This window comes from Ranitomeya variabilis, chromosome 3 (genome assembly GCF_051348905.1).
Source record: "Ranitomeya variabilis isolate aRanVar5 chromosome 3, aRanVar5.hap1, whole genome shotgun sequence".
Classification (NCBI taxonomy): domain Eukaryota; kingdom Metazoa; phylum Chordata; class Amphibia; order Anura; family Dendrobatidae; genus Ranitomeya; species Ranitomeya variabilis.
Genome location: NC_135234.1, coordinates 214,356,067 through 215,509,499, shown reverse-complemented (window position 1 = coordinate 215,509,499; position 1,153,433 = coordinate 214,356,067). Strand labels below are relative to the sequence as shown.

Here is a 1,153,433-nt window from a genome sequence, read left to right as displayed (position 1 = left end):
GGGGTGCATTATACTCCTATGGGGGGTGCATTACACTACTATGGGGTTGCATTATACTATGGGGTACATTATAGTACTATAAGGTGCATTATACTGCTATGGGGTGCATTATAGTACCATAGGGTGCATTATACTCCTATGGGGATGCATTATACTGCTATGGGGGTGAATTATACTATGGGGGTGTATTATAGTACTATAGGGTGCATTATACTGCTATGGGGGTGTATTATACTGCAATGGTGGTATATTATACTGCTAAGGGGGTGCATTATACTGCTGTGGGGGTACATTATACTATGGGGTGCATAATACTTATATGAGGCTGCATTATACTATGGGGTGCATTATACTCCTATGGGGGTGTATTATACTACTATGGGGCTGCATTATACTACTATGGGGTGCATTTTAGTATTATAGGGTGCAGGGGCGGACACTAAAAGCTTGGGGCCCCTGTGCAAGAAAAGTGTCTGGGCCCCCCTCCTTTTTATGGCGACAAAGCTACATATATATACAGTATATCTGCCTGTTTTTCCTAACGTTAAACTATAAAGTGCTGTCTTCAGCAAGTAAATAGTCAAATCTCTCCTGTTATGGGTGTGCAAGGTTATTCCTGTATCTCAACCATGTACTTAATGTTAGCGGTGTTTTACTGTTTCATAAGTAAATGTTTGTGCCGTCCACAGTTAACTCCCAGCCTTATGTATAAATTAATTGTTACAACCAGGCAGGGACTGACTGTAAAACATGAGCACTGCCCTTGTGTGAGCAATCCAAACTGGTATCTTTGGAAGCCCAGTATTTGTCAGATAATCACATAAGACTCGACAAGCATTAGGGATTCTTCCTGTGCTATGACATATAGTATATTACATCTTAATGGACACTTTATGCATTTTTGGTGCTTAAACAGAGTGAATAAGGTGAAAAAATATAAAACTTAAATGCCCTGAGTCATCATTCATTTTTAGCCTTTTTTTTCAGGAAATGTTGGGACCAAATTCATTATGGATTTTGCACCCTTTTTACACTATTTTTTTTATCCCTCGTCATTTTTGGGTTTGCTAATTCATCATTTGCAACTTTTAAAAATATCGCAGAATTTTTGCAATGTGGTAGTCCAGAACCCTAGTGTAGATGAATACAGTAATCAATAAGCACATAATAATATAGATGGCCGAGAGCATATTCAATACAAAAGGAAAGGCTCTCCCATAAGTAACTAATATAATTATACAGGAGTGTCACTCCTAATCCAAAATGCAAACTACTAGCGAAAAGGGGAGCATAGACACCAGGAATTGTAAAATTTATATAAATATTTTATTGATTCCAAATATCAAAAAAAAGGGAACAACGTACACATTATTACATACATGACACAACACATAAAAAATTCCAACATGTTAGGAGGAGGAAAAACCAGCCAGTACACTGAAGTTAGGACACAGGTCCATAGTATGACCCAGGTGAGTAACGGAAAATATCCCTAAGTTACCAATAGCCCTACACTGAGGAATCATTCCTTTAGAGACCAAGTCCCCATATTTAATTACTCCATGTTCACATATGTCATAAAGGCAATAAGAACTCACCCATAGTAGGTCAGGACTCCGGCGTGGCCTTCCCACAACCCCTGACGCGCGTTTCGTGTAATCCCTTTCTCAAAGGGGAAGTGATACAAGTGTCTCGCTACCACTGCACTTTTTATAGGAAGTCGGCACACCAGTTTATTTGGCGCATGCGCACCTGAGCCCCGCATGTACAAGGGTGCACACTCCAAAGGCGTCATTATGTGGTGCGTATGTAGGTGAACAATCACCTGTGGTACCTGGTATTCATCCGCACCGCACATGTTTTAGACGTCATGAAGATTAAGCAGTGCCGGGTAAATCAGGCGGCGCATGCGCACTACCTGTGCCAACAATCCCGGAAGTGTATGGTGTCTATCCCGGAGCTAATTGAGCTATGGCCAAAGGACGGTCTGCGCCTGCGTATACCCAAAGTCTCACATCATCGCCATAGTAACCCAAGCCGTAGTGCGCACGCGTACAGCGAACCATGATACCATCGGCAATGCTATTACGGTTCGTATGAGATACCCCTGTTTATGTACATCATCTAAGAACCTAAAATAAGAGGTATCCTATATACTGAGAGGTCCGGACCAAACTGGTTAAATTCAGGTAAGGGGGGAGGAGAAGAAAAATAGAAAAGAAGGGGCTAGTAGTGGAAGTGTATTGAATATACATATAATGTAAGTGAAACAGTGACATATATCACAACAGTGATAAACAATCTTCATTTTAAAACGCTATAACATATAGCATAGTGTTTTACTCACATATTATAATATGCAATAGACATATAGTGAAAAGTGTACATAACATAAAAAATGCATATACAGCATTAGAAATGTGAAAATATTATAATTATCCCCCTCTCCTTCCCTTTTATCCCCGTTCAGTCCAAATCCCAGCACGATGTCATCAAATATCAATTCGGTGGGGTTTTTTCCATGGTATCATAGATCTTGATGGCCGAGATCCAACAATAGTGCAGAAAATTACATGTCACATGTGAAGAATTCAAAATATTAATACTAGAATAAAAAATAGAGACACACATAGTTAAAAAATACCATGATTCCAAATTGCGTTAAATATTAACTATATATTGTCTAACTGCACATAAGAAAGCTGTGGGAACAAGGCCCCCTGGTTTACCAAACCATGCCACCATATGCCATCCTCAAATTATGAGGAAATCACAAGAAGGGTGCGAACGTTAATTTTTCGTTTAGACCCTTCGGTGATATGGTATCGAGGATAACAATCCACCTACAGGACCCTAGTGTAGTACAAAATTTGTACAACTAAAGCATACTTGTGACATTTTAAAGTTTAATGAAGGGACCGTACAACATTTTATTCTATCATTACCAACATAATCTACTATGGTGGGTGCCATGTAGATAAGAAGTGAGAAGAAGCACAGTAGTAAAATTAAAAGAAATACTTTATTGAATAACAAAGATAAAAAATATAGCTAAAAAGACAGGGCAGAGTAAAGCCTCTAAACAAATGGGGAGCAGTAGCAGTATTTCTTTTAATTTTACTACTGTGTTTCTTCTCACTTCTTATCTACGTGGCACCTACCATAGTAAATTATGTTGATAATGTATTGTTTGAAGTGCTACTTAACCGCCTCCGAACTAGGACTATGGGAATAATAAAATTTTATTCTAAAAAGGTGCAAAAGAGCAAAAATTACACTAACATGACAAAGTTTGCACAAGAAAATCACACATTCATAGAATTCATAGAATCACTCCAGGTGGTATCTGAAGTAGGTTTGCACAAAAATATTGCAAATTTTTAAAAAGTCACAATTGATGAATTAGCCTTAAATGTCTGGAAAACAAAAACTATGCCCACAATGGCAAACATAAGAAACAGATGAACACACATAAAATAGACTGCAAAAATAGTAAATCAAAAATGTAAATCAAAAACAGAATAAAAAGTCAAAACCCAGACAAAAAGAAGATATAAATTAAAAAATGAATCAGGCCCCAAAAAATCTTTAATTTTATGCTAAATTCATCAAACACCAATTTGATTCATTTGGTGCAAAGTCCATTATTTGAAAACAGAAAGCCAAGATAGAATATACCTCAAAAACTCAAATAATGAATAGGGTACAAAGTGTGCAAATCTGGACAGAGCCCTTGATACGTTAAACACATAATGTATTGATCCATATCGATCATATTTTGCCAAAGTTTGCAATCCGCTTTGATCACTTAAAAAATTTTAAAAAATGGTAGTATGAGCCATGCCTTACTGTTGCCCAAAAAGACTTCCACATTTTTCAGCAATATCTTGAAACATAGTATTTGGGCTCACTTGGTGAAGTGAACCCACTAAGCACAAGGACCCGGTGGGTACAACTGACAACATGACACATGTGGAACAAGGACGGGAAACACTCAGGAATTTTGGGAACATCAGGATGGATGCAGCAAAGTCAGCAGGGCAGCCAGGAAGGAGAAAGTAACACGGTGTGCACAGGAGGAGGAAAGGAACAAATCCAAAGATGCAGGGCAACAGTTCTAGTTTTGTGCCATCCATACTGGGAGACATAGTTACCTGCTGTGTGGTTTGTGTGGGGCTACAAGCTATGTAAGATCCAGAAATCCTGTTGTCCATTGCCAATTATAATCTGGCCTGCCTAAGTGTAACTTGCCTTGCTATTCTCCAAGTGGACAATCCTGACTTTTGACCTCCACTGGCTTTTTTAACTATTCTTATTCTTTGCAATTTTGTTCCTACACCGACCTCCTGATTCTGACCTGGCTACCTGGTAATTCTCTTGCCTCTGGTTCACCCCTCTGGATGGCAGCTCTTCCATGAAAGCAATCCAGTAGTAACCATTTTAAGCCCATATTCTTGTACAGGGATTAAAGGGTGAAGTCTTGGGTTACTCTGGAATCTGTCAGATGGAGAGGCTTTTGACAGATGAGATACATTGGTATATATATGACCTGTATGGTTTCTCAGATTTGTTATTCAGAAGTTTTGGAAAGCTAGAAGATGGTCTGCATGGAAGCCATGTATAACTGAAGATTTTCAATTCTTCAATTTATTTCTTCAATTTTTTACTCTTATGTCAAACTTTTTAGAGAAGTGGTATGGTATCTACTTATAGTCAGGTCAACTGTTTTCATGGGATGGTGTGGAAATTGAAGAAAAGTATAAGCAATGCATAATAAATAAATAAAATATATGTGGGGGTGCAGGCTTTTTGTGGGGGTGCATATGGGGATGCAAGTTGTATGTGGGGGGTACATATGGGGTGAACTCTTCATGTGAATATTACAAGAGGGTGCAGGAAGTTTTTGGGGGTGCAAGCTGTATGTGGGGGGACAAGGGAATGCAGGTTGTATGTAGGGTGACATGGCATTGCAACCTGTATGTTGAGGTTACATGGGCGTGCAAGTTGTATGAGGAAGTTACATGAGGGTACATATGGGGGTACATAGGTCTACTGCCTCATTATAGCGAATGGTTCCCTCCGGGGTTTCTTCTGAATTACGTCACTCAGAGATTTAAATGGAAACCCCGATGTACGTGCTCAGTGTAGAGTGCAGGATAAATGTGATCCCAAAGGTTATGTTAAATGTTCCCAATAAAAGCTCCATCTCAATCTTCAAAAAAAGCAAGTGCCCACTCAGGTCCATCATCTGTTAATGGAAATATAGATTTCCCCATTACTGTGAGCGCGAAGGTTCTGGGAAAGAAAAATGACTCTAGCCCCCAAAAGAAATTCAGGAAATTCTCAAATCCAAATGCCCCCTTCCAAGTCTCAGTGTGCCTAAACAACATTTAGCATCCACATGTTTGGCATTTCTGTAGCGATGGCAGCCCATCCAATTTGCAGGTGCATGTTTCTAGAGGCATGAGCTGAGCACTACAGCGTACTGAGCACTACAATAGTAGTTTTAAATTTTCACTTAGCATTATAGTTTTCACTTTGGGGCATTTTCTGTCATAAAGACCCCTGTCATAAAGTTACTTCAAATGTAATGTGGTCCCTAAAAAAATGGTTTTGTACATTTTATTGGAAAAATGAGAAATCGCTGGTCAACTTCTAACCTTTATAACTTCCTAACAAAATAAAATTGTTTAAACAATTGTGCTGATGTAAAGTAGACATGTGGGAAATGTTATATATTAACTATTTTGTGTAACATACAGTGAGAAAAAAAGTATTTAGTCAGTCCCCAATTGTGCAAGTTCTCCCACTTAAAAAGATGAGAGAGGCCTGTAATTGGCATCATAGGTAGACCACAACTATGAGAGTCACAATGAGAAAACAAATCACGTTGTCTGATTTGGCAAGATTTATTTTGCAAATTGTGGTGGAAAACAAGTATTTGGTCAACTAAAAACATGCAAGATTTCTGGCTCTCACAGACCTCTAACTTCTTCTTTAAGAGGCTCCTCTGTCCTCCACTCATTACCTGTAGTAATGGCACCTGTTTGAACTTGTTATCAGTATAAAAGACACTTGTCCACAACTTCAAACAGTCACACTCCAAACTCCACTATGGTGAAGACCACAGAGCTGTCGAAGGACACCAGAAACAAAATTGTAGCCCTGCACCAGTCTGGGAAGACTGAATCTGCAATAGGCAAGCAGCTTGGTGTGATGAAATCAACTGTGCGAGCAATAATAAGAAAATGGAAGATATACAAGACCACTGATAATCTCTCTCGATCTGGGGCTCCACGCAAGATTTTGCCCAGTGGGGTGCAGGGCTACATTTTTGTTTCTGTTGTCCTTCAACAGCTCTTAGGTCTTTACCATAGTGAAGTTTGGAGTGTGACTGTTTGAGGTTGTGGACAGGTGTCTTTTATACTGATAACCCCAATTGCCATCGCCACAGTGCGATGCGCCATTTCTGAGGCAGCTGAGGTTGGTAGCCTCAGGGGGTCAATATCCATGACCCCCAGTGGCGTATCCAGGGGGGGCAGCCGGGGTATGTGCCCCGGGCGCAGCCAACAGGTGGGCGCAAGCGGGCCGCCTGATGATGCGGCGGTCCAAGGAGGCTCCTTGTCGAGTCATACCCAGGGGTCGGCAGGGGAGGGGGAGCGGGGGCTGTCTAATTATACTCACCTGCTCCTGGTGCGGTCCCTGCAGGTTCCTGCTCCCCGACGCCCCAGCTTCTTCCTGTACTGAGCGGTCACATGGTACCGCTCATTACAGTAATGAATATGCGGCTCCACCTCCCATAGGGGTGCAGGGACTGCACAGCACCAGGAGCAGGTGTGTATAACAGGGAGGGGAGCGCAGTGCTGCGCGATATTCACCTGCTCCTCGTTCCGGGCGCCGCTCCGTCTTCAGCGTCTTCTGCAGTGATGCTGAGGTCAGAGGGTGCAGTGACGTGGATACTGCGTGCCCTCTTCCTGAACGTCAGTGCATAAGACGCTGAAGATGGAGGGGCGGCTGGAACGAGGAGCAGGTGAAAATTGAAAGTGCCGGGGGCCCGAGCGACGGGGAGGTGAGTATGTGATATTTTTTTTTTATCGCAGCAACAGCAAATGGGGCAAGTATCTGTATGGAGCATCTTATGGGGCCATAACGTTTGTGCAGCACTATATGGGGCAAGTGTCTGCGTGAAGGGACAAATTAAGAAAGATTCTCCATTTTGTGTTTTTGACTCCATTTTCTTGTTGCTTAAAGATAAATTCTGTTAATTAGGTAAAAGGTTATAGCTGCCATGAAGTAACTTTATCTTGTTGTTCACAAGCCTGTTATTCAATTAGGCTATGGTTCATAATTGGTATAAAGACCTTGAGTCTTCTGACTCGAGCCAGATAATAGATTCGGGGGTGTATTGCTATACAAGACTGAGACACCTGTTAGTATGTGATTTCTATGCCAAGAAGATATGACCATATATGTAGTTTCCGGTTTTTCTGTATTCTCATGGGTTAAGTTTTTCCTGCATTCTTATAGGTTAAGAACTGTGAGTGTGTTCTTCTGCTGATTGGTTGAAGTATAATTTCTATGACTATGAAAAGTGAACTAGAATAAAACGGGGGCCAGAGATCTGCTCGATCCCCCATACAGAGGCACACGTCTCCGTCTGGTCATTTTCAGTTGCCGGCAACGCCCTGTAGATTAATTTGGAAATCACTGAGTTAACCGTGAAGGATCAATTTAGATCCTCCCTCAACAGTTGGCGCCCGAAAACGTGGGGCCCCAAACAGGAACGCCTCTGCCCCCCGGAGGACAACAAGACAAAGGACCCTCGGACCGGACACAGGCACTGGAAAATTGGGACTGATCATCCCCCACAACAACCACGGTAAGTTGGCAGTTATACTGTCCAGACTGACCGTTTGGTGTGGTTTTCCTGTGTTTGTTGCTGCAAAGAGGATCTGAGGTTTGTCCCCGATGGTGGGGTGATTTTTGGGTGGAATCATATAGAGGTGTAGTTCCGTTGGGAGCTCGAACCGTACCTCATAAGGGACGGAGACCCCGGATTGACCAGTGATGTAATTAATTCTCTTTATAGTCAAAATATCCTGAATTCCTGATCACTGTTAGAATCAGGCGTGGTGAGGTGATCGAAGATTGGGTAGGATGCGTAACTCAGGAATTATATATTTATATATGTCCAGAGGTGTCCGGAGGGAAAGTCTAAGACGCCCTCCTCCTTTCACTGAGTACCGCGTTTTTGGGTTGTCCCAGCGGGGGACAGGTAGACCCAGTGGAATAGACTATACGGCCGCTCTAGTACTATGCACGACAAAGTAAGGATATTTAGCTCTAAAGGAGAATCAGTTTCCGTGGAAGGAAAAGAAGACTTTGAATTTGAATTTGTGTGATGAATCTGATATTGTTAGCCCAAAGATGGGGAAAATATTCTCAATCATGGGTTTTTCTAAGGTGTTTGGCATGTAAATTGTGTGATGAAGGTTTTTGTAGAAATTAATTAAGTCTGAGAACTGCTGTATTCCGTTTCTGTGTTTATCTCTAAGATACCCGATGGGAGGGGGGAGTCAAACAGCTGCATTATTGCTTTCTCTGTGTTGAGGAATGCTGTGATTTTTCTTATCTCGACTGTGTGTCTGGTATGGAGGGGGCACATAGCTGCGTTCTAAGTTTCTCTATATTTTCTGTCGCGCTGGGAGATTTGTGTTTAAACAATAGTACAGAATAGTTGAAAGTGAAATATGGTACCTGGTTTTAGAAGGAAACTTGTAAGAGATTGTTTGATTATCAGTGTAATTGAAAGATTGGTAAAAGATTCACCTGCTTCAAGTTGAGTGGTTGATATATAGCAAATTGAGGATCAACAGAGGATGTGAATTCTGATTGTTATTGGGACGCTTAAAAAGGAAAGTTGTCTATTACTATGACAAAAAACTGGATGTTTTGTGGTGCAAGAAGGAACTGAGAAAGTGATTGAGAATAATGTGTCAGAAAGACAAACAATTAAAAATGATGATCTGGGACAGGGGGTCTCCCTGCTAGATAATATGGTCCCTCCCCAGGAAATTAAGCCTCTACTCCCGACTGTAAGCCCTATGCCCCTTAACCCCATGGCACCAATATATCCTGGACTGCTGAGAAGTTCTATGAGCGTCTTATGGTAGTATTTAAAGATCTGGGGTTCTCATTGTAAAATAAAGCCCATTCACACCTTTTTGTGACAGCTTTAATGTCCGGCCTTAAATCTGAATTGAAAGAGGCAATAATGTCAGTCAGACCCGATATTGAGACTTCCACTCCAGATGATGCATTAAAAGTAGTAAAAAAGGTTTTAAGAACTTAGCCCATTCTGCATCAGCAGGGAAATTAAAAGTTAAATCAGTGGCCGCAGTGATTCCTTCTCCGATCTTAGCCCCCCCACACAGCTGCAAGGACGCAGCTCCATTTCTTATCAGTGGCCCATGTAACAGACTTCAGCTCCTGCCCTCCCCACCTTACACAAATACAATATCCTTTTTAACCCTGTCTGGGAATCTCCCTCCCCAGCCCCGTCATGTCAATTCTCAGATCAAGAGTTTGTTTTAATTGGAGTAGATGGCAGACCCAATAAATATACTCTTACAAAACCCATCCCATTGGGACCCTTCCCTGAAGTCACGGCTCAGTTTGTAATCTCTCCTATATGTCCAGGAAATTTACTGGGGGCAGATTTATTATCACAGTTCCGCTCCAGAATATAATTCCAAGATGATGGTCAGATGGTACTTACGTTATATAACCCCTATGCAGATGAACACAATGAGATCTGTATCCTACATGCCCTTCCTACGGTTATGATGGCCCTGATAGGCCCAGATTCTCCCCCAAAAATGCCTGTAGAACCAGTAAAAGTGTTTCTCAAACCTGGTGCCCCTATTCCCAAAGTCTATCAATACCCTTTGAAACATGATCAGGAGCGGTGCCTCAAGGACCAAATACAAATATTACTCGATAATGGTGCCCTGGTACCCTGTGTTTCCCCATGTAACACGCCCTTGTTTCCCGTTAAGAAAAAGACCCCACCCGGCCAAACCCCTGTGTACCGGCTGGTACAAGATCCACGGGCAGTTAATGCAGTTACTGTTCTAGAAACTCCAGAGGTGCCTAAGCCATATACTCTTTTGTCCCAGATATCTCAGGATGCTGCTTGGTTCACAGTTATCGACCTTGCCAATGCCTTTTTCAGCATTCTATTACACCCAGATTGCCAGTTCTGTTTGTATTTATTTATCAGGGATGATAACTGACAGGAAGCCATTGTTGCCACTGTTAGCCTCCTCAAGTATCTGGCAGATCTGAACTGTCGGGTTTCGGCCTCGAAACTTCAGTTCTGCCTTGGTCAAGTGATATTTTTGGGTCACTGTCTCCTTCAGGGTGTCAGACACCTCACAAAAGAAAGAAAAATAGCCATCAGCTCCCTTCCTTTTCCAAAAGATGAGACTGAACTCCAGCGTTTTCTTGGACTATGTACTTATTGTCGTCAGTGGATACCGGACGCATCCCGCATAATGCAACCTCTCTACAATGCCCTGAAAGACGGTTCAAGATATGCTGATGAGTTTGGCAGATTCCACACCGGATACGCTGTTACTATGGAAGATACTGTAGTGCACGAAGCTGCACTCCCTCCCTCACTGTCAGCACAAGAAGTAGAACTTCAGGCTCTGTCTACTGCATGTGTTCTGGCCAAAGACAGGCGAGCTAATATATACACGGACTCACAGTATGCATTTGGTATTGCTCATGATTTCGGAGCCCTATGGGCCAATCGAGGGTTTATTACAAAAGTGAAGAATGATGAAGCTGTTAAAACCCTCATGGACTCAATCAAATTACCTGCCCAGGTGGCCATTATCAAAATTAAGGCGCACGGTCCTAGGAAAAGTCCACACACTGTTGGTAATGCCTTTGTGGATATGCAAGCAAAAGCTGCTGCTCTCCTACCCGTTGAACTGACCATACCAACTATGGTGACCACACGCTCTCAGCGTAAACAGTTACAAGAAACACTGACTCTACAGGAACCTGATGATCTACGCCAGACTGAGGTTTTCTGTCGGACCCCGCGAGACCGCTTAATGACGATGCAGAGAATGTCCCCAAAGGAAGAAGTGAAGCAGTGGAAGGCTGATGGAGCACGTATGGACAATGGTCTCTGGAAAAAGGACCAACTTGTGTGTCTCCCTAAGCGGATGTACCCTGCTATTGCCACGTGGGCACATGGCCCACACATCGAGGAAAAAAATGTACAAAAATTCTACTGGGCTCCAGGTATTTCTACAGTCCTGACAGCACTCAACCATGCATGTAATATCTGTCAGACCTGCAATCCAGGTCAACTTCAACGTGTACCCCCAAAGCACCTTGCTAAGCCCGACTATCCTTTCCAAAGGCTCCAAGTGGACCACATCACATTGCCTAAGTCTGGAAGGTATGAATATTGTGTGGTGGTTGTCGATATGTTCTCCAGTTGGCCGGAAGCATTCCCCGTTACCAACATGACTGCAAAAAGCACAGCGAAGAAACTGGTGATGGAAGTTATATGCCGATATGGTGTTCCAGAAGTCGTCGAAAGTGACCAAGGCCCGGCCTTTTTTTCTCATGTGTATCAGGAGGTTCTGACAATGCTTGGATCTACTGTAGCCCTCCATACTCCGTACCATCCACAATCCAGTGGGAAAGTTGAGAGGCTGAACGTGCCGGCACACTGAAGGGACAATTGACCAAAATGATGCAGGAGACTACGGCTCCATGGCCAGAGCTCCTACCCATTGTACTGTACCATATTCGTACTACCCCTAAGGCAAAATATGGCCTGTCCCCATATGAGATATTGTTTGGTGCTAGGCCCCCAGTTGTAAATTTCCAGCCTCAGTAGTTATCAGAGGAAACTGACCGTGCTGTTCAATGTTATTCAGCTTAATAAAAATCTTGCTAACATCTATGTTTTAGTTTCTTCTTCCCTTCCAGATTCAGCAGAAACCGACACTTGTCACAACTTAAAGTCTGGTGGTTTCGTGGTCGTGAAAAGGCATGTCAGAAAACACAGACTAGAACCCTTGTATGATGGTCCCTACCAAGTCCTCCTTATCACTCCTATGTCAGTAAAGCTGGAAGGAAGGCCGATGTGGATCCACGTATCGCACTGCAAGCTGGTCAAACAGACTAGTAGCAAATAAAGGGACATAATGTTTTGGTTTTTCGCATTTTTTATATTATTATTGGTAACCGCACGAGAAAGCCTAAATTCCCCAATATCCTTGAATAATAAGTTTGTACAATATCATGAAAGATTAGTAGTACAGATGGGTATAGCCAATAAAATTGTCAGTTCTGTTTTCATTTACCCTATGATTATACAAATGTGGGATAAATTGGTTAGGGCAACAGATTATCTAGATGATCAAATTAGGGATATATTGGACTAGCTATTGAACCCGTTCTACGCCCGGGTGGCGAGCATTTATATTGGTATATGGTCACCATCCTGTCATGTGCTGCTCCATCCTGCGTCCCCATCCTGTCATGTGCTGCTCCATCCTGCGTCCCCATCCTGTCATGTGCTCCTCCATCCTGCGGCCCCATCCTGTCATGTGCTGCTCCATCCTGCGCCCCCATCCTGTCATGTGCTCCTCCATCCTGCGCCCCCATCCTGTCATGTGCTGCTCAATCCTTCGTCCCCATCCTGTCATGTGCTCCCATCCTGCGCCCCCATCCTGTCATATGCTGCTCCATCCTACACCCCCATCCTGTCATGTGTGTGCCCCCATTCTGTCATGTGCTGCTCCCATCCTGCGCCCCATCCTGTCATGTGCTCCCATCCTGCACCCCCATCCTGTCATGTGCTGCTCCCATCGTGCGCAATCATTCTGTCATGTGCTGCTCCCATCCCGCGCCCCCATTCTGCCTGTTCCTGTTTCCATTCTGCCATATGTTGCTCCCATCTTTCTCTCTCCGGCTCTACTGCCCGAGTGCGGCTGTGCTGAGTGCGGGCGGCTGTGCTGAGTGCGGGCGGCTGTGCTGAGTGCGGGCGGCTGTGCTGAGTGCGGGCGGCTGTGCTGAGTGCGGGCGGCTCTGCTGACTGCGGGCGGCTGTGCGTGGCTCTGCTGACTGCGGGCGGCTGTGCGTGGCTCTGCTGACTGCGGGTGGCTGTGCGTGGCTCTGCTGACTGCGGGCGGCTGTGCGTGGCTCTGCTGACTGCGGGCGGCTGTGCGTGGCTCTGCTGAGTGCGGGCGGCTGTGCGTGGCTCTGCTGAGTGCGGGCGGCTGTGCGTGGCTCTGCTGAGTGCGGGCGGCTGTGCGTGGCTCTGCTGAGTGCGGGCGGCTGTGCGTGGCTCTGCTGAGTGCGGGCGGCTGTGCGTGGCTCTGCTGAGTGCGGGCGGCTGTGCGTGGCTCTGCTGAGTGCGGGCGGCTGTGCGTGGCTCTGCTGAGTGCGGGCGGCTGTGCGTGGCTCTGCTGAGTGCGGGCGGCTGTGCGTGGCTCTTCTGAGTGCGGGCGGGTGTGCGTGGCTCTGCTGAGTGCGGGCGGCTGTGCGTGGCTCTGCTGAGTGCGGGCGGCTGTGCGTGGCTCTGCTGAGTGCGGGCGGCTGTGCGTGGCTCTGCTGAGTGCGGGCGGCTGTGCGTGGCTCTGCTGAGTGCGGGCGGCTGTGCGTGGCTCTGCTGACTGCGGGCGGCTGTGCGTGGCTCTGCTGACTGCGGGCGGCTGTGCGTGGCTCTGCTGAGTGCGGGCGGCTGTGCGTGGCTCTGCTGAGTGCGGGCGGCTGTGCGTGGCTCTGCTGAGTGCGGGCGGCTGTGCGTGGCTCTGCTGACTGCGGGCGGCTGTGCGTGGCTCTGCTGACTGCGGGCGGCTGTGCGTGGCTCTGCTGACTGCGGGCGGCTGTGCGTGGCTCTGCTGACTGCGGGCGGCTGTGCGTGGCTCTGCTGACTGCGGGCGGCTGTGCGTGGCTCTGCTGAGTGCGGGCGGCTGTGCGTGGCTCTGCTGACTGCGGGCGGCTGTGCGTGGCTCTGCTGACTGCGGGCGGCTGTGCGTGGCTCTGCTGACTGCGGGCGGCTGTGCGTGGCTCTGCTGACTGCGGGCGGCTGTGCGTGGCTCTGCTGACTGCGGGCGGCTGTGCGTGGCTCTGCTGACTGCGGGCGGCTGTGCGTGGCTCTGCTGACTGCGGGCGGCTGTGCGTGGCTCTGCTGAGTGCGGGCGGCTGTGCGTGGCTCTGCTGAGTGCGGGCGGCTGTGCGTGGCTCTGCTGAGTGCGGGCGGCTGTGCGTGGCTCTGCTGAGTGCGGGCGGCTGTGCGTGGCTCTGCTGAGTGCGGGCGGCTGTGCGTGGCTCTGCTGAGTGCGGGCGGCTGTGCGTGGCTCTGCTGAGTGCGGGCGGCTGTGCGTGGCTCTGCTGACTGCGGGCGGCTGTGCGTGGCTCTGCTGACTGCGGGCGGCTGTGCGTGGCTCTGCTGACTGCGGGCGGCTGTGCGTGGCTCTGCTGACTGCGGGCGGCTGTGCGTGGCTCTGCTGACTGCGGGCGGCTGTGCGTGGCTCTGCTGACTGCGGGCGGCTGTGCGTGGCTCTGCTGACTGCGGGCGGCTGTGCGTGGCTCTGCTGACTGCGGGCGGCTGTGCGTGGCTCTGCTGACTGCGGGCGGCTGTGCGTGGCTCTGCTGACTGCGGGCGGCTGTGCGTGGCTCTGCTGACTGCGGGCGGCTGTGCGTGGCTCTGCTGACTGCGGGCGGCTGTGCGTGGCTCTGCTGACTGCGGGCGGCTGTGCGTGGCTCTGCTGACTGCGGGCGGCTGTGCGTGGCTCTGCTGACTGCGGGCGGCTGTGCGTGGCTCTGCTGACTGCGGGCGGCTGTGCGTGGCTCTGCTGACTGCGGGCGGCTGTGCGTGGCTCTGCTGACTGCGGGCGGCTGTGCGTGGCTCTGCTGACTGCGGGCGGCTGTGCGTGGCTCTGCTGACTGCGGGCGGCTGTGCGTGGCTCTGCTGACTGCGGGGGGCTGTGCGTGGCTCTGCTGACTGCGGGGGGCTGTGCGTGGCTCTGCTGACTGCGGGCGGCTGTGCGTGGCTCTGCTGACTGCGGGCGGCTGTGCGTGGCTCTGCTGACTGCGGGCGGCTGTGCGTGGCTCTGCTGACTGCGGGCGGCTGTGCGTGGCTCTGCTGACTGCGGGCGGCTGTGCGTGGCTCTGCTGACTGCGGGCGGCTGTGCGTGGCTCTGCTGACTGCGGGGGGGCTGTGCGTGGCTCTGCTGACTGCGGGGGGCTGTGCGTGGCTCTGCTGACTGCGGGGGGCTGTGCGTGGCTCTGCTGACTGCGGGGGGCTGTGCGTGGCTCTGCTGACTGCGGGCGGCTGTGCGTGGCTGTGCTGGGGGCCTGAGCAGGCGGGGACACCGGCGCGCTGTGGGGGTCAGGTGCCGGGGTCGCCGCTAGCTCAGGCCCCCGGTACTTGCTATATTTACCTGTCCTCCCGTTCCACTGCTGCGCGCCGGTCTGTCTTCCGGGTCCTGTCCTCTGGCTGTGACTGTTCAGTCAGAGGGCGGCGCGCATTAAGCGCGTCATCGTGCCCTCTGAACTGAACGTCTCAGGCAGAGGATGTGGAGGACGGAGGCTCGCGCGCAGCGGTGGAACGGAGGACAGGTAAATATACTCACCCTCCTGGCTCCGTGGCTCGTCCCCGCTTCTCCGTTGGAGATCGCGGTGTGCGTTCAGTGCTTACGCACACCGCGATCTCCTGGGAGCGTCACTCTGTGGGGTCCAGACTGCGCCGGCGCTTGCGCTTGCGCAGTCTATAAAGGCTTCGGACAGAGTGACGCTCCCAGCGTTATATTATAGATATACTTAATACTACTGTTGCTGTCCAAAACCAACTTATTCGTAAATTCTAGTATACAGGGGGGACGGGTACGCCGCAACAGCCATGGCTGGTAACATGGCACCAGTCATGTGAAGACCAGTACCCCTCGAGCTTAGAGCTTGGGATAGTACAGGTCCTTCTCAAAAAATTAGCATATAGTGTTAAATTTCATTATTTACCATAATGTAATGATTACAATTAAACTTTCATATATTATAGATTCATTATCCACCAACTGAAATTTGTCAGGTCTTTTATTGTTTTAATACTGATGATTTTGGCCTACAACTCCTGATAACCCAAAAAACCTGTCTCAATAAATTAGCATATTTCACCCGTCCAATCAAATAAAAGTGTTTTTTAATAACAAACAAAAAAACCATCAAATAATAATGTTCAGTTATGCACTCAATACTTGGTCGGGAATCCTTTGGCAGAAATGACTGCTTCAATGCGGCGTGGCATGGAGGCAATCAGCCTGTGACACTGCTGAGATGTTATGGAGGCCCAGGATGCTTCAATAGCGGCCTTAAGCTCATCCAGAGTGTTGGGTCTTGCGTCTCTCAACTTTCTCTTCACAATATCCCACAGATTCTCTATGTGGTTCAGGTCAGGAGAGTTGGCAGGCCAATTGAGCACAGTAATACCATGGTCAGTAAACCATTTACCAGTGGTTTTGGCACTGTGAGCAGGTGCCAGGTCGTGCTGAAAAATGAAATCTTCATCTCCATAAAGCATTTCAGCCGATGGAAGCATGAAGTGCTCCAAAATCTCCTGATAGCTAGCTGCATTGACCCTGCCCTTGATGAAACACACTGACTGTGGGTACTTGACACTGGACTTCAGGCATTTTGGCATTTCCTTCTCCCCAGTCTTCCTCCAGACTCTGGCACCTTGATTTCCGAATGACATGCAAAATTTGCTTTCATCAGAAAAAAGTACTTGGGACCACTTAGCAACAGTCCAGTGCTGCTTCTCTGTAGCCCAGGTCAGGCGCTTCTGCCGCTGTTTATGGTTCAAAAGTGGCTTTACCTGGGGAATGCGGCACCTGTAGCCCATTTCCTGCACACGCCTGTGCACGGTGGCTCTGGATGTTTCCACACCAGACTCAGTCCACTGCTTCCTCAGGTTCCCCAAGGTCTGGAATCGGTCCTTCTCCACAATCTTCCTCAGGGTCCGGTCACCTCTTCTCGTTGTACAGCGTTTTCTGCCACATTGTTTCCTTCCAACAGACTTACCATTGAGGTGCCTTGATACAGCACTCTGGGAACAGCCTATTTGTTGAGAAATTTCTTTCTGGGTCTTACCCTCTTGCTTGAGGGTGTCAATGATGGCCTTCTTGACATCTGTCAGGTCGCTAGTCTTACCCATGATGGGGGTTTTGAGTAATGAACCAGGCAGGGAGTTTTTAAAAGCCTCAGGTATCTTTTGCATGTGTTTAGAGTTAATTAGTTGATTCAGAAGATTAGGGTAATAGGTCGTTTAGAGAACCTTTTCTTGATATGCTAATTTATTGAGACAGGTTTTTTGGGTTATCAGGAGTTGTAGGCCAAAATCATCAGTATTAAAACAATAAAAGACCTGACAAATTTCAGTTGGTGGATAATGAATCTATAATATATGAAAGTTTAATTGTAATCATTACATTATGGTAAATAATGAAATTTAACACTATATGCTAATTTTTTGAGAAGGACCTGTACCTCTGATGCTGGACATTAATTAACAAAATTTATCTAGGGGGGAATGTGAAGGGACAAATTAAGAAAGATTCTCCATTTTGTGTTTTTGACTCCATTTTCTTGTTGCTTAAAGATAAATTCTGTTAATTAGGTAAAAGGTTATAGCTGCCATGAAGTAACTTTATCTTGTTGTTCACAAGCCTGTTGTTCAATTAGGCTATGGTTCATAATTGGTATAAAGACCTTGAGTCTTCTGACTCGAGCCAGATAATAGATTCGGGGGTGTATTGCTATACAAGACTGAGACACCTGTTAGTATGTGATTTCTATGCCAAGAAGATATGACCATATATGTAGTTTCCGGTTTTTCTGTATTCTCATGGGTTAAGTTTTTCCTGCATTCTTATAGGTTAAGAACTGTGAATGTGTTCTTATGCTGATTGGTTGAAGTATAATTTCTATGACTATGAAAAGTGAAATAGAATAAAACGGGGGCCAGAGATCTGCTCGATCCCCCATACAGAGGCACACGTCTCCGTCTGGTCATTTTCAGTTGCCGGCAACGCCCTGTAGATTAATTTGGAAATCACTGAGTTAACCGTGAAGGATCAATTTAGATCCTCCCTCAACATCTGTATGGGGCATCTTATAGGGCCATGACGTTTGTGCAGCATTATATGGGGCAAGTGTCTGTATGGGGCCATAACCAGGGCCGCATTTGCCACTAGGAACTTGAGGGCACGTGCCTATGGCTGGACAATGCAAGGGGTGGCACCTGAGCAAGGGTTTTTTGTTTTTTTTTAAAGTCCTGGGTCACTCCCCGACCTACCTCCCTCTGCCTCCCACGCCCCCTGCGCCCCCCACGCTTCCCCGGCCGCCCACCTCCCACCCACCCTCCTTGAAGACGATACTCACCCTGCTCCAGCGATGCCTGGTCTCAGCATCTGCAGTGCAGCTCGTCCTGAATGAGCAGTCACATGGTACCGCTCGTTAAGGTAATGAATATGTGCATATTCATGACCTTAATGAGCGGTATCACATGACCGCTCACACAGGAAGAAGGTGCTGCGCCGGGAGTCGGGACAAAGCCAGAGGGATGTCGGCAGGGCCGCGTGGTGGGGGGAAAGGTGAGTATGAGGGACGGGGGGACAGGGGATGGGGGGGATGAAGGAGGACGGTAAGCCGCGCCATGCAAGATGGGAGCAGCGGGAGGGGGAGGGGGATGTGGAGAGATGAGCCATGCATACAGGGGGGAAATGAGCCATGCATACAGGGGGGATATGAGCCACGCATACAGGGGGGATATGAGCCACGCATACAGGGGAGATTGTTGTGAATTCCGCTCTTGGGCTCCCTCCGGTGGTTGTAAGTGGCATTTTTGTGAATTCTGTTCTTGGGCTCCCTCCTGTGGTTTTGAGTGGTATGGCTGCTTCCGGGATTTAGCATCAGCAGCTGTTTTCACTGATCGTCTTTCTGGCTCGGCTATATTAGTCTGGCCTGTTCCCTCATTCAATGCCAGTTGTCAATTGTTCCAGCCTGGAGTCACGGCTCTTTGGATTTCCCTGACACTCTGACCAGTTCAGCAAAGCTAAGTCCTTGCTTGTCCTTTTGCAGTTCACTTGTTGTGGACTTTGTTGTTCAGCACTTTCTATGTTTTGCTCATTTGTCCAGGATATCAGTATGAACCTATTCAGCTAAGCTGGAAGCTCTGGGCAGCAGAGTTTGCCCTCCACACCTTTAGTCAGGTGTGGAGATTTTTGCATTTCTCTGCGGTGGACTTTTTCTAGTTTTTATTACTGACCCCACAGTGTTCTGTCCTGTACTAATTCTATCTAGCTAGAAGTGGCCTCCTTTGCTAAATCTTGTTTCATACTACGTATGTCATTTCCTTCTCCTCTCACAGTCATTATTTGTGGGGGGCTGTCCTATCCTTTGGGGATTTTCTCTGAGGCAAGATAGCTTTCCTGTTTCTACCTTTAGGGGTAGCTAGTTCTCCGGCTGTGACGAGGTGTCCAGGGAGTGACAGGAACATCCCACGGCTACTGCTAGTGTCTGTGTTAAGATCAGGAACTGCGGTCTGTATAGTTACCACCTGCTCCTAGCTAGTCGCATGTCGCTCCTACATCACCAGACTATAACAGGGGATATGAGCCATGCATACAGAAGGGGAAATATGAGCCATGCATACAGGAGGGGGAATATGAGCCATGCATACAGGAGGGGGAATATGAGCCATACATACAGGAGGGGGAATATGAGCCATGCATACAGGAGGGGAATATGAGCCATGCATACAGGAGGGGGAATATGAGCCATGCATACAGGAGGGGGAATATTACCCAGCTGGCGATGTGCCTCCTCCAGGTAGAGTAAATGTGGCCATAGGACTACATTACCCCCCTTATCCGCCTCCTTTATCAAAAATGTGTTATTGGCCCTAAGATCGTTAAGGGCACGCCTCTCCTGCTCACTAAGATTGTTCTGGGCAGAGGTACACGGGCGCAAAGCCATAATGTCCTTCTTAGTGTGTTCGAAGAACACCCTAATGGCAGGAACGAGGGTGGTCCTATGGCCACATTTACTCTACCTGGAGGAGGCACATCGCCAGCTGGGTAATAGTCGATTCTATAGAAGACTCCCATCGGATCCGACGGCGGTATTTGCAGTTAAGTTTAGACAGCTTTTGGAAAGGGCCAGGGACTTAGGTATTATTAGTAGTGTTGAGCGATACCGTCCGATACTTGAAAGTATCGGTATCGGAAAGTATCGGCCGATACCGTCACAGTATCGGAATCCAATCCGATACCGATACCCGATACCAATACAAGTCAATGGGACTCATGTATCGGACGGTATCCCTGATGGTTCCCAGGGTCTGAAGGAGAGGAAACTCTCCTTCAGGCCCTGGGAACCATATAAATGTGTAAAAGAAAGAATTAAAATAAAAAATATCGCTATACTCACCTGTCCGACGCAGCCGGGACTTCAGCGAGGGAACCGGCAGCGTTGTTTGTTTAAAAATCGCGCTATTACTTGGTTACGTGAATTCCCGGCTTGTGATTGGTCAGGTCGGCCATGTTGCCGGGACGCGGACCAATCACAGCAAGCCGTGACGAAATTACATCACGGCTTGCTGTGATTGGTCCGCGTCCCGGCAATATGGCCGCCCTGACCAATCACAAGCCGGGACGTCACGGGAGGCTGGACACGCGCCCATTTCAAAATGAGCGCGTCCAGCCTCCCGGCTTGTGATTGGTTGATCGCGGCGCAACCAATCACAAGCCGTGACGTCACGGGAGGCTGGACACGCGCCCATTTCAAAATGAGCGCGTCCAGCCTCCCGGCTTGTGATTGGTTGATCGCGGCGCAACCAATCACAAGCCGTGACGTCACGGGAGGCTGGACGCGCTCATTTTGAAATGGGCGCGTGTCCAGCCTCCCGTGACGTCACGGCTTGTGATTGGTTGCGCCGCGATCAACCAATCACAAGCCGGGAGGCTGGACGCGCTCATTTTGAAATGGGCGCGTGTCCAGCCTCCCGGCTTGTGATTGGTTGACCGCGACGCAACCAATCACAAGCCGTGACGTCACGGGAGGCTGGACACGCGCCCTTTTTAAAATGAGCGCGTTTCCAGCCTCCCGTGACGTCACGGCTTGTGATTGGTTAATGGCGGCCATGTTGCCGGGACGCGGACCAATCACAGCAAGCCGTGACGTATTTTCGTCACGGCTTGCTGTGATTGGTCCGCGGCCCGGCAACATGGCCGCCCTGACCAATCACAAGCCGGGACTTCGCGTAACCATGTAAAAGCGGGAATTTTAAACAAACAACGCTGCCGGTTCCTGCGCTGAGGTCCCGGCTGCGTCGGACAGGTGAGTATAGCGATATTTTTTATTTTAATTCTCTATTTTACACATTTTAACATTAATGTTGTTCCGATACCCGATACCCGATACCACAAGAGTATCGGAATCCCGGTATCGGAATTCCGATACAGCAAGTATCGGCCGATACCCGATACTTGCAGCATCGGAATGCTCAACACTAATTATTAGCCATCATGAGTTTGAATTCATGTGGGTAGAGTCTCCTATTACGGCTTCTTTTTACATGTTACCGAAAATCCACAAAGATCTACAGAGACCGCCGGGCCGGCCTATTGTAGCCGGCATCGGCAGCCTCTGTGAGAAGGCGTGTATATATGTGGACCACTTCTTACAGCACTTTGGTCAAAAATCTGCCCTAGTTTGTTCAGGACTCATCACATTTCATCCGGATATGCCGTGGAGTCTCTTTACCCTCTGATCCCTTCCTCTTGGTTATCTGTGATGTTTAATCATTATATTCAAACATCAGCCATGAGGATGGGATTACGGCCACCCTGTATTTCCTTGACCAAGTGGGACATTCGGACAGGATGCATGACTCTTTTGTGGTCGACCTTTTGGATTTCATCATGAAGCACAACTTTTTCCTGTTCGGTAGGACCTACTACCTCCAGACCTCAGGCGTGGCCATGGGGGCGAGATGTGCCCCGGCCATTGCCAACCTTTTTTTAGGTTGGTGGGAGGCCACCATGGTCTATCCCCTTGAAGGGTTTAGCAGGCATGTACGCCACTGGAGTCTTTACATTGACGACGTGTTTTTCATTTGGACAGGTAGTAGGGAGGAGTGTTGTAGTTTCATTGACTCTTTGAATAGGAATTCTCATAACATCTTGCTCACTTACTCTCTTTCTCCCATTACACAGTGACGTTTTTGGACCTGCAGGTGGTGGCTAGTGATGGCACTCTCTCTACTAAATTATTCCGTAAGCCGACTGCAACAAACAGCCTCCTGGACTATAGGAGCTTTCATCCAACACATATCAAAAATAGAGTTCCAATTGGACAGTTTCTAAGGATCAGAAGAAATTGCACCTCAGATGAGGATTTCAGTCAGGACTCAGGAGGCATTGAAATTGACAGGCCGATTCAGGCAGAGACACTATCCACGGGGAAGTATAACTAGAGCCTTTCAACCGGCTAGGGCCCACACACAAGAGTCACTATTGACACCTCACAGTAAGGTACGGGATGACAAGTCAAGGTTCATCACCAACTATAACAACAATTGGTCGCAAATTAAGGCCATCCTTCAGAGGCATTGGGGTATCCTCACCACCGATCTCTGTACATCTATGGTAGTGGGGGATCAGCCACAACTCACAGCCAGAAGAGCCCCCAATTTTAGGGATCTTTTGACCAGGAGTCACTACAAGCGGCAAACCACTAAGCTGCATCGGGGTATTGATCTTCGTGGGTCTTTTGCATGTGGTAACTGTAGCATCTGCCCACATATGTCCCCTTTTAGGGACTTTTTTGTGAATCCTGGGGATGGCAGTAGGCATAGGTTACGATCTTATATCAACTGTAGAACAACCTATGTGGTTTATGCCCTTATATGTCCATGCCAACGTGTTTATGTTGGCCAGACATCTCAGGAGTTGAGACAGAGGATACAGAAACACCTCTCTACCATTAATTTGGCACGATCTGACTCAATAAAGGGCAAGGTACTTACTCTGGTGGCGTCTCACTTCCTGGCCCAGCATAATGGTCAGGTCTTCGGTACTAAGGTCGTGGGCTTGGATAAAGTTCTAATGTCCAATAGGGGAGGAGCGTACAAGCAATTATTGTTGCGTATGGAGGCAAAATGGATTTTTAATCTTGGTTCTATTGCCCCCGCAGGCCTCAACGAGGAACTACTATTTACTGGATTTATGGGATGAATATGCAGCGCCCCAGAGTCCTGGTCGTTGCAGTACTGTGGCTCCGCCACTAAGGGGAGCCATGGTACGTTCGATGGCACTGAAGGAGTTCCTCCAATCAGGTATCACAGACACCAATATGTTTCACAGCAGGGCCTCCGGGGGGAGCTAAGGGTGCTATTCATTAGGCCACTCCCCACCATAGTGGGTAAACTGGGGGTCAGGCAGGAAGTTAGAGAGAACGCTGACGGGATTGAACGGAGCAACACCTTGTGGCAGAGGGTGTTGTGAAGGGAGAGACTGTAGGGTCTCTGCCAGGGGTGGGACCCTGGCAGAGGCTTGGCATTGAGAGAACGTAACGGGACCGTGCCTGCTCAGCTTAGCGGCGGTGCCCAAGAAAGGACTAGAAGCGAGGCAGATTGTGCTGAGTGAGAAACGAGATCAAGCAGAAGGAGAATACCAGCATGGGTTTTGTTGAAAGAGGCAGCACCCTGTTGAGGCGCAATACCGGTGGCCGGAACGCCGAGGGAGTGGATTAGAATACAGCTTCAAGCCATACTCCAAACAGCGGCAGGACAGTCGGTCTCAGGCGGGCTGTCTACCACATATCACCTATGAAGTCTTGGGGGGCAATTGCGGGAGAGGGGCGTCTCTAGGGTCCCGGAAGAACTCCAGGCCTACCTGACAAACGGGTGCCATTCCAACCTGAATACAGGGAGGGGTGGATTACAGAGGAACATCAAATCGAGTTGTGAGGGAACTTAAGAAACAGACACAACCGTTGTGGGGTCACTTTCCGTGAGCACAGCAGGGAAGGACTACAACACATAGCGCTAGAAGGAAGGCACAGATTTCCACCTGAGAGGAGGACTCTGGAGGTGCCATTGGACCGGCCGGACTTGCGCAGCCTGGTGAACCGTATTCTGGACTGAGGACTCAGAGATCTCCAGTAAAGAGGTAAAGAGACTGCAACCTGGTGTCCTCGTTATTTACCGCGACCTGCACCCCACAACTGCACCGCTACACCACCATTAGCACCACTTATTTCACCGGACGTCCCCCACTGACGGACAGGGCCACGGACCGGGTCTAGCCACCGTGACAACCCCAGGACTGAGACCTAGAGGCCCGGCTCCGGGTACCCCTCGGCCCTGCGGCGGTGTGGGGGCGCGCCGCAAATACCATCTTCATTTCCAATTTTTCATGATTTGGACCTAAAAGGGGCGCCTCCTATCTATCATCATTGAACTCTGGAGTCAGAGGATTTTTCTTCATTGAACTCTGGAGTCAGAGGAAAGTTTTCTGATATTGTTGCGGCCTTCTCTTAATTGGACTTTATAGTGGGAACCATCCTTGTTGGTTGTTTTTACTGGCTGCTCCATACATATTTGGTGTCACTCCTTGCCTTTATGTTTTGGTTCTAATTGTGGCCATTGCTTAAATGATGGACATGTCCAGTTCTGCCTGTTGCCCAAATGACTGACATGATGTGGAGGTCCCACTTATTTTGTGTTGCTCGGATCCTAGCTGTGGCCATTGCCCAGGGGACTAATGTGACTTTCAGGTCATGCTTGACTGGACTCATTTTTCGGCTCAGGAGGTTTTATACTTGTTTGGCTCATGGGGGGTGGTGCAAATTATTATAGTGTAGGATATTTTCTGGGACAGATGTCCCTTTTCGTCACATTTTATGTCTGCTACTCCATGGGCACTGCTTGTTCCGACTGTCTTATTGCACTACAATCCCATTAATTATTGTGTAGGGAACTATGTATACTTATATATTATATATTTTGTGTCAATTTGTATATTTAATAAAGAACTGTTTTATAATATTGTGGTAAAAAAATATTTTGGTACCCACTGCTGCCTTCTTTTTTCCATATATATTTGGGTCTAGATGAGTGTATGTTTGAGTGCCCCCGGAGGAAGGAATGGTCGATCTGTGAGGTATGTTTGCGGTATGCTTATATGTTTGTGCCTCTGGTATATATAGGGGATTGTGTCTATATATATAATTGTTCTTTGTCCAACAACATGGTTATATGACATTTAGGGCATTGCCTTTTGGGCTTTTTCTGTGTGCCTTACTTCCATGGTCTTCTTGTATACATGTTCCTTATTTCAATTCCATATGGGTCTCCTATATGGGCCTTTTTGGATGTGGCTGCACACTTTTGTGGCCTCCTCTTTTTCTTCTCTGTAATTATATGTTTTTACCATACCGCATATAAATCTCTCTATTTCTGCCTACATATTCTATTCTGTTACTTGGCCTTTAGCCCTGATGCAATATTATCCGGTGACCTCTATCCTGGCATCCTGTGGGGTTTCCTTCTGGCTATCCACTATGCGGGCGCATTTTTGATGGTTTTAATCCACAGCGCGGCTGCCTTGACTGAGGTTTTCACTCCTGCGCATGCGTGCTTTGGATTCATTCGTTCCATCTAGCGCAGGCGCTGTCTATTCTCGACAATGCCTTATGCGCGGTTACCTTGGCTGACGCCTCTGGCGCATGCGCACCTTGTCTCTCTGACGTTGGCTACTGACTCTGGGGCCCATGCGCAGTTTCTTCCTCCCAGTTGCGCAACCACTTCCGGCACTTTGGTGCACATACACACCGGTCTCTTATTGGGCTATTAAGCCCATAACATTTATAGCTGTGGAACGACTCTGCTAAACATCTTCCCTGACGAAGCCTGTTCGCCAGGCGATACGCGTGGTCATCGCTTCATCACCAGGTTATATGTCTATGGGGGGTTTTCCTCCTCTTATACTTGTGGGACCTGTTTCAATATTTCCTTGTATGGGTGACCCTTAAGCCTCTTTGGCTTGCTTAGCTTTATATGTATTGGACTACTGCCAGATTTATCATGCATAGGGATTGTTCCATGTGCATAAATAAACCTTATATTATGTTGTCCATATAGGGGTTCTGCACACCTCCTCATGAGCCATTAGGTTATATTTGGGTCTTGATACCATACTTTTCCATGGTCTCTATTGCCTGTGTGTATTGGATGGTGTTTGTATTTTTAACTACGTTTTTAATGGTTTGTGGTGTTTTTTGATTTGTTCAATAAAATCAGTGTGTTACTTTTTATTATGACTGGTTATTATTGTATGGTGTGCAATTCTTTTTGCAGTAATGCTTTTCTCTTTTTTCTAAAGGCTGACCATTACTGGCTACTATTGTTAAATCACTATCTAGGCCACGGGTAATCTCTGTGTCAGCCCAATAGCATTTATAGAGAATGTAAGGCATAGTTGTAACCTAAAAGCCGGTGTCCAAAAAAGCGTTCATCGGGATGCCATCGATCACAATGGGGAGGACAGGATGTCCTTCGACATACATGGCTCGCCAGTTTTGTGGGCCTGGTCATCCTACTCCTGGGGGTTGGCCCTCTGCCCCAGGGGTCGCTCGTTTAAATGACAGTACCTTGCAATGTGTCCTGCCTGGTTGCAGTGGTGGCAGATGGGTCATCGATCCGGATGATAGCGGTTGTCATCTCTTCCTCTGGTCGGCGCGATCCTCTTCTGTCGTCGCCAGGGGATGTCCTCTTGTCTGGAAGCCAGCTTGATCTTCTCCTTTGGGGTTTCCTGTGGGGACTGCACGGTCGTGGCGAGTGCAGATCCGCTTTTTGTCAGTTCCTGGACCTGGAGGCGCAGTCCTGTGGAGGGGTTATCATCCAGGATCTGTGCGTCGGCCTCAACGGGGACCTGAGGATATGATCCCACCTCCTGGTGGTATGTGAGGGCTGGATGCCTAGAGGACACTGTGTGGCTGGGCTGAGGTTCATGCAGCACCCGAATGGCCCTGTCTTTAAATTGTGCAAAGTCCAGGTCAAGGTTTTGCAAGGCCAGGATTCGCAGCTGTGTCCTGTGGGTGCTGGACAGGAGTCCCTCAATGAACTGTTCCTTTAAGAGTTTATCCCCGTCATGTATGCTGTTAGGGTCAACCTGTTTGATGGCCCGCAGTGCCTCTTGCAGATTAAGGGCATAGTCCCGTATGCTATCCTGTGTTCTTTGCTTGCACCCGAAAAACTTCATTTTGATTTCTGCAGCAGTGCGGGTGTCAAAGGTGATTTTAAGTTTGGTAAATATCTGCTGCACAGTTCCTTTTTCAACATCTGGCCAGGATTTTACCTCTCTTAGGGCTGGGCCAATCAGTTGGCCAGTTAAGATGCTGACTTTTTGATGCTCGGTCAGGGGATATACCTCAAATAGGCTGCAGAGCCTTTCCTTAAAGTCACTTAATGTAATGAACTCACCGGAATATTGTGGAAGCCAGGCCACTCCAGGAATATATGGCATGGACAGCAGCATTTTGGGCGCTGTAGCTGCAGCAAGGTCCGGCCGGCTTGTTGGAGCTGCGGGCCCTGCGGGGCCTGGTGGCGGAATGGGGCTTGCCGCTGCATCCACCGCGGGACCTGGGGGCATCACTGGACCTGCGGGTGCATCCGCTGAGGGGCTGGGGGTACTATGGAGCCTGCGGCTGTGACCGCCGCCAATCCTCCTACCGGGTCGGACATAGCTTCTCCCCCGTGCTAACCTGATGGAGGCCGCTTTCTCTCCTCTGGAGTCTGTAGCCGTTCCTCTGGTGTGCAGTCTGCATTGGTTCCTCCTGTGCGCAGTCTGCAGCGGTTCCTCTCGTGTGGTCGTGCACTTTTCCCGGTCCTCCGTCCAGGGCCCCTGCACGGCGTCTCCACTTCCGGCTCTGCTGTACAGCGTCTTCACTTGCGGCATTCCTCTCGCAGAGCGGCACCCGTTTTTCTTTCTTCGTGCATGAAGGTACGTCTCCTCCCCCTTGCGCTCCACGCGGCGTGGCAATGGCGGTTTTCAAACAAACTGTCACAGTCTCTGGCACACAGTACCTGGCGATGCCGGGGCACGAAATCCTGTTCGTGACGCCAAAAGATGAGTCGCCCACCAGGGCAGCGGGGTACTCGGCACCGGGTCCAGTCACTATTAAAGGGGATGTCACGGTGGCTGTGACCCGGTCCGTGGCCCTGGGACTCACTGTAAAAGGGGAAGGTCTTTAAAGGGAATTTTGATAAAGTCTGTCTTGACGCCACCTGTGGAGTTCGGTCAATAGGGGGACCGACACTACTTTAAAGGGGTCCTCCAGAACCATTGGCGCATCTTGTCTTGGGACCACTATCTGCCAGACTAACTCATGAGTGTGCAGCGCCCCAGAGTCCTGGTCGTTGCAGTACTGATGCTCCGCCGCTAAGGGGAGTGATGGTACGTCTGATGGCACTGAAGGAGTTCATCTGACCAGGTATCACAGACACCAATACACTTCATAGTCTGGCCTCCAGGGGGAGCAAAGGGCGCTATGTATTAGGCTACTCCTCACAATCTGGTAAAACTGGGGGTTAGATAGAAAGTTAGACAGAAGCTGACTAGGTTGGAACCAGGCAACATCCTGTGGCAGAGGGTGTTGCAGGGGAAGATTCAGGGGGGTCCCTGTCAGGGGTGGGATCCTGACAGAGGCCTAGCGAACAGGAAAGAACGTTAAGGAACCGCGCCTGCATTACATCGCAGCGGTATCTCAAGAAAGGACAAGAAGCGGGGTTTATTGTGGAGAGTGAGAAACGAGATCAAAGCAAAAAGGAGATAACACCAGTAGGAGTCGTGCTGTAAGATCGAGGCAACATCCTACTGAGGCGCGTAGCCGGTGGCCGGAAACGCCGAGGAAGTATTAAGTTCCAAGCATTACTTCAAACCAACGGCAGGACAGTTAATTATAGGTTGGCTGTCTCACCTAAATCACCTAAGCAGGCATAGGGGCAACTGTGGGAGAGTGGCGTCACTAGGGTCCCGGAAGAACTCCAGGCCTACCCGTCATATGGGTGCGTCCTATCCATATCATCTGGGGGACGGAGAAGAACATCAGAATAGACATAAGTTGTGGGAAAGAACATCAGAAACAGACACAACAGTTGTGAGGACTATCCCGTGGTGCTCAGCAGGGAAGTACTACAACACACAGGCGCTAGAAGGTAGGCACAGATTTCCACCTGCAAAGGGAACTCTGGAGGTGCCATCGGACCGGCCGGTCTCAGACAGCCCTGTTAACCGTACTCTGGATTGAGGACCTTGAAGCCTTCAGTAAAGAGGTAAAGAGACTGCAACCCTGTGTCCTCGTTATTCATCGCGACCTGCACCACGCACCACCACTTACAACTTTCATTGGGCGCCCCTTAGCAGGGTCACGGACCAGGTCTAGCCACCGTGACATCCCCAGAACCGAGACAGAGAGGCCCGGTACCGAGTACCCCGCGGCCCTGTGTCTGGGGGCGCTCCAAGTGCATGGGTCGACATTTCAGTGGCACAGCTTACCGTCGTAGATAAACAATTTGCCCTTCTCCTTCCACAGCTGTTGAGTCTCTTGTGGATCATCTGGACCAGGGTGTGAATCTGCTTGCTTCAGCAGCTCTTTTACCAGATGGACCACGGGGTCACTGTCCTGTGTCTTTGCCCATCCATGGTGGGACAATGGGTTCAACATAGATTCTTGCTTGTCATTACGCCTGTTTCTCACATAATGGGAATACTGAGTCACCCCGGAGCAATGGAAAGCAGGTAACTCAATCTCTTCAAGTGCTTCCGGATCTTCTTCCGCCTCTGGTAAGTTGGGCATCCTGGACAACGCATCGGCATTGTCATTTTTGTGCCCTGAACGGTACTTGATGGTGAATTCATAGTTGGACAACCGGGCCATCCATCGCTGCTCCAAGGCACCTAGTTTTGCCGTCTCCAGGTGTGTCAGCGGGTTGTTGTCCGTGAAAACTGTGAATCTTGCTGAGGCCAGGTAGTGTTTGAAGCGCTCTGTTACCGCCCAGACTATGGAGAGGAACTCCAGCTTGAAGGAACTTTAGTTTTTGGGGTTCCTTTCAGTGGGACGAAGCTTCCTGCTGGCATAGGCAATTAGTCTTTCTTTGCCTTTCTGCACCTGGGTCAACACTGCTCCCAGTCTCACGTTGCTGGCATCCGTATACAGCACAAACAGTTGGTCATATTCAGGGTAGGCCAGTACCTCATCTCCCGTGAGAGCCAACTTCAACCGAGTGAATGATCCCTTCAGCCTGTCATTCAAGTCAAACGGGGTATTCTTACCCTTGGTTTTCTTGGATTGGCCACAAACAGGTTCTTGCAGTGGTGTGGCTATCTTAGTGCGGTCGGGCACTTTTCCCGGTCTTCCGTCCAGGGCCCCTGCACAGCATCTCCACTTCCGGCTCTGCTGTACAGCATCTTTACTTGTGGCGTTCCTCTCACAGAGCGGCACCCATTTTTCCTACTTCGCTCTCTTTTTGGCCAGCTCCACCCACGAAGGTACGTCTCCTCCGCCTCGCGCACCACGCGGCGCGGCAATGGCGGTTTTCAAACAAACTGTCACAGTCTCTGGCACACAGTACCTGGAGATGCCAGGGCACGAAATCCTGTTCATGATGCCAAAAGATGAGTCGCCCACCAGGGCAGCGGGGTACTCGCCACCAGGTCCGGTCGCTATTAAAGGGGATGTCACGGTGGCTGCGACCTAGTCCGTGGCCCTGGGACTCACTGTAAAAGGGGAACTGTCTTTAAAGGGAATTGTGACAAAGTCTGTCGTGACACCACCTGTGGAGTTCGGTCAATAAGGGGACCGACGCTACTTTAAAGGGGTCCTCTGGGAGATGTTATTGCAGCAATGATGGTGACGTTTCTCACAGGTGAAGCAGGGTCCCCAGAGCTCCCAAGGTGTATGGCGATGATGGTGTATGCTCTGGGGCTTGCAGCTCTCCACAGCCTCGGGCTCCAGGTACCCGGTCCTCGGAGGCCCACTCGCAGCCTCCTTAAGCCCTATTCTCTCTTCTGTGCTCCTTTTCTATCACTCGTCTGCACCAGACTGAACTGCACTCTCTGGTCTCTCTGGACTAACTGTCTCTGTCCACTATCTCTCTCAGACTGTCTGACTCCTCCTCCAGACCAGGATCTTTATTCAGGGAAGCTGCCCTAAAACAGGGTTTTGAGCTCCACCTCCTGGCCTGGATTCAGAAGGTGTTGTGTGTGTGAGGTTGCCTGCCAAAGAGATCCCACTTGTTTCCAGGCATAGCACTATCATCCCCGAGAGGAAAGAAACACTACTGTGATACCCGAGCTCCTGGGGTGCCACAATAACAGTGTTATTATAATGCTCCTGAATAAAAATATCTGCCCTAAGCTGAGCCCCTAAATAAATAATTGCCCCTCACTATATTCCCAGCACAAAATATGACCCTCACTGTCCCTCTTATGGTACATGCCCTCCACACTGCCCTTTCTTTTGCATACTTCACACTGTCTTCTCATACTGTGTCCCTCCTATAGAGCCTGGACTCTATACTGTGCCCCTTCATTACACTCCTCCTACTTGGCATACTATCTTCTCCTGGCTGTTACCCTCACGCTACTCAGTATCTATTCTGTGCCCACTCACACTTTTCTCCCCCCATACTGTCTGAACACATTTCTTGTTCTCTCCTCATGTACGTCCCCCCTCCTAACTATACTGTCTCCTCACTTATTTACCCCCTCGCTCTTCATATTTCCTCCTCACACATGTCCCCGACTCCCCATATTGTGTCTGCACACATCCCATTACCCTCGTTCCCCATAGTTCATCCTCACACATCCCATCACCCTCGCTCCCAATACTGTCAGCACAAATTTTTCCCTTCACTATTCACTGTATCCACCCCCATCTCCCCACTCACCCCCCACAGAATATATCCACTCCCCTTCCAGCAGAATAAATCCATCCCCCTCCACACATAAAATAAATCCATCCCCTCCACACAGAATAAATGCACCCTGGCCCACACACACTAAATAAATTCCCGACTCCCCCACACACTCTGAATAAATTCCCAACCCCCCACACACAATGCATAAATCCCACACACACACAGAATAAATACCCCACACACACACTGAATACATACACACACTGAATAAATCCCCTCACACACACTGAATAAATGCCCCCACACACATACACACAATGAATAAATCCCTGACCCTCCCTTCCACACACACAAAGAATAAATCCCTAATCAAACACACACTGAATAAATCCCTGACCCCCCACACATGAAATAAATCCTGACACCCCAACACACAGACACACACATTGAATAAATCCCCACCCCACCCCCACACATTGAGTAAATCACAGGCACACTGAATAAATCCCTGACCCCGCCCCACACACACACACACACGCACACAGAATAAATCCAGACCCACTCAACACACAGAAACACACACAGAATAAGTACCGACCCCACAGATCTCTAACCACACACACACACACGCACACACTTTATAAATCCACAACCTCCCCCACACACACACTGAATAAATCCCCCCAAATTCTGAAGAAATAAAAATAAACACACACTGAATAAATATTCATACATACACACACCCACCCCACACTGAATCTTCAGTATCTTCAGCTCCACAACTACAGAAGCACTTACCACCAAGTCTCTTCTCTCTTCTGTGTGCCGAAGAGTGACGTTGTGGCACCCCAGGACTCCGGTTGCCACAGTGGCATTACCTCCCTCACAGGGGATGATATCATGCATGGAAGCAAGAAAGGGTCTCGTTACCAGGTAACACCAGCATCCAACACCTTTTCCTTACTCCAGACCAGAAGGGGGAGCTCTAACACCCGGTTTCAGGGGAGCTTCCCTATAAGTTCTGGCCTGCAGGCAGTTAGTGAGTCTTGGAGAGGAGATGAGAGAAGTCGAGGACAACCTGGGGAGTGGAGCTGTAACCAAGCTCACCACAGAGCTGAGCGCTAGAAACCGGACACCGAAGTCCGTGGTTGCGTGGGTAATGAAGTACCAGAGGGCAGGAGACTGCAGGTCTCCTGTCCCATCTAACACCCAGCGGTACCGCAGCATCCGAGAGCCCAGAGCCGCCATGAAGGAGTGACAACTGTAATAGGCTCAAGCACCCTGCCATGTGGGTACTGTTTTATTTTAACTGTCAGGCAAAGAGATGAACTTGAGCAGAGCTTAAAGCACCAAGGACCTAACAGGACAGTGCAGTAGAAAGGCCTCCGAACCCACCTGGCTAGGTGGATCCTAAATTGCTTCCAGGCTGCCTGGATCTCCACTACCATCTGTTACCCGTGTCCCGGACTGCACCTTCAGCCATCGAGTAAAGGTAAAGAAAACAACAGCCCTTGTGTCCTCCAGTCATTTCTTGCACCCTTAGTACTCCACACCAACGTCCACAATCCCTTACAACAGTACCGGTAGCCCTAGAGCCCCGTGCCATCTGTCGGGAGCAGAACCATCCCAGCTCCATCGCCATTGGCCCCAGAGCTGCGTTGGCCATCCATTGCCAAACACTACAAGTGGCGTCACGAACTAATCCGCTATAAACTTTATTCCCCTTCATTTCAATTTTCTGGGACGTCCAGAGCCACGGACCGGGTCACTGCTGCCGTAACAATCCCCGAAGAACAGTCGGCACCCGTCCGAGTACCCTGCGGCCCTAGCGGGCGCTCCAATGTCAGCAGTGTGATCACATGACCTGATCACGCTTCTGGTGTCACTCTGACCCAGCAGTCAGAGCCTCAATTGTACTCACATCTGTTAGACGCGAATACTAGGGTTGAGCGAAACGGGTCGATCATTTTCAAAAGTCGCCGACTTTTGGCTAAGTCGGCGTCTCATGAAACCCGATCCGACCCCTGTGCTTGTCGGCCATGCGGTACGCGACTTTCGCGCCAAAGTCGCGTTTCAATGACACGAAAAGCGCCATTTCTCAGCCAATGAAGGTGAACGCAGAGTGTGGGCAGCGTGATGACATAGATCCTGGTCCCCACCATCTTAGAGAAGGGCATTGCAGTGATTGGCTTGCTGTCTGCGGCGTCACAGGGGCTATAAAGGGGCGTTCCCGCCGACCGCCATCTTACTGCTGCTGATCTGAGCTTAGGGACAGGTTGCTGCCGCTTTGTCAGAAGCAGGGAGAGCGTTAGGCAGGGTCCACTAACCACCAAACCGCTTGTGCTGCAGCGATTTCCACTGTCCAACACCACCTTCGGTGTGCAGGGACTGTGGAAGCTATTTTTTTTTTTTTTTCCCCTCAGCGCTGTAGCTCATTGGGCTGCCCTAGAAGGCTCCGTGATAGCTGTATTGCTGTGTGTACGCCACTGTGGAAACCAACTGCTTTTTTCAAAGCACATATCCTCTTGTTCCTTCCTTTCTGCACAGCTATCTTTTTTGTTTGTCCACACTTTTTATTTAATTTGTGCATCAGTCCACTCCTATTGCTGCCTGCCATACCTGGCTTAGATTACTGCAGGGAGATAGTAATTGTAGGACAGTCCCTGTTTTTTTTTTTTTTTTTTTGTGGGAGATTAAGATTGGCATTTCTGCTACAGTGCCATCCCTGTGTGTGCCATCTCTCACTGAGTGGGCCATAGAAAGCCTATTTATTTTTTCCGTGATTTGTGTTCTAAATTCTACCTCAACACAAAAACACTACATCAATCAGTGGGAGAAAAATATTGGCCTCAGTCAGGGCTTGTGTGCCACTGCTGTGTGTGCTATCTCTCATTCAGTGGGCTATAGAAAGCCTATTTTTTTTTTTTTTTTTTTTAATATTATTTGGTTTCTAAAGTCTCCCTGAAAAAAAAAAAAAACCCTAAAAAAACAGTGGGAGAGTAATATTGCCCTTTCAGCTTGTGTGCCAGTCTTGACTCCTGGGTGTGCCACCTCTCTCTCTCATTCAGTGGGCCATAGAAAGGCTATTTTTTTTTTTGTTTTTTTTAATATTATTTGGTTTCTAAAGTCTCCCTGAAAAAAAAAAAAAAAACATAAAAAAACAGTGGGAGAGTAATATTGCCCTTTCAGCTTGTGTGCCAGTCTTGACTCCTGGGTGTGCCACCTCTCTCCCTCTCATTCAGTGGGCCATAGAAAGCCTATTTATTTATTTTTTTAAATATTATTGGGTTTCTAAAGTCTCCCTTAAAAAACAAAAAATACATAAAAAAACAGTGGGAGAGTAATATTGCCCTTTCAGCTTGTGTGCCAGTCTTGACTCCTGGGTGTGCCACCTCTCTCTCTCATTCAGTGGGCCATAGAAAGGCTATTTTTTTTTTGTTTTTTTTAATATTATTTGGTTTCTAAAGTCTCCCTGAAAAAAAAAAAATACCTAAAAAAACAGTGGGAGAGTAATATTGCCCTTTCAGCTTGTGTGCCAGTCTTGACTCCTGGGTGTGCCACCTCTCTCTCTCATTCAGTGGGCCATAGAAAGGCTATTTTTTTTTTGGTTTTTTTAATATTATTTGGTTTCTAAAGTCTCCCTGAAAAAAAAAAAAAAAACATACAAAAAACAGTGGGAGAGTAATATTGCCCTTTCAGCTTGTGTGCCAGTCTTGACTCCTGGGTGTGCCACCTCTCTCCCTCTCATTCAGTGGGCCATAGAAAGCCTATTTATTTTTTTTTTAAAATATTATTGGGTTTCTAAAGTCTCCCTTAAAAAACAAAAAATACATAAAAAAACAGTGGGAGAGTAATATTGCCCTTTCAGCTTGTGCGCCAGTCTTGACTCCTGGGTGTGCCACCTCTCTCTCTCTAATTGTGGGCCATAGAAAGCCTTTTTTTTTTTTTTTTTTTTAAATATTATTTGGTTTCTAAAGTCTCCCTGAGAAAAAAAAATAAATAAATTAGGTGGGAGATTAATATTGACATTAGTGCTTGAGTGACAGTCCTGCGTGTGTGTCATCTCTGTGATTTTGTGCCACAGAAAACAGAGTGTGTAACATTGTGCCTGATTTTCCTTGTGGTCTCACCAACCTGTTAAGGGATATTGAAATCATACTGAAGTTATAGCTCACCGTGTAAGTTGTTTGACAGCAACAAATAAAGTTACTTTGGTTAAGATTTTAAAACAATGAGGAAGTCTGGTGCAAGAGGTCGTCGTGGGCGTTCATTGTCAGCTGGTAATGATGGTAGTGGTAGTGGAGCATCAGGTGGTCGTGGGGATAAAAATATTCCACCTAAGTCTGGAGCTGTGGAGCCAGTTTCGTCGTCAGGCTACACAAGGCCTCGAACGCTCTCTTTTCTGGGAGTAGGAAAACCGCTTTTAAAGGCGGAGCAGCAACAGCAAGTTTTGGCTTACATTGCAGACTCAGCCTCTAGCTCTTTTGCCTCCTCTTCCGAAACTGGTAAATGTAAAAGCAGCGCGTCGCTTGTGGATGTTCACGGTCAGGGACAAGTCGCTTCCTTGTCCTCCTCAGCAAAAACTACAACAAGAGAGAAGGATGCAGCAGGCGACACAACGGGTCACTCCATGGAGCTCTTTACACATACCGTCCCTGGCTTAGAAAGTGAAACATTTAACAGGCCATGCCCATTACAAGTATATTCTGACATGGAGTGCACTGATGCACAGCCACAGCCAGAGTACTATGCTGCTCCTTTGACTCAGACCACCACATTGCCCTCTCAGGGTACAGATCCACAATCAGACCCTGATGAGACTATGTTGCCCCGCCACGAACGCTATACCACCGACCGACACAGTGACACAGACGAAGTTGCACACGAGCTCGAAGAGGAGGTAATAGATGACCCAGTTATTGACCCCGATTGGCAGCCATTGGGGGAACAGGGTGCAGGCGGCAGTAGTTCAGAAGCGGAGGTGGAGGAGGGGCCGCAGCAGGCATCAACATCGCAACAGGTTCCATCTGCCGGGCCCGTATCTGGCCCAAAACGCGTGTCAAAGCCAAAACCTGTTGGAGCACAGCGTTGCCATCCGGTTAAAGCTCAGTCTGCAATCCCTGAAAAGGGATCCGAGTCTAGGAAGAGTGCAGTCTGGCATTTTTTTAAACAACATCCAACTGATCAGCGCAAAGTCATCTGTCAAAAATGTTCAACTAGCTTAAGCAGAGGTCAGAATCTGAAAAGTCTAAATACTAGTTGCATGCATAGACACTTAACCACCATGCATTTTCAAGCCTGGACTAACTACCAAACGTCCCTCAAGGTTGTAGCACCCTCGGCCAATGAAGCTAGTTAGCAACGCAACATCCCTTCCGTCACTGTAAGGCCACCATTTTCCGCACCACCGGCAGTATCTGTGCAGGTTTCTTTGCCAGCCAAAAGCAGTCAGGGTCAGGGAATCACCAGTTTTGTAGGAGGAAATATTGCATCTAGGGCACCGGCGGAAACAATACTGTCTCCAACCGTCTCTCAGTCTGCCATGTACACCGGCACACCCGAAAGTTCCACGATCTCCAGCTCTCCAGTCCAGCTCACCCTACATGAGACTCTGGTTAGAAAAAGGAAGTACTTATCCTCGCATCCGCGTACACAGTGTTTTAACGCCCACATAGCTAGACTAATCTCGTTAGAGATGATGCCCTACCGGTTAGTTGAAAGCGAAGCTTTCAAAGCCCTGATGGAGTACGCTGAACCACGATACGAGCTACCCAGTCGACACTTTTTTTCCAGAAAAGCCATCCCAGCCCTGCACCAGCATGTTAAACAGCGCATCGTCCATGCACTCAGGCAATCTGTGAGTACAAAGGTGCACCTGACTACAGATGCATGGACCAGTAGGCATGGCCAGGGACGTTATGTGTCCATCACGGCACACTGGGTGAATGTGGTGGATGCAGGGTCCACAGGCGACATCAATTTAGGGACAGTTGTGCCTAGCCCACGGTCTAGGAAACAGTTGGCTGTAGGCGTTCGCACCCCCTCCTCCTCCTCCTCCTCGTCCTCCTGCAGAAGCTACAGCTCTTCCACAGAACGCAGTCTGCCAACCACTCCATCGGCAGATGACACTGTTGCACACCAGTTGTCCCATTATGGGCCAGCTACTGCCAAGCGTCAGCAGGCTGTATTGGCTATGAAGTGCTTGGGCGACAACAGACACACCGCGGAAGTTCTGTCCGAGTTCTTGCAACAAGAAACGCAGTCGTGGCTGGGCACAGTAGATCTTGAGGCAGGCAAGGTAGTGAGTGATAACGGAAGGAATTTCATGGCTGCCATCTCCCTTTCCCAACTGAAACACATTCCTTGCCTGGCTCACACCTTAAACCTGGTGGTGCAGTGCTTATTGAAAACTTATCCTGGGTTCTCCGACCTGCTCCTCAAAGTGCGTGCACTTTGCTCACATATCCGACGTTCGCCTGTACACGCCAGCCGTATGCAGACCTATCAGCGGTCTTTGAACCTTCCCCAGCATCGCCTAATCATAGACGTTGCAACAAGGTGGAACTCAACACTGCACATGCTTCAGAGACTGTGCGAACAGAGGCGTGCTGTTATTTATTTGTGGGAGGATACACGGGCAGGCAGTAGGATGGCAGACATGGAGTTGTCAGGTGTGCAGTGGTCTAAGATACAAGACATGTGTCAAGTCCTTCAGTGTTTTGAGGAATGCACACGGCTGGTTAGTGCAGACAACGCCGTAATAAGCATGAGCATCCCCCTAATGCGTCTGCTGATGCAAAGTTTGACGCACATAAAGGAGCAGGCGTCTGCACCAGAGGAAGAGGAAAGCCTTGATGACAGTCAGCCATTGTCTGGTCAGGGCAGTGTACAGGACGAGGTAGCGGGCGAAGAGGAGGTGGAGGACGAGGAGGATGATGGGGATGAGTATATTTTTAATGCCGAACCTTTCCCGGGGGCACAGGAAATTGGTTGCGTGTCACGGCCGGGTTCTGGTTTTTTGAGGGACACAAGTGACGTAGATTTGCCTGCAACTGCCCCTCAACCAATCACAACCGGAGATTTGACAACTGGAACTTTGGCCCACATGGCGGATTATGCCTTACGTATCCTAAAAAGGGACACACGCATTACGAAAATGATGAACGATGACGATTACTGGTTGGCCTGCCTCCTTGATCCACGCTATAAAGGCAAATTGCAAAATATTATGCCACATGAGAACTTGGAACTAATATTAGCAACCAAACAATCAACTCTTGTTGACCGTTTGCTTCAGGCATTCCCAGCACACAGCGCACGTGATCGTTCTCACACGAGCTCCAGGGGGCAGCAGACTAGGAGTGTTAGGGGTGCACACATCAGAAGTGGCGTTGGACAGAGGGGTTTTCTGACCAGGTTGTGGAGTGATTTTGCTATGACCGCAGACAGGACAGGTACTGCTGCATCAATTGAAAGTGACAGGAGACAACATTTGTCCAGTATGGTTACTAACTATTTTTCATCCCTTATCGATGTTCTCCCTCAACCGTCATTCCCATTTGATTACTGGGCCTCCAAATTAGACACCTGGCCAGAATTGGCAGAATATGCATTGCAGGAGCTTGCTTGCCCGGCAGCAAGTGTCCTATCAGAAAGAGTATTCAGTGCTGCAGGTTCAATATTAACCGAAAAAAGGACTCGTCTGGCTACCCAAAATGTTGACGATCTAACATTCATTAAAATGAACCACAACTGGATTTCGAAATCTTTTGCCCCACCTTGCCCGGCCGACACCTAGCTTTCCTATGAAAAGCTCTTGCCTGTGAATTACTTTTCTAATGTCTAATTTGCTGCAGCTGATTGTACAGCATACGACATGTTTACACCTCCCTAAATGGCAAAACTCCCCACACGGGGCCGTGGTATCGCGACTTGGCGCAAGCACCCGTGAGACTGCTGTTTGTCTGAAGAGGTGGGTGTGCTCGCTTTTGGTTGACGGCATTGCTACTGGGTCCCTCATAGTACAATGTAGTGTCTCTGGCGGTGGTGGTGCGCACCCAACGTCAGACACACCGTTGTAACATGAGGGGCCCTGGGGCGGTCCCGCCGGCCTCAAGAGAGTTCCCCCCTACCCCAGCTCAAAATGTGCTCTACCACGTCCAAAATTATGTCGCACAGCTCCACCAATCTTTAGTCTATTCGCTGACATCATTCAATGTCTGGCACTGACAATACAAATTTGTAGACATCTATGATGCAACTTAAAGTAGTCTGTGTCTGTGTCCTATATTGGCACCATTAAATAGTTACTGCCAAATTACTATGTCAGAAACTCAGTAGATGAGCCCACCCCTGTACCTAAGTATGCCACCTTTTTTTTTGTTTTGGTTGTTTTGCGAGACATTAACATCTATTTATATTTTGGGAGTACTGGGACAGACACTCCTTGCACTACTCCTCCACTCACCACCAAGCTGCCTGTGTATCCATGTAACCGCTGTAAAGCTGCCATGAGCCTATTGTTTGTTATTTTAGGCCTTTGATAGCCTGTCTGCAGCCCCTACTTGCAATACTCCTCCACTGACCACACCAATGCTGCCCGTGTACCCCTGGAACCTATTTAAAAGTTCATAGAGCCTAGTTATATATTTTATTTACTATTAATAAGGCCATGATGGACTACGCTGTACCACGCTACAAGCTAACCAGTCGACACTTCTTTTGCGAGAAAAGCCATCCCAACCCTCCACCAGCATGTAGAAGACCGCATTGTCCATGCACTCTGGCAATCTGTGAGTACAAAGGTGCACCTGACAACAGACGCATGGACCTGTAGGCATGGCCACGGAAGATTACGTGTCCATTACGGCGCAATGGGTTGAGGTGGTGGATGCATGGTCCACAGGGGACAGCCTACTAAGTCTGTCTGCAGTCCCTAATTCAAATTGTCCTCCACTGTCTAAATCGGAGCTTCCACCTTCTGGCTTTCGGCCTATAGTATCAGAAATTAAACTGCATTTGGCCTTCAACTTTGGTTAGGGCCTACTAACGGCTTCTGCCCCTCCCTGGTGTTGCCCTCAACTAAATAAAGCTGAGCTTCAACCTTCTGCTCCAAATTACCATTTTAAAAAATGCAATAGGCTTTTCCGGCCTACTAAAGGTGTCTGTCTGTGTGCCCCTGCCTGGTGTTGTCCTCAACTAAATAAAGCTGAGCTTCAACCTTCCGGCTCTCATTAAGTGGTTTTAAAAAAAAAAAATGGTGGTTAGGGCCTACTAACGGCTTCTGCCCCTCCCTGGTGTTGCCCTCAACTAAATAAAGCTGAGCTTCAACCTTCTGCTCCAAATTACCATTTTAAAAAATGCAATAGGCTTTTCCGGCCTACTAAAGGTGTCTGTCTGTGTGCCCCTGCCTGGTGTTGCCCTCAACTAAATAAAGCTGAGCTTCAACCTTCTGCTCCAAATTACCATTTTAAAAAATGCAATAGGCTTTTCCGGCCTACTAAAGGTGTCTGCCCCTCCCTGGTGTTGTCCTCAACTGAACAAAGCTGAGCTTCCACATTCTGGCTTTCGCCCTATACTATCAGATATTAAACTGCATTTGGCCTACTAGTGTGGTTAGGCCCTTGAAACAGTGTCTGCTGCTCTTGGGTTTGCTACTCCACTGAACAAAGCAATGCCGCCTGTTTAGTCCTGTTACCAATTTTGAACTGCATGTAGCCTACTTTATTCTTTGGCCCTATATCTGTTTCCTCCTCATCCTGCCCATTGCCCAGCCACTGCTAAATGAGTCTGCTGGTACATTGACCTAGACCACTACATTCCCCTTGTACTCTACACAGCCAGAATCTGACCCTGCTGAAAGTAAGGTTCCCCTTCCCGCATGTTATACCACCTTACACAGGGACAAAGAGGAAGGTGCAGATGAAAGTGCAGGTTCCTTCATCAGGTGGGGGGGCATACTCGTTGGCGACGTCACTGGCACAGGGCCCCTCAGAGTACGCAAAAGTGTCGCTGCTGGTGGGAGGCGCCCCCGCCATGCAAACACACCGCCGTACTTTGAGGGGCCCTGTGTCAGTGGCAATGCGAACGAGTGGGCCCCCCCCTGCTTGCTCAGGATCACAGCACTTGCAACGTTTAAATACTTACCTTTCCCTGCAACACCGCCGTGACGTAATCCGCATTTCCTGGGCCCACGAAAAACTTGAGCCAGCCCTACTCCCCCCACAACTTTCCCCCAATTCCCTATGCCCAACTATTATTATACAGTTAATTAAGATTGGCAAGCTTCAGAAACAAGAATGGATGTTTTTGGCATTAAAATGGGCACTGTAGGTGTTTTCCTGGCCTCCACTCACTGCCGACTATGCTTCCCCATTGACTTGCATTGGGTTTCGTGTTTCGGTCGATCCCCGACTTTTAGCGATAATCGGCCGACTGCACTCGACTCGACTCTGGACAAAATCGGGTTTCCCAAAACCCTACTCGATCTTAAAAAAATGAAAGTCGCTCAACCCTAGCGAATACAATTGATCCCAGGGAGCCAGAGCGCTGCAGCTTCTCTGTGCCGGCTGTCAGCATTAGGCAGCCCACTGTACCCCCCTGCCGGCTGTGCCTGGGGCGCATGCCCCTGCTGTTCCACCCTAGATACACCTGTGGCTATAGTCATTGTGAAAGTAAAAGGTGCAAAGTGTACCTCTTGTTCCATGGCGCCGGGACGTTTCACACAGACACATGGACGGCACACGGATATAATACGCGGTCACACTGACACACGAACATACAGACAGCAAACACGGACACACGCAGTGGCGTAGGAAGGGGGGTGCGGGGGGTGCAGGGGGGGCGGGCCGCCCCGGGTGGCACAATGCCGGGGGCGGCTCCGACCCAGAGAGGAGGAGGAGGAAGAAAAAAAAAAAAAAAGGGAGACGCGGGCCCTTTAAATCTTCGGGCGGCGCCGACCGCCGCCACGACCAGGCCCTCCCCCCCCGATGCCAGCACTGGCATTGGGCCCCCCCTTCTAATACTCACCTCTCCTGGTTCCTACGGCAGCTGCAGCGTCTTCGGCGCCCTCTGACTCTGCGACGTCTCAGGACAGAGGGTGCGATGACGTCATCACTGCGCGCTCAGCCTCTCTGTCCTGAGCGTTGCAGAGCCGGAGAGACGCTGAGTGCACGGGACCTGCGCTGGGAACCGGAGAGGTGAGGATTTTACTTTTTTTTTTTTTTTCTTTATGTCTGACTCAGACTGTGGGTAATATGCTGGAGACAGACTGGGGGTAATATGCTGGAGACACACTGGGGGTAATATGCTGGAGACACACTGGGGGCAATATGCTGGAGACAGACTGGGGGCAATATGCTGGAGACAGACTGGGGGCAATATGCTGGAGACAGACGCACTGGGGCAATGCTGGACGCACTGGGGCAATGCTGGACACTGGGGCAGATTGCTGGACACACTGGTGGCAATGCTGGACACGGGCAGATTGATGGACACACTGGGGGCAATGCTGGACACTGGGGCAGATTGCTGGACACACTGGGGGCAATGCTGGACACTGGGGCAGATTGCTGGACACTGGGGCAGATTGCTGGACACACTGGGGGCAATGCTGGACACTGGGGCAGATTGCTGGACACACTGGGGCAATGCTGGACACTGGGGCAGATTGCTGGACACACTGGGGGCAATGCTGGACACTGGGGCAGATTGCTGGACACACTGGGGGCAATACTGGACACTGGGGCAGATTGCTGGACACACTGGGGGCAATGCTGGACACTGGGGCAGATTGCTGGAGACACTGGGGGCAATGCTGGACACTGGGGCAGATTGCTGGACACACTGGGGGCAATCCTGGACACGGGCAGATTGCTGGACACACTGGGGGCAATGCTGGACACTGGGGCAGATTGCTGGACACACTGGGGGCAATGCTGGACACTGGGGCAGATTGCTGGACACACTGGGGGCAATGCTGGACACTGGGGCAGATTGCTGGACACACTGGGGGCAATGCTGGACACTGGGGCAGATTGCTGGACACACTGGGGGCAATGCTGGACACTGGGGCAAATTGCTGGACACACTGGGGGCAATGCTGGACACACTGGGGGCAATGCTGGACACTGGGGCAGATTGCTGGACACACTGGGGGCAATGCTGGACACTGGGGCAGATTGCTGGACACACTGGGGGCAATGCTGGACACTGGGGCAGATTGCTGGACACACTGGGGGCAATGCTGGACACGGGCAGATTGCTGGACACACTGGGGGCAATGCTGGACACTGGGGGCAATGCTGGACGCTGGGGGCAATGCTGGACACTGGGGCAGATTGCTGGACACACTTCGGCAATGCTGGACACACTGGGGCAATGCTGGACACTGCCCCTGTGCGGCCGCCCTGCTTGTGAATCCCAGCCCCGCACTCTGCATAATGCATAACACACTGCGGGGCTGGGATTACCAAGGTGGGTGGCCGCACAGGCGCAGTCTGCAAGCCTGGCTGTGACGTCAGACGGCCAGAGCTCTCTGCGCCTGCACCAAACAACGATACACAGCGCAGGCACCGGATTTCATGGGTAAACAGTGCTGAGGGGGCGGTGCCCGGCATTGAGTGACGGCAATGTGGGGGGGGGCGCCAAACTCGGAAACAGCCCCGGGTGGCAAAAGCTCTAGCTACGCCAGTGGACACACGGACGGCATATGGATGTAACACATGGACACACTGACACACAAACACACAGACAGCACATATAAACACATGAACGGCATACAGACTGCACACGGATGTAACACACGGACACAGTGACACACAGACAGCAAACATGGATATGCAGCACCCCAGAGTCCTGGTTGTTGCAGTGCTGTGGCTCCGCCACTACGGGGAGCTATGGTGCGTCTGATTGCACTAGGGAGTTTCTCTGATCAGGTACACTCACACCACACTTCACACTCCGGCCACCAGGGGGGGTGGTCCTATCTAGTAGGCCACTCCTCACAACTCTGGTAAAACTGGGGGTTGGACAGGAAGACAGGGAGAAGTAGCTGGGAAGAGCTAGTGAGAGGACCTGTCAGGGATGGGATCCTGGCAGACTCCTCAGAGCAGAACTAACCAGTAAACAACGGGAATACAGAAAAGGAGAAATACCAGAAGGGGTCTTGCTGTTAGACCGAGGCAACATCCTTCTGAGGCGCAAACAGTCGGTGGCCGGAACGCCGAGCAAGTAAGAGACTTTAAGTACATTGCAAACCACGGCAGGGCAGCTAACTACAGGTTGGCTGTCTCACTTAACACCTAAGCAGACAACGGAGGCAGCTGTGGGAGAGGGGCGACTCTAGGGTCCCGGAAGAACTCCAGGCCTACCCCGTCATACGGGTGCGTCCTACCATATCAACTGGAGGACGGAGAAGGAACAGTAGAGACAGAAAGAAACAGTTGTGAGGACTATCCCGGGAGCTCAGCAGGGAAGAACTACAACACACAGCGCTAGAAGGTAGATACTGATTCCCACCTGTAAAGAGAGCTCCTGATGTGTCGTTGGACCGGCCGGTCTCTGAAAACCCAGTTAACAGCGCTCTGGACTGAGGTCTCCCACATCTTCAGTAAAGAGGTAAAGAGACTGCAACCTGGTGTCCTCGTTATTTACCGCGACCTGCACCCCACAACTGCACCGCTATACCACCGTTAACAGCACCTATTTGCAACGGACGTCCCCCACTGACAGACAGGGCCACGGACCGGGTCTAGCCACCGTGACAACCCCAGGACTGAGATCCCAGAGGCCCGGCTCCGGGTACCCCTCGGCCCTGCGGCGGTGTGGGGGCGCTCCAAATCTTGGCGTCACGAACAGGATCTACTTAAGCCTGAAGAATCAGGTCATGTGTGCCTAGAGACTGTGATTTGTTGTGCATGAACTGTAGCTTTATTGAGAGACTGTGTGCTACTGCTTGCCGCGGAAAGTTACCGCCAAAATTCGCCATTGCCGCGCGCGGAGGGAGGAGCCTTAGCTACGTGGGCGGGATCGGCCAAAAGAAGCGCGGAACGGAAAGCGCGGTGAGACGCCAATCCCGGAAGAGGAACTCCGACCTCCAGCAGGTTAGTGGGAGGAAGGGACGGCCATGTCCGAGTCGGGAGGAGAGGAGGTGGCGGTCGCAGCCGCGGACGCAGGGGCAGCTCCGGTCCCCGCAGCGGGCGAAGCCGCGGCCCTAATACCGCCACTGGCTGCCGCAGAGCCCGCTGCCCCCATCAGCCAGTCGGACACCGCCGCTAACGCAAAAGCCATAATGCCCTTCTCCATGCCCTACCTGCCCGGAGCGACCTGGCTCCCACGATACTCTGGGGAGGCGCATACATTCACTGACTTTAAAGAAGGGCTCTGCAGCCTGCTCGAGTTCTATCCCCTAACCGAGCCTCAGAAAGTCCATATGATAACCGGTCAACTCTTTGGGGCGGCTCTGAGAGAAGTGAAATCCTGGCCCGCTGAGGATAAAGGAACTGCACAACAGATTTTTGCCAAGCTTAAAGCCACCTTTGATACTCGCACTGCCACAGAGATTAAACTGACTTTCTATGGATGCAAACAGAGGTCGCAGGATAGCTTACGGGACTATGCCCTTAATCTCCAGGAAGCGATGCGGGCCATTAAGCAGAGTGACCCCGGCAGCATGCAGGATGAGGATAAAATCCTGAAGGAGCGGTTCATCGAGGGGCTCCTGTGCAGTCACCAGCGGGGCCAATTGCACTTCCTGGCCATGCAAAATCCAGACTTGACTTTTGCGCAGTTTAAAGATAAAGCTATCCAGGCATTGCAGGAGCGGCAGCCCAGCCGCGCAGTGCCACCCAGGCGCCCCGCTCTCACCTACCACCAGGAGGTGGCATCGGATACCCCAGTTGCCGCGGAGGCCGACGCCCAGAGCTTCGAGGACGACTCCCCTGCAGGACTCCGTCTCCAGATGCAAGAGCTAACCAAGAGCGTTGCTGCCCTGGCCCGGACGGTGCAGTCCCTACAGGAGGCCCCCAAAGAGAAGATCCAGTTGGCTTCCAGCCCGGAGGATGTCCCTTGGATGCGACGGAGGAGGACTCCGCCGACCAGGAGCCGGCCCGACGATCGCTTCCACCAGGATGGACGACCCATCTGCCGCCGCTGTCATCAGGTGGGCCATCTTGCAAGGTACTGTCCTTTAAACGAGCAACCCCTGGGGCAAAGGGCCAACCCCCAGGAGTAGGACGGTCAGGCCCGCAGCATTGGAGAACCAAGTATATTGGAGGACGACCAGTTCTCCCTGTAGTGATTGATGGAATCCCCTTGAATGCTTTGCTGGACACCGGTTCTCAGGTGACGACTATACCTTACGTGCTCTACAAACGGTATTGGGAGGACGCTGATATTACTCGTGGCCCTGACGATGATTTCACCATAATCGCCAGTAATGGTCAGCCGTTGCCACAAGTGGGGTATAAGGAGGTCACCATCAAAGTGGGGCGGGTGGAATTGAAAGCCCAAGGGATTGTGATTGTAGATATTGATCGTCGAGAATGTAATCCCATGATGACTCTTGGTACTAATGTTATAGAAAATTGTCTTGCAGAAGTGATTGTTTTGTTGCAACAGGTGGCAGAAAACGCTGGCCACAGTGAGCAACGTGCCCTGCAGAAGGAAATCAGAGCTCTGATGCAGAGACAGCAGGTAGAGCTGACTGGTGGTGAGATTGGTCGTGTCACTGTAAGTGATTCAAACCCCATCGCGATACCTCCCAAGAGTGAAATGTTAATATGGTGTCGAGCAGCCATAGGCCTCAGGGGTAAGGACTACCAGGCCTTGGTGGAACCTGTATATTCAGACAATAGGCCTACTGTTCTGACAGCCCGGGGGGTGGTTGACGTCCGACAGGGGAGAGTGCCCGTACGTGTCCTCAATTGTGGGGAGGAAGAGGTCCACCTAACCAAGTATACCACGCTCGCCAAATTGTTCACTGTCAATAATAGTGTAATACAGACACCTGAACCCTTGGTCCCGTCAAACGTGGCGGAGAACAAAGGTTCTGCAGAGCACTCGAAAGACTGGTGTCGGGAACTGCATGTGGGCACTGACTCCACCCCGTCTCATCAAATACAGGGGGCTTACAGGGTGGTACACGAGTACGAGCAGGTATTCAGCAAACACCCCTCAGATTTTGGGCAGGTGAAAGGGATCCAACATCACATCCCCACGGGAGATCATCGACCCATAAAAGAGAGATATCGCCCTGTACCCCCAGCTCATTACCAGTGTGCCAAGGACATGTTGCGGGAAATGAAGGAGGCTGGGGTGGTGAGAGACAGCTGTAGCCCCTGGGCAGCTCCGTTAGTCCTCGTTAAAAAGAAAGATGGTACAATGAGGATGTGTGTTGATTACAGGCAGTTGAATCGCATTACACATAAGGACGCATACCCACTGCCCAGGATAGAGGAATCTCTGGCTGCTTTAAAATCTGCTAACTACTTCTCTACCTTAGATCTCACCAGTGGGTACTGGCAGGTTCCTGTAGCGGAGGCGGACAAGGAGAAGACGGCCTTCACGACACCAATGGGTCTCTGCGAGTTCAACTACATGCCCTTCGGACTGTGCAATGCTCCAGGAACGTTCCAGAGGATGATGGAGTGCTGCCTAGGACACATGAACTTTGAAACTGTGCTGCTGTATTTGGATGATGTCATTGTCTTCTCTAAGACCTACGAAGACCATCTGAAGCACCTGGCCGAGGTGTTCGAAGCCCTGTCCAAATTCGGCTTAAAGGTGAAACCGTCCAAGTGTCATCTGCTCAAACCTAAAGTGCAGTACCTGGGCCATGTGGTGAGCGCTGAAGGAGTGGCCCCAGACCCCGACAAGGTCACAGTGATCAAGGACTGGCCAAAGCCTAGTGACCTCCACGAAGTCCGGCAGTTCCTCGGGTTGGTAGGTTACTATCGGAGATTCATTAAGGATTTCACCAAGAAGGCCGCACCCTTGCAAAATCTGCTGGTGGGCCAACCAAATAAGACCAAGGGGAGGAAAACCACCTTTGATTGGAACGAAGAGCTGGAGGAATCCTTCACCTGTTTGAAGTCGGCACTGACGGGAGAAGAGATACTGGCTTACCCCGAATACGATCAACCGTTTGTGCTGTACACAGATGCCAGTAATGTGGGATTAGGAGCCGTGCTGTCCCAGGTTCAGAACGGCAAAGAAAGGGTGATCGCTTACGCCAGCAGGAAACTCCGTCCCACGGAAAGGAACCCTGACAACTATAGTTCCTTTAAGCTGGAATTCCTGGCCCTCGTCTGGGCAGTGACAGAGAGGTTTAAGCACTACCTGGCCTCCGCGAAATTCACCGTCTTCACGGACAACAATCCGCTAACGCATCTGGGTACTGCCAAACTCGGGGCTTTGGAACAGCGGTGGATGGCCCGGCTGTCCAACTATGATTTCACCATCAAATATCGGGCAGGACACCAGAATGCCAATGCCGATGCTCTGTCCCGAATGCCCAATCTACCAGAAGTGGGAGAAGACCCGGAGGCACTTGAAGAGGTGGAGCTGCCTGCCTTCCATCGCCCCAAAGCCACTCAGAACTCTCACCATGTGAAGAACAGGCACAAGAACCAACCGGATGCCACGCTGAATCCCCTGCCCCACCACGGATGGGCAGAAACCCAGGATAGTGACCCCGCGGTCCGTCAGGTGAAGGAACTCTTGACGCAGGCTGGGTTGCACCCTGGCCCAGATGATCCACAAGAAACTCAACAGCTGTGGAAGGGGAGAAGCAAACTGTTTATCCATGATGGCAAGTTGTGCAGGAGGAGCATCGACCCACGTACTCATGAATTGGTGTGGCAGATAGTGGTGCCAAGGCGAGATGCGCCCATGGTTCTGGGAGCCTACCATGATGGAGCCGGACACTTCGGATGGAGGAAGCTGGAGAAGCTGCTCCGAGGGAGGTTCTATTGGATTGGCATGAAGAGAACCATTGAGAAGTGGTGTCGAGAGTGTGGTCCGTGTAGTCTGCGAAGGAAGGACCGTGACAGTCAACGGGCTCCCCTGCGGCCTATTATCACCAAACGGCCGCTCGAACTGGTCGCGCTGGATCATGTGAAGCTGACGCCTAGCCGGTCGGGCTATATCTACGCCCTTACCATCGTGGACCACTACTCCAGGTTTTTGGTGGTTGTGCCTGTCAAGGATCTAACAGCTAGGACTGCCGCCAGGGCCTTCCAGCAGCACTTTTGTAGACCCCATGGCTACCCAGAGAAAGTACTGACCGATCAGGGGCCTGCATTCGAAGCGGAAGTGTTCCAAGAATTCTGCCAGTTGTACGGGTGTAAGAAGATCAGAACTACACCGTACCACCCCCAAACCAACGGGATGTGCGAGAAGATGAACCAGGTAGTAATCGATTTATTGAAGACCTTGCCTGTGGAGGAACGGAACCTGTGGCCGACAAAGTTGCCTGACTTGGTGGATATGTACAACCACATCCCAGTAAGTTCCACCAACTGTACTCCAGCGTACCTGATGCGAGGAAGGTCTAGTCGGTTACCCGTTGATCTGGACATGGGGGTCCTAGTACCCGAAGATACCTCGCCGGAGGCAGATTGGGATACAGAAAGGCAGCGAAGATACCTCGAAGTACAGGAGTGTGTGGAGAGAAGTCTCGCCCAGGCTAGGCAGAAACAAGAAAGGGACTACAATCAACACGCTCCTGCGATTCCCCTGTCACCTGGTGAGCAAGTGCTTAAACGAAAGAGGAGGTTACACAAGCTTGATGACCAATGGGAAGCGGAACCGTATACCATCTTGCCATCCGACTTCGACAACACTAAGGTCTGTCTCATCAGCAAGGACAGAGGGGAGACCTCGACAGCGGTATCCAGGGATCACCTTAAGGTCTGCCCCGATAAGTTGAAAGAGAGGGGCACGGCCCCAGAAATCTCCCCGCCGGTGGAAAAGGAGAAGATGTTCCATACTGTCCTTGGTGATTTTCCCCAGTCCTGGACTCAGATAAATCAGGCCATCGCGGTACCTGTTCTAACGTTTCCACAGCCGGACCCACCAGAAACAATGGTGGTACCAGATCATCCGGTCCCGCAACCTCAACAAGCCTTGCCTGAAGAAGCCATGCCAACCGTTGAACCGGCAAATCCTCCCTCTGCTATCAGTGAGCCTGCCGTACCCACTGTTGATAGCAGCAGCTCTGAGAGCCCCAACCTGCCAGTGCTACCCAGACTCACTAGAAGTGTAGTTAGAAAACAGCGCACTACACCAGCGGTAGCAAGCATAGCGGGCCCTGTTAGACCAATAGCAACCCCTGCGCTGCGAAGGTCCACACGCAGCACTCAAAATCAAACTCCCCTCCGCTACAAAACTTGGACGTATTGATAGGGCTGCTATGTAATTGAAAATGTTTGTATGCATATCCTTTTGTTACAGGTTTTTAAATGGACACTAGAGTAATGGACGGTGAATTGCTCAAAAACTTCCACAAGGGGGGCCCCTTTGTTTACCCGGGGTCCCCGCTGTTTCAACCACTGAACTGAGAGTCATAAACTGTGCATGACCAAACTTTCGCAACGTTCAAGAATCCTCACCTCCCGTAAAGGGAAGCTCTGTTATGTTCAATTGTTATGCTATTTCAAAAATTTGTGTGTTTTCTGTTAACATGTATTATTGTTCTTGTTTTCCCAGTCCCGGAGTACTGGATTAAACCGGGGGGGAGTGCAGCACCTCAGAGTCCTGGTTGTTGCAGTGCTGTGGCTCCGCCACTACGGGGAGCTATGGTGCGTCTGATTGCACTAGGGAGTTTCTCTGATCAGGTACACTCACACCACACTTCACACTCCGGCCACCAGGGGGGGTGGTCCTATCTAGTAGGCCACTCCTCACAACTCTGGTAAAACTGGGGGTTGGACAGGAAGACAGGGAGAAGTAGCTGGGAAGAGCTAGTGAGAGGACCTGTCAGGGATGGGATCCTGGCAGACTCCTCAGAGCAGAACTAACCAGTAAACAACGGGAATACAGAAAAGGAGAAATACCAGATGGGGTCTTGCTGTTAGACCGAGGCAACATCCTTCTGAGGCGCAAACAGTCGGTGGCCGGAACGCCGAGCAAGTAAGAGACTTTAAGTACATTGCAAACCACGGCAGGGCAGCTAACTACAGGTTGGCTGTCTCACTTAACACCTAAGCAGACAACGGAGGCAGCTGTGGGAGAGGGGCGACTCTAGGGTCCCGGAAGAACTCCAGGCCTACCCCGTCATACGGGTGCGTCCTACCATATCAACTGGAGGACGGAGAAGGAACAGTAGAGACAGAAAGAAACAGTTGTGAGGACTATCCCGGGAGCTCAGCAGGGAAGAACTACAACACACAGCGCTAGAAGGTAGATACTGATTCCCACCTGTAAAGAGAGCTCCTGATGTGTCGTTGGACCGGCCGGTCTTTGAAAACCCAGTTAACAGCGCTCTGGACTGAGGTCTCCCACATCTTCAGTAAAGAGGTAAAGAGACTGCAACCTGGTGTCCTCGTTATTTACCGCGACCTGCACCCCACAACTGCACCGCTATACCACCGTTAACAGCACCTATTTGCAACGGACGTCCCCCACTGACAGACAGGGCCACGGACCGGGTCTAGCCACCGTGACAACCCCAGGACTGAGATCCCAGAGGCCCGGCTCCGGGTACCCCTCGGCCCTGCGGCGGTGTGGGGGCGCTCCAGATACACGGACTGCACACGGATGTAACATACAGACACAAAGAGAGCAAAAATGGACACATGAACTTCACACGGATGTAACACATGGACACACTTACACACAGACAGCAAACATGGACACACGGATGGCACGCAGATGTAACACATGGGCACACAGACAGCAAACATGGACACACGGATGGCACGCAGATGTAACACATGGGCACACTGACACACAGACAGCAAACATGGACACACAGATGTCACACAGATGTCACATACGCACACACAGCCAAGGACCATTGATCTCACCGATACTGTTTTTTCCTGTACAAGAATCACCAGCATGTGTGAAAGAGGCCTAATACAGCAGGTCAGTGTCAAAGTTAAAGAAAAAAAATCAATATTGCAGTAGACTGATATTCGAATGCAGTACAGATTATACTTGTTAATTGAAAGAGCAGCTATGAAAACAGATAATACAAGTCATATATTTAGCTGCGGAACGAAGAAAGTTCTTATCGTTTGCATAATCCAGGCTTAATTACAACTGAGGTTTGCAACGTCAGCTGCTTCTGGCGTGATAAGCCTTTAAAGCAGCCATCTATAACACGTAATGGATATTACTCCATTCAGTATCACATCAGAGCCTCCAGCGGTCTGATAACACTGGATTCAGATCTTTAGAAGCAAACAGAAGAAAAAGACTTAATGGAAAAAGTTTCAGATGAACCAGTGATGGGAAATGTTCCATTAAGGATTTGGATGTTCACTGTCACAGTCATGAAAGCTATTCAGCAGTATAAGTTAAAGAATATTCAACTAAAAGAGTTTTTCTGAGAATATAATATTGATGAAATAATTAGCATAAGTCATTAAAGTTTGACCAACTGATTTAAAGGGAATTTATACAGCATATATGGGCATGAAGGTCTTGTAAAGACATCAACACATTTACTGTATATATTTTATCTTGTGCTGCATTCCTGATAATTTAGCATTTTAATTCATATGCAAATCAGATTTAAGTGCTCTGGGTGTGCTAGAGCACTTAACTAACCTCACCCTCCTTTGCTTGATTGCTAACACAGCACCAGCCTCTTTAGGTTCATTGATAGCCACTGCCTATAATGTCAGGTGCCTGGCAAGGAGATCAGATAGGAGTTATAAAGGGGTCCATGTATTTGGATTTTACTGACAGATTCCCTTTATGGTCCCAGTTGGCACTGGAAGTGGCGCAGATCCATACTTCGTGTAGTAGTCATGAACGTTATAATAAGCTCTCTCCCATGGAGATAATGCTACCATGTGCAGAACTGTTCCACTCTGAGAAAAACACTTTCAGAAGACACAGAGCAAAAATTACAACAATACTACAACAAACTACAGACCTTTCTGATTCATAACAAGAAAAAGAAACTACACAGATTGCGTCTCAATTCAGGACTCTATACAGATACCAAACAAAGCCAAAACCTGACAACTTGGACAAGCACCCCATTCCAGACACAATTGCATCTAACTGTGTCATTAATCTCTGAGATTACAAACCCAACAAAGCGGAGCTGGCCGTGCTTTCCAGAGTACTCTCATTTTGTCCTACTAAGGCCCTGGATAAAACTGAACTCTGCAGTGATATGGAACATTTTTTCAGGAGACTGCGCCTGAGGAAATATTTCAATGATACAGAAGATTCATAAAACACTCGGACTGAAGGAAAAGGGATCCTAACAACCAAGAAGAGGTCAGACTGGACACCTTCACCTGGACACAACCCTCATTTGGATAAATATATAGACTCCTTCAGACATTTGATAAAATCCACCATCATAGATACTAACAGGAGACAAGCATCCAACATCAGTGCCCAGGAGAGAAAGGCCATACAGTCTTTGAAAACCAACAAAGAAATCATCATTACACCTGCTGACAAGGGAGGTGCAACAGTCATGATGAACACATCAGACTATATGAAAGAAGCAAACAGACAAATTATGGACACGCTAGTACAAAAAATTGGAGTCGGATCCTATACAGGACTATTACAAGGAACTAAACAAGTTGGTATCTTGTCTGCCTGACGAATCCATAAGAGCCGATGACCTGATACCAGGAAGTCCAAGAATAGCGACATTCTACATGCTTCCCAAAATCCACAAATCTGGAAATCCAGGAAGACCAATTATTTCATGTGTGGGCACCCTTACTGAGCAGGTATCCGGATGGGTAGAGGGTATTCTTAAACCCCTGGTAAAGGATACACCCAGCTACATTCAGGACACAACTGACCTATTGAATAAACTATCAGCAATAGGTCCTCTACCAGAAGGAACCATCATGGCCACTATGGATGTGGAATCTTTGTACTCTAATATCCCCCACCATGATGGATTAAATGCCTGAAAATTCTACCTGGAAAACACAGGGACTGATGCTGATTCTGTAATGAAACTTATAAAATTCATCCTCACCCGCAATTATTTTGAATTTGACAACAAGATATATCTACAGGAGACTGGCACAGCAATGAGAAGAAAATGGCCCCACAGTATGCAAATCTTTTCATGGCCAAGCTTGAAAGCGACTAGTTGTCCTCATGTCCCATCAGGCCTCTGGCTTACTACCGCTACATTGATATTTTAAGCATCTGGACAGAGTTGAGCCACAGCTAAAGATGTTCCATGAACAGTGACCCCATATTGGAAACTAGACCCCCCCAAGGAACTTATCTAGATGTCTTGTGAGAACGTTGAACCCTCAAGTGTTTCACTATAGTTTATAATGTAGAGCCATGAAAATAAAAAATCATTTTTTTTCCACAAAAATTACTTTTTAGCCCCCAGTTTTGTATTTTCCCAAGGGTAACAGGAGAAATTGGACCCCAAAAGTTGTTGTCCAATTTGTCCTGAGTAAGCTGATACCCCATATGTGGGTGGAAACCACCGTTTGGGCGCATGGCAGAGCTCGGAAGGGAAGGAGCGCCGTTTGGAATGCAAACTTAGATGGAATGGTCTGCAGGTGTCACATTGCATTTGCAGAGCCCCTAATGTACCTAAACAGTAGAAACACCCCACAAGTGACCCCATATTGGAAACTAGACCCCCCAAGGAACTTATCTAGAAGTGTTGTGAGAACTTTGACCCCCCAAGTGTTTCACTAAAGTTTATAACGCAGAACCGTGAAAATAAAAAATCATTTTTTTCCCACAAAAATGGTTTTTTAGCCCCCCCAAATTTTTATTTTCTCAAGGATAACTTTAGCCCCAACCCTAAACCTAACTTTAGCCCAAACCCTAACCCTAACTTTAACCCCAACCCTAACCCTAGCCCCAACCCTAACCCTAGCCCTAACCCTAACTCTATCCGTAGCCCCAACCCTAACCCTAGCCCCAACCCTAAACCTAGCCCCAACCCTAACCCTAATGGGAAAATGGAAATAAAAAAAAAATATTTTATTATTTTTTACTAACTAAGGGGGTGATGAAGGGGGTTTGATTTACTTTTTTGATCGCTTTTTATTCTGATTTTTGTGAGCCAGAATTACCAAAAACCAGCTATTCATGAATTTCTTTTGAGGGGGGGCGTTTATACCGTTCCAGGTTTGGCAAAATTGATAAAGCTGTTTCATTCTTCGGGTCAGAACGATTACAGCGATACCTCATTTATATTTTTTTATGTTTTGGCGCTTTTATGCAATAAAATCTATTTTATAGAAAAAATAATTATTTTTGCATCTCTTTATTCTGAGGACTATAATTTTTTACTTTTTATTTGATGCTGCTGTATGGTGGCTCGTTTTTTGCGAAACAAAATGACGTTTTCAGCAGTACCATGGTTATTTATATCCGAATTTTTGATCGCGTGTTATTCCACTTATTGTTTGGTGTTATGATAATAAAGCGTTGTTTTTTGCGTCGGTTTTTTTTTTTTTTTTTTTTTTTTACGGTGTTCACTGAAGGGGTTAACTTGCTGGACAGTTTTATAGGTCGGGTCATTACAATCGCGGCGATACTAAATATGTGTACTTTTATTGTTTTGGTTTTTTTTAGATAAAGAAATGTATTTATGGGAACAATATATTTTTTTTTTCTTTATTTAGGAATTTTTTTTTTTTTTACATATGTCAATATTTTTTCAAAATTTTTTTACTTTACAACATTGCCCCGGGGGGAGGGGGGACATCAAGTTATAGGGTCAGATCGCTGATCTGACACTTAGCAGAGCACTGTGTCAGATCAGCGATCTGACGTGCACTGCTGGAGGCTTGCAGGCGCCTGCTCTGAGCAGGCTTGCAGGCTTGCAAGCCACCTCCCTGCAGGACCCGGAAGGAACCCCGCGGCCATATTGGATCCGGGGCCTGCAGGGAGGAGGAGGTAGGAGATGTGATCGCGTTGCTCCGAGGGTCTCAGGGAAGCACGAAGGGAGCCCCCTCCCTGCGCGATGCTTCCCTGTGCTGCCGCAACACTGCGATCATCTTTGATCGCAATGTGTAGGGGGTTAATGTGCCAGGAGCGCTCCACGACCGCTCCTGGCACATAGTGCCAGATGTCAGCTGTGATAGTCAGCTGACACCAGGCCGCGATCTGCCGCGCTTCCCCTGAGAGCGCGGCCGATCCACTATGATGTACTATCCCGTCACTGGGAATTAAGTCCCAGGTCACCTCGACAGGATAGTACGTCATATGGGATTAAGGGGTTAATCAATTTCATCCCACCATCATCTAGTTAACACTCAACCACTCCTGCACTGAAATTAACTTTTTGGACACCATCATTAAGCTGCAGAACAATGAAATAGGAACATCAATCGACCGCATAACATGCCTTAAATGGGACAGTTTCCATAAAAAACACATAAAACTCTATTGTATACAGCCAAACCATCAGATACAATCGTATATGTTTCAACCCCATGGATAGGGATGAACACCTTGGTCGCCTCAAAAAGACTTTCTTGAAACAGGGCTTCCATCCAAGAACAATTCAAAATGAAATTACAAGAGCAACTAGAATATCAAGGAATCACCTGCTACATTACAAAGCTAAAGAAGAAAATAATCGGGTGCTTCTAGTAGTCACCTACAATCCAAATCTGGAGGGGCTAAGAGGAGCTGCATGGAAATTACAACCTTTACTACAAAAAAATGTCCGCTTACGATCCATTTTTCCAGACCCCCACTACTGTGTTTTAGGCAGCCCCCAAATCTACGAAGTATCATTGTCAGAAGCTCCCTGTCCTCTCAAACAGCTGCAGGAACCCTTCCTTGCAACCAGAAAAGATGTAAAACCTGTCCATTTATAATGACCACAGACCAGATAAAGATCCCCAATTCACATCAGGACTGCAAGATCCCAGGTACTTTCAGATGCGTCACTTCTAATGTGGCGTAACTAATTATTTGTACTAAATGTCCAACTGGGGGTCTGTATGTGGGGGAGACAGGGCAAAAGCTTAGAACAAGAATGAACTCTCATCGCCACACATTAAGAGAAAAAAGAATTTATCTACCTGTGGAAATACATTTTTGTCTCCCTGATCACAGCATTATGGACATGAAATTAATTGTATTAAAAGGTAACTTCAAATCTCAGAGAGACAGAAGAGTCTGGGAATATAAGCTGATGATGACCTTTGACACACTCAGTGCAGGAATGAATGTGTCACATGGATTTATGTCTGTTTACATCAATTAAGGAATTTTTCTCCTCAGACCGTGTGGAGGCATTATAACATAGAACCAGACCCCAATTAGAGGACAATAAAACATTCACACTCAAAAGCTTGCATTTTGTTACCATCTTTTCAGTTAGCCATTAAAAGGTATCAACAGATTGTGCGACAATCTCTCCCAGCTCAGAGTGATCATGGACCTCTCCTGGCAGTGATAATCTTACTTCCTGTGACGTCACACCAGAAGAGCTGTTCCTTCTCTTCTACTTTGCTCTGACAACGGGGCAGCACTAACGACATCATGTTGATTGACAGCCGGTTCCCTGCTGCGTTAGGCTGAGCCAGCTGTCAATCAACAAGATGTCATCAGTGAGGTCCTGTCAACAGAGCAAAGCAGAAGAAAAGGAACTGTGCTGTCATTGGATTGACACAGGAAAAAGGGGAATCAACAGCAGAAGCTGTCTGTGACCGCTCTGATCTAGGACAGATCATCGCATGGCAGAACAAGCATGGAGCAACTACCTGCTGATAAGTGTTTAACCCCATAGAATAAAAAAATAAGTCCCAAGTAACCCTTAAGAATGCAGAATATAATGGGATGAAAATAAACATTACAGTTTGCTTTAATTGCAGAAATTTTTTTTTGTATGCCAACTGTGCCACCTTATTGAAAACTGTATCAGTAAAAGCATATTTACAGAGAAATAAGAAAAGTTGTTAACAGTATTTTTTTGCTTGTTTTAATGCCCTTGTCTCCCGGGCTGCCATCTGTAATGATTTATTTTGAATACCAAGAAAAAGTGGCTGCTTGCATCACTCCCCAGCACTTCTTGTTTTGTGGTAACAACATACCTCCCAACTGTCCCAGATCTGGTGGGGCAGTCCCGATTTTGACAGTCTGCCCCGAGGTTACGGGCGGGACAGCAGTTTTCTCACACTGAATCTCAGCCTCAGCCTCATCGGGACTGCCTTGCTGGATCCGGGATGGTTGGGAGGTCTGTAGTCATCCCACCACCCGCAGAGCAGCACACCACATATATGGCTGCTCTGTGCGCACAGGACCTGTGATGAGGTCACAGGAGGGAAGGAGTCGGGTCACATGATCGGAGCCTCCGTGTATGCATGCAGGACTGCTGGTTGTCATGGTGCTGGATGAGGGTACGTTTATGTTTGGGGTCAGGAGAGGTTTACAGTCTAGATGTAGCAGAGGCATGTGTGTGTATGAGATGTGTATGTGTGTGTATGGCACAGAGCCGTGTGAGTACGAGGTGTACGGAGCAGAGCCGTGTGTGTGTGAGGTGTACGGAGCGGAGCCACGTGTACGGAGCGGAGCCGCGTGTGTACGAGGTGTACGAAGCGGAGCCACATGTGTACGAGGTGTACAGAGCAAAGCCGTGTGTGCAAGGTGTACCAAGCGGAATCGTGTGTGTGTACGAGGTGTACGGAGCAGATGCTACCTGTGTCGGATCGGAGCAGAGATTGCTCCTTGCTCTGACACTGACTGGCACAGGAGACACGGAGAGGTCTTTATCAGTGGCGTACCGGAGCTGCAGCGATGTGAGCAGTCAGCAGTGCGGCTGGATGACATCATTCAGCGCCGCGGGAGTGGAAGCTGGCAGCTGCTGCAAGGGAGCGCGGTGAGAGGTGTGTGTGTAGGTGTGTGTAGAGATGGAGAAGGCAATGATGGGGGTGTGAGGGCAATGATGGGGTGGGGTAACCATGTGTGGCCATTATACTGTATGGAGCATCATGTGAGGCTATTATACTGTACGCAGAATCATGTGAGGCCATTATACAGTACACAGCATCACGTGGGGCCATTATACTGTACAAAGCATCATGTGAGGCCATTATAAAATATGTAGCATCATGTCAGCCCATTATAATGTATGGAGCATCACGTGGGGCCAGTATACTGTACACAGCATCATGTGGGACCATTATACAGTATGAAGCACTGTGTGGCCATTATACAGTATTGAGCATCATGTGTGGCCATTATACAGTATGGAGCACTGTGTGGCCATTATACAGTATGGAGCACTGTGTGGCCATTGTACAGTATGGAGCACTATGTGTGGCCATTATACAGTATGGAGCATCATGTGTGGCGATTATACAGTATGGAGCATCATGTGGGGCCATTATACAGTATGGAGCATTGTGCGTGGCCATTATACAGTATGGAGCATCATGTGTGGCCATTGTACAGTATTGAGCACTGTGTGGCCTTTATACAGTATAGAGCACTGTGGGGCCATTATACAGTATGGAGCAATGTGGGGCCATTATACAGCATGGAGCAATGTGTGGCCATATTTTTTCGTTTATAATTATTGTTTATGAAACAGAGTGATCAGCAGGGCTAAATGGGTGTGGTTGGGGCGTGGATATGGGTGTGACTAGTTGTGAAATGGGTGTGGTCAGAGGCACGGCCTAAAATTTGCCGTGGCGCGCGCTGCAAACTTTATCTCTCTTTCCCTTCTTCAAAAGTTGGGAGGTATGGGTAACAATGCATGGTAATATTATATGCCATGATGATTGAGAGCTAATATGATTGACAATGCTAGATGTCTGAGAGTTATAGTCCTCTGTTCTGTCCCAGAAAATATGGACAGAAAGCAAACATTAGAAGATATCTCCTGACTCCCAGCTGTAGATAAAAAACCTATAGGCTCCTTAACATGGGCTAATAATGAGATCAAGGAACAACGCTGCATGGGAATTGTGGTAGATCGTCTCACTCGGCTGCACATAGAGGTAGACACAGGAATGCTGTCTATTTAAATAGCACACTGGTTTATTAAAGGTACTGCATACACCAGTGCAGAGTTAGCAAAATAAACACCACCTTTCTGGCTTAAAGGGAGTCTGTCACCCCAAAAAACGTTCATGAGCTAAGGCCACTGGAATCAGGGGCTTACCTACAGCATTCTGTAATGCTGTAGATAGCCCCCAATGTAACTTGAAAGATAAGAAAAATAGGTTATATTATACTCACCCAGGGGCGGTCCCGCTGCGGTCCAGTCCGATGGGCATCGCGATCCGGGTCCAGCGACTCCTATCTTCATGCGATGACGTCCTCTTCTTGTCTTCTTGCACTTGTTGGGTCAAAGTGCTCACCACACATCTAGATAAGTTTCTTAGGGGGTCTACTTTCCAAAATGGTGTCACTTGTGGGGGGTTTCAATGTTTAGGCACATCAGGGACTCTCCAAACGCAACATGGCGTCCCATCTCAACTCCAGTCAATTTTGCATTGAAAAGTCAAACGGTGCTCCCTCCCTTCCGAGCTCTGCCATGCGCCCAAACAGTGGTTTACCCCCACATATGGGGCATCGGCGTTCTCAGGACAAATTGTACAACAACTTTTGGGGTCCATTTTCTCCTGTTACCCTTAGTAAAATAAAACAAATTGGAGCTGAATTACATTTTTTGTGAAAAAAGTGAATTTTTTTTTTTTTTTTTTAAACATTCCAAAAATTCCTGTGAAACACCTGAATGGTTAATAAGCTTCTTGAATGTGGTTTTGAGCACCTTGAGGGGTGCAGTTTTTAGAATGCTGTCACACTTGGCCATTTTCTATCATATAGACTCCTCAAAATGACTTCAAATGTGATGTGGTCTGTAAAAAAAATGGTGTTGCAAAAATGAGAAATTGCTGGTCAACTTTTAACCCTTATAACTCCCTAACAAAAAAAAAATTGGGCTCCAAAATTGTGCTGATGTAAAGTAGACATGTGGGAAATGTTACTTATTAAGTATTTTGTGTGACATATCTCTGTGATTTAAAGGCATAAAAATTCAAAGTTGGAAAATTGCCAAATTTTCAAAATTTTCGCCAAATTTCCATTTTTTTCACAAGTAAACGCAGGTAATATCAAAGAAATGTTACCACTATCATGAAGTACAATATGTCACGGGGAAACATTGTCAGAATCATCAGGATCCATTGAAGCGTTCCAGAGTTATAACATCATAAAGGGACAGTGGTCACAATTGTAAAAATTGGCCCGGTCATTAACATGCAAACCACCCTTGGGGGTTAAGGGGTTAATAGAAGTGCACCGAGCGAGACCTAAAGCTTGTAGTTGGAATGTGAGCGAAAGTATGCAAATTGTATACTTTTGATCAAATGACCATCATTCCCGAAGAATCTGTGAGCGTGCACTCCTCAAGTTCTCAGAAATCTGTGCTCAACATAATGTAGAGTAACTGCAGATTTTCATCCCAAGCCTGGACAACTCCTTTGAAGTGCATTAGTCCCTAAATCATGCATACATTATTAAATAGGCCTTTAAGTCCTGCACTTACTTCATAATCCAGTTTGTTTCCTGGAATCCGAGGACAGATCTGCTTAAAACAAAAGAGCAAAACAAGTAAAATAATAATTTCCTTTTATCCACATTTTATTTTATTAGCTACCTTTGTAATTCAAACAAATTATACTAGATGTTAGGGAGGTGGTTCTTCAGATGTATTTTAATCTTGCTGAATGATCAGATTTTGTTTCAGTTCATTTAAGGTCGGTTGTAATGAAACTAGAGAATGCAATTTAACTGCCGTGGGAGATAATATGGCATCCTAAGAAGAGGCTTTCTACCATCACCAATCTTAGAATAGTGTTTTAAATGGAATTTCTAGCCCCATAAAAAGTTTTGCATACAGCTTTTAATGTCCTAAAATAATAGAAGAACTAACATTCACCTCACTGCTCCCAGGTATACACTTCATCTGTCAGGCTGTGGAGACTATTCTAAGTACGCTTTTGCTCTCTTCAATAGTCAATGTTGTTTCATCAATCTTTGCACAAATCAGTAGCTCATGCAATGTGAAATATGCTTCTGGCTCCATTTATAAGTCACTTCTTTCTACCTTTTAAACTTATTGTCACAAGTTTGTCATGTCCTCCTGGGATATCTGGGGTTAGGCGATCTTTGTGTACTATGAATCGCAGATCTTCCATTTAGCCTGTGTGTTTTGTTCCTCATATTAAATGGACTTTGTTTCCTTTGGCGCTGAAGAGGTTAACAACTCTTTGTATGCTGGTTAGAGACATTCAGCTCCATCTCTCACCTGCTCCTTATCTGCTTGTTTTCTATGGCTATAAAATCTGGCCAGACCTTATCCCTGTCTGTAAAAGTTTTTCTTCCCTGCTTGCTGCAGTTAGTATGCTGAAGTTGGAGTTCGTAGTTGCTGCTGGAGATTGCTGTATGCTGTTTTTGGGTGCAGGGCCGATTTTTGACACAGTGGGGCCCTGGGCAAAGGTTTAAAATGGGGCCCCAAATGCTCATATATTGCACATCACACATAAGCATTTCTGTTTTATTTACATGCACTGAGTTCAGTCCGCTAAACGAGCTTGATGACAAAATTGAAGTTGTTCAACTCTTGTTTCCTGGCCTCTTTCCACCGGCTGAGTAATAATGATAGGGACAGAACAATCTAATAGATCTAATAGATCAATCTGACCCCATACAGTATCATCATGTTATCAGCAGCATATCTGTAGTTTTCACTGTGCGATGTGCTGCCGAGAACAATGATTTTTGTTCTGGCATAAACAAGCCACTTACTCGATTAATAAGCAGCATTTTGCTTGTTTAGTATAATACGCCCCATGGTCCTCCATATAGTATAATGCACCCACAGTCCTCCATATAGTATACTGTACATGCCATAGTCCTCCATATAATATAATGTGCCCCATAGTCCTCTATATAGTATAATACTCTCCCCATATTCCCCCATATAGTATGATACACTCCTCATAGTCATCCATATATTAAAATACACCCATCAATCCTCCATATAGTATAATACACTCCTCATAGTCCTCCATATATTAAAATACACTCCTCAGTCCTCCATATAGTATAATACACTCCTCATAGTCCTCAATATAGTATAATACACTCCTCCATATAGTATAATACACTCCTCAGTCCTCCATATAGTATAATACACTCCTCATAGTCCTCCATATGGTATAATACACTCCTCACAGTTCACCATATAGTACAATGCACCCCCATAGTCCTTCATGTAGTACAGTTCACTTCCCATAGTATAATGCACCCTGTTATGGATCTGGTGGTTAGGTGCACCTGGAATGACCTGATGGTTAAACTAGATGACAGGACAAGCTCTGGGAAGTGGGAACTCTGCTGACCGCAAACCCTAATCCTATAACACACAACTAGAAATAGCTGTGGAGCGTACCTAACTCTCCCTAGACGCCTCTTCACAGCCTAAGAGCTAACTACCCCTAAAGATAGGAAGTAAAGCCTTACCTTGCCTCAGAGAAATTCCCCAAAAGGTAAAGGCAGCCCCCCACATATAATAACTGTGAGTTAAGAGGAAAGTCACAAACACAGGGATGAAACAGGTTTCAGCAAAGGAGGCCACACTTACTAAAAAGACTGAGGATAGGAAAGGGATCTATGCGGTCAGCACAAAAAACTACAAAAAGCCACGCAGAGTGTGCAAAAAGACCCCCGCACCGACACACGATGCGGAGGTGCCACTCTGCACCCCAGAGCTTCCAGCTAGCAAGGCAATGTCATATAAGCAAGCTGGACTAGAAATTAGCAAGTACTAAGAAATATATTCAGTACAAAATGAACAACAAATGAACTAGTAGGAACTTAGCTTCTGCTGGAGTAGACAGGTCATCAGAAGGATCCAAGAGAGATCTGAACCAGTACTGATACATTGACAGCTGGCAAGGAGTAACGATCTGAGTGGAGTTAAATAGAGAAGCCAGCCTAGCCGCAAACGAGAGCAGCTGAGGGAGCAACCTCAGAACCAGCAGTTCCACTCACAGCCACCAGAGGGAGTCCACGGACAGAACTCGCCGAAGTACCATTCATGACCACAGGAGGGAGTTCGAGAACGGAATTCACAACAGTATCCCCCCCTTGAGGAGGGGTCACCGAACCCTCACCAGAGCCTCCAGGCCGATCAGGACGAGCCAAATGAAAGGCACGAACCAAATCGGCAGCATGGACATCGGAGGCAACAACCCAGGAATTATCCTCCTGACTATAGCCCTTCCATTTGACCAGATACTGAAGTTTCCGTCTCGAAATACGAGAATCTAAAATCTTCTCTACCACATACTCCAACTCCCCCTCGACCAACACCGGAGCAGGAGGGTCAACGGAGGGAACCATAGGCGCCACATATCTCCGCAACAACGACCTATGGAACACATTATGGATGGCAAAAGAAGCTGGAAGGGCCAAACGAAACGACACAGGATTAAGAATTTCAGAAATCCTATAAGGACCAATGAACCGAGGCTTAAACTTAGGAGAAGAAACCTTCATAGGAACATGACGAGACGACAACCAAACCAAATCCCCCACACGAAGTCGGGGACCCACACAGCGACGGCGGTTGGCGAAACGTTGAGCCTTCTCCTGGGACAATGTCAAATTGTCCACTACATGAGTCCAAATTTGCTGCAACCTGTCCACCACAGAATCTACACCAGGACAGTCCGAAGGCTCAACCTGCCCTGAAGAAAAACGAGGATGAAAACCAGAATTACAAAAAAAAGGCGAAACCAAAGTAGCCGAACTAGCCCGATTATTAAGGGCGAACTCAGCCAATGGCAAGAAGGTCACCCAATCATCCTGATCAGCAGAAACAAAGCATCTCAGATAGGTCTCCAAAGTCTGATTAGTTCGTTCGGTTTGGCCATTTGTCTGAGGATGGAAAGCCGAAGAAAAAGACAAATCAATGCCCATCTTAGCACAAAAGGACCGCCAAAACCTCGAAACAAACTGGGAAGCTCTGTCCGACACGATGTTCTCCGGAATGCCATGCAAACGAACCACATGCTGGAAAAATAATGGAACCAAATCAGAGGAGGAAGGTAATTTAGGCAAGGGTACCAAATGGACCATCTTAGAGAAGCGATCACAAACCACCCAGATGACCAACATCCTTTGAGAAACAGGGAGATCTGAAATAAAATCCATGGAAACATGCGTTCAAGGCCTTTTCGGGACTGGCAAGGGCAAAAGCAACCCACTGGCACGAGAACAGCAGGGCTTGGCCCGAGCACAAGTCCCACATGACTGCACAAAAGAACGCACATCCCGTGACAAGGAAGGCCACCAAAAGGACCTAACTACCAAATCTCTGGTACCAAAAATCCCAGGATGACCAGCCAACACCGAACAATGAACCTCAGAGATAACTCTACTAGTCCATCTATCAGGGACAAACAGTTTCTCCGCTGGACAACGGTCAGGTCTATCAGCCTGAACCTCCTGCAGCGCCCGCCGCAAATCAGGTGAGATGGCAGACAGAATTACCCCCTCTTTGAGAATACCAGCCGGCATCAGCCTTCACATTCTTAGAACCCGGAAGGTAAGAAACCACAAAATTGAAACGGGAGAAAAACAACGACCATCGAGCCTGTCTAGGATTCAACCGCTTGGCAGACTCGAGATAAGTCAGATTCTTGTGATCCGTCAAGACCACCACGCGATGCTTGGCTCCCTCAAGCCAATGTTGCCACTCCTCGAACGCCCACTTCATAGCCAACAACTCCCGATTGCCAACATCATAATTACGCTCAGCGGGCGAAAACTTTCTAGAAAAGAAAGCACATGGCTTCATCACAGAACCATCAGAACTTCTTTGAGACAAAACAGCCCCTGCTCCAATCTCAGAAGCATCAACCTCGACCTGAAAAGGAAGCAAAACATCTGGCTGACACAACACAGGAGCCGAAGAGAAACGACGTTTCAACTCCCGAAAAGCCTCAACGGCCGCAGAGGACCAATTTACCACATCAGCACCTTTCTTGGTCAAATCAGTCAACGGTTTAACAACACTAGAAAAATTAGCGATGAAACGACGGTAAAAATTAGCAAAGCCCAGGAATTTCTGAAGGCTCTTCACAGATGTAGGCTGAGTCCAATCATAAATGGCTTGAACTTTAACAGGATCCATCTCGATAGTAGAAGGGGAAAAAATGAAGCCCAAAAAGGAAACCTTCTGAACCCCGAAGAGACATTTAGACCCCTTCACAAACAAAGAATTAGCACGAAGGACCTGGAACACCATTCTGACCTGCTTCACATGAGACTCCCAATCATCCGAAAAGACCAAAATATCATCCAAATATACAATCTATCCAAATACTTTCGGAAGATGTCATGCATAAAGGACTGAAACACAGATGGGGCATTAGAAAGCCCGAATGGCATCACCAGGTACTCAAAATGGCCCTCGGGCGTATTAAATGCTGTTTTCCATTCATCGCCCTGTTTAATACGCACAAGATTATATGCCCCTCGAAGATCTATCTTGGTGAACCAACTAGCCCCCTTAATCCGAGCAAACAAATCAGACAGTAGAGGCAAAGGGTACTGAAATTTGACCGTGATTTTATTGAGAAGGCGGTAATCTATACAAGGTCTCAGAGAACCATCCTTCTTGGCCACAAAAAAGAACCCTGCTCCCAACGGTGACGACGACGGGCGAATATGCCCTTTCTCCAAGGACTCCTTTATATAACTCCGCATAGCGGCGTGTTCTGGCACAGATAAATTAAAAAGTCGTCCCTTAGGTAATTTACTACCAGGAATCAAATTAATAGCACAATCACAATCCCTATGAGGAGGTAGGGCACTGGATTTGGGCTCATCAAATACATCTCGGTAATCTGACAAAAACTCAGGGACTTCAGAAGGAGTAGAAGGAGAAATTGACAACAATGGAGCGTCACCATGTACCCCCTGACAACCCCAACTGGACACAGACATTGATTTCCAATCCAATACCGGATTATGGACCTGTAGCCATGGCAAACCCAAAACGACCACATCATGCAAATTATGCAACACCAAAAAGCGAATATCCTCCTGGTGTGCAGGAGCCATGCACATGGTCAACTGAGTCCAGTACTGAGGCTTATTCTTGGCCAAAGGCGTAGCATCAATTCCCCTTAATGGAATAGGATACTGCAAGGGCTCCAAGAAAAAACCACAGCGCCTGGCAAACTTTGATGGAATGGTCTGCGAGCGTCATGTTGCTTTTGCAGAGTCCCTAATGTGCCTAAACATTAGAAACCCCCCACAAGTGACTCCATTTTGGAAACTAGACCCCCAAAGAACTTATCTAGATGTATTGTGAGAACTTTGAACCCCCAAGTGTTTCACTAAAGTTCATAATGCAGAATCATAAAAATGAAAATCTTTTTTTTTCACAAAAATGATTTTTTTAGCCCCCAATTTTTTATTTTTACAAGGGTAACAGGAGAAATTGGATGCCAAAAGTTGTTCTCCAATTTGTCCTGAGTACAGTGATACCCATATGTGGAGGTTAATCACTGTTTGGGCACACGGCAGAGCTCCGAAGGGAAGGAGCTCCATTTGACTTTTTCAACGCAGAATTGGCTGGAATTGAGATCGGACTCCATGTCATGTTTGGAAAGCCCCTGATGTGCCTAAACAGTGGAAACACTCCAATTCTTACTCAAACCCTAACCCAACACACTCCTAGCCCTAATCCCAACCCTAACCACAAACCTAGCCCTAACACACCTCTAACCCTAATCCCAACCCTAATCCCAATCGTAACCGTAATCTAAACCCTAGCCCCAACCCTAACCCTAACTTTAGCCCCAACCCTAACCCTAACTTTAGCCCAACTCACTTAAGCCCAACTCTAACCCTAATGGCAAAATGGAAATAAATATTTGTTTGACTTTTATTATTTTTCCCTAAGTAAGGGAGTGATAAAGGGGGGTTTGATTTACTTTTTTTTTATTTTGATCACTGTGATAGACCCTATCACAGTGATCAAAATGAACCAATAGGAAAAATGTCCTATTGTTGCCAGGTGCCGGTCGGCAGATTTCAGCGGGCGCACTGCGCATGCGCCCACCATTTTCTTACTGGAATATGACTCTGGTGGCAGTGGGGGAAGCAGGAAGGCCCAGAGACACTGCGAAGTATCGGAGGGGGATCAGGAACCCTATTTCTCACTCCTTTGATGAGCGATCACATCAGAGGAAAGAGAAATTAAATGGGAAATAGGACTTTTTTTTGCGGTCGCCGTTATACCATATAATGACGATCGCAACCCCAGAGTCGGTAAAAACGAACCCAAATCATGTTCTCTGGGGTCTCGGCTACCCCGGGCAGCCAACATCCCGGAGAAATTTCAACTCTGGGCGCACTATACACTTTTTCAACAGCGCCGTTAAATAATGGCGCTGTCGTTTAAGTACCCTTAACTGCCGCCATTAAAAGGCGTAACGGCAGTCGTTAAGGGGTTAACACGGAAAGTATGTGAGTAGCTTTGTAATTTAATTTACAGTATCCATACTGGAAAAACACAGATGGCACATGGACGACACACTGATTGAAAACACTGGTGACACCTATATCGGTGTAACGCGTACATGTGTTATGTGGACATGGCCTAACAGTGTTGTTGGTGGAATATTTCAGGATTGGGGGCCCCACTTTGAATTTTGCCCAGGACCCCAATTTGTCTAAAACTGGCCCTGCTAATGGGGTTGTCTTATCAGAGCGTTCCATATCCCTTTTCCAACTCCTTTGGTAAAATAGCACTTGCTTAGCAAAATGAAGACATGATCAGTCTGGTGTTTCTCATACAGTCAGGGCCCGCCCGAACGTATAGGCGAACTAGGTGGCCGCCTAGGGCGCCAACCCTAAGGGGGCGCCAGAGAAAAAATAGAAAAAATTATAAAAAATCTTTTCAAAAGGCAAAAGGTGTATGGAGCGGAGCTGAATGTGTATGAGGTGTATGGAGCGGAGCCGTGTGTTTATGAGGTGTACGGAGCGGAGCCGTGTGTATGAGGTGAACGGAGTGGAGTCCTGTGTGTATGAGGTGTATGGAGCGGAGATAAATGTGTACAAGGTGTACGGAGCGGAGCCGCGTGTGTATGAGGTGTATGGAGCGGAGCGCGTGTGTACGGAGCGCAGCCGTGTGTGTAGGAGTAGCTATGTGTGGCCATTATACGGTAAGAAGTATCATGTGCGGCCAATATACAGTATGGAGCATCATGTGTGGTCATTATACAGTATGGAGCATCATGTGTGGCCATTATACAGTATGGAGCATCATGTGTGGCTATTATACAGTATGGAGCACTGTGTGGCCATATTTTTTGTTTATAATTATTCTTTATGAAACAGTGTGATCAGCAGTGCTAAATGGGTGTGGTTGGGACGTGGATATGGGTGTGGCTAGTTATGAATGGGTGTGGTCAAAGGTGTGGCCTAAAATGTGCCGCGGCCGCTAACTTTGTCCCTCTTTCCCATCTTCAAAAGTTGGGAGGTATGTTAAAAGTAGTAGGGGCGCAACAAAATAGTTTCGCCTAGGGCGCCGTAATCTCTCGGGCCGGCCCTGCATACAGTAGCCATTGCATGGAAAAAGTAGCATTACTTGACTGCCTTTCAGGTTAATGGCTTTTAGTGTGATATATGGACAGCTCAATCTGCCATAATGCAAGCTACCTTTAAAAAGTGTGGTTCCCGAATGGGTCACCCCCTTTTATTGCATCTAGATTCACAAAGTATTTTTGGAAGTGATGTTAGGTTTCCTATGAAATACAGTATGACCGACATTTCAAAGTAAATTTTATAATTGTGCAAGTGGTCACAATCCTGGCATAGATATGACAGAAGATGATAGTTATGTAACAATCTGCTTTCATTCTAATATTATACATGTACTTGATCAATGACAAATCACACAATCTATGCTTAGAGATGGTTATTTCCTAGGCTGACATATAACAATTTTCAATACTGAACTTGTTTGGCGTTCAGAGTTTCGTTATAATTCTTCTAACCTCAGTTTTTGATGAGGAATTTGTTACAGGAAGTCAGTAAAGGGATATTACAGTCTTAGTCAGAGTACTACAAAGAAGCTGAAAATATATTCCATATTATATTAGGAAAAAGATCTAGAGGGTAAATGACAGCTTTACTACTTAGCAGTCACTCCAGATTACAGTGCCGTTAAGCATTTCCTGTAAAAAGGAAATAATTATGAAGACTTCTGGGATTCTGTATCAGTTGTGTCCTTATTTGTATATAGATGTAATAGCCTATAGCATGGAGTTCTTGTAAGTACCAGACAAGCAGCACTAGTGGTCATGTTTTATGATGTTTGTTTTATGCTTCTTTCAGCCACAGTCATCACATAAAAAACCTTCAAGCATCAAAGTACATTATGCAAGAGCAACTGCTACTTTTTAAAGGGAACCTGTTACTTGATTCGTGCTGCCCATACCGTAGACAACATAAATCAAAGCCTGTCTGCGTGACTGCAAACAGATATATACTTCTCTGAAACAATTAGCCATATCAGAGAAAATATAGTTAGAATATCCAGCCGGGAACCATAGACTAGTCTGGCATCAACCCCCAGCCTGCTTTTCCCCACCACATATCTAGTTGACTGATAGGACTCAAACATAGCAAGACTGTTGTAGAGAAAAAAAATAAATTAATAAAGACATTTCAGGAGAGGGGACATATCACCCTTACATTGAACGTATAGAATTAATTATAACTGGGGAAGTGAGAAAGAGCTGACACTTCAACCTCCATTAAAGTAGGACCTCCTGCTGTGAACAGGTAATTACCACAGGGGATTTGATGAGAACCAGCCAACAAGACTAGGATTCGTGTACTCAAAGGCAGAAAAGTACAGAGGCTTCTTCTGTTCAAAGGAATTAGCTTCCTCTGTTCAAAGGAGTAATCTCAGGCTCTCTGGAGCCAGTGGTCAGTGATGAATATTGGTGTTTGCATCAATTCGATGTTCACGGGAGATATATTTTCATCATCGTAGCAAAGGGATGAACATAATGCATTTACTCACATCACCGTAAGGCTCGTCGATGGATCATCAGATGGATGATGCTATCCATGCCATGTTTCTCTATAAAAGATAGAATCGTGATAGGAAACATGAGAATGATATTTCCAGCCTGGGAACTCCAGGGGAGAAGATATCCTGAAAGGTGAGGATCTCAAACTTCTAAAAGACCTAGCACATCCCACGATCAGTCCCCATATGAGCTCACCAAGGAGAAATATGCGAGCATAACCTTGATCTAATAAAAATAAGAGTTTGAATTTTGGTTATTTGTCAGTCCTGGAAGGTACAGTTTGCTGTTGTTCTATCCATTCTCCTAAGGAGTACCTCCCTCCGCTAAGCTCTGAGCAATTTCCTTCACATCAGGTTTAGTACTTTTGCTATCTCTTTTATAATATATAATTGTATATACTGTATTGTTTTGATCCCGTTTTGTAACATCTTTGTACATTTTGTATAAACACTGCCTACCTTTCTGGATAAAAGATATAATATTTAATAGCTCCGTCCCTCTTGCTCTGTAAACTGTACTCCTGAAGCCATATGCTACCTATATCAAGTTGTCATGGGTTTACCGCGACAAAGAGGGGCCAGAAATCCACAGCGTCTGATTTCACATACTCCTGCTCTGAATAGAAGCACTTCTCCTTTATATTAAATGGTGCATGGGTTAAACTGTTCAGTTTAGAGTCTCTAAAGATTTCCTGCTTTGATGATCTCAGCTTTTCAGCACGGGCCACTCCTATATATACTCACCTCTGGCAATTGCCAGTGTTAGTCTTAGACTGCCTGGTGTGGAGTGGAGGTGTCGGTTGTTGGTAGAGGCGTTTGGAGTGATGATCTGTGACTGTTGCTTGATGTTTCGTCTGCGTGCAAATCCTCATTCTCTCTTATTTGGTTTTCCTTTCTTTTCTCCCCTGTGTTCTTCTCTGTTGTCTGTGAGTGCATATTTCTATGATAGGTATTTTCAATTATCCCTATACATCCTCCCTTGTTAGTCTGGTTTGTGTACAGTATATACATACACTATGGCTCAACATTTACCTGGGTAGGGGAGAAGACAGATATAAGGCTGATTCAGGAATACAGCAAGTATGTGGCCCCGACATCTTCACCAACAGACATAATCTGGTGAGCAGGTATAGCTAGGGCGCCCCTAGCGTTAAGGACAGGATAGGAATAGAGTTGTGACAAAGGTATCCAATCGGCCTGTATAAATAATTGGTGGTGGTAGCTAGTAGTTCCTTTTGTTATTGTTGAGTTGGTAGTGATCCTATCGGAGTATATATACAGTGGCATGTAAAAATTCGGGCACCCTTTCTCAAAATGACTGTTATTGTGAAAATGTATTATAAAAATTACAAAAAGGAAAATGGGCAGATGTTTGGGCACCCTGCCTGGTTAGTATCTAGTAGCACCCATTTTCTCAGCTTGTAAAACCTTTTTGTAGCCAGACAAGAGTTTTTCAATTCTTCTTTGAGGGATTTTTATTCATTCTTCCTCGGAAAATTCTTCCATTTCTGGGAGATTCCTGGGTTGTCTGGCATGCACTGCTTTTTTGAAGTCTAGCCACAGATTTTCAATGATGTTCAGATCAGGGCACTGTGATGGCCATTGTAAAATCTTCAGCCTGCACTTTTTGAGGTAGTCTAGTGGAAATTTTGAGACCCGTGTAGGATCATTATCAATTTGTAGAAGACATCCTCTTTTGAACTTTAGCTTTTTTACAGATGGTGTTATATTTGTATTAAAAACCTTGCTGTTGTGTTCGGGTCATAGTGACCAGAAGAGAATTTGTGAGGCCCTGTAGATATTTTTCTATAAGTTTCTAAAACTTGAGGTTACTTGACTTTTCCTCATTTGGGGGGACCTATCTATTTTTTTGTTTTTGTTTAATTTTTGCTACACGCCGATTTGTACACTTGCATCAGTTTTTACAGCTGAGAGGCCATATTTTCAGTGAAATAAAGGAGTTATAACATCAGTTGGGTCTATTTATTGCATCTACTATTGTATATCAATTTATTTATTTCCTAAATTATTTCAATGGGGTCGTACACGCGCTCTGCCGGGTGTATGCATTGAGATCTGTGCACAATAAAAATGGCTTTATACTGATTACTTTTGGTGCACAGTCTATATTAAATTGTAGAGTGCATCCAGAGAGATCACTAGGTGTGCACTACACATGTATATTCTGCGCAGAACGGACTGCGCAGAACGCACTGTGTAAGAGGGCCTTATTTTGTAAAGCTGAGCTCTAAAGGCCTGCAAATGATTTTTTTGGCTAAGTAAGTCTGTATTCCTGGCTTATCTCCTTGTTTTCAGAACGGAAGGAGCAGCAGGCCTTGTACAGAGCATCCAGCAACATGTTCAGGAAAGTGAAACCATGACCTCCACAAGCACTTCTACCCCCATGGCCAGCGTCGGACTGGAGCACCTTGGGCCCACCAGAGAAAATCATTCTTGGGGCCCACTATGTAGCTACATAGAAATAGATACAAGACCACCAATTGTGCAGTAAAAAGCGCTAATATCAGAGTATAATATAAGGTAGTTCCCATCTTAATTATGTAGCAAGGGTTGGGGTAGCCCCCTCACAGAATACAATGTAGCCCCCTCATAAAATATAATGCGGTCCCCTCTCATAGAATATAATGCAGCACCCCACAAAATATAATGCAACCCCCTCAGGTATGACGCAGTCCCCACCATAGAATATAATGTAGCACCCCCATAGGGCATAATGCAGCCCCCCTCATATAGTATAATGCAACCCACCACAGAATATAATGCAGTCCCCTGAGAGAATGCAGTTCCACCACAGAATATAATGCAGCCCCCCCATAGAGTATACTGTAGCCCCCTCATATAGTATGATGTAGCCCCCCATAATATAATGTAGTACCCTGAGTATAATGCAGTCCCCCCACAGAATATAATGTAGCCCCCCAGGGCCGTATTTAGAGTTTCTGCTGCCATAGGCACTTTTAGTGCTGACTCCCCCTTTGGTGAGTATGACACTATCGGCAGTGACTTTGGCAAGAATCGCTGATGTGAAAGTCGCCTTTTGCAGCAGATCCGGCAGTTTTTCTGCATGTGCCGCGTAACGGATGACTTACAGCAACACTGCGTTCGGCCTCATTCATTCCCTATGGGATTTGCGGCACTTGCCGTGATCTGGCAAATGCGGTACCATACCTCCCAACTTCTGAAGAAGGGAAGGAGGTATAAAGTTTGCGGCGCGCTAGTGTGCCGCGGCAAATTTTAGGCCACGCCTCTGACCACACCCATTTCACAACTAGTCACACCCATATCCACGTCCCAACCACAGCCATTTAGCACTGCTGATCACACTGTTTTATATACAATAATTGTAAACAAAAAGAAATATGGCCACAGTGCTCCATACTGTATAATGGCCACACATGATACTCAATACTGTATAACGGCCACCACACATGATGCTCCATACTGTATAATGGCCACACACAGTTCTCCATACTGTATAATGGCCACACATGATGCTCAATACTGTATAATGGCCACACATGATGCTCCATACTGTATAACAGCCACACATGATGCTCCATACTGTATAATGTCCATTGGCCACACATGATGCTCCATACTGTATAACGGCCACACATGATGCTCAATACTGTATAATGGCCACACACAGTTCTCCATACTGTATAATGATCCCACACGATGCTCAATACTGTATAATGACCCCCCCTCCTGTATGCATGGCTCATCTCACTCCCATCCCATATGCATGGCTCATATCCCCCCCTGTATGCATGGCTCATATCCCCCCCTGTATGCATGGCTCATATTCCCCCCCCCTGTATGCATGGCTCATATTCCCCCTCCTGTATACATGGCTCATATCCCCCCCTGTATGCATGGCTCATATTCCCCCCCTGTATGCATGGCTCATATTCCCCTTCCTGTATGCATGGCTCATATTCCCCTTCCTGTATGCATGGCTCAAATTCCCCCCCTGTATGCATGGCTCATATTCCCCCCCCCTGTATGCATGGCTCATATTCCCCCCCTGTATGCTCCCGCTCCCATCTTGCATGGCGCGCCGCCTTATGTCCTCCTTCATCCCCCCATCCCCCCGTCCCTCATACTCACCTGTCCCACACTGCACGGCCGTGCCGACATCCCTCTGGCTCTGTCCCGACTCCCGGCGCAGCACCTTCTTCCTGCCTGAGCGGTCATGTGATACCGCTCATTAAGGTCATGAATATGTGCATATTCATGACCTTAATGAGCGGTACCACGTGAACGCTCATTCAGGACGCGCTGCAGACGTCGAGACCAGGCATCGCTGGAGCAGGGTGAGTATCGTCTTCAAGGAGGGTGGGTGGGAGGCGGGCGGGCGGGGTTGGCCCCTGGAGCAGTGGGAGCTCTAGGCAGCTGCTGGCCAGTATGCCAGCAGGTGTCAGTGCCTGGGCCCACCGGAGAATCCGCCGGTTCTCCGGTGGGCTAGTCCGAGCCTGCCCATGGCCTATACCAGCGGTGCTTCCAGAATGAAAAGAAAAAGGTGCAGCTATTGCCCTTATTCTTGTGATAATAAAACAAGTATTACATGTTCTGGATGCAAAAAATTCTTATGCAAAGCCCTTGTTTATTGTTCTTCATGCAAGAATACATAAATTTATATTACCATGTAAATATGTTCAAATTGAAGTGTTTATTATCTTTAATTTTTTATCACAAAATGTTTGATTTGCTTCTTTTGGTTTGTTTTTTTTACCACATATGTGTAGTTTGCTATTTTTCTTTTTGATTATTAGTAAGTTTTTTTTTAACAAAAAAAAAAAGAGATTTCAATTTCATTTTTTCTTTTTTTTAATTTCCAAACATGTTCCCATACAGTCTAGTAAGCAAAAGGTATAAAAATAATTGAGTTAGAGTATCTGAATAATTAATCCATTATGGCGAGATGTTCATCTCTTGAAATTATGTGCCCTTTTTTCTCCACACTTATTTTGGCCAAAGAGTTCAATTTTAACCTCACCGGTCCACAGGACTTGTTTTCAAATTGTATCAAGCTTGTTTAGATGTTCTTTTCCATACTTCTGATGCTGAGTTTTATGGTGAGGATGCAGGAGACGTTTTCTTCTAATGACTCTTCCATGAGGGCCATATTTGTGAAGGTGTCTCTGAAAGGTTGAACAATCTACCACAACTTCAGAGTCTGCTAAATCTTTCTGAAGGTCTTTTGCAGTCAAGCAGGGTTCTGATTTGCCTCTCTAGCAATCCTACGAGCAGCTCTCACTGAAATTTTGCTTGGTTTTCCAGACCATATCTTGACCTCCACTGCTCCTGTCAACTGCCATTTCCCCGGAGGCCACCGCATCGTAGCAATGGAGCTGCCGGCAGGGCCTCCGGGCTTTAAGAAGATGCCGGAGGAGCCCCGACTGACCGCATGAAAATACGCCGCCCCACAGCACAGAGGCCCCACACTGCAGAAGAGGAGCCGCCGCCCCACAGCACCCACGCGGCACAAAGATGAGCCGCCGCCGCTCCCAGCAGAGACCCCACGCTTCAGCGCTACGATGAGGTAATGGGGGATAGTCCACTCACACTTTCCTGTGAGACGCCCCCTCGTCGTCATCAGGACCACTCCCACCCAAAAGGCACATTAATCACCGGCCCTATAAGACGACATACGGCGTATAAGAAGACCCCCGACTTTTAAGAAGATTTTATATTTTAACTGGAAAAGTTGGGGGGTCGTCTTATACGCCCAGTCGTCTTATACACCGGAAAATACGGCATATATATATATATATATATATATATATATATATATATATATATATATATATATATATATATATATACTGTACTCCTTTTGGAGATCATTTCATATTCAACTTGCTTAACTGTTCCCAATAACAGTAATTTTGAGCTTGGGTGTCTAAACTTTTACATGCCACTGTATTCAATGTGTTGGAATAGGAGGTGTATATACCATACACTTGCAGCGCCCCAGAGTCCTGGTCGTTGCAGTACTGTGGCTCCGCCACTATGGGGAGCCATGGTGCGTCCGATGGCAATGAAGGAGTTCATCTGATCAGGTATCACAGACACCAATAGATTTCACAGCCGGGCCTCCGGGGGGAGCTAAGGGTTCTATTCATTAGGCCACTCCCCACCATAGTGGGTAAACTGGGGGTCAGGCAGGAAGTTAGAGGAGAAAGCTGACTGGATTGGACGAAGCAACACCTAGTGGCAGAGGGTGTTGTGGAGGAAGAGACAGTAGGGTCTCTGTCAGGGGTGGGATCCTGACAGAGGCTTGGCATTGAAAAGAACGTAACGGGTCCGCGCCAGCTCCGGGAAGCGGCGGGACCCAAGAAAGGACTAGAAGCGAGATAGATTGTGCTGAGTGAGAAACGAGATCAAGCAATAGGAGAATACCAGTAGGGGTCGTGCTGTAAGACCGGAGCAACATCCTACTGAGGCGCACTACCGGCGGCCGGAACGCCGAGGGAGTATTTCATTAGACAGCTTCAAGCAATACTCTAAACAGCGGCAGGACAGTCAGTCTCAGGCGGGCTGTCTCACCTAAATCACCTATGAAGTCTTGGGAGGCAATTGCGGGAGAGGGGCGTCTCTAGGGTCCCGGAAGAACTCCAGGCCTACCCGACAAACGGGTGCCGTTCTAACTGTAACATCAGGAAGGGACGGAAGATTAGCAGAAGATCAGTTAATCGAGTTGTGAGGGAACACGAGAAACAGACACAACGGTTGTGGGGTACTTTCCGTAAGCATAGCAGGGAAGGACTACAACACATAGCGCTAAGAAGGAAGGCACCGATTTCCACCTGTGAAGTGAACTCTGGAGGTGCCATTGGACCGGCCGGACTTGCGCAGCCTGGTGAACCGTATTCTGGACTGAGGACTCAGAGATCTCCAGTAAAGAGGTAAAGAGACTGCAACCTGGTGTCCTCGTTATTTACCGCGACCTGCACCCCACAACTGCACCACCAGCATCCACACCTATCATTCACTGTGCGCCCCACGGCAGGGTCACGGGCCGGGGCCTAGCCGCCGTGACAACCCCAGAAGCAGAGACTCAGAGGCCCGGTACCGGGTACCCCTCGGCCCTGCGGCAGTGGGGGCGCTACAACTTGGCGTCACGAACAGGATCTACTTAAGCCTGAAGAATCGGGTCATGTGTGCCTTGGAACTGTAATTTGTTGTGCTTGGACTGTACTTTATTGCAAAGACTGTGTTGCGCCATTTACCGCCAAAATCCGCCGCCATTGCAGCGCTGAAGAGAGAAGGGGCGTGAAGTAGGCGTAGATAAGCTGGAGAGCGCGAACAGCGATGACCGCCCAGTCTAAGTATTTCTGTGTCCTGAGGACGTGCCCGTCAACAGCCGAGGTCCGCCTCCTGATCCTGGTTGGAGGGTGGAGGCCATGGGGACGGGGCCGCCCACTAAAGAGACCGCGGGAAGAAGACATTGGAGGAAAGGCCAAGATGGCGACACCAGGAGCACCACGCGGGGCTGACCCGATCCGGCCTGAGGCTGCGCAACCTGACATAGCCCCAGAAACGCCAAGGCTGCGGGGTATGACCCTCACAGGGTCACCGATGGGCCGACCCCCTCTGCCGCTGTCTGAGGAATGTGTGGCTGCAGCCGAGGCCCGACAGCTAGCCCGCAGGCTGGAGGCTGATGCCCGCGTGCTTACTCGGCTAGGCCAGCCCACGGAGATCTGTTTGTCCCCAGTGTCCCCTGCTCCTTCCCACCTGGCCGCGGCTGAAGGTACGCTACAGACGCCGGGCCTGAAGATCATGCCAGACGCCGAACATCTACGGCGTCTGATGGCAGCGTGGCGGAGCCGGCCCCAGCCTGCAGAGCAGATTGATTTAATTAGCACTCCGGAGATCCCGCCATCACACTGGGGTGTAGTGGTGGCCTTTAACCCTCAGTGTGGAAGAGGAGTGATCCAGGAGATCGGGGAGCCGCTACAAGTCCGCGTAGACCGGGAGGAGGTGGAGCCCTGCAGCGGGAGATTCACTCGTGATCTGGAGCCAGGTGATGCCGTAACCTACACGAGGTGGAGGAGGGACGCTGGCGAGACGGGCTGGGTCGCCCGAGGCGTCCAGCGATGCATCGCCCTCCAGGCCGCTGCCGAAACACCGGAAGAAGGTGATCTCAGGGGGAAAGCAACAGACCCCGGCCCCGCGGAACCTCGAGAAGCCCGGCCTCGCCGTGCCCCGGAGGAATGTGTGCGCCTACCAACGAGAAGGGCCTCCCGGCGAGGGATTTTATCGCTGCTGGGACCGGAACCGCTTCCTGGCTCACCAGTGCGATCCGTTGGCCTGGTGAGGCCAGATCGGAGACCACCACAGTAAGATTCTACTGTACTTTCTTACTTGTAAAATAGTTACTGTTTTATTGCCTTTTATGATTGCTAAAACCCGTCCAGGGTAAATTCTTAAGGGGATCCTTCTATGGACCTGGGATCCCTTTTGTTTTTGGTTATTTTCTATTTTTCTACGATTACTTCAAAAACTGTGAAATCATGAACAGTGCATGATCCGAACTTTTTGTATATAGTTTGCACCTTATTAAAGGCGCTCCCTACTGGTTTTACTTAAAGAAAGACTCTTTGCGAAGATACCGCACTGGAACCTTTGCTGAGTATGGACTGGTAGCTTGAGAAGACGCGCTACCTCACAGAGACTTGGTCCCCTCTTAAAGGGGATGTTCATTTGTCGCGTTTCGATAGTAATATTGCTTAAGACAAGTAGCAATAATGTTGATGAGAGAAAAGCGATGATAATGTTTGTACGAGAAAGATAATGAGAAGGCTTAATGTTCAATAGAAAATGTTTAGATAATGTTGATGGATAGTTAGGATAGAAGGTAAACCCTGAGTCCTCATAGGAGTCATGTAGAGATGACTTAGTGCTCTTAAACTGAAAGTAATGTTATGTTCTATACTGTGTATAGTAGTTGAAAAGGCAGTAGGCCCTGGCTGAACGGGGCGGTCCTGTAACAGAAAGGAGAGGCAGTAGGTCTGGTGCCGATAGGACAGGCGGTCCTGCAGATTTAAAGAAGGCGAATGGGAAAGTTAAAATACCTTATAATGTGATTATAGGAAGGTCTTTAGTGGATTTAGAGTGTGAATCCTTAAAGGCAAAGTTAAATTATTGTTCAACAATTTTGTACTTAGTAGAATACCCGGTTGGGTAACAGGAGTTATTTATAGCCTGTAATTTATAATGTTAACCATGTTTGTAACGTTCAAGTGTCCTCACCTCCCATAAAGGGAAGCTCTGTTCAAGTATACTTATTATTATTTGCACTCAACAAAAATTGTATGTCTTTTTGCTAACCTGTATTGTTGTTTTCTTCCCAGTCCCGGAGTACTGTGTTTAACCAGGGGGGAGTGCAGCGCCCCAGAGTCCTGGTCATTGCAGTACTGTGGCTCCGCCACTATGGGGAGCCATGGTGCGTCCGATGGCACTGAAGGAGTTCATCTGATCAGGTATCACAGACACCAATAGATTTCACAGCCGGGCCTCCGGGGGGAGCTAAGGGTTCTATTCGTTAGGCCACTCCCCACCATAGTGGGTAAACTGGGGGTCAGGCAGGAAGTTAGAGGAGAAAGCTGACTGGATTGGACGAAGCAACACCTAGTGGCAGAGGGTGTTGTGGAGGAAGAGACAGTAGGGTCTCTGTCAGGGGTGGGATCCTGACAGAGGCTTGGCATTGAAAAGAACGTAACGGGTCCGCGCCAGCTCCGGGAAGCGGCGGGACCCAAGAAAGGACTAGAAGCGAGATAGATTGTGCTGAGTGAGAAACGAGATCAAGCAATAGGAGAATACCAGTAGGGGTCGTGCTGTAAGACCGGAGCAACATCCTACTGAGGCGCACTACCGGCGGCCGGAACGCCGAGGGAGTATTTCATTAGACAGCTTCAAGCAATACTCTAAACAGCGGCAGGACAGTCAGTCTCAGGCGGGCTGTCTCACCTAAATCACCTATGAAGTCTTGGGAGGCAATTGCGGGAGAGGGGCGTCTCTAGGGTCCCGGAAGAACTCCAGGCCTACCCGACAAACGGGTCTAACTGTAACATCAGGAAGGGACGGAAGATTAGCAGAAGATCAGTTAATCGAGTTGTGAGGGAACACGAGAAACAGACACAACGGTTGTGGGGTACTTTCCGTAAGCATAGCAGGGAAGGACTACAACACAGCGCTAAGAAGGAAGGCACCGATTTCCACCTGTGAAGTGAACTCTGGAGGTGCCATTGGACCGGCCGGACTTGCGCAGCCTGGTGAACCGTATTCTGGACTGAGGACTCAGAGATCTCCAGTAAAGAGGTAAAGAGACTGCAACCTGGTGTCCTCGTTATTTACCGCGACCTGCACCCCACAACTGCACCACCAGCATCCACACCTATCATTCACTGTGCGCCCCACGGCAGGGTCACGGGCCGGGGCCTAGCCGCCGTGACAACCCCAGAAGCAGAGACTCAGAGGCCCGGTACCGGGTACCCCTCGGCCCTGCGGCAGTGGGGGCGCTACACACTCACTGTGAGTTCCCCAATAAGCAGCCTAGTAGTGGAAGTAGCCGCGGCCTCATCCATCCCTCATCAGTCAATGGCATAATTATCCTGTCGATTGGAGGCGTCGAAGTTGTGTTTCCCCTGTCAAATTTGTGCTGTAAGTTGACTTGTATAAGTCTCTATGAGCTTTCCACATCTTGCCACTGGGATTTTTGCCCATTTCTCAAGGCAAAACTGTTCTAGCACCTTGAAGTTAGATGATTTTGTCTGGTGAACAGCAATCTTCAAGTCTAATCACAGATTCTCAATTGGATTAAGGTCTGCGCTTTGACTAGGTCTCTTCAAAACATTTACACGTTTCCCCTTAAGCCACTCGAGGTTCTCAAGCCACTGGAGGAACAGCCATTGTAATGTTTTTAATAATATTTCAATAAATCATTGATTTTAACCCCTTTCTGACCTCGGACGGGATAGTACGTCCGAGGTCAGATCCCCTGCTTTGATGTGGGCTCCAGCGGTGAGCCCGCATCAAAGCCGCGACATGTCAGCTGTTTTGAACAGCTGACATATGCGCGCAATAGCTGCGAGTGGAATCGCGATCCACCCGCCGCTATTAACTAGTTAAATGTCGCTGTCAAACGCTGACAGCGGCATTTAACTATCGCTTCCAGCCGCGTGGCCTTAAATGCGCGCATCACCGACCCCCGTCACATGATCGGGGGTCAACGATGCGTCAGGATAAAAACCATAGAGGTCCTTGAGACCTCTATGGTTACTGATGCCGGTTTGCTGTGAGCGCCACCCTGTGGTCGGCGCTCATAGCAAGCCTGTAATTAAGATACATAGGAGCGATCTGTTGATCATTGCTATGTAGCTGAGCCGATCAGGCTATGCCAGCTTCTAGCCTCCCATGGAGGCTATTGAAGCATGGCAAAAGTAAAAAAAAAATGTTTAAAAAAATATGAAATAAAAAAAAAAAAAAAAAAAAAGATTAAATCACCCCCCTTTCGCCCCATTCAAAATAAAACAGTAAAAATAAAATCAAATATACACATATTTGGTATTGCCGCATTCAGAATCGCCCAATATGTCAATAAAAAAAGGATTAACCTGATCGCTAAATGGCGTAGCGAGAAAAAAATTCCAAACGCCAAAATTACGTTTTTTTGATCGCTGCGACATTGCATTAAAATGCAATAACGGGCGATCAAAAGCACGTATCTGCACCAAAATGGTATCACTGAAAACGTCAGCTCGGCACGGAAAAAATAAGCCCTCACCTGAACCCAGATCACGAAAAATGGACATTACGGGTATGTTTTTTAGCAAAGTTTGGAATTTTTTTTCACCACTTAGATAAAAAAATAACCTAGACATGTTTGGTGTCTATGAAGTTGTACTGACCTGAAGAATCATGATGGCTGGCCCGTTTTAGCATTTAGTGAACCTAACAAAAAAGCCAAACAAAAAACACTCATGGGATTGCACTTTTTTGACAATTTCACCGCACTTGGAATTTTTTTTACCATTTTCTAGTACACGTCATTGTTAAACCAATGATGTTGTTCAAAAGTACAACTCGTCCCGCAAAAAATAAGCCCTCACATGGCCATATTAACAGAAAAATAAAAAAGTTATGCCTCTGGGAAGGAGGGGAGTGAAAAACGAGCACGAAAAATCCCAAGGTCATGAAGGGGTTAATCATACTTACCAGCTGCTTCTCTGGATTTTCCTCTTTTTCCATTCATACTCATCAATACTGCTACAGTAGTTGTCAGAATCCACTAGTTTATAGCAGAATTCTATACTCTGTATTATCCAGGACTATGGAGGCAAAATAGGCACCGAAGGTACGTAACTAGTGTTGAGCATTCCGATACCGCAAGTATCGGGTATCGGCCGATATTTGCTGTATCGGAATTCCGATACCGAGATCCGATATTTTTGTGGTATCGGGTATCGGTATCGAAACAACATTAATGTGTAAAAGAAAGAATTAAAATAAAAAATATTGCTATACTCACCTCTCCGACGCAGCCTGGACCTCACCGAGGGAACCGGCAGCGTTGTTTGCTTAAAATTCACGCGTTTACTTCCTTACGTGAAGTCCCGGCTTGTGATTGGTCGCGTGCCGCCCATGTGGCCGCGACGCGACCAATCACAGCAAGCCGTGACGTAATTTCAGGTCCTTCAGGATTTTAAAATTACGTTCCGGCTTTGTGATTGGTCGCGTCGCGGTCACATGGGCGACGCGACCAATCACAAGCCGTGACGTCACGGGAGGCAGGACAAGCGCGCATTTTAAAATGCGCGCGTGTCCAGCCTCCCGTGACGTCACGGCTTGTGATTGGTCGCGTCGCCCATGTGACCGCGACGCGACCAATCACAAAGCCGGAACGTAATTTTAAAATCCTGAAGGACCTGAAATTACGTCACGGCTTGCTGTGATTGGTCGCGTCGCGGCCACATGGGCGGCACGCGACCAATCACAAGCCGGGACTTCACGTAAGGAAGTAAACGCGCAAATTTTAAGCAAACAACGCTGCCGGTTCCCTCGGTGAGGTCCAGGCTGCGTCGGAGAGGTGACTATAGCAATATTTTTTATTTTAATTCTTTCTTTTACACATTAATATGGATCCCAGGGCCTGAAGGAGAGTTTCCTCTCCTTCAGACCCTGGGAACCATCAAGGATACCGTCCGATACTTGAGTCCCATTGACTTGTATTGGTATCGGGTATCGGTATCGGATTGGATCCGATACTTTGCCGGTATCGGCCGATACTTTCCGATACCGATACTTTCAAGTATCGGACGGTATCGCTCAACACTATACGTAACATAATTGTAAGGAAACAACCGGGAGATCACACAGATCCCACCGCTGCCAATTGTCAAGGAAACAGAGCAGGAAAATCACGCAGATCTTGTGGATGGTCCCAATTTGTAAAAGCCAACACTCCGCCGCCTACTGTATATGCACATCCAATTCCAATGCATAGTATATATATACTATATATATATATATATATATATATATTTAGTTACACTCTACTGAAACTGCCCTCACTAAAGTCTCTAATGACCTACTATCAGCTAAATCTAATGGTCACTACTCCATGCTAATTCTCCTGGGTCTGTCCGCAGCATTCGACACTGTGGATCATCAGCTTCTCCTCACTATGCTCCGCTCCATCGGCCTCAAGGACACCGTTCTCTCCTGGTTCTCCTCCTATCTCTCTGACCGCTCCTTCACTGTATCTTTTGCTGGTTCCTCCTCCTCTCACCTTCCCCTTACTGTTGAGGTTCCTCAAGGATCAGTCCTAGGCCCCCTCCTCTTCTCTTTGTATACTGCCCCTATTGGACAAACAATCAGTAGATTTGGTTTCCAGTACCATCTCTATGCTGACGACACCCAATTATACACTTCTTCTCCTGTTATCACGCCGACTTTTTTAGAAAACACCAGTGATTGTCTTACTGTTGTCTCTAACATCATGTCCTCCCTCTATCTGAAACTGAACCTGTCAAAAACTGAACTCCTCGTGTTCTCTCCCTCTATTAACCTACCTTTGCCTTACATTGCCATCTCTGTGTGTGATTCCACCATTACTCCAAAGCAACATGCCCACTGCCTTGTGGTCATACTTGATTCGGAGCTTTCATTCACCCCCCACATCCGATCACTGGCTCGCTCTTCTTATCTGCATCTCAAAAACATTTCTAAAATTCGCCCTTTTCTTACTTTTGACTCTTTCCAATTATACACTTCTTCTCCTGTTATCACGCCGACCTTTTTAGAAAACACCAGTGATTGTCTTACCGCTGTTTCTAACATCATGTCCTCCCTCTATCTGAAACTGAACCTGTCAAAAACTGAACTCCTCGTGTTCTCTCCCTCTATTAACCTACCTTTGCCTGACATTGCCATCTCCGTGTGTGGTTCCACCATTACTCCAAAGCAACATGCCCGCTGCCTTGTGGTCATACTTGATTCGGAGCTTTCATTCACCCCCCACATCCGATCACTGGCTCGCTCTTCTTATCTGCATCTCAAAAACATTTCTAAAATTCGCCCTTTTCTTACTTTCGACTCTGCAAAAACTCTTACTGTTTCACTTATTCATTCTCGTCTGGACTATTGTAACTCTCTACTAATCGGCCTCCCTCTTACCAAACTCTCCCCGCTCCAATCTGTCCTGAATGCTGCTGCCAGGATCATATTCCTCACCAACCGTTACACCGATGCCTCTACCTTGTGCCAGTCATTACACTGGCTACCCATCCACTCCAGAATCCAGTACAAAACTACTACCCTCATCCACAAAGCACTCCATGGCTCAGCACCACACTACATCTCCTCTCTGGTCTCAGTCTACCAACCTACCCGTGCCCTCCGCTCCGCAAATGACCTCAGGTTAGCATCCTCAATAATCAGAACCTCCCACTCCCGTCTCCAAGACTTTACACGTGCTGCGCCGACTCTTTGGAATGCACTACCTAGGTTAATAAGATTAATCCCCAATCCCCACAGTTTTAAGCGTGCCCTAAAAACTCATTTGTTCAGATTGGCCTACCGCCTCAACGCATTAACCTAACTATCCCTGTGTGGCCCATTAAAAAAAAAAAAAAAAAAAAAACATAATCAGGTTCCTCACATCATGTTCTCATACACTTCATGCAGTTAATAGCCTCTGTGTCTGTACTGCTACATACTTAGGCAGTTAACTGGTTCATGCAGCTTTACATGAACACCCGAGCCTTACACTATGGGTGGTCCAAATAACTAAAGCAATTGTTACCATCCACCTCTCGTGTCTCCCCTTTTCCTCATAGTTTGTAAGCTTGCGAGCAGGGCCCTCATTCCTCTTGGTATCTATTTTGAACTGTGATTTCTGTTATGCTGTAATGTCTATTGTCTGTACAAGTCCCCTCTATAATTTGTAAAGCGCTGCGGAATATGTTGGCGCTATATAAATAAAATTATTATTACTATTATTTATATATATATATATATATATATATATATATATATATATATATATATATATATATATATATATATATATATATTGCTCAAGAAATTAAAGGGAACAATAAAATCCCACATCCTAGATATCACTGAATGAAATATTCCAGTTGTAAATCTTTATTCATTACATAGTGGAATGTGTTGAGATCAATAAAACCTAAAAATTATCAACGTAAATCACAACTAATATCCCACGAAGGTCTGGAGTTGGAATGATGCTCAAAATCAAAGTGGAAAATGAAGTTACAGGCTGATTCAACTTCAGTGGAAATGCCTCAAGACAAGGAAATGATGCACAGTAGTGTGTGTGGCCTCCATATGCCTGTATGACCTCCCTACAATGCCTGGGCATGCTCCTGATGAGGCGGCAGATGGTCTCCTGAGGGATCTCCTCCCAGACCTGGACTAAAGCATCCACCAACTCCTGGACAGTCTGTGGTGCAACGAGACATTGGTGGATGGTACAAGACATGATGTCACAGATGTGTTCAATCGGATTCAGGTCTGGGGAATGGGTGGGCCAGTCCATAGCTTCAATGCCTTCATCTTGCAGGAACTACTGACATACTCCAGCCATATGAGGTCTGGAATTGTCCTGCATTAGGAGGAACCCAGGGCCAACCGCACCAGCATATGGTCTCACAAGGAGTCTGAGGATCTCATCTCGGTACCTAATGGCAGTCAGGCTACCTCTGGCGAGCACATGAAGGGCTGTGCAGCTCTCCAAAGAAATGCCACCCCACATTATTACTGACCCACTGCCAAACCGGTCATGCTGAAGGATGTTGCAGGCAGCAGATCGCTCTCCACAGCATCTCCAGACTCTGTCACATCTGTCACATGGGCTCAGTGTGAACCTGCTTTAATCTTTGAAGAGCAAAGAGCACCAGTGGCGAATTTGCCAATCCTGGTGTTCTGTGGCAAATGCCAAGCGTCCTGCACGGTGTTGGGCTGTGAGCACAACCCCCATCTGTGGACGTCGGGCACCAGCTCCTTATGGAGTTGGTTTCTAACCATTTGTGCAGACACATGCACATTTGTGGCCTGCCGGAGGTCATTTTCCAGGGCTCTGGCAGTGCTCCTCCTGTTCCTTCTTGCACAAAGGCTGTGGTAGCCGTTCTGCTGCTGGGTTGTTGCTCCCTATGGCCCTTTCCTCATCTCCTGGTGTACTGTCCTGTCTCCTGGTAGTGCCTCCAGCCTCTGGACACTACACTGACAGACACAGCAAACCTTGCCACAGCTCGCATTGATGTGCCATCCAGGATGAGCTGCACTACCTGAGCCACTTGTGTGGGTTGTTGAGTCCGTCTCTTGCTACCATGAGTGTGAAAGCACAACCAACATTCAAAAGTGACCAAAACATCAGCCAGAAAGCATTGGTACTGAGATGTGGTCTGTGGTCCCCACCTGGAGAACCACTTCTTTATTGAGTGTGTCTTGATAATTGCCAATAATTTCAATCTGTTGTCTATTCCATTTGCACAATAGCAAGTGAAATTGATTGTCAGACAGTGTTGCTTCCTAAGTGGACAGTTTGATTTCACAGAAATACACAGATTTACTTATAGTTATATTCTGTTGTTTAAGTGTTCCCTTTATCTTTTTGAGCAGGGTATATATATATATATATATATATATATATATATATATATATATATACTCTCCATATGGTCACTGCCAAACTCCATAATAACAAAAGGAACTAGCTGCCACCACCAATCCTTTACACAGGCCGATTGGACACGTTACAGGTAGTGTATGACTTCATGGGTGCGGTTTATAGAACAAAAGGAACAAAGCTATTAAATTTTATATACCGTATATACTCGTGTAAGCCGAGTTTTTCAGCACTTTTTGTGCGGAAAATGCCCTCATTTGCGTATATACAAGTCATTGTGCCAGAAGACGGTGGGGGAGCGGGAGCGGCGGAGCAGCGAGTGACAGGAGGCAGAATCCAACTGCTGCGACTAAAGCCTGTGCCTGCTGCTAAAAAGAAATTAATATTCACTGCCCTTGCAGTGAGTTTTAATTTCTCTTTTAGCGGGCACACAGTGTCAGCAGCAGTCGCCGGCTTCAAAACAGCTGTCAGGCTATCATGGGTGCCCGGCCGCTCATTAAGGTAATGAATATTCACCTCTCTTCAATTCCATAGGCTAGGAGAGAGGTGAATATTCATTACCTTAATGAGCAGGAGGGAACGAGATCGCTCGGCTGCAGGAGCTGCTGGCACCAGAATGAGATGCTGCGAGGGCGCGCAGGGAAGGTAAGTAGGATGTTTGGGTTTTTTTATGCTTTTCTCATGGGGACCGTAAATACAAGGATGGGGATGAGGAACCATGCAGACAAGGATAGGAATAAGGAGCCATGCAGACAAAGATGTGAATAAGGAGCCATGCAGACAAGGATGGGAATAAGGAGCCATGCATACAAGGATGGGAATAAAGAGCCATGCATACAAGGATGGGGATAAGGAGCCATGCATACGAGGATGGGGATGAGGAACCATGCATACAAGGATGGGAATAAGGAGCCATGTATACAAGGATAGGAATAAGGAGCCATGCATACAAGGATGGGAATAAGGAGCCATGCATACAAGGATGGGGATAAGGAGCCATGCATATGAGGATGGGGATGAGGAACCATGCATACAAGGATGGGAATAAGGAGCCATGTATACAAGGATAGGAATAAGGAGCCATGCATACAAGGATGGGAATAAGGAGCCATGCATACAAGGATGGGGATAAGGAGCCATGTGTCATGAAATATGTAATGACCCCACAGGGTCAATAAGCGGATGGCATGACACACAGACAATGGGATTGTATAAGGGAGAGGAAGGTCCTACCAATAGGGAATGAGGGATGGTCACCACCTGAACTCAAACCTTAGTCTGTCCCTGCACTCCCCTAACACCCTAAACGGGTCCTTCCTCCACCACCATCACGAGACTTGTCCTTCGCTGTCACCTCACACAGCCCTGGCTAGTGAACTGGTCAGCAAGAGTGCTAGCCTCACCACTGCAGATGGTAAACACAGGGGACAGTGACAAATACGGGAGGGAGAAGGAATATACCCAACACCTAGTTTTCAGACTCCACTGCCAAGCTCCACACCAGAAACAGGACTCCAAAACTCCAGAAAAACCTGATACCAGAGAGCTGTTACTGCACGGCTGGTTTTCATACAGAAACTCTACCATCAACAGTCAGCTGATGCATCAGGTGACCATTTCAAGGATGGTGGGAGTGGTCACCACCCACATCAGCTGACCCAGCAACACTGCAACTACCTAAGCTTGCTAGAGAGGGAAAAACTGACATTAACCTCCACTGAGTGCAGAATTATTAGGCAAGTTGTATTTTAGAGGATTATTTTTATTATTGATCAACAACTATGTTCTCAATCAGCCCAAAAGACTCATAAATATCAAAGCTTAATATTTTTGGAAGTTGGAGTGGGGATTTCTTAGATTTGGCTATCTTAGGAGGATATCTGTTTGTACAGGGAACTATTACTGTGCAGAATTATTAGGCAACTTAATAAAAACCAAATATATTCCCATCTCACTTGTTTATTTTCACCAGGTAAACCAATATAACTGAACAAAATTTAGAAATAAATATTTCTGACATGCAAAGACAAAATCCCCAAAAATTAGTGACCAATATAGCCACCTTTCTTTATGATGACACTTAACAGCCTTCCATCCATAGATTCTGTGAGTTGCTTGATCTGTTTACGATCAACATTGCGTGCAGCAGCCACCACAGCCTCCCAGACACTGTTCCAAGAGGTGTACTGTTTTTGCTCCCTGTAGATCTCACATTTTATGAGGGACCACAGGTTCTCTATGGGGATCAGATCAGGTGAACAAGGGGGCCATGTCATTATTTTTTCTCTTTGAGACCTTTTCTGGCCAGCCACGTTGTGGAGTAGTTGGAGGCATGTGATGGAGCATTGTCCTGCATGAAAATCATGTTTTTGTTGAACGATAACGACTTCTTCCAGTACCACTGCTGGAAGAAGTTGTCTTCCAGAAAGTGGCAGTAGGTCTGGGAGTTGATCTTCACTCCATCCTCAACCCGAAAAGGTCCAACAAGTTCATCTTTGATGATTCCAGCCCATACCAGTACCCCACCTCCACCTTGCTGGCATCTGGGTCGGAGTGGAGCTCTCTGCCCTTTACTGATCCAGCCTCTGGCCCATCCATCTGGCCCATCAAGAGTCACTCTCATTTCATCAGTCCATAAAACCTTTGAAAAGTCAGTCTTAAGATATTTCTTGGCCCAGTCTTGACCTTTTATCTTATGTTTCTTGTTCAAAGGTGGTCGTTTTTCAGTCTTCCTTACCTTGGCCATGTCCCTGAGTATCGCACACCTTTGTGCTTTTTGTTACTCCAGTAACTTTGCAGCTCTGAAATATGGTAAAACTGGTGGCAAATGGCTTCTTGGCAGCTTCACGCTTGATTTTCCTCTTTACACTTCTTTCGACCCTGTTGGCTATTTGCCATGAAACGCTTGATTGTTCGGTGATCATGCTTCAAAAGTTTGGCAATTTCAAGACTGCTGCATCCCTCTGCAAGACATCTCACAATTTTTGACTTTTCAGAGCCCGTCAAATCTCTCTTCTGACCCATTTTGCCAAAGGCAAGGAAGTTGCCTAATAATTAAGCACACCTTATATAGGGTTTTGATGTCACTAGTCAACATCTCATTACTTAGATGCACATCACCTGATTTACTTAAAGGGAACCTGTCACCCCCAAAATCGAAGGTGCGCTAAGCCCACGGGCATCAGGGGCTTATCTACAGCATTCTGCAATGCTGCAGATAAGCCCCCGATGTATCCTGAAAGATGAGAAAAAGAGGTTAGATTATACTCACCCAGGGGCGTTCCCGCTGAGGTCCGGAGTGATGGGTGTCGTGGTCTGGTCCAGCGCCTCCCATCTTCTTACGATGACGTCCTCTTCTTGCCTTCACACTGCGGCTCCGGCGCAGGCGTACTTTGTCTGCCCTGTTGAGGGCAGAGCAAAGTACTGCAGTGCGCAGGCGCTGGGAAAGGTCAGAGAGGCCCGGCACCTGCGCACTGCAGTACTTTGCTCTGCCCTCAACAGGGAAGACAAAGTACGCCTGCGCCTGAGCCGCAGCGTGAAGACAAGAAGAGGACGTCATCGTAAGAAGATGGGAGGCCCCAGACCGCGACGCCCATTGGATCAAACCGCCCCCCAGGTGAGTATAATTGTCATGCCCTCAGCCGCAGGTCCGGTCTCCGATGTGCAGGGAGACCGGCGCCTATCACACAGCCTTACTCACCCTGTCCGTGGCTCCAGACGATCAGCGGCTTCTTTCTCTGCTAAGAATCTGCATCCTCTTGGCAGGTCTCCTGGAAATGCTCTTAGTAGCAGCGCCCCGCTTCCTGCACATACTTGAAACAGCAGGACACCTGTTCGCTATTAGGGCTGTCTGTGTTATGATGCTCTGTGCATAAAAAGCACCCTCCCCTTAAGGGAGGTGCCTGGGCAATGTGTTCATTCTTTGGATTGTTGCCTCAGCTTCAGGCCACGCTCTGCTGTGCTCTGCACTTTACTTACTGTATATTTCTATTTTCACAGAGTCCTCTTCTGGCGAATCCCATTCTGGACTCCTCTGGTCTTTCCGGTTCCCACTCCAAGTTGTCTTGCCTCTCCTCACGGAATCCTCCAGACCCTGCTACCAGTGGGATCAACCTTGCTGGATTTCATGGAGCTTCTGGGATTCTCTCCACCAGCAGGCCCAAGTATTCTACTGTGTTGCTAGTGTAGCGCCCCCACTGCCGCAGGGCCGAGGGGTACCCGGTACCGGGCCTCTGAGTCTCTGCTCTGGGATTGTCACGGTGGCTAGACCCGGTCCGTGACCCTGCTGAGGGGCGCCCAATAATAGGTGTGGATAGTGGTGGTGGTGCGGTGCAGTAAATAACGAGGACACCAGGTTGCAGTCTCTTTACCTCTTTACTGAAGGTCTCTGGGTCCTCAGTCCGGAATACGGTTCACCAGGCTGCGCAAGTCCGGCCGGTCCAATGGCACCTCCAGAGTTCTCCTTGCAGGTGGAAATCTGTGCCTTCCTGCTAGCGCTCTGTGTTGTGGTCCTCCCCTGCTGTGCTTACGGGATAGTCCCCACAACTGTTGTGTCTGTTTCTCGTGTTCCCTCACAACTCGATTAGATGATCTTCTGCTAATCTTCCGTCCCTCCCAGGTGTTATGGTTGGGACGCACCCGTATGACGGGTAGGCTCGGAGCTCTTCCGGGACCCTAGAGTCGCCCCTCTCCACAGGTTGCCCCCTATGTCTGCGTAGGTGATTTAAGTGAGACAGCCCGCCTGTGACTGACTGTCCTGCCGTTGGTTTGAAGTATGGCTTAGAGCTCTGTACCTCCTCGGCGTTCCGGCCGCCGGTTGTTTACGCCTCAGTAGGATGTTGCCTCGATCTTACAGCTCGACTCCTACTGGTATTCTCCTTCTTGCTTTGATCTCGTTTCTCACTCAGCACAATAAATCTCGCTTCTTGTCCTTTCTTAGGGCACCGCCGCTATGAAGTGCAGGCGCGGTCCCGTAGCTTTCTCTCTGTTTGCCAGGCCTCTGTCAGGATCCCACCCCTGACAGGGACCCTACCAAATCTTCCCCTGCAACACCCTCTGCCACAAGGTGTTGCCTCGTTCCAACCCAGTCAGCGTTCTCTCTAACTTCCTGCCTGACCCCCAGTTTTACCAGTATGTGAGGAGTGGCCTAATGAATAGTACCCTTAGCTCCCCCTGGAGGCCCGACTGTGAAATGTATTGGTGTATGTGATACCTGGTCAGATGAACTCCTTCAGTGCCATCAGACGTACCATAGCCCCCCTTAGCGGCGGAGCCACAGTACTGCAACGACCAGGACTCTGGGGCGCTGCACTCCCCCCGGTTAAATCCAGTACTCCTGGACTGGGAAGAAAACAACAATACATGTCAGCAAAAAGACATACAATTTTTGTGAGTGCAATAACAATAAGCATATTTGAACAGAGCTTCCCTTTATGGGAGGTGAGGACACTTGAACGTTACAAACATGGTAAAATACTTTTAAATAACTTTTCTTACCCAACCGGTTATTCTACTAAGTGCAAAATTTTTAAACATTAATTTAACATTGCCTTTAAGGATGTACACTCTGAATCCACTAAAGACCTTCTTATAACACATTATAAGGCTAAAGCAACTGTGCTACATTCTCCTACTTTACGTCTGCAGGACCGCCTGTCCTAACTGCTCCAGGCCTGCTGCCTCTCCTTTCTTTTACAGGACCGCCCCATTCTGCCCGAGCCTACTGTCCTTCCACTACTATACACAGTATAGAACATGTTTTTCTTTCAGTTTGAGATCATTGAGCCATCTCTATATGGCTCCTAAGAGGACTCACCACTAACCCCTACGGGTTCACTTCCTGTCCTCATTCTTCTATTAACATTATTGAACATTTCTTACAATCAACTAATTGGTTACACTTAACTTTCACATATCAACATCATCAATACTTTCTTTTCAGGACATTATTGCCATTCAACCATCTTAAGGCAACACTGTTCATAAGTGCAGGATGCGAACATCCCCTTTAAGAGGGGACCAAGTCTCTATGAGGTAGTGCAACTTTTCAAGCTGCAAGTCCGTATGCAGCAAGGACTCCAGTACAGGTTCCAAGAACCGTATCTTCGCAAAGAGTCCGTCTTTATGTAAAACCAGTAGAGAGCACCTTTAAGAAGGTGCAAACTATATACAAGGAGTTTGTATCATGCATTGTTCATGATTCAGCAGTTCTTTGATAACTTGTGCAAATGTAGAAAACAAACAAAAACAATAGGGATCCCGGGTCAACAAAGGGATCCCTTTAAGAGTTAACCCTGAATGGGTTTTAGCAGCAAAGTAGCAGAGAAAAACAAGGAACTATTTACATATCCATGGCATCGAGGTTTACTCTCGCTCTGGCGGCCGTAGCTCCGCATAGACCTCGCTCGGCAAGGTGATCGGCGAGATCGGGGCCTTTAAGAAGTGCTCCATACCCAGGGCTTGATCCCAGGGTGTAAGGCGCTGGAGTCTATAGGTCCCAGGGAGAGGGGGTGCCTGTTGTGAATCTGCTTTTGGGTTCCTTCTGGTGGTGGCTAGTGGTACTGGTGACTCGGGTGTGTTTTCTTTCTCTGTTCACCTGTTTTCATCAGTAGTGGGGAGTTCCTATTTATTCCTGCTCTTCAGTCATTGCCTTGCCGGCCATCAATGTAACCAGAGCCTTTCTGTTGCATGTTCCTGCTCCTAGACTACTGATCAGCTAAGTTGGACTCTTAGTCCTAAGTTTGTTTGCATTTTTTGTTCCAGTTTACAGTTATATCATTCTCTGTAGCTGGAAGCTCTTGTGGGCTGAAATTACCACTCCGGTGTCATGAGTTGACACATGAGTCTTAAAGTAATTTCAGGATGGTATTTTAAAAGGGTTTTCAGCTGACCGTGCAGTTCCCTTTTGTATCTTTCTACTATCTAGTAAGCGGACCTCGCTTTGCTGAACCTACCTTCATACTGCGTATGTCTTTTCCTCTGAACTCACCGTCAATATATGTGGGGGGCTTCTGTCTCCTTTTCAGGGGAATTTCCCTAGAGGTAAGCCAGGTCTGTTTTTTCCTCTATTAGGGTTAGTTAGTCCTCCGGCTGGCGAGAGACGTCTAGGGATAAAACGTAGGCACGCCCCCCGGCCACTATTAGTTGTGTGGTAGGTTTAGCTCACGGTCAGCTCGAGATTCCATCACCCCAGAGCTCGTCCGTTATTTATGTGTCCTGACGTTCCCCTGCCATTGGGAACCATGACAGTATGGCCGGCCAAGTGTTAAAACTGTTGGCAGAAGAAAGGAGAGAAAAAGAAGTCTGCAAATTTTATTATTTTTTTCCTTGGTGCTTGCTCTATAGTTGAATCAGTTGCATTTCAGCTCTAATTGCAGTCTTTGTCTCCCTCTCCTTCTAACCCTTGAATGGCTCTGATCTCACCTGCTTAAAATGGATCCTCAGAGTTTGGCTATAGGTTTGAATAATCTTGCCACAAAAGTTCAAGATTTACAGGATTTTGTTATACATGCTCCTATATCTGAACCTAGAATTCCTATACCAGAATTTTTCTCCGGAGATAGATCTTGTTTTTTGAATTTCAAATATAATTGTAAATTATTTCTTTCTCTGAGACCTCGCTCCGCTGGAGATCCCGCACAGCAGGTTAAGATTGTAATTTCCTTGCTGCGAGGTGACCCTCAAGATTGGGCTTTTGCATTGGCACCAGGGGATCCTGCGTTGCTCAATGTGGATGCGTTTTTTCTGGCTTTGGGGTTGCTTTATGAGGAACCTAATTTAGAGATTCAGGCTGAAAAGGCCTTGATGGCCCTGTCTCAAGGGCAAGGTGAAGCTGAAATATACTGCCAAAAATTTCGTAAATGGTCTGTGCTTACTCAGTGGAATGAGTGCGCTTTGGCGGCGAATTTCAGAGAGGGTCTCTCTGATGCCATTAAGGATGTTATGGTGGGGTTCCCTGCGCCTACAGGTCTGAATGAGTCCATGACAATGGCTATTCAGATTGATCGGCGTTTGCGGGAGCGTAAACCTGTGCACCATTTGGCGGTGTCTTCTGAGAAGGCGCCAGAGAATATGCAATGTGATAGAATTCTGTCCAGAAGCGAACGGCAGAATTTTAGGCGAAAAAATGGGTTGTGCTTCTATTGTGGTGATTCAACTCATGTTATATCAGCATGCTCTAGACGCACAAAGAAGGTTGATAAGTCTGTTTCAATTGGCACTTTACAGTCTAAGTTTATTCTATCTGTGACCTTGATTTGTTCATTATCGTCAATTACCGCGGACGCCTATGTCGACTCTGGCGCCGCTTTGAGTCTTATGGATTGGTCCTTTGCCAGGCGCTGTGGGTTTAATCTAGAGCCTCTGGAAGTCCCTATACCTCTGAAGGGTATTGATTCTACGCCATTGGCTAGTAATAAACCACAATACTGGACACAAGTGACTATGCGTATGACTCCAGACCATCAGGAGGTGATTCGCTTCCTTGTGTTGTACAATCTACATGATGTTTTGGTGCTCGGATTGCCATGGTTACAATCTCATAATCCAGTCCTTGACTGGAAAGCAATGTCTGTGTTAAGCTGGGGATGTCAGGGGGCTCATGGGGACGTACCTTTGGTTTCCATTTCATCATCTATTCCCTCTGAGATTCCGGCATTTTTGTCTGATTATCGTGATGTTTTTGAGGAGCCTAAGCTTGGTTCACTCCCTCCTCACAGAGATTGCGATTGTACCATAGATCTGATTCCAGGCAGTAAATTTCCAAAGGGTCGTTTGTTTAATTTATCCGTACCTGAACATGTTGCTATGCGAGAGTATATTAAGGAGTCCCTGGAAAAGGGACATATTCGTCCTTCTTCATCTCCCTTAGGAGCCGGTTTTTTCTTTGTGTCTAAAAAAGATGGCTCTTTGAGGCCGTGTATTGATTATCGACTCTTGAATAAAATTACAGTCAAATATCAGTATCCTTTGCCACTGCTGACTGATTTGTTTGCTCGAATAAAGGGGGCTAAGTGGTTCTCTAAGATTGATCTTCGTGGGGCGTATAATTTGGTGCGAATTAAGCAGGGGGATGAGTGGAAAACCGCATTTAATACGCCCGAGGGCCATTTTGAGTATTTTAGTAATGCCTTTTGGTCTTTCAAATGCCCCTTCAGTCTTTCAGTCCTTTATGCATAACATTTTCCGTGAATATTTGGATAAATTTATGATTGTGTATCTGGATGATATTTTGATTTTTTCGGATGACTGGGACTCTCATGTCCAGCAAGTCAGGAGGGTTTTTCAGGTTTTGCGGGCTAATTCCTTGTGTGTGAAGGGTTCTAAGTGTATTTTTGGGGTTCAAAAGATTTCTTTTTTGGGGTACATTTTTTCCCCTTCTTCCATTGAGATGGATCCTGTCAAGATTCGGGCTATTTGTGATTGGACGCAACCTACTTCTCTTAAGAGCCTTCAGAAATTCTTGGGCTTTGCTAATTTTTATCATCGATTTATAACTGGTTTTTCGGATGTTGCTAAACCTTTGACTGATTTGACTAAAAAGGCTGCTGATGTTGCTGATTGGTCCCCTGCTGCTGTGGAGGCCTTTCGGGAGCTTAAGCGCCGCTTTTCTTCTGCCCCTGTGTTGCGTCAGCCTGATGTTGCTCTTCCTTTTCAGGTTGAGGTCGACGCTTCCGAGATCGGAGCTGGGGCGGTTTTGTCGCAGAAAAGTTCCGACTGCTCCGTGATGAGACCTTGTGCGTTCTTTTCTCGAAAATTTTCACCCGCCGAGCGAAACTATGATATTGGTAATCGGGAGCTTTTGGCTATGAAGTGGGCTTTTGAGGAGTGGCGTCATTGGCTTGAGGGGGCTAGACATCAGGTGGTGGTATTGACCGATCACAAGAATCTGATTTATCTTGAGTCTGCCAAGCGCCTGAATCCTAGACAGGCGCGCTGGTCGTTGTTTTTCTCTCGGTTTAATTTTGTGGTCTCATACCTACCAGGTTCTAAAAATGTGAAGGCAGATGCCCTTTCTAGGAGTTTTGAGCCTGATTCCCCTGGTGATTCTGAACCTACAGGTATCCTTAAGGATGGGGTGATATTATCTGCTGTTTCCCCAGACCTGCGACGGGCTTTGCAGGAGTTTCAGGCGGATAGACCTGATCATTGCCCGCCTGGTAGACTGTTTGTTCCTGATGATTGGACCAGTAGAGTCATCTCGGAGGTTCATTCTTCTGCGTTGGCAGGTCATCCTGGAATCTTTGGTACTAGGGATTTGGTGGCTAGGTCCTTCTGGTGGCCTTCCCTGTCTCGAGACGTACGAGTTTTTGTGCAGTCTTGTGATGTATGTGCTCGGGCCAAGCCTTGTTGTTCTCGGGCTGGCGGATTGTTGTTATCTTTGCCTATTCCGAAGAGGCCTTGGACTCACATCTCTATGGATTTTATTTCTGATCTCCCTGCTTCTCAGAAAATGTCTGTCATCTGGGTGGTGTGTGACCGTTTTTCAAAGATGGTTCATTTGGTACCTTTGCCTAAGTTGCCTTCCTCATCCGAATTGGTCCCTCTGTTTTTTCAAAATGTGGTTCGCTTGCATGGTATTCCGGAAAATATCGTTTCTGACAGGGGGACCCAGTTCGTGTCTAGATTTTGGTGGGCATTCTGTGCTAGGATGGGCATTGATTTGTCTTTTTCGTCTGCGTTCCATCCTCAGACTAATGGCCAGACGGAGCGAACTAATCAGACCTTGGAGACTTATTTGAGGTGTTTTGTGTCTGCGGATCAGGATGACTGGGTTGCCTTTTTGCCGTTGGCAGAGTTTGCCCTCAATAATCGGGCTAGTTCTGCCACTTTGGTTTCTCCTTTCTTTTGCAATTCGGGGTTTCACCCTCGTTTTTCTTCCGGTCAGGTGGAGTCTTCGGATTGTCCTGGAGTGGATACTATGGTGGATAGGTTGCATCGGATTTGGGGACAGGTGGTGGACAATTTGAAGTTGTCCCAGGAGAAGACTCAGCATTTTGCCAACCGCCGTCGTCGTGTTGGTCCTCGTCTTCGTGTTGGGGACTTGGTGTGGTTGTCTTCCCGTTTTGTCCCTATGAGGGTTTCTTCTCCTAAGTTTAAGCCTCGGTTCATTGGTCCTTATAGGATTTTGGAGATTCTTAACCCTGTATCCTTTCGTTTAGACCTTCCGGCATCTTTCGCTATCCATAATGTCTTCCATCGGTCGTTGTTGCGGAGGTATGAGGTGCCGGTTGTTCCTTCTACCGAGCCTCCTGCTCCTGTGCTGGTTGAGGGTGAATTGGAGTATGTTGTGGAGAAAATCTTGGACTCCCGTATTTCCAGACGGAGACTACAATATCTGGTTAAGTGGAAGGGTTATGGTCAAGAAGATAATTCTTGGGTAACTGCTTCTGATGTTCACGCCTCTGATTTGGTTCGTGCCTTTCATAGGGCTCATCCGGATCGCCCTGGTGGTTCTTGTGAGGATTCGGTGCCCCCTCCTTGAGGGGGGGATACTGTTGTGAATCTGCTTTTGGGTTCCTTCTGGTGGTGGCTAGTGGTACTGGTGACTCGGGTGTGTTTTCTTTCTCTGTTCACCTGTTTTCATCAGTAGTGGGGAGTTCCTATTTATTCCTGCTCTTCAGTCATTGCCTTGCCGGCCATCAATGTAACCAGAGCCTTTCTGTTGCATGTTCCTGCTCCTAGACTACTGATCAGCTAAGTTGGACTCTTAGTCCTAAGTTTGTTTGCATTTTTTGTTCCAGTTTACAGTTATATCATTCTCTGTAGCTGGAAGCTCTTGTGGGCTGAAATTACCACTCCGGTGTCATGAGTTGACACATGAGTCTTAAAGTAATTTCAGGATGGTATTTTAAAAGGGTTTTCAGCTGACCGTGCAGTTCCCTTTTGTATCTTTCTACTATCTAGTAAGCGGACCTCGCTTTGCTGAACCTACCTTCATACTGCGTATGTCTTTTCCTCTGAACTCACCGTCAATATATGTGGGGGCTTCTGTCTCCTTTTCAGGGGAATTTCCCTAGAGGTAAGCCAGGTCTGTTTTTTCCTCTATTAGGGTTAGTTAGTCCTCCGGCTGGCGAGAGACGTCTAGGGATAAAACGTAGGCACGCCCCCCGGCCACTATTAGTTGTGTGGTAGGTTTAGCTCACGGTCAGCTCGAGATTCCATCACCCAAGAGCTCGTCCGTTATTTATGTGTCCTGACGTTCCCCTGCCATTGGGAACCATGACAGGTGCCGTGACGGGGCCTATCAGCAGGTCCTCTGCTGGCGGGGCAGGGTCGTTCTTCATACCTGCTTCAGATGCGGTCCCTCCGGTGCCGATCTGCTCTGTCTCCGCTGGGATCTGGAACGCTGGTTGCAGGGCCTTGCGCTGCGGCGCTGTCATCTCCGTTTGCAGCATCTCGCTTTCCGGCAGGGCCTTGCTTTCTGGCTTCGGAGCGCTGGAACTTCTTTCTTGCTCCGGACCAGACGAGGCTGCCGACAGATGTCTCTTGAGGCTCCCGATGTTGGTCTTCTTCCACCCGGCCTCAGTGCTCAGCTGCGTCTGCCGGAGTTGGTCACCGAGCTCATCCACTCCGGCCTGCAGGAAGTCAATATCAGCGGTGGAGGCCTGGTTGCGGTGCCCCTCCGGGTAGCTGGGGGAGTCCTCTGCTCCTACCCCACGCTCCGACCCCGGGTGGCTCGTCATGGCGTCCTCCATGTCGCTGACTCCTTCTTCCTGGTCCTTTTCCCGCTTTCTCCTTCGTGGGCGGTTTCGTTTTCGTTGTCTCCGCCCCCCATTGAGGATCAGTAGGCGGATCTCGGCTGCTGATGGACACGTCCTCAAGGGGCAGAAATATTTAGACTGGGCGGCCATTGTCTTTCGCGCTCTCCAGCTTGTCTACGCCCACTCCACGCCCTTCTTCTTCTCCTGCGCTCTCCTTAGCGCTGTAATGGCGGCGGTTTTGGCGGGAACTTCTGGCGGCAAGTGGCAATACACAGTCTTTGCAATAAGTCACAGTCCAAGTACAATAAATCACAGTTCCAAGGCACACATGATCTGATTCTTCAGGCTTAAGTAGATCCTGTTCGTGACGCCAAGTTGTAGCGCCCCCACTGCCGCAGGGCCGAGGGGTACCCGGTACCGGGCCTCTGAGTCTCTGCTCTGGGATTGTCACGGTGGCTAGACCCGGTCCGTGACCCTGCTGAGGGGCGCCCAATAATAGGTGTGGATAGTGGTGGTGGTGCGGTGCAGTAAATAACGAGGACACCAGGTTGCAGTCTCTTTACCTCTTTACTGAAGGTCTCTGGGTCCTCAGTCCGGAATACGGTTCACCAGGCTGCGCAAGTCCGGCCGGTCCAATGGCACCTCCAGAGTTCTCCTTGCAGGTGGAAATCTGTGCCTTCCTGCTAGCGCTATGTGTTGTGGTCCTCCCCTGCTGTGCTTACGGGATAGTCCCCACAACTGTTGTGTCTGTTTCTCGTGTTCCCTCACAACTCGATTAGATGATCTTCTGCTAATCTTCCGTCCCTCCCAGGTGTTATGGTTGGGACGCACCCGTATGACGGGTAGGCTCAGAGCTCTTCCGGGACCCTAGAGTCGCCCCTCTCCACAGCTTGCCCCCTATGTCTGCGTAGGTGATTTAAGTGAGACAGCCCGCCTGTGACTGACTGTCCTGCCATTGGTTTGAAGTATGGCTTAGAGCTCTGTACCTCCTCGGCGTTCCGGCCGCCGGTTGTTTACGCCTCAGTAAGATGTTGCCTCGATCTTACAGCACTACTCCTACTGGTATTCTCCTTCTTGCTTTGATCTCGTTTCTCACTCAGCACAATAAATCTCGCTTCTTGTCCTTTCTTAGGGCATCGCCGCTATGAAGTGCAGGCGCGGTCCCGTAGCTTTCTCTCTGTTTGCCAGGCCTCTGTCAGGATCCCACCCCTGACAGGGACCCTACCGAATCCTCCCCTGAAACACCCTCTGCCACAAGGTGTTGCCTCGTTCCAACCCAGTCAGCGTTCTCTCTAACTTCCTGCCTGACCCCCAGTTTTACCAGTATGTGAGGAGTGGCCTAATGAATAGTACCCTTAGCTCCCCCTGGAGGCCCGACTGTGAAATGTATTGGTGTATGTGATACCTGGTCAGATGAACTCCTTCAGTGCCATCAGACGTACCATAGCCCCCCTTAGCGGCGGAGCCACAGTACTGCAACGACCAGGACTCTGGGGCGCTGCACTAGTTGGTCAGCATGGTCTTCCTCTGGTCCTGGATTCGTAGCATTCAGGCCACCTGGTGTTGTGACGGGGGAATCTCTGTATAGGGGTACACCTTGCCCGGTGCTCCACTACGTGGTACAGTGTTGTGATCCAGAGGTTCTTTCCCTCTGACACCTGTTTCCTTTTTGTTTTTACCTTGTTAATAAATATCTTTTAGTTTATGAGATCCACTCTCCTGTCTTTTGAGTATCGGGTATACAGCCGCCACTGCACCATCAGTGGTCTAGTGAGTCCACTTTACCTTGTCACACCCTGTGGGCGTTACAATAATCTAACCTCTTTTTCTCATCTTTCAGGATACATCGGGGGCTTATCTACATACATATACAAGCCCCTGATGCCGGTGGGCTTGGCTCACCTTCGGTTTTGGGGGTTACAGGTTCCCTTTAATTGGTAGTTGGCTCTCAAGCCTGAACAGCTTGCAGTAGGACAACATGTATAAAAAGTATCATGTGATCAAAATACAACTTGCCTAATAATTCTGCACACAGTGTATAAAAATATACAAAGATGCTACAAAATGGAAAAAAATAATACAGTATGTACAATTACATAAAATAAAAAGTTACAACAAAAGAAAAGTAGTAAACCTGTGTCACGGAAATGGTGCAGATCTTTAATAGAGGGTCAAGCTCCTTTTAGGTAAATGGTACAGCACCACAGAAAACTGTGCCTTCCAGGACTGACAATGACAAAAACTCACAATCTGCTTTTATTGAATAAAAACAACACCCACATAGTTCATTTCGGTGAGCTTATATGGGGCCAGCAATGGTATGTGGCTAAGGTCTCAAAACGTAAGAGATCTACAACTTTCAGGGAGACATTCATTCCATGTTTCCAATATCCTGCTCATAAAAAACACAATATTCATAATTTGGAAGGGAAACAAAGGAGCTCACAGCAGTCTGTTTACAGTTTTGAGATATAGAAATGCAAAGGCCATAGGGCATCCCCACAGGTCATGAATCTGTCGTCTCCCCACATTCTTCTGCAAGCTGTGTCTGGAAATCATGTCTGTGATCCATGAGATAACCAACTTTAATTACCTGTTTGCAGCAGGAGGGTCCCAGATGAATAAGGGTCATATAGAGGCTATTAGAGTGCTAGCCTTGCTTCAATGTTAACTATGAGATGACTTTATAGATTCTGCAATGACATCTATGACAATAATGATATTTTGTTTTTTTTATTTTGTAGACATTGGGTGCAACAATTGTCCAATATCTTGCCTAGGTTGCTTCTCTGTTATGCCTGTATACTGTTTAGCAGACAGGAGAGCAGGAGCAGAAAAACAAACCCTCCACTTCCTGTAACTGTCTTGATGTCTCTGCTCTTGGAGATGATTAAACCAGACAACAGGCATTAGATAACAATTTAGACAGAAGGGAGACACTAAGGCCGGCGTCACACTCAGCGTAAGACAATACGGTCCGCTTTTTACGGCCGTAATACGGCCGTAATATGAAGAAATGTTCCCAAAATAGTGATCCGTATGTCCTCCGTAGTCAGGGTGTGTCAGCGTATTTTGCGCATGGCATCCTCCGTATGTAATCCGTATGGCATCCGTACTGCGATATTTTCTCGCAGGCTTGCAAAACCGACATCTAATGAATTTATGTGCTCAAATGTCCGTTAAAACACATATATATATATATATATATATATATGTCATTGAGACACATATATATATTCTGTATTTATATTTAATTCAGCGCGATATATGTGAAAAGCCGGTAATTGAATTGCCGGCTTCTCATTTCTCCTTCCCAAACCCGACAGGATATGGGACATGGTTTACATACAGTAAACCATTTCATATCCCCCTTTTTTTTGCATATTCCACACTACTAATGTTAGTAGTGTTAATAGAAGAGAACAAAGGAAGCTTTCTCAAATATATAAAAGCAATAAATTTATTAGTTACAAAAAACACTCATACAAAAAAGACCAATAAAATAGACATGATACAAAAACACATGAACACGTTATCTGTAAATACCCGTGTACAGAACACAAGAGTGTAAAGAAAGACACCAGGATTAATAGAGGAGCGTACCACATAAACCATTAGCTGTACATGTTCTTAATGTGGACCATAACTAAGGTGCTACCAAGCCAAAATCTCCATGTGTAACTATGAATAAAATACTATGTCTATCACCCTCTGTGTGTCCTATGCCATATGGACACGAGTGGTGAAAGAGCTATAGACCATGCGTTATGTGCACCCTAAGGTCCTAGACACAAAAACCTTGTGGACCCTGGAAACGCTAGTGGTCCTGAAAAAACGGTTATCATATTGAACACATGGGAGGCTGGTCTCACCTGGTATGCGGACGCTCCAGCACGCACCCCGACGCACGTTTCGCTACCTGTAAGTACTTGCTTTATCAAGGGGAATAGTGTGGATTGAGAATGGTTTTCAGGACCTTATATCGTCCTGACAACGGTCATGTGACCATCATGTGATGGTAACCACCCCCCGGCCGTGTTGGACGGCGCACGCCCACATCACTGCAGTCATCTCCCCGCCCCCGCCCGGACCTGCCCAGCCACACATAGGAGCAGGCACCGATAGGTCCCGATCCCATGCGCAGATGGGCGCCGCCGGACGAGAGCGGGTGACCGACCCCAGTAACACTGTTAGTGCGCACCACGGCCAGGGTGTATATAAGGTGACCATATGCTAGATAAAAACTAAAAAATACATGTGTGACACATAAATAAACGATAGAGGTTCTCCCATATAGCAGGGGGTCCAAACTTTTGCAAAAATTCTCCCAATATATTGGTATTGTCCGATCTTGTGTTCCAAATAACCATATAGATCTTTTGCTGCTTGTAGCATATACGGGACTAAGTCATATTGCAGTATTCACTGCTCACTATGGAAGACACCTGCATCATGTAGAACTAAAAAATGTATCCATGTGTGGCACATAAGTATACGGTGGAGGCTCTCCCATGCGACAGGGGGTCCAGACTTTTGCAATTGTTCTCCAATATGATGGTATTGTCCAATCTTATGTTCTCAAGTGACCATATAGATCTTATGCTGCTTGTAGCATATGCGGAACTTAATCATATTGCTATATTCACTGCTCACTATGGAAAAACCTGCATCATGTGAAACAACAACAAATAAAAAAAGTGTGATTAAAACCAGACACAAAAACACATACAAATAAAATACAGGATGGTAAAGGGGAAAAACAATAATATATTGGATGGGGAGATAATTCTACAAAAATGCAGCGAAATTCAGGGATTCATTTAGCCCAGCCGGTTTCATAGTTCCCAATGTTACAATCCATCGCAATTCACGTTGCGCTAACAGCTTTTTAACATCCCCCCCTCTAATGCCAGTGTGTATGACATCTATACCTCTTACAAAAAAATTTTTTGGATTGCAATTATGTACCATACGGAAGTGCCTCGGTATTGTTTTGAGGGATGACACATCTTCTACTGTTGCCGCAGCCTCAATGTCACGCACGTGCTCTCTAATGCGTACTCTTAACTCCCTAGATGTTAACCCGATATATATAAGAGGGCAACCACAAGTAGCGTAGTAAATTACATTCTGTGTACTACACGAGATATACTCCCCTATTTTGTACTCTTTATGATCCACTGACGCAAAAGATGACGTTTGGCATGTATTACTGCATGCCAGACAGTGACCACATTTGAAAAATCCTTTTCTGGGTTGTGTGTTGCCAAAATACTTTTTAGTTGGGGCCACATAGTGGCTCCTGACCAATAGGTCTCCAAGATTTTTTGCGCGTCGGGAAGTCATAAGAGGTCTGTCTGACAGAAAGGGTCTCAGGGAGGATTCCGCCCCAAGCACAGGCCAGTATCTAGTCAATATGTCTCTCATGCTGTCCCACTCATGGTTATATGTCGAAATAAATCGTATGTTGTCATCCTTTTTCTTATGCTTTTTTTGATACAACAGAGAGGTGCGGGACACTGACTTGGCCTTATTATACCCGTGCTTAATGCACCTCCGACTATAACCTCGATGTTGAAACCGTTCTCTCAAGTCTGAAGCCTGCATTTCGAATTTCTGGTCTGTCGAGCAGATCCGCCGCATCCTCAGGAACTGTCCAACCGGGACGGCCCTTACTGTAGACTGGTTGTGCGCAGTCGTGGCGTGAATCAGTGAGTTGACAGACGTTTCTTTGCGAAAGACATCAGTCTGGATGGTGGATGTGTGGTCCACCTCCAGGCTAATGTCCAGAAAGTCAATTTTGGTCCTGTTATATTTGTATGTCAACTTGATGTTATAATCATTTCTATTCAGATCCGCCATGAACTCCTCCAGCTGCTGCACTGTCCCCCGCCAAAACATCAAGATGTCATCAATATAGCGTAACCAGCACAGCACATGGTCCGCGGCCCCCGACCCGGCGTCACCGTTTTTCACAGTCAATTCCAGGTATACTAATATGGACTTTAGAGCCCGCGATGGAGCATGGCTCACACAATTGAACGACGTAATTAAGGACACCAGCAGTACAGGTGGTGAGGGGAAGGATAAGGGGTTAAGTGAGATGATCACTAAATTTAAAGATCTCACAAGAAAAAGAACCAAAATTTGGTGGAATCACGCTTTTCTGGATAAATATTTACAAAGGGAATTAATTCCTAGGGGACTAAGAGTTCAAATATTTCCCTCATTCCCAGTAGAAAATTTAGAAATACGTGAAAAATGGGAAAAACATGCTAATAACTGTTCTGCCGGTTTCATGGAGATACTGAAAGAAATGAATACTGAATCCCTGTCCAATATAGAAAAAGAAATGGATGAATTACAGAACTCAATTAAAAAAGAGATGTCATTGGAAGCTCTAAAAAAATTGAATTCTGAAATACAAGAGGAAGCACAAAAATGGGCAGAGGATATTCAGCAAACTAAGGCGAAAAAATTCCAACGTGATGTCCTAGACAAACAACAAAATAAGATGTATAAGTGGAGGAATCCCAATGAACGATCCCGTTCCTATTATAGGAATGAATCCCAATCACGCTCAAGGTCGGCTTCCACTCGATCTTATAGGGGAGACATGCAACAGACAAAGAAAAATCGTATGGAGGTAGAAAATGACAAGGCCTCCACAAGTGATTCTTTTCACAAGGCTAATACTCGGCAGAATACCAAAAAAAGAAACGAGGCAAAACAGTCTGAGAAGGGGTCTCAGGCGGGTCTGCAGGTAATCAATCTGTCCGACCACCAATTGACCCATACACAGTTGCGGGTGTTGAGTAGGGGCCTCTCATTCTCTCCCACTAATAAATATGATTATTTTACAGCTTTGAAAGATCTTCAATTATTTTCGCGGAAGCTTATTTTAAAAAAATTGCACAGCAAAGGTGGTAATGACCTGGAAGGTTGGAGTGCTGCAGAGAGAGACACCATAAGAATTTTGGAGGAATTATTGGAGGAACAGATTCCAACTACGGAAGGTAGGTTCCCCAGAGATATTCTTCCCAGATCTACAAGTTTCCCTCCCTTGTCACTCTGCCCGGCGGTAGATGTTTTCACTAAATTAGTGAGCAATGATTTGAAGAAACTGTCTACTTACCGCCGGTACGACAATTTGACCCATGCAGAGAGAGATAGCATCCGCCAGTTACAATCCATGGATGATGTTGTATTTAAAGCGGCTGACAAGGGAGGGAATATTGTGATCTGGCCAGTGGCCAAATATGAACGGGAGGCCTATCGACAGTTACGTAATAATGATGTGTATACAAAAATAGGATATAACCCAGTGGTGTCCTTCTGTGCACGACTCCAAAAAATCTTACTGAGAGCTTTAGATTCGGGGGTCATTGACAAAAAAGTTTTTGAGGGCCTCAGTGTCAAATTCCCAAAGATACCTACCTTTTACTTACTCCCAAAGGTGCACAAGGACGCCGTCAATCCTCCGGGACGTCCGATCGTGTCAGGAATAGGTGGTCTGTGTGACCCCATTTGTAAATTTGTTGATTATTATTTAAAAACAATTGTAGAGACCTTACCTTCTTATGTTAAGGACACGACGGATGTCCTCACGAGGGTTGACGGTGCCTTTGTGGGTCGTGATATTATTCTAGTAACAGCTGATGTAGAAACCTTGTATACCTGCATTAACCATGATGATGGTATTCGGGCGGTCCGCTTCTTCCTCGGGACCTCCAACTTGGACGGCCCCCTGTGTGAGCTCATTCTTGAGCTGCTGCACTTTGTCCTCACGCACAACTTCTTCACCTTTAAAGATCAGTTTTATCAACAAAAGCGCGGCGCAGCCATGGGCGCGGCCTGTGCCCCGGCGTACGCTAACCTCTTTTTGGGTTTCTGGGAGAGGTTGGTTTTCGGTGACGCCGGGTCGGGGGCCGCGGACCATGTGCTGTGCTGGTTACGCTATATTGATGACATCTTGATGTTTTGGCGGGGGACAGTGCAGCAGCTGGAGGAGTTCATGGCGGATCTGAATAGAAATGATTATAACATCAAGTTGACATACAAATATAACAGGACCAAAATTGACTTTCTGGACATTAGCCTGGAGGTGGACCACACATCCACCATCCAGACTGATGTCTTTCGCAAAGAAACGTCTGTCAACTCACTGATTCACGCCACGACTGCGCACAACCAGTCTACAGTAAGGGCCGTCCCGGTTGGACAGTTCCTGAGGATGCGGCGGATCTGCTCGACAGACCAGAAATTCGAAATGCAGGCTTCAGACTTGAGAGAACGGTTTCAACATCGAGGTTATAGTCGGAGGTGCATTAAGCACGGGTATAATAAGGCCAAGTCAGTGTCCCGCACCTCTCTGTTGTATCAAAAAAAGCATAAGAAAAAGGATGACAACATACGATTTATTTCGACATATAACCATGAGTGGGACAGCATGAGAGACATATTGACTAGATACTGGCCTGTGCTTGGGGCGGAATCCTCCCTGAGACCCTTTCTGTCAGACAGACCTCTTATGACTTCCCGACGCGCAAAAAATCTTGGAGACCTATTGGTCAGGAGCCACTATGTGGCCCCAACTAAAAAGTATTTTGGTAACACACAACCCAGAAAAGGATTTTTCAAATGTGGTCACTGTTTGGCATGCAGTAATACATGCCAAACGTCATCTTTTGCGTCAGTGGATCATAAAGAGTACAAAATAGGGGAGTATATCTCGTGTAGTACACAGAATGTAATTTACTACGCTACTTGTGGTTGCCCTCTTATATATATCGGGTTAACATCTAGGGAGTTAAGAGTACGCATTAGAGAGCACGTGCGTGACATTGAGGCTGCGGCAACAGTAGAAGATGTGTCATCCCTCAAAACAATACCGAGGCACTTCCGTATGGTACATAATTGCAATCCAAAAAATTTTTTTGTAAGAGGTATAGATGTCATACACACTGGCATTAGAGGGGGGGATGTTAAAAAGCTGTTAGCGCAACGTGAATTGCGATGGATTGTAACATTGGGAACTATGAAACCGGCTGGGCTAAATGAATCCCTGAATTTCGCTGCATTTTTGTAGAATTATCTCCCCATCCAATATATTATTGTTTTTCCCCTTTACCATCCTGTATTTTATTTGTATGTGTTTTTGTGTCTGGTTTTAATCACACTTTTTTTATTTGTTGTTGTTTCACATGATGCAGGTTTTTCCATAGTGAGCAGTGAATATAGCAATATGATTAAGTTCCGCATATGCTACAAGCAGCATAAGATCTATATGGTCACTTGAGAACATAAGATTGGACAATACCATCATATTGGAGAACAATTGCAAAAGTCTGGACCCCCTGTCGCATGGGAGAGCCTCCACCGTATACTTATGTGCCACACATGGATACATTTTTTAGTTCTACATGATGCAGGTGTCTTCCATAGTGAGCAGTGAATACTGCAATATGACTTAGTCCCGTATATGCTACAAGCAGCAAAAGATCTATATGGTTATTTGGAACACAAGATCGGACAATACCAATATATTGGGAGAATTTTTGCAAAAGTTTGGACCCCCTGCTATATGGGAGAACCTCTATCGTTTATTTATGTGTCACACATGTATTTTTTAGTTTTTATCTAGCATATGGTCACCTTATATACACCCTGGCCGTGGTGCGCACTAACAGTGTTACTGGGGTCGGTCACCCGCTCTCGTCCGGCGGCGCCCATCTGCGCATGGGATCGGGACCTATCGGTGCCTGCTCCTATGTGTGGCTGGGCAGGTCCGGGCGGGGGCGGGGAGATGACTGCAGTGATGTGGGCGTGCGCCGTCCAACACGGCCGGGGGGTGGTTACCATCACATGATGGTCACATGACCATTGTCAGGACGATATAAGGTCCTGAAAACCATTCTCAATCCACACTATTCCCCTTGATAAAGCAAGTACTTACAGGTAGCGAAACGTGCGTCGGGGTGCGTGCTGGAGCGTCCGCATACCAGGTGAGACCAGCCTCCCATGTGTTCAATATGATAACCGTTTTTTCAGGACCACTAGCGTTTCCAGGGTCCACAAGGTTTTTGTGTCTAGGACCTTAGGGTGCACATAACGCATGGTCTATAGCTCTTTCACCACTCGTGTCCATATGGCATAGGACACACAGAGGGTGATAGACATAGTGTTTTATTCATAGTTACACATGGAGATTTTGGCTTGGTAGCACCTTAGTTATGGTCCACATTAAGAACATGTACAGCTAATGGTTTATGTGGTACGCTCCTCTATTAATCCTGGTGTCTTTCTTTACACTCTTGTGTTCTGTACACGGGTATTTACAGATAACGTGTTCATGTGTTTTTGTATCATGTCTATTTTATTGGTCTTTTTTGTATGAGTGTTTTTTGTAACTAATAAATTTATTGCTTTTATATATTTGAGAAAGCTTCCTTTGTTCTCTTCTATTAACTATGATCTATAAGGAGGATGTTTATGGTTTTTTGTGACATATGGGGGTCACAATGATGTTTCTGGAAAATTGGTTAATTATAATGTTAGTAGTGTGTATGTGCAAAATTTGGTTGCTGTAGCTGCTAAAATAAAGGATTAAATGGCAGAAAAAGTTGGCGTGGGCTCCAGTGCAATTTTCTCCGCCAGAATGGTAAAGCCACTGACTGAGGGCAGATATTAATAGCCTAGAGAGGGTCCATGGTTATTGGCCCCCCCTGGCTACAAACATCTGCCCCCAGCCACCCCAGAAAAGGCACATCTGGAAGATGTGCCTATTCTGGCACTTGGCCACTCTCTTCCCACTCCCGTGTAGCGGTGGGATATGGGGTAATGAAGGGTTAATGCCACCTTGCTATTGTAAGGTGACATTAAGCCAGGTTAATAATGGAGAGGCGTCAATTATGACACCTATCCATTATTAATCCAATTGTCTGAAAGGGTTAAAAAACACACACACACACACACACATTATTAAAAATTATTTTAATGAAATAAACACACAGGCTGTTTTAGTATTTTATTGCTCTCTCAATCCACCTGAAGACCCTCGCTTGGCAAAATAATAAACCCACAATATACATACCATCCGAGGATCTGTCAGGTCCCACGATGTAAATCCTTCTGAAGGGGTTAAATCAATTTACAGGCAGGAGCTGCGCTAAAGCACTCGCTCGTGCCTGTAATCCCCGGGTGCTGAAAGGAAAGCTGGGTGATCTGTACTTACCTTGAGTTGCGGTGATGCGTCCCCTGCTGGATGTCCTCATATGAACTCGAGCGTGGGAACTTTTCCAAAGTTTTACGGACGTATTTTCTGCGCTCTTACGTCCGTAAAACTCGCTAGTGTGACGCCGGCCTAACTGGTGGGCACATTGGAATAATTTTTTGGGGGGGTAAGACAAGTTATGTGAAATTAGCTATTTAATGGACTATATTATCCTCATATAACAATACATACAGCATGTGATCTTATCTTGTTTTTTTCAGACAGCAGTCTGTAAAACCAATTAGATTAAATGCAATGCTCGTAAATAAAGGCTGGAGATGATTTCATGTAAGTAATTACATTGAACAACATGTTGCAGTAATTTTATTGAAATGTAGCTTGGTTTTGAAATACTAAGAAGGGGCAATGGTTTATTTTAGAATCCATATTTTTTCCACGGAAACACTGCTAAAAATAAGTGTATCGGATGGACTCTAAGCCACTTATGTTGCCTCTTTCAGCACTAGATACTCGGTCCAGCTAAGTGGATTAGACAGAATATGGTGGAGTTAAATATAAAGCATCGGCAGGAGGTGACCGAATACTGCCCACATCTTAACCTCTCCCCTGCAACTCACATATTCTTAGATCTTTCTTTATTGGTCACTTGTTGAGTTTCTAATTTGGTTCTTTGCCCCCTGGTGTTTACTTTCCCACAGTAAGGCTCAGATACTTGTAATAGTGATAGAGTAAGCTGGCAGAGGAGAAAAACATTCTCATGTGTCTGTGTGTCCCTAAATATCACAAAGCTGATCTGTAACTGGCACTGAATTAGCTTTGCTCACAGCTGGCTGGGAAAAGTGCTGCACGTGGAAACAATTGGTCTTGAGATATACGGTAGATCGAGTCTTCATTAACTACATATAAATTGTATAAGGCCAACAGAAATAAATATTTTTGCAGCATTCCTGCAATGCTTCTATGTTCTATAAAGCCAGGTTGTGTGACTACTTTGGCGCCCAGATGGGGGCACCAATTGGCTAAAGCTACCCATATATCTTTTTTTAGCAGCATTACAGACTATTAGTGAATCTATTTATAATAAATTAATGTATTCCTGTAAACTGAAGTTATAGCTACAATTCAGGCAGTCATGCTGAAAAAAAGTCTCTATATAGCCATAAGCTTATAGTTTGCTAAAAGCCCAAGTGCATTGACTCTGAGGGTGTACTGTTCATCTAAATGCAGATATTACATCACCCTAATTCAGAAATTTGTCTATTCTTCTATATAATAATAAACTGGGTATTTTCTAAAATCAATGAAGAGATGTTGTCAGTACATAGTGAAACAAGTGTATTGTGCTAATTACTGCTCATGCAGGAGGATAGAGGGCCGACTCCTGCACAGAAACACAGTCCAAGCCTGCGTCCATGTATGTATGGTTTTAGGTCACATATGGCTGCTACACAGTAGTAGAGATAAGCAAGCACTAAAATGCTTGGATGCTCTTTACTCGAACTGAGCAATTCCTTATGCTCGTTTCAAGTAACGAGTATATGGGAGTAAATGGGAAATTCGAGCATTTTTCCGGTAAACCCTACAAGGTGGTCCTGGGGCCAGTAAAAATGTTGAAATGGATGGAAAAAGTGCTGAATGAAAAGAGAACAGCATGGGGAAGATCACTGGAAGCATCTCTGGCTCCCAGATCACTGCTCAGTACAATGGTGTGACACTTTTACTCCACTTTAAGGACTGACAATAAAACATTCAAAATCGACAAGAAATTGGAGTGTACAGGAAAAAAAAGTTAAGAAACATTCTTTCTTGTATAATGACTTGATTATAAGGCAACATTTAAAAAGGATTAAAAAATAAATTAAGAAAAACAAAATTGAAAAATTTATTATAAAATTGGAAATGTCAGTGTAATTTATGAAGGAAGCAAGAATTATATTATTAATTAATATTATAATATTAAGGTGCTCAGATACACCCTGCATTAGGCATAAAGGAGGGCTTCATACACGTTCTGTTCAAATTGTCATGTAGTGGTGCTCCTAGACTCATAAAGGATATCCACAGTCTGCTAAAAATTACAAGCAGGGTCATCCATAGCACCTTACTGTATATAAAATATTGTGAACAAAGTATAGTTGCGGTACTACTACACTCATAAACGTTCTGCACAGTGCAACGTCTGTGAAAAATCACAAGCAGGGTCATCCGTACACCCTTGAAGGCACCAGCTGTAGTACCTCATTCAAATATTGTGAACAAAGTGTAGTTGTGGGACTACAGTCAAAGGCTCTGTACACTGTCTAAAGCCAGGAAAAAAATATAAGGCTCATCCACAGAACCTTGGACGGCCTCACTGAAATATTAAGAAAGTGTAGGTGATGTGCTCCTACACTCATAAATGCTCTGAACAAAGTGAAAAGCCATGAAAAAATGATAAGGAGGTTAATACAGTCATTCATAGACCCTTGAAGGCAACACCTGGAGGGTCTCATTAAAATATTTTGAAACTGTAGTAAATGACTCACAAAGGCTTTGTCCAAAGCCAGGAAAAAACTATGAGTAGGGTCATCCAGTCATTCCTAGACCCTTGAAGGCAACAACTGGGTTTGCCTCATTCAAATATTGAAGATTAAAAACAATTTATGTGCTGCTGTCATCTGGTTCTGTGGAAAAGCTGGGGCTAATCCAAACCATTCAGCACTTTCTGTTGACAGGCGAAAGTGTCTGTCTGTTTTGATCCCCTCCAGTAGCACTAAAACTCGCTCAGACAAGACGCTAGTGGCAAGGCAGCACAACGCCTCCAAGGCACAGAGGAACGGTGTTATGATCTGGTGGCCTAAGAGCAGCATGGGACGTACTCTGGAGAAGGTGGTACCTGTACTGACCGCAGACCCTGAACCTAACACCACAACTAGAAATAGCCGTGGAATGTACCTAGCGCTCCCTAGACATCTCGACACAGCCGGAGGACTAATTACCCCTAGAGATAGAAAAGGGAAAACTATCTTGCCTCAGAGAAAATCCCCAAAGAACAGGCAGCCCCCCACAAATATTGACTGTGAGAGGAGAGGGAAAAAACATACACAGACTGAAATGAGAATTTAGCAAAGGAGGCCACTTCTAGCTAAATAGAAAGGACAGGACAGAGTACTATGCGGTCAGTATTAAAACACTAGAAAATATCCACCACAGAAAATACAAAAACTCCACAGCTAACTAAAGACATGGAGGGTATATCTGCATCTCCAGAGATACCAGCTTGGCTAAACAAATCCTTATACAGACCAAGCTGGACAAGACAAAACATGGAAAATAACTGAACAATAAGACCACAGCATGTGGACAGCAAAATCAAGGCCAGAACTTATCTTTGTTGAAAAGAACTGCAAAGCAGAAGAGACCAGGCAGGGATGTGAATCCTCCAGGAACAATGGACAACTGGCACTGACTAAAGGGTGAAGCAAGACTAAATAGTCCTGTCCAAATTGCAAAAAGTGAAAACACCTGATAAATGCTGTGATTCAGAGACAGCAGCGCTACCACTTACAACCACCGGAGGGAGCCCAAGAGCAGAATTCACAACAGAACGGCTCAAGTCAGGTGTTCAGCTTTGAGACCCAATAGCTGAAGGTCGCAGAGGAATTAGGGAGTACACTGGTTTTGATGGACAGGTATTGCTTGACTGTCTTTAAATACTTTTTCCTCATTGTCAAAAATACCCAGTCATGAGGGCCTAGACACTGGGAAGGTGTCACCAAATTGGCCCAGGCCTTTGACAGTATATCCCTGACTCTGCTGTACCTGATATGTGTCTCCCTCTCATCTTCTCCTTGATTGGGCAAGTAAGCTTTCCCCCTTTGCTAGTGTTGTCTGTTGGGAATTTTTCCAACATATTTTCCACAATGGCCTTTTGCTATAGCACAATTTTAGTAAACCTGTGTACCTCAAGAAGGAGAAATGCAAGGTCCTCTTTGTATCGTGGGTCTAGCAGGGTGAATGACCAGTACTCATTTTTGGCCAAGATGAATGTAATGCAAGGGTCCTTGGAAAGGCAGCGGTACATAAAATCTGTCATATGTGTTAAAGTCCCTACAGCTAACACTCCTCTGTCTCTACCACGATGACTACTCTCCATCTCCTATACCTCCTCCATCTCTTCCTCCTTATTCCCCTCCTCAGCCCATCCATGTAGGAGAGACAGGACAAAGATTGTGTGAGTACTAGCCTCTTTTGAGCTAGCCAGCTCCTGCTCTTTCTCCTCCTCCTCAGCCTCCACATCCTCATTGTTACCCAATCTGTGCTGAGCAGATGAGATGAGGCTAGGCTGAGTAGTATCTCCCTGTCTTATGTCTTCCTCCATCTTCAAAAGGGCCGCATGCAAACCTTCATGATTGTCAGCTACAGCTGTTTAAGAAGGCACAGAAGTGAGATCGTTGCTCTGAAGATGGTGTCATCACCACTAACCATCTTTGTTGAGTCCTCAAAGCCTTGCAGAACTACAAAAATGTCAGACATCCATGCAAACTTTCAGTTGTTATGTAAAGAGGCTGACCAGAATATCGACGAGCATGTTGGAGCTGGTATTCCACAACTGGCCTCTGCTGCTCACAAAGCCTTTCCAACGTGTGTGGTGTGGAGTTCAAGCGCATCGTGATGTTGCACACCAGTCGGTGAACTGTCACTTACATACGCTGCTGCAGCACTGCCAAAATGGTGGCAGCTGTAGCTGACTTGCAGAAATGGACACTGACACGGCATACCTTGACTAGAAACTCTAGCAAATATGGGTAGGTTTTATAAACAGCTAAACTATCAAGTTGAGCATGTGGACCAAGTATGGTATGTGTGTGAGCTTGCCAAGAATCACAGCCACCACAAGATTATTATTATTATTATACATTTTATAGCGCCATTTATTCCATGGCGCTTTACATGTGAACGGGGCAAATATAGACAAGTACAATAAACAGGAGTAAAACAAGGCACACACAAGAACAGGAGGAGAGAGGACCCTGCCCGCGAGGGCTCACAGTCTACAGGGGATGGGTGAGGATACACTAGGAGAGGGTAGAGCTGGTCATGCGGCGGTTCAGTAGACTGGGGATCACTGCAGGTTGTAGGCTTGTCGGAAGAGGTGGGTTTTCAGGTTCCTTTTGAAGGTTTCTGTGGTAGGCGTGAGTCTGATGTGTTGGGGTAGAGAGTTCCAGAGTATAGGTGAAGCACGGGAGAAGTCTAGGATGCGGTTGTGGGAGGAAGAGATGAGAGATGAGTAGAGCAGGAGATCATGAGATGATCGAAGGTTGCCTGCAGGAAAGTATTGGGAGACCATATCACAGATGTATGGAGGAGTCAGGTTGTGAATGGCTTTGTATGTCATTGCTAGTGTTTTAAACTGTAGCCTCTGGGCAATAGGAAGCCAGTGAAGGGCCTGGCAGAGAGGAGAGGCTGGGGAGTAACGGGGAGACAGGTGGATTAGTCGGGCAGCAGAGTGTAGGATGGATTGGAGTGGTGCCAGAGTGCTAGAGGGGAGGCCAGAGAGTAGGAGGTTGCAGTAGTCAAGACGGGAGATGATAAGGGCATGTACTAGTGCTTTTGTGGTTTCATGGTCAAGGAATGCACAGATCCGGGAAATGTTTTTGAGTTGGAATCGGCAAGAGAAGGCAAGGGCTTGGATATGTGGCTTGAAAGAGAGGGTAGAGTCAAGTATAACCCCGAGGCACTGAGCGTCCGGGACCGGGGAAAGTGAGCAGCCATTGACATTGATGGATAGGTCGGGTGGAGGGGTAGACTGAGGTGGGGGAAAGATGATGAATTCTGTTTTGTCCATGTTCAGACAGACATTGTGGGATTTTGGCCAGTAAGGAAGTGAGGTCGGGTCCAGATAGGTAGATCTGCGTGTCATCAGCGTAGAGATGATATTGTAAACCGTGGGATTCTATGAGCTGTCCCAGGCCGAAGGTGTAGATGGAGAAGAGTAGGGGTCCTAGAACTGAGCCTTGGGGAACACCGACAGACAGGGGGTGAGATGAGGAGGTGGGGTGGGAGAGGGAGACACTGAATGTCCGGTCTGTTAGATATGATGAGATCCAGGATAGGGCCAAGTCTGTGATGCCAAGAGATGAGAGAATCTTTAACAGGAGGGAGTGGTCCACAGTGTCGAAGGCAGACGACAGATCCAGGAGGAGGAGGACAGAGTAGTGTCGCTTGCTCTTGGCAGTTAGTAGGTCATTGGTCACTTTAGTCAGGGCAGTTTCAGTTGAGTGATGTGGTCGGAAGCCAGATTGTAACCGGTCAAAGAGGAAGCAGGAGGAGAGGTGGGAGGACAGTTCAAGATGGACATGCTGTTCCAGTAGTTTTGAGGCATAAGGGAGAAGGGATATCGGGCGATAGCTGGACACAGAGGATGGGTCGAGGGACAAAGAGCACCATGCGTGCTCGAAACGCGTTCATCTAACTTATGGCTTCTTTTCTGGAATAGTTGTGCAGCTATTTGTAAGCAGCTTTTTCCAAATTTTAAATATGTGGAAATAAATTTGATGACTTTTTACTCTGGAGCTGGATTTTCTTCTTACTTACCTGGCAGAGGACGTTGGGCGGTGGCGTTTTCCTTGCTCGGATGTTTCTGTGGACTTTCATTGATTTGCTGATGGGGGTGAGCTGAAACACAATTTTTTTTACTGTTCAGGAGAGGTGGGAGGACAGTTCAAGATGGACATGCTGTTCCAGTAGTTTTGAGGCATAAGGGAGAAGGGATATCGGGTGATAGCTGGACACAGAGGATGGGTCGAGGGAAGGTTTTTTAGTTTCAATAATTTTTATTTTCAATAACATATCAGTTGAACAACAGATTCCCTTACAAGGGAGTTCAGTAGGCTTCAAACTAAACAAAGAGAAAAAGCCGTACATATATTAACTCAGATTACAAAAATACAAATATGACGGGACAAGAACATGGGGGGACATAAAAGAGGGAAAAAGGGGAGGGAAATGAGATTTTGCACTTTACTTCGCGGTAAACTGCAGCATATTTACAAGACAAGATTATACTTTGTTCCGTTGTGCGAGTTCCGCCTTCCACCTCCCCGCACCCCACCCAACACAGACTCAACCCCAGTGTCATCGGAATCACTCACAAGATAATGGAATCTCATATAGATAAAGTCAAGGTTTGTTCAAGATTCGAGTTCGTGTTAAGATCCATCCATGGTTTCCAAATTTGGTAGAAGGTCTCCCACAAATCTTCCCTAGTCGCGTGTATACGTTCATATAAGAGGATTGAATTCATTTTATCTCTAACTGCTTGGACAGAGAGGAATGGCGTCCTCCAATTGGTAGCTATATGTAGCTTAGCGGCCATAAGCAACTGGCTTATCAGCCTGTGGAATTTGTTAGAGAATCCTGGGTACTTAGCTCCCAAGAGGAATGTGGTCGGGTCAGGTTGTATTGCCCCGCCATACATTTTTTCAATTATGAATCCTACTTCCCGCCACAAGGTCGAGGCTATCGGACATTCCCACCAAATATGCTTCATATCTCCCACTGCGTCACATCCTCTAAAGCATTTATCTGAAATGTTGGGGTATATAGTGTGGAGTTTACTTGGGACTTGGTATGTTCTATGCATGACCTTAATGGATGTCTGCTAGGGAGGCTTGATGACTACCCCTGGAAACTGTGTCGCAGCATCGCCTCCAATTTTCCAAAGTTAATTGGATACCCAGGTCTTCCTCCCACTGTTTCATGTAATGTAGTTTGTCAACTCCATGTGCCGCATTGAGGGAACTGTATAGCAGAGAAATGGTTCCCCTTCCCAGTGGGTCATTCATACACCTCTGTTCAAAGTTAGTCGCGCGAAAAGGGATTTTATGTTGTAGAAGCTGTTCCGCGAAATGGAAAACCTGATAGATACGAAAGGTTTCATTAGCGGGTGGATTGTGTTTATGTAGGAATTCTTGTCTAGATAGAATTATATTAAAGGGTGAGCAAAGGTGTTTTAGTGTGGTGATTCCATTAAGTTTCCACCAAGCAAAAGAACGTGGGTCAAGACCCGGTGGGAACATGGGGTTACAGAAGAGGGGGGTCAGAGGGGCGGACTTAGATTGGAGTTCAAATTTAAACTTTTCCTTCCTCCAAAGGATCAGGGAATGAGCTGTGAAAGGTGCTGTAATGTGTAGACCTTTTGGTAGTTTTTGTGTGGACCACATAAGGCCAGGCAAGGAAAATGGTAGCAGGAGGGACGATTCCAGGTCAACCCATCTCGGAGCATAAGTGGTAGCACAGGCATTAGTCAATTGTGCCAGCTGTGCCGACTTGTAATACAATGTAAAATTAGGCATGGAAAGCCCCCCCAACTTTCTGTGTATGAACATAGTTTTTTGACGGATTCTGGGTTTTTTCCCCTGCCAAATAAATTTTGATATCATAGAATGGACCTCATGTAAGGTCTCATGGGGCAACGGAATGGGGAGAGAGCGGAATAAGTACAGAAATCTAGGCAGAGAGACCATTTTAATTGCATGCAGTCTGCCCAACCAGGTCAACTTCATGGCAGACCATCTGGTTAAGTCAGCTCGGAGATTTTTTATTAACGGGAGGTAGTTCCACTTAAATAAGGTCGACTTATGAGAGGTAAGATTGACTCCGAGATAAGTTATATAGTGTTCATTTTTTACAAATTTGAACTGGGAGATAATATTTGTTTGCATGTCCTTAGTGGTGTTAAGAAATAGAGCTTCGGACTTGTCAACATTAATTTTGAGTCCTGATATAGACTCAAATCTTCGTAGAACTGAAAATAAATTTGGGAGAGTGATAAGTGGATTGGACAAAGTCAGCAATAAGTCATCCGCAAATAAACTTGCCTTATATTGCGAGTCAACTCCTGCAGGCCCAGAGGGAAGGTTTTTTGAGGATAGGTGTGATTGATGCGTGTTTGAAGGATGAGGGGAAGACGCCATTTGTAAGTGAGAGGTTGAAGAGGTGTGTTAGGGTTGGGATGAAGACTTTTGCGAGGTTAGGGATGAGGTGGGACGGGAGCGGGTCAAGCATGCAAGTGGTGAGATGTGATCTTGACAGAAAGATAGAGAGCTGATCGTCTGTCATGGTGGAGAAGCTGGCTTTGGAACAGGGCTGAGAAGTCAAGAGGAGGGGCATTGGGGGCTGCGGGCCAAAGCTTTGATGTTATCGATCTTCTGCTTAAAGTTACGGCCATTATCACACACAACCATGCCTGGTTGTAGGTTCAGCGGCGAGAACCATAGATCTGTCTGGCCTGTTATTTCTTTTAATAATTGTGTTGTGTTGTGCGGTTTGTCTCCTAGACAAATTCGCTTCAGCGGAACCTGTTCCTCCAGGCAGTGCTGCAGAGCTTCCAGCTGATTTGTGCTTTGAAATAGTAAGTTGGAGGTGGATGAGGTGCAGAAACTGGTGGAGGAAACCCTGATAGAAGTAGGGCCATCAATCCTCGGCATTGGTAGCACATGTGCCGCACCAGGGTGGGACTTGGCCCTGCCCTCCACAATGTTCACCCAGTGTGCTGTCAGTGAAATGTAGCACTTGTCCACATGTCGGTTGTTAAGTGGACAATCCCAGTAACTGTGATGTTCCTGGACATGTGCTGGTACAAGACAGGGATGCCACACTGAGAGAAATAGTGGCGACTGAAAACCGAGTATTGAGGGACCAAATTTGTACACGTCTAGCAGGCCAATTTTGTTTTTTATTCCAAACTAATGAAATTGCACACAAACCAAGTTCTACAATATAAATGACAATAGTCATTTTTTTAATAACCAAATTTGTACACCTGTAGCAGGACAATTTTCTTTTTTATTTCAAATCAGCAAAATTCCTGGTCGCTCCTGACCGCAGTACGCAAGAACCACAGCTGTGAAGGCTGCGGCCTGGGTTCGGGGCTTGGAGGTTCCAGTAAAGTGCCTGGTTCTGAACCACAGGCTCATTTGGCTCTGATATTCCTCCGGTCACTCCCTCGGGAGTCTCACATGATTCTGCCATCTTTGTCGCGCACAGAACACGTGATGGATGAGCAACAAGTCTATGGATGAGTAGTTGAATACAGAAAAATGTTTCAACACTTTTTGGGAGTATTATATACTATAACATCGAAACGTACCCGAGAGCATGTAATAGTGTAGGGATGAGTAGTTGAATACAGAAAAAAATGACAATTTTTTATGATTTAAAAAGAGAAAACACAGTAGTTTGACAATAACTGGCTTCACCAAACCACTAACCATGAGTAGAGAAAAAATTTTTGTGTTATCATTCATATTCTCTTGAAAAAAAGCCAAGAAAGCAAAAATGTAAACTTTTGAGCACAACTGTATGCCTATGAAGCCACTGAGTTCAGATCAGGAGACCCACAGCAAGTTCATACATCGCGACCTGTTCTGGAAACGTGAATGTCCAATATGTGAAGCTCACATGTACAGTACAGACCAAAAATTTGGACACACCTTCTCATTTAAAGATTTTTCTGTATTTTCACGACTATGAAAATTGTAAATTCACGCTGAAGGCATCAAAACTATGAATTAACACACGTGGAATTATATACTTAACAAAAAAGTGTGAAACTACTGAAAATATGTCTTATATTCTAGGTTCTTCAAAGTAGCCACCTTTTGCTTTGATGACTGCTTTGCACACTCTTGGCATTCTCTTGATGAGCTTCAAGAGGTAGTCACCGGAAATGGTTTTCACTTCACAGGTGTGCCCTATCAGGTTTAATAAGTGGGATTTCTTGCCTTATAAATGGGGTTGGGACCATCAGTTGTGTTGAGCAGATGTCTGGTGGATACACAGCTGATAGTCCTACTGAATAGACTGTTAGAATTTGTATTATGGCAAGAAAAAAGCAGCTAAGTAAAGAAAAATAAGTGGCCATCATTACTTTAAGAAATGAAGGTCAGTCAGTCCGAAAACTTGGGAAAACTTTGAAAGTGTCCCCAAGTGCAGTTGCAAAAACCATCAAGCGCTACAAAGAAACTGGCTCACATGAGGACCACCGCAGGAAAGGAAGACCAAGAGTCACCTCTGCTTCTGAGGATAAGTTTATCCGAGTCACCAGCCTCAAAAATCGCAGGTTAACAGCAGCTCAGAATAGAGACCAGGTCAATGCCACACAGAGTTCTAGCAGCAGACACATCTCTACAACAACTGTTAAGAGGAGACTTTGTGCAGCAGGCCTTCATGGTAAAATAGCTGCTAGGAAACGGAATGGACACTAGACCAGTGGAAATCTGTGCTTTGGTCTGATGAGTCCAAATTTGAGATCTTTGGTTCCAACCACCATGTCTTTGTGAGACGTAGAAAAGGTGAACGGATGGACTCTACATGCCTGGTTCCCACCGTGAAGCATGGCGGAGGAGGTGTGATGGTTTGGGGGTGCTTTGCTGATGACACTGTTGGGAATTTATTCAAAATTGAAATACTGAACCAGCATGGCTACCACAGCATCTTGCAGTGTTCATGCTTGCGCTTAGTTGGACCATCATTTAGTTTTCAACAGGGCAATGACCCCAAACACACCTCCAGGCTGTGTAAGGGCTATTTGACCAAGAAGGAGAGTGATGGGGTGCTACGCCAGATGACCTGGCCTCCGCAGTCACCAGACCTGAACCCAATCGAGATGGTTTGGGGTGAGCTGGACTACAGAGTGAAGGCCAAAATGGGCCAACAAGTGTTAAGCATCTCTGGCAACTCCTTCAAGATTGTTGGAAGACCATTTCCGGTGACTACCTCTTGAAGCTCATCAAGAGAATGCCAAGAGTGTGCAAAGCAGTCATCAAAGCAAAAGGTGGCTACTTTGAAGAACCTAGAATATAAGACATATTTTCAGTAGTTTCACACTTTTTTGTTAAGTATATAATTCCACATGTGTTAATACATAGCTTTGATGCCTTCAGTGTGAATTTACAATTTTCATAGTCATGAAAATACAGAAAAATCTTTAAATGAGAAGGTGTGTCCAAACGTTTGGTCTGTACTGTACATGGGTGAATTACAGATAGCATTGAAGGGTTAATCAGCTGAAAATTGCGTTGCAACAATGGATGAAAAGAGGTAACTGAACAGGTGTCATGTCCTGTACCACCACTGTATTCTTTATGCAGACATAATCAAAAAGTAGGTTTACAGAGGACCTGTAACCAGGTTAAAAGTGACCAGTTTTTGTTCTTATTTTATTCCCGCTGTTCCCCTGAGTACTGTTTTTTTTTTTTTTTTAAAGTCCGCTATATGGTTCTCAAAATATTTTATGGTCTTTTCAAAGGGAATGGTGCGCACAGGATAATAATGCAAAGCAGCCCAAAGACAAGCCCCTAGAGAAATATGGGAGGAACCAAGCTCCCTCCACCATTCTTGGTAAAAATCATAAAAACTAGCACCAAATAAGAACCATTTGGCAGATTTTAAACAAAACAAAACAAACCTGAATACTCAGAAAATAAGAGCTATTACTATCCACTTTTTGTCTGGTGACAGGTCCTCTTTAACTGGCTCTGCAATATAAAATCACAGCTTGAATCTCTTGGGCTTCAGTTCAAAAACTATTTCTGTGACCACGGCCTAACAGATGCCAACTGGTATTCTGCCACGGAAGATTTTTTTGTGCTGTGTAGGATGCATATATATTGAAGAAATAAAAGTTTTCACATGTGCCTTTAAAAAACAGTATATAACATATGTATGTTTTTCATTATGAACTGTGGATGAAATGACTGTACTTGTCAATAGCTGATCACAATATTGGCTTCAATATAAAAGAGTTTGACTGTCATTAAATAACCCTTCTAGAATTTGTTTAGTCGACGGTTATTCTTCATGACTTCCTCCATACCAGAGGCGTAGCTAGGGTTTTGGTCCGGGGGGGGGCGAAGCTTCTGAGTGGGCCCCTAACCAGGTAACCTTCATTACAATTCAGTGACGCGCCCTAAGGCCGGAGACACACTGGTGCGAGATACGGCCAAGTCTCGCTGGTTAAAAGCAAGCTGTGGCACCTGCACTCCGGAGCGGAGCGTGCAGCTGCATAGCAATACATGGAGCTGCACGCTCCGCTCCGGAGTGCCGGTGCCACAGCTTGCTTTTAACCAGCGAGACTCGGCCATATCTCGCACCAGTGTGTCTCCGGCCTAATAGTGGAGGAGAACCTCAGCAGATGACCGCGCTGTTACTGAAGATAATCTCTATATAAAGACCAACACTGATATTACCGCCATATGGTCAGTGGTAGATACCAGTCCTACAGAACATATAACAGATCACTGCACAGTTACAGATAATGACTTACCGCTGACGTTCTTTCTGATAGAATTGTTCATTTTTCCCGTCTTTTCCATCTGGCCCAGACCGACATGACAACTTCTTCCAGCTACAACTCATCTGCAGAGAATACAACAAAGACATGTTTCACTTCTCACATTCCAGCACCATCACCATCTATTCCCAACCTGCACAACCTCCTCATCCTGCTGATACCCCAATACTGAGCCACTGCTGCCGTATGTGTCCCTATTACTGCACCTGATACCCCAATACTGAGCCGCTGCTGCCGTATGTGTCCCTATTACTGACCCTGATACCCCAATACTGAGCCGCTGCTGCCGTATGTGTCCCTATTACTGCACCTGCTGTGTGGTTCTCTGTGCCCTCTAAATTCTAAAGCAACCCTCTATAATATAGTAATGCCAGGTGCAAGTGCCCTAGAAAACAGTGCCCACATTTTGTCCCCTAGAAAGTAATAATGCCCTCTGTGTGTGACCCTTTGATAGTCACAGTAACCTGAGTTCCCCTGTCAGAATTAGTGTCCACTTTACATTTAATAAAGTCCCGAGTCTCCCCCACTGTACAGCTCCCCTATACACAGTATGATGCCCCCTCACTGTATATACTGACCCGTTAATATCCCCCAAACTGGCTCCAACACTGTATGATGGCCCCATCGCTGTAATCTCCACACTGAATGATGGCCCTCTAGATAGCCTCCATATAGCATAATACACCAGATAGTCCTCAATATGGTATAATACATTCCCCATAGGCCTCCATATAGTATCATGCACTCCCCATAGGCAGACCCTATAGTATAATGCCCTTCACATAGGAAGACTATATAGTATAATGCAGCTCCCATAGGCAGCCTCTATAAGGAAGGCTGTAAGTGTCCCCAATCCCCTCCGCAAGGCATAAAAATGACCTCTCATTATACTCACCAATGGCTCTCACCAAGGCATCGCTGGTCTTGACTTAAGATCGCCATTCTCCATTACTGCTTCATCTGTATGACACATCCTACGTCATCCACACAGTGTCACCCATCGCGCTCCTGTGCAGGCACACTTCTGTCTGCGCTGCTGAAAGCAGAGCCAAGTACTGTAGTGCATGTGCGCTGGGAAAGGCCAAAGAGCTGATTACCTGGAAATAAAGCTGGCGCATGCGCACTACAATACTGTGCTCTGACTTCAGCAGGGCAAAGAGAAGTGCAGCTGCATGGGAGTGCGATAGAGGACACTGAATGCATGATGTAGGATGCATCTTCCACACGAAGAGGGACAGCGATCACAGGAAGAGGGTCGGCGCCGGATCAAGACTGTGACGCCCGGACTGCGCCATCCGTGATTATAATAAAAGCTCTTTTTTGTACCTTGCATAGAGGATTGGGGACATAGAGAGCATTCTAGAACACTATGTGAGGGCGTACAGATGTTGGCCGGACCTTATATGATGACAGGCTCCCACATGTAAAAGCCATCCTGCAAGATTCCAGCCGCTCGCAAACTTAAGAAAATAACCATTCTCCTTCTCATAAGCTAATCAGCAGTAAATTAATTATGTGCGAAGACACTTATCGATCACATGTCAGTGTTCAGTGTCTGTCCAGATTGCAGGATAAACAAGACATACAAGTTTAAAGGGAACCTGTCACCCCGTTTTTTAAAGATGAGATAAAAATAGCGTTAAATAGGGGCAGAGCTGTGCTTTACATTAGTGTCTTTTTTGTGCCTTTATTCCCCAGCTATGCTGCTGAAATACTTTTGTAAAGTTGCCATTTTGGGCTGTCACTCACGCTGGTCTGGTCAAATGGGCGTGGTGACATCGCTGTTTCTTCCCCCAGATCTTGCTTATCTGTCCGTTGGTGGCGTAGTGGTGTGCGCATGTCCAGCTGCCGAATCCACTGCGCAGGTGAAGAAAAAGAGCACGATCTGCGCTATTCCCCTGGTGATCGGTGGGGGCGGCCATCTTCCTGAGGCCGCGCATGAGCAGATGGAGTGCTCGGCTTCCCGGGGCTTCAGGAAAATGGCCGCCGCGATCTCCATCTGCGCACGTGCGGCATCCCGCGGCCATTTTCCTGAAGCCCCGTGCAGCAGAGCACTCCATCTGCGCACGTGCGGCCTCAGGAAGATGGCCGCCCCCACCGATCACCAGGGGAACAGCGCAGATCGCGCTCTTTTCCTTCACCTGCGCAGTGGATTCGGCAGCTGGACATGCGCAAACCACTACGCCATCAACGGACAGATAAGCAAGATCTGGGGGAAGAAACAGTGATGTCACCACACCCATTTGACCAGACCAGCGTGAGTGACAGCCCAAAACGGCGACTTTACAAAGGTATTTCGACAGCATAGCTGGGGAATAAAGGCACAAAAAAGACACTAATGTAAAGCACAGCTCTGCCGCTATTTAACGCTATTTTTATCTCATCTTTAAAAAACGGGGTGACAGGTTCCCTTTAAGAACCTTCATTGCTTTATATACTGTGCCTGTATGTATGTATTCAAGGCAACAGATCAGACATATCAAATAGCAAATGACATGTGCCAAGATACTCATCATGCTGTGTGGAGAGTGTCCTCTGGTCCTGGGGGCTGCTCCTCAGGCTCCTCCAAGTCAGATGCTGCAGACATCATGTGCAGGCAGTGAGCTCAGGTCACAGTCAGAGGCAGAGTCCCCCTGCGTCCCCGGCTGCTGCTGCTGGAGCTGATCACTTCTCTGCAGCACAGGAGCTTTGAGCAGAGCGCGCTCAGCCGGGATTGGGTGAGTGACCTCCCTTCCCCCTCTCCTCCACAGACTGCAGAAGAGCGATCACATGACTCACTCCCTGCACTCTGATTGGAGGCCTTCTCTTCCTTCTCTCTGCTGACTCCCTGTGAGTGTTTGTACCGTGCATGTTACTTTAGCTACATACACAGTACAAACGCAGGGGAAATTAAAGATAAACATTGACCGGAGGCAGGGGCCCCTAACGCCGGCCCTGACAGTAGCGTAGCTCTGGGTGGGCCCCCTCAGAGCACAGGGCCCGGGGCGACCGCCCCCTCTGCCCCCCTGGTAGCTACGCTACTGCTCCATACACATGCACACTTGACTAAGTATGAATGTGCTATCAATGGGCATTGAAGAATAACCTGCCGTCAGAGAGGGAGAGTCAGAACACCTGGATACACATGAGATAGCCAAACATATCACAATTTTTTGGTTTGAGCTGATTGTGTTGAGGAGCATAGTGAATTAAAGTCACCAACGCATGGCTACATCAATAACTGCAGAGATCCAACCTGCCTCTGGTATTAACATCAGCACAAAATCTGTGTGCTAAGAACTTCAAGGCTGACCAGCTACTTACAATCCTTACATCACCAAGCACAATGCCAAGCGTCAGATGAAGTGATGCAAAACATGCCGGGGCTGGACTATGGAGCAGTGAAAATATGTTCTGTGGGGTATGAAATTGTCCTTCACTATCTGGATGTCTGATGGATGGTGTAGAATGTTCTCACTGTGTAGAATTACTGTAGTAATGATTGAATATTTTGACCATATTATTTTTATGCAGATTTTCCAACTTCAAGCTGTATAAACTTGAATATTTATTGGACGAAGCAGATCAGGTGCTGTGTGTTTCTTTGATGAGGGAAGGTGAGAACTAAGGATACAACACCCTTTATCAAGGTGTGCAGAAATATTAGGCAACTTGATTTCCTCAGGCAAAATGAGCCAAAAAAGAGTTTTAACTTACTATGAAAAGTCAAAAATTGTTACAAGTCTTCCCGAAGGATGCAACACTCTTAGACTTGCTGAGATGTTGAGTCCTGATCACAGAACAATTAAAAGTTTTGTTGCAAATAGTCAACAAGATTGCAAAAAATGTTTTCAGAAAAAATACACACATTAACTGCCAAAGATGTGAGAAGAATCAAACACGAAGCCACCAGGGCCCATTATCCTCCACTGCTGTCATATTGCAGAACTACAACTTTCCTGGACTGCCCAGAAGTACAAGGTGTTCAGTCCTCAGAGACACGGCCAAGGTAAGGAAGGCTGAAACTCAACCAACACTAAACAAGACACAGAAATTAAAACATCAAAACTGGGCCAAGATATAGCTAAACACAAATCTTTCAAAGGTTTTATGGACTGATGAGATGAGAATAGCCCTTGACGGACCAGATGGATGGGCCTGTGGCTGGATCATTAACAAGCACAGAACTTTACTTTGACTCAGCCACCAGCAAGGTGGAGGTGGGGTACTCCTATGAGCTGATATTATTAAAGATGAGCTAGTTGGACCTTTTTGTGTTGGTGATGGACTCAAAATGAACTCGTAAACCTACTGCGCTTTTTATAAGACACTTTCTTCAAGCAGTAGTACAGAAAAAAGCCTGCATCTTTCAAGAAAACCATGATTTTTATGTAGGACAAGGCTCCATCACATGCATTGAAGTACTTTAAGCAGGCCACATGTTTCAAGCAATATGAGAAAGAAAAAGGATCTTTCTGCTGCCAAAAAGTGTCAAATAGTGCAATGCCTTGGACAAGGTATGAAAACAGATATTTCACGAAAACTTAAGTGTGATCATTGTACTGTGAAGAGATTTGTGGCTCAGACAGAGCACATAAATAGTTGCTGTGGGCTTAGACATACATGAAGACTAATTTTAAAACAGTCTTATTTTCTGATGAGTGCTCCGCAGTCCTGGATGGTCCAGATGGATGGCGTAGCTGATGGTTGATGGTTGGTCACCATGTACCAACAAAGCTGCGACATCACCAAGGAGGTGGCAGAGTCATGCCTCTTTAGGGTCCCTAAATGTGTGAAAATAACCTCAGAAATGTATATAGAGTTTCTGACTGACCAATTTCTTTCATAGTACCAAAAGAAGAACCATGCCATCCAAAGCAAAACCATCTTCATTCATGACAATGCACCATGTCATGCTGCAAAAATATCTCTGAGTTTGTAGTTGTTATGGGAGAGAAACTCATGATGTGACCATCATCCTACCCTGACCTCAACTCTATTGAGAACCTTTGGTGTATCCTCAAAGAAAAGATCTATAAGGGTGGGAGGCAGGTCACAACAAAACAGCATCCCTGGAAGTTATTCTGACATCCTATAAACACTAAACACTCACAAGTTCAATTAATGCAAGAATTATGAAGGTGATATCAAAGAAGGGGTCCTATGTCAACATGTAACTTGACCTGTTAAATAAATGATCATTTTCAGTTCTTTGCAACCTATAAAATGTTTGGAAACTCTGTTGTGCATAATAATTTGGAGCAGTGCATTTAGATTTTTTTCAGTTTGGGAGGTTAGTCCAATAAAATGTGGTTTACACCCCAGCGGTTGATGAGTTGAACATTACTCCGACTCATTTGCATCGACCATTTAGGAAAATCAGAGAAAAATAGAATTGACATAATCATTTGGAATGTGGTGAAAGGCCTCAATTCATCATTGCCTTTTTTGACTTGTTTTATGCCTTTTTTGCTTTCAACAAATTCATTTTTCTATTTGTACCCTTTTTTAAGTTTATCTTTTTCCACTTTGTGGGCAGAGTTTAGTGATTTTAGATGTTTTTGCCTAATTCATAAATTGCATCTTTTTAAAAAAATTTCAAAAAACTTCACTCTAATTTCCCCCTGTGCATTTTTGAGTATATCAATATTTTGGAGCATTTTTTGCGACTTTTGGCACCCAAAGTTGCAAAAACAATTTAAGACAGGAAAAAAGCCCATTTTAGACTTTCTGCCAAATGTATGAATGCCATGCGTCATTTTGATTTAGTGATGCCATAAACAGCAACTAATAACACAAAACGAAAAAAAGGAAAGTGACTTAAAAAGATGCAAATGATCAATCAAAGCCTAGATATTTTTTAAGTCTTCAAGTGGTTTCAGGTGACTTTACAGGAATAACTGTCATCTGTGGAGCTGAAAACCTGCAGCATTTTTCGCACAAATTTTCTGTCGTAGATTTTCCCAAACAAATTCTACATGTGTCATATGCACTCTGTGGCATAAATTAAAATCTGCACCTTTGCTCAATTAGCAGTTTTTCTCTGCAGTGTTTGGATAATTCAACTTTGCTTCTTTAACATCTTCACCCCTTTCACCTTCCTGACCAGGCCAAATGTTATAATTCTGACCACTGTCACTTTATGAGGTAATAACTTTGGAACGCTTCAACAGATCCCACTGATTCTGAGTTTGTTTTCTCAAGATATATTGTACAGCATCATAGTGGTAAATTGTGTTCGATATTGCTCTTAATTTTTATGCCCTTAAATAAGAAAGTTATGTCACATTAAAAAGTTAATAAATAACATTTCCCATATGTCTACTTTACATCAGTACAATTTTTTAAACATATTTTTTTTGTTAGGCAGTTACAGGGGTTAAAAATTGACCAGTGAGTTCTCATTTTTATAACAAAATTTACAAAACCATTTTATTTAGAGCCCACATCACGCCATTCTAAAAAATCTCAAAATCACATTCAAGAAGTTTATTAGCCTTTCAGGTGCTTCACAGGAACTGAAACAATGTGGAAGGAAAAAATTAACGTTTAGCTTTTCTTTTTTTTTTTTTTTTTTAACAAAAATCTTACTTCAGACCCACTTTTTATTTTCACAAGGGCAGCAAAAGAAAATGAACACCAAAATTTGTTCGGAAGGGAAGGAGCACCATTTGACTTTTTGAATGCAAAATTTGATGGAATCATTTGCAGACGCAATGTCACATTTTTAGAGCTCCTGAAGTGCCTAAAAAGTGGAAACCCCCACAAATGACCCGACTTTGGAAACTAGACCCCTCACGGAATGTATCTAGATGTGTGGATGTGTGGTGAGTACCTTTAACTCCCCAGGTGTTTAACAGAAGTTTATAACGTAGAGTGGTATAAATAAAAAAAAAAAATCACTTTTTTTTTCCACAAAAATGTTCTTTTAGCCCTATATTTTGAATTTGGTTTGAGGATGCCATGTCACATTGGCCTGAGGTGACAGAATAGCAGAACCCCCATAAGTGATCACATTTTAGAAACTACACCTTTCAATGAATTTATGTAGGGGTGCAATGATCATATTTACACCACAGGTGTGTCACAGAATGTTATACCATTTGACAGTGAAGAAAAAAATAATTACACTTTTACCACCAACATTTTATTTTAGCCCCAGATTTTACATTTTCACACTTTGAAATAGGTAAAAATGGCACCAAAATTTGTCTCACAATTTCGGCTGAATGTAGAAATACTCTATATATGGCTGTAGCGTACTGCTTAGCCACAAAGCGAAACTCGGGAGGGACTGAGCGTTATTCGCCTCCTGGAGTGCAGATTTTCCTAGAATAGCTTGTGGACTCAATATACAGCGCCCCTAAGTGCTAGAAGAGCAGAATCCCCCCTCAAGTGACTCCATTTTGGAAATTATACTCCTTTGGGAATTTATCTACAGGAGTAGTGATGATTTTGACTCCATGGTTGTTTTCCAGAAGCAAGCAGCAGTGGACGTTGCTGAGTGAAAATTGCAAACTGCCATTGTAGTGCCCAGTACGTTGTAGTCACCAGTACGTTGTAGTGCTCAGTAAGTGGTAGTGCCCAGCTCGTGCTTCTGGAGACATGCACCCATATATCAAACAGGCTGAGAATTGCCAAACACATGGATGCTCAATATGGTTTAGACACACAATTTGCTGAATTTCTTTTGGGGGGCGAAGAGCCATTTCACTTTTCCAGAGCCTTTGTACTTCTAGTAACTTGGAAGCCCCCTATTTTTCCATTAACAAGTGATGGACCTAAGTGGGGACTTGCTGTTTTTGTGGATTGAGTTGAAGCTTTTATTAGGAACATTTTACATAAAGTTTGGGATTACATTTATCCTGCGCTCTATGCTCAGCACTCACTTTGGGGTTTTCATCTAAATCTACAAGTGATGTGATTCTGATGAAATCCCCGAGGGATCCATTCACTATAATGAGGCATCAGAGTTACTCTGGACACCGCCTGGCCACTGTTCAGCAGTCTGCTTCTTTTCAGAAGTGCACAAAACTGTGACAACTGCGCTTTTATGGATACCTAAAAAAACGGACCCTGCCAGATTAAAGGCCAGAGTCCACAGTGCAACCATCTGCCTCATTATGGGGAATATTCCGTTGTGGGCTCCGTCTGAATCACGTATTTCAGAAATTTACATGGAACCCCCTATGGTAAGCACTGAGTTTAGTGCGCAGGATCAATTTGCGCCAAGACTTACTGCGATCTTTGGGAGACAGAATGAACAAGTCAACAGCAGGTCAAGAATTGGGTGTATAAAAATTGTGCAGTAATAATGATTAGATGACTTCATTCTTCAGGTCGGTGCAATTACAGTGATAACAGATTAATATAGAAAAAAAATTCCGGTTTGGCTGCTGTCACACACTAGAAGACCCTTTTTATTATCCATATTTTGATAGCTATAATTTTTCCATATTTCTGTTGACAAAGTCATGTGAGGGCTTGTTTTTTGTGGGACAAGTTGATGTTTTTATTGGTACCATTTTCGCTCACATTATATTTTTTGATTGCTTTCTATTTTGATTTTTGGGAGGCAGAATGAACAAAAACCAGCAATTCAGGAATTGTTTTTTTGAGGTTTTTTTATGCCATTCTGCTTGTGGTAAAATTGGCAAGGCAGCTTTATTCTTTGGGACATGACGATTAGCGTGATAGTACATTTATATATTTTATGTATGGCATATATATTATATGTACAGTGGGGCAAAAAAGTATTTAGTCAGTCAGCAATAGTGCAAGTTCCACCACTTAAAAAGAAGAGAGGCGTCTGTAATTTACATCATAGGTAGACCTCAACTATGGGAGACAAACTGAGAACAAAAAATCCAGAAAATCACATTGTCTGTTTTTTTATCATTTTATTTGCATATTATGGTGGAAAATAAGTATTTGGTCAGAAACAAAATTTCATCTCAATACTTTGTAATATATCCTTTGTTGGCAATGACAGAGGTCAAATGTTTTCTGTAAGTCTTCACAAGGTTGCCACACACTGTTGTTGGTATGTTGGCCCATTCCTCCATGCAGATCTCCTCTAGAGCAGTGATGTTTTTGGCTTTTCGCTTGGCAACACGGACTTTCAACTCCCTCCAAAGGTTTTCTATAGGGTTGAGATCTGGAGACTGGCTAGGCCACTCCAGGACCTTGAAATGCTTCTTACGAAGCCACTCCTTCGTTGCCCTGGCGGTGTGCTTTGGATCATTGTCATGTTGAAAGACCCAGCCACGTTTCATCTTCAATGCCCTTGCTGATGGAAGGAGGTTTGAACTCAAAATCTCACGATACATGGCCCCATTCATTCTTTCATGTACCCGGATCAGTCGTCCTGGCCCCTTTGCAGAGAAACAGCCCCAAAGCATGATGTTTCCACCACCATGCTTTACAGTAGGTATGGTGTTTGATGGATGCAACTCAGTATTCTTTTTCCTCCAAACACGACAAGTTGTGTTTCTACCAAACAGTTCCAGTTTGGTTTCATCAGACCATAGGACATTCTCCCAAAACTCCTCTGGATCATCCAAATGCTCTCTAGCAAACTTCAGATGGGCCCGGACATGTACTGGCTTAAGCAGTGGGACACGTCTGGCACTGCAGGATCTGAGTCCAAGGTGGCGTAGTGTGTTACTTATGGTAGGCCTTGTTACATTGGTCCCAGCTCTCTGCAGTTCATTCACTAGGTCCCCCCGCGTGGTTCTGGGATTTTTGCTCACCGTTCTTGTGATCATTCTGACCCCACGGGGTGGGATTTTGCGTGGAGCCCCAGATCGAGGGAGATTATCAGTGGTCTTGAATGTCTTGCATTTTCTAATTATTGCTCCCACTGTTGATTTCTTCACTCCAAGCTGGTTGGCTATTGCAGATTCAGTCTTCCCAGCCTGGTGCAGGGCTACAATTTTGTTTCTGGTGTCCTTTGACAGCTCTTTGGTCTTCACCATAGTGGAGTTTGGAGTCAGACTGTTTGAGGGTGTGCACAGGTGTCTTTTTATACTGATAACAAGTTTAGACAGGTGCCATTACTACAGGTAATGAGTGGAGGAAAGAGGAGACTCTTAAAGAAGAAGTTACAGGTCTGTGAGAGCCAGAAATCTTGATTGTTTGTTTCTGACCAAATACTTATTTTCCACCATAATATGCAAATAAAATGATAAAAAAACAGACAATGTGATTTTCTGGATTTTTTTTTCTCAGTTTGTCTCCCATAGTTGAGGTCTACCTATGATGTAAATTACAGACGCCTCTCATCTTTTTAAGTGGTGGAACTTGCACTATTGCTGACTGACTAAATACTTTTTTGCCCCACTGTATGTATAACTTTTTTATAGAAAAAATAATTATTTTGCATTCCTTTATTCTGAGAGCTATAACTTTTTTATTTTTCTGATAATGGAGCTGCATGGTGGCTTGTTTTTGTGAGACAAGATGATGTTTTCAGAGGTACCATTTTTATTAACATTTGTCTTTTTTATCGCGTTTTCTTGCACTTTTTGTTCGGCGGTATGATGATAAAGCATCCTTTATTGCCTCACTTGTTTTTTTTTACGGTGTTCACTGAAGGGGTTAACTAGTGGGATAGCTTTATAGGTCAGATCATTCCAGATCTGAAATCCCCTTGGCAAGTCAGGTTGGGAGCCTTCCACTTTGTGCTCGCTATAAGTCCCTTGCTGCCTGAAGTGTCCTAACAAGGTCTTGTTTTTTTCCCCTGTCCTGAGACAGGTACCTGTATGGTAGGCAGCTTCAGCCGTACCTTCTGGGGTCTCTGCACGGTGACTCCAGGCTCCAGAATGCTGCTGTACTACTGGCTTAATGTGGGCAATATACGTGTAGTTCTGTGCCCTCCGGTTCTGCTATGAGGCTTGCAGCTCTCCACAGCCTTGGGCTCCCGGTACCCAGTCTGCGCTCTGGCTCCTCGGAGGCCCACTCGCAGCCTCCTTGAGCCTTATTCTCTCCTCTGTGCTCCTTTCACTTCAATGTCTGCTCCAGACTAAACTAGCTCCTCCTCCAGACCAGGATATTTATTCAGGGAAGCCGCCCTGAAACCGGGTTTTGAGCTCACCCTCCTGGCCTGGATTCAGAAGGTGTTTTGTGTGAGGTTACCTGCCAAAGAGATCCCTCTTGTTTCCAGGCATAGCACTACCCTCCCTGAGAGGAAGGCAGCACTACTGTGGTACTCGAACCCCTGGGGTGCCACATTCCCCATTAAATCCAGTACTCCTGGACTGGGAAAAGGAAACATAAGCAACAGGTTACGCAGTGCAAAAGCATTTTGAAATACATATGAACAGGGTAATAACTTATTCATCCCTTACGGGAGACACTTTTGACTTGAACTTTGCAAACAAATTTATAAATGTACATCTGGTCTTATACCGAGATGTCCTTGTTTATAAAAACAGTACCGAAGCGAGGGACCCGTCATAAACCCCCAACGTAGGCTTGGGCTGGCTACAAGGCATATGCAGACCCAGTGTTCGGCCGCTCCAGACGGTTTTCTGCTTTAGGTCTGAAGAAACAAGGCCCTACCCATGCTGGCAAAGTGGGTAGAATCAGGGTGCACCTTGAGGGTGCCAAATTATTTACAAAGACAGTTTTTGGGTAATCCACTGTCCATTACCCCATTGTCCATTTTAAACCTGTAACAAATATAAGCAAACATTGCAAACAGGTAACAGAAATTATTGACATTGTTTTAGTCCCTGTACCGGGCTGGGATTTGACCTTTGGTACTACGGGTAGATCTAGGCAGTCCCTGGTCTAATATGTTTGCTGTTGCTGTTGTGAACCTACTGGTGTCTATACTACTAGTAGGCCTGCATTGTGTTGGTAAACTAGGTAATTGTCTGCGACTTCTTAGATTCACCATGGGTCTGACAGATTCACAGATAACAGAGGGTGGATTCTCTGGTTCCACTGCTGGGGTGACGTTTGCTGCTTGAACGTGCTGGTGTAAAGTCTTTTCTGGTTCAGGATGGTCCGGAATCACATTTTGTTCTGGTATTTCCAACTGGGGAAAAGTCAAGACAGGTATCACTATGGCCTGATGTTCTTGAGTCCAAGACTGGGGAAAATCTCCAAGAACGGTGTGGATTTTCTTTTCTTCTTCCTCCAATGGTTGAAAAGTTCCTGGGTTCTTTTCTTTTTCTCTCAGTTTACCAGGGCATACTTTAAGGTGACCTCTGGATACCGCAATTGAAGTTCCTCCTCCATCTTTACTTATGAGGCACACTTTTGTATTGTCAAAGTTGGATGCTAAGATGGTATATAGTTCTGCTTCCCACTGGTCATCGAGTTTATGCATTTGCAGCGCCCCAGAGTCCTGGTCGTTGCAGTACTGTGGCTCCGCCACTATGGGGAGCTATGGTACGTCTGATGGCACTGAAGGAGTTCATCTGATCAGGTATCACAGACACCAATACATTTCACAGTCGGGCCTCCGGGGGGAGCTAAGGGTTCTATTCACTAGGCCACTCCCCACCATAGTGGGTAAACTGGGGGTCAGGCAGGAAGTTAGATCAGAAAGCTGACTGGGTTGGAACCAGGCAACACCTTGTGGCAGAGGGTGTTGTGGGGGGAAGATACAGTAGGGTCTCTGTCAGGGGTGGGATCCTGACAGAGGCTTGGCAACTTGAGCGAACGTAACGGGACCGTGCCTGCTCAGGATAGCGGCGGTGCCCAAGGAAGGACCAGAAGCGAGATAGATTGTGCTGAGTGAGAAACGAGATCAAGGCAATAAGAAGAATACCAATAGGGGTCGTGCTGTAAGACCGAGGCAACACCCTACTGAGGCGCACTACCGGAGGCCAGAACGCCGAGGGAGTATTACAACATTCAGCTTCAAGCGATACTCTAAACAGCGGCAGGACAGTCAGTCTAAGGCGGGCTGTCTCACTTAAATCACCTATGCAGTCTTGGGGGGCAACTTGTGGAGAGGGGCGACTCTAGGGTCCCGGAAGAGCTCCGAGCCTACCCGTCAAACGGGTGCCGTCCCAACCGTAACATCAGGGAGGGACGGAGGATTAGCAGAACATCATCTAATCGAGTTGTGAGGGAACTTAAGAAACAGACACAACAGTTGTGGGGACTTTCCGTAAGCACAGCAGGGAAGGACCGCAACACATAGCGCTAGAAGGAAGGCACAGATTTCCACCTGCTAAGAGAACTTTGGAGGTGCCATTGGACCGGCCGGACTTGCGCAGCCTGGTTATCCAGATTCTGGACTGAGGACCCAGAGATCTTCAGTAAAGAGGTAAAGAGACTGCAACCTGGTGTCCTCGTTATTTACTGCACCGCACCACTACAGCCTCACCACCATCATCCGTCATACTTATTTACTGTACGCCCCTCGGCAGGGTCACGGACCGGGCCTAGCCACCGTGACAACCCCAGAGCAGAGACTCAGAGGCCCGGTACCGGGTACCCCTCGGCCCTGCGGCAGTGGGGGCGCTACAACTTGGCGTCACGAACAGGATCTACTTAAGCCTGAAGAATCAGGTCATGTGTGCCTTGGAGCTGTGATTTATTATACTTGGACTGTACTTTGTTGCAAAGACTGTGCTGCGCCATTTACCGCCAAAATCCGCCGCCATTACAGCGCTGAGGAGAGCGCAGGAAGAGAAGAGGGGCGTGGAATAGGCGTAGACAAGCTGAAGAGCGCGAAAAACAATGGCCGCCCAGTCTAAATATTTTTGTGTCCTGAGGACGTGTCCGTCAACAGCCGAGGTCCGCCTCCTGATCTTGTTTGGAGGATGGAGACCATGGAGACGGGGCCGCCCATGAAAGAGACCGCGGGAAGAGGACACTGGAGGAAAAACGAAAATGGCGACGCCAGAGGCCCCGCATGGGAATGATCAGACTCGGAGAGAGGCCGAACAGCCCGATGCAGCCCAAGATACGCCGTCACTGCGGGAGCTGACCCTTGCGGAGCCAACGATGGGCCAACCTCCTAGGCCGCTGTCAGAGGAGTGTGTGGCCGCAGCCGAGGCCCGGCGGATAGCTTACCGCATGGAAGCCGAAGCCCGTGTGATCTCTCGGCTGGGCCAGCCTACGGAGGTCCGCCTGTCTCCAGTGTCCCCTGCCTCCTTCATCCAGGCCGCGGCAGAGTGTGAGCTGCGCGCGTCGGGTCTGAGGATCCTGCCGGAGGCTGAACATCTGCGGCGCCTCATGGCAGCGTGGCGGGACAGACCTCAGCCTGCCGCCCAGGTGGATCTAACCCGTGTGGACGAAACCCCACCGTCCCACTGGGGTGTGGTGGTCTCCTTCAACTCCCGACATGGGAAGGGAGTCATCCAAGAGATCGGGGAGCCACTGCAGGTCCGCGTGGACCGGGAAGAAGTCGAGCTCTGTGGAGGAAGGTATGACGCCGATCTGGAGCCTGGCGATGCCGTGACCTACACCCGGTGGAGGAGGGAAGCGGGTGGAACAGGCTGGGTAGCTCGGGGTGTCCAGCGGTGCGTCGCCCTGCAGGCTGCTACTGGAGTGCCGGAGGATGAGCCTTCTGAAGGGAAGATGCCGGAACCCGTCCCCATGGAGCCGCAGGAGGACCGGGTCCACCGCGTGCCCCTGGGTCGCGCTCGCCCACAAGCTAGGAGGGCATCCCGGCGAGGGTTAACTCTTAAAGGGATCCCTTTGTTGACCCGGGATCCCTATTGCTTTTTGGTTATTTTCCATTTTCCTCTTCGTTATCAAGAACTGCTGGAATCATGAACAGTGCATGATACAAACTCTTTGTAAATAGTTGCACCTTCTTAAAGGTGCTCCTTACTGGTTTTACTTCAAAAAGGACTCTTTGTGAAGATACCACACTGGAACCTTTGTTGAGTACGGACTGGTAGCTTGAGAAGACATGCTACCTCATAGAGACTTGGTCCCCTCTTAAAGGGGACGTTCATGTGTTGCACTTAGAGAATAGTATTGCTTTAAGACTGAGAGATAGCAATAATGTTTTGATAAAGAGAACGTGATGATAATGTTTATGTGAGAAAGTTATATGTATCCAACTAGTTAATTGTAAAGAAATGCTGATGATGTTCCCTGAAAGAGAGTGAAAGCTAGAAGAAGGATGCAGTGGATCCGTAGGGGTAGACGTAGTGCCCAGCATACATGTCAGTAAGAAAAATAATGAGAAGGTTTAATGTTCTATAGAAAATGTTTGATAAATGTTGATAGACAACGAGGACAGAAGGTGAACCCTGAGTCCTCCTAGGAGTCATGTAGAGATGGCTCGGTGCTCTTAAACTGAAAGTAATGTTATGTTCTATACTGTGTATAGTAGTTGAAAAGACAGAAGGCTCGGGCTGAAAGGAGCGGTCCTGTAAGAAAGGAGAGGCAGTAGGTCTGGCGCCGTTAGGACAGGCGGTCCTGCAGATTTAAAGAAGGAGAATGTAAAAGTTAAATTGCCTTATAATGTGATTATAAGAAGGTCTTTAGCGGATTCAGAGTGTACGTCCTTAAAGGCAATGTTAAATTATTGTTCAACAATTTTGCACTTAGTAGAATACCCGGTTGGGTAAAAGAAAGTTATTTATAGCATGTTTCTATGATATTTAACCATGTTTGTAACGTTCAAGTGTCCTCACCTCCCATAAAGGGAAGCTCTGTTTAAATATACTTATTGTTATTGCACTCAACAAAACTGTATGTCTTTTTGCTAACTTGTATTGTTGTTTTCTTCTCAGTCCCGGAGTACTGTGTTTAACCAGGGGGGAGTGCAGCGCCCCAGAGTCCTGGTCGTTGCAGTACTGTGGCTCCGCCACTATGGGGAGCTATGGTACGTCTGATGGCACTGAAGGAGTTCATCTGATCAGGTATCACAGACACCAATACATTTCACAGTCGGGCCTCCGGGGGGAGCTAAGGGTTCTATTCACTAGGCCACTCCCCACCATAGTGGGTAAACTGGGGGTCAGGCAGGAAGTTAGATCAGAAAGCTGACTGGGTTGGAACCAGGCAACACCTTGTGGCAGAGGGTGTTGTGGGGGGAAGATACAGTAGGGTCTCTGTCAGGGGTGGGATCCTGACAGAGGCTTGGCAACTTGAGCGAACGTAACGGGACCGTGCCTGCTCAGGATAGCGGCGGTGCCCAAGGAAGGACCAGAAGCGAGATAGATTGTGCTGAGTGAGAAACGAGATCAAGGCAATAAGAATACCAGTAGGGGTCGTGCTGTAAGACCGAGGCAACACCCTACTGAGGCGCACTACCGGTGGCCGGAACGCCGAGGGAGTATTACAACATTCAGCTTCAAGCGATACTCTTAACAGCGGCAGGACAGTCAGTCTAAGGCGGGCTGTCTCACTTAAATCACCTATGCAGTCTTGGGGGGCAACTTGTGGAGAGGGGCGACTCTAGGGTCCCGGAAGAGCTCCGAGCCTACCCGTCAAACGGGTGCCGTCCCAACCGTAACATCAGGGAGGGACGGAGGATTAGCAGAACATCATCTAATCGAGTTGTGAGGGAACTTAAGAAACAGACACAACAGTTGTGGGGACTTTCCGTAAGCACAGCAGGGAAGGACCGCAACACATAGTGCTAGAAGGAAGGCACAGATTTCCACCTGCTAAGAGAACTTTGGAGGTGCCATTGGACCGGCCGGACTTGCGCAGCCTGGTTATCCAGATTCTGGACTGAGGACCCAGAGATCTTCAGTAAAGAGGTAAAGAGACTGCAACCTGGTGTCCTCGTTATTTACTGCACCGCACCACTACAGCCTCACCACCATCATCCGTCATACTTATTTACTGTACGCCCCTCGGCAGGGTCACGGACCAGGCCTAGCCACCGTGACAACCCCAGAGCAGAGACTCAGAGGCCCGGTACCGGGTACCCCTCGGCCCTGTGGCAGTGGGGGCGCTACACATTCTTCTCTTACGCTTTAGCACTTGTTCTCCTGATGAGAAGTGAATTGCAGGGGCACGATGGTTATAGTCTCTCTCTTGTTTTCTTGCCTGGGACAAGCTTCTTTCTACATGCTCTTGTACTTGGCGGTATTTCTGTTGTCGCTCGATATCCCAATCTGCATCTCACGAGGTTGTTTCTGGTGTTAAGACTCCCATTTCAAGATCAACAGGTAAATTTGCTAGATCTTCCTCTAATCAGGTAGGATGGAGTGTAGTTGGTGAAATTCACTGGGATGTGATTGGACTTGGAGAAGATCTGCATGGAGGAGTGGGCCAAGATAACTCCAGAGACCTGTGCCGGCCTGATCAGGTCTTATAAAAGACGATTATTAGTTGTAATTGCAAACAAAGGTTATTCCACAAAATATTAAACCTAGGGGTTGAATAATTATTGACCCACACTTTTATGTTTAAAATTTATAAAAATTTAACTGAGCAACAAAACTTTTTGGTTTGTAAGATTTATGCATCTGTTAATAAATCCTGCTCTTGTTTGAAGTTTGAAGGCTCTAACTTATTTGCATCTTATTAAACCTGCTAAATCTGCAGGGGGTTGAATACTACTTTTAGGCACTGTATAAGGGTATTCTGGCTTCCTAGGAAATGTTCCCTCATTTTGGTGAACTAGTTGCATCTGGGATGTCATATCATCACTAGGAATTTTGTCTCTAGTCAAAACCAGATCACAAGAGATAAAAAGGTTTCTCAAAGCCAATATGAATGGACATATCATTAACTTATTTGTACACATCAATGGCAGTGGAACCTATCCAACTATCTAATATATACAAGGGGCCTCCAGACCCCACCAACTGCATGTGTTGGGAATGAGAAGGCTCGGGCTTTTGATTTCAGCTCACTCAATTCTTTTGTTCTCAGGGACGATAAGCTGCCACATGTGTTATCTCACTGTTCAGGCGACAGTCACCACAGATGATTTATTTTTTTTAAAGAAAAAACCATCAACACTTAAAGGATATCTGTCAGTAGGATCAACCCTTCTAAGCTGTTTGTATGGGCATTTAGGTGGTAGGAAGATGAATAAAATGATATCTTGATATCAGCAATCCAATATCTTATTCCAGAGAGGTTTTTCTTATACAATATGTAGATAAGCTGTTCAGAAATATGGGCCAGACACTGTTCTGTATGGGACTCTGCCTCGAGATCATTTTATATAGAAGGTGGTGTTACCAGTGTGATGTGTAATGGCCGCTCTCTGCTCTCCTGATCTCACTGCAGAGCTGTGTGTGACTATACCTGACACATCTGCAGGTTCCTCTCAGATTCAGCTTCCATCTCTAAACCAGACAGGGTTGTAATACAGCAGAGCTGTGAGAGCTGCAGCTGCCAACTCGTTTGTTATGAGACAAAAGTTCAGCTCAACCATCCGGTTAGTCACTTTCCTCACACTGGTAACACCTCCCTGAACTGCAGATTTACATATAAGAATATGGAATAAAATATCTGATCACATATCATGGAATCACTTTAATTAGCTTCCTATGAACTATATGCCCATATAGACAGCTTAGGAGGGTTGATCATACTGACAGATTCCCTTTAAGTAGATGTAAAAGAATTCTTGTTATAAATGGTGATCTAGACTCATCAACAATCAGGAGGGAAAATTTGCCTTTTCAGGCAATTTACTTTCTTCAGTATTTGTTTTTTTTTTTAACTTGCTGTAATTTCTAAAATGTCTAACTATACCCCGTCCCTTCATTCATATGCTCTCCCATCGCCCCAGTTTAACTTGAACAAATGTCTTTTTTCAACTGTACCAACTATCTGATATGTATATAGTCAGCTATAAGTTTGATTTGTCGGGGTAATATCCCTGTAATCCTTACTAAGGCTACGTTTACATGTTCAACAGAAACACATCACCACTTCTGCATTTTTCACCCACTCCAGGTTTTGGCTTACAAATACTGAGGTAAAATACAGACCAAATACTGAACCCGTGAATGTGACCTAATCCGTAGACTCAAGAGGCCATGTTGTGTTGATCCATCACACATTTTTTGCCTTGTCCATATGGAATGCCTTGCGGTATCTCATCTCATTCACATTGACAGCAGCTAAGACCCATAAGTGAGTGGAATGGAGATGCAGTGTATGTACTGTGGTTTTTATTTCTATATTGACCTTCGGCAAACAGAGAGCCATACCATTTTTTTTGCTGCAAAAACAAGTTGCTTTCCCTTAAAAACGCGATCTCTGTACAGACTGATTTGTAGACTGGCTGTGGGTCTCCTGACCAGAACAAAGCAGTCTCATATAGGTAGGCCTTTCAGACTTTTGAGTTTGCGTCAGGAGACATTTAGCCAGTCTGGACATCACAATCCGTGAATGACAGATTCTTTGAAAATGGTCAAAGGCCACATTCACACATTCAGTATTGGTGAGCATTTTACCTCAGTATTTGTAAGCGAAAACCAGGAGTTGGTGATAGAAACACATCACCACTTCTGTATTTATTATAGTTTTCATCTGATTGTTCCACTTCTGGGTCTGGCTGACAAATACTGATGTAAAATACTGACCAAATACTGAACATGGGCACATGGCCTAACAGTAATAATCAATCAGTCCTTTCTTTAATGGACTTGAACTCTTTCATTGTTCATTGTGGCTCAACACCATCTGGGAACTACAATAGATTTGAGACTTCGGCCTCTAAGGCTACTTTCACACTAGCGTCGTTTGGAATAAGTCGCAATGCGTCGTTTAGGAGAAAAAACGCATCCTGCAAAGTTGTCTGCAGGATGCGTTTTTCCCCCATAGACTTACATTAGCGACGCATTGCGACGTATGGCCACATGTCGCATCCGTCGTGCGACGGATGCGTCGTGTTTTGGCGGACCGTCGGCACAAAAAAAAGTTCCATGTAACTTTTTTTGTGCGTCGAGTCTGCCATTTTCGACTGCGCATGCGCGGCCGAAACTCCGCCCCCTCCTCCCCGCTCATCACACTGGGCAGCAAATGCGTCGTAAGACTGCATCCACTGCCCACGTTGTGATTAATTAGTACACTGTCCGTCGGTACGTCGGGCCGACGGCCCGTACCGACGGACTAGTGTGAAAGTAGCCTAATTCGTCATTTTGAAATATATGTATTCTTTGTACATCTGTCTAAGCGCTAAAGAGAATGTGTTATCTGAAAATTACGTATTATTTTAATCAGGCTTTTGTAACACATGTATTTTTCATGATCTTTATTTTAAAAAAAAAAATAGCAATCTTGCTAATTTCATACTGGCCACTGGTGCTTTATTAAACCAATCCTTTCAGGAAGAGTTTTAGGTATGCTCCTTATCATTAGGCCACGTTGAGTATTTGGTCAGTATTTTATCATAGTATTTGTAAGCCAAAACCAGGTTTGAAACAACCAGAGAAAAAGTATATTAGAAACATGTCACCACTTCTGTATTTATCACCCACTCCTGGTTTTGGCTTACAAACACGGAGGTAAAAAACTGACCAAATACTGAACATGTGAACTTGGCCTTAGAGGAAGGATTGCAATAACGGATAACATGTGATTCGCCAATAGGCAATGTCACAAATGACCTTGCACACTCATTAGATGCCTCAACACAAAGATAGACTGACAACCTATCATGGCTAACGTACATTTGGATTTCCTGAAACTACAGGAAGTTGGAATGTAAAAAAGGCCCATGTGGCCAATGTGAGAATTGCAAGATTCCTAATTTTACTTATTTTAAATAAAGGTTATCATATGGAGAAAACAAATTGCCAAAAATGTTTTAAAAAATACATTTAAACACAAAAACCTGATTTAAACAAGAGGGTGATTTATACCTCAATACCAAGACCATCATTATGGGTCATCATTGCGGGAGCAAACCCGACCTATAAAAGGTTGGGGTTCGTACCTGAAAGGTGTCCGGTGCTGAACTCCAAACATGGACTTCTCCTTTAAGTCCATTTTTTCAGTTCAGGAGTTCAGGGAGGAGAGAGAAGAGTGAAAGAGAGAGAGAGATTTTCCAGCTCCAAAATTAGGGCCCCCGTTGATTTCTATGGGGATTGGGTTCAGTTTCAAGATCTGGTACCCGAACAAATTTTTAGACTAAAGTTTGTTCCAACCCGACGAGCCTAACACCCATGGGTCCACTCATCCCTACTGTTAAATATTAGGATAATAGTCATTAAACTCAATTGACAAGAATAAACAAATGCCTTTTGAAAAAAAAATCTTTTTTATTTTAGTATGGACATTTAATACAACTGGACCCTACTTTACAAATGTTGTAACAAATATTTGCATATTTCTCATTTTTGTACACTTTTTGGTAGAAATATGATGCTGGATCCGAAGGATTGCATATCCCACACGTCACGTTTAAAAAAAAAAAAAAAAAAATACACACAAAACATTCCATGTCTACAAACCACACGTATTTCAAAGTGCCACATATATACAAAACATCTCACAGTAGGTACAAGAATTTAAAATAGATCAGTGGAAACTGAACAAGTGCACGGCCGGAGCAGAAAATCTGATGGGATTTTGCTTCTTTGAGACGTAAACATTTTGCATTTGTGGAGTCTGTAAAATCATTGACGTAAGAAGCGGCTATCAAATGGGGACATGGAGTGAGACCTTACAGTGGAGGAGTCTGCAAAACATCACGTAATGTTAACAAACCTTAAAAATGTGTGCAGTACATAAAAAATATGTACCCCCCAAATGGAAATATTAGCTTAGTACACTAGCAGATACAAAATTGCATAGAATGTAGTCTATTTTCCCAGATAACTGAAATACAAGGCAAGACCAGAGAAGAGCCTTCAGTCCTACATGTTGGGACTACATGTAAGTACAAGCAAATGGTTTGAAGATCAACCATGAGCGGAAATATTGAAGGGTCTCAAGTAAAAACACCGTCTCCGATGAAAAATTTGAGGTGTTGCCCATATCAAGCAAATTTCACACGTTACAGCCAATTATTTCGACTTTTCACTACGGGTAAGAACTCACTTTTTGGTAATGCCATCATATGGTTTGTACGTATGCTTTTATATGGGATTTAAGGGAAAGTATTTTGTTGAGTAGGTAATGAAAATGTCCTTTGAAGCCGAATCCCCAAACATTGCAGTTTCTAACAGAAAATGTTTAGTAAAAATTAGCAAAGTAATTGTTAAAGGAGTTGTCACATCCATGTTGGAGTTGAGAGGTACCGATAGCACCCTATGTACCTGCCCAGAAGGGGGCCGGATCGGTAGGTAACGTGTGCAAGTCCTATTCTGATCTTGCATGCATCTTGGTAGGTATAGAAGGAACAGTCATCAGCACCACTGAACTCCAAAGTGAAAAACCACGGTGTCCGACAACCCCCTTAATATTCAAAAAATGCTTCTTATAGTCTCATCCATCAGTCAGAATTAGTTATACGACTCTGCTTTTAACACCGCTTATAAGAATCAAGAATAAAATAGGATACAACAATCAGTTTCTTAGGGGCATTCTCAATCTTTGCAGTGTAGAACTAGGAACACCCAAGGTTTCCCAACACGTAGGGCAAAAATACCATTACTCATATATATGGAGCAAATATCTAATAAAATATTCTTACTCAAAAAGTCTACCAATCTGCAATCAAGAAAACTTTAATAAATAACATTCCTAGTTTTCCATCTCTAAAACTCTTGACAATCATAACATGCTTTTCACTTCTCTGCCATTTTCAAATATAACACTCTAAGCAAAATTCAAGGTCCATCTTCCTCTAGGATCATACTCTGCTGGACATTCAGAGGCAAGGATGGCACAACTTCAAGTAGCTTCCTACACCCCATTGTGAAAAAAGTGACTACAGGTTGTGTTCCTCAGCCTCAAAACATATCACGGTGCATTCCCCCATCGTCAACACATCCTAAAAGTTCAGTTTTCGTTAAAAGGGTCCTTTTGTCCATCATCTGTATAGGACAGGAGGTAACTCGGAACAGTTTCAGAATCCCCAAGTCTACATGTGTGTATGTATATATATATTTTTTTTTTTGGGGGGGGTAGATCAGCTCACTCAGCTGTACACGGAGGTAGACACAGGAACACTGTCTCTTTAAGAATGTCCTTGGTTTATTAGGTGCAATATAAACCAAGCTGACGGACAACTAAACACGGCCCTCTGGGCAAAACAAATTGGTAGCACAGTGTTTTTGCTAGCAGGGATCAGTCCGCTCAAGTTTAGCAGGACCCACGGTTCAAGTATAAGCCAAAGACAAAACACTTCTCTGGAGTGTTCCTCTCCAGACACTGAACCCCTACTGCCTCTGGAGGCCAGCTACTTAAGCCCCAGACCACACCCTGGGGTGGAGATGAGGTGGACAACCTCCCACCCACTCTATGGATGTCCACAAAAAACTCGTCCATTTAAATAAATCGGCTGTTAACTCCTTGCAACACTTTGTGTGCTCAAGAAAAACGTCTGGGCTTTTTAGATCACTGAAGCAATGAGCCTCAGCGAAACATATCTCCCCTCCAGCACCTTGCCAGTGACTGTCACAATGATATAGATAGATACAGGGTGGTCCAAAAGTAGGTGGACAGTATGTGTAATAGGGTTATGAAGGGGGAGATTTATCAAACATGTTTTTGGGGGTTCAAAGTTCTCACCACACATCTAGATAAGTTTCTTGGGGGGGTCTAGTTTCTAAAATAGGGTCACTTGTGGGGGGTTTCTACTGTTTACGGTAGGTACATTGGGGCTTTGCAAACTCAACATGACGCCCGCAGACCATTCCATCAAAGTCTGCATTCCAAAACATCACTACTTCTCTTCCGAGCTCTGACGTGTGCCCAAACAGTGGTTTACCACCGCATATGGGGTATTGAAGTACTCAGGACAAACTGGACAACAACTTTTTAGGCCCACTTTCTCCTTTTACCCTTGGGAAAATAAAAAAATTGTTGCTAAAAGATAATTTTTGTGACTAAAAAGTTAAATGTTCATTTTTTCTTCCATGTCCTTCTTGAATGTGGTTTTGAGCACCTTAAGGGGTGCAGTTTTTAGAGTGGTGTCACTTTTGGGTATTTACAGCCATATAGAACCCTCAAATTGACTTCGAATGTGAAGTGGTCCCTAAAAAAATGGTTTTGTAAATTTTGTTGGAAAAATGAGAAATCGCTGGCGACTTCTAACCCTTATAACTTCCTAACAAAAAAAATTTGTTTCCAAAATTGTGCTGATGTAAAGTAGACATGTGGGAATTGTTATTTATTAACTATTTTGTGTCTCATAACTCTAGGTTTAACAGAATAAAAATTCTAAATAAATAATAATAATAATAATAATAAATCAAAATAAATGTTATTTTCTGTCCACCAACTTTTGGACCACCCTGTATATATCTCATACATAAATACACATGTCGCTAGGATAGCTTTCCTTTGGTCATGTTGGCAAAAACGACTGAAAGTGAAGAACACCTCTAGAGCCACAATACTGGTAAAAGTAGGGCATTGGTGACAATTTTCCTTCAAGCAGACTTTCTTTGTTATCCGGAGGCCCATCTTTACTCTTGGACGTGAGAGCACGCATCACTTCTTCAGCGACCCGCGGTGGTATGACTGTGTGCAGGATTTCCTGTACGCATTCTATTTACAGGAAATCAGCGCAGAATGACCTAAGAGAATGGATGCGGTGAGCACCAGAAAAACATCCCGACACACAAAGCAATGAGGTTCATGTATCTTAAAGCAGGAATTAGATCTATTTTCCACTTGGGGATTAAAAACAGATCAGAGTTTTCCAGTTAAAGGGACACGGGGAGGTGACTGGGCTTTGTCTATCTCTGCGCCATCATCAAGCTTTTCAGATACATTCTGCAGTATGTCATTTTTTTTATTTATTTTTTTTTACACAAACCCTCCACTATCTGTTCAGAAGACGATGGAAAATATAACCAGGGTGTGTCAGGTCTTTGTTGTTGATCCTGTGCTTTGTCATTGCTGCCTCTGATCTACATTGTCATCCGCCCTCATTTCTCCTGTGATCTCTCCGCAATTGTCCCTAGAGACACCTGGGATCTGCACACGTGACGGCTTCAGACTCTCATCCTGCACTTTCATGGACATGAAAACAAACCATCAGAAAGGATAAAACCACATCTCAGATTCGGTGATAAATGCACATATTTTATCATCTGCGCTAACCCTTCTTTTGTCCGATTTGCCGTATAATCCCGGCTATTCCTGGAGCGAATGTTCCCATCAGATCCACCTCATATAAAACTAGATCAACCTAACGTTACATTCAATTGACTTTCTTTGTGGCCTTTCACAACACAATGCTTTACCCTCTTCTAAGCCGTGTTTTCACTTCATTCATAGACTGTACAGAATCTCCGAGAATGTATAACGGTACCAAGCAGGAAAGCGGCCTGTCATATTCCGATTCACAGCAATGTAGCAAAAAACGGGAGCATGAGTACCGATGGGGGTCTCGGTCCACCAGCTACACTTCCATGGCATGTATACACCCATAAAATCCAATGATCTACATTTTCTCCCTCAAATAACAATAATCTATGGGAACTTATTGTCCATAGCAATATAGACCGCTCCAGCATGGAGAACAACACGGTTTTCAAGTTGATTAAAGCTAAGGGCGGCTGACTCGTGAATGGTAGCGTAGTTTGGCTGCATAGCTGGGTGGTCATTAATAAGTTACTTTTAGACAACAATTTAATTGAGCTGTTCTGCAGCCACAACAGGTAATCCCAGCCATATCTACATGTGTGGTACTAGTCCATCACCAGGTTTTTGGCACCCGATCTGAGAGCAGCAAGATGTAGGGGCAGAGACCCTAATTCCAGTCACTCACCGGACTCCTTACTATAGCTGTGATAAAATTACAGTTTTATCATCAGGAGATTATCACTTGACCTGCTGCCATGTAGTCCTGAGCTCTGTATAACCCCGCCTTCACCCCAGATTGGCTGTTTTCTGTGTACACTGTGCCAATCAGTGGCGTGGGCGGGGTTATACAGAGCTCAGCATTCTGACAACTTGTAGATCTACAGCAGATAAACTAGCAGTAAGCAGACCAGTAAGTGATACATCACTGGAATCAGGGTCTATGCTCCTACATGATGTTGTGCTATGTAGTTTATGTTTGAAAAAAAGCTTGGTGTGAGCACAAAACACATAAAAAAGAAAACTACAGAATTGCTATTCCACTCTGGAACTGCTCCCTTTATACAACAGCGTGGTCTACTCTGACACATCTATCTCCTTTTTCTACTAATCTACATCACGCTGCTCTCAGATGGGGTAGAAAACACCTGATGACAAATCCCCTTTAAGTAAGACTTTTATTCAAGTCCAACTGAGGGCAACATCTACAAGGAGATTGGTGGAAGCCCACGCAAACATAGGGAGAACATACAGTTTCTGCCATACTGCTATTGACAACCTAAGACACTGTGTGACATAGGGTATTTATATTGTAACCTGCAGTAAGCAGCCCAATAAGTGACACATCGCTAGAATCAGGGTCTCTGCTCCTACATTAAGCTGCTCTCATATATATATATTTTTATATAAGATTTTAAAAACTGAAGCGAAAGCAGAAAATATCTGGGAGACATACAATAAGATATTCTGATACCAACTGCAATGTTTTCTCATCATCCAAATATGTGCAAACCCCAAAACACAAATTTCACACCACATCCAAGCATGCCAATAAAAAAGTAGGGCAGACGTCTTCCTCGTATACAAAATGCACAGCAAAATCATTTGAGTACGAAGCAAGTAATATAACGTATGTGGAAATCAGTTCATTCTGCCCATAGGACTATCACTTATCAGGAATGACTTTATACAGTTAGGTTATTTAGCAGTAAAAATACAGAATAGTTCTTCAGGCGACGCATTAGTATTTCAGCATTCTGGTCAGGTAACGAAGATCAAACACACTGGAGGAATAGATCAGATTGCTCACTCGATCCACAAATGGAGCGCTGCACCTCAGCGACCACTCTTGACATAGCACCAAGGAGAACAAACCCTGAAGACCCCAGGATTGCCATAAGCAGGTTTTTTTGCTTCTCTATAGAGTTCTAACAGCCATAAAAAGGTGACACATTGACGCTGGAATGGATATCATTAGATACAGGTCACTTTAGCATCTACATTAAGTGGGGACATAAGTGCATGTTGGAAAGGGAACCCGCCACACGGAACATGGCGTCTGATCTGCCAGCAGCATGATACAAGCACATGGACATATCGTTTAGTGGGAAGAGTTGTCGATCTTTTAGTTTCTGTTATTTCTATACTTCGGAGTCCAGTGGGCGGTTCTATTCAGTAACAGAGTCTTTTGTCAGACAGATAGCTGTCAATCACTGAATAACCGCCCACTGGACTCCTACATTGAGCAGAGAATGAAATGAATACATTTTATACTGATTACTGCCTCAAAACTAGACTATTCTGCTCCGTGTCTTCTGCTCTATAAACCGCTGACAGATAGAACTGTCTGTTCAAAATGGCAGGGTCCCATTAAAGGTCACGATGAAGGTACCCGCTAACAAGGCCTGAGGTTGGATTCACACAAGCAGTTTAAGAATAAGAGAAGTAATGAAAGCCAAGTTGATGTGGGCCAAACGCACCGACCATCTAATGTATGTGGAGGCCCCAACTCTGCCATGACAGCTCAAAGGATCAAGCATGTGGAATTTGGACATCTGATCCTTTTGTTTTCCCAGGAGCAGATAAGCAGCCATCGGTTATCTGGGGGCGCCTTACTCCCTTACCCATGCAAAATACATAAATGCTCAGCCGAGATGAACATGCATGTATATGGGGGAGGGGAATAGAAACAAGAGCCATAGCCATTGGCTAAAAATGCATTTATGTGTTGTGTACGGCCAGGTTAGATCATTCCTTTAGAATCACCCCCCATTTGTGACTCAAAGACTGCACATAGAAATTCAGCCTTAAAGGGAACCTGTCATATCAAAAACCGCTATTAACCTGCAGGGATGTGGTTAAACTGCAGCTTAACAGCGTTCTAAAGCAGTGCAGCCGCCGCGTTGAAAGCCCGAGCTGCTGAGAGAAAATGAACTTTAACCTCCGGCTTTCAGTCATAGAGGCGTGGCTTCAAGCGAGTGGCGGCTGTAACCACTGACAGCCGGGCTCAGCAGTGCATCAGTACAGATTAACCCCATATCCGCAGGTTATTTGCATTTTTTGACATGCCCAATTCCCTTTAAGCCCCTGACCTTCAAAATAATATCAGAACTAGTGGCTCTGGATCTGAAGTTAGAGGGGGCACAGGCTTAAAATGAAAGCGTACAGATAAACAATGTCTTGGCAAGGGGAGAGGTAACCGAGAACTGCCAGCTGCACATTATAACCTTAGTTGTGGGCTACAGGCGTCTCTAAGGGTGTTGACGGTGTTAAAGAGCAGCTGGAGATACATCTAGTTGCCACTGTTCACACATATAAGTATTGAAATCTAATTGTTTGCTATGGAAAATCAAATTGTAAATGCAAAGAAAAGTCAAACTTACGTTCCTCGGCATCCTACTGTCAAGGTGCCAATACATTTCAGAGCAAAGTTGTTATATTCACCATTTTTGGCCACACTGGCATGTTGAATTTTATTGCCCGTTCCTGATCCCTCAAGGGAAGATAAGCTGCCACCAGGTACAACTGGTAGCAGCTTACGTCTCTCAGCCTGCTGGGAACACATGCACGCCCGGCCAAATGAGCATACATATATATGAGGGAAATGGCTATGAGTATATGGACACCTTCAGAGAAAGGAACCTGACAGAGTTCACCCATATATATTTATATATAAAACAATATCTGATCAGTTCTCAGATACCTCTCCATTATGAAGCTTAGAATAAAGAAAAAATAAAAATGGCTTCCACTTTTTAAGCAACTCAATATCTTAGAGGTGTACTGCACCCCAAGACGCAACTGAGGCCATAGAAGATTAAGAAAATCTATAGCATTAAAACGACTGAACGGTTGGGGGGGGGTTAGTGAATATGTGGCCGCAACCAGACCTTGGTACATGAAAGTGGCACGTTGATACTCTAGTTCATGGTCAAAAGTCTATCGATCACTTAAGTTTGTCAATTTTGGCAAACCGCACAGTTGGCCAACCCGAAGCAGGCAAATGTGAGCCGGAATATTGAGTAATGGCTGAAGTGACAGCTTGACAAGTAAACAGGAACAGTCTACATGTATGCCTTCATCCTTCTATTATTGCTCTACGTGTTCAGAAGAACGTCATACTGACCTATAAAAAAAGAATCAAGTTTGTACCAGATGGTGATTGAAATGCTTAGCCCTTTACAACAGAATTATTGAATAAATTCTGATTTCACAAAGCCGAATGTTTCATTTTGTGGTCTTTTTTTTTTTTTAATTTAAAATAATTAAAACGCTAAAATCCCTTCAGTTATGGTAGCTACGTTATTAGTAGCAAAATGTTCTCATCATAGCTGTGCTTAACATCGGTGACGATTAGCTGACTAGCTTGGGTAAAACAGTTCGAAGGGGTATGCTCCCATTAGAGTCGTTCATTAAATTTGCTCTTAATTTATTGGCCACACCCACTACAGGGGGTAATTTAGAGCTAATCCCTGGGAAAGAGCTGGTATGGCTGGTAATCCTTTTTCCTGAGGACTTGTCTGTTACAGGGGGTTTAGGCATCCTCTTACAAATCCACTGATGTCGTAATGCCTGACTCGGAGTCATTCGGGCTGTTGGATCCCAATTCAAACAACCTTTTAAGAAGTCGATAAAAAGAGCATCTTCACAACCCTTTAAAGCTGCCACCCAGTCCTTGCTGCCAGGAGCACCACGCATTTTTCCCCTTCGTGACCTGCTTCCAATTAAGACCACAGATCCATTGGGAAGCGTGGTTACAGTGCAGTAACGAGGATAGCCCTTCGAGTTGACAAAGTTCTTTGCTCTCTTGGCTTGCTCTAGAAGCTTTGGAGGTGGTGCCCCAAGGAGCTCTATCATGCATGCCAACTGATCTCCTTCATCTTCTCCTGGAAACAATGGGTAGCCAGTCAAAAGCTCCACCAAAATGCATCCAAAGCTCCACATATCAATGGGCATGCCATAACGACTTCCTAGTATGACCTCAGGAGCCCGATAGAACCGAGACTGTATGTATGTGTATACTCTTTGATGCTCAAAACAACTCGAACCAAAGTCAATCACTTTAATCCCACTGCGCCCTTGCTGTTTAAGCAAAATGTTTTCTGGTTTGAGGTCACAGTGGATGATTTTATTCCTGTGCAGAGCCTCGAGGCATTGTAGGATTGAATGAGCAAATTTACGAACTAACTGTAGACTAAAACCTTGGAATTTGTTTCTTTTGATCAGCTCATACAAGTTCATGCTCAGCAACTCAAAAGTCATGCAAATGTGATTGCGGAAGGTAAAACTTTCCAACATGTGTATTACATTCATACTTCCGGTCTTATCCTGTTTCTTTAGATGTTCCAGGATACGGATCTCTTCCGCGGCCTGTCGATGGAATCTCTTCTCATTGCGGACTATTTTGAGGGCTAAATGCTGGTGAAGTTTGTGATCATAAACTTTTGCCACCTGTCCAAAGCTACCCTTTCCGATTATTTTCAACACCTCATAGCGATAAGCTATTTGGTCATGCGGCACCAACGTATACCCTCCTTGGTCATCATCATACCCTCCGTTATTAGGACCTCCTACAACACCTTGTCTCTTCTTAGCATTTGGGCCAATAAAAAATATTTCAGTGACGTTGATGATTTCCTGCAGTTCAAAAGACGTTAGTTGATGTTTGTATTGCTTCAGCGCTTGATCTGGGCTCAAATATGAGGCTTTGGAGGACTTGGTGGAGCTATCACTTGATTTTGAGGTGCCTGAACTGTCAGAACTTTTTTCTTTAGTCAATACTGGCAAAGCATTATCTGTTCCTGGGAGAGCAGCACTGACCCTGCGGTTGCCAGAGTCCTCAAATAATTGTTGAACCTTGACTTGCTGGTGGTCTTTCATGGCAAACTTATTTCCGCTTATCTAAAAGATAAAAGACAATTATGTAAAGTTAATAAGATCATGTAAATTTCAAACAAAAAAAAAAAAGATGAACACCATATTTAAAAGAGTATACTGGAAATGATTTAAGATTAAACATCATTAATAATCTTACCCTCCCACTCCTATCAAGATTTTTCTCATGCTGCACCTGTTCACTAGAATGCGCTACCCCAGAAAGTTAGATTAAGGGTATGTGCACACGGCATCTTCATTTTTGAAAGAGAAGACAGAAAATGGTGGTGGTGTTTTTGCTGAAACATCTTGTCCCTTTTGCTGTCGTTTTAGCAGCACCTTTGCCACCGACAGACATCTTTATTTTATATATATATAAGATAAGCCACCTGAAGAATGGTGAGGTTCCTTTTTTTTAGCCGATTCCTGGCTAGCAAACCCTGAAGCGGCTAAAAGAAGTGAAAAAAGGTGAAATATATGCGCAAAGTTGCTTTGAGATTGCTGTGCACATGTCCATTCTTTCTGGCGCTTTTTTAAGGTGGGATTCAGGTGGAATCCATATGAAAGACGCCAGGTGCTAATAACAATTACAGATTTATGCGTAACCTAAAAACTTATCTTTTTAGACATGTCTTGCATTGAGTAGCATTTTGTATCTTTGTACATTCAGTCAACTATAATTAGTGTAATTAACCGTACTAATTTCACATGATGTATGCATTGACCAAGGAGTAACTATGAGTAGGTTAGTCGCCTAGATTCGAGCTGGGGTCACTTGGCAAGTCAAATTTTTGCGCCTGTGAACCAATTTCCCAGTGATCGCTCTCAAGCGTGACAACATTACTTAGTGGCAAATGGATATGTTAGGTTGTAAAAATGGGAAACACCCTAATGCTGTAAATTTAGCACAATAGGGATGAGATTCGCATTAATTGCCTGAATTGTCCTTTTTCATGTCCTTCAGAAGTCTTAAAGCCGTTTTTTTTTCATGTGAATACTGACTGTACTTGTTTGGACGAAGTGAATTAAGACAGATCATAAAACCTTTCTATTTATACCCACAAAACCGAGTCTGCACGTTTTAAGCTCAAGAGACTATTCTTTGAAGCGCGAATCCCTTCAGTCGAATATTGGATGTAAACACATGTTAGATGGTCACCGAGACTCCACAAGTAATGACATCTGCTTCCCATTATAGTCACTGGTGGCACCCTCAAAAATGCTGACTATGTAAGAAGTATCCACAGGAACTCGAAATAGAGAGCTACAGGAGACAACTTATAAATAACCCGTCTTGGGCGGAATATGGCAGGGCACTGATAATTTATACGGCTTTCCTGCCCCGATCCAGCTCTCGGCTGTGCAGAAGGCGTATGATTCATGAATGGATGCTACTGCCAGATTTTACTTTGCGTAAGCTAGCTGCATCATCCCTTTTAAGTCCATGTGAGACTTATATCTGCAAGCATCATGAACGCAAGATATGTATGTCAAGCAACGTGAGCTACCAAAGCTGCCGGGAGTTTATTTTTAATCATATTATCTCATTATAATGAAGCAACTGCTCTGTCCATGCGTAGACGGGCACAAACGGGGATGATATTTCATTAAAGACTGTAAAATAGTTAAAGAAACAACGGAGAAGAATGCTGGAGAGTCAAAGACACAAGATGTAGGGTGTAGCTACAGGAGTTCTTTGCATTTTTTTTTATATACGGTAGTTCGTTTTCATAAAAAGTTTTTCCACAATTGCTAAAATTCTAGTAAAAAAAATAAAACAAAAATGTAAATATAATTGTATTTTGAGCAGGTGACAGATTTCCATGTACGACAAGAAATAAAAACATCATATTTATTGGTAAACCATCTCCCAGTTTTAAAAACCCACATCTGTCCCTACCTTTACTACAGTTCTGGCAATGCAGCATGTTGGCAATCTTCTTCTACCGCACCCGGTGCCATAATGTGTGCCGATAATGATCCTAGACCAGACTCTATACAAGGTTTACTCTACACATTCTTCCTGGAACCTAGATCAATTTCGGTTGATTGAATAATAATTAAGGCACCACTACAGCAGTTTTTTTTTCTGCAGCGCTGGAGTGGTGCTACTAGTCTCATACTTATCAGCACCGCTCCGGTCGGTCTCCAGCAGTTTGTAACCTGCCGGATCGCTCTAGTGTTTGCTGGGTGATCCGGAAGTCACAACTCAATGTAAGTCGATGACAGCCAAGCCAAAACTAGGCAAGAACGATGATCTCATAGACTTACATAGAGAGCTTGTAACCGTGATCTCTGACAGTAAAAAGTTGTGGCCAAAAGATGGTGGCGTGGGACCTTAGTGGCACCAGTAAGAGCAGAAGATAGCGGCTGGTAAGTATAAAACTTGGTCAGGGAACTTAGATTAGTAGCACCACTCCAGTGTGGAAATAATAATAAAAAAAAGCTAGAGTGGCGCTTTAAAAAAAAAAAAAAGTCACAACAAATAAGATGAATAATGCATTCACCATATGGAGCGCCAACTAAAGCCTCATCCAGACATCTGGAATTTTTCACATATAAAGAAAAGGGTCGGAGTCGTTTTTGCCATCAGTGATTTTCACGTATGCACAAATAAATAAAATTACAACTACTATACACTGCAATGTTAATAACGGACAGCGCACTGATGTTGAAAAAAACTAATGCCATCTGTAAAGTTTAATGGACCCATAGACTTGTATTGGTAGTTTTGATCTGTGTCTCCAATCCAAAAATGAACATGTCTCCGTGATTTTGTTTTGATCCAGAAAAAAACCTCCGACATGTGAATAGCGCCCTAGACTTTAAGGAGTAAGTATGTGATTCAAAGACATATGGATGAGGCTTTAAAGCAGCTAATGGAACTCAAAAAAGCATATAGTGACATGTTCTGATCTGTCACATACAGGCTTGAAATTCTGCCATAATGCAATGGTTAAATTAGCAAATGTAAAGATCAGATAGCTTGTCAATGGGTACCATAGAAAATACTCTTACAGTAACCTGAACACATTGAATTCTACCAAAGTCTATTTGTGGCCACCAATAAAAGGAACAAAATTCTACATCCTCAGCACAAGCTACATAAATGGATCAGACCGATTGTCTCAAGGTTATGACTCACAAAAACTGCCAAATGTACAAACAAGCCTCAAGCTTCAGTGAACCTCACACATCAAGATAGAAGTATAAAAAAAAAGTCTGAAAAAATAAATATAACACCATCAAGCTAAAAGGATATTCCTACCCCAAGCTATGTAGGAAATGATTCATCCATGGACCAACATCCATTCTCCTGGCTCAGCTGCTTTCTCCTTCTGCAACTGTAATGGAGCATGTGTTTTTAATGCGCAATTTATTGGTCTCGAGGGATCAACGCTCATTGCATCACTGTGCTGGGAAACAGGGACTCTTCCAGTTATGGCAACCAGGTTACAAAGTGAGAGTTCTACGGGGTCAAGCAAGATTCTGCCTTACTGAAAGCTGTACTTGTAAAATACACCCGAAGAGTATCTTTGCCTCGAAGACGCTGTTTGTAAGCCAAGAATTCTGATTGACAGCCCAAAAGAAGTGTTGAAATCAGCTTCCCGGAAGGCAAGTACATGTAGTCTACTGTCAAGACAAGGAACCATCAAATCGTGAGAACGTAAATCTACGTAACACTGTATTCATGATCACATTCTGTGCAAGTTGCTGAACAGCCAAGAAAAACACTGTAAAAATTCAGATCCAAGAATGCAGCTGAAAATACAAGAAAGCCAAACGTCTTTTAGAACCAGTCTATAAGTAGGGAAGGACACAACAATAAGAATTAATAGTAGCCAACCTGTCATCATCACCACCATAGCCCTATACATTTTCTACACGTGTCACTCTCGGAAATGTTCCTTGCAGCAAAAAGGAAAAAATAAAGTTATAAAATAGGGAAAAGTGAAGAATTGTGTGTGGAGTCTCAGTCTCGCAAGAAGTCCTGCAGGCATACACATTTCCTGGCCTGACTTACATTTCACAGGGTGGGATATTTCATAATGCTCCCGTGGAGCATCCAGCGCAGGTGCAGAAAAGCAAGGTGTCCTAAGTTCAGCTTACGCTGGAAGCCACTGGAGGTGGCTTGATATAATGTGTCATCCAGCATGACTCCTGGGAAGACCAAGATCACCTTCCAGATTTCAGAGCGTTACATCTTTAGAACACCGTATAACAACATGGAGGCGGTTCAAGGGTGGGACAAGGGATGACAGGTTTTGCTTAGACCAGAATTAGGCAAAGTGTATCCCACGGCCACATCTGGCCTTCTGGCTGTTCCAGTCCGGCAAGCAATCCGAGACAACCGAAGGGCTGAAAACACTGGCCCATGGGCTGCACCATATGGATGCCCACCCCCATCCCGGCATCATCACTATCTGCATCCTCCGAATGCACACCTTGGTGAATATAATAGTGGAGGAGAGATCTGCCAACTCCTTCTTCCACCATTTAGCGCGTGCGACTGAGATAGCAAACGTGATGACATCACTATATCGCATCTGCTGCGTGTAGTATGAGTGCACATACAAAATACAGTAGCAGAGAACCGAGGGAATGGGAGCGAGGTATTGTTTGATTTTTATATGTGTGCATAGGAGGGCTGTGTGGGGCTCATACTGTATATAGAAGGGTTATGTGGGGGCTCATACTGTACATAGAAGGGCTATGTGGGGGCTCATACTGTATATAGGAGGGCTAGGTGGGGCTCATACTGTATACAGAAGGGCTATGTGGGGCTAATACTGTATATAGGAAGATATGTGGGGCTATTACTGTATATAGGAGGCTATGTGGGGCTCATACTGTATACAGAAGGGCTATGTGGGGCTAATACTGTATATAGGAGGCTATGTGGGGCTCATACTGTACATAGAAGGGCTATGTGGGGCTCATACTGTATATAGGAGGCTATGTGGGGCTCATACTGTATAAAGGAGGGCTAGGTGGGGCTCATACTGTATACAGAAGGGCTATTTGGGGCTAATACTGTATATAGGAAGATATGTGGGGCTATTACTGTATATAGGAGGCTATGTGGGGCTCATACTGTATGCAGAAGGGCTATGTGGGGCTAATACTGTACATAGAAGGGCTATGTGGAGCTCATACTGTATATAGGAGGCTATGTGGGGCTCATACTGTATAAAGGAGGGCTATGTGGGGCTAATACTACATATAGAAGGGCTATGTGGGGGCTCTTACTGTACATAGAAGGGCTATGTGGGGCTAATACTGTATATAGGAGGCTATGTGGGGGCTCATACTGTACATAGAAGGGCTATGTGGGGGCTCATACTGTATATAGGAGGGCTAGGTGGGGCTCATACTGTATATTGAAGGGCTATGTGGGGACTCATACTGTAAATAGAAGGGCTACGTTGGGGCTCATATTGTATATAGGGAGATATGTGGGGCTAATACTGTACATAGAAGGGCTAGGTGGGGCTCATACTATACATAGAAGCGCTATGTGGGGCTAATACTGTATATAGGAGGCCATGTGGGGCTCATACTGTATATAGAAGGGCTATGTGGGGGCTCATACTGTACATAGGGGGTGTCTGCTAATATTAAGTGATACATTTGATACAAAATAACTATAATTATTGTTAATATTGGGCAGAATTAATTTCAGTATATTGGTTCGGCCCTCCACAACAGTCACGTTCTCTCATGTGGCCCCTTGGGAAAATTAATCACCCACCCATGTCTTAGGCTTTAACATGACGTTAGCCTATCCTACTTAAAATCAATCAATCAATCAATCAATCATTGTACCAGTATTGTGCAATGGTACAAAGAGCTTCTCATTTCTTCTTGATAACAATGGCCAGTGAGATCAGGACGCCATAAAATAGAAATTATCTGGTAGCTAAAAATTAGAAGGCCCTTGAGATTGCCAGCATTGTGGGACATTGAAACAGTGTGGGATGGCTGATCAAAGAAGTATGGGTGGGCAGGGACCCTGTTATTTTCCCCAGTATTTCCTCTTATGCAGTGCGCTCTCCTTGATGGCCTTATTCTTTCCTAAACAGACGATGAGAATCGGCAGTTCCCTTTTTTCTTGCCACAATGTACCCTTAGGCAATATTTGTTAATGTTATTGTTGGCAGCAATTTACGTAGATTCGAAAACCACTAGCCCAGCTAAGTTTGTGCTGTCGCATGGAAGAATTCTATGTAACATGTAACCTTTCAACATGGGACAATAAAATCTGTCAAAACATTACAACAAAAGCCATAATAGTGTATTCATAGAGTAAGAGTAGAATACTATGCCCTCATAACAATGCCGCTATTACTACAGTAGTCAGACTATTCAACTCCGGCACTTCTCAATAGTTTCAATAGGAAACGACACCAAGTAGAAGAAATGTCTCCGTGAGCCGATTCTGTCATCTGGATCTGAATGTCAGACAGTAAAATGGAATGTTTATTCGGAGGGTACATCATTATATGTACACGTTCTGGATTTGCAGCAAAAAAAAAAAAAAAAAAAAAAAAAAAACTTTGCTGCAAATCCTGATGTATTGGCTGAATTAAATGCTGCGTAAAATAAGCAACATGTGCATGAGATTTCAGAAGTACAACCCAGAAGCCCCCGGAGGCCCCTAGGGTTTTCCGGTTTCTAAATTCCACTGTACACAGCTGCAGGTTTTTTTTTCCCAGAAAAAAAGTTTTGCTTGCTCACCCTCCCTGGGTCCAACACTGACTCTCTGCCGGTCTCTATGATAGTGTGCATTGCTGACATGTCTGCAGACAATCACCGCGCTCTGCGGCTCTGAGCAATTTGTGCTGTCACCTCAGGCAGACCCACTGACCTCACTGATTGACTGCCGCGGCGTGGACGTAACCGCAGCACTGCAGACCATAACAGACCCCGTAAGCAGTGACGGAGGCGCATAACTGGACACGGGGAAAGTGAGCAAAGCCCAGATTTGTTTGTTTTTTTAATAAACAAACTACAGCCAGAGAAAAGGGGTTTCTGAAACTACGAAACCCTTTTAAAGATATTTTTCCACAAGATAAGGGGTCTACGGATTGATGGTTCTGGTTTGACATCTAGGGAATTGAGGAGATTTCGCCTCGGATTGCTTTGAGCTATGTTTATATGATGCCTCAAATTAAACTTCTTTGAAAATTAATAAAAATGTTATTAGTGTTTTCACAAGCTATACGTAATTTTTTTGACTACTGTTATTATGTTCAAATATTTGTCCATCCAAATCCAATTATACTGGTTTTGCAGAGCCAAGATGTACTGTATAAATAACACATGAAAAATGTTTCTTAATGTTGGGGGTGGAGAGCTGTGTTTCTCCAGTGTTTGATTGTTGTTGTTTTTTCTCTTTGTGTTAGCCTTTATAAAATTCAATAAAAAAAAACATTTGAATTAAAAAAATATATATATATTTTTCCGGAATCTAAAGTTATTCCCTACCCATAAGTCAAGGGATAACTTGCTGACCACCAGGACTTCTATCGATCCTAAGAATGTCCGCCTTGAATGGAGCAGAGGTGCAAATGCTTGACCTCTCTTTTATTGAGAGCTGTGGAGTCAAAGTCTTGGAGTCAGTGTCAATTTTGGTTGAATTCAGAGTCGGAATAAAATGGACCGACTCAGACAATATATAATAAATTGGGTACAGTAGTACAATGCAGGAAGTGCTGTAAATATTTTCATAAGATTTTGGGAAAGTTATAAAGTGCCCTATAAATGTCTGTTCTGTTCCTGATCTAAGGATCTCGGCTTTTAGTTGAGATGAATCTGTGCTGCACTTTACATACATGCTAAGTAGTGACCAGTGCTGTGGGGTCGTAGCTGAGATGAATCTGTGCTGCACTTTACATACATGCTAAGTAGTGACCAGTGCTGTGGAGTCTGAGCTGAGATGAATCTGTGCTGCACTTTATATACACTCACCGGCCACTTTATTAGGTACACCATGCTAGTAACGGGTTGGACCCCCTTTTGCCTTCAGAACTGCCTCAATTCTTCGTGGCATAGATTCAACAAGGTGCTGGAAGCATTCCTCAGAGATTTTGGTCCATATTGACACGATGGCATCACACAGTTGCCGCAGATTTGTCGGCTGCACATCCCAAAGATGCTCCATACAAGGCAGGATGGATCCATGCTTTCATGTTGTTTACGCCAAATTCTGACCCTACCATCCGAATGTCGCAGCAGAAATCGAGACTCATCAGACCAAGCAACGTTTTTCCAATCTTCTACTGTCCAATTTCGATGAGCTTGTACAAATTGTAGCCTCAGTTTCCTGTTCTTAGCTGAAAGGAGTGGTACCCGGTGTGGTCTTCTGCTGCTGTAGCCCATCTGCCTCAAAGTTCGACGCACTGTGCGTTCAGAGATGCTCTTAGGCCTACCTTGGTTGTAACGGGTGGCGATTTGAGTCACTGTTGCCTTTCTATCAGCTCGAACCAGTCTGCCCATTCTCCTCTGACCTCTGGCATCAACAAGGCATTTCCGCCCACAGAACTGCCGCTCACTGGATTTTTTTTCTTTTCCGGACCATTCTCTGTAAACCCTAGAGATGGTTGTGCGTGAAAATCCCAGTAGATCAGCAGTTTCTGAAATACTCAGACCAGCCCTTCTGGCACCAACAACCATGCCACGTTCAAAGGCACTCAAATCACCTTTCTTCCCCATACTGATGCTCGGTTTGAACTGCAGGAGATTGTCTTGACCATGTCTACATGCCTAAATGCACTGAGTTGCCGCCATGTGATTGGCTGATTAGAAATTAAGTGTTAACAAGAAGTTGGACAGGTGTACCTAATAAAGTGGCCAGTGAGTGTACATGCTCAGTAGTGATCAGTGCTGTGGAGTCGTAGCTGAGATGAATCTGTGCTGCACTTTACGTACATGCTCAGTAGTGACCAGTGCTGTGGAGTGAGCTGAGATGAATCAGTGCTGCACTTTATATACATGCTCAATGGTGACCAGTGCTGTGGGGTCGTAGCTGAGATGAATCTGTGCTGCACTTTACGTACATGCTCAGTAGTGACCAGTGTTGTGGAGTCGTAGCTGAGATGAATCTGTGCTGCACTGTATGTACATTCTCAGTAGTGACCAGTGCTGTGGGGTCGGAGCTGAGATGAATCTGTGCTGCACTTTACGTACATGCTCAGTAGTGACCAGTGCTGTGGGGTCGTAGCTGAGATGAATCTGTGCTGCACTTTATGTACATGCTCAGTAGTGACCAGTGCTGTGGAGTCGTAGCTGAGATGAATCTGTGCTGCACTTTATGTACATGCTCAATGGTGACCAGTGCTGTGGGGTCGGAGCTGAGATGAATCTGTGCTGCACTTTACGTACATGCTCAGTAGTGACCAGTGCTGTGGAGTCGTAGCTGAGATGAATCAGTGCTGCACTTTATATACATGCTCAATGGTGACCAGTGCTGTGGGGTCGGAGCTGAGATGAATCTGTGCTGCACTTTACGTACATGCTCAGTAGTGACCAGTGCTGTGGAGTCGTAGCTGAGATGAATCTGTGCTGCACTTTATGTACATGCTCAGTAGTGACCAGTGCTGTGGAGTCGTAGCTGAGATGAATCTGTGCTGCACTGTATGTACATTCTCAGTAGTGACCAGTGCTGTGGGGTCGGAGCTGAGATGAATCTGTGCTGCACTTTATGTACATGCTCAGTAGTGACCAGTGCTGTGGGGTCGTAGCTGAGATGAATCTGTGCTGCACTGTATGTACATTCTCAGTAGTGACCAGTGCTGTGGGGTCGGAGCTGAGATGAATCTGTGCTGCACTTTATGTACATGCTCAGTAGTGACCAGTGCTGTGGGGTCGGAGCTGAGATGAATCTGTGCTGCACTTTATGTACAGGCTCAGTAGTGACCAGTGCTGTGGGGTCGGAGGTGAGATGAATCTGTGCTGCACTTTATGTACAAGCTCAATAGTGACCAGTGCTGTGGGGTTGGAGTCATGGAGTCGGAGGTTTGGCTTACTTAATCATTTATGGGACTGCCAGAGAAAGTCAGCTTTTAACAAGTTCCTAAATGGAGTGTCTGGCTATGTGCACATGTTCAGGTTTTTTTGCGATAAAAACTCATTAAAAACGCATACATTATGCATCCTATCATTTAGCATTCTGCATGTTTTGTGCACATGGTGTGTTTTTTTCCCACGAAAAAAACGCATCGCGGTAAAAAAAGCAGCATGTTCATTAATTTTGTGGATTTTCCGCGTGTTTCCCGAAATTCTATGGATTTGGAAAAAAACGCACAAAAAACGCGTCAAAAACGCATGAAAAAACGCGAAAAAAACGCATGCGGTTTTCTGGCAGAAATGTCCGGTTTTTGTCAGGAAAATTTCTGCAAGAAATCCTGACGTGTGCACATACCCTCTCTCAAATATATTTCCTTATCTCTATTTTTTTCAATGAAAAATGACTGCAAAGCCACTGCTCTAAGGGTACATGTCCACCTTCAGGATGGCCGGCGGTATGGACAGAGCGGCAAACCCGCTCCGCCCTAAGCCTGCCCCCTTCTGTGACGCGATGATGCCGGATGTGTTCATTGCACACATCCGGCATCATCGCACCCCACACATAGGGCCCTGTGTTTTACCTTGCGGCGGCGCAGCGTCGCCACAAGGTGTACGGACATGCTGCGATCTAAAAAAAAACACGCCGCATGTCCGGAAACACAGGGCTGCCGGGTGCGTATTAGCACGCATAGTGGAGACGGGATTTCATAAAATCCCCTCCACTATGCTGTAACATCTGGACGCTGCGTGTTTGACGCTGCGGCTCTGCGCAGCGTCAAACACGCAGCGTTTCCTGAACGTGGAAACATATCCTAACAATGCAAACCTGGACCTATCATATGGTCTTACGCTAGAAGGTGGGTGCAGCCAAATACAGCACTGATCACCATTATTATACAGTTAAAATTAAATAGGTAAATTATATAATCAAACACAATACTTTCAGAAGTGGCCAGTAAAATTCTGCTGATTGATGAACATGCATGGCATTCTCCACTGACTATGACAGCTGGATAAAAATGATCCATCAGAGGTTATTAGTAGACCTGCATCTCCAGCAATGCTCCGATTGTGATCAGAGAGTAACTCATAAGGAAAAAGAGGGGAGATCTGCGGCAAAAAAGCACCGTCTGAACAAGCTCTAAGACTATTCCGCTGCTCCATGCACCGCTTGTCTCTTGGGAGGTCATTCAAGGACATTCATCTCTGATGTGTAGATGTGTGAATCTATATAGGACAGTTTTATGATGATTAATGTATACAAAAAAAGGGCTAAGCAGGAAGAACAAGCAGGCAAGGATCTGCTGATCTGTGCTGTCTGGGGATTTATTTCAGACTATTACACTCCTGCACGGCATAATAACCGCATGATCACAGACTAAACATCACTAAAAGCAAATACTCAAAGTACAGAAAAAACGTGCTGAAAACTACGTACAAAAGCGCCCGCTGCTAATGTACAGCACAATGCACAACATGCTAAAACACCCACTCCTCTGAATCACAGCAGAAAGCAACACCCGTGGGTGACCGGGTTTATCCTGTAAGACAACACAGGAACTGAAGCAAACAACTAATACCCGTTACAGAATAGTTAAAAAAAATAAATAAAAAATCAGCTGTCAAAAGTATTTATGTATTTAGGGCTTCATTTTTATTGTAAAAGCTCCGTTCGCTCTTACCCGCCAGTTTCCACATACAGCACCTGTGCCACTGGAAAATAAGATCATTATATGGTACTTACATGAAATATTGCGCAGTCACGTGACCGCAAAAGTACACTCCATGCCAAGCATGAAAGCTGAAAAATGTCATTTATGGAGTAAATGTATACCATGAGCCAATCAATGTAGACATAATGAGTATAACTAGGGCTTTGTCAATGTAACATTATCTAATGAGTGAAGTGTATCATGAAAAAGCCTAAAAAAACACACACCAAAATCAATGTAACAACATAATCTACCAACATCATACAATGCAATGTAAGCCATCTCTTATCGTGCCTTGCTGGAGAACTCATGACAGCAAATTAGGAATGTGATCAGCATTGAGCCGGGCGGCCTCTGGCAGCGGTGGAATTAAAAACACTTCTTACGGATGGATTTGCACCCGTGCAGATCACAGAGCCAAGAGATGCCAGTCTGAATAAGACAGCTGTAATTGATTGAAATAGCTGGAAGATACAGAACAGGCCTTAAAGCCAACCAGTCACCAGGATTGTGCTCAGGAACCTACACACAGTGTCAGGTCGGCGCCGTTATACTGATTACAATGATACCTTGGTTGAAGAAATCCGTCTTGTGGTTGTTGTTTAATCTGAGTGGTTGCAGATTTGAGTTAATAAGATTCTTGGGTTCCGGGGCGGTGTGTGTGCGCGTGTGTGTGTGTGTGTGTGTGTGTGTGTGTGTGTGTGTGTGTTGGGGGTGGGTGTTAGTCTTTACTTCGCGCTCTGGCCTCACCATCATCATTCTGGGCTTAAAGAGGTTGCCCACTGCTTTTACATTGATGCCCTATTCATAGGATAGGGCATCAACGTCTGATAGGCCGGGGTCCGGCACGCACGATATTTAGCCGTTATCAGTGCCGGTGGCCCATGGCCGGAAGTACTTACTTGCGAAGCTTGGTCGTCTACTTGTACTTGCCAGGGCTTGTTACTGCACATCTGCCTCCTATTTAATTGAATAGGAGGCGGATGTGTAGTACCTCGCGGCGGCCACTAGCAGTAGACGGCCAAGCTACGCAAATAAGTACTTCTGTCCAGGGGCCGCCGCAACTGGCACCTGTAACAGCTGATCAGTGGGATGCCGAGTGCCGGACCAAACAGACATTAATACATTAATGTAAAAGTAGTGGACAACTTCTTTAAATGACAGATCACTGAACCTTCAGTAGCCTGCCTCCTATTTTAAACACTGCGCCTCCGCAGTTAATATCGCGCTCTTCAAAATAAGTTTCCTTCTACAAAATAGCGTATGCGCCTATTCTCTATCTGCACATGCGCTACCCATTTTTGAAATTGTATTTTTGATATTCTATCTCTCAATGTTAAAATTAACCCACCCTTAAAATTATAGACGGTTCATGTCTTTGTCTGGGCAAACTTACAAAATCAGCAAGGGATCAAATACTTATTTCCCTCGCTGTATATATATATATATATATATATATATATATATATATATATATATATATATATATATATATATATATATATATATATATTAAGAGAAAAGGAAGGCAGCACTCCAAGTCTTCTTAAAGTGAAAAAAGTGAGATTTATTCAGCCCACATCTTCGTGCAACGTTTCGGCTCTCACTGAGCCTTTCTCAAGCTGCGTGTGTGTGTGTGTGTGTGTGTGTGTGTGTGTGTGTGTGTGTGTGTGTGTGTGTGTGTGTGTGATATATATATATATATAGATATACACACACACACTCACTGGCCACTTTATTAGGTACACCTGTCCAACTTCTTGTTAACACTTAATTTCTAATCAGCCAATCACATGGCGGCAACTCAGTGCATTTAGGCATGTAGACATGGTCAAGACAATCTCCTGCAGTTCAAACCGAGCATCAGTATGGGGAAGAAAGGTGATTTGAGTGCCTTTGAACGTGGCATGGTTGTTGGTGCCAGAAGGGCTGGTCTGAGTATTTCAGAAACTGCTGATCTACTGGGATTTTCACACACAACCATCTCTAGGGTTTACAGAGAATGGTCCGGAAAAGAAAAAAAATCCAGTGAGCGGCAGTTCTGTGGGCGGAAATGCCTTGTTGATGCCAGAGGTCAGAGGAGAATGGGCAGACTGGTTCGAGCTGATAGAAAGGCAACAGTGACTCAAATCGCCACCCGTTACAACCAAGGTAGGCCTAAGAGCATCTCTGAACGCACAGTGCGTCGAACTTTGAGGCAGATGGGCTACAGCAGCAGAAGACCACACCGGGTACCACTCCTTTCAGCTAAGAACAGGAAACTGAGGCTACAATTTGTACAAGCTCATCGAAATTGGACAGTAGAAGATTGGAAAAACGTTGCTTGGTCTGATGAGTCTCGATTTCTGCTGCGACATTCGGATGGTAGGGTCAGAATTTGGCGTAAACAACATGAAAGCATGGATCCATCCTGCCTTGTATGGAGCATCTTTGGGATGTGCAGCCGACAAATCTGCGGCAACTGTGTGATGCCATCATGTCAATATGGACCAAAATCTCTGAGGAATGCTTCCAGCACCTTGTTGAATCTATGCCACGAAGAATTGAGGCAGTTCTGAAGGCAAAAGGGGGTCCAACCCGTTACTAGCATGGTGTACCTAATAAAGTGGCCGGTGAGTGTATAAGTGTATATATATATATATATATATATATATATATATATATATATATATATATATATATATATATATATATCCCCTACCAACTATTAAGAGTTCTGGCTCCTACAGACCAGTTGGACACTCCTAATCAACTCATTACCTACATTAAAGACAGCCGTCTTACATTGTCACCTCTATAAAAGACTCCTGTCCACAGACTCAATTAATCAGTCAGACTCTGACCTCTACAACATGGACAAGACCAAAGAGCTTTATAAGGATGTCAGGGACAAGAACATAGACCTGCATAAAGCTGGAATGGGCTACAAAACCATAAGTAAGACACTGGGTGAGAAGGAGACAACTGTTGGTGCAATAGTAAGAAAATGGAACACACACACACCATATGTGACATGCCTGGTTCCCACCGTGAAGCATGGAGGAGGAGGTGTGATGGTGTGGGGGTGCTTTCCTGGTGACACTGTTGGGGATTTATTCAAAATTGAAGGCATACTGAACCAGCATGGCTACCACAGCATCTTGCAGCAGCATGCTATTCCATCCGGTTTGTGTTTAGTTGGACCATCATTTATTTTTCAACAGGACACCTCCAGGCTGTGTAAGGGCTATTCGACCAAGGAGAGTGATGGGGTGCTACGCTAGATGACCTGGCCTCCACAGTCACCAGACCTGAACCCAATCAAGATGGTTTGGGGTGAGCTGGACCGCAGAGTGAAGGCAAAAGGGCCAACAAGTGCTAAGTATCTCAGGAACTCCTTCAAGATTGTTGGAAGACCATTTCCGGTGACTACCTCTTTAAGCTCATCAAGAGAATGCCAAGAGTGTGCAAAGCAATCATCAAAGCAAAAGGTGGCTACTTTGAAGAACCTAGAATATAAGGTATAAGTTCAGTTGTTTTACACTTTTTTGTTAAGTATGTAATTCCACATGTGTTAATTCATAGTTTTGATGCCTTCAGTGTGAATGTACAATTTTCATAGTCATGAAAATACAGAAAAATCTTTAAATGAGGTGTGTCCAAACTTTTGGTCTGTACTGTATACACACACTCGTGTGCATATATTTATTTTACACACACACACACACACACACACACACACACACACACACACACACACACACACACACACACACACACATACACACACACACGTGTATTATGTGTGTGTATATATGTATATATGTGTGTATATTAATGTAGTTATGTCTATGTATATCTAGAAGAATGCTTTGGGTGGAATTTCCCCTGTCAGGACTTCCTCATGCCTGGTTAAAGAAAGGGGAAATTACATTTTTATCACTCTTTCCAAAGTCTTTCTTTAGGTAGACTTTGAGCCACCATGCCTAATTCCCCACCTCCAGACATTTCCTAAGAGTCTGACGTTCTGAGCGGACCCGTTTGCAGGGTTCCTCCCGCAGTTGTGCATTCAGAATCACCCAGCAGGAGAACATAGGCCGGTCCTCGCTATGATATGATATCAATGCTCTCAAATTGCAGGGCAGTGAAATGACGGCAGGGCCAACTACACACAATGTTGCCTTGGCGCACACGCCGAGCGGAGCTTCTCACGACAATGAGGCTTCTGGCACAAACTAGAAGGCTAGAGACAATCTCTCCATGGAGACACATGTACACTGTGGTGTCGGGTTCTGCTCCAGAGTGGTCCTTCCACTAACGAGCTGTGACATGGCCTGCACTGCTCTACACTCAATCACTCGCCTCGGGAACATGCTATAGGGGAATATTTTATTTATAAATTAGTATAAATGGTAAATTGCAGGAAGCCCACCCTGAACCCTACGTAGGGGTCCCCAACAGGAAAATCTGCGGGTCCCAAACAATACAAACTTCAGAATTTCTACTCTAAATGATCCTGTAAACGAGCTCCATACAGGAACGCACCGAACACTCCCATTCCTCTCCGAAAAACTTGTTTATGTTGGATACAAGCGGAGCCTATGGGACGATGACCAGGTTTCTGACATTTTTTATAAAGTAATCTAAACCAGATGTTCTCTTAGTTATGTAACTAAAGCAAAGGCAAACAATGAAAAAGAAGAAAATCTATAGTAAAAGACAAAAAACACGTTTTCACTGTCACGCTGACAGCTCACATCAACACTGCAGCCAATCACCGATGTCAGCGGTTCAGCCCATGTGGACAGCAAGATTTTTACACTGAATACAGCCTTTTTTGACCTTGGAAGACTAGGGTGCCGTTGCCGTAAGCAACTTACCAGCGATCGCGACCAGCGACGTGATCGTTGCTGTGTGGTCGCTGGGGAGCTGTCACACAGACAGCTCTCTCCAGCGACCAAGCGACGTCGGCATCGCTGAAACTGTCTTCAGCGATGCCGAAGTCCCCATGTAAAAAAAAAACAAAACACTACATACGCACCTTCTGTCGTCCTTCATGTCCCTCGGCGCTTGCCGCACTGACTGTGTCTCAGCGCCGTCCAGCCGTAACAGCGGTGCCCAGCGGTGAACCGCTGTTACTGCAGGTTCACCGCTGGGCTCTGCTTTACGGCCGGACGGCGCTGAGACAGTCAGTACGGTAAGCTCCAGGGGACGTGACGGACAACAGACGGTGAGTATGTAGTGTTTTTTTTTTTACTTTTACCATGGTATCCATGGTAAATATCGGGTTACTAAGCGCGGCCCTGCGCTTAGTAACCCGATGTTTACCATGGATACCAGTGAAGACATCGCTGGATCGGCGTCACACACGGCGATCCAGCGGTGTCAGCGGGAGAGCTGCGACGAAAGAAAGTTCGTCCACTCTCCCTGCAACCAGCGATAGCCCAGCAGGATCCAGATCGCTGCTGCGTGCCAAACATAGCGATATCGCTATGCAGGACGCTGCAACGTCACGGATCGCAGGCGATATTGCCTAGTGTGACGGTACCTTAGGCTATGTGCACACGTTCAGGAATACTTGCAGAAAATTCCTGAGAAAAACCTGAAATTTTCTGCAAGAAATCTGCATGCGTTTTTTGCGCGGTTTTGGTGCGTTTTTTTCTGGACATTTCCCAATGCATTTTATAGTGGGAAATCCGCAAAAAAAACCGCAAAATTAATGAACATGCTGCGTTTTTTACCGCGATGCATTTTTTTCGCGGAAAAAAATGCATCATGTGCACAAAACATGCGGAATTCATTCTAAATGATGGGATGCATATTGTATGCTGTTTTTTTGCGGTTTTATAGCGTTTTTAATCAGGAAAAAAACGTGAAAAAAATGCGAAAAATCAGCAACGTGTGCACACAGCCTAAACCTGTTCACACTATGGAGATCCTGGTTTGCCCCAGAACACATTTAAATTACTTTTACACATATTTGAATGTGAACCATTATTTTAAAGAATCAGTGTCATATTAATATTTTCTTCATTAATAGTATACATGAAAATGAAAAAAACTTTTAACTTATTAATTATGACTTCTTAGGGGAATCTGATTCTTTCCCTTTCTGAACTGGTCATTCATTCCCATAATTCTCAATTCACGGGCAAAACCTGTCTACAATGAAGAAAATATTTCCTATTACTGAGATAGGAGATGGCAGTTGGTGCTTAAAGTTCTATGGAGAACCAACTTGCTGTAGAAGGTCTGTCCTAAGCTCCTCCCTCTTACTCCTCCCCCTCCATAGAGTCTTATAAGAACCAACTGTCGTCTCGTATCTCAGCAATGGGAAAATCTGTCTACAAAATTTGTCTTCACTAAATACAGATGTTACCCAGAAATAAAAAAATGAAGGATCAATAAAGGAGGAGAGAGAAGCCGATTTATCTGATAGGCTATATTACAAAGTTTCTTACTTTCACACGTACTATTGATGTATGCAATAAAAAGTAACATGACGGTTCCTCTTTAGTGAAAGGCAATTAAAAGTTCTGTACTTCTTCCATTCTTGAACTTGTCGCTTTTGAAGTTGGATCTGTCGGACCAACCCTTTCAGACTGTAGCTCCGGTAATCGGAAGATGTTGAGCAAAGTAGTGGCCAACCAAAATTGGAGTATTCCATGGAAGCCAATTAGATAAATGGCTGCCCACATAATTCATAGATGGCAGCTAGATGGTCAGCCTGAGCGCCCTTGTGACATCTGACAGGTCACACACACTTGGGAGATCCAGTGGTCCACCATTTTAATTCTGAAACATCTCAATGTACCTTCATCCAATAACAACACCTGTGTCTACAAATGGTCACCCTGATGAGGTCTCCTTTTAAAAAAAAAAATCTACAGTAGGCTTATCCGTTGCAACCAATCAGGTTACATCTTTCAACTGGCTTTACAAAAACGAGAGCTACAATGTAGTTGGCTGCACTGGTTTCTATACATAAGGCCTGAATGATAACAACCATGTATGTCCATGACGCACATATGATAAAGATATACCTTGCAAACAGCGGCCTAGGAAGTTTCACATGACAAAACAAGCCAGTGCGACAGGTGCCTGACACTTGTTGATAGGGCTGTGAATGCCAACCTCACCCCAATACCAAAGCATGGAAAGCTAGGATTACAGAGGCGTGATCCGATCCAACCTGAGCATTCAGGTCCCGCACAAAACAACATAGCTTTCCACTAGAAATCGTATCATATTGGCCTGGTCTTCATAGCGTCAAGATGCCAAACGTAATTAATTTTATATTTAATTTGTCACCTTACTCCCCTCGGCAGGTCACTGTGAAGTCAGATGCCAGCTTGGAACGTGAAAACCTTACCCGTGCCAAACAAGCTGAAGTGACACCATAAATAAATCAAGTGGCGATGAAAGGACAACAAGGGTAAAGCAAAGTGACACGTTACTTACAGCAAGTCTTCCGATCGAAGGGAGGGCGGAGGGGCTTTCTTTTTCCCCTGCAGCATCCTGTGCTGCCGCTTGGTCGAGCCTCATATAGGAGTCATACAATCCATCTCCGTATCTCACTGCAAAGAGCAAACAGAGGTGATCAGAAGAGCCGCGTCCATTCTACTCCACACATCATCATGCAAAGAGCAATGTCATGGGACTGTAGGGATCATTCATTAGTGGGAAAAGCATTGTCCATCACCAAATCATTCCCGAAAATAATCCTCCTCCGACCCCCCGATACCATACTGCATTGGCGCCATCATCAAAGTGTAAACAGGTTCTCACCGAGAGAAACGATGGTGCAAGGATGCACTATGGGAAGAAGGCCAGCCTGTAGAGGCAGGGCAGTGCTCTGCTGGGAAACCATGGGATTGGTAGTTTTATCCCTCGGCAGTTTGGTATAATAAAAAAAACAAGCAAACCGCCCTATTCTCACCATCCTCTGAGCCACCAGCGAGTCTCTGTTGTTGCTCGCGCTGGCGTCAAATCGACAGCCAATCAGTTAGCTCAGCCAGTATAGCTAGAACACCCCGCTGAGCGCACGCTGTTGACCCCATGTCAGCACCGCAGCCGATGCCAGACACTGGGAGCAGCGGCGGAAACTCACCGGTGGACAGTGAGAAGAGTACATCAAAAGGATGAAGATTTCTTGAAAGAAACCAACCCCTTTAAGATATTTATGACTTATCCTTGTGTTAAGTTACCAATACCAGATTAGCGAGAGTACAATACCTGTCAACACTGCCAAATAGATGGTTTCAGCTCTGGAGGCAGTCATGGTCTAAACAGCACAGCTTCGTACACTTTGTAGAGGCCGTTCCTGGGTACTGCAGCTCAGCTTCTATTAACATCAATAGGAACTGAGGTACAGAACCTGGGCATGGCCACTACACCGGGTACTGAGGTCTGCTGATTAGCTACATTCATTGATTACTTCTGTCCGCTACAGCTGTAACGGACACGGATAACAGTAGGGGAGCAGAGTGTTGGAACCCCAATCTCCAAGGGAATATGTCTATATCTGGAAAACTTCTTATATTGTATCAAAACATATACACCCTTCACAGAAACAGTGTTCTCTTAGGACAGGGGTCTCTTTTAGGAAACCCTGCCACTACAAAAAAATGTTCAGCAATACTTTGGGGAACATGTCAAACTTTAACATGTTGACTCAACCTCAAAATGCCCATGATCCTACTCCTATCCATCATTTCTAGGATCTTCTGAAAAAGCAAGTCCAACCAATGGAGGTCTCACCTTAAACTTACAAAACTTAAAGGGGAGACTTTAGTTATTTTTTCCTATGGGGCCATGACCTTACAGGAAGGTTGTTCCCAACTTCCTGCCACTTCTGCGCAGCGATGATCTCTTCCGCCTCAGGAGGAAACTCTCCTGCTTCTTTTCACCTCTGGTCAGTAGAGTAGTGTCTTCTCTTCCAGTCTGCTCCGTCGACTGACTCGACAGGGTGTCACTGCTGATGTCATGCTGACTGGCAATTATGCAAGAGGGAGGTAGTTGGCTGTCAATCATCATGACATCGGCAGAGAACCCCCATCAAGAGAAAAGTGACATCACCGAAAGCAGGAGAATTGCAGGAAGGAGTGGTCAGTGACCGCTCTGAGCGGTCACTGATCAACAGCAGGTAAAACAGGCAGGTATTTAGCAGATAATACCTGCCTGTATATTTTTTAGCCCCAAAAGGGGAAAATAGTCAAATTGCCAGATAACCGCTTTATAGGTGTGGTCTCCTGGACACAAGCCCTCACCAAATGTCTTAGTAGTGCATATGGACCTCAGAAGGAAGCCCCCGTTACAGGCTCTTCTTCTGCAACCAATTCAGAAAGCTGGTTTGTTCAAATGGCAAATCGTACTGGTGAACCCGAGCCACCGCTGGAATGGCGCCAGCACGGCAGGCGAGTACAGGCTTTATTATGTTATCGGCGCCAAACATTTTGATCATAATCAATAGATCAAGGGGGTAGCCGTCAAGTAAAAAGTGCCTCCAGGAAAAAAGTATATAATAGGTAGATAAACCTGAGGCAAATACTGAAAATAGTGACCAAACAATTCAGTTTTATTTAGACCAATCATACAGAGTCCGACGTTTTGGCAGTATGGCCTTTGTCAAGGTACTTATCTGTATTCACTAACTGGCAAAATAGTATCACGAGGCAGGGATAATACCGCTGAGGGAAAGTGGTCCACTAAACCGAAACCTTTACCTGCTGGGTGATCCCATTTTATCCTACATTATATATAAAAAAGAAAAAGAAAACTGACAGTGCTTTATAGCACGATATGGTAGAAAAAAAACTACAAAAATAAGTGAGGGCAAGAAATGGGCTCATCTCTCACAGTTGTCCTATAGATTATATCCTGCATGGAGTTACAGATTATTAGATTGTTGGAGAAGTTTTAATTATAACGGAGGGGACTTGCTATGAAATATATACCGTACCTTTGAGTGGCTACAAATGTTTATTTCAGGAATGAAGAAATTACTAAAAACAATAGGTTACAAGAATGGCACAAGACCAAGGGTAATCCACGGCTGTCAGTGACAGCATAATAGCAGAATAAACCAGCAATTATCAGATCTGGAAGTTTCAAAAGCCTAAAAGTTTCCAAATAAAAGTTAAACACTTGATGCAGTGTTGTTTTTGCCTGGTTGATGTTCCTGCAAATGTGTGGAAGCACAAACGATGAATTCCCACATTCAGGCCCCAGGGTGGCGGCTGCGTAATGTGATCCAGTTCTTAGAACTTGTTTACTCGTCTTCCAGGATTTCAAGCCTTTTCGTATTAAAAAAAAAAAATGCTCTTGTGTTAGACAACAAAGAGTGAGGTCATAAATAATCCAGCGCCGACATCCAAATCCAGACTGATCGAGAGCGATCACCGACTGTCAAGACAACCGAAAGCCGGGATCAGCAAAACAGAGGGAAGAAATAACAGAGACTTAATCCAATTGTGATTCTACAAAAACGTACCTGGAAAACCCTCACCCTTACAAAACTTTTTTTTTTTTTTTTTTAACATTATTTGGGTTGTTTTGGGGTTTTTTTTAGGCCAAGTCTCCACATATCTCAATTATGAGGGGGTTTTAAGGCAACCTGCAACAGTCTAAAGTACCAGGCATAGCGATAACAAACTAATCTCATCCACAAACTGTCTTAGGAGTAAAGGTTCTCCTCCTGGAGAGCACAAAGGTGGCATATGGAAACTTATAGGTGATGCAATGCTCATCTGGGAAATTAAATATGCAAATAGTATCTTCACAAAGAAAGGGAGCAAGGTGTCTGGTGCCACCTAATAGAGTTGGCAATCCTAAAAGCCAATATTGACCCTTTAAAGGGACTCAGCAGAGAAAGTGCTCTTAAATGTTTTGCCACGCCATGGTGCACCGAGCGCTTGTACTTGGTTTACATAGTCATTCTGTGCTGACACAGTCCCTTTAAAAGGCCTTAGAACATAACTTTAGATATACAGCCCAAATCTCCCCTTTACAGCCACATGTTTCAGGGTTTTGCTCCTCATCAGTGCAAAGCATGAGAACTGGTTTAGCAGGGTGACAGGCCATTGACAAGGGATCTAAGGAGTAAAGTTTATTATTGTGGAGAGCACCAAGTATTTAACCTCTGCTCGGACCTATGACATTCAGCACCTCCATACTAAGCAGATGCAGGCGGTGTCACACAGCCAGTATCTGCATGTAAGGGCTCATTTCCACTGGCGAGAGACAAATCGGTCCGTAATCTGGACCGAAAAAACGGATGTAACGTATGCGATTGTCATGCGAGTGCAATGCGATTTTTAATCGCATCATCCGTATGACATCCTATTACTGTCCGATTTGTACGCACCGGTGTCCTTTGAAAAGACGGCAAATCAGTGCTGTGTACAGTAAAATCACACTGACAGGTTAGAATAGAGTAGATATATACACATAGACTAGGTATATATACATATATATATATGTCAGTGAGACACCTATATATGTATATTTATATTTAATGCAGCGCAAGATAGCATTAAAGCCGCTAATTCAATTGCCGGCTTTTCATTTCTCCTTCCCAAACCCGACAGGATATGAGACATGGTTTACATACAGTAAACCATCTCATATCCCCCTTTTTTTTGCATATTCCACACTACTAATGTTAGTACTGTGTATGTGCAAAATTTGGCCGCTGTAGCTGCTAAAATAAAGGGTTAAATGGCGGAAAAAATTGGCGTGGGCTCCCGTGCAATTTTCTCCGCCAGAGTAGTAAAGCCAGTGACTGAGGGCAGATATTAATAGCCTAGAGAGGGTCCATGGTTATTGGCCCCCCTGTGGCTAAAAACATCTGCCCCCAGCCACCCCAGAAAAGGCACATCTGGAAGATGCGCCTATTCTGGCACTTGGCCACTCTCTTCCCACTCCCTGTAGCGGTGGGATATGGGGTAATGAAGGGTTAATGTCACCTTGCTATTGTAAGGTGTCATTAAGCCAGATTAATAATGGAGAGGCGTCAATTATGACACCTATCCATTATTAATCCAATAGTACCAAATGGTTAATAAAACACCCACACACATGATTAAAAAGTATTTTAATGAAATAAACACACAGGTTGTTTTAATATTTTATTGCTCTCTCAATCCATTTGCAATCCCTCGCTTGGCAAAATAATAAACGCACAAGATACATACCCTCAGATGAACCGTCACGTCCCACGAAGTAATCCATCTGAAGGGGTTAATTATTTTACAAGCAGGAGCTCTGCTATAATGCAGCTGTGCTCGTGCTTGTAAGCCCCGGGGAATGAAGGAAATGTAGGTCAATGACCTATAGTTACCTTCAGTCGCGGTGATGCGCCCTCTACTGGATGTCCTCATGAACTGCAGCCTGGGAACTTTTTCCCACGCTCCAGGTCATATGAGGACATCCACCAGGGGGCGCATCACCGCGACTGAAGGTAACTATAGGTCATTGACCTACATTACCTTCATTCCCCGGGGCTTACAAGCACGAGCACAGCTGCATTATAGCAGAGCTCCTGCTTGTAAAATAATTAACCCCTTCAGATGGATTACCTCGTGGGACGTGACAGGTCATCAGAGAAGGTATGTATATTGTTGGTTTATTATTTTTCCAAGCGAGGGTCATCACATGGATTGAGAGAGCAATAAAATATTAAAACAACCGCTGTGTTTATTTCATTAAAATACTTTTTAATAATGTGTGTGTGTGTGTGTGTTTTTTAACCCTTTCATACAATTGGATTAATAATGGATAGGTGACATAATTGACGCCTCTCCATTACTAATCTGGCTTAATGTCACCTTACAATAGCAAGGTGGCATTAACCCTTCATTACCCCATATCCCACCGCTACACGGGAGTGGGAAGAGAGTGGCCAAGTGCCAGAATAGGCGCATCTTCCAGATGTGCCTTTTCTGGGGTGGCTGGGGGCAGATGTTTTTAGCCACGGGGGGGCCAATAACCATGGACCCTCTCTAGGCTATTAATATCTGCCCTCAGTCACTGGCTTTACTACTCTGGCGGAGAAAATTGCGCGGGAGCCCACGCCAATTTTTTCCGCCATTTAACCCTTTATTTTAGCAGCTACAGCACCCAAATTTTGCACATACACACTACTAACATTAGTAGTGTGGAATATGCAAAAAAAAGGGGATATGAGATGGTTTACTGTATGTAAACCATGTCTCATATCCTGTCGGGTTTGTAAAGGAGAGAGCAAAAGCCGGTAATTGAATTAGCGGCTTTTATGCTATCTAGCGCTGCATTAAATATAAATATACATATATAGGTGTCTCACTGACATATATATATGTATATATACCTATTCTATGTGTATATATCTACTCTATTCTAACCTGTCAGTGTGATTTTACTGTACACCGCGCTGAATTGCCGGCTTTTCAAAGGACACCGGTGCGTAAAAATCGGACAGAACTCGCATGGTGCGAGTACTGTGCGATTTTTTTCTCGCACCCATTGACTTGCATTGGCGAGTCTCGTCCGAGACTCGCAGCAAATCGCAGCATGCTGCGATTTTTTTCTCAGTCCGATTTCGGCTGAGAAAAAAATCGCAAATGAAAAGACACCTTTTGAATAACATTAGTCCGAGTGCAATCCGATTTTTTATCGGATTGCACTCGTCCGTTTTCCTCGCCAGTGGAAATGAGCCCTAAGAGCAGCAATCGGAGTTAGCTATGATCACCCCTATGTAACCATTTAGTTGTCACTGTCCATCACTGACAATGGCATTTAAATTGAGTGATCACGAAGAAGCCTGACCTCCTGTCTGCCATTTTGGCATTCTTCTGAAGCCCATCTACAGGGCTTAATACTGTAAACTTTGTACAGTATGAGTGAAGGATCAAACAATTGCAGGTTCAAGCTTCATTCGGGGACAAAAAAAAATAAAGTGAGAATAAAAAATAATAATCATAATACTTCAAATAATACAAACAAAATAAAAAATATATAAAGGTTTAAATTACCCACTTTAAATTGTTCAAAAATAAAGAAATAAAGATAATATATTTGGTATCACCATACCTGTAAAAAGTATAAACTACATATTAAACTATTGAAGCTGTACGTTAAACGCTGAAAAGAAAAAAATTTTTACACCACTTAAACAAACAAAAAATAATCATTATAATTGCACTGACGTAAAGAACCACATTGCAAGGGCATTTTTACCGCACAAGGAACGCCGTAAAAAAACAAACCCCCAAAAAAGCAATGAAGGAATTCCATTTCTCACCCCACTTAGTAAGGCCACATCCTTACAGGAATCAGTCAAAGAAACCAAATTATTTGTAATCCTCAGTTAAACACATGGAAGACTTTAGAGACAATCATGATATCTTCCAGAAATGTAAGACAAAAATCTCATATCTAGCTAAAATATATGAAATCCATACATTTCCAAACCTATCGGCATGAACAAGTTGTCACTCACTATTCTCTTCTAAGATCGTCCACTAGAAATTGGAAATAGGCTGATGGGCTTCCTATAAAACTCAGCCCCCTCTCCCGATCCATCCCAAAGGGGGAAAAGTTCTCTGCAGTTCATTCAAGGTCTTAAACAGAACACGGCAATGGAATTTGATGTTCTGGGGTTACATGGTTATACTGAAGTGTGAACTAGCCCAGCACACATCATAAAAGGCACCTGAAGAGCATTATTCCTCTGACACTAACCATTATGGTTGGCACTCTACCATCTACCAGACCAAGCTTTGTCCATTCGACTACCAAATTAGGTTTCATCAATCTCCTTCAATGACAATGCCAGCACCCCCAAAGTTTAACAGGACACACGGAGGTCTTGGGGATGTGTGTGGTTGCCTTACCAAGGAAACCAAATTCCAGAAGCTCATGTTGAGTTGGCTTTTTTAAGGTAGTCTGAGCAATTGGCAGTCACATTGTGTGCTTTGTGGTGCACCACTTTGCAGCCAAGCTGATGTTTCTAGATGGTGCTATTTCAGGATCGGAGAATTTACAGATGACTGGAGCTGCTCCGAAACATGAAGAAGTGACTTATCCTACGGCAGAACGTCACGGAGCTCTTCTAGTGCTAAGTGTTTCCTCTAGGGTATGTGCACACCCGCCTGAAAAAGCAATAAAGAGAGGAGCAAAAATGACTGCAGTGTCAAAACGACATGTTGCGTATACAGGTTTAGTCTTTTTGAGCTTCTTTCAACCACTTCAGGCTTCAAAAGGCACAAAACGGTTAAAAGAAGTGACCTGACCACTCACCAGGCAGCTTCCACTGATAGAAATGTCTTCATCATAGAGCTAGACTAAACGCAATAGGCCCCATACACAGAAATGTCAGCTGAACCTGACAGGTTAATGTGTCTGGGGGCGCAGGTTGATTGATTGTCAGGGGAGATGTTGATTAGGCAAGTCGAATTTCGGACTGCCGATCTCATTATTCTCCAGGACATAAGCTGCCGGCAGACATGTCTGGCAATGGCTTTCTCTTAGGGATTACAGGAGCGCTTGGTGGAACGTGTGCTCCTGTGTATATGGTAGAGCCGGCCGAGACGGCGGTCATCTGAACGAACAGCCATTTAATCTGCATGGGACTCGGAGCCTAGCGTTTCTGAGGATCACAGGGTACAGAGATTCATGGGAGACTTTTCCACCTAAAGGGGCCAATAACTAATGACAGAAAACAATACTCCAATGAAAATTCAAAACAAATCTGCTAAAGAAATGACCAAAACCTTACCGAATTTCCCTGCTAAAAGTCAATGGCGTTTTCAATACCCTCCACATGTACTGACATTTGCTGTGGATTTCCAGTGAGGGGTGGGCTTTATTCTGGAGACTACAGGAGTCAGTTCCATCTCTCTAGGAGGCCCAATAACTAGATCTCTAAGAATGTTCAGATGACAGATTTTCCCCAAGCTACCTGTCTACTGGTGCTCGCCCAGCCCTCACGTGGCCTCGCTCACCCTCTATTCACACCTAAATTACCCCGGAGGCGCACAGATATCCTGTCAGCCTGTGACCGAGACTGCAATAATCCCGGAAATGAAGGCAGCTCCTCTCTACATTCCTATTGTAGAGTCCACTGTCCGATGACCTCATTCCCATCAACACAATAGACACAAATGTCAAACGGATCATCTAAACATCCTACACGCGGAAGAAAGAAAAGTTACCGGCTATAATCTAAACTAATGAAGGTTAGACAACATTCCTGTCAGCAGTGTCACACGAGCCGAAACCAACATCCTCAAAACTCGAAGGAAAACAAACAGGCACCGTTAGCACCCGCTTCTAGGTCCTGACTAGAGGAGCAAGGCTTCTAATATGCTCTGTAACGCAAAGTGCCCTGAGTGGAGAGACGTCTATCATGCTCTACTTTAATAAATGGAGGAACAAAAAGAACAAAAAGTTGTGTGTATATATATATATATATATATATATATATATATATATGGTATATATATCTGTGGCCATGTGTGATGTGTCTGGTGTGTGCGAGAGTGTGTGAATATATATGTATATACACACAGCCGCACACACACACACACACACACACACACACACACACACACACACACATATATATATATATATATACACATACATACACATATATATATACATACATACATACATATACATACAGGTCCTTCTCAAAAAATTAGCATATAGTGTTAAATTTCATTATTTACCATAATGTAATGATTACAATTAAACTTTCATATACTATAGATTCATTATCCACCAACTGAAATTTGTCAGGTCTTTTATTGTTTTAATACTGATGATTTTGGCATACAACTCCTGATAACCCAAAAAACCTGTCTCAATAAATTAGCATATCAAGAAAAGGTTCTCTAAATGACCTATTACCCTAATCTTCTGAATCAACTAATTAACTCTAAACACATGCAAAAGATACCTGAGGCTTTTAAAAACTCCCTGCATGGTTCATTACTCAAAACCCCCATCATGGGTAAGACTAGCGACCTGACAGATGTCAAGAAGGCCATCATTGACACCCTCAAGCAAGAGGGTAAGACCCAGAAAGAAATTTCTCAACAAATAGGCTGTTCCCAGAGTGCTGTATCAAGGCACCTCAATGGTAAGTCTGTTGGAAGGAAACAATGTGGCAGAAAACGCTGTACAACGAGAAGAGGTGACCGGAACCTGAGGAAGCAGTGGACTGAGTCTGGTGTGGAAACATCCAGAGCCACCGTGCACAGGCGTGTGCAGGAAATGGGCTACAGGTGCCGCATTCCCCAGGTAAAGCCACTTTTGAACCATAAACAGCGGCAGAAGCGCCTGACCTGGGCTACAGAGAAGCAGCACTGGACTGTTGCTAAGTGGTCCCAAGTACTTTTTTCTGATGAAAGCAAATTTTGCATGTCATTCGGAAATCAAGGTGCCAGAGTCTGGAGGAAGACTGGGGAGAAGGAAATGCCAAAATGCCTGAAGTCCAGTGTCAAGTACCCACAGTCAGTGATGGTGTGGGGTGCCATGTCAGCTGCTGGTGTTGGTCCACTGTGTTTCATCAAGGGCAGGGTCAATGCAGCTAGCTATCAGGAGATTTTGGAGCACTTCATGCTTCCATCGGCTGAAATGCTTTATGGAGATGAAGATTTCATTTTTCAGCACGACCTGGCACCTGCTCACAGTGCCAAAACCACTGGTAAATGGTTTACTGACCATGGTATTACTGTGCTCAATTGGCCTGCCAACTCTCCTGACCTGAACCCCATAGAGAATCTGTGGGATATTGTGAAGAGAGAGTTGAGAGACGCAAGACCCAACACTCTGGATGAGCTTAAGGCCGCTATTGAAGCATCCTGGGCCTCCATAACATCTCAGCAGTGTCACAGGCTGATTGCCTCCATGCCACGCCGCATTGAAGCAGTCATTTCTGCCAAAGGATTCCCGACCAAGTATTGAGTGCATAACTGAACATTATTATTTAATGGTTTTTTTGTTTGGTATTAAAAAACACTTTTATTTGATTGGTCGGGTGAAATATGCTAATTTATTGAGACAGGTTTTTTGGGTTATCAGGAGTTGTATGCCAAAATCATCAGTATTAAAACAATAAAAGACCTGACAAATTTCAGTTGGTGGATAATGAATCTATAGTATATGAAAGTTTAATTGTAATCATTACATTATGGTAAATAATGAAATTTAACACTATATGCTAATTTTTTGAGAAGGACCTATACATACATACATACATACATACATACATACATATATATATATATACACACACACACACACACATATAGGTATACACATACATACACTGTCCTAAGTAATTGTGCAAGACTTTTTTGTTAAATGCATGTTCTTGGCTAGAAATTCATTTCATAATTGGGATTCATTGAACATCTTCCACTTCCTCTGTGGTACACTATGGCTGGCTGCAGAATGAGTCATCTGAATAGCAGTCAGTGAGCTCATTCCAATAGTGTGATGGGAGAGTTTATAACTCTTATCTGAATTTTTTAAGCTGATTTTTTCACCACAGACTTCATCAAAGTTGAATGTGCTGGAAACAAAGAGCCTGTAAAAGTGGCAAAATATTTTATGAAATCCAATTACAAAAATTATTTTTAGCCCAAAATACATATATCAAAACAATTGTCCCAAAAAGAGGTCAATCCCTTCAATGTTTTTATTTTTTAACACCTTCCTAGCCCTGAAACTAATCCACTAAAAGTAGCCAAAATCCAAAACTTTGGGGAAATTTGTGATGGATTGGATTAATAACCGATCACTTTGGTCATCCTGAAAAACCACATGTAATTAGACATAGCTGCGGTGAGACCGATCTAAGACAAGTGTCAGTCATGAAACCGATCCATCGCTGCATGGCAGCCTCCGGCAATGACAGGCACGTGACGCAGAGGTGAGAGGAGCTTTCCCCGAAACACATATGGCTGAACAGAATTAACCCCTAACAGAGGAGGATAAAACAAGGATTCCGATTTGCAGAAAATCTTCTTTACTTCTATAGGAAATGCTCTTGAGGTGTAAAGCTTGTTACTTTAAGGAAGAGATGTGAGCGCAGAGGAATAAGAAGTGGCCAAGTGCTCGTTCCTCGGCACATTGAATTCTCACGCAGGCAGGACACCGGTGTGACAGGAGGCAGACAATGCTATACATTATGCACTAGAGTGCAGAGCACTGTCAGCGCCAGCAGTGCATGCAAAGAATGGAGTGTGTATACAGGATAACACGGAGGAGCAGGTACCACCAGACCAAGCCCACACTAAACCCGGCACGCTCTGAACGGTACTTGGAGACACGACACACGACTAGGTGACGGAAACAGAGCGTCTGAGGGAAGAGGATAAAGGCAGATTAGTATAAGTCCTTGTTGACCTGGCACTATAAACTGGTAAATGGCAACCAGCGGGCAAACTTCACTGGAAGTACAGGTCAGGGTACAATTGGATGCCAAGTATGAAGACAGCTGATGCGTCAATATCCAAACCTCAAGGTTCGAAAGTCGGAAAGTGTGTCCACGTATTGCAAAACTACCTGGTAGCCTACAGCACAAGTCACCGGGCCATTATTCTCCAGGAGGGGCACTGCCAGGCACAAGACAAGGGACCATTCATTATTACATTTACACTTTTTTTATTTACTTTTTGGCATTTTTTTTTGTCATTTGCTCTTTATTCTTTTTTTCATTTGCGCCTTTTTTAATGTCCATTTTATAGGTATTTGCCTTTTTTTTACGTTTTTGTCAGTCGCTACGCAATTCATCAATTGTGACTTTTTAAAAAGTGTCACAACATTTTGGAGGAAATGTTCTCTAGGACCTCTCAACCCACAACCACCCGGTGTGATTTGATGCACAGTACTTGTATATTGGCCAAAAAGACGTAACAACACAGACATTTTGCCGTGTTTTCGGAGGATGCTTATATTAGGAAAAATCCTAAGAATTCCTACACGCAATCCTATGAAGGTAACATCGGGGTTAATTAAACATCGGCACATGACTCCACATATAAAAATGCAGAATAGTCACAGTCCGTTCTCCTGACTCTCATGGTTGGAGGATGGCACCGGTACCTCTTGGATGGGTCATTTTCAACAAGCCAACACTGGCCTCTGTGCACCAGCTGCTCACCGGCAGACACTCGGCGTCCATGGGCCCTATAAATATGTTCTGCTTAGACCCATTTTTCCGCTTATTAATTCTCACCCGTTCTACATATCACTGACTATTATTCCCCCTTGCTGCCGTATAAGGGAATATTAGGCACATTATCATGGGTAATGCGAAGTATTGGCTGTTATGGACAGAACAGGATTATCCTAATCCTCCATAAAACAAAGGCTTAGCAGCATTACAGCGTTGTAGGCATCAGGCGACTCCACTCGGCAAGCGTTATTAGGACAAGCCCATGTGCTATCACTGAGTCCAGTCAGCCGGGCTACAGGCTGGTCCCCACAGATAAGGCTACGGGGGCTCGTAGGAGAGGCCGTGGGTACAGCGAAGGGCCACATGCACACGCTGCAGGCACACAGTATGGCGAATATATCCAGTAATGATCGTTACAGCTCCAACACGTTCAGATACAATCAACGGAAATGTATGGTATGTTACATAGAATGACAGATGGTGAACACACAGGATGTCCATGCAGATCCAGCAAGGGGCGTTATTAGGGCTCAACGTAGGGTAAATCAGGAACAACTGGGAGCAGATCTACGTGATACCCCATGGATCCGAGCAAAGCTACACAATACCCCATGGATCCGAGCAGATCCAAGCGACAGCTGAGGGATCCGAGCAGATCCAAGCGACAGCTGAGGGATCTGAGCAGATCCAAGCGACAGCTGAGGGATCCGAGCAGATCCAAGCGACAGCTGAGGGATCTGAGCAGATCCAAGCGACAGCTGAGGGATCCGAGCAGATCCAAGCGACAGCTGAGGGATCTGAGCAGATCCAAGCGACAGCTGAGGGATCCGAGCAGATCCAAGCGACAGCTGAGGGATCTGAGCAGATCCAAGCGACAGCTGAGGGATCCGAGCAGATCCAAGCGACAGCTGAGGGATCTGAGCAGATCCAAGCGACAGCTGAGGGATCCGAGCAGATCCAAGCGACAGCTGAGGGATCTGAGCAGATCCAAGCGACAGCTGAGGGATCTGAGCAGATCCAAGCGACAGCTGAGGGATCTGAGCAGATCCAAGCGACAGCTGAGGGATCTGAGCAGATCCAAGCGACAGCTGAGGGATCTGAGCAGATCCAAGCGACAGCTGAGGGATCTGAGCAGATCCAAGCGACAGCTGAGGGATCTGAGCAGATCCAAGCGACAGCTGAGGGATCTGAGCAGATCCAAGCGACAGCTGAGGGATCTGAGCAGATCCAAGCGACAGCTGAGGGATCTGAGCAGATCTATGCGATATCTGAGGGATCTGGCCATTGATCAGATTTCTTTGATGGACTGATGAGAGGAAGTGCTTCTTACACCGGCTTCTCCAATGCCCGAGCAGCCTCTGCAGAGCACGGACCCCACCATGAGACCCCACTGTACCTGCTGTGATGGGGCCCTCGGGCTTCCTTGTCAGGATCATCATGGCTGCCAGCTGGAGGGGAGAGCTGAGGGCTCTGTGCTATCCATCCCCGGGCGCGGCTCCGGCTCATGCGGGACACAGAACAGCCGCTCCGCAGCTCCGGATCTGTACACAAGGAGACTGGCGATCGATTCACAGCCCTAGACTGAGGCCGGGGAGGGCGGAGTCATGGCAGTGGGCGTTTCCAACTAGCAAAATTGATGGGGTCTCGGATTGGAGCTTGTTGTAATGGGGCGGGGCGAGCGGTGTACAGAGTTTCGCCTGCTGTAGTAGCGGAGGGGAAGTTACAGGAAGCGGTGACGTCCGTGGAGGAGCGGATATGGGGCTGCAGCTCCGGGACAGAGGAAGCTGCTCTGCTGCAAAACATGTTCATGGGGGCGGCCGAAACCCCTATGGAAATGCCAGAATGAAGGGGTCGGAATAGTCACGTGCTGATCCCGCCCACTGACCGCACTGTCAATCTGCCCGGTTTAGTTGCTAGGCAGGCTGACGCGTCTCACGGGCAGCAGAGAGGCACGTGATGGGGAGGGAGGGCAGAGGTGATAGGAGGGAGGGCAGAGGTGGCAGGAGGGAGGGCAGAGGTGGCAGGAGGGAGGGCAGAGGTGGCAGGAGGGGGGGCAGAGGTGATGGAGAGGGAGGGCAGAGGTGATGGAGAGGGAGGGCAGAGGTGATGGAGAGGGAGGGAAGAGGTGATAGGAGGGAGGGCAGAGGTGGCAGGAGGGAGGGCAGAGGTGGCAGGAGGGAGGGCAGAGGTGGCAGGAGGGGGGGCAGAGGTGATAGGAGGGAGGGAAGAGGTGATAGGAGGGAGGGCAGAGGTGGCAGGAGGGAGGGCAGAGGTGGCAGGAGGGGGGGCAGAGGTGATGGAGAGGGAGGGCAGAGGTGATGGAGAGGGAGGGAAGAGGTGATAGGAGGGAGGGCAGAGGTGGCAGGAGGGGGGGCAGAGGTGATGGAGAGGGAGGGAAGAGGTGGCAGGAGGGGGGAGGGAAGAATTGGCAGGAGGGGGGAGGGAAGAGGTGGCAGGAGGGGGGAGGGCAGAGGTGGCAGGAGGGGGGGCAGAGGTGGCAGGAGGGGGGGCAGAGGTGATGGAGAGGGGGGGCAGAGGTGGCAGGAGGGGGGGCAGAGGTGATGGAGAGGGAGGGCAGAGGTGATGGAGAGGGAGGGAAGAGGTGGCAGGAGGGGGGAGGGCAGAGGTGATGAGAGGGAGGGCAGAGGTGGCAGGAGGGGGGGCAGAGGTGATGGAGAGGGAGGGAAGAGGTGGCAGGAGGGGGGCAGAGGTGATGGAGAGGGGGGGCAGAGGTGATGGAGAGGGAGGGAAGAGGTGGCAGGAGGGGGGCAGAGGTGGCAGGAGGGGGGAGGGCAGAGGGGGGGAGGGCAGAGGTGATGAGAGGGAGGGCAGAGGTGGCGGGGAGGGAAGAGGTGGCAGGAGGGGGGGCAGAGGTGATGGAGAGGGAGGGCAGAGGTGGCAGGAGGGGGGGCAGAGGTGATGGAGAGGGGGGGAAGAGGTGGCAGGAGGGGGGGTGGCAGGAGGGAGGGCAGAGGTGATGGAGAGGGGGGGCAGAGGTGGCAGGAGGGGGGGCAGAGGTGATGGAGAGGGGGGCAGAGGTGGCAGGAGGGAGGGCAGAGGTGATGGAGAGGGGGGGCAGAGGTGGCAGGAGGGGGGGCAGAGGTGATGGAGAGGGAGGGAAGAGGTGGCAGGAGGGGGGGCAGAGGTGGCAGGAGGGGGGGAGGGCAGAGGTGGCAGGAGGGGGGGAGGGCAGAGGTGATGAGAGGGAGGGCAGAGGTGGCGGGGAGGGAGGGAAGAGGTGGCAGGAGGGGGGGCAGAGGTGATGGAGAGGGAGGGCAGAGGTGGCAGGAGGGGGGGCAGAGGTGATGGAGAGGGGGGGAAGAGGTGGCAGGAGGGGGGGTGGCAGGAGGGAGGGCAGAGGTGATGGAGAGGGGGGGCAGAGGTGATGGAGAGGGGGGGCAGAGGTGGCAGGAGGGAGGGCAGAGGTGATGGAGAGGGAGGGAAGAGGTGGCAGGAGGGGGGGCAGAGGTGATGAGAGGGAGGGCAGAGGTGGTGGGGAGGGAGGGAAGAGGTGGCAGGAGGGGGGGCAGAGGTGATGGAGAGGGGGGGCAGAGGTGATGGAGAGGGAGGGAAGAGGTGGCAGGAGGGGGGGCAGAGGTGGCAGGAGGGGGGAGGGCAGAGGTGGCAGGAGGGGGGGAGGGCAGAGGTGATGAGAGGGAGGGCAGAGGTGGCGGGGAGGGAGGGAAGAGGTGGCAGGAGGGGGGGCAGAGGTGATGGAGAGGGAGGGCAGAGGTGGCAGGAGGGGGGGCAGAGGTGATGGAGAGGGGGGGAAGAGGTGGCAGGAGGGGGGGTGGCAGGAGGGAGGGCAGAGGTGATGGAGAGGGGGGGCAGAGGTGATGGAGAGGGGGGCAGAGGTGGCAGGAGGGGGGGGGGGCAGAGGTGATGGAGAGGGGGGCAGAGGTGGCAGGAGGGGGGCAGAGGTGATGGAGAGGGAGGGCAGAGGTGGCAGGAGGGGGGGCAGAGGTGATGGAGAGGGGGGGCAGAGGTGGCAGGAGGGGGGGCAGAGGTGATGGAGAGGGGGGCAGAGGTGTTGGAGAGGGGGGGCAGAGGTGGCAGGAGGGGGGGCAGAGGTGGCAGGAGGGGGGGCAGAGGTGATGGAGAGGGGGGGCAGAGGTGATGGAGAGGGAGGGAAGAGGTGGCAGGAGGGAGGGAGGGCATAGGTGATGGAGAGGGAGGGAAGAGGTGGCAGGAGGGAGGGAGGGCATAGGTGATGGAGAGGGAGGGAAGTGGTGATGGAGAGGGAGGGCAGAGGTGATGGAGAGGGAGGGCAGAGGTGGCAGGAGGGGGGGCAGAGGTGATGAAGAGGGGGGGCAGAGGTGGCAGGAGGGGGGGCAGAGGTGATGGAGAGGGGGGGCAGAGGTGGCAGGAGGGGGGGCAGAGGTGATGGAGAGGGAGGGCAGAGGTGGCAGGAGGGGGGCAGAGGTGATGGAGAGGGGGGGCAGAGGTGATGGAGAGGGAGGGAAGAGGTGGCAGGAGGGAGGGAGGGCATAGGTGATGGAGAGGGAGGGAAGAGGTGGCAGGAGGGAGGGCATAGGTGATGGAGAGGGAGGGAAGTGGTGATGGAGAGGGAGGGCAGAGGTGATGGAGAGGGAGGGCAAAGGTATAAGAGGGTAGATCAATATAAGTTAACATGAAAGAACCCCAATATTGAGAAGATATAAAATATAACTTTTAATATTAATTTTTAAAAAGGGACAAACAACAAATACGAGCACCACACTAATAAAGTGCTCACTATGTTCACCCTAGAGATGAACCCTGAGCTGTATGTCTGCCTGACTGTGGAGGTTTGCACCCTATAGCAATCCACACGTGAATGGCGCCCCCGCTCACCGACGTCTGACCCTACTGTCCTATTATGCCCTATAGATAAGTGCCAGCTGATACACTTTCATAACATATGAGGACGGTACCCAATAGTATAGGTCAGAAACAAAAGCAGTGCATGTATAAATCAGGTTAGGGAAAAGGGTAAATTACCATGCCTGATAGAAACGATGCATAGAAAAATAAGATAAGTGTAACCCTCTAGTCTGTACCCTGCCTATCCAGCGGAGGTTGGCACCCTACTTGTCAGCTGGCCCTGGGAGACCCTATAATTGATAAAACCCCAATATTAAGTAAACATCCATTTATCTAACCTCCTGATGAGCCGTATGGTGAAATGCGTAGAGGTCACATGACATCTAAATGATAAGTACCCCTCATGACTGCTTTATTGACTCTGCCATTTTAATCTATGGGCTATTCTAATATCTAAGGATCGTAATTAACTATGTTATCTAGTGATGAGCGAGTGTACTCGTTGCCCTGGTGGTCTCTGAGTATTTGTAAGTGCTCGAAGATTTAGTTTTCCTTGCCTCAGCTGCATGATTTACAGCTGATAGCTTGAATATATGTGGGGATTCCCTAGCAACCAGGCAACCCCCACATGTACTCAGGGGCTGGCTAGTAGCCATAAATCCTACAGCTGCATCAACAAAAACTAAATCTCCGAGCAGTTACAAATACTCAGAGACCACCAGAGCGAGCTCGGGAAAATCCGAGCAACGAGTACACTCGCTCATCACTAATGTTATCCTATTGAATTTTAAGCACCCTCTATATCTGTTTACTTAATATTGGGGTTGTTATAGGGTGCCAACCTCCGTTCATGTTCATGGGGGCGGGCGAACACCCTTTGGAAATGCCAGAATGAAGAGGTCGGAATAGTCACGTGCTGATCCCGCCCACTGACCGCACTGTCAATCTGCCCGGTTTATTTGCTAGGCAGGCTGACGCGTCTCACAGGCAGCAGAGAGGCACGTGATGGGGAGGGAGGGTGGAGGTGATGGGGAGGGAGGGTGGAGGTGATGGGGAGGGAGGGTGGAGGTGATGGAGAGGGAAGGCAGCAGTGGCGGGGAGGGAGGGAGGGCAATTGTGGCGGAGGGAAGAGCCGAGGTGGCAGGAGGGACGGCAGAGGTGACGGGGAGGGAGGGTAGAGGCGATGGGGAGGGAGGGCAGAGGTGGCGGGGAGGGTAGAGGTGATGGAGAGGGAGGGTAGAGGTGATGGAGAGGGAGGGTAGAGGTGATGGAGAGGGAGGGCAGAGGTGGCGGGGAGGGAGGGCAATTGTGGCGGAGGGAAGAGCCGAGGTGGCAGGAGGGACGGCAGAGGTGGCTGGGAGGGAGGGTAGAGGTGATGAAGAGGGAGGGCAGAGGTGGCAGGAGGGAGGGCAAAAGTGGCAGGAGGGAGGGTAGAGGCGATGGGGAGGGATGGCAGAGGTGATGGAGAGGGAGGGCAGAGGTGGCAGGAGAGAGGGCAGAAGTGGCAGGAGAGAGGGTAGAGGTGATGGGGAGGGAGGGCAGAGATGGCAGGAGGGAGGGCAGAGGTGGTGGGGAGGGTAGAGGTGATGGAGAGGGAGGGCAAAGGTGGCAGGAGGGAGGGCAGAGGTGGTGGGGAGGGCAAAAGTGGCAGGAGGGAGGGTAGAGGCGATGGGGAGGGATGGCAGAGGTGGCGGGGAGGGAGGGCAGAGGTGATGGAGAGGGAGGGAAGAGGTGATGGAGAGGGAGGGCAGAGGTGGCAGGAGAGAGGGTAGAGGTGATGGGGAGGGAGGGTAGAGGTGATGGGGAGGGATGGCAGGAGGGAGGGCAGAGGTGGTGGGGAGGGTAGAGGTGATGGAGAGGGGGGGCAAAGGTGGCAGGAGGGAGGGCAGAGTTGATGGGTTGGGAGGGCAGAGGTGGCGGGGAGGGAGGGCAGAGTTTATGGGGAGGGAGGGTAGAGGCAATGGGCAGGGAGGGCAGAGGTGGCGGGGAGGGTAGAGTTGATGGAGAGGGAGGGCAGAGGTGGCGGGGAGGGAGGGTAGAGGTGATGGAGAGGGAGGATAGAGGTGATGGAGAGGGAGGGCAGAGGTGGGGGGAGAGCGGGTAGAGGTGGCGGGGAGGGAGGGCAGAGTTTATGGGGAGGGAGGGTAGAGGCAATGGGCAGGGAGGGCAGAGGTGGCGGGGAGGGTAGAGTTGATGGAGAGGGAGGGCAGAGGTGGCGGGGAGGGAGGGTAGAGGTGATGGAGAGGGAGGATAGAGGTGATGGAGAGGGAGGGCAGAGGTGGGGGGAGAGCGGGTAGAGGTGGTGGGGAGGGAGGGCAGAGGTGGTGGGGAGGCCCTGTCTGTCGTCTGCGGTCTGCACTACCATCGGCGGCTCCTCGCCCGGGAACACTGTGTGACAGATGCCTGTACAGGAGTGCGGCCCCAGACCTGCGGTAATAGATCGCATCCCGATACCACATATATCTCAGCATCAGAAAAATAAAGAAACTTTCTGTAACTCTTGTTTATTAACACTCTGCCGTTTTATGCTCTGCAGCTCATATGCTGAATGTGTCTCCATGGTTACACACTATAACTGAAGCCCTTGTGTTCTGATATTTGCTAGGTTACTGTTGTTTTTATTTTTATGTTATGGGCGGCTCAATAATTCACATGAAAATAAGTCACTTTGTAATATATCTCCTCAGATTAAGTTTTCAGAGGCCCTATGGAGCGGAGAGCCAGACAGGACACGGACATTCTGCTGCAAGTTCTCCTGAAATGACAGTTCCAGTTCTCCATAGAACTTTATGAGCACCAACTGTCATCTGTCTCAGTAATGGGAAAGTCTGCAGATCGATTTTACCAATGAAGTGAGACTGACTGATTTTGGTGGGGAAAGAAGCAGATTTATGTGCCAAGATATGGCCCAGTTTCTTATTTTTATACTGATTCATGGCCGCTGACAGCACAGCTTGCTGTTATCAGTAGTTCTACAGAGGAAGGGTAACTACAGGTGTGGAGCCCCCTGTTCAGCGCTGTGATTGATGGTTCCTAGTAGAAGACCTCAGATAGAAGCTGGCAGACGGGCTCGGCTCCTCTAGGAGAGGTGATCCACAGACCTTCCAATAAGCCCATACACCACTGTGTGCATGCTGGAGCATATGCTGAGCACTCCGGCCTCTCAATTTGAGGGGAGGTCTCAGTGCTGAGCAGGTTCCTTTAGCATATAATAAATTATTAACACATTTAATTATGAATTAACAAGGCAGGGGCATATCGGGGGAAGGGGTGTCAGGTGGGGCATTTACAGGGTGAGGGCGACAGCAGCAGCGTGATCAGGTGACATGATCATGTTGCTGACATCATTACTGCACCGCAGAGGAGGCGGAGGATCGGTCGGCGATGAGGTAAGCCCTCCAATGGAGCCGGAGACCCTTTTAAAGGGTCTTAAAGACACTATACACATTAGACTAATATCAGCCGAACCAACCAATATCAATGAGCTTAGTTGATGGTCTGATGTGTATGGGGGCACTAGATGACTAATGGTCGGGATACATGTCTATTATGCATGTTAGATTCTGGATTTCCGATCACATTGTTCTCCCGGAGATAAGCCGCCGGCCGATGTGTCAGCTGGCGGCTTTCTCATAGGGAGCATAGACCGATTGAGCACTCTTGTTGTGTATGGTAGACCAGGCATCGTTTTGAAGACCGCCATCTAATGTGTGTGGCCAGATTAAGTCATGTGGTAAGGTCCTCTGAAGGGCAATCTTGACCTTCACAATGGCTTCCTCACTAGAGTTCTCGTCCTCTTTTTCTCTTAGAGGCTGTTTGCATATTTTAATACTCCATTGATCAGTGATTGTGCCTCTCTCTTCACTTTATTCCTCTACAAGTTCACCCCTTTTCTAACATTTTTACAGAAGATAATTTTTGCTTTGTAGCTGGAATTTCTGTCACACACAACTGTCTTCTGGAACAGGATTCATCAGGACTGCCAAAGACGCCGTGGCCAAGTTTCTTCTGTACAGATTGTTCTAGTCTGCTTCTTCTAAGACAGTATTATTGTAGCTTCTGACATATGCACTTACTGGTTTATGGCCTTCACATTCATCACTTGTCAGGCTTTACTCAATTCGGATACATTTATTCACGTCATATCTTGCAAATATACAATTATGGAAGTTATAAGTTATATGAAGTGACATATATATACTTTTACACTGGTTTTTTTGGTTGGAGGAGAGTATAAAGTCATTTATTCCATGGTTTATTGAATAAAATAGAATAATGGAGCGTATGACTACTTGGAAATTGCAAGTGACTTCAAGATTTTATAAAATTAAAGGAACACACACTATGTCATGCCTGGTTCAAAGTCCAAGGGCAGGATAATGACATTTAAAGAACACCAAAGATAAAAGCCACTGTCTAAGGGCATAACACAATACATCCGTTTTTCATAAAATGTCTCAGAATAATGTTAAAAGTCTCAGAATAAATATTTAGCTCTGCACTGGTCTTCTTTCCACCAGCTACAAAATCTACAGGTGTCCCATCTACCTAGAGGGGGCTTGTATTAAAATTTAAGCTGCATGCCCTAGGGTGGTTTCTCCAGGTGTGGAGTGAAACTAGGGGTTGAGGCACCAATGTTCAGAGGATGGCATACCTTTGAAATAAATGTTTTCCATGATATTCTCCACCAGTTTTCCCCTGAGTTCAGTCGATGAATGGGCCACACCTAGACAGAAGAATAGTGTAGTTGGGAAGGCCAGTTATTTGGTAGCCCTTTGTGTGGAGTCTACCCTTGGGGCAAAAGAAAACTCAAATAGTAATCCTACTGTTTCCTAACATTTAGAGGTTAGATCCACATCAGTGAGAGAGTTTAGCAATGCAGCTAATTGATGGGTGTCATCTGTAAGCTGACTCAGGATAGATGGCAACAGTTTCCTGAGCCCATAGTGAGAAATAAACTTACATCATCAAACTGATAATCTGCCATTAAACTGTCCATAAGCTGTGTGTCATTTCATGTCAAAATGGTGATCCAACTAAGAACCGAGAATGTATAGGCCATGAGTCAATGGGATCTTGCGACAATCAGAAGTCTCTGATTTTTTCATAAAGGAAATCACTACCTTTTCCTTGGGAAAGAAAATAGCCCCTTAGGCTACTTTCACACTTGCGTCGGTACGGCTCCGTCACTAAGCGTCGGCGCAACGTACCGACGCACATTGTGAAAATTCTGCACAACGTGGGCAGCGGATGCAGTTTTTCAATGCATCCGCTGCCCATTCTGAAGTCTGGGGGAGGAGGGGGCGGAGTTCCTGCCGCGCATGCGCGGTAGGAAATGGCAGACGCGACATACAAAAAAAATCACATTGAACGTTTTCATGCTGACGGTCCGCCAAAACACGACGGATCCAGTGCACGACGGACGCGACGTATGTCCATACATCGCGATCCGTCGGCAATACAAGTCTTTGGGCAAAAAACGCATCCTGCGGGCACATTTGCAGGATCCGTTTTTTGCCCAAAACGACAGATTGTGATGGAAGTGTAAAAACGCTAGTGTGAAAGTAGCCTTAGAACAATATATCAGTAAAAAAAATTCCCACGCTAGAGTTCATATGAAGGTATGCCAGCAGGGGGCGCAGCACCGCAAGTCTAGGTAGCTACGTTCCCCTTCTTCCCATTCATTCCCCAGTTTTTACAGGCAGGGGCGGCTGCCTTAGCAGGCTCTTAGCTGTAAAATTATTTAACCCCTTCAGATGGATTTACAGCGTGGGACGTGACTGAGCGCCGGAAAGGTATGGGATATTGTTGTTTTTTTATTTTTCCTTTTTTACAGAACGAGGGTCGTCATTTGGATTAAGAGTATAATAAACTATTAAAACACCATGTGTCTTTATTTCAATAAAATACTTTTTTCCTAATGTGTGTGAGTTTTATTAACCATTTACTACTATTGGATTAATAATAGAGAGGTGTCTTATTGACACCTCTCCATTATTAACCTGGCTTAATGTCACCTTTATTACCCCATATCCCACTGCTACTAGGGGAGTGGGAAGAGAGAGGCTAAGTGCCAGAATAGGCACATCTTACAGATGTGCCTTTTCTGGGGCGGCTGGGGGCAGATGTTTGTAGCCAGGGGGGTCCTATAACCATGGTACCTCCCTAAGCTATTAATATCTGCCCCCAGTCACTGGCTTTCCCACTCTAGTGGAGAAAATTGCGCGGGAGCTAGAGCCCCCAAATTTTGCACACACATACACTACTAACAATAGTAGTGAGGAATATGCAAAAAAAGGGATATGAAATGGTTTACTGTATGTAAACCATGTCTCATATCATGTCGGGTTTGGGAAGGAGATAGCAAAAGCCGGAAACTGAATTGCCGGCTTTTCTGCTATCTAGCGCTGTATGAAATATAAATATCTAATATATAAAGCTGAAAATGTGTGTGTATGTCCGGGATTGGCATCTGCACCGTCGCAGCTACAGCCACAAAATTTTGCACAGTCACACGTCTGGACCCTGAGAGCATCATAGGCTATGTTGTGAGGCGAAATTGTAACCCCGCGCGTTCCAATTCACCAAACAATTTTGCCCCTATCTACATAATGGGGAAAAAGTGAAAGGAAAAGTGTTGGAGGCAAATTGACAGCTGCCAGATGTGAACAAGGGGGACTTAAAGAATGAGAGCGATGGCGCCAAAGAGTATATACCGTACAGTTGCTAAGGTGGGGCCCCGACATGGGATACTCACCACACACGGGGATATGAACACACACACAAAATGCGCCACACACTACCACGTGCTTGAACACATATCACCCTCAGCACACATTTCACCACACATACACCAACCTCGCCACATAAAAGTCGAAACACGAGTCGCCGCTCAAAACTGGCCACGCGCAAAACTCGCCACATGCAAAACTAGGCTCACGCAAAACTCGCCACACGTGCAAAACTCACCTCATGGAAAACTCGCCACACGCAAAACTTGCACACACGGAAAAATTGCCACATGCACAAAAGTTGCAACACATGCAAAAGTTGCCTCACACAAAACTTGCACATACTCAAAACGCACCACACATAAAACTCGCTACGCGCAAAACTCGCCATGCGCAAAACTTGCTGCACACAACTTGCTACACTAACCTGACACATGCAACTCGACACACAAAAAGTTGCTACACGCAAGTCGCCACACAAAACTCATCTCGCAAAAGTCACTACATGCATGTCACCACACGCAACTCAACCCACACAACTTGACACATGAAACTCGCCCTAAAACACACACAAGTCTGGTATTATCCTTCAAAAATAAAAATCTGATTAATAAGCAAACTACAAGAGCAACAACTGTACCATATAGGAAATACGGCAAATGTCAGTCACATGACCTGTCTATTATGTGTATGTGTGAGCTAATATATACTGCCAGGGGGAAGGGCTTCCTGTTGGCTGGGGATTTATCAGGCTGCCAATTTAGCTTACAAATACTGAGGTAAAAATACTGAGCAAATAACGTGTGAACGAGGTCTAATACAGGAGGAGATGACATACAGATATATACTATATACAGGAGGAGATGACACACAGGTATATAATATATACAGGGGAGATGACACACAGGTATATACTATATACAGGAGGAGATGACATACAGGTATATACTATATACAGGAGGAGATGACACACACATATATACTATATACAGGGGAGATGACACACAGGTATATACTATATACAGGAGGAGATGACACACTGGTATATACTATATACAGAGGAGATGACATACGGGTACATGCTATATGCAGGGGAGATGACACACAGGTATATACTATATACAGGAGCAGATGACACACAGGTATATACTATATACAGGGGAGATGACACACAGGTATATACTATATACAGGAGGAGATGACACACAGGTACATACTATATACAGGAGGAGATGACATACAGGTGCATACTATATACAGGGGAGATGACACACAGATATATACTATATACAGGAGGAGATAACACACAGGTATATACTATATACAGGAGGAGATGACACACAGGTATATACTATATACAGGGGAGATGACACACAGATATATACTATATACAGGAGGAGATAACACACAGGTATATACTATATACAGGAGGAGATGACACACAGATATATACTATATACAGGAGCAGATGACACACAGGTATATACTATATACAGGAGGAGATGACACACAGGTATATACTATATACATGTTGTGAATTCCGCTCTTGGGCTCCCTCCGGTGGTTGTAAGTAGCACTTTTGTGAGTTCTGCTCTTGGGCTCCCTCCGGTGGTTTTGAGTGGTATGGCTGCTTCTTGGATTTAGCATCAGCAGCTGCTTCCACTGATCGTCTTTCTGGCTCGGCTATTTTAGTCTGGCCTTATCCCTCAATCAATGCCAGTTGTCAAATGTTCCTGCTTGGAGTCACGGCTCTTTTGGATTTCCCTGACACTCTGACCTGTTCAGCAAAGATAAGTCCTTGCTTGTCCTTTTGCAGTCCTCTTGTTGTGGACTTATTGCTCAGCACATTCTATGTTTTGCTCATTTGTCCAGCTTATCAGTATGGATCTATTCAGCTAAGCTGGAAGCTCTGGGCAGCAGAGTTTGCCCTCCACACCTTTAGTCAGGTGTGGAGATTTTTGCATTTCTCTGCGGTGGACTTTTTCTAGTTTTTATTACTGACCGCACAGTGTTCTGTCCTGTACTATCTATCTAGCTAGAAGTGGCCTCCTTTGCTGAATCTTGTTTCATTCTATGTATGTCATTTCCTTCTCCTCTCACAGTCATTATTTGTGGGGGGCTGTCTGTCCTTTGGGGATTTTCTCTGAGGCAAGATAGCTTTCCTGTTTCTACCTTTAGGGGTAGCTAGTTCTCCGGCTGTGACGAGGTGTCCAGGGAGTGACAGGAACATCCCACGGCTACTTCTAGTGTTGTGTTAAGGTCAGGAACTGCAGTCAGTATAGTTACCAATTGCTCAGAGCTAGTCGCATGTCGCTCCTAAATCACCAGTCCATAACAATACAGGAGGAGATGACATACAGGTACATACTATATACAGGAGGAGATGACACACAGGTATATACTATATATATCATGCTGCAGCAATGCAGGTATGTGCAGACTCCATGAAGGAGAGTGGGTGACAGAAAAAGAGGTCACACTTACCACACCGCAGCCCAGTGCAAGCTGCACTGCACCACCAGGTGGCGACAGAGAGTGGTCAAAACAAGCCAAGTCCATAACAGTCGGTAAGCGTATTGTTTAAAGGGGAAAACAGAAACCGTGGTCAATAAACAAGCCGAGGGTCCGAACCAACCAGGAGCAAAGGTACCAAAGACGTGAGACAGAGAACGGAGTCAGAGTAAGCCAAAAGGTCAAAAAGCCAGACAGACGTGTGGAAACAAAAACGGGAAGCAGGAGACAAAGTCAGAGTCTTAGCCGAGTCACAAACGGAGGGGATACACACAAGAGTCAGCCTAGGTTGGGTACAGGAGACAGGGCAGGTACAGGTAAGGGAGGTCAGAGGCAAAAGGAACACAGGGGTATCACAGGTAGCAGTCTCAGCAAGCCCAAAACTATCACTGACACAAGCTGCCAGCAAGAGAACCAATAAATAGCCACTCCCAAATCAAAGAGAGGCAGGAATAGTTAACCCCACCATGACCAGGCCGGAGCAGGGGAAAAATGGCAAACTCCGACCCTGATCATGACAATATACGGGAGCAGATGACACACAGGTATATACAGGAGGAGATGACTTACAGGTATATACTATATACAGGAGGAGGTGACACACGTATATACTATATACAGGAGGAGATGACATACAGGTATATACTATATAAAAGAGGTGATGACACATAGGTATATAGAGGAGGAGATGACATACAGCAGGTATATACTATATACAGGGGAGATGACATACAGGTATATACTATATACAGGAGATGACATACAGGTATATACTATATATAGGAGATGACATACGGGTATATAGTATATACAGAAGAAATGACACAGGTATATACTATATACAGGAGGAGATGACACATAGGTATATACAATATACAGGAGGAGATGACATACAGCAGGTATATACTATTTACAGGGGAGATGACATACAGGTATATACTATATACAGGAGATGACATACAGGTGTATACTATATATAAGGGAGATGACAAACATGTATATACTGAGGGGAAAATGAGAGATGTGAGGTGAAAATGAAAAGGTGTGAGTGCAAAATGAGAGGAGTGAAGGAAAATAGTGGAGTGATCGGAAAATGACAGATGTGAGGACGAAATGACAAGTGTTAAGGGGGGAATGAGAGGAGTGAGGGGGGAATGAGAGGAGTGAGGGGGAAAATAAGAGGAGTGAGGGGGAAAATGAGAGGTGTAAGGGAGAAAATGAGAGATGTGAGGGGGAAATGAGAGGCGTGATGGGAAAATAAGAGATGTGAGGTGCTATAACTAACCACAGATATTTACTATGCCCAGGCAATGCCGGGCTCCTCAGCTAGTATATATAGTATATATACAGTATATATATATATATATATATATATATATATATATATATATATATATATATATGTGTCTCACTGATATATATATATATATATACAGTATATATATATATATCTCCCTATACTATGTGTAGACATTTATTTGATCTATTCTAACCTGTCAGTGTGATTTTACTGTACACCGCACTGAATTACCAGCTTGTTCTCTAGAACACCGGTGCGTATTTCTCGCAAGTCACACTGTTGGTCCGTGTGTAATCCATATTTTTCTCGCCCCCATAGACTTTCATTGGCGGATTTTTTGTACAATACGCTGACAAACGCAGCATGCTGCCATTTTCTACGCTCGTAAAATACGGCTGAGAAATATACGGCAGATAGGAGCTGCCCCATAGAGAATCATTGGTCCGTGTGCAATGCATAGTTATTGCGCCTCTCATACGTCCATAAAACTCGCTAGTGTGACCCCGGCCTTATTTCCATCTGCATTTGCTGGACATGTAAGCTGTTGCTGCTCTGCTTAAACCTGAGATTGTCACCCAGGCCTTCCTGGTTGAGATAAGACATTGCTTGAACTGCCTTATAAGCATATCTATCTGTGTTTGGACTAGACAAGGATTTATTCGTGTCAAGTATCCTCAAGAATAATTGTGCTTCATAGACTTTCTGCATGATTGCATTTTCCTCTGAAGTTTCCTATAGACTGTTAAGCTGCGTTTAATATTTACACCAAGTGTTGTGGACTTGAGTTTCTCTCTGCACCTGTTTGAATCACCGTGTGATAATATAGACTTAACCACTTATAAAACTGTGTCCTGTAGTTGTCTTGTTCCACGCAAAGAGTCTCCTGAGTTATCCCCTATAATTATTACAGTGATGCTACGTTTAGAGGCAAGAAAGGATAACTGCATCCAGGTATCACAAACATGCAGTGCATTTCATACTCCAGGCCACCAGGGGGAGCTTCTGCTCCTATTTATTAGGTCACTCCCCACATATATATAACTGGTAGTCTGTAGGGAGAGTGTCATGATCTCTGCAGGCAGAGATCATAGCAAGCCTATAGAGGGACAAGCTCTCGGAAGATGGAACTATACTGACCATGAACTAAGCCTGCCGCGCAACTAGAAATAGCCAGGTAGCATTTCCTATTTATCGCTAGATGCCCAGCTCTGGCCTAAGACCTAAATAGCTAGCAGAGGGAAATATAAGACCTGGCTCACCTCTAGAGAAATATTCCAAAGAAGACAGTAGCCCCCCACATATAATGACGGTGAGTTCAGATGAAACTACAAACGCAGCAGGAAAATAGTCTTAGCAAATTTGAGGTCCGCTTACTAGATAGCAGAAGACAGATAGTATACTTTCATGGTCAGCAGAAAAACACTAACAAAACACCATCCAGAGATTACCTTAAACTCTGGCATTAACTCATAACGCCAGAGTAGCAATCCCTGATCAACGAGAGCTTTCCAGACACAGTAACAAAACTTCAGCTGTGAACTGGAACAAATAGGCAAAACAAAACATGGACAAAAGTCCAACTTAACTAGTAGTTGTCTAGAAGCAGGAACAAGCACTGAGAGGCATCAGATAACATTGTTGACCGGCAAGAAACCACCAGAGAAATGAGCTTAAATAGCGACACCCACTACTGATGGAACCAGGTGAAACAGGAAAGAGGATGACAAGTCCAATTCCACAAGCGGCCACCGGGGGAGCCCAGAATCCAAATTCACAACAGTACCCCCCCCTCAAGGAGGGGGCACCGAACCCTCACCAGATCCACCAGGGCGACCAGGATGAGCCCTATGGAAGGCACGAACAAGATCAGAAGCATGAACATCAGATGCATTGACCCAAGAATTATCCTCCTGGCCGTAACCCTTCCAGTTGACCAGATACTGGAGTTTCCGTCTGGAAACACGAGAGTCCAAAATTTTCTCAACAACGTACTCCAACTCACCCTCAACCAACACCGGAGCAGGAGGCTCAACTGAAGGTACAACAGGTACCTCATACCTGCGCAATAACGACCGATGAAAAACGTTATGAATGGAAAAGGACGCAGGGAGGTCCAAACGGAAAGAAACAGGATTAAGAATCTCCAATATTCTATAAGGGCCGATGAACCGAGGTTTAAACTTAGGAGAAGAGACCCTCATAGGGACAAAACGAGAAGACAACCACACTAAATCTCCAACACAAAGCCGAGAACCAACACGACGATGACGGTTGGCAAAACGCTGAGTCTTCTCCTGGGACAACTTCAAATTGTCCATAACCTGCCCCCAGATGTGATGCAATCTCTCCACCACCGCATCCACTCCAGGACAATCCGAGGATTCCACCTGACCGGAGGAAAATCGAGGGTGAAACCCCGAATTACAGAAAAACGGGGACACCAAGGTGGAAGAACTGGCCCGATTATTGAGGGCGAACTCTGCCAATGGCAAAAAAGCAACCCAATCATCCTGGTCAGCAGAGACAAAACACCTCAGATATGTCTCAAGGGTCTGATTAGTCCGCTCGGTCTGGCCATTAGTCTGAGGGTGAAAAGCAGATGAAAAAGACAAATCTATGCCCATCCTAGCACAGAATGCCCGCCAAAATCTAGACACAAATTGGGTACCTCTGTCAGAAACAATATTCTCAGGAATACCGTGCAATCGGACAACATTCTGAAAAAACAGAGGAACCAACTCAGAAGAAGAAGGCAACTTGGGCAGAGGAACCAAATGGACCATTTTAGAGAAACGGTCACAGACCACCCAGATGACAGACATCTTCTGGGAAACAGGCAGATCTGAAATAAAATCCATCGAGATGTGTGTCCAAGGCCTCTTAGGAATAGGCAAGGGCAACAGCAGTCCGCTAGCCCGAGAACTACAAGACTTGGCCCGAGCACAAACGTCACATGACTGCACAAAGACTCGCACATCTCGTGACAGAGAAGGCCACCAGAAGGATCTTGCCACCAAATCCCTGGTACCAAAAATTCCGGGATGACCTGCCAATGCAGAAGAATGTACCTCAGAGATGACTCTGCTGGTCCAATCATCCGGAACAAACAGTCTATCAGGCGGACAACGATCCGGTCTATCCGCCTGAAACTCTTGCAAGGACCGCCGCAGATCAGGAGAAACAGCCGACAAAATTACTCCCTCCCTAAGGATACCTGTGGGTTCAGAATTACCAGGAGAGTCCGGGTCAAAACTCCTAGAAAGGGCATCTGCCTTAACATTCTTAGAACCCGGTAGGTATGACACCACAAAATTAAAGCGAGAAAAAAATAAAGACCAGCGCGCCTGTCTAGGATTCAGGCGTCTGGCAGTCTCAAGATAAATCAAATTTTTGTGGTCAGTCAATACCACCACCTGATGCCTAGCGCCCTCGAGCCAATGGCGCCACTCCTCAAACGCCCACTTCATGGCCAAAAGCTCCCGATTCCCAACATCATAATTCCGCTCTGCGGGCGAAAATTTGCGAGAAAAGAAGGCACAAGGCCTAATGACGGAGCAGTCGGAACCTTTCTGCGACAACACTGCCCCAGCTCCGATCTCCGAAGCGTCAACCTCAACCTGAAAAGGCAGATTCACATCAGGCTGACGCAACACAGGGGCAGAGGCAAAACGGCGCTTAAGCTCCTGAAAGGCCTCTACAGCATGAGGGGACCAATTAGCAACATCAGCGCCTTGTCTGGTCAAATCAGTCAGTGGTTTAACGACATCCGAAAAACCAGCAATAAATCGGCGGTAAAAGTTGGCAAAGCCCAAAAATCTCTGAAGACCCTTAAGAGAGGAGGGCTGAGTCCAGTCACAAATAGCTTGCACCTTGACGGGATCCATCTCAATGGAAGAGGGAGAAAAAATATACCCCAAAAAGGAAATTTTCTGGACCCCAAAAACGCACTTAGACCCCTTCACACATAAAGAATTAGACCGCAGAACCTGAAAAACTCTCCTGACCTGCTGGACATGAGAGTCCCAGTCATCAGAAAAAATCAGAATATCATCCAGATATATTATCATAAATTTATCCAGAAAATCGCGGAAAATATCATGCATAAAAGACTGAAAAACTGAAGGGGCATTAGAAAGACCAAAAGGCATGACCAAATACTCAAAGTGGCCCTCGGGCGTATTAAATGCGGTCTTCCACTCATCCCCCTGCCTGATCCGCACCAAATTATACGCCCCACGAAGATCAATTTTAGAGAACCACTTAGCACCCTCTATACGAGCAAACAAATCCGTAAGCAATGGCAATGGGTATTGATACTTAACAGTGATCTTATTCAGAAGCCGATAATCAATACATGGTCTCAAAGAGCCGTCTTTTTTTGAGACAAAGAAAAACCCAGCTCCCAAGGGAGAAGAAGATGGACGAATATGTCCCTTTTCCAAAGACTCCTTTATATATTCCCGCATAGCAGCATGTTCCGGCACAGACAAATTAAACAAACGACCCTTTGGATATTTACAACCCGGTATCAAATCTATGGCACAATCGCACTCACGGTGCGGAGGTAACGACCCAAGCTTGGGTTCGTCAAAGACGTCTTGATAATCAGAGAGGAACTCAGGGACTTCAGAGGGAATGGACGACGAAATAGAAACCAAAGGTACGTCCCCATGAATACCCTTACATCCCCAGCTCAACACAGACATTGCTCTCCAGTCCAAGACTGGGTTGTGAGACTGCAACCATGGCAATCCCAGTACCAAATCGTCATGTAAATTATACAGCACCAGGAAACGAATAATCTCCTGGTGATCCGGATTGATAAGCATGGTTACTTGTGTCCAGTATTGTGGTTTATTATTAGCCAATGGGGTGGAGTCAATCCCCTTCAGAGGAATAAGAGTCTCCAAAGGCTCTAAATTAAAACCACAACGATTGGCAAATGACCAATCCATAAGACTCAGAGCGGCGCCAGAGTCAACATAGGCGTCCGTGGCAATGGATGACAAAGAGCAAATCAGGGTTACAGACAAAATAAACTTAGACTGAATGGTGCCAATGGAAACAGACTTATCAAGCTTCTTTGTACGCCTAGAGCATGCTGATATAACATGAGTAGAATCCCCACAATAGAAACACAATCCATTCTTCCGTCTAAAATTCTGTCGCTCGCTCCTGGACAGAATTCTATCACACTGCATACTTTCTGGCGTCTTTTCCATAGACACCGCCAGATGGTGCACCGGTTTGCGCTCCCGCAGACGCCTATCAATCTGAATAGCCATTGTCATGGACTCATTCAGACCTGCAGGCAAAGGGAACCCCACCATAACATCCTTAACGGCATCAGAGAGACCTTCTCTGAAAGTTGCCGCCAAAGCGCACTCATTCCACTGAGTAAGCACAGACCATTTACGGAATTTTTGGCAGAAAACTTCAGCTTCGTCTTGCCCCTGAGATAGTGCCATCAAAGTTTTTTCTGCCTGAAGTTCCAAATGAGGTTCCTCATAAAGCAAGCCCAAGGCCAGAAAAAACGCATCCACATCGCGTAACGCAGGATCCCCTGCTGGCAATGAGAAGGCCCAATCTTGAGGGTCACCCCTGAGCAAGGAAATCACAATCCTAACCTGCTGAGCAGGGTCTCCAGCTGAACGAGACTTCAGGGACAAATAAAGCTTACAATTATTTCGGAAATTCTGGAAGCTAGCTCTATTCCCTGTGAAGAACTCCGGCAAAGGAATTCTCGGCTCAGATACCGGAGCATGTACCACAAAATCTTGTAAATTTTGTACTTTCGTGATGAGATTATTCAAACCCGCAGTTACACTCTGGAGATCCATTATTGTCAGGTGCACACAGAGCATACAGAGATTAGGAGGAGAGAGAGAAAAAAGACTGCAGCAAGGCAGACTGGAGGAAAAAAAAAAAAAAAAAAAAAATTCCAGCAGACTTCTTATAACTCTCCTTTCTCAACCTGGGTCTTTAACACTTTATTGGCCGGTCAAACTGTCATGATCTCTGCAGGCAGAGATCATAGCAAGCCTATAGAGGGACAAGCTCTCGGAAGATGGAACTATACTGACCATGAACTAAGCCTGCCGCGCAACTAGAAATAGCCAGGTAGCATTTCCTATTTATCGCTAGATGCCCAGCTCTGGCCTAAGACCTAAATAGCTAGCAGAGGGAAATATAAGACCTGGCTCACCTCTAGAGAAATATTCCAAAGAAGACAGTAGCCCCCCACATATAATGACGGTGAGTTCAGATGAAACTACAAACGCAGCAGGAAAATAGTCTTAGCAAATTTGAGGTCCGCTTACTAGATAGCAGAAGACAGATAGTATACTTTCATGGTCAGCAGAAAAACACTAACAAAACACCATCCAGAGATTACCTTAAACTCTGGCATTAACTCATAACGCCAGAGTAGCAATCCCTGATCAACGAGAGCTTTCCAGACACAGTAACAAAACTTCAGCTGTGAACTGGAACAAATAGGCAAAACAAAACATGGACAAAAGTCCAACTTAACTAGTAGTTGTCTAGAAGCAGGAACAAGCACTGAGAGGCATCAGATAACATTGTTGACCGGCAAGAAACCACCAGAGAAATGAGCTTAAATAGCGACACCCACTACTGATGGAACCAGGTGAAACAGGAAAGAGGATGACAAGTCCAATTCCACAAGCGGCCACCGGGGGAGCCCAGAATCCAAATTCACAACAGGAGAGTTAGTCAGTTCCAGACAGAAGTTAGTTGCTGGCTGAGCTCAGCTCAGTTAGTTCCAGACCGCAGTCTGAGGAAGACAGAAGGTTAACGGAGCTGTGCATGCCCTCAGAGCTGCAGGTCCCAGAAAGAGACATTGAAAGGCAGAATTGCATTGCAGCGAGCGTGAAGGAAGTTGAAGCAAAGGAGAGGACACCAAAAGGGGACCAGCCCCGCTCAGGCTGCCTCCTTCTGAGGCGCCTAGAATCCCGGTAGCCGCAACACCGAGGGAGTAAGGACCTCTACGCCTTATTTCAGAGACCGGCAGGACAGCTAATTGCAGGTTACCTGTCCGCACCTACACCCAGGAGGCACGGTGACACCTACAGAGCCGGGTTATCTAAGAGACCCTATAAACAGGCTCAAATCACCAGTCATACGGGTTTTGTCCTATCCTAAATGGAGGACAGAGAGAGAGAACCATCGCATCTGTGAGACCCTTATGTGAAGCCATAGGCAGTAAGGGACTACACCACTGCAGCGCAAAGGAAGGCTACTGATTTCCACCTGGACAAGGGGACCCTGGACTTGCCTCCAAACCGACTGGACTCTGCCTACCCTGTGGTCTGGTCCTCTGGACTGTGGATGCTGAAGTATTCAGTAAAGTAAAGAGACTGCAACCTTGTGTCCTCGTTCTTCACTGCGCCATTCACCATCTACACACTGGGAAGCCGTGGGGATATACTTCACCTATCCCTTTAAGGACCTTTCCCCTTTAATACGGACGTCTCAGGGCCACAGACAGGGTCAGCCACCGTGACATTCCCCGGTGAACATCGGACCTGGTACCGAGTACCCCACGGCCCTTGGGGGGCGATCCACATATACAGCAAGCGGCTCTCACTGGGGTGCCGTCGGTCGGTCTTGGTTCATTCACGAACAACCCATCGCTAGCTTCTGTATCTGGAGGTAGAGGTGCACAGACCTCTGGTATGCTCGTCAAGTTGCCAGAATCAAATGTGTGGACTTGCTAAGTCGGTTTCTTTATTTTGACACACCCTTTTTATGCCAGAGAAAAGGCTGATTTCTGTTAATTTGCTGAAGGTTTATAACCTGAAGTAAATCTTTGCCCCAATGACTTTATGGGTTTGTGTACCACTGCCAAAAAGTGAGTATCTCTAAGCTATTCATCCTGTGATTTTCACAGTTCCATGTGTTCTCCTTCTTGGTGTTGCAACTTCAATGTTGAGGAGTGTATATTTTTTTTATATCTCAGTTCATGGTGTCTCGTGATGTTCAATATTTAAGCAACATCTAGGATTCCTTGGGCATGCTTGAAGAAAGGGGACATACCCTCGAGAAGTCACAAAGGCGTGCAATGTCTCAATGTCATTGTAGGGTCTCAGGGTCTAGCGATACGCACCTTAGGTGAATATGGTGGAGTTGAATTTTCCTGACATTTATTGTATTTCGATATCATCTTTAATAAGAAGCTGATGTTTGAAGAAGTCAATTTCTCTGTTTATTTACTACTTTATTTAATGAGAATAAACATTCAGTAGTAATCAGAACAGAAAATTTGTTGGGTCTTCAACCTGTATGGATGCACCCTGAGTGTCTTTTATTACATATGACTTTACTAGAATATGTAATGGAATTATTACAATTATTTAGTAGAATATTAGTGGAATATTTACACATTTATCTCATGACCTTCTATTTTTTTCTCAATGCCAAGAGGTAGCTGTAATCACCAACTAGTCATTTTGTCGTGGGCGAGGAGGCGGTAATTTTTGGCAGCCAACACGCTGCTATTTTTGACATTGAGCACATAATTACTTCAATGTTGACTTATACTGCACATTCAGAAGTAATCTCTTATCTTTCATTTTCTTCTGTCTCCCTCACAACTTCACTTGATGCTTTTTGTGGACTCCCTAGATTTAAAAAAAAGAATAATTTGCCTTAGGTCACTATTCTAGGAATGGTGTTCTTCTCCCATTGACCTCCATTGTTTGTATTTTTTGTTGTTTTGTTGCATTTTTCATATTACAGTTCATGTGAGTCTGTCAAAAACAATCTTAAGTTTACATAATCAATGAATCACATGAGTTGTAATGAAAAAACACAACTCCTCAAATGCATGGTCTTCTCTCGCCTAATCCGGTTTCTTTCAGATAAGTCTCTTCTTGATCCTTGATAATCCAGTTCATGAACTTTACACTCTACAGAATCTGCCCTTACTAAAGACTCCAATGATCTAACAGCTAAATCTAATGGACATCTCTCACTTCTGATTCTCCTGGATCTCACTGCAGCATTTGACATTGTGGATCACCAGCACCTCCTCACTATGCTCTTCTTGATCGGCCTTAAAGGACAACCCCTTCTAAATTCCGCCATATAAATTAACAGCCTATACTCACCTACAGGGCCAGCGCCATTCCAAATACCAGGGTTCACGTGATAAAACTGACATGTATAAAAAATGAGAATTGTGTGTCAGCTTTGTCCAAAGGAAATGTGAGTGAAGCAGCCCATTAGAACCTGTTGATTGGCTGCAGGGCTCAACTGATGTCATTATGGGAGACCAGGAGCCAATATTGCTGGAACGGAGCTTGCACCAGAGATGGGTTCAGGCTGTTTTTTTCTTACATGGTGAAATATAGTAATTGAGTTGTCCAAGTAGCGGACAACATCTTTATGGATACCACTCTCTCTTGGTTCTTTTCCTAGCTCTGACTGTATTTTTAGTGCATTTTTTACCTGCACATTTTCAGTAACTAATGCAATTCTGAAACTCAGCAAGGAAAATTGACATGTAGATTTAAAAAACACACCACGTCAGCTTACATTGAGTAAAAAAAAAAAGAAGCACAGTGGGCATGAGACTTCTATAAATCCCATTCACTTTGATGGAATTGTAAGATGTCTGTAAGCGAAAACATGCAGTGTTAAAAACTCACGTGGTAACTTAACCGTAGAAATAAAAATATATACCTGTTAGGGCTGGCGGAACGCACCGAGTATATTTAGATATTATTATTGGTGCGTTCGCAGCTCGGGGTCCACCGTGCAGGAAACCAACCTGCTGCTAGCAAATGGTGGCACATTATGGCGGTAGAAGCAAACTCTGTTACTTCACAGAGTCGCACAGAAGGGAAAACGCTGGGCCCTGTTAGTGTCACAGGGGAACATAGCCGCCTAACAGAGCAAAAGCAATCAGTGGTTAGGGAGTAGCAAGCACATAAACACCTCCTCCCCGGTGGAGCCAGAATTTTAATGGCCTTACGCCAGAACTGAATTCACCATACAAACTCCTCACCGAAGGTGCCAGTATTCTAGTGGCTTATTTCAGCCGGACCCTGACCACAAGCAGACAAGACCACTGAGCAGCTAAAGCTCATAACATAAGCTGATACTAGCGCATGGCCGTGCGGCCATGCGAACCTTTTATAGCTGCAGCAACTTCAGGACCTTCCTGGAGGACCAATGGGAGCTGCTACAGTACCTGAGCAACTTCAGGACCTTCCTAGAAGACCAATGGGAGCTGCCACAGTACCTGAGCATGTGACCCCCAACCTCCAATGAAAGGTCTTACCCCGGGCATGCTCAGAAGGGGAAAAGCAGGACTTAGTCCCAGAGACGTCTGCTCGCCGCTGACCAGTACTGGCTACAATGGCTGAGCCTGGAAAGGCAACAGTAACCATCCGCACAGTATCAGGCTGAGCCAGACGCTGGGACCGACGACTCCACTGCGGCTGGAGAATAATGGGAGACTGCAGCGGAGATGGCCCGAGATTCCCCTTGTGCAGAGGCAGGAACTCGACCCCTAACATATACCCTCGTTTGTGTAACAGCACAATGATTACAGTTATCAGTCTACTATATCTATAAAGTGACTGCTACAGGGCTGTAACTATCACGGTCGCAGATGTCATACTGTGTCCGGGCCCAAAGGTTGAGGGCCCTGCCGCTGCCAGCAAATACTTCAACTGGATGTGCATCTTTGGACGCACATTCAGCTGAAGTGTATTGCGGCTCACAGACCCATCAGGTTAGTGTGCAGCAATACACGTGGCCGGCAGCTGACGTCTGCAGCCAAGTGACTCGGGGCGGATGGTAGTGATGTCATGCGCTCCTGTCACTTGCACCCTTAAGTCAGCTTCCGGCTTCAGAAGAGGACGCTGCTCGGTTGGGGAGCGGAGGGAGGGGGAGTATAATGGTTTCTTTCTTTTCTATATATTAAAGAACAGCAGCAGAACGGGGGATATATATATACCCGGATGGGGCACAGATTAAGAGACATATACTGGGATGGGGGAAATATATATATATGTATCAGGATGGGACTCAGGATCAGGGACATATGTCAGGATGGAGGACATATATACAGTGGCATGTAAAAGTTTGAGCACCCCCAGTCAAAATTACTGTTATTGTGAACACTTAAACAAGTTGAAGATGAAATCTGTATAAGGCCTAAAGATAAAGATGACGCGTATTTTAGGCAAAAAAAACACTTATTTTCATCTTTTACATTTTAAAAATTACAAAAAGGAAAATGGGCCAATGGAAAAGTTTTGGCACCCTGCATGGTTTGTATTTTGTAGCACCTCCTTTTGAAAGTATCACAGCTTGTAAACGCTTTTTATAGCCAGACAAGAGTCTTTCAATTCTTGTTTGAGGATTTTTCATCCATTCTTCCTTATAAAATTCTTCCAGTTCTGTAAGAGTCCTGGGTCGTCTTGCATGCACTGTTATTTTGAAGTCTAGCCAGAGATTTTCAATGATGTCCAGATCAGGGGACTGTGAGGGCCATTATAAAACCTTCAGCTTATGTCTTTTGAGATAGTCTACTGTGGATTTTGACGTGTATGGTTAGGATCATTATCCATTTGTAGAAGCCATCCTCTTTTCAACTTCAGCTTTTTTACAGATGGTGTTATGTTTGCATCAAGAATTTCCTGGGGGCTGACTAGGCTCTGCGACCTCTGATCATGGCTGGGGTTGCAGCAGTAGGACACTCCACAACCAGCTCAACCTAAGTAGTAGACTACGTCTTAGGACTCATACCCATCAAATCGGTCCATCGTTGTTACTGAAAAGTCATGCAAGTGTCATGTGATTTTCATGAGCGTACAATGCGAATTTAATCAGCTAGCATCCGAATGACATGCGCATGCAATCCGTATGCAATGAGATTTTAACATTAGCTTTTACACAGAGTAATTCTCTATGTCACTTAAGGATAGTTTTCAAAGGAAATATTTGTATATATATATATATATATATATATATATATATATATATATATATATATATATAATCAAAAATAGCAGAAGAATAGCACAGTTAGAAATAGGGTGCAAAGCCTCACAGGCACATACCAATCCTTGTGAATAAAATCAAAAAAGATTGAGGCAGCACACCATGTTACAGTTGAAAAAAATGCTCTTCAATGGCCCATATGGCAACGTTTCAGTCCTAAGTGTGGACCTTTCTCAAGCTTTCTCAAACGTTGCCATAAAGGCCATTAAAGAGCATTTTTTTTCAACTGTAACATGGTGTGCTGCCTCACTCTTTTTTTTATTTTAAATATTTATAGATAGATAGAAAGATAGATAGATAGAAGATATAATATATAGATAAGTAGATAGATGTATGATATACTGTGTATATATATATATATAGATATATATATATAGATATATGATAGAAATATGTGAGTGATATATAATCAGTGCTTTGCATGTGTAGCTTACTGTACATGTATTTAAGTCATAAATAAATAAATGTAATAAATGATTTGAAATCCCCCCAAATGTTATTAACCAGCAGAGGGAAAGCTGACAGCTGGGGGCACGTGTTTATATCTTGGGACGGTGGTAATACACATGAAGCTTCCCAAGCTATTAATATCAGCTTAAAGCTCTATACTAAGCCTTTACTGGTTATTAAAATGACATAGGGTTCCCCAATAATCAAAAACCAGCAAAGGCTAGGCAGACAGCTGCGGGCTGATATTAATAGACTAGGAAAGAGTCATGGATATTGGCCCCCTCCCAGACTAAAAACAATAGCTCTCAGCCACCCCAGAAATGGCTCATCAATAAGATGCTCCAATTCTTGTGCTTAGTCTTGCTCTTCCCACTTGTCCTGGTGCGTTGGCAATTAGGGTAATAGGTTAGGGTTGATGTTACCTTTGTATTGTCAGGTGACATCAAGCCCAGGGGTTAGTAATGGAAAGGAGTCTGTTACTAAACCAATAGTCATATTGTAAATAACAAACACCCAGAATAAAGTCCTTTATTTGAAATAAAGACACTGACAAATTTATTTTATTTAAAAATAAAAAAGCAAAGTTATACTCACCTTTGCGCCTAATCCACTGAAGTCCATGTCCCCTGTAAAACAATTAAAATAAACAATCATATCCTTCACCTGTCCCCGATGTGAAGATAATCCTCCAATGCCCATGTCCCCTGTAAAAGAGTTAAAAAAAACAAAACAACCATATTCCTCACCTCTCTGACGAGAAGGTAATAATCCATTCGTCCTTTGATGAGTCTAGCTCTGCTACATGTACTTGGCACGCTGACTGATGGCACAATGCGAGCGTTCAGCGTGTCAGGCAGCAGAGACTAGCATGCTAGCACAACTCAGTGCTTCGCAGTGATGTAAGAAAGTTGAGCGGAGTTCATATTCAATGAACTCCGTTCACCTCACTGATTTCAGTGCGAGTGCCGTGGGAACGTTCTCATGCTCACGTCGACATTTTTTTCAGATCTTTCATTATAAAATACATGTACAGAAGGCTGCGCACACACACTGTACTATTTGTATATGTCACTGACATCTTTCTAGCTACCTATTCTGTCTATTCCATTCTGTTGGGTCGTGCTGTGATTTTACTGTATGCGGCAGATGAAATGTTGAGTTTTCAAGGACATGGGTGTGTAAAAATCAGACGGCACTCACATGGTCCGAGTCCTTGGGGGGATTTTTTTCTCACGCCCATTGACGAGTCTCGTCCGATATACGCGGCCCGATCTGAGCTGAGAAAAGAATCGCAGACAAGCAGGGACTCATAGATTAACATTGGTCCGAGTCATGGGCGGACATACCGCCGGTTCAACCGGTGCAACTGCCCCGAGGCCCAGAGGCTCTGGGGGGCCCCTGCAGGCAGGGCTGGTGTTAGGGGCATGCAGCTGCCTAAGGCCCCCACTCCCCCAGGGGCCCTCAGCTAGCAGCACATCACGCAGCCGCTATGGGGCCCCTATGAGGCAGGGGGGCCCGCCTGTTGCCAGCGCCGACTCCCTCGGCCGGTACAGTACAAAGCAATGTGGAGGAGAGAGCGTCCCTTGACGCTTCCTCTCCCATCATTCCCCGCTCTGCCTCTGACACTGCGGGTGCGCGATTAAGTCATCACGCACTCACTGTGTGCCAGGCAGTGCAGCTCCAGCCGCCGAGACAGGAGCAGGGAGCAGCGCGGGCATGAGGAGAGGTGAGGCATGTGGTTTTCTTTACTTTACAGTGAGTACTGGACTGCGGGGCCATTTTCTGGGGGAAGGTTGCAGGCTATGTTACATACCACGTGGGCTGTGCTATATACTACATGGCTGTGTTATATGCTACATGGCTGTGTTATATACTACGTGACTGTGCTATATACTACGTGGCTGTGCTATATACTATGTGGGCTGTGTTATATGCTACATTACTGTGTTATATACTTCGTGGCTGTGCTATATACTACGTGGCTGTGGTATATACTACGCGGGCTGTGTTATATACTACATGGCTGTGTTATACACTATGTGGCTGTGCTATATACTACATGGCTGTGTTATATGCTACATGGCTGTGCTATATACTACGTGGCTGTGCTATATACTACGTGGCTGTGCTATATGCTATGTGGCTGTGGTATATACTTCGTGGCTGTGCTATATACTACGTGACTGTGCTATATACTACGTGGCTGTGTTAAATACTACGTGGGCTGTGTTAAATACTACGCTGGCTGTGCTATATACTACGCGGGCTGTGCTATATACTATGCGGGATGTGCTATATGCTACGCGGGCTGTGTTATATACTATTGGGGTATATTATATTCTATGGGGGAGGCTGTGTTATATACTATGGGGGGCTGCATTATATTCTATGGGGGGCTACATTATATACTTTGGGCAGGTGGGCTGTATTAAATTTTATGAGGGAGGATTTCATCATACTCTTTGATGGGGGTACATTATATTCCAATGGGGGAGGCTGTGTTATATACTATGGGGGGCTGCATTATATTCTATTCGGGGCTACATTATATTCTATGGGGGGCTGTTTTATATTTATATTCTATGAGGGGTGATTGCATCATACTCTGAGGGGGCTACATTATACTACAGTATATGAGGGGGACTGCATTATATTTTATGGGGGGTTACAATATACTCTGTGGGGTGGTTGCATTATGCTCTATAGGGTGGCCGCATTATACTATATGTGGGCTGCATTATACTGTATCGAGGACTATGGGGAATACATTATACTATATGAAGAACTATGTGGTGCATTATACTATGGGAAGTGAATTGTACTTCATTGATGACTGGTGGTGCATTATACTATATGGAGCACTATGAGGAGTGTATTATACTATGTGGAGGGCTGAGCAGTGTATTTTAATATGTGGAGGACTATGAGGAGTGTATTATACCATGTGGAGGACTATGGGAAGTGAATAATACTATATGGAGGACTGAGGAATGTATTATATTATATGGAGGACTACGGTGCATATTATATTATATGGAGAACTATGGGGTGTGCATTTTACAATATGGAGGACTGTGGTGCACATTATACTATGTGGAGGACTATGGGGTGTATTATACTAAACAAGCAAAATGCTGCCTATTCATCGAGTGATTGGATTGTTTATGCCGGAACAGAAATCATTGTTCTCAGCAGCACATCGGCGGTGTAAACTGTAGATGTGCTGCTGATAACATGATCCTGTATGGTGATCTGTTAGTGATCTATTAGTGATCGTTCTTTCCCCATCATTCTTTCTCAAACGGTGTAAAGAGGCCAAGAAACAAGTGTTGAACGACTTCAATATTGTCGATCACACTCATTTAGCGGCTTTAACTCAGCGCATGTACATACAACAGAAATGCTTCTGTGTGATGTGCAATATGTTAGCATTTGGGGCCCAATTTTAAACTTTGCCTAGGGCCCCACTTTGCCTAAAACCGGCCCTGCCAGCAGGGCTGCTAATATTGACGGAAATCTGCTCAGTTTATCCGGCCCTGAGGCTTCGGCGGTCCCCTGGCCAGATTGCCCTCATGTGTGGTGGGCAGGGAGCAATCCCTGCAGCTCCGCTGCCTGCAGGAGAAAATGGCAGCAGAGCGGAGCTGCAGGGAATGGATCCGTCCTGCTTCCTGCCCACGCTTCCTGTCACACAGCAGCGGCTGAATGACATCATCATTCAGCGCCGCGGCTGTGCGAGACAGGAAGCTGCCGGCGATGGTGGGGCTTCAGGATACCGGGCACAGAGGTGAGTGTGTGTGTGTGTATGCAGAGAGGTGAATGGTGCTGTGTGTATGTAGGTGGAGGAGAGGGCAATGATGGGGGTGATGGGGCAGAAGGCAATGATTGGGTTGACAGAGAGGGCAATGATGAGGGTGATGAGGTGGAAGGCGGAGGAAATAATGGAGGTGGTGAATGGGCAATAATGGGGTGGTGGGAAGAAAGCAATAATGGGGGTGGTGAAGAGGGCAATCATGGGGGTGGGGGTGGGGGAGAGGGCAATAATGGGATGGGGGAGTGGGGGATTGGGATGAGAGGAAAGGGGGATTTATAATGGATTTAGGAACAGGGAGGTGGAGGAAGATGTTATTATCGATCATTATGTCTAACACAGTCCCTTAGTATATAGTGTACTCACTTATGTATAGCACAGTCCGTGTGTGTGTGTGTATATATATATATATATATATATATATATATATATATATATATATATATATATATATATATATATATATATATACACTAGCAGAAGAGCCCGGTGTTGCCTGGGCATAGTAAATATCTGTGGTTAGTTATAGCACCTCACTTCTCTTATTTTCCCATCACGCCTCTCATTCTCCCCCTCACATCTTTAATTTTCCCCCTCACATCTCTCATTTTCTCCCTCACATCTCTCATTTTCCCCCTCACTCCTCTTATTTTCCCCCTCACTCCTCTCATTCCCCCCTAACACTTGTCATTTCGACCTCACATCTGTCATTTTCCAATCACTCCACTATTTTCCCTCACTCCTCTCATTTTGCACTCACACCTTTTCATTTTCACCTCACACCTCTCATTTTCACCTCACACCTCTCATTTTCCCCTCAGTATATACATGTTTGTCATCTCCTTTATATATAGTATACACCTGTATGTCATCTCATGTATATAGTATATACCTGTATGTCATCTCCCCTGTATATAGTATATACCTGTATGTCATCTCCCCTGTAAATAGTATATACCTGCTGTATGTCATCTCCTCCTGTATATTGTATATACCTATGTGTCATCTCCTCCTGTGTATATATAGTATATACCTGTATGTCATCTCCTCCTATATATACTATATACCTGTGTGTCATCTCCCCTGTATATAGTATATACCTGTGTGTCATCTCCTCTGTATATAGTATATACCTGCTGTATGTCATCTCCTCCTCTATATACCTATGTGTCATCTTGTCTTTTATATAGTATATACCTGTATGTCATCTCCTCCTGTATATAGTATATACGTGTGTCATCTCCTCCTGTATATATAATATATACCTGTATGTCATCTCCTCCTATATATAGTATATACCTGTGTCATCTCCCCTTATTCTGACTCATGGGTATGTAGAACGCAGTGGTGCCTGGATAGGCCTTTCCTTTGGGCGCTTCCGTATTGACCTGTACTCACGTTCATACCGATTTATCAGATAGCTTAACTCAGCCACGATCTCATGTAAGAAGACTCCAGGAAAAGAGGATTGCTTTAACTGAAATTCTTGTATTATGATGAAAGCAGCAGGTAAAAAGGAATATTCAACAGAGGACATGTAGAAGATGCATACAGATATGGTGATGATGACAAAATGGAGAATAAGGGCGTGAACAAACATACATCACAGGACTACAGTGAGAGAGTTGGGACAAAATACAGGGAAAAGCAAACTTCTGCCTAGAAAGAAGGATAGAACACAAGCAATGCAAAACATTGAATGATTTCCCAAGTCGTGGGACATGACACTCCCCGTCTGAAATCCTTGGATTTCACGATGTCCGTAATTCTTCGAAGTCGTACGAACCTGAAAAAACAAGAGGAAGAAAACGTGCATGCAATAATAAAACATAAAAGATTTTTAAGTCCAACTCGTTGTTGTTGACCCGTAGATCACACCGAAAGATAAGTTCAAGTATATAAAACCCATCTTCAGATTGGGGAAGCCGCAAACATGCAAACTCTTCCACCAACCCAGAATCCAATGGGAATGTTAAAGGTTCAATCCAATGGAAAATGTCAACATTCAATAAACTGGGGGATGAGGAGGAATGCTCCCCGCCGTGAACAACGTCCAGGAGCATGTTCAGTTCATGTGATGTCCTCCTTTCGTAGAAGCAGCACGAGTTCAGTGACCGGGCGGAAGAAGGTTCGGGTAGAGCCCCCTTTTGTCACCTTAACTTCTACCTTACGAGTCTTTCCGTCCTCACCGGGTAGGACCTTGGTGATAAGTCCCATTGGCCAGTCATTACGATGAGCCTCTGTATCCTTTAAGAGAACAAGGTCTCCTTCTTGGAGATTCGGACTGGGCGTCTGCCATTTGTGACGGTTTTGAAGCAAGTGTAAATATTTGGTCTTCCATCGATGCCAAAACACGTTAGCCAGGTGTTGTACTTGCCTCCACTGACGTCTGTAAATGTCCTTATTATCGAAGTTCCCAGGCGGAACTGTAGCAGCTCCAATCTTCTGTGTGAGAAGTGTGGCTGGAGAAACATCAGAACCCAAGTTGAGGTCCTTTAGGTTTGTGGCGTGGTCCTCAGATGGAAACGCGTTCATTACGTCTTGTACAACTTCAGCAATTTCTACTGCCAATACCGCAGCGCAAAGCTCGAGTCTGGGTACAGAGTGTGCAGGCTTTGGAGTTAACTTGGCTTTACCCAGGATGAAACCACAGTGTACCTTGTTAGCTCCTAAGGTCATCAGATAAGCTACTGCGGCTATGGCTTCTGTAGATGCGTCAGAGAAAATATGAACTTCTCTTCTGATTGCAGTCAAAGGTGATCTTGGAGAATAACAACGTGGGACTTGGAGTTGCTCTAAGAACTTCAGAGACTTCTTCCACGCCTCCCACCTTTGCTGTTTCTGAGTTGGGAGCGGGGTGTCCCAATCCGTGTTCTCGGCCGTAAGCTGTCTTAACAGTATCTTGCCTTGAATAGTGATGGGTGCTACGAACCCGAGAGGATCATAGATGCTATTTATGACAGATAGGACTCCTCGTTTGGTAAAGGGTTTGTCATAGGGTGACACTTGGAAAGTGAAGGTGTCCCGTTTGATATCCCACAGTAGACCAAGGCTGCGCTGTGTTGGAGGAACATCGGAACCCAAGTTGAGGTCCTTTAGGTTTGAGGCACGGTCCTCAGATGGAAACGCGTTCATTACCTCTTGACTGTTAGAGATAATCTTGTGGAGTCTGAGGTTTGATGTGGATAGCATTTCCTGTGTCCTGGAGAGTAGGTCAATTGCATCTTCGCTTGTGGGCAAGGACTTGAGCCCATCGTCCACGTAGAAGTTCTTCTCTACAAATTGCCGAGCATCGGAACCGTACTCTCTCTCACCTTCCTGGGCTGTTCCGTCTCAGTCCATAGATCGCCACAGCAGGTGAGGGACTGTTGCCGAAGACATGGACCTTCATCCGGTAGTCTATGACCTGATTGTTGACGTTGTTGTCCTTGTGCCATAGGAACCTAAGATAGTTTCTGTTGTCTTCTTTCACAATGAAGCAATGAAACATCTGCTGAATGTCGGCCATTATGGCAACAGGTTCTTGTCTGAAGCGGATCAATACTCCAAGGAGGCTGTTGTTCAGGTTGGGCCCAGTTAGGAGCAGGTTATTGAGAGAGAGGCCTTCAAACTGAGCACTGGAGTCAAACACCACTCTGATCTGGTTAGGCTTGCGAGGGTGATAGACACCAAAGGATGGAAGATACCAACATTCTTCTCCCTCCCTCAGTGGTGGCGCAGGTTCAGCATGATTTCTGTCAAAGATGTTCTGCATAAAGTCAATGAAATGCTTCTCCATCTCTGGTTTCCTCTTTAGGGTACGCTTTAAGGATGAGAACCTTGCAGTTGCTTGCTGCAGGTTGTTCGGCAACCTCACTCTTGGGAAACGAAAGGGTAAAGGAGCTACCCAACTGTTGGAGTCGTCTTGAACAAATTCTTTATCCATAACCTTTATAAATTCTTTATCTTCCCTTGTGGGTGCCAACTTGTTGTCATTACTTGTGGAATCGAACACTGATGACCCGAGGTTTTCTTCCCAGGACTGGAGTGTGTTCATGTTGTTGAAGGATTCCTGTTGCCACTTGGTGTTGCTCACTTTCTCTTTCACCCAGTAGTGATGTGGGCATGGTTGGAAATGGGTGCTGCGACCATTTGACAAGATGTGTGTTTTATAAGAGGAGATGTTGTTAGGTCTCTTCATCTTGTGTATGCAAACATTGCCTACAATTACCCAGCCTAGATCTAAGCGTTGGGCAAATGGTGCATCGTGTGGTCCATTAATTTGCTGACGCACCTTGTGCAGCCGGAGGATGTCTCTGCCTAGCAGAATCAGGATATCTGCACTGTTGTTGAGGGCTGGTATCTTGTTTGCTATCCCCTTGAGATGTTGGTGATGAAGAGCAGCCTCTGGCGTTGGGATCTCTTCTCGATTGGATGGAATCTGGTTGCACTCGACCAGTGTAGGTAACGGTATCTCGACGGTGTTCTCGAGAGATGTCGCTGTAAGACCACTGGCCCTTCTCCCATAAACCTCTGTAACACCACTGCAGGTACCTAAGGTGTAAGGGTAGGCATTTCCCTTTAAGTTAAACATATCAAAGAGTTCTGACCTTGCAAGTGATCGGTTGCTCTGATCATCCAGAAGGACGTACACCTTCACGGCTTTCTCTGGGTGACCATTGGGATATACGTTCACCAGGCAAATCTTCGCACAGGACTTGTCCCAGAGGTCTTCTCCGCAGACTTCTGTGCATGAAGAAGATATTGTGGTATGGCTTGCAGTTTGAGCTGCGTCCTCCCCGCCATGGCTCGTGGTGGGGGAAGGAGTAAGTGTAGAGTCAGGACGGAATGGGTGGAGTGCTTGTACGTGGTCCTCACTGTCACACTCCATGCACTTAATTGTAGTTTTACAGTCTTTAGCAAGGTGTTCAGTAGAAGCACAACATCTGTAGCATACCCCGAACTTCTTTAGAAGCTCCTTGCGTTCTAGGAGCGGTTTCTTCCTGAAGCCGATGCACTTTTTTAAGGGATGTGGCTTCTTGTGGATGGGACATTCACGATTTGGGTTCTCTATCTTTTCACCTTTGTTACTCTTGTCTGGGGCTGATGTTGGTATGGGAAGAATATCCGTCTTCTTCACTGACACTGGACCCCTGCGGTTTCTGTCGTTCGAGCGTGCGCTGACGTATTTAGAAGGAGGTGAAGCTGGGCCACTGGATTCTTGGTAGGAAAAGCTTGGGTCGTTCTTGCGTTCTGCCACATCTTTTATAAACTCACAGAAGTAGGAGAATGGAGGAAATGACACTTGATGGTCTTTCTTGTATTTTGACCCTAGTGTAGTCCACCTTTCTTGCACGTTGTACGGTAGCTTGGAGATAATGGGATTTACTCCACGAGCAGTGTCCAGGTAGCTGAGACCAGGTAGGTGGGTGTCTGCCTTGGCCAGCTGGAGCTCTAACAGCAAGTCACTGAGCTCCAGGAACTTTGAACTGTCTTTGCTTGCTATCTTTGGAAAACTCTGTAGACGCTTGAACAGTGCATCCTCTATGGCTTCTGGACTGCCAAAGTTTTTCTCTAGTCTTTCCCATGCAGCCATGAGACCAGCCGTTGGATTACTGATATGTACAGACCTGAGTCTCTTGACACGCTCGGTGGATTGTGGTCCTAGCCATCTGATTAGCAGGTCCAGCTCTTCGGCAGCAGTGATGCCGAGGTCACTAGTTACGGTTCTAAAGGCATTTTTCCAACCTCTGTAATTTTCAGGTTGGTCGTCAAACCTTGTGAGACCGGTTTTAGTAAGTTCGCGGCGAATCATGTACCTTGCGAAGTCGGACATGTCTGTTCTTTCTGACTTAGGATGCACGAATGTGGGCTGAGCGGTGTTGTACATAGGAGTGGAGACGTCTTGGACTTGAAACGTGGGTAAGTATGGAGTGGCATATGCATTTAGTCCAGCAACCGGTTTGGTGGGTATAGTCTCTGCTACATGCGGAGCTGGCACTGTGCGGTTGTCGAGAGTATAATGACCTGCCGGTATATTGGGTTGCGTGTAGATAATAGCCTGTGGAGTTTGATGAGATGCAGGGTCTTGGCGCATACTGGAATACGAAGGAAGTTCAAGTTTGGGAGCATTGTACTGACCTTGAGTGTAGGGTTCTGTAAGTTGATCGGCATCCTGGTGTCCTGGAGAAGCATGAACGCCATCAGAAGTGTTAGTGATGATCTGCGGTTCGCCATTTTGGCTTAGCACGTAGTCTCTTGTGCGTTCAATAGGGTCCTCCGCCTCCACTTCACACAAACTGATGCTGTCTCTTTGACTCCCACTGATAGCTCGCTCCAGGATCCTTAACTCCGCCATGGCTGTTGCGTGCTCACATTCCTTCTCCAGAGCTTCCTTGCGTGCTGCATCCGCATCCATTTCTGCTCTCTTTTGGGCTGTGGCTGCATCCATTTCTGCCATTTCTGCTCTCTTTTGTGCTGTGGCTGCGTCCATTTCTGCTCTCCTTTGCGCAAAGGCTGCTTGTATCTTAGACGTTTCTGCCTTAGCACGTGCCCTTATAAGCTGCTGGCTGAGAGTGGAATATTTTGATGAACTTGACCTAGATGAGCGTTTTGAGTGCTTAGACGATTTGGATGAGCGAGATGATGCATCTGGTGTCCGTGCAATTTTAGCCTCTATCTTTGTCTTAATGTCGCGTACGGTGCAGTCCCTTTCAGAATTAAGCTGCTGGAAACTTTGCAATTCTTTTAAAGTCTCTGGCAAATTCAGTTTCTTCAGGAGAATAATGTATTGATCAGTCTTCTCCATATACCTTTGGTATGCTGTGCATAATTGTTCTAGGGCTCCCTCAAGTGGTAACTCATGAGAAGCAGGCCTTGATACAGTGTCTATGTGACTCAGCACTTTCTCCCATAGTGAAGACACATCACGATATACAACACCTTTTTCAGTCTCTAAATTCTCCATGACTTTCCATGTAGGTTTAACTGTACGTTTTCCCCTTTCACTAGCTGGTGGATGGGGATCTAGGTCTCTTTCCTGTGTCTGTAAGTCTGGTAGGGACATTGTATACCTCGCTTCAGACATGATTTGTTTGCAGGCAGGAAGAGTGGATGATGAGGGTTATACTTCTCACTGTTTATCTGCAGTGTGTGCTTCTATGCACGCTGGGGTCTGGCTGGGAACTGGGTTACTGTGTATCTGGGAAATGTCCTTTTCCACTGAGGTTCAGCACAGACCTTGAGTTACTGTCTCTGAAGGCAGGTTATTCCTTTTTACTATTCTGACTCATGGGTATGTAGAACGCAGTGGTGCCTGGATAGGCCTTTCCTTTGGGCGCTTCCGTATTGACCTGTACTCACGTTCATACCGATTTATCAGATAGCTTAACTCAGCCACGATCTCATGTAAGAAGACTCCAGGAAAAGAGGATTGCTTTAACTGAAATTCTTGTATTATGATGAAAGCAGCAGGTAAAAAGGAATATTCAACAGAGGACATGTAGAAGATGCATACAGATATGGTGATGATGACAAAATGGAGAATAAGGGCGTGAACAAACATACATCACAGGACTACAGTGAGAGAGTTGGGACAAAATACAGGGAAAAGCAAACTTCTGCCTAGAAAGAAGGATAGAACACAAGCAATGCAAAACATTGAATGATTTCCCAAGTCGTGGGACATGACACCCCTGTATATAGTATAAACCTGTGTGTCATCTCCCCTGTATATAGTATATACCAGTGTGTCAGCTGCTCCTGTATATAGTATATACCTGTGTATCATCTCCCCTGTATATAGTATATACCTGTAAGTCATCTCCTCCTGTATATAGTATATACCTGTGTGTCATCTGCTCCTGTATATAGTATATACCTGTCTGTCATCTCCTCTGTATATAGTATGTACCTTTATGTCATCTCCTCCTGTATTAGACCTCTTTCACACGTTATTTGGTCAGTATTTTTACCTCAGTATTTGTAAGCTAAATTGGCAGCCTGATAAATCCCCAGCCAACAGGAATCATATTTTTATTTTTGAAGGATAATACCAGACTTTTAGGGCTTTTCATGTGGCAAGTTGTGTGTGTTGAGTTGCGTGTGGCGACATGCATGTAGCGCCTTTTGTGAGATGAGTTTTGTGTGGCGACATGCGTGTAGCAACTTTTTGTGTGTCGAGTTGCATGTGACAGGTTAGTGTAGCAAGTTGTGTGCAGCAAGTTTTGCGCATGGCGAGTTTTATGTGTGGTGCGTTTTGAGTATGTGCAAGTCTTGTGTGAGGCAACTTTTGCATGTGTTGCAACTTTTGTGCATTTGGCAATTTTGCCACGTGTGCAAGTTTTGCTTGCATGTGGCGAATTTTGCACGTGGCGTGTGTGCTGAGGGTGATATATGTGTTCAAGCACGTGGTAGTGTGTGGCGCATTTTGTGTGTGTTCATATCCCCGTGGTGGTGTGGTGAGTATCCCATGTCGGGGCCCCACCTTAGCAACTGTACAGTATATACTCTTTGGCGCCATCGCTGTCATTCTCTAAGTCCCCCTTGTTCACATCTGGCAGCTGTCAATTTGCCTCCAACACTTTTCCTTTCACTTTTTCCCCATTATGTAGATAGGGGCAAAATTGTTTGGTGAATTGGAACGCGCGGGGTTAAAATTTCACCTCACAACAGAGCCTATGTGCTCTCGGGGTCCAGACGTGTGACTGTGCAAAATTTTGTGGCTGTAGCTGCGACGGTGCAGATGCCAATCCCGGACATACACACACACATTCAGCTTTATGTATTAAACACACTGTATACCTCTCTCTATCTCTTTGTCGCCTTAAAAGGAGGGGGCCCAGACACATTTCCTGCACAGGGGCCCCAAGCTGTCTGTGTCCTCCCCGGGTCCGAGTGCAATCCAATTTTTCTATCAGATAGCACTCGCCCATTATGAGCCCTTAGTGTCTACCTCCATGGCTATGTTCACATTTGCGTTGTGCGCCGCAGCGTCGGCGACGCAACGCACAACGCAAACAAAACCGCAACAAAACGCACGCTAAAACGCTGCGTTTTGTGACGCATGCGTCCTTTTTGGCCGAAAGTTGGACGCAAAAAAAATGCAACTTGTTGCGTTCTCTGCGCCCAACGCTTGCGGCCATGCGCCGCAAAACGCAGCACAACGCATGTCCATGCGCCCCCATGTTTAATATAGGGGCGCATGACGCATGCGGCGACGCTGCGGCGCCAAACGCTAATGTGAACGTAGACTAAGGTGAGCCGCAAACACACCAGAAAATGATGCCTGTCAGAGCACACGTCACACGTTCGCTCTGCCGGCTCCATTATGGTTAATGTCCCAGTCATAATCCTGTTTTGCGTGGAATTCGTGACCCATGAATGTGCAGAAAAGCACAATGTGAATGCACCCAAGGGAGACGCACATGTAGATGTCCCCATGAGACAACCATTTCCATGGGGGCATTGTCTGGCTTGCACCCAGGTGCTGTATAGGGGGCTATCCAGTAACCATAGCGATACACGACAGAGCTAGGCGTCCTCCTACGGTGTGTCCGCTCAGCGGTACGTTCCGAGTGCCCCATGTTTCCTGGGGACAGCATTGAGAGAAGGACCAAACATGGCGGCTCCCAGGGAGTGATTCATGCTATGTGCAGACACCGGCTTCTCCGCTCTTTTTCCCTCCCGTTTGTTGTCGCTGTCTTCATAGACTTGAGTCATGTTTGCCAAGCCCGTCAAGGTGAAGTCCAACACGGCCATGAAAGGCTCAGACAGGTGATGTGCGCCACAGTCCACCCTTCCTCCCCTGTGCCGGCCCAGCCATGCCGGCGGGTAATGGTAGATGCACACAATGTCGCCTGGACTAGTAGAGGGGTTCTATTTATGGGTGATGTGGGGCAGCAAATGGACGCTCTCTCTATTTTGTAGTAAACATTTAAAGGGGCAGTGCAGTGTGATAGAGAGTAGTTCTCTGCTTTGGGTTCCCCTTTATAAGCTTGACCCAATAGCTGGCATGTAATGCTGCTCCCCAACACCCCACTGACAGATTGGTGACTCAGGGACCCTGAAATGTAGACAGCCCCTGTTACTGGGAGATATATCGTACAAGTCCTAGCTGTGTGAGGTGACTGAACACTTACACTGAAGGGTAACTCGTCCCCCAAAGCAAATTTATAGGGGCTTTTTGGTACAGGATGGAACTGCTGCAGCCATTTCCTGGGTTCGGCAATAAGCCCAGTGCTTTACATGTGACATCACCGCTGGGCGCTGTAACATAGACTCGGAACAATAACTACGGCCAGTACACGCCCGTCCCAGCAGCACCATGTTCATATTAGTTTATGGGTCAGGTGAGAGCTTCCACTAACCTGCGTGTTGGTGATGTGAATGAAAAAGGCTGGTTACCTGCTAACGTTACTAACTAAGCCAGGAGGAGGCTGGTCTGGCTATTGATATAAGCCAGTCAGCCCCCTTCATGCACTTCACCTACACAGCAAAGTGAAGTCAGCTCTCGGCTCATAATACACTACTTCCAGCAGAAAACGTGATAGTCATTAGGAAACTGATACAAAAATCATAATAAACTGCCTTTATCTTATGTAGATTGTTCTGACATCTCCTTGTCCCTCAGCTCTATCCTCTTCATTTTGATAGCTAGTGCAAATCGTAGAGGTTGAACACCGCTGATGGTAAAGTTTTGACTTACTCTTTTAAAAATCACTTTACTGTCAGTAAATGACAATTTTTTTGACTCCTTAAAGTGCAGCTGACACTCGGGTCACTTATTTGATTGTGTGCTGAGATGTGGAGTCTTGTAATCTCTTTCTACCAAGTAGAAGAGAACTGTGGCTCTATTGTAGCCACATTGTTGAGAGTGCATAATGGAAGTGAATGGCAAACTCCAGCACTTTTCTGGAGGATGAAAAAATTCTCTCTCTTTCCCCATCCTCCTCTCTCTTTCCCCTTCCTCCTTTCTTTTCCCCCCTCCTCCTCTCTCTTTCCCCTCCACCTTTCTCTTTCCCCTCCACCTTTCTCTTTCCCTTCCTCCTTTCTCTTCCCCCCTCCTCCTTTCTCTTTCCCCCTCCTCCTCTCTCTTTCCTCCTCCTCCTCTCTCTTTCCCCCTCCTGCTCTTTCTTTCCCCCTCCTCTCATAACCCCTCCTCTCTTTTCCCCCTCCTCTTGTCCTCCCTCTTTCCCCCTCTTGTCTCTTTCCCCCTCTTCTCTCTCCCCCCTCTTCTCTCTCCCCCCTCTTCTCTTTCCCCCTCTTCTTTCCCCCTCTTCTCTTTCCCCCTCTTCTCTTTCCCCCTCTTCTCTTTCCCCCCTCTTCTCTTTCCCCCCTCTTCTCTTTCTCCCCTCTTCTCTTTCCCCCCTCTTCTCTTCCCCCCTCTTCTCTTTCCCCCTCTTCTCTCTTTCCCCCTCTTCTCTCTTTCCCCCTCTTCTCTCTTTCCCCCTCTTCTCTCTTTCCCCCTCTTCTCTCTTTCCCCCTCTTCTCTCTTTTCCCCCTCTTCTCTCTTTTCCCCCTCTTCTCTCTTTTCCCCCTCTTCTCTCTTTTCCCCCTCTTCTCTCTTTCCCCCCTCTTCTCTCTTTCCCCCCTCTTCTCTCTTTCCCCCCTCTTCTCTCTTTCCCCCCTCTTCTCTCTTTCCCCCCTCTTCTCTCTTTCCCCGCCTCTTCTCTTTCCCCGCCTCTTCTCTCTTTCCCCGCCTCTTCTCCCTTTCCCCGCCTCTTCTCTCTATCTCCTCTTCCCCCTCTCTCTCTTTTTAACCCCCACCCTCTCTCTTCCCAACCCCCCTCTATCTTTTCAGATAATTAACTTATGGGGATCCAAACACTCTAGCACCATGTGATACGTAGCGTTGCTCGCTACTTGATCAAGCACCTCCATACGCGATTAAGTATCGAGCACGTTCACCCATCACTAGTGGTAACTTGTTCATCAGTGGGAGTCCGACCCTTGGAACCTGCTCCATTTAGCAGAGCATGGAACTTTTAGGGTATGTGCACACGTAGGTGGGATGTCTGCGGATTTTTCCACACCTGTTTTTGTAAATGTGCAGGTAAACCGCACTGCGGATTAACTGCGGAAATACCGCAGATTTACCGTGTTTTTTGTACAGATTCCACCTGCGGTTTTACACCTGCGGATTCCTGTTATTGAGCAGATGTAAACCGCAGCGGAATCCGCACAAAGAACTGACATGCTGCGGAATAAACAACACAGCTTTTCCGCGCGTTTTTATCCGCAGCATGTGCAGTGCGGATTTTGTTTTCCATAGGTTTACATGGTACTGTAAACTCATAGAAAACAGCTGCAGATCAGCAGCGTCAAAACCGCTGCGGATCCGCAGCAAAATCTGCAGTGTGTGCTCCATTCTAACAAGAATAAGGGTATCAGGGCACCTTCTTGACCTCTGGTCCATCCCTATGGGGCTGCCGAGCACTGAATTGAGCAATGGTCAGGTATCCAACCTATCGTGCCATTTTGTAACAGGGATAAAAATACCCAGTCAAAAATAAAAACAAATTCCACGTTCTTCTGATTGTTGCGGGTTCCAGCAGTCAGACACCCCCCAATCAGCAAGTTATTCCCTCTCTTGTGGGTAGGTGATAACTTGTTTTAACCAGACAACCTCTTCAAAAGTCTTTTGTGTCCTCACACATAATAGAAAAATCCTCTAGAGCGAACATGTAAAAGTAATAAAGTAGTTTAGGCCCTTCTAGTTTTTTTTTCAGCTGTAGATATGTGTAAAAGTTGTGCTTTAATGGCATGTTATATTAAACAGGAGAAAACTGCGAGCTGACATTAGCTCATCATTTCCTGCTCTGAGCTCCGAAGACCTTTCTGAACTTCTGCCACCCAAAGAAGAACTGAATACTGTTAAGGTGTATGCTCACAAAGGAGAGGCGCTGACCATCTACGTCCACAACAAGAACCCCATCATGTTTGAGCTGGAGAGGAATCTATATCCAACAGGTGAGAAGGAAATACTGAATGGGTATTTGTTATATTAACTTTACATTTCTTACACAGTGCCACAGAAAGGTATAGTGGCATCGGAAATATTTTCAGTGTACACTGGTTTTTCCTGTGTAATAGTAAATTGAAAGCACACCAACACGACTGCTCCATAAAGAAAGAGAAGCAGCTGATTGTATCCAAACAGTCCTCACTAAGGGTTTAATTCTTGAAAATCCAAGATTGCATCCTCGTTTATCATTTGGATGAAATAAAGCACAAAATAAATTCTAATAAAAGTTCATTATGATGCAGTGTACAGCACAATTATAAGGCAATTTGTACTTTTGATGATTAATTTTATTATTGAACAACTACAGTGCTGTCAATCCAAAAGATTAATGAACCTGAATATTTAAGAAAGTACCGCATATACTCGTGAATAAGCCGAGACACCTAATTTTGCCTAAAAAAACTGGGAAAACTTATTGACTCGAGTATAAGCCACCTATGAATTGTCCCCTAATCCCTATTCTGGTATGCATGGCTCATTATTCCCACCTTTGTCTGCATGGCTCATTATTCCCACCTTTGTCTGCATGGCTCCTTAATCCCATCCTTGAATGCATGGCTCCTTATTCCCATCCTTTTATACATGGCTCCTTATTCCCATCCTTGTAAGCATGGCTCTTTATTCCCATGCTTGTCTGCGTGTCTCCTTATTCCCATCCTTGTCTGCGTGGCTCCTTATTCCCATCCTTGTCTGCGTGGCTCCTTATTCCCACCCTTGTCTGCATGGCTCCTTATTCCCATCCTTGTCTGCATGGCTCCTTATTCCCATCCTTGTCTGCATGGCTCCCATGACAAAAGCATATATTAAAAAAAACATCCTACTTACCTTCACTATGCGCCCTCGCATCATCTCGTTATGGCTTCCAGCAGCTCCTGCGGCCGGGCGATCACGTGTCCCCGCTCATTAAGGGAGTGAATATTTACTCTCTCCAGCCTATAGGAGTGGAGAGAGGTAAATATTAATTGCTTTAATATGCGGGCACCCGTGAGAGTCCGACAGCTGCTGGAAGCCGGCGGCTGTGGCTGTAACTGTGCACGTTATAAGAGAGATGAATATTCATTGCCCGTGCAGTAAATATTCATTTCTCTTTAGCAGCGGACACAGGCTTTAGCCGCAGCCGCCGGCTCCTGCCTCCTGTGACCCGCCGCTCCCTCTACCCCACCATAAACTGGGACAATGCCTCGTGTATTAGCCAAGGGGGGCATTTTCAGCACAAAAAATGTGCTGAAAAACTTGGCTTATACACGAGGATATACGGTAAAAGTGAGGTTTTGTCTTTCTTAGTAGAATATCTATGTGTGATGAATAATTATTGTGCAACTATTAGTGTGCAGAATTATTATGCAAATATTGAAAAACTTAGATCTTCCCATCTCAATTATTTATTTTGTGAGAATAATAAAACAACTCAAAATGTACAAAAATGGACCTGTCACTTAAACAAAAATATCAGTGACCAATATCGCTCCCCGTTCTTTTCAAAAACCGTCATAAGTCTTCCATCCACGCGCTCTGTCAGTTTATTAATCTATTGATCAGTTCTTTGGGCAGCACCAACCACTGCCTCCCAGACACTGGTCAGAGAGGTGAACTGAATTCCTTCACTGTAAGTCTGCCATTTAAGAAGGGCTCACAAATTCTTAGTAGGGTTTAGGTAAGGTGAGGAAAGGGGTCATGTCATTATTCATTGTTCTTTTAGGCCTTTGTCCTGCATAAAAAATCATGGTTCTCTCAAAAGTTGCAGACTTCTTCTTGAACCTCCGCTTGAAGAAATGCACTTCTAAAAACTGTCAGTAGGTTTGGAAGTTTATTATAAGTCCATGTTCAACCTGAGAAGATCCAACTACCGTATATACTCGAGTATAAGCTGAGATTTTCAGCCCAAATTTTTGGGCTGAAATTGCCCCTCTCGGCTTATACTCGAGTCATGATCGGCGGTGGGGTCGGCGGGTGAGGGAGGGGGAGAGAGGACTGTCGCATACTCACCTAGTCCCGGCGCTCCTGGCGCTCCCCCTGCCCGTCCCACGGTCTTCGGTGCCGCAGGCAGCTCTTCCCCTGTTCAGCGGTCACGTGGGACCGCTCATTAAAGTTATGAATATGGACTCCACTCCCATAGGGGTAGAGCCGCATATTCATTTCTCTAATGAGCGGTAACGGTGACCGCTGACAGAGGAAGAGGCTGCGGCACCCGGAGACCAGCTGTCCGGGATAAGGAGCCAGGGACCGCGCCGGAGCAGGTAAGTATGTCATAGTTACCTGTCCGCGTTCCACACGCCGGGCGCCGCTCTGTCTTCCCGTCCTCTTGCTCTGACTGTTCAGGTCAGAGGGCGCGATGACGTACTAGTGTGCGCACCGCCCTCTGCCTGAACAGTCAGTGCGGAGAGACGCAGAGACGGGACGCTGAGGAGCTGCAGGCAGCAAGACAGGTGAGTATGTCATTTTTTTTTTTTTTTATTGCAGCAGCAGCATTATATATTGCACAGATTTATATGGAGCATCTATGGGGCCATACTGAACGGTGCAGAGCATTATATATGGCACAGCTTTCTGTGGAGCATCCATGGGGCCATAATGAACGGTGCAGAGCATTATATATGGCACAGCTTTCTATGGAGCATCTATGGGGCCATAATGAACGGTGCAGAGCATTATATATGGCACAGCTTTATGTGGAGCATCTATGGGACCATAATGACCGGTGCAGAGCATTATATATGGCACAGCTTTCTGTGGAGCATGTATGGGGCCATACTGAACGGTGCAGAGCATTATATATGGCACAGCTTTCTGTGGAGCATCTATGGGGCCATACTGAACGGTGCAGAGCATTATATATGGCACAGCTTTCTGTGGAGCATCTATGGGGCCATACTGAACGGTGCAGAGCATTATATATGGCACAGCTTTCTGTGGAGCATCTATGGGGCCATAATGAACGGTGCAGAGCATTATATATGGCACAGCTTTATGTGGATCATCTATAGGGCCATACTGAACGGTGCAGAGCATTATATATGGCACAGCTTTATGTGGAGCATCTATGGGGCCATACTGAACGGTGCAGAGCATTATATATGGCACAGCTTTATGTGGAGCATCTATGGGACCATAATGAACGGTGCAGAGCATTATATATGGCACAGCTTTATGTGGAGCATCTATGGGGCCAAAATGACCGGTGCAGAGCATTATATATGGCACAGCTTTATGTGGAGCATCTATGGGGCCATAATGAACGGTGCAGAGCATTATATATGTGGCACAGCTTTATATGCAGCATCTATGGGGCCATAATGAACGGTATGGAGCATCTATTTTTATTTTTGAAATTCACCGGTAGCTGTTGCATTTTCCACCCTAGGCTTATACTCGAGTCAATAAGTTTTCCCAGTTTTTTGTGGCAAAATTAGGGGGGTCGGCTTATACTCGGGTCGGCTTATACTCGAGTATATATGGTATATAATTTTTAGTAATACCAGCCCAAAGCTGTATCCACCTCCACTTTGCTGGAGTTGAAGTGGTGGTCCGCAGGCCCATTCATCTGGTTCATCAAGAGACACACTCATCTCATCAGTCCAAAGAACCTTTGCAAACTCTCTCTTCAGATATTTCTTTGCCCAGCCTTCATGTTTCCAATTATGTGTCTTGTTCAATGGTTGGGTTTCCGCCTTCCTTACTTTGGCCAGGTCGCTGAGCACCGAAGACCTTGGACTTCAGGGCATAACAGGGAGGTTGCAGTTCTGAATTATAACAGTCTAGTAGTTTTATGTTTGACTCTTCTCACATCTTTAGCAGTTAATGTGCGTATTTTTTTCTCAACACTGTTTTTGCGACCCTGTTGACTATTTGCAACAAAACATTTGGTGGTTCTGTGATCACGACTCAATAGCTTAACAATCTCAAGAATGCTGAATCCCTCTATAAGACTTGTAACAATTTTTGACTTTTTATAGTCAGTTAAATCTCATTTTTTGGCTGAGAAAATCAAGCTGCCTAATAATTCTGGATCCATTTGATAATGGGTGATGATATCCTTAGACCTCACCCTCCTCATTACCCAAATACACATCACCTGATCTGCTTCATCCAAGAAGCATCCAAGTTTATACAGCTTGGAGATGGAAAATCTGCATAAAAAAGGATGTATCTCAAGCCCCCTCAACCCTCCCATCCAGGATCCACAAGATTCAGCGACAGATATTCTAGCCAGGGCTCTACTACTGACTTACTCTGTCTTGAAGGTAGTGTTTGTGATTGTACATAAGTTAGCAGGTTGATGACCACGTCTATATTTTGTGGAAACATTTCTGAAAAGGGCACTAAGGGTCAAAAATCCTTGGGACAGATCGGCAAAGTGAACAGTATAGTATCATGAAAAGTGTCATGATATGGCTGGACCACATGACCAGAATCATATCATTTAATTGATTTCTGCCTATCTAGAAGACCACACTTCATCTTATCCAAGAGACTCAGGCTGTTTCTTACAGGATCATCTCAGGAACATTTTTCTTTTCATACACAGGAAATTACAGGGGTTAATTTATAGTTCTGTCACTCCCAGAGCAGGAGGCACATGTCTTAGGCTGGATGTAAATTTTTCCTATAATCAAGTGACCATCCCAATTACTAATTATTAGTTTCAGAAAACGTGATTCCTTATGGCAGGCTGCAGTAGGATGTTGTCTTCTTGTTTAATGTCAGCACCAAATGTACAGCTTAGGTCATGTTCACACGTTCAGTATTTGGCCAGTTTTTTACCTCAGTGTTTGGCCAGTTTTTTACCTCAGTGTTTGGCCAGTTTTTTACCTCCGTATTTGTAATCCAAAACCAGGAGTGGGTGATAAATACAGAAGTGGTGCATATGTTTCTATTATACTTTTCTTCTGATTGTCCCACTCCTGGTTTTGGCTTACAAATACTGATGTAAAATACTGACCAAATACTGAACATGTGCACATGGTCTTAGAGTCAAACCGATAAGTAAGAACTAGTTGCAAGTGATATCTTACAAAGTAACCACAGTCCTTGTCAGAGAGCATATCGCTAGTAACTAGAGAAAGATAAAGCTGAATTCTTCTCCATTACTACGGTAGCTGTTTTCTGTTCTAACCTGTGGACGTATATAGACCTGATTTTAAATAGTTCTTAATATTTTCATATAAATAAAAGATTCAATTCCCAGGTTGAAGCTAGCCAAGCGCTGTACTCTGAAATCTCCATCGGTCGTATTAAATTTAATTAGAGCACCAGTGGGCATGCTCCACCGCCATTCCACTTAGACAGAGAAATGGGGACCCCTGATTTTGTAATAGTGGGAGTGTGAGCAATCAGCAGCTACGGTAATTACTTTTTTCTCTGGAGGGGTTGATAAATTGCAGCCTTGGCACAACACTTTTAAAGGGATCTTGTCATGTACAGGAACACGATTTATCTGCAGGTATATTGGTATGCTATTTGTAAATATCATTCACTAGATGGTGGCCCGATTCTAACGCATCGGGTATTCTAGAATATGCATGCCCACGTAGTATATTGCCCAGCCACGTAGTATATTGCCCACGTAGTATATTGCCCAGCCACGTAGTATATTGCCCACGTAGTATATTGCCCACGTAGTATATTGCCCAGCCACGTAGTATATTGCCCAGTGACGTAGTATATTGCCCAGCCACGTAGTATATTGCCCAGCCACGTAGTATATTGCCCAGCCACGTAGTATATTGCCCAGTGACGTAGTATATTGCCCAGTGACGTAGTATAACGCATCGGGTATTCTAGAATATGCATGCCCACGTAGTATATTGCCCAGCCACGTAGTATATTGCCCACGTAGTATATTGCCCAGCCACGTAGTATATTGCCCACGTAGTATATTGCCCAGCCACGTAGTATATTGCCCAGCCACGTAGTATATTGCCCAGTGACGTAGTATATTGCCCAGCCACGTAGTATATTGCCCAGCCACGTAGTATATTGCCCAGTGATGTAGTATATTGCCCAGTGACGTAGTATATTGCCCATCCACGTAGTATATTGCCCAGCCATGTAGTATATTGCCCAGTGACGTAGTATATTGCCCAGTGACGTAGTATATTGCCCAGTGACGTAGTATATTGCCCAGTGACGTAGTATATTGCCCAGCCGCGTAGTATATTGCCCAGCCACGTAGTATGTTGCCCAGTGACGTAGTATATTGCCCAGCCACGTAGTATATTGCCCAGTGACGTAGTATATTGCCCAGTGACGTAGTATATTGCCCAGCGACGTAGTATATTGCCCAGCGACGTAGTATATTGCCCAGCCACGTAGTATATTGCCCAGCCACGTAGTATATTGCCCAGCCATGTAGTATACAGCACAGAGCCACGTAGTATATTGGCCAGTCACTTAGTATATTGCCCAGCTACGTAGTATATTGCCCAGCCACGTATGTCACAGGTTAAAAAATAAACATATACTCACCTTCCGAGGGCCCCTTGTAGTCCTGTCGCCTGTGTGCGGTGCACGCGGCAGCTTCCGGTCCCAGGGTTGGTATGAGCGCAGGACCTGTGATGACGTCGCGGTCACATGACCATGACGTCATGGCAGGTCCTTCTCGTGCAGGCACGCAGGACCTGTGATGACGTCGCGGTCACATGACCGTGACGTCATGGCAGGTCCTTCACGCATAGCATCCTCAGCACCGGAACCTGCAGGCGCGAGCGCATCGTCGGACTACGGAAGGTGAGAATAGCAGGTTTTTTGTTTTTATGGAGGGGAGTATGCGGGAGCCGGGCACTGACTGCAGGGAAGTAGGGAGGGACTAATCGGACTGTGCCCGTCGCTGATTGGTTGCGGCAGCCATGACAGGCAGCTGGCGAGACCAATCAGCGACGCGGGATTTCCGTGACGGACGTTGCCGACAGAAAGACAGAAGTACCCCTTAGACAATTATATATTTAGATATCCTTTGTAGTCGGCTCAATGGAATAGTGGCTACAGGGAGAAAATGTAGTTATATCCTCCCTGCAGCTGCTTGCCTTCAGTTATCGGGGTGGAGCTCATAGATTTAACAGTCCTTCTGACAATACTAGGAGTATGGCTGTGATCACTCTCTGGAACATTAATTGATAGACTGCTCTATACATATACAGCAGAGCAGATTACTGGGGATAATCTGCAGACTGATAGCGTTACTAATCTGCCTGGCGCCTGCACATAGCCAAACGCCCTGGGGAGAAAAGGAACTTTATTCTCCCTGGCAGTATTTGATTTTCAGCGCCAGCGCTGGTTCATTCATCACTTGGAGAATACAGATCGGCGTCTCTAACTGTGCCCCCAGCCCTGACTGTCAATGGTTCTGAATTGGTTCTGGCTGTCAGTGCGGCAGGCACAGTTACAGCCGCCGCTCTGTATTCTCACAGCGGAGACTGAAAACGAATGTTGCCAGGGAGAATCAAGTTCATTTTCTCCCCTGAGAACTCGGATACGTGCAGGCGAAGGGCAGGTAAGTAACACTACTAATCTGCCGATTATCCCCCTATTTGCAGGTTAATAGCATTTTTACTGGTGACGGTCCTTTTTAACCCCTTCACGACCTATGACATATAAGTATGGCAAAGGTCATGTCTCTCCCTTTGATGCGGGCTTCGGCGCTGAGGCAGCATCTTTCCCGGCACATAACAGCTGATTTGATTAGCTATCATGTACCCCTAACAGCCGCAAGTGGAATCATGATCCATCAACGGTTATTAACTTGTTAAATGCCGCTGATAATCTCCGACAGCGTCATTTAACATGATCGCGATGGAAGTACGTCACAAACCCTTCCCATCTGTGCTCCAGCCACATGATCGCAGGGCGCTGATGGGTTAGCATAACAACCGGGGGTCTGCAGAAGATCCCTGTGCTTGTCATTGCTGAGCTGCTGAACACCGATCCGTGGCTGCCGTTCATAGAAGATGATCATATCTGCTACACTTAGCAGGGTGCTAGGAGTAGCACAAGAGATCATGCGATCGCAGCTTCAAATCTCCTAAGGAAGCTATTGAAGCAAGTAAAAAGAAGAAGAAAAAATGTTTTAAAGAAATCTAAAAGGACAATTTACCTCCCTTTTGCCCCTTCAAAATAAAACAATAAACAAAAGTAAAAATTAAACTAATCCGACTGGAAAACGATGTTAAGAGAAAATAGAATCAAAACTCCAGAATTACGTCAGTCAAGTCAGTGACTTTGACCGGGGAGTCACGTATATACAGTACAGGCAGAGCGGCTGAGTTCAGTGATTGGCTGCCATGTTAACAGCAGCAGCAAAGACTTAGCAATGGACCCAGGGAGGGTGAGTAAAGCAAACTGCCCCTGGTGACCGGGTATTTGTGAAAGGGGAACTCTTTTAAACGTTTGGACACATCTGTGCCATTGATGGGCATCTGTCATGTTTGTTTTTGTTATAAAAAGCTATTGTTGTTTGAAATTAAACAGTTTGTCCGTCCAAAACCTGTCAAATAAGGAGTAGACAAGCTGTAAGGTGTAGACTAGCTGTTAGGAGTAGGCTTAGCTGTTAGGAGTAGGCTTAGCTGTAAGGAGTAGGCTTAGCTGTAAGGAGTAGGCTTAGCTGTAAGGAGTAGGCTTAGCTGTAATGAGTAGGCTTAGCTGTAATGAGTAGGCTTAGCTGTAATGAGTAGGCTTAGCTGTAAGGAGTAGGCTTAGCTGTAAGGTGTAGACTAGCTGTTAGGAGTAGGCTTAGCTGTAAGAAGTAGGCTAGCTGTAAGGAGTAGGCTTAGCTGTAAGGTGTAAACTAGCTGTTAGGAGTAGGCTAGCTGTAAGGAGTTGGCTAGCTGTAAGGAGTAGGCTAGCTGTAAGAAGTAGGCTAGCTGTAAGGAGTAGGCTAGCTGAAAGGAGTAGGCTAGCTGTAAGGTGTAGGCTAGCTGTAAGGAGTAGGCTTAGCTGTAAGGCGTAGCCTTAGCTCTAAGGCGTAGGCTCAGCTGTAAGGCGTAGGCTTATCTGTAAGGAGTAGGCTAGCTGTAAGGAGTAGGCTAGCTGTAGGGTGTAGGCTAGCTGTAGGGTGTAGGCTAGCTGTAAAGAGTATGCTTAGCTGTAAGGAGTAGGCTAGCTGTAAGGAGTAGGCTAGCTGTAAGGAGTAGGCTAGCTGTAAGGAGTAGGCTAGCTGTAAGGAGTAGGCTTAGCTGAAAGCTGTAGACTAGCTGTTAGGAGTAGGCTAGCTGTAAGGAGTAGGCTTAGTAGTAAGGTGTAGGCTAGCTGTAAGGAGTAGGCTAGCTGTTAGGAGTAGGCTTAGCTGTAAGGAGTAGGCTAGCTGTAAGGTGTAGACTAGCTGTTTGGAGTAGGCTTAGCTGTAAGGAGTAGGCTTAGCTGTAAGGAGTAGGCTAGATGTAAGGTGTAGGCTAGCTGTAAGGTGTAGGCTAGCTGTAAGGTGTTGGCTAGCTGTAAGGTGTAGGCTAGCTGTAAGGTGTAGGCTTAGCTGTAGGGTGTAGGCTAGCTGTAAAGAGTAGGCTAGCTGTAAGGAGTAGGCTAGCTGTAAGGAGTATGCTAGCTTTAAGGAGTAGGCTAGATGTAAGGAGTAGGCTTAGCTGTAAGGAGTAGGCTTAGCTGTAAGGAGTTGGCTAGCTGTAAGGTGTGGGCTAGCTGTAAGGAGCAGGCTAGCTGTAAGGAGTAGGCTTAGCTGAAAGGTGTAGACTAGCTGTAAGGAGTAGGCTAGCTGTAAGGAGTAGGCTAGCTGAAAGGTGTAGACTAGCTGTAAGAAGTAGGCTAGCTGTAAGGAGTAGGCTTAGCTGTATGGTGTAAACTAGCTGTTAGGAGTAGGCTTAGCTGTAAGGAGTAGGCTAGCTGTAAAGAGTAGGCTAGCTGTAAAGAGTAGGCTAGCTGTAAAGAGTAGGCTAGCTGTAAAGAGTAGGCTAGCTGTAAAGAGTAGGCTAGCTGTAAGGTGTAGGCTTGCTGTAAGGAGTAGGCTAGCTGTAAGGCCGGCGTCACACTGGCGTATTGCATCCGATGCGAGATCATCGGATGCGATATGCTAATGACACTCTGCTCCTGCTCGCAGCAGAGCAGGAGCCGAGTGTCATGCGTCAGTGCTCCGATTCTCTTGCTCAGGGAGGATCGGAGCACAGCTGCGGAGGAGGCGGAGAAATGAATTTCTCCATCTCCTCCATTGCTGGGGTCCGCTTATAACGCACAGCACTCGGATGATATCCGAGTGATGTGCGCTGTCTCACTCGCACCCATAGGCTTATATGGGTGCGAGTGAGCCGAGAGTTTTCCTCGGTCCGAGACAATCGCAGCATGCTGCGATTGTTTCGGACCGAGGAAAACGGCCGACAAAAAGTCGGCTGGTGGGAACTGCCCCATAGCTGAACATTGGTCCGAGTGCAATGCGATTTTTTATCGCATTGCACTCGGCCGTTTAAAACGCCAGTGTGACGCCGGCCTTAGGAGTAGGCTTAGCTGTAAGGTGTAAACTAGCTGTTAGGAGTAGGCTTGGCTGTAAGGAGTAGGCTAGCTGTAAAGAGTAGGCTAGCTTAAGGTGTAGGCTTGCAGTAAAGAGTAGGCTAGCTGTAAGGAGTAGGCTTAGCTGTAAGGAGTAGGCTTAGCTGTAAGGAGTAGGCTTAGCTGTAAGGAGTAGGTTTAGCTGTAAGGAGTAAGCTTAGCTGTAAGGAGTAGGCTTAGCTGTAAGGAGTAGGCTTAGCTGTAAGGAGTAGGCTTAGCTGTAAGGAGTAGGCTTAGCTGTAAGGAGTAGGCTTAGCTGTAAGGAGTAGGCTTAGCTGTAAGGAGTAGGCTTAGCTGTAAGGAGTAGGCTTAGCTGTAAGGAGTAGGCTAGCTGTAAGGAGTAGGCTAGCTGTAAAGCTTGCGGCACTGAACTGCCGCTTATCAGGTACTTGTTTGCTGATTCATGGTCGTTTAATAGCATGTTTAGACCTGCACACGTCATTTAATATCAGTAATAGATTGTTCTCTGTGCATAGGCTGCTGTTGTGTTATTGACAGCACAGGTCCTGTTTATACAGCACAATGTGCTCCTGAGAACAATGATCTTTTAAAACAAAACATCTTTCACCTGAAGAACAAGCATTTTGACTCTACACTGCACAATATTTGGGAAACAAGTATTCTTAGGAAGCGCATTAATGCACCGTTAGGCTAGTTTCACACTAGCGTTTTGAGGAGCTGCGGAGGGCTGCGGACTTCCTCCGTGAAACCCCGCCCTCGGCCGCTAGCTCCGCCTACTTCTGCATGCGGCCGGCGTACCTATCTTTAACATTAGGTACGCAGGTCGGGCCGCTGTATTCGGATGCTTCCGTGTGCGTCGTTTTGACAATGCGGAGAAATTTTTTTTCTACAAGCTGCGTTCTACGCTGGTTGTTGCATCGTCAAAACGACGCATGCGGAAGCATCCGCATACAGCCGCACGACCTGCGTACCTAATGTTAAAGATAGGTACGCCGGCCACATGCAGAAGTAGGCGGAGCTAGCGGCGGAGGTGCAGTCGAGGGCGGGGCTTCACGGAGGAAATCTGCAGCTCCTCAAAACGCTAGTGTGAAACTAGCCTTAGACAGACTTGATCTGTAGAATCTAAGCTCCCTATGTCTGTTCACGCCCCAAGATTATCTTGAGCAAACCTTCCTAGGCTGCAGATCACCCAGCGAATGAGCAAAATGCTCATTTGTTGGGTGAAGTGATATTTTGTGCTGCACAAAAGATCCTTGTTCTCGGCAGCACATCATCCTGTGTTTAAGCAAAAAACAGAAAAAAAAAAGGCGCTGCTATGATGGATCACTTGGTGTGCGTCAGAAGACAGGCTTGTGTGCATTAACAGACTTTTAAATGACCACCGATTTAGCAAGCAGCGGATTGGTGGTCCTTTAGTGCCCTCGTTCAGGCAGTCTACACTGACTTTTGCCCTCTCATGCACCATCCTGTGGGTAGGTGATAATTGGTAATTGTAGGACAACGCCTGCAAGATACCCGGGTGTAGGTGAGAGTTGTGACAAGTCCATTGCACATGACCTACATTAGTGACACTGAGTACTAAATGCCCCTGGCTCCGTCATGCCAATGTGCTGATACCTGGATGTCAGCACTTCCTGCGAATCTCCGCATCATTTATGTTGCCAAACTGATAAATTGCTATGACTAGAGCCGATGTCATTAAAGTACACGTGAACTAGTGAAAGGGTTATGAGATACATCATTACCTATTTACACTCAGCACAGTGAATGTAGTCTTTGCAAAATGTGACTTTATTTTATTTTTTACAGCCACCAATAAATGATTGATATTTAAAGGGATTGTCCAGCTTTGGGGACAATTTTGTTTCCTTACTTAAAAGGGAAACAGTCATGTAAAATAACACTAATAACTTGCAGATATGGGGTTACTCTGCGGGTTAGTAGCGTTCTGACACCGTGCGGCCACGGGAGGATATGAACATTATTCCCCTCCCGGCAGCCTTGCTCTTTCAGTCACAGGAATGGAGCCGGTGTGGTTTCAGTCACCGCTCAGTGAGCTCAGTGGCTGTAACTGCTATGACTGACAGCAGGTCCGGCTGTCAGTCAGTGCCGGGGGTGCAGTTACTTCTGCCGCTGTCTGTACACTGCGCAGTGACTGAACCAGTGCCAGTGCCGTCCCTGTGAGTCAAAGAGCAAGGAGAATAAAGTTACTTTTCTCCTGGCAGCGGGGCTCTGTGTCAGAACGCTAATAACCTGCAGATTACCCCATGCACCTTAGTAGCGTTATACCAAATCATTTTTTGGCATTGGGTTTCATTAAAATTTTGTACAATTGCCTTCTGTAGCCGCTGTATTACATGGTCTATGGCTGCAGAATGAGGGAACATAAAATATTATCTTTATTTTATCAGATGTGTTGGGATGATGATTTTGTGGCTCTTAGGCTCCATTCACACATTGCTTTATTTCTGCTTTATTAAATAACTTGATAAAATGGTATGAATATGTAAAGTAAATAAATGGAGGTGCCAGTGAGATTAGAACTGGCTTGAGGTTGTTGTAAATCACTGTATGTGCTAATTGTGTATAGAGCCACCTTGGTGGGTGAGCAATGACAGAAAAAAGAATGGCTCTTAACACGGATCTTGAATTATAAAAATATATATATATATACAGTTTGTCCAAGTACTCGAGAGCCATCATTGATTTTATTATTTTATCTTCAGTAATCTAAAGGCAGTTCTTTGATCTGTGATCATTACAGCTGCAATCCCATGCTGGTATGATCAGACCGTGTCCTTGCACGGTCAGACACAGCCATCACACAGTACAGAACAGGGGTACATTTATAAGATTATCTCAGCACAGGAAAAACATTTTATTTACACACATCCAGTTGTGTAAATTATTATTCTTCTGATTCTCATACATGTGGTCACATGCCGACGAGTTGTGCGCGGCCTCGCTCAATGCAAGTGTATTACATGAGGCCGGATACAGTCTAGTCGGAATGTGGCCGGAGATATACAAATCGCATACTTGCTTTCACATGAACGCCCGCTGCTCCCGACACCAGAGCAGCCTCGCAGTGCGCGTAATATAAGGATCCACAAGTCTACAGTCGCAAAGACTTCTGCTGCCTTAAGGCCAGTAATCCCTTTTAATCTAAAATGTGTGGGTTACTTATATTTGCAGCCTTATTTTATAGTGTTAGGTGCTATTTAGGTTTTATCCACTTGTCAGTCACTTTATTTTACAAGTAAAGGTAATATATCCTTATATCTGCAGCAGGTCTGCAGTGTAACGCTATGTTATTGTAGCATTTTGGCAGCCGTGTCACTGGTGTTAATGAAATAAGAGTTGGGAAATAAAGGTGTGTAGATGATTACTATACAGTCGTGTATGTATGTCATGTTAATAAAGCACAGCCACTCCCTTCCTGCCTCTTTAATAATGCAATATTTTATATGGACAGAGCTCTCCAGACCCAGCCTGTGATTTATCTCCCTCTAATACTTTCCATGAATACAGCAGTATAATGAAATCAGGTGATCTTTATGTGTTTTATATGGGAGCAAGCTAGGCTTGTTCAGTAACACATGCGGGACATTGCACTGGTTACACACAGATGTAATAATGACCAATATATAATGATAATATCCCAATAATGCAACACAGAACACCAGCTCTCAGTCTTCTAAATAATTTGTAGTTACTCAGTAGAGAATAGCATCATACCACGTGACACTTTTTGGTCTTTTATAGAGTCAAAATGCATCTTGATGTGTGGTATTCCGTAATGATGAAACTATTGCAATTAGTTTGAGTGAGTGCCGGTGTTCTCCACTTTGAATGTCCATGGGACACAACCCCTAAGACAGGCGCACTACAAATTCTTCAAGGGCCAACTGGTTCTTTTCTACCTATGTAATTCTTCACAAAGATACGAAGTAAACTGGAGTATAAGGCTGTGTGCACACAGTGCATTTTTGATACGTCTTTGCAACAGTTTTTCCATGCAGAAATGGGCCAGAAACGCTATGGAACCCGTATGCAAACTAATTCATTGACAATCCTGAAGTGCTGTGCATATGATCAGTAAATTTCCATGCGTATTTGCAGTGCATTTTTTTTTCTGCAGCATGTCAATTGTTTGTGCGTTTCTGCAGCGTTTTTCACCCATTGACTTCAGCTGAGTCAGTCAAATCCGCAGCAAGAACGCAAGTATAAAAATGTTTGCTGATTTGCTGAGTTTTTGTTTTGTATTTTACTGGCTTCCTATGGTGTTTCAGCGTGACCCTGCAGCTGCGACTGTGACCCGCGGTAACGCTACCGCTGGTACTGTCAGTCAGAGCGCTGCGGAATCATGCTGTCAGATGTCAGTGTGACCCGCAGCAGTGATCTGCAGTAAAAAGCTCACCGCAGGCCAGCAGGTGTGTGCTGATAAGAGTACGGCTCCCATCGGGCTACGTCCGCTGTCACTGATAACTGTGACAGCAGGTGCCGCTGATAGGAGACATAATATCATCTGCCGGCGCCTGTGCGCTCAGTTAAAAAAAAAATAATAAAGTTACGGTAAATACAAATTCACATAAAAATAAAAACCCATTATTCTCACCTAACGTCAAATCCCCGACACCCATGTCTCCTAGAAAAAATGTGAAATAATAGACCACCATATAGTCACCTGTCCGCGGTAGTTCACGTAATCCCGAGTGTCCCACGGTGATGTCATGTGTAGAACAGTCAGATTGGGAGATGCGACTGCTCTACCCAGCTGCCGTCAATACACTGACAGCAGGTAATCTTTGCCGTGAGAGGGGTCAAGATCATTAATATGAGGCATACAGGTGGTACTACTGTAACATTTCTATTACCTGTATACCCATAGTAATAGGTCATATACGTCCCCTGTTAACTTGCGATTTCTGAGGCTGGTGACTCGGATAAACTTATCCTCAGAAGCAGAGGTGACTCTTGGTATTCCTCTCCTGGGGCGGTCCTCATACGAGCCAGTTTGACAGGGGGTGACAGATTCCCTTTAAGTAGTCTTTCCCTAAGGAGTCCTATGCGCAGAATGAACAGAGGGTTCAATAAATAAAATATACTGACATTTTTCTCACTAAGTGCTGTATTAATCTGTTTAGATTATAGCTAGCTGCCTGCTCAATGTTACAGGTTCATTTAATGCCATATTACAATCATTTGTCTAAATAAATTACTGGCGCATTCTAGTTTTTGCCAAGATCATAATACATCTTTTGGCATGGATTGCAGTGTCATGACTGTTTAGTAGCATCAAAGATCAGCATTGTGCCCATTATCTTGCACCTAAATATTCCTTTTCTCTCTGTTTCTGCAGTGTATACCCTATGGAGATTCCCAGATATTCTTCCAGCTTTTACCACTTGGCCACCGGTTCTTGAAAAAATGGCTGGCGGAGCAGGTAGTATGCTGGATTATTGTACTTATTGTTATTAAGGCATTTTATGGATTGTTTTTCCCCTCATTGTTTGATGGTTAAATTTCAAAACCAATATCATCTGTTTACTCTGTTCTGTTTTCCAGGGAATGGGCAAATGCCTAATTATCAACTATTTGTTAAACCCTTCACCCCAGGTCATTTCTGTCTTTTTCGTTTCATTTTTTCCTCCCCTTCTTCCCAGAGCCATAACTTTTTTTAATTTTTCTGTCAATATAGCTGTATAAGGGCTTATTTTTTGCTGGATGAATTGTACATTTTAGCATATAATGTACTGGAAGGTGGGAAAAAAATTAATAGTATGGTGAAATTGCCATAACAGTGAAAATCCACAATTGTTTTTTGGGTTCTTTTTATTTACCATGTTTACTACATGGTAAAACTGACCTTCCGTTATGATTCCCCAGGTCATTACGAGTACACACCTCCAAACGTGAATAGTTTTTTTTTATTATCATTATTTACTGTAAGTGATGAAAATAAATTGGGGGTCGTTTCTCCTTATGGAGAGTGACATACCATCTCTGGCTTGTCAAGGTAAGGAGGCTTATTCGCCGTGCAATGCTCCTCTGGGAAATTAAATATTCAAATTGCCTCTTCTGAGAAAAAGAGGACTTAACTCTATAGCGCCTCCTGTTGGAAGTAACGATCCTACAAGTCACAATCAACCCTTTAACGAGTCGTGCGATATGACTTAGGATAAAAGCCAAATCAGTATCTCAATTCGCAGACACGGTGTTTCGGGCTGTTGGCCCTCGTCAGTGCGAGGGGCAGTCCAGAGCCTCTCACCTAGCCAAATTAGTTCTCATGCTTCGCACTGACGATGGGCCAACAGCCCGAAACACCGTGTCTGCGAATTGAGATACTGATTTGGCTTTTATCCTAAGTCATATTGCACGACTCGTTAAAGGGTTGATTGTGACTTGTAGGATCGCTACTTCCAACAGGTGGCGCTATAGAGTTTAAAGGGACTCTGTCACCCCCCTCCAGCCGTTATAAACTAAAAGAGCCACCTTGTGCAGCAGTAATGCTGCATTCTGACAAGGTGGCTCTTTTAGTTATTGGTGCAGTCAAAGCCGAAATAAAGCGTTTTATAATTTCGCAGAAATAAAGCGTTTTATAATTTCGCAAAAATACCTGTTTTTAGTCCTGGAGGCAGGTCTTAACCCCCCTGCTGCACACGCCACACTGCCGTCACTCAAGGCTTCTTTGGCACCGGGCGCCGCCCCCTCCGCGCTGTTTTCAAATCAAATCCGGCGCCTGCGCTGTTTTGTTCTGCCTGGGGCAGGCGCAGTGAGCGCTGCCCGTCTGACCTCAGATGCAGTCTCGCAGACTGCGCCTGTGCGGCCGCCCTGCTTGTGAAACCCAGCCCCGCAGTGTGTTATGCATTATGCACATTGCGGGGCTGGGATTCACAAGCTGGGTGGCCGCACAGGCGCAGTCAGTTAGACTGCATCTGAGGTCAGACGGGCAGCGTTCACTGCGCCTGCCCCAGGCAGAACAAAACAGCGCAGGCGCCGGATTTGATTTGAAAACAGCGCGGAGGGGGCGGCGCCGAAGAAGCCTTGAGTGACGGCAGTGTGGTGTGTGCAGCAGGGGGGTTAAGACCTGCCTCCAGGACTAAAAACAGGTATTTTTGCGAAATTATAAAACGCTTTATTTCTGCTTTGACTGCACCAATAACTAAAAGAGCCACCTTGTCAGAATGCAGCATTACTGCTGCACAAGGTGGCTCTTTTAGTTTATAATGGCTGGAGGGGGTGACAGAGTCCCTTTAAGTCCTCTTTTTCTCAGAAGAGGCAATTTGAATATAGAAGAAAAATTTGGAAATTTTCAAAGACCAGTAACGTTTTAATTTTTCGTTATATAGGTCTATGTGATGGCTTATTGGTGATTTTACGTTTTGGGGTAGATACGATGTTTTAATCGCCTCTTATTGCATTTTATTTCAGTGTTCGGCGCCCAAAAAATGTAATTCTAGTGTTTTGATTTTTTTTCTCATTTACCGATCAGATTAATTTCTTCTATATTTTGATAGATCAGACATTTCTAAACGCACCGATACCAAATATGTGAATTTTGTTGTTGTGGTTGTTGTTAAAGGAGCAAAAGGAAGATGATTTGAACTTTTGTGTTTTTTACCTTCTTTTTTTTTCATATTTTTAAAACTTTTTTTTTTTTTTACTTTATTCAATAGTGCTTGAAGGTGTGATTGTCCAATCGCTTATGCTGTGCATAGCAAGGCTTCATCACTGCTTTGTATAGCAGCAATCACAATCTACTCTGAACTACGGCCCGTGGGGAGGATCACAATGACAATCATGGGGGTCATCAGCAGACCCCAGTCTGTCATGACAATACATTGGTGTCCTGCGATCACACCACAGGCGTGCTGATAGGAACGTGCAATGACGTTCGCCCCTGTCAGTGCGTGTAAAAGGCCGCTGTTGGAGATTGACAGCTTGAGTTAATACTCCACCCACTGCTGTTGAAGTCACATATTGGCTGATTAAATCAGCCATCATGTGAATTGAAAGATGAGGGCTCAGCACGCGAGCCTGCATAAAAGGCAGGGATCACCTATGACATCATGACAGCAAATATATGTCATATGTCGTGAAGATGTTAAATGTTAATGCAATATATGGTCAACAGTACCTGGACACCTGACCATCCCACCTATATAAGCTTGGCGGACAACTCATTACAAACCAGGGTGCATAAGGGCAAATTTAGACTGGGGGGATGAACAAACAGACTAGCAGGTGAACAAGCAAAACGAAGGCAGTTGGTTTGAGTTGGGTATATGTCCAGCCCTGTTTGGGTCACAATTGGCATACATTCAGAAAATGTCCTGGAGCAAAGGAAACACCTCCTAATAGTCCATTTTATGACTGATTGAGTTCCTGTAGTGTTGCTTGTCTTAGGGACCATTTACCCAGACCGACTGGTGGCACGAGACAACCGCCGATCACTAAATTGTTACACATCGCCAGTCGCTTGAAAGCCTGTTTACACAGGCAGACCAAAGTAAATGATGTACACTGAGTGATCTGTGCACATAGGCTGCCATAGTTCTCAGCATTGCGAGTGCTGTTTACACAGTACGATGTGCTGCCGAGATCGATGATCTTTTATGCTGCACAAAAGATTTCCACCCGGTGAATGAGCCTTTTGCTCAGGGTATTGGCAGCCTGATTACACAGCATAATCATTTTGAGACTAGCTTATTTACCATCACTAGTTCACGATTATCTTGCAGTGTAAACGCCCCTTTAGTTTCACTCGTCTGTGTTTTTTTTGTGTATACATAAGACAGACCAATATTTATCAGTGTTTTGGATCATGTTTGGTCCGTCAGTTTTTACTATCAGTGTTTCCAGTAGGCAAAAAAATAATAATTTCTCCATCTTCTCTGTTACTGGTTACCGGCATCTGCGGGAATCGCACTGCACTCGGGTGACATCCGAGTGCAGTACGATGTCTCACACACACCCATAGACTTACATGGGTGCTTGTGATCTGAATTTGGCATGCAATCCCTGTTTTTTCCCTGTCTGATAGGAGCACGAAAAAATAACAAAATGAGAACAGAAGCATAAGATTAAATTGGTACGAATGCAATCCGATTTTGAATTGGACTGCATTCATCCGATTTAATTGCAAGTGGGAGCGAGCCCTTAAAGGTGCGTTTATACTGAAAAATTGTTGTGAACAAGCGTTCCTAGGATCTCTTGCTGCAGATCACACAGTGAACATGCCAAGATCATGGTTCTTGGTGGTAAACAGGACTCGTGCTGCCGAGAATAATGGCAGCCTATGCGCAGCGCACGATTTATTACAGATCTTTCAGTGTGCACCAGTTACTGTGGTCTGCTGTGTAAACCGGCTAATAAACGACCACTGATTGGTAAGCATGTACCGACCAGCATTCGTATAGTGCCGCCGGCGCTCCGTGTAGCAGACTTATTGACCTTTGACTGTAGCCCTGATGCAGAACTTGAAGAGTCATATTGGTTCCTGCTACGTTCTATTCCAACTGTCTTTGCTGGCTACAAATATGGGACTTTTCCATAGCAACTGTGGTGTGTACTATGGTGGTACACAGCGGGCCAGACACCTGCTCCATGCTATTTCTGGGCTGTCCTTGTTGTTGTCCCCTAATTGCATTTTGTTTTTATTAACCCATTCGGTAACTGTAACGCTAGATCAGGTTGAAGTTCTATCTTAAAGACCTTGCCCTCCTAAAATAAATCAAGAATGTAAATCTAAATCTCATCAGTTGTCTTACACATACGTCATCTGCTGGGTGACGACCCCTAATGACAGCCATTGTTATTCTGCTATGTTTGGGGAATAGTCTTTTAAAGGAGGGCTGGTTGATTTTTTTTTTTTTTTGAGCAATCACCTAAAAAAAAAGCAAAACACTAATTAATTAAATTTTATCAACTGCATGGATGAACTCACATAGGACACGAATCACTCTAAGCTGCGTAGTACCCTTGTGAGATAGTTTTCCCACTGAAACATTAGCAAATACATTTTTGGGGTGATCTGAGCTGCTTGCTGGTTGAAAAAAAAAAAGTTCTGGGACACCTCTCCAGTATATTCTGTTACTTTCTATCTAGACTTCTACCTAACAGAACACCTGTGATGGGGACATGATGACACATTGTTTCCTGCGAAGCATGGCACGTGAGAGTAATAGCTAATGGTGAAGTCGCTGCCCTGCCCTGCGGCCTACAAAGGATGTCATTATCCATACCTCCCAACCGTCCCGGATCCCGCGGGACTGTCCTGATTTTGACAGCCAGCCCCGGGATCCCGGGCGGGACACTAATGTCCCGTGCCTAGGGCAGGGACAATGCAGGGGGCGGCACCTGAGTAGCTGAGGTTTGTGGCTGTTTTTTTTTTCTTATACATGCTGGGTCTCCTCCCGACCGATCCCGCCCCCTCCCCCCCCCCCCGCCCCCTGTGTGTGCGGCGCTGCCACGCTGGGGCAGAGAGCCAGCAGCGATCAAGATGAGAGGTCAGCGACTCACCTCCCTCCTGTGTGTGCACGGAGCTCTGGCTTCTCCTGCTCTTAGCTGCTATCCCGGCAGAGAAGGAGAGACGGGGGAGGTGCCGGGACAGTGCAGAGCTGTGAGCAGCCGGAGAAACTGAAGAGCTGCAGTGCACATGGACAGATCAGCCGCCCCTGCACCACAGAGGAGATTGTGTGTGTGTGATGTGTGTGTGTGTGTGAGATGTGTGATGCTGCATTTGTGTGTGTGTCATGTGTGTATGAGGTATCTGGTGTGTGTGATGGCTGGGTGTGTGTGTGTGATGGCTGGGTGTGTGTGTGTGTGATGGCTGGGTGTGTGTGTGTGTGATGGCTGGGTGTGTGTGTGTGATGGCTGGGTGTGTGTGTGTGATGGCTGAGTGTGTGTGTGTGTGATGGCTGGGTGTGTGTGTGATGGCTGGGTGTGTGTGTGTGTGTGATGGCTGGGTGTGTGTGATGGCTGCGTGTGTGTGTGTGTGTGATGGCTGCATGTGTGTGATGGCTGCGTGTGTGTGTGTGTGTGTGATGGCTGCGTGTGTGTGTGTGTGTGTGATGGCTGCGTGTGTGTGTGATGGCTGCATGTGTGTGTGTGATGGCTGCGTGTGTGTGTGTGATGGCTGCGTGTGTGTGTGATGGCTGCGTGTGTGTGTGATGACTGCGTGTGTGTGTGATGGCTGCGTGTGTGTGTGTGATGGCTGCGTGTGTGTGTGTGATGGCTGCGTGTGTGTGTGTGATGACTGCGTGTGTGTGTGATGGCTGCGTGTGTGTGTGATGGCTGCATGTGTGATGCATTTGTGTCAAAGCTGCATGTGTTTGTGAGCTGCGTTTGTGATGCTGCGTGTGTATGTGTGATACTGTGTGTGTGTGATGCTGCATGTGTGTGAGCTGCGTGCCTGTATGTCATTATACAGTATGGAGAACTGTGGCCATAATACAGTATGGAGCATCATGTGGGGTCATTATACAGTATGGAGCATCATGTGCAGTCATTATACAGTATGGAGCATCATGTGCGGTCATTATACAATATGGAGCATCATGTGCAGCCAGTATACAGTATGGAGCATCATGTGTGGTCATTATACAATATGGAGCATCATGTGCAGTCATTATACAGTATGGAGCATCATGTGCAGCCAGTATACAGTATGGAGCATCATGTGCGGTCATTATACAATATGGAGCATCATGTGCGGTCATTATACAGTATGGAACATCATGTGCGGTCATTATACAGTATGGAGCATCATGTGCGGCCATTATACAGTATGGAGCATCATGTGCAGTCATTATACAGTATGGAGCATCATGTGCGGTCATTATACAGTATGGAGCATCATGTGCGGCCAGTATACAGTATGGAGCATCATGTGCGGTCATTATACAGTATGGAGCATCATGTGCGGTCATTATACAATATGGAGCATCATGTGCGGTCATTATACAATATGGAGCATCATGTGTGGCCATTATACAGTATGGAGCATCATGTGTGTTCATTATACAGTATGGAGCATCATGTGCAGCCAGTATACAGTATGGAGCATCATGTGCGGTCATTATACAATATGGAGCATCATGTGCGGTCATTATACAGTATGGAGCATCATGTGCGTTCATTATACAGTATGGAGCATCATGTGCGGCCATTATACAGTATGCATGCGGTCATTATACAGTATGGAGCGTCATGTGTGTTCATTATACAGTATGGAGCGTCATGTGTGGCCATTATACAGTATGGGGCATCATGTGTGGTCATTATACAGTATGGAGCACTGTGTGGCCATATTTTTTTGTTTATAACTATTGTATATGAAACTGTGATCAGCAGTGCTAAATGGGTGTGCTTGGGACGTGGATATGGGTGTGACTAATTATGAATGGGTGTGGTCAGAGGCGTGGCCTAAAATTTGCGAAGCGCGCCGCAAACTTTGTCCCTCTTTCCCATCTTCAAAAGTTGGGAGGTATGGTCATTACTAAGAGAAAGTTTCCCACCGTGTCCTCCATGTGCTGACATTCCTGTCCCTTCCAGATCTGATGCTGCCTGGCGTTGTGGTGCCATCTACAGGCCTTCCAGAGGTGCAGCGGGGCAGTCTGTGTGCAGTCATCCTAGTGGGAAGCAGGTACAGTACGTTCTGCACACTGTAGTGAAATGTGTGATGGGGCATAAAAACGTCAAGGTATTCCAAGCAGGTGCTTTATAATGCCCCTATTCGTGATGTCTGAGCACTAATCTCTGGCATTCTCAGCAGCCAACACTGCAACCAGATCATGAAAGACACAAAATGACATGTTGGGTAGCCAGGCTCCTTTTAAGCTTAACCTCCATTTTCTGGTTCCACAAACTATCAGCACATGTGGAAGAGGTAATATGTAGGAAAACCAAAAATATGCACTAAAATGAAAATGAGTCACTGTAAATGAAAAATGAATGGCTGAAAGCCTACCTGTGCTGCTGTGTAAGTATCATTCGGTCACGATGATCCGTGCTAAGGCTAGGTTCACATCGCGTTAGTGCCATCCGTTTAACGGATTCGCTAACGCTGATGCCCAAATTCAATTTTATTGTATTTATGGTATGCGCATGCGTTAGTAATGGGGGTCTATGCAGAGCGAACACGTCTGTTCGCTGTACGTTAGACCTTACATACCCGAAAACGCGGTAGACCACCTTCGAGGGTGCGTCACAAAGTAACGCATCATCGCTACCACAAGCCGATTTTGACATGTGTTACGATGATGGATGGCAATAGGTGTGTTAACGGATCCGTTACATTGCGTTAGTGCCGCTTAGTAACGGATCCCTTAAACGGATCACTCTAACGCAATGTGAACTTGGCCTAAGTGATCATTCTTATCGGAAAGGCCGAAGACGTAATTCATCCGGTGTCTTGAATCCGTGATTGACACAAAAAGCGAACAGCATTGGCAGCGTTCCGGCCAGTCACGTCTGCTCTAACACCTGTTTGATGGGAAACAATCTGCCGCCCTTTGTATGGGTGATGTCACCAACCTACGGGCTCTCTTCAAAGAAAAAAAGAGTGGCGATTATCCAACACGTTTCTGAGGCTCCGGCATCCTTTCTTTCCTACTTGACTACTTCTTTTTTTTGCACAGTTAGTAATAGCACTCCTGGGGTCTACTCATTCTATATATTTCATGGTGCCCACTACTTTTTTTTTCTGATTTTATCAAAACTGAAGCAAGCAGCCCAGTAAGTGACACGTCACTGGAATCGAGATCTTTGCCCTAACATTATGCTCCTCCCCCATTGGGCAGTAAAAACTTGATGACCGATTCGCTTTGAATCTTGTAGCCGCCCAATCTTGTGTCCTGGACATAGTAACATGTATACAACAAGCCAAGAGTGGCCCTTTATGTGCAGTATTGCTCTCTGACTGTTTCCTCACTCTAGTTTAGTAACTCTGGGCATTGCGCTCAACAACTGCATTTTTTATTTCTGTTTTATTTTTTTTTTGTGCAGGGCTCCTGTAGCAATTGGTGTGGCCAATATGTCTACAAGAGAAATGTTGGCATCTGGAATGAAGGGGAAAGGCTTCAACATTTTACACACATACAAAGATCAACTATGGTAAGAAAGTGGCCACATTTACTAAAATGCTGCTGTGCAGTCCACTTGGGACGGATCAGGATTATTTTAGTTTGGTACATAGGTGTCACCTATAAAGCAATAATTATCGGCACTCCTAAAGCGTTATCTGAGCATGCTCAGGTGCTAAAGGAGTGTCTTCGGCATGCTTGAAAAATATGTTTGAGTCCCCGCGGCTGCATGTCTAAAAGGCGGGCAATCACCATACTGGCTATAAGCTTACTTTTAGTATGTGGTTATTGCAGGGCCATTGGTGACAGGTCGGGTCCTCCAGTCATTGCTCCTGTGGGGACTGAGGCTGCACCCGAGCCATTATTCCCCCATGTACCTGAAGCACAACTGGAACATTTGTGCCTGGTTGAAGTAGCAGTGGATACACCACAAGTGGGTGAAGACATTGGAGTAGAGGAAGACAGAGAGGAAACGCAGGACTCTGAAGGTTGTCACGAATCCCCGCAAGGTAACCATTTACCCCTCCCCTGGCCCACCTAGACATAACCATGTCAGCTTTGGTTTAAAACAAATGCTCATTGGTATAATCTGAGAAAGGTAACCTATGACTAGGTCAAAAGTGGACAGTTTGCGCTCTTGTTTTATTTGTGCTGCTCCCTAGGCATTCTGTTCTTTTGTCTTAAATCTGCCATGTGGTTCCAGAGACATGGGTCCTTTTTATTTAGTGCTAATTTTCATGGTCTTTACAAAAGGGGCGTTATTCACACTGAAGTTATGCTTAAGACACGACCCCAAAGAGCACTAAAGTGTGTTGGGAAGTCAGGAGAGAGAGAACAACTATCTCACATGTATGATCAGCTTTACTATCATAGATAAGGAAATCGGCTGCTTATAAAGGGTTAAACTACTATGGGGTCATAGCTGCTTCTAAAAGGTGAATCTGATTGTCTCACTACATACCGAGTCCACAAGGAATAGCTGTGAAAGATTTATCTGTGTAGCTATTTCTTTTAGCCGACTTCTCCTGCTGCTCAATATTACACAGGAATCCATCTTACTTTGTCTCAGATATCAGTACACCCAGTATGAAGTAGGATGCAGATCTCCATATGATTATATGCAGCACCAAATGGCGGTATCTCCCACCTCAGAGGCAGGAAGTGTCACACTCTTGTCCAAATAGTTACACAGTGAACTGCCTAACTTCAGCTTCCGTCTCTTAAAGGGCCTGAGCTTTCATCTCTAAATCAGCGATACGCTTTTTTTACATTTACAAATTGGATATTGAATTGTATCACAAATTATTTCAGGAGGTGATAGTCCTCTTTGGAAAAGCTAGTCCCAGCGACATATTACAAAAGTTGACGGAAATTACATTTTAAACATAATGCATATATTTAGCCTTTGTATTGATTTAGTAATCTGAGGAGCAGACACATTCATACTTCACAGAAGATATGTTCCTTTATCTCACTACAGAAGCCATGGACAACTTACTGAACAAGTGCTTCTTCCATGCTTTGAGGTACAAAGTGAAGAAGTCGGACCTTCCCCTGCTTTCAAGCACCTTCCTGCGAAATCATCTTTTCTCCTCTTGGTGAGTTCTTTCGTTGGGGGTCACATATTTAAGGGTAATATTAACAATAGACTATCAGTGCAGAATCGCATGAAACCCCTTAGATCTAATACTTAGTGATGTATATATCCACCATTAGCAAGGTCTAGTTTGTGCACTATGAAGGATATATATCGTATCCATCATGGTGACCAGTGTCAGGAGATCCATTGATACGCGGATTACTGACATCATTTCCGGTATAAGTGCGATCACTGATCAATGCAGCTGGGGGTCTGCATGGACATAGCCTGCTATGGCCTGTCGGAGGCAGGGTCCAAGTAGCTGCCTGTCAGTCTAAAACTGACAAGTGTGATGAACGGCAAGAAAGAAGTATTCCAGTATATTATACAATTGGTTAGATGCTCAAGTAGGACTAAAACTAAAAAAAAAAATAGGAAAAAAAGTTTACAGATTTTATTCATTTTGAAAAAATTAAACAATGAGAAAAAAACTACGTTTTTTAACTGTTTTTATTGAAGATTATGCAACATAACAAGGTTACATTGCAGAAACAAAGATCAAACAGCATTTCTCATTGCTAATTAATACGATGGGTCTACTATCTTGACCAAAATCACAAGACACCCATGTCATGCACCAAATCTCACATACGTTATCATGAGAGAATACTCATGACCTGGGGCTAATGTGAGTCAAAGGGGAATCAAACCAAGGTTTCCATACATTTTTTTCAGGACCGTGTCTATTTTTATATACCACCATCTCATAGGAAGATACAGTATTTACCATATTGATCCCCCAAAGATTCCACAAGTTCTTATTGCCAAGTTTGTTGTTCACTCTGCACCCCATCTTGACTGAAAAAAACCCAGAAATGTAGTAATTTTTGCAAATTTGTTAAAAAAGAACAAAAAATGAAATATCACATAGTCATAAGTATTCGGACCCGTTGCTCAGTATTGAGTAGAAGCTCCCTTTTGAGTTAGTACAGCCATGAGTCTTCTTGGGAATGTGCAACAAGCTAGATTTTATTAAATTTAAAATATAAAAAACTCCAACCCAATGTGTGAAAAATGTGTTTAACACATAAACATAACCTAGGTTGCCCTAATATATCCCTATATTACCCTGCCTATCTGTGGAGGTTGGCACCCTAAGATACGATTGTTTGGTGCCCCCACTCCGCGGCATCTATCCCAATCTGTCCTTAATAGACCCTGTAGCTAATACAGGTGGGAAAACATAGCTTTTGAAAGAAATGAATACGATTTCGGGGAAATATTTAGACCAAAATAACTAAGGTATATACATAGAAAACTTTAGGGTATACTAGGAAGCATAACTTTTGATAAACATAATAATTAAATATGTTAAAATTTTGAATATATATCACAGCCTGGTCAGCAGGGGTCTGTACATTTACATTTCAATAATATTTAAATGATTAGTCTATAAGAAATGCTGTTAAAGTATGGAAATACCGGCATACAATTCTGCGTCCAGTTGTTGGTTCATTTGCGCATGAGCGGGTTATACCGATGCGTTTCAGCATGAAGCGCACGACTCTGCGCATGACCGGAAGTATATCGAAGGAAGTGGCTTTACTTCCATGCGTTCCACTGTGGAACGCAATACGCCGTGCTACGCCGCTAATCTCATCATTCACTTCCGGCTATGTTTACTTTGAGCGCACATCGGCTGCTCTGGCGGCGTACTGATGGACGGACCTATGGAGAGACCCAATTCTTCACACAGGTGGGTACTGCATCCGCAATGTTGATTGCCCTCCTTTTGTTTGGCGGGATATACAACGCCGCCTTACATAGACTAATCAGGTATGCTTCCTTTATCTGGGCACCTCCTTTTTGTGGCATAACACAGACCACACCGGGCCTCCAGATGAACCGCACGGACGGGGAAATGCGTCGAGGCGAATTCTTCTGGATGGGATACGTCCCCTTGTTTCTTGGCAACCCTTTCATGATTTGTATGACCTTTATCAGTAAATTATCTATGTAAATCATACACATGCCTTGCGGATCAGCCAGCTGTATACTGGACAACGGCTTATGGAAGGTGTTTGCATGTCTTTTTACAGAGACATTATTTCCTGTTCTAACAGAGGGTTATTATGTTTATCAAAAGTTATGCTTTCTAGTATACCCTGACGTTTGCTATGTATATACCTTAGCTATTTTGGTCTAAATATTTCCCTGCAAACTTATTCATTTCTTTCAAAAGCTATATGTTTTCCCACCTGTATTAGCTACAGGGTCTATTAAGGACAGATTGGGATAGATGCCGCGGAGTGGGGGCACCAAACAATCGTATCTTAGGGTGCCAACCTCCACAGATAGGCAGGGTAATATAGGGATATATTAGGGCAACCTAGGTTATGTTTGTGTGTTAAACACATTTTTCACACATTGGGTTGGTGTTTTCATTCTCTGAGCTCCTTGGCCAGCTCCTTTGACCTCATGATTCTCATTTGGTCTGACATGCACTGTGAGCTGTGAGGTCTTATATAGACAGGTGTGTGTCTTTCCAAATCAGGTCCTATCGGTTTAGTTAAACACAGCTGGACTCCAATGAAGGAGTAGAACCATCTCAAGGAGGATCACAAGGAAATGGACAGCATGTGACTTAAATGTGAGTGTCTGAGGAAAGGGTCTGAATACTTATGACCATGTGATATTTCAGTTTTTCTTTTTTATTAAATTTGCAAACATTTCTACATTTCTGTTTTTTTCAGTCAAGATGGGGTGCAGAGTGTACATTAATGAGAAAAAAATAAACTTTTTTTGAATTTACCAAATGGCTGCAATGAAACAAAGAGTGAACAATTTAAAGGGGTCTGAATACTTTCCGTACCCACTGTACACTTAAGATCATGTTTACCCCTTTAAGGTTGGCCTAATCTGGCTTTACCTTCCTATAGGACCAGTGGCCTAAAGAGCCAAAGGCTGTATTCAAAGCCAGAAATCATTCTTCTACCTTTTTATATTCCAGTCTTATACATCACTTTTGTTAATTGATTTACTTTGTAGCCCTGAAGGACAGCAAGTGGACATAAAGAAGTCCAGTTACAAAAAGGTATGGTAACCAGAATCTAGTCTTGCTCTGTTTATCAGAACGTTTTGCGAAAAGACAACTTCAGATTCCCTTGAGGATGGGGGGACTTTACCCATTTGGCACTCCAGAAAGTAGTGTATGACTTAGACAGGTGGTCGTCTTTGTCTCACTCACTCCATTGTAGAATATGGGAGTTCCGCAACATTAGGCAGTAAGCAAAAAACTCATCATTTATTGTAGAGCCACGTGCACACATGACCTCTTTTTACGGCCTATTCACACAGTTTTTTTTTACGATGAATTTACTGCAAATCCACATAAAAACTGCTTATAATACTCTGTGAATATGCTTCCTACTGGTTTTACTGGGAATTGTTAAAAATGACTTGGAAAAAACCTCTGTGGGCACTAGAGGAGCTATCCGATTCAATCGGAAACCTATTCATAGAGTTTTTCATGTGGATTTGGGAGCAGAATCTATTTTTCAATCCTGATCCAATACTCTCTGACTGTACCATGACGGTACGTTCCCACGATGAGTATTTGGTGAGGTTTTTTTACCTGCAGATTTTCTGTGTTTTTTTCTGCACCAATTAGATAAATGAAGTTACTGAAGTTTTTTTTATTGCACTTTTGAGTGCGTTTTTATCACATTTTTCATGCTGCGGTTTCTCTCTGGTTGGTATGTTATGCTTGTTTTTGATACTTCTCAGTATTTATTGATACAGTCGTGCGGATTACATGCAGGTTTTCCATATCTAATGCAATTTTATAGGGAAAATCTGCCCATAAATCTCATCGTGGGCACAGAGCCTTAGAGTGCAGATTGGTGGAAGGAGAATTTGCACCTATCAGATATTATACTTTCGATATGCCATAAATGTCACAGGAGGTAAGACTGCTTTAATTTTTAGTTCTTCCCTCGTATTGGTTCAGTATGACAATGTGGCCCTGGAGACAGAAAAGGGCCGATCTGTTCATCATATATTAGAAATCCTCTCCCAGCCTCATCAAGTCCTGCAGAATTTGATGTATTAAGTGGCCATCTTGCTTGCCCTCTTCCTAATCTGTACCATGTCCTTCTTCCAGCTGTCCAGATTCTTGCAGGTTATGCAGCAGCGTAAGATCCTGCAGGTAAAGGAGCTCAGTAAAGGAGTGGAGAGCATTGTGGAGGTGGACTGGAAACACCCAGAGTAAGTATGAAGTTAGCACAGTCTGCACCTTAAAAGGTTTTCCCATGACTATAACATTAATGGTCTCTTTTTAGGATAGTCCAATATTGTTATAGTCCAACTTCCAGGGCCCCCACAAATCAACATAATCATGGGACTTTCATGTACCTGCAAATGCTACAACCCCTTCATTAATTCCATAGGCACAGCGGCTCATCCATACTAGTGGCCATACCTGGTACTGCAGTGTCTCGAGTGCTTTGTGTGTGAGCATAAAGGGGTTGTTCAGCAGCTGCAGTGAGTTTTATACAGTCCTGCAGAACATCATTCTACACTCCTCAGCTGCTGTAGAGCAGAGTATGGCCCACTTATTTACACTTTTTGAAGAGGTTTGTTAGCAGTTGTGGGAACCAATTACTGGGGCATACAGTGGATATAAGTTGCCAAAGTTCTGCTGACTCAATATCTGCAGAATTCTCATCCTCTTTTGGGAGTAATATCAGCACAAAAACTCTGCCCTAGGAGCTTCTTGGCATGGGTTTCCATTACTGAGCAGCTGCATGCCTTAAGTCACCAAGCAAGTGGGGAAATGATGGCATGGGCTTGTTTTCCAGAGGTTGGCCTCTTAGTCCCAGTGATTGAAAATCTTAACGTTTCTGCATACCAAGATGTTTTGGATCATTGCCAAAACATGATTATGTGAGTTTGGTGTTGAATAATTTTACTAGCCCTTACAGAGCCTTACTCCATTGAGCACCAATGGAATGAAACTAGAACAGTGATTGTGAGTCAGGCCCTCTAATCCAACATCAGTGTTTGACATACCAAATGCTCTTCTGGATGACTGGGCAATAATTCCCATAGACACACTCCAAAATCTTGTGGAAACCGGCTCCATATTACTGCCTAAGAGTTTAGGATGGGATATCGTAAGATCTTCTGTGAGTGTATTATGTAGGTCCCAATACTTTATCCCATAGAGTGTATATTACTACATTGTTGTAGCAAAAAATGCTAATTTTTCCCATTTTGCTTTTCTTGTCAGCATCAGATCTTTTGTCGCCCCAGTTTCCGAGTCGCCTGCTTCAGCAGAAGACATGGGTGGTGGAGTAGAGCCCTTGTATCAGCCGCCTGAGATCATCTCCCTGTATGGCATATCTGCCAAGATGTTGCCTCTATTCCAGGAGTCGGGCCACAAGTAAGGGGCAGAATCTACCAAGCTATACGTTCTTTGGTCTGACATGTTCAGGATTATTAGAATAAGTTCATCGCTTCATTCAGAGGAGATTACCGTATATACTCGAGTATAAGCCAAGTTTTTCAGCACATTTTTGTGTGTGCTGAAAATGCCCCCCTCGGCTTATACTCGAGTGAGGTGTCCAGAAGATGGAGTGGGAGCAGCGGGTTACAGGAGGCAGGAGCCGGCTGCTGCGGCTAACTACTGTGCCTGCTGCTAAAGAGAAATGAATATTCACTGCATTGGCAATGAATATTCATTTCTCTGTAATAGCACACATTGTCAGCCTCAGCAGCCGGGTCCTGCAGTTGCCGGGCGGTTACGTGTGCCGCTACTTAAGAGAAATGAATATTCACCTCTCTTCACTCCCATGGGCGTGGAGAGAGGTGAATATTCATTTTTCTTAAGTAGAGGCACACGTGACCGCCCGGAGGCGGACACTGTGTGCGCTACTTAATAGTCACTGCCCTCCACGCACATAGTTCCGGTGAGGGGAGTGGTGAATATTCCGGCAGCTGTGCTCTGCTTGTGAGCAACGCATGATGTCACAGCCATGCGCTGCTTACAAGCATAAGGCCGGGGTTACTCTTGCGAGTGCAATGTGAGAAACTCGCACAAAACCCGGCACTGCCGCCGGGACTCTGGACAGGAACGTTCAGCTGCACAGACATACATGCAGCCGCACGCTCAGGTCCCGAGTGTCGGTGGTATTGATGCGAGAGACTCACGCTGCACTCGCAAGTGTGACCCCGGCCTAAAACAGCTGCTGGCACCGGAACAAGACGCTGTGAGGGAGCGCAGGAAGGTAAGTGTAATGTTTTATTTTTTTGATGGGGGCCAATCATACAAGGATAAAGATGGGGTCATGCCTACATGGATAGGGATTGAGCCGTGCATACAAGGATAGGGATGGAGCCATGCATACAAGGATGGGATGGGGCCATGCATACAAGGATAGGGATGGGGCCATGCATACAAGGATGGGATGGGGCCATGCATACAAGGATGGGATGGAGCCATGCATACAAGGATGGGATGGGGCCATGCATACAAGGATGGGATGGGGCCATGCATACAAGGATGGGATGGAGCCATGCATACAAGGATAGGGATGGGGCCATGCATTCAAAGATAGGGATGAGGAGCCATGCATACAAGGATAGGGATGAGGAGCCATGGATACAAGGATAGGGATGAGGAGCCATGCATACAAGGATAGGGATGAGGAGGCCGTGCATACCAGGTTAAGGATGAGGGGACAATGCATACTTATACTCAAGTCAATAAGTTTTCCCAGGTTTTTTTTAGGTAAAATTAGGTGCCTCGGCAAATACTCGGGTCGGCTTATACTCGAGTATATACGGTAAATATATTTTTAAAGCGGTCATTGTTTTCTCCTGCGCCACATTGGGGGACACAGGACCATGGGTGTTATGCTGCTGTCACTAGGAGGCTGACACTAAGTTGAGACAAAAAAGAGTTAGCTCCTCCCCTGCAGTATACACCCTCATGCTGGCATGTAGGAGGCACACTGGATTTAAACCTTTTTATCCCGGACGAAGGGGACGACGGATTCTTTCATGTTCCGATCTCCCCCGAACCAACAACAGGCGAGCACGGGAGTTTTGCCTCTCCGTACTACCCTCTCCTGCGACGTGGGATGCCACTGCCTGAGCTGATTTTAGGGGCAACGGGCCCCTTCAAGGGCACCGATCTCCCCCCTCCCTTATCAGACGAGCACTGGAGTGTCACCTCCAGTATCCTCTTCTGCAGCCAGGCCTTATTGCCGGACATTCTGCCCTGCCCACCAGGTTCTCCTCGGCTGTTCAGAGGCACCTTGCATTGTGGCGTCCGTGCAGCCCCCACTGCATCACCACTGAGAAAGCGGATGATGGAAGGAGGCGGACGGTTCCTCTCCACCCCCCTTTTATGGGGATGGTGGATAGAGGCTTCCCCCAACCCTGCACCGTCCTAATCACCCCGGGCACAGCTCACCTGCAGCAAGCTTCTCTGCGTTCCCCCTCTATTCGGGGTAAGTACCATAACGTGGGGGGGGGGGGTCGGTCGTCCCAGCAGTTCCGGAGGGCTCCTTCACCTTTTTTTCAGGGTCTCCCCTAGGGGCCGGCGCTCCGTGGCTGCACGCCGGGCCGAAGCCGCAAATTTAGTCCCCGGCTTCGGCCTAGCACAGGCCGGATTCCGATAGGCTCCGCCCCCTTTTTGCGTCATTCTGCGGCTCCGCCCCCTGTCCTGGCGCTTCTCGCTCTCTGCGAGATTACCCTCCCAACCCCCGACGGCCATCTTTCTCCTCTCTGCACGCCGCAGCTCCAGCTCCTCCACGTGCAGCGCTCTGAACGCCGGCTGTCGCTCTTCCTGCACCGCCGCTGCTTCTCTCCCTCTCTCTGCGGGACACAGGACCACGGGTAAGGAGACCACGTTAGGTTCTCCCTTGCAGCGTCGCCCTCGCTTCCATAGCTTACAGACCCTGAGCACTATCTCTTACATTAGGGTACACCATGTCCCAGTCAAGGACCAAAAAGACCACCAAGGTGCATTCTACCTTTTTTACTGCGTGTACCACCTGCCAGGCTCCACTTCCTCGGCCTCAGAGTTCCCCCCTCTGCTCAGCCTGCGATGCCCCAGGTGCCCAGGAGCCCTCCGCCGCCACCGACCCCAGTGTATCTAGTCCCCCTGAGTGGGTCGCGTCACTGTCACAGTCCGTGGATTCGCTAGCCAAAGCGATTAAATCCCTTCAGGACCCCTCTGGGGAGCGGGGCTCTCCTTTTCCTGGGTTAAGAGATCCCTCCGTAACAGGGGAATCGTCGGCCAGCAGGGGCCGCTCTCACCGGAAGGAGGCACGGTCATCCAGAAAATGGATCCGCACTACCTCCCCTGAGCACTCACCACACCAGTCAGCCTCTGGTAGCTCCACTTCTCGCTCACCCTCTCTAGGGGCCCGTAGCGATCACGACTCTGAATATGAGTCTGATGCATCCTTAGACCCGGATGCTCCAGAGTTTAGGTCTACTGTCGACTCCCTCATCGAGGCAGTCAATCATGCACTAAAAGTGGACGATGACTCTAATTCTGCTCCAGACCATTCCGTTTCCTTTACGAGAAACAAGCGTTCCCATAAGACGTTCGCCTCTCACCCAGATTTCCTGGATATAGTCAGGCGACACAGGGAGCGTCCGGATAAGCGTTTTACAGGCAAAAAGGCCCTGGAATCGAAGTATCCCTTTTCTGCAGATCTTGTTAAAGATTGGACGGAATCTCCACTAGTAGATCCTCCGGTTTCGCGCTTGGCAACCAAAACTATCTTATCCGTTCCTGATGGTGCTTCAATTAAGAATCCCACGGAACGCCAGCTAGATTCCCTAGCTCGCTCAGTGTACGAAGCCTCAGGTTCCTCTCTATCTCCCTCCTTCGCTGCGGCTTGGGTTGCCAAGGCAATGGTTTACTGGGCAGATGCCCTCGCGAAATCCATTCAGGAACAGGAACTTCCGTCTGAGGTGGCGGACCTGGCCAAACAAATTGCCATGGCTGGAGATTATGTGATGTATGCGTCCCTCGACGCAGCGGACTGTGCAGCAACTCCGGCTTCGAACGCCATCACCATTAGGAGAGCTATCTGGCTCAGAGAGTGGCGTGCAGATTCGTCCTCAAAAAAGTCTCTGATTTCTCTCCCCTTTCAGAGCGGGCATCTTTTTGGAGAAAAGCTAGACCAGCTTATTTCCGACGCTACAGGAGGAAAGAGCAAGTTCCTTCCGCAACACAGGCCCAAAGCTGCTTTTCAGCGACAACAATATTTTCGCTTTCGGCCCTTTCGCAGTAGCCCATTCTGGTCCAATTCTGTCCCCTCATCCAGATCAGAACGATCCGCATGCTCAGACAGAGACTCTCGACCTTCTTTCAGGCCGAATCAGTCCAGGCGAGGAAAGCCTAGGCAACCCAGAACCAGAGGGTCCAGGCCTGCCAGATTCCCTTCACAATGACTCGGGGACTATTCCAGTCGACACCTCCAAAGTAGGCGGACGTCTGCTTCTTTTTCAGCAAGTCTGGCTCTCCGTCGTCCACGACGAATGGGTCAGGGATCTGGTGTCGTCTGGCTACAAAATAGAATTCTCCGCCTCCCCTCCAGCACGGTTTTTTCCCTCTCGTCTCCCAAGTTCAGGAGCTCAGTCTCGCGCCCTTCACTGCGCCATCGAATCCCTCCGCCAAAGCGGGGTCATCGTTCCGGTTCCGGAACACGAGAGATTCGGAGGTTTCTACTCAAACCTCTTCGTCGTGCCAAAAAAGGACGGGACGGTATGCCCCATTTTGGACCTGAAGCTCCTAAACAAGTACGTAAAAGTACGGCACTTCAGGATGGAATCTCTCCGATCGGTCATCTACTCGATGGAGAGAGGGGAGTTACTAGCATCAATAGACATCAAAGATGCTTACCTTCATATCCCAATCTTCCCGCCACATCAAAGGTTTCTCCGTTTCGCCATCCTGGAGGACCACTTTCAATTCGCAGCCTTACCTTTCGGTCTTGCCACGGCGCCCAGGGTATTTACAAAAGTCATGGCGGCTGTCATGGCCATTCTTCACTCTCGAGGAGTGGTCGTGTTGCCATACTTAGACGTCCTCCTCATAAAAGGTCCGTCTTATCAGGCCTGCGAAGCAAGCGTCCGCATTACCTTGGATTCTCTTTCGCGCCTGGGCTGGTTAATCAACTCGGACAAGTCCTCTCCCATTCCTGCCCAACGGATCTCATTCCTAGGCATGATCCTGGACACATCAAGGGGACTGGTCTTGCTTCCTCGGTCCAAGGCCCAAGAGCTTCAGCAGGGAGCTCGGACGCTCTGTCACCCTCGTCCACGGTCCATCCGGTTTGCCATGAAGATCCTGGGAAAAATGGTGGCCGCAATAGAAGCTGTCCCATTCGCTCAACTCCATCTCCGCCCCTTACAACAGGCTCTGCTGGACAACTGGGACAGGAGTCCCTTATCCCTCGATCGGCCATGCCCTCTGTCCCCACGGATCAGGCAAGCCCTCACATGGTGGACTCTGGGATCATCTATCCTCCAGGGGAAGTCTTTTCTCCCGATCCGCTGGCTGGTGGTAACTACTTACGCCAGTCTCCTCGGTTGGGGAGCGGTTTTCCTACACCACTCTGCCCTTGGGCGTTGGACGATTCGGGAGTCGAGGCTCCCTATAAACATCCTGGAAATTCGAGCGATCAGACTCGCCCTGAGACGCTTTCACCCCCTGCTTGCGGGTCACCCAATTCGAGTTCAATCGGACAACATCACAGCCGTGGCGTATATAAACCATCAAGGGGGTACCCACAGCAGGGCGGCGATGCAGGAAGTCTCCCACATTCTTCGTTGGGCCGAGGCCAACCACTCTTTCATTTCCGCGGTGCACATTCCGGGCGTCGAGAACTGGGCGGCGGATTTTCTCAGTCGTCAGAGTCTTGCCTTCTTCTCGTGGTGCAGGCTCTGAGGTCGCCCTCCTCTCGTTTTCTCAATCCCTTCCATTTTGGATTTCCTACAGTCCGGCTTGGATTCCGGCCTGGCGCTGAGTTCCCTCAAGGGTCAGATCTCAGCTTTATCCGTGTTGTTTCAACGTAAGATCGCTGCCAACTTGCAAGTCAGGACCTTCATTCAGGGGGTCTCCCATGTGGTACCCCCCTACAGAATGCCGTTAGAGACCTGGGATCTCAATTTGGTTCTGAGCGTTCTTCAGGAACCTCCGTTTGAACCTCTGCAGGACGTCCCGCTAACTGTCCTTTCCTGGAAGGTTGCCTTCCTTGTAGCAGTGACATCTATCAGATGGGTCTCAGAATTGGCCGCTTTATCCTGCCGGGCGCCTTTCCTTGCCTTCCACCAGGACAAGGTAGTTCTACGCCCATCTCCGGCCTTTCTCCCTAAGGTGGTATCATCTTTTCACCTTAATGAGGACATCATTCTTCCCTCCTTCTGCCCACAGCCAAAACACAGGGTCGAAAAGGCCCTTCATACCCTGGATGTGGTACGGGCCCTTAGGTGGTACATTTCCAGAACTGCTCATTTCCGCAAATCAGACTTCCTCTTTGTTCTCCCGGAGGGTCACAGAAAGGGTTTAGCTGCGTCTAAGGCCACGATAGCCAGATGGATTCGGTCTGCTATCCAAGAATCCTATCGGGTCAGGGGCAGACCTATCCCGGCGGGGATTAGAGCACACTCCACTCGGTCGTTGGGTGCTTCCTGGGCCATCCGGCACCAGGCAACGGCGGAGCAGGTTTGCAAGGCCGCAACGTGGTCCAGCCTGCATACTTTCTCAAAGCACTACAATGTCCACATTCAATCTTCTGCGGATGCGGCCCTTGGCAGACGTATTCTGCAAGCGGCCGTAGCGCATTTATAGTCAGTTGGTACACGGAGTTTATTTGGTTGTATTGTTTCCCACCCAGGGACTGCTTTGGGACGTCCCATGGTCCTGTGTCCCCCAATGTGGCGAAGGAGAAATAGGGATTTTTGTGTGTACTCACCGTAAAATCCTTTTCTCCGAGCCACTCAATGGGGGACACAGCACCCACCCTGTTAGCCTTATGGCTTGTTACCTTTTTGGTTCCTGACTTTCTTTGACATGTTATACTCTAATGTTAGGTATTGTACTGTTATTAATCTCCTACTGCTTTTGCACTGAACTGGGTCTCTGGAAGCCAGCATGAGGGTGTATACTGCAGGGGAGGAGCTAACTCTTTTTTGTCTCAACTTAGTGTCAGCCTCCTAGTGACAGCAGCATAACACCCATGGTCCTGTGTCCCCCAATGAGTGGCTCGGAGAAAAGGATTTTACGGTGAGTACACACAAAAATCCCTATATTTGTGCATATGGGCAGAGGAGAGGTATAGATGGCATTATAGCCTTTTACATGTGGGGCAATGGTGTTGTGAACAAATGATATATTTTCTGCAGCCCAGTTCTCATAGTTCTATGGAAAGATTTGGTTTAAATTAAATGGAATCTGTCAGTAGGTTTTTGCTACCCCATATGAGAGAATCATGATGTAAGGGCAGAGATCCTGATTCCATGTATCAATTACTTGGCTGCTAGCTGCAGGTTTGATGAAATCACTGTTTCCTCTGCTGCAAGTCTAGCAGTTTTGTGAATGCTGAGCTCCTTATAGCCCTGCCCACACCTCACTTTGCATAGGCAGAAAGTTGCCAATCAGTGGGTGGGATTGGGATTATACAGAGCTCATGAATATGGAGATCTTCATGGCAACAGGTTTACTTTCCTCTAGTGATAATCTCCTGCTGATTTTAACCAAAACTGCAGCAAGCAGCCAAGTAAGGCTTCGTTCACATTAGCGTTGTGCGACGCAGCGTCGGGCGCCGCTGCGGCGACGCATGCGTCATGCGCCCCTATATTTAACATGGGTGCGCATGGACATGCGTTGCACTTGCGTTTTGTGACGCATGCGTCACTGCGGCGCACGCGTCAGGGCGCAGAGGACGCAGCAAGTTGCATTTTTTGTGCGTCCAAAATCAAGCAAAAAAAGGACACATGCGTCACAAAACAATGCGTTTTGCATGCGTTGTGCGTTGCGTCGCCGATGCGTCGCCGACGCAACACACAACAACGCAAATGTGAACGTAGCCTTAGCGACACATTGCTGGAATCAGTGTCTCTATTGCTGCATTTTGCTGATCTCCGATTAGGTGGCAACAATGTGGTGGCAGATTTTCTTTAACGGTATTTCCAGCAATATCTATAATACAAATCTTCCATCATTATGTGTTTAGGGGTCCATCAGTCACTAGAACGATCGCTGGGACTAGTACTGCAGCTACATTGCAACTGCATCATTTTAGTTTTTTTTTCTTTTTGTTTGCTGTTTCTGTACATTTTCTGTACATTATCCACTAAGCTGGCAGGTTTTTCTCGATGATCCAGTACGAGAGACAGTAGCCTGTCAAACCTCACAAATGCTTGAAAAGAAGAGGTTCTGCAGCAACCACCCCCACTTTCTGGGTAATAACGAGTAGGATCTCATTTTGCACTTCCACCAATTAGCCGAATTGGAAAACAATTGTTAATGTGTGGGGAGGAGCATGTCATAAAATGCTAAAAAATATCTTGCCTGTTAAGTCTTCCATTGCTGACAGTCTGGTGCTCCCTGGCCATCTTTGTTTACCTGGATGCAGTGATGGCATTTTACCCCTGCAGCCAATCATAGGCCAACAATGACTTGCAGGATTGCTGTCGTGACGGGGGACTTAACAGGTACATAATGCTTTTTTTAATTTAATTTTATGGCATTCCCCTCCACAGGACTCATGTTTTTTTTTTTCCCACTACGAACCGTGCCTTAAAAATAAAGTTTTGCTGGTTAAGTATCATAAAATCATCGAATCATAAAATGTTACAGGTGGAAGGGACCTCCAGGGTCATTGTGTCCAACCCCCGATCAATGCAGGATTCACTCAACCATCTCAGACAGATGTCTGTCCAGCCTCTGTTTGAAGACTTCCATTGAAGGAGAACTCACCACCTCTCGTGGCAGCCTGTTCCACTCATTCATCGCCCTCACTGTCAAGATGTTTTTTTCTAATATCTAATCTGTATCTTCTCCCTTTCAGTTTCATTCCAGTGCTTCTTGTGTTTCCATGTGCAAATGAGAATAAAGATGATCTCTCTATACTGACATCCCTTCAGATATTTGTGGACAGCTATTAATTCTCCTCTTAGCTTTCTTTTTTTGCAAGCTAAGCTTTCACAGATCCTTTAACCGTTTCTCATAGAACATACTTTGCAGTCCGCTCACCATCCTGGTAGCTCTTCTCTGAACTTGCTCCAGTTTTTCAATGTATTTTCTAAAATGTGGTGCCCAGAACTGGACACAGTATTCCTGATGAGGCCTGACCAAAGAGGAATAGATGAGGATAATGACTTCACGTGATCTAGACTCAATGCTTCATGAATAATAATATTACAGTATAAATGGAGAGGAGACCTGTAGTGGATTGTGACTCTTGCTTGGAATGGCCACATTTAATTCTTTCTTTTTTGTGTTTGCTTTTTTGTAGAAAAGGTGACCTGCTAACTCCGAGTGATGTCAGAAACGTGGTCATCTCTTATGTCAAGACCAATGAACTTGTCCACCCAGAAAACAAAAAGTGAGTGTCTCTTAAAGATTCCCGCAGGTTCCCGGGACATAATTTGGAGGTTCTGTAAGAGGCTCAAGCTCTCAATTAAGATGTCTGGTTAGTTAAAAAAATGACAAATGTTCAAGCTGGAGCTTTATGAAGGACGCCCAGTTTATATTACAGTTTATTTCTAACAGACCCCTGAGAAACAGACCAAGTAAGCCTCCTTCTCCTGTGATTACCACTAGTCATGATAACTGCCTTGCCCCTGTTATAACGGGTGGCATTGCATTTGACATGATACCTTTTGAGACCAATTTTAACTAATGAACCCTTACCTATATGGATATTTCACTAACCTGTCAGCAACACACAAATGAAGTCCCCTAGTATAATGCACAGTTCTTACAATGAACTAATCCTTTCCCAACTCTTTATAGTCTTTACGTACTGTGTACAATCTGCATATATATGGCTACATATTCTATTATAGGTTACATATAAGGCACCTTAGTTATCACCTTCACCTGTCTAGTTGTGTGCCTCTCATCCATTCTTCCTATATCCTTTTAGATTTAGGGAGTTCGATCCCAAAATTGTACTAAATGTTGCCTTTTAGAAAATGCAAGAAATGTTAAGGGAATCTGTCAGCAGGTTCTCACTATGTAAACCGAGGGCATTATGAGGTAGGTGCTGAGACACTGATTGGAGGGATTTGTTGTTTCAATGAAATGAGTGTTTTATCACCAGGAGATTATCACTGCCCAGAATAGGTCTTGCGTGCCTGCTAGACCAACCCCACCCCCAGCACTGATTAGCAGCTTACTGTCACTGTATGATGTCCACAGAATACTGTGGTGTAGTAGGGATTAGCTTTCTGAGCTCTACTACATCTAAGAACTCTGATTGTGTCAGAATTGCTCCATCCAGTAAACTAAGTGATACATCACTGGAATCAGGGTCTATTTCCCTACATTATGCTGCTATCAGGTGAAGTAGCAAAAAACCTGCTGACAGATTCTCTTCATTTGGCTTCTGTTTTTTTCCACTAGTCATTTTCAGCAGGATTTATTTTCCATGTCGTAGTTTTGATCAGTCTCGCCTCTGCCCCTACAGCTTTGTGACAGTTAACCCTGTGATATGTGACTGCTTGCTGGATAAATCTGAGCAGAATGACATCACTCATCTCAAATGGGATGACCTGGCCACAAGGTAAAGTCTGTAATTAAACCTCCAAAGCAGATTTGATGTTTTAACATGATGATGAGTTGTCTTTTCTTGATGAAGGTATATTTATTTATTGCCTAAAGTAATTGTAATATTTATGTATGTTGGTCCTAGGGGCTTGAATTGTGGTTTGGAAAGATCTGTGTCGCTTAGGACATATCCCTACATTTTCATTACATGTACAATGACAATTGAAGTGTAATTTAATATTAATGTAATTTGATAGTTAAGGGGGTTGTCGGGTCTTGTGGTGAAAGCATACTATCACTCTGTGTGACTGCAGACTTGTGAATCCTTAAATCCATACCATACGCTATTAGGGTCCTCAGCTATCGCCGGTGATAGCGGGCAGTCACGTGACCGCATGTATGAAATTTTCTTACATTCGATGACGCATATGAATACGAGTGAATCCATCGAGGCAACACACGTCTAGTCTGAAGAATGCAAATCGCATACTTGAAATCCGGTGACCGGCGCCAATCCTGACGTGTTGTGCACCAATGGTGCTTCCTCTTCCATAGACAGTGGTCATGTGATCACAGTGTATAGGGAGGGAGCTGCTGGGTCACAGGACACCCATACAGCTCCGCTATGTCGGCAGCAGGCTCCATTTTCCCTGGGACTGGGGCTAATATACCATCCCCAGTTACAAGGGAAATAAGATGAAAGTGAAAATGTTGTAATTTCCCCCTCCCACTTCCAATGGTCTTTTATGACCTTAATGGAACACAATGTGAAAAATAAATACATTTATAAGTACAGGTTATAAAAAAAAAAATAAACAAAAAACCTGTCAATAAAAATTACTGTAACTTGTCCCACCACCGTAAAAGAGTGTCCAATACAGAGAAATAAGTGTTACAAAATGGGGAACACATTTTTAAATGTATTTTAGTAGTCCTATGGCCATAAATAAAAAATGGGGAAAACACATCTGTTTTCCCAGCCATATTCCCCAATAGGAAGCAAGATTGACAATGACATAATAATGAGGCCCCATATATCATGTCAAAAAAACAACAACACAATAATTACTTGAATACCCAAATGAGAAAAAATGTGCAGCTCTTTAAACTGCAGGCACAAAATGAAAAATAATATACACTCACCGGCCACTTTATTAGGTACACCTGTCCAACTTCTTGTTAACACTTAATTTCTAATCAGCCAATCACATGGCGGCAACTCAGTGCATTTAGGCATGTAGACATGGTCAAGACAATCTCCTGCAGTTCAAACCGAGCATCAGTATGGGGAAGAAAGGTGATTTGAGTGCCTTTGAACGTGGCATGGTTGTTGGTGCCAGAAGGGCTGGTCTGAGTATTTCAGAAACTGCTGATCTACAGGGATTTTCACGCACAACCATCTCTAGGGTTTACAGAGAATGGTCCGAAAAAGAAAAAAAATCCAGTGAGCGGCAGTTCTGTGGGCGGAAATGCCTTGTTGATGCCAGAGGTCAGAGGAGAATGGGCAGACTGGTTCGAGCTGATAGAAAGGCAACAGTGACTCAAATCGCCACCCGTTACAACCAAGGTAGGCCTAAGAGCATCTCTGAACGCACAGTGCGTCGAACTTTGAGGCAGATGGGCTACAGCAGCAGAAGACCACACCGGGTACCACTCCTTTCAGCTAAGAACAGGAAACTGAGGCTACAATTTGTACAAGCTCATCGAAATTGGACAGTAGAAGATTGGAAAAACGTTGCTTGGTCTGATGAGTCTCGATTTCTGCTGCGACATTCGGATGGTAGGGTCAGAATTTGGCGTAAACAACATGAAAGCATGGATCCATCCTGCCTTGTATGGAGCATCTTTGGGATGTGCAGCCGACAAATCTGCGGCAACTGTGTGATGCCATCATGTCAATATGGACCAAAATCTCTGAGGAATGCTTCCAGCACCTTGTTGAATCTATGCCACGAAGAATTGAGGCAGTTCTGAAGGCAAAAGGGGTCCAACCCGTTACTAGCATGGTGTACCTAATAAAGTGGCCAGTGAGTGTATACCGTATATACTCGAGTATAAGCCGACCCGAGTATAAGCCGACCCCCCTAATTTTGCCACAAAAAACTGGGAAAACTTATTGACTCGAGTATAAGCCTAGGGTGGAAAATGCAGCAGGTACCGGTGAATTTCAAAATTAAAAATAGATACTCCATACCGTTCATTATGGCCCCATAGATGCTCCACATAAAGCTGTGCCATATATAATGCTCTGCACCGTTCATTATGGCCCCATAGATGCTCCACATAAAGCTGTGCCATATATAATGCTCTGCACAGTTCATTATGGCCCCATAGATGCTCCATAGAAAGCTGTGCCATATATAATGCTCTGCACCGTTGCCCCATAGATGCTCCACATAAATCTGTGCCATATATACAATGCTCTGCATCGTTGCCCCATAGATGCTCCACATTAATCTGTGCCATATATACAATGCTCTGCACCGTTGCCCCATAGATGCTCCACATTAATCTGTGCCATATATACAATGCTCTGCACCGTTGTCCCATAGATGCTCCACATAACTCTGTGCCATATATACAATGCTCTGCACCGTTGTCCCATAGATGCTCCACATTAATCTGTGCCATATATACAATGCTGCTGCAATAAAAAAAAAAAAAGACATACTCACCTCTCTTGCTTGCAGCTCCTCAGCGTCCGGTCCCGGCGTCTCTCCGCACTGACTGATCAGGCAGAGGGCGGCACGCACACTATATGCGTCATTGCACCCTCTGACCTGCACAGTCAGAGCGGAGAGACGCCGGGAAGATGGCGCGGCGCCCGGCGTGTGGAACGAGGACAGGTGAATATATAATACTTACCTGCTCCCGGCGTCCCGCTCCTTCCCCCGGACAGCTGGTCTTCGGTGCCGCAGCCTCTTCCTCTGTCAGCGGTCACCGGCACCGTCATTAGAGGAATGAATTATGCGGCTCCGCCCCTATGGGAGGTGGAGCAGCCTATTCATTTCTCTAATGAGCGGTCCCACGTGACCGCTCAGGGGAAGAGGCTGCGGCACCGAAGACCGTGGAGACAGGGGGAGCGACAGGAACGCCGGAACTAGGTGAGTATATGACAGTCCTCACCCGCCGACCCCACCACCGATCATGACTCGAGTATAAGCCGAGAGGGGCACTTTCAGCCCAAAAATTTGGGCTGAAAATCTCGGCTTATACTCGAGTATATACGGTACTTGTTCTGGAACAGGGGTGGGGGTAGATTGCCTGGTTAAAGAGTAACCATCATTTTATTTATTTATTTTCATTATTTAATAGTACACATGAAAATAAGTAACAGTGTAATAAATCTCATCAAATACATGTTCTTGTTCCTCCTGCAATGATCTTTCTTTCTGCATTCAGTGGTGATATCTGTCTTCAGCGAATACAGCTTTCAGTAAAGGTACCGTCACACTAAACGATATCGCTAGCGATCCGTGACGTTGCAGCGTCCTGGCTAGTGATATCGTTTAGTTTGACACGCAGCAGCGATCAGGATCCTGCTGTGATATCGCTGGTCGTTGAACAAAGTTCAGAACTTTATTTGGTCGTCAGATCGGCGTGTATCGCCGTGTTTGACACCAAAAGCAACGATACCAGCGATGTTTTACACTGGTAACCAGGGTAAACATCGGGTTACTAAGCGCAGGGCCGTGCTTAGTAACCCTATGTTTACCCTGGTTACCAGTGTAAAATGTAAAAAAACCAAACACTACATACTCACCTTCGCGTCCCCCGGCGTCCGCTTCCCACACTGACTGAGCGCCGTAAAGTGAAAGTGAAAGTACAGCACAGCGGTGACGTCACCGCTCTGCTGTTAGGGCCGGGCTCAGTCAGTGCAGGAAGCGGACGCCGGGGGACGCGAATGTAAGTATGTACTGTTTGTTTTTTTTACATTTTACGCTGGTAACCAGGGTAAACATCGGGTTACTAAGCGCGGCCCTGCGCTTAGTAACCCGATGTTTACCCTGGTTACCCAGGGACCTCGGCATCGTTGGTCGCTGGAGAGCGGTCTGTGTGACAGCTCTCCAGCGATCAAACAGCGACGCTGCAGCGATCGGCATCGTTGTCGCTATCGCTGCAGCGTCGCTTAGTGTGACGGTACCTTTACTGATGGTGTTGTTTCAGATGGCCGTCTGTATAACGTCTGTGTCTCCAGCTCCTTCACGCTCCATAAAAGCTTCTGAGCACCAACTGCCAGCTCTTCTCTCAGTAATGGAAAGTCTGTATTCTCTAAAGACAGATCTTACCTGTGACTTGAGAATATTGAGACTAAATGATTAGTCCAGGAGGAGAAAGAAGCAGATTTCTCTGATGAGATCTATTACAAAGTTGTTTTTTTTTCTTTTCCTGTCTACTATGCATTTATGAAAAGAAGAACACAATTGTTACTTTGTAAAGTCATAAGAACAAGTTCTCAGAACCAGAATGACTTACAGGGAAATGTAATCTCTGAAACCCTCAGATTTGTACATTTAATTCTAAACTATAACACATGTTGTAACTTTAAGGGAACCTGCCATCTGATTCATGGTGCCCAACTGCAGGCAGCCTGAATCTGAGCCTGGCTGCATGATGTAGCCAGGTTTGTTTTTCTGTAAATCACTCTGAGGTTTCGGAGAGAACATAACTTAAAGATCAGGCCGTCTCTTCCCAGCGCTGCAGCAGGTGATTAACAGATTTTTCCCATAGTAAAAGCAGCTGCTGGGAGAAGCCGGCCAGGAGCTACACTGAGCTGGTTTAATCTATTCCTACTGTCCATGGCCGTATGTTCAAAGCATATTTTCCCTGAAACTATGGAGAATTTCAGAGGAAAGCATATCTGGTGCAATCGGGCTGCTAGATCCTGTTGTATACCGCCTGTGGTTTTGACAGCATGAATCAGGTGACAAGTTCCCTTTAAATAAAATCTGTCATTATATATATATTTTTTTTAATTTAAACTGAGTACCTTCTCCGATTGTCGCTGTTCCACTGATTTTGGAACAGTTTGCTGGGTTTTTTTTTTCTCTTTTGTTCCAAACTTGTGCCCTCCAGTAATAATAGTGCAAGATTTCTCTAAAACTAACTGGGCGTATACATTAGAACTTCTATAATAGAAAAAGCAAACACCATGGAGAAGTTCTGTGGTATACGCCCAGTTGTCTATTAGCAGAGTACACAGAAGAAAAATAAAAGCTGCTCCATACTCAGTGGAGTAGCGCCAACTGGAGGAGGTACTCGGGTTATATAAAGAAAACTCCGATGTAAGGTCTTCTGTACACAACCACTCCAGCATAGTTTATAATGCGACCTCATCGGCAATATTTTAGGTGTGTAATCATTTCTTCACTTTCTTCCATGCATTTTTAACCCTTCATTATAGACATTGCATTCGCAATGCCATCCTCCCCACAGTAGGTATATGAATGGTGAATAAATGGAGCAGAGGTCCACATGCATGAGGACTTCTTCATTCAGACGGGGCCCTTTATAGCCTCGTTCTCTGGATTAGTGAGGGCACCATCCCCCTAACATATATAGAGAGTATAATTATGGGACCTTTAAGCTCTATCTTGTGTATGGCTTTTCCCTAGGTGTTTAGAAAGAATGCAACATTCACATCAAGTGACCTTCCCTGGGTGCGCTCCAGTTATTCGGAAAGGGAACATTGAACCCATTGAAATCAGCGTGGCACAAAGGGCTTCAAACAAAAAGGTGATTTTGAGTGAAAACTGAAATAAAGTTATTTAAAAATACAGGCCTGGCCATATATGCTATGTATAAATATATAATGCCTTGAAATAGTATTCATACCTTGTGAACTTTTCTACATTTTTTGTAGTTACACCCACAAACTTAAATGTATTTTATTGGAATTTTGTGATATGCCAACACAAAGTACCAAGTATATGTGAAGTTGAAAGGAAATGATACATGGTTTTCTAAATATTTTAAAAATATAAGTCTGCAAATCGTGATGTGCATTTGTTCTCAGCCCCGAGTCAATACTTTATTGGACCACCTTTCGCTGCAATTACTGCTGCAAGTCTTTTGGGGTCTGTCTCTACCAGCTTTGCACATCTAGAGGCTGACATTTTTGCCGATTCTTCGTTCCAAACTAGCTCAAGGTCTGTGAGATTGGATGGAGAACATGTGAACAGCAATTTTCAAGTCTTCAGTAGATTCTCAAAGGAAAACATGGATATGCTTTGATCTAAACTGCTCTATTGTAGCTTTACCATTATGTTAAGGGTCGTTATCCTGCCGTAATGAAGATGAACCTACTCCCCAGTCTCAAGTCTTTTGCAGCCTCTAACAAGTTTCCTTCAGGACTGCCCTATATTTAGCTCCATCCATCTTGCCATCAACTCTGACCTGCTTCCCTGGCCTTGCCAAAGAAGATCATCCCCATAGCATGATGCTGCCACCATCATGTTTGATGGTGGGGATGGTGTTTTCAGGGTGATGTTCAGTGTTAGTTTTCCACCTCGAATAGTGTGTTGCATTTAGCCCAAACAGTTCTACTTTGGTCTCATCTGACCAGAGCCCCTTTTTTCACATGCTAGCTGTGTCCTCTACATGTCTTTCCTCTTGCCATTCTTCCATAAAGGCCATATTTGTGGAGGGCTCATTCTCACATGCGAGAAACTCGGATGAGTCTCACACGTCAATACCCGGCACTGCACCCAGCATGCGGCCGCGTAGCAATACATGCAGCCGCACGCTCTGCTCCTGAGTGCTGGTGCAGTTCCTGGTATTGGCATGCGAGACTCATCCGAGTTTCTCGCATGTGAGTATGAGCCCTAATAGTTGTCCTGTGCACAGATTCTCCCACCTGAGATGTGGATCTCTGCAGCTCCTCCAGAGTCACCATGAGCCTCTTGACTGGTTCTCTAATAAGTGCTCTCCATGCTTGAGATGTCAGCTTAGGTGGTCGGCCATAGGTTTGTAGTTATGCCATGCTCCCTTTGTTGGATGATGGATTGAACAGTGCTCCGTGAAATGTTCAGAGATTGGATATTTTTATACCCTAACCCTGCTTTGCTCTTCTCAACAGCTTTATCCCTGACCTGTCTGGTGTGTTCCTTGGTTTTCATTATGCTATTTGATCCCTAATGTTCTCCAACATTAACACTTCTTCTGATGCCTTCACAGAACAACTGCTGTTATACTGAGAATAAATTACACACAGACTCAATTTAATAATTATGTGACTGGAGGTAATGGGTCACTCAAGATTGTATTCAGGGCTATCAGACTACAGAGCGCTGAATGCAAATTCATGTCACAATTTTAAGATTTATATTTTTAAAATAATTAGAAAACCATGTATCATTGCCTTTACATTTGCTACTTTGTGTTGGTATATTACATAAAATTGGATTAGATATTCTGCCATTTATTATCTACGTATTATAGCACTACAAACCTTACTGCTGTTAGTACTCTGATTAATAAAGGGGTATTCCAGTCTACAGAAATTATCATCCTATCCACTTTGACCATTATGTCCCCCGTTTCTCCCTATCTGTGAGGCCACTGCTAGGAGGGGTTGAGTGGAGTGATCGGTCACACGCGCACTCTTCTGCTCCCTTCCAAACCTATTGCACTGAAAAGACGAAGATAGAAAAACCATCAAATTACGGGGGGACACAAGAAGCGCTAGGACCCACACCAATCTAAATATTGGATAGGTTATATTATTTAAAAAATGGAATACAACTTTAATGCATAATTTTGAGCAAAAATAGATTAGTCATCTTTTGGCTGGCATTATGGAGGTCTTTTGCCTCTCTAGATCTTACGACACAATATTTTGGTATGTGATACAGAATAGTGCGCCGTATTTCTGGGCACAAGCAAATCATTTTTTTCCAGAGGTACAATCGTCTTTGTTTTAGCACATTGTAATACAGACGTCATATTGACCTGTTTGATGCAGGTAACCATGATCAGGAATCTGGAATTGTACGGTTTAGACCCCTCGTCATTCGCCAGCCAGCTACAACAAAGGGTCCAGGCCAGTGCCAACTGCACCCCACTTCCGGGAGCAAAAGACAGAGTCCAGGTGCAGATTCAGGGAAACCAGTTGTCACAAATTGGAAAGTTGCTCCTTGGTGAGTACTATGGCTGTGCAGTAACTAGATGGACTAGCAGAATTTAATACACACAATGGAAAGTTATTTTTGCTTAACGGAAACAATCAGTAAGCATTATTGTCAAACTGCAATTGCAAATGAAAGATATTATTTGGACTATTCATGAGAAGGTCATGCTTGAATCTTTATGGAAATGAAAGTGCACATAGGGTGGGCTGATTCCGGCATATGCCCCAATCCTCCTTGTTACCGGTCGGTCCATCACTGCTACATCACTGTCATCAGCCTCACTGGACTGATGTCAATCAAGCCAATAGGGGTGGATCAGTGCAGTAGTAGTAGTGTGCACTTGCAGCCTCATTTACATAGATATTCCATTGTTGAGAATATCGACTTTGAATTGTCACTTGTGATCATTAAGGTTTGTTTTATCTTGTCTTTTACTACCTTTTTCAGCAAAGAAGTTTGGTGCCACTTTAAAGGGAATCTGTCAACAGGCTTTTACTATGTAATCTGAGAGCAGCGTTATGTAGGGGCTGAAACGCTAATTCCAGTGATGTCACTTTCTATTCTGCATGCTATTATTTTTATACAATCACTGTTTTCTATGCTGCAGATCTAGCAGTGCTCAGAATGCTGAGCTGTGTATATCCCCGCCCACATCACTGATTGTAGGTTTTCTGTGTACGCTCTGCATAGGCAGAATGCTGCTAACCAGTGGTGGGGGCGTGCTTACATGAAGATGTTGACTAGGAGGCACAAGACACCTAGTCCTGTAGTGATAATCTCCTGCTGATAAAACACTGATTTTAACGGTAACAAACAGCCTAGTAAGTGGCTCGAATCAGCCTCTCAGCCCCATACATGATGCTGCTCTTGGATTACACATCAAAACATGCTGACATATTCCCTTTAAGTACCAAACGTCCACATGGTTGGATGTATAAGACATAGACCTCTTTCTACTTGATGTTCTCACAGTTTATAAATACACCTAGACAGTACGGTGATTAGTATATAACAGCAAAGCTAGGTCCCACCAATGGAATATTGTAGAATACAAGGATATGATTGAAACGTTGCCTTTGTTGTGATGACCATACAGTTAAAAATACAATTTTTTCTATTTTCCTTTTTAGAATATTTTAAGATTCCTCGGAAGTATGTCCATGGATTAGAGCTGTCGGGCAAATCTGGCAAGAAGAAATGAAATCGAAGCTTCTTTGTTTTGGATGAATCTGTGGATGAGGGCTAGATAGGAAAAAATGTGATATTAATAAAGTGCCCAGTAGATAAGCAGCCACAAGTAAGCACAGGGCCGCTACTAGTATTGGGATTAGTGAACGTGCTCGGATAAGGTCTCTGGTGCTAACCGAGTGTCTTCGGCGTGCACGAAAAATCTGTTCTAGTCCCCGCGGCTGCGTGTTTCACAGCTGTCTGACAGCCACAGCACATGCATAGATTGCCTGTTTGTTAGCCCCCGAGCATTCTCTGATAGGACCTTAGCCCAACACGTTCGCTCATCACTAATTAGGATGCATTAGGCTTATTCTCCTGTCTGCAGTGGCTGAAAACCCTCTTGGACCTGCAGAATCATGGGCAAAAAGACATCTCCACCAAAGGACTTCTGAAAAGTACAATGGATCACACTAGTACTTCCAAATTCTGTGTCACTGACTTGGTAACGACATTTAGTACTCTACATCTTCAGGTATATGCCGCCACTTATGATCCCCCATCCAATCTAGCCTACTTAGGATCGTTTCTAGATTGCAGAACTGAAAATTGGTGCAAAAAGCCCTAAAGCAAAGTATCTGAGAAGCTTTTTATGTAACATAGGATATAAAATACATTTACCGGCAGAGTAAATATATATTATCTGATTCTATTTTTCTTTTGGACAGAGCATGAGCTTGGATTTGTTGTTCTTCTTTACTGACCTTGAGAAGGGGGTTCCTCCCAAAGCGTGACTTTTGTTAAGTCGTTCCTCAAAAGCTCTCTGTTGTAAGAGATAAATAGTGCGTGACCTTATTGTGCAGTTCATCATTAGCTGATTTTATTCTCCTTTTTCTTGGATCTGTGACATTTTTGTAAGTGCTTTAAAATGGCCGCCCCTCTACAAATTACACCAAATATGCCAGAGACCCTCACCCCATGTTAGTGAGGACTAATCAGGTCTTAATGCTGATGCCTTACCCTGGGAATCCTGCCTTAGAGGGTTTTTCAAGATTTTTTTTTCCATTGATTGGGCTTACTGTGGTTACATTTTATAAACTCTGCTACTCATGCTGCTGCAGCGCTGCGTTTTTTGCTGCCCCTGGTCTTTGTTGACAGGTTGCTGTGGTGACATCACGACTACAGCATGTGACCACTGCAGCCAGTTACTAGGCTTAGCTCTCTTGTTCCATCTGATTTGTCAACAGTGCTGAACTTAGTGATTGGCTGCAGCGGTCTTATGTGACCTTGACGTATCAATTCACAACAAAGATTGGGAGCTGCAGTGGATAAGCATAGCTGAATTTGTTACTTTTAACTAGTGATGAGTGAACGTGCTTTGATAAGGTGGTATCCGAGCGTGCTCGTGGGCTAACCGAGTGTCTTCGGCGTTCTCGAAAAATTTGTTTGAGTCCCCGCGGCTGCATGTCTCGTGACTGTTCGACATCCACAACACATGCAGGGATTGCATAGCCACTAGGAAATCCCTGCATGTGTTGCAGCTGTTGAACAGCCATGAGACATGCAGCCACCGGGACTCTAACATATTTTTCGATCACACTGAAGACACTCGGTTAGCACACGAGCATGCTCAGATAACACCTTATCCAAGCACGTTAGGTTATCATTACTTTTAACCTCAGCAAGTCACATCAGTAAAAAAATAAAAAATAAATGGCTAACCACGACTGCACCACTTACAATTATCAAGTCATACTTGGCTCCTTTAGTTTTTTTCAGAAAGGTTTTTTGATGTCTCTGGGAATTCTCGGCATAAAAAAGTACAGATATTACTGTAATAGGAAAATAGACCCACAAACTGTGACCGAATTTTCCCACTTTTCATTTCAGAATAAAAGGAATAAATAAGCAAATGTAATGAAAGACCCAATTTTGGGGACACATTAAAAATTGGTAGTAAAATTGTTAAGGGTATTTCCCCATGTAAGCAATATATCTGTATACAAATGGTACAGAAATGAATCCCTGCCCACAAATAATGCATTACCAAATCCCATGCGACTGGTCACTAAGGGAGAATGTTCCCATCATGAAGTGGTTAATGAACAAGTAATTTTGTCTTTTCCAGGAGACACAATTCTCTATTCTGCGCACTACCGGAACTTTCTTCTGATTGCTAATACATATGACATATGTCATTCCACTGCATCCCATACAATATCACATCAGCCAGCAAGGTTTGCGTAAAACAGTTTTAATATACTTCTATGTAGATTACATTACACTGGTAATCTCTATACTCTTTATATACTTTCAGACTAATTTCCCCTCCCCCACCCACCCAAAAAAAAATCAAAACCAGCAGCAGCAAAGAACACAATGTTCATACAGTAGTAAGGACATTATCACTTGGCACCGGACTCTGATGGGTGCCGGCAGACACACGGCCGCATGAAGCAAGGCACTACCAGCAATGTCACGGTCACTGGAGCGTAAGCCCACATCTAGGTAACACATTGCCGCAGATCAGCACCATTCCAGCATATAGAACAATGTACTATTTAGTCCGCGGCTCCTTATTCTCCACTCCCATGACGGTGAAACAGGATTATTTCTGCAGCTGTGCTAAGTCAATAGCAGATGTCTTAAATTAGGGTGAGAGATCGGCAGATTTTGGCTTTGGTATCCAAACCACCTTTTGGCGCGTGCTGTTTAGCTTTCCATTGTGCATGGTATATTGGAATAGACTCTCACAATTTAGATAATGGGTCCTTTTGGAGTAATCTATAAATATCGCCCTCTTTGTAAATCTTCCTACCCTGGATCTGTGATGAAGCTTGGGGATTCTTATTGACAAGATGGAGTTGAGAGTTCATATATGTCATGTTTATGGCAAGAATATTGAGCCTATTCCTGAAATTAAAGGGGTTTTTGCCCAAAAAGTTATCCCCATCTGACCTCTGGGACTCCCAGTTGTTCCACCATCAGGACTATGAATCGTCATCCTAAATGTAGGTGAGGTGCACAGAGGAGGCCGGTCCTTACATGTATGAAGTAAAGTCCCCCATACACTTTAGATGGCCGCCTAACCACTGTTCAGCCTACAGCCATCTTGGCCAACTCTTGTATTCACAAGAACGCCAAGTGCTCCTTAGTTCTCTATGAGACGGCTGCTGCCTATCATCTCTACTGGTGGCTTATCTCATAGAGAAGTAAAGAATCGGCAGTGCACAGAGAGCCGGAATCCTTATGTCCCCCAACGTTATATGCTGGGGGCCGTCTGTCTACCACACCTGTCAGTATCCTCAGGTTTGGCTGACATTCGCCTGGACAGAACCATTGTAGGACACAGTAGCCCAGCACTCAGTAGGGATAGCTTCTACACATTTTTCATCTATGGATCTACCTATGACTGTTATTTTAATCCACTGACTTGTTATTTTCAGTGCTCTGCTGCACTTTCATAGTAGAATAGATTAGCTGTGCGGTTCTAACCCCACCTGGGAGCATCACTAGTGAAAGACTAGCTCAGATATTATGTGCTATATACTATTGTGCATTATTATTACATGTCCATTAACATGACAGGTACACTTTAAATGTAACGGAAATAGCAAGAATATAGTTCTAGATGCAATTTTCATAACTTACAGAAGTAGTAATGACCTATCAGCTGTAGCCAAAAAGATTTTTCAAAATAGAAAAAAAAAGTATAGCGCTCACTATCTTTAGCTTATGTCCTCAGCTGTATGCAGTAAAATGACCCCTAATGATCCAAAACCCTTTTACGGGACAATATAGTCACCATCTAGATTTGCAGGAATGTACCCGATAGTCCAACACTTGTGCTCATTAAGTGGTGCGTCGCCATTTTTTTCTGTAATTCTCTAATGTGTTAATTAATAGTCCATCAATATAGATCCTATGGCCCTCTCATCGGGAAGCTGGATAGTTTAGGACAATGCGCGATATATAGGGACAAGAGTTGCCAGGTTTCCTGGAGGTTAGTGTGCTTAAGTCCTCTTTTTCTGGATGCGGCATCATGTAGTCCAAGCTGCACGATACAACTTCAGAAACGGAGACAGCGCCCCTATATCCTGTCTCGTGACCATATCCACTAACTTTATTAAGTGACACAGTCAGGCGTCCGTACTGAAATCTGGGGTAGGCTAAAGAATTTGGATATGTGTGTTGCCTATTATTATGTAACTTATCAAAATTTCGGCTTCAAGTCATCATTGCTGTTTTTCCTCTTTCCTGCTGTAAATTGCTCCTTTTTTAGTGGCTTTTGTATATGCACATTTTTCTTTAGATGTTTTACTTTTTAAGCACTTTTTCTTTTTTTAAAGAAGCACTCCACCTCCAATTAAAATTTGTATCCTCTTAATATATTACAGTCATCATATAGCACTGTGTACTTACAATTGCTCATTTTGCCTTTCTGCCCAGCTAATTCTTCTATTTTCCATTAGGTCTATGACAATCCCGTGATTAAAAACGAACTAGCTGAACCCTTCTAAGCTCTATGTAGGAACAGGAGGTACATTTTTCCTGTATGGGCTCATACTCACTTGCACGAGACACGGATGAGTCTCGCACGGCAATACCCGGCCCTGCACCTAGCACAGAGGAGCGGAGCAAGCGGCTGCATGTTTTCCTATGCGGCCGCACGCTCCGATCTGAGTGCCGGCAGCAGCGCTGGGTATTAACATGCGAGACTCATCCGACTCTCGCGCAAGTAAGTATGAGCCCTATAAATCATAATCACTGCAAAAATCTGTGATTTCTGCAGAACAAGACACTTTCTGCTCCTGCATAGAGCAGGGAAAAGAGAAGAATTAGCTGAGTAGAAAGGCAAAATGAGCAATTGTAAGTGCACAGTGCTATTTAATATGATGAAACTTTGATTGCAGCAGATGTGACTTTTTAAAAGATTGTATGACTTTTTAGCTAAAAAGTAATTAAAAAAACAAACAAATTCAAAACAAAAATGAAGAGCATTGATTGTGCACAAAATTCATGAACCGCGATGCGCCATTTTAAAGAATTTGGCACAAAATACATCAGCGAATACCACAAGACTAAAAAGGAAAAGGGCAATCAATGAGTCACAAGTGATGAATCGGGAACTTCATAGTTAACTTAACTTAATAGTTAAATTACTTAAACGAGTGTCTACGGCATGCTCGAATAATATGCTCATGTCGTGCAGCTGTTCGACAGCAGGGATTGCCTGTTTGTCTGTCTTTGCTTCAACACCGTAAAGCGTTTCCTTCCCTTCCAGCGTTGGTGACATGTATGAAGGGGGCTGGCTGACTGCCGTATTTCAGTAGCTAAGTCGGCCCCTTTCTCTGCAGAGATAGGGAAGGGGGCTGGCTGACTGGCGCATGTTAATTTACAATATCAATTAGTAAATATTGTGATTATTAACTTTTTCTAATGCTTTGTTTTACTTCCTGGATCATTAGGGATATGGACGCTTGTGACTCAACTATTCACGTGGTCATAAATCAAGTTCAGGAGAATTAAGATAAGGCCTTACAAATCCTGCCATAAAATGAGCTCCCTGAGGGTTTCTCTGTTAACTCATACTGCAACCAGTGATGTTCTTTGATAAATAGATGGCTATAGAAGCTAAACGGTTCAAAATATTTAATGAAACCTAATTTTAAAATTTTAAAAAAAATTATTTCTTGCCAAAGATTTGCATGCATAGAAGCAAAACAAAATAGGTTGACATATCCTATAAACATTCTTTTAATCCACACCAGAGAGAAAATATTGCAAAGTTTAGTGGATTTTTATTCTGGGGGCATTATGGGGAGGAGTGAAGTCTGCAAATATATCTTCCTTTTTGTTGTTCTTGTTCTGTTTTAACCCCTTAGTGACAGAGCCAATTTTGTGCTTAATGACCAGGCCAATTTTTACAATTCTGACCACTGTCACTTTATGAGGTTACAGCTCTGGAACGCTTCAACGGATCCCGCTGATTCTGAGATTGTTTTTTCGTGACATATTGTATTTAATGTAGTGGTAAAATTTCTTCGATATGACTTGTTTATTTATGAAAAAAGCGGAAATTTGGCAAAAATGTAGCAATTTTCAAGCTTAATTTTTGTGCCCTTAAATCAGAGAGTGATGTCACACAAAATAGCTAATAAATAACATTTCCCACATGTCTACTTTACATCAGCACAATTTTGGAAACATAATTTCTTTTGTTAGGACTTTATAAGGGTTAAAAGTTGACCAGCGATTTCTCATTTTTCCAACAAAATTTACAAAACCATTTTTTTAGGGACCACATCACATTTGAAGTGAGTTTGGGGGGGGGGGGTGTCAATGTGACAAAAAATACTCAAAAGTGACACCATTCTAAAAACTGTACCCCTCAAGGCGTGTGCAAGGCCACATTCAAGAAGTTTATTAACCCTTCAGGTGTTTCACGAGAACTAAAGCAATGTGGAAGGAAAGCCACTATTTGGGCGCATGGCAGGGCTCAGAAGGGAGGGAGCACGGTTTGACTTTTTGAACGCAAAATTGGCTGGAATCAATTGTGGGCGCCATGTAGCGTTTGGAGACTCTCTGATGTACCTAAACAATGGAAACCCCAATTCTAACTCCAATCCTAATCCCAATCATAACCCTAACCTCAACACCACCCTAACCCAATCACCACAATCCTAACCCTCGCTCTAGCCCCAACCCTAACCCCAACCCAATCCTAATGGAAAAATGGAAATAAATACATTTTTTTATTTTATTATTTTTACCTAACCAAGGGGGTGATAAAGGGGCGTTTGATTTACTATTTTTTTTTATTTTGATCACTGTGATGGGGTCTAGCACAGTGATCAAAATTTACCAATAGGAAAAATCTCCTATTGTTGCCGGGTGCCGGCTGGCAGATCTCGGTCGCACTGCGCATGCGCCCTCCATTTTCTTCCCGGAAGAAGGGGCCGGAGGACATCACCGGGGCGATGCAGGAGGTGCCAGAGTTACCAAGGGGGGCTCAGGGGACCCCATTTCTCTCTCCTCTTATATGCTAGATCATATCAGAGGAGAGCGAAATAAATAGGAAACTGGACTTTTTTTCTTGCAGTCACCATTATTCCGTGAATAACCGTGATCGTAACACTGGGGACAGTAAAAACTGACCCGAATCATCTTCTCTGATGTCTCAGCTACCCCTGGTAGCCGAGACCCCAGAGAATTTCCAACGCTGGGGGGCGCTATAACCTTATTTCTCAGTGCCATTAAAAAGTGGTGCTGAGGAATAAGTACCCTTAACTGCTACCGTTAAAAGGCGTATCAGCAGTCGTTAAGGGGTTAAGAAAGCTTGAAGGAAGGCAAATGCAAACTAGTTTTACCTGAATTCAGTGACATTTCCTTGTGCAGTTGTTTTGAAGGAACAAAGTAATGATTTATGTAAAATCAAAGTCCTTTTCTAAATGAAAACTATTTGCAACCTGTAAGGCTTTTTTTTCTTTGTAATAACATAAAAACGTTCCGATATTCCAAGTTTGTAAACAGAGTATCCAGTTCTATTGAGTTTCACATTTCGATTAAAATACCTGAACTTCTCTTGAGTTTTGTCATACAACATCTTAAAGGGGTTATTCAGGACCATGTTTTTTTTACTATGAGCCAAAAAGCTAGTTAGCAATTCTGTTGCTGGACATCAACAAAGCAGCTCTTTTTCTTCTGCTCTGCGCAGAGGGGGTGTGACTGCTGACATCATGCTGATTGAGAGCCACCTCCCCACAATTTTACAGTGAGGAGCCAGCTGTCAATCAGCGTAACATAAACAATCCCACCTTGTCAACAGAGCAGAGCGAAAGAGAATTTGTCGGTGTGTTGTCCGCAGAATCGCCGGCAGGAGCAGTCAGTGACTGTGCTAGACAGAACAGGCAGGTAGGTAGTTATTAACTACCTATTTGTTAGTCTTAGGCCCACAGTAAAAAAATATAATAGTCCTCTTTCACCAGGTTTTTGCTAACCCATCTGAGCAGCATTATGAAGACCCTGATTCCAGTGATGTGTCCCTTACTGGGCTGCTTGCTCCAGTTTTATCTGCTGCAGATCTCTGAATGCTGAGCTTTGTATAACTCCGCCCACATCACTGATTGGCAGCTGTGTACAAGGTGCATAGGCAGAAAGCTGCCAACCAATGATGGTGGTGGAGTTATATCGAGATCATGAAGATGGAGGACTACATGACAGCAGGTTTGCTAGTCCTCTAATGATTTCCTGCTGATAAAACAGTGATTTTATTAAAAGTACACTAAGCAGCCCAATAAGTGACGTATCACTGGTATCAGGATCTCTGTCTCTGCATTATGCTGCTCTTTGATTATGTGGCAAAAAACTGGTGACAGGTTCCCCTTAAACCTATTTTAAAGCATACACCCCAATGCTACATCCCCCCACAGGGGTTTCCTAAATTCTGACATAATTTTCAGCAATTAGAATGGCTTAAAGCAGTTCACTACTCACTTTCTAATGAATAACTTCACCGTGTGCAATAAATAAATAAATAGTACATGTATTTAATCGGAGCAGAAGACATGGCCTGCAGCTAAAAAGGCTTTATCAGACCATGACATTTCATAAAAGGTAAAGTATGGCTCTTCATCTCGTTCACCTGACGCGCCAAGCTCCTGATGCCTTGTTGCAAGGTGGGTCTCAGGGAAATCTTGACTTTCTTGTAAATATAAAATACATTGTAAAGGCTATGACCCTGAGATTTTGGAGTTTGTTTTTTGGTTCAGGAAACTTGGGTCAAAAAGTGCAAATTACTCTTGCCTTGAGACGTGTCCAACGAAGGCACTAGAAACCGTTTAGCCTGTAATAATCATTCTTTTGTCTCATGCCTTGGAAGTAGGCTTCAACAAAACCATCAAATGTTTTCCTTTTCTGCATATGATCTGTGGATGTACTACTTCCAAGAGGAAAAAATATCCGTATTCTCCCTATTGGAGACTTGAAGTTATAGAGCTTTCATGGTGGCATCTGTGAGGGCTTCCTGCAGATGCTGCCGAAAGGTGGAATATTTCTTCTGGACCTGCTGGACTTTCTCCTTTTCTTCTTTGTTCAAAATCAGCAAGAAGTTTTGTAGCTCCGGAACTGTGAAGGCTTCCCACTGCGGAAAGATAGCAGAAAACTCTAGGTATTTTGTAGGTCCATGTTCTCGCCCTTTTCTTGACTAGCTTAAATTTGGGTTACACATGTTGCCAAAACTTTCTACTCCTATAATGATTCTACTTGGTCTGTTATATATTAATGATACATCTAGGTGTCGATTTATTAAGGTGATTATGCCAGAATTCTAGCGTAAAACACCTTAATAAGTCAGAATACTCTTGCTCAGTTCAGAAGTTGAGCAAAAATATTGCAACATTTGGCAGTTATACAGCAGTTTCGGCCAGCTACACCAGTATGGTCGGCACATGGACATGGTGTGGGTGCGCCACTTTAGATGCGTAACTTTCTCCAAAATTTTCCATTTCGTGGCTGGAGTACATTTCTGGCAGCAGCGCATGCCGTCTAACAAATGCACTTAATTCAGTAAAGGGTGTTTGCTGCCTAATGAATTAGGCACATTATTCTTCAGCGAGCTCCTTCATGAAGAGTGGCGTGCGCAACTCTAATCTTAATCAGTTGGCCTCGTAGGCTAGACCTATTCTGAACCATTAAAACTATCATTTGGATAGGTTATCAATATAGCCTAATAAGAGCCTCCGAAAAAAGCATAGTTGTTGGTGAGAAGTCAGATTTTATTGCAGCTAAATTTAATATCACAGTTTTTTGGTGCGGTTAAAGGGGATCTGTCACCAGAACCGCATCCAATATTGAATAGATCTTCGACTTAGTATCTCCAGTATGTTAGTGGCAGTTTTCACACGTACCGTAGACACTTACACATGTAGACCCATTTAAATTTGCCATGAGAATCTCTGCTTGTAACCTTAATGACGACATCACTCGTCACTGCAACCATGTTCTGACGCTAAGCTCAGTGTGTTCTGGCTGACGCCGTGAGCGGTCATGTTACTGATGTCACCACTCACCACACCATCTGGATGTAGCAGAGTTGGGGATCGTAGTGGGACCTCATTATGGATTAATGGCGGACAGGTGAGGATTACGTAGATTTTTTAGTTTTAGGTTAATAAATGGGTAGAAGCGGGTAATGGAGAGTGATTTGTCGGAGAGTGAATGAGGGTCGGGGAGTGATTTGTACAATTAAATGACTTTTCTCTGTCTCTTTATTAATTTTGACTAGTGGGGTTAGTAGTCGGGGTGTCTAATAGACACCTCTCCATTACTAAAACCTGGGCTTGATGTCAGCAGACATAAAACAGCTGACATCAACCCCAAAACTATTACCCCACTTGTCAACGCACCAGGGCAAGTGGGAAGAGCCGAGGCTAAGTGCCAAATTGACGCATCTAATGCATGCAACATTTCTAGGGTGGCTGAAGGCTATTAGTCTGGGAGGGGACCAATATTAATGGGCTGGGATGGGCCATGGATATCAGCCCACAGCTGTCAGTTTAGCCTTTGCTGGTTAGTAGAAATAGTTGGAACCCCATGTAATTTTTTTTGGAGGGTCCCCCTTTTTTCTAACCAGTAAATGCTTATCAGACAGCTGTGAGCTGTTATTAATAGCCTGGGAACCTTGGCTATTGGCCCCTTCCCAGAATAATAACAGCCACAGCTGTCTGCTTTCCCTCAGCTGGTTAGGAAAAATAAGGGGGTTCCCACACCGTTTTTTTAATTTAAGGGTACGTTCACACAGGACTTTTTTGCTGCTTTTTTTTGCTGCTTTTTTTTTATGCTAATTTAGGTGCGTTTTTTTGGTGCGTTTTTGGTGCGTTTTTTGGGTACGTTCACACAGGACTTTTTTGCTGCAGATTTTTGCTGCTTTTTTTATGCCAATTTTCAGCTGCTAGGACACCTCACAATGGCTCTTCACACCTTATTACCAGGAACTCCCTCACAATAGATCACAATCAGGACACCTCACAATGGCTCTTCACACCTCACAATGGCTCTTCACACCTCACAATGGCTCTTCACACCTCACTAACCACACCCCTAAGCTCTTGGCTGTGAGATCCCTTCCTGCTGGCCATGATTTTCTGCACAAAAAACGCAGCAAATAATGCTACATGCGTTTTTTCAGCGTTTTTGCAGCGTTTTTTTCATCACTCATTCAAGTCAATGGGTGAAAAAAACGCTGCAAAAACGCTGAAAGAAGTGACATGCCCTATGTCCAAAAAAAGCAGCAAAGCAGAAAAAACTGACCAAACAAAAAACCAACGTGTGTGCATGAGATTTCTGAAATCTCATAGGCTTTACTGGTACTGTAAAAAGCAGCTGAAAATTAGCATAAAAAAAGCAGCAAAAAAAAGCAGCAAAAAAGTCCTGTGTGAACGTACCCTAATACTTGCGATACACAGATGGCAGTGCTGACTACAACTGTCATTAGCAACGACTGGTCTCGCTGATCGCAGGTAGACCAGACAACAATGATGACAGTTGGATTCGGCATCCAACGCCGTGGAAAAGCGTTAACTGTACTGCTTTTTCCCAGACGCCGGTATGTGTCACACGAATAGCACCGGTACTGTTTTTTTCTACTACCGATAATATTAGGATGTGTGAAAGTGGCTTTAAAGGGAACCTGTCTGCAGAATTTTGCTATTGAAGCAGAAGCCATGCTGCTGCAGGTAATTAAATACTAAACGTCATCATGGACATGCATGAAAGCTGTCCATTTGGGCATCTTTCATCAGTTAATCGTGACTTGTATGATAATCAGTTACCCTGACTCATTGGAGTGTTGCATCAGAATGTCAAAGTCATTGAAACACACCCAGGACAGAGTGATTGACATCTCCCAGCATAAATATAAAGACCTATTCATACTGTGAGGATATCACTGTGTACTGGGTATGTTTGCAGGTAGGACGTCTGTCACTATGTATGGGTCATGGTGACAGCTATCACACTTTCTCAGGCATGCTGAATTAATGCCTGAATGACTTAAAGAGGTTGTCCAAACTTTATCATTGATTACTTATTCTTTGGATAGGTCATCAATGGTTGATTGGCCTGAGTCCGACACCTGGCACTCCCCATCTATCATGGAAATGCTCAATTGCGGCCCTGCTCCGTCTTCTGATAGTGGCCGCGGCAGGGTACTGAACATGTGCCTCCTATTCCAATCAATAGGAGGCAGATGTGCAGTTGACTGCAATGGCCACTATCAGAAGACGGAGCAGCTCCGCAATTGAGCATTTCCGCCCCCAGACATAGAGAACAGCTGATTGGGGGGAGGGAACGTGCTGACAAATTCCCTTTAAAGGTATTTACCACCTAATATATGAGAGCAGCATAATGTAAAGAGTTAGTCCCTGATTCCAGTGATGTCACTTACTGAGCTGCTTGCTGAAGTTTTGATAGATTTAATGTTTTATCAGCAGGACCTTATCACTCAAGGACTAGTGAACCCTGCTGCCATGTAGTCCTCCATATTGATGATATCTGTATAGTCATGTCTTCACAGCTTTCTGCCTATGCACAGTTTACATAAAAATTTGCCAATCAGCGATGTGGGGGGTTACACAGAGCGCTGCAGTCAGAAACCTGGTAAATCTTCAGATAACATTGTGATTTTCGCAAAACTGCAACAAGCAGCCCTATAAGTGATACATCACTGGTATCAGGATCTCTACATCATTATGCTCTTAGGAGTAGCAAAAAATTGGTAGTCAATTACCCTTAAGCTCACAGTCACTGAAAGAGAGGTTTTTATAGAAAATACTCACTTGAACTTCTCCTGTTTCATTTTCCTTTAGTACAAAGCTGAGCTTTTCAGTTTCTGGTCCAGCTAAAAGCCGCAAGTATAGCGGATGTTCTGTTAATGCAAGCTTCTGAAAGAGAACTGGAGAATTGCAAGTGTTAATGACCAGAATGCATGTTCTACAACTAAACAACACGTCCAAATATAAGCTACTGTGATATTTTATCAAAGTGGGGTGTTTTCATTTGATATTTCACTAAGAAATGCAAAATTTTAAGAATTCACTCAGACAGCCATACCAGGGTGGGTCACATTATCACCAAAAGACCGAAACGCCCATGGTTCAAGTAAACAGAAGTCTTACGGCCATGAACTACTCCCAAAAATACAGCCTCATTCCGCCATCTAAATGAGATCTGTCGCACAGCTAAGATACTGCTGCCTCCTTCCTGCGACATTTACTTCTTGGTGTCCTACTAATAATCACACTTGCAAATGTATACGTTACTGCAAGAATGAAATCGCTCTCGCCATTCGAGAATTTATTTTTTTCACAAAACCAAAGGTTATAAAGAGCCAACATGCGGTTTTAAATAAGAGGGGGAAGCTGCTCATTATATAGTATAGTACACTCAAAACCAGGGGTTGTCAATTAATTATCCCTAGGGGCCACATTAGAGACCATAACTGCTGCGGATGGCCGAACCATACGTTGAAATTCTATTGAATATTAACAATAATGTATTATTACTGCTATTTTATATTAATATTCATTTTATTCCTTATTATTGAGATCAAAACCATATCATTTACTGATTTTCTTTTTAATAACATTTATAAAAAGCATTAAATCACACTGCTCCCGTTTTTCAGCCCTTGTAATATAATCAACACTTCCCCCCAAAACAGTAAGATGTTCCCACATCCCCCACACATTATCATGGTCACACTGTTCCCCACACAGTGTACCGGACCCCACAGCCATCTACACACAGTATGATGGCTTCTACAGCCACGCACACAGTATTACACCCCCACAGCCTCCCAAAAAGTGTGACTAGACAGTACGATGGGCCTGATCACAGTATGATCTCCTGATGATAGTATGACAGCTTTCCAACACACTATGATGGCACACTATGATAGCCCCTAAATTTTTTTATCCCACACACAGAGAAATGTGACACCCATGCAGTATGATCCCCTACAGCTTCCTATCTAATATATAATTGCCTAGAATACTACTTCCTGCAATTTGTGCCAACTTCCGTGGCTTTGTCCGGAGCTATTGTCCGGAGCTATTGTCCGGAGCTATTGTCCGGAGCTAATGTCCGGAGATAAGTGACGTCACCAGTGTCCTACACCCAGGCAGAGCACAGTGGCCCCAGGCAGAGCACAGGGGCCCCAGGCAGAACATGGGGCCCCAGGCAGAGCACAGGGGCCCCAGGCAGCATATGGGGCCCCAGGCAGAGCACAGTGGCCCCAGGCAGAGCACACCAAATCGGAGGCCGAGGGGCCCCGCCAACCAAATCGGAGGCCGAGGAGCCCCGCCCACCAAATCGGAGGCCGAGGGTCCCCGCCCACCAAATCGGAGGCCGAGGGTCCCCGCCCACCAAATCGGAGGCCGAGGGTCCCCGCCCACCAAATCGGAGGCCGAGGGTCCCCGCCCACCAAATCGGAGGCCGAGGGTCCCCGCCCACCAAATCGGAGGCCGAGGGTCCCCGCCCACCAAATCGGAGGCCGAGGGTCCCCGCCCACCAAATCGGAGGTCGAGGGTCCCCGCCCACCAAATCGGAGGCCGAGGGTCCCCGCCCACCAAATTGGAGGACGAGGGGCCCCACCAACCAAATCGGAGGCCGAGGAGCCCCGCCCACCAAAAGTAAGTGCGGCCCCAAAAGTAAGTGCGGCCCCAAAAGTAAGTGCGCCCCCGGGTGCAAAAGTAAGTGCGCCCCCGGGTGCAAAAGTAAGTGCGCCCCCGGGTGCAAAAGTAAGTGCGCCCCCGGGTGCAAAAGTAAGTGCGCCCCCGGGTGCAAAAGTAAGTGCGCCCCCGGGTGCAAAAGTAAGTGCGCCCCCGGGTGCAAAAGTAAGTGCGCCCCCGGGTGCAAAAGTAAGCGCGCCCCCGGCCCCGGGTGCAAAAGTAAGCGCGCCCCCCAGTCCCGTGTGTGAAAAGTGCTGCTGTAAAGCTGGTAGCGCTGTTCAAGCACCATGTATTTCCTTCAGGAAATGCCCATCTAATATATAATTGCCTAGAATACTACTTCCTGCAATTTGTGCCAACTTCCGTGGCTATGTCCGGAGATAATGTCCGGAGCTAATGTCCGGAGATAATGTCCGGAGCTAATGTCCGGAGATAAGTGACGTCACCAGTGTCCCACACCCAGGCAGAGCACAGGGGGCCCAGGCAGCATATGGGGCCCCAGGCAGAGCACAGTGGCCCCAGGCAGAGCACAGGGGCCCCAGGCAGCATATGGGGCCCCAGGCAGAGCACAGTGGCCCCAGGCAGAGCACAGGGGCCCCAGGCAGAACATGGGGCCCCAGGCAGAGCACAGGGGCCCCAGGCAGAGCACAGGGGCCCCAGGCAGCATATGGGGCCCCAGGCAGAGCACAGGGGCCTCAGGCAGAGCACAGGGGCCCCAGGCAGCATATGGGGCCCCAGGCAGAGCACAGGGGCCCCAGGCAGCATATGGGGCCCCAGGCAGAGCACAGTGGCCCTAGGCAGAGTACAGGGGACCCAGGCAGAACATGGGGCCCCAGGCAGAGCACAGGGGCCCCAGGCAGAGCACAGGGGCCCCAGGCAGCATATGGGGCCCCAGGCAGAGCACAGTGGCCCCAGGCAGCATATGGGGCCCCAGGCAGAGCACAGTGGCCCCAGGCAGAGCACAGGGGCCCCAGGCAGCATATGGGGCCCCAGGCAGAGCACAGTGGTCCCAGGCAGAGCACAGGGGCCCCAGGCAGCTTATGGGGCCCCAGGCAGAGCACAGTGGCCCCAGGCAGAACATGGGGCCCCAGGCAGAGCACAGTGGCCCCAGGCAGAGCACAGGGGCCCCAGGCAGAACATGGGGCCCCAGGCAGGGCACAGGGGCCCCAGGCAGAGCACAGGGGCCCCAGGCAGCATATGGGGCCCCAGGCAGAGCACAGTGGCCCCAGGCAGAACATGGGGCCCCAGGCAGAGCACAGTGGCCCCAGGCAGAGCACAGGGGCCCCAGGCAGAACATGGGGCCCCAGGCAGGGCACAGGGGCCCCAGGCAGAGCACAGGGGCCCCAGGCAGCATATGGGGCCCCAGGCAGAGCACAGTGGCCCCAGGCAGAGCACAGGGGCCCCAGGCAGCATATGGGGCCCCAGGCAGAGCACAGGGGCCCCAGGCAGCATATGGGGCCCCAGGCAGAGCACAGTGGTCCCAGGTAGAGCACAGGGGCCCCAGGCAGCCTATGGGGCCCCAGGCAGAGCACAGGGGCCCCAGGCAGCATATGGGGCCCCAGGCAGAGCACAGGGGCCCCAGGCAGCATATGGGGCCCCAGGCAGAGCACAGTGGCCCCAGGCAGAGCACAGGGGCCCCAGGCAGAGCACAGGGGCCCCAGGCAGAGCATGGGGCCCCAGGCAGAGCACAGGGGACCCAGGCAGCATATGGGGCCCCAGGCAGAGCACAGGGGCCCCAGGCAGCATATGGGGCCCCAGGCAGAGCACAGCGATATTTTGGACCACTGTGCGGTGTTTCAGACCCCCTGTGTGATGTCTGGGGCCCTGTTCTTAAGTATATTAAAGATTAAAGTAACGTATATTAAAGTATATTATAGATCAAATTTGACACGTTTATGAGCACCATTGAGTGATATACTCAAGAATGACATAATTTTTCAACATTTTATGGTTTCAAACTGTAAACACTCAGAGTTTTTTTTACTTCAACCAGAAAACCTTAACGGTTCATAAAAAACTTGACTGTTCAGGATATGATAAAAGTCATAGTATTCTGAATCTTTAACTTATAAAGATACCTTTACATGGGGTGATTATTGGTTCCAGAGAGGCTTTCGGCCGATAATTGTACACATGGCTGGTGACAGGACCATACAATATAAACGTTCAAAGGTAAACACTGATAACATTAAAATCTAATATATAATTGCCTAGAATACTACTTCCGGCAATTTGTGCCAACTTCCGTGGCTTTGTCCGGAGATAATGTCCGGAGATAAGTGACGTCACCAGCGTCCTACACCCGCTCAGGGTGGACAAAGATATATGCCTTCGTGGTGCGCAGCACTTTTCTGATTGGTTGCCGCCTGCCGCGAGCGACCAATCAGAAATGTGCCGTACTGTCAAGAATTGTCAAGAGCTGTGAGTGCAGCCATTTTTTGTTCTTTCTTACTATAATTTATTAATTGTATTATTCTTACATTTGAATAAATAAAGTATATATGGATTCTAGACTCCCGATTCTTTAGAATCGGGCTGCCATCTAGTATACATAATAATGACCCTCACAACAGCCCCCAATACACAGCTACCACAGCCCTCCAATACAGAATGATTAACATCACAGCCCCCAACACTGAATGATGACCCCTATAATGTGATCCCCACAGTTATGATCACTCACAACCCACCAACACATGATGTCCCCAACAAAGTATGATCCTACCACAGTTTTCCCTCTAAATGGAGGCCCAACATGCTTCCTTCTCTGAAATAAATCATGCCTAAATGAGTTCCAGGTAAGGTCTCATTCTGACATCAATATTTTTCACGCACACAAAAAAAATGGTATAAGTGTCATTGGGTCAACAGTTTCATCAACGTGTCATCAATAATTTTCACATTTGGATAAATAAATGACAATTATATAAGATGCCCCTCCATTACTAACCCCATAGTCAGATTGTAAATAAACACAGCCAGAATAAAGTCCTTTATCTGAAATAAAAATACACACCATTTTACTTTTTTATTTAAGAAACAAAATTATACTCACCTTACGCCCATTCCATTGAAGCCCTTGTCTCTTGTATAAAAAAAATAATGAAGAACAATAATACTTACCTAATGTCCATTCCATTGAAGCCCTGGTCTCCTGAAAAAATAAAAATAAAAGACAACCATATCCCTCACCTATCTGATAATACTGTCCCACGCCGTAATCCATGTCACGTGACAATGAGCTACTGCGAGCGCAGTGTTAGTGACTAGCAGTGACGTAATTGAGGTTACCACAGATCACTGAGGCTGCAAGCTGGGCGGATGAACTGCTTTGACCTCTGTGAAATCACTGCTAGCACAGTGAGACTTTCTCATGGTGCTAGCGCTCATCACACTGAGGTCACCGCAGTTCATCGGCCCAGCTCACAGCAAAGTGAGCTGAGAACACAGCCTCAGTGACCTGTGGTAACCTCACCGCTAGTCACTGACTCTCTGCAGCAGCTCATTCTCCCATGACATGGCGTGGGACAGTATGTCGGACAGGTGAGGGATATGGTTGTTTTTTATTTTTGTTTTTTTTTACAGGAGATCAGGGCTTAGGTGAGTATTATTGTTTTCTTATTTCTTTTTTTTACAGAGGACAATAGAATGGGCATAAGGTGAGTATAGCTTTCTTTTCATTTTTAAATAAAAAAGTAAAATAGTGTGTATTTTTATTTCAAATAAAGGACTTTATTCTTGCTATGTGTTTATTTACAATCTGACTATAGGGTTAGTAATGGATATGCATCTTTTAGACATCTCTCCATTACTAACTTGTGGGCTTGATGTCAGCGGACATAAAACAGCTGACATCAACCCCACAAATATTAACCCAGCGCCACAGGATGGGAAGGTGGGAAAAGCCAGCCAAAGCGCCAGAATTGGCACCTCTAATAGATGCGCCTTTTCTGGGGCAGCCGAAAGCTGCTATTTTTTGGCTTGGGTTCAATATACATAGCCCCTTACCAGCCTGAAAATACCACCCCCAGCGATCTGCTTTAGCTTGTCAGGTTGTAAAAAAAAAAATGGGGGGGATCCCACACAATTTTTTAAAATTATTTATTTAAAGAATTTTAAAAAATGGCATGGGGACTCCCCTATTCTTGATAACCAGCCATGATAAAGCTGACAGCTGAGGGTTGCAGCCCGCAGTTTTGCCATGCTAGTTATCAAAATTAGAGGGGAACCCAAGCTGAATTTATAGTGCAGGTGCTGGCTGCTGAATACTACCATCAGCTGCTGCTTGCTCTCGCTGTTATTAGCTGAAGCAGGCATAGGCTGATGGGAGTAGTACTCTCATTTGATTTACCTCCAATCATAGCTGCTGGCTCACACTGTCATCAGACAGCGTGTGTCACGTCACTCTGACCGGTGGTAATAATCTTGCCTCCAATCAGAGCTGCCGTTGTTTTTCGCGCTGTCATGCCGATTGCAACGTGGGAAACACCCAATGTACGGGGTGCTAAACCTGTACAGTAAAACTGACTTCCTAGAGAAGTTTGTGTTCTGGGTCTGTGCCCAAACAGTAGGTGTTAGGTATGGACCCCAAACTTTACTGTTCGGGTTTGCTCATTTCTAATTACAATGCTTCTCCTATTCATTAACATGTTAAACACCCGGACCCGTAGATTTGTATTTACACTTTTCATCCATACTACTGAAAAAACATGGACACGTGAATAGCCCCATAGACTATAATGGGTACATGTTTTATCTGTGACAAACATGGATAGAATATGTACATACAACACGGATGTCTGAATGACATCTAAATGGAAGTTCCACTTGTCTTCTTTGTAACCCATCACATGATGAGGAAGAGCCCAGCATAATTATTTTAACTGGGCAGTGTGATTATCCAATCATTTTTATTTTACATTTAAAATATATTAAAAAACACTCCTGCTACTAAAGATGAAATGGATATGGAAAAGAAGCATCCCGTTAGGTTAAAAAAAAAAAAAATCTTGCGTTTCTCCCTTCCGGATTCCATTTCGGATCAATAATTTTAAATGCAATAAGTGAAGAATTGCCAACCAGCTAAATGAATCACTTGTTCCTATGTGACGGCGGTGCCTGCCTCCTGATGTTTGATCCTGTTGCTTGTACAGTACAGTGCACCCACTCACTTATTTCTCTCTTCTGTATTTCGCCCACACAGGTACAATTACTGTTCCTCTTCCGTGTTGTTCCTTTCTCTCCATTGACTTACCAGCACACGTAACGTTATATGACTAATGTATTCCAGTGTCTCGGCTTTTGCTGCCAAAATGATTGATCAAAGTAATGTACAAATTTCAGCATAAAAGCTGGTCACGTTTTGGAACGGAAATTACTTTAATCTCAAATTGAGTTTTCACCTTAATGGTTTTATGGACTACCCAAAGCCGAGATCTGGATGATTTGTTCCAACTGCCCTTCACTTCTGGGGTGGCTGGGAGTGAAATAGCAAAGAATTGGTGGACATTACCACTATTAGGACCTGGTTCCAAATCTGCAGCCCACCGAAGCTGTTGGCTCACAGCGTGTTGCAAGCTACAATTAAAAAAAGTTCCACGCTTGAGATTAAAAATAAGTCTTTTTATTTCATCATGTTAAAAACTTGTTTTCAAAATTTCTACATAACATCTATTAAATGTCAAAGCGTTTTGACATGCGGTAGTTAGTAATTCTTATTCACAAGAACTATTCCAGATGTTATATGGAAGTTTTTAACATGATGAAATAAAAAGACGAACTGGGAATTTCCCATCGGTGAGATTCCTCTAGTCTGTATCTTGCCCTAGACAAATCCCAGAAACCCATTAACTAATATAGGGCGTCCTCTAAGCAGCCATGATGTGTTAGGCTTTAGAAGGGCAGTAGCACTGAAGCTAGCCAGGATTAGTCGCTAACTGCGATGCCATCTAGCTTTGGTGCAGTGCTTGCAAGCTCAATACAAAAGTGCTTGTGCAGTCTAGCAGTTATCGCCTCTCCCCTTGGCAATGAGCAGTAAACAAACACTGGAAATATGAGAACAGGGGGTGAGTTTAAGTAACTGTAAATTACTAAAGTGCTTACCATATTTTTACAAACACTATCCAACAATACCCATCAATGAAGATTTGCTGCTTGTTCGTTTCATTTTGGTTTATTCTTTCTTTATCTTTGAAAGCTCTTTTTTTTGCCTGAATACTAAAATGAATAAATTGGATTCTAATGACTAAATTGTCTATGTCCTATTAAAGGAGTTTTTACAATATATTTTGTTTTATAGTGTCATAGAGAACAATTAAAATCGATAAAGACCTCTCCGGAGAGGTTATATATCACCCTCATATTGAACATATGAGAGTACCGTATTTTTCGGACTACAAGACGCACTTTTTCCCCCCAAAAAAAGGGGGAAAAATGGGGGGTGCGTCTAATAGTCGCAATGCAGGCTTACCGTGGCGGCAGAGGTGCGGCGGCAGAGGTATGGCGGCAGAGGTGCGGGGAAGAGGAGGCACAGTAAGCGGGGTCCCTTTCCCCGATGAGGTGATGCAGCAGCCCGGTAAGCAGCAGAGCCGGGTGAATCCTGTTATCGGTGGTGGCGGCCATCTTCCTGAGGCCGCGCGTGTGCAGATGGAGCGCTCTGCTTCCCGGGGCTTCAGGAAAATGGCCGCGGGAGGCCGCGCGTGCGCAGATGGAGATCGCGGTGGCCATTTTCCTGAAGCCGAGTTCGCAGATTTAGATCTTGGCTTCAGGAAAATGGCCACCGCGATCTCCATCTGCGCACGCGCGGCCTCCCGCGGCCATTTTCCTGAAGCCCCGGGAAGCAGAGCGCTTCATCTGCGCACGCGCGGCCTCAGGAAGATGGCCGCCACCACCGATAACAGGATTCACCTGGCTCTGCTGCTTACCTGGCTGCTGCATCACCTCACCGGGGAAAGGGACCCCTCTCACGCCATACCTCTGACTGCGCCTCCTCATCCCAGCACCTCTGCCGGTAACCACTGCTGCAACCCTCCCATGGACACCAGGCCGTGGCGTCGCCCACCTAAGCAGGAAGGGACCCTGCTCAGGTGCACGCCGTACTGCATCACCCCACCTCTGCCGACACCATGCCTCCTGTGACTCTGCTCTGCCACCGCCAGCCCTCAGGTAAGATACTGTATATTCGGACAATAAGACGGACCCCCATCTTATTAAAAAAAAAAATTTCTGCAATTTTCACCCCAAATTTGGGGTGCGCCTTATGGTCCGGAGCGTCTTATAGTCCGAAAAATACGGTAAATATATCTGGGGAAGTGAGAGAGCTGACACTTCAACCTCAATTGAAGTAGGGACCACTTGACGTGGTAATTACAGTAGGCATCTACTCTGGGAACTAGCCACCAGCACTGAGATACATTTAAACAGACAGAAAAGTACACTTCTAAGACAAGAACTTCCTCTGTTCAAAGCACTGGTCCACAGCCTTTTTGGAGCTAGTAGTCAGTGATGAATATTGGGGTTTGCATCGATCCTATATTTATGGGAGAAATATTTTTGGTGTCATAGTGAAGGGACAAACATAACGCACTCACATCACCGTAAGGTCATTCTAATCCTTCCAACATAATATTGGTGTTATGGTTGATGCTATCCATGCCATCTTTCATCTCTATAGAAAGGTAAAATCTTGATAGGACACATGATGACCGTATCTACCACCTGGAACCTCCAGGGCGAAGATATCCTGAAAGTTAGGGATCTCATAAAATTATAACACATCTAGCACATCCCACAACCAGCCCTCATATGAGCTCACCAACAAGATGTATGTGGGCATAACTATGATCTAATAAAATGCAGAATTTGGGTTTTTGAATTTTGTCAGTCCTGGAAAGTACAGCTTGCTGTGAGTTCTGTCCATTTTCCTAAGGAGTATCTCCCTCTGCTAAGCCCTGAGTATTTCTGTGACATCATGTTCAGTAATTTCTTTTGTTATCCTCTTTATTTCAAGTAATTATATATTATACCTACTTATATATACCTACTTTGTTACATCACAACTTGTGTTTAAAATATTTTTGTAATTCGATTTGTGTGTGATGCATCAGCACTAAATATTCTAAGATGGTGAAGTAAGAAAAATATAGACAAAACTTAAATTTATGATCAAATAACTAAAAATTGGCATATGTATATGTAGTCACCCTGTTTGCAATGAAGCCCCTAAAAATTTCTGGTGCAAGCAATTACCTTCATAAGTCACATGCTTAGTGAAAGTTTGTCCACCAATGTGCAATTTAGGTGTTACGTGGTCTTTCAATGTATGCACACCTTTTCTGAAAGGCCACAGTGGCTGCAACACCATTCAGCAAGAGGCACCACTAATCAAACACCACCATGAAGACCAAGGAGATCTCAAAACAAGTCAGCGACTAAGTTTTTGAGAAGTAAAAGTCAGGGTTGGGTTGTAAATATATCCAATTCTCAAGGTAAACTCTATGTCAGGCGCCAAACCAACACAGCTCATCACCTCAAGAACACCATCACCAGAGTGAAACATGGTGACAGCATCATTCTGTGGGGATGTTTTTTGTCATCAGGGACAGGGACAGTCTGAGTTGAGTGAAAGATGGATGATGCGAAATACAGGGATATTCTTAAGCAAAACCCATTTCAGTCTATGAGTGATTTGAAACTGGGACGGAGGTTCACCTTCCAACAAGATAATGACCCAAAGCATTCTGTTAAAGCAACAAAAGTGGTTTACGGGGAGACGTGTTTTTGCGTGGTCTAGTCAAAGCTCAGATCTTAATCCAATTGAGAATCTGTGGTCAGACATGAAGATTGCTGTTCACCCAGAGGAAACCATCTAGCTTGAAGGAGCTATAGCAGTTTTGGAGTACGCATAATAATGTCTTTTAACCACTTACATTTTGTATAGCAGGCTTTGCTAATAAGTATTTGATACACTGCTGATTTTGCAAGTTTTCCCACATACGAAGAATGGAAAGGTCTGTAATGTTGTCGTAGGTACACTTCAACTGTGAGAGACAGAAACTAAAAATAAAAACCAGAAAATCACATTGTATGGATTTTAAATAATTAAGTTGCATTGTATTGCATGAAATAAGTATTTAATCACCTACCATCCAGCAAGAATTCTGGTTCTCACAGACCTGTTAGTTTTTCTTTAAGAAGCCCTCCTACTCTGCACTCATTACATGTATTAATTGCACCTGTTTGTACTCATTACCAGTGTAAAAGTCACCTGTCCACACACTCAATCAAACTCCAACATCTCCACCATGGCGAAGACCAAAGAGCTGTCTAAGGGCACCAGGGACAAAATTGTAGACCTGCTCAAGGCTGGCATGGGCTACAGGACAATAGGCAGTCAGCTTTTTGAGAAGGCAACAACAGTTGGCACAATTATTAGAAAATGGAAGAAACACAAGATGACTGTCAATGACTGGGGCTCCATGCAGGATCTCGCCTCTCGAGGTAAGGATGATTCTGAGAAAGGTCAGGAATCAGCCCAGAACTACACAGGTCAATGACCAAAAGAGAGCTGGGATCACAGTCTAAAACATTAGTAACACACTACACCATCATGGATGAAAATCCTGCAGGACATGCAAGGCCCCCCTGCTCACACCAGCACATGTCCAAGCCCATTTAAAGTTGGCCAATGACCATCTGGATGATCCAGAGGAGGCATGGGAGAAGGTCATGTTGTCAGATGAGACCAAAATAGAACTTTTTGGTATCAACTTCACTCACCGTGTTTGATGGAAGAAGGATGAGTACAACCCCAAGAACACCATCCCAAACGTGAAGCATGGTGGGTGAAACATCATACTTTGATGGTGCTTCTCTCCAAAGAGAACAGGATGACTGCATCATATTGAAAGAAGGATAGATGAGGTCATGTATCGTAAGATTTTGCCCAACAATCTCCTTCCCTCAGCATGACAAAGATCCAAAACACACAGCCAGGGCAACTAAGGAATGGCTCTGTAAGAAGCATTTCAAGGTCCTGGAGTGGCCTATTCAGTCTCCAGATTTGAACCCAATAGAAAATCTTTGAAGGGAGCTGAAACTCAATGTTGCTCAGCGACAGCCATGAAACCTTAAAGATCTGGAGAAGATCTGTATGGAGGAGTGGGCCAAAATCCCTGCTGCAGTGTGTGCAAACTTGGTAAAGAGCTACAGGAGATGTCTGACCTCTAATTGCAAATAAAGGTTTCTGTACCAAATATTAAGTTCTGTTTTTCTATTGTATCAAATACTTATTTCATGCAATAAAGTGCAAATTAATTATGCAAAAATCATACAATGTGATTTTCTGGATTTTATTTTAAGATTGTCTCTCACAGTTGAATTGTACCTACGATAAACATTACAGACCTCTCTATTTGTAGGTGAGAAAGTTGCAAAACTGCAGTGTATCAAATACTTATTTTTCCCACTGTATATAGCAGAATGGTCAGGAAGAGGTCTGTTCTGCAGGCTGCTCACAGCTATGTATCAGGAGACAGAGCTTCTGTAATGGTGCATTTCGATGAGTAGATAATCGCTGAATGAGATTTCGCAGGACATATGAGGATGCCGCGATACCAGACAAATGAGCAAAATGCTTTTTCTTTGGGTGATGGAATTGTTTATGCTGGCAAAAAAAAATCATTGTTATCCATGTAAACAATGGGACAGAAATGTCATATTAGCGATAGTTTTGTCCCCATCGTTATTCATCAGCCTGTGTAATCAAGTGCTAAATGATTTGAAAACGGTCTTTCAGCGCTCAATGGACAGCCATTAGTCTACTGAATCCAGTAGGGGAGCCAGTGCTTGTGAATCACATTACAGTCTTTTCTGCAAGATATGGGAGCTGAGGAGACAGAGCAGATTGTGGAATGGACCAGGGACATCCATGCTGCAATTTAGAAGAAGAATCCGCTATTCAATTAATATGGGATAACATTTATTGTGCACACCTCTGCACTACACTAGTTTTTTCTATATAATTGGAGGCACAATTTAATTTGTTATAACCATTTCAAATCTGTAATGTTGTTTGGATTTTTTCTGAAATAATATCTTCAGCTATCATAAGAAAAACCCCATTAAAGACTGGTCACATACAGCTGACACCTGCACCCGATCGTCGTGGCGCTCAGCATGAGGCCGCGCGATCGGTGCGCCGTACTAGTACTGCTGTTTGCGGGAACGCACCTCCCGCAGAGTAGAACTAGTAGGGCGCATGTTGTGATGGGGTTAAAGACTGATAAGTTATATCATTATTGATTAATCAAGTGAAAAGCGACAAAGAACATACAGTAACATACACCATACAAAAGTGCAAACTACGTCAACCCTATAGATGATCCCTGACCTGTAGCCTACCTACCTGCGGAGGTTGGCACCCTATAAAGAATATGCGAGCATGGCGCCCCCGCTCAACTATAGCTGACCCTACTGTCCTAGATAACCCTCATCACAAGTGATGGATACACAACTCTCACGTACTCAGGGGACCCAGAGACAGTCTTGATTCAATAGGGACAGTCAGAAAAGGAAAAATAGGTGTATACAAGGTCAGTGAAAAGGTGATGATAAAAGATGTACTACTTAATAGAAAGTTAATGTTAACAAACCCCTCTATACTAAACCTGCGCTGTGCCCTGCCTATACAGCGGAGGTTGGCACCCTACTGGACAGTGGATATGGTGCCCCAGCTGTTATGATCCTGGTGATAGGATCTCAAACTGACCTGACAAATATACCCTGAGTATATAGGACAAGTTCTGGGGATGTGGGAGCTATACTGACCGCAATCCTGATCCTATCCAAACACACTAAAGGCAGCTGTGGAACGTTACCTGAAAACCTAGACGTCTCGTCACAGCCTGAGAAACTGACTGCCCCTAGAGAGAAAGCAAAGACCTCACTTGCCTCAGAGAAATGTACCCCAAAGTTTTAGATAGCCCCCCACAAATAATAACGGTGAGTCAAGGGGAAAACACAAACGTAGAGATGAAACAGATTTAGCAAATGAGGCCCGCTAATACTAGATAGGCAGAAAATAGATAGGTGTCTGTGCGGTCAGTACAAAAACTATCAAAAGTAAACCACGCAGAGAATACAAGAACCCCCACACCGACTCACGATGTGAGGGGCGCACTCTGCACCCCAGAACTGACCAGCAAGCAAAAAATCACATAAAAGCAAGCTGGGCTGAACTCATTATATAATGAGAAATGGTTTCAAGGAAATAATGAGAAACTGAACAAGCAAACTTAGCTTCTCATAGCAGGAGACTGGTCACAAGGAATATTCAGGAGAGCACGGAATCAGGACTGAATACACCGACAGCAGGCGACATCTAAAGGTCCAGGTGAGTTAAATAGGCCCAGCCTAACAGGAGATGAAACAGCTGAGCCCAGCCAAGACCAGCCATATCGCTAAAGGCCACCAGAGGGAGCCCAAGAACAAACTCACACAGTACCACTCATGACCACAGGAGGGAGCCCGAGAACGGAATTCACAACAGTACCCCCCCTTGAGGAGAGTCACCGAACCCTCAACAGAGCTCCCAGGCCCATCAGGACGAGCCAAATGAAAGGCACGAACCAAATCGGCCGCATGGACATCGGAGGCGACAACCCAGGAATTATCCTCCTGACCATAACCCTTCCATTTCACCAAGTACTGAAGCCTCCGTCTCGAAATACGAGAATCCAAGATCTTCTCCACCACATATTCCAACTCCCCCTCGACCAAGACCGGAGCAGGAGGATCAACAGAAGGGACCACAGGCACCACGTATCTCCCAACCTATGGAACACATAATGAATGGCAAACGATGTTGGGAGGTCCAAACGAAAAGACACAGGGTTGAGGATTTCCAAAATCTTATAAGGACCGATGAAACAAGGCTTGAACTTAGGAGAGGAAACCTTCATCGGGACATAACGAGAAGACAACCATACCAAATCCCCCCACACGAAGTCGGGGACTCACACAGCGACGGCGGTTAGCAAAGCGCTGAGCCTTCTCTTGGGACAAAGTCAAATTGTCCACCACATGGTTCCAAATCTGCTGCAACCTATCCACCACAGAATCCACCCCAGGACAGTCAGAAGACTCAACCTGACCCGAGGAGAAACGAGGATGAAAACCAGAATTGCAAAAGAAAGGTGAAACCAAAGTAGCAGAACTAGCCCGATTATTGAGGGCGAACTCAGCCAATGGCAAAAAGGTCACCCAATCATCCTGGTCAGCAGAAACAAAACATCTCAAATAAGTTTCCAAGGTCTGATTAGTTCGTTCGGTTTGACCATTCGTCTGAGGATGGAAGGCTGATGAAAAAGACAATTCAATGCCCATCTTAGCACAAAAGGATCACCAAAATCTGGACACAAACTGGGATCCTCTGTTGGACACAATGTTCTCCGGAATACCATGTAAACGAACCACATTCTGAAAAAACAATGGCACCAAATCGGAGGAGGAAGGCAACTTAGGCAAGGGTACCAAATGGACCATTTTGGAAAAACGATCACAAACCACCCAGATGACAGACATCTTCTGAGAGACAGGAAGATCCGAAATAAAATCCATGGAAATATGCGTCCAAGGCCTCTTCGGGACAGGCAAAGGCAAAAGCAATCCACTGGCACGAGAACACGAAGGCTTGGCCCGAGCACAAATCCCACAGGACTGCACAAAGGAACGCACATCCCGCGACAAGGAAGGCCACCAAAAGGATCTCACCACCAAATCCCTGGTACCAAAAATTCCAGGATGACCCGCCAACACCGAAGAATGAACCTCGGAAATAACTCTACTGGTCCATCTGTCTGGGACAAACAGTCTCTCCGGTGGACAATGGTCAGGTCTATTGGCCTGAAACTCCTGCAACACCCGTCGCAGATCAGGAGAGATAGCAGACAAAATCACCCCCTCTTTGAGAACACCAGTCGGTTCAGAAACTTCCGGGGAGTCAGGTACAAAACTCCTAGAAAGGGCATCAGCCTTCACGTTTTTCGAACCCGGAAGATATGAAACCACGAAATTGAAACGAGAGAAAAACAGCGACCATCGAGCCTGTCTCGGATTCAACCGTTTGGCAGACTCGAGATAAGTCAAATTCTTGTGATCTGTCAAGACCACCACACGATGTTTGGCTCCCTCAAGCCAATGTCGCCACTCCTCAAATGCCCACTTCATTGCCAACAACTCTCGATTACCAACATCATAATTCCGCTCGGCAGGCGAAAACTTTCTTGAAAAGAAAGCACATGGTCTCATCACAGAGCCATCAGAGCTTCTCTGCGACAAAACAGCCCCTGCTCCAATTTCTGAAGCATCAACCTCGACCTGAAAGGGAAGAGAGACATCGGGCTGGCGCAAGACAGGAGCCGAAGAAAACCGACGTTTCAACTCCTGAAAGGCCTCCACGGCCGCAGGAGACCAATTCGTCACATCAGAACCCTTCTTGGTCAAATCCGTCAAAGGCTTCACCACACTAGAAAAATTAGTGATGAAGCGACGGTGAAAATTAGCAAAACCCAAGAACTTCTGAAGACTCTTCACAGATGTAGGTTGAGTCCAGTCATGAATAGCCTGAACCTTGACTGGATCCATCTCGATAGTAGGAGAAAAAATAAAGCCCAAAAAGGAAACCTTCTGGACTCCGAAGAGACATTTAGAGCCCTTCACAAACAAGGCATTGGCACGCAGGACCTGAAATACCATCCTGACCTGCTTCACATGAGACTCCCAATCATCAGAAAAGACCAAAATATCATCCAGGTACACAATCATAAATCTATCCAGGCACTCTCGGAAGATATCGTGCATGAAGGACTGAAACACAGAGGGGGCATTAGAAAGCCCAAAAGGCATCACCAAGTACTCAAAATGGCCTTCGGGCGTATTAAATGCTGTTTTCCATTCATCGCCCTGCTTTATGCGCACAAGATTATACGCTCCACGAAGATCTATCTTGGTGAACCAACTGGCCCCCCTAATCCGGGCAAACAGATCGGACAACAATGGCAAGGGATACTGAAATTTGACCGTGATGTTATTTAGAAGGCGATAATCTATACAGGGTCTCAGAGAACCATCCTTCTTGGCCACAAAAAAGAACCCCGCACCCAAAGGGGACGAGGACGGGCGAATATGTCCCTTCTCCAAGGACTCCTTTATATAACTCCGCATAGCGGTATGTTCTGGTACAGATAAATTAAAAAGTCGTCCCTTAGGGAACTTACTACCAGGAATCAGATTTATGGCACAATCACAATCCCTATGAGGAGGTAGGGCACTGGATTTGGGCTCATCAAATACATCCTGGTAGTCCGACAAAAATTCAGGGACTTCAGAAGGAGTAGAAGAAGCAATTGACACCAAAGGAGCATCGCCATGAATCCCCTGGCACCCCCAACTTGACACAGACATTGCTTTCCAATCCAGGACTGGATTATGAGCCTGCAGCCATGGCAGACCCAACACGACAACATCATGCAAATTATGTAGCACCAGAAAGCGAATTACCTCCTGATGTACAGGAGCCATGCACATGGTCAATTGAGTCCAGTACTGAGGTTTATTCTTGGCCAATGGTGTAGCATCAATTCCCTTTAGCGGAATAGGGAATTGTAAAGGCTCCAAGATAAAACCACAGCGCCTGGCAAATGACAAATCCATCAAATTCAGGGCAGCACCTGAATCCACAAAAGCCATAACTGGGTAGGATGACAGAGAGCAAATCAAAGTAACAGACAAAATGAATTTAGGTTGTACAGTACCAATGGTGACAAACTTGGCAACCCTTTTTGTGCGCTTAGAGCATGCTGAGATAACATGAGCAGAATCACCACAGTAAAAGCACAACCCATTCTGACGTCTGTGGTTTTGCCGTTCAACTTTGGTCAGAACCCTGTCACATTGCATAGGCTCAGGTTTCTGCTCAGAAAATACCGCCAGAGGGTGCACAGGTTTGCGCTCCCGCAAACGCCGATCAATCTGAATGGCCAAAGACATTGACTCATTCAGACCCGCCGGCGTGGGGAACCCCACCATAACATCTTTAAGGCTTCAGAAAGACCCTTTCTGAAAATCACCGCCAGGGCGCACTCATTCCACTGAGTGAGCACTGACCACTTCCTAAACTTCTGACAATAAACCTCTGCTTCATCTCGACCCTGAGAGAGAGCCAGCAAAACCTTCTCTGCTTGGTCTACCAGATTTGGTTCCTCATAAAGCACTCCAAGCGCCAGAAAAAAACGCCTCAACATTTAGCAGTGTCGGATCTCCTGGCGCCAAAGAGAATGCCCAATCTTGAGGGTCACCCCGCAACAAAGAAATAACAATTTTGACTTGCTGAACAGAGTCGCCAGATGAGCGAGGTTGGCACCCTACTGGACAGTGGATATGGTGCCCCAGCTGTTATGATCCTGGTGGTAGGATCTCAAACTGACCTGACAAATATACCCTGAGTATATAGGACAAGTTCTGGGGATGTGGGAGCTATACTGACCGCAATCCTGATCCTATCCAAACACACTAAAGGCAGCTGTGGAACGTTACCTGAAAACCTAGACGTCTCGTCACAGCCTGAGAAACTGACTGCCCCTAGAGAGAAAGCAAAGACCTCACTTGCCTCAGAGAAATGTACCCCAAAGTTTTAGATAGCCCCCCACAAATAATAACGGTGAGTCAAGGGGAAAACACAAACGTAGAGATGAAACAGATTTAGCAAATGAGGCCCGCTAATACTAGATAGGCAGAAAATAGATAGGTGTCTGTGCGGTCAGTACAAAAACTATCAAAAGTAAACCACGCAGAGAATACAAGAACCCCCACACCGACTCACGATGTGAGGGGCGCACTCTGCACCCCAGAACTGACCAGCAAGCAAAAAATCACATAAAAGCAAGCTGGGCTGAACTCATTATATAATGAGAAACGGTTTCAAGGAAATAATGAGAAACTGAACAAGCAAACTTAGCTTCTCATAGCAGGAGACTGGTCACAAGGAATATTCAGGAGAGCACGGAATCAGGACTGAATACACCGACAGCAGGCGACATCTAAAGGTGCAGGTGAGTTAAATAGGCCCAGCCTAACAGGAGATGAAACAGCTGAGCCCAGCCAAGACCAGCCATATCGCTAAAGGCCACCAGAGGGAGCCCAAGAACAAACTCACACAGTACCACTCATGACCACAGGAGGGAGCCCGAGAACGGAATTCACAACACCCAGCTCCACGATGGCTTTCCTTGGGAAGCCCTGATAAACTCTTAACCCAGGGGTTTAGCAATATAGTATGTGGAAGCAGAGGGTAAGTAAGTGCCATTCTATGGCTGTAAATTCATCTACTATATAATTGTCTAAGGGTCACTTCCGTCTTTCTGTCTGTCCGTCTGTCTGTCACGGAAATCCCAAGTCGCTGATTGGTCGCGGCAAAACAGCCATGACCAATCAGCGACGGGTACAGTCCGGCGGCAAAATGGCCGCTCCTTCCTCCCCGCAGTCAGTGCCCGCTCCATAATCCCCTCCAGTCAGCGCTCACACCAGGTTAATGGCAGCGCTAACGGACCGCGTTATGCCACGGTGTAACACACTCCGTTAACGCTGCTATTAACCCTGTGTGACCAACTTTTTACTATTGATGCTGCCTATGCAGCATCAATAGTAAAAACATCTAATGTTAAAAATAATAAAAATAAAAAATAGTTATATACTCACCATCCGTCGGCCCCTCGGATCCAGAACAGGCGCTCCTCGCGACGCTCCGGTGACCGCTCCATGCATTGCGATCTCGCGAGATGATGACGTAGCGGTCTTGCGAGACCGCAATGCACTCTTGAGACCGGAGCGCGCGAGGAGCGTTGGTAACCGCTTCGCCTGGATCCGGGGGCCAACGGAAGGTGAGGATATAACTATTTTTTATTTTAATTCTTTTTTTTAACAGGGATATGATGCCCACATTGCTATATACTACGTGGGCTGTGCAATATACTACGTGGGCTGTGCAATATATTACGTGGGCTGTGCAATATATTACGTAGGCTGTGCAATATACTACATGGGCTGTGCAATATACTGCGCGGGCTGTGCAATATACTGCGTAGTCTGTGCTATATACTACATGGGCTGTGCAATATACTACGTGGGCTGTGCAATATACTATGTAGGCTGTGCAATATACTGCATGGGCTGTGCAATATACTGCGTGGGCTGTCCTATATACTGCGTGGGCTGTGCGATATACTGCATGGGCTATGCTATATACTGCGTGGGCTGTGCTATATACTGTGTGGGCTGTGCTATATACTGCGTAGGCTGTGCTATATACTGTGTGGGCTGTGCAATATACTACATGGGCTGTGCTATATACTAAGTGGGCTGTGCAATATACTACGTGGGCTGTGCTATATACTGCGTGGGCTGTGCTATATACTGCGTAGGCTGTGCTATATACTGCGTAGGCTGTGCTATATACTGTGTGGGCTGTGCAATATACTACATGGGCTGTGCTATATACTAAGTGGGCTGTGCAATATACTACGTGGGCTGTGCTATATACTGCGTGGGCTGTGCTATATACTGCGTAGGCTGTGCTATATACTGTGTGGGCTGTGCAATATAATACATGGGCTGTGCTATATACTAAGTGGGCTGTGCAATATACTACGTGGGCTGTGCAATATACTACGTGTGCTGTGCAATATACTACGTGGCCTGTGGAATATACTACGTGGGCTGTGTTATACACTACGTGGCCTGTGTTATACACTACGTGGCCTGTGTTATACACTACGTGGCCTGTGTTATACATTACGTGCGTGGGCTGTTATATACTACGTGGCTGTGTTATATGCTATGTGGGCTGTTATACACTCCATGGGCTGTGCTATATACTATGTGGGCTGTGTTATATACTACGTGGCTGTGCTATATACTCCGTGGGCTGTGCTATATACTCCGTGGACTGTGCTATATACTACGTGGCTGTGCTACATACTACGTGGCTGTGCTACATACTACGTGGCTGTGCTACATACTACGTGGCTGTGCAATATACTATGTGGCTGTGCTATTTACTACGTGGGCTGTTATATACTACGTGGCTGTGCTATATACTACGTGGCCGGCCTCGAAAAATCAGCGACAGGCGCAGTCCAGCCGAATCCTGTGTATTCAATGTATTATTCTAAAATCTTCATAAATAAACTACATACATACTACATACATATTCTAGAATACCCGATGCGTTAGAATTGGGCTAACATCTAGTATTGATATAATAATATACACCAAACCTCAATCCTTCAGTAGGACATCAGATACAGCACAATAACAAAGAAATAGCCAAAAATATGAACTAAAAGTATATCCTCCAGTAGGATATCAGATACAGCATGAAACAATGAAATAGCAAGAGGGGGGTACTTATCATTCAGATGTCATGTGACCTCTACGTGTTTCACCACACGGGTCATCAGGAGGTTGGATGGATGGATATTGCAATATGATGAGGTGAGATCATTCCAATTTTTATGTCATCGTTATAATTATAATGAAAGAATTGGTACAAGGTACGGTATATTTACTTTTTCTCACAGTATAAGTGAGTTATTTGTATGCATGGTGTTATTATCAGATGGATACACATGCAATATTTGGAGATGTTTATTGATCTATATGAGTATGTAACCCTATTTACCGAATATAGTTGTCCTATCTTAAAGGAAACCTGTCCTGTCCTTTTTTTTCTTAAGTAATCTGTCTCCTGTGCATCACTAACACGTTTTTATCATTAAAAACGGCGGTCTGGTCATGTACAAAAAGAACTTTATATAGTTAGATCGTACCTGCTCATTTAGTCATACGGGTGTGCTTCATTATATTCAGTCATGGTTGGTGCTGCCCGCATAATTTGAATGATGTTCTCAGTGTTGCGCAGACATCACTCAAACTGGGACAACTCAAAGTCCTTTGCTTTCAAGTACCATCTATACTTTGATGACACTCAGATCTACCTCTCTGGCCCAGACATCACCTCTCTGCTCCAGTGTCTATCAGCCATATTCTCTTTCATCTCCTCTCACTTCCTAAAGCTAAACGTAGACAAAAATGAACTCATCATCTTTCCTCCATCTCACCTATCTTCCCTACCTGATCTATCTATCACAATAAACATCACACTTTCCCCTGTACCTTACGTCTGGTGCCTCGGAGTGACCTTCAACTCTACCTCATCCTTCAAACCACACATCCAAGCTCTCGCCACCTCCTTCCTCCTCCAACTCAAAAATATTTCCAGAATCTGTTATTTCTTCAATCCTCAATCTACTACAATTATAGTGCATGCCCTCATCATCTCTTGTCTCGACTACTACAATATCCTCTTCAGTGGCCTTCCTGCTAGTACTTTCGCACCTCTCCAGTCTGTCCTTCACTCTGCTGCCTGACTAATCCACCTCTCTCCTCGCTACTCCTCCACTTCTCCCCTCTGCAAATCCCTTCATTGGTTCCCATTTCCCCAATGTATCCAATTCAAGCTACCAACACTGGCCTACAAAGCCATCTATAATCTGTCTCCTCCATATATCTCTGAACTAATCTCCCACCATGTAATCTCCGGTCCTCCCATGACCTCCTTCTCTCCGCCAGACTTGTACGTTCCTCACCCAATCACCTGCAAGGCTATTCCTGATTACCCTCCATCCTCTGGAATCCTGTAGTGCCCCAACACATCCGATTGTCCCCTACATTTGGAACTTTCAAGCGGAACTTGAAAACCCATAATTTCAGAACAGCTTACACCAATACTACAGCTTATACCTCACCAACACCAGAGCTGATGAAACCCCGAACCTACTGTCTCCTTCTCAATTACCCTGTAGAATGTAAGCCTGCAAGGGCAGGGTCCTCTCCAATATGCACGTGTCTGACATTGTTAGTTTATTCATTATCAGTTCTATTTGTGCTTTGTATGTAACCCCTTCTCATGTACAACACCATGAAATCAATAGTGCACTAAAAATAATATGCAAACATGAGAACACTAGAAGGTGCAGTAAAGTCAACCTTATATTTATGAATATACTGTAATGGATCAATGTTCAGTCAAGTTCATATATTCAGACATTGACTGAACTAATGATATTTCAGCTGTCTTGGAGTTGAAATTACATAATGATGATGAGATCAAAACACATTTTAGAAGGATAAAAAATGCATTGTCAGTGTCTAATATTACACTTTGTTCATATCCAAGTCTACATTGCCTTATAGAAATAAGTTTCATGAGAGAGTTCCAATGGTGTGAAGACAAAAAAGACCAAAAGAGACAAATATGTGGTCACTTATGATACTGGTACACCTCCATGCAGATAGTGTATATTCTAAGGGTACCGTCACACAGTGCCATTTTGATCGCTACGACGGCACGATCCGTGACGTCGCAGCGATCGTATGATTATCGCTCCAGCGTCGTAGACTGCGGTCACACGGTGCAATCACGGCGCTGGAGCGATGCCGAAGTCCCCGGGTAACCAGGGTAAACATCGGGTTACTAAGCGCAGGGCCGCGCTTAGTAACCCGATGTTTACCCTGGTTACCAGCGTAAACGTAAAAAAACAAACAGTACATACTTACATTCCGGTGTCTGTCCTCCGGCGTCTCAGCTTCTCTGCACTGTGTAAGCGCCATAGCCGGAAAGCACAGCGGTGACGTCAGACGTCACCGCTGTGCTCGCTTTCCGGCCGGCGCTCACAGTGCAGAGAAGCTGAGACGCCGGAGGACAGACACCGGAATGTAAGTATGTACTGTTTGTTTTTTTTACGTTTACGCTGGTAACCAGGGTAAACATCGGGTTACTAAGCGCGGCCCTGCGCTTAGTTACCCGATGTTTACCCTGGTTACAAGCGAACACATCGCTGGATCGCTGTCACACACAACGATCCAGCGATGTCAGCGGGTGATCAAGCGACGAAAGAAAGTTCCAAACTATCTGCTACGACGTACGATTCTCAGCAGGATCCCTGATCGCTGCTGCGTGTCAGACACTGCGATATCGTATGGATATCGCTGGAACGTCACGAATCGTACCGTCGTAGCGATCAAAGTGTGACTGTGTGATGGTACCCTAAGGAAATAGCTGCCTATTCTAAAGGGGCTTATGACATGGTCAACAAATAATACTAGAATTTTGTTCCTGTATAGCTACAGGAAATTCTGCATCATGACAGTATGACATTCCAAAATGCATTGTGTTTGACTTGAAATGCATCTCCTTGAAAACAACCACTATCTTGATCACTGGCTCAGGCTCCTAGAAGTATTCACTGGCCATAAAATCCAATACAGTTAAATGTAGAGTTACACGGTGACCATTCAAATGAATGTCCAACCATGTCAAATGTGGTGGGATTGGGAGCACCAGAACAGGTATTGCTTTTACTGCCCCCTTCATAAAAGGGAAGTCCTGAGCCCCATTATTTGTGGTATGAGACAAGTAATGATCCAACTCACCTTGTCCATCCTTTTGCATTTGCTTGAACAGTGCAAATCTGAGAGGATCGTCCACCACCTGAAACTTCTGTAGAAGACCCCTGATGACTTCACTGGCTGTTGTTAAACTGCTAATGTGAAGTTGTTTCACAGCATCCAGAGGCAGGTAGAAGGAAGTCTTTTTTTCTGCTCGACTACTTGATGACATAGGTGTCATGGTGATAATGGATGGAGATTCAAGTGTGTCCATTACAGTGACCGGACGTTGAAGCTTCAGATGTACCTTGATGAATCCAGTGTAAGTGCCATCCTCTGTCTGACCGAGCAAGAAAATGCAACACGGGTTATGACTTAGCGAGCCCAAAACCGAACAATACTTTTTATAGATAACATGAAGATAAACAAAATAAACATGAGGTCACAGCGGACAGTATTATTTTACAACTTAAGATTTACCAAAAGTACACATTTCTAGGGGTCTTCCAGGCTTGAAACAAAAGTCTGGGGTCACTCTTTGTGACTGCAGACTGCTGAGTCGTGACAGCGTGTGGTGCGCATGCTGTCATGATTCCCTGTTATTGCAGACATGCACCAACTAGACAAGTCTGGATTCTCTCAATTCATTTCTATGGAGAGAAGCTGAACACATCTGGTCAGCACATAACCGGGAAAATGTATATCGCAAACTTGCAGTTAAGTGACCGCCCCGCGCTCAATATCGCACTTTGTTGTGATTCAGCAGTCTGCAGTCACATACAGTAGACTTTTGTCCCAAGCCTGAACATCCCCTTTAATGGTAGAATACTTGGTAAAACTGATATGAAAAATAACTTAAGATATTAGTAAACAGTGGAATTAACTGTAGCAACCAATGTCAGACTGCTGCTTCCAAGTCAATGAAGATCATGACGTGCATCATTAGAATTATGCTCGTAGTTTTACTTGACACAATACAGCTTGGAAGGGTTTAGAAGGAGAAGAAGGTAATACATTGAGTGGAATGTAGTTTCAAGAAAAATTATCAAAATATGTGTGATCTACTAACTATGTATGAATGTATCAAAAGTGAGAACAGATCTGGTAATAATGTATTTATACCGAGGTATGGACTGTAATAATGGGACATCCACTACTTCTATAGGAAAGAAAGGGTCCACATGAGCATAGACAGGGATTGCTTAGTGTAAGAGCAGTGACACTATGAAACTCTCTGCCACAGGGAGGCCTGAAAAGAAATTATTGCAATTTGAAGTCAGTTGGGAATGTTTCCCCCAGAAGATGAAGACAATGGCTTTTATCTCATGATGGTATCATTTTTCCTTTGAATAAAAAATTGCGAGCAAATAGATTGAATTACATAATAATAATAATTTATTTTCTATAGCGCCAACTTATTCCGCAGCACTTTACATTTTAGAGGGCACTTATACATACAATACAGGGTCAATGAAGGCGGTCTCAAGGGAGCGCTGAGGAAGCAGCTAAGACGGAAGAAAGGGGGGGTGTCGAGCACCACCGCAGCTCCAGCCGAACACCTCCGGGGAGGACAGAAGCAGATACCAGAAAAAAAAAAAGTTTTTGGATTTTTAAACTGGGCACACTAACCCCTGAGGGATTGAACCTAATGATTGAGAAAGCAGCCAGATAAGAACAGCAATCATTGAATAACCTGCCCTTTGGTTTGTTTGGGTGTTGGTTTTATATTTTTATTTTTACACATACAGTATATGCCTTCTTATAAAAATGTATGAATATTTTTAGAAATATTTTATCATCTTAATGTTTTGTTTGTTCTAACTGCATTATCTGTGATTTAATTTTACTTGTGTCTGCTTTGTTTTTTGTGAGTGTCTTTTAACCCCTTAGTGACAGAGCCAATTTGGTACTTAATGACCGAGCCAATTTTTACAATTCTGACCACTGTCACTTTATGAGGTTATAACTCTGGAACGCTTTATCGGATCCCGCTGATTCTGAGATTGTTTTTTCGTGACATATTTTACTTCAAGTTAGTGGTAACATTTCTTCGATATTACTTGCGATTATTTATGAAAAAAATGGAAATATGGCGAAAATGTTTAAAATTTAGCAACTTTGTATTTTTATGCTCTTAAATCAGAGAGATATGTCACGAAAAATAGTTAATAAATAACATTTCCCACATGTCCATTTTACATCAGCACAATTTTGGAAACAAAATGTTTTTTTGTTAGGGAGTTATAAGGGTTAAAAGTTGACCAGCAATTTCTCATTTTTACAACACCATGTTTTTTTTAGGGACCACATCACCTTTGAAGTCATTTTGAGGGGTCTATATGATAGAAAATAACCAAGTGTGAAACCATTCTAAAAACTGCACCCCTCAAGCTGCTCAAAACCACATTCAAGAAGTTTATTAACCCTTTACGTACTTCACAGGAACTGAAACAATGTGGAAGAAAAAAATGAACATTTAACTTTTTTTTGCAAACATTTTACTTCAGAACCATTTTTTTTAATTTTCACAAGTGTAAAAACAGAAATTTAACCACAAAGTTTGTTGTGCAATTTCTCCTAAGTACGCCGATACCCCATATGTGGAGGTAAACCACTGTTTGGGCGCACCGCAGAGCTTGGAAGTGAAGGAGCGCCGTTTGACTGTTTCAATGCAGAATTGGCTGGAATTGAGATCGGACTCCATGTCGCGTTTGGAGAGCCCCTAATGTGCCTAAACAGTGGAAACCCCCACAAGTGACACCATTTTGGAAACTAGACCCCTTAAGGAACTTATCTAGATGTGTGGTGAGCACTTTGAACCCCCAAGTGCTTCACAGAAGTTTATAACGTAGAGCCGTGAAAATAAAAAATCACATTTGTTTTCACAAAAATGATTTTTTCGCCCACAAATTCTTATTTTTACAAGGGTAACAGGAGAAATTAGACAACAAAAGTTGTTGTGCAATTTCTCCTGAGTACGTCGATACCCCATATGTGGGGCTAAACCACTGTTTGGGCGCACCGCAGAGCTTGGAAGTGAAGGAGCACCGTTTGACTTTTTCAATGCAGAATTGGCTGGAATTGAGATCGGATGCCATGTCACGTTTGGAGAGCCCCTGATGTGCCTAAACAGTGGAAACCCCCCACAAGTGATACCATTTTGGAAACTAGACCCCTTAAGGAACTTATCTAGATGTGTGGTGAGCACTTTGAACCCCCATGTGCTTCACAGAAGTTTATAACGTAGAGCCGTGAAAATAAAAAATCAAATTTTTTCTACAAAAATGATCTTTTTGCCCCCAAATTTTTATTTTCACAAGGGTAACAGGAGAAATTAGACCACAAAAGTTGTTGTGCAATTTCTCCTGAGTACGTCGATACCCCATATGTGGGGGTAAACCACTGTTTGGGCGCACCGCAGAGCTTGGAAGAGAAGGAGTGTCGTTTTACTTTTTCAATGTAGAATTGGCTGGAATTGAGATCGGACGTCATGTCACGTTTGGAGAGCCCCTGATGTGCCTAAACAGTGGAAACCCCCCACAAATGACACCATTTTGGAAACTAGACCCCTTAAGGAACTTATCTAGATGTGTGGTGAGCACTTTAAACCCCCAGGTGCTTCACAGAAGTTTATAACGTAGAGCCGTGAAAGTTGCTCTACCCCAAAAGTTGTTGTCCAATTTATCCCGAGTACGCTGATGCCCCATATGTGGGGGTAAACCACTGTTTGGGCACACGGCAGAGCTCAGAAGGGAGGGAGCACCATTTGACTTTTTTAGCACAAAATTGTCTGTCGTGTTTGGAGACCCCCTGATGTACCTAAACAGTGGAAACCCCCCAATTCTAACTCCAACCCTAATTCCAACACACCCCTAACCCTAATCTCAACCCGATCCATAATCCTAATCACAACCCTAACGATAATCACAACCCTGTCAAGGTGAAAATATATTTCCTTATATACTTTTTGTACTTTTATATCTTATACTGTAAAACAATAAGTTTTTCCTATCTGCTTGCAAATGTAACTGTATTTAAAGATGGCTGCCAGTGTTCATTTTCACTTTAGTTTAGTGTCTAAAGGGTTAAGTATCATTTCTTCTGAAATCAAAACTTAAGGAATGTGAAGAAAAGGAGGATCCACCAGAAGATGTCAGAACAAATCAGAAAGACTGAATGCTAGCTTAAACCCCGCCTAATGCACGCCTTCCCCTAACACTCAATATAGTATTGTGTATTCTAAAATAAAAGTCAGTTGCTGTGACCGTTACACACATGTGTGTGGATGCACGGGCATTAACTGAGTTTGAACCAGCTACCTGTCTGACTCATTCTTATCCGGTACCAGATGCCCTGCACACATATTAATTTGGAATGACTGGTGAATGAGGGTATATTGTCGTTACGACCCCGACAACCCTAACCCCAAAACAGCCCTAATCTCAACTCTAACCATAACCCTAATCAAAACCCTAAATCCAACACACCCCTAACCCTAATCTCAACCCTAACCTCAAACCTAACCCTAATCCCAATACACCCCTAACCCTAATCCCAACCCAAACCTTAACCCTAATCCCAACCCTAACCCTAATCCCAACCCTAATCCCAAACGTAACCCTAATCCCAACCGTAACCCTAATCCCAACCGTAACCCTAATACCAACCCTAATCCAAACCCTAACCCTAATCCCAACTCTATCCCTAACTTTAGCCCCAACCCTAACCCTAACCCTAATTTTAGCCCCAACCCTAGCCCTAACCCTAACTTTAGCCCCAATCCTAACCCTAAATTTAACCCTAACCCTAGCCCTAACTTTAGCCCCAACCCTAACCCTAAGGCTACTTTCACACTTGCATCGTGTGGCATCCGTCACAATCCGTCGTTTTGGACAAAAAACGGATCCTGCAAATGTGCCCACAGGATGCCTTTTTTGCCCATAGACTTGTATTACCGACGGATGGCCACACGTCGCGTCCATCGTGCACTGGATCCGTTGTGTTTTGGCGGACCGTCGTCACAAAAAAAGTTCAATGTAACCTTTTTTTTGTACGTCGTGTCCGCCATTTCCGCGCATGCGTGGCCGTAACTCTGCCCCCTCCTCCCCAAGACATAGACTGGGCAGCGGATGCGTTGAAAAACTGCTTCCACTGCCCACGTTGTGCACAATTTTCACAACGTGCGTTGGTACGTCGGGCTGACGCAATGCGACCGCCCCGTACCGACGCAAGTGTGAAAGAAGCCTAAGGCTACTTTCACACTAGCGTTGTACTCGGCCCATCGCAGTGTGTCGGGCCGACGTACCGACGCTAGCGTTGTAAGCTCCGCACAACGGGTGCAGAGGATGCTGTTTTTTCAATGCATCCGCTGCCCCATTGTGAGGTGCGGGGAGGCGGGGGTGGAGTTCCGGCCACGCATGCGCGGTCAGAAATGGCGGACACGTTGCACAAAAAAAGTTACATGTAGCGTTTTTTTGTGCCGACGGTCCGCCAAAGCACGACGCATCCGTCGCACGACGGATGCGACGTGTGGCAATCCGTCGCAATGTGTCGCTAATGCAAGTCAATGGAGAAAAAAAAAGGCATCCTGCAAGCACTTTTGCAGGATGCGTTTTTTCTCCAACGACGCATTGCGACGGAAGCCAAAAAACGCTAGTGTGAAAGTAATAATAATTTAATATAATAATAATAATAATAATTTTATTTATATAGCGCCAACATATTCCGCAGCGCTTTACAACTTATAGAGGGGACTTATACAGACAACAGACATTACAGCATAACAGAAATCACAGTTCAAAACAGATACCAGGAGGAATGAGGGCCCTGCTGCTCGCAAGCTTACAATCTATGAGGAAAAGGGGAGACACAAGAGGTGGATGGTAACAATTGCTTTAGTTATTTGGACCAGCCATAGTGTAAGGCTCGGGTGTTCATGTAAAGCTGCATGAACCAGTTAACTGCCTAAGTATGTAACAGTACAGACACAGAGGCTATTAACTGCATAAAGTGTATGAGAACATGATGGAGGAACGTGATTATGTTGTTGTTTTTTATTAATAGGCCACACAGGGATAATTAGGTTAATGCGTTGAGGCGGTAGGCCAATCTGAACAAATGAGTTTTTAGTGCACGCTTAAAACTGTGGGGATTGGGGATTAATTGTATTAACCTAGGTAGTGCATTCCAAAGAATCGGCGCCGCACGTGTAAAGTCTTGGAGACGGGAGTGGGAGGTTCTGATTATTGAGGATGCTAACCTGAGGTCATTAGCAGAGCGGAGGGCACGGGTAGGTTGGTAGACTGAGACCAGAGAGGAGATGTAGGGTGGTGCTGAGCCATGGAGTGCTTTGTGGATGAGGGTAGTAGTTTTGTACTGGATTCTGGATTGGATGGGTAGCCAGTGTAATGACTGGCACAAGGTAGAGGCATCGGTGTAACGGTTGGCGAGGAATATGATCCTGGCAGCAGCATTCAGGACAGATTGGAGCGGGGAGAGTCTGGTAAAAGGTAGGCCAATTAGTAGAGAGTTACAATAGTCCAGACGAGAATGAATATATGAGACAGTAAGAGTTTTTGCAGAGTCAAAAGTAAGAAAAGGGCGAATTCTGGAAATGTTTTTGAGATGCAGATAAGAAGAGCGAGCCAGTGATCGGATGTGGGGGGTGAATGAAAGCTCGGAATCAAGGATGACTCCAAGGCAGCGGGCATGTTGCTTTGGAGTAATGGTGGAACCGCACACAGAGATGGCAATGTCGGGCAAAGGTAGGTTTGTAGAGGGAGAGAACACGAGGAGTTCAGTTTTTGACAGGTTCAGTTTCAGATAGAGGGAGGACATGATGTTAGAGACAGCGGTAAGACAATCACTGGTGTTTTCTAAAAAAGTCGGCGTGATAACAGGAGAAGAGGTATATAATTGGGTGTCATCAGCATAGAGATGGTACTGGAAACCAAATCTACTGATTGTTTGTCCAATAGGGGCAGTATACAAAGAGAAGAGGAGGGGGCCTAGGACTGATCCTTGAGGAACCCCAACAATAAGGGGAAGGTGAGAGGAGGAGGAACCAGCAAAACAAACAGTGAAGGATCGGCCAGAGAGATAGGAGGAGAACCAAGAGAGAACGGTGTCCTTGAGGCCGATGGAGCGGAGCATAGTGAGGAGGAGCTGATGATCCACAGTGTCGAATGCTGCGGAGAGATCCAAGAGAATTAGCATGGAATAGTGACCATTAGATTTAGCTGTTAGTAGGTCATTAGAGACTTTAGTGAGGGCAGTTTCAGTAGAGTGTAAAGAGCGGAAACCAGATTGAAGAGGGTCGAGAAGAGAATTATCTGAGAGATAGCGGGTAAGACGGGAGTGGACCAGGCGTTCCAGGAGTTTAGAGATGAAGGGAAGATTAGAGACAGGTCTATAATTAGCGGCACAATTTTGATCGAGGGAGGGCTTTTTAAGTAGTGGATGTATGATGGCATGCTTAAATGAGGAGGGAAAAATACCGGAAGTGAGGGAAAGGTTGAATATTTTTGTTAGGTGAGAGGTGACAGCCGGGGAAAGGGACTGGAGGAGATGCGACGGAATGGGGTCGCTGGTGCAAGTGGTCGGGCGAGAAGATGCAAGGAGCCTGCTTACTTCTTCTTCTGTAACTGGTTCAAAGTCAGAGAGTGAACTAGATGCAGTGGGGGAGGGAGGACAGTGCTTGGTATGAAGAGATTGGGAAATGATTTCCTGTCGAATGTGGTCAATTTTTTCTTTGAAGTAATTGGCCAGATCGTCAGCGTGGAGATCTGTGGTTGGGGCCTGCTCTCTTGGGTTGAGTAGGGACCGGAAAGTGTCAAAGAGACGTTTAGGGTTATTGGACAGCGAGGTGATGAGGGTGTTGAAATAGGTTTGTTTGGAGAGGTGAAGGGCAGAGTTGTATGTTTTTAACAAAGTAGCCTAACCCTAACCCTAACCCTAGCCCTAACCCTAAATTTAGCCCCAACCCTAGCCCTAACCCTAGCCCTAACCCTAGCCCTAGCCCTAACCCTAACCCTAGCCCTAACCCTAACCCTAGCCCTAACCCTAACCCTAATTTTAGCCCCAACTCGTCTCTCCTGCCGGCCGGCAGATGGCAGCAGATGGCGGGCGCACTGTGCATGCGCCCGCCATTTTCTTTGCAGAGGAAGAAGCCGGCTGGCAAGAGGAGACGCAGGAGGACCCGGGGACACCAGGTGAGTATGATAGAGTCCCCGAATCCCCCTATTTCTTTGTCCTCTGATGTGCGATCATATCAGAGGACAGAGAATTACAGATCGCTTTTTTTTTTTTTGCGGTCGCCGGTAAACAGTTAATTACCGGCGATCGCAAAACAGGGGTCGGTAAAAACTGACCCCGATCATGTTCTTTGGGGTCTCGGCTACCCCCGGCAGCCAAGACCCCAAAGATCTTCCGGGTGCCGGGCGGTGGGCGCACTGCGCATGCGCCCGCCTTTTTTTCCCAGAAAAAAGATGGCGGCGCCCATCGGGAGCCACGAGGAGCACCGGGGGAGATAGGTGAGTATTGGGGGGCTATTGGGGGCCATCGGGGACACTATTTCTCTGTCCTCCGATGTGCGATCACATCGGAGGACAGAGAAATTAAATGGCAAATCGCGGTGTTTTTTTTGTTGTGACCGCCGGTAAACGGTTAATTACCGGCGATCGCAACTCGGGGGTCGGTAAAAAACCCACGAATCATGTTCTCTGGGGTCTCGGCTACCCTCAGCAACCGAGACCCCAGAGAAAATCCGACTCTGGGGGGCGCTATTCACTTTTTCCACAACGCCGTTAATTAACGGCGCTGTGGTTTAAGTACCCTTAGCGGCCGCCGTTAAAAGGCGTATCGGCGGTCGTTAAGGGGTTAAATTTGTAATCTGACAACAGCGCTGTGATTGGCTATTTATCATTTAAATACTGCCTTCCTGTTTTCTATCAATAAACTCCCACCTGAGGAAGGCAGTGTTTCTGTCGAAACACGTTGTGGTTAAACTTCACCTGGTGTTTGACTCTCCTCCAGTGCTCCTGTGACCGAGTTTTCTTATACATACAATAGACATTACAGCATAACAATAAACACATAGATCAACAAATACCAAGAGGAATAAGGGCCCTGCTCGCAAGCTTACAATCTATGTGGAAAAAGGGGAGACACGAGAGGTGGATGGTAACACTTGCTTTCATTGTTCGGATCAGCCAAAGTGTAATAAATCGGGTGTTCATGTAAAGCTGCATGAACCGGTTATCAGCCTAAGTATGTAACAGTTCAGACACAGAGGGCTATTAAATGCATATGGAGCGCCCCCACTGTCGCAGGGCCGAGGGGTACCCGGTACCGGGCCTCTCTGTCTCGGTTCTGGGATTGTCACGGTGGCTAGACCCGGTCCGTGACCCTGCTGAGGGGCGTCCAGTGAAAGTTGAGAGTGATGATGTGTGGTGCAGGGTGCGATGAATAACAAGGACACAGGGTTGCAGTCTCTTTACCTTTTTACTGAAGGTTTCGAGATACTCAATCCAGAGCACTGTTAACCGGGCTGGCTGAGACCGGCCGGTCCAAAGGCACATCCAGAGTTCCCTTAGCAGGTGGGAATCAGCATCTACCTTCTAGCGCTTGTGTGTTGTAGTACCTCCCTGCTGAGCACCCCGGGATAGTCCTCACAACTGATTCTGTCTGTCTCTGATGTTCGTTCTCTACGTCCCCCAGATGATATGGTTAGGATGCACTCGTATGACGGGGTAGGCCTGGAGTTCTTCCGGGACCCTAGAGTCGCCCCTCTCCCACAGCTGCCTCCGTTGTCTGCTTAGGTGTTTAAGTGAGACAGCCAACCTATAACTGACTGTCCTGCCGTGGTTTGAAGTAATGCTTAAAGTCTCTTACTTTCTCGGCGTTCCGGCCACCGACTTTGCGCTTCAGAAGGATGTTGCCTCGATCTTACGGCACGACTCCTTCTGGTCCTATCACCTCTGCGCTGTATTCCTGTTTCTCACTCCTTCACAATACCCCTCGCTTCTTGTCCTTTCTTAGGAGACTGCCGCTGAAAGCACAGGCACGGATCCGCAACGTTCTTTCTGTTTGCTAGGCCTCTGCCAGGATCCCACCTCTGACAGGTCCTCTCTCGAGCTCTTCCCAGCTCCTTTCTTCCTGACTTCCTGTCCAACCCCCAGTTTTACCCAAGTGTGAGGAGTGGTCTAATAGATAGAACCACCCCCCCTGGTGGCCGGAGTGTGAAGTGTATTGTGGGTGTGTGTTACCTGGTCAGGTGAACTCCTTTAGTGCAATCAGACGTACCATCACTCCCCTTAGTGGCAGAGCAACAGTACTGCAACGACCAGGACTCTGGGGCGCTGCACATAAAGCATGTGAGAGCATGGACATATGTCTGTTTTCAATCATCCCCTGCTTCCATATACTAATGTGGTGCATAATATTTCTGATGGTGTAGGTCTTCTGTGTAGGAAGAGGAAGCGTTGAAGGATACATCAGTATTGTGGACAGTTGGGTTGGTGGTAGAGTCTTTACATCCCCAGGTCCAACATTTCCCGGCCATTATCGTGTCCTACAAACTACAGTTTGCATTTGTGGTTGGATAAAATTATACTGAATATCTGCAAGTCAATGATCATTTACCGACCATTTGCCTGACCCGTGTGATATTGGTCCCATCATTATCTGGAGTATGAAGGGATGTTAGTTTTTCACCTTATTGCCAAATGTTTAATATTAAAAAGCTTATTCTAGAAAACATCCGATTAGTGTAGATCACATTAAACTTTGTATTCATTGATGTCTTTAATGACCATTAATATTTTAGTGTAAAGCAACTTACCATCTTCATAATTAAGCCATTCTGAATCATCACATTAAAGGTTTCTATTCTCTGCCTTAACTCTTGGATACTGGGCTTTTTTTCTTCTTTTGGTTCATCTTGAACCTGTGGGTATCAAAAAAATCATTAATACAGAAAATGTAATGGAGCTGTGGCTTTAGAATGTAGAAAGCACGAACTGTTGAGCCCAGTGATTGGCTGCAGAGGTCATGTTTTCTCTAGCCATGATATCACCACTGCAGCCTGTATTCACTAAAACAGATATCTGATAGGTTTTCTTTAAAACTCGGGTCTTACCATACATTAACTGATAGCTCTGTTTTATGGAAGAGTCAGAAGGCCGTATAACTCTGACACAGATACAGTCTTTAAATTAGGCAATCCACTTTGGAGGACCAGGTGTCACGAGGGTGTCATGTCCCCCTGGAAGACCTGAAGTTAGATGGTCACATTGGGTAATTAATCGAATGGTCTTCTTTAGAGATGGTGTTATTTGTGTTCCATATTAAATGGATTTAGTTTCCTCTGGTGCTGAAGAAGTTAACCACCCTTTCTATGCTGGTCAGAAACATGGTCACTACCTCTTCCTATAAAAACTGGTCAGACCTTCCTGTCCCTGCCAGTGAAAAATTAGTCTTCCTTTGCTCTGTACGAAAGCTAAGTGGTTGGAGTAGAGTTGTTATAGTAATGTTCTGTGGTTTGCTGTAGTAGGTGTGTGTTTATCTCCTGTTCCCTGTTTCCATTTAGTTTACTCATCCCTGTCCCTATTCTCCCTTTTGTTGGTTAATGCTTTTGTATGTTGAAGGTTTTCTGTTATCCTGGTTTTGTCTTTGTGTCTTGTTTACCTTACATTTCTGTCCAATGCCTCATGGGGTGGGGGAGGGGAAAGATTAGGGTTTAACAGGAGCATAGCAAGGTCAGAGACACAGGTCTCTCTACCTTCAAGATTACTCCTGGGACAGGGATAGTTAGGGTCCCAGTTCCAGAGACAGTTTGAGGCCTCCCTTCCTTTCCAAGGACCGTCACAACGTGAGACCAGGGAGAGCTTTTGTGTTTACCCTTTCAACCCTATACAGATATTTTGGTTTTGTAGAAAATGCCCGAGTGTTGCTGCTGGCCACTGTAGTGAGTAGCAGTGGGATGGTTAGCAAGTTAGGCCAAAACCAGAGAGACAGAACCAATGACCGTATCAACAGAAACAAAGCCAACGACAGAATCAGTAGGCAAATGAAAGGTTAAACAATCCTAAATCAAACCTATGTGACCATCCAAGGGTTAAACAACAAGATAAAGGTAGAAATCAGTTATCAGGATGTCAATCAAGTATTTCACCAGGAATGGTATAAACACAATAACTAGCACTGGACATATGACTACTGGATATTTAAATATGATCAAATTTGCAGAAAATGATCTGAAACTGGCTGGGTAGCAGTCTCTCTGCCCAACAGAAGGCAATGGAGTGAGCATGGCTAGGTAGCGACAGTGCCTCCAGAATGTGATGTACCAGTAATGAGCATTGCTGGGGAACGTGCACACCCACCACTGACACAACACATTCTGGGTAGAACTCTCTCCAAAACTGGGAGATGACAAGCTGGGAAGTGAACATACCGCCCAGAGCGTTGGCACCGAACATCGGAGGCTGCTGATGCCAGAACATAGAAAAGTGAATATCAAGCTATGCTGATATCTGAGAACTAGTGAAGACTGCATTGTGCTGGACACACAAACCTCACAACTAGCAAGTATCACTGGCGAGGACAAGCCTACAGTTACGAGCAAAATAACAGCAGTGCGTTTAAAATAACTGAGCAAAAGATGGATCCTCATAATAGCATTTATTTCCATACACACAAAGGCACTGGGAGCATTGCACATGCAATTCCAAATGAAAAACATGAGCAAAATATCAATTTTTAAACTGAAAATAAAGAAAAGAAAAATAGGCTGCTCAAAAAAACTGGAATATTTACAGTATAAACGAAAATGGGTATCCAGACTTAGCTTTTCTGTTAACTACTGAACTAATATTTAACTGTATAACCTTTATTTCTGATAGCTGCTTTGCATCTGTGTGGCATGGAGTCAACTAGCAGATATTCCAGCCCAAGCTGACTGGACTACATTCCACAGTTCTTTTGCATTCTTAGGTTTTGTATCAAAATCACAGCATTTTTGATGTCGCTCCACAACCAGGGTTTTGTCCACTTTCTGAAGTATTAGAGGTTGTTGTCCTGCTGAAACACACATTTCAAGGGCATTTCTTCTTCAGCATAAGGCAACATGACCTCTTCCAGTATTTCAATATATTCAAGCCGGTCCATGGCATCTGGTATATGATAAATGGGTCCAACTCCAAAGTACGGGAACATACCCAAACCATTACTCTTGCACCTCCATTTTTTACAGTCTTCACAGTGTACTGTGGCTTGTATTCAGTGTTTGTGGGTCGTCTCACGAAGTGTCTGTGGCCTGTAGACCCAATAAGATCAATCTTGCTGTCAAATGTCCATAGAATGTTGCACCAATTCTCTATGGCCAGTTAATGTGTTCTTTGGCAAACTGTAACCTTTTCAACTCATGTCTTTTCTTCAGCATTTGCAGTTTACGAGCGTTTCTTGGAAATAGTTTAGCTTGACGTAGGCATCTTCTGATGGTTGCAAGACTCACAGGTAACTGAAAATCTTCTTTGATCTCCCTGGAGGTGATCATTGGCTGTTCGTTTGCCATTCTTCTTATTCTTTGATCCATGCACATGGTAGTATTTATTTTCCTACCACGTTTAGGTCTTTGTTTGTCTTTTTAAAGCATTGGAAATCTTTTTAGCTGAGCATTAGTGATGAGCAATCATGCTCGGAAAATGTCTTACCCGAGCATACTCGGATGTTATCCTGGTATCTTGGGCGTGCTCGTACAGTATGTTCGAGTCCCTGCAGCTGCATGATTTTCAGCTGTTAGACAGTCTCAACACATGCTTGTTAGGAAATCCCCATGTGTTGAGGCTGTCTAATAGCCACAAATCATGCAGCCGCAGGGACTCGAACATAGTATACGAGCACGCCCAATTATTTTCTGTGCTTCTTTATATGTTTGCCCTCCTCTCCAATCAACTTCTTGATAAAACTTCTTTCTCCTTCGGTACAATGTCTGGAAAGTCCCATTTTACTCACTGAGCAAGGGCTAAAACCAGCAGGTACAACATTTGTTGGACTCCTTCTTTAAATAAGGGCCATAAGTGACACTTGTTTCTCCTTACTAATTCAACTCCTCACTGCTATTAAGTTGAACACCCACCTTTCATTAAATGAGAGCAGCATGCCTGTCATGACTGATGATTCTTTTGGTTGTCCATTACTCGCCTACATCTAGTCATGAATTTTTTCCCATGTTGTATGATCTTTAATGCCAAAAACAGTAATTAAACACATTTGTGATGTTAGCCTGCTGTTATTTTGCACATACATGTACATGAGAAATGCCCGATACCGGGAGCAGGCTGCATTTCATGGGGTCGTAATCGTAAAGTGAATAAAGTAATTACGTATATTTTAGATATGGAGACTGCATTCACAGTGGAAATGACCTCATACCGTTCTGTAGTCTGTCGTGAATCAATTCCAATGAAAAGCAGAAGCAATTTAACAAACGTGTCGCTGCGCTTCCTGTGAGCAGACAGGATGCTAATGATCAGCCCGAACCACAGCCCCCAACAACCAGCAAAAAAAGTAGGAGACACGCAAGGATAGTAAAGCCACCAACATGAGTATGAGATCATAATGACAAGCAGATAACTAATACATTGTTGCGATTACTAGCTAGCTACCAGACTATGTTGCTGCATAGAATCACACAGTTCTTACACAGTGAGCACTAAAAGGGGTCGTACATTTGGGGAAAATTCTTGTACATACACACTATATTTAGGGCTAAAAACCTTTTTTGCTATTGGGTTTCATTACAAACTTTGCACCATTTTGCTTTTACAGGCTCTTTCGTTCCCTGCACATTCCACTTTGGTGTAGTCTGTAGTCATGGTAACACAAACCCCATTAATATCCCAATAAATACACATGACACCAAATTTTGTTGGAAGAAATGGCCGTGGCGTTTTATTTTGAGTTACTTAATAAAATTATATTTTAATCCAGTAACCATCAATAAACCATTTTAAATAAATAAGTTAATAATACTCCAATTCATCACCAAATCCACCCGAATTCAACGGGCGATTATCCCACAAACAAACGCCACGACAGTTTAAAACGATAACAGCATAAATTGAGGGAGGGTGGGCGGGGTCTTCTGTCTTCATCAGGTGACTGAGAGACAGCTGATGGAACAGCTGATTAAATAGGAAAAATTCTTCCCGCACTTTTCTTACCAGCCAATCATAACTCGCAAAAATTGCGGGAATAAAACCAGGTAAAACCAGTTAGAACCTGCTCACGCATAGCGCAGCTTACTTTATAATTTAACCCTTTTCAAACCAAGCTTTGAAAACCCATAGAATCATATTGAATCTTAATACCAGCACTTATAAAGAAACCAATGTGTGGTTAGGAGTAAAATAAATATATAGGGGCTGTGTTATCATGCGACCCCCCATGTATTCTTCAATGGGGGGGGCGTCCATTAAATTAGGCTACTTTCACACTAGCGTTAACTGCAATCCGCCACAATGCGTCGTTTTGCCGAAAAAACGCATCCTGCAAAAGTGCTTGCAGGATGCGTTTTTTCCCAATAGACTTACATTAAGCGACGTATTGCGACGGATTGACACACGTCGCAACCGTTGTGTGACGGTTGCGCCGTGTTGTGGCGGACCGTCGGGACCAAAAAACGCTACATGTAACGTTTTTTGCTCACGACGGTCCGCCCCCACCTCCCCGCACCTCACAATGGGGCAGCGGATGCGCTGGAAAAATGCATCCGCTGCCCCTGTTGTGCGGCGGAGACAACGCTAGCGTCGGGAACCTCGGCCCGACGCAGCCCGACGCTAGTGTGAAAGTAGCCTTAGCTGAGAGCAGGTCTGAAAATGACAGATAAAAGAGTGACAAGCTTTCCTTTCAGACCATTAGAATGAGCTCACTGACTAATTCTCAGTTAACTCATTCTGCAGCCGGCATTAGGGCTATAGAAAGCAAATGGTGCAAGATTCGTATTACTCCAATTGCAAAAATTATTCTTTGCTCTAAATACGTACATTTAGGTAATATAAAGACGTGGCTTGATGAGTTTGGTATGAAGGAACTTAAGTAGCTTTACACAGATCTTTGGACCCTGCTGAGGACACTGAAACTCATCCCTGTTGCTTCCTGTAGATGATGTAAGACTTTCTTATTAATTGTCTCTTCTCCTCCTTGCAGCAGGTTGGAGTGTACACAGTCTCTGACTTTCTGCCTTTTCCTGTGCTTTAGGCCATCTTCGAGCGCCACGATCAACTGCACCCACGTCCCACGCACAAAACTATAGTGGGGCAGAGAGCCAATGGTTCCCTGCCCCACCTTTTATAGTAAAATGCTAGATTATTAATACTGTGAGGGGTCAATATTATCAATTAGCTTTGATGGATGGGAGTTTAGTGTAAAAGTGGGGAAGAGGTAGAGGTAAGCTGTAAAATCGTGGAGGCAAAAATATATGTGTGCTGAATACTGCAGATACAAGGACAAAGGCTCTGCTGAAATGTGCATTTGGCTATTTATATGGCTATTTATATAATATACATTTTTTGACACAATGTACATCTTTATAGCATCCCTCTGTCCTTGCTGATGGCGCCATTTCTTTTAATTGTGGCAGTCTAAAGATTTACTTATTTTGGAAATTCTATAAAGATTATATACTGTATATACAGGTGCTTTTCACAAAATTAGAATGTCATCAAAAGGTTAATTTATTTCAGTTCTTCAATACAAAAAGTGAAACTCATATATTATATAGAGTGATTGCAAACAGAGTGATCTATTTCAAGTGTTTATTTCTGTTAATGTTGATGATTATGGTTTACAGCCAATGAAAACCCAAAAGTCATTATCTCAGGTAATTAGAATAACTAACAAGAAAACACCTGCAAAGGCTTCCTAAGCATTTAAAAAGGTCTCTTAGTCTGTTTCAGTTGGCTCCACAATCATGGGGAAGACTGCTGACTTGACAGATGTCCAGAAGGCAGTCATTGACAAAGGAGGGTAATCCACAAAAGTTCATTGCTAAAGAAGCTGGCTGTTCGCAGACTGCTGTATCCAAGCATATTAATGGAGAGTTGAGTGGAAGGAAAAAGTGTGGTAGAAAAAGGTGCACAAGCAATTGGGATATCCACAGACTCGAAAGGATTGTTAAAAAAAAGGCCATTTAAAAATTTGGGCGAGATTCACAAGGAGTCGACTGCTGCTGGAGTCATTCCTTCAAGAGTCACCACACACAGCCGTATCCAGGACATGGGCTACAAGCGTCACATTCCTTGTGTCAAGCCACTCATGACCAATAGACAATGCCAGAAACGTCTTACCTGGGCCAAGGAGAAAAAGAACTGGACTGTTGCTCAGTGGTCCAAGGTGTTGTTTTCAGATGAAAGTAAATTTTGCATTTCATTTGGAAATCAAGGTCCCAGAGTCTGGAGGAAGAGCGGAGAGGCACATAATCCAAGCTGCTTGAGGTCTAGTGTGAAGTTTCCACAATCAGTGATGGTTTGGGGAGCCATGTCATCTGCTGGTGTAAGTCCACTATGTTTTGTCAAGACCAAAATCAGCACAGCCGTCAACCAGGAAATTTTAGAGCACTTCATGCTTCCCTCAAGCTGTTTGGAGATGGACATTTCATTATTCAGCAGGACTTGGCACCTGTCCACACTGCCAAAAGTACCAATACCTGGTTAAAAACAACAGTATCACCGTGCTTGATTGGCCAGCAAACTCGCCTGACTTTAACCCCATAGAGAATCTATGGGGTATTGTCAAGAGGAAGATGAGAAACACCAGACCCAACAACGCAGATGAGCTGAAGGCTGCTATCAAAGCAACTTGGGCTTCCATAACACCTCAGCAGTGCTACAGGCTGATCGCCTCCATGCTACGCCGCATTGATGCAGTAATTGATGCGAAAGGAGTAAGGCTAAAACATGAAATATGAAAAATGAATTGCATAACTGCACTAGAAATATGAAAAATTGAGAATGCTTAGAGTATAAATTGGCCAATTCATGCAGTGGCGTATCCGGGGGGGGGCATGTGCCCTGGGCGTAGCCAACAAGGGGGCGCCAGCGGGCCGGCTGATGATGCGGCGGTCCCATAGGGGTGGAGCCGCATATTCATTACTGTAATGAGCGGTAACGGTGACCGCTCAGTACAGGAAGAAGCTGCCGGCGCCGGGGAAGCAGGGACTGCACAGCGCCAGGAGCAGGTGAGTATAACGGAGAGAGGAGCGCTGCGCTGCACGATATTCACCTGCTCCCCGTTCCCGCAGCCGCTCCATCTTCAGCGTCTTCTGCAGTGATGCTGAGGTCAGAGAGCGTGGTGACGTAGTTAGTGCGCGCCCTCTGCCTGAACATCAGTGCTGAAGACGCTGAAGAGAAGCTGGAGCGGCGCAGGAACGAGGAGCAGGTGAATATTGAAAGTGCCGGGGGCCTGAGCGACGGAGAGGTGAGTATGTGATTTTTTTTTTTTTATCGCAGCAACAGCAAATGGGGCAAGTGTCTGTATAGAGCATCTTATGGGGCCATAACATTTGTGCAGCACTATAACGGGGCTAGTGTCTGTATAGAGCATCTTATGGGGCCATAACGTTTGTGCAGCACTATAACGGGGCAAGTGTCTGTATGGAGCATCTTATGGGGCCATAACGTTTGTGCAGCACTATAACGGGGCAAGTGTCTGTATGGAGCATCTTATGGGGCCATAACGTTTGTGCAGCACTATAATGGGTCGAGTGTCTGTATGAAGCATCTTATGGGGCCATAACGTTTGTGCAGCACTATAATGGGACAAGTGTCTGTATAGAGCATCTTATGGGGCCATAATTAATGTTTGTGCAGCACTATATGCGGCAAGTGTCTATATGGAGCATCTTATGGGGCCATAATTAACGTTTGTGCAGCACTATATGGGACAAATATCTTTATGGAGCATCTTATGGGGCCATAATCAACAATTCTGCAGCACTATATTGGGCAAATGTGTCTATGGAGCATCTTATGGGGCCATTATTAACCTTTATGCAGGATTATATGGGGCTCCTGATTCAATATGGATATTCAAAAACACTTAACCTACTGATGTCTCAAATAATTTTACTTTTATTGGTATCTATCTTAACATTATGGGGATTCAGGAATGTACCTTGGCTTGGTCATACAGATTCAATAGCGTTAAGGTTCAAATGGGGGAGGTTTGGGGGGGGGGTCGCCAAACTGATCCTTTGCCCCGGGTGCAGGAAAGGCTAGATACACCTCTGAATTCATGTGTATCCCTCCATAGAGATATAGACTTCAGTCTAAGAGAAAACTCACATTAGGTTCTCATAGAGATTTAGACTTTAGTCTAAGAGAGGATTGGCATTAGGTCCTGCAATGAGAATCACCTTATCGTGGCTGCTGGGTACACTTGAATTGGTCAATTTATGCACTAAGTATTCTCAATTTTTCATATTTCTAGTGCAGTTATTCATTTCACTTTTCATATTTCATATTTCATGTTTTAGCATTACAGTGCTGCTTTTTGTTTGAAACTAACTCAATAGCTGCTCTGTATTTGTCATATGAATGCAATATGCTGCCTAGAATACTATTAGTAAATATGGTATAATACATTATTCTACTATTCTCATTTTGCGCTTTTGTGTTTGCTATAAAGATGAATGCTGGCAGATAGGAGGTCTGAGTCCAAAGTTTTCTAATATCGGTCTTCTTTTGCCTCGTTTAAGTCAGTGGCTGTGTTGTAGACACGTGTGAATCACATTTTGGGGGATTCAGATAGAAACTCTACGTAAGAGCAGAGAGACACAATCTCCCTTCACTGCTGCCAGTGACGGCAGGCCACGTATTGGGGCCTGTGAGCTGTGGGGGCCCGATGCCACCGCCGGGCCCACCCGTCATCACGAGTTCAACTTTTTCGACATTCTGGATGCCGATACTGTTCAAAGTAATGATGAGAGAGGGAGCGTCAGCTGACGCTTCCTCCACCATCATTTCTCCTCGTCATCTGATGTCTCAATGCAGCTGGCGCGATGACATCACTACATGGCACCCGCTGCTCTGAGACGTGCGGTACTTCAGAGGAACGCTCCCTGCAGAGACCGAAGCAGCAATGGAACAAGGAGGAGAGGTGAGGGGTTTTTTTTGCTTGTTTTGTTTCACACTTTGGTCAGCCATTGAGTTGCTCAGGCATTGTTCAATCTTACACCTCGGTCAGCCACAGGCATTGTTCAATCTCACATCTTTGTCGGCCAATGTTTACTTTCTACTCATCACTAATTTAATTATAGTGTACAAATCCAAACTGCCATCCTTATGTGACCAAGACAATGAACCTGGGAAAATCACAAAAGTAAAATGGGATTCATATACAGTACTACTGTATTTGCTTTTTTCAATAATAGCGATGCAAAACCTGATGCCTGGGCTTTTGCAGCATTTTGTCGGTGTTTTTTTCATCACACATTGCTTTAAATGGGTGAGAAAGGCTGGAAAAATGCTGAAAGTAGTGACATGCTCTATGTCCAAAAAAACATGCAAAGCACAAAATACTGGTGATGACACAAAAACCAATGTGTGTGCATGGGATTTCTGAAATCTCATAGGCTTTGCTGGTACTGTAAAATGTAGCTGAAAATTATCATAAAAAACGCATTAAAAAAACGCATAGTGCAAACTTAGCCTTAGAGTGGGCTATCATAGTTTTAATCAGTGTTACCTGGTTAGCGACCCACGAAGACGTTTCGCCCCCCCCCATGGATCAAACCCTAGCTACGCCTCTGCGCCTCCCTTTCCCTGGACATACACCTCTGCCGATATTATACCTAGAGAAGTCTGTAATAGAAGCTAGGGAACATAGTCCTTGTTATTTTTGTTTGTTTGGCTACTATAAAGCATATTTTAAGGTCACTTTCACACGTTCAGTTTTTGATCAGTATTTTACATCAGTATTTATAGATCAAATCAGGAGTGGAACAATCAGAGGAAAAGTATAACAGAGACACGTCACCACTTCTGTATTATCACCAACTCCTGGTTTTGGAGGTAACATACTGATTAGTGATTAATGAACGTGCTCGGATAAGGTGTTATGCGAGCATGCACGTGTGCTAACCGAGTGACTTCAGCGTGCTCGAAAAATATGTCAGAGTCCCCGTGGCTGCTTATCTTGTGGCTGTTCGACATCCAAAACACATGCAGGAATTGCCTGTTTGTTAGGCGATTGTGCCCGATTCATGATTTCAGTCATGTATGTTTGACGATGAAGTGTTGCAGCATTTCAAAGAAAAACATATTTTAAAAGCCACCAGAGACTGTGTCGCATGAGAGATTAGTATCTGCTGTCAGGGTTCCCTTTAAATGTTATTGTCTGTTCTGCTTTAATACTTCCTTCTTATTAAAAAGGATCTCCAGAAAATAAGCTGTCACTTCTGAAATCCTTAGTAATCAGCTGAGAAGCCTAGCAGCAGGTATTTTGTTTCCCTGCAGCGCCTCCGAAGGAAAAATCAAGCATTACACATTTATTATCTAAGTCCATACTGTCAGGGTAATTTTAGTCTGCTAGGCACGGAGAAAAAAGGGCTCATAGAAAAATTCAAAATGGATCATTCTGCTGATGCTTATGGGCTTTCCCTTGTTCTTCTTTCATTTTATTTTAACTTTTCAGGCCTAGAAAAGTACATTTCCCGTTGCACAGGCACAATAGAAATAAAGATAATGATGTCAGAACAGCATACTCATTGTAGTCCTAGTAGATTTACCTGCATATGTGGGCTATGATCACATGTTGTGTTTTTGCAGTTTTTTTATTTGTTGCTTTTTTATGCAATTTGAAAGCTGCTTTTTAAAGTACCAGGTATGAGATTGCAGAAATCTCATACACAATTGTTTTTTTTTTCTGACAGAATCGGAAAAAGTCTGCGTGTTTGAAAACTGCAACATGTCACTTCTTTCAGCGTTTTTGCAGCATTTTCTCACCGTAGAAAGCAATGAGAAAATGCAAAAACCCTGCAAAAATGTAACCGTCCATTTTTGCTGTTTTTTTTGTTGATAAAAACTACCGTAACTTTATTAAAATGTACTATAGACAAATGAGAAATATTATCCGCACCAAAAAAAAGCTGCAAGAACACAGCATAACCTGATTTTTGTGAGCGGCTTCTTTACAGATTTTACCTGCAGAAAAAAACACAACAAAAACACAATGTGTGAACATAGCCTTATCTATCTTTATGCAGACTGACTTGGTATTTATCTATTCTAAGTAGGTGTTCTGGTATAAAAAGTAATCTAATTAATCATTGTGATAGGAGAGATGTATTAAAACTAAAGGAAAAGTGGAGAAGATAGTTAAAGTAACCAATCGGAGCCCCTGGGAGATAAGAACTGTAATCTTGATTACATAAAACTATATGTCTTGCTATAAATTAGTCCGAAACAGTACATGAGTACTGGATGCATGTGATATCATCTGTCATTACATATGGAGTGCCCGCTAGGGCCGTGGGGAGTCCCTCCCTGGCCTGTAGAGGTCTAGTATTGGGTGCTAGGGTGTGGGTACTGGGTAGTGCCCCCTCCTTACCTGAGAGCGGAGTACCACACCTCTGGCTGAGGTGCAGTGCCTCTGTGGCGACTGGACCTTCAGGGCGCCACACATAGGTGTGATGTGCCTCACTCTAAATTATTGTCATCATTATTAGGATATACATGTCACAATGTTACCCATGACCGTCCATAACACATTTTAAAGAATCTCATTATTTTCCATAAATTATTTAAATGATTTTAAAGAAAGGTCCACAGACATCAGTGTGGCTAAGAGGGCATTTTACTAATCATATCATACAATCAGCCATAATTAGTGGGTGCAGGGGTTCCAGTCTCAGGGGGTCCCAACAGATCCATGAAATGATCAATACTATTAAAGACCCTTGATAGTTGGGGGTTCGGTTGGAATTTTTGCATTGAGGCCCATAAGGTTCAAGTTCCGCCACTGCATACAATATATCGCTAAGTGGGCCTTACACAACAAACTTCCTTCTGTAGAAATGACATGGATCCAAGTGTCAGGGTCCACTCTCACCCTTTTCTTCTGGACGGGCATAAATGACATACACAGCAGCCACAAACAAGAGCAGCTCTCATTCTACACAAGGCACATGGGCAGACATCACACTCACACCATGATGTATCATCCATTACCTTCACAGTCTTCCTTGATAGATTCTCTCTAGCAGTAAAGAAATAGTCTTCGATGTCCTCCTCCAGGCTGCAGTACCCACTGCTCATACTTCCACTGACTGTCATTGGCACCTCAGAAGAACCAGCTACAAGGGGTTTGCAGATGTTGTGTTCACCATATCCCCCTTGTGTATAGTTTTCGAGCCTTTCGCCCTTGGCACCCACAATAGAGCGGTGAGGCTAGCACAGGTATCGCGCTGCTCCGGCCATTCTTGTGGTACCTACACGGCTGGCTGACACTGCAGCTGCTGCTAGGCTATCAGTCGGTAGAGACACAGCTCTGTAGTCCTCAGCCTCCCCTTCCTCTCCCCTCCCTCCTTCTCTAATGCAGTTTTTATTTCTGTTAAACCACTTCCCTTACGTCCCTTCTGTCTGCTGCGATTTCTAGGTGCTCTGATATAAGGTATATGGTGACACGACCTCATGGCCTGATGAAGGTCCTCATGTGTGACATTACCAGAATTCTACAATCCTCTCAAGCGGGATTTTTTCTTATCAGGGGGATTTAACGTACAAATCCAGCATCTGTTTTTCAGTTTACTCTGGAATTCCCTTAAACTTTCAGAGGGGATTTTGTATATACGTAATTAAAGAACTTCTCAGTGGTGTACTAAAAATGTTATCGTATTTTTAAGCAAAAATATAGATTTGATGTGTAGCGGGTTCTTTAAAATTTCATGTTGGGGCACAAAAGTAGGTATACAGTTGAATCAATGAAATTCCACAAGATTTTCTGGGTGTATGTATGTATATATATATATATATATATATATATACCCGTATTTTCCGGCGTATAAGACGACTTTTTAACCCCCGAAAATCTTCTTAAAAGTCGGGGGTCGTCTTATACGCCGGGAATCGTCTTGTACGCCGGTGTATATGGTGGGTGGGGAGGGGGAGTGATCCTGATGACGAGGGGGCGTCTCACAGGAAAGTGAGTAATCCCCATTACCTTATCCTAGCGGTGCAGCGTGGGGGTGTCAGTGCTGGGAGCGGCGGCGGCTGCTGTGTTCTGGTGCGGCGGCTCCTCTTCTGTGTGGGGCCTCTGTGCTGTGAGGTGGCGGCGGCAGCGGCGTATCTTTATCCAGTTGGGGCTCCTCCGGCATCTCCTTAGGCTACGTTCACATTTGCGGTCAGCGCCGCAGCGTCGGTCGCCGCAGCGGCGCCGCATGCGTCATGCGCCCCTATACTTAACATGGGGGCGCATGGACATGCGTTGTGCTGCGTTTTGCGCCGCATGGCCGCAAGCGTTGGACGCAAGAAACGCATCAAGTTGCATTTTTTTTGCGTCCAACTTTCGGCCAAAAACGACGCATGCGGCGCAAAACGCAGCGTTTTAGCGTGCGTTTTGCCGCGTTTTTGTTTGCGTTGTGCGCTGCGGCGCCGACGCTGCGGCGCACAACGCAAATGTGAACGTAGCCTTAGCCCTGGAGGCCCCGCCGCAACTCCATCGGTGCAATGTGGTGGCCTCCGGGAAAATGGCCGCTGCTCAGATTCAGATCTCGTGTCCCGAGATTTCGGGACGAGATCTGAATCTGAGCAGCGGCCATTTTCCCGGAGGCCACCGCATCGCACCTATTGAGCTGCCTCCGGGAAAATGGCCGCTGCATTGCACTCATGGAGTTGCGGCGGGGCCTCCAGGGCTAAGGAGATGCCGGAGGAGCCCCAACTGGATAAAGATATGCCGCCGCCACCGCCACCGCCACTGCACAGCACAGAGGCCCCACACAGAAGAGGAGCCGCCGCACCAGAGCACAGCAGCCGCCGCACCAGAGCACAGCAGCCGCCGCCGCCACTCCCAGCACTGAGACCCCCACGCTGCACCGCTACGATAAGGTAATGGGGGATACTCACTTTCCTGTGAGACGCCCCCTCGTCATCAGGATCACTCCCCCCCCCCCCCCCAAAAGGCACATATTCACCGGCCCTATAAGACGACATAGGGTGTATAAGAAGACCCCCGACTTTTAAGAAGATTTTATATTTTAACTGGTAAAGTTGGGGGGTCGTCTTATACACCCAGTCGTCTTATACGCCGGAAAATACGGTATATATACAGTGGGGCAAAAAAGTATTTAGTCAGTCAGCAATAGTGCAAGTTCCACCACTTAAAAAGATGAGAGGCGTCTGTAATTTACATCATAGGTAGACCTCAACTATGGGAGACAAACTGAGAAGAAAAAATCCAGAAAATCACATTGTCTGTTTTTTTATCAATTTATTTGCATATTCTGGTGGAAAATAAGTATTTGGTCAGAAACAAAATTTCATCTCAATACTTTGTAATACATCCTTTGTTGGCAATGACAGAGGTCAAACGTTTTCTGTAAGTCTTCACAAGGTTGCCACACACTGTTGTTGGTATGTTGGCCCATTCCTCCATGCAGATCTCCTCTAGAGCAGTGATGTTTTTGGCTTTTCGCTTGGCAACATGGACTTTCAACTCCCTCCAAAGGTTTTCTATAGGGTTGAGATCTGGAGACTGGCTAGGCCACTCCAGGACCTTGAAATGCTTCTTACGAAGCCACTCCTTCGTTGCCCTGGCGGTGTGCTTTGGATCATTGTCATGTTGAAAGACCCAGCCACGTTTCATCTTCAATGCCCTTGCTGATGGAAGGAGGTTTGCACTCAAAATCTCACGATACATGGCCCCATTTATTCTTCCATGTACCCGGATCAGTCGTCCTGGCCCCTTTGCAGAGAAACAGCCCCAAAGCATGATGTTTCCACCACCATGCTTTACAGTAGGTATGGTGTTTGATGGATGCAACTCAGTATTCTTTTTCCTCCAAACACGACAAGTTGTGTTTCAACCAAACAGTTCCAGTTGGGTTTCATCAGACCATAGGACATTCTCCCAAAACTCCTCTGGATCATCCAAATGCTCTCTAGCAAACTTCAGACGGGCCCGGACATGTACTGGCTTAAGCAGTGGGACACGTCTGGCACTGCAGGATCTGAGTCCATGGTGGAGTAGTGTGTTACTTATGGTAGGCCTTGTTACATTGGTCCCAGCTCTCTGCAGTTCATTCACTAGGTCCCCCCGCATGGTTCTGGGATTTTTGCTCACCGTTCTTGTGATCATTCTGACCCCATGGGGTGGGATTTTGCGTGGAGCCCCAGATCGAGGGAGATTATCAGTGGTCTTGAATGTCTTCCATTTTCTAATTATTGCTCCCACTGTTGATTTCTTCACTCCAAGCTGGTTGGCTATTGCAGATTCAGTCTTCCCAGCCTGGTGCAGGGCTACAATTTTGTTTCTGGTGTCCTTTGACAGCTCTTTGGTCTTCACCATAGTGGAGTTTGGAGTCAGACTGTTTGAGGGTGTGCACAGGTGTCTTTTTATACTGATAACAAGTTTAAACAGGTGCCATTACTACAGGTAATGAGTGGAGGAAAGAGGAGACTCTTAAAGAAGAAGTTACAGGTCTGTGAGAGCCAGAAATCTTGATTGTTTGTTTCTGACCAAATACTTATTTTCCACCAGAATATGCAAATACAATGATAAAAAAACAGACAATGTGATTTTCTGATTTTTTTTTGTCAGTTTGTCTCCCATAGTTGAGGTCTACCTATGATGTAAATTACAGACGCCTCTCATCTTTTTAAGTGGTGGAACTTGCACTATTGCTGACTGACTAAATACTTTTTTGCCCCACTGTATATATATATATATATATATATATATATATATATATATATATATATATATATATACACTGTATATACACATACATCCATACACTTACACAACTTACACACAATAAAAGTAGTTTCTCCCAAACCTTTGAACTTTTGGGGGTAAGGAATAAGGTTTTTTCACAGGAAGCAGTAGACAATGGTCAAAATTAAGAGACCTTGTAAGCATTTACAGACAGTGAGACAATGATGTAGACTGGATTTTATGTTTTATGTCATACTGTTAGGCACCGTGTATTAGATGGGTTTCGAGTAATGTTGATGGAAGACATTGCCAGCATTTATGGAGTTAAACGGTGTTAAAAAAAATGTTAATGTAATAAACAATGTAATAAAATGCAAATTACCTTCTTTTATTTTGTCATTGTCTCGCTCATATATTCTGTTGTGATCAATGTCATTCATTCGCATTTTCGGCCACTCTGTATTTAGACAGTAATTATTTCAAGAGGATCCATCATTTCCCCAGCCATGTCTCATTGCTTTCTGTAAATACTTGTATTCCCCATACAAGAACAATTTGTGAGAATCGCTTCATATAACGTGAATGGTACTGTCAGCAGTGATCGGACAATGTCAATGAATATATGGACAAACTGGGACCATCCAATTATCATTTTTTACAGAATTTTCAGTAGGTCTTGCACATGGAAGAGATCGAAGAAGAGATGGTCCGGAAATAGATCATGGAGGTCATGGGAAATACAAGTATTTAGTTGAATTGACGTGTCAGGTGAGAATAGAGGTTCTCTTAACCAGCTACTTACTAGACCAGTCAACCACTTCCTTATAATGCTCATAATGGGAAGTGGCAGCCTGAAGCGTTAAAGGGAACCTGTCACCGTGAAAATGCAGGCCAATCTGCCGGCACCATGTTTAGAGCAGGAGGAACTGAGTATATTAATATGTAGGTTTGTGAGAAAAGATTCAGGACAATGGCTAATTCAGATGTCAGTTTCTCATACGAATTTTATCCATGTTTTTCACAGACATAATTGGTACCTATCATAGTCTATGGAACTGTTCACATGGCCATATATTTTTGCACCTCAAATCATGGAAACGTCCGATTTTGATCCAAGTGTCGGCCCAAACTTGCCAACGTAAGTCTATGGGTCCATGAAAAAACAGGAGATTACTCGGATGCCATCAGTGTGATGACTGTTTTTCATGGACTGTTTGATATGAGAAGCTTGAATAACTTCTTTCTGTTCATTTTTTCACCCAAGAAAAACTGATGAAACTTTGATGGTAAAAACGGATATAATGACCAAACTCTGATGACACTGACAAAAAGTCCTGATGGAACTTGGCTGGGTATTTTATGTATGATAAACATCACTGATGTCTGAATGAACCTTAACCTGTGTTGTGTTTTCATCATTTAAACCTCTGCTCTTTATGGGATTTTTGGTCCAGGAGCAATTCTATCAATGCACACTTATACAAGAAAGTTGTCAATCACTGATAAGACCACCCGCTGGACCTAAAATCACCCAAACAGCAGAGGTTTTAATAATTAAAACTCAGGTTATACTGAATCTTTACTCACAAAATATCAATCTTCTCACCTCCCCCCCTGTTCTATAACATAAGGCCTGTAGATTTTTCTCCATTTTCATGGTGACAGGTTTCTTTAAAGGGACTTTGTCAATACAGAATGACTTTTTTGAAACTTTTTTGGTGCTTCATGGCGGGGCGAAACATTTAGATACACTTTCCCACCTGCTTGTTTTCCATCTATCTCCGTTCTTCTCTAGTTCTATGAAACCAGAGCTGTCACTCAAATAAGAAGTGGATGGAGATAGGTTGAATTACACGGGAAGGTGTATATAAATGATTGACCCCGCCATGAAGCAATGGGCAGACTTAGTTTGAACAGTCATTCTGTGCTGACAGAATCCCTTTAAACCTTAGATTATGACGGTGCCTAAAGGTACCTTCACACTAAACGACTTTGCAACGATAACGATAGCGATCCGTGACGTTGCAGCGTCCTGGATAGCGATCTCGTTGTGTTTGACACGCAGCAGCGATCTGGATCCTGCTGTGATATCGCTGGTCATTGCTGAAAGTCCAGAACTTTATTTGGTCGTCAGATCGACGTGTATCGTCGTGTTTGACAGCAAAAGCAACGATGCCAGCAATGTTTTACAATGGTAACCAGGGTAAATATCGGGTTACTAAGCGCAGGGCCGCGCTTAGTAACCCGACATTTACCTTGGTTACCATTGTAAATGTAAAAAAAAACCAGTACATACTCACCTTCTGATGTCCGTCAGGTCCCTGGCCGTCTGCTTCCCGCACTGACTGTGAGCTCCGGCTGGCCGTAAAGCACAGCACAGCGGTGACATCACCGCTGTGCTCTGCTTTTACTTTACGGCCGGCCGGAGCTCACAGTCAGTGCGGGAAGCAGACGGCCAGGGACCTGACGGACATCAGAAGGTGAGTATGTACTGTTTTTTTTTTTACATTTACACTGGTAACCAGGGTAAACATCGGGTTACTAAGCGCGGCCCTGCACTTAGTAACCCGATGTTTACCCTGGTTACCCGGGGACTTCGGCATCGTTGGTCGCTGGAGAGCTGTCTGTGTGACAGCTCTCCAGCGACCACACAGCGACGCTGCAGCGATCGGCATCGTTGTCGATATCGCTGCAGCGTCGCTTAATGTGACGGTACCTTAATGCGAAACCTTGAGACTCTTAACTCCAGTTTTACAATATTTTATTCTGCAGATTTTATGTCAGAATCTCTTTGGTTTTACACCAGAGATTCTAGCTACTTTTTCTGGTGCTACCATAGGTTAAATATTCAAGCCTATTCGAATACTGTCAAATTTAGCTTATAGGGGGTGAGACCAGGATAGCACCATAAAAATGAGCTTCAAAGGGGTTGTCCACTTCTGGGACAATCCCTACTCATTCCCCATATTTGGCTCTGATAAATTAAAAAACTTATACTCACCTTCTGTACAGGTGCCCTTCCAGTGGTGTTAGCCATCACATTCCCCGGCTCTCGCCCTTTTGTCATGACATGTGAGCCCTTTGGCCAATCAGCGCTGGTGTCATTGTCTCCTCCTTCAGACATTTAAGTTAACCAAAGGAAGTGGAAGCTGTGGCTGGCGGCTCACTTCCTCCGGATTACTAATGTCTGAAGGCAGGGACATTGACACCAGCACGGATTGGGTTTATGTGTTATAACAACCGCTCAAGAGCACCTGGAATATGAGTGCCGACACCGCTGGACGCGCCAGCAAGGCTGGTGAGTATGTGTTTTTATTTTATCAGGGCCAACCATGGGGAATGAGAAGGGGTTGTCCAAGTAGTGGATAACTCCTTTAAGCTACAGAGTCTGTAGAAAAAAGACCTGACATTAGATTTTGTGGAATACAACAAGTGTTCTAACTTGTATGCTTTTTTTTAGACTATTGGAAAGACATCCAGGATAAGAAGGCATTAATTGGGGTAGTTATAAATTATCCTGGCCATTGTCATACACCTTACATCGCAAGGCCCTCATGGTGTGCACAGATGTTCCAGGACCTCATGGAAAGAAATAGCCTCACTAACCTCAAGATTAGCCAATGTGATACAATCAAAGTAAATGAACCATAAAAACATGTGTCATGTTTTTCATCTATTCAGTGAATTATAATTTATTCTTTGAGTTCTCATTGAGTTGTACTATTTCCTTAGGGTTTTTGCTGCCCTACATAAACATACATAAACCACGTTCTCATACGAGAAGTAAACTTTCTGCACCTTTCCTAACTTCCTCTTGCAAAAACCAGCAGCAATGTTTCTACGTCGTACATCCGGAGAGGCTGCTAGCAATACTGGTGATAACATTCTCACCCACAGAAGTGTGTTTCTTAAAGGTTAAAACGCTGCCGGTAGAGTACAATAGTCCATACAGGGGTGCCTAACATACAGTGAACTCAGAGCTAGTGTGCACCTTATTGCTGTGCTGTCCTTAGCTGAGGACCACATAGTCTTCTTCTAGAGACTCACTGCTTAATCAAGGAACGTCTGCAATCCACTAGATTGCATACAACTTTCCTTTGAAATTCATCTGTTACTCGATAGTTATAATCCATCATCAGGGCTACAAAGAGTCTTTAGAAAAGGCCATTAATATTAGCAGAGTGGCCGTTAGACTCTCCGCACTCCCGCCAATCAGTTTTTGAAGGAACCACAGTGCACCCTTATATTGGTTGCTTGGTTCCATTTAGTCCCCTCTATAATTTTACTAGTAGACATTCCTGGTATAACAATTGTATTGACTGAGTTACGTAGTTGTAATTCTAAGCTCAGTACAAAGCTATGCCCATTTAGTAAGGCTGGGTCACTGTGCTAATAATTGGCCATCAGTTTTTAAGAACCATAAAACCCCATTAAATAACATATTATCATTATATAGTAATATGTCAAGGTTAATTGAAAAAAAAAACCATTATGTGTATATTCCTAAAAAGAAATTCAATAATATAATGTCAAGCCACAGTAGAATTCCATTAAAAGTCATGATGAGGGGTGGGTTAACATAGGGGGCCAGTAAGGGGAAGACCGGAAGTCACAATGTTTATTTTTTGATTGCTTAAAAAAAAAACAGCAACAAAAAAACATCAGATCAGCCTTAGATTTCGATCCCCCGAGTAAGGGGGAAGGAGGCACAAATGCATTAAAAGTTGTCTTTGTATGAAGAACTGAACGCTGAGTCCAAGCCTCTGATGACATGGTGGGTACTGGGATATAAGGAGCCTCCACTTTCGGGAAAGAGTCTCCAATTTACCAGATACATATTGGATTATAGCCTATTTAGACGAGCCACTAAGCCAATAACTGAGAAACCAAAGTTTTTAGGAATGCTAAATACTAAACAGGCCGGTAATCGCCTGATCAATAAGTAAAACGCTCTTCTTTGGGTGCGATGAAATTGGCATAAGAGAAGTAAAGAAGAAGCTGTAGCCAATGTACTGACTGATACTTGGTAACCTAACGTGCATTTAGAAATGTGTGCACAGATAGGACATCTGGACACAGGAAACGCAGGAGGCAGAGAGGAAATTAGGCCGGGACCAAACATGGCCGCCTTCTCCCCGCACCGCTCCAGATGATTGACAGGTCTCTTCCATGTGTGTAAATAAGGAAAGGCCTGTCAATCACCTGCAGTGACACGGGAAAAGGCAGACAAGTCAGGTCTCTTTATAGTCTCAGGCTCGCTCTTCAAACTACCCTATCTCAGAAACACCAAGGCGTTTCAGATAAAAATTAACCTGATTGCAAATATACAGCCCGGATCTGATGATTTGGGCAGCATGAATAAGGTGACAGGTTCCCTCTAAGGAATTGCCTTTTTACTGTGGGTGTTCTGCAGGTCACATAAAACACAGCCAAAGCGATCCTTATATTAACAATATAATAATCAATTTCCATTTATTCCCTGATCTATTATTTAAATTGGCTTTAACAGTAAAGCAAATCTCTGCAATCTAAGTTTTCCTGTCACTTGGCCAGGAAATTGTGAGAATGTTGTTTCTAAACTTTACAACAGATGGACTACTTTTCCATTTTTACTAGAAGTATGATAAACTGATCATAGGTTGTGCTGTAATCAGATATAATATATCTAGGAGGAATCAAACAGTAAGAGTCCAATTCATTAAGACTGGTGTGTACAGTGCTTCAGTCTAAAAGAGATTGTCCACTACTTCTACATTGATCCCCTGTCCTTAGGATAGGGTATCAATGTCCGATCGGCGGGGGTCCGGCATTCGGCACCCCCGCCGATCAGCTGTCAGCAGCAGCGGCTCCCGGCCAGAAGTACTTGTGGAGGTGGCCATCTACTTGTAGTGCTGCTGCGGGGTACTACACATCCACCTCCTACTCAATAGGAGGCGAACGTGCAGCAACAAGCCCCGGACACTTTTCTCCTCATCTGAGAGAATCGGATCACTCCCTGGTCAAACTATGACCAGAGTGTGATTTACATAATCGACCCGGTTCCCTCAGATGAGAAGCTATATGCTGGTATGACTCTAGCCTAACTGGGAGACATTGGCATCTTATAGGTATGATGCAGACCAGTACATCTTATGTTTGGGAAGGGATTTAAAGTAATGTGTCAGCAAAACAAAAAATTGTGCAGAGCACAGAATCATGGTGTTTTGAACACTGCAGCAGGGACAGTGACGGTGAGCATAGGCTGGGCAGCCTAATATTGTACTGCCAGACTACTGACCTGTTCTGGAAGAAGTCACAGCCGCAACCCCAGTCTCAGCGCTCTGAGCAGGGCTGTGACAGTAACTTATTCCAGCAGATCAGGTTGGTAGCCTGGCATTAGCAGGTTGCCCAACCTATGCTCTCCACCGCTGCCCTGGACCTTCTGTCACCTCCGCTGCTCGGACCTCCTGACATCGCTCGCTGTTGAACACAGTGGGATATTGGATATTGTAGATCAGCGCATAGCACTTGGCTACAATAAAATGGCAGATGTCTCCCCCCCACAGATGTGAACTGGGCAACACTGGGGGCACAATTCACAACTGATGTGGCCACCGTATAGAGCGTGATCTCTCACTGCAGTCTCATACGGTTGCTGTATTTGCAGTGTGCGTCGTGCTCAGACTCTTACACACCAGCAAATAAAAATGGCACCACACAATGGCTTCAGGAAAAAAAATTGTTAAAACAACATATTTTATTTTGTTTTAAAAATAAATGATTATATAAAAAAAAAGAAAAAAAGAACGACATATTCCCTTTAAAGAGGATATGAAAATTGACATCAAAATGAAATTTTTTCACCTGGCCTTCTGATTCAGGCAGTAGGAATCTTCTGTTTTGTTCCCTTTAAAGCAAAATTCTATCTTTGGAACCACTTAAAATAACACGTCAGGGAAGTAAGGCCGTACTGGGCCGCAGGCCTTCAAAGGGAGGACGCCATGACAGGGTTAAGTGATAATACATGAGAAAGCATTGGGTTGAGGGAATTTTGGGTGGGGAAGGGTTAATAAGTTTGAATCAGGGGAATGATGTATGGCTAGGGGGAGGGGGAATGGGGAGAAGAGGCGGAGTAAGGGCGGGCAGTATAAGGGGCAATGGCCATCTCAGTGGGGCAACCATTTTAGGTCCCCCACCGTACTAGAAACAAGCTCAGAGCTGATTTTAGTTATGGAGATTGAGGCGATTTTGCAGCAATTGAGAGCGGCTGCGGGAACCAGAGGTGCGGGATGGCTGCAGGCATCCATTCAGGGCCTGCTGCCTGATGAGGGAGCCGACCAACCCCAAGGTTTAAGTGCAGGGCGACGGACTCGGAGGTCTAGGCCTCCGGAGCGCCTCAGCCCTGAGGCTACCCCCAGGGCCCGGCGCCGTATAAGGAGCCCCTCTAGGGACCCTCCGGCCGCGGTCACGAAGCGTCGGCAGCCGGCGCGTAAACCTGCAGCTGGGAGGAATCCACATCACCGGCGGGGCCTGCAACAGGGGGAGGTGTCGGCCTCCCCTGCAGCGATGGCGTCTGGAGGAAGCGTGGATCCAGGAGCAGGAGCGGCCGCTGCCCAACCAGGAACGGGCTCGGCTCGGCGGGGCAGAGAGGTACTGAAGAGCACACGAGGGCCTGCTAGTCAGGTGCCTTCAGCGCAGGGGGGAAGCCGGCAACGCGAGCACTCACCAGCAGCAGAAGGAGCCAGGGATCCGGGGTCAGGAACGGCTGGGGCCCCTTCGGTTCGGCCCCAGGCTCGGCATTCATCCAGCAGCAGTGAGGAGTCGGCGGGGCGAGCATCAGCACGCAGGGCGGCTGGTGAGTGGCAGTGGGGAGTCTCCTCCTGCTCATCGGCTGCTGCTGCTGCTAGAGAGCAGAGCTGGACGTCCCTGTGCTGCAGCTGGGAGGGGGAGGGGGAGGGGGGGCGAAGCTGACCGCAGGCATGGAGGAGATCGCTGTGTAGTAGGAGGGAGGGAATCTCTGGCCACTGGGGAGGGGGAGAGGAGGGGGGAGCATGGATTAGGCCATTCATTTAGAAGAAGAGGATCATCAGATGGATTTGAACCAGGACATGTGGGACGTATGGACACTGGGGACGCAGCGGTCGAGTCAGGCCGGCTGCACACTGCATCAACTTCCATGGGACAGCACGAGGATGGAGGAAGCACGCGCCCAGAGAGATCGCGTCAGGACGCTGGATTGGCGGCTGCTGGGAACACAGCACCCAGGCAGCCAGGTGAGCGAGACTGCACTTCTTTTTACTTACCTGCACTAGCCTCAAATGTGAATGCAAGGGGGGAGGAGTTATCTGTTGGGGGGGCTAGTGGCGGCTCTGGTGTTTTATTACAAAGTCTTAAAGATTTAGTGCGGTTATGGGAGGCGGGGAGTGCGCAGGGTACGTTATCTCCCTCGGCGGCTTGGTTAGGTAATAGAAGGGGTATAGGGGATGGAGAAAGAAGTCTGGAGTCACGTCCTGTGGTACAGAGCGAGGTAACGGGGGTTACTGCGGCGGCTGGGGACGAGGCGGCTTCGGGCAACGCAATAGCGGGTCAGGTATCCACGGCGGTTGATAACGGGGGCAAAGATAAAGATGAAGCAGTGCGTTTAGGGGATGCTGCAAAATGTGAAGTGTATGTCTGTTTTGAGGGGCCTCTGGGAACACATTTAAAGCAGGAAGTAAGGGATAGGATTTGGAAGGGGGAATACGTGGAGATATTCTCACTTCTCCCACTCGAACGTTTTAATTTAGACAGGGTCAGACGGGATGAGTATAAAAAGGAAGACGAGGAGAGGAGACGTTTTCGTTTGATACCCCGCACATTCAATAATTGGTTACAGGCTTTCGCTATATTGGCTAGTGTGATTGGGGAAAAAGCGCCAGAAAATTGTTCGCCCCTATTCTGCTATATGGATACCATAGGGGAGGCATATAGAGTATATGGGGGACAAGGATGGTTGAGATATGATGAACAATTCCGCCAGAGGAAAGCAGTTCGTCCAAACATTAGATGGGATCATAAAGACTTAGCTCTATGGATGAGAGTGACGGCCCCTGGAAAAGGGGGTTCGGGTTCACAATCGTTTCTTGGGGGCACCGGGGGTTCAGGGCAGTCAGGGCACTCGGTGGCAGTACAGAAAGGACTGTGCTTCTCATACAATGACGGCGCATGCAGGTTTGGCGCCAAGTGCAAATTCAAACACGAGTGTTCCGCCTGCGGAGGTAATCATGGGGTGTCGAAGTGCTTCAAGGGAGGAAGACAGAAGGGATCTGAGGGTTTTGAAAAAAGGGGTGACACCAGTTCGGCTGGAAGAGATGGAGCACTTCCTAAATAAATACCCTGACAAAGAGGCTGCAAAATTGTTGCGTGATGGTTTTCGGGAGGGATTCAAGATCCCTTTTGTTGACATGGAGGTGAGGTTATCAACCAAGAATTTGAAATCAGCCAGGGAATTCCCAGAAGTGGTCACTGAAAAATTACAAAAAGAAGTGGCTTTAGGTAGAATGGCTGGGCCGTTTGACACAGCCCCCATGGTTAACCTGAGAGTGTCGCCATTGGGGGTTGTACCGAAAAAGGAGCCTAACAAGTTCAGGTTGATTCATCACCTTTCATTTCCGAAGGGCTCTTCGGTAAACGATGGAATTGACCCCCAATTGTGTTCTGTGTTATATACTTCTTTTGATTCGGCAATGTCATGGGTTAGAAAATGTGGACAAGGGGCCATGTTGGCAAAGACGGACATTGAGGCAGCGTTTAGACTGCTACCAGTTCATCCGGACAGTATGCATTTGCTTGGTTGTTTTTGGGACGGGGGATTTTTTGTGGATCGTTGTTTACCGATGGGGTGGGCCTGTTACATCTTTGAGTTTTCTGGGTATTGAAATCGACACGGTGGCAATGGAGTGTAGATTGCCAGAGGACAAGCTGGTGAACATGAGATTGGAGGTGAAGCGTGTGGGTAGCTTGAAGAAGGTAACACTTCGTGAGGTCCAGTCGTTGCTTGGTAAACTGAACTTAGCATGTCGGATCATGCCAATGGGAAGAGCCTTTTGTCGTAGACTTTCATTGGCCACGGTTGGGATTAGAGCGCCGAATCATTTCATACGGCTTAGAAGGGATCTGAAGGATGATTTGAAAGTTTGGGAATTTTTTCTGGATTCATACAATGGAAAGTCACTCTGGATTGCGCCGGTGGTGTCGACGGAGTTTCTCGGCATTTTGGTCGGTTCAGCGGACGAATCGGGTTTTTCTTTGTTTTTTCGGAACGAATGGTTAGTGGCCGAGTGGCCAAAAACGTGGAAAGAGAACGGTCTAGTGGCTGATCTTACACTACGCAAAGTTTTTCCTATCGTGGTAGCTTTGACACTATGGGGAGGCAATGTTCGAGACAAGAAAATATGTTTTTGTTGCGGCTCAATTGGGGCCATGGAGGCTATTAATTCGTTGTCATCATCAAAACACTCTCTTCTGCAAGTTTTACAACACTTGGTTTGGGCTGGTTTGAATTTTAATTTGTGGGTCACGGCGGAGCTTGGGGTTTTGAAATATAACAACATTCTTGAAGCTCTTTCTTCTTCGCAGTGGGATCGTGTTCGGGAGTTGGCACCTCAAGTGGAACCCACGGGGAAGGTTTGTTCAGAGGAGCTTTGGAATCTTCCGCTGGGGCGGTGAGAGACTTGTTGGCCAGATCGCTGTCGGCTGGAACTTGGTCGCACTATACGAGGGCCTGGGATTCTTGGGTCCGGTGGAAATATCAGATGGGTGCGGATTTAGAGGACGAAAGCAAATTGATTTTATTTATCGGTCATATCTGGGAGTCAGGTTGGTCAGTGTCAAAAATCAATAATTCGTTATCAGGCTTGGTTTTTGGCTTTAAACTTAGAGGGTTGCAGGATTTGACAAAATCGTTTCTGGTCCGGCAGGTGGTAAAAGGCTGTCGTAAAGGCTGGAAGGTGTCAGACGGTAGGCGGCTGGTGTCATATGAAGTTTTATTAAATCTGGAAAATCAGTTAGAGGCTGTGTGTTCGGATATGGGGGAAGTAATTTTGTTTAGATTAGCATTTTCTCTAGCATTTTTTGGTGCGTTTCGGTTAGGTGAATTGGTTAGTCCTTCCAAGTGTAAGAAAGGTGGTATACTGAGGCAGGATGTGGACATGTTTGGGGACAGGCTAGTGATATTTTTGCGTTCTTCCAAAACGGATACTGCAGGTAAAGGTTGTCGAGTGGTTCTTTTTGAGGTAAACGGCTCTCCAGTTTGCCCGGTAAAATGTTTGAGGGAGTTCCTGTCTGGTCCAGGTTCGGAGGATTGCCCATTGTTAGTGCATAAGGATGGGTCATTTCTCTCCCGTTTTCAATTTTTGACTGTATTTAGACGTTGTTTGGAAAAAGGGGGCATTTCAGCGAAGAATTTTAGTGGGCATTCATTCCGGATTGGGGCGGCAACGGAGGCTGCCAGGAGGGGTCTAGGAGATGAAATGGTTCAGAGGATCGGTCATTGGGAATCAGTAAGATTTCGTTCTTACATTCGCCCGTCTTTGTTGTAACGGATTGATCTAATTGACCGCGGTTTTCCTTTTCAGTTATACGGTGTTGATGTTTCCTTTTCTATTTTCAGAGCCGAGGCAATTGCTTATTTGGATCATGGGTCATTCATTTGTATTCTGGGCGGCATTGAGGGCCGACGTGCGGCCGGACGGGAGACAACTGGGAGTGCCCCGATCGCGTGGAACCCTGAGGTGGATCGGAAAAAGGGGTATGATGTGGAAGCAATTGCTGTCGGAATTCCACAGATTTGTTCGATTGGATCAGGTGCCAGACTTGTTGGTGGTTCATTTGGGGGGCAATGACTTGGGCAAACGTCCCTGTAGGGAACTAATTAAGGATATCAAGTTTGACATGTTACGGCTTTGGTCTATGTTTCCACGTTTGTTGGTTGTTTGGTCGGACATTGTGCCCAGGAAGGTTTGGCGTGAGGCAAGATCTGTTCATGGTGTGAACAAGGCGAGGATTAAGTTAAACAGAGCGATTTCACGTTTTATGGTGAGAAATGGGGCACTTGTGGTTCGGCATAAGGATCTGGAGTCTGGGCAAGGGGAATACTGGAGGAAAGATGGGGTCCATTTAAATGCGATAGGTCTAGATTTGTGGTGTCTGGCGATTCAAGAGGGCATTGAGAAAGGTATTTTGGTATGGCGTGACATAAATGTTTGAGGGGTCAGAACATTTATGCTGGTGGCGTGGGGGGGGAGGTCCTCGAGGTTGGTGGTGATGGAAATGGTGGATCGGAGGGGGGGGGGATCTCTAAGGTCCTGGACTCCCCCGTGGGTGAACAAATTTGGAATGGAACAAAAAGATCACATGGAGGTGATAATTAGGATATATGGGTAATTTTGGAGGAAATTGGCCGGGTGAGTCTATGGGCGTCTCTGAGCTGGAGCGTAGCGGCTAGAGGCAAGACGTGACCTGGAGGCCAAGTTTTACGGTTATGGAAGACAAGTTTTTATGGTCTGGAGGCCAAGTTTATTACATTTTGGGGCTTCGAGGACCACCCTCCCCGTGGTTAATGTTTAATAAATAAACTGTTTGTTATTATGTGTTAATAAACGGCTGCTGTGGCCAACTTATCCAAATACCATTGTGGTCAGTTTTTTATTTCAGATAAAGCGGTCGGGCCGTTTGGTTGAAGGGTAAAAATGAGGAGTAAAAAAGGTGGGTAGAGAAACTCATGGGGATTCACGTATACCAACTGTCAAGTAAGGCCGTACTGGGCCGCAGGCCTTCAAAGGGAGGACGCCATGACAGGGTTAAGTGATAATACATGAGAAAGCATTGGGTTGAGGGAATTTTGGGTGGGGAAGGGTTAATAAGTTTGAATCAGGGGAATGATGTATGGCTAGGGGGAGGGGGAATGGGGAGAAGAGGCGGAGTAAGGGCGGGCAGTATAAGGGGCAATGGCCATCTCAGTGGGGCAACCATTTTAGGTCCCCCACCGTACTAGAAACAAGCTCCCACCCACCCTCCCTTTTTTGTTGGTTGCTTTGGAAACATTCATAGGTGATGTCAAGGTCGTTAAGAAAAAGGGGTTATTATCATTGTATTGCTCGAATTATTGCGTTATGTTTTCTGTTGTTTTGTCGCGGCAGCAAGGCGTGGGGGGGGAGGTCCTCGAGGTTGGTGGTGATGGAAATGGTGGATCGGAGGGGGGGGGGATCTCTAAGGTCCTGGACTCCCCCGTGGGTGAACAAATTTGGAATGGAACAAAAAGATCACATGGAGGTGATAATTAGGATATATGGGTAATTTTGGAGGAAATTGGCCGGGTGAGTCTATGGGCGTCTCTGAGCTGGAGCGTAGCGGCTAGAGGCAAGACGTGACCTGGAGGCCAAGTTTTACGGTTATGGAAGACAAGTTTTTATGGTCTGGAGGCCAAGTTTATTACATTTTGGGGCTTCGAGGACCACCCTCCCCGTGGTTAATGTTTAATAAATAAACTGTTTGTTATTATGTGTTAATAAACGGCTGCTGTGGCCAACTTATCCAAATACCATTGTGGTCAGTTTTTTATTTCAGATAAAGCGGTCGGGCCGTTTGGTTGAAGGGTAAAAATGAGGAGTAAAAAAGGTGGGTAGAGAAACTCATGGGGATTCACGTATACCAACTGTCAAGACATACATGGCATTTTCTTGGGCAACACCTTTATGGGAAACATAACTGTGCGTTTCTTTATGTTATCAGTTGGGTTGTTGTTAGTGAGGTTTAAATTGCCGATAAGAAGTATAGGAACCATCATTATAAAACTGTTACAGCTTTCACCCCCAATAAAACCTGTCATCCTTCACATATGGAGGACCCTCTAAAGTGGCTCCTTTCCATTTTTACAAGCTTTGAGTGTTGACTGCAGGGTCTTGAGGAGGATGCATTCAGGCCAGGACAAGCCGGGTGAGTGATTGTGATGGATGAGAGGAGTACACAGCCTGAATGCTTAGCATTGGGGTCATTAATAACGTGAAATGTTGTGTCAAAATGAAGATAAAATGCAGCTGCTTTCATTCACTGCCCAGGAGCCTCTAAAGTGTATTTTCTAAGGCAACATTTTATTTAATTGTCTAAGATTTTCTTTCTGCATTTCTCTAATCAAATATAAAGGTAAACCCATCTAAATGCTAATTAGATTTTCCTTCCAGCTTGTTCCCATTTTTCTCTATTTTTAGGAAGAATGAATTAGAGAATACCAATGACCAGGCTTACTAAGCATCACCTACTAGCTTCGTCATTGACCATGGAGAGAATATTCATGTTTTCAGGATTACTATGAGTGGGATTAATGCAGAATAAGTGCAGAAACTCAATACAAGCTCATGTGCTGGTTTGCAAGGAAACAGGGACTTGCAGTTTGTATCCCCTCCATACGATTTCAGTGATTCTTAGACTGAGTTCACATGCTGTGGCCTCACTGTGGTTGAGCTGGACTCTTGATGTGGGCAAAAACTGAATTAATCTGCATATCAGTGTAAGGGTGGTGGACTGTGCCGTCGCGTTCCTACCCATGAAGCCACCAATCACGTTGTGTGTTGTATCGTAATGTGAATAATGTCTTGCGAGCGTCTTCTGTAAATACTGTTCATGGGAATACTGTTATAATGTATAGAGTGCAATAAGTATTGATAGTATAATGTAATATGCATAGTGTAGGGTGTAGTGCTGTAAGATAGGTAGTGTACCATATAGATACACTGTAGAATATCAACTAACACTTCACATATATTGCTTTGTGTTTTTTGCACTTTATATCTTTTCAGGGTGCAGTTGGGCCCAGAAAGCTCTGTAAACTGCAGCCTCTGTTCACAGGATGCATTTTAGTTAGCACTGCGCAACCCACCTGATCTAAGAGTATGGGCGTCATTAATAGGCTGCTCTGCATCTCCTGTGTGTGAACATTGCCGCATACAGACTATATCTTTTTGTGCCCTGGTGTACCAAACGGCCAATCCCTGACTGTAGGTTGGCTGTCTCATTGGTATTACTGCACCTGTGTAGCGGCCATCTTTAATTGGGTCCACTGCGCCCTGTTTGTTTTGAGGCCCGGGCAGGTAAGTGTCTCTGCCTTTTTCTTGGTGTTTTTTTACCATATAGATATGTAGATAGTTGGCTATAGGGTAAGAAAGAGATAATGTTTGGGACTAACCTGTAGTGTAAGGGGTTACTGCAAGGAAAAGGGACTGCTAATAAGGAAAGATAGGGTTTGGACTGTGAAGTGAGCAGTTCTGCAAATAAAGGATTAGCCTGAGTGATCCTAAGGAAAAGTGACTGACAAGACAGAATGGCCTTCGGGAGATGGGTCCTAGGGAATGACATTTAGCCACTAGTCCTAGAGCTTGTAATGCTTGTAACGGGCCTTAGCAGGAGTGAGAGACAGAGACTAATGAAGGGTCCCGAGCAGTAGATTCAATAACTTTTTAGTAACCAAATTTAATTATAGGGGCCATATGAACTGTTTAATTCATTTTCCTCGTCATTAACCATTGCACTACACCATGTTCCAAATTATTATGCAAATTGGATTTAAGTGTCATAAAGATTTTATTGTTTTGTTTTTCAAATAAACTCATGTATGGTATTTTGTCTCAGGGCTCAATGGATCACTGAAATCAATCTTAAACACATGTGATAATTAGTTTTCCAGGTGATTCTAATTAAAGGAAAACTACTTAAAAATGATGTTCCACATTATTAATCAGGCCACTGGTTTCAAGCAATATGGGAAATAAAAAGGATCTCTCTGCTGCTGAAAAGCGTTAAATATTGCAATGCCTTGGACAAGGTATGAAAACATTAGATATTTCTCAAAAAATTTAGAGTGATCATCATACTGTGAAGAGATTTGTGACTGAAACAGAGCACAGACAGAGTTCATGCAGATAAAGGCATTATGAGGAAGGTTTCTGCCAGACAAATTAATTGGATTAAGGAGAGCAGCTGCCAAAATACCATTACAAAGCAGCAAACAGGTATTTGAAGCTGCTGGTGCTTCTGGAGTCCCTCGAACCTCAAGGTGTAGGATCCTTCAAAGGCTTGCTGTGGTGCATAAACCTACTATTCGGCCACCCCTAAACAGTGTTCATAAGCAGAAACGGTTGCAGTGGGCCCAGACTTACATGAAGACTAATTTTCAAACAATCTTGTTTACTGATGAGTGTCGAGCAACCCTGGATGGTCCAGATGGATGGAGTAGTGGATGGTTGGTGGATGGCCACCATGTCCCAACAAGGCTGCGACTGTTGTGAATTCTATTTTTGGGCTCCCTCTAGTGGTCACAAGCGGTACTGTGTAGTGTTGTCTTTCTGCAGGTTGGCTGCATCAGCTGGATCGTTATCCTTGGTTGGTTTCCTATTTAGCTCACCTGGAGACTCAGTTCCTTGCCTGCTATCAATGTATTCAGTGCTCTTCAGATTCCTTGTGTCTACCTTGCTCCCAGTCTCTCCAAGACAAGCTAAGTTTTTGTTTGATCATTTTTTGATTATCAGTGTTTATTATGTTTTTAGTCCAGCTCGCTAAAATGTGATTTCCTCGCTTGCTGGTTGCTCTAGGGGACTGAGTTTCTCCCCCCACACCGTGAGTTGGTGTGGGGGTTTTTGAAATCTCAGTGTGGATATTTTGTAAGGGTTTTTTACTGACCGCATAGATTCCCTTTTCTATTTTCTGCTATCTAGTATTAGTGGGCCTCATTTGCTGAATCTGCTTTCACCCCTGTGTATGTGCCTTCCTCTTACCTCACCGTTATTATCTGTTGGGGGCTTCTATATCTTTGGGGATTATTTCTCTGGAGGCAAGAGAGGTCTTTCTTTCTCTCTAGGGGTAGTTAGTTCCTCAGGCTGGCTCGAGACGTCTAGGATTTTTAGGCACGTTCACCGGCTACTTCTAGTGTGTTTGGATAGGTTCAGATTTGCGGTCAGTCCAGTTTGCCACCTCCCTAGAGCTTGTCCTATGTTTGTTACTTAGCTGGAGTAATTTGTGATCCTCAACCACTAAGGATCATAACATGCGATGTCAGCAAGGAGGTGGAGGAGTCATGTTTTGGGGCGGAATCATGGGGAAACAGCCGGTAGGGCCCTTTAAGGTTCCTGAAGGTGTGAAAATGACCTCTGCAAAGTATATAGAGTTTCTGACTGACAATTTTCTTCCATGGTCTAAAATGCAGAAACGTGCCTTCAGGAGCAAAATCATCTTCATGCATGACAATGCACCATCTCATGCTGCAAAGAATACCTCTGAGTCATTGGTTGCTATGGGCATAAAAGGAGATAAACTCATGGTGTGGCCACCATATTTCCCTGACCTCAACCCTATAGAGAACCTTTGGAGTATCATCAAGCAAAAGATCTATGAGGGTGGGAGGCAGTTCACATAAAAACAACAGCTCTATGAGGCTATTCTGACTATGCAAAGAAATGCAAGCAGAAACTCTCAAAAAACTCACAAGTTCAATGGATGCAAGAATTGTGAAGGTGATATCAAAGAAAGGTTCCTATGTTAACATGTATCTTGGCCTGTTAGGATGTTTTGGAGTTAAATAGCTTTTTTGTTCAGTGAATGTAACCTCCTAATGCTGCAAATTCCACAAATGAGCATTTTCAGTTCTTTAAAACATATCAAATGTTTAGAAATACTACTGTGCCTAATAATTTGGAACAGTGCATTTTGAGTTTTTTTCATTTTGGAGATTATACTGTTATCATTGGGAGGTTTCTTCAATAAAATTCGATGTATACTCTAACGGGTGATGACTTTTATTAGACTGACTGTCATTTGCATCGACCATTTAGGAAAATCCGAGAAAAATATAATTTGCATAATAATTTGTAACATGGTGTAGTTCATATCATTTTTGCAGTCTAACCAGACTTAAGTTTTTCTACTAGTCTCAGAACAAATCATCTGTGCTGTCCTATTTGCAAATGTACAGTAAATGACTCATGAACATAGGTCAGTATTTGCTATTTATTCCAGATCAAGAAACAAGTACACCTAGCAATATAGTATGTAAATGTACTGTATGTGACGTTAACAACTGAATTTAGAGTTCTTTAAGGGGTCATAGAGAAAAATTCACATTGAACATATGGAATTAATTATAACTGGAGGAGTGAGAAAGAGCTGACACTTCAACCTACATTGAAGTGGGGCCTTCTGCTGTGACAGGTAATTATTACAAGGAATCTGATGAGAACCAGCCAAAAAGGCTAGGATTTGTATACTTCCTCGGTTCAAAGGAGTTATCTCAGACTTTCTAGAGCTGGTGGTCAGTGATGAATATTGGGATTTGTATCAATCTAATATTTATTAGACATATTAGGGGAGGGGGAAAAAATAATAAATTACTGATAGGGGTTTGTTATAAATCTCCAAAAATAATGGAAGCAATGGAGAATATCCTCGTAAAGCAAATAGATGAAGCTGCGACTCAAGGAGAAGTCATTATTATGGGGGACTTCAACTACCCTGAAATAGATTGGGGAACAGAAACCTGCAGTTCCAGCAAAGGTAATCGGTTTTTGACAACTATGAGAGACAATTACCTTTCACAACTGGTTCAGGACCCAACAAGTAGGGGGCACTGCTAGACCTAATATTAACCAACAGGCCAGACCGCATATCAAATATAAGGGTTGGGGGTCACTTGGGGAATAGTGATCACAAAATAATACGTTTTCGTGTATCCTTTAATAAGATGTGTAATAGAGGGGTTACAAGGACACTAAACTTCAGGAGGGCAAATTTCCAACGGATGAGAGAGGATCTTGGTGCAATTAACTGGGACGATATCCTGAGACATAAAAATACCCAAAGAAAATGGGAGACGTTTATTAGCATCCTGGATAGGACCTGTGCACAGTATATACCGTATGTGAATAAACATACTAGAAATAGGAGGAAACCAATATGGCTAAATAGAGCTGTAACGGGCGCAATAAGTGACAAAAAGAAAGCATTTAGAAAATTAAACGAAGTAGGTAGTGAGGAGGCATTAAATAAATACAAAAAATTTAATAAATTCTGTAAAAAGCAGATCAAGGCAGCAAAGATTGAGACAGAGAGACTCATTGCCAGAGAGAGTAAAAATAATCCCAAAATATTCTTTAACTACATAAATAGTAAGAAACTAAAAAATGATAGTGTTGGCCCCCTTAAAAATAGTCTGGGTGAAATGGTGGGTGAGGATGAGGAAAAAGCCAATATGCTAAATGACTTTTTTTCATCAGTATTTACACAAGAAAATCCCATGGCAGACAATATGATCAGTGATAACAAAAATTCCCCATTAAGTGTCACCTGCTTAACCCAGCAGGAAGTACGGCAGCGTCTAAAAATCACTAAAATTGACAAATCTCCGGGCCCGGATGGGATACACCCCCGAGTACTGCAGGAATTAAGTACAGTCATTGATAGACCATTATTTTTAATCTTTAAAGACTCCATAATAACAGGGTTTGTACCACAGGACTGGCGTATAGCAAATGTGGTGCCAATATTCAAAAAGGGGACAAAAACTGAACTCGGAAATTATAGGCCAGTAAGCTTAACCTCTACTGTGGGTAAAATCCTGGAGGGCATTCTAAGGGATGCTATACTGGAGTATCTGAAGAGGAATAACCTCATGACCCAGTATCAGCATGGGTTTACTAGAGACCGTTCCTGTCAGACAAATCTGATCAATTTCTATGAAGAGGTAAGTTCCGGACTGGACCAAGGGAACACAGTAGATGTAGTGTATATGGACTTTTCAAAAGCTTTTGATACGGTGCCACACAAAAGGTTGATACATAAAATGAGAATAATGGGGATAGGGGAAAATATGTGCAAGTGGGTTGAGAGCTGGCTCAGGGATAGGAAACAAAGGGTGGTTATTAATGGAGCACACTCGGACTGGGTCGCGGTTAGCAGTGGGGTACCACAGGGGTCAGTATTGGGCCCTCTTCTTTTTAACATATTTATTAATGACCTTGTAGGGGGCATTCAGAGTAGAATTTCAATATTTGTAGATGACACTAAACTCTGCAGGGTAATCAATACAGGTGAGGACAATTTTATATTACAGGATGATTTATGTAAACTAGAAGCTTGGGCTGATAAATGGCAAATGAGCTTTAATAGGGATAAATGTAAGGTCGTGCACTTGGGCAGAAGTAATAAGATGTATAACTATGTGCTTAATTCTAATACTCTGGGCAAAACCGTCAATGAAAAAGTCCTGGGTGTATGGGTGGATGACAAACTCATATTCAGTGGCCAGTGTCAGGCAGCTGCTACAAAGGCAAATAAAATAATGGGATGCATTAAAAGAGGCATAGATGCTCATGAGGAGAACATAATTTTACCTCTATACAAGTCACTAGTTCGACCACACTTAGAATACTGTGCACAGTTCTGGTCTCCGGTGTATAAGAAAGACATAGCTGAACTAGAGCGGGTGCAGAGAAGAGCGACCAAGGTTATTAGAGGACTGGGGGGTCTGCAATACCAAGACAGGTTATTACACTTGGGGCTATTTAGTTTGGAAAAACGAAGACTAAGGGATGATCTTATTTTAATGTATAAATATATGAGGGAACAGTACAAAGACCTTTCTGATGATCTTTTTAATCATAGACCTGAGACAGGGACAAGGGGGCATCCTCTACGTCTGGAGGAAAGAAGGTTTAAGCATAACAACAGACGCAGATTCTTTACTGTAAGAGCAGTGAGACTATGGAACTCTCTGCCGTATGATGTTCTAATGAGTGATTCATTACCTAAATTTAAGAGGGGACTGGATACCTTTCTGGAAAAGTATAATGTTACAGGGTATATACACTAGATTCCTTGATAAGGCGTTGATCCAGGGAACTAGTCTGATTGCCGTATGTGGAGTCGGGAAGGAATTTTTTTCCCCAAGGTGGAGCTTACTCTTTGACACATGGGTTTTTTTTTGCCTTCCTCTGGATCAACATGTTAGGGCATGTTAGGTTAGGCTATGGGTTGAACTAGATGAACTTAAAGTCTTCCTTCAACCTTAATAACTATGTAACTATGTAACTATATATTTTCAGCATATTTGTAAAGGGACAAACTATAAAGCATTCTCTCACATCCTTGTAAGGCCATTCTAACACTTTCAAATTAAAATTCTTCAGATGGATGATGCTATCCATGCCATGTTTCTTGTGTATAGAAAAGTAAAATTGTGATCGGAAATACGACATCAATATCTCCCGCCTGGCACCTACAAGGACAAAGAATTCATGAATGTTGGGAATCTCAGAAACTTGTAACAGATCTAGCACATCACATGACCAGACCCCATATGACCTAACAAAGGAGAGGTATGTGGGTGTAACCTTGATTTAATAAAAATCAGAGTTTGGGTTTTGTTCATTTGTCAGTCTTGGAAGGTACAGCTTACTATGGTTCTGTCCATTTTCCTAAGGCGTATCTGCTAAGCTCTGAGCCATTTTCATGACACGGGTGACACAGGTGTAGTAATTTTCTTCTGTTGTCTCTTTTACGTTATGTGATTGTATATACATCATTGTTGTGAATTTGGATTCTGGGCTCCCCCGGTGGCTACTGGTGGAATTGAACTGGTGTCTTCATCTTCTCCGTTCACCTGTTCCCATCAAGATGTGGGAGTCGCTATATAACCTTGCTGCTCTGTTAGTTGCTTGCCGGTCAACAATGTTATCAGAAGCCTCTCTGTGCTTGTTCCTGCTCCTAGACAACTACTAGATAAGTTGGACTCTTGTCCATGTTTGTTTTTGCATTTTGTTCCAGTTCACAGCTGTAGTTTCGTTACTGTGTCTGGAAAGCTCTTGTGAACGGGAATTGCCACTCTGGTGTTATGAGTTAATGCCAGAGTTTTAAAGTAATTTCTGGATGGTGTTTTTGATAGGGTTTTCAGCTGACCATGAAAGTGTCCTTTCTGTCTTCTGCTATGTAGTAAGTGGACCTCAAATTTGCTAAACCTATTTTCATACTACGTTTGTTATTTCATCTCAACTCACCGCCAATACATGTGGGGGGCCTCTGTCTCCTTTCGGGGTATTTCTCTAGAGGTGAGCTAGGACTAATATTTTCCTCTGCTAGCTTTATTTAGTCCTCCGGCTGGGCTGGGCATCTAGAATCAACGTAGGCATGCTACCCGGCCACTGCTAGTTGTGCGTTAGGTTTAGTTCATGGTCAGCTCAGTTCCCATCTTCCAAGAGCTAGTTCCTACATATGCTTATGCTATGTTCTCTTGCCATTGAGATCATGACAGTTTGACCGGCCCGCAAAGTGTTAATTGTTTGGGCTGAAGCAGGAGAAAAAGAAGTGTTGAAGGGAAATTTTTTTTTTTTTTCCCCTCAGAGTTTTGCTGCCTAGCCCTTAATTGCTGTCTAGCTGCTTCTTACCTCCTCTTAACCCTTGAATGGCTCTGTGTCCACCTGTTTGTAATGGATCTTCAGAGTGTAATTGCAGGTTTGAATAATCTCGCCACGAAGGTACAAAATTTGCAAGATTTTGTTTGTCATGCACCTGTATCGAAGCCGAGAATTCCTTTGCCGGAATTTTTCTCGGGGAATAGATCCGGGTTTCAGAATTTTCGAAATAATTGCAAATTATTTTTGTCTCTGAAATCTCGCTCTGCCGGAGACCCTGCACAGCAGGTCAGGATTGTGATTTCCTTGCTCCGGGGCGACCCTCAAGACTGGGCTTTTTCATTGACACCAGGGGATCCTGCGTTGCTCAATGTGGATGCGTTTTTTCTGGCCTTGGGGTTGCTTTATGACGAACCTCATTTGGAGCTTCAGGCAGAAAAAACTTTGATGTCCCTATCTCAGGGGCAAGATGAAGCGGAAATTTACTGCCAAAGATTCCGTAAATGGTCTGTGCTTACTCAGTGGAATGAGTGCGCCCTGGCGGCGACTTTCAGAGAGGGTCTCTCTGATGCCATTAAGGATGTTATGGTGGGGTTCCCTGTGCCTGCGGGTCTGAATGAGTCCATGACAATGGCTATTCAGATCGATAGGCGTTTGCGGGAGCGCAAACCAGTGCACCATCTGGCGGTGTCCACTGAGAAGTCGCCAGAGAGTATGCAGTGTGATAGAATTCTGTCCCGAAGCGAGCGGCAGAATTTTAGACGGAAAAATGGGTTGTGTTTCTATTGTGGTGATTCTACTCATGTTATATCAGCATGCTCTAAGCGCACTAAAAAGCTTGGTAAATCTGTTTCCATTTGCACCTTACCGTCTAAATTTATTCTATCTGTGACCCTGATTTGCTCTTTGTCATCTATTACCACGGACGCCTATGTCGACTCTGGCGCCGCTTTGAGTCTTATGGATTGGTCCTTTGCCAAACGCTGTGGGTATGATTTAGAGCCTTTGGAGACTCCTATTCCTCTGAAGGGGATTGACTCCACCCCATTGGCTAATAATAAACCACAATACTGGACACAAGTAACTATGCGTATTAATCCGGATCACCAGGAGATTGTTCGCTTTCTGGTGCTGTATAATCTACATGATGATTTGGTGCTAGGATTGCCTTGGCTGCAATCTCACAACCCAGTCCTCGACTGGAGAGCTATGTCTGTGTTGAGCTGGGGATGTAAGGGGGCTCATGGGGATGTACCTGTGGTTTCCATTTCATCATCCATTCCCTCTGAAATTCCTGAGTTCCTGTCTGACTATCGTGACGTCTTTGAAGAATCCAAGCTTGGTTCGTTACCTCCGCACCGAGAGTGCGATTGTGCCATAGATTTAATCCCGGGTAGTAAATACCCAAAGGGTCGTTTATTTAATCTGTCTGTGCCTGAATATGCTGCTATGCGAGAATATATAAAGGAGTCCTTGGAAAAGGGACATATTCGTCCATCGTCATCTCCCTTAGGAGCCGGTTTTTTCTTTGTGTCAAAAAAAGACGGCTCTTTGAGACCATGTATTGATTATCGGCTTTTGAATAAAATCACTGTTAAATATCAATACCCATTGCCGTTGCTGACTGATTTGTTTGCTCGCATAAAGGGGGCCAAGTGGTTCTCTAAGATTGACCTTCGTGGGGCGTATAATTTGGTGCGAATCAGGCAGGGGGATGAGTGGAAAACCGCATTTAATACGCCCGAGGGCCACTTTGAGTATTTAGTGATGCCTTTTGGTCTTTCTAATGCTCCGTCAGTTTTCCAGTCCTTTATGCATGATATTTTTCGCGATTATTTGGATAAATTTATGATTGTGTATCTGGATGATATTCTGATTTTTTCGGATGACTGGGACTCTCATGTCCAGCAAGTCAGGAGGGTTTTTCAGGTTTTGCGGTCTAATTCTTTGTGTGTGAAGGGTTCTAAGTGTGTTTTTGGGGTACAGAGGATTTCCTTTTTGGGATATATTTTTTCCCCCTCTTCCATTGAAATGGATCCTGTCAAGGTTCAAGCTATTTGTGATTGGACGCAGCCCTCTTCTCTTAAGAGTCTTCAGAAATTTTTGGGCTTTGCTAACTTTTATCGTCGATTTATTGCTGGTTTTTCGGATATTGCTAAGCCATTGACCGATTTGACTAAGAAGGGTGCTGATGTTGCTGATTGGTCCCCTGATGCTGTGGAGGCCTTTCGGGAGTTTAAGCGCCGTTTTTCCTCTGCCCCTGTGTTGCGTCAGCCTGATGTTGCTCTACCTTTTCAGGTTGAGGTCGACGCTTCTGAGATCGGAGCTGGGGCAGTGTTGTCGCAGAAAAGTTCTGACTGCTCCGTGATGAGGCCTTGTGCCTTCTTTTCCCGTAAATTTTCGCCCGCTGAGCGGAATTATGATGTTGGGAATCGGGAGCTTTTGGCCATGAAGTGGGCTTTTGAGGAGTGGCGCCATTGGCTTGAGGGGGCCAGACATCAGGTGGTGGTATTGACTGACCACAAAAATTTGATTTATCTTGAGACCGCCAGGCGCCTGAATCCTAGACAGGCGCGCTGGTCATTATTTTTCTCTCGGTTTAATTTTGTGGTGTCATACCTACCGGGTTCTAAGAATGTTAAGGCGGATGCCCTTTCTAGGAGTTTTGAGCCTGACTCGCCTGGTAACTCTGAGCCCACAGGTATCCTTAAGGATGGAGTGGTATTGTCAGCCGTTTCTCCAGACCTGCGGCGGGCCTTGCAGGAGTTTCAGGCGGAGAGACCTGATCGTTGCCCACCTGATAAACTGTTTGTTCCTGATGATTGGACCAGTAGAGTCATCTCTGAGGTTCATTCTTCTGCGTTGGCAGGTCATCCTGGCATTTTTGGTACCAGGGATTTGGTGGCAAGGTCCTTCTGGTGGCCTTCCCTGTCACGAGATGTGCGAGGCTTTGTGCAGTCTTGTGACGTTTGTGCTCGGGCCAAGCCTTGTTGTTCTCGGGCTAGTGGATTATTGTTGCCCTTGCCTATTCCTAAGAGGCCTTGGACGCACATCTCGATGGATTTTATTTCAGATCTGCCTGTTTCTCAGAAGATGTCTGTCATCTGGGTGGTGTGTGACCGTTTTTCTAAGATGGTCCATTTGGTTCCTCTGCCCAAGTTACCTTCTTCTTCCGAGTTGGTTCCTCTGTTTTTTCAAAATGTTGTTCGTTTGCATGGTATTCCTGAGAATATCGTTTCTGACAGAGGGACCCAATTCGTGTCTAGATTTTGGCGGGCATTCTGTGCTAGGATGGGCATAGATTTATCTTTTTCGTCCGCTTTCCATCCTCAGACGAATGGCCAGACCGAGCGGATTAATCAGACCCTGGAGACATATCTGAGGTGTTTTGTGTCTGCTGACCAGGATGATTGGGTTGCTTTTTTGCCATTGGCGGAGTTCGCTCTCAATAATCGGGCCAGCTCTGCCACTTTGGTGTCCCCGTTTTTCTGTAATTCGGGGTTTCATCCTCGATTTTCCTCTGGTCAGGTGGAATCTTCGGATTGTCCTGGAGTGGATGCTGTGGTGGAGAGATTGCATCAGATCTGGGGGCAGGTGGTGGACAATTTGAGGTTGTCCCAGGAGAAGACTCAGCTTTTTGCCAACCGCCACCGTCGTGTTGGTCCTCGGCTTTCTGTTGGGGATTTGGTGTGGTTGTCTTCTCGTTTTGTCCCTATGAGGGTCTCTTCTCCTAAGTTTAAGCCTCGGTTTATCGGCCCGTATAAGATATTGGAGATTCTTAACCCTGTTTCCTTCCGTTTGGACCTCCCTGCATCCTTTTCTATTCATAACGTTTTTCATCGGTCATTATTGCGCAGGTATGAGGTACCGGTTGTGCCTTCCGTTGAGCCTCCTGCTCCGGTGTTGGTTGAGGGTGAGTTGGAGTACGTTGTGGAGAAAATCTTGGACTCTCGTGTTTCCAGACGGAGACTCCAGTATCTGGTCAAGTGGAAGGGATACGGCCAGGAGGATAATTCTTGGGTGAATGCATCTGATGTTCATGCCTCCGATCTGGTTCGTGCCTTTCATAGGGCCCATCCTGATCGCCCTGGTGGTTCTGGTGAGGGTTCGGTGCCCCCTCCTTGAGGGGGGGGTACTGTTGTGAATTTGGATTCTGGGCTCCCCCGGTGGCTACTGGTGGAATTGAACTGGTGTCTTCATCTTCTCCGTTCACCTGTTCCCATCAAGATGTGGGAGTCGCTATATAACCTTGCTGCTCTGTTAGTTGCTTGCCGGTCAACAATGTTATCAGAAGCCTCTCTGTGCTTGTTCCTGCTCCTAGACAACTACTAGATAAGTTGGACTCTTGTCCATGTTTGTTTTTGCATTTTGTTCCAGTTCACAGCTGTAGTTTCGTTACTGTGTCTGGAAAGCTCTTGTGAACGGGAATTGCCACTCTGGTGTTATGAGTTAATGCCAGAGTTTTAAAGTAATTTCTGGATGGTGTTTTTGATAGGGTTTTCAGCTGACCATGAAAGTGTCCTTTCTGTCTTCTGCTATGTAGTAAGTGGACCTCAAATTTGCTAAACCTATTTTCATACTACGTTTGTTATTTCATCTCAACTCACCGCCAATACATGTGGGGGGCCTCTGTCTCCTTTCGGGGTATTTCTCTAGAGGTGAGCTAGGACTAATATTTTCCTCTGCTAGCTTTATTTAGTCCTCCGGCTGGGCTGGGCATCTAGAATCAACGTAGGCATGCTACCCGGCCACTGCTAGTTGTGCGTTAGGTTTAGTTCATGGTCAGCTCAGTTCCCATCTTCCAAGAGCTAGTTCCTATATATGCTTATGCTATGTTCTCTTGCCATTGAGATCATGACACATCATTATTTTGTTCCCATTTTATAACATCTTTGTATATTTTTTTATAAACACTGCCTACCTTTCCTGATTAAGTATATAAAATCAAATAGCTCTGTTCCTCTTGCTCTGTAAACCGCACCCCTGAAGCCATATGCTTGTAAGGGTGTCCAATCGGCCTGTATAAATACATGGGGGCAACTTGCTAATGATCTCAAGGCAGCGAGGTCCACAGTCACCAATAAAACTATTGGTAACACATTACGCCGTAAAGGTTTAAAATCCTGCAGTGCCCACAAGGTCCCCTTGCTCAAGAAGGCACATGTGCAGGCCCATCTGAAGTTTGTCAATGAACACCTGGATGATTCTGTGAGTGATTGGGAGAAGGTGCTGTGGTCAGATGAGACAAAAATTGAGATCTTTGGCATTAACTCAACTCGCCTTGTTTGGAGGAAGAGAAATGCTGCATATGACCCCAAGAACACCATCCCCACTGTCAAGCATGGAGGTGGAAATATGTTTTGGGGGTGTTTCTCTGCTAAGGGCACAGGACTACTTCAATCAATGGGAGAATGGATGGAGCCATGTACCGTAAAATCCTGAGTGACAACCTCCTTCCCTCCGCCAGGATATTAAAAATGGGTCGTGGATGGGTCTTCCATCAAGACAATGACCAAAAACAAGGCAACAAAGGAGTGGCTCAAAAAGAAGCACATTAAGGTCATGGAGTGGCCTAGCCAGTCTCCAGACCTTAATCCCATACAAAACTTATGCAGGGAGTTGAAGCTCCGAGTTGCCAAACGACAGCCTCAAAATCTTAATGATTTAGAAATGATCTGTAAGGAAGAGTGGACCAAAATTCCTCCTGACATGTGCACAAACCTCATTGTTAACTACAAAAAATGTCTGACTGCTGTGGTTGCCAACAAGGGCTTTGCCACCAAATATCAAGTCTTGTTTGCCAAAGGGATCAAATTCTTATTTCTCACTGCAAAATGCAAATAAATTTATATCATTAATACAATGTGATTTTCTGGATTTTATTTTTGATATTCTATCACTTAATGTTAAAATTAACCTACCCTTAAAATTATAGACTGTTCATGTCTTTGTCAGTGAGAAAACTTTACAAAATCAGCAATGGATCAAATACTTATTTCTCCCACTGTATGCACATATATTCCATGCATTGGAATTGGAGGTGTATATACCATATGCTCACTGTGAGTTCTCAACTAACTGGCCTAGTAGTGGAAAGTTAACAGCCGCAATGTCGCCCATCACTCATTAGTCAATTGCGTAATTATCCTGATGATTGGAGGCAGCTGTGGGTCCACATGATTTCTCCAGTGTTATTCTGCACTGCAGGTTATACTGATGCTTTTCTTTAGGAGGTGGTGCATGGTATGGGGATAATCTCTATTCAGTGTTGCTTGATTCTTTGTCATGCAATTCTCCGTCCCCTTTTTCACTGCACTAGCAAAAGGCCAGTTTCACACTTCCTGATATTTCCGGTACCGGAAAAAACGTTACCGGAGATGACAGTGTCCGTTTGTCTGTGTGTCCGTGTGTGTAATACTTCCTGCACATGTGTGGCAACCGTGTGCCGCATCTCACAGTGATCTGCTGTGAACTCACTGAGCATGAACTGCGGTGACTTCATCACTTACTTTTTCCCATGGTGCTGAGGTCAATGCAGCACAGCCCTACTGGGAATGCAGCTTCACTGACCAGCGGTAACCTCGATGATGTCACCGCTGGTCAATGATGCTGCTCATTCCCCAGTGTTACGGAACTGCAACACAGAACTAGAATAGAAGGGGGAAAACTGACCCTGCACTGAGACTAGGCTGATACCCTACGATGGAGTGGGCAACCCATTCCTTGCGAATAGACCAACCATAGATCCTAGGTTAAACTCAAGCGAAGACCTATAGATAGGGGCAGGGCCGCTCTGGCAATCGGGCATTTCTGGCAAATGCCAGAAGGGCCGGTGGCAGTTGTGGGCCACTCGCCAGCGCCAACTCCCCCCTCCGCCGACTCCCCCCCACGGCCACTCCCCCCCACTGCCGACTCACCCCCGCCAGCGCCGCCGCATTCAACTATACCGGCGGCGTCTATGACGCCGGTACAGTTGAATGCAATGATGGAGAGAGCGTCTGCTGTCGCTCCCTCTCCCATCATTCCGCGCTCTGCCTCTGTCACTGTGGATGCGCGATGATGTCATATCATCGCGCTCCTGCTGTGTGTCGGGCGGGCAGACTGCAGCTGCTGAGACCGGAGCCGGGAGCAGCGCGGGCACGAGGAGAGATGAGGAGAGTGTTTTTTTTTTTTTTAAATATATCAATGAGTGATAACTGGATTGTGGGGCTATTGGGGGGCTGTATTACATTTTATGGGGGGAATTTATTACATTCTATGTGGGCTGGCTTCATTACACTCTATGGGGGCTGTGCTGCATTACATTCTATGGGGGCTGGCTGCATTACATTCTATGGGAGCTGTGCTGTATTACATTCTATGGGGGCTGTGCTGCATTACATTCTATGGGGGGCTGGCTGCATTACATTCTATGGGGGGCTGGCTGCATTACATTCTATGAGTGGCTGGCTGCATTACATTCTATGGGGGCTGTGCTGCATTACATTCTATGGGGGGCTGTCTGCATTACATTCTATGGGGGCTGTGCTGCATTACATTCTATGGGGGCTGGCTGCGTTACATTCTATGGGGGCTGTGCTGCATTACATTCTATGGGGGCTGTGCTGCATTACATTCTATGGAGGCTGTGCTGCATTACATTCTATGGAGGCTGTGCTTCATTACATTCTATGGGGGCTGTGCTGTATTACATTCTATGGAGGCTGTGCTGCATTACATTCTATGGGAGGCTGGCTGCATTACATTCTATGGGGGGCTGGCTGCATTACATTCTATGGGGGGCTGGCTGCATTACATTCTATGGGGGCTGTGCTGCATTACATTCTATGGGGACTGGCTGCATTGCATTCTATGGGGGGCTGGCTGCATTACATTCTGTGGGGGGCTGGCTGCATTACATTCTATGGGGGCTGTGCTGCATTACATTCTATGGGGGCTGCGCTGCATTACATTCTATGAGGGGCTGCTGCATTACATTCTAAGGAGGTTGTGCTGCATTACATTCTATGGGGGCTGTGCTGCATTACATTCTATGGGGGCTGTGCTGCATTACATTCTATGGGGGCTGGCTGCATTACATTCTATGGGGGCTGGCTGCATTACATTCTATGGGGGCTGGCTGTATTACATTCTATGGGGGCTGTACTACATTCTATGGGGAGGGCTGTATTGCATTCTATGGGGGAGGGCTGTATTACATTCTATGGGGGGCTGTATTACATTATATAGGGGCTACGTTATATTCTATGGGGGCTGTATTATATTCTATGGGGAGGTGGGCTGTATTACATTCTATGGGGGGCTGTATTACATTCTATGGGGTGCTGTATTATATTCTATGGAGGGGCTACATTATATTCTATGGGGGGCTGCATTATGCTCTATGAGGGGGCTACTATATATTATATAAGCAGGGGCTGCATTATACTATATGAGGGGCTGCATTATACTCGGGGCTACAATATATTCTGTGGGGTGGCTGCATTATACTCTGGGGTGGCATCATTATACTATATGTGGGCTGCATTATACTGTATCGAGGACTATGGGGAATACATTATACTATATGAAGAACTATGGGGTGCATTATACTATGGGAAGTGAATAATACTACATGGATGACAATGGCAGGGCATTATACTATATGGAGCACTATGAGGAATGTATTATACTATTTGGAGGACTGAGGAGTGTATTATACTATGTGAAGGACTGTGGCAGTACATTATACTATATGGAGGACTGAGGAGTGTATTATACTATATGGAGGAATTGCAGTGTATTTTAATATATGGAGGACTATGGGGAGTGTATTATACTATATGGAGGATTATGGGGAGTGTATTATATTATATTGAGGACTGAGGAGTGTATTATACTATGTGGAGGACTGAGGAGTGTATTATACTATATGGAGGACTATGAGGAGTGTATTATACTATATGGAGGACTGAGGAGTGTATTATACTATATGGAGGACTATGGGGAGTGTATTATACTATATTGAGGACTGACGAGTGTATTATACTATATGGAGGACTATGGGGAGTGTATTATACTATATTGAGGACTGAGGAGTGTATTTTACTATGTGGAGGACTGAGTAGTGTGTTATACTATATGGAGGACTATGAGGTGTGTATTATACTATATGGAGGACTGAGGAGTGTATTATACTATATGGAGGACTGAGGTTCACATTATAATATATGGAGGACTATGGGGTGTATCATACTAAACAAGCAAAATGCTGCCTATTCATCGAGTGATTGGATTGTTTATGTGGGAACAGAAATCCTTGCTCTCAGCAGCACATTGCTGGTGTAAACTGTAGATGTGCTGCTGATAACATGATACTGTATGGGGACAGATTGATCTAATTGTGAGTGTTCTGTTCCCTTCATTCTTTCTCAGTTGGTGTAAAGAGGCCGGAAAACAAGCGAACGACTTCACTATTGTCGATCACACTCGTTTAGTGGCCTGAGATCAGCGCATGTAAATACAGCAGAAATGCTTCGCAGGGAGACCAGGCAAGGATGATGACAGTTGTAGTTAGCACCCGGCGCCTGGAAATAGTGCTAACTCTACTGCTTTTTTCTTCAGAGTCGCTGAGCTCAGCGACTCTGAAGAGAGGTAATGGTAGTAACAATACCACTCTTCACAGTCGCTGAGCTCAGCGCAAGACCCGGAATATCTGAAGAGCGGTGACGTTACTGAGTTACTGATGTCACTGCTCTTCAGAGTCACCGTGTCTCATGCTGCGCAGCAGAACTAAAAGTGGCTGTAGGCATCAGAATGAGGTTCCATAGCCGTTGGTCGTCTCATCCCTTCATTATCTACGAGATCCAGTTATGTAGGTAAAGTAGCGGCTTTTCTTGGTACTGCAACTTAAAGCAATGAATAGGACTGGCTGTAATGCTGGATACAGCTGTAATTATATATTATATAGTCTTGTTACACTCCCCTCACTTCTTGTAACCTACAAGCGTACAAAGATATTATACAGTCACCATGTGACAAGTGGGCCTGTGTGACTTCAAATACCAGGGCTGAATTTTAGTCCCAATCCGGCCCTAGATAGGGGGAAGGAGGTCCCTGAAAGATCTAAGGACTGGGTATAAAAACAGGTCACCTCCTAGTAGAAAACACAGAGACGGCTGCAGAAACCAACTGAAAACAGAAACTAAGGATAGCAGAACCAGAGATCCAGAACTGCACAATATCAAACACAGAAAGCTATCAAAGCACCTATCCAGAACTCTAGCGGATTAACATTGTTGTCCAGCAAGGAATGGGAGGCAGGTGCTGGGTAATAAAGGGTGACACAATCACCTGACCTAAGACAACCCAGCACCAGGGGAAAAAGACCAGCAGCCAGAAAACCACAACAAGATGGCGGATGGTCAAAAACAAAACAGATTCTAACACCCAGTGGTTCTCAGCCTAGACGATCGCATCTTGGCACCGTCCAGATTGAAAACTATTTATCCCCCAGACATGGATTACATTGTGGGACAGAACAGCGGAGAGAAGGGGGATATTGTTATTTTTTATTTTAGTTTTATTACAAGAGGCTAGGTGAGTATAACTGTGCTTGTTAATTTTTAAATAAAAAATGGAAAACTGTGTTTTGTTTTATTTCTTATAAAAGACTTTATTCTGGCTGTGTCTTTATTTACCATATAATTATAGGATTAGAAATTGAAAGGTGACTTATAAAAACATATCCTTTCCTAAGCCATGGGCTTGATGTCACCTGACAGTTCAAAGGTGACATCAACCCCACAAATTTAGACCCCACTTGCCACCACTACAGGGCAAGTGGGAAGAGCCGGGCAAAGCGCCAGAATTAATGCATCTAATTGATGTGCTTTTTCTGGGCAGGTGTGGGCTGCTATTTTTAGGCAGAACCCCTATAAATGACCCCATTTTACAAACCACACCTCAATAAATTCATCTAGGGATGCACTGAGCATATTGACACCACATGTGCCTCACAGAATGTTATACCATTGGGCAGGAAAGAAAGAAAAAAAATACATTTTTACCAATAAAATATTGTATTAGCCCTAAGTTTTTAATTTTTATAAGGGCTAAGAGGAAAAAATTGACCACAAAGTTTGTCGTGCAATTTGTCCTGAGTGTTGTGAATTCCATTCTCGGGTTTGTTCTTGGGCTCCCTCTGGTGGCCTTTAGCGATATGGCTGGGCTCAGCTGCTTCATTTTGACCCTGAGAGCCAGCAAAACCTTCTCTGCTTGGTCTACCAGATTAGGCTCCTCATAAAGCACTCCAAGCGCCAGAAAAAACGCATCCACATTTAGCAATGCAGGATCTCCTGGCGCCAGAGAGAATGCCCAATCTTGAGGGTCACCACGTAACAAAGAAATAACAATTTTAACTTGCTGAACAGAATCACCAGAGGAGCGAGGTCTCAGAGAAAGGAATAACTTACAATTATTCTTAAAGTTCAAAAACCTAGATCTATCTCCGGAGAACAGCTCAGGAATTGGTATTTTAGGCTCTGACATAGGACTGCGGACTACATAATCCTGAATGCCCTGTACCCTTGCAGTGAGATGATCCACACTAGAAGACAGACTCTGAATGTCCATATCTGCAGCTGAGTTCAGAACCACCTAGAGATTAAGGGGAGGAGAGAGGCTAAACACAGTGCAGAGAAGAGAAAAAAAAAAAATGACTTCAGGATTTCTCTTCTCCCTCTTCTGCTGCATTAACACTTTGTGGCCTGCTGTACTGTTATGATCTGGTGGTAGGATCTCAAAACTGACCTGATACATATAACCAGAATGTTAGGACAAGTTCTGGGAATGTGGAAGCTATATTGACCGCAATCCTGATCCTATCCAACACACTAAAGGCAGCCGTGGAGCGTTACCTAAAAACCTAGACGCCTCTTCACAGCCTGAGAAACTGACTGCCCCTAGAGAGAAAGCAAAGACCTCACTTGCCTCAGAGAAATAACCCCAAAGTTATAGACAGCCCCCCACAAATAATAACGGTGAGTTAAGGGGAAAATACAAACGTAGAAATGAAACAGGTTTAGCAAATGAGGCCCGCTAACACTAGATAGACAGAAAATAGATAGGAATCTGTGCGGTCAGTACAAAAACAATCAAAAATAAACCACGCAGAGAATACAAGAACCCACACCGACTCACGATGTGAGGGGCGCACTCTGCACCCCAGAACTAACCAGCAAGCAAAAAATCACATAAAAGCAAGCTGGACTGAACTCATCATATACTGAGAAACGTTTTCAAGGAAATAATGAGCAAAATGAACAAGCAAACTTAACTTCTCCAGCAGGAGACTGGTCACAAGGAATATTCAGGAGAGCTGAGAATCAGGACTGAATACACCGACAGCAGGCAACAAATGAAGGTCCAGGTGAGTTAAATAGGCCCAGCATAGAAGGAAATGAAGCAGCTGAGCCCAGCCATATTGCTAAAGGCCACCAGAGGGAGCCCAAGAACAAACTCACACAGTACCACTCATGACCACAGGAGGGAGCCCGAGAACGGAATTCACAACACCTGAGTGCACCAATAACCTACATGTAAATGGGAAATACTTTTCAGGCATAGTGGAAAACTCAGAAAGGAAGAAGCACCATATTGTAGTGCTGATTTGGATGTTATGGTTTGCAGGTGCCATCAGAGGTGTATCTAGCCTTTCCTGCACCCGGGGCAAAGGATCAGTTTGGCGCCCCCCCCCCCAAACCTCCCCCCCAAACCTCCCCATTTGAACCTTAACTCTATTGAAACTGTATGACCAAGCCACGGTACATTCCTGAATCCCCATAATGTTAAAATAGATACCAATAAAAGTAAATTTTATTGAGACATCAGTAGGTTAAGTGTTTTTGAATATACATATTGAATCAGGAGCCCCATATAATCCTGCATAAAGGTTAATAATGGCCCCATAAGGTGCTCCATAGACACATTTGCCCAATATAGTGCTGCAGAAATGTTGATTATGGCCCCATAAGATGCTCCATAAAGATATTTGCCCCATATAGTGCGGCAGAAACGTTGATTATGGCCCCATAAGATGCTCCATAAAGATATTTGCCCCATATAGTGCTGCAGAAACGTTGATTATGGCCCCATAAGATGCTCCATAGAGACATTTGCCCCGTATAGTGCTGCAGAAATGTTGATTATGGCCCCATAAGATGCTCCATAAAGATATTTGCCCCATAGTGCTGCACAAACGTTATGGCCCCATAAGATGCTCCATATAGACACTTGCCCCATATAGTGCTGTACAAACGTTAATTATGGCCCCATAAGATGCTCCATACAGACACTTGCCCCATATAGTGCTGCACAAATGTTAATTATGGCCCCATAAGATGCTCCATACAGACACTTGCCCCATATAGTGCTGCATAAACGTTAATTATGGCCCCATAAGATGCTCCATACAGACACTTGCCCCATATAGTGCTGCACAAATGTTATGGCCCCATAAGATGCTCTATACAGACACTTTCCCCGTTATAGTGCTGCACAAACGTTATGGCCCCATAAGATGCTCTATACAGACACTTGCCCCATATAGTGCTGCAGAAAAGTTATGGCCCCATAAGTTGCTCTATACAGACACTTGCCCCATATAGTGCTGCACAAACGTTATGGCCCCATAAGATGCTCCATACAGACACTTGCCCCATTTGCTGTTGCTGCGATGAAAAAAAAAAATCACATACTCACCTGTTGTGATTTCTGCTCTTGGGCTCCCTCCAGTGGTTGTTGGTGGTAGTGCAGTTGTCTTGGGGTTGTAATCCAGGGCAGGTGTTTCTGCTGATTGCAGCTCTACTAGGTATTTAGGTTTGCAGGATCCATGAGTCCTTGCCAGTTGTCCATTGTTCTTGGAGGGATTGCATCTCTCTCTGGCTCCTCATGCCCTGCTGCCAATTCAGCTAAGATAAGTGTCTGTTTTTTGTCTCTGTGCACACATGCAGTGTGCTTTGCAATTCAGTGCAATTCATTGTGTTTTTGTCCAGCTTAGACTTTGTTTGGATTTTTCAGTCATGCTGGATTCTCAGGAGATGCAGATATACTTTCTATGTCTTTAGTTAGATGTAGAATATTTGTATTATCTGCTGTGGATATTTTTAGGATTTTAATACTGACCGCTTAGAATTCTGTCCTGTCCTTTTCTATTTAGCTAGAAGTGCCTCTTTTGCTAAATCCTGTTTTTCTGCCTGCGTGTGTCTTTCCTCTTATACTCACAGTCAATATTTGTGGGGGGCTGCCTATCCTTTGGGGTTCTGCTCTGAGGCAAGATAGAATTCCCATTTCCATCTATAGGGGTATTTAGTCCTCCGGCTGTGTCGAGGTGTCTAGGACTTGTTAGGTACATCCCACGGCTACTTCTAGTTGCGGTGTTAGTTTAGGGTTTGCGGTCAGTACAGGTACCACCTACTCCTGAGAAAGTCTCTCATGCGGCTCCACGGTCACCGGATCATAACAGTACAACTGGCCAACAATGAGTTAAATGCATCCCAGAAGAAGGGAAGAAAGAGCCATTTTTTTTTCTGTAGCCTGCTTTGTCTTTTCTTCCCTCTTTTCCTCTGGGTGACTGAGGAGTCTTGTGCTAGCACGGATGTTCAGGGATTAGTTTCTCGTGTAGACCAGCTTGCTGCTAGGGTACAGGGTATTTCTGATTATATTGTTCAGACTCTGCTTTTAGAGCCTAGGATTCCTACTCCTGATTTGTTTTTTGGGGACAGGTCCAAATTTTTGAGTTTTAAAAACAACTGTAAACTGTTTTTTGCTCTGAAGCCTCGTTCCTCTGGTGATCCCATTCAGCAGGTTAAAATTGTCATCTCCCTGCTGCGTGGCGACCCTCAGGATTGGGCATTTTCCCTGGAATCTGGGAATCCGGCCTTGCTTAATGTAGATGCCTTTTTTCAGGCTCTAGGATTATTATATGATGAACCAAATTCTGTGGATCAAGCAGAGAAGACCTTGTTGGCCCTGTCTCAGGGTCAAGAAGCGGCAGAATTGTATTGTCAGAAATTTAGAAAATGGTCTGTGCTGACTAAATGGAATGAGGATGCTTTGGCGGCAATTTTCAGAAAGGGTCTTTCTGAATCTGTTAAAGATGTTATGGTGGGGTTTCCCACGCCTGTTGGTCTGAGTGATTCTATGTCTCTGGCCATTCAGATTGATCGGCGCTTGCGGGAGCGCAGAACTGTGCGCGCTGTGGCGTTGTCCTCAGAGCAGATGCCTGAGCCTATGCAGTGTGATAGGATTCTGTCTAGAACGGAACAACAAGGATTCAGACGTCAGAATAGGTTGTGTTTTTATTGTGGCGATGCTTCTCATGTCATTTCAGTCTGCCCAAAGCGTACAAAGAGAATCGCTAGTTCAGTTACCATCGGAACTGTACAACCTAAATTTCTGTTATCTGTGACCTTGATCTGCTCATTGTCGTCATTTTCTGTCATGGCTTTTGTGGATTCAGGCGCCGCTTTGAACTTAATGGACTTTGAATTTGCCAGGCGTTGTGGTTTCCCCTTGCAGTCTTTGCAGAACCCTATTCCTTTAAGGGGCATTGATGCTACACCTTTGGCTAAAAATAAACCCCAGTTTTGGACACAGGTGACCATGTGCATGGCGCCAGCCCATCAGGAAGATTGTCGTTTTCTGGTGTTGCATAATTTGCATGATGCTATTGTGCTGGGTTTTCCATGGTTGCAGATACATAATCCTGTGTTGGATTGGAAGTCTATGTCTGTGACTAGTTGGGGTTGTCAGGGGGTTTATAATGACGTTCCTGTGATGTCAATCCCCTCTTCCTCCTCTTCTGAAGTTCCAGAGTTTTTGTCTGATTTTCAGGATGTATTCGATGAGCCCAAGTCCAGTTCCCTTCCACCGCATAGGGACTGTGATTGTGCTATTGACTTGATGCCAGGCTGTAAGTTTCCTAAGGGCCGACTTTTCAACCTGTCTGTGCCGGAACATACCGCCATGCGGAGTTATGTTAAGGAGTCTTTGGAGAAAGGGCATATTCGGCCATCTTCTTCACCGTTGGGAGCGGGATTTTTTTTTTGTTGCTAAGAAGGATGGCTCCTTGAGACCCTGTATTGATTATCGCCTCTTGAATAAGATCACGGTCAAGTTTCAATACCCTTTACCTTTGCTTTCTGATTTGTTTGCCAGGTTTAAGGGGGCTAGTTGGTTTACTAAAATTGACCTTCGGGGGGCATATAATCTTGTTCGTATTAAGCAGGGTGACGAATGGAAAACTGCATTTAATACGCCCGAAGGCCATTTTGAATACCTTGTGATGCCATTCGGGCTCTCTAATGCTCCATCTGTTTTTCAGTCCTTCATGCATGATATCTTCTGGAATTATCTTGATAAATTCATGATTGTATATTTGGATGATATCTTAATTTTTTCCGATGATTGGGAGTCTCGTGTGAAACAGGTCAGGATGGTATTTCAGATCCTTCGTGATAATGCTTTGTTTGTGAAGGGGTCTAAGTGTCTCTTTGGAGTGCAGAAGGTTTCTTTTTTGGGCTTCATTTTTTCTCCCTCATCTATAGAGATGGATCCGGTTAAGGTTCAGGCCATTCATGATTGGATTCAGCCCACATCCATGAAGAGCCTTCAGAAATTTTTGGGCTTTGCTAATTTTTATCGCCGTTTCATTGCTAACTTCTCCAGTGTGGTTAAACCCCTGACCAATTTGACAAAGAAAGGCGCTGATGTAACGAATTGGTCCTCTGTGGCTGTCTCTGCCTTTCAGGAGCTTAAACGCCGATTTACTTCTGCCCCGGTGTTGCGTCAGCCAGATGTTTCTCTTCCATTTCAGGTTGAGGTTGACGCTTCTGAGATTGGGGCAGGGGCCGTTTTGTCTCAGAAGAATTCTGATGCTTCCTTGATGAAACCGTGTGCCTTCTTTTCCTGTAAGTTTTCGCCTGCTGAACGCAATTATGATGTCGGCAATCCGGAGTTGTTGGCTATGAAGTGGGCGTTTGAGGAATGGCGACATTGGCTTGAGGGAGCCAAGCACCGTATTGTGGTTTTGACCGATCATAAAAATCTAATTTACCTCGAATCTGCCAAACGGCTGAATCCTAGACAGGCTCGATGGTCCCTGTTTTTCTCCCGTTTTGATTTCGTGGTCTCGTATCTTCCGGGTTCTAAGAATATTAAGGCTGATGCCCTCTCTAGGAGTTTTTTGCCTGATTCTCCTGAGGTACTTGAGCTGGTCGGCATTCTGAAGGAAGGGTGGTCCTTTCTGCCATTTCCCCTGATTTGCGACGGGTTCTGCAGGAATTTCAGGCTGACAAACCTGACCGCTGTCCAGTGGGGAAACTGTTTGTTCCTGATAGATGGACTAGTAGAGTGATTTCTGAGGTTCATTGTTCTGTGTTGGCTGGCCATCCTGGTATTTTTGGTACCAGAGATTTGGTTGGTAGGTCCTTTTGGTGGCCTTCTTTGCCGTGTGATGTGCGTTCTTTTGTGCAGTCCTGTGGGACTTGTGCGCGGGCCAAGCCTTGTTGTTCCTGTGCTAGTGGGTTGCTTTTGCCTTTGCCTGTCCCTGAGAGGCCCTGGACACATATTTCTATGGATTTTATTTCTGATCTTCCGGTTTCCCAGAGGATGTCGGTTATCTGGGTGGTTTGTGACCGGTTTTCTAAGATGGTTCATTTGGTGCCTTTGCCTAAATTGCCTTCCTCTTCTGATTTGGTTCCGTTGTTTTTTCAGCATGTGGTTCGTTTGCATGGTATTCCGGAGAATATTGTGTCCGACAGAGGTTCCCAGTTTGTTTTTAGGTTTTGGCGGGCCTTTTGTGCTAGACTGGGCATTGATTTGTCTTTTTCTTCCGCATTTCATCCTCAGACAAATGGCCAGACCGAGCGAACTAATCAGACTTTGGAAACTTATTTGAGATGCTTTGTGTCTGCTGATCAGGATGATTGGGTGGCTTTCTTGCCATTGGCCGAGTTTGCCCTTAATAATCGGACTAGTTCGGCTACCTTGGTTTCGCCCTTCTTTTGTAATTTTGGTTTTCATCCTCGTTTTTCTTCGGGGCAAGTTGAACCTTTTGATTGTCCTGGTGTGGATTCTGTGGTTGATAGGTTGCAGCAGATTTGGGCTCATGTGGTGGACAATTTGGTGTTGTCTCAGGAGGAGGCTCAGCGTTTTGCTAACCATCGTCGGTGTGTTGGTTCCCGGCTTCGGGTTGGGGATTTGGTCTGGTTGTCTTCCCGTCATGTTCCTATGAAGGTTTCTTCCCCTAAGTTTAAGCCTCGGTTTATTGGTCCTTATAGGATTTCTGAGATTATCAATACGGTGTCTTTTCATTTGGCCCTTCCGGCCTCTTTTGCCATCCATAATGTTTTCCATAGATCTTTATTGCGGAAATATGTAGTGCCCGTTGTTCCCTCTGTTGATCCTCCTGCTCCTGTGTTGGTTGATGGGGAGTTGGAGTATGTGGTTGCGAAGATTTTGGATTCTCGCTTTTCGAGGCGGAGGCTTCAGTACCTTGTCAAATGGAAGGGTTATGGCCAGGAGGATAATTCTTGGGTTTTTGCCTCTGATGTCCATGCTGCTGATTTGGTCCGTGCCTTTCATCTGGCTCGTCCTGATTCGCCTGGGGGCTCTGGTGAGGGTTCGGTGACCCCTCTTCAAGGGGGGGGTACTGTTGTGAATTCTGCTCTTGGGCTCCCTCCGGTGGTTGTTGGTGGTAGTGCAGTTGTCTTGGGGTTGTAATCCAGGGCAGGTGTTTCTGCTGATTGCAGCTCTACTAGGTATTTAGGTTTGCAGGATCCATGAGTCCTTGCCAGTTGTCCATTGTTCTTGGAGGGATTGCATCTCTCTCTGGCTCCTCATGCCCTGCTGCCAATTCAGCTAAGATAAGTGTCTGTTTTTTGTCTCTGTGCACACATGCAGTGTGCTTTGCAATTCAGTGCAATTCATTGTGTTTTTGTCCAGCTTAGACTTTGTTTGGATTTTTCAGTCATGCTGGATTCTCAGGAGATGCAGATATACTTTCTATGTCTTTAGTTAGATGTAGAATATTTGTATTATTTGCTGTGGATATTTTTAGGATTTTAATACTGACCGCTTAGAATTCTGTCCTGTCCTTTTCTATTTAGCTAGAAGTGCCTCTTTTGCTAAATCCTGTTTTTCTGCCTGCGTGTGTCTTTCCTCTTATACTCACAGTCAACATTTGTGGGGGGCTGCCTATCCTTTGGGGTTCTGCTCTGAGGCAAGATAGAATTCCCATTTCCATCTATAGGGGTATTTAGTCCTCCGGCTGTGTTGAGGTGTCTAGGACTTGTTAGGTACATCCCACGGCTACTTCTAGTTGCAGTGTTAGTTTAGGGTTTGCGGTCAGTACAGGTACCACCTACTCCTGAGAAAGTCTCTCATGCGGCTCCATGGTCACCGGATCATAACACTCACCTCTCCGTCGCTCAGGCCCCCGACACTTTCAATAATCACCTGCCCCTCATTCCAGCCGCCGCTCCATCTTCAGCGTCTCCTGCACTGACGTTCAGGCAGAGGGTGCGCACTAACCATGTCACCGCGCCCTCTGACCTCAGCGTCACTTCTGAAGACAGAGCGGCGCTGGAACGAGGAGCAGGTGAATATCGAGCAGCGCTGCGCTCCCCGTTATACTCACCTGCTCCTGTGCAGTCCCTGCTTCCCTGGCGCCGGCAGCTTCTTCCTGTACTGAGCGGTCACATAGTTTGTGGACTCCATATACAGAATCCCTATTTGCCAAAAGAGTAGAATCCCCCTCAAGTTAACCCATTCTGGAAAATACACCCCTCTGGGAATTTATCTACAGATGTAGTGACGATATTAAGTCCATGTGTGGTTTCCAGAAACAAGCAGCAGTGAATGTTGCTGAGTGAAAATTACAAATCTGCCATTGTAGTGCCCATATTTCCCAGTATGTTGTAGTTCCCACACATTTTAGTGAGCATACTTTGTGCTCAGTTCTTGCTTCTGGAGACATGGACCCCATAAATTAGGCAGGCTTTCATCGCTACAGAAATGCCAAACATTTGGTTGTTAAATGTGGTTTAAGCACACAGGGGCTCAGAAGCAAGAGCGTCATTTGGATTTAGGAGCGCAGAATTAGCATAATTTCTTTTGGGGGGGCGAGGAGCCATAGCACTTTTTCCAAAGCATTTGTGCTACTAGTAATGTGGAAGCCACCAATATTTCATAGAATCATAGAATGATAGAGTTGAAAGGGACCTCCGGGTCATCTTGCCCAACCTCCTGCTCAATGAGGGGTCACTTAACCATCTCAGACAGATGTCTGCCCAGCCTCTGTTTGAAGACTTCTATTAATTGAGAACTCACCACCTCTCGTGGCAGCCTGTTTCATTCATTGATCAATCTCACAGTCAAAAAGTTTTTCTAATATTTAATCTGTATCTTATCCCTTTCAGTTTCATTCCATTGCTTCTCATGTTTCCATGTGCAAATGAGAATAAGGATGATCCCTCTACACTGTGACATCCCTTCAGATATTTGTAGACAGCTATTAAGTCTCTTAGCCTTCTTTTTTGCAAGCTAAACATTCCCAGATCCTTTAACCATTCATCTTAGGACATACTTTGCAGTCTGCTCAACATCCTGGTATCTCTTCTCTGAACTTACTCCAGTTTTTCAATGTCTTTTTTTAAATGTGGTGCCCAGAACAGGACACAGTATTGCAGATGAGCCCTGACCAAGGAGTAGTAGATGAGGATAATTACTTCACATGATCTAGACTCTATGCTTCTTTTGATACACCCCAGAACTGTGTTTGCCTTTTTTGCTGCCGCATCACATTGTTGACTCATATGCAGTCTGTGATCCATTAGTATACCCAGGTCTTTTTTCACACGCGCTGTTGATGAGTTCCATTCCTCCCTTTCTGCAGATGTAATTTTCATTTTTCTTGCCCAGATGTAGAATCTTGCATTTCTCCCTGTTAAATACCATTCTATTATTCATTGCTTACTGTTCAAGCGTATCCAAATCCTTCTGAATCCTTTGTCTTTTCTAGTGTTAGCTATCCTTCCTAGCTTTGCATCCTCTGCAAATTATATTAGTTTACCTTCAGTTCCCTTATCTAGATCATTTATAAAAATGATGAGCAAGACTGGGGCTAGGACAGAGACATGTAGTAGCTCACTTGAAACACTCTTCCAATTGTATGTGCAACCATTTATCACCATTCTGAGTACAATCACTGAGCCAGTTATGAATCCACTTAACTGTAGCTTTGTCAGTCCTATGTATTTTTTCAATAAGGCTAGTATGAGATAAATAAAGCATTTGATAAAGTATTTAATTATTATACTTTGCTTGTATAGCGCTATCATATTCTGCAGCTCTTTACATTTTGCATACATTATCATCACTGCCCCAATGGGGCTCACAATCTAAATTCCCTATCAGTATGTCTTTGGAATGTGGGAGGAAAAGGGAGTTCCCAGTGGAAGCGCACACAAACATGGGGAGAACATACAAACTCCTTGCAGATGTTGTCCTTAGTGGGATTTGAACCCAGGACCACTGTGTTGCCCAAATGCTTTGCTGAAGTCAAGATATACTTTATCTACCACATTTTGCTGATCCACCTAGTCAGTGATTCCATAATAGAAGGAAATTATATTAGTCTGGCATGACTTGTTTGCTACTAACCCATGCTGGCTCTGGTTAGTTAGTGTATTCTTATCTAAGTACTTGCATACATGCTGTTTAATAATTTGTTCAAAGATTTTTCCTGTTATAGAAGTAAGGATCACTGGCCTGTAATTTCCTGGCTCCATCTTCTTTCCTTTTTGAAGATATGAACAACGTTTGCTCTTCTCCAATTTTCTGGGACTTCTCCTGTTCTCCAGGATTTTTCAAAGATTCTGGCTAGTGGTTCTGAAATTTCCTCTGCAAACTCTTTCAGTATGCCAATTGGCACTGTCCTGTCCGATGGGAGTCACAGGTCTGAGCTCAGGGTCTTTCTCCCTGCAATCGTCAGCTTTCCCTTTTGATGGACATGGATGACCTCTCCTACATCATCCAAACAGTGCTGCAATTTCAAGTCTATGTAGCTGAAACACCGATCTGCACAAATACGCTTTGTTCTGCCCCCCTGAGGGTGCCAGTGACCCGGAAGTGAAGCTGGCACATGCACATTACAGGACTTTTGTCTGCCCTTAGGCATGGGAGGATTATAAGGTTTTTTTATGGATCTGTGGTGCAGTGGGTGGTTTATACACATATTGCTAGAGTGATGTGTAATAGGGCTTAACATTGGTGCTTTTATTTTATATGGAGAAAACCTGATGACAGGCTTCCTTTAAGTCTTCATTTTGAATCGACCCATTGAAATCTGGGGGTCCAGGAAAATCACTTATAGCACAATCACTGTAGTCACACACAGAAGAGAGCCTCTGTGCAAGAATATATGGGCCGTTTGCGGTCCAATAGCTAATCATAATGCACAATTCCTTCTGCTTTAGAGGTGAAAGTGGGCCCCTTGACCTCTTGGCGCCCCTGTGCAGCTGCACAGTTTACACCAATTATGCGTCCGCCCCTGAGCACAATAATTTTGCCTATGAGACAGTCAATGAAGGAAAAAAACAAACCACTGACCAAATACTGATGAAAATGACCTTGAAAACATGGCTGAAAATTGGTCAGCTTTTGCTTGCGAGAAAAGTTAACGACGCTTCAATAAGGTATAACCTGTCAGGTAAGTACAAGGAGTGAGCTGTATTGTGAAGCCATAGATTGTTACAACTCTAGAAAGGACTGTGCAGTGTCATGGTTCCCAATGGCAAGGGAATGTAGGAAACATATAAATAACGAACGAGCTCTCGGGTGATGGAAACTCGAGTTGACCGTGAGCTAAATCTACCACACAACTAACAGTAGCCAGGGAGCATACCTACGGCTTCCTAAATGCCACGCGCCAGCTGGCGGACTAACTACGCCTGGTAGAGGAAGAAACAGACCTGGCTTACCTCTAGGGAAATACCCCAAAAGATGATAGCAGCCCCCCACATGTAATAACGGTGAATTAAGAGGAAAAGACATACACAGTATGAAAGTAGATTTAGCAAAGAGAGGTCCACTTACTAGATAGCAGAAGGATACAAAAGAGGACTTCACGGTCAACTGAAAACCCTTTAAAAAAAAACCATCCTGAAATTACTTTAAGACTCCTGTGTCAACTCATGACACAGGAGTGGCAATTTCAGCCCGCAAGAGCTTCCAGCTACAGAGAAATACAAAAACTGCAAACTGGACAAAAGGTACAAAACAAAAGGACAAAGTCCACTTAGCTGATCAGCAGACTAGTAGCAGGAACATGCAACCGAAGGCTCTGGTTACAATGATGACCGGCAAGGAAATGACTGGAGAGCAAGGCTAAATAGGAAACTCCCAAACGCTGATGGAAGCAGGTGAACAGAAGCAGCAAAGTGCAAACAAGTCACCAGTACCACCAGCAACCACCAGGGGAGCCCAAAAAGCGGATACACAACAGTACCCTCCCCTTAAGGAGGGGGTACCGAACCCTCACAAGAACCGCCAGGGCGATCTGGATGAGCCCTATGAAAGGCACGAACCAAATCCGAGGCATGAACATCAGAGGCAGTTACCCAAGAATTATCTTCCTGACCATAGCCTTTCCATTTAACCAGATATTGAAGTCTCCGTCTGGAAATACGGGAGTCCAAGATCTTCTCTACGACGTACTCCAATTCACCCTCCACCAGCACAGGAGCAGGAGGTTCAGTAGAAGGAACCACCGGTACCTCATATCTCTGCAACAACGACCGATGGAACACATTATGGATAGCGAAAGATGCCGGGAGGTCCAAACGAAAGGAAACAGGGTTAAGAATCTCCAAAATCCTATAAGGACCGATGAACCGAGGCTTAAATTTGGGAGAAGAAACTCTCATAGGGACAAAACGGGAAGACAACCACACCAAGTCCCCAACACGAAGGTGGGGACCAACACGACGACGACGGTTAGCAAACTGCTGAGTCCTCTCCTGGGACAATTCCAAATTATCCACCACTTGTCCCCAAATCCGATGCAACCGATCCACCACCGCATCCACTCCAGGACAATCCGAAGATTCAACCTGACCAGATGAAAACCGCGGATGAAACCCTGAATTGCAAAAGAAAGGAGAAACCAAAGTGGCAGAACTAGCCCGATTATTAAGAGCAAACTCCGCCAACGGCAGAAAGGCAACCCAATCATCCTGATCCGCAGACACAAAACACCTCAAATAAGTCTCCAAAGTTTGATTAGTTCGCTCCGTCTGGCCATTGGTCTGAGGATGGAATGCAGACGAAAAGGACAAATCAATGCCCAACCTGGCACAGACTGTCCGCCAAAATCTAGACACGAACTGGGTACCCCTGTCAGAAACGATGTTCTCCGGAATACCATGCAAGCGAACCACATTTTGAAAAAACAGAGGGACCAACTCAGATGAGGAAGGCAACTTAGGCAATGGCACCAAATGAACCATTTTAGAAAAACGGTCACACACCACCCAGATGACAGACATCTTCTGAGAAACAGGGAGATCCGAGATAAAGTCCATAGAGATGTGCGTCCAAGGCCTCTTAGGAATAGGCAAGGGCAACAACAACCCACTAGCCCTAGAACAACAAGGCTTGGCCCGAGCACACACATCGCAAGACTGCACAAAAACGCGCACATCTCGAGACAGGGACGGCCACCAGAAGGATCTAGCCACCAAATCTCTGGTGCCAAAAATTCCCGGATGACCTGCCAGAGTAGAAGAATGAACTTCCGAGATGACTCTAGTGGTCCAATCGTCAGGAACAAACAGTCTACCAGACGGACAACGATCAGGTCTCTCCGCCTGAAATTCTTGCAAAGCACGTCGCAGATCTGGAGAGACAGCAGACAAAACCACCCCATCCTTAAGGACACCAGCAGGTTCAGAATTCCCAGGAGAGTCAGGCTCAAAACTCCTAGAAAGAGCATCTGCCTTCACATTCCTAGAACCCGGTAAGTACGAGACCACAAAATTAAACCGGGAAAAGAACAACGACCAACGTGCCTGTCTAGGATTCAGGCGCCTGGCAGACTCCAAATAAATTAAATTCTTGTGATCAGTCAAAACTACCACCTGATGTCTGGCACCCTCAAGCCAATGACGCCACTCCTCAAATGCCCACTTCATGGCCAAAAGCTCCCGATTACCAACATCATAGTTTCGCTCGGCGGCCGAAAATTTTCGTGAAAAGAACGCACAAGGTCTCATCACTGAGCAGTCGGAACTCCTCTGCGACAAAACCGCCCCCGCTCCGATCTCGGAAGCATCGACCTCAACCTGAAAGGGAAGAGAAACATCAGGCTGGCGCAACACAGGGGCAGACAAAAAGCGGCGCTTAAGCTCCCGAAAGGCCTCCACAGCAGCAGGGGACCAATTGGCAACATCAGCACCCTTTTTAGTCAAATCCGTCAGAGGTTTAGCAACGCCAGAAAAACCAGCTATAAATCGACGATAAAAATTAGCAAAGCCCAAGAATTTCTGAAGACTCTTCAGAGAAGTAGGCTGCGTCCAGTCGTAAATAGCCCGAACCTTGACAGGGTCCATCTCAATAGAAGAAGGGGAAAAAATGTACCCCAAAAAGGAAATTTTTTGAACCCCAAAAACACACTTTGAACCCTTTACACACAAAGAATTCTCCCGCAAAACCTGAAAAACCCTCCTGACCTGCTGAACATGAGACTCCCAGTCATCAGAAAAAATCAAAATATCATCCAAGTACACAATCATAAATTTATCCAAATATTCACGGAAAATATCATGCATTAAGGACTGAAAGACAGAAGGTGCATTAGAAAGGCCGAAAGGCATTACCAAATACTCAAAATGGCCCTCAGGCGTATTAAATGCGGTTTTCCACTCATCCCCCTGCTTAATTCGCACCAAATTATACGCCCCACGAAAATCAATCTTAGAGAACCACTTAGCCCCCCTTATGCGAGCAAACAAATCAGTCAGCAAAGGCAACGGATACTGATATTTGACTGTAATTTTATTCAGGAGTCGATAATCGATACAAGGCCTCAGAGAGCCATCCTTTTTAGAGACAAAGAAAAAACCGGCTCCTAAAGGTGATGAAGAAGGACGAATATGTCCCTTTTCCAGGGACTCCTTAATATACTCGCGCATAGCAGCATGTTCAGGTACAGATAGGTTAAACAAACGACCCTTTGGAAATTTACTGCCAGGAATCAGATCTATGGCGCAATCACAATCCCTGTGAGGAGGGAGTGAACCAATTTTAGGCTCTTCAAAAATATCACGATAATCAGACAAAAATGCCGGAATCTCAGATGGAATAGATGACGAAATGGACACCAAAGGAGTGTCCCCATGAGCCCCCCGACATCCCCAGCTTACCACAGACATAGCTTTCCAGTCAAGGACTGGGTTATGAGACTGTAACCATGGTAATCCAAGCACCAAAACATCATGTAAATTGTACAACACAAGGAAGCGAATCACCTCCTGATGGTCTGGAGTCATACGCATAGTCACTTGCATCCAGAACTGTGGTTTATTACAAGCCAAAGGTGTAGAATCAATACCCTTCAGAGGTATAGGGACTTCCAGAGGCTCTAAATCAAACCCACAGCGCCTGGCAAAGGACCAGTCCATAAGACTCAGAGCGGCGCCAGAGTCCACATAGGCATCCACGGTAATAACTGATAATGAACAAATCAAGGTTACAGACAAAATAAATTTGGACTGTAAAGTGCCAATTGAAATAGACTTGTCAACCTTCCTAGTACGTTTAGAGCATGCCGATATAACATGAGCAGAATCACCACAATAGAAGCATAACCCATTTTTACGCCTATAATTCTGCCGCTCGCTTCTGGACATAATTCTGTCACATTGCATTTTCTCTGGCGTCTCTTCAGAAGATACCGCCAAATGGTGCACGGGTTTGCGCTCCCGCAAACGCCGATCAATCTGAATTGCCATTGTCATGGACTCATTCAGACCTGTAGGCGCAGGGAACCCGACCATAACATCTTTAATGGCATCAGAAAGGCCCTCTCTGAAATTTGCCGCTAAGGCGCACTCATTCCACTGAGTAAGCACAGACCATTTACGAAATTTTTGGCAGTATATCTCAGCTTCATCTTGCCCTTGAGATAGGGCTATCAAAGCTTTTTCAGCCTGAATCTCCAAATTAGGTTCCTCATAAAGCAACCCTAAAGCCAGGAAAAACGCATCCACATTGAGCAACGCAGGATCCCCTGGTGCCAATGAAAATGCCCAATTTTGAGGGTCACCCCGCAGCAAAGAAATTACAATCTTAACCTGCTGGACAGGATCTCCTGAGGAGTGAGGTCTGAGAGAAAGGAATAATTTACAATTATATTTGAAATTCAGAAACCGAGATCTATCTCCGGAAAACACCTCTGGTGTAGGGATTTTAGGTTCAGAAATAGGAGTATGCATAACAAAATCTTGTAAATTTTGAACCTTCGTAGCAAGATTATTTAAACCTGCAGCCAAACTCTGAGGATCCATCTTTAAACAGGTGAGCTCAGAGCCATTCAAGGATTATAAGGAGAGAAAGGCAAAGGCAGTAATTAGAGCTGAAATACAACTGATCCAACTATGGAGCAAGCATAGGGGAAACGAAAAAAAAAAAATTTACAGACTTCTTTTTTCTCTCCTTTCTTCTGCCAATAAGTTTAACACTGGCCGGTCATACTGTCATGGTTCCCAATGGCAAGGGAACGTAGGAAACATATAAATAACGAACGAGCTCTCGGGTGATGGAAACTCGAGTTGACCGTGAGCTAAATCTACCACACAACTAACAGTAGCCAGGGAGCATACCTACGGCTTCCTAAATGCCACGCGCCAGCCGGAGGACTAACTACGCCTGGTAGAGGAAGAAACAGACCTGGCTTACCTCTAGGGAAATACCCCAAAAGATGATAGCAGCCCCCCACATGTAATAACGGTGAATTAAGAGGAAAAGACATACACAGTATGAAAGTAGATTTAGCAAAGAGAGGTCCACTTACTAGATAGCAGAAGGATACAAAAGAGGACTTCACGGTCAACTGAAAACCCTTTAAAAAAAAAACATCCTGAAATTACTTTAAGACTCCTGTGTCAACTCATGACACAGGAGTGGCAATTTCAGCCCGCAAGAGCTTCCAGCTACAGAGAAATACAAAAACTGCAAACTGGACAAAAGGTACAAAACAAAAGGACAAAGTCCACTTAGCTGATCAGCAGACTAGTAGCAGGAACATGCAACCGAAGGCTCTGGTTACAATGATGACCGGCAAGGAAATGACTGGAGAGCAAGGCTAAATAGGAAACTCCCAAACGCTGATGGAAGCAGGTGAACAGAAGCAGCAAAGTGCAAACAAGTCACCAGTACCACCAGCAACCACCAGGGGAGCCCAAAAAGCGGATACACAACAGTGCAGCAAATAATCGCTTTTGTCACAACTGATGTTCCATCTGGCCTCACCACCAATATATAAGTCAGTCTAAGGGCAGAATTGCTGTCTAGTCTGGAGAAGGGTCTTCCAACCTCAATTTACAGCCTCGTATGTGTCTAAGAGGCTGTAAATTCAGGTTGGAATCCATGGTCAGTCTAGGAATTGCTGTCCATATGTCCAAGCAGTATGGTTTTGTGAACCCGACCTAATTGAGATCCACTTTTTGTTAGCAACTTTCCACTCTTACAAAGGCCTCCTTTAGATGTCAGTGATTTTTCTAGTATGCGGAAAAAAAACCCAAAAACACAATGCTAAAAACAGTACACAGATTGAATAACAATGTGTGCTATCAGTGGTTTTCACTGAACCATAGACTTTTATAGGTAATTTTGATCCATGACTTGGTTCAAATTCAGACATGTCTTCATGATTTTTTTGCAGGTATGTGGTCTGCAAAAAACAGATACCTGAACGGCTCCATGGATTATAATAGCTATGTGTTCTAAAAATGGACATCTAAATTAAAGAGTTATTCCAATCTTCAAGATCCTATTCCAATATGTAGTAAGTGTAAAAAAAATCTCAGCAAATACCTACAATTAGAAATGTAGTATAGTTCTACTGATTTGCTATGTTGCTTACCCATGTAGGCCATTGCAGTAGCTTAGGTATACGACCACTCACATAGTGACAGTTAGCTGTTAGAGGTTGTAACCATGGATACCTAAGCAACCGCAATGGCATACATGGGGTCAGCGACATTGTGAATAAGAAGAACTATACTACATTTGTAATTGGAGGCATTTGCTAATATTTTTGTTACACCTAAAATACATTGGGATAGCGTGACTAAATACTCTTAACAGTAGACCTGATAACCCCTTTAACCATCAGTAGCAACTGAGTTCAGGAAAGTTCATTATAGCTTTCGCTCCATTGTGCACTCCCATTCCCTTTCTGTATTCTAAATGAATCCCAAGATACTAGTAATGTCTTTAAGAGAACAAGTAGGCTCTCTCAGATGTCCTCTTGCCCCATTAGTGACGTCCTTTTCTCTGTATGACCTACATGTGCACAGTGAAAATGAGGGACTTGCTCATCAGTTAGTCAGTGTTTTGTCGATGTACTCCTAGCAGAAGGAAATAACAAGGGTAATTATAAAAAATAACCCTGTGATATCAGATATGTCACTATAAATTTCTGCGAGTGATGGGTTTATAAAAACTGCAACAAATCTCACTGTGTAAATGGTTTAGAAATTCAGGATATGCTACTTACAACATCTCTTATGTAACGTATTTCATAAAATGGAATAAATGTCCCCAGCCCCCTTAGGAACCAGATTCTGAAACATTTATGAGATACTGAGTTATGAGGTTAGAAATCGCTCTATTGCTTCCTATAGCGCATTTACACATGGCCGTAGGGAAGCTGCAGAAAGCCACATTGCTGGCGCACTGGAAATAAACACAGTAAGTCTGTGTGCACACTGTGCGCTTTTGGTGCATTTTCGCAGCGTTTTTTACGTGCGGAAATGTGTCAAAAACACTAGGGAATCCTTATGAAAGCTAATAATTCAATGACGATTCTGAAGTTTTATGCACATGATCAGTAATTTTTCTTTGAGTATCTGCAGTGCGTTTTTTTCTCCAGCATGTCAATTCTTTGTGCAGATTTTTAGCGTTTTTCACCCATTGACTTCAATTCAGTCACTCAAATCCACAGCAAAAAGGCAGGTATAAAAATGTTTGCGGATTTGCTGAGGATTTGTCAGTTTTTATGGACTTCCTACAATGTTTCCCACACTGTCATCTGTGTGACATCGTGGGAAACACCGGCTTAGCGGTTCTGATTGGTGATAACGTTACTGCCGGTAACCGTTACCACCGACAGAGAGCTGCAGGGTCACTATGTCAGATGTCAGGAGGACTGCGCAGATATACTGTGACCTGTGGTAAAAAGCTTACCGCAGGTCATCAGGCGTCGGCTGATGAGAGACTACTACTTCCATCAGGCTACATCTGCTGTCACTTATAACATTGGAGTTTGGGTAATTGTGGTGCATGCAGAGGTCTACCTGCACTAGGTGAGACATGCCTTCCTAATATCTCTGTTACCAGGGCCACCTTTTGGGGTATTTGTTATGGTTGTAGCCGTACTATCACTGGTGTACCGACTGATGGCAACCCCTTAGATGGATATAGGTTATGGATTGTGACTAAAACTACGGCGCATTACTAATAGGGCCATTACCTCCTGGGCATTTTTATTGGGAAAGCTTTTGTCTGCACCTTAAAGTACAACATAACCGCATGTATACATTACGGTAGTTACTGTACTGTAGACCTTATAAATCTAGTGTCTTTTGGCAGTTGCACTTTGTTTGTTATTTGCACTTTTTGTATTGGATATGTGCTTGTTCTTTTAATCATGTGTATTGGTATTAATAAAGTTTGTTTACACTTTTATAAAAAACTTCCATTTGTTCTCCTGAGTTTTATGTCACTTATAACAGTAGCAGGTGCTGCGAATGGGAGAAGTGGTCTCTCATCAGACAGCGCCTGTGCTCAGACTTCAAAAATAAAAAAATTAAACATGTAAAATAATTAATGCATGTTCAAATAAAAAACACATTATACTCACCTAACACCAAATCTCCGATGACCGTGTCTCCTATGAAAAAAAGCAAAAATAATAAACAACCATATACTCTCCTGTTCACCATAGTCCACGTAATCCAGAGTGTCCCACAGCGATCTCACTTGTTGAACAGTCACGTTGACGGGAAATGTGACAGCTCTAAGCTAAGCGACTGCCGGCTACACACTGTCAGGAGTATCATCACTCCTGCAGTGTATAGCGCTTAGTTGCCATGAGAGAGGTTCATCAGCTGATGAGCCCCGTTATCTCTCTAATGGCACCACTGCTGTGTGAAAAAGTTCTCACACAGCGGTGTTGGCGCAAGTGAGATCACCAGGGCTCTACAAATGATGAACTCATGTGACCTCTCTCATGGCAGCTCAGCGCTACATACTGCAGGAGTGATTACACGATTCTATCAGTGTGTAGCGAGCTGTCCTTGAGAGCAGTCACATCAGTGACTGCTCTCAAAGTCATCAGGATCGTTGAGGGACATTATGGATTATCTTCTCAGCGGACAGGTGAGGAATATTATTGTTTATTATTATACAGTGCCTTGCAAAAGTATTCGGCTCCCTAGAATTTTTCAACCTTTTCTCACATGTCATGCTTCAAACATAAAGATACCAAATGTAAATTTTTGGTGAAGAATCAACAACAAGTAGAACACAATTGTGAAGTTGAACAAAATTTATTGGTTATTTTACATTTTTGTGGAAACTCAAAAACTGAAAAGTGGGGCGTGCAATATTATTCGGGCACTTTACTTTCAGTGCAGCAAACTCACTCCAGAAGTTCATTGTGGATCTCTAAATGATCCAGTGTTGTCCTAAATGCCTAATGATGATAAATATAAACCACTTGTGTGTAGTTCCTGCAGAACTGGGCCGACTTCTCAGTGGGCTACAGGTTCTACGCTAGGGACGGGCTGCTCCTCAATGGGGAAGATGTGCTGGGGGAGAAAATGGTTAGAAGGTTGGAGGAGTGTTTAAACTAGGGATTGGGGGGAGGGTATTCATTTTATAGGAGGGGAAGATAGTGCAGATAGAGACCTGGGCACAAATAAGGAATTTGGGAGTGGCAGTGGAATGGGGGGTGGGGTTAGAACAGTTAATAATTTAAGAAAGAATAGAGGTACAGAGAGATACATAAAGTGCATGTATACTAATGCCAGAAGCCTCGCCAACAAAATGGACGAATTAGAATTAATGTTGTTGGAGCATAATTATGACATGGTGGGGATATCTGAGACGTGGCTGGATGAGAGCCATAACTGGGCTGTTAACTTACAGGGTTATAGTTTGTTCAGAAATGACCGAACAGATAAGCGAGGGGGAGGGGTGTGTCTATATGTAAAATCATCCTTAAAACCCATCCGGCGTGATAATATAGGTGAATTTAATGAAAGTGTAGAGTCCCTGTGGGTGGAGATAACGGGAGGGGGGAAAAATAATAAAGTACTGATAGGGGTTTGTTATAAGTCTCCAAAAATAATAGAAGCAACGGAGAATATCCTCGTAAAGCAAATAGATTATTAATAATAATAATAATAATAATAATCTTTATTTATATAGCGCCAACATATTCCGCAGCACTTTACAATTAAGCGGGGACATATACAGACAAATTCAATACAAGTTAAGACAATTTAAACAGTGACATTAGGAGTGAGGTCCCTGCTCGCAAGCTTACAATCTACAAGGAAATGGGGAGACACAATAGGTGAAAAGTGCTTGTTATTTCAGGTCTTGCAATTATAATAAATAGGGATTTTCATATAAAGCTGCATGATCCGGTCATCAGCCCATGTGTTTAAGTGCAATAGTCAAGTATCAAGTGCAGTTATGTGCATGGAGGGTGTGGAGACAGATGAATAGTAGGGTGCAGATTCAGAATAATATTTGGAAGGAGGGAACAGGGCAAAGTTAGTTTACTGAGTAGTTGATGTAGTAGGCTTGTTTGAAGAGATGGGTTTTTAGAGCGCGCTTGAATAGGTCGGGGCTAGGTATCAGTCTGATCGTCTGGGGAAGTGCATTCCAGAGAGCTGGCGCAGCACGAGAGAAGTCTTCTAGACGGAGGTGCGAGGTTCGGATTACGGGGGATGTTAGCCTTAGGTCGTTTGTAGAACGGAGGGCACGTGTAGGGCGATAGACAGAGATGAGAGAGGAGATATAAGGTGGTGCAGAACTGTGGAGAGCTTTGTGGGTGAGAGAGATGAGTTTATACTGGACCCTGTAGCGAATGGGTAGCCAGTGTAATGACTGGCACAAGATGGAGGCATCGGTGAAGCGGTTGGACAGAAATATGACCCTGGCTGCCGCATTCAAGATGGATTGGAGAGGAGAAAGTTTGGTAAGAGGGAGACCGATCAGAAGAGAGTTGCAGTAGTCCAGACGAGAATGAATAAGAGCGACAGTAAGAGTCTTAGCAGTTTCAAAGGTGAGAAAAGGTCAGATTCTGGAGATGTTTTTAAGATGCAGGTGACAAGAGCAAGTGAGTGATCGGATATAGGGAGTAAAGGAAAGATCGGTGTCGAATGTGACCCCAAGACAGCGGGCATGCTGCTTGGGAGTTATGGTTGAACCCTCCAGGTTAATTTCGATGTTGGGAAGAGTGAGGTTAGTAGAAGGGAGAAACACAAGAAGTTCCGTTTTGGAGAGATTTAGTTTCAGATAGAGGGAGGACATGATGTTAGAGACAGCAGACAGACAATCCTTGGTATTTTGAATTAGGGTAGGGGTGATGACAGGGGAAGAAGTGTATAATTGGGTGTCATCAGCATAGAGATGATACTGTAACCCAAATCTGCTGATTGTCCAATAGGGGCCGTGTATAGAGAGAAGAGGAGGGGGCCTAGGACTGAGCCCTGCGGAACCCCGATAGTAAGGGGACGAGGAGAGGAAGAGGAGCCGGCAAAGGATACAGTGAAGGAGCGGTCAGAGAGGTAGGAGGAGAACCAGGAGAGGGCTGTGTCCTTGAGGCCTATGGAGCGGAGCATAGTGAGAAGGAGCTGGTGATCCACAGTGTCAAATGCGGCAAAGAGATCCAGGAGAATCAGCAGAGAGCAATGACCTTTGGATTTAGCTGTTAGTAGGTCATTAGAGACTTTAGTGAGGGCAGTTTCAGTGGAGTGTAAAGAGCGGAAACCAGATTGTAAGGGGTCGAGAAGAGAGTTATCCGAGAGATAGTGGATTAGACGGGAGTGGACCAAGCATTCCAGGAGTTTAGAGATGAAGGAAAGGTTAGATACAGGTCTGTAGTTAGCAGTGCAGTTCTGGTCCAGGGATGGCTTTTTAAGTAAAGGGGTTATGATGGCATGTTTAAATGAGGAGGGAAAGATACCTGAAGAAAGAGAGAGGTTAAATATTTTAGTCAGGTGAGTGGTGACCACTGGTGAGAGAAACTGCAGGAGAGGTGAATGAATGGGGTCACTGTTGCAGGTTGTAGGCCGAGCAGAAGCGAGGAGCTTGGAAACTTCTTCTTCTGAGACAGGCTCAAAGATGTCTAGTGAGCTTGAGGTGCGGCAGGGAAGGGGATCCAGGCACTGAGGAGATTGGGCTGAGATATCCTGATGGATGTGGTTGATTTTTTCTAGGAAGTAAGTGGCCAGATCCTCCCCACTGAGATTGGTGATGGGGGCCTGTACTTTAGGTTTCAGGAGGGAGTTTAAGGTTTCAAAAAGTCGTTTTGGGTTGTTGGATAGTGAGGTGATGAGGGTGGTGAAGTAGGATTGTTTGGCCAGATAAAGGGCAGAGTTATAGGTTTTGAGCATGAACTTATAGTGGATGAAGTCTTCTGCTAAGAGAGATTTTCTCCACTGCCGCTCTGCACACCTTGAACAACACTGAAGAAAGCGTGTTTGCATAGTGTGCCAGGGCTGCCGTTGTCTGTGTTGGGTCTTTCTGCGTGTAGAAGGTGCTGCTTCATCTAGGGCATTCTTCAGTGTATTATTGAAGTGTGACAATGCTAAGTCTGGACAGGAGAGGGAGGAGATGGGGCTAAAGATGTGTGGAGATTGTCCATAAGCTGCTGGGTATTAATGGAAAGTGTATTCCGATAAGTGTGGTAAGTGGGGGTGTCCCGAGTGAGGAGACAATTCTTGACAGAGAAGGAAAGAAGGTTGTGGTCCGAAAGTGGGAGAGGGGAATTAGTAAAGTCGTGCAGCGATCCGGGATGGGAGAAAACCAGGTCCAGAGTATTCCCGTCCTCATGCGTAGGAGAATTAGTAAACTGTGAGAGGCCGAATGAAGAAGTTAGAGAAAGAAGATGAGAGGCAGATTGGGAGAGGGGATCATTGATGGGGATGTTAAAATCTCCCATGATGAGGGTGGGGATGTCACCGGATAGAAAGTGAGTAAGCCAGGTGGCAAAGTGGTCTAGAAACAGGCGGGAGGAGCCTGGAGGGCGGTAAACAACCCCCACCCGCAAGGAAAAGGGCTTAAAGAGTCTGATGGTGTGGACTTCAAAGGAAGGAAATGTAAGTGAGGGAACCGGGGGGATGACCTGGAAAGCACATTGTGATTAAGCAGCGACTCAAGGAGAAGTCATTATTATGGGGGACTTCAACTACCCTGAAATAGATTGGGGAAAAGAAACCTGCAGTTCCAGCAAAGGTAATCGGTTTTTGACAACTATGAGAGACAATTACCTTTCACAACTGGTTCAAGACCCAACAAGAAGGGGGGCACTGCTAGACCTAATATTAACCAACAGGCCAGACCGCATATCAAATATAAGGGTTGGGGGTCACTTGGGGAATAGTGATCACAAAATAATAAGTTTTCGTGTATCCTTTAATAAGATGTGTAGTAGAGGGGTTACAAGGACACTAAACTTCAGGAGGGCAAATTTCCAACGGATGTGAGATGATCTTGGTGCAATTAACTGGGACAATATCCTGAGACATAAAAATAAACAAAAAAAATGGGAGACGTTTATTAGCATCCTGGATAGGACCTGTGCACAGTATATACCGTATGGGAATAAACATACTAGAAATAGGAGGAAACCAGTATGGCTAAATAGAGCTGTAAGGGGCGCAATAAGTGACAAAAAGAAAGCATTTAGAGAATTAAATAATAAAATTAATTAATTAATTAAATAAATACAGAAAATTAAATAAATTCTGTAAAAAGCAAATCAAGGCAGCAAAAATTGAGACAGAGAGACTCATTGCCAGAGAGAGTAAAAATAATCAAAAAATATACTTTAACTATGTAAATAGTAAGAAACTAAAAAATGATAGTGTTGGCCCCCTTAAATATAGTCTGGGAGAAATGGTGGATGAGGATGAGGAAAAAGCCAATATGCTAAATGACTTTTTTTCATCAGTATTTACACAAGAAAATCCCATGGCAGACAATGTGATCAGTGATAACAAAAATTCCCCATTAAATGTCACCTGCTTAACCTAGCAGGAAGTACGGCGGCATCTAAAAATTACTAAAATTGACAAATCTCCGGGCCCGAATGGGATACACCCCCGAGTACTGCAGAAATTAAGTACAGTCATTGATAGACCATTATTTTTAATCTTTAAAGACTCCATAATAACAGGGTCTGTACCACAGGACTGGCGTATAGCAAATGTGGTGCCAATATTCAAAAAGGGGACAAAAACTGAACTCGGTAATTATAGGCCAGTAAGCTTAACCTCTACTGTGGATAAAATCCTGGAGGGCATTCTAAGAGATGCTATACTGGAGTATCTGAAGAGGAATAACCTCATGACCCACTATCAGCACGGGTTTACTAGGGACCGATCATGTCAGACTAATTTGATCAGCTTCTATGAAGAGGTAAGTTCCGGACTGGACCAAGGGAACCCAGTGGACGTAGTGTACATGGACTTTTCAAAAGCTTTTGATACGGTGCCACACAAAAGGTTGATACATAAAATGAGAATAATGGGGATAGGGGAAAATATGTGTAAGTGGGTTAAGAGCTGGCTCAGGGATAGGAAACAAAGGGTGGTTATTAATGGAGCACACTCGGACTGGGTCGCGGTTAGCAGTGGGGTACCACAGGGGTCAGTATTGGGCGCTCTTCTTTTTAACATATTTATTAATGACCTTGTAGGGGGCATACAGAGCAGAATTTCAATATTTGCAGATGACATTAAACTCTGCAGGGTAATCAATACAGAGGAGGACAATTTTATATTACAGGATGATTTATGTAAACTAGACGCTTGGGCTGATAAATGGCAAATGAGCTTTAATGGGGATAAATGTAAGGTCATGCACTTGGGTAGAAGTAATAAGATGTATAATTATGTGCTTAATTCTAAAACTCTGGGCAAAACCGTCAATGAAAAAGACCTGGGTGTATGGGTGGATGACAAACTCATATTCAGTGGCCAGTGTCAGGCAGCTGCTACAAAGGCAAATAAAATAAAGGGATGTATTAAAAGAGGCATAGATGCTCATGAGGAGAACATAATTTTACCTTTATACAGGTCACTAGTTCGACCACACTTAGAATACTGTGCACAGTTCTGGTCTCCGGTGTATAAGAAAGACATAGCTGAACTAGAGCAAGTGCAGAGAAGAGCGACCAAGGTTATTAGAGGACTGGGGGGTCTGCAATACAAAGATAGGTTATTACACTTGGGGCTATTTAGTTTGGAAAAACGAAGACTAAGGGGTGATCTTATTTTAATGTATAAATATATGAGGGGGCAGTAGAAAGACCTTTCTGATGATCTTTTTATTCATAGACCTGAGACAGGGACAAGGGGGCATCCTCTACGTCTGGAGGAAAGAAGGTTTAAGCATAATAACAGACGCGGATTCTTTACTGTAAGAGCAGTGAGACTATGGAACTCTCTGCCGTATGATGTTGTAATGAGCGATTCATTACTTAAATTTAAGAGGGGACTGGATGCCTTTCTTGAAAAGTATAATGTTACAGGTTATATATACTAGATTCCTTGATAGGGTGTTGATCCTGGGAACTAGTCTGATTGCTGTATGTGGAGTCGGGAAGGAATTTTTTTTCCCCAAGGTGGAGCTTACTCTTTGCCACATGGTTTTTTTTTGCCTTCCTCTGGATCAACATGTTAGGGCATGTTAGGTTAGGCTATGGGTTGAACTAGATGGACTTAAAGTCTTCCTTCAACCTTAATAACTATGTTACTATGTAATCAAGTCTCCGTATAAATGCACCTGCTCTGTGATAGCCTCAGGGTTTTGTTTGAAGCTCAGAGAGCATCATGAAGACCAAGGAACACAACAGGCAGATCCTGATACTGTTGTAGAGAAGTTTAAAGCCAGATTTGGATACTAAATGAAACAAAATGATTTCCAAAACTTTAAACATCCCAAGGAGCACTGTGCAAGCGATCATATTGATATGGAAGGAGTATCATACCACTGCAAATATAGCAAGACCCGGCCGTCCATCTAAACTTTCATCTCAAACAAGTAGAAGACTGATCAGAGATGCAGTCAAGAGGCCCATGATCACTCTGGATGAACTGCAGAGAGCTACAGCTGAGGTGGGACAGTCTGTCCATAGGACAACAATCAGTCGTACACTGCACAAATCTGGCCTTTATGGAAGAGTGGCAAGAAGAAAGCCATTTCTCAAAGATATCCATAAAAAGTGTAATTTAAAGTTTGCAACAAGCCACCTGGGAAACACACCAAACATGTGGAAGAAGGTGCTCTGGTCAGATGAAACCAAAATCTAATTTTTTGGCAACAATGCCAAACGATATTCTTGGCTTAAAGGCAACACAGCTCATCACCCTGAACACACCATCTCCACTGTCAAACATGGTGGTGGCAGCATCATGGTTTTGGGCCTGCTTTTCTTCAGCAGGGACAGGGAAGATGGTTAAAATTGATGGGAAGATGGATGGAGCCAAATACAGGACCATTCTTGAAGAAAACCTGTTGGAGTCTGCAAAAGACCTGAGACTAGGACGGAGATTTGTCTTCCAACAAGACAATGATCCCAAACATAAAGCAAAATCTACAATGGAATGGTTCACAAATAAAGGTATCCAGGTGTAAGAATGGCCAAGTCAAAGTCCAGACCTCAATCCAATCGAGAATCTGTGGAAAAAGCTGAAAACTACTCTTCACTAACGATCTCCATCAAACCTCACTGAGCTCAAGCTGTTTGCCAAGGAAGAATGGGCAAGAATTTCAGTCTCTCGATGTACAAAACTGATAGAGATATACCCCAAGCGACTTGCAGCTGTAATTGCAGCAAAAGGTGGTGCAACAAAGTATTAAGTTAAAGGGGCCGAATAATATTGCACGCTCCACTTTTCAGTTTTTGAATTTCCACAAAAATTTAAAATAACCAATAAATTTCATTCAACTTCACAATTGTGTTCCACTTGTTGATTCTTCACCAAAAATTTACATTTGGTATCTTTATGTTTGAAGCATGATATGTGGGAAAAGGTTGAAAAGTTCCAGGGGGCCAAATGCTTTCACAAGGCACTGTATAATAATAAACAATAATATTCCTCACCTGTCCACTGAGGATACATTTACAGGAGATGTTGGCTTCAGTGGATTGGGCGATGTTGTAAGTTTATTTTAATTTAGATTCAGTAAAGGAGTCTGCGTAATTAATTCAATTAATGGACTTTATTCTGGGTGTGTGCTTTTTATATCCATATGAGGTTTGAAATTGGGGTGTCTTACAGATGCCCCTCCATTACTATCCTCTGGGTTTGATGTCACCTGACAATACAAAGGTCACATCAACCCCCCAACTATCACCCCACTTGCTACCACACCAGGGCAAGTGGGAAGATCGAGGCTAAGCGAAGCACCAGATATGCGCCTTTTCTGGGGAGAATGAGAGCTGATGTTTTTAGTCTGGGAGGGTGCCAATATCTATGCCCCATTCCTAGGCTATTAATATCAGCCTGCAGCTGTCTGCCTAGCCTTTGCTGGTTAGATTTTATAGGGGGATGATTTTATAGGGGGACCCTACGTCAATTTTTTTTCTGGGGTTCCCCTGTAGACTAGCAGTAAACGCTAAGCAAACAGCTGTGAGCTGATATTAATAGCTTGGGACCATTTAGGGTATGTTCCCATGGTCAGTAAACGCCGCGGGTTGGACGCTGCGTACATTCGCAGCGTCCAACCAGCAGCGGCCAGATGTTACAGCATAGCGGATGGGGTTTCAAGAAATCCCATGCCCACTATGCGTGCACGGATGCCTCCGGCTTCCCTGTGGAGACGGACATGCGGCACATCTTTCCAGACCACAGCATGTCAATTTATGTAGCAGAAATGTTCAGTCTCCCCTGCCTAAATTACCCAAACACTTTCATTAGATGATGTGGTAAAACTGCATCAACTTCCTAGATACATGCGTATTAAGTGCGGGAACACAGCTTACTACGCATGTGCACTAATTTAAATAATGGTGTACCTTGTGACACAGCCGGAAGTACGCCTACACTGCAGTTCGCGAGAACTGCAGTGCACGTGACGCTGGGGACCGAGTTATCTCCGGTGATCATCTTCAAGCTCCGCTGTGTTCTGGATATTCTGTGTTCTGGATGTGTTCTGAATGCCACTGTTCAGCCAAAGGCATCCAGATGTAGCAGAGCTGGACTCATTACGGAATAGTATGTATATCTTCTCAGTGGAAAGGTAATGATATTGTTGCTTTTTTATTTTAATTCTCTTCCAGGAGACGAGGGCGTCGATGGAATAGGCGATGCAGTAAGTATGGTTTAATTAATATCTAATAAAGGAGTCTGTGTCATTATTTCAATTAAAAGACTTTATTCTGGCTGTGTCATTATTTACCAGATAACTATAGGATTAGTAATGGATAGGTGTCTCATAGACGCCTCTCCATTACTAAGCCGTGGGTTTGATGTCACCTGACAATACAAAGGTGACATTAACCCCACAAATATGAACCCTACTTGCCACCGCTACAGGGCAAGTGGGAGGAGCCGAGTAAAGTGCCACAATTGGCGCATCTTTGGATATGCCAATTGTGGGGTTGCTGTGGGCTGCTATTTTTAGGCTGGTGAGGGCCAAAATCCATGGGCCTCACCAGCCTGAAAATACCAGGCCGCAGCTGTCTGCTTTTTCCTCGGCTGGTTAACAAAAATAGGGGGACCTCACGCTATTTTTTTTTGGAGGGGATCCCACTAGTTTTGCTAACCATTCAAGGTAAGCAGACTGCTGCGGCCTGGTATTATCAGGCTGTAAGGTTCATGGATATTGGATGCTTACAAGCCTGAAATACCGGTCCCAGTAGTCTGCTTTACTCTGGCTGGTTAACAAATATAGGGGGGCCCCATGCTATCTTTTTTTTATTATTACTTATTTATTAAAAAAGGAGGGGACCTCTCTCTGTGCTTTCCTTTACTTCCTGTGCCATGTACTTCCGGCTGTGTCACAAGGTACACCATTATTTAAATTAGTATACATACGTAGTAAGTAGTGATGAGCGAGTATACTTGTTGCTCGGGTTTTCCTGAGCACGCTCGGGTGATCTCCGAGTATTTGTTAGTGCTCGGAGATTTAGTTTTTGTTGATGCAGCTGCATGATTTAAGGCTTCTAGCCAGCCTGAGTACATGTGGGGGTTGCCTGGTTGCAAGGGAATCCCCACATGTATTCAGCCTGTCTAGCAGCCATAAATCATGCAGCTGCGTCAACAAAAACTAAATATCCGAACACTAACAAATACTCGGAGACCACTCGAGCATGCTCGGGAAAACTCGAGTATACTCGCTCATCACTAGTAGTAAGCTGTGTTCCCAAACTTAATACGCATGTGACTAGGAAGAGGAAGCCGTTTTACCGCATCTAATGAAAGTGTATGGGTAATTCACGCAGCGGAAACTGAGCGTCTCCGCTACATAAATTGACATGCTGCGGTCTGGAAAGACACGCCGCATGTCCTTCTCCGCAGGAAAGCCGGAGGCATCCGTGCACGCATAGTGGGCATTGGATTTCTTGAAATCCCATTCACTATGCTTAACAGCTAGCTGCTGCAGGCTGGATGCTGCGAATGTACGCCGCGTGCAACCCACAGTGTGCATATACCCCCAATATATCTACAAACAGAACATCTCTTTTTATCCTTCCCAGAAGCCAACTCTCAATTAGCTTTATTTCAAGAGACAAAAAAAGCATGCAATGAAAAGCGCATCAAAAATGCATGCGGAAAAACGCATCAAAAATGCAGGTGACCTGCCAGTGACCTTAGATGCAGATTTAGAGCAGAGTTCACCTGCATCAAATCGTGAGGAAATACTGAGCCAATCCTGATCGTGTGCACATAATCTTATGGCTATTAGCTCCTTCCTAGAATATTAACATCAGCCCTCAGCCTTCGGCTTTCCCTCTGCTGGCGCCCACACATTTTTTTTTCAATTTCTTGTAAAAATTAACAGGTATTGCAGTGCACACTGCTTTCTGTCAGTTGTTGTTGGTTCCAGCCTATGTAGGTTCATTCTGTTAATGCTCATACATAGGCTGGTGTGTGTGTGTTGTGTTTATTTAACTCTATACTTAATAGTTTAGTAATGAGGATGTCTGGCTGACAGCTGCTGACACCAAGCCCTAATCCCATTACTCTCATGCCACTGCATCAGAATGAAAAAGAAGGGGTGGAACCAAGAAATGACATCACTAAATTTGTTTTAAAATATCTATATTTAGCTAAAAAAATCATTCATTATTGTACAAAAATGCAAATTTTTGCCGCAGCGGTTTTGCTGCCAAGAGATGTAGAAACTTGCAGAAATTTCTGCAAGCAAATACTCTAGTGTGCACTTACCCTTAGGGTAGGTGCATGCAGCATCTTTTTCAGTTGGAGTTGCCCGCAGCTGTTAACCTGTTAAATACCGCTGTTAAACTCTTAGGCTATGTGCCCACGTTACGTTTTTTAAGCGTTTCCAACGGAAACACTTAAAAAAAGCTAACAAAATGCATCCCATTAATTTTAATTGCATTCCTTAATTGCTGTGCCTTTGCTGCGCATTTTTCCGCAGCGGAATCGCATTGCAGTAAAATATGCAGCATGTTCATTAATTTTGCGGAATTGCGGAATTCCTCCGCAATACAGTGGTATAGGAAAACGCTTGGAAAAAACGCATGAAAAATGCAACAAAAACGCAACAAAAACGTATCAAAATCCGCATGCGTTTTCACCGGCAAGGGCGCGCGGTTTTGATGAAGAAAATCCTGCTTCTATTCTGCAACATTGGCACATAGCCTTACAGTGGCATTTAAAACTTGCTGGCATGGGGGCGCGTTGTTCTATGCTCCCATCGGTGCACTCATGAGTCATGACGTGATCGCGGGGCACCGACGGATTATCATGACAACCGGGGGGTCTGCTGATGACCCTGTGACTGTCATTACGATCCTCCTGTGAGGAGCAGCATGGTGGCTCAGTGACCATATATCTCAAAAACTGAAAACACTACAGGTCTCAGAAAATGGTGAAAGAATCAAAAACTTTTTCTGACAAATTTCCATTTTTTTTCACCACTTATATACGAAAAACTATAAATGTTTGGTATCTCCATACTCGTTATGACCTGGAGAATTATATAGGCAGGTCAGTGTTACCATATGGTGAATATGATAAATACCGTATATACTCGAGTATAAGCCGAGATTTTCAGCCCAAATTTTTGGGCTCAAAGTGCCCCTCTCGGCTTATACTCGAGTCACGGTCGGCGGCAGGGTCGGCGGGTGAGGGGGAGAGGGCGCTGAGGCATACTTACCTGCTTCCGGGGCTCCTGGCGCTCCCCCTGCCCGTCCCACGGTCTTCGGTGCCGCAGCTCTTCCCCTGTTCAGCGGTCACGTGGGACCGCTCATTAGAGAAATGAATATGGACTCCACTCCCATAGGGGTGGAGCCGCATATTCATTCCTCTAATCAGCGGTAACGGTGACTGCTGACAGAGGAAGAGGCTGCGGCACCGAAGACCAGCTGTCCGGGGGAAGGAGCGGGACGCCGGGAGCAGGTAAGTATTACATGTTCACCTGTCCGCGTTCCACACGCCGGGCGCCGCTCCATCTTCCCGGCGTCTCTCCACACTGACTGTGCAGGTCAGAGGGCGCGATGACGCATATAGTGTGCGCGCTGCCCTCTGCCTGATCAGTCAGTGCAGAGAGACGCCAAGATGGGACGCTGAGGAGCTGCAAGCAAGAGAGGTGAGTATGTCATTTTTTTTTTATTGCAGCAGCAGCAGCAATGGCACAGCTTTCTATGGTACATCTATGGGGCAATAATGAACGGTGCAGAGCACTATATGGCACAGCTATGGGGCAATAATGAACGGTGCAGAGCACTATATGGCACAGCTATGGGGCAATAATGAACGGTGCAGAGCACTATATGGCACAGCTATGGGGCAATTATGAACGGTGCAGAGCACTATATGGCACAGCTATGGGGCAATAATGAACGGTGCAGAGCACTATATGGCACAGCTATGGGGCAATAATGAACGGTGCAGAGCACTATATGGCACAGCTTTCTATGGTACAGCTATGGGGCAATAATGAACGGTGCAGAGCACTATATGGCACAGCTTTCTATGGTACAGCTATGGGGCAATAATGAACGGTGCAGAGCACTATATGGCACAGCTTTCTATGGTACAGCTATGGGGCAATAGTGAACGGTGCAGAGCACTATATGGCACAGCTTTCTATGGTACAGCTATGGGGCAATAATGAACGGTGCAGAGCACTATATGGCACAGCTTTCTATGGTACAGCTATGGGGCAATAATGAACGGTGCAGAGCACTATATGGCACAGCTTTCTATGGTACAGCTATGGGGCAATAATGAACGGTGCAGAGCACTATATGGCACAGCTATGGGGCAATAATGAACGGTGCAGAGCACTATATGGCACAGCTTTCTATGGCACAGCTATGGGGCAATAATGAACGGTGCAGAGCACTATATGGCACAGCTATGGGGCCATAATGAACGGTATGGAGCATCTATTTTTATTTTTGAAATTCACCGGTAGCTGCTGCATTTTCCACCCTAGGCTTATACTTGAGTCAATAAGTTTTCCCAGTTTTTTGTGGCAAAATTAGGGGGGTCGGCTTATACTCGGGTCGGCTTATACTCGAGTATATACGGTAATTAAAAAAATTGTGGAGTGAAGATGCAGATCAAAAACGGACATACGGTCTGCAAAAAGAATGCACATGTGAACATAGATTATATTAGATACGAGTTCTCTCCATGAAAGACACAGAACACATAGGTGAGAAATTGATGTCTGAATGAGGCCCAAGTACCCTGATGTTATAATGTACAAACAACAGATGTAGAAGGGTTTTTTTTTAATAAAGTTTAAAAGTAAAATGGGGCTAAAAAAAATAGCAAACTCAAAAAATATTCTTCCCTCTACCTGAACAAATTCAGCAGTGAAAGGGTACATGTACAAAAAAAGGAATGGCTTTTGGTAACTTCTGGATGACAAACAGAAGAGGCAACAGAAAAAAATATACATTACTACCTAATTATGTAACTCTTTACAACTGAAAACTAGAAGTGTCAAGCTAATGAATAAGAGTCTGTGCTAATTACTTCTTATAATTACTGGCACCACTTGGCATTTGAAGATACATTACTAATCTGTGAAAGTCAGTACACATACTGCAATGCTGAAAAAAGAAGAAAATATAGAAACTCCAGTACTTATTAAAGGGAATCTATCACCTGCCTTTTGCTACAGGATAATGTAGGGGCAGAGACCCTGATTTTAAGCAATGTGTCACTTACTGGGCTGGTTGTAGTTTTGATAAAATCACAGTTTTATCTGCTGCAGATCTATCTGTTCTGTGAATGCTCAGCTCTGTATAACCATGCCCCGGGGGATCAGCTCCGGCTTTTGTGGTCTGCATTATATTTTATTGCCCCAGAGTTATATCATTTAATGGAACATTAATTTGAGACGATTAAGCTAGTAAAACAATCTGGGAAAATGCATATGTTGGTTGTTTGTCAGAGGGCTGGGGACGTCGCGACTCATCATCCAGCATTCATCATCATTATATGGTATGTTATCAGTCTCATGCTCCGAATGTCTTTCTGCTTTCTCTCTATCCCCACTGGTTGGTTACACACTATATACAGGAGTGTTAGTCATTCTGGATTGAGCATTGTATTATGTATGACCTTGACTGCTGGATTGTGGGTGCCGTTCTGTTCCCCTACCGTGCAATTACGGCTGTGTTGCCGATTTTAGCTTTTTACTGTCACTTTTGATCTGCTGTATTTGTATCCGAATAAAGTTTGTATTTGCATTACTTTTGGACTAGTACACCTTTTTCTCTGTGGTATTATAGTATCCCTGGTGTGTCCTGCACATCCTATAAATCTGGCTTATATCTAATATGGTACTATGATGTTGTTTCATCTGTTTAGAAGCCATGTATGTGGAGCGCCCCCACGCAAGGGCAATGGGGTACTCGGCACCGGGTCCTTCAGTTCAGGGGATGTCACGGTGGCCCGACCCGGTCCGTGGCCCTTTGAGGGACGTCCAATAAAGAAAAGAGTTTTTATGGTTTTGGGAAAGGTCTTTAAAGGGGTAGTTCGTGACGCCACCTGTGGTATTCGGTCAGGGTGACCGACGCTGCTTAGGGGTCCGCTGGGGATGATGTGATGGCAACTAGATGGTATACCTTCCCACAGGTGAAGTGTATCCCCAGGGCTTCCCAGAGTGTAGATGATGGATGCTGAGAGGCGCAGTGAAGAACGAGGACACAAGGTTGCAGTCTCTTTACCTTTACTGAAGACTTCAGCATCCACAGTCCAGGGTACGGACCACAGGGCAGGCAGAGTCCGGACGGTCTGAAGGCAAATCCAGAGTCCCCTTATCCAGGTGGAAATCAGTAGCCTTCCTCTAGCGCCTGGGTGTTGTAGTACCTCTCTGCTGAGCTTCTCGGTAAGGTCCTCACAACTATTGTAGAGGGAATGTCTCTTTCTCTCTGTCCCCCAGATGGTATGGATAGGACAAACCCATATGACTGATGGCCTGAGGCTTTTTACAGGAACCCTACGACGCCCCAGCTGCCACAAGTTGCCACCGTGCCTCCTGGGTATAAGGTCGGGCAGCTAACAAGGAATTAACTGTCCTGCCGGTCTCTGAAGCAAGGCTTGGATCCTGCGCCTCAGAAGGAGGCAGCCTTTTGCAGGGCAGAACTCCTTCCGGATTCCTCTCCTTGTGCTATGACTTCGTTTCTCACCCGCTACAATACAATTCTCTTTCATGTCCTTCCTTAGGATGCTGCCGCACGTGGGGCAGGTGCAGCTCTGTGACTCTCTATCTAGGCCTCTGACAGGATCCCACCCCTGTCAGGGACCTCTCTGTCTGCAGCTCTGATGTTCCTCCTTCCCCTCTGTCTGTCTGAGAGGAACTGCCTGGGAGAAGCCCAGTCAGCATCTGGCTAACTTTCTATCCAGCCCACCAGTTTTACCTAATTGTGAGGAGTGCCCTAGTAGATAGGAGCAAGGCTCCCCCTGGTGGACTGGAGTGTGAAGTGCAGTGTATGGTTTGGGATACCTGGCAGGAAGATCTGCATGGCTCTGTAAACTGTAGTCCTCTATTCACACAGCATGCATTTTATAGTGTGAAGGAACAAATTATGAAAGGTTCTCCATTTTGTGCTAGATTCTCCATTTTGTGCTTTTGACTCCATTTTCTTTTTGCTTTAAGATAAATTCTGTTATTTAATTAGGTAAAAGGTTACAGCTGCCATGAAGTAATTTTATCTTGTTGTTCACAAGCCTGGTATGCAACTAGGCTATGTTTCATAATTGGTATAAAGACCTTGAGTCTTCTGTCTCGAGCCAGATAATAGATTCGGGGGTGTATCACTATACAAGACTGAGGCATCTGTTAGAAAAACACATACTATGCCAAAAAGACATGACCATATCTGTAGTTTCCATTTTTTCCTGCATTCTTATAGGTTAAGAACTGTGAGCGTGTTCTTATGCTGATTGGTTGAAGTATAATTTCTATGACAATGAAAACTCATATACAAAATAAACGGGGGCCAGAGATCTGCTCGATCCCCCATACAGAGACACACGTCTCCGTCTGGTCATTTTCAGTTGCCGGCAACACCTTGTATATTAATTTGGAAATCACTGGGTTAACCGTGAAGGATCACTTTAGATCCTCCCTCAACAGTTGGCGCCCGTGAACGTGGGGCTCCAAGCAGGAACGCTTCTGCCCCCCGGAGGACAACAAGACAAAGGATCCTCGGACCGGACACAGGCACTGGAAAATTGGGACTGATCATCCCCCACAACAACCACGGTAAGTTGGCAGTTATACTGTCCAGACTGACCGTTTGGTGTGGTTTTCCTGTGTTTGTTGCTGCAAAGAGGATCTGAGGTTTGTCCCCGGAGGTGGGATGATTTTTGGGTGGAATCATATAGAGGTGTAGTTCCGTTGGAAGCCCAGTGCTCGAACCGTACCTCATAAGGGACGGACACCCCGGATTGACCAGTGATTGTAGTTCTCTTTACAGTCAAAATATCCTGAATTCCTGATCACTGTTAGAATCAGGCGCGGTGAGGTGATCGAAGATTGGGTAGGATGCGTAACTCAGGAATACATAGATATATATGTGTATTTCCAGGGGTGTCCAGAGGGTTAAGTCTAAGACGCCCTCCTCCTTTCACTGAGTACCGCGTTTTTGGGTTGTCCCAGCGGGGGACAGAGAGAGACCCAGTGGAATAAAACCGTAAGGCCGTCGGTATTATGCACAACTAAGAAGGATATTTAACTCTAAAGGAGAATCCGTTTTTGTGGAAGGAAAAGAAGTCTTTGAATTGTGTGATGAAGGTTTCGTAGACTCCTTTCTCTGCGCTGAGGAATGCTGTGATTTTTCTTATCTCTGTTTCTGAAAAAGGAGGGGGCATATGCCTGCGCTCTTGAATTTCTCTTTGTTTTCTCAGTGTAGTACGCGCTGGTAGATATGTGTTTTGTTTAAAGCGACAATATTGTTTTGAAGTACAAATAAATATTGTAAAATGAAAATGAAATCTAGTGCCTAGTTTTAGAAGGAAATTTGTAAATGAGTGTTTAATTATCAGTGTAATTGAAAGATTGATAATGGTTTGTTTAAAGATGCTGTGGAATTCCGTGATCTGGCAGATGAATTATGTGACGAAGGGTATGTGGAGGTAGAAGAGGAAGTGAGTTCTGATTGTCTCTGTTATTGCTACGTGGAAAAAGGAAAGCTGTCTACTCCTATGATAAAGTCTGGATGTTTTGTGGTGCAGGAAGGTATTGAGAAAGCGATTGAGAATAATGTGTCAGAAAGACAAACAATTAAAAATGATGATCTGGAACAGGGGGTCTCCCTGTTAGATGATATGGTCCCTCCCCAGGAAATCAAGCCTCTACTCCCGACTGTAAGCTCCGTGCCCCTCAATCCCAAAGCACCAATATATACTGGGTTGCCAAAACTTAGTGCGCTTCCACCCTATGATCCTGACGGGTGGATTTGTGATGTATGCGGAGTTACTAATTCTCAGTGTAGAGAGGTCTGTTACAATTGTGGAGCGAGGAGATCCAGGGTCGTAGCCCCCACCTTTCCCTTGCTAAACGCTGACAGTATCTATTATCGGCCACTGCCAGAACCAGCCACAGCAATTCCCCGCTCCAATTCCAGCCCCCCCCTCACAGCTGCAATGAAACAGCTCCCCTTATCAGCGGTTCATGTAACAGACTCCAACTCCAGTCCTCCCACCTTATATGAATTCAGTCCCCTACTCAAATATTTCTTTTAACCCTATGTCTGGGAATCTCACTCCCCAGCCTCGTCATGTCAATTTTCAGACCAAGAGCTTGTTTTAGTCGGTGTAAATGGCAGACCCCCCCAGCCCGGAAAGGCCCCTACATCTCCTCTTCCCGTGAAACCTTCACACTTACAAGGCCAGACTCTCCAAGAACCTGAAGTTTGGTTCCCCTGTCATTCACGCTACTACATTACACCTCAGGGCTCCCAGGTTCTTTTCTCAGTGGGGTATGGGGACGTGATTACCCACCAGGTGGGAGCCATAGTGAACCCAGCTAATTCTACCCTGTCACATAGAGGTAGTTTGGCCCAACAGATAGCCAACAGGGAAGCCCAGTCATAGTCCAAGAGTGTCAGGCCTACCTTGCCGCTTATGGCCCCTTGCAACCAGGAGAGGCTATGGCCACCCCACACGATGTACATAGTATCCTTAATCAAGTACAACCTGGCCACATGTCCATGGCTAGACAGCTGCGACTTCGGTGTGCTATTCTCATGCCTACTAATGTGATTTTGAAAAGGTGCACTGTCCTAAACCCCGCTACTCCTCCTAGTTCCTATGGATGCAAAGGGGGGAGGAGTAGGTGACATGAAAAAGGACACTCTTTTTCTTTCCAGAATGGATCCAGAGGAACAAGATTAGGTTTCCAAACCATATGATTGTCCGGAATTGATGTCTCAGGAAACGGCTGGTCTCTAGTGTGCCCATTCTAATGCTGATTTTGAGCTTTTTGTAGATGGATCCCGTCACCAAAATGACCAAGGACGCTACTGTACCAGATATGCTGTGGTCTCAGAACATGAGGTAATCAAGGCAGAGTCAATGCCAGCTCATATGTCTGCACAGGAAGCAGAGCTCAAGGCGCTCACAGAAGCGTGCAAACTAGCAGAAGGTAAGACTGTAAATATCTACACTGATTCCAGGTATGCTTTTGGCATTGCACACGGTTATGGGCCTATCTGGAGAGCCAGGGCTTTCCTGACAGAAAATGGCCACCCCTTTAAACATGCTGAGGCAGTCCAGCAACTTATGAATGCACTACAGCTTCCCACCCAAGCAGGCATCATAAAGGTAAAGGCACATACCAAAGGCACTGATGGACGGACAAAGGGTAACGCACTGGCAGACCAGGCTGCCAAGAAAGCAGCAAGCACTCCTGTAGCCTCTGAAGTACATCACCTAGACACCCCACCATCTCCACTTGTGTTGAAAGACATCTTAGCCCGGTTACAAGAACAGGCAAGTAAGGAGGAGAAAAATAGGTGGCAAAAGATAGGGGCTTGCTCTGATACCGTCACTGGACTATGGGGGAGGGGTGAAAAGGTCTGCCTACCACAGGTACTGTACCCAATGATGGCACAGGTTCTGCACGAGAATGTGCACCACTCGAAGACGGCCATGTGTGACACCCTATAGAAACAATGGATTGCCCCCCGGGTTTTCCACCTGCGCAGAAAGGCAGGTACAGAGCTGCATGATATGTGCCACACATAATCAGGGTAGGACAGTGAAAACTCCATCCAAACACACTCCCCGGCCCCTTTAACCAATTACAGAGACTGCAGATTGATTAAATTCAGTTACCCAGGGTAGGGACGTATGAGTATGTGTTGGTCTGCATTGATTTATTTTTAGGTTGGCCAGAAGCCTACCCAGTTGCCAAAGCTACGGCTAAGACAACGGCGAAGAAACTGATGGCTGAGATCATATGCAGGTATGGAGTTCCTGAAGTCATCGAAAGCGATCAGGGTTCCCATTTTACTGGAGAGATCATGTCAGAGGTAATGGCAGCACTGGGGGTAAGTCAAGCATTGCATACTCCATACCATCCGCAGAGTAGTGGAAGAGTGGAGAGACTAAATGGAATTTTTAAGCTTAAAATCCAGAAGGCAATGACAGAGACTGGTAAACCATGGACAGAATGCCTTCCTCTAGCTTTGTTTTCAGTAAGATATACCCCAAACAGGAAGACAGGACTGTCACCGTATGAGATTCTGTTTGGCAGGAGCCCCAGTCTTGAATGTTTCTTTCCATAACAGTTGCAGCTCAAGTACCAGGACTTGACTAGCTATGTGCAGGCCTTACATGGACACCTTGCCAAAGTGCATTTAACTGTCTTCAGTTCCCTTCCAGACCCAGACAAGGTTCCTGGACACCATCCCTTTGTGCCAGGAGACCTGGTGTATGTGAAAAAGTTTGTGTGCAGAGATTGTCTCCAGCCGAGATTTGAAGGACCCCACACGGTGATTCTGGTCACCCCCACTGCAGTAAAACTTGAAGGAAAGAGCACCTGGATCCACGCCTCACACTGTAAAAGAGACCGAACCAGTGTTTAGTCACAGTAGTGACTGAAGGGAAATGTTGCTGTTGTTTTTGATCCTGGAACTGAGGGCTATCCTCGCCCCTACCTTTTCGGCCCCTATTGCAAAAATAAGAATTCTGGTCCCACTATTCTCTGGGTAAACCTGACAGCCCCGGTAAATATCTGGCGATTTGATTTCTGTGATGTAGTCAAGTGCCTCGAGACTGAACGGGTGGTAGAGGGAATTATCCAGTTTTATATATGTGTTACCAGAAATGATAACAATAACTGTTATTATTGGACAGATGCTGCCTGGAATACGGGAGATGATTGGGGATATAAACCTAGTGAAGCCATGTTCCCAAGGATGGGACGGGTAGGAGTCTTCGTGAGAGAATGCATCTAACAGCCCTTCTGCAACCACTTAGGGGCTGTAAATGGGGTAAAAGTTGTCACCCCCTCCTCCTAAATCTCGAAAGCCCCCAATCTGCTCACCTGCAGACATTTGTACTGGGAAGGCATTATAATTATGTATTTAGTAGTGGATACCATGGGAATTTAGGCCATATACAGCTCCAGGATATTAGTTTCAGACCAACCAAGGCCCCTGTTACCAGTACACCTAAAGCAAGCCCAGGTGAGCGTTTGCTAAATGTAGTTAATGAAGTGATCCCCATTCCAGGTCTCAGTTGGCAAGAGGTTTTCTCCATAAGAAACACAAACAGCCCCAAGGAAAAAAACCTATGGTTAGAATGGGTGAGATACAATGTAAGAGTCCAGAATATCTCTGTAGGATGTATTGCTTGTGCTGCTGCGAATACACACCTATACACACATGCACTGCTTTTTCCTGATGACAACACCACCGCCTGTGTCATGAATTTGTTGAAAGGTTTGAAGTCCACTGATTGGCTTACACATAGAAAAAACCCCCATAAAACAGAATACTTTATTCAATAATATACTAAAATCCAAACCCCTATCTACTGGATGAGTATTGAGGGGGTAATAACCCCGACATATAAGGATAAACACCCTATACTGGAACCATATAAAGATAAATACCTACATGTATTATGAAGGTGATATGACAAAAGTGATATACAAAATATAGCTAGAAGAGTGTATGAATATACGTGCGCTACCCCTACCACTAAAGCAAATATAAATTTGCGACCCTAGGGTCTCTTCCTACCTAGGTGCGGGGGTTGGCACCCTAAGAAAAAACGAGAGTGGCGCCCCCGCTCGTACGGTGGCTGTCCCTGGTCTACTATAAATTCCCTATAAGGGATAGAGTGTGAAACAGAAGGCCAGGTGGCTGTACATAACTTGTCAAAATATGTGGTACCACTTAATACAGCATAACAGGCCCACCCCCTGCAATGTGCTGTAAGGTAGGGATAGAAACAAACGCTAAATATAAGAAAGTTAAATTATCACTTCATATAAGGACCTAAAGTTATAAGATGAAAATATAGCAAATGTACACACAAGGTATAACCAGTATTGTAAAGGGCTAATGACAACAATAAATGCCACAAAAGAAGTCCCCACCAAATATAACTGGATATATACAAATAAACACAATCAGCTCATAGGGAATGCAGTAAGTAGTAGAGACACATATCAGTAATGGTAATGATATACTCATCTGCTGCAATAATAGACCCCAGCTGATAATTCATCCAGTCATAGTTGCTCACACAGTGAAACGGGGTAAACAAACTCCGCAAACAACCTCTCGACGCGTTTCCCCCATAACCATGGGTTCATCAGGAGAGTCAGGATAACGGTATGGCAGTACAAAGATATATACAAAGATAGGGCTGCAGCGACATACCTAAGGGCCATGTTTAAATAGGTAATTTCCAAGTCAAGGAGATAAGTGTACTTCCTGTTTAATGATAAAAACCAGTAGCCGTACCTTAATGCAGAGTGTACATATCACAGGTACGAGTAAAGCACATGTAACGCCATGTTAGTAGAGCACCCGGCGGCCCCACACGGAAGTGTGAAGCAAAAAATACCTCTATCAGCAGCGGACCCCGGAAGTGTCCGATACAGGCGCTAAAGGACAGCGCATGCGCCGGATAAAGAAACGGTAGAGGATCACAAGCCACCATGATGTTGGAGACCATGGGCGCTCTAAAGAGGCATTCAACACAGCGCATGCGCCGAATCGAACCAAATGAATGAAATAAAGCCCCACACACCCCCATATTGCTGGAGTCCAAAAAATGTATATGAAGAGCGCAATCAACAGTGCTAATCAATACACAAAAAAGTAATGGACCCCCACATCCAATACTATCAACATACATGCGCAATAGGGCAGTGCATCAGCACCCCCCACAAAGGAAGAGTAGGGGGGGGGGGGGGAAGGGGGGGAGGAAAATGGCACTCCACAAATATATAAAGATAATAAGGGACAATGTACATACATTAATTACCAATAAATATGTGCATAGACAGGAGAATATAACAAAACAGGAAAATGCATACATATAAATATAAAGATATACAAATAATAAATAATACAGACCCTGTGATGATGCTGCAGAAAAACAGGGATATACGGTACACAGAAAAAGATAAATAGAAATATATAACACAAACCGGGCAAAATAACCCAATATAAAAGGCTAGCTAATATCAATAAATAAATGTATGTACCCATCATAAGAAACAGCAATAATTTTGCTGTTCATTCAGGCCGTAAGGTGCAAGAGTGCGTAACCTAAAGATCCACTGACACTCCTTTTGAAGGAGCAATTTATCCAAATTGCTACCTCTTCCTGGGCTGGTGGGAGGAGACCGTTATTTTTGTGGAAGATGCCTGGTGGTTCCCCAAGATTTTATTTTGGTCGAGATTTATCGACGATGTGTTCATATTATGGTCAGGCACTGTTGTTGAGTTTGACCAATTCATTTTGTACATTAATGAGAATAATATCAATATGAGGTTCACATCCGAGATACAGGAAGAATCCATCAACTTCCTTGACCTTAATATTAGAAAGGATCATAGGGGTAGACTTACCACCAAGACTTTTAGGAAACCCACTTCCACGAATGGTCTCCTTAGGTGGGATAGTTTCCATCCTGGCACTTTACGTAAAGGGATCCCGAAAGGACAATTTCTACGTATCAGGAGAAATTGTTCCAATAATCATGATTTTACTGAACAGGCCTATGACCTTAGATGTAGATTTGGCCAGAGAGGATACCCTGGTTTGGTTTTGGATGGGGCCCTGAAACATGCGGCTGGTTGTACTCGGCATGAATTGCTTTATCCACCACGAAAGGAGGACATACCTGAGATTCCCAGAATCATTGGTATGTTCGATAATAGATCGAGTGTGGTGCAGAATATCTTGAAGAAGCACTGGGGTATTCTCAGGGCGGATCCAGATTTGAAAGACTTTGTTCCCTCCACCCCAAGAATCACGTACAAGAAGGGTAGATCCATCAAGGACCGTTTGGTCCACAGTTTTTATGAACGCCCTAAAGTACCTGGCACCTGGTTGGACCGTAAACCGTGTGGTACGTTTAGGTGTGGTAGCTGTAAATTCTGTCCATGGATAAAAAAGGAAAAAACCTTCAAGAGTACAACATCAGACAAGATCTATTATATGAGGGATTTTGCCAACTGTAAATCCGAGGGTGTAGTGTATATGGCAACCTGCTCATGTCCGCTTAGCTATATTGGTAAAACCAGAAGAGAGCTACGAAGACGTATTGGTGAACATCTGGGGGACATAAAACATAAGCGGGATACTCCAATAGCCCAGCATGTCAGATGTGTTCATTCGAATGACAGTAGAGCAATTTCCTTTTGTGTCCTTGAGGTTGTGCGACATAATCCCCGAGGTGGCAATTTGGATAAATTGCTCCTTCAAAAGGAGTGTCAGTGGATCTTTAGGTTACGCACTCTTGCACCTTACGGCCTGAATGAACAGCAAAATTATTGCTGTTTCTTATGATGGGTACATACATTTATTTATTGATATTAGCTAGCCTTTTATATTGGGTTATTTTGCCCGGTTTGTGTTATATATTTCTATTTATCTTTTTCTGTGTACCGTATATCCCTGTTTTTCTGCAGCATCATCACAGGGTCTGTATTATTTATTATTTGTATATCTTTATATTTATATGTATGCATTTTCCTGTTTTGTTATATTCTCCTGTCTATGCACATATTTATTGGTAATTAATGTATGTACATTGTCCCTTATTATCTTTATATATTTGTGGAGTGCCATTTTCCTCCCCCCCTTCCCCCCCCCCCCCCTACTCTTCCTTTGTGGGGGGTGCTGATGCACTGCCCTATTGCGCATGTATGTTGATAGTATTGGATGTGGGGGTCCATTACTTTTTTGTGTATTGATTAGCACTGTTGATTGCGCTCTTCATATACATTTTTTGGACTCCAGCAATATGGGGGTGTGTGGGGCTTTATTTCATTCATTTGGTTCGATTCGGCGCATGCGCTGTGTTGAATGCCTCTTTAGAGCGCCCATGGTCTCCAACATCATGGTGGCTTGTGATCCTCTACCGTTTCTTTATCCGGCGCATGCGCTGTCCTTTAGCGCCTGTATCGGACACTTCCGGGGTCCGCTGCTGATAGAGGTATTTTTTGCTTCACACTTCCGTGTGGGGCCGCCGGGTGCTCTACTAACATGGCGTTACATGTGCTTTACTCGTACCTGTGATATGTACACTCTGCATTAAGGTACGGCTACTGGTTTTTATCATTAAACAGGAAGTACACTTATCTCCTTGACTTGGAGATTACCTATTTAAACATGGCCCTTAGGTATGTCGCTGCAGCCCTATCTTTGTATATATCTTTGTACTGCCATACCGTTATCCTGACTCTCCTGATGAACCCATGGTTATGGGGGAAACGCGTCGAGAGGTTGTTTGCGGAGTTTGTTTACCCCGTTTCACTGTGTGAGCAACTATGACTGGATGAATTATCAGCTGGGGTCTATTATTGCAGCAGATGAGTATATCATTACCATTACTGATATGTGTCTCTACTACTTACTGCATTCCCTATGAGCTGATTGTGTTTATTTGTATATATCCAGTTATATTTGGTGGGGACTTCTTTTGTGGCATTTATTGTTGTCATTAGCCCTTTACAATACTGGTTATACCTTGTGTGTACATTTGCTATATTTTCATCTTATAACTTTAGGTCCTTATATGAAGTGATAATTTAACTTTCTTATATTTAGCGTTTGTTTCTATCTATCCCTACCTTACAGCACATTGCAGGGGGTGGGCCTGTTATGCTGTATTAAGTGGTACCACATATTTTGACAAGTTATGTACAGCCACCTGGCCTTCTGTTTCACACTCTATCCCTTATAGGGAATTTATAGTAGACCAGGGACAGCCACCGTACGAGCGGGGGCGCCACTCTCGTTTTTTCTTAGGGTGCCAACCCCCGCACCTAGGTAGGAAGAGACCCTAGGGTCGCAAATTTATATTTGCTTTAGTGGTAGGGGTAGCGCACGTATATTCATACACTCTTCTAGCTATATTTTGTATATCACTTTTGTCATATCACCTTCATAATACATGTAGGTATTTATCTTTATATGGTTCCAGTATAGGGTGTTTATCCTTATATGTCGGGGTTATTACCCCCTCAATACTCATCCAGTAGATAGGGGTTTGGATTTTAGTATATTATTTAATAAAGTATTCTGTTTTATGGGGGTTTTTTCTATGTGTAAGCCATTTTTTCTTCCCTCAGTTATTATTTTTGGTTAGTAAGTCTTTATATTGCATTTTTCATGGCTAGCTTTTTATCTGGACCCATCAATACTGGGCAATGGATAGAGGATGCAAATCTAGCCTTCTCTACTGACAGTAGCCGGGCAGGGGCCAGTAGCTCCATTTCCATAAAAAACCTGTTTAATGAATTATTTGTGGGGTACAAGAATAATATCAAATCGTTTTGGGAAATTAAGGCCCTTGAAAATTATCTCAAAAATAATATTGTTCCCAGTGGTTTAAGGATTCAGCTCCTTCCATCTCCCAGACTGGTAAATCCTCAACTGCTAGAGGTCTGGCAACGAGAATCAATAGAGTCCTCCTGTAGATTTATGAGAATCTTGATTGAAGAGGAGAAGATTAATTTTGAACGCACTAGAAAAGTATTGGGGGAACTCATAGAAAAAGCGCTAGTGTTTAAGTCTGATCCTGATTTTACAAGGAGGGAGTCTTTATTACAGACCTCTGTGGAGAAATTCCAGGCTAACATCAAGGATAGGAAGCATTTCCAGTTTACAAGGGACTATACTGAATTTAAAGAAAACAGGGCATATAATTTTGGTAACTCTCATCGTGACAATCGTGTTCAAATCTCATCATCAGAAACAGACAATTCTGATAGTGAGAGATCTAACTCCAGTAATAGGTGGAGACAGAGGGGTAGGACACGGGGCAGAGGACAAAGACAAAGACAGAGATGGCAAGGTTATGGTACATATATTCATGCTCCTATGGGATCCACCAATATGGGCATGCAAATGCAAGGTGGTATTCAAACAAACAATTCCACCATCACTATGAGCGAGCCATCGTTTCCAATGCCAGTGTCTGTACCTTCACCCTCTTTGCCCTCCTCCTCTCCTTTTTTGGAGCAGAGGGCCCCACTCGGTTATCCACTGAGAAACAGAATGGTTTAGCACCTGTGGGGTCTAGTCAAATTATCAACCTGAGTAATTATGAGTTATCATTTGATGAATATAATGTTTTACTTAAAGGTCTTAATTTTGTCCCCACAACTAAGTTTGATGTTTTTGGTTGGGTTAAAGACATAAATTTGTTTGCACGTAAACTCAAATGGCACAAGTTCCATCTTGATAAGGATAGAGAAAGATGTGTTAATTTGGGGATCTCGGGCGAGGATCTTGAAACCGTTGACATCTTGACTGACCTATTGAGGGATAATGAACATGATGATGGTTTGGGTCCCTTTACGTCACTGAAACGCAAAAGTACTAGGGCACCCCCGGCTGGGGGTTTGGACTCTATAGACATCTTTCTTAAAGTTGTGGAGGAAGATCTCTTGAGGATTAATCCCAATGAGAGGGGGAATACTACATCGTCTAACCTGACTAGACCTGAAATGTTGGCTCTAACTGAATTAGAGAACAATAAAGACATAGTGATCAAGCCCTCCGATAAGGGGGGCAACATGGTCATAATGAATCATGACCAATATTTGTCCATGTGTCAATTGATACTTGATGATAGAGAGACATATGAAATTCTGAGTAAAGATCCAACTCCACAATATACTGATACGTTAATGTGTCTTCTTACTAGAGGCCTTGATTTCAGGTTAATAACTAAAGACGAATTTGAGTTTCTTTCCCCCTCCTTCCCTCTGGTGCCTGCCTTTTATTGTCTTCCGAAGGTGCATAAGGGGCTTTCACCCCTTAAGGGTCGTCCTATAGTGTCGGGGGTTAATTCGGTGGGTCAGAATGTAGGGATCTACATTGATAAAATTCTTCGCCCTTTTGTTACATCTTTGCCCTCATATTTGAGGGATACTCTGGATCTACTCACAAAACTTGAGGATTTGGACACTGACACCAATACTTATCTAGCGTCTATAGACGTGGAAGCACTGTATAGCAACATTCCACATGAGGCAGGCATCAGGGGGATGGAATTCTTCCTCAATACACGTGCCACCCAATGTATCCCACATAATAAATTTATGGTTGAATTGATGGCATTTATATTGAACCATAATTGTTTTCTTTTCTCTGGCAAGACCTACCACCAGCTCAGGGGGACGGCGATGGGGAGCTCATGTGCCCCATCGTATGCCAACCTCTTCCTGGGCTGGTGGGAGGAGACCGTTATTTTTGTGGAAGATGCCTGGTGGTTCCCCAAGATTTTATTTTGGTCGAGATTTATCGACGATGTGTTCATATTATGGTCAGGCACTGTTGTTGAGTTTGACCAATTCATTTTGTACATTAATGAGAATAATATCAATATGAGGTTCACATCCGAGATACAGGAAGAATCCATCAACTTCCTTGACCTTAATATTAGAAAGGATCATAGGGGTAGACTTACCACCAAGACTTTTAGGAAACCCACTTCCACGAATGGTCTCCTTAGGTGGGATAGTTTCCATCCTGGCACTTTACGTAAAGGGATCCCGAAAGGACAATTTCTACGTATCAGGAGAAATTGTTCCAATAATCATGATTTTACTGAACAGGCCTATGACCTTAGATGTAGATTTGGCCAGAGAGGATACCCTGGTTTGGTTTTGGATGGGGCCCTGAAACATGCGGCTGGTTGTACTCGGCATGAATTGCTTTATCCACCACGAAAGGAGGACATACCTGAGATTCCCAGAATCATTGGTATGTTCGATAATAGATCGAGTGTGGTGCAGAATATCTTGAAGAAGCACTGGGGTATTCTCAGGGCGGATCCAGATTTGAAAGACTTTGTTCCCTCCACCCCAAGAATCACGTACAAGAAGGGTAGATCCATCAAGGACCGTTTGGTCCACAGTTTTTATGAACGCCCTAAAGTACCTGGCACCTGGTTGGACCGTAAACCGTGTGGTACGTTTAGGTGTGGTAGCTGTAAATTCTGTCCATGGATAAAAAAGGAAAAAACCTTCAAGAGTACAACATCAGACAAGATCTATTATATGAGGGATTTTGCCAACTGTAAATCCGAGGGTGTAGTGTATATGGCAACCTGCTCATGTCCGCTTAGCTATATTGCGCATGTATGTTGATAGTATTGGATGTGGGGGTCCATTACTTTTTTGTGTATTGATTAGCACTGTTGATTGCGCTCTTCATATACATTTTTTGGACTCCAGCAATATGGGGGTGTGTGGGGCTTTATTTCATTCATTTGGTTCGATTCGGCGCATGCGCTGTGTTGAATGCCTCTTTAGAGCGCCCATGGTCTCCAACATCATGGTGGCTTGTGATCCTCTACCGTTTCTTTATCCGGCGCATGCGCTGTCCTTTAGCGCCTGTATCGGACACTTCCGGGGTCCGCTGCTGATAGAGGTATTTTTTGCTTCACACTTCCGTGTGGGGCCGCCGGGTGCTCTACTAACATGGCGTTACATGTGCTTTACTCGTACCTGTGATATGTACACTCTGCATTAAGGTACGGCTACTGGTTTTTATCATTAAACAGGAAGTACACTTATCTCCTTGACTTGGAGATTACCTATTTAAACATGGCCCTTAGGTATGTCGCTGCAGCCCTATCTTTGTATATATCTTTGTACTGCCATACCGTTATCCTGACTCTCCTGATGAACCCATGGTTATGGGGGAAACGCGTCGAGAGGTTGTTTGCGGAGTTTGTTTACTCCGTTTCACTGTGTGAGCAACTATGACTGGATGAATTATCAGCTGGGGTCTATTATTGCAGCAGATGAGTATATCATTACCATTACTGATATGTGTCTCTACTACTTACTGCATTCCCTATGAGCTGATTGTGTTTATTTGTATATATCCAGTTATATTTGGTGGGGACTTCTTTTGTGGCATTTATTGTTGTCATTAGCCCTTTACAATACTGGTTATACCTTGTGTGTACATTTGCTATATTTTCATCTTATAACTTTAGGTCCTTATATGAAGTGATAATTTAACTTTCTTATATTTAGCGTTTGTTTCTATCCCTACCTTACAGCACATTGCAGGGGGTGGGCCTGTTATGCTGTATTAAGTGGTACCACATATTTTGACAAGTTATGTACAGCCACCTGGCCTTCTGTTTCACACTCTATCCCTTATAGGGAATTTATAGTAGACCAGGGACAGCCACCGTACGAGCGGGGGCGCCACTCTCGTTTTTTCTTAGGGTGCCAACCCCCGCACCTAGGTAGGAAGAGACCCTAGGGTCGCAAATTTATATTTGCTTTAGTGGTAGGGGTAGCGCACGTATATTCATACACTCTTCTAGCTATATTTTGTATATCACTTTTGTCATATCACCTTCATAATACATGTAGGTATTTATCTTTATATGGTTCCAGTATAGGGTGTTTATCCTTATATGTCGGGGTTATTACCCCCTCAATACTCATCCAGTAGATAGGGGTTTGGATTTTAGTATATTATTGAATAAAGTATTCTGTTTTATGGGGGTTTTTTCTATGTGTAAGCCATTTTTTCTTCCCTCAGTTATTATTTTTGGTTAGTAAGTCTTTATAAGTCCACTGATTGCCCAGATTATGTCCCACTATTTCATAAGGAACCTAAACTAAAGGTCCCAGGAGAAGTAACCGTATTAGCTGACAATTACACCTGCTATAATTCCCACGACACCACAGGTACACCAGTAGGGATCTTCGAGACAAGTTTCTGCAAAGAGAACAGTTCTCTAGATACTGATTTGCTAATTAAACATACACAATATATGTACACCAAAGATACCTGATGAACCTACCAGAAAGAGGAGAAGTTTTGATCAGCTCCACATGAGTTATGAAGAAGATCCACTAGTATATATTGATGCCATTGGAGTGCCAAGGGGGGTGCCTGACCAGTTTAAAGCCCAGAACCAGATTTATGCTGGCTTTGCTTGTATAATCCCACAAGTGCAGATTAATAAAAATGTTGAATGGATCAAATATATATATATTACAGTGAACAAAGACTTGTCAATTATAGCTGTGATGCCTTCCAGGGTATAGCTGAGGATTTGGGCCCTAACACTTGTATGACCCGTGCTGCAACCCGACCTAAGAGAATTACACTGAATCCTGTCCAGACAAGATCACATGTAGTGACATAAGAAGCTGACACAGGATTGTGGTTGGTGGATAGTGGAGACATTAACTTTTGGGAGTAGGCTGACAGTAATCCTTTTGGGAAGGAGCTGTAGACCAGCATGTCATGTCGCCCCCACCACCAGAGAACCAACCACATCAGGTAGGGTAAGAGAGATACAGGAGTATTATCCCTGGAGGCCCCCTGACTAGCTAGCTACGCAAAAACAATTGGCTGACCCTGAGAACCAACCTTTCCCATTTTACAGACAAAGACAATATGATAGATGTATAAGTACACCTGGGCAGGCCTAGGGAGTTAGTGAAAGCAATCCCGACTGGCACCTTCCTCAATCAAGAAGTAGACCAACCAGAGTACGATGGTACTGATCCATGGGAGATCCCTAAGTATGTCCCCTTCAAGACAGTAGACAGAACCCTCCATTCTCAGATGATGCTAAGAGATTTAGTTTAGAGACAGTGGGAGAACTCCATGTGAGGTTAGTGAAGGGTTCAGCTGCCTGGAGGCCTCTCGCTAGGGGAGAGTTTCTGAGGTGTCTGGATGAAGAAATCCACCTCCCTTTTCCCATCACATGGACAGTCTCGAAGGATCTTTCTTTAAGGGAAAAACTTAGTGTTTAGGGGGGACTGTCAAGGTGAAAATATATTTTCTTATATACTTTTTGTACTTCTATATCTTATACTGTGAAATAATAAGATTTTTCCCTCGCTTGTAGATATTAATGAAACTGTATTTAAAATGGCTGGTAACATGGCACCAGTTATGTGAAGACCAGTACCCCTCGAGCTTAGAGCTTGGGATAGTATCTCTGATGCTGGATATTAATTAACAAAATTTATCTAGGGGGGAATGTGAAGGAACAAATTATGAAAGGTTCTCCATTTTGTGCTAGATTCTCCATTTTGTGCTTTTGACTCCATTTTCTTGTTGCTTTAAGATAAATTCTGTTATTTAATTAGGTAAAAGGTTACAGCTGCCATGAAGTAATTTTATCTTGTTGTTCACAAGCCTGGTATGCAACTAGGCTATGTTTCATAATTGGTATAAAGACCTTGAGTCTTCTGTCTCGAGCCAGATAATAGATTCGGGGGTGTATCACTATACAAGACTGAGGCATCTGTTAGAAAAACACATACTATGCCAAAAAGACATGACCATATCTGTAGTTTCCATTTTTTCCTGCATTCTTATAGGTTAAGAACTGTGAGCGTGTTCTTATGCTGATTGGTTGAAGTATAATTTCTATGACAATGAAAACTCATATACAAAATAAACGGGGGCCAGAGATCTGCTCGATCCCCCATACAGAGACACACGTCTCCGTCTGGTCATTTTCAGTTGCCAGCAACACCTTGTATATTAATTTGGAAATCACTGGGTTAACCATGAAGGATCACTTTAGATCCTCCCTCAACAATAGCACTGGGCAGCCCGCCTGTATGTGCGTTAGTAATAGGCTGTAGACCAGATGCTCTGCATTGCTTGTGTGAACAATGCCACATACAGACTATTATCGCTTATCTTTTTGTGCACTAATGCCAAACAACCAATACTGGATTGAAAGTGGTTGTTTCATCGGTATTTTTTGCACCTGTGTTGTTGCCATCATTAATCGGGTCCGATGCGCCCTGCTGGTGCATTTGTTTGGAGGCTTCAGCAGGTAATCATCTCTGCTTTTTTCTCTGTGTTTTTTTTGTCAATTTTCTGGAGGATTTTTAAGTCCTCTTTGTGCGTCTGTGAGCTTTTTCTGGCATGAAGATCTCCTTTATTGCCTTCAGACGTAACATCACTCCCCCCTGGTGGAAGAACGACATTACTGCAACGACCAGGACTCTGGGGCGCTGCATATGTTTTCCATGTTTCTATTTAGTATCTATGATGGTGGATTTTATCAAATGTCTGAAGGAGTCTATATATTTATCCAAATGAGGGTTGCGTCCAGGTGAAGGTGTCCAGTCTGACCTCTTCATTGTTGTTAGGATCCCTTTTACTTCAGTCCAGGTGGGTTCTGAATCTTCTGTATCATTGAAATATTTCCTCAGGCGCAGTCTCCTGAAAAAATGTTCCATATCACTGCAGAGTTCAGTTTTATCCAGGGCCTTAGTAGAACAAAATGAGAGTACTCTGGAAAGCACAGCCAGCTCCGCTGTGTTGGGCTTATAATCTGAGAGATTAATGACACAGTTAGATGCTTTTGTGTCTGGAATGGAGTGGTTGTCCAAGTTGTCAGGTTTAGGCTTTGTTTGGTATCTGTTTGCATAGAGTCCTGAATTGAGGCGCAATCTGTGCAGTTTCTTTTCCTTGTTATGATGTTGTAATTTTTGCTCTGTGTCTTCTGTAAGTGTTTTCCTCAGAGTTACAAATTGCCCTTGGACTTTACTCTTTATGCTGTAGCAGACATGCAAAAGATGATTCCTTAATCTCTCAGAAGTCCTGTGACACAGGTTCTGTGCATAATGGGTGTTGTAAGTATGAAGAATTGGGTTTGTAATCCAGAGTCCTTTGGGAATTAGATTCTCCTTTTTGCATGTAGATAGGAAAAAAATGTCACTGTCCATTTGTGCACGTTTCTTCAGAAGTGGTTTTAGTTCCATAAAGATGCGGTGCATTCTGGTATCCTCCATTTTGATACAGGAAAGATAAATATTTTGGTACCGTGTTAGCCAGTATATAGAAAAATATTTAGAATTGAGAGTCCTCAGTGGTTGATACCTTTTAATGGCTAACTGAAAAGATGGTAACAAATTGCAAACTTTCAAGACTACTCAGGTCTCTTCATCAGGCAAATCCACCATCATAGATACTAACAGGAGAACAAAGAAATCATCACCAAACCTGCTGACAAGGGTGGTGCAATAGTCATGATGAACACATCAGACTATATGAAGGAAGCAAACAGACAAATTAAGAACATGCTACTACAAAAAATTGGAGTCGGATCCTATACAGGACTATTACAAGGAACTAAACAAGTTGGTATCTTGTCTGCCTGACGAATCCATAAGAGCCAATGACCTGATACCAGGAAGTCCAAGAACAGGGATATTCTACATGCTTCCCAAAATCCACAAGTCTGGAAATCCAGGAAGACCAATTATTTCATGTGAGGGCACCCTTACTGAGCAGGTATTTGGATGGGTAGAGTGTGTTCTTAAACCCCTGATAAAGGATACACCCAGCTTCATTCAGGACACAACTGACCTATTGAATAAACAATCAGCAATAGGTCCTCTACCAGAAGGAACCATCCTGGCCACCATGGATGTGGAATCTTTGTACTCCAATATCCCACACCAGGATGGCTAAAATGCCTGCAAATTCTTCCTGGAAAACACAGGGACTGATGCAGATTCTGTGGTGAAACTTATAAAATTCATCCTCACCCACAATTACTTTGAATTTGACAACAAGATCTATCTACAGGAGACTGGCACAGCAATGGGAAGTAAAATGGCCCCACAGTATGCAAATCTTTTCATGGCCAAGCTTGAAAGCGACTTTTTGTCCTCATGCAGCTGTTGGAGAGGACAGGGAGCTTCTGACAATGATGCTTCTTAGATTTGAGGGCTGCCTAAAACACAGTAGTGGGGGGTCTGGAAAAATGGATTGTAATCGGGCATCTTTTTGTAGTAAAGGTTGTAATTTCCGTGCAGCTCCCCTTAGCACCTCCAGATTTGGATTGTAGGTAACTACTAGAGGTACCCGGTTATTTTCTTCTTTAGCTTTGTAATGTAGCAGGTGATTCCTTGATATTCTGGTGGCTCTTGTAATCTGGTTTTCAATTGTTCTTGGATGGTAGCCCTGATTCAAAAAGGTCTTTCTGAGGCGACCAAGGTGTTCATCCCTATCCATTGGGTTGGAACATATACGATTGTATCTGATGGCTTGGCTGTAGACAATGGAGTTTTTTATGTGTTTCGGATGGAAACTGTCCCATTTAGGGTATGTTGGACGGTCGATTGGCTTCTGATACAGGGATGTCTCTATTTTATTGTTCTGCAGCTTAATGATGGTGTCCAAAAAGTTAATTTCAGTACATGAGTAGTTGAGTGTCAAGTTGATGGTGGGATGAAATTGATTAAACTGTTCATGGAACGTCTTTAGCTGTGGTTCAGACTCCGTCCAGATAATTAAAATGTCATCAATGTAGCGGTAGTAGGCCAGAGGCCTGATGGGACAGGAACCTTTCCTTGCCACCAGAAAAAATGTAAAACCTGTCTATTTGTAATGACCATGGACAATATAAAGATCCCCAATTCACATCAGGACTACAACATACCAGGTACTTTCAGCTGCGTCACTTCTAATGTGGTGTACTTAATTATTTGTACTAAATGTCCAACTGGGGGTCTGTATGTGGGGGAGACAGGGCAGAAACTGAGAACAAGAATGAATTCTCACCACTAGTGTTGAGCGATACCGTCCGATACTTGAAAGTATCGGTATCGGAAAGTATCGGCCGATACCGGCAAAGTATCGGATCCAATCCGATACCGATACCCGATACCAATACAAGTCAATGGGACTCAAGTATCGGACGGTATTCCTGATGGTTCCCAGGGTCTGAAGGAGAGGAAACTCTCCTTCAGGCCCTGGGATCCATATAAATGTGTAAAAGAAAGAATTAAAATAAAAAATATCGCTATACTCACCTGTCCGACGCAGCCTGGACCTCAGCGAGGGAACCGGCAGCGTTGTTTGTTTAAAATTCGCGCTTTTACTTGGTTACGTGAAGTCCCGGCTTGTGATTGGTCAGGGCGGCCATGTTGCCGGGACGCGGACCAATCACAGCAAGCCGTGACGAAATTACGTCACGGCTTGCTGTGATTGGTCCGCGTCCCGGCAACATGGCCGCCATTAACCAATCACAAGCCGTGACGTCACGGGAGGCTGGACACGCGCGCTTTTTAAAATGGGCGCGTGTCCAGCCTCCCGTGACGTCCCGGCTTGTGATTGGTTGCGCCGCGGTCAACCAATCACAAGCCGGGAGGCTGGACACGCGCGCATTTTAAAATTTTAAAATGGGCGCGTGTCCAGCCTCCCGGCTTGTGATTGGTTGATCGCGGCGCAACCAATCACAAGCCGGGACGTCACGGGAGGCTGGACACGCGCCCATTTTAAAATGCGCGCGTGTCCAGCCTCCCGTGACGTCACGGCTTGTGATTGGTTGCGTCTCCCATGTGACTGCGACGCAACCAATCACAAAGCCGGGACGTAATTTTAAAATCCTTAAGGACTTGAAATTACGTCACGGCTTGCTGTGATTGGTTGCGTCGCCCATGTGACTGCGACGCAACCAATCACAACGCCGGAACGTAATTTTAAAATCCTGAAGGACCTGAAATTACGTCACGGCTTGCTGTGATTGGTTGCGTCCCGGTCACATGGGCGGCACGCAACCAATCACAAGCCGGGACTCACGTAAAGGAAAGAAAAGCGCGAATTTTAAACAAAGAACGCTGCCGCTTCCCTCGGTAAGGTGCAGGCTGCGTCGGAGAGGTGAGTATAGCAATATTTTTTATTTTAATTCTCTCTTTTACACATTTTTACATTAATGTTGTTTCGATACCGATACCCGATATCACAAAAATATCGGATCTCGGTATCGGAATTCCGATACAGCAAGTATCGGCCGATACCCGATACTTGCAGTATCGGAATGCTCAACACTACTCACCACCACACAATAAGAAAAAAAAAGAATGGATCTACCTGTGGCAATACATTTTTGTCTCCCCAATTATAACATTATGGACATGAAATTGTGTTAAAAGGTAGCTTCAAACCTAAGAGAGGCAGAAGAGTCTGGAAATATAAACTGATGACGACCTTTGACTGTCTTAGTGGTGGAATGAATGTGTCGCACGGATTTATGTCTTTTTACATCAACTAAGGAACTTGCCCCTCAGACCATGTGGGGTCATCACAACAGAACCAGACCCCAATCAGAGGACAACAAAATATTCCTTATCTAAGAACTGGCCCAATATTTTTGGACATAACTGTTTATCACTCATGGTAATTCTGCTTCATGTCACCTGTCTTATCCATGTTTTTTTTTTGTTTTTTTGTTTTTTTTCTGTGATGTGTTGTGCATAAATATGTGATTCTTCTGAATTTCTTTTTGTCTGTGCCTGATGAAGAGACCTGAGTAGTCTCGAAAGCTTGCAATTTGTTACCATCTTTTCAGTTAGCCATTAAAAGGTATCAACCACTGAGGACTCTCAATTCTAAATATTTTTCTACCTACTGGCTAACACGGTACCAAGATATTTATCTTTCCTGTATCATAAAGGAAGAAGAGAGGGTTCAATCCTGGGTGGCACCTGTGAACTTGTGGAGGGCTCCCCTTTCCAGGGGAAATGCACTTTGGCAGACAAGGGTTGGTGAATTGTACCAAGGGTCATGAAAAGAATGTGGAAGAGGAAAAAAAGCATCAGGCGTGACTATTTTGATGTTCGTTGATATGTGCTCTTTTTAACACCGTACTGACTTATTAGGGGTTAAAGGGATCTGTCAACATGTTGTTGATATGTAATCTGAGAGCAGCATGATTTAGAGACAGATACCCTGATTCTGGTGATGTATCCCTTACAGTAGTTTACTGAGTGCAGCAGTTGTGATAGAATCATAGTTTTCTCTACTGCAGAGCTTGGAATGCTGAGCTCTGTATAAACCCGCCCACACCACTGATTGGCTACTTTCTGTGTACACTGTATATTAACAGAAAGCTGCCAATCCAATCAGTGGTGGTGGCATGGCCGGACCAATAGACACAAGACACCTAGTCCTCTAGTGATAATCTCCTGATGAGAAAACAATTAATTTAATTGAAGCAGTAAGCACATCCCAGTAAGTGACCCATCATTGTAATCAGGGTCTCTACATTATGCTGCTCTCATATTACATAGCAAAAACCTGGTGACAGATTCCCTTTAAAGGGGTAATATTACTTTAATATTATATGTATCATGATACTGCCTGATTGGGGGGAGCTAGCAGAATCTGCCTGAATTTTTAATCCTAGGTTACAAAAGGAAGTATGTTCACAATGAGACTTTTTGATGAGTTTTTGGAGTGGATATTGAGCAGATACTCCAAGTTTTAGAGAAGTTTTACATTTTAAGGAAGATTTGGAGAGTTTATTCTCAGTTTCTGCTCTTGAAACTTCGCAAAAAACTCAGCGTGCACTTAGCCTCAGTTGTTCATTAGATCATTAGTCTCCGCATCATGCTTAAATCATCAATGGGCATCATAGGGTAAGTTATTATTTTGTGAATTTGCCTTCTGCTGCAGACTGCACAAAATGGCATTGTTGCACATGTAGTGCCTGGAAAACACATTATACCTGGATGCTATGGGTTGAATATATTCTTGAATGATATGTGTCTATATGCATTGCCTAGAAAAAAAGGCCTTTAGTAACCCTGTGATAGCCATAACCTCCTGTTCCTGCCCACGTTCAGCCACCCACGTACGAAATATCGCGCTCAAAGGTGTATTAATATGACAATAGCCATGGCAACTGGTACATTGCATTAATCAGGATCCTTCTGTTTCTCTAACCTAAACATCTGTGTAACTGACTGCGGAAAGATAAAGAACACACTTTGCTAAATTACTGTTGTGTTATCCGCTGTCCCTTATCACCCAATTAATAAGACATATTTCACTTCGGCAAAAATCAATTGCACTCCTTTATTATCACCATACTCCTGTAAATGGGTATATGGCATGTTATAGTCCTATTACAGGGAAATGATTTTTACAGTAGTTGCCCATACAATAAAAAGGCAATATACACCAGACGCAGACTGAAATCCACTATGTAATCTACCCATGTAAAGACATGCTGGCAATCTTCATTTTCAAATGTCTTTTTTTTTGCGGGGGGGGGGGGGGGGGCGGCAGAAATAGACTCCTCATGACCATCATAAAATATTATAGCATGATATGCTGGACGAAGTCTGATATCTTGGACCCGTTCAATCTGAAGAATAAGGGGCGTTTGGCGTTTCTCTTGAACAGCAATGCTTCCGGCTATCAGCTGTGACAGGAATTGCAGCACAGCCCCCTTCAACGTGGCCCCTTCATTTAATGGATTGATGGGCACTCAAGAGTCAGACCCCGACTAATCAGTATATCCTAGTGATATGCAATCACTTACTGTTGTGGGGAAACCTTTTTAATCGGGAGAATAGTTATTTGTAGCTTAATGTTTTAGATAAAAGCAGAAAAGTCTGTCCTTGTGACTAGTGGTGAGCGAATGTGCTCGGGGAAGGTGTTATGCGAGCATGCGTGTATGCTAAGCGAGTGTCTTCTTCGTGCTCGAATAATATGTTCGAGTCCCTACGGCTGTCGCTACACATTCATGGATCGCCTAACAAACAGACAATACCAGCATGTGTTGCGACTGTCAAACAGCCGCAGGGCCTCGGACATATTATTCGAGCACGCAGAAGACACTCGCTTAGCACACACGCATGCTCGGATACCACCTTACCTGAGCACATTCACTCATCACTACTTGTGACCTCGTGTGAAATGTGACAGTCACAACAATTCAGGCATGTGAGAATATACCTAAAGATGTTCAGACGTTGCTTTAAACACTTTTAAATGTAATATGTGAGTGAATTTATTACATATACGGAGCACTGATCCGTTGCATACAAGATTACTTTGCTTCCAGTCATGGAAACAGATGGTGTTGCTAGGAGAAGATGCTAGAAAACTGGTCTTTGTGGTGTATACTTAATCTGTGCACTGTTGAGACTAGTAATAAAGAGAAACACTATATTCTGCCTTCCTGCACCTGAATAATAAATCTTTCATAGATTCTTCTAAAAATAATACCTGAAAAGCGAAGCTGAAAATAGCTCCTGTATCTGGTAACAGTGATAAAACATGGAGTAGTAATGTTACCTTCTGCAGATGGAGGATGAATGTATTCTCTGGAGATTCTGGGTCAGTTCCATCGTTTTGCTCTAGATGTATCAGGCTCTGACATTCCCAGTGACGAGATAATTTATAATCTGTGTATAAGGATAAGTGCATATCATCAATCAGAATTTACAGACTTGCAGTATCTCACTGTGCGGACGCATCTTTATATACAGTTGTGCTCAAAAGTTTACATACCCCGGCAGAATTTTTGCTTTCTTGGCCTTTTTTCAGAAACTATGAATGATAACACCAAAACTTTTTCTCCACTCATGGTTAGTGGTTGAGTGAAGCCATTTATTGTCACACTACTGTGGTTTCTCTTTTTAAATCATAATAACAACACAAAACATCCAAATGACCCTGATCAAAAGTTCACATACCCCATTTCTTAATACCGTGTATTGCCCTCTCTAACATCAATGACAGCTTGAAGTCTTTTGTGGTAGTTGTGGATGAGGTTATTAATTTTCTCAGATGGTAAAGCTGCCCACTCTTCTTGGCAAAAAGCCTCCAGTTCCTGTAAATTCCTGGGCTGTCTAGCATGAACTGCGTGCTTGAGATCTCCCAAGAGTGGCTCAATAATATTGAGGTCAGGAGACTGAGATGGCCACTCCAGAACCTTCACTTTGTTCTGCTGTAGCCAATGACATGTCGACTTGGCCTTGTGCTTTGAATTGTTGTCATGTTGGAATGTCCAAGTACTTTATATAAGGGGCTGTGGGACCATCATATTGTCTGCAGGGGGCTGTTGGGTCTTAATAATGTGTATAGGAGGGCTGTGGGGCCATCATCCTGCATACAGGTGGCTGTGGGTCCATCATAAGCATATATGAAGGGTGCAGGGTCATACTTCTGCATATTGAGTGCTATGGGGCCTTCATACTTTGTATAAAGTGTATAAAGGGCTTTGGGGCTATTATGCTGCATCAGACTGTGCGAGGGGTGCTGTGGGGCCTTAATGCTCAAGCATAATACTTTTCTGGGGTCATTCTGTGCTTGTGGGGATTACTATGGGGGCAATTCACTATGAGCGTGTCATTCTGTGTGTGTAGTCCATTATGAAGTGATTATGACAGGGGTATCGTAGTAAGTGAAAGCACTAAATGGCTTCAGTACGGCACAATCTTGTGCCACAATATGCATCTCTCCTTGTTTATAAAAGGTGGGAGTTATGCCTTTTTTGTGACAAGGCACGTGCACTGTGACACAGTCATATATAAGGTGGCATATAAACATTTGGGCAGAACTGAAATACTCTTGACTGGCTACACAAAGCATTTACAAAAGGGGGTGCTACTAGGTGCTAACCATGCAGGGTGCCCAAACTTTTGCATTGGCCTACTTTCCTTTTTGTAATTTTAAAAATGTGAAAGTGAAAATATAGTTTTTTTGGTGGTGTCAGAGTCCACCTTTAGAAATATATTTTATACATGACATAAATATATGCAGTATACATAAATATATTTAGTTAGAAAATTGGTCATGTGTTCAATACTTATTTCACCAGCTGTACATACAGTGGTGACCAAAAGCTTAGTTCGGTATTTTTTTAAACATGTGATTACTTCTGTCTGGTTGTTGTGATGCCAGTTTCCTAGTGATGAATTGAAAGTACATGAAGTTACCTTCATGCAAGACCTTTATTTTAACCAGAATACTTTAGTATACAGGTATCGTCATTTCATGAAAGAAAACTGACTGCCAAAAGTTTTGCGTATACTATTTATTGATCACAACACAGAGGGTAATTAATTGCGTTTGTAGCGCCCCCACCGCCGCAGGGCCGAGGGGTACCCGGTACCGGGCCTCTGAGTCTCTGCTCTGGGGTTGTCACGGTGGCTAGGCCCCGGTCCGTGACCCTGCCGTGGGGCGCACAGTGAATGGGTAGGTAGATGTAGATGGTGGTGACTGTAGCGGTGCAGTTGTGGGGTGCAGGTCGCTGTAAATAATGAGGACACCAGGTTGCAGTCTCTTTACCTCTTTACTGAAGATCTCTGGGTCCTCAGTCCAGAATACGGTTCACCAGGCTGCGCAAGTCCGGCCGGTCCAATGGCACCTCCAGAGTTCTCTTCACAGGTGGAAATCTGTGCCTTCCTGCTTGCGCTATGTGTTGTGGTCCTTCCCTGCTGTGCTTACGGAAAGTCCCCACAACTGTTGTGTCTGTTTCTTAAGTTCCCTCACAACTCGATTAGATGATGTTCTGCTAATCCTCCGTCCCTCCCTGATGTTTTGGTTGGGACGGCACCCGTTTGACGGGTAGGCTCGGAGCTCTTCCGGGACCCTAGAGTCGCCCCTCTCCACAAGTTGCCCCCCAAGACTGCATAGGTGATTTAAGTTAGACAGCCCGCCTTAGACTGACTGTCCTGCCGCTGTTTAGAGTATTGCTTGAAGCTGGATATTATAATACTCCCTCGGCGTTCCGGCCACCGGTTATGGACTCAGTAGGATGTTGCCTCGGTCTTACAGCACGACTCCTACTGGTATTCTCCTATTGCTATGATCTCGTTTCTCACTCAGCACAATCTATCTCGCTTCTGATCCCTCCTTGGGCACCGCCGCTATGCTGAGCAGGCACGGTCCCGTTACGTTCGTTCAAGTTGCCAAGCCTCTGTCAGGATCCCACCCCTGACAGAGACCCTACTGTATCTTCCCCCACAACACCCTCTGCCACAAGGTGTTGCCTGGTTCCAACCCAGTCAGCTTCTGATCTAACTTCCTGCCTGACCCCCAGTTTACCCACTATGGTGGGGAGTGGCCTAGTGAATAGAACCCTTAGCTCCCCCCGGAGGCCCGGCTGTGAAATGCATTGGTGTCTGTGATACCTGGTCAGATGAACTCCTTCAGTGCCATCAGACGTACCATAGCTCCCCATAGTGGCGGAGCCACAGTACTGCAACGACCAGGACTCTGGGGCGCTGCACTTACAATGTCATAACTGCTTTAATTACTGCACCACACCGAAGGGGCATTGAAGCCACTTGGGTATTCAAGACATCCTGAGGGCTCTTGCTCCATTTCATTTGTAAATCTGCAATCAATTCATCTTTATTGCTATGAATATGGACCCTAACTCGTCACCCTAAGGCCATGTTCACACTTTGCGGTTTTTACCGCGGAACCGCCGCGATTTTGATGCTGCAGGTCCGCAGCAGTTTCCATAGCGTTTCCATTTACATGTAAACCCTATGGAAACCGCAAACCGCTGTGCACATGCTGCGGGAAAAACCGCGCAGAAACGCAGCGGTTTAAAACCTGCAGCATGTCACTTCTCTGTGCAGAATCGCTGCGATTCTGCACCCATAGGAATGCATTGAACCGCTTACTTCCCGCATGGGGCTGTGCCCACGTTGCGGGAAGTAAGCGGATAATGTGCGGGTGGTACCCGGGGTGGAGGAGAGGAGACTCTCCTCCAGGCCCTGGGAACCATATTTGGGGTAAAAAAAAGAATAAAAATAAAAAATCATGTTATACTCATCTCTCAGCGCTGCACGCGGCCGGCCGGTCAGAGTTGCTGTGTGAACAGGACCTGCGGTGACGTCGCGGTCACATGACCGTGACGTCCCGGTCACATGACCGTGACGTCACGAAGGGTCCTTCTCGCACATCATCTTTGGAACCGGACCGCCGGGTGCAGCGCCGAGGAGATCCGGACATCAGAGGGTGAGTATAACCAATTTTTATTATTTTTAACATTACTATTGATGCTGCATATTGCTGCATATGCAGCATCAATAGTATAGGCGGAAACCCGCAGCGGAAACCACGGAACAAACCGCGATAAATCTGCAGGGATAACCGCAGCGGTTTTGCCCTGCAGATTTATCAAATCCGCTGCGGGAGAACCCACAGAGGTCACCCGCAAAGTGTGAACATGGCCTAACTCATCCCAAAGGTGCTCTATAGTGTTTGATTGTCTTGGCCGTTGCAACAGGCGAACATTTTTATTTGCTTAACCAATTTTTAACTATATTGGATGCGTGCTTAGGATCATTTTCTTGCTGGAATTTCCAGGCCCTGCCAACTTTTGGTTTTACCATGTGGCAACATTATGTTCTCCAGAATATATTTGTACATGGTAGCATTCATATTTCTATCAATTCTGTACAGAGGGCCAATGGCAGATCAGGAAAAGCTGCCCCAAACCATGACATTGCCACCACCATGTTTCACTGTAGGTGTTTGGTGCCTTACATTTTCCAATTGGGCGGTATATATAGTGCTTGCCATCACTAGCAAACAGATTGAACTTGGATTTATCTGACCACAACACCTTTGATCAATCTGTCTCTTTCCATTTTCTGTGTTCTTTGGCAAACTCAAGTCGGACCTTCCATTTCTGCAGGGATGAAAGGCTTCTTGACTGGAACTCGTGCATTTAACCCTGCTGCTCTCAGCCGTTGCACCACAGTTTGGCGATTCACTTTGACCCCATTTTCTTCACTCATTTTGTGCAAAATCTGTACAGCACATTTATGGACATGATATACTGACTTTTTCTTAATAATGTGATCAACTTTGAAGGAAGTTTTCTGTGGTCGTCCACTTCTAGGTTTGTTAGTTGTTCCCTAACCTTCTTTTTCTTTCCTTATTATACATGACACTTGACTCAGAGCAGTTGAATTCCATAGCTCCCTTTTTGGCTTTTGCCTGACTTCACTCTCAGAATAATAAGCTTCCTAAAATCTGGTGATTAATTTGGCTTTATTTTTTGCCAAGTTTTAATCAAAAAACACACACACAAAAAAACTAGGCAAAATTTGACTATTTATGACAAAATATGCTAAACATTTGGCCCAGTAAATGTTGAAAACTAATACATACAGGGATAGAACAACGTCAAACACAATTTTCATCCTTATAGCTGACAACCTTTTGCTTCTGTTTTACTAAAATCACCAGGAAAATGGCATCACAACAACCAGATTGAAATAATCACACTTTAAAAAAAAAAAGGCAAAACTTTTGGTCACCACTGTATATAAATGTGAAATAAGTATTGAACACATCACCAATCTTCAAACTAAATATATTTCTAAAGGTGTTATTGAGATGAAACTGTCACCAGAGAAATCAAACCATAGATGTTCAAAACGTAAGTTACGTGTACTAATGAGAAATGACACAGGGAAAACGTATTGAACACGCTTACTGAAATTTAATTTAATACCTCATAGAAAAGCGTGATATTGCTGGTGATGACAGCGTCAAGACGCCTCCGGAATGGGGAAACTAGTTGCATGCATTGCTCAGGTGTGATTTTAGCCCATTCTTCCACACAAACGCTCTTCAGTACTTTAAGGTTCTGTGGGCTCCTTCTATGAACTCTGAGCTCTTGTTCGTTCCACAGATTTTCTATTGGATTAAGGTCAAGTGATGGGCTCAGCCATTCTAGAAGCTTTATTTTCTCTCTCTGAAACCAATTGAGTTCCTTTTTGCTACATGTTTGGGATCACTGTCTTGCTGAAATGTCCACCCTTGTTTCATCTTCATCCTGGTAGATGGCAGCAGATTTTTTTCAAAGATGCATGGGTGCATTTCTCCACTCATCCTTCCTTCAGGTATATAAAGTTTGCCATTGCTGTATGCTGAAAATCAGCCCCATACCATGATATTCCCACATCCAAACTTGACTGTTGGTATGTTGTTTTTAGAGTGATGTGCAGTGCCTTTTGGTCTCCAGAGTGAGTATTTCAGCATCCAAGCAGTTCAATTTTGGTCTCAACTGACCAGACTGTATTCTCCCAATATTTCACAGACTTGTCTAAATGTTCTTGAGTAAACATTAAGTGCCCTTTAACATGTGTCACGCTGGTAGATCGTGGACCCACTGCACCACAAGCCGGGCTTAACCTGGAGGGCCATTGGTAAATGGCTACCTGTTTTCACTAGAACCCCTGAGGGTGAAGTAAGGCTTGAGATGTAGGTAGCTTCCAGGTACCACTATAGGGCAGTCCCCAGTACTGCGGCAGCTGACGTCAATGGTCAGGATAGCAGTCACAAACTCTGAGTCACTTGCAGGAGAGACTTCGGATAACTAGTAGGACAGATATCAAAGCTGATTCAGACAGGACATGATCGAGCTTGAACAGAACAGGATGTTCAGTTGGAACGGACTCTTGGTTTAGGCGAGACAGGTTTTGGAACACTGGCAGAGGCTGTAAGTGCAGGTTCAGACAGGACAGGTTCAGAACTTAGGATCAGGTTCTGGCAGGACTGGTTTAGGAATAGGTTCAGGATCAGACAGGACAGGCTTAGGAATAGGTATGGTTCAGACTTGGCAGGTTCGTGGAAAGGGACCTGACAACAGACTAGTGGGTATATACACTAACTATAACTTATGTTGCGTTGGCACCTCACTACAGGGGAGGGTGCCTTAAATATTTAATGCCTCCCAGCTATTGGCTGTGGGAATCTCCAGGAGTGTGCCTGCTGCCCCATTAACTAGTGGGGAGCTTGCGCATGAAAACATACTCTATGTGCGCAGACCTTGGGAACAGGAAGCCACAGGAGAATGCGATGCGGCTGTGGCGGTGAGCATGCTGGGAGGAGTGAAAGGGACCATGCAGGGTCCATGGACCATGCTCCAGCGAACACCAGGTAGCCACTTAGCTACACCCCTTCCTAGGCAGGTCCAGCCCTGTGGCACAGTGGGTCCACAAACCCAGATGCAGTACCTATGGGCATGACAGTTTGCTCAGGACATGGATTCCGCTGTTCCCAAAATCCCCAGACCTCAAACATGTACCAAGAACTCCCCTGTCAGTGTGATCAGTAAGAAAAAATGTTGTCATAATTGAGGACTGTAAATACCCGGATGGATTCTCTAATTAAGGCCACTTCTTCCACTCCAGGTCAACGTGCTGCAGCTACAAGTAAGCCTACTCTGCCTGTAACCTATACCCAAGGATCTAATCTCCGCTTATCGGCTCCTCCACGATTGAGCGGAAACCCTAAGCAGTGCTGTGGATTCTTGAACCAGTGCACCCAGCATTATGAACTTTTGACCCATCAGTTCCGACTGATCATGTTAAAGTGGGATTCCTGATGTTCCACCTTGCAGGACAAGCCCTAGAATAGATTGACACCTTGTGGTAGAGAGGGTATCCTGTGACCATGGACTACAAACCTTCCTGGTGTCCTTCCGTAAGGTCTTTGACAAACCTTCTAGTGCTTTCTCTACTGCATCTTCCCTGCTCAGACTGTGCCAGGGAGAATTCTCCGTCAGCCAGTATGCCATCCAGTATCTCACCTTGTCTTCCGTACTTGGATGGAATGACGGAGCTTTGGTAGCCACTTTCTGGAAGGGATTATCTGGAAGAATCAAGAATGAGTTGGCTGGATGTGATATCCCAGCCTCTCAAGACGAATTAATTCCTCTGGCAATCCGGATCGACCTCAGGTTTCAAGAATGGACCAAAGAGGTAACACGTGAAAGGAAACTATCATGTCTGACTCCGTCTTTCCAAAGACTGCTCATTCATCAGCCTCCAGAAACCGCTGTCCTCATGGAACCCATGTAGGTCAATCCTGTTGGGCTGGCAGAGTGGTAATAAGAAAGTGGTTGTGCAAAGGGAGTGTGCTTCAGCTGCTGTAGCGTGGAGCTCTTTATTTGTGACTGTCCTAAGAGGTCTAAACTCCTAAATCAGTGGCCTTTTGGTGAAGCTTTCCTAGGTGAGAGAGGAGACTCTTCATCAATAACTTTGAACATTTCTGTGTCCTGTGGCGGAATTCAGTTCAACAAAAAATCCTTTCTTGACTCCAGTTCGGCAGGAAATTTTGTACAACAGGTCGTGGTGGAACGTTATCAAATTCCCGTTCAAAGCATTCAGAATCTGCTGAGAGTGCCATCGGTTGAAAGGAAGGACCTACCTATAGTCTTTCAAGTCGTCACAGAACCTGATGAGCTCCAGATAGGAGCACTCCATTCAGAGAAAATTGCTTTCTATATGCTGGCTTTTTCACCCCCTTCTCTTAGGTCTTCCATGGAGGAGATCTCATGAGCCTGTGTTAGATTGGAATTCCAGTGACGTGCTTCAATGGGGGGAATCGAGTCACATGGAGTGTTTGGTTTCTGTGCTTCCAGCTGAGTTGCCAGTGTTGCCATCCTCTCCAAGTGGCAATGGTTCTAATGGCCTGTTCCCTGAAAATCTGCTGCCCAAGGAATGTATCCTGAGTGAGACCAATGTGAAAATCAACCCTAAGAAGGTATCTTCTAGTTCCAGGTTGTCGCAGGATGACAATGTAATGGCGAAGGCATCTTCCGAGTCTCTAATGTCCACTGACCAAGAGGAGGAGTCCCAATCCATCTTTGTTTATTCCAGGGGGACAGCTATTTCTGCCTAACTAAAAGAGACTATGCAAGTTATGGTCCTTGTTTCCAAATCCGCTCAGAGGATGTCCAACCGGTGAGCGGCATCATGGCCGAGAAGCGGTTGGGAGATGTAATCTTTCTTCTAGTGGTTTGGAGAGAACGTGGTCCTTATGAGAGGTTGTAGGAGTTCAGGAAGAAGAATCTGGCTCCATTTTCTCTGCAAGAACTCTTTAGGGACTTGAAGAAGAGGGGGCGTAAAGGGGGGCTACTGTAACGTCTGCTAGCACCTCCGCATGGTTCCCCTCCTTCCACCATGTGGGGACATCAGCTTATTCACCGCCACGGCAACAACAGCGTCTAAGTCAGCTTCCTCCTCCGCTGTGTTTTCTTGTGGCACGCCTAGTAAAATGGCATGGTAAAATGCCCCCTAATAACAGCTGGGAGGCATTTAGTAATCACCTGCAAGGTGTCTCCCAGACAATAGCTGGAAGGCATCTTGTATAAAAGGCACCCTCTCCAATAGGGAAGTGTCTGAACAACCCCTATAGTTTAGTCTTAGTGGTGTTGGTGTGTACAACTGCATGTTGCCAGTGCCCCTGTCCTTAGTCTGTGTAAGTTATTCCTGTATCTTGTATTTTCGAAAACCTAGTATAGTTTGTCCGTGTTCCTGTGGCCTCTTCAGCGGTATCATAATCCTGAAACCGCATCTGCGGTACCTATAGCTGGTCTCCTGATCCTGGCATGGCCAGTCCTGTGTCTGTTGTCCCTGGTCCTAGTGCCTCCAGCTCCATAACTGTTTCTTGATAACAGGTGCTTCTCACAAAATAAGAATATCATCAAAAAGTTAATTTATTTCAGTTCTTCAATACAAAAAGTGAAACTCATATATTATATAGAGTCGTAACAAACAGAGTGATCTATTTCAAGTGTCTATACCTGTTAATGTTGATGATTATGGCTTAATGAAAACCCAAAAGTAATTCTCTCAGTAAATTAGAATACTTTATAACACCAGCTTGAAAAATTATTTTAAAATCCAAAATGTTGGCCTACTGAAATGTATGTTCAGTAAATGCACTTAATACTTGGTCAGGGCTCCTTTTGTATCAATTACTGCATCAATGTGGCTTGGCATGGAGGCGATCAGCCTGTGGCACTGCTGAGGTGTTATGGAAGCCCAGGTTGCTTTGATACCAGCCTTCAGCTCATCTGCATTGTTGGGTCTGGTGTCTCTCAACTTCCTCTTGACAATACAAGGTCAGGCGAGTTTGTTGGCCAATCAAGCACAGTGATACTGTTATTTTTAAACCAGGTATTGGTACTTTTGGCTGCATGGACAGGTGCCAAGTCCTGCTGGAGAATGATATCTCCATCTCCAAAAAGCTTGTCGGCAGAGGGAAGCATGAAGTGCTCTAAAATTTCCTGGTAGATGGCTGCACTGACTTTGGTCTTGATAAAACACAGTGGACCTACACCGGCAGATGACATGGCTCCCCAAACCATCACTGATTGTGGAAACTTCACACTAGACTCCAAGTAGCTTGGATTGTGGCCTCTCAACTCTTCCTCCAGACTCTGGGACCTTGATTTCCAAATGAAATGCAAAATTTACTTTCATCTAAAAACAACACCTTGAACCACTGAGCAACAGTCCAGTTCTTTTTCTCCTTGGCCCAGGTAAGATGCTTCTGGCGTTGTCTATTGGTCATGAGTGGCTTGACACAAGGAATGCGACACTTGTAGCGAATGTCCTGGATACGTCTGTGTGTGGTGGCTCTTGAAGCAATGACTCCAGCAGCAGTCCACTCCTTGTGAATCTCCCCCAAATTTTTGAATGGCCTTTTCTTAACAATCCTTTCAAGGCTGCGGTTATCCCGGTTGCTTGTGCACCTTTTTCTACCACGCTTTTTCCTTCAACTCAACTCTCCATTAATATGCTTGGATACAGCACTCTGTGAACAGCCAGCTTCTTTAGCAATGACCTTTTGTGGCTTACCCTCCTTGTGGAGTGTGTCTATTACTGCCTTCTGGACATAATCCATTAGCCATTGTCAACAGCCATTAACCTTTTCAGATCCATACTCAGTAGCTGCGCACACCTGACTTCATCCAGTCCAAAGAGAAACGCAGAGACGCAGGAGAAGACTAAATTTAGATAGCAATGTATGAGCTCTTGCAGAGAGTTGTTCTTCTTAATAGCTCCTTACCCAAGTGCAGGGGCTGGTATGTACTAGGCACATAAACTACACAAATAAGAAGTCATTTAACTATTAAGAGTCCAATGATTTTAGCTGAAAACGCTCCTTATTAAAGAGGAACGTAAGAAGTATACAAGGTAAAAAAGGTTATAAAATTAAAACACTGACAATATATTTCTTGTATTGTGATTCCTTTTACCAATACCAATTAAGGTGGTCACAGCCCTGAGACCTGACATGGCTCGCTTTTGTAAGCAGCTAATTTTATGAAGCCATTGGGAGTAATTACAAACTAGTAATTACAATGTACATGCTTCTGTGAAATGAAAATAAAAGGCACTAATTAGTACTTAATTACCAACATTTCCATGCTTACGTAAGTAAAGTCTTCTTTTTTCACAATTTCCTTTTTAGCAGAAGGAAAAAATGGCAGCAGGAGACATTTTTTTTTAAAGGGACGCTGTGCTAAAATCTTACTCGATCTCGTAAAGGGGTTATCACATGTTGAGAACCTTGTCTATTATCCCTTTTGGAATATACAGATATTGTGAGGCCCTGGGGGCCCTTTCATAACCTCTATTTTAAGACTGAGTGGAGAGCTGCTCTGTATGAGCCATTTCCATTCAGCAGACTCAAGCCACGCATGTATGATTTTTCCAGCGGCAACCATAGCTGGTAAAAGGGCCTTCCTGTCAATAACTTCCACCAGCAGGATCTGCTTTTTGCAGGGGTTGAAAAGCATGGCGACCTATGACCTTTGTGAGAGGAGTTGTGTATGATATCTTTGACAAAGCATTTAAAGTGGATCTGTTTCTGAATCCAAGCTGCAAAAAGTATTGAATATTCTTCTTAGACCTGATACAGCAGATGTACTTACTATGAAAATCCATGTCAAAATGGCTGCTTAATCCCAATATTAAAATGCTTCTTTTAATAATAGGCAGAGAAACTTTTCACAGAAGAATAAACAACCATATAAATATAGATATTCATAGTATGTATACCTGCCTCGTCAGGTCTAAAACTGTTATATGCTAATGGATGAGTTTATATTGAGAAAACTGTTAACGGATACACCTTAAAAAAATGATTTTCATATTTGTTTTCACGACTTACTCAAATTTGCCACTGGACATAAATAGGGATCTGTTGATTTCTCTAGGGTTCCTCTCGCAGTAGCTCTTTTGTCAGTGTATCTATGCTCTGCTTTGCGATGGCTGCTGGGGTCCTGAATATGGCATTTAGATCTGCTAGAGGCACTGGCTAAGTTTCACAATAAAAGGCAATAATGTTTTAAACACTTCATATACCAAAGCAATTATGTAACCAATTATCCTATAGTCACTTAGAGGAACAAGAAATAATAAAATAAAAAGCAGAAATATGAAAAACTAGGTATTTAGTATCATGACAAGCGTATTACTGCAGCGCCCCAGAGTTCTGGTCGTTGCAGTACTGATGCTCCGCCACTAAGGGGGGCTATGGTACGTCTGATGGCACTGAAGGAGTTCACCTAACCAGGTATCACAGACACCAATACACTTCACAGTCTGGCCTCCAGGGGGAGCTAAGGGTGCTATGTATTAGGCCACTCCTCACAATCTGGTAAAACTGGGGGTTAGATAGGAAGTTAGAGAGAAGCTGACTGGGTTGGAACCAGGCAACATCCTGTGGCAGAGGGTGTTGCAGGGGAAGATTCAGGGGGGTCCCTGTCAGGGGTGGGATCCTGACAGAGACCTAGCGAACAGAAAGAACGTTACGGGACCGCGCCTGCACTTCATTGAGGCGGTACCCCAAGAAAGGACAAGAAGCGAGGTTTATTGTGCTGAGTGAGAAACGAGATCAACGCAACAAGGAGAAATACCAGTAGGAGTCGTGCTGTAAGACGAGGCAACATCCTACTGAGGCGCGTAGCCGGTGGCCGGAAATGCCGAGGAAGTATTGAGCTCCAGGCCTTACTTCAAACCTACGGCAGGACAGTCAGTTATAGGCGGGCTGTCTCACTCAAATCACCTAAGAAGACATAGGGGGCAACATTTGGAGAGGGGCGACACTAGGGTCCCGGAAGAGCTCCGAGCCTACCCGTCACACGGGTGCGTCCTAGCCATATCATCTGGGGGGACGAAGAAGAACATCATAATCGAGTTGTGAGGGAACTTCAGAAACAGACACAACAGTTGTGGGGACTATCCCGTAAGCACAGCAGGGGAGGACCACAACACACAAGCGCTAGAAGGTAGGCACAGATTTCCACCTGCAAAGGGAACTCTGGAGGTGCCATCGGACCGGCCGGACTCAGGTAGCCCGGTTAACCGTATTCCGGACTGAGGATCCTGAAGCCTTCAGTAAAGAGGTAAAGAGACTGCAACCTGGTGTCCTCGTTATTCACCGCAACCTGCACCACACCACAACATCATCACTCTCCACCTTCATTGGACGCCCCTCAGCAGGGTCACGGGCCGGGTCTAGCCACCGTGACAACCCCAGAACTGAGACAGAGAGGCCCGGTACCGGGTACCCCTCGGCCCTGCGGCAGTGGGGGCGCTCCAACTTGGCATCACAAACAGGATCTACTTAAGCCTGAAGAATCAGGTCATGTGTGCCTTGGAACTGTGATTTATTATACTTGGACTGTGACTTATTGCAAAGACTGTGTATTGCCACTTGCCGCCAAAAGTTCCCGCCAAAACCCGCCGCCATTACAGCGCTAAGGTGAGCGCAGAGGAAGAAGAAGGGCGTGTCATGGGAGGAGACTACCAAAATGGCGCCAAAAGCAGCGACCGCCCCCTCCAACTTCTGCTGCAAGATGGCGACCTGCCCAGCAGCAGAGGAGAACCGCCCCCTGATTTGCAACGGCGGGAACGAGGTGAAGAGGGAGCGCGACCTCGGAGAAATGGCGGAGTCAGGTGCATGCACGGCTGCCGATCTCAAGACAGCGAAGATGATCAGCGGGTGCCCGAGCGACGGCGAAGTGATCCCGGCTTGCCCTCACCCACCAGAGGTGGACCCGCATCCACCGCAGCTGAAGGATCTGAACTCCTTGGAGCCGCCGGCGGAGGAGCCGAGCCTACCTATCCTGACCACGGAGCCAGCAGGTGCGGAGCCATGGAGAGCGGAGCCACATCGAGAGGCCACTTTGGAGGAGCCGTGGTCCGGGCTGCAGCCGATTCCAGTGTCCTTGTCAATGGAACGGATCGACATCGGTGGAATCACATCAGGCGCAGGTATGGAAGGCGCCCCTACTCCCCCGGCCGATTCTGCTCCCCCGACCGATCCTGCTCTCCTGACCGATCCCGCTCCCGCGACCGATCCTGCTCTCTTGACCGATCCCGCTCCTGCGACCGCTCCTCACCCCAACAATGACCGGTTCCTCTCAGCGGAGCTGGTGGTGCTAACCCCCGACACGATGGGGAAGCTGGTGCCTCCGCTACCGATCAAGATGGGGGAACCCCTAGATGTGAGCTCAGAGGGGGTGATCTTTCAGTGGGATACCCCCCGGATTGGGCCAGATGGAGCTCGGGAGGAAGGCCTCACCCTTGCTGTGCTCACTTGGGAACAATATAAACAATGCCTGATCTTACACTGGAAAAACCGAAAAGAGACAGAACAAACTGACGCGCCAAAAGTGAAACACCCAAAGCCTGCGCACGGCAGGAAAGACGTGGTAAAGTGGGGAACTGTGCTGGCCTTTCACCCAAAGCGGGGTTGGGGCTCCATACAGGAACCGGGACTACCGACTGACGTCTTCGTTACCAGTTGCAACGTGAAGACTCCTTTCCGCAACCGATATGGTGACCCACTATTGCAAAGGGGGGATCAGGTGACCTACACCCGCCACCGGAGTGCACAAGGATGGTGCACTCGGAACGTCCAACGATGTGGGCCTGAGGGGGTGTCACCTGTTGCCTCTACCATGATTGAACCAGACTTGACAGATCTTGCTACTATCGCCACCGTACGCCTTGTTGCAGCCACCGAGCTTGCAGCCAGGGTTAGCCTTCGAATCCAGACACCGGGTGACCTGACTGCACCCGAGAAACCAACCACTGATACTGACACCGCACCAGCCGGAGACCCGGGACCGATGCCGCCACGGTCAGGAGATGTCCACTACCGGCTGATGTCTTGCAATTTACTATGAAGCTTTAAGGTGCTCTGCAAACTGTATATAGTTAACTGTCCGTCTTTCTATGTGTCTTCTTGCTGCTACAACCCGACTTGGGTTAACTCTTAAAGGGATCCCTTAGTTTACCCGGGATTCTTATTTTTGCCTTTTTGCTTTTGTTTCTCGTTCATCATTGTTGAAAAGAACTGCTGGATCATGAACACTGCATGATTACAAACTTATTGTAAATATTTTGCACCTTCTTAAAGGTGCCCTCTACTGGTTCTACAAAGAAAAGGACTCTTTGCGAAGAAACTGTTCTTGGAAACAGCACCGGAGTCCTTGCTGTATACGAACTTGCAGCTTGAGAAGTTGCACTACCGCCGAGAGACTTGGTCCCTTCTTAAAGGGGACGTTCACCAATAGCACTTAAAGTCGAATAATGCTTACATGTCAAGGTTATATGTAGAAAGCTAGTTAATTGTAAGAAATGCTTAATAATGTGTTAGAGAATGAGGACAGGAAGTGAACCCGTATGGGGTTAGTCGGTGAGTCCTCCTAGGAGCCATACAGAGATGGCTCAGTGATCTTGAACTGAGAGAAGGATGATAAGTTCTATACTGTGTATAGTAGCAGAAAGGCAGTAGGCCCGGGCGAGAAGGGGCGGTCCTGCAACAGAGCGAGAGGCAGTAGGCCTGGGGCAGATAGACAGGCGGTCCTGCAGATGTAAAGGTGGAAAATGAAGAAAAGTTGATTAGCCTTATAGTGTTTTATAAGAAGGTCTTTAGTGGATTCAGTGTGTACGTCCTTAAAGGCAACGTTAAATTATTGTTCAGAAATTGCACTAAGTAGAATACCCGGTTGCGTAAGAGAAGTTATTTATAGTATGTTATTTAAAATATTTAACCATGTTTGTAACGTTCAAGTGTTCTCACCTCCCATAAAGGGAAGCTCTGTTCACGTTTACTTGTTATTGCATTTCAAAAATTGTATGTCTTTTTGCTGACATGTATTGTTGTCTTCTTCCCAGTCCAGGAGTACTGGATTTAACCAGGGGGGAGTGCAGCGCCCCAGAGTCCTGGTCGTTGCAGTACTGATGCTCCACCGCTAAGGGGGGCTATGGTACGTCTGATGGCACTCAAGGAGTTCACCTGACCAGGTATCACAGACACCAATACACTTCACAGTCTGGCCTCCAGGGGGAGCTAAGGGTGCTATGTATTAGGCCACTCCTCACAATCTGGTAAAACTGGGGGTTAGATAGGAAGTTAGAGAGAAGCTGACTGGGTTGGAACCAGGCAACATCCTGTGGCAGAGGGTGTTGCAGGGGAAGATTCAGGGGGGTCCCTGTCAGGGGTGGGATCCTGACAGAGACCTAGCGAACAGAAAGAACGTTACGGGACCGCGCCTGCACTTCATTGCGGCGGTACCCCAAGAAAGGACAAGAAGCGAGGTTTATTGTGCTGAGTGAGAAACGAGATCAACGCAACAAGGAGAAGTACCAGTAGGAGTCGTGCTGTAAGACGAGGCAACATCCTACTGAGGCGCGTAGCCGGTGGCCGGAAATGCCGAGGAAGTATTGAGCTCCAGGCCTTACTTCAAACCTATGGCAGGACAGTCAGTTATAGGCGGGCTGTCTCACTCAAATCACCTAAGAAGACATAGGGGGCAACATTTGGAGAGGGGCGACACTAGGGTCCCGGAAGAGCTCCGAGCCTACCCGTCACACGGGTGCGTCCTAGCCATATCATCTGGGGGGACGAAGAAGAACATCATAATCGAGTTGTGAGGGAACTTCAGAAACAGACACAATAGTTGTGGGGACTATCCCGTAAGCACAGCAGGGGAGGACCACAACACACCAGCGCTAGAAGGTAGGCACAGATTTCCACCTGCAAAGGGAACTCTGGAGGTGCCATCGGACCGGCCGGACTCAGGTAGCCCGGTTAACCGTATTCCGGACTGAGGATCCTGAAGCCTTCAGTAAAGAGGTAAAGAGACTGCAACCTGGTGTCCTCGTTATTCACCGCGACCTGCACCACACCACAACATCATCACTCTCCACCTTCATTGGACGCCCCTCAGCAGGGTCACGGGCCGGGTCTAGCCACCGTGACAACCCCAGAACTGAGACAGAGAGGCCCGGTACCGGGTACCCCTCGGCCCTGCGGCAGTGGGGGCGCTCCATTACCATATAGAAAAGATAATGTTATTTAATCTGTATATTTTTGGCATATAAAATGCTGTTTTCCTGCAATTTTCCTCATCAAAAAATAAAGTAAAAACCAAGTACCCCAAAATGGCGCAATAAGTCTTCACTCAAAGAACAAGCCACAAAACATGGAAAAACTTCTGATGTTATGGTTATCGGAAAGTGGTACTCCATAAATATTTTTTTTTCCATAAAATATGAGTGCTCGAGCATTTTTTATATTAAACCTTGCATTATACCAACAGTTGATGTATGAATAAATTCATAAATGGGACATGTAATTACAGTAATTAGATTTTGTGCACATTTGCAATGAGCTCTATCCATAGTTTTGGATGGTAATAACACTGTGTGCAGCACTATTTTTTCCCCCTAAATTATGGACACTATGGCAGAACTCATCAGGCCCCATTAAAAGACAGCAGGGTCTGTCAGTCGTCTCCTGTGTCCTTCATGTGACAAATCCAGCACTGTGTTGTGGTTTCCTTTAGGCGTTATGGCGCCATTGACCAATCATGCATTGTCAGATTGCAGAGACAAGTCCACGCCACCCGCACGAGACACTGGACTTAGGTTTCTCACCTTACACATTATAGAGATGTTACTCGTCATGAGGTAATACTCACCCTAGCAAAATCCCTGTAGGCAGCCAAGAATAATCAGCTGAGACAAGGCCAGGAAATTGCTATACCATGTCCACTATACCATGTGAAACATAACTCTCTCGCCTCTTTCAATGTCTTACATTATAGAAATTTCCCCAAACTTTTTAGGCTACTTTCACACTAGTGTCGTACTCGGCCCGTCGCAGTGCGTCGGGCCGACGTACCGACGCTAGCAGTGAATGCGCCGCACAACGGGGGCAGCGGATGCATTTTTCCAGCGCATCCGCCGCCCCATTGTGAGGTGCGGGGAGGTGGGGGAGGAGTTCCGGCCGCGCATACGCGGTCGGAAATGGCGGTCCGTCGGCAGCAAAAAACGTTACATGTAACGTTTTTTGCAGCCGACGGTCCGCCACAACACGGCGCAACCGTCGCACGACGGTTGCGACGTGTGGCAAAGCGTCGCAATGCGACGCTAATGCAAATCAATGGTGAAAAAACGCATCCTGCAAGCACTTTTGCAGGATGCGTTTTTTCAACCAAATGACGCATAGCGACGTGCAGTGCACGACGCTAGTGTGAAAGAAGCCTTAGATGTTGTAGTATTAATCACATCCCATCCCTTTCTCTGCTGCTGGAACATCTCCACTGAAGACATGTCCTCTTCTGGTACAGCATGATTAGCTAAAATAAAGCATGGCTTGTCTCCCGAAGTCCTGTCTAAGTCACTATGGTGGCTGTGCATCATATGCAAAACGCACGTTACTCCTGGCCTAATTAAATTAGCGCTGAAAAATATTTTTTTTTCCTGTCTTTAACCATTTTTGTGACTTTTTAAAGCACAAAGTCACAAAAAATGCTCCAAAATTTATTTTGTGCATAAAATCATTGAGGGGGGGAATTGGAGTACATTTGCGAAAAATTTTGTAACTTTTGAAAAGTTGCAAATGGTAAATCAGGCAAAAAAATCTGGAAACCCTCAACCCCATCTACAGGGGTGAACTAAAAAAGAGAGAGGTGAGCAGATAGAAAATAGATGTGAAAAAAGACACTATTGGAAAGATAAATTTGGTGCAAACAAAAAAAATGTAAATAAGTATTGTGTGCAGAGACTGGATTACAAACTTTTTTCCTCTCTATGCTCTGTGGAGACACTGAACAAGCATGCCATCCATTGGGATTTGCGCTAAGCAACCCGTAGAATTGTGACTGCAGCTCTACTTGTACATGGACATATGACTATTTTTCGCTAGGGGTGAGTGGACCCGTGGAAGTTCTGGTTCTGGCATCCGACCCAAACTTTATTGCAAAGTTCGGTTTCGGTACTAGAACTGTATCCGAACTTGAACCAGAACCTGAACGCCATTGAAAGCAATGGCGACCCGAGCTTTGATCTGGAAAATTCTCCCTCTCTCCTCACAGACTGCCCCTGGAACTCCGAACATTGCAACAGACGTTCAGAAGAAGACCATGCTCTGCATTTAGCACTGGACACTAACTGTCTGGTACGAACCACGCTCATCTCTACTTGTAGCCAGTCCCTGACCAGAGTGGTGATGCGTCGCCCACAGAGATGTCATCACCGCAACGAGTGATTGGCCGTCTGTCCGAGAATATATTCGATAGATAATTGTATAATTCCTACAGAAAATTTTAGCGGCATATTACAAGAAAAACATAACTCTTTACTGGAGCAAAAACTCCTTAGCCTACTGAGCTTCCGAGGAGTTAATTCCTGTGTGAGAGCAATCTAATACTGCCTCAATATCTGGCATAGCTCACCCTATATAAATGTTTTCCATCTATATGGCTGGCATGTTGCCATAGTAACATTGGGCATAAAAGCCTTTCCAGAAGCACCCAAGATTCCCTTCTGCAATGATGGCAGTGTTGCTGAGTTACTATGGCAACACTGGAGCATCATTACTAATGAAATCTGAATGTTTAAATGTGCTATTAATACCGTACAAATTCTGTATTAAAAATATTAATATAACGAGACAATGAGATTCTGCAAAATGTTATGAAGATCACCGAAAGGATGATTAAGATAGCATAGGAAAAAAAATCGGATCTGTATCTTTAAATGGACACCGTCTGATTCATCGACCTTCAGCTCTGTCTTCTTACTAGTTTCCCCATCTGTAACTGAGCTCAACACAGGAGCCTGTGACCTTTCTTCTGGTGTTACACCAGTCATTGATTATCCCAGCTCCTGGAAGGAGAGTTACTAATGTGCGGCATCACTGGCTTCTTCTATAACCCTTACACTGCAGTGGAAGCTGTGTATAACATGACACTACCTCCACCTGATAGTCATCGTATGCCATGGTGCCGCCAACGTGCGTACATCTGCTGTGATGTGGCATTACGAGCAAAGGCAAATATATTTAGGGCACCCCATGCATCTGTTATAGAGCCCATGAGAGCGTGGAGCCATCTCTCTAGTCTAGTCATCGACCTGTGACCCTCCAGAAATAGAGGGTCACGCAGATTGTTCTTGTGAGATTAAATTGAAAAAAAGTTCAACTATAGAAGAATGTAAAGAAATAACAAGTAATATTGAAGGAATGTTCCTCTTTTAGCAATCTTCTGCCTCCAGTCTCCGGTGTAAGAAAGCAAACTGTGTTTTGATTACGTTGCCTGGGTTCAGTGATGTGTCTCTGCTACTGCCCCAGTCTCTTTTGTTTGGCTGCAGTGGTGATAGCTTGTCCACAGCACTGCTATCTACATCTGAAAAGCTGCTGAGCTCAGTGATTAGATGCAGCTGTCATGTCACAGCCCCAGATGAAGCAATAAATGTGAAACACACGCTGGGCGAGAATAGCTCCCTGCCTGAACTTTAGGGCTCTCTCTTCTAACATTAATGTTTTGTTTCTCTTAATGTTTGGTATATTTGCACTGTATACTGTATTAGGGATACTTCATCACTTTTTTGGGGACTTATTTTACAGGCATTAAGATACTTACATTTACACTATATCCTCCACTTTCTCTCTTTTTTCTCTTCTGGATATTCTCTCAAACAACCTATTTTGTATCTTGTGTATGTTCATTATCAAAATTTCTTTATGATGTTCTTTCAAAAAATGACTAATAAAAGTATGATTTTATTATTATGAATCTTGAATAGAGTGGAGCAAATTTGTTTGGGTTCCCTCTTATTCGACAAGCTATAGCGCTTACCGAATACACTGCAGAGGGAACCCGGCTTCCTGGATCGCGCCGGCTGATCAGCTGATCCGCACCGCACCTGCATGTGTCACGGCTGTGTCACTGTCACATGACATGCATGGAGAGCCTGTTTGGTCGGTGATCCAGGAAACCCGGTTCACTTTGCAGCTTATTTGGTAAGCGCTATAGCTTGCCGAATAAGAGGGAACCAGAACAAATTTGCTCAACTCTATTCTGAACTCATCCCATTTTTCTGTATTCATACAACATATCTGGTAGCTCAGTACAATTAGAAAAGGGACAACTCCAGTAATAAGAGAGCAAAAAAGTTTACTTGCAGATTAAAGTTTTGGGCTGAATGATGGATTCATTGGTACATTCACCTATCTACAACTGACTGTACATTAAACAAAATCTATTTTTATAAAGAAAATTTCATTCATTTTCATTGGGATCACTTATGGGCAGCACGGTGGCGCAGTGGTTAGCACAGCAGCCTTGCAGCGCTGGAGTCCTGCGTTCAAACCCCACCAAGGACAACATCTGCAAAGAGTTTGTATGTTCTCTCCGTGTTTGCGTGGGTTTCCTCCGGGTACTCCGGTTTCCTCCCACATTCCAAAGACATACTGATAGGGAATTTAGATTGTGAGCCCATCGGGGACAGTGATGATAATGTGTGTAAAGCGCTGCGGAATATGTTAGCGCTATATAAAGATTATTATTATTATTACAGGTTTTATTCAAGACCGCGTTACATGTTTTCTACACTACCATAAATACTTACATACATATCTAGGCTGGCAGCTCTTTTTATAACATTGACTGCCATTTTATGTTTTAGGCTCAATGTCATCTTGTAGAAAAGTACCATAATATATGAATAAATGTTTTTGTCAGTGCTCTACATAGCATCTATCCCATTACACCAGTCCCTAACCTACGAAGACTCAAAATCTAATTCTGTATATCAGGAATGCATAGTTTAGGACCAAAATCCTAAAAAGATAATTACCCTAAAGTAGCCTTTTTAGAATATCAATTTACAAGCTATTGAACCCGTTCTATGCCGGGGTGGCGAGCATTTTTATTGGTACATTTATACAGAGTATAAATAAATTTGGCTCGGAGATGGCGGTATGCGCACGCGCTGATTCTGGCTACGTTTTATTGAAGCAATGTACTAGAACGTCAAGAAAACAGTGTGCATGAGCAAGCCATAGGAATAATGGCGATGGCCAGCACATACGCACTGCTATGTTGAAGTTGTAGCAGAATTCTTTGATTAAAATGGGCAAGAGTCATCGCATGCGCATACCACGCTGTCCAGTGCCATTTTTTTAAGACACTATGTCTGCGAATTCACACAGTGTCTTCAATAAAATGGCACCATAGTGTGGCTTGCGCTGACTCCGGAGCCACATTGTACAGTCAACAAAGCAGTGCACACACACCAGTCATAGGGATAGGGATAATGACTATGGCCAGCATGTGTGGACTGCTATGTTGACGTTGCAGTATAATTCTTCAGTAAAATGATGACGGAGTCAACATGTGCACATCCAGCACAAAATTGCATGAGTCGCCCCCAGGGCAGTGGGGTTCTCGGTACCGGGTCCGGTTAACTATTAAAGGCGATGTCACGGTGGCTGCGACCCGGTCCGTGGCCCTGGGCCTCAACGTTAAAGGGGAAAATGTTCAAAGTTTGTCGTGATGCCACCTATGAAGTTCGGTCAATAGTAGGACCAACGCTGCATTATAGGGGTCCCCTGGAGGATGTTGAGGCAGCATGGGTGTTGCACTTCCCACAGGTGCAGCGGGGTCCCCAGGGGTCCTATAGTGTATGGCAGAGATGATGGTATGCCAATGAATAAATGGAGGAGACAGTTGTAAATCTTTACCTGGTTTACTGCAGGTTGCTGGCCACAGTCTAGGGTATCAGGCAAGGGTGATGGTGGTCCAGCCGGCTCAGAGGCAATAGAGGGTTCCCTTCTCCAGTAGAGGTCTGTGAGCCTCTTCAACTAGCCCCATTAAAGGTGAGGTCCCTGCTGCCTGAAGCTTCCTTTAGGGTCCTCCAGTTTCCCCCTGTCCTGGGACAGGTACCTGCATGACAGGCAGCTTGAGCCTTTTTACAGGGACTCTCATAAGCCCCGGGCTCCTCAGGTGCTGCTGCGTCTCAGGCGTGGTGCAGGCAGGTAACGTGTATTGTCGTGCCCTCCGGTTCTGCTCTGTGTCCTAGAGTCTCACAAAAGCCTTGGGCTCCCGGTTCCCGGCTACTGTGCTTCAGCTCTGAGGATGCCCTGCCACAGTTCCCCTCTGAGCTCTTTTCCTCTCCAGTGCTCCTTCCCTTCCTGCTACTCCACATTCAACCTCTCAGGTCTTCCTCCTTCCAGAGGCTGCAGCTCCCTAGCTCCTACTCCAGGTCAGGACACATAAAGCCTAGGGAAGCTCCCCTGAATCCGGGTGCTGAGCTCCCCCTTCTGGCCTGGATTCAGAATGTGTTGCATGTGTGTGCCTTACCTGGTGAAGAGAACTCCATTGCCTCTGAGCATGATATTACCCTCCCCGAAAGAAAAGCTGCAGCAACCGGCCACCTGGGATGCTGCACATACAGTGTCTTCAATAAAATGGCACCGAGGTGTGGCATGCGCATGTGCTCACTCAGATGCCGCACTGCGCAGGTGCCGCCCATCCCAGCTTCAGACAGAAGGATGCATACACCGTTATATATAAGATATTGTGTACAATATCGCACTTGGGCTTTCCTTCACCTTGGGCAAATATTCAGATCACTTTTTAAGCCCTGTATCTAAATCCAGTGGCCAAGACAGAATACCTAACTGGTACCTCCTCCTAAAACTCAATACCTGAGGCCTCTTCCCAGTTGTGTGTTAGGAGGTTCAAATAGACTTGCACCTCTTCCATTCCACACAGTTATTTACCTGTATGAACATACTTCATATATAATAATATCTTTTGAAACTTTTTATGCAATTGAAAACTCTTTGGAAACTTTCTCTAACTTGTAGCATCTAGCATGTGGACATCACGGACATAACTAAGACAATATAGACAAGTACGTTTCATATCTCCATCCATACATAAACATACCTCTCACTATCAGTAGCTCATGGCTGGGTGTTGGGAGAAGCTGGAAACCTTCCGACCATGATTTTGACTTTGGGAAGTGCCGGAAAAGGCTGCGGATTTTCTTTGTCACAACTCCAAAACATGCTGCAGTTGTCTCCGTCCTCCGCTGTGCCATTCCCGTTTTCAGTCTCGCTCATTGAGGTCAGACTCCATAGGAATACTGAGAACGGCAAATGATCTCTCTCTGCACGTCACCATTATGATGCTCTAATGGAAGAATCAATTGACAATCCACAAAAAGAAACAGCGAGACAATTATAAGGAATTATTTTCCAAAGAACGTAGAAGGCGACAATCAAGGCAGAAAACACAGATCTTTCATCTAGAAATAAAAGCGCTGCTTTCCATCATGCTACAGAGGAACAGTTTTCAATGAAGGAGTTTTGTTACTCCGTGTCGCCACAGCGGATAGGTAAATAGGAATGAAATTCAGGGTGACAACGGCTTCTGGGCTGCACTGGCATATAGTCAGATTACTCCGCCAAGACTCACATCCGTCTGTCGTCTCTGTACCAGCTCTTGGAGAAAAAAACTTTCTATTCCTGTAACCTAAAACCCTGCAGTGTTACACAGGGACCAATGTGCAGACTCTGCTCTCCTCTTTCCCGCTGTCAAATATCTTTAGTCTTTCAATCAGTCCAACCCTGTAACCCTTACCGGTATGATGAGCCAGTCAAATCCAGTGCCACCCACGGCACCAGGGCAAGTTTGCCAGAAGGACTTGAGCAATATTGAAAGATCTTCATATCTGAACGTTCTTGCTGGATTTCTTAGAAAAAGATATAAATAAAATAGACTGGCGCTTAAATTATACATAATGACTCTGTGTGTTGCTTTTCAGAAGCTTTTAACAGAACCTTTATATAGGAGTCTTTATTAACGTCAGTATTATGGAAACTTACATCAGGGAAGTGGGAGGATTGGCGGCTTGGAAATATTAACCTTCACATTTAGCACCTAATTCTCTGTTATGTATTTCTGAATTCTGAAAATAAATTCATGAAATTCGGATTAGGAGAAGAAATAAATTCACTGCTAAAAATTTTTTAAAATGGACTTAAGTGGAGCGCCCGCCAGGGCCGTGCATGGAGTACCCGGGCCGGGTCGGACAGTTCTTAAGGGGGATGTGTCACGGCAGCAGTGACCCAGTCCGTGGCCCTGGGCGTCCAATAAAAGTGAAATAAAGGGGAAATAAAGTTTATAGGGGATAGTTTGTGACGCCACCCGTGGTATTCGGCAAGGGATAGCCAATGCTGCTTAAAGAGACCCGTGGGGCTGATGGTGATGCAGCAGAGTTGGTACAGCTCTCCACAGGTAGAGCTAAAGGTACCGTCACACTCAGCGACGCTGCAGCGATATAGACAACGAGCCGATCGCTGCAGCATCGCTGTTTAGGTCGCTGTAGAGACGTCAAACACAGCAGCTCCAGAACGATGCAGGAGCGATCCTGTGATGTAAGCGATTCTTTGGAATGCACTACCTAGGTTAATACAATTAATCCCCAATCCCCACAGTTTTAAGCGTGCCCTAAAAACTCATTTGTTCAGATTGGCCTACCGCCTCAACGCATTAACCTAATTATCCCTGTGTGGCCTATTAATAAAAAAACAACAACATAATCACGTTCCTCCATCATGTTCTCATACACTTTATGCAGTTAATAGCCTCTGTGTCTGTACTGTTACATACTTAGGTAGTTAACTGGTTCATGCAGCTTTACATGAACACCCGAGCCTTACACTATGGCTGGTCCAAATAACTAAAGCAATTGTTACCATCCACCTCTCGTGTCTCCCCTTTTCCTCATAGATTGTAAGCTTGCGAGCAGGGCCCTCATTCCTACTGGTATCTGTTTTGAACTGTGATTTCTGTTATGCTGTAATGTCTATTGTCTGTATAAGTCCCCTCTATAAGTTGTAAAGCGCTGCGGAATATGTTGGCGCTATATAAATAAAATTATTATTATTATGTAACGGTGACTCATTTATCGTTCTCACAGGTCGTTAGCTCCATGTAAAACATTGCTGACATCGTTGCTTTTGCTGTCAAACACGACGATACACGCCGACCTGACAACCAAATAAAGTTCTGGACTTCTAGCTCCGACCAGCGATATCACAGCGGGATCCAGATCGCTGCTGCGTGTCAAACACAACGAGATCGCTAACCAGGACGCTGCAACGTCACGAATCATTGTCGTTCTCGTTGTAAAGTTGCTGAGTGTGAGGGTACCTTTAGTCCCAGGGCACTGATGATGTGAAAGATATGAAAACACAAAAAAGCACAGTAAAACCAAAACCACTCTGTTGCAAAAAAAAAAAAATCACAGTGGACAGCAAGTGCTAGTAAAAAGATGGAAAAAACAGGGTATTTGGTTGATACGTTTTTTGCAAAAAATGTATATTAAGCCGCTGTACCAATCGCCAAGGTATACCCATATCACAGCAGTCCTAACTAATGTATGTAATCCCTATCTGATGTATTTAAAACCTGGTCATATGTACAATACCTGTATGAGCAGGATTCAGAAAAGGAATGTCCATGTGGACACGTTGGACACAACGGCTCCTGTGCGCACAGCTCAAAAAAAGAGGGGTGGAGGCCTCCCCAGTCTTGTAGAAACAAGAAAACAATTATGTAGAACCAGAACACATGAGCTGTGCGCACAGTGAACAAGCCAGTAAAGACATGTTCACACCACCAAGAGACTTGAAAACACAAAAAAGCACAGTAAAACCAAAACCACTCTGTTGCAAAAAAAAAATGGTTTTCTCGTTTGTCAATATCAATTATAATCAAACCTTGTGACTGCAATTGTACTCGGCCAATCTTAATGGTGACCTCTTTATACCCTACATGTGGCAAAGGCTGACCATTGCTGGCGACTATTGTCAGATCATTATCTGGGCTGCGGGTAATATCAGAGTCAGCCCAGTACCGTTTGTAAAGAATATATGGCATAGTCGTCACCTGGCAGCCGGTGTCCAGTAAAGTGTTCATCAGGATGCCATCAATCACGACGGGTAGGACCAGCCATCCGTCCACGTACTTGTCTTGCCAGCTTTGTGGTACTGGTCATCTTATTCCTGAGGGTTGGCCCTCTGCCCCAGGGGTCGCTCGTTTAAATTGCAGAATCTTGCGATGTGCCCCACCTTGTTGCAGCGGCGACAGATGGGTCATCCGTCCTCGTCGTAGCAATTGCTGTCTCTCCCTCTTGTCGGTGGAATCCTTCTCAGCCGTCGCCATGGGACGTCATCTGGACAGGAGGCCAGCTGAATTTTCTTCTTTGGGGCCTCTTGCATGGACTGCACGGTTTTAGTTAATGCAGCCACACTTTTAGTCAGCTCCTGGACCTGGAAACGTAGGTATGTAGAAGAATCTTTGTCTTGGGTTGGCGTGTCGGCCCCCACGGGGGTCCGGGGAAAGGATGCTGCCTACTGCTGATATGTAATTGCTGGGCGCCTAGGGGTCACCGTGTCGCTAAGATTTGGTTCACGCAGCACCCGGATGGCCCTATCCTTAAAGTGTGCAAAGTCCAGTTCAGGATTTTGTAGGGCTATTATGCACAGCTGTGTCGTTTGATTGTTAGACAGGAGTGCTTCTATAAACTGCTCCGTTAGCAACCTATCTTCATCTTTCACGCTGTCAGGGTCAACCTACTTTACAGCTCGTAGCGCTTTCTGAAGGTTAAGAGCATAGTCCCGTATACCGTCCTGTACCCTTTGTTTGCACCCAAAGAATCTCATTTTTATTTCTGTTGCAGTGCGGGTGTCAAAGGTGTCCTTCAGCCTGGCCAAGATTTGTTTGACAGTCCTACCAGTGCCCGGCCATGACTTTACTTCCCTCTGGGCCGCACCGGTTAACTGACCAGTGAGGATGCTGACTTTTTGACTCTCAGACAGGGGGGTACACTTTAAACAAACTACATAGTCTCTCCTTGAAATCACTCAAGGTGTGTGACTCCCCTGGGTACTGCGGTAACCAGGCTGCTCCCGGTATGTACGGCATCGATAGTGGCATTATGGGAGCTGTAGCTGCGGCTGCCGCTGGATCCAGATGGTTTATGGGGGCTGGGGCTGCAGCTGCCACTGGATCTGGTCGCATCACGGGAGCTGCGTCTGCTGCCGCCGCTGGGTCTGGCTGCATCATGGAGGCTGCCGCTGAATCTGGCTGCAGCAAGGGGGCTGCGGCCACCGCCGAATCTCCACCTGGATTGGATCTCCACCTGGATTGGACATTTTCTCCCCCCCAGTGAACCTCAACCAGGCCATGCGCGTTTTACCATTGCAAGCAGTTGCTCCGCAGGCGGTCTCGATGGTGCTCCTTCCGGTCTTTCCAGAGGGGGCTTCCTGCTTCTTGCCGCTGATCACCGATTGCGGCCTGTGCTTTTTCCTTCGTGCGTCTTCTTTTTGGTTCCACCCATGATGACACGCCCCTTTCTTCCCGCGCGCTGCGCAGCACAATGGTAGCAGCAGTTTCACAGTTCACTTAAGTCACTGGCACACAATACCCAGCTATGCTGGGCTCCGAAATCCTGTGTATATATACACTCACCGGCCACTTTATTAGGTACACCATGCTAGTAACGGGTTGGACCCCCTTTTGCCTTCAGAACTGCCTCAATTCTTCGTGGCATAGATTCAACAAGGTGCTGGAAGCATTCCTCAGAGATTTTGGTCCATATTGACATGATGGCATCACACAGTTGCCGCAGATTTGTCGGCTGCACATCCCAAAGATGCTCCATACAAGGCAGGATGGATCCATGCTTTCATGTTGTTTACGCCAAATTCTGACCCTACCATCCGAATGTCACAGCAGAAATCGAGACTCATCAGACCAAGCAACGTTTTTCCAATCTTCTACTGTCCAATTTCGATGAGCTTGTACAAATTGTAGCCTCAGTTTCCTGTTCTTAGCTGAAAGGAGTGGTACCCGGTGTGGTCTTCTGCTGCTGTAGCCCATCTGCCTCAAAGTTCGACGCACTGTGCGTTCAGAGATGCTCTTAGGCCTACCTTGGTTGTAACGGGTGGCGATTTGAGTCACTGTTGCCTTTCTATCAGCTCGAACCAGTCTGCCCATTCTCCTCTGACCTCTGGCATCAACAAGGCATTTCCGCCCACAGAACTGCCGCTCACTGGATTTTTTTTCTTTTTCGGACCATTCTCTGTAAACCCTAGAGATGGTTGTGCGTGAAAATCCCAGTAGATCAGCAGTTTCTGAAATACTCAGACCAGCCCTTCTGGCACCAACAACCATGCCACATTCAAAGGCACTCAAATCACCTTTCTTCCCCATACTGATGCTCGGTTTGAACTGCAGGAGATTGTCTTGACCATGTCTACATGCCTAAATGCACTGAGTTGCCGCCATGTGATTGGCTGATTAGAAATTAAGTGTTAACAAGAAGTTGGACAGGTGTACCTAATAAAGTGGCCAGTGAGTGTATATATATATATATATATATATATATATATATATATATATGTACCAGCTGTACTACCCGGCTTCGCCCGGGTTAATAACTGCTGTTAGCAAAATAGAATGTGTTAACAAAGCAGCTCTTGTTTTCATGTCTGCAAGCCTCGCTTCCCTCTCCTCAGAAAGTTCACTGGCCCTTGAGGAAGCAGCTCTTGTTTTCATGTCTGCAAGCCTCGCTTCCCTCTCCTCAGAAAGTTCACTGACCCTTGAGGAAGCAGCTCTTGTTTTCATGTCTGCAAGCCTCGCTTCCCTCTCCTCAGAAAGTTCATTGGCCCTTGAGGAAGCAGCTCTTGTTCTCTTGTCTGCAAACCTCCCTTCCCTCTGCTCAGAAAGTTCATTGGCTCTTGAGGAAGCAGCTGCTGTTCTCGTGTGTCAGCCTTGTTTCTCGGTCTTCACATTTTTCATTTGCCCGTAATGCAGCTTTTCTTTTCGCATCAGCTGACATTTAAGCCATGGAATTCCTTTTCTTATGAGGCATTATTGTGGTAAAAATAGTCTGTAACTGGCAGTTGCTATATCCTCTCACATAGAGGTAATGTGACTGACATCAGCCTTTCCACCAACACACCCTAACTGACATGCTATTACCTTACACATGCTTTGTTAAACTGAGAATGTCCTTTGTTGCCTATATTAACCAATCAGAGCTCAGATTAATTAACTGTAGCAAAATAGAAGCTGAGATGTGATTGGTTGCTATTGGCAGCCTGATAAATCCCCAGCCAACAGGAAGCCCTCCCCCCTGGCAGTATATATTAGCTCACACATACACATAATAGACAGGTCATGTGACTGACAGCTGTCGTATTTCCTATATGGTACACTTGTTGCTCTTGTAGTTTGTCTGCTTATTAAGCAGATTTTTATTTTTGAAGGATAATACCAGACTTGTGTGTGTTTTAGGACGAGTTTCATGTGTCAAGTTGTGTGTGTTGAGTTGCGTGTGGTGACATGCATGTAGCGACTTTTGTGAGATGAGTTTTGTATGGAGACTTTTTGTGTGTCGAGTTGCCCATCTGAATGGGTGCCTATGAAAACCTCTTGTGAGACTACCATTCTCACAAGAGGTTTTCATAGGCACCCATTCAGATGGAGACGTTTATTCTCAGTGAGGAAGGAAATCGTAGGACCTGGTATAAGAGAGATGCCGTAAAGCGGCTACCAGGTACACATAAAATTGGCCTTTTTTGTGCGCTAAACGCTCTCATTTTTCATATTTCTAGTGCAGTAATGCAGTTAAATTTTCATGTTTTATGTTTCATGTTTGCATGCTTTAGCGCTACAGTGTGCTACCTTATTTGCTTGAATACATTGAACTATAAACTCATAGGAAACTGCTGCGGAAATGCTGCGGATCCGCAGCGTTTTCCGCAGCGTTTTCCGCAGCGTGTGCACATAGCCTTAGAATTAGGCTATGTGCACACGGTGCGGATTTGGCTGCGGATCCGCAGCGGATTGGCCACTGTGGATTCGTAGCAGTTTTCCAACAGGTTTACAGTTCCATGTAAACCTATGGAAAACCAAATCCGCTGTGCCCATGGTGCAGAAAATACCATGCGGAAACGCTGCGTTGTATTTTCCGCAGCATGTCAATTCTTTGTGCGGATTCCGTAGCGTTTTACACCTGTTCCTCAATAGGAATCCGTATGTGAAATCCGCACAAAAACCACTGGAAATCCGTGGTAAATCCGCAGGTAAAACGCAGTGCCTTTTACCTGAGGATTTTTCAAAAATGGTGGGGAAATTCTCACACGAATCCGCAACGTGGGCACATAGCCTTAGGGTTAGGGTTGGAATTAGAGTTAGGGTTGGAATTAGGGCTAGGGTTGGAAATAGAGTTAAGATTAGGCTTGTGGTTAGGGTTATGGTTAGGGGTGTGTTGGGGTTAGGGTTGGGATTAGGGTTAGGGGTGTGTTGGGGTTAGGGTTGTGGTTAGGAGTGTGTTGGGGTTAGGGTTGTGATTAGGGTTATGGCTAGAGTTGGGGATAGGGGTGTTTTGGGGTTAGTGTTGGAGTTGGATTTGAGGGGTTTCCACTGTTTAGGCACATCAGGGGTCTCCAAACGCAACATGGAGCCACCATTCATTCCAGCCAATCTTGCGTTCAAAAAGTCAAAATGGTACTCCCTCCCTTCCAAGCCCTGACGTGCGCCCAAACAGTGGTTTACCCCCACATATGGGGTACCAGCATACTCAGGACAAACAGGGCAACAACTATTGGGGTCCAATTTCATCTGTTACCCTTGTGAAAATAAAAAATTGCTTGCTAAAACATCATTTTTGAGGAAAGAAAAATGATTTTTTATTTTCACGGCTCTGCGTTGTAAACTTCTGTGAAGCACTTGGGGGTTCAAAGTGCTCACCACATATCTAGATAAGTTCCTTTGGGGGTCTAGTTTCTAAAATGGGGTCACTTGTGGGGGGTTTCTACTGTTTAGGCACATCAGGGGCTCTGCAAATGCAACGTGACGCCCGCAGACCATTCCATCAAAGTCTGCATTTCAAAACGTCACTACTTCCCTTCCGAGCCCCAAAGTGTGCCCAAACAGTGGTTTACCCCCACATATGGGGTACCAGCATACTCGGGACAAACTGGGCAACAACTATTGGGGTCCAATTTCTCCTTTTACCCTTGTGAAAATAAAAAATTGCTTGCTAAAACATCATTTTTGGAGGAAAGAAAAATGATTTTTTATTTTCACAGCTCTGCGTTATAAACTTCTGTGAAGCACTTGGGGGTTTAAAGTGGTCACCGCACATCTAGATTAGTTTCATGGGAGGTCTAGTTTCCAAAATGGGGTCACATGTGGGGGAGCTCCAAAGTTTAGGCACACGGGGGCTCTCCAAACGCGACATGGTGTCCGCTAACGATTGGAGCTAATTTTTCATTCAAAAGTCAAATGGCACTCCTTCCCTTCCGAGCCTTGCCGTGTGCACAAACAGTGGTTTGTGACCACATATGAGGTATCGGTGTACTCAGGACATATTGTACAATAACTTTTGGGGTCCAGTTTCTCTTTTTACCCTTGGGAAAATAAAAAAATTGTTGCTAAAAGATCATTTTTGTGACTAAAAAGTTAAATGTTCATTTTTTCCTTCCATGTTGCTTCTGCTGCTGTGAAGCACCTGAAGGGTTAATAAACTTCTTGCATGTGGTTTTGAGCACCTTGAGGGGTACAGTTTTTAGAATGGTGTCACTTTTGGGTATTTTCAGCTATATAGACCCTAAAAAAATGGTTTTGTAAATTTTGCTGTAAAAATGAGAAATCGCTAGTCAAATTTTAACCCTTATAACTACCTAGCAAAAAAAAAATTGGTTTCCAAAATTGTGCTGATGTAAAGTAGATATATGGGTAATGTTATTTATTAACTATTTTGTGTCACATAACTCTCTCGTTTAACAGAATAAAAATTGAAAATTTTAAAATTGCAAAATTTTCAAAATTTTAGCCAAATTTCCATTTTTTTCACAAATAAACGCAAAATTTATCGACCTAAATTTTCCACTAACGTGAAGCCCAATATGTCACGAAAAAACAGTCTCAGAACCGCTAGGATCCGTTGAAGCGTTCCTGAGTTATTACCTCATAAAGGGACACTGGTCAGAATTGCAAAATACGGCCAGGTCATTAAGGTCAAAATAGGCTGGGTCATGAAGGGGTTAAAATAGGGGACCCCCCAAAAAATGATATGGGGTCCCCCTATAATTAATAACCAGCAAAGGCTATGCATACAGCTGCAGGCTGATATTAGAAGCCTAGGACGGGACCATGGATATTGGCCCCCCTGGCTAAAAACATCAGCACTCAGCCGCCCCAGAAAAGATGCGTCTCTAAGATGCGCCAAGTCCGGCACTTAGCCTCGTTCTTCCCACTTGCCCTGTAGCAGTGGCAAGTGGGGTAATAGTTGTGGGGTTATTGTCACCTTTGTATTGTAAGGTGACATCAAGCCTGGCTTAGTAATGGAGAGGGGTCAATAAGACACATATCCATTACTAATCCTATAGTTGTTACAGGTTTAATAAAGAGACACTGTCCTGGGTGAAAACTGTATATACCCCCAATATGGATTACTGCGTTGGACGGAAAGGTATGGTATATTGTTGGTTTGTTACTTTTTCATCACAGGAGATCGAGGGCGTCGCATGGATTAGCTGTATAATAAAGATGGGAAACTGTGTTTAGTGTTTTATTTCATTAAAATACTTTATTCTGGCTGTGTCTTTATTTAACATGTACCAACTATAGGATTTGTAATGGATAGATGTCTTATTGACACCTCTCCATTATTAAGCCATGGGCTTGATGTCACCTTACAATACAAAGGTGACATCAACCCCACAACTATTACCCCACTTGCCACCGCTACAGGGCAAGTGGGAAGAGCGAGGCTATGTGCCGGAATTGGTGAATCTTAGAGATGCACCATTTCTGGGGCGGCTAAGTGCTGATGTTTTTTAGCCAGAGGGAAGCCAATTTCAATGGCCTCTTCCTAGGCTATTAATATCGGCCCACAGCTGTCTGCACAGCCTTTGCTGGTTAATTATGGGAGAACCGCACATCATTAATGGGGGGTGCCCCATTTTAATAGCCAGTAAAGGCTTAGTATACAGCTGTGAGCTGATATTAATAGCCTGGGAAGTTTCATGGGCATTACCCCCTTCCCAAGCTATAAACATCTGCCCCTAGTCGCTGGCTTTCCCTCTGCTGGTTGTAAAAATTGCGTGGGAACCCACACCATTTTTTTCCAATAAATATTCTTTGAATAATAAAATACATGTACAGTAATTTGCACACACTGTATTAATTGTATTTGTCACTGACATCTATATATCTACCTATTCTATATGTATTTACTGTATCTAATTCATCCCTTCTATTCTGTCCGTTCCTGCAGTGATTTTACAGAAGGCAGCAGATGAATTACCGGCTTTTCTTCTATCTATATTTCAGTTCAATATATATATATATATATATATATATATATATATATATATATATATAGTGCCTTGCGAAAGTATTCAGCCCCCTGGAACTTTTCAACCTTTTTCCACATGTCATGCTTCAAACATAAAGATACCAAATGTAAATTTTTGGTGAAGAATCAGCAACAAGTGGAACACAATTGTGAAGTTGAACGAAATTTATTGGTTATTTTAAGTTTTTGTGGAAGTTCAAAACCTGAAAAGTGGGGCGTGCAATATTATTTGGCCCCTTTAACTTAATACTTTGTTGCGCCACCTTTTGCTCCGATTACAGCTGCAAGTCGCTTGGGGTATGTCTCTATCAGTTTTCTACATCGAGACACTGAAATTCTTGCCCATTCTTCCTTGGTAAACAGCTCGAGCTCAGTGAGGTTTGATGGAGATCGTTTGTGAACAGCAGTTTTCAGCTCTTTCCACAGAATCTCGATTGGATTGAGGTCTGGACTTTGACTTGGCCATTCTAATACCTGGATACGTTTATTTATGAACCATTCCATTGTAGATTTTGCTTTATGTTTGGGATCATTGTCTTGTTGAAAGACAAATCTCTGTCCAGTCTCAGGTCTTTTGCAGATTCCCACAGGTTTTCTTCAAGAATGGTCCTGTATTTGGCTCCATCCATCTTCCCATCAACTTAAACATCTTCCCTGTCCATGCTGAAGAAAAGCAGGCGTAAACCATGATGCTGCCACCACCATGTTTGACAGTGGAGATGGTGTATTCAGGATGATGAGCTGTGTTGCCTTTACGCCAAACATATAGTTTGGCATTGTTGCCAAAAAGTTCGATTTTGGTTTCATCTGACCAGAGCACCTTCTTCCACATGTTTGGTGGGTCTCCCAGGTGGCTTGTTGCAAACTTTAAACACTTTTTATGGATATCTTTGAGAAATGGCTTTCTTGTTGCCACTCTTCCATAAAGGCCAGATTTGTGCAGTGTACGATTTGTGGTCCTATGGACAGACTGTCCCACCTCAGCTGTAGATCTCTGCAGTTCATCCAGAGTGATCATGACCAAGAGGCTGCATCTCTGATCAGTCTTCTCCTTGTTTGGGATGAAAGTTTAGTGGGACGGCCGAATCTTGGTAGATTTGCAGTGGTATGATACTGCTTCCATTTCAATATGATTGCTTGCACAGTGCTCCTTGGGATGTTTAAAGTTTTGGAAATCATTTTGTATCCAAATCCGGCTTTAAACTTCTCCTCAACAGTATCACGGACCTGCCTGTTGTGTTCCTTGGTCTGCGTGATGCTCTCTGTGCTTCAAACAGAACCCTGAGACTATCACAGAGCAGGTGCATTTATACGGGGACTTGATTACACACAAGTGGATTATATTTATCATCATTAGGCATTTAGGACAACATTGGATCTTTCAGGGATCCACAATGAACTTCTGCACTGAAAGTGTGTTACTGACATGTATGTATACATGTATACATTGTAAAGCTGCAGTAGCATCGTACGCAGTGAAGAAGCAGTGAACCACAAATTCAAGCACAAAAGTCTCTTTTAATGTGTTTCTTCACAGCATTAAAGTCCAATTCACATAAATGCATATAACTTCAGTGGATATTATCAGTGACCAGTTTACACCGGTTCAAAAGCAATACATATCACATGGCTTTAGATTTGCGGTCCCTAAACAGGCCAGACTTCCCTTGTCCAGTTTCCCTGGGCGACCGCACGCCATCTCACAGTTTCTATACGTCTCCATACACACAGCCTCATATGTTGCAGACACTACACACGCCAGCCCTCCTCTGACTAGTTCTCGTGGGTGTCCTGCATCGCTGTATCAGTCTCTTTACAGACTCTTTACTCACACAGTCATACACAGTTCAGGATATCCTCCGGATAGCAGCCAGGCACCATATCCACCTGTTTGTAATCGTTGCACATGCTAGTCCTCTTTCGGGCACAGGACATCCACCTCCGGGCACAGGACTGTCCACATCCGACTCCTTCGGGCACAGTACATCCACCTCCGGGCACAGGACGCTGTACCTCGCACACCTGCCCTCACCTGGCCAGGCACCTGACACACCCATACCCCTTACTGCAGGGTTTTTAAACACACACAAACCTGTGGACTTCAGCCACATGGAAAACCCGGACTGGAAATCCGTGACTCTCATGCACACCTATGGACTTCATCCGTCTGCATGCACATTATGGGGAGAACAAACAGCGCCCCCTAGCTGTATCAGAGGCCACAGCCTCACAACATATATATGTATTCTATGTGTATATATCTGTTCTATCTATTCTATTCCAACCTGTCAGTGTGATTTTACTGTACACCGCACATGAATTACCGGCTATTCAAAGGACACAGGTGCGTAAAAAATAGACAGCACTCGCATGGTGCGAGTGCTGTGAGTGTTTTTTCTCGCACCCATTGACTTGCATTGGTGAGTCTCGTCCGAGATGCACAGCAAATCGCAGCATGCTGCGATTTTTTTCTCAGTCCGATTTCATCTGAGAATAAAATCGCAGATGAGATGTAACCCATAGAATAACATTGGTCAGAGTACAATCCGACTTTTTATTGGATTGCACTCGTCCGAATTAATCGCATATGGTTATGAGCCCGAACGAAGGCTCATTCATACATCTAACTTTAGACAAGGAACATTTTTTTCTCTTATGCATCATGCAGGCTGAAGAGCAGGATACAATGAGATGTGGGGAACGCAGCTACAGTGACGAGATCAGCGCAAGCAGAAGACAATGATGAGGGCGCCAGGGAACAGCATGAGCTGTACCGCTTCTTCCCTGGCACCGGTACTTGTCATGCTGATGACACAAGGATGTCATCTGTGTGTCATAGGTGTGCACATGTCCAGCACACATTTTGTCCGTGCTGCGCTAAAAAAAAGAAAAAAATGTCCAGCTTCACCGAATCCGTGAAAAAAGTTTTCTTTATTCACAAACTTCAGCACACACCATATGGATAAGAATCTCAACGCGTTTCTGGAGACTAAGCTCCCTTAATCATGACCATTTGGATTCTACACGCCTGGACACAGCGGGTCCGTGCTCCCGAAACTCAGCTTATGCATCACGGGTGAGCTGGTTTATATTCCTGCTCTAAAAAAAACCTGACATATTTGCAGGTTTTTGACACGGACAAATGGCCGTGTGAAAAACCTGACATATGCGCACTACCATTGAATACAATGGGCGTGTGCATGTCCGTACTTGCATTCCTTAAAAAACAGACCTACAAAACGGACGTGTGAAGAAGGCTTAACAGAGTTGAACCTTGTCTCATTACCATAGCTCCTACCCATCCCACCTTCAGCAGGACTGTCCCGGCACCTAATACTCACCTCTCTGTGACATCTTCATCGCTCCGTAGCAACTCTTCCTTGGGGGCAAGGCCACATCACTCCTCTCAGTGCATAAATAAAGTTATAATATTCACACTTCTCCTGTGATCGGGTCTCTCCAGGACTCAAACTCACTCTCCATGTACTTAGGCATCAGCTCTAGCTAGGAGTCACAACCCATAATGATAAACAAGAATAAACAAGAATGTGGTAATCTTGAGATGTATGGCAGGCAGTGAACCCAGAAGAAGATTATACATGTACATTGTATATAGCAGTATATTTCTATGTATATTTCTATGTATACTTGTATACTGAGGTGAAGAAAAAGTCAGATTGTTAGTTCCTATAAAACTCCTGAAAGTAAAGAGCAATTACAAAAATGTTATTTTCTCTTTTTTTTTGTGAGTCTCCCCAGGTCTTAAACCGAAAGATACTGAGCCACAGGCCCTGGTAATGTCACTGGGAGAGTTCTGTATGCTTGCTCTATATTGCAGGCTCTGACTCCACAGGCAGAATACATAGAGATACATTTGTACATAATGTATTTTTATGCCTGTATTCTACAGGGAGAATAAAAGATTGTTTATTCCTATACGTGGGGCTGCACGGTGTAGACCCCCTGATACTGCGAAATGGGTAAAGAACCCAGGGCTAGATATTTACTTAGAATGATGGGACATTTGTGAATGTGGATTTCTCTATGGATTTATATGCACTAACCACCACTGTCCTGGTGTTTCCTCTAACCATCTACTTATAAAACACAAAGCAGTTTACTTTTTATGTATTTAGCAGTATTAGGAGGTCACACGGTTCATGGTCTATGTTGCTTTCCTTGCTGAACATGTAAGAATTGTGTTGATTTACTATTTCTAATGTAATTTTTGTCTTTTGATATAGTATGTAATAAACGTAAATCTCTTTACACTACTTTGGATATGTACGCCATTTTTTCTCTGGGTGTGATTAATGTAGGAGGGGTTATCTGCAGTTAGAGAGGGAACATTTTCTGATTCAGGGGAGAAGAGTCCGGGAGCCCAGACAGTCCACATGTGCTTAAGTGCCCGTGGCATTAGCAGCTACCACGCAATGTTATTTGACTAAGAGGAGAGAGAGCCACCCACAGAATCAGGCCAGAAAAATGGAGGCCAGCATAGCAGTAGGAAAGAAGGAAAAAAGACAGTACACGGGCACAGGTAGCCCTAGAAAGTGGCAGCTTATAGCTTGGGCAGATGTCCCCAGCACCGGGGTGAAACGGTGGCTGAGGCAGAACCCAGAAGCAGTGAGATGGGAGCAGGACAGCGCCGAGCACAATACTGAAGGTCAGGTCACTCGCCAGGTGGCAACTAGCTTCGGAGGTGGAAACTCTCTTGTCTGGGGTGAAACAGACTAGGGAATGCCTATCTGTTGCAGAGCTGGATTGGGAGGACTGTTGTGTAGTCCGCTCTTGGGCTCCTTCCGGTGGTTGTAAGTGGCACTTTTGTGAGTTCTGCTCTTGGGCTCCCTCCGGTGGATTTAAGTGGAACTGCTGCTCCTTGGATTTAGCAGTCAGCAGCTGCTTCCACTGATCGTTTATTCTGGCTCGGCTATTTATCCTGGCTCTATCCTTCAGCCAGTGCCAGTTGTCAATGGTTCCTGGTTGGATTCACATCTCTGCTTGGATTTCCCTGATATTCTGACCAGTTCAGCAAAGATAAGTCCTTGCTTTGTTCTTTTGCAGTCCACTTGTTGTGGACTTAATCTTTCTGCACTTTCTATGTTTTTTCTAGTCCAGCTTGTCACTATGGATTTATTCAGTTAAGCTGGAAGCTCTGGGCAGCAGATTTACCCTCCACACCTTTAGTCAGGTGTGGAGATTTTTGTAAACTCTGTGGTGGATTTTTCTAGTTTTTAATACTGACCGCACAGTATTCTGTCCTGTTCTATCTATCTAGCTAGACTGGCCTCCTTTGCTACACCCTGTTTTCATTCTGCGTATGTCATTTCCCTCTCCACTCACAGTCAATATTTGTGGGGGGCTGTCCTATCCTTTGGGGATTTTCTCTGAGGCAAGATAGCTTTCCTGTTTCTATCTTTAGGGGCAGTTAGTCCTCCGGCTGTGACGAGGTGTCTAGGGAGTGACAGAAACATCCCACGGCTACTTCTAGTGTTGTGTTAAGCTCAGGAACTGCGGTCAGTACAGGTACCACCTCCTCCAGAGCACGTCCCATGTTGCTCCTAAACTACCAGTTCATAACAGAGGACACTGAGGACCCGTGCGGCACGGTCCGATCCTGGTATGCGTTATGTGAAAGGAAGGAAGGTGCAGGGAGAGAAGATGAAATGTGTAATGCTGATCCTGTTGTAATTGCTGTGAAGAGTCTAGATGTGCTGCGTAAAGCTAACAGTAAAGTTGTTGATTTGAAAGTTGAAAAGGACTGTGTCTCAATCTTTATTATGCCGGCTGATGGGGACCGACAGCGAAACAGAGGCGACCCTGACAGTGCAGAGAATGGAGCCACAGGTACACAAAGTGATGGACAATGTTTTCATGTAATGGGACCAGAGCACAGATACACCGGAGTGTTTGGCCGTGACTACTGCCCTGCCCTGCCTCTTTCATTGCCACCATCTTTACTATACAGGTTTGCTGCATCTTGATAGTGCATTAGTTCTGAGACTTGGGCAGGTAAATCCTTTTTTTTTTCTGTGTTAACACCTACAAAAGGCCAATATATTTGTATAGCATGTCTGGATGTAAAATTTGATTAATAAAACAGATATGTAAAAAAAATTTTCTGTGATATACACACACTTTGTGAGGTAGACTGTCACATTTAAATTCATGGACTTGAGGGAATTTTTTTGGTATTTTTTTTAAAAAACAATCATTCCACCCGTCACATTCAAATTGCATAAGAAATAAAGTAAACTATAGTTACTTGTGAGAAGAAAACAAACGATCTCTGCCTAAGGCCGGGGTCACACTTGCGAGTTCAATGTGAGAAACTTGTGTGAGGCTCTCGCATCAAGTCTCGGCACTGCCGCCGGCTCTAAGGAATGGAGCGTTCAGATACATAGAAATTCATTCAGACGCATGCTCCAGTCCCGAGAACCGAGACTTGATGCGAGAGACTCGCGCAAGTTTCTCACATTGAACTCGCAAGTGTGACCTCAGCCTAAAACTGATTTCAGATTTATTTCTGTGGCTTGCTGTTTTCTAGTGCAGTAAAAATGCATTTATTCTGCTTGTATGGGGGATTTGGGTGGAGTGGGAACATTCCTCATGTTTCCTAGAAAGAGCAGCTAGTTTACCCTCAGTAATCTTGGAGTGGAGGTTGTCTCTCAGTTGCTATTCCTGCCACTATGATATCTTTATTCTCCTTTAGACTGATTATTATTCCACTGTGTGTTTTTGACATCATTATTCTGATGCATTACGCTGTTATACAGACGTAAAACCATTTTCCTGTTGTTTGAAAAAGTGACTATTCAGTTGCATTAGCAAGGTGAATTACTATTAGTAATGACACAGTGCCATCCAGTTATAAAACTAGAAATTACCACAGTTCTAATCGCAAAAGGTTTATTGTAAAAATAGTAATAAAACAAATAGTTGTATCAAACGATTTTCCTATTATAGAGGAGTTGATAATAATTGCAGTTGCCATGACAGTTGTGTGTCACCAATGGATGCTGAAAATAGGCTCCTGGTTGCAGCATACGTGATATATTATATGAACAGTAAACATCTAGACCCGAAATACAAATTACATACTGTAGTTTATGATATGAAAAAAACAAACATGACAAAAATTTGTCAAATTAACATATAAAATAAGGATAGAAACAATACAACAAATAAATGGGTAAAATGCATGTAGAAGTTAAAAAGTATATAAAATAGGTTGACAATGTAAACTACCTTCACTTCCTCTTTTAAGATTCCATTTACTATAAACAATTCCTATCTTGTCCTTGTTAAAGAGGACCAGTCACTTGCTAAAAAAAAAAAAATGAGTTGCACATCTAAAATATCCCTGAGCATCCCTGATTCTGCCACTCTTTTACATTTTGTGCTGCATCACTCTATTGCAGAGATGTTCACATTTGTTGCTCTTGGACCTCACTATGTGAAATCTCGGTTTGTAGACCAACTGGACATTTCTTCACAGTCTTCTCTTGGGGGTGTGTACTTATACCCCTCTCTCCCAGATGCTGTCAATCACAGCTCACTGTATCAAATCAAATCTCCCTTCCAGCTGTGATTGCCAGCACCTGGGAGGGGTAAAAACACATGCCGCCTTTGAAGACTGAAGAAAACATCTAGTTGGTTTGCAAAGCAGAGATTTCAAATACTGCGCTCCAGAAAAAACAAATGTGAATATCTCTGCAATGAAGCGGCACAGCACAAAACGGAAAAGCGCTGAGGATCCAGGGGAGCTCTATAATTTTTAACAGGGCATTTAACTCCATTTTATTATCATGTTACAGCTTCTCATTAAGTAGAGTTTTAACGTAAATATCATATTTTTCAGATTATATAACGTACAGCATACAAGATTCACTTAATTTAAAGGGAACCTGTCACCTGAATTTGGCGGGACCAGTTTTGGGTCATATGGGCGGGGTTTTCGGGTGTTTGATTCACCCTTTCCTTACCCGCTGGCTGCATGCTGGCTGCAATATTGGATTGAAGTTTATTCTCTGTCCTCCGGAGTACACGCCAGCACAAGGCAATATTGCCTTGCGCAGGCGTGCACTTCGGAGGACAGAGAATGAACTTCAATCCAATATTGCGACCAGCATGCAGCCAGCGGGTAAGGAAAGGGTGAATCAAACACCCGAAAACCCCGCCCATATGACCCAAAACTGGTCCCGCCAAATTCAGGTGACAGGTTCCCTTTAAGACAACAGAGAACATGGGGAAACAATTCAAACGTTCTTCTAGAGCAGAGGAAGTAGAGGGGTGACTTATATATCTTTGGTAGTATATGGGAGGGGTTCTTTGGTGTTGAGGAGCGCATGTATTGACATTTTAACATCACCGCCATTAGTGGTCAAGGTGGAAATGGAGTTATAGTTTGATTTCCTGTTTGTCTAGCCTTTTCCTTGGTTATTTATCATGCAAGGGAGATCACACCTGTATGACTGTTGTGCAATATTATTAAAAAAACACTATGTAAATGAAAGGCAATTCAGGCATCTAAATGGGAAAGGATTCTTTACAGTCAGAGCAGTCAGACTGTGGAATTACCTACCACAAGAGGTAGTAATGGCAGTATATATATATATATATATATATATATATATATATATATATATATATATATATATATATATATATATATAATCAGTAATTTAAAAAGGGCTAGTTGCTTTTATCATAACAAATGCCATTATGAGTTATAAATAATCTAGTTAAAGAGAATGTATTTTCAACCTATGTAAGTGTGGCCACTGGGTCCCACTTTTTACTATTGGAGTTTATGCAAAAAAGTGCACAATTATATTATTAGGTGGGCAAACAACAAAAATAACAAACACAGAGAATAAGTATTATGATTAAGTAATAAAAACAACATAAAATATGTAAACAGCTTCCCCAAAACCATATCCCCTAAAGACTGAATTCAATCCAAGAAATGGGGTTAATCTCAATAGAAACGGCACAGAGCGCAGAAATGTCATCTCCTAGGATAAGTCTGAGCATTCCTCAGTGTTAGACGGCTGGAGATCTCCTCCTTTATGTTTAAGTAAATGAGGAAAATGAAATGAAAACATGGTCACATATTTGATTGAGCTTTGGTGAAATATGTTCTAACAAATTTCCAAAGTTGGTGGGTCACAGTGAAGGCAAACACAGCCTTTGTCCCATGCTCCAGCCCTTGCAGATCAGGATACATTCATCCTGAGAAAGGTAAGAATAGACAAAATGGCATTTTTATAGTAAGAATACATATTTAAAATCGCAAACATTACTCTAACGAGAAATTTTATATCTATGACAGTCTCCAAATCACACTTCTACCCTGTATGATGGCAAGTGCAGGGCACATGGGTCGGCAGGTTCTCTATTTGGTGATTCTAGTGTTCCCTTTATCATCCACCACCCCTTATGGCCTTCACATAACACAATGTAGCGAGGTGTTCCTTTAACTACTGAAATTAAATAAAGCTGATCTCATTACAAATTCTAAAATGGTAACTGAAGATACCTCCATCCAACAATGGTTCATTCTTATAGTTTACAATGGCCTATGTAATTCTACCTAGAATAATTTAGGAATATAGAAAATTTTCTATATGTGTTCTAATGAAAAAGAGAACTTTTAACTTCTAACCATAAATTACATTGTCTTAGAGATTGATAAAAATTGAAGGCCTGGTTCATAAATACAGGCGTTTCATACGTCAGTCTTGATGGGCCTTGAGGCATAAAATGCACCACATTTATTTAGGTTGCAGGCTTTGCCACACCTAGTCCCGGCCCAGCTCTGCCACACCCAGTCCCGACCCAGTTTTGCCACACCCATTCCCGACCCAGTTTTGCCACACCCAGTCCTGACAAAACTTTGCCACACCCAGCCCCGGCCCAGCTCTGCCACACCCAATCCCTGCCCAGCTCTACCACACCCAATCCCTGCCCAGCTCTGCCACACACAGCCCCGACCCAGCTCTGCCACACTCAGCCCCGGCCCAGCTCTGCCACACCCAGTCCCGGCCCAGCTCTGCCACACCCAGCCTCGACCCAGCTCTGCCACACTCAGCCTCGACCCAGCTCTGCCACACTCAGCCTCGACCCAGCTCTGCCACACCCAGTCCCGCCCCAGCTCTGCCACACCCAGCCCCGGCCCAGCTCTGCCACACCCAGCCTCGACCCAGCTCTGCCACACCCAGCCTCGACCCAGCTCTGCCACACCCAGTCCCGCCCCAGCTCTGCCACACCCAGCCCCGGCCCAGCTCTGCCACACCCAGCCTCGACCCAGCTCTGCCACACCCAGTCCCGCCCCAGCTCTGCCACACCCAGCCCCGGCCCAGCTCTGCCACACCCAGCCTCGCCCCAGCTCTGCCACACCCAGTCCCGCCCCAGCTCTGCCACACCCAGCCTCGGCCCAGCTCTGCCACACCCAGTCCCGGCCCAGCTCTGCCACACCCAGCCCCGCCCAGCTCTGCCACACCCAGCCCCGCCCAGCTCTGCCACACCCAGTCCCGCAACAGCTCTGCCACACCCAGCCCCGGCCCAGCTCTGCCACACCCAGCCCCTGCCCAGCTCTGCCACACCCAGCCCTGCCCCAGCTCTGCCACACACAGCCCCGGCCCAGCTCTGCCACACCCAGCCCCGGTTCAGCTCTGCCACACCCAGCCGCGGCCCAGCTCTGCCACACCCAGCCCCGGCCCAGCTCTGCCACACCCAGTCCCGCCCCAGCTCTGCCACACCCAGCCCCGGCCAAGCTCTGCCACACCCAGCCCCGCCCCAGCTCTACCACACCCAGCCCCGGCCCAGCTCTGCCACACCCAGTCTCGCCCCAGCTCTGCCACACACAGCCCCGGCCCAGCTCTGCCACACCCAGCCCCGGTTCAGCTCTGCCACACCCAGTCCCGCCCCAGCTCTGCCACACCCAGCCCCGCCCCAGCTCTGCCACACCCAGTCCCGCCCCAGCTCTGCCACACCCAGCCCCGGCCCAGCACTGCCACACCCAGCCCCGCCCCAGCTCTGCCACAACAAGCCCCGCCCCAGCTCTGCCACACCCAGCCCCGGCCCAGCTCTGCCACACCCAGCCTCGACCCAGCTCTGCCACACCCAGTCCCGGTCCAGCTCTGCCACACCCAGCCCCGCCACACCCAGCCCCGCCCAGCTCTGCCACACCCAGTCCCGCCCCAGCTCTGCCACACCCAGCCCCGGCCCAGCTCTGCCACACCCAGCCCCGGCCCAGCTCTGCCACACCCAGCCTCGGCCCAGCTCTGCCACACCCAGTCCCGGCCCAGCTCTGCCACACCCAGCCTCGGTTCAGCTCTGCCACACCCAGCCTCGGCCCAGCTCTGCCACACCCAGCCCCGGCCCAGCTCTGCCACACCCAGTCCCGCCCCAGCTCTGCCACACCCAGTCCCGCCCCAGCTCTGCCACACCCAGCCCCGGCCCAGCTCTGCCACACCCAGCCCCGCCCCAGCTCTGCCACACCCAGCCCCAGCCCAGCTCTGCCACACCCAGCCTCGACCCAGCTCTGCCACACCCAGCCTCGACCCAGCTCTGCCACACCCAGCCCCGGCCCAGCTCTGCCACACCCAGCCTTGCCCCAGCTCTGCCACACCCAGTCCCGCCCCAGCTCTGCCACACCCAGTCCCGGCCCAGCTCTGCCACACCCAGCCTCGACCCAGCTCTGCCACACCCAGCCCCGGCCCAGCACTGCCACACCCAGCCTCGGCCCAGCTCTGCCACACCCAGCCTCGGCCCAGCTCTGCCACACCCAGCCTCGACCCAGCTCTGCCACACCCAGTCCCGGTCCAGCTCTGCCACACCCAGCCCCGCCACACCCAGCCCCGCCCAGCTCTGCCACACCCAGTCCCGCCCCAGTTCTGCCACACCCAGCCCCGGCCCAGCTCTGCCACACCCAGCCCCAGCCCAGCTCTGCCACACCCAGTCCCGCCCCAGCTCTGCCACACACAGCCTCGACCCAGCTCTGCCACACCCAGTCCCGGTCCAGCTCTGCCACACCCAGCCCCGCCACACCCAGCCCCGCCCAGCTCTGCCACACCCAGTCCCGCCCCAGTTCTGCCACACCCAGCCTCGGCCCAGCTCTGCCACACCCAGCCCCGGCCCAGCTCTGCAACACCCAGTCCCGCCCCAGCTCTGCCACACCCAGCCCCGGCCCAGCTCTGCCACACCCAGCCCCGCCCCAGCTCTGCCACACCCAGTCCCGCCCCAGCTCTGCCACACCCAGCCCCGGCCCAGCTCTGCCACACCCAGCCCCGACCCAGCTCTGCCACACCCAGCCCCGGCCCAGCTCTGCCACACGCAGCCCCGGCCCAGCTCTGCCACACGCAGCCCCGGCCCAGCTCTGCCACACCCAACCCCGCCCCAGCTCTGCCACACCCAGCCCCGGCCCAGCTCTGCCACACCCAGCCCCGGCCCAGCTCTGCCACACCCAGCCCCGGCCCAGCTCTGCCACACCCAGCCCCGGTTCAGCTCTGCCACACCCAGTCCCGCCCCAGCTCTGCCACACCCAGCCCCGCCCCAGCTCTGCCACACCCAGTCCCGCCCCAGCTCTGCCACACCCAGCCCCGGCCCAGCACTGCCACACCCAGCCCCGCCCCAGCTCTGCCACAACAAGCCCCGCCCCAGCTCTGCCACACCCAGCCCCGGCCCAGCTCTGCCACACCCAGCCTCGACCCAGCTCTGCCACACCCAGTCCCGGTCCAGCTCTGCCACACCCAGCCCCGCCACACCCAGCCCCGCCCAGCTCTGCCACACCCAGTCCCGCCCCAGCTCTGCCACACCCAGCCCCGGCCCAGCTCTGCCACACCCAGCCCCGGCCCAGCTCTGCCACACCCAGCCTCGGCCCAGCTCTGCCACACCCAGTCCCGGCCCAGCTCTGCCACACCCAGCCTCGGTTCAGCTCTGCCACACCCAGCCTCGGCCCAGCTCTGCCACACCCAGCCCCGGCCCAGCTCTGCCACACCCAGTCCCGCCCCAGCTCTGCCACACCCAGTCCCGCCCCAGCTCTGCCACACCCAGCCCCGGCCCAGCTCTGCCACACCCAGCCCCGCCCCAGCTCTGCCACACCCAGCCCCAGCCCAGCTCTGCCACACCCAGCCTCGACCCAGCTCTGCCACACCCAGCCTCGACCCAGCTCTGCCACACCCAGCCCCGGCCCAGCTCTGCCACACCCAGCCTTGCCCCAGCTCTGCCACACCCAGTCCCGCCCCAGCTCTGCCACACCCAGTCCCGGCCCAGCTCTGCCACACCCAGCCTCGACCCAGCTCTGCCACACCCAGCCCCGGCCCAGCACTGCCACACCCAGCCTCGGCCCAGCTCTGCCACACCCAGCCTCGGCCCAGCTCTGCCACACCCAGCCTCGACCCAGCTCTGCCACACCCAGTCCCGGTCCAGCTCTGCCACACCCAGCCCCGCCACACCCAGCCCCGCCCAGCTCTGCCACACCCAGTCCCGCCCCAGTTCTGCCACACCCAGCCCCGGCCCAGCTCTGCCACACCCAGCCCCAGCCCAGCTCTGCCACACCCAGTCCCGCCCCAGCTCTGCCACACACAGCCTCGACCCAGCTCTGCCACACCCAGTCCCGGTCCAGCTCTGCCACACCCAGCCCCGCCACACCCAGCCCCGCCCAGCTCTGCCACACCCAGTCCCGCCCCAGTTCTGCCACACCCAGCCTCGGCCCAGCTCTGCCACACCCAGCCCCGGCCCAGCTCTGCAACACCCAGTCCCGCCCCAGCTCTGCCACACCCAGCCCCGGCCCAGCTCTGCCACACCCAGCCCCGCCCCAGCTCTGCCACACCCAGTCCCGCCCCAGCTCTGCCACACCCAGCCCCGGCCCAGCTCTGCCACACCCAGCCCCGACCCAGCTCTGCCACACCCAGCCCCGGCCCAGCTCTGCCACACGCAGCCCCGGCCCAGCTCTGCCACACGCAGCCCCGGCCCAGCTCTGCCACACCCAACCCCGCCCCAGCTCTGCCACACCCAGCCCCGGCCCAGCTCTGCCACACCCAGCCCCGGCCCAGCTCTGCCACACCCAGCCCCGCCCCAGCTCTGCCACACCCAGCCCCGGCCCAGCTCTGCCACACCCAGCCCCGCCCCAGCTCTGCCACACCCAGCCACGGCCCAGCTCTGCCACACCCAGCCCTGGCCCAGCACTGTTCACTGGCAGGAAAATGCCGAAGGTCATACATTTTGTGTTCAGCAAAAATTTAGCAACAATTTAAGTTTTTCACATTTTATGGAGTGTAGAATATATCCTGTGTGCATGCACACTGACACTGTCTGAACCTGGAACACACAGACACTGTTAGTAGCAGCATGCTCTCCTCCCTCCGGACACCATTTGCTACATTTCCAGGTGTCTTACTGTAGCGAGTGGACTCTGCAAAGGGAATCCAGGGTGGCGAATACGCCTGCTCACACTAGCAATGACACTGTGTGTGTGGCCAGGCTCAGGCAGTGTCAGTGCGCATGCGAACACACGAGGTAGAGTACAGACAGTGTTCGCTTTTGGAAACGAGTGCTGTCAATTAGAAGCAGGGAAAATGTCTCAACAAACGAAATGAGGTGGTATAACCGGGTACCTAACTCCTGCCCACCCCAATGGTGCACCGAAGCCCCCTTATTTGTATGCGAATTCAAAGATCTTTTTTGCCAGGCGCTTTACCGGTAACAGGTACAGTGCTGGTATGAGTTTTAAAGGGGTTAACTCCCCTGTATCACCGCATAGATCATTTCATAACAATGTTAGGGGTGAGAGACTCTTTAAGTGACTGTATTCATTTTATATTCTATAAGAAAAAAAATCTATAAATTGGAATCGATAGCACCGTTAGTATCACAAAATCAGGTGGAACTAAAACACAGGGTTACCTTTCTATAATAGTGTTGTTTTTTTCTAGCTCACAAGAGACAGTCTTCATCTGGTCTCGTAGTTTAAGCATTCTTGGAAAATAGACAAATATTTCATAAGTTAGGATCATCATTGGAAGAAATACACTGCTGCACATTAAAAAAACATACTAAAACTGTGACCAAACTTGGGTGGTTACTTTCTGTGTTCAGTCCTGGGGAATAGATCTTCAAAAAATAATAGCAAGAAATCTATTTTAGAGCAAGAAATGTAATCTAACTCTGAAACTTCTAGTATTAAATAAGTCAGATAAGTATTCTCCATTACAGTCTGTGGAACTGAGGTGGGTATTAGACTGATTTAATACTTTTTATTCCATCCAGTGATTATTCTCCCCAGTTTCAGCCTTATTTACAATGTGCAATCATTTTATGTCTATATGTTCATTCGGCAATTTACACTAAAGTAAAGGACAGCTACTGAACACCCATTTTTTTTTATTATAAAAAGAATCAGAATTATTTCTTTCCTATATCTTCAAGCTCCCATTTTGATACATGGCTCCAAAGTTTATAGCAGATTTAAACATTTTAAAGATAACATTTTGGATGCCCGCAGTCTCCAATAGGGCAAGCCAAAACCTCCTGCACACAGTTAAAGGGAATTTTTCACCAGGTTCTTCCTACCCTATCTGAGAGCAGCATAATGTAGGGGCATAGACCCTGATTCCAGTAATGCGTCACTTTCTTTACTGAGTTCTTCAGTTTTTATAAAATCACAGTTTTATCTGCTGCAGATCTAGCAGTTCTCTAAATGCTGAGCTCTGTATAACTCTGCCCACATCACTGATTGAAAGATCTCTGCACAGTGTACACAGAAAGCTGCCAATCAGTGGTGAGGGTGGAGTTATACAGAGCTCATGACTATGGAGGACTACATGACAGCAGGTTTTCTAATCCTGTAATGATAATCTCTTGCTGATGTAGGAAGAAAGACCACGCCGGTAATACCTCTCTTGTGTTAGTTCCGGAACTATCGGGGCTGTCACCATTGTTGCCGGGGGAAAGCTTTCTGACTCGGACAGACATTTGCACCCGACTGTAGGGGGCGTATCAGGGATAAAAGGGACTGCACGGGAAAGCAAGTCAGTTGGCGGCAAGACAGAGCGCGCAGCAGGAGAAGGTTCACTCACTCTCCGTGGAGCTACGCAATAGGCCAGACCTGCGCTGCAGCACTTCTGCCCTTGAACAGACCAACTGTAAGAAATGTATATCTGTGTGCCCACTTACCCCCGTCTCGGGGAATCCTTCCTGCACCGTTCCACCTTCTGCCACAGGCTCGCGGCCTGAGTCAGACCCTCTGAATCATCCAGAGCCGGGTAGCGTCATCCCCGCCTATGCCTTTGAAGTGAGTACCAGTCTGGCGGTACCAGAGACAACTTCCCAGCACAGAAGTCATCCCGGTATTCCAGGGCCTCACCTCGGAGAGCCAGGATACGCTGCGTCTGTCATGAGGCAGTGCATCAACTTTCTTCAGGATCAGGCCAGAGACTTCACGCGTCGCTTACGGCGCCACCATGGGATTTCAAGCTTTGACAGGCCGGAACCCATCGGACTGATAAGTTTACCTGTTTCATAACCGTTTGTTCTCACCCTGATGTATTATTTAGTTTATCTCTCCTCTTAACCCTTTCTCTCCCTGTGTGAAGTAACCCCTGTAATAAACCCTTTAACTCTTGCTCTGCCTCCTGCTCGTCACTGCATCCCGCGTCACTGCTATTCTCACACTGATAAAACAGTAAGCAGCCTAGTAACTGACCCTGAAATCAGGGTCTCTGTCTCTTGCTGCTCTCAGATGAGGTAGCAAAAACCTGGTGACAGATTCCCTTTAATACACTAAACGCACTATGAAATAGTCAGTAATCCTATTCTTGCCCCAGTTAAGGCAGTCGGTATTGCATTATTTTCCTCTATGCAATTAAACTCTGCATCGATGACTTTGAATTTAGGTCCACAGAATGGATCAAACCTAAAACTGTCATGATGTTAACATGTAGACATAGATATTCATGAATTCAATGTATTGTTGTTTTTTTTAATTATATACTAGTAATGCTTGAAGGTTTTTACCAGTAGATTGTGCATATTATCAGATCTTGCACCTACAATAATGATAGACTCAATATATGAACTGTCCTATTATAATAAACAAAATGTCATACCATTTTGCCCAATATGAACTTACAAAATTAGCCCAAATAATAAAAGCCCAGCTTTGAATTAATATTAATTTTACACAAACCTGTTTGAGTTAAAAGAAAAAGTATTTTTAAGTTAAAGAAACACATCAAAGTGATTATCCTCCTAATGTATTGCAATCATATTATATAGCACTATGTACTTACAATTGCTTATTTTACCTTTATACCAAGTTAATTCTTCTCTTTTTACTGCTCTATGTGGAAACAGTAAGTCTCTTGTCCATGCATGAATTATTCCCCTCTTCAACTCCTGACCCAGCTGATCTACCCGGCTTCTCCTGCCAGGGATTTTTGCAGTGATGACTCATGCAGGAAAAAGAGACTTCATGATTGTACATAGAGCTTAGGAAGGATTCAGCTCGTCAGTTTTTAATCACATGATGTCATAGACCTAATGGAAAAGAAAAGAATTAGCTGGGTAGAAAGGCAAAATGAGCAATTGTAAGTACACAGTGTTATTTAATATGATGACTGCAATATATTAAGAGGATAAATAACTTTGATGGGAGGAGGAGTGCTGTTATGACCTGGTGGTTAAGGAGCAACATGGGACGAGCTCTGAGGAGGTGGTATCTGTACTGACCGCAGTTCCTAATCCTAACACCAACACTAGAAGTAGCCGTGGGATGTTCCTGTCACTCCCTAGACACCTCGTCACAGCCTGAGAACTAACTACCCCTAAAGATGGAAACAGAAAGCTATCTTGCCTCAGAGAAAACCCCAAAGGAAAGATAGCCCCCCACAAATATTGACTGTGAGTGGAGAGGGAAATGACATACACAGAATGAAAACAAGATTTAGCAAAGGAGGCCAATTCTAACCAAATAGACAGGATAGAAAAGGATACTGTGCGGTCAGTATTAAAAGCTAAAAATCCACGCAGAATTTACAAAAAATATCCACACTGACTCACGGTGTGGAGGGGCAAATCTGCTTCCCCAGAGCTTCCAGCCAAGCTGAATATATCATATAGACAAGCTGGACAAGAAAAAACACAACATGAGCTGAACGATTAAGTCCACAGCAAGTGGACAACCAAAAGAAAAGCAATGACTTATCTTTGCTGAAATGGACAGGCTATCAGAGAAATAAAAGGAGAGATCTGAATCCAACCAAGAAACATTGACAGCTGGCACTGGCTGAAGACTAGAACCAGGCTAAATAGCAGAGCCAGGAGAGACGATCAGTGGAAGCAGCTGCAATGCTAAACCCAAGGAGCAGCAGTTCCACTCAAAACCACCGGAGGGAGCCCAAGGGCAGAACTCACAAAAGTGCCATTTACAACCACCGGAGGGAGCCCAAGAACGGAATTCACAACAGAGTGCTTTTATAACCCCCCAGAGCTCACCAGGCCACACCTTTGGACTAACTCACCTAAGTGTTAGCTCCTGTTGCGCCGGACCACTGTATGTGAGGACAGGGCTATGATTTGGTTGTAATAAACAGGTCTGCTGCAGTCTTTGGGTTAATCTGTCTACAATCTGCAAAAATAAGAAAAAGTATTACTTTTGTAACTTTAGTACTGTTAAAAAGACCAAACTACACAAACTAGTTGTCTACTTGTCAGCTCATTTGTAACTAGCACGCTATAGAATAACAGAGAATGGACTGAATACCCACTATGTCCAAGCTTTACCTCAATTTAATCATGCCAAACCTCATATGTATGGTTATGTACGACCAGCGTCAGTTACTTAGGACAGATAACAAAATAACCCAATCAGGTAAAGTTAATAACTATATTTAGTTACTGTACATTGTTAACAGACTCCTCGTAGATCTGGAGGTCTTGAACACAGGCTGCCAAATATCCATTCACGAGTCCTAAGTGGTTCTGAATTTCATTGATTGTCCTAGGATAAAACAATTAGAACTTTCATTTTGATTACTATTTTTAATAAAGAGATTTCTTTATCAGTTTCCCACAGTCAAGAAGGCTATAAACTGCACATGTAGTTGATCACAAGTAGGGAAAAATCTCCATGAGAAAGAAGCCAATGTCCCTCATGCCATAGTGATGATATCGTGCCAGCCTTGCTAATCAATAGAACTGGGAATGCCAGGTGGTAAGTGGATTCTCAGGCCTCCTGTCCAGTGGTCACAGATTACTGTCCTGTCACCATTGGGACCAGGCCTAACTGACAATAATGCACTGATGGCTAGAAGCACACACATTTCAAAGATGTACTTTATATATCTGAATTATAGTCTCACACCTTCGTAGTGAGTCTGCAAATGGTCTGAGCTCTGCCAGCTAATGAAGCAACGCGAACAATGGCTGCAGTATTTTTCTAAGCCTAGAAGTCTGGCAGATGTGATACAAAGTGGTGCATGTTGGCTCACCGGGTGGTATATTCGAAGATAAGTGTAATTGTACTCACTCCTGAATAATCTTTGTACTTGTTGTTCATAGATTTGTTTCTTTATAGTTAATGTTGTTAAGTGGCCACAAGATGCCGCAGTTGTTTGAACTTGGTTAAGAGACTGTGGTATGTCTGTAAGATGTGAAAGGGAGGGTTTTATAAAAGTGAATATTCATTTCTCTTTAGCAGTGGCCACAGGAGTTAGTCACAGCAGCCGGCTCCTGCCTCCAGTGACCCGCTGCTCCACCGCTCCCCCTCTACCGCTGTCTTCTGGGACAATGACTAGTGTATAAGCGAAGGGGGCATTTTCAGCACAAAAAAATGTGCTGATAAACTTGGCTTATACACTAGTATATACAGTAGTTAGGTATATTGACTCTACGAACTACGTTTTCCTACCGAAATTAATGGCCAGAAACCCTAGATTGATCACTTCGTTTTTTGTGCTGTTCAGTAATTAAGGATTCTATGCTACATTTAGGTGCTGACACAGCACGCAGTGAACTCTAGGAAGGACTTGTGCTTCCCTCCCTGTTCTGCTGGAAGAGGGGTCACTCTGTAGGACAATATAAGGTGGAGCAGTGATTCCGCTACAACAGACTTTGTCTACAGCACTTTCTCTGATGTATATACAGTTAGGTCCATATATATTTGGACAGAGACAACATTTTTCTAATTTTGGTTACAGACATTACCACAATGAATTTTAAACAAAACAATTCAGATGCAGTTGAAGTTCAGACTTTCAGCTTTCATTTGAGGGTATCCACATTAAAATTGGATGAAGGGTTTAGGAGCTTCCGCTCCTTAACATGTGCCACCCTGTTTTTAAAGGGACCAAAAGTAATTGGACAATTGACTCCAAGGCTATTTCATGGGCAGGTGTGGGCAATCCCTTCGTTATGTCATTCTCAATTAAGCAGATAAAGGGCCTGGAGTTGATTTGAGGTGTGGTGCTTGCATTTGGAAGGTTTTGCTGTGAAGTAAACATGCGGTCAAAGGAGCTCTCCATGCAGGTGAATCAAGCCATCCTTAAGCTGTGAAAACAGAAAAAAACCCATCCGACAAATTGCTACAATATTAGGAGTGGCAAAATCTACAGTTTGGTACATCCTGAGAAAGAAAGAAAGCACTGGTGAACTCATCAATGCAAAAAGACCTGGGCGCCTACAGAAGACAACAGTGGTGGATGATCGCAGAATTATCTCCATGGTGAGGAGAAATCCATTCACAACAGCCAACCAAGTGAACAACACCCTCCAGGAGGTCGGCGTATCAATATCCAAATCTACCATAAAGAGAAGACTGCATGAAAGTAAATACAGAGGGTTCACTGCACGGTGCAAGCCACTCATAAGCATCAAGAATAAAAAGGCTAGACTGGACTTTGCTAAAAAACATCTAAAAAAGCCAGCACAGTTCTGGAAGAACATTCTTTGGACAGATGAAACCAAGATCAACCTCTACCAGAATGATGGAAAGAGAAAAGTATGGCGAAGGCTTGGTACAGCTCATGACCCAAAGCATACCACATCATCTGTAAAACACGGCGGAGGCAGTGTGATGGCTTGGGCATGCATGGCTGCCAGTGGCACTGGGTCACTAGTGTTTATTGATGATGTGACACAGGACAGAAGCAGCCGAATGAATTCTGAGGTATTCAGAGCCATACTGTGTGCTCAGATCCAGCCAAATGCAGCCAAACTGATTGGTCGTCGTTTCATACTACAGATGGACAATGACCCAAAACATAAAGCCAAAGCAACCCAGGAGTCTATTAAATCAAAGAAGTGGAATATTCTTGAATGGCCAAGTCAGTCACCTGATCTGAACCCAATTGAGCATGCATTTCACTTGTTATAGACTAAACTTCAGACAGAAAGGCCCACAAACAAACAGCAACTGAAAACCACCGCAGTGAAGGCCTGGCAGAGCATCAAAAAGGAGGAAACACAGCGTCTGGTGATGTCCATGAGTTCAAGACTTCAGGCAGTCATTGCCAACAGAGGGTTTTCAACCAAGTACTAGAAATGAACATTTTATTTAAAATTATTGAATCTGTCCAATTACTTTTGGTCCCTTTAAAAACAGGGTGGCACATGTTAAGGAGTTGAAACTCCTAAACTCTTCATCCAATTTTAATGTGGATACGCTCAAATGAAAGCTGAAAGTCTGAACTTCAACTGCATCGGAATTGTTTTGTTTAAAATTAATTGTGGTAATGTTTATAACCAAAATTGGAAAATGTTCTCTCTGTCCAAATATATATGGACCTAACTGTATATATACTGTATATTTGGTTAATTTTGTAATATTCTCCATATAGTCGAGGACAGACTTTTCCTCCAGTTTCTTGAGTTTATACGGGGATGGCAGGGGAACGTTGGTTGGGAAATAGGATCAGAAATATATATATCTATTCAACCACTGTGCTAGACCGCAGGCGAGCCCGTGCTTTGCATTCACTTAATTAAACCAGTTTGCTCTTGGTGTAGTAAGGTAAAGGCGGCCGGTTCAGATGGGCATGGCAACAGGTAAATTCCCATAGAGTAAATTGCAGAAACAGTTCTCTTGGGTGCCGAGCTGTCCAGCACAGTGGATATAGCCTTCTGGCAAAATGTTTGTTTGGTGTGTTTCCTTTGTGTATTTATCAAAACCGAGTAGGAATATCTTTGTTCCTAAGTAAAATAGTTACTGACAGTGGACTATGTGGAAATTTGTTCTTTTCTATGACTCCGCTGGATCTTGAACAACACTCTCGGTGCATGATTTACAGATGTTTGCAGACATAATTACATTGTCGTAATCTGTGTCCCTTCAGATAATATATTAATTCAGAGGCGCTTTTCATGGAGACATTTTGATGGAATGTCAAGGAAATCTGTCAGCAGGTTTTTGGTACACCATTTGAGAGCAGCATGATATAAGGGCAAGAGACTCTGATTCCAGCAATGTGTCAATTACTGAGCTGTATGATAAAATCACCTTTATCTGCTGCAGATTGTCCAGTTCCCCGAATACTGAGCTCTGTATAACCCGTGAATACCACTGAACGGATGCTTTCTTCCTATGCACAGGGTACATATAAAGCTGCCAATCAATGGTGGGGGTGGGGTTATACAGAGCTCATAAATATGGAGAACTAAATTACAGCAGATTCACTGGTCCTCTAGTGATAATCTCCTGTAATACAATTGAGATATTAACAAAACTACAGCAAGCAACCTAGTAAGTGACACATCAGGGTCTCGGTGTCTACATTATGCTGCTCTCTGATTAGGTGGCAAAAACCTGGATCCTAATCACTAGGGAATCACTAATTGGGAATCACTGTCCAAGACCCTAAACCTTACTTTCCTCTCGACCAAATTAAATACTTGGTTGTGCATGAGAAAAGTGAAGAGTACGATGAAGACTATACAGTGAACAGATCATACTAGATGCCAACAGAAAAAAATTGTTGGCATAAATTTGCATTTTGCTAACAAACTGTCATAAAAAAATTAATCTCTCTGTACATGATACGAACCAAAGTCACAAACATTACCCAGAAAAAAACATCATAATGATGAAAGAAAACACACATTACCTATCAAATTGGAAATTTTAACACTGAACTGTGAAAAGCCTGATTTACTAAATTGCTTTAGAGTAAGATATTGGTTATTTGCATCACTACACAACTGTACCTCATCCTGCCGCTGTGTCCTGATAGTGCCACTCGATATTTCTCCACGACATCTTCTTGAAATATTTTCAGGACTTTCTTGGCTAAATCTGCTAAATTTATTCTGGCAATAGATTTAGAATGGAGAATAAGTAAGATATTATACAGGAAAGGGTCCGTTTTACTTTAGAAAAAGCTTCATTCAGTGACTCACTTGTCCAGCTTATGTATCTGCTCTTCATTGTACGACAGCCCTGAAACAAGAAAAAGAAAACCATCTACATTCTGTATTAAATGGGACAAGTCACCTCCAAAAAAGCAGATGGCCTGCAGATATAGTGGCAATGTACACGTACATAGTGTTTATATTCTGTGTAGCCGGTTTACTGGATCAGTGGCTAAAAGGAGAGAGTTAAGTTATATTCTCCGTACCTCCACTTGTCAGGGCCGTGCATGTTTGCGCCACTGGCTTGAGCTGTGTTCGCTCCGATTTTGCTCTATGTGGAGCACTGTGAGGGCAGAGACAGACTGCCGCATAACTCTTGCGATGATGATGATATATGCATGACAGCATATATTTCTCTGCAGCTGTCAAGCTCAGGTCAGGAGAGACAGCCAGTCCAAGAATTGCAATGTGATCCTCACATGACCTAACATTGAAGCTAGCTAGATCAAGAGCTAGCAATGCGCTCCTGCAACCTGGTGCAGCACTTACAAGCTCTGTTGGAAAGATCTTGTAAGCACTGAGCATGTTCGATCACCGCCGCTAGAGTACAGGAGTGGCCGATAACCTAGGCAATAAGGCACAAAAAATAAAATAAAACTATAATTATCAGGGGAGTAGGGAAAAAGTATCATAAACTGTAAAATGGAATGTTGTTTGTTTTTACAAGCACTATCCAATTATGCCCATTGGTGAAGATGAGCACAACCTTGTATTGTTACCAACACCACTAATTTCTACCTTTTTCGTGACCCTAAAATTAAATTTCTATACCCTTGGACCTGTGAGGAGCGGGGTGTTGCTGCATAGGTTCTCACCAGCCATTAAAATAAGGCATGAAGCCATCATGACCTGGGTCCCCAGTCTTCCATTGTCCCAAAAACTTTTGCGTCATAAGAATTAAAGGAGCAGCGTAACACGCATGCAGTACTCTTACCATATGACCAATATATGTGGACGTTTCTGTATTTGATTCCAAAATATATGAATGTTTTATAATATGTAAAGTGTAAAATTGTATATACCTCGGTTTTATAATATGCATTAATAATGCTGCTCTGACATAATAATTAGTATTTTTAGGGTAGATAATATCCCACATTATGGTAGTATCTTTACCCAAACCTTTCCTTCAGTCTCCTCATCCATCCCGCAGATAAACTTGACAGACATTGACAAGTCTTTTTTTCAACAGTACTAACTATATAGCTATGTCACTATGTACTGTGGATAATAAGAGCCCGGAGAAGGAGATTTCCTGAGTGAGATAAAAGGAATCCAGGAACACTCGGTTTCTCAGCAAAATTGGTTTGCTGAGTTATTGTCATACTTTTATTTACGAGCCTAGATTTTTCTGAAGTGGCACCCAGATTGGTACTGGGACCTATCAATCCCTCCCATACAGATTTTGGGTAAGCTCAGGTTAAACTGGGCCCATTAATGATCTAATATTACATAGAGTCTACAGCTAAGTCATGCAGGGTCAGAGACTATGAAGTGACGTGGATTTGTTGAGGAACTCTGACCTATGCACTATGATAGTACTTGACTTATGCATGGGTGAGGAAACCTGAATAATTACTTAGAGCTTTGATGGGCAGTTCATTTTTTCTACTGTAACGGCAGATATGAACCTGATCCTCTATATGGAGTGAAAGTCCTTTGTTGCCAAATATGTTGCCGAAAAAATGATTCCAAAGCCTGCCAAACACATTGGATGGCTGTTGGGCGCCAATCATCTGGCCAGCAGCCATCTCATCCATCTCTCCCATATATAAGAGTGATCGTCCAATATCTCTGGAAGTAGCTTTTCTCCGGGAGAACAAAATAATTGACAATCAGAAATTGGACATGCCAAATCCTTAACTCCCCCGGCAATCAATTGTCTGGGACCCCCATATACAGTAAGCTGTCGGTTTAACCCATCAATAGCAGCGGGTTCAGCCAACATTGGTCTAGTGTGTATGGGGGGCTTAATAGCTAATTGACCTTCTAGTTTCCATAGCTATGTATACAACCTATGTGAATAAGGCCTAAATCAAATTTGAATCATACATTCTCCTATATTGTGGTCGTCCACTACTTTATCATTGATGACCTTTCTTTTGGATAGGTCATTAATGTCTGATCGGTCGGAGTCCAACACCGGCATCCCTGCCGATCAGCTGTTCTTGGTGACTGAATACGCATGACAGTTGTGCCAATACAGGAACCCAATTTCTAAGAGATTTGGGTAATGCTTTAAATGACCACAGATAGGACATTTTTGGCAATATTGGGGACCAGGAATGTATAATTTTCTGCTGTTTTATTACATGCAGTAAATTTCCAGTGCTAATAAAAATCTGAAAATGCTGGATTTTCCTTAGAATAGAATTAACAACATACATAATTCTGTATAATTTAGAAATCTATGCATATATTAACTCACTTGGATGATGTTTTTGCTTCTTAAATTGCTTGAAGATCAGCTGCATTTTTTGGAGACAGTGCTTCATACGATCAGTGCTGGATACAAAAATAAAACAGAAATTTATTCGCCGTACTTTTCTGCATCGCTCATACCCACTTATGTGTAGTGTCAGTAGTGGCAGACCCACAAAAAATAATGTAAATCATGCTGCAGACTTCCCTGCAGACTGGCTACGTCTTTACGAAAAAAGATAGTCACTTACCCTGGTAATTCTTCTTTTCTTAACAGGGTTTCCATGCTGATCGCAGCACATCCCAACTCCCATTTCAGCACTTCGGACAAGAACAGCCTCTGATTGGCTGTAACTGTCATTCTGCACAACAGTCACCAGTGGAGGCCGGGTAGCGCCGAGAGCGACATGGAGACCCTGTTAAGACCAGAAGAACCAACAGCAGAGCTGATTGTATTCTTCTTTTTCTAAACTTTGTTGCGAAATTTTTTATAAAAAAATCTCAACAGTACTGCACTTAAACCACGTAATTCCTGTCTATGGGAAAAATCTTCTTTAAAACAAAACTAAGCAAATAAACAGGCAAAATTAACTTGCAGGGAAATCGGCAAAACCGGTCAATTAACGGCATAAAAATAAAAGCATCCAAAAATATCCACTTTGCTGATACTGTGTGGATTTTCCATTCAAAAATGTAAAAAATTTTAAATCCATAGATTATCCATTTGTGAACTCAACAAAATTACTTGAAATCAAGGGAACCTGTCACTTGCTTTGTTACCCACTAAACCACCAGAATGTGGTTATGCAGCTGGGGTTTAGTGCTCCAAACAGTCCTATGTCAAAACAAAAGAATTTCAGCATTAGAATAAAACAAAACTTGCTGATGCTGCCATGTGGTCCTCCTTATTTATGAGCACTGTATAACTCCACGCCCATCGCGGATAGGCAACTTTCTGCCTATGCAAAGTGTACACAGAAAGCTGCCAATCAGTGATGTGGGCAGAGTTATACAGAGCTCAGCGATCAGAGATTAGATAGATCTGCAACAGATAAAACAGGGATTTTTTCAAAACTACAGAAAGTACCCCAGAAAGTGATACATTGCAGGAATCAGGTTCTCTGCCTCTGCTTCATGCTGATCTCAGATGGGGTAACAAAAGCCTGGTGATAGATTCCCTTTAAGGTATGTAATAAATAAAACTGTTTTGAAACAATGCTGAAAGATACTTAATATTTGCATATGAATCTCACAGAGCTGTTTTTTTCTTTGAAATCGATACAACACATAGATCTGTGATTGTGGTTTCCTGTTTGTTACCTGGTATCCATACGAATGTGATCTTGGTAGTTTGTAACCTCTAAAAGCAAGAAGCCCAGCTTGCTTTCTTTATGTTGGCTGTGAGAACAACTGGACAGAGTGTCCCTTATCTGCAGGTAACAGAGAGATCGGTACATTTTTACAAATCTGGCTGACAATATGATCATTTTAAAAAACGGTACATAAAACATCCGAAAAATCATTTTATCAAACTTCACAAGAAAGTCCTTTGGTCTACTCGTACCTTGAAATGTCCCAGAATTTGTAGTGCGGTCACACAAGACTCATCCTACAACATCTGCAGTAAAGATATAACACTACTGAGATTAGAGCCTCGAAGCCCAAGATAGAAATGACCGCGAGGCATCAGCCCTCCATCAGATGCCAAAGAAGAGCAGAAAGCCAAATTACTTTTACTGCATTGATGGAAGTTTTTGCGATCTTTACAACAATATTACATAGGATTGAATGAAAACTAATCCAACCTCCAACTTTGTTGGGAAAGTGTCTCTCCCTTAAGAGACCAACTGTGTAATGAGTCTCATTGCCAATGCTTCATGGGAAAATAGTATGCAAATTAGCTCTCATATAAAAAAAGGAAAACTAGCTCACTAGTGGCACCCACTGTGTCCTGTAAACTGTGCCTTCTAGAAAGTAGATTTACAGAACAACAAGCTATCTGAAATAAGTATTGAACACATCTAAAAATTTTCAAAGTAAATATGGTGCTATTGACACAAATTCTCACCAGATGTCAGTAACAACCCATGCAACAGATAGGGGTTCCTGCCTTTTGACGTATGGGTACGTCATGGCGATCGTAGGTGGCACAGGAACTGCCGGGAGCTCAGCTGTTGCTGCCAGGAGAAGTGCCCACACCACCTCTGGCTGTTTAGCCCCCTAAATCGATATCAGTTGCAGCATTTGGGAGGCTAGGAGAGGGGGTCTCTCTCCAGTCTGATTGGCACCCCCGCCATGTCATGGTGTTGGCCAGATCGTTGCCATTCTAATCCGAGATCATCATGCCGACCTCCGGGTCAAGCTACGATAAACCTGTTAGACCATGCTGAGAGCATGGTCTAAGAGGCTTCTGTCAGTGTAATACTGACAGGTATAATAAAAATAATATTATATCCATTGAATACGTACATTTACAGTGGGGCAAAAAAGTATTTAGTCAGTCAGCAATAGTGCAAGTTCCACCACTTAAAAAGATGAGAGGCGTCTGTAATTTACATCATAGGTAGACCTCAACTATGGGAGACAAACTGAGAAAAAAAAATCCAGAAAATCACATTGTCTGTTTTTTTATCATTTTATTTGCATTTTATGGTGGAAAATAAGTATTTGGTCAGAAACAAACAATCAAGATTTCTGGCTCTCACAGACCTGTAACTTCTTCTTTAAGAGTCTCCTCTTTCCTCCACTCATTACCTGTAGTAATGGCACCTGTTTAAACTTGGTATCAGTATAAAAAGACACCTGTGCACACCCTCAAACAGTCTGACTCCATACTCCACTATGGTGAAGACCAAAGAGCTGTCAAAGGACACCAGAAACAAAATTGTAGCCCTGCACCAGGCTGGGAAGACTGAATCTGCAATAGCCAACCAGCTTGGAGTGAAGAAATCAACAGTGGGAGCAATAATTAGAAAATGGAAGACATACAAGACCACTGATAATCTCCCTCGATCTGGGGCTCCACGCAAAATCCCACCCCGTGGGGTCAGAATGATCACAAGAACGGTGAGCAAAAATCCCAGAACCACGCGGGGGGACCTAGTGAATGAACTGCAGAGAGCTGGGACCAATGTAACAAGGCCTACCATAAGTAACACACTACGCCACCATGGACTCAGATCCTGCAGTGCCAGACGTGTCCCACTGCTTAAGCCAGTACATGTCCGGGCCCGTCTGAAGTTTGCTAGAGAGCATTTGGATGATCCAGAGGAGTTTTGGGAGAATGTCCTATGGTCTGATGAAACCAAACTGGAACTGTTTGGTAGAAACACAACTTGTCGTGTTTGGAGGAAAAAGAATACTGAGTTGCATCCATCAAACACCATACCTACTATAAAGCATGGTGGTGGAAACATCATGCTTTGGGGCTGTTTCTCTGCAAAGGGGCCAGGATGACTGATCCGGGTACATGAAAGAATGAATGGGGCCATGTATCGTGAGATTTTGAGTGCAAACCTCCTTCCATCAGCAAGGGCATTGAAGTTGAAACGTGGCTGGGTCTTTCAACATGACAATGATCCCAAGCACACCGCCAGGGCAACGAAGGAGTGGCTTCGTAAGAAGCATTTCAAGGTCCTGGAGTAGCCTAGCCAGTCTCCAGATCTCAACCCTATAGAAAACCTTTGGAGGGAGTTGAAAGTCCGTGTTGCCAAGTGAAAAGCCAAAAACATCACTGCTCTAGAGGAGATCTGCATGGAGGAATGGGCCAAAATACCAACAACAGTGTGTGGCAACCTTGTGAAGACTTACAGAAAATGTTTGACCTCTGTCATTGCCAACAAAGGATATATTACTAAGTATTGAGATGAAATTTTGTTTCTGACCAAATACTTATTTTCCACCATAAAATGCAAATAAAATGATAAAAAAACAGACAATGTGATTTTCTGGATTTTTTTTCTCAGTTTGTCTCCCATAGTTGAGGTCTACCTATGATGTAAATTACAGACGCCTCTCATCTTTTTAAGTGGTGGAACTTGCACTATTGATGACTGACTAAATACTTTTTTGCCCCACTGTATGTATAAAGAGAAAAAAAGTACACGTATTTGGTAATGCCGCGTCCAGAACTGCCCAGCCTATAAAACTGTCACACTAGTTAACCTCTTCAGTAAAGAATAAATTAAGAATTGTGCCAAAAAACTATGCTTTTTTGCAAAAAATAGCATTTCTAGTGTGTTACAGCAGCCAAACATAAAAACCTAATATAAATCTGATATTGATGAAATCACTCTGATCCAAAGAATGTAGTCGCCTAATCACTTATACCACATGAGGAACGGCATAAAAAATAAATAAAACCAATTCTTCTCCTGCTGTTGGTTTGGTCATTTTGACTCTCAAAGATCGCTGCTCAGCTAACATTTATCCTGCACTCTACGCTGAGCGCTTACACTGGGGTTTCATCTGTGTACATCTCTGAAATACGTGATTCAGACGGAACCCCCTGCAAAGCATTCCCTATAATGAGGCAGATGGAGACACTGTGGATGGCTTCTGGCCTATGATGCGGCATTGTCCCTCTTTTTTAGCATGTATAAAAGCACGGTCGGCCACAGTTATGTGCACCTCTGAAAAGAAGGACACCACTGAACAGAGGCCAGACACAGTCCAGAGTAGCTCTGCTGCCTTATTATAGTGAATTGATCCCTTCAGAGTTTCATCTGAATCACGTCATTCGAAGATTTAGATGGAAACCCGGACAGAAGTGCTCAGCATAGAGGGCAGGATAAATGTGATCCCAAATGTTATGTAAAGTGTTTCCAATAAAAGCTTCAACTCAATCCAAAAAAAAAGCAAGCCCCCACTCAGGATAGTCATCTGTTAACAGAAATATTAGGGGCTTCCAAACTACTAGTAGTACAAAGGCTCTGGAAAAGTGCTAAGGTTCCTCACCCCCCAAAAGAAATTCAACAAATTCTGCACTCCCAAATCCAAATGCCCCCCCTCCCTTCTGAGCCCCAGTGTGCCTAAACCACATTTAGAGTCCACATATTTGGCATTTCTGTAGCATTGACAGCCTACCTAATTTACGGGTGCATGTCTCCAAAAGCACGAGCTGGACATATCGTCCCGGTGACTACAACGTACTGGGCACTACAATAGCAGATTTGCAACTTTCACTCAGCACCATCCACTGCTGCTTGTTTCTGGAAAACATCCATGGAGTCAAAGTTGTCCCTACACCTGTAGATAAATTCCCAGAGGGGTGTAATATGGCTGAAAGGATGATTATATTTGCGACACCATATGGAGGACTATGCGCGACCATTATTCTGAATGGAGGACTATGTGGGTATCATTATACTGTATGGAGGACTGTGTGAGGCCCATTATACTTTGTGGAGGGCTGTATGGGTATAACAGTTGGGGCATCATACTGTGTTGGGGTCACCATACTTTGTCAGGGGAGATGAAGAGGGGTACCGTAGGGCCATCATGCCATTTGTGTGGAGTGTACTGTGGAGGAAGTCACTGTGGGGATATCTAGCTGTATTTAGGGGGCACTTTTGTTGGCATCATACTTTATGGGGGCAATAAAAGGGCAATCTAGAAGCTTTAATAGCAGGAAAATGACTTTGTAGGGGCGGTAAAGTTGTGAGATATGCTCTTCTGTGACCCCACAGAATATTATGGTTTTTTTTTTGAGAGGGTGCGGTGCCAAATTAGAACTTCTGCTATGGGACCCCATGATTTATATGTATGCCCCTGTCCGTGAGGAAATACTCAATCCATTTTGAAGAGGCAGAGCTGCAGAGAGATGAGAGAGCAGCAGCCAGAACCAACCATGAGATAGGGGGGGTGTCTCAGACTTCCTGTAGACACTGTTGCAAATCTGTAGTCACAGATCACAGCTCTTCATTCACGTATATTGTGTAGTTAAATTCAAAGTATAAATTAAAAGATTAGGAAAATATTCTAGAACTGTAAACTTACTAACTGCAGCTTTTTCCGACTGTCTTCTTGATCAAGTTTGTCAGTGGCCGATTCCTTATAGGCAGCATTGTGTCTGTAAAACAAAAATGAGAATTGGATTAATTTATTTCATTAAATTCACTACAAAAATGTGACAAATATGTGTTTAATATGTGCACTCAGTATGCTAATTAATATGGTTTTTAACAAGCGGGCGACGCTCACAGAATTCTCTGGGGGTGTCTTCAGGCTGTGCTGCATTATTACCCTGTGACAGGAACCCAGAGAACCACCTCTTACCTGATGGCATCCGTAACTCTTCTTTTGAATAGCCAGCCTTGTGCGACATCATATTTACATCACGCCATAACGATGACATAGCGCCCAGCCGGCTAATTAAAAGAAAACCTGCGGATGGCATCAGATAATAGGTGGTTCTCAGGGCTCATCTGTCCAGTAGTCACAGTCTATTGATCTGGCTGCCGAACTGGGTCTTACAAATCAATTCCCACCAACTCTGTGTATAAGATATACTGCAATGTGTATATCCCAAAAATCTGAAGTGTCAATGGTACTGGCCTGTTGTATACTGCTGCCAGTTCTGACAGTTTAGAAGGTAACCCACACAGCATTGCATCCTTACAGTCTTGTACTTCTGCTTTCAATGCTGCACATGCAGTTATAGTATGTCATCACTGCTGATTTCTTCTCAATGATCCTGCGGCATTCTGCTTTCAGATTTTCACTGTAAAGAGACAGATACTGCAAGATAATTTGGGCACATTCATGAATTACTGATAAGACTAAACTCAGCATTCAACAGGAAATTGACAAAAAAAAAACAATTTGTTTAAAATATGTATCTGAGATGACTTAGGCTGGAGTCACACATTAGGGATGCCGGGCGGTAGTGTGTCACGTAGCTGGGAACTACCCATAAAAATGGTTTATCAGGAATTGACACAGTTTTGCAGCATGTACGGGTGAATCATATTAAAGTCCTGTGTTTCTTATGAAACCCCTGAGGATGCAAGATCATTATACGTGAAACGCGCGTTGGGGATTTATGCATCTGTGATGACCCAGCTTTGTGCATTACACCGTGGAGGCAAAAAAATTCTTTACAAGTTCAACAAAACCACAAAATCTTACCATTAAAGTGTTTATTGTGGATATTTCGTTACAATCAGTATTTTTTAATTTCACCCTTACATTACCCTTACGCCTACTGGTAACTAAGCCAGTTTTGCTATTAGACAGTTTTTCATTATCTCCCCCATTATGTGCACTTTTAAGAAGTGAAATCATGATGTGGATTTTATACGTAAAGTTTTTTTTTGCTGGCACTTTACTATGGGTAAAGTCATTTTTTTCCATATACACTTGAATGGGTTCATGTTTAAAATGTAGGTCCTTTAGCCACTGTATCCCTTATTTGTAAACCTTATGCTTTTTATGTATCTATTCTATTTCACTATATGCACCGCTAGGATGAAGTGTGCTGGAATTTGTCCTCTTATATGTTTTTCTGACTACTCAAATAATATTTTACAAATGTAATCCTAATAAAAATGATACTTTATTAGATAAAAACGTCATTTTTTTATATTAATTCTATACTTGTAGTGGACCTGCAGTAAGTTGCAGTAAACCACTCACAGCTTTGCCATGTCATTCTCATATACAGGTGCTTCTCACAAAATTAGAATATCATCAAATAGTTAATTTATTTCAGTTCTTCAATTTCAAAAAGTGAAACTCATATATTATATAGAGTCATTACATGTGTTTATTTCTGTTAATGATGATGGTTATGGCTTACAGCCAATGAAAACCCACAAGTCATTATCTCAGTAAACTAGAATAATTCACAAAAACACCTGCAAAGGCTTAAGTGTATAAAAAGGTCCCTTAGTCTGTTTCGGTAGGCTCCACAATCATGGGGAAGACTTCTAGCTTGACAGAAGTCCAGAAGGCAGTCATTGACACACTCCACAAGGAGGGTAAGCCACAAAATGTCATTGCTAAAGAAGCTGGCTGTTCACAGAGTGCTGTTTTCAAGCATATTAATGGAAAGTTGAGTGGAAAGAAAACGTGTGGTAGAAAAAGGTGCACAAACAACCGAGATAACCGCAGCCTTGAAAGGATTGTTAAGAAAAGGCCATTCAAAAATTTGGAGGAGATTCACAAAGAGTGGACTGCTGCTGGAGTCATTGCTTCAAGAGCCACCACACACAGATGTATCCAGGACATGGGCTACAAGTGTCGCATTCATTGTGTCAAGCCACTCATGACCAATAGACAACGCCAGAAGCGTCTTACCTGGACCAAGGAGAAAAATAATTGGACTGTGGCTCTGTGGTCCCAGGTGCTGTTTTCAGATGAAAGTAAATTTTGCATTTCATTTGGAAATCAAGGTCCCAGAGTCTGGAGGAAGAGTGGAGAGGCCACAATCCAAGCTGCTTGGGGTCTAGTGTGAAGTTTCCACAATCAGTGATGGTTTGGGGAGCCATGTCATCTGCTGGTGTAGGTCTACTGTGTTTTATCAAGACCAAAGTCAGCGCAGCAGTCTACAAGGAAATTTTACAGCACTTCATGCTTCACTCTGCCGACAAGCTTTTTGGAGATGGAAATTTCATTCTCCAGCAGGACTTGGCACCTGTCTACACTGCCAAAAAAAGTACCAATACCTGGTTTAAAAACAACAGTATCGCTGTGCTTGATTGGCCAGCAAACTCGCCTGACCTTAACCCCATAGAACATCTATGGGGTATTGTCAAGAGGAAGATGCGAGACACCAGACCCAACAATGCAGACGAGCTGAAGGCTGCTATCAAAGCAACCTGGGCTTCCATAACACCTCAGCAGTGCCACAGGCTGATTGCCTCCATGCCACGCCGCATTGATGCAGTACTTGATGCAAAAGGAGCCCCGAACAAGTATTAAGTGCATTTACTGAACATACATTTCAGTAGGCCAACATTTTGGATTTTAAATGATATGAAGTATTCTAATTTACTGAGATAATGACTTTTGAGTTTTCATTGGCTGTAAGCCATAATCATCAACATTAACAGAAATAAAAGCTTGAAATAAATCACTCTGTTTGTAATGACTCTATATAATATCTGAGTTTCACTTTTTGTATTGAAGAACTGAAATAAATTAACTTTTTGAGGATATTCTAACTTTGTGAGAAGCACCTGTACTTGATATATGACCTTAATCCCTATTTGGTATATAAGATAAAACAACTTTATTCAATATCTATAAAACCATGAAAAGACAACCACAGTCAAACATAACAAACAGTCAAACATAACAAACAACCATGCTCACTAAGCACACCCCTGTCACAGTTCCTATATCACCCTACCTGGCAGCGGAGGTTGGCACCCTACTACATAAACGAGATTGGCGCCCCCGCTCAGCGTTGGCTGCCCCTAGTGCTCCTGTAATCACCCTATGTTGGTGTCTCACTTGGGCAGACAATTATACAACACTGGACAAATAGATAAAGTAGATGATAGAGGATAATGGAGTCTTAATGGCTGATAATTACCAAATTTGAACTGTGGCAGGGTGAGAAATAGAGACAAAAAAGTGCAAAAAGTGCTAAAGTGCTCATGTGTACTTCATATACTGATAGGCACATCATTGAGGCAGGTTCTAACATCTGATAATGATGAGTATCTTTCCTCTCTTGCTGCTGTGATTGTTTTATAAGCATTTGATATCAATAGACAACTCTTGTCCGGGTCTGCAATGATGTGCCTATCAGTATATGAAGGGTAAGGCCATTAATGCTAAACTTATCAGTTCTTTATACTTCTCTGCCTACTTAGCTATCCACAGAGCATCTAAGGGTCAGCCGTCGAGGAGTGGGGGCGCCATATCCGCTGTACAGTAGGGTGCCAACCTCCACTGTTAGGCAGTGAAATAAAAGTAGGGAGCAGCATAGTGAGGTTTCATTTATGTACACATGAGCACTTTAGCACTTTTTGCACTTTTTTGTCTGTATTTCTCACCCTGCCACAGTTCAAATTTGGTAATTATCAGCCATTAAGACTCCATTATCCTCTATCATCTACTTTATCCATTTGTCCAGTGTTGTATAATTGTCTGCCCAAGTGAGACACCAACATAGGGTGATTACAGGAGCACTAGGGGCAGCCGACGCTGAGCGGGGGCGCCAATCTCGTTTATGTAGTAGGGTGCCAACCTCCGCTGCCAGGTAGGGTGATATAGGAACTGTGACAGGGGTGTGCTTAGTGAGCACGGTTGTTTGTTATGTTTGACTGTGGTTGTCTTTTCATGGTTTTATAGATATTGAATAAAGTTGTTTTATCTTATATACCAAATAGGGATTAAGGTCATATATATTGTTTTCTAGATTTCCCTGGACCTTTAGTTTATAAATATTTTGTCAGTTTCTTGAAGCACCTGTACTTGCCACAATACTAACCAGTGATTGGAATGTTTAAACCCAGCTTAATTTCTAAGCAAATGCCTTAAAGAAATGAAGGACTCACTTAGGGCTCATTCAGATGTCATTTTTTCATGTACGAGTTCTATCCATGTATTTCTCAGATTTAAACTCATTTAAACTCATTCCTATGATAGTCTATGGGGTTATTCACATGTCTGATTATTTCCTTGGAACGAGAGGTCCACACAGAAGCAAAACTTCTTCAGGGAGAAGATACAGATTAGATGTTAAAAAAAAATTTTTGACAGTGAGGGTGATCAATGAGTGGAACAGGCTGGCATGAGAGGTGGAGAGTTCTCCTTCAATGGAAGTCTTCACACAGAGACTGGACAGACATCTGTCTGAGATAGTTTAGTGAATCCTGCCCTGCATTGAGGAGGTTAGCCTTGATTACCCTGAAGGTCCCTTCCTTCCAACTCTAACATTCTATGTTTCTATGAAAACTTGCTGACGCAAGTCTATTGATCTGTGAAAAATATGGATGCCATCCATGTGCTTTTTGTTTGTCAAGGACTAGTTGATATGAGAAGATTTAGAAACCCTCATCTGTTGGTTTTTTTTAATATGAAAAAAGCTGATGAAATTCTGACAAAACTCTGATCCCCTCAATCTAATCTGGTGTAAAATTCTGTTTCAGAGCTCCAAATTCCTTGTTTCTCCTCTCAGCCATACAGTAAAAATAATACCAGCCGACTGAAGTAGGGATAATCATACTATAAATCCATATACACTGAATTGTATCATGAATGTGTGAAATAAGCAGGTGATATAAATCTCTCTTAGAAAAAAATAGTGTCTCTGGTCCTTGTAAAAAAAAAAAATGCATGTCTTACACTGAACTTTCAAAAACGTAAACTCAAGACTTTTTTTCTCATGGAAAAATATAAGATCATTTTCATTCTTACATTTATTTTGTTTGATTTATTTTGCTCTTGTATAATAACTAATATAATATAATGCGAGTCACTTACATGAGCCAATACGTTCCTCGGAATATAAATTCTTGACATGTCAACAGCGACTGCGTCACTCGCAACGTCTGGTAGACGGCACTGACCGCATTCTGCAATTACACCAACATTTGTGTCTGAGTTGTTTAGGTTGTAGAGAATCCGCAGACAAGTTTTAGTTTTAAATCACATCTAAAACGTCACACGTTGCAATAGCTGAAATATATCTCATCACAACAACAATATAGAACTGAACTGGAGATATGAAAGGAGCCATGCCAAGTGTGGGCGTTATTCCATCACTATAATCAGGCTTATTATAAGAGGTTAGGTGCAATTCTAGACCTTTCAGCATGTATAGGCCAACAGACCAAATAACAATAAAGGGTCCTCCGCTTCTTCAGAAGGCTTAGTGCTCGTTTCCCCTCTCCTCACACTTCTCATTGCTTGTAGGAGAGTATTACATTCTGACTATTCCTTTCCCACTAATTGGCTAATATCAGCAATATTCCAGTAACATTAGATATTTTTTGCAATGAGTGCCCCCTAGTGGTTGCTGGAAAGATAGCATTATAATATGCCATTTTGAGTAAGGGGAAACTGAGGATTTGGAGTGATGTATCAAAAAAAGTGATCCCTGGCCCATATAATGATTTTTTAGGAAATATTCTGATTAAATAATATTAAAGGGAGTCTCTCACCTCATATTTACACTTGATGGTCCAGCTATGATCTGACTCGCATCCCAGACTGCTGCAGCAGGTTCGGCGGTGCTCAGTCAAGCGGGGGCTCTGTTGACCTCTTGTGAAAGCCTGGAGCCCCCGCACATCCATTGCTCCAGAGGCGGCACATGCGCAGATTGAGATCTCGACACCGAGGTCTCCTCTCCTGAGATCTCAGAACGACATCGCGTTGCTGAGATCTCAATCTGCACATGCATTGCCTCTGGCGGCCATTTTCATGGAGCCACTGCATTGCAGCAATGGAAGTGCGGGTGCTCCGGGCTTTCACAAAATGTCGGCATTGCCCCCCGCACCACCGAATACTGCCGCACCAGTCTGGTATGGGAGTGAGATCATCGCCCTGCAGCGTCGGACCACCGAACACCCCCTCTTCCCAGTCCAGGGCCAGCAGAATTGCCCAACTTCTGCTGCAGCCACACTCCTGGTAAGTACATTCCGACTATAAGATGCACCCACATTTTCCCCAAAAACTTTTGGGGAAAGAAAAGCTCATCTTATAGGCTACTTTCACACTTGCGTTGTGCGATGTACGTTGCAATGCGTCGTTTTGGAGAAAAACCGCATCCTGCAAAGTTGCCCGCAGGATGCGTTTTTTCTCCATACACTTGCATTAGCGACGCATTGCGACGTATGGATGCGTCGTGTTTTGGCGGACCGTCGGCACAAAAAAACGTTCCATATAACTTTTTTGTGCGTCGTGTCCGCCATTTCCTCCCCGGACATTACAATGGGGCAGCAGATGAGTTGAAAAACTGCATCCGCTGCCCCCGTTGTTCATTTCTTTCACAACGTGCGTCGGTACGTCGGGCCGATGCATTGCGACGGCCCTGTACTGACGCAAGTGTGAAAGTAGCCATAGTCTGAAAAATTGGTGGGAAAACTTGCAAAATCGGCAGTGTATCAGATAATTATTTTCCACACTGTATAGGCATTGACTTTTTCCATCTTTTGTTAGCATCACTATGTATTAATGCTACTGTCAAGAACTTTTCACCATGTGATAAGATATCTTTGTGAATCCACGTTATCATATTATAAGAACGTTTGCAAAAATAGGAGATAATTTTTACTTACTTTTGCATCAGAACAATCAATGGAGACGTCAATGGATGGCAAAAACCTGGGAAAATCAAATGCAGCTGGAAAGAAGAAACAAGAAAAATTTATCACTTGGCTGATATGACAAATCCTCATTTTTTTCCAGCACCTGATTGGAAGGGAGGGGACCCCATAAACGTAAGACCATCGGCAGATTTAATCTGCTAACATTAATCTGTTGTTCTTAGCAATGTTATACAAGGGTAAAGGCAACAACAATTCAGTGGCTACTAGAATTCTCCTCAACTTACGGTCTTTGTAGGTCACTCCCACTGGACCTTCACTCTCACAACCAGTTAAAATGAATGGATATTGTTCTGTTGTCTTAGAAAGGTGCTGAACTTGTAAGGCTGGACTGATGGGATACAGGTGGCCTTCATAGAAATAGGTCTGCATTTCGGGTGAAATTCCAGTTTGCTTGGCTACATTCTCCATAAATATAGTCAATCTGTTGCAACAAAAAATACAAAGAGAAGACATTAAAAACAACAAAGGTAAGCAAAAATATATAGGGGGATGTATACAGTTGTACAAAATATCTTTTCATATATGGCTGGTTTGGCTTAGCTTACGAGTTATAATGATGTATGTAAATCTTGTGCATTTTGGCGTGTGGCAAGGAGAAGACATGGATGACCATCATCTCTAGAATGTTATTGGTCTCAGCAAAGAACTGATCAAAGCCCCAGCATTTCTCCTGATCAGCTTCCAGAATATTTGGAAGGATGGCTTTTAACTGTGTCTTCAATCCTCTGTAAAACCAAAAAGAGAACAATAAAAGGCTATGTTGACCATTAGTGGTTGTCGAATAAAAGTATTGCAGGTTTATAATGCAGAAATGGATAACAGGAAGTTGAGCATTAGGGATGGAGCAAACTGTGTTCAAAATGATAAAGAGATTTAGTTAGATCATAAAAGATTTTTTGAGAGCTTAAGAAAATCTGGATATGGTTGGGCTTACAGATTATAATTGTTCCATATACATCAATGATAGAGGATGTTGAACCCTGTTGAGTAGAGTTGATGTGACTTGATTCACACATCCCAGGCAATTGGTTGTTATAGTTGTCTGTGAACTCTGAACCACCTTTCACATCCTGGCATCTGGCTCTTCTATTGACTAGCCAACCTGGTGGGACATTACACGTGAATCATGCCTTAACGGTAAGGTTACACCAGGCGGCTAATCAAAAGAAGAGCCACGGATGCCATCAGGTAATAGGTATTTCACCCGCTCCTGTCCAGTGACCACAGACCACTGTGATAACGCGATAGAATGGGATGTGTGGATCGATTCGCACCAATTGTACTGTTGAGGGAAATTTTAAGGTGAGGATACTGTGGTGTTGAGATGATGAACAGAAGTATTCCACTGTATAGGAAGTATTCCACTGTATGCCTTAAAAAGTCAGACATGATGAAGCATTCTGTCAGGGGTATGTGTCGGAAGGTTCTCAAGACAAAACTCCAACGTAGAGCTCTGAACAAAGCCCAAGTGAGTGTCCATTCTCAGTTTTCACCACGTGATAAGGGTTTTGTCAGCATTATGTTTAATGATCAGCCGATGGCTTGAATAATTGCGTTATCCAGTTAAGACAACCCCTATAATATTATTTTTTCCATTAGTATTCCTGTATTAAAGACATTCTGCGAAACACACTTTTAATGTGAGCTCTTACTCAGAAAGACGACAAGAAACTGGCAATTCAAAAATCCAATCAATGGGTCCCTTCTCCTTCCGTTGCACTCCTGCAATGGCACCTGGTGGCTTTTCTGCTGTAATTTTGTGCCTGAATGTCAATAAGAGACATGCATCAGTAATGCTATATTCACATTTCCTTTTTTTTGCGTGGCATTACAATATTTTAATATAAAAAAAACAAACAACAAAATATTCAACTATGGTAGCCAGTCTTACATACATAACATATGAGATATATCTTCAGTAGGACAATGGCCACCTTATGAAACCACTCTGATATGGTGAGAGGGAGGAAAAACTACTAACGGCAGCAATGACCATATACAGCACCACTTAGATACTCTGTTATATGGTCATCCCTAATGACCACTCTATTAAAAAATAGATGAAAGTAATCTGTAGAGGACAAGTAATTAACCGATTATACAATAAAACACTTAATAGTCCCATTATAAGAAATAAGCAGCTGAAGGGCACAATTATGCTGATTCACTGAAAGCTTGTAATGTAATGACTATAATAACCATTTATTGTAGATATAACCAATTTAATACATCAGTCGTCCAGGGATCAAAGCACCATTTTATGTCTGTGGGAACAGAACAGTTTCACTGCGCCAACAGAGGTTCAGTCCTTCTCATTGACCCAGAACCCAATACCAAACCACAGTCTAATCCTGGAGTCAGCTAGACTAAAGTTAGAAATATCGGTGACTTTCAAAAAGCTTAAAGAAATAGTAATAACTAGAAAATATGTTTGTACCTCTACCTTTATAAAAAGGAGGGATTTGTGTTGAAGACTTGTTACTTCTTAAAGAAGCACTGCTGTTCATTTTTTGGTTCACTAAAACTGTGTAACTGTTACTGCAGTGTCAGTGTGTCAATAGGCTCATCGATTGCTGACTTCTCCGGTTTCCAGCGCTGTTCTTCCGGGTCACGAGACGGTGATTTGGACTCTCCGTTCTGAGGCTCCATAGGCTTACATTGTAAAACATATTTCTGGGTCACACAAGGCGAAGCTCAATCATCCTCACGTGACTCAGAAGAGGAGAGGAGCAGCGCTGGATACCGGAGAAGATGGCAGCGGGTGAGTATGTTAAAGCACTGACACTACAGTAGCATTTACACAGGTTTAGGGAGCCAAATAACGGCAGTGCGTGTTTAATGTGCTGAAATTTTACAGAGATCAGCACTCCTGAACTTTCAAGTCTTTCATGCACCTTCACAGCCTTTTTACCACCAGTGCATATTAGTTTATAGGTTGCAAAAAGCTGGGAGCTGCCAGAGGCCACTAGGTCTGCCCAACACCCTACTAATACTCCCAGCTTATTGCTGGGAGCTGCCAGAGGTCAATAGGTCTGCCCAACACCCTACTAATACTCCCAGCTTACTACTGGGAGCTGCCAGAGGCCACTAGGTCTGCCCAACACCCTACTAATACTACAAGCTTACTACTGGGAGCTGCCAGAGGTCAATAGGTCTGCCCAACACCCTACTAATACTCCCAGCTTACTATTGGGAGCTGCCAGAGGTCAATAGGTCAGCCCAACACCCTATTAATACTCCCAGCTTACTATTGGGAGCTGCCAGAGGTCAATAAGTCTGCACAACACCCTATTAATACTCCCAGCTTACTACTGGGAGCTGCCAGAGGCCACTAGGTCTGCCCAACACCCTACTAATACTACAAGCTTAGTACTGGGAGCTGCCAGAGGTCAATAGGTCTGCCCAACACCCTATTAATACTCTCAGCTTACTACTGGGCGCTGCCAGAGATCAATAGGTCTGCCCAACACCCTATTAATACTCCCAGCTTACTACTGGGAGCTGCCAGAGGCCACTAGGTCTGCCCAACACCCTACTAATACTACAAGCTTACTACTTGGAGCTGCCAGAGGTCAATAGGTCTGCCCATCACCCTATTAATACTCCCAGCTTACTACTGGGCGCTGCCAGAGGTCAATAGGTCTGCCCAACACCCTATTAATACTTCCAGCTTACTACTGGGAGCTGCCAGAGGTCAATAGGTCTGCCCAACACCCTACTAATACTACAAGCTTACTACTGGGAGCTGCCAGAGGTCAATAGGTCTGCCCAACACCCTACTAATACTACAAGCTTACTACTGGGAGCTGCCAGAGGTCAATAGGTCTGCCCAACACCCTATTAATACTCCCAGCTTACTACTGGGAGCTGCCAGAGGTCAATAGGTCTGCCCAACACCCTACTAATACTCCCAGCTTACTACTGGGAGCTGCCATAGGTCAATAGGTCTGCCCAACACCATACTAATACTCCCAGCTTACTACTGGGAGCTGCCAGAAGTCAATAGGTCTGCCAACACCCTACTAATACTCCCAGCTTACTACTGGGAGCTGCCAGAGGTCAATAGGTCTGCCCAACACCCTATTAATACTCCCAGCTTACTATTGGGAGCTGCCAGAGGTCAATAGGTCTGCCCAACACCCTACTAATACTACAAGCTTACTACTGGGAGCTGCCAGAGGTCAATAGGTCTGCCCAACACCCTATTAATACTCCCAGCTTACTACTGGGAGCTGCCAGAGGTCAATAGGTCTGCCCAACACCCTATTAATACTCCCAGCTTACTACTGGGAGCTGCCAGAGGTCAATAGGTCTGCCCAACACCCTACTAATACTCCCAGCTTACTACTGGGAGCTGCCATAGGTCAATAGGTCTGCCCAACACCATACTAATACTACAAGCTTACTACTGGGAGCTGCCAGAGGTCAATAGGTCTGCCCAACACCCTATTAATACTCCCAGCTTACTACTGGGAGCTGCCAGAGGTCAATAGGTCTGCCCAACACCCTACTAATACTCCCAGCTTACTACTGGGAGCTGCCATAGGTCAATAGGTCTGCCCAACACCATACTAATACTCCCAGCTTACTACTGGGAGCTGCCAGAAGTCAATAGGTCTGCCAACACCCTACTAATACTCCCAGCTTACTACTGGGAGCTGCCAGAGATCAATAGGTCTGCCCAACACCCTATTAATACTCCCAGCTTACTATTGGGAGCTGCCAGAGGTCAATAGGTCTGCCCAACACCCTACTAATACTACAAGCTTACTACTGGGAGCTGCCAGAGGTCAATAGGTCTGCCCAACACCCTATTAATACTCCCAGCTTACTACTGGGAGCTGCCAGAGGTCAATAGGTCTGCCCAACACCCTATTAATACTCCCAGCTTACTACTGGGAGCTGCCAGAGGTCAATAGGTCTGCCCAACACCCTACTAATACTCCCAGCTTACTACTGGGAGCTGCCATAGGTCAATAGATCTGCCCAACACCATACTAATACTCCCAGCTTACTACTGGGAGCTGCCAGAAGTCAATAGGTCTGCCAACACCCTACTAATACTCCCAGCTTACTACTGGGAGCTGCCAGAGGTTAATAGGTCTGCCCAACACCCTATTAATACTCCCAGCTTACTATTGGGAGCTGCCAGAGGTCAATAGGTCTGCCCAACACCCTACTAATACTCCCAGCTTACTACTGGGAGCTGCCATAGGTCAATAGGTCTGCCCAACACCATACTAATACTCCCAGCTTACTACTGGGAGCTGCCAGAGGTCAATAGGTCTGCCAACACCCTACTAATACTCCCAGCTTACTACTGGGAGCTGCCAGAGGTCAATAGGTCTGCCCAACACCCTACTAATACACTCAGCTTACTACTGGGAGCTGCCAGAGGTCAATAGATCTGCCCAACACCCTACTAATACTCCCAGATTACTACTGGGAACTGCCAGAGGCCACTAGGTCTGCCCAACACCCTACTAATACTCCCAGCTTACAACTGGGAGCTGCCAGATATAGTTCTAGATGCCTGCTTTACATCTTTAGATTTCATCTGTTGCGCAAGTGGGTTTTCCTATTAAAGACCTTGGCCCTTTCTGTTACTAGTCTTCAGTCTTTTGATTTTGTATCTTTACAGCTCTCCTTGTTCTGATCCGGCTATTTGACTACCCATGCAAGCCTGCACCATCACTAACAGCTAACTCCATGACCCAAACTCAGGGGCCCCGTGCAAGTACTGTACATATTACAGACCCACATTATATAGGCAGTGTTAATATGCCCAGTAGTTATTTTACATTTTTACATCCATTTTGGGGTGACAAAAACAAATAAAATGACCCAGAGCAGGATCCATTCATTAAATAGGGATGGAAATGTCCTAAAATGCAAATCAAATACAACTATAATCCATTTTTTTAGCTGGATCAAAAAATTCTATTCTGCACAACTTTTCTATTGGGCCAAACAAAAATGAAAAACAATCAGATCAATTTTTTCAACATTGACGTCTACAGTAAATGCATCATAGTGAATGGTTATTTGTGTCCAGAGACACCTTTACTAAAAATAGATGAACAAAAATGGATGCAAAACGAAAACCAAATTGTCAGTTTTTGATTCATTTTGTAACAGATCCAGGATTTTTTCAATACTGGATCCACTTCATGTGAACAGAGCCTTACACTTCATTAATATGCATGTTCATTGATGAGCTGACATTGAATGTAATTTACAGTGGGCATGCCCAAGTTCTTCTTTTTTTTTTTAATTATTATTATTATTATTATTATATAGATGGAAATTGTGATCTTCATTGTTTGTTTTTTGGCAAAAGGACCATAGTCTGATGTTGAATTTGTATACAGAGACCCTGTATTACCCCCTGCACACCACTGATGGGCAGCTTTCTGAATACATTGTGCATAGGCAGAAAGATGCTAATCAGTTGTGGGATCAGGGTTACACAGAGCTCGTAACCATGGTGGACTATATGGCTTGAGACATCTAGTCCTGTAGTGTTAAATCTACCACTTATAAAATGCTCATTTTATTGAAAAAACAACACAGAGCCAAGTAAAATGACATATCACTGGAATCAGGGTCTAAAACCCTAAATTATGTTGCTTTCAGATTACACAGGGAACTTTAAGGTGACATTCCCATCAATAAGCTATGTTTACTGGTGATTATTGGTATAGAGGCATTGGTCCCAACCTTCTCTCTGCTTGTATCTACATCTCACCAAAATTCCATTTAGTTATTAGATTTCCCCATGTAGTTACAGTTATGGAGAAATCTTCCCAATCATGGCCATCTACAATCTGTACCTTTATGATAAGATTACGAGACTGGCTGTGACTTTGCATTATAAACAGTAGGTTACTCTAGATACACAGACATTATCAGTCCAATATAAAGTGTACAAATCATTAAGAATCGTTTCCTTACATAATCTCCTTGTTGTTTCGAGGTCCACCATAAGGAATGAAGGGCAGGCTGCCACAGGCAGCATGATAAAAGGTGACTCCAATGCTCCACAGGTCAACTGTGACCCCATAAGCCTTCTGATGGGGCTTTCTCAGGACTGCTCTTTCATACATGTCAGGATGCTGTAAGGGAAATAAGACTTTGGTCATGAAAATGGGAAATTCCATATTTGGTAACCCTAAACTTACTGAACGAAGGGATTTTGTCTGGTTTATAGCAATCCTCTACAGAAAAAAAATAATCATTGTCCTCTAATACCAACCCAAAAAAAGGCAAAATGAAGACTGAAAGGAAAAAAAGGTGACTACATCTGTAGTGTGTTTTTCCTGGAACATCTTCTTTTTTTAAAACTGTATATGTGTGTCAATTCTTTTACTCGCTTCATGGTTTTCAAAGCTTGAAGTGGGTAAAAGAAGCTCAAAAAGACTGAACATATGCACAGCAAGTCGCTTTGATATTGCTGCACATATCTGCATTCTTTTTAACATATTGTAAGCACTTTTCCAAGGGGAATTCGTAAAGAAAAAGATGTTGTGCGAACATACCCTTAGTCCTTGCATATAAAAATCAGAAATATCCACTGGACTCTGGGTAAATAATTTCTTTGACAAAAGGGTTGACCAAAAATCAAAATTTATTATCTATACATAGAAAAAAGTGACAAGTGTCTGATTGGTAGGGATCCGACCGCAGGAAAACAATGTCCAAAAAAATAAAATAAAGTGCAGCCACCCTCAGCTGGTATCCAAAGGAGCTGCTCATCCTGGCACTGTTAGAAGGCAGTATACAACATGTAGTACTGTTCTATAGAGCGGCACTAATAGATAGACATACACTTTTGTAACATAGGTGTTTTAGTATGGCCCACAGTGATTGGTTCATTTAAAAGGCATTGTTTACCATTGGCCAGCCCCCGAGGGATACAGAACAGAGAAGAAGGGCTGATCTAGAAGGCAAGTATGCTTTTTTTTTTATGCACGATACACAATGTGGATATTCAAAGAGGTTGTAAGTTACAATAGCCCAAGAAAAGCCATTATGTGTGGAAAACATTGTAACCTGAGGCCATTATAACTTCAGGGAGAACTGTACTAACACTTGGCTCACATAAAAATAAAATAGCATATGCAGACAAGCCATGATCTTACTTATAAAGAAAAAAGCCTACCAAATATTCTTCAGTGCCATAAAGAGACATGAAAGTCTCATCATCTTGAAGCTGTCGAGCAGCACCAAAGTCAGTCAGCTTGTAAATACTTCGACCATCCTCTCCAATTAAACGCATAATGTTCCCAGGTTTAATGTCCCTGTGCACAATTCCGTTCTCACGTAAGTGATTCATCCCTGCCACTGAGAACAAAACAAGCACATTGTGCCCCGTGAAAATCACAATTATAATGCAGTATGAACGGGAGGTAAAAAAAAGCAAAAAATTGTAACAATGGATCTGTCAATATAATAGCTAAAAATAAACAGAAAAAAATGACTTTTCTGTTCACATTAATATAACTTTCTTCTTAAAGGGAAGGCATTATCAGAAATCAGGTTTCTGTGTTAATATATAAAAAAAATATATTAGCATTTTTTTTTACATATAATCTGTACTTAAGATTAAAAAAATTGAAATCTTGCAATTTTCACATTGGGTATTTTTTTACACAGTAACTTCCTTTTGTTTCAGGAACTAACACATGTACAGTGGCATGTAAAAGTTTGTGCACCCCTGGTGAAAATTACTGTTATTGTGAACAGTTAAGAAAATTGAAGATGAAATGATCTCTAACAGGCCTAAAGTTAAAGATGACATATTTCTTTGTATTTTAGGCAACAATATATACACATTTTTCATCTTTTACATTTTATAAATTACAAAAAGGAAAATGGGCAGATGCAAAAGTTTGGGCACCCTGCATGGTTAGTACATAGTAGCACCCCATTTTGCAAGTATCACAGCTTGGTAATGCTTTTTGTAGCCAGCCAAGAGTCTTTCAATTCTTGAGGGATTTTCAACCATTCTTGCTTGAAAAATTGTTCCAGTTCTGTGATATTCCCGGGTCGTCTTGCATGCACTGCTATTTTGAGGTCTATCCACAGATTTTCAATGGTGTTCAGATCAGGAGACTGTGAGGGCCATTGTAAAACCTTCAGCTTGTGCCTTTTGAGGTAGTCTATTGTGGATTTTGATGTATGTTTAGAATCATTCTCCATTTGTAGAAACCATCCTCTTTTCAACTTCAGCTTTTCTAAAACAAAATCAACAATAAACTACCTCTAAAGGTGCAAGCTGAAGGTTTACAATGGCCCCCACATTCCCTTGATCTGAACATCATTGAAAATCTGTGGCTACACTTCAAAATAGCAGTGCAGGCAAGATGACCCAGGAACCTCACAGAACTGAAAGAATTTTCTGAGGAAGAGTGGAAGAAAATCCCTCAAACAAGAATTGAAAGACTCTTGGCTGGCTACAAAATGCATTCACAAGCTGTGATACATGCAAACTTTTGCATCAGCATATTTTCTTTTTTGTAATTTTTAACATGTAAAAGATCAAAATATACAGTTGTGTGAAAAAGTGTTCGCCCCTTCCTGATTTCCTATTCTCTTGCATGTTTGTTACACTTAAATGTTTCAGATCACCAATTTTAAATATTAGACAAAGATAACACAAGTAATCACAAAATGCAGTTTTTAAATGAAGGTCTTTTGTTATTAAGGGAAAAAGAGATCCTAACCTATAGGGCCCTGTGCGGAAGCCGCTGGCTTCCAGTATAAAAAAAAAACATCGTACTTACCTTCCATACGCGCCCTCGCAGAATCTCGTTCCGGTGCCAGCAGCTCCTGTGGCCGGGCGATCATGTGTCCCCGCTCATTAAGGTAATAAATATTCATCTCTCTCCACTCCCATAGGCGTGGAGAGAGGTGAATATTCATTACCTTAATGAGCAGGGACACGTGATCGCCCGGCCACAGGAGCTGCTGGCACCAGAACGAGATGCTTTGAGGGCGTGTAGGGGAGGTAAGTAGGATGTTTGGTTTTTTATGCTTTTCTCCTGGGGCCATACATATAAGGATGGGAATAAGGAGCCATGCATACAAGGATGGTAATAAGAAGCCATGCATACAAGAATAGTAATAAGGAGCCCATGTATACAAGGATGGGGATAAGGAGCCATGAATACAAGGATGGGGATGAGGAACCATGCATACCTTAATAAGGATTCGGGGACAAAGCATACCTGGCTTATACTCGAGTCAATAAGTTTTCCCAGTTTTTCAAGGCAAAATTAGGTGCCTCGGCTTATACTCTGGTTAATTGATACACGAGTATATACGGTATATCGCCTTCTAGTTAGAGGGACAATCCCCACAGTTTGGGTGTCCCTTAATGTAATGAGATAAAGAAAATCTGAAAGCATAGTATTCCATTATTACCCTATGTGTAAAAGAAATTAAATAATAAAGAGAGTTCACTATATTTAGCTATGTTATTTGCCCATAAAAGCCATTTAATGATAATATACCGTAACTAAATTAATAAAGCAGTTGGTATGCTTTAGAAATTCCTTTTTGTTAAAAGGCTGATCACAAGGTGTCCTACTGTAGAAAAATCATATTGCAAGTGTTCAAGTGTCCTGCAGTTCCACCACAGGGAAATGAAATATTCTACAGTTCCATTAAAATGAATGGACTATCTATTAAGATATATGGACATGCTGAGTCCTCCAGAACAAAAAGTATTCTTTGTGCTATTATGGGTAATGTATGTTGGTACTGCATGAAAAACGTCAATTTATGCCTAATTAACGACTATAATTTCAGTAATATTGTATTTGAAAATAGATTTCTTAAGTCAGTCAACCCCTTCAATAACTCCAAGATAATGGTTTTGTGTGCTATAACACTTAACATTTTACATTTAACTTACAGGTCCTTCTCAAAAAATTAGCATATAGTGTTAAATTTCATTATTTACCATAATGTAATGATTACAATTAAACTTTCATATATTATAGATTCATTATCCACCAACTGAAATTTGTCAGGTCTTTTATTGTTTTAATACTGATGATTTTGGCCTACAACTCCTGATAACCCAAAAAACCTGTCTCAATAAATTAGCATATCAAGAAAAGGTTCTCTAAACGACCTATTACCCTAATCTTCTGAATCAACTAATTAACTCTAAACACATGCAAAAGATACCTGAGGCTTTTAAAAACTCCCTGCCTGGTTCATTACTCAAAACCCCCATCATGGGTAAGACTAGCAACCTGACAGATGTCAAGAAGGCCATCATTGACACCCTCAAGCAAGAGGGTAAGACCCAGAAAGAAATTTCTCAACAAATAGGCTGTTCCCAGAGTGCTGTATCAAGGCACCTCAATGGTAAGTCTGTTGGAAGGAAACAATGTGGCAGAAAACGCTGTACAACGAGAAGAGGTGACCGGACCCTGAGGAAGATTGTGGAGAAGGACCGATTCCAGACCTTGGGGAACCTGAGGAAGCAGTGGACTGAGTCTGGTGTGGAAACATCCAGAGCCACCGTGCACAGGCGTGTGCAGGAAATGGGCTACAGGTGCCGCATTCCCCAGGTAAAGCCACTTTTGAACCATAAACAGAAGCGCCTGACCTGGGCTACAGAGTAGCAGCACTGGACTGTTGCTAAGTGGTCCCAAGTACTTTTTTCTGATGAAAGCAAATTTTGCATGTCATTCGGAAATCAAGGTGCCAGAGTCTGGAGGAAGACTGGGGAGAAGGAAATGCCAAAATGCCTGAAGTCCAGTGTCAAGTACCCAGTCAGTGATGGTGTGGGGTGCCATGTCAGCTGCTGGTGTTGGTCCACTGTGTTTCATCAAGGGCAGGGTCAATGCAGCTAGCTATCAGGAGATTTTGGAGCACTTCATGCTTCCTGGCACCTGCTCACAGTGCCAAAACCACTGGTAAATGGTTTACTGACCATGGTATTACTGTGCTCAATTGGCCTGCCAACTCTCCTGACCTGAACCCCATAGAGAATCTGTGGGATATTGTGAAGAGAAAGTTGAGAGACGCAAGACCCAACACTCTGGATGAGCTTAAGGCCGCTATTGAAGCATCCTGGGCCTCCATAACATCTCAGCAGTGTCACAGGCTGATTGCCTCCATGCCACGCCGCATTGAAGCAGTCATTTCTGCCAAAGGATTCCCGACCAAGTATTGAGTGCATAACTGAACATTATTATTTGATGGTTTTTTTGTTTGTTATTAAAAAACACTTTTATTTGATTGGACGGTTGAAATATGCTAATTTATTGAGACAGTTTTTTTGGGTTATCAGGAGTTGTAGGCCAAAATCATCAGTATTAAAACAATAAAAGACCTGACAAATTTCAGTTGGTGGATAATGAATCTATAATATATGAAAGTTTAATTGTAATCATTACATTATGGTAAATAATGAAATTTAACACTATATGCTAATTTTTTGAGAAGGACCTGTACAAGGAGACAAGGAACACTGATACAGTATTGTAGGGTGTTGTATTTTAAAGGGAACCTGTCACCCCGTTTTTTCAGTATGAGATAAAAATACCGTTAAATAGGGCCTGAGCTGTGCTTTACAATAGTGTATTTTTTGTCCCCTGATTCCCCACCTATGCTGCCGAAATCTCGCATCTCGCATCTCGGCTTCAGGAAAATGGCCGTCGCGATCTCCATCTGCGCACGCACGGCATCCCGCGGCCATTTTCCTGAAGCCCCGGGAAGCAGAGCACTCCATCTGCGCACGCGCGGCCTCAGGAAGATGGCCGCCGCCACCGATAACCAGGGGAATAGCACAGATCGCGCTCTTTTTCGGCTGTTGCGCATGCGAGAACCACTACGCCAACGCCGGGAAGATAAGCAAGAGGTGGGGGAGAAACAGCCATTTCACCATGCCCTTTTGACCAGACCAGCGTGATTGACAGGTGAAAACGGCGACTTTTGTAAGGTATTTCGGCAGCATAGGTGGGGAATCAGGGGACAAAAAATACACTATTGTAAAGCACAGCTCAGACCCTATTTAACGGTATTTTTATCTCATACTGAAAAAACGGGGTGACAGGTTCCCATTAATACTAAACAAACTCTTATTTTAAAACATATGCATTTTATTAAATTATTTAAAAGCATGCCCAAGAGTGAAGTAATCAAAAAAGTAATCCATTAGGCCTAAAGGGACAATATCCCAAGGGTCTATTGGGACAATATGGGTATTCTAACTAACGCCCTAATAAGTGCCTAGAAAACTATCACCTACCAGATCATGGAGGTTGGCACCCTGATAGGCAACAATTTTGGAGCCCCAACTCAGCTACGTCTGTCCTTTAAACACTCCCTACTAACTAATAGATCATAGTATATCGCCCAAAATGGGCCTAATTGGAAGAGGTGGTGCATGTATACCTCCACTTGTTTGCTTCACAGATGAATATAAGCAATTGGGCCCATTTCTGAAATTTAGTTTCTTGATGAACCTTGCTTATCCTTGGGGGAAACATGTTGAGATACTGAGATAGTGGCGGCACGATACACAACAAAGAAAAGTTCATGAATCCCCATTTGTTTGGGAAGTATACTATGATGCATATGTAAGAAGGGACTGTTAGGGACTACTTAAGTGACAGACATAGCCAAGTGAGGGTGCCAACTACGTTACCTATTAGGGTGCCAAACTCCTCGGTTTAGTAGCAAATGTTTTCCAAGTGATGTATTAGGGATTGAACTAGAATATCCATTATACCCAAATGTAGATGTGAAATTAGGGTGTGAACTAGCATATCTATTATCCCCATTTGCTTCTTGGGATATTGTCCCTTTATTCTAGGACTGTTAAAGGGTTATTCTGGATATTAATTAATGGCAGGCTTGACTATCAATAACTAATATCTGGCTAATAACTCATGCCTTAACAATCTCCGGTTCCTTTGCTATATAATATATGAACGATCGGCAACTAACTGAGTTGGAACTGTGTATCAATAAAGAATATTTATTACACACAAGTCTATAGTTATTATACTACTAGATGTACTACTACTTCTAACGCATCGGGTATTCTAGAATACGTATGTCCACGTAGTATATTGCCCAGCCACGTAGTATATTGCCCAGCCACGTAGTATATTGCCCAGCCATGTAGTATATTGCCCAGTTACATTGTATATTGCCCAGTGACGTAGTATACAGCACAGTGCCACATAGTATATTGCCCAGTGACGTAGTATATTGCCCAGTGACGTAGTATATTGCCCAGCCACGTAGTATATTGCCCAGTTACGTAGTATAATGCCCAGCCACGTAGTATATTGCCCAGTCATGTAGTATATTGCCCAGTGACGTAGTATACAGCACAGAGCCACGTAGTATATTGCACAGCCCATGTAGTATATTGCCCAGCTACGTAGTATATTGCCCAGCCACGTATGACACAGGTTAAAAAAATAAACATATACTCACCTTCTGCAGGCACGTTGTAGCTCTGTCGCCTGTGAGGCGGCAGCTTCCGGTGCCAGGGTGTGATGACGTCGTGGTCACGTGACCGTGTCGCGGTCACATGACCATGACGTCACGACAGGTCCTTTCCGTGCAGGCGCACAGGAATTGTGATGACGTCGCGGTCACATGACCATGACGTCATGGCAGGTCCTTCTGCCAGACCATCCTTGCCACCGGAACGTGCCGCTTGCATCGCGAGGAGCGGGAAAGGCGGCGTAGGTGAGTATATAATCATTTTTTATTTTTTAAATTATTTTTAACATTAGATGTTTTTACTATTGATGCTGCATAGGCTGCGTCAATAGTAAAACACTTGGTCACATAGGGTTAATAGCAGCGGTAACGGAGTGCGTTACCAGCGGCATAACGCGGTCCGTTACCGCCGGCATTAACCCTGTGTGAGCGGTGACCGGAGGGGAGTATGCGGGCGCCGGGTACTGAGTGCGGGGAGTAAGGAGCGGCCATTTTCTTCCGGACTGTGCACGTCGCTGATTGGTCGTGGCAATGGTCGTGGGCGTTTTGCCACGACCAATCAGCGTCTTGGATTCCATGACAGACAGAGGCCGCGACCAATGAATATCCGTGACAGACAGAAGGACAGACAGACAGACGGAAGTGACCCTTAGACAATTATATAGTAGACTAGATGGTGGACTGATTCTAACTTATCGGGTATTCTAGAATATGTAGGTAGTATATAGCACAGGCTACGTACTATATTGCACAGTGACGTAGTATATAACACAACCGACGTAGTATATAACATAGCGACGTAGTATATTACAGAGCTACGTAGTATGTAACACAGCGTACGTATATAGCAGAGCTACGTAGTATATAACAGCCACGTAGTATATAACATATCCACGTAGTGTATTGCACAGGTATGTAGTATATTGGTCAGCCACGTAGTATATAGCAGAGCCACGCAGTATATAACATAGCCACGTAGTATATTGTAGAGCCACGTAGTATATTGCACAGGCACGTAGTATATTGCACAGCCACGTAGTATATTACACAGTCACGTAGTGTATTGCACAGCTACGTAGTGTATTGCACAGCTATGTAGTATATTGGTCAGCGACGTAGTATATAGCAGAGCCACGTAGTATATAACATAGCCACGTAGTATGTTGTAGAGGCACGTAGTATATAACAGAGCCATGTAGTATATTGCCAAGGCTACATAGTATATAGCACAGAGATGTAGTATATAACAGAGCCCACGCAGTATGTAACACAGGCCACGTAGTATATAGCAATGTGGGCACTATATGCGTGGTTAGAAAAAGACTTAAAATAAAAAATAAACATATACTCACCTTCCAAAGGCCCCTTGAAGTCCTGCCGCCTGTGTACGGTGCACGCGGGAGCTTCCGGTCCCAGGGTTGGTATGAGCGCCAAGGACAGCGTGCGACGTCGGAGGGTGAGAATAACCTTTTTTTTTATTATTATTATTATTATTATTTGTAACATTAGATCTTTTTACCATTGATGCTGCATACGCAGCATCAATAGTAAAAAGTTGGTCACACAGGGCTAATAGCTGAGTTAACGGAGTGCGTTAACGCTGCCATTAACCCTGTGTGCGGGCTGACTGGAGGGGATTATGGAGCGGGCACTGACTGCGGGGAGGAAGGAGCGGCCATTTTGCTGCCGGACTGTGCCCGTCCGATTGGTCGTGGCTGTTTTGCCACGACCAATCAGCGACTTGGATTTCCATGACAGACAGAGGCCGCGACCAATGAATATCAGTGACAGACAGAAGGACAGACGGAAGTGACCCTTAGACAATTATATAGTAGATATGCCAATGCCATAGGGCAGTAGGAAGAACTGGGCAAAGCACCAGAATTGGCACATCTAATAGATGCTTTTTTAAGGCTGGGGGGTGCCCTTACCAGCCTGAGAATAGCAGCCCGCACCTGTGAGTTTTGCCGGATTCTAACGCATCGGGTATTCTAGAATATGTATGCAATTTGTAAATGTACAGCAATTTGGTTCATCAGTTCAGCATCACACTTTTCGTTTTCTTTTAGGTTCATCCTTTGTTCTGTAGCCTCATTTGTATCAATGATGTATAATTGTGCAAATTTTGGTGGTTGTCCTATTTCTGGGTCAAGTGTTCCAGTGCGGTGGTAGATCTGGCCGTGAATTTTAAAACAATACGGTCCGAACCCAGGGGGCGGTGCAATGTTGGCACCGAATGAAGCAAACGCATGAGAACTGTTGATGCTTCTGATATTTTCCATGAAATTTCTACTGTGTTGATGCATTCCTTTCATTAACTGCTCAAACAGATCTGAGTAGTGAAGTCTCGGTAGCATAACTTTTCCTTTTCGGCAGCATTGAATAAACTGATTGTCAGATGGTTTTTCATCAATGAAATTCAGAGAGTCGCATTTAGAGCAAACTGCATTCATATTCCCACAGTAGTGTTCATGAATTGTACTTTCATTGTCTGTTACGTAATGTGCAAGTTGTTGAATATTGTCCGGGCCATGCCTTAGTTGGTAGAGCATTCGTTTTTTATAAATTTGGCGATCATGTTGTTCCTGTCGTACAACAGTTTGTTGTGGTGTCTCCGGTTGGCGACGATGTCTGTGAGATTCCGCATCCTGGGCTTGTCTAGCAGCAGTTTGTTGTGGTGTCTCCTGTTGGTGACGTTGTCTGTGAGATTCCACATCCTGGCCTTGTCTGGCGGCAGTTTGTTGTGGTGTCTCCTGTTCCCGATGTTGTCGTTTTCTTGCTGCTGCTGCTTTTCTGTCACCCTCATTGGTGTATTTTCGCTTACGACCCATTCTAAGATAGAAACACAGGGAGATGCCGCCCATACAGGGAGACGCAGGCACGCACCCTACACAATGGCGGCACTTGACAGCAGTGGAGGACAATGATGATTCCAGAATTTGCGGCAGACTGTGCCCGTCGCTGATAGGTCGAGGTCGGCTGGCCTCGACCAATCAGCAAGGTGGGATTTCCGAGACAGATAGACAATTAGACCCTTAGACAACACAATGGCGGCACTTGACAGCAGTGGAGGACAATGCCCGTCGCTGATTGGTCGAGGTCGGCTGGCCTCGACCAATCAAAGACTGTGCCCGTCGCTGATTGGTCGAGGCCTAGTGGCCTCGACCAGTCAGAGACGCCGGATTTCCAGGACAGACAGACAATTAAACCCTTAGACAATTATATATATAGATTAAATTACCACACTAATACGAGAAAAAATAATAGCACACAATCCTAATATACAATTAAACCCGCAATTACGTAATTATATTTCCCACCCATACTACCTAAAAACACACACACAATAATTACAGCCTACCAATCTATCACTCACTATCCCATTGGAGATCAAGGGCTTAAAAGCAACAAGGGGGTTAATACAAGGCTATATATTGCAGGGGTCGGGGATGATACCTAGCCCAGTAAGTTTTATTCTCATGTGGGATTAGCTAGCCCTTTCTGTATTGATCTCCAACAATGTTTTTTAACAGGATTTGAATAAAGAAAAAGTTTTTTATAATCAAGAAGATGTGCTGGATAATTATGGATTAATCAAGCCCAGTATGGAGGTCTGAGACTGCTGCGCTGGGCCGGCGTCAGCACCAGGCGCACCCGGGCAAATGCCGGGGCCCTAGCGAGATGGGGGGCCCATTTTGACAAGTGTGACCAACGTTTTACTATTGATGCTGCCTATGCAGCATCAACAGTAAAAAGATATAATGTTAAAAATTAATTAAAAATCGTGCTATTCTCACCTTCCGGCAGCCCCCGCAGCCTTCCCGCTCCTCGCAATGCTCCCGTTCCCAGTAATGACTTGCGAAATTATCCCAGATGACGTAGGATCACGCGAGACCGCTACATCATCACAGGTCATTGTCGGAAAGCATCACTGGGAACGGGAGCTGGCGGGAGCATCGCTAAGGCCTGGGCTGGATCCGGGGGCCGCCAGAAGGTGAGTATATAACTATTTTTTATTTGAATTATTTTTAACAGGGATATGGTGCTCACAGTGCTATATACTATGTGGCTGTGTTATATAATACGTGGGCTGTGTTATTTGCTACGTGGGCTGTGCTATATACTACGTGGCTGTGTTATATACTACGTGGCTGCTATATATTATGTGGCTGTGTTATATACTACGTAGCTGCTATATACTACGTGGCTGTGCTATATACTACGTGGGCTGTGTTATATGCTACGTGGCTGTGCTATATACTATGTGGCTGTGCTATACATTATGAGGGCTGTGTTATATGCTACGTGGGCTGTTATATGCTACGTGACCGTGCTATATACTAGGTATGCTGTGCAATATACTACATGGCTGTGTTATATACTACGTGGCTGCTATATACTACATGGCTGTGCTATATACTACATGGGCTGTGTTATATGCTACGTGGGCTGTGTTATATGCTACGTGGCTGTGCTATATACTAGGTGGCTGTGTAATATATTATGTGGCTGCTATATACTACGTGGGCTGTGTTATATGCTACGTGGGCTGTTATATGCTACGTGGGGCTGTATGGGGAGCAAGATGAGAATGCTGATGGTGCATCTGCACAAGGACAGTGCAGGAGAGCAGATAGGAGATAGGGTGGAGAGAGAGCAGGGCTGAGGGCTGAGAGAGGGGCTATGACAGAGCTAAGAGATGCAGGGGACCCCGAGGGGCTACGGGCTGAGGGACGATAGACTGAGCGCTGCTCACACCGAATGTTGTGGACACGCCCCATGCATGTGTGCTTGCAGGTAATGAGTGCCAGCACGGTAAAATTACATCACTTCACCGACACACGCATTCTTGCTTGGCACCCGTGCATGTCCCGGTGGCAGAGCGCTTTGAAGTCTCGGGCTCCTGCACCGATATGATTATATCAATGCTAACATCTGGACCCCTGCAGGAAGAAACTGTTGTCACTTTAATCCTTTGTCCTAGCAACCTCTGAGTATCTCCTGAGATGGTAATTAAACATGTCAGCAGATGGCCACAGACAAGATATGGAAAATTGTTCATCTTCTTTGATATGCCCAGTCATGACTGTCCAGTCCAGGCATATCTCAGCAGTGGGAGCATTACTATATAAAGGGACAATTATATATGCGAATATGATGAATACCATGGAACATAGTGTAGGACATTTTTCCTATTGGTTCATTTTGATCACTGTGATAGACCCTATCACAGTGATCAAAATAAAAAAAATAGTAAATAAATTCCTCCTTTATCACCCCCTTAGTTCAGTAAGGGAAAAAATAATAAAATAAAAAATATATATTTATTTCCATTTTTCCATTAGGGTTAGAGTTGGGCTAAAGTTAGGGTTAGGGTTGGGCTAAAGCTAGGTTTAGGGTTGGGCTAAAGTGAGTTGGGCTAAAGTTAGGGCTAGGGCTAGCGTTAGGGTTAGGATTAGGGCTAGGGTTAGGTTTGTGGTTAGGGCTGGGATTAGGGTTAGGGGTGTTTTTGGCTTAGGGTTGTGGTTAGGGTTATGGTTAGGGTTGGGATTAGGGGTGTGTTGGGGTTAGGGTTGGAATTAGAATTGGGGGGTTTCCATTGTTTTGGGGATTTCCACTGTTTATGTACATCAGCGGGTCTCCAAACGCGAAATGGCACCACCATTGATTCCAGCCAATTTTGCGTTCAAAAAGTCAAACAGTGCTCCCTCCATTCTGAGACCTGCCATGCACCTAAAGAGTGGTTTACCCCCACATATGGGGTATCAGTATACTCAGGACAAATTGCACAACTTTGGGGGTCTGATTTCTCCTGTTACCCTTTCGGAAAATACAAATTTGGGGGCAAAAAGATCATTTTTGTGGAAAAAATATGATTTTTTATTTTCACGGCTCTACGTTATAAACTTCTGTGAAGCATTTGGGTGTTCAAAGTGCTCATCACACATGTAGATAAGATCCTTGGGGGTCTAAATTGGAAAATGGTGTCACTTGTGTTTTTTTTTACTGTTTAGGAACATCAGGGGCTCTCCAAACGTGACATGGCGTCCGATCTCAATTCCAGCCAATTCTGCGTTGAAAAAGTCAAACGGCGCTCCTTCCCTTCCGAGCCCTGCCGTGCGCCCAAACAGTGGTTTACCCCCACATATGGGGTATCGGCATATTCAGGAGAAACTGCACAACAAATTTTGTGGTTCATTTTCTGTTTTTACACTTATGAAAATACAAAAATTGGTTCTGAAGTAAAATGTTTGTAAAAAAAAAAAGTGTTCATTTTTTCCTTCAGGGTTAATAAACTTCTTGAATGTGGTTTTGAGCACCTTGAGGGGTGCAGTTTTTAGAATGGTGTCACTTTTGGGTGTTTTCTGTCCTGTACACTTCAAATGTGAGGTGGTCCCTAAAAAAAATGGTTTTGTAAATGTTGTAAAAATGAGAAATCGCTGGTCAACTTTTAACCCTTATAACTTCCTAACAAAAAAAAATTTGTTTCCAAAATTGATGTAAAGTAGACATGTGGCAAATGTTATTTATTAAGTATTTTGTTTGGCATATCTCTCTGATTTAAGGGCATAAAAATTTAAAGTTTGAAAATTGCAAAATGTTCAAAATTTTCGCCATAGTCCCATTTTTTTCATAAATAAACGCAAGTCATATCGAAGAAATGTTACCACTAACATGAAGTACAATATGTCACGAAAAAACATTCTCAGAATTAGCGGGATCCGTTAAAGCGTTCCAGAGTTATAACCTCATAAATTGACAGTGGTCAGAATTGTAAAAATTGGCTAAGTCATTAAGTAGCAAATTGGCTCTGTCACTAAGGGGATATATTGAGACACTTCCCTCTACAAGAACCAATAAACTACTTTTTGGGTTGCTTGTCTTTTTAGTAAGCTTTTAAATAATTGAATAAAATGAATAACTTTTACAATAAGGTGCATTTTACACTTAGTCAGATAGAGTTTTGCACTGAAGCAAAGATATCCTAAAACCGAGTTAGGCTGGTTTTTACCCTTTTGATTTTGCCCTTGTGTAGTATTGTGCGATTCTGTTACAGGAAGCTGAGAATTATGGTTATTCTCATTAGAATAATAGGCTTCAGATGGCAATACTTACAGTGATGAATAACAACCTGTTCCCTCTCTACTTTAGTTATTATTTGTAACACTTGTTTTTTTACAGGGTATTAAACATAGAGTCAGATGAAAATCTAGTGACCCACAGGATACAAATTTGTCTTATTGTGAATCTCACCCACGCACTGTACCACGATCAGAAACTCTGATTCAGAAAGTCCAAAAGCATTCTCTGGCTCCTCCAGAACAGACAGAAGACTCCCACTTGAGCAGTACTCCATGATCAGCACCTTCTGCTTAGTGGTGCCCTGGGAGAAGGTAGAAGAATGAGCTTAGAACAATTCTAAGACTAGATGTAAAGTAAAGTTTAAGATAATTGTTTTCTTGTATTTAAGCAGAGATTAAACAAGTAAAGGGCATGAGTGGTAGCAGAACTAATGTTGGTTAGGAAGGCTATGGCAACAACTCACAGTTTCCTCTACAGCAAAGAGCTTGACAATGTTGATGTGGTTGAGTTTCCCCAGCATCTCAAATTCTCTCATTTGTACTTCAAACGGCCGGAGATAACTTGTGTTATTGAACACCTTCACTGCCACTTCCTCTCCAGACTTCTGCAGGGACAGACACAAAGTATGAAGTTCATTACTATGACAGTATATATGCTTTATGCAAAGGGTTTGGGGTCCATCATAAAAACTTTGAGTGAATTCACATTTCATCTTACATTATCTGTATTCTTTCTAGCTTTAAAAGTCACAATCGAGGAAGTCCCTTGGACCTCCCAAATTTTTCAATTCCATCTGATGAAGAGTATTTCTTAAGGCAGGGGTGGACACAACACATGTGCAGCCGGTGTGCCTGCATCGGGGTCTGGAGGTAGAGGGGGGCCTCTGCACGGCGGCTGACACTGAAGGCAATCTGATGCTGGTGGTTGAAAGGACAATGATGGTGGTGCAAAGGGCAATGGTGAAGGTGGTGAGGGAGAAAGCAATGATAGAGGTGGTGGAATGGACAATGATGATGGTCGTGGGGAAAAGGCAATGATGGAGGTGGTGAAGAGAACAATGATGGAGGTGGTGGACAGAGTAGTGATGGAGGTGGTTGAGAGAGCAATGATGGAGGTGATCGGGGAGAGCAATGATTGGGGTGGTGGAGAGGGCAATGATTGGGTTGGTACAGAGGGCAATGATGGAGGTAGTGAAGAGGGCAATGATGGGAGTGGTGGAGAAGGCAATGATGGAGGTGATGGACAGGGATATGATGGAGTTGGGAGAGAGGACAATGATGTGATGCGGGGGAGGAGGACAATGAGGGATGTGGGGGATTGGGATGGGAGGAATGGGGACTTAAAATGGACATATGAACAAGAGGAGGGGGAGGAAGATAATAGATATGGAGGTAAAATGAATTGGGTGGTGGATGAGGGTGCTAAACCCCTGAAAGCGTCCTCCCCATCTCACAATTCATTGTGATGCTATCAGGGACTTATCATTTATTGGGGAGTAGGAGAGGAGGGGGTGAGGTGCATAGGACACTTTATAATGAACTGAAAGGTGGGAGAAGACACTGTCAGGGACTTGTAATGAATTGAGAGGTGGCGGAGGAAGCTCAGAACCTGATGGTGTCTTCTCCCACTACCAAATTCATTATGATGCTATCAAGGACTTATTATGAATGATGGGGACACACAGGACAGGGACTAAGACCATGTACATACGTTCAGGATTTGCAGAAGAAAATTCTGCTGCATATACTAATGTGTTGGAAGGAAGAAAGTTGCATAAAATAGAATAAAGAATTGATATTATGCAGATTTTAATCTGCTGCAAGTCTGCAAGGAAAAAATAAGCAGCGTGTGAATGAGACTTCAGGGATCTCATTCACTGTTCCTGTGCTGTAAAACCTTGCATAGGGGAGAATCACAGACTGAATTATTTATATTATTGGAAGTCAGAGATTATAGGTAATGGGGGACACAGTGCTGCTTATCACGTTATATTTTTAATGGTGTGTGGCTAATAGTATATTAATGGTGGTGTACACATATGTATTCAGGGAGGAGAAACATGTATGTATACAATGTATGTGACCTTGTTATTTTCAGGGCTGCAAAGATTGTGACAAGGTGAGTCGAGTCTGGGAGATGTCGACATGAAGGTCTGACCAGATGGAGAACAAACAAGAGAAAGTGACTCTCATAAGACGAGATGTCAGCGATAAGTGCCTGGATGTAAATATTATTCTGTATCTGCAGTGTGTGACGTGAAGTGATAATATTATCTGTGAAATCTCTTATTCTACATTTTTGACACATTTTTCCTATTTAGGGATTACTAGGGACATCAGGGTGAGCCTTCGAGGAGTGAGGGCGTAAACCACAGAAACTTAGGGTGCCAACCTCCACTGTTAGGCAGTTTTCAGCATAGTGACCCATTAGGGCCTATTAAGATACACTTTAATGATTATTCCCTTCTTTAATATTTTTTTAATTTTTTAAATATTCCTGTCTACAAATTTGAACATGTTTTTAATGTTGGTTCATTAAAAGTTATATTTTAGAGATCCTTGTTCTTTATGGTTTTTCTCCTGTCTAGGATCTTACATTATTGCTTCTGCACCCCCTTTTGAAAGTATCACTGTAAACGCTTTTTGTAGCCAGCCAAGAGTCTTTCAATTCTTGTTTGAAGGATTTCCATTTGTTTTTCTTGAAAATTCTTCTAATTCTGTGAAATTCCTGGGTCGTCTTGTATGCACTGCTATTTTGCTATTTATATCTCCCAATCTCTTCATACCAGGCACTGTCCTCCCTCCCCCACTGCATCTAGTTCACTCTCTGACTTTGAACCAGTTACTGAAGAAGAAGTAAGCAGGCTCCTTGCATCTTCTCGCCCGACCACTTGCACCAGTGACCCCATTCCGTCACATCTCCTCCAGTCCCATTCCCCAGCTGTCACCTCTCACATAACAAAAATATTCAACCTTTCCCTCACTTCCGGTATTTTTCCCTCCTCATTTAAGCATGCCATCATACATCCATTACTTAAAAAACCCTCCCTCAACCAAAACTGTGCCGCTAATTATAGACCTGTCTCTAATCTTCCCTTCATCTCTAAACTCCTGGAACGCCTGGTCCACTCCCGTCTTACCTGCTATCTCTCAGATAACTCTCTTCTCGACCCTTTTCAATCTGGCTTCCGCTCTTTACACTCTACTGAAACTGCCCTCACTAAAGTCTCTAATGACCTACTAACAGCTAAATCTAATGGTCACTACTCCATGCTAATTCTATTGGATCTTTCCACAGCATTCGACACTGTGGATCATCAGCTCCTCCTCACTATGCTCCGCTCCATCGGCATCAAGGACACCGTTCTCTCTTGGTTCTCCTCCTATCTCTCTGACCGATCCTTCACTGTATGTTTTGCTGGTTCCTCCTCCTCTCACCTTCCCCTTACTGTTGGGGTTCCTCAAGGATCAGTCCTAGGCCCCCTCCTCTTCTCTTTGTATACTGCCCCTATTGGACAAACAATCAGTAGATTTGGGTTCCAGTACCATCTCTATGCTGATGACACCCAATTATACACCTCTTCTCCTGCTTTCACTCCGACCTTCTTAGAAAACACCAGTGATTGTCTTACCGCTGTCTCTAACATCATGTCCTCCCTCTATCTGAAACTGAACCTGGCAAAAACTGAACTCCTCGTGTTCTCTCCCTCTACTAACCTACCTTTGCCTGCATTGCCATCTCCGTGTGCGGTTCAATCATTACTCCAAAGCAACATGCCCGCTGCCTTGGGGTCATCCTTGATTCCGAGCTTTCATTCACCCCCCACATCCGATCACTGTCTCGCTCTTGTTATCTGCATCTCAAAAACATTTCTAGAATTCGCCCTTTTCTTACTTTCGACTCTGCAAAAACTCTTACTGTTTCTCTTATTCATTCCCGTCTGGACTATTGTAACTCTACTAATCGGCCTCCCTCTTACCAAACTCTCCCCGCTCCAATCTGTCCTGAATGCTGCTGCCAGGATCATATTCCTCACCAACCGTTACACCGATGCCTCTACCTTGTGCCAGTCATTACACTGGCTACCCATCCACTCCAGAATCCAGTACAAAACTACTACCCTCATCCACAAAGCACTCCATGGCTCAGCACAACCCTACATCTCCTCTCTGGTCTCAGTCTACCACCCTACCCGTGCCCTCCGCTCCGCTAATGACCTCAGGTTAGCATCCTCAATAATCAGAACCTCCCACTCCCGTCCCCAAGACTTTACACGTGCTGCGCCGATTCTTTGGAATGCACTACCTAGGTTAATACGATTAATCCCCAATCCCCACAGTTTTAAGCGTGCCCTAAAAATGCATTTGTTCAGACTGGCCTACCGCCTCAACGCATTAACCTAACTATCCCTGTGTGGCCTATTAAAAATAGAAAAAACAAAACAAAACACATAATCAGGTTCCTTGCATCGTGTTCTCATACACTTTATGCAGTTAATAGCCCTCTGTGTCTGTACTGCTACATACTTAGGCTGTTAACTGGTTCATGCAGCTTTACATGAACACCCGAGCCTTACACTATGGCTGGTCCAAATAACTAAAGCAATTGTTACCATCCACCTCTCGTGTCTCCCCTTTTCCTCATAGTTTGTAAGCTTGCGAGCAGGGCCCTCATTCCTCCTGGTATCTATTTTGAACTGTGATTTCTGTTATGCTGTAATGTCTATTGTCTGTACAAGTCCCCTCTATAAGTTGCAAAGCGCTGCAGAATATGTTGGCGCTATATAAATAAAAATTATTATTATTATTATTATTTGAGGCCTAGCCACAGATTTTCAATGATGTTCAGATCAGGGGACTGTTAGGGCCATTGTAAAACCTTCAATTTGCGTCTTTTGAGGTAGTCTATTGTGGATTTTGATTTGTGTTTAGGATAATTATCCATTTGTAGAAGCCATCCTCTTTTCAACTTCAGCTTTCTTTTACAGATGGTGCTATGTTTGCATCAAGAATTTGTTGAAATTTAATTGAATCCATTCTTCCCTCTACCCCATTGGCTGCAACACAACCTCAAAGCATGATTGATCCACCCCCATGCTTAATGGTTGGTGAGATGTTCTTTTCCTAAAATTCTGTGCTCTTTTTTCTCCACACATACCTTTGATCATTGTTGCCAAAGAGTTCTAATTTAACCTTGTCGGTCCACCAGACCAAAATACATAAGGCTTGTTCAGATATTATTTTGTATACTTCTGACGCTGAATTTTCTGGTGATTGCGCAGGAGAGGTTTACTGATGAATCTACCATGAAGACCCTATTTGTGCATGTGTCTCTGAACAGTAGACTAATATATGACACAATTTGAGAGTCTGCTAAATCTTTCTGAAGAACTTTTGCAATAAAGTGGTGGTTCTGGTTTGCCTCTCTAGCAATCCTACGAGCAGCTGTCCCTGAAATTTTGCTTGGTCTTCCAGACCTTATCTTGACCTCCAACGTTCCTGTTAACTGTGATTTCTTAATTGCATTTCCAACTGAGGAAAGGAAAACTCGAAAACATTTGCTATCTTCTTATAGCCATCTCTTGCATTGTGGGCCTCTACCATTTTTGATTATCAGAGTTCACGGCATCTGCTTAGAAGAACCCATGGCTGCTGTTTTTTGGCACAAGGTTAGAGGAGGCTGGGTATTTATAAAGCTGGGAAATTTACATCACCTGGCCTTTCCTACTGATGATAGTGAACAATTCATTACCCTACCAAGCTAATTAAGGCCTGACACCTTGGTCAAAGTTATTGAAGCACACAAATCTCCAATAGTGTCCAAACTTTTGCAATGGCCCATTTTCCTTTTAGCAATTTTTAAAATGTAAAAGATGACAATATTTTTTTTTGCCTAAAATACAAAGGAAATGTCATTATTAACATCTTTAGAGATCATGTCATCTTCAACTTGCTTAACTGTTCACAAAACAGTAATTTTGATCAGGGGTCCCCAAACTTTTACAAGCCACTGTATACCACCAGCCAGAGACAAGACTAGTCACTACTCACAGTTTCAGTAGGCTCCACAATCATGGGGAAGACTGGTGACTTGTCCAGAAGGCAATCATTAACACACTCCACATGGAGGGTAAGCCACAAACGGTCATTCCTAAAGAAGTTGGCTGTTCACATAGTGCTGTATCCAAGCATATTAATGGTAAGTTGAGTGGAAGGAAAAAGTGTGGTAGAAAAATGTGCACAAGCAACTGGAATAACCGCAGCAATGAAAGGATTGTTAATAAAATGCCAATTAAAAATTTGGGGGAGATTCACAAGAAGTAGACTGCTGCTGGAGTCATTGCTTCAAGAGCCACCACACACAGACGTATCCAGGATATGGGCTACAAGCATCGCATTCCTTGTGTTAAGCCACTCATGACCAATAAACAATGCCAGAAGTGTCTTATCTGAGTCAAAGAGAAAAAGAACTGGACTGTTGCTCAGTGGTCCAAGGTGTTGTGTTCAGATTAAAGTAAATGTTGCATTTCATTTGGAAACCAAGGTCCGAGAGTCTGGAGGAAGAGTGGAGAGACACACAATGAAAGCTGCTTGAGGTCTAGTGTGAAGTTCCCACAATCAGTGATGGTGTGGGGAGCCATGTCATCTGCTGGTGTAGGTCCACTGAGATTTATCAAGACCAAAGTCAGCGCAGCTACCTACCAGGAAATTTTAGAGCACTTCATGCTTCCCTCTGCCGACAAGCCTTTTGGAGATGGAAATTTCATTCTCCAGCAGGACTTGGCACCTGTTCACGCTGCCAAAAGTACCAATACCTGGTTTAAAAACAACAGTATCACTGTGCTTGATTGGCCAGCAAACTCGCCTGACCTTAACCCCATAGACAATCTATGGAGTATGGAGTATTGTCTAGAGGAAGATGAGAGACACCAGACCCAACAATGCAGACGAGCTGAAGGCTGCTATCAAAGCAACATGGGCTTCCAGAACACCTCAGCAGTGCCACAGGCTGATCGCCTCCATGATACGTCACATTGATGCAGTAATTGATGCAAAAGGAGCCCTGACCAAGTATTGAGTGCATTTACTGAACGTACATTTCAGTAGGCCAACATTTCGGATTTTAAAATCATTTTTCAAGCTGGTGTTATAAAGTATTCTAATTTACTGAGATAATGACTTTTGAGTTTTCATTGGCTGTAGGCTATAATCATCAACATTAACAGAAATAAACACTTGAAATAGATCAGTCTGTTTGTAATGACTCTATATAATATATGAGTTTAACTTTTTGTATTGAAGAACTGAAATAAATTAACTTTTTGATGACATTCTAATTTTATGAGAAGCATCTGTATTAGGTGACAACTTCTAATGCATAGCATTTCTTGGTTTGTTTTCCCAGAATGTGTGTCAGGGGTTGTCCGGTCTTAAACTACAAGTCTGTACTTACTTTATGTGACTGCAGACTTGAGAATCCTCATGCACTACGAGGATTCCTCAGAGCTGGCAGCGAGCGTTCATGTAACCACAAATATGCGATTTACACATTTCCAGACACATTCCAACTAGACTGTATGTAGCCTTGCTCAATACACTTGCATTGAGTGAGGCCTGATACAGACTAGTTGGCAAGTGACCAAATGTAAGCAAATCACATACTTGCGGTCACGCCCACTCTCCTCCCCCAGTGTCAGCACGTTTGTGCGCGATGTATGGATTCACAAATCTGCAGTCACATAAGGTGACTGCAGACTTGTAGTTTAAAACTGGACAACCCATTTAAACTGAGTTATGGTATTCTATTGCTGAATCATAAAAAGAGTGCAGTCCACATAACCCTCATCCACTCACAGATAATGGATCATTAGATATCAATAATGAAGTATAATAAAGTTCATCAGGAAATAGGAAGAATTTCTGATTATTTCAATTACACGTACAGAGCTCTCAGCTGCAGTTTCCTGTGCCTGCCAGCAGAAGGCTGGAATTGTAAGCCTGTTGGCAACTCCCTCCCCCCTCAAATCGCTAGGAGCTAAACCCCACGAGTTGCAAAGAGCGGATTTTTCTGTAAGCGGATCATGTATCTATGCCGTGTTTATACTTAAAAGAACCCCATGACATGGTGAACATCCTGATCATTGTGTTGTTCTCATACGAGGTTCATATAATGAGTTATGTATAGAAATGGTTTGTCATTACTCTAAGAAAAGGGAGGATTCAGCCTCTGAGTGAGGTCACCAGAGGGGGAGTGCCTTGGTTTTAGGCTGGGAGATAAGTGAGTGACAGCAGTCTTTAGTGTATTTTGTCCTGGGTCTAGCTGCGAGTCAGATCTGTAATGCATCTGGATATATGTTCGCCCATCCCCCACAGCATTTGGTCAGCCATGAGATGAAACGATATGAACGAAATGTAAATGTTTTTCAACTTTAATCCCATTTTATTTGTAATTGTACTGTACATACGATACTTGTCTACTTTTGTAATACCTTTTTATACTTCTGTAAACACTGCCTATCTTTTTGGAGTAAAATATATAAAATTACTAGCTTTGTCTCTCCTTGCTCTATAACAAACTGTCACGTCCTCTGAAGTGAAATACACTACTAATTTGGGTGGGCTCCAGACCCATCATTTATTAAGAAATCAGAGCTGGTGGCAGCGGATTTGTCCTGTGCGTTTGGGACGCTTTGATAATTATTGTTCCCGCCTGAGTGGGAGTAGTTATATCACCCTCGCTGCAGTGTGCCCATTAGCCAGTACAAAGTAAGGCAGCCTTTCTGGCGACTAATTATCCTAGGTGCAGTACCCGGTCTGACCTGAGGGTAAGGGGGCGCCAGAGAGCTGAAAGTTCCAAACCGGAACTGGGAAGTGGGATATAGATAAATCCCCTTCAGAAAGGAACCAGGAGCAACCAAACAACCCCGGTTCATGACAAATTGGTGTGAGTGGTGGGGAAGATAAGGGTATCCTCCCCGTGAACCGTGACAAAGATCATTAAGCAACTCTCCAACTTTGACTGCAATTGACTGCAATTGAACAATGAAATTTTTCATTGTTCCTAAAGGGCAGAAAAACAGTGCTAGAATGAGATTTTTATTACATATCCAACTTTTCTTTTCACTATTTTTTATATATCTCACCTATGTGCATACATAGCAAAAATATAAATGCATCAGTAGTGCTGTGTATCTTTATCCAGATCTGCAAAGTATGGGGCGATTCGTCACAGCTTTTTCAAGAGATTTCTGGCAAAAAAACGCTTAGAAAGGTTGCACATTTTTTGTACAATGTGAGGTTGTGCAAAAAAATGCAACTTCTGTTGTTTTCACGCCATTCTCACTCCAGTTCCGACAAAGTGGAGCTGGGTTGGAATGGGTACGTATCAGGGCATTGCGACAACTGCTGGTCAAATTCATGATGACCGGCAGCATTTACTACACCAGAAATCTTACTTGTCAGCGACTTGTTGTGATGTGACTATTTTAGAGCTGTGATTTTGCTGCCAAGTTGCAGACAAGTCGAAAGTTTTAGAAACACCCTACTTGTGGCCATAATCTTCTGGATGGAGATATGTCAGGGCTCAGAAGGAGTAAAAGAGGACCTCATGTATATGAGACTTATTTTCATAATTTGCATACATAGGCTAACAATTGTAGAAGCTCTAGGTTGAATTTAAAAAGTAGAGATCCATTTACACTGGACACTTATTAGGAGTGAAAGTTCCTAGGAAAATGGGTCAGTGTCGACAGGCTGCCGATCACCTGACGAATGACCAAAATTCTTTTTTGTTAGGTAAAAATTATCGTTTGCTTCGCTTAAAAATCATCGTCTTCGGCAGCACATCTTCCTGGGTAAACAAAGGCAGCCTAAGCGCACTGAATGATCGAAAACTGATTGTTCGGCTGCCGCTTGATGCCGCCGGCCAGCTAGTATAAACCCACCTTAACGTCTCTGCAGTAACTCCATTTTAGAAACTACACCTCTTAAATGCAAATGAACAATAACAAATTCAGGGCAGAGCTGTCCGTAGACTTTAAGGCTACTTTCACACTAGCGTCGTATGACGTACGACGCAATGCGTCGTTTTGAAGAAAAAACGCATCCTGCAAAGTTGCCCGCAGGATGCGTTTTTTCTCCATAGACTTGCATTAGCGACGCATTGCGACATATGGCCACATGCCGCATCCATCGTGCGACGGATGCGTCGTGTTTTGGCGGACCGTCGGCACAAAAAAGTTCCATGTAACTTTTTTTGTGCGTCGCGTCCGCCATTTTCGACCGCACATGCGCGGCCGAAACTCCACCCCCTCCTCCATGGACATTACAATGGGGCAGCGGATGCGTTGAAAAACTGCATCCGCTGCCCCCGTTGTGCATTTATTTCTCAACGTGCGTCGATACGTCGGGCCGACGCTAGTGTGAAAGTAGCCTTACTCTCCGGGTAAGGCCACATAGGGCATTTTCATAAACAGTCATGGTTTGTACCATTTAATACAAAATGAATAGGCCAAATTAATGAACATGGATCGCCTGTGCTAATGGTACTGATGAAGTACATGAAGACAAGGAATTTCTTGTTTATACAAATATTACATGTGGTTATGGATTGCTTCGCTACTGTACTTTGTGGCTTTAGAATAGCATTTTAACTATTAATTTAGGTGTATAAACGTTTCCTACCTTATTCCGTGCCTTGTACACACTGGCAGTAGCACCTTGACCCAACATATCTTCCAGCTCCCACAGGTAATTTGGGGTACTTGGCATTTTCCAAAATGAAGCCTCTTTATTAAATGGGAATCTGTGGTAAAGTATGAGGCAAAACGCAACTCGAACAATACATCAAAGTACTTTACTGTGGATCCTATTAGCTCAGGCAGATTCCAAGCAGAAACCGATTATTCCAATGTAGCTGTTAATACGTATTCTGAAGAAAAATACAATATATGTGAAGAGTAAATGAGCAATGCATTTCAGTTAATTAAAAGAATAAAATTCAGACAGGGCCAGGACAAGGGCTAGATGAAAGTAGGTACTACCCTAGGGCGCCATTTAACATAAAATCAAGGAGGCACAATTTCATGAAGAAAAATATCTGACTTTCCAGTTTTCTACATGCCATATATAAGTGGCAGTGCATTGTAATGAGCGCTCCCCTACAGTACAGAAAAGCGCTCACACCGAAGTAACCTGTGAAAGGCACACGTGTCAATAAACCGGAAGCTTCAGCTCAGTACAGGGGGGGGGCCAAGCTGGAAAATGCAAAAGAAAAAGTGTGTGTCATGGGGATACCGTGACAGAGAAGGGCCAGAAGATCGCAGCATCTGGTTTCATGAACTTCTGCGCTGCAAGTGTTCAATTGGATTTAGATCCAGACTCATTACTGGCCACTTCAGAACTCTCCAGCAATTTGCTTCCAATTGGGTGCTTCTTTAAGTATGTTTGGGGTTATTGTCATTCTAGATGACCCATGACCTAGGACACAAACCCAGCTTTCTGATACTGTGCACTACATTGCAACCCAAAATCCTTTGGTAACTTTCAGATTTCATGATGCCTTGCACACAGTCAAGGCACCCAGTGCCAGAGGCAGCAAAGTAACCCCACATCATTGAACCTCCACTATATTTAACTGTATGTACTGTGTTCTTTTCTTTGTAGGCCTCATTCCATTTGTGGTCAACAGTAGAGATGAACGAATTTGCTGCAGAGGGAACCCGGCTTCCTGGATTGCGCCAGCCGATCAGCTGATCGGCACCGCAGCTGCATGTGTCACGGCTGTGTCACAGTCATGACACATGCATGGAGAACCTGTTTGTTGGGCTCTCCATGCATGTATCATGACTGTGACACAGCCGTGACACATGCAGCTGTGGCGCTGATCGGCTGGCGCGATCCAGGAAGCCGGGATCCCTCTGCAGCTTATTCGGCAAGCGCTATAGCTTGCCGAATAAGAGGGAAACAGAGTAAATTCGCTCATCTCTAGACAACAGTAGAATTATGTACTTTACCAAAAAGCTCTTTCTTGGTCTCATCTGTCCACAAGCTGCTATCACAGAAGGATTTTCATTTACGTACATTTTGGCAAACTGCAGTCTAGCTTTCTAATGTCTTTGTGTCAGCAGTGGGGTCCTCCTGAGTCTCCTGCATTAACATTTAATTTAATTCAAATGTCGATGGATAGATATCGCTGACACTTATGCACCTTGAGCCTGCAGCACAGCTTGAATTTCTTTGAAACTTGATTGGAGCTGCTTATCCACCATCCAAACTATCCTGTGTTGCAACCTGTCATCGATTTTTCTCTGCCGCCCATGTCCAGGAAGATTAGCTACAATGTCATGGGTTGCAAACTTCTTGATTATGTTGCGCACCACGGACAAAGAAACATAAAGATCTACGGAGATGGACTTGTAACCTTGAGATTCTTGATATTTTTCAACAATTTTGGTTCTCAAGTCCTCAGACAGTTCTCTTCTCCTCTTTCTGCTCTCCATGTTAGAGTGGCACACACAGATGCACCATGAAAATATTGAGTCAACTTCTCCCCTTTTTATCTGGTTTCAGGTGTGATTTTCATATTGCCCACACATGTTTACTTGCCACATGTGAGTTTGAACGAGAATCACATGCTTGAAACAAAATTGCTTAACAACATTTTTGGAAAGGTGCCAAAAATTTTGTCTGGCCCATTTTTGGGTTTTAGTGTGAAATGATGTCCAATTTCTCTTTTTTTTTTTCATGTTGTTCCAATACAAACAAAAGAAATAAACGTGTATAACAAAACATGTGTAATTGCAATAATTTTCTGGGAGAAATACTTACTTTCTGGAAGAATTTCAAGGGTGCTAACACTTTTGACCATGACTGTATAAGTCTATGTATATGTAAAACATATACCTATAAACAACCCTATGGACCTGTGTGTATTTCTATGTATATTCAGGAGTAAATCTATCTATATAATCGTCTAAGGGGCACTTCCGTCTGTTTGTCTGTCTGTCTGCTTTTCTGTCTGTCTGTCCGGCCGCAAATTCGCCCCTTCCTACTCTCTGTCATTGCCCCCTCCAGTCAGCGCTCACACAGGGTTAATGGCTGCGTTACACCGCGTTATGCCACGGTGTAACACAGTCCGTTAACGCTGCTATTAACCCTGTGTGACCAACTTTTTACTATTGATGCTGCCTATGCAGCATCAATAGTAAAAAGATCTAATGTTAAAAATAATAAAAAAGATAAAAAATCATTATATACTAACCTTCCCCGCTCCTCGCAACGCTCCGGGCCATGCATTGCGGTCTCAGGAGATGATGACGTAGTGGTCTCGCGAGACCGCTACGTCATCATCTCACGAGACCGCAATGCATTCTTGGGACGGAAGCGTCGCGAGGAGCATCGCTAAACGCCTCGCCTGGATCCGAGGGCCGCCGGAAGGTGAGTATATAACTATTTTTTATTTTAATTCTTTTTTTAACAGGGATATGGTGCCCATATTGCTAAATACTACATAGGCAGTGTTATATACTACGTGGGCTGTGTTATATACTGCGTGGGCTGTGTTATACACTACGTCTCTGTGCTATATACTACATCGCTGTGCTATATACTACGTGGGCTGTGTTATATACTGCGTGAGCTGTGCTATATACTACGTAGGCTGTGCAATATATTACGTGGCTTGGCAATATACTACGTGGCTGTGTTATATTGTCATGTCGGACGCTGTTCATACCAGGGCGTTCGACAGACAGCGGTAATTCCGCTTTTGTCCACTATGTGCTCAGTGGCGTCGGCTAGATTTTATCTAGCTGGTCCGGGGCTAATTTAGCTGGTGCTCGGATTGGAAGCTGGGCCACACCCACTGCCTTTAAATAGTTCTTCTGAACATTGGGCGTCACCAATTATAGCTTCTGTCTTGTGCTTGGTTATCTCGGTCTGGAGTGGTGAGCTAGGAGTTGGAGTATCGTTGCTGGTGGTGTATTTCCCTTTGTCTTATTTTCTCCTTCCTATATTTATATTTATTTTGCCCTGTGCACTTATAGTGTATTCCTGAGTGACTGCTGCGTGTTGCATATTTTTCCGTTATCTGTTGTGTATTCTGCTCTTGGGCTCCCTTCGGTGGTTATAAGTGGTAGTGCTGCTGTCTCTGGATCGCAGCATTCATCAGGTGTGTCAAGTTTTTGCAATCCTGACTGGGCTATTTAGCCTTGCTTGACCCTTTAGTCAGTGCCAGTTGTCCATTGTTCCTGGAGGATTCACATCCTTGCCTGCTCTCTCCTGCTTTGCTGTTCCTTTCAACAAAGATAAGTTCTGGTCTTGATTTTGGCTGTCCACATGCTGTGGCCTTATTGTTCAGTTCTTTTCCATGTTTTTGTCTTGTCCAGCTTGGTCTGAATAAGGATTTGTTTAGCCAAGCTGGTATCTCTGGAGATGCAGATATACCGTCCATATCTTTAGTTAGCTGTGGAGATGTTTGTATTTTCTGTGGTGGATATTTTCTAGTGTTTTAATACTGACCGCATAGTACTCTGTCCTATCCTTTCTATTTAGCTAGAAGTGGCCTCCTTTGCTAAATTCTGATTTCAGTCTGTGTATGTTTTTTCCCTCTCCTCTCACAGTCAATATTTGTGGGGGGCTGGCTATCCTTTGGGAATTTTCTCTGAGGCAAGATAGTTTTCCCTTTTCTATCTCTAGGGGTAATTAGTCCTCCGGCTGTGTCGAGATGTCTAGGGAGTGATAGGTACATTCCACGGCTACTTCTAGTTGCGGTGTTAAGTTCAGGGTCTGCGGTCAGTACATGTACCACCTACTCCAGAGTACGTCTCATGCTGCTCTTAGGCCACCAGATCATAACAGTTATCCTTGTCTGTGCTAACTGTGGGTATTGGTGTGTGGTCTCTTCACTGGGTGGTGGGTGGTGGTTTCAGCCTAGGGTTGAAACAGGAGACAGGGTGAGGATGGAGGCCCAGACATGCACACCATCAGTGTAAACTCTGGGAGAGGGTCAGTCAGGATTTCCCTAGTCTGAGGGAAATCGCAGGGGCCCGGGTCATTAGCTCTTGCATACCTAGGTCTCCCGTGACATATATACTGCGTGAGCTGTGCTATATACTACGTGAGCTGTGCTATATACTACGTGGCTGTGTTATATACTATGCGGGCTGTGTTATATACTACGTGGGCTGTGCTATATACTGCATGGGCTGTGTTATACACTGCGTGTGCTGTGCTATATACTGTACTACGTGGGCTGTTATACACTGCGTGGGCTGTGTTATATACTACGTGGGCTGTGTTATACACTGCGTGGGCTGTGCTATATACTACGTGGGCTGTGTTATACACTGCGTGGGCTGTGCTTTATACTGCGTGGGCTGTGCTATATACTACGTGGGCTGTGCTATATACTACGTGGCTGTGTTATATGCTACGTGGCTGTGCTATATGCTACGTGGGCTGTGTTATATACTACGTGGCCTGTGCTATATACTACATGGCCTGTGCTATATGCTACGTGGGCTGTGTTATATGCTACGTGGGCTGTGTTATATGCTACTTGGCTGTGGTATATTTCTCTGCTGTATCTGTGCATCATGAATCGTGGTATGTGTTAAAGGGGGGGCCCACTGAGACTCTTTCACCCAGGGCCCTCAAAAACCTGGGGCCGGCCCTGGCTTCACTGATTCTTCGCGGCCGAGCGTGACCAATTAGCGACAGGCGCAGTCTGGCCACGAATTGGCGCAGAATTTGAACCACGCTTCGCTAATTGGTCGTGCCAGCCCAGCCGAACCCTGTGCATAAATTGCATTATTCTGAAAACTTCATAAATAAACTACATACATATTCTAGAATACCCGATGCGTTAGAATAGGGCCACCATCTAGTATACCTATAAATGTGTATATATTAAGTTCTATGTATGTGTAAGGTTGTATGCTGATGTGTAATAATGTGCCAATGTGTATATGTACTGTATATTGAAAACTATGCCTATGTACTGTATATGTAAAGATATATTCACATGCCCGATTATCCTATCCATTTCTATTCTCCGTTTACAAAAGATAAATGGGATTAGCATCCTGTGCAGTCTTGTTTCAAATGGAAGCAGAGGGTCTCATTGATTTATGCTGGGTTTCTCAAGTTTCCAATTTTTGTATAATTTTAGACTGGAAAAAAAACCTGAACGCAAAGATTTTTCTTCCATTCTAAAAATAAACAAAAAGGAAACCAGAGGAACCCTACATACTGTAGATCAATGTAGTCCCCCCCCCCCCCCCCGCTTCCATTTTAAAACTGTAATAGACTAGACGCTAATTCAGTATCTGTCCTGTCATAAACAGAATGTAGAAAAGGAACAGTAAATAGACGTGTGAGCAGAGCCTAAATATATCTGTGTGTGTACTGTAACATGTAACTCAGGGAAGATTCGCACCACACTTGGAAATGTTGTGAGGTATACAAGAAAAAAGAGGACTACTAAAAATGAAAAGGCTAAATTCCAGCAGCTAAGAAATTTTCCTATTGCCATAAACTACCAAATGTCCGTAAAAACAAAAGAATAAAAGCACACAAAGCCTGTGGCACTTTCATAAAGCATCCTGAACGGGACCGGTGCGTAAAATATACTGTATTTTTAGGACCATAAGGCCAAGCACACAACAGTATTTTACCTCAGTATTTGTAAGCCAAAATCAGGAATAGGAGAGTCAGAGGAAAAGTATAAGGCTCTGTTCACATGCTGCATTTTTTGTAGACTTTTATTATGCAAATTTTATCTCACATGTACACATCGCTTTTTTTTTCTTGACCAATTTTGAAAACTGTTGCGCTTTTACAAACTGCGGCACGTCACTTCTTTCAGCGTTTTTTCTGCGTAATTGCAGCGTTTTTTCACCCATAGGAAACAATAGGCAAGTGCCAAAACGCAACAAAAAATACAAGTATCTGTTTTTGTTGCGTTTCTGCTGCAAAAACCTAAAGAAGTTAAATCATGCTTTTTGGGGGCCACTAAATCTTATCAACATGCACAAGTGACAACAAAAACGTAGCAATAAAAAGCACCAAAAATGCAGCAAAACCTGCGTTTTTGTAAGTATCTTCTTTTCTGCCAAAACAGCAGGTTTTGCCTGCAGAATAAAATGCCGCAAAAATGCAGCTTGTCAACATAGCCTAATAGAAATACATCACCACTTCTGCATTTTTTACCCACTCCTGCTTTTGGCTCACAAATTCTGAGGTAAAAAACTCAACCAATACTTAACGTGTATACGTGGGCTAGGACTCACTTTTCAGCAAGAAAAAATAATGTTAAAAAGTGCCTGCATCTTATAGTCCGGAGGCAGCTCTCCCGCCACCTCCTGCAGTGTCAGACCTTCCCTGCTGTGTGCTGAATCATCTGGGAGCGTGCTCAGAGAGCTGCTCCTCCCCCGAGGAGCACAGCGATGCATACAAGGCAATGCAAACCTTGTCTTCCTGACGGACACTGGCCTGTCTGATAAGTGCAGCGCATAAAAGAAAGGGAAAGCACCTTCCTTCACTCTGTAGATGCTCCTCTGCTCCAGCGCTAAGCTCTTAAATACATATCCTCTTGCTGCTGTACCTCCTTTATCCCCTACTCCTCCCCATGTCAGGAAAGCTCCAATGACAGTGGAGCTCCGGTTTCAGTGCAGTTGAAATATGAAGTTCATAAAGAGCAAACTGGGGGCTTCTGCATAGATAGTGGGACAGTATAAGAGCTGTGTAAACTGGCAGAGTAGACGTCAGCTAATCACCTAGGCATAAAGCAGCAGAGCCCTGAAGTAATAGCTGTGCACTTACATTAACCCCTACACTTTCTTTTTCAACCTCCATTCACAGATTGCAAAATGAAATGGAAAACTAACTTTCTCTAAAGTTTTTTAGGGCTTGTTCACATGATGTGTTTTTGTCGAGGGGAAAACAAATGCAGTGCGTTACAGTACTAGGAAAGTGAATGACACTTTTTAAAATCTCAAGCACGTGCTGCTTAAAGGGAACCTGTCACCCCCCCCCCCTAGTCGTTTCAAACTAAAAGAGCCACCTTGTGCAGCAGTAATGCTGCATTCTGACAAGGTGGCTCTTTTAGTTCTGGGTGACAGGTTCCCTTTAATTTTTTCTTGAAGATTTGAATCATCGTTTATTTCCAGTTTGTGGCACGCCAATTCTTTAAGTGTTTTTTTGCAGGGTTTTTTTGCAGCATTTTTCACCCATTCAATAGAATGAGAAAAAAGCAAGTATTTTTCACCGAGCTTCTCCTGCCAAGAGCACTGGAGTTTGGTGCAGAAAACTCTGCAAATACTCAATGTGTGAACATACCCTGTGTTACCTCACCCTTTTCCTACTTATTAGATAATCGTGGAAGTTTAATTGGTTTGAAACATTATTTCCCTTTTTTCTTTTATCTAAACCTGGGTGCGTCCTATAGTCTGGTGCGTCTTATAGTCCAGTGTGTCCAAAAAATAAGGTCTCCTATGGGAATAAACAAGCTTTAAATAGAAGGAAGCCACTACGGCTAAATAGAGCTGGAAGGGGCACAATATATGACAAAAAGAAAGTATTTAGAGAATTAAATTACAAGGCATTAAATAATTATATAGGGAAAAATAAATTGTGTAAGAAACAAATCAAGGCAACAAAAATTGAGACAAAAATTAATTTCCAAAGAAAGTAAAAGTAATCCAAAAATATTATTCAACTACATAAATAGTAAGACTCAAAAAATGATCTCTGTGAAAAGATAGAAGACGAAGAGGGAAAAGCCAATTACACACCTTCTCTACAGTATCTAGACAAGAAAATCCCATAACAGATGACATAATCAGGGGTACCATAAATTCTCCATTAAATGTCACCTGCTTAACCCAGCAGGAAGTACAGTGCAGCCATAAAAACACTAAAGTAAAAAAATCCCCAGGCCAGATGGCATACATCCTAATTTACTGTAGGAATTAAGTACCGTGATAGACAGACAATTATCTACTATATAATTGTCTAAGGCCCGCTTCCGTATTTCTGTCTGTCCTTCTGTCTGTCTGTCTTTCTTTCTGTCACGGAAATCCCAAGTCGCTGATTGGTCGCGGCAAAACGGCCACGACCAATCAGCGACTGGCACAGTCCGGCGGCAAAATGGCCGCTCCTTACTCCCCGCAGTCAGTGCCCACAGTCCATACTCCCTCCCAGTCAGCGCTCACACAGGGTTAATGGCAGCGTTAACGGACCGCGTAATGCTGCTAGGTAACGCAGTCTGTTATCGCTGCTATTAACCTTGTGTGACCAACTTTTTACTATTGATGCTGCCTATGCGGCATCAATAGTAAAAAGATCTAATGTTAAAAATAAAAAAAAAATAAAAAATAGTTATATATTCACCTTCTGTGGGCCCCCGGATCCAGCCAAGGCCTTTCCCGCTCCTCGCGACGTTCCGGTGACCGGTCCACGCATTGCGGTCTCGCGAGATGATGACGTAGCAGTCTCGTGAGACTGCTACGTCATCATCTCGCGAGACCGCAATGCACTCTTGGAACCGGAGCGTCACGAGGAGCATCGGTAAACGCCTCGGCTGGATCCGGGGGGGGGCGACGGAGGGTGAGTATTTAACTAGTATAACTATTTTTTATTTTAATTCTTTTTTTAAAATTTTTTTACAGGGATATGGTGCCCACATTGCTATATACCAGAGGTCCCCAACCGCCGGTCCGCGGACCAGGACCGGGCCGTTGGGGTTTTTCAGCCGGTCCGCGGCGCCGCTGACAGCTACCGTATATACTCGAGTATAAGCCGAGATTTTCAGCCCAAATTTTTGGGCTGAAAGTGCCCCCTCGGCTTATACTCGAGTCACGGTCGGCGGGTGAGGGGGAGAGGGCGCTGAGGCATACTTACCTAGTCCCAGCGTTCCTGACGCTCCCCCTGCCCGTCCCACGGTCTCCGGGTGCAGCAGCTCTTCCCCTGTACAGCGGTCACGTGGGACCGCTCATTAGAGAAATGAATAGGTTGCTCCACCTCCCATAGGGGCGGAGCCGCATAATTCATTTCTCTAATCAGGGGTAACGGTGACCGCTGATAGAGGAAGAGGCTGCGGCACCGAAGACCAGCTGTCCGGGGGAAGGAGCGGGATGCCGGGAGCAGGTAAGTATTACATAGTCACCTGTCCTCGTTCCACACGCCGGGCGCTGTCTCCATCTTCCCGGCGTCTCTCTGCACTGACTGTGCAGGTCAGAGGGCGCGATGACGCATTTAGTGTGCGCGCCGCCCTCTGCCTGATCAGTCAGTGGGGAGAGACCCCGGGAAGATGGCGCCGAGGAGCTGCAAGCAAGAGAGGTGAGTATGTAATTTATTATTTTTATTGCAGCAGCAGCACAGCTATGGGGCAATAATGGACGGTGCAGAGCACTATATGGCACAGCTATGGGGCAATAATAAACGGTGCAGAGCACTGTATGGCACAGCTATGGGGCAATAATGGTGCAGAGCACTATATGGCACAACTATGGGGCAATAATAAATGGTGCAGAGCACTGTATGGCACAGCTATGGGGCAATAATAAACGGTGCAGAGCACTGTATGGCACAGCTATGGGGCAATAATGGTGCAGAGCACTGTATGGCACAGCTATGGGGCAATAATGGTGCAGAGCACTGTATGGCACAGCTATGGGGCAATAATGGTGCAGAGCACTATATGGCACAGCTATGGGGCAATAATGGTGCAGAGCACTGTATGGCACAGCTATGGGGCAATAATGGTGCAGAGCACTATGGCACAGCTATGGGGCAATTATGAACGGTGCAGAGCACTATATGGCACAGCTATGGGGCAATAATGGTGCAGAGCACTGTATGGCACAGCTATGGGGCAATAATGGTGCAGAGCACTATATGGCACAGCTATGGGGCAATAATGGTGCAGAGCACTGTATGGCACAGCTATGGGGCAATAATGGTGCAGAGCACTATATGGCACAGCTATGGGGCAATAATGGTGCAGAGCACTGTATGGCACAGCTATGGGGCAATAATGGTGCAGAGCACTGTATGGCACAGCTATGGGGCAATAATGGTGCAGAGCACTATGGCACAGCTATGGGGCAATTATGAACGGTGCAGAGCACTATATGGCACAGCTATGGGGCAATTATGAACGGTGCAGAGCACTGTATGGCACAGCTATGGGGCAATAATAAACGGTGCAGAGCACTGTATGGCACAGCTATGGGGCAATAATAAACGGTGCAGAGCACTGTATGGCACAGCTATGGGGCAATAATGGTGCAGAGCACCAGGGAAACAAGCATGGTGCTCCCACTCATTCTGAACCTATGGTAAGTTGAATCACATTCTCATTATAAATGTCATAATTATATGATAAGTATGCACTAAGCTCCATCCCTCCATAACCCCACCCCCATATGACCAAAGCCCCGCCCCTGCCCCACCCCCACCGGGCCATGGAAAACTGGTCTTGCTTAAAGCCGGTCCCTGGTGCAAAAAAGGTTGGGGACCTCTGCTATATACTATGTGGGCTGTGTTAGATACTGCGTGGGCTGTGTTACATAGTGCGTGGGCTGTGTTATATACTACATCTCTGTGCTATATACTATATGGGCTTTGCTATATACTACGTGGCTGTGGTATATATTACGTGGCTGGGCAATATACTACATCGCTGTGCTCTATACTACATAGCCTATGTTATATATAATAATAATATAATAATTTTTATTTATATAGCGCTTTACAAATTATAGAGGGGACTTGTACAGACAATAGACATTACAGCATAACAGAAATCACAGTTCAAAACAGATACCAGTAGGAATGAGGGCCCTGCTCGCAAGCTTACAAACTATGAGGAAAAGGGGAGACACGAGAGGTGGATGGTAACAATTGCTTTAATTATTTGGACCAGCCACAGTGTAAGGCTCGGGTGTTCATGTAAAGCTGCATGAACCAGTTAACTGCCTAAGTGTGTAGCAGTACAGACACAGAGGGCTATTAAAGGGCCACTGTCACCCCCCCCCCAGCCGTTATAAACTAAAAGAGCCACCTTGTGCAGCAGTAATGCTGCAGTCTAACAAGGTGGCTCTTTTAGTTTTTGATTCATTTATTACCTCAAAAAAGCGTTTAAAAAATTGGCCACACATACCAGATATTGTACCAGGAGGCGGTCCGAATCGTCCTGTATGAATCCCCCAACTGCCGTCACTCATCTCTTCAGGGCCGATGGTCCCCGCCCCCTGAGCGCTATCGTCTGAAATCCGGCGCCTGCGCTGTGCGTGCCTGCCTGGGGCCTGCGCAGTGTTCATTGTCAGTGCGGCCACACTGTTGCTGAAGCCCCCGCCCCGCACTGTTATTCATTATGCACAGTGCGGGGCTGGGGTTCCTGGGAAGGCGGGGGAGCTGGGGAGCGTCGGAGCTGGGGAGCGTCTAAACAGCGCAGTGCGCATGCCCAGGAACCCCAGCCCCGCACTGTGCATAATGAATAACACAGTGCGGGGCGGGGATTCAGTAACAGGGTGGCCGCACTGACAATGAACACTGCGCAGGCCCCAGGCAGGCACGCACAGCGCAGGCGCCGGATTTCAGACGATAACAGCGCTCAGGGGGCGGGGACCATCGGCCCTGAAGAGATGAGTGACGGCAGTTGGGGGATTCATACAGGACGCTTCGGACCGCCTCCAGGTATAATATCTGGTATGTGTGGCCAATTTTTAAAACGCTTTTTTGAGGTAATAAATGAATCAAAAACTAAAAGAGCCACCTTGTTAGACTGCAGCATTACTGCTGCACAAGGTGGCTCTTTTAGTTTATAACGGCTGGGGGGGGGTGACAGTGGCCCTTTAAGTGCATAAAGTGTATGAGAACATGATGCGAGGAACCTGATTACGTTTTTTTTTTTTTTTTTAATAGGCCACACAGGGATAGTTAGGTTAATGCGTTGAGGCGGTAGGCCAATCTGAACAAGTGAGTTTTTAGGGCACGCTTAAAACTGTGGGGATTGGGGATTAATCGTATTAACCTGGGTAGTGCATTCCAAAGAATCGGCGCAGCACGTGTAAAGTCTTGGAGACGGGAGTGGGAGGTTCTGATTATTGAGGATGCTAACCTGAGGTCATTAGCGGAGCGGAGGGCACGGGTAGGGTGGTAGACTGAGACCAGAGAGGAGATGTAGGGTGGTGCTGAGCCATGCAGTGCTTTGTGGATGAGGGTTGTAGTTTTGTACTGGATTCTGGAGTGGATGGGTAGCCAGTGTAATGACTGGCACAAGGTAGAGGCATCGGTGTAACGGTTGGTGAGGAATATGATCCTGGCTGCAGCATTCAGGACAGATTGGAGCGGGGAGAGTTTGGTAAGAGGGAGGCCGATTAGTAGAGAGTTACAATATATATATATATATATATATATATATATATATATATACTGCATGGGCAGTGTTATATACTACGTCTTTGTGCTATATACTATGTAGCTGTGCTATATACTACGTGGCTGTGCAATATACTACGTGGCTGGGCAATATACTACATGTCTGTGCTATATACTACGTGGATGGGCAATATACTTCGTGGCTGTGCTATATACTACGTGGCTGTAAACTACATACCGGTACATATTCTAGAGTACCCGATGCGTTAGAATCGAGCCACCATCTAGTTTCTAATATTCAAGGATTTTATCATACTGGTGCATAGAAAATGTGGTGCCAATATTCAAAAAAGGGACAAAATCTGAGACTGGAAATCATAGCCCAGTAAATTCAACCTCGATTTTCAACACAATTTTTGAGTGTTTTCTAAGAGTATCTTGATAAAAGTAACCTCATGACCCAACATCATAGCTCCCCACCGTCCTGGATTCAGCTGGACTGTCACGCCACGTCAGAGATTTTGTACCAGTTTCTAATACTCACCCGACGTCTTCATCACTCCGTAGCTCCTTCTCTGTGGTGGGTGGGGCGGCATCTCTATGCTTAGTGCAGAAAGAGCCCCCTGCAACGTCGGACACCCCCGTAGCAGCACCGGAGACACCCGCAGCAGCACCTCCGGGCACCCGTAGCAGTGCCGGACACCCCCTCTTCTCAGCCTGCGGCGTGCAGCAACGGTACCAGTAAGGTGTATCTGCATTATAAGATGCACCCCCATTTTCCCCCCAAATGGGGGGGAAAACATGCATCTTATAATATAAAAAATACAGTACTTCTCCTGTGATTGGGTTAACAGAAACAAGGCAAGGGTTAACAGAAAACTCCAGGCATACAAAATATTTGTGGTGCCCCAGGGTCCTGGGCATCATAGTAACATTGCTTTCCCCACTGGGAGAGTGATGTTACGCTTGGAGGCAAGGAAGGATAACTTTTGACCAGGTAAACACAAGCATGCAACATGTTCACACTCCAGGCCACAAGGGGGAGCTTTTGATCCTATTTCTAGGTGACTCCTCTATATATTGTTGTTTTGGCGGGAAATTCAGTGAGTTTCAGTCAGTTAGTGCCAGACAGCAGACTGGAGCAGTCTGAGGCAGGGAGAACGCATGAGGGGTCATGCAGCCACGACAGAGTGCTGCAACTCCTGGACAGAGACAACACTGAAAGCAGGACACATTGCAGTGAGCGTGTAGGAGAGAGGAGCACAGGCGAGGAAACCAGGGGGAGGACAGCGGCGAGCAGACTGTCTCCCCGGCAAAGCGGAGACACTGGTAGCCGGACCACTGAGGTTGTAAGGGACTCTAAGACTTACATCAGAAACAGGCAGGACAGCTGAACTGCAAGTTACCTGTCCGCCACACACACCTGAGACACAGTAACACAAAGAGCCCGGGGCGTGCTAGAGTCCCTGTAAAAAGGCTCGAGTTAGCTGTCATGCAGGTATTGTCCTATCCTATATGGGGGACAGAGAAGATCTGTGAGGACTTTATCTGAAGCCATAGGCAGTACGGGACTACAACACCACCGCGCTAGAAGGAAGGCTCTTAATCTCCACCTGGAAAAGGGGACTCCCAACTTGCCTCCAAGCCGGCTGGACTCTGCCTATCCTGTGATCTGGTACCCTGGACTGTGGCTGCCTGAAGTCTTCAGTAAACCAGGTAAAGAGACTGCAAACCTGTGTCCTCATTCTTTACTGCGCCACCCACCATCTTCCATCTACACACCGGGAGCCCTGGGGATACACTTCACCTGTGGGAAGTTATACCATCTAGCTGCCATAACATCACCCCAGAGGATCCCTTAAAGCAGCGTTGGTCCCCACTGACCGAATACCACAGGTGGCATCACGGACATAAACTTTATTCAAATTCCCCTTTTACATGGGCGCCACCGTGACATCCCCCTGTGAACAACGGACCCGGTACCGGGTACCCCGCGGCCCTGGCAGGCGACTCGTGTTCACTCACATATAACAAAGGAATGCACCTGGGAGTGGAGGTAGGAGAATAAACCAAAATAGAGAAGGATAGGGAATTACCACACATACAAGCCAAGCAACAGTCACTGATAACTCCTCCAACTCTCCTTCTCATATGAACTCCTCTTCCTCGGTTAGCCATGCAGCAAATTCTAGCTCTGACAAGAATTTGTAACAGAGCCCAGATTATAAAGGGGAAAGGAGTGCCTAACCAAGCTCAGCTGTGAGCACAGGGATTTCCAACATGGCCGATTAACCCCTGTTCTGCCAGAAGGAATAAATACATTTAAAATGGAGAAGTGCTTCTTCTCAGTGCTGGAGTAGCAGCAATCAGATGCTGCTGTCTTTTGGCTCCACACTATCACCGTAACCCCGTGACAGTACCCCCTCTTTTACGAGGGACCTCCGGAACCTCAGGACCAGGCCTATTGGGGTGTGCCACGTGAAAAACCCAGACCAGTCTGACCGCATGAACATCAGATACTGGTACCCACATCCTCTCCTCAGTACCGTACCCCCTCCAATGTACCAGAAACTGAAGTGACCTATGAGCAAGATAAGAATCCAAGATCTTCGCAATCTGAAACTCTAAGTTTCCATCGACAATGACAGGAGATGTTGGTAGAGGCGATGGTACTGAGGAAGCAATGTATTTTTTGAGGAGAGATAGATGGAATACATTATGGATGCTAAAGGTAAGCGGTAAAGCTAGGCAAAATGCTACGGGATTGACAATGGCTACAATCTTATAAGGACCAATAAACCTGGGACCCAGTTTCCAAGACGGGACCTTCATCTTAATGTTCCTAGAGGACAGCCACACCAAGTCACCAACACACAGGTCCAAACCCAAAAAATGTCTCCGATCAGCCATACTCTAATATTTGGATCCCATCTTCCTCAAATTATTCATAACCCCCTGCCATATTGTAGTAATAGAAGATGAAAAACGTTCTTCTTCCAATAATCCAGAAGCGTGATTATTAGTGTTGAGCATTCCGATACTGCAAATATCGGGTATTGGCCGATATTCGCTGTATCGGAATTCCGATACCGAGTTCCGATATTTTTGGGATATCGGAAATCAGAATCGGGATCCATATTCATGTAAAAAATAAAGAATAAATATAAAAAATATGGATATACTCACCCACCGACGGCCCCTGGCTCTCAGTGGTGCAACCGGCAGCCTCCGTTCCTAAGAATGCAGTGAGTGTAGGACCTGCGATGACGTCGCGGTCTTGTGATTGGTCGCGTGACCGCTCATGTGACCGCTCACGTGACCGCGACGTCATCGTAGGTCCTTCACTCTCTGCATTCTTAGGAACGGAGGCAGATGCTTGCAGCGGTGACAGCCAGGGTTCGTCGGAGGGGTGAGTATATCCATATTTTTTATTCTTTATTTTTTACATGAATATGGATCCCAGGGCCTGAAGGACCCTGGGAACCATCCAGGATCACTCCCTATTACGTTCCGATATTTGTGTCCCATTGACTTGTATTGGTATCGGGATCGGCGATATCCGATATTTTTTGGATATCGGCCGATCCAATCCGATACCGATGCTTTCAAATATCGGAAGGTATCGCTCAACACTAGTGATTACTAGTAAATGAACTAAACTGAGGATGGAACCCATATGCCCAAAAAACGGGGTCGATTCCTGACAAAGATTACTTACAGCGAATTCTGCTAATGGTAAATAGATAAACCGATCATCTTGATTTTCAGATACAAAACACCTGAGGTACGTCTCTAGAGTCTGGTTAACCCGTTCAGTCTGCCCATTAGACTGCGGGTGAAAAGTGTTAAGAAAATGACAAGTGGGTCTACAGATGGGTAAAAACTCCCATCCAAAACTTGGGAGACAAACTGCACCCCCCGATCAGAAACAATATCGGTCGGGATCCCATGCAATATAATTATTTCCCTGACGAAAATTTGCACCAAGGATTTGGCGCTCGGTAAATCTGGTAAAGTGATAAAATGAGACATTTTACTGAATTTATCTACCACCACCAGTATTATAGTATTCCCTTCCGACACTGGAAGAGCCATGATAAAATCGACCGACAAGTGAGTCCAAGGTCTATTGGGAATCTCTAACGGTTTGAGAACCCTTGACAGGCGAATATAAGAGGTCTTAGAACGTGCACTGCAAGCGGCTACACACTCCCCGACATCCTGATGAGCACCTGGCCACCAAAAACGCCAAGTAAGCAGATCAGCAGTGGGTTTATTACCAAGGTGTCTGGCCAAGACTGAATCGTGATGTTCGTTAAGACAGAGATTAATAGGAACAGACAGTTTTCCAAGTGGACAGGCAGCATGGGCGTCCCTCTGAGTGTCAACAACCTCTCTTTACAGATCGAAGCATATAGACGCCATATCCACTCCTTTTTGAAGAAAAGGTACCGGTTCACATTTATCTTCCCCAGGAAAGCAATAGGATAAGGTATCTGCCTTCATGATTTTGTTCCCCGGCCTAAATGTGACAAAAAAGTTAAGCATGGTAAAGAACAATGCCCATCTTTCCTGTCGAGGTGTTAGATGTTTTGCCGATTGCAGATATACCAGATTCTGATGATCCCTAATTGCCATAACTGGGTGAACCACTCTCTTCAAAAAAATGACACCATTCTTCAAAAGCCCATTTGATTGCTAAGAGTTCCCTGATACTAATGTCATAATGTTTCTCAGCAGGTGATTTTTTTTAGAAAAATAAGCACGTTTGCCATTTACCAGGAGACGCACCCTGTGACAATACAGCCCCCACTCCCACCTCAGAGGCATCAACCTCAATGATAAAAGGCTGACAGACGTCAGGCTGTATACGAATCGGCGAAGAAGAAAAACACCTCTTCAACGTATCAAATACCTCCCTGGTAGGACTGGACCACTTGGTGAAGTCAGTCCCCTTCTTGGTTATATCCGTAAGAGGTTTGGCTACTATCGAAAAGTTCTTTATGAATTTATGGTAGTAGATGGCAAAACCTAAAAACCTTTGTAATGCCTTCAAATCCTCAAGAGGATCCTAATCCAATACAGCCCAGACTTTCGCCGGATCCATGCAAAAACTGGTGGAAGACAACACATATCCTAGGAAAGGGATCTCCTCAACCGAAAATATACACTTCTCGGGTTTGACATATAATTTATTGTCTCGGAGTATTCGTAAGACCTGCCTGACATATACCTGGTGTGACTCAAGTTCAGGTGAATAAATGCATGTCATCCAGATAAATAACCACAAATCTGCCTACCAGGTGACTAAAGATGTCATTTGAAAGTATTGAGTTCACGGAAATCCAGGCAAGGGCGTATCTCCCCATCCCCCCGCAGCAATGGGGGATGAGGATGGTCTGATATGACTTTTAGCCAGGCTTTCTGTGATGTAGTCCTTCACAGCCTGTCTCTCTGGACCAGAGATATTGTAGAGTCTGCTCTTGGGCAGCTTGACACCAGGAATGAGATTAATGGTGCAATCATAAGGACGATGGGGGAGGGAGTTCTTGGCTCCACTGCTCCGAGAACACATCCCCAAAATCTGACAGGTAACTAGGCACAGATTGGGTATCAACCCTAGCAAACCAGGTACCTAAGCAGTTTCAATAATCACTCCATTTTACTACTTCCTGAGTCTGCCAATCTACTACAGGATTGTGCAGATCAAGCCAAGGAAGTCCCAGTACCACAGATGATGGCAGACCCTCTAGCACATAACAATCTACCACCTCAGTGTGCATGGCCCCCACCTGAAGCTGTAAGTCTCGGATGATGAGTAAAATGCCCCTGCTTCAAGGGGACGGAGTCGACGATGATTATGGGTATGGGTCTGGACAAAGTATGTGGGATGAGGCCTCGGACCTGGACGAACCTAGCGTCAATCAAATTAAACCCTGCCCCACTGTCCAGAAATGCAGACACCTCTACCTTAAAGGGAACCTGTCACCACGTTTTTGGAAGATGGGATAAAAATAGCGTTAAATAGGGGCAGAGGTGGGCGTTACATTAGTGTGTTTGTTATGCGTTTATTACCCACCTAAGTTGCCGAAATACCTTTGCAAAGTCTCCGTTTTCGCCTGTCAATCAGGCTGGTCTGGTCAAAAGGGCGTCTTGTCTTCCCCCAGATTTTGCGTAGTTTTCCGTTGGTGGCGTAGTGGTGTGCGCATGCCCAAGGTCCCGAATCCTCTGCCAGGGGATTTAAAAGAGCGCGCTGTTCGTTATTTCATTGGTGATCGGTGGGCGCAGCCATCTTCCTTTGGCCGCGCGTGCGCAGAAGCGGCGCTCTGCTGGCCGCGGCTTCAGGAAAATGGCCGCGGGATGCCGCGCGTGCGCAGATTGATATCGTGGCGGCCATTTTCCTGAAGCCGCGGCCAGCAGAGCGCCGCTTCTGCGCACGCGCGGCCAAAGGAAGATGGCCGCGCCCACCGATCACCAATGAAATAACGAACAGCGCGCTCTTTTAAATCCCCTGGCAGAGGATTCGGGACCTTGGGCATGCGCACACCACTACGCCACCAACGGAAAACTACGCAAAATCTGGGGGAAGACAAGATGCCCTTTTGACCAGACCAGCCTGATTGACAGGCGAAAACGGAGACTTTGCAAAGGTATTTCGGCAACTTAGGTGGGTAATAAACGCATAACAAACACACTAATGTAACGCCCACCTCTGCCCCTATTTAACGCTATTTTTATCCCATCTTCCAAAAACGTGGTGACAGGTTCCCTTTAAACCCACTCAGGTGGCCTACAGCTGGTAGGAAAAATTGTGTCCTACCCACAGACATGATGAGGACCCACGGGTTGCTAACCTCCCTGCAACCCGGGCCACGTACTTTTCCTGGCAGTTGTTTACTATGTGATCAGGAGGGACACATCACTATGAAATGGCCCTTTTTACCACAATTGAAACACACTCGCTCCTTACGCCGGCCAAAAGGTAGTTTACCAGGAATGAGGTGCCGCACACAACTGCATGGGTTCCTCAGTAGGCTCAATGCTAACCTCCCTTGACCCCCGGACCTCCTGCCCAGAGATGACTCCCTATGTCTCCGGCGAAGACGGCGATCAAACAGGATCGCCAGAGACATGGCTGCCTCAAGGGAGTCAGGAGTCTCATACAGAGCTAAGGCATCCTTCACAATTGCTGTAAGCCCCTTACAGGACTGACCACAGAGAGCGGGGTCATTCCACTTGGTATCCGTGGCCCACCTCCGGAACTCAGAGCAATATTCCTCTGTTGGTTGATCTCCTTGCTGAAGTTGGCACAGTGTGGACTCCGCTAAGGAGACGCAATCGGGGTCATCATATATAAGGCCCAGTGCCAGAAGAAAATCCCTCCACCATCTGAAGCGACTAAGAGTCAGATGGGAGAGAAAATGCCCACACTTGGGGGGTCCATGAAAAAGCGAGATTACTATCCCCACACGTTGCTCGTCTGTTCCTGAAGAAACTGGACGAAACCTGAAGTACAGTTTACAGGCCTCCCAGAACACAGCAAACATGTCACGTCCCCAGAGAACCTGTCAGGCAAAGCGATCTTGGGCTCCATTATGGTTTGCTGCGGATATGAGAGTCCCACACCAGATGTATCAAGGTACTGCAAAACCACCATGTGTAAGTCTAACACCTCCAGACTGAGCTGCAGCAGTTGCCCTGTCAGAGCAATATGTAGAATTGAGAGTCCTCAGTGGTTGATACCTTTTAATGGCAAACTGAAAAGATGGTAATAAATTGCAAGCTTTCGAGACTACTCAGGTCTCTTCATCAGGCATAGACTAAAAGAAATTCTGAAGAATCACATATTTATGCACAACACAGCACAGAAAAATGCCATAGACAAGACAGGTGATGTGAAGCAGAATTAACATTATGTGAGTGATATGTCCATAAATATTGGAAGAGTTCATAGATAAGGAATGTTTTATTGTCCTCTGATTGGGGTCTGGTTCTGTTAGGATGACCCCACATGGTCAGAGGAGCAAATTCCTTAGTTAATGTAAAAAGACATAAATCCTTGCGACACATTCATTCCTGCACTGAGATTGTCAAAGGTCAGCAGCAGCACCACTGGCTAACACAGTACCAAGATATATATCTTTCCTGTCAGAGCACCAATTGGATCCATAATAGATCAGAAAAAAATGGTTACAGTTATAGCTAATGTCAGTACACAGCTGTTGGGTGACCCGGGACCAGGGGCTCCTTCCCTGTCCCTAACACTAGGGGATGCCCTAAGTCGCCTTACTCCCCAGGATACTTCTGAAAGTGAAGATGCCAGGGCCTCCACCCTTGCCTTATCTCCCGAGTTAGCCCTCAGTCTGTTCTCTTCTCTCACCCAGGGAAGAGGGGCGCTACTGTGCATTGTAGTACACCAACCCAACAAACAAGGCAACACAGACAAGGGTTAACAGAAAACTCCAGGCATACAAAATATTCTCTCACATATAACAGAGGAATGCCCCGGGGAGTGGAGGTAGGGGAATAAACCAAAATAGATAAGGATAGGGAATTACCACACATGCAAGTCAAGCAACAGTCACTGATAACTCCTCCAGCTCTCCTTCTTCTTCTTCTTATTATTATTATTATTCATTTTTATAGCGCCATTTATTCCATGGCGCTTTACATGTGAAATACGGGGCAAATATAGACAAATACATTAAACTTGAGCAAAAAACAAGGCACACGGGTACATAAGGAGGGAGGACCCTGCCCGCGAGGGCTCACAATCTGCAGGGGATGGGTGATGATACACTAGGAGAGGGCAGAGCTGGTTGTGCGGCGGTTGTGCGGCGGTTATATGAACTCCTCTCCCTCTGTTAGCCATGCAGCAAATGCTAGCTCTGATGAGGATTAGTAACAGAGCCCAGATTATACAGGGGAAAGGAATGGCTAACCGAGTTCAGCTGTGAGCACAGGGATTTACAACATGGCCGACTAACCTCTGTTGTGCCAGGAGGAATAAACACATTTAAAATGAAGAAGTGCGCCTTCTCAGTGCCGGAGTAGGAGCACAGAGCCAACGAACCCACTTATTTGCACCTGATTGGAAGCCAATATCAGACATCATGAGTGGCATTAATGTGTGCAGCAAAATGTTAGAAATGTTCTACCAGTCTGTAGTGGCAAGTGCCATCTTTTTCGCAGTCATATGCTGGGGTAGTAGTGTGCGGGCCTCTGATGCTAATAAGCTGAATAAGATTATCAAGAAGGCAAGTTCTGCTGTTGGCTGCAATCTGGACTCTTTTGAGGAGGTAGTGGAGAGAAGAACTCTGAAAAAGTGTATGGCAATCATGAACAATAATGCACATCCACTATATGAGCTATTCATGCGACAGAAGAGCACCTTCAGTAACCGGCTAATACTCCTGAGGTGTAAGAAGGAAAAATATAGGAAATCGTTTGGAAATCATCAAGTGAATGTCTACTTTATTTCTCTACATTTCAGTTCACTCGTTGTGTATGTCCTATTCTAATGTATAATGTTCTTCTGTCAACTCCACTGTCATGTCAATTAAGTAATTCATTTTATGATTTTTATGATTTAAGTTGTGCTGCTGTGATACACTTTATTGATCCCGTGGGAAATTATGGTATCGTATCGTATCGTATCAGAGGCTCAGCCCTCAGTATTCCATGAGCGGGATCTACTGTAGTCGGATATTAGGGTTAACTGCATGCACACTGGGCTTCTTACTCTATTAAAGGAGATAAACTTTTAAGAAGAATAAATTAATATGTTAGAGCATCTAATTGCCCTCTCACCAGCTGATGTAGATAGATACTATGTGACTTGGAGGGATTGGATAGATTTCCAAAACTCTGAAACCTACCATCTAGCCCCCAACTAAGATTAACGGGATGTCATCACAACAATGCTCATAATCACACACTATTGATTGGTGGTCTGCCGTGGTCCGCTCCCGCTCTATCTTTCATACGGAAAAATACATGCTTGATCGGGATATTGATGGAAAACTTTCCCTATACCCCCAATGTCCTGTAGTTATGCATAGATTTATAGTTACATTTTACCCCCTGTACTATTTGTATTGCATTTTCTTGTACTTTCTAAACACAAAAATAAAAAACTTGAATTTGAAAAAGAAATTAATATGTGAATTCAATGAAAATAAAACAATAATGATAAAAATCATCCAAAATGTAACTACAATGAACATAGTAACAACTCATCTCCACCTTCTGTGTGCAGACATGTAGAGGGACACCGGATCCTACAGAGGGCACAAGGAGAACGGACAGTACTCACCTTTATGGTGGACTGAGAATAAAGCAGTACGCACATATAAGCAAGGAGAAGACATCTGTCCTATGACTTCTCAGTTTCCCCGTGTCCCTTACTCTCACACTTGGTCACATCCACACTAATACACTCACTTCCCTTGTTTCTCTTTTGTTTCATCAACAGAGACAACCCTCTTAAAGGGACAGAGCACTCACACTAGAGAAGTTACATTCCAATGAATCACTTTTTTTCAGGCTTTACAGAACACCGGTATTGTTCATTGCTTCCTTTTACTAGTTTTCAGCTCTCTATATGATGCCTGACTTTCCAGCTTGTATAGGTGTAGGAAATATCTGGCTCAGGCACATTTTCTTTCTTTTACAAATACTAGAAACCCTAATGGAAAGTACAATGTGAGTATTAAGTATTGTGAACAATACTTAAATCTCTACTGTTCCTCATATTGGTCACATTGATTTATATATACTGTTGTTCCAATCATTGATAATTTACACATGGGATTAAGGGGGCAATCAGACAGCCGTGTAAATTACACCAAGATCGGAATGCAATGAACCGATTGGCTGACGGCTTTCCCAACTCGAGCATAGAAATAAATGGAGTTGTCATACTCTGGTCGGGAGAGCCGCCAACCAGTCCGTGCACTGTATTCCGATATTGGTCCAATTTGGAAGGCCGTCTGACTGCCTGAAGAGCGGGCTACCTGACCTGCAAAAACAGGCTGTTAAACAACCACCGATAAGCAGTCAAGACACTTAGAAGTCATTTACTGAAACAGGTCGGAAGGCATAAACGGATGCTTCATTTTTGGGAAGGAACCAGGTTTGTAGCTACAAGGATTGCAGAGGTAGCAGTCATACCCAGGCCATTTACACTTAGTTGGGTGGTGGTGGGGGAGAACTGATGCAGATTTTAAAGTATGAACGCCATCTGGAGAAAAGAGAGCACGGAGGAAAGAACTGAGAATACAGGAAACTATAAGGAAGTAACAAAAGATACAATGAACAGATGCAAGATGGTAGACGGTACTACAAATGCTATTAGATATGAGTGTACCCCTATTTAGATTTTGCAAGATTTCTAGTATTGGCCTGGTTTTTAAGCACCGTCATCGGCCTTGTTTTCAGAAGAAATTTCCTTCTGTGTGTTAACCAGCTTATTAAAGGGAACCTGTCACCACGTTTTTGGAAGATGGGATAAAAATAGCGTTAAATAGGGGCAGAGGTGGGCGTTACATTAGTGTGTTTGTTATGCGTTTATTACCCACCTAAGTTGCCGAAATACCTTTGCAAAGTCTCCGTTTTCGCCTGTCAATCAGGCTGGTCTGGTCAAAAGGGCGTTGTCTTCCCCCAGATTTTGCGTAGTTTTCCGTTGGTGGCGTAGTGGTGTGCGCATGCCCAAGGTCCCGAATCCTCTGCCAGGGGATTTAAAAGAGCGCGCTGTTCGTTATTTCCTTGGTGATCGGTGGGCGCGGCCATCTTCCTTTGGCCGCGCGTGCGCAGAAGCGGCGCTCTGCTGGCCGCGGCTTCAGGAAAATGGCCGCCGCGATATCCATCTGCGCATGCGCGGCATCCCGCAGCCATTATCCTGAAGCCGCGGCCAGCAGAGCGCCGCTTCTGCGCACGCGCGGCCAAAGGATGATGGCCGCGCCCACCGATCACCAATGAAATCACGAACAGCACGCTTTTTTAAATCCCCTGGCAGAGGATTCGGGACCTTGGGCATGCGCACACCACTACGCCACCAACGGAAAACTACGCAAAATCTGGGGGAAGACAAGACGCCCTTTTGACCAGACCAGCCTGATTGACAGGCGAAAACGGAGACTTTGCAAAGGTATTTCGGCAACTTAGGTGGGTAATAAACGCATAACAAACACACTAATGTAATGCCCACCTCTGCCCCTATTTAACGCTATTTTTATCCCATCTTCCAAAAACGTGGTGACAGGTTCCCTTTAACATTACCCTATCAACCTTGCACCAAAATCATTACAATTTGCCCTTAAATAATAGCGGAATAAACACCTAAAAATGCAATATTCAGGGCTGAACAAATTATTCCAGGAATCAGTAAGAAATATTCAGTCTGAAAAGTATACAGTAGAGTTGAGCGACTTTTACTTTTTTAGGATCGAGTCGGGTTTCGTGAAACCCGACTTTTTTCAAAAGTCGGATCATGTAAAATCGGCCGATTATTGCGAAAAGTCGGGGATCCGACTGAAACACGAAACCCAATGCAAGTCAATGGGGATCTCTCTCTCTCTCTCTCCTCGGACAGTGTAAATCGCTACATCCAAAACGGTAAGATGACGGTTATACCCCCACCCCCTGTGACGCCGCAGAAAGCAAGACGAGACCTATGTCATCACGCTGCCCACACTCCTTCATTGGCTGAAAAATGGCGGTTAAAGCGTCATATGAAACGCGACTTTGGCGCGAAGATCGCCGACCGCATGGCCGATACCACACTGGGATCGGCTCGGGTTTCGCGAAACCCGACTTTGCCAAAAGTCGGCGACTTATGAAATTGACCGATCCGTTTCGCTCAACCCTAGTATACAGTAATAACTCATGACATTAAAACCATTGGCAGCAATCATTGATGTGCATGGTGACTGAAGACTGGTTCGGTCCTATCAAAAAAAATTGTGTAGTATCAATTATGGAAAAGACTATGGAAGAAAAGTATTAGATGGTGGTTGCTGGGTATAGGACTGCGTAGCTGCATACCAGGCAGAGTGCTCATGATGACCCCTGTCCACTACTATCAAGTGCCTACATTGGGCGAGTGAGCATCAGTTCTGGTCCATGGTGGCTCCAGGACGCATTATTGGAAGAATGCAGTGTGACGTTCTGGACAATGCTCTGCCAGTAAGCAATGGGGCCTGGAATTGTGTGGATGTTACACTTATCATCTACATATACATTACTCTCAGGCCAAGTATACCATGATACTGCAATGTTCTTCCCTAATGTCAGTGGCCTCTTCTAGCAGGATAATGGGAACATGACAAAGTTTAAGGTGGTGACGTGGCCTCCAAAATCTCCTAGATCTCAATCTGATTGTGCATCTGTGTGCTGGAAAAATAAGTCAGATCCCTACAGGCCGCGGTTACCCCAACAGTCTAGAAATTCCAGGATAGACCCTGAAAATAGGGCATGGAAAAAAAATAGCTGCGTCCGTGATTTCTTTTTAAGCTGGGGGAAGTAGTGTAGATTATTTTGATTGTAATTTTCATCATTTTACCGTTCCCTGTCATTGCTGCTAATGTGTCCATATCAGAATTTTAAGAGGCACAACCCATACTGGGACACTAGGAGACTTGGCAATGAACCTGGGAACAGTGAGTAAAAACTCCATCCAGGGTGTAAGATTATCTGAAAAATGGAAACCACTATACAAAATCTGCTTCCGTCGTTTGGTGCCAGATACCACAGGACACCTTCAGATGTGATGTCCGTGCTTTGACAGGCTAGATTATATTGGCGGCGAGGCACACACCTTTCCGATGCCGGACGGCTACTTCTTGAAGACGATCTTTACATGTTCCCATTACAATTATGTCCCCTTTACGCTAAAGAAAGAGAATCACCAGCTGTGGTTTATAGTATGAGAAATAATGAACTTTATTATAAATATTGCTATAATTTACAGAAGGGGCTATATTATGCCATAGATGCATGCAAATCATGCATGGATTTAATAAAGAAACGTTCATATAAGCAATATTTTAAGATAATATTCTGGGCTGTCTTCTGCTGAACGCCGACACAGCTGGCTCCTTTTTACACTTAAGACTCAATTCTTTCTATATTGTACTTAATTTGTTTCCTAAATAAGTAGTCTTTTTACTTGGGAGGGATGAGGGTCAGACTTTTCAAGAGCTACTGATCTGCAGAGGAACTCATTTCTAAGCTCTTTAGGATCTGATGTCCAATGTTATCTGACACTTGTCCATAATGATGGAGTCCAGTGTTGTGATAACGGGGCTGTAGCCAGAAATGGATGCAAAAGCTTTAGTGAATCAGGTCACAAATACTGTATGAATCTGACTTGTCGAAGCAGGAAATCCCAACTGTTAATAAGTATCAAGGAAGAGTTGAGTCCTTCTGCAGAACTTCCTCATATTGCACCAACAGCACTGAACAGGAAGGTGGAAACATTGAATCTACTATTGCTTTAAACCCGCAGAACCTGTGAATAGTAACGTGGGAAATTCCCGACCTAACAGTTCTGTCCCACAGCTGTCATGTGACACGAGCAGTGAAACTGTAGAATAGGTTCAGCTGTAGTAAAGCAGTTAAGAAGCTAGCAAAGTGCCCCAAAATAAGTACAACTCGTCCTCCAAAAAACAAGACCTCATCCGGCTATATTGACGGAAAAATAAAAAGTTATGGCCCTTGGAAGAAGGGGAGTTAAAAACGAAAAAAAACCCAGAAATTTGCAAAGTCGTGAAGGGGATAAGCTCTGCAATATATGAGCTCAGCTAAGCAAACCATTTTACCGTGTCCAATATCAAACAGCAGAATTGTGAATGCTGCTCTGAACTATAATGCATGCAGTGAACCAGGACTAGTAAAAGACGTAGCAAAAAGTTTTTGTAAAGTTTGGCACTCATACTGTAAATCTTTAAAAACACTGTCAAATGTAAAGAAAACTTGCAAAAGCAGCAGCCAATCAAATCACGTGAAAAACTTATAAAAAAAAAAAGATTCAAAATAATGAACATCTGCATTTCCATGTTAATATGACTTGCTGTTCATATGTTCAGGCTTTTGAGAGTCTTTTAAATGCTTAAAGTTCCTAAAAACATCTGCCAGTTAAAAAAAGTGACATGTCCTTTCTTCTGGTGTTTTTTTTTTTTTTTTATCAGTTATTAATAGGGGCACAACGACTGCGGACACAGAGGTCGCAACAGGGCTCCTGCGGGTGGGGGTTCGCTGACGCCAGCACAACTTGTCCTTGGACGAACATTCAGCTGAAGCGTATTGCGGTTCAGAAACCCACCGAGTCTGTGCATGGCAATGCATGCTGCTGACCAATCAGAGGTCAAACGTCGGTGTGCACATCACTGGGGGCACATGACAGTGACGCAGAGGCGTAGCTAGGGTTTTGGCTGGGGGGGGGGGGGGTGAAGCTTCTGAGTGGGCCCCTAACCAGGTAACCTTGATTACAACTCGGTGGCGCGCCCTAATAGTGGAGGAGAACCTCAGCAGATGACCGCGCTGTTACTGAAAATAATCTCTATATAAAGACCAATATTGATATTACCGCCATATGGTCAGTGGTAAATACCAGCCCTACAGAACATATAAGAGATCGCAGCACAGTTACAGATAATGACTTACCGCTGACGTTCTTTCTGATGGAATCGTTCACTTCTCCCGTCTTTTCCATCTGGCCCAGACCGACATGACGACTTCTTCCAGCTACAACTCGTCTGCAGAGAATACAACAAAGACACATTTCACATCTCATATTCCAGCCCCATCACCATCTATTCCCAACCTGCACAAACTCCTCATCCTGCTGATACCCCAATACTGAGCGGCTGATGCCGTATGTGACCCTATTACTCCACTAGATACCCCAATACTGAGCCGCTGCTGCTGTATGTCCCTATTAATTCACCTGATACCCCAATACTGAGCCGCTGCTGCCGTATGTGTCCCTTTACTGCCCCTGATACCCCAATACTGAGCCGCTGCTGCCGTATGTGTCCCTATTACTGCCCCTGATATCCCAATACTGAGCTGCTGCTGCCGTATGTGTCCCTATTACTGCACCTGATACCCCAATAATGAGCCTCTGCTGCCGTACGTGTCCCTATTACTCCACCTGATACCCCAATACTGAGCCGCTGCTGCCGTACGTGTCCCTATTACTCCACCTGATACCCCAATACTGAGCCGCTGCTGCCGTATGTGTCCCTATTACTGCACCTGATACCCCAATACTGAGCCGCTGCTGCCGTACGTGTCCCTATTACTCCACTAGATACCCCAATACTGAGCCGCTGCTGCCGTACGTGTCCCTATTACTGCCCCTGATACCCCAATACTGAGCCGCTGCTGCCGTACGTGTCCCTATTACTCCACCTGATACCCCAATACTAAGCCTCTGCTGCCGTACGTGTCCCTATTAATTCACCTGATACCCCAATACTGAGCTGCTGCTGCCGTATGTGTACCTATTACTGCACCTGATACCCCAATACTGAGCCGCTGCTGCCGTATGTGTCCCTATTACTGCACCTGATACCCCAATACTGAGCCGCTGCTGCCGTACGTGTCCCTATTACTCCACCTGACACCCCAATACTGAGCCGCTGCTGCCGTACGTGTCCCTATTACTCCACCTGATACCCCAATAATGAGCCTCTGCTGCCGTACGTGTCCCTATTACTCCACCTGATACCCCAATACTGAGCCGCTGCTGCCGTACGTGTCCCTATTACTCCACCTGATACCCCAATACTGAGCCGCTGCTGCCGTATGTGTCCCTATTACTGCACCTGATACCCCAATACTGAGCCGCTGCTGCCGTACGTGTCCCTATTACTCCACTAGATACCCCAATACTGAGCCGCTGCTGCCGTATGTGTCCCTATTACTGCCCCTGATACCCCAATACTGAGCCGCTGCTGCCGTACGTGTCCCTATTACTCCACCTGATACCCCAATACTAAGCCTCTGCTGCCGTACGTGTCCCTATTAATTCACCTGATACCCCAATACTGAGCTGCTGCTGCCGTATGTGTCCCTATTACTGCACCTGATACCCCAATACTGAGCCGCTGCTGCCGTATGTGTCCCTATTACTGCACCTGATACCCCAATACTGAGCCGCTGCTGCCGTACGTGTCCCTATTACTCCACTAGATACCCCAATACTGAGCCGCTGCTGCCGTATGTGTCCCTATTACTGCCCCTGATACCCCAATACTGAGCCGCTGCTCCGTATGTGTCCCTATTACTGTACCTGATACCCCAAATAGAGCCGCTGCTGCCGTACGTGTCCCTATTACTGCACCTGATACCCCAATACTGAGCCGCTGCTGCCGTACGTGTCCCTATTACTCCACCTGACACCCCAATACTGAGCCGCTGCTGCCGTACGTGTCCCTATTACTCCACCTGATACCCCAATACTGAGCCTCTGCTGCCGTACGTGTCCCTATTACTCCACCTGATACCCCAATACTGAGCCGCTGCTGCCGTATGTGTCCTTATTACTGCACCTGATACCCCAATACTGAGCCGCTGCTCCGTATGTGTCCCTATTACTGTACCTGATACCCCAAATAGAGCCGCTGCTGCCGTACGTGTCCCTATTACTCCACCTGATACCCCAATACTGAGCCTCTGCTGCCGTACGTGTCCCTATTACTCCACCTGATACCCCAATACTGAGCCACTGCTGCCGTACGTGTCCCTATTACTCCACCTGATACCCCAATACTGAGCCGCTGCTGCCGTACGTGTCCCTATTACTCCACCTGATACCCCAATACTGAGCCGCTGCTGCCGTATGTGTCCTTATTACTGCACCTGATATCCCAATACTGAGCCGCTGCTGCCGTACGTGTCCCTATTACTGCACCTGATACCCCAATACTGAGCCGCTGCTGCCGTACGTGTCCCTATTACTCCACCTGATACACCAATAATGAGCTGCTGCTGCCGTATGTGTCCCTATTACTGCACCTGACACCCCAATACTGAGCCGCTGCTGCCGTACGTGTCCCTATTACTCCACCTGATACCCCAATACTGAGCCTCTGCTGCCGTACGTGTCCCTATTACTCCACCTGATACCCCAATACTGAGCTGCTGCTGCCGTACGTGTCCCTATTACTCCACCTGATACCCCAATACTGAGCCGCTGCTGCCGTACGTGTCCCTATTACTCCACCTGATACACCAATAATGAGCCTCTGCTGCTGTATGTGTCCCTATTACTGCACCTGATACCCCAATACTGAGCCTCTGCTACCATATGTGTCCCTATTACTGCCCCTGATACCCCAATACTGAGCCGCTGCTGCCGTACGTGTCCCTATTACTGCACCTGATACCCCAATACTGAGCCTCTGCTGCCGTATGTGTCCCTATTACTGCACCTGATACCCCAATACTGAGCCTCTGCCGTATGTGACCCTATTACTGCACCTGATACCCCAATACTGAGCCGCTGCTGCCGTACATGTCCCTATTACTCCACCTGATACCCCAATACTGAGCCGCTGCTGCCATATGTTTTAAATGTGTTTGAAGTGAGTGCCAGGTGGGGAATCAATATTACATTATGGTGGCCATTATTCAAGAAAGGGCCCAGGATGGGGGACATTACAGGATGGTGGCCATTATATTATGGGGGACATTATAGCTAAACGGGGTCCATTATTAAAGGTTGTAGGCCAGGATGAGGGACATAATACGATATGATACACTTTATTGATCCCGGGGAAATTATGATATTACAGCAGCAATACAAAGAGCAGTACATAAAATATTAGGACACAAATCTTGCACAAATATACCAACATTACATAGCAAATAAATGTGATACAAATACAAATAAAAGGACCCAGGACGAGGTCATTATTATAACATGAGCCCAGAACAAGGGACATTTTTTTATAGGATGGGTGACATAACAGGAAGGGGGACATTATTACAGTATGGGGAACATTACTAGAGAATGGGGCATTACAACATAGGTGCCAGAATGAGAAACAGTTTTATTACAGGATAGGTGCCAGGATGGGGGACATTATTATTGAATGGGGATCATTATTACAGAATATAGGCAATGACATGACATTATTACAGGAGCCCATAGATCTGCCCAAAGTGGTGGTGGGAGCCCGGTCCAATACCAAGGTGATAGCACCCACATTAAAATTGAAAATAAAGTTCAAGATTTTTAGGAGGTGTCAGTGTTATGTCAAGTGTCTTGTCGGAATGCCAGTTTACACTGTAGCCACAAGGTGGTACTAGAGTTCTGGTTTGCCCTTCTGTATTCTTAGAGACTCATTGAGGACGTGCCCTTTGCAAGAGAAATTTACTTTCATGGTTGCTCTTATCCAGATACACAACAAAAAATGTGCCAGTTTTTTTTTTGTTTGTTTTTTAACAAATACTCTTAACATTACAGATTGAAGATTCTGTTGACATTTAGCACAATGGTGGGCCCAGTTTCTCAATATTGCAGAAATTGAAACAAGCAGGAAAGAGTCCCTGTAACTACATCCACAAGTGATCCGACTTTTAGATCGCACCTTTCCCTGTAGCCCACCCTGTGGAGTGGCTACTGTGGGCCCTGTGTTGTATGTTTAAAGAGTACACATGAAAATAAGAAACTTTGCATTATATCTTATCAGAGAAATCTGTTTCTTCCTACTCCGTGATTAAACTTTCACTTTAAAATCTATTCAGTGAAGACAGATTTTCACATTACAGATAGGAGACGTCAGTTGGTGCCTTTAAAATTCTATGTATAGGGGGAGGGAAGTTCTTTTGAAATAACAATCACAGTTTTAGGGCTCACACTCCTCAACATTAAAAAAATAAGTTCAGTGTTGTTCCTGAAAAGTAGGACAAGTGTCATGCAAGTACAATGCGATTTTTCTCATCTAGAATCCATGATATGTCATTTCAACATATTAGTAACTAATAAAAAAAAATCTTAGATATAGATGTGATTGAAATAAATAATCAGAGCAGTGCAGCTTACTGTTCATGAATTTAGCTCATAATTAAATACGTAAAAGAAAAATATGGCGTAGGGCCCCCTTAATTGTTACTAACCAGCTGAATCAAAGGCGACGGCTGGGGGCAGATGTTTATAGCCTGGGAAGGGGGTAATAAACATGGAAACCTCCCTGGCTATTAATATCTCCCAGCTGTCTACTTTACTGGTTACTCAAATGGGGTAACCCCCCAAAAAATTATGTGGGGTCCCCCTATAATTAATAACCAGCAAAGGCTAGGCAGACAGCTGCAGCTGATATTAATAGACTTGGAAGGGGGCGTGGATATTGGCCTTCTCCCAGACTAAGAACGAGCCCTCAGTCACCCCAGAAATGGCGCATCCATAAGATGCGCCAGTTCTGTCGCTTAGCCTCACTCTTCCCACTTGCCCTAATGCGGTGGCAAGTGGGATGATAGTGTTGGGGTTGATGTCAGCTGTTTTATGGCTGCTGACATCAAGTCCAAGGGTTAGTAATGGAGAGGTGTCTATGAGACACTTCCATTACTAACCCTATAGTCATATTGTAAAAAATACACAAACCAGAATAAAGTCCTTTAATTGATAGAAAGACAGACTCCTTTTCTTGAAATAAACACTTCCAACTCTCTTTTACCCATTTATTATAAAAAATAATAAACTACCATATTCCTCATGTCTGCCGATAATCCCTATGTGATGCTGTCCCACGCACCATAATCCAAACCTCATGATGCGACCACTCAGCAAGCCAGCCAGAACATACTGAGACATAAGAGCGATTACGCTTAATGTCTAGCGCTGATGTGAGGAAGGTAACCGGTGTTCATTGATGATGAACCCCGGTCACCTCACTGAAGTAATTGCTCGCTATGTGAGAAAGTCTGTGTCTTTCTTTCAATTAAATGACTTTATTATGGCTGTGTATTTTTTTACAATATGACTATGGGGTTAGTAATGGGGGCGTCTTATAGACACCTCTGCATTACTAACCCTTGGGCTTGATGTCAGCGGACAGAAAATAGCTTTTTTTGTCAGCTGTTAGAAGCAGCCATCAAGTGCGAGGATAGATGCAGGCTCAGCGCCAAAGCCTACATAAAAGTCAGGCACACGACCGATTACTTAAATATACATCATCAGTTGTGAAGGGGCTAACATTAGCTAATGTCAGACAGGCCTTTAGCTGCTTAGGTTACCTTGGGTTCCTCTGTGACCTTGCGGACTATTGCATACTTTGCTCTTGGAGTGATTTTTCTTTGTTGACCACTCCTGGGGAGGGTAATAATGGTCTTGAATGTCCTCCATTTGTACACAATCTGTCTGCCTCTCGTTTGGTAAAGTCCAAAGTCTTTAGAGTTGGTTAGGTAACCTTTTTCCATTGATCGTGCCATGATACACTTCCACAAACATGCATTGTGAAGATCAGACTTTGATATACCTGTTTTTTAAATGAAACAAGTTGCCCACTCACACCAGATTGTCATCCCATTAATTGAAAACCAATTCCAGTTTCACCTTCAAATTATCTGCATCCAAATTATCTGCATCCTAGAGGTTCTCCTGGAACTCCTGCACTGCTTAGAACTGCTTCACCATCATACTAAACCAGTGGTCCCCAACTCCGGTCCTCAAGAGCCACCAATAGGTCATGTTTTCAGGATTTGCATAGTATTGCACAGGTGATGGAATTATTGCACTTACTGAGCGCCGGCCCTAAAGTGAAAGTGAAAGCACAGCGGTGACGTCACCGCTGTGCTGTTAGGGCCGGAGCTCAGTCAGTGTCAGGAAGCAGACGCTGGGGGACGCGCAGGTGAGCATGTACGGTTTGTTTTTTTTACTTTTACGCTGGTAACCAGGGTAAACATCGGGTTACTAAGCGCGGCCCTGCGCTTAGCAACCCGATGTTTACCCTGGTTACCCGGGGACCTCGGCATCGTTGGTCGCTGGAGAGCGGTCTGTGTGACAGCTCCCCAGCGATCAAACAGCGACGCATCGTTGTCGCTATCGCTGCAGCGTCGCTTCGTGTGAAGGTACCTTTACTCTGCTATATATTCTTGCTACTGGCATTTGTGAATTGCCAAGGATAGTTCATTTGTCTGGTTTGGAATTGGAGTTGTTCGGTGTTTGGAGTTGCCATTTGGAGAGTTGTTCTGGTGATTTCTACGTGGAGTTTGTTTGCAGGTTCATCCTCATCCTCTCCTATTTAGTTTTACCAACCTTACTCTCCCCTGTGTTCCACTCTGTTGGGTGAGTGTATTTTATTTTGTATGAGTGCAGTTTTCAATTATCTCTGTCTTCCCTTGTCTGTCTGGTTAGTGTAATCCTATACACTTCAACCTCACATCTTCCTTGTGGGGGGAGGAAACAGATAAGGGTAAGTCAGGAGCATAGCAAGGCACATGACCAAGGCCTCTCCACCTTCCAGAGGAACAGATTAGGGCAACCCATAATGTGAGGGATAGGGAAGGATCCCCTTTACCCGATAAATCCTGCAACAGTACTGTGGCATTTAGGGTTTGTATGAAAATCTCAGTTTTAGGTAAAATTTATGCAGAAATATGGGAAATTCTGAAAGATTCACACACCCAGTTAATTACATGTGAAGGACAGTTGGTCTTACAAAACCAGTGGGCGGAATAGTGCAATTATAATAGAGGCTAAAACCCCTACAAGGCTGTGCGCTTACTTTATACATTCAACAAACTGTCCTCTAAACAATTTTAATGAAGTAAAATAACAGTATTTCCTATCCATGGGTTCAGCACTGGCTTGTGCCACTGCTTCAGTCTCAATGTTTGGCTACAGCTATCACATCACAACTACAGTGCACATTACCACCAACCAATCACTCAGTCTTATGCAGTCTACATCAAAACTTGAGATGAAAACAAAGTGAGCAAATAAACAGCAATAGCTAGTGTTGAGCATTCCAATACTGCAAGTATCGGGTATCAGCCGATATTTGCTGTATCGGAATTTCCGATACCGAGATCCGATACTTTTGTGGTATCGGGTATCGGGTATCGCAACAACATTAATGTAAAAATGTGTAAAAGAGAGAATTAAAATAAAAAATATTGCTATACTCACCTCTCCGACGCAGCCTGGACCTCAGCGAGGGAACCGGCAGCGTTGTTTGTTTAAATTTCGCGCTTTTACTTGGTTACGTGAAGTCCCGGCTTGTGATTGGTCAGGGCGGCCATGTTGCCGGGACGCGGACCAATCACAGCAAGCCGTGACGAAATTACGTCACGGCTTGCTGTGATTGGTCCGCGTCCCGGCAACATGGCCGCCATTAACCAATCACAAGCCGTGACGTCACGGGAGGCTGGACATGCGCGTATTTTAAAAAGCGCGCGTGTCCAGCCTCCAGTGACGTCCTGGCTTGTGATTGGTTAATGGCGGCCATGTTGCCGGGACGCGGACCAATCACAGCAAGCCGTGACGTAATTTCGTCACGGCTTGCTGTGATTGGTCCGCGTCCCGGCAACATGGCCGCCCTGACCAATCACAAGCCGGGACTTCACGTAACCAAGTAAAAGCGCGAATTTTAAACAAACAACGCTGCCGGTTCCCTCGCTGAGGTCCAGGCTGCGTCGGACAGGTGAGTATAGCAATATTTTTTATTTTAATTCTTTATTTTACACATTTATATGGATCCCAGGGTCTGAAGGAGAGTTTCCTCTCCTTCAGACCCTGGGAACCATCAGGAATACCGTCCGATACTTGAGTCCCATTGACTTGTATTGGTATCGGGTATCGGTATCGGATTGGATCCGATACTTTGCCGGTATCGGCCGATACTTTCCGATACCGATACTTTCAAGTATCGGACGGTATCGCTCAACACTAGCAATAGCGCATGAAAATAATATAGGTTGCTTAGTTAACATAATTTTGACAAAAAAAAATTAAAGTCATCCCACCACGTCACAGTGACCCTATTCGGGATGGTCCTAAACTCTAGTATTAAAACATTACCTTATGGCAAATTACATAAATGTGAATAAGCCTGCTTAGCCCTTATTATTATACATTTTTATAGCGCCATTTATTCCATGGCGCTTTACATGTGAACGTTGCAAATTTAGACAAGTACAATAAACATGACTAAAACAAGGCACACACAAGTACAGGAGGAGAGAGGACCCTGCCCACGAGGGCTCACAGTCTACAGGGAATTCAAATCTACATAATTTAACGCATAAGGTTTTAATACTAGAGGTTAGGACCATCCCGAATAGGGTCACTGTGACGTGGTGGGATGACTAACTTTTTTTGGTCAAAATTATGTTAACTAAGCAACCTATATTATTTTCATGCGCTATTGCTGTTTATTTACTGACTGGTATTTGCTCACTTTGTTTTTTTTTTGTTTTGTTTTTAAGGTTTTGTCTGTCTAGTGGCCAATGTGATCATGCACCATACCACTTTATACTCCAGTTCATTTCTCTAGGTTTTTGTCTGCCATCTACAATCAGAAGAGTCCCTAAGCTCAGCGATTGGCTGTAGCGTTGATGTGCGCAGCAGCTAAAGCACAGACTGGAGCAGTGACGGAGAATGGACTCCAGACCCAGTGAGTACTATCTGGCTTTATTGTACTTGATTAAATAAAATGGCTCATAAGTGATTACAAAGTGGAAAGCCCCTTCATCACATCAGTTTAACCTCTTAGATTCTGTTTTCAGTCAGAACTGTGGCATTTAAGAGTTTGCAAACTGTTAGGCCACAGAAGAGACCATATCACGCCTTCCCATGCTATGCGATCCCAGGGTGTTAATAGCATATCAGGGTCTACAGAAGACCCCTATCTCTGATATGAATATACTTCTATTAAACCCAGTATTGTAGTGTATTGTAAAAGTGAACAGCACTCAGTCGTCCAGTCTGGTGCAGGGGCATGCTGAGCTGTCAGTGTGTCGATTGACAGTTCGGCAGTCCAATCTGAGACTGGGAGGCGCTGGCTGTCTCCAGGTGTTCATTGTCCCTGGTGATTGCCAGGCTGCTTAACTGGGCTGTTATTCTCAGACCGCTGCCAGACATAGTACATTCAGCTACTGTGTTGTTGGTCTCTCTGTGCCTTGCGTTCTGTTTGTAGATCTTGCCTGACCTTGGACCTCATTCTGACCATCTGTCTGTTTAACCCCTTCTGATCCACTATCCTCCTGGTCTTCTGACCTAGGGACTTGACTACATCTATGTCTCTTCCTTCTGATTATGACATACCTTTCTGGCTTTTGACTCCGAACTACTTGACTATCCAGACTCAGGGCTTGTCCATGAGAAGTCACTCTGCGTCACAATTCCATTTGAAAAAGCAGCAGGCAATTTTTAACTAAAACCATTTAGAAAGTTGCTTTACGTTACATTTAGGAAGCAAATAAGAAAATAAATTCTGTGCAAAGTTCTACATCATCTTTTAAAGGACTGGTCTGTCTGCCCAGAGGTGGTGTCTTAGTACAGTTGTGCCACATTCATTTGAGTTGAGCTGAATTGCAATATCAGGCAATGCCTATAGACAGAGGCCACGGTTTCTGTATAAAAAGGAGACCCATTTTTTCTAATCCTGAAAAACTCTTTAAGGGTATGTGCACACGTTGCAAATTCGCAGCAGTTTTCCCTGAGTTTACAGTACCATGCAAACCTATGGAAAACCAAATCCGCAGTGCACATGCTGCGGAAAAAAACGTGCGGAAACGTAGCGTTGTTTATTCCGCAACATGTCAATTCTTTGTGCGGATTCCGCAGCATTTACACCTGCTCCATAATAGGAATCCGCAGGTGTAAAACCACAGGTGGAATCCACACAATCCACGGTAATTCTCCAGGAAATCCAGTGTGGTTTACCTGCGGATTTACCAAAAATCCACAGAGTAATCTGCAGCGTGTGCACATACCCTAAAGGCTTCCTTATAGCTGATATCTGCTCACTAGCCTGTATGTCCAATAGTGATCATCTTCACGTCTATTTGCCAATGGAAAGATAAACAGAATTTAAAGAGGTTACTGAACATACACTCATGGCTGAAAGTGTTGGCACCCTTGTTCAGGAAACTGAAGTTGTTTTCCCAGAAAATTATTGCAATTACAGATTTATTGCCTTTGTGAGCATAGAAACAACACACACAAAAACGGAGAAAGAAAAATTTAAAAAAAGGCCAAATTGGACAAAATTTCACAGAAAAATCCCCCAAAAATTGTCCGGACAAAATTATATAAATAAAAATAAATAACTGCAATTGCTTCTGATAACCATCAGCAAGCTTCTTATACCTCTCAACAACAATTTTAGACCACTCTTCTTTTGTAAACTGCTCCAGTTCTCTCGTATTTGAAGGGTGCCTTCTCCTTACAACAAATTTAAGCTCTCTCCACAGGTGTTCTATGGGATTTAGATCCAGCCTCTTTGTTGGCCACTTCAGAACTCTCCAGCGCTTTGTTTCCTTCCATCCATTTCTTGGTGCTTCTTGAAGTAGGTAGGTGGTTATTGTCCTGCTGGAAGACCCATGACCTAGGATGCAAGCCCAGCTTTTTGGGCACTACTTTGCGACCCAAATAGCTTTGGTAATCTTTAGATTTCATGATGCCCTGTACACAGTCAAAATACCCAGTAGCAGAGGCAGCAAAACCACAAAAATCTTTGATCCTCCACCTTATTTGACTGTATGTACTGTGTTCTTATCTTTGTAGGCCTCATTCAGTTTTTGGTAAACAGTAGATTGATGTGCTTTACCAAAATGCTCTATACTGGTCTCATCTGTCCACAAGACGCTTTAACAGAAGGATTTTGACTTAATCATGTACATTTTGGCAAACTGCAGTCTAGCCTTTTTAGATCTCTGTGTCAGCAGTGGAGTCTTCCTGGGTCTCCTGCCATAGCGTTTCATTTCATTCACTGATGTACCCTGATGCACCCTGAGCCTGCAGACAGCTTGAATTTCTTTTGAGTTTGATTGGGGCTGCATATTCACCATCCGGACTAGCCTGCATTGCAACCTTTCATCAATTTTTCTCTGCCGTCCATGTCCAGGGAGATTAGCTACAGTTCCATGGGTTATAAACTTAAACTTACTGATTATGTTGCTGGATAAAAAGGAACATCAAGAGCTCTGGAGATGGGCTTGTAACCTTGAAATTGTTAGTATTTTTCAACAATTTTGGTTCTCAAGCCCTCAGACAGTTCTCTTCTTCATGCTTTGTGTGGCACACACAGACACACAATGCAAAGATTGAGTCAACTTAGCCTGTTTTTATCTGGTTTCAGGTGTGATTTTCATATTGCCCACATATTATTTGCCACAGGGCAGTTTGAACGAGCATCACATGCTTGAAATAAAGTTGTTTACCAACATTTTTGAAAAGGTGCCAACAATTTTATCTGGCCCATTTTGGGTGTTTTGTATAAAATAATGTCCAATTTGATTTTTTTTCTCTTTTTGTGTTGTTCCAATGTTTTTGTTTTACATATATTTGATGGTGCTGTTCTTGTTTCTTTCTGGTATGTTCTGTTTTAAATAAAGTAGCTTTGATTTTTTTTTTAGACTTCCTATTATTTGGCTTCAACAAAACTTTGTTAGTATTGTCACGTGTGGATTAAATGCTTTTTAGTACATTTCCACAGCAGAAACACACTAAAGAAGCGTATAGGTATTTTTACCTCTGGATTATCTACATGTTATGCAATTCCACATGGAAAATCTGCAAAATATAATTCCGTGTACCCGCAAGAGAAATGCATATTTTATACACACTAGAGATAAGTTTACACTTCGTAAAAAAGAAGTACATTGGGCATGAGATTTCATTAAATATCATCCACAATGCTAGAACTGCAAAACCATGCTTTTTTTTTTGTTTTTTGCACAGTGCAAGATCTTAACCTTACAAAACAATTAAAAAAAAAAAAAACTTCTAAAGGAAATTAAAAACCTCTTCCAAAAACTCCCAGGAAGGAACGTTTGCAGAAGCAGTTTCCACTAGACTCGTTTTTGACCACCTCCAAAAAAAACCCGCAGTGTACACCCATACTTTTAGTCCGCACATTTGCCAGGCCAATAAATCCATATAATTGGTTGACACAAAGTATTACAAGTCAACTCAATGAGGTTTCATTATTACAAAAAAACAAATCTAGAATCTGTCATACAAGGTGTCATGTAAATGAGAACCCAACACACCTGTTATCTAAAAACACAATTTATTGAGGAGTCCCACAATAACTTCTCCTCCCTCCTTCTGGGATTTTGGAGAATACAAAGCACAAAAATGAACATACATTATTCCAGTTGTGAAAATGCTGCTTATTTTTTTCCTCTTTTCTCTTTAACATGTAGTTCAAAGGATAAGGAGACCACTTTTAATGACATTTTATACACGTGGTGTTACATATGTGATGCATACATTCTCCTAGACAGCATGAGTATAACTGACACGGCTCCCAGAGAAACACTGTTCATAAACATATATTCTAGTATCAGTGGTCAAAGTGCCATAACGGAAAAAAAAAAAAAAGCAGTTGTACAGTGCCGGCTTATTGCAAGAGAGCACTGAATCAGGTCCGTGCTCGGTTCTCCTAAATGCACACACACACACATACATACATACGCTGGTCTGATCTCCTTTACTGGTGGCACCATGGTAGAGCGTCATTTCGGTCACACCACCAGCAAAGAGTTGGAACAAGAACAAGTGAGACTGCGTTACACAGGAGACTGATTTGCAACCCGTAAGTAATCAAAGGGAGATATGTTCTCTCTGGAAGTAGATAGGGATAGCATAGCGCACACTCCAATGTCCTGCTACAATAGAAGGTCCATTCTAGGACTGCAAAAGTTCACCAGGCTCTTCACCACAATTCATCTTCTTGGTAACGTAAAGGCTTAAATGAGATACAAAAAGGCTACTGAATATGCCACAGGCATAAAAATGACCCCCGGGATAAAACATTAATAAGTCCATGAAGACACTCCACATGGATGAACCGCATGTTCTTGTATTGCTGCAAAGTGCTCTGTTTCTTATGCCAATTACAGACCTTGCCCCCGCTCTTTGGCCGTTACCCAGCAGGAATCGCATGCTTTGTACCATGCATGAAGGTATATTAAATACTGTCAAGTTTCAGGTCAGCTGAAGCTCGCGCCGTCATTGCACATTGAGAAGAAAGGCCTTGCCGCTTCCGTTGGCTTCAGTTATTCTTTGTAACACGTTTTACTTATTAATGGATCCATTATTTACTATACATTATTACCGGATCCGTACAATCTACGAAGACTATAAAAAAAAAATAAAAATGATGTACTACAGCTGAAGATCAGTTACCCCTCTGTAGCGAGACCTTCGACAAGTTTCCGACACCATTATTTCTTCTTTTTTTTTTTTACTTTAGTCTTCAAAAAACTCTTTAATCAAGAATTTTCAAGTGTAACATGATCTGGGCCTGTTTGCTCAGCAGTCAGGGGATAGCTACTGTAATTGGAAGAAATGATCATAGGGTATGTGCTCATAGATGGAAAAATCCACTGTGTATTACATGGTGGATGAGACTATACAAAATCCTAGCCACAGGCTATACAGAGAATCCACTGATTTATTCGAGCTTCTGATTTCACCCTTTGCAATGCAATGGGTGACATATCTAACTAACCCACAATGAAATACGTAACAAATCCACAATGGTTTTAGCCCAGGGAAAACATACCCTTAGTGTTTTATTATTCAATAAATACGGATTATCACTTTATTAGGGATAAATACTGATCAGGTTATTGCCCATAGTTAATCAAAGGGACGTCATCTAACTATTTTTTTGGGTAAGAATTACCATATATGAAAGGGTACTAGTGTCGCACCACTCCATTACTCTTTCCCAAGTCTTTAGTTTTCACTTGCCAGTTAGCTAACCTGGCACTATAGATTACTTGGCTGCGTGATTATGTCAGCACTTTGGTTTTACATTATATAGACAGGTAGCTGGATTGGGTGTTCCTTACAAGAGGTCCATTGGCACAAAATAACTGCTGAATCGAAGCACATGCAATTGGTGCACCCTGTGCGTAGCCAAGTGGTTCAGTTCACCTGTCTGGTTTCTATCTACCAAACCACAGATGCCAATAAAGCAAGAGGGTGGCAAAGATAACTAGTTGGGAAGGTACACTGAGTCATTTGGCAAGTCAATAGTATAAAGAGTGCCTGTGCTTGGTTTGAACAGTCATTTAGTGCTGGCAAAGTCCATGTAATGAAACCTAGGGCACCAATTACTCAAAGAAATTGATATTAAACATCTCAATTTTATGTTACAATGGAATGTAAAAATGAAAAAAAAACAAAACAAAAACCTAATTCTCCATAAAAGGGAAATCAAAATAATCAACCACCATTACATGTAGACAGGGTACTAACAATATAATAGTTTCTCTAATGGACGCCCTTATCTCTCCAAGTGCAAAGACTAAGGATCAATATGAGCAATCAGTGACACACTCCATATGCCATCCTTTCTTTACCAATGGTGCTGATTTATTATAACTGGGGTAAAGAACCATTTCCTAACCTATAGACAAAAAAAAAAACAAAAAAAAAACAAAAACCGACTATACCATATATTTGGAAAAAAATCGTAGATTCATTAATAACTTAATCAGAATCGCCACTAGAATGTCTCTTAAAATTGATTCATTTCCCCTTTACCAAAGAATAACAGAAATCTGTATATTATGTACCCTCCATAAGCACCAGTAAGCCCTTTCTTTTCTGACTGTGCCAATTTTGCTCTTCTCATGCAGGTACATGAAGAGCTTTTTGCTGCAAGCGTCTTAGATATGTGTTATGATGTATGTAACTTACACACTACTAGTTACTAAGGGAAAACATTAATCTCAAAGCATTCATTGTTAAGACTGGATTTAGTGTTCAGTTTCAGTAACTCGTGAAATGCTTGTTTAGACATACAGTAGCCCTTTGTGAAAAAAGAAAGAACAACCAACCCGATCGATGTTGACAAAAGTGAATATTTCATTGAGACAGCTTAGAGTTCCCAGTAAATGTGCCACTAATTGTCAAGAACAAATTGGTCCCACACGAGACCAATGGAAATCAACAGACAAACAACACAAAAAACGAAAATTCCTGTTTCCATTTGGTCCTGGACCCATTCATAGATTTCCTTTCAGCCTTTAGTTTAGGGCTCTTACTTCCATCAGCTTGCACATTTTCCTCAGCAGAAGTCCCTATGTACATATTGTAGATTTCTAGAAGAATTCACAGTGGTGGCCCCAAGTCACCGGAATCACACCGGGCAAGACTTGTCAGGGGGCTGCTGACCAGATGTTGCTCCAACACCACCAGGGGCAGGCGGATTTGATTTGGGGAACATAGCTGGTTTGGGACGTGTAGCAGGAGGCCTTGAGGGGGGTAGACGTACAGATTTAGCTGTACGGAACGAACAAGGTATGTCACTGGCGGAACTAGAACTTCGCTGAAAACCTGGCTCTTGGTCCCTCAGGGCCTGGGCGTGAAGAGGGCTAGAAGGCTCAGAATTCGGAGCAGCCACAGGTGAAGTCTTTAGGGGCTCTAGGGTGTCCAGCACCACATCCGGGGCATGTTTTGCACTGCTTTGGCGCTCAAGCTCCCGTAGCTCATTGAGCGCAGAGTTCATTGTTGCTTCAATGTCCTGAAAATACAAAATAAAAATAAAATAAGGAAATAAAAACACATTCACATAGGTTTATAGGAATATCACATTTTACTTTTGAGATTTTTTTAATTATTAAAAAAACAAACAAGTGAATTGAAAAATGACTAGTACTCAGGGTGGATAAAAATCAATGTTTTTTAAAAAAAAATCAAAAAAATCGGATTTTTTTGATTTAAATCGGATTTTTTTCAATAAACTGCTTTTTGAGGAAAATATTTTACCATCCAAAGGTTCTTCCATCATGAGATAAAGCTGAGTTGTTTAACTCAGTAGAATAAAGGCTGTATATGTGTAACATTCACAATGCCATGCTCTTCCAGAGGTTTCTGTAGGATTAGTGGGCAGTTTCTCTCCTATATTATCACAGACGCTCGCTTTACTTACGCAGTTCTCAAAACTGAATTTGACTCCGCAGAGGTCCCAGCCTCTTCTTCATGGCAAAAATGTTAACATGAACAGAGTTGAGAAAAAGACCTTAATCCTATTGTTCTACAAACCTATGAATACAGAATCAACCCCTTCAGTGCCAAGTCCAAGAAGTTAGACAATATGTTTCTGATTGTTTGGAGTGGAATAGATCTGCACAACACAAGAAGAATGTGAATCTAAGTGTTTTGAGGAGGAAGGGCAAGCAGACAAAAAAATGAAAGTGAAACTTTGAGCACAATACTGCAGCATAGCCACAGACAGACAAGTCTGGATCTGTTTGTGTGTACGATGTGAGGTTTATTACATTCTTTCCTTATAATGGCAGCAGGCCGTAAAAGAGACCCAGTTTGGGAATATTTTAATGAAGCTCCTTCGCCTATCGGTAAGGCAGGCATGCGTGCAAAATGCAAACGATGCAACAAAGAGATGCAAGGCCTGGTGGCGTGAATGAGGCAACATCATGAGAAGTGCGGTGATGAAGATGACCAAAGAAACACTTCACTATCAACATCTTCATTTCCCTTCTGGTTGCAGTTTTCATAATGTGATTTCAAACGGCAAACAAGTCCTTGGATATCCTTTTGACAGTATTTGCACTTTGCTCTTGCACCTTTCTTTCCAAGATCTGCTGCTGGCATCTCAACAAAATGAACCCAAATAGGGTCTCTCTTACGACCTGCCATGGCTCACACAGATCACTTATGAAGTTTGATTGTTACTACAGCCAAGTACTGCTGACTATCCAACAAGTTTGGGCATGTCAACTGAATGGAAAAAGAAACTAAACCAAAAGTGAAACCAAGCTAGAAGTGTGGAATTAAAGGGGCAGTATGAACAAAATGTGGAGGCTATTAATAGTTTATACAATTAAGACATGCTGCTTTTAAACACCTACCTATTGCCATATAGTAAAACAAAAAAGATTTTTACTTACTTTGGGGTCCCCCCCTCACCCTGGCGTTAGATCGTTGCCCCTAGTTTCGTCCGTGTAACTATGGGCGCACATGCGCACTGCTCTCACTTCTCATTTTAATCGTGATTTATATTAAAAAAAAACCTTTTGATTTAAATCAGTGATTTAAATCATGATTAAAATCATGATTTAAATCGATCCGATTTAAATAGAAAAAAAATCTTTTGATTTAAATTGTGATTTAAATCATGATTTAAATCGGCGTGATTTAAATCAATCCACCCTGCTAGTACTTTGTTTTGTGAACCATAATGGTTCTAATCAACATGCAGAACCACATGATAATCCATGGTATAGGTCAGAGTTTCTTTAATCGCACATACACGTAATGTCTCATATTAGAAGGACCCATCACCAAGCCTGTCGGTGCCCTTTTTATTTAGGGAAAAAAGTTGGCATCAACAGACTGGTGATTTTACAAAAAAACACTTTTTAGCAAAAATGATCACAACACTCCCTAAAGCTAGGATAAAGTAAGTTCCACAATTGGATGTGTTAAAAAAAATGTTCCTGTGCCGAGATAATCTTATATATGTGCCCCTCCTATGTACTGTGTAATGGCTGTGTCTGACCGTACAGGGACGTGGTCTGATCATACCACAACTCCTTGGCACAGGAGGACGCAAAAGAGAGTATATAGACATTACAGCATGGGATCACAGATGCCCATTTCCATGAGGTAAAACATGTTTGAAAACAAGCTGTAAATGCTTTACCTCATAGAAAGAATCAGCTGTGATCCCATACTGTGCTATCTGTATACTCTCTTTTGCTTCCCCCCCTGCCCAAGAGCTGTGGTATAATCAGATCATGTTCCTGCACAGACAGACAAAACAAATAGTATTAAGTAGGTATAACTTTAGAGAGTACACCAGAAAAAAAACAAAATACCTTTTAAAATTTAACTTTTAATTATTTCCATTAAGAGTAATTATTCAAAATTCGTTAAGAGATAAATAAACACCTCCCAATAGGGGAATATTAAACAAATATTTACAGAATATTGAGGAATTGAGCAAAATATAGTGTAGCACTCCTACAATGGCACTAATGGGTCCCTTTTGGCTGTAATCCTACCTGACAGTGGAGGTTGGCACCCTAAAGTTCGATGTGGCGCACCCGCTCAATGTCGGCAGTCCCTTAAGGTCCCTGCATGCCCCTATTGTAGAGCTAAAGTAATAAATCAACATACACACAGCATTCAGATAATTGTCTATGGTACCACTAAGCTGTGGCTGCATCTAGTAATGTGACTATGAATGGCCGTCTTGCACATTACTGAACTAGTAACAACTAGCCAAATGATACAGACTGAGGTTTGTGTAATTTTAAGCGACGCCTCTACTAGTTCACTATATTCTAGATAGGAATCCCTCACAGTAGCTAAATCACAGCTATGTGTCACTCATATTAAAGTGAACAAGTGCTTAAGGTAAATCCACAGGTGTTTGTGTAACACAATGCAAGTGCATATAAGCCCCTTCAATGCAGTTAAGGTGCTCTAAACATAGACAAGATACCTTGTCACTGATCATAGACAATCAGAAAAAACACTTGTTGGAAAAAAAACATCACAACATCCTTTATTTTTGAAGTGCATTGTGGATTGCTGCCGAGGAAGAAAAAAAAAACTCTTTAAATCTTCAGCTTAGCGAGTGTGAATGAGCTGAGTGTGACCTGAGCGTAAGTGCGAACGGCGGTAAGTGTGACTTGTGATTCAGTGACTTTGGATTCAGGGAGTTTCCAAGGCAGGAATTACTGAATTGCTGTCTGTATTTTATTAATACTTTGCATTTATTTTTTAGCTAACTTTTCTGTCTGGTGTAATCCCCATTAGGAAATGTGCTCCACAACTGTTAATGCCATCCAGTGCACATCTTGCCACATGTATGCAGTCCTTGAGCAGCTGGTCGAGGGTGCATACTGCTGTGCGAGATGTGAGCACGTTGAGCATTTGGAAGCGCAGATCCTGAATCTAAATGTGCAGCTGGCAACACTGAGATCTATTGACAATATGGAAAGGAGTCTTCTGCTCACTGAGCAGACGCTCAATGGGATAGATGAGGAGGGGGATGGTAGGATGGAGCTGCAGGACAGTGTGGCAGTTAGCTGGGTGACAGTTAGAAAGCGGGGTAGAGGGAAGAGTGCCAGGGAGGCTAGTCCTAAACTGGCACACCCCAATAGGTTTGCTAAGTTGGCAGATGAGGGGATTGCCAGTACAGGGGTAGCACTGCTGCAGCCAGGCATGTCCTCTGAAAGCCGGAGGAGTGACTGCTACAGTAAGGGGGGAAATAGGAGAGCAGGGCAGGCCAGACAGGTGCTGGTAGTGGGGGACTCAATTATTAGGGGAACAGATAGGGCAATCTGTCACAAAGACAGGGATCGTCGGACGGTGTGCTGCCTACCTGGCGCTCAAGTCCGACACATCGCTGATCTGGTGGACAGATTACTGGGAGGGGCTGGTGAGGACCCAGCGGTCATGGTGCACATTGGCACAAATGACAAAGTTAGAGGTAGGTGGAAGGTCCTTAAAGATGATTTCAGGGAATTAGGCTGCAAGCTGAAAGCAAGGACCTCCAAGGTGGTATTTCCCGAAATGCTGCCTGTACCACGCCAGAGAGTCAACGGGAGATTAGGGAGGTTAATAAGTGGATCAAGAATTGGCGTAGGAAGGAGGGGTTTGGGTTCCTGCAGAACTGGGCCGACTTCTCAGTTGGCTACAGGTTCTAAGCTAGGAAAGGGCTGCATCACTTAATGGAAGCAACGGAGAATATCCTCATAAAGCAAATAGATGAAGCTGCGACTCAAGGAGAAGTCATTATTATGGGGGACTTCAACTACCCTGAAATAGATTGGGGAACAGAAACCTGCAGTTCCAGCAAAGGTAATCGGTTTTTGAGAACTATGAGAGACAATTACTTTTCACAACTGGTTCAGGACCCAACAAGAAGGGGGGCACTGCTAGACCTAATATTAACCAACAGGCCAGACCGCATATCAAATATAAGGGTTGGGGGTCACTTGGGTAATATTACTTTGTGATCACTAAGTTTTCATGTATCCTTTAATAAGATGTGTAGTAGAGGGGTTACAAGGACACTAAACTTCAGGAGGGCAAATTTCCAAAGGATGAGAGATGATCTTGGTGCAATTAACTGGGACGGTATCCTGAGACATAAAAGTACACAAAGAAAATGGGAGACGTTTATTAGCATCCTGGATAGGACCTGTGCACAGTATATACCGTATGGGAATAAACATACTAGAAATAGGAGGAAACCAATATGGCTAAATAGAGCTGTAAGGGGCACAATAAGTGACAAAAAGAAAGCATTTAGAGAATTAAAGGAAGTAGGTAGTGAGGAGGCATTAAATAAATACAGAAAATTAAATAAATTCTGTAAAAAGCAAATCAAGGCAGCAAAGATTGAGACAGAGAGACTCATTGCCAGAGAGTAAAAATAATCCCAAAATATTCTTATAGTCTGGGTGAAATGGTGGATGAGGATGAGGATGAGGAAAAAGCCAATATGCTAAATGACTTTTTTCATTAGTATTTACACAAGAAAATCCCATGGCCGACAATATGATCAGTGATAACAAAAATTCCCCATTAAATGTCACCTGCTTAACCCAGCAGGAAGAACGGCGGCGTCTAAAAATCACTAAAATTGACAAATCTCCGGGCCCGATGGGATACACCCCCGAGTACTGCAGGAATTAAGTACAGTCATTGATAGACCATTATTTTTAATCTTTAAAGACTCCATAATAACAGGGTCTGTACCACAGGACTGGCGTATAGCAAATGTGGTGCCAATATTCAAAAAGGGGACAGAAACTGAACTTGAAAATTATAGGCCAGTAAGCTTAACCTCTACTGTGGGTAAAATCCTGGAGGGCATTCTAAAGGATGCTATACTGGAGTATCTGAGGAGGAATAATCTCATCACCCAGTATCAACATCGGTTTACTAGGGACCGTTCCTGTCAGACAAATCTGATCAATTTCTATGAAGAGGTAAGTTCTGGATTGGACCAAGGGAACACAGTGGACGTAGTGTATATAGACTTTTCAAAAGATTTTGATACGGTGCCACACAAAAGGTTGATACATAAAATGAGAATAATGGGAATAGGAAAATATGTGTAAGTGGGTTGAGAGCTGGCTCAGGGATAGGAAACAAAGGGTGGTTATTAATGGAGCACACTCGGACTGGGTTGCGGTTAGCAGTGGGGTACCACAGGGGTCAGTATTGGGCCCTCTTTTTTAACATTTATTAATGATCTTGTAGGGGGCATACAGAGCAGAATTTCAATATTTGCAGATGACACTAAACTCTGCAGGGTAATCAATAGAGGAGGACAATTTTATATTACAGGAGGATTTATGTAAACTAGAAGCTTGAGCTGATAAATGGCAAATGAGCTTTAATGGGGATAAATGTAAGGTCATGCACTTGGGTAGAAGTAATAAGATGTATAATTATGTGCTTAATTGGAAAACACTGGGAAAAACCGTCAATGAAAAAGACCTGGGTGTATGGGTGGATGACAAACTCACATTTAGTGGCCAGTGTCAGGCAGCTGCTACAAAGGCAAATAAAATAATGGGATGTATTAAAAGAGGCATAGATGCTCATGAGGAGAACATAATTTTACCTCTATACAAGTCACCAGTTCGACCACACTTAGAATACTGTGCACAGTTCTGGTCTCCGGTGTATAAGAAAGACATAGCTGAACTAGAGCGGGTGCAGAGAAGAGCGACCAAGGTTATTAGAGGACTGGGGGTCTGCACTACCAAGATAGGTTATTACACTTGGGGCTATTTAGTTTGGAAAAACGAAGGCTTAGGGGTGATCTTATTTTAATGTATAAATATATGAGGGGACAGTACAAAAGACCTTTCTGATGATCTTATTAATCATAGACCTGAGACAGGGACAAGGGGGCATCCTGAACGTTTGGAGGAAAGAAGGTTTAAGCATAATAACAGATGCAGATTCTTTACTGTAAGAGCAGTGAGACTATGGAACTCTCTGCCGGGTGATGTTGTAATGAGCGATTCATTACTAAAATTTAAGAGGGGACTGGATGCCTTTCTTGAAAAGTATAATGTTACAGGCTATATACAGTCATATGAAAAAGTTTGGGCACCCCTATTAATCTTAAGCTTAATGTTTTATAAAAATTGTTTTTGTTGCAACAGCTATTTCAGTTTCATATATCTAATAACTGTTGGACACAGTAATGTTTCTGCCTTGAAATGAGGTTTATTGTACTAACAGAAAATGTGCAATCTGCATTCAAACAAAATTTGACAGGTGCATAAGTATGGGCACCCTTATCATTTTCTTGTTTTAAATACTCCTACCTACTTTTTACTGACTTACTAAAGCACTTTTTTTGGTTTTGTAACCTCATTGAGCTTTGAACTTCATAGCCAAGTGTATGCAATCATGAGAAAAGCTACTTAAAGTGGCCACTTGCAAGTTGTTCTCCTGTTTGAATCTCCTCTGAAGAGTGGCATCATGTCATGGGCTCCTCAAAACAACTGTCAAATGATCTGAAAACAAAGATTATTCAACATAGTTGTTCAGGGGAAGGATACAAAAAGCTGTCTCAGAGATTTAACCTGTCAATTTCCACTGTGAGGAACATAGTAAGGAAATGGAAGAACACAGGTACAGTTCTTGTTAAGGCCAGAAGTGGCAGGCCAAGAAAAAACATCAGAAAGGCAGAGAGGAAGAATGGTGAGATCAGTCAAGGACAATCCTCAGACCATCTCCAGAGAGCTGCAGCATCAACTTGCTGCAGATGGTGTCACTGTGCATCATGGGTCAACTATACAACGCACTGTGTTTTTTTGCCGACATGCATAACGCCTTTATGTATTACCAAACAACTCAATCTTGGTTTCATCAGTCCACAGGACCTTCTTCCAAAAAGAAATTGGCTTCTCCAAATGTGCTTTTGCATACCTCAGCCGACTCTGTTTGTGGCGTGCTTGCAGAAACTGCTTCTTTCGCATCACTCTCCCATACAGCTTCTCCTTGTGCAAAGTGCGTTGTATAGTTGACCGATGCACAGTGACATCATCTGCAGCAAGTTGATGCTGCAGATCTCTGGAGGTGGCCTGAGGATTGTCCTTGACTGATCTCACCATTCTTCTTCTCTGCCTTTCTGATGTTTTTCTTGGCCTGCCACTTCTGGCCTTAACAAGAACTGTACCTGTGTTCTTCCATTTCCTTACTATGTTCCTCACAGTGGAAATTGACAGGTTAAACCTCTGAGACAGCTTTTTGTATCCTTCCCCTGAACAACTATGTTGAATAATCTTTGTTTTCAGATAATTTGACAGTTGTTTTGAGGAGCCCATGATGCCACTCTTCGGAGGAGATTCAAACAGGAGAACAACTTGCAAGTGGCCACTTTAAGTAGCTTTTCTCATGATTGCATACACCTGGCTATGAAGTTCAAAGCTCAATGAGGTTACAAAACCAAAAAAAGTGTTTTAGTAAGTCAGTAAAAAGTAGGTAGGAGTATTTAACACAAGAAAATGATAAGGGTGCCCATACTTATGCACCTGTCAAATTTTGTTTGAATGCAGATTGCACATTTTCTGTTAGTACAATAAACCTCATTTCAAGGCAGAAACATTACTGTGTCCAACAGTTATTAGATATATGAAACAGAAACAGCTGTTGCAAAAAAAACTATTTTTATAAAACATTAAGCTTAAGATTAATAGGGGTGCCCAAACTTTTTCATATGACTGTATACTAGATTCCTTGATAGGGCGTTGATCCAGGGAACTAGTCTGATTGCCGTATGTGGAGTCGGGAAGGAATCTTTTTCCCCAATGTGGAGCTTACTCTTTGCCACATGGTTTTTTTTTTTGCCTTCCTCTGGATCAACATGTTAGAGCATATTAGGTTAGGATATGGGTTGAACTAGATGGACTTAAAGTCTTCCTTCAACCTTAACAATGTTACAATGGATCACTTAGCTGGTTTTAGTAGTTCCCAGTTTTTGATGTCCCTTATCCCTATGCGTTTCGCCCCCTCCCATTATCGGAGCTCATCAGGGGACCCAAGATAGGAGTGTGACATAATAGGAGATGGGTTATGATACACTCCTATCTTGGGTCTTAATTGAAATAATTAAAAGTTAAATTTTAAAAGGCTTTTTTGATTTTTTTCTGGGCTACTCTCATGTTAGGGTACTGTCACAGTGCAATTTTGATCGCTACGACGGTACGATTCGTGACGTTCTAGCGATATCGTTACGATATCGCAGTGTCTGACACGCAGCAGCGGTCAGGGATCCTGCTGAGAATCGTACGTCGTAGCAGATCGTTTGGAACTTTCTTTCGTCGCTTGATCACCCGCTGACATCGCTGGATCGTTGTGTGTGACAGCGATCCAGCGATGTGTTCGCTTGTAACCAGGGTAAACATCGGGTAACTAAGCGCAGGGCCGCGCTTAGTAACCCGATGTTTACCCTGGTTACCAGCGTAAACGTAAAAAAAACCAAACAGTACATACTCACATTCCGGTGTCTGTCCTCCGGCGTCTCAGCTTCTCTGCACTGTGAGCGCCGGCCAGCCGGAAAGCGAGCACAGCGGTGACGTCACCGCTGTGCTTTCCGGCTATGGCGCTTACACAGTGGAGAGAAGCAGAACGCCGGGGGACAGACACCGGAATGTAAGTATGTACTGTTTTTTTTTTTTTACGTTTACGCTGGTAACCAGGGTAAACATCGGGTTACTAAGCGCGGCCCTGCGCTTAGTAACCCGATGTTTACCCTGGTTACCCGGGGACTTCGGCATCGCTCCAGCGCCGTGATTGCAACGCGTGACCGCAGTCTACGACGCTGGAGCGATAATCATACGATCGCTGCGACGTCACGGATCGTGCCGTCGTAGCGATCAAAATTGCACTGTGTGACAGTACCCTTACTGTACAGTCAGACACAGCCGTTACACAGTGCACAGCAGGGGCACATTGATAAGATTATCTCAGCACAGGAACATTTTTTTAAACGCATCCAATTGTGGAACTAATTTTATTACTTTTTATTTTTTCCGGACAGCTTATACAAAAATCACGGACATACAGTATTTTCTATGAACACATTACAGAACCATGATAAATGATTATGAGTAATACAAGTCTACAGCCCATAATTCTTCTAAGAAGTTATCAGCTGCATTCACTGTAAGCTGTAAAATGGTGATAGTTACTCAAAATTATCCAAATAAATTTCTTCAGCTTCAAATAAATCCCGGACCTGTCAAAAATGCCCTATTTTTAAAAACTGTCCAGGAATTTCTGGAAGGTCGTCAACCCTGCCCCCTTATCTTCCATGTAAGCACTGCCGTGCCGTAATGGTACTGGACCCTAGAATTAAGTTAACATGTCCATATAACAACTGATACCGCGCTTGGGTGATACAGACAGAACCTGGCTAGCAAAAAACCAAAACCACATGAATATATGGCAATAGGTGATAGGCTATACGTTGTGACCAATCCAAATATAAGCTAATATGCGAGCCTTCACCCTGCGTATTGTTGAGACCGTGCATTCAATTGTATGTTGCTTGCAATATGATACCACGGACACATATAGTGCCCGTACCTTATGCGTTACTTATATACTAAAATGAACTCGGTAACGGCCGTGCATAAGTTCTTACCGAATAGAGGTATGGTTTGCAGGGAACAGATATATTGTGTTGTGATCCCGCTGGTCTGCTCGTTGTGATTCCTGGAGGTGATGTGTCTTATTCCCCCAATAGACCCGGCAGGTGCGAGGATGAGATGACCTGCGTTTGTTGGTGGACAGGTGGGCAGACGAGGGTTAGTGCCGCCTGGAGCCGTGCAGGTCTAATAGCTGTAGCTGCTCAGTGTAGAGCCAGGAAGACGTCCCGGCCGGAGGCGTCCCTGGTTACACTGAAGAAAAAAATGGCCGCCGCTGACAAGCAGCGTGTGACGTCACGAGCCTACGGAGCCCTGCTAGGACAAAAAGACTAACCAACGCGTTTCGAAGGGTAATCGCCCTTCTTCATCAGGGTTGATGCCCTATCTGGGAACTCCTCTATTTTATACCTCCACTGCGCACCTGTGCCTGCCCCTCAGGGCTTGAGGTCCCACCCCACCTGCCTTACTTAATATAGGTCTAAAATAACAGCCTATTTGTCGCACCACATTAATATTACCCTATCATATCAAGGTTGTAAAAAATATACGCTTCCTGTCAACTATTTATTAGAACCTCCAAACAAAAACTAGCTCTGGACCATATTCAGAATGGTGTATACCACATTAAAAATATAAATATATGTTTATTAAATAAATATTTGTCATACTGAGCAAATATGCATAAAAATATAAAAATATGCAAATATAAGAAAAATACAAAATATATAAGAACTATCTTTATTATTTAAAATCATGTATTCAAATATGGACCAGTACTTAAAATATGCTAAAAAATATCTCTAAAATTATTTATATAAATATATTTCCACTGCCTCCAGACATTATTTAAAAATGACCATAACAGACTTGAACGTGCCACTTGGGCACAAAACTCCACACGTGTCACTGAAAGGCATATAATTCAAAATCGTGGTTCAAGCCTTTGGGAGTAAGGCAGTCCAACCTGAATATCCACTCAGACTCAATTTTTGACATCTGTTTCAGAAAATTGCCCCCCCTTGGATTTTGACGGACCTTTTGGATCCCACAAAATTGCACCCCTTTGACACTCATATTGTGTTTCTCTTTAAAGTGACGGGACAGGGGGTGACCTAAAAACCCTTTCTGAATATTTCTCAGATGCTCCTTTATTCGTACCACTAATTTCCTCTTAGTCCTACCAACATACAATTTCCCACATGGACATTGAATTAGGTAGATTATTCCTGATGAAAAACATGTTATTTTGTCCTGGATCTTAAATATTTCAGTGTTATCTGAATTCCTGAATGTGGCCTGGCACCTCCTATTTGAACCTGTACTAATACAGCAAAAACACCCCCCACATGGTGTAAAACCCATGTTAGGATCAGGTTGCTGGCTGCGCACCAAATCCTGCTTGTGGCCAGCCAGTTTTGCTGTAGGGGCCAGAAGATTGTTCAAAGTCTGGCCTCTCCTATATACAAACCTGGGGTATGATGGTAAATACTCCCCTATGATCCTATCCCTCTGGAGAATTGCCCAGTGTTTACGTATGATACCCTGAAATTGCTTATATCCTGCATGAAACTGTGTAATAATTGGCAGTTGTTTAATCTGTTCAGGGATAGTTTCCGTTCTTTGGGAATCGGATCTAGATCTATGTACCAGGGTGCTCCTGGGTATATCCCTTGCTTCGTTTACTGCCCGTTCAACCACTGGCAGAGCATAACCCTTCTCCAGGAACTGTTGTGTGAGGTATTCAGATTCCTGCTCGAAATCACTAAGGTTGGTGCAGTTGCGCCGAATCCTGGTGAATTGCCCCTTCGGGATATTCGTGAGCCACACCGGCAAGTGGCAGCTGGTGGTATGAATATAACTATTCGAGTCAACTTCCTTGCGATGACATTTTGTACGTAGATGGCCCCCTTCTATAAAGATGTGAAGATCCAGGAAGTTAATAGTGCTGTCACTTATGGTGGGTGTGAACTCCAGGCCAAAATTATTGGTGTTTAAACCAAGGATAAATGAGTCTAGATCAGACCTGGTGCCCTCCCAAATAAGTATGACGTCGTCAATGAAACGACGCCACAATACCACTCCCGTACGTAATTGGCCATTTTCATAGATGGCCGACTCCTCCCACTTGGCTACGTATATGTTTGCAAAAGATGGGGCAAAACGCGTCCCCATTGCCGTGCCCCATTGTTGTAGGAAAAAACGGCCCTCATACATGAAATAATTGTGCTTGGTGATAAACATTATACATTCCTGTATATATTCAATTTGATTGCTGGAGTATACCCCTAATTTTTTCAAAAAATCTCCGGATGCCTGGCATCCCATGTCCTGATTGATGACAGTATATAAGGATTTAATATCCAACGTTGCCAGAATATACTTGGGATTCCACTCAATAGTTTCTAAAATCTCTAAGGTATGGCCCGTGTCCTTTAGGTATGCTGGAATTAAGGGCATACATTTCTGTAGATGTATGTCCACGTACTGAGATAAATTTGCCGTAAGGCTGCCAATACCTGAAATAATGGGCCTTCCTGGAGGATCTATCAGGTTCTTGTGCACCTTAGGTATATGATAGAAAAAGGCCACATTTGGACTCGGGTTAATTATAAACAGATACTCCTTCTTATCAAGAATACCTGATGATTTTCCCTTTAGGCCCAAAACCTTCAATTTCTTCACATATTGTGGAGTTGGATCACCCATTAGTTTTTTATAGGTGGTCAAATCCCCAAGGAGCCGTTCTGCTTCCTCCTGATATTTGGTTTTGTCTAAAATAACAATTCCCCCACCCTTGTCTGCCGGGCGGACAATGATATCGTTGTTAGTTTGCAGACTCCTTAGGGAACTTCTTTCTTGGAAATTCAGATTATGGGATCTATATATCCTTTTACCCTTCTGTAATTTCCTAATGTCTGCAGTTACCAGTGTATCAAATGTGTGGAATGCATTAGAATACTCCTGTATGGGGTTAAAGGTGGACGGGTTGGATAATGTAGTATGGATAAATCGGGATGACTCCTGCACACTACTCCTCAGGGCCGCTTGCTCCTTTTTCAAAAAATATTTCTTCAAAGCCAAGTTGCGCAAAAACTTTTTCATCCCAATATACAAATTAAAGGGTTTAGTGGAAGTGGTGGGGGCAAATTTAAGGCCCTTTTGTAGAAGTGAAACATCACTGCTTGATAACTGGTATGAACTTAGATTATATATTTTTTGAGAATTATTGGATGCAGTCCCTATTTTCTTTTTGGCGAGTTTCCCTCCCCTCTTACCTCTTTTGGTTTTTGAGGTCTTACCCGGAAAAAATCCTTATTGAGTGGTGTATATACTCCTGATCCCTTCAATCTTTTATGTACGGGGGCAGGGCCCTTTTCCCTCCCTTTCCCTTTTACGCCAGATATAGGTCCATTACTGGCTGTAGTTCTTAATGTCTGTGCCCTAGGTTTTGAAATTTTGGTCTTATTGAGAAGGGTGGTTACTCTATTTGACCCGTGACCTACCTCCGTATCATTCCTTGCCCCTAACTGGGCAGTACTGGAGCACGCTTCCCCTATTGTAGAAGTAATGATATGGTCCTCTTCTCTATATGAGGACAACGGGGAAGCCGCTGCGCAGCCAGCAACCTGATCCTAACATGGGTTTTACACCATGTGGGGGGTGTTTTTGCTGTATTAGTACAGGTTCAAATAGGAGGTGCCAGGCCACATTCAGGAATTCAGATAACACTGAAATATTTAAGATCCAGGACAAAATAACATGTTTTTCATCAGGAATAATCTACCTAATTCAATGTCCATGTGGGAAATTGTATGTTGGTAGGACTAAGAGGAAATTAGTGGTACGAATAAAGGAGCATCTGAGAAATATTCAGAAAGGGTTTTTAGGTCACCCCCTGTCCCGTCACTTTAAAGAGAAACACAATATGAGTGTCAAAGGGGTGCAATTTTGTGGGATCCAAAAGGTCCGTCAAAATCCAAGGGGGGGCAATTTTCTGAAACAGATGTCAAAAATTGAGTCTGAGTGGATATTCAGGTTGGACTGCCTTACTCCCAAAGGCTTGAACCACGATTTTGAATTATATGCCTTTCAGTGACACGTGTGGAGTTTTGTGCCCAAGTGGCACGTTCAAGTCTGTTATGGTCATTTTTAAATAATGTCTGGAGGCAGTGGAAATATATTTATATAAATAATTTTAGAGATATTTTTTAGCATATTTTAAGTACTGGTCCATATTTGAATACATGATTTTAAATAATAAAGATAGTTCTTATATATTTTGTATTTTTCTTATATTTGCATATTTTTATATTTTTATGCATATTTGCTCAGTATGACAAATATTTATTTAATAAACATATATTTATATTTTTAATGTGGTATACACCATTCTGAATATGGTCCAGAGCTAGTTTTTGTTTGGAGGTTCTAATAAATAGTTGACAGGAAGCGTATATTTTTTACAACCTTGATATGATAGGGTAATATTAATGTGGTGCGACAAATAGGCTGTTATTTTAGACCTATATTAAGTAAGGCAGGTGGGGTGGGACCTCAAGCCCTGAGGGGCAGGCACAGGTGCGCAGTGGAGGTATAAAATAGAGGAGTTCCCAGATAGGGCATCAACCCTGATGAAGAAGGGCGATTACCCTTCGAAACGCGTTGGTTAGTCTTTTTGTCCTAGCAGGGCTCCGTAGGCTCGTGACGTCACACGCTGCTTGTCAGCGGCGGCCATTTTTTTCTTCAGTGTAACCAGGGACGCCTCCGGCCGGGACGTCTTCCTGGCTCTACACTGAGCAGCTACAGCTATTAGACCTGCACGGCTCCAGGCGGCACTAACCCTCGTCTGCCCACCTGTCCACCAACAAACGCAGGTCATCTCATCCTCGCACCTGCCGGGTCTATTGGGGGAATAAGACACATCACCTCCAGGAATCACAACGAGCAGACCAGCGGGATCACAACACAATATATCTGTTCCCTGCAAACCATACCTCTATTCGGTAAGAACTTATGCACGGCCGTTACCGAGTTCATTTTAGTATATAAGTAACGCATAAGGTACGGGCACTATATGTGTCCGTGGTATCATATTGCAAGCAACATACAATTGAATGCACGGTCTCAACAATACGCAGGGTGAAGGCTCGCATATTAGCTTATATTTGGATTGGTCACAACGTATAGCCTATCACCTATTGCCATATATTCATGTGGTTTTGGTTTTTTGCTAGCCAGGTTCTGTCTGTATCACCCAAGCGCGGTATCAGTTGTTATATGTATTTGTTTTTCATAGAAGTGGCACATTCTTTGGTGTTACCAGCAGCTGGGTGATCCCATTGGTTATCCCCACTCAGGGAGTGGGCAATAGTGGCGAGCGCCAGTGTCGTTTGTATATTTATAAGTTAACATGTCATTTTTACCACACAGTAAAAGCCAAAAGAACAATGGCGAAGTTGCAGTTCTTCTCCATTCCACCCCAGAATTTTCTTTCCATACATATATGTATGCACATATTTATATATACAGACACACATTTTTTTATTACATACGCACATACACAAGTATGCGTTTCCTATGGTATGTATGTATGTATGTATGTATGTATGTATGTATGTATTTTCTATTGTATGCATATATGTATGTATTTTCTATTGTGTGTATGTTTTCTGTTGTATGTATGTACAGTATGTATGTATTTTCTATTGTATGTATGTATTATCTAATGTATGTATGTGTATGGCTATGTCGCTGTAAAAAAATGCATAGCTCTTGGAAGATGCGTTAAAATGGAGATCACATTCCATTACAAATCCTAATACTTTAATAAGCATTTTGAAATGCAGATAAAAGGAGATTGTCTGTATTGTGCATAATTATTCAGTTTAATAATATACATTTTCTGTTTTAATTCCCTACATTATGGGTCGGACTCCGTCATATTAAAAAAAAAATGAATGGATGAAAAAAAATGTTAATTAATCTGTGTCAGTGATAAAACTATGGACTAAGACTATTTAATTTAGTCGAGCATAAAATGAGTTTTAAGAACTGGTTAGGTCACCGTATGTTGTAAAACCAGCCTGTACTCTTCAGTTTTGATTACAGTTACTGGGAACCAAAGAGAAGAGATGGAACAATAATAGTAACCTGAGCAATAACTTCTGGGTCCAGCGGGCGGTGATTATTGAAGCTTTTAGACCTGCCGGCGGCCATTGCTTTGCGTATTTGAGGACTGTCCATCCTGTTCTTAAGAGACGAGTGTCGGCTGATGCTGCTGACGGTGCCATGTCCACTGATAGAGCAACGGTCTGGAGCTTCTCTGCAGAACGTCTGGCTCATGACAGGCTGAGATGTTGGCCGGACATTTGCTCCTGGCGATGCTGGTTCTGAAGTATCAGAGCTGGAGACACTGTCACTCTGTCTAAACGGTCTCCGGATACTGCCAGACTCTGGTCTTTTTCGCTGCCTGAAAAGAAGGAACATTTTTTTTAATCAAATCCATAACAGAAAATGGCCTATAAACCATGTAGTAACTGCCCCAATGTCACTGTTCGGATACAGAGTCACATTACGTGATTTATTAGTGAAATATGTAAGCAGAAGCAATCCCAAATATATAACATTCCATCGGCACCGCACCCTTTACACGTGGTAGCAATCACAAAGAACACTGCAGGGCATTATCAGAAAAAGGAAACAGATTACGATAGCCTATTTAGTTAAGGGGAATGTGACATGAGAAACTGACCTATTGTTTAAATGAGGTTTTATTAAATGTTTTTTTACAATGTAATTTTTACACTTGTCACTAAGCTGAATAGTAGACTCCTACTTCTTGCTCTGCACAGAAGACTTTTCAGCAGTCTCATTCTCATCACAAGCAAGATGACAATGAAAGGTCACATCCTTATATTCAGGTAAAAAAAGGATCCTCCATTGACAAAATGTAAGGTCACCGCTCATCTCCACCACTGCCTTCACAAGTAGGAATCCAATATCAGACCTGATGCTCAGTGTGCAGAGTATAGAAGCCCCCATTTGACTTTCGGACAGAATTACTGCCCCCAACTACTTACTTGTCTCTTCCCAAATTGTTCCACTTTTCTATTTTTGGAACTCGATTTGGTGATCCTGCTATGCATGTTTACTTTTTTCCCCCATGTTACATAGCCTTTCCTTCTGTAACTATTTTGCCTACCAATGTCCAGCGGTTTCATTGATGTTCTTGTCTCCATAAGTGTCCCTGCAGTTTGACTGACAGCTGCCTCAGCACTCATGCACTGCAGAAACGGCTGTCAGTCAGTGCCGGGCGTGCTTACAGCCGTGGTTCACAGTGTTTTATACGGTGACTTTAATTGATCGTGGCTTTTTGACTGAAAGCCGGCGTCTCTCGGGAGGTATAAAATTCATACTCTCCCAGGAGTCTGGCTATCAGAACGGTGGCCGGGCACCTTTCCAACACTATTAACCCTGTATATGCCAGTAAAGAGCATTACCCAATGTGACACGTTCACTTTATTATGCTTTGGACACTCTTTGCTTATTTGTGAGAGTGTGCCTTTACTGTAAGGTGCACATTGCTTGAGATATGACCATTTTGGCACTAGGTAAGGCTAAACAATAGGTGGTGTAAATTTAGACAAAAGGGTCTAAAGATGCGCTTACCAAATACTAGTCACACAGTGCCCTAATACTACCACCATACACTGCCTAAATAGCAGTGCTAAATACTGCTCAGGTAACATGGCTCAGTCTCTGGGAGGTACAGTAGGTAGACTAGAAGGTCTTGAGGAAGGTGGTGGAGGCCAATGGAGAGTTTCCCAACTTCATCCTCATCCCGTGAAAGCTTCATTTACAGAATAAAAACTGCTGGAAATTGCACCAATGTTCTGCTGAACCAGATATTCTCCAGGTCAGCATTATTATTAGATAACCCCAGTTGTAAATGGAGCTGTGGCGGTCTTTCTATATATCAATGTGTCGCGGTAAAGGGGGCCTTTCTTTTCTCTGTGTGCACAGAAATGCCAATAAACATGTTTTTACCATTTTATGACTGGTTGTATGTAAGAAATATGGATTCCTCACGCAAGTTACAAATGTGAGGCATTTCAGACATGTAAAACAAATCAAAGTGTCTGTGTATGGCGGCTCAAAAGAATGTTCTGCATATTTGGAAAGTTTGCTGGAATGCAATGAATACGTACATAACAAAGGTACAGATATCACCAGATATTAAAGATATTATGAGATTTCTGGGACCACAAAGTGTCTTTCTACAGCCAGCAACTGGCCACAGAGGCAACATATTCATGATGAAATATCATCGCTGAAAGGCAAAATACACAGACCACCGGGGACCTGTGAAGCCGGAACACTTTACCAGTCAAAGATCATAGTCCCATCATAGTAGTTACATACAATACAAAGAAAAAACGGTGATAAAGTTCATCCAAGGGATAGGAAAGGACAAAAGGCAGGGGCACATGCACAACCACAATGCATGATCGGAGCAATCCCAAAACAGCAAATCTTTCCCTGCTAAGCCCAATTGTCGATTCATTGGACATAATATTTAGAAAAGAACTTTAGATCGGAGATTATTACTCGAGTTTGTCATTTTGCAGCTTCCAAGTCCCCTCTAGGAGTCAGACATCAATGCAACATTCTAAGCTCAGGCCAGAATAGTAAAATCCCAGAATAAAACTAAATGTCTCCAGCTATATATCATTTACTGCTACCATAATCATCAATGGAACAAGGATGTCAATGCTGTTATTATCAGCCCTTACTTGTTTATATTAGCCAGGTATATGTCAGCCACGTGGCTCCCTGTGGGGCAGCTGAGACTCGCTCTTGCTGTGACCTTTTCTTCCACCAATGGCTCCGAACTCTGCTCTGGGTCCGATCGGGGACTGGATCTCTCACTAGGGGGGTCATCACTGTCGAGACAAGAGTAATTACCGAGGTGTTTTCAAATGACTGCACAAATCTACTATATAATTGTCTAAGGGTACTTCCGTCTGTCCTTCTGTCTGTCACCGTTATTCGTTCGCTGATTGGTCTCGGCAGCTGCCTGTCATGGCTGCCGCGACCAATCAGCGACGCGCACAGTCCAGAAAAAAATGGCCGCTTACTCCCCGCACTCACTGCCGGCGCCCGCATACACCGCTCACACAGGGTTAATGCCGGCGGTAACGGACCGCGTTATGCCGCGGGTAACGCACTCCGCTACCGCTGATATTAACCCTGTGTGTCCCCAACTTTGTACTATTGACGCTGCCTATGCGGCATCAATAGTACAAAATGTAATGTTAAAAATAATAAATAAATTTAAAAAAACCTGCTATACTCACCCTCCGCCGCCTTTCTCGCTCCTCGCCACGCTCCCCGGACCGCTCCATTACAAGCGTCAGCTTGCGGTGCGGTCCCGTCCCAGGGCTGGTGTGCGGCAAGGACCTGCCGTGACGTCACGGTCATGTGACCGCGACGTCTTCATAGGTCCTGCTCCCACCAGCCCTGGCACTCGCAATGGAACTCGGCTTCAGGAAAATGGCCGCCGCGATCTCGATCTGCGCACGCGCAGCATCCAGCGGCCATTTTCCTGAAGCCGACCACTACCATCTGCACAGGATCCCAGGAAGAGAAGAGGCAGGACGCAGAGGAGCAGCGACAAGAATGGTGAGTATGATACACTACAAGGGGCCCTCGGATCGTTAGGTGAGTATGTTTATTTTTTATTTTTTGGCCCTATACGTGCCTCGGTAATATACTACGTCACTGGGCAATATCCTACGTGGCTCTGCTGTATACTACAAGGCTGGGCAATATACTACTTGGCTGGGCAATATACTACGTGGCTGGGCAATATACTACGTGGCTGGGCAATATACTACAAGGCTGGGCAATATACTACAAGGCTGGGCAATATACTACAAAGCTGTGCAATATACTATGTGGCTCTGTGCAATATACTACGTAGCTGCGCAATATCCTACGTCGCTGTGCTGTATACTATGTAGCTGGGCAATATACTACGTCGCTGGGCAATATACTACGTGGCTGGGCAATATACTACGTAAATGGGCAATATACTACGTGGACATGCATACTCTAGAATACCCGATGCGTTAGAATCGGGCTACCATCTAGTTAGCAATAAATATGTAGCACTTAGGAATCATACAGTGCATGCCAGCACAATGCATATATATATGTATGTACACATACATACATACATACATACACCTGAACATGGAGATCTGAATTATCAATATAGACGTATGAGGACATACCTTCCACTTGCTGGTATCCGCCTGCTGTATGCAATGCTATTAGGATGGGATCCTGTATGGAGGAAAAGACATGCTAAATTATTTATAATGAAGAATAATTAGGGTGTAAAACGTACATACATCTTAGTAAGGCTGGCGAAAAGTTATATCAGACTGGGCACTGCCGGCTCGGATTATTAATGGGCATTGTTATTATTATTATTATTATTATTATTATATCTGGCATATAGTAGGAAACAAAATTAAAAAGAAATGTATCGGCTTTCTCACAGATTCTGGTGTGGCTGATCTTTACTCATTGGTGCAGAATAAAATATGCTTCCAACTTTTACTACCCAGAGAAAACAGGTTTGAGTTTTGTTTTAACCTCCACTCCCTTTCCATTGCCAATCCCCCCCAACCAGTTTCTTCACAGATGCCGCTCCTCTGAGGAAGGGACTCTTGTAGAGGTTTATCAGCACCCAGAGATATTTGGGAAGAAGCCAACCACCATGACTGGGTCCCTTGTCTTCAAGGAGTCGGATGAGCTCTCTACGTTACATGTACCCTTGTACTTACCTTCTTCTGTGCTGTGCATCTCTGATGTCATATCCAAACCGGAGTCTTCAGTGGAGATAGGTTCACTGTGTGAACTCTCACTACAGATATAAGAGGAAAGGAAATTCAACAGACGTCAGTAAAATCAAGACACTGCAATACAGTAATTGTCCTATCATCTTAAAATATTACATGTAAGCATAATATTATTATTAATTTATATAGCACCATTAATTCCATGGTGCTGTACATGAGACGGGTTACATCAAAATACAAATATCACTTACAGTAAACAAAACTAACAATGACAGACTGGTACAGAGGGAAGAGGACCCTGCCCTTGCGGGCTTACATTCTATAGGATTATGGGGAAGGAGACAGTAGGTCGAGGGTTGCAGTAGCTCCAATGGTGTTGAGGTGGCCGTGTGGTCTTTACAGGCTGTAAGCTTCTTTTGAAGGATCCAAACATAGTGGATAACCAGATGTGTTGGGCGATTTGGTGAGGAGCGAATAAGCGTGGAGGAGAGGAGGAGGTCTTGGGAGGACCGGAGATTACGTGAGGGAAGATATTGAGAGATTAGTGTGGAAATATATGGAGGAGAAAGATTATGGATGACTTTGTAGGTCAGTGTTAGTAATTTAAACTGGATATGCTGGGAAATTGGGAGCCAGTGAAGGGATTTGCAAAGAGGGGAAGCAGGAGTGTAGCGAGGAGAGAGATTAATTAGTCGGGCAGCAGAGTTTAGGACGGACTGGAGGGGTGTGAGAGTGTTAGAAGGTAGGCCACAGAGGAGTATGTTGCAGTAGTCGAGGCGGCAAATGATTAGGGCATGCACGAGCATTTTGGTAGAGTGTGGGTTGAGGAAAGGACGGATTCTGGACATATTTTTGAGCTGGAGGCGACAGGAGGTGGTGAGAGCTTGGATGTGCGGTTTGAAGGACAGGGCAGAGTCAAGGGTTACTCAGAGGCAGCGGATTTTGGGGACAGGGGAAAGTGTGATTTCATTTATTTTGATAGATAGATCAGGTAGGGAAGATATGCGTGATGGAGGAAAGATAATGAGTTCAGATTTGTCCACATTGAGCTTGAGGAAGCGAGAGGAGAAGAAGAAGGAGGATATGGCTGATAAGACACTCTGGGATTCTGGAGAGCAGAGAGGTGACATCTGGGCCAGAGAGGTAGATCTGAGTGTCATCGGCATATAGATGGTACTGGAAGCCATAGGACCTTATGAGTTGTCCCAGGCCGAGTGTATAGATTGAGAAGAGTAAGGGTCCTAGGACAGAGCCTTGGGGGGACTCCAACAGAGAGGGGGCAAGATGAAGAGGTAGTATGGGAGTAGGAAAAGCTAAATGTGCGGTTGGCAAGGTATGAGAAGATCCAAGATAGGGCAAAGTCTTTGACCCCAAAGGAAGAGAGGATCTGTAGTAGGAGGCAGTGGTCAACTGTGTCGAAGGCAGAGGACAGGTCTAGGAGGAGGAGTATAGAGAATTGTCTGTTAGCTTTGGCTGTAAGTAAGCCGTTAGTAATTTTGGTCATGGCAGTCTCAGTGGAATGGTGGGGACGGAAGCCAGATTGTAGGTTGTCGAAGAGAGAGTTAGATGCAAAGTGAGAGGAAAGTTCAGCATGGACGTGCTGCTCAAGGAGTTTGGAAGCAAATGGGAGCAAAGATATGGGGTGATAGCTGGACATACCGCATGGGTCAAGGGATGGCTTTTTGAGGATAGGTGTGATTGTGGCATGTTTGAAGGCAGAGGGGAAGGTACCAGAAGTTAGTGAAAGGTTGAAGAGATGGGTTAGGGATGGGATTAGTGTGGTTGTGAGGTTGGGGAGGAGGTGGGATGGGATGGGGTCAAGTGCACAAGTGGTGAGGTGTGATTTGGAGAGAAGATGAGCAAGCTCCCCTTCAGAGATTTTGGAGAGGGAAGTTATGGGGTTTGGGCATTGGTCTCTCATACAAAGGGGTTGTGGTGGTTGGACAACAAAGACTTGCCTTGTTTGGTCTATCTTATTTTTGAAGTGCGTGGCAAAGTCCTCGGCAACTATTAGGGAACTCGGAGGGGGCAGTGGTGGGCAGAGGAGGGAGTTAAAAGTGTTGAACAACTGTCTGGGGTTGTGGGATAAGGAAGATACGAGGGTTGTGAAGTAGGCCTGCTTAGCAGAGGTGAGAGCTGATTTGAATGCCAGTGTTGCTTGTTTGAGTGCAGTGAAATCATCTTGTGAATGCGTTTTCTTCCAACGCATCCATCTTCCAAATATTGTAGAGACTACACCTGGCTGATCATAAAGGTCTCCGTTCTGGTTTAATCGAGGGGTTTCCAAGTAGGGAAACTTCCTCTATGGCAGGCACATGTCACCTCTCTATTACCGAGATATGACCTTGCTTACTTTATGTAAATCAAGGCCCCTAGTCGTCAAGATTAGATTTTTTTTAGCCAACTAGGTGTCCATCAAAAAGATTGATACATAACAGTTGAGGACCACACCCACTCGGCTAGAGAAAAAAAAATAGATTTCCAGGAAATAAAAGGCCATATCTCAGGAATGGAGTCACATGAATAAAAGAAAAACATTCAGAAAACAGCGCCATTTACAACAGGTAAAAATAAGATATTTATGGGAAGTGATGGGTCCTTATTTCACCCCTTCCAGATATGGCTATTTTCCATTTTTTTTTACACTTTAGATTTTTCCTTCCCTTCTTCCGAGAGCTAGAACTTTTTTAATTGATCTGTTGCCATAGACATTATCAAGTCTTGTTTTTTGTTTTTTTTAGGAACAAAGTGTAGTTTTGAATGACATTTCATTTTAACATGTAATAAACTGGAGAAAAAAAAATAAAAAAACACAATTCAGAAATTGTTTTTTTTGGGTTCCATTTCTACAACATTAATTGTGTTGAAAAAAAAAATGACCTGGCAATAGGATTCTCAATGTCAGTACAATTACTGCAATACACACTTGTATAATAAAATTTCTGGGAAATTTGTATTAGAAAAAAAAAAAAAATAAATGTGTGCCATCATTGATTGATGGAGCTGTGCGAGAGCTTGCCTTTTGCACGGTACACTGACATTTTTATTTATACAATTTGGGTTGCATATGATCGTTTCATAGATTCTTTACAGCATTTGTTTGTGCAGTTGTGGTGACCGAAAAATCATAATACAGAAGTTTCATTTTCTTCCTCTTTATGGTGTTTACCATATGGTTCAATAATTTTATATTTTGATAAACTGTACTTTCACAGATACAGCGTTATCACATGTATTTGTCTTTTTTAATTAATGGGAGAAAGGGAATAGGGTTCAAATTCTTACTTTTTTTTTATTTTTTTCATATTTAAAACTTTGTTAATATTATTATTTTACTTTTTAGCTCCATCAGTGGACTTCAATGTGTGATTGCTTGATTGTTTATACTACATACTGTAATTTTACAGTATTGCAGTATACAGTGAAATCGTGGTTCTCCTATAAAACCCAGCTTGTGACTGAACTTCACAGGAGGACTCAAGTTACAGATACAGGAGCATTCAGTAGGCCCCCCGACTGCCATGGTAAATCTATCGGTTCTCAGCAATTGTGTTGTTCGGTGGGAGCTTGTTCAAGAGCGCCCCACCGATTAATAACAACTCGACGATGACAACAATACACTGTAGAGGAAATAATAGACTAAAAACTATAAAAATGCCAAATTTGATATCATACCAGTCTTCACCACCACTGCCAGCCATATAAACTGGTCCATCCAGCTCACGTTGGCCAGGGAAGATACACTCATGATGCATGATGATGGTCTTGATAAATTCATTGACATGCGACTGGCAAGAAACTTGGTCCACGTTGTCAGGTACACATACCAGTGTGGGACCGAAGCAGATGGCAAGATTGTAGGGGTCCATCATGTTATCATCACTGAACTGAGAAAGACTGGGTGCAAAAGACCAAACAGAAGAAACAGATCAATGAATGAAAATAGGACAATAATAATCCACAAGTATATGGTCAAACATTGGTTAGTGTAATGTTAGGTCTTGTCCGAGGAGAACAATCCCTTTGCCTAGCCTGCATTAATGTATGTGAACCAACCCCTATTGGTCAGAGAATAAAGCCAGTGCAAAGGGTGGTCTTACCTTGTTTGAGTCATCGCAAAGCAGCCAGTTCCTGTTTACACGACAGTGCACAATATAGAGCCAAAATACCAAATATGTCGCAGGAGACTCAACTAAATTACTACAATAATATTCACTCTGCCCAGATTAATAGCCGGGGTATACATTCGAAGGATTGAAATATTTTATCTTCCCTTGTCTCATTCTGCTTACATTGTAGAGGGATGTGAATTGCCTATAGCCGGCTGTCTTTGCTACTAGAGGTAGAGGAGGTCATACAGTTACACAAACAAGGAAACAATGTGAAGAATGTTAACATCCCAACTTTTTCTTAATACCAGTTTGCCAGCAGTGCTCTTTTTAGGAGTTGTGAAAATGTCAATTTAGCCATTTTTTAGAGACATGCATTTCTCACTTGTCATCTGTGTGCAGTCTGTATGCAATCAGCTTTGTACAGCAGCAGTTAATAATTTACAAGACTATTTACTGTGTCCTATATTAAAGATCTGTTATATCTGTAAAAAAAAATGTATGCTATATATATGGCATCCACTTTTTTGTGCCTAGAGTCCTTGTGTTGTCCATTTTTTAAGGATAGCACTTAGACTAAAAATATGGTTGAGCAAGTCCTTAGGATGAGTAGGGAGAGCATAGAAGCAGGGCAGGGTCCACACAGAACAAGTAATCTTTTCAAATAATGACTTTGGTCAAAGAGGATGATTTGGGTGACCCAGAGTACTAGATTACATTAGAATAAATAACTACTTTATATGACTCATTGCTCCTCTACCATACACCGAGCCTGTGTTGTGCCAGTATCAGCACATGTCACATTATTGACTGCAAGAGTGTCAGGATAGACATACTAGGTGAAGTCAGAGGAACGTTAGGAACCATTTATGCATCTTCCGACTGTATCGGAGTCTCAGGATGGAGCTTTGTAGGTGGAGTGGGAAAGCAGGGAGGATGGGACAGATACAACCTGGCCTTTGGAAAATGTAGCCTTGAGGCACTGAAGAAAGACGACTTGAAGTTCAGGATGTGTGGCTGATGTGGAGCTAAAAAACGAAAATAAGATAACAGGGAGGTTTGGTGACTCAACACAGGCATAGCCATATATATTTTTTTTTTTTTGCACCCGGATAATCCTTTTAAAGATCCATTAAGGACTGTCACCCGGGTCTCCTGGATTCCAGATGGTAAATGTGATGCATATAGCTTGGTAGGAAGGGCGTATCAGTACAGATAGACTTGCCATTAAATTGTTCAACTCCCCCAACACCTTCTTTTATTTTGACACTGGGGATCTACTTAAGAAGTATTTCAGGAATTTGGGGGACTTCTTGAATGACAATCATCATAAGAGGTGTAATGTAATTTGGGGTATCTACTTCAATATTGGTGGTGTGAATACTGATTCTACCTTAAAGGCTCGCATCAATTGACAGCCATCACTTCAGATTTCCCCATATACAAGACTAGCACTGGTTTATCATTGCACAGATGAAAAGGATGGGGCGTTGAAATTCAACAAGCTGAATCCCTCTCTCCTTGGTCATCAGCCAGGAAATTGTCAGGAGGCCAACAGATGAAGATGTTTACAGAGCAGTAAATTTAAGTAAATTATAGAAATCTGAGTGTGAACGATGTTCTTTTTCCCACACTTCCATGACATCATTAGCCGATGTACCATGGTTAATATACACATTGGTCATGAAACACTTACTGATTGAGGAAGGCAAAAAGGTATCTCATAAGGACAAGCGTGGGAGAATGGAGGCAGAGTAGAACTTTGCGTATGTGAGAGGCTCGCTCCTGCATGTTGTCCAGAGCTGCAAAGCATAAACCAATCATTTAGTCACTGTATTTTCTATGGGATTATGAACAATGATTACTGAAAAGGTTAACTGCACCCAGAAACAGATAGGTTGTCACATGGGAGAAACATGGTGATGCATCTCCACATCAAGGGACTTCCTCTATTATAAAACAAGATGACGATACGCTCCCACTTCAGTAAGCTTCCTGACTCATAGAGTCATCACTTGGCATGCTTTCTTCCCAGTGCCCTCCCCCATCCGCAAATACATCATTCCTATTAGGTCATTTTAGTTCTCCAGGGAAATGACCTGTAGAACCCATTAATAGAAAAATGTATATTAACTCTTTTACTATACTTCATTGTTTCCTTTTCTTAATAGCCAAGAGGATTAAAAAAATAAAAAAAGCAGTGTGTGTTTACAAGCATCTTCCTGCCTGAAGTGAAAAATATTTTATCCACTATATAACAAGTTCCACAAACTTAAAAAAAAAAAAAAAATAGTACAATGCAAATGTTTTAGGCAGGTGTGGAAAAAATTCTGCAAAGTAAGAATGCTTACAAAAATAAAAAAAGTTAATAGTTTTATCAATTCGCAAAATGTAAAGTGAATGAACAAAAAAAGAATTGTTCATCAAGTCAATGTTTTATGTGACCACTCGTTGCCTTCACATCAGCATCAAAGAACCAAATTCTTCTATCACACTTGCTCAGCTTGTGAAGGAACTCGGAAGGAAGCTTTTTCCAAACATCTCGGAGAACTAACCAAAGATCTGGATGTAGGCTTGCACAAAACCTTCTGTCTCTTCATGTAATCCCAGACAGACTTGATGATGTTGAGATCAGGGTTCTGTGGGGGCCACATCATCACTTCCAGGACTCCCTTTCACTGGTTTATGGTGAAGATAGTTCTCAACATGATCTGTAAGCTTGGGGCCATTGTTCTGCTGCAGAATAAACGAGGAGCCAATCAGATGCCTGATGGTACTGCATGATGGATAAATGTTGGTCTATATTTCACAGCATTAAAACAACAGGAAATGGGGAACATTTAGGACCACAGACGCAGTGATCCACCAAGGAAACTTTGTGCAGCAGAGGAAAGACACATCATGACTGCTTCATTTGAAATTGGAAGATGATGTCCAGCAGTGCCATCAGTTCAGGGCTGACCGCAACCAGTGGGACCAGCTACACCCATCTATGGTTCAAGAAAGTCTGGCCAAAAACATGAACAAAAACATAGGAACTAGTGTGCAGAAAAAAATAAAAAATAGCAGCAGGTGCTCTGGACTGATGATTCAGTTTGTGAAATACTTGGCATTAATAGAAGGAGGTTCATTCGTCGAAGGGTTGGTGAGTGTTAAAACAGGCAAAAGTGAAGCATGGGGGAAGTTCCTGGCAAATTTGAGACTGCATTTCATCAAATGAAAGAGGGGATTTGCTCAGGATTAATGATGTCCAGAATTATGAGAAATACAGGCAGATAGTTATCCATCATACAATACCATCAGAGAGGAGTTTGATTGCCTCCAAATGTACTATACTGCAATACATACATCAAATGAATTTTCAACAGTGCAAAAAAGAAAAAAAAGGAGACCTGGAAGTGATTATATGATCCCCACAGAACCCAGATATCAATAACATTGAGTCTGTGTAGGATTACATGAAGAGATATTACATGAATGATTTGCCAGAGCCTACATCCACAGAAGATCTGTGGTTAGTTCTCCAAGGTGTTTGGAACAAGCTCCTTGTTGACCTCCTTCAAAAACTGTGTGCAAGTGAACCAAACAGAACTGATGTATTGATGTTGCTTTGAAGGCAAGGTGGTCCCATTATTGTGAATCTATCAGTAGGATCAATTCTCCTAAGCCGTCTATATGGGCATGTAGGTCATGGAAAGTTAACTAAATTGATACCTTGCTATCTCCGATCTGATGTGTTATACCAGAGTAATCCATACTTTTCTTAGAGCTTATTCACATGTCATTAATTGATCAGAATTTGCATGCCAAACCAGGTGTGGAATTTACAGACAAAACTTATAATCAAAAGATTTACACCTGTTCTAAATTTTGGAGACATTCCTGGTTTGGACATACATATACTGATTATCCAGACGCAGATCTGCATGTGAATTAACCACCAGAGCTTATTTTAAATGAAAGGAGGCGTTACCAGTGGAGACATGTAACGACTGACAGCTTGCTCTCCTGAGCTACATGTCTCACACAAGTAATGTCCTCTTTAATTTAAAATAAGCTCTGGAGGATTCCCATGCAGGTCTGTTTCCAGCCCATAGATCTTAACAAAAACATGGATTTCTCTGGAATAAAACAAGGGACCGCAGATATCAAGGTATCATTTTATTCAACTTATACCGTAAACAGTTTAGAGAGTGGATCGTTTTGATAGATTAACATTAACGCCATACACATTAGATAAAAGTACACAGATGGTGGAACAACGCAAATATGAGCAAATCATATGGTGATCGAGCGTTCCACCAGTAATGGGGCATTTCAGATGCTCAAACTGGCCACATGTGCTCAAGTGATACCAGAGGAATAGGTTGAACATACACTTTGTGTGACCCCAGTTTTACGTCTTGAGTTGAGATAACTACTTTATTAGAAAAACTTAAATGAAACAAATAAGATATGTGGGTCCTTACAAACACAGCTTAAGAGGTCATGGAAGATTTCTTTAGGAAAAAGAGGTGTTGACAGTCCACGAAAGTAAAGTTTGAGAACCCCGGCCACAGAGTCCAGATCATGGTCATTTTGATCTTCTTCTAGAGGGTCCTCTCCTGTCATAAGATATTAAAGTCAGAGATTAGAGGAACGGCAGGTAGGTTCCTTGTACAAAGGATTGTCTGGTACAGTTTACTTCCACATCAGGAAGTGAGCAGCGCTGATCACCTTCACTTCCACATGAGGAAGTGACCACATCAGGAAGTGAGCAACGATGATCATGTTCACTTCCACATCAGGAAGTAAGCAGTACTGATCACAAACACTTCCATGTCAGGAGGACAATTCATAACTTATTCTGAAATAAAATTTAGCTGCAGAGAATCAATATTGTTGCCCAAAAAAAGTGTGAATTTTTTTCTCTTATAAATACTCCTAGCTTCCATTCCAGAACGAACATCGTTCGACTTGGTAGTTTGTGTGCTTACATACACATACTCTGTTGCCACATCCCAAAAGGTTTCATTTACTTAAATGATTTAATACAATATAAAATAAAAAATATTGATCTGAATAGTTCATTTGTCTGGAATGTGTCACAAATTAACAAAAATTGAACAATTTAAGGAATTTAGGCACTGTATAGTTTTGCAACAACATCTCACAATACACATTACTCAATTTCAAATATAGCTGTGGCCCCGGTAAAACTATCATTTTTTTTTCTAATATACGGTGATTAATTTATTAATATTGTTATAACAACTGGAGCCCTAGTTTATGTTCCTTTACAGCAACATGTCTGCAGCCTCCCGCTTAGAGATTAGGTACTTAATTTCTGCATGCATTTATACAGTGAACTCAGTATTTCAAATGTATTTTCGGGGCGGCTACAGTCAGAGTTTTAACTTTCATATTTATTTCTATATACAGTGAACCTGTCAATTTTCCACATTTCTACAAAATTTGACCAAAAATTTAAGTCAGATGTTCACACAAGTTCTACAAGCCGATAAAAAGAACCAAATAAAAAGTCAAGTCAAAATATATTATATGGACATGGCTACTATATAACCACCAGTTCACACTTGATTTCTGTCTGGAAGCGACAGTCAGTCTTTTGATATTAGTATAAATATGTTCTCTGAATGAGCACTCCGCCCCTCAGCCTCAGGCGTTTTTAATTACAGCAGGATCCTACCTTCCCATATAAATGCAGGCTTCAGTCTAAGAGAGGATTCACATTAGATAGGTTCCCTGCAATGACAATCGCCATATCATGGCTGCCGGGTACACATGAATTTGCCAATTTATGCGCCAAGTATTCTCAATTTTTCATATTGTTATAGTGCAGTAATGCAATTCATATTTCATGTTTGCATGCTATAGCGCAACAGAGTGCTAATTTATTTGTTGGTTGAAAATATTATATCTGTCAGCAGCAAAAGTATGTGATCCTTTGCTTTACGTATCTGGTGTGACCCCCTTGTGTAGCAATAACAGAATATCTTCGGTAATTATTGAACAGTCCAGCTCATTGGCTGGGAGGAATTTTAGCCCATTCCTACAAAACAGCTTGATCTCGGTTATGTTAGTTGGTTCTCTTCAATGAACTGCCTGCTTCAGGTGTTTCCACAACATTTTTATGGGATTAAGGTCAGGACTCTGACTTGACCATTCCAAAAGTTTAACTTTTTTCTTCTTTAATGTTTTTGTAGAACGACTTGTGTTCTTTGGGTCAGTCTTTCTGCATGAACCATATTCTTATGGGATTCAACGCATACACAGATGTCCTGGTATTTTCCCTTGAGAATTTGCTGACAAAATTCAGAATTAATTTTTCATCAATGATGGTAAGCTGTCCTGGAAGACCCAGATGCAGCCAAACAGGCCCGAACCAAGACACTACCATCACAGTATTTCACAGTTGATATGAGATTTTATACCGTAATTCAAATTTTTTTTTTCTCCAACCAGAAAGCGTCAGATGTTCCCGATTCATGAAGAGGTACATGCCACTTCAGGATTCTGGACCGCTTGACAAGTAGTGTGCGTCTCCATGCGCTACACCAGAAATCTTGCTCCAGTTGAGAACTGGAGTGAGATATCTGGTGTTGGTAATACTACAGCTCGTAATGAATTAAGAGGGGCTGTGGTGTCATGACCCTGTCCGTTACCCCATCCCAGCTCAATCCATATCGTAGAAGCAGGGAGAAACTGGCATGAAGACGCCAAAGGTCACAAAATTTTAGCACAACTCTGAGTTGCTTCGAAGTTTTGCGACTTTTCAAAGCTTTTATACCAGAATTCTGGGGTGAAAGCTTTGATGAATTGGGCTCATAATTATCTGGCTTTTCCAGGTGATCTTTAGCAAACTGCAGATGGGCAGCAATATTCTTTTTGAGAGCAGTGGCTTTCTCCTTGCAATCCTGCCATGTACAATATTGTTGTTCAGTGTCCTCCTGATGGTGGACTTATGAACGTTAACATTAGCTAATATGAGAGAGGCCTTTTTTTGCTTAGAGGTTACTTTGGGTTCCTTAGTGATGTTTATTGTACCAATTTACACACAATCTGTCAGACTGTGGATTGTTGGAGTCAAGAAGCTGAGGAGATTTATTTCTTCTTCTCTCACCTAAGTCTCTGGCACATCACCACTATGTATTTATGTTACAGCCTCAGGAGCTGTGCTTCTTCAAACTGCATTCTGGCGCATGAGTGGGTCGGGCTGCAGCTTAAATTACATAACGGGGCCATTTTATAACATTCTTGGAAAATTCCTTATAGGCCAATTCTTGACTGGTCAGTAAGGGATTAAATTAAACAGGTCAACCATTTACACCTCTGCTTGTTACCCCATTGATTGAAAATACCAGACTCTATTTTCATTTTCAAATTATAGGCTAATCTAAAAATTTTCACATTCTTTTGCCACTCATCATGTGATATTGGATCATTTTCCTCATTAAAAATAAAAAGTTTCAATCTAATATTGTTGACTCTTTTGATTGATTTGGTGCTTTACCTACTTTTAGGACTTGTGTCAAAATCTGATATAGTTGTAGGTGAAATTTATGTCGAAATAGTGAAAATTCTGACGGGTTCACAAACGTTCAAGCACCGCTGTAGAACATTTGAAGCACAGCACTAGAAAAATAGACATCCGACTGCTATAAAGATATCTTAAGAAATTAAGGGGCAAAGGCTATTCAGAGGTAAAAAAAAAACAAAAAACATTATGATAAAAGCTGTCCGTTTACACAAAATAAAATTTAGGTGGAACAGGTTTCAAGAAAAAGGCACAAACCTCTCTCAAACGCATTCTTAATATCATTTACTTCCACCTGGGAACCAGACACTCGAAATATCCCCTCATGTTGAAGACCTGTGGAAAGTATAGAAGAGTCAAAGTGATATATGAGCAAGAATGCTGTAATAAAAGATCTGTAGACTTCTAACAAAATTCATACCATGCCGACTGAGGAATCTTATACAGCTTTCAACCACTAGGGGAATGGGTTGTTTGGCGTCCTAAAACCAAAGTGGAAAGAAAAATTGTGATGAATTATAAAAACATAAACATACAAAACAAAAACTAATAAAAGATATGGGAGCTATGGCGGGCCCTTAATGGAGAATTTTACCATACATGTAATTGCCGAGTACACAGATACTACAGGAATCATACTCCTTCCAACACAAATTGGATTTACTAGAGCTTATTGCCACATAATCATGTGTTAGAAGATCTGTCCTATTGAAACAAGATTAAGAGCTGATCTGGTTACAGGTATAAAGCTCAGGAATAAATGAGAAAAGCCAGACATCTACACCCCAGTATAAAGTTCTTGTGACTTTAATTCTGCTCTCATTTGAGATCCATATCGTCTTTACAACTATGTACAATATGTTTAATACCCATTTCATTGTTCAGCATTGTGATTCTGACTAGTAGAGGGGATGTCCTTTTTCAGGAAAATGGGCCCAAACTGTGTAAAACAAATACAAACTTTCAGCAGGTACTCTTCCTCCCTGGGTCCAGCACCTGCTCCCCGCCACAGTCCCAGTGTTTTGACATCATGTCAACAGTGCATGTCAGAGCCAGAGTTCGGTGCTCGATTACTAAGGTTGACGGCACGAAATGCTGAGCTCAGTGACTGGCTAGTGCATGACGTCACCGCTGAAGTCAAAACACCGGGACTGGAGCAGCAGAGGGGAGCAGGTGCTGGACCTAGTGAGACTCAGTAACTACTGAGTTTGTTAGATCATGTATTTTACACAGTTAGCAGACCACCTTCCTCATTGTGGACAACCCCTCTAAAGCCCCCCATACAAGTTAAAATGCTGCTGGCCAAACAATCATTCAGTATAGTCATCTACTTTGAGTCCCCCCTACACAAGAACCTTTAGCTTAAATGTTCCTGTGTTCTACGAAAGAGACACTGCCAGACTTCTCTCCAGTGAGAAAAAAATGGCCAAGGAAATCCAAGAGACTGCATCCTTCTATTTCTCAACATTATCTGTCGAGGGTGTCTTAAGAGTCAGATGACTGGGAAGGACCGAACAGAGACTGTTGGTTGATCCTTCCAAAAAATGGTTGGTTTGGCAGACTTTAGTCTAATGTGAATGAGGGCTACTGGGTTGGGCTCACATCTAAAAGGTAGCGGTGCGGCAACGTAATGAAACTCTCTCTTTACAAATTAAAAACAAAACATAAAACCACAAAAAATCCCACACAACGCAACATAACACCATAGTAGGGGCTTAGGCTGGCTTTGTATAGATGGAAAAAAATACAATTCCCAACTCCAACACAAAGGATGCAGTATTAACACACATATATTTAATTCTTTCTAATAACGCCTTTAATGGATGAGACGCCATAGATCAATACCATACGTGACCTCACCTGCTTCCGTAGAGTAGACATTCTTCGACCACTGAAAGACAAATAATACATTCTAAAATATTAGGCAATTTAATACTGCCATCTATACTGACAAATTCTATTAACATATATAAGCACTGGATGAAGACCAACTGCTGAAACGTGCGTCGGGTCTTATGGTGTGTGCTGTATCCTACACTACAGGTATTGCTTTATGTGTAATACATTTGTATATTGCTGTTGATGTGGAAATGGGTCCTTTTGTTTCACATTAGGTGTGGGTTTATCAGAGCGGCAAGTAATGTTTGGCCATGTAGGGCCCTTGGTTAATATCTATCCACAGGTACCTACTCCCTTATGCGCATGCATATCCCCACCATAGGTATCTGTTGAATTGCCCTATTTTAACTCACAATTCAACAATGACACTGTAAGCTGCGTGTGTGGAGGTTTTTAGTAGTTTTGCACCACCTTGTGGTTTCCCACTTCTTAATATACTTAGTCTAGATGTGCAAAAAACATTTTCAGTATTTAATAAAAATTGTTAAAATTGTAATTGTTGATTCTAGTGTACGGTTTTTCATTAGTTTTTCATTATATGATATATACTATGTATATACTATTATATATTTCATTATATGATATATACTATTATATTATATATATATATATATATAAGCACTGACCTGGCGAGGGAGCAGTCTGTACGTTGACCTGACAAAACAAAATAATGTTTTTTTTTACAACTACATTTACTATAGAACGTTACAAGGCACTTCATTAGGTCTCATTGAAAGAACGTATGCAAAAGGGATGGACTTTGATTCAGATCTGGGATATGACGTCATAAATAAACACAAGCCAACCATTTCTCAAATATTTAGGATCTCTTCAAGGGAACAAGACCTTAAAATGTTTAGCCAAGCTGCCCCCTGCTTGAGTCTAAATCAGGCCTCTAAAGAGGTACAGAGGTAAAATTATTAACTATTAATAGGCCACTCATCCAACTGTGTAACCACAAGCCTCATTAACATGGTCCTAAAAAACTGGAAATTGTCAAGTATTGTAAACTACAGGACACAAAGTCCGGAGAAGATCAACTAGTTCATTGGATATTCCAGACACCAATTTCGAGGCGGATTCTGACAAACCTTTTATTAATCACTGACTAGGTGACACCCAGAGATTGTCACTATAGATTACCATTGACCTTGTCAATGTGACCGATAAGCGCACCTCCCCACCCAATTCCCAGATGAACATAAGAAATTGCTTCTGCCACACTCACACTCTCCCAGGGTCTTCTGTAGCATGTCATGCTTGGCTTTCAGTTTTGTAATCAAATTTCGTCCCTCCAGGAATTCCTTCATCTTCTGCAGAGAACAAAGAAGCAATAATTCATCAGCAACTTCCAATCAGATCCTCAGAGCAGCCCACAGCTATTACACTCGTCCCAGAAATTTCTAATTAATTTTCAAAGCTTTAATATACTCACATGGACTGCTCTTAAGGCATCACATATTCTGTTTTTTTGGGGGGTGAATAGCAGGTGAGAAAATCAGGAGATAACAGCAGAACTCCTTTAAAGAAAGTATGGCAGACTCTTTAAATAGACTCCCTGCTGGAGGCAGAGGGCAGAGACTAATTTGATAAGGGAATAGGAAAAACACTTTCACCTTCAAAATGAAAAGTGTTCTCACTTATCCAGCACTAAAATGAATCTGACAAAGGCCTGGCGGCTAAGACATCTATAAGATAGCCAATTAATGCCTTTTTTTACCTCATAAAATATATTAAAGTTCAGATTTAGTGTAAGCACTAACATTTACCACCATAGCGGAAAACATTCCTGTCCTCTACATTAAACTATTTCACTATCTATGGTGGACGTAACACAGCTTGACTTTAAAATACTAAAAAAAAACATATATTTTTTAGTAATCATTGACTCCTAAACCGTAGCTTTCAAATTGACCTTCACAATGAAATTGAATGAACAGGAGAAAAAGTTACTTCCTGGTTCTGTATCTGTGTAGGGGTGTGAGCTGCAAATGAGTAGGAAGACGCATTACAGCCTGTTACTGTCCTCTCCCCCCGTAGTCTTAGTGACTCTATAGAGGAGATACGTGACCCTTTGCTCATGCCCTCACCCTCCTTTACCTTGATCAGAGAGGGTTGAGAATATGAGTACTTACAGATCTAATCACCCCTTGTTGTCTTTGTGACGCAAATGTCTGAAATCATAGATGTTTATTGGCATCATAATGCCGACTACTTCTGCATTTATTTCAATAGTACATTGAGAGAAGCAGACAAGAATGTAGTCAGCTCATGATCACTCACTGACGCTAATACAGGGCAATCGTGACAGTGCGCACATTACACATTGTCACAATTCAGCTATCTGTAGTCACATAGCAACATTTCTATAGAGACATGAATACCCTGTTAGTAGGTCCTATTTTGTTTATATAAACTAGATCTCCACTTGTTATATCATTATAGTTCCACCATTTAACGACAAACAAGCATTTTTATTTATAAAGTACTATTCTTTGACAGAAAGTTGTGTGTGCCCATGAGTGTAAAGAGCTATAAAGAAAAATATAATGTGGATAGTAAAGATATATATATTTCCTTATTATGTATGTATATGTTAAAAGTGTGAGAGGAAACGCCCAATACCCATGGCAATAAAACTTTTTGCATGTTTTTTTACATTGTATCTAGATTCAGTGATCATGTAATAAGTTAGTAAGCCCATTTTCCTTACAGTAAAGTAGAATTGCTCGGTCTCCTGCTGATTGGCACGACGCTTGGCTATGCTCGGCTTGCTCATGTAGGTCTCTGACACAGTGGACTTCACAGATTCCATTGAATTACTATACTGGAAACAGTCGGATACATCAAAGTCCTCCACGCTCACCATTTCTTGAATGGTCTGTAATGTAGCTTCCATTGTCTTTTTAACCTTGGAGAAAAATAAATACATAAGAAGGTAAATCTGAAATCTTCAAACACTAAAGTTACACATCTGTACATAAGTGGTAGTATGATTCCCTGTATACAACACTGAATTATCGCATCAAGCACAATACATGTGATCCTTCAGCGCGCCTCTCTCCCCGCACCCCACGCGCCTGTCCCCACACCCTGTGGACAGCGCATCTCTCTCCCTGCGCCCTGTGGACAGCGCATCTCTCTCCCTGCGCCCTGTGGACAGTGCGCCTCTCTCCCCACGCATCTGTCCTTACGCCCCATGGACTGCGTGCCTCTCTCCCTGCACCCCGTGGACAGCGTGCCTCTCTCCCCCCATGCCCCGTGGACAGCGCGCCTCTCTCCCTGCACCCCGTGGACAGCGTGCCTCTCCCCCGCGCCCCATGGACAGCGCACCTCTCCCTGCACCCCGCGGACAGCGCGCCTCTCTCCCCACGGACAGCGCGCCTCTCCCCGAGCACCCTGTGGACAGCGCGCCTCTCTCCCTGCGCCCCGAGGACAGCACGCCTCTCCCCGAGCACCCTGTGGACAGCGCGCCTCTCTCCCCGAGCACCCTGTAGACAGCGCGCCTCTCTCCCTGCGCCCCGAGGACAGCGCGCCTCTCTCCCCACGCCCCGTGGACAGGGCACCTCTCTCCCCCCGTACCCCATGGACAGCGCGCGCCTCTCCCTGTGGTGCGCTGCACTTTACACTGCATGATTATTGTGAATATGTATTACTAAGGCTATGTACACATTAGCATTTCTGTGCGCAGTGTACCATCTGCATATGCAAACGCATGCTTACGCCTCCGCATCATCTTACGCATGATGCAAAAACCCCAGCTGCGTGTGCATGCGTTTAAATGTGTTTTGGCATGCGTTAGCTTTTTTTTACGCGCATGGTGAGGCGGTGACATCATTTTCTGGACATGCGCAGTCTAAAGTACGCATGCGTATTGAACGCATGCGTATGCATGTCCTTGCGTACCAATGCGTTCCCATCGACAGTAATGCATTTTTTTACGCACTCATCCGCATGTGCATGATTGCGCAATATTTGACACCTCAAAAAAATGCAACATGTTGCGTTCGCCGGACACCGCTGCACACAGTGAAACGACGCATGCCTACGCATCCACATGCAAACACATGTCCCTGCGTACACCATGTTAATGACATGTACGCATGATGATGTATGTGGATCACACGCTGCGCACAGAAACGTTAATGTGGACCCGGCCTAAGAACACTTGTTCATGATAATCACTGAACTTAAAAGGGAACCTGTCACCCCCAAAATCGAAGATGAGCTAAGCCCACCGGCATCAGGGGCTTATCTACAGCATTCTGTAATGCTATAGATAAGCCCATGACGTATCTTGAAAGATGAGAAAAAGAGGTTATATTATACTCACCCAGGGGCGTTCCTGCTGCGGTCTGGTCCGATGGGCGTCGCTGTCCGGTCCGGGGCCTTCCATCTTCTTACGATGACGTCCTCGTCTGGTCTTCACGCTGCAGCTCCGGTGCAGGTGTACTTTGTCCTGTTGAGGGCAGAGCAAAGTACTGCAGTGCTCAGGCGCCAGGAAAGGTCAGAGAGGCCCAGCGCCTGCGCACTGCTGTACTTTGCTCTGCCCTCAACAGAGCAGACAAAGTATGCCTGCGCCGGAGCCGCGGCGTGAATACAAGAAGAGGGCGTCATCGTAAGAAGATGGGAGGCCCCGGACCGGACTGCGACGCCCATCGGATCGGACCGCCCCCCCCCCCCCCCCCCCGGTGAGTATAATCTAACCTCTTTTTCTCATCTTTCAGGATACATTGGGGGCTTATCTACAGCATTACAGAATGCTGTAGATAAGCCCCTGATGCTGGTGGGCTTAGCTCATCTTCGATTTTGGGGGTGACAGGTTCCCTTTAAGGTAGGACAGGAGGTGACTTGGGATGACAATGATTGTACATTCTTCATCAGATGCTAAGTATTCATGGAATGTCGATTTCAGTATGTCTTATATAAAGTGACCTAAAGCTGATTAACTTGTACACTAAGCAAGGTTGGAGGAAGACCAGGTCCAGTGTGTTCTTGTCTACATATGTAGGAGAGGTAGTGAGCTCTAAGAAGCCTATGGAGGAGGTTAGAGGTTGAAACTGAGCAGCACATGGGGAGATTGCATTACCAATGGGGATGCATCACCAGTCAGATGTACCCTATGATGACAGTTGAAATATTACTGGATAGAAAGTGAAGAAGCCAGATTGCACAGTGATCCAGGAACTGGTGAGATGGGCCAGGAGGACGATACACAACTGACAATCACAGGAAGAAGGAATGGAGGAATGACGCTGTGGACCTCAAAAGAGGGGAACTAGGGGGGTAAACTCTGAAGCACACTGTGGAGAAAGAAGTAGGATAACATCTCTGCCTAGCTTCACGGAAACTTGCCACATTACAATGCAGTTTGATCTGCATTCAGAGTATTACAGAACAGGTGGAACTCAGCAGGTTAATACAACATTTTGTAGAGGTAAAATAACAAGTGTAACCTGTATTCTTTAAAATCCCTGCCTATTCTATACATAAGAGTTCAATAGGCGATCCTAATGTCTGAGTGACAGCTAGGTTTCAATGCATCCAATACAGGAAAGGCTCCCAATCATTGAATGAGACCGCCCACTGGAAAAACAATGCGTAAAAAAGGTTGAATAGGTCTCTCTTCTCCGCTCTACCTATTTTAAAATAAGATGCTGAGGATTTGGACAGCTTCATTACATAGGAAGATTAGTTACCTTAGGACATAAGGCACTTGCGACATGCTTTGTACAAGTTTTAAAGTGTTCCAAGAAAGAATCCAGAAATCTGTTTGTGCGATTTACTGCCCATGTTGCTGCCACATGTCGAAAACATGGCATTTAGTACTTATGGCTTCTATTACTGGGAAATCCTAATGAATCTTAGCAAAGTCAAATTTGACTTTGCTTACAAGATACAGCATACATTATCACTGGAAATAAATCTGTTTCTGGGTGAGGTAGGGGGCGAATTCTAGTATTGGCAATTAAATCACAATTCTGGAGCACATTTGGGTTATGCCGTTCCTCTGTTATTCCTCTTGGAAATAAATAGAATAAATTGTCAATTAGGCGTTACCATTTCCCTCGTTATCCCTAAACAATCCGACACTGTTGGAGTCGATCGTTAACGAGGGGAATTATAACACTCATCTGTCATTTTATTTCACGTGAAGTGCAAGTATTTACAAAGACAGGCGTGTGAGAAGAGAGGACGTGTGCTCTTTAAGTCAATGCCCTCCACATGACAAATTTGACGGTATTATTTACTCGACCTGACAGGTTTGATTAATCAATAACGGACTGTGGATAACAACATTCCACAACCAGGCGAATAAGAAAAAAAACGTTTGTTCTAGCTGCAGTCCTGCTCCCGTACTAAGCTCTCCTATTATTGCTGCCTTTAAAGCCTAGGTTCACCTCTGAACAGCATTTTACCGTTTGCACATAGATAAAATCTAGTCAAGTAACTTTAAAAATACTTTGCAAATATTTTGCTTTCTTTACCTTGAACCGATCTAGCATTACAGACTAACGTATAGCTTAGCGCTGCATTCACAGCCGCAGGTTGCCACTGGAACCCTGCTGACAGACACATCTATATACCATAATCGCTTAGAGGGTTATTCCCATCTTGACAGGTGAGTGCTCTTGGATACTGCTTGTAAAAACAAGCACTTCTGCAAGTTACTGATTATTAAACTCTGCCACCGTTCTGGAGCTAGTAACACTTTTCTTTTGTATACAGCTTGTTGCCTAGGAGACCGACCAACTTGTAAGCACTGCACCAAAACTGGCTGAGACTAGGAGGTAACCATCCTGTGCAGAAAGCTCCGTAGCAAATCAGTGCTTTCAAGCTCAACAGAAAAGAACTTGTAAGCACTGTGCTTGTTCGGCCACCGCTGCTTCACAGTAGTAGTGGTCAGTCACCTAGTTAATGAGTGTGTTAAAAGGGCTGTTCACTAATCACTAATAATAATACCCTATACTTACCTCCCCTATCGGCGCCATTCCAGTGAGGTCATTGCCGAGTGTACCAAGACTTGCATGACATTGCTATGTTTTGAGAGCCCGGCAGCCAATCAGCAGCAGCTAATGGGTTACATTGCTCACACCTCTCCCAGGTGTCAAAGATTCATCCAAAAGAAATGCCAGCACAGTAGCTTAATAGTGGCCGCTGATTGTCACATGACCCCTGCAGCCAATCTCCAGCAAGCCTCAGGTGACCACTCACCATTTCAGTGATGAACATGAGGGGAGTAAAGGGCATTTATATTTTTCAAGAGGGAATATAGAATTCTAGAATGGGTCCAAGTAGTGGACAATAGTGATGAGCGAGTATACTCGTTGCTCGGGTTTTCCAGAGCACGCTCGGGTGGTCTCCGAGTATTTATGACTGCTCGGACATTTAGTTTTCATCGCGGCAGCAGAATGATTTACAGCTACTAGCCAGCCTGAGTACATGTGGGGATTCCCTAGCAACCAGGCAACCCCCACATGTACTCAGCCTGGCTAAACGCTGTAAATCATTCCGCTGCCACGATGAAAACCAAATCTCCAAACACTAACAAATACTCGGAGATCACCCGAGCGGAAAAACCCGAGCAACGAGTATACTCGCTCATAACTAGTGGACAACCCCTTTAATATAAAAATGGCTGCAAATTTTAATGAACAGTACATTGCAAAAGTACTTGTCCTCACAGGCATTAATCAAGAATACCCATCTATGGAGATGGGAATAACCCTTTAAAAGGTTTGTCAACTACTAGGACAACCCCTTCTTGATCAAAATGTTTGGCCTCCATAAAAAAAAAAAAAAAAAAGCTTATAGTCATCAACTTCCATGCTGGCGCCATTCCCACAGTGTCAGCAGTCACTCTCCCTGGGGCTCTCCTGCGGTGTTGTGACGCGCCGGCGTCACTGTCCCCACCTTTCAACAAATAGATCATGACAAGGAAGACAGGGCTGCAGCTAATCCCGGACATCCTCTTTATGTTTGATTTATCCAAAGGTGGGGACAGTTACGTCGGTGCTGATTGGGTGTCGGCGTCACATGTCACAACACCGCATGAAAGCCCCGCGGAGAACAAATAGTGACACAGCGGGAATAGAATGGGAGCATTATTATTTTATGAGGGCCAAGCGAGGGGTATGACAAGAAGATGTCCAAGGAGTGGAGCAGGTCTTTAACTGACATCATGTAATGCAATTCTGCCTGCTGCAATTTGTGCTGGGTAACTGATTGTTTGCATGCAGACCTATATGGCCTGCCCAAGCGTGGGAGAAGCAGGTTGTGATGAAAGATCAGTAAATTATTTGCAAAGTTACCCATTATATTGAGAGTATACAAATATACTCTTGAAAACCTCCACATCCATATTTAGGCAAGATCCCAAAAATATTACAGATAGGTAGAGATGATTACATACCTCTTCATTTTCTATGTGTAATGTGGACAACCGGCACTGCAGCTGCTGGCACCTCTGCGCCAGCTCACCCTGGAGAGGTTGCTGCCCACAGAGCTGAGAGACCTGGAGACCGAGAAACAGTCAGTCATTAACAGTGAAAAGGCAATGTGGAAACATGTACTTGTGGTTCATCATCATATGGAGGCGCACCATGGCGCCCTCACTGCCGATCTTGGAGGATCCCGGAGTATTTACATTGTAAAACCATCGGTATTCAGGAATTGGAAATGGACAGACTTTTCAGGTTTTTTTGTTTTTTTTTAACTAAACAATACATTAACTTTCACTGGCTTTAAAAAAGGCATTAGGCCACCATCTTGGCCTTTCAGGTAACCTTCAAGAAATAGGTGTATTACTTTAGCTTCACATAACAAACGTAGTATATAATACAGAACGTGCCAATGTAATGATACTTACTGTATCTCCCATGTGCGGCTGGAACTCAAACCTCACAGGAGGGCAGAAGACACTGTTGGAGGACTCCATGAGACGTTGCTTGTCTGACGTAGCGTCTAGGTTCTCGGTGGCATTTTCCAAGGCTTCGAGCCCCTCTTGTTTGGAGTGTTGGAGGTTAAACTCAGCAGAGAGGAAGGTACGCAGAGCACGGTGCAAGCTTGAGTGGTAGCCCAGGTCACAGCACTGGAAAGGTGTAATAAATGTAGATGTAACACTAATAATTACATCAGTCTCAAGACTTGGCTTCACATATTTCTAGCATTCCATGGAAACTAACACAGGTACAACTGGATATGCGATTAGAGGGGCGGAAATGTTTCCTAAAGGCAATTCTAAAATAATTGTGCCATTTGCAAATCTTCAAAAAAGTCCTGAATACCAGAAACGGACATATTTCAGAGTTGACTTCAGTGCAAAAAACCATAGGTTATTCTTAAAACCAGAGGACAACAAACACGGTTTAATCTCCGTGCACCCATTTTAATCAGCAGGATTTCACCCCCCAAACTATTTATATGTGCATTTAGCACTTTCAAAGACAAGTCCAGCAATACCTCTACCTAGACAGTTTGTTCCTGTGTTACAGAGAAATCAGCAACTGGATTAATATGCAAATGGATGTAATAGATTCTGAAGCCTCTGGCACTCCAGCTCCAATAAGAGTTGGAGTGACATAGGCATCAGATCTACCACAGTCCTTCAGCCTCATTTGTATATCAATTAAAATGCTCATTTCACAGTAATAGAGAAATGGACTGGTCAGTTCCATTGTACTACTGATATCAATAGCACGTGACAAATTCAATTGACTTCAATGAGTCTGGTTGTGCTACAGTCATTGGTCCCGATTCATCAAAGCCTTTTTCCGAGAATTCTTGTGTACAAAGCTTTGAAAAAAAAACCCAAAAAAACAAAAATTTTTTGAGTAAAACGAGATTTACAAAATTTTTGCACTTTTGGCATTCTTACCCAGCTTCAACAAAGTGGACGGAGTGGAGTGTGAGGCCCCATTATGACAAGCGGCTGTGCCACAAATCTCAATCCAGTTCCCAATTGGAGCAAGATCGTAGCGAGGTGCACGCCACTTTGCACCTTGCCTGATTTATTAAGAGGCAGGTGTCTCTTAATGAATAAGGAGCCTCTCACTCCACCCTGCCCACATGTAAAGACCGGCTTGATTGGGTCCATGGTGTCTGACTGTTTGAACATCACAAATTTTCTCTTCTCTGTTGGCATGTGGTAGTTCTTATTGGTGTACATAACTGGCTGTGTCCTTCAGATAGACATGTACCTTTATGAGGAAAGTTGGTATTGGCAAAACACCAAGTTCCTAGCTTCAGAGGAATTTTATAAGGTCATTGTTCTGAAGCTATTGGATTTCGCTCACATTATGCCCTGTACTTCACGATGTCCATAATTACCATGCATATGCATTCGATAGCCACTGCAAGGATCATTAACATTTTGGTTTTACTGCCTATTTCAGGACAAAGTGACCGTGATCTTTTTATTGCCGTACCAGCAGAAAGTGATTAACCGCTTTCCTCCATGAACACATAAATCATTGACCTGTGGGTGTAATTTGGAACGGTATTCTGGATTCAACAAAATAGCTGCAGCTATGTATTGGCTCAGTGTATATATGGTTATAGATATTACTACAATGCATTGTATGTTATTCATTGATATGTAAGGTGTCAAAACATAACAGCTTGTCTTCACTAAAGAAAAACAATCCCATAAACTTAAACCCTGCCAAACAAATACGTAACATGCAAAATACCAGCAGGTGTTGTTTAAATCAATGATCCCTATGTTATACAATAGGCACATCATTTATTCATTGAGCTTGTATAGGATAACCAGTAATACTTACATCAATGAGGTCAGACAAGTCATGGATGTAGTATTTGAAGACCGATGCATTAGTGGCTTCCAGTGCCAGTACATACTCATTACGAGCCTTGATGGCCTTCACCTTGTTCTCTGTGTATTTGGCTTGACGCTGGAATAACAAGATGAAAAACTCATAGAATGACAATGGCACGTGTAATGGCCAAAAAAAAAAAAAATGTGGCAAAGCAAAGAACGATCATTTTTACCTTCTCTTTCATTTTTTCAATTTTGCGAACCGAGCTGCGTCTAATGTGTTTTTCATCCAAGCGGACACTGGTGGCAGTGTCTGGGGAGCGGGGAGTCTGGCGATCTTCCTGTCTCACTGATCGGCTCATTTGCTTCTCCTCTTGTTTCTCTGCCTCTTTTAGCTTACATTGTGCCGAGATGCTATCTGCATTATACATGTGATAGGTTTTCATTACCTAAAAAAATAAAATATATAAATTAAATAAAAATCAAAATGTTACTAAGGCGAGTGTGACCAAGTTTACATTGGGTGATAGTAGACAATAAATTCACCCACACACATTAGTTGACTGAGCAATACTTTGACCGACAGCCATCTCGGCCATCTCTGCCATACACGGAAGCGCTCATTCGGCCATTCTTCCAGATGTCCCAAACATTCTGAAGAGGGCTTCATCGGAGAAAATAACTTTGTGAGAAGTACAAGGACTGGACTATGGTAAAGTTATTTTCTCTGATGAAACCCCCTTCAGACTGTTGGGGACATCTGGAAAAAGGATTGTCTGGAGAAGAAAAGGAGAGCATCATAAGTCCTGTATCATGCCAACAGTAGAGCGTCCTAAGACCATTCATGTGTGGGGTTGTTTTTAATGCAAGGGAGGGAGCTCACTCACAATTTTGCTCAAGAACACTATCATGAATGAAGAATGGAATCTAAACATTCTCCAAGAGGATCCTCCAACTTCTCCCAGTGATCCATGAGCAATTTAGTGACTAACAATGCTTTTTTTTTTTTTTTTTTTAAAGCAAGATGGAGATCATATCACAAGGTACAACCAAATGGACCGGTGCACAAAACACTGAAATTTTGTGTTTGTGGTCAAGAAACTCCTCAGACCTCAATCCGATTGAGAATCTGGAGGTCAATCCCCAAAAGGTGGGTGGACAAACAAAAATCACAGAAACACTGATCAGACAAGAATGGGTTGTCATCAGTCAGGATTTGGCCCAGAAGCTGATATCCACCATACCAGGTCTAAATTACACAATCTTTATTATTGACACTTTACATAAACTTAATGCATCAATAATAGCGTAACAATCTATGAAATGTTTATAATTGTACTTCAGTAACCAGAGAAAACATCTGACTCAAAGATCTAAAATCACTGAAGCAACAAACTTTTCTAAAAGGCAAAATTTGCATCAGTATTTTGGCCAGAACTGTACATCTTGTGTCGCTATAACACAATTTTACATACTGCATAAATTAGATTACTGTATATAAAAGATACAGACTTTCCTGAAAAACTACAATATATAGTCAAACATATTCCCTATGATGGGGGTACAAATGAGCGCCTACACAAATGCCAGACTTACTACCTTTTCCCATGCGAGTCTGGAGTTAATGGTCTAATCCTGTTATTCCATCTTTTGAATAATTAAACAATAATTAAATAATTGATGTTTTTTTTAAAAAAAAAAAAAAAAACAGCCTACATACACCAAGATGGTCGCCACACATCGGAAACAATGGCAGCTAGGAATTAGAAAGCCTTTCTCCAGCACCGTTAGCCAAGAACGGCAGTCTAACATATGCGTATGTCAGTGGTGGAAGCACAGGCATGCTTAAGCAGATTCCCTGATTATTATTAATGATGTTTCCCGGCGCCGCTTTTATCTGATTAAGTGGAGCGAGATCAAACCGAATTCTCCACAACCACAATCATGTCAGCAACCGGTGTAAAATGGACTCAATAATAATCGGGCAGGCACGGGAGAGGAGCGAGCTGGCATTGTTCTTCAGGCTAGTTTCAGAGCTACATATGTCCCCAGGAGTTAAATAAGCATGATGCAAATCCCCAGGACTTACCGTGTAGAGCTCATTTAACACTTTCATGAGATCCTCCTGCAGCTGCAGACCAATCTCCTTACTCTGCAAAGGCACAATATGGTGCGGGTTTTAATAATGCATTTTAGGAATACAAACATATGGCAAGATACAAGAATGAATAGCTTGTCCAGGGTCAGCAACATCATCAAAAAGTATTCCAGCGATAGCCTATACCTATTAATGTTCATGAATATTATTCTGATCAGGCTTTCTGAGTACGGAAATATATTCCATTTCAAACCAAAATTTATTTATTAGGCTTCCTTATATAGCACCATCAGCACTTTACAAATATTGTCATCACTGTCCCCATTGGGGCTCACAATCTACCTTACCTATCAGTATGTCTTTGGAATGTGGGGGGAAACCAGAGAACCCAGGGGAACCCCAGGCAAACACGGGGAGAACATACAAACTCCTCTGTTTTGCTTTTTGTCCTGGGCTCAAATCCCACCAAGTAATAGTGCTAACCACTGAGCCACCCATGGAAGGCACATTCATTACACAACGTCCCGATACAAAGACAGGTAAGGGTACTGGGAGTTGCTTTTACATAACTGTACTTTTTATGCACTGGTCCCATTCTCTTTCACTGTAGCTTATTGGAAATCCTTTAGCATCTTTTCAATGCTCATTTAATATAGGATAAATGCGTCTTAAAACTAAGAGCTGATGGGCTCTGCTTTCATCGATAGGATCAACTGCTTCATGGTGGTTCAGATGTTTCCACCAACTGAAATCATTGATGCAGATTGTTAGTTTATGGGCTACAATTCGGCCTTAAAGAAGCAATCCAGAGATTTATTTTGTTCATCAATGTGCCCACTACCTGATCTTCCATTTTATTCTCCTCTTTTTTCTTTTAATCAATAGATATGGCGCACTTACTCCCTTGTAATTCAGGCTCCTCTTCTTTCATCTTTCTATTGATTTCCAAATTTCACTCTACAATTTTGACCTCTGTACTCTATCAATCCCATGATGCATCAGTACAGCATCCCACTGGCAGATATAGCCAGTGAAATCTTTGGGAGGACACCGAATATCCTTTTTTCTGTATTTCCTACATTAGTGAGGGAAGCGGAGCTGTGATCTACAACATTTTAACTTTGTGACAGGAGCTGTCTAGTCATCATTAGTAACCGTGAATGATGCTTCTGTCCCTGTTCACCCATCCATGGAGAACTTAAAATAGTACAGTCCATGCAATTGTATCATAGTGGCAATTCTACCGATTTAGATGGTGACCCTCCTCAGAGAACATGAAGACATGCAATTCCCAGTACGGCAGGGGGCTCATCTCCATTTGATCAACTATATATATCATGAATTTCCAACTAGAAAAGGAGCAACTACCGGTATGATTGGTTGTGATTTATGAGATTGTATGTATTGAGTGCATGGATATACACTGCTTAAAAAATAAAGGGAACACTTAAACAACACAATGTAACTCCAAGTTAATCACACTTCTGTGAAATCAACCTGTCCAGTTATGATTGTGAATCAATTTCTTCTGCTGTTGTGCAAATGGAACAGACAACAGGTAGAAACTATAGGCAAATTAGCAAGACAACCCCTATAAAGGAGGGATTCTGCAGGTGGTGACCACAGACCATTTCTCTGTTCTCATCCTTTTTGGCTGTTTTGGTCAATAGTCACTTTTGCATTTTGTCATTGCTCTCACCCCTAGAAGTAGGTACAGTAGCATGAGGCAGTGTCTACAACCCACAGAAGTTGCTCAGGTAGTGTAGCTCATCCAGGATGGCATATCAGTGCGAGCTGTGGCAAGAAGGGTAGCGGTGTCTATTAACACAGTGACCAGAGCATGGAGCAGATACCAGGAGACGGGACAATACACCAGGAGACATGGAGGGGGCCGTAGGAGGGAACAAACCCTGCAGCAGGACCGCTACCTCCTCCTTTGTGTAAGGAGGAACAGGATGAGCACTGCCAGAGCCCTGCAAAATGACCTCCAGCAGTCCAATAATATCCATGTGTCTGCTCAAACTATCAGAAACAGACTTCATGTGCGTGGTATAAGGGCCCGACGTTCACAAGTGGGTGTTGTGCTTACAGCCCAATACTGTGCAGGGCGATTGGCATTTGCCATAGAACAGCAAGATTGGCAGATTCGACATTGCTCTTCACGAATGAGAGAAGGTTCACACTGAGCACATGTGACAGTCGTGAGACCCTGGAGGCACCATGGAGAACATTCTACTGCCTGCAACATTCTCCAAAATGACCAGTTTGGCAGTGGGTCAGTAATGGAATAGGGAGGCATTCCTTTGGAGGGCCGCAGAGCCCTTTATGTGCTTGCCAGAGGTACCTTGACTGCCATTAGGTACTGGATGAGAGCCTGAGACACCTTGTGAGACCATATGCTGGTGCACTGGTCCCTGGGCTCGTACTGATGCAGGACAATGCTAGGCCTTGTGGCTGATCACTTCAGATTGGCTTCAGGTCTGGGGAACAGACAGGCCAGTCCATAGCATCAATGCCTTCATCATACAGGAACTTCTTACTCACTGTAAGAAGTTCCTTTATGATGAAGGCATTGATGCTATGGACTGGCCTGTCTGTTCCCCAGACCTGAAGCCAATCGAGCACTTCTGGGACATTATATCTCGCTCCATCCACCAACGTCACGTTGCACCACAGACTGTCGCAGGAGTTGACTGATGCTTTAATCCAGGTCTGGGAGATCCCTTAGCAGTATATCTGCCGCCTCATCAGGAGCATGCCCAGGCGTTGTGGGGAGGTAATACAGGCATGAGGAGGCCACACAAAATACTGAGCATCATTTCCTTGTCTTGAAGAATTTCCACTAAAGAAGTAGGATCAGCCTGTAATTTGATTTTCCACATTGATTTTGAGCATCATTCCAAATCCAGACTTCCATGGGATATTAATTTTGATCTGCATTGATCATTTTTAGGTTTTCATTGTTCTCAATACATTCCACTATGCAATAAATAAAAATTTGGAATCAGAGATATCTAGGATGTGTGATAGTGTTCCCTTTATTTTTTTGAGCAGTGTATACACACACACACACACACACACACACACACACACACACACACACTTATGCACTTTTTATGAAAGAAGGACTGATCCATTTCAAATGGCAACTTATTTTTGTCTAAAATAATTATTAATTCTACACAGAACATGTTGCAAATGCATGAACAAAAAAGGTGCATAAAATCATTCTCTCTATAGGTTAAAGACTCCCAAACCTGCTCTGCACAGCAGGATTTGCTTTCATAGCACAGAAACAATTATGAGATATTCTTGAATATCGCACTTAAGCTTTTAGTTGTACAGTGAAACTTTTACTTGTATCTCTGTGGAGAACCGAAAAATATTGATCTGAGATAAAGGGCACAGAATGTATTACCGTACATATCAAAAGCTATTAAAATGATAGGTGCATATTAGGTCTATAGATGTGAGATGAGAACAGGGGATTTGTATAAAAAAATCTCTGCCCTCTATAAACTTGCATTAGAAAATTAATCAGCAAACAATTTTGGATTTATTATGGGTAGCCAGAAGGAAAAAACATGTAACACTATGAGACCAAATGGAGTGTCATGGAAAAAGTTACAAAAATACTTATACATTTTAGATATTTGGGGTCTTTATTGTATATTACATACTGTGCGCATCTATACCTCTAACCGACTGTCTACTGACTATCTAGAGCAGAGGTCTAAAACACATAGGTCCTGAAGCAATTTTTTGTGGCCCACAAACCAGGTAGAGGGGCCAGTACTGTTCTTAATTGCGCCTGAAGCGGCCTGAACCTATCGGAGAGGATCTCCAAGCAACAGGGCCTAATGAGATACAGGTGGCAAATCTGGAGTTAAGCGAAATGGGGGCTATTGGACAATCATATGGTTTGTAGCGAAACCACTTGTTGAGAATGAGTGGGGCAATTATACTATATGTAGGGGAGCTGGGGGCCAACATACTGTACGGAAGGAGGTTGTATGAACATCATGCTGTATATATAGAGGCAGTGGGGCCATCATAATGTATGTAGGGAGGCTGTGGGCCATCATACTGCATGTAGAGAGGCTGTGGGGCCATCAAACTGCATTTAAGGAGCCTGTGGCGCCATCATACTGTATTTAGGGAGCCTGTGGTGCCATCATACCTGCATGTAGGGGAACTTTGAGGAAAAATACTATATGTAGTGAAGCTGTGGGGCAATCATACTGTATGTAAGGAAGATGTGGGGCCAACAAACTGTATGTAAAGGGCTAAGGGGTCGCCGTACAATGGGCATCACAATGCAACACCATTTACAAACATGTGTCCAAACAAACTTTGGACACAAAATTTCTTTTGTGCCATGTAGCCCCAGCCTAAATTTAACAATGCTGCCCTTACAATACCTGGATTTTATTTAAGGGGCCCCAGATTCCAATTTAGTTTGAGACCCCTGATCTAGAAGAAGTAATTTGAGAAGGCAGCACCTCATACTCTTCTGGTAGGTACATCTTCTATTGTCACTTTAAGGGGTAGTCCAGTGAGTAAAATAGAAGCCTACAGTCTAGGAATATCGGGATATCAAACCCATATTCTAATTAAAAGAAGTATCCCTGGGTTTTGAATATTTGGCCTAAAAATATCTTAAACAATTTGGAAAAAGAAGATTTCCAGCATCCAGATTACATGTGGATGGGTAAAGGTATCCATGACTAAAGCTAATATCGTTTCCCTATGACAAATATAGTAAGTGGATAACAATAAGCTACATCACACAAAGAATTATTATTCCCCTCCCCCAACTACTATTGAAGTAGTAGATGTCATCCTGGCATTGACAATGTTGTATAAGCAACGTTCTGGAAAATGCGAGCAGAAGATAAGGGACATTGGCACCCGGGGAAAGCGACAGACGGGAACAGAAGGGAAGATAGTTGGGGGGAGAGGAAGACTCTGGAGGTGATCTCGAATTAGTAAGAGAACATGAGGGGACCATACCATGTACAGCTCTGACACCAGATGGGGGCAGGACAGGCTACGGCACACAGAATTTAGCTGGATTTCTGCCTATTCTCCAGACTATGTGAAAATCCTCTAAATACACATATATTGTATAACAAGAGTATTGGTGAAGCGTGTGTTGTATTTCCTATATGTTATGTCGCAGCAGGTAGAAAACCTAGGGACAGATGCGTTTCGTCCTTAACCCATTAAGCACTGTTTGCCGCAGTATAAGGCACGACTTACGTTATGTGTAGGCAGACAAGGGGGGGGGGGGGGAGAACAGAAGTCAGACAGACATACGCCCTAATCCAGACCCTGCAACTGGCATCATTAATTCATGCAGTTATTTTTTCTCAAGGCTTCTATCACAGGAGGGGGCATTTAGAGCCATATTAATAGTTAATTCCGTCATCTCGCTGCCCTTTCCCTATGGGACTTTTCATGTAGCCCAGCCACAAAGCCAGGAAGGAGACCACACGCTGAGCTGTCTCTTTAACTCGACTGTCCCCGTGGGAGACACCCAAGAGGGAGGGACAGAGCGGAGGTTAGAGATGACGTCTCAGATATATTAGTTGGCTACACATCAACCTTTGTAAATGAGCAAACAATCCAACCGGCTCCACTATACAATGCAGCCGAACCAATCTCAACACGCTCATATTATCTGGAAACAGAAAAATTGTATTTTAATCTTGGCAGAGAACAGTACGGAGGCATTTGGTTCTTGTATTTTGCTTATCCGATGATTACTCTGTTTGGCCAATAGGTGTTCCAGCTGCAATCAAAATTATTCGACCTCCATTCCAAAATAGGTTTATTAGCAAACTGTCTGCTTTTTGCAATAAACCAATGAAACAAGAATAATTTTAATACCTCAGCACAACTAAAATAACAAGCGGTTTCTCTAAATTCGGCACAAAATGCCATTATTAACCCCTTGCCACAACAGGGAGTACAGCTATGTCCTATTGCGGCTCCCTGATTTTGATGAAGGCTCACAAGCTGAGCCTGCATCTTTCCTGGCAGATAATGGCTGTGATATTCAGCCATCATCTGCCTCTAACTGCCATGGGTTGAGCAGAGCTGTTAACCTGTTAATGTCACTGTCAGTCTATGAAAGCAGCATTTACAGCTCGCCCACCTGGGGGGGCTGTTCTAACAACCCATCGGTTCCTCATGATGCAATCACGGGGGGATGGGTTGCCATTACAGCCGGTGGTCTGCTGAAGATCCCCATGCCCATCATGACGGTTCTCCTGTGTATGACAGATTCTGGTTGGTGTGCATACGAGACCATGATATTTGCTGCACACAGCAATGCTGTGTTACTGTGGTGTATAGTCTGAGTGACCAGCAGGTTCAAGTCCCTTTCTCCTTTTTTTAAATAGGGGGAAAAATAAGAGTTCAAATCAGCCTTTTTTCACCCCATAATTTTTTTTTGTTTAGAGATTTACAAATCAGAGGTCACAAGATGACTTGATGTAACCAATATGAAGACTTTGTTAGTTGCTCACTGAGCTAAAACAGCAAATACCTGGACTGGCTATGGGTTGATTGACTGACGTTTGACTGCATGTTAGAAATATGGCTTTTGGAACCCATACAGATTAAACTAACGTCGGCCGAACTAGCGGATATCGAACTGGTCGTCCGACTGTATATAGAAGCCCCCAACAAATAATTGTCAGGGGACACAAAGATCCGGCATAGCTGATTTTGGACTGCTAAGATTTTTGTTCTCTAAAGCCTACCCATACGCTTTAGACAGCTACCGAACTATTGTTCAGCTGACAGCTATCTCACCCGACACTCCCATACACAGGAACACTCGCTCTACTAAGCTCTCCATGACAGTCACTGCCAGACATCACTGGTGATTACTTATCTCTCAGAGACCAAAATGACTGGCAGTCTGAATCTTCCCCAACAATCATCTGTCAGGAGCACCTCCATACACATTAGACTGTCAGCTGAACCCATCCATATTGGCATATTTGGTCTACATTAGTCTAATATGTATTGGGGCCTTAAAAGATAAGTAGCTGCCAAAGAGGTCTGGAAGAGGGTCTCTTAGAGAACATTTTAGCGCTTGGCAGAGTGAGAGCTCTTGCGTATGGGGGAGTCAGGTGAGATTGCTTCCAGCCGAACGAACTGTTAAACCATTGTTAGGCTATAAAGTGTATGGAGTGCTTTAGTCAAGAGAGCAAGAGAGTGGTCCAAGAAATATAGAAAAGCATTCATTGCCATTAACAATTAAGAAAACGTTCCTGGAGATACAGTTGGAAGCCTAGTTTGCAATTTCGAGTTAAAGGGACTCTGTCACCCCCTCCAGCCGTTATAAACTAAAAGAGCCACCTTGTGCAGCAGTAATGCTGCATTCTGACAAGGTGGCTCTTTTAGTTATTGGTGCAGTCAAAGCAGAAATAAAGCGTTTTATAATTTCGCAAAAATACCTGTTTTTAGTCCTGGAGGCAGGTCTTAACCCCCCTGCTGCACATGCCATACAGCCGTCACTCAAGGCTTCTTTGGCGCCGGGCGCCGCCCCCTCCGCGCTGTTTTCAAATCAAATCCGGCGCCTGCGCTGTTTTGTTCTGCCTGGGGCAGGCGCAGTGAGCGCTGCACGTCTGACCTCAGATGCAGTCTCGCAGACTGCGCCTGTGCGGCCACCCAGCTTGTGAATCCCAGCCCCGCAGTGTGTTATGCATTATGCACAGTGCGGCGCTGGGATTCACAAGCTGGGTGGCCGCACAGGCGCAGTCTGCGAGACTGCATCTGAGGTCAGACGTGCAGCGCTCACTGCGCCTGCCCCAGGCAGAACAAAACAGCGCAGGCGCTGGATTTGATTTGAAAACAGTGCGGAGGGGGCGGCGCCCGGCACGGAAGAAGCCTTGAGTGACGGCAGTGTTGCGTGTGCAGCAGGGGGGTTAAGACCTGCCTCCAGGGCTAAAGACAGGTATTTTTGCGAAATTATAAAACGCTTTATTTCTGCTTTGACTGCACCAATAACTAAAAGAGCCACCTTGTCAGAATGCAGCATTACTGCTGCACAAGGTGGCTCTTTTAGTTTATAACGGCTGGAGGGGGTGACAGAGTCCCTTTAAAAGAACACTGACTACATACAATACTTGCACGAGGTTGAAAGATGAAGCTAGGTCTGCCTGCCCCCTGAAGAGGTAGCTAGGTCTGCCTGCCTCCTTAAGAGGTAGCTAGGTCTAACTGCCCCCTGAAGAGGTAGCTAGGTCTGCCTGCCCCCTGAAGAGGTAGCTAGGTCTAACTGCGCCCTGAAGAGGTACAGTAGCTAGGTCTGCCTGTCCCTTGAAGAGGTAGCTAGGTCTGCCTGCCCCCTGAAGAGGTAGCTATGGCTGCCTGCCTCCTGAAAAGGTAGCTAGGTCTGCCTGCCTCCTGAGGAGGTAGCTATGGCTGCCTGCCTCCTGAAAAGGTAGCTAGGTCTGCCTGCCCCCTGAAGAGGTAGCTAGGTCTAACTGCCCCCTGAAGAGGTACAGTAGCTAGGTCTGCCTATCCCCTGAAGAGGTAGCTAGGTCTGCCTGCCTCCTGAGGAGGTAGCTATGGCTGCCTGCCTCCTGAAGAGGTAGCTAGGTCTGCCTGCCTCCTGAAGAGGTAGCTATGGCTGCCTGCCTCCTGAGGAGGTAGCTAGGTCTGCCTGCCTCCTGAAGAGGTAGCTATGGCTGCCTGCCTCCTGATGAGGCAGCTGGTAAAGAACCACAAAAGGCCTGCAGCAATGTTTTGTGGCAGCAGCCACTGAGATTTTAGTTAGCAAAGCAAGACACATGCTAAACACTGAAGGTCTCCATGCCCAAACTCGGAGACATACACCTCTACAGAGTTAAAAGCACAAGAAAAGTCAGGTCCTATATATACAGCACCATATAAATAATCCACAGAAGTTTAGAGATTCTGTTCTGCAGAGCAATAAAATGAAACTGAAAGTTTTTTTAGCTTTATGGCTCAGTAATATGTCTGGAGGAAGAAGAATGAAGTATACGCTGAAAAGACCACCATGTCCACAGTAAAGCATGGCAATGGCTTGGCGATGCCCTGTAGCTGCTTTGCTTCGTCTGGCACTGAAAACCTGCACCATGTGGAGGACCAGATGGATTCAAACAAGAATCAGGAAATTCTAGGAAAAAATGTCATGCTTTCTGTGAAGAAGCTGAAGCTTGGGCTTGTCATTAGACCTACCAACAGGATAGTAATCTCAAACACATTTCAAAGTCCATCAAAGCTTTGTTTCCAGAGTAGGGCTAGGAGATTCTATAGTGGCCATCATGGTCGCCTGGCTTGAATGGCATATAAAACCTTTGGAGGGGGGATATGAAGAAGGCGGCAGTGGCTGCACACGAACCCAAGAATATTACTGAACTTAAGGCTATGTGCACACGTTGCGGATTTTGCTGCGGATCAGCAGCGGATCTGGCCCTGCGGATCTGCAGCTGTTTTCCATGCATTGTACAGTACCACGTAAACATATGGAAAACAAAATCCGCAGTGCACATGTGGCAGAAAAAAAAGCGCGGAAAAGCAGCGGTGTTTTTTCTGCAGCATGTCAATTCTTTGTGAGGATTCCGCAGCGGTTTACACCTGCTCCTCAATAGGAATCCACACAAAAAAACGCGGTAAATCCGTGGGTAATCCGCAGTGTGGTTTACCTGTAGATTTTGCAAAAACAGTGTGGAAAAATCCACACACCAATCCGCAACGTGTGCACATAGCATAAGGCTATTGCCCATGAACAATTGGGTAAGATCCCTCAGAAAAGCCAGAAGCTGGTGTCTGGCTATGCATCATGTTTGGAGCTGGTAATGACAGTCAAAGAGTGCTCTAAGCTACCGTAAGTAGTGCTAAAGACGCTTGTCATGAAGGGGTTGAATAATTCTGCAGTAGGCATTACAAGTGGTATTTAGTGGTGAATCTGGAGATGGCACTTGTTAGGTTAGCTGTGTTGAGCCATTTACTTTGTTCTTGTTAGCGTGCAATAAACCAAACAACTAAAAGTTAGGACATTTTTCTAATAAACCAAATTTGCACTGGGGAATAAGTTTTAGTGAAATCATAATTGTGATTCCAAAATTCTCAAACCCAAAATGTATGTTTTCTTTTTTTATTGCACACACTTGAAGAGAACCTGTCATATTCCCAAACAACAGTAACCTGCAGGTTAATAGCGTTATGAGTGACAGAAAGGAAAACTGAGCCATTTCTAAAGGGTTTAAAAAACATGACGCACCACTGAAGACTAAGAACCTTTTACAAGATACTCTGCTAATTGGGGAGTTAGGGAGTGAAGTGGCACTCAGTTTTTGGACTAGAGATATTTAAAAAAAAATTCTTAGATCTCTGCCATCTCTTGGTTATTCCTCTTGGAAATGTATGAATCATTTGGCAAATGGAAGTCACCATTATCAGCAGGAAATGTCCCTATGAACTGTGACATAGCCTAAACAGTGTGGGCACAACATAACGACGGCAAGCTCCAGTATTTTATGGAGGTCACTTTTCAATACAAGTCTATGAGAGCTTCATTCTGGCCTTGTTCTAGCTCTCATAGCTTTATATTGAGAGCTTGTAACGTAACTTCTGTCCAGTCAGACGTTACGGGCACAAGATGGCGCCACCGGAGCGGTCCTAAAAAATGATGAAGGTGCCTGAGTGTGAGTATATGAATGAGGGAAAGTTGCTTACAATTAAAGCACCACTCCAACTGTGAAAAAAAAAATGCTGAAGTGGTGCTTTAAGAAAATAGTTAGTATACTTATTTAGCTATAGCAAAAGAGGAGGTTTTAATCTGGTCTAAGCGCAGGATAGCTGCATGCATATTTTATCATCATCATATATATATATATATTCAGTATTGTGTTTGGCCCAGTTTAGACATCCGTGAAACACTGTCCATATACAGGTGAGCATGTATGGACTGGTCTCCCGACCCGAAATTAGCAGCCTCCTATATGCCTAAGAGGCTGTTGAATTTGGGTAGGGAGTCCATGGTGTCCATACACTAAATCCGTCTAAGGCTTTGTGCCCCGTTTTTCCATTGCGGAAAAGTATCAAAACACAAATATAATTTGCACAAGACTATAAAAGTTTTGTCAAAGCCAAATACCAGGAAGTATCAAAAACAAAGCAGCTTTATTAAAAACATGCCAACAAGAAGAAAAATAAAAAGCACGGTCAAAAATTCGATAAAATCCCATAGTTCTAAAAACCCTAAAAAAAAAACGCAATGAAAAAACACAAGTAACCTAATTTAGTTAATAGGTAACACCAAAAGCTCATTGTGGAAATGTAGCCTAAATTCGTTATATTATACTATTTTTTTTACCATTTTATTTGTTGGAAAAAAAAACAAAAAAAAACAACTTAAAACCATGCTCTAAATCTCTAACTACTCAACCCTCTTGCGGCCTTCAAGATACAAGCTAGCATAAATGTAAGATCTTAAAAAAACAAAAAAAACAATAGAATGAAATGCAAGCGAGGCAGATGCAGATGTAAATGTGGCTGCAATTACTGAAGCATTTGACTTCAAACAAACAAACTGCTATTGACTGAATATGTGATATGAATTTTAAATGTTCAAATAAATGAGACAAGATGCCAAGAGCAATCAGCAAAATAAGCGAAACATATAATAATCCAAAGACTGGACGGCATTGTCAAGAGCAGAAAACAAACCGCAGCAGACAGTGACCACATACTTCATCTGAAATTAAAAATACGTCAGTGTTGAACCCCCCTGATTAATATACACAAGACTAACATTAATGAAACAAGGACAAAATGACAGCTGGCACAGCCCACCATGCCACCCTTGGCATGGGTAACAACACAGTCTGGTGGTGACAGTTGGCACAACAGATATGAAGGGGTAAAAGACCAAAAAAAAGAATTTCGATAAGGACTCGATACAATTAAGGAGAAAATAAAGCAAATAAAAATATAGAAAAACTGGAAGGAAGAGCGCAGGGTGAAAAGAAGTAGCACACTGATAACATTCATAGATAAAACAGTGTTTCTCCTCTGTGCTACAACATCTTGAGCAATTTAATAGGTGAACAACTCTGAAATCGGGCTTTCACTTCCGCAGTCAGCGACTGGCTGTAGCGCTCACATGTGAGTTGACAACGGAATAACTGGACCCAGAAGAACAGAAATCGGCAGGGGACAAGTGATGGCACATCAGAAAGGTGAGGATTACACCTATTGTTATTTTATAGCATTCAAAACCACTTAAAAAACATTTCAGGTGGCTGAAAAAACAAAACACTTTACACCTTTGTATGAATCTGGTAGAGAAACGAAAAGAAAGCTAGAGAAGTGCAACCTAAATAGGACATGTTTTTGGTCATAATTACTGTTCTGTAGGAAATCCGTACAAAGAAGATATAGTCTCACCTTCTTAAAAAGCCGTCCAGAGTCCTCACCAACTTGGCCAAATCGAGGGATGATATTATTCAAGTAGATATCACTTAATGTTGCATGATCGCGGCTCTCTCTTTTCACCTGCGTGAGAAGCAGGTTCCAACAAGTCACTGGAGATAGGACATTCTGATCCTTCCTGCATTCAAGAAGAGAAAATCATATGTATAATTCAAAGTATAAAAGACCACGTCACTGGAGAAAAGGTGCGAAAATAGATTGAAGATTAGTAAGAAACCTCTTCTCGGCCTCCAATGAGCAGTTTGGAGACCTCCAGAAAACAAATGCGACCTCTTCCTATAATCAGTCGTTTGAAGTTAATCCCCCCAAAATATCTAATAACCAAAGTCAACAGTGTTGTAGCGATCAATGATGCTGTTACTCCGGGTTTCTTCATACCCACGGCCCAAAAAATGAAATATGTAGCTATAGCTTTTGAGAGCCTATCAAAAAGATTGTTGTTTTGCAAAAAAAAAAAAAAAGTAGTGTTAAAACTAATGGGGACAGGAAAGGGGTAATTTCACCTCTGGCAACTAAATGCAAACTTCACACTAAGCACTTTGAAGGGGGGGATTAATGGATTTGAGTTACAGTGGGCTGTGATATTCTCCATCCCCCCACATGATGTCAAGAGTGAATTAAACTGCTTTGGATTTATTCTGATGTTTGAGAAGAGATTTAAGGTCATTTGTAGGATGCAGATTAGAAGGGTACCGTCACACATTGAAATTTCCATCGCTACGACGTTACGATTCGTGACGTTCTAGCGATATCGTTACGATATCGCTGTGTCTGACACGCTACTGCGATCAGACACCCTGCTGAGAATCGTACGTCGTAGCAGATCGTTTGGAACTTTCTTTCGTCGCTTGATCGGTGCTGCGATCTGCTCTCACTGTACGGCTGCACTCAGAGCAGGAAGCAGACGGCAAGGGACCTGAAGGACACCGACGGGTGAGTATGTACTGTTTGTTTTTTTACGTTTACGCTGGTAACCAGGGTAAACATCGGGTTACTAAGCGCGACCCTGCGCTTAGTTACCCGATGTTTACCCTGGTTAGGCTACGTTCACATTTGCGTTGTGCGCCGCAGCGTCGGCGCCGCAGCGCACAACGCAAACAAAAACGCGGCAAAACGCACGCTAAAACGCTGCGTTTTGCGCCGCATGCGTCGTTTTTGCCCGCAAGTTGGACGCAAAAAAAATGCAACTTGAAGCGTTTCTTGCGTCCAACGCTTGCGGCCATGCGGCGCAAAACGCAGCACAACGCATGTCCATGCGCCCCCATGTTAAATATAGGGGCGCATGACGCATGCGGCGCCGCTGCGGCGCCCGACGCTGCGGCGCTGACCGCAAATGTGAACGTAGCCTAACCCGGGGACTTCGGCATCGCTCCAGCGCCGTGATTGCAACGTGTGACCGCAGTCTACGACGCTGGAGCGATGATTATACGACGCTGCGACGTCACGAATCGTGCCGTCACAGCGATGAAAATTTCAATGTGTGACGGTACCCTATGAATGTGTATGGCCAAACATACATTAATCAGAAAATATTCTAACGCGGCCTTAAAAGCCTTGCAAATTGTTAGAATATGAAGAATCCTGGTCCATCTTGGCCACAGTCCTTTACGCCCCGATTCTGGATTCTTACAGAACATTACATATACTTATGGGATCTGTGCCAAGCAGCAATGACATCATCTATGGAGCACATCTACACAGCACGGCACCCCCCCCCCCCCCCATCCTCCTGGTCATTGAATACATTTCATTTCTAGCTTTTGTCCGTGTACCTTCAACAGCTGGCAGACTAAAGCTCTTTCGCCAGGAGTTATTCCTCCAGATTCCCAGTACTCTGCACGCTCGGTTTGGCTGAGCATGCATGTGCAGCGGGAGGCAGTGGCTTACCCTCCATAAAACATAAATGGACTGAGTGTTAAAATTCAAAATGCCTTTCACTCTTCCTCCAACCCGACATCATTCAAGGGATTGTTGGGAGTGACCCCAGACATACAAGATAGTCGCATGGTCCCTCCAAAATTGGGTTTGTCTGAATTTTTGCTAATGACATTGTGGCGAGAACAAAAAGGATTGGGCGTTGCCTGATCCTTCTCCCCCAAATCATCTGTAAGCTGCATTTACACTGCAAGATAATTGGGAAAGAGATTTGTTAAAAACGCGCTCGTCTCACGATAATCTTGCCTTGTAAACAGGATGCTAATCACCCGATGAATGAACAAAAAATGGCTGAAATTATCTTTTGTGCAGCGCAAAAAAATCGTGGTTCTTGGCAGTGCATTGACCCGTGTAAACCACGGCAGACTGTGCGCACTGAGCGATCTAGTATAGATTGCACATCATTTACTTTGGTCTGTTTAATTGACCACCGATTGGTAAAAGCTTACTGATCAGCGATAGTATAGTGATGCCTGTCGATCCATGTAAATGTCCCTTAGGCTGTGTTCAAACGTTCAGTATTTAGTCAGTTTTTTTTACCTCAGTATTTGTAAGCCAAAACCAGGAGAGGAAAAATCAAGAGGAAAAGTATAATAGAAACACATCACCACTTCTGTATTTATCACCCCCTCCTGGTTGTGACTTACAAATACTGAGGTAAAATACTGACCAAATACTGAATGTGTGAAGATGGCCTTAGGTTGCTTTCACACTAGCGTCGGCCCGACGTACCGCAGTCTTACGACATACTGCAGTCTTACGACGCTTCCGCTGCCCCATTGCAAGGTCCGGGGAGGAGGGGGCAGAGTTTCGGCCGCGCATGCGCGGTCGAAAATGGCGGTCTCGACGCACAAAAAAACGTTACATGTAACGTTTTTGGTGGCGGCGGTGCGCCAAACCATGGCGCAACCGTCGCACGACGTTTGCGACGTGTGGCAATACGTCGCAATGCGTCGGTAATGTTAGTCTATGGGGAAAAAACGCATCCTGCAGACAACTTTGCAGGATGCGTTTTTTCTCCTGAACGACGCATTGCGACGTACAGCCAACAACGCTAGTGTGAAAGTAGCCTTAATCTTTACACACACACACACAGTTTTTCATTGACCACTTTGACAAAACTCCCACAGAGTTATTCAGTTCAATGACGCAGACAGTAGCTTTGGACACCGTGTGGTTTTCGCCCTGGCAGTATTCATCAGCTTCAGACATGAACAAAAACATTAGATAATCGCTGGGATTGACCACCTTTAATCAGTACATATGGGGGCAGCTGGTTATTTTTTTTTTGTCTCCTACTGTATTTTTTCCCAATGGCAATAGTACAAAGAGACTGACTAAGATCAAAGTAAGGCGAGTGTCACACTAGCGTAACAATGGCACATTACTGCGCCTGTATAACGCACGCACATCACGGAGCAACAGCAGGTCTCCTAACCCAAACGCACAGCATCACTGCTCCCTATGATAGCTCGGGCACTGGATTTGTGGTTGAGCGCAGGCCTAATATAGGCCCAGAAATGTGCCATATTGATACTTACAGACATGTATCTGTATTAGGTGCACCTCACACTGCCCTGAAGGAGAATATGAAAAACTGAACTGACATCGTGACTTCAGCACTTGAAAAAAAAAATGCAATTTTCCAAATGGCCCCGTAGCAATTTAGAAAAAAAAAAAAGAAATGTTCATAGGACTTAGCCCAGAGCTGGGATACATAAGAGTATTTCATGTTTCCACCAGGTGTTTTGCTATAAAAGCTGAAAAATACTGTAGTAATTACTTGTCGCTGCACAGTTTCTGTTTCTCCAAAAATCTGGTCTGGAATATACCACGTCAAGTAAAAGTCAGGAAATCTGCGTGTTATTCCTCAGAGCTTGCTCTGGTTTTTACAAGTCACACATTCTTCCCCTTTTTTGGTTTCATGTACATCCAGGAAGTCCACAAGAAGCCATTTACACAATATTTAAGGAAGTCAAGCAGTAACTAAGCTAAAAGATTCCTTTTTAACCCTTCAAAATGGGTCACCAACATAAACGAAGCTCTGAGTGTATAGGACCTGTATAGGTCTATGAGACAATCCGCACAGCTCTGCTCTATAAAGCGGGCCTGGAAACAGGCCATAAGTAGGCAGTTTTTGCTCGTATTTTATTATTTTACTCCCGCTACTCCATTTTATTTTATTTTTTTTTAATCCGCCACACAGTTTATAGAGCCTTTTAATTTAGTGCTAATTTTTACGATCTTTACAAGGGGGTGTAGCCTACACAGTGATCATGAACAGCAGCCTAAAGACACCCCCCAGAGAATCCTAATATAAATGTCCTCTTATTAAGCCCATAAAATCAATATCTACAAAATTGTATGGCGGATTTAGTAAAAATAAACTAAATAAAAAACTAAAACAAAAACTGAAATACTCTGTGAACAGAGCTAAATCAGGCCACTTTTCAGCTTCAATAGATTTTTAATTTACGGTAATTTAAAAAACTAATTTTTGAGTATATGTTATGTTAATCTAGAATGTTAAAATTTGGCCACATATGACCTGGTGACAGGGACTTACAGATGTCCTCCTGTACTTTGGCCCTGATTCATCAAGTGTTTATGCCAGAAGTCTGATGTAAAACACTTTGAAAACTCGTAAAATTTTTGCACAATGTAAAGTGGCGCAAAAATGTTTTCACGTCATGGATGGAGCATAGCGACGCCCACTTGTCTAATTAACAACGAATTGCAAGTAAGTCACACGTCTTATGCGAGTCAGTTGTGGCAAGGTGCACGGAGGCACATGCCACTTTTATGATGCGCCCAATTCATTAAGTCATGAGCACCTCTTAATTAATCAGGCTTCTCAGAATAAAACATGCCCCCTAATCAAGACTGGAGAGCACAACGCAAATTTTGATGTATCTCTAACTTGAGGTTATTTATTAGCAGCATGATTGACTTTGAAGAGGACTCCAGTCCGTGATGGGACTGCACATTTTTGGGACCGGGTATATGTAACAATAAAGTTAAAAACACTAAAATGTATCCGGAGGAGTAAACCGCGATCTTACATCATTCCATTGTACAGTGTCTGACTTCATCACCGATGACAGAGGACTGTACTAGTATTTTCTTACCTCTCCAACAATGGAGAAAACATCCTGTCCACCTGGAGCAGTGGACAACTTCATCAAATCCATGTCAAGCAAAATACACTCAAGTACCGTATATCAAATATAAAGTTAAATTCACATTTATCCTACTATCATGGACCCTCTATTAATTTATAGAAACAATACAGGAATAAATGATATTGTTATTTAATAACCGCAATGCAATTCAGTTCCTTGCAGTTTGGCTTTTACAGTCTCTTTATTTTCCTGCATATTTGACTTTGTGTGGTCTGTAGTCAAAAATCAGCTTGGAGCAGATGTGGACAAACTGGCCTGCGGCCTACTTCCGGCCCGCTGGCTGTTCCAATTGTATGGGATGTTTGTATGTATACAGGAGGCTGTGTGGTGGCTCATACTGTATATAGGAAGCTATGTGGGGATCATATGGAATATAGGGGGCTATGTGGGGGATCATACGGTATATAGGAGGCTATGTGGGGGGATCATACTGTATATAGGAGGCTATGTGGGGGGATCATACTGTATATAGGAGGATATGTGGGGGGATCATACTGTATATAGGAAGCTATGTGAGGGATTATACTCTATCTAGGGAGCTGTGTGTGGGCTCATATAGTATATAGGATGATACGAGCATACTTAATTCTGCTCATTATTAATATTAACACATTCTAGTTACCATATTTCATATTAATATGTAATGTAAGTAAATATTAATATTAATATTGAGCAGAATAAATTTCAGCCTATTAGTTCGGCCCTCCACAACAGTCACTGTCTCTCATGTGGCTCACTGGGAAAATTAAGTGCCCACCCTCGGTTAAAAGACTCCCAAAAAAGACGGATAAAAGTTAGAAACTCTCTAATGAGGAGGTCAGAACGAGCTCACTGATGGATTCTTAGTTAAAAGGGCATCTGTAAGTAGAATCAACCCTCCCAAGCCATCTATACAAGCATGTTATTCATAGAAAGCTGAATAAAACGATGCCTTGATAGCTGCGATCCAATTTCCTATTGCAGATAAATCCACACCTTTTTTATATGTACAGTGAGGGAAAAAGTGTTTAGTCAGCCACCAACTATGCAAGTTCTCCCACTTAAAAAGATGAGAGAGGCCAAGAATTGACATCATAGGTAGACCACAACTATGAGAGTCAAAATGAGAAAACAAATCCAGAAAATCACCTTGTCTGATTTGGCAAGATTTATTTTGCAAATTATGGTGGAAAATAAGTATTTGGTCACCTAAAAGCATGCAAGATTTCTGGTTCTCACATACCTGTAACTTCTTATTTAAGAGGCTCCTCTGTCCTCCACTCATTACCTGTAGCAATGGCACTTGTTTTAACTTGTTATCACTATAAAAGACACCTGTCCACAACCTCAAACAGTCACACTCCAAACTCTACTATGGTGAAGACCAAAGAGCTGTCAAAGGACACCAGAAACAAAATTGTGCATAAGTTGCATCCAAAGAACACCATACCTACTGTGAAGCATGGGGGTGGCAACATCATGCTTTGGGGCTGTTTCTCTGCAAAGGGACCAGGACGACTGATCCGGTGTACATGAAGGAATGAATTGGGCCATGTATCATGAGCTTTTGAATGCAAACCTCCTTCCATCATCAAGGGCATTGAATGGATGGGTCTTTCAGCATGATAATGATCCCAAGCACACCACCAGGGCAACGATGGAGTGGCTTCGTAAGAAGCATATGAAGGTCCTGGAGTGCCTAGCCAGTCTCCAGATCTCAACCTCATAGAAAACCTTTGGAGGAAGTTGAAAGTCCGTGTTGCCCAGCGACAGGCCCAAAACATCACTGCTCTAGAGGAGATCTGCATGTAGGAAGGGGCCAACATACCACCAACAGTGTGTGCCAACCTTGTGAAGACTTACAGAAAACATTTGACCTCGGTCATTGCCAACAAAGGATATATAACAAAATATTGAGATGAACTTTTGTTAATGACCAAATACTTATTTTCCACCATAAATCGCAAAATAAATCTTGCCAAATCAGACAAGGTGATTTTCTGGATTTGTTTTCTCATTTTGACTCTCATAGTTGTGGTCTACCTATGTTGTCAATTACAGGCCTCTCTCATCTTTTTAAGTGGGAGAACTTGCACTATTGGTGGCTGACTAAATACATTTTTTCCCCACTGTAAATTACCTCTATGGGCTGGACATTGATCTCCCTGAGAATCTGCCTCCTGTGCTTATTTTAAATGAAAGGGGGCCTTAGTGTGAAACATGTAGATTAGGTTAGCAGACTGTCAGTCATCACATGTCTCACGCTGGCAATGCACCATTTAATTTAAAATAAGTCAGGAGGCAGATTCTCAGGGAGATCTAAGTCCAAGCCATAGATCCTAACAGCTCATTTACATATTAAGAAAAATGTTGATTTCTCTGGAAAAAGACATCAGATTGGAAATATCAAGGTGCCACTTTATTCAACTTCCTATGACCAACATGCTCATAACCGACTTAGGAGGGTTGATCCTACTGACAAACTCATTCTACAGCTAGCAATAGACAGTGCAACATTTTTAAAGAAATCCAATTCCAAAAATTATTTTATTTAAAAAAAAATGTATTAAAAAAAAAAATTCCCCAAAAAGGTGAACAACCCTTTTAATGCACAGTTCAGTGCCACATTTGGAGGAGCGGTGTTTGATACAGAAAATCAAAAGACCACCAAAAAGCATTTTTGCACCATGAACCTGCCCCTCTGGCACTGCACAGGTCATTGTAGTGTATGATAGATTAAGCCCAAAATGGAAGAGAACAAAATAACATTCCTCCACATACTCACAGCCACAGTGGGGGAGTCTATCAGGAAGATGTATTAATTACAAAAAGGACACTCCTAAAACCAATATTATGCAACAAAGAGAAACGGAGTCCATGTCCAAAGTGAGTAACATTATACTTTATTTATTATTACAAAAAAATTACCAATAAATTACCAACAAACATATAACAAATATCACAAGATAAAAATCAGGGTAGTCAAAAGATAGGAGGTAGCACAGACATAAAACGGTGCAGCACACAGACTGGTGCAGTTTAAATAGGAATTTCCTGCATAGTGCAAAATATCGCAAGGGTATGGAACCAGGGGATAAGAGGAACGGTATCAATCAATCTCCTGAGCCCTGTACACTGACTCATATCACGGTAGTAGCATCTAAAACCCCCCCCCTCCCCAGGATCCTTACCCGCACACTAGCACCAGACCTGGACCGCACCGCTGCCCCAACGCGCGTTTCGCGTCGGCTTCTTCGGGGGGCGGTGCTGCTGACTATACATCGCTATGTTTTATATGGTCCCGAATTTACGTTATAGCGTCCACCTGTTGCGGCGCATATCCTACGTCGACCAGCCAGGATCTGCATTACGGGCTGGCATCCAAGATGGCGATGCGGTTCAGCAGTGTCGCTCGTGTGACCTCACTGAACCGCAAACGTCATCGGGCGGAGCCTCCCACAATGCCCCGGGACATGGACGACACCAGGGCATGCGCACGGAGGATCACACCAACCTGCACCTTTACAGATTAAGAATCTGTGTACTTATTATCGCTACTAAAAGAGGGAACCGTAAAGAAAATGGAGGGAGAACAAAGAAAATAAAAAAACAAAGGTAATTAGTGCTGTGATTAAACAAAGGAGGAAGGGAGGTGCCACTATCATATAGATAACAAAAGAAAAAAAGGAAAAAGAAAAAGAAAACAAAGAGGGGGTTATTGTACAAATGCATATGTGAAGCATGTTCAGTGAAAAAATATATATATATATAAGAACAATAAATACAAGGCAGCTACACCGTTGCCAGTGAAGTGACAATTTAATCTAATTATAATATACATTTATATATGTGAGCATAGTGAAAGATGATTAAAAATATAATAAAATCTAAATATAAAAATACGTCCAACTTCATTCTGAATATATATATATAATAACAATCGATACAAGGCAGCGACACCGTTGCCAGTTACAGTGACAATTTAATCTAATTGTAATGAATAAATATATGTGAACATAGTGAAAGAAAATTGAAAAATGATAAAATCTAATATAAAACGGCGTCCAACTTCTTTCTGTTTCCAGGATTTTTCATAATCGGCGAAAAATGCAAATGACCACCATTTAGAAGAGAGGAGGTACCGGACGTCCCAACATGATCGACCACGGACCAGGCCAGGACCACTACAGTGAGGGGGCCACAACATAGCGACGTACCCTAATAAAAGGTAACTACAAGAATCAAGAATACACAATTAAAATCATATACAGACACACACAGCAACACTCACAAAAAATTAAAAACATATATAGAAAAAAACTGGAGAGCAATTATAAAAAGGAGCTAAAGCTCAAACTTTCATTTAGGCCAGCAGGAGCTAAAGTATTCAGTACCGCAATCCAGCGGCACTCTCTCTGGGCCAATTTTTGTTTGGCATCACCACCTCTTATTCCAACACGAATCCTCTCAATACCCCATGCCTTTAGGTCTTTAGGATTACACTTATGGTATTTCCGAAAATGTTTCGGAATCGGTTTCAAACTGTCTACATCTTCAACATCTCGTGCTGCTATTATATCTCGTACATGTTCGCGAATGCGAACACGTAATTCCCTCGATGTTAGTCCGATGTAGACAAGCTTGCACGTGCACATTGCGTAATATACGACATGTGTTGTACTACATGTAATATATTGGTTGATTCGAAATTGCTGCCTGCCATCTGATGAAGAAAAAACAAAAGATCTAATAAGATTCTTACAGGCAAGACAATCTCCGCACGGAAAGAAACCATTTTTTTGTCTTCCTGCCTGGAAGGGATCCGGTGTTTTTGCCACATAGTGACTATGCACCAATATGTCTTTGAAGTTGTTGCTCCTCCGAGCAGTCATCAAGGGTTGGTCAGATAAAAATCTGCCCAGCAGAGGGTCAGTGGTTAGAACGGGCCAGTGTTTTTTTAGGATGTTTCGCATGTCATTCCACCTATGATTAAAGGTTGATATAAACCGTGGTTGTTCATCCCAGGATTTTTCCTGTGTCTTCCGTCTGTCTACTAAAAGATCACTCCTCCTTGTTTTTTTAGCCCTTAGATACCCTTTCCTTATTGATCGGCCACTATAGCCGCGCTGTTTAAAACGTTCCCCAAGGTCCACAGCCTGTCTCTCAAATAGTGTGTCAGAGGCACAGATCCTTCGAGCCCGAAGGAACTGGCCAATAGGGATGGCTCTTATCGTGGAAGGTGGATGGGATGAGGTTGAATGCAACAAGGCATTCACTGATGTCTCCTTCCTATACATATCAGTATAGATGTCACCATTGGCTTGTACCTTTAATGTAATATCCAAAAAGGAAATCTCACTGTCGTGATATGCATAGGTGAGCCTGATGTTGGAGTCGTTGTCGTTCAATCCAACCATAAACTTTTGTAACTCCAAGACAGGGCCATGCCATATAAACAAGACATCGTCTATATATCTGTACCACCCTAAGATTTGGGGGGCAGACTGTGCGCCACCATGAAACACCTCACGCTCCCAGTAGCCGAGAAATAAATTAGCGTAAGATGGCGCACAGGCCGCCCCCATGGCAGTGCCCTGTCTCTGGAGAAAAAAACGATCCTTAAAAACGAAAAAATTGTGGGTTAGGATGAACTCCAACAACTCCAACACCAGCTCACGTAAATCGGGGTCCAGATTACTGGACTCCAGAAAGAACCTGGATGCCCTCATCCCATCCACATGGCGGATGCTGGTATACAATGACTCAACATCCGCCGTGACTAATATCATGTCCTTTTCCACGACAAGGCCATCCACCCGTCTCAGGACGTCCGTGGTGTCCCTGACATAGGAGGGCAACGTCTCAACCTGTGGTTTTAAATAATGTTCAATGAACTTGCACGTTGCATCACAGAGCCCTCCCATGCCAGAGACAATCGGACGCCCCGGAGGGGAGATCAGGTCTTTGTGGACCTTGGGGAGCAAATAAAAAGTAGGTATCACTGGGCATTGAACCAACAAACCCCCCAATGTTTTTTTACTTATGATGCCCCTCTCATAAGCCATCTCTAAGATGTTTTGCAATTGGGTTTGAAATTTGGAGAGGGGATTCATTTGTAATGGGGTATACGTATCCCTGTTTCGTAGCTGTCGAAAAGCTTCTTTCTCGTACCTCTCCACTGGCCAGATGACCACATTTCCCCCTTTGTCTGCTGGTTTTATAACAACATCATCCCACATCTTGATTTCCTGTATAGCCTCTCTCTGTGTTTTTGTAAGATTATCTCTTTTTTTATAATTTGTTATTTTATTAAAATCCTCCATTACCAATTTGGTGAAAATTTCCACCTGTGGGCAGAGAGACAAAGGGGGAAAGGTGGTACATCTGGCAAATATAGGGAGTGGAGAGGCACTTACCCCTTCATCAGAAGACTCTCGCTCCAATTCCTCCAAATTTTTGAGGGCCTCTATTTCAATAGGGTCAATCACTTCCGCGCTTCCAGAAGAGCGTAGATGAAGTCTTTTAAGAATGATCTTCCGGGCATACAGGTGTAAGTCTTTTAGCGCTATAAAAAAGTCAAAATTATTGCAAGGAGAGAAAGAAAGAGCCAATTCCAACACTTGTTTTTGAGGTTCAGAGAGAATATGAGTGGACAGATTGATTACCTCAAGTACATTCGATTTTGATTTTTTATCCATAGAGGGGAACACATTCATTTTCCGTTTATTTCTGAGGCGTCCTTCCCTCCAGTCATTATTTCTCTCTGAATCCCTTTTTGCCCATCCTGATCTTACGTAATCCACTCTTTGTGTTCTTTCCTCAGCTGAGGAAACGGAAGAGACCGATGTCGATCGACCTCTTGGGAAATTTCTATTGAAAAGACGTCTATTGTGCCACTTATAGACTCTCCCCTGCTGTCGATCAGCCAAATCCCGCTGATATTTCTTGGTTTTATTCTGTACTACTTCAGTTTCCCATTTTTTAAGATTTGCATCAACCTCTTCCTTGAATTTTTTTGCTGCCTCACCAGTGAGACATTTATTAATTTCCTCTTGTGTGGTATTTAATTCCACGTCCAGTTCTTTAAGTTGTCTCTCATTATGTTTAGATAGTAATTCCATAAACTTTTTAGAGCATAGGGAGGCGGCCTCCTCCCATTGCTCAACAAATTCAGTCTCATCAACCACAAAAGAGGGGAACACCTGGACACGTAGTCCCCTTGGAACCAAGCCACATCCAATATACCGCTCCAGGAAGGCCCTATTCCACCAAAGGCGGGTGCGTTTATTGAGAAAATCTTTATATTTATTCGTGAGGCCACTTGTATCTCCAGATTTAAAATCAACAGTACTACCACCACTCTCACAAAAAACCTGATCGAGCTGATTTAGCCACGCTTTTTCGCGTTCACGAAAATCCATCTTTTCCAAAAAGGTTACTGTGGGAACACAGGCAACAAGATAATAGATTAAGCCCAAAATGGAAGAGAACAAAATAACATTCCTCCACATACTCACAGCCACAGTGGGGGAGTCTATCAGGAAGATGTATTAATTACAAAAAGGACACTCCTAAAACCAATATTATGCAACAAAGAGAAACGGAGTCCATGTCCAAAATGAGTAACATTATACTTTATTTATTATTACAAAAAAATTACCAATAAATTACCAACAAACATATAACAAATATCACAAGATAAAAATCAGGGTAGTCAAAAGATAGGAGGTAGCACAGACATAAAACGGTGCAGCACACAGACTGGTGCAGTTTAAATAGGAATTTCCTGCATAGTGCAAAATATCGCAAGGGTATGGAACCAGGGGATAAGAGGAACGGTATCAATCAATCTCCTGAGCCCTGTACACTGACTCATATCACGGTAGTAGCATCTAAAACCCCCCCCCTCCCCAGGATCCTTACCCGCACACTAGCACCAGACCTGGACCGCACCGCTGCCCCAACGCGCGTTTCGCGTCGGCTTCTTCGGGGGGCGGTGCTGCTGACTATACATCGCTATGTTTTATATGGTCCCGAATTTACGTTATAGCGTCCACCTGTTTGTTGGTAATTTATTGGTAATTTTTTTGTAATAATAAATAAAGTATAATGTTACTCATTTTGGACATGGACTCCGTTTCTCTTTGTTGCATAACATTGTAGTGTATGAGTAGTGTTTCTTTAAGTATTATTTAAAGGGTAGTGGATAAAAAAAAAAAAAGCAGCAATATGTAACACCCAGTTGATGAAAGCGCTTGCCACCGTGTGCTGCCAGAAGCTGATGAAGCAGAGACACACAAGGGTATTTTCCATCAGCAGCCGGCCTCGGGCTACAGAAGGCGGCCTAATCACTAGCAGGGCACGGCTTTTCTAACATTACATATGGTCTACATATATTGCTGGATTAATACCAAGGATTTTTTGGGAAATGACTAACCAAGACCATCAGATCATAGCAATATTAGAGATGTGTCTTCAGCCATTACTCACCCGCATGTATCATCCGATAACCACAACTGGAATGATAGTTGCATGTTAATGGAATTCATACAGTAAACTCCATTATGGGGAACAGCAGGGACTGATATTCCCAGCAAGATATTTCTGTATGTAAATGCCGACTTTAGGATGGAGGAGCTATTTATATAGATGGCAAGTGGAGGGCTAAATTAATCTCCATTGGTCATTTTTCCTCAATTGTTTGTAAAGGGCCATCTCACGAATCATTTCACATCAAAATAATAGTATAATGATAATAGGATTTTTTTTTATGTAATTAGCTGCGTTTGAAAACAAAAAACAAATATTTCCATAATTTTTTCTCCTCTCTTTGATGCTGTTGCTAATCTGTACTGCAGGGAGCAGTCTCCTTGCAGAATCAGTCTCCTTCCCCCACTGGCAGCTGACATGATTTTTAATACTTTTGCAGCAACAGAAGTCATCACATTTATACTGCAATGCTATTTTAAGGGTCAGGTCTTTCACTGACAAGCAGGAATGCAAACTATTTTGACTGGCTGCATTTCAGCGTATGAAAGGATCACTATTCAAAAAATAAATTAAAAAAAAAATGGCCTAGGGAGAGTGACTGACCATGGGTGTCCACCAGCAATCAGCTCATAAGGTGGATGTGCACATGGCTTAACACTCTGAACACCAGGTGGCGCCATACTATGTACTATGCAAGTCATAACTTTGTTTGATGGGATTCTGTCAGCAGGTTTTGCTATGTAATCCAAGAGCAACATGATGTATGGAGCGGGGAGCTCAATTCCAGTGATGTGCCACTTAATGGTCTGTGTGCTACGGTTTCAATAAAACCAGTGTTTTGATCAGCAGATTATCAATAGTAACAGCTGTCCTGTGCCTCTTAATTAACTGCTCTGTGTAACCCCTCCCCCAATACGGAGTAGCAACTCTGGCAACGTACGGTGTACACAGACAGCTGTTAACTAGTGGTGTGGGTGAGGTTATACAGAGCTCAGCATTCGGTCTGCAGAAGAGAGAACAATTATTAGATTAATATGACAGCTTGTAAACCAGCAAGTGACATCACTGGAATCCGGGTCTCAGCCCCTACATTATGCTGCTTTCAGATTACATAATCAAAAAAATGGTGACAAATTGCATTTAATTAGCACGTGAATGGAAAATATTGTAAATTCTTTAGGAAATATTTAAAAGAATAGATTATTTATTGGTATGAAAGACTCTTTATATACACTATGCATATAGAGGAGTATAAAATGACTCATCTTATGCTTCTATGCAATCACATTATTCAGTACTTCAATATGCCACTTATATACAGTCATGGAGAAGTCATGTATACTGTAAACTGTGCAATCAAGGAGGGGGGAATTAGATCTGATTTAACAAATGTGTAGCAAGTACTCCAGAGTTTACATACAGATCTCCATGCGACCTTACCCACAAACTCATTTTAACATTTGGACTAAAAGCAGGGAATATGTATGACCAGCTTGTGTCGTGCCCAGGATCACCCTACAAAAATCTAAAATTCCTGCTTTTATACAAATTTGTGGAAACGTTTTCCTTTTCAAAGCCTAGTAAGTAGTAAAGTCCTAAAAAAAAAATGACAACTGTTGGCGTGTGTGAATCTTAGGGCTTGTTCACACTAGCATATAACTCGGCCAATGTTACTCTATGGGTCACCGCAGATTTGAAATTATTTTCAGAGGGGGGAAAAATAAAAATAAAAATTTGCAGCACCCATTCAAGTCTATAGGTGCATGTAAAACATCCGAGTGCAAACTGATGTATGCGCAGAGAGACGATGGAGAAATTAAAGTTCTCCATCTTTTCCACACCTGTGCTGTGATCCTCTCATGGAGTCATAATAAGATGAGACTCGGATCACACTGACAGAATTTGAGCGGAGTGTCATTGGCATAATCGGCCCGATTCTCTCGCCTGAGAGAATACATGGGAGTGTGAGCGAGCTCTAAAAGGGGGTATTACATTTTTTAGCTTGACCATTAGAACTTGTGATGTTGATGGAGAATAATGAGTGCGTAAAGTCATTTTTATGTGAGACCCCATAATAAAGTACACCGTGTATGGGGGGTGTGGCTATGTAGCCGAGGAAGAAGGACGCATCTTATGAGAGCTCCGTATATCCTGAGTCTATCCTGCCGTATACACTGTGCGTGACCGAGCGGTACCGACTGAAACTAGAACCCCCATATACCTGGGAGCCTTGTGGACCCTCCGGGAGGCTGCTGTGGAGACCCGGGAGGCCGGGAGCTGCGGGAGCCGAAGTGATCAGGGGACTCCACGTGCAGTGGCGGCCATTTTCAGAGCGCGCGCCCGGGAATACAGGACGCGGCGCTGCTTTCTGCTGGAGCCGGGCTCCTTCCTCTTGGAGGCGGCGGTGATCGGACCACACTGGTGAGAGCTGCGGAGAGCCTGCATACAGGAGCTGGGAGAACTGCAGGGAACGGGGGTACGTGCCTGGGGCAGCGGTCACTAACATAGCACACACCCTAACAGGAAGGGAAGTTGCGCTCCTAATTATATCAGCGGCGCTGGGAAGGTGAGCGCATACCTGAAGGAAATAGGGGTGTTGCGGTGTGTGCCCTGAGAAATTGGGTCCTGCGCCCCCCTATCGGGTGGACACCTTACTTACCGACGCCATAACAAAGGGATTAACCCCTTTCCTGCTGCTCCCCCTGTGGTGACTGTGAGACCGCACAGCTTGTGTATTGAAGTGGTTATTTCTATAAATCTTATTTAAATTGCCTGTCCAGTGGTCTATTGAGATACAGTCTTGTGCTTAATAATACGGGACCTGAAATTGGAGTCCAGCTTACTCATAATTACCTCTGAGACCGCTTTGCGGAGTCCCTTTTGTCTGCACACCATGCAGCACTCCAGAGGAGCAGCGGCTGCTGAAAAACTAAAGAAGTACGCCAAGGATGATCCTCCTGATAATGTGCGCAATCTTAGAAATAATCCTGCGCCATCTCAGCGCAAAGGCCGTCCCTCTGATAGTAACGAGGAGGGAGAACAAGATGAACTGACTCTTAAACAGGCATCCAAGCAGTTAATGCAGGCTCTCTCCCTCACTAGATCATCTCTTACGGAGAAAATAGAAGATGTGCATACTGAAGTGGGCCGCCTGCGACATGATATGCAAGCTATGAGAGGGCGTATTTCGGAGGTTGAAACGAGGGTGTCTCATACAGAAGACACTATCACTCCTATGGAGGCTAAACTGACAAAAGCTGCAGGCTCCGTAAATGCTTGGAAGCAAAAGGCAGATGAATTGGAAAACAGACTACGCCGCAACAATATCCGAATTATAGGTCTCCCGGAGCGGTCGGAGGGTCAGCAGCCCGAGCAATTTCTGGAGGATTGGCTTAAGTCTTCACTAGGAGACGGATTCTCCTCGACATTCCTCCTCGACATTCTCGGTGGAGAGGGCCCATAGGGTCCCGACGAGGCCTCTTCCTCCTGGGGATCCACCACGACCTTTTCTGGCACGTCTCCTTAATTGTAGAGACAGGGATGCCGTACTTTGTCTGGCGCGGCAGAAGGACCTCATTAAATTCAATAATGCTACCATATCAATTTTTCCAGATTTTTCTATGGAGCTCCAAAAGCAGCAGGCACGATTTATGGATATCAAGAAACAACTTAGAGATAAGAATATCATCTACTCCATGCTTTATCCAGCCCGGCTCCGTATTGTCCATAAGGGCTCCTCTTTATTCTTTACAGACCCAGCGGAGGTGGCCGAGTGGTTGCGGTCTTGCGGGGGGTCTGACGTGGAAGACTCCTAATCTGGGTTCTTTGACTGACGGCAATATAAATGGAGCTCTCTGTTTGGGTGCGAAAGATGTCAACAATACCGGACACTGAATTCAGTGAGGGTATCCCCTTTTCAATTTGACTGTGGGAGTATGGAGATATGCTCCTCTATTGTTCAAGTTTTGTTTGGTTTGGTTTTATGTACCAGTTTTGATTGTTTACTGGGTATGGTTGCCGCCAATGCCAACTCTTTGCTCTGTGTGATGTCTTTGAACTGCACCCGAATAATAATGATATGCATTAATTCTCCCTTTAAATGTAAACATGGGGTCTGAAATTATATGTATGACCTGGAACATACGAGGTATCAAAACCCCTCGAAAGAAAATCAAGGTATTTTCGCAGATAAAAAGAGGTCATCCTCATGTTGTAGAACTAATAGAGACACATTTAACGAGGGACACGGCTCGATGTATGCAAAAACCGTGGGTACAATGGTCTTTACATGCCTTTCACACTAGCTACTCAAGAGGGGTCTCTCTGTTGATACACAAGGAGGTTAGGTGGGAGGCCAGGGAGGCGAGACATGATCCAGAGGGTCATTTTGTCTTTGTGCATGCATTCATTCATTAATTCACGAGAATGTGATATTGTGTATCTATAACCCCCCCCCCCCTGCTAATATGTCGGTCCTCCATATGGCCCTGGGCTTCTCCTTAAAATATCCAGACGCCAATGTTATTTGTATGGGTGACTTTAATCTAGTTATGAATCAATCTATGGATAGACTGAGATTAGATGATGCAGCGTCCAGAGAAGCTTTACCTCAATCCCCCTCTCAATTGGCACTGTTTATGGATGGTAGCGGTTGGCTGGACTTGTGGAGAATAAGTCATCCAGAGGTTAGGGGGTATACTTGCCACTCATCTACTAAGCAGTCTTTGCCTCGAATAGACTATATATTTGGGTCGGGTGGTTTGGCATTATGGGTGGATAGTATTGAACATGGTAATCGAGGGATTTCAGACCATAGTCCAATTATTCTTAGATTTAAAAACGGGCAGTCCGATAATAATAATAGATCCTGAAAATTGAACCCCTTTTGGTTAAAATTAATAGACTCTAGTGATAGGACAGTCGACCAATTAAATTGTTTTATTTTAACACATCCGGAACCCCAGAACCTTGGTTTATTTTGGGATACCCTGAAGGCGTACTTGAGGGGATGCTTATCCTCTACCATTTCCTATATCAAGAGGATGACAGCGGGGGAGGATGATGAGATAGAGCAAAGATTAAAGGACTCAGAGGCCACTTAAATAGCTAATCAGACTAGCAGTAACAGAATTGAATGGCTTACTTCCCAGAGGCTATATACCCAACATACAGACGTTAAGTCGAAACGCAAACTATTCTTCACCCGTCAGTCCTACTTTGAGCTGGGGAATCAGGCCAGTACACTCCTGGCCTTCTTAGTGCGCCAACATAACGCCTCCAACACAATATTGCAGATCCGTGTATCCGATGGCTCATTAGGGTCCTCTACTGATGAAATACTTAAAGGTTTTTACGATTATTATAATTCATTGTACAAGTCTAGTAGTGGTTTTGATGTTTATGAATGTTTAGATTACTTATCGGATATAACGTTCCCCTCATTGAGCCCATCCCAGCAAGCCTTTATGGAGGCTGAATTTACTCTGGAGGAGGTAGAACATGCTATAGCAGACATGGCTACTGGGAAGGCCCCGGGACCTGATGGGTTTCCCATTGAATTCTATAGGAAATACCGTGACAAATTAGCACCTATCCTATTGATGGTACTCAGGGGAATATGGGAAGGAGAGTCTGTGCCTGAAACGTTTTATGATGCCAACATCATCGTGCTCAGGAAAGAGGGGAAGGATCCTCTTGATTGTGGATCATATCGACCAATTTCTTTAGTGAACGTAGACTATAAAATCTTTACTAAAATTCTAGCTACCAGACTGAATACGATCATATTAGATCTCATACACCCGGACCAAACTGGTTTTATGCCTGGGAAAAGTACTTCCATTAATATCAGGTGGGTGCAATCGGTCATTCAATATAGTTCTCTAGAACTGGATAATAAACGGGCATTGGCTTCGCTGGACGCAGCCAAGGCTTTTGACTCCCTTGAGTGGTCCTTCCTCTTTGCATGTTTGCGGAAATATAGATTTGGGGACAAATTTCTAAGAGGGATAGGCACACTATATGCAAAGCCTAGGGCGCATTGGTGAATGGCTCTATGTCTGCACCTTTTTCTTTACACAGGGAAACTCGCCAGGGATGCCCTCTTTCCCCAGCTTTATTCGCCTTGGCGATAGAGGCTTTGGCAATGCGGATGAGGTCCTCTGTAGACATCAAGGGGATACATATTGCTGATCGAGTGGACATTATTGGTCTTTATGCTGATGATATGGTGGTGTTTATGGACCAAACAGAAGATATGTTACCAAAAGTAATAACGATGATTGATAAATTTAGTAAATTTTCTGGTCTCTATATAAATTGGGATAAATCTGCCCTGATGCCTCTCTCCCATGCCCCAATGTCATGCCTCAAAACTCTCTCGCTATTACCCATTGTCTCTAATTTTAAATATGTGGGAATACATATGTCTCAACGAAGTCAACTAGATTTACATCTTAATATATACCCACTACTGGACATGGTTAAATCCAAATTTGCTACCTGGGATAAACTCCCGCTCTCTGTGGCTGGTCGTATCAACTTGATCAAGATGATACTGCTCCCTAAATTGAGCTACTGCTTTCAGCACAGCGCTGTCTCAATACCTAAATCTTTCTTTGCAACCCTAAACTCCCTTACTACATCTTTCATATGGGGGAAGGCTAGACCTACACTTAAGCTATCCACTCTGCAGAGACCCAAGCAGGGGGGTGGGGCGGCCTTACCGGACTTCTACCTATATTATCTTGCCGGACAGGCTAAAATGATAAATAAATGGATGCCCGGGAGCTCCCTTCCAAACTCTGAAAGTCATATGCTACACTCAGCCAGAATCGATTGCCCGCTGGGGTTTTTGGAACTGGAGAGAATTAGTGTTCCTCCTTTGCTACCTCTGCTCCGGTTGGCACGATCAATATGGAGGCAAATTAAAAAAAATAACAAAATTTGTTGACATAGCAGCCGAAATGCCACTGTGGAATAGCAGTTATTTTCCGGGATTATTGGGCCACCCGTCCACTGAATTTTGGATATCGCATGGTGTTCTCTCAGTGGGTAATATACATAACCAGGGGATTTTTGTCTCCTTTGAACAATTACAAAATACCTATAATATACCGAGGTCTCTATTTTTCCGCTATTTACAACTAAGATCAGCCTTCCAATCACACGTACGGAATATGGGTGCAGGTCGAGCTCTCTCATCTCTACCGTTAATAGGAATTCTTAATTCGCAAGGCCCTCAAGGGCTTATTTCCTCTTTATATACCTATCTATTATCCATAGGCGGAGGATCTATTATAGACTCAATTAAGGGGAAGTGGGGGAGGCTCCTTCCAGACACACTGGGAGAAGAATGGGATGAAATCTTGGAATCTCCAACTAGGGTCTCCCAATCAATCAATAATAGGATGACCCAATTGTACATTATATATCAATCCTATTTGACCCCGACTCGTCTCTTTAAAATGGGTCGTCTCCACTCATCAGACTGCTTGAGGTGTCACTCCAGTAATGCAGATTTCATTCATATGATTTGGAAATGTCCTATTGTTCTTCATTATTGGAAAGAGGTGACGACATTATTGACATCCTTGGTGTCGATCCCTGTCCCACTTGAGCCATTGATATGTTTATTTGGAGTATGGGAAGCGGAGGCCTGGGACCATTATACTGGGAGTTTTCTGAGGGAGACACTGTTTATGGCGCGAAAGGTGTTGGCACTGCGGTGGATGGGTGGTTCTTGTCCATCTCTCAGAGCATGGGTTGATTTAGTGAATTCAATTATTCCGTATGAGCGGACATTGTATCAAAATAGAGGATGTCCAGCTAAATTTGAGAAAATATGGGGAAGATGGAACTCCTCCTGCCATACTTTATAAGTTGTAATAACTCAGTATATGCGTAAGAAGTGGGGTGTACGATTTTGGAGGCATTACTTACTTGCAGGGCGGAATTTATATGGAATTCTCCATTTTGGCGGCACTATATATTAGTTTTAGAGGTTTTATTAGAAGTTATTGTAGTTAAGGTTATAAAATAGGATATTAATGAACAATATGCACTGTTTGTTACTTTTGTAATACTTTAGACATGGCAATGCATGGTAATTATCTGTAATTTATGGATAATGATGGATACAATGCAAATGTGTGTTTGATTTATTCTGCAATTAATAAACGAATTTAAAAAAAAAAGTACACCGTGTATATACATACATAGCAGATTAGATTAATGTCGGCCAAACCCATCAATATCAGCAGGCTTGGCCAACTGTCCGATATTTATGGGGCCCACACCCCGGCAGGTGAAGTAGAGGGAGATAAGCATCCAGCCTGTCTGTCTGATTTCCAACTGCCGATCCTTTTGTTCTCGCGGTGATAATCCGCCACCATAGATGTCTGGCAGTGGTTCTATCATCGAGAACACAGGAGCGCTGGGCAGAATAAGCCCTCCTAAGTATGGAGGAGACAGCGAGAGGGAGCTGCTGGCTGAATCATCAGTTATCTATTGTGTAGGAGGCCTCTTAGGCTACTTTCACACATTAGGTTTTCAGTGTCAGGCTAAATCCGACTAATTTTCAAAAAAACGGATCAGGCGAATGTTGCCGCTGGATCAGGTTTTTTTCCCATAGACTTGTATTAGTGCCGGATTGCACCGGATGACATTGCGTTTCGTCTGGTTTTCGCCGGATCTGGCAAATCTGCAGCTTCCGGTTTCTTGAAAAAAACGTCCATTGCAACGTTTTTTGTCTCCGGCGAAAAAGCCTGAAGCGCCGGATCCGGCGCTTCCGGCTGTTTGCTAGAATGGAAGCCTATGGGAGCTGGATCCAGAAAAAGGCGGATCCTGCGGCCTGATCTGATTTTTTTAAACTGAGCATGCTCCAAATTTTTTTTTTATCCAATAATCTAGATAGGCTAGCTGGATCCGTCAAAAAAATGGATCCGTCGCATCAGTTTTTCACAATCTACGCCGGATCCAGTTTCTCCAACATTCGCCGAATTTAGCCTGACACTGAACACCTGATGTGTGAAAGCATTAAGCTACTTACGGGTAGCGGCATTTTTCGGAGGCCCATGACAGCACCACGAGAGAGGGGATCCGCCCCTTTAGGAACAGGAAACCCACAGATACAAAAGGGCGGCACCTCTCCCACGCATCAGTTGGATTACAGAGCCTGAGAGGACTACCGCAGTTAATGACAAGCAAACACAATATTGTATACAATTAAACACAATGACTTTAATAAAGTAACACACGTGAGAAGATAACATTTCTTCTTTAAATTATTTAGTTGATTATAAACCCAGGATGTGCAACCCCATGTGAAAAGGGAGGGAACTAAGGGTGCTGTCATGGGCCTCCGAAAAATGCCGCTACCCGTAAGTAGCTTAATGCTTTATTCGGACTCCCATGACAGCACCACGAGAGATTTACAGAGATGTAAGCCATTTTTAGGGAGGGACCACAGCCTGTAGCACCCTTAACCCGAAGGTGAGATCTGAGGAGAACCCCAAGTCCAACCTATAGTGTTTAAAAAAGGTGGAAGGGGATGACCATGTGGCCGCCTTACATATCTGGTCGACCGACACTCCAGACCTCTCTGCCCAGGATGAGGCCATGGCTCGGGTGGAATGTGCCCTCAGATTCTGCGGAGCTGGACCCCCACCTGTCGTGTAAGCAAGAGAGATAGCCTCCCTAATCCACTTAGCAAGTATGTATTTTGATGCTCTAGCCCCTTTCCTTGGACCTTGGAAGGATAGGAATAGTGCATTATCCTTCTTCCAATCATTAGTGACCGAGATATATTGAAGAAGGCATCTCCTGACATCTAAGGTATGGAGCTCCCTTGCTTTAGGGTTAGAAGGATTAGGGATAAACGAAGGTAAAACTATCTCCTGCGATCTGTGAAACTGGGATACTACTTTTGGTAAGTAGGCTGGGTCCGGTCTAAGGATAACTCTATCCTGGAGAAATTCTATATACGGGGGAAGTCTAGAGAGTGCCTGGATGTCTCCTATCCTGCGAGCTGATGTTATAGCTACTAGGAAAGCTGTTTTGAGAGACAACATCCTGACTGAGGCTTCATTCAACGGCTCAAAAGGGGCCTTTGTCAAAGAAGAAAGGACAAGATTTAAATCCCATGGTACCATTTTGTTTCTATAAAGTGGTCTAATTCTACCGACCGCCTTAATGAATCTCGACACCCAGTAGTTTCCCGCAATATTACATGAGAACAGGGCCCCAAGTGCAGAAACTTGTACTTTTAGTGTGCTTGTGGAGAGTTTTAACTCTAACCCTCTTTGTAAAAATTCCAATATTTGACGTATTGGTACACCATCATTAATATTAAATTCTGAGGAAGTTAAGAACTTTCTCCAGGTTCTGGAGTAGATTCTTGTTGTTATTGGCTTTCTACTTCTTAAAAGGGTATCGACTAATTTAGGAGAGAAGCCTTTATTTTCTAACAATGACCGCTCAAACTCCAAGCCGTCAAATGAAGTCCCTTCACTTGTGGATGGAGTATCGGCCCCTGGGAGAGTAAATTTGGGATGTCTGGAAGTACCCAGGGATCGCCCACTGACATCGTCCTGAGCCATGAAAACCAGGTTCTCCTGGGCCAAAAGGGAGCAATCAGAATGAGTCTCGCACAATCTTCTCTGACCTTCCTCACCACTAGAGGTAGTAGGTTCAGTGGCGGGAAGGCGTAGGCCAGAGAAAAATCCCATTTTATGAGGAATGCGTCCACTGCCAGTGGATTTTCCCTGGGATTTAGGGAACAAAAGTTTTTTACTTTTTTGTTTTCTCTTGTGGCAAATAGGTCCACTACCGGTTGACCCCACAAGCGTACAATCTGTTTGAAGATGTCTCCGTTTAGAGACCATTCTCCTTGCTTTAGAACATTGCGGCTGAGAAAGTCCGCTTTTAATGTTGTCTTTTCCTGTGATGTGCAAAGCAGTCAAGGATTGTAAATTCTCTTCTGCCATCCGGAGGAGACGATCTGTGATCTGCATCAGAGCCTCGGAGTGTGTCCCTCCTTGATGATTTATATAGGAGACTGCCACCCGGTTGTCTGAGAGGATCCTGACATGGTGGCCCTGCAGATACATGAGGAGGTTTTTAACTGACAATTCGATTGCTAATAATTCTCTCTGATTGGAAGAGGATGTTGAGTATGGTTCCCATTGGCCTTGCACTACAATGTCATTCATGTGAGCCCCCCAACCTGAGGAGCTGGCATCCGTAGTCACAACCCGGGACACGTCTATCATCCAGGGAACACCTGCTGACAAATTATCCCTATCCAGCCACCAACTTAGGGATTTGAGAGTCGCTGGTTCTAGCGTTATTTTTTCCTCTAATACACCCCTCAAGATCCTTAACCAAAATCTCCTTCTGGAGGGATCTAGTGTGAAAGTGTGCCCACCTTACCGCTGGAATGCACGATGTGAGGGACCCCAACAGGGACATAGCTTGCCGCAGGGTCATAGAGGGTGTATTTACTGCTTTCAGTACCTGATGCTGAATCTGAGATAGTTTATTTTCCGGAAGATAACACTGTTGTGTAGTTGAATCTAGTACTAAGCCCAGAAACTTTTGAATTTTTTGAGGCTGTAATCGAGATTTTTCAAAATTAATTATCCAGCCCAGGCGTTCCAACTTAACCCTAGTTAGTTCTAGTTGGGACAAACAGTGTTCTACCGAGTTACCTATTATGAGGAAATCGTCCAGGTATGGGACAATAAGGACATTAGATTCCCGCAAGTGAGCCATCACCTCTGCCACTATTTTTGTGAATACTCTAGGGGCTGATGTTATACCGAAAGGAAGAGCTCTATACTGAAAATGATAAACAACCCCTTCCATTAATACTGCTACCCTCAAGAACTGCTGGAAATCCACATGAATAGGTACGTGGTAATAGGCATCCTTTAAGTCGACTACCACCATAAAGCAGTTTTTGAACAGTATCTTTATTGTTGAGCTGATGGACTCCATCTTAAAGGTATGCTTAACCAAAAAACTATTAAGATGTCTGAGATTTATAATGGTTCTATACGAGTTATCAGGTTTTTTAATAAGAAACAAGGGAGAATAGAATCCTTTCCCTCTATCAGTCTCTGGAACCTGTGTAAGAACATTTTTAGCACAGAGAGACCAAACTTCTTCTTCTAGAGCAGATTGTTCTAGGGGATTAGAACGTAAGGGCGTTAACATAAATTTATCCCGTGGGGTATGGCAAAACTCAAGAGTAAGACCTCGAGAAATAGTATCTTGCACCCAGACACTATTCGTGATCTCTGACCATTCTGAACCAAAATGTAAAAGTCTGCCCCCCACCGGGGCTCCTAGTCATTTGTCCTCCTTCTTCCTTTCTTTTGAGGAATGACGGAACATATATCCCGTACCTCGTCTACGTCTGTCGTCCCACCTAGACCGATCCCTTGAAGGTGAAAAGGTACGCTTCCCTCCGCGACCAAACCTTCTTTTATTAAAGGGACGACGGTAGGACCCCAGCAGGTTGGGGAACTTCTTTTTGTCATCTCCCGCTTTCTCTAGGAGATCATCTAAGGTGGGCCCGAATAGGTACTCCCCTTTACATGGAATGATGCAGAGTTTTGATTTTGACTGTATATCGCCTGGCCAACATTTCAGCCAAAGAGCCCTTCTGGCCGCATTCGAGAGACCTGCTGCCCTAGCAGCCATTTTGACAGAGTCAATAGACGCATCTGATAAGAAAGCAGCTGCTTCTTGGATCAGTGGTAAGGCAGTCAGGATAGAATCCCTTGATGCACCTTCTTTTAACTGAGTCTCTAATTGTTCCAACCAGACCATCATTGATCTGGCTGTACAGGTTGAAGCCACCGCAGGCCTTAAAGAACCGGCCGCCATCTCCCAGGTACTTTTTAGAAAGGTATCCGCTTTTCTATCAAGGGGGTCCTTAAGGGTCCCCATGTCCTCAAAGGGGAGAGAGGCCCGTTTGGCCACCTTGGCTATTGCCGCATCCAACTTAGGGGCTTTTTCCCAGTTGGTGACTGCAGGATCATCAAACGGATATCTGCGCTTCTGCGCTGGAGGTAAGGAACCCTTTCTCTCTGGTTTTTTCCACTCTTTATTGATAAGAGCCTGGAATTTTTTCATTGAGCGGGAAGACTCTGCGTTTTTTCTGCTCCAACCCACTGAACATAATTTCCTCCTTGGAAAGTTGGGGTCTCGGTTCCGTTATGCCCATCGTTCCTCTGACCGCCTTGACCAGCTTATCTACTCGATCGAGGGGTAGACAGAAGCGGGCGGTGTCCTCATCCGAGGAAGAGGATGACGCAGCCGAACCGGAGAAAACTTCCTCATCCTCTTCTACTGAAGAATCGGAGAGTAACGGAGCTTTGGATTTAGAGCTTCCTCCTTGAGCAAAACCCTTTAAGGATTGTCTGACCTCCATTCTGATCATCTCCTTTAAGCTGGTGGTCATAGTAAGGGATTCCTCCGCCACCTGAGGGGGGTAAGTAAAGCAATCTAATCCCTGTAGATATAATGCTCTCCCCCTCTCCCCTTTCCTGAGACCTCACCGTCTGCTGTATACAGGGGCCACATAACTTTTTAGGGCACGAATCAGGTAGGGGAACCCCGCAGATTCCACATTCCCTGTGTTTCGCCTTCCCGGCACATTTCTTCCCCTAAAATGGAACATATGAGGGGAATCCTGTCACTGAGTGAACTTTCACGGAGATCACTTACCAGCGCTGCCCAAAGAAAAAAGTACCGGAATACGAGGGGGATTTCTCCTGGCTGACGTTCCAGACCCCTGTCTGGAGGTGCTTTTGTGGCCAGATTCACTACTCCTTTTGTCGCGATCCTTCTCTTTAGGCTTCTGGGACACCTCTTCCCGAAGCTGCACGTGCTCGTCCTCCATCTTTACCAGATATGAGGCCAGAAGCAAGGGATCACGATCCGGAGTTCTTTTTATAGCCCCTCCTCCGGTCAGCAGCTGTGCCTAGCGCTCCCCTGATTGATCTTTCCGGCCTCCCCCTGGTGCAGGCGGTTTTCTCTAGGGCTGAGAACGCCGGCGACGCTATACCGGTGGGCGCCGCCATCTTGGATACACTGCGCATGCGCAGGACCCTGGAAACCCGGAAGTGACTGTCGACTCCTCCCCCGACGTCACCCGGGCTCCCAGCGCTTTACCATCAGCGCGCAGAGCGGCGAGGACGCCGGACAGAGCCGCAGCACCCCGGGTAGCGCCCCCAAGCGCCGCCGTACATAGAGACCCCAGCCACCTCAGCAGGAGGAGACCCCGGGGAAATACTCACCCGGCGCTGGCTTGGAGACAGGACACCACCGGCGACCGCTCCCTGCTGGAATGCCACCGCCATGCAGCCCTACCAGGACCATCGTGGCATCATCCAGGAATTCCGCACCGGCCGAGGTAGGAGACCCCCTCGCTACCTGAGTCGGCCGGCCGGCCTGGGATCCTTTTGTAAATTCTGTAGGATCCCGTCCCATTAGGAACAGGAAACCAACTGATGCGTGGGAGAGGTGCCGCCCTTTTGTATCTGTGGGTTTCCTGTTCCTAAAGGGGCGGATCCCCTCTCTCGTGGTGCTGTCATGGGAGTCCGAATAAAGTAGCCTTAGACATTGCTTTTATTAACCTATCATTTTTGAGAACTTATTTTATCCTAACCACTGATATTCCTGAAAATGTGCTCAATTCATATACGGTATGTGTTTTTTAGGAAATCACAAACATAAAATTTTAGCTAAAACTAACCAATAGTTGGAGCTTCGTCAAGCATGATAAATAGCACCAACATTGTCAAAATGTTTTCCCCTAAGTCCTTCTGGCCACACTTTCCTTCTCTACATGACAAAACTGACCCACTTCTATATTATTCTGTGAAAAACAGCCTGACCCTCTGGATGTCTAAACTACAACTGGAATGTGAGGAATGCCATCAGCCTCTGCACAGAACATCTGCTGTTTACTAGAATGGTCAGGAAGAGACATATGCCAGATACCGGCACAGCAGAGTGCAGCGCTGGCCCCTCCTGAAGTGCACGGCCTGCCTTGTATTAAAACAGGACAAAAAATGTCACATTTGTCATTTTTAAATCATGTGTCCCTGTTTCTATGAGAAAATAAATCTGGATTAGATGACACCAACATGCACATTGGGATAGGCAACTGGCTAGAGAAACTTTGGACCAAAACGTTTCATTAAAGGGAACGTTTCAGCAGGATTTCACCCCAAACTATTTATATGCATATCTAGTTCTTGCAGAGACAAGTCTAGAAAAACCTTTTACATGGCCAGTCAATTCCTCCGTTACTGAGAAATCTACGTGTTAATCGAAATGCGAAATAGACTTAAAGGGGTTTTCCCCATTTCAATCACTAGATCTTGGAATAATAATAACTTCCATAATTGGATGTGTTTAAATAAAATGTTCCTGTGCTGAGATAATCTTATAAATGTGCCCCTGCTGTGTACTGTGTAATGGCTGTGTCTGACCGTGCAGGGACATTGATCATACCACAGTTCCTGGGCAGGGGAGGACGGAAAAGAGTATAGAGATAAACCAGCATGGGATCACAGTTGCTTCTTTCTTTGAAGTAAAACATTGTTTAAAAACAGGCAGGGAAATGTTTTACCTCACAGAAAGAATTAGCTGTGATCCCATGCTGTCCTGTCAGTATACTCTTATGCGTCCTCCTGTGCCCAGTAGATGTTGTATGATCAGACCATGTTCCTGTACGGTCAGACACAGCCATTACACAGTACACAGTAGGGGCACATTTATAAGATTATCTCAGCACAGGAACATTTTATTTAAAGTGAACCTGTCAGCAGGATTGTGCACAGTAACCTGCAGACAGTGTCAGGTCAGCGCTGTTATACTGCTTAAAATGATACCTTGGATGATGAAATCCGTCTTGTGGTTGTGGTTTAATCTTTATTTTCAGTTTTCAGTTAATGATATGCTCGTGCTCCGGGGTGGCCTGTGGGGGAGGAGGGGTCTTTATGTGGTGCTCTGATTAGGTATTCATACTGATGGCTACTGACAGGTCACTGATCCCTCACTGACCTGCCCCCTATTTTACATATTGCATAGAATATTGCTTGAAAAAAAAAAAAAAAAAAAAATCTTAATCGAAATGGTGTCAGCAGCCCCGCCTGCGCAGTAGCATCTATCGTATTTTGCCAGATGCTATTTTGGAGGCACTGCTCCCATTTTATAGGGAAAAAAACCAAAATTAAGCTCCATCAAGATGGCTGCGCGTGTGCAGTAGCATCTACCAGAACGCGATAGATACTGCAGCGCAGGCGCAGCCCCATTTTAAGATAACTTTTTTCCCCAACATAACAAAATGCCAACTTAAAATTAATAAATGCATATTATAATCTCGTATCGTGCTACAGCGTCAGCGCTGCATGCTGATTATTATTCTTTTTCTCAAATAATATTCTATGCAGTATGTAAAATAGGGGGCAGGTCAGTGAGGGATAAGTGCCCTGTCATAAGCCATATAGATGAATATGTAAGCAGAGCACCACATAAAGACCACCCCACAGGCCGCTCCGGAGCACAGGCATATCATCAACTGCAAATAAAGATTAAACAACAACAACAACAACAACAACAACAACAACCACATAGCAATGGGGCAGTCACTCAAGCAGGAGAAGGCAGCGCTGGGCGCAGAATAGGGGCGGAGTGACAGAAGCATGGGACCTTGGGAAGTGCTTTCATGGTCCAAAGCATTTAAGCCTAATTTGCATATCAATTCAAATGCAGATTTCTCAGTAGCAAAGTGTCTATGTAAAGGTATTGCTGACTTTCCTTTGCAAGACCTACATCTAATATATAATTGCCTAGAATACTACTTCCTGCAATTTGTGCCAACTTCCGTGGCTTTGTCCGGAGCTAATGTCCGGAGCTAATGTCCGGAGCTAATGTCCGGAGCTAATGTCCGGAGATAAGTGACGTCACCAGTGTCCTACACCCAGACAGAGCACAGTGGCCCCAGGCAGAGCACAGGGGCCCCAGGCAGAACATGGGGCCCCAGGCAGAGCACAGGGGCCCCAGGCAGAGCACAGGGGCCCCAGGCAGAGCACAGGGGCCCCAGGCAGCATATGGGGCCCCAGGCAGAGCACAGGGGCCCCAGGCAGCATATGGGGCCCCAGGCAGAGCACAGGGGCCCCAGGCAGCATATGGGGCCCCAGGCAGAGCACAGTGGCCCCAGGCAGAGCACACACCAAATCGGAGGCCGAGGGGCCCCGCCAACCAAATCGGAGGCCGAGGGGCCCCGCCAACCAAATCGGAGGCCGAGGAGCCCCGCCCACCAAATCGAAGGCCGAGCGGCCCCGCCCACCAAAGCGGAGGCCGAGGGGCCCGGCCCACCAAAGCGGAGGCCGAGGGGCCCGGCCCCGCCCACCAAATCGGAGGCCGAGGGGCCCGACCACCACATCGGAGGCCGAGGGTCCCCGCCCACCAAATCGGAGGCCGAGGGTCCCCGCCCACCAAATCGGAGGCCGAGGGTCCCCGCCCACCAAATCGGAGGCCGAGGGTCCCCGCCCACCAAATCGGAGGCCGAGGGTCCCCGCCCACCAAATCGGAGGCCGAGGGTCCCCGCCCACCAAATCGGAGGCCGAGGGTCCCCGCCCACCAAATCGGAGGCTGAGGGTCCCGCCCACCAAATCGGAGGCCGAGGGTCCCCGCCCACCAAATCGGAGGCCGAGGGTCCCCGCCCACCAAATCGGAGGCCGAGAGTCCCCGCCCACCAAATCGGAGGCCGAGGGGCCCCGCCCACCAAATCGGAGGCCGAGGGTCCCCGCCCACCAAATCGGAGGCCGAGAGTCCCCGCCCACCAAATCGGAGGATAAGGGGCCCCGCCAACCAAATCGGAGGCCGAGGGGCCCCGCCAACCAAATCGAAGGCCGAGGAGCCCCGCCCAACAAATCGAAGGCCGAGCGGCCCCGCCCACCAAAGCGGAGGCCGAGGGGCCCGGCCCCGCCCACCAAAGCGGAGGCCGAGGGGCCCCGACCACCACAATCGGAGGCCGAGGGGCCCCACCAACCAAATCGGAGGACGAGGGGCCCCACCAACCAAATCGGAGGCCGAGGAGCCCCGCCCACCAAAAGTAAGTGCGGCCCCAAAAGTAAGTGCGCCCCCGGGTGCAAAAGTAAGTGCGCCCCCGGGTGCAAAAGTAAGTGCGCCCCCGGGTGCAAAAGTAAGTGCGCCCCCGGGTGCAAAAGTAAGTGCGCCCCCGGGTGCAAACGTAAGTGCGCCCCCGGGTGCAAACGTAAGTGCGCCCCCGGGTGCAAACGTAAGTGCGCCCCCGGGTGCAAACGTAAGTGCGCCCCCGGGTGCAAACGTAAGTGCGCCCCCGGGTGCAAACGTAAGTGCGCCCCCGGGTGCAAAAGTAAGTGCGCCCCCGGGTGCAAAAGTAAGTGCGCCCCCGGGTGCAAAAGTAAGTGCGCCCCCGGGTGCAAAAGTAAGTGCGCCCCCGGGTGCAAAAGTAAGTGCGCCCCCGGGTGCAAAAGTAAGTGCGCCCCCGGGTGCAAAAGTAAGTGCGCCCCCGGGTGCAAAAGTAAGTGCGCCCCCGGGTGCAAAAGTAAGTGCGCCCCCGGGTGCAAAAGTAAGTGCGCCCCCGGGTGCAAAAGTAAGTGCGCCCCCGGGTGCAAAAGTAAGTGCGCCCCCGGGTGCAAAAGTAAGTGCGCCCCCGGGTGCAAAAGTAAGTGCGCCCCCGGGTGCAAAAGTAAGTGCGCCCCCGGGTGCAAAAGTAAGTGCGCCCCCGGGTGCAAAAGTAAGTGCGCCCCCGGGTGCAAAAGTAAGTGCGCCCCCGGGTGCAAAAGTAAGTGCGCCCCCGGGTGCAAAAGTAAGCGCGCCCCCCAGTCCCGTGTGTGAAAAGTGCTGCTGTAAAGCTGGTAGCGCTGTTCAAGCACCATGCATTTCCTTCAGGAGATGCCCATCTAATATATAATTATTATATTATATTATATAATTATATAATATATAATTGCCTAGAATACTACTTCCTGCAATTTGTGCCAACTTCCGTGGCTTTGTCCGGAGCTAATGTCCGGAGCTAATGTCCGGAGCTAATGTCCGGAGCTAATGTCCGGAGCTAATGTCCGGAGATAAGTGACGTCACCAGTGTCCTACACCCAGGCAGAGCACAGGGGCCCCAGGCAGCATATGGGGCCCCAGGCAGAGCACAGTGGCCCCAGGCAGAGCACAGGGGCCCCAGGCAGCATATGGGGCCCCAGGCAGAGCACAGTGGTCCCAGGCAGAGCACAGGGGCCCCAGGCAGCCTATGGGGCCCCAGGCAAAGCACAGGGGCCCCAGGCAGAGCACAGGGGCCCCAGGCAGAGCACAGGGGCCCCAGGCAGAGCACAGGGGCCCCAGGCAGAGCACAGGGGCCCCAGGCAGAGCACAGGGGCCCCAGGCAGCATATGGGGCCCCAGGCAGAGCACAGGGGCCCCAGGCAGCATATGGGGCCCCAGGCATAGCAGAGGGGCCCCAGGCAGCATATGGGGCCCCAGGCAGAGCACAGTGGCCCCAGGCAGAGCACGGGGCCCCAGGCAGAACATGGGGCCCCAGGCAGAGCACAGTGGCCCCAGGCAGAGCACAGGGGCCCCAGGCAGAGAACAGGGGCCCCAGGCAGCATATGGGGCCCCAGGCAGAGCACAGGGGCCCCAGGCAGCATATGGGGCCCCAGGCAGAGCACAGTGGCCCCAGGCAGAGCACAGTGGCCCCAGGCAGAGCACAGTGGCCCCAGGCAGAGCACAGGGGCCCCAGGCAGAGCACAGGGGGCCCCAGGCAGAGCACAGGGGGCCCCAGGCAGAGCACAGGGGCCCCAGGCAGCTTATGGGGCCCCAGGCAGCTTATGGGGCCCCAGGCAGAGCACAGTGGCCCCAGGCAGAACATGGGGCCCCAGGCAGAGCACAGGGGCCCCAGGCAGAGCACAGGGGCCCCAGGCAGAGCACAGGGGCCCCAGGCAGAGCACAGGGGCCCCAGGCAGCATATGGGGCCCCAGGCAGAGCACAGGGGCCCCAGGCAGCATATGGGGCCCCAGGCAGAGCACAGCGATATTTTGGACCACTGTGCGGTGTTTCAGACCCCCTGTGTGATGTCTGGGGCCCTGTTCTTAAGTATATTAAAGATTAAAGTAACGTATATTAAAGTATATTATAGATCAAATTTGACACGTTTATGAGCACCATTGAGTGATATACTCAAGAATGACATAATTTTTCAACATTTTATGGTTTCAAACTGTAAACACTCAGAGTTTTTTTTACTTCAACCAGAAAACCTTAACGGTTCATAAAAAACTTGACTGTTCAGGATATGATAAAAGTCATAGTATTCTGAATCTTTAACTTATAAAGATACCTTTACATGGGGTGATTATTGGTTCCAGAGAGGCTTTCGGCCGATAATCGTACACATGGCTGGTGACAGGACAATACAATATAAACGTTCAAAGGTAAACACTGATAACATTAAAATCTAATATATAATTGCCTAGAATACTACTTCCGGCAATTTGTGCCAACTTCCGTGGCTTTGTCCGGAGATTATGTCCGGAGATAAGTGACGTCACCAGCGTCCTACACCCGCTTAGGGTGGACAAAGATATATGCCTTCGTGGTGCGCGGCACTTTTCTGATTGGTTGCCGCCTGCCGCGAGCGACCAATCAGAAATGTGCCGTACTGTCAAGAATTGTCAAGAGCTGGTGAGTGCAGCCATTTTTTGTTCTTTCTTACTATTATTTATTAATTGTATTATTCTTACATTTGAATAAAGAAAGTATATATGGATTCTAGACTCCCGATTCTTTAGAATCGGGCTGCCATCTAGTATGTATATAAATAGTTTGGGGGTAGGGGGGGGATTCTGCTGACAAATGCCCTTTAAACAAGTTATCAACTACAAAGCTAAAATATTCTTGTATAACAAACTTTTTTCTTAAACTAATTCAATATATGATTGTGTAGGTGCCATGAATTACAACTAACAGTAAAACAAATCTATTAGGAGCAGGGATGTAGTGGGTAAGCCAAACCTCCAACTCCTCAATTTCCCTGACCCCACAGCACTGGTCACTACTGAGCATGTACATAAAGTGCAGCACGGATTCATCTCAGCTACAACTCCACAGCGCTGGTCACTACTGAGCATGTACATAAAGTGCTGCACAGATTCATCTCAGCTACGACTCCACAGCGCTGGTCACTACTGAGCATGTACATAAAGTGCTGCACAGATTCATCTCAGCTACGACTCCACAGCCCTGGTCACTACTGAGCATGTACATAAAGTGAGGCACAGATTCATCTCAGCTACGACTCCACAGCGCTGGTCACTACTGAGCATGTACATAAAGTGAGGCACAGATTCATCTCAGCTACGACCCCACAGCACTGGTCACTACTGAGCATGTACATAAAGTGCAGCACAGATTCATCTCAATTATAAGCTGAGATCCTTAGATCAGGAACAGAACAGACATTTATAGGGCACTTTATAACTTTCCCAAATTCTGAAAACATTTACAGCCATCCTGCATTTTACTACTATACCCAATTTATTGTATGTTGTCGGAGTCGGTCCATTTTATACAGACTCCACTAAAATGGACACGGACTGACTTCACAGCTCTGGTTAGAAGTACCGTAATCAGTAGTGGAAAACATAAAATATCACGGTCTATTCTCCGTGAAGGGGAAAATATGTGTAAGTGGATTGAGAGCTGGCTCAGGGATAGGAAACAAAGGGTGGTTATTAAAGGGAACCTGTCACCACGTTTTTGGAAGATGGGATAAAAATAGCGTTAAATAGGGGCAGAGGTGGGCGTTACATTAGTGTGTGTGTTATGCGTTTATTACCCACCTAAGTTGCCGAAATAACTTTGCAAAGTCTCCGTTTTCGCCTGTCAATCAGGCTGGTCAGGTCACATGGGCGTGGTGTCTTCACCCAGATTTGGCGTAGTTTTCCGTTGGTGGCGTAGTGGTGTGCGCATGCCCAAAGTCCGGAATCCTCTTCCAGGGGATTTAAAAATAGCGCGGTGTTCGTTATTGCATTGGTGATCGGTGGGCGCGGCCATCTTCCTTTGGCCGCGCGTGCGCAGAAGCGGCGCTCTGCTGGCCGCGGCTTCAGGAAAATGGCCGCGGGATGCCGCGCGTGCGCAGATGGATATCGCGGCGGCCATTTTCCTGAAGCCGCGGCCAGCAGAGCGCCGCTTCTGCGCACGCGCGGCCAAAGGAAGATGGCCGCGCCCACCGATCACCAATGCAATAACGAACACCGCGCTATTTTAAATCCCCTGGAAGAGGATTCCGGACTTTGGGCATGCGCACACCACTACGCCACCAACGGAAAACTACGCCAAATCTGGGGGAAGACAACGCCCATGCGACCTGACCAGCCTGATTGACAGGCGAAAACGGAGACTTTGCAAAGTTATTTCGGCAACTTAGGTGGGTAATAAACGCATAACACACACACTAATGTAACGCCCACCTCTGCCCCTATTTAACGCTATTTTTATCCCATCTTCCAAAAACGTGGTGACAGGTTCCCTTTAATGGAGCACACTCTGACTGGGTCGCGGTTAGCAGTGGGGTACCACAGGGGTCAGTATTGGGCCCTCTTCTTTTTAACATATTTATTAATGACCTTGTAGGGGGCATTCAGAGTAGAATTTCAATATTTGCAGATGACACTAAACTCTGCAGGGTAATCAATACAGAGGAGGACAATTTTATATTACAGGATGATTTATGTAAACTAGAAGCTTGGGCTGATAAATGGCAAATGAGCTTTAATGGGGATAAATGTAAGGTCATGCACTTGGGTAGAAGTAATAAGATGTATAACTATGTGCTTAATTCTAAAACTCTGGGCAAAACTGTCAATGAAAAAGACCTGGGTGTATGGGTGGATGACAAACTCATATTCAGTGGCCAGTGTCAGGCAGCTGCTACAAAGGCAAATCAAATAATGGGATGCATTAAAAGAGGCATAGATGCTCATGAGGAGAACATAATTTTACCTCTATACAAGTCACTAGTGCGACCACACTTAGAATACTGTGCACAGTTCTGGTCTCCGGTGTATAAGAAAGACATAGCTGAACTAGAGCGGGTGCAGAGAAGAGCGACCAAGGTTATTAGAGGACTGGGGGGTCTGCAATACCAAGATAGGTTATTACACTTGGGGCTATTTAGTTTGGAAAAACGAAGGCTAAGGGGTGATCTTATGTTAATGTATAAATATATGAGGGGACAGTACAAAGACCTTTCTGATGATCTTTTTAATCATAGACCTGAGACAGGGACAAGGGGGCATCCTCTACGTCTGGAGGAAAGAAGGTTTAAGCATAATAACAGACGCGGATTCTTTACTGTAAGAGCAGTGAGACTATGGAACTCTCTGCCGTATGATGTTGTAATGAGTGATTCATTACTTAAATTTAAGAGGGGACTGGATACCTTTCTGGAAAAGTATAATGTTACAGGGTATATATATTAGATTCCTTGATAGGGTGTTGATCCAGGGAACTAGTCTGATTGCCGTATGTGGGGTCAGGAAGGAATTTTTTTCCCCAATGTGGAGCTTACTCTTACCACATGGGGTTTTTTTGCCTTCCCCTGGATCAACATGTTAGGGCATGTTAGGCTATGGGTTGAACTAGATGGACTTACAGTCTTCCTTCAACCTTAATAACTATGGAACTATGTAAGGAGGAATGCTCTCCTGGCCTGCCAGGATGAGGAAGGTGACATCACTATGTACTTGCAGTGACATCACTCTGCTTTTGATACCAATCATCAGTGGTAATCTACCTAAAGCTTCAGGCGCACCCTTGGGGTAGAAGTCGGCCATCACATTTTCTCATATCTGGCACTGCTAGGTGGCCGAATTCTGCCTGGTACTGAGTTGGGCACGAGTCTGATTTGTATGGAAAGGAATGTCCTCCAGGTTACTAAATGATCGTCAGTCCAAAGGATGATGGATGTGTACAATCACCAAAATGTAATATCGTACCCACCCCATTCATCAAAATGAGCTGAGTTTTTGTTTCATGTAGTATCATGTATTCACAGTGCTGATCACAAGTCCAAGGAGACCTCTAAGAGGGCAAGTACCGTATATACTCGAGTATAAGCCGACCCGAGTATAAGCCGACCCCCCTAATTTTGCCACAAAAAAATGGGAAAACTTATTGACTCGAGTATAAGCCTAGGGTGGAAAATGCAGCAGGTACTGGTGAATTTCAAAATTAGAAATAGATGCTCCATACCGTTCATTATGGCCCCATAGATGCTCCACATAAAGCTGTGCCACATATATAATGCTCTGCACCATTGCCCCATAGCTGTGCCATATAGTGCTCTGCACCGTTGCCCCATAGCTTTGCCATATAGTGCTCTGCACCGTTGCCCCATAGCTTTGCCATATAGTGCTCTGCACCGTTGCCTCATAGCTGTGCCATATAGTGCTCTGCACCGTTGCCCCATAGCTGTGCCATATAGTGCTCTGCACCGTTGCCCCATAGCTGTGCCATATAGTGCTCTGCACCGTTGCCCCATAGCTGTGCCATATAGTGCTCTGCACCGTTGCCCCATAGCTGTGCCATATAGTGCTCTGCACCGTTGCCCCATAGCTGTGCCATACATATAATGCTCTGCACCATTGCCCCATAGCTGTGCCATATAGTGCTCTGCACCGTTGCCCCATAGCTGTGCCATATAGTGCTCTGCACCGTTGCCCCATAGCTGTGCCATATAGTGCTCTGCACCGTTGCCCCATAGCTGTGCCATATAGTGCTCTGCACCGTTGCCCCATAGCTCTGCCATATAGTGCTCTGCACCATTGCCCCATAGATGCTCCACATAAATCTGTGCTGCTGCTGCTATAAAAAAAAAAAACACATACTCACCTCTCTTGCGTGCAGCTCCTCGGCGCCATCTTCCCGGCGTCTCTCCGCACTGACTGATCAGGCAGAGGGCGGCGCGCACACTATATGCGTCATCGCGCCCTCTGACCTGCACAGTCAGTGCGGAGAGACGCTGGGAAGATGGCGCGACGCCCGGCGGGTGGAACGAGGACAGGTGAATATGTCATACTTACCTGCTCCCGGCGTCCCGCTCCTTCCCCCGGACAGCTGGTCTTCGGTGCCGCAGCCTCTTCCTCTATCAGCGGTCACCGGCACCGCTTCATTAGAGAAATGAATAGGCGGCTCCGCCCCTATGGGAGGTGGAGCCGCCTATTCATTTCTCTAATGAGCGGTCCCACGTGACCGCTCAGGGGAAGAGGCTGCGGCACCGAAGACAGTGGGACGTGCAGGGGGGGCGCCAGGAGCCCCGGAAGCAGGTAAGTATATGACAGTGCTCACCCGCCGACCCCACCACCGACCATGACTCGAGTATAAGCCGAGAGGGGCACTTTCAGCCCAAAAATTTGGGCTGAAAATCTCGGCTTATACTCGAGTATATACGGTAGATTCTTTACTGTAATCCTATTCCTTATGTCTGCACCTGGAATTACTAGTCCTGTACATGGTCGCTTTCTTATGGAACCCAATTACGCTCTACGGCACAGCTGCAATTGTGGAAATTAGCGTTCTGTTCTAAATGGGAGATTATGGGTTAGCGACAGTGTATCATTAAAGTCCTAGAAAGTGTGACAGATCACCAGCCATGTCAGTAGGGTGCCTGTGCCAAGAGAAGTCCCCCAAGAAGCGTAACCCGATCTAATATGGTATTCACGGAGCACGGCAGAATCCATTATTATTCCAACACTGGAAGAATTCACATTTCCATTCTTTTTTATCTTACTTGAACTGTTGATCTTTCGCTCCACGGGTTTTGGACAGGAACCGCTCGCTGAGTTTTTCCAAGTTACGGGAATAATCCATTTCAATTTCAGCTTTCTTACGAAAGAAGTCCTGCAGGTCCTGAAGAAGTTGGGTGCGCAGATCACATTGCTGATCCAGACATTTTAGCTGCTCCAACAATTGGGCTCGGATCTCTACAGGAGAAAAAAAAAAAAAACAAAATGTTACACTGCGGTACAATGTAACAAAATTATGTACCCATGGATCTGAGTATAACACCTACACTATTGGGATGTTTTCGACTTCGGTCCTATGTATTACAGTTCTCATACTGGGATTACTTAAGGGGAATTTGTCACCAAGATTTTGCTACGCCATCTGAGAGCAGCATTGGGTAGGGCAGAGACCCCAATTCCAGCTATGTATCATTTACTGGGCAGCTTGCTGTCATTTTGATGAAATCCCTGTATTATCTGCTGCAGATCTACAAGTTCTCTGAATGCTGAGCTCTGTATGACCCACCCACACCACTGATTGACAGCTGTGTACACTGTGCATAGGCAGAAAGCTGCCAATCAGTGGTGAGGGTGGGGTTATACAGATCTTATGTATATTGCTTGACTATGTGGCAGCAAGTTTGACCCCAATGATAATCTCCCGCTGATAAAATAAATGGTGATTTAATCAAAACTACAGCAAGCAGCTCAGTAAGTGTAATCACTGGTATTCTTTGGAATGCACTACCTAGGTTAATACGATTAATCCCCAATCCCCACAGTTTTAAGCGTGCCCTAAAAACGCATTTGTTTAGACTGGCCTACCGCCTCAACGCATTAACCTAACTATCCCTGTGTGGCCTATTAAAAATAGAAAAAAAAACCAAAACACATAATCAGGTTCCTTGCATCGTGTTCTCATACACTTTATGCAGTTAATAGCACTCTGTGTCTGTACTGCTACATACTTAGGCTGTTAACTGGTTCATGCAGCTTTACATGAACACCCGAGCCTTACACTATGGCTGGTCCAAATAACTAAAGCAATTGTTACCATCCACCTCTTGTGTCTCCCCTTTTCCTCATAGTTTGTAAGCTTGCGAGCAGGGCCCTCATTCCTCCTGGTATCTGTTTTGAACTGTGATTTCTGTTATGCTGTAATGTCTATTGTCTGTACAAGTCCGCTCTATAAGTTGTAAAGCGCTGCGGAATATGTTGGCGCTATATAAATAAAAATTATTATTATTATTATTATTATTATTATTATCATCACTGGAATCAGGGTCTCTGGCTCTGCTGCTCTCAGATTAGGTGGCAAAAACCTTGTTACAGAATGCATTTAAGAATTTATTGATAGCTTGATTCCTGAAGTGGCGTGACTTAAAGATGTTATCCTAAAATTGCAAATTATCACCCATCAATAGAGTAGGGGAGAACTTACTGTTTGCAGGGGGTCTAACTTGTGGGACCCCAAGCAATCCCAAAAACCTGCCTTCTAAAGATGAGATGACTACTGCCTCTTCTACACGGTACACAGCTCAGAAGTATTGTAACTGCAAAAATCTAGCATTTTTTAATCAAGATAATGAAATTGAAAAACGCCACCTGTCCTGTCAAGTATTGCATAACTCATTAAATCCGTCACGGCTCTGTGGTGGATCTACAGCCAAACTGAACACTAGTGGGATTACACCACCAGACTTGCGGCACTTAAAAAATAAATAGTTACTCTTTGTAAGAATTTTGTCTACCACAGAAAGTGATGACATTTTGCAAAACGAGCTTTGTCTTACAGGAATAAAGACAATTACATGTCAGTGGCATCCAAGCCCCTGCTGTTTCCCAGTCTATTTTGAGAACATAATCATTCGGAGTACAGATGATGGCAGTGAAAGGGTCAACTCAGCCTGTCTCCTTTTTCTTGAGTATTCTGCTCAGATACTTTTTTTTTTTTTTGTTTTACCAGGGATGAAAACAAACACCATAATAAAGAGATTTGCAAGGTTTCAGAGAACAAAACCCAATAGATCATTTCACCCAACGAAAAGAGCGTTCTGTGCCCTATAATTGTGCACCTTGGCTACTATGTACTCCTTCAGATAACATTTTTTGATAAATACCACTTCTACAGAGCTTGTCCAATGCATACAATTCCTTTAAAAGGAATCTATCACTAGATTTTTGCTTTGTCATTTGAAAACAACAGATACAGGTATAGAGACCCTGATTCCAGCTGTTTCACTAACTGATCTATTTGCTGATAAAATCGCTTTGTTGTCTGTTGCCGTTCTACAAGTTTTCTGAATGCTGAGCTCTGTATAACCCCGCCCACAACACTGACTGCTTTCTGTGTACACTGTGCATAGGCAGAAAGATACACAGGTACACAGACTGGGGTCGCCATAGTGAGCTATCCCTTTGTCGTTGTTCTATTCTATCAATACATTACAACAGTTTCTGGGAAAGATGAGTAGTTATCAATAAGGGCATCAGTACAACCCCTGCTATTTTTAATATAGGTTTTTGAACATAGAATGCCATACTGATTACGATCACCTTACAGTAATATTTTTATGCAAGTAAGTACTTAAAGAGTAATTGCTTTAACTTTTAATTTCCTAAATGAACAGTACACATGAAACTAAGCAACTTTGTAATATATCTTAGAGAAATCTTTTTTTCTCCTCCTGGACTGATTTTTTTAGTCTCAATTTATAAGGTAAACTAGATAGATAGATAGATAGATAGATAGATAGATAGATAGATAGATAGATAGATAGATAGATAGATAGATAGATAGATAGATAGATAGATAGATAGATACAGTAGAAGATAGATACAGTAGAAGATAGATACAGTAGAAGATAGATACAGTAGAAGATAGATACAGTAGAAGATAGATACAGTAGAAGATAGATACTGTAGAAGATAGATACAGTAGAAGATAGATACAGTAGAAGATAGATACAGTAGAAGATAGATACAGTAGAAGATAGATACAGTAGAAGATAGATACAGTAGATGATAGATACAGTAGATGATAGATACAGTAGATGATAGATACAGTAGATGATAGATAGATAGATACAGTAGATAGATAGATACAGTAGATAGATAGATAGAGTAGATAGATAGATACAGTAGATGATAGATAGATAGATAAATACAGTAGATAGATAGATACAGTAGATAGATAGATAGATACAGTAGATAGATAGATACAGTAGATAGATAGAGAGATAGAGAGATAGATAGATAGATAGATAGATAGATAGATAGATAGATGGCAGTTGGTGCTTATAAAATCATATGGAGAGTGAGGAGCTAGAGGCGGACACAGACATTCTGCTGCAAGTTCTCCTGAAATTAGTAACCGTCCTCCATAGAACCTTATGAGCACCAACGGCCATTTATCTCAGTAATGGAAAATCTGCATTCACCGACAAGATATTACTTATGAATTGAGAATTTTGAGAATGAATTATCGGTCTTGGAGGAGAAAGAAGCGGATTTGTCTAATAAGATATATTACAAAGTTTCTTATTTTTACATGTACTACTGATTTGTGAAAAATAAAATGAAAACGACGGTTACTCTTTAAGACAAAAGCAGCAGCTGAAGAGCAGATGCATGTGTAAGTGCTTTTCTCGCTTTTGCATCCAACCAAAAAAAAAATCCATCCAAATTAGCTTTTCCTTGGCTTCTATGTATAAGGTGTGAAGTCTAAATATATCCTCTGCTACTTGATGACCTAGAAAGAGCGTAATCATTTTTGACATGCGTCTTACTGTCGGTGGTTATCTGCACAGTTCTCTTTCCAAGACCCTAAAGCATCAGACTTCTTGCCCTCACTGCTGTACCTGAGCTTCCCGAGCCCTCACTGCTGTACCTGAGCTTCCTGAGCCCTCACTGCTGTACCTGAGCTTCCCGAGCCTCCCTGCTGTACCTGAGCTTCCCGAGCCCTCACTGCTGTACCTGAGCTTCCCGAGCCCTCACTGCTGTACCTGAGCTTCCCGAGCCCTCACTGCTGTACCTGAGCTTCCCGAGCCCTCACTGCTGTACCTGAGCTTCCCGAGCCCTCACTGCTGTACCTGAGCTTCCCGAGCCCTCACTGCTGTACCTGAGCTTCCCGAGCCTTCCCTGCTCAAGGCTGCTGGCTGCTTTCATTCAGGAGTCAGAGAAAGGTGGCAGAGTGGATCCGATATGGAAAATACCAAAAGTCAACTCTAAAGAGCAAGTAGTGATGATAGAACAGATTAGTAGGACCTGGTCCTGCAGCCACATCAGTACTCCGGGGCCACCAAATGAGTCCTACGAAATGTGTCCAACCTGCTTCTTCTAATTTGTAGGCCTGGCCCGACGTCATGCGTGTCACACCGCATTACAGATGTAGCGATGGGCCTATAAATCAGACGAGGCGCCAAGAATGTCGGCAGGAAGAGCACCAGACTCCATCCAGTCCGAGGCCAAAAAATACTGATGTGACCGCTGGACCAGAGTCCTTGGAATTGATTCGCCCAATTCATCTCTAGTAGCAAGTTGGCACAAAGAAGCTATGAAGAATGTCGACAGCATTTAAGGTGAAGAATAACCATCAAAATGTTCACAAAAAAGAGCTACCGTAATAAAAAACCCAGTAAATAAATTTAATCAGAGATCTCTTAAAAAAGAGGAGAGAACAATTCTCAGCATCAAGCTACAAGTTCATGTGATCTTAGCGATCAGAAAATGACATATTGGATTAAATCAGGTTTTTGGTGCTAAATGTATTTTTTAACCAATTAACGGCATATGACATACATTTATGTCATATTTTGTGTCCCTGCCTTTGCAAAAGCCCCCATCTTCTCCGACACATGATGGCTGATTTAATCAGCCATCATGTGCCTTTAACAGCCACAGGTGGAGCAGAGCTCCCCTGTGGCTGATCCGTGCCCAATTGTTGAAGCAGCATTTAACACGGGCCAGTAGGGGGCGTGTGGCGTAGCCTGTGGATGAACGTGGGGTGCCGATGGGTTGTCATGACAGTTGGGGGTGGTGGGGGTGGTGGTGGGGGGATTTGGGTCTGCTGAAAAACCCCTGTGCCCTTCATTACGATACTCCTGTGGAAACCAGCGCTTAGCTGGCGTTCATAGGAGATTGTGATTTTCTCCATACATAGCAGTGCTCATGCTCAGACAATCATAGCTTCATGTCCTTTAAGGGAGCTATTAAATACAGTAAAAAAAAAAAATACATAAACAAAAAGCGTTTATAAAAATATGAAAAAAAAAGTTCTAATCACCCGCCCTTTTGCCCCTCCCCAAAAATAAAACAATAAAAAAATACATATTTGGAATTGCTGCATTCGGAAATGTACGATCAAAATATAAAGTAAATTAATCCGAATGGTAAACAGTGTAACAAGTGGAAATAAAAAATGTAATAAAATGCAATGAGATAAAAAAAAGAAAGAAAAAAAAAAAAAAAAAAGAAAATCACCGTGTCATGAAGGGATTAAAAACAGTTATGCCAATGTGGTTTTTTTCCCATAATCACAATAAAAATAATAATGTTGCTATTTTCCCAGCGGCCTCTGGGTCTTTTTTGGACTTTAACTTCCTGTTGTGTTTAGGATATCCAATCAAACATTGGCCCCCGTGAACAGACTCTGACCCCACTGATTGTATTAAATTATCTAATGAGTGAGTGCAGGGTCAGCACTGACATCTCCTATTGTGATTGGTGGCTCCGGTGTTACCAGTCAGAGTTATCCTGCCTCTTATGATAAGGAGCCTGCTGAAAACTCCTCCTGAAAGGACAGGAAGAAGGAATCCAATAATGCAGATTCTGAGAAAAAAAAAAGCAAGATTACTATTTTTTAAAGAATATTTAAAAATATTGTAAAAAAAAAAAAAATTTGACAAAAAATAAATATAAACCACAAAAAAAAAAATTAAATAATTGGTCAATTTCTTCCTTTTAATGAGTCTCATGGCGAGCTTTATTGTTGCCATGAGACATAAGGAACATAACCAATGGGGTCAGGAAGAAGAATTACTCCAAGTCTGGATGGTTTGTAAGAACAGCTCTAGAAAATGGTTAGACGCATATAAATTGTAAGACTGATCCACAGAAAATGTTGGCCAGGTAGACCAGTCATTTAGGACAGGACATGACCCACAACCTAGATTTTGGTACCAATGGATCACTGAAGCTCAGCTGTGTATTACTTTGGGGTTTTCTGTCAGTCTAATGGTCGAGGTCGGACATTGCCCTGGGCGGAAAGCTTTACCCATCTTTGCATTTTTCGAGGTGGGCTGGCGGTATATTGTCTACGGCACGCTCACTGGAGCAGTAGCAGAGGGTCTCCAAGTGTTCCCACAGCAATGCTAGGAATTTCCTGACCCACTCAGATTTCAATGCAGCAGAACATGGTGGGGCTCAATACTGCTTTGTTCAGCTGTGCCCAGCCCACAATGCCTGGATTCCTGACAGCCCACAATACTCCGGGCAACAGACAGTCAGCCCATGTGCCCTCAAAAGTCAGGGCACAGACGTTAACTCCTAATGCGCTGAGGACACTACTGACAAGTACAGTTAATCCATCATGAAATATATTAGCATAGTAGAAATCTGAAAACATGTTCAGGCCAGGACAGTCCCATCCACTAACCTACTGACATCCAGGATTGTATGGAATAAACAATGTGTACGGCGGCCTATACACAATGAAAGGAATTCCTGTGACCAGAGCCCTAAAATAATCATTTATATAACCACCTACTACCGTGAGCGGCCACATCAAACAATCGAGTCGTAGAAGTACATATATCAAGTCTGCAGAACCGAAACACCCTGCCGTGCGGTATTGTTTAAGGCTACGTTCACATTAGCGTTGCGTCAGGCGCAGCCGCGGCGACGCATGCGTCCCTATATTTAACATGGGGGCGCATGGACATGCGTTGCACTTGCGTTTTGTGACGCATGCGTCACTGTGGTGCATGCGTCAGGGCGCAGAGGACGCAGCAAGTTGCAGTTTTTTCGGCGCCAAAAACCATGCAAAAGTGGACGCATGCGTCACAAAACGCTGCGTTGTGCATGCGTTTACATTTGCGTTGCGTCGCCGACGCTGCACCGCACAACGCAAATTTGAACGTAGTCTAAGTCACATTTTTGATCTTGTGTTATTTGTTGAGTTTTTTTTTTCTGCCAAAATAATCAAAATAGGGCACACTGTTCATGAATGTTGTGCAAAGTCAAAAAAGGTCTATTTCACCTCCCATCACATTAACCATTTTTTGACTTATTATTCGCATATTTTTTTTAAAAATGTAGAAACAAAAAGTGCTGGTAAACAGGAAATCACTCCAGGAAGAGGGGGCTGGTGTAAATGTAACACTCGTATAGGTGTGTTCAAGAACTTATTTACTGAGTGAAGAAATTCCAGAAAAAAATGAGACGTTTCAGTCAATACCTGATGTTCATCAGTCATCTGTCACCAGGTTTTTGCTATCGGGTAAGAAATTTAGGGAAACAGACCTAATGATGAATCCCTTACATTATAGTGCTGCAGTTTTGATAACGAAATGTTTTATCTGCTGCAGATCTAGCAGTTCTCGGAGTACAGAGCTCTGTATAACCCCGCCCACACCACTGATTGGCTGCTTTTTATATACACTGCGCAGGGCGGGGCTGGACTGCCTGGCAGCAGGTCAAGTAGTCCTGTAGTGATAATTTCCTGCTGATAAAAGCAATCATTTTATAAAAACTACTCTAAGCAGCCAAGTAAGTGGCACATCACTGGAATCAGGGTCTCTGTCTCTATAGTATCCTGCTCTCGGATTAGGTAGCTTAGATCTGGTGATTAATTCCCTTTAAATTTATTTAAAAAAAAAAAAGAAAAAAAAAAAAAAGAAACTCGGGCACAAATGCAGTAATGATTTGTCCCTAGTCTTCTCAACTCACGACCAATTTTGTGTTCATTTTATTATCCAGGTCATGTTGAAGAAATAGAAAAGCCAAATGCAATTTAAACAAAGAATAGGACCACTATACGGTAGACAATGATAAAGTGATGTTTTTTCTTCCGGTATACGGTATGTCCATTATTATGGGATACATTTTTCATTTGATGTAGCTTATATAGCACCAACATATTCTGCTGAAGTGTACAGAGAGGATTACTTACATACTGTCAAAACAGCACACAATATATGGTACTCCCTGAAGCCCAAGCCCCAGTGCTGCAGGGCAGTGCCCACTACTGTAGAGAAGTCCCATCTTGAAAATTTGTGGCATATCCGCATGACCCGTCCAATATCTTATAGAAGCAACCTGCCCCTGTCTTGCCATCATGAACACAAGAGCCGGCCATACTTGCCATCCAGGCCCAGCTCTACAGTTCACTTTAGGCAAAGTTCTGAGAATAGCCAACGACGCGTGCCGTTTTCCAAACTACCATAGAAGAAAGAAGTAATAAAAAAGGCCAAAAGTCAGACATCTGTGAAATACATGATGTACGGCGCTGGGTCTTGACCTAAATTTGACAGCCCGATTATTCTGAGGAGACTGTTGAGTTTGAGTCATGAAACGCGCAGCCAGTCCGCTGCATGTGCAATGTGTCACGTATGTCTGAACACAAGACTGCATCCTATGATCCACAGACCCCCCTCTCAACAAAAAATACTACAAGTAAAATGTATACATTTAGCTACATTATAAAATGCAACTATCATTTTGTAAAGGATATTATATATTATAGGCTGCATAGCGTTTCTGACCGGTGGGGATCCGAGTAATCCTACTGATCAATCAAAACACCACTGTGAAGAGCACAGCTCCTGCACGAGCCGAGCACATAGCGCAGTGTACGAGCTCAATACTAAGTCTATGGGTCCGTATACTGCTCTGTAAGAGTGAAGATACAGACCCATAGATGTACGATACAGCTAGTACAATGCTCTGTGTGCACAGCTCCTGCATGAACCAGGCACACAGAGTATTATACAAGCTCAATACTAAGTCTATGGGTCCGTATACTGCATGGCCAGACCCATAGATGTACGGTACAGCTAGTACAATGCTCTGTGTGCACAGCTCCTGCATGAACCAGGCACACAGAGCATTATACAAGCTCAATACTAAGTCTATGGGTCCGTATACTGCATGGCCAGACCCATAGATGTACGGTACAGCTAGTACAATGCTCTGTGTGCACAGCTCCTGCATGAAGCAGGCACACAGAGTATTATACAAGCTCAATACTAAGTCTATGGGTCCGTATACTGCTCTGTAAGAGTGAAGATACAGACCCATAGATGTACGATACAGCTAGTACAATGCTCTGTGTGCACAGCTCCTGCATGAACCAGGCACACAGAGTATTATACAAGCTCAATACTAAGTCTATGGGTCCGTATACTGCTCTGTAAGAGTGAAGATACAGACCCATAGATGTACGGTACAGCTAGTACAATGCTCTGTGTGCACAGCTCCTGCATGAACCAGGCACACAGAGCATTATACAAGCTCAATACTAAGTCTATGGGTCCGTATACTGCATGGCCAGACCCATAGATGTACGGTACAGCTAGTACAATGCTCTGTGTGCACAGCTCCTGCATGAACCAGGCACACAGAGCATTATACAAGCTCAATACTAAGTCTATGGGTCCGTATACTGCTCTGTAAGAGTGAAGATACAGACCCATAGATGTACGGTACAGCTAGTACAATGCTCTGTGTGCACAGCTCCTGCATGAACCAGGCACACAGAGCATTATACAAGCTCAATACTAAGTCTATGGGTCCGTATACTGCTCTGTAAGAGTGAAGATACAGACCCATAGATGTACAGTACAGCTAGTACAATGCTCTGTGTGCACAGCTCCTGCATGAACCAGGCACACAGAGCATTATACAAGCTCAATACTAAGTCTATGGGTCCGTATACTGCATGGCCAGACCCATAGATGTACTATTCAGCAAGTACAATGCTCTGTGTGCACAGCTCCTGCATGAACCAGGCACACAGAGCATTATACAAGCTCAATACTAAGTCTATGGGTCCGTATACCGCTCTATGAGACTGTATCGTACGTCTATGGGTCTGTTCCTTCAGCTAGAACTCCTGCATGAGCTGCACACTTCAGAACGGTGTGTTGACCGATCGATGGATCCAAGGACCCGAATCCCCATCAATCAGGAATACTATGCGCCTATAATTTATACATTTTTGCCCACTTTTCCACCTTAAGCAAGGATTCGGATCTATTATGAGGACATTTACTTGCAGGTACAGATCTCACCTCCATTTGCGGCACGATTTGGGTCCAGGACTGTAAGCAGCATGACTGACTAACCATCACACGGGCAAAAACGAGAACTGTGCACTAAGCATACAATCCTACAGGAAACGCCACGATGTGGGATTTTGTGGAGAGAGGTGATGGCTGACAGAATACAGAGAAGGTGCTGTTTCTGTGCGGAGTTCCTGTGAAGGTCACATAGCGCTAATAAAAACATCCATACATTTGGATGAATGCTACAAGCCTGCTGCACATTTGCTGTGAAGCCAAAATGAATGATATTCCACATATAACACTAGACAGAAGAAAAGGCTCCTACAATGGCAAGCTTCGCCTGTCGGTGGCGCTGACTTGTCATCTATATTGGCCGATTGTCAAGGGGCGTCACAATGATAAACGCTTCCTGCGCAGAGGCCAAGCACGCCAGCCGCTTCCATGCCCCGCAACAATGGTACGTCTCATGTGAGAAATCAGATTTTCCCGAGGGCCGGAGTGTATGGAGCGTACAGTCAGAGACTATTGTAAGGCACGTTTTTCCATAATTGGTTTAATGATAATTAAGATCTCGTGTCCTATTCTTTCCCGGACAGCCATTTATAAGTACGGTAACTTAGTTTTGGGCATGTACACAATAGCTATGGAAAATGTCCACATATGTTGTCATAGAAGGAATACAAGGGATATTCCAGCCAGCGCAAGAGAAAGAAAATCAGTAGGATATCACTACGACCCATTTTTCCATCTGCCTATTCACCACAACTCTGCACCAGACATTTTAAGGCTATGTGCACACGTTGCGTTTTTGGCACTTTTTTTTTTTTTTTTAACAGTTTTTTCACAAAATCTGAAGGATTTCCGGATGCCAGCAAAGTGAATAAGAATCCTGAAGGCTCATGCACACGTTGCTTATTTTTGAACTTGTAGAATTAAATCTGCAGCACGTTAAGGTTATGTTCACACATTGCAAAACCTACCCTCTTGGAAGTTGGGAAGCTGCTTACAAAAAGCAGGTTTTGCTGCATTTTTTGCTGTCTTTTGTGCATGCTGATAAAGTTTTGCGCCCCCAAAAAATCATGATGCAATTTCCTTAGAGTATGTGTTCAGGAATCAGCAGAGCTTTGGATGTAGCACAAGTAAAGGCCGGAGCAAGCCGTACCCCCTCCCCCCACGGCGTAGGCGAAGGCCTGCATGACAATGGGGGGGAGTGGGGTAGGTAAGGGGTTAATGAAAGGGGAGGGAAGGTTTAGTGGCTGAGGATTTATGGGAGTTTGGGGGGTGGGTCCATTCACTTCCCGCACTTTTGAATCGAGAGCAGTCCCGCCCTCCCGCCCTATTGTTGTTTTTCTATTTTTAAAAAAAAAAAAAAAAAAAAATAATAATAAAGAAGAGATGGTTGTGTTATGTTTCTGTCCATTTATTGCAAGGGTGTTTTACTTTGGGTCATTGTGGCCGTGGCGGCTGGGGGGAGTCCTGGGAGTTGGTAATAAATTGGTTTGGGGATCCATTTTGGCTTATGGCTCCTCTGTTTTGGTGTTGGTGTCTTTTGAATCTGGTGAATGGTGGTTGGGGAGTTCCGGCAGGGGTGGCCGGATCTCCTGGGATTTTTTACCGTGAACAGGGAACCCTTGGGTGGGTTTTTTGGTGCTCCCGAGCCAGGGTTTTGAACGGCTGGGAGTAAAGTTGGTGTTACGTACGTTCACGGTATGGGTTGTCAATCACCAGATTCTTGGGGCTCCGAGGACTCCTTCTAGTCTTTAAAAATGTTATGATTGCTTTGTATTTATGTATTTATTGTTAATGTTTAATAAATAAGGCTACTGTGGCCTATATCATTCCAAAGAATTAATGATGTTGTGTCTTTATTGTTATAGGAATGATAATTGGGGGCCACGGTGGGAGAAGAGGTGGGTGGGGGTGGGTCTTGTCCTATAAGACTACCCCGTCGACGATACCAGGGTCATGTCTGCTGCGTCCAAAGTGCTGCCGGCTATTGAACGCAGGTGATTCCGCATGTGTTCACTGAACTGTGCGGATTCACCGCATCCAATACATTGTACGGGTGACATTTCTCTTGCAGAGGCTCGCATCTCTGCGAGATAAATTGACATGCTGAGGTCTTGATAGATGCGCCCGCGTGTCTATATCCGCGGGTCATCCGCCGGCGTCTGTGGATGCATAGTGGGCATGGGATTTCTTGAAATCCCATCCACTATGCTGTAACATCTGCATAAGCACGCAGCGTCCAACCCGCAGCGTTTACTGACCAAGTGCACATACACGTCCGGTTTTTGCACCAGTCAGATACCTGTGTTTTTTTACAAGGGCATTTTTTTTTTTTTTTACTGTAGGTACCGTCACACTAAGCAACGCTGCAGCGATAGCGACAACGATGCCGATCGCTGCAGCGTCGCTGTTTGGTCGCTGGAGAGCTGTCACACAGACAGCTCTCCAACGATGCCGAGGTCCCCGGGTAACCAGGGTAAACATCGGGTTACTAAGCGCGGCCCTGCGCTTAGTAACCCAATATTTACCCTGGTTACCATTGTAAAACATTGCTGGTATCGTTGCTTTTGCTATCAAACACAACGATACACGGCGATCTGACGACCAAATAAAGTTCTGAACTTTAATCAACGACCAGCGATATCACAGCAGGATCCTGATCGCTGCTGCGTGTCAAACACAACGATATCACTATCCAGGACGCTGCAACATCACGGATCGCTAGCGATATCGTTTAGTGTGACGTACCTTAGAGTTGGAAGACCCTATCTTTTGTATTGATGCATCTAATGAGCCTGTTTACACAGGCCACAGTCAGCAGTGACATCGCCTTTTGTGATTGGTGGATCCTGTGTCATCAGCTTCCTGCATGTCATTCTAATCCTGCCTCAGCTGATAAGGAGCCCGCTGAAAACTCATGCCAAAAGGACAGGGAATAGAAGACTAAAAAAGACCACTCCGGGCGTGAAAAAAAAAAGAAAAAAAAAGCAAGATTACTCTTTTTTTTTTTTTAAATTAAGATCATAAAAATATAAAATGAAAAAAAAAAACATTTGCTTTAAAAATACATGTACCTCAAATACCTGATGTAAATAATAGATTCTTTTCTAACGATAGTTTAATTTAAAAGCAGAGTTGCATACACAAGGCTGTGCGGAGATCATGCTGGTCCAAACTAGGTAGCTGGCGGCACTTTGTGTGCTACTATATGTTGCTCCATCTAAGATTTTTAAAAGCAATTAGTTGGATCCCAAGAAGTCTATGCAGTGCCACAGACTTGAGGCCTTAATGTGGTTATGGACTTTACATACTGGGGTACTGTTTACAGACAGGTGTACCAACCCCCAAATATATGCATTGTATCTGCTAACAAAGAAGAGTCAGACCATCCCCATAAACATTATATGGTCGGCTAATTCTACAGAAATTAATATATGTTTGGGCACCTTAGAAAGGATTAGTCCCAAGATAATACGTTATCCCCTCTCCATAGGGCAAGGGATAACTTACCGGAGGGTCTGACATTGATCTCGAGAACAGATCTCTGGAACCAGGATCAGCAGAGTCCTCTCTTGAGTGGAGCAAATGTGAAAATGCTCAACCACCTCTCTATTCATGGTCTATTGGACTGGCAGAGAAAGTCAAGCACAGCGCTTAGCTGACGCTGGGTAGTTACAATGACTGGTCGAGCATATTTAAACTACCTCCGCTCCAACCAAGATTGGACTCTGCAGGACCCACAACCCAGGTTCCAAAACCCCATTCTCAGGATCACTGGGTGATAATTTATTATACTGGGAACAAACCTTTAAGGCCAATTTACAGGTTGACAACTTCTAACTTCAGGAATATAAATGGAGATGTACGCTACTACTATAACTAATCAGAGCACAGCCCAAAATAAAAGAAACAAAGCTAATTCAATGACACAAACTGCTGGCATACCACAACAGCCATTAATCAGTGGTATTACATAATAACTGATGTGAACAGATCTTCACGCTCCGGAATAATACAAGATTTCTAGGCAGAGCTGTATGCGCTACGACTTGACATTTTTATTCCTTACAGTTGTTAAAGTGGTTTTCACTAAACTTTCATTACATTACAATATAATTATATAGGAAATTAGCACAGGGGTTTTCAGGGGAGGAATGCCTGTAATTCTCCATTTTACATTCTGGATCCAGAAACAAAATTCAGAGACTATTATTAACTACTCACTAAAATTAAAAATGACATTGCTCTAAGATTACATTCATTTATTTTAACATTTTCAGCTTACAGCGCCATTACAGTGTATTTTTAACACCGCTGAAATATTTGGTTACACTGCACATATAATCTTTTATTACCATTTATTATAGCTATTTGACTACCATTACTATTACATGGTCTATTCAATTTAACCTTGGATTAGAGGCATCTATAGACTCGATATGAAGTGGGAAAAATGCATGGCCAGGCCTGGCATCCCTCAGCGATAACAGCTGATCTTCCATGGTTAGAGAAGTCAGAACTGCAGAAGACATTTCATCACAGGAGGAGGAACATTGAACTTGATGGACATAGGCCTTTTTTCAACCTATGTAACTATGCAGCGGCCCCCTATTCACGATGGGAAGGTCTCTGTGAGACAACCTTTTTTTTTAAAAAAAAAAAAAATAGATACGATTAAATAAATGATCCCCCATATGCATTAGATGAAAGTTGGAAAAATCCAATAGGACAAGTCAACATCTGAAGTGAAAGAAGACTCACAACGAACAAAAGTTCTGGGGTGAGAAAAGAATTGGGCCATTGAAATTTCCACAGCTGTTCCTTATAGCTTCAGGGTAGATAAGCCTCTGCCAGAGGAGGGTGACAGTGACTTTTTCCTCTCTCCTCATGGACAACACTTAATCACTTGGTGAGGCCAAACATTCACATGGGGGATGGTCAGGAAAGATGCTAGACAGCCATCTCATGTGTATGGCCAGATTAAAGCTTTATTAATATTGCATTAAGAGCCGTGGAGCTGTCATATACTGCCTGGGATACACTTGTTTTATTCACCGAGAGCAAGGTATATCATTTTAACCTGATAACCTCACTGGAGCCACAATAGGATCAGTGGCCCAGATAGCCACTTGTGACTATATACATTTATTAGGAAACACTGACCAGCATTACATAATCCATTAAGATTTTACTTGTAGCTCGAAAATGGTTAGGACGCAACCAGTTATTCTATTGTAAAGGTGCCAATAGACTATGCTGCTTTAGGCCTCCACATACTTTGTGAACACATGGTTTGCACTTCCACTTTGAGGCATCAGAATTATTTATGGAACATCTAATTAAAATAAATCTATGACCAATTTTATATTTTATTCCTAAAAAATATAGTTAACTGGGCTTTTTAACGATTGGTATGAAAAAAAAAAAAAAAAAAAAAGAACTCAAAGTACCCTTGGTGCCTCATCCAATCCTCCCTCCAATACAGATATACATTTCTCATCAGGTGCCGACAGCTTTGCTGTACTTTTTGCTACCCATCAGTTAACCACCCATCAAATAACGAAGGATAGGGCATTGACCCATGTAGGACGCCAAGGAAATGGATGCTGGACCATAAGAACTTGGTGGATTAACCAAATGACATTTGCCTTGTTAGATAAAAGGAGCTCAAATGTAAAATATGCCATTACGTTGATTTTCGTAAACAGAACCCTCTCCACTCCTGACACGGCTGTTTTATTATATACCTGCCAAAACAATGCCTTGAATAACACACATACACATTGGAAGGCTATTGGACAGATGATGCTTCAATCAATCGTTTGGCCGACAATCATCTCGGCCGACTCTCCTATACGCATGAGCACTCATTCTACCAAGCACTCTGGTGTCCTCTTCTAAAGAGCTAACGATAGACAGCAAATCAATAGAAAGTCCAAAATCGGACATGTCCCATCAACATGTCTCCCGACAATCAGTTGGAAAAGCCAACATGCACCCTAAACAGTCGGACGAACCCGCCAATAATGGCCAGTGTAGCAGACATTAGTCTAAGGGTACCGTCTCACAGTGGCACTTTTGTCGCTACGACGGTACGATCCGTGACGTTCCAGCGATATCCATACGATATCGCTGTGTCTGACACGCAGCAGCGATCAGGGACCCTGCTGAGAATCGTACGTCGTAGCAGATCGTTTGGAACTTTCTTTCGTCGCTGGATCTCCCGCTGTCATCGTTGGATCGGTGTGTGTGACACCGATCCAACGATGCGTTCGCTTGTAACCAGGGTAAACATCGGGTTACTAAGCACAGGGCCGCGCTTAGTAACCCAATGTTTACCCTGGTTACCGTCGTAAATGTAAAAAAAACCAAACAGTACATACTCACATTCCGGTGTCCGTCAGGTCCCTTGCCGTCTGCTTCCCGCACTGACTGACTCCCGGCCGTAAAGTGAAAGCAGAGCACAGCGGTGACGTCACCGCTGTGCTCTGCTTTTACTTTACGGCCGGCAGTCAGTCAGTGCGGGAAGCAGACGGCAAGGGACCTGACGGACACCGGAATGTGAGTATGTACTGTTTGGTTTTTTTTACATTTACGGCGGTAACCAGGGTAAACATCGGGTTACTAAGCGCAGCCCTGCGCTTAGTAACCCGATGGTTACCCGGGGACCTCGGCATCGTTGGTCGCTGGAGAGCTGTCTGTGTGACAGCTCCCCAGCGACCACACAACGACTTACCAACGATCACGGCCAGGTCGTATCGCTGGTCGTGATCGTTGGTAAATCGTTTTGTGAGACGGTACCCTAACATGTATGGGATCCTTAAGACAAATACCAATTGTTGTGCTGTCCAAAACTTACCTTTCAGTCTCCTGTTGTAGAAAGACAAAATAGCAGCAGATCTCATGTTCTTCTTAAGTAGCGAATCGCTACTCTTTCTGGTCTCAGTAGGACTTCAGACTCATCGAAATGGGAGGCATAAGAAAATGTATAATCCCCTTTCTCTCTCGAAAATAAGGAAGTATGGAGTTTCCAAATCTCAGGTCCATCCCAGCAGCATAAATACATTTTAAATTCCCTTACACACCAAAATTCATATATTTATGGTCTGCACACCGTAGTTATCCATCATAAGGTGGCACGGCCATATTCTAAACCAAAGGGACACACATACCTTTCACGCACTTCAGCGAGACAGATAATTTCTAATTTTATACAAAAGAAGCTGTTCCCACAACACTTTCCAGTCTAATTTCGCAAATCAGACATCAGAGCTCAGCACAACCTGTAATTAGAAGGCGGCAGACTTGTTCCCCTTCCTACTGTCTCATACACCAAAAGAGGCAGTTCCTTTTTTTCCACATTAACCCTTTTTTCAGAAAAGTCTTTATAAAAAAAACCAAACACAAACAAACATTGTCTTAAAGTCATAAAATCACTTGCCTCAGATATGGGTTTAGTGATATTGTGAACAGATATGTCAGATGTTTACTTGAGGTCTTTAAAAAAAAAATTTCCACTTTTCTATGTGAAATCTGTAGAAGGTTTAAAAAAAAAATTTTTTTTTTATAATAACACCTGCTGTGCCAAGGATTCTTTATTATACGTGGAAAGCGAGGCAGTTAGTAGAATCTTCTCTTAGAAGATGAAAGTGAAAAAGCGCAACTGATCTAAAGTCATAAATACCAGGAATGTTCATCAGAATGATGTGAGGAATGCAAAGTGGATCTAATCCAAAACAATTGTTGTTGCTAAACTGTGACTTTTTGACTACTCCACTTTCCGTGATAGAATTTAGACAGTGGTTGGACAAACCATTGTTCGGCCAACAGTCTTCTCCCATACAGAAGAGCACTCGCTCTGCCGAGCGTTCTTGCGTCCTCCATGTGAGCTGCTGCCAGGTATCTCTAGTGGCTTATCTCTTGGAAAGCAAGTGGATCAGCATTCTGAAACTGGACATGCCAAATGCTTCAGTCCATAGTCCCTCGAAAGAGGATATCAGCAGGCTCCCAAACACAGACTGTCGACCAAACACGTTGATATAGGCCGTTTTAGCTGACATTAGTCTAAGGCAGGGCTCCCAAAACTGTAGCTTGGGAGCCACATGTGGCTCGCGGCCCCATGAATTGTGGCTCGCGACTCTCTGCCAGCTTGATGCATTAGTTCCAGGTCTAGCAAACAGGTATAAAGAGCACATCTCAAAATGGTGAATTTTGTGAGTAGCCCTGCACAGAATTGCAGATCTGGATGCACATTTACTGGTCTTAGGGTTTAGAGATGTTTTAGGTTTGGTACGCTGGAGGTTTGTACTACCTGTTAGAGGAGGTGCTCAAAGCTGGATGTGACAGTGTGTTGGGAGAATACCCCTGGATCTCAGTGTACTGCTCTGGAGTGATTTCTGTGAAAAAGCTTTGGTTATCATTATACCTGTAATGGGAGCTTTGGTTGACACTACTTTGAAGGAGGTGGGAGCTGGATGTGGCTCGCAACCCTCTCTTGGTGCTGAATGTGGCTCGCGACCCTCTCTCTAAGCTGAATGTGGCTCTCAAGGTCAGAAAGGTTGGGGACCACTGGTCTAAGGTGTATGGGAGCCTTGAAGTTGGACTTACACATACATATTTCACTCCATCAGTCAGCTCTTACGGATGATGAAATTGGTCACATTTGTATTTCACGACCATAAACATTGTGTTAGGATAAAGTCAGTTTTCACGGTGATCATCAATTAGGATTATGGTCCTTAAGGCCACGTTCACACCTTCAGTATTTGGTCAGTATTTTACCTCAGTATTTGTACCAGGAATGGGTGATAAACACAGAAGTGGTGACGTGTTTCTATTGTACTTTTCCTCCGATTGTTCCACTCCTGGGTTTGGCTTATAAATACTGAGGTAAAATACTGAGCAAATACTGAACGTGTGAAGGTCGCCTTAGATATCTTCTAGATGTTGCTTAAATGCTTCAGTCTGTGATTTTCAGACAAAACAGTCTTTTAGCAGATGAGACAGATTTCATTAAAATTTACACACAATTTAGATTGATGTTGTTCTGATCGGTAAAGAATTTCTATCCAATCTGTATATGATGATAGCACATGGTACCACGGCAGGGTTTTCAGAATGTGCTCCTAAGCCTTGAAGGCCACTCTGGCTACTGGATAAATAACCCATCAATCCTAGATAACCACCCTCATTCACCCTGTAACTTCCATTTTTATCGTCGACGAGTGGATGTTAGATCTGTTGGCTGCCTTCTTCTTGCTAGAAGTATCATCATTTACATGGATATTGTACTAAATAATAAAGATAAAAATGAAAAAAAAAAAGTTGTATTGTACCATACTCAGCATATGGCGTAAAATGTTCAAAGTTAAGGACAAAACGTCAAATTTGCATTGTGTGTTAATCCTACTAGCCACTTATATTCTAGTCACGTATTCTTAGCGGTGGGAATCCTTTTTGTTCCTTGAGGGTAAGGATAACATCCCATTTTTTTCCCCATTTACACAGAATAAATGTTATTTCCATAATAATCAGTTTTATTGGTCACTGGAGAGTAATTAAACCAGAAAGATAGAAATTAACACTTGGGTGGGTAAAGCTAAATGGCATAACGCATATTGTCCATGTGCTGAGATGATCGACGTGTACGCCTCCTCTGTGCATCTCCAGCCGTGGACTCCACCACCACTTGTGAACACCGGAGTCTTGTTGCGAGGTGACAGCAGTGACCTCTCCTGCATTACCATGGGACGTTATGCCAGAAGGGAGGATTCCCTGGGTGTCCCTAGAGACTCATCAGCAGGAAATGACCCATAAAACAATTAGCCGAAGCTCTCCTAACTTCTCCAATTGATTCACTGAAAGAAGTCTTGTCTCATTAACTTCATTGTAGGACTCGAACAGGAAATGGGCAAAACAGAAATAGTCAATGAATCATGGAAATCCGAATACTTACAAACCATGGTTAATATTTGCATCGGAATAAACCAGAGCAGCCAGAGCATAGTGCACACAAGATATACTGAAGATTTAGGACACTATCCATAATCCCAAAGCAGCTGTCATTTCTTATGGTGCTCCTGAAAAATGATGTTTGGTTGCCTTGGCCAACAAAGATGATTTGTCTTGAAGACACTTTTCATAAATCTGTCCCATTGTTTCATCAGTAAGGTGACACAAACCAGTACCATTGAGACATGAAGGGCAACAACCTATTAACCTTATCCCACGCATTGTGGCAAACGTTACCCCTGGCAGGACCATCGTAATGTTTAATGTGCATGTCGGTATCGGAAGTTCCCCCACGACAGGGGAAAGAAGAATAACACTGCTGAATGTCAGAAAGATCTGGAACTTTTGTGCTCACTGTAGATCGTGATGAGTGAACGTGCTCTGATACGATGTTATCCGAACATGGTAACTGAGTGTCTTCGGCGTGCTCTAAAAATAAGTTTGAGTCCCTGCGGCTACATGTCTCATGGCCGTTTGACAGCTGCAACACATGTAGGGATTGTCTAAGACAGGCAATCCCTGCATGTGTTGTGACTCTAACAGGCGCGAGATATGCAGCCGCAGAGACTCAAACATATTAATAGACCACGCCGAACACACCAGAGCATGCTAAGATAACACCTTATCGGAGCAGGTTTGCTCATCACTACTAGATAACCCTCAACCTAAGATGTCCACAGCAGCTTACTCTTCTCCTTAAAAGAACACATGCTGCTCAGTAGAATAAGTGTGTTTGTGTAAGGTGGAAGAGGGCTGTAGAAAGGATAGCCGAGCTGCTCGACAGCAGTGTAAAGTGTATAGCCAGGCTAAAGTGCTTTTTCACACTGTAGCACCAACATAAATGAGCGTCGTTAGGAATGCTTGCAGTCTAAAAAGGCTGACCACCCAGTGAATGAGCAAAATGCTTGCTTGTTGGGTGAAATGAGCTTTCGCGGTGGTGAGAATGATAATCTTTTGTGCAGCACATGGTCATGTGTAAACAGGAGTGGCGCTGCCAAGAACCATGGCAGCCACTGTGCACATTCGAAGAGCGGCCTGCCTGTGTAAGCAGAATATTACCGACTGCTGATCAGCCACTTATCGTTTAGTGCCTCCAGTCAACTCACGTAAAATGACCTTTAGGTTCTCCAAAAGCATTTTGTTTTGGTGGCGAATCCTTGCGAGTTTTCATCAACTGTATGAGAGGTCTGGTAGACAGCCCTCCAAAACCTGCTACTGGAGGACACATTTAATTTTCACACTGGATTTTCTAGTTCTAGAGAGAATTTTTTAATGATAAAAGGAAATCCGTCAACAGATTTTTAATCTGAGGGCAGCATGAGGTAGGGGCAGAAACACAGATTTCCTTGAGGTGCCCCTGATAAGGCTATGTGCTGTTGCTTCAATTTAAAAAAAAAAAAAAATGTTATCAGCAGGAAATTTTCACTGGAGGATTACGGTAGATTCCCACATGCATCCAACCACACCCACAGCACTGCAGCTCACTGTTAATATAGAATTATGTGGTGCGGGCAGGGTTAGGATTCTGAGCGTTGCTACATCTTAAACTCTGTGTCACAACTGCTGCATCCAGTAAACTAAGTGATACATCCCTGGAATCAGGATCTCTTTCCCTACATAATGCTGCTCTCGGGTGAGGTAGCGAGAGCCAGGTGCTGAGCCAAATGTACAAAATATTGAACAAATCCTAAGACATGGACACAGTCTCCGATCCCTCGAATCTCAATAATAAATGATAGTGCCACGATCCATTTTTGGATTTGTGACAGATCTGGTTCCATGGAGTTAAACATTTTTTTCCTTTTGGACTATCAGGGGTCAATGTCAATATAGTGATAAAAATTTATCTTAAGCACTGTGTATACAGTGGGTATGGAAAGTATTCAGAACCCTTGACATTTTTGACTCTGTTTCATTGCAGCCATTTGGTAAATTCAAAAAAGTTCATTTTTATCTCAATGTACACTCTGCACCCCATCTTGACTGAAAAAAAACAAACAGAAAAGTAGTAATTTTTGCAAATTTGTTAAAAAAAACTAAAATATCACATGGTCATAAGTATTCAGACCCTTTGCTCAGTATTGAGTAGAAGCACCCTTTTGAGCTAGTACAGTCATGAGTCTTCTTGGGAATGATGCAACAAGTTTTTCACACCTGGATTTGGGGATCGTCTGCCATTCTTCCTTGCAGATACTCTCCAGTTCCATCAGGTTGGATGGTGAACATTGGTGGACAGCCATTTTCAGGTCTCTCCAGAAATGCTAATTTGGGTTTAGTTCAGGGTTCTGGCTGGGCCAGTCAAGAATGGTCACAGAGTTGTTCTGAAGCCACTCCTTTGTTATTTTAGCTGTGTGCTAAGAGTCATTGTCTTGTTGGAATGTGAACGCTCGGCCAAGTCTGAGGTCCAGAGCACTCTGGAAGAGGTTTTCATCCAGGATATCTCTGTACTTTGTCATTGAAGGAAACATGAATGCGGCAATCAGTTGTCCTGTCCCTGCAGCTGAAACACCCCCCCACAGCATGATGCTGCCCCCACCATGTTTCACTGTAGGGATTGTATTGGGTAGGTGATGAGCAGTGCCTGTTTTTCTCCACACATACCACTTAGAATTATCACTAAAAAGGTCTATCTTCGTCTCATCAGACCAGAGAATCTTATTTCTCATAGTCTGGGAGTCCTTCATGTGTTTTTTAGCAAACTATATGGGCTTTCATATGTCTTGCACTGAGGAGAGGCTTCCGCTGGGCCACTCTGTCATAAAGGCCCGACTGGTGGAGGGCTGCAGTGATAGTTGGCTTTGTGGATCTTTCTCCCATTTCCCTACTGAATCTCTGAAGCTCAGCCACAGTGATCTTGGGGTTCTTCTTTACCTCTCTCACCAAGGCTCTTCTCCCACGATTGCTCAGTTTGGCTGTATGGCCAGGTCTAGGAAGACTTCTGGTGGTCCCAAACTTCTTCCATTTAAGGATTGTGGAGGCCACTGTGCTCTTAGGAACCTTAAGTACTGCAGACATTTTTTTGTAACCTTGGCCAGATCTGTGCCTTGCCACAATTCTGTCTCTGAGCTCCTTGGCCAGTTTCTTTGACCTCAACTCTCATTTGGTCTGACATGCACTGTGAGCTGTGAGGTCTTATATAGACAGGCGTGTGCCTTTCCAAATCAAGTCCTATCAGTATAATTAAACATAGCTGGACTCCAGTGAAGGAGTAGAACCATCTCAAGGAGGATAACAAGGAAATGGACAGCATGTGACTTAAATATGAGTGTCTGAGCAAAGGGTCTGAATACTTATGACCACGTGATATTTCAGTTTCTTATTTATTAAATTTGCAAAAATTACTACATTTGTTTTTTTTTCAGTTAAGAAGGGTGCAGAGTGTACATTAATGAGAAAAAAAATGAACTTTTGAATTTACCAAATGGCTGCAATGAAACAAAAAGAGTGAAAATTTAAAGAGGTCTGAATACTTTCCATATCCACTGTATGTTGGCGCTATATAAACATGTATAATTTATAATAAATACATTGGCCTTGTAACCTGGTTTATAAACCACTACAGAAAAAAAGGTAAAACTCCATAAAAAGCCAATGGGCAAGGTCAGAGGTCATATGGTATGTGCAGCATTATAGGAGTTATGTTACCCCGCTAAATTCCTGTCAACCGAAGCAATATCATCATCAACAGCCAAACGATCACCAAGCTCTATCTATCTATCTATATATACACACACACACACACACACACACACACACACACACATACATACACCCCTATGTAATCAATATGGGTTCACCAACATGTTATATGGTTAAATGGGGAACATTGCTACGGCCGCCATAAGATCTTGATGGTTCAACATGAAATGTTTTTGGTTTTTCCTCTCGTCAGTCGTTAAAACTGGAGCGCTGGTATCATATGGTTCATTTCCTCAAACAGGATTTTCAAAGAGCTGCACACAAAATGTAATAAATGTTATTTCCAACAGTGTCATTTCCTTACAGGCGGCACAGGGAGAAGGAGGGGGTGCAGGATCGGGCTGCAGCTCGTGCTGAGCAATATGACAGCGAGGAAGGGAACGGATTAAGAATGGAGAAAAAGGTGGGGTGCGGGCGCTGCGGTGTCTGGCACAGGGTCACTTCCCCATCACCATCTGCTGCCACTCTGAACAGGCAGAAAACGGAATGAAGGCAAGCAATCATGATCGAAAGCGAGCAGGCTGCAGGCGAAATAAGGAAAGAAAATGGAGACAAAAAGGTAAAGAGACAGAATGAAAAGGTGAAACAAAAAAAAAAAACCAATGTAATGAAGGCAAACATGGAGATGCAGACTGATCTCACCTGAAGAATATCAAGATTTGTGGTCAAAATACAAACCCCGACTGTAAATCACTGAAACAAAAGTACTGTATGTAAAACTGTACTGCAGGACTTGTTAATGAAAAAAAATTAGTTATACAACATCAGAATTTTCTCCCCTATTAATAAAATTTGCTGATATAGATAAAGGTCACAACCCTCTTTCGGTTATGGTGTATAACCACGCACCCTAGATCTTAGGCAGCGGCTTTTATCCTAATGTACAAACATAGGGCGGCTCTAAAGCAGCTCACAACAGAAAACCAATACCTAGAGGAGGACCCTGTATGGGCTACATACGTATGACGATGTGCTGCACCTGTGCCATGGGGGTAGGTAGGGGTAAGACAGGGCTAGGAGGTGTACTGGGCCAGGATGGATAGATGTACGAGGTATAGACAGACACAGACGAGAGAGCGCGAGACACAGACGAGAGAGCGCGAGACACAGACGAGAGAGCGCGAGACACAGACGAGAGAGCGCGAGACACAGACGAGAGAGCGCGAGACACAGACGAGAGAGCGCGAGACACAGACGAGAGAGCGCGAGACACAGACGAGAGAGCGCGAGACACAGACGAGAGAGCGCGAGACACAGACGAGAGAGCGCGAGACACAGACGAGAGAGCGCGAGACACAGACGAGAGAGCGCGAGACACAGACGAGAGAGCGCGAGACACAGACGAGAGAGCGCGAGACACAGACGAGAGAGCGCGAGACACAGACGAGAGAGCGCGAGACACAGACGAGAGAGCGCGAGACACAGACGAGAGAGCGCGAGACACAGACGAGAGAGCGCGAGACACAGACGAGAGAGCGCGAGACACAGACGAGAGAGCGCGAGACACAGACGAGAGAGCGCGAGACACAGACGAGAGAGCGCGAGACACAGACGAGAGAGCGCGAGACACAGACGAGAGAGCGCGAGACACAGACGAGAGAGCGCGAGACACAGACGAGAGAGCGCGAGACACAGACGAGAGAGCGCGAGACACAGACGAGAGAGCGCGAGACACAGACGAGAGAGCGCGAGACACAGACGAGAGAGCGCGAGACACAGACGAGAGAGCGCGAGACACAGACGAGAGAGCGCGAGACACAGACGAGAGAGCGCGAGACACAGACGAGAGAGCGCGAGACACAGACGAGAGAGCGCGAGACACAGACGAGAGAGCGCGAGACACAGACGAGAGAGCGCGAGACACAGACGAGAGAGCGCGAGACACAGACGAGAGAGCGCGAGACACAGACGAGAGAGCGCGAGACACAGACGAGAGAGCGCGAGACACAGACGAGAGAGCGCGAGACACAGACGAGAGAGCGCGAGACACAGACGAGAGAGCGCGAGACACAGACGAGAGAGCGCGAGACACAGACGAGAGAGCGCGAGACACAGACGAGAGAGCGCGAGACACAGACGAGAGCGCGAGACACAGACGAGAGAGCGCGAGACACAGATGAGAGAGCGCGAGACACAGACGAGAGAGCGCGAGACACAGACGAGAGAGCGCGAGACACAGACGAGAGAGCGCGAGACACAGACGAGAGAGCGCGAGACACAGACGAGAGAGCGCGAGACACAGACGAGAGAGCGCGAGACACAGACGAGAGAGCGCGAGACACAGACGAGAGAGCGCGAGACACAGACGAGAGAGCGCGAGACACAGACGAGAGAGCGCGAGACACAGACGAGAGAGCGCGAGACACAGACGAGAGAGCGCGAGACACAGACGAGAGAGCGCGAGACACAGACGAGAGAGCGCGAGACACAGACGAGAGAGCGCGAGACACAGACGAGAGAGCGCGAGACACAGACGAGAGAGCGCGAGACACAGACGAGAGAGCGCGAGACACAGACGAGAGAGCGCGAGACACAGACGAGAGAGCGAGAGACACAGACGAGAGAGCGAGAGACACAGACGAGAGAGCGAGAGACACAGACGAGAGAGCGAGAGACACAGACGAGAGAGCGAGAGACAGACGAGAGACAGACGAGAGAGCGAGAGACAGACGAGAGACAGACAGAGTTTTCCAGGTCCAAGTTTGGGTAAAGTTTTGGTGCCCAAACCGAACTGAGGACTAAAGTTTGGTTGCGTACCATAAACCGAACTTCCACGGGTCCCGCTCATCCCTAGTAAAGACATGTTCCCTTCTCGGACATTACGGCACATCCATGGTCCTAACAGTGGTATCTCACCCACCTAAAGCTTGGGGACTCACAGCTCAGACCCCTCTCTAGGACCAGAGATGGGAATAGTCTTAATTAAAGTTACTGTAATTTAATTGAAGACCTATTCCCTTCTCGGATATTTATGGCATATCCAGAGCATTGATGTTAGTTCAACAGTGGGATGACATCCACAGACTGCAGCCACCTCTCCAGGGCCAGAGATGGGAAGACATCTCTATCTTTGATTTAACAGGAACACAAATGTGAAGAAATGTCGGACTTTTTTTTTTTTTTTTTAACTCTAGGGAAAACCCATTTAAATAGATACAAAATTTATAAAACAAGAAAAAAAAAAGAAAAAGGAACATACAGAAGAATTGTTACCAATTTTATTACGGTTACAGGAATTTCTGAGCCTTTTAAAGAACACAATTAGTACAGAATGGAAAGATCCCATCGCACGCCATTTTAATATCACCACTTGATGACAGTGAATAGACCGTCCTGATGAGGACACACACAGCTGCCGCTGGCCTCGCACAGCCCAGGTGACACACCGTCACAAAGCCCAGCAGCTGTGCAAGCAGGACATCATAAGACCCTTTTCACCCTCTGAATGTAAACAATGAGGGTTTCTATTCACACAATGAGGGGTCTTAAAAATGGATGTGCTTAAAACAAAGTGGATTAGAGACAGAACTTTTTCAGCCAAACGTATTTCTAAAGATAGTCTAACACCTTAGGCTTCATTTACAGGTCAGATTTTCGCATATGAGCGCCATCTGTGACGGCGGAGACATATCAGATTTTGTTCCAATGGTCGGATCAAAATCGCCAATGGAAGTCAATGAGTCCGTAAAGAAAAAATAAATAAATAAATCAGACAGCACTCGAATGACATCTGAGTGCAGTCTGATTTTTACAAACTGTCAGAATAGAGAATGTGGAGATGTTTTGTTTTTTTTCTCCATGTACAGCAAAAAAAACGGATGACTCACCACATGGAACAAACTCTGATCACAGTCTGATCAGAATAATCAGTCCGTTTTTCTCATACATGGAAAAACTGGACATGTGGATGAGGCCTTAGATAGTAGAACGATTCTTCCTGACCCACCGACGGTAAAATCTGCACTGGATTCCATTGAGCGTATGAGTGAGATTTTGTTAATTCTTTTTCACTTTGATAGTTCTGTAATACACTGAGGATTTTCCCACCAGAAAATCCACTATGGGCACAATTCATTTGCGTTTTATTTTTTTTTTATGTTTTACTGTGCCAAATTCTTCAAAATGACGCACATGGTTCATGAATTTTGCATGAAATAAAAAAAAAAAAAAATAATAATAATAAAAAAAAACTATTTTTGTCCTTTACCTCTTTTGCGCCTTTTTAAAAAAAATAAAAAAATATAAGTCCACTAAAGTTATACAAACTTTGTGCAAAAAAAAAAATCACAACAGTGATCAAACGGAGAACACATTTTGAGGCTTTTTCTTTTAACTTATTTATTTAAAAAAAAAAAAAAAAATTAATCCGGAAAGCGGAAACCATGCCAACATTGGCAAACATAAAATAAAAACAAGAAATCTTGTATTAACTCCCCCCACCCCAAAAAAAACAAAAAAAACACCCACCTTTTTTATTAAAAAAAAGCTAATTGAATGACGAATATTAGGAGCAAATAATACAACAGTCTCATATACAATAATGAGTCGGGCTCTGTGCGTTTAACTAGTGTTAATAGACCCGTAACCATAAAGAAGGTCTCATCTACAAACGTTGTCCTTTTGAGTGTCTTTTTTTCTCCTGTGGGATCCTGATGGGGGAGGGGAGAGTGAAGAGCACATCTTTTCCACTCCAGGCAAGTGGTGTTCACATGGGAGGTGACTGCAGCATCGCAGATAGGTGTCTGTGCCTCCGTATGTTCCAGTCTCAGCCGACGAGCATCTTCAGAGCGGAAGAAGGTTGCCATGGAAACCTTTACACTTCCCGGGTACCAGAGCCGATAACAAGATTGCTGCATCTTTACTTCTTCTTAAGCAGCAGAATGGCTGGGAGTGCCCCAGAATAAGCATTATTATACAGACGGAAATATGCAAAGCAGCCGACACGGCCACAAACACCCAGCTGACTGCAGATCCATGTGCCCATCATAGTCATACACTGACCTGATTATTCTAGAATTCTAGCTAAGCTACAGCAGATCTAACTAAGCCAGCGTCTTTATTATGGCTGCTGCACATAGGCTCAGGCTGAGAAGCTACTACGCCAATAACACAATGCAATAAGCTAGGTAATAAAAAAAAACAAAAACAAAAAAAAAAAAAAACTTGGAGACTATGTACTAATACAAGACAGACAGCAGCACAAATCAATAATCACTGTGGAATTAAATATATAATTATTCTGCATATATGTGGATGTTAGATTGGATTTATATGCAGTGTTCACAGTTTTGTATATGCAGAATTCAGTTTGAAGCATCGTCTAGTTATGGTAGGTTTGCCTCTTGTTATACAAAGCCCTCTAACCTGTAGTTTATTCATTTTTACAGTTCTACACACTGCTCAATAGGATTTAGGTCAGGGCTCAAAGAAGGCCACTTCAGAATAGTCCAATTATTGGGTGTTTTTAGCTGTGTGTTTTGGGTCATTTTCCTGTTGGAAGATCCATGACCAGTGACTGAGACCAAGCTCTCTGACACTGGGCAGAACATTTCTCTCTAGAATCCCTTGATAGTCTGGAGATTTCATTGTACCCTGCACAGATTCTAGACACCCTGTGCCAGATGCAGCAAAGCAGCCCCAGAACATAACAGAGCCTCCTCCATGTTTCACAGTAGGGACAGTGTTCTTTTCTTAATAAGGTTCATTTTTCCATCTGTGAACATAGAGCTGATGTGCCTTGCCAAAAAGTTCAATTTTTGTCTCATCTGTCCATAGGACATTCTCCCAGAAGCTTTGTGGCTTGTCAACATGTAGTTTGGCAAATTCCAGTCTGGCTTTTGTATGTTTTTGTATTGCAATGGTGTCCTCCTTGGTCGTCTCCCATGTAGTCCACTTTGGCTCATACAACGACAAATGGTGCGATCTGACACTGATGTTCCTTGAGCTTTAAGGTCACCTTTAATCTGTTTAGAAGTTTTTCTGGGCTCTTTTGTTACTATTCGTATTATCCGTCTCTTTGATTTGTCATCAATTTTCCTCCTGTGGACACGTCCAGGGATGTTGGCTACAGTCCCATGGATCTTACATTTCTGAATAATATGTGCAACTGTAGTCACAGGAACATCAAGCTGCTTGGAGATGGTCTGATAACTTTTATCTTTAACATGTTTGTCTATAATTTTCTTTCCAATCTCCCGAGACAACTCTTTCCTTCCCTTCCTCTAGTCCATGTTGAGTGTGATATACACCATGTCACCAAACAGCACAGTGAGTATCTGTAGCCCTATATACAGGCCCACTCACTGATTGTAGACACCTGTGATGCTAGTTAGTGGACACACCGTGATTTAACATGTCCCTTTTGTCACATTATTTTCAGGGGTGCCATCATTTCTGTCCAGGCCTATTTCATGAGGTTTTTTTTTTTTTAATTCTGTGTAAGAATGGTTGAAAAGCAATGTCTGACTTTCATTTGTTCATTTTCATATATCTTTTATTTATTACTTTTGTTAGATTCCAGTCATTTCTGTGACCTTTGTGGGTTTTTCTGTCATTAAACGAGGGGTGCCAACAATTTTGACCACGTGTGTACGTGTATGTATAATAAATACGCCTGTTTACTTCCTTGAGTGAAGCAGCTCTTCTAGGTAGGAGTATGTGCATCACATCATTTACCCGTGGCAAACCGGCTGAGATTTTCCCTGAGGAAGACACGTCACTAGTTCTTCATTCCAAAGCATCTTTTTGACCATTTATTGAGTGCCTGTTCGATATTTGTTGACCACCGGCCTTTTGGTGGTTTTTTTTTTTTTTTAGTCGCCTTTTGCCCTGGCATTTTCCGGTCATTTTTTGTCCACTCAAAAACTAAGAAACTGCTAGCAGTTTCTGAAGGCAGGAATGTTGGGGAGAAAAAAAAAAAAACTGAAAAAGTGTCTTTCTGGCATCTTTTGAGCCTTTCCACTGACTTCTGCTATAAAGTATAGAGCGTCTTCTGAGCGGAATAAGCCTGCTCAATGGTTCGCGCACTTCTGTAAGGAATCTTCTGAAATGTGAAGCAGTTAAAATACAATAAAAAGCACGAACATACCGTATGTAGAACAAATCATTTTGACATAAAAGCATTCTCTCAGGTGGGATTCGGAGCGGACCTGAAAAATGTGCATATACTCTTAGTCCTGATAACACACTGGGGTCCTGGGTTCAAATCCAAGTAAGGGCAACATATACATGAAGTTTGGATGTTCTCCCCATGATGTTTGAATGGGTTTCCTCCTACACAGTAATACATAAGGTATCCTGTAGCGTAACGATAGGCAGAATTACACTCAATCCGGGACATGGACTGATGTGAACATTTGCAATAGCAGTTGAGCCATGACTGTCAACATGGTGCATGTGACAACTCCATATATCTGTAATGCCAGTCCTCATGACAAGAAAAGAGAAGAAGTGAACTGATTTGGTCACTATTGCACCATCCCTCAGTACAAGAAATAGAAGTCTGATGTAAAATAATGGTATTCCGCCTTCTGTCTAGTTAATGATCACCTAGGTTTTCTTCATGAATATACCAGCGTCAATGGTTTTGAAACCAAAATGCCTGATCCCTCAGTGACAAACGCCTGATTGGCAATAAGAGATATAGTGACGATCCACCAACTTTTGGAGTAAAAGTAGAGTAGTTTATTCAATTTACTCAAACACAGTATATAAAGCGCTTTCTTTAAAAACCATGAATTCAAACATCCATAGCCAACCACCTCTCGGCACGCGAATTATTAGTGGGCTTACTGATCAACGTACCATCAGGTGGTCGACAATGAATATTGGTGGGCTTACTGATCGGCGTACCATGAGTTGGTCGACTATGGATGCTTGATGGGCTTACTGATCAGCATACCATGAGGTGGTCGGCTATGGATATTAGTGGGCTTACTGATCGGCGTACCATTAGGTGGTCGACTATGGTTGTTTGATGGGCTTACTGATCAGCATACCATGAGGTGGTCGGCTATGGATATTGGTGGGCATACTGATCGGCGTACCATGAGGTGGTCGACTATGGATATTGATGGGCTCACTGATCGGTGTACCATGAGTTGGTCGACTATGAATATTGATGGGCTTACTGATCGGTGTACCATGAGGTGGTCGACTATGGATGCTTGATGGGCTTACTGATTGGCGTACCATGAGGTGGTCGGCTATGGATATTGGTGGGAGTACTGATCGGCGTACCATGAGGTGGTCGGCTATGGATATTGATGGGCTTACTGATCAGCATACCATGAGGTGGTCGACTATGGATATTGATGGGCTCACTGTTCGGTGTACCATGAGTTGGTCGACTATGAATATTGATGGGCTTACTGATCGGTGTACCATCAGGTGGTCGACTATGGATGCTTGATGGGCTTACTGATTGGCGTACCATGAGGTGGTCGGCTATGGATATTGATGGGCTCACTGTTCGGTGTACCATGAGTTGGTCGACTATGAATATTGATGGGCTTACTGATCGGTGTACCATCAGGTGGTCGACTATGGATGCTTGATGGGCTTACTGATTGGCGTACCATGAGGTGGTCGGCTATGGATATTGATGGGCTTACTGACTGGCGTACCATGAGGTGGTCGACTATGGATGCTTGATGGGCTTACTGAGTGGCGTACCATGAGGTGGTCGGCTATGGATATTGGTGGGCTTACTGATCGGTGTACGATTAGGTGGTCGGCTATGGATGTAAGATTTCATGGTATTTTATGAAAGCGCATTTTAAACTGTATTAGTGAGTCTTGCGTTTGCCAAATGTAAGTACAGTACATGCTTTTAGTGCAATTGGCCTAGCTCAATCACAGAAAAGCCTTAATCTATTGTAAAACCTCTTTTTTTTTTTTGCACTAGGTGCCAAAACCGCAACACACTGCAAATACACCCTAATAAAGAAGTTTCAATGGGATAAGGTCTGTAGAAACGAAGCCAACTTTTCTAGAAATCCATATACAGCCATCCTTCAAAGCGTCTGCACAGGCGAAGAAGCCTGGAACGGAGATATCTTAAATTACAAACGGTGTGTTTTGACTGCTCAGCTCCCTGCCAAAAATCAGTTCCCTGTTTCACTAGAAAAAGTGCGGAAATCTCAGCAGTAGAAACAGCTGTCATTTTTCAAATGGTTTAATCTGTCTCTGAAATGGGAGAGGAAAAACATTAACATAAAGGTCTCCTTGTTCCACGTTTCCATGTAGCTGCATGATCTGCGCTAAGTAACTCTGTTCTTCAAAATACGGCACTTAAGAGCCTGTTGGAGACATTTTACCAAGATAAATGGCGTTCGGCTCTATATAGACAGAAGGATTACTGTTAAAAATGATAAATGATCCAATATGTTTTGATCCGTGTACCATAGTTACAAAAGTAACTAATAAACCAGACGATGTAAAGCTGATCCTCAATAAGAATCCACAAGTAGGACTGTTGAGGCTACCTGGCGGTGGCACGGATCTGGAGTTCTGACAAGTCAAGGAATGTAATAAAATAAAAAAAATAATAATATTATATAATTACTATTATTGATAACAATGGAAATGTTTCTATGGATTGAATGAAAAGTAATTTGTGCAGGACTGTTACTTTTGCTACTATTGGCAGGTTATCATTATGAGGACTCACTATTGGACGTATCAGATTAGGAATGACTAAATCTGTGAAAAGCTTTGAGAATGGATCCTCAGCGACATGTTTTATCTTGCAGAAAGAACAATAGGCCTTGATGCTCCACAATACAAGTCACTGTTAACCAGCTGCAGGAGAATCGGGCTTCTTTCCATTACTGCCTTCACATAGGAGGGGGAGGGAAGGGTGGTGTGTAATAAAAAAAGGGAGGAAGAAATCGGGCAGTAAGCGCTGGTCCACAATGTGCCTTTATCATGGCTCTATTGTCCTACATACATTTGGTAACCACCTGGTTCAGAGCAAATCTTTATATGCTATGGGGTATAAGGAGTCCTTGTGCAATGAAAATGCTTGTCTCAAAAAAAAAAAAAATGGTTGTAGTGCTTGTCAATCCAAGGCAGAGGGGCACAACAGTAATAAAAAAAAAAAAAGGTTTGTATGTAATAAAAGGGAGTCTGCTACCTCATCTGATGTAGGGGCAAAGACCCCGATTCCATCAATGTGTCACTTAGTGGGCTGCTTGCTGCAGTTGATAAAAAAAGAAAAAAAATCACAGTTATCTCCAACAGTTCTTTGAATGCGAAGCTCTGTGTAACGCTAAACCACACCCTACACTGTGTATATGTCAGGGACCCATGCAAGGATTTTGGCTTGCCAGCTGACCATTACCCAACTTGCTATGCAAGCCTACAGAGATAGCAAATAGGACTCCTCTGGCAGGGTTCATACCACCAAGTGGCAAGGTTTTTGGCTTTTGAGGTTAGAGGCTTCCCTATAAGATCCCCTCCATCTGGTTCTTGGAGAACTGCTATCCGGTTTAGCGTTTCACACCTCCTGCAAGGTCATGCATCGATGTCGTCTGGATGATGAAGACGAGTAGGGAACTCTAGAGGTGCCTCCCCACCAAAGGCCTGAAATCGAGGCAGTGCCAGATGTTGGTTGCTTCTACATATTGTACTGAGATTTTCCAAGTCTAAATTTATAGGAAAACAATGCTGATAACTCTGTTTCTCTCATATTAAATACATAAAGCTACCAACTCCAAATGTTTAGAGAAAGGGCAAAATTAAAACCATGAACTTTGTACATAGCTTAGAGCTGCATTTCCATTGCCAGAATCCTCGAAAAGTTTGGGTGGCTAAAGGAATCCTGCAGAGGTGTAGGCAGAAGGGTTTCCTAGGCTGAGCTCCAGTGGAGCGTCGTGCCAAGTCAAACATGCCAGAAGGCAATATGTTAGTACGAGAAGGACACACAATATAGATGAAAATGGACACGGAGGGAATACGAGATGCCTAAGTGGAGAGACAGATGCGGTCTTCAATAGAGTTCAGGAAGTGTGACAATACTAGCTTATTAAAGTGTATGACCAAGAAAGCGAGAGTAAATGGAGGGATGAAATCTAAGACCACTGCTAATGAAAGGAACCACAAGCACAATGAGTCAATGAAAAGCCCCATATCTACCGCTAGATTTTTGATGTGGAAGACTCCTTCCTGTGTCACAAGGGCATGGATAGTACTCAAAAGCCTGGCCAGCTCCACATCAGAGGAATGCAAAGTTTTATTAGAAGGTCGTTCCTTTCATCCTTTATCACTTTCTGCTGTAGTATTAAAACATGTCCCTAGCGCCAGCCAGTGAATGGGGACAGGAGAATCGTTTCACCTCACAGAGGTTTGTACAAAGAGACAAAGAACATGTTGGGTCACTTATTGGAAACACCATTGATGGTCAGATATTATACCCATGGGGCACAAATAAAATACCACAAACAGCCTTCCTCTGGCATTAAAAGGAAGAAAATGAAAAGTTCATATTCAGGCATATGCGGGTTCACCCGTTCAGAAAAATGTCCAGCTGTCTCAAGTTCTGTCAGAGAGACCAGCACCAAGAGGTATAGTTTAGTGAGCAACAAATGGTACTCCCAATAGAATCTGCACACTAAGTGAACCTACTTCCTGCTTCTAGTAAAAAGCTATGCAGGTGCCTCTAATCACACCCTGCAGAGTTGTGATTTAACCCTGTCCTACCTGGCTTAGCCACAATATAATCTAAAAAAGTAAAAATTAAAAGAAGCACAAGCACATGCTATTTGGGGTAAGGCCCCCCAGGTACTTACCAAACTTTCAGTATACGTCCAGAGATTGGAGTCAGCACACCATTCAAGTGAAGAAGAAAAAAAAAATAAATTCTTATTTAAATGGCCCAACATGGCGATGTTTCAGTTCCTACAAGTGAGAAATTTTCTCACTTAGGAACCGAAACACGCCATGTTGGGCCATTAAATAAGAAGCTCTTTTTCACGTGAATGGTGTGCTGCCTCCAATCTTTGGATGTATATATAATATGATAAATGATATTGTAGCATATATTATGTACACATACACACAACTATTATTGCAGCATACATACTACAAGCTTTGCAGGTTGGAGACTTGTCATGGACCATTTTCTTCAACTTCCACCAAAGATTTTCAATTGGATTGAGATCCGGACTATTTGCAGGCCATGACATTGACCTTACGTGTCTTTTTTCAAGGAATGTTTTCACAGTTTTTGCTATGGCAGGATGCATTATCATCTTGAAAAATTATTTCATCATCCCCAAACATTCTTTCAATTGATGGGATAAGAAAAGTGTCCAAAATATCAACATAAACTTGTGCATTTATTGAAGATGTAATGACAGCCATCTCCCCAGTGCCTTTACCGGACGTGCAGCCCCATATCATCAATGACTGTGGAAATGTGCATGTTCTCTTCAGGCAGTCATCTTTATAAATCTCATTGGAATGGCACCAAACAAAAGTTCCAGCGTCATCACCTTGCCCAACGCAGATTTGTGATTCATCACCGAATATGTCTTTCATCCAGTCATCCACAGTCCACGATTGCTTTTCCTTAGCCCATTGTAACCTTGTTTTTTTCTGTTTAGGTTTAGCTTTTCTGTATGTAAACCCCATTTCCTTTAGGCGGTTTCTTACAGTTTGGTCACAGACGTTGACTCCAGTTTCCACTCATTTGTTCCTCATTTGTTTTGTTGTGCATTTCCTGTTTTGGAGACATATTGCTTTAAGTTTCCCGTCTTGACGCTTTGTTTTCCTTGGTCTACCAGTATGTTTGCCTTTAACAACCTTCCCATGTTGTTTGTATTTGATCCAGATTTTAGACACAGCTGACTGTGAACAACCAACATCTTTTGCAACATTGTGTGATGATTTACCCTCATTTAAGAGTTTGATAATCCTTTCCTTTGTTTCAATTGACATCTCTCATGTTGGAGCCATGATTCATGTCAGTCCACTTAGTGCAACAGCTCTCCAAGGTGTATTCACTCCTTTTTAGATGCAGACTAACGAGCAGATCTAATTTGATGCAGGTGTTATTTTTGGGTATGAAAATGTACAGGGCGATTCCATAATTTTTTCCTCAGAATTGAGTGATCCCATAATTTTTCCCCTATGCTTGGTTAAAAAAAAAGTAACCATTGCTGACTACCACATTTTTTGTTTTTGATTTCTTTTAGTGTTTCTTAAAGCCAGAAAGTTGCCATTTGAAATGACTTTAGTTTTGTGCCATGTCTGTGATCTGCTTTTTTTTCTACAAAATTACGGTAAACAACTGAATGAACATCTTCCAAGGCCGGTGAATACATAATTTTTGCACCCATACGGAGCCTGACTGTGTGGTAAAACATACAAACGCAGGACATTGAGTTCAGTTCTGAAAGTCCAAACCCTGGCCATGATCTGTTCAGAGAACACGAGCTCAAAAGTCACAGCAGAGGTCCTTAATTATTCATTGAAGCTCCCAGCCGCCACGTATCAGTCAATAATGTTCAAGAAAAGAAGAGTCAACTAAATGTCAAGTAGAAAGTCATCCGCAAGATAATAAAGATCGCCCATCCATATAACCATTGCCCCCCAATGAAATAGTGGCCAGGTGATAGTCATACCCAGAGAGCCCAGTGGCAAGTTTGTGTGTGTAAGTATCCTGCTAGCACAAGGCACATTCCTGGCGGATCACGGGCACGCGGCCTTCTGTTTAATCACAGCCTTCAATTCATCAGGCAACTGGGCAAAGGGCCCAAGATTTCCTTAACTCTTTCTCCACTGAAGGAGGCAGCATGTCGCACTGCAGAACCACACAACCCCTGCAAGCCCAGAAATTGGGTGTTGCGGATTATCACTTTCACAGCAGCGGACATCTATAGAGCAGTGCCCGCACCTACCGGACCTCCTTCCACAGTAAGGAAGTCATTGACCTTCTGACTTTTATTCAGCAGAAGGTCAGCAGCTGCCACAAGGACAAAGGCGAGGAGAAGCCCAAGCAAGGGCTATCGCCATAGTAACCGCACTCCCTGCAGTCTACCGCTTCCCACTTGGCACTTTTTACTGGTTTGTAAGATCCCTGCCAGGATACAGAGCAACATCCAACTAGCTCATCACAGGACTATTCAGCAGAATTCTGCTTCGCTGTGCAGAAAAGCAAGTCAGCACTATGGTAATAGACGGCAGCCCAGAAAATGCGCATATAATCCAGTCCCAACAGGAAGAGGAGAGATCATGGCTAAAAATCAGTGCGATTAGACCCCATGATCAGACTCCGACATCAGTATCTGCAATAGACACGAGTGTAAGCATACGTGTGATAAAGATATAGGAATTAGCCTCGATAAAATATACGGGCACCATTCCCACAGCAACCAATCACATTTCTTGTTATATGTTTAGAAGATGATAGATGAGGAATGTGATTGGCTGCTGCTCCATATTTCTGTTCACTCTAAGTTTTAAAAATGAGGCCTATTAAAACCTGATTAAAAAAATATAATCAGATAGAAGAATGCAATATACCACATACAATAGGAGGCGGAAAAACACGGGTGTCAGAAATCAAGACAAATCGCCACTTACAGTTCATTTCTTTCTCATAACACTGACACTATAATGAGATTACTGTCCATTAACCATATACACAAATAGCCCAAATTGGCATATTCCGGAAAATAAATATATGGGCAGAGGATTCTGTATATAATGACCTTGAAAACTGGTGGTGAAAAGAGATTGTAAAAAAGCAAAAAAAAAAAAAAAAAAAAACACTGAAATAAAAAATTAAACAAACAACTACCGTACACTAAAAATATAGATGTGGTGAGAAAGTAAGAAACTATTCAAGCTGGCTAATAATTTGCCATTTTTCCCTGCGCTCCATAACTAGGGGTTTCAATGGCCATTCAGAAGTGCTAAACATGTACATGCTATATATGTGCGCGCCACCACATGCGCTATATGTGTGCGCCACCACATAATAAAGGATTCATAATAAAAGGGGATTCATGTTGTTAAATTACCCCATCACATTTTAAACATGCTGAAAAAGGAGCATGACCCAATCAAAAGTGGGGTGGGAAAAAATGCAGGACCAAAAATCGCAATCCTGTGCATCAAAAATGCTCAGCAAATGGTGAACGTAGCTAAGTTATGTTTGGCACACAGAGTACACCAACAAATAGTGTAAACTGAAGGTCCACGTACAAATTAAAACCAACGTTGGGCAAACAAGCAATAGGATGACAGTCTAATGTGTATGGGGGCCTCAGACAGGTGATGTTGAGGGATAGAAGGATCCAGCAAGTCCGATATTGGGCGACTGATCCTTTGGTTCTCCATGAAATAGGCAACTACATGCATGCTCGGTTTGGCGGCATACAAGTGTTCGCTATGGAAAGAAGGGGGTTGTAGGGAATAGTGGAGTTTTAGGTGAAAAAGAAGGGGGGGGGGGGGGGGGGGGGGAGTAAGGGAAAAAGGGTGGGACCAGCTTTCAGACACCTCTGGCACTATTCTCATGAGAATAAGAGGACTAGGTCTTTTAAAAGGAACTCTAATGACTGTTCAAACTAAGTCCCCCACTCTGTGCATCATGGCTTGGTCAATCTTTTACATCCACCTTCCCACCTGCTTGTTTTCCCCGCAATCTCCACCCACAGGTCTGCCTTCATAGAGCCAGAAAAGGGCAGAAATAGATTGAAATTAAGCAAGTAGGAACGTGTATTTAAACGACTGGCCTCACTGTGAGGATCCTGCACCTGTACTTGGTTTGAACAGTCATTCTGTGCTGGCAGCGTCCCTTTAATTCAACCCGTCTCATCATTCGCCTCCCAGATATCATCTGTTGAATACAAGATGCTTTGCCACTGCTAAGAAAACTGGAGGATCCAGCCAAAGAGCTGATAAATTGCCGGCAATCAGTGCCTTTCGATGAGAATGTTAAATTTAAGGCGTTTTCCTCTCATTATGCCACCACCCTATTAGGGCATATGGATGTTATCGAGGAGGATCCCCATAATGGACAATTTTACCAACAAAAACGCACTGCAATCAAAAATTGTGCTGATTTGCAGTAAAACCATACACTAAAGTAGTTTCCAGAAAACAGGGCCCAATATATGGCAGTCTTACTCTACGACAATCCTGAAAAAAGGAGACCTACCTCTGGCCATGAGAAATGATGATCCAATATTGTATTGGGTTCAGATATTACACCATTTATGGGGAGAAATTAATCAATTTTGTAGTTTGAAGATTTGGCAGCAAAAAAATAAATAAATATCACCTTCTTCGAGATCTAGCGATAACTTATTTTTCAAATCTTTGAAATGATATAGAATATTATATATAGATAGAGTACAGACCAAAAGTTTGGACACACCTCATTTAAAGATGTTTCTGTATTTTCTGAAGACATCAAAACTATGAATGAATACATGTGGAATTGTATACTTAACAAAAAAGTGTGAAACAACTGAAATTATGTCTTATATTCTAGGTTCTTCAAACTAGCCACCTATTGATCTGATGACTGCTTTGCACACTCTTGGCATTCTCTTGATGAGCTTCAAGAGGTAGTCACCGGGAATGGTCTTCCAACAATCTTGAAGGAGTTCTCAGAGATGCTTAGCACTTGTTGGCCCTTTTGCCTTCACTCTGCGGTCCAGCTCACCCCAAACCATCTCGATTGGTCTGGTGACTGTGGAGGCCAGGTCATCTGGCGTAGCACCCCATCACTCTCCTTACACAGCCTGGAGGTGTGTTTGGGGTCATTGTCCTGTTGAAAAATAAATGATGGTCCAACTAAAAGCAAACCGGATGGAATAGCATGCCGCTGCAAGATGCTGTGGTAGCCATGCTGGTTCAGTATGCCTTCAATTTTGAATAAATCCCCAACAGTGTCACCAGCAAAGCACCCCCACACCATCACACCTCCTCCTCCATGCTTCACGGTGGGAACCAGGCATGTAGAGTCCATCTTTCTGCGTCGCACAAAGACACGGTGGTTGGAACCAAAGATCTCAAATTTGGACTCATCAGACCAAAGCACAGATTTCCACTGGTCTAATGTTCATTCCTTGTGTTCTTTAGCCCAAATAAGTCTCTTCTGCTTGTTGCCTGTCCTTAGAAGTGGTTTCCTAGCAGCTATTTTACCATTAAGGCCTGCTGCACAAAGTCTCCTCTTAACAGTTGTAGTAGAGATGTGTCTGCTGCTAGAACTCTGTGTGGCATTGACCTGGTCTCTAATCTGAGCTGCTGTTAACCTGCGATTTCTGAGGCTGGTGACTCGGATAAACTTATACTCAGAAGCAGAGGTGACTTTTGGTCTGCCTTTCCTGGGGCGGTCCTCATGTGAGCCAGTTTCTTTGTAGCGCTTGATGGTTTTTGCCACTGCACTTGGGGATACTTTCAATGTTTGCCCAATTTTTCAGACTGACTGACCTTCATTCCTTAAAGTAATGATGGCCACTCATTTTTCTTTACTTAGAATTAGTATTATGGCAAGAAAAAAAGCAGCTAACAGTCTATTCAGTAGGACTATCAGCTGTGTATCCACCAGACTTCTGCACAACACAACTGATGGTCCCAACCCCATTTATAATGCAATAAATCCCACCATCAAACCTGACAGGGCACACCTGTGAAGTGAAAACCATTCCCGGTGACTACCTCTTGAAGCTCATCAAGAGAATGCCAAGAGTGTGCAAAGCAGTCATCAAAGCAAAAGGTGGCTACTTTGAAGAACCTAGAATATAAGACATATTTTCAGTTGTTTCACACTTTTTTGTTAAGTATATAATTCCACATGTGTTAATTAATAGTTTTGATGCCTTCAGTGTGAATGTACAATTTTAATAGTCATGAAAATACAGAAAAACCTTTAAATGAGAAGGCGTGTCCAAACTTTTGTTCTGTACTGTATGTATGTATGTATGTATGTATGTATGTATGTATGTATGTATGTATGTATGTATGTATGTATGTATGTATGTATGTATGTATGTATGTATGTATACACACACACACACACACACACACACACACACACACTAGATATCATTGAATAAAATGTTTCAGTTGCAAATCTTTATTCATTACATAGTGGAATGTGTTGAGAACAGTAAAACCTAAAAATGATCAATGTAAATCATAATGAATATCCCATGGAGGTCTGGATTTGGAATGATGCTCAAAAGTGGAAAATCAAGTTACAGGCTGATCCAACTTTAGTAGAAATGCCTCAAGACAAGGAAATGATGCTCAGTAGTGTGTGTGCCTGTATGACCTCGCTAAAATGCCTGGCCATACTCCTGATGAGGCGGAGGATAGTCTCCTGAGGGATCTCCTCACAGACCTGGACTTAAGCATCCGCCAACTCCTGGACAGTCTGTGGTGCAACGTGACGGTGCGAGACATGATGTCCCAGATGTGTTCAATCGGATTCAGGTCTGGGGAACGGGCGGGCCAGTCCATAGCTTCAATGACTTCGTCTTGCAGAAACTGCTGACACACGCCAGCCACATAAGGTCTGGCGTTGTCCTGCATTAGGAGGAACCCAGGGCCAACCGCACCAGCATATGGCCTCACAAGGGGTCTGAGGATCTCATCTCAGTACCTAATGGCAGTCAGGCTACCTCTGGCGAGCACATGGAGGGCTGTGCGGCCCTCCAAAGAAATGTCACCTCACACCATTGCTGACCCACTGCCAAACCGGTCATGCTGAAGGATGTTGCAGGCAGCAGACTGCTCTCCACGGTGTCTCCAGACTCCATCACATCTGTCACATATGCTCATTGTGAACCTGCTTTCATCTGTGAAGAGCACAGGATGCCAGTGGCAAATTTGCCAATCTTGGTGTTTTGTGGCAAATGCCAAGCGTCCTGCAGGGTGTTGGGCTGTGAGCACAACCCCCATCTGTGTATTTATACACAAAAGACGGAGGGCACCATGGGTCAAAATCTGATATAAAGTCGGGATCAATCCCGCAGCCTGCAAAAAACAATGAATATGCACAACCAGAGAGAAAAAGGACACGCTAAAAGGGAGATCACCGGAATTGTGAACAATGAAAACTTTATTGAAGTGTGCAAACAGACCAACAATACCTTAAAAACATACAAACAATTCTCTGATAGATGGTGGCCCCACAAAAAAAATAAGACCACAGATGAAAAAGAGTCACATCCTTATATACACGTCTGGTATGAATAACCCATGCACCCGTCAAAAATAAAAATAAATACTAAACCTGGCACCTGGTAAAGCAAGTTGCTGCTGTATCCTCTGTACCAAAACCAACAAATATACCATACAATGAATAGATGAATCTTTAGAAAAATACAAGGGGATTCACCCAAGTAACCAAAAGAGGAAAAAAATAATAATTTTTTTTATTTATATAGCGCCAACATATTTCGCAGCACTTTACAATTAAGCGGGGACATATACAGACAAATTCAATACAAGTTAAGACAATTTAAACAGTGACATTAGGGGTGAGGTCCCTGCTCGCAAGCTTACAATCTACAAGGAAATGGGGGGACACAATAGGTGAAAAGTGCTTGTTATTTCAGGTCTGGCAATTATAATAAATAGGGATTTTCATATAAAGCTGCATGATCCGGTCATCAGCCTGTGTGTTTAAGTGCAATAGTCAAGTATCAAGTGCAGTTATCGTGTGCATGGAGGGTGTGGAGACAGATGAATAGTAGGGTGCAGATTCAGAATAATATTTGGAAGGAGGGAACAGGGCAAAGTTAGTTTACTGAGTAGTTGATGTGGTAGGCTTGTTTGAAGAGATGGGTTTTTAGAGCGCGCTTGAATAGGTCGGGGCTAGGTATCAGTCTGATCGTCTGGGGAAGTGCATTCCAGAGAGCTGGCGCAGCACGAGAGAAGTCTTGGAGACGGAGGTGCGAGGTTCGGATTACGGGGGATGTTAGCCTTAGGTCATTTGTAGAACGGAGGGCACGTGTAGGGCGACAGACAGAGATGAGAGAGGAGATATAAGGTGGTGCAGAACTGTGTAGAGCTTTGTGGGTGAGAGAGATGAGTTTATACTGGACCCTGTAGCGAATGGGTAGCCAGTGTAATGACTGGCACAAGATGGAGGCATCGGTGGTGAAGCGGTTGGACAGAAATATGACCCTGGCTGCCGCATTCAAGATGGATTGGAGAGGAGAAAGTTTGGCAAGAGGGAGACCGATCAGAAGAGAGTTGCAGTAGTCCAGACAGGAATGAATAAGAGCGACAGTAAGAGTCTTAGCAGTTTCAAAGGTGAGAAAAAGTCGGATTCTGGAGATGTTTTTAAGATGCAGGTGACAAGAGCGAGTGAGTGATCGGATATAGGGAGTAAAGGAAAGATCGGTGTCAAATATGACCCCAAGACAGCGGGCATGCTGCTTGGTAGTTATGGTTGAACCCACCAGGGTAATTTCGATGTTGGGAAGAGTGAGGTTAGTAGAAGGGAGAAACACAAGAAGTTCAGTTTTGGAGAGATTTAGTTTCAGATAGAGGGAGGACATGATGTTAGAGACAGCAGACAGACAATCCTTGGCATTTTGAATTAGGGTAGGGGTGATGACAGGGGAATAAGTGTATAATTGGGTGTCATCAGCATAGAGATGATACTGGAACCCAAATCTGCTGATTGTTTGTCCAATAGGGGCCGTGTATAGAGAGAAGAGGAGGGGGCCTAGGACTGAGCCCTGCGGAACCCCGATAGTAAGGGGTCGAGGAGAGGAAGAAGAGCCGGCAAAGGATACAGTGAAGGAGTGGTCAGAGAGGTAGCAGGAGAACCAGGAGAGGGCAGTGTCCTTGAGGCCTATAGAGCGGAGCATAGTGAGAAGGAGCTGGTGATCCACAGTGTCAAATGCGGCCGAGAGATCCAGGAGAATCAGCAGAGAGCAATGACCTTTGGATTTACCTCTTGGAAGGTACAGCTGTAACTAGTATTACCTAAGCCGTAATGATAAAGATGATAATTAAAGTGCAAGATCAAACTAAGGTGTACTATATGTGCATACAAGATAATCTGCAAAAGATATTATTAATTCACACACATATTAGGGCAACCATATCAAATATATGCCAGTACATATACTAGTCATTGAGCACGATCAACCCAGGCACAGATGCAGGGGAAAAGGTATACATTATGGCAGATGGCAGGCAGACTGCAGGGAAATACAAGCGGTCAAACTGAGAGCCACAGGAGCCAGGATGAGGTCCAAAGAGGGGGGGGGGGCAAGAGCCCAACGCGTATCGCCACTTGGACCCCCATCTGTGGACGTCGGGCACTCAGACCATTCTCATGGAGTCGGATTCTAACCGGTTGTGCAGACACATGCACATTTGTGGCCTACTGGAGGTCATTTTGCAGGGCTCTGGCAGTGCTCCTCCTGTTCCTCCTTGCACAAAGACTGAGGTAGCGGTCCTGCTGCTGGGTTGTTGCCCTCCTATGGGCCCCCTCCACGTCTCCTGGGGTACTGGCTTGTCTCCTGGTAGCGTCTCCAGCCTCTGGACACTACGCTGACAAACCTTCTTGCCACAGCTCGCATTGATGTGCCATCCTGGATGAGCTGCTCTACCTGAGCCACTTGTGTGGGTTGTAGAGTCCGTCTCATGCTACCATTAGTGTGAAAGCACAACCAACATTCAAAAGTGACCAAAACATCAGCCAGAAAGCATTGGTACTGAGATGTGGTCTGTGGTCCCCACCTGCAGAACCACTCCTTTATTGAGTGTGTCTTGATAATTGCCAATAATTTCCATCTGTTGTCTATTCCATTTGCACAACAGCATGTGAAATTGATTGTCAAACAGTGTTGCTTCCGAAGTGGACAGTTTGATTTACCTGGAGTTATATTCGTTGGTTTAAGTATCCCCTTTATTTTTTTTAGAGAGATTACACTGTGTTCCAAATTATTATGCACAAAGAGTTTGAGTGATAAGGTTAGAATTTTTTTGTTTGTCATTTAAACTCATTGATGGTGATGTGTGTCAGGGCTCTTTACATCACTGGAAGCAATTGCAGATACCTGTGCAAATTAGTTTGGCAGGTGTGTCCAAATAAAGGCAAGACTACTTAAAGGGACACTGTCACCTGAATTTGGAGGTAAAAATCTTTAGCCATAGGGGCGGGGTTTTCGGGTGTTTGATTCACCCTTTCCTTACCCGCTGGCTGCATGCTGGCTGCAATATGGGATTGAAGTTAATTCTCTGTCCTCCATAGTACACGCCTGCGCAAGGCAAGATTGCCTTGTGCAGGCGTGTACTACGGAGGACAGAGAATGAACTTCAATCCCATATTGCAGCCAGCATGCAGCCAGCGGGTAAGGAAAGGGTGAATCAAACACCCGAAAACCCCGCCCCTATGGCTAAAGATTGTTCCCTCCAAATTCAGGTGACAGTGTCCCTTTAAGAAGGCTGTTCCACATTATTAAGCAGCCTACATTTTTTGCCAAAATGGGAAAGAAAAAGGATGTGTCGGCTGCTGAGAAGCAACAAATTGTGGAGTATTTAGGTCAAGGCATGACTACAATCAACATTACCAAGACACTTCATCGTGATCATCACACAATCAAGAAGTATGTAGCTGATTCCCAGCACACACGTGTGCGTGCTGATAAGGAAAAATTGAGGACTCTTTCCAACAGGCAATTGCGTAAGGTTAAAAGAGCAGCTGCAAAAATGCCTTGTCATCGAAGCAGACACGTTTTTGAAGCTGCTGGTGCCTCCAACATCTCCAGAACAACAAGATGCAGGGTCCTTCAGAGGTGCGTAAGCCATCCTGTCGACCACGTCTATCCACTGCGCACAAGCAGAAACGGCTCCAGTGGGCCAAACGATACATGAAGACTGACTTCCAAACGGTTTTGTTCACCGATGAGTGCCGTGCAACGCTCGATGGTCCAGATGGATGGAGTGGAGGATGGCTGGTTGATGGACACCCCATGAAAACACGGCTAAGGCGCCAACAAGGAGGAGGTGGAGTAATGTTTTGGGCTGGAATCATGGGGAGAGAGATTGTCGGCCCCTTTATGATCCCTGAAGGGGTAAAGATGAACTCCATAATCTATGTGGAGTTTCTAAAACAACACTTCCTGCCATGGTTCAAGAGGAAGAACCGTGCTTTCCGCAGCAAGATCATTTTCATGCATGATAATGCACCGTCTCATGCTGCAAAAAAGACATCTGCATCTCTGGCTGCTATGGGCATAAAACAGGACAAACTTATGGTGTGGCCACCATCTTCCCCTGACCTCAACCCCATTGAGAACCTCTGGAGCATCATCAAAAGGAGTGTCTATGATGGCGGGAGGCAGTTCACATCTAAGCAACAGCTCTGGGAGGGTATTCTGTCCACATGCAAAACAATTGAAGCAGAAACCATCCAAAAACTGACAAATTCAATGGACGAGAGAGTGCAGAAGCTTCTTTCGAACAAGGGGTCCTATGTGCAAATGTAACATCGCCTAGAATAAAGTTTTCACTTGAAAACTGTTTGATTTCATTTTGTAATAAGCTGATAATGCTTATAACTTCACAATTGACCATTTTTTTTGTTCAAAATAAAAAAAAAAAGTTGAAAACTCTGCTGTGCATAATAATTTGGAACATGCATTTTGAGTGTTTATTTTTTTTTAAAAAGATACTGTTCTCATAGGCAGTTTGTTCCAAAACATTGCAATTATACTAGAATAGTAGATGACTGCAATTCAGATAGGTAATTTAGAGAAAATATGAGGAAAAATTATTTGCATAATAATTTGGAACACAGTGTATGTATGTATGAAAAAAAATAAATAAATAAATATATATATATTTTTTTATTTTTTTTTTTTTTTTTTTGTCCCTGGCATTTCATTCCCAAGGTTCTGTTCCCAATTCTCATACAGAGCACATGTGTGAGACACGCCTGGAATCCAATTTAATCTCACAGCAGGAAGCGTGGCGATGTATCTGACCTGTTTTGTAGGCAACATAAAAGTTGCAAGCACATAGCAGAGACTTTAAAAACTTTGCTCCCCTGAGAATTTGATGGGTCACGTGCACATTAATGCACAAAGCCTTGAGCTCCATCTGTTACTTAGAATGTTTATGACCGTGTAAGCAGTGGAATTCCACAGTTATCCATGGTGGAATTTACATAATTGTGTCAAAGTTAAAGCTTAGTGATACAGCAAACCTTATTAGTTTTTTAAAATATTTTTTAAACTGAGAATCCTGCGGAGCGACTGCAAAATTTACAATGTATGCTGAAACAAACTAAAGACAGAAGGGCAATATCCTGCATGGAATCTGGGAAAGGTGATTACCTTAGGGGTTAATGACCCTTCTGCGCTCCCCTACTGAGCTCAACCTGCCTTTCATGGAGGGTCACTTTACAAACTCACTGAAAGAAAATTCCTTGAAAATACAACTATATTTTAGGTTATCCTGTGCACTACCAACAATGATTCATTTTTTAAACTGAGTTTTTTCAAGGATTCCTCTGCGCACAATGGAAATTCTCAAAAAAGTTTGGTATTTGACAATTGCCGTTGTCCATATAATGAATTAAAATGACAATTTACCCCATTAAGAAATTGTGCATTAATAGAGGAGGTGTCGGTTTTGGACCTTCAGCTCCTATCTGTGCAATGTCTATGCACTGCACAGCTAGACCTATGATTTTAAATTGGAAAGGTGTAATGCTTTGTCCTCCCTTGTGGTGGCGCTGCAGTAGACCTGATCACTTTCTTCCCGGTACCCCATACATTACAAATGGCCACATGGCTCTTGCAGGGGAACACCCTGTGATAATCATATTGTTATAATAAGCATCTCTTAACAATATGGGAAGACCTTGCAAAAATACAGAGCTCAGCGTTCAGAAAACTGGTAGATCTGCAGCAGAGAAAACTGCGATTTTATCAAATCTGCAGCAAGCTGCCCAGCAGATGATAAATGCTGGAAGCAGGGTCTCTGGCCCTTTATCATGTTGTGCTCAGATCTGGTAGCCAAAAATCTGATGACAGATTCCCTTTAAAGAGAATCTGTCAGCAGGAACGTCCATGTTAAACTAAAGGTAAGGGCAGACTGGCACTATCATACTGATTTAATACATACCTTTAGGCCATGTTCACACTTTGCGGGTGACCTCTGCGGGTTCTCCCGCAGCGGATTTGATAAATCTGCAGGGCAAAACCGCTGTGGTTATCCCTGCAGATTTATCGCGGTTTGTTCCGCGGTTTCCGCCTATACTATTAATGCTGCATATGCAGCATCAATAGTAATGTTAAAATAAAAAAAAAAAGTTTATATACTCACCCTCTGACGTCTCGATCTCCTCGGCGCTGCACCCGGTGCTCCGGTTCCAAAGATGATGTGCGAGGACCCTTCGTGACGTCACGGTCATGTGACCGCGACGTCACCGCAGGTCCTGTTCGCACAGCAACTCTGACCAGCCGGCCGCGTGCAGCGCTGAGAGGTGAGTATAACATGATTTTTTATTTTAATTCTTTTTTTTACCCCAAATATGGTTCCCAGGGCCTGGAGGAGAGTCTCCTCTCCTCCACCCCGGGTACCACCCGCACATTATTCGCTTACTTCCCACAACGTGGGCACAGCCCCATGCGGGAAGTAAGCGGTTCAATGCATTCCTATGGGTGCAGAATCGCAGCGATTCTGCACAAAGAAGTGACATGCTGCGGGTTGTAAACCGCTGCGTTTCTGCGCGGTTTTTCCCGCAGCATGTGCACTGCGGTTTGCGGTTTCCATAGGGTTTACATGTTCATGTAAACGCAATGGAAACTGCTGCGGACCCGCAGCATCAAAATCGCCGCGGATCCGCGGTAAAAACCGCAAAGTGTGAACATGGCCTTGGGGTAAAGATCTGCAGCCTGTTTTTCGTTAAATCATCATGATCAGCGCTGTCATCACGGTCTCTGCCTTTGGACAAACTGTACATGAAAAGGAAGCCAGAGCTGCAGTTCGTCCGGAGGCGGAGACAGTGACGCCAGCGCGGATAGGATGACATGTGATGCCCAATTGGATCAAAACCCCGGGGAGATCGAGTGCAGACAACACAAGCACAGTAGGCGAGTATAGGCTTTATTATATGGGGGCCGAACATTTAGTTTAAAGAAGGGGCTGTCCTAGTAGTGGACAACCTCTATAAGGCCTCTGCTGTGTATAGGGGAAAGGTCCACTCACACACAAGGTGCTTAGGTTTATATCTGGACTAGGAAGCACCCCCTTACCCCACCAAAGAAACTGCCTCGTCAAACTCAGCCTCCAGTAAAACTTAACCATTTCCTGTGAGGAAGTTCTTCATAATCAGACTTTGATTTTACACGCGACCTCTATTGATAGGCACTAGGTGACCAGTAGCTCCAGACTTTCCAGCTTTCTAAGAAATTCAGCTGGTCTGTTTTTTTACCCCATTGCCTTATAAACTTGACATTGGGAACGTCTGACTGCAGATCTGCAGGGGGCTGTCTCCTTTTATAGCAGAGAATAAGTTATAGCTTCTCATATGTTCACCGTCACCGCACTCCTTGTATGTCCACTACTCGGACAGCCCCTTCTGAATCCCTATGTATCCCCCTTATAAAGCCTCAGAGCTCCAGTGGTGCCTGTGCGAGCAGCATCGGAGAGCGCACTGTTTGGGATGTCGGCCCAGCCAGGCTGTTGGCCGGAATTGTCCATCAGGAGCGCATCACCCCCATGGCAAGCAGTAAGCCTGAAGGTTGAGGAACGATGAGCTCCTGAAGACTGAAAGCGAAACCACCCTGATTTTTAACCAGGTCCATAATAAAAGAAGCACAATTGACTATATGATCATAGATGATAACTGAGTAACATCAATTCAACATAGCGTCCAGCAAATACATTTTGGACCCTTACAATGTAGGAGAAATGATGCATGAAATCTCATTGATTCACATGGGCCTATAGAAAAATAGCAAGACCGTATCGTGTACAAGTGATTGTGTTATTAATGATCCCAGTGGAACCACTGCTTGAAAAAAAAAAAAAAAAAAAGGAGTACAGGGGGGAGAAGAGAAGGGGCAGGCAATGAATGGATGCAGTCATTTAGGCAGGCTGCCAAAAAAAATAAATCAAAGCCTACTTGGAAGGCTTTCAGTGGTAAGAGCTGTGCAGCTGCAGGGATGTTCTGCCGCTTTTACCGGAGAAGACAGAATATAGCAGAATAAAGAAAAGCGGTGCATTGGTTGGCGCAATACGCTAGAAATGAACCTTCGCCATGGTGTGTGCCATTACACTGATGCTACATTCATGAAGAAAAGGACGCAGATGACAGAAAGCGCTCCACGAGAGCATGTTCTTATCACACCCCAGTCCGCACCTCGCCCTCCAGTCATCCTGAATGGGGTGCAGTGTTCAGGCTTATGGGTGCGGCCCTGCTCATCCCTACTTGGGTGGACTAGTATTATTCAAGCACATATGCTGCCAGGAGGACTCGCCCAGTTTCTATACATTATTTTGGCAACAGAATTAAGAGTTTTTTTTATTTCGATGAGCGTCAACAAATGGAAAAAAGGTAGTCGAAAAATCTAAAAGCTATAAAGTTAAGAAATTCTATACATAGAAAACCAACAAAAAAAAAGCATAACAGTCTTTGGCTAATAAATCTGTCAAACAATAGTAATATGCAGAATTCTTAGAGAAATACTCAATATCCCACCTTTACGATATATAATTAAAGGGGCTAATGTGGACTACAAAGAATAAGGCTCTGGCCACACAGTGACATGTGGCGCAACAGCAATTACCTAAAAATTTATTTTTTTTTAATTTGAACCCCCCAAATAGCTTAAGTACAAGTTGAAAGGGAGATGTCTGGAATAAATTCTACCCAAATTAGTTTTACGTGGAGTGAATAAGGCAAAGCTTTTACTTATTATGGGAGTAATAACCAAGATTAGATTTTTCTCTGGGAAATTTAGGACATCATCTGTTCGAAACGCCTACATCATGTGCAGTTTTTTTTAGATAGATTTACATATATTTTGGATCATGGCTGAGCCCTTACAAAGTTGCATTGTGAAAAAAAAAAAGAGAATCTCTTTGATGTTTGCTTCCAATGGCTGAAGAGGATGGACTAATTAAAAAGAATTGATATCTGTAGGTTTTACACTCCAAAACTATTTTATAGGTGCATGCAGCTCTTTGAAAGACATGTCCAGGTCATTCCTCTGCTACTAGAAATCAGTGCTTAAATTGTATTGCAAAGGAGCCATTTGTAGATCTGAAGCCTCTGTCACTCCAGCTCTATTCCCCGCCCGTGCCACAGACTTCTGCTTAATTAACAATCTTTGAGCTGTGAAACTTCATGGAGTCAAGTGCTTGTTACTCATTTTTGTGGAGTGTGCTCGGGTATGCACTGAGTGAGATGTTCTCGTCCCTGTGACCACATGTTTCGCGGCCATTAGACAGCCACATAATATACGGGGATTGCCCGTGTTTGTCAGGCAATCCCCACAATCTCTGGCTGTCTATCAGCAGTGAAACATGGGGACGCGAACACCTCACTCAAGTATTCTAGTAACAAGTACTCACGCTCATCACTAGGCATCAGTCAATCAGGAGGAGGTGGTGCGAAGGGGATAGAGCTGCAGTGACAGATCTACTATAGTCCTTCAGACTGATTTGCACATAAATTTAAGTAACGGAATGAAGGTATTGCTGAACAGTTTGTGGGTGGAGAGTGAAATTCCACTAACAGATTCCCTTTAAAGAAGTAATTATGGAGAAATGGGGGCTGCAGGAGCAAGCGGGCCCAAATCTCATCACAGGAGGAAAGAAGACATTTCCATAGATTATAAGCAGTGTATTCGCATGTTGGTGAAGACACAATATCAGATTATTACAATACAATTAGAAACCTAAATTCTCCCTGCTGAGACCGGAAAGACGAAAGATTAGATCAGCAACACCCAACAGTGCTGTGTCTCCACGATGGCAACATAATTAACAACAACCTAGGGTAGGACATCACCAAAGCTCTTAGGACGCAGAGTAGGCCGTGCCTCCACCTCTGCGTCCATGACAACAATGGCCGCATCTGCTGTTCTCGCAGGTTAGTGTCACTGGAGAGCAGGTTTCCTACTCATAAAAATCTTTAAAATGAGAACTAAAGTGAAAGGTCAGGTCTATAGTATTGACAGCAGCAGCCAGGGGCTAAGACTTGGGTCACAGGCCATTTGTTTCTTTAGTGCTTTCACTTAGAATTTTGGGGGATTTTTCCTGGCTGCTTTTCTGTTTGTGATGAAATGTCTTAAAATAATGAATATATAATATCAGCTTATAAGAGACGTTATTACAAAAAAGGTCTTCATGTCTTCTTTGATATAAATGGACAACACATGGGAACTACAACGATGGCATCCAGTCCGACCAAAGTAGAACATATCTACATTCTTTATAATGTTTTGACACAGACTATTATAGGGTATGCAAAGCACACAGACAAAAACGGATATTTGAGAACTGCCCAAGTGTACATTTATAGAGACGTGCCGAAAAATGGCCCAAGAGTTGAGTACCTTCATATCTGATATCTAACGGTGCATTTGGCTGATTATCAGGAACAATCACTCCTAGGAATTATAATAGACCAAAATAAACAGGTTGCCACTCACCGGACGAACTGTCAAAACACTTGTTCGTAAGGTGAAATGATTTTTCTGCCGGCAGCAAAAAAAAAAACCCCAAAAAAACCCATCATATTACCGTTTGCAAAGCGCTGTGGACTTAATGGCACTATACAAGTGAGTAAAATAAATTAAAAAAAAAAAAAATCTGTGCGCCTGCCTAAACGAGTGCCAACATCTGCAATATAGTTATCGGCGATGGTTTAATGCTGTGGGTCATCTAGTCCCAAGGCACCGTATACCAATGTAGCCTGGAGAGATATACATTTCAAGCCTCCGTCACACGTCTGTATTTAAACATGTAAGTGAAAAAAAGGATACCGATGTCAGTGTATGGTCCGTGTGTCCATTTTTACCATCAATATTTTTCTTGGAGAAAGGAGAGAAAAGAAAGGAAAAAAAAGAAAGAAGAAGGAAAGAAAGAAAGAAAGAAAAGAAAGAAAGGTACAATGTTCCCCCATGTACTTTGCAATGTTAAAGGGTATATCTGTGACTTTATGGAAAAAAAATAAAATAAAATAGAGGACCTGAGCACTAACAGCCAGGTAATTGCAGCTTACCTGCCCGTTGTGTCCAGCACCATTCTTCCCCAGCACAGAGCGGTCACAGACTGCTCCTGCCAGGGATTCAGAAGCCTCTGCTGACGTCACATCTACAGAGCGGAGGCTTCTTTACCGATTTGCTCTGTTGACGGGACGGGACTTCCATCGTCATTCTGATTGACAACCAGATCCTCGCTGCCTAATTGGGGGAGCCTGCTGACCATCAGAATGATGTCAGGAGTCACTCCCCATCATGTCAATGCAGCCGAATCCCCGGCAGGAGCGGTCACAGACTGCTCTGTGCCGGTGAAGAACGGCACTGTGCACAACAGGCAGGTAAGCTGCATTTGGCATTTTGCTTGCTTCGTGTGGATGACGCGTCCCTTCGTCATCCACACAGTCTCCTCGGCATCACGCTCCTGTGCAGCCATACTTATCTGTCCTGTCGAGGGCAGAGCAAAGTACTGCAGTGCGCATGCACAGTGCTCTTTCACCTTTCCTGGCACATGCGCACTGCAGTACTTTGCTCTGCCCTTGACAGGACAGATAAGTACGCCTGCGCCGGAGCGTGATGCCGAGGAGATGCGTCATCCACAGAAAGCAAGCAGGAGGGCAACATCGCAAGAAGAAGGGAGGCGCTGGACCAAGAGGAGCGACACCCATAGGACCGCACCGCCCCGCAGGTGAGTATAATGACAGTTATTTTTCTTCTCTTGCAAGTCAGGTTGGGGGCTTATATTTGCAACATTATAGAATGCTGTATATCAGCCCTGAAAGGTGCTGGCCGTATCTTATATCGGCCAAAACTGCTAACAGGTTCCCTTTAGCACCAGCCGGGGTTACAGCTCACATACAGGATGGATAATGAAAAACAATGTGACCACCACAAATCTGCAATGTGCCTGCATGGCCTAAATCTGAAGCCATATACATACTATGCAGCCAAAAATAAAGTGTAGAGGTTGAAACAGATTCTTCACAGTTTAGAAAAAAGAAATAAAAATTGTGGCTTGTGTGGCAAACTAAAAGTTGTCTATAGGTGCGATCATTGAAATATCCAAGTATCTCATTCACAAAAATATCTTTGCAGTTTTCCAGTATACTGTTTGTATCAATTCCTCACCGTTTGTAATAGCTCTGCTTGCGGTCATTGAATGGAAGCCATTTTATTTGGGAGGAGAATAATTTCCAACTTGGTAACGTGACGATCACACAGATACAAGTCACCCAAGCTTTGTCTTGAGCACTCGGGTATGAGCAGGACAGCTTTCTATCCTCCAACAAGAACATGAAGACAAGCAGAAAGCAAACCACAAATGGTAAAAGGGAAAATTGTAGAACTTTTCATTATACAAAAAACCAACATCGATCACGGACTCAGATACAACGACCAGAATGTTGTACCTCATAGTGAAAACCTGATAATGACCACAAATACATGAAATGATTGGAGATGCTATGCTGCATATAGAAGACAATCAGCGGAAGGGGAGCAAAGAATGTGGTGACACTCAGGGGTACAAGTCATAAGACAAGGAGATCAAGATCTGACCATTTGGTGACCAGGCCAAACTTCATTCACCATTCAACTCACAGGAAAGCAGACTAGGGTTAGGTCAAACCCAGCTTTATCTACATGATCTAACCATCTTGATAGGGTTATTGCTGTACAAGAACATACACCGTGACATTGGGTGTGAACACACTACAGTATCTGTGGCCTGCACAGCAGTCATGTAAACCCGCTATCAACGACCTGCTCTATAGGACATACTCAATATATACATGTGCCACCATAATAAGTGATACATAAAGCTACCATCTGTCATTTTATAGTCATACAGTGCAATATTTATTCTTTAATTAGCTTCCAATCAAAACGCCACCCACTATACCACTGGCTCATGACACAGGACTCGTCCTCAAGGTAACCTTATGTAATAGGTAATAACATTTAAGTAGTAATATGACTCAAGAGGAATAGAAATTGCTCCATAATCATTCTTTGAACAATAGTTGAAACCGAGAAAACACAAACAATATTCTTTGCGCCATCCAACCCATAATCCGGGATGACAGATGAAAAGGGGTTAACTTTCCAGCACAAAAGGCTGTACACCCAGCATTATGCAGAACGCTGTCAACAGTCACAAGACGGATTGCAAAACAGATCATCCTACGTTAAGCCTCGACGTGGGAAGGGGTTAACAGCTCCCAAAAATTACTTGCTGCCTAAAAATGTCTTGAAACATTCAAACCTTGCTGACTAACATACCACAGCCCAGCCCTCCGAAAAAAATAATAATAGCCAGAAATTCCCCATCAGAAACGCCATGGATGTAATAATACCTTTGACTTGGGTGTCGTACTCGGCAATGATCTCTTTATCCTTTTTGAATTTTGCTGGCGATGTCATGTTGTCCGATTCAGCTGCCGCCGCTGATACAATCCGGGCTCTGAAGAACAGATCTTGCAGATTCCAATCAATGAGGTTTCTGTGGAATCCGCTGGGGTGTCAGTCCATGGAGAGGTGATGGGGCCGGAGGCTGGATCTGAAAGGGACAAGGGGGGCTCTGGGTCCCTCAGACAACATGCAGCAGCGCCGGCCTTATTCCCTGCGCAGCAGCAGCCCTGGCTCCCGCAGTCCTCTCCTGATTGCAGACATTAACAGCACAGAGTGTTAAGTCCTTCCCCAAATCAACTGCATGGTTCTCTTCACCTCCACCAATGATCTCACACAGACGGAGGCAGGAGGGTGGACCGGGGCTGGAAAGGCAACAGGGCAATAGATTAAAAAGAGCAGGAAAAGTACAAAGTTCCAAAAGCTTCAACTTCCAATTCTACAAAGTAGGAAATATTGTTACACTGACACATTGGAGACAATGTAAACATCTGGAAGGGAAAGGTGGATGGAATGTTTGTTATTTACTAGGTTCTGTTTAACAATTTGTATCCAGAGTTTACACAAAGCCACAGCCCAGACTCAGACCCCATTATGTGCGCTGTCCCGGGCAGCCGATCCCACCAATGAATAAGGCACCCCTATATATACCCCAGATGTGAGGACACTCGGTGCACGCCTTGCGCTCACACAGAACAATACAGAAAAAACAACCCAGATTCCTATTTTTGTCAGATCTGGCACACGGACAACGCAGGAAGGGAGATCTGCAGAGACAGCGATGGCTGCACAGCACTGCCAGCCAAGGAAAGGAGAAAAAAAAGCATAAACTCTGAAAAGGGAAAGAAGAGCTGGCAGAAAGTAAGAGGAAAGGGGAGGAGAGGGTCAGCAGGAAGGAAAAAGCCTCCATCCTTCACAGGGACCAGATAATGGCACAGGAAACTGGATTCTAGGGATTTGTAACAAAGCAGAGAAGAATGGGAGCGCACGCCCAATCATATAAGTGTGGAAATAGCAACTTTCCCTAAAAAACACAGAGGTGGACGGCATAAGGAGAGCCACTACCAGAGAGCCCCGCTACCAGAGAGCGAGCCCCACTACCAGAGAGCCCCGCTACCAGAGAGCGAGCCCCGCTACCAGAGAGTGAGCCCCGCTACCAGAGAGAGAGCCACTACCAGAGAGCCCCGCTACCAGAGAGCGAGCCCCGCTACCAGAGAGCCCCGCTACCAGAGAGCCCCGCTACCAGAGAGCGAGCCCCGCTACCAGAGAGCGAGCCCCGCTACCAGAGAGCGAGCCCCGCTACCAGAGAGCGAGCCCCGCTACCAGAGAGCGAGCCCCGCTACCAGAGAGCGAGCCCCGCTACCGGAGAGCCCCACTACCAGAGAAGACAACTGTGTGCTCCCCACGAATGGTCGATGGCTAACTGGCAGTAACGACCAATCAGATCGCTTCGTGCATGGCACTAATATTCGGGGACAACATACAATAGATCCAAATTTGGAAACGCCTCCGATTGATTCATTCAATGGTGGAATCAGCCAATCTGCCTACAAGGGGTTAATATTGTAGAGATCCACCCAATGTAAGGATCTGATGAATGCAAGGGGGTGACCCCGTTCACAAGCCTCACTGGAAGGGTGGGCTCCAATCTTTGCAATCCTCTCTCAGCCGCCTGTACTCCCTGCCAAAGATTTGTGACCCAGATCTGTGATCAGGGAGCAGCAGAGCCTTGATATCACATAGTGGGGTCTCACATTGGGGAAGGAGTCCACATAAGAGGGAGGGAACCACACAAAGGAGCGGGGGGAACCACACATAAGGGAGAAGGGGGGGGTCCTCACATAAGGGAGAAGGGGGGGTCCTCACATAAGGGAGAAGGGGGGGGTCCTCACATAAGGGAGAAGGGGGGGGTCCTCACATAAGGGAGAAGGGGGGGTCCTCACATAAGGGAGAAGGGGGGGTCCTCACATAAGGGAGAAGGGGGGGGTCCTCGCATAAGGGAGAAGGGGGGGGTCCTCGCATAAGGGAGAAGGGGGGGGGTCCTTGCATAAGGGAGAAGGGGGGGGGTCCTCGCATAAGGGAGAAGGGGGGGGTCCTCGCATAAGGGAGAAGGGGGGGGTCCTCGCATAAGGGAGAAGGGGGGGTCCTCGCATAAGGGAGAAGGGGGGGGTCCTCGCATAAGGGAGAAGGGGGGGGTCCTCGCATAAGGGAGAAGGGGGGGGTCCTCGCATAAGGGAGAAGGGGGGGTCCTCGCATAAGGGAGAAGGGGGGGTCCTCGCATAAGGGAGAAGGGGGGGTCCTCGCATAAGGGAGAAGGGGGGGTCCTCGCATAAGGGAGAAGGGGGGGTCCTCGCATAAGGGAGAAGGGGGGGTCCTCGCATAAGGGAGAAGGGGGGGTCCTCGCATAAGGGAGAAGGGGGGGTCCTCGCATAAGGGAGAAGGGGGGGTCCTCGCATAAGGGAAAAGGGGGGGTCCTCACATAAGGGAAAAGGGGGGGTCCTCACATAAGGGAAAAGGGGGGGTCCTCACATAAGGGAAAAGGGGGGGTCCTCACATAAGGGAGAAGGGGGGGTCCTCGCATAGAAGGGGGGGTCCTCGCATAAGGGAGAAGGGGGGGTCCTCACATAAGGGAGAAGGGGGGGTCCTCACATAAGGGAGAAGGGGGGGTCCTCACATAAGGGAGAAGGGGGGGTCCTCACATAAGGGAGAAGGGGGGGTCCTCACATAAGGGGGGGTCCTCACATAAGGGGGGGTCCTCACATAAGGGGGGGTCCTCGCATAAGGGGGGGTCCTCGCATAAGGGGGGGTCCTCGCATAAGGGGGGGTCCTCACATAAGGGGGGGTCCTCGCATAAGGGAGAAGGGGGGGTCCTCGCATAAGGGAGAAGGGGGGGGTCCTCGCATAAGGGAGAAGGGGGGGGTCCTCGCATAAGGGAGAAGGGGGGTCCTCACATAAGGGAGAGGGGGGGTCCTCACATAAGGGAGAGGGGGGGTCCTCACATAAGGGAGAGGGGGGGTCCTCACATAAGGGAGAGGGGGGGTCCTCACATAAGGGAGAGGGGGGGTCCTCACATAAGGGAGAGGGGGGGTCCTCACATAAGGGAGAGGGGGGGTCCTCACATAAGGGAGAGGGGGGGTCCTCACATAAGGGAGAGGGGGGGTCCTCACATAAGGGAGAGGGGGGGTCCTCACATAAGGGAGAGGGGGGGTCCTCACATAAGGGAGAAGGGGGGTCCTCACATAAGGGAGAGGGGGGTCCTCACATAAAAAGAGAGGGGCCTCACATAGGGAAAAGGGGGGGGGGGGGGTCTCACACTAGCTTGTCCAGCTCAGGTCTATTGTTCTCCTCCATCAGTGACCACTACTAGCCTGGAAGCACGCGAATGTGATGCACAAGCAACAGGATCAGCCCGGCTAGCTCAGCTCCACTGTTCTCCCCTGTGAGCCCCCCACCCCCTGCTGCATTCCCACACATGATGTGATGAGCTGCACACAAGGGAGCCTGACACACCCCAATAAATCCCCGCATTCCCTTTGTCTCCAGTGGATCAGGCTCAGTCACGTCGATCCCTCCTGATTACCTCTGGGCTGCTGCTAATGGTGATCTCTAGATCCAAGTTCCGATCTCTTCATCCTCACTCACATCCCGTCAAGTCCATGAAAAGAGCAGACAGGGATCTCCTTTCCTTTTGCAACTACAATTCCCACAGGAATCCTTAAGCCCCGCCCACTCTACTCCTCTGGACGAATAGCAAAGTGCCAATGTGCAGACAGACAGCCGCCAGACCCAATGACACGTGTCTTGGAGGCGTTCCCAGAAAGCATGCGTTGTAGCCAATCGGTGAGCACTTCAAAGTGAATAGGCGTGGAAAAGAGTTATTGAAAAAAAAGGTGTGTCACTCATGAGACAGGGGCGGGCGCTCTGTTTAGAATGACAGTTGTAACACCCAATGGTGAGACAAGGCTTACAATGGTAGGCGTGGTTTATGTAGCAGCCTATCATAGGGAAGGAGTGAGGTTTGGGGAGCGAGGATGCGGTTGACGGAGAGGTTACGTGAGGGGGCGGGAGAGTCCAATAAGTGGGCGGGGACATGAGCGGGAGATTCAAACAGCCGGAGGGCGGAAGTGGCTCCTGGTCCGAGGCTTCGGCTGAGGTACATTAACCCTGTCCTGCCCTGGAATGCGCTAGAACAGAGTGGACGAGGACTCCTATCGTTACTGATGCTGCAGACGAGATCGGTACGATCGTGTGATTGTTTGTACGATCGTGTCTGCAGCAGATTCCCTTTGTTTGTTTTTTGCATGAAAAATGCAGATAGTCAGAAAATCACAGGGAAATTACTTTTTTTCAATGCAATTTTGCTATGTTTTTTTTTTAAATATTAATCATAACGCTGTTTTTCCTGCAGTTTCTTTTTTTCTGTTTTTTACAGGTTTAACGACAAAGATAACAAATTGCATTAATAAAACACAATGAGGCGAGGCGCCCTGATGTCAACACGCTTACAAGCAGCTGCAAAAGTGATACAACTGGCGCAAAAATGGGCCTCACAGTGGGCACCGAAGGGCGCTACTGGAAGGGTTAAATGACTTTGGGCCACTGATCGCACACCCCCAGTGCCATGTTCGCATGTTGCGTTTCTGATGCGTAGACAGTGACGGCCCACATCAAACTCAGGTCACTCCAACCTCGCCCAAATGAGATCAGTGGCCCAAAGTCATTTAACCCCGAAAAACACCAGTTACTTATTCATATCTGTGGCTATGGGCTGTTTGTCCGCTTTGATGCCAGTTCTGATGGCCAGAACCCATTTGGGCCAGGCTGGAGGGACCTGAATTTGATGTGGGCCCTCACTATCTGTGTATTGGTGGTGTAGTGTTCACCAAATACTGAACGTGTGTGAACGTAAAATCACAAGTTCAGTGACGTGTCTTGATGTGGTTTTTGATGCTGCTTACCCACTGTTATCTCAATGAGCTAAACCTGCAGTAAAATCGCTAAAAGAAATGACATTCTGCATTTTTAAAGTCAGGACTTTGACTAGGCCACTCCAAAGTCTTAATTTTTTTCAAATTATTTATTTACATAATAAAAAAAAAACAGCGTGGGGATCGCTCTATTCTTGATAACCAGCCTTGCTGACAGCTGAGGGTTGCAGCCCACAGCTGTCAGTTTTGCCTGGCTGGTTATTAAAAATACAGGGGAACCCATGCCGTTTTTAATTTTATTTATAGCGCAGGCGGCGGCTGGTGAATATTCCCATCAGCCAGGGCCTGCTCTCGCTGTTATCCGCTGAATACAACTCTTAGCATTGTCCCGTGCTAGCGCTGATCGCAGCTCGAGCAGGGGACAATGATGAGAGCGGTCTTTAGTACCCGGCATCGGGGAACAGTGCTAACAGTAGCGCTGCTTCCCAGGCACCGGTGCGTGTGGTACTGATGCAGCATACACAAGTATTACACACGCGGACACTGATATCTCCGGTACCGTTTTTTTCCAGTCCCGGATATATCAGGACATGTGAAAGAGCCCTTAAAGAGCATCATTGTTTTCAGTGTCATTCTGATAGTGGTAAGTCAGGAAAATCAGTGGCTCTTTTAAACTGAGAGAGGCCAGGCATCTCAACATATTTCTCCTAAGTACTCTGGGGGTCTCCTTTGATATCCCCCCTCCTTTGTCAGTCTCTTGCCATAGGAATGTTTTGCGGGGTACTTCTATGGTGGATCTGACTTCAGATTCCTGGTGTACAGCCTGTGCTCAGGACATGCCGCAGTTACTGTCCATGTCAGCGGAGGACACCTGCCGTGCTACAGTCAGCTGTCACTTTCCTGTTTTGGAATAGGGACGTTTCCTCTAGTATAGGAAGTGTACGCTCCTCGTGTTGTTACTTCGCTATTATAGACTTCTAATCACAAGGAGGTGTACTTTTTAACTGTGTTGGAAACAATACAATTGTCTCGAAGTCGCATGTGACTTTTTCCCCCATAAGCGCAATATCCGTTACATATGACCACAATTTTTACACAACCTGCATGCAACTTCAAGTCACCTTATAGCCCCCAGTTTAGGAAATTTGAAGCCAATGACCGATGAGCCAATGAGCTTTGACCGATATTGTGGGAATAGCCCTTTAAGAGTTCCTGTCCTGACTCTGGCCTTGTGTTCTGTATGATTCTGATTGTTCTGCTCCAGTTCTTAGTCCTGGCCATTTCTGGCGTCTGGCATCACTTCTCCTCTGGATATGAATCAGAGTTGTCTCGTGAGTTGGTTTCTGTTCATCCTTTGGCTCTGACTCTGGGCTATCTTCTGACCACAGCTTCATTCCAGCACTCTGACTCTGTGCCTGTCTGCTGATTTCAGCCGGGTGGCACTCCACTTCCTTGGGGCTATGCCCTGAGTTGCCCATTTTGTCCTTCAGTTGCCTTAGATTGGAGACCATTCGGGGGGTTGTGTCCCCTAATACAGAATGTGAGTTGTAGCTCATCATAACATCTATGCAGTAGGGTAAAGCCCCAGGCCCAGGTGCTCGCTCCCTGCTGTATTACAAAACATTTTTTATGATACTCTACGATCTTAGTCCTCTATGTTCTGGATATACGGTATGCCTTCTTACTTCAACCCTTGACGTGCCATATTGCTGTGATCCCCTCACTCTGGAGTTGTTGGATTTTCTTCTGAAATTGTTCATCTAAGATCCAGGTCAAGACAATATAACAATAGCCGTGATGTCTTTCTGTAGTCTGTCTTGATGAGGCTGGTGTACTCACCATGAAAATCCATGTCAGAATGTCTGTGCAATCCTTTTTAAAAGTTTTCTGGCCTGATATTAAATTGAAGATTTATTTTGCACACTGGATAGAAATAATGGATATATGCCAGGTGTCTACAGGTGATAGTTTCTTGGCACATATTAGTGGATCAGAAGAAAGTCAAGACTATTATCTGCATAATGAAGTTTCTGTTTAGATCAACATCTATCCAGTACTATTAGGGCTCGCTCACACTTGCGATGAAATCGGACGAGTGTAATCCAATAAAAAAAATATGAACCTGTGCATAGCAAGTTGTTTTTGCATTGCTGCGCATAAGAGATGAATGGATTGTTTTGCAAGACTCCTGTAGGGCATCCAGGTCAGTGGTACCTTACTGCTAGATGGGAGGCCCACAAATCTCTTACATGCCGTCATCCCCTGGGTGGCTGTTAATTAGCCAGGACTGGCACAACGTCATCTGTTCATCACGTCACATAGATGGCTGTGCGCAACCCTGACAAATCAAATGCTGTGCCGAAACGCCATCAGCTAAGAGATTCGTAGGCCTCTCATCTAGCAGCCAGGTTCTAGCAGCCAGGTACCGCTGACCTGGACACTGGACCAGAGTCACGAAAATCTATCTGCTCATCTCTACTGGGCATGTTCTTTTTTGTGCCATATTTGTAGCACTTTTTCAGGATGGTTCCAGGCACAATCCATCTGTTAAAGACATCATGTGCACATTCCCTTATGATGGTTAGTGCGGTCGGTCACACAATGACCAACGGTGGAATCCAAATACAAGGCAATTTCCACAGCACCATAACTATCAGCCTTCTTTTATAAACTCAGCCTGGGGAGTTTACGGCTTTTATATTATTTATGTCAAGTGTTAATGTACTGTATATGTTAATAAAGCATTCTTACACTTGCAGAATCATGTCTTTCACGGCGTCCATCTTTAAGGAGAAGCAAGTGTGCATCTTGCGCTGCAGGTTCTGTAGGCAGGTGCTGAGCACACGTGGAATGAAGGCCGAGCTGCTGGCAGGGTCCGACCAGGAGATGTTCTCTACAGACATCCCTCCCACCGAGTAAGTGCTCACACCAGCGGTTTTATGCATTCCTGCCCAAAAATGCTGCTATAATGACTAGTTTACTCCAGCTGCGGTGAATGCAGCGTAAATCTGAAATAATTATATGTCTGCCTCATAACGAAGGCAATGTTTGTCTAGTCTTAAAAAAGGATCCTTAGCAGGCAATATACAATTAATGTTTTCTATAAACAGCAGTTACAGTGGGAACGGAAAGTATTCAGACCCCTTTAAATTTTTCACTCTTTGTTCATTGCAGATATTTGGTAAATTTGAAAAGTTCATTTTTTTCTCATTAATGTACACTCTGCACCCCATCTTGACTGAAAAAAACAAATGTAGAAATTTTTGCAAATTTATTAAAAAAGAAAAACTGAAATATCACATGGTCATAAGTATTCAGACCCTTTGCTCAGTATTGAGTGTAAGCACCCTTTTGAGCTAGTACAACCATGAGTCTTCTTGGGAATGATCCAACAAGTTTTTCACACCTGGATTTGGGGATCCTCTGCCATTCTTCCTTGCAGATACTCTCTGTCAGGTTGGTGGTGAACATTGCTGGACAGCCATTTTCAGGTCTCTCCAGAGATGCTCATTTGTAGGGTTGAGCAACCTTGACTTTTTTAGGGTCGAGTCATGTTTCACGAAACCTGACTGTTGGAAAAGTCGAGTCGGGCGAAATCGGCCGATTACTGCGCAAAGTCGAGGATCGGCCGGAACACGAAACCCTATGCGCGTCAATGGGGATTTTTTTTTTTTTTTCTCCCTCTCCCTCTCCCTCTCCCTCTCTCTCTCTCTCTCTCTCTCTCCGTCCCAGCACAGAAAATTTCGTTTTACACATTCCAAATCGCTACTGCGCACAAGCGATAAAATGATGATAGGCGTGCACGCCCTAACCCCTATGTCATCACTCTGCCCACGCTCCTTCATTGGCTGTAAAAATGGCGCTAAACGCGTCATATGAAACGCGACTTTGGCGCCAAGATCGCGTACCGCATGGCCGACCCCACTCAGGGATCGGGTCGGGTTTCATGAGACGCCGACTTTACCAAAAGTCGGCGACTTATGAAAATGAACAATCCGTTTCGCTCAACCCTACTCAATTGGGTTCAGGTCAGGGCTCTGGCTGGGCCAGTCAAGAATGGTCACAGAGTTGTTCTGAAGCCACTCCTTTGTTATTTTAGCTGTGTGCTTAGGTTCATTGTTTTGTTGGAAGGTGAACCAAGTCTGAGGTCCAGGGCACTCTGGAAGAGGTTTTCATCCATGATATCTCTGTGCTTGGCCGCATTCATGTTTCCTTCAATGGCAACCAGTCGTCCTGTCCCTGCAGGTGAAAAACACCCCCCATAGCATGATGCTGCCACCACCATGTTTCACTGTGGGGATTATATTGGACAGGTGATGAGCAGTGCCTGGTTTTCTCCACACATACCGCTTAGAATTATCACCAAAAAGGTCTATCTTCATCTCATCAGACCGGAGAATCTTGTTTCTCATAGTCTGGGAGTTCTTCATGTGTTTTTTTTTAGCAAACTATGTGGGCTTTCATATGTCTTGCGCTGAGGAGAGGCTTCAGTCGGGCCACTCTGCCATAAAGGCCCGACTGGTGGAGGGCTACAGTGATAGGTGACTTTGTGGAACTTTCTCCCATCTCCCTACTGCATCTTTGGAGCTCAGTGATCTTGGGGTTCTTCTTTACCTCTCTCACCAAGGCTCTTCTCCCATGATTGCTCAGTTTGGCTGAACGGCCAGGTCTAGGAAGACTTCTGGTGTTCCCAAACTTCTTCTATTTAAGGATTATGGAGGCCACTGTGCTCTTAGGAACCTTAGGTACTGCAGAAATTCTGTTGTAACCTTGGCCAGATCTGTGCCTTGCCACAATTCTGTCTCTGAGCTCCTTGGCCAGTTCCTTTGACTTCATGATTATCATTTGATCTGACATGCACTGTGAGCTGTGAGGTCTTATATAGACAGGTGTGTGCCTTTCCAAATCAAGTCCTATCAGTTTAATTAAACATAGCTGGACTCTAATGAAGGAGTAGAACCATCTCAAGGAGGATCACAAGGAAATGAACAGCATGTGACTTAAATATGAGTGTCTGAGCAAAGGGTCTGAATACTTTTGACCATGTGATATTTCAGTTTTTCTTCTTATTTCAATCTTTCCTATGTAGGAAACAAGATCATGGTTGACGTACCATTCATTGCAAAAAAAAGTCAGACTTTTTGCAAAAGTCTTAAGGGTGCTCTTAACCACTTTTTAAAAAGGCGGCATTACAGTAATTCCACAATTAGCCAATACGTCTTTTCTTCCAAACACTATTCTCCATATCTATTAGTAATGCATATTGCTAGATACAATGATTCATCAGAAAAGACTTGTTCCATAATCTTTCGCTAATACCAGTGGGGAGTTCATTTTCGCTTTGAGCAATCATTAGGCTCACAGTCTAATTTTTCCTATCTGGACAGGCACAGCCCAATTTCATAGCAAGCCCTCCACGCCTCTCCACATGGCAGCCATCAATCACTGCTTCACGAGGCACATGAATATAATACACTATGGTTGCCGCTAGCCAAACAACACAATGGGCCAGATTCACAATGACGGCCCAAAGAAACCTTGCCAAGAATTGACAAAAATTGTTACATTTTGGCTGCTTTAACACTAGCGTCGGTACGGGGCCGTCGCGCTGCATCGGCCCGACGTACCGACGCATACTGTGAAAAAAATGCCCGACGTGGGTAGCGGAAGCAGTCTTACGACGCTTCCGCTGCCCCATTGCAAGGTCCGAGGAGGAGGGGGGGAATAGTAGCTGTAACGCTAGTGGCATATACTGTGACCATTCAATAGTCCATGTGAGATGGGAATATTTTCCAGTATGTGACCACTGATCTGCTTGGCTGCTAAATGTTACCTGGCATTTACGTTACATCTGGTTATTAAAAGTCTATTAAGCACTTACACAAATGATGGCACCAGATGAACGCACAGAGGAATTTTCTCATTGACTTTTCATTTGATTTATACCCTTGTTTATCATTTTCATCCAGGCAAATGGGATCTAATCTGGATGTACACAAATGAGAGTGATCTTTGATGTTTTCTTTTTTTTTCTAGGGATTGTTTTCCATGTGCATTGTTGCATTGGGTTTATATTTTCTGCTTGGTGTAGTGCAACTGAACACGTCCCTAGCAGCATGCCCACACTTGTATGCACCAGGCATCATTTCTTTATATGCTTTTAATATGCTCTGCTGCTTTTTGGAATTATCCCCTTTTTGTGTTTTCTGTGCAATTTATAAAGGCAATTGTTGTAGCCAGAATTTAAAGGGGACCTGTCAGCTTCAAAATGCTGGCCAATCTATGGGCAGCATGTTATAAAGCAAGGGGATCAGGGCAGATTGATATATAAATTAGAGGGAAAATATTCTGTATAACCTGTATTTTATTCATTTTAATCTGTGTTCTTACAGTGCTGATCAGTCAAGTGGGTAGTGCTAATCGGTGATTGACAGCCACCCCTGTATTGGTGATCGTACAGCCATAACTGTCAATCACTGGCTAGCACCACCCACTTGACTGTCAGCATAGAAAGAGCAGAGATTGAAATAAATAAAATACAGATTTTATTGAACTTTTCCCACAAAATGACATGCCAATCTGTTCAGCTTCCCATAGATTGCACAGCATTTCGAAGATCATGGGTTCCCTGAAAAAGCTTCTAAATAGCACACAGAGAAATAATGTGAATCTGGAGCTTTTGCTATTAGATGATCGCAGAGAAACATGAGGAAATATTCTTGTCTCTAAATGTAGTAATGTGTTTTCTCTTCCCCAGTTGTGTAGACTTCGTGGGGTGCTGCTATTACTTTGAGGCATGCAGATGCAAACTGAAGAATATAGCCTGTCTCACATGGTAAATATGGGAAAAGAATGGTTTTCCCTATGTGGTCGTCCACTAATGTTATACATTATACTGTATACTCATATATACATGTCATTTTTTTTGTAATCGCAGTGGTAATGAGGTTGGCTACCTTGTAGTGGCTCCATGTCGACCTTGTCTGTTGTCTTCTAATAATGGACACCTATGGATGTTTCATAGCCATTATGTAGTCAGCATCAACAGAATGGATGGATCCGGTAAGTATAATATACCGCCTTGCTATAAGAGCGTGCTGCTGCTTTCACTTTCATGATTATTGTTCTTAGCCAATATTCTGATTTAAAGAGAACCTGTCGAAAGTGGCAATTTTTTACTCTAATTTCATTTCTGCTGCTCCCCTTAGTATGGAGTTTGTTTGTTTTTTAATCCGCCATATGGTTCCAGAGATATGGGTCTTTTTATTTTTTAAAAGAATAGGTGTTTTCCAAGGCAAGCATATAGGGATAGCCAACATATGTTTGGGGGAGCCATATCGCATGCCTCTATTATGGAGCCAACCTCTGCGGATAGGCAGGGTTACAGTCATTGCCAAAAGTATTGACACCCCTGCAATTCTGTCAGATAATACTCAGTTTCTTCCTGAAAATGATTGCAAACACAAATTCTTTGGTATTATCTTCATTTAATTTGTCTTAAATGAAAAAACACAAAAAGAATTGTCCTAAAGCCAAATTGGATATAATTCCACACCAAACATAAAAAGGGGGTGGACAAAAGTATTGGCACTGTTCGAAAAATCATGTGATGCTTCTCTAATTTGAGTAATTAACAGCACCTGTAACTTACCTGTGACACCTAACAGGTGTTGGCAATAACTAAATCACACTTGCAGCCAGTTGACATGGATTAAAGTTGAATCAACCTCTGTCCTGTGTCCTTGTGTGTCCCACATTGAGCACGGAGAAAAGAAAGAAGACCAAAGAACTGTCTGAGGACTTGAGAAACCAAATTGTGAGGAAGCATGAGCAATCTCAAAGCTACAAGTCCATCTCCAAAGACATGAATGTTCCTGTGTCTACCGTGCGCAGTGTCATCAAGAAGTTTAAAGCCCATGGCAATGTGGCTAACCTCACTAGATATGGACGAAAAAGAAAAATTGACAAGAGATTTCAACGCAAGATTGTGCGGATGTTGGATAAAGAACCTCGACTAACATCCAAACAAGTTCAAGCTGCCCTGCAGTCCGAGGGTACAATAGTGTCAACCCGTACTATCCGTCGGCGTCTGAATGAAAAGGGACTGTATGGTAGGAGACCCAGGAAGACCCCACTTCTTACCCCGAGACATAAAAAAGCCAGGCTGGAGTTTGCCAAAACTTACCTGAAAAAGCCTAAAACGTTTTGGAAGAATGTTCTCTGGTCAGATGAGACAAAAGTAGAGCTTTTTGGGCAAATGCATCAACATAGAGTTTACAGGAGAAAAAAAGAGGCATTCAAAGAAAAGAACACGGTCCCTATAGTCAAACATGGCGGAGGTATCCTGATGTTTTGGGGTTGGTTTGCTGCCTCTGGCACTGGACTGCTTGACCGTGTGCATGGCATTATGAAGTCTGAAGACTACCAACAAATTTTGCAGCATAATGTAGGGCCCAGTGTGAGAAAGCTGGGTCTCCCTCAGAGGTCATAGGTCTTCCAGCAGGACAGTGACCCAAAACACACTTCAAAAAGCACTAGAAAAAGGTTTGAGAGAAAGCACTGGAGACTTCTAAGGTGGCCAGCAATGAGTCCAGACCTGAATCCCATAGAACACCTGTGGAGAGATCTAAAAATGGCAGTTTGGAGAAGGCACCCTTCAAATATCAGGGACCTGGAGCAGTTTGTCAAAGAAGAATGGTCTAAAATTCCAGCAGAGCATTGTAAGAAACTCATTGATGGTTACCGGAAGCAGTTGGTCGCAGTTATTTTGGCTAAAGGTTGTGCAACCAAGTATTAGGCTGAGGGTGCCAATACTTTTGTCTGGCCCATTTTTGGAGTTTTGTGTGAAATGATCAATGTTTTGCTTTTTGCTTCATTCTCTGTTGTGTTTTTTCATTTAAGACAAATTAAATGAAGATAATACCAAAGAATTTGTGTTTGCAATCATTTTCAATAAGAAACTTGAGTATTATCTGACAGAATTCCAGGGGTGTCAATACTTTTGGCCACAACTGTATTTGATAGGGCAGAATATGGAAAGTATTTTTCTAATTTTTATCCTCCCTAGCTTCATCTATTAGAGATGAGCGGATCGATTCATGGCACGCCGGAAGGTAGGAGATTCAGGGGCCTCCCGTCTATCCACCAGATCCACTAATGTGGATGCTGGACCGGAGTCCCGCCACTCAATCTGCTCATCTTTATCTACCCAGTAAGGAGCAACAATAATTTTTATTAGCATGTGTACATTTACTGTCTTTTATGTTAGTGTAGATCTGACCTCTGTTGCTATTTTCTGGGTTTGGGATTGTGTACTGTGAGGCAGTGACCTGTGTCACAGGTAGGGGTCGCTGTTTGCTCTGCCCAGGATGCGCACAAAGGCATACTGAGGCCATGAGGGGGGCATTACAGTCGCAGGTGTAGCTGTGATTGCAAAGGTGAAGCAGTGACCAGTGTCACAGGTAGGGGTCGCTGTGTATTCTCGCCAGGGGGTGCACGGAGGTGTCCTAAGGCCATAGGAGTGCATGACAGTCACGAGCGTAGCTGTAAAAATAATAAAAAAATAAGTGTTGGTTTTGGACATGCTAGTGTCCAAGACAGATGTAGGGAAAATCTGCTCTGGAATGTGTGTTTTAAAACTGACTGCAGTATGTTAGTGGTGCAGTCCGTTTCATTTCCGGTCTGGGTTTTCCATGTGGCTTGAGGCCACAGGATTCTTTGTTAAAAGCCCTGCAAGGAAGGGTATGTGTGTCAGGTCAAGCCTGTGTCAGAGTCAGTGTCCGGCTGGTTTTTGGAGGAGAGTAAGAGGCTCTGTGGAGCTTTGTCTGTGTGCGGTGACACAGGACAGAGCGGTGCCAAACAGCCAGGGGAGCTGAGACGCCTGGCACCCGCAGCGTACACAGCAGTGCTGCCATCCACGGTAACTGGTCTCGGATGTGGATATCCTGTGCCTGGAGGTGAACCAGAGGTGGATGTCCTGTGCCCGAAGGAGGACTAGCATGTTTAACGGCTGCAAACAGGTTGAAATGGTGCCCAGCTGCAACCCGGAGGATATCAAGGACTGTGTACAGCTGTGTGAGTAAAAAGACATTGGCACAGAGGTGCGGTCACCCGCAGTAGCTGGTCAGAGGAGGACTGGCGTGTGTAGTGATTGCAAACTAATAGAGTGAAGCTGTGTGTAAGAGACTTTGTTACGGCGTGCAGTTGCCCACGGAAACTAGACAAAGGAAGTCCGGCGTGTTTAGGGACTGTGATGTAAAGCCGTGTACAGTGCAATCTAATGAAGTGAAGCTGTGTGTAAGAGACTTTGTCATGGCGTGCAGTCGCCCACAGAAACTGGACATAGGCAAGTCCGGCGTGTTTAGGGACTGTGATTTAGGCCATGTGCACACGTTAAGTATTTTTCGCGTTTTTTTCGCGTTTTTTCGCTATAAAAACGTGATAAAAACGCGAAAAAAACGCTTACATATGCCTCCCATTATTTTAAGTGTATTCCGCATTTTTTGTGCAAATGTAGCCTTTTTTTCAGCGAAAAAATCGCATCGCGGAAAAAAAAGCAACATGTTCATTAAAATGCGGAATTGCAGGGGATTCCGCACACCTAGGGGTCCATTGATCTGCTTACTTCCCGCACGGGGCTGTGCACACCATGCGGGAAGTAAGCAGATTATGTGCGGTTGGTACCCAGGGTGGAGGAGAGGAGACTCTCCTCCACGCACTGGGCACCATATAAGTGGTCAAAAAATAAGAATTAAAATAAAAAATAGCGATATACTCACCCTCGATGTCTTCCCGCCTCCACTGCATGCTGCCGCTTCGGTTCCTGTAGCTGATGTGCGGCAAAGGACCTTGCCGATGACGTCACTGTCCTGTGATTGGTCGTGAGCGGTCATGTGACCGCTCACGTGACCGTGACGTCACGGAAGGTCCTGTGCGCACAGACCAGCTATAGGAAGACGAACGGACGCCGCTGATGAGATGTCTGGGTGAGTATAAGCATTTTTTTTATTTTTTTTATTATTTTTAAACATTCTATCTTTTACTATAGATGCTGCATAAGCTGCATCTATAGTAAAAAGTTGGTCACACTTGTCAAACAGTATGTTTGACAAGTGTGACCAACTTGTCAGTCAGTTTTCCAAGCGATGCTACAGATCGCTTGGAAAACTTTAGCATTCTGCAAGCTAATTACGCTTGCAGAATGCTAAAAAAACGCGAAAAAAACGGAAAAAAAACGCAAAAAAAAAAATGCGGATTTCTTGCAGAAAATTTCCGGTTTTCTTCAGGAAATTTCTGCAAGAAATCCGCAACGTGTGCACATACCCTTAAAGCTGTGTACTATGTAATCCTATAAACTGGTGTGAACTGAGCACTAATGATATGCACTGGTGTGAATTTGAACTGTAATGCTGTGAAGATAACATATCAAAGAGACTTTTGTGTTTGAATTTTGTGGTTCACTGCCTCATCACTGCATACGGTGCTACTGCTGCACTACAGTACCTAATCAGTTACAACTCTTGACCCTATTGCTTCTTCTTCTGTCCTATATATTCTGCACTGGGAGGTACATTGCTGCTCACCATTATTGGCACCCCTTAATTTTTTTCATAGACTATACAATATCTTCAAGTTATATCCTAAGGATTTTTTAATTAGTGGTCCACAGGAATATAACAATAAAAGATTATTTTTCAACTTACATGTTGCAAAGAAGAAACAGAATAAACAGCATGTGCAGCGATAAAGTCACCCCTAATTAATACTTGATTGCATACCTTTTGGCACTTATGACAGCTTCCAAACGTTTCTTGTAGCCATCTATAAGCTTCTTGCACTTCTCAGCTGGTATTTTCTCCCCTTTTCCTTTGCACTTTGTTCAAGCTCTTGAATGTTTGCATTGTTCTTTTTCTCAATGGCAGATTTCTGCCCACCCCAAAGATTTTCAATGCGATTGAGGTCAGGACTTGTTGCTGGCCATTTTAAAACAGTCCATTTTTTTTCAACCATTTAACCACATACTTTTGTATGTGTGCTTTGGGTTCTTGTCTTGCTGGAGGACCCATGATCTTCGACTCAAACCAAGTTTTCTTACGCTGGGTAGGACATTTTCGCTCTAAAACCTTTTGATAATTGTCTGATTTCATGATTTCTGTGATATGGTCAAGGCCTCTAGTACCAGATGCAGCAAAGCAACCCCACAGCATTATGGATTCTCCACCATGATTAACTGTTGGTAGGGTGTTCTTTTCCTCATAAACTTCATTGCGCCGTCTGTAAACAAACTGTTGCTTTGCATTGCCAAAAAATTTCTATTTTTGTTTTATCTGTCCACAGACCATTTTCCCAGAAGGATTGTGGTTTGTCAGGGTACTTTTTGGCAAAGATCAGTTGTTCCTTTTTATGTCTTTTCTTCAGCAGTAGTTTCATCCTTGGCCTTCGCCCATGAAGGTATGCTTGGTTTAGTGTGCGGCATATAGATATAGTACTTGTTGAAACCATGACCCCAGACTGTTCCAGGTTGGTATTCAGGTCTTTGGATGCTTGACGTGGTGTTTTTTTCCACCATTCGCACCAACCTTCGAAGACATCTCTTGTCAATTTTCCTCTTTCTCCCACGTCCAGGGAGGTTCTTTATAGTACCATGCTTGGCAAACTTCTCGCGAGACTACGGCACTATCTTCAATGGAGCACAGTAACCCGCTCCACTGCGCAGGCACCAGAATCCCAGCCCCGCAGTGTGAATACATCATAACACACTGTGGGGTGGGATCTGGGGCCTCCGCAACACGCAGGCGCGATAGCCTGATGTCAGTTCCTGGGCAGCACCCACTGCGCCTGCCCGAGAACTGTTGGCACAGCTCAGGCGCCGAGCATGTAACAGCTACACAGGAGGCGGTGCACAGACGCAGGAGGGGGATGATGGACGTCTGGGAGGCGGCTGAAACGGGGGAGATGCCATACCTCTGGGACTCAATACAGATATGGGGCGCAATTTATAAAAGTCAATATTTCAGTGTTGGTAGGGATCAGAAACATAAGAGTCACCTTCACAGAATGCAGCCTTAAGGTACCTTCACACTAAACAACTTTCCAACGAGAACGACAGCGATCCGTGACGTTGCAGCGTCCTGGATAGCGATCTCGTTGAGTTTGACACGCAGCAGCGATCTGGATCCCGCTGTGATATCGCTGGTCGGAGCTAGAAGTCCAGAACTTTATTTGGTCGCTAGATCGGTGTGTATTGTCGTGTTTGACAGCAAAAGCAACGATGTCAGCAATGTTTTTACATGGAGCTAACGACCTGTGAGAACGATAAGTGAGCATCGTTCTGGAGTTGCTGTGTTTGACGTCTCTACAGCGACCTAACAGCGACGCTCCTGCGATCTAGTTTAGGTCGGATCGTTGTCTATATCGCTGGAGCGTCGCTTAGTGTAACGGTACCTTTAGTGCTGCTGAAGGTGTCTCTTTTACTTAAAAACACACTGGGGAGGTGACAAGTTCCCTTTGTTTCAGATCACCAAACAAGTGTAAATATTAGACAAAGATAACACAAGCAAGCACAAATGCAGTTTTTAAATGAAGGTCTATGTTATTAAGGGAAAAAAAAATCCAAACCTACAGGGCCCTGTGTGAAAAAGTAATTGCCGCCCCCACCACTTAAAACATAAATTAACTGGTTTATCACATGTTTGGGAAGCTGAGTTCAAATGGATTGGCCACAAGCAGGCCTGATTACTGCCACGCCTGTTCTCAGTCAATCCACAGTATATGCAATAATTGTGAAACATCCAGGACACTCATTGAGCTTTGTTTTTGGAACTCACATAGAAGCGAATAGAGAAAGCCATATATGCATGGCCACCTCCCAATGCCCCGGGGTACAGAGCAGGATCAGTAATCTGTCCTGAGAGTGGCACATGTCACAAAGTCTCATCTCCTTAAGACATTTATGACCTTTGCAATGGATATGCCATAAATATAGATAGATAGATAGACTCCAATATTTTATTTGATGTACAATTGACTCCAGAAAACTAAAAACACAAGAGCTGGCTCAGTGGCTACTATGCTTAGATCAATAAAATGATATCCAGCTCATCAAACCATATCCGACTGATGATCCACCACCAAGGTTTTTTCATTCCGTTACTGAGAACATTTTTTTTTTCTTTAACTGGCTATCCTGGCACTAAACTTTCCTTTTTTCTTGTAATACTTATTCATTCTTGCATTGTTATGCAGACAAGCCTGCCCGCATAGATTAAGTCACAGCGAGCCCCTTCTTAATGCCAGTACCCACATTATTCTGGCTCAGTAAGCTGACTGCTGAAGACGCCATTGTTTTCTACATAGTGATGTTCCATTACAGGTGTTTACTGACGATAAAGCACGACTTGCATGCTTGTGATCAGTGCAAGGCAGCGCTGCCAAGTTACACATGTTTAGCATTCCCCGGGACACTATTTGGCAGATATCATTGAAATTTGTGCAGAGAAACAAGGATTAAGTCAACATCACACAATGCCCTTTCATATTTAACTGTTTCTATTGCTGTTATGGTTCTTTTGACCGTAGGGAAGATATCGCCTTATTGACCTATACACAGAGGAGAACGTGGCAATGCAGGCTGAATGTGTACTTTACTGCAACCCTAGTAAAATGCTGGCGTGTTGACAGAATGATTTATGATTATATCGACAAGAGAGCAGGGAATATTCATGAACCATTGGGGGATGCTGTGTACATTAAATTACCTTTTAAAATCGTGACTCTGTATTTGAACCCTTTAGGCCAGATTAGCCATTGTTGGGACAGAATGAAATAGTTTTGGCTATATTGTCATCGTTAGTCATTTGCATAGACATTCGTATTTGTGGCGGTCTCCCGCACGCGGGCCGCCTTTTGTAGTCGGAATTTCACTTGCATGGTTTGCTTTCACTAGAAAATAATGCCACCTCCAGGATGGTATACATATTACAACATAGTGCAGTGTTTAAAATTGAAATGTTCTTTATTTTTTATTTAGTTCTTTATATTTAAAAATTGCTGGATTTGTTATATTGATATAATCATATTTTGAGACGTAAAGATAACCTGTCAGAAACATTTAACCCCCCAACCATTAATATGATTGTGTAGCCCTTTAAAAGATAAGCCAGTTGATTCCTTTGTGACTTTAATGCAGTTCTAGTAGTCTGATGGTGCACTTCTAGCGCCTCTGCCTAGTGCTGTATTCCCTGCCTAGTAGCACTCTCCCCTGGCTAATTGACAGGTCATTTGCTCTGGTACACGGCCACTGATCTGTCAATCAAACCGAGGATGATGCAGCTAGATAGGGAATACAGCATGATGCTGAGAAGCGAGGAGTGCACCATCACGGCCCAGTGCACTTCCAGACACATCTTCACTGTTGGAACAGCACTTTGGGGTCATAAAGGTATTGACTATCTTATCTCTGAAAGGGCTACACAGTCATGTAAGTGATTTGGGGGGTTTAAGTTTCTAACAGGTTACCCCTTAAATTTTGCTTTGCGAAAGCTACAGTACAAACTATATAGGATACATCTCCATCTCATAATCAGTATGGAATAATGAGTGGGTGATGATTGAATATGTCATTAGTCTTAAAACAGCAACGGTGGAGACATTAGGCCAAGTTATAGTCAAGCTTTTATTGAAGCATTTAGAAGAAAAATCCAGAAAATTACATAGAAGTACTGAACAAAAGACAGTGAAAGTGATAAAATGTATAGAAGAAAATAGCTATCGTCCAAACCTGGCAGTGTAGGTGGGACTGGCCAACTCTCTCCGATAATATCAGGGTAGGTAAGCATTAGGCATTTAGAATGGGGAATTTCTTCTCTCTCAAGATGAGCTGCTGCCAGAGGTGTTTGACAGTAGCTTACTTCTCTATTGAAAACACATGAATGCTGAGCATTTTTGTATATGGGGGAGTCTAGAGAGATACCGGATGACGAATGTTGGGACAAAAGCGATTGGTCAGTTTCCATTACTAGCAAAAATAGTTGTCACGGATGTGTCAGAGGCTGCAGACAGTCGCACTGCATCTAGCTGCAGAAGGTCTCAGCAGTTGGCTTTGTAGACTCCTTCTGACTTTAGGACCCAGTGGTAACCTCCCCTGGCTCTAGTTGACACAACAGGACCAAGGTGTATATAACTCCCAGCTTGCTGTTGGACGTTGCGGTTGATTTTTCTATTTCCTTTTCCCTGTTGAGGCTTGGAGCCATAGCAGTCGGCTATCTTCCTTCTTGGTGTTGCTGGATGACGTCTGTGTTTATCTTTGAGCCTATTCAAGCTAAGTGTTCCCCTTGTTTGTGTATCCCAACTGTATTTAGTGGTAGTCGGGATTGACTAGAACCTTCCTGTCCTCCCCTATGCAGGCTTATCGCCAGAGTCAGGCAGGGATTAGGTATCCTGCCTGGCGATACTTGCGGAACCTATATAGGGACGATAGGGCAGACAGGGTGACGTTAGATCTGCCTAGGGGTCTCCACTCCTCCCTTCTCTAGTGTTTGGTTCCCTTTCCCTTATCCCATTGTGTTGCACTTAGCCTTTCCTAGACTGTGCGTGACAATTGTGCTGTCTACTGAGAAACCATGATGGACTTTTTGTGGCATCTTAGTCAGCCAGGATTCTCCTGTATCTGTTCATTAACAGAACCAGTTGTGCTCTCTTGGCAGTACTGAAAGAATGGACATCAGTTTGTAGTATTAAATGAGCCAGATGAGGGATGTTGGCAGAGTTTGGCTTAGTTTAGAGCAGGGGTCTCAAACACGCGTCCCCCAGGCCGCATGCGGCCCCTGTGGCAGGCATCTGCGGCCTGCGGTGCACGCTAGAAGAGAGGAGGCGGCACAGAGCTCTGGGAGTTTCGCAGCTGCTGGAGAGCCGCCCACAATGCATGACTCGTCGCCATAGATACGCAGAGTGACTTGCGACCGTCCAGTGCCCGGAGAAGGACCCGCGCGTCGCCAAGCAGGAAGTGTGCAGCACCTGTGATGGTGAAAGTGAATGAGTCTTCTTTCCTGGAGGCTGGAGCAGAGCATTTCGGGGGGATGCAGAGCCTGGCTGGGAGGACAAGGTATGGCTGTTATATACTACGTGGGCTGTGTTATACACTACTTGGGCTGTGTTATATACTACGAGAGCTGTTATATACTACATGGGCTGTTATATACTACGTGGCTGTACAATATACTACTTGGGCTGTGTTATATACTACAAGGGCTGTTATAGTCTACTTGGCTGTGCAATATACTACGTGGGCTGTGTTATATACTACGTGGGCTGTTATATACTACGTGGGCTGTGTTATATACTACGAGGGCTGTGTTATATACTACGAGGGCTGTTGTATACTACGTGGGCTCTGTTATATACTACGTATGCTGTTATATTCTACGTGGCTGTGCAATATACTACGTGGGCTGTGTTATATACTACGTGGGCTGTGTTATACACTACGTGGGCTGTGTTATACACTACGTGGGCTGTGTTATATACTGCGAGGGCTGTTATATACTATGTGGGCTGTTATATACTACGTGGCTGTGCAATATACTACGTGGGCCGTGTTATATACTACAAGGGCTGTTATATTCTACTTGGCTGTGCAATATACTACGTGGGCTTTGTTATACACTACGTGGGCTGTGTTATATACTACGTGGGCTGTGTTATATACTACATGGGCTGTTATATACTACGTGGGCTCTATTATATACTACGTGTGCTGTTATATTCTACATGTTTGTGCAATATACTACGTGGGCTGTTATATACTACGTGGGCTGTGTTATAGACTACAAGGGCTGTTATATACTACGTGGGCTGTGTTATATACTATGTGGGCTGTTATATACTACGTGGCTGTGCAATATACTACGTGGGCTGTGTTATATACTACAAGGGCTGTTATATTCTACGTGGCTGTGCAATATACTATGTGGGCTGTGTTATATACTACAAGGGCTGTTATATACTACGTGTGCTGTTATATTCTACGTGGGCTGTGTTATATACTACGTGGGCTGTGTTATATACTACGTGGGCTGTGTTATATACTACGTGGGCTGTTATATACTATGTGGGCTGTTATATACTATGTGGGCTGTGTTATAGACTACAAGGGCTGTTATATACTACGTGGGCTGTGTTATATACTACGTGTGCTGTGTTATATTCTACGTGGCTGTGCAATACACTACGTGGGTTGTTATATACTACGTGGGCTGTGTTATATACAGTACAGACCAAAAGTTTGGACACACCTTCTCATTTAACGATTTTTCTGTATGTTCATGAAAATTGTACATTCACACTGAAGGCATCAAAACTATGAATTAACACACATGGAATTATATACTTAATTTCAGTTGTTTCACACTTTTGTGTTATGTCTTATATTCTAGGTTCTTCAAAGTAGCCACCTTTTGCTTTGATGACTGCTTTGCACACTCTTGGCATTCTCTTGATGAGCTTCAAGAGGTAGTCACCGGGAATGGTCTTCCAACAATCTTGAAGGAGTTCCCAGAGATGCTTAGCACTTGTTGGCCCTTTCGCCTTCACTCTGCGGTCCAGCTCACCCCAAACCATCTTGATTGGGTTCAGGTCTGGTGACTGTGGAGGCCAGGTCATCTGGTATAGCACCCCATCAATCTCCTTCTTGGTCAAATAGCCCTTACACAGCCTGGAGGTGTGTTTGGGGTCATTGTCCTGTTGAAAAATAAATGATGGTCCAACTAAACGCAAACCGGATGGAATAGCATGCAGCTGCAAGATGCTGTGGTAGCCATGCTGGCTCAGTATGACTTCAATTTTGAATAAATCCCCAACAGTGTCACCAGCAAAGCACCATCACACCTCCTCCATGCTTCATGGTGGGAACCAGGCATGTAGAGTCCATCCGTTCACCTTTTCTGCGTCGCACAAAGACACTGTGGTTGTAACCAGAGATCTAAAATTTGGACTCATCAGACCAAAGCACAGATTTCCAGCAGCTATTTTACCATGAAGGCCTGCTGCACAAAGTCTCCTCTTAACAGTTGTTGTAGAGATGTGTCTGCTGCTAGAACTCTGTGTGGCATTGACCTGGTCTCTAATCTGAGCTGCTGTTAACCTGCGATTTCTGAGGCTGGTGACTCGGATAAACTTATCCTCAGAAGCAGAGGTGACTCTTGGTCTTCCTTTCCTGGGGCGGTCCTCATGTGAGCTATTTTCTTTGTAGCGCTTGATGGTTTTTGCCACTGAACTTGGAGACACTTTCAAAGGTTTCCCAATTTTTCAGACTGACTGACCTTCATTTCTTAAAGTAATGATGGCCACTCGTTTTTTTTTACTTAGCTGCTTTTTTCTTGCCATAATACAAATTCTAATAGTGTATTCAGTAGGGCTATCGACTGTGTATCCACTAGACTTCTGCACAACACAACTGATGGTTCCAACCCCATTTATAAGGCAAGAAATCCCACTTATTAAACCTGACAGGGCACACCTGTGAAGTGAAAACCATTCCCGGTGACTACCTCTTGAAGCTCATCAAGAGAATGCCAAGAGTGTGCAAAGCAGTCATCAAAGCCAAAGGTGGCTACCTAGAATATAAGACATAATTTCAGTTGTTTCACATTTTTTGTTAAGTATGTTATAATTCCACATGTGTTAATTCATATTTTTGACAGAAACATCTTTAAATGAGAAGGTGTGTCCAAACTTTTGGTCTGTACTGTACTACTGCGGCCCACCAGCTTACATTTTTTTTTATGTGCGGCCCATTTACTCTGCCGAGTTTGAGACCCCTGGTTTAGAGGTACACAGTTTTAACCTGTATGTCACAGAAGTTATTGACCTTCATAGTACTGTATAATAAAATGAATAATAATATTTATATAGCTCCACTATATTCCATGACAATTTACAATACAGTGGGTGCATGTACAAACAATATCATTCATTACATTACAGAGTAACACCAAATCAAACATGAGGAGTGAGGGTCCTGCTCACAAGAACTTACAGTCTTTAAGAAAGTAGGGGAGACCCAATACGTAAAAAGTGTTTGTATTGTATGACTGTCATGTCGGACGCTATTCACACTGGGGCGTCCGACAGACAGGGGTAATTCCGCATTCGTCCACTATGCGCTCAGTGGCGCCGGCTAGATTTCATCTAGGTTGTCCGGGGTTAATCTGGCTGGTACTCGGATTGGAGGCTGGGTCTCGCCCACTGCCTTTAAATAGTTCTGCTGAACTTTGGGCGTCGCCGATTATAGCTTGTGTCTTGTGCCTGGTGATCTCGGTCTGGAGTGGTGGTCTAGGAGAAGAAATATCGTATCTGGTGGTGTATTATCCTTCGTCATATTTCTCCTTCCTATATTTGTATTTGTTTTGCCCTGTGCACATTATAGTGTTTTCCTGTGTGTCTGCGGCGTGGTGCATTTTTAGTTTTCCCTGTCTGTGCTTTCTGTAGGGGTTGGTGTGAGGTTTTATCACTGGGTGGCGGGTGGAGGTTTCAGCTTAGTACTGAAACAGGACTCAGGGTCAGGCCTGGCGGCCCAGACATGCACACCTTCAGTGCAAACTCTGGGAGAGGGACAGACAGGGTTTCCCTAGTCTGAGGGATATTGCAGTGGCCCGGGTAATCAGCTGTAGTATACCCAGTACCCCCGTGACAATGACTCAACGATCTTTTGTAAAAAAAAACAAAAACGTTATACCGTATTTTCCGGCGTATAAGACGACTGGGCGTATAAGACGACCCCCCAACTTTACCAGTTAAAATATAAAATCTTCTTAAAAGTCGGGGGTCTTCTTATACACCCTATGTCGTCTTATAGGGCCGGTGAATATGTGCCTTTTGGGGGGGGGAGGGAGTGATCCTGATGACGAGGGGGCGTCTCACAGGAAAGTGAGTATCCCCCATTACCTTATCGTAGCGGTGCAGCGTGGGGGTCTCAGTGCTGGGAGTGGCGGCGGCGGCTGCTGTGCTCTGGTGCGGCGGCTGCTGTGCTCTGGTGCGGCGGCTCCTCTTCTGTGTGGGGCCTCTGTGCTGTGGGGTGGCGGTGGCGGCGGCATATCTTTATCCAGTTGGGGCTCCTCCGGCATCTCCTTAGCCCTGGAGGCACCGCCGCAACTCCATCGGTGCAATGCAGCGGCCATTTTCCCGGAGGCAGCTCAATAGGTGCGATGCGGTGGCCTCCGGGAAAATGGCTGCTGCTCAGATTCAGATCTCGTCCCGAAATCTCGGGACACGAGATCTGAATCTGAGCAGCGGCCATTTTCCCGGAGGCCACCACATTGCACCGATGGAGTTGCGGCGGGGCCTCCAGGGCTAAGGAGATGCCGGAGGAGCCCCAACTGGATAAAGATACGCCGCTGCCGCCGCCACCCCACAGCACAGAGGCCCCACACAGAAGAGGAGCCGCCGCACCAGAACACAGCCGCTCCCAGCACTGACACCCCCACGCTGCACCGCTAGGATAAGGTAATGGGGATTACTCACTTTCCTGTGAGAAGCCCCTTCGTCATCAGGATCACTCCCCCTCCCCACCCACCATATACACCGGCGTACAAGACGATTCCCGGCGTATAAGACGACCCCCGACTTTTAAGAAGATTTTCGGGGGTTAAAAAGTCGTCTTATACGCCGGAAAATACGGTACTTGTAAAGCTGCATGAGTAGATCACTGGCTGGTATCTATATGTACAAATGTGCTATTAAGTTCCATGGAGGTTAGGTGAGGCTGTTGAAAGAAGTGACCAAGTTCTCTGGTGAAATGTAGGAAGGAAGAAAAGTTAGATCTGTTATATCATAAGTCTGCCTAAAAAATACCTGTAGACAATGGGATTTAACATGTTTGTCTGGGGTAATGCGTTCCAGAGAGCTGGTGCAGCACTAGAAAAGTCTTGGAAAAGGGAGATTGCAGTTTGGATTATGGAGAATTTTAGTTTTAGATCATTGATGGTAGACAGATGAGAGATTTAGGACCGTGGAGCATTATGAACCTTGTAGGTGAGAGTAATACGTTTATATTTTCTTTTGTATTTACTAGGCCTCATGGACAATATACTTCTGGGCCCCCGCAGCTGTAAAATATCAATGTGCATAAATACTAAGTAATATATTTAAATAAAAAAAATACTGAAAAATGTCAGAAATGTGCAAACATAATACTATGAGCTGAATTTTACATATACTTTTACTTAATGAGTTTTAAGATTGTATAATGGACATTCACTTCTGGTTTGCTTATGTTTGCAGGAAAGCACATTCTGCTCTGGAAAGATCTACCAGACACTGATGAAAAACAGGATGGCCTATTATACCTGCATGAGAATGAACATGAGGTTTACCTTAGATGAAGTTGGATTTCTCTACAGAAGACTGTGATACTCCATATTTTTAATTCCTTTTATTTATATAACATGACCATATTTTGCAGCAGTTTACATTTCAACAATATTTACAAAACATAAAAAAATAAGGAAGAAAAGGAAGTGAATTTTTATGCCAGCAGTGTCTTATAAGCACCAATACAATGGAATTGGAGTTATTTCTACATAAGCAAAACTATGGCGAAAAAGTCAGGAGTCATTTTACATATACCATTTACTTTTTATTTTTAATTAAAATGCACCTCTCTTTCAGGTTTTATAGCTGGGCTAAAGTAATCTTTAAAAAATGCCTTTATGATGATGCAGTACATGCCTACTACAGACCTCTCTCTAGTGAAGAGTATGGATGTTGATCTCGGAATAACAGACTATTTTATATGTGGATATACACTGCTCAACAAATTAAAGGGAACGCTTAAACAACAGAATATAACTCAAAGTAAATCAAACTTCTGTGAAATCAAACTGTCCACATAGGAAGCAGCTCTGTTTGACAATCAGTTTCACATGCTGTTGTGCAAATGGAATAGACAACAGATGGAAATTATTGCCAATTATCAAGACACACTCAATAAAAGAGTGGTTCTTCAGGTGGGGACCACAGACCACATCTCAGTACCAATGCTTTCTTGCTGATGTTTTGGTCACTTTTGAATGTTGATTGTGCTTTCACACTCGTGGTAGCATGAGACGGACTCTACAACCCACACAAGTGGCTCAGGTAGTGCAGCCCATCCAGGATGGCACATCAAGGCGAGCTGTGGCAAGAAGGTTTGCTGTGTCTGTCAGCGTAGTGTCCAGAGGCTGGAGGCGCTACCGGGAGACGGGCCAGTACACCAGGAGACGTGGAGGGGGCCGTAGGAGGGCAACAACCCAGCAGCAGGACCACTACCTCAGCCTTTGTGCAAGGAGGAACAGAAGGAGCACTGCCAGAGCCTTGCAAAATGACCTCCAGCAGGCCACAAATGTGCATGTGTCTGCACAAATGGTTAGAAACTGACTCCATGAGGATGGCCTGAGTGCCCGACGTCCACAGATGGGGGTTGTGCTCACAGCCCAACACCATGCAGGACGCTTGGCATTTGCCACAGAACACCAGGATTGGCAAATTCGCCACTGGCGCCATGTGCTCTTCACAGATGAAAGCAGGTTCACACTGAGCACAGACGTGACAGAGTCTGGAGACGCCATGGAGAGCGATCTGTTGCCTGCAACATCCTTCAGCGTGACGAGTTTGGCAGTGGGTCAGTAATGGTGTGTGGTGGCATTTCTTTGGAGGGCCACACTGCCCTCCATGTGCTCGCCAGAGGTAGCCTGACTGCCATTAGGTACCAAGATGAGATCCTCAGACCCCTTGTGAGACCATATGCTGGTGCAATTGGCCCTGGTTTCCTCCTAATGCAGGACAATGCCAGACCTCATGTGGCTGGAGTGTGTCAGCAGTTCCTGCAAGATGAAGGCATTGAAGCTATGGACTGGCCCACCCGTTCCCCAGACCTGAATCCGATTGAACACATCTGGGACATCATGTCTCCCACCATCCACCAAAGTCCCATTGCACCACAGACTGTCCAGGAGTTGGCGGATGCTTTAGGCTATGTGCACACGATGCGGATTTGCTGCGGATCCGCAGCAGATTTTTCTGCGCAGAAACGCTGCAGATCCGCACTGTGATGTATAGTATAATGTTATTCAATGGGAATAAAAAAAAGCTGTGCAGATGGTGCAGAAAAATCAGTGCGGAATTGCTGCGGATTTCAAAGAAATGCATGTCACTTCTCTTGTGCGGATCTGCAGCGTTTCTGCACCCCTCCATGTTAAAATTCCGCAGTGGCAAAAACCTCAGAAAATCCGCAGCAATTCCGCACAAAATCCGCATAAAAACCGCGGCAAATCCACGGCTGTGGATTCTGCCAGGAGATGCGGATTTTGTGCAGAAAATTCTGCACCTCTTTTCTTACGTGTGCACATAGCCTTAGTTCAGGTCTGGGAGGAGATCCCTCTGGAGACCATCTGCCGCCTCATCAGGAGCATTGTAGGGAGGTCATACAGGTACTTGGAGACCACACACACTACTGAGCATCATTTCCTTGTCTTGAGGCATTTCCACTGAAGTTGGATCAGCCTGTAACTTCATTTTCCACTTTCATTTTGAGCATCATTCCAACTCCAGACCTCCGTGGGATATTAGTTGTGATTTACATTGATCATTTTTAGGTTTTATTGTTCTCAACACATTCCACTATGTAATGAATAAAGATTTACAACTGGAATATTTCATTCAGTGATATCTAGGAGGTGGGATTTTAGTGTTCCCTTCATTTTTTTGAGCAGTGTATTATTTAACATGTGAATATAGTTTCCTAAAATTGTTTACAAATTTTTTTTAGATTGTTTTATATGTCACAAGTGTTCTATATAGATCAGTAATTTGTTTGTGAAAGACTACTAATCTTACAATTGAGTGAAATATTTGGTTGAATAGTATACAATGATAGATTATTCTGGAAAAGGCTAAGTTCACATTTTGCATTTTTGCTGCATTTTTGTTCCTGCAAAGTTTAAGCTGCGTTTTATAATACTACCAAAAGCTATGAGATTTCAGAAATCTCATGCACACATTGTTTTTTTTTCCTTACTGATTTGGAAAACTGCTGCGTTTTTGCACAGCAGCCTGTCACTTCTTTCAGCGCTTTTGCAGCATTTGTCCACCCTTAAAAAGCAATGAGTAAGTGCAAAAACCTTAAGGGTACGTTCCCACGATCCAGAATAGCAGTGTTTTGGATGCAGCTCACCAGCGCCGTGTCCAAAACTCTGAGTTCTAGGTTACAAGCACAGTGGATGGGATTTATAGAAAATAACCTTAAAGGGAAGGTGCCATAAAAAATGTTTTTCAGCAATTGAAAAAATGTGAAGTATTAATGTTTTATTTTAAAAAAAAAAATATTATCATTTGTTTTTGATTAAGTAAAAACTGAAAAATAATTTTAAAAGGTTTGGTATTTCCACTTTTAAACCCTAGGGGGAGCTGCCCTGATTCATCAAGACTGGCGTGCTCCTCTGTGTGCCACACGAGAAATCTTAATCCAGTCCTTGACTATATTTTTTTTACATAGGGAATGCCACATCTCTTCATGAATTATATGAGCCTTTTCCGCATCCCATCCCAAAACAAGCAGAGCTAGGCTTGAAAACACCAAAATTCGCTAAATTTGTACACAACTCTGAATTGCAACAAAATTTAGCATCCTTTCAAAGCAATTTACTCCAGAATTCTGGCAAAATTGCTGTGGTGAATTGGGCCATAGACTTTAAAGAAGACAAGGCTCAGCACGTAAATGAAAAATCCAGTTGAAATAATCGTTATAGATTGAGGTAGGAAGATAACATTGGTGAAATCTGAAATCTTGGAACATAGACTAAAAAGGCTCTATTTAGTACTCAAACCCTTCATTTACAGATTTAGAGACTCCTCCAAATTAAAATTGCAATAGCAATTGCTGATCAATGACATCCCAGATGTGGCCAAGAACGCTGCATGCCTTGGTAGCACATGTAGGCCACGCAGGTTGTGTACAGCGGCATGAGCAACACTCGGCCTGGCATTGGGATACTTTTGAGAAATGGCCATACCAATTGGTCCACAAATGATCCATTCTGTATTGCAAGTGAAATTGGATTTTCCATACCAAGTCATAGGTATCACACAGTGTCTGCACAAACCATCAGAAGGTATTTGATGACAATAGGCTAGGAGACAAACGTCCAGCTTGATGATTTGTGTGTCCATTCAATGTAACATTACATTCCTTAGACAACCATTAACAACCTCGCTGATACATGTCAAAGCATGTAAGTTTGTGTATTTCTTAGCTTGGCACTCATACTCATTACAATTTAAATCAAGATGTTTTGTTTCCATTTTCTTGACCGTTACAGTACATATCACAGAGGCCTCATTAAGTCATCCAGTTTTTTCAATCACGAGAAAAACGGATTGATTATTTTGACTGAGTATGGTCACTAGGAAAAAAAAAAAGTTTCTCCGCCTTCACCTTTCTGACATTTCGAGAAAATCGGACCACACCTGGATGTCACCGAGTGCAGTCCGAATCTTTCATGGATCCGTTGACTTGCATTGCCTAGGATCACAATCAGATATGTCTTTGCGTTTTTCTGCATACTGAAAAATCGTGGACATGTGAATGGCCTCATAGACATGGAAATCACAGGTAGTGCTCATACGAGAATATCGGTTGTCTGAGTGAAGACTTGCATGTCTATTAATCCTGTGATTTCCATAATTCTACGACTTTTCCTTCTTGGTCTTGCAATTGCAATGTTGAGGAGTGTATATCTCACATAAAGAATGAACTAAACAAAGGGCTTATCCAATCAGTGACTTTTTGCATAGAATGTTTATGTAAAATACATGTCAAAAGGTCCATTTAGGGCCATTTAGGTTCTTAGTAAAGCCCATTCACAATAATTGTGCAGTCTAGACATGCCGCCAATCACTGGAAGAACAAGCGTTTTGGACTGCACAGAAGATCATCACTCAGTAGCACATAGTCCTATGTAAACAGGACTTGCGCTGCCAAGGTCAAAGGCAGCCTATGTGCACAGAATCATCTGTTACAAATCGTTCAGTGCGCATCTGAAGCGTGGTCTGTCTGTGTAAGACTGGAGACGAATGGGTTAAAATCTGCATTGGCAGAAGTTTAAAGATGAGCAGGAGATGGGAATAGTGGAAATGTGGTTATTAGTCAACTCAAAGTGACAGACTTCATCAGGACAAACCACTCTGCGCATCATGGCGAGGCCAATCATTTAAATACACCTTCCCCTCTGCCTGTTTCCCTCTATCTCCACCCTGCTCTGTTTCTATGAAGTCAGAACTGTCAATGAAGATGGAGGAACTGTGGAGATAGATGGAAAACAAGTAGGTGGGAAGGTGTACATAAATGATTGGCCCCGCCATGAAGCACCAAGCGGTGCTATTTAGTTTGAACAGTACTTCTGTGCTGACAGAGTCCCTTTAATGCTGACTAGGCTGTGGGGACAAATTTAGTGCAATAGTGCTCTATCCAGTATACCAATGTATAAAGGCAAAGCAGCAACTCCTCGCCTTGTATGGTTGTGAACAACAAAGTTTAAGTTCGAAACACATCGAGAATAAAACCACACTGGCACCTTTGTAGCACATATTGGACTTTTAGTGTGTAGCACAGACATGATCCACGACATTATCAGGTTGACTTTAATGAATGACACTAGCCTCTGTTGATTCTAGTCAACTTTTGAGACTATCACCCATTCTGTGTTCATGACATCTTATTACCCTAACTGAAAATGTATTTCTTCTTCTAGTACAAGTGATAACACATAATAATAATGTTTATTTATATAGCTGTTATGATCCTAGTGGTAGAGGATCTCAGAAGTTCCAGCTAAGTCCGCAAACACAAAGACCAGCTCATAGGGAGGTGGTAACTTGGCTGACCGTATATCTAATCCTAGCACAACAACTAGAAGTAGCCGGGGAACGTACCTACGTTGATTCTAGACGTCTCGCACCAGCCGGAGAACTAACTAACCCTTTCAGAGAAAATAAGACCTCACTTGCCTCAAGAGAAAGGACCCCAAAGTTATAATACAAGCCCCCAACAAATAATAACGGTGAGGTAAGAAGAAAAGACAAACGTAAGAATGAACTAGATTTAGCAAAGAGAGGCCCACTATTTAATAGCAGAAAATAGGAAGGAGACTTATACGGTCAGCAAAAACCCTACAAAAATATCCACGCTGAATATCCAAGAACCCCCGCACCGACTAACGGTGTGGGGGGAGAATATCAGCCCCCTAGAGCTTCCAGCAAAAATCAGGAATCACATTATGAACAAGCTGGAACAAAATAGAAGCAAAGCGAATAAACAAAAATAAGAAAGCAGGACTTAGCTTATCATGCAAAGAACAGGAGACCAGGAGTCAGGAGCAAACAGACATAGACTGACTACATCGATTCCAGGCACTAGACTGAGTTTCCAGGAAGTCTAAATAGGAACACCCAAGGCCTAACGAACCAGGTGGGTACCAACCTGGAGAAAGATGATCCAAGTGAAATACCGCTAGTGACCACAAGAGGGAGCCAAGAAATATAGTTCACAACAGTACCCCCCCTTTAAGGAGGGGTCACCGAACCCTCACCAAGACCACCAGGGCGATCAGGATGAGCAGCGTGAAAGGCACGCACCAAATCGGCCGCATGAACATCAGAGGCGACCACCCAGGAATTATCCTCCTGACCATAGCCCTTCCATTTGACCAGATACTGAAGCCTCCGTCTAGAGAGACGAGAATCCAAGATCTTCTCCACCACGTACTCCAACTCGCCCTCAACCAAGACCGGAGCCGGAGGGTCAACAGCAGGAACCACAGGCACAACGTACCGCCGTAACAAAGACCTATGGAACACATTGTGAATGGCAAATGACACCGGAAGATCCAAACGAAAAGACACCGGATTAAGGACTTCCAAAATTTTATAAGGACCAATAAAGCGAGGCTTAAACTTAGGAGAGGAAACCTTCAGAGGGACATACCGAGAAGATAACCAAACCAAATCCCCAACACGAAGTCGGGGACCCACACCGCGGCGGCGGTTGGCAAAACGCTGAGCCTTCTCCTGTGACAACTTCAAGTTGTCTACCACATGATTCCAAATCCGCTGCAACCTATCCACCACGGAATCCACCCCAGGACAGTCAGAAGGTTCAACATGACCCGAGGAAAAACGAGGATGAAAACCAGAGTTGCAGAAAAATGGCGAAACCAAAGTAGCGGAACTGGCCCGATTATTGAGGGCAAACTCAGCCAATGGCAAGAAGGTCACCCAATCATCCTGATCCGCAGAAACAAAACATCTCAAATAAGCCTCCAGCGTCTGATTGGTTCGCTCCGTTTGGCCATTAGTCTGAGGATGAAAGGCAGATGAAAACGACAAATCAATGCCCATCTTAGCACAAAAAGATCGCCAGAATCTGGACACAAACTGGGATCCTCTGTCAGACAGGATATTCTCAGGAATGCCATGCAAGCGAACCACATTCTGAAAGAACAAAGGAACCAGATCAGAAGAGGAAGGCAACTTAGGCAAGGGCACCAAATGGACCATCTTGGAAAAGCGATCACACACCACCCAGATGACAGACATACCTTGAGACACCGGAAGATCTGAAATGAAATCCATGGAAATGTGTGTCCAGGGCCTCTTCGGGACGGGCAAGGGCAAAAGCAACCCGCTGGCACGAGAACAGCAAGGCTTAGCCCGAGCACAAATCCCACAGGACTGCACAAAAGAACGCACATCCCGCGACAAGGAAGGCCACCAAAAGGACCTAGCCACCAAATCTCTGGTACCAAAAATCCCAGGATGCCCCGCCAACACTGAGGAATGAACCTCGGAGATAACTCTGCTGGTCCATTTATCAGGAACAAACAGTCTATCAGGTGGGCAAGGGTCAGGTCTACCAGCCTGAAATCTCTGCAACACACGACGCAAATCAGGAGAAATGGCCGACAAGATAACTCCCTCTTTAAGAATACCAGCCGGCTCTGAGACTCCCGGAGAGTCAGGCACAAAACTCCTAGAAAGAGCATCAGCCTTCAAATTCTTCGAACCAGGCAGGTACGAGACCACAAAGTCAAAACGGGAGAAAAACAACGACCAACGAGCCTGTCTAGGATTCAGGCGCTTAGCAGACTCAAGATACATCAAATTTTTGTGATCCGTCAAGACCACCACACGATGCCTAGCTCCCTCGAGCCAATGACGCCACTCCTCAAATGCCCACTTCATGGCCAACAACTCCCGATTACCAACATCATAGTTCCGCTCCGCAGGCGAAAATTTCCTAGAAAAAAAAGCACAAGGTCTCATCACAGAGCAACCAGAGCCTTTCTGCGACAAAACAGCCCCTGCACCGATCTCAGAAGCGTCCACTTCAACCTGAAAGGGAAGTGAGACATCAGGCTGGCACAAAACAGGCGCCAAAGTAAACCGGCGCTTCAGCTCCCGGAAAGCCTCCACAGTTGCCGGAGCCCAATTAGCCACATCAGAACCTTTCTTGGTCATATCCGTCAAAGGTTTAACAACGCTAGAGAAATTAGCAATAAAACGACGATAGAAATTAGCAAAACCCAAGAACTTCTGAAGACTCTTAACAGACGTGGGTTGAGTCCAATCATGAATAGCTCGGACCTTGACTGGGTCCATCTCTACTGTAGAAGGGGAGAAAATGAAACCCAGAAAGGAAACCTTCTGCACTCCAAAGAGACACTTTGAGCCCTTCACAAACAAAGCATTATCACGCAAAACCTGAAACACCATCCTGACCTGCTTTACATGAGAATCCCAATCATCAGAAAAAAACAGAATATCATCCAGATAAACAATCATAAATTTATCTAGATACTTCCGGAAGATGTCATGCATAAAAGACTGAAACACTGAAGGAGCATTAGAAAGCCCAAAAGGCATCACCAAGTACTCAAAATGACCTTCGGGCGTATTAAACGCAGTTTTCCATTCATCTCCCTGCTTAATGCGCACAAGGTTGTACGCACCACGAAGATCTATCTTGGTGAACCACTTGGCACCCTTAATCCGAGCAAACAAGTCCGACAATAGTGGCAAAGGATACTGAAATTTGACCGTGATTTTATTCAGAAGCCGATAGTCTATACAAGGTCTCAAAGACCCGTCTTTCTTGGCTACAAAAAAGAATCCCGCACCAAGAGGGGAAGAGGATGGACGAATATGTCCCTTCTCCAAAGACTCCTTTATATAAGAACGCATTGCGGCATGCTCAGGTACAGATAAATTAAATAATCGTCCCTTAGGAAATTTACTACCAGGAATCAAATCTATAGCGCAGTCACAGTCCCTATGAGGAGGAAGGGCACTGGACCTGGACTCACTGAATACATCCTGATAGTCCAACAAATACTCCGGAACTTCAGAAGGAGTAGAAGAAGCAATAGACACCGACGGGGAATCGCAATGAATTCCCTGACAACCCCAACTTGACACAGACATTGCCTTCCAATCCAAAACTGGATTATGGGTCTGTAACCATGGCAGACCTAAAACGACCAAATCATGCATTTTATGCAGAACAAGAAAACGAATCACCTCCCGATGTTCAGGAGTCATACACATGGTCACTTGTGTCCAATACTGCGGTTTATTCTCCGCCAATGGCGTAGCATCAATTCCTCTAAGAGGAATAGGATTTTTCAAAGGCTCCAGGACAAAACCACAGCGCTTGGCAAACGACAAGTCCATAAGACTCAGGGCAGCACCTGAACCCACAAATGCCATAACAGGGTAGGAAGACAATGAGCAAATTAGAGTTACAGACAAAATAAACTTAGGATGCAAATTACCAATGGCGACAGGACTAACCATCTTTGTTAGGCGTTTAGAGCATGCTGAGATAACATGTGTAGAATCACCACAGTAAAAACACAACCCATTCTGACGTCTATGATTTTGTCGTTCAGTTCTAGTCTGAATTCTATCACATAGCATTGAGTCAGGTGTCCGTTCAGGCAACACTGCCAGAGGATTAGCAGATTTACGCTCTCGCAAACGCCGATCTATCTGAATGGCCAGAGCCATAGAATCACTCAGACTTGTAGGAATGGGAAAACCCACCATCACATTCTTAATGGCTTCAGAAAGGCCATTTCTGAAATTTGCGGCCAGTGCACACTCATTCCATTGAGTCAGCACGGACCATTTCTGAAATTTTTGGCAATACACTTCAGCCTCATCTGTGGCCGAAACGTTGGCAGATACCCTGTATGACTGGTTGTTTTTCTGAATAAATTTACTCCGATTCCTTATGTTCTCGGATTAATTTTTCTATTACTTCACTTTTTCTGAGGACATTATCAGACTTGGACTGAGATCCCCTTGATCATTTTGAATTGGAAATTGGTATATGCAGCAGGAACTCAGAGCAGAGTAGCAGGATCACCACACAGGTTCACAGGAGCAGGTATATAGCCAGGGAGTCATCAGAGTCAGGAGCTGGATGCAAGGCAGAATACTCTAGCACAGACTGAAGGCTGGGGTGGAGTTTTATAGCAGGAAGACACAGTGCACATGAGACCAAAGACGCCATCTTGGAAAAGGGCAGTAATGCACAAAAGGTAATAAAAATTGTTCAGAGTCCTGACGCATTCCTCCCCTCGCTCTGCATACATTCCCCAAGCGCCATTGATACTGTTTGCATACATTTCCCCCTTGCTCTTCATACTGTGCCTACACCCATCCCCATCTCACAATACTGTGTCTGCACCCTCCCCATCTCACCATACTGTGTCTGCACCCACCCCATCACCCTCACTCCTTATACCATGTCCGCACCCATCTCCCTCACTCCTCATACTGTGTCTGCATTCATACAGTCTTCCCCTTGCTTCTTAAACGGTGTTCACATACACTCCCCCTCACTACTCATACTATGTTCACACCCATCCCCCATTCAAAATACTGTGTCTGCACCCATCCCTCGCTCTGCATACTATGCCTGCGTACATCCATCTCATGCTTTCTTTGTCCACAGCAATCCCCCACACACCACACTGTGTCTGCGCCCATCCTTCATACTGTTTCCTCATAAATGACCCCATATCCACTTGCTCCTCATACTGTCCTCAAATTTCTCCCGCTCCCCACATTGTTTCCGCACCCATCTCTTCCTTGCTCCATACTGTGTCATCAAATCTTCCCACTAAATCTTCGGTGTCTTCAGCTCCACTGGAGCACTCAACACAAATGTTGTTTACACCTCGGCGGCGCCAGTGAGTGTCGTAAGTAGTTTGATCATATGACCAGATCACGCTGCTGATATCGCCCTGATGCGGTGGTCAAGGCTTCAATTGTACTCACGAGCGACTGAAAGACACAAATACACTGGGAGCCAGCACGCTGCACCTTCTCTGAGCTGACTGTCAGCTTGACAGCCGGCTCAGAGACCATACGACTCCCATTTTGGGGGGTGGCAAAATGCAGCCACCGGAGAGACACCTCAGACCACCACATCTGGTAGCCTTTGAGCTCCCCTGCCTGCTGCGCCCATGGCAAATGCTCCGACTGCTCCCCCTAGATATGCCTTTACAGGACCCACTACCACCAACCATACTGGAGACCTTTGCCCTTTAGTGAAACCATGTGACTGCTGCAACTAATCACTTACCGATACAAATCACTATTCACCCAGCTTTCCCCATACAAAACAGTATCCATCCAGCTTTTCTCTGTGCAAAACAGTATCCACCCAGCTTTCCCCCATACAAATCAGTATCCACCCAGCTTTCCCCCATACAAATCAGTATCCACCCAGCTTTCCCCCATACAAATCAGTATCCACCCAGCTTTCCTCCGTGCAAAACAGTATCCACCCAGCTTTCCCCCATACAAATTTGTTTCCACTCAGCTTTCCCCCATACAAATTGGTATCCACTCAGCTTTCCTCCATAGAAAACAGTATCCACCCAGCTTTCCCCCATATCAAACAATATCCACCCAGCTTTCCCCCATACAAATCAGCATGCTCCCAGCTTTCGCTTTCCCCCATACAAATCAGTATCTACCCCACTACACCTACAAATAACGCCACACCATGACCAGACCACATATTGCCACCACATAGTGAGGCCGGTTTCACACGTCAGTGGCTCCGGTACGTGAGGTGACAGTTTCCTGTCAGTACCGGAGACACTGACACACGTAGACCCATAAAAATCAATGCATCTGTTCAGATGTCATTGATTTTTTGCGGACCGTGTCTCCGTGTGCCAAACACTGAGACATGTCAGTGTTCGTGGGAGCGCACGGATTACACGGACCCAATAGAGTCAATGGGTCCGTGTAAAACACGGACCTCACATGGACCTTCTCCGTCTGGGGTCCGTGTGCGTGCAGGAGACAGCGCTACAGTAAGCGCTGTCCCCCCCACATGGTGCAGAAGCCGCGATTCATATGTTCCCTGCAGCAGCGTTTGCTGCAGAGAAAATATGAATAATAGTGTTTAAAATAAAGATCTATGTGTCCGCCGCCCCCCCACCCCCTGTGCGCCCCCCCGCTATTCTGAAAATACTCACCCGCTCCCTCGTTGGCTGTTGCTCCTTCCTGGTCTGGCCGCGGCTTCCACTGTATGCGATCACGTGGGGCCGATCATTTACAATCATGAATAGTCGGCTCCGTCCCTATGGGAGGTGGAGCCACATATTCATGACTGTAAATGATCGGCCCCACGTGACCGCATACACTAGAAGCCGCGGCCAGACCAGGAAGCAGCGAGGGAGGCGGGTAAGTATTTTCTGAACAGCGGGGGGGCGCACAGGGGGTGGGGGGCGGCGCACACACAGATCTTTATTTTAAACACTATTATTCATATTTTCTCTGCAGCAAACGCTGCTGCAGGGAACATATGAATCGCGGCTTCAGCACCAGATTCAGGGGACCAGACGCGTGGGTACCACACGCTCCGTGTGGTACCCACTCGCCATACGGGCGGCACACGTGTGCCGCACGTATGGCCTACGTGAGTTCCCAGGCACACGGACACGGATAACTCCGGTACCGATTTATTCCGGTACCGGAATTATCTGGACGTGTGGGACAGCCCTCACTGAATATTACAATACTGTAAGGAGACCCGGGGACTGCCCGTCCCAGTCTACGCCGTAGCCTGGAGCCCTCATTATCGTAGGAATATGTCAGGTAATAAATTGTTTTTCTAAAGCTTTCTAGTGTAGTTTTAGGTCAGAGAGGGATGGTTAGGGATGAGCTAGCAAGGTGCAGGGACAGGTAGTGATGGCTACTTGCGGATGTGTGCGGCACTTGCGGTTTTGCCATTGCGGTGAGACAAAAAATACTGCTAGCAGCATTTTTTTCTGTTGCTGCAAGTTTCACATTTGCCGGATGGCACAAAACCGCAAGTGCAGCACATGTCCGCAAGTCCCATAGGGAATGAATGAGGCCGAACGCAGTGTTGCTGTAAATGATCCGTTACACGGCAGATGCGGAAAAACTGCCAGATCTGCCGCGAATGGCAAAAATCGCTGATATGAAAGAAGCCTAAGTCACTGCCGACACTGTCTGCATTAGTCATACTCACCAATGGGGGAGGCAGCACGAAAAGTGCCCAGGGTAGCAGAAACTCTAAATACGGCCCTGATCCTAGACAGAATTAATGGACTGTAAAGGGCTTATATACTGTTTGTGCCTGTCGAAGTATGTAGAAAGCAGGGGTGGCACTCACCAGTCTAGAAAATCCATTGTTTATTGAAGAAAAACAGTTAAAACATCTTCAACGGGAGATGGACTATGCGAGTGACGATGGCCGTTTCGCGCTGTTGCGCTTCTACGGGTCAACATTTAAGAGGAAATGACGAGGGATGTAATACCTGCTCGCAGGTAAACTCCTCCCCCAAATTAACCCCTGAACATTAAAATGACAAAATATACAAAAACAATCAATCAATCTATACATACATACAGTTAGGTCCATATATATTTGGACAGAGAGAACATTTTTCTAATTTTGGTTTTAGACATTACCACAATGAATTTTAAACAAAACAATTCAGATGCAGTTGAAGTTCAGACTTTGAGCTTTCATTTGAGGGTATCCACATTAAAATTGGATGAAGGGTTTAGGAGTTTCAGCTCCTTAACATGTGCCACCCTGTTTTTAAAGGGACCAAAAGTAATTGGACAATTGACTCCAAGGCTATTTCATGGACAGGTGTGGGCAATCCCTTTGTTATGTCATTCTCAATTAAGCAGATAAAAGGCCTGGAGTTGATTTGAGGTGTGGTGCCTGCATTTGGAAGGTTTTGCTGTGAAGTAAACATGCGGTCAAAGGAGCTCTCCATGCAGGTGAAACAAGCCACCCTTAAGCTGCGAAAACAGAAAAAACCCATCCGAGAAATTGCTACAATATTAGCAGTGGCAAAATCTACAGTTTGGTACATCTTGAGAAAGAAAGAAAGCACTGGTGAACTCATCAATGCAAAAAGACCGGGGCGCCCACGGAAGACAACAGTGGTGGATGATCGCAGAATAATCTCCATGGTGAAGAGAAACCCCTTCACAACAGCCAACCAAGTGACCAACACTCTCCAGGAGGTCGGCGTATCAATATCCAAATCATAAAGAGAAGACTGCATGAAAGTAAATACAGAGGGTTCACTGCACGGTGCAAGTCACTCATAAGCATCAAGAATAAAAAGGCTAGACTGGACTTTGCTAAAAAAAAAATCTTAAAAAGCCAGCACAGTTCTGGAAGAACATTCTTTGGACAGATGAAACCAAGATCAACCTCTACCAGAATGATGGAAAGAGAAAAGTAAGGCGAAGGCGTGGTACAGCTCATGATCCAAAGCATGCCACATCATCTGTAAAACACGGCGGAGGCAGTGTGATGGCTTGGGCATGCATGGCTGCCAGTGGCACTGGGTCACTAGTGTTTATTGATGATGTGACACAGTACTGAAGCAGCCAAATGAATTCAGAGGTATTCAGAGCCATACTGTGTGCTCAGATCCAGACAAATGCAGCCAAACTGATTGGTCGTCTTTTCATACTACAGATGGACAATGACCTAAAACATAAAGCCAAAGCAACCCAGGAGTTTATTAAAGCAAAGAAGTGGAATCTTTTTGAATGGCCAAGTCAGTCACCTGATCTCAACCCAATTGAGCATGCATTTCACATGTTAAAGGCTAAACTTCAGACAGAAAGGCCCACAAACAAACAGCAATTGAAAACCACCGCAGTGAAGGCCTGGCAGAGCATCAAAAAGGAGGAAACACAGCGTCTGGTGATGTCCATGAGTTCAAGACTTCAGGCAGTCATTGCCAACAAAGGGTTTTCAACCAAATACTAGAAATGAACATTTTATTTAAAATTATTGAATCTGTCCAATTACTTTTGGTCCCTTTAAAAACATGGTGGCACATGTTAAGGAGCTGAAACTCCTAATCCCTTCATCCAATTTTAATGTAGATACCCTCAAATGAAAGCTGAAAGTCTGAACTTCAACTGCATCTGAATTGTTTTGTTTAAAATTCATTGTGGTAATGTCTATAACCAAAATTAGAAAAATGTTGTCTCTGTCCAAATATATATGGACCTAACTGTATCTAGAACATAGTAAATAAAAACGAAAAAACCTGAGCATCATAAGAAAATAGACATGTCAATCCTGTCATTAAAGCCCGTGGATTCCGTTGTGGGACTGCGCATGATCCACCTGGCTTCCCTCCTAAGGAGGAGTTTATGCAGATCTCCCCCTTGTGGGGGGTAAAACAACCTTTTCTAAACCTGCGAATGACAAGACATTGGGGTCCCCCCATGGTATTCCCTAATATGACTAATCAAGCGGGGTACTCCTTTTCCAGAGGTCATGAAATTAAAATGTTCCCTGAATCTAATATACCAAGGGCGTATCATTTGCCCATGTAAAAATACTTGCATGGGCAAAAAATAGCGTACACGACAAAATTGGTTTTGCATGAGATAAAATCAAACACACAATGCGAGATAGACCCAATATGTAAACAACGACCCGTGATGTGCTATCTACAAAAAGGACAGTGGCCACACTTGTAGCTACCCTTTGGAACTCTCAGACCCAACCAATCACTGTGTTCTTTTTAAAGGCGATTCTGCACCAGAATCTCTTTCAAACTTGTGCTGTGTCTGCATGAAATCAGTGGGCCCCTTGTAATAATATCTGTGAGTTCCTTATCACGTTCCAGAATATGCCAGCTTTTTCTGATAATGGACCGAATGGAATTATCCATAGGGCCATACTGGAAGCAAAAAACAAACCTCTTCTCTTTTTTCTTTGACTTTGTTTGTTCAAAGGTATCCCTCTAACTCTATCCAGTGCAGTGTTCAGCACTGTCTGGATACCCCCTTTCTTTGAATCTATCATATACACTCACCGGCCACTTTATTAGGTACACCTGTCCAACTTCTTGTTAACACTTAATTTCTAATCAGCCAATCACATGGCGGCAACTCAGTGCATTTAGGCATGTAGACATGGTCAAGACAATCTCCTGCAGTTCAAACCGAGCATTAGTATGGGGAAGAAAGGTGATTTGAGTGCCTTTGAACGTGGCATGGTTGTTGGTGCCAGAAGGACTGGTCTGAGTATTTCAGAAACTGCTGATCTACTGGGATTTTCACGCACAACCATCTCTAGGGTTTACAGAGAATGGTCCGAAAAAGAAAAAAAATCCAGTGAGCGGCAGTTCTGTGGGCGGAAATGTCTTGTTGATGCCAGAGGTCAGAGGAGAATGGGCAGACTGGTTCGAGCTGATAGAAAGGCAACAGTGACTCAAATCGCCACCCGTTACAACCAAGGTAGGCCTAAGAGCATCTCTGAACGCACAGTGCGTCGAACTTTGAGGCAGATGGGCTACAGCAACAGAAGACCACACCGGGTACCACTCCTTTCAGCTAAGAACAGGAAACTGAGGCTACAATTTGTACAAGCTCATCGAAATTGGACAGTAGAAGATTGGAAAAACGTTGCTTGGTCTGATGAGTCTCGATTTCTGCTGCGACATTCGGATGGTAGGGTCAGAATTTGGCGTAAACAACATGAAAGCATGGATCCATCCTGCCTTGTATGGAGCATCTTTGGGATGTGCAGCCGACAAATCTGCGGCAACTGTGTGATGCCATCATGTCAATATGGACCAAAATCTCTGAGGAATGCTTCCAGCACCTTGTTGAATCTATGCCACAAAGAATTGAGGCAGTTCTGAAGGCAAAAGGGGGTCCAACCCGTTACTAGCATGGTGTACCTAATAAAGTGGCCGGTGAGTGTAGTTCAGCCGATTGTTTTACAAACCCCTCATTAGTGTTATTAACTCTCTTTAGTCTCAGAAACTGGCTATAGGGTACTGATTGCTTTGTATAATAAGGATGAAAACTATCAAAACGCATCATAGAGTTGGTGGCAGCAGGTTTTCGGTTATAGGTAGTGTTGAGCGATACCGTCCGATACTTGAAAGTATCGGTATCGGAAAGTATCGGCTGATACCGGCAAAGTATCGGATCTAATCCGATACCGATACTACCCGATACCAATACAAGTCAATGGGACTCAAGTATTGGACGGTATCTCTGATGGTTCCCAGGGTCTGAAGGAGAGGAAACTCTCCTTCAGGCCCTGGGATCCATATTAATGTGTAAAATAAAGAATTAAAATAAAAAATATTGCTATACTCACCTCTCCGACGCAGCCTGGACCTCACCGAGGGAACCGGCAGCGTTCTTTGCTTAAAATGCGTGCGTTTACTGCCTTCCATGACGTTACGGCTTGTGATTGGTTGCGTGCCGCCCATGTGACCGCGACGCGACCAATCACAGCAAGCCGTGACGTAAATTTCAGGTCCTGAATGCAGAATTAGGCATTCAGGACCTGAAATTACGTCACGGCTTGCTGTGATTGGTCGCGTCGCGGTCACATGGGCGGCACGCAACCAATCACAAGCCGTGACGTAATTTTAAAATGCACGCGTTTCCTGCCTCCCGTGACGTCACGGCTTGTGATTGGTCGCGTCGCCCATGTGACCGCGACGCGACCAATCACAAGCCGTAACGTATTTTTAAAATCCTGAATGCCTAGAATTAGGCATTCAGGACCTGAAAATTACGTCACGGCTTGCTGTGATTGGTCGCGTCGCGGCCACATGGGCAGCACGCGACCAATCACAAGCCGTGACGTCACGGGAGGCAGGAAACGCGCGCATTTTAAGCAAAGAACGCTGCCGGCTCCCTCGGTGAGGTCCAGGCTGCGTCGGAGAGGTGAGTATAGCAATATTTTTTATTTTAATTCTTTATTTTACACCATAATGTTGTTTCGATACCGATACCCGATACCACAAAAGTATCGGATCTCGGTATCGGAATTCCGATACCCGCAAGTATCGGCCGATACCCGATACTTGCGGTATCGGAATGCTCAACACTAGTTATAGGTTTACACCCTATAGTTGAAGTCCGGGAGAGCCATGGAGCCTACCATTGCTTGTTTGGCGAGCTGAATGACAATCTTGAAAAATATTTTGAATATACCAGGATGTCACAAGACAGCTTCCGCTATCTGCTGCGTCTTGTGGAAGGAGCCATTACCAGGCAGGACACACAGCTACGGAGATCAATTTCTGCTGAGGAACGGCTGCTGGTGACTCTACGGTACGTTATATTGCAATGAAAATGCCTGTCATATATTCAGCAATGTAATTATTATTATTTTTTTTAAATTCTGTGGTTTTTTTTCAATGTACTTAATTAAATGTTTTCATTTATCTGTTTGGCAGTTTCCTGGCTACCGGAGAGACCTTAAGATCCCTGCATTTTCAATTTAGGTTTGGAGTCTCCACACTTTCAGGAATTGTTGCAGACACATGCCGTGCTTTGTGGGACAATCTCTGGGATGAATTTTTACCCCTCCCAACAACAGAATTATGGGAGGCCAATGCCCAAAAATTTAATCAACTGTGTTCTTTCCCTAACTGTATTGGAGCTGTGGATGGGAAGCGCATTCGGATTACAAAGCCTGCAAGAACTGGATCTCAGTTTAATTATAAAAAATACTTTTCCACCGTGCTCATGGCAATTGCAGGTGCGGACTGCAGGTTTATCGCCGTGGACATTGGAGCGTTTGGCCATACAAATGACTCACGGACATTTAAAGAGTCTGATATGGGCCTAAGGTTATATGGGAACAATTTTAATTTCCCCCAGCCACGACCTCTTCCCAACACAGAAGGCCCGGCAATGCCATTTGTTGTGGTTGGGGATGAGGCATTTCAAATGTGTGCCAACCTACTGAAACCCTACTCCAGTCGGAGCTTGGACCACACCAAAAGTGTTTTTAATTATAGACTTTCCAGGGCCAGAAGAACTGTGGAGTGCGCCTTTGGGATCCTGGTCTCCAAATGGCGTATTTTAGGATCCGCCATTAATCTCAAAATTGAGACAGTGGATGAGGTGGTGAAGGCTTGTGTGGTTCTCCACAATTATATTATGGCAAAAGAGAGACCAAACGTGGAACTAGATGAACCCATATCAAACCCATTGCCCGAATAGCAACATCATCCTCTGAGGACAACTGTTGAAATTGGGCAGATGAGGGATCAATTTGCTTCCTATTTTGTTTCTGATGTTGGGCGTGTGTCATGGCAAGATGAAATGGTGTAGTGTTTAGGTTTTAATGTTATACTTTATTGTGCTTTTAACTGAAAATAACTTTATTGTGCTTAGAATAAAATAAAGTAGTACCTGTTTGATTGTAATGTAATGACAATAAAAGACTTTTACACTATTGTGTCCATTCAATGTTTGCTAAAACCAGTTCAAAGTGGCCTAATGTAATGTTCTTTCAATTTTGTAATGTAACTAGATTTTCGACTGTCTTGTGTTTTGAATAAAATTACTTTATTGTGCTTTTACTTTCAATACCTGCTTCCCGTTTTTTTCAAATGTTGATGTCAATAAAACCATGTTTAAACTATTCCAATGTCCATTTTCCTAACACCTGGTCAAAGTGTCCAACACCACAAAAAATGTACTCAGGTGATCACCAGTTCCCAAATACACTATGCAAAACCACCCCATTTATGGTCACATAGCTGTGTGTTCTAGAGTTGAGCGAATGCAGCGCCCCAGAGTCCTGGTCGTTGCAGTACTGTGGCTCCGCCACTATGGGGAGCTATGGTGCGTCCGATGGCACTGAAGGAGTTCATCTGATCAGGTATCACAGACACCAATACATTTCACAGCCGGGCCTCCGGGGGGAGCTAAGGGTGCTATTCATTAGGCCACTCCCCACCATAGTGGGTAAACTGGGGGTCAGGCAGGAAGTTAGATCAGAAAGCTGACTGGGTTGGAACCAGGCAACACCTTGTGGCAGAGGGTGTTGTAGGGGAAGATACAGTAGGGTCTCTGTCAGGGGTGGGATCCTGACAGAGGCTTGGCAACGAGAACGAACGTAACGGGACCGTGCCTGCTCCGGGTAGCGGCGGTGCCCAAGAAAGGATTAGAAGAGAGATAGATTGTGCTGAGTGAGAAACGGGATCACGCAAAGGAGAAATACCAGTAGGAGTCGTGCTGTAAGACCGAAGCAACATCCTACTGAGGCGCAATACCGGTGGCCGGAACGCCGAGGGAGTAGAACAACATTCAGCTTCAAGCAATACTCCAAACAGCGGCAGGACAGTCAGTCTCAGGCGGGCTGTCTAACTCAAATCACCTATGAAGTCTTGGGAGGCAATTGTGGGAGAGGGGCGTCTCTAGGGTCCCGGAAGAACTCCAGGCCTACCCGTCAAACGGGTGCCGTTCCTACCCGAACCTCAGGGAGGGACGGAGGATTAGCAGAACATCATCTAGTCGAGTTGTGAGGGAACATCAGAAACAGACACAACAGTTGTGGGGTACTTTCCGTAAGCACAGCAGGGAAGGACTACAACACATAGCGCTAGGGGGAAGGCACAGATTTCCTCCTGTGAAGAGAACTCTGGAAGTGTCATTGGACCGGCCGGACTTGCGCAGCCTGGTGAGCCGTATTCTGGATTGAGGACCCAGAGATCTTCAGTAAAGAGGTAAAGAGACTGCAACCTGGTGTCCTCATTATTTATCGCGACCTGCACCCCACAACTGCACCGTTACAACACCACTTATTGCACCAGACGTCCCCCACTGACAGACAGGGCCACGGACCGGGTCTAGCCACCGTGACAACCCCAGGACTGAGATCCCAGAGGCCCGGCTCCGGGTACCCCTCGGCCCTGCGGCGGTGTGGGGGCGCTCCACGAACATGATCGGCTCCCTCCTTGTCAAGCTATAACGCTTGCCGACTACTTGCATATGGAACCCGGCTTCCTGGAGCGCGCCGACTGATCAGCTGTTTTCTGCCGCAGCTACAAGTGCCGTGGCTGTGTGACAGGCACTACACATGCATGGCAAGCCCAACAAATAGGCTTGTGTTGTGCATGTGTAGTGCCTGTCACACAGCCGCGGCACATGCAGCTGCGGCGGCGGAAAAAAGCTGATCAGCCAGCGCGCTCCAGGAAGCCGGGTTCCATATGCAACTAGTCGGCAAGCTTTAGCTTGACAAGGAGGGAGCCGATCATGTTCGCTCAACTCTAGTGAGTTCAAACTATTGAACTCAGGATGCTGAAATACATCCTGAGTGTAATAGTGGCGACACTTGGCCACGTGACCATTGCTACCACCTCACCTGACCCATGACCTTATTGTATTTTTAAAAATATAACATTTTTTTATGCTCTTTGTGTTTTTAACACCTCATAGTTCCAGAAAAGACACAGAAAAGCTGCCGATTAAACAATTGATAAAATAGTGTCTGACTTTGGAGATATGAGGTGCAAAAAAAAAAAAAGATTTGTGTACACGGCGCACGGTGTGTGTTGCCGGCGACGAAGTTTGAACAATAGAAATAAAAATGGTTTTAAACATAACATTTTTTATTTTTAACATAAAAAAAAAAAAAGGGGGAAAGATTAAGGGGAAGGGACGTCAGCTATCAATGGGGACTGATAGCTTCTTGTTGGGGAGTGGGTAGAGGAGGAAGAACCGTATTCCATTATACTGGAGGGGATTTCGGACCACACAGTTGCCGACGGTGGGGAAATTGCCACCTCTGGAGGGGAGGGAGGAGGCACCAACACTCTACGTGTACTGGACTGGCTCTGGCTACTCCTGCTCCAGCTTGATCCCGACCTTGTGCTTTGACTTGGAATTGGAGCAGCCGGAGCCGCCGCTGATGTACGTTTTTTCTTACTGGGCCTCTCTCCCTCTTGGTGTTCTTGTGTGCGGCGTCTTCTGGTGCTTGAGGTCCTGGCAGGAGCAGGACTCGGCGGCTCGGTGCGATGGTGTTGGTGGTGGCGTCCCTCAGCACCCGGACCTCTGTAGAGTTGCTGTGCAGCAGGACTAGGTGTCATGCTAGCCAGCGTTGGTACTACAGGCATTGTAGTCGCTGACTGCATGATCCTAGCCTGCTGCAGAGCACTCACATAGGCGTTGTTGCAGGCCTGCATCACCGAAATCTGGAGTTCCGGTGTAAGGTGTTCCACCATGCCCTTTGCAATGGCACTAAAAAATGTTTTGCCGGCCTCATGAGCTCGGATCCCATTGATTCAAGGCGCCGGTCGATAGTGTCCAGAGCAGTGTCCATCCTATCTCCCAGCACCTTGAAACAATTTTGGAAAACCGTGCCCAAATGAAAATATTCGGGCATTAGCGGTCCTGTCCGAGGTCCGCTGACGCTGGCGGGAATACCCAAAAGAAGGAGCGCCTGAGGGCTTGGACAGGGGAACACCAGGTGGACCGGCTGCCGGTTCTCCAGAGTGTGGTGCATGCCTGCTCTCGCTGTGGGATGGCTGTGACGGGTCCGATGGCGCTTCATGAAGGACCGCTCCAGATGGCCGACCAGGTTCGAGGGTGCTGCTGTGTGTTCTGTGAAAATACAAGGAAAACATTAGTATACAAAAAATAACATTTCACATTCGCCACCTCCTGTGGAATATAAAATTAACATTACATAACACAACACAATGTAATTATCTACTATATAATTGTCTAAGGGTCACTTCCGTCTGGCAGTCTGTCTGTCCTTCTGTCACGGTTATTCATTCGCTGATTGGTCTCGCCAGCTGCCTGTCATAGCTGCCGCGACCAATCAGCGACGGGCATAGTCCAGAAGAAAATGGCCGCTCCTTACTCCCCGCAGTCAGTGCCTGTCGCCCGCATACTCCCCTCTGTCATCGCTAAACACAGGGTTAAGGCCGGCGGTAACGCACCGCGTTATGCCGTGGGTAACGCACTACGTTACCGCTGCTATTAACCCTGTGTCCCCCCAACTTTTTACTATTGACGCTGCCTATGCGGCATCAATATTAAAAAATGTAATGTAAAAAATAAAAAAATAAAAAACCTGCTATACTCACCCTCCGTAGGCGTTTCCGCTGGCCGCCATCTTTTACGGTGGCAGAAGGACCTGCCATGACGTCACAGTCATGTGACCGAGACGTCATCACAGGTCCTGCGCTCAAACCAACCCTGGGACCGGAAACAGCCGTGGACTACAAGGGCTCCCGCGGAAAGGTGAGTATATGTTTTTTTTTTTTAAGCTGTGACAAACCTGGCTGGGCAATATACTACGTCACTGAGCAATATTCTATATGGCTGGGCAATATACTACGTGGCTCTGTGCTGTATACTACGTCACTGGGCAATATACTATGTGGCTTGGCAATATACTACGTGGCTAGGCAATATACTACGTGGCTGGCCAATATACTACATGGCTAGGCAAATACTACGTGGCTGGGCAATATATTACGTGGCTGGGCAATATACTACGTGGACATGCTTATTCTACAATACCCGATGCGTTAGAATCGGTACACTATCTAGTAATTAAATACTTACGCTCGGCGGGCAAGGACCGGTCTCAGGAAGTTAAGCAGCCTATTATATTTATATGTAGTTGTCCTTGCCGCAGCAGCACCACTTCGAACCTGTTCCTCCTCCTTTCGCAGGCCCCGATTGAAACGGTCCTTCATGGAACGCCATCTTGTTCTCAATTTTTTGACTGTGAAGGCAAAAAAAAAAGGTTAGAAATTGTACATTTTCCCATGATAACACAACCGTGTGCGATGCAACCAACTTGCTGGAGTTGATCACATCACACTCGGTTGTGTGATCCTGGCCTGATGGGTCAGAGCTGCGTTTCTGCAATACTTACGAAACTCTTCCTTGTCCTTTGCAGAAGCGCTGTCAAAGCCATCCCACAGCGACTGGCCAACCTCGTTCCACAGCCGCCTCAGCACCACTTGGTCCGCACCAACGGGACTCGCTCCTGGATACAGGTGATGAGGAGATCTATGTCGACCCCCTCCTCTTGTTCCCGTCGTGAAACCTAGAATAAAAAAAAAACATTAATGTTTGAAAGCTAAATAAAAATTGCTAACCCCCCACCCCAAAAAACATATACTGAAAAAAAATTAATAAATAAATAAACAACATTCCAAATTTTGTTTTAAAAAATACTTACTTGCCGTCTTGCCACCGCAGCTTGGCCCCGAGGTCGCTGCTCCTGCTGGGTTTCTTACTCTTCACTTGAAGAACTCTGTTAAATTTAAAAAAAAGTAAATGACACGTGTACAAATGACACTGAATACTGACCAACATTAGATAATGTACTCACTTTACTGCCCTGTGATGTATTGCTTGACTCAGTGGCCATTTTTTTTGTTGACCAAGATAATTCTGCAAGGAAAAGTGGAAAAAATTATTAAATTTACACAATGCAAAATACGCAGCCACATAGAAGAAAACAGAAAAAATACTCTACATAAAATTACGACAACAACGAACAGTGCACTCATAGGACAATGCCAACAGAACAAGCGCTGAGCAATTGCAGATACACCACACCGCCATACATTAAAATAAAAATCAAGGGCAGAGCCGACACAAGGCCAGAGTATAGCAAAAGCAGAATACCAGTCCCAGAAAAGAAAAAAATCAATTGCAATACAACAGCCCCCTACTTAAAAAAAATAAGAAACACGTATACCTTTTTTAAAAAAAAATAAAAATTAAAAAGTGCACTGAAAAGGAAATCCAGTATAAACCGCCATACATTACAATAAAAAACAACAAGGCCGGAGCCAAGAAAACACCATACGGTAAAATATAACGACAGAAATACATCAGACCCAGATAAAAAAACACAAATTTCAATAAAAAAACCACAATGGCACAGCCGCATTAAAGTACAGAACAACCCAATAAACATTAAATAAACCTCCATAAATTGCAATAAAAAAATAAAACACATAAAAAAAAAAACATTGCAAAGAATAAAAAAATAATGCGCAGAGAAATTACAGTATATACTTACATCTCTTGAAGGCAAAGCTGTGTCTTGTGTACTATCCTGCAGGCAAGTGAAATATAATGCAAATCACTTTTTTTTATATCTATGGGTTGTCTTGTCACTGTCTAGACACCTTCTAGACACTTCACTTGTTTTTTAATCAAAATACGCATGCGTCGAACAACGCGGGTCGACGCAGGCACTTGCGCCCTATGCGTTTTATATAGACACTAATGGGGTTTTTTGGCTCATTTACAACGCAAGTGCGCCGCATGCGTTTTTTAAAAATAATATGACGGCGGAAAACTGCAACATGTAGCGTTGGCCGCGCCCTGTCTGGTGCGCCCAAACGACGCATGCGTCGTAAAACGCTAGAAAACGCATGCCGGCGCATGTCCATGCGCCCCCCATGTTAAAGATAGGGACACATGACGCATGCGTCGGCATGCGTCGACGACGCTGCGCCCAAAAACGCTAATGTGAACGTAGCCTAATCTGTAACCCTTTCTCATGTACAGCACCATGGAATCAATGGTGCTATATAAATAAATAATAATAATTATATAGACTAGATGAATACAGGGCTATAATATTAAACACAAGTTATTAATTAGTTGTTCAAAATGTATATATTTGACAAACATCAATACATTTTTATAATCAATGCACATAGAGATAAAATACACTTCAGAAAGGAAGAAAAAATGGGGAAGCTACAGTACATGCAAAACTATTCTTGAGTGAGGGTGGTAACATGGGCCCTCAGTTTTTATGTTATGTATAATATTACTGCGTTCAACTTTCTTTCCAGAAGTTGTATTTGATTTCACTTTGTATTTAGCATCTGTAGTGTAGCCCCAATACTTAATTTTTTTTTCTGTTGTGCTCCTTTTACGTTAAAGAGGACTTTTCAATTAATTTTTCATGCTGAACTGGACACATGATGTAATAGTGTCTATGTAGCAGAATAAAAATTTTTTTTTGTTTATTCATTTATGTTTCAGAGATATTAGGCTTCTTTCACACTTCAGTTGTTTGGCGTCAGTCTGCTCCAACATAGTGACGGATCGACGGATCCGTCACAATTGTTGAGAAAACGGTTCTAACTGATCCGTTTTTTTGACGGATCCGTTACTTGGGGGTTGTCTGGGAAAAGTATCTACTTTTTGGAGCATGCTCAATTGAAAAAGCGGATTGGGGCGACGGATCCGCCAAATGACGGATGGAACGGATCCGTCGCCCATAGGCGGCCATTCTAGGGAATGGCGGACGCTACGGATCTGTCGCGAACCGCCATTTCGGTGCAGACAAAAAACGTTATAATGTCCGTCAATGTCTAGATGACGTTCGCCAAATCTCGACGGATCCGTCACATGGCGGATGGAACGGACGACCATCCGTCACAATCCGTCGCTAATGCAAGTCTATGGGAAAATAGCGGATCCGCAAAAAAAAAATGGCGGATCCACTATTTGACGAAAATGGCAGTTTTAAACTGACGCCAAAAGACTGAAGTGTGAAAGAAGCCTTAGGCTACTTTCACACTAGCGTCGGGAACAACCCGTCGCTGTGCGTCGGGCCGAGGTTCCCGACGCTAGCGTGGTCTCCGCCGCACAACGGGGGCAGCGGATGCATTTTTCCCACGCATCCGCTACCCCATTGTGAGGTGCGGGGAAGTGCGGGGAGGTGGGGGCGGAAAAAGCGGACCGTCGGGAGCAAAAAACGTTACATGTAGCGTTTTTTTCTCCCGACGGTCCGCTACCACACGCCCAAGCGTCGCAAAACGGACGCGACGTTTGGCAATGCGTCGCAAATGCGTCGCTAATGTTAGTCTATGACGAAAAAACGTATCCAGCAAGAACTTTTGCTGGATGCGTATTTTCGGCAAAACGACGCATTTGCGACGTATTGCAGTTAACGCTAGTGTGAAAGTAGCCTTAGCAGTCAAAGTACTTGGCACCCAATATGTTAACCTTTGTTAAATGCAACCGGGTGTTTTCAGAGTTTTCACTGGGGTGCATGTACTTCTTCTCCATGTATGATTCTGACCAATCTTAGGAAAGCAGCAACATTCAAAGGAACAATCTCCCACAATAGCTTCAGGAAAAAAATTTAGGGTATAAAGTATAAAGCCATGATCTCCTAGTTTAACCTTCTGCATTAGTGAGTGTAGGGAGAGGCGGAGTGCAACGGAATTTAGCTTTGTCACATAATAATCCCCTCTATCACCTCTCCCACTCTCATAGCACTGTCACCTTTGCTGTACTACCTCCTCCTACCTCCCCCTCCACACATGGCTCAAAGTGTCAGTATCACAATTAGGCCGGGGTCACACTCAGCGTAGGGAAATACGGTCCATTTTTTACAGGCGTAATACGCAGAAATTATCCCAAAACAATGATCCGTATCTCATCCGTAGGCAGGGTGTGGCTGCGTGTTTTACGCATGTCATCCTCCGTATGTAATCCGTATGGCATCCGTACTGCGTTTTTTTCTCGCAACCTTGCAAAATGGACATATAATGGATCCATGGGCTCAAATATTCGTGAAAACATCTATACAGTCTATATATATATATATATATATATATATATATATGTGTCAGTGAGACACATATACATATATTTATATTTCATACGGCGCTAGATAGCATAAAAGCCGGTAATTCAATTGCCGGCTTTTGCTATCTCCTTATCAAACCCAACAGGATATGAGACATGGTTTACATACAGTAATCCATTTCTTATCCCTTTTCTTTTTTACATATTCTTCACTACTAATGTTAGAAGTGTATGTGTGCAAAAGCTTGTGGCTCTAGCTGTTAAAATAAAGGGTTAAATTGGTGTGGGTTCCCGCGCAATTTTCTTCGCCAGAGTGGGAAAGCCAGTGACTAAGGGCTAAAAAGGCAGCCACATAGGGTCAAGGGGACCAGGAGGATGTCACCCAACAGGACCTGAGGAGTCAAGACTGCACCCTGCTGTGGCCTCGGAATTATTTACTGCGTCACCTGCCCAGAACTGCAACAGTACCCATCGTCTAATTTACCCTATATCTGCCCTGGGGCTGGCTTTACCCATGGAGAGCTGAAACATCTTTGCGGCATCACCATCGGCCTCAGTGGACTTGAACCGCAGCGTCGGCAATCTCTTGCCGAACACCACGGGTTGCATTTTTATTGCATGCACAGGGCCATGGAGTCCAACCCGGTTCCGAGTACCCCACGGCTCTGGTAGGCATTGCATTTTTGATGTCACAAACAGGATTTTGTAACCCGGTACCACCGGGTCCTGTGTGCCATGGACTTTCTTGAATTGTGTGGCAACCGCCATTGTCGTGCTATGTAGCGTGCGTGAAGCAGAATGGGTGTGTTGTCGTGGGCAGAGCCCAAGAAAGGGCGCGAAGAGAAACCCTGCCTCACACTCTAACAGCAGACGGCGGAAAGCAGGAGGCTCTGACACAGAACCCCGGTGCGAGAGACTCAGAACATGGCTAAGGTTTACGTGTGTAGTGAGGACTGCTGCGGGAGAAGCGGCAAGGTACCCAGAGAGCACCATGGCGAGTGGTAGACAGAGAGCTCCGTAGCGTGGGGTGAAAGCAGTGGGCTCCCCCAGCTGACCGGAGTAAGACCCAGACCAGCTGCCCGCGGTAGACCCCAAGTTCCTTAGAGCAGAGGTGAAGGAACTAAGTCGCCAGCTCTGAAAGGCACAAATCAGGATGATGACGAGATGGAGGGAAGCCTGTTGTGAATTCTGTTGTGGGTTCTGCTCTTAGGCTCCCTCCGGTGGTTATAAGTGGCAGTGCTGCTGTTTGTCCTTCACAACAGTCATCAGCTGCTTCCACTTTGGACGGGGCTATTTAGTCTGGCTCCTTCCTTTATTGAGTGCCAGTTGTCCATTGTTTTCTAGGGATCCACATCTCTGCTTGGTTTCTCCTCCTGGATTGTCCAAATCATCAAAGATAAGTCCTGGCTCTGTTTTTGCAGTCCACATGCGGTGGACTTAATAGTTCTGTGAATTGCTATGTTTTTTTGTTGTCCAGCTTTGTCTGTGTTAAGATTTACTCAGCCAAGTTGGAAGCTCTGGAGTCACAGAGTTACCCTCCATGCCTTTAGTTAGGTGTGGAGATTTTTGTATTCTCTGTGGTGGATTTTGTAGTATTTTTTATACTGACCGCACAGTACTCTTTCCTGTCTTTTCTTTGTAGGTAGCGTGGCCTCCTTTGCTAAATTCTGTTTTCAGTCTGCGTTTGTAATTTCCCTCTCCTCTCACAGTCAATATTTGTGGGGGGCTGCCTTTCCTTTGGGAATTTTCTCTGAGGCAAGATAGTATTCCTGTTTCTTCCTTTAGGTGTAATTAGTCCTCCGGCCGTGACGAGGTGTCTAGGGAGTGACAGGAACATCCCACGGCTACTTCTAGTTGATGTGTTAAGTTCAGGGTCTGCGGTCAGTATAGAGGCCACCTACTCCAGAGCTTGTCCATGCTGCTCCTAGGCCACCAGTTCATAACAGAAGCCCTGCTGAAAAAGATGTCCACGCGGTGGGAGACCTCGCAACCAGCATTCACGACCCCGGAGGATAAAGAGGAGGAACACGGCACCAGAGAGGCAAACGATACAGGTACTGACATTGCCTCAGTGGCCGAGGAAACCCTAGTTGGGCCCTTAAAACCGCTGACAGCCCTGAAACCCGGCCATGCATTTAGGGATTTAGCCTGGGACCAGACAGCAGACACCGGGGATAGACTAGCAGTTCCACAACAGCCTGATCCCATGCCCCGGGAGGGGAACAGCGAAATGGTGGGTTTTCATTGGGAACACCAGGGGACGGAACTGATGGAGTTCCCTGGGGAGGCCCAAGCGGGCGAAGCCCGGGTAGAGACCCTCAGTTGGGAGGACTATTGCCGGCAGAAGGTACCCAACTTGGAAGCAGAGGAGCAAGAACGCAAAACCATGTGGAGAGCTATAGAGGACAGAAATATGAAGGCCCAGGCCTGCAAAGCTAGACCCGCCAACCGGCGTCTGCAGAAGCAAGGCACAGTGGTCTCCTTTGACTTAAAAAGGAGCTGGGGGTTTATCTAAGAGCCCGGGGAGACCTCAGAACTAGGGTTGAGCGAAACGGGTCGTTCATTTTCAAAAGTCGCCGACTTTTGGCTAAGTCGGCGTCTCATGAAACCCGATCCGACCCCTGTGCTTGTCGGCCATGCGGTACGCGACTTTCGCGCCAAAGTCGCGTTTCAATGACGCGAAAAGCGCCATTTCTCAGCCAATGAAGGTAAACGCAGAGTGTGGGCAGCGTGATGACATAGGTCCTGGTCCCCACCATCTTAGAGAAGGGCATTGCAGTGATTGGCTTGCTGTCTGCGGCGTCACAGGGGCTATAAAGGGGCGTTCCCGCCGACCGCCATCTCACTGCTGCTGATCTGAGCTTAGGGAGAGGTTGCTGCCGCTTCGTCACAAGCAGGGAGAGCGTTAGGCAGGGTCCATAAACCACCAAACCGCTTGTGCTGTAGCGATTTCCACTGTCCAACACCACCTTCGGTGAGCAGGGACAGTGGAAGCAAAATTTTTTTTTTTTTTTCTCTCAGCGCTGTAGCTCATTGGGCTGCCCTAGAAGGCTCCGTGATAGCTGTATTGCTGTGTGTACGCCACTGTGGAAACCAACTGCTTTTTTCAAAGCACATATCCTCTTGTTCCTTCCTTTCTGCTATCTTTTTTGTTTGTCCACACTTTTTATTTAATTTGTGCATCAGTCCACTCCTATTGCTGCCTGCCATACCTGGCTGAGATTACTGCAGGGAGATAGTAATTGTAGGACAGTCCCTGTTTTTTTTTTTTGTTTTTTTTTGTGGGAGATTAAGATTGGCATTTCTGCTAGAGTGCCATCCCTGTGTGTGCCATCTCTCACTCAGTGGGCCATAGAAAGCCTATTTATTTTTTTGCTTGATTTGGGTTCTAAAATCTACCTTTAAAAAAAACACTACATTAATCAGTGGGAGAAAAATATTGGCCTCAGTCAGGGCTTGTGTGCCACTCCTGTGTGTGCCATCTCTCACTCAGTGGGCCATAGAAAGCCTATTTATTTTTTGCTTGATTTGGGTTCTAAAATCTACCTTTAAAAAAAACACTACATCAATCAGTGGGAGAAAAATATTGGCCTCAGTCAGGGCTTGTGTGCCACTCCTGACTCCTGTGTGTGCCATCTCTCACTCAGTGGGCCATAGAAAGCCTATTTATTTTTTTGCTTGATTTGGGTTCTAAAATCTACCTTTAAAAAAAACACTACATCAATCAGTGGGAGAAAAATATTGGCCTCAGTCAGGGCTTGTGTGCCACTCCTGTGTGTGCCATCTCTCATTCAGTGGGCCATAGAAAGCCTTTTTTTTATTTTATTTTATTATTTGGTTTCTAAAGTCTCCCTGAAAAAAATAAAATAAAAAAAAAAACAGTGGGAGATTAATATTGCCCTTTCAGCTTGTGTGCCAGTCTTGACTCCTGGGTGTGCCACCTCTCTCTCTCAAATTGTGGGCCATAGAAAGCCTATTTATTTTTTGCTTGATGTTGGTTCTAAAATCTACCTTTAAAAAAATCACTACATCAATCAGTGGGAGAAAAATATTGGCCTCAGTCAGGGCTTGTGTGCCACTCCTGTGTGTGCCATCTCTCATTCAGTGGGCCATAGAAAGCCTTTTTTTTATTTTATTTTATTATTTGGTTTCTAAAGTCTACCTGAAAAAAAAAAAAAAAAAACAGTGGGAGATTAATATTGCCCTTTCAGCTTGTGTGCCAGTCTTGACTCCTGGGTGTGCCACCTCTCTCTCTCAAATTGGGGGCCATAGAAAGCCTATTTATTTTTTTCCTTGATTTGGGTTCGAAAATCTACCTTTAAAAAAATCACTACATCAATCAGTGGGAGAAAAATATTGGCCTCAGTCAGGGCTTGTGTGCCACTCCTGTGTGTACCATCTCAAATTCAGTGGGCCATAGAAAGCCTTTTTTTTATTTTATTTTATTATTTGGTTTCTAAAGTCTCCCTGAAAAAAAACAAAAATTAAAAAAAAAACAGTGGGAGATTAATATTGCCCTTTCAGCTTGTGTGCCAGTCTTGACTCCTGGGTGTGCCACCTCTCTCTCTCAAATTGTGGGCCATAGAAAGCCTATTTATTTTTTTGCTTGATTTGGGTTCGAAAATCTACCTTTAAAAAAAATCACTACATCAATCAGTGGGAGAAAAATATTGGCCTCAGTCAGGGCTTGTGTGCCACTCCTGTGTGTGCCATCTCTCACTCAGTGGGCCATAGAAAGCCTATTTATTTTTTTGCTTGATTTGGGTTCTAAAATCTACCTTTAAAAAAAACACTACATTAATCAGTGGGAGAAAAATATTGGCCTCAGTCAGGGCTTGTGTGCCACTCCTGACTCCTGTGTGTGCCATCTCTCACTCAGTGGGCCATAGAAAGCCTATTTATTTTTTTGCTTGATTTGGGTTCTAAAATCTACCTTTAAAAAAAACACTACATCAATCAGTGGGAGAAAAATATTGGCCTCAGTCAGGGCTTGTGTGCCACTCCTGTGTGTGCCATTTCTCACTCAGTGGGCCATAGAAAGCCTATTTATTTTTTGCTTGATTTGGGTTCTAAAATCTACCTTTAAAAAAAACACTACATCAATCAGTGGGAGAAAAATATTGGCCTCAGTCAGGGCTTGTGTGCCACTCCTGACTCCTGTGTGTGCCATCTCTCACTCAGTGGGCCATAGAAAGCCTATTTATTTTTTTGCTTGATTTGGGTTCTAAAATCTACCTTTAAAAAAAACACTACATCAATCAGTGGGAGAAAAATATTGGCCTCAGTCAGGGCTTGTGTGCCACTCCTGTGTGTGCCATCTCTCACTCAGTGGGCCATAGAAAGCCTATTTATTTTTTGCTTGATTTGGGTTCTAAAATCTACCTTTAAAAAAAACACTACATCAATCAGTGGGAGAAAAATATTGGCCTCAGTCAGGGCTTGTGTGCCACTCCTGTGTGTGCCATCTCTCACTCAGTGGGCCATAGAAAGCCTATTTATTTTTTGCTTGATTTGGGTTCTAAAATCTACCTTTAAAAAAAACACTACATCAATCAGTGGGAGAAAAATATTGGCCTCAGTCAGGGCTTGTGTGCCACTCCTGACTCCTGTGTGTGCCATCTCTCACTCAGTGGGCCATAGAAAGCCTATTTATTTTTTTGCTTGATTTGGGTTCTAAAATCTACCTTTAAAAAAAACACTACATCAATCAGTGGGAGAAAAATATTGGCCTCAGTCAGGGCTTGTGTGCCACTCCTGTGTGTGCCATCTCTCACTCAGTGGGCCATAGAAAGCCTATTTATTTTTTGCTTGATTTGGGTTCTAAAATCTACCTTTAAAAAAAAACACTACATCAATCAGTGGGAGAAAAATATTGGCCTCAGTCAGGGCTTGTGTGCCACTTCTGACTCCTGTGTGTGCCATCTCTCACTCAGTGGGCCATAGAAAGCCTATTTATTTTTTTGCTTGATTTGGGTTCTAAAATCTACCTTTAAAAAAAACACTACATCAATCAGTGGGAGAAAAATATTGGCCTCAGTCAGGGCTTGTGTGCCACTCCTGTGTGTGCCATCTCTCACTCAGTGGGCCATAGAAAGCCTATTTATTTTTTGCTTCATTTGGGTTCTAAAATCTACCTTTAAAAAAAACACTACATCAATCAGTGGGAGAAAAATATTGGCCTCAGTCAGGGCTTGTGTGCCACTCCTGACTCCTGTGTGTGCCATCTCTCACTCAGTGGGCCATAGAAAGCCTATTTATTTTTTTGCTTGATTTGGGTTCTAAAATCTACCTTTAAAAAAAACACTACATCAATCAGTGGGAGAAAAATATTGACCTCAGTCAGGGCTTGTGTGCCACTCCTGTGTGTGCCATCTCTCACTCAGTGGGCCATAGAAAGCCTATTTATTTTTTTGCTTGATTTGGGTTCTAAAATCTACCTTTAAAAAAAACACTACATCAATCAGTGGGAGAAAAATATTGGCCTCAGTCAGGGCTTGTGTGCCACTCCTGTGTGTGCGCCATCTCTCACTCAGTGGGCCATAGAAAGCCTATTTATTTTTTGCTTCATTTGGGTTCTAAAATCTACCTTTAAAAAAAACACTACATCAATCAGTGGGAGAAAAATATTGGCCTCAGTCAGGGCTTGTGTTCCACTCCTGACTCCTGTGTGTGCCATCTCTCACTCAGTGGGCCATAGAAAGCCTATTTATTTTTTTGCTTGATTTGGGTTCTAAAATCTACCTTTAAAAAAAACACTACATCAATCAGTGGGAGAAAAATATTGGCCTCAGTCAGGGCTTGTGTGCCACTCCTGTGTGTGCCATCTCTCATTCAGTGGGCCATAGAAAGCCTATTTATTTTTTTGCTTGATTTGGGTTTTAAAATCTACCTTTAAAAAAAACACTACATCAATCAGTGGGAGAAAAATATTGGCCTCAGTCAGGGCTTGTGTGCCACTCCTGTGTGTGCCATCTCTCACTCAGTGGGCCATAGAAAGCCTATTTATTTTTTTGCTTGATTTGGGTTCTAAAATCTACCTTTAAAAAAAAACACTACATCAATCAGTGGGAGAAAAATATTGGCCTCAGTCAGGGCTTGTGTGCCACTTCTGACTCCTGTGTGTGCCATCTCTCACTCAGTGGGCCATAGAAAGCCTATTTATTTTTTTGCTTGATTTGGGTTCTAAAATCTACCTTTAAAAAAAACACTACATCAATCAGTGGGAGAAAAATATTGGCCTCAGTCAGGGCTTGTGTGCCACTCCTGTGTGTGCGCCATCTCTCACTCAGTGGGCCATAGAAAGCCTATTTATTTTTTGCTTCATTTGGGTTCTAAAATCTACCTTTAAAAAAAACACTACATCAATCAGTGGGAGAAAAATATTGGCCTCAGTCAGGGCTTGTGTGCCACTCCTGACTCCTGTGTGTGCCATCTCTCACTCAGTGGGCCATAGAAAGCCTATTTATTTTTTTGCTTGATTTGGGTTCTAAAATCTACCTTTAAAAAAAACACTACATCAATCAGTGGGAGAAAAATATTGGCCTCAGTCAGGGCTTGTGTGCCACTCCTGTGTGTGCCATCTCTCATTCAGTGGGCCATAGAAAGCCTATTTATTTTTTTGCTTGATTTGGGTTTTAAAATCTACCTTTAAAAAAAACACTACATCAATCAGTGGGAGAAAAATATTGGCCTCAGTCAGGGCTTGTGTGCCACTCCTGTGTGTGCCATCTCTCACTCAGTGGGCCATAGAAAGCCTATTTATTTTTTTGCTTGATTTGGGTTCTAAAATCTACCTTTAAAAAAAACACTACATCAATCAGTGGGAGAAAAATATTGGCCTCAGTCAGGGCTTGTGTGCCACTCCTGTGTGTGCCATCTCTCACTCAGTGGGCCATAGAAAGCCTTTTTTTTTATTTATTTTATTATTTGGTTTCTAAAGTCTCCCTGAAAATTTTTTTTTATCTTATTTGGTTTCTAAAGTCTCCCTGAGAAAAAAAAAAAAAATAGCTGGGAGATTAATATTGACATTTGTGCTTGAGTGACAGTCCTGCGTGTGTGTCATCTCTGTGATTTGGTGCCACAGAAAACAGAGTGTGTAACATTGTGCCTGATTTTCCTTGTGGTCTCACCAACCTGTTAAGGGATATTGAAATCATACTGAAGTTATAGCTCAACGTGTAAGTTGTTTGACAGCAACAAATAAAGTTAATTTGGTTAAGTTTTTCAAACAATGAGGAAGTCTGGTGCAAGAGGTCGTGGCCGTGGGCGTTCATTGTCAGCTGGTAATGATGGTAGTGGTAGTGGTGGAGCATCAGGTGGTCGTGGGGATAAAAATATTCCACCTAAGTCTGGAGCTGTGGAGGCTGTTTCGTCGTCTGGCTACACAAGGCCTCGAAAGCTTTCTTTTCTGGGAGTAGGAAAACCTCTTTTAAAGCCGGAGCAGCAACAGCAAGTTTTGGCTTACATTGCAGACTCAGCCTCTAGCTCTTTTGCCTCCTCTTCTGAAACTGGTAAATGTAAAAGCAGCGCGTCGCTTGTGGATGTTCACGGTCAGGGACAAGTCGCTTCCTTGTCCTCCTCAGCAAAAACAACAACAAGAGAGAAGGATGCAGCAGGCGACACAACGGGTTACTCCATGGAGCTCTTTACACATACCGTCCCTGGCTTAGAAAGTGAAACACTTAACAGGCCATGCCCATTACAAGTAGATTCTGACATGGAGTGCACTGATGCACAGCCACAGCCAGAGTACTATGCTGCTCCTTTGACTGAGACCACAACATTGCCCTCTCAGGGTACTGATCCGCAATCAGACCCTGATGAGACTATGTTGCCCCGCCACGAACGTTATACCACCGACCGACACAGTGACACAGATGAAGTTGCACACGAGCTCGAAGAGGAGGTAATAGATGACCCAGTTGTTGATCCCGATTGGCAGCCATTGGGGGAACAGGGTGCAGGCGGCAGTAGTTCAGAAGCGGAGGTGGAGGAGGGGCCGCAGCAGGCATCAACATCGCAACAGGTTCCATCTGCCGGGCCCGTATCTGGCCCAAAACGCGTGTCAAAGCCAAAACCTGTTGGAGGACAGCGTGGCCATCCGGTTAAAGCTCAGTCTGCAATCCCTGAAAAGGGATCCGATGCTAGGAAGAGTGCAGTCTGGCATTTTTTTAAACAACATCCAATTGATCAGCGCAAAGTCATCTGTCAAAAATGTTCAACTAGCTTAAGCAGAGGTCAGAATCTGAAAAGTCTCAATACTAGTTGCATGCATAGACACTTAACCACCATGCATTTTCAAGCCTGGACTAACTACCAAACGTCCCTTAAGGTTGTAGCACCCTCGGCCAATGAAGCTAGTCAGCAACGCAACATCCCTTCCATCACTGTAAGGCCACCATTTTCCGCACCACCGGCAGTATCTGTGCAGGTTTCTTTGACAGCCAAAAGCAGTCAGGGTCAGGGAATCACCAGTTTTGTAGGAGGAAATATTGCATCTAGGGCACCGGCGGAAACAATACCGTCTCCAACCGTCTCTCAGTCTGCCAGGTCCACCGGCACACCCGCAAGTTCCACGATCTCCATCTCTCCAGTTCAGCTCACACTACATGAGACTCTGGTTAGAAAAAGGAAGTACTTATCCTCGCATCCGCGTACACAGGGTTTTAACGCCCACATAGCTAGACTAATCTCGTTAGAGATGATGCCCTACAGGTTAGTTGAAAGCGAAGCTTTCAAAGCCCTGATGGAGTACGCTGAACCACGATACGAGCTACCCAGTCGACACTTTTTTTCAAGAAAAGCCATCCCAGCCCTGCACCAGCATGTTAAACAGCGCATCGTCCATGCACTCAGGCAATCTGTCAGTACAAAGGTGCACCTGACTACAGCTGCATGGACCAGTAGGCATGACCAGGGACGTTATGTGTCCATCACGGCACACTGGGTGAATGTGGTGGATGCAGGGTCCACAGGGGACATCAATTTCGGGACAGTTGTGCCTAGCCCACGGTCTAGGAAACAGTTGGCTGTAGGCGTTCGCACCCCCTCCTCCTCCTCCTCCTCGTCCTCCTGCAGAAGCTACAGCTCTTCCACAGACCGCAGTCGGCCAACCACTCCATCGGCAGATGACACTGTTGCACACCAGTTGTCCCATTATGGGCCAGCTACTGGCAAGCGTCAGCAGGCTGTATTGGCTATGAAGTGTTTGGGCGACAAAAGACACACCGCGGAAGTTCTGTCCGAGTTCTTGCAACAAGAAACGCAGTCGTGGCTGGGCACAGTAGATCTTGAGGCAGGCAAGGTAGTGAGTGATAACGGAAGGAATTTCATGGCTGCCATCTCCCTTTCCCAACTGAAACACATTCCTTGCCTGGCTCACACCTTAAACCTGGTGGTGCAGTGCTTATTGAAAACTTATCCTGGGTTCTCCGACCTGCTCCTCAAAGTGCGTGGACTTTGCTCACATATCCGACGTTCGCCTGTACACGCCAGCCGTATGCAGACCTATCAGCGGTCTTTGAACCTTCCCCAGCATCGCCTAATCATCGACCTTGCCACAAGGTGGAACTCCACACTGCACATGCTTCAGAGACTGTGCGAACAGAGGCGTGCTGTTATGTTTTTGTGGGAGGATACACATACACGGTCAGGCAGTTGGATGGCAGACATGGAGTTGTCAGGTGTGCAGTGGTCGAAGCTACAAGACCTGTGTCAAGTCCTTCAGTGTTTTGAGGAATGCACACGGCTGGTTAGTGCAGACAACGCCGTAATAAGCATGAGCATCCCCCTAATGCGTCTGCTGATGCAAAGTTTGACGCACATAAAGGAGCAGGCGTCTGCACCAGAGGAAGAGGAAAGCCTTGATGACAGTCAGCCATTGTCTGGTCAGGGCAGTGTACAGGAAGAGGTAGCGGGCGAAGAGGAGGTGGAGGACGAGGAGGATGATGGGGATGAGTATATTTGTAATGCGGAAGCTTTCCCGGGGGCACTGGAAATTGGTTGCGTGGCAAGGCCGGGTTCTGGTTTTTTGAGGGACACAAGTGACGTAGATTTGCCTGAAACTGCCGCTCAACCAATCACAACCGGAGATTTGACAACTGGAACTTTGGCCCACATGGCGGATTATGCCTTACGTATCCTAAAAAGGGACACACGCATTACGAAAATGATGAACGATGACGATTACTGGTTGGCCTGCCTCCTTGATCCACGCTATAAAGGCAAATTGCAAAATATTATGCCACATGAGAACTTGGAACTAATATTAGCAACCAAACAATCAACTCTTGTTGACCGTTTGCTTCAGGCATTCCCAGCACACAGCGCACGTGATCGTTCTCACACGAGCTCCAGGGGGCAGCAGACTAGGAGTGTTAGGGGTGCACACATCAGAAGTGGCGTTGGACAGAGGGGTTTTCTGACCAGGTTGTGGAGTGATTTTGCTATGACCGCAGACAGGACAGGTACTGCTGCATCAATTGAAAGTGACAGGAGACAACATTTGTCCAGTATGGTTACTAACTATTTTTAATCCCTTATCGATGTTCTCCCTCAACCGTCATTCCCATTTGATTACTGGGCATCAAAATTAGACACCTGGCCAGAATTGGCAGAATATGCATTGCAGGAGCTTGCTTGCCCGGCAGCAAGTGTCCTATCAGAAAGAGTATTCAGTGCTGCAGGTTCAATATTAACCGAAAAAAGGACTCATCTGGCTACCCAAAATGTTGACGATCTAACATTCATTAAAATGAACCACAACTGGATTTCGAAATCTTTTGCCCCACCTTGCCCGGCCGACACCTAGCTTTCCTATGAAAAGCTCTTGCCTGTGAATTACTTTTCTAATGTCTAATTTGCTGCAGCCGATAGTGCAGCGCCCCAGAGTCCTGGTCGTTGCAGTACTGTGGATCCGCCACTATGGGGAGCCATGGTGCGTTCGATGGCACTGAAGGAGTTCCTCTGAGCAGGTATCACAGACACCAATATGTTTCACAGCTGGGCCTCCGGGGGGAGCTAAGGGTTCTATTCATTAGGCCACTCCCCACCATAGTGGGTAAACTGGGGGTCAGGCAGGAAGTTAGAGGAGAAAGCTGACTGGATTGAACGAAGCAACACCTTGTGGCAGAGGGTGTTGTGGAGGAAGAGACAGTAGGGCCTCTGTCAGGGGTGGGATCCTGACAGAGGCTTGGCATTGGAAAGAACGTAACGGGACCGTGCCTGCTCAGCATAGCGGCGGTGCCCTAAGAAAGGACTAGAAGCGAGATAGATTGTGCTGAGTGAGAAACGAGATCAAGCGAAAGGAGAATACCAGTAGGGGTCATGCTGTAAGACCGGAGCAACATCCTACTGAGGCGCACTACCGGTGGCCGGAACGCCGAGGGAGTGGAATAGCATACAGCTTCAAGCCATACTCCAAACAGCGGCAGGGCAGTCAGTTTAAGGCGGGCTGTCTAACACATATCACCTATGAAGTCTTGGGGGGCAATTGCGGGAGAGGGGCGTCTCTAGGGTCCCGGAAGAACTCCAGGCCTACCTGACAAACGGGTGCCGTTCCAACCTGAATAACAGGGCGGGATGGAATACGAGAAGAACATCAAGTAATCGAGTTGTGAGGGAACTTAAGAAACAGACACAACCGTTGTGGGGTACTTTCCGTGAGCACAGCAGGGAAGGACTACAACACACAGCGCTAGAAGGAGGGCACTGATTTCCACCTGTGAGGAGAACTCTGGAGGTGCCATTGGACCGGTCGGACTTGCGCAGCCTGGTGAACCGTATTCTGGACTGAGGACTCAGAGATCTCCAGTAAAGAGGTAAAGAGACTGCAACCTGGTGTCCTCGTTATTCGCCGCGACCTGCACCGCTACACCACCATTAACCCCACTTATTGCATCGGACGTTCCCCACTGACAGACAGGGCCACGGACCGGGCCTAGCCACCGTGACAACCCCAGGACTGAGACTCAGAGGCCCGGCTCCGGGTACCCCTCGGCCCTGCAGCGGTGTGGGGGCGCTCCACACCTTGGCGTCACGAACAGGATCTACTTAAGCCTGAGGAATCAGGTCATGTGTGCCTTGGAACTGTGATTTGTTGTGCTTGAACTGTACTTTATTGCAAAGACTGTGTGCTGCGCCAGTTGCCGCCAAAATCCGCCGCCATTGCAGCGCTGAGGAGAGCGCAGGAGAAGAAGAAGGGCGTGAGGTGGGCGTAGACAAGCTGGAGAGCGCGAACCACAATGGCCGCCCAGTCTAAGTATTTCTGCACGGTGAGGACGTGTCCGTCAGCAGCAGAGATCCGCCTCCTAATCCTTAATGGGGGGCGGAGGCAGAGAAAACGAAACCGCTCACGAAGGAGAGAGCGGGAAAAAGACCAGGAAGTGACCCACGTGGAGGACGCTATGGCCAGCAACTCCAGACCCGACAGTGGGGTTGAAGTGGAAGTCTCCCCCGACTACCCGGATGAGCCCAGCCGCCCGTCCTTCGTGGATAACACCAGATTCCTGAGAGCCGAGATGGAGGACTTATATAACCAGCTCCTCCAACTGAATGTGGGAGTCCAGGCTCCGCACCCGGTAGTGCCGGCAGAGGGTTCCCGGACATCGGAGTTCTCACCGGAAGAACCAGCGGGACCTGTTGTGGAAAGTGAACTCGTACCAGTTGGTGAGTCCGCCGATCCTGCCCCGCCAGCCGAGGGTGTGTTAGTGGGTCCCGTAGCGGCACCACCTCTCCCGGGAACCCATAAACTCCAGCGCCTGCTACCATGGGAGGAAGCCACGGGCATGGAACACCGTATGCGAGCCCCAATCACCCCTACTCCCTTGCTGTGTGAGGTCCACACGGAGCGCACGGTGTGCCGCTGGGTGAACCCCGGATCCAATCTTATGGGGTTCCCCGGGGTGGAGACCCAGAAGGGGGAGATGGTACAGGCTCTAAGTTGGGAGGAGTACCGAATCCAGCTAGAACAACGGTGGCGAGAGGAGGAGAAAATACATCAGGCTGGGCGGGAGGCCCACCATCAAAAGGATTTGGCGGTCAAGGACCGGGCCCGTAAGGACCCCACCACTCACCAGGCCCCGCGTAGGCAGGGCATCGTCACCACCTTTAAACTCCGAGGAGGCTGGGGCTTCATTAAAGAACCGGGGCTATATGCGGAGGTCTTTGTTAACCGACGGGATGTTGAGTCGCACCTTAGGGAGGGCCACCCCGATCGGGACCTCTACCCGGGGGACAGCGTTACTTACACCCGGCATTTTGGGGAAAAGGGGTGGTTCGCTCTGAACGTCTACAAGAAAGAGAAACCAGCCCCTGTAGCCAAGGTGTCACCGTGTGACCGATCTGTAACCACCCTGGTCGCCCCCACCTGTCTGATCACAGAACCTGCGATCTGCCGCCTGACCACTGCAACCACCGTAGTGGCCAAGGAGGTGCCTTTTCAAGTAACCGATGTTCCTGATGTACCAGCGCAGAAAGAAGTGGGAACGCAGACCCTCATCACCGCACACGATCTGGTTGTGCAACAGACCCGCACCCATGGGGTGTACCTGGCCGCGGGAGTGAACCTGGAGCCTGAACTGCCTGTATTGCAGGGGTTCACCCGCCAGGTGGCGCCTCGTGGGGGATTCTGAAATTGAATGCTTCAAAAATGTAAATAGTTTTGTCCGTTAACTGTTTGTATACTGTTTGCTGCTAAACCCGTTCAGGGTTAACTCTTTATGGATCCCTTAGTTGACCCGGGATCCCTATTGTTTGTTTTTCCTACCAGTTTTTGCATAAGTTTTACAAACTGAGAAATCATGAACAGTGCATGATCCAAACTTTCGTGTAAATAGTTTGCACCTTCTTAAAGGCGCTTTCTACTGGTTTTACTTAAAGACTCTTTGCGAAGATACCGTTCTGTAACCTTTGCTGAGCAAAGACTGGTAGGCTGAGAAGACGAGCTACCTCAGAAAGACTTGATCCCCTCTTAAGGGGGATGTGTGACCTAAACTTGAAAGTGATACTGTTTTAGAACCGTAATATGATGATGCTCTGGAAGAAATGTAACTGTTATGCATAAAGAAAAGTTATGTGTGTTTAATCTGTTTGAAATGTGAAACCTAGATAATGTTCTTTAAAAGGAAAGATGCAGAGAGCCCGTAGGGGAAGAATTAGAGTCCTGCATAGTTGAAAGAAAGGAAGTAATAACGAAGGTGAGGATAGAAGGTAAACCCTGAGTCCCCATAGAAAGTTAGTTCGTTACTAAGGACAGAGAGTGAACCCGTAGGGGTTAGGGAGCGAGTCCTTATAGGAGCCAAGTAGAGCCGGCTCAGTGTTCTCAAATTGAAAGTAAAGTTATGTTCTATACTATGTATAGTAGTTGAAAAGGCAGTAGGCCCTGGCTGAACGGGGCGGTCCTGTAACAGAAAGGAGAGGCAGTAGGTCTGGCGCCGATAGGACAGGCGGTCCTGCAGATTCCAAAGAAGGCGAATGAAAAGTTAGAATACCTTATAATGTGATTATAGGAAGGTCTTTAGTGGATTTAGAGTGTGAATCCTTAAAGGCAATGTTAAATTATTGTTCACAAAATTTGCACTTAGTAGAATACCCGGTTGGGTAATGAGAGTTAATTGGAGCCTGTTGCTATGATATTTAATTATGTTTGTAACGTTAAAAGTGTCCTCACCTCCCATAAAGGGAAGCCTGTTCAAGTATACTTATTGTTTTGCACTCAACAAAATTGTATGTCTTTTTGCTAACCTGTATTGTTGTTTTCTTCCCAGTCCCGGAGTACTGTGTTTAACCAGGGGGGAGTGCAGCGCCCCAGAGTCCTGGTCGTTGCAGTACTGTGGATCCGCCACTATGGGGAGCCATGGTGCGTTCGTTGGCACTGAAGGAGTTCCTCTGAGCAGGTATCACAGACACCAATATGTTTCACAGCTGGGCCTCCGGGGGGAGCTAAGGGTTCTATTCATTAGGCCACTCCCCACCATAGTGGGTAAACTGGGGGTCAGGCAGGAAGTTAGAGGAGAAAGCTGACTGGATTGAACGAAGCAACACCTTGTGGCAGAGGGTGTTGTGGAGGAAGAGACAGTAGGGCCTCTGTCAGGGGTGGGATCCTGACAGAGGCTTGGCATTGGAAAGAACGTAACGGGACCGTGCCTGCTCAGCATAGCGGCGGTGCCCTAAGAAAGGACTAGAAGCGAGATAGATTGTGCTGAGTGAGAAACGAGATCAAGCGAAAGGAGAATACCAGTAGGGGTCATGCTGTAAGACCGGAGCAACATCCTACTGAGGCGCACTACCGGTGGCCGGAACGCCGAGGGAGTGGAATAGCATACAGCTTCAAGCCATACTCCAAACAGCGGCAGGGCAGTCAGTTTAAGGCGGGCTGTCTAACACATATCACCTATGAAGTCTTGGGGGGCAATTGCGGGAGAGGGGCGTCTCTAGGGTCCCGGAAGAACTCCAGGCCTACCTGACAAACGGGTGCCGTTTAAACCTGAATAACAGGGCGGGATGGAATACGAGAAGAACATCAAGTAATCGAGTTGTGAGGGAACTTAAGAAACAGACACAACCGTTGTGGGGTACTTTCCGTGAGCACAGCAGGGAAGGACTACAACACACAGCGCTAGAAGGAGGGCACTGATTTCCACCTGTGAGGAGAACTCTGGAGGTGCCATTGGACCGGTCGGACTTGCGCAGCCTGGTGAACCGTATTCTGGACTGAGGACTCAGAGATCTCCAGTAACGAGGTAAAGAGACTGCAACCTGGTGTCCTCGTTATTCGCCGCGACCTGCACCGCTACACCACCATTAACCCCACTTATTGCATCGGACGTTCCCCACTGACAGACAGGGCCACGGACCGGGCCTAGCCACCGTGACAACCCCAGGACTGAGACTCAGAGGCCCGGCTCCGGGTACCCCTCGGCCCTGCGGCGGTGTGGGGGCGCTCCACACCTGTACAGCATACGACATGTTTACACCTCCCTAAATGGCCAAACTCCCCACACGGGGTCGTGGTATCGCGACTTGGCGCAAGCACCCGTGAGACTGCTGTTTGTCTGAAGAGGTGGGTGTGCTCGCTTTTGGTTGACGGCATTGCTACTGGGTCCCTCATAGTACAATGTAGTGTCTCTGGCGGTGGTGGTGCGCACCCAACGTCAGACACACCGTTGTAACATGAGGGGCCCTGGGGCGGTCCCGCCGGCCTCAAGAGAGTTCCCCCCTCCCCCAGCTCAAGCTGTGCTCTACCACGTGCAAAATTATGTCGCACAGCTCCACCAATCTTTAGTCTATTCGCTGACATCATTCAATGTCTGGCACTGACAATACAAATTTGTAGACATCTATGATGCAACTTAAAGTAGTCTGTGTCTGTGTCCTATATTGGCACCATTAAATAGTTACTGCCAAATTACTATGTCAGAAACTCAGCAGATGAGCCCACCCCTGTACCTAAGTATGCCACCATTTTTTTTTTTTTGTTGTTTTGCGAGACATTAACATCTATTTATATTTTGGGAGTACTGGGACAGACACTCCTTGCAATACTCCTCCACTGACCACAATGCTGCCTGTGTATCCATGTAACCGATGTAAAACTGCCATGAGCCTATTGTTTGTTATTTTAGGCCTTTGATAGCCTGTCTGCGGTCCCTACTTTAAATACTCCTCCACTGACCACCAAGCTGCCTGCCCGTGTATCCATGTAACCGATGTAAAACTGCCATGAGCCTATTGTTTGTTATTTTAGGAATTGATAGCCTGTCTGCGGTCCCTACTTTAAATACTCCTCCACTGACCACCAAGCTGCCTGCCCGTGTATCCATGTAACCGATGTAAAACAGCCATGAGCCTATTGTTTGTTATTTTAGGCCTTTGATAGCCTGTCTGCGGTCCCTACTTTAAATACTCCTCCACTGACCACCAAGCTGCCTGCCCGTGTATCCATGTAACCGATGTAAAACAGCCATGAGCCTATTGTTTGTTATTTTAGGCCTTTGATAGCCTGTCTGCGGTCCCTACTTTAAATACTCCTCCACTGACCACCAAGCTGCCTGCCCGTGTATCCATGTAACCGATGTAAAACTGCAGTATTTTGCTTATAAAAAAGAAAATACTGGAGAGATATCAAATGCAGACATTTTAACATTAAAAACAAAAACACATACAACAAAAAACTGGTACAGTACAAAAATTGGCCACCAGCTACAAAAACTTTCTCCTGCAAGTAGTTAACTGAAAGGTTTTTTTCCATTGAAAACACAGATATGGCATCCACCGAGTGTTGTCCTGTCGCGTCTTCTTTATATTATCGCCAAGAAGCTGCAACTGAATAAAGCTGAGCTTCTACCTTCTGCCTCTTATTAACTGCTTTTTAAAAAAAAAATTGGCCACCAGCTACAAAAACTTTCTCCTACAAATAGTTAACTGAAAGGTTTTTTTCCATTGAAAACACAGATATGGCATCCACCGAGTGTTGTCCTGTCGCGTCTTCTTTATATTATTGCCAAGAAGCTGCAACTGCATAAAGCTGAGCTTCTACCTTCTGCCTCTTATTAACTGCTTTTTTAAAAAAAAATTGGCCACCAGCTACAAAAACTTTCTCCTGCAAGTAGTTAACTGAAAGGTTTTTTCCATTGAAAACACAGATATGGCATCCACCGAGTGTTGTCCTGTCGCGTCTTCTTTATATTATTGCCAAGAAGCTGCAACTGAATAAAGCTGAGCTTCTATCTTCTGCCTCTTATTAACTGCTGTTTTTTTAAAAAATTGGCTGTTCCGGCCTACTAAAGGTGTCTGCCCCTGCCTGGTGTTGTCCTCAACTGAATAAAGCTGTGCTTCAACCTTCTGTTCCAAATTACGATTTTTAAAAATAAAATTGGCTGTTCCGGCCTACTAAAGGTGTCTGCCCCTGCCTGGTGTTGTCCTCAACTGAATAAAGCTGTGCTTCAACCTTCTGTTCCAAATTACGATTGTTAAAAATGAAATTGGCTGTTCCGGCCTACTAAAGGTGTCTGCCCCTGCCTGGTGTTGTCCTCAACTGAATAAAGCTGTGCTTCAACCTTCTGTTCCAAATTACGATTTTTAAAAATAAAATTGGCTGTTCCGGCCTACTAAAGGTGTCTGCCCCTGCCTGGTGTTGTCCTGAACTGAATAAAGCTGTGCTTCAACCTTCTGTTCCAAATTACGATTTTTAAAAATAAAATTGGCTGTTCCGGCCTACTAAAGGTGTCTGCCCCTGCCTGGTGTTGAAGCTGCAACTGCATAAAGCTGAGCTTCTACCTTCTGCCTCTTATTAACTGCTGTTTTTTTAAAAATTGGCTGTTCCGGCCTACTAAAGGTGTCTGCCCCTGCCTGGTGTTGTCCTCAACTGAATAAAGCTGAGCTTCTACCTTTGGCCTCTTATTAACTGCTGTTTTTTTAAAAAATTGGCTGTTCCGGCCTACTAAAGGTGTCTGCCCCTGCCTGGTGTTGTCCTCAACTGAATAAAGCTGTGCTTCAACCTTCTGTTCCAAATTACGATTTTTAAAAATAAAATTGGCTGTTCCGGCCTACTAAAGGTGTCTGCCCCTGCCTGGTGTTGTCCTCAACTGAATAAAGCTGAGCTTCCACATTCTGGCTTTCGGCCTATACTATCAGATATTAAACTGCATTTGGCCTACTAGTGTGGTTAGGCCCTTGAAACAGTGTCTGCTGCTCTTGGGTTTGCTACTCCACTGAACAAAGCAATGCCGCCTGTTTAGTCCTGTTACCAATTTTGAACTGCATTTAGCCTACTTTATTCTTTGGCCCTATATCTGTTTCCTCCTCATCCTGCCCATTGCCCAGCCACTGCTAGATGAGTCTGCTGGTACATTGACCTAGACCACTACATTCCCCTTGTACTCTACACAGCCAGAATCTGACCCTGCTGAAAGTAAGGTTCCCCTTCCCGCATGTTATACCACCTTACACAGGGACAAAGAGGAAGGTGCAGATGAAAGTGCAGGTTCCTTCATCAGGTGGGGGGGCATACTCGTTGGCGACGTCACTGGCACAGGGCCCCTCAGAGTACGCAAAAGTGTCGCTGCTGGTGGGAGGCGCCCCCGCCATGCAAACACACCGCCGTACTTTGAGGGGCCCTGTGCCAGTGCCAATGCGAACGAGTGGGCCCCCCCTGCTTGCTCAGGATCACAGCACTTGCAACGTTGAAATACTTACCTCTCCCTGCAACACCGCCGTGACGTAGTCCGCATTTCCTGGGCCCACGAAAAACTTGAGCCAGCCCTACTCCCCCCACAACTTTTGCCAAATGACCCCCAATTTCCTATGCCCAACTATTATTATAAAGTTAATTAAGATTGACAAGCTTCAGAAACAAGAATGGATGTTTTTGGCATTAAAATGGGCACTGTAGGTGTTTTCCTGGCCTCCACTCACTGCCGACTATGCTTCCCCATTGACTTGCATTGAGTTTCATGTTTCGGTCGATTCCCGACTTTTAGCGATAATCGGCCGACTGCACTCGACTCGACTCTGGACAAAGTCGGGTTTCACAAAACCCGACTCGATCTTAAAAAAATGAAAGTCGCTCAACCCTACTCAGAACTATTTGTGACTTGGCAGGACGTGGAGTCACACTTGATAGAGGGGCACCCCGATAGTGACTTGTACCAGGGGGATCTTGTGACCTTCACTTGACATGTGTGCAAAAGGGTGTGGTATGCCCTCAAAGTGAGAAAGGGTGCGTGGGGACATATTGCCCCTATGCCAGTTGTTGCAGTGCCAGAAAAGCAGCCAGTGGCTTCAACTCCGGACATTGTAGCAGTCCCTGCAGCTTCAACTAAAGTTGCAGTGCAGACCCAGACAACTCAGACCCCAGCTGCAGGACCTGCTCATGTTGAGTCACCCGGTGTGATACTTGAGGAAGAACTTCAAGCTTAAAGAACTGTTTGTTAGATTTAAAGACAATATGGTCATGGACAGGGATTGGCCAGAACTTTTCTTGTGTATAGTTAGCACTTAATGTGCTCTTTGTGGGTTTACACTTTACAATTGACGCGAGAATAAAAACCGTCTGGCGTGGCTGAAAAGTGGTCCAACACGGTGACCAGCTATGCCTTTTAGCCTCGCCCAGGGCCAACGTTGGTGGTTTGAGACAGGTTCCCCCATATTGCACTGAGGATGGTGAAAGACACCCCAGTTTGGCATCTCACTGAAGCCTGCTGAACTTAAGCTATGTTTTGTTTATATGCAATGTTTAAGTGAAAGAGTATCTCCCATAAAGGGAAGAAAGTTATTTATTTAACTGTTTGATTTGTTGAAATGCATTTCAGAAAATTATTTGCATGTTTTTTAAAATCTGTTTTCCTCTGCTCCACCCGCGGATGTGCTGTGTTTAACAGAGGGGGGTATATGGTGCCCCTGAGGGTCCAGTCACCACAGGGGTACTGCACCTCATCCAGAGGTGTGGTACCCCACTCTCGGGTAAAGAGGGGCACTACCCGGTACCTGCACACTAGAATCCAACACCACACCACTCCAGGCCAGGGGATCTGGGCAGACCCTATTAGGGAGGGCCCCATCTCAGGCTGGAGGGGGAACTAGGTAGAGGGGTGTGAGTGGAGGAAGGAGATAGGGGTAGGAGACCTGAGGTAGAGTGACAAGTAGGAGTGAAGTGTTGTTATGGAAACAGGAGGAGGCAGAGTCAGTTGGTAAGAAGAAGAGGAATGAGAGGAGCTCCAGAGAGAAAAGGGGTCCTAGGGGCCAGGGAAATAAAGAATCCACACGTGGCGCCCGAATTCACGCCGATGGTAGTCGGGTGGAGGGACCAGGTCACAGTGGGGACCGGCCCTAGACTAGTAGAGAGACTGTAGGACTTAGCTAGCAAACCGGAGGCTGAGGTGTCTGTATGTGCCACAGCCAAATCTACACACATTCACTAAAAAGGTAGCCACATAGGGTCAAGGGGACCAGGAGGACGTCACCCGACAGGGTTGGGACACTGTGTGTAAGGCACAGGGCAGGAGAGCGTGAACAAGCGCAGGGAGAGACAACCTGGAAAGGTACACAAGAAAGGGGGTCCCGGAAAAAGTGCACCCCAAGAGAACTGTCCGACCCGGTTCAGAGTACCCCACGGCTGTGGTGGGCGTCGCACATGCTCTTTGTTCCCTTGAGTGTTGCTGCCTGATTATGATTGATAAATGTCATACAGGGGGAAGAAGTGCATGCCCCTAGAGAAAACTGTCTGATGACACCCACTTGGACTTAACTAAAATTAACTCACTATGGGCCAAACACTTTGATTGCTAATATCTTCGCAACAGAGAGGCGAAATAGAAGAAAAAAAGGTTTATTCTGATCGAGAACTATTACATTATGTGCCCAGCTCAACATGAAGCAATTGGCGAAAGGTCCTCTCTATTTAGTTACTGTTTGTAGCTATGGTCTGTTGTGCACTTTCCATGACCAGGCAGCCATGGTACACTTTTCAGACAATTCCTTTAAAGGGAGTCTGTCAAAACAGAATGACTGTTCAAACCAAGTACAGGTGCTCGAGGCATCATGGCGGGGCCAAACATTTATGAGCACCTTCCCCCCTGCTTGCTTTCCATCTCTCTCCTCCCTTCCCTGGTGCTATGAAGCTAGAGCTGTCACTCAGAGAAGAGGGGGTGTTAAATATTAATTATTAATTTTTGAATTATTCTTATTCTCAATTCCGTACTGAGCGCATTGCCCTTTGCTGACATTACAAAAGCTATTCCTGTATATATAGCTCAGAGTATAAGTTAACACCATATAGAGAGAACACGTGCTCTATGGGACATATAACCGAGACTCACAGAAGGGTGGGGGCTGTCACCTCCTGCCTGCTCCTTCATTCTCCATGGACTTCAGATGACACACAGAAGGAAGGAACAGCTGGTTACCAAGGATAACTTCTATTCCATGACAGACGCCATTTACCATTCAAAACTTTGGGAAAAATGAGGAAAAAAAATGGACAATCTGTTCGTAACCATTTCACCTACTTTATGTTTTGCTGCAATGTGGTTTTTCTGTGGACAATCCAATAAACCACTACATTTTTTCTGAAAATATCATGACATTTTTTCTTTAAGAGTATTGCATCTGGTAAAGAGTCCTGATTAAATAAATGTGCAAAGTAAGCATATTTAACAGGGGGGGTGGAGAGAAAGCAAGCCGGTGGGAAGGTGTATATGAATGATTTGCCCTGCCGTGAAGATCGAGCACCTGTACTCAGTTTGAACAGTCATTCTGTGCTGACATAGCCCCTTTAAAGATGAGTTCTTACTGCTGCTGAACATTGAAAAAAAAAAAATTTAGAATCTAAAACTAATTTAATAGGCATAAAACCTTCTATATGATCTGACTGGTCCACTGCCAGTAAACCCACTTTAATTTAACTAACAACCAATTACGAAAACCCTTTTAATAAAAGTTTTGTGCCCCTTTCCCTTTGGTCACAGGTAAGAAATCTCCTCTAATCTCCTGGATGAAACTAAACACTTAGGGATTTAGATAGAAGGAAAGCATGATGCTCCAGTGGCTGATTGAGGTTTACAAAGGACAAAGGGAACAGGGATTAACTGCTCATCATCCAGAGCAACAGCAATATACACAGTGTACCTGTAATGTAAAATCTAATGCCAAAATGAGCTGAATTTCTATATCCAATGACATGGAGGCCTCACTATATCATCTTCACATGCATCTGCTTTGTACTAGAACAGAGAAACCATATAGTCCTTAACATTGGTATTGTCTATGTTCTGATGGGAACCCCTCTATAATTTAACCCACCCCATTAAATACCAAATAAGTTTCTTCCAACCCAGGCCCCAAAATTAAGACAATGACACCATACGTTGGATGATAATGGTGTCAGGGTGTGACCCGACCCAACGGTCAGCTAACGGCACAATGAACATAAAACGGGGATGGTATAGGTGAAGGAAGGCCCTACCAATAGGAAATGAGGGATGGTCACCACCTGGGCTCCAACCTGAGCCTGTCCCTACACTCACCTAACGCCCTATGTGGGTCCTTCCCGCGCCGCCATCAGGATACCTCGTCCCTAGTAGCTCGTCCCTAGTAGTCACCTATTACTGCCCTGGCTAGTGCACTGGCCGGCAAGGAGCACTAGCCTCACCTCTACAGGACAATACACACAGGGGGAAGTGACAAACACCAAAGGGACAAGGTAACAAAAACACCACACTTAGCTTACGTACACTGCTGCTAAGCTCTACACCGCAGATAACAGCAAGTGGACTCCAAACACCAGACGTGGCTGACACCAGAGAGCTGCTCCTGCTAGGCAGGTCTCCAGAAAGAAACTATCACCAACAGTCAGCTGATGCATCTGGTGACCTTTTAAAGGATGGTGGGAGTGGTCACCACCTGCATCAGCTGACCCAGCAGCACTGCGGTAACAGATTGCCAGCGGGGAAAAACTGACATTAACCCCCGATGGTCCAAAAGGAAAAAAGTTTTAAACTGAGTGGAGCCAGAGCTGCCACAAATCCAAAAATGTATTGTGACAAATGGCCACAGCAGCCTTTTATTTATAACATACAAATATTTAACAATAATATAAATAACACTGGGAGGGTCCTTGAAGCTCCCAAAATCTGGTCATTAACCATACAAAAACTGGACAAATAACAGACCGCAAATGACTCCCAGCCGTTACCCCACTGGCTCAGGAGCACCTATACCCCGAGGAGTTCCATTGTCCACTTAAACCATGTGGATCTGACGAACCACTGCCGAAAACCCCCCCAAAATCACCAAACCAAAAACATAATATAATGCCAATTGAGGAATCCATATACCAATGGATCCTCCAGACCAATTTAGCACCAACTTCAAGGACCCTCCCAACCGCCTCAAGCCACCATGACCCAAGAAGCAGATCTACCCACTCACATTGGACAGATACAAAAAATAGGGGGGGGCGGGCGGACATGATTGTTTTTGACTTTACAGGAACTGAAGTATCCTCACCCCTAACCGTCCTTATAAAAGCCCCTTCTGCATATCCACCACCCCACTAAACCTGTCCCACCCCCTCCAACCCACTATCATGCCGGCCTCTGCCTACGCCTTGGGGGGGAGGGGGCGGCTTGCTCCGGCCTTTACTTTTCACAGGATGAGTACAGCCATATCAGGCGAGGCAGCTGATACAGGGCTCAGAGTCTTTAGGTAGATAAAGGAACATCATTTCCATGGGCAGAAAAAAAATCTGTATTTTACACAAAGGGCTCTTAATTATACCAAGTGAAAGGTTAAAGCACCACTCCAGCATTTTTTTTATTGCAGTACTGGAAGAGGTGTATCTAGGTTCTCTGGCACCCGGGGAAGGTTATCAGTTTAGCGCCCCCCAGCACATTTGCGATTTGCACACTTAGTCATGTGCCGACGAGCTGCTCGCCCTAATTCAATGTTCAGTGCCAAACTGAGAGAAGCAGAAGAGAAACTCGTTGTCATGTAACAGCGCAAGTATGAAATTCACATATGAGTGAAGCGGCCACGTGATGACTGCTGAAACCAGCAAGCAGAGCTGAATCCTGACAGTGAGAATATTACACGCTGTTAGGATTAGCTGCAGGGCTTTATTTCATAACTAGCTGAAGAGCCCAGCGTTTCCCGGGCATAGTAACTAACTGTCGTTAGTTATAACAAATTACAATGATTATATTGCACATAAAAACATTTCACATCATATATTCAACACTACAGATTTGCAACACAAATTAACTAAACGATTACTTAAGTATTGATAGTATTTTATTTGTAACTCATTTAAAAGCCTTTTGGATAAACAACATGTTTGGGTGTACATGTTTGGGCTTTCAAGGACAATCCATGAGCCTTGTTAATGTACATTGCACAAGCCAGTCGAAGTAGAAACTGGAGGTGTTTAAAATCAAAAGGTAAATCAGATGGAATGAGTGGAATTCTTGGAATCAAAAGGTCTTCTCCTTTGGCACATCCTGTTGCTGAGCTGTGTATCTAATCCTATCCTGTGTGATACCATCTGCTGAGCTGTGTATCTAATTCTGTCCTGTGTGATACTGTCTGCTGAGCTGTGTCCCTAATCCTATCCTGTGTGATACTGTCTCCTGAACTGTGTATCTAATCCTATCCTGTGTCATACTGACTGCTGAGCTGTGCATCTAATCCTATCCTGTGTGATACTGTCTGCTGAGCTGTGTCCCTAATCCTATCCTGTGTGTTACTGTCTGCTGAGCTGTGTATCTAATCCTATCCTGTGTCATACTGACTGCTGAGCTGTGCATCTAATCCTATCCTGTGTGATACTGTCTGCTGAGCTGTGTCCCTAATCCTATCCTGTGTGTTACTGTCTGCTGAGCTGTGTATCTAATCCTATCCTGTGTCATACTGACTGCTGAGCTGTGCATCTAATCCTATCCTGTGTGTTACTGTCTGCTGAGCTGTGTATCTAATCATATCCGGTGTGATACTGTCAACTGAGCCATGTATCTAATTCTGTCCTATGTGTTACTGTCTGCTCAGTCGTGTATCTAATCCTATTGTGTGATACAGTCTGCTGAGCCTGTCACTGATCCTATCCTGTGTGATACTGTCTGCTGAGCTGTGTATCTAATCCTATCCTATGTGATACTGTGTGCTGAGCCGTGTATCTAATCCTACCCTGTGAGATACTGTTTGCTGACCCATGTAACTAATCCCATCCTGTGTGATACAGTCTGCTGAGCCATGTATCTAATCCTATCCTGTGTGATACTGTCTGCTGAGCCGTGTATCTAATCCTATCCTGTGTGATACTGTCTGCTGAGCCATGTATCTAATCCTATCCTGTGTGATACTGTCTGCTGACACGTGTATCTAATCCTCTCCTGTGTGATACAGTCTGCTGAGCTGTGTATCTAATTCTACCCTGTGTGACACTGTCTGCTGAGCTGTGTGCCTAATCCTATCCTGTGTGATACTGTCTGCTGAGCCATGTATCTAATCCTCTCCTGTGTGATACAGTCTGCTGAGCTGTGTATCTAATTCTACCCTGTGTGACACTGTCTGCTGAGCTGTGTACCTAATCCTATCCTGTGTGATACTGTCTGCTGAGCCATGTATCTAATCCTATCCTGTGTGATACAGTCTGCTGAGCCGTGTATCTAATCCTATCCTGTGTGATACTGTCTGCTGAGCCGTGTATCTAATCCAATCCTGTTACTGACTGCTGAGCTGTGTATCTAATCCTATCATATGTGACACTGTCTGCTGAGCTGTGTATCTAATCCTATCCTGTGTGATACAGTCTGCTGAGCCGTGTATCTAATCCTATTATGTGTATTACTGACTGCTGATCCGTGTATCTAATCCTATCCTGTGTGATACTGTGCTGAGCCATGTATCTAATCCTATCCTGTGTGATACTGTCTGCTGAGCCGTGTATCTAATCCTCTCCTGTGTGATACAGTCTGCTGAGCCGTGCATCTAATCCTATCCTGTGCGTTACTGACTGCTGAGCTGTATATCTAATCCTATCCTGTGTGATACTGTCTGCTGAGCCGTGTATCTAATCCAATCCTGTGTTACTGACTGCTGAGCTGTGTATCTATTCCTATCCTATGTGACACTGTCTGCTGAGCTGTGTGCCTAATCCTATCCTGTGTGATACTGTCTGCTGAGCCATGTATCTAATCCTCTCCTGTGTGATACAGTCTGCTGAGCTGTGTATCTAATTCTACCCTGTGTGACACTGTCTGCTGAGCTGTGTACCTAATCCTATCCTGTGTGATACTGTCTGCTGAGCCATGTATCTAATCCTATCCTGTGTGATACAGTCTGCTGAGCCGTGTATCTAATCCTATCCTGTGTGATACTGTCTGCTGAGCCGTGTATCTAATCCAATCCTGTTACTGACTGCTGAGCTGTGTATCTAATCCTATCATATGTGACACTGTCTGCTGAGCTGTGTATCTAATCCTATCCTGTGTGATACAGTCTGCTGAGCCGTGTATCTAATCCTATTATGTGTATTACTGACTGCTGATCCGTGATTCTAATCCTATCCTGTGTGATACTGTGCTGAGCCATGTATCTAATCCTATCCTGTGTGATACTGTCTGCTGAGCCGTGTATCTAATCCTCTCCTGTGTGATACAGTCTGCTGAGCCGTGCATCTAATCCTATCCTGTGCGTTACTGACTGCTGAGCTGTATATCTAATCCTATCCTGTGTGATACTGTCTGCTGAGCCGTGTATCTAATCCAATCCTGTGTTACTGACTGCTGAGCTGTGTATCTATTCCTATCCTATGTGACACTGTCTGCTGAGCTGTGTATCTAATCTAATCCTATCCTGTGTGATACAGTCTGCTGAGCCGTGTATCTAATCCTATCCTGTGTGTTACTGACTGCTGAGCCGTGTATCTAATCCTATCCTGTCTGATACTGTCTTCTGAGCGGTGTATCTAATCCTATCCTGTGTTACTGACTGCTGAGCTGTGTATCTAATCCTATCCTATGTGACACTGTCTGCTGAGCTGTGTATCTAATCCTATCCTGTATGATACTGACTGCTGAGCCGTGTATCTAATCCTATCCTTTGTGATACTGACTGCTGACCTGTGTATCTAATCCTATCCTATGTGACACAGTCTGCTGAGCCGTGTATCTAATCCAATCCTGTGTTACTGACTGCTGAGCTGTGTATCTAATCCTGTCCTGTGTCATACTGTCTGCTGAGCCATGTATCTAATCCTATCCTGTGTGATGAAAATTTTAAAAATGTTGCAATTTTTCAACTTTGAATTTTTATGCCCATATGTTATACAAAATACTTAATAAGTAACATTTCCCACATGTCTACTTTACATCAGCACAATTTTGGAACCAACATTTTTTTTGACCAGCAATTTCTCATTTTTACAACACCATTTTTTTTAAGGGACCACATCACATTTGAAGTCACTTTGAGGGGTCTTTATGATAGAAAATACCCAAGTGTGACCCCATTCTAAAAACTGCACATCTCAAGGTGCTCAAAACCACATTCAAGAAGTTACCCCATAACGACAACGCAACAACGATAGGGAACAAATGAGGAAGAACCCGATTTCGCAGCCAACCTTGCTCCCACCAGAAACCAGGCCATTCAGCCAACAACCAACTGCCTTGAAAAAACAAACCAAAACCACGATCATCCACCACGGCAATGATGAAACCCAAATCATCTGAATTCACAACTGGTTTTATCCAGATAGACTTTCCGTTGTAATTCTCCAAAAAATTTGCCCATACTGCCAAATCTTCACGCAATTCCTTCTTTAGTCTGATAAAATGAACCGGAGACCGAACGTCCCTGGTCGCCAAAGACAACCTGCGGCAGAATGCCCTTCCCATCGGCATAATACGGCAAGCGAAGTTCAATTTGCCAAGCAAAGATTGTACCTCCCTCAGCTTCAATTTTTTAGCACTACATGCCCTGGACACCTCTTTGCTCAGAGCGCTGACCTTATCCCCAGGCAGCCTGCACACCATTTCTAAGGTATCGATTTCTATACCCAGAAAACTCAGAACAGTGACTGGACCCACAGTTTTGTCCGGAGCTAAAGGAACCCCGAACATCTTGCACACTCTCTCCATAGTGTGCAATAGCGCCGAGCCATCGGTACTTTGAGCCGGGCCTATGAACAGGAAGTCATCCAGATAGTGAATGCAAGATCTCAAGCCCGACATGTCTTTCACCACCCACTCCAAAAAGGTGCTAAAAGTTTCTAAGTATGTGCAGGAAAGGGAACAACCCATGGGGAGACAGCGATCGACGTAAAAACCTCCATCCCAATAGCAACCCAGGAGATGCATACTCTCCGGGTGAACCGGTAGTAGCCTGAAAGCCGCTTCGATGTCCGTTTTCGCCAACAGTGCGCCACACCCACATACCCGCACCCAATCCATAGCCCCATCAAATGAAGTGTAAATCACCGAACATAACTGAGGGTCAATTCCGTCATTTACTGAGGACCCTTTCGGAAAGGACAGATGATGAATCAATCTGAATTTATTGGGTTCCTTTTTTGGTACCACGCCCAATGGGTAAACCCTCAGATTGCGTATAGGCACCACTGGAAAAGGGCCGGCCATCCTACCCAATTTAACTTCGCTTTCCAGCTTTTTAGCAACCACGTCAGGAAATTGCAAAGCCGATTTCAAATTTTTTGTGGAAAATTTTTGTTCCGCATCCACGAATGGAATACGGAAACCATCCCGAAAACCTCCTTCTAACAAAACTGCAGCTGGTGAATAAGGGTACCTATTTAGAAATGGCACCATGACGTCCAGACAAATTGGCGTCATTCCTTTTTTCAAAACCGTCTCCGCTTCTCTGTCTGCCACCCTTAAAACATTTGGATGACCCGTGCGGTCCCCCGCAAGTTGCACATTCATGCTTGAATTTGCATTTTCCCCCAAATTTACATGACCCTTCATTGAATGCAAAGCACAGTCCTCTCTGCATTGCCGCTGAGTGTCCCGACTGCCCTGAACCCCCAGCGCTTCCAAGAAAAGACTGGCTGCGTGACCCGAAGCGTGACGGGACCATAACCTTCATCCACAAAGCTATATCTTTGTGATCCCACCGAATACTGGGCCTAATGGCCTTCCGCTGCCGGAATTGCTCATCGTATCTGAGCCAACCTTGGCCCCCGTAAGTCCAATAAGCTACCCCAATCGCATCCATGTAACAAAAAAGCCCCGAGCAGTTCGAGGGATCTCTCACCAATCACACTTGCCAAAATGGCGAATGCCTGTAACCAATTAGAAAACGTCCTAGGAATCAGCCTGAAACGCCTCTTTTCTTCCTCCTCTTTTTTTAAATCATCTTTACACAGCCTGTCCAATTGAAATCGTTCTAGTGGTAATAAGGAGAATATTTCCACGTATTCCCTTTTCCAAATTTTATCCCTAGTTTCACTTTTTAAGTGTGCCCCCAACGGTCCCTCGAAACAAACGTATACCTCCCCACGGGCCACGTCATCCAAACACACTGAGGTATCTTTTTCCGCTTCCCCTGACTGACTGGCAACAGACACGCCATCTGAAGGTACGGCAGCACTCGTCGCCGCAGCATCATTCTCCACGTTATCTGATGACATACTCCTAGAACTCATATCAGTGAACCCCCCCAGAGAACCCCTCAAACCCGAAACTTCCCCCGGATTCTCAAGCCATGCCGCAGAAGGAGAAGACCCCATGTTTGAACCCCCCGATCCCCATAACGCCGCCAGATCTCTAAGCCCGTGCATGATAAGCCCTAACCCCCCCCAACTCCCCCCATAAATACATCCCTACTAACACTGACAGAGGGAGCTAACACAGGGGTACATGAAAGAAAAGGATTGTTCACACCTAGCTGCCCGAGCGCTGTGGACCCGGCAGCCGAAGATCCTGAAGCCAGATGTACGTGCTCCTCTCCTGAGCTCTCCATCCGTTGGTCCCCGGGTAAGTCAGATGGCCGACTGCCATCCTGTGACACCCCATCCGAAGGTGCAGGGTCCCTTACTGCTGACGCCGCCGCTGTGAAGATGCCTTAGCCAGCGTAACGCTGCCTGTGCTGGGAAGTGCTCCTATCTGCTGCTGTTACATGGCCAGACCCCCTGGATGGACTCAGCCCCGGCCTGCTCTGGCTAGAGGAAGTCAGCCCTCCAGCTCCCTGCCCCATCCCAGGCAGAGCACTGCTGACAGGGCCGGCAGAACGCCGCCCGTTAGATGCCACACGCCGAGAGGCCTGGGAATAAGGCCCCCGCCTCCTGGAACCGCCCGCTCCTCCGCGCTGAGTCACCTGACCTGGTGCAGCCCGCCGCTCCTGGTCCCGACACCCGGTGAGTCACACGCGCCGAGGGGGAGGCCGACACTTCCCCCTGCTGCAGGCCCTGCCGTGCTGACGGATTCCTCCCGGCTATGCCGTGGGCCGCTGCTGCACCGCCGCTCGCGTCTCCTGCCGGAGGGTCCCTAGAGGGGCTCCTGATACGGCGCCGGGCCCGAGGGGTGACATTGGGGCTCAAGCGCGCCGGAGGCCTGGACCTCCGCGGTCGGCGTCCCTCTGCAGGTACCTGGGCTGGTCCCATTACCGCTCCGTCCAGAAGGCTGCTGATAGACTGCTGCAGCCATTCGGTGCCCTGTGTGCCAGCCTGTTCACGCAGTCTCTGCAATAAGGCCTCCACATCCATCACTGGGGATTGATTTCAGCCACCGCCGGACCAGCAGGTGAGCGTGGCAGTTGCTGAGGTGAAATTGTCAGTTTCTCATCCAAATCACCCCGTCAGTAAGCTCCCCCTGCCTGCTCCTCCCTGACTCATCCAAACCCATCCCCCCCCCCCCCCCCCCCCCCCCGCTGTCCAAATTCAAAAGTACACAGCCCAAGCAAACTAGTTAACCCTGACTTGCCCTTGCCCACCCTGAGGCTCTGCCATTCCCAGTGACCCCCGTCATGCTGGCCTCCCTTGAGGGCCAGGGGCCCAGTACGGCCTTTCCTGGATATGAGACATGGTTTACATACAGTAAACCATTTCATATCCCTTATTTTTTTACATATTCCTCAATACTAATGTTAGAAGTGTCTGTTAGTAAAATTTGGGAGCTTTAGGTGTTAAAATAAAGGGTTAAATCACGGAAAAAACTGGCGTGGGCTCCCACACACAAAGTAAATACACGCACCGTAGATACCCTCTCACACACACAATAAATATTCCCCTCTACACACACAGTACACACACCCTTCTACAACCACAGTAAATACCCCCTCACACACACACAGTAAATAAACCTCACACACAAAGTAAATACCCCTCTCCACATACAGTAAATAAACCTCACACACACAGTAGTTACCCCACACACAAACACAGTAACCCCTGCACACACACACAGTAAATACCTCCCACACACACACACACAGCAAATACCCCCCACATAGCAAATCCCCCCACAGGAAATACACCCCACACACTAAATACAACACACCCCAGTAAACACCACCCAAATCCAGTAAATACCCCTTCCACACACTAAATGCATCCCCATACACAGCAAATACCCCCTCACATATTAAATACCACCACACACACACAGTAAATGCACCCCACAGTAAACACCACCCACATCCATAAATACCCCCTCCACACAGTAAATACACCCCCACCATATCTCCGGTGTCTTCAGCTCTTCAGGACTTACCACCCATATGCGTCTCTGCAGCGCCGGAAAGAGAAGTCACCAGCGTGATAACATGACCTGATCATGCTGCTGGCGTCGGTCTGACACGGCGGTCAGAGCTTTAATTGTACTCTCGTCTGTTAAACGCGAGTACTATTGAACACTGGGAGTCGGCACACTGCAGTTTCTCTTTGCCTGCTGTCAGCTTGACAGCTGGCTCAGGGAACTGCCAACTACCAGTCTGGGGGGCAGTAGAATGCAGCCTATAAATTAAACCTTTAAATTGCCGCATAAGGCGGTCCGACTGCACCCCCCTGACGACTGCGCCCGGGGCACATGCCTAGGCTGCTCCCCCAAATATGCCTCTGAGCACTGGAATAGTACAACTAATCTAAGTTCCCTGCCCCTAATCTTATATTTTCCAGCTGCCATCTTCATCTGTTATTGGTGCTGCTCTGATTATCTTCTGCAGGTTGTGACCTGCCGCATCGCTCCACTGTTTGCTGGATGAGCCAAAAATCACAACTCCATGTAAGTCTATGAGAGCTAGAATGAAGCCAGTACAATGATTTCATAGACTTACATTGAAAGCATGTAGCCGTTATCTCTAACTTACCTCTGGTCAGTTAGAAGGTGTGGTCTCACAATGGCGGTTCACTACCAGAGCAACCCCTGGAACATCTAAAGCCTGCAGCTGGTAAATATAATACAAAGGGCAGGGAAATTACATTAGTAGCACCACTCCAGCACTACAATAAAAAAAACCACTGGAGTGGTGCTTTCTACATACAGAAGAGAACCAATATATATCTGTGAGGCCCAAATCACACAAGCAGGTTTTGGACCCAAAGTCAGCATATGGACAGAACACGGATGAGGAAAAAATCATCTCACTGTCCTGGATGAGACTGGGACAGATTTTTTTTTTAATACACCAGTGTGAAAGTACCCCGTTAATAACATACAGCTCTGCAGTGAGATTAGGAGAGCAGAGAGCGGCCACAGTGTAAGGGGATGAGAAGTTTACCCTTTTAAGTCTTTTTCTATGCTATATGTATATGTTTATATATTGTGTAAAGTTTGAATAGGGAGAGTGTAGTGCCCATTTTTGGCCACTAGACGGGGCAATATAAGTGTGAAAGAGTTCATCTGTGAAATAGTTAACATAGGAGGGGTTAGCTGGGGAGTAAGAGAGAAATATTTTCTGGGTAGAGGCAGAAGGGGCTAGGGAGCCTGAAGTGCTCGGGTGGGCTAAATGCCCGAGCTACTCAGCACCCCGCAATGTTTAAGGGGGTACCCAGCCACCTAGAGTCAGTGGAACAGTATAACTACAGACAAAGCAGCCACAGTATCTACAAGAACTTGGGCTACAGGAGAAGTCACTGTGGCACAACAGGGCAGGTCGCTTACCATGTGGCAGGTGAGGGAACACCCGTATTCACTAAGGTTGGCCAGGGAGGATGCTGAGGGGCTGTTGGAAATGGTCCGACCCAGGCACGTGCAGAGTGACAAAGAGCAAAGCTCAGGGAAAGATGAAGTAACGTGTAACGAACATGCTGTCGATAATGTTGTATTGAGTCTGGATGTGTTGCGAAGACATGAGAGTAAAGTTATAAGTTTTGAGTTGCACCTAGACTGTGTCTCTGTTTATTCAGAAGCGACAGGAGGTGACCTTGAGGAATGGAGAGAAGACCCTGACAGCGCAGGGATTGGAAAAACAAGTAAGCTTACAGTGAAGCATGATTTATAATGTATTGGGAGGCCAGGGCACGCAAGACCCAATTTGCCCAGCCACGACTACGGCCCTGGCTGACCTTTACAATTACACATCACATTGGTAATTTCCCTTCACAGGACTGCCACCAGGAATTTCAGGTCCCATTCTGGCAAAATTTTTGGGCCCCCCTTGAGACTCCGCCCAGGCTTCAAAAGCAAAAGGTGGCTACTTTGAAGAACCTAGAATATAAGACATATTTTCAGTTGTTTCACACTTTTTTGTTAATTATATAATTCCACATGTGTTAATACATAGTTTTGATGCCTTCAGTGTGAATTTACAATTTTCATAGTCATGAAAATACAGGAAAATCTTTAAATGAGAAGGTGTGTCCAAACTTTTGGTCTGTACTGTAGATACTACAGTGAACTGTAGTAAGTTTGCTTCCATAATTAAGCTACTGACTGTACTAAGGAATCTAAAATTCAGCTAACTTTATTACGGCCATCTAAGAAGACATGAAGATCTGGTGTGTAATGAAATTGTAATAATGCTAGAGGGACAGCCGTATTTTATTCACAGCAGAACACCGACCAGAAGATGACCGTTAGACATTTTTCCATTTAATTTTGAAAATTAATTTAGAAATTGATGGCAACAACACATCTCAAAAAGTCGTCATCCCCTCTTCTTATTACAACAGTCTGTAAACATGTGGGAGCTGTGGAGACCATTTGCTGATGTTTTGGGAGAGGAATATTGTCCTCATTCTTGTCTGATGTAGGATTCTAGTTGCTGAACAGTCCTGAGTGTTTTCTGTTTTCTTTTGTTTCATAAAATTCTTAATGCAGCAAATGTTTTCTATAGGTGAAAGGTCTGGACTGCGGGCTGTTCGTTCATCACCTGAATAATTCTTCTGTGAATTTATGCTGTTGCGGTGGATGGTATATGTGGTTTAGCATTGTCTTACTGAAATATGCATGGCCTTGTCTGAAATAGAAGTTGTCTAGATGTTCTAAAACCGCTATAGGCTATGTACATATGTTCAATATTTGCAGCAGGAAAATCTCAGTAAAATGTGTACTTTTTGATTTTTTTTTTGCCTGCTTTTTTTCCACTATTCATTTAAAAATGCTGCAAAAATACTGCAGAAATTACATGCTGCAGATTTGAAACAGCTTCAAATCTTCAAGGAAAAAATAAGCAACATGTGCATGAGACCTCAGGAATCTCATTCACTTTCCTGGTACTAGGAAACTACAATTTTTTGTGACAAAACTGCTCAGAAAAAAACACAACAAAAAAGCAGCAAATATTTAAAGGGAACCTGTCACCAGGTTTCTACCATATGAGGTAAGGCTCTCATATACCAGCTTTCTAATATGCTGTATATATGCTACCAATGCAGACTCCAATACAAGAAAAATGTAAGGGTTATTCACAGTTTACTGTATTGTTGGAGATTTGTGAAATAATATATGATCTGGCAAGTAGAGGGCAGCGGCGAGGAGGAGTGGTGAGTTGGGGTTTTTGATGGTTGGGAGTAGACAGAGAGTCTGGGTGGTAGTGAAGCTGTGGGTCCTTGGAGAAAATATGGATAGGGTGGTGCGACTCTGGATCTGTTGTTGGTGACCGTGGGATGCGTTGTTTGGCTTGACATGAGCCGACTCGGTGAGATCAACCAAGTACACAGCATCTTGGGCTAGGCCACGTGAGGCCTTATCTCAAAGGGCTTAGGGAAGCAAAGCGTTGGAGAAATCGGCATTCCCTAAGAACTTGAAGACGGCTTTGCTGATTATTCAGGACTCAGCCCAGCAAGGACCCTTCTACTTCAGTTTCAGGATGTACTGGTACCATCTCACATTTGAATATATATGCGTATTGTGATGCAGCGGTAGGACCATACACAGTGAAATGGCAGTGACCCAAGCAAGTTCAAACAAAACGTTCTTTTATTGTGTTACTTCACACAGTCAATAAAGTATACAGCTTCTTCATACAGTCCATTAATAATGCATGGCTATATGATGCAGGTAACAAGTCTCTGTACTCACTCAGCGCACTGCACTCTTTATCCTCTGGAGTGCAGCCGGGTACACATAAGACAGCCCAAGATGCTGGATGTCAGTCTCTCTGGTTCCTTTAACCTCTGTGTTCACACAGAGCCTCTTCCAAGAACACACTGACACACCTCCCCCACTACTACAGGGCTTTTTAATCAGTCACTGCTTCACTATTCCAATTACAGCCACACCTGTGTCTGTAGTACTCCCTCATGGCCTCACTACGCTTCCATGCACATTCTGGAGAGCACATACAGCGCCCCCTAGCTGTAAAAGGGGTCACTGCCTCACATATCCTCCCCCCTGTTCATACCTGTGGGGTTGAACATTTGTTACCCCGTAAAGGCGAAAGACAGGGAATCGGTATGCCCCCCTGACATCCCCGCTCACTACATTAAGAAATCAAAGAAGGGACCGGAACCATCGATCGGCGCATGCATCCCTCCCTTTTGCGTTTCTCCTCCATATTTCATTACGGGACCACCCACCCTGATCTCCATTGCAGAAGCCAAATCCTCTTTTCTGATTAACCACAGATTTTGGGCCAGTTTTGAGTGGTCTTTACTTTGTTTAATTCAGGTTCACTAACCCCCACGGGTCATCCTGTCACCTAAGTATCTGCTTTCGGGCCCCTGGTACCGCTTCCTCTGTACCCTTACCCGTGCATCAGTGACTATATCATGCTAAAACGCCGCGGACCGCGCTGGCAACTCTGAGCATATATCTGTACTACGCCTCCTGATACTGCTGTCTAGCGAGCGTTCTATCTAATTTACCCTGACCCCCGGCCCCATCCTTGACCGGTGCCAGAGGGTTCCTCTTGCGCACGTTCCCAGTCGCCTCTGCGACCATACTCTCCCGGCTCTTCTCATACCTGCTCCTTTTATATCTGCGTCTCTGAAAGGGACCCTGGATCTGAGCTGTCCCAATCTTACCAGGGAACACCTCCAGCTCAGGGTTCAATGGGGTCCCCACAACCTCTACTGCCACAACCTCTAGAGGGAGCCTATCGGGATTACACTCTAATCCTAAATTGGCGACCCCTGTGGCATACATCTTAGGATCTTCGGGTTCTACGCCTGAAACGACATCTTTAGCTTCTCCTGCCATTACCTCTAGGGGGAGCCTATCGGGATAACACTCTGTCCCTAGGTTGGCAACCCCTATGGCAGGTATTTCAATATCTTTTGGTTCTGCACCCAGTATAACTTTTTCCATGAGAGGGTTTACCCTGGTCTCCCACAGGGACCAAAACAGGGGAAAATCTCTTCCCAACACAGTCCCATAGGGAAGAGTCTTTGCCACTCCCACCACATGTCTAATGTCTCCACATGGTGTAGAAACATTGACCTCTGCGGTCAGGTACTCCCGGATTTCCCCATGAATACCCATCACCTCCACTTTCTGTCTGTTGGTGTTGTCCCCAGCAACAAGGGAGCAATGGACCAGAGTCACTTTACTCCCCATGTCCATGAGAGCCTCTGTTCGGCACCCATTCACAAGTACCTGGCACAGCTGGGGTTCACTGTCGGCTGTGCCTGTAGTGGTGGTACCGACTGACTGAGCATACATAGAAATACGGCGACCATACTTGCAGTCCATAGGTGCAGACACCAACCGGCAGTTAGCAGCCACATGGCCGGGCCCTTGGCAGCGCCAACACTTGATCGCTGCGGCACGACTGTGCCCAGGAGCCGTTTTAGTTTTCCCCGGCTCCTCGGCTGGGGAAACCTTACGTGACAGCCGAAATGGAGCAGTACCCCGTATAAAGTCCTGAGTGGCTGTATATCACTCTACCAGTCCCACCACTTCATCCAGAGTGCCTGGGTCCCCTTGTCCCACCCAACGCTGTATGGCTACTGGCAGAGCCCTCACCAGGCGGTCAACCACCACCCTCCATCTGGAACGGGGTTAATGTCTCAGGCTGAAGCCATTTTTTAACCAGTTGCAGCAAGTCATGCGCCTGAGATCGGGCAGGGCGAGTCTCGGAAAAGGACCACTGGAACACCCGTTGGGCCCGCACATATGTATTAACCCCCAGTCTAGCAACGATCTCACCTTTCAGCTTCCCATAGTCCAGGCCATCGTCCCGACTGAGGTCTATGAAGGCTTTCTGGGCATCTCCCGTCAAGAAATTGGACACCACCTCAGCCCACTGAGTCACCGGCAAGCTCTCCCGCTCCACAGTACGTTCAAAGATGGTGAGAAAAGCCTCTATGTCGTCCTCAGGCTCCATCCTCCTCAGCGCTGACCGGACCTTGTACCGAGCCTCAGATCGGAATGCTGTCCCTGGTGGACCTGCCTCTCGCATAGACGCGAACTGCTGCATCAACAATTCACTAGTCTGCTGCTGTTGCTGCTTTTGTAGCTCCAACTGTTGTCGCTGTAACAGCAGCGCCTCTTGCTGCTGCTGCTGTGAGCGGGCAAACTGCTTCAAAAGCTCCTCCATTTTATCAGCTGGCTTAAACTGTAGCTTTGCAGGCTTAATCACTGACATGCAGCACGCTTTGGGTATGCCTCAGTTCACATGGCCCGCATTCTTTCCACCAAATGTGATGCAGCGGTAGGACCATACACAGTGAAACGGCAGTGACCCAAGCAAGTTCAAACAAAACATTCTTTTATTGTGTTACTTCACACAGTCAATAAAGCATACAGCTTCTTCATACAGTCCATTAATAATGCATGGCTATATGATGCAGTCAATACACAGGCCGAACTTCCCTCTGTCCAGTTTCCCTGGGTGACCGCACGCCAGTAACAAGTCTCTGTACTCACTCAGTGCACTGCACTCTTTATCCTCTGGAGTGCAGCCGGGTACACATAAGACAGCCCAAGACGCAGGGTGTCAGTCTCTCTGGTTCCTTTAGCCTCTGTGTTACTCCACACAGAGAGAGCTCTGCATACAACTGCCCTGTCTGCTTCCAAGAACACACTGACACACCTCCCCCACTACTACAGGGCTTTTTAATCAGTCATTGCTTCACTATTCTAATTACAGCCACACCTGTGTCTGTAGTATGCCCTCATGGCCTCACTACGCTTCCATGCACATTCTGGAGAGCACATACAGCGCCCCCTAGCTGTAACAGGGGTCACCGCCTCACAGTATATATAAATAGCCTTGTAGAGTTCCAGCAAGTTAGGAGAAAAGGCCTCTTCTATAAGAGACACTTTGAAAAGTGCTCCGAATAGGCGATTACTAAAGTATTACCACAACACTGTCCTTTTATTGATTTATGCACAGAAAGGGTTATTTCTTGCTGTCATATAACTATCACTTCTGTTTAAGTGTACCTGCGTATACACTTATCGGTGTTATTGAGAGCAACTGCTGTCATTATATTTGTTACCTATACACGGTTTGCCTACCATCCTTTCCATTGTTTTATAAACTGGTTAGTAAATATTCATATTATATTATCTAATCTTTGGTTGTGTTTGCTGATGATTGTTGCTGTACCCCTCGTCCTGTGTCCATCCCTTATCCACTTTTCATAAAAACCTTTCATAATATTCACCTTTTGGGCGGTTGGGTCCGATAGGGGTCGGTGGTTATGGTACAATGCCTCCTCTCTTCTTGTAATGCCATCCTACTTCTTGCATCTTGTGAATGACGCATCCTACGTCATCCACACAGTGTCCCCAGCATCGTGCTCCTGTGCATGTGTACTTCTCTCAGCCCTGTCGAGGGCAGAGCAAAGTACTAAGTGTGCATTCACAGGAAAAGCCCCAAAAGTCTCGGCACAGAAGGAGGGCGGCATCACAAGAAGTGAGGAGGCACCAGACCAAGACTAGCGAGCAACCTGTATTGACCTTCAGCCTTGTACTCATAGATTTCTCTAGAATCTCAGAGCCAACTTCTATTATATACCAGTTTGTTGCATTGCTCTGATGAGAAACTATTTCAGTAATACTGCATTGTTCAGAAGTACTAAGTAAATGAACAGAGGCCTCAACTTATGAACATCCGACTTAAGTACAAGCTCTAGTTATCAACATCGGATGAAAAAAAAAGAAGAATGAAACACAATATGTCACAGCTGACCTTTCTGTCTGGTCCTCTTCTTTCCATCATTGTGTGCCAAATTTTCTAGGCTGGAGTTCACTGCACATTATAAGGTTTCGTTGACATTACAGTTTTATGATGCACTGTGAGCTCCTACCTGGAAGTAGCCAAAAGTCATGGCCAATAGTGAAGAGGCTGGATATGCAATGTACCCTTTGTGGTAGATCAGCTCACTCGGATGCACACGGAGGTAGACACAGGTACACTGTCTATTTAAATATTCTGTTGGTTTGTTATACATGTAGCATAAACCAACACAAAGTGAAAATGAACACAGCTCTTTGGGCAAAACAAGAAAACAAACCCAAATGGTATACAATATCTGCATCTGAGGGGATCCACCCGCTCAGGATAATAACCACTCACTGGTTCAGTTTTTCCTTCTCAGGATGCAAAGCGCTGGAGTTCCTCTCTCCCACCATACTTACCACTGAATGCCTCTGGAGGCCGACCATTTAAAGCCCAGACCACACCCTTGGGGTGGAGATAAGGTGGACATCCTCCCACAAACTATGGTTTTCCACAGAAACCCAAGCCTTTAAATGGCCGATTAACCCCTCTCAACACATAGTATGCTGGAGGAAAGTTCTTGGTTTCAAATCACTGAAGCTGTTCTCTGTCCAGTCCTCTTCCTTCTGCCATTGTGCGACGCATGTTCAAGACTTCTGGCCGCTTCCTGATCCCAGAGGTCACTGCAAGTCATAAGGTCATGGCGTTGATGTCATGACCTTATGACACAGAGTAGCCTCTGAGGTCTGGACATGGCCAGAAGATCGGGGCTGTAATGAAGTTGCCGGAGATGTGGCGCACAACAGTGGAAACAAGAGTACTAAATTGCAGGTGATGAGCAGTGGAGTGGCTGTACCAGTTAGTGGTGAGGTAAGTAGAAGTTGTTTTTTTTCCCCGCACTGTTCCAACTTACATACACAAATAAATCTACAAAATTCTTCTAGATTGTAACCCAGTAACTGCCTCCTCATGCAGTATTTAAGGTGGTGCAGAGTAAAGCATGTGCAGTGCTTGTGTGTGTCAATACAGGCTTAATGCACATGGCCCTGTGTGTGCATGAAACCTTAACAAATGGGAATAATGTTTTCTTTAAAAAAAAATTATAAACTAATGCTTTCTTAGAAATAATGTTCTTCAAGTTATTGTGCATTTCTAATGTTTCTGTGAGTAATTAATCCAGGGAATCAATCATGAGGCTTTTATGAAGTCAGGTAGAATTTCCTTCACATAAGAACAAATTATAAATCAGCTCCTCATTGGTGTTTCCATAGAACTTGATTCAACTGATGTCAGAGAGAAGGCATGGGAAATGTATATAGACAGGAAACTAGACTCCTGTGACATTTATCCAATAATCAGCTCTAGCAAACATCATGGTGTTTGGACATTTCATACCCACAAGGCTTTCCGAGGGGATATATGATCATCGAAGAACACATTGATAAAGAAGTATAGCCTATGGAATTTTGATTAGGAAAAAAAAGGCAAAACTAAAGTTCTTCTTTTTTTCTAAAATACTTGCTACCACCTACAATGATGTAGAAGCAAACTGAATTTAATACAATATTAAGAAATGTAAGATTTTCCCAGATATCTAATGTGAAGACTTGTTTTTTGTAGATATTTGAAAAAGATTTTGTACCAAATACTTATATGAAAACTAGTTACTGACCTTTTTTTATACCATTGTGGAATATTTGAAAATTTAAAAAAAGTGTATAATCATGGATACAAGCCAATATCCTATAGAAACAGCTGTAAAATTGACCATTTCTTCCAACTCTTCTGACTCTAGAGATGAATATCTAGCTAAGGCTGAGGTAGCTGTTCTAGGAACAGTCTTAGCAATTACAACATTAGGAAATGTAGGCTTGCTACTTGCCATCTACAGAAGAGGGAAGAAGATGACCCGTATGCACCTTTTTATTGTGCATCTTGCATACACTGACCTTGCAGTGGCTTTTTTCCAGATACTTCCCCAAATGATTTGGGACATTACTTTCAGGTTCATAGGATCTGATTTCCTTTGTAGGTTGGTGAAGTATACCCAAGTGATGAGTATGTTTGTGTCCACTTACATGCTCATGATGATGACAGTAGACCGATATATAGCGGTGTGCCATCCACTTAAAACAATACAACAACCAACTAGACATGCTTATATCATGATCGGGATCACATGGATCATCAGCTGCCTCTTCAGTCTCCCTCAGATCTTCATCTTCTCTCTTAAGGAAATTGAACCAGAATCAGGAGTTATAGACTGCTGGGCTGATTTTCGATACCCATGGGGGGCTAAAGCCTATATCACTTGGAACACAATATCTATATTTCTTGTGCCTGTAGGCATCCTGGTGATCTGCTACAGCTTGATCTGTTGTGAAATATGCAAGAACCTCAAAGGTAAAATGCAGACTTATGGAGCAAGACAAAGGGAAAGCAATGGCCAAGTCATGCCTTCTAGAGTCAGTAGCATACGGACAATCTCAAGAGCAAAAATAAGAACAGTAAAAATGACTTTTGTAATTGTCCTTTCATACATTATATGCTGGACACCATTTTTCGGTGTTCAAATGTGGTCAGTGTGGGATGAAAATGCACCAGATGTTGGTAAGATTACTTTTTATATATTTATTATTTGAATTTTGTCACTAATATGTATCCTAACCAAACAAATTTATAGAATATGGCTTCATGTATGTTGTTCGTACTATTGATGGTTGTATAGAAGTTGTCCCCAACCTGTAGCTAAGTCACTATGCCTTGTGAATTGCTGGATGACAAAAAGACATCTTCTTGGTTGACAAACAAGGGTAGAGACTCCTGCCAATACAGCTCCAGACTAGTGTCCCATCTTGGAGATTCAAATCGAGCTTACCACTCCTGGCATCTAGTTTACGTTTATGAAAGTGGAGAGATGTAGGAAGGGTTTGTTGCCCTCTTATCCATATCATCACTATAAGAATATGCTACAATTTATTAAGTTAAGCATTCAAGTTTCTAAAGTTTCATCTGAGGACTGGTTAACTGACCCAAGGAAATTCTTACCAACAGAGGTTAGTACATTTTTTGGGGAGATATTAAATCACAACACAGTGGGGGACTTCTGATTCATGGCTAATTATATAAAGATTGTAGTTTGTGGACCTATGACTCCCCCAAAAAGAAAGCAACATAGGCCACATTCACATGTTCAGTATTTGTAAGCCAAAATTAGGAGTGGGTGAAAAATACAGAAGTGGTGACGTGTTTCTATTATACTTTTGCTCTGATTGTTTCACTCCTGATTTTGACTTACAAACATTGAGGTAAAATACTGACCAAATACTGAACGTGTGACCATGGCCTAACACATTTATACTTTTTTATTTACAGCCAATAGTTCAGCAACCCAAGGTGATTGGAGACTACTGCAGTCAGACCCTTGTTAATCAGAAAGTGATATACCATCATGGTCTTTGTTAGTAGCAACCCTCTCCTTTTTTTATGTATGTTTCATTTCTAGATATGTTCATATAACTTTTTTTTAATGATAACTACAAATGGTATATGCTCATTTCAGAATACCACATGTGATGTTGTATTTAGCTAGAACACTATGTATATATCAGCATAGACTATACTAGCTAAAGTTGGTTAAAATGTATTTTCACATGTATTTACTTCTTTTCCTCTTTAGACTCTTCAGATTTTGCATACACCATTACAATGCTGTTGCCCTGCCTGAGCAGCTGTAGCAATCCATGGATCTATATGTTCTATAGCAGTCCCCAATTATGTCCAGGAATCCCGTTTCTTCACGCCCGTAGACAGAATAGCACAGGAAGTGCCTCTAGTCGTCGGGACACCCTTTTGACTCAAATCCGGACTCATTCGCTGCAGACGCAAGGTACATGCCACAGCGTTAGAGATCTATATCCAGCATACGAAGATACAGTGGTAGAATCAGCACTTCTCTAATTCTGTGCCTTACAAAAAAAGCATTTTTAATTTTGATAAAGATCATATTACACACCTGTCCCTGGTTAGTGCTCTGCTCCCTTCACCACAGTACGCTAAACTCTCTTTGCAAGTAGCACTGGCGTGCTCCCATGTGATCATGCACCTAGGCCTACTTAAGGCCTACCAAAACACACACATGTGTCTTGGTATTGAGACTTTTAGTTTGTCTGTGCATCACGACCTGGTATCTACCTGACCGCGGTTTCCAGGACCTCTGCTATCTGTCTGCAGTCTTTCCTGACCACTACTACCTATCTGCGGTCTCCAGGACCTCTGCTATCTGTCTCCAGTCTACAGGACCCCTGCTAACTTTCTGTGGTCTCCAGAACTCCTGTTTGTCTGTGGCCTCACTTACCTCTGCTACCTGTTTCCCAGTGTTTCTCATCTTCTTGCTGCATTGACAATTATGCCGGTGTACCCACACAGACCTTGGGCTTTGAGGATCCAACTCACCTAGTGAGCCTAACAGAAAACCAAGACCATGGATCCCAAAGATTCAGCAGCAACAACACCATAACCGTGGGAAATGGACAACTTGCCTGGACTTGTTTTGCATCTTGCTGTGAGTCAATGGGAGCTGGGCCTGGCTGTGCACACAGTTCGAGTAGACTCACTGTCTCGGACACCTCCAGTTTCCCCACCTTCTCCTCAACACATGCAACACTCTTCCTGAGGGACATCACCCCAGCGCACACATGATCTAACATTGAATCGGTAATTGTCGTGAACCACCTGCTTATATATTTTGTCCTACCTCTATTGTATTTGCATATGTGACCTTTGCATATATGTAACCATTGTGTATGTAGTGTATTGTTTAGTTTGCACTTAAGGTGATTAAATATATGCTTTAACCTTTGGCTACTCTTTTATCTCGATCCATAAATCCACACATCCGTTTCTCGGTTTAACTTTCCATGCTGTCGTGGTTGGTTTCTTACCCGATATAATCCCTTTAACGTACTGGGTTTATAACTGATGAGGAACTGTTGGCAGTCCTATTGGGCTGGTAGTGCTCTGTTTCACTGATGCTAGTGAAAGGGGCCTCTCTGCCTGTCAGGGTTGTGAGCAAGTGTGGTACCACACCAGTGACTGTGTGGGCCATGTCCTCTCACTCCCCATACCTCCCTGTACCTGTGTAGACAGGGTGTGTGTGTGTAAAACTGTGTCAAGCTGACCTTACATGTCCACAGGGGATGCAGAACGTCACATTGGTGCAAGCGATGAGACCACACCACGTGATTTCACTGACTCACCCTGAATTCAGAACTAGTTCTATCGCTTACCCATTATGTTTGGTTGGATTGAATTAATTATCATGATGTTTATTAAAGCACAACACGACAGATTCTAACATATGATGATGTAATGAGGTACAATACTGACATTCATTGTTGCAGTGTTAAATAGTCACACAGTAGTAAAGTTTGTGCATTACCCATGTGGCAGCATACATTTAAGGAAAAGACCAATAGGCTAGAAAGAGAGATGATCTTCCAGGTTCGAAGGAAGCATTTTTTTTATTCCAGTCCTGAAGTAGTGGCACTAATGTAAGTTCCCTGCCACTAGGTTTCTACTTACCAGTCGCCGTCTTAAGCTTTTCCCAGTGCCACTCTGGTCCCGCGTCACCATCTTGTGACTGCAACTTCTGACTGATTGGAAGTCAGAGGATAATGAACACAAGCCAATGCAAGTCTGTGAGGGCCTTGTTCTCATAAATTTACTTTGAGTGGTAACCTCCAGATTGCCCAACAATTACTAGGGCGATATGGCAAGGTATAAGCTCCTGGAGACTGACGCTGATAAAAGATAAAGACATTAGCTGGTAAGTATGAGACTAGGGGCAGGGAACTTAGAGTAGTAGCACCACTCCAATGATGCAAAAAAAAAATTGTCTGGAGTGGTACTTTAAAGATATTTTGGTTATTTTAGTTGGCTTTACAATGGAAGATGACTAATATTTGGATCATGGATATCAATAAGGAACCTTGGGTAATCCTTTATGAGATACCAGAAAAATGCACCACTGGCTCCAAAGCAATAACAGACATGAAGTTAACACAATGGATAATAAAATAAACAGTTGTGAAATAAAAAGCAATTAAAGCAGATGATTATGAAGGTTTATTTTGAGTAAAAGGATAAGGAAAATGTCTGTTATGTTGACTTACACTTCAAAACTAGCTTGTCGCGGTAAACATGGGTTAGGGAATATTTTTTCATCACAGCTTTTTATGATGACAAAGAATCAGTGGAGGTTGCTGGTGGGTGAGATGGCCTTCTGAAGGGAACTGGCATAGGAGCAACCATTGAATAATCTACAGATTTCACTTTTTTCTTCACTTTCTTATTCTTTCCATTTGTGTCTTTAAGGTCAACATTTACATATTCAGGAGTTTCAACAATGTTTTCATAATCCGGACATTGTTTTTTGTTGTTGAAATGGACTGTTGTATAGGTGATAGTCTGCAAGTAGATGAAAACAAGAAAAGCATCATACAGTGCACAACACTTGATATCTTCTGAAAGTCACCCAACTTCTCATTATACTGTACCCCAACAGGTCAGATATGAATGTAAATTAGTCATACCCTGCAGTAACATAGCTATGACGCCATCATACTCTGTGAGAGTAATCATACCAATGTGGGAGGCTGTGGGGCCATCATACAGTGTGTGGGAGGCCGTGTGGGCAATCACACTGTGTAATGATCATTATATTGTATTTGATGGGCTGTGGGGGGCATCATACTGTGTGTGTGGCTGTGAACAACATCATACTCTGTGTGCAGGACTGCGGTGGTCCATCAAACTTTGTGGGGCCATCATAGTATTTGAAGCATACAGTGTAGGAGGTCGGAAGGCCAGAATACTATGTGGGTTTTATATGGCCCTAAATATGTTCTGCACAACTGGTTTCTACCAATATACAGTCACTATATTGTGGTAGTATCAGTCTTGGTCTTTGTTTTTTAGTAACATCAAGGTCATCTGCTGAGGTTCCTCTTTACTCACTATGATTAGTTTGTACCATCATAGTTGTATACATGGTTGCCTGGTTAGTGGCCCACTCAAATGTATTTTTCCCTCACTATGCTGAATTCCTAGCTTGACCTCTGCTATACCATTTTAGGTATTAAATAATTTACAAACCAAGTAATTCCTTAAAATTTAGCCTTGGATATTTTTTCAGAAGAATGAAGATAAAATACTTAAGGCTTTATAATAATTGTTGGTTATGGTTCTCAACATCAGTCTGGTAGCCCAGACTGATGTTGTATTGTACCCACATGTATATATGTGTACAGCACCTTATTTCATTCTTATTTTTTATTTTCACCTTAATACTATTACATTGTACTAATATTGTGTTATTCTCTGTGTCCTTTGCAGTGAGGTTTGATAAAGACCCGGATCAGGGTCGAAACGTTACCGCATTTTTGTGTTACTTATTTTTCTCTGTGGTGCACTGTAAATAAATCTGAGCACTGTTTTGCAAAAACAAAGAATCCTTTTGAGTGCGGCTGTTACTTTTTTCCTGGTAGCCCAGACCACCAGAACAGAGTGCAGGCATATTGCACAGATAAAAATGAGCAAAGCACACAGTATGCAATGCACATATGTGCAACACCACTGGACTGAAGTCACAAGATTTATCCCTTTACTGGAATCCACTGTAAATTACATCTTCTTTTACTACTTAATGTTAATTAACCAATATGGCAGTTTTTTACATGGGCACGGTTGGGAAAGTAAACTCCAGCCATATTATAAAATATTGGTAGTTCAAACCTACTACCTAATGATGGGGTCCCTGTAAAAACGAGCATAGTAATATATAACTAATAAATACGGTCATAATATTTTCCTTCTGAAATGTGTCATTTTCATAGGTTAATTGAGAGTGGTCTGGACCACTAGTCATTCAAGGCCCTTTGGGAGAGACCTGACCTGTCATTCTATCTGAGTGGGCAGACAGAAGCCTGAGGGGACATGCTTCGTGGACTAGTCACCTCTGTGCCTGGCTATTAACAATGTTCTTTTCTAAAATGTTGCAGTATTAATCAAGATCCTGTGCAGCATGATAGGCAATCTTTACCTCTGGGTGCACTCTCTCCATCCACTACTGACTTAAGCTTCTGGATGCATTCTCTCCATCCACTACTGACTTAAGCCTCTGGGTTCACTCTCTCCATCCACTACTGACTTAAGCTTCTGGATGCATTCTCTCCATCCACTACTGACTTAAGCCTCTGGGTGCACTCTCTTCATCCACTAGTGACTTAAGCCTCTGGGTGCACTCTCTTCATCCACTACTGACTTAAGCCTCTGGGTGTATTCTCTCCATCCACTACTGACTTAGGCCTCTGGGTGTATTCTCTCCATCCACTACTGACTTAAGCCTCTGGGTGCATTTTCTCCATCCACTACTGACTTAAGCCTCTGGGTGCATTCTCTCCATCCACTCCTGATTTAAGCCTCTGGGTGTATTCTCTCCATCCACTACTGACTTAAGCCACTGGGTGCATTCTGTCCATCCACTACTGACTTAAGCCTTTGGGTGCATTCTCTCCATCCACTACTGACTTAGGCCTCTGGGTGTATTCTCTCCATCCACTACTGACTTAAGCCTCTGGGTGCATTTTCTCCATCCACTACTGACTTAAGCCTCTGGGTGCATTCTCTCCATCCACTCCTGATTTAAGCCTCTGGGTGTATTCTCTCCATCCACTACTGACTTAAGCCACTGGGTGCATTCTGTCCATCCACTACTGACTTAAGCCTTTGGGTGCATTCTCTCCATCCACTACTGACTTAAGCCTCTGGGTGCACTCTCTCCATCCATTACTGACTTAAGCCTCTGGGTGCACTCTCTCCATCCACTACTGACTTAAGCCACTGGGTGCACTCTCTCCATTTACTACTGACTTAGGCCTCTGGGTGTATTCTCTCCATCCACTACTGACTTAGGCCTCTGGGTGCACTCTCTCCATCCACTACTGACTTAAGCCTCTGGGTGCATTCTCTCCATCCACTACTGACTTAAGCCTCTGGGTGCATTCTCTCCATCCACTACTGACTTAAGCCTCTGGGTGCATTCTCTCCATCCACTACTGACTTAAGCCTCTGGATGCATTCTCTCCATCCACTCCTGACTTAAGCCTCTGGGTGCACTCTCTCCATCCACTACTGACTTAAGCCTCTGGATGCATTCTCTTCATCCACTACTGAATTAGGCCTCTGGGTGCATTTTCTCCATCCACTACTGAATTAAGCTGGGTACATTCTCTCCATCCACTACTGACTTAAAGGGAATTTGGCAGGACCAGTTTTGGGTCATATGGGCGGGGTTTTCGGGTGTTTGATTCACCCTTTCCTTACCCGCTGGCTGCATGCTGGCCGCAATATTAGATTGAAGTTCATTCTCTGTCCTCCGGAGTACACGCCTGCCCAAGGCAACATTGCCTTGCGCTGGCGTGTACTCCGGAATGAACTTCAATCCAATATTAAGCCTCTGGGTGCACTCTCTCCATCCACTACTGACTTAAGCCTCTGGGTGCACTCTCTCCATCCACTACTGACTTAAGCTATTTTTGTAAGGGTACCGTTACACTAAAAGACTTACCAACGATCACGACCAGCGATACGACCTGGCCGTGATCGTTGGTAAGTCGTTGTGTGGTCGCTCTCTCCAGCGACCAACAATCAGGGGAACGACTTCGGCATCGTTGAAACTGTCTTCAACGATGCCAAAGTCCCCCTGCAGCACCCGGGTAACCAGGGTAAACATCAGGTTACTAAGAGCAGGGCCGCTTTTAGTAACCCGATATTTACCCTGGTTACCATTGTAAAAGTAAAAAAAACACTACATACTCACCTTCTGATGTCTGTCACGTGCCCCGGCGTCCACAGGGTTACGCGCTGCTGCTCAGAGCTTCCTGCACTCACTGAATGTGTCAGCACTGCCGGAAAACAGAGCACAGAGGTGACGTCACCGCTGTGCTCTGCTTTATGGCCGGCGCTGACACAGTCAGTGCAGGAAGTTCTCGGCAGCAGCGCGTAACCCTGTGGACGCCGGGGGACGTGACAGACATCTGAAGGTGAGTATGTAGTGTTTTTTTTTTAACTTTTACAATGGTAACCAGGGTAAATATCGGGTTAGTAAGTGCGGCCCTGCGCTTAGTAACCTGATATTTACCCTGGTTACAAGTGAACACATCGCTGCATCGGCGTCACACACGACGATCCAGCGATGACAGCGGGTGATCAGACGACAAAAGAAAGTTTCAAACGATCTGCTACGACGTACGATTCTCAGCGGGGTCCCTGATCGCAGTAGCGTGTCAGACACAGCGATATAGTAAGTATATCGCTGGAACGTCACGGATCGTGCCGTCGTAGCGACCAAAGTGCCACTGTGAGACGGTACCTTAATACACACACAAATGTTGACCTAGTTAGAGTGCTTGATTCTCATGTACAGCACCATGGAATCAATGGTGCTTTATAAATAAATAATAATTATAATAATTTACTATTAAATAGAATATTTCACCAATGTCAGTTTGACATTGGCTTGAATATGTCTGACAATTGCTAGAAGAAAGGTCATGCCAATTTGTCTTTCGGCAGCTTTTTACAACCAGCTTTGATTCTAATAGCTGTCAATGTGACTATTTGCAACAACAGAACAAGGGCAGCAAATATAGACAAAAGTGTCCTGGCATTTTTGTAGAACTATTCGTAGCTAATTTACTTTAGAGCTGGGAACGGGCAGAGTTGTTAATACTCTGCCAATCAAATATTGGTCGAAAATCCTTGTGAAGTGCCAGCACAAGCTGTAATAAGCCACCCTTTACAAATAGCAGTCATTATTACTATCAACATGTATATTACTTGTGACTTTGAAAGGTCCTGCTTTTCTTCAGTATCGGAATAGTCTCTTTCAGTTTCACTGTCACCTGAAGAAGAACCCAGAGAAACAATTATTTTTAGGTTAAATCGGTGTGACATGTCTCTGTGATGTGCATTTTTCTTTCTCACACAGCACACGGATCCATGGAGTTTCATGGATCTATACACCGGATCCACGTGTGAGATCCATGAGATTCAGAGCAGGCCCTACTCTTATCTGTGTTTGCAGTTCAGAAATGGACATTCAAGTCTGTTAGCATCCATGAACACAGATGCACAGAATAGATTCATGAGACAGGGGTGGAAAATGGAAGAATCTGTGCCAAACAGGCAATCCCTGTGCGACTGTCAAACAGCCACGAGACATGCAGCGGTGGTGGCTTGAGCATATTTTTCGAACACGCCGAAAAGACTTGATTAGGACACGAGCATGCTCGGATAACACCATATCTGAGCATGCTCGCTCATCACTAATGAAGGCCAAGGTTCCACTTCGACCTGATAAGTAGAGTGGTTTTGCTTTACTTTGTCATCTCATGGAGTCAAAGGACCAGATGCTCCCTTGGGATCTCAAAGAAGCACGCCAATCAAAGTTTTTATCCTCTTAAAATATTACAGTCATCATATTAAATAGCACTGTGTACTTACAATTGCTCATTTTGCCTTTCTATCCAGCTAATTCAGTGTTATATAATATGATGACTGCAATATATTAAGAGGTTAAAAACAATAACACAATAAATATTTAACAATAATCTGATGACATACAGTAACTGATCATTACTTACCCTCTGCTTGAATTATTGGCGTTATGCCTAAAAGTGAATCTCTGGTGGGGGCACATGTCAGCAGGTTTGGTTCAGGCTTGTTGGAACACTTCTGACAAACATGAGCATCTTCAGGTATGATTCAGAAAGAAAAAGAAAAAAAAGAAAAAGCAGTATTAGGCCTCATTCAGAAGTCCAGTTTTCACTTACAGTACGTTACAAGAAACTGTCCGAGTTTCATCAGTGTTTGGACAATGTGTTACTTTTTACCATTGGTGTTTAAAACAGAGATTTTCCAGTATGCAAAATCAAAAAAGTTTGCAAAGCTCCTACCAATCGCAAAGTTAATTGGGCAGCACACAGACTGTACACTGATGCCATGTGTGTGCTGTCTGTGAACCAATAGATTTGTAGGGGTGAATTTGCTCCGAGACTCAGATAAAAAATTTGAATTGCATTACTGCACTAGAAAATATGAAAAATTGAGAATACTTAGCGCATAAATTGGCCACTTGATGTGTACATGACAGCCACGATAAGGCGATTCTTGTTGCTGGGACCTGCTGCAGGGTACAGATGAATTGGCCATTTTATGCACTAATTGTTAAACACAGATTACCCAAACTGATCCACAGAATTAATTAGATCCAAAGAATATTCTTAATAAAGTTATAGCCGTGGTCAGGGTGCACTGTGAGTTATCACCAGTGGAAACCACTGTAATGGAAAAATGAACACCAAAACCACCAAGGATAGGAGACTACCAGAAAATAAATGAGCATGGGAATAAATTTAGAGAATATGCCTTTATTAATAAGATTGGCAACAATTACATAAAATTTGTATATTGTATTTTTAAAATAACAATTAAAAACATATATAGTTTTTGTTTGCAAAGTCCAGGAAATATATACTCTTAATTACACCACTCCCAGTATAATAGCTTCTTTTTAGGCTATGCTATCATAAGGTAAAAAAGAGTGATATAACACCCAAAAGGTTAAAAAATTAAATAATGTGCAAATAGCAATTTAAATTTGTAATGCTGTGCAAAAATTGCAAAAAAAGTGCTCCAAAATACTGTGCAAGATAGTGCAAAAGGGTGCTTGTTAGCAAGGGATATAAACAACCTAATAGTATAAAGTGCACACGTGTAACTGACTGTGGTCAAACCAAACAGTCCATAACTATATGTGGATAATAGGTAGCACAGCACTATATGGAAGAAATATATTGTCATATATACCTGGGGGGTAGAAGAGACCTGGACCTGCGTGCGCCCGACGCGCGTTTCGGATTTATGTCCTTCGTCAGGGGGGTCACCCCTGACGAAGGACATAAATCCGAAACGCGCGTCGGGCGCACGCAGGTCCAGGTCTCTTCTACCCCCCAGGTATATATGACAATATATTTCTTCCATATAGTGCTGTGCTACCTATTATCCACATATAGTTATGGACTGTTTGGTTTGACCACAGTCAGTTACACGTGTGCACTTTATACTATTAGGTTGTTTATATCCCTTGCTAACAAGCACCCTTTTGCACTATCTTGCACAGTATTTTGGAGCACTTTTTTTGCAATTTTTGCACAGCATTACAAATTTAAATTGCTATTTGCACATTATTTAATTTTTTAACCTTTTGGGTGTTATATCACTCTTTTTTACCTTATGATAGCATAGCCTAAAAAGAAGCTATTATACTGGGAGTGGTGTAATTAAGAGTATATATTTCCTGGACTTTGCAAACAAAAACTATATATGTTTTTAATTGTTATTTTAAAAATACAATATACAAATTTTATGTAATTGTTGCCAATCTTATTAATAAAGGCATATTCTCTAAATTTATTCCCATGCTCATTTATTTTCTGGTAGTCTCCTATCCTTGGTGGTTTTGGTGTTCATTTTATGCACTAAGTAGTCTCAATTTTTCATATTTTCTAGTGCAGTAATTCAATTCAAATTTCATATATTTCATTTTGCATGTTATAGCACTGCAGAGTGCTACTTTATGTGTTGGTTATATATGGAGATGACTACTCGCTATAAGCACCTGTTCACATCTGATTTCTGTTTGGAAGTGACGGTCAGTCTTTTTGAAATTCGGATCAAAAATTGACATTTCGCCACGATTTATTTTTGAATGCACAGTCCGTAAGAAAACATGGACATTTGAACAGCCCTATGGACTACAATGCGCACATGTTCTATCTCTGAAAAACATGAATAGAACAAGTAATTGAAAACTGGACGTTTGAAAAAGGTTCCGTATTCCACTACTCAAAGAGCGAATAACACAAAAATTCAATCTTTAAACCACAATCCTTATTATCAATAGAACATTGAACTTTTGGACTTCTTTCTCACAGTTTTTTCGATGAGCTTTTTCTTTTTTTACATAAAAAATGACTAATTTCATGAATGCGTACAATTCTTTTTTTTTGCTGTTTCTTATTCACATGTGTTTTTGTGTCTATTCCTATACTCAGAGCATGCACATTTGTGAAAAAATATCAAAAAACAAAAAAATGCACAAAGTAAATAAACATGCAGCTCGAAGTGTGTTTTATGTTTTCTTATTGATATCTGTGCTGCAAAATGCAAGGAAACATGTTAAAAAACCCACCATGGAATGACAACCACCTGAAAGCTACATTTCCACATTGAGTGTTTTGTGAGTCATTGGTGTTGCAGATTTTCTGCACCTATTAGCTAATTAAATTACTTGCGTTTTTTCATTCAGTTTTTTGAGTGCAATGTTTTTATTGTGTTTTCGATGCTGTGTTTTTAGCTCCTTTTGGTGTGTCTTGTTTTAAATTAAGCTGCTTTGCTTTTGATACTATGAGGTATTTGGCACTGCTAAAACTTTCTTGATACAAACATTACTGGTATTTTTAGTATGCTTCTGCAGTGAAAATTGACTAAGGCCACTTTCACACGTACCTGTCTCCACTACGTGTGGTGACAGTTTTCACACGTACTGGAGAAACGTACAAACACAGACCCATTCAGTGCACGTCAGTGTATTTCCACGGACCGTGTGCCAGTGTGCCCCACATGTAGACATCCATTTTTTACCGTCAGCACGGACGGCAAAATGTCCCACAAACGAGCACACGGAGAACATACATTGACAAGCATCGGCACTGGGGAAGAAGCGCTACAGTAAGCGCTGTTCCCCGGCGGCAGGTGCTGAAGACGGCTCTCAGCATTCTACCCTGCTGTGCCGGTGATCGGCGTGAGGAGAGGAGAATGAAGAGTGTTACAGTATATCAATATGCGACCTTCCAGGCTGAGAACCACTGGTGAATGAGCTGCTGAGAGCGCAGCATCATTAACCAGTGGTGACATAATCACTGGTATTTTCCCATGGTCCTGAGGTCACCGCAGTTCAGCCCGGCCTTGATGATGTCACCGCTTGTAAATGATGCTGGGTTCTCAGCAGCTCATTAACCAGTGGTTCTCAGCCTGGAGGGTCGCATCTTGGCTCTATCCAGGTTGAAAACGAATTATCCTCCAGACTTGGATTATGGCGTGGGACAGAACGACGGACAGGTATGGTATATTGTTGTTTTTTTATTTTACTTTTATTAAAGGAGATCGAGGGCTTCGGTGGATTTAGGCGAGGTCGTAAGTATGGTTTAATTGAGAATATTAATGGAGTCTGTGTCATTTTTCAATTAAAGGATTTTATTCTGGCTGTGCCATTATTTAACATATAGCTATATGATTAGTAATGGATAGGTATTTTATAGACACCTTGTCACGCTCCCGCCCTGACTGGAGGGCCCGAGCTCGGGGGTTTGTGGCCCCACTGTGCCATGAACCAGACTAACTATGACAGCTGCCTTGTTCTTCGCTGGAGCCTCTGATGGTGAGGTCAGACTTGTGCGGTGGGCAGCTGCCAGGTGCTACTCCAGGGTGGTGTCTGGCTGTGGCTGCTGATCCCACTTGGAGAACAGGAACACTAGGAGAGGTGCGGGCATCAGGCAGGACGGGCAGATGAGCACGGGTGAAACTCAGACGAGTAGGCTGGCACGGCTGAGACACAGGGCTGGCAGGAACGGCAGAGACACAGGGCTGGCAGGTGTGGTGTATGTAGGAACAGGTAGGGACCTGTTCACACCGGAGGTGCAGGTACGGAAACAAGCCAGAAGGAAAGGAGAATGAAGGAACAGGTCCCTACAGGAAGAGAACCGCAAGGCTGCGGATAGGAATGGTAGATTAGCAGGAGATGGAGCAGCAACAGAAGCTAAGCAGAGCGGAACCACAAGGAATGCGGAGAGGAGCTGCAGCAAGAGGTCTCTGCAGCAGCAGAGCAGAGTAGAACAGAGCAGAGAAGAACAGAGCAGAACAGCAGGAGTGCGGAGCAGAGGCAAAGCTGCAAGAGAGCGGAGCCCAGGCAAAGTCACAAGGGTTCAGAGCAGGCAGAGCCGCAAGAGTGCGGAGCATAAGCAGACTGAGAACACAAGGAAAGACACAGCAGGGAAGGAAGCCACAGACAAGGAGACAGAGATAGGACTAAGTTCAGACAAGGTAGTGGAACAAGACAAGGTACAAGAACAAAGACACAGGGACCAGGATATTCTGCCTCCTGGAAGGCGGACAAACCTAAACAAGGCAAAGCAAGGACACAGACACAGAGACCAGGATATACCGCTTCCTGGTGGGCAGACCAACAAGAACAAGGAAAAGCTAAGAGAAGAGCCTCCAGAGATGGAGGAACACAGAGCAAGGCCTGGCAACCCAGAAGCTAAACACAAACTGAGCTAACACATTGCACAGGCCCAGTCCACTGGGTGGAGCTGCACTAAATACTGGAGGCCTCTTGGTAATTGGTCAGGAACAGATTAGACAGGTTCACCTGATTCCTATAAGAACCAGAGAGTTCAGGCGCCGCCCCCCTAAGCACACAGCCAGGAAGCATGCAGAGAGCAGAGGCACAGAATATGGAGCTGGCAAGAAACAGAAACCACATCATGACCTCGAGCAGTGGGTAAGATAGTGTGAGAGATGAGAGGCCATGCTGTGATGCCAGCAGAGTTGTTACACACCTCTCCATTACTAAGCCGTGGGCTTGTTGTCACTTGACAATACAAAGGTGACACCAACCCCACAAATATTAATCCCACTTGCCACCGCTACAGGGCAAGTGGGAAGAGCTGGGCAAAGTGCCTGAATTGGCGCATCTCTTAGATGCACCTTTTCTGGGCAGCTGCGGGCTGCTGTTTTTAGACTTGGGAGGGCTATATCAATGGCCCCTTACCAGACTGAGAATACCAGCCCTCAGCTGTGAGCTTTAGCAAGGCTGGTTGTCAAAAATGGGGGGGACCCCACGCCGTCTTTTTAAATTATTTATTTAAATAATTAAAAAACAACGTGGGGACCCCTCTATTCTTGGTAACCAACCTTGCTGAAGTTGACACCTGGGGGTTGCAGCCCCCAGCTGTGAGTTTTGCCTGGTTGGTTCAAGAAAATAGGGGGGAACCCACGCCAGGTTTTTCATTCATTAATTTTGTTATATCGCAGGTGGCGACTGAGGAATACCTCGATCATCTGCTGCTGTCACTGTTATTAACAGCAGCAGGTGTTGGATGGTGGGAATAAGATTCCCAAAAGCCCCCACCTGCTGTCATCAATCGGACTTTAAGATAACTCTCATCAATCTCCTCTGCTCCTGCCGATCGCTGGCAGAGCAGGGGAGAATGATGAGAGCCATCTTCAGCACCCGCCGCCGAGGAACAGCGCTTACTTTAGCGCTTCTTCCCCAGTGGCCGTCCGTGTGGTACTGATGCGGCACACAGGCAGCACACGGTTTTCACACGTGTGTCGCACATATTACACACACAGACACATGGACATCTCCGGTACCGTTGTTTCTGGTACTGGAAATAAACGGACGTGTGATACTGGCCTAAAACACATTTTTTTTTACCTGTGGATTTTCTGAATCTAATGCAATTCTATGGGAGAAATCAGCACATAGAACTCAGCCTACTTGCAAAAGAAATTGACTTGTTGCAGAAATTGACTTGTGGCAAACACGCTCCGCAGGTCAGTTTACGCATTGTAAAAAAAAAAAAAAACACAATGGGCACGACATTTCTATAATTCCCAACCATTTTGCTGTAACTGTAAGATGATGCATTGACTGAAAATACGCAGCATCAACAAATCCCCCAAAACTCCAGCTGGGAAACTAAACTGAAAGTGTTCATATTTGTAAATCTCATAATACTCTATAAAACTCCTTTTGAAGTCGTAAACTTTTCAGTGTTAGGTTGTTAGAATCATACACAATATGTCATATCATAATATTCTAGTATGTAGAAGAATCAGAAGGTGTTTCTGTAAACATTATAGTATATTAAATAAGATTATTCAGTATCATAAAATGATTGAAAACTATGAAATATAATTAATTCTGTTAGCTCAAACAGTACAAAAAATTTATTTTCATTGGACTAATCTTTAAAAATGCTCCTGTGTCCAGATAGTACTGATACATATCTAAGTATGTCTGGCAATCTTTTGATTTCTTCTTTAGGGCACCTATCTAATGCATTCAAAAGTGTCTACTTTTTTTTTTGCGTTGGTTCTTATTTGCTTATCTGTACAAGGTTATGTTCACACTTTGCCTTTTTCTGCTGTTTATATGCAAATTTTAAGCTGCCTTTACAGTACCAGCAAAAGCTATGAGATTTCAGAAATCTCATGTACACACGTTTTTTTTTTCTTCAGAAAACTGGGTTTTTTAAAACTGCAGCATGTCACTTTTCAGTTTTTTCAATCATTTTTGTAGCTTTTTTTCAACCTTAGAAAGCAATGAGTAAGGCCGGCGTCACACTTAGCATAGGGAAATACGGTCCGTTTTTTACAGGCGTAATACGCAGAAATGATCCCAAAACAGTGATCCGCATGTCATCCGTAGGCAGGGTGTGGCTGCGTATTTTACACATTTCATCCTCCGTATGTAATCCGTATGGCATCCGTACTGCGTTTTTATCTCGCAACCTTGCAAAATGGACATATAATGGATCCATGGGCTCATATATTCGTGAAAACATATACACAGTATATATATATATATATATATATATATATATATAATTGAGACACATATATACAGTATATATATACTTATATTTAATACAGCGATAGATAGCAGAAAATCCGGTAATTCAATTACCGGCTTTTGCTATCTCCTTATCAAACCCGACAGGATATGAGACATGGTTTACATACAGTAAACCATTTCATATCCCATATTTTTTACATATTCCTCACTAATAATGTTAGTAGAGTCTGTGTGCAAAATTTGGGTGCTCTAGCTGTTAAAATAAAGTGTTAAATCACGGAAAAAACTGGGGTGGGCTCCCGCACAATTTTCTCCGCCAGAGTGGGAAAGCCAGTGACTGAGGGCAGATATTAATAGCCTAGAGAGGGACCATGGTTATTGCCCCCCAGCTAAAAACATCTGCCCCAAGCCACCCCAGAAAAGGCATATCTGTAAGATACACCTATTCTGGCACTTAGCCTCTCTCTTCCCACTCCTGAGTAGTGGTGGGATATGGGGTAATAAAGGGTTAATGTCACCTTGCTATTGTAAGGTGATCTTTAGCCTGGTTAATAATGGAGAGGTGTCAATAAGACACCTATCCATTATTAATCCAGTAATATTAAAGGGTTAATAATACACACACATTAAGAATAAAGTATTTTATTGAAATAAATACACACAAGGGGTTGTAAAATCTTTATTATACACTTAATCCACCTGAAGACCCTCGTTCTGTAAAAGATAAAAAATAAAAAAGCAACAATATCCCATACCTCTCTGGCGCTCAATCACATCGCATGCTGTAAATCCATCTGAAGGGGTTAAATAATTTTACAGCCAGGAGCCTGCTAATGAAGCTGTGCTCCTGACTGTAAAATCTGGGGAATTAATTGAAAGCAGGGGAACGTAGCATGGTAGATTTGCAGTGCTGCGCCCCCTGCTGGCATAAACTCATATGAACTATAATGTGAAATTTTTCTGAATATTTTCTCACGCTCGAGTTCATATGAGGTTATGCCAGCAGGGTGTGCAGCACCATAAGTCTACGATGCTACGTTCCTCTGCTTTCAATTAATTCCCCAGATTTTACAGTCAGGAGCACATCTGCATTAGCAAGCTCCTGGCTGTAAAATTATTTAACCCCTTCAGATGGATTTACAGCGTGCGACGTGACTGAGCATCGGAGAGGTATGGGATACTGTTGCTTTTTTATTTTTTATCTTTTACAGAACGAGGGTTTTCAGGTGGATTAAGTGTATAATAAAGATTTTACAACCCCATGTATTTATTTCAATAAAATACTTTATTTTTAATGTGTGTGTGTGTATTATTAACCCTTTAACCCCTTCCTGACCTGTGACGCCACGTAGGCGTCATGAAAGTCGGTGCCAATCCGACCTGTGACGCCTATGTGGCGTCATGGAGGGAACGCGTCCCTGCAGATTGGGTGAAAGGGTTAACTCCAATTTCACCTGATCTGCAGGGACAGGTTGAGTGGTACTTCAGCCCGGGGGGGTGGCTTCACCCCCCCTTGGCTACGATCGCTCTGATTGGCTGTTGAAAGTGAAACAGCCAATCAGAGCGATTTGTAATATTTCACCTATGAAAACTGGTGAAATATTACAATCCAGCCATGGCCGATGCTGCAATATCATCGACCATGGCTGGAAACCCTGATCTGCTCCCCCACCGCCACCGATCGCCTCCCCAGTCCTCCGTCCTGTGCTCTGCTCCCCTCCGTCCGCCTGTCCGCTCTCCCATCCTCCTGTCCGCTCCACGTGCTCCGATCACCCCCCTCATACTTACCGAGCCTCCCGGTGTCCGTCCGTCTGCTCCATGGGCGCCACCATCTTCCAAAATGGCGGGCGCATGCGCAGTGCGCCCGCCAAATCTGCTGGCCGGCAGATTCGTTCCAGGTGCATTTTGATCACTGTGATAAAACCTATCACAGTGATCAAAATAAAAAAAATAGTAAATTAACCCCTCCTTTATCACCCCCATAGGTAGGGACAATAATAAAATAAAGAAAATATATTTACTTTTATTTTTCCACTAGGGTTTGGGTTAGAACTAGGGTTAGGGTTAGAACTAGGGTTAGGGTTAGGGCTAGGGTTAGAATTAGGCTATGTGCACATGGTGCGGATTTGGCTGCGGATCCACGGCGGATTGGCCGCTGCGGATTCGTAGCCGTTTTCCATCAGGTTTACAGTACCATGTAAACCTATGGAAAACTAAATCCGCTGTGCCCATGGTGAGGAAAATACAGCGTGGAAATGCTGCATTGTATTTCCCGCAGCATGTCAATCTTTTGTGCGGATTCTGCAGCGTTTTACACCTGTTCCTCAATAAGAATCCGCAGGTAAAATCCGCACAAAAAACACTGGAAATCTGCGGTAAATCCGCAGGTAAAACGCAGTGCATTTTACCATCGGATTTTTCAAAAATGGTGCGGAAAAATCTCACACGAATCCGCAACGTGGGCACATAGACTTAGGTTTAGGGTTGGAATTAGAGTTGGGGTTGGAATTAGGGCTAGGGTTGGAAATAGGGTTAAGATTAGGCTTGTGGTTTGGGTTATGGTTAGGGTTAGGGGTGTATTGGGGTTAGGGTTGTGGTTAGGCTTGGGATTAGGGTTAGGATTAGGGTTAGGGTTGGGATTAGGGTTAGGGGTGTGTCGGGGTTAGGGTTGTGGTTAGGGGTGTGTTGGGGTTAGGGTTGTGATTAGGGTTATGGCTAGAGTTGGGAATAGGGTTAGGGGTGTGTTGGGGTTAGTGTTGGAGTTAGAACTGAGGGGTTTCCACTGTTTAGGCACATCAGGGGTCTCCAAACGCAACATGGCACCACCATTGATTCCAGTCAATCTTGCGTTCAAAAAGTCAAATGGTGCTCCCTCCCTTCCGAGCCCTGACGTGCACCCAGTGGTTTACCCCCACATATGGGGTACCAGCATACTCAGGACTAACTGGGCAACAACTATTGGGGTCCAATTTCTCCTTTTACCCTTGCAAAAATAAAAAATTGCTTGCTAAAACATAATTTTTGAGGAAAGAAAAATTATTTTTTATTTTCACGGCTCTGCGTTGTAAACTTCTGTGAAGCATTTGGGGGTTCAAATTGCTCACCACATGTCTAGATAAGTTCCTTAGGGGGTCTAGTTTCCAAAATGGGGTCACTTGTGGGGGTTTCTACTGTTTAGGCACATCGGGGGCTCTGCAAACGCAACGTGACGCCCGCAGACCATTCCATCAAAGTCTGCATTTCAAAACGTCACTACTTCCCTTCTGAGCCCCGACGTGTGCCCAAACAGTGGTTCCCCCCCACATATGGGGTATCAGCATGCTCAGGACAAACTGGACAACAACTTTTGGGGTCCAATTTCTCCTGTTTCTCTTGTGAAAATAAAAAATTGAGGGCTAAAAAATAATTTTTGAGGAAAGAAAAATGATTTTTTATTTTCACGGCTCTGCGTTATAAACTTCTGTGAAGCACTTGGGGGTTTAAAGTGGTCACCGCACATCTAGATTAGTTCCATGGGAGATCTAGTTTCCAAAATGGGGTCACATGTGGGGGAGCTCCAATGTTTAGGCACACAGGGGCTCTCCAAACGCGACATGGTGTCCGCTAATGATTGGAGCTAATTTTTCATTCAAAAAGTCAAATGGCGCTCCTTCCCTTCCGAACACTGTCGTGTGCCAAAACAGTGGTTTACCCCCACATGTGAGGTATCAGTGTACTCAGAAGAAATTGCCCAATACATTTTAGGATCCATTTTATCCTGTTGCCCATGTGGAAATTAACAAATAAATTGAGGCTAAAATAATTTTTTTGTGAAAAAAAAGTACTTTTTCATTTTTACGGATCAATTTGTGAAGCACCTGGGGGTTCAAAGTGCTCACTATGCATCTAAATAAGTTCCTTCGGGTGTCTAGTTTCCAAAATGGGGTCACTTGTGGGGGAGCTCCAATCTTTAGGTACACAGGGGCTCTCCAAATGCAACATGGTGTCCGCTAATGAATGGAGCTAATTTTTAATTCAAAAGTCAAATGGCGCTCCTTCCCTTCCGAGCCTTGCCGTGTGCACAAACAGTGTTTTTTGACCACATATGAGGTATCAGTGCACTCAGGGGAAATTGCCCAACACATTTTATCCTATTGCCCAAGTGAAAATGAAAAAATTGAGGCTAAAATAATTTTTTTGTGAAAAAAAAGTACTTTTTCATTTTTACGGATCAATTTGTAAAGCACCTGCGGTTCAAAGTGGTCACTATGCATCTAGATAAGCTCCTTGGTGGGTCTAGTTTCCAAAATGGGGTCAATTGTGGGGGAGCTCCAATGTTTAGGCACACAGGGGCTCTCCAAACGCGACATGGCGTCCGCTAAAGATTGGAGCCAATTTTTCATTGAAAAAGTCAAATGGCGCTCCTTCCCTTCTGAGCCCTGTCGTGTGCCCAAACAGTGGTTTCCCCCCCCCCCATATGGGGTATCGGCGTACTCAGGACAAATTGTACAATAACTTTTGAGGTCCAGTTTCTCTTTTTACCCTTGGGAAAATAAAAAAGATTTTTGATAAAAGATCTTTTTTTTTACTACAAAGTTAAATGTTCATTTTTTCCTTCCATGTTGCTTCTGCTGCTGTGAAGCACCTGAAGGGTTAATAAACTTTTTGAATGTGGTTTTGAGCACCTTGAGGGGTGCAGTTTTTAGAATGGTGTCACTTTTGGGTATTTTCAGCCATATAGACCCCTCAAACTGACTTCAAATGTGGGGTGGTCCCTAAAAAAATGGTTTTGTAAATTTAATTGTAAAATGAGAAATTGCTGGTCAAATTTTAACCCTTATAACTTCCTAGCAAAAAAAATTTTGTTTCCAAAATTGTGCTGATGTAAAGTAGACATGTGGGTAATGTTATTTATTAACTATTTTGTGTCACATAACTCTCTCGTTTAACAGAATAAAAATTCAAAATTTGAAAATTGCTAAATTTTAACCAAATTTCCATTTTTTTATAACTAAACGCAAAAATTATCGACCTAAATTTACCACTAACATGAAGCCCAATATGTCACGAAAAAAAAATCTCAGAACCTCTAGGATCCATTGAAGCGTTCCTGAGTTATTACCTCATAAAGGAACACTGGTCAGAATTGCAAAAAACGGCCAGGTCATTAAGGTCAAAATAGGCAGGGTCATGAAGGGGTTAATATTACTGGATTAATAATGGATAGGTGAGTCATTGACACCTCTCCATTATTAACCAGGCTTAATGTCACTTTAGAATAGCAAGGTGACATTAACCCTTTATCCCCCATATCCTACCACTACAGGGGAGTGTGAAGAGAGAGGCTAAGTGCCAGAATAGGCGCGTCTTAGGGTACTGTCACACATTGAAATTTCGATCGCTACGACGGCACGATTTGTGACGTCGCAGCGTCGTACTATTATCGCTCCAGCGTCGTAGACTGCTGTCACACGTTGCAATCACGGCGCTGGAGCGATGCCGAAGTCCCCGGGTAACCAGGGTAAACATCGGGTTGCTAAGCGCAGGGCCGCGCTTAGTAACCCGATGTTTACCCTGGTTACCAGCGTAAACGTAAAAAAAACAAACAGTACATACTCACATGCCGGTGTCTGTCCCTCGGCGCTGTGCTTCTCTGCACTGTGTAAGCACAGCGGCCGGAAAGCACAGCGGTGACGTCACCGCTGTGCTCGCTTTCCGGCTCTGGTGCTTACACAGTGCAGAGAAGCTTTCGCCGAGGGACAGACACCGGCATGTGAGTATGTACTGTTTGTTTTTTTTACGTTTACGCTGGTAACCACAGTAAACATCGGGTTACTAAGCGCGGCCCTGCGCTTAGTTACCCGATGTTTACCCTGGTTACCAGCGAACACATCGCTGGATCGCTGTCACACACAACGATCCAGCGATGACAGCGGGTGATCAAGCGACGAAAGAAAGTTCCAAACGATCTGCTACGACGTACGATTCTCAGCAGGGTGTCTGATCGCAGTAGCGTGTCAGACACAGCGATATCGTAACGATATCGCTAGAACGTCACGAATCGTACCGTCGTAGCGATCGAAATTTCAATGTGTGACAGTACCCTTACAGATATGCCTTTTCTGGGGTGGCTGGGGGCAGATGTTTTTAGCCAGGGAGAGGCAATAACCATGGTCCCTCTCTAGGCTATTAATATCTGCCCTCAGTCACTGGCTTTCCCACTCTGGCGGAGAAAATTGTGCGACAGCCCACCCCAGTTTTTTCCGTGATTTAACCCTTTATTTTAACAGCTAGAGCCCCCAAATTTTGCACACAGACACTTCTAACATTATTAGTGAGGAATATGTAAAAAAACAAGGGATATGAAATGGTTTACTGTATGTAAACCATGTCTCATATCCTGTCGGGTTTGATAAGGAGAATGTTTGCAAGATGATTATTCCATTTTATTTGTGCATCCAGTTAAAGAATAAACGTTTTCGGTCCACACATCAGACCTTCATCAGAAATTTATCAAACTGGAAAAACTGCACGTAGGTGTATCAGTGCCAAATAGGCCTGCTTTGGGTGCCCCGGGACCAAACGGAGAGAGGCAAAAACGCCTCTGTATTCCTGAGGAGGCTGTGCTGGGTGCTGGCGCCAAAATCGCCACTATGGATGGCGCTTATAATGCCAGCTACGTGGCGTGGATGCAGAGGTTCCCGGAGACGGCGGTCTTTGAACGTGGCATGGTTGTTGGTGCCAGAAGGGCTGGTCTGAGTATTTCAGAAACTGCTGATCTACTGGGATTTTCACGCACAACCATCTCTAGGGTTTACAGAGAATGGTCCGAAAAAGAAAAAAAATCCAGTGAGCGGCAGTTCTGTGGGCGGAAATGCCTTGTTGATGCCAGAGGTCAGAGGAGAATGGGCAGACTGGTTCGAGCTGATAGAAAGGCAACAGTGACTCAAATCGCCACCCGTTACAACCAAGGTAGGCCTAAGAGCATCTCTGAACGCACAGTGCGTCGAACTTTGAGGCAGATGGGCTACAGCAGCAGAAGACCACACCGGGTACCACTCCTTTCAGCTAAGAACAGGAAACTGAGGCTACAATTTGTACAAGCTCATCGAAATTGGACAGTAGAAGATTGGAAAAACGTTGCTTGGTCTGATGAGTCTCGATTTCTGCTGCGACATTCGGATGGTAGGGTCAGAATTTGGCGTAAACAACATGAAAGCATGGATCCATCCTGCCTTGTATGGAGCATCTTTGGGATGTGCAGCCGACAAATCTGCGGCAACTGTGTGATGCCATCATGTCAATATGGACCAAAATCTCTGAGGAATGCTTCCAGCACCTTGTTGAATCTATGCCACGAAGAATTGAGGCAGTTCTGAAGGCAAAAGGGGGTCCAACCTGTTACTAGCATGGTGTACCTAATAAAGTGGCCGGTGAGTGTATATTTATATATATACACCTATACTTTGTGTAGACATTTATTTGAGCTATTCTATTTTAACCTGTCAGTGTAATTTTACTGTACACCGCACTGAATTACCGGGTTTTCTCTAGAACACCGGTGCGTATTTCTCGCAAGTCACACCGATGGTCTGTGTGTAATCCGTATTTTTCTCGCCCTCATAGACTTTCATTGGCGGGTTATTTGTGCAATACGCTGTACGCTGACAAACGCAGCATGCTGCGATTTTCTACGCCCGTAAAATACAGCTGCAAAATATACGGCAGATAGAAGCTGCCCCATAGAAAATCATTGGTCCGTGTGCAATGTGTAGTTTTTGCACCTCTCATACGTCCGTAAAACTCTCTAGTGTGACGCCGGCCTAAGTGCAAAAATGCAACAAGAACACAGCTAAAAGTGCAGGTTGCTGCGTTTTTGGTTCTAAAACCTAAGGAAGTTGCATCATGTTTTTTCTTGGGGCACTAAATTTTATCGGCATGCACAAGAGAAAACCAAAATGCAGCAATAAAAAATGCAGCAAAAAAGCAGCAAATGCACTGCAAAAAAACGAAGCAAAAATGTAGCACAACCTGTTTTTTGTAAGCAGCTTCTTTACTGCCAAGAGAGCAGGCTTTGCCTGCAGGGAAAAAAAAGAAGCAAAAACGCACTATGTGAACATAGCCCAATAGTAGGAAGTAGAAAAATAATGGGAAAATTCACAGATGTCTGTATGACCCCTTAGGGCTCTTTCAGATGTCAGTGTGTCCTGTATGTCTGGTGACAGTTTTCAGATGCATCAGAGACACCTACACGTGTAAATCCATTCAAGTGAATGGGTCTGTGCACCTGCCAATGTGTTTCCATGGACACACAATCTGTGGGCAAAATATGCTGACATGTCAGTTTAACAGCAGCATGGGACACAAAACATCCCGCATATGTGCATATATCATCAATGTGTCATCAGTGTGACACGTAGCGGTGCTTGGGAAGCAGCGGTACAGTAAGCGCTGTTCTCCATCGCCGAATCCTGAAGACTGCTCTCATCATTCTCCCCTGCTCTGCCGGCAATCAGTGTGAGCAGGGGAGAAAGTTGAGAGTTTGAAGCTATGTGCACACATTGTGGATGATTTGCAGCTGTTTTCTATGCGCTGTACAGTACCATGTAAACGAATGGAAAACAAAATCAGAAGGGAACATGCTGTGGAAAAAAACGCGCGGAAACGCAGCAGTGTTTTTTCCGCAGCATGTCAATTCTTTGTGCGGATTCCGCAGCGGTTTACACCTGCTCCTCAATAGGAATCCACAGGTGTAAAACCGGAGGTGGAATCTGCACGAAAACCGCAGTAAATCAGCGGCAAATCCGCGGGTAATCCGCAGTGCGGTTTACCCGCGGATTTTGCAAAAACAGTGTGGAAAAATCCGCACACCAATCTGCAATGTCTGCACATAGCCATATTCAACTGATAACAGAGAGCAGGCGGGAGCTGATGGGACTATTACTCCCATCAGCCTACACCTGCTGCCGCTAATAAGAGTGAGAGCAGGCTGCAGCTTATGGGAGTATTCATCAGCCGCCTGCACTATAAATAAATAAATAATTTAAAAAAACAGCGTGGGAACCCCTCTATTCTTGATAACCAGCCTTGGTAAAATTGACAGATGAGGGTTGCAGCTCTCAGCTGTCAGTTTTGCCTGGCAGGTTATCAAAAATAGAGAGGTGCCCACGTCATTTTTTTTAATAGATTTATTTGTAGCCCATGCAACAGCTGATGAATACTCTCATCAGCTGGAGCCTTTTCTCACTATTATTAGCAGCAGCAGGTTAGGCTGATGAAAGTATTAGTAATAATCCCATCAGCCGCCGCCTGCTTTTGCTGTTATCAGTTAAACACAACTCTCAACATTATCCCCTACTTGTGCTGATCGCCGGCAGAGCAGAGCACCTGGTTCCGGGGAACAGCGCTAACAGAACCGCTGCATCCCAGGCACCAGTATGTATGACACTGATGGGGCACACAGTTGCCCACACGTATGTCAAAAGTATTACACACATGGACACATATCTCCAGTACTGGAAATATCAGGACGTGTGAAAGAGGCCTTACAGAGTATATTTATTGGTGTGACACAGCCCCTTAGAGTTTATTGACATCAGTAAATGTCCTACACATTGGCCAGATATCATGTGACCTGCAGCAAGCATAAGAAATATCGCAAACATCAGTAATGGAGCACCACCACATTATGGGTGTCAGGTCCGAGCATTCCTACATGACCAGTTTCCTGGAAAGTGGACTGGTCATCGTGGGCCAGTTGAATGGCCACCAAAGGTCTCCCGATCTGACCCCCTTAGACTTTTATCTTTGAGGTCATCTGAAGGCAATTGTCTATGCTGTGAAGATACGAGATATGCAGCATCTGAAACAACGGATATTGGAAGCCTGTGCTAGCATTTCTTCTGTGGTGTTGCCATCAGTGTGTCAAGAGTGGGAGGAGAGGTTTGCATTGACAATCCAACACAATGGGAAGCACTTTGAACACATTTTATAAGTGGTCATAAACTTGTAAATAACTCATGAAAGAATAAAGTTACGTCAAAACCAAGCACATCATTGCTTTTCTTGCGAAATTCTCAATAAGTTTGATGTGTCACATGACCCTCTTCCCATTGAAAAAAAATAAAGTTGGACCCAAAATGGCCGAAATGGTCACCATCCATCTTGAAAAGTTTCCCCCCTCCCATATACTAATGTGCCACAAACAGGAAGTTGATATCACCAACCATTCCCATTTTATTTAGGCGTATCCGTATAAATGGCCCACCCTGTAGATTGGGAGCTCCTGTGGGGACAGTAATGAAAATACCTGTAAGGTCTGTGGAATAAATGGCTCTATATAAGAGAATAAAATAAAGAAATGTATTTAAAATCAGCAGCGTGTAAATTTATGCTGCAGATCAGGTGCCGATTTGTTGCAGATTTTTCTTATTGAGTTTAATGGGGAGATCAAAATTCAAAAGTTTTTGCAAAGAATAAAATAAAGAGATCCACTACACTTATCTCTGGCGCTCCTGTGGTTCCTTGGAATCGTCTGATGTTGGTCCCTCTTTAACCTGACATCTTGCTTTTGTGATCGGATGAGTCAAGTCATCAAGACCAAGAGAAGACCAAGCAATGGAGCAACAGAAGTGTCAGCTGTAGACACCATATAATATCAAAGGCTTCTCGAAGTCCAGCATGGGCTCATAGCAGGCTATACATAGATGCTGTTTTACAGGGATCTGTGCTACATCAATCTGTGACCAGTAGATGGCGCAAACAGACAACGCAACACATATGCAGGCTCATGTCAATGTGTGATAACAGGAGGTGTTTTGTAAAAGGTATACAATCTGATTGTGCTAATCTATTTAATAAACTGTTGACCGACAATCCAATCTTCAGGTGTTTTACCTATTTTTTGGATTAATTTCCTATATATGATGATGAGACAAGTTAAATTTAGTGAGAAGAGGATGATCACGGTGATGACGAGGAATGTATCAATGGCATCCCATTTCTTCCTAAAAAAGAAACAAAACATTTATTTGGATAGAACGATTTAGCATTATTTTACTAATATTATTTCAGCTAATTTGAAGGGGTTATCCTATACATATAATGCTCTCTATGAATATCTATCTGTAAGCCCTGACCACTTATGTAATCTGATTTATTATAAAATTCCCTACCAATCTCCCAGTTTTGCAATTACATATACTGTATCTGTTTTTACTTTATTTTTCATTTGAGTGAAGTCTCAAACTGGACGTCACAGGAAAATGGATGGTATTGCAGTCACTTCCCCGCAACTTTCGTCACCTCTCCCTGAATAAGGACCTCATCAATGTGTGGAAATACTGATACTTACCACAGCTTCTGTCACCACTGTACCCTAATGACGTTCTGTTTCAGTAGTGATGATTAAGAAGTGACTTCATCTTCAGTGGCCGCTACCACACTTCTGTCCCTGCCTCCTACATCTTCAGTTGCTGCCACCACAGTCCTTGCTTCTGGCGCTGCCTCTTTTCCTGAAACCAGACCACCAGGGAGTGGTGACTGAAACAGGGTGAGTGACAGCAGCATAGTCCCTCAGCTTTTATCACTGCACTAAATCAAATTGTTATCAGATGGCAGTTATAAAAGCAGGCTGAGTGACAGTAATGCCATCCCACAGATTCTATCACGGCCCTGAAACAAATAATTATCAAGGAGTGGTGGTAGAAGCTGGGTGAGTGACATTTAAGAGAAGGTGACAATGTGTAATAATTATAGGGGATAACTCAGGAGACTCTTTGTGTGGAACAAGACAACTACAGGACACAGTTTTATAAGTGGTAAAGTCTATATTATCACACGGTGATTCAAACAGGTGCAGAGAGAAACTCAAGTCCACAACACTTGGTGCAAATAATAAACGCAGCTTAGCAGTCTTCAGAGAAAAATGCAATCAAGCAGAAAGTCTATGAAACACAGTTATTCTTGAGGATAGTTGACGCGAATAAATCCTTGTCTTAGTCCAGACACAGATAGATATGCTTATAGGCAGTTCAAATCATATCTTAGCTCAACCAGGGAGGCCTGGTTAATAGTCTCAGGTTATAGCAAAGCAGCAGCAGCTTACATGTCCAGCAAATGCAGATGAAGTAAACACGAGCAGCAGATGAAGGAGGATTACTGGAAACTTGCGTATGCAGCAGGAACTCAGAGCAGAGTAGCAGGATCACCACACAGGTTCACAGGAGCAGGTGTATAGCCAGGGAGTAATCAGAGGTCAGGAGCTGGATGCAAGGCAGAATACTCTAGCACAGACTGAAGGCTGGGGTGGAGTTTTATAGCAGGAAGACACAGTGCACATGAGACCAAAGACGCCATCTTGGAAGAGGGCAGTAATGCACAAAAGGTAAAAAAAATGTTCAGAGTCCTGACATTACTCCCTCCTTAGAAGCGGCCTCAGGACGATCCTGGACCTGGTTTCTCAGGGAATCTCTGATGAAAACAAGAAATCTTCTGTTGGGCATTGATGTTTTCCACAGGTTCCCAAGAGTCTTCCTCAGGGGGATATCCCTGCCATCTTATCAGATATTGGAGCCGATTCCTGCGAATCCTGGAATCAATAATTTCCTCCACCACAAATTGTTCTTGCCCATCAATCGCCACAGGCTGCGGAGGTGGCACAACACGTCCCTGGAAGGTATTAGGAGATACAGGCTTTAGTAAAGATACATGAAAAACTGGGTGTACCTTCATTGTCCTAGGCAGCTTCAGCCGGCAGGCCACAGAGCTCACAATACCGTTAATCTTGAAAGGGCCAATGAATTTCTGTCCAAGTTTTTGTGAAGGAACATTTAACTTCAGATTCTTAGCTAACCACACGGAATCTCCTACCTTGAACATGGGTGCAGGTTTACGGAATCTATCAGCTGATCTCTTATAACGTTCTTGAGCCGTGGTCAGGGATTCCTTCAGAACCTCCAGATTTTGTCTCATCGCAGTCAGCCTTTCCTCCACTGCCGGAACCGGAGAATTAATTGGAGACCTAGGTAAAATACACGGATGATAAACCAGATTGGCAAAGAAAGGTGTAAATTTAGTGGAGGCGCTCTGAGAATTATTATATGAAAATTCGGCTAACGGCAACAACTCCAACCAATCATCCTGGAGATGGCTGACATAGCATCTTAGATATTGTTCCAGCGTCTGGTTGGTACGCTCAGTCTGACCATTTGTCTGGGGATGGTAAGCAGAAGAGAGATAGACATTAATATTGAGTGCAGAGCAAAACCCCTTCCAGAATCTTGAAGTGAACTGTACTCCATGGTCACAGATGATCTCATCCAGCACCCCTTGCAACCGAAAGACATTCTGTATAACCAAGTTCACTGTATCTTTAGCAGAGGGGAGGCCGGTGCACGGAACAAAATGAGCAGCTTTAGTCAGACGATCAACTACCACCATGATTGTATTCATGCCCCCGATGTAGGCAGCTCCACAATAAAGTCCATTGATATAGACCCCCAAGGGCAGGATGGAACAGGTAATGGTTGTAGAAGACCCGTAGGTGCCACATGAGGAGTCTTGTAATGGGCACATACCTCGCAAGAGAGAACATACTCCTTAGTATCCTTCAGGCAAGTTGGCCACCAGAAAAATCGGCTCAGGAACTCTTGTGTCTTCTGTACCCCCCTGTGGCCAGCCAACTTGGAGTCATGTACCAACTTGAGGATCTGCAGACGGACGACCTCCGGGACGTAGATACGTCGATCTCTGAACCACATGCCACACTTAAAGACAAGATTAATATCCACAGGTGGGTTGGCCAGAAATACATCACCTTCATAGGCCTCCCTGCACTCCTTTCACAAGTCCTGATCGTGGATAACTCCAATGAAATTGGCATCAGATAGAATGGTATTGGACGGGGCTCCAGGTACGGAATCCGCAGCATGGATTCGGGATAAAGCATCAGCCTTCCCGTTACGAGAACCTGGACGGTACGAGATAACAAAGTTAAATTGATTTAAGAATAAGTTCCAATGAGCCTGATGAGGAGAAAGACATCTAGCGGATCTAAGGAACTCTAGATTGCGATGGTCAGTTAGCACTATGATCTGTTGTGCAGCTCCTTGCAGATGATGCCTCCATTCTTTGAAAGCCGCAATAATAGCCAGCAATTCCTTGTCTCCCACTTCATAATTCTTCTCTGCTGAGGTTAGTCTTCGGGAAAAGAAAGCACAAGGATGTAGCAGACCCTTCTCTCCAGCATTATCAGAAGAGTCCACCTCCACAATGAAAGGATGTGTTGGATCTGGGTGTATCAACAGCGGTGCTGATGTGAAACAGATCTTCAGCCAATCAAAAGCTTCTTGAGCCTGTGATGACCACTTAAAGGGCTTTTCCTTCTTTGTCAAGGAAGTAATGGGACGGACAATATCAGAAAAATTTTGAATGAAGAGTCTGTAAAAATTTGCAAAACCAATAAAACGTTGGACCTCCTTAACATTCTTGGGTGCCGGCCAGTCAAGGATAGCCTGAATCTTGATCGGTAGCGGAGGCACCAGCTTCCCCATCGTGTTGGGGGTTAGTACCACCAGCTCCGCTGAGAGGAAATGGTCATTGTTGGGGTGAGGAGCGGTCGCGGGAGCGGGATCGGTCAGGGGAGCAGGATCGGTCGGGGGAGCAGAATCGGCCGGGGGAGCAGAATCAGCCGGGGGAGCAGGGGCGCCTTCCATACCTGCGCCTGATGTGATTCCACCGATGTCGATCCGTTCCGCTGACAAGGACACTGGAATCGGCTGCAGCCCGGACCGCGGCTCCTCCAAGGTGGCCTCTCGATGTGGCTCCGCTCTGCATGGCTCCGCACCTGCTGGCTCCGTGATCGGGATAGGTAGGCTCGGCTCCTCCGCCAGCGGCTCCAAGGAGTTCAGATCCTTCAGCTGCAGTGGATGCGGGTCCGCCTCTGGTGGGTGAAGGCAAGCCGGGATCACTTCGCCGTCACTCGGGCACTTGCTGATCATCATCGCTGTCCGGCATTCGGTGGCAACGCATGCACCTGGCTCCGCCATTTCTCCAAGGTCGAGCTCCCTCTTCACCTCGTTCCCGCCATTGTAAATCAGGGGGCGGTTCTCCTCTGCTGCTGGGCAGGTCGTCATCTCGCAGCAGAAGTCGGAGGGGGCGGTCGCTACTTTTGGCGCCGCTTTGGTAGTCTCCTCCCATGGCACGCCCTTCTTCTTCCTCTGCGCTCCCTGTGGCGCTGCAATGGCGGCGGCTTTTGGCGGGAACTTTTGGCGGCAAGTGGCAACACACAGCCTTTGCAATAAGTCACAGTCCAAGTACAATAAATCACAGTTCCAAGGCACACATGACCTGATTCTTCAGGCTTAAGTAGATCCTGTTCGTGACGCCAAGTTGTAGCGCCCCCACGGCCGCAGGGTCGAGGGGTACCCGGTACCGGGCCTCTGAGTCTCGGTCCTGGGGTTGTCACGGTGGCTAGACCCGGTCCGTGACCCTGCTGAGGGGCGCCCAATGAAAGGTGTGGGTGGTGATGATGTAGTGGTGCGGTGCAGGTCGCAGTAAATAACGAGGACACCAGGTTGCAGTCTCTTTACCTCTTTACTGAAGGCCTCAGGATCCTCAGTCCGGAATACGGTTAACCGGGCTGTGGGAGTCCGGCCGGTCCGATGGCACCTCCAGAGTTCCCTTCGCAGGTGGAAATCTGTGCCTACCTTCTAGCGCTTGTGTGTTGTGGTCCTCCCATGCTGTGCTTACGGGATAGTCCCCACAACTGTTGTGTCTGTTTCTGAAGTTCCCTCACAACTCGATTATGATGTTCTGCTTTGTCCCCACAGATGATATGGCTAGGACGCACCCGTATGACGGGTAGGCTCGGAGCTCTTCCTGGACCCTAGTGTCGCCCCTCTCCAGTTGTTGCCCCCTATGTCTTCTTAGGTGATTTGAGTGAGACAGCCCGCCTATAACTGACTGTCCTGCCATAGGTTTGAAGTAAGGCCTGGAGCTCAATACTTCCTCGGCGTTCCGGCCACCGGCAACGCGCCTCAGTAGGATGTTGCCTCGTCTTACAGCACTACTCCTACTGGTGTTTCTCCTTGTTGCGTCGATCTCATTTCTCACTCAGCACAATAAACCTCGCTTCTTGTCCTTTCTTGGGGTACCGCCGCAACGAAGTGCAGGCGTGGTCCCGTAACGTTCTTTCTGTTCGCTAGGCCTCTGTCAGGATCCCACCCCTGACAGGGACCCCCCTGAATCTTCCCCTGCAACACCCTCTGCCACAGGATGTTGCCTGGTTCCAACCCAGTCAGCTTCTGACTAACTTCCTCTCTAACCCCCAGTTTTACCAGATTGTGAGGAGTGGCCTAATACATAGTGCCCTTAGCTCCCCCTGGAGGCCAGACTGTGAAGTGTATTGGTGTCTGTGATACCTGGTCAGGTGAACTCCTTCAGTGCCATCAGACGTACCATAGCCCCCCTTAGCGGCAGAGCATCAGTACTGCAATGACCAGGACTCTGGGGCGCTGCAGATGCAAATTGGAGCTCTGCACCGGGAGAAGATTGCATTTTATGTTTTGCCCAATCTGTCTCATGCTCTGCTCTTAGGTCTGTCCTGGCTCAGGTCGCACGAGCCAGTCTCTGATTGGCGCTCTGGAGAAGTACTTCGCTGGGGTCATGGTTGTCATGAACATTGTCTGCTGCCCATCTCTCGTTCTGGTCTTCTTCAAGCACCTATCGATCTTCCAAGTCTTCCATCGGCCTATCACTCATTTGCTGATGTCTTTGATAAAAAGGAAATGGTGTCTCTTCCTCCACATCGAACCTACGATTGCCCTATCGAGCTAATTCCTGGAGCCACCCTTCCCAGAGGGAGAACCTATCCGTTGTTCCCAGCAGAGACCTTAGCCATGTCTGAGTACATCCGGGAGAATTAAGCCAAGGGTTTCATCCGGAAATCTTCTTCTCAGGCTGGGGCCAGTTTTTTCTTTGTCCGGAAGAAGGATTGATCCCTTCGGCCTTGTATTGACTACCGAGGCCTGAACACCATCACAGTCAAGAATAGGTATCCTCTACCGCTGATTCCCGAGCTTTTCGACCGTCTGAGAGGAGCCCGAATCTTTTCCAAGCTGGATCTGCGAGGGGCCTATAATTTGGTCCGAATATGCGCTGGAGACGAGTGGAAGACCGCCTTTAACACACGGGATGGTCATTATGAATACTTGGTCATGCCCTTTGGTCTCTGTAACACTCCAGCAGTCTTCCAGGAGTTTGTTAACGAAGTCTTCCGTGACCTATTGTATTCTTGCGTGGTGGTATACCTGGATGACATCCTTATTTTTTCACCCGATCTATCCTCCAACAGGAAGAGTGTTCGACTGGTTCTGCAACGTCTTCGGGAGAATCGTCTCTATGCTAAAATAGAGAAGTGCCTGTTTGAACAGACCTCTTTGCCCTTCTTGGGGTATTTTATATCTGACATGGGGTTGAAGATGGATCCAGAGAAATTGTCTGCTGTGCTCAAATGGCCCTGTCCAGTTGGAGTTAAGGCCATCCAATGATTTTTGGGCTTCACAAATTATTATAGACAATTCGTTCCTCATTTTTCTTCAGCGACCAAGCCTCTTGTCGCTCTTACCCGGAAAGGAGCGAGACCTAACGTTTGGCCTCCAAAGGCTGAAGATGCCTTTCTCGCCCTGAAACGGGCCTTTGCTACTGCTCCTGTTCTACATCGGCCTGTGGCCAGCAGGCCTTTCATCCTTGAGGTGGATGCCTCATCCTCGGGGGCCGGGGTGATTCTCTTCCAGGAGTCACTCTCGGGGCGTCTGGTTCCTTGCGGGTTCTTCTCAAAGTCGTTCTCTCCCGCAGAATACAATTACACAATTTGAGACTGAGAATTGCTGGCTATAAAGATGTCTCTACAGGAGTGGTGTTATCTCTTGGAGGGGGCCGTTCACCCCTTTATAATTTTTACAGATCGCAAGAACTTAGCCTATATTCAATCTGCTCAAAGACTCAATTCCAGACAAGCCAGATGATCTTTGTTCTTTTCTCGTTTTGACTTTAAACTTCATTTTCAACCCGGAGACAAAAATTCCAAAGCGGATGCACTTTCCCGGTCCTTGCAATCTCCAGAGGCGGAGGAGGTTCCTTCGCATATTATTAATCCTAAATCGTAACTTTACTAATGCCCATCACGATGATTGGGTAGCTCCTCTTCCTTGGACAGAGTTTGCTCTTAACAATCATTCTAGTGAAGCTACTTCTAAATCTCCATTCTTTGTGGTCTCTGGTCAGAATCCAGGAGTACCTCTTCCTATATCTTCTCCTTCAGGTGTACCGGCAGCGGATGCTCTCTCTCTGGAGTTTTCCCAGGTTTGGAGGGAAACCAAGGAAGCTCTCGTACGGGCCGCAGCCCGGATGAAAAGACATGCAGACAAAAGGAGGAGGGATCTTCCACCATACCATCCTGGTGACAAAGTCTGGCTTTCAACCAAACATATCCGCTTGAAGATTCCTTCATACAAGTTGGGTCCTCGGTACATCGGTCCCTTTGAGATTCTTGGAAGTATTAACAATGTGGTTTATGAATTGAAGTTGCCTGCTTCGCTTCGGGTCCCTAACGCCTTCCATGTCTCCCTCCTGACACCGCTCATCCTTAATTGGTTTTGCCTATGCACCGCTTGTCACCCCTCAGCCTTTTGGGACCGACAATAATTTGGAAGTAAGAGATATTCTGGCTATGAAGAAACTTAGAGGAAAAATCTTCTTCCTTATTGATTGGAAGGGGTTGGGTCCTGAGGAGAGGTCTTGGGAGCCTAGGGAGAACGTTAATGCTCCATGCATTCTGAAAAGATTTTTGGCCAACCTCGGGAGGGCGAGTCATAGAAGGGGGGCACTGTCATGCCAGCGCTTACTGACTTACTGGCCTCTGCTGTTGTGCCGGCGCCTGGTGCCACGGTTGCCTCCGCCGTCGGGTCCTCCCACCTGGTCTCCACCCACCGCTCCGGGCATCGCGCTGGTTCCCCGGTCTGTCTTCCTGCTGTCTGGGGGTTCCGGTGTGGTGCTCGTTCTTCTTCCTCCCTCCGTCCTGTGTCTGCTCCGTGCATGCGCCATAGGTCACGGGCGCTTGCTCCTCTCTCCTCTTTACCCTTCCTGCGTCCTTCCTGATCCTGGGCTCTAAAATCAGGTAACTGCTCAAGCTATATCAGGCAGCTCCTCAATTTGGAGGCGCATGATTATTGTGTGCTAATTGTACTCAGTTTAGGCCTTGTTCTTGTCCGGTTTTGACTCCTAATCCGCTCCTGACTACCTGCTTTTTCAGGCTACTTTCTCATCTTATCCTCCTGTTTCGCACTGTTACCTAGCCATATGTCCTATAGTCCGTCTTTGTGTCCCCATTTCCCTTTCTCCAGTCAGTCCTGGTTGTTATTCCCTTCCCGGTCCTGTCTTCTGTCTCCAGTTTTGTCCTGAGCCGTCCCTCTTGGTGCCAGCTGTTGCAGTATTTGACCCCCTCGGGCCTGCTCCTAACGATCCCTGTATAGGGGTCGGCTCTCCCGGGTCCGCTCGCTCATGGGTGCGTCAGTACCGTGACCCAGAGGGTCCACTCTCATTGCACGTCCATTCCAGACATCACACAGATCAAGCAACTGACAGAATCTATGGATGGAAGGCTGTTGAGTGTCATCATAAAGAAAGGTGGCTATATTGGTCACTAATTTTGGGGGGTTTTGTTTTTGCATGTCAGAAATTATTATTTCTAAATTTTGTGCAGTTATATTGGTTTACCTGGTGAAAATAAACAAGTGAAATGGGAATATATTTGGTTTTTATCAAGCTGCCTAATAATTCTGCACAGTAATAGTTACCTACGCAAACAGATATCCTCCTAAGATAGCAAAATCTAAAAAAAAAAAACACTCCAACTTCAAAAAATATTAAGCTTTGATATTTGAGTTTTTTGGGTTGATTGAGAACATAGTTGTTGATAAATAATAAAAATAATCCTCTAAAATACAACTTGCCTAATAATTCTGCACACAGTGTATATATTGCTAAGGCATTGCTAGAGTATTGGTGGTGTTAGGGCGTAGATGCCAACAGAAGACAGCCCAAAGGGTTTAACCCGAAGTTAGACTGTCCTTGACTTGTTTCACTTAATCATGTATATTAATATTGTAAAGCAATACCTACCATATCTCTAAATCAGAATTTTCCATTTTCATTTACTTCATGTGACTGCGGATATTGCAAAGAGAAACAAAGTAGATAATAGTAGTCAATTACCAATTATTTCTATTACTTTCGGATGCCATATTTTAAAACCAGATAATTAGTTTTACAATGGTTTAGAAATAAATATAAAATATTAGCTATAGCCAAATTCATTAACCATTCTATACATTTTACTCATATGGTTTCAAAGATACAAGCATTACTATTTACTTGCTTATATTATTTATTATTCAATTATGCCTTAGAAGCAGTACAATCATGGGACTCCCCTTCCCTGCTCATTCACGCTAAACTTTTCTCTCACCCTCTTTCTTCCAAGATTTTACAAACATTTGATGGGAACCTTAACTTCAGGACTCCATTGCATTCACTATGCCTCTTATAAAGGTAGTTCAGCCACTGTGCAGGCTCAAAGCTGCCATATAAATATTGATACACACATGCATATGTATAACGTAAAGATAAACGAGATGGCGTAAAATAATAACCAAAGATACAAACGGACAAGCAAGAGGCTAACAAAATTTTGAACCTTTGACTTTCAAGCTCCATTTCTCACCATCCACTACTTCTTCTAACGTGTGTTAGGGGTCGATTTCCTGTCTCTGCACAGGAGGAATCTCGGGCCATCTCCGCTGCGGTCTCCCATTTTTCTCCTGCCGCAGTGGAGTCGGCTCAGCAGAGACGTCGGTCCCAGTGTCTCGCTCAGTCTGACTCTGTACAGAGAGTTGCTGCTGCTTTTCCTGCTTCTGCCATTGAAGTCAGTGCTGGGCAGCAGCGAGCAGATGCTTCTGGGACTAAGTCCTGCTTTTCTCGTTCTGAGCATGCCCAGAGTAAGATCTCTCAGTGGAGATCGAGGGTCACATGATCAGACACTGCAGCTAAGGTCCTGTAGGTGCTCACGCTCTGTGGCTGCCTCTCATTGGTCCTTCTTGGAGGGTCCTGTACGTGCTGCAACTATTTAAGGCTCGCATGGCCGCATGGCCATGCGCTAGTATTGCTTTCATGTATGTACTTTGCACCAGTGTGGTCTTATATGAGTGTGTTCAGGGACCCGGCTGAAATAAGCCCCTAGAATGCTGGCACCTCTGGCGAGGATTTTGTATGCTTGTGTGTTCAGGGACCTGGCCGAAATAACCCCCTAGAATGCTGTCACATCCGGCGAGGAGTTTTGTGTGCATGCAAGACCACTGACTGTTCTTGTTTAGACAGTTAGCCTGTGCCTCTGTGGTGTCTAACAGGGCGCAGTGCTTTGAGTTCACGGCTGCTCTGTGAAGTAACAGAGTTGGCTAACACCGCCATTTAGTTCCGCTATTTGCTAGCAGCAGGTTCTCCTGCACGGTGGACCCCAGGCTGCGAACGCATCTATCCTAATAAAATATACACATTCATTAGGTGCGTTCCGCTAGCCCTAACAACGTGAGACTACCGTAACTTTATAGACAATCATCTTGGCTATCTCATACATAAATTTGACTTGCAACTATTTAGCATATGATTAGTTATGCAGATTCTTGTGATGTCACTTCACTGTTACTTCTTTGCTCTTAAAAATCTAAATTTTAATTTTTATTATTTTGTTAGTATTTTGTAAATCTACCTTTGGCTTTTAGCACTGCCTGAATCCTTTTGGGCATGCTCTCGAAGAAACTCAAGCATGTCTCGACTGAAATCTGATCCCAGGTCTCTTCTACATTTTCTGAACGTTGGTGCATACTGGTCGACTCACTGGGGAATGTATACAGCTTTTTCTTCAACTCTGCCCACAAGAATTCGATTGGGTTCAGGTGTCTGGTGGCTGTGGGGGCCAATCCTGCATCTCTACTTCATTGAACCATTTCTTCGCCAACCTTGATGTATTCTTCGTGTCATTGTCCTACTGGAACACTATGTCATCTCCGCTGCCTTGTTTGTCGCGCAAGAACTGATAGAACTTTTGATGAGCTGACTGGTTGACTTCAATATTTTACGTGGACGTCCACCTCTTGGCTTTTGAACGGCTGATCAGACTTCATTCCGTATTCTTACAACTGTTATGGCACTCACATGATGCAGTTTGACAATTTTCTTGGCGGAGAGACTGCTAACGATGAGCTGGATGACGCTGTTTCTCTTTTCTTGGGACCCACTGTTATCCTGGACCCACTGTGCCATGGAACGAGGAGAGCCTGGAAGGGAGTGGCTAAGAGAACACCCGACTCTTTTCTAAAGCCTCTGATGGTGGGGTTGTAGGGGGTATGATATATTATGTTTATGCCTTTGCCTTTCTCTTTCGTCCTGGTGCAGTATGCTATCAGTGTTTGTATATCTGTTAACATATGATGGTATTGGTACATGATTTAGTGTATTACCACTCTTATACAATGGTACTGCTACACTGTTAGGTGTATTACCGTGTCTTGTTCACTATATATATAATGTTATACTGTTTTATTGTTGCTATGTATAGGGAGAGTGTAGTGTCTAATTATGGCCACTAGATGGGGGCACTATAGTATTCATAGTGTATTCAGGAGCATAGTGTAAGTAGATGGTTAATGGTAGGGGGGTTGCTGTGTGATAAGGAAGTGTATTGAGATAGTTGAGAGCAGAAGGGCCTATGCGCCCAAAGCGTCTACATGGGCGCAGCAGCCACGCAATATTTCAAGAGGAGAACCCAGCCATTCAGAGTTCTATAGGGACACAAAGACAGTCTAGCTTAGAAGAGAAAGAGGTCCAAAAGACGTACAGGGCACAGATTGTTCATCATGTGGAAGGTCATTGCTTGGGCTGAAGCTCTAAGGTCCGGTGCGAAACAGATGAGTGAATCCTCAAACATAGTGAGTCTATACCAGGATTATGCTGCGGTACCGCCTAAGGCGCTATTACCCTGTAATGTACATGAGGACATGAAGTCGAGTACAAGGAAAGTACAGGATGTGAACTGTATGGACTTTAATGCTGAAATTGTTTCTGACAAGGATGTGCTGCAAAGTGTGTCAAGTAAAGTTGCCTGTTTTGAATTGCAATTGGACTGTGTATCTGTTTATTCAGTAAAGTAACTGAGAGTAACCCTGATGAGCAGCCGGGAATTCCAGAAGGAGAAGAAAACAGGAACACAAGTAAGCTCAAAGTGAGATGTGCTTTTCATGTAGAGGGAGACCAGAGTCCAACAGACCCGGTATGCTCAGCCACAACTGCGCCTCTGGTGCTCCCCTACAGGGTTAAACTTGGCTCCAGTGTGCTCAGTGTCTCTGTGAACTCCTATTAACCAACTGTCTGACAGGTCCTGCAAGTTCACAATCAATGAACTCACTTCACCTCTGTGACATCAACGTGAGCGCCGTGGGAAATTTTCTCACGGCGCTCGCGTTGATGTCAGAAAGGTGAAGTGAGTAATTGCCCGTGAACTCGCAGGACAGCCTGCAGGTGACAGCCTGTCATCTAGATGTAGCAGCCTGCCATCTAGATGTAGCAGAGCTGGACCCGTCGTGGGACAAATGGATTAGCAGCATCTCTACGGAGAGGTGAGGAATATTGTTGTTTGTTTTTTACCTCTTTTGCAGATGACGAGGGCATCAGGGGAATGGGTAAGGTCGTAAGTATGGTGTAATAATTATAGGGGATAATTCAGGAGACTCTTTGCGTGGAACAAGACAACAGGACACAGTTTTATAAGTGGTAAAGTTTATATTATCACACGGTGATTCAAGCAGGTGCAGAGAGAAACTCAAATCCACAACACTTGGTGCAAATAAAAAACGCAGCTTAGCAGTCAATAGGAAACTTCAGAGGTAGATGCAAACAAACCGAAAGTCTATGAAGCACAGTTATTCTTGAGGAAACTTGACACGAATAGATCCTTGACTTAGTCCAGCCACAGATAGATATGCTATTAGGCAGTTCAAATCATATCTTAGCTCAACCAGGGAGGCCTGGTTAATAGTCTCAGGTTTTGCAGAGCAGAAACAGCTTACATGTCCAGCAAATGCAGATGGAAGTAACACGAGCAGCAGATGAAGGAGGATTACTGAACACTGGTGTATGCAGCAGGAACTCAGAGCAAAGTGGCAGGATCTCCAACACAGGTTCACAGGAGCAGGTGCAGGTGCAAGGCCAGGGAGTAATCAGGAGCTGGATGCAAAGCAGAATAATCTAGCACAGACTGAAGGCTGGGGTGGAGTTTTATAGCAGGAAGACAAGTGCACATGAGACCAAAGACGCCATGTTGGAAAAGGGCAGTAATGCACAAAAGGTAAAAAATGTTCAGAGTCCTGACATTACTCCCTCCATAAAAGCGGCCTCATGACGATCCTGGACCTGGTTTCTCAGGGAATCTCTGATGAAAACAAGAAATCTTCTGTTGGGCATTGATGTTTTCCACAGGTTCCCAAGAGTCTTCCTCAGGGGGATATCCCTGCCATCTTATCAGATATTGGAGCCGATTCCTGCGAATCCTGGAATCAATAATTTCCTCCACCACAAATTGTTCTTGCCCATCAATCACCACAGGCTGCGGAGGTGGCACAACACGTCCCTGGAAGGTATTAGGAGATACAGGCTTTAGTAAAGATACATGAAAAACTGGGTGTACCTTCATTGTCCTAGGTAGCTTCAGCCGGCAGGCCACAGAGCTCACAATACTGTTGATCTTGAAAGGGCCAATGAATTTCTGTCAAAGCTTTTGTGAAGGAACATTTAACTTCAGATTCTTAGTTGCTAACCACACGGAATCTCCTACCTTGAACATGGGTGCAGGTTTACGGAATCTATCAGCCGATCTCTTATAACGTTCTTGAGCCGTGGTCAGGGATTCCTTCAGAACCTCCAGATTTTGTCTCATCGCAGTCAGCCTTTCCTCCACTGCTGGAACCGGAGAATTAATTGGAGACCTAGGTAAAATACACGGATGATAACCCAGATTGGCAAAGAAAGGTGTAAATTTAGTGGAGGCGATCTGAGAATTATTATATGAAAATTCGGCTAACGGCAACAACTCCAACCAATCATCCTGGAGATGGCTGACATAGCATCTTAGATATTGTTCCAGCTTCTGGTTGGTACACTCAGTCTGACCATTTGTCTGGGGATGGTAAGCAGAAGAGAGACAGACATTAATATTGAGTGCAGAGCAAAACCCCTTCCAGAATCTTGAAGTGAACTGTACTCCACGGTCAGAGATGATCTCATCCGGCACCAAATGCAACCGAAAGACATTCTGTATAACCAAGTTCACTGTATCTTTAGCAGAGGGGAGGCCGGTGCACAGAACAAAATGAGCAGCCTTAGTCAGGCGATCAACTACCACCATGATTGTATTCATGCCCCCCGATGTAGGCAGCTCCACAATAAAGTCCATTGATATAGACCCCCAAGGGCGGAATGGAAGAGGAAATGGTTGTAGAAGACCCGTAGGTGCCACATGAGGAGTCTTGTAACGGGCACATACCTTGCAAGAGAGAACATAGTCCTTGGTATCCTTCAGGCAAGTTGGCCACCAGAAGAATCGGCTCAGGAACTCTTGTGTCTTCTGTACCCCCCTGTGACCAGCCAACTTGGAGTCATGTACCAACTTGAGGATCTGCAGACGGACGACCTCCGGGATGTAGATACGTCGATCTCTGAACCACATGCCACCCTTAAAGATAAGATTAATATCCACAGGTGGGTTGGCCAGAAATACATCACCTTCATAGGCCTCCCTGCGCTCCTTCCACAAGTCCTGATCATGGATAACTCAGATGAAATTGGCATCAGATAGAATGGTCTTGGACGGGGCTCCAGGTACGGAATCCGCAGCATGGATTCAGGATAAAGCATCAGCCTTCCCATTACGAGAACCTGGACGGTACGAGATAACAAAGTTAAATTGATTTAAAGGGAACCTGTCACCCCGTTTTTTCCGCATGAGATAAAAATACTGTTAAATAGGGCCTGAGCTGTGCATTGCAATAGTGTATTTTGTGGACCCCGATTCCCCACCTATGCTGCCGACATACGTTACCAAAGTAGTCGTTTTCGCCTGTCAATCAGGCTGGTCTGGTCGGATGGGTGTGGTGTCTTCCCCCAGATCTTGCTTAGTTTTCCGTTGGTGGCGTAGTGGTGTGCGCATGCCCAAGGTCCCGAATCCACTGCACAGGGGAGTGAAAAGAGCGCGATGTGCGCTATTTCATTGGTGATCGGTGGGGGTGGCCATCTTCCTTTGGCCGCGCGTGCGCAGAAGCGGCACTCTGCTGGCCGTGGCTTCAAGAAAATGGCCGTGCAATGGCGTGCGTGCGCAGATGGAGATCGCGGCGGCCATTTTCCTGAAGCTGAGATGCGAACTCTGCTTCAGGAAAATGGCCACCACGATCTCCATCTGCGCACACGCGGCATCCCGCGGCCATTTTCCTGAAGCCGCGGCCAGCAGAGCGCCGCTTCTGCGCACGCACGGCCAAAGGAAGATGGCCGCCCCCACCGATCACCAATGAAATAGCGCACATCGCGCTCTTTTCACTCCCCTGTGCTGTGGATTTGGGACCTTGGGCATGCGCACACCACTACGCCACCAACGGAAAACTAAGCAAGATCTGGGGGAAGACACCACGCCCATCTGACCAGACCAGCCTGATTGACAGGCGAAAACGACTACTTTGGTAATGTATTTCGGCAGCATAGGTGGGGAATCGGGGTCCACAAAATACACTATTGCAATGCACAGCTCAGGCCCTATTTAACAGTATTTTTATCTCATACGGAAAAAACGGGGTGACAGGTTCCCTTTAAGAATAAGTTCCAACGAGCCTGACGAGGAGAAAGACATCTAGCGGATCTAAGGAACGCTAGATTGCGATGATCAGTTAGCAACTTAGCACTATGATCTGTTGTGCAGCTCCTTGCAGATGATGCCTCCATTCTTTGAAAGCCGCAATAATAGCCAGCAATTCCTTGTCTCCCACGTCGTAATTCTTCTCTGCTGAGGTTAGTCTACGGGAAAAGAAAGCACCACGATGTAGCAGACCCTTCTCTCCAGTTCTTTGGGAGAGAATAGCCCCCAAAGCATTATCAGAAGCGTCCACCTCCACAATGAAAGGATGTGTTGGATCTGGGTGTATCAACAGCGGTGCTGATGTGAAACAGATCTTCAGCCGATCAAAAGCTTCTTGAGCCTGTGATGACCACTTAAAGGGCTTTTCCTTCTTTGTCAAGGAAGTAATGGGACGGACAATATTAGAAAAATTTCGAATGAAGCGTCTGTAGAAATTTGCAAAACCAATAAAACGTTGGACCTCCTTAACGTCCTTGGGTACCGGCCAGTCAAGGATAGCCTGAATCTTACCAGATTCCATGTTCAGCCCCTGGGGAGAGATCATATAACCCAAGAACTGTATCTCAGAACGATGGAACTCGCATTTCTCCGGCTTGATATGCAGTTGGTTCTCTTTCAGACGTCTTAAAACAGTTTTGACATGTTCTTCATGTTCCTGAAGAGAGTCAGAAAAGATTAGTATATCGTCCAAATAGATCACCACAAACTGGTCCAACAAATCTCTGAAGATGTCATTAACAAGGTGTTGAAATGCTGCAGGGGTGTTACAAAGCCCGAAGGGCATCACAAGAGATTCAAAGTGTCCATACCGGCATCTGAATGCTGTCTTCCACTCATCCCCTGGATGAATACGTACCAAATTATAAGCCCCACGAAGATCCAGCTTAGAGAACACCTTAGCGTGGTGGACTCTTTCCAGTAATTCGGGAATCAGAGGCAAAGGGTAACGGTTTCATACGGTTACCTTATTGAGTTCCTGATAGTCAACACAGGGTCTCAGGGTCCCATCCTTCTTCTTTACAAAAAAAATGGGTGCCCCTCCTGGTGAGGAAGAAGGACGTATGAAGCCTTTGGCCAGATTTTCATCAATATACTCCTTTAAGGCTTGAAGCTCAGGTGCCGCCAAAGGGTATACGTGACCAAAAGGAATATCTGCCCCAGGAAGCAACTCAATGGAACAGTCATAATGCCTGTGTGGAGGAAGTTGATCTGCATTCTTCTTGTCACAGAGGTCAGAGAACTCTTTATATGCTGGAGATACCTGTACATGTGGTTCCATAGCCGTGGACTCAGGGACAGCTTCTGTTAACGCTGAGTTGCTCCTTGTTGGAAAGATAATCTCCTTTGTCTCCCAGTTGATAATTGGGTTCTGAGAACGCAACCAAGGAATGCCTAAAATCACAGGAAAATGAGGAGAAGAAATTAGCAAGAAAGAAAGTTGCTCCTGATGACTAGGCTCCAACAAAATTTCAAGGGGTACGGTCTCCTGATCAACAGGCCCAGAGATTAGGCTACGTTCACATTTGCGTTGTGCGCCGCAGCGTCGGCGACGCAACGCACAACGCAAATGTGAACGCATGCACAACGCTACTTTTTGTGCCGCATACGTCCTTTTTTTCATTGATTTTGGACGCAGCAAAAATGCAACTTGCTGCGTCCTCTGCGCCCGGACGCGTGCGCCGCAGTGACGCATGCGGCGCAAAACGCAAGTGCGACGCATGTCCATGCGCCCCCATGTTAAATATAGGGGCGCATGATGCATGCGGCGATGCTGCGGCGCCCGACGCTGCGGCGATGACCGCAAATGTGAACGTAGCCTTAAAGGTGACCCATCCACTGTTTCCATGGTAATTGGAGAGGCTCTTTGCTGAATTTTAATACCATGTTCCTTGGCAAATGCGATATCCATGAAATTGCCATCTGCACCAGAGTCAATCATAGCTGAACTGGAAATCCACTTTCCTGAACACAGGATCTTAATAGGGAGAGAACAGTGAGAGTTCTTTTCCTTCAGCTCCTTGGGGGGTGAAGTCATAGAAAGTGAATGGAATACAGCGTTTAAAGGCAGGCTACATTCAGAGTTGTCAGATTCATCATCACAGTTGTCATACTCCCCTATTGCTGCTAGCACCTTGTTAGGCCGTCTAGGACACTTAGGACAATTGACCAAGAAGTGGTCAGACTGGCCGCAGTAGAAACATAGACTTTCACGAAGGCGATGCTCCCGGCGCTCATTGATCTCGTGTCTCAGAACGCAATCAATTTGCATGGGCACCTCCTCCACTTCCCGAGAGGTTTTACCTGCAGGCTCTTTGGAAGGAAGGGAAAAGTTAGAAATACGGTTATATGCAGCAAATTTCTCCTGCCTACGCTCAGTAAGGCGAATGTCTATGCGCACACAATGCTGTATAAATGTCTCTAGTTCTTGTGGTGACTCTGAGCGAGCGATTTCATCTTTTATAATACTAGACAGACCCCTTTTAAAAATAGGCAATTGTGCATAACTGTCCCAATTGGTATCTACCGCCAATCTCCTGAATTCAGTGGCATACTCAATAACAGAACGTTTAGCCTGGCGTAAAGACAACAAAGCAGATTCAGTGGATGAACGGTGATTAGGGTCATCAATAGTGTTGAGCGATACCGTCCGATACTTGAAAGTATCGGTATCGGAAAGTATCGGCCGATACCGGCAAAGTAAAAGTATCGGATCCAATCCGATACCGATACCCGATACCAATACAAGTCAATGGGACTCAAGTATCGGACGGTATTCCTGATGGTTCCCAGGGTCTGAAGGAGAGGAAACTCTCCTTCAGGCCCTGGGATCCATATAAATGTGTAAAAGAAAGAATTAAAATAAAAAATATCGCTATACTCACCTCTCTGACGCAGCCTGGACCTCAGCGAGGGAACCGGCAGCGTTGTTTGTTTAAAATTCGCGCTTTTACTTGGTTACGTGAAGTCCCGGCTTGTGATTGGTCAGGGCGGCCATGTTGCCGGGACGCGGACCAATCACAGCAAGCCGTGACGAAATTACGTCACGGCTTGCTGTGATTGGTCCGCGTCCCGGCAACATGGCCGCCATTAACCAATCACAAGCCGTGACGTCACGGGAGGCTGGACACGCGCGCTTTTTAAAAAGCGCGCGTGTCCAGCCTCCAGTGACGTCCCGGCTTATGATTGGTCACGGCGCCATGTTGCCGGGACGCGGACCAATCACAGCAAGCCGTGACGAAATTACGTCACGGCTTGCTGTGATTGGTCCGCGTCCCGGCAACATGGCCGCCATTAACCAATCACAAGCCGTGACGTCACGGGAGGCTGGACACGCGCGCTTTTTAAAATGGGCGCGTGTCCAGCCTCCCGTGACGTCCCGGCTTGTGATTGGTTGCGCCGCGATCAACCAATCACAAGCCGGGAGGCTGGACATGCGCGCATTTTAAAATTTTAAAATGGGCGCGTGTCCAGCCTCCCGTGACGTCCCGGCTTGTGATTGGTTGCGCCGCGGCGCAACCAATCACAAGCCGGGACGTCACGGGAGGCTGGACACGCGCCCATTTTAAAATGCGCGCGTGTCCAGCCTCCCGTGACGTCACGGCTTGTGATTGGTTGCGTCTCCCATGTGACTGCGACGCAACCAATCACAAAGCCAGGACGTAATTTTAAAATCCTTAAGGACCTGAAATTACGTCACGGCTTGCTGTGATTGGTTGCGTCGCCCATGTGACTGCGACGCAACCAATCACAACGCCGGAACGTAATTTTAAAATCCTGAAGGACCTGAAATTACGTCACGGCTTGCTGTGATTGGTTGCGTCCCGGTCACATGGGCGGCACGCAACCAATCACAAGCCGGGACTCACGTAAAGGAAAGAAAAGCGCGAATTTTAAACAAAGAACGCTGCCGCTTCCCTCGGTAAGGTGCAGGCTGCGTCGGAGAGGTGAGTATAGCAATATTTTTTATTTTAATTCTCTCTTTTACACATTTTTACATTAATGTTGTTTCGATACCGATACCCGATATCACAAAAATATCGGATCTCGGTATCGGAATTCCGATACAGCAAGTATCGGCCGATACCCGATACTTGCAGTATCGGAATGCTCAACACTAGTCATCAAACATTAATGCCATAGCGGCCAAGAAATCATCCAAGTCATTTAACCGTGGGTCACGAGACTCAATCATCGGATTCGCCCAGGCGAGCGCTCGTGAGGTCAGTAGCATTATTACACACAATACTTTGGATCTATCAGTAGGAAAACGGTCAGCATGCACATCAAAATATAGCATACATTGATTCACAAAGCCACGAAATTTGTCGCGATCACCATTAAATCTGAATGGGGGCAACTTAGGTGGGCTAGCTGGTGGCAGTTGCCCAGAGGGTATAGTCACTTGTGCAGCTATTTGCGTGCTTATGTCCTGAAAAGCCCGTCCATACTGGGACTCTATGCCAGCAAGTTTGTTTTCCTGGGCTACCATGCGACTTAGTCCAGACACAGATAGATATGCTATTAGGCAGTTCAAATCATATCTTAGCTCAACCAGGGAGGCCTGGTTAATAGTCTCAGGTTTTGCAGTGCAGAAACAGCTTACATGTCCAGCAAATGCAGATGGAAGTAACACGAGCAGCAGATGAAGGAGGATTACTGAACACTGGTGTATGCAGCAGGAACTCAGAGCAGAGTGGCAGGATCTCCAACACAGGTTCACAGGAGCAGGTGCAGGTGCAAGGCCAGGGAGTAATCAGAAGCTGGATGCAAAGCAGAATAATCTAGCACAGACTGAAGGCTGTGGTGGAGATTTATAGCAGGAAGACAAGTGCACATGAGACCAAAGACTGTTGTGAATTCCGTTCTCGAACTCCCTCCTGTGGTCATGAATGGTACTTCGGCGAGTTCTGTCCGTGGACTCCCTCTGGTGGCTGTGAGTGGAGCTGCTGTTTCTGAGATTCCTTCCCCAGCTGCCCTCGTTTAGGGCTAGGCTGGATTCTCTATTTAACTCCACTCAGATTGTTACTCCATGCCAGCTGTCAATGTCTTACTACTGGTTCAGATCTCTCCTGGATCTTTCTGATGACCTGTCTACTCCAGCAGAAGCACACTCTGCGTGGTATTTTGTAGTTTTTTGTGCTGACGGCAAAGATACCTTTTCTATTCTCTGTCTGTTTAGTAAGTCTGGCCTCCTTTGCTAAAACCTGCTTCATTCCTGTGTTTGTGACTTCCATCTTAACTCACAGTCAATATTTGTGGGGGGCTGCCTTTTCCTTTGGGGAATTTCTCTGAGGCAAGGTCAGGCTTAATTTCCTATCTTTAGGGGTAGTTAGCTCTTAGGCTGTGAAGAGGCGTCTAGGCAGAGTTAGGTACGCTCCACGGCTATTTCTAGTGTGTGATAGGATTAGGGTTTGCGGTCAGCAGAGCTCCCACTTCCCAGAGCTTGTCCTGTTCTACAGTTTAACCATCAGGTCATTCCGGGTGCTCCTAACCACCAGGTCCATAACAGTACAGCTGGCCTGTAAAGTGTTAATGCATCTCAATAGAGGGATAAGAGAAGGGATAAGAGACCATTTTTTTTTCTCTGCAGTGTGTTTTGTCTTTCTTTTCCCCTTAAACTCTGGGTGGTTCAGGACACAGGTGTAGATATGGACATTCAAGGTCTGTCCTCTTGTGTGGATCAATTCACTGCAAGGGTACAGGGCATTCAGGATTATGTGGTTCAGAATCTGATGTTGGAGCCTAGAATTCCAATTCCTGATTTGTTTTCTGGGGATAGATCTAAGTTCCTGAATTTCAAAAATAATTGTAGACTGTTTCTTGCTTTGAGACCCCGCTCCTCTGGTGACCCCATTCAGCAAGTAAAAATCATTATTTCTTTGTTACGTGGCGACCCTCAAGACTGGACATTTTCCCTTGCGCCAGGAGATCCTGCATTGCGTAATGTAGATGCGTTTTTTCTGGCGCTTGGATTGCTTTATGATGAACCAAATTCAGTGGATCAGGCAGAGAAAATCTTGCTGGCTTTGTGTCAGGGTCAGGATGAAGCGGAGGTATATTGTCAGAAGTTTAGAAATTGGTCTGTGGTTACTCAGTGGAATGAGTGTGCCCTGGTGGCAATTTTCAGAAAAGGTCTTTCTGAAGCCCTTAAGGATGTTATGGTGGGATTCCCCACGCCTGCTGGTCTGAATGAGACTATATCCTTGGCCATTCAGATCGATCAGCGCTTGCGTGAGCGCAAAGCTGTGCACCATTTGGCGGTATATTCTGAGCAGAGGCCTGAGCCTATGCAATGTGATAGGACTTTGACCAGAGCTGAACGGCAAGAACACAGACGTCAGAATGGGCTGTGTTTTTACTGTGGTGACTCCACTCATGCTATCTCTGATTGTCCTAAGCGCACTAAGCGGTTCGCTAGGTCGGCCACCATTGGTACGGTACAGCCAAAATTTATTTTGTCCGTTACTCTGATTTGCTCTTTGTTGTCCTATTCTGTTATGGCATTTGTGGATTCAGGCGCTGCCCTGAATTTGATGGACTTGGAGTTTTCCAGGCGCTGTGGTTTTTTCTTGGAGCCCTTGCAGTATCCTATTCCATTGAGAGGAATTGATGCTACGCCTTTGGCCAAGAATAAGCCTCAGTACTGGACTCAATTGACCATGTGCATGGCTCCTGCACATCAGGAGGATATTCGCTTTTTGGTGTTGCATAATCTGCATGATGTGGTCGTTTTGGGTTTGCCATGGTTACAGGTCCATAATCCAGTATTGGATTGGAAATCAATGTCTGTGTCCAGCTGGGGTTGTCAAGGGGTACATGGTGATGTTCCATTGTTGTCAATTTCGTCTTCCACTCCTTCTGAAGTCCCTGAGTTTTTGTCGGATTACCGGGATGTATTTGATGAGCCCAAATCCAGTGCCCTACCTCCTCATAGGGATTGCGATTGTGCTATTAATTTGATTCCTGGTAGTTAGTTTCCTAAGGGTCGACTGTTCAATTTATCTGTGCCAGAACACGCCGCTATGCTGAGTTATATAAAGGAGTCCTTGGAGAAAGGGCATATTCGCCCGTCGTCGTCACCGTTGGGAGCAGGGTTCTTTTTTGTGGCCAAGAAGAATGGTTCTCTGAGACCTTGTATAGATTACCGCCTTCTCAATGGAATCACGGTCAAATTTCAGTACCCTTTGCCGATACTGTCTGATTTGTTTGCTCGGATTAAGGGGGCTAGTTGGTTCACCAAGATAGATCTTCGAGGGGCGTATAATCTTGTGCGTATTAAACAGGGCGATGAATGGAAAACAGCATTTAATACGCCCGAGGGCCATTTTGAGTACCTGGTGATGCCATTCGGACTTTCTAATGCTCCATCTGTGTTTCAGTCCTTTATGCATGACACATCTTCCGAAAGTACCTGGATAGATTCATGATTGTATATTTGGATGATATTTTGGTCTTTTCGGATGATTGGGAGTCTCATGTGAAGCAGGTCAGAATGGTGTTCCAGGTTCTTCGTGTGAATTCCTTGTTTGTGAAGGGGTCTAAATGTCTCTTCGGAGTTCAGAAGGTTTCATTTTTGGGCTTCATTTTTTCCCCTTCTACTATCGAGATGGTTCCTGTTAAAGTTCAGGCCATTTATGATTGGACTCAGCCTACATCTGTGAAGAGCCTTCAGAAATTGCTGGGCTTTGCTTATTTTTACCGTCGCTTCATCGCTAATTTCTCTAGTGTGGTTAAACCGTTGACTGACTTGACCAGGAAAGGTGCGGATGTGGTGAATTGGTCCTCTGCGGCCGTTGAGGCTTTTCAGGAGTTAAAACATCGTTTCTCTTCAGCCCCTGTGTTGTGTCAGCCAGATGTTTCGCTCCCTTTTCAGGTCGAGGTGGATGCTTCTGAGATTGGAGCAGGGGCTGTTCTATCTCAAAGAAGTTCTGATGGCTCTGTGATGAAGCCATGTGCTTTCTTTTCTAGGAAATTTTCGCCTGCTGAGTATAATTATGATGTTGGCAATCGGGAGTTGTTGGCTATGAAGTGGGCATTTGAGGAGTGGCGACATTGGCTTGAAGGAGCCAAGCATCGCGTGGTGGTCTTGACGGATCACAAGAATTTGACTTATCTCGAGTCTGCCAAGCGGTTGAATCCTAGACAGGCTCGATGGTCGCTGTCTTTCTCCCGTTTCGATTTTGTGGTTTCATACCTTCCAGGTTCTAAGAATGTGAAGGCTGATGCCCTTTCAAGGAGTTTTGTGCCTGATTCTCCGGGAGTTCCTGAGCCGGCTGGTATTCTCAAAGAAGGGGTAATTTTGTCTGCCATCTCCCCTGATTTACGGCGGGTGCTACAGGAATTTCAGGCTGATAGACCTGACCATTGTCCAGCAGAGAAACTGTTTGTCCCTGATAGATGGACTAGTAGAGTTATCTCTGAGGTTCATTGTTCGGTGTTGGCTGGTCATCCTGGAATCTTTGGTACCAGGGATTTGGTGGCTAGGTCCTTTTGGTGGCCATCCTTGTCACGGGATGTGCGTTCCTTTGTGCAGTCCTGTGGGACTTGTGCTCGGGCTAAGCCCTGCTGTTCTCGTGCCAGTGGGTTGCTTTTGCCCTTGCCAGTCCCGAAAAGGCCCTGGACGCATGTTTCCATGGATTTTATTTCAGATCTTCCTGTCTCTCAAAGGATGTCGGTCATCTGGGTGGTTTGTGATCGCTTCTCTAAGATGGTCCATTTGGTACTCTTGCCTAAATTGCCTTCCTCCTCTGATCTGGTTCCATTGTTTTTCCAACATGTGGTTCGTTTGCACGGCATTCCGGAGAACATCGTGTCGGACAGAGGTTCCCAGTTTGTTTCAAGGTTTTGGCGGTCCTTTTGTGCTAAGATGGGCATTGATTTGTCTTTTTCTTCGGCCTTCCATCCTCAGACAAATGGCCAAACCGAACGAACCAATCAGACTTTGGAAACATATCTGAGATGCTTTGTTTCTGCGGATCAGGATGATTGGGTGACCTTCTTGCTTTTGGCTGAGTTCGCCCTTAATCGGGCCAGTTCGGCTACTTTGGTTTCACCTTTTTTCTGTAATTCTGGTTTCCATCCTCGTTTTTCTTCAGGGCAGGTTGAGCCTTCGGACTGTCCTGGTGTGGATTCTGTGGTGGACAGGTTGCAGCAAATTTGGAATCACGTAGTGGACAATTTGACATTGTCCCAGGAGAAGGCTCAACGTTTCGCTAACCGCCGTCGCCGTGTTGGTCCCCAACTTCGTGTTGGGGATTTGGTTTGGTTGTCGTCTCGTTATGTTCCTATGAAGGTTTCTTCTCCTAAGTTTAAGCCTCGTTTCATTGGTCCCTATAAGATTTCTGAAATTCTCAATCCTGTGTCATTTCGTTTGGCCCTTCCAGCTTCTTTTGCCATCCATAATGTGTTCCATAGGTCGTTGTTGCGGAGATATGTGGCGCCTATGGTTCCCTCCGTTGACCCTCCTGCTCCGGTGTTGGTCGAGGGGGAGTTGGAGTATGTGGTGGAGAAGATCTTAGATTCTCGTATTTCGAGACGGAAACTTCAGTACCTGGTCAAATGGAAGGGCTATGGTCAGGAAGATAATTCCTGGGTTGTTGCCTCTGATGTCCATGCTGCCGATTTAGTTCGTGCCTTTCATTTGGCTCGTCCTGATCGGCCTGGGGCCTCTGGTGAGGGTTCGGTGACCCCTCCTCAAGGGGGGGTACTGTTGTGAATTCCGTTCTCGAACTCCCTCCTGTGGTCATGAATGGTACTTCGGCGAGTTCTGTCCGTGGACTCCCTCTGGTGGCTGTGAGTGGAGCTGCTGGTTCTGAGATTCCTTCCCCAGCTGTCCTCGTTTAGGGCTAGGCTGGATTCCCTATTTAACTCCACTCAGATCGTTACTCCATGCCAGCTGTCAATGTCTTAGTACTGGTTCAGATCTCTCCTGGATCTTTCTGATGACCTGTCTACTCCAGCAGAAGCTAAGTCCCTGCTAGTTATTTTGTTGTTCATTGTTTTCTTGTCCAGCTTGCTATCATGATATTGCTTTGCTAGCTGGAAGCTCTGGGATGCAGAGTGGCACCTCCGCACCATGAGTCGGTGCGGGGGTCTTTTTGCACACTCTGCGTGGTATTTTGTAGTTTTTTGTGCTGACCGCAAAGATACCTTTTCTATTCTCTGTCTGTTTAGTAAGTCTGGCCTCCTTTGCTAAAACCTGTTTCATTCCTGTGTTTGTGACTTCCATCTTAACTCACAGTCAATATTTGTGGGGGGCTGCCTTTTCCTTTGGGGAATTTCTCTGAGGCAAGGTCAGGCTTAATTTCCTATCTTTAGGGGTAGTTAGCTCTTAGGCTGTGAAGAGGCGTCTAGGCAGAGTTAGGTACGCTCCACGGCTATTTCTAGTGTGTGTGATAGGATTAGGGTTTGCGGTCAGCAGAGCTCCCACTTCCCAGAGCTTGTCCTGTTCTACAGTTTAACCATCAGGTCATTCCGGGTGCTCCTAACCACCAGGTCCATAACAAAAGACGCCATGTTGGAAAAGGGCAGTAATGCACATAAAAAATGTTCAGAGTCCTGACATATGGTTTAATTAAGATTGTTAAAGGAGTCTGTGACATTCTTTCAATTAAAGGACTTTTTTTGGGGGTGTATTTGTTTTCTTACAATGTGACTATGGGGTTAGTAATAGGGGCATCTTATTGACGCCTCTCCATTACTAACCTCGGGGCATGATGTCACCTGACAATACAAAGGTGACATCAACCCCCCAACTATCCTCCACTTACCACTGCTACAGGTCAAGTGGGAATAACAAGGATAAGTGCCAGAATTAGCACATCTTAGAGATGCGCCTCTTCTGGGGCGGCTGAGAGCTGATGCTTTTAGCCTGGGGGGGCCAGTATCCATGGCCCTTTCCTAGGTTATTAATATCAGCCCGCAGCTGTCTAGATAGCCTTTGCTGGTTATTAATTAAAGGGGGACCCTACATAATTTTTTTTAGGGTCCCCCATTTTAATAGCCCGTAAAGGCTAAGTATCCAGTTGTGAGCTGATATCAATAGCCTGGGAAGCTCCATGGGTATTACCTCCTTCCCAGGCTATAAACATGGGCCCCCAGACATCGGCTTTCCCTCTGCTGGTTATGAAAATTGCGTGGGAGCCCACGCCATCTTTTTCCAAAAATTAATCTTTTATTAATTAAATACATGTACAGTAATTTGCACTCACACTGCAATAATTGTATTTCTCACTGACATCTATATATCTATTATATATGTATTTACTGTATGTAATCCATCTCTTCTATCCTGCCAGCTCCTGCTGTGATTTTACAGTACACGGCACAAGAATTGCCAGCTTTTCTTCTTTCTATTTATCTATCTATGTAATATATATACATATACAGCTCTGGCAAAAATTAAGAGACCACCACATCAAAACCCTGTCATGGGCAGCCCAATCTCCAGACCTGAACCCCATTGAAAACCTCTGGAATGTAATCAAGAGGATAATGGATAGTCATAAGCCATCAAACAAAGGACAACTGCTTAAATTTTTGTACCAGAAGTGGCATAAGGTCACCCAAAAGCAGTGTGAAAGACTGGTGGAAAGCATGCCAAGATGCATGAAAGCTGTGATTAAAAATCATGATTATTCCACAAACTATTGATTTCTGAACTCTTCCTGAGTTAAAACATTAGTATTGTTGTTTCTAAATGATTATGAACTTGTTTTCTTTGCATTATTTGAGGTCTGAAAGCACTGTTTTTTTAAAAAAAATTTGATCACTTCTTTTCAGAAAAAAAAATACAAAATGTATTGCTTGGAAATTCGGAGACATGTAGTCAGAAATTTATAGAATAAATGAACAATTAACATTTTACTCAAACATATACCTATAAAGAGAAAAATCAGACAAACCGAACATTTTGCAGTGGTCTCTTATTTTTTGCCAGAGTTGTATATATGTGTTTCACGGATATAGATATATATATATATATATATATATATATATATATATGTATTCTATGTGTATATATCTATTGTATTCTAACTTGTCACGCTGTGATTATACTATACGGGGCACATGAATTGCTGGCTTTTATTCTATCTATTATATATATGTATATATACAGTGTATATATATATATTTGTGTGTGTGTGTGTGTTTTGACGAATATTTCCTTAGAAAACGATGTGTAAATGACAGACTTGCTGTATGTAAAAGCTCTTGTTAAAATTGCATTGCAATCAGATAGCAATCGCACTGCATTCAGATGTAAATCGAATGTTAGTTGTGAAAAATTGGATTGTACTCGCATGACACTCGCATTGCACTCATGTGACTCTCCGCAGGGAGACTCGGACCGATTTTTCATACATTTAGTGTGACTCCGGCCTTACTGTATGTTGTGATCTCGTGCTTTGCAAGTTTTTATTTATTGTTTTCTTCTTATTTTGCCTGCGAGGCTTCACAGAACATAGCAATTTTGATTTTCATGATTGATTGTAATAATCCATTTTCCTAAAAAAAAAAAAAACATTACTGGACCTGCTTGAATAAAAGTGGGATTATGCACTGAAAGTGACTACTGATCGCATATTTGTAGTTTTCAAAAAAAAGAGTTGTCTGTGACCTGTGAAAGTTCAGCAATGTGCTTTGATTAAATGCATGTATTTGCAGCTAAACTAATTTTTTGCAATTGACTTTCATTAGAAATTTTGCACCATTTGTCTTTCAGGGTATGTTTCCACGTTCAGGAAACACTGCGTTTTTGACGCTGCGTTTTTCCGCAGCGTCAAAAACGCAGCGTCCAGATGTTACAGCATAGTGGAGGGGATTTCATGAAATCCAGACTCCACTATGCGTTAAAAAACGCATGAGTTTTTGTCGCGAAAACGCATGCGTGGTGCGTTTTTTCAAAACGCAGCATGTTGCTACTATGAGCAAAACACGCAGGTACACCACAGGTGACCTGCCAGTGACCTCAGGTGCAGTTTTGGTCAGGATTTTACCTGCATAAAATCCTGACCAAAGCCTGATGCAATCCTGAACGTGGACACATACCCTCACAGGCTCATTTAAATCTAATTAAGTATGTGGGTATAAATCAGCTGAGAGACAAATTTCTGATTAGATGATCATTGCTGTCTGACCAACGGATTCTCATATAGCTTATTCTGCAGCCAGCAGTATACAGTGTAACACACAGGCAATAGAAGGCAAACAATGCAACATTTTTACTAAAACCCAATCACAAGAATGATTTTTAACCCAAAATTCATTAATTTAAGTAAAACGAATTGTCTAAAAAATGGATAACTATAATAATAAGTCATATTGCATGACTCGTTAGAGGGTTGATTGTGACTTGTAGGCTCGCTACTTCCAACAGGTGGCGCTATAGAGTTAAGTCCTCTTTTTCTCAGAAGAGGCAATTTGCATTATCATGCTTTGTGATGAAGCATTCTGCGAAACGCGCATAAAAGGGTTTATAATTGGTAAATATGAGATGTCTATTTTTTTGTCCATTGAAATGCATTTATGCGTAGTGCTTTCCTTTTTGTCTAAATACTCTTGTCTTCAGATGCTGCCCTGTTAGATAAAGCACTTGCACCTTTTTGTCACTGGTTTACCGCAACAGGGAGGAGCCAGAAGACCGCAGCATCTGATTAGTCCTACTCCTGCACTGAAAAGAAACACTTCACCTTCATATTAAATTGTATAAATTTCTTTGGGCAGTGCAAGGTTTAATCTGCTCTTGGAGATAAGGCTCGCAGCTGTGCACTGTTAGTCACTCCCATCCCTTATATAATCTGGGTCCTGACTAACACACACCATCAGAGCTAGCTTATGCTGCATGGCATGGAGGATAGGTGTTGGTGGTTATCTGAGTAGTCGATTGGTGGATTTATCTGTGACTGTTGCTTGGTTTTAGGAGTGTGATAATTCCCTTTCTTCTACTAATTTGGTTTAACCTCATTCTTCACTCCCCAGTGCATACCTCTGTTATATGTGAGTCTATATTTGTATGTTTGATATTTTCTGTTACCCCTGTTCGTATTATCTTGTTAGTCTGGTTGGTGTACTACGATACACTACTACTCCCCTCTTCTCTGGGTGGGAGAAGGGTACAGATTCTGGGCGAATTCAGGAGCTAATGCAAGGTATGTGGCCCCCAGCATCTTCACCATCAGAAGTAATCCACGAAACATGGCGAGCTAGGGCGCCCCCTAGTGTTAGGGACAGGGAATGAGCCTCTGATCCCGTGACACCCGATAACAGAGTTGACACTTATACTGTTTTAATTTCAGCATTTAACAGGACTCATGAGCATTTGGTCAATTTTTGCACATTTGGTCACTTATGCATACTTGAGAGTTGTTTTATACCTAACACTATATCTACTGTAGTTTTGCAGTTTTGTATTGCTGTTCTATACATTTAATATTATATTTATTCCTGTGGTCTATATAGCACCCCAGTCATTTAGAAATAAGTACTTGCACTTTATTATATTTACTATATTTCCATCATTCTACTTATCTGTGGTCTGGTTTTAACCCCTTCATGACCTTGCCGTTGTTTGCAATTCTGACCAGTGTCCCTTTATGAGGTAATAACTCAGGAACGGATCCTAGCGATTCTGAGATTGTTTTTTCGTGACATATTGGGATTCATGTTAGTGGTAAATTTAGGTCGATAATTTCTGAGTTTATTTGTGAAAAAACCGGAAATTTGGCAAAAATTTTGAAAATTTCGCAATTTTCACATTTTGAATTTTTATTCTGTTAAACCAGAGAGTTATGTGACACAAAATAGTTAATAAATAACATTTCCCACATGTCTACTTTACATCAGCACAATTTTGGAAACAAATTTTTTTTTTGCTAGGAAGTTATAAGGGTTAAAATTTGACCAGTGATTTCTCATTTTTACAACAAAATTTACAAAACCATTTTTTTTAGGGACCACCTCACATTTGAAGTCAGTTTGAGGGTTCTATATGGCTGAAAATACCCAAAAGTGACACCATTCTAAAAACTGCACCCCTCAAGGTGCTCAAAACCACATTCAAGAAGTTTATTAACCCTTCAGGTGTTTCACAGCAGCAGAAGCAACATGGAAGTAAAAAATGAACATTTAACTTTTTAGTCACAAAAATGATCTTTTAGCAACAATTTTTTATTTTCCCAAGGGTAAAAGGAGAAACTGGACCACGAACGTTGTTGTCCAATTTGTCCTGAGTACGCTGATACCTCATATGTGGGGGTAAACCACTGTTTGGGCGCACGGCAGGGCTCGGAAGGGAAGGAGCGCCATTTGACTTTTTGAATGAAAAATTGGCTCCAATCTTTAGCGGACACCATGTCGCGTTTGGAGAGCCCCCGTGTGCCTAAACATTGGAGCTCCCCCACAAGTGACCACATTTTGGAAACTAGACCCCCCAAGGAACTTATCTAGAAGCATAGTGAGCACTTTAAACCCCCAGGTGCTTCACAAATTGATCCGTAAAAATGAAAAAGTACTTTTTTTTCACAAAAAAATTATTTTAGCCTCAATTTTTTCATTTTCACATGGGCAACAGGATAAAATGGATCCTAAATTTTGTTGGGCAATTTCTCCTGAGTACACCAATACCTCACATGTTGGGGTAAACCACTGTTTGGGCACATGGTAAGGCTCGGAAGGGAAGGAGCGCCATTTGACTTTTTGAATGAAAAATTATCTCCATCGTTAGCGGACACCATGTCGCGTTTGGAAAGCCCCTGTGTGCCTAAACATTGGAGCTCCTCCACAAGTGACCCCATTTTGGAAACTAGACCCCCCAAGGAACTCATCTAGAGGCATAGTGAGCACTTTAAACCCCCAGGTGCTTCACAAATTGATCCGCAAAAATGAAAAAGTACTTTTTTTTCACACAAAATTTCTTTTAGCCTCAATTCTTTCATTTTCACATGGGCAACAGGATAAAATGGATCCTAAAATTTGTTGGGCAATTTCTCCTGAGTATGCCGATACCTCATATGTGGGGGTAAACCACTGTTTGGGTGCACGGCAAGGCTCGGAAGGGGAGGCGTGCCATTTGACTTTTTGAATGGAAAATTAGCTCCAATCGTTAGCGGACACCATGTCGCGTTTGGAGAGCCCCTGTGTGCCTAAACATTGGAGCTCCCCTACAAGTGACCCCATTTTGGAAACTAGACCCCCCAAGGAACTTATCTAGATGCATAGTGAGCACTTATAACCCCCAGGTGCTTCACAGAAGTTTATAACGCAGAGCCGTGAAAATAAAAAAATAATTTTTCTTTCCTCAAAAATGATTTTTAGCCCAGAATTTTTTATTTTCCCAAGGGTAATAGGAGAAATTGGACCCCAAATGTTGTTGTCCAGTTTGTCCTGAGTACGATGATACCCCATATGTGGGGGTAAACCACTGTTTGGGCGCACGGCAGGGCTCGGAAGGGAAGGCACGCCATTTGGCTTTTTGAATGGAAAATTAGCTCCAATCATTAGCGGACACCATGTCGCGTTTGGAGAGCCCCTGTGTGCCTAAACATTGGAGCTCCCGCACAAGTGACCCCATTTTGGAAACTAGACCTCCCAAGGAACTAATCTAGATGTGTGGTGAGCACTTTGAACCCCCAAGTGCTTCACAGAAGTTTATAACGCAGAGCCATGAAAATAAAAAATAATTTTTCTTTTCTCAAAAATGATTTTTTAGCCCACAATTTTTTATTTTCCCAAGGGTAACAGGAGAAATTGGACCCCAAAAGTTGTTGTCCAGTTTCTCCTGAGTACGCTGATACCCCATATGTGGGGGTAAACCACTGTTTTGGCACACGTCGGGGTTCGGAAGGGAAGTAGTGACGTTTTGAAATGCAGACTTTGATGGAATGCTCTGCGGGCGTCAGGTTGCGTTTGCAGAGCCCCTGATGTGCCTAAACAGTAGGAACTCCCCACAATTGACTCCATTTTGGAAACTAGACCCCCAAGGGAACTTATCTAGATGTGTAGTGAGCACTTTGAACCCCCAAGTGCTTCACAGAAGTTTATAACGCAGAGCCGTGAAAATAAAAAATGTGTTTCCTTTCCTCAAAAATATTTTTTTAGCCCAGAATTTTTTTATTTTTGCAAGAGTAACAGGAGAAATTGGACCCCAAAAGTTGTTGTCCAGTTTCTCCTGAGTACGCTGATACCCCATATGTGGGGGTAAACCACTGTTTTGGCACACGTCGGGGTTCGGAAGGGAAGTAGTGACGTTTTGAAATGCAGACTTTGATGGAATGCTCTGCGGGCATCAGGTTGCGTTTGCAGAGTCCCTGATGTGCCTAAACAGTAGGAACTCCCCACAAGTGACTCCATTTTGGAAACTAGACCCCCCAAGGAACTTATCTAGATGTGTGGTGAGCACGTTCAACCCCCAAGTGCTTCACAGAAGTTTACAACGCAGAGCCGTGAAAATAAAAAATCATTTTTCTTTCCTCAAAAAAGATGTTTTAGCAAGCAATTTTTTATTTTCACAAGGGTAACAGGAGAATTTGGACCCCAATATTTGTTGCCCAGTTTGTTGTGAGTACGCTGATACCCCATATGTGGGGGTAAACCACTGTTTGGGCACACGTCAGGGCTCGGAAGGGAAGTAGTGACATTTGAAATGCAGACTTTGATGGAATGGTCTGCGGGCGTCACATTGCATTTGCAGAGCCCCTGATGTGCCTAAACAGTAGAAACACCCCACAAGTGACCCCATTTTGGAAACTAGACCCCCGAAGGAACTTATCTAGATGTGTGGTGAGCACTTTCAACCCCCAAGTGCTTCACAGAAGTTTATAACGCAGAGCCGTGAAAATAAAAAATAATTGTTCTTTCCTCAAAAATTATGTTTTAGCAAGTAATTTTTTATTTTTGCAAGGGTAACAGGAGAAATTGGACCCCAACAGTTGTTGCCCAGTTTGTCCTGAGTACGCTGGTACCCCAAATGTGGGGGTAAACCACTGTTTGGGTGCACGTCGGGGCTTGGAAGGGCGGGAGCACCATTTGACTTTTTGAACGCAAGATTGGCTGGAATCAATGGTGGCGCCATGTTGCGTTTGGAGACCCCTGATGTGCCTAAACAGTGGAAACCCCTCAATTCTAACTTCAACACTAACCCCAACACACCCCTAATCCTAATCCCAACTGTAGCCATAACCTTAATCACAACCCTAACCCCAACACACCCCTAACCACAACCCTAACCGCAACACAACCGTAACCCTAATTCCAACCCTAATCCTAACCCTAATCCCAACCGTAACCCTAATCCCAACCCTAACCACAACTGTAACCCCAACACACCCCTAACCCTATCCGTAACCCTAACCACAAGCCTAATCTTAACCCTATTTCAAACCCTAGCCCTAATTCCAACCCTAACTCTAATTCCAACCGTAACCCTAAGGCTATGTGCCCACGTTGCGGATTCGTGTGAGATTTTTCCGCACGATTTTTGAAAAATCTGCAGGTAAAAGGCACTGCGTTTTGCCTGCGGATTTACAGCAGATTTCCAGTGTTTTTTTGTGCGGATTTCACCTGCGGATTCCTATTGAGGAACAGGTGTAAAACGGTGCGGAATCCGCACAAAGAATTGACATGCTGCGGAAAATACAACGCAGCATTTCTGCACGGAAATTTCCGCACCATGGGCACAGCGGATTTGGTTTTCCTTAGGTGTACATGGTACTGTAAACCTGATGGAAAACTGCTTCGAATTCGCAGCGGCCAATCCGCTGCGGATCCGCGGCCAATCCGCTGCCAATCCGCTGCGGATCCGCGGCCAATCCGCTGCCAATCCGCTGCGGATCCGCTGCCGATCCGCTGCGGATCCGCGGCCGATCCGCTGCGGATCCGTGGCCGATCCGTTGCCGATCCGCGGCCGATCCGCTGCCGATCCGCGGCCGATCCGCTGCGGATCCGCTGCCGATCCGCTGCGGATCCGCTGCCGATCCGCTGCCGATCCGCGGCCGATCCGCTGCGGATCCGCGGCCGATCCGCTGCGGATCCGCGGCCGATCTGCTCTGTGTGCACATGCCATAACCCTACCCCTAACCCTAACCCTACCCGTAACCCTAACCCTACCCCTAACCCTACCCCTAGTTCTAACCCTAGTTCTAACCCTAACCCTAGTGGAAAAAGAAAAAAAAATATTTTCTTTATTTTATTATTGTCCCTACCTATGGGGGTGATAAAGGGGGGGGTTTATTTATTATTTTTTTATTTTGATCGCTGTGGTAGAACCTACCACAGCGATCAAAATGTACTTGTAACGAATCTGCCAGCCGGCAGATTCGGCGGGCGCACTGAGCATGCGCCCGCCATCTTGGAAGATGGCGGCGCCCAGGGAGAAGACGGACCGACTTCGGGAGGATCGGTAAGTATGAGGGGGTGGTGGGGGGGTGGATCGGAGCACAGGGGGGGGGATTGGAGGACGGGGGGAGCGGACAGGAGCACGGGGGAGCGGACAGGAGCACGGGGGAGCGAACAGGGGGACGGAGGGGGGTACCGGACAGAACGGAGGACTGGGGAGGAGATTGGGGGCGGTGGGGGGGGCCAGAACATGATTTCCAGCCATGGCAGATGCTATTGCAGCATCGGCCATGGCTGGATTGCAATATTTCACCATTTTCATAGGTGAAATATTGCAAATTGCTCTGATTGGCTGTTGCACTTTCAACAGCCAATCAGAGCGATCGTAGCCACGTGGGGGCAAAGCCACCCCCCCTAGGCTGAAGTACAACTCCCCCTCTCCCTGCAGATCGGGTAAAATAGGAGTTAACCCTTTCACCCGATCTGCAGGGATGCGATCATTCCATGACGCCACATAGGCGTCATGGGTCGGGAAGGGGTTAATATATACTCTCCATTTTGGGTATTACACCCCATTGAATTAGAATTAAACACTTGCACTTTACTATTTCTATACTTTCTGATATATTTATTTGTAGAACCCCTCATTGAGAGTTTGACCTGTGATATAATATTACTCTCTGGAGTATAAATGGTGTTTAGAAAGAGGACATGGACAAATTTCCTTCTCTATTTATTGTGTGTGTTTTTTATTTCTTTTTTTTTAACTTGATATGCATATTATTGCTTTGACTACCAGGTGGCGATGTTATACTTCTGTAAAATATCTATATGTGAGTTATATTGCATCTATTCTCCACATGGGCCTTTATTCAGGATCAGTTGTGCTCAGGCTCGGACTGGCCCACCGGAGAACCGGAGGATTCTCCGGTGGGCCCTGGCTCTGACACCTGCTGACATACTGGCCAGCAGCTGCCTAGCGCCCCCACTGCTCCAGGGCCCCCCCTGGCCGCCCGACCTCCCACCCTCCTTGAAGATGATACTCACCCTTCTCCAGCAATGGTCTCGGCATCTGCAGCTCGTCCTGAATGAGCGGACACGTGGTACCGCTCATTAAGGTCATGAATATGCACATATTCATGACCTTAATGAGCGGTATCACAGGACCACTCAGGCAGGAAGAAGGTGCTGTGCCGGGAGTCGGGACAGAGCGTGAGGGATGTCGGTGCGGCTGTGCAGTGTGGGACAGGTGAGTATGAGGGACGGGGGGATGGGGGGGATGAAGGAGGACTTAAACCATCGTGCCATGCAAGATGGGAGTGGGAGCAGGAGCGGGGGGGAGGTGGAGAGATGAGCCATGCATACGGGAGGGGACTATGAGCCATGCATACGGGAGGGGACTATGAGCCATGCATACAGGAGGGGGAATATGAGCCATGCATACAAGGGGGAATATGAGCCATGCATACAGGGGGGAATATGAGCCATGCATAGGGGGGGATATGAACCATGCATGGGGGGGATATGAGCCATGCATACAGGGGGGAATATGAGCCATGCTTACAAGGGGGAATATGAGCCATGCATACAGGGGGGAATATGAGCCATGTATATAGGAGGGGGAATATGAGCCATGCATGCAAGGGGGAATATGAGCCATGCATACAGGAGGGGGAATATGAGCCATGCATACAGGAGGGGGAATATGAGCCATGCATACAAGGGGGAATATGAGCCACGCATACAGGGGGGGAATATGAGCCACGCATACAGGAGGGGGAATATGAGCCATGCATGCAAGGGGGAATATGAGCCATGCATACAGGAGGGAGGGAAATATGAGCCATGCATACAGGGGGGAATATGAGCCATGCATACAGGGGGGAATATGAGCCATGCATACGGGGGGGGGGATATGAGCCATGCATACAGGGGGGAGTATGAGCCATGCATACAGGGGGAGTATGAGCCATGCATAAAGGGGGGAATATGAGCCATGCATAAGGGGGGGATATGAGCATGCATACAGGGGGGAATATGAGCTATGCATACAGGGGGGAATATGAGCCAAGCATACAGGGGGGGAATATGAGCCGTGCACATGGGATGGGAGGGAGATGAGCCATGCATACAGGAGGGAATATGAGCCATGCATATAGGGGGGGAATATGAGCCATGCATACGGGAGGGGACTATGAGCCATGTATACAGGAGGGGGAATATGAGCCATGCATACAGGAGGGGGAATATGAGCCATGCATACAGGGGGGAATATGAGCCATGCATAGGGGGGGATATGAACCATGCATGGGGGGGATATGAGCCATGCATACAGGGGGGAATATGAGCCATGCTTACAAGGGGGAATATGAGCCATGCATACAGGGGGGAATATGAGCCATGTATATAGGAGGGGGAATATGAGCCATGCATGCAAGGGGGAATATGAGCCATGCATACAGGAGGGGGAATATGAGCCATGCATACAGGAGGGGGAATATGAGCCATGCATACAAGGGGGAATATGAGCCACGCATACAGGGGGGAATATGAGCCACGCATACAGGAGGGGGAATATGAGCCATGCATGCAAGGGGGAATATGAGCCATGCATACAGGAGGGAGGGAAATATGAGCCATGCATACAGGGGGGAATATGATCCATGCATACAGGGGGGAATATGAGCCATGCATACGGGGGGGGGATATGAGCCATGCATACAGGGGGGAGTATGAGCCATGCATACAGGGGGAGTATGAGCCATGCATAAAGGGGGGAATATGAGCCATGCATAAGGGGGGGATATGAGCATGCATACAGGGGGGAATATGAGCCAAGCATACAGGGGGGGAATATGAGCCGTGCACATGGGATGGGAGGGAGATGAGCCATGCATACAGGAGGGAATATGAGCCATGCATATAGGGGGGGAATATGAGCCATGCATACAGGGGGGAATATGAGCCATGCATATGGGATGGGAGGGAGATGAGCCATGCATACAAGGGGGAATATGAGCCATGCATATGGGATGGGAGGGAGATGAGCCATGCATACAGGAGGGAATATGAGCCATGCATACAGGGGGGAATATGAGCCATGCATATGGGATGGGAGAGAGATGAGCCATGCATACAGGAGGGGGGGCCATTATACAGTATGGAGAACTGTGTGTTATGATCCGGTGACCTTGGAGCTGCATGAGACTTTCTCAGGAGTAAGTGGAACCTGTACTGACCGCAGACCCTAAACTGACACCGCAACTAGAAGTAGCCGTGGGGTGTACCTAACACATCCTAGACACCTCGACACAGCCGGAGGACTAAATACTCCTATAGATGGAAATGGGAATTCTATCTTGCCTCAGAGCAGAACCCCAAAGGATAGGGGACGAGCCAGATGAAAGGCACGAACCAAATCAGCAGCATGGACATCAGAGGCAAAAACCCAAGAATTATCCTCCTGGCCATAACCCTTCCATTTGACAAGGTACTGAAGCCTCCGCCTCGAAAAGCGAGAATCCAAAATTTTCTCAACCACATACTCCAAATCCCCATCAACCAACACAGGGGCCGGAGGATCAACAGAGGGAACAACGGGCACCACATATTTCCGCAATAAAGATCTATGGAAGACATTATGGATAGCAAAAGAGGCCGGAAGGGCCAATCGAAAAGACACCGGATTAATAATCTCAGAAATCCTATAAGGACCAATAAACCGAGGCTTAAACTTAGGGGAAGAAACCTTCATAGGAACATGACGGGAAGACAACCAGACCAGATCCCCAACCCGAAGCCGGGAACCAACACACCGACGACGGTTAGCAAAACTTTGAGCCTCCTCCTGAGACAACACCAAATTGTCCACCACATGAGCCCAAATCTGCTGCAACCTCTCAACCACAGAATCCACACCAGGACAGTCAGAAGGCTTAACCTGCCCCAAAGAAAAACGAGGATGAAAACCAAAATTACAAAAGAAGGGCGAAACCAAGGTAGCCGAACTAGCCCGATTATTAAGGGCAAACTCGGCCAATGGCAAGAAAGCCACCCAATCATCCTGATCAGCAGACACAAAGCATCTCAAATAAGTTTCCCAAGTCTGATTAGTTTGCTCGGTCTGGCCATTTGTCTGAGGATGAAATGCGGAAGAAAAAGACAAATCAATGCCCAGCCTAGCACAAAAGGCCCGCCAAAACCTAGAAACAAACTGGGAACCTCTGTCGGACACAATATTCTCCGGAATACCATGCAAACGAACCACATGCTGAAAAAACAACGGAACCAAATCAGAAGAGGAAGGCAATTTAGGCAAAGGCACCAAATGAACCATCTTAGAGAACCGGTCACAAACAACCCAGATAACCGACATCCTCTGGGAAACCGGAAGATCAGAAATAAAATCCATAGAAATATGCGTCCAGGGCCTCTCAGGGACCGGCAAAGGCAAAAGCAACCCACTAGCACGGGAACAACAAGGCTTGGCCCGCGCACAAGTCCCACGGGACTGCACAAAAGAACGCACATCACGTGACAAAGAAGGCCACCAAAAGGACCTACCAACCAAATCTCTGGTACCAAAAATACCAGGATGGCCAGCCAACACAGAACAATGAACCTCAGAAATCACTCTACTAGTCCATCTATCAGGAACAAACAGTTTCCCCACTGGACAGCGGTCAGGTTTGTCAGCCTGAAATTCCTGAAGAACCCGTCGTAAATCAGGGGAAATGGCAGAAAGGACCAACCCTTCTTTCAGAAAGCCGACCGGTTCAAGGACCTCAGGAGAATCGGGCAAAAAACACCTAGAGAGGGCATCAGCCTTAATATTCTTAGAACCTGGAAGATACGAGACCACGAAATCAAAATGGGAAAAAAACAAGGACCATCGAGCCTGTCTAGGATTCAGCCGTCTGGCAGACTCGAGGTAAATCAGATTTTTATGATCGGTCAAGACCACAATACGATGCTTAGCTCCCTCAAGCCAATGTCGCCACTCCTCAAACGCCTACTTCATAGCCAACAACTCCCGATTGCCGACATCATAATTGCGTTCAGCAGGCGAAAACTTATGGGAAAAGAAGGCACGCGGTTTCATCAAGGAACCAACAGGATCCCTCTGAGACAAAACGGCCCCTGCCCCAATCTCAGAAGTGTCAACCTCAACCTGAAACGGAAGAGAAACATCCGGTTGACGCAACACCGGGGCACAAGTAAATCGGCGTTTAAGCTCCTGAAAGGCAGAGACAGCCGCAGAGGACCAATTCGTCACATCAGCGCCTTTCTTCGTCAAATCGGTCAAGGGTTTAACCACACTGGAGAAGTTAACAATGAAACGGCGATAAAAATTAGCAAAGCCCAAAAATTTCTGAAGGCTCTTCACGGATGTGGGTTGAATCCAATCATGAATGGCCTGAACCTTAACCGGATCCATCTCTATAGATGAGGGAGAAAAAATGAAGCCCAAAAAAGAAACCTTCTGTACTCCAAAAAGACACTTAGACCCCTTCACAAACAAAGCATTATCACGAAGGATCTGAAATACCATCCTGACCTGTTCCACATGAGACTCCCAATCATCGGAAAAAATTAAAATGTCATCCAAATATACAATCATGAATTTATCAGAAGATATCGTGCATGAAGGACTGAAAAACAGATGGAGCATTAGAGAGCCCAAATGGCATCACAAGGTATTCAAAATGGCCTTCGGGCGTATTAAACGCAGTTTTCCATTCATCACCCTGCTTAATACGAACAAGATTATATGCCCCCCGAAGGTCAATCTTCGTAAACCAACTAGCCCCCTTAATCCTAGCAAACAAATCGGAAAGCAGAGGTAAAGGGTATTGAAACTTGACCGTGATCTTATTCAAGAGGCGATAATCAATACAGGGTCTCAAGGAGCCATCCTTTTTAGCAACAAAAAAAAACCCGCACCCAACGGTGAAGAAGATGGCCGAATATGCCCTTTCTCCAAAGACTCCTTAACATAACTCCGCATGGCGGTATGTTCTGGCACAGACAGGTTGAAAAGTCGGCCCTTAGGAAACTTACAGCCTGGAATCAAGTCAATCGCACAATCACAGTCCCTATGCGGTGGAAGGGAACTGGACTTGGGCTCATCGAATACATCCTGAAAATCAGACAAAAACTCTGGAATTTCAGAAGAGGAAGAAGAGGAGATTGACATCAAAGGAACGTCATTATGAACCCCCTGACATCTCCAACTAGTCACAGACATAGACTTCCAATCCAACACAGGATTATGTACCTGCAACCACGGAAAACCCAGCACGATAGCATCATGCAAATTATGCAACACCAGAAATCGACAATCTTCCTGATGGGCTGGTACCATGCACATGGTCACCTGTGTCCAGAACTGGGGCTTATTTTTAGCCAAAGGTGTAGCATCAATGCCCCTTAAAGGAATAGGGTTCTGCAAAGACTGCAAGGGAAAACCACAACGCCTGGCAAACTCAAAGTCCATTAAGTTCAAGGCGGCGCCTGAATCCACAAACGCCATGACAGAAAATGATGACAATGAGCATATCAAGGACACAGATAACAGAAATTTAGGTTGTACAGTACTGATGGTAAATGAACTAGCGATCCTCTTTGTACGCTTAGGGCAGACTGAAATGACATGAGAAGCATCGCCACAATAAAAACACAACCTATTCTGACGTCTGAATCCTTGTTGTTCCGTTCTAGACAGAATCCTATCACACTGCATTGGCTCAGGCATCTGCTCTGAGGACAACGCCACAGCGCGCACAGTTCTGCGCTCCCGCAAGCGCCGATCAATCTGAATGGCCACAGACATAGAATCACTCAGACCGAAAGGCGTGGGAAACCCCACCATAACATCTTTAACGGATTCAGAAAGACCCTCTCTGAAAATTGCCGCCAAAGCATCATCATTCCATTTAGTCAACACAGACCATTTTCTAAATTTCTGACAATACAATTCTGCCGCTTCTTGACCCTGAGACAGGGCCAACAAGGTCTTCTCCGCTTGATCCACAGAATTTGGTTCATCATATAATAATCCTAAAGCCTGAAAAAAGGCGTCTACATTAAGCAAGGCCGGATTCCCAGATTCCAGGGAAAATGCCCAATCCTGAGGATCGCCACGCAGCAGGGAGATGACAATTTTAACCTGCTGAATGGAATCACCAGAAGATTGAGGTCTCAGAGCAAAAAACAGTTTACAGTTGTTTTTAAAACTCAAAAGTTTGGACCTGTCCCCAAAAAAACAAATCAGGAGTAGGAATCTTAGGGTCTAAAACTGGAGTCTGAACAATATAATCAGAAATACCCTGTACCCTAGCAGCAAGCTGGTCCACATGAGAAGCTAATCTCTGAACATCCATGCTAGCACAAGACTCCTCAGCCACCCAGAGAAAAAGAGGGAAGAAAAGACAAAGCAGGCTACAGAAAAAAATGGCTCAACACCTTTCTTCCCTTCTTCTGAGCTGCATTGTTGCATACTCATTGTTGGCCAGTTGTACTGTTATGATCCGGTGACCTTGGAGCCGCATGAGACTCTCTCAGGAGTAAGTGGAACCTGTACTGACCGCAGAATCTAAACTGACACCGCAACTAGAAGTAGCCGTGGGGTGTACTTAACACATCCTAGACACCTCGACACAGCCGGAGGACTAAATACCCCTATAGATGGAAATGGGAATTCTATCTTGCCTCAGAGCAGAACCCCAAAGGATAGGCAGCCCCCCAAAAATATTGACTTTGAGTATTAGAGGAAAGACACACGCAGGCAGAAATCAGGATTTAGCAAAAGAGGCCACGCTAGCTAAATAGGAAAGGATAGGACAGAATACTAAGCGGTCAGTATTAAAACCCTAAAAATATCCACAGCAGATAATACAAAAATTCCACCATCTAACTAAAGACATGGAATGTATATCTGCATCTCCTGAGAATCCAACTTGACTGAAAAAATCCAAACACAGTCTAAGCTGGACAAGAAAAAACAATGAATAGCACTAAATTGTAAAGCACACAGAATGTGTGCTGCAGAAACAAAAACCAGACACTTATCTTTGCCGATTTGGCAGCAGGGCAGGAGGAACCAGACAGAGATGCATAACCTCCAAGAACAATGGACAACTGGCAAGGGCTAATGAATCCTGCACATCTAAATACCCCAGTCAGAGCTGCAATCAGCAGGGACACCTGCCCAGGATTGCAAGCCAGAGACAACTGTATTACCACCAACAACCACCGGAGGGAACCCAAGAGCAGAATTCACAACACTGTGTGGCCATTATACAGTATTGAGCATCATGTGTGGCCATTATACAGTATGGTGCATCATGTGTGGCCAATGCACATTATACAGTACTAGATGGTGGCCCGATTCTATCGCATCGGGTATTCTAGAATATGCATGTCCACGTAGTATTTTGCCCAGTCACGTAGTATTTTGCCCAGTCACATAGAATAATGCTCCATGCAGTTATGGCCCCATAGATGCCCCATATAATGCTCCATGCAGTTATGGCCCCATAGATGCCCCATATAATGCTCCATGCAGTTGTTTATGGCCCCATAGACGCTCCATACAGCATTGTACCAGATGTAATGCTGCTGCTGCAATAAAGAAAAAAAATGACATACTCACCTCTCGTCGCTGCTCCTCAGGGTCCCGTCTCTCCGCACTGACTGTTCAGGCAGAGGGCGGCGCGCACACTAATATGTCATCACACCCTCTGACCTGTACAGTCAGTGCAAGAGGACGGGAAGACGGAGCGGCGCCCGGCGGATGGAACGCGGACAGGTGAATATGAAATACTCACCTGCTCCTGACGCTGTCCCTGCCTGTCCCATGGTACCACAGCTTCTTCGTGCAGGGCCTGTGGTGTCGTCATGGTCACATGACCGTGACGTCATGGCAGGTTCTTGTCACACACCAAAATTAGCACCGGAACCTGCCGCTTGCATGGACCGGTCACCGGAGCGTCGGAAAGGCGGCGGAAGGTGAGTATAATGATTTGTTATTTTTTTTTTATTATTGTTCACATTACATGTTTTTACTATTGAAGCTGCATAGGCAGCCTCAATAGTAATAATAATAATAATAATAATCTTTATTTATATAGCGCCAACATATTCCGCAGCACTTTACAGTTTAACAGTTTCAAACACAACAGTCATAGGTAACAACGTTAACAATACAGTAATAAAGCAAAAATAAGACAAAATAAGACGACCCTGCTCGTGAGAGCTTACAATCTACAATGAGGTGGGGAGATACAAAGCACAGGTGTGTATTTACAATGGTGTATTTACAGTGATGGTCCAGCCATCTTCCGGGGGTGGGGGTAGATGGAAGTAGTGAATGGGTTACACACGCACAAAAACATAAAATGAGTTTGATTAGGGAACGTGATAGGCCGCTCTGAACAAATGTGTTTTGAGCGAGCGCCTAAAACTATGCAAGTTGTGGATGGTCCTAATGTCTTGGGGTAGAGCATTCCAGAGGATTGGCGCAGCACGGGAGAAGTCTTGGAGTCGGGAGTGGAAGGTACGGATTAGTGCAGAGGTTAGTCGAAAGTCATTTGCAGAGCGCAGAGGTCGGTTAGGCCGATAGACAGAAATGAGGGAGGAGATGTAAGGGGGTGCCGCACTATGGAGAGCTTTGTGGGTGAGAACAAGTACTTTGAATTGTATCTTGTAATGAATGGGCAGCCAGTGTAACGACTGGCGAAGAGCGGACACGTCCGAGTAACGATTAGCCAGATGGACGACCCTGGCTGCTGCATTAAGGATAGATTGGATAGGGGAAAGTCGAGTGAGTGAGTAAAAACTTGGTCACACAGGGTTAATAGCGGCGGTAACGGAGTGAGTTACCCGTGGCATAACGCGGTCCGTTACTGCTGGCATTAACCCTGTGTGAGCCGTGACTGCGGGGAGTATGGAGTGGGCACTGACTGCAGGGGAGTGGGGAGGGACTAATCGGACTGTGCCCGTCGCTGATTGGTCACGGCAGCCATGACAGGCAGCTGGCGAGACCAATCAGCGAATGAATAACCATGACGGAAGTTGCCGACGGACAGACAGAAGGACAGAAAGACGGAAGTACCCCTTATATAAATTATATATATAGATGGAGCATCATGTGTGGCCGTTATACAGTATGGAGCATCATGTGTGGCCATTATACAGTATTGAGCACCATGTGGGATCATTATACAGCATGGAGAACTGTGTGGCCGGTATACAGTATGGAGCATCATTTGTGGCCATATACAGTATTGAGCATCATGTGCTATCATTATACAGTATGGAGAACTGTGTGTGGCCGTTATACAGTATGGAGCACTATGTGTGGCCATTATACAGTATGGAGCACTGTGGCCATTTTTTTTTATAATTATTGTATATAAAACAGTGTGATCAGCAGTGCTAAATGGCTGTGGTTGGGACGTGGATATGGGTGTGATTAGTTGTGAAATGGGTGTGGTCAGAGGCGTGGCCTAAAATTTGCCACGGCACACTACGCGCGTCGCAAACTTTATACCTCCTTCCCTTTTTCAAAAGTTGGGAGGTATGGTACCACATTTGCCAGATCACGGCAAGTGCCGCAAATCCCATAGGGAATGAATGAGGCCGAACGCAGTGTTGCAGTAAGTGATCCGTTACGCGGCACATGCAGAAAAACTGCCGGATCTGCCGCAAAAGGCGACTTTCACATCAGCAATTCTTGCCAAAGTCACTGCCGATAGTGTCATACTCAGGAAGCACTAAAAGTGACTAGGGCAGCAGAAACTCTAAATACGGCCCTGGGGGGGGGGGGGCTACATTATATTCTGTGGTGGGACTGCATTATACTCAGGGTACTACATTATATTATGGGGGGCTACATCATACTATATGAGGGGGCTACAGTATACTCTATGGGGGGTCTGCATTATATTCTGTGGTGGAACTGCATTCTCTCAGGGGACTACATTATATTCTGAGGTGGGTTGCATCATATTTGCGTCATACCTGAGGGGGTTGCATTATATTTTGTGGGGTGCTGCATTATATTCTATGAGAGGGGACCACATTATATTTTATGAGGGGGCTACATTATATTCTGTGAGGGGGCTACCCCAACCCTTGCTACATAATTAAGACGTGAACTACCTTATATTATACCCTGATATTAGCGCTTTTTACCGCACAATTGGTGGTCTTGTATCTATTTCTATGTAGCTACATAGTGGGCCCCAAGAATGATTTTCTCTGGTGGGCCCAAGGTGCTCCAGTCCGACGCTGGTTGTGCTCCTTATGTATATTGTGATCAGTTCTTCCTTGTACTGACATAACACTTACCTGTCTTCTCTGCAGATCAACTCCCATATTAATTGTTTTTATTTGAGTGTTGTTATTATTTGTGTTTTCAAAGATAGAATAATTTGTTTAAATATAGGAGCATAACAGGCTTTTCATTAATATGCTGAGCCTGGAATACCCATTTAATACCCATCCTTGGCCTCATTTTAATCTATAAAATGGGAGTTTTTCAGTGCATATACAATGGATATAGAATGCCTACACACCCCTGGTAAAATGCCAGGTTTTTGTCATGTACAAAAATCATACCAACAAGAATCATTTCAGAACTTTTTCCAACTTTAACGACCGTCAATAAGCATTAAGTTGGCACCCGTTAGTGGGCCTTAATCCTCAGCACCATTTTAAATAGCGCAGAGGATTAAGTGAATAACCTCCCCCACAGGTGACAACTGACACCCTGCGGCCTTGGCTATGACTAATTTTGCAACCAATCGGGGCCGAATAACCCCTTAAAATACCGCTGTCAATCGCTACAGTGGCATCTTAATGGTGAAAAAGGGGTTAAAACACCCCCTTTGATCCTATCAGTCCCCCACAATCATAACCGCGGGTGTCGATGGTTACCATGGTGCCCCAAACTCATCTGATGACACCAGGGTACGGTGGCCTGTTAGATTCTGCTATAAGAAGGGTCTAACTGGCTCTGTCAGTGAGATACTGACAGGTCTCATGCATTGCAGTACACGAGTTCTGCATTGCATGAGACCAGCAATTAAAGTAAAATAAAATATGTCAAAAGTAAGAAAAACACAAAAAAAAGCTCACACAAATTACGAAAATCTATTTTGCAACTAAAAACGCACCATTTATGTTAAAACAAAAATAAACAGCTGGGGGCCCCTGGGGGTGCAGGAGCGCTAGGCAGCTACCTGCCCCTAATGCCGGCCCTGCCTGCATGGGCCTCCCAGAGCCTCTGGGCCCCGATGCAGCTGCACCAGTTGAACCGACGGTATGTCCGCCCATGGACCCAAGCTATAATACTGTCATGTTATTTATTCTGTACGGCGAACACTGTAAAAAAAATAATAAAAAAAAAGCCAAAAAATGCCGCTTTTTCATGATACTGTCACATAAAAGAATTAAAAGTGATCAAAAATATGTATGCAAAAAGAGTATAAATGAAAATGCCAAACCATCCTGCAAAAAAAACCCCTAATTTGGCTAAAAAAATACAAAAGTTACAGCTCTCAGAATATGGCAATGCAAAAACAAATCAATTTTTGTAAAATATTGATTTTAGTGTGTAAAAGCACCAAAGCATAAAAATAGATATAAATCTGGTATCGCTGTAACTGTACCGACCGGAAGAACAAAGTAGTCTTACCAGTTTTACTCCACAGTGAACTGCACAAAAGCAATAACTGAATTGCTGTTTTTTGTACATTTTACATCTGAAAATCAAATTAAAAAGTGATTAAAATATGTTAGATACTGCAAAATGGTACCAAAAATAATCTACAACTCATCATGCAAACAGAAAGCCCACATCCAGCGTCTTCCCAGCAGCCCATGTCAGTTAATTCTTAGCTCAGCTTTCCCACCAATAGCGCTACAGCATGTAGTTAATGCATGTATCTAAACTTCTTTGTTTTTTGATACCTCCTCAGCGACTGTTTGAGAAAGATTCTCTGGAACTGAAACGTCACCTTCTGTGGCAATCCAGGAGTAACTTTGTATATTTACACATGCTTGTAGCACTTTATTAAAACTACGTCACCTTTGCAAGACAGCGAATATTTCTTCTTATATATAGCTCTGTTCCCCAAAAAATAAAACGTTACAGCTCTCAGAATGCGACGACAAAAAAAGCAAATACTCACTATAATGAGGCAGATGGAGTCACTTTGGACTCAGTCTTGTCTCTCTTTCTGTCACATTATTTTAGGCATGTTTTTAGTGATCAAGTGTGAGCGACCACAGTTCTCTGCACTCCTAAAAAGATGGGCACCACAGGAGCAGATGCCAAACGGAATCCAAAGTGTCTCCATCTGCCTCATTATGGTGGGCCATTCCATCGGAGCTTTCGTCTAAATTGCAATTTTGGGTGATTTACGCAGAAACCCCAATGTAAGTGCTCAGCATGGAACACAAGAAAGTGATCCTAGACTTAGGCCGGCGTCACACTAGAGAGTTTTACGGACATATGAGAGGAAAAACTACGCATTGCACACGGACCAATGATTTTCTATGGGGCAGCTCCAATCTGCCGTATATTTCTGGGCCGTATTTTACGGGCGTACAAAATCGCAGCATGCTGCGTTTGTCAGCCTATTGCGCAAAACATCTGGAGCGCCCCCACTGTCGCAGGGCCGAGGGGTACCCAGTACCAGGCCTCTCTCTCTCGGTTCTGGGAGTGTCACGGTGGCTAGACCCGGTCCGTGACCCTGCTGAGGGGCGTCCAGTGAAAGTTGAGAGTGATGATGTGTAGTGCAGGGTGCGATGAATAACGAGGACACAGGGTTGCAGTCTCTTTACCCTTTTACTGAAGGTTTTGAGATACTCAATCCAGAGCACTGTTAACAGGGCTGGCTGAGACCGGCCGGTCCAAAGGCACATCCGGAGTTCCCTTAGCAGGTGGGAATCAGTGTCTACCTTCTAGCCCTTGTGTGTTGTAGTCCTTCCCTGCTGAGCACCCCGGGATAGTCCTCACAACTGATTCTGTCTGTCTCTGATGTTCGTTCTCTACGTCCACCAGATGATATGGTTAGGACGCACCCGTATGACGGGGTAGGCCTGGAGTTCTTCCTGGACCCTAGAGTCGCCCCTCTCCCACAGCTGCCTCCGTTGTCTGCTTAGGTGTTTAAGTGAGACAGCCAACCTATAATTGGCTGTCCTGCCTTGGTTTGAAGTAATGCTTAAAGTCTCTTACTTTCTCGGCGTTCCGGCCACCGACTTTGCGGTTCAGAAGGATGTTGCCTCGATCTTACAGCACGACTCCTTCTGGACCTATCACCTCTGCGCTGTATTCCTGTTTCTCACTCCTTCACAATACCCCTCGCTTCTTGTCCTTTCCTAGGAGACTGCCGCTGAAAGCACAGGCATGGCTCCTTAACGTTCTTTCTTGTTCACTAGGGCTCTGCCAGGATCCCACCTCTGACAGGTCCTCTCTCGAGCTCTTCCCAGCTCCTTTCTCCCTGACTTCCTGTCCAACCCTGTTATGATCTGGTGACCTTGGAGCAGCATGAAACTTTCTCTGGAGTCGGTGAAACCTGTACTGACCGCAAATCCTGAACTAACACCGCAACTAGAAGTAGCCGTGGGGTGTGCCTAACAAACCCTAGACACCTCAACACAGCCGGAGGACTAAATACCCCTAAGATGGAAATAGGAATGCTACCTTGCCTCAGAGCAGACCCCCAAAGGATAGGCAGCCCCCCACGAATAATGACTGTGAGTAGGAGAAGAATAGACACACGCAGGTAGAAAACAGGATTTAGCAAAAGAGGCCACTCCAGCTAAATAGGAAAGGATAGGACAGATTACTAGGCGGTCAGTATTAAAACCCTTCCAAAAATATCCACAGCAGATAATACAAAAAGTTCCACAATCTAACTAAAGACATGGAATCTGCCACTCCAGAGAATCCAACAAGACTGAGAAAATACTGACACAATCTAAGCTGGACAAGAAAACACAAAGAATAGCACTGAATTGTGAAGCACACCGCATGTGTGCCACAGGAAAAAAGAAACAGACACTTATCTTTGCTGATTTGGCAGAATGGCAGGAGGAACTAGGCAGAGGTCCTACACCTCCCAACAACAATTGACAACTGGCAAGGACTAATGAATCCTGCACACCTAAATACCCATTTGTCATCGAGTTTGTGTAGTCTCCTTTTTCGTTTGAGTACTTGCTCACCAGGTAACAAGGGAATCGCAGGAGCATGCTGGTTGTAGTCTCTTTCTTGTTTCTGTCTGGCCTGAGCGAGACTTCTTTCCACGCATTCCTGTACTTGGCGGTACCTTTGCTGCCTCTCTGCATCCCAATCTGTATCTTGCGAGGTATCTTCGGGGGTTAGGACCCCCATGTCCAGATCAACGGGTAACTTGCTAGATCTTCCTCGCATCAGGTACGCTGGAGTGCAGTTGGTGGAATTCACTGGAATGTGATTGTACATGTCCACCAAGTCAGGCAACTTGGTTGGCCACAGATTTCGTTCCTCTACGGGCAAGGTCTTCAGTAAGTTGATCACCACTTGGTTCATCTTTTCACACATCCCGTTGGTTTGGGGATGGTACGGTGTGGTTCTGATCTTCTTACACCCGTACAGATGGCAGAACTCTTGGAACACCTCTGCTTCGAATGCTGGCCCCTGATCGGTCAGTACCTTCTCCGGGTACCCATGGGGCCTACAAAAGTACTGCTGGAAGGCCTTGGCGGCCGTCCTGGCCGTTAGATCCTTGACAGGTACAACCACCAGAAATCTGGAGTAGTGATCCACGATGGTAAGAGCGTAGATATAGCCTGACCGGCTAGGCGTCAGCTTCACATGATCCAGCGCGACCAGTTCGAGCGGCCGTTTGGTGATGATGGGCTGCAAGGGGGCCCGTTGGCTGTCACGGTCCTTCCGGCGTAGGCTACATGGACCGCACTCCCGACACCACTTCTCAATGGCTCTCTTCATGCCAATCCAATAGAACCTCCCTCGGAGTAGCCTCTCCAGCTTCCTCCATCCGAAGTGTCCGGCTCCATCGTGGTAGGCTCCCAGAACCATGGGCGCATCTCGCCTTGGCACCACTATCTGCCATACCAATTCATGAGTACGTGTGTCGATGCTCCTCCGGCACAGCTTACCATCGTGAATAAACAGTTTGCTTCTCCCCTTCCACAGCTGTCGTGCCTCCTGTGGATCATCTGGGCCGGGATGCAACCCTGCCTGCGTCAAGAGCTCTTTCACCCGACGGACTGCGGGGTCACCATCCTGGGTCTCCGCCCATCCGTGATGGGGCAGGGGATTCAGCGTGGCATCCTGTTGGTTCTTGTGCCTGTTCTTCACATGATGGGAGTACTGAGCGGCTTTGGGGCGATGGAATGCGGGCAGCTCCACCTCTTCAAGTGCCTCCGGGTCGTCCCCTGTTTCTGGCAAATTGGGCATCCGGGACAAGGCATCGGCATTCGCATTCTTGTGTCCGGCCCGGTACTTGATGGTGAAGTCGTAGTTGGACAGCCGGGCCATCCACCGCTGTTCCAAAGCCCCGAGTTTGGCTGTATCCAAGTGCGTCAGCGGATTGTTATCCGTGAAGACGGTGAATTTCGCCGAGGCCAGGAAGTGTTTGAACCTCTCTGTCACTGCCCAGATAATGGCAAGGAACTCCAGTTTAAAGGAACTGTAGTTGTCAGGGTTCCTTTCCGTGGGACGAAGCTTCCTGCTGGCGTAAGCGATCACCCTCTCCTTGCCTTTCTGGACCTGGGACAGCACGGCCCCCAATCCTACATTGCTGGCATCAGTATACAGCACAAACGGTTGGTCGTATTCGGGGTAGGCCAGTACCTCTTCTTCCGTCAGTGCCGACTTCAAGCAAGTGAAGGATCCTTCCAGCCCCTTGTTCCAATCAAATGGGGCGTTCTTCCCCTTGGTCTTCTTTGATTGGGCCACCAACAGGTCTTGCAAGGGGGCGGCCTTCTTGGTGAAGTCCTTAATGAACCTTCGGTAATAGCCTACCAGCCCGAGGAACTGCCTGGACTTCTTGGAGGTTGCTGGGCTTCGGCCAGTCCTGGATCACCGTGACCTTGTCGGGGTCTGGGGCCACTCCTTCAGCACTCACCACATGGCCCAGGTACTGCACTTTGGGTTTCAGCAGATGGCATTTGGACGGTTTCACCTTTAAGCCAAAGTTGGACAGGGCTTCAAACACCTCAGCCTGGTGCTTCAGATGGTCTTCGTAGGTCTTAGAGAAGACAATGACATCATCCAAATACAGCAGTACGGTTTCAAAGTTCTTGTGCCCCAGACAGCACTCCATCATCCTCTGTAACGTCCCCGGGGCATTGCACAATCCGAAGGGCATGTAGTTGAATTCGCAGAGACCCATCCCTCCTGTGGTCATGAATGGTACTTTGTTGAGTTCTGTTCGTGGGCTCCCTCTGGTGGCTTTGAGTGATACTGCTGGTCTTTAGCTGGGCTCCAGCTGCCTCGTTTTCTGCTGTGCTGCTGCCTATTTAACTCCACCTAGATCTTTACTTGTTGCCAGCTGTCGTTGTATTCAGTATTGGTTCAGATCTCTCTGGGACTTCTCGTGTGACCTGTCTCCTCTTGGAGAAGCTAAGTTCATGCTAGTTCATTTTTGTTCACTGCTTTTGGAAAATGTTTCTCAGTATATGTTAAGTTCAGTCCAGCTTGCTTATATGCTATTTTCTTGCTAGCTGGAAGCTCTGGGGAGCAGAGTTGCTCCCTCACATCGTGAGTCGGTGTGAGGGTCTTTAGTATTCTCTGCGTGGATATTTTTGTAGTATTTTATACTGACCGCAAGTTCCCTTGCTATCTTCTTACTATTTAGTACTAGTGGGCCTCCTATGCTAAAACCTGTTTTCATTCCTATGTTTGTATTTTCCTCTGAACTCACCGTCATTATTTGTGGGGGCTGACTTTACTTTTGGGGAAATTTCTCTGAGGCAAGTGAGGCTTTTGTTTCTCTCTAGGGGTAGCTAGTTCTCAGGCTGTGAAGAGGCGTCTAGGGAGAGTTAGGTACGCTCCACGGCTGCCTATAGTGTGTGTGATAGGATCAGGGTTGCGGTCAGTAAAGTTTCCACGTCCCCAGAGCTTGTCCTATATTTCTGGTTTACCTATCAGGTCATCTCAAGTGTTCCTAACCACTAGGTCCATAACAGTACAGCTGGCCCATAAAGTGTTAATGCCTCACAAAAGAGGGATAAGAGAAGTTCTGAGCTCATTTTTTTTTCTCTGCAGTGTGTTTTGCTTCTCTCCTGCCCTTAATCTCTGGGGGGTTCAGGACTCAGCTGCAGATATGAACATTCAAGATCTGTCCTCTAGTTTGGATCATCTCACTGCAAGGGTACAAGGCATTCAGGATTATGTAGTTCAGAATCCTATGTTAGAGCCTAGAATACCAATTCCTGATTTATTTTCTGGAGATAGATCTAAGTTTCTGAATTTTAAAAACAATTGCAAATTGTTTCTTGCTCTGAAACCCCACTCTTCTGGTGACCCTACTCAGCAAGTTAAAATTATTATTTCCTTGTTACGTGGCGACCCTCAGGATTGGGCTTTTTCCCTGGCGCCAGGAGATCCTGCATTGCTAAATGTAGATGCGTTTTTTCTGGCGCTTGGATTCCTTTATGAGGAGCCTAATTCAGTCGACAAGGCAGAAAAGACCTTGCTGGCTCTGTCTCAGGGTCAGGATGAAGCGGAGGTTTACTGCCAGAGGTTTAGGAAGTGGTCTGTGCTCACTCAATGGAATGAGTGTGCCCTGGCAGCGATTTTCAGAAAGGGTCTTTCTGAAGCCCTTAAGGATGTTATGGTGGGGTTCCCTACGCCTGCAGGTCTGAATGAATCAATGTCCTTGGCCATTCAGATTGATCAGCGTTTGCGGGAGCGCAAACCTGTGCACCATCTGGCGGTGTTCTCTGAGCAGAAGCCTGAGTCTATGCAATGTGGTAGGATTCTGACCAGAATTGAACGGCAAAATCACAGACGTCAGAATGGGTTGTGTTTTTACTGTGGTGACTCCACTCATGCTATCTCCGAATGTCCTAAGCGCACTAAAAGGTTCGCTAAGTCGGTCACCATTGGTACTGTACAGCCTAAATTTATTTTGTCTGTTACTTTGATTTGCTCTTTGTCATCCTACTCAGTTATGGCTTTTGTGGATTCAGGTGCTGCCCTGACTCTGATGGATTTGGATTTTGCCAGGCGCTGTGGTTTTTTCTTAGAGCCTTTGCAGTTCCCTATTCCACTAAGGGGAATTGATGCTACGCCATTGGCCAAGAATAAGCCTCAGTACTGGACTCAAGTGACCATGTGCATGACTCCTGCTAATCAGGAGGATATTCGTTTTCTGGTGTTACATAATTTGCATGATGTTGTCGTCTTGGGGTTGCCATGGCTGCAGGTTCATAATCCAGTATTGGATTGGAAATCAATGCCTGTGTCTAGTTGGGGTTGTCAAGGGGTACATGGCGATGTTCCTTTGGTGTCAATTGCTGCTTCTACTCCTTCTGAAGTCCCTGAATTTTTGTCGGATTACCAGGATGTATTTGATGAGCCCAAATCCGGTGCCCTACCTCCTCATAGGGATTGTGATTGTGCTATAGATTTGATTCCTGGTAGTAAGTTCCCTAAGGGTCGACTTTTCAATCTATCTGTGCCTGAACATGCCGCTATGCGGAGTTATATAAAGGAGTCCTTGGAGAAAGGACATATTCGCCCATCCTCGTCACCATTGGGAGCAGGGTTCTTTTTTGTGGCCAAGAAGGATTTTTCTTTGAGACCCTGTATTGATTATCGCCTTCTTAATAAAATCACGGTCAAATTTCAGTACCCTTTGCCTCTGCTGTCCTATCTGTTTGCTCGGATTAAGGGGGCTATGTTATGGTTCTCAATGGCAAGAGAACATAGCCCAGCAAACATAAGTACTAGCTCTTGGAAGGATGGAAACTAAACTGACCATGAACTAAACCTGCCGCACAACTAACAGTAGCCGGGTAGCGTTGCCTACGTCTTTATCCCTAGACGCCCAGCGCCGGCCGGAGGACTAACTAATCCTGGCAGAGGAAAATATAGTCCTGGCTCACCTCTAGAGAAATTTCCCCGATAGGCAGACAGAGGCCCCCACATATATTGGCGGTGATTTTAGATGAAATGACAAACGTAGTATGAAAATAGGTTTAGCAAAATTGAGGTCCGCTTACTAGATAGCAGGAAGACAGAAAGGGCACTTTCATGGTCAGCTGAAAACCCTATCAAAATACCATCCTGAAATTACTTTAAGACTCTAGTATTAACTCATAACATCAGAGTGGCAATTTCAGATCACAAGAGCTTTCCAGACACAGAAACGAAACTACAGCTGTGAACTGGAACAAAATGCAAAAACAAACGAGGACTAAAGTCCAACTTAGCTGGGAGTTGTCTAGCAGCAGGAACATGCACAGAAAGGCTTCTGATTACAATGTTGACCGGCATGGAAGTGACAGAGGAGCAAGGTTAAATAGCGACTCCCACATCCTGATGGAAACAGGTGAACAGAGGGGATGATGCACACCAGTTCAATTCCACCAGTGGCCACCGGGGGAGCCCAAAATCCAATTTCACAACAGTACCCCCCCCTCAAGGAGGGGGCACCGAACCCTCACCAGAACCACCAGGGCGATCAGGATGAGCCCTATGAAAGGCACGGACCAGATCGGAGGCATGAACATCAGAGGCAGTCACCCAAGAATTATCCTCCTGACCGTATCCCTTCCATTTGACCAGATACTGGAGTTTCCATCTGGAAACACGGGAGTCCAAGATTTTTTCCACAACGTACTCCAACTCGCCCTCAACCAACACCGGAGCAGGAGGCTCAACGGAAGGCACAACCGGTACCTCATACCTGCGCAACAATGACCGATGAAAAACATTATGAATAGAAAAAGATGCAGGGAGGTCCAAACGGAAGGACACAGGGTTAAGAATCTCCAATATCTTGTACGGGCCGATGAACCGAGGCTTAAACTTAGGAGAAGAAACCCTCATAGGGACAAAACGAGAAGACAACCACACCAAGTCCCCAACACAAAGCCGAGGACCAACCCGACACCGGCGGTTGGCAAAAAGCTGAGTCTTCTCCTGAGACAACTTCAAATTGTCCACTACCTGCCCCCAAATCTGATGCAACCTCTCCACCACAGCATCCACTCCAGGACAATCCGAAGATTCCACCTGACCAGAAGAAAATCGAGGATGAAACCCCGAATTACAGAAAAAAGGAGACACCAAGGTGGCAGAGCTGGCCCGATTATTGAGGGCAAACTCCGCTAAAGGCAAAAAAGCAACCCAATCATCCTGATCTGCAGACACAAAACACCTCAAATATGTCTCCAAGGTCTGATTCGTCCGCTCGGTCTGGCCATTTGTCTGAGGATGGAAAGCAGACGAGAAAGACAAATCTATGCCCATCCTAGCACAGAATGCTCGCCAAAATCTAGACACGAATTGGGTTCCTCTGTCAGAAACGATATTCTCCGGAATACCATGCAAACGGACCACATTTTGAAAAAACAGAGGAACCAACTCGGAAGAAGAAGGCAACTTAGGCAGGGGAACCAAATGGACCATCTTAGAGAAACGGTCACACACCACCCAGATGACAGACATCTTCTGAGAAACAGGAAGATCCGAAATAAAATCCATCGAGATGTGCGTCCAGGGCCTCTTCGGGATAGGCAAGGGCAACAACAATCCACTAGCCCGAGAACAACAAGGCTTGGCCCGAGCACAAACATCACAAGACTGCACAAAGCCTCGCACATCTCGAGACAGGGAAGGCCACCAGAAGGACCTTGCCACCAAATCCCTGGTACCAAAGATTCCAGGATGACCTGTCAACGCAGAAGAATGAACCTCAGAAATGACTTTACTGGTCCAATCATCAGGAACAAACAGTCTACCAGGTGGGCAACGATCAGGTCTATCCGCCTGAAACTCCTGCAAGGCCCGCCGCAGGTCTGGAGAAACGGCAGACAATATCACTCCATCCTTAAGGATACCTGTAGGTTCAGAGTTACCAGGGGAGTCAGGCTCAAAACTCCTAGAAAGGGCATCCGCCTTAACATTCTTAGAACCCGGCAGGTAGGACACCACAAAATTAAACCGAGAGAAAAACAACGACCAGCGCGCCTGTCTAGGATTCAGGCGTCTGGCGGACTCAAGATAAATTAGATTTTTGTGGTCAGTCAATACCACCACCTGATGTCTAGCCCCCTCAAGCCAATGACGCCACTCCTCAAAAGCCCACTTCATGGCCAAAAGCTCCCGATTCCCAACATCATAATTCCGCTCGGCGGGCGAAAATTTACGCGAGAAAAAGGCACAAGGTCTCATCACGGAACAATCGGAACTTCTCTGCGACAAAACTGCCCCAGCTCCGATTTCAGAAGCGTCGACCTCAACCTGAAAAGGAAGAGCAACATCAGGCTGACGCAACACAGGGGCGGAAGAAAAGCGGCGCTTAAGCTCCCGAAAGGCCTCCACAGCAGCAGGGGACCAATCAGCAACATCAGCACCCTTCTTAGTCAAATCAGTCAATGGTTTAACAACATCAGAAAAACCAGCAATAAATCGACGATAAAAGTTAGCAAAGCCCAAAAATTTCTGAAGACTCTTAAGAGAAGAGGGTTGCGTCCAATCACAAATAGCCTGAACCTTGACAGGATCCATCTCGATGGAAGAGGGGGAAAAAATATATCCCAAAAAGGAAATCTTTTGAACCCCAAAAACGCACTTAGAACCCTTCACACACAAGGAATTAGACCGCAAAACCTGAAAAACCCTCCTGACCTGCTGGACATGAGAGTCCCAGTCATCCGAAAAAATCAAAATATCATCCAGATACACAATCATAAATTTATCCAAATAATCACGGAAAATGTCATGCATAAAGGACTGAAAGACTGAAGGGGCATTTGAAAGACCAAAAGGCATCACCAAATACTCAAAGTGGCCCTCGGGCGTATTAAATGCGGTCTTCCACTCATCCCCCTGCTTAATTCGCACCAAATTATACGCCCCACGGAGATCTATCTTAGAGAACCACTTGGCCCCCTTTATGCGAGCAAACAAATCAGTCATTAGTGGCAACGGATATTGATATTTAACCGTGATTTTATTCAAAAGCCGATAATCAATACACGGTCTCAAAGAGCCATCTTTCTTAGCCACAAAGAAAAAAACGGCTCCTAAGGGAGATGACGAAGGACGAATATGTCCCTTTTCCAAGGACTCCTTTATATATTCTCGCATAGCAGCATGTTCAGGCACAGACAGATTAAATAAACGACCCTTAGGGTATTTACTACCCGGAATCAAATCTAAGGCACAATCGCACTCCCGGTGCGGAGGTAATGAACCAAGCTTAGGTTCTTCAAAAACGTCACGATATTCAGTCAAGAATTCAGGAATCTCAGAGGGAATAGATGATGAAATGGAAACCACAGGTACGTCCCCATGCGTCCCCTTACATCCCCAGCTTAACACAGACATAGCTTTCCAGTCAAGGACTGGGTTATGAGATTGCAGCCATGGCAATCCAAGCACCAACACATCATGTAGGTTATACAGCACAAGAAAGCGAATAATCTCCTGATGATCCGGATTAATCCGCATAGTTACTTGTGTCCAGTATTGTGGTTTATTACTAGCCAATGGGGTGGAGTCAATCCCCTTCAGGGGTATAGGAGTTTCAAGAGGCTCCAAATCATACCCACAGCGTTTGGCAAAGGACCAATCCATAAGACTCAAAGCGGCGCCAGAGTCGACATAGGCATCCGCGGTAATAGATGATAAAGAACAAATCAGGGTCACAGATAGAATAAACTTAGACTGTAAAGTGCCAATTGAAACAGACTTATCAAGCTTCTTAGTACGCTTAGAGCATGCTGATATAACATGAGTTGAATCACCGCAATAGAAGCACAACCCATTTTTTCGTCTTAAATTCTGCCGTTCACTTCTGGACAGAATTCTATCACATTGCATATTCTCTGGCGTCTTCTCAGTAGACACCGCCAAATGGTGCACAGGTTTGCGCTCCCGCAGACGCCTATCGATCTGGATAGCCATTGTCATGGACTCATTCAGACCCGCAGGCACAGGGAACCCCACCATAACATCCTTAATGGCATCAGAGAGACCCTCTCTGAAATTCGCCGCCAGGGCGCACTCATTCCACTGAGTAAGCACAGCCCATTTACGGAATTTCTGGCAGTATATTTCAGCTTCGTCTTGCCCCTGAGATAGGGACATCAAGGCCTTTTCCGCCTGAAGCTCTAACTGAGGTTCCTCATAAAGCAACCCCAAGGCCAGAAAAAACGCATCCACATTGAGCAACGCAGGATCCCCTGGAGCCAATGCAAAAGCCCAATCCTGAGGGTCGCCCCGGAGCAAGGAAATCACAATCCTGACCTGCTGAGCAGGATCTCCAGCAGAGCGAGATTTCAGGGACAAAAACAACTTGCAATTATTTTTGAAATTTTGAAAGCAAGATCTATTCCCCGAGAAAAATTCAGGCAAAGGAATTCTAGGTTCAGATATAGGAACATGAACAACAAAATCTTGTAAATTTTGAACTTTCGTGGTGAGATTATTCAAACCTGCAGCTAAATTCTGAATATCCATTTTAAACAGGTGAACACAGAGCCATTCCAGGATTAGAAGGAGAGAGAGAGAGAGAAAGGCTGCAATATAGGCAGACTTGCAAGAGATTCAATTACAAGCACACTCAGACCTGAAGGGAAGGGAAAAAAAAAAAAAAAAAAAATCTTCAGCAGACTTCTCTTTTCTCTCCTTTCTCTGTCAATTAATTTAACCCTTTTTGGCCGGTCAAACTGTTATGGTTCTCAATGGCAAGAGAACATAGCCCAGCAAACATAAGTACTAGCTCTTGGAAGGATGGAAACTAAACTGACCATGAACTAAACCTGCCGCACAACTAACAGTAGCCGGGTAGCGTTGCCTACGTCTTTATCCCTAGACGCCCAGCGCCGGCCGGAGGACTAACTAATCCTGGCAGAGGAAAATATAGTCCTGGCTCACCTCTAGAGAAATTTCCCCGATAGGCAGACAGAGGCCCCCACATATATTGGCGGTGATTTTAGATGAAATGACAAACGTAGTATGAAAATAGGTTTAGCAAAATTGAGGTCCGCTTACTAGATAGCAGGAAGACAGAAAGGGCACTTTCATGGTCAGCTGAAAACCCTATCAAAATACCATCCTGAAATTACTTTAAGACTCTAGTATTAACTCATAACATCAGAGTGGCAATTTCAGATCACAAGAGCTTTCCAGACACAGAAACGAAACTACAGCTGTGAACTGGAACAAAATGCAAAAACAAACGAGGACTAAAGTCCAACTTAGCTGGGAGTTGTCTAGCAGCAGGAACATGCACAGAAAGGCTTCTGATTACAATGTTGACCGGCATGGAAGTGACAGAGGAGCAAGGTTAAATAGCGACTCCCACATCCTGATGGAAACAGGTGAACAGAGGGGATGATGCACACCAGTTCAATTCCACCAGTGGCCACCGGGGGAGCCCAAAATCCAATTTCACAACAGGGCTAGTTGGTTCACCAAGATAGATCTTCGAGGAGCGTATAATCTTGTACGTATAAAACAGGGCGATGAATGGAAAACAGCATTTAATACGCCCGAAGGCCATTTTGAGTACTTGGTGATGCCATTTGGGCTTTCTAATGCCCCTTCTGTGTTTCAGTCCTTTATGCACGACATCTTCCGAGAGTATCTGGATAGATTCATGATTGTATATCTGGATGATATTTTGGTATTTTCTGATGATTGGGAATCTCATGTGAAGCAGGTCAGGATGGTATTTCAGGTCCTGCGTGCTAATGCCTTGTTTGTGAAGGGCTCTAAATGTCTCTTCGGAGTCCAGAAGGTTTCCTTTTTGGGCTTTATTTTTTCCCCTTCTACTATCGAGATGGATCCAGTTAAAGTCCAGGCAATTTATGATTGGACTCAACCTACATCTGTGAAGAGTCTTCAGAAGTTCCTGGGCTTTGCTAATTTTTACCGTCGCTTCATCACTAATTTTTCTAGTGTGGTTAAGCCTTTGACTGATCTGACCAAAAAGGGTGCTGATGTGACTAATTGGTCTCCTGCGGCCGTTGAGGCCTTTCAGGAGCTGAAACGTCGGTTTTCTTCGGCTCCTGTCTTGCATCAGCCGGATGTTTCTCTCCCTTTTCAGGTCGAGGTTGATGCTTCTGAGATTGGAGCAGGGGCTGTCTTGTCTCAGAGAAGCTCTGATGGCTCTATGATGAAGCCATGTGCTTTCTTTTCAAGAAAGTTTTCGCCTGCCGAGCGTAATTATGATGTTGGTAATCGGGAGTTGTTGGCAATGAAGTGGGCATTTGAAGAGTGGCGACATTGGCTTGAGGGAGCCAAGCATCGTGTGGTGGTCTTGACGGATGACAAGAATTTGATTTATCTCGAGTCAGCCAAGCGGCTGAATCCTAGACAGGCTCGATGGTCGCTGTTTTTCTCCCGTTTCGATTTCGTGGTTTCGTACCTCCCGGGCTCTAGGAATGTGAAGGCTGATGCCCTTTCTAGGAGTTTTGTGCCTGACTCTCCGGGAGTTCTTGTACCGGCTGGTATCCTCAGAGAGGGGGTGATTTTGTCTGCCATCTCCCCTGATTTGCGGCGGGTGCTGCAGGAGTTTCAGGTCGATAGACCTGACCGTTGTCCACCGGAGAGACTGTTTGTCCCTGATAGATGAACCAGTAGAGTTATTTCCGAGGTTCATTGTTCAGTGTTGGCGGGTCATCCTGGGATTTTTGGTACCAGAGATTTGGTGGCTAGGTCCTTTTGGTGGCCTTCCTTGTCGCGGGATGTGCGTTCTTTTGTGCAGTCCTGTGGGATTTGTGCTCGGGCCAAGCCTTGCTGTTCTCGTGCCAGTGGTTTGCTTTTGCCTTTGCCTGTCCCAAAGAGGCCCTGGACGCATATTTCCATGGATTTTATTTCGGATCTTCCGGTCTCTCAGAGGATGTCTGTCATCTGGGTGGTTTGTGATCGTTTTTCTAAGATGGTCCATTTGGTGCCCTTGCCTAAATTACCTTCCTCCTCTGATTTGGTTCCGCTGTTCTTTCAGAATGTGGTTCGTTTGCATGGTATTCCGGAGAACATTGTGTCTGACAGAGGGTCCCAGTTCGTGTCCAGATTTTGGCGATCTTTTTGTGCTAAGATGGGCATTGATTTGTCTTTTTCTTCGGCTTTCCATCCTCAGACAAATGGCCAAACCGAACGAACTAATCAGACCTTAGAAACTTATCTGAGATGTTTTGTTTCTGCTGACCAGGATGATTGGGTGACTTTTTTGCCATTGGCTGAGTTCGCCCTCAATAATCGGGCTAGTTCGGCTACTTTGGTTTCGCCTTTTTTTTGTAATTCTGGTTTTCATCCTCGTTTTTCCTCGGGGCAGGTTGAGCCTTCTGACTGCCCTGGTGTGGATTCTGTGGTGGACAGGTTGCAGCAGATTTGGAACCACGTAGTGGACAATTTGGCGCTGTCTGTTATGGTTCTCAATGGCAAGAGAACATAGCCCAGCAAACATAAGTACTAGCTCTTGGAAGGATGGAAACTAAACTGACCATGAACTAAACCTGCCGCACAACTAACAGTAGCCGGGTAGCGTTGCCTACGTTTTTATCCCTAGACGCCCAGCGCCAGCCGGAGGACTAACTAATCCTGGCAGAGGAAAATATAGTCCTGGCTCACCTCTAGAGAAATTTCCCCGATAGGCAGACAGAGGCCCCCACATATATTGGCGGTGATTTTAGATGAAATGACAAACGTAGTATGAAAATAGGTTTAGCAAAATTGAGGTCCGCTTACTAGATAGCAGGAAGACAGAAAGGGCACTTTCATGGTCAGCTGAAAACCCTATCAAAATACCATCCTGAAATTACTTTAAGACTCTAGTATTAACTCATAACATCAGAGTGGCAATTTCAGATCACAAGAGCTTTCCAGACACAGAAACGAAACTACAGCTGTGAACTGGAACAAAATGCAAAAACAAACGAGGACTAAAGTCCAACTTAGCTGGGAGTTGTCTAGCAGCAGGAACATGCACAGAAAGGCTTCTGATTACAATGTTGACCGGCATGGAAGTGACAGAGGAGCAAGTGTTGTGAAATTGGATTCTGGGCTCCCCCGGTGGCCACTTGTGGAATTGTACTTGTGTGCATCATCCCCTCTGTTCACCTGCTCCTATCAGGATGTGGGAGTCGCTATATAACCTTGCTCCTCTGTCAGTTTCATGCCGGTCAACAATGTAATCAGAAGCCTTTCTGTGCATGTTCCTGCTACTAGACAACTCCCAGCTAAGTTGGACTTTTGTCCTTGTGTGTTTTTGCATTTTGTTCCTGTTCACAGCTGCTGTTTCGTTACTGTGTCTGGAAAGCTCTTGTGAGCGGAAATTGCCACTCTGGTGTTATGAGTTAATGCTAGAGTCTTAAAGTAATTTCTGGATGGTGTTTTGATAGGGTTTTCTGCTGACCATGAAAGTGCCCTTTCTGTCTTCTTTCTATCTAGTAAGCGGACCTCGATTTTTGCTAAACCTATTTTCATACTATGTTTGTCTTTTCATCTAAAATCACCGCCAATATATGTGGGGGCCTCTGTCTGCCTTTTGGGAAAATTTCTCTAGAGGTGAGCCAGGACTGTCTTTTCCTCTGCTAGGATTAGGTAGTTCTCCGGCTGGCGCTGGGCATCTAGGGATAAAAAAACGTAGGCATGCTACCCGGCCACTTCTAGTTGTGCGGCAGGTTTAGTTCATGGTCAGTATAGTTTCCATCTTCCAAGAGCTAGTTCTCATATATGCTGGGCTATGTTCTCTCGCCATTGAGAATCATGACAGTTTGACCGGCCCAAAAAAAAGGGTTAAATTACTGGCTGAGAAAGGAGAGAAAAAAGAAGTCTGCTACAATTTTTTTTTTTTTTTTTTTTTTTTTCCTCTAGTTCTGAGTGTGCTCTTAATTGAATCACTTGCTAGTCTGCCTATACTGCAGCCTTCCTCTCTTTCTCTCCTTCTTATCCTTGAATGGCTCTGTGTTCACCTGTTTCAAATGGATCTTCAGAGTGTAGCTACAGGTTTGAATAATCTCGCCACAAAGGTACAAAATTTGCAAGATTTCGTTGTTCATGCACCTATGTCTGAGCCTAGAATTCCTTTGCCTGAATTCTTCTCGGGGAATAGATCTCACTTTCAAAATTTTAAAAATAATTGCAAATTGTTTTTGTCCCTGAAGTCTCGCTCTGCCGGAGACCCTGCACAGCAGGTCAGGATTGTAATTTCCTTGCTCCGGGGCGACCCTCAAGACTGGGCTTTTGCATTGGCACCAGGGGATCCTGCGTTGCTCAATGTGGATGCGTTTTTTCTGGCCTTGGGGTTGCTTTATGAGGAACCTCATTTAGAGCTTCAGGTGGAAAAGGCCTTGATGTCCTTGTCTCAGGGGCAAGATGAAGCTGAAATATACTGCCAAAAATTCCGCAAATGGTCTGTGCTTACTCAGTGGAATGAGTGCGCCCTGGCGGCGATTTTCAGAGAAGGTCTCTCTGATGCCATTAAGGATGTTATGGTGGGGTTCCCTGTGCCTGCGAGTCTGAATGAGTCCATGACGATGGCTATTCAGATCGATAGGCGTCTGCGGGAGCGCAAACCTGTGCACCATTTGGCGGTGTCTACTGAGAAAACGCCAGAAAATATGCAATGTGATAGAATTCTGTCCAGAAGCGAGCGGCAGAATTTTAGACGAAAAAATGGGTTGTGCTTCTATTGTGGTGATTCAACTCATGTTATATCAGCATGCTTTAAGCGTACTAAGAAGCCTGACAAGTCTGTTTCAATTGGCACTTTACAGTCTAAGTTTATTCTATCTGTGACCCTGATTTGTTCTTTGTCATCTATTACCGCGGACGCCTATGTCGACTCTGGCGCTGCTTTGAGTCTTATGGATTGGTCCTTTGCCAAACGCTGTGGGTATGATTTGGAGCCATTGGAGGCTCCGATACCTCTGAAAGGGATTGACTCCACCCCATTGGCTAGTAATAAACCACAATACTGGACACAAGTGACTATGCGTGTTAATCCGGATCACCAGGAGGTTATTCGCTTTCTGGTGCTGTATAATCTACATGATGTTTTGGTGCTGGGATTGCCATGGCTGCAATCTCATAACCCAGTCCTCGACTGGAGAGCTATGTCTGTGTTAAGCTGGGGATGTAAAGGAACTCATGGGGACGTGTTGTGAATTTGGATTCTGGGCTCCCCCGGTGGCTACTGGTGGAATTGAACTTGTGACATCATCTTCCCTGTTCACCTGTTCTGATTAGATCTGGGTGTCGCTATATAACCTGGCTTCTCTGTTAGATGCTTGCCGGTCAACAATGTTATCAGAAGCCTCTCTGTGCTTGTTCCTGCTCCCAGACATCTACTAGATAAGTTGGACATTCGTCCATGTTTTGTTTTTGTATTTTGGTTCCAGTTCACAGCTGCAGTTTCGTTACTGTGTCTGGAAAGCTCTTGTTGATCAGGAATTGCCACTCTGGTATTATGAGTTAATGCCAGAGTCCTAAAGTAATTTCTGGATGTGTTTTGTTAGGGTTTTCTACTGACCATGAAAGTATGCTTTCTGTCTTCTGCTATCTAGAAAGCGGACCTCAAATTTGCTAAAACTATTTTTCCGTCTAAAATTCTGCCGCTCGCTTCTGGACAGAATTCTATCACACTGCATGCTTTCTGGCGTCTTCTCAGTGGACACCGCCAGATGGTGCACTGGTTTGCGCTCCCGCAGACGCCTATCGATCTGAATGGCCATTGTCATGGACTCATTCAGACCCGCAGGCACAGGGAACCCCACCATAACATCCTTAATGGCATCAGAGAGACCCTCTCTGAAAGTAGCCGCCAAGGCACACTCATTCCACTGAGTAAGCACAGACCATTTACGGAATCTTTGGCAGTAAATTTCAGCTTCATCTTGCCCCTGCGATAGGGACATCAAAGTTTTTTCTGCCTGAAGTTCCAAATGAGGTTCCTCATACAGCAAGCCCAAGGCCAAAAAAAACGCATCCACATTGCGCAACGCAGGATCCCCTGGTGCCAATGCAAAAGCCCAGTCTTGAGGGTCGCCGCGGAGCAAGGAAATCACAATCCCAACCTGCTGTGCAGGGTCTCCAGCAGAACGAGATTTCAGGGACAAAAATAGCTTACAATTATTTCTAAAATTCTGAAAGCTAGATCTATTCCCTGAGAAGAATTCCGGCAAAGGAATTCTCGGCTCAGATACCGGAGCATGAATAATAAAATCTTGCAAATTTTGTACTTTCGTGGTGAGATTATTCAAACCTGCAGTTACACTCTGAAGATCCATTATTAACAGGTGAACACAAAGCCATTCAAAGATTATAAGGAGAGAGAAAAAAAAAAGAAAGACTGCAGCTTAGACAGACTGGCAAGTGATCCAATTAAGAGCACAGAGAAAAAAAAAAAAAAAAAAAAACTCTCAGCAGACTTCTTATTTTTCTCCTTTCTCAGCCAAGGATTTTAACCCTTTAGTGGGCCGGTCAAACTGTCATGATCTCCATGGCCAGAGAACTAGCATAAGCCTCTATAGGAACAAGCTCTTGGAAGATGTAACTATACTGACCATGAACTAAACCTACCGCATCATCTAGAAGTAGCCAGGTAGCATGTCCTACTTTTTATCCCTATATGCCCAGCGCCGGCCGGAGAACTAAATAATGCTAGCAGAGGGAAATATAAGACCTGACTCACCTCTAGAGAAATGCCCAAAAAAAGGAGACAGAGGCCCCCCACATATATTGGCGGTGATATGAGATGAAACAACAAACGCAGCAGGAAAATAGTTTTAGCAAATTTGAGGTCCGCTTTCTAGATAGCAGAAGACAGAAAGCATACTTTCATGGTCAGTAGAAAACCCTAACAAAACACATCCAGAAATTACTTTAGGACTCTGGCATTAACTCATAATACCAGAGTGGCAATTCCTGATCAACAAGAGCTTTCCAGACACAGTAACGAAACTGCAGCTGTGAACTGGAACCAAAATACAAAAACAAAACATGGACGAATGTCCAACTTATCTAGTAGATGTCTGGGAGCAGGAACAAGCACAGAGAGGCTTCTGATAACATTGTTGACCGGCAAGCATCTAACAGAGAAGCCAGGTTATATAGCGACACCCAGATCTAATCAGAACAGGTGAACAGGGAAGATGATGTCACAAGTTCAATTCCACCAGTAGCCACCGGGGGAGCCCAGAATCCAAATTCACAACAGTAAGACGGCTCTTTGAGACCATGTATTGATTATCGGCTTTTGAATAAAATCACGGTTAAATATCAATACCCATTGCCGTTGCTGACTGATTTGTTTGCTCGCATAAAGGGGGCCAAGTGGTTCTCTAAGATTGATCTCCGTGGGGCGTATAATTTGGTGCGGATCAGGCAGGGGGATGAGTGGAAAACCGCATTTAATACGCCCGAGGGCCACTTTGAGTATTTGGTGATGCCTTTTGGTCTTTCTAATGCCCCTTCAGTCTTCCAGTCCTTTATGCATGATATTTTCCGCGATTTTTTGGATAAATTTATGATAGTGTATCTGGATGATATTCTGATTTTTTCGGATGACTGGGACTCTCATGTCCGGCAAGTTAAGAGGGTTTTTCAGGTTTTGCGGTCTAATTCTCTGTGTGTCAAGGGTTCTAAGTGCGTTTTTGGGGTTCAGAGAATTTCCTTTTTGGGATATATTTTTTCTCCCTCTTCCATTGAGATGGATCCTGTCAAGGTTCAAGCTATTTGTGATTGGACGCAGCCCTCTTCTCTTAAAAGTCTTCAGAAATTTTTGGGCTTTGCCAACTTTTATCGTCGATTTATTTCTGGTTTTTCGGATGTCGTTAAGCCATTGACCGATTTGACTAGACAGGGTGCTGATGTTGCTAATTGGTCCCCTGATGCTGTGGAGGCCTTTCAGGAGCTTAAGCGCTGTTTTTCTTCTGCCCCTGTGTTGCGTCAGCCTGATGTGACTCTTCCTTTTCAGGTTGAGGTCGACGCTTCTGAGATCGGAGCTGGGGCAGTGTTGTCGCAGAAAAGTTCTGACTGCGCCGTGATGAGGCCTTGTGCCTTCTTTTCCCGTAAATTTTCGCCCGCTGAGCGGAATTATGATGTTGGGAATCGGGAGCTTTTGGCCATGAAGTGGGCGTTTGAGGAGTGGCGCCATTGGCTCGAGGGGGCCAGACATCAGGTGGTGGTATTGACTGACCACAAAAATTTGATTTATCTTGAGACCGCCAGGCGCCTGAATCCTAGACAGGCGCGCTGGTCATTATTTTTTTCTCGGTTTAATTTTGTGGTATCGTACCTACCAGGTTCTAAGAATGTTAAGGCGGATGCCCTTTCTAGGAGTTTTGAGCCTGATTCACCTGGCAACTCTGACCCCACAGGTATTCTTAAGGAGGGAGTTATCTTGTCAGCCGTTTCTCCAGACCTGCGGCGGGCCTTGCAGGAGTTTCAGGCGGATAGACCGGATCGTTGTCCGCCTGACAGGCTGTTTGTTCCTGATGATTGGACCAGTAAAGTCATCTCTGAGGTGCATTCTTCTGCGTTGGCAGGTCATCCTGGAATTTTTGGTACCAGGGATTTGGTGGCAAGATCCTTCTGGTGGCCTTCCCTGTCACGAGATGTGCGAGGCTTTGTGCAGTCTTGTGACGTTTGTGCTCGGGCCAAGCCTTGTTGTTCTCGGGCTAGTGGATTATTGTTGCCCTTGCCTATTCCTAAGAGGCCTTGGACACACATCTCGATGGATTTTATTTCAGATCTGCCTGTTTCTCAGAAGATGTCTGTCATCTGGGTGGTGTGTGACCGTTTTTCTAAGATGGTTCATTTGGTTCCCCTGCCCAAATTGCCTTCTTCTTCCGAGTTGGTGCCCCTGTTTTTTCAAAATGTTGTTCGTTTGCATGGTATTCCTGAGAATATCGTTTCTGACAGAGGAACCCAATTTGTGTCTAGATTTTGGCGGGCATTTTGTGCTAGGATGGGCATAGATTTGTCTTTTTCGTCTGCTTTTCACCCTCAGACTAATGGCCAGACCGAGCGGACTAATCAGACCCTGGAGACATATCTGAGGTGTTTTGTGTCTGCTGACCAGGATGATTGGGTTGCTTTTTTGCCATTGGCGGAGTTCGCCCTCAATAATCGGGCCAGCTCTGCCACCTTGGTTTCCCCGTTTTTCTGTAATTCGGGGTTCCATCCTCGATTTTCCTCCGGTCAGATGGAATCCTCGGATTGTCCTGGAGTGGATGCGGTGGTGGAGAGATTGCATCATATCTGGGGGCAGGTGATGGACAATTTAAAGTTGTCCCAGGAGAAGACTCAGCTTTTTGCCAACCGTCACCGTCGTGTTGGTCCTCGGCTTTGTGTTGGAGATTTGGTGTGGTTGTCTTCTCGTTTTGTCCCTATGAGGGTCTCATCTCCTAAGTTTAAGCCTCGGTTCATCGGTCCGTATAAAATATTGGAGATTCTTAACCCTGTTTCCTTCCGTTTGGACCTCCCTGCATCCTTTTCTATTCATAACGTTTTTCATCGGTCGTTATTGCGCAGGTATGAGGCACCGGTTGTGCCTTCCGTTGAGCCTCCTGCTCCGGTGTTGGTTGAGGGTGAGTTGGAGTACGTTGTGGAAAAAATCCTAGACTCCCGTGTTTCCAGACGGAGACTCCAGTATCTGGTCAAGTGGAAGGGATATGGCCAGGAGGATAATTCTTGGGTCACTGCATCTGATGTTCATGCCTCTGATCTGGTTCGTGCCTTTCATAGGGCCCATCCTGATCGCCCTGGTGGTTCTGGTGAGGGTTCGGTGCCCCCTCCTTGAGGGGGGGGTACTGTTGTGAATTTGGATTCTGGGCTCCCCCGGTGGCTACTGGTGGAATTGAACTTGTGACATCATCTTCCCTGTTCACCTGTTCTGATTAGATCTGGGTGTCGCTATATAACCTGGCTTCTCTGTTAGATGCTTGCCGGTCAACAATGTTATCAGAAGCCTCTCTGTGCTTGTTCCTGCTCCCAGACATCTACTAGATAAGTTGGACATTCGTCCATGTTTTGTTTTTGTATTTTGGTTCCAGTTCACAGCTGCAGTTTCGTTACTGTGTCTGGAAAGCTCTTGTTGATCAGGAATTGCCACTCTGGTATTATGAGTTAATGCCAGAGTCCTAAAGTAATTTCTGGATGTGTTTTGTTAGGGTTTTCTACTGACCATGAAAGTATGCTTTCTGTCTTCTGCTATCTAGAAAGCGGACCTCAAATTTGCTAAAACTATTTTCCTGCTGCGTTTGTTGTTTCATCTCATATCACCGCCAATATATGTGGGGGGCCTCTGTCTCCTTTTTTTGGGCATTTCTCTAGAGGTGAGTCAGGTCTTATATTTCCCTCTGCTAGCATTATTTAGTTCTCCGGCCGGCGCTGGGCATATAGGGATAAAAAGTAGGACATGCTACCTGGCTACTTCTAGATGATGCGGTAGGTTTAGTTCATGGTCAGTATAGTTACATCTTCCAAGAGCTTGTTCCTATAGAGGCTTATGCTAGTTCTCTGGCCATGGAGATCATGACAGGGACGTACCTTTGGTTTCCATTTCATCATCTATTCCCTCTGAGATTCCTGAATTCTTGTCTGACTTTCGTGACGTTTTTGAAGAACCCAAGGTTGGTTCACTACCTCCGCACCGGGAGTGCGATTGTGCCATAGACTTGATCCCGGGTAGTAAATACCCTAAGGGTCGTTTATTTAATCTGTCTGTGCCTGAACACGCGGCTATGCGAGAATATATAAAGGAGTCCTTGGAAAAGGGACATATTCGTCCTTCGTCATCTCCCTTAGGAGCCGGTTTTTTCTTTGTGTCTAAGAAAGACGGCTCTTTGAGGCCGTGTATTGATTATCGACTTTTGAATAAAATCACGGTTAAATATCAATATCCGTTACCACTGCTTACTGATTTGTTTGCTCGTATAAAGGGGGCCAAGTGGTTCTCTAAGATTGATCTCCGTGGGGCGTATAATTTGGTGCGAATCAAGCAGGGGGATGAGTGGAAAACCGCATTTAATACGCCCGAGGGCCATTTTGAGTATTTGGTGATGCCTTTTGGTCTTTCAAATGCCCCTTCAGTCTTCCAGTCCTTTATGCATGACATTTTCCGCGATTATTTGGACAAATTTATGATTGTGTATCTGGATGATATTCTGATTTTTTCGGATGACTGGGACTCTCATGTCCAGCAGGTCAGGAGGGTTTTTCAGGTTTTGCGGTCTAATTCCTTGTGTGTGAAGGGTTCTAAGTGTGTTTTTGGGGTTCAAAAGATTTCCTTCTTGGGATACATTTTTTCCCCCTCTTCCATCGAGATGGATCCTGTCAAGGTTCAGGCTATTGGTGATTGGACGCAACCCTCTTCTCTTAAGAGTCTTCAGAAATTTTTGGGCATTGCTAACTTTTATCGTCGATTTATTGCTGGTTTTTCTGATGTTGTAAAACCATTGACTGATTTGACTAAGAAGGGTGCTGATGTTGCTGATTGGTCCCCTGATGCTGTGGAGGCCTTTCGGGAGCTCAAGCGCCGCTTTTCTTCCGCCCCAGTGTTGCGTCAGCCTGATGTTGCTCTTCCTTTTCAGGTTGAGGTCGACGCTTCTGAAATCGGAGCTGGGGCGGTGTTGTCGCAGAGAAGTTCCGACTGCTCCGTGATGAGACCTTGTGCTTTTTTTTCCCGTAAATTTTCGCCCGCCGAGCGGAATTATGATATTGGGAATCGGGAGCTTTTGGCCATGAAGTGGGCTTTTGAGGAGTGGCGTCACTGGCTTGAGGGGGCCAGACATCAGGTGGTGGTATTGACTGACCACAAAAATTTAATTTACCTTGAGTCTGCCAGGCGCCTGAATCCTAGACAGGCGCGCTGGTCGTTGTTTTTCTCTCGGTTTAATTTTGTGGTGTCTTACCTACCGGGTTCTAAGAATATTAAGGCGGATGCCCTTTCTAGGAGTTTTGAGCCTGACTCCCCTGGTAATTCTGAGCCCACAGGTATCCTTAAAGATGGAGTGATATTGTCTGCCGTTTCTCCAGACCTGCGGCGGGCCTTGCAGGAGTTTCAGGCGGATAGACCTGATCGTTGCCCACCTGGTAGACTGTTTGTTCCTGATGATTGGACCAGTAGAGTCATCTCTGAGGTTCATTCTTCTGCGTTGGCAGGTCATCCTGGAATCTTTGGTACCAGGGATTTGGTGGCAAGGTCCCTCTGGTGGCCTTCCCTGTCACGAGATGTGCGAGGCTTTGTGCAGTCTTGTGACGTTTGTGCTCGGGCCAAGCCTTGTTGTTCTCGGGCTAGTGGATTGTTGTTACCCTTGCCTATCCCGAAGAAGCCTTGGACGCACATCTCGATGGATTTTATTTCGGATCTGCCTGTTTCTCATAAGATGTCTGTCATCTGGGTGGTGTGTGACCGTTTCTCTAAGATGGTCCATCTGGTTCCCTTGCCTAAGTTGCCTTCTTCTTCCGAGTTGGTTCCTCTGTTTTTTCAAAATGTTGTTCGTTTGCATGGTATTCCGGAGAATATCGTTTCTGACAGAGGGACCCAATTCGTGTCTAGATTTTGGCGGGCATTCTGTGCTAGGATGGGCATAGATTTGTCTTTTTCGTCTGCTTTCCATCCTCAGACTAATGGCCAGACCGAGCGGACTAATCAGACCTTGGAGACATATTTGAGGTGTTTTGTGTCTGCGGATCAGGATGATTGGGTTGCTTTTTTGCCTTTGGCGGAGTTCGCCCTCAATAATCGGGCCAGCTCTGCCACCTTGGTGTCCCCGTTTTTCTGTAATTCGGGGTTTCATCCTCGATTTTCCTCCGGTCAAGTGGAATCTTCGGATTGTCCTGGAGTGGATGCTGTGGTGGAGAGGTTGCATCAGATTTGGGGGCAGGTGGTGGACAATTTGAAGTTGTCCCAGGAGAAGACTCAGCTTTTTGCCAACCGCCGTCGTCGTGTTGGTCCTCGGCTTTGTGTTGGGGACTTGGTGTGGTTGTCTTCTCGTTTTGTCCCTATGAGGGTTTCTTCTCCTAAGTTTAAGCCTCGGTTCATCGGCCCGTACAAGATATTGGAGATTCTTAACCCTGTGTCCTTCCGTTTGGACCTCCCTGCATCCTTTTCGATTCATAATGTTTTTCATCAGTCATTGTTGCGCAGGTATGAGGTACCGGCTGTGCCTTCCGTTGAGCCTCCTGCTCCGGTGTTGGTTGAGGGTGAGTTGGAGTACGTTGTGGAAAAGATCTTGGACTCTCGTGTTTCCAGACGGAAACTCCAGTATCTGGTCAAATGGAAGGGATACGGTCAGGAGGATAATTCTTGGGTCACTGCCTCTGATGTTCATGCCTCCGATCTTGTCCGTGCCTTTCATAGGGCTCATCCTGATCGCCCTGGTGGTTCTGGTGAGGGTTCGGTGCCCCCTCCTTGAGGGGGGGGTACTGTTGTGAAATTGGATTCTGGGCTCCCCCGGTGGCCACTTGTGGAATTGTACTTGTGTGCATCATCCCCTCTGTTCACCTGCTCCTATCAGGATGTGGGAGTCGCTATATAACCTTGCTCCTCTGTCAGTTTCATGCCGGTCAACAATGTAATCAGAAGCCTTTCTGTGCATGTTCCTGCTACTAGACAACTCCCAGCTAAGTTGGACTTTTGTCCTTGTGTGTTTTTGCATTTTGTTCCTGTTCACAGCTGCTGTTTCGTTACTGTGTCTGGAAAGCTCTTGTGAGCGGAAATTGCCACTCTGGTGTTATGAGTTAATGCTAGAGTCTTAAAGTAATTTCTGGATGGTGTTTTGATAGGGTTTTCTGCTGACCATGAAAGTGCCCTTTCTGTCTTCTTTCTATCTAGTAAGCGGACCTCGATTTTTGCTAAACCTATTTTCATACTATGTTTGTCTTTTCATCTAAAATCACCGCCAATATATGTGGGGGCCTCTGTCTGCCTTTTGGGAAAATTTCTCTAGAGGTGAGCCAGGACTGTCTTTTCCTCTGCTAGGATTAGGTAGTTCTCCGGCTGGCGCTGGGCATCTAGGGATAAAAAAACGTAGGCATGCTACCCGGCCACTTCTAGTTGTGCGGCAGGTTTAGTTCATGGTCAGTATAGTTTCCATCTTCCAAGAGCTAGTTCTCATATATGCTGGGCTATGTTCTCTCGCCATTGAGAATCATGACAAGCAAGGTTAAATAGCGACTCCCACATCCTGATGGAAACAGGTGAACAGAGGGGATGATGCACACCAGTTCAATTCCACCAGTGGCCACCGGGGGAGCCCAAAATCCAATTTCACAACAGTACCCCCCCCTCAAGGAGGGGGCACCGAACCCTCACCAGAACCACCAGGGCGATCAGGATGAGCCCTATGAAAGGCACGGACCAGATCGGAGGCATGAACATCAGAGGCAGTCACCCAAGAATTATCCTCCTGACCGTATCCCTTCCATTTGACCAGATACTGGAGTTTCCGTCTGGAAACACGGGAGTCCAAGATTTTTTCCACAACGTACTCCAACTCGCCCTCAACCAACACCGGAGCAGGAGGCTCAACGGAAGGCACAACCGGTACCTCATACCTGCGCAACAATGACCGATGAAAAACATTATGAATAGAAAAAGATGCAGGGAGGTCCAAACGGAAGGACACAGGGTTAAGAATCTCCAATATCTTGTACGGGCCGATGAACCGAGGCTTAAACTTAAGAGAAGAAACCCTCATAGGGACAAAACGAGAAGACAACCACACCAAGTCCCCAACACAAAGCCGAGGACCAACCCGACGCCGGCAGTTGGCAAAAAGCTGAGTCTTCTCCTGGGACAACTTCAAATTGTCCACTACCTGCCCCCAAATCTGATGCAACCTCTCCACCACAGCATCCACTCCAGGACAATCCGAAGATTCCACCTGACCAGAAGAAAATCGAGGATGAAACCCCGAATTACAGAAAAAAGGAGACACCAAGGTGGCAGAGCTGGCCCGATTATTGAGGGCAAACTCCGCTAAAGGCAAAAAAGCAACCCAATCATCCTGATCTGCAGACACAAAACACCTCAAATATGTCTCCAAGGTCTGATTCGTCCGCTCGGTCTGGCCATTTGTCTGAGGATGGAAAGCAGACGAGAAAGACAAATCTATGCCCATCCTAGCACAGAATGCTCGCCAAAATCTAGACACGAATTGGGTTCCTCTGTCAGAAACGATATTCTCCGGAATACCATGCAAACGGACCACATTTTGAAAAAACAGAGGAACCAACTCGGAAGAAGAAGGCAACTTAGGCAGGGGAACCAAATGGACCATCTTAGAGAAACGGTCACACACCACCCAGATGACAGACATCTTCTGAGAAACAGGAAGATCCGAAATAAAATCCATCGAGATGTGCGTCCAGGGCCTCTTCGGGATAGGCAAGGGCAACAACAATCCACTAGCCCGAGAACAACAAGGCTTGGCCCGAGCACAAACATCACAAGACTGCACAAAGCCTCGCACATCTCGAGACAGGGAAGGCCACCAGAAGGACCTTGCCACCAAATCCCTGGTACCAAAGATTCCAGGATGACCTGTCAACGCAGAAGAATGAACCTCAGAAATGACTTTACTGGTCCAATCATCAGGAACAAACAGTCTACCAGGTGGGCAACGATCAGGTCTATCCGCCTGAAACTCCTGCAAGGCCCGCCGCAGGTCTGGAGAAACGGCAGACAATATCACTCCATCCTTAAGGATACCTGTAGGTTCAGAGTTACCAGGGGAGTCAGGCTCAAAACTCCTAGAAAGGGCATCCGCCTTAACATTCTTAGAACCCGGCAGGTAGGACACCACAAAATTAAACCGAGAGAAAAACAACGACCAGCGCGCCTGTCTAGGATTCAGGCGTCTGGCGGACTCAAGATAAATTAGATTTTTGTGGTCAGTCAATACCACCACCTGATGTCTAGCCCCCTCAAGCCAATGACGCCACTCCTCAAAAGCCCACTTCATGGCCAAAAGCTCCCGATTCCCAACATCATAATTCCGCTCGGCGGGCGAAAATTTACGCGAGAAAAAGGCACAAGGTCTCATCACGGAACAATCGGAACTTCTCTGCGACAAAACTGCCCCAGCTCCGATTTCAGAAGCGTCGACCTCAACCTGAAAAGGAAGAGCAACATCAGGCTGACGCAACACAGGGGCGGAAGAAAAGCGGCGCTTAAGCTCCCGAAAGGCCTCCACAGCAGCAGGGGACCAATCAGCAACATCAGCACCCTTCTTAGTCAAATCAGTCAATGGTTTAACAACATCAGAAAAACCAGCAATAAATCGACGATAAAAGTTAGCAAAGCCCAAAAATTTCTGAAGACTCTTAAGAGAAGAGGGTTGCGTCCAATCACAAATAGCCTGAACCTTGACAGGATCCATCTCGATGGAAGAGGGGGAAAAAATATATCCCAAAAAGGAAATCTTTTGAACCCCAAAAACGCACTTAGAACCCTTCACACACAAGGAATTAGACCGCAAAACCTGAAAAACCCTCCTGACCTGCTGGACATGAGAGTCCCAGTCATCCGAAAAAATCAAAATATCATCCAGATACACAATCATAAATTTATCCAAATAATCACGGAAAATGTCATGCATAAAGAACTGAAAGACTGAAGGGGCATTTGAAAGACCAAAAGGCATCACCAAATACTCAAAGTGGCCCTCGGGCGTATTAAATGCGGTCTTCCACTCATCCCCCTGCTTAATTCGCACCAAATTATACGCCCCACGGAGATCTATCTTAGAGAACCACTTGGCCCCCTTTATGCGAGCAAACAAATCAGTCAGCAGTGGCAACGGATATTGATATTTAACCGTGATTTTATTCAAAAGCCGATAATCAATACACGGTCTCAAAGAGCCATCTTTCTTAGCCACAAAGAAAAAACCGGCTCCTAAGGGAGATGACGAAGGACGAATATGTCCCTTTTCCAAGGACTCCTTTATATATTCTCGCATAGCAGCATGTTCAGGCACAGACAGATTAAATAAACGACCCTTAGGGTATTTACTACCCGGAATCAAATCTATGGCACAATCGCACTCCCGGTGCGGAGGTAATGAACCAAGCTTAGGTTCTTCAAAAACGTCACGATATTCAGTCAAGAATTCAGGAATCTCAGAGGGAATAGATGATGAAATGGAAACCACAGGTACGTCCCCATGCGTCCCCTTACATCCCCAGCTTAACACAGACATAGCTTTCCAGTCAAGGACTGGGTTATGAGATTGCAGCCATGGCAATCCAAGCACCAACACATCATGTAGGTTATACAGCACAAGAAAGCGAATAATCTCCTGATGATCCGGATTAATCCGCATAGTTACTTGTGTCCAGTATTGTGGTTTATTACTAGCCAATGGGGTGGAGTCAATCCCCTTCAGGGGTATAGGAGTTTCAAGAGGCTCCAAATCATACCCACAGCGTTTGGCAAAGGACCAATCCATAAGACTCAAAGCGGCGCCAGAGTCGACATAGGCATCTGCGGTAATAGATGATAAAGAACAAATCAGGGTCACAGATAGAATAAACTTAGACTGTAAAGTGCCAATTGAAACAGACTTATCAAGCTTCTTAGTACGCTTAGAGCATGCTGATATAACATGAGTTGAATCACCGCAATAGAAGCACAACCCATTTTTTCGTCTTAAATTCTGCCGTTCATTTCTGGACAGAATTCTATCACATTGCATATTCTCTGGCGTCTTCTCAGTAGACACCGCCAAATGGTGCACAGGTTTGCGCTCCCGCAGACGCCTATCGATCTGGATAGCCATTGTCATGGACTCATTCAGACCCGCAGGCACAGGGAACCCCACCATAACATCCTTAATGGCATCAGAGAGACCCTCTCTGAAATTCGCCGCCAGGGCGCACTCATTCCACTGAGTAAGCACAGCCCATTTACGGAATTTCTGGCAGTATATTTCAGCTTCGTCTTGCCCCTGAGATAGGGACATCAAGGCCTTTTCCGCCTGAAGCTCTAACTGAGGTTCCTCATAAAGCAACCCCAAGGCCAGAAAAAACGCATCCACATTGAGCAACGCAGGATCCCCTGGAGCCAATGCAAAAGCCCAATCCTGAGGGTCGCCCCGGAGCAAGGAAATCACAATCCTGACCTGCTGAGCAGGATCTCCAGCAGAGCGAGATTTCAGGGACAAAAACAACTTGCAATTATTTTTGAAATTTTGAAAGCAAGATCTATTCCCCGAGAAAAATTCAGGCAAAGGAATTCTAGGTTCAGATATAGGAACATGAACAACAAAATCTTGTAAATTTTGAACTTTCGTGGTGAGATTATTCAAACCTGCAGCTAAACTCTGAATATCCATTTTAAACAGGTGAACACAGAGCCATTCCAGGATTAGAAGGAGAGAGAGAGAGAGAAAGGCTGCAATATAGGCAGACTTGCAAGAAATTCAATTACAAGCACACTCAGAACTGAAGGGAAGGGAAAAAAAAAAAAAATCTTCAGCAGACTTCTCTTTTCTCTCCTTTCTCTGTCAATTAATTTAACCCTTTGGGGCCGGTCAAACTGTTATGGTTCGCAATGGCAAGAGAACATAGCCCAGCAAACATAAGTACTAGCTCTTGGAAGGATGGAAACTAAACTGACCATGAACTAAACCTGCCGCACAACTAACAGTAGCCGGGTAGCGTTGCCTACGTTTTTATCCCTAGACGCCCAGCGCCGGCCGGAGGACTAACTAATCCTGGCAGAGGAAAATATAGTCCTGGCTCACCTCTAGAGAAATTTCCCCGATAGGCAGACAGAGGCCCCCACATATATTGGCGGTGATTTTAGATGAAATGACAAACGTAGTATGAAAATAGGTTTAGCAAAATTGAGGTCCGCTTACTAGATAGCAGGAAGACAGAAAGGGCACTTTCATGGTCAGCTGAAAACCCTATCAAAATACCATCCTGAAATTACTTTAAGACTCTAGTATTAACTCATAACATCAGAGTGGCAATTTCAGATCACAAGAGCTTTCCAGACACAGAAACGAAACTACAGCTGTGAACTGGAACAAAATGCAAAAACAAACGAGGACTAAAGTCCAACTTAGCTGGGAGTTGTCTAGCAGCAGGAACATGCACAGAAAGGCTTCTGATTACAATGTTGACCGGCATGGAAGTGACAGAGGAGCAAGGTTAAATAGCGACTCCCACATCCTGATGGAAACAGGTGAACAGAGGGGATGATGCACACCAGTTCAATTCCACCAGTGGCCACCGGGGGAGCCCAAAATCCAATTTCACAACAGCTGTCACAGGAGAAGGCTCAGCGCTTTGCTAACCGCCGTCGCTGTGTGGGTCCCTGACTTCGTGTGGGGGATCTGGTTTGGTTGTCTTCTCGTTATGTTCCTATGAAGGTTTCCTCTCCTAAGTTTAAGCCTCGTTTCATCGGTCCTTATAAGATTTCTGAAATCCTCAATCCTGTGTCATTTCGTTTGGACCTCCCAGCATCTTTTGCCATCCATAATGTGTTCCATAGGTCATTGTTGCGGAGGTATGTGGTGCCTGTGGTTCCTTCTGTTGATCCTCCTGCTCCAGTGTTGGTCGAGGGAGAATTGGAGTATGTGGTGGAAAAGATCTTGGATTCTCGTGTTTCGAGACGGAAGCTTCAGTACTTGGTTAAATGGAAGGGCTATGGTCAGGAGGATAATTCCTGGGTTGTTGCCTCTGATGTCCATGCTGCCGATTTGGTTCGTGTCTTTCATTTGGCTCGTCCTGATCGTCCTGGGGGCTCTGGTGAGGGTTCGGTGACCCCTCCTCAAGGGGGGGGGTACTGTTGTGAATTCCGTTCTCGGGCTCCCTCCTGTGGTCATGAATGGTACTTTGTTGAGTTCTGTTCGTGGGCTCCCTCTGGTGGCTTTGAGTGATACTGCTGGTCTTTAGCTGGGCTCCAGCTGCCTCGTTTTCTGCTGTGCTGCTGCCTATTTAACTCCACCTAGATCTTTACTTGTTGCCAGCTGTCGTTGTATTCAGTATTGGTTCAGATCTCTCTGGGACTTCTCGTGTGACCTGTCTCCTCTTGGAGAAGCTAAGTTCATGCTAGTTCAATTTTGCTCACTGCTTTTGGAAAATGTTTCTCAGTATATGTTAAGTTCAGTCCAGCTTGCTTATATGCTATTTTCTTGCTAGCTGGAAGCTCTGGGGAGCAGAGTTGCTCCCTCACATCGTGAGTCGGTGTGAGGGTCTTTAGTATTCTCTGCGTGGATATTTTTGTAGTATTTTATACTGACCGCACAGTTCCCTTGCTATCTTCTTACTATTTAGTACTAGTGGGCCTCCTATGCTAAAACCTGTTTTCATTCCTATGTTTGTATTTTCCTCTGAACTCACCTTCATTATTTGTGGGGGCTGACTTTACTTTTGGGGAAATTTCTCTGAGGCAAGTGAGGCTTTTGTTTCTCTCTAGGGGTAGCTAGTTCTCAGGCTGTGAAGAGGCGTCTAGGGAGAGTTAGGTACGCTCCACGGCTGCCTATAGTGTGTGTGATAGGATCAGGGTTGCGGTCAGTAAAGTTTCCACGTCCCCAGAGCTTGTCCTATATTTCTGGTTTACCTATCAGGTTATCTCAAGTGTTCCTAACCACTAGGTCCATAACATTGGTGTCGTGAAGGCCGTCTTCTCTTTGTCCGCCTCCGCCACGGGAACCTGCCAGTACCCACTGGTGAGATCTAAGGTAGAGAAATAGTTAGCAGATTTTAAGGCAGCCAGAGACTCCTCTATCCTGGGCAGTGGGTATGCATCCTTATGTGTAATGTGATTCAATTGCCTGTAATCAACACACATCCTCATCGTGCCATCTTTCTTTTTAACAAGGACTAAGGGAGCTGCCCAGGGGCTACAACTGTCTCTCACCACCCCAGCCTCCTTCATTTCTCGCAACATGTCCTTGGCACACTGGTAATGAGCTGGGGGTACAGGGCGGTATCTCTCTTTTATGGGCCGATGATCTCCTGTGGGGATATGATGTTGGATCCCTTTCACTTGTCCAAAATCTAAGGGGTGTTTGCTAAATGTCCTCTGAAAGCCGGAGGAGTGACTGCTCCAGTAAGGAGGGAAATAGGAGAGCAGGGCAGGCCAGACAGGTGCTGGTAGTGGGGGACTCAATTATTAGGGGAACAGATAGGGCAATCTGTCACAAAGACAGGGATCGTCGGACGGTGTGCTGCCTACCTGGCGCTCGAGTCCGACACATCGTTGATCGGGTGGACAGATTACTGGGAGGGGCTGGTGAGGACCCAGTGGTCATGGTGCACATTGGCACAAATGACAAAGTTAGAGGTAGGTGGAAGGTCCTTAAAGATGATTTCAGGGAATTAGGCTGCAAGCTGAAAGCAAGGACCTCCAACGTGGTATTTTCCGAAATACTGCCTGTACCACGTGCCACGCCAGAGAGGCAATGAGAGATTAGGAAGGTTAATAAGTGGCTCAAGAATTGGTGTAGGAAGGAGGGGTTTGGGTTCCTGCAGAACTGGGCCGACTTCTCAGTTGGCTACAGGCTCTATGCTAGGGACGGGCTGCACCTCAATGGGGAAGGGGCAGCTGTGCTGGGGGAGAAAATGGTTAGAAGGTTGGAGGAGTGTTTAAACTAGGGATTGGGGGGGAGGGTATTCATTTTATAGGAGGGGAAGATAGTGCAGATAGAGACCTGGGCACAAATAAGGAAGTTGGGGGTGGCGGTGGCATGGGGGGTGGGGTTAGAACAGTTAGTAATTTAAGAAAGAATAGAGGTACAGAGAGTAACATCAAGTGCATGTATACTAAAGCCAGAAGCCTCGCCAACAAAATGGATGAATTAGAACTAGTGTTGTTGGAGCATAATTATGACATGGTGGGGATATCTGAGACGTGGCTGGATGAGAGCCATGACTGGGCTGTTAACTTGCAGGGCTATAGCCTGTTCAGAAATGACCGTACAGATAAGCGAGGGGGAGGGGTGTGTCTATATGTAAAATCTTCCTTAAATCCCATCCTGCGTGATAATATAGGTGAATTTAATGAAAATGTAGAGTCCCTGTGGGTGGAGATAAGGGGAGGGGGAAAAAATAATAAATTACTGATAGGGATTTGTTATAAATCTCCAAAAATAATGAAAGCAATGGAGAATAGCCTCGTAAAGCAAATAGATGAAGCTGCGACTCAAGGAGAAGTCATTATTATGGGGGACTTCAACTACCCTGAAATAGATTGGGGAACAGAAACCTGCAGTTCCAGCAAAGGTAATCGGTTTTTGACAACTATGAGAGACAATTACCTTTCACAACTGGTTCAGGACCCAACAAGGAGGGGGGCACTGCTAGACCTAATATTAACCAACAGGCCAGACCGCATATCAAATATAAGGGTTGGGGGTCACTTGGGGAATAGTGATCACAAAATAATAAGTTTTCATGTAACCTTTAATAAGATGGGTAGTAGGGGGGTGTGTCATGGTTCCCAATGGCAAGGGAACGTCAGTGAACTTAAATAACAGACTAGCTCTTGGGTGATGGAATCTCGAGCTGACCGTGAGCTAAACCTATCACACAACTAACAGTGGCCGGGTGACGTACCTACGTTTTATCCCTAGACGCCCAGCGCCAGCCGGAGAACTAACTAACCCTAATAGAGGAAAAAACAGACCTGGCTTACCTCTAGGGAAATTCCCCCAAAAAGGAGACAGAAGCCCCCCACATATATTGACGGTGAGTTCAGAGGAAAAGACATATGCAGTATGAAGGTAGGTTCAGCAAAGCGAGGTCCGCTTACTAGATAGTAAGAAGATACAATAGGGAACTTCACGGTCAGCTGAAAACCCTATTAAAATACCATCCAGAAATTACTTTAAGACTCATGTGTCAACTCATGACACCGGAGTGGTAATTTCGGCCCACAAGAGCTTCCAGCTACAGAAACATAACATAACTGTGAACTGGAACAAAAATGCAAACAAACTTAGGACTAAGAGTCCAACTTAGCTGATAGTAGTCTAGAAGCAGGAACATGCAACAGAAAGGCTCTGGTTACATTGATGGCCGGCACTAGAATAACTGAGCAGCAAGGCTAAATAGGATACTCCCATATCCTGATGGAAACAGGTGAACAGAGAAAGTGAAGCACACAAGTCCAGCACCACCAGTGACCACCGGGGGAGCCCAAAAACCAAATTCACAACAGTACCCCCCCCTCAAGGAGGGGGCACCGAACCCTCACAAGAACCACCAGGGCGATCAGGATGAGCCCTATGAAAGGCACGGACCAAATCAGAGGCATGAACATCAGAGGCTGTCACCCAAGAATTATCCTCCTGACCGTAGCCCTTCCACTTGACCAGATACTGAAGTTTCCGTCTGGAAACACGGGAGTCCAAGATCTTCTCCACAACGTACTCCAATTCACCCTCAACCAACACCGGAGCGGGAGGCTCAACGGAAGGCACAACCGGTACCTCATACCTGCGCAATAATGACCGATGGAAGACATTATGGATAGAAAAAGATGCCGGGAGGTCCAATCGAAAGGACACAGGGTTAAGAATCTCCAAAATCTTATACGGGCCGATGAACCGAGGCTTAAACTTAGGAGAAGAAACCCTCATAGGGACAAAACGAGAAGACAACCACACCAAGTCCCCAACACGAAGACGAGGACCAACACGACGATGGCGGTTAGCAAAATGCCGAGTCTTCTCCTGGGACAACTCCAAATTGTCCACCACCTGTCCCCAAATCCGATGCAACCTATCCACCACAGTATCCACTCCAGGACAATCCGAAGACTCCACCTGACCAGAAGAAAAGTGAGGATGAAACCCCAAATTGCAAAAGAAAGGAGAAACCAAAGTGGCAGAACTAGCCCGATTATTGAGGGCAAACTCCGCCAACGGCAAAAAGGCAACCCAGTCATCCTGATCCGCAGACACAAAACACCTCAAATAAGTCTCCAAGGTCTGATTAGTTCGCTCAGTCTGGCCATTAGTCTGAGGATGGAACGCAGACGAAAAAGACAAATCAATGCCCATCCTAGCACAGAACGCCCGCCAAAATCTAGACACGAACTGGGTCCCCCTGTCAGAAACGATATTCTCCGGAATACCATGCAAGCGAACCACATTTTGAAAAAACAGAGGAACCAACTCGGAAGAGGACGGCAACTTAGGCAAGGGCACCAAATGAACCATCTTTGAAAAACGGTCACACACCACCCAGATGACAGACATTTTCTGAGAAACAGGGAGATCAGAAATAAAATCCATAGAGATGTGAGTCCAAGGCCTCTTTGGAATAGGCAAAGATAACAACAATCCGCTAGCCCGAGAACAACAAGGTTTGGCCCGAGCACAAACATCACAAGACTGCACAAAAACTCGTACATCTCGAGACAGAGAAGGCCACCAGAAGGACCTAGCCACCAAATCCCTGGTACCAAAGATCCCGGGATGACCTGCCAACGCAGAAGAATGAACCTCCGAGATGACTCTACTGGTCCAATCATCAGGAACAAACAGTCTACCAGGCGGGCAACGATCAGGTCTATCCGCCTGAAACTCCTGCAAAGCCCGTCGCAGGTCTGGGGAAACAGCAGATAATATCACCCCATCCTTAAGGATACCTGTAGGTTCAGAATCACCAGGGAAATCAGGCTCAAAACTCCTAGAAAGGGCATCCGCCTTCACATTTTTAGAACCTGGTAAGTATGAGACCACAAAATTAAACCGAGAGAAAAACAACGACCAGCGCGCCTGTCTAGGATTCAGGCGCCTGGCAGACTCAAGATAAATCAAATTCTTGTGATCGGTCAATACCACCACCTGATGTCTAGCCCCCTCAAGCCAATGACGCCACTCCTCAAAAGCCCACTTCATGGCCAAAAGCTCCCGATTACCAATATCATAATTTCGCTCGGCGGGCGAAAACTTTCGAGAAAAGAACGCACAAGGTCTCATCACGGAGCAATCGGAACTTTTCTGCGACAAGACCACCCCAGCTCCGATCTCGGAAGCATCGACCTCAACCTGAAAAGGAAGAGTAACATCAGGCTGACGCAACACAGGGGCGGAAGAAAAGCGGCGCTTAAGCTCCCGAAAGGCCTCCACAGCAGCAGGGGACCAATCAGCAACATCAGCACCCTTTTTGGTCAAATCAGTCAAAGGTTTAGCAACATCAGAAAAACCAGTTATAAATCGACGATAAAAATTAGCAAAGCCCAAAAATTTCTGAAGGCTCTTAAGCGAAGAAGGTTGCGTCCAATCACAAATAGCCCGAACCTTGACAGGATCCATCTCGATGGAAGAGGGGGAAAAAATGTACCCCAAAAAAGAAATCTTTTGAACCCCAAAAATACACTTAGAACCCTTCACACACAAGGAATTAGCCCGCAAAACCTGAAAAACCCTCCTGACCTGTTGGACATGAGAATCCCAGTCATCCGAAAAAATCAAAATATCATCCAGATACACGATCATGAATTTATCCAAATATTCCCGGAAAATGTCATGCATAAAGGACTGAAAGACTGAAGGGGCATTTGAAAGACCAAAAGGCATTACTAAATACTCAAAATGGCCCTCGGGCGTATTAAATGCGGTTTTCCACTCATCCCCCTGCTTAATTCGCACCAAATTATACGCCCCACGGAGATCAATCTTAGAGAACCACTTAGCCCCTTTTATTCGAGCAAACAAATCAGTCAGCAGTGGCAGAGGATACTGATATCTGACTGTAATTTTATTCAAGAGTCGATAATCAATACACGGCCTCAAAGAGCCATCTTTTTTAGATACAAAGAAAAAACCGGCTCCTAAGGGAGATGAAGAAGGACGAATATGTCCCTTTTCCAGGGACTCCTTAATATATTCTCGCATAGCAGCATGTTCAGGTACAGATAGATTAAATAAACGACCCTTTGGAAATTTACTGCCCAGAATCAGATCTATGGTACAATTGCAATCTCTGTGAGGAGGTAGTGAACCAAGCTTAGGCTCCTCAAAAACATCACGATAATCAGATAAAAATTCCGGAATCTCAGAGGGAATAGATGACGAAATGGAAACCAAAGGTACGTCCCCATGAGCCCCCTGACATCCCCAGCTTAACACAGACATTGCTTTCCAGTCAAGAACTGGGTTATGAGATTGTAACCATGGCAATCCGAGCACCAAAACATCATGTAGATTGTACAACACAAGGAAGCGAATCGTCTCCTGATGGTCTGGATTCATACGCATAGTCACTTGTGTCCAGTATTGTGGTTTATTACTAGCCAATGGTGTAGAGTCAATACCCTTCAGAGGTATAGGAACTTCCAGAGGCTCTAGATCAAACCCACAGCGCCTGGCAAAGGACCAATCCATGAGACTCAAAGCGGCGCCAGAGTCGACATAGGCATCCGCGGTAATTGACGATAATGAACAAATCAAGGTCACAGACAAAATAAACTTAGACTGTAAAGTGCCAATTGAAATAGACTTATCAACCTTTTTTGTACGTTTAGAGCATGCTGATATAACATGAGTTGAATCACCACAATAGAAGCACAACCCATTTTTTCGCCTCAAATTCTGCCGTTCGCTTCTGGACAGAATTCTATCACATTGCATATTTTCTGGAGCCTTCTCAGAAGACACCGCCAAATGGTGCACAGGTTTGCGCTCCCGCAAACGCCGATCAATCTGAATAGCCATTGTCATGGACTCATTCAGACCTGTAGGTGCAGGGAACCCCACCATAACATCTTTAATGGCATCAGAGAGACCCTCTCTGAAATTCGCCGCCAGGGCGCACTCATTCCACTGAGTAAGCACAGACCATTTACGAAATTTTTGGCAGTATATTTCAGCTTCATCTTGCCCTTGAGATAGGGCCATCAAGGTTTTTTCAGCCTGAATCTCTAAATTAGGTTCCTCATAAAGCAACCCCAAAGCCAGAAAAAACGCATCCACATTGAGCAACGCAGGATCCCCGGGTACCAACGCAAATGCCCAATCCTGAGGGTCACCCCGCAGCAAGGAAATTACTATCCTAACCTGCTGTGCGGGATCTCCAGCGGAGCGAGATCTCAGGGAAAGAAATAATTTACAATTATATTTGAAATTCAGGAAACGAGATCTATCCCCGGAGAAAAATTCTGGTATAGGAATTCTAGGTTCAGATATAGGAGCATGAATAACAAAATCCTGTAAATTTTGAACCTTCGTAGCAAGATTATTCAAACCTGTAGCCAAACTCTGAGGATCCATTTTAATCAGGTGAGATCAGAGCCATTCAAGGATTAGAAGGAGAGAGAGAGGCAAAGGCTGCAATTAGAGCAGAAATGCAACTGAGTAAACTATAGAGCAAGCTCAGAAGAAAAAAAAAAAAATCTGCAGACTTCTTTTTCTCTCCTTTCTTCTGCCAACGGTTTTAACCCTTGGCCGGCCATACTGTCATGGTTCCCAATGGCAAGGGAACGTCAGTGAACTTAAATAACAGACTAGCTCTTGGGTGATGGAATCTCGAGCTGACCGTGAGCTAAACCTATCACACAACTAACAGTGGCCGGGTGACGTACCTACGTTTTATCCCTAGACGCCCAGCGCCAGCCGGAGAACTAACTAACCCTAATAGAGGAAAAAACAGACCTGGCTTACCTCTAGGGAAATTCCCCCAAAAAGGAGACAGAAGCCCCCCACATATATTGACGGTGAGTTCAGAGGAAAAGACATACGCAGTATGAAGGTAGGTTCAGCAAAGCGAGGTCCGCTTACTAGATAGTAAGAAGATACAATAGGGAACTTCACGGTCAGCTGAAAACCCTATTAAAATACCATCCAGAAATTACTTTAAGACTCATGTGTCAACTCATGACACCGGAGTGGTAATTTCGGCCCACAAGAGCTTCCAGCTACAGAAACATAACATAACTGTGAACTGGAACAAAAATGCAAACAAACTTAGGACTAAGAGTCCAACTTAGCTGATAGTAGTCTAGAAGCAGGAACATGCAACAGAAAGGCTCTGGTTACATTGATGGCCGGCACTAGAATAACTGAGCAGCAAGGCTAAATAGGATACTCCCATATCCTGATGGAAACAGGTGAACAGAGAAAGTGAAGCACACAAGTCCAGTACCACCAGTGACCACCGGGGGAGCCCAATAACCAAATTCACAACAGGGGTGACAAGGACACTAAACTTCAGGAGGGCAAATTTCCAACGGATGAGAGAGGATCTTGGTGCAATTAACTGGGATGATATCCTGAGACACAAAAATACACAAAGAAAATGGGAGACGTTTATTAGCATCCTGGATAGGACCTGTGCACAGTATATACCGTATGGGAATAAACATACTAGAAATAGGAGGAAACCAATATGGCTAAATAGAGCTGTAAGGGGCGCAATAAGGGACAAAAAGAAAGCATTTAGAGAATTAAAGGAAGTAGGTAGTGAGGAGGCATTAAATAAATACAGAAAATTAAATAAATTCTGTAAAAAGCAAATCAAGGCAGCAAAGATTGAGACAGAGAGACTCATTGCCAGAGAGAGTAAAAATAATCCCAAAATATTCTTTAACTATATAAATAGTAAGAAACTAAAAAATGACAGTGTTGGCCCCCTTAAAAATAGTCTGGGTGAAATGGTGGATGAGGATGAGGAAAAAGCCAATATGCTAAATGACTTTTTTTCATCAGTATTTACAAAAGAAAATCCCATGGCAGACAAAATGACTAGTGATAAAAATTCCCCATTAAATGTCACCTGCTTAACCCAGCAGGAAGTACAGCGGCGTCTAAAAATAACTAAAATTGACAAATCTCCGGGCCCGGATGGGATACACCCCCGAGTACTGCAGGAACTAAGTACAGTCATTGATAGACCATTATTTTTAATCTTTAAAGACTCCATAATAACAGGGTCTGTACCACAGGACTGGCGTATAGCAAATGTGGTGCCAATATTCAAAAAAGGGGCAAAAACTGAACTCGGTAATTATAGGCCAGTAAGCTTAACCTCTACTGTGGGTAAAATCCTGGAGGGCATTCTAAGGGATACTATACTGGAGTATCTGAAGAGGAATAACCTCATGACCCAGTATCAGCACGGGTTTACTAGGGACCGTTCATGTCAGACTAATTTGATCAGCTTCTATGAAGAGGTAAGTTCCGGACTGGACCAAGGGAACCCAGTGGACGTAGTGTATATGGACCTTTCCAAAGCTTTTGATACGGTGCCACACAAAAGGTTGTTACATAAAATGAGAGTAATGGGGATAGGGGAAAATATGTGTAAGTGGGTTGAGAGCTGGCTCAGGGATAGGAAACAAAGGGGGGTTATTAATGGAGCACACTCGGACTGGGTTGCGGTTAGCAGTGGGGTACCACAGGGGTCAGTATTGGGCCCTCTTCTTTTTAACATATTTATTAATGACCTTGTAGGGGGCATTCAGAGTAGAATTTCAATATTTGCAGATGACACTAAACTCTGCAGGGTAATCAATACAGGGGAGGACAATTTTATATTACAGGATGATTTATGTAAACTAGAAGCTTGGGCTGATAAATGGCAAATGAGCTTTAATGGGGATAAATGTAAGGTCATGCACTTGGGTAGAAGTAATAAGATGTATAACTATGTGCTTAATTCTAAAACTCTGGGCAAAACCGTCAATGAAAAAGACCTGGGTATATGGGTGGATGACAAACTCATATTCAGTGGCCAGTGTCAGGCAGCTGCTACAAAGGCAAATAAAATAATGGGATGTATTAAAAGAGGCATAGATGCTCATGAGGAGAACATAATTTTACCTCTATACAAGTCACTAGTTCGACCACACTTAGAATACTGTGCACAGTTCTGGTCTCCGGTGTATAAGAAAGACATAGCTGAACTGGAGCGGGTGCAGAGAAGAGCGACCAAGGTTATTAGAGGACTGGGGGGTCTGCAATACCAAGATAGGTTATTACACTTGGGGCTATTTAGCTTGGAAAAACGAAGACTAAGGGGTGATCTTATTTTAATGTATAAATATATGAGGGGACAGTACAAAGACCTTTCTGATGATCTTTTTAATCATAGACCTGAGACAGGGACAAGGGGGCATCCTCTACGTCTGGAGGAAAGAAGGTTTAAGCATAATAACAGACGCGGATTCTTTACTGTAAGAGCAGTGAGACTATGGAACTCTCTGCCGTATGATGTTGTAATGAGTGATTCATTAATTAAATTTAAGAGGGGACTGGATGCCTTTCTGGAAAAGTATAATGTTACAGGGTATATACACTAGATTCCTTGGTAAGGCGTTGATCCAGGGAACTAGTCTGATTGCCGTATGTGGAGTCGGGAAGGAATTTTTTTCCCCATGGTGGAGTTACTCTTTGCCACATGGGTTTTTTTTGCCTTCCTCTGGATCAACATGTTAGGGCATGTTAGGTTAGGCTATGGGTTGAACTAGATGGACTTACAGTCTTCCTTCAACCTTAATAACTATGTAACTATGTAACTATGTAAATACCCGCTCGTACTCGTGGACCACCCTGTAGGCCCCCTGTTTCTGGTGGGAAGGGGTAGAGTCAGTGCCCACATGCAATTCCCGAAACCAATCTTTCGAGTGCCCTGCAGAACCGTTGTCCTCCGCCAGGTTAGACAGGGCCAAGGGTCCAGGTGTCTGTATCACACTATTATTGACAGCGAACAGTTTGGCGAGCGTGGCATACTTGGTGAGATGGACCTCTTCCTCCCCACAATTAAGGACACGTACTGGCACCCTCCCCTGGCGGACGTCGACCACCCCCCTGGCTGTTAGGAGAGTAGGCCTATTGTCTGAATATACGGGTTCTACCAGGGCCTGGTAGTCTTACCCCTGAGGCCTATGGCTGCCCGACACCATATCAACATCTCACTCCTGGGGGGTATCGCGATAGGGTTTGAATCACTCACAGTGACACGAACAATTTCACCACCAGTCAGCTGTACCGGCTGTCTCTGCATCAGAGCTCTGATTTCTTTTTGCAGGGTGCGTTGTTCACTGTAGCCAGCGGTTTCTGCTACCTGTTGTAACAAGACAATAACTTCTGCAAGACAATTTTCTATACATTGGTACCGATAGTCATCATGGGATTACATTCACGGCGGTCAATATCAACAATTACAATCCCCTGGGCCTTCAATTCCACCCGCCCCACCTTGATGGTGACCTCTTTATACCCCACTTGTGGCAATGGCTGACCATTACTAGCTATTATGGTGAAATCGTCATCGGGGCCACGAGTAATATCAGTGTCCTCCCAATACCGTTTATAAAGCACGTAAAGCATAGTCGTCACCTGAGAACCGGTGTCCAGTAGAGCGTTCATGGGGATACCGTAGATCACAACAGGAAGAACTGGTCGCCCTCTAACGTACTTGGCTCTCCAATGCTGCGGGCCTGATCGTCCTACTCCTGGGGGTTGGCCCTTTGCCCCAGGGGTTGCTCGTTTAAAGGACAGTACCTTGCAAGGTGGCCCACCTGGTGACAGCGGCGGCAGATAGGTCGTTCGTCCCGATGGAAGCGATCGTCGTCCCGATGGAAGCGATCGTCGTCCCGGCCTCTGGTCGGCGGAGTCCTCCTCTGTCGCATCCAGGGGACATCCTCTGGTCTGGAGGCCAGCTGGATCTTCTCCTTGGGGGCCTCCTGTAGGGACTGCACAGTCCGGGCTAGGGCAGCAACGCTCTTGGTCAGCTCCTGCATCTGGAGGCGGAGTCCTGCAGGGGAGTCGTCCTCTAAGCTCTGGGCATCGGCCTCGGCGGCGACTGGAGCATCTGGCGCCACCTCCTGGTGGTACGTGAGGGCTTGACGCCTGGGGGGTACCGCACGGCTGGACTGTCGCTCCTGCAGCGCCTGGATGGCTTTATCCTTGAATTGCGCAAAAGTCAGGTCTGGATTTTGAATGGCCAGGAAGTGCAATTGGCCCCTTTGGTGACTGCACAGGAGCCCCTCAATGAACCGCTCTTTCAGGAGTTTATCCTCATCTTGCATGCTGCCGGGGTCACTCTGCTTAATGGCCCGCAGCGCCTCCTGGAGATTAAGGGCATAGTCCCGTAAGCTATCCTGCAGTCTCTGTTTGCATCCATAGAAAGTCAATTTAATTTCTGTAGCAGTACGGGTATCGAAGGTGGCATTAAGCTTTGCAAAAACCTGCTGTGCAGTTCCCTTATCCGCGGCGGGCCAAGACTTCACTTCTCTCAAAGCCGCTCCAAAGAGTTGGCCTGTTATCATATGAACTTTCTGAGGCTCTGTCAAGGGGTAGAACTCGAGCAGTCTGCAGATCCCGTCTTTAAAGTCAGTTAATGTATGCGACTCCCCGGAGTATCGCGGGAGCCAGGCTGTTCCGGGCAGGTACGGCATAGAGAAGGGCATTATGGCCGTTGTGGTGGCGGCAGTCTCCGACTGGCTGATGGGGGCAGCGGGCTCTGCGGCAACCGGTGGTGGTATGAGGGCCGCGGCTACGTCCGCTGCGGGGACCAGAGCTGCCTCTGTGTCCACGGCTGCAACCGCCGCCTCCGCTCCTCCCGACTCAGACATGGCCGTCCCTTCCTCCTACTAACCTGCTGGAGGTCGGGGTTCCTCTTCCGGGGTTGGCGCTTTACCACGCTTTCTCGTTCCGCGCTCCTTTTGACCAGTTCCGCCCACGAAGCTAAGGCTCCTCCCTCCGTGCGCGGCGATGGCGAATTGTGGCGGGAACTCTTGGCGGCAATAGCAATGCACAGTCTTTGCAATAAGTCACAGTCCAAGCACAATAAATCACAGTTCCAAGGCACACATGACCTGATTCTTCAGGCTTAAGTAGATCCTGTTCGTGACGCCAAGTTGGAGCGCCCCCACTGTCGCAGGGCCGAGGGGTACCCGGTACCGGGCCTCTCTGTCTCGGTTCTGGGAGTGTCATGGTGGCTAGACCCGGTCCGTGACCCTGCTGAGGGGCGTCCAGTGAAAGTTGAGAGTGATGATGTGTAGTGCAGGGTGCGATGAATAACGAGGACACAGGGTTGCAGTCTCTTTACCCTTTTACTGAAGGTTTCGAGATACTCAATCCAGAGCACTATTAACAGGGCTGGCTGAGACCAGCTGGTCCAAAGGCACATCCGGAGTTCCCTGAGCAGGTGGGAATCAGTGTCTACCTTCTAGCGCTTGTGTGTTGTAGTCCTTCCCTGCTGAGCACCCCGGGATAGTCCTCACAACTGATTCTGTCTGTCTCTGATGTTCGTTCTCTACGTCCCCCCAGATGATATGGTTAGGATGCACCCGTATGACGGGGTAGGCCTGGAGTTCTTCCGGGACCCTAGAGTCACCCCTCTCCCACAGCTGCCTCCGTTGTCTGCTTAGGTGTTTAAGTGAGACAGCCAACCTATAATTGGCTGTCCTGCCGTGGTATGAAGTAATGCTTAAAGTCTCTTACTTTCTCGGCATTCCGGCCACCGACTTTGCGTTTCAGAAGGATGTTGCCTCGATCTTACAGCACGACTCCTTCTGGTCCTATCACCTCTGCGCTGTATTCCTGTTTCTCACTCCTTCACAATACCCCTCGCTTCTTGTCCTTTCCTAGGAGACTGCCGCTGAAAGCACAGGCACGGCTCCATAACGTTCTTTCTTGTTCACTAGGGCTCTGCCAGGATCCCACCTCTGACAGGTCCCCTCTCGAGCTCTTCCCAGCTCCTTTCTCCCTGACTTCCTGTCCAACCCCAAGTTTTACCCAAGTGTGAGGAGTGGTCTAATAGATAGAACCACCCCCCCTGGTGGCCGGAGTGTGAAGTGTATTGTGGGTGTGTGTTACCTGGTCAGGTGAACTCCTTTAGTGCAATCAGACGTACCATCACTCCCCTTAGTGGCAGAGCAACAGTACTGCAACGACCAGGACTCTGGGGCGCTGCACATCCGCCAATGAAAGTCTATGGGGGCGAGAAAAATACGGATTACACACGGACCATCAGTGTGACTAGCGAGAAATACGTACCAGTGTTCTATAGAAAAGCTGGCAATTCAGTGCTGTGTACAGTAATAGTAGTAGTATTAGAATAGAGAAAATAAATGTGTACACATAATATAGGTATTGAGATATATATATATTTATACTTCTTACAGAGCTAGATAGCAGAAAAGCCGGTAATTCAATTGCCGGCTTTTGCTATCTTCTTATCAAACCTGACAGGATATGAGACATGGTTACATACAGTAAACCATTTCATAATCGTTATTTTTTTACATATTCCTTACTAAAAATGTTAGAAGTGTCTGTGTGCAAAATTTGGGGGCTCTAGCTGTTAAAATAAAGGGTTAAATCACGGAAAAAACTGGCATGGACTCCCGCACAATTTTCCCCGCCAGAGTGGGAAAGCCAGTGAGCACTCTCTTTCGGGGCACGCGGAACTGCAGCCTGCTCTCTGTCTGGCGCACTGTCCCCTCTGTCTGGCGCGCTCTGCTCTCCCGCTCTTTTCTGACCACACCCCCCTCTCTTCCTCTCTGCCCCCAGCAGTCATATGGTCTCCTCTGTCCAGGGCAGAAAGTCTTCCCCCCGACAACCCAGCTGTCTGACTAAGCGGTTCCAGGTAAGGAGCAGGGAAAGCAACCTCCTTACAAGGGGCTCTGCAAATGCAACATGGCATTCATAATCTGTTCCAGACAAATTTACACTCCAAAAGTCAAATAAGCTATTTCCTATCTTAACCTTGGCATGTGCCCAAACAGCAGTTTTTGTCCGCATTTTGGATATCATCACGTTCTGGAGAAGGTGTGTAACAAAACATGTGGTCCATTTTCTCCTATTATCCATTGTGAAAATGATAAACTTGGGGCTAAAACAATATTTTAGCAGGAAAAAAAGTTAATTTTCATATTCACATTCACTTTTTAAAAAGTGCTGTGAAGTACATATGGGTCAAAATAGTCAACACTCCCCCAGATGAATTCCTTGATGAATCTAGTTCTAGTTTCCAAAATGGGATCAATTGTGTTTTTTTCTGCTGTTTGGGTACTTCAAGGGTTCTACATATGAAACATGGTGTCTGCAATGTATTCCAGCGAATTGAGATACTGATTTGGCTTTTATCCTAAGTCATATTGCACGACTCGTTAGAGGGTTGATTGTGACTTGTAGGATCGCTACTTCCAACAGGTGGCACTATAGAGTTAAGTCCTCTTTTTCTCAGAAGAGGCAATTTGCACACTCCAAACACCAAATGTTGCTTCTTCACTTGGAGCCCTGCCGTGTATCCAAACAAACCTTTTTTGCTACATGTAGGGTATCACCACCTTCAGAATAAAGTGGATAACATACTATTAGATCCAATTTCTCGTGTTGCCTCTTGCAAAAGTGAAAAACTTGAGGCTAAAGTGATATTCTCGTGAAAAAAATGAACATTTTCAATATGACGACCTAATGTTATCAAATTCTACGTAGTACCTGTGGGTTAAAAATGCTCACTGTACCCCTGGATAAAATCCGAGGGGTGTAGTTTTCAAATTGGGGGAGGGTGGTATTCTGCTGTTTAGAGGTCCTACAAATGCGACATGGCACCCACAATCTATTTCTATTTCAGCCAAATTTGTGTTCCAATAAGCAAAAGGTGTTCCTTCTTATCTGAGCCCTCTGTTTGTCCAAACAGAGGTTTCTGACCACATGTTGGATATCAGCATGCTCAGAAGAAAGTGGGTAACAAATTTCCAGGTCCATTTTCATTTTCTCGTGCTATCCCTTTTAAAAGTGAAACATTGTGGCTAAAGCAAAATTTTAGAGGTATAATTACAAATAGTTTTTTCATTCCACCTTGCATTAATTCCTGTACAGCACCTGAAGGGTTAAAACGTTTTCTGACAGCAGTTTTGAAGTATTTGAGGGGTGCCTTTTTAACACGGAAAAAACTTGTTAGGGGTTTCCAATATATAGGTCCCTCAAAATCCATTTAAATCTGAATAGGTCCCCTTAAAAAACAGATTTTGTAAATTTCTTGAAAAAATGAAAAATTGCTGCAAAATTTTAACCCTTATAACATCATAACAAAATAAAATAACATATCTGGGTGAAGTGTCACATGATGCGCAGCTGAAAATTTTACCAACTAATATTTTCCTTGAAAACATTATTTTAGCAGATTTATAAAAAAAACATAAAAATAAAGTTTTTAAGGAAAATATATGTTGTTCAAATTTTATCAGCAGCGCATCAAGTGACACTTCACCCTGATATGTCCTTTTTCTAAAGTCCTTTGGACTCGTGTCCTACAGCAGCTGATACATACAATTTAGACATGTTGCTCAGGTGCAACACTACCAGGTGAGCAGATCCATTTCTGTTTACATGCTTGTTTTACAGTTAAAACCCTATTTGGCGCTCTTCTATTTCCTAGTTTTCCACATTAACAAAATAAAATGATATTTGAAAAATAATGCAGATGTAGAGTAGACATATAGGGAATGTTATTTATTAATTATTTTGTACAGTATGACTAACTGTTTTTAGAATATAAAAATTGAAAGTTTGAAAATTCTCAATTTTTCAAACCTTTCCCTAATATTACGATATTTTCGCGAATAAACGCAAAACATATTGACCTAAATTTAGCACAAACATAAAGTACAATGTGTAATGGAAAACAATCTGAGAATCACTGGGATACGTTGAAGCGTTCCAGAGATATTACCACCAAGCAACACTGGTCAGATTTAAAAAATTTGCCTTAGGCCAGTCTCACACGTCCAGATAAATCCGGTACCGGAAAAAAACGGTACCGGAATTATCCGTTTCTGTGGCACATCAGTGTGGCACACGTGTGCCTCCCGTGTGCCCACTGGGTACCACAATCACCGTGCAGGAGACAGCGCTAAAGTTTAGCGCTGTCCCCTGCATCGTGCTGAAGCCGCGATTCATATCTTCTGTGCAGCAGCGTTTGCTGTAAAGAAGATATGAATAATCCATTTTTTTAGTGGTATTTCGTGTTTAAAATAAAGCTCCATGTCCCCACCCCCTGTGCGCCCCCCCCCGCTGTTCTGAAAATACTCACCCGCCTCCCTCGCAGTGTCCTGTCCTGGCCGCACCTTCTCCTGTATGCGGTCACGTGGGGCCGCTCATTTACAGTAATGAATATGCGGCTCCACACCTGTGGGAGGTGGAGCCGCATATTCATGACTGTAATCGGCGGCCCCACGTGACCGCATACAGTAGAAGGTGCGGCCAGGACAGGAAGCAGCGACAGCCAACGAGGGAGCCGGGTGAGTATTTTCAGAACAGTGGGGGGGGGGGGGCGCACAGGGGGTGGGGACATGGAGCTTTATTTTAAACACGAAATACCACTAAAAAAATGGATTATTCATATCTTCTCTACAGCAAACGCTGCTGCACAGAAGATATGAATCGCGGCTTCAGCACCATGTGGGGGGGACAGCGCTTACTGGAGCGCTGTCTCCTGCACGGCACACGGAGAACGTCCGTGTGCGGTACGTGTTTTACACGGACCCATTGACTTTAATGGGTCCGTGTAATACGTGCGCTCCCACGAACACTGACATGTCTCCGTGTTTGGCACATGGAGACACGGTCCTCAAAAAATCAATGACATCTGCACAGATGCATTGATTTTAATGTGTCTATGTGTGTCAGTGGCTCCGGTACGTGAGGAAACTGTCACCTCACGTAACGGAGCCACTGACGTGTGAAACCGGCCTTAGTCATCAGGGTCAAAATTAGCTCGGTCACCAAGGGGTTAACGAAACGAAAATAATGTACTTGCATAAGTTGAACACCCACTTATAATTGGTGATATGGTTGTGTTCAGAATGAGGCTGCAGTCACACTAGCAGTATTTGGTCAGTATTTTACATCAGTATTTGTAAGCCAAAACCAGGAGTGGAACAATCAGAGGAAAAGTATAATAGAAATATATGCACCACTTCTGTATTTATCACCCACTCCTGGTTTTGGCTTACAAATACTGATGTGAAATACTGACCAAATACTGAACGTGTGACAACAGCCTAAGGCTACTTTCACACTAGCGTCGTGCACTGCACGTCGCTATGCGACGCTGCGGCGCACCGACGCTAGCTGTGAAAGCGCCACACAACGGGGGCAGCGGATAAAGTTTTCCAACGCATCCGCTCCCCCATTGTGATGTGCGGGGAGGTGGGGGCGGAGTTCCAGCCGATCATGCACGGTCGGAAATGCTGCAGACGACGCACCAAAAATACATGTAACGTTTTTTGGTGGCGACGGTCCGACGCAACATGACGCAACCGTCGCACGACGGTTGCGACGTGTGGCAATGCGTCGCACTGCGTTGCTAATACAAGTCTATGGAGAAAAAACGCATCCTGGAAGCACTTTAGCAGGATGCGTTTTTTTCTACAAAACGACGCATAGCGATGAGCAGTGCACGACGCTAGTGTGAAAGTAGCCTAAGCCAATCACTTTTAACCTCATGCTAAATAGTAGTCAGTGCCCAGCTGCCATCATTTAAAGTATTTCTTATTAACCCCATATAAAGTTTAGGTGTTCTAGAAGAATTTTCCTGACAATTTCTTAGTTGCAATTTACTGCAAAAGCCATGGTTTTTAAACAGCTTACAACAAAGCAAAGAGATCTCCTGGTTGAATGTTATCAGTACAGATTTCCAGGCATTAGATATACCATGGAACACTGCCAAAGATGATCATCAAGAAGTTGCTTAAATTCATTGCTGAGACTGAGATTTTTAATTATATTCTGCAATATTGTGGTACTTCATTATATAGAATAAGGCTATGTGCACACGTTGCTGATTTGGCTGCGGATCTGCAGCGGATTTGACGCTGTGGATCTGCAGCAGTTCTCCATGCGTTGTACAGTACCATGTTAACCTATAGAAAACCAAATCCGCAGTGCCCATGCTGCGGAAAATTCCGCAGCGTTTTACACCTGTTCCATAATTGGAATCCGCAGGTGTAAAAACGCGGATGAAATCCGCACAAAATCAGTAGTAAATCTGCAGGTAAAACGCAGGGCGTTTTAACTGTAGATGTTTCAGAATCCGCGTGGAAAAATCCACAATGGAATCTGCAACATGTGCACATACCCTAAGAGATCAGATGATCACAGATAAAAAATAAAGAAAAAAAAAGGTTTTTTCTCATGAACTGGAGCCTTGGAAAAGTTCCCACGCTCGTGTTCATATGAGTTCATCCAGCAGAGGGCGCCTCACCGCGACTCAATGTAAGTACAGATCACCCAGCTTTCCTTTCAGTACCCGGGGTTTACAGGCACAAGCGAGTGCTTTAGCACAGATCCTGCCTGTAAAATGATTTAACCCCTTCAGATGGATTTACATCGTGGGACGTGACAGATCAACAGAAGGTATGTATATTGTTGGTTTATTATTTTGCAGAGCGAGGGTCTTCAGGTGGATTGAGAGAGCAATAAAATATTAAAACAACCTGTGTGTTTATTTCATTAAAATACTTTTTAATAATGTGTGTGTTTTTTTTAACCCTTTCATACAATTGGATTAATAATGGATAGGTGACATAATTGACGCCTCTCCATTATTAATCTGGCTTAATGTCTTACCTTACAATAGCAAGGTGACATTAACCCTTCATTACCCCATATCCGACCGCTACACGGGAGTGGGAAGAGAGTGGCCAAGTGCCAGAATAGGCGCATCTTCCAGATGTGCCTTTTCTGGGGTGGCTGGGGGCAGATGTTTGTAGCGGGGGGGGGGGGCAATAACCATGGACCCTCTCTAGGCTATTAATATCTGCCCTCAGTCACTGGCTTTACCACTCTGGCGGAGAAAATTGCGCGGGAGCCCACGCCAATTTTTTCCGCCATTTAACCCTTTATTTTAGCAGCTACAGCACCCAAATTTTGCACATACACACTACTAGCATTAGTAGTGTGGAATATGCAAAAAAAGGGGATATGAGATGGTTTACTGTATGTAAACCATGTCTCATATACTGTCGGGTTTGGGAAGGAGAAATGAGAAGCCGGCAATTGAATTACCGGCATTTCACATATATCGCGCTGAATTAAATATAAATACAGAATATATATATATGTGTCTCAATGACATATATATATATATATATATATATATATATATATATATATATATATATATATATATATATATATATATACTGTATATACGAACATTTGAGCACATAAATCCATTAGATGTTGGTATTGCTAGCCTGCGAGAAAATATCGCAGTACGGATGCCATACGGATTACATACGGAGAATGCCATGCGCAAAATACGCTGACACACCCTGCCTACGGATGACATACGGACCACTATTTTGGGGACTTTTCTGCGTATTACGGCCGTAAAAAACGGACCGTATTTACATACGCTGAGTGTGAGGCCGGCCTAAGGGTGATGTTTCAATACACAAAAAGTCTTTCAAGAAAAAAGACCTTGCACCATGCTACTAGATATATAAAGTTGTGCCGTGTGCTGTTCAAATTACTATTTACAGCATAATATATACTAATAAATATAAAAAAAAATTCAAAGAAAAATAGTAAAAAACATGGTGCACATGCACCAACCAAAACCGTAGCGATAGCACATTTTATTCACCCAAGAACAAATATTACTTATCAAATCAATTGAGACAAAATGGCTCACACATTTTACCCATTAGCATTGTGGCCAATTTTCATTTTTGAGCTTTTAATTCATCCTCATTGTCTTCCAAGAGCCATAACTTTTTTTTCTGTCGATATAGCTGAACGAGCGCTCATTTTACTTTTTATATACTGAAAAATTGGAAAATGTTTTTTTTTTTTGTATTTTACAGTGTTTATTGTGTGTTAAAATTTACTTTTCTGCAGGTCAGTCAAGTTATAGCAATACTAAATTTCTGCCATTTTTGTAATATATTTTACTACTTTTAAAATGATTTGTGCCGCAATTGACTGAAACTCATCTTTTTTTAGTTCTGTTTTACAGCATTCAAATAAATAATTGCCTTTTTATTTTTCATTCTAATCATTTGTATTTGACTTATGCTATCAGTTATTCATACAAAATTGTGTATATTAAAGTTTTTTTTTATCAAAATAAACATTGCATGCAAAATATAAAATACATTTTTTAGGTTGACACATTCTACTGAGTAGTACAGAGTCGCATTACAGAACCCATAGAAGTGCATGAAGATTTACGGTCATGCAAAAAAAAATGTAACAGGGAACAATATAATTTGTCAAAAAATTTAACAAGAACAATATCATTTTTCTTTTCTTTTTTTGGTTTCCAAGTTCCAATCTTATGGGGAACGGATATTGAAAAGGCAAGGTTTCATTATACATATGAGAAACTTGTGTACTCAGACTGCCCTCTTTTTGCTTTGTGTAAACCCCTAACTACGATACTAAGAAACTGAACTGAAGCACATAGAAAAGAGTTGAGAGTTATGGATTTTTCAGACTATAAGATGCACTTTTTTCCCCCCAAAATGTGGTGGGAAAATGGAGATGCGTCTTATAGTCCAAATGTATCTGAGGGTGGAGGCAGGAGTCATGTGATACTGTGGGCCCTGGTCTGGGAGGAGGGGGTGTTCGAAGGTATGACGCTGAGGGGCGATGCTGCAAATCCCAGGTTGGTAGGAGGGGGTGTCCGGCGGTACTCAGTGGTGCGGGGGCTCTACCGACATTTGTGAAAGCCCATAGCACCCGCACTTCCATAGTTGCAATGTGGTGAACTCTGGGAAAATAGCCTCTGAAGGCAGTGCATGCACAGATTGAGATCTCGGCACTGAGATCTCGTCTCTTGAGATTGAAATCTGTGCATGCACCACCTTCGGTAGCCACTTTCCCAGAGTCCACCACATTGAAATCAAGGAAGTGGTGGGGCTCCAGGCTTTAACAAAATGTCGGTGAAGCCCCCGCACCGCTGAGTATCGCCAAACACCACCTTCCACCAGCCCAAAGCATCACTTTGCAGCATGGCACCTCTGAACACCTTGTGTGACCCTGATCAGCAACCACCGCAGCACCCCTTCACTAGTAAGCTCAATTCAAACGGTAAGACAGACCCCCATTTGATACATGACATTTTTTCCCCTATCTTCCTCCTGAATATTTGGGGTGTGTCTCATGGTCTGATGCATCTTATTGTCTGAAAAATACGGTATATATTGATTTTTTAATGCATGTAAAAGAAAAAAAATAGAAGCGCATAAAATTAAATAATAATACAATTAATGTTAATAGTCCAGAATAGATTTTCTTTGATCCCTATTTATTTTCTATATTCTACATTATTCTCTTCATTCGTCTACATAATTTTTCCTAATATTGCATTTATACATATGGAAAAAGAAAACATTTCCTTTCATTACTACAAAAATGTTGGCATTTGCTCCGTAATTACCGCAGATTTACCGCGGGTTTTCCGCGTTTTTTGTGCGGATTCCACCTGCGGTTTTACACCTGCGGATTCCTATTGAGGAGCAGGTGTAAACCGCTGCAGAATCCGCACAAAGAATTGACATGCTGCGGAATGTAAACCGCTGAATTTTCCCGCGTTTTTTTCCGCAGCATGTGCACTGCGGATTTTGTTTTCCATAGGTTTACATGGTACTGTAAACTCATGGAAAACTGCTGCATATCCGCAGCGTCAAATCTGCTGCGGATCCGCAGCAAAATCCGCAGCGTGTGCAAATAGCTTAGGCCGGCATCACACTAGCGTATTGCATCCGATGCGAGATCATCGGATGCGATATGCTAATGACACTCGGCTCCTGCTCGCAGCAGAGCAGGAGCCGAGTGTCATTCGTCTGTGCTCCGATTCTCTCACACAGGGAGGATCGGAGCACAGCTGCGGAGGAGGCGGAGAAATGAATCTCTCCATCTCTTCCATTGCTGGGGTCCGCTTATAACGCACAGCACTCGGATGATATCCGAGTGTTGTGCGCTGTCTCACTCACACCCATAGGCTTATATGGGTGCGAGTGAGCCCAGAGTTTTCCTCGGTCCGAGACAATCGCAGCATGCTGCGATTGTCTCGGACCGAAGAAAACGGCCGACAAAAAGTCAGCTGCTGGGAGCTGCCCCATAGCTGAACATTGGTCCGAGTGCAATGCGATTTTTTTATCGCATTGCACTCGGCCGTTTAAAACGCCAGTGTGATGCCGGCCTTAGAGTCTGCCGGCTGTTGTAACCTGTTCAGAAGTTAACAACATTTAGGTGGTAAAAATACACCTTTTCCTTCCTGTCATGTCACTTTGCATTAATTGCTGAAAATCATACGAAGGGTAAATAATAGTGATGAGTGAGTATACTCGGTACTCGAGATTTCCCGAGCACGCTCGTGTGTCCTCCGAGTATTTGTAAGTACTCGGAGATTTAGTTTTCTGCACCTCAGCTGAATGATTTACATCTGTTAGCCAGCATAAGTACATGTGGGGATTCCCTAGCAACCAGGCAACCCCCACATGTACTTATGCTGGCTAACAGATGTAAATCATTCAGCTGCGGCGCAGAAAATTAAATCTGCGAGAACTTACAAATACTCGGAGGACACCCGAGCGTGCTCTGGAAATCTCGAGTAACGAGTATATTCGCTCATCACTACTAAATAAACTACCTGACAGCAGTTTTGAATATGTCAAGGGGTGCAGTTGTCAATATGTCAAGGGGTGTTGTTTTTAAAATGGTATCATTTTTAGTGGGTTTCCAATATATAAGACCTCCAGAGATACTTCAAACCTGGATAGGTCCCTAAAAAAATAAATTTTGTATATTTCCTTGAAAAAAGTTAAAAATTACTGCAACATTTTTAAACCTCCTAAAATGCTAACAAAATAAAATAACATTTTACAAATGATGCTGATGTAAAGTAGACGTGAGAGAAATGTTATTTATTAATGTTTTTGTGTGGTATGACTATCTGAATTAAAGGTATAAACATTAAAAGTTTGAAAATTGCTAATTTTTTAACATTTTTGTAAAATTTCTGATATTTTTTATAAATAAAGACAAAACATATCAACTTAAATGTACCATTATCATAAATAATGTACCATGAAAAAACAATCTCAAAATCACTGGGATATGTTGAAGCATTCCAGAGTTATTACCACATAAAGTGACACTGGCCAGATTTAAAAAAAATTGGCACGGTCTCTAAGAGAGTTTAGAAATGTTAGGACCAAATTTATCATTTCACTAGGGTTGAGCGAAACGGATCGTTCATTTTCATAAGTCGCCGACTTTTGGCAAAGTTGGGTTTTGTGAAACCCGACCCGACTCCAGCGTGGGATCGGCCACGTGGTCGGCGATCTTGGCGCCAAAGTCGCGTTTTGTATGACGCCTTCCCCGCCATTTTTTCAGCCAATTAAGGAGTGTGGGCAGCGTGATGACATAGGTTCTGGCCTGGCTTCTGCGGCGTCAGAGAGCCATATTACCGTTCGGGCTGCAGTGATTTCCGCAGTCAAACACAACATATGCTTTGCACGGAGGAGAGAGAGAGAGAGAGAGAGAGAAAAATCACATTGACTTGCATTGGGTTTCGTGTTCCGGTTCGGAACCCGACTTTACAGTAGAATCGGCCGATTTCACGCGATCCGACTTTCGAGAAGGTCGGGTTTCACAAAACCCAACTCGATCCTAAAAAACCAAAAGTCGCTCAACCCTACATTTCACTGCTATAAATTTGTTAGAATTAAAGAGGTTGTCCACTACTTTATCATTAATAATGACCTATCCTTAGGATAGGTCATCAATGTCTGGTCAGTCGGGGTCCGACCAAACAGCTAAATGCAAGCCTTACATCATCAAGCACAATGCAAAGCTGCGGATATAGTGATGTAATTCTTAGGATGGAATAGTGTAAAGTGACTCTGTAGCAGTGAAAATGTGCTTTGTTGAGTAATGAATCAAGCTCCTCTATAAACAAGAACTGAAACTACGATCCTTTAATCCAACGTCAGTATCTAGCCTCACAAATGCTCTTCTGGATGAATTTGCACAGACACAATGCAAAATCTTGTATAAAGCCTTCCCAGAAGAATGGAATTTGCAGCAGCTGCAAAAGGGGGACCAGCCCCATATAACCGCTCATGGATTTAGAATGGAAGGTCATAGATATAATGTGTAGGTGTCACAATACTTTCAGGTGCTTCTCACAAAATTAGAATATCATCTAAAAGTTAATTTATTTCAGTTCTTCAATACAAAAAGTGAAACTCCTAATTATATAGAGTCATTAAACACAGAATGATCTATTTCAAGTCATTATCTCAGTAAATTAGAATACTTTATAACACCAGCTTGAAAAATGATTTTAAAATCCAAAATGTTGGCCTACTGAAATGTATGCTCAGTAAATGCACTCGATACTTTCACATCAATTACTGCATCAGTGTGGCGTGGCATGGAGGCGATCAGCTTGTGGCACTGCTGAGGTATTATGGAAGCCAAGGTTGCTTTGATAGCAGCCTTCAGCTCGTCTGCATTGTTGGGTCTGGTGTCTCTCCTCTTCCTCTTGACAATATCCCATAGATTCTCTATGGGGTTAAGGTCAGGCGAGTTTGCTGGCCAATCAAGCACAGTGATACTGTTGTTTTTAAACCAGGTATTGGTACATTTGGCAGTGTGGACAGGTGCCAAGTCCTGCTGGAGAATTAAATTTCCATCTCTAAAAAGCTTGTTGGCAGAGGGAAGCATGAAGTGCTTTAAAATTTCTTGGTAGACGGCTGCACTGACTTTGGTCTTGATAAATCACAGAGGACCTACACCATCAGATAACATGGCTTCCCAAACCATCACTGATTGTGGAACTTCACACTAGACTTCAAGCAACTTGGATTGTGGCCTCTCCACTCTTCCTCCAGACTCTGGGACCTTGATATCCAAATGAAATGCAAAATTGACTTTCATCTGAAAACAGAACCTTGGACCACTGAGCAACAGTCCAGTTCTTTTTCTCCTTTGCCCAGGTAAGTCGCTTCTGGCGTTGTCTATTGGTCATGAGTGGCTTGATACAAGGAATGCGACACTTGTAGCCCATGTCCTGGATACGTCTATGTGTGGTGCCTCTTGAAGCAATGACTCCAGCAGCAGTCCACTCCTTGTGAATCTCCCCCAAATTTTTGAATGGCCTTTTCTTAACAATCCTTTCAAGGCTGCGGTTATCCCGGTTGCTTGTGCACCTTTTTCTACTATACTTTTTCCTTACACTCAACTTTCCATTAATATGCTTGGATACAGCACTCTGTGAACAGTCAGCTTTTTAGCGATGATCTTTTGTGGCTTACCCTCCTTGTGGAGTGTGTCAATAACTACCTTCTATCAAGTCAGCAGTCTTGCCCATGATTGTGGAGCCTACTGAAACAGACTAAGAGAGTTTTGTAAATGCTTAGGAGGCCTTTGCAGGTGTTTTTTTGCTAATTATTCTAATTTACTGAGATAATGACTTTTGGGTTTTCATTGGCTGCAAGCCATAATTATCAACATTAACAGAAATAAACACTTGAAATAGATCACTCTGTTTGTAATGACTCTATATAATATGTGAGTTTCACTTTTGTATTGAATAACTGAAATAAATGAACTTTTTGATGATATTCTAATTTTGTGAGAAGCACCTGTATATATGTACACATTCAAATATATTTTTAAGCAGACTATACACAAAACATGAATAACTGATTTTCTGATGACCTGTTCTTTTAAATAAGTAATGTAACTAGTAATTTCCTGGAATATACCTTAACTATGCAAGATTCGCTGATGATAAATGTATCACTCACCTAAATGGTTTGTTGAGCGTTCCACAGACTGCTCCTCTCTATGCCTGACACTTCTGCTCAATTTAATATTTTAATCCGTCTGGTTTCCTTTCATTATATTTTTCCGCTTGTGTGTGAGATATTTACAGATGGAACGTAAGCTACAAGATGGTATCAGAAATAAAGGAAATTACATTTCGACTGTAGTACCGCAAACATGGCCCTGCTTCTTTAAAACTCAAAATTAAGCAAAGCAAAGAGCAAACATTCCAATAGTAAAATAAGCATATGATAAGGAAATAATATTTCATATGATATCCTAAATATTTATTTTGCTTCTATATTCATATATATAGTTCTCTATATACATATAGTTTACTTATAATTTTTGACATGCTTGCTTTCATTAATTTCTACATATTGTCTTTATTACTAGCATATTAGTAATGTATATAATAGGAAGAAGTGTGATTAGTATACAGAAATGTTCCAACAAAACTGAGATGTATAGATACAGATAAATTTATAGGCCCTGATCAGGGGCGTACTTAGAAAAAAATTAAAAGTAAAAATTAAGTTAAATTCTGCAGAGTGAAAGGATTTACAGTATCTATGTGCAGTCACAAAACGACATATCTTTTGTGACAACCAGGACCGCCATCAGGGCATTACTGCCCTTACTGGCGTATGGGGCCTGATCCCCCCATCTGTTCTGCTCAGCAGGCCCCAGCGGCATGATTCTGCCGGCTCAGTAACTGCCCTGTGTTCTCAGATGCACGGGCAGTAAAAATTTGTTGCCATGTGGGAAATTCCCACACGGCAACAGTTAACAGCTGCCAGCCAATCACAGGCCGCCAGTTGACGCCAGCAGGCATGTCGCCAGCGTATGACATCACTGTCATACGCCAGAAAGACGCTGTGCACCTCAGATGTATCTAGCCGGGGACATCGCTGGATCTCGGCCAGGTCAGGAGAACCTTTTTTATTTTTTTGCAAAGCTGCGGTATGGGACTTATTATACCCCTATGGGGAAGCATCATTATATTATGGGGGTGCATTATAATATGTGGGTGCATTATACCCCTATGGGGTTGCATTATACCCCTATGGGGGACCATTATATTATGGGGCTGCATTATACCCCTATGGGGTATAATGGAATTGACTGGAAGGTAACAAATTACCAAACCACTACAATGTTTCGGTTTCTTTTCTCTTTCACCCCATACTACTTTCCTTCTTACAATCTCCTGTAATCCCTCTACCCAGCAAAGAACTAGTCATTTCTCCCTCAATACTCCCCAGCCATCTTACCTTCTCCTCAGACACTCACGGCCCCATCATGTTCTATCCTGCTCCCACCTTGTAACGCTATGTCTGCTACTCCTCATCGCTGGTGATGTATCCCCAAATCCTGGCCCTCCTCAACACATCCCCACACTCATTTCTAACCCCCGGCCACGATCCTCTGCACGTTTTCCAAACCATGATAACCTCATACCCATTCATTCAGCCCCCACTCTCCCGTTCCCCCTACCTGGAGCAATATGGAACGCACGCTCTGTCTGCAACAAACTGCCATTTATCCATGACCTCTTCATCACCAACAAACTCTCCTTCCTTGGCATCATGGAAACCTGGCTCACCCCCTCTGACTCAGCCTCTCCAGCTGCGCTTTCCTATGGCGGTTTCCACCTCTCTCACACCCCTCGCCCCAGCAACAAACATGGTGGAGGAGTTGGCTTGCTCCTGTCCAACACCTGCTCCTTTACTCCAATCCCGCTACCACCCTCTGCTACTCTTCCCTTGCTTGAGGTGCACTCCGTCCGCATCTATTCCCCCTCCAAACTTCAGCTGGCTGTCATCTACCGCCCCCCAGAACTAGCCATCTCCACCTTTCTCGACCACCTCACCACCTGGCTACTTCATTTCCTCTCTTCAATCAAACGAGAAACCAATTGTATGTACAATCAAATTTTGTCCTGCACCAATTAACAAAGAAATCCTCCCAAAAAGTTGTGCAATAAAAGACAATATTCTCATAAATAAATTGATATTTTATTGAAAATGATAATAAAGTGTATTTAAAATTAATTTACAGCTGATAATAGAAGCTCATATAATAATTGTATAAGGAAAGCCCAACAATTAATAATATACTATAATATATCATGCTAGATAATGCATAAAAATTGTGTAAAAAAAAAATATATACAGTACAGACCAAAAGTTTGGACACACCTTCTCTTTTAAAGATTTTTCTGTATTTTCATGACTATGAAAATTGCACACTCACACTGAAGGCATCAAAACTATGAATTAACACATGTGGAAGTATATACTTAACAAAAAAGTGTGAAACAACTGAAATTATGTCTTATATTCTAGGTACTTTAAAGTAGCCACCTTTGGTTTTTATGATTGCTTTGCGCACTCTTGGCATTCTCTTGCTGAGCTTCAAGAGGTAGTCACCGGGAATGGTCTTCCAACAATCTTAAAGGAGTTCCCAGAGATACTTAGCACTTGTTGGCCCTTTTGCCTTCACTCTGCGGTCCAGCTCACCCCAAAACATCTCGATTGGGTTCAGGTCTGGTGACTGTGGAGGCCAGGTCATCTGGTGTAGCACCACATCACTCTCCTTCTTGGTCAAATAGCCCTTACACAGCCTGGAGGTGTGTTTGGGGTCATTGTCCTGTTGAAAAATAAATGATGGTCCAACTAAACACAAACCGGATGGAATAGCATGCCACTGCAAGATGCTATGGTAGCAATGCTGGTTCAGTATGCCTTCAATTTGGAATAAATCCCCAACAGTGTCACCAGAAAAGCACCCCCCACACCATCACACCTCCTCCTCCATGCTTCACTGTTATGGTTCTCAATGGCAAGAGAACATAGCCCAGCATACATAGGAACTAGCTCTTGGAAGGATGGAAACTTAAACTGACCATGAACTAAACCTGCCGCACAACTAACAGTAGCCGGGTAGCGTAGCCTGCGTTTTATCCCTAGACGCCCAGCGCCGGCCGGAGGACTAACTAATCCTGGCAGAGGAAAATATAGTCCTGGCTCACCTCTAGAGAAATTTCCCCGAAAGGCAGACAGAGGCCCCCACATATATTGGCGGTGATTTAAGATGAAAATGACAAACGTAGTATGAAAATAGGTTTAGCAAAATCGAGGTCCGCTTACTAGATAGCAGGAAGACAGAAAGGGTACTTTCATGGTCAGCTGAAAACCCTATCAATACACCATCCTGAAATTACTTTAAGACTCTAGTATTAACTCATAACATCAGAGTGGCAATTTCAGATCACAAGAGCTTTCCAGACACAGAAACGAAACTGCAGCTGTGAACTGGAACAAAATGCAAAAAACAAACAAGGACAAAAGTCCGACTTAGCTGGAAGTTGTCTGGTAGCAGGAACATGCACAGAAAGGCTTCTGATTACAATGTTGACCGGCATGGAAGTGACAGAGGAGCAAGGTTAAATAGCGACTCCCACATCCTGATGGGAACAGGTGAACAGAGGGGATGATGCACACAAGTTCAATTCCACCAGTGGCCACCGGGGGAGCCCAAAATCCAATTTCACAACACTTCACGGTGGGAACCAGGCATGTAGAGTCCATCCGTTCACTTTTTCTGCGTCACACAAAGACAGGTGGTTGGAACCAAAGATCTCAAATTTGGACTCATCAGACCAAAGCACAGATTTCCACTGGTCTAATGTCCATTCCTTGTGTTCTTTAGCCCAAACAAGTCTCTTCTGCTTGTTGCCTGTCCTTAGCAGTGGTTTCCTAGCAGCTATTTTACTATGAAGGCCTGCTGCACAAAGTCTCCTCTTAACAGTTGTTGTAGAGATGGGTCTGCTGCTAGAACTCTGTGTGGCATTGACCTGGTCTCTAATCTGAGCTGCTGTTAACCTGCAATTTCTGAGGCTGGTGACTTGGATAAACTTATCCTCAGAAGCAGAGGTGACTCTTGGTCTTCCTTTCCTGGGGCAGTCCTCATGTGAGTCAGTTTCTTTGCAGCGCTTGATGGTTTTTGCCACTGCACTTGGGGACACTTTCAAAGTTTGCCCAATTTTTCGGACTGACTGACCTTCATTTCTTAAAGTAATGATGGCCACTCGTTTTTCTTCACTTAGCTGTTCTTTTCTTGCCATAATACAAATTGTAACAGTCTATTCAGTAGGACTATCAGCTGTGTATCCACCAGACTTCTGCACAACACAACTGAGGGTCCCAACACCATTTATAAGGCAAAAAATCCCACTTCTTAAACCTGACAGGGCACACCTGTGAAGTGAAAACCATTCCCGGTGACTACCTCTTGAAGCTCATCAAAAGAATGCCAAGAGTGTGCAAAGCAGTCATCAAAGCAAAAGGTGGCTACTTTGAAGAACCTAGAATATAAGACATAATTTCAGTTGTTTCACACTTTTTTGCTAAGTATAATTATTCTACGTGTGTTAATTCATAGTTTTGATGCCTTCAGTGTGAATGTACAATTTTCATAGTCATGAAAATACAGAAAAATCTTTAAATGAGAAGGCGTGTCCAAACTTTTGGTCTGTACTGTATAAATGTATAAAATTGTGAAAAAACTATCCTAAAAATGTCATACACTATAGTGCATGACTATGTGACAAATATTAAATAAGTCCTGTCAACATGTGCAACAGTGCAAAAAATGTGCAAAAAAGTGCTATTGCCACATTTTCACAAGGTGTAAACCAAATCACAAAGTGCAATAGTGCTAAGAATAAAATTCACAATAAGTGTATCCCAATTAGGAGTCACTTATATCAGAAACTATCGAGAACCAAATAAAGTGCTGTAATGCTAAGATAATCAAATATGCATACACCTAGCAGGTAAGTATTAACAAATATGTGCAGGGCTCCTCATACCTAATGTGCTCCTGATCCCTATGCGCGTTTCGGCATTTACCTTCTTCTGGGGGGCAAGAATTTCAGTCTCTCGATGTACAAAACTGATAGAGACATACCCCAAGCGACTTGCAGCTGTAATCGCAGCAAAAGGTGGCGCAACAAAGTATTAAGTTAAAGGGGCCAAATAATATGGCACGCCCCACTTTTCAGTTTTGAATTTCCACAAAACTGTAAAATAACCAATAAATTTCGTTCAACTTCACAATTGTGTTCCACTTCTTGTTGATTCTTCACAAAAAATTTACATTTGGTATCTTTATGTTTGAAGCATGATATGTGGGAAAAGGTTGAAAAGTTCCAGGGGACGAATACTTTCGCAAGGCACTGTATATACAGTATAAAATTCTTGTCATGTGAGGCAGGTTGTCTCTGTGGCTTCTGCTTAGCTTATCTAAATTGGTGATTTATTGGTAGTATAAGGCCGGCGTCACACTCAGCGTAAGACAATACGGTCCATTTTTACGGCCGTAATACGGCCGTAATATGGAGAAATGTTCCCAAAATAGTGATCCGTAGGCAGGGTGTGTCAGCGTATTTTGTGCATGGCATCCTCCGTATGTAATCCGTATGGCATCCATACTGCGATATTTTCTCGCAGGCTTGCAAAACCAACATCTAATGGATTTATGTGCTCAAATGTTCGGTAAAACATATATATATATATATATATATATATATATATATGTCATTGAGACACATATATATATTCTGTATTTATATTTACTTCAGCGCGATATATGTGAAAAGCCGGTAATTCAATTGCCGGCTTTTCATTTCTCCTTCCCAAACCCGACAGGATATGAGACATGGTTTACATACAGTAAACCATCTCATATCCCCTTTTTTTGGCATATTCCACACTACTAATGTTAGTAGTGTGTATGTGCAAAATTTGGGCGCTGTAGCTGCTAAAATAAAGGCTTAAATCGCGGAAAAAATTGGCGTGGGCTCCCGCGCAATTTTCTCAACCAGAGCGGTAAAGCCAGTGACTGAAGGCAGATATTAATAGCCAGGAGAGGGTCCATGGTTATTGGCCCCCCCGTGGCTAAAAACATCTGCCCCTTAGCCCCCCCAGAAAAGGCACATCTGGAAGATGCGCCTATTCTGGCACTTGGCCACTCTCTTCCCACTCCCGTGTAGCAGTGGGATATGGGGTAATGAAGGGCTAATGCCACCTTGCTATTGTAAGGTGACATTAAGCCAGATTAATAATGGAGAGGCGTCAATTATGTCACCTATCCATTATTAATCCAATTGTCTGAAAGGGTTAAAAAACACACACACACATTATTAAAAATTATTTTAATGAAATAAACACACAGGTTGTTTTAAGATTTTATTGCTCTCTCAATCCACCTAAGACCCTCGCTTGGCAAAATAATAAACCCACAATATACATACCCTCTGATGAACCGTCACGTCCCACGAGGCAATTTCCTGTCACCTGGAGAAGTCTTCCGTATTTCTCGCAATGCACACGCATGGTCCGTGTGTAATCCGATTTTTTCTCGCACCCATAGACTTGCATTGGCGAGTCTCGGCCGAGATACGCTGACAATCGCAGCATGCTGCGATTTCACTCGGATCCTGAATACGGTGGAGAAAATATCGGATGATGGGAGCTGCACCATAGATTAACATTGGGCCGAGTGCTATGCGATTTTTTTTATCGCATAGCACTCGTCCGTATTACGGTCTAGTGTGACCCCGGCCTTAACAAGATTCTCATTGGCTGTGGGGTAATTTGGCGGGCTCAGTGCAGGTATTCAACCTCCTGCACGCTGGCTACCTGGGTAGTTTACCTCAGTATCGTGAAGAGGAGCGTCGTCTCGTCCTCCCGCTCCTTTAATTCTTGCAAATATGTGTGTCAGTGGGTGGTTCCCCAGCTAATGCTGGCTGGACATTTTGGTTTTAATAAGTTTTAATATGTTATTTATTAGTATTGAATTTTATTGAACGTTTATGAAGTACTAAATAGTATTCTTTGGTAACCCAAAATAAACACCGCAGCCTTTTACTGCCAAATTCAGTATTGTGTTATAGTCTTTATTTCATTGGTTTGGGTAGGTTGGCAGCTACGTTCCCATGTTTGAAAAATTTTAACATTTTTGCACAATGCGAATCTGCACAAAAATGTTTTATCTTTTAATATTTTTACCCAGCTCTGACAAAATCTGTAGAGCTTGGGTGGGATGGGGGCATGAGAAGGCATGGATAACCCCGCTGGTCAAATTCATGACAAGCTTTGGTGTTCCTTATGCCACCAATCTTACTCAAGTCTTATATTTGATGCTGTTTAAGATGCTGTTATGTACATTTTGTATATTATGTACATTATGTACAGTATATTATGTTCATTTGTATATTTTATACATTATATATATTTTTAGAAAATATTTTTTGTAAATTAGTAAAAGTAAGTGTTTACGTTGTTAGAAAACCATTTGCTGGCAGCATACTGAAAATAAGTTAGGGTCTCTGTTTCCTGTGTTTTTGCCTAAAGTGCACTTTTCCCTATCGCTGTATCTTTGTGGTAATCATTACAACTGTGAGCTACACCATGAAAAAAGCATTTTTTTTCTGAAGAGGAAATTATAGCTACACTAAGTCTCACATTAATGCAGGTGTGATCCTGAATGAATGAATGGATCAATCAATCAATATACCTAATTTGGACGTGTCCGTGTGTCTGTGTGCAATGAGTCATCCACAGCTGAAAAGTAACTTAGGTATCCCTAGTTACTACCACTAGCAGCTAACTGCGTGGGTGTAACCATGGATACCTAAGGAGAGGAGCGCTCCCTGGTGGCTACTTAAGGCATAAGCCTTTTTTGAACGTTAGCCTGTGAGGCAACACTGTGAGGCAACATTGTGAGGCAACACTCAGGCAACAGTGTGAGGCAACAGTGTGAGGCAACATTGCAAAGATGGATCAAATTGAGTGCGCTGCTGCATGTAGAGAAGCGAATCACATACGGATGCGTAACCTGTGTCTTAATGAAACAGAAGACAAACGAAATTGTCGAAGAACTGCTGATGCAGCCAGACAGAGGGCGGCCAGAGCAAGAGAAACTAATTAAGTAACTGAATCATGTAGAGCATCTAATGCTGCACGACAACGAGCAACACGCAATGCACAAAGTGATACACATATTTCACAAAAAATAGAACAAGATAGAATACGTGTCCAAATGCTCGAAGACGGCAAGTTACATTTTCCGCTAGAGGTCTTCTCAATCAAATTGATAAGACACTTATTGAAGAGCACTATGCTGGCAAACTGACATTTTGATGTCAGTTCTGCCAATCTAAAAATTTCAAAGACGAAATGGCGCAGGACAAAACATTCCCTTCCTGCTGCAAGAGAGAGCGCATCCAACTACATCCCTTTCGTATGGATGATCAATTAGTCAAATTGATGAAAGGAGAGCATCAGCACCCCAATAACTTTATGACTAATATAAGGCAATACAATAGCTTGCTTGCTTTGGCATCAATGGGAGCATAAGTAGCGCCACCTCCTGGGCATGGTCCATACTGTTTTCGAATTCATGGACAAATATACCGCAGAACTGCCCCATTGCATCTTGCTGTGGGTAGTACTCCCAAGTTTGCCCAGATTTATATCTTGGACAGTGAAGAAGCATTAAGTACAAGAAGTAAAGCAAATAAAAAGTGCCTCCCAGCACTGCTATCATCTCTTGGAGAGAAAATGAAACCAATTAACCCACTTGCAAGAGCCTTCACAATGATGAGGGAATTTGAAATAGAGGAAGAGAGGATTGCTGAATTAGAAAATCGTGATCCACTCCAAATAACAATGTCAATTATAAATTACTACAATGATGACCTGAGGTGCTACAATGCACCAAGGTGCAATGAAGTAGCTATAATTAATCAAAATGCAATTGGTGAACCCCCATTTAATAAAAACATCAGAGTTCACCTCAAAAATGAAAACCAAACTGTTCAAATCAGCTTTCTTCGCAGAAAGTGTGATGCAATGACATATCCGCTTCTATTCCCATATGGGGACAGTGGATGGACAATAAATTTGACAACTCCAATTGCCCTAAGTGTGCAACATTAAAAAATTGGTGACATTCATCTACCATCCATACCAGTGGATCAAGATCGACAAGAAAAAATCACCCTGTTGCAGTACTATGCTTACAGGCTTGCCATTCGTGACGAGATCAATCCCATTTTAAATGCTGGGACGTTGACGCAACAATTTATCGCTGACAGTTACGTCAAAATTGAATCCGACAGGATCAAATTTATAAAACAAAATCAAAAGGCATTACGTCGACAGTTATAATGCTGTTTTACACCAAGGGCTAAAAGCTGGGACACCAGTAATTTTACAGTCCACTTTCATTGGAAGCCCAAGACCTATGCAGCAACATTTCCAAGACGCCATGACAATTGTCCGAAAATTTGGAAAGCCGTATCTTTTTGTTACGATCACCTGTAACCCAAAGTGGAAATAAATTACTGATAACTTAGAACCATGGCAAAGGCCAGAGTTCAGACCAGATTTGGTTGCACGAGTATTGAAAATCAAACTCCAAGCTGTGCTTAACGAGATTTAAAAAAAACAAACACATTTTTGGCTGTGTAGTTGCCTATGTGCATGTAATAGAATTTCAAAAGTGTGGACGACCACGCGCTCACATGCTCTTAATCCTCAGAGAGGAAGATAAACCGAGGGACAAAAAAATTATTGAAGAATTGGTCTCTGCTGAAATCCCAAATGAGACAGCAAATCCAAAACTGCATGAGGCAGTGATGAAGCACATGATTCATGGCCCATGTGGCGAAGATCAACCTGGTGCTATATGCATGACAGATGGTCAATGCGCAAAAAAATTCCCAAAGGAATTTAATACAGAGACAAACCCCAATGTTGATGGTTACCCACAGTACCGTCGACGCAATACTGGGAAAACCAGACGTGGAACACGAGAAATCGACAATAGAAGGGTAGTTCCATACAACCCCTATTTATTACTCAAGTACAATTGCCATATCAATGTTGAGATATGTGCTTCAATAAAAAGTGTTAAATATCTTTTCAAATATGTATACATAGGACATGACTGTGCCAATATAAAGTTTGATACATTAAACTGGAATGAACCAGCCATGTACCTAGATTCTCGGTATATAAGCGCCCCTGAGGGCATGTGAAGAATCAGAAAAAATAAAATGCATGATCCTTCACATGCCATTAAAAGGCTTGCTGTTCACTTTGAAAACATGCAGCAAGTCTTTTTCGAAGATGGTAATGTGAATATGGTTATTTCGGACTCAAAAACCTCTACTCTGCGGCTTATTTTGAGCTAAAGAGAGTTGACACTTCCACCCGTCAGTATTTGTACAGTGAAATCCCTGAACACTATGTCTGGGATAGAAAAGCTGTACAAGAAAGATTAAAAAAACAACGGACTCAATTTGGGAAAACAATTGCCCGAATGTATACAGTCTCTTTAACAGATCGTGAGCTGTATTATCAAAGACTCCTTTTACTTCACGTAAGAGGAGCAAAGTCTTATGCTGACTTAAGGCCTGTCAATGGAGTCGTACATGACATGTATAAAAATGCGTGCATTGATCTTCATCCTTTGGAAGACGATTCCCAATGGGTATAATGGATACAATCGCTTTCCAAATGCCCTACCAACTTCTCTAATTATTTGCTATAATTTGTGTATATGGGGAACCAGATAAACCATTGGCATTATGGCAAAAATTATAAAACTGAATTTATGGAGGATTACACCAGGCGGTATAATCCTGAAATTGCTGAGCAACTGGCTCTTCGTGATATTAATGAAGTGCTCTTAAGCAATAAAAAATCCTGTGCTGACTATGGATTGCCAACTCCAATAAATGTTCCAGACGAAATACTGGACCAACTGAATTATGCTGTAATAAAGCAGGAGCTGAGCAATTGAAAGCTATGCTTAATGATGCTCAGAAATCAACTTTCGATGCAATTATGCAAGCAGTCAATAGCTCACACTGTTTTTTTCTAGAGGGTCCAGGACGCAGTGGGAAGACATTTTTGTACAACTGCTTGCACAAGACACTACAAGCAGAAAAGAAGTCTATTTGCAAAATAGTAGCACCTACCATTTCAAGTTTGGCCTTGGAATTACAACAAATGAGACCACAGTGTCAAAAATTAAGCCAACCTCACTTCAAGCAAAGGAGCTTAGGGAGTCATCTGTCGTTATTTGGGACGAAGTAACATTGACTCCCTGTTTTAATATGAATGCTGTGGATAATCTGTTCCAAGACATACTCGTATGTGAAAAAAAAGGACCATTTGGTGGAAAAGTTTTCATAAACGGTGGTGACTTTCGTCAAGTCCTACCATTAGTGGAAGGTGGAAAAACAGCCCAAATTGTACAGTCCACCATTAAATACTCAAAATCCTGCAATCAGTTTTCACGGTTCCAGTTACAACAGAATATGAGAACGTCTCAGGACGAAGTTGAGTACAACTCATGGTTACTGAAACTTGGCAATGGAGAGTTATCAATTGTATATGGTCTACCAGAAGACACAATTGAAATCCCAAATTCTTTTATTGAAGAGGGTGATTTAATTACAGCTATTTTTGGCGACTCAATTGAGATTACCGGTGCAACGGTAGAAGCAATTGCCAATAAAGCAATTCTTACGCCATTGTATGATGACGTTCACGCCTTGAAAGACAAAATTCTTAGTCAAGTTCAAGGTGAACACTCAACATATTGCTCCGTCGACACAATTGCGGAAGAGAAGGGTGTGATTCTCACAGATTAACCTGTAGAGTTTCTTAACTCTTTGAATCCCACTGGGATGCCTCCTCTTGAACTAAAGCTGAACCCAGGAGCTGTAATTATGCTCCTGCGTAATCTTAATAGAAAGTGTGGCCTTTGTAATGGCACAAGGCATTATGTGAAAAGCTTAAAAGCAAACATTATTCATGCTGTTGCTTTAAATGGAAAAGCAAAGGGTCAGACAGTTCTTATTCCAAGAATTGAATTGATTTTCAAAGATAAAAACTTGCCGGCCCAGATGCGACGTTGTCAGTTTCCTGTCATGTTGGCTTTTGCAATGACCATCAATAAATCTCAGGGACAGTCCTTGGATATTTTTTGATGATGGTTTTTGATCCTTATCGCACCCCGTACTCATCCTCGGCTTCTGTGAACGGTCACGTGACTGCCTACATCACACAGGTCCTGTGCACCATCCGGATCACCGCTTACACTACACGCGGCACCGGTATTGCTGGATCCCCGCTCCTAACCGAAGGTTAGTTCCAGGTGGCTGCTACCGGCCGGGGCAGCCACTAGTTCTGACACACGCACCGCTACCTGGATTCAGCAGGAGAAGAAGACACGCAGTACTTCAGCCTTCTTATCTGTGTGAACTGCCATCAGCAAAGGTAGGGAAAAACTGACTCCAACTCATCTAACTAACGGCTTTTTTGGGCTATTTTAGTAGTATTCACTTTGACCGACATTTTAATTTAATTTCTGATCTAGATCTATGCGAATTCTTATTCATTGCCCTGGTTTACTTACCTTCTTTTCATCTTTACCACTACCCAGCGCGTACCTGTATATGCGCAAGCATATACACATTTTTTTATATAGTCCTTGGATATTGTAGGAATTTATTTGCCTCTCCCAGTGTTTTCACATGGGCAGTTATATGTGGCTTTCTCCAGAGGAAGGAAAAACCAACAAATAAGGGTCAAAATATTTGAGACACAGAAGCAAGGTAAACTTATTCCTAACGTTGACAAATGGTTTACTGTCAACTGTGTGTGTACAAAGAAGTCTTTTATTAAGCTTTTTAACAATTATAAAAGCCAAAAAATGTTGTACACAAAAGCGGTGTATATGGCGGTATTATGTGAGATCTATATGGCGGTATTATGTGAGAACACCATGGCGGTATTATGTGTGATCTATATGGCGTCATTATTTGTGATCTATGCTATGGTATTATGTGAGAACTATATGACAGTATTATGTGTGATCTGTTTGGCGGTATTATGTGAGAACACTGGCGGTATTATGTGTGATCTATATGGCGGTATTATGTGTGATCTATATGGCGGTATTATGTTAGAACACTGTGGCAGTATTATCTTCAGGAAGGGGACCCAATCTAGGGTGGTTCTGGTTGAGCAGCTGCACATGGGTCTGGTGTAATAGAGGGGGCAGCATGACCTCCAGTTAGGTGCAGTCAGGGTCAGCTGGTGAGGCAGCTGAAGAGAGGGGTCTCATTTTTATCGTTACTATATGGCTACATTTCCCCCCATCCTGCTTCCCAGCATCGCCCCGGACTGTGCCTGTGGCCTCGCTTTCACACATCGCCAGGACAGGATGGAGAAGACAGGATCTGAGGAGGGGAATGGGGTCTTAGCACGCAAAGTCTGGATCAGAACAGGCCATCAATTAGCAGAAATGTTTCCTGGATTTCTGTGGAGCAGACAAGCAGATGATCTATCAATGTGTATAAAAGACAGCGCTCTATGTACAATCTCTGGCTGCTCCATGCACCGAACATGGTGCCCTCCATACACCAGCACACTGCTCTCCTAAAATACTCTGTGCTGCTGTCACCCTGCTCCCTCCACCATATATCTCCCAGAATCCTTGCTGCTTGCTATCATCGGTGACTGTCTACTTGTCAGTATAACTTTGCAGTCACCAACAAAATGGCTGCTCACTGTGTTCCTGAATATCATCCTCTCTTATCCCTTCGCAAACACCCAGAAGGGGAGGAGAGGAGGGACATCACACACATGTCAGCACACTCTGCCCATAAGTACTGCAGTGCAGTAATGTGAGCTAGTTGTACATTAGGTTTTTGTCAAATTTCATTAGTTGCTTCCCCTAGTGTTTAAAAGTGGAAATACCAATCCTTTTAAAATTATTTTTCCTATTTTACTAAATTATAAACAAATGATAATATTTTTTAAGAAAATGTAAACATTAATTATTTACATTTTTTCAATCACTGGAAAACATTTTTTTTGATGGCACCTTCCCTTTAAGCTTTTTAACAATTGTAAAAGCCAAATAAATTGTACACGAAAGTTGGACTAACTCCTAGCCGCAATCTACGAACCAAACATTGGGCATGGGCAGGGCCTTGGGGCAGATCCCATGTGCGCTCAACCATGTGAAATAGCTTACGCTCAGGAACATTGAGGAATAGCACTATCGGATAGCTCTACCCGTTCATTTCCTTTAGGAATAGGGCTATGGGGTAGCTCTACCCATTTACTTTCTTCATGGGTAGCGCTATCAGATAGCGCTATCGGATAGCTCTACCCGAACAGTTTCATACACATGGTAGGAGTGGCAAGAGAGGTACACCAGGTATTTATGTTTGCTCATTTATTAGTACTAAAGGGGTTGTCCTGCCTTAGGCTACAAGTCTGCAGTCACCCTATGTAATTGCAGGCTTGTGAATCCTCACATCATGCGCATTAAGTGCTGTTAGAATTCTTCAATGTTGGTGCCAGGAGCAGAGGGCTTGTGACTGCAAGTATGTGATTATAAGAGAAAACAGCATGCACTATCCGGATATGGTGCCTTAGTAGGGTCCAAAGCCGTATATAGAGAAAGATAAACTTAGCCACTCAACTTAAATGAGGTTTTTTGTGATTTTATTGTAGTCATCAAAATAAACATTTCGGCCTCAATGCCTGGCCTTCTTCAGTAACAATTTCCGTAAGGAAGATATAGAGGCGTCCCTAGAGGTGTCAAAATGTACAGCACTAGTGCAGTGTAAACTGCTCGAGGTAATGAAGTCCTGGTAAAAATGTCCACAGCAAGATATCAAGAGACCGGTGCCGGCTTGTACTAGTGCGACGCGGTATCCACCGCTAGTCTGCCGCAGACTCACTGACTCTCCCTACAGACTACCAGTTATATATATGGGGAGTCAACTAGTAAATAGGATCAAAAGCTCCCCCTGGTGGCCTGGAGTGTGAATGTGTTGCATGTTTGTGGGACCTGGTTACAGTTATCCTTTCTTGCCTCTGAAGTAGCATCACTCCCCGGGAGGAAAGCAATGCCACTGTGATGACCAGGACCCTGGGGCACCACACTCTCCCCCCTCGTTAAATCCAGTACTCCCGGACTGGGAAAAGAAGAACTACAATACATGTTAATGCAAGAAGACATACAATTTTTAAAAGGCTATAAAATAAGTGAACACGTTAATGCAAACTGGTGCTTCCCTTTATGGGAGGTAAGGACACTTGAACGTTGCGAAACATATTTACATTGTGGGCCCATTTTGACAGAATAGAAAACTATATAACAACTACTAAATGTGAGTACCCTCTAAGGGTAAACTATTTTTTAAGTGCTACATAAACATTTTCAATATCTTCTAAGTGCAAAACTTTTGACTAACCCCCATGGGTTCACTGCATCTTCTTCTCAATTTTATCCAAAAGTGCATCATCATGAGTTATCTTCATAACTATCTGTCTAAATTCAAGTCTCAATTTTATTTTTATTTACTATATTAACTCTGTAATATATTAACTTTCTAGCAGGCAACATACAGTTCTAACTGGCAAAGTGCAACAAGTCAACATTCAAGTCTTTCAATGAGGTAGTGCAATTAATACGCGAGTCAATCATTAACTTTAGAACAGCAGCAACGATGCGAGGGACCCGTCATTAACCCCCAATGTTGGACTTGGGTGGGCTACAAGGCGTGTATCCAGACCTGGAATCCTGCCGCGCCAAACGGGTTTATTTTCAGGTCTCTGGAAAACAAAGTAACTTTCACAGTAACATTAGAAGCAGTATTTTTTTTTTTAACTTCTTTTGTAAAACCAGTAGGAAGCACATTTAAGAAGGTGCAAACTATTTACAATGGAGAGTTTTTTGATCATGCACAGTTCATGATTCATAGTTCTTTAGTCAAAAAGGCAACTTGTGTAAAACATAGGATCCCTTTAAATGCGGGACCCCTTTAAGTGTAAACCTGGTCAGGTTTGATAAACTTCTGAACAGCAACAGTCATTTTAGGCACTTGTAGCAAAAGAGTTAACTTAACTATTTACAGTTATTTTCAGATTTGCTTTGTTCTGTTATAGCAGTTGCCAAGGCACCAATCTGCATCGAACACTGTATCCGGATCCTCATCTGGTGCCAGATCAACGTCATGGGTTTGCTTCTCGTGTATAGTCAAGTCATTAGCTGCTATCAAAGTTTGCATGGCTTGAGTATGTATGTCAGCTAGTGCAGTTGCCACGGCAGTTGTCTCAGTGGTGGTGATTATGCACACAGTGGTACTGGTAAGGGTTTGAGGGGTTGTTGGCTGTGCAGCTGAGATAGTAGTGTTGGTAGTTTCTTTGGCGTAGGTGGTACTGCTGTGGGTACGCATCTTCTAACATTCATGGCGTACCAACCTTTTTCACTCCAGTGACGGGTGTAGGTCACATGATCCCCTCGACACAGATCCCGGTCAGGATGTCCCTCCCGGAGATGAGATTCCACGTCACGACGGATGACATAGACCTCCGCCAGCAGTCCCGGTTCCTTAATGAAACACCAACCCCTTTTTGGGAGGAAGGCCACTATCACACCCTGTTTCAATGGGCTTTTGTTACATCGTTTGGTTTTATTATGGACCTGCGTTTTGCGTTGGGCATCACGTCCTTTTTCCTCCTTCCATTTTAGTACCAGACAATGGTTATACTCCTCCTAGGTGAGGGCTTCAGTATGGGACCCTTCTGGTTGGACCTCCCCAGGGGACCCAATTGGTTCTGCTCTCAGATTGTCCCATTGGAAAACCACCCCCTCGGTGCTCACCTCCAGCGGCGTGCCCATGAGTGTTGGAAGCGGGCCTGTCAGTGTCTTGTTGGTAGTGGTATTAGTCGCTGGAACACGGCCTTCATTGGGGGCAATGATGAATAGTATGGAGCCGCTGGTGGTAATGGCTGAGCTACTTGGGGTGGTGATTCAAGGTCACGAGATGGCAGTTTAGTGACCTTCGGTACACACTTGTGGACGTGCAGAGCATACCACCCTTTGTCTCCCCAGTGTCGAGTGTAGGTAACACGGTCTCCAGGATAGAGATCCCTGTCTAAGTGTCCCTCCATTAAGTGTGCCTCTACATCACGCCTGGTCACAAAGACTTCTGGGTATAAGTCTGGTTCCTTTATGAAGCCCCATCCGGATTTTATGCGGAATGCTACCACTGTGCCCTGTCTCCGCGAACCTCTGTTCTCATAGGTCTCTTTCCTGACTCGGGCTTTGGCTCGCAGGTTCTTCTCTCCGGCAGCCTGGCGTTTGAGCTCCTTCCTGCTCTCGTTGGAGTGCCTGCTGCCGGCGGTACTCCTTCTGACTGATTACCTCCACCTGCTCTCCTTCTGCCTGAGCCTCCCCAGGGAATCCGATCAGGTCAGTGGTAGTATGCCTCCACCGGAAGGTGACCCATTCCCCCTCGATGTCAACGGTCTTTTTGGTAGGCTGCAGCGGGACATCAGAGGTGTTTAAGGTCTCCCAGGGCCGTTCCCACTCTAAGCGGTTACACACCCGGCCGGGTGGTGGTGGTGAAGGAGAGTCTATGGCCACTAACAGGGTGGTGTCCTCGGTGACCAGGGCAGGGTTGGAGGTCTTACCTGCCGCTGCAGTGTTGCCAGTGTTGGTCTCCTCCTCTGCAGGCTTGGGCTCCAGGGACTGGCGACGCCGCTGTTCTTGTACGCTAGCGGCTGCATGATACCACGAGCTCTGAAGCTGACGACACAATTCTTCGACCTCCGCACTGAGAAGCTCCGGGTTCATAAATGACGGCGGGGCCTCCTCCTCATCCAATTGGTTAGAGATGCTTTCTCCCCCTCCTCCGCTCGCCATCTTGCCAACCAGGTCTCTCTTGGCGTCTTCCTGTTCTGGGTGGTCTCTGCTCCTTCCCCCTCCATCCCAGACTAGGAGGCAGATCTCTTTTGTTGATGGGCAGATCTTTCAGACATAGTAGTACCTGTGGGGGGAGGCTACTACTTTTGCGCCATTTTTCCATGCTACGCCCACGACAACACGCCCCACTCCTCCTGCACGCCACATGGTGCTGTAATGGCGGCGGTTTGTGCGGGAATTTTGGCAGTATTTTACAATTCACAGTCTCACAATAAAGCACGGTTCAGACACAGTTCTGGCACAGTCTTTTAGGCGCACTTGACCTGATTTTCAGGGTCAGTCCATCCAGTTCATGATGCCAAGATGAGTCGCCCCACCTGGGCCGTGGGATACTCGGTACCAGGTTCTGCGGTTCACAGGGGGATGTCACGGTGGTGACCCAGTCCGTGGCCCTGGGCGCCCATGTAAAAGGGAAAGATCTTTAAAGGGATAAAGTTTATGTTCGTGATGCCACCTGTGGTATTCGGTCAGTGGGGACCGACGCTGCTTTAAGGGGTCTGCTGGGGTGATGTTATGGCAGCTAGATGGTATATCTTCCCACAGGTGAAGTATATCCCCAGGGCTCCCGGTGTGTAGATGGTGGTATAGTGAGAGGTGCAGAGGAGAACGAGGACACAGGATTGCAGTCTCTTTACCTTGTTTACTGTTGGTTTCAGCAGCCACAGTCCAGGGCCCCAGACCACAGGGCAGGTAGGGTCTGGACGGTTCGGAGGCAAGTCCAGAGTCCCCTTATCCAGGTGGAGAATAGAAGCCTTCCTTTGCACTGTAGTGGTGTAGTCCCTTACTGGTAGAAGCTTCACATAAGGTCCTCACAGATGTTATCTCTCTCTCTCTGTCCCCTGGATAGGATAGGACAAAACCCGTATGACTGGTGACTTGAGACTGTTTATAGGATCTCTTAGATGACCCGGCTCTGTGGGGTGTCACCGTGCCTCCTGGGTGTGGGTGCGGATAGGTAACATGCAATTAGCTGTCCTGCAGGTCTCTGATGTAAGGCGTGGAGGTCCTTACAACCTCGGTGTTCCGGCTACCGGATTTCTGCGCCTCAGAAGGAGGCAGCCTGCTCGGGGCTGGTCCCCTTCTGGTATCCTCTTCTGTGCTTCCTCTCCTGCACGCTCACTGCAATCAATTCTGCCTTCTAAAATGTCTCTTTCCAGGAGCTGCAGCTCTGTGGCATGCACAGCTCCGTTGACCCTCTGTCTTCCTCAGATGGCTGTCTGGAACTCACTGACTCTCCCTACAGACTACCAGTTATATATATGGGGAGTCAACTAATAAATAGGATCAAAAGCTCCCCCTGGTGGCCTGGAGTGTGAATGTGTTGCATGTTTGTGGTACTTGGTTACAGTTATCCTTTCTTGCCTCCGAACGTAGCATCACTCTCCCCGGGAGGAAAGCAATGCCACTGTGACGACCAGGACCCTGGGGCGCCACACGTTTATGTCCCCAATAGATGGGCATGGCCTTGCTCAGTGCAATTGCACGTGATGTGAGGATTCACAAGTCTGCAGTCAAATAGAGAGACTGCAGACTTTACTGCCAGACCACCCCTTTAACCCTTTCACCCCCAGCCTGTTTTCAACTTCCTGACCAGGCCAAAGTTTACATTTCTGACTAGTGTCACTTTATGAGGTAATAACTGTGGAATGCTTCAAGGTTTCTTAGGCTACTTTCACACTTGTGTCATTTGGCCTCCGTCGCAATGCGTCATTTTGGAGAAAAAACAAATCCTGCAAAGTTGCCCGCAGGTTGTGTTTTTTCTCCATAGACTTGTATTACCGACGTATCGCGTCGTATGGACACACGTTCCATACGTCGTGCACTGGATGCGTCGGTATTTGGCGGACCGTCGTAGCGAAAAAACGTTCAAGGGAACGTTTTTTCGTATGTCGGGTCCTGCATTTTGAACTGCGCAGGCACGGCCGGAACTCCACCTCCTCCTCCCTTGGACTTCACAATGGGCAGTGGACGTGTTGAAACACTGCTTCCCACGTTGTGCAAACAATCACCACTGTCCGTCGGTACGTTGCGCCAACGCTTTGTGACGGCCCCGTACCGACAGAAGTGTGAAAGTAGCCTTAGTGACAAATTTTTACTTCATTTTAGTGGTAAAATTAATTCAAAATTTTTTGCAGTTTCTGTGAAAATATCAACGTTTTGGGGAAAATTTTGAAATTCACTCCTTAAAGTGCTCAAAAAACACATTCAAGAAGTTTATTAACTCTTCAGGTGCTTTACAGAAATTAAAGCAATGTGGAAGGAAAAAAACAAAATGTTACTTTTTCCCACAAAAGGTTGCTTTAGTACCAAATTTTGCATTTTCACAAGGGTAACAGGAAAAAATGGACTGTACAATTTGTTGTGCAATTTTTCATGAGTACGTCGATACCCCATTTGTAGTGGAAAACTACTGTTTGGGTGCATGGAATGGCTTAGAAGGGAAGGATCACCCTTTTGACTTTTGGAGCGCAAAATTGTCTGGAATCGAAAGCGGATGTCATGACGTGTTTGCAAAGCCCCTGATGTGCCTAAACAGTGGAAACCCAATACAAATTACCCCATCTTTGAAACTACACCATCAAGGAATTTTACTAGATGTGTGGTGAGCACCTTGAAACCCCAGGTGCTTCACAGAATTTTATAAGGTTGAGCAGTGAAAATAAAAAATCAAATGTTGCTTTAGACCCAATTTTTTTTATTTTTACAAGGGTAACAGGAGAAAATGTCCCCCAAAAGTTGTTGTTCAATTTCTTGCTGATACCCCATATGTGGTGGAAAACTACTGTTTAGGCACACTGCTGAGCTAAAAAAAAAGGAGTGACATTTTGGAGTGCAGACTTTGATGGAATTGTTTGTGGGAGCCATGAAGGGGAGCACAGGGCTGGTTTGCTGTGGGATGGAATTGAATTCTGGTTGCCCTGAAACCCCTCTTCTAAACAAGTCAGACGTGTGTGTAGTGCTGTGAAGTTTGTTCTTTACTCACTGTTTCTTCAGGGGTTTTTCCTACCTTCCTGTCCATGGGATTGGGACCAGCTGTAGCTTCTGTCAAGACAGCAGACCTTGGGTCCGGGTTAACAGGTTCAACTTTACTGTGCAATTTTGTTACACATGGCTGCAGCATACAGAATAAGGCTAGTTTCACACTAGCGTTTGGAGGAGCTGCGGACTTCCTCCGTGAAGCCCCGCCCTTGGCCGCACCTCCGCCGCTAGCTCTGCCTACTTCTGCATGCGGCATGCATGTAGCCTGTGTACCTATCTTTAACAGGTACGCAGGTCGTGCGGCTGTATGCGGATGCTTCTGCATGCGTCGTTTTGACGATGCTGAGAAAAAAAGAAATTGATACAAGCTGCGTCCTACGCTGGTCGCCGCATCGTCAAAACGACGCATGCAGAAGCATCCGCATACAGCGGCACGACCTGCGTACCTAACGTTAAAGATAGGTACGCAGGCCGCATGCATGCCGCATGCAGAAGTAGGCGGAGCTAGCGGCGGAGGTGCGGCCGAGGGCGGGGCTTCACAGAGGAAGTCCGCAGCCCTCCGCAGCTCCTCCAAACGCTAATGTGAAACCGGCCTAAGACAGATTAACTGTTTAGTGATATTCCCTTTGTTTTCTGTCCTGTCAGTCTTCGTCTCCATTCTGCCCTACTTGTCCCTAGCCCAACTGTTCTTGCTGACCCTAGGGACCCTCCTTTTGACATAACAGCTTCCCTGAAGACCACCATCCTTCCTTTTCTCTGTGACCCGGCCAACACCATCCTCACAGGGAAAACAGAGATATACCACTCAATAACTCTTCCGGACCTCATGCCCAAGACTGTCCCAGCAGTCAGACGAAACTTCGAATGAGTCCTCATGCTGTGAGGAGACTTGAACTGAACCTTCTCACCACTGCTGCCTCTACTATTCTTAGAATCTGTAGCTTTCTAGCTTTTCTCTTACTCACCCTCAGTGACTTGCCCCCTAGTTTACATAATGAATATTATATACACTGTGTGCAGAATTATTAGGCAAGTTGTAATTTAGAGGATTATTTTTATTATTGATCAACAACTATGTTCTCAATCAACCCAAAAGACTCATAAATATCAAAGCTTAATATTTCTGGAAGTTGGAGTGGGCTTTTTTTTTAGATTTGGCTATCTTAGGAGGATATCTGTTTGTGTAGGTAACTATTACTGTGCAGAATTATTAGGCAACTTAATAAAAACCAAATATATTCCCATCTCACTTGTTTATTTTCACTAGGTAAAACAAATATAACTACACAAAATTTAGAAATAAACATTTCTGGCATGCAAAGACAAAACCCCAAAAAATTAGTGACCAATATAGCCACCTTTCTTTATGATGACAATCGACAGCCTTCCATCGATAGATTCTGTCAGTTGCTTGATCTGTTTACGATCAACATTGTGTGCAGCAGCCACCACAGCCTCCCAGACACTATTCCAAGAGGTGTATTGTTTTCCCTCCCTGTAGATCTCACATTTTATGAGGGACCACAGGTTCTCTACGGGGTTCAGATCAGGTGAACAAGGGGGCCATGTCATTATTTTTTTTTCTTTGAGACCTTTACTGGCCAGCCACGCTGTGGAGTAGTTGGAGGCATGTGATGGAGCATTGTCCTGCATGAAAATCATGTTTTTCTTGAATGATACCAACTTCTTCCTTTACCACTGCTTGAAGAAGTTGTCTTCCAGAGCTTCACTCCATCCTCAACCCGAAAAGGTCCCACAAGTTCATCTTTGATGATACCAGCCCATACCAGTACCCCACCTCCACCTTGCTGGCGTCTGAGTCGGAGTGAAGCTCTCTGCCCTTTACTGATCCAGCCTCTGGCCTGTTGTGAATTCTGCTTTTGGGTTCCCTCCGGTGGTGGTAGGTGGTAATGCAGTTGTCCCTGAGTTGCAGTCCTGGTCAGGTGTTTCTGCTGATTGCAGTTCTGACTGGGGTATTTAGGTGTGCAGGATTCATTACTCCTTGCCAGTTGTCAATTGTTGGGAGGTGTTGGACCTCTGCCTGGTTCCTCCTGCCTTTCTGCCAAATCAGCAAAGATAAGTGTCTGGTTTTTTTTCTGTGGCACACATGCTGTGTGCTTCATGATTCAGTGCTATTCTTTTGTGTTTTCTTGTCCAGCTTACATAGTGTCAGTATTTTCTCAGTCTTGTTGGATTCTCTGGGGTTGCAGATATTCATTCCACGTCTTTAGTTAGATTGTGGAATTTTTTGTATTATCTGCTGTGGATATTTTTTGAAGGGTTTTAATACTGACCGCCTAGTATTCTGTCCTATCCTTTCCTATTTAGCTAGAGTGGCCTCTTTTGCTAAATCTTGTTTTCTGCCTGAGTGTGTCTTTTCTTCTCCTACTCACAGTCAATATTCGTGGGGGCTGCCTATCCTTTGGGGTTCTGCTCTGAGGCCGGGTAGTATTCCTATTTCCATCTATAGGGGTATTTAGTCCTCCGGCTGTGTCGAGGTGTCTAGGGTTTGTTAGGCACACCCCACGGCTACTTCTAGTTGCGGTGTTAGTTCAGGATCTGCGGTCAGTATAGTTTCCACCTACTCCAGAGAAAGTTTCATGCGGCTCCAAGGTCACCGGATCATAACAGTACAACTGGCCAATAATGAGCTAAATGCATCTCAGAAGAAGGGAAGAAAAGTGTTGAGCCATTTTTTTTTCTGCAGTCTGTTTTGTCTTTTTTTCCCTCTTTATCTATGGGTGGCTGAGGAGTCTTGTGCTAGCATGGATGTTCAGGAATTAGCTTCTCGTGTAGACCAGCTTGCTGCTAGGGTACAGGGTATTTCTGATTATATTGTTCAGACTCCTGCTTTAGAACCGAAGATTCCTACTCCTGATTTGTTTTTTGGTGACAGGTCAAAATTTTTGAGTTTTAAAAACAATTGTAAACTGTTTTTTGCTTTGAGACCTCGATCCTCCGGTGATTCCATTCAGCAGGTTAAAATCGTCATCTCCCTGCTGCGTGGTGATCCACAGGATTGGGCATTTTCCCTGGAATCTGGGAATCCTGCTTTGCTTAATGTAGACTCCTTTTTTCAGGCTTTAGGATTATTATATGATGAACCGAATTCTGTGGATCAAGCGGAGAAAACCTTGTTGGCCCTGTCTCAGGGTCAAGGGGCGGCAGAATTGTTTTGTCAGAAATTTAGAAAATGGTCTGTGTTGACTAAATGGAATGATGATGCTTTGGCGGCAATTTTCAGAAAGAGTCTTTCTGAATCCGTTAAAGATGTTATGGTGGGGTTTCCCACGCCATCCGGTCTGAGTGATTCTATGTCTCTGGCCATTTCAGATTGATCGGCGCTTGCGGGAGCGTCAAACTGTGCGCGCTGTGGCGTCGTCCTTAGAGCAAAGTCATTGTGGCGACACAGCAACAAAGGGAAAGCGTTCCGGCTCCATAAAACAATGTTTCTTTATTCTTTCTTTAAAATTCCTTCAATTCCATAATTCCTTGCTATTATGCAAATGCTTAGGTACAAAAAAATATGCAACGCGTTTCGATCGTATCAGATCTTAGTCAATGCATTGTTTTGGACACAGCCCATCAGGAAGATTGTCGATTTCTGGTGTTGCATAATTTGCATGATGTTATCGTGCTGGGTTTCCCGTGGTTGCAGGTACATAATCCTGTGTTGGATTGGAAATCTATGTCTGTGACTAGTTGGGGTTGTCAGGGGGTTCATAATGATGTTCCTTTGATGTCAATCTCCTCTTCTTCCTCTTCTGAAATTCCAGAGTTTTTGTCTGATTTTCAGGATGTATTCGATGAGCCCAAGTCCAGTTCCCTTCCACCGCACAGGGACTGTGATTGTGCGATTGACTCGATTCCAGGCAGTAAGTTTCCTAAGGGACGAATTTTCAACCTGTCTGTGCCTGAACATACCACCATGCGGAGTTATGTTAAGGAGTCTTTGGAGAAAGGGCATATTCGGCCATCTTCTTCACCGTTGGGAGCAGGTTTTTTTTTTGTTGCTAAGAAGGATGGCTCCTTGAGACCTTGTATTGATTATCGCCTCTTGAATAAGATCACAGTCAAGTTTCAATACCCTTTACCTTTGCTTTCCGATTTGTTTGCTAGGATTAAGGGGGCTAGTTGGTTTACGAAGATTGACCTTCGGGGGGCATATAATTTAGTTCGTATTAAACAGGGTGATGAATGGAAAACTGCGTTTAATACGCCCGAAGGCCATTTTGAATACCTTGTGATGCCATTCGGGCTCACTAACGCTCCATCTGTTTTTCAATCCTTCATGCATGATATCTTCTGGACTTATATTGATAAATTCTTGATTGTATATTTGGACGATATTTTGATTTTTTCCGATGATTGGAAGTCTCATGTGGAACAGGTCAGGATGGTATTTCAGATCCTTCGTGACAATGCTTTGTTTGTGAAGGGGTCTAAGTGTCTCTTTGGGGTGCAGAAGGTTTCTTTTTTGGGCTTTATTTTTTCTCCCTCATCTATGGAGATGGATCCGGTTAAGGTTCAGGCCATTCATGATTGGATTCAACCCACATCCGTGAAGAGCCTTCAGAAATTTTTGGGTTTTGCAAATTTTTATCGCCGTTTCATTGCTAACTTCTCCAGCGTGGTTAAACCCTTGGCTGATTTGACGAAAAAAGGCGCTGATGTGGCGAATTGGTCCTCTGCGGCTGTCTCTGCCTTTCAGGAGCTTAAACGCCGATTTACTTCTGCTCCGGTGTTGCGCCAACCAGATGTTTCTCTTCCGTTTCAGGTTGAAATTGATGCTTCTGAGATTGGGGCAGGGGCCGTTTTGTCTCAGAGGGATTCTGTTGGTTCTTTGATGAAACCGTGTGCCTTCTTCTCCCGCAAGTTTTCGCCTGCTGAACGCAATTATGATGTCGGCAATCGGGAGTTGTTGGCTATGAAGTGGGCGTTTGAGGAGTGGCGACATTGGCTTGAGGGAGCTAAGCACCGTATTGTGGTCCTGACCGATCATAAGAATTTGATTTACCTCGAGTCTGCCAAACGGCTGAGTCCTAGACAGGCTCGATGGTCCTTGTTTTTTTCCCGTTTTGATTTCATGGTTTCGTATCTTCCGGGTTCTAAGAATATTAAGGCTGATGCCCTTTCTAGGAGTTTTTTGCCTGATTCTCCTGAGGCCCTTGAACCGGTCGGCATTCTGAAAGAAGGGGTGGTCCTTTCTGCCATTTCCCCTGATTTACGGCGGGTTGTTCAGGAATTTCAGGCTGACAGACCTGACCGCTGTCCTGTGGGGAAATTGTTTGTTCCTGACAGATGGACTAGTAGAGTGATTTCTGAGGTTCAATGTTCCGTGTTGGCTGGTCATCCTGGTATTTTTGGTACCAGAGATTTGGTTGGTAGGTCCTTTTGGTGGCCTTCCTTGTCGCGTTATGTGCATTCTTTTGTGCAGTCCTGTGGGACTTGTGCGCGGGCCAAACCTTGTTGTTCCCGTGCTAGTGGGTTACTTTTGCCATTGCCGGTCCCTGAGAGGCCCTGGATGCATATTTCTATGGATTTTATTTCTGATCTTCCGGTTTCCCAGAGGATGTCGGTTATCTGGGTTGTTTGTGACCGGTTTTCTAAGATGGTTCATTTGGTGCCTTTGCCTAAATTGCCTTCCTCTTCAGATTTGGTTCCGTTGTTTTTTCAGCATGTGGCTCATTTGCATGGTATTCCGGAGAATATTGTGTCCGACAGAGGTTCCCAGTTTGTTTCTAGGTTTTGGCGGGCCTTTTGTGCTAGGCTGGGCATTGATTTGTCTTTTTCTTCTGCATTTCATCCTCAGACAAATGGCCAGACCGAGCGAACTAATCAGACCTTGGAGACCTATTTGAGATGCTTTGTGTCTGCTGATCAGGATGATTGGGTGGCCTTTTTGCCATTGGCCGAGTTTGCCCTTAATAATCGGGCTAGTTCAGCTACTTTAGTTTCGCCTTTCTTTTGTAATTTTGGTTTTCATCCTCGTTTTTCTTCTGGGCAGGTTGAGCCTTCTGACTGTCCTGGTGTGGATTCTGTGGTTGACAGGTTGCAGCAGATTTGGGCTCATGTGGTGGACAATTTGGTGTTGTCTCAGGAGGAGGCTCAACGTTTTGCTAACCGTCATCGGTGTGTTGGTTCCCGGCTTCGGGTTGGGGTTCTGGTTTGGTTGTCTTCCCGTCATGTTCCTATGAAAGTTTCTTCCCCTATGTTTAAGCCTCGGTTTATTGGTCCTTATAGGATTTCTGGGATTATTAATCCGGTGTCTTTTCGATTGGCGCTTCCGGCCTCTTTTGCTATCCATAATGTCTTCCATAGATCTTTATTGCGGAAATATGTGGTGCCCGTTGTTCTCTCTGTTGATCCTCCGGCCCCTGTGTTGGTTGATGGGGAGTTGGAGTATGTGGTTGAGAAGATTTTGGATTCTCATTTTTCGAGGCGGAGGCTTCAGTACCTTGTCAAATGGAAGGGTTATGGCCAGGAGGATAATTCTTGGGTTTTTGCTTCTGATGTCCATGCTGCTGATTTGGTCCGTGCCTTTCATCTGGCTTGTCCTGATCGGCCTGGGGGCGCTGGTGAGGGTTCGGTGACCCCTCCTCAAGGGGGGGGTACTGTTGTGAATTCTGCTTTTGGGTTCCCTCCGGTGGTGGTAGGTGATAATGCAGTTGTCCCTGAGTTGCAGTCCTGGTCAGGTGTTTCTGCTGATTGCAGTTCTGACTGGGGTATTTAGGTGTGCAGGATTCATTAGCCCTTGCCAGTTGTCAATTGTTGTTGGGAGGTGTTGGACTTCTGCCTGGTTCCTCCTGCCTTTCTGCCAAATCAGCAAAGATAAGTGTCTGGTTTTTTTTCTGTGGCACACATGCGGTGTGCTTCATGATTCAGTGCTATTCTTTTGTGTTTTCTTGTCCAGCTTAGATTGTGTCAGTATTTTCTCAGTCTTGTTGGATTCTCTGGGGTTGCAGATATTCATTCCACGTCTTTAGTTAGATTGTGGAATTTTTTGTATTATCTGCTGTGGATATTTTTTGAAGGGTTTTAATACTGACCGCCTAGTATTCTGTCCTATCCTTTCCTATTTAGCTAGAGTGGCCTCTTTTGCTAAATCTTGTTTTCTGCCTGAGTGTGTCTTTTCTTCTCCTACTCACAGTCAATATTCGTGGGGGCTGCCTATCCTTTGGGGTTCTGCTCTGAGGCCGGGTAGTATTCCTATTTCCATCTATAGGGGTATTTAGTCCTCCGGCTGTGTCGAGGTGTCTAGGGTTTGTTAGGCACACCCCACGGCTACTTCTAGTTGCGGTGTTAGTTCAGGATCTGCGGTCAGTATAGTTTCCACCTACTCCAGAGAAAGTTTCATGCGGCTCCAAGGTCACCGGATCATAACACTGGCCCATCCATCTGGCCCATCAAGAGTCACTCTCATTTCATCAGTCCATAAAACCTTTGAAAAGTCAGTCTTAAGATATTTCTTTGCCCAGCCTTAATGTTTTATCTTATGTTTCTTGTTCATAGGTGGTCGTTTTTCAGCCTTCCTTACCTTGGCCATGTCCCTGAGTATCGCACACCTTGTGCTTTTTGTTACTCCAGTAACGTTGCAGCTCTGAAATATGGCAAAACTGGTGGCAAATGGCATCTTGGCAGCTTCACGCTTGATTTTCCTCAATTCATGGGCATTTATTTTGCACCTTTTTTGCCCAACACGCTTCTCGCGACCCTGTTGGCTATTTGCCATGAAACGCTTGATTGTTCAGTGATCACGCTTCAAAAGTTTGGCAATTTCAAGACTGCTGCATCCCTCAGCAAGACATCTCACAATTTTGGACTTTTCAGAGCCCGTCAAATCTCTCTTCTGACCCATTTTGCCAAAGGAAAGGAAGTTGCCTAATAATTAAGCACACCTTATATAGGGTTTTGATGCCATTAGACAACACCCCTCCTCATTACAGAGATGCACATCACCAGATTTACTTAATTGGTAGTTGGCTCTCAAGCCTGAACAGCTTGGAGTAGGACAACATGTATAAAAAGTATCATGTGATCAAAATACAACTTGCCTAATAATTCTGCACACAGTGTATATATAGCTTTGAAAAAAAAAACACCAACCCCTTCAACATTCAGGCGGTGGCGGTGGCGCCTGCTCTGCAGCCTGATCGCATATGTTCTGTGTATATACCGTATATATTTGAGTACAAGCTGAGTTTTTCAGCACTTTTTTGTGCTGAAAACACCCCCTCGGCTTAAACTCAAGTGAGGGTCCCAAAAGATGGAGGGGGATGGGTAGCGGTGAAGCAGTGGGTCACAGGAGGCAGGAGCCAGCTGCTGTGAGTAAAGCCTGGGCCCACTGTTAAAGAAAAATGAATATCACTGCGCTCGCAGTGAATAGCCATTTCTCTGTAATAGTGGGCACAGTAGTCGCAGCCGTCGGCTTCCTGCAGTGGCTGGGTGATCATAAGTGCCTGCTACTTAAGGTAATAAATATTCACTGCTCTCCATGCCCATAGACAGTGAATATTCATTCCCTTAAGTAGTGGGCACATGTGATCGCCCCGCCGCTGCAGCTGCTGGCACCGGAACAAGACGCTGCAAGGGAGCGTAGGGACTGTAATTAGAATGGTTTATGGCTTTTTTATGTTTTTCTGAAGGGGGCCATACATACCATGATGGGGATGTGGAGCCATGCATACAAGGATAGGTATGAGGAGCCATGCATACCAGGATAGGGATGAAGAGCCATGCAGACAAGGATACGGATGATGAGCCATGCATACAAGGATAGAGATGATGAGCCATGCAGACCAGGATAAGGATGAAGAACCATGCAGACCATGATAGGGATTGAGAGCCAAGCATACAAGAATATAGATGAGGAGCCATGCAGACCAGGATAGGGATGAGAAGCCATGCATACCAGGATAGGGATGAGGAGCCATGCAGACCTAGATGGGGATGAGGGGGCTATGCATACCAGGATAGGGATGAGAAGCCATGCATACCAGGATGGGGTTGAGGGGGCCATGCAGACCAGAATGGGGATGATGAGCCATTCATACCAGGATAGGAATGAGGGGACTATGCATACCCGGCTTATACTCGAATCAATACGTTTTCCCAGTTTTTTGTGGTAAAATTAGGTGCATCGGCTTAAACTTGAGTATATACGGTATAATTAATTTGTTTGCTGCAATCCTGATATTCATTAAAAAATTCAGTTTAAAAATGGCGCCGGCCGTGCCTGTGCAGTAGCAGCTATCGGTGCTATGAAAAAAAATCCTCCTCCTGAGCTTGAGGCTGTTCAGTGTCTCTGCTGGATGACAGGCTGTATGGTCACATCATGCAACCATGCAGCCTGCCATTTAGATGTAGCAGAGCTAGACCCTTTGTGAGACAAATGGATTAGCAGCATCTCTGTGGGAAGGCGAGGAATATTGTTGTTTTTTATTTTTTATTTTTTTGCAGATGACAAAGACATTGGTGGAATGGTTGAGGTCGTAAGTATGGTTTAATTAAGATTTATTAAAGGAGTCTGTGTAATTCTTTCAATTAAAGGACTTTATTCTTGGTGTCTGTGTTTTCATACAATGTGACTATGAGGTTAGTAATGATGGTGTCTTTTTGACACCTCTCCATTATTAACCCCAGGGCTTGGTGTCACCTGCCAATACAAAGATGACATCAACCCCCCCCAACTATCACCTCACTTGAAACCGCTACGGGGCAAGTGGGAAGAGCAAGGCTAAGTGCCAGAATTGGTGCATCTTAGAGATATGACTTTTCTGGGGTGGCTGAGAGCTGATGTTTTAGTCTGGGGGGCTGTATACATGGCCCCTTCATAGGCTATTAATATCAGCCCACAGCTGTCTGCATAGCCTTTGCTGGTTGTTAATTATAGGGGACCCTATATGTCATTTTTTTTAGGGTCCTCCATATTAATAGCCAGTAAAGCTAAGTATACTGTTGTGAGCTGATATTAATAGCCTGAGAAGCTCCATGGGAATTACCCCCTTCCCAGGCTACAAACATCGGTCCCCAGGCATCGGCTTTCCCTCTGCTGGTTACGAAAATTATGCGGGTGTCCCCCCCATGTTTTCTTTCAGAAAAATTATCTTTTATTAATTAAATACATGTACAGTAAGCTACACACATTGCACTAATTGTATTTGTCACAGACATCTGTATATCTACCTATTCTATGTGTATATACTGTATGTAATCCATCTATTCTATCCTGTCGGCTTCTGCTGTAATTTTACACTACGCGGCAGCTGAATTGCTGAATTTTCATCTATCTATGTAAAATACATGTGTGTGTCACTGACATTTTATATCTATGTATTCTATGTGTATATATCTATTCTATCTAGTCTATTCTAACCTGTCACACTGTGATTTTACTGTACGCGGCACATGAATTGCCGGCTTTTCAAAGGACACCGATGCATAAAAATCGGAAAGCACTTGCATGGTCCGAGTGCTGTTCAATTTTTTCATGCATCCATAGGCTTGCATTGGCGAGTCTCGGTGACAATCGCAGCATGCTGTGACTTTACACACACGCCGAATACGCCTGGGAAAATAAACACTGATGTGAGATGCCCCATAGATTAACACTGGGCCGAGTGCCATGCAATGTTTTCTCGCATAGTTCTTGGCCGTATTCTACGGTAGTGTGACTCCGATCTAATAGCCAAACTCGAGGTGACAGGTTACCTTTAAGTTTAGAAGAGAATAGCCTCATTTATGGATTTTTTACCAGTTGGTGGAGGGGCAAGGTTATATAAAGGGAAGCATTTTACGACATAGGTAGAAAGGGATGCAAAGGGAGTTGGATTTATTACTATTTGAAGAAGTGCAGGAAGAGTTTAGTCAGTGGGCTAAAGGTCAACAGTGAGATATGGAGACAAAAACAAGGAGTGATCAGCAAAATGAGAGCAGCAGTGACCAACTTCTGCAGGGTATCCATGAATGTCCAAGGCCAAAGGTCTGAAAAAGGTATGGAGGAGGCAACCTTTGCTCTGTTCCAAGAGGGAACAACAGATGGGGATTAACAGATAGAAAGAAGGGATGAGTTCTCAGAAAATGAGGAGCTGGGTGGGACATCCCTGAGGTGAGAAGTGCCAGCAGAGAGAGGGAAAACACAGGTGACAGAGACTGTAAGCACTGCATCTCACTGTAATGTACCTGTCACCAAAACTGAACTAAAGGAGTTAAGTAAAATTGTTTTTTTCAAAAACAATCAGATGTCTGTACTTGACTGTATATCTGCATCTGGAACTGAAAGTGTTGAGAGGATGGAGTCCACAGAACAAACAGTGAGGGTTCTCCAATTCACACACACCACAAGACAGACTGGACATTATCTTCTTTGTGGGGTGCCAGGGCATGGAAGAACAGTAGCCCCTTGCCATGACTACCACCATGGCCACCAGGATTTAGACTCCTCGCATTCAGAAAGTGGAGTAACCCCAGAAACGGCAACAATGGCGGCCTTTAGAGACACTAAAAAGGCAGATGATAGCACAGAGGCTGGCGATAGCTCTGCCTGTTGTGGGCATCTTAACATGAACATGGCGCAAAAATCTGTCTGGCATGGGTGCTGGTTTGAGCCCAGGTTGCAGCCCCATGTGAGCAGTGTCCACCAGCAGTGGGCATGGCGAAGAAAGAGGAAGCCCGTCCCCTGCAGCAGATTCATGAAGAATGGGAGGAGTCTGAAACTGAATGGGCGGGGCAACCCAAAGAGGCTCCAACCACTGATGTATGTAGTGGGGAAAAAAGCACACGTGTCGAGCATTGGGGCACTATTAAGTGACGCAGCACACTCTAGTGTAAAATATCACCGCGGTGTTGGCAATGTGGAGTGGAAGTGGCGGCTCACTGAGAAAAGAGAGCGGCCAGGTAGACTTCAAGAGACAAGAGCTCCTTGTGAGGATATACCTGACGACAGCTTACCCCTACCTCTCGGAGAGCTGTTTAACTGTTGGCCGCAAAATGGAAATGGCCATAAACCAGATGCGGCTTGAATTGCAGATCCTGTCATGCGTAACGCAGAAGCGGCTTCAACCCTCTGGCAATTGTGTGGCCTGGAGGTGGAGAAAGCAGTCTGGCAGCTGGAAGTGTCAGAACCGGATGAAGCAGTGGCTGTACCATCTGAACCCCGTGAGCGAGGAGTGGTGGTCCCAAAACCATGAGAACTTGGCACCTGAGCCCATCCGGTGCATGAAATTCAGCCCCAAACCCCTAGGCACAGGCCCAAGTTCATTGCTGGTCCACCACCCAATTCCCCTCCCCAGAACAAAGAGGGAGAAGTCCCCTTCCCTTTCCCCAATCAGGAGGCCTGGATCTTGGTGGTAGTAGAGTGGAAGAAACTACAGGAGAAGGAAGTGTGGACAGAACTTTGGGGCCCGGGGGAGGAGTTATTGCTGGCCTAGGAACCAGGGGCCTACTGACCTACACTAACCAGTCCTGAGGATATGGGTTTATCCAGCTGTATGATATCGGGGATAAAGTGTACATCAATATGGTGTCCATAAATTTCCAGTGACCATTGTGTGAGGGTGACTGAGTCTTCATTAAAGAAAGTGGACCGAAGCATACTTTGCGGTGGCCATTGCTCTCCTCCTACCAGAGGATGATCCGGAAATGGGTGCATGTCATGAGAACATGTGGCCGCAGGCAGTAGTCAAAAAGCAGCAGTCGACCACAAGACATGCAAACCTCGTTCCGCACAGATAAACAGCGCTGGAGACCACTGCACCTGAAGCTGTATTGGAGCCACAACCAGGAAGTGCGGTACAACTACCGAGCCCGGTGTTAGGAAGCGAGAGGAAGTGGAGATTTATTTCAAGCGAGTCTTCCTCTGGACAAACTTTCATCATTGTACAGGGCCAAAATGCAGCTCACTGTTCAGGTTGCAAAGAGAACTTTGAATAAAAGGACGCAGTACCTTTAAAATTAAAATAAAACTTGTTGGCAGATGCCTCTGTTGTGCTTGTTGCACTAAGAGAATAAAGGCAGGGATTGTTCCACATCCCTGAGGGCAAGAGCCCAAGAGCCCTGCAGAAAAGGCAGGCGTCATCCGGTGGTGGCCAGCACGGCCACATTTAAAGAACAAAAAGAAAGTTTGCTTTTGTGTGTTTTCCCCTATCCTAGTACTTGTGCGCATGGTTGCACATTACCCTGTTGGATTACAGGACTGAGACCCTAACAGGGTCGACCACCCTTTGTAATAGGCCAGGGTCACACTTGTGAGTGTAATGCGAGAAACTCACGCGAGTCTCTCACCTCAATAATCGGCACTGCCGCCGGCACTCGGGATCAGAGCATTCAGCTGCATGTACAGCTCTGGAAAAATTAAGAGACCACCACATGAAAACCCTGTCATGGGTAGCCCAATCTCTAGACTTGAACCCCATTGAAAACCTGTGGAATGTAATCAAGAGGATGATGGCTAGTCACAAGCCATCAAACAAAGAAGAACTGCTTACATTTTTGCGCCAGACGCAGTGTGAAAGACTGGTGGAAAGCATGCCAAGATGCATGAAAGCTGTGATTAAAAATCATGGTTATTCCACAAAATATTGATTTCTGAACTCTTCCTGTGTTAAAAGATTAGTATTGTTGTTTCTAAATGATTATGAACTTTTTTTCTTTGCATTATTTGAGTTCTGAAAGCACTAGTTGTTTTTTTTTAATTTTGACCATTTATCCTTTTCAGAAAAAAAATACAAATTTTATTGCTTGAAAATTTGAAGACATGTTGTCAGAAGTTTGCATAAAATAAATGAACAATTTACATTTTACTCAAAAATATACCCATAAAGAGAAAAATCAGAAAAACCGAACATTTTCAGTGCAGCTGAACGCTCCGGTCCCAAGTGCCGGCGGCAGTGCCGGGTATTGAGGAGAGAGACTCGCGCGAGTTTCTCGCATTGCACTCACAAGTGTCACCCCGTCCATAAAAACAGATGGCGCCAGCCTGCTACAAGCCCCAGCTGGGACTTCTGTTTTCTATGCCTCTGCTGCAGCCCCTTGGCCGTTCTTCTCTATTGCATAAGTGAGGTTTGATAAAGACCGGGATCAGGGTTGATACGTTACCGCATTCTTGTGTTACTTATCCTTTTCTGTGGTGTACTGTAGATAAATGTGAGCACTATTTTGCAAAAGCAAAGAACCTTTTTGAGAGCGGCTGTTACTCTTTTCCCGTCATGTTATCTGGACTCTGTCCAGGTTCAGCCTGCACCTAATATCCCAACAGAGTGCGTGTCATTCATTTTTTCAGTTCTCCTGGACTGTCGGAGCTGTTGTGAGTTTGACACTGTGCCATTGTGTTTGCTAAAATGGACTTCCTGTGTTCAGATATCCGCAGCAGGATTAGTTGGCCAAAGGGCCAGCTATTGTCATGGGTGTGCCAGGTGCGACAGACAGTCATTTTGGATCTGGCTGTAGAAGGTCATTGCACTTGGCTTTGTAAGCACCTTCTTGATTTTTATCTCTGTATAGAGTGATATCCTTCCCCCTATAGGACCTAGCAGCCACCTCCACCTTCTGCTGTTTATTGACACACCCTTGCTGGATGTTTAAATAACCTTTCGGCCCTGCCACGTTTTGGTGCCCCCTGACAAAAGCAGGACTGAAACGTTTGTTGGGGCAGGCAGGCACACCACTCTGGATCCTCACCAGGAGCTGCACACTCTGCATAACCCTTGGTAAACACCACCAATGATCAAAATAGCCTATACAGGGTATAATAGTGGATTCCCCATTGTTCTTGTGATATAGGCATGTGGCTATGCTGAGAAAGAGCGTTTGACTATCTAGTACTGATGGTAATACTTAGGATGGCCATAGATGGTGCATTTAATAATTAACCGCATACTTTGGTGACACTATTTGATTTTTATCTGGTTGGGTGTTCACTGGGGTCGGGTGTGTCCCATTGTCATAGCAGATTTGCACAATTACGATGTAATTTTATGAATTTCCCCATTTTCCACTTGTGTTAATTGTATATTTTAACAATAAAGTTCTTATGTTTTTTTGATTTGGACTAGTACATCATTGTTTCCCATGGTAACTGTTTATGCGGTTTTATAAGTGAATGACAAATGTTGAATAATAGTAAAAACGCAGGGTACAGTGACTGTAACCACTGCATCTCACTGCATTGTACCTGTCACCAAAACTGAACTGAAGGAGTTAAGTAAAATTGAGTTTTTAACAAGAAATCAGAAGTTTGTGCTTGACTGCATTCGGACTATTTCTGCATTCGGACTGGAAGTGTTGAGAGGACGGAGTCCACAGAACAAATAGTGAGTGTTCTCCAATTCACACACACCACAAGACGAACGGGACATTATCTTTTATTTGTGGGGTCAAAAGACGTGGAAGAGCAGCCAGTAGCTCTTCATTATGACTACCACACTGGTCACCTCACACAGGTGTCACACATAAAAATGGTGTCCTGTCGTATATCCCTTCCATAACACACTTTGCACCTTTTTTGTGGCCTTCCTTTCTTTGCAGTTTGAGGGACCTCTTCTGGGAAATGTTGCCCCCTGGTACTGTATGGGCACCTTCAGTTCCAGAAGTACTGGCACCTTCCCTTTCCAGACTTCCAAATATTAGAGCCTTAATCACTATCTCCTGGATTTGAAGAAATGTGCTGATCTGGCCTGCACATCATGTTAGCATGTAAGCGTTACACATTTCGATCTGTAAGATGTGCACGGCCGGCTTTTTGTACCACTTAAAAGCTATGCTAACTGTAATTCTATGCAGTAGAAACAACTGTCGTATAATTGCTATAAGAATTTTCCGCTAAAATTCAGAACCCTCAATTACAAAATGGATGTCAGTAAAAATATATTACTGAGCAACTGCAACTATCTGACACTAATTCTGATTGTATATATCAGTAGAAAAAAACTGTAGTATAAGTACTACAACAATTTTTCACTAAAATTCTGACACTACTCTTCCTAAAAGGACGTCAGAAAAAACGTTAACTGAACGCCCGCAACATATCTATATATATAAAATCGTCTAAAGGGCACTTCCGTCTATTTGTCTGTCTGTCTGACTGTCACGGAAATCCCGCGTCGCCTCCGGCCGCGAGCAATCAACGACGGGCACAGTCCGGCCGCGAATTCGCCCCATCCTACTCTCTGTCAGTGCCCCCTCCATACTCCCCTCCAGTCAGCGCACACACAGGGTTAATGGCCGCATTACACCACATTATGCCTCGGTGTAACGCAGTCCGTTAACGCTGCTATTAACCCTATGTGACCAACTTTTTAGTAATAAGATCTGATGTTAAAAATAATTTAAAAAATAAAAATTCATTATATTCTCACCTTCCAGCGCCTTTCTCGCTCTTCGCGACGCTCTGGGCCATGCATTGCGGTCTCGCGAGATGATGACATAGCGGTCTCGCAAGACTGCTACGCCAACATCTCGCGAGACCGTAATGCATTCTTGGGACCGGAGCGTCGCGAGGAGCATCGCTAAATGCCTCGCCAACGGAAGGTAAGTATATAAGTATTTTTTATTTTAATTCTTTTTTTTTAACAGGGATATGGTGCCCACATTGCTGTATACTACGTGGGCTGTGTTATGTACTATGTGGGCTGTGTTATATACTGTGTGGGCTGTGTTATATACTACGTCTCTGTGCTATATACTACGTGGGCTGTGCTATATACTACATCGCTGTGCTATATACTACGTGGGCTGTGTTATATACTGCATGAGCTGTGTTATATACTGCATCTCTGTGCTTCTATACTACGTGGGCTGTGCAATATATTATGGGGCCAGGCAATATACTACGTGGCTGTGCTATATACTGCGTGAGCTGTGCTATATACTACGTGAGCTGTGCTATATACTACATAGCTGTGCAATATATTACGTGGCTGGGCAATATAATACATGGCTGTTATATACTGCGTGAGCTGTGCTATATACTACGTGGGCTGTGTTATATACTACGTGGGCTGTGTTATATACTACGTGGCCTGTGTTATGTACTACGTGGGCTGTGCTATATACTGTGTGGGCTGTGTTATACACTGCATGGGCTGTGCTATATACTACGTGGGCTATTATACACTGCATGGGCTGTGTTATATACTACGTGGGCTGTGCTATATTCTACGTGGGCTGTGTTATACACTGCGTGGGCTGTGCTATATTCCACGTGGGTGTATTATACACTGCGTGGGCTCTGCTATATACTGCGTGGGCTGTGCTATATACTATGTGGCCTGTGCTATATACTACATGGGCTGTGCTATATACTACGTGGCTGTCCTATAAACTACGTGGCTGTGCTATATGCTACGTGGCTGTGTTATTTGCTACGTGGCTGTGCTATATGCTACATGGGCTGTGCTATATGCTGCATGGGCTGTGTTATATACTACGTGGCCTGTGCTATAGACTACGTGGCTGTGCTATATGCTACGTGGGCTGTGTTACACACTACGTGGGCTGTGCTATACACTATGTGGGCTGTGTTATATACTGCGTGGGCTGTGTTTTATACTACGTGGCTGTGCTATATACTATGTGGGCTGTGCTATATACTACGTAGGCTGTGCTATATACTACGTGGCTGTGATATATGCTACATGACTGTGTTATATGCTACATGGCTGTGCTATATGCTACGTGGGCTGTGCTATATGCTACGTGAGCTGTGCTATATGCTACGTGGGCTGTGTTATATACTACGTGGCCTGTGCTATAGACTACGTGGCTGTGCTATATGCTACGTGGGCTGTGTTATATGCTACGTGGGCAGTGTTATATGCTACTTGGCTGTGGTATATTTCTCTGCTGTATCTGTGCATCGTGAATCGTGGTATGTGTTAAAGAGGGGGGCCCACTGAGACTCTTTCACCCGGGGCCCTCAAAAACCCGGAGCAGGCCCTGGCTTCACTGATTGGTCACACCCAGCCGGTTGGCCGCGAACAATCAGTGACAGGCGCAGTCTGGCCACGAATTGGCGCAGAATTTGAACCACGCTTCGCTAAATGGTCGCGCCCAGCCGGCCGAATCCTGTGTATAAATTGCATTATTCTGAAAACTTCATAAATAAACTACATACATATTCTAGAATACCCGATGCGCTACAATTGGGCCACCATCTAGTTTTTATTATATTTTAGTAAAAATACTGTAGTAGAAGCTAATTACTACAGTTTATTTTTTTTACTGTGGATGACACTGTCCCTAATCTAGTCCTATCAACTAATCTAAATTATAATTTTTATTTGATTCTTGTTTTACACTTTTTGGAAAAAAAAATACCAAACGGATGCCGATCAGTGATGTGTTTCACTGATTTGTGCTCAGTGGCTGCAGGACAGAAGCATGAAGGGGTAATGGACAGTAAAAAATAAGTCATGGTGAAAACTGAGCATGGATGAGTGCAGCGCCCCAGAGTCCTGGTAGTTGCAGTTATGTCATTCTTCCACCAGGGGGAGTGATATTACGTCTATTGGCAATAAAGGAGATCTTCCCACCATGTATCACAAACCATACACCACACTTCACACTCCAGTCCACCAGGCGGAGCCTTGCTCCTATCTACTAGGGCACTCCTCACAGAAGGGTAAAACTGGTGGGCTGGATAGAAAGTTAGAGAGAAGCTGGCTGGGCTTTGCCCAGGCAACACCAGTCAGGCAGACAGGGGGAACGGAGGAACATCAGAGATGCAGACAGAGGGTCCCTGTCAGGGGTGGGATCCTGACAGAGGCCTAGCAAGACAGAAAGACACGGAGCTGCGCCTGCCCCACGTGTGGCAGCATCCTAAGAAAGGACACGAAGAGAATTGTGTTATAGAGGGTGAGACACGGAGTCATAGCACAAGGAGATAACACCAGAAGGAGTTCTGCCCTGCAATAGGCTGCCTCCTTCTGAGGCGCGTAGCCGGTGGCCAGAACACCGAGGGATCAACCGTCTCCAAGCCTTGCTCCAGAGACCGGCAGGACAGTCAATTCCAAGTTGGCTGCCCGACCTTAATACCTAAGAAGACACGGTGGCAACTTGTGGGGGTCGGGGCGTCTCTAGGGTCCCTATTAACCATCCTCAGGCCATCAGTCATATGGGTTTGTCCTATCCACACCATCTGGGGGACAGAGAGGAAGAAATAACATCTAGAACATCTACAAGAGTTGTGAGGACCTTACCGAGAAGCTCAGCAGGGAGGTACTACAACACACAGGCGCTAGAAGGAAGGCTACTGATTTCCACCTGGATAAGGGGACTCTGGATTTGCCTTCAGACCGGCCGGACTCTGCGTACCCTGTGGTCTGTACCCTGGAATGTGGATGCTGAAGCCTCCAGTAAAGGTAAAGAGACTGCAACCTTGTGTCCTCGTTATTCTCTGCGCCTTACATCATCCACCATCACCACCTACACTTCTGGGAAGCCCTGGAGACACACTTCACCTGTGGGAAGGTACACCATCTAGCTGCCATAACATCACCCCAGCGGACCCCTCACCGCAGCGTCGGTCACCCTGACCGAATACCACAGGTGGCGTCACGAACATTATCCCTTTAAAGACCTTTCCCTTTTAATGCGGACGTCCCTAGGGCCACAGACTGGGTCAGCCACCGTGACATCCCCCTTGAGAACCGAAGGGCCCGGCTCCGAGTACCTCACTGCCCTACTGGGGGCGCTTCTTGAGGATCAGTGATGTGCATCACTGATCAGCGTTCAGCTGCTGAAAGACACACACACGGAGGTGGTGCAAAAGAAAATAACACAAGCGAACAAGTACCGATCAGTGATCAGAGGCAAAAGTGGGGCTGGGGAAGGGGTTAGAGAAAAACGGGGGAAAGAAGGATTGGGGTGGATTAGAAAAAAGCAGGGGACAGGAATAGATCATGAAGGTCTTCTATCTTCTGACCTTTAATCAGCAGCAGAAGTGGTGGCACAGGCTAAAATATTCTGAGGCACCACAAGTCCCAAGCAGGCACATCAGCAGCTGAACATCTCATTGACTGCTCTGCACACGTCTCAGACTGGAATGAGGTGGTGCAGAACGGTCATTGAGAGGTCAGACTGTTTTCCTGGCCACTTATCCATGTGATCAAACGTCATTGTACAATCACACCAGTTAGCACTGGAACTGTTGACGCTGCAGTTTCCTAGCACCAGGCTATGATCTGTGATTTTTAGCACCGATCATAGCTGGAAATCAATGTTTCAGGCAATTTAATTTGTAGTTGTGGGGGTGGCGGAAACACCCCACCCCCACCAGTGGCGACAAGTCTTAGTGCCCTGCTGTCAGAAACAGCGGGCACTTTCTGTCTTCAGACATGGTGGTCGCATGATCGCCATGACGTAACTGTACATCATAGATCGGGACCCCCTTCCCAACCATGACATATAGATAAGTCAAAGGTCATGAAGGAGTTAAAATGACTGGCATGCAGTGGAGTTGAAAGGATTTAGCTAAAAAAGAATCATGCTGACATCTAGTGTTCAATGTGTAGAATAGAATGCAAACATCTTAACAACAATGTATATCTGTTTTCGTGGTGTATTCAAAGAGATCAAAATAACAAAAATAATTTAGAATACTATACTGCACCTTAATACAGAACCATTGTACAATGTCCTTAGATATATTGAGTTTTAGACACTCAGTAAGGAATATCCATTGTACTTTTGCTAACCCATTTACTACTTTACAGTATGTCAACCTTTAAAAATAGCAAGCAACATTTTTTATAGACCAGTCTGAAAAAGTATCATGAGGTGTCATGTCAGATTTCTGTTCTCTGAGCAATAAGGAAATATGTCCTGTACATACAGTTTCCATCACGCCTGTATCAGCTCTGTGCCAGTGTATGCCTATTTACCTTCTATCAGATTTTGTGATTATGAATGACTAATACAATACTGAACAGTGTGTTAAACCAGTATTTTAGTTATCAGGAGCTCCACTTAGTACTTCATTTCCCTTTTTTCTATAGCACATGCAACTACATCAAAAGATATGCAGACCCTGAGGTAAAATCCCAATATATGTAAGAGTGGTGGACTTTGCTGCTGTGTTCCTATCCCAGAAGACATGAATCGCCGCAATATTCTGTAATGTGAATACTGTCATGCATTTTTTTGCATCTAGTATGTGATGTGATATGGTGTAATATAATTTTGATAGCATACAATATGAGGATGGGACATAAGATAAGTACAATAGGCTTAGTACATAATATTTTCGGAAAGTAACTCTAGTTAGCGGAAGGTATAGGATAAGATACAGTTAATATTTTGGACAAGCCCACAGTGGAAGGGGATTATGGGCAGGGCCGGCGTTTGGTACAAGCAGACCAGGCAGATGCCTGGGGCCCCCACCTACAAGGGGGCCCCTGCATCTGCAACCCCTGTATGAAGTGCCCAGAGAGTGTTCAGCAGTGAATAATGCTGTGCATTGCTTTGTAGTCTCAGAGCGTCTCTCCCAAACCCCCCTTGAGACCCCTTCAGTGCTGTGATTTACTCATGTGGTCCAGAGCTCTGTGCTGTTTGCTGTAGGATCAGGTTTCACAGTCACATACAGCAGCCATCAGCATAGGCTCTGACCAGTCACTGAATCACTGCTGGTAATCTGACCGGGCGACCTGCTGTCACTACTGTCTGGATGACACAAGGCAGGAATATTGTCTGCTGAATCAGGGTATTTATTATAAAGAAATAAATGAATTCCCACGTGAAATAATAAGGGTAAACCATACACATATATAGTACAGGTGTGCATAGGAATCAGCGTTTTTGGTGCATTTTTTTCCTGTAGCCAAAGCCTGCTCTCTTGGCAGTAAAAACACTGCTTTCAAAGCACCCATTTTTTAGGGTATGTGCAGAGTATCCGGAAATGGCAGCCCCTTGGATGCAGTGGACATGTGCTGCGTCCAAAGTGCTGCCATGTTTTGAACACAGGTGATTCCGCGTGTGTTCATTGATCTGTGCGGAATCCCTGCGTCCTATACATTGCAGAGGTGAGATTTCTCTGGTGGAGACTCGCGTCTGAGCCAGATAAATTGGGCTGCTGGGATCTGGAGAGACGCGCCGCATGTCCGTCTCCGCAGGTGAGGTGCAGGTGTCAGTGCACAGATAGTAGAGATGGAATTTCTTGAAAACCCATCCACTATACTGTAACATCTGGCCGCTGCGGGTTGGACGCTGTACAAGTACACAGCAGCTGACCCGCAGCGTTTACTGATTTTGGGCACATACCCTTAGAGTTTTTGCTGTTTGTTTTTTACAGTATGCATTTTGTCTACAGTACATGTTTAATAAAGTTAGTTTTATTCACCAAAAATGCAGCGAAAAACAACATTGCAACATTTGCAGCATTTTTTTAAACTTTTTCATTGCTTTCTACGGGTGAAAAAAATTGCTGAAAGCGACACGCTGCAGATTTATAAAAGGCTGCAGTTGTGAAATTCAGTCAGGAGAAAATAAAAGGGTGTGCAGGAGAATTCTGAAAATCTCAGTTTTTGCTTGTGCTGTAAAATGCTGTAAACTTCTTATTTGCAGAAGAAAAAGCTGCAAAAATTCTGCATATGAACATGGCGAAAAGCTGCTTTATAAAGTGCCAGCAAAACATAGGAGATTTCCGAAATCTCCTGCAGGCACTTGTTTGTTTTCTGACTGGATTTCAGAACTGTAGCGATTTTTAAATCTGTAGCGGTCACTTCTTTCAGTGTGTTTTCACCCGTAGAAAGCAATGAAAGAATAAAAAAGCTGCAGATATTGCAACGGCATTTTTCACAGCAATTTTTTAAGTGGTTTTGGTGAATTAAACTATTAGGTCTCGTTCACATGTTCAGTATTTGTAATGCAGAAACAGCAGTGGAACAATGAGGCTATGTGCACACGTTGTGGAATCTGCTGCGGATATTTCCACGCAGATTCCTAAAAATCTGCAGGTAAAACGCAGAATTACCGTGTTTTTGTGCAGATTCTGCCTGCGTTTTTACACCTGCGGATTCCTATTATGGAGCAGGTGTAAAACGCTGCGGAATCTGCACAAAGAATTGACATGCTGCAGAAAATTCAACACAGCGTTTCTGCAGCATGTGCACTGCGGATTTTGTTTTCCATACGTTTACATGGTACTGTACAACGCATGGAAAACTGCTGCAGATCCGCAGCAAAATCCGCAGCGTGTGCACATAGCCTGAGAAACACGTCACCACTAATGTATTTCTCACCCTCCTGGTTTTGGCTGACACATACTGATGTGAAATACTGACCAAATACTGATCGTATGAATGTGGTCTTAAACATACTGTAGAGACAAAGCAAACATCCTCACTCCAAAAAAAGCTGAAAAAAGTGTGAAGAACACCACAAAACAAGCTGAAAAACAGGTGTTTTGAACGCTACATTTTTACTGCTAATAGAAAAGGTTTTGGCTACTGAAAAAAATGCTACATGTGAACATAGTCTTACTCTGAAACGCTATGTCTATCTGTGGTGTTACATAGGACTGCATGTGATATATACTAAATTATCTGTGCTCAGAGAGTTATCACTGTATTATCTGTGGTGTTAAAAAAAAATTAAGAGGGGGTTGGGGGCAACTCTTTGTCTTGGGGCTTGGGCCTCCAATCTTTTCTGACCCTAGCAACGCCCCTGCATACAGCTAACAGTGGCAGACCTGTTGGCCGATATAAGGCCCCTAAAAATGGGGGCCACAGTGTGAGCACTGGCTCCAGGCCCCTCCACCAACTGTATCCGCATCCTGCTCATGTAGTGTAACTTAAATGTTTGTGTGATTTTACAATGTTATCATTTGGGGCCCCACTTTAAATTTTTGCCTAGGGCCCCACTTTGTCTAAAACCGGCCCTGATTATGGGAATGACAAGCAGGCACTTCCTGTTAGTGATTCAAATAGGGAGGTACAGTAACAAGGCCAAGTTCAAGTGCAGTGGACTGCTAGGGACAGCATGTACCTATCGTTTAAGGCAGTGATATGCCGTACAAGAAATCCGTGCAGACATTTCGGCAACGTCAGGAGGTCAAAGCCCAACATATTGGCTAAAGGTCGCCTCATGTCCTCCGGCGCAGAGGAGAACTGGACATGAAATCCCTGGGGCTGACAGAGCCAGTGGCCGTAGGGATAGTCCAAGAGGAATGGATGGTAGGGCTGAAGATGTGATGTGGTGAGGAAATAAGGAACAAGAAGTGTTGTTCCCTATCCTACATGTTACGATCTGATGAACTTGAACTGACCAGTAAACTTTTGTTGGTTGAAAAAAAACTCTGTGTCCCCTGAGTTGTGTGTGGTGGCTCCTGAAGAGGCCTGGAGATGGTGGAGGCCTGCGGCCTACAAGTGAAGTGTCATGCACCCCACACCTGACAGCACACTGGGACTAGAACATGGTTTTCTTGTAAAGTGCCAGGGTGCTCTGGAGCTGCGGCTATACCTATAGCCTGAGCCTGCGGTCACTTTACTGGCATCTTCTTATAAGGCAAAATGGCCCAGGTGAGACTGTACTCCTTATAACTACTCCTCTGATGATACAATTCATTGCCATTTCTTTTAAATGATTTTACCATTAATTTTAAATTGTAGGTATCCATACATGTAACCCCATGCAATTGGTACACAGGACCCAATTATACCAAATGGATCCTGTGATCGTCTGTCTGAAAGTTCAGAAAAGTCAATTGTAGTAAAACTACTGTCAATTAATTGACTATTTTAGATTCTGAACCATTCAGATCAATAGCACTTTGGAAATTATTGGGTTTTGGAATGTGCTATTGAGAAAATAAAGCAGGCAGTAGCTTAGTTCCTTTTGTATCTCAGTATGAAATACATTTCAAAGCATTGAAGGATCATTGCCTAAACTAGTAAAATTACATTTTGTAGTCCAAAAATGTTACACATTTTGGAGATATGATGGTAAATCTAGAATGATTTCATGTATAGATTAGAAATGTCTTGTATTTTTTCATTGAAAGGAGTGTATAAATATGGTTGATGAAATGTGCGCATAAAACACTTTGATATTCAACCTTACTATTACAAATGATTACAGTGGTCAGTGGTGACCAGAGGTCCCGACACCAGAGCACTGCAGCGGTGGTAAGAACAAGTTGTGCAGCCTGATATAATACTACTATTACCAGGCTAGCAAGCTCACCACTGAGAGAAGTTACCACTGCAGGACTTCTCTCACTGCTCAGGGCAGGGCAACAGTGGTGATTTCTTCCAGCCGTGAGAACAGCTTGGTAGCCTGCCATTAGTAGTACTGTGTCAGGCTGTCTGACCTGTGCTCACCGCCGCTGTGTTTGAGTTCAGAGGTGTAGTCGTCACGCTGTTGTGCTCTGAACAGTGACTGAGCAAAGCTCAGAGTATGAAGCCTAAGGCTGCTTTCACACATCAGGTTTTTTGTTTCAGGCTAAATCCGGCGAGTGTTGGAAAAACTGGATCCGGCGCAGATTGTGAAAAACTGATGCGACGGATCCGTTTTTTTTTTACGGATCCAGCTAGCCTATCTAGAGTATTGGCTAAAAAAAAAAATTTGGAGCATGCTCAGTTTAAAAAACCGGATCAGGCCGCAGGATCCGCCTTTTTCCGGATCCAGCACCTTCCGGCTCCCATAGGCATTCATTGTAGCAAACAGCCGGAAGCGCCGGATCCGGTGCTTCAGGCTTTTTCGCCGGAGACAAAAAACGTTGCAGTAGACGTTTTTTTCAGAAGCCGGAATTGGAATTTTAGCCGGATCCGGAAAAAAACAGAAGGAACGCTGGGCCATGTGGCGCGATCCGGCGCTAATACAAGTCAATGGGGGAAAAACCGGTTCCGGTTTTTATTTTTTCAGGTTCCGGTTTTTCTCTAAAGAGCCGGATTTAGACTGAAACAAAAAACCTGATGTGTGAAAGCAGCCTTAGTCAGTGTAAACTTTGCCCAGTGAGTTACCTCAGAAATCTGGAGTAATAACGTTTATGAACTTGGGTCTCTGTGTGAGCCGTAAGTCACTATTACAATGTAAGCCAATGTATGGAGAACAATTTCACTCACTATTTTAATGTAGTGTAGGGACTTACAAGACAGTGAGGACCTTTGACGCGGATTGTTAGCTTGCGTATTTGGGCCAAAATATTAACCAATACGTCCTAGCATTATATATTTTTTGCACATTTTATCTTTACAGAGTGCAACCATGCTCATTGATAATGACTTTGTAAGCTAGGGGCTTGCACCTCTATAATGCACTTGGAGCGCCCCGCCTGGGCCTAGGGGTTACTTGGCATTGGGTCCGGTCGTCATTAAAGGGGTGGTCATGGTGGCAGCGACCCGGTCCGTGGCCCTGGGCGTCCAAATTAAAGGGAAGGACTTTAAAGGGGTTTGTTGAATAAAGTTTGCTCCTGACGCCACCTGTGGCATTCATTCAGGGGTAACCGACGCTACTTAAAGGAGTCCACTATGGTGATGTTATGGCAGCTGGGATGGTATGGCTTCCCACAGGTGATGCTGGGTCCCCAGGGCTCCCATTGTAGATGATAAAGATGATGCAGTAAGAAACAGAGGACACAAGGTTGCAGTCTCTTTACCTCTTTACTGGTGTAGGGCAGCCATAGTCCAGGGCACCGGATCACAGGTAATGGTATGGTCCGGCCGGCTTGGAAGCGACTCAGGAATCCCCCTAGCCAGATGGGGTTGGAAGCCTTCCATTACGCGCTGTGTTGTAGTCCCTTGCTGCCTTAGGCCTCACACAAGGTCCTCACGTTCTCTCTGTCCTCCTTATTGGTAGGACACTACCCACATGACAGGTAACTCGAGCCTTTTTACAGGGTCTCTCAGATGACGCCAGGCTCTCTGTGCTACTATGCCTTCGGGGGTTAATGGTGGACAGGAGACCTGCAATCTGCTGTCCGCCAGTTTCCGCCATGGGGCATGAAGCTACCCCCACAACCTCAGTCTTCCGGCTACCGGTATCTGTGCTTCAGCATGGAGAGAGCCCAGTGGCAGCTCCCTCCAGCTCCTTACTTCTCCTGTGCTCCTTTTCCTCCTTCACTGTCTCTACAACTACAACCTCACATGGCTGCACGGCCCCAGCTTTCCTTTCTCAGACTCTCTCCATCTGCTTCCTCTCTCCTCACTCTCCTCTCACAGACTCCTCTTACAGACTGAACTCCTTCCCTGTCTCTGACAGACTGACCAGCTCCTCCTCCAGACTAGAATATTTAAGGAAGTTCCCCTGAATCCAGGTCTCGAGCTCCCCCTTCTGACCTGGAGTCAGAACAGTGTTGTATGTGCTGGTTACCTGTTAAAGGGATCCCTGCTCGCTTCCAAGCATGGCATCACTCTTCCTGTGAGGAAAGCAATGCCACTATAACAACAGGTTATCTGGGGTGTTACACACTGATAGAGTGCCATGCAGCCCACCTAATCGAATAGTAGGGGTGTGTATAAAGGACCACAATCCTTATAGTAAAGGGGTCCTGGACTGGGGATAGGTTGGCCCTCTCCTTGCTCGGGATCTGTCCTCCCTTCTTTCCACCCACCTTTTTCATCTCTATTTTCCCAGTGTGCCTTAGCAGCATTAGCATGTGAAGGTTAATCCAGGTTTTACCATCAGGGTGTTTGGTAGGGGTGTTTGTTATTTGTAGAGGCTGTTTCCTCATTTTGCCTCTGCATCTGCTCCTACTGTTTCTCCCCTTCCCACCCTCTTTTTGTATGGCAAATGTGCCCTGCAGAAATAAAAGATTCTCTCCATGTTTTTTCTCCCTCTTCTCCAGTACCTGCTGTATAGGAGTTTGCCGAGTGTCCTACCAGCAGAAAAGAATGACCGACAAACACATGCTGAGAATGTGGAGTGCCCGCTAGGGCCCTGGGGTACTCGGGCTGGTTCCAACAGTTCTTAAAGGGGATGTGGTCACGGCAGCAATGACCCAGTTCGTGGCCCTAGGTGTCCAATAAAAGTGAAATTGAAATGGGAATAAAGTTTATGGGATTAAATGTTCGTGATGCCACCTGTGGTATTCGACAATAAAGGTGTTAGCTGACACTGCTCAAAGAGACCTCTGGGGCTGATGGTGAAGCAGCAGAGTTGGTACAGCTCTCCACAGGCAGAGCTTTAGTTCCAGGGCACTTAGGTTGTAAATGGTGGTGATGGCAATTGTGGTGGCTGTAGTGTAGGGTGGGTGGACAAATAAGTGTGAGGACACAGCGAGGTGCAGTATCCAATGCTTTACTCACAGTTCTTACTTGCACCAGCCTGGGTGCTGTGTCCTCCGAGTAGATGGTCCAGCCATCTCTCAAGCAATTTGGGTGCACTTTCCAGAACCCTCTTTCATATGTCCTTTCCTGGCCATCTCTCTGCGCTGGCTTCGCCGCTTCTGCCCTGCGCCTGCCACACAGTGTCCCAAGCCAGCAGCCTCGGATCTTGTCGGGCGGTGTGCACTGAATCCCCCTGGATCCTATATGGCTGCCTTTTCAGCGAATGTGTGCAGATGTGGCTGTGCTTCTTAGAAAAGCCACAGCCTCCGGTTAACTAGCTGAGTCCTTAGTTTCTCCACTAGAATGGGGCCGGTCCCCTGTCTGCGATCTAACTTTCTAACAGCGATCATAGACTTTTACTTCTTCCATGTCAGGTCCAGGGGTCCATGACCTCTTGACCTAGGAAGTTCCTGTTCCTGCTAGTCAAACAGAATTAGTCCCACTGCTGAAGTTTGGGTGGCCTCTGTCCTCATGAACTGTTCGGTCACTGGTTCAGGAGCAGATGCAGCTTCCGGGATAGAAGCCTCTGTGGCTCTGCACTTGCAGACATTGAGGGCATACCACCCCCTCTCCCCCTTGTGCCATGTGTAAGACATCTGGTTCCCGGTTGTAGGTCCTGATATGGGTGCCCTTCCAGGAGATGTGACGTTACATTATGTCGAGTCACAAAAAGGTCTATGGTCATCCATGGCTCCTTAATGAACCCCCAACCCTTTTTAAGGTCAAAGGAGACCACAGTTCCCTGTCTCCTTGGGCCCCAGTCAGTGGGTCTGTTTTTGTGGACCCTGGCTTTGGTTGCTAGATTGCGCTCTTCCAGCTCCTTTTGCCAGAATTCACGCTCTTGTCCCTCTGCCTCCAGCTTCAGTATCTGCTGCCGGCGTTGTTCATCCTTGCTGAGGACCCCTTTTTGGGCTTTTCCCCCCAGGTCTGCTCCGCAAACCCCATCATGCTCGCCTGTGATGTCGGTACAGGCAGCAGTTGGTCAGCTAACTTGCCCCTGATGTCTGCCATCTGGTCCTAGACTACGTGACTTAGCCGCTGACCTGGTTTTGGGGCTGGCGGGGGTTCAAAGGGCCCTATCAGTTCAAATAGCCCTATCAGAGTCTCCTCAGCTACCGAGGCAGTAGTCGTACCTGTTCTTCCAGTACCGGTCGTCTCTGTTACTGTTCCTGGAGTCGAGGCCACGAGATGTGAAGCTGCCTGCTGTCCGGTCACCTCGTTCCATCAGACTCTCCTTCCACTTAGTCATTGTCGCCAGTTGCAACCGCAGCAGCTGACGCATCACTTCTTCCACTTCTTGGCTGAGTAGCTCCGGGTTCACTGTAGGTAGCGAATCAGGGTTTTCACTTCCCAGGCCAGGGGAGCCCTCTGCTTCCACCCCACGCTCCAGAGCCCTGGGTCCTCCGCTTTCCGCGATGTCTCCTGGGTTCTTTGCACCATGTTTGTAGCTCGACTCCCTGCACGCCGCTCCACGTCCTTCTTCCACTCCTCCTGTTTCTTCCACCCTCTCCTCCGGGGGCGGTCCTTCTTCTTTCGGTTTCCACCATCTCAGATCAGAAGGTGGAGTTCTCTTGCTGATGGACACCTCTTTTTCACATAGCAGTACTGGCTGCCTTTTCAGCAAATGTGTGCAGATGTGGCTGTGCTTCTTACAAAAGCCACAGCCTCCGATTAACTAGCTGAGTCCTTAGTTTCTCCACTAGAATGGGGCCAGTCCCCTGTCTGCGATCTGGTCCCTCCACCGACCATGCTGGCGGATACGGGCCCCAAGGATGGATCTCTCACTATCCATTCCCCTAGGACCCCTTCTGTCTTTCTGGGAGCTTATTTCTGCTTCTCCCTCTCACTTCTCTGTTCTGTCTGTCAGGAGCTGCAGACCCTTACTTCTGCTCAGCTCCCCTCCTCTCACCAACTCACTAACTTTCTAGATCTTTCCTTACTCTTGCTTATTAAGCTCCTCCCCTACTCTACCTACCCCAACCACTCCTCCAACACCCTTTCCTATCCAGCCTGAGATGAGACTTTCCTCCCTTAGGGTACATCCAGGTGCCCTGACTGAATTGTCTAATGTTGGATGCAGGTGTAGGGTTCTGTGCAGTGCCCGCTCCTTACCTGAGAGCGTAATACCATACCTCTGGGTAAGGTGCAGTACTCTGTGGCGACTGACCCTTAGGGGTGCCACAAATGCTGAGAAAGCAAATCGGGACTTTTCTCTCCACCAGCGCTGGTTCCTGTTCCTTCAATTCCAGAGGCACAGGGGTGTGTCAGTAGCCGGTGGTTGGCGGGGCGCTCCAGCTTGCAGAGAAGGCTGAGCCCAAGTCACCCTTAACAGGCTAGGCAGAGGCAATACCTAAGCCACCACAGGCCCCTGGCCTTGTATCCCCTGTGCTCGGCAGCGTGCATAATATGGCTTCACCCACTTTTTCCTCTGCCCCATGTTCAAATCTTGAAACACTGGGAAGCAGTAGCGTTATTAACACCAGACACGCTGCAGCTGCTATGGGGAATAAAAATAGCTCCTCTAACCATTAACCCCTCCAGCTGCACAGGAGGATTTGAATGTCCCTGTTCATTCCATTGCTAATATAAATGATTAATCTTTCTTTGATGCTCCAAAGCATCTGTCAGGACTCTGAACATTTTTTACCTTTTGTGCATTACTGCCCTTTTCCAAGATGGCGTCTTTGGTCTCATGTGCACTGTATCTTCCTGCTATAAAACTCCACCCCAGCCTTCAGTCTGTGCTAGAGTATTCTGCCTTGCATCCAGCTCCTGACCTCTGATTACTCCCTGGCTATATACCTGCTCCTGTGAACCTGTGTGGTGATCCTGCTACTCTGCTCTGAGTTCCTGCTGCATACACCAGTTTCCAGCAATCCTCCTTCATCTGCTGCTCGTGTTTACTTCCATCTGCATTTGCTGGACATGTAAGCTGTTTCTGCTCTGCAAAAACCTGAGACTATTAACTAGGCCTCCCTGGTTGAGCTAAGATATGGTTTGAACTGCCTTATAAGCATATGTATCTGTGTTTTGGACCAAGCAAGGACTTATTTATGTCAAGTATCCTCAAGAATAACTGTGCCACAGTAGTCCAGGAAGTGGGACCATTGCAGAGACTGCAGAGCCTGGTGTGCGCAGCAGCAGCCAGGGAGAGAAGTGCTCCATCCTGGGAGCACCAGCATCATGCAGGCCAGTGTCCGCCGTCGCCTGCCACCAACAGCGGGGACCAGAGAGGGTCAGCGGGCAAGAAGTGCAGCAGTGACAGCAGCAGTGCAAGAAGCAGTGACAGTGGTACTGAGAGCAGGAGCTACCGCAAGAGTCACAGCAGGACAGTACCGCAGGTCGCTCAGAAAAATGTGGCAGCTTGCTACCTGGGCTGATGCCCTTATGTCTGGTGCAAAACAGACAGGGAAACTCCTAAAGGTAGTCGGGCTGGACAGGGAGGACGCTCTGTGATACCAAGTGGGACAGGATGTCCCAGGAACACATTGAAAATCACAGGGAAAGTGAAGGACATGTGCTGTGAGGAACCTAATGTTGATGCTATAACTGAAAAGGCAAAGGAAATATGCTGTGTAGAACCTAATGTTGATGCTGCAAAAGACATGGATGTGCTGAGAGAAGAAACCAGTAAAGTTATCTGTTTTAAGTTGAACGTGAACTCTGTCTCTATTTGTGAAAGAATACCAGCAACAGAACTTTGGCCGCTCAGATGGAACCCTGACGGTGCAGATGATGTAGCTGAAGGTACGCTAAAAAGGGACACTGTTTTCATGAGGCAGGAGGCCAGGGCGCGGATAAGCAGAAATTCTCAGCCACGACTATGGCCCTGGCCCTCCCTCACAAGAGTATCGAGAAGAAAATCTGGAATAACTAATATGAGGATATTTGGTCTCTAAATTCTGCAAATCAGCATATAGTTGATAAAGGAAGCAGGTTTACAGCTGAAAGGTCTTTTGACAGGTGATCCCAGGTGCCAAAAACTATGAGCAACTGACCCCAAGCCTTCACTGTGGTCAGCTGCGTTATGGGCCAACAGCACCCTGAACGCTGCTCAGAATTATTTATATATACGGACTCTCTTTACAAAGCCGCAATGTTGGCAGTACCCCAATAGAGACGCTGCTGCTCAGCTTTGCTGCCGTTTTTTTTTTTTTCCATCTTTTTCTTTACCAGTGAGCTGTCTCTAGTGAGCAATTTGAAATCTGTTAGGGGAAATCTAGTTGCTGCTAGAGAAAAAATTTCTAAAGTGGCTGAACTGGGTAGAATTTTGGGATCTTTTCAGGTCGCCACATTTTCAAATTTGAGAGTATTTCCCCTAGGGATTGTTCTGAAAAAGGAATTGATTAAATATTGTTTAATTCATCACCTTTCCTATCCTAGGGGAATGTTGAGGAGAGCCATAAGATCAAATACTTAATTAACCTCAAGACCCATAACATGTACTGTGTAACCTTACATAAGTTTCCTCAGATCAAAGTGAGACCCTAAAGATGGCTGCCATTTCCTGTATCAGCATGCCATGTGCTGATATCCAAGATGATCAATGAGACCCTAAAGATGGCTGCCATTTCCTGTATCAGCAGACCGTGTGCTAGTATCCAAGATGACGCCCACCCTGATGACCTCATGGATCCACCCACAGTGACGCCCACCCTGATGACCTCATGGACCAACCCACCCTGATGACCTTATGGATCCGCCCATAGACTTGCTCATTGCCCAACCCACTAACCAATGAAATACATCCGATCACTCCCATTTTAGAGCTAACCGAGCCCCCTTACAGGAAATATATAAGCTTGTGTTTTAAGCCAAATAAAGTCCTTCTTGGAGCTGAGCCACAGATTGATCAAGGAGAGTTTACATCCAACTGTGTGGTGTATTTCTTTTGGTGCGCACCTGATCATTATCCATTAGGCCAGGAGTAGGCAACTAGAGAATTGAACATTTTATTAATTGTTCAACCTAACAGGAACATCAGTGAATGATAACATCTCTAAGGACGATGAATCTGTATCCTATGCATCTTTTGATAGAGTTGTGGACCTGATCAGGAAAGCAGGCCAAGGAGTCCTTATGGCGAAATCTGACATCGATTCGACCTTTTGCTGCTTCCTGTGCACCCTTATTGTCATCACCTGTTAGGCTGTTGTTTAGACAGGCTTTTTTATTATGACACATGTCTGCCCATGGGGTACTCATTTCCTGTCACAATGTTGAGATGTTTAGCAGCTTTTTAGAATGGGTGGTTCGTAAGGAGACAGGCTCTACGGACATCATCCATTACTTAGACAATTTTATTTGTTTCCTCGCGTGTGGAGAACCGCTGTAGTTTCCTCCTCAACTACTTTTGTTTCAGGATGCAGTCCTCTGGGGATCCCCCTTTCCTCTGAGGAAAACGGGGGTCCCACCACCAAATTGTCCTTTTTGGGTATCGAATTAGACTCTGATGAGATGGTTTTCAGATTACCGAAAGAAAAACTGGATAAGCTAAAAGCGCCCGGTAAAGAAAAGTCAAGGAATTTATAAAAAGACGATGTTCTTGTCAGTAATGGGTCTATCCGGCTACGGATTCGTTGTTCTAAATGGATCAGTTCGGTCTTGGTTTTTGGATCCTGTTAAAACGGGTTGAACATTTGGTATGCCCCTTCCGTATGGTTCTTGATTATTTGTCTTTCTGTATGGCAGGTAAGAATTGTTTAAATCATTCCGACGGTAGTTCTCTGACCAACTTTAGTCCGTTTTTAAGCGTTGCCTAGTTCTGCAGGTATATCTCCCAATGATTTTGGCACGCATTCATTTAGAATCGGCCGTGCTATGGACGCGTCAAGGGCAGGCCTATCGAATAAGGATGTTCAAAGGGTTGGAAATCAGAATGTTTTGCGTGTTATACTCGCCCTGAACTGTTAAACTAACATATTTATATTTTAGGTTCTCGGAGGCCATTCCTATGTCTTTTGGGCAGCAGAGAGGGCTGAATGCAGACCCGGTGGAAAAAATCTAAGATTTCAGAATATTGACGTGATGTGGAGAGGAATAAGGGGCTTAACATGGTCCCAGGTTTTAGATGAGGCTCTGCAGATCAATAAGGTATCTGGTCCTCCTGTAGTTTTGATTATACATGCCAGGGGCAATGACCTCTGATTTCTAAAAATAGCTGAACTCATGACCTTGATGTTGGCAGATCTAGAATGTATAGCTAGTTTCTTCCCTGAAATAATTTTAGGCTGGTCTGAAATCATTCTGTGAGTCACTTGGCAAGGTGCCAGGGATGCTTTAGCAGTGGAGAGGGCATACAGAATAGTTAATTGCATGCTTGGTTAGGTCCAGGGCAGATGTGGTCATTCGGTACAGGCAGCTGTAATGGGATAGTCACACCCTGATGTCCCAAGATGGGGTTCACGTAAATGATATAGGCCTGAATAAATTTCTTTCTGGCCTTCAGGACAGAGTTATGCAGGCTCTATTTTTGTTAAAGGGAACCTGTCACCCCCAAAATCGAAGATGAGCTAAGCCCACCAGCATCAGGGGCTTATCTACAGCATTCTGTAATGCTGTAGATATGCCCCCGATGTATCCTGAAAGATGAGAAAAAGAGGATAGACTATACTGACCTGGGGGGGGGGGGGGCGGTCCAATCCGATGGGCGTCGCGGTCCGGTCTGGGGCCTCCCATCTTCATAGGATAATGTCCTCTTCTTGTAGTCACGCTGCGGCTCCGGCTCAGGCGTACTTTGTCTGCCCTGTTGAGGGCAGAGCAAAGTACTGCAGTGCGCAGGCGCCGGGTCTCTCTGACCTTTCCCGACGCCTGCGCACTGCAGTACTTTGCTCTGCTCTCAACAGGGCAGTAAAGCAACCACAGAAGAAAATGGTGGAAAAACGTCCGCAAATTGATGCAAAGTAGAAAAAACTTTATTATTAAAATCACATACAAAAGAAAAAGACAGGGGCATAACTGGAACAAGCGATGGAACACATCACAACATTACTGGTGGACGACCACACATAGTAGAGACTGGTCACAAGCGCAAGTGCGCAGCGCAATCATTTACAATAGGTACATAATAGCGTGACCTACCTAGTGGTATATGGACCAGACACGTGTGGGCTCACACCCTCCCCGACGCGCGTTTCGGAAGTGCAAGACTTCCTTCCTCAGGGGGCGTGCCATACGGGGTACCAGTACAGTTTAAAAACAGAAGGGACCGGATGTAGTCACACTTGCAAGCCGCCGGAGACACGCCTCCACCCGGCGCTGACATCACCGCTGATGCGGATACACATGGGGCCCCATGTGACCACAACATCAAGCGGCGAGCAGCGACGAGCTGGAGGAGAGACCTCACAGCATCACAAGACCCGGCAGCCATCATAAATGTGGGAAAAATGCCAGTACTTCGCTGCAGACCGCAGCTCGGTACCGTACATAGCAGCACAATGTAAAACAGAATGCACCAATCAACTGGTAAGGACACATTATACAAAGACGAATATATAAATACCTACATACATATTCACAAAAGGTACACAAACCCATCTGCTATACACAAGGTACAAACATTAATATATATATACTGAGAACCAACAAACAATGGCCATATACGGCCAAATAATACGAAGTAATAAAAGATGAAACATGATGCACAGATATAATTAGATGAATAAATACATGCACAATATATCTGCTATATAGAAGATACAACCACAAACATCAATATTTATATACACTATTTATACGCAATACAACAGTATATATGGCCAAATGAAAATATACACCATAATTACAAGCAGAAAATAATAGTGCATAAACAAACATAATACATCTTCATCTTGATAGCTCGCCAGTACTTCATAGGCACCAAAAGACATCAGAACAGACAGAAATCACTAAAATGAAAAAAAAAATTAATACAGTGATAAAAACACACAAGATGCGAATATGCAACACCGCTCATATTATACATCAGCAAGAGGACCCCAGGAAGGGAGCAAATGAGAGACACTCATTTAAACCATTGGGATGAACTGTATTCAGAGCCCAAATCCATCTAGTCTCAAGTTGGGACAGACGTTTAGATAATCCGCCACCACGAATATTTATTTTCAAGGACTCAATACCACGCACCTTCAGGAGGGTATCATCGCAATTGTGAAACTCCTTAAAGTGACGTGGTATTGTTTTCAGGGTGGAAGCGTCCGTGTGGCCAGCTGCCGCTGATATCCCCAGTACATGCTCACGAACCCTCACCTTAAGCTGGCGTGTTGTTAGCCCAACATAAATAAGGTTACATGGGCACGTAGCATAATAGATTACATACCTTGTGGTACATGTGATCCGCTGACGAATACTAAAAGATTTCGTACCCTCGGCACTAACAAAGCTATCACACCGTACCAAATTGGGACATGCGACACATCTGCCACACGGAACACACCCTTCCCTGATGGGAAACTTGTCCAAAAAGGTAGGTGTCACCTGCTCAGGATAATGACTAGAGACCAAATGGTCTCTCAGATTCTTTGCCCTCCTAAACGATATCAATGGTACCGGAGGGATCAATTTCTTAAGAATAGGGTCAACCTTTAAAATCGGCCATGCCTTTTGCAAACTGGAGCGAACCCTATCAGAACGGGAACTAAATGTTGTTACAAATCTAACAGTGTCATCCATCTTTCGCCTTGGTACATTGTTATAAAGAAGGCTATGGCGAGAAGCATATTTAGCTCGATGGTATGCTACCTTAACCATCCTATGACTATAACCACGTGTGTAGAAGCGCTGTTTAAGCTCCTCAGCTCTATACTCGAAGTCACCATCAGACGAGCATATTCTGCGAAGACGGAGAAATTGCCCCACTGGCACAGAGCGAATCATGTGCTTAGGATGACCCGAGGAGGCAAGGAGTAATGTGTTAGTCGCCGTCTCTTTTCTAAAAATGTCCGTTTGTAGAAAACCAGACATGTCTCGCCTGATGGTGACATCCAGAAAATTTAACGACTGACAATCAAAGGAAAAAGTCAAATACACGTTGAGGTCATTGCTGTTCAGGGTCTGAATCAATTGCTCAAGGTCGACGGGACTGCCCTGCCAAATGAAGAAGATATCGTCAATGTACCGTGTCCAGAACGGGACACGGTCCATTAACCCCTGTTCATTTGACAGGAAGAGGTCCCTCTCCCAAAGCCCCAGGAAAAGACCGGCATAGGCGGGCGCAAAGGCCGCGCCCATAGCGGTCCCCTGGAGCTGAAGGTAGAAGGACCCCTTGAAGACAAAAAAATTGTGAGTGAGAGTGAACTCAAGAAGCTCCAGCAGAAGTTCTCTTAGGCCTAATGGTAAAGATGATGTACCCAAAAAATACCGTACGGCAAAAATGCCGTCCTTGTGCCTGATATTTGTGTATAAAGATTCAACATCTGCTGAAACCAAAAGAGACACAGCCCATCGACCCTGCGCAAGAGATCGCCCGTATCCCGCAGAAAGGAAGGGAGGCTCACCACAAGAGGTTGGAGGTGGTAATCAATCCACTTGTTAATATGGTCCAAAAAATTCCCTCTACCAGACACGATAGGCCTGCCGGGTGGTGAGGAGGCATTCTTGTGTATCTTAGGGAGGAGATACAATGTGGCAATAGTTGGTTCAGGGACCACCAAAGCCGATGCTAATTCTTTAGTGACAATGCCGTCCTGGAGGGCCCGTTTCAGGATAGTATCTAATTGACCACAATATGCCGAGAGGGGGTTATATGTAAGCCGTCTATAACAAGTTGTATTATTGAGTTGACGATACACCTCCCTCTCGTACATATTGGTGGGCCACAGGACTACATTGCCACCTTTATCGGTAGGTTTAATTACTGTATTAGGTAGTCCCTGTAAATAACTCAGCCTAGACCTCTCCTCCCGTGTAAGATTATCGTTTACACGAAAATGTGGTATTTTATATAGGTCCTCCATCACCACCCGGACAAACAAATCAATACTGGAACAAGATGACAACGGAGGGAACATAGTGGACCGTGGACGAATGGAAGGTGGAACCTCAACAGGGCAGACAAAGTACACTGGAGCCTGAGTATTGACTCAGGGTGCTGAATACAAATGCACTTCACAATGTTCAGATTTATATTTTTTAAATATTCAGAAAACCATTTATCATTTTCTTAACACGTTACAGATATTTGCTACTTTGTGTTGGTATATTGCTTAAAATCTTATATTATCATATTTTCTTATCCTTAAAATTATAAACTTTATTAATTGAACCTATGGTTGGTTCACACCACAAAATGGACCATATAATACACAAAAAACACTGTGCTCAAATACAAAACACTGAGTTAAAAATGGGGTGTACTAGACATCCCTAGTGAGTACTAAACTAACACCTGCCTGACTGTGGGGGTTGGCACCCTACAGGGAAAACGTTGTGGCACCCCCACTCCTCGGCGGCTGTTCCTGGAGGCCCTGTAAAGCCCTATAACCACTAAGGAACATCCACTACCCACAGCCTAGGAACCCACTGTGGGCTAAACAGAGATTTACCTACACTAAGGGTACCGTCACACATTGAAATTTCCATCGCTACGACGTTACGATTCGTGACGTTCTAGCGATATCGTTACGATATCGCTGTGTCTGACACGCTACTGCGATCAGACACCCTGCTGAGAATCGTACGTCGTAGCAGATCGTTTGGAACTTTCTTTCGTCGCTTGATCACCCGCTGACATCGCTGGATCGTTGTGTGTGACAGCGATCCAGCGATGTCTTCGCTTGTAACCAGGGTAAACATCGGGTAACTAAGCGCAGGGCCGCGCTTAGTAACCCGATGTTTACCCTGGTTACAAGCGTAAACGTAAAAAAACAAACCGTACATACTCACCCGTCGGTGTCCTTCAGGTCCCTTGCCGTCTGCTTCCTGCTCTGAGTGCCGGCCGGAAAGTGAGAGCAGAGCGCAGCGGTGCTGCGCTCTGCTCTCACTGTACGGCTGCACTCAGAGCAGGAAGCAGACGGCAAGGGACCTGAAGGACACCGACGGGTGAGTATGTACTGTTTGTTTTTTTACGTTTACGCTGGTAACCAGGGTAAACATCGGGTTACTAAGCGCGGCCCTGCGCTTAGTTACCCGATGTTTACCCTGGTTACCCGGGGACTTCGGCATCGCTCCAGCGCCGTGATTGCAACGTGTGACCGCAGTCTACGACGCTGGAGCGATGATCATACGACGCTGCGACGTCACGAATCGTGCCGTCGCAGCGATGAAAATTTCAATGTGTGACGGTACCCTTAGGGAGTACTAGATCCCCACAAATAAAAACAAATGTAAAGAACACAGAGGGCAAAAGATAATTGGCGTATTTGGCAAGGGAGTTATCTTTAGACACAGTTCTCTACCGGTTAATCCTGTTTATTACAGGTGAACCTATTGTGATATGTCTTCAAACAGTTAAAGTATGCAGACATAGTCTCATAAGCGAATAACACAGTATGATCACTTAGCTCCCATTGTTCGCCAGTTGCCCATAACCACACAGCGCCTCTACGCGTTTCGCCCCATCTGGGCTCCTCAGGAGGCTAGATTCATAGATGCAGTGTGTCCTGATGCGGTGCAGTAGCTGTCTAACTCTGATACCTCCCGCTTTTTAAATCCACCGCCAGATCGAGGTCCCGGAATATGTCCAACCCCCTCACCTGTTCCCTTCCGGTGAGTGGTGCGCTCCTCCGCATAACGGCGCATGTCCCCATTTCGGCCGCACATGCTGGGTCATCACCTAGACAACCTCATATCCGCTGTGTCGGTACCCTTCCTGGCGCCCAGTGTCCGGAGATATAGCTACTTCCGGATCAGTGCGTACCTCGACATATATTGTCACTGCGCATGCTCCAGTCTCCTGGTTCCTGATGTAAAGACTAGCGGCAATCACCGCGCCTGCGTGCGCTTCCCGGAGGGTTCTGCGCCTGCGCCCCGCTTATACTTGGTGTCATAGCAACATCAATGCATACCCCTGTCCTCTCTCAGATGGATATCACAGGGGCAGCGGTGGGTTCTGCGCACACATACCTCTTACGTATAATGTCACGAGGATGTCAATATGCACCATTGTCCCCTCCTGATCAAAAAACACATGGAGAACAGACCAAGTTTCCCTCTTGTCCTAGTCTGTATAGCGGACACTCAAATGTCAGAGTATGATAATCAGCGCATCGCCGCGATACATTAGCGCATGCGCTTAGGGCATTTGGTCCGCGGACAGATTATTCCGTTCGAAGGCATGTATTACATAGCAGACGGGACAGCGCTCTCCCGATCAAGTACCACATAGATAGCAAACCAAATTTCCCCCTTGACTTAGTCCACATGACGGACACTCAAATGTCAAAAAATAAAATAGTCAGCGCACCGCCGCGATACAATAGCGCTTGCGCTAGGGCATTTGGTCCGCAGACAGGTTGTTCAGTCCGCAGAGATACATTAAGTGGCAGACGGGACAGCACTCTCAACCCCCCCAAAATGTGTGTCCCTAATATCAGGGTATATATATTCACATCCCTATAGGACTGATGAACGGGGGTTGCCCATCATAGCCAACAATATTTCCCAGTCTATCCAGGTCAAGATCAAGACATCGGAAAAGACTGAAAAAAGACAGGGAAAGTACATAAACGGGAGACTCCTTATCAGCGATGGAAAAGCGGAATTGTGATAACCACAAAATTTTTACACAGTGATCTGTATATCTCCCCTTCATATCGGGAGATTCTTACAAAAATTGGAATCTGGAACAACTTTCTCAAAGTATGGCCACTTATATATTTTTCTCGATTCGGCAAAGTTATAGAAAGCATGCAAATGACATCTGTTCATTTAGCCCCTTTGGTTCTAGGCTACCCACCCGGAAAATCCATTCACATTCTCTCCTCAGAATAGTTTTATCAGTGTCACCCCCTCTAGGGTTTAGATTCACCACCTCAATAATCATAAATTTTACACTCCTCACATCTCCTCCATGGTGGGTGTGTATGTGCCTAGCCAATGGGGTATCTCTGTTATTCCTTATATCCCCCACATGTTCACCCACCCGCCTCCTAAACTCCCTTTTAGTCTTCCCTATGTAGTCTCTAGGGCAGGAGCATTTTGCCATATAGACTACCCCTGTAGTCCTACAGTTAGAGAAATTATGCTGATGATAGGTCTTCCCTGTGGCTGAGCTATGGAACGACTTCCCCGGTTCCATCCATCTGCACATACTGCATCTCCCACACTTGAAAAAGCCACACGGTTTTCTGTCCAGCCAAGTTCCACTCGATTCCGGTCTTCTACACTCACCGGCCACTTTATTAGGTACACCATGCTAGTAACGGGTTGGACCCCCTTTTGCCTTCAGAACTGCCTCAATTCTTCGTGGCATAGATTCAACAAGGTGCTGGAAGCATTCCTCAGAGATTTTGGTCCATATTGACATGATGGCATCACACAGTTGCTGCAGATTTGTCGGCTGCACATCCCAAAGATGCTCCATACAAGGCAGGATGGATCCATGCTTTCATGTTGTTTACGCCAAATTCTGACCCTACCATCCGAATGTCGCAGCAGAAATCGAGACTCATCAGACCAAGCAACGTTTTTCCAATCTTCTACTGTCCAATTTCGATGAGCTTGTACAAATTGTAGCCTCAGTTTCCTGTTCTTAGCTGAAAGGAGTGGTACCCGGTGTGGTCTTCTGCTGCTGTAGCCCATCTGCCTCAAAGTTCGACGCACTGTGCGTTCAGAGATGCTCTTAGGCCTACCTTGGTTGTAACGGGTGGCGATTTGAGTCACTGTTGCCTTTCTATCAGCTGGAACCAGTCTGCCCATTCTCCTCTGACCTCTGGCATCAACAAGGCATTTCCGCCCACAGAACTGCCGCTCACTGGATTTTTTTTCTTTTTTGGACCATTCTCTGTAAACCCTAGAGATGGTTGTGCGTGAAAATCCCAGTAGATCAGCAGTTTCTGAAATACTCAGACCAGCCCTTCTGGCACCAACAACCATGCCACGTTCAAAGGCACTCAAATCACCTTTCTTCCCCATACTGATGCTCGGTTTGAACTGCAAGAGATTGTCTTGACCATGTCTACATGCCTAAATGCACTGAGTTGCCGCCATGTGATTGGCTGATTAGAAATTAAGTGTTAACAAGAAGTTGGACAGGTGTACCTAATAAAGTGGCCGGTGAGTGTATATTGGCTATGTACCAGCATATCCCTGAGCGACTTTCCTTTCCTGAAAGTAATACTGGGGTAATCCCCCACCACATCTCTCAAGTCGGGATCCAATCTTATGATGTCCCAATGCTTAAGCAACACTTTTCTGATGGTTTTTATATGGTCCATTTTGTGGTGTGAACCAACCATAGGTTCAATTAATAAAGTTTATAATTTTAAGGATAAGAAAATATGATAATATAATTGAGATCCTGGTCAGTATATACAATTTTTTTCTATATTGCTTAAAATCCCAATAAAATACATTTAAGCTTTTGGGTGTAATATGAAAAAATGTGTAAACGTTCACGGTGTATGAATGTTTTTTCAAGGCACTGTACATTCACACATCCATTCGAGTGTTACTATCCCAGAGACATTGACTGATTTTTTTTCTCAGGTGTCAGCCATGTTGCTTTCATTTTTTTCTCATCCGTTTTTCTTTTACTGAACTTTGATGACACTCTGATGTACAAAGTCTGTTTTCAGTGTGCCATAAGTTTTACACGAATCCTCATAGAAGTTAAAGGACCACTCTAGCATTTTCCTTTATCTCAGCGCTAGAGTGGTAACACTAATCTAAGTTCCCTGACCCTAGTATACTTAAAAGCTGTCCCGGGCACTGTTCCAGTCCTGCACCGCCGTCTTGCAACCTCTACTTCAGACTCATGAGAAATCAGAGGTAACGGTCACAATCTCTAAATATCTATATATATATAATTGTCTAAGGGGTACTTCCGTCTTTCTGTCCTCAACTTCCGTCACGGAAATCCCGCGTCGCTGATTGGTCTCGCGACCAATCAGCAACGGGCACAGTCCGATTAGTCCCTCCTCTACTCCCCTGCTGTCAGTGCCCAGTGCCCGCTCCATAATCCCCTCCAGTCACCGCTCACACAGGGTTAATGGCAGCGGTAACGGGCCGCGGTGTAACGCACTCCGTTACCGCTGCTATTAACCCTGTGTGTCCCCAACTATTTACTATTGATGCTGCCTATGCAGCATCAATAGTAAAAATATGTCGTGTTAAAAATAATAATAAAAAAAAAAAAACCTGCTATACTCACCATCCGCCGCCTTTCCCGCTCCTCGCGATGCTCCGATGACCGCTCCATGCAAGCGGCAGGTTCCGGTGGCAAGGATGGTATGCGAGAAGGAGAGACTAGATCTCGGGACAAGATCTTGTTGCCGAGATCTCAATCTGAGCATGTTCTGCCCCCGGTGGCCATTTTCCTGGAGGCCACCGCATCGCAGTTTTGTATGTGCGGGGCCTCTGGGCTTTCACAAAATGCCGACGGAGCCCCCTGCACCACAGACCACCACCAAAGAACATGCCTCACCCACTGCACCAGCCGCACCAGCCTAGGAAGGGAGTGTGATCATCGCCTGGCAGCATTGGACCGGGACCGCCGCAGAATTGCCCGACTCCTGCTGCCACCACAGTATTTGTAGGTATATTCTGACTAAGACGCACACCCATTTTCCCAAAAAAAAATTTGGGGAAAAAGTGAGTCTTCTAGTCCGAAAAATATGGTATTTTGTATATTTATTTATTCAGGAATCAGGACTTCTTACCAGATGCAATACTCAAAAGAAAATGTCATAATAATTCTTAGAAAAATGTAGTGGTTTATTGGATTGTCCATCAAAAAGAATCATTGAAGCAAAATATTAAATATGTGAAGTACAATAGTTAGAAGGAAATTGTCCATTTGCTCATAATTAGCTCATTAGATTAGTTGCTAGTCCATGAGTTCAAGTAACAGTAGGTTATGTAGTCTCAGCTGCTTACTCATGATATCGTAAACTTCAGTAACACATGCTTCTGTGTGTGTTTGACCCAAGACAGGAACACGTGTCAAGCCTTTATCCATCTTTTCCTGGATTCTGAATGGTGGTTTGCATCTGTCTGTGTCAATATCATGGCTGAAAATGTTGCAGGAATAAGAGCATGTGTATCAGGTCTTTAGCAGTACATGTCAGCTTGAATGAGGAGTCAAGTGAAGAGAAGAGCTCCTCTGTGTGTCACTTGGTTTATGTGTATTTCACATAGCACCTGTTTATATATATGGCGCTAGCATCTACAATGAGCCAAGTGTACAGAAATAGCCTAAATGTCATGCCAGCAAATATACTCAGCACAGAGCTGAGTGTAAAAATTAATAACCATAATTAATATTTAACAAGGGGCGTGCTAAGCTGTCTGTGTTTTGATTGAAAGCTCATCTGTCCATTCTGAGACTTGGAGGTACTGACTGTCTACAGGTGTTCATTGTCCCAGGTAATTGCTCAGCTACTTAGCTGAGCTGTTGGTCTCAAACCTATGCCAAACATACCTTCAGCAAAGTGTTTGGTTTTCTCTGTGCCTAGAGTTTTGCTTGATTTTTCATTGCCTAACCTTAGACCTCATTCTGACCATCCGTTTAACCCCTTTGTTCTGATCTGTTATCTTCCTGGTATATTTACCTCAGAACGTTATGTGACTACGTCTTTGTCTCTTCCCTCTGTTTATGACGTACCCTCCTGGCTTTTGACCTTAAACTCATTGACTATCCATACTCATGGCTTGTCCGTGAGAAGTGACTCAGCATCACAGACACCAGGTGCAACTGAAGTTTGTATTTTAACAAAAAGAATGTATCAGACACACAGAGAATATGAGCAGCTAGCCTCATATAAGGGATACTTACATTAACACATCACCAAAACCATCATCAGTGCACTAATGGAACCCTAGAACCAGGTTTGGGGTATTTGAGGAGGATTTGGAGAGATTTTGTTCATTTTCTGCTCCCAAAAAAGTGTGAACATACACTAATTTATACTGTGTTTTGGGAGCAGAAACTGAGCAGAATCTTGACAAATTCTCCTCATAATCTCGAAACTCAATATTTTGAGAATTTTTAAGTTTTAACATAGCCATGAAGCAAGTTTTGGATTGCTAAATGTGTACAAGGTCAGAACTACTGTCAATAGATGAATGCAGCGCCAGAACCACCATGAGTACAGGAAAGCAGCACCAGAAACATCATCAGTACATGAATGCAACCCAGACCCACCATCAGCACATGAATGCAGTGCCAGAACCACCGTTAATACGGAAATGCAGAACTAGAATCACCGTAAGTATATGTATGCAGTGCCAGAACTACCATCAATACATGACTGCAGCACCAGAACCACCGTTAGTACATGAATGCAATGCTTGAACTACCCAGTTAATGACTACAGTGCCAGAACCACCATCAGTACATGAAATATAGACACCATGATGAGATTTCATGCCCAGAGCTTGTCTCTGCAGACTTCCCTTTTCTCCATCTTCAGCAGCACTTCCTGACATGATGTCCTTAAAAATTTAAAATTATACTGCCCTATAAATATCTCCCATGCTGCATCCCTGAATAAATAATTGCTGTGCTTCATTCTTAAAATATCTTCTTCAGATACTGACATCAAGCTGCTGCATGTTGGGGTAGGGGCTGACTAACGGTCCTCTGCCCCAATCCCGTTACCACACTGTTCAAATGTATTCACATCTTTGAGACGCTAATAAAATTGACAAAAGGAAAGAGGGACTGGCATCTCCAAGGGCCTGATATAGAGTCTCGTCACCTCCACCTTCTCTTCAGTAGATTGCATGCCAGGCAGCATTAGCTTGACTTGTGCACATGATCGCACTGCATTGTACAGCAGATAGATCAAGTGTTCCACTACAGGGACCGGCCCTTCTGGCATTTGTAGTGTCCCAGACATATATGTTTGTGTCTGAAATACTGCAGCATTTCAGAGAAAAACATACTTTTAATAGCTGCTGTGGACCGAGACACGCAGTGCACTAGTCATACAGATGGGTTACGATAGCCAGTGACTGATACATGCTGTCGCCAGTTTGGGCAGCATGTATCAGCACATATTGACAATATACCGTAAGTGATAACATCTAGATCGGTGGGAGTCTGACATAGGAGAACCTTATCAATTGCTAGGACAAAGTGAGGGACTGTAATACTTTAAGTGGATCACAGTCAAGCATTGACACTGTTGTCCTATTCATTCTCTTTGGGGCTCCTGGAGAATAACAAGTACAGCGGAGTCACCTCAATGCTAAGGCTAGGTACAGAAGACCGTATATTTTCTCTTCCAAGAAAATCAAGTGAATTAGGCAAATCATGCTCTGAATTTGAGTTCAATCAAAGTATGAGAAAACAAATTTTCCATCTTCTTCATTTTGTCAGTACATAGGAATCAGACTGACTCAGATGTCACCCGAGTGCAGTCTGATGTTTTCCACAGACTCAATGACTTGCTTGGCTGAGTGCGATCCGAATTTCGGATCAAACTTAGTCATTTTGCAATTTTTTTCCCCCGAACAGTCTCTGTCTGAGGAAAAAATCAGACACGCTCACGGTTCCATAGAATAGCATGACCGAATATTACCATTCTCTGCATGAGCCCTAAATGTAATACCTATGTTTGTACTCACCTGGCACAAGCTGTTAACTTTATTAACTCTGTGAAGACTTGAGAAATCAGTCATATGTTTACTTTATGCGGCAAACAACACTATCTGTGGTACATGGGCTTGGTTCTAGAGAAAGATATAAATTGGCATTTACACCAGCTTTGCTCTTGCTTTTGGAGCTGCGACATATACACAAGATGAAGGCATTCTTTGTACTTATACTGTGCACAGCTATTGTCCAAGGGGTAATACGGTGAGTGGTCGCTTTGCATTTCTGATTTATTGTGAAAGAAACAAGAAAGTAGTATACAGCCCACTGCAAAATTTTCAGTTTGTCTGATTTTTCTCTTTATAGGTATATTTTTGAGTAAAATGTAAATTGTTCTTTTATTCTATAAACTTCTGACAACATGTCTCCGAATTTCCAAGCAATAAATTTTGTATTTATTTTCTGAAAATGAGAAATGGTCAAAATATTTTAAAAAATGCATTGCTTGCAGACCTCAAATAATGCAAAAAAAAATAAATTCATAATCATTTAAAAACAACAATACTAATGTTTTAACTCAGGAAGAGTTCAGAAATCAATATTTTGTGGAATAACCATGATTTTTAATCACAGCTTTCATGTATCTTGGCATGCTTTCCACCAGTCTTTCACACTGCTTTTGAGTGACCTTATGCCACTTCTGGCACAAAATGTAAGCAGTTCTTCTTTGTTTGTTTCTCAATGGCTTGAGAAAGGCTCAGTTTGAGCTGAAACGTCGCCCGGCTATGTGGGTCGATTAAACCTGCCACATGTTTCACCATGAGTATGGAGTGCTGCCTCTTTTTTGAGTCTCTGTGAATCTGCAGTAATCGTTGGACTGATTACCTGAGGCTTTGCACCCGAAGATAAGTACCTATGTAGTGCTGTTCCTTTTTTTCTTACTATATATATATATATATATATATATATATATATATATATATATATATATATATATATATATATATATATATATATATATATATTTATATTTATAATCCAGAAAAATGAAGGCAGCACTCCAATAGAAAAAATAAAGGTGGTTTATTGGCCCATGTGCAACGTTTCAGTCCAGGATGTGGACCTTTCTCAAGCTTGAGAAAGGTCCACATCCTGGATGAAACATCGCACATGGGCCAATAAACCACCTTTATTTTTTCTATTGGAGTGCTGCCTTCATTTTTCTGGATTATAACATGAGGTTTGGTATATACCTGGAAGGATTTTTTGCACCCTTTGTTTTCTTTTGGTGCTGCTTTTTGTTTTCTTTTTCTATATATATATTTATATATATCGTGTATACTCGTGTATAAGCCGAGTTTTTCAGCACTTTTTTGTGTGCTGAAAATGCCCCCCTCGGATTATACACAGGTCATGGTCCGAGAAAGCTGGCAGGGGGAGGGGGAGTGGCGGAGCAGCGTGTCACAGAGGAAAACTTGGAAAATTGGAAAACTGATGAGTTTTTGAATACTGCAGCATGTCACTACTTTCAGCATTTTTTTACCCATAAGAAGCAATGAGTAAGTGCAAAAATGCAGTAAAAAATGTATGTAGAGGAGGAGGTGAAACCCATTTATTTTTGCGTGTTTCCCAAGTTTAAACTATATTGTCTTGGTCTCTTCTCATTAGCATGGCAGTTAGTATTAGTACAGTTTAATTACAGTAGTGATGCAAGCAAAGTAAACACTGACTAAACAAAGTGTAAAATTGAATAATGCCTGATCAACTTAAGGGTATATGCACACGTTGCGGATTCGTGCGTGGATTTTTCTGCACCGTTTTGTAAAATCCGCAGGTAAAACGGACTGCATTTTACCTGTGGATTTCCTGTGTTTCTTGTGCGGATTTCACCTGCGTTTTTACACCTGCAGATTCCCATTGAGGAGCAGGTGCAAAACGCTGCGGAAGCCGCACAAAGAATTGACATGCTGCAGAAAGTAAACCGCATCGTTTCAGCGCTGAATTGTCTGCAGCATGTGCACAGCGGATTTGGTTTTCCATAGACTTACATGGTACTGTAAACTGCATGGAAAACTGCTGTGAATCCACAGCGGACAATCTGCTGTGGATCCGCAGCCAAATCCGCAACATGTTGCACATACCCTGACCAAAGTATAAGGGTATGTGCACACATTCAGGATTTCTTGCAGAAATTTCCTGAGCAAAACCGAACATTTTCTGCAGGAAATCCGCATGCGGTTTTTTCGCGTTTTTGACGCGGTTTTTTTTTCACGTTTTTGTGCGTTTTTGACTCGTTTTTTTCCGGAGCTTTCCAATGCATTAAATAGTGGGAAAAACACGAAAAATCCGCACAATTAACCCGTTTCTGACATCTGACGTACTATCCCGTCGAGGTGGGGTGGGCCCGTATGACCACCGATGGGATAGTACGTCATATGTGATCGGCCGCGCTCACGGGTGGAGCGTGGACGATCGCGGCCTGGTGTCAGCTGCCTATCGCAGCTGACATCCGGCACTATGTGCCAGGAGCGGTCACAGACCGCCCCCGGCACATTAACCCCCGGCACACCGCGATCAAACATGATCGCGGTGTACCGGCGGTACAGGGAAGCATCGCGCAGGGAAGGGGCTCCCTGCGTGCTTCCCTGAGACGATCGGTACAAGGGAATGTACTCACCTTGTACCGAGCGTCTCCTCCCTGCAGTCCCCGGATCCAAAATGGCCGCGGGGCTGCATCCGGGTCCTGCAGGGAGGACTTCCGGGTCAGGAGCAGGCTGCAGCTGCAGGTCTGTAAGCCTGCAGCGATGAGTGAGATAGCCGATCTCACAGAGTGCTATGCAAACTGTAAGATCGGCGATCAGTGATGTCCCCCCCTGGGACAAAGTAAAAAAGTAAAAAAAAAAAATTCCACGTGTAAAAAAAAAAAATAATAATTCCTAAATAAAGAAAAAAAAATATATATATTATTCCCATAAATACATTTCTTTATCTAAAAAAAAAAGAAAAACAATAAAAGTACACATATTTAGTATCGCCGTGTCCGTAACGACCCAACCTATAAAACTGTCCCACTAGTTAACCCCTTCAGTGAACACCGTAAGAAAAAAAAAACGAGCCAAAAAACAACGCTTTATTATCATACCGCCAAACAAAAAGTGGAATAACACGCGATCAAAAAGACGGATATAAACAACCATGGTACCGCTGAAAACATCATCTTGTCCCGCAAAAAATGAGCCACCATACAGCATCATAAGCAAAAGAATAAAAAAGTTATAGTCCTCAGAATAAAGCGATGCCAAAATAATTATTTTTTCTATAAAATAGCTTTTATTGTATAAAAGTGCCAAAACATTAAAAAAAGATATAAATGAGGTATCGCTGTAATGTACTGACCCGAAGAATAAAACTGCTTCATAAATTTTACCAAACGTGGAACGGTATAAACGCCTCCCCCAAAAGAAATTCATGAATAGCTGGTTTTTGGTCATTCTGCCTCACAAAAATCGGAATAAAAAGCGATCAAAAACTGTCACGTGTCCGAAAATGTTACCAATAAAAATGTCAACTCGTCCCGCAAAAAACAAGACCTCACATGACTCTGTGGACCAAAATATGGAAAAATTATAGGTCTCAAAATGTGGAGACGCAAAAACTTTTTTGCTATAAAAAGCGTCTTTTAGTGTGCGACAGCTGCCAATCATAAAAATCCGATATAAAAAAACGCTATAAAAGTAAATCAAACCCCCCTTCATCACCGCCTTAGTTAGGGAAGAATAATAAATTTTAAAAAATTTATTTATTTCCATTTCCCCATTAGGGCTAGGGTTAGGGCTAGGGTTAGGGTTAGGGCTAGGGTTGGGGCTAGGGTTGGAGGTAAAGTTAGGGTTAGGGTTGGGGCTAAAGTTAGGGTTAGGGTTGGGGCTAAAGTTAGGGTTAGGGCTAGGGTTAGGGTTAGGGTTGGGGCTAGGGTTGGAGGTAAAGTTAGGGTTAGGGTTGGGGCTAAAGATAGGGTTAGGGTTGGGGCTAAAGTTAGGGTTAGGGTTTGGATTACATTTACGGTTGGGATTAGGGTTCGGATTAGAATTATGGGTGTGTCAGGGTTAGGGGTGTGGTTAGGGTTACCGTTGGGATTAGGGTTAGGGGTGTGTTTGGATTAGGGTTTCAGGTAGAATTGGGGAGTTTCCACTGTTCAGGCACATCAGGGGCTCTCCAAACGCGACATGGCATCCGATCTCAACTCCAGCCAATTCTGCGTTGAAAAAGTAAACCAGTGCTCCTTCCCTTCCGAGCTCTCCCGTGCGCCCAAACAGGGGTTTACTTGTTGTGAAATTGGATTCTGGGCTCCCCCGGTGGCCACTTGTGGAATTGAACTTGTGTGCATCATCCCCTCTGTTCACCTGCTCCTATCAGGATGTGGGAGTCGCTATATAACCTTGCTCCTCTGTCAGTTTCTTGCCGGTCAACAATGTAATCAGAAGCCTTCTGTGCTTGTTCCTGCTACTAGACAACTCCCAGCTAAGTTGGACTTTTGTCCTTGTGTGTTTTTGCATTTTGTTCCTGTTCACAGCTGCTGTTTCGTTACTGTGTCTGGAAAGCTCTTGTGATCAGAAATTGCCACTCTGGTGTTATGAGTTAATGCTAGAGTCTTAAAGGAATTTCTGGATGGTGTTTTGATAGGGTTTTTCTGCTGACCATGAAAGTGTCCTTTCTGTCTTCCTGCTATCTAGAAAGCGGACCTCGATTTTGCTAAACCTATTTTCATACTACGTTTGTCATTTCATCTATAATCACCGCCAATATATGTGGGGGCCTCTGTCTGCCTTTTGGGAAAATTTCTCTAGAGGTGAGCCAGGACTGTCTTTTCCTCTGCTAGGATTAGGTAGTTCTCCGGCTGGCGCTGGGCATCTAGGGTTAAAAAACGTAGGCATGCTACCCGGCCACTTCTAGTTGTGCGGCAGGTTTAGTTCATGGTCAGTATAGTTTCCATCTTCCAAGAGCTAGTTCTCATATATGCTGGGCTATGTTCTCTCGCCATTGAGAATCATGACAGTTTGACCGGCCCAAAAAAGGGTTAAATTACTGGCTGAGAAAGGAGAGAAAAAAGAAGTCTGCTACAATTTTTTTTTTTTTTTTTTTTCCTCTAGTTCTGAGTGTGCTCTTAATTGAATCACTTGCTAGTCTGCCTATACTGCAGCCTTCCTCTCTTTCTCTCCTTCTAATCCTTGAATGGCTCTGTGTTCACCTGTTTCAAATGGATCTTCAGAGTGTAGCTACAGGTTTGAATAATCTCGCCACAAAGGTACAAAATTTGCAAGATTTTGTTGTTCATGCACCTACCTATGTCTGAGCCTAGAATTCCTTTGCCTGAATTCTTCTCGGGGAATAGATCTCACTTTCAAAATTTTAAAAATAATTGCAAATTGTTTTTGTCCCTGAAGTCTCGCTCTGCCGGAGACCCTGCACAGCAGGTCAGGATTGTAATTTCCTTGCTCCGGGGCGACCCTCAAGACTGGGCTTTTGCATTGGCACCAGGGGATCCTGCGTTGCTCAATGTGGATGCGTTTTTTCTGGCCTTGGGGTTGCTTTATGAGGAACCTCATTTAGAGCTTCAGGCGGAAAAGGTCTTGATGTCCTTGTCTCAGGGGCAAGATGAAGCTGAAATATACTGCCAAAAATTCCGCAAATGGTCTGTGCTTACTCAGTGGAATGAGTGCGCCCTGGCGGCGATTTTCAGAGAAGGTCTCTCTGATGCCATTAAGGATGTTATGGTGGGGTTCCCTGTGCCTGCGAGTCTGAATGAGTCCATGACGATGGCTATTCAGATCGATAGGCGTCTGCGGGAGCGCAAACCTGTGCACCATTTGGCAGTGTCTACTGAGAAAACGCCAGAAAATATGCAATGTGATAGAATTCTGTCCAGAAGCGAGCGGCAGAATTTTAGACGAAAAAATGGGTTGTGCTTCTATTGTGGTGATTCAACTCATGTTATATCAGCATGCTTTAAGCGTACTAAGAAGCCTGACAAGTCTGTTTCAATTAGCACTTTACAGTCTAAGTTTATTCTATCTGTGACCCTGATTTGTTCTTTGTCATCTATTACCGCGGACGCCTATGTCGACTCTGGCGCTGCTTTGAGTCTTATGGATTGGTCCTTTGCCAAACGCTGTGGGTATGATTTGGAGCCACTGGAGGCTCCGATACCTCTGAAAGGGATTGACTCCACCCCATTGGCTAGTAATAAACCACAATACTGGACACAAGTGACTATGCGTGTTAATCCGGATCACCAGGAGGTTATTCGCTTTCTGGTGCTGTATAATCTACATGATGTTTTGGTGCTGGGATTGCCATGGCTGCAATCTCATAACCCAGTCCTCGACTGGAGAGCTATGTCTGTGTTAAGCTGGGGATGTAAAGGAACTCATGGGGACGTACCTTTGGTTTCCATTTCATCATCTATTCCCTCTGAGATTCCTGAATTCTTGTCTGACTTTCGTGACGTTTTTGAAGAACCCAAGGTTGGTTCACTACCTCCGCACCGGGAGTGCGATTGTGCCATAGACTTGATTCCGGGTAGTAAATACCCTATGGGTCGTTTATTTAATCTGTCTGTGCCTGAACACGCTGCTATGCGAGAATATATAAAGCAGTCCTTGGAAAAGGGACATATTCGTCCTTCGTCATCTCCCTTAGGAGCCGGTTTTTTCTTTGTGTCTAAGAAAGACGGCTCTTTGAGGCCGTGTATTGATTATCGACTTTTGAATAAAATCACGGTTAAATATCAATATCCGTTGCCACTGCTTACTGATTTATTTGCTCGTATAAAGGGGGCCAAGTGGTTCTCTAAGATTGATCTCCGTGGGGCGTATAATTTGGTGCGAATCAAGTAGGGGGATGAGTGGAAAACCGCATTTAATACGCCCGAGGGCCATTTTGAGTATTTGGTGATGCCTTTTGGTCTTTCAAATGCCCCTTCAGTCTTCCAGTCCTTTATGCATGACATTTTCCGCGATTATTTGGATAAATTTATGATTGTGTATCTGGATGATATTCTGATTTTTTCGGATGACTGGGACTCTCATGTCCAGCAGGTCAGGAGGGTTTTTCAGGTTTTGCGGTCTAATTCCTTGTGTGTGAAGGGTTCTAAGTGTGTTTTTGGGGTTCAAAAGATTTCTTTCTTGGGATACATTTTTTCCCCCTCTTCCATCGAGATGGATCCTGTCAAGGTTCAGGCTATTGGTGATTGGACGCAACCCTCTTCTCTTAAGTCTTCAGAAATTTTTGGGCTTTGCTAACTTTTATCGTCGATTTATTGCTGGTTTTTCTGATGTTGTAAAACCATTGACTGATTTGACTAAGAAGGGTGCTGATGTTGCTGATTGGTCCCCTGATGCTGTGGAGGCCTTTCGGGAGCTCAAGCGCCGCTTTTCTTCCGCCCCAGTGTTGCGTCAGCCTGATGTTGCTCTTCCTTTTCAGGTTGAGGTCGACGCTTCTGAAATCGGAGCTGGGGCGGTGTTGTCGCAGAGAAGTTCCGACTGCTCCGTGATGAGACCTTGTGCTTTTTTTTCCCGTAAATTTTCGCCCGCCGAGCGGAATTATGATATTGGGAATCGGGAGCTTTTGGCCATGAAGTGGGCTTTTGAGGAGTGGCGTCACTGGCTTGAGGGGGCCAGACATCAGGTGGTGGTATTGACTGACCACAAAAATTTAATTTACCTTGAGTCTGCCAGGCGCCTGAATCCTAGACAGGCGCGCTGGTCGTTGTTTTTCTCTCGGTTTAATTTTGTGGTATCGTACCTACCGGGTTCTAAGAATGTTAAGGCGGATGCCCTTTCTAGGAGTTTTGAGCCTGACTCCCCTGGTAATTCTGAGCCCACAGGTATCCTTAAAGATGGAGTGATATTGTCTGCCGTTTCTCCAGACCTGCGGCGGGCCTTGCAGGAGTTTCAGGCGGATAGACCTGATCGTTGCCCACCTGGTAGACTGTTTGTTCCTGATGATTGGACCAGTAGAGTCATCTCTGAGGTTCATTCTTCTGCGTTGGCAGGTCATCCTGGAATCTTTGGTACCAGGGATTTGGTGGCAAGGTCCTTCTGGTGGCCTTCCCTGTCACGAGATGTGCGAGGCTTTGTGCAGTCTTGTGACGTTTGTGCTCGGGCCAAGCCTTGTTGTTCTCGGGCTAGTGGATTGTTGTTGCCCTTGCCTATCCCGAAGAGGCCTTGGACGCACATCTCGATGGATTTTATTTCGGATCTGCCTGTTTCTCAGAAGATGTCTGTCATCTGGGTGGTGTGTGACCGTTTCTCTAAGATGGTCCATCTGGTTCCTTTGCCTAAGTTGCCTTCTTCTTCCGAGTTGGTTCCTCTGTTTTTTCAAAATGTTGTTCGTTTGCATGGTATTCCTGAGAATATCGTTTCTGACAGAGGGACCCAATTCGTGTCTAGATTTTGGCGGGCATTCTGTGCTAGGATGGGCATAGATTTGTCTTTTTCGTCTGCTTTCCATCCTCAGACTAATGGCCAGACCGAGCGGACTAATCAGACCTTGGAGACATATTTGAGGTGTTTTGTGTCTGCGGATCAGGATGATTGGGTTGCTTTTTTGCCTTTGGCGGAGTTCGCCCTCAATAATCGGGCCAGCTCTGCCACCTTGGTGTCCCCGTTTTTCTGTAATTTGGGGTTTCATCCTCGATTTTCCTCCGGTCAAGTGGAATCTTCGGATTGTCCTGGAGTGGATGCTGTGGTGGAGAGGTTGCATCAGATTTGGGGGCAGGTGGTGGACAATTTGAAGTTGTCCCAGGAGAAGACTCAGCTTTTTGCCAACCGCCGTCGTCGTGTTGGTCCTCGGCTTTGTGTTGGGGACTTGGTGTGGTTGTCTTCTCGTTTTGTCCCTATGAGGGTTTCTTCTCCTAAGTTTAAGCCTCGGTTCATCGGCCCGTACAAGATATTGGAGATTCTTAACCCTGTGTCCTTCCGTTTGGACCTCCCTGCATCCTTTTCGATTCATAATGTTTTTCATCGGTCATTGTTGCGCAGGTATGAGGTACCGGTTGTGCCTTCCGTTGAGCCTCCTGCTCCGGTGTTGGTTGAGGGTGAGTTGGAGTACGTTGTGGAAAAGATCTTAGACTCTCGTGTTTCCAGACGGAGACTCCAGTATCTGGTCAAATGGAAGGGATACGGTCAGGAGGATAATTCTTGGGTCACTGCCTCTGATGTTCATGCCTCCGATCTTGTCCGTGCCTTTCATAGGGCTCATCCTGATCGCCCTGGTGGTTCTGGTGAGGGTTCGGTGCCCCCTCCTTGAGGGGGGGGTACTGTTGTGAAATTGGATTCTGGGCTCCCCCGGTGGCCACTTGTGGAATTGAACTTGTGTGCATCATCCCCTCTGTTCACCTGCTCCTATCAGGATGTGGGAGTCGCTATATAACCTTGCTCCTCTGTCAGTTTCTTGCCGGTCAACAATGTAATCAGAAGCCTTCTGTGCTTGTTCCTGCTACTAGACAACTCCCAGCTAAGTTGGACTTTTGTCCTTGTGTGTTTTTGCATTTTGTTCCTGTTCACAGCTGCTGTTTCGTTACTGTGTCTGGAAAGCTCTTGTGATCAGAAATTGCCACTCTGGTGTTATGAGTTAATGCTAGAGTCTTAAAGGAATTTCTGGATGGTGTTTTGATAGGGTTTTTCTGCTGACCATGAAAGTGTCCTTTCTGTCTTCCTGCTATCTAGAAAGCGGACCTCGATTTTGCTAAACCTATTTTCATACTACGTTTGTCATTTCATCTATAATCACCGCCAATATATGTGGGGGCCTCTGTCTGCCTTTTGGGAAAATTTCTCTAGAGGTGAGCCAGGACTGTCTTTTCCTCTGCTAGGATTAGGTAGTTCTCCGGCTGGCGCTGGGCATCTAGGGTTAAAAAACGTAGGCATGCTACCCGGCCACTTCTAGTTGTGCGGCAGGTTTAGTTCATGGTCAGTATAGTTTCCATCTTCCAAGAGCTAGTTCTCATATATGCTGGGCTATGTTCTCTCGCCATTGAGAATCATGACATTTACTGTTGTGAATTAGACTTTTTGGCTCCCTCTTGTGGTTACTAGTGATATGACTCTGGGATTGTCTTTCCTCAGTTTGGCACCCACCTGGGTCGTTAGTCCAAGGGTGTTGCTATATAAGCTTCCTGGATCCTTAGTCCAGTGCCTGGCATCGTTGTAATCAGATCCTTTCTGTTTGCTCCTGTCTGCTGATCCTGGTTCGTGCAAAATTAAGCTAAGTCCTGCTTCTTTGTTTTATGGTTATTTGCTTGCTTTCATTTTTGTCCAGCTTGTACTAAATGTGATTCCTGACCTTGCTGGAAGCTCTAGGGGGCTGGTGGTCTCCCCCCGGGCCGTTAGACGGTTCGGGGGTTCTTGAATATCCAGCGTGGATATTTTGATAGGGTTTTTGCTGACCATATAAGTCATCTTACTATATTCTGCTATTAGCTAGTGGGCCTCTCTTTGCTAAATACCTAGCTCATTCTTACGTTTGTCTTTTCCTCTTACCTCACCGTTATTATTTGTTGGGGGCTTGTATCCAACTTTTGGGGTCTTATCTCTGGAGGCAAGAAAGGTCTTTCTTTTCCCTTCTAGGGTTAGTTAGTTCTCCGGCTGGCGCGAGACGTCTAGAACCAACGTAGGCACGTTCCCCGGCTGCTGCTATTTGTGGTGCTAGGATTAGATATATGGTCAGCTCAGTTACCACTGCCCTATGAGCTGGTTTTTTGTGTTTGCAGACTTAGTAATTATTTCTGAGACCCTCTGCCATTGGGGTCATAACAGTATGCCAGACCAACATTGAATGTTTAATGTATTGCAGAAGTGGGATAATAAGAAAGGAAATTCTGAGTTTTTTTTTTTCCTCTCTTCCTCCCCTTTACCTCTGAGTGGCTTGTGCTTGCTGCAGACATGAATGTCCAGACCTTGATTACAAGTGTAGACCAGCTTGCTGCTCGTGTGCAGGGCATACAAGATTTTGTTACCAGTAGTCCTATGTCTGAACCTAAAATACCTATTCCTGAACTGTTTTCTGGAGACCGATTTAAGTTTAGGAATTTCAGGAATAATTGTAAATTGTTTCTATCTCTGAGACCCCGTTCATCTTGAGATTCAGCTCAGCAAGTTAAAATTGTTATCTCTTTTTTACGGGGCGACCCTCAGGATTGGGCTTTCTCGCTAGCGCCAGGAGATCCGGCATTGGCAAATATTGATGCGTTTTTTCTGGCGCTCGGATTGCTTTACGAGGAACCCAATCTTGAAGTTCAGGCAGAAAAAGCCTTGCTGGCTGTTTCTCAGGGCCAGGATGAAGCTGAAGTGTATTGCCAAAAATTTCGGAAATGGTCCGTGCTTACTCAGTGGAATGAGTGTGCTCTGGCCGCAAATTTCAGAAATGGCCTTTCTGAAGCCATTAAGAATGTGATGGTGGGTTTCCCCATTCCTACAAGTCTGAACGATTCCATGGCGCTGGCTATTCAAATTGACCGGCGTGTGCGGGAGCGCAAAACCGCTAATCCTCTGGTGGTGTTGTCTGAACAAACACCTGATTTAATGCAATGTGATAGAATTCAGACTAGAAATGAGCGGAAAAATCATAGACGTCAGAATGGGTTGTGTTTTTACTGTGGTGATTCTACACATGTTATATCAGCATGCTCTAAACGCCTAACAAGGGTTGTTAGTCCTGTCGCCATTGGTAATTTGCAACCTAAATTTATTTTGTCTGTGACTTTAATTTGCTCATTGTCTTCTTACCCTGTTATGGCGTTTGTGGATTCAGGCGCTGCCCTGAGTCTTATGGATCTGTCATTTGCCAAGCGTTGTGGTTTTGTTCTTGAACCGTTGGTAAATCTTATTCCTCTTAGAGGTATTGATGCTACGCCATTGGCGGAAAATAAACCGCAGTTTTGGACGCAGGTAACCATGTGCATGACTCCTGAACATCGGGAGGTGATTCGTTTTCTTGTTCTGCATAAAATGCATGATTTGGTCGTTTTGGGTCTGCCATGGTTACAGACCCACAATCCAGTCTTGGATTGGAAGGCAATGTCTGTGTCAAGTTGGGGCTGTCAGGGAATTCATGCTGATTCCCCGCCGGTGTCTATTGCTTCCTCTACTCCTTCGGAAGTTCCTGAGTATTTGTCTGATTATCAGGATGTATTCAGCGAGTCCAGGTCCAGTGCTCTGCCTCCTCATAGGGACTGTGACTGCGCCATAGATTTGATTCCAGGTAGTAAATTTCCTAAGGGAAGACTATTTAATCTGTCTGTACCTGAGCATGCCGCAATGCGTTCGTATATCAAGGAGTCTCTTGAGAAGGGGCATATCCGTCCATCCTCTTCCCCTCTTGGTGCGGGATTCTTTTTTGTGGCCAAGAAGGACGGATCTTTGAGACCTTGTATTGACTATCGGCTTCTGAATAAAATCACTGTTAAATTTCAGTATCCTTTGCCTCTGTTGTCGGACTTGTTTGCCCGGATTAAAGGTGCCAAGTGGTTCACCAAGATAGATCTTCGTGGTGCGTACAACCTTGTGCGCATTAAGCAAGGAGATGAATGGAAGACTGCATTTAATACGCCCGAAGGTCATTTTGAGTACTTGGTGATGCCTTTTGGGCTCTCTAATGCTCCCTCAGTGTTTCAGTCCTTTATGCATGATATTTTCCGGAAGTATCTGGATAAATTTATGATTGTTTATCTGGATGATATTCTGGTTTTCTCTGAAGATTGGGACTCACATGTGGAGCAGGTCAGGATGGTGTTTCAGGTTTTGCGTGAGAATGCTTTGTTTGTTAAGGGCTCAAATTGTCTCTTTGGAGTACAGAAGGTTCCCTTTTTGGGGTTTATTTTTTCCTCTTCTGCTGTGGAGATGGACCCAGTCAAGGTCCGAGCTATTCATGATTGCACTCAACCCACGTCAGTTAAGAGTCTTCAGAAGTTCTTGGGTTTTGCTAACTTCTACCGTCGTTTTATCGCTAATTTTTCTAGCGTTGTTAAACCTTTGACGGATATGACCAAGAAAGGTTCTGATGTTGCTAACTGGGCTCCTGCAGCCGTGGAGGCGTTCCAAGAGTTGAAGCGCCGGTTTACTTCGGCGCCTGTTTTGTGCCAGCCTGATGTCTCACTTCCCTTTCAGGTCGAAGTGGACGCTTCTGAGATTGGGGCAGGGGCCGTTTTGTCGCAGAGAGGCCCTGGTTGCTCGGTAATGAGACCATGTGCTTTCTTCTCTAGGAAGTTTTCGCCTGCTGAGCGGAATTATGATGTTGGCAATCGGGAGTTGCTGGCCATGAAGTGGGCATTTGAGGAGTGGCGTCATTGGCTCGAGGGTGCTAAGCATCGTGTGGTGGTCTTGACTGATCACAAAAATTTGATGTATCTCGAGTCTTCTAAACGCCTGAATCCTAGACAGGCCCGCTGGTCATTGTTTTTCTCCCGTTTTGACTTTGTGGTCTCGTATTTACCAGGTTCAAAGAATGTGAAGGCTGATGCTCTTTCAAGGAGCTTTGTGCCTGACTCTCCTGGAGTCGCAGAACCAGTTGGTATTCTTAAAGAGGGAGTTATCTTGTCAGCCATTTCTCCTGATTTGCGACGTGTGTTGCAGAGATTTCAGGCTGGTAGACCTGACTCTTGTCCACCTGACAGACTGTTTGTTCCTGATAAGTGGACTAGCAGAGTCATTTCCGAGGTTCATTCCTCGGTGTTGGCAGGGCATCCGGGAATTTTTGGCACCAGAGATCTGGTGGCTAGGTCCTTTTGGTGGCCATCCTTGTCACGGGATGTGCGGTCATTTGTGCAGTACTGTGGGACTTGTGCTCGAGCTAAGCCTTGCTGTTCTCGTGCCAGCGGGTTGCTCTTGCCCTTGCCTGTCCCGAAGAGGCCTTGGACACACATTTCCATGAATTTCATTTCAGATCTCCCGGTGTCTCAGGGCATGTCTGTCATCTGGGTGGTATGTGATCGCTTTTCTAAAATGGTCCATTTGGTACCTTTGCCTAAGCTGCCTTCCTCTTCCGATCTGGTTCCTGTGTTCTTTCAGAATGTGGTTCGTTTACACGGCATTCCTGAGAATATTGTGTCTGACAGAGGATCCCAGTTTGTTTCCAGGTTCTGGCGATCCTTTTGTGCTAGGATGGGCATTGATTTGTCGTTTTCGTCTGCCTTTCATCCTCAGACTAATGGACAAACGGAGCGAACTAATCAGACTCTGGAGGCTTATTTGAGGTGTTTTGTTTCGGCAGATCAGGATGATTGGGTGACCTTCTTGCCGTTGGCTGAGTTTGCCCTTAATAATCGGGCTAGTTCCGCTACTTTGGTTTCGCCATTTTTCTGCAACTCTGGTTTCCACCCTCGTTTTTCCTCGGGACATGTGGAGCCTTCTGACTGTCCTGGGGTAGATTCTGTGGTGGATAGGTTGCAGCAGATCTGGAATCATGTGGTGGACAACTTAAAGTTGTCACAGGAGGAGGCTCAGCGTTTTGCCAACCGCCGCCGCGGTGTGGGTCCCCGACTTCGTGTTGGGGATTTGGTATGGCTGTCTTCTCGATTTGTTCCGATGAAGGTCTCCTCTCCTAAATTTAAGCCTCGCTTCATCGGTCCTTACAAGATATTGGAAATCCTTAATCCTGTGTCCTTTCGCTTGGATCTTCCGGTGTCGTTTGCCATTCACAACGTGTTCCATAGGTCTTTGTTGCGGCGGTACGTTGTACCTGTGGTTCCTTCTGTTGAGCCTCCTGCTCCGGTGTTGGTTGAGGGCGAGTTGGAGTATGTGGTGGAGAAGATCTTGGATTCTCGTCTCTCCAGACGGAGGCTTCAGTATCTGGTCAAGTGGAAGGGCTATGGTCAGGAGGATAATTCCTGGGTGGTTGCCTCTGATGTGCATGCGGCCGATTTAGTTCGTGCCTTTCACGCTGCTCATCCTGATCGCCCTGGTGGTCTTGGTGAGGGTTCGGTGACTCCTCCTTAAGGGGGGGGTACTGTTGTGAATTAGACTTTTTGGCTCCCTCTTGTGGTTACTAGTGATATGACTCTGGGATTGTCTTTCCTCAGTTTGGCACCCACCTGGGTCGTTAGTCCAGGGGTGTTGCTATATAAGCTTCCTGGATCCTGGTTCGTGCAAAATTAAGCTAAGTCCTGCTTCTTTGTTTTATGGTTATTTGCTTGCTTTCATTTTTGTCCAGCTTGTACTAAATGTGATTCCTGACCTTGCTGGAAGCTCTAGGGGGCTGGTGGTCTCCCCCCGGGCCGTTAGACGGTTCGGGGGTTCTTGAATATCCAGCGTGGATATTTTGATAGGGTTTTTGCTGACCATATAAGTCATCTTACTATATTCTGCTATTAGCTAGTGGGCCTCTCTTTGCTAAATACCTAGCTCATTCTTACGTTTGTCTTTTCCTCTTACCTCACCGTTATTATTTGTTGGGGGCTTGTATCCAACTTTTGGGGTCTTTTCTCTGGAGGCAAGAAAGGTCTTTCTTTTCCCTTCTAGGGTTAGTTAGTTCTCCGGCTGGCGCTAGACGTCTAGAACCAACGTAGGCACGTTCCCCGGCTGCTGCTATTTGTGGTGCTAGGATTAGATGTATGGTCAGCTCAGTTACCACTGCCCTATGAGCTGGTTTTTTGTGTTTGCAGTCTTAGTAATTATTTCTGAGACCCTCTGCCATTGGGGTCATAACAGTTTACCCCAACATATGGGGTATCAGCGTACTCGGGACAAATTGGACAACAACTTTTGGGGTCCAAGTTCTCTTGTTATCCTTGGGAAAATTAAAATTGGGGGGGCTAAAAATCATTTTTGTGGGAAAAAAAATATTTTTTATTTTCACGGCTCTGCGTTGTAAACTGTAGTGAAACACTTGGGGGTTCAAAGTTCTCACAACACATCTACGTAAGTTCCTTGGGAGGTCTAGTTTCCAATATGGGGTCACTTGTGGGGGGTTTGTACTGTTTGGGTACATCAGGGGCTCTGCAAATGCAACGTGACGCCTGCAGACCAATCCATTTAAGTCTGCATTCCAAATGGCGCTCCTTCCCTTCCGAGCTCTGTCATGCGCCCAAACAGTGGTTCCCCCCCACATATGGGGTATCAGCATACTCAGGACAAATTGGACAACAACTTTTGGGGTCCAATTTATCCTGTTACCCTTGTGAAAATACAAAACTGGGGGCTAAAATATCATTTTTGTGAAAAAAAAAAATATTTTTATTTTCACGGCTCTGCGTTATAAACTGTAGTGAAACTCTTGGGGGTTCAAAGTTCTCACAACACATCTAGATAAGTTCTTTGGGAGGTCTAGTTTCCAATATGGGTCACTTGTGGGGGGTTTGTACTGTTTGGGTACATCAGGGGCTCTGCAAATGCAACGTGACGCCTGCAGACCAATCCATTTAAGTCTGCATTCCAAATGGCGCTCCTCCCCTTCCGAGCTCTGTCATGCGCCCAAACAGTGGTTCCCCCCCACATATGGGGTATCAGCGTACTCAGGACAAATTGGACAACAACTTTTGGGGTCCATTTTATCCTGTTACCCTTGTGAAAATACAAAACTGGGGACTAAAACATCATTTTTGTGAAAAAAAAAAAAAGAATTTTTATTTTCACGGCTCTGCGTTATAAACTGTAGTGAAACACTTGGGGGTTCAAAGCTCTCAAAACACATCTAGATAAGTTCCTTAGGGGGTCTACTTTCCAAAATGGTGTCACTTGTGGGGTTTTTAATGTTTAGGCACATCAGGGGCTCTCCAAACGCAACATGGCGTCCCATCTCAATTTCAGTCAATTTTGCATTGAAAAGTAAAATAGCGCTCCTTCCCTTCCGAGCTCTGCTATTCGCCCAAACAGTGGTTTACCCCCACATATGGGGTATCGTCGCACTCAGGACAAATTGCACAACAACTTTTGTGGTCTAATTTCTTCTCTTACCCTTGGGAAAATAAAAAATTGGGGGCGAAAAGATCATTTTTGTGAAAAAATATGATTTTTTTATTTTTACGGTTCTGCATTATAAACTTCTGTGAAGCACTCGCGGGGTCAAAGTGCTCACCACACATCTAGATAAGTTCCTTAGGGGGTCTACTTTCCAAAATGGTGTCACTTGTGGGGGGTTTCAATGTTTAGGCACATCAGGGGCTCTCCAAATGCAACATGGCGTCCCATCTCAATTCCAGTCAATTTTGCATTGAAAAGTCAAATGGCGCTCCTTTCCTTCCGAGCTCTGCCATGCGCCCAAACAATGGTTTACACCCACATATGGGGTATCAGCGTACTCAGGACAAATTGCACAACAATTTTTGGGGTCCAATTTCTTCTCTTACCCTTGGGAAAATAAAAAATTGGGGCGAAAAGATCATTTTTGTGAAAAAATATGATTTTTTATTTTTACGGCTCTGCATTATAAACTTCTGTGAAGCACTCGCGGGGTCAAAGTGCTCACCACACATCTAGATAAGTTCCTTACGGGGTCTACTTTCCAAAATAGTGTCACTTGTGGGGGGTTTCAATGTTTAGGCACATCAGGGGCTTTCCAAATGCAACATGGCGTCCCATCTCAATTCCAATCAATTTTGCATTTTAAAGTCAAAAGGCGCTCCTTTCCTTCCGAGCTCTGCCATGCACCCAAACAGTGGTTTACCCCCACATATGGGGTATCAGCGTACTCAGAACAAATTGTACAACAACTTTTGGTGTCCAATTTCTCCTGTTACCCTTGGTAAAATAAAACAAATTGGAGCTGAAATAAATTTTGTGTGAAAAAAAGTTAAATGTTCATTTTTATTTAAACATTCCAAAAATTCCTGTGAAACACCTGAAGGGTTAATAAACTTCTTGAATGTGGTTTTGAGCACCTTGAGGGGTGCAGTTTTTAGAATGGTGTCACACTTGGGTATTTTCTATCATATAGACCCCTCAAAATGACTTCAAATGAGATGTTGTCCCTAAAAAAAAAATGGTGTTGTAAAAATGAGAAATTTCTGGTCAACTTTTAACCCTTATAACTCCCTAACAAAAAAAAATTTTGGTTCCAAAATTGTGCTGATGTAAAGTAGACATGTGGGAAATGTTACTTTTGAAGTATTTTGCGTGACATATCTCTGTGATTTAAAAGCATAAAAATTCAAAGTTGGAAAATTGCGAAATTTTCAAAATTTTCGCCAAATATCCGTTTTTTTCACAAATAAACGCAAGTTATATCGAAGAAATTTTACCACTGTCATGAAGTACAATATGTCACGAGAAAACAGTGTCAGAATCACCAAGATCCATTGAAGCGTTCCAGAGTTATAACCTCATAAAGGGACAGTGGTCAGAATTGTAAAAATTGGCCCGGTCATGAACGTGCAAACCACCCTTGGGGGTGAAGGGGTTAATGAACATGCTGTGTTTTTTACCACAATGCATTTTTTTTGTGGAAAAAAACGCATCATGTGCACAAAAATTGTGGAATGCATTCTAAATGATGGGATGCATAATGTATGCGTTTTTAATGCGTTTTTATAGCGAAAAAACACGAAAAAAATGCAACGTGTGCACACAGCCTAAAGGTAAACAGTGTCCTGCAAACTCAATGCTCTACCAATAGCTTAGGTAACTATTCACCTTCCCCACTGTTACATTTGTAATTGTGCATTTTTTCATGAACTCATGTGAACTTTTTGTTCAGAATAGTCACTACTTTTTCAGACATAAAAATCTTTTTCCACTAAATAATTTGATAAAATTGCCCTTTTTTTCAAAAATACCGGTAGTTTTAGGGTATGTGCACACATAGGTGGGATCTCGGTGGATTTTTCCGCACCTGTTTTTGTAAATCCGCAGGTAAACCTCACTGCGGATTACCTGCGGATTTATTGTGGATTTACAGCGGTTTTTGTGCGGATTCCACCTGCGGTTTTACACCTGCGGATTCCTATTATGGAGCAGGTGTAAACCACAGCGGAATCCGCACAAAGAATTGACATGCTGCGGAATAAACAATGTGCACTGCGGATTTTCTTTTCCATAGGTTTACATGGTGCTGTAAACTCATGGAAAACAGCTACGAATCCGCAGCATCAAAACCGCTGCAGATCCGCAGCAAAATCTGCAGCGTGTGCACATACCCTTATGGTTTCACATTAGTGATGAGCAAGTGTCCTCATTGCTCGGGGGGTCTCCGAGTATTTGTAACTGCTCAGAGATTTAGTTTTTGTTGACGCAGCTGCATGATTTACAGCTGATAGACAGCTTGAATACATGTGGGGATTCCCTAGCAACCAGGCAACCCCCACATGTACCCAGGCTGGCTAGCAGCCGTAAATCATGCAGCTGTTTCAACAAAAACTAAACCTCCGCGCAGTTACAAATACTCGGAGACCACCCGAGCAACCCGAGCAACGAGTACACTGGCTCATCACTATTTCACATGTCTTGCATTAGTGACCTGTGTTCATGCTCCTTTGGTGGAAGCTAAGATGATCTTTGGTATCCTGAAAAATGCAGCAAAAAACAAACACAGCACTAAAACACTAATATGATGAGAAACTTTAACCTTAAAGGGTGGTCCAAAACTAATATTTATTTTAATCCTAAATGTCTGTCTATTTAATGTAATAATTTAATCTCTTTTCTAATATACTTTACCTAAAAATTCCCTATTAGTCTCTCACTACACTAATCGCTTTATTTTTTACTTCCTGTTTGATTATGCTTTATTTCAGAACCCCAGGGTCATGCTGGGGTACTCAATCAAAGCGTCAAGGATCAGAAGCCTAGGCACTGCTCTTAATAGCCAGTTTCCTACTCCACACTGATGAGGGGCAAACACCCCGAAACAGCTGTCTGTGGATGGATACCATGTTTTGGCATAGGTGGTTTTCCTTTATTGGATGCTGCCCTTCCCGTGGTTGTTCCTTCCCGGTGAAAGACCTGGCTATTCATTGCTTGCGTTGAGAAACACGTGATGGTGTCTCCGCGGCTTTTCTACATGCATTTGCATATTTCCCTTAAGGGATGGGGGCAGTGTTCTGTATCACTGCGTTGAGAAACACGTGATGGTGTCTCCGCGGTGTTGGATGATTTTAAAGACATAGTACCACCTCAGTCTGTGCAGCTGGAGGTGCAACAAGGAGACCCCTGGACTGTGAAGTTGAACTCCTCTTTGTCATCAGAACCCCGACATATTCAGGATGGACGACTTGTCCTGGAACAAATGCGGGCCGAATTGGCTGGACTCACTCAGGCTCAGGTACAACAGGTGGAGGCTCTGACAGGGTGCTATAGGAACATGTTCGCTTGCCATGAAGATGATTTTGGCTGCACCACGGCCATCACCCACGAGATACCTACCGGAAATACCTCGCCCATTAGGGAATGCTATCGTGAAATTCCACCACAGCTGTACCAGGAGGTGAAGGGCATGTTGGGACAGATGCTGCACAAAGGTGTCATCAGAGAGATTCAGAGTCCCTGGGCTGCTCCAATAGTGTTGGTGCGGAAGGACAGGACTCCGCGTTTCTGTGTGGATTACTGGAAACTCAATGCGTGTACCGTGCGAGACTCATACCCTTTTTCCCTGGATTTAGGAATCTCTGTCTGCACTAGGAAAAGCCAAATTCTTTTCTACAATGGCACTCACCAGCGGTTATTGGCAAGTGCTGATGTCCAAACAAAATCGAGCAAAGACAGCTTTAATTCTACCCATGAGCCTGTTCGAATTCAACCGAATGCCGTTCGGCCTGGCCAACGCCCCCGGACTTTTTCAGCGTCTCATGGAAAGAGATGTCTGGGCGACTTGAATTTTGAGGCCACCCTTATCTACCTAGATGACATCATAGTTTACACTACTTCATTTGAGGAACATCTCCGATGGCTAGAGTCGCCTCCAAAAGCATGGATTAAAGATGAAGCCCCAAAAATGTCATTTATTCCGCCCACAGATTGAATATTTGGGCCATGTTGATTCTACTGATGGGGTGAAGCCATCCTGAGAAAAGATTGCGGTGACACAGGATTGGCCAACTCCAGGGACAGTGAAGGACGTCCGAGCGTTTCTGGGATTGACCCGATATTACCGCCGTTTCGTAAAGAATTTTGCCCATCGGGCAACACCGCTGCTGGTGCTGCTTAAAAGGGCACCCTCGGGCACCAAGAACTGGAGCATTCGTTGGAAGGAACATCAGGAAGAAGCTTTTCAAGATTTGAAGAAAGCATTGACGGAAGCTCCTGTGTTGGGCTATGCACACCGACAGGAATTTGCTGGGACTTGGGGCTGTGTTGTCACAGATACTGGATGGGAGAGAGAGGATGATTGCTTACGCAAGTCAGTACATTCACAATTCCAAATGTAATCCTGACAATTACAGTTCTTTTAAGTTGGAGCACCTGGCATTGGTGTGGGCTATGAGGGTGAGGTTCACGGAATATTTGTCTGGTTCTGAGGTATTGGTGCACACCCACACAACCCATTGGCGCACCTGGAAAATGGAAGACTGGGAGCTCTGGAACAATTATGTGCAGCGCCCCAGAGTCCTGGTCGTTGCAGTACTGACGCTCCGCCGCTAAGGGGAGTGATGGTACGTCTGATGGCACTTAAGGAGTTCACCTGACCAGGTATCACAGACACCAAAACACTTCACAGTCTGGCCTCCAGGGGGAGCAAAGGGCACTGTGTATTAGGCCACTCCTCACAATCTGGTAAAACTGGGGGTTGGATAGAAAATTAGACAGAAGCTGACTGGATTGGAACCAGGCAACATCCTGTGGCAGAGGGTGTTGCAGGGGAAGATTCAGGGGGGTCCCGGGATCCTGACAGAGGCCTAGCGAACAAGACAGAATGTTAAGGAACCGCGCCTGCACTACCTTGCGGCGGTATCTCAAGAAAGGACAAGAAGCGAGGTTTATTGTGAAGAGTGAGAAACGAGATCATAGCAAAAAGGAGATAACACCAGTAGGAGTCGTGCTGTAAGACCGAGGCAACATCCTACTGAGGCACGTAGCCGGTGGCCGGAACGCCGAGGAAGTATTGGGCTCCAAGCATTACTTCAAACCAACGGCAGGACAGTTAATTATAGGTTGGCTGTCTCACCTAAATCACCTAAGCAGACATAGGGGGCAACTGTGGGAGAGGGGGGCACTAGGGTCCTGGAAGAACTCCAGGCCTACCCGTCATACGGGTGCGTCCTAGCCATATCATCTGGGGGACGGAGAAGAACATCAGAACAGATATAAGTTGTGGGAAAGAACATCAGAAAGAGACACAACAGTTGTGAGGACTATCCCGTGGTGCTCAGCAGGGAAGTACTACAACACACAGGCGCTAGAAGGTAGGCACAGATTTCCACCTGCAAAGGGAACTCTGGAGGTGCCTTCGGACCGGCCGGTCTCAGCCAGCCCGGTTGACAGTATTCTGGATTGAGGATCTTGAAGCCTTCAGTAAAGAGGTAAAGAGACTGCAACCCTGTGTCCTCATTATTTACCGCGACCTGCACCATGCACCATCATCACACCTTTCATTGGACGCCCCTTAGCAGGGTCACAGACAGGGTGTAGCCACCGTGACAACCCCAGAACTGAGACAGAGAGGCCCGGTACCGAGTACCCCGCGGCCCTGCGTCTGGGGGCGCTCCAAACTTGGCGTCACGAACAGGATCTACTTAAGCCTGAAGAATCAGGTCATGTGTGCCTTGGAACTGTGTCTGAATTGTGCTTGAACTGTGACTTATTGCAAAGACTGTGTATTGCCGCCAAAAGTTCCCGCCAAAACCGCCACCATTGCAGCGCCATGGGGGGCGCAGAGGAAGAAGAAGGGCGTGCCATGGGAGGAGACTACCAAAGCGGCGCCAAAAGTGGCGACCGCCCCCTCCGACTACTGCTGAGAGATGACGACCTGCCCAGAAGCAGAGGAGAACCGCCCCCTGATTTGCAACGGCGGGAACAAGAGGAAGGAGAAGCCATGCCCTCAGAAAATGGAGGGGCAGCGTGCATATGCCACCGAAGAAGATCCCGGAGCAGGGATGGCGACCAGCGAGTCCCCGAGCGACGGCGAAGTGATCCCGGCCTGCCCTCGCTCACCGGACACGGACCCGAACCCGCCGCAGCTGGAGGATCCAGACTTCTCGGAGCTACAGGCGGCGGAGCCGGGCCAGTCTATCCCGAGCACGGAGCCAGCCGCTGTGAGGCCACGGAAGCCGGAGCCGGGCAAGGGGGTCGACCTGGAGGGACCGCGGTCTGGGCTGCAGCCGATTCCAGTGTCCTCGTCAACGGAACAGATCGACATCGGTGGAATCACATCAGACGCAGGTATGGAAAGCGTCCCTGCTCCCCCGACCGATCTTGTTCCCGCGACCGCTCCCCAGCCCGACAGTAACCGAGTTTTCACCACTGAGCTGGTAGTGCTAACCCCAGGTACCATGGAGAAGCTGGTGGCTACGTTACCAACCACGATGGGGAAGCCGCTAGATGTGAGCTCAGAGGGGGTGACCTTCCAGTGGGATACCCCGCGGATCGGGCCGGATGGGGCTAGGCAGGAGGGCCTCAGCATTGCTGCGCTCACCTGGGAACAGTATAGGCAATGCTTAATTCAACAATGGCAAAACCAAAAAGAGACAGAACCAAATGACCCACCAAGAGTACAGAGACCGAGGACTGAACACAATAAGAGGAACTCGGTAAGGCAGGAGACTGTACTGGCCTTTCACCCGAAGCGGGGTTGGGGCTCTATACAAGAACCGGGACTGCCGACAGAAATCTTCTTTACCAGCTACAATGTGAAAACCCCGATTCGCAATCGATATGACAATCAGCTACCATGTAAAGGGGACCAGGTGACCTACACTCGCCACCGGAGTGCGCAGGGGTGGTGCGCCCGGGACTGTTGTGAATTCGCTTTTTGCTCCCTCTAGTGGTTACTAGTTTTTTGGACTCTGGATTTTCTGTCATTCCTTTTATCCGCACCTGGGTTGTTAGTTAGGGGTGTTGCTATTTAAGCTCCCTGGACCTTCAGTTCTATGCCTGGCAACGTAGTTATCAGAGCTAGTCTGCTGTGCTCTTGTCTACTGATCCTGGTTCCAGTAATTTCAGCTAAGTCTGCTTTTTGCTTTTTGCTATTTGTTTTGGTTTTGTATTTTTGTCCAGCTTGTTCCAAATCTATATCCTGACCTTTGCTGGAAGCTCTAGGGGGCTGGTGTTCTTCCCCCGGACCGTTAGACGGTTCGGGGGTTCTTGAATTTCCAGTGTGGATTTTGATAGGGTTTTTGTTGACCATATAAGTTACCTTTCTTTATTCTGCTATCAGTAAGCGGGCCTCTCTGTGCTAAACCTGGTTCATTTCTGTGTTTGTCATTTCCTCTTACCTCACCGTTATTATTTGTGGGGGGCTTCTATCCAGCTTTGGGGTCCCCTTCTCTGGAGGCAAGAAAGGTCTTTTGTTTTCCTCTACTAGGGGTAGCTAGATTCTCCGGCTGGAGCGTGTCATCTAGAATCAACGTAGGAATGATCCCCGGCTACTTCTAGTGTTGGCGTTAGGAGTAGATATATGGTCAACCCAGTTACCACTGCCCTATGAGCTGGATTTTTGTATTCTGCAGACTTCCACGTTCCTCTGAGACCCTCGCCATTGGGGTCATAACAGTTTGCCAGGCCAGTATTAAATGTTTAATGCATTGCAGAAGAGGGATTATAAGAAAGAAGATTCTGAGTTTTTTTTTTTTTTTTTTCTTCTTCCCCTTTACCTCAGAGTGGCTATGCTTGCTGCAGACATGAATGTCCAGACCTTGATTACAAGTGTGGACCAGCTGGCTACTCGTGTGCAGGGCATACAAGACTATGTTATCAGAAATCCTAGGTCAGAACCTAAAATACCGATTCCTTAACTGTTTTCCGGAGACAGGTTTAAGTTTAGGAATTTCGTGAATAATTGTAAATTGTTTTTGTCCCTGAGACCCTGTTCATCTGGAGACTCTGCTCAGCAAGTAAAAATTGTTATTTCGTTCTTACGGGGCGACCCTCAGGATTGGGCTTTTTCGCTGGCGCCAGGAGATCCGGCATTGGCTGATATTGATGCGTTTTTTCTGGCGCTCGGTTTACTTTATGAGGAACCCAATCTTGAGATTCAGGCAGAAAAGGCCTTGCTGGCTATGTCTCAGGGGCAGGACGAGGCTGAAGTGTATTGCCAAAAATTTCGGAAATGGTCCGTGCTGACACATTGGAACGAGTGTGCACTGGCCGCTAATTTTAGAAATGGCCTTTCTGAAGCCATTAAAAATGTTATGGTGGGTTTTCCCATTCCCACAGGTCTGAATGATACTATGGCACTGGCTATTCAAATTGACCGGCGGTTGCGGGAGCGCAAAACCGCAAATTCCCTCATGGTGTTGTCTGAACAGACACCTAATTCGGTGCAATGTGATAGAAAAACCGCAAATTCCCTCATGGTGTTGTCTGAACAGACACCTGATTTAATGCAATGTGATAGAATCCTGACTAGAAATGAGCGGAAAATTCATAGACGCCGGAATGGCTTGTGCTACTACTGTGGTGATTCTACACATGTTATCTCAGCATGCTCTAAACGTATAGCTAAGGTTGTTAGTCCTGTCACCGTTGGTAATTTGCAACCTAAATTTATTCTGTCTGTAACTTTGATTTGCTCACTGTCATCTTATCCTGTCATGGCGTTTGTAGATTCAGGTGCTGCCCTGAGTCTTATGGATCTCTCATTTGCTAAGCGCTGTGGTTTTACTCTTGAACCATTAGAAAATCCTATTCCTCTTAGAGGTATTGATGCTACGCCATTGGCAGCAAATAAACCGCAGTATTGGACACAGGTTACCATGTGCATGACTCCTGAACACCACGAGGTGATACGTTTCCTGGTTTTACATAAAATGCATGATTTGGTTGTTTTAGGGCTGCCATGGTTACAGACCCATAATCCAGTCCTGGACTGGAAGGCTATGTCAGTCTCAAGTTGGGGCTGTCGTGGTATTCATGGGGATTCCCTGCCTGTGTCTATTGCTTCTTCTACGCCTTCGGAAGTTCCGGAGTATTTGTCTGATTATCAGGATGTCTTCAGTGAGTCTGAGTCCAGTGCACTGCCTCCTCATAGGGACTGTGACTGTGCTATAGATTTGATCCCAGGCAGTAAATTTCCAAAGGGAAGACTGTTTAATCTGTCGGTACCTGAGCATACCGCTATGCGTTCATATATCAAGGAGTCTCTGGAGAAAGGACATATTCGTCCGTCTTCTTCCCCTCTTGGTGCGGGATTCTTTTTTGTGGCAAAAAAGGACGGATCTTTGAGACCTTGTATTGATTATCGGCTTTTAAATAAGATCACTGTCAAATTTCAGTATCCTTTACCGCTGTTGTCTGACTTGTTTGCCCGGATTAAAGGTGCCAAGTGGTTCACCAAGATAGACCTTCGTGGTGCGTACAACCTTGTGCGCATTAAACAAGGTGATGAATGGAAAACCGCATTCAATACGCCCGAAGGTCATTTTGAGTACTTGGTGATGCCTTTTGGGCTCTCCAATGCGCCTTCAGTTTTTTAGTCCTTTATGCATGACATTTTCCGGAAGTATCTGGATAAATTTTTGATTGTTTATCTGGATGATATTTTGTTTTTTTCTGATAATTGGGATTCGCATGTGGAGCAGGTCAGGTTGGTCTTTAAAATTTTGCGTGAAAATTCTTTGTTTGTCAAGGGCTCAAAGTGTCTCTTTGGTGTACAGAAGGTTCCCTTTTTGGGGTTCATTTTTTCCCCTTCTGCTGTGGAGATGGACCCAGTCAAGGTCCGAGCTATTCTTGATTGGACTCAGCCCTCGTCAGTTAAGAGTCTTCAGAAGTTCTTGGGCTTCGCTAACTTCTACCGTCGTTTTATCGCTAATTTTTCTAGCATTGTGAAACCTTTGACGGATATGACCAAGAAGGGCTCCGATGTAGCTAACTGGGCTCCTGCTGCCGTGGAGGCTTTCCAGGAGTTGAAACGCCGGTTTACTTCGGCGCCTGTTTTGTGCCAGCCCGATGTCTCACTTCCCTTTCAGGTTGAGGTGGATGCTTCAGAGATTGGAGCAGGGGCCGTTTTGTCGCAGAGAGGCCCTGGTTGCTCTGTTATGAAACCTTGTGCCTTTTTCTCTAGGAAGTTTTCGCCTGCCGAGCGAAATTATGATGTGGGCAATCGGGAGTTGTTGGCCATGAAATGGGCATTTGAGGAGTGGCGTCATTGGCTCGAGGGTGCTAAGCATCGTGTGGTGGTCCTGACTGATCACAAAAATCTGATGTATCTCGAGTCTGCTAAACGCCTTAATCCGAGACAGGCCCGCTGGTCATTGTTTTTCTCCCGCTTTGATTTTGTTGTCTCGTATTTACCAGGTTCAAAGAATGTGAAGGCCGATGCTCTTTCTAGGAGCTTTGTGCCTGATGCTCCTGGAGTCGCTGATCCTGTTGGTATTCTTAAAGATGGAGTTATCTTGTCAGCTATTTCTCCGGATCTGCGACGTGTGTTGCAGAGATTTCAGGCTGATAGGCCTGAGTCTTGTCCACCTGACAGACTGTTTGTCCCGGATAAGTGGACCAGCAGAGTCATTTCCGAGGTTCATTCCTCGGTGTTGGCAGGTCACCCGGGAATTTTTGGCACCAGAGATCTGGTGGCCAGGTCCTTTTGGTGGCCTTCCTTGTCAAGGGATGTGCGGTCATTTGTGCAGTCCTGTGGGACTTGTGCTCGAGCTAAGCCTTGCTGTTCTCGTGCCAGCGGTTTGCTCTTGCCCTTGCCTGTCCCGAAGAGACCTTGGACACATATCTCCATGGATTTCATTTCTGATCTTCCGCTATCTCAGGGCATGTCCGTTATCTGGGTGATATGTGATCGCTTCTCCAAGATGGTCCATTTGGTTCCTTTGCCTAAGCTGCCTTCCTCTTCCGATCTGGTTCCTGTGTTTTTCCAGAACGTGGTTCGTTTGCACGGCATCCCTGAGAATATTGTGTCAGACAGAGGATCCCAGTTCGTTTCCAGGTTCTGGCGATCCTTTTGTAGTAGGATGGGCATTGATTTGTCGTTTTCGTCTGCTTTCCATCCTCAGACTAATGGACAGACGGAGCGAACCAATCAGACTTTGGAGGCTTATTTGAGGTGTTTTGTCTCTGCTGATCAGGACGATTGGGTGACATTTTTGCCGTTGGCTGAGTTTGCCCTTAATAATCGGGCTAGTTCCGCCACCTTGGTTTCGCCTTTCTTCTGCAACTCTGGTTTCCATCCTCGCTTTTCTTCGGGTCATGTGGAGCCTTCTGACTGTCCTGGGGTGGATTCTGTGGTGGATAGGTTGCAGCGGATCTGGAATCATGTGGTGGACAACTTGAAGTTGTCACAGGAGAAGGCTCAGCGCTTTGCCAACCGCCGCCGCGGTGTGGGTCCCCGACTACGCGTTGGGGATTTGGTATGGCTTTCTTCCCGCTTTGTTCCTATGAAGGTCTCCTCTCCCAAATTTAAACCTCGTTTTATTGGGCCTTACAAGATATTGGAAATCCTTAATCCTGTATCTTTTCGTCTGGATCTTCCTGTGTCGTTTGCTATTCACAATGTATTTCATAGGTCCTTGTTGCGGCGGTACATTGTGCCTGTAGTTCCTTCTGCTGAGCCTCCTGCTCCGGTGTTGGTTGAGGGCGAGTTGGAGTACGTGGTGGAGAAGATCTTGGATTCTCGCCTCTCCAGGCGGAGGCTTCAGTACCTGGTCAAGTGGAAGGGCTATGGTCAGGAGGATAATTCCTGGGTGGTCGCCTCTGATGTTCATGCGGCCGATTTAGTTCGTGCCTTTCATGCCGCTCATCCTGATCGCCCTGGTGGTCGTGGTGAGGGTTCGGTGACCCCTCACTAAGGGGGGGGTACTGTTGTGAATTCGCTTTTTGCTCCCTCTAGTGGTTACTAGTTTTTTGGACTCTGGATTTTCTGTCATTCCTTTTATCCGCACCTGGGTCGTTAGTTAGGGGTGTTGCTATTTAAGCTCCCTGGACCTTCAGTTCTATGCCTGGCAACGTAGTTATCAGAGCTAGTCTGCTGTGCTCTTGTCTACTGATCCTGGTTCCAGTAATTTCAGCTAAGTCTGCTTTTTGCTTTTTGCTATTTGTTTTGGTTTTGTATTTTTGTCCAGCTTGTTCCAAATCTATATCCTGACCTTTGCTGGAAGCTCTAGGGGGCTGGTGTTCTCCCCCCGGACCGTTAGACGGTTCGGGGGTTCTTGAATTTCCAGTGTGGATTTTGATAGGGTTTTTGTTGACCATATAAGTTACCTTTCTTTATTCTGCTATCAGTAAGCGGGCCTCTCTGTGCTAAACCTGGTTCATTTCTGTGTTTGTCATTTCCTCTTACCTCACCGTTATTATTTGTGGGGGGCTTCTATCCAGCTTTGGGGTCCCCTTCTCTGGAGGCAAGAAAGGTCTTTTGTTTTCCTCTACTAGGGGTAGCTAGATTCTCCGGCTGGAGCGTGTCATCTAGAATCAACGTAGGAATGATCCCCGGCTACTTCTAGTGTTGGCGTTAGGAGTAGATATATGGTCAACCCAGTTACCACTGCCCTATGAGCTGGATTTTTGTATTCTGCAGACTTCCACGTTCCTCTGAGACCCTCGCCATTGGGGTCATAACACGGGACGTCCAACGATGCGAGCCGGTGGTAGCGCCACCTGCTGTCCCGACTACGACTAACCCAGATTTGACCAATGCCACTACTGTTGCCATGGAGTGTATTATCGCCGCCACTGAACTTGCAACCACAGCTGACATTCGAATCCAGACACCGGGTGATCAGACCGTGTCTGGGAGACCGACTAATCATACTGATTCTGCATTCGCCGAGGACAGAGGACCACAGCCTTCCCGGACGGTGAGTGTCCGTCACCAATTGATGCAGTGTAACCTTCTGTGAGGATAAACCTCGGAACCACGAGTATGTAAATAGTTAACTGTTCGTCTTCTGTGTCTTCTGCTGCTACTACCTGACTGGGGTTGTTCTTAAAGGGATCCCTTTGTTTACCCGGGATTCCTATTGCTTTTATTTTTGCTTTTGTTTTCCTTGTTTTCCAAGCTCTTCCACTTGGATAGTTCATCGGAGCATACTTTGGCATTGTCTGTCAAAAGACCCAGTAAGAGCAGAAGAAACTCCAGGGACCCTTGAGCCAGTTCCCATGGTGGTAGAAGAAGATGAGGAAGTCGAGGAATCAAAACTTGGGGCTCATGAAGACCCTGATCCTGAGAATACAGATGTACCAGTGCCCTCTTCTGCACCTGATATTACCGCTCAAGGGGACTCCATTACTCCTTCCAATTTACGACTCTCCAAACGAACAATGCCAGGCAACCCCCCCAATTGTTTTGATCAGGAACATTTTATTTGGCAGCAGAATGTACCAAAGAAAAAAAGATGGCAATGCGTTTCGCAAGAACCCTCGCCCGTGAAATGGCGAGCTAAAGGAGTGGGGGAATGTAGGAAGATGGACCAGAATAGTCATCTCTCCTGCATGTCTGGGCCTGAACTATCGGGTCTGTCACCTTTGTTGCCAGGGGAAGCACTTACTGACTGGGACAGACCTTTGCACCTGACTTCTGGGGGCAGGTGTGATATAAAGGGGACTGCGCACGTGAAAACAGGGCTTTTGGCGGGGTCCCAGCATTTGCAACAAGAGAAGGTTGACTCCCTCTCTACAGACCGACGCCAGCTTACAGGCCCGCATGACAGCGTTACATCCCCTGCGCATATGCGACACCCACTAGGGCCGTGGGGTACTCGGAACCAGGTCGGACTATTCTTAAAGGGGTGGTCATGGCAGCAGTGACCCGGTCTGTGGCCCTGGGCGTGCAAAAAAAGTGATGAGGGAATGTTTGTGGGGGATTTCACGTGACGCCACCTGTGGTGTTTGGCAATGAGTAGCCGACGGTGCTTAAGGGGACTGTTGGTGCCGCAGCTGAGATGGTTCTGCTCCCCACAGGTAGAGCAAGGTCCCAGGGTTACGAGTACAGTCTATCAGGGATCGTGGACGTTGGGTTGCAGGACTGAGAATGTGGAAAAGGACTTGAGGACACAAAGACTGTAGTTTCTTTTACCTTTAATGGCAGATGCATTCAGGGGCACTAGTGACAGGTGGTCATGGAGATCCGGGCAGCCTGGAAGCATTTCAGGGTCCACCTAGCCAGGTGGATTTGAAGGCCTTCCCCTCTGCGCTGCTCCCTAGGTCCTTGGTGCCTTAAGCTCCCCACAAGTTCCTGTTACCGTCTGTCCATGAAATGGAAAATTTCCCCACATGGCGGGCAGCTTGAGCCTGTTCCAGGTGTCACTCCTTCATGGTGACTCCGGGCTCTCGTACGCTGCTGTGCCTCAGGGTGTCTGCTGGGGCCAGGAGACTTGCAATCTCCTGCCATCCAGTTTTAGTTGCTGGGTCTGCAGTTCCCACACAACCACGGACTCTGGTGTCCGGTCTTTAGGGTATGTGCACATGTCAGGATTTCTTGCAGAAATTTTCCTGACAAAAGCCGGACATTTCTGCCAGAAATCCGCATGTGTTTTTTGTGCATTTTTTTCGCATTTTTGACACATTTTGTGTGCGTTTTTTTTGTGGTTTTTCCCAATGCATAGAATAGCGGGAAAAACGCATAAAATCCGCAAAATTAATGAACATGCTGCTTTTTTTACCGTGATGCGTTTTTTTCGCGGAAAGAAACGCATATGTGCACAAAACATGCAGAATGCATTCTAAATGATAGGATGCATAATGTATGCATTTTGAGTTTTTATAGCGTTTTTATTTTGAAAAAACGCGAAAAAAAAGCAAAAAAACTTGAACGTGTGCACATAGCCTTAGCGCTCAGTCCTGGGGTGAGCTCAGTTGCAGCTCCAATCCCCCAGGTTCTCCTCACTTGCCTCTTCCTCCTTCACTGTCAGCTCCCCAGACTAACACTCTCTCTCTCCCTCTAACCCCTCCTTCAGGCCATTTGAAAACAATGATAAGAGCATCAAATAGGGCATGCGGCCATGTGGCTTCTGGTGGTGGTGTAGCTATTGCAGGAAGAGAGAGGACGTGGCTGAGCTGTGCCTGCTACATACCGAAATGAAACACCTTCCTGTGGTGCACGCAGGCAACGGGACGATTTGTGTAATTTCGTAGGCAAGAGTACTGCTGGATGAATGGTGAGGCCAGAACAAGGTAGAGGTGGTTTTAGATTGGTTGGCTGAGACTGCCTTCAGTTCCTTTGCTTTGTCTTCCACCCAGTCCCCTGCTGAAAGTGCAGATTTTGCAGCCCATGGGCATCTGTCTTCAACCTCACCCCCTTGCTTGCAGTCTGAGCCCTAAGTCATGCAGCAGTCTCTTGGTTTTTGATGATCCTACTTGCTGTGGTTCCATGGGTTATACAAATGGCCATGCCCCACATTTCAGATATCGAGTGCACTAATGCCCAACTACGTGTTCTGTTGGAGGATGTGTATGTGGGAGAGGTAGTTAAAATGGTCAGCGGACCATTGCAGCACATCTCTGATTATGCTGATGATGAAATACAGGTGTCAACTGCTGCAGTACACTGGCAAGGAGGTCAGGTGTGAAGACTGGGTGATTTCATAGTACTGTACAAAGGAGGGGTTACATATAAAACAAAAATCGAAATGATAATGAACAAAGTATTAGTGACAGACAGGTACAGAGGGGAGAGGACCCTACCCTTGCTGCCTTACATTCTACAGGATAATGGAGGAGACAGTAGGTTCGGGGGCTGCAGAAGCTCTGTGTTGGTGAAGTGGCAGCGGTGTCATTGCAGGCTGTTCTGAAGAAGACATGGGTTTTCAAGATCCCGTTGAAATTTCGGAATGTAGGGGATAATTGAATGTGTTTGGCCACAGAATTCTACATGATGGGGGATACTCTAGAGAAGTCCTGCAGCCAATTGGATGAGGAACGTACGATTATGGAGGAGAGAAGGAGGTTTTGGGAGGACCAGAGATTATGTGGTAGGAGATATATGCAAGAGACATTATGGATGGCTTTGTAGGTCAGTGTTAGTAGCTTGAAGTGGATACTGTTATACATAGGAATAGCTACTCTGTAGTGACTCGCAATGGACCAACAAAAGCGCAGTCATAGACACACTTTGTGCATGTCACAACTGCAAGGCTAGTAGATAAGGGCTAGGATATTCTTCACCCACTCCCAAAAGGTGAAGGGGGCTGTCACAGAGCAGCTGGCGTCTGGTGACGCGGAAGATGTGGAGTCAGGTTCAAGAGTAAATCCAAAGCTAAGCTAGCAAAAACAAACAAATTAAAACCAAAGGGAAACCCCAAGACAATACCTAATAAAGAAGAACCAATAACAACCAACTACTGAGAAGCAACCAGAGCTCAATCAGGAAGTACTCGCCATACACCTATGCAAGGGAACTGAATAAACAGCACTGAAGTGGATTAGCAGCAGGCATTATAAAGCAAGCAATAATCCAAGGGTAATAATCAGGTGATGCATTCCTCCAATTCATGTCCAGAGAGCCAGTCCCTGCTCACCTGATCAGCAGGGTGCACAAATTCCTACCATTGGATAACACCAGAAAAGACAGTATCCTATATTGCCTGGCAACCAGGGACACAGTATCCCATGTCTTCTGGGCCTCAAAAGCAGTGGGAAGCACAGCGTCCCATGTTCTCACATTGCTCACCACCTTCACAAACGAGATACGACCATGTGTAGTCGCACCACCCAAGTGTATGCTAGCTCCGCCCCCAGCACAGACCAACCAGCGGAGCAGTCTGGAAAATGGAGGAGGACGATTGTGTCCAAGGCAGGTATTCCTAACAAAAATGTTGTGGAATTGGGAGACAAAGAAAGGATTTACAGAGGGGAGAAGGAGAGGAGTAGCAAGGACAAAAGTGGATTAGTAGGGCAGCAGAGTAACAGACAGACTGGCGATGTGTGATGATGCAATGGAAAGATGATAAGTTCCTAGACTCCGCATAGAGTCAAGGCCATCCGAGTGATTTGGACAGTTTGGAGGAAAAGCTAGTGGTCACGCTGCCCCTGTTGCGCAGCAAACTAGGGCACAGGGTGCAAAAGCAAGTTGGCTGCTACTGTGTACCACAGCCAACCCCTTAGCCTTTTCTCTTTCGATGTTTCCTCCTCCTGCTACTCCACTTCCTCCATCGTCTCCTCATTCGGTCAGAAAGTGAAAGCAGTGTGTGTGCGATTATGGTGTTCTCTGCTGCTCGCCTATCGGTGGTGCAGCCTCAATTCTACCTTCCTGCTCCTCGCCTCATATGTAATGTACCCACAAGGTGGAACTCCACATGGAATATGTTGGAGAGACTGTGTGAGCTGCAGTAGGCGATAGTGGAGCATTTTATAAGTAGCTATCTGGTATTGCTATGGGGAGCAATATTGCACCTACACATTTGTTGGGAATTAACACCTGGTTCAGATACAGATTTGTATATATCAATCATTGTAGTTAAAACAAGTAGAAATTATTCATATGTTTCATGAGTGCCATTAGGTGATTGCTAGTCCTATTACATATAAATTGGAGGAATTGAAATGAGTACTGTCCAATCTCTGCTAGATTTCTGCTGTAAATTAGGGTACCGTCACACAGTACCATTTACATCGCTACGACGGCACGATTCGTGACGTCGCAGCGATCGTATGATTATCGCTCCAGCGTCGTAGACTGCGGTCACACGTTGCAATCACGGCGCTGGAGCGATGCCGAAGTCCCCGGGTAACCAGGGTAAACATCGGGTTACTAAGCGCAGGGCCGCGCTTAGTAACCCGATGTTTACCGTGGTTACCAGCGTAAAAGTAAAAAAAAAAAAACCGTACATGCTCACCATCTGATGTCCGTCAGGTCCTTTGCCGTCCGCTTCCTGCTCTGACTGAGATCCGGCCGTACAGTGAGAGCAGAGCGCAGCGGCGACGTCACCGCTGTGATCTGCTCTCACTTTCCGGCCGGCAGACAGTCAGAGCGGGAAGCAGACGGCAAGGGACCTGACGGACATCAGATGGTGAGCATGTACGGTTTGTTTTTTTTTACTTTTACGCTGGTAACCAGGGTAAACATCGGGTTACTAAGCGCGGCCCTGTGCTTAGTTACCCGATGTTTACCCTGGTTACCAGCGAACGCATCGCTGGATCGCTGTCACACACAACGATCCAGCGATGACAGCGGGAGATCCAGCGACGAAAGAAAGTTTCAAACGATGTGCTACGACGTACGATTCTCAGCTGGGTGCCTGATCGCAGTAGCGTGTCAGACACTGCGAGATCGTAACGATATCGCTAGAACGTCACGAATCGTGCCGTCCTAGCGATCAAAATTGCACTGTGTGACAGTACCCTTAGGCCATGTGCACACGTTCAGTATTTTTCGCGTTTTTTTCGCGTTTTTTCGCTATAAAAACGTGATAAAAACGCGAAAAAAACGCTAACATATGCCTCCCATTATTTTCAGTGTATTCCGCATTTTTTGTGCAAATGTAGCCTTTTTTTCCGCGAAAAAATCGCATCGCGGAAAAAAAAGCAACATGTTCATTAAAATGCGGAATTGCAGGGGATTCCGCACACCTAGGGGTCCATTGATCTGCTTACTTCCCGCACGGGGCTGTGCCCACGATGCGGGAAGTAAGCAGATTATGTGCGGTTGGTACCCAGGGTGGAGGAGAGGAGACTCTCCTCCACGCACTGGGCACCATATAATTGGTAAAAAAATAAGAATTAAAATAAAAAATAGTCCTATACTCACCCTCTGATGGCCCCCGAAGTGTTCCCGCCTCTGTGCTGCACGCTGGCTTCGGTTCCTGTAGCTGGTGTGCGGTGAAGGACCTTGCCGAATGATGTCACTGTCCTGTGATTGGCCGAGACCGCTCACGTGACCGTGACGTCATGGAAGGCCCTGCGCGCACACACCATCTATACGGAACGGACGCCGGTGAGGAGATCTGATGTCTGCGGGTGAGTATAAGCATTTTTTTTATTTTTTTTATTATTTTTAAACGTTCTATCTTTTACTATAGACAGGGCCGGCGTTAGGGGCAGGCAGACCAGGCAGCTGCCTGGGGCCCCCACTCCCCCAGGGGCCCCCCACTCCCCCAGGGGCCCCCAGCTAGCGGCAAATCACGCAGCCGCTATGGGGCCCCTGTGAGGCAGGGGGCCCGCCTGCCGCCAGCGCTGACTCCCCCGCCGCATTGAACTGTACCGGCGTCTGCCGGTACAGTTCAAAGCAATGATGGAGGAGAGAACGTCAGCTGACGCCCCCTCTCCCATCATTCCCCGCTCTGCCTCTGACACAGCGGGTGCGCGCGCACTCACTGTGTCCCAGGCAGAGCAGCTGCAGCCGCCGACACAGGAGCAGCGCGGGCACGTGTGGAGAGGTGAGGAGCTTGTGTTTTTTTTTTTTTTTTTTCTTTTTACTGGACGGGGAGAGGAGAGGGGAGGAGAGGAGAGGAGAGGGGGGGATGTGAGCTGTGGTGTACACCACTGGGGGCTGTGCTGTATACTACTGGGGGCTCTGCTGTATACCCCTGGGGGCACTGCTGTACACCACTGGGGGCTGTGCTGTATACTACTGGGGGCTCTGCTGTATATCCCTGGGGGCACTGCTGTACACCACTGGGGGCTGTGCTGTATACTACTGGGGGCTCTGCTGTATACCCCTGGGGGCTCTGCTGTATACCCCTGGGGGCTCTGCTGTATACCCCTGGGGGCTCTGCTGTATACCCCTGGGGGCTCTGCTGTATACCACTGGGGGCTGTGCTGTATACCCCTGGGGGCTCTGCTGTATACCCCTGGGGGCTCTGCTGTATACCCCTGGGGGCTGTGCTGTATACCACTGGGGGCTGTGCTGTATACCCCTGGGGGCTCTGCTGTATATTACTGGGGGCTGTGCTGTATATTACTGGGGGCTGTGCTGTATACTACTGGGGGCTCTGCTGTATACCCCTGGGGGCTCTGCTGTATACCACTGGGGGCTGTGCTGTATACCCCTGGGGGCTCTGCTGTATACCCCTGGGGGCTCTGCTGTATACCCCTGGGGGCTGTGCTGTATACCACTGGGGGCTGTGCTGTATACCCCTGGGGGCTCTGCTGTATATTACTGGGGGCTGTGCTGTATATTACTGGGGGCTGTGCTGTATACTACTGGGGGCTCTGCTGTATACCCCTGGGGGCTCTGCTGTATACCCCTGGGGGCTCTGCTGTATACCCCTGGGGGCTCTGCTGTATACCACTGGGGGCTGTGCTGTATACTACTGGGGGCTCTGCTGTATACCCCTGTGGGCTCTGCTGTATACCCCTGTGGGCTCTGCTGTATACCACTGTGGGCTCTGCTGTATACCACTGTGGGCTCTGCTGTATACTACTGGGGGCTCTGCTGTATATTACTGGGGGCTCTGCTGTATACCCCTGGGGGCTCTGCTGTATACCCCTGGGGGCTCTGCTGTATACCCCTGTGGGCTCTGCTGTATACCACTGGGGGCTCTGCTGTATACCACTGGGGACTCTGCTGTATACCACTGTGGGCTCTGCTGTATACTACTGTGGGCTCTGCTGTATACTATATGGAGGACTATGGCGTGTGCATTTTACAATATGGAGGACTGTGGTGCACATTATAATATATGGAGGACTATGGGGTGTATTATAGTAAACAAGCAAAATGCTGCATATTCATTGGGTGATTGGATTGTTTATGCCGGAATAAAAATCATTGTTCTCAGCAGCACATCGCCGATGTAAACTGTAGATGTGCTGCTGATAACATGATCCTGTATGGTGATCTGTTAGTGATCTATTAGTGATGGTTCTGTCCCATCATTCTTTCTCAGATGGTGTAAAGAGGCCGGGAAACAAGCATCCAACGACTTCAGTATTGTCGATCACACTCGTTTAGCGGCCTGAGATCAGCGCATGTAAATACAACCGAAATGCTTCTGTGTGACGTGCAATATGTTAGCATTTGGGGCCCCATTTTAAACTTTGCCTAGGGCCCCACTTTGCCTAAAACCGGCCCTGACTATAGATGCTGCAAAAGCAGCATCTATAGTAACAAGTTGGTCACACTTGTCAAACGCTATGTTTGACAAGTGTGACCAACTTGTCAGTCAGTTTTCCAAGCAATGCTACAGATCGCTTGGAAAACTTTAGCATTCTGCAAGCTAATTACGCTTGCAGAATGCTAAAAAAACGCAAAAAAACCGGAAAAAAAAATCAAAAAAAAAAATGCGGATTTCTTGCAGAAAATTTCCGGTTTTCTTCAGGAAATTTCTGCAAGAAATCTGCAACGTGTGCACATACCCTTAGTCTTGCAGAGATTAAATAAGATGTCATCAAACTGTTTGATAAGGAAGGTAATATATCCCTAACTGCCCACTGGGTAAATGAAGTGGCGGCTAGGCCTGAGATAGAAAGCATTTTGGCTCATGTCCTACCTACCACTAAGGATTGCTGGATGTTTCTCTGTCCATGTTGCCTCCTGTTCCTCCACCTCCTCATCCGATCAACATGAGTAACCAACTTGAGCACATCCAATGGGAAACTACAGGAGGCTGTTCTGAAACTCATCTGTTTATGAGAAAAATCCCACACTGCACAGGAGCTGCGTATTAGGATCAAAGAACAGACAGATGAGTGGTTGGTGCCGCTAAACCTCAAGCCCAGCCTGGTGGCGTGCGATTACCGAAAAAATGTTGTAGGACCTCTGGGCCTAGCCGGTTTGATGCACATCCCTTGCTTGGGGCATGTGCTGCATTTGGTGGTCTAGCTCTTCCTTAAAAATTATACAGATATGTCAAAGCTTCTCTTAAAACTGCATATAGGCCGTATGTGCGCACTTTCGGCGTTCTCACCATGATGATGCTTGCCTGTCTGTGCTGCAACTTCACTTCTGCCTTCCCACTCACTGCCTCATATGCCTCGTACCCACAAGGTGGAACTCCACCTTGCACATGCTGGAGACATTGTGCGAGCAGCAGGCGATACTGGAGTGTGAGCTGCAGCACACATCTGTGACTCGCATTACTCACACGTAGTGTTGTCCTCAGATAGTTTGAACTTGACTGTAGGAGGCATGTCTGAAAATTACAGAAGGAGGTTTATTGTTCCAGCTGAATTCTTGTGGATATGCACTCATACAGCAGGTAAAAAAGACTTTTTTGACCAGAGTTGGAAACACATGGGCTTCTAAGATGGCTAATAGAAAGCTATGAGGAAGAAGAATGGGGAAGAAGGGAGGAGATACTAACATCAGAGCTACATCAGAGAGAGAGACAGGGAGAGAGGAAGGGCAAACTTCTAAAGACAGCAAAGCTCTGAAACAACACAATATAACAACACAATGATAATGCAATACTGTCAGGATGATTTCCAAATCATGGGACATGACACATGGGCTTCACTGGAGCATGGCTGTACAGAAGACCCAGACGATACACCTCCCACTGAAGACAACTTGTCATTTCCTCTGGGCAAACTGGCACACATGAGGCAATACATGCTGCTGTGACTGTGTAAAGGTGGGCCAGGGCAATAGTCGAGGAAAGGCCGTACTGGGCCCCTGGCCCTCAAGGGAGGCCAGCATGACGGGGTCACGGGGAATGGCAGAGCCTCAGGGTGGGCAAGGGCAAGTCGGTGTTAAATAGTTTGCTTGGGATGTGTACTTTTGAATTTGGACAGAGGGGGGGCGGGGTTTGGATGAGTCAGGGAGGAGCAGGCAGGGGGAGCTTACTGAGGGGGTGATTTTGTTAAGAAACTGACAATTTCACCTCAGCAACTGCCACGCTCACCTGCTGGTCCGGCGGTGGCTGAAATCCCCACCCACCCTCCCTTTTTTCTTGTTTCGTTTTTGTTTAATCGCGTTTATTTTAAGGTTATGCTTTTGTTTAAGGGAAAGGAGAAATTTTTGTCATAGCAGTTAGGCGGGGGAGGTAGGTCCGCGAAGTTGGTGGAAAGAGGGGAATGGCGAATTCTAAGGGGGGGGGGGGACCTCAAGTGGTCCTGGACTCCCCCGGAGTGGATTGCGAGTGGATGTGGTAGATCAGCCCGTGGAGGGGCTGATTAAAGGATTTGGTAATCGGTTGGTTTGGCCGGGTTGGTTATTATCTGCCTCCGAGCTGGTGCTTAGCGGCTGGAGGCAAGACTAAGCCTGGAGGCCAAGGTACACAATTTGAATTTCTGCAAGGTTATTTTTGAGGCTTCGAGGACCACCACTCCCTGGGGGGATATTGTTTACATGTTGTATTTATGTTTAATAAAAGGCTGCTGTGGCCATTTAATCCAAATCTGGTGTAATGTCGTTATTCAGGAGGGGATCTTACGATAAGGCAGTTTATGAGAGATCCGATGCAGTAAGTAATTAAGGTTAGGCATTTAAGTCAGTAAAGGCGGTCATGAGTCACGTGTACCCCTTATGTCATGGCTGGGTATCTCGGGCATCACATACCCTGGCCTCTCTGTACAGGATAACAGTACCTCTCTCCTTGCAGGGTGTGATCAGTACTCACGGTGCTGTCAGCGTGTTCTTTGCTTTGCTGACTTAAACCAGTTCCTGGATCCCAATGAGTAGAGACACAGTCCAGGGCAACTCTTAACTGAACAAATGTATTCACTTCAGGGCACAGCACATCCACGTAAGGTAGTTTTCAGCATTTTCATCACAGTACAGACGGCACATAACTTCATCTTTCCCTTCACTGTTCCTTACGTCACTAAGTGTTTCCATGGGTCGGGGCGTCCCAGACGGCACCTCAGCATTCTCCCTGTAAAGCGTTACTATGGTGAAGCTTTCATCTGCCCACTTCGCCCCAGACATCAGAGATCCAGCCCACGTAGCTATACACCACATTCTGGGGTGACGTGCCCGTACACTTTTACAGTGGGCTTCAATCTTCCTCTACTTGCTTCTCTTCCTCTCTACTGTGGGTTCTGCTATATTTTGTTCTTCTCTATGTATCTCCTTGGATGGCTGGGTATAAGCTTAAACATTAAAAGGGAAAGTTAGGCAGTTCTGGCATATAGCCCACCCGAGCACAAAGGGGTCAGGCCCCTGACTGACTACATATAGGAAGTCCTCCCTGACTTATTACCAGCTAATCCCTCCTACAGTTTAACTATTATAATAATAATAATTTTTATTTATATCATTTATGTAGCGCCAACATATTCCGCAGCACTTTACATTATAGATGGGACTTGTACAGACAAAAGACATTACAGCATAACAATAAACACAGATCAAAACAGATACCAAGAGGAATGAGGGCCCTGCTCGCAAGCCTACAAACTATGAGGAAAAAGGGGAGACACGAGAGGTGGATGGTAACAGAACATGATGCGAGGAACCTGATTATTGTTTATATTTTTTGAATGGGCCACACAAGGATAGTTAGATTAATGCGTTGAGACGATAGACCAGTCTGAACAAATGTATTTTTAGGGCACGCTTAAAACTGTGGGGATTGGGGATTAATTGTATTAACCTGGGTAGTGCATTCCAAAGAATTGGCGCAGCACGTGAAAATTTGATCCTTTGTTGACAAAAGCTCCTACTTGAAGAATACACCAAAGTAGTGAATAATGAAAATCTACCAATACATCAAAATATCCAAGATGTTCAAATACAGCGACTGAAATCAAGACATCCACCCATCCGAACCGCAATTACCCTGTATGAACATGATTTCAATTTAGAAGAGCAATGGCGTGAACTTTGGGTCAGTGCAGTAGACGGTGAGCCTCAAATGTTTCCTCACTTTCAAAATCCATCACCAGGCTTCAATCTACCAAGGAAAACCTGGGTCACTTTGAATCATATCAGAACAAACTTTGGTGTCTGTGCAGATCTTATGCATAAGTGGGGAAAAACTGAATCTCATGCCTGTGACTGTGGAGCTGACTGTCAAACAATTCAGCACATTGTTGAGGAATGTCCCCTCAGATCTTACACTGGTGACAAGAATGATTTCTACATCGGAAATAATAATGTTATTGCATACATAGAAAACCTCGATATCCGACTCTGATTTCTGTTCCTTTGCTCTTTTTAATCACTGTTTATTGTTTGTTATTTATGCTTATATGATGTTAATATATGTTCATACGATGAAATATAGCCTGTGAAAAGTCTTGGAGACGGGAGTGGGAGGTTCTGATTATTGAGGATGCTAACCTCAGGTCATTAGCAGAACGGAGAGCATGGGTAGGGTGGTAGGCTGAGACCAGGGAGGAGTTGTAGGGTGGTGCTGAGCCATGGAGTACTTTGTGGATAAGGGTAATAAGTTTATACTGGATTCTGGAGTGGATGGGTAACCAGTGTAATGACTGGCACAAGGTAGAGGTATCGGTGTAACGATTGGTGAGGAATATGATCCTGGCTGCAGCATTCAGGACAGATTGGAGTGGGGAGAGTTTGGTAAGAGGGGGACCGATTAGTAGAGAGTTACAATAGTCCAGACGAGAATGAATAAGAGAAAAAGTAAGAGTTTTTGCAAAGTCAAAAGTAAGAAAAGGTCAAATTCTACAAATGTTTTTGAGGTACAGATAACAAGCGCGAGCCAGTGATCGGATGTGTTGGGTGAATGAAAGCTCGGAATCAAGTATGACCCCAAGGCAGGGGGCATGTTGCTTGGGAGTAATGGTGGAACTACACACGGAGATGGCAGTGTCAGGCAAAAGTAGGATAGTAGAAGGAGAGAACACGAGGAGTTCAGTTTTTGACATGTTCAGTTTCAGATAGAGGGAGGACATGATGTTAGAGACAACGGTAAGACAATCACTGGTGTTTTCTAAAAAGGCAGGCGTGATATCAGGAGCAGAAGTATATAATTGGGTGTCATCAGCATAGAGATGGTACTGATGCGATATATTTATTTGTTAAACTAATAGAAAACACACAGCGGTCCTGAACAATTATTTATTTAGCCTACAAATGGCAACTAGATGGCTGGTGCAAATTATTTATTTCCCAAGCTACTAAAAAATACACACCAGTTCAAATAAATTATTTGTTGGGCCTAGAAATAGCAACGAGGCGGCCGATGCCAATTATTTATTTCCTAGATTACAAAAAATATACGTCAGTCCAGAAAAATAATTTTTTGGGTCTAGAAATGGCAACGAGACAGCTGATACAAATTATTTATTTGCCATACTACTAAAAAAGACACTGCGGTACTGAAAAACTATTTATTGGCCTACAAATTGCAACAAGATGGCTGATACAAATTTTTTATTTGGCTCACTATTAGAAAAGACACAGCTGTACTGAAAATTATTTACTCAGCCTACAAATGACAACAAGATGACAAGATGCAATATATTTATTTGCTAAACTACTAGAAAACACACAGCGGTCCTGAAAAATTATTTCTTTGGCCTACAAATGGCAATGGGATGGCTGATGCCAATTATTCATTTCCCGGACTACTGAAAAACACACGATAGTCCAGAAAAAAAATGTTGTGCCTAGAAATGGCAACTAGACATCTGTACTGAAAAATTATTTATTTGGCCTACAAATGGCAACAAGATTGCTAATGCAAATTATTTATTTACCAGACTATTAGAAAAGACACAGCAATACTGAAAAAATTATTTCTTTATCCTACACTTGGCAAGTAGATGGCTGATGTGATATATTTATTTACCAAACTACTAGAAAACGCACTAGTTGAGAAAAAATAATTTTGTGATCTACCAATGGCTATGAGACAGTTGATGCCAAATATTTATTTCCCAGATTTCTAAAAAATATACACTGGTCTACAAAAATATTTTTGGGGCCTAAAAATGGCAACAAGATGCTTGATGCCAAATATTTTTCTCAGACTACTAGAAAACACAGTGTAGTCCAGAAAAAAAATATTTTTGGGGCCTAGAAATGGCAATGAGATGGTTGGTACCAATTATTTATTTCTCAGAGTATTAGAAAACACACAGCAGCTTAAAAGACACTATTCAAACAGGCGAGGTGTGCAGAGTACACACAATGGTTAAAGGACAGTATTCCCACTGGTGGAGGGGTGCAGAGTACATCCAGCAGCTTAAAGGAAAGTACTCCTACAGATGAGGGGCAGGTGCAGAGTGCACACAGGGGCTTAAAGGACAGTACTCGCTTAGGCGGGGGCACATTGCAGCTTTTTACACAGTAGTAGCACAGTACTACCACATATATAGGTTGGTTGCAAAGTACACACAGTGGCTTAAAGCACAGTGCTCCCACAGGCAAGGAGGTGCAGAGTACAGAGAGAGGATTAAAGTACAGTACTCCCACAGGTGAGGGGGTTGCAGAGTACACACAGCGGCTTAAAGGACAATACTCCGATTTGGGTGCAGAGTACACATAGCGGCTTTGAACACAGTAATATCACAGTACTACCACAGATATGGTTTGCAGTTTACACATTGCATTTTTTTGCAGAGTGTGCAGTCACAATCTGTCCCTCACTCCAGCTGCTTCCTATACCTACATTAATGAGAGCATAATGGCAGCTGCAATCAGGTAATCTGGCCTTAATACAGGCCAGATCACGTGCTCTACTGGCCAATCACAGCCATGCCAATACTTTTCTTGGCTGTGAATGCTCCAGAAGTTCCCACAGTCTAAAAGCATGTTAATTGGCTGCATTGCAGCATTTCAACAAGCTATATTAGACTGGCGAACACGAACAGGAAGCCAGGCATACAGTAAAAGTTTTGTGTTCGGTAAGGACCTGGAACTTTCCCGCTTTGGTTTGTTCATTCCTAATAATAAACAAAATTATATACTACCATTGTTTTAACGTGTATATTCTTCTCCATATTAGAATACCTCTAAAGAAGCAGAAATCATTGAGGAAAACCCTCAGGGAAAGAGGGCGTCTCTCTGAAGTATGGACAAGCCGGGAATTTGACCTACTGCAATCGTGTAATAACCCAGAGACTGCCACTGAGCCCCTTTACAATTATTTAGATGTATGTATGCTATATCTTTCTTTCCATATACTATTGAACTGAAGGGTGTTGTTATTGTTGAGTATGTGCCTTACTGTATATTGGGTCATTTTTATATTTTTCACAATGATGCTAAATAAAAAAAATGTACAAATAGGAAAATCCCCACCAAGCACTTGTTAAACCGGATGAATCTTACCGATTTTTTTTGAAAAAATAATATGGATTAAATGAAGTCATATGAGGCATTTCTGTAAAATGCTCATATAACAAAACATATACAGTGCCTTGCGAAAGTATTCGGCTCCCTGGAACTTTTCAACCTTTTCCCACATATCATGCTTCAAACATAAAGATACCAAATGTCAATTTTTGGTTAGAATCAACAACAAGTGGAACACAATTGTGAAGTTGAACGAGATTTATTGCTTAGTTTACATTTTTGTGGAAATTCAAAAACTGAAAAGTGGGGCGTGCAATATTATTCGGCCCCTTTAACTTAATACTTTGTTGCGCCACCTTTTGCTGCGATTACAGCTGCAAGTCTCTTGGGGTATGTCTTTATCAGTTTTGTACATCGAGAGACTGAAATTCTTGCCCATTCTTCCTTGGCAAACAGCTCGAGCTCAGTGAGGTTTGATGCAGATCGTTTGTGAACAGCAGTTTTCAGCTCTTTCCACAGATTCTCCATTGGATTGAGGTCTGGACTTTGACTTGGCCATTCTAACACCTGGATACGTTTATTTGTGAACCATTCCATTGTAGATTTTGCTTTATGCTTGGGATCATTGTCTTGCTGGAAGACAAATCTCCGTCCTAGTCTCAGGTCTTTTGCAGACTCCAACAGGTTTTCTTCAAGAATGGTCCTGTATTTGGCTCCATCCATCTTCCCATCAATTTTAACCATCTTCCCTGTCCCTGCTGAAGAAAAGCAGGCCCAAACTATGATGCTGCCACCACCATGTTTGACAGAGGGGATGGTGTGTTCAGGGTGATGAGCTGTGTTGCCTTTACGCCAAACATATCGTTTGGCATTGTTGCCAAAAAGTTCGATTTTGGTTTCATCTGACCAGAGCACCTTCTTCCACATCTTTGGTGTGTCTCCCAGGTGGCTTGTTGCAAACTTTAAACAGCACTTTTTATGGATAGCTTTGAGAAATGGCTTTCTTCTTGCCACTCTTCCGTAAAGGCCAGATTTGTGCAGTGCATGACTGATTGTTGTCCTATGAACAGACTGTCCCACCTCAGCTGTAGATCTCTGAAGTTCATCCAGAGTGATCATGGGCCTCTTGGCTGCATCTCTGATCAGTCTTCTCCTTGTTTGAGATGAAAGTTTAGAGGGACGGCCAGGTCTTGGTAGATTTGCAGTTGTATGATACTCCTTTCATTTCTATGTGATCGCTTGTACAGTGCTCCTTGGGATGTTTAAAGTTTTGGAAATCATTTTGTATCCAAATCCGGCTTTAAACTTCTCCACAACAGTATCACGGACCTGCCTGTTGTGTTCCTTGGTCTTCATGATGCTCTCTGTGCTTCAAACAGAACCCTGAGGCTATCACAGAGCAGGTGCATTTATACGGAGAGTTGATTACACACAGGTGGATTATATTTATCATCATTAGGCATTTAGGACAACATTGGATAATTCAGAGATCCACAATGAACTTCTGGAGTGAGTTTGCTGCACTGAAAGTAAAAAGGCCGAATAATATTGCACGCCCCACTTTTCAGTTTTTGAATTTCCACAAAAATTTAAACTAAGCAATAAATTTCGTTCAACTTCACAATTGTGTTCCACTTGTTGATTCTTCACAGAAATTTATATTTGGTATCTTTATGTTTGAAGCATGATATGTGGGAAAAGGTTGAAAAGTTCCAGGGAGCCGAATACTTTTGCAAGGCACTGTATAGTTCTAGCTATGTTAAAACTTTTATTTCTTTACTATTTTCCAGGTGGAATATTTTGGACAGATTTCTATTGGATCACCTCCTCAGGTGTTCACTGTGATCTTTGATACAGGCTCCTCTAACTTGTGGGTTCCATCTGTATACTGCACAAGCCAAGCATGCCGTAAGAATACATATCGCCCTAATGTAATATATGACTGACAACACATGTGCCTATATACAGTACTGTAGTAGTGCTTCTAAGGGAAAAAGCATAGATCATATAAAGCAATGGTGAACAATAGAAACCCAGAGGCATATTGAGATGTAATATCAATGCATCCATCTGACATTGACTCTGTCATGTCGGATGCTATTCACACTAGGGCGTCCGACAGACAGCGGTAATTCCACATTCGTCCACTATACGCTCAGTGGCGCCGGCTAGATTTTATCCAGGTTGTCCGGGGTTAATCTAGCTGGTAATCTGGTTGGAGGCTGGGTCACGCTTGTGGCCTTTAAATAGTCATTATGGACTTTGGGCGTCGCCGATTATAGCTTGTGTCTTGTGCCTGGTGATCTCGGTCTGGAGTGGTGGTCTAGGAGAAGAAATATTGTATCTGGTGGTGTATTATCCTTTGTCATATTTCTCCTTCCTATATTTGTGTTTGTTTTGCCCTGTGCACATTATAGTGTTTTCCTGTGTGTCTGCGGCATGGTGCGTTTTTTAGTTTTCCCTGTCTGTGCTTTCTGTGGAGGTTGGTGTGTGGTCTAATCACTGGGTGGCGGGTGGAGGTTTCAGCATAGGGCTGAAACAGGAGTCAGGGTCAGGCCTGGCGGCCCAGACAAGCACACCATCAGTGTAAATTCTGGGAGAGGGACAGGCAGGGTTTACCCTAGTCTGAGGGATATTGCAGGGGCCCGGGTAATCAGCTGTAGTCTACCCAGTACCCCCGTGACAGACTCATAATACATGAGGTCTAAAGGCTACCTGTGGATTTGCATCCCTTACCTGATCACAAAGGTGCCCATGGACACTAAAAAAGAGCCAGATGAATCTGTTAAATTCAGCTAGACTGGATATCTATCATTTGCTCATGGTGTCCTTTCGATTCTATATTAGTGATGATTTTGTTCCTTTTTTGTCATAGTGATTAAAGATGACATGTTACTTGTGAAAATAATTGAGTTAAATACCTTGTAAAAATCCATGAGCTCTCCTGATTCTGCCTCTCTTTTCCGTTTTGCACTGTGTCACTCTATTGTAGAGATATTCACATGTGTTGCTTTCGGGGTGCAATATGTGAAATCTCTGCTTGCAGGCCAACTGGATATTTGTTCAGAGTCTTTAGGGGCATGTGCTTTCTCCTCTTCCTCCAAGATGCTTCCAATCACAGCTCGGCAGTTATTCTAGCAGTCTATCAGCCTCATATGCTGCTGAGCTGTGATTGGCAGGATCTGAGAGGGAAGTGTGAAAGTGCATGCTCCGAGAGAGGACTCTGAAGAAACACCAGGTTGGCCTGCAGGCAGAAATTTCACTTTCTGCTCTCCTAAACCAATGAATGTGAATATATCCGCAATGCAGCGGCACAGCACAAAAATAGAAAAGAGAGTCAGAATCAGAGGAGCTTAGGGATTTTACAAGGTATTTAACACAATTTTTTTGAGCAAGTGACATCTGCTCTTTAAACATCACCTCCCCAACTCAGAGCACATGCCAGCTCAGCCTAAACAACTCTTTTAATTATTGCATTGGTTGCAAAAGCAATAACTCTGAAAAAAGCAATAATTCTAAAAAATATAATTTTTCCACAGTTGAACACGCCAGGTTCAAGCCGAGTCAGTCTTCCACCTATAAGACAGATGGTAAACCTTTCTTTATCCAGTATGGAACTGGCAATTTAACAGGAGTATTAGGAGTTGATCAAGTTACTGTAAGTACCTCAAAAGTTTACATTTCTGGGGTCCTGGACACTTTTACACCTCTTCTTAGTACTTAAAAGTATTGTTTATGAAAAGTGGCTGACTAGCCCCATCAGTTGAAGTGCAACGGACTGCAATAGCAGTAACAGCTCATGGATGAGGTTGGCACTGTTTCTAGTTAAGAAGATAATTTTAGCTTCCTAGATATCCCCTTAAAACAGAAATATTATCACAATGTTATGTGCTGTCCGCTCTAAATCACATCATTTAGGAGATTCAATTTTGATATTTCTATGCCATCCATTCTTTATTGTGTATGTTTGATTTACCATCATGCAGCATTTGTATACAATGGTCTTCATTTATCAAAACTATCCAACAGAAAAAGTAGTTTGGTTGCCAGGTCACCAGATTTTTGCTCTCCCATCTGAGAGCAGCATGATGTAGGGACAGAGACCATGATTCCAGCAATATATCACTTATTGGGTCCCTTGCTGCACTATTGATAAAATCACTATTTTCTCCTCTGCAGATCTAGCAGTTATCTGAATGCTGACTTACATAGAACCCAGCCCATACCACTGATGAAAAGCTTTCTGTGTACACTGTGCATAGGCAGAAACCTGTCAATTGATGCTGGGGTTGGGCTATACAGAGCTCATGAATATGGAAGACTCCCTGGCAACAGGTTTACTAGTCCTCTATTGATAATCTCCTGCAGATAAAATGCTGATTTTAACAAAATTACAGCAGTCAGTCCAGTAAGTGATACATCGCTGGAATCAGAGTCTCTGTCTCTACATTATGCTGCTCTCTGATTAGGTGGCAAAAACTTGGTGACCGATTCACTTTAAAAATTTTAGCTGATTTATGTTTGCTTGCTACAGTGGGGAAAAAAGTATTTAGTCAGCCACCAATTGTGCAAGTTCTCCCACTTAAAAAGATGAGAGAGGCCTGTAATCAACATCATAGGTAGACCACAACTATGAGAGTCAAAATGAGAAAACAAATCCAGAAAATCACCTTTTCTGATTTGGCAACATTTTTTTTGAAAATTATGGTGGAAAATAAGTATTTCGTCACCTAAAAACATGCAAGATTTCTGGCTCTCACAGACCTGTAACTTCTTCTTTAACCCCTTCATGACCCAGCCTATTTTGACCTTAATGACCTGGCCGTTTTTTGCAATTCTGACCAGTGTCCCTTTATGAGGTAATACCTCAGGAACGCTTCAACATATCGTAGCGATTCTGAGATTGTTTTTTCGTGACATATTGGGCTTCATGTTAGTGGTAAATTTAGGTCGATAATTTCTGAGTTTATTTGTGAAAAAAACGGAAATTTTGGGAAAATTTCGCAATTTTCACATTTTGATTTTTTATTCTGTTAAACCAGAGAGTTATGTGACACAAAATAGTTAATAAATAACATTTCCCACATGTCTACTTTACATCAGCACAATTTTGGAAAAATAATTTTTTTTTTGCTAGGAAGTTATAAGGGTTAAAATTTGACCAGTGATTTCTCATTTTTGCAACAAAATTTACAAAACCATTTTTTTAGGGACCACCTCACATTTGAAGTCAGTTTGAGGGTTCTATATGGCTGAAAATACCCAAAAGTGACACCATTCTAAAAACTGCACCCCTCAAGGTGCTCAAAACCACATTCAAGAAGTTTATTAACCCTTCAGGTGTTTCACAGCAGCAGAAGCAACATGGAAGGAAAAAATGAACATTTAACTTTTTAGTCACAAAAATGATCTTTTAGCAACAATTTTTTTACTTTCCCAAGGGTAAAAGGAGAAACTGGACCACGAACGTTGTTGTCCAATTTGTCCTGAGTACGCTGATACCTCACATGTGGGGGTAAACCACTGTTTGGGCGCACGTCGGGGCTCGGAAGGGAGGGAGCACCATTTGACTTTTTGAACGCAAGATTGGCTGGAATCAATGGTGGCGCCATGTTGCGTTTGGAGACCCCTGATGTGCCTAAACAGTGGAAACCCCTCAATTCTAACTCCAACACTAACCCCAACACACCCCTAACCCTAATCCCAACTCTAACCATGACCCTAATCACAACCCTAATCCCAACACACCCCTAACCACAACCCTAACCCTAATCCCAACCCTAACCCTAATCCCAACCCTAACTCTAACCCCAACCCTAACCACAACTTTAACCCCAACACACCCCTAACCATAACCCTAACCACAAGCCTATTCTTAACCCTATTTCCAACCCTAGCCCTAATTCCAACCCTAACTCTAATTCCAACCCACGGCTATGTGCCCACATTACGGATTCGTGTGAGATTTTTCCGCACCATTTTTTAAAAATCCGCAGGTAAAAGGCACTGCGTTTTACCTGTGGATTTACCGTGGATTTCCAGTGTTTTTTGTGTGGATTTCACCTGCGGATTCCTACTATGGAGCAGGTGTAAAACGCTGCGGAATCCGCACAAAGAATTGACATGCTGCGGAAAATACAATGCAGCGTTTCCGCGCTGTATTTTCCGCACCATGGGCACAGCGGATTTGGTTTTCCATAGGTTTACATGGTACTGTAAACCTGATGGAACACTGCTACGAATCCACAGCGGCCAATCCGCTGCGGATCCGCAGCCAAATCCGCACCGTGTGCACATATCCTAATTCTAACGCTAACCCTAGTTCTAACCCTACCCCTAACCCTACCCCTAACCCTACCCCTAACCCTAACCCTACCGCTAACCCTAGTTCTAACCTGTTATGACCCCAATGGAAGAGGGTCTCAGAAATAATTACTAAGTCTGCAAACACTAAAAACCAGCTCATAGGGCAGTGGTAACTGAGCTGACCATATATCTAATCCTAGCACCACAAATAGCAGCAGCCAGGGAACGTGCCTACGTTGGTTCTAGACGTCTCGCGCCAGCCGGAGAACTAACTAACCCTAGAAGGGAAAAGAAAGACCTTTCTTGCCTCCAGAGAAGAGACCCCAAAAGTTGGATACAAGCCCCCAACAAATAATAACGGTGAGGTAAGAGGAAAAGACAAACGTAAGAATGAGCTAGGTATTTAGCAAAGAGAGGCCCACTAGCTAATAGCAGAATATAGTAAGATGACTTATATGGTCAGCAAAAACCCTATCAAAATATCCACGCTGGATATTCAAGAACCCCCGAACCGTCTAACGGCCCGGGGGGAGAACACCAGCCCCCTAGAGCTTCCAGCAAAGTCAGGAATCACATTTAGTACAAGCTGGAAAAATATAAGAGCAAAGCAAATAACCAAAAAACAAAGAAGCAGGACTTAGCTTAATTTTGCACGAACCGGACCAGCAGACAGGAGCAAACAGAAAGGATCTGATTACAACGATGCCAGGCACTGGACTAAGGATCCAGGAAGTTTATATAACAACACCCCTGGACTAACGACCCAGGTGGGTGCCAAACTGAGGAAAGACAATCCCAGAGTCATATCACAAGTAACCACAAGAGGGAGCCAAAAAGTCTAATTCACAACAGTACCCCCCCCTTAAGGAGGGGTCACCGAACCCTCACCAAGACCACCAGGGCGATCAGGATGAGCAGCGTGAAAGGCACGAACTAAATCGGCCGCATGCACATCAGAAGCAACCACCCAGGAATTATCCTCCTGACCATAGCCCTTCCACTTGACCAGATACTGAAGCCTCCGTCTGGAGAGACGAGAATCCAAGATCTTCTCCACCACGTACTCCAACTCGCCCTCAACCAACACCGGAGCAGGAGGCTCAACAGAAGGAACCACAGGTACAACGTACCGCCGCAACAAAGACCTATGGAACACGTTGTGAATGGCAAACGACACCGGAAGATCCAAGCGAAAGGACACAGGATTAAGGATTTCCAATATCTTGTAAGGACCGATGAAGCGAGGCTTAAATTTAGGAGAGGAGACCTTCATAGGAACAAATCAAGAAGACAGCCATACCAAATCCCCAACACGAAGTCGGGGACCCACACCGCGGCGGCGGTTGGCAAAACGCTGAGCCTTCTCCTGTGACAACTTTAAGTTGTCCACCACATGATTCCAGATCTGCTGCAACCTATCCACCACAGAATCTACCCCAGGACAGTCAGAAGGCTCCACATGTCCCGAGGAAAAACGAGGATGGAAACCAGAGTTGCAGAAAAATGGCGAAACCAAAGTAGCGGAACTAGCCCGATTATTAAGGGCAAACTCAGCCAACGGCAAGAAGGTCACCCAATCATCCTGATCTGCCGAAACAAAACACCTCAAATAAGCCTCCAGAGTCTGATTAGTTCGCTCCGTTTGTCCATTAGTCTGAGGATGAAAGGCAGACGAAAACGACAAATCAATGCCCATCCTAGCACAAAAGGATCGCTAGAACCTGGAAACAAACTGGGATCCTCTGTCAGACACAATATTCTCAGGAATGTCGTGTAAACGAACCACATTCTGAAAGAACACAGGAACCAGATCGGAAGAGGAAGGCAGCTTAGGCAAAGGCACCAAATGGACCATTTTAGAAAAGCGATCACATACCACCCAGATGACAGACATGCCCTGAGACACCGGGAGATCTGAAATGAAATCCATGGAAATGTGTGTCCAAGGCCTCTTCGGGACAGGCAAGGGCAAGAGCAACCCGCTGGCACGAGAACAGCAAGGCTTAGCTCGAGCACAAGTCCCACAGGACTGCACAAATGACCGCACATCCCGTGACAAGGAAGGCCACCAAAAGGACCTAGCCACCAGATCTCTGGTGCCAAAAATTCCCAGATGCCCTGCCAACACCGAGGAATGAACCTCGGAAATGACTCTGCTGGTCCACTTATCAGGAACAAACAGTCTGTCAGGTGGACAAGAGTCAGGTCTACCAGCCTGAAATCTCTGCAACACACGTCGCAAATCAGGAGAAATGGCTGACAAGATAACTCCCTCTTTAAGAATACCAACTGGTTCTGCGACTCCAGGAGAGTCAGGCACAAAGCTCCTTGAAAGAGCATCAGCCTTCACATTCTTTGAACCTGGTAAATACGAGACCACAAAGTCAAAACGGGAGAAAAACAATGACCAGCGGGCCTGTCTAGGATTCAGGCGTTTAGCAGACTCGAGATACATCAAATTTTTGTGATCAGTCAAGACCACCACACGATGCTTAGCACCCTCGAGCCAATGACGCCACTCCTCAAATGCCCACTTCATGGCCAGCAACTCCCGATTGCCAACATCATAATTCCGCTCAGCAGGCGAAAACTTCCTAGAGAAGAAAGCACATGGTCTCATTACCGAGCAACCAGGGCCTCTCTGCGACAAAACGGCCCCTGCCCCAATCTCAGAAGCATCCACTTCGACCTGAAAGGGAAGTGAGACATCAGGCTGGCACAAAACAGGCGCCGAAGTAAACCGGCGCTTCAACTCTTGGAACGCCTCCACGGCTGCAGGAGCCCAGTTAGCAACATCAGAACCTTTCTTGGTCATATCCGTCAAAGGTTTAACAACGCTAGAAAAATTAGCGATAAAACGACGGTAGAAGTTAGCAAAACCCAAGAACTTCGGAAGACTCTTAACTGACGTGGGTTGAGTCCAATCATGAATAGCTCGGACCTTGACTGGGTCCATCTCCACAGCAGGAGGAAAAAATAAACCCCAAAAAGGGAACCTTCTGTACTCCAAAGAGACACTTTGAGCCCTTAACAAACAAAGCATTCTCACGCAAAACCTGAAACACCATCCTGACCTGCTCCACATGTGAGTCCCAATCTTCAGAGAAAACCAGAATATCATCCAGATAAACAATCATAAATTTATCCAGATACTTCCGGAAAATATCATGCATAAAGGACTGAAACACTGAGGGAGCATTAGAGAGCCTAAAAGGCATCACCAAGTACTCAAAATGACCTTCGGGCGTATTAAATGCAGTCTTCCATTCATCTCCTTGCTTAATGCGCACAAGGTTGTACGCACCACGAAGATCTATCTTGGTGAACCACTTGGCACCTTTAATCCGGGCAAACAAGTCCGACAACAGAGGCAAAGGATACTGAAATTTAACAGTGATTTTATTCAGAAGCCGATAGTCAATACAAGGTCTCAAAGATCCGTCCTTCTTGGCCACAAAAAAGAATCCCGCACCAAGAGGGGAAGAGGATGGACGGATATGCCCCTTCTCCAGAGACTCCTTGATATACGAACGCATTGCGGCATGCTCAGGTACAGACAGATTAAACAGTCTTCCCTTAGGAAATTTACTACCTGGAATCAAATCTATGGCGCAGTCACAGTCCCTATGAGGAGGCAGAGCATTGGACCTGGACTCGCTGAATACATCCTGATAATCAGACAAATACTCAGGAACTTCCGAAGGAGTAGAGGAAGCAATAGACACCGGCGGGGAATCAGCATGAATTCCCTGACAGCCCCAACTTGACACAGACATTGCCTTCCAATCCAAGACTGGATTGTGGGTCTGTAACCATGGCAGACCCAAAACGACCAAATCATGCATTTTATGCAGAACAAGAAAACGAATCACCTCCCGATGTTCAGGAGTCATGCACATGGTTACCTGCGTCCAAAACTGCGGTTTATTTTCCGCCAATGGCGTAGCATCAATACCTCTAAGAGGAATAGGATTTACCAACGGTTCAAGAACAAAACCACAGCGCTTAGCAAATGACAGATCCATAAGACTCAGGGCAGCACCTGAATCCACAAACGCCATAACAGGGTAAGAAGACAATGAGCAAATTAAAGTCACAGACAAAATAAATTTAGGTTGCAAATTACCAATGGCGACAGGACTAACAACCCTTGTTAGACGTTTAGAGCATGCTGATATAACATGTGTAGAATCACCACAGTAAAAACACAACCCATTCTGACGTCTATGATTTTTCCGCTCATTTCTAGTCTGAATTCTATCACATTGCATTAAATCAGGTGTTTGTTCAGACAACACCACCAGAGGATTAGCGGTTTTGCGCTCCCGCAAACGCCGGTCAATTTGAATAGCCAGCGCCATGGAATCATTCAGACTTGTAGGAATGGGGAAACCCACCATCACATTCTTAATGGCTTCAGAAAGGCCATTTCTGAAATTTGCGGCCAGAGCACACTCATTCCACTGAGTAAGCACGGACCATTTCCGAAATTTTTGGCAATACACTTCAGCTTCATCCTGGCCCTGAGAAATAGCCAGCAAGGCTTTTTCTGCCTGAACTTCAAGATTGGGTTCCTCGTAAAGCAATCCGAGCGCCAGAAAAAACGCATCAATATTTGCCAATGCCGGATCTCCTGGCGCTAGCGAGAAAGCCCAATCCTGAGGGTCGCCCCGTAAAAAAGAGATAACAATTTTAATTTGCTGAGCTGAATCTCCAGATGAACGGGGTCTCAGAGATAGAAACAATTTACAATTATTCCTGAAATTCCTAAACTTAAATCGGTCTCCAGAAAACAGTTCAGGAATAGGTATTTTAGGTTCAGACATTGGACTACTGGTAACAAAATCTTGTATGCCCTGCACACGAGCAGCAAGCTGGTCTACACTTGTAATCAAGGTCTGGACATTCATGTCTGCAGCAAGCACAAGCCACTCAGAGGTAAAGGGGAGGAAGAGAGGAAAAAAAAAAAAAAAAAAACTCAGAATTTCCTTTCTTATTATCCCACTTCTGCAATGCATTAAACATTCAATGTTGGCCTGGCATACTGTTATGACCCCAATGGAAGAGGGTCTCAAAAATAATTACTAAGTCTGCAAACACTAAAAACCAGCTCATAGGGCAGTGGTAACTGAGCTGACCATATATCTAATCCTAGCACCACAAATAGCAGCAGCCGGGGAACGTGCCTACGTTGGTTCTAGACGTCTCGCGCCAGCCGGAGAACTAACTAACCCTAGAAGGGAAAAGAAAGACCTTTCTTGCCTCCAGAGAAGAGACCCCAAAAGTTGGATACAAGCCCCCAACAAATAATAACGGTGAGGTAAGAGGAAAAGACAAACGTAAGAATGAGCTAGGTATTTAGCAAAGAGAGGCCCACTAGCTAATAGCAGAATATAGTAAGATGACTTATATGGTCAGCAAAAACCCTATCAAAATATCCACGCTGGATATTCAAGAACCCCCGAACCGTCTAACGGCCCGGGGGGAGAACACCAGCCCCCTAGAGCTTCCAGCAAAGTCAGGAATCACATTTAGTACAAGCTGGAAAAATATAAGAGCAAAGCAAATAGCCAAAAAACAAAGAAGCAGGACTTAGCTTAATTTTGCACGAACCGGACCAGCAGACAGGAGCAAACAGAAAGGATCTGATTACAACGATGCCAGGCACTGGACTAAGGATCCAGGAAGTTTATATAACAACACCCCTGGACTAACGACCCAGGTGGGTGCCAAACTGAGGAAAGACAATCCCAGAGTCATATCACAAGTAACCACAAGAGGGAGCCAAAAAGTCTAATTCACAACACTAACCCTAGTGGAAAAAAAAATATTTTCTTTATTTTATTATTGTCCCTACCTATGGGGGTGATAAAGGGGGGGTTCATTTACAATTTTTTTTTATTTTGATCACTGTGATAGGTTTTATCACAGTGATCAAAATGTAGCTGGAACGAATCTGCCAGCCGGCAGATTTGGCGGGTGCACTGCGCATGCACCCGCCATTTTGGAAGATGGCGGCGCCCATGGAGAAGACGGACGGACACCGGGAGGCTCGGTAAGTATGAGGGGGGGGGATCGGAGCACGGGGGGGGGTGATCGGAGCACAGGGGGTGGGATCGGAGCACGGGGGGTGGGATCAAAGCACGGGGGGAGCGGGCAGGAGGACGGGGGAGCGGACAGGAGGACAGAGGGGAGCACGGGACAGAACTGAGGACTGGGGAGGCGATCGGTGGGTGTGGGCGGGGACAGATTAGGTTTTCCAGCCATGGACGAAGATATTACAGCATCGGCCATGGCTGGATTGTAATATTTCACCAGTTTTCATAGTGAAATATTACAAATCGCTCTGATTGGCTGTTTCACTTTCAACAGCCAATCAGAGCGATCGTAGCCACGGGGGGTGAAGCCACCCCCCCTGGGCTGAAGTACCACTCCCCCTGTCCCTGCAGATTGGGTGAAATTGGAGTTAACCCTTTCACCCGATCTGCAGGGACGCGATCATTCCATGACGCCACATAGGCGTCATGGGTCGGATTGGCACAGGTTTTCATGACGCCTACGTGGCGTCATGGGTCGGGAATGGGTTAAGAGTAGTGTTGAGCGATACCGTCCGATACTTGAAAGTATCGGTATCGGAAAGTATCGGCCGATACCGGCAAAATATCGGATCCAATCCGATACCGATACCCGATACCAATACAAGTCAATGGGACTCATGTATCGGACGGTATTCCTGATGGTTCCCAGGGTCTGAAGGAGAGGAAACTCTCCTTCAGGCCCTGGGAACCATATAAATGTGTAAAAGAAAGAATTAAAATAAAAAATATCGCTATCCTTACCTCTCCGACGCAGCCGGGACTTCAGCGAGGGAACCGGCAGCGTTGTTTGTTTAAAATTCGCGCTATTACTTGGTTACGTGAATTCCCGGCTTGTGATTGGTCAGGTCGGCCATGTTGCCGGGACGCGGACCAATCACAGCAAGCCGTGACGAAATTACGTCACGGCTTGCTGTGATTGGTCCGCGTCCCGGCAATATGGCCGCCCTGACCAATCACAAGCCGTGACGTCACGGGAGGCTGGACACGCGCTCATTTTAAAATGGGCGCGTGTCCAGCCTCCCGTGACGTCACGGCTTGTGATTGGTTGCGCCGCGGTCAACCAATCACAAGCCGGGAGGCTGGACGCGCTCATTTTAAAATGGGCGCGTGTCCAGCCTCCCGTGACGTCACGGCTTGTGATTGGTTGCGCCGCGGTCAACCAATCACAAGCCGGGAGGCTGGACGCGCTCATTTTAAAATGGGCGCGTGTCCAGCCTCCCGTGACGTCACGGCTTGTGATTGGTTGCGCCGCGGTCAACCAATCACAAGCCGGGAGGCTGGACGCGCTCATTTTAAAATGGGCGCGTGTCCAGCCTCCCGTGACGTCACGGCTTGTGATTGGTCAGGGCGGCCATATTGCCGGGACGCGGACCAATCACAGCAAGCCGTGATGTAATTTCGTCACGGCTTGCTGTGATTGGTCCGCGTCCCGGCAACGTGGCCGACCTGACCAATCACAAGCCGGGAATTCACGTAACCAAGTAATAGCGCGAATTTTAAACAAACAACGCTGCCGGTTCCCTCGCTGAAGTCCCGGCTGCGTCGGAGAGGTGAGTATAGCGATATTTTTTATTTTAATTCTCTCTTTTACACATTTTAACATTAATGTTGTTGCGATACCCGATACCCGATACCACAAGAGTATCGGAATCCCGGTATCGGAATTCCGATACAGCAAGTATCGGCCGATACCCGATACTTGCAGCATCGGAATGCTCAACACTAGTTAAGAGGCTCCTCTGTCCTCCACTCATTACCTGTTGTAATGGCACCTGTTTGAACTTGTAATCAGTATAAAAGACACCTGTCCACATCCTCAAACAGTCACACTCCAAACTCCATTATGGTGAAGACCAAAGAGCTTTCGAAGGACACCGGAAACAAAATTGTAGCGCTGCACCAGTCTGGGAAGACTGAATCTGAAATAGGCAAGCAGCTTTGTGTGATGAAATCAACTGTGAGATCAATAGCAAGAAAATGGAAGACATACAATACCACTGATAATCTCCATCTATCTGGGGCTTCACGCAAGATCTCACCCTGTGGGGTCAAAATGATCACAAGAACGGTAAGCAAAAATCCCAGAACCACACAGGGGAACCTAGTGAATGACCTGCAAAGAGCTGGGACCTTCGTAACAAAGGCTACCATCAGTAACACACTACACAGCCAGGGACTCAGATCCTACAGTGCCAGATGTGTCCCCCTGCTTAAACCAGTACATGTCCGGGCCCATCTGAAGTTTGCTAGAGAGCATTTGGATTATCCAGAAGAGTATTGGGAGAATGTCATATGATCTGATGAAACCAAAGTAGAACTGTTTGGTAGAAACAAAACTCGTGGGGGTGGCAACATCATGCTATGGGGCTGTTTCTCCGCAAAGGGACCAGGACGACCGATCCGTGTACATGAAAGAATGAATGGGGCTATGTATCGTGAGATTTTGAGTGCAAACATCTTTCCATCAGCATGGGCATTGAAGATGAAATCTGGATGGGTCTTTCAGCATGATAATGATCCCAAGCACACCACCAGGGCAACGAAGGAGTGGCTTCGTAAGAAGCATATGAAGGTCCTGGAGTGGCCTAGCCAGTCTCCAGATCTCAGCCCCATAGAAAACCTTTGGAGGGAGTTGAAAGTTGCCCAGTGACAGGCCCAAAACATCACTGCTCTAGAGGAGATCTGCATGGAGGAATGGACCAACATACCACCAACAGTGTGTGCCAACTTTGTGAACACTTACTGAAAACGTTTGACCTCTATCATTGCCAACAAAGGATATATAATAAAATGTGGAGATGAACTTTTATTAATGAACAAATTACTTATTTTCCACCATAATTTGCAAAATAAATCTTGCCAAGTCAGATAAGGCGATTTTCTGGATTTGTTTTCTCATTTTGACTCTCATAGTTGTGGTCTACCTATGGTGTCAATTACAGGCCTCTCTCATCTTTATAAGTGGGAGAACTTACACAATTGGTGGCTGACAACATACTTTTTTTCCCCAATGTATAGGAAACATGGCCAGTATTTCTGATACAGGTTTGATAAATTATGCCCAATATGTCTACATGAAATTACGAAAACTTATTTTTAGGCATTTTACCACAAACCAACAACAATTTGTTTGCTTCCTTTCACATGTTTCACTACACTCCTATGATTTAGCTATTTTCTCTATGTGCAGACTTTTCATAACATATATCTGTTGCTTCCATTTATAATCTATATCTTTTATCTTTCAGGTTCAAGGGATAACTGTGCAGATTCAGATGTTTGCAGAAAGTGTGTCTGAGCCTGGAAGCACTTTTCAAGATGCTAATTTTGATGGAATTTTGGGTCTGGCGTACCCTTCCCTTGCTGTGGATGGTTGCACCCCTGTGTTTGACAATATGATTTTACAGAATCTAGTTGCGCAACCAGTGTTCGGTGTCTACATGAGCAGGTAACAGCAGCAGCTCTAGGAAGAGGCCATTCTGGCAGAATGGTCCTATTCACATTACGCTTCTTGTTTATATTTATTGTGTAAGCCGGGAAAGCTCCCGATTTATGCGCTTAACATGGTTATTTGGTTTTATAGTCAAGCAGGAGCCAAACCAGTGTTCTTTTAGCCGCCATCTGGCTTGTATACATCATTATACCACCGAAAAACAAAAAATCATAGTAGACAATTCAGAGGAGTTCTTAGGTATATAGGTCCACTCTTTATAGGGGCCTCCACAGTATTCCATATAATATGAGTCTCCCTCCCACCACTGTTTCAGGGTCCCCCATTGTTTTACTGGATCCTGAGGACTCCACAGGCAAGACTTAGGTGGACACTGTCATAGTGCTGATGCTTGCATAGGACGTCAGAGTCCCAGCACTGTGCGATGACATCACTGTGTTGGGACTTTGATGTTGAGTGCGGGCGTCAACGCCTCGGCTGTTCTGTAGACCACAGGTTTAAAGCGACCTACGGTCTTCAGAACAGAGAGTGGTAGCACAGGGAGATCGTGTCTCCCTACCCTACCGCGGGGCTTAACTATGTCGGACACTGATACAATTAAAGGTAGCGTAGGTCTGGGTGGGCCCCTCTGAGTGTGGGGCACAGGGCGCCTGCACCCTTTATCCGTCCGGTAGTGACGCTACTGGGCTGGACTTAAACCATGTTTTTGCCATATGGTTACTGCTTACTCAAAATAAGTATACAGCACCAATAGGATGCGGCTGGATACCTATTCAGTCGGATCATTTGCCATTCACTGCCACTGCGAAACCAAAAAAAAGTCTCTTACCTCTGCATATTATTTTTGATAGGATAGAAAACAAACAAACAAGAAAAGAGACTATGCATATAGGGCGCACACCCAGAATACAATTAAGTTGAAAAAATACAAAAAATTATTTATTAATGAGGGAGACAGAAAACACCAATAAAAACATATTAAAATACAACCAACACACCAATGGTCCTATACAGAGTAAATATATGGAGACAGCTAAAGATACAATAATATATGGTGAGTCACGCCACCAACACACTACTGGTACTTTCGTAAATGTAAGATACAAAGATGTAGCATAAATAGCACAACACATATGCACAAACGGTGACTTATGTGCACAATGGCTTATGTGCACAGAGCAAGGTAGCAGGTAAACTCTGGGCGTCCCCAGAGTACCATATAGTGCAGGAGTGCCCCTATATAAATGAAAAGGCTAATGCTAGCAAGGGGGCCTCAATAAGCCTACTAAATTTCAGCAAGAGGAGATAAGTGTAAATTCCCTCAAAAAAAAAAAAAAAAGATTTGGGAGCTTAAATACCAAAAATAGTCCCTATAAAAGGCAACGCTACCAGTATCAGGGGATGAAGCTGCATCCTGCAGCGATACGCGTGGGGCTTTCCCCACACTACTTGGGTCCTGGGACCATTCTCTTCTGACTGTATGACGGCTGACGCCACACTCTGGACTGCCTGATACGGTGATGTTCCCTCATATTTAGTCTTTTGGCTTATTTCTCTGACATTGGTCTGCCCTTTTTCCTTCCACTGTGATGGTTTGAGTTGGCGAGTTTATCTTATACGCTCCCTATATCACTTTAACAGGCTCGTCCCTCTGTGATACTGGTAGCGTTGCCTTTTATAGGGACTATTTTTGGTATTTAAGCTCCCAAATCTTTTTTTTTTTTTTTTGAGGGAATTTACACTTATCTCCTCTTGCTGCAATTTAGTAGGCTTATTGAGGCCCCCTTGCTAGCATTAGCCTTTTCATTTATATAGGGGCACTCCTGCACTATATGGTACTCTGGGGACGCCCAGAGTTTACCTGCTACCTTGCTCTGTGCACATAAGCCATTGTGCACATAAGTCACCGTTTGTGCATATGTGTTGTGCTATTTATGCTACATCTTTGTATCTTACATTTACGAAAGTACCAGTAGTGTGTTGGTGGCGTGACTCACCATATATTATTGTATCTTTAGCTGTCTCCATATATTTACTCTGTATAGGACCATTGGTGTGTTGGTTGTATTTTAATATGTTTTTATTGGTGTTTTCTGTCTCCCTCATTAATAAATAATTTTTTGTATTTTTTCAACTTAATTGTATTCTGGGTGTGCGCCCTATATGCATAGTCTCTTTTCTTGTTTGTTTGGTATATGCTGCTGCTATGCATTGAGCTGCACCCCTTATTATACTTACCTTATAGGTCGCAATTGGCTCCTCGCCCATTGGTAGTGCTCCCTAGCTCTCCCTCTTCCTTTGCAGGATAGAAAACAAAGACTGAACTTTTCTATTTTGGCAAAAACAATATGCAGATGTAAAAAAAATATGCCTCGACTGTATGACAAAAACATAGTATGTGAACTAAGCCCAATTATTTTTCCATTCTTCGCACTTTCATGGGATTTCTATTTGCCATTATGTAATCTTTTCTGTTACTAATATCTATAAATTCTCAGGGACTCCAACTCCCCAGAAGGTGGAGAGCTGCTTCTCGGTGGCTATGACACATCACGTTTCTCAGGACAACTGAACTGGGTGCCAGTTACTGTACAGGGATACTGGCAAATCCAAGTTGATAGGTAAGTCTTTGAAGCTCGTGGTCTTCCAAGTCATAAGGACTATAATGCCATGTTCTCACATAGTGCAAATGCTGCGCTTTATTTCACTGCATTTTATTTATTTTTTATTTTTGCAGAAAATCTGTTGTGTTTAATGGAGCGCCCCCAGACGCAGGGCCGCGGGGTACTCGGTACCGGGCCTCTCTGTCTCGGTTCTGGGGTTGTCACGGTGGCTAGACCCGGTCCGTGACCCTGCTAAGGGGCGTCCAATGAAAGTTGTAAGTGGTGGTGCGGGGTGCAGGTCGCGATGAATAACGAGGACACAGGGTTGCAGTCTCTGTACCTCTTTACTGAAGGCTTCAAGGTCCTCAATCCAGAGTACGGTTAACAGGGCTGTCTGGGACCGGCCGGTCCGATGGCACCTCCAGAGTTCCCTTTACAGGTGGAAATCTGTGCCTACCTTCTAGTGCCTGTGTGTTGTAGTACTTCCCTGCTGAGCACCACGGGATAGTCCTCACAACTGTTGTGTCTGTTTCTGATGTTATTTCCCACAACTTATGTCTGTTCTGATGTTCTTCTCCATCCCCCAGATGATATGGCTAGGACGCACCCGTATGATGGGTAGGCCTGGAGTTCTTCCGGGACCCTAGCGTCGCCCCTCTCCCACAGTTGCCCCCTATGTCTTCTTAGGTGATTTTGGTGAGACAGCCAACCTAAAATTAACTGTCCTGCCGCTGTTTGAAGTATTGCTTGGAGCCTAATACTTCCTCGGCGTTCTGGCCACCGGCTACGCGCCTCAGTAGGATGTTGCCTCGATCTTACAGCACGACTCCTAGTGGTGTTATCTCCTTTTTGCTTTGATCTCGTTTCTCACTCTCCACAATAAACCTTCCTTCTTGTCCTTTCTTGAGATACCGCCGCGATGTAGTGCAGGCGCGGTTCCTTAACGTTCTTTCCTTTTTCGCTAGGCCTCTGTCAGGATCCCACCCCTGACAGGGACCCCCCTGAATCTTCCCCTGCAACACCCTCTGCCACAGGATGTTGCCTGGTTCCAACCCAGTCAGCTTCTGTCTAACTTTCTATCTAACCCCCAGTTTTACCAGACTGTGAGGAGTGGCCTAATACATAGCACCCTTAGCTCCCCCTGGAGGCCAGACTATGAAGTGTATTGGTGTCTGTGATACCTGGTCAGGTGAACTACTTCAGTGCCATCAGACGTACCATCACTCCCCTTAGCGGCGGAACAACAGTACTGCAACGACCAGGACTCTGGGGAGCTGCATTAACAGTTGCAGCAAAAGTGGATGTAATTTCATGAAAATTCATTGTGTTCAATTGTGCGTTTTAAGGCACTGTTCGCTGGTTCCTTTTTTCCCTATAAGCTTCTATGGGGAGCCTGAAAAAATACATGTAAAAAGTAATTTCCTTTTTATTTGCAGGGGTCCCAGCTTTTCTACACTTAAAATCTCAATAAAGTCAAATCTGCAACAAAATGCAGAAAAAGAAACAGTTGAAAAGCACATAAAAAATCTTTTAAACACAATAATCAGAGGGTATCGCTGTTGTATATTTTGGTGAAAAAAATCAGTGGACAAAAGCAGCAATTTCACATGTGGGAACATGGTGTAAGGTCACAAATAATGTTTAATATCATATTCTATGTATATAATTAGTGTAATAAAGTATTATTGTAAGAAAGTAAATTGATTTCACATTTTGTTCAGCATCCTGGTAGGAGGAGAAACAACATTTTGCACCCAAGGATGTCAGGCCATTGTAGATACTGGAACCTCGATGATCACAGGGCCATCATCTGATATTCTGCTTCTGCAAGGGTACATTGGAGCCACTGAAACAGATGGTGAAGTAAGAGCCTCAAATTAAAGAGAACCTTCACTGGATTTTTAATTTAAACTGAATACCTCCTCCAATTGCCGCTGCTTAACTGATTCTGGGACAGTATTTATTTTTCTTCTGTAACCCATTTCAAAATTACAGTATATCCCCAATACTAATGATGCAGACTTTCCCTTCAACCAACTGGGCGTATACTACAGAACATCAATGTTGACATATGCTCTTTTCTCCTCTGTCTATTGGCTTAGCAACTGTGGTCACAGGGGTTATTGCTGTGACCAGGCCCACCAGGCCAGGTTTCTGCCGACACCAACAGAAACTTCAACTGGATGTGCGTCCTCGGATGGCTAGGGAATAAGCCGTTAAAAAGCGGCACTGAGGAATAAGTACCCTTAACTGCCACCGCTAAAAGGCGTATCGGCAGTCGTTAAGGGGTTAAACTCTCCCCACAACTAGTCTCCTGTTTGTGCCCAGTCACTTCTCCTCCTCCCTGGCTGGCTAGGTCTTAACCCTCTCATCCCTGAACACAGGATGCTACAGGCCACAGGGAAGTCTAAACATATTAAAGAGAAGACAATGACCTCTTGTGGCTGGTGGTCAATACTGCAGATACATTTCAGTTATATAACATTACTATAATACAATAATGTGAATCATGACTTCAGGGGGTAAATATGACAACCCGACCACTTCCTTACAGTTGCACTGTTGGCCCAAACTGTCTGCTCTCAGATACTGTAACAGTGTGAGATGGTAATGAATAGACTTGCCGTTTCGGACTCCAGCCACAAGAGGTCACTGTTGCCTTCTGACTAGACGCTATTGCAAACTTCATGGTATTAGACAGTTGGAGCAGGGAGCTGACTGGAGACAGAGAGGACAAGAGAGAGAGAGAAATCAACTGCCATTCTGGGATCCCATTGTGTACCAGAAACTGACCAGAGTACTGAAGAAACGTGTGCCTGTTTCTGCGACACCTGTTAGAGGGAACAAATTACTTTAGGGAACGATTACAGTTGGATGTAGAGTTGGATTCCCACCCAAGGCATCTGCTGTAATATAGAGGCCCTACTGTTAGCTACTGGGCTAAAACTACACTCCAGATGACAAGTCCAACATCCAGTCCTCGACTACCCAACTAACGGATGATCAGCTGCCCTCTTCTGCGACTAGGTTTCAGTCAGTAATTCTGGAGCACAGGCCCCGCCACAGTGATCACGCACACTTAGAGAGAGAGTTTGGCACCAAACGTAGATTCTCAGTTAGAGACATTGTTTGCTAGTAGAACTGTATGAACCAGAGCTAAATACTCACCTCATTAGGGGAACTTGTGTACAAATAACCTAACAGAATTGTAATCTTAGAGACTTGTTAAGTTTGTGAACCGCTGCGCTGCACCGCTGCAGGGGCCGCCTCTTGCACCCATCTAATTACTCCCTTGCCCTTGGTTAATTCTCGGTTACCATATTAGGAGGAAGCCCAGGTCAGGCAAATTATAGTGTATCTGATAGAACAAACTGGGCCTATAGGTTGTGCAGCGCAGGGGTCTTAGCCGACCAGGGCTAGGTGTGTGTGAAAGTTAACTGTGTTTCTTTCTTCCATTGTAAAGGTAACTCGGGTTCCATTTTCAGTAAAAAGTAGTTCCTTGACAAATTGTCTGTAAGGGTATGTTTCCACGGGCCGGATTATCTGCTGATTGAACGCTGCGTACAACCTCAGCGTTCAACCCGCAGCATCCGGATGTTACAGCATAGTGGAGGGGATTTTATGAAATCCCGTCTCCACTATGCGTGTGGACACACATCCGGTGGCTCTGCGTTTCCGGATATGCGGTGCATCTTTTAGAACGCAGCATGTCTGTTAACCTTGCCGCGACGCTCCTTCTCCGCAAGGTAAATAACACAGTCCTATGTATAGGGTGCAGCGATTCGCACGCATAGTGGAGACGGGATTTCATGAACTCCCCTCCACTACGCTGTAACATCTGGACGCTGCGGATTGAACCCTGCAGCTGTACGCAGCGTTCAACCCACAGCTAATCCGAATGTAATCCGGCCCGTGGAAACATACCCTTAGTGTTCTTTGTCTTTGCTCGTTGTATTCTGGGAGAGACCACCCCGGTACACCGTCTACAACAGCGTTGGAAGAACGCAGTGGCACTAAAACTGGCTGGATGTATGCTCCAGTTTTCCTGCCAGCTCTAAATTAGCGCCTTGAAGCTCTGTTAAAAAGATCTTGTAAACACTGTGCATCCCTGACCTACAGAATTAGCAGTAAGCAATAAAACTATAAATCTGTCCATTCTTGAGAGCAGAAAGCATTTTTAATATGTTAAATGCAAATGTTCTAGTTTTTAGAAGCACTTTATCATTTTCACCTCTTGTGATGTCCAGACTTAATCCTTTAAAGGTGCTGTTTGATGTAGGAAAAAAGGTACTTTTTTCCCCCCAGAAAAGGCAGCACACTAAAGGTACCGTCACATTAAGCGACGCTGCAGCGATAGCGACAGCGATGCCGATCGCTGCAGCGTCGCTGTTTGGTCGCTGGAGAGCTGTCACACAGACCGCTCTCCAGCGACCAACGATGCCGAGGTCCCCGGGTAACCAGGGTAAGCATCGGGTTGCTAAGCGCAGGGCCGCGCTTAGTAACCCGATGTTTACCCTGGTTACCAGCGTAAAAGTTAAAAAAACAAACAGCACATACTCACCAGCGCGTCCCCCAGCCTCTGCTTCCTGACACTGACTGAGCTCCGGCCCTAACAGCACAGCGGTGACGTCACCGCTGTGCTTTCACTTTCAGTTTAGGGCCGGCGCTCAGTCAGTGTCAGGAAGCAGAGGCTGGGGGACGCGCTGGTGAGTATGTGCTGTTTGTTTTTTTAACTTTTACGCTGGTAACCAGGGTAAACATCGGGTTACTAAGCGCGGCCCTGCGCTTAGTAACCCGATGTTTACCCTGGTTACCAGTGTAAAATATCGCTGGTATCCTTGCTTTTGCTGTCAAACACGGCGATACACGGCGACCTAGCGACCAAATAAAGTGCAGACCTTCTAGCAGCGACCAGCAATTTCACAGCGGGATCCAGATCGCTGCTGCGTGTCAAATACAGCGATATCGCTATCCAGGTCGCTGCAACGTCACGGATCGCTGGCGATATCGCCTAGTGTGACGGTACCTTTAGCCCTGAACTGTATCTGGTATTACAGTTTATCTCCATGGGTCTGAGCAGTAATACTATGCACATGCTATGGCCAAAAGTTGCCTTGTTCCTGGAGAAAAAAACAATTTTATGCTCAAGTACGGTAATCTAAGGGGTAAAGTTTTACTTGTGGATTAGATTTCCTGCTCTCTGTCTGTGAAGATGTTATTTGCAAGTAAGGTAGTAACCTATATATTTTTTATGTTTTAGTATGGTGTCAGTTGCAGTAGCTTAAGCTCCATGCCCATCGTGACGTTTGTAATCAATGGTATTAGTTACAACTTAACATCTGAACAGTATACACTTCCGGTAAGTTCAATAAAAAGTTCCACATTAAAATGTTAACCTTCAGCTAGAACAGGCTGCATGGTTCCTTAACGGAAACCTGCCAGCATGATTCACCCTCCTCCACGATCCATGGCCATGTTGCTCTGTGAAAGATAATGTCATCCACACTTTTACTTCTGCAATCTGTTGCTCCCTTACTGGAGAAACATGTTGTTTTTATTCATATCCAGATGAGGTTTAAAGTGTCAGGCTGGAGACACACTAGCGATTTTAAAATCAGTCCAATTTTGATGCAGCAGAGTCGGACAAGTTTAATGCAAGTGTCATGCGTTTTTTAGGCAAGTACAATCCGATTTTTCACACCTAGCGTCCAATTTACACCCGAATGCAGTGTGATTGGTATCTGACTGCAATGCGATTTTAACATGAGCTTTTGCATAGACAAATTCTCTGTCATTTACACATAATTTTCAAAGGAAATATTCTTCAAAACATATATATAGATATATAAATATATATAATAGATAATAGATAGATGGATAGATAAAAGCTGGCAATTCATGTGCCACGTACAGTAAAATCACACAGTGACAGGTTAGAATAAAATAGATACTGTATATACACATAGAATACATAGATATATAGATGTCAGTGACACACACATATATATGTATTTAAATTACATAGATAGATAGAAGAAAAGCCAGCAACTCATGTGCCATGTACTATAAAATCACTGCAGGAGCCAACAGGATAGAAGAGATGGATTACATACAGTAAATACAAATAAAATAGGTAGATATATAGATGTCAGTGACAAATACAATTAGTACAGTGTGTGCAGGCAGCTTACTGTACATGTATTTAATTAATATAAGATTATTTTTTGGAAAAAAATGGTGTGGGCTCCCACGTAATTTTCATAATCAGCAGAGGGAAAGCCAATGGCTGGGGGCCGATGTTTATAGCCTGTGAACGGGGTAATACCCATGGATCTTCCCAGACTATTAATATCAGCTCACTACTGTATACATTGCCCTTACTGGCTATTAAAATGGGGGACCCCAACAAGAAAATGATGTGGGGTCCCCCTATAATTAATAACCAGCAAAAGCTATGCAGACAGCTGTATGCTGATATTAATAGCCTAGGAAGGGGCCATGGATACTGCCCCCCAGGCTAAAAACATCAGTTCTCTACCGCCACAGAAAAGGCGCATCTCTAAGATGCGCCAATTCTGGCACTTAGCCTTGCTCTTCCCACTTGCCCTGTAGCGGTGGCAAGTGGGGTGATAGTTGGGGGGTTGATGTCACCTTTGTATTGTCATTTGACATCAAGCCCCGAGGTTTGTAATAAGACGCCCCCATTACTATCCCCATAGTCATACTGTAAATAAACACAGACATCCAGAAAAAAGTCCTTTAATTGAAAGAATGACACAATCTCCTTTAACATTCTTAAGGTACCTTCACACGAAACGACTTTGTAACGATATCGCTAGCGATCCGTGACGTTGCAGCGTCCTGGCTAGCGATATCGTTTAGTTTGACACGCAGCAGCGATCAGGATCCTGCTGTGATGTCACTGGTCGCTGAATAAAGTTCAGAACTTTATTTGGTCGTCCGATCGCCGTGTATCGTTGTGTTTGACAGCAAAAGCAACGATACCAGCGATATTTTACACCGGTAACCAGGGTAAACATCGGGTTACTAAGGGCCGCACTTAGTAACCCGATGTTTACCCTGGTTACCAGTGTAAAATGTAAAAAAAAAACAAATAGTACATACTTACATTCGCATCCCCCGCCGTCTGCTTCCCACACTGACTGAGCGCCACAAAGTGAAAGTGAAAGCACAGCACAGCGGTGACATCACCGCTGTGCCCTGCTACTGCCGGCGCTCAGTCAGTCAGTCAGTGCACGAAGCGGACGCCGGGGGACGCGAATGTAAGTATGTACTGTTTGTTTTTTTTACATTTTACGCTGGTAACCAGGGTAAACATCGGGTTACTAAGCGCGGCCCTGCGCTTAGTAACCCGATGTTTACCCTGGTTACCCGGGGACTTCGGCATCGTTGGTCGCTGGAGAGCGGTCTGTGTGACAGCTCTCCAGCGATCAAACAGCGACGCTGCAGCGATCGGCATCGTTGTCGCTATCGCTGCAGCGTCGTTTCGTGTGAAGGTACCTTTAATTAAACCATACTTACAACCTTGCCTACTCCCCCGATGCCCTCGTCATCTGCAAAAGAGGTAAAAAAAACAACAATATTCCTCACCTTTCTGCAGAGATGCTTTTAATCCCTTTGTTCTACAACGGGTCCAGCTCTGCTCAGTGTCTGCTCACGGTGTGCTCAGTGTCTCTCTGTGAACTGCTATTCCCTGTCTGAGGGCACCGCGAGCATGAGAAAGTTCACGCTGACGGCAGAAGGGTGATGTGAGTTGATTGGCCGTGAACTCGCAGGACCTGTCAGACGGAACGGTGAGCAGAAGAACTTTCTCATGCTCGCGGAGCCATTCCTTTTGCTGTCCTCATTATTACTCAACAATATATGCACTGCATATTGTACCACTGGGTTCCTTCTCCTAAGGAAATAGTAATTTCTACACTCTCTTTGGATCTCTAGACAGCCCACTGAATCCATACCTTCATATACTGTTACAAGTGGATTTTGTGCATTTTTTCCTCAAAGAAAGACATTCCACACATACCCTATTCATAGCCTGATGGCACAAAAACGGTCCTATACTTTACGGTGTAATAACTTTTTTTGGATATGTTTAAAAAACATTCCTTTTTGGGCCTATTGGTGTGCTATTCCTTGGTACAATATCAAGTCTGATTATAGTCTTCCTCCTGCTGCTAATTTTGCAGATAACCATTCAGATCATCAATTGTACTATGTGTATGTGCCTTTTAATGAATCAGAAGCATCTGACTCCAACTCACCCCCTCTTAAAGACTTGCATCTAGAATCGGGGCCTTGGTCTATAGACTGGCAACTGACTATGAAAGTATTAGATAAGATAGCTGTGGGGATAAGAAAAAAACGAACTGTAGCTCCTAGATTTAGCACATCAACAACAGACTCAGGTATTGCACTTAAAGGGTAACCATCATTTTTATTTTTATTACGTAAGTCGATAATACACATGAAAATAAGAAACTTTGTAATATATTATTAGAGAATTATGTTTCTTTCTCCTTTTGGATTGATCTTTTACTGTCAATTCATGGGTAATATCTGCGTTCAGAGAACCGATTCTTCCTATTACTATTACTAGATAGAAGATGGAAGTTGGAACTCTTAAAATTCTACATAAGTGGAGGGAGAGGCTAGAGACAGACAGATTAATTTATGTTCAGTCTTTAGAATTTACCAGAGTGGAAATATTGACACTGCTTCAGCATTGCTTGTTCATATTACAGGTCCTTCTCAAAAAATTAGCATATAGTGTTAAATTTCATTATTTACCATAATGTAATGATTACAATTAAACTTTCATATATTATAGATTCATTATCCACCAACTGAAATTTGTCAGGTCTTTTATTGTTTTAATACTGATGATTTTGGCCTACAACTCCTGATAACCCAAAAAACCTGTCTCAATAAATTAGCATATCAAGAAAAGGTTCTCTAAATGACCTATTACCCTAATCTTCTGAATCAACTAATTAACTCTAAACACATGCAAAAGATACCTGAGGCTTTTAAAAACTCCCTGCCTGGTTCATTACTCAAAACCCCCATCATGGGTAAGACTAGCGACCTGACAGATGTCAAGAAGGCCATCATTGACACCCTCAAGCAAGAGGGTAAGACCCAGAAAGAAATTTCTCAACAAATAGGCTGTTCCCAGAGTGCTGTATCAAGGCACCTCAATGGTAAGTCTGTTGGAAGGAAACAATGTGGCAGAAAACGCTGTACAACGAGAAGAGGTGACCGGACCCTGAGGAAGATTGTGGAGAAGGACCGATTCCAGACCTTGGGGAACCTGAGGAAGCAGTGGACTGAGTCTGGTGTGGAAAGGCGTGTGCAGGAAATGGGCTACAGGTGCCGCATTCCCCAGGTAAAGCCACTTTTGAACCATAAACAGCGGCAGAAGCGCCTGACCTGGGCTACAGAGAAGCAGCACTGGACTGTTGCTAAGTGGTCCCAAGTACTTTTTTCTGATGAAAGCAAATTTTGCATGTCATTCGGAAATCAAGGTGCCAGAGTCTGGAGGAAGACTGGGGAGAAGGAAATGCCAAAATGCCTGAAGTCCAGTGTCAAGTACCCACAGTCAGTGATGGTGTGGGGTGCCATGTCAGCTGCTGGTGTTGGTCCACTGTGTTTCATCAAGGGCAGGGTCAATGCAGCTAGCTATCAGGAGATTTTGGAGCACTTCATGCTTCTATCGGCTGAAATGCTTTATGGAGATGAAGATTTCATTTTTCAGCACGACCTGGCACCTGCTCACAGTGCCAAAACCACTGGTAAATGGTTTACTGACCATGGTATTACTGTGCTCAATTGGCCAGCCAACTCTCCTGACCTGAACCCCATAGAGAATCTGTGGGATATTGTGAAGAGAAAGTTGAGAGACGCAAGACCCAACACTCTGGATGAGCTTAAGGCCGCTATTGAAGCATCCTGGGCCTCCATAACATCTCAGCAGTGTCACAGGCTGATTGCCTCCATGCCACGCCGCATTGAAGCAGTCATTTCTGCCAAAGGATTCCCGACAAAGTATTGAGTGCATAACTGAACATTATTATTTGATGGTTTTTTTGTTTGTTATTAAAAAACACTTTTATTTGATTGGACGGGTGAAATATGCTAATTTATTGAGACAGGTTTTTTGGGTTATCAGGAGTTGTAGGCCAAAATCATCAGTATTAAAACAATAAAAGACCTGACAAATTTCAGTTGGTGGATAATGAATCTATAATATATGAAAGTTTAATTGTAATCATTACATTATGGTAAATAATGAAATTTAACACTATATGCTAATTTTTTGAGAAGGACCTGTATATGACAAATGCCCTTAACATGCTCATATCTTTAAGGACTCATGCCCACTAGATTATTACAGCTGCTTACATGGTCCAAGCTGTTTAGAGACTTTAATGTTTTCTTTTGTTCATTACTGTAGGAAGACCATTTTCTTAGTACCACTAATTATTCTTAGTGCTTGGCAGTGTATAGTACCACAATTGTGATCCTTGACTATAATTTTAGATTATCTGCTTGTGTAGCCCAACTATGTAACTGGAGTTTATCTACAAACTGATAAAATTCACACGTGAAAGGTTGGGTAGTTAGGTAAATGTATTATCTGTTGATATTTTGTGGACATTCTGTGACAAAGCTCTGTTTGTAGAAGCTTGACAGCCCTTATTCCTCAGACAGACTTTGCACTAGTCGATTCCATTAGTATGTCACAGGGCTTCACTCTTTATGATCCTATACAGGGATCTTTACTTAACCCCTGGGTTATATTCACAGAGTGTCTGCTGGAGAGAATTGGTAGAGGAGGGTCATATTATCCAGAGCTTGTGTAGCTACAGAAATGGGGAGCAGGTTGACTTCTCATAGAGCAGACAGAGCTGGTTTATTGCCATCTCTGCTCTCCTGGTGATTCCTGTATACAGTGTTAAATGAGCGCTGGGTATACAGTTTAGGAATCACTAACCGCTTCGTTCTTCCCTGTTCTAGAAATCATGGCGATCACCGATGATCAATTACTTCTGTAGGAGAGGAGAGTGAAACCAGCTCTTATTGACTTCTGGGATTGCGTGACATGAGAATGTCACGCAAGTCCCGGGCGAGTCACTGCTAGCACTGAAGGTAAGTATAAAGCCATGTGCACACGTTGCGGATTTCTTGCAGAAATTTCCTGAAGAAAACCGGAAATTTTCTGCAAGAAATCCGCATTTTTTTTTTTGCGTTTTTTTTCCGTTTTTTTCGCGTTTTTTTAGCATTCTGCAAGCGTAATTAGCTTGCAGAATGCTAAAGTTTTCCAAGCGATCTGTAGCATCGCTTGAAAAACTGACTGACAAGTTGGTCACACTTGTCAAACATACTGTTTGACAAGTGTGACCAACTTTTTACTATAGATGCAGCTTATGCAGCAGTAAAAGATAGAATGTTTAAAAATAATAAAAAAAATAAAAAAATGCTTATACTCACCCAGACATCTCATCAGCGGCGTCCGTTCGTCTTCCTATAGCTGGTCTGTGCGCACAGGACCTTCCGTGACGTCACGGTCACGTGAGCGGTCACATGACCGCTCACGACCAATCACAGGACAGTGACGTCATCGGCAAGGTCCTTCGCCGCACATCAGCTACAGGAACCGAACGGCAGCGTGCAGCGGTGAGGCGGGAACACTGCGCGGGACATCGAGGGTGAGTATAGGACTGTTTTTTATTTTATTTCTTATTTTTTGACCACTTATATGGTGCCCAGTGCGTGGAGGAGAGTCTCCTCTCCTCCACCCTGGGTACCAACCGCACATGATCTGCTTACTTCCCGCATGGTGTGCACAGCCCCGTGCGGGAAGTAAGCAGATCAATGGACTCCTAGGTGTGCGGAATCCCTGCAATTCCGCATTTTGGGGCCATGTGCACACGTTCAGTATTTTTCGCGTTTTTTTCGCGTTTTTTCGCTATAAAAACGTGATAAAAACGCGAAAAAAACGCTTACATATGCCTCCTATTATTTTAAGTGTATTCCGCATTTTTTGTGCAAATGTAGCCTTTTTTTCCGCGAAAAAATCGCATCGCGGAAAAAAAAGCAACATGTTCATTAAAATGCGGAATTGCAGGGGATTCCGCACACCTAGGGGTCCATTGATCTGCTTACTTCCCGCACGGGGCTGTGCACACCATGCGGGAAGTAAGCAGATTATGTGCGGTTGGTACCCAGGGTGGAGGAGAGGAGACTCTCCTCCACGCACTGGGCACCATATAAGTGGTCAAAAAATAAGAATTAAAATAAAAAACAGTCCTATACTCACCCTCGATGTCTTCCCGCCTCCACTGCACGCTGCCGTTCGGTTCCTGTAGCTGGTGTGCGGCGAAAGACCTGCCGATGACGTCACTGTCCTGTGATTGGTCGTGAGCGGTCATGTGACCGCTCACGTGACCGTGACGTCACGGAAGGTCCTGTGCGCACAGACCAGCTATAGGAAGAGGAACGGACGCCAGTGAGGAGATGTCTGGGTGAGTATAAGCATTTTTTTATTTTTTTTATTATTTTTAAACATTCTATCTTTTACTATAGATGCTGCATAAGCTGCATCTATAGTAAAAAGTTGGTCACACTTGTCAAACGCTATGTTTGACAAGTGTGACCAACCTGTCAGTCAGTTTTCCGAGCGATGCTACAGATCGCTTGGAAAACTTTAGCATTCTGCAAGCTAATTACGCTTGCAGAATGCTAAGAAAACGCAAAAAAACCGGAAAAAAACCGCAAAAAAAAAAATGCGGATTTCTTGCAGAAAATTTCCGGTTTTCTTCAGGAAATTTCTGCAAGAAATCCTGAACGTGTGCACATACCCTTAATGAACATGTTGCTTTTTTTTCCGCTATGCGATTTTTTCGCGGAAAAAATCGCAACATTTGCACAAAAAATGCGGAATACCTTGTAAATAATAGGAGGCATATGTTAGCGTTTTTTTCGCGTTTTTATCACGTTTTTATAGCGAAAAAACTCGAAAAAAACGCTAAAAATCCTGAACGTGTGCACATGGCCTAAGAGTTATTACTTTACTGGGGGAAACATAGGGTTTCAGAAGGGGTTGTCCAAGTAGTGGATAAAGATAGAGAGAAGGGTGGGTAAGCTCACCAATCAGGGAAAATATGTAAAAATGTAGAAATAGTGAGCTCACCAAAGTAAGGGCTTCTCCACATCCATACCCGCATGGAAAAAAATGCTGAGCAGCCAGTCCAAGACAATCAAGACTACACCCTTTTCTTGATAATTAGAGAAAACAGGCTCAATCAATTCAGGGAACCTTGTACAGACCAGCCAGAGCAACTACAATAGCAACATTCAACATATGGATCAGTCCAGTGTGGAAAGCTTTGTCCCAAGCCTGTAAAACTTCACCTTTATTAGGATTCACTTAAGAAGTCCATCTTATGAGCAGTAAAGTAGCAAATCTATGCATTTCAGAGAGTAGGCTTAAGCTTGCCTTAATGGCATAATTAAGACTACTCACCAAAATGCATAGGTTTAATTTATTCCAGTAAAGGTGAAGTTTTAAAGGCTGAGGACATACTGTAGCTTTCCATGTTGGATTTTCAATGTGATGTATGTGGAGCGCCCCCACACCGCCGCAGGGCCGAGGGGTACCCGGAGCCGGGCCTCTGAGTTATCAGTTCTGGGGTTGTCACGGTGGCTAGACCCGGTCCGTGGCCCTGTCTGTCAGTGGGGGACGTCCGGTGCAATAAGTGGTGTTGTAATGGTGCAGTTGTGGGGTGCAGGTCGCGGTAAATAATGAGGACACCAGGTTGCAGTCTCTTTACCTCTTTACTGAAGATCTCTGGGTCCTCAGTCCAGAATACGGTTCACCAGGCTGCGCAAGTCCGGCCGGTCCAATGGCACCTCCAGAGTTCTCTTCACAGGTGGAAATCGGTGCCTTCCTTCTAGCGCTATGTGTTGTAGTCCTTCCCTGCTGTGCTTACGGAAAGTAACCCCACAACTGTTGTGTCTGTTTCTGATGTTCCCTCACAACTCGACTAGATGATGTTCTGCTAATCCTCTGTCCCTCCCTGAGGTTCGGGTAGGAACGGCACCCGTTTGACGGGTAGGCCTGGAGTTCTTCCGGGACCCTAGAGACGCCCCTCTCCCACAATTGCCTCCCAAGACTTCATAGGTGATTTGAGTTAGACAGCCCGCCTGAGACTGACTGCCCTGCCGCTGTTTGGAGTATTGCATGAAGCTGAATGTTATTCTACTCCCTCGGCGTTCTGGCCACCGGTAATGCGCCTCAGTAGGATGTTGCTTCGGTCTTACAGCACGACTCCTACTGGTATTCTCCTATTGCTTGATCTCGTTTCTCACTCAGCACAATCTATCTCGCTTCTAGTCCTTTCTTGGGTCCCGCCGCTTCCCGGAGCTGGCGCGGACCCGTTACGTTCTTTTCAATGCCAAGCCTCTGTCAGGATCCCACCCCTGACAGAGACCCTACTGTCTCTTCCTCCACAACACCCTCTGCCACCAGGTGTTGCTTCATCCAATCCAGTCAGCTTTCTGATCTAACTTCCTGCCTGACCCCCAGTTTACCCACTATGGTGGGGAGTGGCCTAATGAATAGCACCCTCAGCTCCCCCCGGAGGCCCGGCTGTGAAATGTATTGGTGTCTGTGATACCTGATCAGATGAACTCCTTCAGTGCCATCGGACTCACCGTAGCTCCCCTTAGTGGCGGAGCCACAGTACTGCAACGACCAGGACTCTGGGGCGCTGCACTCCCCCCTGGTTAAACACAGTACTCCGGGACTGGGAAGAAAACAACAATACAAGTTAGCAAAAAGACATACAATTTTGTTGAGTGCAATAACAATAAGCATATTTGAACAGGCTTCCCTTTATGGGAGGTAAGGACACTTGAACGTTACAAACATAGTAAAATATCATAGCAACATGCTATAATTAACTTCTGTTACCCAACCGGGTATTCTACTAAGTGCAAAATTGTTGAACAATAATTTAACATTGCCTTTAAGGACATACACTCTTAATCCACTAAAGACCTTCCTATAATCACATTATAAGGTAACTTAACTTTTTCCATTCTCCTTTAAATCTGCAGGACCGCCTGTCCTATCGGCACCAGACCTACTGCCTCTCCTTTCTGTCACAGGACCGCCCCGTTCAGCCAGGGCCTACTGCCTTTTCAACTTCTATACACAGTATAGATCATAACATTACTTTCAGTTTTAGAAGCACTGAGCCATCTACATATGGCTCCTAAGAGGACCTTCCACTTAACCCCTACGGGTTCACTCTCTGTCCTCGGAATCACATTATTAACTCTTCTTCTTACAATAACTAACTTCTTATGGAGGACTCAGGGTCTACCTTCTATCCCCCCCCCCCCTTTCTATCAACATTATTAAATATCAAACTTCCATCTTCACTCTCCTTACTACCGACTATGCAGGACACTCTGTCTACCCCTAGGGGCCTACTGCATCTTTCTTCCAAGGATCATTATCAACATTCCTTTACTTTACAGTCAACTAATTCAATACAAATAACTTCAACAGATAAGCATCATCATTTTCTTTCAGGCATTATCATCACATTACTGTTCTAAAACAGTATCACTCATAAGTACACAGTTGAGCATCCCCTTTAAGAGAGGATCGAGTCTTTATGAGGTAGCGTATCTCCTCAAGCTACCAGTCCTTACTCAGCAAAGGCTCCGGTATGGTATCTTCGCAAAGAGTCTCTTTCCAAGTAAGACCAGTAGGAAGCGCCTTTAAGAAGGTGCAAACTATATACAGGAAGTTTGTATCATGCACTGTTCATGATTACAGCAATTCTTATAACATTGTGGAACAAAAAAGCAAAAATGAAAGTGAAAGCAAAAATAAAAAGCAATAGGGATCCCGGGTAAACAAAGGGATCCCTTTAAGAGTTAACCCAGGACGGGTTTTAGCAGCAAAATAGCAAGGAAATAAACAGTTAACTATTTACAGTTTCAGGTTTCCGAGATTTAGTGGGACGGCTTCCAGGGCTGCACCTGGCACTTAACCCTTCTTGGCCTGGGAAGAGTGAGGTCCAGGGTTACACCCAGTGCTGGACAAACGCCGTTAATCCGTCTTGCATGTACTGTTAAATCGTGCGCAGCGATGGAGGTCTGCGCAGCTTGAGTATGGGCATCTGCTGCAGCAGAGGTAGCGGCTGCTGCAAGATCAGTCACTGGAACGGAGTCAGCAGCTGTGGCACTAACAGTCACTGGAGTGGTGTCGGTCGTCAGGGCAGGGTGGCTCTTCCTACCTGCTTCAGATGCGGTTCCTCCGGTGCCGGTCTGCTCCGTCTCCGCTGGGGTCTGGAACGCTGGCTGCGGGGCCTTGTGCTGCGACGCTGTCATCTTTGCTTGCAGCACCTCGCTTTCCGGCAGGGCCTTGCTTCCCAGCTTCGGAGCGCTGGGACTTCTTTCCTGCTCCGGACCAGATGAGGCTGCCGACAGATGTCTGGTGAGGCTCCTGATGATGGCCTTCTTCCACCCGGCCTCAGTGCTCAGCTGCGTCCGCCGGGGTCGGTCGCTGAGCTCGTCCACTCCGGCCTGCAGGAATTCAGCATCAGCGGTGGAGGCCTGGTTGCGGTGCCCCTCCGGGTGGCTGGGGGAGTCCTCTGCTTCGACCCCACGCTCCGGCTCCGGGCGGCTCGCCATGGCGTCCTCCATGTCGCTCACTCCTTCTTCCTGGTCCTTTTCCCGCTTTCTCCTTCGTGGGCGGTTTCGTTTTCTCTGTCTCTGCCCACCATTGAGGATCAGGAGGCGGATCTCGGCTGCTGACGGACACGTCCTCAAGGGGCCGAGATATTTAGACTGGGCGGCCATTGTCTTTCACGCTCTTCAGCTTGTTCACGCCCCCTTCCACGCCCTTCGTCTTCTCCTGCACTCTCCTTAGCGCTGTAATGGCGGCGGTTTTGGCGCGAACTTTTGGCGGCAAATGGCAACACACAGTCTTTGCAATAAAGCACAGTCCAAGCACAATAAATCACAGTTCCAAGGCACACATGACCTGATTCTTCAGGCTTAAGTAGATCCTGTTCGTGACGCCAAGTTGGAGCGCCCCCACACCGCCGCAGGGCCGAGGGGTACCCAGAGCCGGGCCTCTGAGTTATCAGTTCTGGGGTTGTCACGGTGGCTAGACCCGGTCCGTGGCCCTGTCTGTCAGTGGGGGACGTCCGGTGCAATAAGTGGTGTTGTAATGGTGCAGTTGTGGGGTGCAGGTCGCGGTAAATAATGAGGACACCAGGTTGCAGTCTCTTTACCTCTTTACTGAAGATCTCTGGGTCCTCAGTCCAGAATACGGTTCACCAGGCTGCGCAAGTCCGGCCGGTCCAATGGCACCTCCAGAGTTCTCTTCACAGGTGGAAATCGGTGCCTTCCTTCTAGCGCTATGTGTTGTAGTCCTTCCCTGCTGTGCTTACGGAAAGTACCCCACAACTGTTGTGTCTGTTTCTGATGTTCCCTCACAACTCGACTAGATGATGTTCTGCTAATCCTCCGTCCGTCCCTGAGGTTCGGGTAGGAACGGCACCCGTTTGACGGGTAGGCCTGGAGTTCTTCCGGGACCCTAGAGACGCCCCTCTCCCACAATTGCCTCCCAAGACTTCATAGGTGATTTGAGTTAGACAGCCCGCCTGAGACTGACTGCCCTGCCGCTGTTTGGAGTATTGCTTGAAGCTGAATGTTATTCTACTCCCTCGGCGTTCCGGCCACCGGTAATGCGCCTCAGTAGGATGTTGCTTCGGTCTTACAGCACGACTCCTACTGGTATTCTCCTATTGCTTGATCTCGTTTCTCACTCAGCACAATCTATCTCGCTTCTAGTCCTTTCTTGGGTCCCGCCGCTTCCCGGAGCTGGCGCGGATCCGTTACGTTCTTTTCAATGCCAAGCCTCTGTCAGGATCCCACCCCTGACAGAGACCCTACTGTCTCTTCCTCCACAACACCCTCTGCCACCAGGTGTTGCTTCGTCCAATCCAGTCAGCTTTCTGATCTAACTTCCTGCCTGACCCCCAGTTTACCCACTATGGTGGGGAGTGGCCTAATGAATAGCACCCTTAGCTCCCCCCGGAGGCCCGGCTGTGAAATGTATTGGTGTCTGTGATACCTGATCAGATGAACTCCTTCAGTGCCATCGGACGCACCGTAGCTCCCCTTAGTGGCGGAGCCACAGTACTGCAACGACCAGGACTCTGGGGCGCTGCATATGTTCTTAAATCAGATAGTTATATCACACAAAATAATTATAGGGAAGCTCGATCCACGAGCAACATGTATCAGGCACTGACAGCACAATCTCAGCCAGGTAAATTTGACTATGAAATGCATTTTAGAGAAAAACATACTTTAAAAACTGATCCCTGCATGCAATAGACTCTATTTTAAACCCTGCACCCCTCAAATAATTGAAAACATCATCCATAAACTTTAACTCTTCCGGTGCTTCATCTAATATATAATTGCCTAGAATACTACTTCCTGCAATTTGTGCCAACTTCCGTGGCTTTGTCCGGAGCTATTGTCCGGAGATAATGTCCGGAGCTAATGTCCGGAGCTAATGTCCGGAGATAAGTGACGTCACCAGTGTCCTACACCCAGGCAGAGCACAGTGGCCTCAGGCAGAGCACAGGGGCCCCAGGCAGAACTTGGGGCCCCAGGCAGAGCACAGGGGCCCCAGGCAGAGCACAGGGGCCCCAGGCAGCATATGGGGCCCCAGGCAGAGCACAGGGGCCCCAGGCAGCATATGGGGCCCCAGGCAGAGCACAGTGGCCCCAGGCAGAGCACACACCAAATCGGAGGCCGAGGGGCCCCGCCAACCAAATCGGAGGCCGAGGAGCCCCGCCCACCAAATCGAAGGCCGAGCGGCCCCGCCCACCAAAGCGGAGGCCGAGGGGCCCGGCCCCGCCCACCAAAGCGGAGGCCGAGGGGCCCCGACCACCACATCGGAGGCCGAGGGGCCCCGCCCACCAAATCGGAGGCCGAGGGTCCCCGCCCACCAAATCGGAGGCCGGGGGTCCCCGCCCTCCAAATCGGAGGCCGAGGGGCCCCGACCACCACATCGGAGGCCGAGGGGCCCCGCCCACCAAATCGGAGGCCGAGGGTCCCCGCCCTCCAAATCGGAGGCCGAGGGGCCCCGCCCACCACATCGGAGGCCGAGGGGCCCCGCCCACCAAATCGGAGGCCGAGGGGCCGCGCCCACCAAATCGGAGGCCGAGGGTCCCCGCCCACCAAATCGGAGGCCGAGGGTCCACACCATCCAAATCGGAGGCCGAGGGGCCCCGTCCACCAAATCGGAGGCCGACGGGCCCCACCCACCAAAGCGGAGGCCGAGGGTCCCCGCCCACCAAATCGGAGGCCGAGGGTCCCCGCCCACCAAATCGGAGGCCGAGGGTCCCCGCCCACCAAATTGGAGGCCGAGGGGCCCCACCAACCAAATCAAAGGCCGAGGAGCCCCGCCCACAAAAGCGGAGGCCGAGGGTCCCCGCACACCAAATCGGAGGCAGAGGGACCCCGCCCACCAAATCGGAGGCCGAGGGGCCCCGCCCACCAAAGCGGAGGCCGAGGGTCCCCGACCACCAAATCGGAGGCCGAGGGTCCCTGCCCACTAAATCGGAGGCCGAGGGTCCCCGCCCACCAAATCGGAGGCCGAGGGTCCCCGCCCACCAAATCGGAGGCCGAGAGTCCCCGCCCACCAAATCGGAGGCCGAGGGGCCCCGCCAACCAAATCGGAGGCCGAGGGGCTTCGACAACCAAATCGGAGGCCGAGGGTCCCCGCCCACCAAATCGGAGGCCGAGAGTCCCCGCCCACCAAATCGGAGGCCGAGGGGCCCCGCCAACCAAATCGGAGGCCGAGGGGCCCCGCCCACCAAATCGGAGGCCGAGGGTCCCCGCCCACCAAATCGGAGGCCGAGAGTCCCCGCCCACCAAATCGGAGGATAAGGGGCCCCGCCAACCAAATCGGAGGCCGAGGGGCCCCGCCAACCAAATCGGAGGCCGAGGAGCCCCGCCCAACAAATCGAAGGCCGAGCGGCCCCGCCCACCAAAACAGAGGCCGAGGGGCCCGGCCCCGCCCACCAAAGTGGAGGCCGAGGGGCCCCGACCACCACATCGGAGGCCGAGGGGCCCCGCCCACCAAATCGGAGGCCGAGGGTCCCCGCCCACCAAATCGGAGGCCGAGGGTCCCCGCCCACCAAATCGGAGGCCGAGGGTCCCCGCCCACCAAATCGGAGGCCGAGGGTCCCCGCCCACCAAATCGGAGGCCGAGGGTCCCCGCCCACCAAATCGGAGGCCGAGGGTCCCCGCCCACCAAATTGGAGGCCGAGGGTCCCCGCCCACCAAATTGGAGGCCGAGGGTCCCCGCCCACCAAATTGGAGGCCGAGGGTCCCCGCCCACCAAATTGGAGGCCGAGGGTCCCCGCCCACCAAATCGGAGGCCGGTCCTCGCCCACCAAATCGGAGGCCGAGGGTCCCCACCCACCAAATCGGAGGACGAGGGGCCCCACCAACCAAATCGGAGGCCGAGGAGCCCCGCCCACCAAAAGTAAGTGCGGCCCCAAAAATAAGTGCGCCCCCGGGTGCAAAAGTAAGTGCGACCCCGGGTGCAAAAGTAAGTTCGCCCCCGGGTGCAAAAGTAAGTGCGCCCCCGGGTGCAAAAGTAAGTGCGCCCCCGGGTGCAAAAGTAAGTGCGCCCCCGGGTGCAAAAGTAAGTGCGCCTCCGGGTGCAAAAGTAAGTGCGCCCCCGGGTGCAAAAGTAAGTGCGCCCCCGGGTGCAAAAGTAAGCGTGCCCCCGGCCCCGGGTGCAAAAGTAAGCGCGCCCCCCAGTCCCGTGTGTGAAAAGTGCTGCTGTAAAGCTGGTAGCGCTGTTCAAGCACCATGTATTTCCTTCAGGAAATGCCCATCTAATATATAATTGCCTAGAATACTACTTCCTGCAATTTGTGCCAACTTCCGTGGCTTTGTCCGGAGCTAATGTCCGGAGATAATGTCCGGAGCTAATGTCCGGAGATAATGTCCGGAGATAATGTCCGGAGATAAGTGACGTCACCAGTGTCCTACACCCAGGCAGAGCACAGGGGCCCCAGGCAGCATATGGGGCCCCAGGCAGAGCACAGTGGCCCCAGGCAGAGCACAGGGGCCCCAGGCAGCATATGGGGCCCCAGGCAGAGCACAGTGGTCCCAGGCAGAGCACAGGGGCCCCAGGCAGAACATGGGGCCCCAGGCAGAGCACAGGGGCCCCAGGCAAAGCACAGGGGCCCCAGGCAGCATATGGGGCCCCAGGCAGAGCACAGTGGCCCCAGGCAGCATATGGGGCCCCAGGCAGAGCACAGGGGCCCCAGGCAGCATATGGGTTCCCAGACAGAGCACAGTGGCCCCAGGCAGAGCACAGGGGCCCCAGGCAGAACATGGGGCCCCAGGCAGAGCACAGGGGCCCCAGGCAAAGCACAGGGGCCCCAGGCAGCATATGGGGCCCCAGGCAGAGCACAGGGGCCCCAGGCAGAGCACAGGGGCCCCAGGCAGCATATGGGGCCCCAGGCAGAGCACAGGGGCCCCAGGCAGCATATGGGGCCCCAGGCAGAGCACAGGGGCCCCAGGCAGAACATGGGGCCCCAGGCAGAGCACAGGGGCCCCAGGCAGAGCACAGGGGCCCCAGGCAGCATATGGGGCCCCAGGCAGAGCACAGGGGCCCCAGGCAGCATATGGGGCCCCAGGCAGAGCACAGTGGTCCCAGGCAGAGCACAGGGGCCCCAGGCAGAACATGGGGCCCCAGGCAGAGCACAGGGGCCCCAGGCAAAGCACAGGGGCCCCAGGCAGCATATGGGGCCCCAGGCAGAGCACAGTGGCCCCAGGCAGCATATGGGGCCCCAGGCAGAGCACAGGGGCCCCAGGCAGCATATGGGTTCCCAGGCAGAGCACAGTGGCCCCAGGCAGAGCACAGGGGCCCCAGGCAGAACATGGGGCCCCAGGCAGAGCACAGGGGCCCCAGGCAAAGCACAGGGGCCCCAGGCAGCATATGGGGCCCCAGGCAGAGCACAGGGGCCCCAGGCAGAGCACAGGGGCCCCAGGCAGCATATGGGGCCCCAGGCAGAGCACAGGGGCCCCAGGCAGCATATGGGGCCCCAGGCAGAGCACAGGGGCCCCAGGCAGAGCACAGGGGCCCCAGGCAGAGCACAGGGGCCCCAGGCAGAGCACAGGGGGCCCCAGGCAGAGCACAGGGGCCCCAGGCAGCATATGGGGCCCCAGGCAGAGCACAGTGGCCCCAGGCAGCATATGGGGCCCCAGGCAGAGCACAGTGGCCCCAGGCAGAGCACAGGGGCCCCAGGCAGCATATGGGGCCCCAGGCAGAGCACAGTGGTCCCAGGCAGAGCACAGGGGCCCCAGGCAGAGCACAGGGGCCCCAGGCAGCTTATGGGGCCCCAGGCAGAGCACAGTGGCCCCAGGCAGAACATGGGGCCCCAGGCAGAGCACAGTGGCCCCAGGCAGAGCACAGGGGCCCCAGGCAGAACATGGGGCCCCAGGCAGAGCACAGGGGCCCCAGGCAGAGCACAGGGGCCCCAGGCAGCATATGGGGCCCCAGGCAGAGCACAGTGGCCCCAGGCAGAGCACAGGGGCCCCAGGCAGCATATGGGGCCCCAGGCAGAGCACAGTGGTTCCAGGCAGAGCACAGGGGCCCCAGGCAGCCTATGGGGCCCCAGGCAGAGCACAGTGGCCCCAGGCAGAACATGGGGCCCCAGGCAGAGCACAGGGGCCCCAGGCAGCATATGGGGCCCCAGGCAGAGCACAGTGGTCCCAGGTAGAGCACAGGGGCCCCAGGCAGCCTATGGGGCCCCAGGCAGAGCACAGGGGCCCCAGGCAGCATATGGGGCCCCAGGCAGAGCACAGGGGCCCCAGGCAGCATATGGGGCCCCAGGCAGAGCACAGTGGCCCCAGGCAGAGCACAGGGGCCCCAGGCAGAACATGGGGCCCCAGGCAGAGCACAGGGGCCCCAGGCAGCATATGGGGCCCCAGGCAGAGCACAGTGGCCCCAGGCAGAGCACAGGGGCCCCAGGCAGCATATGGGGCCCCATGCAGAGCACAGTGGTCCCAGGCAGAGCACAGGGGCCCCAGGCAGCCTATGGGGCCCCAGGCAGAGCACAGTGGCCCCAGGCAGAACATGGGGCCCCAGGCAGAGCACAGGGGCCCCAGGCAGCATATGGGGCCCCAGGCAGAGCACAGTGGTCCCAGGTAGAGCACAGGGGCCCCAGGCAGCCTATGGGGCCCCAGGCAGAGCACAGGGGCCCCAGGCAGCATATGGGGCCCCAGGCAGAGCACAGGGGCCCCAGGCAGCATATGGGGCCCCAGGCAGAGCACAGTGGCCCCAGGCAGAGCACAGGGGCCCCAGGCAGCCTATGGGGCCCCAGGCAGAGCACAGGGGCCCCAGGCAGCATATGGGGCCCCAGGCAGAGCACAGGGGCCCCAGGCAGCATATGGGGCCCCAGGCAGAGCACAGTGGCCCCAGGCAGAGCACAGGGGCCCCAGGCAGAACATGGGGCCCCAGGCAGAGCACAGGGGCCCCAGGCAGCATATGGGGCCCCAGGCAGAGCACAGTGGCCCCAGGCAGAGCACAGGGGCCCCAGGCAGCATATGGGGCCCCAGGCAGAGCACAGTGGTCCCAGGCAGAGCACAGGGGCCCCAGGCAGCCTATGGGGCCCCAGGCAGAGCACAGTGGCCCCAGGCAGAACATGGGGCCCCAGGCAGAGCACAGGGGCCCCAGGCAGCATATGGGGCCCCAGGCAGAGCACAGTGGTCCAAGGTAGAGCACAGGGGCCCCAGGCAGCCTATGGGGCCCCAGGCAGAGCACAGGGGCCCCAGGCAGCATATGGGGCCCCAGGCAGAGCACAGTGGCCCCAGGCAGAGCACAGGGGCCCCAGGCAGCATATGGGGCCCCAGGCAGAGCACAGGGGCCCCAGGCAGCATATGGGGCCCCAGGCAGAGCACAGCGATATTTTGGACCACTGTGCGGTGTTTCAGACCCCCTGTGTGATGTCTGGGGCCCTGTTCTTAAGTATATTAAAGATTAAAGTAACGTATATTAAAGTATATTATAGATCAAATTTGACACGTTTATGAGCACCATTGAGTGATATACTCAAGAATGACATAATTTTTCAACATTTTATGGTTTCAAACTGTAAACACTCAGAGTTTTTTTTACTTCAACCAGAAAACCTTAACGGTTCATAAAAAACTTGACTGTTCAGGATATGATAAAAGTCATAGTATTCTGAATCTTTAACTTATAAAGATACCTTTACATGGGGTGATTATTGGTTCCAGAGAGGCTTTCGGCCGATAATCGTACACATGGCTGGTGACAGGACAATACAATATAAACGTTCAAAGGTAAACACTGATAACATTAAAATCTAATATATAATTGCCTAGAATACTACTTCCGGCAATTTGTGCCAACTTCCGTGGCTTTGTCCGGAGATAATGTCCGGAGATAAGTGACGTCACCAGCGTCCTACACCTGCTCAGGGTGGACAAAGATATATGCCTTTGTGGTGCGCGGCACTTTTCTGATTGGTTGCCGCCTGCCGCGAGCGACCAATCAGAAATGTGCCGTACTGTCAAGAATTGTCAAGAGCTGGTGAGTGCAGCCATTTTTTGTTCTTTCTTACTATTATTTATTAATTGTATTATTCTTACATTTGAATAACTAAAGTATATATGGATTCTAGACTCCCGATTCTTTAGAATCGGGCTGCCATCTAGTAGGTATAATAACCATATAGTGGAATGAAAAAAACTTAAATTGTATTTTTTTCCATTAAAATATTGCTTTAGTCTCGTTTTTTGTACTTTCACAGGAGGTAATAGAAGAAATTTCTCTTCTATGCAGTAGTACTCAACATGTGAACAAAAACTATTATTTAGGGGCGCAGCAGGGCCTAGAAGGAAAGTAATGGAAGCCTAGAAGGAAAGTAATGGAATTATTCTTTTGGATGAAATACATTGCAGACTCCATTTTGCTTTTGCAAAGCGATTCAGATGCCAAAACAGCAGAAACCCCAACTTGTGACCCTAATTTGGAAACTACACCTCATTCACACGTCCATGTGTCATGTACGTTTTCTATCCGTATTTTTCTCGCACAGAACACATATCTATTATAATTTATTCTGCTATTCACCTGCCTGTGTTTTTCGAGGAACGTGTGTTTCTGCAAAAATCCCAGAGACATGTCCATCTTCTCCCAGCAGCACAAATGAAAATTGGCAAGTCTATGGGTCTGTGAAAAACACGGACAGCACACAGATGTCATCCATGAGTCATCCGGGTCTGTTCATGTTTAACATTGCAAAGGAAAGAAGAAGCTTTGTACTTTATTTAACTACCGTACTTATTTTTGTGAAAAACACTGATGAAGTGCTGATGACATACTGACCAAACACTGATGACACCAGTACCATTTTTTTGCATACGTGAAAAAACCTCCCGTCTGAATGAGGCCTGGCAGGTTCATCTAGCAATGCGGTGAACATTTGGAACACAAAGAAGCGTCAGAGAATGTTATAATCCTAAGGTGCGTGAAGTTCAGAACCTTCACCACAAGTAATATCATTACGAAATTGACATTCCTCTGGAAATTCATCTATGGGTGTTGTGTCTATTTTGGCCCAACAGGTGTTTTCTAGAAAAAATTGGATGGTGCAGAGTGAAAACTGCATATATGCCATTGTAGTGGCCCAATAAATTGTGGCCAATTTATCCTTCTAGAGACACAGACCTCACAAATTATTACGTGGGTTCTCCCCACTACAGTAGTGCCATACATGTGGACGCTAACTGCTCTCTGGGCACACTGCTGGGCTCAGAAGAGAGTTAAAGGGGGCATTTCTCATTGGGAGCCAGTATATTGCTAGATATGTTTTTCGGGTGCCATGTTGCTTTTCCAGATGCTTTGTGCTACCAATAACATGGAAACCTCTTATTGTTCCATTCACTGATAACAGACCTGAGTGAGGGATTATTTTTGCAAGAAAATTTTGTTGAAATTTTTATTGGTACCATTTTAAAGTACATAACATTTTGGATTGGTTTTAAGGCTAGTTTTGCATTTATTTATGTATTTAAACAGTTTTTTTTCAAGAGTTTTGTCCATCTGCATTTTTTTGGGAAGGTTTTATCCTATGGCATTTTTTACGTCTATTTTACCAGTGTTTTTCTGTTCCGCCATTGAATAATGAAGAAAGCAATAGCAGTTTTATAAACAAAAATGATAGCAAAATTCTCCAACAAAATTCCGGATATCTTTTGAGATTTCTGTATTGACTTGTACTGTAAAGTGCAGAGCATCTTCTAATCGGAAAACACCAGAAGAATGGATATGACCCTTCTTTTAACCACTTGGCGTTTTTAGAAAATGTATGTGGCTAAAAAAACATTCAAAAGACTGAACATATGCACAGCAAATCGATTTTACATAAAAATGCAAATGTTTATTCTTTTGAGCATTTCCGCTGCGTTTTTTGTGGCAGAATTCTCCTGAAAAAGACGTGTTGTGCACATACCCAAATCAGCAAAAAAATTGTGATTCCGATAGAAGCCCTGCTGCAATAAGGAAGATGGAATCATTCTGGACTCCATGTAGCCTCTGTGTCTGGCAGAGTCCATCTTTTTGGTGGCCAACTGACCTTTTGTGCTTGCCTAAAAAGATGAAACACTATGCGAATAGAGGCCAGAGGCCAAAGTGACTCTATCTGTCTCTTTATAGTGAATAGTTCCATAGAGGAAGTCACCTGAATCATGTTTTATTGGAGATTTGGATTTTAGCTCTGACGTAAGTGCTCAGCGAAGAGCACAGTATAAATGCGGATCTAATCTTATTACAATATTTGGGAAGCAGAAAAATAAATAAACAGCAGTTTAGAAATTGTTTTTCTTTTTCATGCTGTATGATCCCTAATGTTCTCAAATAATTCTCTGAGGCCTTCACGGCACATCTGTAATTATACTGAGAATAAATTACACAGACTCAATTTATAATTTTTTTGACTTCTGGAGGTAATGGATCACGCAGGATTTTATTTAGATGTATCAGACTACAGAGCGCTGAATACAAATGCATATCACAATTTTCTATTTTATATTATTTAAATAATTAGTAAACCATGTATCATTTCCTTTATTTCACAAATACTGCTACTACTGCTACCACAAATCTGATATCCATATTGCTGTAAATAATAGGAAAAAAGGCACCAAGTTCTCAGTTATGGAGATTTATAATAACTGGATATTTATGGAAGACAAATAGCATTATTAACACTGTATACAATTTCTCCTTGTTTGCTAGGATGGAGAAAACTTCTGCAGCAGTGGCTTCGAAGGGCAGGATATAGCTCCCCCTGCAGGACCTCTGTGGATTCTTGGAGATGTCTTTATTGGCCAGTTTTATTCTGTGTTTGATCGCGGTAACAACAGAGTGGGACTTGCTCCAGTTATTCCATATCAATCTGTAATAAATGGGGCATAATGCATTGTGCCATTATTAGGTATCGCATTGTCAGACGTCCTAATCTAAGGACAATAATTGAAACCCCTGTATAAATTCCTTTTTTACAGCATTACTAACCATAAACCAGATGTTTTAGCAAATTAATATTCTTACATTCCTACACTCCAGATTTACCGGAGTTATAATGTACACTATACAAACATTATAACAGTATTAACTATAATACTATAATTAAGCTGTTGGTGATTGCTAATTACTGTACGAGGCCTCATTCAGACGTCCGTTTTCCACATACGTGGTCTATCTGTGTTGTTTATGGATAGAACATGAACCCTTTAAATTCTATGAAGCTGTTCACTTGTACCGTACTTGTGCTTTTTTGTAGACTGTGCGTCCCCCAAAAAAATCACGGAGTAATTTATTTTTCCAAACGTGATGAATATCACTGATGGGACTCTGATGGTAAAACCCGACACTGAGCAAACACTGATGAAAACTGGATCCAAAACACTGATGAAAACCGGATCCAAAACACTGATGAAAACCAGATCCAAAACCCTGATGACATGTCTACCATTTTTTTGTGTAGGTGAAAAACCCTGACGTCTGAATGAGGCCTAATGAGGACTTAAAATGAATGTCCACCATTTAACACTGTGGAAAAGAATTATGAAACAGCCAAAAAGTTATAATTCTCGTCGCTAATATCAATCAATCACAGCATAGGCTTCAGTTTATCAGGGCACTTGTAGAAATGAAAGTTGAGCTGATTTGTTGCTATGTGCAAAATGGACAGATTTTCTTTTAGACAGCTATTTATAAATGAGGCCTTCTGCTTTTCCGAGGCCTCACTCACAAGAGCGTATCATTTGACGAGTGCTATCTGATGGTTTATCGGATAGAACTCGGCCCAATTTTATAATATGGGGCAGTGGAGATCTGTTTTTATTTTACTCATACTGATTCGGCATAAAAAAGAAATCGCAGCATGATGCGTGTGGCTCCGCATATCTATGGGTGCATGTAAAGCGTCGGACTGCGCTCAGGTTTCAACCGAGTGCAGTCCGACATATGTGGCCTCAGACAATAGAGAAGATGGAGAAATTAAGTTCTTCATCTTCTCTGAACCTGTGATATGATTTTCTCACAATAAACTGATACTTGGCTCAAACTCTGATCAGTGTCATTACCATAATCGATCTGATTCTCTTGGAAGACAGAATTATCGCTCATGTGATTGAGGCCTGATGCGGAGCTACAAGTCCAGTGCATAACTATGAAATTGCATAATAAAGTGCTAATACCCCAAAAGGGAGTTTATCAAATTAAAGGGAATCTGTCACCAGGTTTTGCTATGCCATCTGAGAGCAGCATCATGCAGAGACCCTGATTTAAGTGATGTGTCCATTTCTGGGCTGCTTGCTGCAGTTATAAAATTACAGTTTTATCTGCTGTAGATTCACCAGTTCTCTGAATGCTGAGCCCTTTGAAAACCCGCCCACATCACTGAATGGCAGTGTTCTGTGTACACTCTGCATAGGCAGAAAGCTGCCAATCAGAGGTGGGGGCCGGGTTATACATATATATATATATATATATATATATATATATATATATATATATATATATATATATATATATATAAATATGGAGGACTACATGGCATGACATAATCTGCTAATAAAACAGGGTTTTTATCAAAATTACAGCTAGCAGCCCAGTAAGTGACACATCTCTGGAATTGGTCTCTCTGTCTCTACATTATGCTGCCTCAGATTAGTTGGAAAAAAACTGGTGACAGACTTCCTTTAACTTAAACCTGTCATGTCAAGAATCGCAATTAACCTGAATATATGCGGCTAATTTGAAGTTTAATAACGTTGTGTTGTGCAGACACGGTGTTGAAAGGCTGGCTGCCGGAAGGAAATTATCTTTATGCCTGCTGCCGGCCGCTGGCTTTCAGTCATAGAGATGCGTGTGGCGCGGCTACAGTCACCGCTCACTGTATAGTTAGCATATCCCAGCACTGACTGACAGCCTGCTCGGCAGTGCTTCCCTGCTGAGCTGACTGTCAGACAGTGCTAATGCGTAGTTACAGCTGACGTTCATAATATACTGAGCGTTGACTGAAGCCGCTTTTCGTTTCGTCCTGGCTGCCGGACTTGCGGTTACCATATGGCTTCAGAACACTATTACCCTGCAGATTAGCCCTACATCTGCAGGTTTATAGCGTTTGGGGACATGACAGGTTCTCTTTATACATACTGTTTACAGGAAATATGTCACCAGGTTTATATCGCCTTATCTAAGGGAAACAAAGGACCCAATTCATTGAGGGTTTTTTTTGTCAAGCTTTAGTGTTTGGCACCTATTTTTCTTTGCACCAAATCCATATTTCCATTTGTGCGTTTCTTGAAGGCTATTTGATATGTACAGTATTCCCAAGTTTTTTTTTTTTTTTTTAAGTTTGTGAGTGGAGATTAGGATTTACAGATGTTTTCACCGGATTCATCAAGTTGATACATTTCCAGTTTCCCCCTGGTGTGATTTTACGTACTCCAGTATTTTTTGCGACATTTTGCAAAACATGTGGCTTTTTGTGAAAAATAGTCGCAAAAATGGTCAAAGACCGAAAAAAGCATTTGTGCCTCTGAGAAAAATTCATGAACCACATGCTCCATTTTTATTAAAATGGCACAAAAAACGTCAACACAAATGATGAATCGAGCCTATGATGTAATAACCTGAGACCATGATAACTGCAGTTTATTAGTTACTTAGCGCTGTTGAAGAGGTGAAGAAGGAGCTGAGCCAGGAGTCGTATTATGATGTGCAGTAGAGTCCTCCATGTCCATGAGTTGCTGGCCCCCCTACACACACAGTGCTCGTGAATATGATGATTTCTGGATCACCTTGCTATGCAGCTTTCTTAATTATGATTTTATCAAAACTACATCACATGGACAAGTGAACGACACATTGGTGTAATCAGGGTCACTATCACTATTTTATACTGGCCTTACATAAACCTGGTGACAATATGTGTAAAGTATACTGTAAGATACTAAGCTAGTGACGGCAAACAAGCAGCGGTAACAGTTTTTTTATTTTATTATTTGTCTAAGCAGAGGATTCGGAGCTCTATATATTTCAATGTTAGGGGGTGAACATTTACTCTGATGACTCACTGTACAACTCATTGTCTATTATTTGTTCCATTCATTGCACCCTATCAACCACACAAGTTCCCTATAAATACTTTCAACTTTCCAGAGGAATCACTTTGTGAATTTTCTGTGTCATGTAACTTTTTGAAACTTCTCCAATACACTTAAGTTTTTCCTGAACATTTCACACACGCTTGTACACTTCTCATTTACTACTGTAGTTTTGTGGTCACTTTCAAAAATCCTTTTTTTAAAGGTACAGTAAATAGATTACGGTACTTTTGTGTAGTTTCACTATGGAAGACTTTTTAGGCAAATTTTTTTTAATGAAATCATTTGTTTAGCATGCATAGAAAATGTAAAAAGGGGATATCCAGTAAAAACAAGTTACACCCTATCCACAATCGGTGTGGTCCAACCCCTGGGAATTTTTTATCTTCAATGGGACACGTATAAATAAATGGCAGGTCGGATGCCAAAATACCACTCTATTCATTGTCTATGGGGCTGAATTCAAAACCTGAGAGCAGCGCTCAGCAGTCACGCAGAATATGAATGGAACGGCTATCGAAAACTGCAGTTCCATTCTGAGGCCACGTGCACACATTCAGTTTTTGGTCAGTATTTCACCTCAGTATTTGTAAGCCAAAACCAGGAGTAGGTGATCAATACAGAAGTGGTGATGTGTTTCTAGTATAATTTTGGCAACAAATACTGATGTATACTACTGACCAAATACTGAACATGTGATCGAGTCCCAACGGAGATAAAAGTGCCCTGTTTTGTCACTTGCTGCAGGTCCCAGCAGTCGGACCCCCACGAATCAAGAAGTTATCACCTATCCTGAAGGTAGGTGTTATCTTGGACAATCCCTTGAGCAGATGCGACAAAATAACCAAATAAACTATATATATTTCTTCTATCCTCCCTGGTGATCCAACTCAGTAACTCTGGCGGTGCTCCTGTTCTATGTTTTCAATTGGTTTTGACATGACCACAGCGGTTAGTCTATGTTCTCGGGAGCCAGCCTCTGACATCACCACTTGGGGTCATTTTCCCATGACTTAGTATGCTGACTGCCATGAAGCACTTCCTCAGCTTCTGCATTGGATTGTTGGGGAACAAAAAAGGCTATTTTGTTTAATCATATCTGCTGTGATTTTGAAATTTGTTTCTAAGGCTTAATAACATCTTTCAGAATGATGTCTAGAAATTTGCAAATAACTGGATTCGTTTAATAAAAAGTTATGAAATGGGTCTACATCTATTATTGTATTGAATTCTCTGAACTACAATATAAAATACCGAACACCACAATACCTAACACCTACACCTAATGGATCCTTACAGTCTGTAGACCATTCCTTCCGCCATTACTGGCAGCCACTTAGGTGTCCAAAAATACCAAATAGATTAACATACCTGTGCTTGCTAATATTTGCTTTCCAGACTTAGTAAATAGTGATGGGTGAACGTTCTCGGTTAAGCTATTATCAGAGCATGCTCGGGTGCTAACCAAGTGACTTTGGTGACGAAGTCACTCAGTTAGCAAACAACCATGTTCGGATAAAACCTTACCTGACCATGTTCGCTCATCACTAATAGTGAACCTTCTGATCTCAGTATAGATTTTCTCAATCGTCCAAAAGACCCATTTTCATTATTTGCTACGTTATCCAGCTCTAAATAACGGCCTAGGAGGGCAGACGCACATAACCTTATGATCAACTTGAACACTGTCTTCAACATGGACCTAAAGGTGGATCCTGTTTTCCAATAATTATGGTTTGTTCCCCACTATCCATAATATTATAGCTATATTACTCCCTTTAAGTGGTTACATTTTATCTTTTCTATACTTTTCATTCTTCTTTAGAATATATTCTCAATTTTATTTCCAACTAAATCCATCCCCCTTATATAAAAGCAAGAAATATGACACATACAAAGATATTAGTGATATTTGAGTTTTCTCTATGACTCTTGCTTCATATAACTACTTCCTAACGATACATAGGGCCATTATTTGGAAACGCTTCTATTACTACATATGAATAGTCACTCTAATAACCACTAACAATAACTGTTCCTTCTTTAAAATAGTCCAGTCAGAGATTTAAAAAAGGAGAAGTCAGGTTGCATTTGACTCACAGATGTTTGTGGTATAATGCCACCACAAACCCAATGATTTTCACATGCTTGGCATTCTCTTAGATCGGTACGCTGGTCATGGGACAACCTGGTGTCATGGAAAGCATTATATCACTAATTATACAGAAAAAATAAAATAATGGTCTGTAACACATGATTAGAGGATGACTTCTAGCAATCTGCCCTATGTACATAGATTTTGTATCTACTGCATGTTTCTGTCTCAGAGGTCAAGGAATTGATACAATCAGCATTTTACAAGCTTCTCTGTAAGTGACATGATCGTTTGGATTTTTGCCTGGTGAATACAACTACTGTACAAGTAAATGGATTAGTAGCAGCTATGCATGTTATAAATAGTCTGATTGCTCAGTTTGAAACTGAAAGGGACCATGACACACCACCAAAATAAATGTGATTGTAGATCCATATCTACGTTTTAGTCCGTATTTTTCGGACTATAAGACACACTTTTTTCCTCTCAAAATGTGGAGGAAAATGGCTGGGTCCTCTTATAGTCTGGAATCTGGATGAATGGGTTCTGGCTGTGTTGGGGAGGTGGGGGAGCAGTTTCGGCGGAGCATCGGGTCACAGGAGGCTGGAGTCGGTGGCTCTGGCTAACTATGCCCTCTGCTAAAGAGAAATGAATATGCACGCATATTCATTTTTCTGGCATCCTGGTATAAATGGCCCCATCAGAATATTCATTTCTCTTAAGTATCAGCACATGTGACCGCCGGCTGCAGCAGGATGTCTCCGGCTGACACTGCGCGCCACTGAAGAGGAATGGATACTCACCGCTTTCTGCGATGAACGGTCCCGGTGAGTATTCTGGCAGCTGTGCTCTGCTTGTGAGCAGCGCATGACGTCCCTGCCATGCGCTGCTTACAAGCATTAAGCAGCTGCTGGCACCGATGCAGGACACTGCGAGGGAGCGCCGTGTAGGTGAGTGCAATGTTATGTGTTTTTTATCTTTCCTGATGGGACCAATCATACCAGGAATGGGATGGGGCCAATTATGAAAGAAAAAGGATGGGACCAATCGTACCAGGAACGGGATGGAGCCATTTATAAAAGAAAAAGGATTGGACCAATCGTACCAGGAACGGGATGGGGCCATTTATAAAAGAAAAAGGATGGGACCAATCATACCAGGAATGGGATGGGGCCATTTATAAAAGAAAAAGGATGGGGCCAATCATACCAGGAACGGAATGGGGACAATTGTTTCACAATCTACTCTCTTCTAACTTACTCTTCTAATCGGGCCACACTTTTTTTCATGATTATTAAAACTTGTATTTTTATTATTACATTTTGTAATATAAAAATTACACTCATTTCTGATTGTTCAGTTTTGCCAAAACTTTTGCTGTGTGTCCACCGATCCTGTTCGCAACACTGACATTTTTGAAGAGTGGGTGGAGCTTTGTGGAGAGACGCATGAAAGAGTTCAACTGACAGAGTCATCATAATTTACAACACAGAAGTGACATAAATTATTAGAGAGATGACTGTGGTCACTGAAGAACATTTCTATTCCATCACTGTCACAACCCTCCCTGCAAAACTCCGCCCGCTCTTAGATTGGAGTTGATTTTTAAAGGACCTCATTTTAGCAACTCCACTCTAGATGGATCACTAGTGAAGTGACTATAATGGAGTTGATTTTTGGAGGATCTCACTGTGGCCTCCACTCTAGACAGTTCAGTACTCCAACCTCCCCTTCATCTCTAAACTCTTGGAGTGCCTAGTCTACTCCAGCCTTACCCGTTACCTCTCCAATCACTCCCTAATAGACCCTTCACAGTCTGGCTTCCGCCCCCTACACTCGACAGAAACTGCACTCATCAAAGTAACCAACGACCTACTGACAGTGAAATGTAACAGTGACCACTCTCTGCTCATTCTTCTTGATCTTTCTGCAGCTTTCGACACTGTTGACCACCCTCTCCTACTCTCTAGACTCAAGTCACTAGGCATTAAGGACACTGCTCTCTCCTGGTTCTCCTATCTTTCTGACTGCTCCTTCAGTGTTCCGTTCTCTGGCTTCACTTTGTCTCCTCTTCCTCTCACTGTCAGGGTACCTTGATTTGGCTTTCAGTACCATCTTTATGCCGATGACACACAACTATACATGTCATCCCCTGACCTTACTCCCGCTGTACAACAGAACACCAGTGACTGTCCGCAGTCTCCGACATCACGTCCGCTCTCTATCTGAAACTCAACCTCTCCAAAACTGAACTTCTGCTCCCGCCATCTACTAACCTCCCTAAACCTGACGTTTCCCTCTCCATGGGTGGCACCATAATAACACCCCGGCAGCAGGCGCTCTCTGGGTGTTACGTTTGACTCCAATCTCTCCTTCACATCCCATATACAATCTCTTGTCCCCTCGTGCCGCTTACACCTAAAGAACATCTCTAGAATCTGCCCTTCTCTCACTATGGAAACAACAAAAACCCTCACTGTCGCCCTGATCCACTCCCGCCTGCACTACTGCAATGCTCTATTAATTGGCCTCCCCCTTACTCGACTTTCTCCTCTCCAGTCTATCCTTAATGCAGCAGCCAGGGTTGTCTATCTAGCTAATCGTTACTCGGACGCGTCCGCTCTTCACCAGTCATTACATTGGCTGCCCATTCATTATAGAATCCAATTCAAAGCACTTGTTCTCACCCACAAAGCTCTTCACAGTGCAGCACCCCCTTACATCTCCTCCCTCATTTCTGTCTATCGGCCTAAACGACCTCTGCGCTCTGCAAATGACTTTCGACTAACCTCTGCACTAATCCGTACCTCCCACTCCTGACTCCAAGACTTCTCCCGTGCTGCGCCAATCCTCTGGAATGCTCTACCCCAAGATATTAGGACCATTCACAATTTGCATAGTTTTAGGCGCTCCCTCAAAACACATTTGTTCAGAGCGGCCTATCACGTTCCCTAATCAAAGTCATTTTATGTTTGCGTGTAGCCTATTCAATACTTCCATCTATCCCCCATTCCCTGAAGATGGCTGGACCATCATTGTAAATAGCGTATTTCCAGTTCACCACCTGACAGCACCATTGGAGGACGTCCTTCTTACCCTCAGTGGGACAGGAACACAAGCGGTTAAAAGGACCCTCCCCACTCCACCCACCAGTGTTTTTCCTGTCCCACTGTGGATAGGAGCGACAAGCGTATCCTCCGACGGTGCTGTGCAGATGGGGGGATCGGGGGGCCCAGCCTTTCCCTTCCCTACCGCAAGAAATCTGCGGCTGATACCTGCGATGGGGGGTACCTCAGCCTCCCCAGTGTAGCGCTGCTCCTGGGGTCAGGTCCGCTTCCTCCGTATAGGGGGCTCTCGGTCTGGGTGCCTGTCTGCCGGGGAGTCAAGGCGATGGCCGCTCAGCGCGTGACCAGCTCCAGCGTGCGGCCGCAGCTTCTCCAGGGACCGCTTCCAAGCGGCCACTTCCGGGTCCAGCCGCCGCGTCACTTCCGGCCGCGATGGCCGCGTCACTTCCGGTCGCGGCCAACGTGGGAGAATGGCGCCGGCAGCAGCGCCGGCCTTGGTGAGGGGTACAGCGCGGTCACCGCAGCGGCGGTAAGGAGGGCAGGATCAACCAGGTAAATCCTATATAAACTCACTAAGGGGGTCTGTATGCCGCCGGCCATCCTGACAAAGGAGCACTCGGCTATACGGCTAAGATTGTCCTCACTATGGAGGAGACTGCCAGACCTGAGGGGACTGACCAGCTTCAGGGGCACGTGAGTGGGCTATGTTAAGCCATACCACAAAGCTCACCCCTCTCCCTGCTTCCCTACCTACGTATACCATATGTATCTCTATCTATCCTAGGCAGAGCCTCCCATTCCCACATCTGAAAGGAAAAAATCGGGGAAAAATAAATGCCCAATATGTGCCACTAAGTTTCCGGAAAATTGGCGGAAACCATTGTGCAAATCTTGCACATCCAAGATTGTGGGTGATGAACAGACTGCGTTACTATCCAGTATGAGGACAATGATTCAGCAGGAGGTTCAGGCATCCATCTCAAGCTTTAATCTTCCCCAGGCAACTCAGTCAGAACCGCAAGCCTCACGGAAGAGACCGAGGGAGTCTAGCCCCTCTTCTGAGGGAGAGGTTTCAGAAGATTCTGACCAGGAAGAAAGAGACGGATCATTGGGCAGGGGGAAAAGATATCTCTTCTCTGCGGCAGACACAGATGAGCTTCTTTATGCTGTACGTAACACCATGCAGTTACAGGACACGCCAGAGGAGACCTCGATCCAGGACGAGATGTTTGGCGGATTACATGCCCAAGTCACAAAGGTTTTTCCCGTCAACAACCACATCCGTTCTATGATCCTGGAAGAATGGCAAGAAGCAGAGAAGAGGCTAGAGGTATCCAGGGATTTTAGACTCCGTTTGCCCTATAATCCAGAGGACATTAAAGCTTGGGATGAAGTCCCCAAGATTGATGTTCCACTAGCAAAAGTGGCGAAGAAGACCTCAATCCCATTTGTGGACTCCTCCGCATTGAAGGATCCGATGGATCGCAGAGCAGATGGTCTGCTCAGGAAGACTTGGGAGTCCTCCGCAGCAATAATACGGGCCAATATAGCTGCAACATCAGTAGCCCGGTCAATGCATCTATGGATTGACGATTTGGAAGAACATCTCAAAGCTAAGACTTCCAGAGATGTTATTCTCAAATCCCTGCCGTTGCTTAAACTTGCAAAAAGCTTTATGGCAGACGCTTCTGCTGAGTCTGTACGCTTCGCGGCCAGAAGCGAATCTTTGTCCAACGCGGCCAGAAGAGCCATCTGGCTAAAAACCTGGTCGGGGGATATCCAGTCAAAAAATAAATTGTGCGGAATCCCATTCTCAGGGAATAAAGTATTTGGGCCTATTCTAGATGACATCTTAGAAAAAGCCTCAGATAAAAAGAAGGGGTTCCCTGAGGAAAATACAAAAAAGTACCAGCCCTTTCGTAGATCCCGACCTAGTCAGAGGACAGACTACAGGGGGAAAGGGAAGACTGGGAGGTGGTCTTATCCCAAGGGTGGAAAGGGTAGAGACTCCATCTTCCCAAGTGCAGGTACAGCAAAGCCAAATAAATGACATCAGGGTGGGTGGTCGGTTACAAAAATTTCTAGGGGGTTGGCAGAAAGTATCCCAAAATCCGTGGATTCTGCAGGTGATTGCTCAGGGATACAAACTAGAGTTCTCCAGCAGTCCCCCAGAAAGATTTGTGGTAACCCAACCCTGTCTGCTCTCAGACTCCTCTATGTGGACAAACATCCAGGAGTTGATAGAGTTTGATGCGATAATTCCAGTTCCCATCTCAGAAAGAGGCGAAGGCCATTACTCCCATTTGTTTTCAATAAAAAAAACGTCAGGGGACTCCCGGACGATCATAAATTTAAAACCACTAAACAAATGGGTCCGGTACAAAAGATTCAGGATGGAATCTATAAAGTCCACAACGCCTCTTATAGACAAGGACATGGTGATGTGCACCTTAGACCTAAGCAATGCATACTATCATGTCCCGATACACGCTTTCTACCAAAAATTCCTGAGATTTGCCCTAATGAACAAGGGGATATTACATCACTTCCAGTTCAAATGTCTCCCCTTCGGGCTTGCTTCAGCGCCCAGGATATTTACCAAACTGATGTCAGAAGTTGTGGCCTATCTAAGAAACCAGAATGTGACCATAGTGCCGTATCTGGACGACTTTCTGATAATGGGGAGATCGGAGAAGCTCCTCAAAATAGACTGCAGCTTCACTCTGACCATCCTGCAGGATCTGGGGTGGATTGTGAATTGGAAAAAATCCTGCCTGGTCCCAGATTCCAGAATAAAATTTTTTGGGGTAATATTAGACTCCAAACTAAGAACATCTTTCTTACCAGAAGACAGACAAGAGGCCTTGATCAGGCACATACAACAATTCGGAAGAAGTACCCCCTCCATAAGAGAGGCAATGAGGATACTGGGCTTTATGACAGCATGCATACCCTGTGTGAAATGGAGCCAATTCCACTCGCGGGAGTTACAGAGAGAGGTCTTGGGATCTTGGAACAGGAAACAGAGTTCCCTAGACAGGAAGATGTTTGTGTCTCCGTCAGTGAAGAGATCCCTAATCTGGTGGACCACAGCGGGAAACCTGAAAG

The 1,153,433-nt window shown here is 45.1% G+C and overlaps 9 protein-coding genes across 21 annotated transcripts; 4 read left to right on the top strand and 5 right to left on the bottom strand.

Moving 5' to 3' along the window:
• Window positions 1–155,801: 155,801 nt before the first annotated feature.
• DYRK3 (dual specificity tyrosine phosphorylation regulated kinase 3) lies at window positions 155,802–191,444 on the bottom strand. 3 transcript variants are annotated; one of them, XM_077295166.1, is made up of 4 exons: window positions 191,016–191,400; window positions 184,323–184,580; window positions 176,911–177,026; window positions 155,802–157,717 (listed from the first exon to the last, which is right to left on the bottom strand). In XM_077295166.1, exons 3-4 carry the CDS (start codon window positions 176,992–176,994, stop codon window positions 156,170–156,172), a joined length of 1,632 nt encoding a protein of 543 aa, XP_077151281.1. In that variant the 5' UTR covers window positions 176,995–177,026; window positions 184,323–184,580; window positions 191,016–191,400; the 3' UTR covers window positions 155,802–156,169. The 3 variants fall into 3 exon arrangements, with proteins under 3 accessions (XP_077151281.1, XP_077151282.1, XP_077151280.1); XM_077295167.1 differs by lacking the exon at window positions 191,016–191,400 and adding an exon at window positions 184,729–184,745; XM_077295165.1 differs by lacking the exon at window positions 184,323–184,580 and having other exon boundaries at window positions 191,016–191,444.
• Window positions 191,445–230,719: 39,275 nt separating this feature from the next.
• Window positions 230,720–287,374, top strand: EIF2D (eukaryotic translation initiation factor 2D). Its single transcript, XM_077295161.1, has 15 exons — window positions 230,720–231,011; window positions 234,016–234,206; window positions 250,067–250,150; window positions 257,263–257,353; window positions 258,715–258,822; window positions 259,086–259,300; window positions 260,272–260,389; window positions 263,419–263,464; window positions 264,533–264,636; window positions 265,661–265,813; window positions 274,914–275,003; window positions 276,090–276,185; window positions 281,785–281,905; window positions 284,133–284,307; window positions 285,429–287,374. Exons 1-15 carry the CDS (start codon window positions 230,956–230,958, stop codon window positions 285,497–285,499), a joined length of 1,719 nt encoding a protein of 572 aa, XP_077151276.1. The 5' UTR covers window positions 230,720–230,955; the 3' UTR covers window positions 285,500–287,374.
• A 4,863-nt stretch (window positions 287,375–292,237) lies between these two features.
• RASSF5 (Ras association domain family member 5) lies at window positions 292,238–468,479 on the bottom strand. Of its 3 annotated transcripts, XM_077295162.1 has the most exons (6): window positions 467,789–468,479; window positions 444,058–444,167; window positions 333,538–333,642; window positions 322,743–323,037; window positions 298,302–298,417; window positions 293,996–294,607 (listed from the first exon to the last, which is right to left on the bottom strand). In XM_077295162.1, the coding sequence occupies exons 1-6, from the start codon at window positions 467,940–467,942 to the stop codon at window positions 294,455–294,457; spliced, it is 933 nt and encodes a 310-aa protein (XP_077151277.1). In that variant the 5' UTR covers window positions 467,943–468,479; the 3' UTR covers window positions 293,996–294,454. The 3 variants fall into 3 exon arrangements, with proteins under 3 accessions (XP_077151278.1, XP_077151277.1, XP_077151279.1); XM_077295163.1 differs by lacking the exons at window positions 444,058–444,167; window positions 467,789–468,479 and adding an exon at window positions 345,926–346,255 and having other exon boundaries at window positions 292,238–294,607; XM_077295164.1 differs by lacking the exons at window positions 444,058–444,167; window positions 467,789–468,479 and adding an exon at window positions 337,131–337,266 and having other exon boundaries at window positions 294,316–294,607.
• An 18,461-nt stretch (window positions 468,480–486,940) lies between these two features.
• On the bottom strand, window positions 486,941–572,780 carry IKBKE (inhibitor of nuclear factor kappa B kinase subunit epsilon). 2 transcript variants are annotated; one of them, XM_077295159.1, is made up of 21 exons: window positions 572,657–572,780; window positions 549,640–549,886; window positions 539,421–539,561; window positions 539,129–539,258; window positions 525,555–525,736; window positions 524,348–524,508; window positions 519,046–519,156; window positions 517,939–518,118; window positions 517,618–517,814; window positions 517,343–517,407; window positions 515,547–515,638; window positions 510,730–510,831; window positions 510,108–510,180; window positions 505,431–505,540; window positions 504,118–504,194; window positions 501,678–501,717; window positions 501,486–501,587; window positions 497,190–497,286; window positions 496,808–496,914; window positions 493,194–493,265; window positions 486,942–487,517 (listed from the first exon to the last, which is right to left on the bottom strand). In XM_077295159.1, exons 2-21 carry the CDS (start codon window positions 549,724–549,726, stop codon window positions 487,502–487,504), a joined length of 2,142 nt encoding a protein of 713 aa, XP_077151274.1. In that variant the 5' UTR covers window positions 549,727–549,886; window positions 572,657–572,780; the 3' UTR covers window positions 486,942–487,501. The 2 variants fall into 2 exon arrangements, with proteins under 2 accessions (XP_077151275.1, XP_077151274.1); XM_077295160.1 differs by lacking the exon at window positions 549,640–549,886 and having other exon boundaries at window positions 486,941–487,517; window positions 572,657–572,753.
• A 17,788-nt stretch (window positions 572,781–590,568) lies between these two features.
• SRGAP2 (SLIT-ROBO Rho GTPase activating protein 2) lies at window positions 590,569–753,709 on the bottom strand. Of its 2 annotated transcripts, XM_077295151.1 has the most exons (23): window positions 753,568–753,706; window positions 749,936–750,352; window positions 693,385–693,577; window positions 653,909–654,071; window positions 641,468–641,530; window positions 639,612–639,827; window positions 639,386–639,514; window positions 637,471–637,692; window positions 637,015–637,116; window positions 631,315–631,512; window positions 629,830–629,914; window positions 629,228–629,255; window positions 628,563–628,593; window positions 627,124–627,184; window positions 626,961–627,038; window positions 623,635–623,769; window positions 620,862–620,967; window positions 618,732–618,953; window positions 615,042–615,121; window positions 614,484–614,535; window positions 612,981–613,130; window positions 610,339–610,657; window positions 590,569–594,056 (listed from the first exon to the last, which is right to left on the bottom strand). In XM_077295151.1, the coding sequence occupies exons 2-23, from the start codon at window positions 750,000–750,002 to the stop codon at window positions 593,673–593,675; spliced, it is 3,084 nt and encodes a 1,027-aa protein (XP_077151266.1). In that variant the 5' UTR covers window positions 750,003–750,352; window positions 753,568–753,706; the 3' UTR covers window positions 590,569–593,672. The 2 variants fall into 2 exon arrangements, with proteins under 2 accessions (XP_077151266.1, XP_077151267.1); XM_077295152.1 differs by lacking the exons at window positions 590,569–594,056; window positions 610,339–610,657; window positions 612,981–613,130; window positions 614,484–614,535; window positions 615,042–615,121 and having other exon boundaries at window positions 618,925–620,193; window positions 753,568–753,709.
• On the top strand, window positions 747,479–777,578 carry FAM72A (family with sequence similarity 72 member A). Of its 5 annotated transcripts, none has more exons than XM_077295156.1 (5): window positions 747,479–747,488; window positions 757,675–757,830; window positions 761,673–761,750; window positions 761,853–761,977; window positions 777,191–777,578. In XM_077295156.1, exons 2-5 carry the CDS (start codon window positions 757,679–757,681, stop codon window positions 777,289–777,291), a joined length of 456 nt encoding a protein of 151 aa, XP_077151271.1. In that variant the 5' UTR covers window positions 747,479–747,488; window positions 757,675–757,678; the 3' UTR covers window positions 777,292–777,578. The 5 variants fall into 5 exon arrangements, with proteins under 5 accessions (XP_077151271.1, XP_077151270.1, XP_077151273.1 ...); XM_077295155.1 differs by lacking the exon at window positions 747,479–747,488 and adding an exon at window positions 753,767–753,877; XM_077295158.1 differs by lacking the exon at window positions 747,479–747,488 and adding an exon at window positions 753,919–753,959.
• A 59,203-nt stretch (window positions 777,579–836,781) lies between these two features.
• Window positions 836,782–850,719, top strand: AVPR1B (arginine vasopressin receptor 1B). Of its 2 annotated transcripts, XR_013224297.1 has the most exons (3): window positions 836,782–837,141; window positions 839,745–839,810; window positions 849,627–849,746. XR_013224297.1 is itself a non-coding variant. In XM_077299505.1 (2 exons), the coding sequence occupies exons 1-2, from the start codon at window positions 847,672–847,674 to the stop codon at window positions 849,905–849,907; spliced, it is 1,167 nt and encodes a 388-aa protein (XP_077155620.1). In that variant the 3' UTR covers window positions 849,908–850,719. The 2 variants fall into 2 exon arrangements, 1 of the variants encoding a protein (XP_077155620.1); XM_077299505.1 differs by lacking the exons at window positions 836,782–837,141; window positions 839,745–839,810 and adding an exon at window positions 847,672–848,557 and having other exon boundaries at window positions 849,627–850,719.
• A 909-nt stretch (window positions 850,720–851,628) lies between these two features.
• On the bottom strand, window positions 851,629–1,127,114 carry LOC143815662 (uncharacterized). Of its 2 annotated transcripts, XM_077295149.1 has the most exons (5): window positions 884,874–884,920; window positions 875,589–875,698; window positions 857,653–857,760; window positions 856,847–856,911; window positions 851,629–852,415 (listed from the first exon to the last, which is right to left on the bottom strand). In XM_077295149.1, exons 1-5 carry the CDS (start codon window positions 884,903–884,905, stop codon window positions 852,182–852,184), a joined length of 549 nt encoding a protein of 182 aa, XP_077151264.1. In that variant the 5' UTR covers window positions 884,906–884,920; the 3' UTR covers window positions 851,629–852,181. The 2 variants fall into 2 exon arrangements, with proteins under 2 accessions (XP_077151264.1, XP_077151265.1); XM_077295150.1 differs by lacking the exons at window positions 875,589–875,698; window positions 884,874–884,920 and adding an exon at window positions 1,126,714–1,127,114.
• CTSE (cathepsin E) lies at window positions 1,051,000–1,143,421 on the top strand. The gene is made up of 9 exons (XM_077295147.1): window positions 1,051,000–1,051,077; window positions 1,095,626–1,095,773; window positions 1,097,706–1,097,823; window positions 1,099,455–1,099,573; window positions 1,111,568–1,111,767; window positions 1,114,269–1,114,391; window positions 1,116,095–1,116,236; window positions 1,119,634–1,119,732; window positions 1,141,786–1,143,421. The coding sequence occupies exons 1-9, from the start codon at window positions 1,051,022–1,051,024 to the stop codon at window positions 1,141,963–1,141,965; spliced, it is 1,185 nt and encodes a 394-aa protein (XP_077151262.1). The 5' UTR covers window positions 1,051,000–1,051,021; the 3' UTR covers window positions 1,141,966–1,143,421.
• The last annotated feature ends 10,012 nt before the right edge of the window (window positions 1,143,422–1,153,433 follow it).

What these genes read in the sequence shown, in the direction of transcription:
- DYRK3 (XM_077295165.1), bottom strand. Translation starts at nt 191,058, where the DNA reads ATGATGATCCTGACAAGGAAGCCCGAGGGCCCCATCACAGCAG. An exon ending in CGAGGGCCCCATCACAGCAG is followed by an intron (nt 177,027 to 191,015) that starts GTACAGTGGGGT and finishes TGCTCTTTGCAG; the next exon opens with TGAGATACGGAGATGGATTG. An exon ending in CTTCGATCGGAAGACTTGCT is followed by an intron (nt 157,718 to 176,910) that starts GTAAGTAACGTG and finishes TTTATCTTTTAG; the next exon opens with ATAAGCGGAAATAAGTTTGC.
- EIF2D (XM_077295161.1), top strand. Translation starts at nt 230,956, where the DNA reads ATGTTTGCCAAGCCCGTCAAGGTGAAGTCCAACACGGCCATGAAAGGC. An exon ending in GTCATCCTAGTGGGAAGCAG is followed by an intron (nt 257,354 to 258,714) that starts GTACAGTACGTT and finishes TTTTTTGTGCAG; the next exon opens with GGCTCCTGTAGCAATTGGTG. An exon ending in AAAGGGCTTCAAACAAAAAG is followed by an intron (nt 281,906 to 284,132) that starts GTGATTTTGAGT and finishes TGTTTGATGCAG; the next exon opens with GTAACCATGATCAGGAATCT.
- RASSF5 (XM_077295162.1), bottom strand. Translation starts at nt 467,942, where the DNA reads ATGGCACAGCGGAGGACGGAGACAACTGCAGCATGTTTTGGAGTTGTG. An exon ending in TCATCCTCCATCTGCAGAAG is followed by an intron (nt 333,643 to 444,057) that starts GTAACATTACTA and finishes TGATACCCACAG; the next exon opens with GTTCAAGATGAACCAAAAGA. An exon ending in AATGCAAAAGGATGGACAAG is followed by an intron (nt 298,418 to 322,742) that starts GTGAGTTGGATC and finishes GCAATTCTCCAG; the next exon opens with TTCTCTTTCAGAAGCTTGCA.
- IKBKE (XM_077295159.1), bottom strand. Translation starts at nt 549,726, where the DNA reads ATGCCAAGTACCCCAAATTACCTGTGGGAGCTGGAAGATATGTTGGGT. An exon ending in ATGGCACTGAAGAATATTTG is followed by an intron (nt 524,509 to 525,554) that starts GTAGGCTTTTTT and finishes TTTCCCTTACAG; the next exon opens with CATCCTGACATGTATGAAAG. An exon ending in CGAGGAACGTATTGGCTCAT is followed by an intron (nt 510,832 to 515,546) that starts GTAAGTGACTCG and finishes GTCTCTTTACAG; the next exon opens with TGAAAATCTGAAAGCAGAAT.
- SRGAP2 (XM_077295151.1), bottom strand. Translation starts at nt 750,002, where the DNA reads ATGACATCGCCAGCAAAATTCAAAAAGGATAAAGAGATCATTGCCGAG. An exon ending in TGTCTACTCTACGGAAGCAG is followed by an intron (nt 627,185 to 628,562) that starts GTGAGGTCACGT and finishes CTTTGGTTTTAG; the next exon opens with GACGCCAAACAACCCATTCC. An exon ending in CTTTTTGCCTTCCTCAATCA is followed by an intron (nt 618,954 to 620,861) that starts GTAAGTGTTTCA and finishes TTTTGCACCCAG; the next exon opens with TCTTTCTCAGTTCAGTGATG.
- FAM72A (XM_077295156.1), top strand. Translation starts at nt 757,679, where the DNA reads ATGTCTTTCACGGCGTCCATCTTTAAGGAGAAGCAAGTGTGCATCTTG. An exon ending in ACAGACATCCCTCCCACCGA is followed by an intron (nt 757,831 to 761,672) that starts GTAAGTGCTCAC and finishes TCTCTTCCCCAG; the next exon opens with TTGTGTAGACTTCGTGGGGT. An exon ending in AATATAGCCTGTCTCACATG is followed by an intron (nt 761,751 to 761,852) that starts GTAAATATGGGA and finishes TTGTAATCGCAG; the next exon opens with TGGTAATGAGGTTGGCTACC.
- AVPR1B (XM_077299505.1), top strand. Translation starts at nt 847,672, where the DNA reads ATGGATACAAGCCAATATCCTATAGAAACAGCTGTAAAATTGACCATT. An exon ending in TGAAAATGCACCAGATGTTG is followed by an intron (nt 848,558 to 849,626) that starts GTAAGATTACTT and finishes TTTCCTCTTTAG; the next exon opens with ACTCTTCAGATTTTGCATAC.
- LOC143815662 (XM_077295149.1), bottom strand. Translation starts at nt 884,905, where the DNA reads ATGAAAATGGAAAATTCTGATTTAGAGATATG. An exon ending in GAAATTAATCCAAAAAATAG is followed by an intron (nt 857,761 to 875,588) that starts GTAAAACACCTG and finishes TCATACCTGAAG; the next exon opens with ATGCTCATGTTTGTCAGAAG. An exon ending in AGGACCTTTCAAAGTCACAA is followed by an intron (nt 852,416 to 856,846) that starts GTAATATACATG and finishes ATCTACTTGCAG; the next exon opens with ACTATCACCTATACAACAGT.
- CTSE (XM_077295147.1), top strand. Translation starts at nt 1,051,022, where the DNA reads ATGAAGGCATTCTTTGTACTTATACTGTGCACAGCTATTGTCCAAGGG. An exon ending in TGGCAAATCCAAGTTGATAG is followed by an intron (nt 1,114,392 to 1,116,094) that starts GTAAGTCTTTGA and finishes CATTTTGTTCAG; the next exon opens with CATCCTGGTAGGAGGAGAAA. An exon ending in CTGAACAGTATACACTTCCG is followed by an intron (nt 1,119,733 to 1,141,785) that starts GTAAGTTCAATA and finishes CTTGTTTGCTAG; the next exon opens with GATGGAGAAAACTTCTGCAG.